Raw genomic sequence first — 826260 nt, forward strand, 5'->3', positions numbered from 1 at the left:
CTCTGAGTGGCACTGAGAAACTTACAAGCTTCTCTGAGCCTCAGTTTCCACTTCTGTAAAACGGAAGCGATAGTACCTCTCCCAAGGGTTCGTCATGAGGATTCACTGAGCTGGAGCATACGGAACACCTAGCACAGCGTCTGGCACCCCGTGGGTGCTCAAGGATCGGCTTCCCTCTCCTTTCCTATGCCCAGTGAAGTTCAAGGGTTTCCCCTATGTGGCCACCTGGGGGCGCCAAGGGATTGCTTACCCAGAATGATGGGGGTGGGGAGATGGCGATGAATCTGTCCAGCTGCTGGAAGGAGCTCACAGTGCAGAGCGGTTACAATAAAGGGTGACGAATGCCCTGGCGGGGGTGGGGGGCGGGGACGAGCATGGGGTCCAGCCTGGCTAAGGGAAGAATGGGGAAGACTCTGGAACAGTGGTGCCTGAGCATCGTGGAAAGGCTTAGGATAGTGTCCCTGGGGGAGCGAGCTGCAGGTGCAAAGGTAGGAGGCGAGAGTGCTGCTTGCAGTTGGGAAGGGAGCCAGCAGTTCTGAATGATGGGAAGGTGATGATGGAGGGGCAGGGAGATGGGGCAGAGATGAGGCCAGAGGTCACATGGCCTTGGGTGCCAGACCAAGGGGCTAAGGCTTTATGCTGAGGGCAGTGGGGAGCCATGGAGGATGCGAAATAGCAGTAGAAAGAGAAGTGGGGGCTGCTGGTGGGGACTGGCTGGGCGATGTCAGCCCAAGGAGGGGAGGACCCAGGAGGCCATTGCTGGGTGCAGAGGGTAACCGGGACAGTGGGCAGGTCTGGAAGATGCTGGGAGACTTGCGCATCTGGACGAAGGGCCTGATGTGATGTGGGGCTGAGGGAGGACCTGAGGAGCCTTGGGGCGGGGCGGGGGGGTGTCCTGGCCTGAGTATTGGGTGAATGGGAGGGTCTCCTCTGAGGTAGGAGCACAGGAGGAAGAGCAGGTTGGGGGATTTGGGGTATGGGGGGGCGGGCACAGAATTGGATTCCAGTGGGACTAACCATGCCTTGGCCTCGCCCCCTCCCCACCACAGCTCCCATGCCCTCCCCAGGACGATGCTGGGTGCACCCCAGGGCCTTTCCCGACAGGGCCCTGCTGTGACTCTCAGATGTCTGGGGCCACCCAGGGGTGGTGACTCACATCCACTCCCCAACCCCGCCCACCTGGGTTTGGCCTTGGGCAACCCTGGGCTCAGTGGGTCCCCTGGTAACCCCCCTCCCCTCCTCTGCCTCACCCCTGTTCTCTAACCCCTCCCAGGCCCTGGCTCTTCCCCACTCTCTGCCTCGGTCTCTTACCCTGTCTCCTCCCATCCCACCACCAAGGACCAGTAGCCCCACTTCAGCACCAAGATCAAGAGCTTAGCTCTGAGCCTGTTCACCTCCTAGCTCTGTGACTTTGGGCACATGACTTTGGCTCTCTGGGCTTCAGGGTCTTCATCTGTATGATGGGAATGCTAATAGTCCTGCCCTTGGTACCCTGATGTGAGGATTCAATGAGGTGATACCTCAGAAAGTTCTTGGTGCTGCCCTAGCACACAGTGGGCTCAAATAATAGCGTGTGCTGTGTGTGGGGACATGCAGTTAGCCATTAACGAGGACCATCTCCGTAACCCGCATCAGAGGCTGTGGAGTCGCTCTCTGAATGGGAGCTGGAGCGGCGGATGCGGAGCCCGGCACAGGTGTCTGGATACGAGGCGCTGGGAATGTATCAGTTGCTTCCCTGAGCCTCAGCTTCCTGGGCTTTACTGGGGTTCACGATCCTTGTATAAAAGAAGTGGGGCACCCCTGCTTGTATCCCTTTATGATGTGCCCCACCCCACAGCTCTGGCCCGCAGCTGAGCTGGAGCGGAAGCAGGGGGCCGGCCTGATGAGCAGAACCTGCCTTTGCCCCTCGGCCTGCCCGGGTTGTGGCAGAGCCCCCGTCAGCGGGAAGGGCCGGCCTCCGGGCTGGGTTTCAGCCCGGGTCCCCGCCCCACCCCTCCAGGCTCCAAGGTGGGGCTGGGGGAGGCCGAGGACGAATCGGGCCTCTGGGATCAAAGTGTCCAGTGCTGTTTCTCTTGTGCCCACGCCAGCTCTGTGCTCGTCCTGGGTTCTGAGGTGGGGAGGGCGAGCCAGGACACTGACCCGAGGCTGAAATTAGGGCTTGGGCGGGGGGCGCCGGGCTCCGGAAAGCACAGGACTCTGCTTAGAAATAACTCTGGTGGTGGAAACGGCAGCCAAAAGTTTCTCTGGACGCAGGAGGCAAGAGGCCTCCATGGAGGGACTTGGGTGCCGGGCTGGCCCGACAGCCGCGTCTCCCCTGCCGCAGAGCTGGGACCTGTCTCTCCAGGTCTCAGTTTCCTCACCCATAAAATGGAGGCAAAGCCCTACCTGATGCTGTCAGGCCAAGAAGCTGTCATGGCCTCTAAGGGATGTGGCATAGACCCCATGCCCAACAGGAGGGGTCCTCCCCGTCCCCCAGCAGCTGGGGCATCCCTGGACATCCATGGCTAACTCTAGGGCAACGTTGCCAAAGAGCCGGCCACAGGCCCAGACCCGCCCAGTGCCAGGGGACTGGGACCTGGACATTCTCTGCTGCTCAGGCCACAGGGGGTACTTAACTAGGGACCCTGGAATGTGGAGGTCCCTCCCTCCTTCCCTGTACCCGCCCTGCCAAGGGGACAGTCAGGGACGGAGCCTCCTGAAATAACCAGATCTGGTTAGCAAGGCTAATTTTAAAAGCCACTGTGGCTGCCCCATAGGCCCTTCTGGGAAGCCATGAATGTCCCTGTGTTTGCCCCTGGGAGGCAGGGTGAGGGGAGAGCAGAGGGGCTGGGAGGACTCCCACCCCTGACTGCCAGTGCCGGAGACCCCAAGCTGCCTCCCAAGGCCTGCCCATCCAGGGCCCAGAGCCCTGGCCCAGTACAGGGGCTCAGGGGCCCAGCCTCTGCCCTGATCCGCTCAGAATGAACCCTGGTGGGCTCTCAGGATGCTCCACCCTCTGTACTGGTCTCCCTGAAGCCGTTCTGGGCAGGGAGCCTTAAGCTCTCCGTCTGTCTCTGTCTTGGCTATCTCCCACAGTCTCCACCTGCTTACTCTTTATGTCCCTTTATCTCTGTGTCTCTGCCTCTCTCTGTCTCTGACACTGGAGGTCCCTCTCTGCAGCTGTGACTCTATCCCCCTCTCTCTGGGTCCACCATGCAGGAGGCCCCCGCAGCCTTCTGACAGTCTGTAGGCTGGACTGTGCAAGCCAGGTAAGGGGTGAGGGTCCACCTGGGAGCTGGGGCTGCAGGTGGGTCCTGGTGGGGGAGGACAGTAGTCTTGGGGACCGACAGGAGCTGTAAGTGGGCAGGCAGGGGCTGTGTCATGACCTGGGCCATCCATCCAGGCCAGGTGTGAGCAGAAGAATTGAGCTCCAGGGGTAGGGTGGCCAGATTTAGCAAGTAGAAACACACAGAGCCCAGTTAAACTTGAATTTCAGATAAACAAGGGATGATGTTTAGTTTAAGTATACCTCATGCAATGTTTGGGACATACTTAAACTAAAAATCATCCCTTGTTTATCTGAAATTCAAGTTTGACTGGACATCCTATGTTTTATCTGGCAGCCCTATCGGGGAGGCTCTAAGAATGAGAGGAGAAACCTGCTCTTAGGAGGAGCAGGTTCTATAGACCGAGGGAGCCCCCGCCTGGCGGGGATGTCACAGCCATGCCTGGGGGAAATCCCTGTCAGATGTGGGAGGAACAGCTCCTGCCCACAGGGAGCTTTCAGTTTTTTGGGGTGGGGCCAGTCCTCAGGAGCTTGGCTGGCGGGGTGCAGTGCACGTGATACACAGACACCAGTTACCTCCTCAGTGGAACCATAGACATGAGAAGGGAGGGTCTCTCCTGAGCCCCGGTGCCTCATCCAGGGCCTGGCACACAGTAAAGGCTTCATAAATATTTGTTGAATGAATGAAGAATTCTCCCAACCCATGCCCACAGCAGTGGGGTGGTGCCTGGCCAGCAGGGGCTCCAGCACCCTACCTGCCCCTCCCAAGCTCCTTGGATCCAACGGGTGTGTGCACCGCCCTCACCCCAGGGGCTCCCCAAAGTGAGCTGTGGAGGGGGAGGAGCAGGGCAGAGGGCATAGAGAGATGATGCCAGCTTTTCTCCTACCCCACCCTCACCCCAGACCCCAATCCCAACTCGAAGTCCAGCCTGGGCAAGCATGCAGGTCGGGCTGGGAACTAGGTCAGGGTGACCGCTGGCTTCTGGCATTGGGGGCTTTTTGGGACTAAGGTAGGGGAGCAGGCCAAAGAGGTGCTGATCAGTGCTCCTTAGGGAGACATTTGGACAGTTGGGAGATTCCTGGGACCCAGAAACTTGAGGACACTTGTTTCTGGGGAGGTAAGATTTGGATCTTTTCCTGAAGTGCATTGATCTCAGGGGTCTTCCTGAAGGGGCCAACTAGGGAGAGGCCTGTGGTTCTCCCACACTTCCCCTAGGACAGAGTCCCTTAAACAGCCTTTTTGTTCATTCATTCATACATTCATTCACTTATTCACTTGCTGATCCCTCCCTCACTGCCGCCATTCTCTGGGATGACCCGGCTCCAGGCCAGGTGATAAAGGACTGCAGCATCTCTTCTGGTCTCAGTAGGAACATACCAGTTCCAGTGCTGGCCCTGCCACTGGCTCCCCGTGTGACCTTGGGCAAGTCACTGACCACTTTGAACCTCAGTTTCCCCATCCCTACAATGGGGATAACGCTAGCAGCTCCCTCCTGGGCTACTGTGAAGGGTACGAGATGATGCCAGTCCTCGGTGAGAGAGCTTCAGAGGGGAAGCCACCATGATTATTGTTGTTATTATTATTATCAGTATCATTTTTTAAAATTTTATTTATTTTATTTATTTTTGGCTGCGTTGGGTCTTCGTTGCTGCGCGCGGGCTTCCTCTAGTTGCGGCGAGTGGGGGCTACTCTTCTTTGCGGTGCGCGGGCTTCTCATTGCGGTGGCTTCTCTTTGTTGCGGAGCACGGGCTCTAGGCACCCAGACTTCAGTAGTTGTGGCTCGTGGGCTCAGTAGTTGTGGCTCTTGGGCTCTAGAGTGCAGGCTCAGTAGTTGTGGCGCACGGGCTTAGTTGCTCCGCGGCATGTGAGATCTTCCCGGACCAGGGCTCGAACCCGTGTCCCCTGCATTGGCAGGCGGATTCTTAACCACTGCGCCACCAGGGAAGCCCCATATTATCAGTATCATTTTGAGGCCCCTGTGGGTTGGGCAGGGAGTGGCTGGCCCCAAGGCCCAGGCCCCATGGCCAGTGTCACACTGAGCCATCCCGATAGGCCCGCTTCCTCTCGGTGCTTCAGCCATCTTGGCCCCCATCCCTCTTTTTCAAGGCATGTCAGCTCCTTCAAGGTGCCTCTGGCTTCTAGATCAGCAAGAAATCCTTCAGAGAAAAGTTAGAGTTGGGGACAGAGCTTGGAGCGGCCATCCGGTGGCAGGGCTTGGGCCTGGCCCCCCAACCTGCAGTGTGAGCTGGAGCTGGTCCCTCCTGCTCGGGCCTGGTTTCCCCAGTTGTACAGCGAGGGGGCGGGGCTGGACGTCCTGCCACGGCCTGGACGGGACCCTCTGTGTGTCATCCTGTTAGTAACGGGTTAGCTCAGAGCCTATAATCACATCTGCCCTGGGAAGAACTAACAGCGTCTCTGTAAATTGAGCTCTAATTGCGGCTTTTAGTGGAGTCAGCTGCTCCCCCATGCCCCCCCCCCGCCCACTGCTCTGAATCAGCGAGGTTGTCCCAGCCTGCCCTGCCAGGCTCAGGAATCCCCCAGGATTGTTCTGGCTCCCACTGAGCCAGCGATGGGTCAGGGACTAATGTCCTTCCAGGACCTACTGTGCACGAGGCTCTGAGCCGGGTGCTTTCCATGCAGTGGACTCCAGGTCATGTGACTACAGCTCTGGGAGGCAGGGGCTACTGGGGCTGTTTTTGCAGAAGGGGAAACTGAGGCACAGGGCAGCGAAGTCACTTGTCCAAGGCCACTCAGCTAGGATGTGGCAGAGTCTGGATATAAACCTAGATCTGTCTGATTCCGAGGCTTTGTTCCCGGCCTGAGGCGGAGGAGACACGCCCCACCCCACCCAGGAGCTCCGAGACCCCCAGCTGATGCTTCTTCCCCACTGGCGTTTGCTGACGAGGCCAGAGGCAGCCCCCCTCCTCAGGCGGGGCGCAGGCCTGTGGTTTCCCTGTTTGTTCTGGAGGTCCCAGCCGCTTCCCCAAGGAGACAGCTAGTGGTTCCCAGGCCACAGCCCCTTGGGCGGAGCCAGACCGCGACTGGCCGGCCTGGGAACACTGCCTGCCAGCCCCACTGGGCTCCACCAGGCCCTGGCGCTGGGTGGTCTGGGCAGGGGCCGGGGAGGGCCTCGATCCTGGCCATGGGGCAGGAGCCACAACTGGTGCCAGACTCGAGGCTGCCCTGCCAGAGACCTGGAAGGGTCCTGAGGCCGGGGATGGCTAAACTGGGGCAAACATTGCCCTGGGGGGGAGCCCAGGAGGGAAGGCCCCAGGCCCCAGTTCTCTCTGAGGACCTCAAGAGGAACATCCACCCCCTTCAGGACTGTCATTGTTGGGTGGCTGCAACTCAACCATTGAGTTGGTTCAGACAGGAGCCCTCCTTAGAGGCTGGTGGAGAAGCCAGGGTTGGCAGGCAGAAGACCTAGCGTCCAGCCCTGCCCTCCTCTGGACCTCAGTTTCTCCATCTGTACAATGGGCAGGGGTCAGGACTCCATGCTCGACCAGGGCTCCGCCAGCTGGGCAGGCTGTGGTTGTGGGGTGGGCAGCCCAGGCTGGAAGGATCTCAGTTGTTCCCAAAGTCATTTTCAGGGGCTTCTTCTTGCCCCCATCCCCAGGTCTTATAGCCCCCGCCCACACCTCTGACAAAGCCCCCTCTGTTCCCCTCTCCCAGGTGACTGCCTGATGGAGTGGAAAGAGCTCCCATGGGTTTTGGAGTCTGACAGGGCCCAGTTCAAATCCTGGCCACTGGCTCTCTGTGATCTTGGGCATGTTTCATCCTCTCCCTCCCCCATAGCTTTAAATGCCATTGTGACGCTCATCCTTCTATCTCCGGCCTGGGCTCGTCGCCTGAACTCCAGACTCTTTCCCAACTACCTACCAGCATGTCCACTCCAAAGTCCAATGGGCATCTCCAAGCTAACGTGATCCAAACCAACTCTCTATTTTCTCCCCAAATCTGCTCCCCCATATGCATAAATGGCATTCCACCCAGATGCTCAGGCCCCAAACTGAAGGGGAATCCCTGCTTCCGCTGTTTCCTCCTCTCCCTGCATTCAGCCCGTCAGCAAGCCCGGCTGGCTTTAACTCCCAAACGTGTCTGGGATGAAGCCCCTTCCCACCACACTTAGCTGGTCCAAGCCATCACCACCTCCACCCCCAGCAACAGAAATTCCTCCAGACCTGCCCTCCGGCATCTGCTCCTGGCGTTCCTGATCCCTGCATGGCAGCCAGAGCAATCTTTCCATAAGCTGGTCTGTGTCGCTCCCTGCGTCTAACCTTCCCGTGTGACAGAAGAAGACGCAGGTGCCTATCGTGCCCCACGCGACGCAGCTCCCGTCCACCACTCCCCCTCATCCCATCCACTGTCTCCCCTTTCTCTGGGCTCCAGCCACGTTGGTTATTTCTGTCCCTCAAACATATTAAGAGTATTCCTGCCCCAGGGTCTTTGCACTTGCTTTATTCTACTTGGAATAATCTTTCCTCCAGCTCTTTGAAAGGCCACCTTCTTACCGACTGTGTCTCAAACCAAATGTCACCTCCTCAGACAAGTCCTCCCTGCCCACCAGCTACAGCAGGGCCCCCAGTCACTCTCTGGACCTTGGTTTTCTTATTTGTAAAATGGGGCCAGTGCCAGTGCCCTACCTAAGAGGGTGGAAAGAGATGGTTGGCGGGGAGGGGGGTGCTGAAATGCCAGCGTGAGGCAGGCACTGGGCTCCTCTCTCACTGGCACTCACAGTCCCAAGGCATGGCTGACCCTGAGCTGGCTGGACCCAGGGTCAGGAGACTGGGAGAACCCTTTGCCAGAGGTGGAAGCTGGGCTCCTCTGCCTGTTTTACTGTGTGACTTCAACTTGGTCTCTGACCCTCTCTGGGCTACCTTCCTCCCTGGCCTGCAGAAGCCAACTCCAGCCCTGAGCTTTGTCTGGGCGACAATGGAAAGAGGTCTGTCCCCAAGAGATCCCTCAGGAGTGGAGGGATCAGGGCAAAAGACCCATCCAGCACTGAACCTTGCCTTGAGGTTGGATGTCAGGACAGCACCTGTTCATACCCTGAGAACAGGCAGCAGCTGCTCAGGCCTTAGCCCTGGAAGGGCTCTGGGAGAAGAGGGAATGATCACACCTTGAGCCTGTCCATATCCTGCCCCAGAGCCCTCTTCTCATCCTGACCCAGCCCCCTGTCCTCAGGGCACAGCCTCTTAGCTACCACTGTTCCCCAACCAGGTCACCTGAGTGGGCAGGAGGCTGATTACAGGGCCCTCAGCCAGAGTGTTGAAGCCCAGCCTGACCTCAGAGACCCTGGGGCCACCCGCCCTGGCCTGGGCAGGGGGAGGGAGGGGGAGGGAGGGGGAGGCAGGGGCTCTGCCCGAGGCTGCTGGGCACTCCCCACCGGGACAAGGGCACAGGCCCAAGAGGTCAGGATCTCCTGACTGACTCCGGCAGCCCTGCTCCCTCGAACCTTTGCTGAGTTACAATCCCGCCTCCTCCTTTCTGCTCCGCATCCTGCCCGGTGCATGATTAGGTCCCGCACTCTGCAGCCACCCTGCCTGCCTTCGCGTCCTTCTCCACCTCCTGTTAGTTGTGGGACTTCACATAAGTTATCAAATTTCTCTCTGCTTCCTTTTCCTCATCTGTAAACCAGAGACTGTAACAGTCCCTGCCTTCTGAGAGCGGTTGGGCGTATAAACGAGTTAAGTGCGCTGTGAAGCACTAGGAAGAGCGCTGGCCCTCAGGGAGCGCCACGGAAATGTTCACGACTGTGCCTGTAGCCAGTGTTTCCACCACCTCAGCGATTCTAAGCCTCGTTCCAGTGCGCAGGAGGGAGAGCCAACACTGGCCGGTGGCGGCCCCCTGCCCCGCCTGCCCCTGCTGGGCTGGTGGGTCATGTGCGTGCCCCCCATCCTGAGGTTGCGGGCAGATGGCTGAGGAGCCAGAAAAGAGCCTGGAGCCATGATCAAGACAGCATCACAAGGAGGCCCCAGGAAGCCACACAGGAACTCGGAAGCCCAAATCCTCTTCTGAGAACTTAATCCCCCACCCCACCCCCAGATCGGCTGGTACTAGATCTTGGTGGGAGGTCTCGGGGTTAGCCACCAGGGCTAATTATAAACGCTGCTGCTTTGGGGATCTCACTACCTGATTGAAAGGCTTCTGTGGCTGATGGGGCTGGGGTTGTTTTCCTTGGAGAGATTAGCGCCTCGGAGGGGGTTGGAGGAGGTGGACTGGGGGTCAGGCAGACCTGGGTTCAACTTGCAGCTGTCACTTACAAGCCATGGAACAGGTCCCTGTGCCCTGCCAAGCCTCAACTTTCTAATCTGTAAAATGGGGATGATATTGTCCAGCTCACAGGATGGTGGTGGGGTATGTGGATGTGTCTAGCATCTGGGGATGCTACAAACCATCCTACAACTTCACGGCCATGTCTTGGGTGCTTAGTAGGGTGTACGGTGCATTGTAGGTCCCCTGCTCCCTCCTGCCTTCAATCTCAGAGCAGTAAGTTTGCTGACAATCTATCCACTTACATGCTGGTCCAGTTTCCTTCTTCACAAACAGGACTGAGACTCTCAGGCACAGGTTTGGGGACTGCTTCCTCCTCCCCATCTCCATGACCCCAACTTCCCTTGCCTGGCCTCTTGCAGCAGACTCCTTGTTGGTCTCCCAGCCTCTAATTCTTCTCAAAGCTGCCCTCAAAGCTGGCAGCCAAGATGATCTTTCAAAAATGATGCTCACGCCCGAGCTCCAGAGTCTTCCATGGCTCCCCAGGGTCTTCAAGGTCAACCCCCAGCTTCTTGGAATGGCATTTGAGGCCCTCCTGCCCATCTTTCCCACAACGTTTCCTCTGAATTCCCCCTCTGTAGCCTCATGCCTGCCTCAGTCCTCCTCGCCTTGTCAAGCCCCAGTTCATTCTTTGCCTTCTGTCTCTGTGCCCACCCCACTTGTGCCCCCAGCTGGTTAGGTGCCCCCTCCATGCCCCCACAGTTCCTTGCCTCCCCACCGCCCTGGGATTCCCTCTAGTGGTCTCTGCCATGAGACATGAACTTCCTGAGGACAGAGCCTTGGGCCTGTTCGCAGTTGTCTCCCAGGCGTGGCCCAGGCTGTGGCCCAGAATAAGGCAGGGGCCACAAGCTCAGTTTCCGCAACGACCAGACAGGTAACACCAGTCCAGAGGGGCTTTGCATAAGGGTACAGGGAACCCTGGGGACTGAGGCAAACAGGAGAGGTACCCCCAAGATGGGCAGCCGTCTCTCAGCTCCAGCTGACTGCTGCCCTGCAGAAATGTGGGGCAGTGCCAGCACACCTTCCAATTTTTCAAAAAAAGCCAGAAATTCAAATCTTTTGTGCAAGTTCCCAATGTTCTGAAACACTGTGAAGATACTCAGTGACATCTGGGGAGCACATGAGTTGGAAGGTGCCCTGAGCATAAGCTGAAGACAAGAAGCTGAAGCTGAGACAAGACAACCCAAGCTTCCTACACCCCTTCCTTTCTGTGGAGCAAAGGTTCTCACTGTTGAGTGGGGTGGGGGGCAGCAATTGTGTCCCCTAGAAATCTAGTGAGGAGGGGCTGGGCATGTTGCTAACCATCCTACAATGCACAGGACAGTCCTCACAACAGAGAAGCACCCAGCCCCAAGTGCCGGTAGTGCCGCGGTTGAGAACCTGCTAGAGTTGTTGGTGGGAAACAGCCACTCAACTGAAGACTACATTTCCCAGCCTCCTTTGCATTTGATGGGATCATGTGACTAGTTCTCACCAATGTACTGTGAGTAGAAGGGACATGTGCTACTTCCAGGAAGAAGTGGTTAAAAAGTGGGTCCCTCCCACCCCTCTCATTGATGAGCTGGTCAGATAGACGTTCTGGTTAGATAGAACATCTGGAACTTAGAGGACAGCAGAGCCACATAGTGGAAAGAACCTGGGTCCCAGGCACCTGACCAGAGGCACCACCAGATGTTTGAGATAGAAATAAACTCTTACTGTGTTAAGTTCTAGATTTCTCTTTAACAGAAGACAGGGTTATCTGGATGACTAGAAGAGGATTTGTCAGCTTAGCTTCAGTCTTCCTCCCTGAGAAAGCATCTTACTGTCACCCTTAGCCTCTAGTTCTGCGGGTGGATGGGTGAACCTGGGACCTCTGCCTGGACCCCTGGCCTGGATTAGGACTCAGAGCCACCAACAGTTAGAATAAAGGGGTGATGAGTGACGTGAAGGTGTGGGGCCCAGCCTGGGTGAGGGAGGCATGGGGAAGACTCTGGAGCAGTGGCGCCTGAGCATCCTTGGTTATTCTTGAAGCAGACATCAGTTCACAGCCTGGACTCACGGCAGGAGGAGCTCCTTGTTTCTCACGGGATCCTAAAGGCTCAGTATGTGTTCAGCATGGTGCTGGGACTGTACATTCAGATGCAGGAATGGAACATCAGCGAAGTTAAAGAACTCTCCTGAGTTCACAGAAACGAGAAAGCGATGGAGCAGAGACAGGAACCCCTATCTCTCTGACTCACAGCCCATGCTTTTGAACCCCATCCCAAAGTTTAACAGATATGATGGTGCTTTGTTTGTATCCTTTGAGCATTTACTGTTCTAGCACATGCTTGGGAGCTTTGTCTCAGCCCTTCCAGGGGCGGGTTGGAAGGGCCAAGGTGTTCATTTTCCTGGGAGCAGCGCTTAGCCAATGAGGGATTAGAGCTGGAGAATAAATACCCCTGCTCCCTCGCCCCACAGCGGGATAACTCTGAGATACATCTTCTACACAGTCTCCTGGAGGCCCACAGTGGGACTGAGCCCTAGTTGTCCAGAATGGTAACCTGCTTAATAACATATCCTTCCCTTTCCCGGCTGGCTTCCCCACTCTGCCTGGTGCTTTCTGGGTTCCTTTTATAAACTACTTGTACTCAGATCCTTGTCTCAGAGTCTGCCTCAGGAAAACCCAACCTAAGACACAAAGTATGGTTTGCATACCCCCAGAGACATGTAAATTGATTTTGGGTGGTACTGGAGAACTTTTTTTTTTTTTTTAATTTTTATTTATTTTTGGCTGCGTTGGGTCTTCGTTGCTGCACATGGGCTTTCTCTAGTTGTGGCGAGCAGGGGCTACTCTTTGTTGTGGTGCGCAGGCTTCTCATTGCAGTGGCTTCTCTTGTTGCGGAACACAGGCTCTAGGCGTGCGGGCTTCAGTAGTTGTGGCTCGCAGGCTCAGTAGTTGTGGCTCACGGGCTCTAGAGCGCAGGCTCAGTAGTTGTGGTGCACGGGCTTAGTTGCGCCACGGCATGTGGGATCTTTCCGGACCAGGGCTCGAACCTGTGTCTCCTGCATTGGCAGGCAGTTTCTTAACCACTGTGCCACCAGGGAAGTCCCTGGCAAACTTTTAAAAACAGACTGCTTAAATGTGAATTTAAAGAAGTGTTTAGGGGGACTCCCCTGGTGGTCCAGGGGTAAAGACTCCGTGCTCCCAGTGCAGGGGACGTGGGTTTGATCCCTGGTCAGAGAACTAGATCCCGCATGTATGCCGCAACTAAGAGTTTGCATGCCCCAACTAAGAAGCCCACATGCCACAACTAAGGATCCTGCATGCCTCCAACTAAGACCCTGTGCAGCCAAAATAAATTTAAAAAAAAGAAAAAAATAACTGTTTAGGAAATGATAGTACAGAGATATGACAAAAATTATGAAGATGGTATGAGAATAACAAATGAAAATGCTGTAATGTACAGTGAAGATGAGGTCTCTGTCCTGGCAAGAATGTAGGCATGTAGTTTAATTTGCTTTCCCAGCATCAGCTCGGCTGTGCTTCCCTTTTTGCCAGGACTGCTAGGAAACTCAAAGAGAAATCTGCGCAGCTGCATTTTCATTCTTGAAGGATGTCTGCTTCTGACATACAATTTCTCATCTTTCCAGGTTCATATTTAACTGGCTCCTGTTATGAGTCATTAGTACTGGCTGCCTCAGAGCCTGGTTGGCAGGAGGTTGGAAATGCATTATAAATAAATAAAGGGTGTCATTAAGTATGGGAACTTTGTAATCAAATTCCAGCTCCACAACTTGAGGGACCTTGGGCACTCACATCACCTCCTGCACCCTTGGCTTCATCATCTATAAATGTGGATGATGGAGGCCTACTTCCTAGTGCGGATTAAATGAACTGAATGCATACAAGCATCAAGCACAGAGATTGGCAGATGGTAAATGATCAATGTTAATTGTTAGGATTAGTATCATTATTGGGACTTTGATTCTAAATGAGGAAAGAGGAGCAAACTTGGGGAACTCTGTATACCCCCAATATCAGGTGTAATCTTGAGTCTGGTACCCAGGCTTGACAATCAGGAATGGAAAAATCACAATCATCTAGGCTGAAGCTCTGTGGGGGCAACCACTAAATTCTTAGGACCTAGTACAGTGCCTGGCTCATACTCAATGCTTATTGAGTGAATGAATGGAGGAACAGCTACAGTGGGCCAGGGTGGGCAGTTGTTTGTGGGCGCCACGCAGCAAGGGTGTCCCAGGGCCCTTGAAGGCCTTCCTGCCGTGGGTTTCAGGGCACAGAGGCAGTCTTCTTTAATCCTCATGGCAACCCCAGAGTGGACTGTCTCCCATTTTACAGATAAGAAAATGGAGAGGCAGAGACCCAAAGACATCGTCCAAAGTCGCCCAGGTAATGAGCGGTGAAGTCCCCAGGTCAGCAGGAGACACCTTTCTCCCCGTCCAACCCCACCTGTGCTCTTGGGCCCCGAGTCCAGTTCTTCCCAGAGAAAGGATCTTATTTCAGTCTCTTCCTCACTGACCACAAAGACTCAGTCCTGTCCTCAGAAATATTTGGAAAGTTTTATTTAAATGTTTTGTGTTCCCTTTTAACCAACATCAAAAAGAGAAAAATTTTTGGCTGTTCCAAACAGGAGAGCCACTTCAGAGAGGAGCATGTGTGTTCAGAGCTGGGAAGCGTCTGCTTTGCCAGGCTGCTCTTCCCAGCCTGGGCCACCCTGGGCTGGATGGCCAGTCCCAGGAGCTGACTTCCTGGGAGCCCCAGGCGGCCTTGGAATGAGTGAGTGAGCAAACCCCCATCCCGAGGAGGAGGACCTGGTCTCCCCTGCAGTTAGGACTGGGCTTGGGGACAGCGACATGAGCCTGGTAGGGCCTGGTGGGTTCCAGAGGGAAGGAGAGGGGAGTGGGAGGGTCAGATCCGGAATGTTCCATAGAAGCTCCAAGGCCTCTGGGTCTGGAGAAATACGTCTGCTAGAAAAATAAGATGCTTTGAGAAGTTCTGCAGTCTATGTTCTCTGCCTGCCCAAGAGAAACCAACCCTGTTGGCCAAAGGGGCAGCGAGTGGGGGCAGAGGCTGGAGGCCAGCAACTGGTGGAGATTTCCAGAGGGGAGCGAGGTGGGCAGCAGAGAGACTTTGGTTTCCTGGGTCCCCTTTCTGGCAGCTGCAGAGGCTGTGGGGGCCTCTGCCTCCCGCCCCTTGAGGTGTGGGCTGCCGGGGAGTGGGCAGCACTGGGAGAGGGAGGCCAGCCATCTGTCATGGGCTGGTCGATGCCCAGGCCCTGGGCCCTCAGAACAGGATGCCCAGGGGGAGCAGGGCCAGCAGGAACAGCAGAGGGCCTGGGGAGGGGCTGCCTGACAAGCTGGCGGAGGCACAGTGGTCGCGGTTGGCACCGATGCAGGCTGCGTAAGCCATCACGTGAGGGATGTAGTTCTGCTCGTGGACGCCGTGCAGCAGGTGTGCCATGGGGCCCTTGGCGAAGACGGCTACGTCCTCCCCGCCGTGGGTCTCGTGGCGCAGGGGCACGGCGGACTGTGCCTGGTAGTTGTCGTGAGCTGCGGGCCAGAAGAAACACTTGCTGAGAGCCTACCAGGGGCCTGGCACTATGCAGTAGCTTCCCCGTGCCCCTTCCAGGTTGGCTTGAATGCCCCCATTTTATAGAAGAGGAAACTGAGGCTCACTGCAGGGAAGTCATTTCACACCAGGCCACAGGATTTGGGCCTGAGTCTGTTCTGACACAGAAGCCTGCACTCTCAACCCCCAGACCTCATCCGGGCCGTCTGGATTAGAAGGGAAGAGTCAACCCAGGAGAGCCTCTTACCATCAGCTGTGCCATTAGGCCCCCAGGGACCCCTGGGGACATCATGAACAAACACCTAACAATATGGAATTGGATAAGCAGACTGGGAAGGCTCACACACTGGAGTATTATACAGCCAGTAAAAACAGTGTAACATAGCAAGCACCTGCACGTGCCAGGCAACACGCTAAGCTCATCAGATCTATCTAGTCCTTCAGACAACCTTAGGAGGTAGATATGGAGGAAACGGAAGCTGAGAAAGTTCAAGTTATGTGCCCAAGGTCACAGAGCTGGTAGATTTTAGGAGGGGATTCAAATTAAGGTTGTTCTGACTCAAGTCCTGGCTACTCTGAGACACACACCCCCAGCCTTAACTACAGGACTACACTGTTTCCAAGCTCATCCCTAAGGGGGTGCCCTGTCCCCTCCCAGCTCTGGGCCTTGCAGTCTTACCGTAGTCCACCATGGAGACATTCTCTCGCTCACCGCCCACCACCTTGTAGCCAGGCCCGTTGCCGTACAGGATGGCAGTGAAAGGCTTCTTGTCTGTGTCACTCAGCATGGGGGCCAGACCTGCACAGGGAGGCACTGGTCCAGGGATCATGTTGGAGTATAGTCCCCAGCCCCCAGCTTGGCAACCCCTGGGTCCCCTTTCAAGGAAGCCACCTTCCAAACCCAATTTATTTCCAACCAGCCATCCTTCAGTTTTCACTGTGCCCGCATCCTCCCATCTGTTGGTCTGTCCGTCCATCCTTCCATCCATCCTCTCCTCTCCCCTGTCCATTAATCCATCCTCCCTCTCATTTTTCTACCCATCCATCATCCAGGTGGCCACCCATACACCCATCCAGGCATCACTTCACTCCATCCCCCATCCTGTGTTCCCCCACCTGTCAGTGACTTCTCCTCCCTACCCAATTCTGAGTCTCACATGTGCCAGGCCCTGGGCTTGCCAGGTCTCCCACCTGACTCCTGCTCCCAGAGGGCAGACCCTGGGAGTACCCAGTGCCCACCCCAATGGAGGCCCACTTACCAAAAATAGAGTTGCCACGGGGGGTGTATCCGCCAAAGGTAAAGACGTGGGAGTGGTCGGCGGTGACAACGGTCAGCGTGTCTTCCACGGAGGTCATGGTGCCTGCCTGCCCGATTGCCCGGTCCATCTCCACCGCCTCGTGCAGTGCCTGCTTGGCTTTGCCCTCGTGGTGCCCATGGTCAATCCTTCCCCCTTGGGACACCAAGGCAAAGGCCTCCAGTGAGGGGGCGGGGAAGGAGATCTGACCCCCAATTCCCATCCCGTGACGGCCAGGGGACTCCCCTGGGCCAGGCACCACACCAGGCATTTGACGCAGCCATTCGACCTTCACAGCACCTCAGAAGGTGAGTTGTTGGACCACAGGCCCACGCATGGAGAGTGCAAAGCCAGGGTTTAAAGCAGACCCACCACCCCACTCTGCTCCCAGCACTGCTTCTTCAGCTGCTCGGTGTCCCTGAAGACCTCGGAGAGGTAGGGAAGGGACCCAACATGCCTGAATGGCTACTAGATGCCAGGCAGCTAGGTGCCAGGCATAAGCTGACGTCTCGTTTCCCCTTCACAACAACCGTGGGCAGAGATGGGTACGATTAGCCCCGTTTACAGATGGAGCAGCTGAGGCCGGGAGTGGGAAGTGATGTGTCCAAGGTGGGATCTGCTGGGATTTGAATTCAGGTGTGACTCACTGGAAAGCCCTGTTTTTCCATCTCCACTTTGAATACATCCCCTCTGAGGGTAAAGCACGCTCCTAAAGGGGAAAAGCCCTCCATGCCTGGGCAGTGCCTACGGCAGCCTTCCATAAAGGCCTGGGGAAGCCTGCACCTCATGCCACCTCCCCCAGATGAGCACAGGAGGCCTGGAGTTAAGCCTGGCTTAAAGGTCACAGCTAAGGCTGTGTGACTTCAGAGAACACCTTCCATCTCTAACAGGAAGACGATGCCTGGTGGACACTCCCAACTCTGAGGGTCCTGAGCCTGGGCGCCCGGCCGCCCTCCTTCCTGCTAGCCTGGGCCTCACCACTGTGGCCCGGCAGGCTGGCAGGGTGGGTCCCTCCTTTGTTGTGGCTCTGGGAGCAGCTGGTCTGGCGGGCCCAGTCTTGGCCCCGCTCACAAAGAGGACCGCTCCCGGGGGAGCCCGTGCTCACCACCACTGGTTCCTGCCTGGTTCTTCGGCATCAGAGGCCCGTTCAGGGCCAGGCCAAGACCGCCGTGCTTGAGTGGGAACCCCGGGGCTTGGCAAGAAAGCCGCCGAGTTGGGCTGGCGCCCGCTGGCCTCTGAAGGGCGGAGGGGCCTGAGCGTGTGCGTATGTGTGGTGAGAGGATGTGTGCAAATACGTCCGTTGTGTGGGTCCATTTAGAACATGGAAGACAATAGTTGTTAGAACCTTGGAAGATTCCAGAAACTTTATCATTTCCTCTCACTTCCTATTGTGATTGACTTAGCTACTGTGTAATCATAATAATGATAATAATAGAAGCATCAAGGATTTATTCTCTTTTGGGCCCTGTTCCAAGTACATTATGTCTCTGAACGCAATGGATGCTAATAACCGTTCTTGGAGAGGGGGACTATTTTTGGCCTCATTTTACAGAAATGTACAGGTAGAGGTCACAGAGCCAGTGGGCGGCAGCATCAGGACAATGACTCCAGGGCCTCACAACAGTGCTGCGAAACCCCAGGAATGTCGGCATACAGCACCCCTGCCTCCTGAAGGGTCTGGCTCTCCCAACCCAGGGGACCCCAGGATATACCAGGGCCCGCCCTGGGCCTTCTCCTCTCTGACCTTGTTCCCACACGGGCCCAGTAACATCAGAGGTCTGCTGTCCAGCTGCGAGGGTTCCTGCAGACCGATGGGCATCTACAGAGGAGGACCCTGGGCCGGCGTCCTTGGGCCCAGCCAGGCAGCGGCTAAGAGCACATTTGTCTACTGGGGCCTGCTGATTTGTCTTTTGGGAGGAGTGAAGCTGAGGGACCTGCACACCCCTCCAGAGCCAGGCCTTGGGGAGGTATTTCCAAAAGGAAGAAACTTGCCTCCTCTCTCAGGAAGCCTTCCTGGACTAGTAAGCCAGATGTGCCATCTCCACGCCCAGAGGAGAGCTGCTTGTTGGGCTGGGAACTTCAGCACCGCTCCCTTTTCCCCCCTCCCTCCACAACCCATCTCCCTAAAGGAATCTCCCTGCTCATCCCCAAACTGGACAGTTCTCTCTGAGAGCTGGACCGCCCTACCCCTGAACCCATCTGGAAGCTCCCAGGGAAGTGGCCCTGCAGTCAGGCCCTGGACCCCTACCTTCCACCAGCAAGAAGAAGCCTTTGGGGTTCTTGCTCAGGATCTTGATGGCCATCTCCACCATCTCGGAGAGTGAAGGGTCAGTCACGTTGTTCCTGTTGAGCTCATACTGCATGTCCCCTGGCTCAAAGAGACCTGAGGAGGACCCGGGAGGATGTGGGTGTCTCAGGGGGCACAGGCTCCCCACACACAGCTTGGGGGTAAAGTGGGGGGATGGAAGCTCATCGGGGTGGCTCTTGCGGGCCTGACTTGTGCCAGGTGCTTTGGGCGTGCTTCCTCCTTTCATCTTCTTAGTCACGCCATGGTGAGAGGGACCACCGTGTCCATTTCACAGAGGAGGAGACTGAGCCTCAGGTGTTCAGTACCTTGCTATTTTCAGCTGCTAAGTGGGAGACCTGGGATTCCAATCCATCAGCCCACCCTGAGCCCATAGAGCCCTGGACATGGCAGAGGACTGTGTCCTGGCCTCAACAAGGCAGCCTGGCTGTGTATTTACATGTCATTTACAGGTCAGGCTTGAAGGGCTCAGTGCCCTGTGCAGTGAAACAGAAGAAGGGTTGGGGTCACTGTCCCTTCTGTTCCGAGCTCGGTTTTTTCCCTTGTGAAGTAAGGAGAGTGATCCATTTCTTACCCATGTCACAAGATTCCACAAGTACTGGGTTGGTGTTTCCAGTCCTGGATGTCCTTCCAGAACACCTTGCCCTTCCATGAGTGCATGCAGCCAAGCAAGAGCTCCAATTAACAGAGTGCTTACTCTGTGCCACACGCTGTCCTATGTGCTTTGGAAGCACTTAGGCGCCAGCCTCTGAGATGGCACCCAATAATCCTCCCTCCTGGAATTCATGCCCGTGTGTGCCCCTCCCTCACTGACTAGGGCTAGCCGGTGTATCCAACAGAACACTGTAGAAATGATGGTGTGTGAGTTCCAGGCCAGGGCATAACACACTGTGGCCTCGGCCTTGCATACTCTTACATTTCTGGGGGAAGCCAGCCGCCATGTTGTAAGGACACTCAAGCAACTCAATGGAGAGATTCATGTGGCAAGGAGCTGAGGCCTCCTGCCAACAGCCTGCACCAAGTTATGAGCCATATGAGTGGGCCACCTCGGAAGCCCCAGCCCCAGACAAGCCTTCAGATGACTGCAACCTCACGAGAGACCCAGCTAAATCACTCCCAAACTCCTGACCCAGAGAAACTGTGAAGGAATAAACTGTTCAACAATCATTATAAATAAAACAACTTTACAGTTGTTTTAAACTGTAAAGTTTTGGGATAATGTGTTATGCAGCAACAGGTAACTTACATATTAGCTCACTTAATCCTCATGACAACCCTGAGGTAGGCCCTATTGTTATCCCCATTTTACGGCGGATTCATTATCCTTATTTTATAGAAAACTGTGGCACAGAGAGGAGAAATCACTTGCCCAAGGTTGCACAGCTCATGGGTGGTAGGAGCTGGATTTGAACCCAGCACTCTGGCTCTAAGATCCATGAACAGAACTTTCTTGCTCCATGGGTACATGCATGACTCTACACAGCCAGTGTGGGGTATGGGGTGTGTGCTGTGTGACCCAGGCAAGTAGAGAGCTGTGTGTGTATCTGAGGGATCCTCCAGGTACCCAGCTCTAAGCCCATAATTTCCAGTGACACACCCAGGACCCAGGGGCTGTGTTCCTTGAGAAAGATTTGCAGGAGGTTTTGCCACCACTTGCTTGGCCCAATAGCCAGAAGGGAAAGAGGACCCAGATGTCTGCATGGTGGCACTCAGGGTCTCATTCCACCTGGCCTGGAGCTGCCCCCAGGCCCCACACCTGTTTCCCACTCCCTGGGGAAATGGGGGCAACCCCCAGTCAAGACCACTGGCGACAATCTAGCTGGCTTCTGCCCTGGCAACACAGCAGGGCTGGCTCTGGGTCCCCTTGCTCCTCAGTCTAGGACTGTTTAAGTCCCAGCTCCAGCCAGGGTTCAAACTCACCTGGGCCCTAATTCTAACTGGCTGTGTGGCAAGCCAGAGGTCGTTTCCTTTCTCTGAGCTTTGTTTCCCTTTGTGCTCAACGGAGCTATTCACCCTGCACAGCCAGCAGATTTCAGGTCTAATTCTATGAACCAGAACCCCTCCCTCACCCCTCCCAGGTCCTGGAGGCTGAGGGCAAAGGTCCCTAAGTAGGGGGGCAGCCTGGGACCTCGTCCCCGGGGCACCCAGCTGGATGTCCACTCCACCCCCCTCCACTTACCCAAGAGGTAGTCCACGGTGTAGGGGTCGAGGGCCAGGAGTTCGGTGCGGTTCCAGATATAGTGAGAGTGCTAGGAAGGAGGACGGTGTCAGCCAGGCCGGGGCTGGGGAAGTCAGAAGGACTAACCCCAGCTGGTCTCAGAGTCTGCGGCATGTACTGGTTCTCTTCAGTCATTTAAAATCCCTCCCCGAAGACCTACCATCCCTGCCTTCAAGAAATGGCAAATAAATGAGCAATTTTAATGCAGGGAGATGAGAATCTGGAGACCAGAGACCACTGTGAGCCTAGAGGCAGGATCAGAGAGGGCTTCCTGATGTCCTAATGAGGTCTTGAAGGACAAGCAGGAATTGATCAGCCTGGGGTCAGGAAGTAGAGTTCCAAGCATGGGGAGGGATCAGGGAGCAAAGAGGGAGGCGCAGATCACAGCGGGCCTTGAGTGCCCACTGAGAGGTATGGGCTATGTGTATTCTGAGAGCTGTGGAGAGCCAGGGAGGAAGCAAAGCCCTAGCTCTGCCCTGGGGACCCCATCCAAGGGGGAGATAAAGGAAGTACTGTTTCCCCAGGGCACAGAGGCCATGCGAAGGGGCTGGCCAGCTTGCCTGGTGACGGCACCATTCAGGCCTAGACTGGGGGGTCCCAAACTACCAGGAATCAGCTGTGTGTCCACTGGAGAGCCCCTTGCCTTCTCTGGCCAATGGCATTGGGATCAGAGGTTTCTGAACCTCAGGGGCTACTTTGGGAAGGAGGGTGGGAAGGCTAAGAAAGTGGAGCTCCCCTCCTTCACTGAGATGATTCTCCTATGTTATCTCATTTGTCCCTCACATCACCCATACAAGGTAGGTACTGTATTCTCATTTTACGGATGAGGACACTGAGACACACAGATTAACCCATACTAAGGCATGATTTGCGAAGAATGTGTGGCTTATCTGAAACCTCAAAGTGATACCCTGTTCGGTGCAGCTCTCTCCCTCTTGGTGTCTAGACTGAGCTCCAGGGTAAGCCCCCTGCCTGGGCAAGAAGGATTAAGCTCTGGTCCCATGTTCCAGGTAGAGAAACTGAGGCTGGGAGTGGCGGTGTCTCTCGGACTCGGGCTGGGATGGGGCTCTGGTCCAGCCTGAGCTGACTCAGGAGTGGGAAAGGTTCAACGCAGCTCAGTCCTGCCCCTACCAGCCCCTGGGGGCCATTCCCCAGCCCCTACCCCCCACCTCGCTCTTGGCCCAGCCCTATCCCACAAGGCCTCCCCGGGGGCCAGTCCTGGAACCCTCAGAAACCCAACCCCAGAGTGACATCAAAGTGGCTGCCAGGCTGCTCCCCACTGTCTTCAGCCCTGACCGCAGTCATTTCCAGACCCCAGCTGCCCCAGGCCCAGCGGCCGGCAGACGGATTTCAAGGGCCAGAGCTGCTCCAGGGAGCCTGCGCCCAGGTCTTCCCACGCTCCAGCAGCCCAGCACGTGCCCCGGCCCGGCCCCTCCCTGCCACCTCTGCCTGCAAGACCCTCCCAATATCGCCTCCTCCCCCTTGTCAGGGCTTCTCAGCCCCACCCTTGTGGTCTGTCCCCTCTGGGTTCCCGTAGCTCCTGGGCGTCTCGCCATCCAAGCACACAGCATTCCACGTTTCCTTAACCACCTGACTCATCCTTTGGACCTCATGCCTAGCCAGGGGCCCTGCACACAGTAGGGGTGCAGGTGGACTGAATGTCTATGCAGGTTATGCCTTGGCCCACCTTCCTCCTTACTGCCTGAAGGTATTTCACTGTGGTCTTGAAGGAAGGAATTGATGGGCACCTACTATGTGCCATTCATATATCTGTAAGGCCCTCTGAGCCCGTTGAAGTAAGAATTATGACCCCATTCTACAGAAATGAACACGGATTCAGAGAGGGCTCCCGCAGCCCTGCCCACTGCAGGCGTCCCCTGCAGCCATCAGGCCCCCAGACAGGCTACCTTGTGTTTCGGTTTGAAGCTCTTCCAGATGTCGATGAGGTTCAGGCCGTCCAGCCTCGTGCCCCTGGCCTTCTCGTCCATCTCATACTCCACATCGGTTCTATTCTTGGGGAACATGTACTTCCGGCCGCCCCCCATGATCACCTAAAGGGGACACAGCCATGAGGAGCCCAGGGCGCCATGACGTCCAGAGGCTCCAGAGGCCTGGCCTGCAGAGCTGGGCTCCTGGGGGCCCGGCGGGCGGGGTGGAAGCTTCTCCGGCATGGCGAGTCCTGGCTGCAGTCCACGCTGCCCTCCCCGAGCCTCCACTTCTCAGCTCGGGGGCAGGGATGAAATCACGAGGCTATTGGGACTGTGATTTGGGCTTCTGGGTGAAATATTGCAGCTAACCTCCCTTATTCGGCTTTCCAGAAGCCCGACGCATAACTTGGGCTTCTGTGAGAATAATACCATTTACAGAGTGTGTGTCAGGCACTAAGGACTTGAGATACATGATCTTATTCAACATCATACCAAGGCTGTAAGGGAACCCGTGTCACCTGTTTTCCAAATAAAGAAATGGGTGTAGAAATGTGATTTCTTTCTCATAAGGCCACACGGCCAGTGAGGGGCAGAGCCAGGATTCGAACCCGAGGCTCCTCCAGCCCCAGCACCAGGGCCCTGCGGCGTCCATGGAGCTGAGGAAGGGGACTCTGAAAGCCTCCTCCCCCCACAGCCAGGGAGGTCTTGGGGCAGCCCAGCTGGGAGCCTGGCAAACAGTGGGCCAGTACCCACGTCTGTGTAGTCACCACCAGGCTAATTTTACCCACTGTGCTGACCCGCTTGGGCAGACGGACACGGGACTGTTTGTTTTCCTGGGGAGTCCATGTTTGAAGTCCCGGCTATTTTTAAAACGGGGGCCAAGGGCATAATAGCCGCCGCCCGCAGTGACCACCACACCACCAGTGTCCTCCTGTCACCGTGGGCGTCAGCCCAGGCCACTGCCCCTGGCTGACACCTTGGGAGAGCAGACCCAGTGACAGCTGGCCTCAGATCCATTGTCCTGGGACTGGCATTTCATGGGCACCCTTCTCAACCTTCCATTCCAGCTCCCTCCTCAGAACCCAGGTTCCACAGGGTGGAGGGGGAGCCAGGAGTCCAGGCCGGTGGTACAGGTGGTACAGGTGAGGGGGGGTACGGGCTGGCCCCAGGACCAGCCTGGATCCTGGGGAACCAGAAAGAGCTCTGAAGTCCGACTTGGGTTTGAATCTTGATTCTACTGCATCTTGACCAAGGGCTTGTCACTTAAGCTCTCTGCACCTCAGTTTCCTCAACTATAAAACGAAGTAACGCCCACGCACAGGACTGTCCCAGCCACTGGACTGTCCCAGGAGGAAATGCAGTGATGCAGTCCTGGCACCTGGGGCTGGCCTCCCGTGGAAGGTATTCTCAACGGCCAGAAGCAGTAGAGATCCAAGTAGTTCCACGGAGGCAAGTTCCTCACTGCCAGCTCCAGCCAGGAGCTCTGGGGGTAGGGCAGGCTGTTAAAAAAGGAGAAGGGGACCCCGGGTCACTGGCCCCCCGCCCCCGCAAACTGTTCCCACAGAACCTGACCCCTTGGCATTTTCAGAATGGAAAATGAAGCCCCCAATCTTCTTGCCTGGGGCCTCATCATTTCCAGCCCCAGCAGGCACTTCACACACTCATTAAACTCCCAAATAACAGACTTGCTGTTTGGCTTTGGGGTTTGGGTTTGTGCCTTTCATTTTTCTTTTTTCTTTTTTTTTTTTTTTTTTAGCAAAAGATATTTATTTTCAGGGCGGACACCAGGATTTTTGTTTCATGTACAGCCTGGGGGCTGGGGGGCTTTGGGGTGGTGGTGATGCAGGCGCAGAGGGGAGAGAGAAGGATGAGGAGGCTGAGAGAGGAGAGGGAGGAGGGGCAGTCCCCACAGCTGCCCCACCTCCCCACTCACGCCCTAGCTCATCCCCCAGCGGCCTCCGCGGATTATCACCCCTCCCCCCCGCCCGCCCCCACCAGAGAAGCCTTCCTTTAAGCTCCTGTCCCCTTCTCAGGCTGTTGCTGCCAAATCTCTCTCAAGAGCAGCCCGTAATTACACCCTGTGCTTGTACAACAAATGTTCTCACATCCATGACCTCATCTCAGCCTCCAGCGGCCCTGGGAGGGGGCAGGTGGGGCTCTCTGTCCCTGTTGCACAGGTGGGGACACTGAGGCTTGGGGAGGGGAAGCGACTTGCCCCAGGACATGAGTCAGGTACAGGCAAAGTCAGAACGGCGGCTTTGCCTGAGACGGTCACTTGCTAGGAGCGATCAACAGGAGTACGTGTCCCGAGAGGGGCAACTCAATCCACTGCTCAGAAAAATGAGGGGTTGGAAGAGGGGCCAGGTGGCACTTAGAAATTGGGGGGATGGCATGCGGGGGCAGAGGGTGGGTCTGGGAGCCAGGAAGTTTGTCTGGTGGAGGTAGAAACAGAGGTAAGGGGTAGGAGGGACCTGGGGGCTCTCTGAGCCTCACTGAACCCCCATTCTAGGCTTGGGGGCTGAAGTCCCCTCACCTCCTCACCAGCCCCTGGCAGTAGGTAACAAGAGTCTGAAAAGGGAACAAGCCAGAGGTTCTCATTTAAGAACAGAGAGTAGGGACCCATCTGAACATCAGGTGGACAATGCTGGGGTGCACATGTGCTAAGCCTGCTCCGTATGTCAAAGCTGGTGTTTCAGGGCAGGGACATGTGGCTGCTCGTGCATAAATGCTACCACTTTCTGAGCACTCACTAGGCATTGGGCCCAGGGCTAAACTCTACAGGGATTATTTTATTTAGATCTTGCAATGGGCTTTTAAGGTAGGTACATTTCACAAAAGGGTTGTAGAAGGGAAGGCTCAGAGAGGTTAAGTAACTGACCCAAGGTCACACAGCTAGCAAGCAGCAGGGCAAGGATTGGAACCCAAGTTTTAAAGTAAGAGCTCGGGTTAACCACGGCCCATACCACCTTTTCTCTGGGCATGCTGCCTGAGGGTACGGGACACGTGCCTGTCTGTGCATGTGGGAATGTACAGGGCAGGTACTCCCCTGAGATGGCACTGTGTCACCCCCACGCTCCAGTGCAGCGCCAGTTTCCAATTTACAGAATAATCCCTGGGCGCCTGGTTCTTGAGGTGTGGTGGCGGCCACATCAGGATTCATCCCTCGGCCCCACCGCGGAGGAATCCTACAGTGCCTCCCTGCCCCAGCTGCAAATCCCCTCATGGGCTGGGAGCCCTCCCAGGTGCGTGGGGAGCCAGGCCAAACTGCTTTTCCCGGGCCAGTCTAGGCCTGAGGCCTCGGACCCACAAGCCCCTACTCTGGCTGCACTCCCGCACTCGCCTCGATGTCCCTGACGTTGTGCATGAGCTGGTAGGCGATGTCCTTGCAGCCCTGGCTCAGGGCCTCCGGGGGCATCTCGTTGTCCGAGTACCAGTCCCGGTCAGCAGAGTGGGCGTAGGCGGCGCTGGGGGTGGCGTGGTTCACTCGCGTGGTGGTCACGATGCCCGCGGATTTCCCTGGGGTGTGGGAGAGGAGGGGCTGGCTTCGTCTGGAAATGGGCGTGTCCAAGCTGTCTTCCCCCTCCCTCTCCTAGCTAAAGACAGGTCAGTTCTGCTGCCTGCCTGGGCCCCAGTCTCCCCAGCCGTACTAAAGGTGGGGTCGGTGGCTTCCGAATATCCAGGCAGCTCAGATACTCTGCCTCTGTGACCCTCGCCCCTCCTGAGGGCCCTTGAGCTGTGAGCACCTGGGCTGGAGCCCTCCCCCCCACCACGGACCCCGCAGAGCCCCACCCTGCAGGAACACAAGGGCCCCTCCGCAGGGCTCTCAGGTGGAGTGCGGTTCTGTCACCTATGTCAGCCGGCCTCACAGCCTGACTCCAAAGTCCCTGGGGGCACGTGCCAGGGCCTCCCAATTCCAAGGAGGAAGGGAGAAGGGGTAGACATTTACTGGACTCCCACGGGAACAGTGCTGGGCTCGTCCCTGACCTTCCTCACACTAAACCTGGGAGGGGGCTCTGTGTTCATGCCCATTTCATAGTCAAAGGAATAGACTCACGGAAATGAGCTGGGAGCAAACGCACACCTGAGTGACCCCCTAAACCACTAGCTTTCGCTGTCATGGAAAGGAATCCATGACTATTTCACAGAGGCCCAGAACCTCAGAGCTGGAAGGGCCCTGGAGAGCATCTTCTTCTACCCTCTCCCCACTGTACGGTTGGGAAGAGGCTCAGACAGGCCACAGAGCCAGGCCCACTCCCCACCACTCGCCCCACTCACCTGCGTCCTTGGCCCAGCGCAGGATGGAGGTGACCTCGTTGCCCTGAGTGGTGTTGCACTCGGTGCGCTGGGTCGCTGCGCTCACTCCCACGGTGCCCTCATTGGCCTTCACCCCGCACAAATAGGCGGTGGCGGTGCCCGCGCTGTCAGGGACCTGAGCGTTGGTGTTGTATGTCTGCAGGAGGGAAAGGAGGGTCAGGAGGTGGCCCAGCCTTGGCCCACTCTGCTGCCCTCCGACCCCCACTCACACCATGGGGCCTGGGCACGAGGGAGACAGAGGCCTCCCGCGGCCTTGGCTGAGCCCTGCTACCCACCAAGGTCCCCCCGGAGCCACAGGATCACCTAGCTGCCTGCTTCCTGCCCACGCCCTGTGCCCTGGCAGCCAGGGTAGCAGGAAGGGGCGGGAACACAATGTTCCAATATGTGGAGATTCGTTTGGCAGAGAAATGGGGGCTGGGTCAGTTCTCTCTGGGTCTGAGGCTGCAAAAGCCAGAAAGGGGGAGGGGGAGGCAGGTGAGCCGTGGAGAAGGGAGACGGAGGGGGTTCTTGAGGGAGTGAGGGAGGCTGGGGAAGGGGAGGGAAAGTTAGGGGGAGGCAGGATCTAGGATGGGGAAATGGGGACCCGCCCCCCCACTATTCAGACCTCTGGTCTGAAACTATTTGCCTGTCTCCCTGCCCCACCAGCCTGAGAGCTCCTTGAAGGCCAGAAAACATTACAGTCCCTGCTATTCCCCCAGAAGGGAGCCCAGGGTCTGGCCCAGAGTGTCTAAAGGACCTTTATTATGTGACACCACCGCCACCAGCAACTACAACACCAGAAACAAAGTTACCACTTTCCATCTGAGCCGCCTTGGGAGAGAACGAACGTAACTGAACCCCATGCAAAGAGTACACACTGCGTGATCCCGTTTACGTCAAATACAAAAGCAGGAACAGCTAATCTATGGTGTTAGAAGTCAAGGAGCAAGGACTGGAGGGGGGCGAGGGGGGACCCCTGGCTGCCGTCATGTTCAGTTTCTCAACCTGGATGTTGGTCATACAGACATGTGCAAAGTTTGTGAAAATTCACTCTGTACACCGGTGCACTTCTCTCTATGTATGTTATGCGTCAATAGATTTTGAAATCAATGAGCTGAAATCCCCAGAGTCTTGGGAAGCAGCCGCTACTGTCCTCACTTCACAGAGGGGCCACAGAGCCCGTGGGAGGGCTGACCGCATTGCCAGCAGGTTTGAGGGTTCCAGCGAATGCCATTCCCCTGCCCTTTCCTCCTAGAGGTGGGAGGCTTGGGGCTGGAGCTCACCTTGGAGAGGGCCACGTAGGGAAACTTGTCCATCTCCAGCCTGGTCTCCTCTCCCGGGCTGTGATGGAGCTGACCCTTGAGGATGCGGGCCGCCGTCACCGTGGAGACGCCCATCCCTGTGGCGGGGGCGGGGGGCGGGGGGGCTCAGTCTCTCGGGCTCCCAGCCTCTCCAATCAGCCCTCTTGGGCACCCAGAGCTCCCTAGAGTTAGGTGCCAAGGCAGGCCGAGCAGTGGGCACCAGAGCATGACTGGGTGGCCCCTTTCCTCCTTCCGTCCCGAGACCCTCGGGGTTCACAGCCTGGCTCTCCCATCCTCTTCAACATGCCCCCAGGGCCCCAGCCTCTGCAACACAGCCAGCTTCACCTCTGCCTGGCTCCCTGGGCCCCCATCCAGCCCCTCCCTTGGGCCCCCAGGCCTCACCGTCTCCTAGGAACATGATGACATTCTTAGCCACGTTGGTGTTGAGAGTCTGAAGCCTCAGGGCATTTTTCAGGGTCTGCTGAGCTTGGTCTCTCCAGTACTTGGGGTCTTTCTCTCTCTCTGTACCGACAGAGAGGCAGAGTTATTTGGCAGGGGGTGGGGCAGCTTCCCATCCCCAGCCACTACAGACGCCAACTTCTCATTGCAGAAGGCTGCCTGGACTCGGCAGAGGAAGCAGTAGTTGCCCATCTCAGACAGCCGGCGTGAGATCTGCAAAACCTATGCCAGTCCCACCCTCCAAACGAGCCTGTGGACCGTGGGTCTTCTACCCACATCTGAGACTGGAAAAACCAAGGCTCAGAGACACCAAGCGACTTGCCCAAGAAGGCCACACTGCTCTGGCAGACACTGGCAGAGCTGGGCTTCACTCCAAAGCCCACGCTCTTTCCTTCCACCCAGCAGAGAGACATTGTGCTAAGGCAGCAAATGAATTGTGCTAGCACAATTAGGAGGGTGATGTTTAACTTATTCAAGAGAACAAACTATTTCCAACTGCAAGAGCCCCCAGATGTATCCAGCCATCAATTATAAACTCTGCTTGGCTTATTCATTAAAGTAGGCTCCGCAGGAACCTGACTTAGCAACAGCTATTTAGCTGTGCTGGAAAGCAAGACTTGCCTGTTGTTTAACGTATCAAACTTAAAGTAGCCGAGAACAGCCTCACTCCTGTAAGGATAAATTAGCAAAGAAGACGTTCTGTGTCCCTAATCTTGAGAAAAATTGGGAACCAGGAATGCCCTCTCCTCTCTCTCTCTCTCATGTCCATGAGTCTAGTCGTCAATTCTCCAGTGGAAAGAACACTCTAGTGCCCGACAGTCCTCAGTTAGAACTGCATCTGTGCCAAGCAGCAGCTCTGTGGATAAGTGAGTTCCCTGGACCTTAGTCTCCTCCCTGTCAGATGCAGGTGTTTGTACCTCCCTCTCGAGGTCTTCACGAGGACGGGATTTAGATAAGGCAAGCGACACACCTGACCCACAGGAGAGGATCGATGCCCCCCCACCCCAGTAAGTCCTGGAATCCCCTTTTCTTCCAAGCAGAGGCCCAGGATCCCTGTCCACAGGGGTCGGGGTCCCTGCCACCATCTGCTGGTTTGTCTTCTGTACTCGGGCCCCATCAAACCTGCCCATGGAAGTACAGAAGCCTAGAGAGGGGAGCTCCTTGGGGATTCTCTCTTTCAGTGGCCTCCATTGCATGGATGGAAGGCTGAGGCCAGCAGAGGTGGGAGGGTCCTGTCCAAGGCCATGTTACACATTCATGGGCTGAAGACACAGGCCCATGCTGTGCGGGTGAAGAGCGCAGCTCTCCTTTCTTACACACTCACGGTACCCAGGCTCGTGCCAAGCGCCCCGTACACGGCAACAGTACCTTCCCCTCCCCACAGCCTTACAGGGTGGCTACCATTACTTCCTCCACGTTGCGGAATGAGGAAACAGGATTCTGAGACTGAGCCGCGGGGGAACAGAAAACCCACACATCTCCATGGCTGTCTGGGCCTGGGGCAGGCAGCGCAGGCAAGGAGACAGAAGGAAGCAGTTCTCCACCTCAAGCCTGGGACCCATCCACGCCCCACCCCTCCCCCTAGAGGTCCCATCCCCACCCTGATGCCTTAGTCCCCCACCTTCACGCTGGCAGCCCCCAGCGCCACATCTCTCTTCTGAAGCTCCCCAATTTCAGACCTCATGGGCGATGGTCCCTAGCTGGAGCCCGGAGAGCCTTGGCCCTTCCATCCAGCTGTGCGCCTTTAGGCAAGTTCCTGCCACTCAAGTTTCTGCCCCAGAAAAATGGGAGGACATAGCTACTTGCAGGCAGTTCTAGGATCAAGTGAGGTAAAGCCTGGGCAAGTGCCCTGAGCCAGTGTTGTTTTTTTTTTTAAACTTGGGTTTGTTTTATTTCCAAATATAAGCTTTTCTTATAAATTTATCTTTTAATTGAAGTATAGTTGACTTACAGTGTTGTGTTAATTTCTGCTGTACAGCAAAGTGACTCAGTTATACACATAGATACGTTCTTTTTCATATTCTTTTCCATTATGGTTTATCCCAGGATATTGAATATAGTTCCCTGTGCTCTACAGTAGGACCCTGTTGTTTCTCCATTTTACATGTAACAGTTTGCATCTGCTAACCCCAAACTCCCTGGGCTAGTGGTTTTGATCAGGGATCCCACTAGCTCTGGGCGGGTTTCAATCTCCCCCCCGCCTTCCTCCCACATACCACGGTGCCAGGGCTTTGGTCAAGGAGCTTCTTTGGCCATTTGGGTGCCATCTGGGTGGTGATGAACTTCTACCCACCTTGCCCTCCCCGCAGCACCTGGCACAGCACCCCCGGGGCTGGGCTGCCATCAGCCTCCCCGTTCCCGTTGCTACTTCTCCAGGTGAGCCCTGTTACCCGTTTGCCAGTTCCCTGCTGTGCCTGCTCCCTGAGAGACTGGGACTCTGGCAGAGCCCTTGTCTTTTTCACCAGCGCCATCCCAGGGTCCGAGAAGGGTTCAGTGGGTGTCAAACTGACTTTATTGTCAGAGGACTGGTTTAAACAACGGTGGCTTTGGACAACTGAGTATCAGGAGGCCATTGTTTTTGGAGACCATTAAATGACACTCAGAAATGCTCGTGCTGTAATGAATGCTACGTGAAGAGTGCTTGTCAGTACGTACTGTATGACTCCATTTATACGAAGCTCAAAACAGGCAAAACTCGACTAAGGTGACAGGAGTTAGCCTAGTCACTTCCTCTGGCTTGGGGCAGGGCGGGGCGGGGGCAGTGGTTGGGAGGGGCACAGGAAAGCCCTTGGTGTCCCATGATCAATATTCTTTCTTGATCCGGGTGATGGTTACATGGGTACAAAAATATGTCAAAACTCATCAAGCTATACATTTAAGATTTGTGCACTTTGCTGTAAGTTACACCTAATTTTCTTAAAAAAGGAAAAGACCGTGATGTAACACCACTACAGACCCATCAGAATGACTAAAATGAAACATACAAAAAACTGAAGCGCTGAATATTTGAAGATGTTTCATTTTGTCGCCTTTTCGTCTTCTCATATTTCATCCATCTGCTCACCTTTCGCTCAGGTGGGTTGTGAGTGCTGAGAAAGCAGGGACTCGGTCCCAGGGTGACCTTGGGCCCCCAAGGACACAAGCCGAAAGGCATCATGGGATCGCAGAGGGAGCAGTGGCCTGGGAATCTAGCAGCTCAGGTTCAGTCCCCAGGGCTGCTACTGACTTGCTGTGTGACCTGGGAGGGCCAGTCCCTTCTCTGAATCCCAATTCCTCATCTGTTGAAATATATTCTTCCTACGAGCACCCACTCCCTGCCTGCACTGTGACTGTCCCTTATAATTCCCACAACAGCCCGAAGGAGGAGAGATTATCATCTCCACTGGACAGATGGAGAAATTAAGGTTCGGGGAGGGCAAGTGGGACTTCCAGCCACATGATGGACTGAGCCAAGGAGGGCTCCCCTCCTACAACAGACACTGAAATGCTGGAAAAAAAAAAAAAATCAAGAACAGTATATAACTTGAAAAAGGAAGAAAAGGGGGAAGGGAAATCCCCAGGAGGCGGAAATTGAGAGGGTATTCAAAACCAGAAAGGTAAACAGGAGCTGAGGCTGAAGGACCCTTGCGGTGTCAGACCAAATACAAGCCTAGGCTGAAACTATTTTCAGGTACATGTTTTGCCTGGTAGCTGTGGAAGGGATGGGGACGGAAAGCCAGTCATAAAAATGTGAACTCAACTCCAAATCTGAGCCGGAATTTATAGTGTAAGAACCAAAAACTGAGAAATTAACATAAGTACTCTCGGGCTTCCCTGGTGGCGCAGTGGTTGAGAATCTGCCTGCTAATGCAGGGGACACGGGTTCGAGCCCTGGTCTGGGAAGATCCCACATGCCGTGGAGCAACTAGGCCCGTGAGCCACAACTACTGAGCCTGCGCGTCTGGAGCCTGTGCTCCGCAACAAGAGAGGCCGCGATAGTGAGAGGCCCGCGCACCGCGATGAAGAGTGGCCCCCGCTTGCCTCAACTAGAGAAAGCCCTCGCACAGAAACGAAGACCCAACACAGCCAAAAATAAAAATAAATAAATAAATAAGTACTCTCAGAGAATTAGTTGAAGAATCAAACGTAATACTGCACTGTAGAAACACTTTTGTACGAATTTACAACAGGAAACAAAAACAAAACAACAACAACAACAAAACTGTTGAAGGTGCGTTTACAAGCAAGAATTACAAAATATAAGGAAATGTACTATCATGAGGGAGAGTTAAGCAGACGAAACCAACAGGAGACTTAACATACCACGACTTGGAAGAGTTTATAGAATAAGTTCTATTTCAGATTCTTTGAGGTAAGAGAGAATAGAAACCCCAATTAAAGAATAATATAAAGAGAAAAAGAGTGACCTTTCCAACACTAGCACATGTAGAGGCTGGGATTTCCTGCTCTGAACATTTGCTTCCAGCTCTTAAATACTTTGGATGGTTCTATGACCCTGAACACAGACACTGCCCTCATCCTATCCTTCCTGCACCATGTCTCCCCCTCCCTCCACCCTTGCCCCCCATCCTACCTGGCACTAAGGAGTTGGTAAGGCAGCTGCCAATGGCCAGCACTAAGAATGGTGAAATCATGGTGCACTCCAAGACCTGCTTTTTCTCTGGAGCCCAGAGGTATGATGGATATGGGTGGGAAGGGTGGGCTGCCAGTGGTCAGTAGTTAATTGATGTTCCAATCCTAGGAAAAAAAAAAAAAAAAAAAAGACATGAAGGTCACAGCTCCAGAGTTCATTTGTTCATTCACTTATTCATTTGTTGATTCATTCATTATTCACCTATTACAAGAGACTAGGCATTTAGATGCAAAACCTAGGTGGTCCCTCCCTCAAGAAGCTTAATCACATAAACAGTTGTATAGGCATAAATGAGTTCCATGCTGCAAAGTGGTTCCTTCTCCTTTCCCAAGTGAATTCCCACTTTCAATCCACCTGAAGCCCAGAACCCACCAGTGTTCACTTTCTGTGTAGTGCTTCTCAAACTGCAGCATGCATCAGAATCTTCTAGAGGGCTTGCTGAAACAGATTCCAGTACCCTCCACCCCTCGCCCAGAGACTCCAACTGCATTTCTAACAAGCTCCCAGGTGCTGCAGCTACTGCTGCTGCTGGTTTGTGGACCCCACTTTGAGAAGCACTGCTCTAGAACATCAGCCTTTAGCCTTGAATTACCCATGTCCCAAGCACATCAGAGACAAAACAAAGGGTCCACCTTTTCTTACAGGGACACCTACATTTGCTCTTACAGAACAACTATATTTGCTACGTTCTCTTCTAGAGCTTGTCATTTATGGCGAGAGATATAAAAACCACAGGAGGGACATACAGGAAAAGATTGTCTTATAAGAGTGGCCATTTCTGGGCAGTGACATTTTAGATGACTCATTATGTTTTCATTGTCTTTTTTGCATTTTCCAAATTTTCCTTCTGTGTTGAGATGTTACCTTTATAATTTTTTTTTTTAAATGTTATTAAAAAAAAAAACTGGAAGGAAATACACCAAAATGTTAACTGGTTTTCTCTGGGCAGTAGGACTGTGAATGATTATTTCTTCTTTAATTTTTTTTTTTTGAATTTTCCAAATTGCCTAAAATGAGCATGTATTAATGGCCTAAGAAAGTTTTTAAACTGTGGTCATCCTGTTAGGATCACATGGGATAATCCCATTGGCAGCTGCGAAATGTAAATACTAACCATGTTGTGTACAAATGTTACTGGAAGATGAGGAATTTTAAATGGCAAGAGTTTCACTGGGAAATAATGTTATTATTTCCACCAAAATCAAGATAAAAATGATCATTTCATTTGTTGTGGGAAATGGCAGTGATACACAACATTCTACCATTAGACAGAGTGGGCTGTTAGGTAAGAAACCACTCTAACTGGAAAAAGGGATGTTGATTCAACCTTAAAAATGTGCATGGAGGGAATTCCCTGGTGGTCCAGTGGTTAAGACTCTGCACTTCTACTGCAGGTGGGCACGGGTTCGATCCCTGGTCGGGGAACTAAGATCCCGCATGTCACGAGGTGCGGCCAAAAAAAATTTTTTTTAAGTGCACTCGGGTGCTTTTCTACTGCCTTCCTTGTCCACCTGGCTCCTTAAAAACCTGGCTCGGGGCAGGGACAGGTGGCAGGAAGGAAAGCACAGGAACTGAAAGGAAGTACCTTTCATCTAACATCTAACAGCACTTAACTCTGAGTGGTAGGATTTCAGATGACTTCTAATTCTTTAAGCCTACTTTAGTTTTTCCAAACATTACTAGAGTAAATTCTAACATCAGAAAAAAAGTTATTAAATTGATATACAACATCAATACAATCATTGCATGTACTTCTCTGTTTTGAAAGTAATTCCCTCCTGGTCCATCTCACCTACCACACTGGGAGCTTCTAAGAGCAGAGACTTTGCCTTGTTTGTTTCCACTCCAGTGCTTGGCACAGTAAGTATTTACATCATCAGTTGAAAGTCAGTGCTCTAAGAAGTGGAGGTAGGGAGGAATCACCCCAAAATCCTCCCTTTGTGTGTGAAGAAAAGTCCAAGTGTTGGCAAGGAATTGGGACTACCAGAGTATCTGTTCACTGCTGGTAGAGTGTAGATTGGTACAACCACTTTGGCAAACTGACAGTACTACCAAGGTGACACCATACACATGCCCTCTGACCCATTTAACGTCAACAGAAATGTACACGTATTCACCAAAAGACATATATAAGAATGTTCATATCAGCCCTGTTCATAATGGCTTCAAAACTCTGTCCATCTTCAGCAGGATGGATAAATACATTGTGTGGGTTCACAAGAAGGTAATCCACACACAACAATGAGAATGAATAATTGAGAACTCCATACACCAACATGGATGAATCCTGCAAAGGTGAGGTTGAGTGAAGGAAGCTGACCCGAGAGTATATATAGTGTGATTCTAATGATATAAAGCAGGGGTCCCCAACCCCGGGCCTCGGACTGGTACTGGTCCTCAGCCTGTTAGGAACCAGGCCGCACAGCAGGAGGTGAGCAGCGTGCGAGCGAGTGAAGCTTCATCTACTGCTCCCATCACGCGCATTACCACCTGAACCATTCCCCCCCTCCCCGTGAAAAAACTGTCTTCCACAAAACCGGTCCCTGGTGCCAAAAAGGTTGGGGACCGCTGATATAAAGTATAAAACCCAAGGTGGGGAGGGGCAATATAGGGGTAGGGGATCAAGAGGTACAAACTACTATGTATAAAATAAGCTACAAGGATATATTGTACAACATAGGGAATATTGCCAGTATTTTATAATTATAAATGGAAAATAACCTTTAAAAATTGTGAATCACTATACAGTACACCTGTAACTTACATAATATTGTACATCAACTATACGTCAATTTAAAAGAATTTTTTAAAAAGTATAAAAACCAACTAAGGGTATTACAAGACAGGATAAAGGCAGAGGGAGATTTGACACAGAAGTGAAGGCTGAGTGAGGACAGAAGATTCAGAGAAGAAAGATGCTAAGCGACTGGCTGTGAGGAAAAAGGCCACAAGCCAAAAAATACAGGAGCCTCCAGAAGCTAGAAAGGCAAGGAAGCGGATTCTCTCTGGAGCCTCCCCAGATGGGAACGGCCCCACCAATGTGTTGATTCTCAGCCCCAAAGACTCTCTTGGAGCTCCTGACTTCCAGAACTGAGGATAACTTCGTATTGTTTTAAGTCACTGTGTTTGCGGTCATTTGTTATGGCAGCGACAAGAAAGTGAATATTGAACATTTAAAAAAAAAAAAAAAGGCACTCTCTGCCTTATATGGGTGGGTTCAATCTGAAAATCCAACAAGCTGTCAATTGAGGATACAGACATTTTGCTGTATGTTATACTTCAATAAAATAAAAACACTACTCTCTGAGAGATTATATGAACAATCCCTAAAGGACACTGATAAAATGTTCACCATAATAACTTATGCGGTAGACAGAGGGAGATGTATGATCTCCTTTGTAGATAGGAAAAACAAGGCTCTGAAAGGAAAAGTGACTCGCCCAAGGTTACAAACAAGCAGGTAGCAGAGCTGAGCTCTAACCACTAAGCTGCCAATTACAGAATTAGCAACGAGGTTACCACGGGGATCCTCCAAGGGTGGCGATTCTGGTTCACCAACTACAGGATGAAGGTTCTGAAGTTTAACACATGGATAGATTCGTGGATATGGATACCCACAAGGATATCCACCACAATCAGGATAGAGAACAGTTCTGCCAGCCCAAAAAACTCTCTTGTGCTGTCGCTTTGTAGCCAGAAGCTGCCCATGCCTGTACCTGGCAGCCACAGGTCTGTTCTCCATCACTATAGCTTTTTTTGTTTTAATTAATTAATTTATTTTATTTATTTATTTTTGTCTGCGTTGGGTTTGTTGCTGTGCGTGGGCTTTCTCTAGTTGTGGTGAGTGGGGGCTATTCTTCGCTGTGGTGCACAGGCTTCTCATTACGGAGCACAGGCTCTAGGTGCATGGGCTTCAGTAGTTGTGGCATGCAGGCTCAGTTGTTGTGGCGCATGGGCTTAGTTGTTCCGCCGCATGTGGGATCTTCCCAGACCAGGGCTCGAACCCGTGTCCCCTGCATTGGCAGGCGGATTCTTAACCACTGTGCCACCAGGGAAGCCCCATCGGTATAGTTTTGATTGATATTGTATTAAATCTGTGGATCAATATGGGGAAGATCTGCATCTTGACAATGTTCAGTCTTCCAATCATGAAGACAATATGTCTCTCTGTGCATTTAAATCTTATAGTCTTCAACATACAGATCCTGTTAGATTTATACTGTTGTATTGCACTTTGGGGGGAGCCATTAAAATAGCATTGCTTTTTTTTTTTTCTTTTGGCCACGCCGTGCAGCATGTGGGATCTTAGTTCCCTGACCAGGGATCGAACCCCTGCTCCCTACAGTGGAAGTGCAGAGTCTCAACCACTGGACCCCCAGGGAAGTCCCTTTTCTGTTTTGTTTTTTTTTTTGGCCGTGCCGCATAGCTTGCAGGATCTTAGTTCCCTGACTAGGAACTGAACCTGGGTCCTTGCCATCTTCTGTGTAGTCAATCATGTCACTGACAAAGAGGGACAGTTTTAGTTCTTCCTATCCAATCTGTATGCCTTTATTTCTTTTTCTTGCCTTATTGTGCTGGCTAGGACTTCCAGCACCATGTTGAATAGGAGAGGCAAGAGTGGACATCCTCATATTGTTCCTAATCTTAGAGGAAAAGCATTCAGCCTTTCAGCATTCGGGGCGGTGTTTTGAGGTGTGAGGTGGAGTAAATTTGGTGGGGAAAATCAGCAGCGTGGTTTTGGACATGTTGAGTTTAAGATGAAGTGGAGATGTTAAGCGGACCGTTGCATATAGGCATCTGGCAACCGGGAAAGAGTTCTTGGCTAGAGGTATACACTTGGGAACCCTGGGCATAAAGGTGGCATTTAAAGCCTTAATCAAACTTACAAGATCATTTAAGAAGAGGGAATGGGGATGTAGAGAACTATATGATAAAAGCCCTCAGAAAACCAGGAATTGAAATAATTTCTTTAACTTGATAAAGACTTTATATATCAAAAAGAACCTACAGAACCATCATATTTATTGAAGAAACTTTTGGCATATTCCCTTTAACACTGGCTTATGATTAGAAGATTTGGGGGCAACCTCTAGGTCCATAACTAGGGGAAGGAAGTTGTAAAGAGTGGTGGGGCAATATCTATGTGGCAGTAGTATTAAAACTAGAAGTTAAAACAGTAGGATGGGTGGAGTTTAAAAACACAGGATTTCAGTAGTTTGTATGTCAGTGTAAACCACACTCATATATACAACACAGCGTTACTTGCAAGGACACTTATAAATTCAACAACATATTAAATAAAGCATACTAGCATGAAGACCTTTGGAGGGTGGTGGGATTGGTACTGGGGAGCAGGGATGAAGGGGAAAATGAACAAATAAAACAAAAACTGAGCTCATGATAGTACCCCACGCACTGAGGAATATGACTTATTCAACCCTCTGCACCGCAGGTCCAAAACAAACACATAAATAAGGTCCAAAGCAAACACATAAATAAGGAAAAATAAAAGTGAAGCGTGGCTCCAGGAGCTCTAATGGGCTCATCCAGCCCTGCACGGTTATTCTTATTTGTCTCTCTTCTCTGCTAGCCTGACACTCTGTGAGAGTAAAGACCATCTCTTCTCCATCTCTGACTCCCAACCCCGTGCACATAGAATCAGCTCTGTAAATGCTAACTTAATGAAAAGCTCCATGATTCAGGCTGGAATGCTCTGAATTTTGACCCCAGGGATGTGGCATTGAGAAGGGCCTGTTCTGGAGACAGACAGGTGCCTTCTCCCATTGCCTCTGCCTGGAAAGGAGAATCTAGGAAACCCTTCAGGAGCCAGAGTCTCCCCTGCTGGCTCCTCCTCGCGGCCCCCGCCCCTACTCAGAGGCTCCAAGTCCGCTCTCTGGCAGCCCTAGGTGATGGGCTCCGTGGGGCCCAGCCTGGGGCTGCGGGGGCCCCAGCTGCCCACCACCCTCTGCCAATGCTCTACCAGTTCATAATGGAGCCTCCGGGTGTGTGCCAGCCCCATCGCTCCCCACCTCCCAGCCGAACCATCTCTGCCAGGCTCCCAGCTACGTGCCCTGATTATTCATGACAAGTGTGCAGATGCCCTGACTGGGCTCTGGCCTTGGAGGAGAAGCAGCCACTTGGCAGGTCAGGGGAGGGAGCGGAGGCTGGGCCTTGGCCCTGGGGACTGACTCAGCATCCTGGGACAGAGGGCACTGGAGCCCTTTGGAGCTGGGCAGAAAGCCAGCCCTGGGCTGGGTCTCAAAAGGTCCAGGACAAATGACAGAACAATAGGACTGATAAGAATCACTACCACTTCTTGGGCATCTCACTTAATCCTCACAAGTGTTATTAGCTCCTGTTTTACAGTTTAGGAAACTGAGCAAAGGATCTCAGCTAGTCCATGGCCAAGTGCAATTCGATCCCAAGCTGACTCAACCTCTCTGGGCCTCAGTTTCCCCACCACGGAGAGGGAGAGACACCGGTGCCCACCCTTCCACTATCCCTCAAGAGCAAATAGAAGCCAAATGAATTTAGGGCAGGAGATCTGGCAGAGGAAGGAGTCGGGCTGGGGTGAGTTCTACCTGAGCGGCCTGGCCAGGCGGCAGGTGAAGAAGCAGACCAGGCTCAAGGTCAGCACCAGGAGGAGGAGGCTGAGGACCGCTGTGAGGACCACGTCCATGGTGGGGGACAGGAGGGCCATCTTGAGTGAAGAGGGCCCCACGGAGTAGCCACCACAACCTGTAACACCTAGTCACACTAGCCTTGGATGTCTGCTCCAAAGCTCTGGGTCAGTGGCTGTGACCTGGCTTTGTTCCCTGGGGTTAATCTTCGGGGCTTAGCCCAGGATGGGTGACATGGGAGGGAGGACAATCCATGGGGCTCCCCTCCCCCAGCCCAGTCCTTCCCCACCTGAGGCTTGTTCATTCCTCTTTGTCCATTCATTCTTTATTCCCAAACACTTACTGAGTACGTGCTATGTACCTGGCTCTGTTCTAGGTACTAAAGACTCAGTGGGGGGCTTCCCTGGTGGCGCAGTGGTTGAGAGTCTGCCTGCCAATGCAGGGGACACGGGTTCGAGCCCTGGTCTGGGAAGATCCCACGTGCCGCGGAGCAACAAAGCCCGTGAGCCACAATTACTGAGCCTGCGCGTCTGGAGCCTGTGCTCTGCAACAAGAGAGGCCGCGACAGTGAGAGGCCCACGCACCGTGATGAAGAGTGGCCCCCGCTTGCCACAACTAGAGAAAGCCCTCGCACAGAAACGAAGACCCAACACAGCCATAAATAAATAAATTAATTAATTAAAAAAAAAAAATTAAAAAAAAAAAAAAGACTCAGTGGGGAGGAGGACAGATACGGTCTCTGATTTCTTGGAGATTCCTGACCAGCCAGGGTAGGAAAAAGCACTACTATGTGCCAGTCATTGTGCTGGGCACCTTGTGGGATAAAAGCACAGAAGGAAAGGAACCCCTATCTGGGGTCACAATAGTTTTTTCCCCAGCAGCAGTGGCCGTTCCACCCCATTTACATGCCCAGGAACCTGAGTCTGCACTGAATCAGCCAGAGGGGTGAACTCATGTCCAGAATAAGAGCAACTGCTCTTACTGAGCACCAACTGTGTGCCAGGCCACATATGAGCTAGATACTAGCATCCCCACTTCCAGATGAAGGAAACAGACGCTCAGAGGTGCAAAGATGGAGTTGGAATTTGAACCCAGATCTGCTGGCCTCCACAGCTGTAACCCCAGCTCCTGCACTGCCTCAGATCTAGGATAGCACCAGCCCTGCAGGGCAGCAAGGAGGCTTCAGTCAAGTCTCAGCCAGGTGTTGGCCGTCACCAGAGAGTCAGCACATACAGGCTGGAGGTAGCTGAGCTGTCACCTGCCTGGAGGGGTCTTTTCTGCTTCCAAAGTGTCCTCAACCCCTTTTTCATTTTCTCTTGGGTTCCGACAACATCTCATCAATTCAGGATGGTGACTATGGTTCTCATCTTACAGATTCAGAAGCTGAGGCTCAGAGAGGTGAAGCCACTGGACACACACAGAGCCCGGAAGCAACCCCAGCTATGTGCCTATGAGACCAGGCCTTTTCCCATTATATTTCCTGCCTCTTGGGACACCTCAGATCCCAAGGTACAAAGCACCCAAGGTTGGGGGGAGATGCTTTTACCCTCTCGGTGCCAAGGGAGGGGCCCTGTTCCTGGCCCCAGAAAGGCCACTGAGCTCACCATGACAACAGGAAACCCATCGCATCACTCCATTAAACCTTTTTCTTTCTCACTTTGTATCAGATCTTCCTACTGCATCAGATTTTCACCACACCTTAGTGACACAGGCAGGGTGGAGTGATTAGCCCCACTGATAGATGGGGAAACTGAGGCTTATCAGGGAAGTCACTCGGTCAGCTGTCAAATAGCCAGCAAGTCTGGTCCAAGTCCCAGCTCCATCACTTCCCAGCTGTGTGATGCTGGGTCAGTCCATGCACCTGTGAGCCCATTGCCTTATCCTCCTAACATCCATCTCCCATTCAGGAGAGCCCAGAGGCGGGCCAGGCACTGAATATACCTGATATTACTTTAATCCTTATTAACAAGTGAGCACTAGATACAGTTGTCCGCTTTTCCAGGTGAGGGAATAAAGGCCCAGGGGACCATGGTGAAGATGACCCAGGGTCACACAGATGGGAGGTGCTGAGCCTGGCCCTGCACAGGACTCCACACAGGACCTACCCAGGTCACCCCTACTCCAGACTCTTTCCACCACAGCTCACCCAGGGACCCTCCCCGCCCCATCCAGCTCCCAGGCCTGGGACACCCTCTAAGGCTCCCCTACTCACCAGCCTAATAAATCAATACGAGATCCAAGAAGTTTCACCTTGTGCTCACCAGCAGTACCTGGTGGGGCCAGAGGGACAGTTATTTGTCCTTAGGGAACCCCCAGTCTAGAGGACACAGTCCAAAAATGTCTGAGCTGGGAAGGGTCCTTTGACCAGATTTTCCCAAATGTCCCAGACTACAAAAATCACTTGGGGTGATTGTGGGAAAAGTCCTATTCCCAAGTGGTACCCAGGGAGGTATATAGCCTAGGAAGTGTATGAGGTGGGTGATGGAAGTATTCTTTACAATGATCTGGGAGGTGTTGATAGTTTAAAGTGTATATATGTATGGGATTTCCCTGGCGGTCCAGTGGTTAAGAATCCACCTTCCAATGCAGGGGACGCGCCTTCCAATGCAGGGGACGCGGGTTCAGTCTCTGATTGAGGAACTAAGATCCCACATGCCGCAGGGCAACTAAGCCCACGTGCCACAACTATTGAGCTCTCGCGCCTCAAGGAGAGCCTATGCACCACAACTAGAGAGAAGCCTGTGTGCCACAACGAAGAGCCCATGTGCTGCAACTAAGACCCAACACAGCCTAAAGAAAGAAAGAAAAGAAAGAAAAATTTAAAAAAAAGAAAACTTAAAAAAAAAAAGTGTATATATGTAAAAATTCATCCAGGGGCTAATAACCCCTACCCTGCCCATATTGTTAGGTGTGATAAAGTGCTGAGGAGATTTAAGGGAGTGTTGAGAAGGAGAAGGTGTCATGATGTGGCTGTATTCAAACTTTAAAAGAGATTAAAGAGACATAACAACCCCTCCCCCCTAATTAATTCCCAGCCCCACCTCCCCCCCAGAACTTCTCAGTCAGAATCTCCCAGGGCAGGGCCTGGAAAGTCATCCTATGAGCAGATTAGTTTGGGAAACATTGCCTTAGACATTATCCCATTGCCCAGAGAGGAAGACTAAGGCCTAAAGAAGAAGAAAGACTTACCCCAGGCCTCCCAGCTCCTACTCCCCGTAGACACACACAGGGAACAATCAGAACTAGCTCGGAGCCAGTGCCCTCTGGGCTGTCAGCTGCGCCTTCTTGGCTCTTTCAAGGAGCTGTGGCTGAAGAGAAGGGCTTAATGTTCCTTGTGCTTCCGGGGGGACGTGGGGAATGGGAGGGGCGTTGAAGGGGGTCTTGCAACATCAAACTGGGCTGCAGCAGCTGCTGGGGGAGGGAGTGCCACTAAAGATCAGCCCAGGAACATCTCACCTGCAGGGTCAGAGAGAAGGAACATAGAACCACTCTCTCAGCCAAGCCCAGCGTCTCTGGCAAGCCTTGTTGGCCGGGACTCTATTCATTCACTGATGGAAGTTATTTATGGCTGCCATAAAGCAGCCTCTGGGTGAAGGCTCTGGAAGGAATGTGTGCTGGTCAGGGTAGGCTGCAGGTCAGACCCAAGGAGGGACTTCCCCAGAGGGCAGTAGGCCAGGTGCTGGTATAGAGCAAGGCTCAGACCTCTAGCCGCTGCAGACAGCACCTCATCTCGACAAAAAAACAGACGCGGGCCTGCCTGGGGAGGCTTGGCGTCAGCCCTGCCTGCTGCCAAGCCACTGCATCTTTAGGGCTGTGATGAAAAGCCAGCTGTCCCCCTGAGCACCTCCAGCCTCAGCACCTCTGCACACTGCGTTCCCTGGTCTGGAATGTTCCCTGCTGTCCACCCGATAAAGTCCTCCCATCACCCAGCCCCAGCCCAGGCGGTAGCTACAGTTCCCCCCCAAGCTCCCCAAACCCAGCCGCTCGAGACCTTGGTCACGTTTATCAGAGTCAGAGAACCATGGGTGGTCGCCTCCTCACCATGGGGTGAGCTCCTAGAAAGCAGGGATCTTGCTCCGTGGATGTTGGCAGCCCCACGGCTGGCAGAGCCGGGTGCACAGCCGGCTGGCTGGGCAGGAATGTGGGTAGGTGGGTGGAAGGGTGGCGGGTCAATGGTGAGTGACCAAAGAGGCAGCTCGGCAGCAGGAAGCAAGCTCTGGGAGCCAGGGCTCCAGGTTCAGATCCTGCCTCTGCCCCTCTTGAGCTGGGTAGCTCAGGGCCAGTGACCCCACCCCTGGGGCCTCAGGTTTCTCATCTGCAAAGTGGGAGACGAATAAAATCCATAGGGTCCTTGTAAGGATTATATGAGTTAATGCACAGAAAGGCTTAAAACAGGGCCTGGGACACAGTAAGTGGGCAATGAATGTCACCCAGCAGCCATGATCACCGGGCAGGGGAGGGTGGAGTGAGGGGTAAGTGGGCAGGTGAGGGGCTGGAGCTGAGAAGGGGCAGACCCTTCTCTGCCCACTCGGCCAGCAGCCATTTACCCTTGTGCTCATCACAGACCTGCCCACCTGGAAGGCCGCGAGGTCTTTCTAGCTCTAAGGCTCTAGAAACCAAAAAGCTCACCTGGCTGCTGTGCACCTCCACTTGGGGGAGGGGTTAAATAGGGGGTGGAGGTTCCAGTTCCTATAGTCAAGGGGCGCTATGTTTCCTGAGAGAACCAGATTTGTCTGTCTGCCTGTCTCCCTCTCACAGACAAACATCCCACCAGGAGGCCTGATGCCTTCTCTTCCTCTTGAAGGAGAAAGAGAAAGAGACCACCTAGGGTCAGCCGGGAAGATTCCATGGAGTGGGTGGGAGGAGAGCCAGGTTGGAAGGATGGTAGGGTTGAGATGAACAGAGAGAGAAACAGCGCTCCCTACAGGAGAAACTGAATGTGCAAAGGCAAGGAGGTAGGAACGAAGTATTTAGAGGTGGGGAGAAAGGCAGGAGCCGGCAGTTGGTGACAGAGGACAGAGAGGCAGCCAGGACCGACCACAAAGGGCTTTGCTCCCTGAGCTCAGCCTGGTCAAGAGCAGGCGCTTGGCATCCTCGCCTGACTTACACGTCTCTTGCCAGCCCATTTCACAAGTGAGGACTTTGCAGCTCAGATGGTCTGCCCCTCGCCCAAGGCCACACAGCAGAGCTGGAATCGGAAGCCTCAGGGGTCTGGGTTCCAGAGCTAAAGATTTTTCTGTGGCTTCCTGGGGCGCCTGGCCGGTCTGGATGCCACAGACTGGCTCTGTGGGCAGAAGACTGAAGCCAGTCAAGGTTCATCTGGTGGGAGGAGAGCTGGCAGCAGGGAGGCGGGGGAGGGAGTTGGCAGGGCCCAGAGGCACCGTGCCTGGGGTGGCTGGAGCGCCTGGGCAGAGGGGTGTCAGGGATGGCTGCTCCACGGGCACACAGGCTCCCACCATCCCACGCAGAGGACATGTTCTGTCCCAGGCCACCTTGCTCTGAGCCAAGCCTGGGAGCTGAGTGGTGGGGTGGGGGGAAGGAGCATGTGCTGTGTGTCCCTGAGGTGTTTGTCATCCCCTGCACTCTGGCACCTCACTCAGCACTCCTGCAGTGGGAGCCCCTCTGGTACCAGGAGACGTAGCCATCCCATCCTTACTCTCACAGTGGACAACAAGAAAAGGAAGGCACAGAGAGGGTATACAACCTGCCCAGGGTCACACAGCAATCATCAGCAGGGATAAGTCTCCCCACTAACCAGCTAAGATTTGGGAGGCTATTACCAGAAGCACAAAGCAGTCTGTGAGGCACAGCATGGATACCAATGTCTTGGAATTCCGGAAATCAGTGATTTCTGTCAACTGAAAAGAAGATTTCAAACTGAGACTACTCTAGAAAAACCCTTACTTTATATACTTTGTCATTGTATTTGTAATAATAATAGCATACCTCTTCATAGCATTTACTATGTTCCAGACATTGTTCTAAACACTTTACCTACATTAACTCATTCAATCTCCACAACAACCTACTAGGTAGGCACTATTATTATACCCATTTTACAGGTAACAAAACAGAAGCACAGAGAGATCGTGCTTGCTCAAGGTCACACAGCCAGTAAGTGACCAAGCCAGAATTCAACGTCACCTGTAGATGTTCTGTCTCCCAGGGCCAAGTGTAAACTCCTAAAGCAGTCAGTAAGACTGAAAACAAACCACATTTGTTCTGTCTGCAATATGTACGTTATGTGTTTGTAGATGAATGGAATACACACAGCTACCATGTGACTTATACTCACTATACACTCTCCCCAAATGTCACTTTACTGTATGTGCATCACAGCCCCCTGACGGAGGGCTTCTTACCCCCACTTTATGGAAGAGAGGTGAGGTGACTTGCCCCAGGTCACACAGCATGAGAGTGGCCAAGGACTGACTGAGTCCAAGTCCTTGATCACAGGTGGCCTGCCCTGCAGAGGGGACGACCTGGGGTGTGCAGCAGAGATGGGGGGCGGGGTGGGGAAGACCTCGGCTGGAGACCTGGCTCCACCCCTGGACAGGCCAGTGACCCTGGACACACCCCTCCTCCCCCACAATCCCCTACTTCAGCTGGTCCTCATGCAGGACCCTGGACCACCGTGGCTCTTCCCCCTCCCTGCCCCCGACACCCCACGTGCTCTGGCAGCCTTCCCCTAGGAGATGAAACCTCCATTCCATAGACAGCCCCACACAGGCCTTGTAAGAAGAGGTTGAGGCGGCTCTGGACTTCAGGGAAATAGGCCATGAACTTGTAACCTTCTGAGTGGCGGCCAACACAAGCAGTATCCCTGGGTGGCAAGTGCCGGGTTTCTCGAATGCCCGGCTTGCGTCAGAACAGGGAGTACACGGACGTTCCCAGAGACAGGTCTCACTGCCCTGGGCCCACGGTAATAGCGCTCCTCACGTTCCCAGAGAACCTTCCAGCTGGTGGAGGCTCCTGGCACTATTACATTTGATATCCATGGTGACCCTGGGAGGTACAGGGCAGGGATGTGCCCCAACCTCCAGGTAGGAAATGTGGACCCACAGAGGTGAGGGTCTCACCCAAGGGCGCACAGCTGAGCAGAGCCCCCAGATTGCTTACTGGCTTTGTGACCTTGGGCACATCACTTCCCCTTTCTGGGCCTCAGTTTTCTCATGGGTCCAATGGGGATAATCACAGAGAGTGCCTATATCACTGTGCTATTATAAGAAGGATAACTGCACAATAAACAACGAGATCAAGGCCCAGCGCTTGGCCCATATTAAACACTCAAAATAAATGTTAGCTAGTAGTAAAGGTGATAACGAGTGTGCCAGGCACTGTTCTAAGTGCTTTCCAGGCATTCCTTCATCTACTCCTCACAACACCATGTGGTAGGTGCTATCATTGCTCCCACTGCACAGAGAAGTTAAGTAACTTGGCCAGGGTCACACAGCTATTAACAGGACACTATGAAGGGGGAAAAGGAGAAACTCATAATGAATGAAGCACCTATTATGTACTGGGAGCTTTTTGTTCAGCCTTCTAAGAAACCAGTCATGTGGGAATTATCAGCCCGGGTCAGAAGAGAAAACTGAGGCTCCAAAGGGGGGAGGGAAGTGCGGGGTCACACAGCAACCACGTGGGAGAGCTGGGATGCAGGCCAGGCCTGTCTGGCTCCATCAGTGTGCTGGCTCCCCCACCTCAGTCACGTGCCAAGACAACTTCCATCACAGTCACCATTATGGGCGGCAGACCCCGATGCCTTGGCCACCCCCGGTACAGGGAGCCCCACGTCAGTGTGTCACGTGACCTCCCTCTGCCTGTGTGGCAGTGTGCGTGTGTGAGTTTGTGTGCATGTGTATGCGCGTGCATGCCGGGGTCCTGGCAGTGAGCGAGGCAGGGCTCCCATTGTGTGTGTGCCCAGCCCCGTGACCAGTCCTCACGTCAGGCTGTTCCCTCTGCCCCCAGACCAGCTCTTCCTGGGCTTTCACGTGATTGCAGCTTCCTGGGGACCTCTCATATCTGGAACGGGCGCTCCCTCCGTAAAGGGAGGGGCTTCAGTCACACTGGCTCCCTCCCTCCCAGGTCAGCCCCTCTGGGTTTATAATTTTACACAAAGAGGCTGAGATGGGTGGGGGCAGCTCAGGGTTACAAGTCAGAGTCCTGGCCAGTTACTCAAGGGTTGTTTTCTCATCTGCAAAGCAGTGATAATAAGTGCCATTCCACTTCCAATATTGGCTTCTTAGGAGGGAAGGAACTTTGCAAACTGTAAAGTGTTATGCAGATGTTTCTATGGCTTTATGTTGTTTCCCCTTCTGATGACTGTAGTAGATACGTGCTATAATTTTTGGCCACCCAGAATCCATTCCCCTTTCCTAGCAATACCACAAAGTTTCCTTGGGGGGCTTCCCTGGTGGTGCGGTGGTTGAGAGTCTGCCTGCCAATGCAGGGGACACGGTTTGAGCCCTGGTCTGGGAGGATCCCACGTGCCACGGAGCAGCTGGGCCCGTGAGCCACAATTACTGAGCCTGCACGTCTGGAGCCTGTGCTCCGCAACAAGAGAGGCCACGATAGTGAGAGGCCCGCGCACTGCGATGAAGAGTGGCCCCCGCTTGCCACGACGAGAGAAGTCCCTCGCATAGAAACGAAGATCCAACACAGCCATAAAAAAATAAATAAATAATAAAATAAATTAAAAAAAAAAAAGAGAGAGGAAGAATTCTTAAAAAAACAAAACAAAACAAAAGTTTCCTTGGGAAGTGACTCTCTCTTTTCCAGCCAACTGGTTTGGGTAGGACTGATCCTACCTCCAGGCTCCAGGTGGGTCCTGACTGGCTTAAGCTCAAGACTCTCTCCACCTGGATGGTGTGTTGTGAGGGTGTGGGGCGATGGGGAGGGGCACTGTGTGCAGCCTGAAGATAAGGCAAGCTCTCAGAAGGTGGAGTAGAGAGATGCAGAGAATCTGAGTCTTTGATGATGCTGCTTGAGCCCCTGGATGCAGCCATGCCTGAAGCCTACTTCTGAACATCCAAGTTACATGAGCTAGTTAATTCCCCATATTGCTTACCTTGGATTTTCTGTTACTTGGAACACAGAGTCTGACCTCAGAACTCCAGTTCAGCCTGTTTTTCTCAGCCCCTTACATTGTAAGCAACCACATCATGTCACTCATCTAGTTGTTTCTACCAAAGGAAAAATCTTGCAAACAAGCTAAAGATGGGTCAATAAGTTTCAAGTGCATGGTAAAATGAGGCCAACCAATACAAGCTTGGTTTTCTTCTTGGAATCTATAAACTTGTAGAATTGTAGGAGGTCCTTGGGCAGGATTTGCCTAAAAGCCCTACTGTGTGCAGGACTCGGACCCTCCCCTTCCAAGGTTGTTGTCAGTTGAGTTTAACAACTCTTTGACTACCATGTTCCAAGTGTCTACTGTGTGGCTGGCCCTGCACCAAGGGCCGCAGGTACAACTTCTGCCTTCTAGGCCCTTCAGTCTAGTGATGATTGGTCACAATACACATTTTTACTATATTTTACACAAAGCCCTAGGAGGCTGGCATACAGGGGGGAAACTGCTACACCCATTTCACAGAGGAGGAAACAGAGACTCAGAGAGGTGCAGTGATTTGCCGAACATCCCTCTGGTAAAGAGGGGCAGGGCTAGGCCATAACCCCGGATCTGCCTGCCTCCAAACCCAGTGCTTTTTCTTCTAGCCTTTGGCGTGGCCGGGATGGCGCTGGGACTGACATTTCTTTGAGGTAGTCTGTTCCACTTAGGGGCAATCAGAATGGTTTAAAAAGCTAAAGAAAGCAGGGAAGCCAAGTATCATGGGCTTCCTGTTTGCCCCAAGAGTCTTGGCTCCATGAGAAGCCCCAGTACTCAGGCCCATCCAGCTTTACTCTCCTAAAGTACTCACCTCCTACAGGCTGTGGACAGAGAGGGACCAGCCACAACCTTAAAATCCAGGCCCCAGATGCTTTCATGGGCAGCCCTTGGCACCCCAAGTGAGCTGTCCTGGCCTCTCTCGTGCCTCTGTCCTGCATCTCTAAGATCCAACTGACACGGCCTCAACATCCCCTATCCCCTAGGGTCTTCCCTATATGTTATTCAACCAACATTCATTCGACCACTGTTTATTGAGCACCTACTATATGCAAGGGCCTGTTCTAGGTGCTCAAATCCCTGCTGGTGGGGTGAGCAGACAATAAGAAAATAAGTAAAATCAATAGGATGCCAGGTAGTGGTAAGTGAGATGGAGAAAAAGAAGGGGGGGGGGGCGAGGAGAGTTGGTATTTGCAGTTTTAAATAGAGAGATCAGAGAAGGTCTCACCACGAAGTCATCTCACTGGAGGCTTGCAATAATCCCACGCAGGCAAGAATGTGATTCCCAAACTGCAAATAAGGAAACTGAGGCTTCAGGATTAAATCGAGTCTACACATGCCAATCTAACCAGCTGTGGAGCTGAGATTCTGGTGCAGGGCTACTGCTGCTCCCCCACGTACCCTCTCCCCTACCAAATGGTACTAGCAGCCCTTTTGCAGGCTCTGAGAGGTAAAGCCACATATCCGGACCTGCAGGAGTACGGGGCGGGGCTGGAGTCAGCCCTAGTGCCACCCTCTGGAACTGCGTCTTAGCAAGGCCTACATCTGCTTCCACAGGCCTCGCTCTTCAGCTTCAGCTCTGGGCTTGCTGAATCTCAGTCCTCCTCTTTGCTGACTCCGTGTCCTCCAAGACCACTGCTCTCTTTCCCAGAGCCCCTTTGGCTCTCTATCCCAGGTCACATGAGACGCTAATCATCCAACCCACCCTTGTTCTGCCCCCTCAATTAACTTCTGGCCCATCATTAAATCTGCATTTGCATGAAACCTACAAAAGACATCTTGTGGACGGCCTAGGCGGGCAGACAGCTGGCGTACATGTGTAACGGGGAGGGGGAGTTTCTCACCAAGCTTTTCCATCTGGATTTGTTCAGTAATCTCCCAAAACCCCAGACTAATCTTTCTGAACACTGTGGCATAGTGGAAAGACCTTGACCATGGAGGAGCTGGATATCGGGTTAAGTTCTGGCTGTGTAGCTTTGAAAGTGACTATGTTTGGGGCCGCAGGATCCTTATCCGTAAAACAGGGTTACAGATCCTCATTCTGCAAGGTTGTTCTAAAGATAAAATGCAGGGACTTCCCTGGTGGTGCAGTGGTTAAGAATCTGCCTGCCAATGCAGGGGACACGGGTTTGATCCCTGGTCCGGGAAGTTCCCACATGCCACAGAGCAACTAAGCCCTTGTGCCACAACTACTGAGCCTGCGCTCTAGAGCCCACGAGCCACAACTACTGAGCCTGAGTGCCACAACTACTGAAGCCCGCACGCCTAGAGCCCGTGCTCCACAACAAAGGGAAGCCACCGCAATGAGAAGCCCTCACTGCAACGAAGAGTAGCCCCAGCTCGCCGCAACTAGAGAAAGCCCGCGCGCAGCAACGGAGACCCAACACAGCCAAAAAAAAAAAAAAAGATAAAAGGCAAAAGAGAGTATCTGTTAAACGATAAAATTTGGTAGAATTTTAAAAAGCATTTCGATAGAGCCTGGCAGACAAACATCAAGATTTTGTTGAATGGAATGGAGAAGTCTGTATAATGGTGAACAACCACCACCAGCACAACAACAGCTGCATTCATTGTGCTCCTACACTCGGAGGTAGGCACCCTTAATATCAACATTATTTTACAGAAGAGGGGAAAAAAAAGCACGAGGCTCAGTAACTTGCCTATGGTCACACAGCAGGCAAGTGACAGAGTTGGGATTATGAACCCAAATTGTCCAACTCCAAAGTATAAGCTCTTTACCATTATGCTAGGTTAGTAAATGAGGCTTGAAACACAGCGATTAAGTCCAGAACCTTCATTCTTAACCACTGTACCAGCTTGTCAGAGCTGAAAGGAGCTCTAGGACTAATCTAACCCAGCACTCTCATTTTTTTCCCAGCAGGAGCCTAAGGTCCAGAGAGGTAGTGTGACTTTCCCAAAGTAACACAGTCAGTTAGTTGAAGAATAGGACAAGCACCCTGGTTTCCTAACTCTTGAACCCCATGCCATCACTGAGTATCACAATGACCGTGAGAGGCCTTCAGGGAAGGAGTCTCGAGGATATACCAGAATTTTTCCAGCAGAAGTGTAGGGAAGGCAGACTAATCAGAGGGAACAGCCCATGCGAAGGTCTGGCGGCCATGAAAGTCTTTTTTTGGAGAATAGTGAGCTGTGAGGTGTATGCAAAGGTTGGGGCTGGAACAGATGATAAGGCTGGTTTTCCTATTAAACCATGTTTCATATTTCCACATGGTTCTTTTATTGTTTAACACTTTCTTATTCTGTCTTATGTTGCTAATATCTTTCCTTATTTCTTTCGCGTGTTTCTAATGTTAATTAAAAATTCTTGGTCTATCTGTTCTAATGTCGCTGACTCCAGTGCTATCTCGAGTCAGTTTGCTGTTTTTCTTTTGAAGCCTCTGTGCTCCGGCTGGTGATACAGTGGGGGTGAGGGTGCACATACCATCCCTAGAAACAGTGAGGGAAGACATATGGCTCCCCGCCCCTCGTCCTCAAATCAACACCAGAGTAACAATAGAGCAAAAACGTCACTAAGCCTAGGAAACCGTGGAGAGAAACGGAATCTCCTGGGGAGACGGAAGTGGTTTTAACTTGGTGTGTGCAGCGCTGGCGGGTGGGAACGCAGCAGCCAGGAGAAGGGGCAGGGCCTAGTCTTTAGCGGGTGGAGAATACTGTAGAAAAGACAATCGGATTTGAGCTCTGCTCTGGCCTCTTTGCATCAAGCCTTCCCCAGCACACCTCCCCACACCCCCTGCCCCAAAACATGCCCACTTGCCCTGGAGCAACCGAGGCCAGCGTTCTCACTTGCACACGCGGGGCCCAAGCAGACGGTCCAAGTATATGCCGGAGTAAAATCAGGGCCGTGCAGCAGGCACTGTGGAGTTGCAGAAATCAGGAGGGAACTAATGGGGTGACAGGCCTCCACGGTCACTCCAGCACCCCTTCTCTTCTGGACCTGGAGGCTGGTGGATTCTGACCTAGGCAGACAGCCCCCTCCCTTGGCTGCTTCTTCCTGGCATCCAGAAAGTGAGGCTCAATCCTGTAGAGTTAGTTACTTGGTGGGGGGGCTGGGGGTGAGGGTCGTGATGACAAACCCAGGGAGGAACTATGCAGTTCTGACACCTGGGGGCCTCCACTCTGGGACCGTCATCTCCTTGGGCTCATCAATGCTGACAGAGACCAGGGTCAGGCTTGGATTCTTACCCCAACATGCAGCACCAGACAGAATAGCTGAAACCCTCCCACCCCGAGGAGTGAGCTCACGGGTTACAGAACAGGGAATCCGAGGAGTACACTGGCTTCAAAAGAAAAACAAACCAATTAGAGATACCACTGGAATCAGCCGTGTTCAACAGATGGACTGAGAATTTTCAAATAAGCATTAGAAACACGCCGAAGAAATAAGAAAAGATATTAGTGAAACAAAACAGAATAAGAAAGTGTTAAAGGACCCAAGTGGAAATATTCTATATGAAAAAACAGTTGAAATAACAAACATAATAGGTAGAATTAACTGCAGAATGGATACTGCAGCTGAGGAATGAAATAGGGAACGGGGATATCAGATGGAGGAATATTTCCAGGAAGAAGGCAGGAAGGATTAAGAAATCGGAAATATGAAAGAAATGGTAAAAGATCAGTTAAAAGTGAAAACAGCAGCCCCAATCTTACTCCATTAATTTGAAATGGATCATAAACCTAATTGTACAAATCTTCTTGGTTTTTTTTTTTTGGCCGCACCACACGGCATGCGGGATCTTAGTTCCCCAGCAGTGGAAGCGCCGCGTCTTAACCCCTGGACCACCACGGAAGTCCCCATAATCCTAACTATAAAAGCCAGAACCATAAAGCCTCTAGAAGATAACATAAGCAGGTATCTTTGTGACTTTGGGGTAAGGCAAGGAGTCCTAACTTCATTAAAAAAAAATGATAATTTGGACTTCATCAAAATTTTACACTTCTGCTCATCAAAAGATACCATTAAGAAGCTGAATAGACAAGACACATAATGGGAAAGAATACACACAATACACATAGCTCCCAAAGGACTTGTATCCAGTAAATAAAGAATTCCTAAAGTTGCCAATAAAATGATTAACAACTCCCCACACACACAATGGGCAAGAGACTTAGCCACTTCAAAATGAAAACATACGAATGACCAATAGTTCATGGTGTTCCACATCATTATCATCAGGTAAATGAAAATTAAACCCGTTTCACACACACCAGAATGACTAAAACCAAATCAAAATCACCTGCAAAATCAAACATTGGCAGGAATGTAGAAAAACTCATGGTTATGTAATAAAGTACACTGACTTTGGAAAAGAGTTTGGCAGTTAAACCAACATACACTTATCACATGATCCAGCAATTCCACTCCTAAGTATCTGCTCAAAAGAAATAAAAATACACCCAAAGGGCTTCCCTGGTGGCGCAGTGGTTGAGAATCCACCTGCCAATGCAGGGGACATGGGTTCGAGCCCTTGTCCGGGAAGATCCCACATGCCGCGGAGCAACTAAGCCCGTGTGCCACAACTGCTGAGCTGGCGTGCCACAACTACTGAAGCTCGGGCACCTAGAGCCCACGCTCCGCAACAAGAGAAGCCACCACAATGAGAAGCCCGCACACCACAACAAAGAGTATCCCCGCTCGCTGCAACTAGAGAAAGCCCCTGCGCAGCAATGAAGACTCAACACAGCCAAAAATAAATAAATAAATTTATTAAAAAAAGAAAGAAAATACACCCAAAGAGTCATACATTAAGTGTTCATAGGAACTTTATTTATAATACCCCCAAACTGGAAACACGCTATTTATTTAATTTTTGGCGGCATGGCATGTGGGATCTTAGTTCCCCGACCAGGGATTGAAGCCACGCCCCCTGCATTGGAAGCGTGCAGTCTTAACCACTGGACCGCCAGGGAAGTCCCTGGAAACAGTTTAAATATTCACTAACAGATCAATGAATAAACAATGGTGGTATATTAATTCAACGGAAAACCACTTGGCAAAAAAAGGAGAGAACTATTGAGGCAACAAACATAGATGAATCTCAAAAACATTATGCTAAGTGAAAGAAGCTAGACACAGAAGAGTATCTGCTGTATGATTCCATTTACACGAAACTCTAGAAAAGACCAATCTAATCTATGGTAAAAGAAATCAGAATAATGATTGCAATTTGGGAGGAAAAATAGACTGGAAAGGGTTGTGAGGGAAATTGCTAGAGAGACAAAATTTTTTTAAATCTTATTTTGGGGTTATGGTTACAAGGTAATGTAATTGGTCAAAATACCACATTGAACTGAACACTTAAGATCTGTGCATTTTATTGAATGAAATTATACATCAACCAAAAAAAAGAGAGAGATGGAAATATAAGTGCCAACATCTAGATATTAGGAGTCCCATGAGAGGAAAATAAATCAAAAGTAGAGATATTTGAAGAAATAATGAAGACAACCTTGGAACTGAAGAAAAATGATAGATCTCAGTTTGAAAGCATCCCAAATACATCAGACAGGATAGATAATGAAAAACCCACACTCAGAAATATTAGAGTGACTATCAGAAGACACATTCTCAAAGTCTAGAGAAAAACACATCACTTACAAAGGAATAAGTAACAAATTGAATTGACCAAAGTACCAAAGGAAAAGAATTTGAACTGAGAATTTTATATCCAGCTAAACTGCCATTCAAATGTTAAAGGCTAAAAAAAAACATTCAATGGCTCAGGTTTATACAAAAAGACACCCCCCCCAAAAAAATTTTGAAGTAACTACTTCAGTAATAGAAACAAATTCCACATATGATACTAAAGATATGTGAAAGCTGAGCAAATAACTTAGTAAAGTTTAGTGTTTAAAAAAAATCCCCAGATCAAAGACAAATATATAATATCTGAACAACTCAGAACTGCAAAACCTAGACAGTTTTAATGTGCTGTCATGGGGGCTCAAAGGCATGTCACTGAAGAGTATAAGGGTTGAAAGGGAAGAGAGAGACCAAAGGGTATAAGAAAGTGCTAATCTTGTCTTTGCAGGGAAGAGCTACAGCTAACAATTCTTTTAAAGTAATAAAATATTAAAACGAAACAGAAAAAGCAAGATAAATTGAAATTAAAAAGTAGGATACACACACATACTTTTCAGGAACACTCAAACATTTTAAAAATTAATCACATACCAGACCACAAAACAAGTCTCACATTTTAAATAACAGGTCTTCACAGAGTCCACATTCTCTGACCATTAAGTTTGAAGTTAGTTTTTAAAAGGACAAACAATTTTCCATACACTTAGAGATTAAAAAATCCCTAAATAACTCACAGATCAAAGAAATGTCATAGTAGAAATTAAACACCACTTAGAACTGAACGATAATAAAACACTATATATCAAAAACTGCAATGCAGCAAAGAAAGTCTAAAAATTAATGAGCTAAGTTTCCAATTAAAGAAATTAGAAAAAAACAGAAACTCGAAGAAAATAAAAGGAGATTACAAAGAGCAGAAATCAACAAAACAGAAAACAAAGATTAAACTGAGAAGATCAAAGCCACAAGTTGGTCCTTTAAAAAAGTCAATAAACTTGAGGAAAGATTAATTTTAAAAAATAAACAGAGGGAGAAAGAGATAATACACAATTATTACGGAAAAGAGGAATACAATAAGGAAATGCTATAAGCAACCTTACACTGATAAATATGAAAATGCAGATTAAATGCATACATTTCTAAAAATACATATATAACATACCAAAACTGACTCAAGAAGAAATAAGGAAACAATTTAAAAATTGAAACAGTAGTTAAAATCTTTCCACAAAGAAAACAGGCCAAGGTGATTTTACAGGTGAGTTCTATCAGACTTCAAGAAGCAAATTATCTCAATTTTACCCAGACTTTTCCAGAAAACAGTAAAAGAGAAAATATTACTATCTACTTCTATGAGGCCATTATTATTGCAATACCAAAGCCAGAAAAGTACAACATAAAAAATGAAAATTACAGACCCATTTTATTCATGAAAACTGATAAAATAATTCTAAACAAGATATAAGAGAATAACCAATATACAAGTTAGACTTATCTTAGGACTGCAAGGATGGTTTAATATTAGAAGATCAAATATGTAATTAACTACATTAACAGATTAAAGGAGAAAAACCATATAATCATCTCAAGATACTTTTTGAAAGCATTTAATGCAAATTAATTGAACACAAATTATTATTTTCAAGAAGTTCTCGGTAAGTTATGAATAGAAGAAAGCTTCCTTAACCTAAAAAAAGCCATTTATAAAAAATCCGCAATACATATATATTAAATGGGGAAACATTAGAACATTATCTCTAAAAAACAAGACAAGGATACCTAATACCACCTTTTAAATTTTTAAGATTGTACTGGTAGTCCTAGACAGTGTAATAAGATGAGGAAAAAAGTTAAAAGCATAAAGATCTAAAAATACAAAAGAAAACTATCATTACTTGTAACTGATTGTCTGCATAGAATCTACAGACAAATAATTGGAAATAGAGTTTAGCAAATTAGCTTGATAAGATCAAATGCAAAAAAGCCTATTGCATTTTCATATACCAGCTACAAAGAGAACTAGAAAACATAAGAAAAAATGGGTACCCAGATGGGAAAAAAGTTGAATTGGATCCTTATCCTACACTATACACAAAATCAACTGAACATGGATCAAGGTCTTAAATGTGAAAAACAAAACTTTGAAACATTTAGTAGAAACTGTAGGTGACAGCTTTCTGATCTTGGAGTTAAGGCACACTTTCTTAAATAAGATCCAAAAAGCACTAAATATTAAATAAAACAGTGCTAGATTAGACTCTATTAAATTTTAGAATTTCAGTTTCCCAAACATCAGTAGACTCAGAAATATAAAGAACTATTACAAGGGAGTTCCCTGGTGGCCTAGTGGTTAGGATTCCGGGCTTTCACAGCCGTGGTCTGGGTCCAATCCCGGGTCAGGGAACTGAGATCCTGCAAACCACACAGTGAGGGAAGGAAGGAAGGAAGGGAGGGAAGGAGAGAGGTAGGGAGGGAGGGAGGAAGGAAGGACTATTACAAATCAATAAGAAAAGAACAAAAAAAGGACAAATAGAAAAATGGGCAAGGGACTTCCCTGGTGGTCCAGTGGTTGGGAATCTGCCTTCCAGTGCAGGGGACGTGGGTTCGATCCCTGGTCAGGGAACTAAGATCCCACATGCCTCGGAGCAACTAAGCCTGCATGCCTCAACTAGAGAGGAGTCTGCACGCCCCAAGGAGGACCTGACACAGCCAAAAATAATTAATTAATTAATTAATTAATTTTAAAATGGGCAAAAGACATCTCACACACACACATTCATACACACTTCTTCAACCTCATTGGCAATCAGGGATATGTAAATCAAATCTACAATGAGAAATCATTATACTTGTTGGGTTGGAAAAAATAAGAAGTCTGACAACACTTATGGAAGATGTAGAACAACAGGATCTCTTATATGTTACTGGTGGGAGTATAAACGGATACAATCATTTGGAAAACAGTTTGCTCTTATCTTGTGATACTGAACAAATATTCATATACCCTATGACCCCGCAATTCCACTCCTAGTTATATATCAAGAGATAATTTCTATATATATGCATTAGAAAGCATGTACATGAATACTCATAGTGCTTTTTCTACACTAGCAAAAACCTGAAAACAACCCAAATGCCATCAACAAGAAATTGACTAAATAAAAACTGCGGTGGGAATTCCCTTGAGGTCCAGTGGTTAGGACTTGGCACTTTCACTGCCAAGGCCCCAGGTTCAATCCCTGGTCGGGGAACTAAAATCCCACAAACAGGGCGGCACGGCCAAAAAAAAAAAAATTACGGAACACTCAGTGGAATATTATACTGTAGTTAAAAAAAGAATTACAGCTACATGCAACCATTGGATCAATCTCGGCAATGTAAGATTGAGTGAAAAAAGCAAGTCCCAGGAGATTATGTAAAGCATGATACACTTTCATAAAGTAAAAAATATATATTTTTTACATAATGTATATAACACACACATATATATGATTTTAAATACTAATCCAAAAAAGGCAAAGGGAATGAGAAACTTCATATGTATAATACGTATATCTGTGTGTGATAATAATACTAATAAAGTATTAATCAAAAGTTTAAAATAATAATTTTAAAAGGCAAGGGAATGAGAAAGCCCAGACTCAGGAGAGTGGTTACCCCACATGAAGAAAGGTAGGTAGGAGACAGATGGAGGAACCAGAGGAAGATGTAAGGTATTGGATGATGGCTCATAGGCATTTAAAATTTATTTTTAATAATAAAATAGGGACTTCCTTGGCAGTCCAGTGGTTAAGGCTCAACGCTCCCACTGCAGGGGACATGGGTTCGATCCCTGGTAGAGGAACTAAGATCCCACATGCCACGCGGTGGGGCCAAAAAATAAATAAATAAAAATAATAAAATATACAAGAGGGACATTATGAACCAGTGATAAATGTGCTTGAACAAGGATCATGATTAATCCACTGAAAGATCTCAGGGTCCATAAAACAACTTAAATGAAAACAAAAATGCTCAGTAAATATTCACATTTTGCCAAGCACTATAGAGACTGTTCAACACGCTTCATACCTCATTTAATCCTCAACAGTTTTATGAGCTGGAAACCATTACTGTCCCCATTTTATGAGTAAACTGAGGTTCAGTCACTCGGCCAGGGTCAATCATCTGGAACCCAGGTCACCTCCTCCTGTCAAAGTAGGCAAGATATGTAACTTTCTTTTTTTTTTAAATTTAATTAATTAATTTATTTATTTTTGGCTGTGTTGGGTCTTCGTTTCTGTGTGAGGGCTTTCTCTAGTTGCGGCAAGCGGAGGCCACTCTTCATCGCGGTGCGCGGGCCTCTCACTATCGCGGCCTCTCTTGTTGCGGAGAACAGGCTCCAGACGCGCAGGCTCAGTAATTGTGGCTCACGGGCCCAGTTGCTCCGCGGCATGTGGGATCTTCCCAGACCAGGGCTCGAACCCGTGTCCCCTGCATTAGCAGGCAGATTCTCAACCACTGCACCACCAGGGAAGCCCAAGATATGTAACTTTCTTGGCAAACAGTAAGTGCTTAGTAAGTGTTTGCCTTAATTCAGAGGGGTTGTGTGGGCATATTGGAGAGAAACTGGTTGGTGGCTAGGGGACCCAGATACAGTCCTACCACCTCCCTTCACGACCTGGCAGGGTCACTTTCCCTCTCTGTGCCTGGAGAGGGCTGGAGTGGCAAACCCCAAAGGCCATTCCTGCTTAAACAACCGTTTAAGGGGCCACCGAACAAACAGGTCACCCTTACCTTACTTCTCCTGGCAGGCCCTGCTGATTCTCCCAGAGTCAGTCTGAGGTCTGCAAGCTCTGGGTCCAGCCCACCTTCTGACATCACCTCCTGGCCCCCTCCGCTCACCACTCAGACCTTCTGTGCCCTGCTCTCTTCCCTCAGGGTTTTTGCACAGCCTGTTCCCCTGCCTGGAACACTCATCCCCAAGGTCTCTGCTTGAATCACTCCTTCTCATTCTTCAGGTCAAAGGCCACCTCCTCTGAGCCCCTACCGCACCCCAGTCCCTCACTGTTTCACAACCCTGCTCATCACTGGCTGAAATTAACCCAATTTTATTTTATGGTCTGTCTTTTGCATTACAGAGGAGCTCCTGTATCCCCAGCACCCAGAACCACACCTGCCTGCAGAAGATGCTCAGTATTTGTTGGAAAGAGAGAGGGAAAAAAAAAAGAATGACGCTGCCTCCCGCAGGAATTCTTTGTGGTTGTTCTGCCCGAGGCTTGGTTAGGTGGCTCCTCTGGTCCCACAGCTCTTGAACTTTCCTTCACCCTACACCACCTGGTGAGTGTGTCTGAATGTGTCTGTTTACATGACCATCTCCTGCACACACTGGTTGATCTTTGAAGGAAAAGCGAGACCAGATTTGTCTGTGAATTCCAGCAGCCAGCCTTGGGCCTAGCAGGCAATTGGGCTAAGGAAATGTTTGTTGAATGAATGAATGAATGAATGTTCTGCACCCATCTTTCCTCCTTCCTGACTCTTGCTTCCTCCTTTTTCCAGCCTGACAGGCGCCAAGAGCTGACACCCAAGTGAGCTGACAAGAAAGGCCACTCCAGCGTGAATTTTCTGAAGTGGGGACAGCCCCTCCTTCCCCCAACAGTAGTCACTCCAGACAGTGAGGGAACAAAGCCCAAGGTTAGCCCTGCCTCTGCCACAGGAACCACCTGGGGCCTGCCCAGCAAAGCCAATGGGACAGGGTTTTCCGTGCATCTCAGTCTCGCTGATCAGAGCGTGCCACAGGACGGGGAGGCTGGCAGGCCTGCCTCAGAGCCCCAGCTAGAGGCCTTGCCAAATGAGCTCTGCCTGGCCAGGGGCCAGTGGGGAAATACTTGATTATTCAAATCAAGTAGCCACTCAAGAGGAAAAGATCTGCTTCCTCCAAAAGGACAAAGTGGGGCAGGCAGGCCAGTCCAGGGACTTGGTGTCGAAGGGGGAAATTGCAGAGCAAAGTTCTCATACAAACCAGTGCTCTGAGATTTGCCACCCCAGGAAGACTCTGGAAGCCTAAGATGGAACTCCAGGAGGGTCAGGTCCAAGGCCAGAGCCCTGGACTGAAGCTGGGGCCAGTCCCCCACTGAGGATTCTCAGTTAGCAGTAGCTTCAGCCAGGCTAATTACTCTGGCCTCCTTCTGACCCTGGTTCTGGAGACACCGGGACTGCCCCCCTGTGCTCCCCACCCCTGTCCGTTCCTCCCTTCGACCAGGATCACACAAGGGGTAGATAAACTCTGCATCCTCGGCTCAGGGGGCCAGGGAGTGTCCCGCAGTCTATTCCTGCCATTTGCTCAACTCCTGCCTTGCACCCACTACCTGAGTCGGGCTCTGGAAGAACCATCAGGTGCAAGAAGAGTTTACACATCTGGCCTGCAGAGATCTATCTAACATTTATTAAGTGACTACGGGCCCACACTCCGGAGCCAGGCTGCCCAGGTTCCAATTCTGGCTTAACCACTTATGAGCTGCATGACCTTGGGCAAGTCCCTTCCCTTTTCCGTGCTTCTCCTTTTCACCTGTAAAAGCTGGGATTGGAGTACCTACTCTGTGGGAAGTTTAAGAGGACCAAATGAAAAAGGGTGTATAAAACACTTACTTAGCAGGCCACACATGGGGATTCAGCAAATGACAACTCTTAGTATTATTAAACAAATTAAGATTGTTTGGAGGCAGGCCTAAGTCTCCGGACCAGACATCCCCAAGACAGACAACTTTTCCCTCACCAGAGGCAAAACCAGTCAGCTCAGACCAGACTGAAAGGCAGAGGGGAAAGCCCCCAGACTCTGGGTTCAAATCCCAGCTCCTCCACCCATCAGCTCTGCAACCCTGGGCAAGTTACTTAACCACACTGAGTCTTGTTTCTGCCTCTGTGTATTATAGACCACAGTAGTACCTCCCTCAGAACTGTCACGAATCTTCCCCATCGGGAGGGATGTTAGTCCCTGTTGCTGTTGGCTCTGAGCAGTGCCAGGGAATTAGGGAGCTGACACGTGCGGGGGCTGACATGTGCGGGGGCTGACACGTGCGGGGGCTGACACGTGCGGGGGCTGCCCCAGGCAGGGGTGAGGTGATAGGCTGGTTTCCTTTCCTGAAAACCTCTGTCTGGGCCCAGCCTCAGGGTGTGATGTGGGGAAGGCGCTCCAGGAGGTGGGGAAACTCTCCTCCACTCCAAGGATCATGTAATAGCATGTACACTCACACAGGCCTGCTTGCCAACAGCCAGCCCTGAGCAGAGGCGAGAGGAACTGACCAGCAGGAAACTTCGATGAGCCTTTCCGTACAAAAGGAGGCAGTACGGCCAGACTCCATAGCCTGATGGCTGGGATTTACATGCCGGCCTGCCAGCTACGAACCATTTCCTGGGCAAGTGAGTTCATTTCTCTCATCCGTGGGGTGGGGGTGATTAAGTACGGTGCTACCTCCCAGGGCTGATGAGTTCCTACATCTAACACACTTGGGGCAGGGTCTGCTCCTCAGGAGGTATCAGTTGGTGCTGTTACAGTCATTCAGGACTGCTTTAATTTCTTCCGTGAAGGATCTCCTGGCTTTCTCCGGCAGACTCAGGTCTCCCTCCTGTGGGCTTCTATACAGGGCAGGATCCATGCCTGTTACACAGATGATGATCACAAGACCTACTATGTGCTCGGCACTGTGTTAAGCATTTTATATCCATGGAGATGTTTCCTAGCCAGGGGGCAAAACCACCACTGGACTCACCTACTACTTATGACCACACAGGCTCTGGGGCAGGGGCTTCTGTGCTATGGAAAGAGGTTGGGGGAAAGTGGTCACCACACTATATTACTTGGAATACATGTGCCCTGGAAGGTATGAAAATATTTGCACTTGGTACCAACTGTGTGACCTAGGAGACATTACTTAGACTCTCTGGGGCTCAGTTGTGAGGATAAATGAATAAATATAAGTGAAGCACTTAAAGCAGAGCCTGGTTCATGACGTATTTAAAACAAACATCTATTGATATATATGTATCAATCACTCCTCCGAGTACCTCTCAGGGACAGAGGAGGAAACAGGCACGGAGGTCATACAAGGTCTTAGTTCCTAAGAGATGTTATTTCCTGCGAGTATTCACTCACCCATTCACCATATATGTATTAAGTGCGTACTATGCACCAGGATGCATGTTATATAGATTCGGCAAATGATGGCTGTTACTATTTTTAAAGAAATTAAGGTTACTTGGCACTGAGGGTCCATCTGTGAACAAGTTGGACAAGATTGGTCAGAGGTATGACGCTGGGGAAACTCATACCTGACTAAGGGTCTGAGCCACCAATAGGGAGACTGGATTGTCCTGCTGCCAATCATTAACCAATCATTCATGAGCTGATGTCACTGGTGGAGAGAAGAAGATACCAATGTAGATGCGGGAAGGGCAGCCAGGCTCAGCCTGGAGTGGCTCAGGTGTTAAACCCAGCGGGACAGCCTTTCCAGATTTCCCCATGGGAACCAAGCCCGGCTGGGCTGTGGACACCCCTGCCAGGCGGGGCAGCCTTTCGTTACGCTAACATCATTGGACACTTGCTGAATGCGGGTACCTTGTTAGACACTGGGATTCACGAATGACTCACATGGGGTTCCTGCCCTCCAGAAACTCACACAGAGCCAGACACTACCTGGATGATCAGATTACAAAGGACTGAAGATTTCCAAGCAAGATCTAGAAAAGCAGCCGTGATGCCAACTGGCAACACAGGCAGGGAGGACACCGCAGGGGAGGGGACAGCAGGTGCAAAGGCAAAGATGGGACAGGTTGGGGGACACATTCGGGGAAAGATCTTTAGCCTGGGATCCTGACCTGAGTTTGAGGGCTGGTTCTGCCATCGACTTGACCTGAGCCTGTTTCCATTTTGCAAAATGAAGATAATACTTTATTGGGCTGTTTCAAGGATTCAGTGAGTTCATGAATAAGAAAGAGCTTTAAAAATGGAAAAGTATAAGAGCCTGGATACTGAGGCTGGCAGTATCCAGTATTAAAGTGACTATCAAATGAGTATTAAAGTGACTCATCTACGGTCCCATGGCTGATTAAAACAGGAACTAGATTTGGTTCATCCAGGATGGGGGGCCAGCAACTCAAGCCCACCTCAGCTGCAACACTCCCATGTTCCCATCCCCCAACCCAGGCTCCCCTGGCCAATCCAGGGCCCAGGGATAACCATTTCCTCACCGTGTGATCCCAGGCCCGATTTTCTAACCTGCAACATGGAGATGCCATTTGCTGTGCTACTCCCACGCGTACATGGAAGGCTCTGCATGCAGAAGAGCACTTTCCACAGGTGAAGGAACGTCAGGGTCACAAATGAGAGGTGATGATGGTGAGTGAGGAAGAGCCAGTGTGGAAACTGAGCCAGGGAGGGGAGCCAGCTTCAGGGCTGGACGGATGTGAAAATTCTAATCTCAGCAACCCTGCTGGTTCACCAGCTGAGGAAACTTGGGCAAATTATTTCACCTTCAAGTCATTTCCCTCACTTGAAAAATGGGCTGTTACAAGGATTAAAAGCATGAATGTATATAAAGCATTTAGTAGAGTGGCTTGGTGCATAACAAATATTCAGTAGATGTTAATAACTCTTATTACTACTATTACTACTACTATGGATATTATTATGGCGGGTGGGGGAAGGGGTAAGCGGAACTCTTTCCGGGACGATCTGAAACCAGCCTCTTCCTTCTCATTTTTACTTTAAGCCTGAGTTGTGACCAGCCCCAGAAACCATTCCCCACCCTTCCTTGAGGAGTGAACCAGGGACACAGCTCCATGGAAGGTCTCCACCCTACACCAGAAGTGAGTTCTGCCGCCGTCTAGCTCAGGAGTCCTCCTGCTTTCCCAGGCCAGGAAAAGAAGACTGAGGAGCACAGTGACACTGACCTGGGCACCACCCTGGGCCTGTCCCTTCTCTGCCCCTGTTCACACAATGCCTAAGTCTAATTTGGTTCTGGGATGTCTTTCCATCTTGTGTGCCAATTCTAATGAGTGGATAATGGCTGCCTGGAGGACTGCATTTAGAAGGAACTTGAGGTTTAGAAGGAAAGAGAGCAGTGGTTGATTAGTCATGTCTGACATGTATAGGACAAGAGGGTGACAGCATGCATGCCAACTACTTGCCACACGTGAACTAGAAAAGTCCTAACCTTGCCTCCCTCAAACAAGCCATAGTTGTCAGGCAGGGTAACTGAAAGCCAAGAGGGAAAGGGACGTGTCCAAGGTCACACAGCTTGAAATGGCAGGGTTGGGATTCAAACCCAGGCTCCTCCGGCTTTCTGAGGATGCTTCCTGCTAGGATTGTCATTTCCTTCCTCTTGACTAGAAGAAGAGGTGTCCAGGCCAAAACCCATTGTCTTGGAGAACAGAAGCTGCTGTCCAACCAGGAGTGTGCCTGTCCTTGGTCACCTTCCTCTGAGACCTCCCACGTGACTTTGCAAACCCTAGAGACAGATGGTTCCACTGAAAACAAATATATACAGCAAGGTCCCCTGAGGGCTTGTATCCAGACAAAAAAATTGAATCCAGATGCTAATCTGATTGGGCAGGAAGGCATGAGACCTGAATTTGGGTCTCATCGCCTCCTTCTAGCTGTGTGACCTTGAGAAAGTTACTCAGCTTCTTTGAGCTTTAGTTTTCGTCTCTATAAAATGGAGAGGATAACAAGTTAAATATAATAAGGTCATTAAAAGTGATTTGCTCAGTTCCTGACACAGAGTAAGACCTTAAATGTTAGTTGGAAGGATGAGGTCAAGGGGAAAAATGAAAACTCACAGCATTTTCACAAAAATTACTCAAGTGATTAAGGCAAGGCTCATATGAGCTGTTGAGAGGAACTTGTTTATCTTTGATATCCTGATAGGCTAACTGAAGCTGAAATATGAATTACTAGATTTGATAATTTCAAAATAAGGAACCAGACTCTTCTAGGAAAACAGGGTGTGTCATTCATGTCACAAAGAAGAAAGCATCCTTGAGTGGGTGGGTTGGCAATGGTAGGGGATGAGTGTGTATATTTCCCACTTTCCAGGCTGAGTGATCTTGTGCCTCAGTTTCCTCATCTGTAATGGGATAATTGCACTTGCCACATAGGGCAGCCGTTTAGACTAACTGAACAGTTCCAGGACAGGCGCTGAGTACCACCTGGCATGGCAATGTTAGCGGTGGTGTGTGGAGGTGGGAGGGGGGTGCTCGCTTAATGAGGCAGAGGAAACAGAGCAGCTATACAGGTGCTAAGAAGGAGTGAAGGAGGGGAGGGGGTCTCAGAGTCAGCTGACACACTTTCTACCCAGAATGGTGGCAGATGAGTACGTTATTAACTCCTGTATGTTAAGAGGCCAGTAAGTCAAAGTGGGAACAGGTGGAGTAAGAAAGAGACAAATGATACTCAGAGAGGCCAAGCCTGACACAGGTGAATGACAGCCAGCTTAGAGGATTATAGGACAGCGAACTGACAACCTCAACCTGAGGTCTGGGAGAGTGCCCACCCTGCTGTTCTGTAGACAAAGTAAAAGGTGGATCAGAGAAGGCAAGAACTTGACTTCACAAAGAGTCACATGGCAGATCCTTTTAAAAGTGAGATTTACGGGGACTCCCCTGGTGGCGCAGTGGTTAAGAATCCACCTGCCAATGGAGGCGACATGGGTTCAAGCCCTGGTCCAGGAAGATCCCACATGCCGTGGAGCAACTAAGCCCGTGCACCACAACTACTCAGCCTGCGCTCTAGAGCCCGCAAGCCACAACTACTGAGCCCGTGCGCCTAGAGCCCACGCTCCGCAGCAAGAGAAGCCACCACAATGAGAGGCCCGTGCATGCAACAAACAGTAGCCCCCGCTCACCACAACTAGAGAAAACCCACGCACAATAACAAAGACCCAATGCGGCCAAAAAATAAAAATTAAAAAAATTAAAAAAAAATTTTTAAGAAGTGGGATTTACGGTTTTTCAAATAAAAGCCACCTAAACACTTTTTTAAAGAACATAAAATGTTAGCTGGGCTTGTCCGGCAGCTTGCAGACCTGGCCAGCTGAAGTTCATCCACCTGAATCACAAACTGAGATCTGGGAAGATGAAGACGCTTCTCTCAAACAAGCCCTGGGTCAGCGCCTCACTACAGGGTCTCAGAGGAAATAGCCTCCCAGCCGCCATTCCCCTCTCTCCCTTCCCTGGGTCAGGGAAGGGTGACTGAGGCACCTAGGGGAGGGGTTTGGACCCAAGGTGTCCATCCCTTGAGCCTCAACTGCAAAATGGCAGGCAGTGAGGGGTAGGTGAGGTTCAAAGATGATGGGTTAAGTGCCTGGTACCCAGCGGGTGCTCACAAAATGCTACTTCCCACACAAGGTCATTCCTCGAACTCCTCTGCAGCTGCAGGGACCAGGGGCCCTGTGGCTCTGTCAGGAATCAAGGCTCCCCCTTGTTCACCTTGTACCCCACAGAGCAGTTTGCTTGTGGAGACCTTCTAGGATCTCATGCTAGGCAGCTGCCTCCAGAGCCTTCACCATGAGCTTTAACCATGAGGTTTCATGGCCTCCTACACTGCCCTTGAGCTCAGACACGGCGATTTGGAGATCTGTGCTACAGCTGGGCTACGGCCTGTCATCAATCACCAGGCCTTGGTCCCCAGAAAAGGGGGCAGAACAGAGAGCTGTGGGTTCAGAGTGCAAGACGGTGTTTCCTGTCTGCAAAGTGACACCAATGCACAGGGCTACCGGGAGCATTAGGTGAGGCGGCAGATGTCAAGGGAGTCCCTCCCCTCAGGGGGCTGCATAATCTCTAGTCTGAAGCACCCCAGGTTGCCTGTCCCCAAGGGGGTGGGCCCCGGGCCCAGCTTCCTAAGCACTGACAGGCTGATGCTCTATTAGCCCCCAAACTCTAGAGCCCTTAGCCTCTTCCTGGGACCAGAAAAGCAGAAAGAAAGCTCCCTCATCCTGGCTGACATGTTTCAGAGATGCTGCCAGGCCCCGGAAGAGGGATTGGTGTCTATGTGTCCCACATTCCTACCCTGAGCCTCCTGAGGGCTGGCCCAAGCCTCATGCACCTAGCCCAGAAACTGCAAACTCAGGAGGCAGGCAGGGAATGGCAATGAAGCAAATGGGCTGGGTGTGAGAGCAGGGCACAGTGGGGACTGCGGTCAAGTGGATAGAGCAGCTGCTAATCAGCTCCAGTCATGGTGGCCAGGCAGGGATGCAGCCCAGAGTGGCCACATCTTTTGATCTTTTGAGGGAAGCCAGAAACCCTTATTTTTATGTAAAATGAAATCACCAGCAATGAAATCAAAGTTTTAAAATCACTGCAGGAGACTTACAGACATTGAAAACAAGCTTATGGTTACCAAAGGGGAAACGTGGCGGGGAGGGATAAACCAGGAACTTGGGATTAACACATGCACACTACTATATATAAGATAGATGACCGACGGGGACCTACTGCATAGCATAAGGAACTCTACCCAATATTCTATGATAACCTATATGAGAAAAGAATCTAAAAAAGAATGAATATATGTATATGTATAACTGAATCATTTTGTTGTACACCTGAAACTAACACAACACTGTAAGTCAACTATATTTCAATAAAATTAAAAAAAAATCACTGTGGGAGTCAACAGTGCCCCCACCCCCACCCTTTTCTGCCTCAGGAGGGCAGTTTGTGACTGACCTGCCATAACCTAAGTCACAAATGTTTGAGGACCAACTCAAATTAAATCAGACCCATTCCAAGTCTTAGGGATGTCCCAACCCCCCAACTCCTGCTCTTCAGGCAACTTGGGTTACAGATGAGGACACTGAGGCTCAGAAAGGGGAAGGGACTTGCCCAAGGTCATACAGGTAGTATATCAACCGTTCAAGGGCTTAAACTCTGCTCTGAGTTGTGGATCTTTCTCTACCAACGCATACCATCTATATTCTTCCTTCAACAATTCTTTCTTTTTAAAAAATAGATATATTAAGGATATGCTATGGAAATGATACACACCAAAATCAAGATAGTGGTTACTTTTAGGACGGTCATGGGTGACCCTGGGCAAGCCCTTCCCCTCTCTGGACCTCAGTCTCCCTGGTCTGCAAAGCAGCCGGTTGACAGAGGCAGCCTTTAAATGCCTTCCAGCTCTGAGGCATCTATGAGGTCTCTTCTCTGGCCAGTACTTTGTGGCCTCAGATGAATATAAAATTGTAATAATAATAATAATGGGGAGGGCAAGTCCACGGTAGCCAGGAAGGAACACTACAATTTTAAGTGAAACTTGACTCCTGGTTACTGGAATTCAGGAAGAACGATGTTAATACCCAGGCAGTTTAACCACCACCCAACAGTTAAACAAAAACACATCTGGTTTAACTTCATTTTCCTCGTCTCCTCCCCCCCACCCCCAACCCTCATCTCAAATTTTACCCCTTAATTTGAGAAGTCAAATTAAATGCAAACAATTGATTTCATGCCACAGTGAGGTTGAGAATTTCAGCATGGAAAACTTTAAGCATGAAGTTTTTCTGGGAGTAATTAGGAAATGTTGGGGGGTGGTATGAGGGGGGTGGAAAAATATGGAGACTATTCTTGAATGTTCTTTGGACACTGAGCATCAGAGAAGAGTTGCTGGGGGCCTACTATGAACCCAGCACTCAGAGAGGCCAAGTGACTTGCCTCAGGTCACACAGCTAGGGATTGGAACCCAAGATACTGATCCCAAAGCCAGCACTTTCCCTCCTGTCTAGGCCTTTGTAACCTACATAGGGCCTTCCCTCTGGCCCTTATGGATCACCTGGTAGTGGCAAAGAAACTGTCCCATAGGAAATATTAACTTCTCAACAACAATCTCCAACAGTGGGTCAGCCCCAGCTGAGCCATTCAATGGTGAAAAACCATTTATAATTTTGCTGGCCCCACACAGCAAATCTGCAAAGTACATATTATTAACCCATATTACAGATGATTTCCTTACCTGAGGCTCAGAGAGGGAAATAAACTTGTCTAGGGTCACACAGCAGTGCTGGGAATGAACCTCCAATCTACTGCCCACAGCTGCCCTCTAAAAGTGAGGACATCTCTAAAAACAAAACAAAACAAAATGGGCTTCCCTGGTGGCGCAGTGGTTGAGAATCTGCCTGCCAATGCAGGGGACACGGGTTCGAGCCCTGCTCTGGGAAGATCCCACATGCCGCGGAGCAACTAGGCCCGTGAGCCACAACTACTGAGCCTGCGCGTCTGGAGCCCGTGCTCCGCAACAAGAGAGGCCGCGATAGTGAGAGGCCCGCGCACCGCGATGAAGAGTGGCCCCCGCTCGCCGCAACTAGAGAAAGCCCTCGCGCAGAAACGAAGACCCAACACGGCCATAAATAAATATTAAAAAAAATAAATTAAAAACAAAACAAAACAAAAAACAAAAAAACACACTGCACAGCTTAGCTCCAGCCTGCTGAGGATGAGGACGACATAGCACTGGAAAGCTGGGTCTGCATTCCTGTGGCCATGCGGAGATTTCTGAGCGCTGGTTCTCAGCTCAGCTTGCTCCCTCTCCCCGTAATGTTCTCTTCAAGCTCTGAGTTTTGTATTAATAACTCAAGGTGAGAAATCCGAGCTATGTCACTGGATCCTACCCCTGGATTAAGAGGCCTCATCCCCAAAGATGGGTACAACGTGAAGATCGCTAGAGGTGATCACCAGGGCTCCAGCCCCAGCTCCCCAGGTAGCATCTGTGTGTCCTTGAACAAGTCACTTCCCTTCTCCAGGACTGATTTCTAGTTTGCAGGGAATGCTGGGTATGTAAGCCATGGGACAGGCAGGGTTTGAGTTTGGTTTCACCTCATTTCAAAGCTGGGACACATAGAGGCAGAAGGCACTGCGGAGATAACAGCCCCAGGCCTGTTTCCAGCAAGGACCTCCAGGCTCCTGGCCAAGGCTGAGTTTAGGATGACAGGAGGTGGCACCTGAGTGTGGGCAAGGAAGATGCCGTGCCACTCTACAGCACAGCCCATCAGGGAAAGGACAGGGCCTAGGCGGTGGGTGACAGGTTTCCAGGGTTCAGGGGCAGCGACATAACCCTATGCCCAGTCTCAGGGTTGCATTTTCTGCTGAGATTAGAGCTGATTATAGACAATATTTTCTTAGGCACAGACACCAGCTAAACACTTTGCATACATTAATCATACTATTTATTGATCTCCTCAGCTTAAAGGAGGAGACTGGGGCATGACAGAGAACAGAATTTGTCCCAGGTCACACAGCTAGGTTGCCTTTTCTATTAGTGAAAACCAAAGGTTGGCTGATCAGTTTTACCCATCTTATTGCATTTTAATCTCCTTCTTTGTGAATTGCTTAATTCCAATTCTAAAGTGTCAATTTCAGAGCCTGAAAACATTTTGTTATACAAGTGTCCAGATGGCTGTTTAATTTACCGCTGCATTCTCAGCACCTAGAACAGGGCTTGGCGCATTCATAAGTATTTGTTAAATGAAGATAGCATTTCATTTCTGGCCTCAGTTCAGTTTTATTCCTCACAATAGTCTCATGAGAGAGGCATACTCCCTATTTTCCAGGTGGGGCCACAAATACAGACAGGGGCCATCACTCAAGCCTGTCTTACTCCAGGGGCCGGGAGTAAGTTAGGAAGCCATGTCCAGGAGCCTCTTCTGCTTAGGGAGTTCAGAGGCATGAAGTTCAGGAAGAAAAAAGGAGGCAAAGGGACAAGAGCAGGGGCAGGGAGTGGAGTAGGTGGGGGTGTGGGGAACAACACAGTGGGGAGGACTAAATATTTGAAGAAGGCAGGTCTAGAGCATGGGGGGAGGCAAGACTGAGCACCAGCAGGGCCAGAAGAGGAACCAAGGTCAGCCCCTCATCTCTTGGGTCATATAATGGAAGCAGGGAGCTAAGGTTGTAGGGTTTAGAGTCTGGATTCACATCCTTGTCTCATATTTACTTAACTTCTCCAGGCCTCCGTCTTCCTATTTGTAAACAAGATGATGCATGTGAAGTGTTGGAGCCTGGCACACAGTAGGCATTCAATAAACAGTTGCTGTCATCTTTGCTGGTGTGGGAGCCAAGCCCTTGCCTACCAGGGAAGCCCTTGCCTACCAGGGAAGCCCGGCCCACCGGGGGAGTCTTTCTTTCCCAGGGCCCAGAGGCCCTTTCTGGCCTGAGAATTGCCCCCTTTTGATCTCCAGGGTTTTCCCCCTCCACCCACAGGCCTTTGTAAAGCCCCCCTCCCCCAATCCCATTACGCTTGGAAAAAGGGTCAGAAGGGACAATGTAGGGGAAGGATGGGGTTTTCCTTAGCTTCCCGCCCCACCATTGTTACCATGCATTTAACCCTTTCTTATCCAGACTAGGCGTGGGAACCAACCCTGAGCTATCCGCTCACCTGCACATGCCCAGAGATGGATCGCAAACTCCCTCAGCTTCCGGGGCTCCGGAGCTTTGCCCTAAGGCTTCTGTGCCCACCCCCGACTCCCAAACAGCCTCCAACACGCCGGATGTCCGTTCCCCCCACTCCCACCCCCCTGCGGCTCCCGGACCCAAGTGCCTGCCTCCCTCTACTGTTCCCAGCTCTGGCCCAAACTACTTTGGAGCCCACCCAAGCAGACCAGCCCCCTCCCCGCCTGCTGTGGCAAGATCTAGAGATTACTAGGTGGTTGGCAGTTCTGGGTGGGCAACCTGACTCGCTTGATCTCGGACCAAGGGGGTTCCGTAGAAGCCGCTCAGTCACGGAGCACCGGAAGGAGGTGCCTAGACTGAAGGTGGGGGTCTCGGGCAGCGGCCTGGGAGGTAGGAGACCCCAGGGCTGCAGCAGCGGTCGCGAGCGCAGTCCCCTTGACTCGCCGGCTCCGCGAGCGCCAAGTCCGATTTCCAGCCCGGCCCAGCGCGCCCGCCGGGAGCCTCGGATGCACGCGAGTACGGGAGCGGGACAGGTGGCTGGGGGTTCATAATGGGCTGCCTTGGGAGGTGTCGGGGCGCGGAGGTCCCTGCTCCACCACTGATATCCGACCTCACCACCGTCCCCAGGCGAGGGGAGGATGTGGGAGGGGCCGGGGAATCGACCACATCCCTGGGGCCGCGGGGAGCCGGGAGCCAGCGTCGAGTCTTTTTACCTGCGCTGAGTTCGTGGGCGAAGGTCTGTCCCGGCACAAGTGACGAGAGGTCGGTGCGCTGGGACGGAGAGCGCGGAGTAGCGGGAGCGCTACGCTGCCGGGGCCACCTCCCCCGCGGGCTTATAAGGGCGACCGCCGGGCCCGAGCACGGCCGAGGCAGCCCTCCCCTGCTCCCGACCCCGCCCCCGGCCGGGGCCCCGGCCCTCCCCGCCCCCGCCCCGCCCCCGGCCCCGGCCGGAGCGATGCCCGCAGGTCCGCCGCGTGGCCAGGGCGCCCCCTGCCGGGGAGTGGGGCACCCTCCCCCTTCCCGCGCCCCGGCTCGGCTCGTGCCCCGCGCGGGGTTGCGGCGGGCTGGGGTGCCGCTGTCTCCGTGTTCTCCTGCTCTTTCCGCCTCCGCGCTTCTCCGCGCGACCATCTCGATTCCGTCTCTGTGACCGACTCTTTGGGGTTGTCTTTATCTTTGGCTCCAACTTCCTTCTGTGTCTCTTTGTAGCTGTCTTTCTCGCGCCCTCTGTCTTGTCTGCCCCTCTGTGTATGTCTGCCCCTCTCTGTACGTCTGCCTCTGTGTCTGGCAACCTGTCTCTATTTGGGTCTCTGTCTCTACCCATCTCTATCCACGAGTCTCTCTCTCCGTCTCTGTCCACCTGTGTCTCTGACTCTCCTCCCTGTCCCCTCTCGCCTTCCCACTCCAACCAGACCACTAGCCTGTCTCTCTCTCCCCTGCCCTTGGGCTGTCTCTTTTGCTAGGGGCTGAGGAAGCAGAGGGAGACCTAGAAGGGGGTGGCTTCAGGGAGGGGAGCCTCCCCTAGACAGGGCCAACTCTCCTAGACAGGGACTGTTCCCTCTTTCTCCTTAGAGCCAACTAGGGTTCCTGCAGACTGCATCTCAGCCAGAGCCTGAGGACCTGTCCCCTGGGTGACCAGAGGAGGAAGCCAACACTCCCCATGCAGTAGAAACAGACAGCCCAGGTTCAAGACTCCACCCTGGTGACCTTGGGCAAATCATTTGAGCCCTGTGGCATGGCCGGCCCTTTAATAGGCAGACATTATCTCCCCTGGCTTCCCTTATCACATGCTGAGAGGCAGATTAATATATGAGTCAGGGTTGAAAAGTGCACAGGAAACTCTCAAGTTCTAGATAAAGGGGGTTGGAGCTGGGACTAGAGGGGATTGAGGCCAGAGCAGAGCAGAGAAGGTGTCAGCACCAGCAGAACCAATACCAGCCCAGAATTCTCTCTCTTACCTACTCCATGCCAGCTCAGAGCCAGGCATCTTGCATACATTATCTCCCAACAACCCCATTTTAGGGAGGAGAAAACAGAGGTCCAGAGAGAACATGCAGGCGGCTTGTCAGTATAATTGGAACAATAACTGGGGCCTGGCACCAGAAACCAAGAATGTATTTATTTTTCTTTTTTCTTGTATTTTTAGCAACTGATACTGTTTCTTTATTTACAGGAGTGATATGAAGTGTTTTTTTGACATAAGTTTATGTTTTTAGAAAGTGAAGCAAAACATTGATTAAATATTATTTATTTATGTATTCAGTGGGTTAGATTATTATGGCAAAAATCATGGAGGTGGTAAATGAATCAAGTTTGGGAAACAACACTTTTGCATAAGAAATTGTGGGTGAAAGCATCCAGAACCTGGGAGGGGTCCTGTAATTGCTCACAAACTCCAAGGAAGGATTTAGGGATATGAAGAGACTTGAGATGGTGTCATCATCAGTGAGCCAGGGGCAAATCCCCAGGTATGGGAGGTCTGCCTGTCCCAGCCTGAACAGAGGCTGGGGAGCTGAGGCAACAGGGAGTTGGAAGGACCCTATTTCACCAATCATGGGCCCCCATGCCTGCCCCTGACTTCTGATCTCCCCAAGGCTGAGGGGGGATGGACACTTCTGGTAGCACCACATGGCCAGCATTGGGCCTCCTGTGTGTCGATGATTTTTCCCCAAGTACCACCTTGGGAGTCCAGGGATTGGTTATGAGCAAGACGGACCACTGCCTTGCCAGTCCTGCTACCTTCCTCCCTCACTCTTCCTACCCTGGTCCTGGGCTCTGTCCCCCAAGAATTCAACTGAGGTGGAGTCACCCAGCAGCCATTGCCTCCCCTGTTCCCTGGATGCCACCCCTCCTGGTGCTGTCAACACAGCAGGAAGGAGGCCTGGACTGGAAACCAGGAGCCCCATCTTCCAGCTCTGCTTCCTGGGTGAGCTGAGCAATCGCTTTCCCTGTCCAGGCCTAGATTTCCTCTGGCTGGCTGGACTGGACAATCTCTAGAATTCCAGGATTCGTGGACCACTCAGCTGTGAGAAAACAGTTCATTATATTAGGTTTCTCTGCATCTACACATACCGTGTCTCTGGGGATTTGTTTCCTTCTTGAAAAAATAAGCAAATTGGACTGCGTGACCTCCAAGCTCCGTTTATTCTAAGAGCTGATGATCTCATTTGATTCTTACCACAGTTTTTTAAGGTGGACAGGGAAGGCATTTATAACCCTCATTAGAGATGAGGAAACTGAAGGCCAGAGGAAGAAAATGACCTAATGGTCAGGGTCAGAGCTGGGGCTTTTCCTACTCATTCATTTACTCCATGTTTATTAAATGCATGCCATGAGCCCCCTGCCTTGAGCAAGGTCTGAAGCTCACCAGGCATCAGAAGCTGAGTTAGAGGTGAAAAGACCCAGGAGCTCAGAGTTTTCTCATTTCCACTAACCCTGGGGAGGTTCCTACAGGGATAAAGGCTGAGATGGAGATCACAGGGGTGTCAGGTCCTCAGCGTGAAGGATGAAGGAGAAAGGATGGAGAGAGAAGAACAAAACTCCAAGGCCTATTTATGGGTGGCATCGAGGAGTCAGCTCTGACCCAGCGCTGGAGGATGGAGCGCCTGAAATCTAGGCAGATATTTAAAGAGGAGGGAGTCTGGAAACCCTTTGTCTGTTTTAAGCCTTGGATGTGAGAGATCATTTTATCTTAAGCCTAAGCATAACCAAAGGTTCAGCCATTTGACTCCCAGAGTCACCTCCAGCCTCTCCTTCAACTCAATAAAACAAGGACCCAAAAGGCTGAGATGGAAGGAACTAAGGGTGGTACTGCCCAGCGTTACTGAATGCTGACTTCATGTGAGGCTATGACCTAATGTGAGGCTTTGTACATATTAACCCAGCTAACCCTCACAGCTTTTATTCCCACTTTACAGTTGAGGAAACTGAGGCATATACGAGCTGTCATTTGCAGAAGTGCCCGCCAGCCTGGTGCAAAGCTCTTCACAGGCGAGATCTCATTGGCTCCTCCCTGCGTCACCGAGGCAGCATCATTAATGTCATCCTCGCTTTTCTTTTTTTTTTTTTTTTAATTAATTTATTTTATTTATTTTATTTTTGGCTGCATTGGGTCTTTGTTGCTGTGTGCAGGCTTTCTCTAGTTGTGGCAAACAGGGGCTACTCTTCTTGTGGTGCACGGGCTTCTCATTGCAGTGGCTTCTCTTCTTGCGGAGCACAGGCTCTAGGCACGCAGGCTTCAGTAGTTGTGGTGCACGGGCTCAGTAGTTGTGGCTCGCGGGCTCTAGAGTGCACGCTCAGTAGTTGTGGTGCATGGGCTTAGTTGCTCCTCGGCATGTGGGATCTTCCTGGACCAGGGCTCGAACCCGTGTCCCCTGCATTGGCAGGCGGATTCTTAACCACTGTGCCACTGGGGAAGCCCTCATCCTCACTTTTCAAATGAGAAAGCTCTCAGCTCAGAGAGGCTTAACAACTTTATTCATTCAACAAATATTTATTGGATGCCTGCTCAGTGCCAGGCACCGTGCTAGGATCTGGGGACACAAGTGAACAAGATAAAGATTTCTGTCCTCATGGAACTGACATTCTAGTTAAGGAAGACAGATAAGCAATAAACATTATAATTAAGTAAATTATATAGTAAATGAGAAGGTGTTAAGGGAATGAGTAAAGAATGAGCACAGATATAGGGGGAGGAGTGCCAAGGGGGCCAGTTTGTGGCATTAAATAGAGTGTTCAGGGGAGAGAAGATGGGATCGGAGCAAAGATGGAAGCCGAGAGAGAGCCTGCCTGAGACCACCCAGACAGTCAGGGAAGAACCCAGGCCGCCCATGGCTAAAGCCTGGGCTTTGAGCAGTGTACAGTATGCTCTCCCAGGGCCAGCTGTAACCCCCAAGCCTCTTCCCAGCTTCCCAGCCCTGGCTGCAGCCCCAGGCCTAGACTTACCCACCCGCCCCACCCACCCCAGTCCTGCCCTGGCCCCTGTGCTGTCCCATCTTGAGGCTTGCCCTCGCTCAGCCCTCGTCTTCTCTCTCTTAGGCCAATTTCTCAGGCAGTATTAACTCAAGCACACTTCCAGCCCCATCTGCAGCCCCAGGCACCCCCCCTCCACACCCCCCCTCCACCCCCCCCCCCCCCCGCCACCGCGGTCAGCCCTGTGCTCAGGCCGAGGCCGGAGGGTGTCCTCCAGCCCCGGCTGCACTTAAAGGAAGCCTTCCTCACAAAGGCCTGGGTAGCCCACCCTGTGAGAAAACCCCATTGTCCAGGGAACAGTGTGGCCATTTTGTCCTTTATTTCTAAAGGGACTTGTGAGCAGGCTCCAAGCTCCAAGAGGGAGTATGCTGCTTCCTCTTCTGAGCCCTGGAGGAGGCTGCAGGCCAGAAGGAAGGGTCAAGGCTGTCTGCTGGGCGCTGGATTCCAGAGGTCAGAGCAGATTCAGGCAGGCCCAGCCATAGCAGCCCCGTGGCATTTCCAGAAGGAAGGCAGGAAGGAAGCCATCCCGAATAAGCAGAAAGAGCGTTTGGCTGTACGCAGGATGGCGGAGAGATCTCCTCCACCCTCACCCCCCTCTCCCCCATGCATATAATGGCTTTTATCGTCACTGATAAAATCTTCCTGAAGATTCAGCCATCCTCCTGGCTGTGCATCAGTCTGTCCATCCATCTCCCTGTCTTCGATGGACACAGCTGAGATGGGCCTTGGAGATGCTCTCTCTGGGGGCTGTACCCCTTTAGCATCCCACTTCCTGTTAGATGGAAATTTGGGGACCCAAGAATACTTTAGGCCTTGGGCAATGGCAGGCTGATATTGGGCAGATTGGGGATTACTTTAGCAATGTTCTAAAAGGCTCAGTAGGTGTCTGACCTATTTGCTTTTAGCCAAATACATGGAGACTTTGCCACTTATCTGTGTCTAGGACATGACCTGGGGATATTCATCTCCTGACAACTAACCTTGGGCTCAGGGCATGCCCCTGCCCTTGGTTTAATGGATGGCTTCTTCCTTGACATGTCAAAGCCATAGCAGGTGTGGAGAGATATTGCTAATTGACCTCTTGTCCACAGTCTGCATCCCAGCAGAAGCGTGAGAGGAGGAGTTGCGTCTCCTTGCCAAACAAAGAATGCTTGGGAATTCCCTGGTGGTCCAGTGGCTAGGACTCACTGCTGAGCCCCGAGTTCAATCCCTGGCTGGGGAACGAAGATCCCGCAAGTCGCATGGCGCAGCCAAAAAAAAAACAACATCATCTTAGGCAAAGAATGCTTAAATGGGATGAGTTTGGGAGGGACATGAGGGGTCTTCAGCTTTATCTCCTGCTAAGTCCCCCACCTCCTGGCCTCTGCTTACACTAAATATAACTGGGCATGGAGAATTCAGCTTTTTGGCTGTAATCCTGGACTCACTGTTAACTTGGATCACAGGCCTCAGGTCTAAAGTGTCTAGTTCTTCTTTCTCTTCTTTCAAACAGGCCAATTTCAAAGGAACCACGCACGTCTCTTTCTTGTAGGAATTTACTAAAGACTACAAGACATGAACAACCTCCAAAATCCTGAAATTTTCCCACAAGTCTCACAAAAGAGCAGCCTTGGAGGCACCTTGGTTTGAATTCTAAGATTCAGACTACAGCCTAACTGACTCCTTCACCACCAGCTCTTTGAGAATTGCCAACCTCCCAGGCAGAAGCCCTGGCTCCACCTACACCATACCGCCCTCCTCAGCCCCACAAGTTCTGCACCATAGGGTCTGTTATTTGCCATATCCCACTTCAGGTCCCTGTTTCCTTATCCGTTAGGAAGTTGTAAATAACAAAATCTAACTTCTCAAACTGGTTTTGAAAGTAGAGGAAATTTACTGGCTCATGAAACAGAAAAGTCTACATTCAGGAGAGGCTTTTTTCCCCAGTGGTTCAGTGATGTAATCAGGACCTGGTTTCCCTCTCTTTCCATTTCTCAGCTCCTTTTCCTCTCTTTTGGCCCCAATTTCACCCAGGTGGAGGTTCCCAGGTGACATATGGATATATGTCACCTATAATATATCAAAAACGTGGAAATCTGTTTCCCCAGACAAACACAAGTCTTGGAATTAAGTCTCGTGCACCAAACTTCCATCACGGACTCCCTAATCCAGTCACCACAATGCTTGATTTAAGCTGATCCAGGCCCACCTGTGGAGGTAGGATAAGGTCCCCACCTACCCAATCTGCTCCAAAAGGAGAAGAGGGAAGTGCATGTGGGAGAGGCAACTCACAAATGTCCCCCACACGTGACTCTAGGACTTGGGCAAGTACTCACACTCTACATTTATGGGCTCTATACTTGCCAAAGCACTTTGAAGTAAATAATAATAAAAATATTTTATATGTGTAAAGTGAGATATATATATATATTTTTTAAGTATTTATTTATTTATTTATGGCTGTGCTGGGTCTTCGTTTCTGTGCCAGGGCTTTCTCCAGTTGCGGCGAGCGGGGGCCACTCCTCATCGCGGTGCGCGGGCCTCTCACCATCGCGGCCTCTCTCGTTACGGAGCACAGGCTCCAGACGCGCAGGCTCAGTAATTGTGGCTCACGGGCCCAGCCGCTCCGCGGCACGTGGGATCTTCCAAGACCAGGGCTCGAACCCATGTCCCCTGCATTGGCAGGCAGACTCCCAACCACTGCGCCACCAGGGAAGCCCCGAGATATATTTTTAAATACATAAATCATCTATGTTCATGTCAGAAAGTTTGAATCCAAAAAATAAAAAGTAAATTAAAATACCCTGTAGTCTCATCACACAGGGATATACAATTTAACGCCTTGATATTTATCTTTCCCAATTTAAAAGCAAAACAAAACAAAAACTCGAAGAATGGGATCGTAGAATACATATAAAACAAAAAAGTCTACATTTAGGTGAGGCTTTTCCCAGTGGCTCAGTGATGTAATCAGGACATGGTTTCTGTCACTTATTAAGAAAAGCACAAAGGCCCCCGCTTTTCTCACTTAATACATAAACATTTTCCCATTATCCTATTTTGTCCTCTGGGTAGGGGTTATTATGACCCCCATTTTACAGATAACAAATCCAAGGCTTGGAGATCAAGTTAGGAGCAGGCAGCCAGTGTACAATTCTCAGCCCAGGCGCCTCACCATGGTGGCTTCAAGTGGGAGAGAGGATGCGCTGCTGGTCATTCAGGAAGTGCCCAGAGCAATTCTGGAAGGTGAGAGTGACCACGTGCTGCACCCCCCGAACAGTCTTGTCCCCTTTCCAGCCTCCTTCGAGGTGGTTCCAGAGGTCTCTGGGCACTCAGAGGAAGGAAGACCAATGGGTTTAATGTTTACCACCCCAAAGTGCAGTGCCATGGAAACCCAGGGACTCTGGACTCTCCCTCTACTTCTGGGGGTGGGGTAGGCAGGGCAGGGGGCAGAGGGCAAGCACTCCCCCTCAGAGGCCAACTCCTCCAGCTTGAGTTTTCTGTGTGGGTGCAGGGCTGGAATGAGCATGTGATGCGGGGGGAGCTCAGAAGACCTGAGTCCCCACCTCCCAGCAGTCTCAACTGAAAAGTCTGTCATAACGAACAGTGGCCCAGACTCTGAAGCCAGACGAGCTGCGGTCAAATCTGACTCTACTAGCTGTGTGACCTTGAGCAGGTGAACCTATTTTTGCTCAGTTTCTTCAGCTGTGAAATGGGAATAATAATACATACCCCCACAGAGTTGTTGAGGGGTTTAAATAAGATAATCTATATTAAATCCCTTGGGAGAGTGTATGGCATATAATAAGCATTCAATAAATATCAGCTATTATTATTATTATTTTATTAAATATATGTGTTAATGAGTATTCTAGCTGCAGGCAATAGAAAACCACTCCTGCTGGACTAACAGAAAAGAGAAATTTATTAAAGGGAAGTTTGTCATGAAGGGAGGCAGCCAGGGTTCCAGAAGCGACTGGAAGCAGGGATTTTTTTTTTTTTGGCTGGGGGAAACATTCAAAAGCCTTTGTATTCAATTCTTTTTTTAAAAAAATTTATTTATTTATTTATTTATTTATTTATTTTTGGCTGTGTTGTGTCTTCGTTTCTGTGCGAGGGCTTTCTCTAGTTGCAGCAAGCGGGGGCCACTCTTCATCACGGTGCGCGGGCCTCTCACTGTCGCGGCCTCTCTTGTTGCGGAGCACAGGCTCCAGACGCGCAGGCTCAGTAGTTGTGGCTCACGGGACTAGTTGCTCCGCGGCATGTGGGGTCCTCCCAGACCAGGGCTCGAACCCATGTCCCCTGCATTGGCAGGCGGATTCTCAACCACTGCGCCACCAGGGAAGCCCCAATTCTTTTTTTAATTGAGATATAGCTGATGTACAATATTATATAAGTTTTAGGTGTACAACATAGTGGTTCACAATTTTTTAATGTTTTACTACATTTATATTGTTGTAAAATATTGGCTATATTCCGTGTGCTGTACAATATAACCTTGTAGCTTATTTATTTTATACATAGTAGTTTGCACCTCTTAATCCACTACCCCTATCTTGCCCCTCCCTGCTTCCCTCTCCCCACTGGTAACCACTAGTTTGTTCTCTATATGTGTGAGCCTGTTTCTTTTTTTGTTATATGCATTAGTTTGTTTTATTTTTTAGATTCCACATGTAAGGGAGATCAAACAGTATTTGTCTTTCTCTGTCTGACTTGTTTCACCTGGCATAATACCTTCCAAGTCCATCCATGTTGTTGCAAATGGCAAAATTTCATTTTTTTAATGGCTGAGTAGTATTCCATTGTATATATACGTACCACATCTTTATCCATTCATCTGTCGATGGACACTTAGGTTGCTTCCATATCTTGGCTATCATAAATAGTGCTGCTATAAACATTGGGTGCATGTGTCTTTTTGAATTAGTGTTTTCATTTTTTTTCAGCTATATACTCAGGAGTGGAATTGCTGGGTCATATTGTAGTTCTGTTTTTAGTTTTTTGAGAAACCTCCATATGTTTTCCACAGTGACTAGAAGCAGGGATTTGCTCAGTCACCAATTCAGACCATTTTCAAACTTAGTTTCTTCTCTCTGTACCTGCTTCACTCTGCCCTCCCTGCAGACCCGCTTTCTCTTCTTGCCAGTCGTTGTGGCAGGACCTGGCCCCCCAGGGCTATCTGGCAAGTGCACTGAGGCATTGCAGTGCCAGTGCCCAGCAGAGAGAATTGGATTGTCCCCTCTGGGTCACATGTCCACTCCTGGTCCAATCAACTATGGATGGGGTCGGGGTCAGGCAGTGCCAACATGGCAGCTCTTAAAGAATTGGGGACTGGCCTGTGAAGGGGTCTGGACACTCAGATGATGAGAGGCCATCATCCCACTTCCTTCTTTTACAAACCACGTTTGCTCCTTGGTTCTCAAACTGAGAGAACAAACTCTCATTCCCACTCTACCACACTTACTTAGAGGGCCTGCTTGCAGCGTCCCTCATCCCAGGGGAGACCCTACCACAGCATCTGTTACTCTCGGTAGCCATCACAACACACCCCTTCACACACACACACACACACACACACACACACACACACACACACACCCCTCTGGACATAGCGGATCAGCTCAGGTTCAGCCAATCCCTAGACTTGTCCCCTGACTCCACAATCAATCAGAATCTGAACCAAGAAGCACTAATGGGAGGGCGGTTGCTGACCACGAGAAAGGAAAGGCCAGGTTCTCCTGGGTGCCAGGGGCCATGTGGAGCTACGTGGAGTCTGAGGCAGTGGACTGTGTCCGCTGGATGAGAGGAGAAGCGAGCAGTTGCTCAGAAAGGAACTGAGGTAAGAGAGACCTGCAGCCCAAGGCACCAGGCAGGTAGCTTCAGTCTCCAACTCTCCAGTCCCCACGTCCAGCACCAGAGGGACCTGGCTGAGTTTAGCTTTCCTGGGCCCTTGGAGCTCCCTGGAAATTCCAATATGGCCTCACAATTCCTTCCACCCAAAGTTTTGTTTCATGTCACCAAACATGCCCTGCCCAGAAAAAATTCACTTCCTTATTTCTCCCTGAAACAAATAATCCAACTTCCTTATTTCTCCGAGGAGAGAAGACCCCACAACCAACCCACCCCCTTATTTCTCCTACTTAAAGCCCCATGGACATGTGTGCATAGAGCGTGTACCAGAAACACCCATTTAAGGACACTTAGAACAATGGTTGGCACCACAATACTCTCCTTGTCCCAATGCCACCTGACCTCCCCCAGGAGAGAGGGGACAGAAAGCAACTTTCCCAAAATGGCCGGTAGAAACAGTCGTTATGACTGCCACCTGCAGATTGTGGGCATGGCATCCCCGAGGGCAGAAGGGGAAGACCCCCAGTGTGCACGGCCCCTCTCCATGCCTCAGAGCTGGGCTGGTCATGGCACGTCAAAGTGGGGCCAGAGTAGGACTTTGAGGAAAATATCTCCTCTGAAGCACCACTCTCAGTGTTTCTGCACTTAATTAGATGCAGAAGTTGTTTGTAGACTAAGCAACCATTCACTGGGAGGGAGGTGGGTTAGAATCTGCCATGGAGGCCACCTCTCTCTCTCTCTCTTTTTAATATATATTTAATTAATTTATTTATTTATTTATTTTTGGCTGCGTTGGGTCTTCATTGCTGTGCACAGGCTTTCTCTAGTTGCAGCGAGCAGTGGCTACTCTTCGTTGCGGTGCGTGGGCTTCTCATCGCAGTGGCTTCTCTTGTTGTGGAGCACAGGCTCTAGTCGTGCGGGCTCAGTAGTTGTGGCTCGCAGGCTCAGTAGTTGTGGCCCACGGGCTTAGTTGCTTTGCGGCATGTGGGATCTTGCCGGACCAGAGCTCGAACCCGTGGTTAAGAATCTGCCGTGGCAGGCGGATTCTTAACCACTGCGTCACCGGAAGTCCCTATAGGCCACCTCTCTTCCCACCACGTCCCCACCACAGGTAAGTAGCTCAACCAAGACCTGGTTCCAACTTCCTCTCTCCTGCAGCAAATCAGAAGATTTATTTGAATTCAGTGATGATTTATTTTTTTTGAGCCCATGGTGTGCTGGGACCTCCCCATGATTGAATTACACACATGTTAATCCCTCCTTGGCAGGAGCCACTGTTAACACCGAAATCTTATTTCCTTACTTGTAAAATGACAAGGTTGGACAAGGTATGGTCTCAGGCCCCGACTTGCTCTGATGGTCTAGAAATGAGGTGTCTCATTGCTACCATGTGTTATGATAGTGGATAGTAGACTGTTTTATTCTTTATTCTTGGGCCATTTTCTACACCTGTTTCCTGATCTCTCGGTGTCCCCAACACAGAGAGTCTGTGTGGAGTAAACTGATAACTGCTTGCTGAGAATCCAGCTAGTGCCTGTGAGATGAGACAGGTTCCTGTTCGGCTGGCTAAAAGGCTGATGTCAGACCGACAGCACAGAGTGATCCTGACAGGTGACATGTCAACATTCTGAGCCTAGGGGCAGCGGCAGTCCCTGGGCTGGGCCGGGTCACACTCCCACCTCATCCCGCTCCACACCCACCCTCCCTTAGCAACTAGTGGTTAGGCGAAAAAAATGTGCCCAGGGTGCCAGAAAAGTGAAAGAATCACCCCCAGTCCAAACAATACCCGAGAACAGAAGTTCATTTCAACAATCTTATTCAAATTCTGCAATCAGTAAGTTTAAAATACGGAAGTATAAGCTAATTTTAACTTTGGCATATCTGAAAGGTGTTTGTGGTTTAATGTTATTTATATTTCAAATTACATGGGAAGAGGGTAGTAAGGGGCACCACAGTGCTCAGGCAGCTGAAGGTCTAAAGCGGGCCCTGGCGCTGGAAGTCGGGTCCGCAACCGTGGAACTGGTGGCCCCAAGTCATCGCTTTTCTCTTTCTCTGGGTGGACGGCCCTGTCTGTTTTCTTATCACCATCTCTTAAAATATCTTAAGACCTTCGTTGCAAAACAACGCTCAACTCACCGAAACAACACTTAACTAGTTGAGTCCAAGTGGCTTTGTTTATATTAACTTTTTTTCCCAGGAGGAGGGGTTGGAGGGAGGAAAACAGTCCCTGCAGAAAATAATACCAAGGTTGTTAATTGCTCTTTATCCCAAGCAGGTTGAGTTGATCCCAGACCAAAAGGAAAATCCTCCATTCTCTGGGGTATTTTGGAAATAGGTGGGACAGGGATTCCGCGGGATAGTCTCGAGTCTGTGGGGCTGGGTGGAAACAGTTTGTTTCCTTTTGCTTACCTCCAGGTGGTTGTTGGCCTGTCTGTGGGTCACCACCTGGGCTATTACTGGTTGATACGCTTCTTCAAATGGGTGCACGTTTACCTTTTTTAAATTCCAATAGATTCATTTTAGAATTAAATCACTATTCAAAATGGGAAACCAATTTCATTTGCCATAATTAGAAGCTAACCATGACCATAGATTCAATGAATTCTAGCTTGAATCTGTTGCCTGCCAAGGACTTTTAACAAGTGGTGGGGAGGTGTTGATGATGTACTGGCCCAGGGAGAGTGAAATAAAATTGAAAAAGGAAAGCTTTCTCAATATGTGATTTGAGGTTATTTAAGATCACATCTGGATACCACTCCAGATGTGATTGTGTCATTTTTTTTTTAACATCTTTATTGGAGTATAATTGCTTTACAATGGTGTGTTAGTTTCTGCAGTATAACAAAGTGAATCAGTTATACATATACATATATCCTCATATCTCTTCCCTCTTGCGTCTCCCTCCCTCCCTGGGTCATTTTTATGAGGCTGTGAGCTCCCTGGTGGAGAGAGATAGGTTGATGTCCTTGTTAGCAGAATGTCTGACATATATTGAGTGCACGGTAAATATGTCTACCTGTTGGGTGCCCTGAGAACAATGGCAGCCTGCCAAGGCTGTGACAACCCAGGGGCCAGGTCCTCCCTCAGACTTCTAACTTGGTGAGAGGTGGAAGAGCCTATGGATAGGAGTGGGGGATGGAGCGTCACGATCCTGAACTGCCATTAGGTCCCAGGGTCTTACAAGCAGGGCAGGGCTGGGGTGAAAGTTCCCCACTTGCCTCACCCTGGTCTGACCCAAAAGGGTCTGGAGAGCTGGGTGAGGCCGACCTCTTTTCTGGGAGAACAACGCCCCAACACAATCCATGAATTGGCCTTTTGGTATTTGTAATTCTTAAAAGAACAATAATTTGTTGCCACTTTTCCTGTGGCCTCCAGCCAATGTTTGCTTTCTGCCTATTTTCAGCGTTTGCTGCTAATTTGGGGCAAATTGCCAAGTGTTTGAATAGGATGGAATTACAGTCCCAGCTTGGGAATTTTATCTCTTCCCCCACCACCCAGGAGTGGGGGAGGTGTTTTGGAACTTGAAATTCAACTTTGGCAATTATATTTCATCTTTTCAAATTTCCGAGCCCTGGGGGCTTCAGAACCAACCTTGACCTCTTTGTTCTGATACCTAGTTCCTGCCTTGGGTAGAGTATCACCTCCGAGGCACCCAGCCTGGAGGTTCTGGGCCCACCTCAGCAGAGGGCCACTGGTTACTGAACACCTACTGTGTAGCAGGCACTGTGCACTGTCAGCCGGGTGGCTACTGCCAGGATATTCTTGTGCTCTTAGGAAACAGTTTCTTGGCTTCGTTCTCGCTGGCTCTGTCGTCCATCTGAGGTGTGAAGTTGATTCCAGAATGCCCAGACAAGAATGCTCCCAGATCTTAAGCAATGGAGCATTTCTAACTACCACCTCCACTCCCCACCCCATCCCTACACACCAGCTGGAAATTTCCTCAGGAGCAGCAGGTGTTCAGAATAGCATTACCACCCATCCCCACCTCATCCTGCCATCTGGCCATAACCAGTCCCTTTACCTCTCAGAACCTTGGCTTCTTCAGCTCAAAATGGTCTCCTGACCCCTCAGGTATGGTCCCCTCTAGGAGTTCCTACCTCACTGACATTGCCTTTTATCCATGGCTCACACCAGTGTCCTCCCTGGCTCTCCCTCCTTATGTCCAGACCATCTCCAAATCCTGTTTGTTTTACCTGATAAAACTCTAAATATTTCTAAATTCTGACCACTCCCCTTCATGCCCACCACCACCATCCTGCTCCAGGAAACCAGTTCCTCACCAAGATGAGTGCAGGTCCTCCCCATGGTCTCAGGATGTGACACTGCTCTCTCTTCTCAGGGCAGATCTGATCATATCATGCTCCTGTGCTAAAGACCTGATTTCTAACTATGGCTGCCTGAGCCTTGTGAGGTCTGGCCCTCACCACCTTCAGCCACATCTGGCCCTTGCTGTAGCTACCTGGGCCTTCCTTTGGTTCCTTGAATGCACCATGCTCTTGCCTGCAACAGGGCATTTGCACACCCTGTTTCTCTTCCTGGAAAGCCATCCTTTACTCCTCCAAAGCCTTGCCTCATTCTGTCCTATTTACTAAGTTCTTAGCTAAAGGGTCACCTCCTCTTCGATGCCCTCTCTGATCAGCAGCCCTGAGAGAGTCAGGGCCTCATTATACCCTCTCAGAGCACTGGGTACTGCTTCACCTTACTCTAATATGGTTATTTGATTAACCATCTTCTTGACTGTAACCTTCATGAAGGGAGGGACAGTGGCTATTTAAAGTCACATTGTTGCCCCAGAGCTTAGCACCTGACACACAGTAGTTGAGTGAATAAACGATTGTATGAAGGCTGTTCTGAGACTCAAATAAGGAAGAGGGAGTGGGAAATGGAGAGGAAATTAATGTTTGGAAGGTGCCCACATGGTACCAGGTGTTTCAGATACATTGTTCTAACTAATTTTCACGAACCACCAATTTTACATTTGAGAAAACTGAGACTTAAAGATATTAGGTAACCCACCCATAGTACACAGCCAATAAATGGTAGAGTTAGGATAAGAGCAGATTCTATTTAACTCCAATGCTCATTATCTCCCCCGTTCCCTACTCTGCCTCCAAGTTAAAAATGTGAAAGAATGTGTTTTGCAAATTCTTGAGATAAATATTAGTCTTTTATGACCATCCCCAGAGCTATCATTACCATATTCATAATAGATGTGGAGGGAGGTGGGGGAGTTGTTGGAAAGAAAAACGCTCAGGGATAATGGAAAGGTCTGTATTCTGTTTGAGGTGGTGGTAGCACAGGTATGTATATATTTATTGTAACTCATTGAAATGTGCACCTAAGAGCTGTAAATTTTACCATATATAAATTTTACCTCCATGCCACAGCTATGAATAGTTGGTACTACTGAGGAAATTTGACTATGTCTCCATCAGCTAATATTATTGTATCAATGCTAAATTCTGTCAAAGTTTAACCACAGAGTTACCATGTAACCCAGCAATTCACTCCTAGTACCTAAGAGAATTGAAAACACGTATACACCCACACAGAAAACTGGTACATAAATGTTCATAGCAGCATATTCAGAATAGCCCCAAGGTGGAGATAACATAAATGTCCATCAGCTGATGAATAGAAGAATAAAACGTGTTTTTTTTTTAAAGTAGAAAGAACATGAACAAATAATTTTCAAAGAAAAAAATCTCAACCTGAAAAAAATAAAACAAAATGTGAGCTACATATAAAAGAATGAAATTAGAACACTTCCTAACACCATACACAAAAATAAACTCAAAATGGATTAAAAACCTAAACGTAAGGCCAGACACTATAGAACTCTTAGAGGAAAACATAGGAAGAACACTCTTTGACATAAATCACAGCAAGATCCTTTTTGACCCACCTCCTAGAGAAATGGAAATGAAAACAAAAATAAACAAATGGGACCTAATGAAGCTTAATTTCCACAGCAAAGGAAATCATAAACGAGATGAAAAGACAACCCTCAGAATGGGAGAAAGTATTTGCAAATGAAGCAACTGACAAAGGATTAATCTCCAAAATATACAAGCAGCTCATGCAGCTCAATATCAAAAAAACAAACAACCCAATCCAAAAATGTGCAGAAGACCTAAATAGACATTTCTCCAAAGAAGACATACAGATGGCCAAAATGCACATGAAAAGATACTCAACATCACTAATCATTAGAGAAATGCAAATCAAAACTACAATGAGGTATCACCTCACACCAGTCAGAATGGCCATCGTCAGAAAATCTACAAACAGTAAATGCTGGAGAGGGTGTGGAGAAAAGGGAATCCTCTTGCACTGTTGGTGGGAATGTAAATTGATACAGCCACTATGGAGAACAGTATGGAGGTTCCTTAAAAAACGAAAAATAGAACTACCATATGACCCAGCAGTCCCACTACTGGGCATATACCCAGAGAAAACCATAATTCAGAAAGAGTCATGTACCACCATGTTCATTGCAGCACTATTTACAATAGCCAGGACATGCAAGCAACCTAAGTGTCCATTGACAGATGAATGGATAAAGAAGATGTGGCACAGAGAAGCAAGAAGAACTACAATCCTACAGCCTGTGGAACAAAAACCACATTCACAGAAAGAGAGACAAGATGAAAAGGCAGAGGGCTATGTACCAGATGAAGGAACAAGATAAAACCCCAGAAAAACAGCTCAATGAAGTGGAGATAGGCAACCTTCCAGAAAAATAATTCAGAATAATGATAGTGAAGATGATCCAGGACCTCGGAAAAAGAATGGAGGCAAAGATGGAGAAGATGAAAGAAATATTTAACGAAGACCTTGAAGAATTAAAAAACAAACAGAGATGAACAATACAATAACTGAGGTGAAAAATACACTAGAAGGAATCAGTAGCAGAATAACTGAGGCAGAAGAACAGATAAGTGACCTGGAAGACAGAATGGTGGAATTCACTGCTGCAGAACAGAATAAAGAAAAAAGTATGAAAAGAAATGAAGACAGCCTAAGAGACCTCTGGGACAACATTAAACACAACAACATTCGCATTATAGGAGTCCCAGAAGGAGAAGAGAGAGAGAAAAGACCTGAGAAAATATTTGAAGAGATTATAGTGGAAAACTTCCCAAACATGGGAAAGGAAATAGCCAACCAAGTCCAGGAAGTGCACAGGGTCCCAGGCAGGATAAACCCAAGGAGAAACATGTCGAGACACAGAGTATCAAATTGGCAGAAATTAAAGACAAAGAAAAATTATTGAAAGCAGCAAGGGAAAAAAAGACAAATAACATACAAGGGAACTCCCATAAGGTTAACAGCTGATTTCTCAGCAGAAACTCTACAAGCCAGAAGGGAGTGGCATGACATATTTAAAGTGATGAAAGGGAAGAACCTACAACCAAGATTACTCTACTTGGCAAGGATCTCATTCAGATTCGATGGAGAAATCAAAAGCTTTACAGACAAGCAAAAGCTAAGAGAATTCAGCACCACCAAACCAGCTCTACAACAAATGCTAAAGGAACTTCTCTAAGTGGGAAACACAAGAGAAGAAAAGGACCTACAAAACAAACCCAAAACAATTAAGAAAATGGTCATAGGAACATACATATCGATAATTACCTTAAACGTGAATGGATTAAATGCTCCAACCAAAAGACACAGGCTCGCTGAATGGATACAAAACCAAGACCCATTTATATATAGACTGTCTACAAGAGACCCACTTCAGACCTAGGGACACATACAGACTGAAAGTGAGGGGATGGAAAAAGATATTCCATGCAAATGGAAATCAAAAGAAAGCTGGGGTAGCAATACTTGTATCAGATAAAATAGACTTTAAAATAAAGAATGTTACAAGAGACAAGGAAGGACAGTACATAATGATCAAGGGATCAGTCCAAGAAGAAGATACAACTACTGTAAATATTTATGCACCTAACATAGGAGCACCTCAATACATAAGGCAACTGCTAACAGCTATAAAAGAGGAAATTGACAGTACCACAATAATAGTGGGGGACTTTAACACCTCACTTACACCAATGGACAGATCATCCAAACAGAAAATTAGTAAGGAAACACAAGCTTTAAATGACACGATAGACCAGATAGATTTAATTGATATTTATAGGACATTCCATCCAAAAACAGCAGATTACACTTTCTTCTCAAGTGCGCACAGAACATTCTCCAGGATAGATCACATCTTGGGTCACAAATCAAGCCTCAGTAAATTTAAGAAAATTGAAATCATATCAAGCATCTTTTCTGACCACAATGCTATGAGATTAGAAATCAATTACAGGGAAAAAAACGTAAAAAACACAAACACATGGAGGCTACACAATATGTTACTAAATAACCAAGAGATCACTGAGGAAATCAAAAAATACCTAGAGACAAATGACAAAGAAAATACGATGATCCAAAACCTATGGGATGCAGCAAAGGCAGTTCTAAGAGGGAAGTTTATAGCAATACAAGCTTACCTCAAGAAACAAGAAAAATCTCAAATAAACAATCTAAGCTTACACCTAAAGGAACTAGAGAAAGAAGAACAAGCAAAACCCAAAGTTAGCAGAAGGGAAGAAATCATAAAGACCAGAGCAGAAATAAATGAAATAGAAACAAAGAAAACAATAGCAAAGATCAATAAAACTAAAAGCTGGTTCTTTGAGAAGATAAACAAAATTGATAAACCATTAGCCAGACTCATCAAGAAAAAGAGGGAGAGGGCTCAAATCAATGAAATTAGAAATGAAAAAGGAGAAGTTTTTCATAGGAGAGAAAAACAAATACCATATGCTAACACATGTGTTTGGAATCTAAAATAATAAAAAATGGTTCTAATGAACCTAGGGGCAGGACAGGAATAAAGACACAGATGTATAGAATGGACTTGAGGACATGGGGAGGGGGAAGGGTAAGCTGGGACGAAGTGAGAGAGTAGCATTGACATATATACCCTACCAAATGTAAAATAGATAGCTAGTGGGAAGCAGCTGCATAGCACAGGGAGATCACCTTGGTGCTTTGTGACCACCTAGAGGGGTGGGTTAGGGAGGATGGGAGGGAGACGCAAGAGGGAGGGGATATGGGGATATAGGTATACATAACGCTGATTCACTTGGTTATACAGCAGAAACTAACACAACATTGTAAAGCAATTGTACTCCAATAAAGATGTTAAAAAAAAATGTGGTATATCTGTCTAGTGGAATATTATTTGGGAATAAAAAGAAACAAAGAGATGCAGTGAAAGCAGTGCTCAGAGGGAAATTTTTACCTATATATCCCTACACTATAAAAGAAGAAAGATCTCAAATAAATGACCTAACCTTCCACCTTAAAGAACTAGAAACAAAGGAGCAAACTAACCCCAAAGCAAGCATAAGAAAGGAAATTTAAAAAGTCACAGTGGTGGGGCTTCTCTGGTGGCGCAGTGGTTGAGAATCTGCCTGCCAATGCAGGGGACACGGGTTCGAGCCCTGGTCTGGGAAGATCCCACATGCCATGGAGCAACTAGGCCCGTGAGCCACAATTACTGAGCCTGCGCATCTGGAGCCTGTGCTCCGCAACAAGAGAGGCCACGACAGTGAGAGGCCCGTGCACCACGATGAAGAGTGGCCCCCACTTGCTGCAACTAGAGAAAGCCCTTGCACAGAAATGAAGACCCAACACAGCCATAAATAAATAAATAAAATTAAAAAAAAATCACAGTGGAGATAAATGAAATTAAAAACAGAATAACAATAGAGAGGATCAATGAAACCAGAAGTTGGTTCTTTGAAAAGATCAAATTTTTTGTCAAGAGGTGCTTTAGCTAGACTGACCAAGCAAAAAAAAGAGAGAAGACTCAAATTACTAAAAATCAGAAATGAAAGTGGGGACATTACTACCAAACTTATAGAAATAAAAAGGATTATAGGAGAATACTATCAACAATTGTATGACAATAAATTAGATAATGTAAATGAAATGGAAAAATCCCAGAAAGACACAAACTGCCAAAAAAACTAAAGATAGCATCACTATATGATCCAGCAACTCCACTCCTGGTTATACATCCGAAGAAAACGAAAACACTAATTTGAAAAGATAGATGCACCCCAATATTCATAGCAAAATTACTTACAATAGCCAAGATAGGAAGCAACCTAAGTGTCCATCAACAAATTAATAGATAAAGAAGATGTGGTATATATATACAATGGAATATTACTCAGCCATAAAAAAGAATGAAATTCTGCTATTTGCAATATGGATGGACCTAGAGAGTATTATGCTTAGTGAAATAAGTCAGACAGAAAAAGACAAATACTGTATGTTACCACTGATATGTGGAATCTAAAAAATAAAACAAACGAATATAACAAAACAGAAACAGACTCACAGATATAGAGAAAAAACTAGTGGCTACCAGTGGGGAGAGGGGAGGGGGAGGGGCAATTATAGGGGTGGTAGATCAAGAGGTACAAACTGCTATGTATAAAATAAGTTACAAGAATATATTGTACAGCACAGGGAAATATAGCCATTATTTTATAATAATTTTAAATGGAGTATAATCTATAGAAATATTGTATTCCTATGTTATATGCCTGAAAATAATATATCAATAATATTGTAAATTAAAAAAAAAATCTGAATAGATATATAGTAAGTAAGGAGATTGAGTCAGTAGTCAAAAAATTTCCAGCAAAGAAAAGTTCAGGACTAGATGGTTTTACTGTTAAATTATATCAACATTTCAAGGAAGAATTAGCACCAATCCTTCCAAAACTCTTCCAAAAAAATAGAGGAGGAGGGAACACTTCCCAGCTCATTCTATGAGCCCAGTATTACTCTGATACCAAAGCCAAAGACATTACAAGAAAAGAAAACTACAGACCAATATCCGTTATGAATATACATGCAGAAATTCTCAACAAAATACTAGTAAACCAAATACAAACCAAATATACTGTGACCAAGTGGGACTTTTCCCAGGAATGCAAGATTGGTTTAATATGCAAAAAATCAATTGATGTAATATACCATATTAATACAATAAAGGGAGAAAACCACATGATCATCCCAATTGATACCAAAAAAAAAAAAGCATTTGAAAAGCTCCAACATCCTTTCATGATAAAAACACTCAACAAACTAGGAAGGGAAAGAAATTTTCCTCAACCTGATAAAGGGTATCTGTGAAAAACCCACAGCTAACATCAGACTGGTGATGCTTTCTGCCTAAAATAAAGAACGAGACAAGGATGTCTGCTCTCACCACTTCTATTCAACATTGTACTGGGGGTTCTAGACAGAGCAATTAGGCAAGAAAAAGAAATTAAAAGCATACAGATTGGAAAGAAAGAAGTAGAATTATCTCTATTCTCAAATGACATGATGTTATATATGGAAAATCTTAAGGAATCCATTAAAGAAACTATTAGAACCAACAAACAAGTTCAGCAAGGTTGGAGAATACAAAATCAATATACAAAAATAAATTGTATTTCTATGTACTAAGCAATAAACAATCCAAAAATGAATAAGAAAATTCCGTTTACATTATCATTGAAAAATAAAATATTTAGGAGTAAACTTAACAAAGGAGATATAATATATGTACACTAAAAGTTACAAAACATTGTTAATAGAAATTTAATAACCCTTAAGTAAATAGAAAAATATCTCATGTTCATGGATTGGAAGACAATATTTATATGATGGCAATACCAGATTGATCTACAGATTCAATGCATTTCCTATCAAAATTCCACCTGATATTTTTGCAGAAATGGACAAGATAATCATAAAATTCATCTGGAAACTCAAGGGACCCAGAATAGCCAAAACAATCTTGAAAGAAAAAAAGAACAGAATTGGAGAATTCACAATTCCTGATTTCAAAACTTACTACAAAGCTACAATATTCAAGACAGTGTCGAACTGGCATAATGGAACAGATCTGAGAGCCCAGAAATAAACCCATAAATCTATGGTCAATTGATTTTCTACAAGAGTGCCAAGACCTTCAATAGGGAAAAATGGTCTTATCAATAAATGGTGCTGGGACAACTGGATATCCACATGCAAAAGAACGAAAATGAAGTAGAACCCTTATCTCATACCATATGCAAAAATTAACTAAAAATTGATCAAAGACCTAAACATCAGAGCTGTAACCATAAATTCCTAGAAGAGAGCATAGAGTTAAATCTTCATGACCATGGGTTTGGAAATGGATTCTTACATATGACACCAAAAATACAAGCAACAAAAGAAAAACTAAGATAAATTGGATTTCATCAACATTAAAAAAATATGTGCATCAAAGGACACCATCAAGAAAGTGAAAAGACTTAACACAGCATTGTAAATCAACTATATTTCAATAAAAAAGGAAAGTGAAAAGACAACCTACAGAATGGGAGAAAATATTTGCAAATCATGTCTGATAAAGGTCTAGTATGCAGAATATGTAAAGAATTCTTACAGTGCAACAACAAAAAGACAACCCAATTACAAGATGGACAAAGGACTTGAATTGACATTTCTCCAAAGAAGATATACAAATGGCCAATACCACATGAAATGATACTCGGCATCATTAGTCATTAGGGAAATGCAATTAAAAACCACGAGATGCCACTTCACACCCACTAGGATGGTTCAGGTATAAAACATTTCTATCATCACAGAAATTTTTATTGGCCAGTGTTGACATACATAGAGAAAAAGCAAGTGTGGTAAAATGTTAGCAAATGGGAAATCTTGGTGAAGCATATATAGGTGTTTCTTATATTTCTGTCAACAGAGAGATAATAATAACATGGCAAAGAACTTCCAATGTTCATTCCATGGGCCCAAGCACCATGTGAATCCAAGTTCTTTGGAAATTCCGAGATCCTTGTCCCAGCAGTCTGTTTTGCTTATTAACACATTGTTCCCAGGATCCTCTCCCTAAAGTGAGGTATGTGCATAGTATACAATGCTCTTTGCGCCCCTGTTCATCTACTTCCTTAGAGAGGAATTACAGGGTAGTGGTTTTGGAGCTAGACAGACTCAGGTTTAAATTGCTGCTCTGTCACTTAATTAACTGTGTGACCTTGGTCACATTACTTAACCTCTTAGTCATAGGTCTCTCACCTGTAAAAAGAGGCTGAGGATAGAGATTGTCTCTTGCATTATGGAGGACACTTAGCTTTGGTCCTAGCACAAAGCAAGTGTTTATTACAAGCAGCTAGGCTTGTTCTAGGGTGATGGAGAGATGGATTGGCTGAGACTGCAGGTTGAACTGCCATGGCTTCTTTGGTTTTTTGTTTGTTTTGTTGTTGTTTTGGCATTTTGTTGGGGGTTTTTTTTTGGCATTCTTTTTTAAATTTTTATTGGAGTATAGTTGATTTACAATGTTGTGTTAGTTTCTGCTGTGTAGCAAAGTGAATCAGTTATACTCATATATATCCACTCTTTCTTAGATTCTTTTCCCATATAGGTCATTACAGAGTATTGAGTAGAGTTCCCTGTGCTATGCAGTAGGTCCTTATTAGTTATCTATTTTATATATAGTAGTGTGTATATGTCAGTCTCAACCTTGCAATTTATCCCTCCCTCCCTTCCCGCCCTGGTAACCATGAGATTGTTTTCTACATCTGTGACTCTATTTTTGTTTTGTAGATAAGTTCATTTGTACCTTTTTTTTTTAGATCCCACATATAAGCCATATCATACAATATCTGTCCTTCTCTGACTTACTTTACTCAGTATGAGAAACTCTAGGTCCATCCAGGTTGCTGCAAGTAGCATTATTTCGTTCTTTTTTAACAGCTGAATAATATTCCATTGTATATATGTACCACATCTTCTTTATCCATTCCTCTGTTGATGGATATTTAGGTTGCTTCCATGTCCTGGCTATTGTAAATAGTGCTGCAATGAACACTGAGGTGCATGTATCTTTTCGAATTATGGTTTTCTCTGGGTATATGCCCAGGAGTGGGATTGCTGGATCATATGGTAGCTCTATTTTTAGTTTTTTAAGGAACCTCTGTACTGTTCTCCATAGTGGCTGTACCAATTTACATTCCCACCAACAATGTAGAAGGGTTCCCTTTTCTCCACACCCTCTCCAGCATTTATTTTTTTATTTTTATTTTTTGTATCTTTATTGGAGTATAATTGCTTTACAATGTTGTATTCGTTTCTGCTGTACAACAAAATGAATCAGCTATATGTATACCTATATCCCCATATCCCCTCCCTCTTGAGCCTCCCTCCCACCCTCCCTATCCCATCCCTCTAGGTCATCACAAAGTATCGAGCTGATCTCCCTGTGCTATGCAGCAGCTTCCCACTAGCTATCTATTTTACATTTGGTCGTGTATATATGTCCATTGCCACTCTCTCACTTCGTCCCAGCTTCCCCTTCCCCCTCTGTGTCCTCAAGTCCATTCTCTACATCTGCATCTTTATTCCTGCCCTGACACTAGGTTCATCAGTACTGTTTTTTTAGATTCCATATATGTGCGTTAGCCTACGGTATTTGTTTTTCTCTATCTGACTTACTTTACTCTGTATGACAGACTGTAGGTCCATCCACCTCAACACAAATAACTCAATTTCGTTTCTTTTTATGGCTGAGTAATATTCCATTGTATGTATGTGCCACATCTTCTTTATCCATTCATCTGTCGATGGACATTTAAGTTGTTTCCTTGTCCTGGCTATTGTAAATAGTGCTGCAATGAACACGGTGGTACATGTATCTTTTTGAATTATGGTTTTCTTGGGGTATATGCCCAGTAGTGGGATTGCTGGGTCATATGGTAGTTCTATTTTTAGTTTTTTAAGGAACCTCCATACTGTTCTCCATAGTGGCTGTATCAATTTACATTCCCACCAACAGTGCAAGAGGGTTCCCTTTTCTCCACACCCTCTCCAGCATTTGTTGTTTGTAGATTTTCTAATAATGCCCATTCTAACCAGTGTGAGGTGATACCTCATTGTAGTTTTGATTTACATTTCTCTAATGATTAGTGATGTTGAGTATCTTTTCATGTGCATTTTGGCCATCTGTATGTCTTCTTTGGAGAAATGTCTATTTAGGTCTTTTGCCCATTTTTGGATTGGGTTGTTTGTTTTTTTTTGATATTGAGCTGCATGAGCTGTTTGTATATTTTGGAGATTAATCCTTTGTCAGTTACTTCATTTGCAAATGTTTTCTCCCATTCTGAGGGTTGTCTTTTCATCTTGTTTATGGTTTCCTTTGCTGTGCAAAAGCTTTAAAGTTTAATTAGGTCCCATTTGTTTATTTCTGTTTTTATTCTCATTACTCTGGGAGGTGGGTCAAAAAAGATCTTGCTTCGATTTATGTCAGAGAGTGTCCTGCCTGTTTTCCTCTAAGAGTTTTATAGTATCTGGTCTTACATTTAGGTCTTTAATCCATTTGCCATGGCTTCTTACCTCAAGGAGTTTCTAGTCTAAAACAGAGGTTAGCCATCTGCGGGGGGACCAGGATAGCCGTGCCTGACAATTGAGGACATAATTTTGTCAGCAATAAAAGAACAAGTGTTATGACTATTCAATAAAATTAAGTATGCCCCTATGCTTGCTTTAAAATGACCTTAATTTCTGGACAGATGGAGCTAGGTTGCCAGGAGTTGTGGTTTTTAATGACCTTATATGGCAATTCTACGTCAGTCCCTGTATCTTTTGACACTGTACAGGCTTGTGAAACCCCAAGTCTGGGAACCACTAACTCAAAGGACACTTGAAGGGGGATCAGTGGACAGGGAGAGCCAAACTTCGGAGTCAATAAATTGAATTCACTCAAGTATTTGCATGTTTATAACCAGTCAGCGAAGTAGTAGACATTTGCCTGTGGGAATGAGTTCCTAGGAAGGCTTTTTTCTATTATCTTTTGCTTGAGCAATTGTTTCTCTGGGGCTGGCATTTCCTTCCTGTGTCTGCCTGCTCCCTGTTACCCAGGTTTGGGACAGAGAAGGGCAAGGGTGAGGTGAGGCTCTGCAGAGCAGGAAAGAGGCAAGGTCAGGAGAGAGGGCTGAGCTGCACCCCTAGGTGTCAGAATCGTATCCTGCCACTCTCCTGCTTTGTGATCCAGGGAACTCACTTCACCTCCCTGAGCCTCCATTTTCTCATCCATTAAAATAACATCTCTTGGGCTTCCCTGGTGGCGCAGTGGTTAAGAATCCGCCTGCCAATGCAGGGAACACGGGTTCGAGCCCTGGTCCGGGAAGATCCCACATGCCGCGGAGCAACTAATCCGTGCGCCACAACTACTGAGCCTGCGTTCTAGAGCCCGCGAGTCACAACTACTGAGCCCGTGCTCCACAACAAGAGAAGCCACTGCTCTCTGCAACTAGAGAAAGCCCACGCACAGCAATGGAGACCCAATGCAGCCAAAGATAAATAAATATATAAATATTTTCTAAAATAAAATAAAAATAACATCTCTTCTCACTGTTGAACAGTTTCTGCTTTTATGCTCAATTTTAAGGCTCAATTTCCTCAGCTGTAAAATGGGCATAAAAATCTTGCCCACCTTATAGCATGGAGGTGAGGATTAACACTTAGCACAGTTCCTGGCACATAGTAAGTGCTCAGGAAATGCTTGCTAATGCTGGCCATTAGCTTTTACTACAGACCTACAATCCCTTATCTGCAATTTGAAATTCATAAAGCTCTGAAAACTCAAGTGTTTTTGTAAGTTTGCCACCAAAACTCATTTGATGGCAGAACCTGATCTGAATTGATGCCAAGCTATTTATAGTCTTAATGGAATAACCCACTGATTGTATGTTAATGTGGTTGATTGCCAGGTGTGGTCCCAGAATATGCACCAAATCACCTTTTTACAATCTGAAAAATTTTGAATTCTGAATCACCTCAGGCCCCTAGAGTTTAGATAGAGGACATTGAGTTTATAGTAAGGGAGATATGATAGAGGCATAAAATAATGACTGGTTATAGCCAGGACTTGCTGGCTGCAGGGAGGGGGAGATCCTTTGTGCTGCAGGAGCCTTAGAAGTGAGAGAGAAGGACAACCAAGAAGAACCTAGCAGAGGGGGGTTTTGGTTACAACAGAAACTGACTCTGGCTAATTTAAGGAGACTTGTTGGAAGAGTATCGGGTTCATCCCAGGGTATTGGTAGGAGGGAGAACCAGGCTCAGAGGCCTCAAGGCCAAGAAACTATCGAAATCACCCACAGAACTGGTCAGGTGAATAACAGCCGAGCCCCAAAACCACAGCCTGCAGTGCCAATCCTGACCCACAACTGGCACCAGATGAGGGCAGCCACTTCCAGCCTAGCTGCTGCTGCCCCACTGGGCACAGTCTCTCTGTCCCTGCTTTGAATTCAAAGTTTAGAGTGGGAACATCTGATTGACAGAACCAGGTCACGTGACCACGCCCAGACTGCAAGGGAAGCTGGGAAAACAAACATCTAGAAATTTTTGCTTTTAAAATGGGAGGCAGTTCTGCCTCCTCCCACGACTCCTAAGGAAGAGACTCCTCTAGAATAGGAAAGAGGGTTCAGATGTCAGGCAGTCAAAACAAACAAGAACAGGCAAAGGCTCAAGCAACAGTTTCTCAGAGGAGGCATTGATTCTACCAGCACCTTGAAGAGTGATCAGACTTAGGCTGGAAGGGGTATGAAGGGTGGAGGGGTTCAGACCAGGGCAGGGGCTTATGTGTCTGGCTGGAGGGTGCTTACTAGATGACAGTCACTGAGCTCAGCACTTTATTCACACTTAATTCTCACAAATGTAGGCAGCAGGGGAACTATTATTAGCAACTTTTTTCAGACAAAGAACCTGAGGGTCAAAGTGGTTAGGTCAACTTGCCCAAGATCATACAGCTAGAAGGTGGCAGAGCTGAGATCTGAATGCAGGCAATCTGACACCTGGCCCATAACCTCTACACTCTACAGGAAATAGGTTCCCTATTGAGGTCATACTCCTATCAATTGATAGTGGCTGCCTGGAGCCCTATGTTGAGAAGGATTCTGAGGTTGTCTCTGATATATAATGTAAGAAGGGCTGTGATCAATTAGTGATATTTTCTTAACGAATTTGACCTGAGAATTCAAAATTCACGTTTTCAAGTGAACATACAATATTTATCAAAATTGACCATATACTGGCCCATAAAAAAAGACTCAACACATTTTGAAAGATTGAAATTATTCAGACTGTATTCTCTAACCACAAAGGAACTAAACTATAAATCAATAACAAAAAAGAAAAATTAAAAACCCCAAGTGCCTGGAAATTAAACATTAAACTCATCAAAGGAAAAATCAGAAAACTTTTTGGACTGAATGATAATAAAGATATCTCATATTAAAACTTGCAGGATGCAGCTAATGCAGTTCTTAAAGGAAAATTTGTAGCCTCAAAATGGGTCTATTAGAAAAGGAGAAAGATTTGGAAATTAGTGATTAAAGCGTCCATCTCAAGAAGCTGAAAAGTAACAGCAAAGGGGGAAAAAAAAGAACAAAGGAAAGAAGAAAACAACAAAGATAAGAGCATAAATCAACAATGCTAATAGTTGGTTCTTTGAAAGTATCAATATTAACAAAAAATTGAGTAAGTCATATCTACCATAGACATAATGACAGAACATGTGCCAGAAAGTACCTATCCTTGGAACCCTCTACCTTTTATATGGTATATGCTTACAATAGTATTAGTTAAACTGAATTTGAACAAGGGCAGAGAGACACAATGTTTAAGGGATGATGAGTAATTCAGTTAGGTTGGAGTTGAAATGCTGTAAGGGAGACGAATTAGACTGGATTCTGTTGTAGGTGACAGAAGCCCATATCAAATTGACTTAAGCAAATAAGAGACTTTATTTGTTTGCATAACTGAAAAGTCCAGGAGGAAGTCTGGCTCTACACACAGGTGGCTCTAGGTGTTTAAGTGCTGCTGCAGGAGTGGCTCTTTGTGCTTTTTATCCTCATCTTTCTGTATTCATTTACTTCTCAGACAGACTCTCCAGCCTAGGCTGGAAGGGCAGTGAGCTACTTGGGTGTTTTCATGGTGATGGCAGAAGTGCAAGAGAACAAGGGCACAAGTGTATTTCAGGCAGCTAAATGTGACTCATTTGCCAATACACTATTGGTCAAAGCAAGTCACATGACCAACCCCAAAGTCTAGGGCTTGGGAAATTCTCTCTGCCCATCCTGAGGTTGTGGCAAGGATATAAAATAAATAATTAGGAGCACAATTCAGTCTACATAGATTCTAACTCAGCATTGGGCTTTCTGGGTCATAGGGTACGTGCATGCTTAATTTCACTTACAAACTGCCCGACTGTTTTCCAGAATGGCTGCACCAGTCTACATTCCCACCAGCAATTCACAAGGGTGTCTCCCTGAATCCTCACCAATGCTCAGCATTATCCACTTCTCTCATTTTTTGCCAGCCTGATGGATGTGAAATGGCATCTCACTGATGTTTTACTTTGTGTGTCTCTGATTATGGATGCATCTAAGTATCTCTGCACCTTGTTAGTCATTTGGATTCTCTTTCTGTGAGTTGCCTATTCACATCCTTCACTCATTTGCCCTCACATTTTGGTTCCTTTTCTTATTGATTTGCAGGAGTTCCATGTATAGTCTAGATATGAATCCCTTGTCAGCTTTTGACATTGAAAACATCTTTTACAAATCAGTTTTCCACCTGTTAATTTTGTTTACAGGGTCCTTCGTTGAACAAAAATCTTTGATATAAGCAAATTCAACATTTCTTCTCATGGCTTTTGCTTTTTGGGTCTAGTTTAGGAGGTGCTTTCCCCACTTCTAGATCACAAAATATTCTACATTTTTTTTCTTTCACATCTAGGTCTTTCATACAGCTGGAACCCACGTTTGTGGTGGCCAGGGGCAAGGAGTCAGTTTTGTTCTAAAAAGTCTGTTCCTTCCTTCTTTGATTCATGGTGCCATCTTTGTTATATATCAGATCTATCTATCTATCATTTATTTTTATCTATCTATCTATCATCACCATCATCATCATCATTGTCATCATCTGTATCTATATTTGTATCTATCTATCTGTGTATATGATAAGACAAGTTCTCCCATTTAGTTTTTCTTTTACAAAGTTGACTTAACTCTTTGTGGACCTTATTCTTGCACATATAATTTAGAACAAGCTTGATGAGTTTCTCCAAAATGAAATCCATCTAGAATTTTGCTTGGGATTGTACTGATTTTGTAGCTCAATTTGAGAAGAACCAGCAAGTTTATGATGTTAAGTTACCCTAACCATGAGTATGGAGTAGGTATCCATTTATATCTTCTTTTATATTCTTTAATAGAATTTTTAAAATTTCACCTTAGGGATCTTTTGCATTCCTTAAGTTAATTTCTAGAGACTTTTAATGTAAATCTTAGGATATTAAAAAATTTTTAAATAATCTTAAACATACAGGAGAGTTGTAAGAACAATACAAAGAGTTTTTTTCCTGAACCATTTGAGGTTTTGTTGCCAACCTGATGCCCCATCATCCTCACATACTTTATTGGGTATTCCATACAACAAGGACACTCTCATACATAGCCACCATATAACCATCAACGTTGGGAAGTTAACACTGATGCATTACTATCATCTCATCCTCAGACCTCATTCAAGTTTCAACAATTGTCCCAATAATGTTCTTTTTTTTTATATAAATTTATTTATTTTATCTATTTAGTTTTGGCTGTGTTGGGTCTTTGTTGCTGCGCGCAGGGCTTTCTCTAGTTGCGGTGAGCGGCGGCTACTCTTTGTTGCGTTGCGCGGGCTTCTCATTGCGGTGGCTTCTCTCATTGTGGAGCACGGGCTCTAGGCACATGGGCTTCAGTAGTTGCAGCACGCGGGCTCAGTAGTTGTGGCTCGCGGGCTCTAGAGCACAGGCTCAGTAGTTGTGGTGCACGGTCTTAGTTGCTCCATGGCATGTAGGATCTTCCCGGACCAGGGATCGAACCCGTGTCCCCTGCATTGGCAGGCGGATTCTCAACCACTGCACCACCAGGGAAGCCCCCCAGTAATGTTCTTAATGGCAAAAGGAATCACATGTTCAGACCACACCTTGCATTTGCTTTTCGTGTCTCTTTAATCTCCTTTGGTTTGGAACTTGTTCCTCAGTCTTTCTTTGACTCACATGACCTTGATGCTTTTGAAGATCACAGGCAAGTTATTTTACAGAATGTTCCTCAATTTAGATTTGTCTAATATTTCCTCATGATTAGATCCAGATTATGCATCTTTGGCAGGAACATCACAGAAGTGATGCTGCATTCTTCCTGTGGCATCCTACCAGATGGCACACAGTTTCAGTTTGTCCTGTTGCTAATGGTGTTTACTTTGATCGCTTGATTAAGGTGGCATCTGCCAGGTTTTGCCATTGTAAAGTTACTCTTTTTCCCTTTGTAATTAAAAGTACTTTGTGGAGTACTTTAAAATTATGTAAATAATCTATTTTCATGAAACTTTCAATTTATTCATGGTTTTCATTTTATTGAATCCATTATTACCATTATTTATTTTGCTCTCAGATTGTCCTATTTTTGTCTAGTGGAAGCCCTTCCAAGTTGGACATGTCCTTTTGGCATGTCCTCATCATTCTTTTTTTTTAAATTAATTAATTAATTTATTTATTTATTTATTGCTGTGTTGGGTCTTCGTTTCTGTGCGAGGGCTCTCTCTAGTTGTGGCAAGTGGGGGCCACTCTGCATCGCAGTGCGTGGGCTTCTCACTATCACGGCCTCTCTTGTTGCAGAGCACACGCTCCAGACGCGCAGACTCAGTAATTGTGGCTCACGGGTCCAGCTGCTCCGCGGCACGTGGGATCTTCCCAGACCAGGGCTCGAACCCGTGTCCCCTGCATTGGCAGGCAGATTCTCAACGACTGCGCCACCAGGGAAGCCCCATCATCATTCTTTGAGCCCTTCCTTGCTTTCTCTTATAACAAGATGATCTAGGCTCCTTTTCTACTTTCTCTGCCCAAAACCTGGGATCAGCGATTCATCCAAAGACACCTGGTTCCTTTTAGTGGAGAATAGTATTTAGAAGCTAAGAGCTGAGAATAGGTGTGCTTATTGCTGCTGGGGTATCACTGCTCCCAGGCCCTCTCAAAGCTAGAGAATATATGTTGCTCTCTTCACCTGTCTCAGGCCCCAACTTCTCATACCAGGCTTGCCCCATGCTGGATGCCTTCCTCACCCCACTTGGGTCCCAACACCCCACACAGGCTGCCCCTCTGCACAGATGTCACTTTTCTGCGTGCCGCCTAATGGCTTTAGGACTGAATTTTGGGGGGAAGGGCAGGAAAAAGAATAAAAAGGAAGAGGAAGCTAATTTCCTTGTTACTTTAGTATTTTATTTTCCTTTATATTTTTCAGTTAGCTATTGCTGATATGGAAAAATGCTTTCACTTTTTATAGGTAGGTCTTTTATATGGTGATTATTGCATTGGTTTTTCTGTGTAGGTGATTAGTAAATAGTCTGCAAGTAATCACAGGTTTACCTGTTATCTTCTAATCCTTACATTTCTTTTGCTTTTCTTTGTAATGTGAACTAGAATCTCGGGGCTGTTATATAGTAGCTGTGATAGCAGGCATCTTTGAGTTGTTTCTGATCTTAGAGGCATCTAAAGTTTGTCCATTAAGAATATATTTGTTGGGGGGCTTCCCTGGTGGCGCAGTGGTTGAGAGTCTGCCTGCCAATGCGGGGGACGCGGGTTCGAGCCCTGGTCTGGGAGGATCCCACGTGCCGCGGGGCGACTGGGCCCGTGAGCCACAATTGCTGAGCCTGCGCGTCTGGAGCCTGTGCTCCGCAGCGGGAGAGGCCGCGATAGTGAGAGGCCCGTGCACCGCGATGGGGAGTGGTCCCTGCTTGCCGCGGCTAGGGAGGGCCCTCGCACAGAGGCGAAGATCCAACACAGACATAAATAAAATAAATAAATTAATTAACTAAAAAAAAAAAAAAAAAGATTATATTTGTTGGACTTCCCTGGTGGCTTAGTGGTTAAGAATCCGCCTGCCAATGCAGGGGACACGGGTTCGAGCCTTGGTCCGGGAGGATCCCACATGCCGCGGAGCAACGAAGCCCGTGTGCCACAACTATTGAGCCTGCGCTCTAGAGCCCGCAAGCCACAACTACTGAAGCCCGCGTGCCTGGAGCCCGTGTTCCGCAACAAGAGAGGCCGCTACAGTGAGGGGCCCACGCACCGCAACAAAGAGTAGTCCCTGCTCACAGCAACTAGAGAAAGCCCGCGCGCAGCAACGGAGACCCAATGCAGCCAAAAATAAATAAATAAAATAAATTTAATTTAAAAAAAAAAAGAATATATTTGTTGGACTTCCCTGGTGGCGCAGTGGTTAAGAATCCGCCTGCCAATGCAGGGGACATGGGTTCGAGCCCTGGTCTGGGAAGATCCCACATGCTGCGGAGCAACTAAGCTCGTGTGCCACAACTACTGAGCCTGTGCTCTAAGAGAGCCCATAAGCCACAACTACTGAATCCCATGCGCCTAGAGCCCGTGCTCCGCAACAAGAGAAGCCACCACAGTGAGAAGCCCGCACACCACAATGAAGAGTAGCCCCCGCTTGCCGCAACTAGAGAGAGCCTGCACGCAGCAACAAAGACCCAATGCAGCCAAAAATAAAGAAATAAATAAATTTATTTATTTAAAAAAAAGAAAGAACATATTTGTTCTAAATTTTTGGCATATAATTTTTATCAAAATTTGCAGCTTATTTTCTATTTCTAGTTTGTAAAGAAGAATTTTTAAAATCATAAATTATTGCTAAATTTATCAAAACCCTTTTTTGTGTATATGTGCCTATAATGAAACAAATACGATTTTTCTCCTTCAGTCTACTAATTAACATGGAAAATTTAAAGAAATAATTTTCTGATGGTTAATTCTCGTTTCTTATATGTAATAAACCCCATTTGGCTGTGATTTTATAACATCAACAACAACATAGGATCCAGTTAGCCAATATTTTGCTTAGGATTTTCATCTTCATGTTCATAGGTGAAAGAACCTATAATTTTCTTGTCTTGTTTATTTTTCCATTTTGAAAGTAAGATTATACCATCTCATCGAATGTCTTAAACAATTTCTTCTCCCCCTTTTTTCTGATCTCTCTGCTTGAGAATTGAAACTTTGATACCCAGAGAGAGGGATGGATTTAACAAAGATCACAGAGAGAGGAGAGAGTTTGTGACATTTTCTACCCTGAAAAAAATCCCTCTTGGAGATGTCACCCACCTGGGCTCCTTTGTCAGGCAGAAGTGCTCCAGCCACTGCATGATTATCTATACTTTGTGTGACCAATCAGGTAGAACACTGGGGTCTCAGGTTCAAGTGCTTGCTTTGCCACAGGACTTTGCCTCTACGACCTTGTGCGTTGGTTTCCTCCTCCTTAAAATGGGAACACGGGATCAGGCAACCCTGAGCCTGTTCTATCTCTGACAGTTGAGGCCTTTTTCAGTCTCAGACACCCTCCTGGGGTTTTAGGCCAAGCTTCAGGGCACAAATAGAATCTGGTGAAAAGGTAAGTACTTGATGGGAGCATCATCTACACGGGCAGCCAGGGCCTTGTTTGTGGTTCCAGTCTTGGCCTTGATTGCAGCCTTGTGTGGATCTCCACATCCGAGAGAATGGGCTCTGGGTGATGTGTCTGCTGAGACCATGGGCAGGGGAGTGAAGGAAACTGGGAGAAGCAGGAGAAAGAAGAACAGACTGCCTTACTACTGACTAGCAGCAGAGTCAAGCCTGGTGGAGCACTGGCCCCGGCCCAGGCCCTCCCTCACCCTTCAGAGGCCTCGTCTGGGTAGAGGAGTGCTTGAGGCTAGGGGAGGCCAGCTCAGCCTGGCGCCGGCTGCTGGGTCTGGGACTCCAGCAGAAAGCTGCATCTGGGGCCTGACTCTCCTGGAGGCCTGATTGGTTCTCCCTGGCCCTCCTCCTTTGGCACCTCCACCATGATTCCCTGCCCCAGCTCCTGGATGCCAACTCAGCTTTCCAACTCCCAACTGCAAAGCCCATTTCACACCCCAAGCCCCAAACCCCAAATCCCTGCCTAAACTCTGCCCTTTCAATCCCAGTACAATTCCTTCCCCCAGACTTACCTAAGCAAGGCTCATTCTTATCTGAGTTCTTCATCTCATTCTCCCCAAGGTGTCCCTGGTCACCCACACAGGTCTGCTTTGGGCCCAGGGAAATATCTAGTATTGATCTATTTCCCTCTTGACTCATCCAGGCTGCCCATGAAGCTGTCCTAGCTATTCCCAGGGACAATCTGTGAGTCCACCCGCTGGCTCCCACCCCACCTGAGCTGGAGCTCCCCCTCCTCTGCCACTCCTAACCTTATTATCTACCATACTGGGGCTCCATGCTGGCCTGGGCCCCCTCCAGCCTGCATCATTGCCCCCTTGGGTACTACGACCTGAAGGTTTGCACCAAGTCCTTCCCTGCATGGACATGCTGCCCCCTGCTGGTCAGTTGGTTATAAAACATGAACGGTTTTCCAGGCCCAGGGAGGCTTGCTGAGCTGCCCTGCTGCGCTCTTACCACAAGTTGTAAGCACTTAATATGCTTTATCTAATTGAATCTTCACAGCAGCTTCATGAGGAAGGTTCCGTTATTACCCCTATTTTACAGATTGGGATGAATGGAGCTGGTTTTGAACCCAGTACAACTAGGAATAAGAATGAGAGCAGTTCATCAACCCAGCTCTTCCTTAGGATTCAGAACCGCATTAGGCCTTTCCAACGTGTTGTCTCCTTAAACCTTCTCTCCCACTTTCCACAGCCTGGTATCAAAGGTTCTCCATGGGCCCGACCCGGCAACCACCCCTTCCACAAACACAGCCTGCATGGTCTCCCCTGCTCCCACCTAGGGACCCTCAAGCTGCCCACAGCACGTGCAAAACTCCCCACACCTGCATCCCTCCTCAACTCCCTTCCCACTACCCACCGCAGGCCAGTCTGCCTCGGTCCTCTGGGTCCTATTCCTTCCTGTGTCCAGCTAATTATCCCTCTTTCTCCAGCTCCTTCCACCCCCCATCTCAACCAAAACTTTCCCGGAGACATTTAAAATGCTAACGTCTCTCTCCTCTTAAAAATATAAGCAAACAACCCCTCCGCCCCCTGCTCTTCAACTCTAGCTACCCTCCTATTTCTCACAGCAAAAGTTCTGGAAGGGCTGTCTACACTCACTGTGCTCATTTCCTCACTTCCTCCTCATTTTTCAGCCCAGGCCGTTTTGGCTTTTGGCCCACAGCTTCAGCAAAGCATCCTAAGGTCACCACTCAGGGGACATTGTTCAGGCTCTGGGCATTTGATTTCTCTCTCAGCTGCGCTTAACGCTCTTGGCCACACCCTCCTTCTGGCAAGAGTCCCTCACCTGTGTTTCTGGCTTCTGGTTCTCCTCCCACCTCTCAAGCCTCTCCTCCCCAGCCTCCTCTGATGGCCTGTTATAATTATCTGGCCATTAGATGCTGGCGCTCCTCAACACTCGGTCCTGGACCCTCTCCTCTTTCCATCCCATTCTCTCACCCTGGGTAATCTCATCCACACCCATATAGATGCTGATGACTCCGAAGTGTATACCTCTAGCCCAGGGTCCCAACTGGGAGCAGTTTGGCCCTCCAAGGGACACTCAGCAATGTCTGAAGACATTTGTGGTTGTCACAACTATGGAGGGTTGCTACTGACATCTAGTGGGCAGAGGCCAGGGATGCTGTTAAATATCCTACAATGCACAGGACGGCCCCCACAGCAAAGAACTGTCTAAGCCGCCAATGTCAGCAATACCCAGGTTGAGGACCTCATTCTAGCCTAGCCCTTCCTCTGAACCCCAGGTTGGTACATCCAACCACTTGTACCACATCTCCACTTGGATGTCTCAAACATACCTCAAACTCAACTTGTCCAAGTTGAACTCATGATCTACCCCAGCCTGATTCTCTAACAATCTTCCCCACCTCAGTTGGACCCTGTTATGTGAGCTACAAACCTGGGAGTCATCCTGGAAACCTCCCTCTCCCTCACCTCAGTATCCAGCCCGTCACCAGCTACTGCCCATGTTCTCTTAACATCTCTCCAACACCCTACTCCAGATACCATCATCTTCTGCCTAGGCTTTTATAAAAGCATCCTGTCTGGTCTCCTGGCAACGTCTCAGGGGATTCCCTCCAATCTTTTCACCACACAGCAGCCAGAGTGGTCCACATCAAACTGTGGATCTGATTGTGACACCTCCTTGTTTGAAACACTGAAGGCTTCCCATTGCTCTTTGGATTAAGACCCAAAACCTTAACACAGCCTGCAAGGCCACATGTTCCGGACCCTGGCAATTCTCCAGCCTCTCGTAAAGCCCTTGCCCACCCCCCTCTCTGCACTCTAGTCACCATTGCTCTATTTTTCAGTTCTTCAAATCCACTGAGCTCCCTCCCACCCCAGGGCCTTTGCATATGCTGTTCCCCTGCCTGGACTGCTCTCCTTCTGCTTCTATTCCCTTCACCTAGTTGACTCCTACTCATCCTTTAGATATATCAATAACTTCAGAGGTCACCACTTCAGGGAGACGTTACATGACCCCAGCATCTAGGTCAAGTTCTATGGTAAACCCTATCAAAGAGCCATGTTTCTTTCCTCACGAAACTTAGTTTAGCATGTAATTTCCCTGCTTATCCATGCAATGACCTGATTAATGTCTGTCTCCCTGACTTGATTCTGTACCCACCAGGTGGGACCACATCTGTGCTTGCTCACCAGTCCCTAGCATAGGCCGGGCACTTAGAGGGGGTCAGTACAATCTCTGAAGGATAGAGTGAGTGAAATCTGATCTTTCCTGCCGGCAACACAGTGAATCACACCAAGAAGAAGCATCTGAGTCATCACCTTTTCTTTTCCCCTGAAAGGCATTGCTTCTATTCCTTCCTTATCACAAAAGCAATCCATGCTTGTGATGGTAAAATCAGAAATACAAATAAACAAAAGGAAGAAAATATAATCCTGCTGCACATACTATTTCGCAAACTACTTTTTAACCTGAGCAATAAAACATGAACCATAGGTATAGATGCGTGTCAGGAGTTACATTTCTTTATTATTGTTTTTCCTGCATAATATCCCATTATATGTTCAGTGTATAGATTCTTTCTCAGTGGACCCGCTGCATTAGAATACCAGGAAGCTCTTTAAAATACAGATTTCAAGCTCCACGCCCAGGAGACTGATCTGGGAAGACTTGGGTGGGTCCCAGGTATTGCTACTTTAAAATTTCCCCTGGAGAGTCTACTGGGCTTGCCGGGGTTGGGAACCACTAATTGAACGAATCCTCTATTCTGGGCCACAAAGGGAGCACCCAACATTTTGTTATTCCTAGTTGTGCAGCAATGAGAATCCTTATGTCTGCGCTAGCAAATGACCTCAGTTCTTTCAGAAAGCTGGTTCCCAGGGTGGCCTTGCACAGTGGTAAGCCTGGCTGAGCCATGCTGCCAAACCGCTTTGAGTTTTCAATCCCCTTTCTCTCGATCGGGTCTCTTCTCCCAAGTCAAGTCAAGAATGACTTGATCTGGGAAGGGTAAAGCAGTGGTGGGAGAAGCATGATTTTCATTTCTTTACTTTATACCCTTCTGAATAGTTTGATTTTGTGATGACTGGCATGTATTCTTTTTTTTTTTAATTACTTTTACACTAAGACTTGGGATTTTTATTTTATTTTATTTTAAATGTTTTATTTATTTTATTTTATTTATTTAATTTTGGCTACATTGGGTTTTCGTTGCTGCCCGTGGACTTTCTTCTGGTTGTGGTGAGCGGGGGGCTGCTCTTTGTTGCGGTGCATGGGCTTCTCATTGCGGTGGCTTCTCCTGTTGCGGAGCGTGGGCTCTAGGCACACAGGCTTCAGTAGTTGTGGCACGTGGGCTCAGTAGTTGTGGCTCACGGGCTTAGTTGCTCCGCGGCATGTGGGATCTTCCTGGACCAGGGCTCAAACCCGTGTCCCCTGCATTGGCAGGCAGATTGTTAACCACTGCACCACCAGGGAAGCCCGGCATGTATTCTTTATGCAATTAAAAAAAAAAAAAAAAGGATTTTCTGAAATGTCAAATGAGCTTCCAGCCTGGATGGATCTCTTTTGCTAAGCTCTAACCTTGCTCTCCAGCTGCTTCCTTGTGACCCTCAGTTGTTTTACAGACATCTCAAAATTGACAAACATGTGAAAATTAACAGAGCCAAACTCATTCTCCCCTCTCAAACCTGTTTCGCCACAGTAAATGGCACCTCGTTCACCTAGCTGCTTGGACAGAAGCAGGGAGCCTTCAGCACTCTCCTTCACCCCCATTATCCATCCTTCCCAAACCCTGGGGACTCTGTCTACAGACCCCATCTCACACTGATCCAGTTCTCTCCATCCCCACCACCATCATCTTGGTCTAAGCTGTCTTCATCACTTGCTGGACTTCTGCATCTCACCCCCAAACAAGCCATTTTACCCGTGGTAACTAGAGTGGTCTTTCAAAACCTAAGTTAGATCAAGACAACCTGACTCGGGATGTTCTGATAACTTCCTGTTGTACTTAGGATGAAATCCAAGTCTTGAAGGTGACCTACCAGCCCCATGTGGTCTGGCCTTTGCCCACCTCTTCTTGCCTTACCTCTCTCTGGGCTGCAACAGCTCTGGCCTCCAATGACTCCTCATGACAGGAGGTGAAGCTCCTTCCCACCTGAATGCCTTCACACATGTCTGGAACATTCTTCTGACCAAGCCTCACCTTCCCTTGGCTCTCAACTTGAGAGCCCTTCTCCAGGGGTTTCTCTGACCTGATCTAGGGTAGAGTCCCCCTCCACCTTCTTTCTAGTTGCTTCTGCTTCTTCATAACCCTCAGCCTCCATTGCAATGATATGTTTAGGTGTCTGATAATTGGCTATTGTTGGCTTCACTTACTGGAACGTAAGTTCCCTGAGAGAGTAGAGACATGGCTGTTTGTTCACCGTGAATCCAGCACTAGCTCAGTGCCTGACACATTTAAGGTTCTAAGTACATGTTCATTAAAGACGTTGAAGGACAAGGGGTAAGAGTATCATTCTTCCTGTTTTAAAGGGGAGACAATACAGGCCTGAAATGTAAAGGGACTTACCTGATGTCATACAGCAAGTCAGTGGAGCTCAGGGACCTCACCCTGTAGACCCTGGATGCAGTGCTCCCTTACCATCTTAGGCTGCCCATCATTTAAACTCACCATAACCCTGAGAGGAAAGTGATGGTCTCCTCATGTCACAGGTAACTGTGCAAATTCAGGCCCACTGAGGTCATGTGACTTACCGAAAGTCACCGGGTTAAGAGAGTGGACGCTGTACTCACACCCAGTCTGTTCTCTCTCTGTTCCTTCTCCTACAACAAACTACAGTCCACACATTTTTACTGAGTACCTACTAAGTGCCGGGCACTGTGTTGGGAGCTGGGGAAGTGGAGTGAACCAGAAGACACATCCCTGCTCTCCTGGCACTCACATCACTATGGAAGGAGGCAGGAAAGCACCGCAGAGAAAAGCCCACTAATAATTATGAGTTGTGATAGCCGGCTTGGAAACCCAGCCAAGTGCTTTAGGCATCATCCCTGGCACGCCCCCTGTCTCTGGGCATCTGGAAATTCTTCTGCTCCCAGCCCTTCCCCAGGGCCTCCCTAGCTTGCCAAAGCTGGCCCCTTACCAGAAATAATAAAGGCCAGAGTGGAAATAAATGAAATAACGACTAAAAAAAATTTAGAAAAGATCAATGAACAGAGCTGGTTCTTTGAAAATAAACAAAATCAACAAAACTTTAGCCAGACTAACCAAGAAAAAAGAGAGAGGACTCAAATAAATAAGATAAGAAATGAAAGAAGAGAAGGTACAGCTGATAACTCAGAAATACAAAGAATCATAAGAGACTACTATGAACAATTATACACCAATAAATTGGACAAACTGGAAGAAACGGATATTTTCCTAGAAACATACAATCTTTCAAGACTGAATCATGAAGAAAGAGAAAATCTGAATAGACTGATTACTAGTAAGGGGACTGAAACAGTAATCAAAAATCTCCCAACATCAACAATAACAAAACCCTGGACCATATGGCTTCACTGGTGAATTCTACCAAACACTCAAAGAAAAATTAATACCAATCCTTTTCAAACTCTTCCAAAGTAGAAGAGAGGGGAATTCTTCCAAACACATTTTATGAGGTCAGCATTATCCTGATACCCAAACCAGACAAAGATACTAAAAAAAAAGAAAACTACAGGCCAATATCCTTGTTGAACATAGATGCAAAAATCCCCAACAAAATATTAGCAAACTGAATTCAGCAATACATTAAAAGGATCATACACTATGATCAAGTGGGACTTATTCTAGGGGTGCAATGATAGTTCAGCATCCACAAATCAATCAATTTGATACATCACATTCACAAAATGAAGGATAAAAATTATGATCATCTCAATAGATACAGAAAGAGCATTTGACAATATTCAACATCCATTTATGATAAAACTCTCAACAAAGTGACTATAGAGGAATGTACCTCACCATAATAAAAGGCACATGTAACAAACCCATAGTTAACATCATACTCAGTGGTGAAAAGCTGAGACTTTCCCCCTAAGATCAGGAACAAGACAAGGATATCCACTCTTGCCACTTGTATTCAACATAGTATTGGAAGTCCTAGCTACAGCAATTAGGCAAGAAAAAGAAATAAAAGGCATCCAAATTGGAAAGGAAGAAGTAAAACTCACAATTTGCAGATGACAGGACTCTATGTACAGAAAACCCTAATGACCACCAAAAAATATTTAGAGCTAGTAAATGAATTCAGTAAAGTTGCAGAATACAAAATCAATATACAGAAATACATGACATTTCTATACACTAATAATGAAATATTAGAAAGAGAAATTAAGAAAATGATCCCATTTACAGTTGCATGAAAAAGAATAAAATACCTGGGAATAGATTTAACCAAGGAGGTGAAAGACTTGTAAACTGAAAACTGTTAGATACTGATGAAATAATTTGAAGAAGACACACACAAAAAATGGAAAGATAGTCCATTCTCATGCATTGGAAAAATTAATATTGTTTAAAATGTCCATACTACACAAAGCAATTCACAGATTCAATGCAATCTGTATCAAAATTCCAATGGAACCTTTCATGAACAAGACAAATAATTCTAAAATTTCTAGGAACCACAAAAGACCCTGAATAGCAAAAACAATCTTGAGAAAGAAGAGCAAAGCTGGAGGTATCACAATCTCTGACTTCAAACTATACTACAAAGCTATAGTAATCAAAACAGTATGGTACTGGCACAGAAACAGACACACAGAACGAAACAGAATTGAGAGTCCAGAAATAAACTCAAACATATATGGACAACTAAGTTACAACAAAAGAGCAAAGAATATACAATAGAGAAAGGATAGTCTCTTCAATAAATGGTGTTGGTAAAACTGGACAGCCACATGCAAAAGAATGAAACGGGACTGTTATTTTACACCATACACAAAAACTAACTCAAAATGGATTAAAGACCTGAATGTAAGACCTGAAACCATAAAATTCCTAGAAGAAAACATAGGCAGTAACCTCACTCACATTGGTCTTAGTGATGTTTTAGTGGATCTGACTCCAAAAGCAAGGGAAACAAAAGAAAAAGTAAGCAAATGGGACTACATCAAACTAAAAAGCTTCTGCACAGCAAAGGAAACCATCATCAAATCAAAAAGGCAACCTACTGAATGGGAGAAGATATTTGCAAATTATATATCCAATAAAAGATTAACATCCAAAATATATAAAGAACTCACATGACTCAACAATAGAAAAACAACCTGATTAAGAAATGAGGACCTGAAATGGACAGTTTTTTTCCAAAAAAGACATAGAGATGGCCAACAAGCACATGAAAAGTTGTTCAACATCACTAACTGCTAGGGAAAAGCAAATCAAAACCACAATGAGATATCACCTCACACCTAATAGAATAGTTATTATTGAAATGACAAGAAATAACAAATGTCGGAGAGGCTAGAAACCCTCGCACACTGATGGCAAGAGTGTAAATTGGTGCAGCCACTATGGAAAAAGGTATGGAGATTCCTCAAAAAAAGAATAGAACTACCATATGGCCCAGCTATTCCACTTCTGGGTATTTATTCCAAGAACAGGAAAACACTAATTCAAAAAGACATATGCACCCTTATGTTCATTGCAGCATTATTTACAATAGCCAAGATACAGAAACAACTTAAGTGTCCATAGATGGATGAATAGGTAAAGAAGATGTGGTATATATAAAATGAAATACTACTCGGCCATTAAAAAAGAGTAAAATCCTGCCATTTGCAGCAACATGGATGGAACCTGAAAGCATTACGCCAAGTGAAATAAGTCAGATGGGGGAAGAAAAATACCATATGATCTCACTCATGTATGGAATCCAGGCAACAACAGCAACAACAAACAAACAAAGACAAACTCACAGATACAGAGATCAGAGAAGTAGTTAGCAAAGAAGGGTATTGGGAGGTGGACGAAATGAGTGAAGGGGGATCAGCTGTATGGTGATGGATGGTGACTAGACTTGTGGTGGTGATCACTTTGTAGTGTATACAGATGTCAAATGATAATATTGTACACCTGAAACTTATATTAAAAAAAAAAAAGCTGGCCTCTTACCCAGGTCTGTCCCCACCACCACACTCCCACTTCAGACTACCACCAGGGGGCAGTTGTGTTCCATCTCAGATGGTTCCTCCACCAGTGCAGCTTGGGATGGGGAGAGAAGGGGAGAGAAGCAGATATCTAAGGGACAGAAGGGAAGTAAAAGGCTACCAGACTCCCCAGCTCCGGTGTCTTAGGGAATCGGCTCTGCCCAGATCTAGAGAAAAGTTTCTCAATTGTTTTTCCTCCCTTGTCTCCCTCCTACTTTTTTTTTTTTTTAATTTATTTATTATTTTTAGCTGTGTTGGGTCTTCGTTTCTGTGCGAGGGCTTTCTCTAGTTGCAGTGAGCGGGGGCCACTCTTCATCGCGTTGCGTGGGCCTCTCACTGTCGCGGCCTCTCCTGTTGCGGAGCACAGACTCCAGACGTGCAGGCTCAGTAGTTGTGGCTCACGGGCCCAGTTGCTCCGTGGCATGTGGGATCTTCCCAGACCAGGGCTCGAACCCATGTCCCCAGCATTGGCAGGCAGATTCTCAACCACTGCGCCACCAGGGAAGCCCTCCCTCCTACTTTTATGTCTCCTCATTCATTCATTTAATAAACTTTTAAAATAGGTTTATTGAGATAATTTCTATCCCATAAAAGTTCACCCCCTTAAAGTGGACAAGACAATGATTTCTAGTATATTTACAGAACTGTGCAACTGTTACCATAATCCAATTTCAGGACATTTTCATCCCCCAAAGAAGCCTTGTACCCATCAGCAATCACTTCCCAGCTTTCCATCCCCTGTTCCTCTCCCTCCCTGCCCTAGGCAACCACTAATCTACTTTCTGTCTCTATAGATTTACCTATTCTGGATGTCTCCTATAAATGGAATCATAGAATATGCAGCCTTTTGCCACTGGTTTCTTTCACTTATTGTAATGTTGTCAATGTTCAACCATGTTGTAGCCTGTATCAGCACTTACTTCCTTTTTATGGCTGAATAATATTCCATTGTATGGCTAGACCACACTTTATCTGTTAATCAGTTGATGGACATTTGGGTTTTTTTCTACTTTTGGGCTATCACGAATAACACTGCTATGAACATTAGCATTCCAGTTTTTTAAATTGAGACATAATTCACATACCATAAACTTCATCCTTTTAAAGACTACAATTCAGTGGTTCTTAGTATAGTCACAAAGTTGTGCAACCATCACCACTACCTAACTCCAGAACATTTCATCATCCTACAAAAGACCCCATACTCATTAGCAGTCATTCCCTATTTCCCCTTCCCTCTAGCCCCTGGAAACCATGAATCTACTTTCTGTCTCTGTGTATTTGTCTATTCTGGACATTTCATGTAAATGAAATCATACAATATGTGGCCTTTTGTGTCTGCCTTTTTTACTTAGTATATGTTTTTGAGGTTTGTCCGTGTTGTTACATGTATCATTACTTTATTCTTTTTGTTGCTGAATAATATTGCATTGTAATGATATACTACATTTTATTTATGTATTTGTCAGCTGGTAGACATTTGGGTTGTTTCCAATTTTTGGCAATTATGAATAGTGCTGCTATGAATATTCATGAACAAGTTTTTGTGTAGACATGTGTTTTCATTCGCTTGCGTATATACCTCGGATTGGAATTGCAGGCAATCATATGGCAACACAAAACAGCTGCACCATTTTCCATTCCTACCAGCAATGTATAGAAATTCTAATTTCTCCGCATCCTCGCCCTTTTGATTCTAGCCATTCTCGTGGGTATGAAATGTTATCTCATTTACTCAATATGCTTTTACAGAGCACCGAACTATGTGCCTAGCCCGTTCTAGGTGCTAGAGATGAGCAGTGAACAGGACAGAGATGGCCCTGCCCTCATGGGGGCCCAAGACCTACTATAGATTTAGATATTCAAGGAGTAATGAATACATTAACCAGACAAGTTCAGGAAGTGCGACAATGACTTGAAGCACAGTATGGGTGGCAGGGCAAGGGCAGTGGTGGCGGAGCTCCCTCATCCAGGGGATCAGGGGAAACGGCGCTGCTGGGAAGGTGACATTTGTGATGAGACGTAACAGGTAAGAAGGAGCCATCCTGCTCAGCCCTGGAGGACAAGGTCCCAAGTACAGGGAACAGCAGGGGCAAAGGCCCTGAAACCTGATGAGTGTGGTGTCTTGTAGGGACAGCAGGAGAACAGTGTGGTGGGAGCTAAGTGAGCAAAAGTGGGGAGAGGAGGTGACAGGGGTGGTGGAGGAAGATCACTCATGCCTTCGAAGGCTACCATGAAGAGCCTGAATTTAATTCTGAGCTTGGTGAGAAGCCACTAAAGTTTTGAGAGCAGAGTATCTACATTCTCAGAATCTCCCTCTTTCTGTGTGCGGGGAAGTGGCTCTCGGGAGACAAGGGCAGAGCAGGGAGACTGATGAGGGCACCATTCGCACAGTCCAGGTGAAGGATGGCGGAGGCTGGGAGGGTTAGACCTGGGTCTGGATATGCTTTGGAGGTAGAACTAAACAATTTACTGGAGGATTGCATGTGAAGGATGAAGAGAGGAGAAGCATGTTCCTTCTGGCCCCTCGCATTTGGCAAACATGCAGTGAGGCCTCAGTGTACTGATTCAATCCAGTGGACCACCAGGACCAGAAGAGGTACATCTTCTGCCTTCAGCCCGGAGAGCCAGGACTCTCCCCCACCAGAAAATTGCAGGCTGGTGGCCAGTCTCCATCAAGCTCCTGTGGCATCCTGGGTCCTACCCTTGGCACTGTGAGGGCTCAAAAGAAGACCCTTATTTTTGCCCTTAGGAGTTCAAGCCTCATGCCAACCCTACTCTAACTGCTTCTGGTCATCCAGAACACGCTGCCCAATTCATCTCCCTGGCACCGTGCTCCCACCAGCTCATCCCCAACTCGGAGCCCTTCAGTAGGTCGCTGTGCCCCTAGCCGTATTTCCCAACTTGAGTAATGTATAGACAGGCTCTCCAAAAGGAAGAAGATCCTCCCATGCCAGATACTGTTGATTTAAAATGCTTTTATCATACTGTTCCTTAAGATATAAAGCTAGGTACAAACTTCAAGGGCTCCTATACAACCATAAAACCGAGTTATAAATTAAATACAAACACAACTAGAAACCTGATAACACTCAGACGAATGTTATTCATTTAATGTGCTGGATGATGTTGTTTTGCAGAATCAAAATCACCCCCTTGCAATTTTGAGCCTTGCAATTTTATTGGCTGTGCCAGTGTGGTGGTTTGTTTTGTCTTTGTTTGTTTGTTTTTACTTTGGAGCTCCTACACGACTGTGTGGGCTGAATCGATTTGCTCACTTCTTTTCTCATGTGGGTGAGGGGAACCCTCTCAAAGGGTGAGCGCATAGCCTCATCATTTGGCTCCCTTGCTGTGGGCATGTCCGTTCCTCTGTGTTTTAAGCCCAGGACTGTTATAAGGACCTTCATAGGCCCCCAGAATTCTTACCTTTGGAGGCTCCACCTCACCCCTTGTCAAACAGATGAAAATGTACCCACACTTCACATCAACTATACTTTTTCTTTTTGCTATTAAAAGGGATTTATTTTTATAATTCTGCAGTTGAAATTATTTCAAGGAACAATGTTTGCAGGTGTGTCTGTTATTTTAGTTGTTGTTGTTTGTTACTTCAGAGTCATTAACATTCTTTTCTCAGATGTGAAACATTGTCTGGGCCCTTGGAATTCTCCCAGGCCCAAGGGCTGAGCTCACGGTGCTGGAAGATAAACCAGCCAAGCCGAGGCCTGCTTCTTTCTTTCCTCATCAGCCCAAGACAATTAAAGTGGGGCAGTTGGCGCCAACCTGACCCCAAGCACAGACCAACATGGGCATGAAAATGGGGTTGGCTGCTCTGGGTTATGAGACCTGGGTCATTCAGAGGAGTCAGAATTATGCTTATACTCGTTGTTTTTAGATTATCAGTGAAATGAAAGCCCTAAGTTATGAAAACCCTAGTGAAGCCAGATTACGGGGAACATGCCTGAGGCTCCTCAGAGGTCAGAGACCCCAGATTGAGGCCCCTTGGCCTTCAAGGTCAAGTCGCAGCACCTCGGCCTGGGACCAAGTGCTGCACATTGTACGGCTAGTTCTCCTTTCCAGAGGTTTTCTCCTCATCACTCCCCTACCCGATACCAAGTATAGGAGCTTCTCCACAACCAGCCTTTGACCCTACTGTTGTCTCTGCTCAAAATGACCCCCTTACAGTTTTCAGACTATTTTATTTTTTAAAGGTTTTAAAACATTGTGCGGGTTATACATGTTAGCTATAGGAAAATCAGAAAATACAGGTATAGGAAGATAAAAATAGGAAAATAAAAAAATAAAAATAGTCAGTGATCTCATCACAGAGAAATAATCATGATTAACTGATTATTTGCTATATATACTCTTTAAACTTCAGTTTTCCACATGCATATATTTATATTAACAAAATATAATGAGTGTGATTTTTCAAATGAAGTATCATAAGTAAATAAAAACAGAGAGAGTACTATAACATGTACTTCTCATAACCGAGTTTTGAGAAATCTTAACACTTTTAGCATATTTGCTTCAGCTCCTTAAAAAAAAATAATAAAACCTGAGAGATGTGGCTGAAACACCCTCTACCTTTGACCTAGTGCTCCTTGGCAATCCCTCCCCTGCATCCCCCTACCAGAGTCAATCTCTCTTACAAATTTGGGGTTTAGCTTTCCCATCCATGCGCTGGATATTGTTAAACTTCAAATGAATTGCATTGTTGTGCATATATCCTTCTGCAACCTGCCTTTGGGTCTGACGTTATGTCCTACCGGTGCGTTCGTGTTGATTCATGTCACCTAGTTTGTTCATTCACACTGCCATTCCCAATTCCGTGGAATGAATGGACCACAGTTTCTTTACCAATTCCACTGATAATTGATTGTGCAGACTGTGCTACAGAACACCTTAGTACGTACAGTCTTCTTGTGTTGGGAACATGAATTTCTCTGGGATCAATACCCAAGACGGAATTCCTGAGTAGTAGGGCACGTGCAATATCATAACCTTCCTTTTTCTTAATTCACTCACAATTCATGAACATTTTTCCATTTCAATACCTATCCCACATCAATATATTTTGTTTGTTTGTTTGTTTTGGTTTTTATAAATTTATTTATTTATTTTTGGCTGCTTTGGGTCTTCGTTGCTATGCGTGAGCCTTCTCTAGTTGCAGTGAGCAGGGGCTACTCTTCATTGCGGTGCACGGGCTTCTCATTGTGGTGGCTTCTCTTGTTGTGGAGCACGGGCTCTAGGCTCGCAGGCTTCAGTAGTTGTGGCATGTGGGCTCAGTAGTTGTGGCTCGCAGGCTCTAGAGCACAGGCTTAGTAGTTGTGGCGCACGGGCTTAGTTGCTCCACGGCATGTGGGATCTTCCCAGACCAGGGCTCGAACCTGTGTCCCCTGCACTGGCAGGCGGATTCTTAACCACTGCGCCATCAGGGAAGTCCTAATATATATATATATATATATATATATATATTTTTTTTTTTTTTTTTTTTTTTTTTTTCAAAGAGACATCTGCACTCCTATTTTTATTGCAGCATTATTCACAATAGCCAAGACATGGAAACAATATAAGTACTCATCAAATGGATAATGTCTCTCTCTCTCTCTCTCTCTCTCTCTCTCTCTCACACACACACACACACACACACATACACACACGCACAATGGAATATTATTCAGCCTCGAGGAAGGAGGACATTCTGCCATTTACGACAACATGGATGGACTTGCACACATAGAAAGACAGAGTATGACATCACTTACATGTACAATTTAACAAAGCTAAAATTTTAAAAACAGAATAAAATAGTGATTAGCAGGGGATGAGGGGGTGGGGGGACAGATGTTAAGAGTACACATTTACAAGTAGTAAATAAGCCCTAGAGATATAATGCTTAGTACCGTACAATAGGGACAAAAATATTATAATCATCAAACTTGCTAAGAGACTATAACAATTTTTCCAACTACTAAAAAGAAAGGATAATTTTGTAATGAGATAGAGGTGCTAATTATTGCTACAATCACATTAAAATATAACAATGTCCTTAAATTAACATGTTGTACACCTTGAATTTATATAACTTTACCTGTCCAATGTATCTCGATTTAAAAAAAAAGGATCACGGTCAAGGTCTGGATGAGTCAATATCAAGGCAAGGGTGAGCCTAAGGGTCACAGTCAGGTACAGGTTTGGGCCAGTGTCAGGTTGAGGATTTGAATAAGATTCAGTACGTGGGTGGATCTGGGTCATAAGGGTCAGGGACATAATCGAGTCCAGCTGAGGTTCAGTCAAGGTCACAGTCAGTGTAAGGGTGAGGGTCAGAACACCTTCTGGTCAGTCAGTATTATGATGAAAACGTGGAACAGGGTTAGGGTCAAATTCAGATGAAAAGCCAGGTCCAGGATCAGACTGAGTTTGAGGGTCAGTGTGAGAGTGAAAGTCAGAAGGGTCAGGCTGAGGATCAAAGTCAGGTTCAGGTTGAGGTTTGTCGTCAGGGTATCAGGGTGAGTCTCAGGGCCTGAATGACAACTTCAGGATTGTTGAGTCTTAGAATAGGGTCAAGGTCAGGGTCAAGAGTAGAGTCAGATCTGTGTGAGGCACAGGGTCTGGGTGATGGCTGAGTTTCAAGGTCAAGGTCACAGTCTGGTTTAGTGATGAGTGAGAGTCAGGATTAAGGTCAGATTTTTTTTTTTTCATGTAATGTCTGAAACATTTATATTAACATATTTCCATACATATTTCCATACAAATACAAATATAAGATTTTTAGAAGTTTCATGTAATGTCTGAAACATTTATATTAACATATTTCCATACAAATAACCCAATGAAAGTTTAGTATTAGTTGTTTTGTTTGTTTTTTTATACTGCAGGTTCTTATTAGGCATCAATTTTATACACATCAGTGTATACATGTCAATCCCAATCGCCCAATTCAGCACACCACAATCCCCACCCCACCGCAGTTTTCCCCCCTTGGTGTACATATGTCCATTCTCTACATCTGTGTCTCAACTTCTGCCCTGCAAACTGGCTCATCTGTACCATTTTTCTAGGTTCCACATACATGCATTAATATACGATATTTGTTTTTCTCTTTCTGACTTACTTCACTCTGTATGACAGTCTCTAGATCCATCCACGTCTCAACAAATGACTCAATTTCGTTCCTTTTTATGGCTGAGTAATATTCCATTGTATATATGTACCACAACTTCTTTATCCATTCGTCTGTTGATGGGCATTTAGGTTGCTTCCATGACCTGGCTATTGTAAATAGTGCTGCAATGAACATTGGGGTGCATGTGTCTTTTTGAATTACGGTTTTCTCTGGGTATATGCCCAGTAGTGGGATTGCTGGGTCATATGGTAATTCTATTTTTAGTTTTTTAAGGAACCCCCATATTGTTCTCCATAGTGGCTGTATCAATTTACATTCCCACCAACAGTGCAAGAGGGTTCCCTTTTCTCCACACCCTCTCCAGCATTTGTTGTTTGTAGATTTTCTGATGATGCCCATTCTAACAGGAGTGAGGTGATACCTCATTGTAGTTTTGATTTGCATTTCTCTAATAATTAGTGATGTTGAGCATCTTTTCATGTGCTTCGTGGCCGTCTGTATGTCTTCTTTGGAGAAATGTCTATTTAGGTCTTCTGCCCATTTTTGGATTGGGGTGTTTGTTTCTTTGATATTGAGCTGAATGAGCTGTTTATATATTTTGGAGATTAATCCTTTGTCCGTTGATTCATTTGCAAATATTTTCTCCCATTCTGAGGGTTGTCTTTTCGTCTTGTTTATGGTTTCCTTTGCTGTGCAAAAGCTTTGAAGTTTCATTAGGTCCCACTTGTTTATTTTTGTTTTTATTTCCATTACTCTAGGAGGTGGATCAAAAAAGATCTTGCTGTGATTTATGTCAAAGAGTGTTCTTCCTATGTTTTCCTCTAAGAATTTTATAGTGTCCAGTCTTATATTTAGGTCTCTAATCCATTTTGAGTTTATTTTTGTGTATGGTGTGAGGGAGTATTCTAATTTCATTCTTTTACATGTAGCTGTCCAGTTTTCCCAGCACCACTTATTGAAGAGACTGTCTTTTCTCCATTGTATATCTTTGCCTCCTTTGTCATAGATTAGTTGACCATAGGTGCATGGGTTAATCTCTGGGCTTTCTATCTTGTTCCATTGATCTATGTTTCTGTTTTTGTGCCAGTACCATATTGTCTTTTTTTTTTTTTTTTTTTTTTTTTTTTTAAAGCACTTTTCTTTTTTTTTTATAGCTACTTTATTTATTTATTTTATTTTATTTTTGGCTGTGTTGGGTCTTCGGTTCATGCGAGGGCTTTCTCTAGTTGAGGCAAGTGGGGGCCACTCTTCATCGCAGTGCAGGGACCGCTCTTCATCGCGGTGCGCGGGCCTTTCACTATCGCGGCCCCTCCCGTCGCGGGGCACAGGCTCCAGACGCGCAGGCTCAGTAGTTGTGGCTCACGGGCCCAGCCGCTCCGTGGCATGTGGGATCCTCCCAGACCAGGGCTCGAACCCGTGTCCCCCGCATTAGCAGGCAGATTCTCAACCACTGCGCCACCAGGGAAGCCCACCATATTGTCTTGATTACTGTAGCTTTGTAGTATAGTCTGAAGTCAGGGAGTCTGATTCCTCCAGCTCCGTTTTTTTCCCTCAAGACTGCTTTGGCTATTCGGGGTCTTTTGTGTCTCCATACAAATTTTAAGATGATTTGTTCTAGCCCCATAAAAAAATGCCATTGGTAATTTGATAGGGATTGCATTGAATCTGTAGATTGCTTTGGGTAGTATACTCATTTTCACAATGTTGATTCTTCCAATCCAAGAACATGGTATATCTCTCCATCTGTTGGTATCATCTTTAATTTCTTTCATCAGTGTCTTATAGTTTTCTGCATACAGGTCTTTTGTCTCCCTAGGTAGGTTTATTCCTAGGTATTTTATTCTTTTTGTTGCAATGGTAAATGGAAGTGTTTCCATAATTTCTCTTTCAGATTTTTCATCATTAGTGTATAGGAATGCAAGAGATTTCTGTGCATTAATTTTGTATCCTGCAACTTTACCATATTCATTAATTAGCTCTAGCAGTTTTCTGGTGGCAGTTTTAGGATTCTCTATGTATAGTATCATGTCATCCGCAAACAGTGACAGTTTTACTTCTTCTTTTCCAATTTGTATTCCTTTTATTTCTTTTTCTTCTCTGATTGCCGTGGCTAAGACTTCCAGAACTATGTTGAATAATAGTGGTGAGAGTGGACATCCTTGTCTCGTTCCTGATCTTAGAGGAAATGCTTTCAGTTTTTCACCATTGAGAATGATGTTTGCTGTGGGTTTGTCATATATGGCCTTTATTATGTTGAGGTAGGTTCCCTCTATGCCCACTTTCTGGAGAGTTTTTATCAGAAATGGGTGTTGAATTTTGTCAAAAGCTTTTTCTGCATCTATTGAGATGATCATATGGTTTTTATTCTTCAATTTGTTAATATGGTGTATCACATTGATTGATTTGCGTATATTGAAGAATCCTTGCATCCCTGGGATAAATCCCACTTGATCGTGGTGTATGATCCTTTTAATGTGTTGTTGGATTCTGTTTGCTAGTATTTTGTTGAGGATTTTTGCATCTATATTCATCAGTGATATTGGTCTGTAAATTTCTTTTTTTGTAGTGTCTTTGTCTGGTTTTGGTATCAGGGTGATGGTGGCCTCATAGAATGAGTTTGGGAGTGTTCCTTCCTCTGCAATTTTTTGGAAGAGTTTGAGAAGGATGGGTGTTAACTCTTCTCTAAATGTTTGATAGAATTCACCTGTGAAACCATCTGGTCCTGGACTTTTGTTTGTTGGAAGATTTTTAATCACAGTTTCAATTTCATTACTTGTGATTGGTCTGTTCATATTTTCTGTTTCTTCCTGGTTCAGTCTTGGAAGGTTATACCTTTCTAAGAATTTGTCCATTTCTTCTAGGTTGTCCATTTTATTGGCATAAAGTTGCTTGTAGTAGTCTCTTAGGATGCTTTGTATTTCTGCGGTGTCTGTTGTAACTTCTCCTTTTTCATTTCTAGTTTCACTGATTTGAGTCCTCTCCCTCTTTTTCTTGATGAGTCTGGCTAATGGCTTATCAATTTTGTTTATCTTCTCAAAGAACCAGTTTTTAGTTTTATTGATCTTTGCTATTGTTTTCTTTGTTTCTATTTCATTTATTTCTGCTCTGATCTTTATGATTTCTTTCCTTCTGCTAACTTTGGGTTTTGTTTGTTCTTCTTTCTCTAGTTTCTTTAGGTGTAAGGTTAGATTGTTTACTTGAGATTTTTCTTGTTTCTTTAGGTAGGCTTGTATAGCTATAAACTTCCCTCTTAGAACTGCTTTTGCTGCATCCCATAGGTTTTGGATCGTCGTGTTTTCATTGTCATTTGTCTCTAGGTATTTTTTGATTTCCTCTTTGATTTCTTCAGTGATCTCTTGGTTATTTAGTAACGTATTGTTTAGCCTCCATGTGTTTGTCTTTTTTACGTTTTTTTCCCTGTAATTCATTTCTAATCTCATAGCATTGTGGTCAGAAAAGATGCTTGATATGATTTCAATTTTCTTAAATTTACTGAGGCTTGATTTGTGACCCAAGATGTGATCTATCCTGGAGAATGTTCCGTGCACACTTGAGAAGAACGTGTAATCTGCTGTTTTTGGATGGAATGTCCTATATATATCAATTAAATCTATCTGGTCTGTCGTGTCATTTAAAGCTTCTGTTTCCTTATTTATTTTCATTTTGGATGATCTGTCCATTGGTGTAAGTGTGGTGTTAAAGTCCCCCACTATTATTGTGTTACTGTCGATTTCCTCTTTTATAGCTGTTAGCAGTTGCCTTATGTATTGAGCTGCTCCTATGTTGGGTGCATATATATTTATAATTGTTATATCTTCTTCTTGGATTGATCCCTGGATCATTATGTAGTGTCCTTCCTTGTCTCTTGTAACATCTTTATTTTAAAGTCTATTTTATCTGATATGAGTATAGCTACTCCAGCTTTCTTTTGATTTCCATTTGCATGGAATATCTTTTTCCATCCCCTCACTTTCAGTCTGTATGTGTCCCTAGGTCTAAAGTGGGTCTCTTGTAGACAGCATATATATGGGTCTTGTTTTTGTATCCATTCAGCCAGTCTATGTCTTTTGGTTGGGGCATTTAATCCATTCACGTTTAAGGTAATTATCGATATGTATGTTCCTATGACCATTTTCTTAATTGTTTTGGGTTTGTTTTTGTAGGTCCTTTTCTTCTCTTGTGTTTCCCACTTAGAGAAGTTCCTTTAGCATTTGTTGTAGAGCTGGTTTGGTGGTGCTGAAGTCTCTTAGCTATTGCTTGTCTGTAAAGCTTTTGATTTCTCCATCAAATCTAAATGAAATCCTTGCCGGGTAGAGTAATCTTCGTTGTAGGTTCTTCCCTTTCATCACTTTAAGTATATCATGCCACTCCCTTCTGGCTTGCAGAGTTTCTGCTGAGAAATCAGCTGTTAACCTTATGGGAGTTCCCTTGTGTGTTATTTGTCTTTTTTTCCCTTGCTGCTTTCAAAAATTTTTCTTTGTCTTTAATTTTTGCCACTTTGATTACTATGTGTATCGGCGTGTTTCTCCTTGGGTTTATTCTGTATGAGACTCTCTGCGCTTCCTGGACTTGGGTGGCTATTTCCTTTCCCATGTTAGGGAAGTTTTCGACTATAATCTCTTCAAATATTTTCTCGGGTCCTTTCTCTCTCTCTTCTCCTTCTGGGACCCCTATAATGCGAATGTTGTTGCGTTTAATGTTGTCCCAGAGGTCTCTAAGGCTGTCTTCATTTCTTTTCATTCTTTTTTCTTTAGTCTGTTCCGCAGCAGTGAATTCCACCATTCTGTCTTCCAGGTCACTTATCCGTTCTTCTGCCTCAGTTATTCTGCTATTGATTCCTTCTAGTGTAGTTTTCATTTCAGTTATTGTATTGTTCATCTCTGTTTGTTTGTTCTTTAATTCTTCTAGGTCTTTGTTAATCATTTCTTGCATCTTCTCGATCTTTGCCTCCATTCTTATTCCGAGGTCCTGGATCATCTTCACTATCGTTATTCTGAATTCTTTTTCTGGAAGGTTGCCTATCTCCACTTCATTTAGTTGTTTTTCTGGGGTTTTTTCTTGTTCTTTCATCTGGTACATAGCCCTCTGCCTTTTCATCTTCTCTATCTTTCTGTAACTGTGGTTTTTGGTCCACAGGCTGCAGGATTGTAGTTTTTCTTGCTTCTGCTGTCTGCCCTCTGGTGGTTGAGGCTCTAAGGTCAGATTTAAATGACTTTCAGGTTCACAGTCAAGGTCATAAGAGTTTGGATGAGGAGCATAATCTGTCAAAGCGAGCATCAGTGTTACCAGTTAGGATGAGTTAGGGTCACTGTAGGGGTCGAGACAGTGTTAGGATGAAGTCTTCAGTCAAGTTTCTGACTGAGAGTCAGGGTTACATAAATGTGAGGGACACAGGGTCAGGGTCATGGTGAGTCAGCCAGTCAGTCAGCATCGGAAACAGGATGGGGGCAGGGTGGGGCCTGGTTGGCACCCTCAGGTAAGAGTGAGACTGAGGGTAAAGGTCAAATTGTGGGTGGGATCATGGACATCAGGGGTTAGGATTAGAGTGGGTATGTTAAAGTTCAGGGTCAAGTTAAGGGTACCAGGATCATGGTCAAGGTGAAGGTCATCAGTATCAGAGTGAAGTTGAAGGTGAGCAATCCCTGTCCCATTTCCCAGCACCATGTGTGGCTTTTGCAGATGCCACTTTCTGAAATGTTCTTCCTCCATTTACCTGCATATCTATATTCCTCACCTGCTTGGAGTCTTCAGTGCGGCCTAACCCTCCCCGTCCCCCTCCACCTCCGCTGGGATACAAGTATTATGAAGGCAAGGATCTTGGAATGCAATGTTTTGGTCATTGATGGGTTCCAAGCTACTCAGAAGAGTGTCTGGCACAGACTAGGTGCAGTTAAGCTTGTTTAATAGATGACTATGTGCTACATTATTTCTGGGGGAATAAAAGTACATCTGAAATACAACAAACTGTTCACAGTAGCTTTCTCTGGGGTAGAATTACAAGTAAGCTTCACAGCTGATTTAATACATGTCCATATTGTTTTAATTTTGAAAAAATTAACATTGTTTTATAATCTCCAAAAATGGATCTTTCCATTTTAAGAGAAAACAAAGAACTTCAGGTAAAGTTCCTGACACAGTGATTGGCACAAGACACTCACTGAACCATAGCTATTACCTAAACCTCAGGAACTGGCAGCCTTCCTGGGAACCCTGGAGCATCCTCAAAGAAACCCTATTCTAGTTCTCTAGACAGACCAAGAAGCAAGACAACATGGAGAGTCTATTTATTCAACAGCCAACTTTGAAGACAAAGCCTCAGTAGTCTGAGGGGATGTATTTCCCCTGTTTCTACTTCAGTCCTTTTCCACAAGTTTCTGTCCTTTGCAGGCTACAGTTTGATGCAAACAGGCTGGTTGCCCTAGATATACTTATACACAACCTTTGAGGGCACAGTTTGGAGGTGCAGATGCACGGGACACTTGTAAAAGTGGGACAGCTGAGTCTCACTGTAGCCCACAAGGATGTAGAACTTATGTGCAGGTAGCTGCCTCAGGACCAGGGCACAGATCTCCACCTGATTAGCCCGGCGCTTTAGAACAAGCTGGTTGGCCAGGCAGCCTGGGAAGGTGCCCAGCATAAATTTACGAAAGAAAACATCTTCCACTGTTCTCTCTGCAGCGTGGTCCTCCCCAGCCAGGTTACCTGTGTGCAGCGACAGCCAGCCCTTGCAATGGGCGATGTGGTGCGGCACGTGCGCCTCCTCGTAGGTCACTGGCTTGTCCCCCTTGCCCACTCGGACTCGAGCCGCCCGGTTCTTGGCGCAGACCGCGGAGGTGTGCAGGGCGCGCCAGACGCACGGCAGCTCCCGGCTCCAGGACAGCACCAGCGGCCGGAGCTCCCGACAGCAGACGGGCGCTGCCAACTTGGCAAGTCCTAATATATTTTTAACAGCTATAGAAATTCTGCCAAAAATTTCTCAACATAATCAAGATAGGCATAATTAGTTTCTATTAAAATCTACTCTGTGAGGGAGTATCTTTGCAGCTATATTTTTGTGCATATCTTTAATTATTTCTGTAGGAGGAATGCATAAAGGTAGAACTTCTGGGTCAAAAGGGATATGTATTTTCAAGATCAACTTCCCTGAGAATTCTTTAACCAACTGCTCTTTCCATCAGCTCCCACCTCCTACAAGGGTACAAGGGCCTGTTTCCCCTAAATGTGGCCCACTCACACCCTTAAAGCTTTTGCCTCTGGAAATATTGTCCTTACACCTTCACCTCTCCTGCCGCTTCTCCTCTTCCCTCAGCCAAAATCTGGCCTGTGGACTTTCAAAGTCCTTAATAACTCTTGTATAACATTCATCACTCTCTCATTTCCTCCACAGCTATTTTGGTGTGTGATTTATCTTTGCTCCAGATATAAATATTTTAGTATCAGGAATTCTACTTTCTTCAATGTTATTCTTTCATAATTTATACACCTCCAAGTAACATATACAACATCTATAGTAAACTACACGTGCAGACTGTTTAAAAAATACATGGAGTTCTGGAAAATATTTGATTAAAATGTTCTAAGTTAGTGTAGTTACTGCATTTCCATTCCATTCCACCCAACTGACATTTGTTGAGAAAGCTCTCCGGAATAGGAGCTGTGCCAGGCCCCAGGGAACCAGAGGCAAACAGGCCCTGGTCCCTGTCCTCCAGGAGTTCACAGTCAATTAAATGTTGCCCTGAGCATCCTCTCATGCAAGGCAAAAAGGGAAACATGATGTATTATCTCCAACTCATGATTAAAGAATGAAGGCTGTTTCAGCTGTGAAAGACCCTTTACCCTGGTGTAAAAGTACAAGAAGGATTTTTCACATAAGTGCTGCTATATGGACCTATGTTTTGAACAATCTCTTTAGCAGTCTTTTAGAGACAACGCAGAGATGCTCCGCTCCATGTGGATTTAATTCCTCCATTGTACGTCAGAGAGTCAAGGACGCACTATCAAGACATCATTCAGGGGCTTTCCTGGTGGTGCAGTGGTTAAGAATCCGCCTGCCAATGCAGGGGACACGGGTTCGAGCCCTGGTCCGGGAAGATCCCACATGCCGCAGAGCAACTAAGCCCGTGTGCCACAACTACTGAAGCCCGCGCGCCTAGAGCCTGTGCTCCACAACAAGAGAAGCCACCACAATGAGAAGGCCGCGCACTGCAATGAAGAGTAGACCCGGCTCCCTGCAACTAGAGAAAGCCCGTGTGCAGCAGCGAAGACCCAACGCAGCCAAAAATAAATAAAAATTAAAAAAAAAAAAGAAAGACATCATTCAGTAAGGGTCCTTCTGGGGGTTGGGGTCGGGGTTCCACCAATGTAGCCTGGGTATAAAGTGGCTTAATGTCAACCCCAGAGGAGGACAGCCACCGGGTGATTAGCACAATGTTAGACGCCTAGTAGGGGTCTAACCACACGCCAGTTCAGCCAGCATTTGTTTACTCACTTATTTAACTGACTGCTTACTATGTGTCAGGCATTCAGGCTAAATCCTGGGGACATTTTGGTAGATAAAAGACATGTTGCCACCTCATACACTGCTGGTGGGAATGTAAAATGATATGGCCACTTTGGAAAAGAGTTTGACAGTCTCTGAGGAAGTTGAACATACACTGACCATAAAACCCAGCAATTCCATTCATAGGTATCCAGGTATTTACTCCAGCAAAATGAAAATGTGTGTCCACACAAAGACTTGTAGGCAAATGTTCATATCAGCATTATTCTATAGAGAAAACTGGAAGCAATCCAAAACTGAAAAGGCGAATGGATTAACAAACTGTAGCACAACCATGTTAGGGAATACTACTCAGCAAAGAAAGAAACAAACTTCCAATACTCGCAATACGGATGAAGCTCAGACTTCATGCTCAGTGAGAGAAGCCAGACACAGAAGGTCTCATATTATACTGATTCCATTTATGTGACATTCCCAGAAAAGGCAAAACTGGAGAGACAGAAAGCAGATCGGTGATTGCCTGGTGATGAGGGTAAAAGCAGGGATTAACGGCAAACAGGTCTGAGGGATCTTTTGGGGGTGATAAAAGTTCTAAAACTGGATTGTGGTGATGGTCATGCGATTCTGCGAATTTACTAAAAATCATGGAATTATACACTTAAAATGGGTGAGTTTTGTGGCATGTCTTGTAAAGAGACATGACAAAACAAAAAAGACACAGGCCCTACGTTTATGGGTTTTATCACCTAGTTAGGGAGAGAGCAATCAAGCACCTAAGTATAGAATAATAAAGTCTGTCAAATAGAAGAAAGGAAATACAGTGGGTGCAGTGACAGAGAATAAAAAGGGGAAGCTCCTTGGAGAGGTGGCCAGGGAAGGCCTATCTGAAGAGGTGTCATTTGGATGGAGACCTACAAGGAGGAGAGATGGGAAGGGCACTCCAGGAGAGGGAACGGCATGGTCAAAGTCAGGGTTGGAAGCCCATGAGCTATACTTTTTATGCATATTTTGTAGTGCTTCAAAGAGGTGCCCCGACCTGCTAACCACATGGCACATGAGTGATGGGACAGGTGTTTAAAACAAGGTCTGCTTGTGCCTGAAGTTGGCATCAGTCTTCCTGCCAGTTTGTTCCTGCAGCCGATGCGACTGCCCCAGTCACACACAAGCTGCCCAGCATGTCCACACTGGCCTGCCGCTGCCCAGGGCTTGGGGCACAGTGGGTAGTGGAGGTGCCTGGGCACATGCTAGGCAAGGAGACAGCCAAGGTATGTGTGACCTCATGCTGCCCCAGCACCTGCTTCCCAAACTGTGAGTCACGGGGCAGGGATGACTGCAGGGTCCCCCTTGACAGACTCCGCCCAGGCTCAGGCAGTCCAGAGGGCCAGCGGAGCTATAGGCTCCAAGTGGACCTGCCTGCCTGCACCTCCTCTCCATATCCAGACCTAATGCCCCTGAGGGCAGACCTGGATTCAAACTGACACAGTGGCACTTCTGAGCTGTGTGACCTTGGACTTCACTGAGCCTTGCTCTCCTCCTTTGCAGGATGAGGACGTTGGGGTATGGGAAAGAGCAGATCTGGGATTAGAACCCACGCCCGCTTGGTTCTGAAGCCCTGGTTTCTCCGCCATGCCAGATGGAATGGCTTCTTGCAACAGGCCTCACTGAGGGGCTAGTTGGGTGTTCTCAGCCCTGACCGTGCAATCAGATCACTGGGGAGTTTGATGAACTTTAGGATCCACCCTCAGGGATCAGGTTTAATTGACCTGAGGTGGGGCCCAGGTGCCAGTACATTTTAAAAGCTCTCCAGATAATTCAAATAAATAGGCTGCCAGGGTTGAGAATCACTGATCCAACCCCTTCATTTTCTTTCCTTTTTTAAACCCCTTCATTTTAGAGATGAGGTGACGGATGCCCAGAGATTCTGAGTGACTGGCCCCATCCCCAAGGTCCTCCAGCCATTGGCAGCTGAGCTGGAGTCCTTGAATTCTCCCCTATGTGTGAAAGAACTACAGTGAGGACATATAAAGCGTCAGTAAAGAACAGGAGCTTTGTAATCAGATAGAGGTGGGTTCAATTCCAAGTTGTCACTTACCTACACACTGTGTGACCTGGGGCAAGTCACTTCACCTCTCTGACCCTCAGGAACTTCATCTGTGAAAACAGGGGTTATGTGAAGGCTAAACCAAATAGTGTATGCAGAGAGGAGGTGCTCGTTAATCAGGTGGCATCCCCTAGAAGAGACCTTCAGTACAGTTCGATAGACACTTATTGAGCACCAGCTATAGGCTGGTGCCTGTTTCTGGGGCTACAGAGCTGGGATCAGACAGGGGAGACCGACAGAGGGAATACAGGAAACAGGCTGGGCTAGACAGAGTGGAGGGGCTACGTTAGCAGTAACATAGGCTGTGGGAGCACAGACGTGGGAGCCCTAATCAGACTTGAGATGGGGCAGAGGTGTAGGGTAATGGGGGTGTCTCCATCAAAGGCCTCTTTCCTAGTACCCTGGGTTTGGGGAAGTGAATGTTCATTGAAATAACTACTTTATGTTAAGTCTTTTGCTTTTGTCTACTCACCTAATCTTCAAAACACCCCTTCAGGATAGGTAACATCACTCGCATTTTAGAGATGAGCTTCAGAGAAGTACGGAACCTTGGCTAAGGTCCCTCAGCTGAGGTCAGAATCCACTCAAGGAGTCTGACTCCAGAGTGGAAGCTCATCCCATGGTCCCCAGCCCTAGTCATATGGGGTCTTTTGGGGGGTCTTAGTCCACCATCCTTGGTTCTGACTGGCTGGGCAGCCCCTGGGGAGTTGCCCCCTGAGTCAGTGGGGCTGAGCAGCTGGTCTGCTTCAAGAGCACCTGGCTCGATGCTTTTCTCCTACCTTCACCTGCACCCCCAGCCCAAAGTCAAAGACACCCAGGAGTGGGAAACAGCAGCTCCCTGGGAAAACTCCTGAGAACACAAATATTCAGCCCTTAGGATACAGGCCCTGAGTGGCAAGGCCTGGCCTGGCTCTACCACTCCCAGCCCCAGCTCACCCACTGTCCTCACTGCTCTAAGCACTCCAGCCACTGGAGTCTTCTTCCTGCCCTCCTGAGCCCTTCCCACTTCCGGGTCTTTGCACAGGTCGCTCCCACTGCCTGAGCCCTCTTCCCTTCTCTCTGGGTGTGTGACTCCACCCTTCACACTCAGCTACTCCCTCTCTAGTGCCCCTGACCTCCCCGTCATGTGGAATATCTCCAGCACCAAGCACCTATTCCCCAAGTGACCAGTCATATTTGCTAAGATGGTCTTGACGTCCTCTCCCTCCTGCCTGATCCAGCTTCCCCCATCATGGCCCTGTCCAGTCCTATGCCCTATCCCTTTTCTCTAGGACCTGACTCTCTCCAGTTGTCAACCAACAAATTCACATTATAGAATGTTTTTGTTTATGATCAAAATCTCCTCCATTTACAAAAATTCAGTGGAGCCGCTGCTCGGTGGTAAAGCAAACATTATAAAACATGGATTTAAAAGAGAGATTGAAAGCCACTAGAAAGAGATGGAGAGAAATCTATCAGGCTTCTGTACCAAATTAGTAACTGAGGTTCAATATACAACTTACCTAAGAGCTTCCTAGCAGCCAAAGCAAAAGGGGAAATATACTGGGTTAGAGTAGTCTGGTTCTGGGGTGACTTGGTCCCTTGAAAAAACACATCCTTACTCCCCCCACTGAGAGGGGCTGTATATAGAAGAGCTGCTATTGGCAGGGAAGGCCTTTGAGCCTATGTCCCTCAAATGCTCTTTCAAAGCTCAGCCTGCACTGTTCTTACCTCCTTGGTCCCTGGTCTAGCCTCTCCCATCTTTTCCCACCCATCAATCTCTGCCCTTTCTCTCCTAGCTTGTTTCTTTCCCCTCGCTCCTCCTGTTACTTGGAGGGAGTGGTTTTCCATTCTCTCTGCACTCCTGTCCCTGCTGGCAGTCTCCGTGCTTGTCCCAGCTAATTCTCAGGCATTTCATCTGCTTCACTGCTCCAGCCTGGCCTACTTTCCCTGGCTCTGGGCTCCGCAAAAGTAGTGGGTTTCCCATCAGCAGAGGTGTTCAGACTTGGGCCATGTGACCTCTATGGGGGAAGCAGCAGAGGAGATTTATAAATGGAAAGAGGGACTAGAATAGATGACTTTTCACATCTCTTTCAGGTCCAGCCCTCAGGGTCTGTGACTCTGTGCCTGGGTGACCGAGATGTAGCCCAGATCCCCACCCCAGCTCCGGCTCCTGTATGGTCCTTCAGAGAAAACACAGTTGAGTTCAAATCCCATGACACAACTTAAAAGCTGCCTTACTCTAGATTAGTGATCATGTCCCACTCAGCTTCAGGTTCTTAAAGTAGAAAACTAGGGTAATACTGACCGCAGGGAATCGTGGGGTCAAGGACAGTGCATGCCTAACTTTTATTTATGTATATTCCTGCCCGATCACAAGCAGAAAGGGGTTTGAAGCTCCTTAACAGATAAACACACAAATAACAACAACAAAAACTAAGTAACTACATACTAGACGATTAAAATAATGGAAAAATTATCTCTAAGGCAATTATACTTCAATAAAGATGTTTAAAAAATTAAAAAAAAAAATTATCTCATCCCAGCTCCCCCACTTGCTGGCTGTGTGACCTTAGGCAAGTTGTTTCACCTCTCTGAGCCTCAGCTTCCTCATTTGTAAAATGAGATAATAGTAGTACCTGCCCCCACTGGGGTATTATAGAATTAAATAAAGTAATATGGAAGAATATTTAGCACAATGCCTGGCATATAGTAAATAGTCAATACATTTTAGCAATTATTAATATTATGTAATCTCATTTTTTTGTTTATAAAAAAGTAACCTGGGTAAAGCTGAGCCACTTTGAAGCCAGTCTCAAATCACTATTGAATTAGAAAGAAACACCAGTTCCTCCCCCCACCCCAGCAACAAAAAATTGAAAGGCAATTTAAAGGGCTTTTTTTCTTTTTTTTTTAAATTTATTTTTGGCTGCGTTGGGTCTTTGATGCTGCGCGCAGGCTTTCTCTAGTTGCGGCAAGCAGGGGCTACTTTTCATTGTGGTGTGCGGGCTTCTCATTGCGGTGGCTTCTCTTGTTGCGGAGCACGGGCTCTAGGCGAGCAGGCTTCAGTAGTTGTGGCACATGGGCTCAGTAGTTGTGGCACACAGGCTCAGTAGTTGTGGTGCACGGGCTCAGTAGTTGTGGCGCACGGGCTTAGTTGCTCTGTGGCATGTGGGGTCTTCCCAGCCCAGGGCTCGAACCTGTGTCCCCTGCATTGGCAGGTGGATTCTTAACCACTGCGCCACCAGGGAAGTCCAAAAGGCAATTTAAATATTTATTCAATTCTTTTGAAAATGTTAAAGGTGATTTTATTCATAATCTCAAAAAAACTTCTTAACATTCCTTTTCCTCTTTCTGTTTCTTTTTCTCGTCTTCCCTCCCACCCTCTGCAGACAGCCTCCAAATCTGTATCCTGAGTCCCTCAAATGCTCTCTCAAAGCTCAGGCTGCACTGTTCTTACCTCCTTGCCCCCTGCTCCAGCCTCTCCCATCTTTTCCCACGAGCAACCTCTACCCTTTCTCTCTTAGCTTGTTTCCTTCCCTTCCCTCCTCCTGTTACTCAGATCCACAGAATAAAACCAGGCTGAAGCTACCTGAACTACAGAGTTTTCTTCCTCAAAGGCAGGGAGGAAAGGAGGCTATGAACAGGTGAATAATGTCATGTTCTTCCTCTCACAAAACAGACATACATCTGTTAATACAGCTAAATGCAGAATCTCATCAAGGAGTTAACAGTGGTTGATATTTGAGGAGTAGGATTATGGGGGACTTTTTCCCTATTGTATTCATTTCCATATTGTTTACATTATTTTACAGTGAGCACATATTAATTTCACTTGAAATCAGGGAAAAGGGGGAAAACAGCAGAAAGAGTAAAGCAAAAGCAGGGATAATGTGAGTATCCAAAATATATTCCACTGGTCCTGTATTTAAATCATGCAAAGTGCCAACTATGGGATCCAGCACACACTTGATAAATAGCAGCTATTGTTAGTCAAGACCTAATGGACCTCCAGTCCCTCATGGAAACTCAAACTGCCCAATTGAATCAGAGTAGCTGGTGGCCCAAGGAGAAAGGGGTCAGGCTGGGACATGTCGGTCCCCAGCCCCACCCCAGGCAAACTCTCTGCAGGGTTGTATCAGTCAAGAAATAGTCTGATTGGGTCTGACAAGCTCTGCCTGCTCCTCCCGGACCAGCCTCCTAACGGGCTCTTTCTGATGCTTTCCTGACTATATCCTCCTAGGCTGGTGGGTGGATGTGTGTGATGGGGGAGTCTGTTCCTGGCGAGTCTGGTGATGCCCCCAGGAGCTCTAGACTATAGCTTCAGTTCAGTTATGGAAGACAAAACAAAATAAAAAATTAAATAATTCTCATAATGAGTCTCATCCTGTCTGCAGGCCTGTGGGCTGTCCAATTTTTCCAGACTCTATCTGACTTGGTACATGGCATCAGCAACCCCCCACTCCCCCAAAAACTCAGTCAACCACTAAGGATTCTTTGGGTACCTACTGTATGCTAGACATTACCGAATGTCTATTCTGTACAAGATGATGACAGAGGCAAAGCAGAGGAAGAAGAATACCAATAATAACTGTTGCCATTTATTGAAGGCCTATGAAATGTAAGCCTCTCCACAAATTCGGGAGGATTCTTCTTGGACCTTGGTGAGTCCTGAGGCTGGGATGGCTAGAAATCACACCTAGACTCAAATGCCAGGTGCCTCTGAGGCCCTCACTCTCCATGGCCTGGACAGTCAGAACCCTTGGCCACAGTGATTGGCCAAGGAATGGATATATGTCTCAATAAGAGCCAATGAGACTTGGTTTGAGGAATGTTGTTGGAACTGTTGAGGAAAGAGTCCCTGTTTCTGTTGCAGCTGCTGAGAGACTAGGATGCCTGGCTGGTGCTGCTGGCAGCCACCCTGTGATCATGAGGAGAGAGCCTGCCAGAGAACGAGGCCAGCAGAGAGGGAAACAGTCTTGAGAGACCAAGAGAATGACACCACCAATCCTGACATCATCTGAGCTCCTCAAGCAGCCATGACTAAAGCTAGCTCTACCCCTGTACTTTTCAGTTTAAGGGAGTTCTTCTGCCATTTTGAGCCCTGATGCTCTGACTGCTGTGCCCAGAAACCTGAGTATTTGGAAGAAGCACCCTCACCATCCAGTCTATAGGAGCCTGACAAGGGAAACATGTTTCCTGCCACACGACCACCCAGGTTTCTGTCAGAGAGCCCAGCAAGCCCACAAATGTCAACAGAAGCAGCATGATGCCAGCAAAGGACCAAATCCTCTTAGACTGGCTGTGCCACCTTGGGGAAGTCACTTTCCCTCTCTGAACATTAATTTTCCTCACCTGTAACATGGGGCTGGGGTGGGAATCATAGCATCTATAGAATAGAATTGTTCCTAGAAGGCTGTTTGGTGGAGGTGAGTTCTGAGGATCCTCAGGGAGCTGGGGGTTAGGGTCAGAGTTAGCAGCAAACCTTCTCACTGTTCTCCCCTGAGCAGCATAAGACCAGGGCCTGTCTCTCCTAGGCAGCCTGGTGGAATGGAATAGACTCAGCCATAGCACTAGGAGTCCTTCATTCTAGTCCTGGTTCTGCTGCCAGCCAGGGAGTGGCTCTGGGCAAGCCCCTCCCCTGCCAATGTGCCCCCTTCAGAGGTGAGAAAGCCACGCCCTTTCTCCTCTTTTCTTCATAGAGTCAGGATCACACCATGTTCACTGTTGTATCCCCAATACTCAGACCAGTTCCTGCCTCGTTGATAGAGCTTTCCAGAATGCCCATCGTGTGAGTGAATAAAATGTGGTCAGGATGCCTGACCTTTCTTTTCTTTTTTTTGGAACATGTTGTTGTAGTATAACATATACAGAAAAAAATGCACAGATCCTAAGGCGTCTTCACAAACTGAGCACAGCCCTGTCCCCAGTCCTTCCATCTCCAAACCACCTTACCAGCAGCCGGAAGTCCCCCTGTTGCCCCCTTTCCAGTCATTCCCTCCCCAAAGGCAACACTGGCCAGACTTCTGACAGCATCGAAGTGCTTTGAACTTCATATAAATGGAGCAACGCTTAACATTTTCCAGTGGTTCATAGCTTACAGAGGGCCCATGTGTACATTAACTCATTAAATCTTCCCAACAGTACTGGGGGGTATGCAGGAATTACAAATCCTATTTTACAGAGGAGAAAACTGAAGCTCAGAGAGGAGAAGGGAATCCCCCAGAATCACACTGTTGGCAAGTGGAAAGCCAGGATAACTGGTTCCATTTTCATGTCTCCCTGGATTTCAGAATGTCCCTCCAGGCATCAGGAATGGTCACGAATCTGAAACCAGGAATGGTCAGGAATCTGAAACCAGCCCAGGCCTGGGCAGCTGATGGTATAAGTTACCAGTCCTCCAGGATGGAAAGAGGGTCTGGGCATCCAGGTCCAGAGAAGTTCTGGTCACCTTTTGGGCAGGGCCCACCCCTCCTTTCTAGTCTGTGGCACTCAACAAACTTTGTGAATGCTGACAAGTGGCCTCCTCCCTGTCTCCTTCCCTCCACACTGGAGAATTCAGAGGGCTGTTGAATGGAAACAGGGAGAGTTATTTCCACAGCTCCCTCCCTGCCCTCCAGGTGGCCACACACACTGCCCAGGAGCAGATGGTCCCTTTGTAACCTTGCACTGTGTGCCCAGACCCCTCCTCTGCATGCTCAGTCACTGTGGGCCAGCTCCTGACCAGGGGTGGCTGCCAGCTGCTCTTACTCCTCCTCCTGGCAGTAGATGCCCTGTCTTCCAGAATCCACCTCTGTCACCTGCGACTGGTAGGCAAGATTCCCCAGGTCTTTCCTTCTGGCCTCATGAACTCCTATACATCCTTCAAAGCCCAAACACCATCTCCTCTGGAATGTCTTTGTCTCTCCTAAACATCCACTTATCATGGTTCCTGCATATTAGTTTCTCTTTCTCAACACAACATAGAGATAATCACAAAGTCACATAAACAAAACACACACTTTCACCTCACCCACAATCTTTCTCTCTCTCTTTTTTTTGCAAACTGGGCTACACACACAGTTGTACCAAATAACAGCCTTGCCCCTCTCATGTGCACATGCTACACCGCAAAACCAGAGGGGTTTGGGCTCTACTTGTTTACAGCAGGGACACAAAGTCTCTTTCTACCACACCAACGTGCATGCAAAACAGGCCCCAAAAGCACAGATCACACATTCATACAAATACACAGACACACACCTCTTTCACTCAGGCAGTTGCACAACCACATGTAGAGACAGTTTCTCCTCTGACATACAAACGTAGAGGCATGGAGAAACATCCATCCTTCTCTCTGCTTCCCTTCTACCTTCTCCTCTCAACCCTCTCTCACTCTTACACACACACACACACACACACACACACACACACACACACACGGAAGCAGGCAGTAACAAACTCCCAAAATAGTCTCTGCCTTTCCGTCACACATAAACACACAGGCACGCGAGATCCATCCCCCGCTCCGCTTTTTCTGTCTCCTCCTCCCCTCTTACACACACACACACACACACACTCACACACACAGCCCACATAAACACACACACGCAGCTGCAGCGCGCTGGGTCACACTCCTTGCTGGCGCCAGGCAGGAGACAAAGGTCGCCGAGGCTCCCGGCGCCGCACACCTGACACAGCTGAGCCGCTCCCCGGGCTCCGCCAGCCCCGAGCCGGTCTCGGCGAGGTCTGGACCCCGCACCCTGAAGCCGGAGACCCAGCCCGTTGCTGCCCTCGGGGATCCGCACGCCGCCCCGGCCCCGACCCCGGCCCCGGCCCCGGCCCCGGCCCCGGCCCCAGTCCCAGCGCGCAGAGGGTTAAGGCGCGGGCGCGGGCGGGGGAGGCGGTCCCCGGGCGTGATTGGCTGCGCTGCCCGGGCCCCCCGCCCCGCCATTGGCCCCTCGGCGGGCCCGCCTCCTGGGACTCCGCGCCTGTGCCGCGCTCAGCCTCGGGGCCCCAGCGCGCCGCCGCGGCAGGCAGCCGCGGCGTCCGAGGAGCGCGGCCGGGAACCGGGAGTGGGGCCCGGGGGGCAGCGCGGGGCCGGAGCGAAGCGCGCGAGCTATGGTGAGTGTTGCGCCCGGCCCGCCTCGACGGTCCCCCGCGGCGGCGCCGGAGTGGGACTCGGGGCTCGCCCGGCTCGCGGGGGCTGGGCTCAGGCAGCAGCCCTGGGAGGGCGTGGAGTCGAGGGGCGCGCGGGCAGGGCTTGGCTCGCCTGGCGGCGCCGCGCTCTGTCCCGTCGGGGGCGGCCGCGCCGAGCTTGGTTCTGGGCGGCTGGACCCGGCCGGGTTTGGAGGGCTTGGGGTGGCCGATTCGGTTCGGGATCCCTTGGTGCGGTTCTGGGCTGGGGCGTCCGGAAATCCCTGGACCCGGCTGGGCTTGGAGACCCTCGGCTGGTTCCGTAAGGGGGTCGGGGGCAATCTGAAGAGGCTGGATTCGGTAGGACCTGAGTGTCCCGGGCCTCTGAGGTGGTTCCAGGTCTCGGCTTGGGGCATCGTGGGTGGCAGCGCCAAGCGCATTCGTAAGGCTAGGTCGGGCACCCTGGGACTGTGGATCCAGTATTCCCCTAGGGAGTTGAGAGTGGAGGCTGGGCAGCCAGGTTGACGGCTGTCAGAGTCCAGGGGCCACTTGGGGACCCTAGGCCCAGCGACCTGGTCTCCCCAGCATCTCCCAGTAATGGGTCTTCAGAGGAGGGGCTTGCTGAGACCAAGCACTGACTTGGATGGGCAGTGGCACCGGGGAGAAGGGAGCTGGGCATGGGGATTTCAGGGGGGTTTCTGAAGCCTCAGGAGAGAAACCCATTTGGCTGGGCCGGAGCTGTTGAGGTTGTGTTAGAGAGGAGGGTTGTCTCTGGAAGGAAAGCTAAGACCTTTTAATATCTTTCTGGGGCCCAGTGATCACCTCTCCATCTTGGGGGCCAAGGCCACCTATTTCTCTGTGGCTTCTTTCCCCAAGGACAGGCCCCTCTGATTCTCTCTCTAGTCCAGTTCTGTACCCTGCGGAGTGGATACAAGTCACCACGTAGGGCCTGAGGAGGGCACGTGCCAGTGATGGTGGCTGCCAGTCCCGGGGATGCAGCCACCTCCACTTCTCCGTGGCAATGCTGCCAAGCCTGTGGGGGCCCGGGTGGGGGCAGGATGGGATCCCCTGTAGACTGACGAGTCCCCCCCAGGGGCTCCCCAGGTCCAGCCCCTGCTCTGCCCAGGGCTGGAGTGCCCTTACAACATCCCTTTCCTCTTCCCTCCAAGCCAGTCCCCTCCTTTCTCGCTCCACGAGTGTCCGCCTCCTCTGCACCACCTGCCTCTCCGGAGTCAGTAGTAATGCAGGTATGGCTTGACTCCACGCCCAAAGGAGACCATCTTGGATCCAGCCCACCTCGTGGATCAGGAACCTGCCCCTGGATTGCTCTGCTTGAACACTTTCAGTGGTAGGGCGCTCACTCCCCACGGACCGGCACTTGATTTAAGGTCTCAGTATACGGGAAATAAAAAGAGTGTCTTTGAGGTCATATCATCCACTTTGCCTCCAAGCCCACCCTGACCTAAGTTACTCAGAAAGAGAACTGTTTTCTCCTTAAAAATCAGTAAAGAAAGAGAGGTCACCTTGCATTGGTGACACTTTTCAGAGCCTTACAACCTAAGAAGCCTCCCAGCCTGTCAGAGAGACCCCTGGCTTTGGCATCAAACAGATTTGGGTTTGAATTCTGGTTCCTCTACTTCCCCAGAGGGACAAATTACATCATCACCTCCCAGTATCAGTTTCCTCGTCTGTGAAACGAGATGATGGGTCTTATCTCACAGGGATGGTGTACAGATTCAGTGAGATAACCCAGTGAGAGTGCTTTGCTCGAATACAGCTAACTTTCCTTTCTTGTACAACCTTAAGCTCAAGGTGGGAAGTTCTGCCTGACATCTAACCTATTTGCTAAGTCTGGAAGAAGGATTAAAATTTATCATGTTGTGGGGAGAAGAAGGGAAGAGTGATACTTAGAGAATGGGTCATTGGCTCATCTTTTAACAAAGATTTATTGAACACTTACTATATGCCAAGCCCTGTCTAGGGAGGGAAAAATAGTCATAAACACTGTGTCAGGAGAGCTTCCACCAGTTCATAAATGTCCACGCAATCCTCAGGCTAGGTGGCATATCTTTAGGAGAGGTAGAGAGATCCTGCCAGGCGAGGGCTCCCTTCTGTATGGAGAGGTGAGAGAAAGCTTCACCGAGCAGGTGGCATCTGAGTTGGAAAGAACATCCCAGGTAGGGGAACCTGTGTGAGCAGAGGACCAGAGGTGTGGGAGTACGGGAGAGGCCTGAATGGGGCTTGCCTGACACCTGGGCATCAGAGAGGCAGGAGAGAGGAGAGAGAGCGGGCATGGGATGTTGATGGGGCTGGATGGCTGGAGGCTTAGGCAGACCGAGGAGCCGGAGCTCCACTGTGGATTGTTGGTCCACTGCATGTGGGTGCAGAGGAGGCTGATGTCAGGCCTCCTTGGCCCCCATCATTTTGGTTTCCCCTAAGCACTAGTCCCTGTGCTCATTCCTGAGGTGGGGGTGATTCAGGGCCGCTAGAGTGTTTATTCCTTGGATCTCCTGCTCCATGGGTTTTAAACAATTCAGCGTTCCCTCCATCGTTGCCAAGTTTCCCCTGGCCCCTGGGTTCCTAGTGGGGCTCCTTTGGAGAGTGTGTGGGCTGTTTCCTGTTGTCCTGGCTCAATCTCCCTGATGGTTCCAAGCTCCCCACCCAGGTCTCTAACCCCTTGGCAGGGAGTCAGCGCTGTTCTCAAAGACCTCAAGTAGACCCCCCCAGTGCAGGCTTGACACGAGGGTTCTCAGGAGGCTTTTTGTGTCTCCTGTCTCTGGCTGTCTGCATACTGCCCCGCAGCAGGCACAGAGGGGTGAAGGAGATTGCCCAGGGTCACACAGCAAGATAGTACCAGAGCGGGCACAGACCTCCCAGATGTTTGGAGGGTTACCAGACGGACAGGTTGGGGGAAGGAGGCCCAACCCGGCATTGCCAGTCCACTCTTGTGGCGCCTTGAGAATGTTCCTTTACATTCCAAACTAGGGGCTGAGCTCAAAGCCACAGCTAAGGGTTGGGAATCATCTTTACTGTAAGTGGCTGAGTTGAGGACAGGTCCAGCTCCTAGGTTTGAATACTGGATATACCACCAACTTGCTGCGTGACTTTGGATCAGTTATTCCCTCTTTCTACACCTCCTTTCCTACCAAGTGGGGCAGATCTGCTCCTTCTGTAAGATACAATGTAGAAATGCTTCATTACCTATTAAGCACTTGAGGGAAAAAGTATTATTAATTAAAGGTGGGAGGCCAGCCATGTCCCCCCTGAACCAGTCTGTAGGGGGTTCCCGGAACACAGAAGTACCTTTCCCCGTGTGGCCAGAGCCTGTGCTGATAACTGGATTATTGCTAACATTTTGGTAAATAAGCATGTTGTTAACTTTTGTTAAAGAATAAATACATTGTTTCTCACACAGAATTGGAGAGACCAGGAGAGGAGCTGGATTTGAGAAGTAAGAGGGCTACAGGGTGGGTTCAGCAGAAAGTTTCAGGCATCAGCCAAGACATAAGCAGTTTGGCTAAAGTCCACACTTTAATGACAGTGAGGGAGGAACCATCAGCAAATGCTTACGACTTTTCGTTCCCCTCAATTTTTTCTTTTTGGTTGACTAGGTAAGCACCTCGCCCCCGTCAAAGTGCTGCATTCATTCATTCATTCATTCACCAAACAAGTATGCGTGGCATAATGCCAGGAGCTGGGGCTGTGGGTGGTGTGAACGAGACGGATAGGTCTGTCTTCCACAGTCTGGTGGACAGGCAGATATGGAGCAGGAAATTACAAGTGTGATTCCTGTTACCAAGGAGACTCGCAGGGTGCTGAGGAGCAGATAGGGCAACCTGGCCTGGGGATCAGCAAAGGCTCCCTGAGGATGTGGCATTAAGGTTGTAGCCTAAAGAATGAACATTCTAGGCAGAGGGAGCAGTAAGTGGGAGATGGGACAAAACATGGTGCACTCGGGAGTTAATTCATTTGCAGTCTGGGAGGTGGCCCGGGGCAGGCACACGCAGGGAGGGCCAGGTTAAGAATTCGGGGCTCGATCCTAAGGGCAGTGAGAGGAGTGATGTGGTCAGGTCTGCATTTTGAGATGATCGTACGGGCTGCTTTCTGGAGAATGGGTAGGAGGGGTGAGGCTGGAGGCTGGGAGACCAGTTAGGAGGCTGCCAGAGTGGCCCTAGGAGAGATGACAGTAGTCTGGACACCAGTCACTGCCCCATCCACCCCACACCACATCCCCATCATGCTGCCCAGAATGGGCAGTGAGGAGAGGAGGGAGCTGTGGCCACAGAGGTCCCACAGAGCCCCCAGCCCTGTGGACATTGACCTTCCTCTTCTCATGCTTTCATGCAGATAACTAGTGGGGCTCCTGGCCTCCAAGAACTTTGACCTAAAAGAGAGAAAGGCGAAGCTTCTGAATGGCTCTGAAACAAGGTAGAAAACGGGGATGCACCTCCAGAGTCACCCTGGCCATGGAGGTGTATCAGGGAAGTCTTGCCAGAGGAGGCGGCATCTGAGCTGCTTCATATGGCAAAAGTTAGTGTAATGGAATGCTTCCCAGGAGCCAAGCTTTGGAGACATGACAACAAGGAGATACTCTCCTGTCCTTAAAGAGTTATAGTCTGGGGGGCAAAGTTTAATGAGCAAGCAACGCTGACTGAACCCCACTGCCAGTGAGAGGTGCTGGGGGTCTAGGCCCTGAGGGTTCTGCCCTTTCCCCAGCGGCCCTGAGGATGGGGTGCCTGGGCTATCCACTGGCCTGTCTCAGCTCGCTTACAAGCCTCAGAATGGCTCCCTCCTCCCCACAGGGCTCCTGGCGAGGTGGGCGGGGTGGGGGGCGGTTTACTGACGGGGAGATGGAAACAGAAGAACAAGTTTCTGGAGAACATTTAGGAAATTAGCTGAGGGAGGACCCAATGTCAGGGCGCAGAGATAGGGAGGTGGGCCTGGCTGCTAGATCTTCTTAAAACCTCGAATGCTTGTGTTAAAAGGGGATTTGTAACCGTCTAATTCAACGTCCCCATTTTACAGGAGGGAAGACTGAGGGATACAGTGAGCCTCTACCATGTGCCTGGCACTTAAATGTAACCCTTTTGACTGTCACACCAACCACAGGAAGTAGGTTTATCCCCATTACAGAGCTGTGAAAGCTGGTGCCCAACGGCCACTTAGGGAATTAGGAGCTGGAAGTGGGCAGCGGCCTCCTGATTCCTCAAGATTCTGGCGTTAGTCCCAAACTACCACTCAATTTAGCAGAAACTTCCTTCCTGGGAAAGCCCCCTGAGGACAGGGATGGGACTCCTGGGCAGTGGCCAGGGGCATTGGGAGCCGATTGGGGCTGGACACTGGCCAGGCTGAAATACTGATTATCTTTCACCTTTGCACAGCACTTGACAGTTAATGAAGTCCTTTCCTCCCCACTCACCAACTGTCCTTGAGTCCCACTGCCAGTCAGTGGCAGAGCTAGGACATAAACCCAGGCCTGTGCTTCCCAGCCCAGACCCCCATCTCCCCAGCTCCCGGCATTGCCCCAGGGGCCCCGGCCCACGTCTCCAGTGGCCCCTGACTGGAGCTGTCCCAAGCTTCCTGACCACATGCCCCCGTGAGTGTGAGCCTGACACATAAGCCTCGCCTTCCCTGGGCTCCTCCCCACAAGCTCCTTTGCCTCCTTGGCTGTAGGCAGCAGCGGGGCGGGTGGCAGCCAGGAGGAGTAGGGTTACAAGTGTAAACACTGTCATGTCAATATTTACCTCTGCCTGGAACCAGAGCCTCCCCTCCCACACGCTGCCCCTCCAGGTGCACGTGGCCTGCTCCAGGCCGCTCTGGTCACTGAAGGCAAAGCCAAGGGTGGAGATACATGTAGCTTCCAGCCCAGCTCTGCCTCTAACTTTCCGTGTGGCCCTGAGCAAGACACTCTCCCTTCCTGAGCCTTAGTTTTCCCATCTGTAAAATGACATGGCTGGGATAGACCGATTCAAGGGGCCTTTTCAGCTGTGACATGTAGGATCACAAGCATAATACTCTGGTTCAGAGCACAGGCGTGAAGTTGGCCAGACGAGGTTTGAATCCCAGCTCTGCCGTTTCCTCACTGTGAGATTGTGGGCAAGTCAGTTAATCCCTTTGAGCTTTGGTTTCTCCATCTGTAAAATGAGATCCTAACATACCTGTTTTGGAGGGTCATTGGTGAGGGTTAACGAGATGACGCATTAATGCGCATAGCTTTTGGCACAGGGTAAGAACTGAGTGATGGTGGTGGTGGCCGTTATTCCAGATAAACATTTTATGATTCTCTGAATCCAGACTCAGGGTTGCGTCACTTGGGGACTGGAGCCAAGGGTGGGGACTCTACCCTCAAGCCCTCCTAGTACTCTGGGGCCACTGGCTGGGCTGGGGGAACCCAAGGGCTGGAAAAGCCCCTTGGTTAACACCACACACACACACACACACACACACACACACACTCTCTCTCACACACACACACACACACACACACACACACACACACACACACACATGCCCCTGAGGCTCCTTTTTTTGGATGGAGGTCCAGGGCTGACCTCCGAGACTTGTGGCAGTGAGAGCAGCAAGGAAAGGTGGAGGAGGCAGAGCGGGGAGGAAGGATGCATTTCCAAAGCAGCTATTTCACAGAAGCTCCAAGTCCAGTACACACAGGACTGTTCCCTCCAGCCCTGGAGAGGAGGAGGCATGGGACGAGGCAGCTGCCGGTCAGCAGAAGTGGACCTACAGACCAGTGGGCCCAGGTTCAAGCCTGGCTCCCACGCTTTTTGCTCTGTCACTTTGGACAGCATGACACCTCTCTGAGCTGTGTTTTCCTCGTCGCTAATATGGAGATGCTGGGGCCTATTTTGTACAGTAGTTGGAACAGTTTTATCAGGTGCTGTTTCAGAAGAACCCAGCTCGGTCCTGGCACATACAGGGGGCTCAGCCCGTATCAGCCTCATGAGAACCACACGCCAGTCCTGGTGCTGCTTGTCTGGGTGCTTCTTGAGGACAAGGTTGTACGTTTTTTTAAAATTGTGGTATAATTTGCATAAGATGCACACATCTTGTACAGCTCAATTTTTACAGATGTACACACCTACATAATCACCCCCTAGATCAAAATATAGAACCTTTCCACTGCCCCAGAAAGTTCCCATGTGCCCCCTTCTGTCAATCCCCCTGCTACAGGGGGCTGCTGACCTACTTTCTATTACTCTGTTTTGCCTGATTTTGAACTTCATCTGCATGAATTCATATGTATGTACACTTGGGTCTGGTTTCCTTCAGCTTCAGTCAATACTGACCGTTTGTAGTTCTTCCATGCTGTTGCCAGTATCTGTGCCTTTTTAGGCTCTATTGCATCCCACTGGGTAGATGTGCATGTGAATGTCCGTGGATGAGATTTGAATTGATTCCAGTTTGGGCAGCTCTGACATTCCCGTGCGTGTCTCTTGGGTGGGTCTTAGGAGTGGAACTGCCGGGCCGTAGGGTCAATGCGTATCTAATTTTCCTAGAAACTGCCACACAATTCTCCAAGGAGGATACTGTTCACCTCTTTGCCCAGGGCCCCATGGCCTAACCTAGAGTACTTTCTTCATGAATGTTTTTAAAAGAAGGATGGAATTTGAGTCCTTTCTTTGTCTTAATGCTTCAGATCCACACTGTCGGCCCTGCCTCTGCTGTCAGGGCCTGGCAGCTCCAGGCAGGGGCTCTGCCTAGACCCTGCCTGAGCTTTATCTAGGCGTCTGTCATTTCTCAGGGCAGGGAGGGGGTCCTGGCCCTGGAGACCCCAGGCCATGAGGCTCTACCACTGATTGGCTGTGTGACCTTAGGCAAGTCCCTTCCCCTCCCTGGTCCTCAGTTTCCCCTTCTGCAAAACACTGTGTGGATTGAGATTTCCGCAGCTCCCCAGTTTCTGGTGGGCTCCCCTCATTTGGGAGCCATTTGCCTCCAATTGCTCTGTGCTTTTCCACCTCCAGGGTTGCGCTTGTGCCACCTGTGAACCCCAGGTGTCCCGTATCTCTGAGAAAGGACCATTTGGGAAAGTGGGTAGGCTCTTCATCTTGGTACCCTCCCTACGCACCTCACTGTGAATCAGTCCTCCCTGGGTGAGAGCCCCCCAGAGCAGGCCTCTGGCCATGAGAGCCCCGCTCATGGAGGCTTTGCAAAGGCGATGGAGCAAACCTGGGTCTGTATCCTGCCACTTCTGGGCTTTGTGACCTTGGGCAAGTCTCTCCACCTCTCTGAGCTCCTGTATCCTCATCTGCAGGGTTATAAGGATGAAATGAGGTCGTGCATCATTGTGGGGACAGAGGTGGATGGGGCAGCAAAATCCCTGCCCCTAAAGGAGCTACATTCTAGCGGAGGGAGCCAGAGACTAAACAGACCAACCAACCAACCAGAAAGATCACTTCAGAGAAAGGAAAGAAAAGAAAACAATGATGTGGCTGTGAGGTGGGGGGGTGGGTACTCTAGATGGCCGGGGAAGGATGAGGAGGGGGCAGCCAGGAAAAGATGTGGGAGAGGAGAGTTCCAAACAGAAGGAACAGCAGGTGCAAAGAGCCTGAGGCAGGGACGAGGGATTTGGCACGTTATGAGTGGCAGGAAGGCCGATGTGGCTGGGCAGAGGAAGCAAGGGGGAAGTGGGTAGGAAGAGGTGGGCATGGAGGGGCCAGGTCCTTCAGGGCCTTGTCAAGTGTGGGGGGAAGCTGGCATTTCATTTTTAGAGTGACGGGAAGCCACTGCAGGGGCTCCAAGTAGGGGATGACTCGTTTGGTTTATGTTTTAGAAAGGCCCTGGCTGCTGTGTGGGGGAATGGCCTGTAGGGGACAGGAGTGAGGCAGGGAGGCCAGTGTCTGGTGAGAGTGGGCCTCAGTACTTTCTCCTCTCCTGAGGGCAAGGAGGCTTGTGTTACTCTAGGATGTGGGATTTTAGCAGCTACTTCAGAGGACGGGAGAGCGGTAGTGGGGGCATCCCAGGTGCTGCAGGATGTTCCTGGCAGCAGAGCATGGTGGGCAAAATTTGCCTTTGGAGCCAGATAGACCTGTCTTAAAACCTCCCTTTGAACTCAGCCTTCCAGGGGGAGCTTGGGATTCTCCCAAAGTGACCCCTTTCCCACCACCCCAGGCCCTGGGGACCCAGGGACATGGAGCCAGAAGGGCACAGAGCCAGGGCCTGCCTCCCCCGCTTCCGCACACCCTGCCGAGAAGTGAGGCGGAGGAAGTGATGGCCTCAAAGGCACGCCTAGCCCCTCTGCCCTCGGGCTGCTGCTCCCACGGCCTGGGTCGAGGAAACCCTGTGGCTTGGTGGTTCCTGGGTGTCCCAGGCTGGTCTGAGGCAGGAGGCGGCCATGAGAAAGCAGTACTTCTCTGCCGCTGTGTGGGTGGTTACTTGGTATCCTGCTGGGCTTCCGCGGGTGGAGGGAAGGAGGAGGGAGGGGAGGGCATGGGGGTTCACAGAGTCTCAGAAGATCTAGTGGAAGTGAGATGTAGATATCATCTACAGCAACCTCTTCGAGGGGAGGCAAAGGCTCAGAAAGGGAAAGAGGCTTTGCCTGAGGCCACACGAGTTAGAAGCAGGACTTAGACCCTGACTTCCGGGACTCCTAATTTGGTGCTCTTTCTGTTAAGATGTGGGTTTCAGAGCCAGATAGACCTGGGTTCTAGTCCCAGCTCTGCCGCTTAATCCTAGCTGGGTTATCTTGGGCCAGGGACTGTTTCTGAGCCTCGGTTTTCTCCCCTGTGGAATGGGATGATAGTAATTCCTTTCTCATGGTGTTTTTTGTTTTTTGGGGGTTTTTTTTGGTAATTTATTTATTTACTTTATTTATTTTTGGCTGTGTTGGGTCTTCGTTGCTGCTCGCGGGCTTTCTCTAGTTGCGGTGAACGGGGGCTGCTCTTCGCTGCGGTGCGCGGGCTTCTCATTGCGGTGGCTTCTCTCATTGTGCAGCACGGGGTCTAGGCGCACGGGCTTCAGTAGTTGTGGCATGCAGGATCAGTAGCTGTGGCTCATGGGCTCTAGAGCACAGGCTCAGGAGTTGTGGCTCACGGGCTTAGTTGCTCCGCGGCATGTGGGATCTTCCCGGACCAGGGCTCGAACCCGCGTACCCTGCATTGGCGGGCGGATTCTCAACCACTGCGCCACCAGGGAAGCCCGCTCATGGTGTTTTAAAGAGTGATTGAAATGATTCATGTAAAGCTCATAGGATGTGCACATAGTGGGTCCTCGGTAACGGGAGCTGTCAATAATGCAATGATAGTAGGATTGAATAACATTGCTATTGCAGTTCTGTCATTCTGAGCCTCGCGAAGAGCTGCAGAGACCTGCTGCATGCTAGGTTTCGCTTATGCTGTTTTCTAGTTCTGGTGAACGCAGTTAGGCTGGGGAGGTGAGGAAATTCCCATCATCAGCCTATCTCACTGCTGGTTTATTTTACTTCCCCATATAGTTGGGAGATCCTTTAACAAGGCCCTTAATTATCACCACCACCCCAACACATACACATACACACACACACACACACACACACACACACACACACGTGCATGCGTGAAAGGCTTAGGTGGGCTGGAGCTATTCTGTCTGCCTGCAGCCTGAATAGGGAGCAGACAGGCATTAAATGCAGGCCAGGGATGGAACCCTAGGCAGCTCCCACTTTCTGCGCCAGGTCCCTACCACACACTCACTGATTCCTGTTTGTGCAGCATGGCCTTGGGGCCAAGAGCAGGGGTTGAGATATCAATTTGAACTTGAACCCTGGCTCCACCACTTATTTGTTGTAAAGGACCTTTGAGCAGTTAAGTTTTCCTCTCTGAGCCTTGGGTTTCCTATCTGTGGAGTGGGGATAACAACCCGCTCCGAGGTGTTTGCAAACATTAAACGAGGAAAGATGTGCTCAGAGCACGTGTGGTGCATATTCAGCACTTGACTCTGAGAGGTGCGCGTCACTAATTACAACACTGACATATGTATGTCCCAAACCCATTAGCCTGTTCCTCTTTCCACAGCTGTTCTCAGAAACTTTCTTGACCGCCCCTGGCCCACCCATCCCCTTTGAGGGACGAAGGAGACTGTCCCTTAGCCCCGTTCATTCCCCACCCCCGACTGCCTTCTGTCAGGCTACAAGTCACCTTGGACGGAATTTCCCGCTCTTTCTTGTCTCCTGCACCAATGCAGATCAAACGCCGGGACAAGCCTGCCTGGGTTTGAATCCCAGCTCTGCATTTACTTGAGCAACTTTAGGCAAATCCCTTTAGTTCTTAGCCTCTCTTTCTGCCTGAGTGAAATGGGAAGAATAATAGTACGAAACTCATACAGCCGTTTAAACAAGCAGTATAATTCTTGTAAAGAGCCAGAGTCTGTACCTATCATAATCTGGGATCCATACCATAAGTGCCTACTAAATGTTAACTGATTTTATTATTGGATGGAGTTCTGCAGGAGCAGAGCCCCTGCCTCTGTATATCTGTATTCCCAGCACCTGGCAAGGATGGGCTTGGAAAGGATTTGGGTTCTGTAGGGATGTGCCCCATGGGCAGCAGAGAGTTGTATTGCCTTACCAGTGAATGGGGTCTCCCCGGAAAGACCTTTGTCAGGGACTCGGGCCATATTGTGAGCTTGTTTATGCCCATGTTGTGGGCAGACATTTCCCGCAGCCCTGCTCCGCGTCACCCCGTGCTCGAGAGGGTGTGGGAGAAGGTGCAGGCGTAGGGCTGCCGTGGTGAGCTCACAGTCCACAGGGGAAGCTAGGCACCGTGGCTCTGGTCCAATTCGAGCATGATCGGCACTGGCCGGGCAGGTTACTTCAGAGAAGACTTCCTGGGGTTGGTGACACTTGATGCCTTGGGAGAAATGGTGTATTAACTTCTGCCTACCTTTGATTTTTCTTCCATAATCCTTTTGTTCTTTCCTGCCATAGCGTTTACTGGTCTCAGCTATTACATAAAGATAATCAGGCTATCATCAAAAAATCCGCAAACAATAAATGCTGGAGAGGGTGTGGAGAGAAGGGAACCCTCCTGCACTGTTGGTGGGAATGTAAATCGATACAGCCTCTATGGAGAACAGTATGGAGGTTCCTTAAAAAACTAAAAATAGAGCTACCATATGACCCTGCAATCCCACTCCTGGGCACATATCTGGAGAAAAACATGGTCCGAAAGGATACATGCACCCCAGTGTTCCTTGCGGCACTGTTTACAATAGCCAAGACATGGACGCAACCTAAATGTCCCTTGACAGAGGAATAGATAAAGAAGATGTGGTACATATCTACAATGGAATATTACTCAGCCATGACAAAGAATGAAATAATGCCATTTGCACCAACATGGATGGACCGAGGGATCATCATACTGAGTGAAGTAAGTCAGGCAGAGAAAGAGAAATACCATATGATATCACTTATATACGGAATCTAAAAAGAAATAATACAAATGAACCTGTTTACGAAACAGAAACAGACTCACAGACTAGAGAATGAACTTATGGTTACGGGGTGGGGGGGAGCGGAGGAAGGGTGGGGAGAAGGGATAGTTAGGGAGTTTGGGATTGACATGTACACACTGCTATATTTAAAAAGGATAACCAACAAGGACCTACTGTATAGCACAGGGAACTATGCTCAATGTTATGTGGCAGCCTGGATGGGAGGGGAGTCTGGGGGAGAATGGATACATGTATATGTATGGTTGAGTCACTTTGCTGTGCATCTGAAACTCTCACAACATTGTTAATTGGCTATACTCCAATATAAAAGTTTTAAAAAAAAAGATAATCATGTTTTTTGAGTATTTACTGTGTGCCAGGCACAGTGCTAAGTGTTTTATGTTATCATTTCTCTTAACTGATAACATCAGCCCTATGAAGTATTTATTATTATCCCCATTTTAGAGGTGGGGAAACCGAATCACAGAGAGTAATGTATCTCTCTGAGCCAATAAGTGGTAGAGCAAGATTTGAACCCCAGACAGTTTGGCCACAGAGCCCAAGTCCTTTTTTTTTTTTTTTTTTTTTTAGGTGTTTTAGGTATCTATTCTTTTTTTAAAAATTTATTTATGTATTATTTTTGGCTGAGTTGGGTCTTCGTTGATGCGCGTGGGCTTTCTCTAGTTGTGGACGGGCTTCTCATTGCGGTGGCATACCTGTTGCGGAGCACGGGCTCCAGGCACGCGGGCTTCAGTAGTTGTGGCTCACGGGCTTAGTTGCTCTGCGGCCTGTGGGATTTTCCCGGACCAGGGTTCGAACCCGTGTCCCCTGCATTGGCAGGCGGATTCCCAACCACGGCACCACCAGGGAAGCCCAGAGCCCAAGTTCTTAACCACTACACTAGAGTGCTTTGTCTGTAATTGACTGTCCCCCACAGTCCTATGACTAGGCAGTCTCACAGACCCTGACTGCTTCCCCTTCCATGGGAGTCCTTTGCAGCCAGCAAAGGTTAAGAAGTTCATATGAGGTCTTTCTGTATATCCTCCCTAAAGCATCAGCTCTGGCTTGAGTTGATGTCCCTTCAGGAGAAAGGGATCTGGAAGTTGAAACCCTGGAAAACAAAGGGCTTGTATCTGAGAGAGGAACAGGGATTAGAATAGAGGCATTTAGTGGGGCGAGGAAGGGAACTCAGAAGGCTGAAAAAGTTGGAATTCAGACTGAACCAATATTTGCCGAATGCATCTTCTGTGCCAGGTATGGGGGTATCTCTGCCCTCAAGGAACTCCTAGTCCTGTGGGAGAGGTAGACAAGTCGACTGGCCACAAGTGAAAGGCAACAGCCTTTAAAGGATGGAGGAATGGATGACTAACTTGGCCCAGGGAGGTGATATTTTGAGTTGGGTCTTGAAGGATGATTAGGAGTTGACCAGCCAGGCAGAGCCAGTAGTGGCAGAGCCAAAATTTAAACCTGAAGAGTCTGTCTCCAGAGTCTGTGTTGTCACCCACCGTGGCATGCTTGGCTCCACTGCCCTGCGAGGCCTGGCCTTGGGAGAGTGATTCTTCTGGTCCTGGGCCACTCAGTGCGGGCCCTGGGCAACTGTCCAGCCATTTCCCATCCAACCCCTGCTTCTGTCCTCGCAAACCCTGCTGCCCACCCCTTCTGCAAGGGTGGTGGGTGGTTGACCAGCCTTGCATGGAGAGTCTCTGCCCTCTCTAGATGGCCAGGACTTGTGTCCTGAGAAGGACACACAGTTTCTACCTCCGGTGCACCTGTGGCAGCAGAAGAGGCATGAGGAGTCGGTGAAGGATTTCCTGTTTTGTTTTGCAGCTCTCCCCATCTCCCCCCACCCCAGCACCTGAAATGAGCTTTGCATAAGGCACTTCCTCAGATCATTTCCAACAACTCTGGCAGGTAGAGGTTGGTTGTTACATTTTACATCTGCAGAAGGCAACAAAGAGAGGTTGAGCGGCATGTCCAGGGTCACACAGCTAAGCAAGTAGAGAGTCCAGAATTTGTTCCTCACCTTGTCTAACTCCAAGGCCTGTGCTCATGTTTTTAAGCCATGAGGAAGCAGGACAGTTCATGATAGGCCTGTGCCTTTCTGGTGACAGATGCTCTCACCCCCATTCCACATAACCTATAGGCTTCTAATCAGGGCCCCAGGAATTGCAGGTTAGTGGTAACAGTAAGACTGCATTGACTGCAGTGCTTCTCAAGCCCAAGTGTACATGAGAATCACCAGGAATTCCGGTGACAAATGCATATTTCATTGCCCTTGTCACAGACATTCTGATTCAGTACGTTTGGAGTTGGGTACAGGAACCTACATTTCCAGCAAACTTCCTGATTCTGACGCTGGTGGGCGAATGATCGCACTTTGGAAATCCTGACTTATTACACGTATGCTCTGGGCCCAGCCCTGTCCTGGGCCTTTTGTTTTGTCACTTCAGCCATCAGAACATTGCTTGGTGGGGGAAATTGATGCAAAAGGAGGTGGGGAGTCTTGAAAGAGACCTCTACCAGTCATAATAAAGACATTTGTAATCAATGTGCCGTAAGTGTTAATTTAATCTTCAGATTAATTGGCTGAGGAAACTGAGGCTCAGAGAGGTTCGGTGACTTACCCAAAGCCAAAAATCTCATCGAAGCAGAGCTGGAATTAGAACCCAGATCCCTCAGCTGCTGATGCCTGTGTTCTTCTCAGGCCCCCACACGGCCTCTTTTGCACACTCCCCCACGTAGATTATTAGAGGCATGAAATATAGGTAAATATGAGAAGATTGGTGGTGGTGGTAACTACCATTTATTGAGCAACTGCTCTGTGCCAGGCACAGGGTATAGAATGATAAGCACACAGAAATGGTCTTAGGTAATTGCATAGATTTCTGATTTTGAGCAGGATACTGTGTGACCTTATGTCTGAGGAGCCCGTCCCAGGCAGGGGCTGGGGGGAGAGCAGTGGCAGGGAAGACATCTCTCAGGAAGAAACATTTGAGAAGAAATCTGAAGGGTGGGTTAAGTATTAACCAGGTAAAAAGATAGAAAAGGATTCTAGGCTAAGAGAATGGCATGTGCAAAGGTCCTGAGGTGGGTGACGTATAGCATGTTCAGCGCAGCTGGAGTAGAAAGCGAAAGTGACCCAAGGTGAGTCTGAGGGGTCACCAGGGCCTGGGCCCCATGGGGTTATGTGGACCAGGTGAGAGACTTGGACTTCATCCCAAGAGCAGTGGAAAATGGAAAGCCACAGAGTGTGTGTGTGTGTGTGTGTGTGTGTGTGTGTGTGTGTGTGTGTGTGTGTGTGTTTGTTTCAAATCAATAAAGTTTAGGCTTAATTTTCTTCTACACGGAAAGACCCCACTTAAGCCTGCAAAGGAAGAAAAGGCAAACATCTATAACTGGAAGGGTGGAGGGTCCACCTGGCCCTGGAAAGGGTGCCAGCAGGGAGATGGCAGGACCTGAATTGCCTTTTTTTAAACTCTCTCTGGCTGCCGAGTGGAGATGGACTTGGGTGAGGGGGCAGGAATGGAGGTGGGAGATGGTGGTCCAGCCCAAGCCCGTGGTAGTGGTGAGGGAGAGGCAGACAGAGACACTGAGGGGTAGAGTTGACAGTCTTGGTGATTGATTGGGGTGGGACAGGGGATCCAGCCCATTGCCTTGACAGGTGAGAACTGAGCCCAGAAAGATGTGTGAGCTGCTCTGGGTCAGGGTCACACAGCTTGTTAGCGGGCCTTCCAGCAAAACTCTGACTCAAGGCCCAGATTCCTGGTAGCTGCTTTTGCAGTCCTTCTTCCAGGCCTTCTGGTGGCTGCACCCGCTCCCTGTGCCCCCCAACTCCCCCACTGTGGAGTCTGCTGGCTTCAGAGAAGGGGGAGGCTTTATGGGCACAGATTCTGTCTTTGAAGCATCTAATGGGGGAGGAGCAGCTCTCTGCCCTCCGGATTCTTTCTCCGTGACCTCTGCACTCAGCTGCCGCCCTCCCCAGGCTTTGAAGGAGTCCGCAGAAGTGGGGCTGGGGTGGGGACTGGAGTCGCTGTGCCCACACAGCCCCTCACTGGGCAGGGGTGGGGGCCTTCCAAGGACCTGAGGAGGCTCCCTGCCGTGGAGAGAAAGGAAACACAAGGGCCTCAGCCTGGGCCTCAGCCGGTGAGGTTTCCCCAGAAGTAGGAGATGCCCCCTCATCCAAACCTCTTGTACTGGAAACTGCTGGCCGCCATTTAAGATTTCTGTCCCCCTCCTGCCCCCCCCCCCATTAACTCTCTGGCAAATAAAATCTCTGAGATATTCAGTTAAATGAATTTCTAGCTCTGCAGGCCTCTCCCCGCCTCCCCATCCTGGTCTAAAGTATCCCCTCTCGGGATCCAAGATAGCCATAACTCCCCTGTCATGGACCTCATTCCCTCTGTATCGGAGCCCCCATTTTCCTCTTTGGGGCTCAGGCTCCCCCTTTTTCTCTCCAGGTTCCAGAGCCCATTTTCCCTTCAGGACCCTTTTCCCTGGGAATTGCCCCTGGACCTTGGACCCAGGCCTGATCTCTCTCTGGGGACTGGGTCCCCTGCTCTCCTAGAGATGAGACACCTACACACACACACACACACACACACACGCACGCGCACACATGCGCTCACAGACACACGCACACCCACACCCCAAGAACTGGAACACAGTAGGTGCTCAAGAAATGTGTTCTCTTCCTCCTGCCGCCCCGTTTCCCAGGCCCCCCCACCCCCACATGGGTATTTTTGCTCCAGGAGCTGCATGCTGTGTGGCAGCTGGGCCTGGGAAGCAGCTACTGTTAACTCAGAACGTCGGGTGGAAGAAAATGAGGGCTGAGGAGGGACAGGGAAAGAGCTCAATGGTACTGGCTCAGCCCCCTGGTCCTGATGTCTTCTTGGGTCGGGATGAGGCAAGATTGGGACAAGTCAGAGGAAGTCCCCTTCCCACAGCCGGGAGCTCATTGTACTGGAATCATTGCGCTGGCAGGACATGGGCAGCAGGTTTAGAAGTGAGGTGGGGGGTGACCTAAGAGCCACTGGTGGCTTCCTAGAGAAAGAAGCCGGGATCTCCTCGAGCCTCTGGCCGCCGTCAGGAGGACAGTACCCTGACCTCTGGTGTTGGTGCAGCTCTTTGTGGCACCTGTTCTCTCTGTCCTCTTTCCTGTCTGCTCCGCAGAGCAGGAGGGAGGAGCCATGGTTTGGTGAGCGTTTACTTTGAGCCAGGCTCTGTGGCAAACGATGTATGTGCTGACTCATTTCATCAGAGTCAGATCTAAAGAGATGGGTCCTCTTATGTCCCCACTTAACAGATGAGGAAGCTGAGGCTTGGTGAGGCAAGGTGACTCGGCCAAGGCCACACAGCTTAGAGCCGTAACTCCAGAGCCAGGAATTTTTTGCAGGCTCCTCTGGAGCGTCTAACTTCAGGGCAGGTACTGGGTGGGCTTGTGGCTCAGAAAGGCTTCAAGCAGTGAAGAGAGGGGGGCCAGCCGAGGAGGACGAGAGGAAGGTTGCTCTGGAACTCCTACTCGGGATCTCTCTGGAGGGAAGCAGGTGGTCCCCTTCGGGGAGGGGCCAGGCAGCTGGAAGCAGGTTTCGAGCTGGATGAGGATCTGGCACTGTTCTGTCCTCCGGGCACTCACGCCCTTTAATTGTGCCTGTTACTTCTCTGCCCCAGAGGGGAAGCCCTGGAGGGCAGAGACCCTGGCTGTCTTGGCCCACCTGCTCTCAGCAGACACCCGTGAAAGACTGAGTGGAGGGAGGGTGCCACCCCACAGGGCTGGAACAGGGGAGGGGTCGGGATGGGGAACAGCCTTCCTGTGCCAGGGTGACAGTCCTGGAGCCAGTGCATGGTTCATAGTGTCGTTAGGGACATGTCTCTAAGTGTTAATGCCAGCTAATGGAGAAATAGAATTCAATATATGTAATTGCACTTTGCAAGCAATTCTGACCCCCATCTATTGTGTAATGTGTTTCTTTAAGGAACAAAAGCTGGAACAAAATGTCAGGGAGCATTTCTGCCACTGATCTTGGATCCCTCCATTGAAGAGGGATTTTTCCTTCTTTGGTGATTTGTGAGTTTTCTTGCTGTCCCCAAGTGCCAGTGAGTCAGCCATAAAGCTCATTCAGGAAAGTCCAGAGGAATTTTCCTTCTCCATCAGGTTCCATTTGGGCAGTGCCGGGACACCCAGTGACACACTTGAGGCTGGATGAGGAAAGCCAGGCACACTCCACCAGCCACTTGTCTCTGCCACCTCCACCTCCATTTGTCTCCCCTTCCTGGGGCCCAGAGCCATCTCAGCCGGATCAGGCAGGCAGATCAGTGACCCAAGGGCTCTTCCAGCCTGACTCAGTACAGCCCTGGCCCTCTCTGGGGGAAAATGAGTCACTTCTTCAACCCTGAAATGTTTCTCTTTATGTGGAAAGGAGGGGGAAGAAGTGGGGGTGGGGAGAGCCCCTCTTGGTTCCCTCCAGACTTGTTTCTCTGGCCGTGGAGGGAGGGATTCCAGGGCAACTTGTTGGATGGGGCAGCCAGACCCAGTGAAGTCAATAAACCGCAGCTTTGACAGCGACGAGGGTCACCCTGGAAGGAACTGTGCTGAGCTGAGCAAATAGAAGGTCCCTCCCCTTGACTAAGGCTGATCCCTCGCCCCTTCCTCTGCCCACCCAGTGCCCTCGGGGCGGGGGGCATGCCAGTCCTTTCTACCCCTTAACCGGTCTTTAACCTGGTCAGGTTAAGGAGGTATATGGGGGTGGGGGATGTTAATTAGCAGTGACTATTCTGAGGATTTGGAAATCTGACTTCAGCAAGGGAGAGAGGTGTGATGGATTCTATCGGTTGGTGATGTCTGCCAGGGCCTGGGGACAGGGCTGCAGGGTGGAGACAGGTGTTCCTGATCACCTTTCCTGGAGAGGAACTGATGGGCCTGGGTTCACTGCTCTCCCCCAGTTTCCCTGTTATTTCCTAGGTGACCTTAAGTAAATCGTTTTACCTCTTTGAGACACTTTTCTCATCTGTAAAACAGGGCAAATAATACCACCCACAGCTGTGAAAAATAAATGAGAAAGCATCTACAAAGCAGCCTCATTTCCTTTGCGTCTTTACCCAGATGTCACTTTCTCAGAGAGACCTTCCTGGCCACCCTACTGAAAATCGTCCCTCCCCCCATTTTCTGTCCCTTCCCTGCTTGATTTTTCTCTTTAGCACTCACTACAATCCAACATACTCCGTATTTTATTTTATTTTTTTAAATTTATTTTATTTATTTATTTTTGGCTGTGTTGGGTCTTCATTGCTGCACGCGGGGGTGAGCGGGGGCTACTCTTCATTGCAGTGCGCGGGCTTCTCATTGCCGTGGCTTCTCTTGTTGCGGATCGCAGACTCCAGGCGCACGAGTTTCAATAGTTGTGGCACGTGGGCTCAGTAGTTGTGGCTCATGGGCTCTAGAGCGCAGGCTCAGTAGTTGTGGCGCACAGGCTTAGTTGCTCCGCGGCATGTGGGATCTTCCTGGACCAGGGCTCGAACCCGTGTCCCCTGCATTGGCAGGCGGATTCTTAACCACTGCGCCACTAGGGAAGCCCCTCCCTATTTTATTTATTCATTTTATTTCCTCTATCTCTTCCCACTAACCTATAAGGGTTTCTGTGTGTCTTGTTCCCTGGTTTAGCCACCTAGAACAGTGCTGCTACATGGGAGGCACATAAATATTGGTAAAAAGAATGAGTATGTGAAAAAAATGAATGAAATAATGAATGAAGGCACCTGAGCCCGGGGCACAGTCTGTAGCCAGTCGTAGGGCCCGGGTACCTCTTCCTCCTTCTCCAGCTGTGTTATTCTAGACGATGGAGTCCTTTCTCCCCCACTCTCTCCAGGGCAGTTGTCCACTTTTGAGGTTTCATACTTTGTATTTGAGCGTTTCATACCAGTGCACGAGATTGCCCTGGGGAGTACAGTGGGGGACATTTATAGTGAAATTAAAAGATACTATTTTGGAGTAGAATGCAGAATTGGCATGAATTTTTAAGATTTTTTTTTAAATGAAGCTTCAACAAAGGCTTTTTATTGTGTCCTCAGACCTCCCTGGCTACAGGGTCACTCTCTGGGAACCGTTGGGAAGGTGTGAGGAGACTTGGTTTTGGAAGTGACCCCAGCCTCGAAGCCCCATGAAGCCATCCCTCCTGAGCCCCTGTCGGGGATTTCAGCAAACGTGCACGATTTCTACAGGGCACAGATCCCAGCGCGTCTGGTCATTCCCTGGGAATGACTTTATTTTTTTTTAATAAATTTATTTATTTATTTATTTGTGGCTGCGTTGGGTCTTTGTTGCTGCGCGCGGGCTTTCTCTAGCTGCGGCAAGCAGTGGCTGCTCTTTGTTGCAGTGCCCGGGCTTCTCATTGCAGTGGCTTCTCTTTGTTGCGGAGCACGGGCTCTAGGCACGTGGGCTTCAGCAGTTGTGGCTCACGGGCTCTAGAAGCGCAGGCTCAGTAGTTGCGGCACACAGGCTTAGTTGTTCCGCGGCATGTGGGATCTTCCCGGACCAGAGCTCGAACCTGTGTCCCTTGCATTGGCAGGCGGGTTCTTAACCACTGCACCACCAGGGAAGTCCCGCTGAAACCACCTTTCTTTAAATAAGCATTTTATTTTGGAATAATTTTAGGTTTACAGAAAAGTTGCAAAGATGATACAGAGTCCCTGTATACCCCTCACCCAGCTGCCCCTAATGGTAACATCTCACATGACCATGGTAGGTTTGTCAAAACCAAGAAGCCATCATTGGTTCATTACAGTTAATTAAATCCACGCTCTGTTCGGATTTCACCAGTTTTTATAATTTTCTGTTCCAGGATCCCATCCAGAACACCACATGGCAATTAGTCATCATGTCTCCTTAGCCTCCTCTGGTCTGTGACTGTTTCTCAGACTTTCCTTGTTTTTCATGACCTTGGCAGTATTGAGGATACTGGGCAGGTATTTTGTAGAATGTACTGTGGCCTTCCTCTCTGTCTGCTGCACGTTGGAGTGGTCCCCAAAGCCATGGCCTTTTCCTCTGCCCTGGACTCCTCCCATCCTCTCTTTCACTGATGCTGTCCTTCCATGGTGAAGGCCACCTCTGCACCCGCCCTCCTGCCTCCCAAACCCGGCTTTGCCTGCCCTGCTTTCTCAGTCAGCGGCACCTCTGTTCACAGTTGCCTGCATGAAGTTCCAGGTGCCAACCAGATGCCTTCCTGCCGAAATTCGGTCAGTATTCTGCCTCCCCTCCACTTCTTTCCACCCTCGCCCTCTGCCAGCCACCCTCTTCCCTGGATTAAGGCAAAGCCTCCTGCTTGCCCTCCCTGCCTCCAGCCTTGCTCCTCCAACCTTGCCTCCTCACTGCAGCCTTAGACAGCTTTCTGAAACATATGTCAAGCCCTGTTACCATCCTGCTTAAAACCCTTCCAGTGCCCCCCATTGTCCTGGAGGAAGTCAGACTCCTCTGTAGGAATTCTGGGTTTTTTGTGACCTAGTCCTTGCCCGCTTCTCCAGCATCGTCTCTGGCCTTTCCCTACCCTGTTCTCCCTGCTTCAGGCAAACAGAAATACAGTCTCCCCTCGCACCCCCCAGTGCAGCTTACTCTGCACTCCCACCTCTGCCCCTTTGCATAGACTGTGCCATCTTTGTCTGTTTCCTGCCATTAGAATGTGAATTTCATGAGTATAGAGATCTTATCTGGCTTGTTCTCCACCTCCCTGCAGTACCTTGGACAGCACTTGGCACATAGTAGGTACTTGATAAATACCTATTAATCAATATGAGAAGAGCGTGGAGGTAAGAAAGTTCTTTATCAGATAATCTCAGATAAGCATGAAATTGCAGCAGTGACAAATGCCATGAAGACAAGGGTCCTGATGCTGCACGTACCTGTAATAGGGGGATTTGACTAGTAAAGGTTAGAGAGGGCCTCTCTGCAGATGTGACACTCTAACTGCAATCCGAAGGAGAGGTGGTGTAACTAGGAGGGAAGGGAAGAGCATTCCAGGTACAGGGTGTGTGCAAAGGCCCAGTAGTTTAAGGGAATGAAGGACTACAAGAAAAGCAGAGTCACTGGGGTCTGGGGTAGGGAGGGGGAGGGCACATTGTGAAATGAGGCTAAACAGGGTGGCGGTACCAGAGCCTGGGGTGCTTGTAGTTTTATCTTTATCCTCGGAGCAATATGAGGCTTTTGAATGGGGTATGAAAGAGAGAGAGAGAGAAGTAGAGGGAGAAGACAGGGAGAGAGAAAGAATCATGATTATGTCTAGGCTGTGTGACGTTGGACAAATCATGTCATCTGCCTGAGTGTCAGTCTCCTTGTCTATAAAATGGAGACAGAACCACCTACTTTGCAGGGTCATTGGGTGCATAAAATGATATAAAGCACTTTACCACATTATGGTGCATATTTGGGGACCTGATAAATGTCCCATTTCCTCCCTCCCTCTGTCATGCACCGCACCCACCCCACCCACCCACCCCCGCCGCCAGCTGCAAGCTGTGAAAGAGACATTAACAAGCCCTGTTCACAGCCCTGCCATCCTATTTGCTCATGGTCCTTCCCCTTTTCCCTCCCATCTCAGGCCACCTCCAGCCTCTGCCCTGAAGGGAGGAAGGCAATGCCTGACTGTCCCTCCCAACCCAGACCCACCTCCTGCTCTGAGCAGCAGGATGCTAGGATCCCTATTGCTTGCCTCTCCCTGAGTCCTGCAGGGACCAGTGAGCTACAGGAAAGCCAGCCGATCCGTTCGGCTCACTCTGGGGTTCAGGGGTCTGGGTGTGGAAGGGCTGCTCCTGTTCTGATAACTCGGGAACCTGCCCAGCCCCTTCCGCCTGCCCACTTGCCCTCAGAGCACCACCTGTCCTGCTCTGTGGCCACCATTTCTCAAGTCCCCTGCTGTAGATGCTCTGGAGTCATTACCCTGTTTAAGCCACAGGCATTCATGCAGGGCACGAATCAGCGTCCCCTTTTCACAGATGAGGAAACTGAGGCCCAGGGAGGTGACATGATATCCCCGGGGTCTCATAGCTTATTGGTGGCAGAGATGGACTGAAATCAGGTATACCTGACCCGGAGACCCGGTACCGTGCACTGCCTCCTGTTAGACTTGGAAGTCAAGGACACTGGGAGGGTCCTTTGAGGTTAGCAGCCATTGCCTCTGAATGCAGGCACTCTTGGCATTTTGAGAGAGGCAGTTTTTATTATTTTGCAGGATTGTTCCACATATAGCAGGAAGTTAACAACTGTGGCCCCCAGGATTAAATACGAGTACTCCCCAGTCATTTGACAACCAAAAATGCTCCCACATATATACAAAAACCCCTTAGAGGGGCAGAACTGCCCCAGATTGAGACCTGCTGATAATTCAATAAAAAGTATGGTAATACTAATAGCAGCTAATATTATTGAGAGCCTAGTATGGGCTAAATGCTTAACCTACATATTTTCACTTAATCTTATCAGATATAGGTACCATTAATAGACCCATTTTACAGATGAGGAAATTGAAGGTCGGAAAGGTTAAGTGATATGCCCAAGAAAGATCACTCAGCTAGTTGATGGTAGAGCCAGGATTTGAATTTATGCTTCTGCTTTAAAGAGAAGGCCCAGAGAAGGCAAATGATTTGCTCAATGTCACATAGTAAGTGAGCATCAGGGATGGGTTTGAACTCAGGACTTCAGAGCAGTGCTCTTTTCATTCCACCTGATGCTTAGAAGGACAAGATGAGCCCCACTGGCTGGCAGCTGGCAAGAGAAGCCACTGGCCTAAGGTCAGGGGAGGGTTTCCACCTCTGTAGCTCGATGCCTTGGGTCCACCACTGTCCCCTCCACCCAGACAGCTTTGTTGTGTTTGCCTGCATCCCCATTTTCTCCCTCCATCACCCCTGACCTTGTACCCTTGGGCTGGGCCCATCAAGGCCCTCCTCTAGCTTCACTCTCTCTCCTCATTCTTGGAACTTATCCTCAGTTTTCGTAGAGTGGGACAGTTTAGAGGATCGGGTGACAAAACTAGTGTGAAGAAGGTGCTAGTTTGATGCCAGGCATGTCCTACAGGCTCAGGAAATGTTTTCTAACTCCGAACCCCATTGTCCTTCCCGACTCCATTCTCCGACTGTCCCTCCGTCTGTTGTTCTTCCTCTCCTCTTCGCCTCTGAGTTTTTCTGTCCTCACCTGCCTAGGTATTTAGGCCAGTTTCCAACTCCTAGTGCCAAAACAGCACACCTCCCTGTCTCCTATGCCAACGGTTGGCACTGTCATTTTTGTCACAGGGCCTGGGGCCTTGGGGTGGAGTGCGTGGGAGGAGGGGCCCTGGCAGTCCCAGCTTGTGCCTTCGGCCTGCCCTTTGCACTGGCCAGGTGAGAAAGGCTGACTGGTCTCCTGCCCTTAGAGCATCCTCTGGTGTTTCCATGGCAGCCATGCAGCCAGGATCCCTTGGCTCTTGCTGGGCAAAGGGCCACCAAATTCCCCACACGTGCCCATGGTCCTGGAACGGAAGCATCTGTTAGGAGGCCAGAAGTGGGCAGCACTGACTGACCTGCCCCAAATTCTTGGAGAGGGAAGCAGTGCTCAGCTCAGGTGGGTTGTGGGGTCTTCTGGTTTCATCCACACACACCCCGTCCCCAGTCCATCTCACTGGGAAGCTGCGTGCGAACAGCCTCGGTTTCCTCATCTGTAAAATGGGGATATAATGCTGATCTCAGAAGTCTTTCCAGCTGCCCACGTGAGCCAGATGGGGACTGTGGTCAGTGGGCCTGGGGAAGCTGTCCTGGGAGCCTCAGACAGAGCAGGAGGGAGGCAGGACCAGACCAAAGGGACACAACTGTTTCATTAGGACTTGGGAATCAGACAGATCTGCCCCTTCCAAGCAGTATGGTCTTGAGGAAACACCCTTCCTTCTCCAAGCCTCAGTTTCTCTTTCTCTAAAATGAAAATAATTCTTCCTGGGCTTCCCTGGTGGTGCAGTGGTTAAGAATCTGCCTGCCAATGCAGGGGACACGGGTTCGAGCCCTGGTCTGGGAGGATCCCACGTGCCGTGGAGCAACTGAGCCACAACTACTGAGCCTGCGCGTCTGGAGCCTGTGCTCCGCAACAGGAGAGGCCACGACAGTGAGAGGCCCGCGCAACGCGATGAAGAGTGGCCCCCGCTCGCCCCAACTAGAGAAAGCCCTCGCACAGAAACAAAGACCCAACACAGCCAAAGATAAATAAATAAATAAATAAATTTATTAAAAAAACAGCTGTTCTTGTTTAAAAAAATAAATAAATAATAATTCTTCCTGTATGACAGGATTGCTGGGAAAATGGCCCAGTATACAGTAGGTGCTCATTAAGTGTTGATTACCTGTGAAGGCACTGGCCAGTCACAGCCACTCAGGACAAGGTATTCCTGTGGTCAGCCCTCTCTGCACAGACCTAAGTCCTCAACAGACCCCCTTCCTGGGCACAGCTGCTGGGCGCCCCCAGGATGTGCTCTTCCCATGGGGAATTCCTCTTGTGTTATTCATACAGACTTCCCCAGGAAGGCCGAGCCCCTCTCTGTAAATGTCCCCAGCCCCTTATCTGGCTTTCCCTGAAGGCCTTTATCGCTTTCTGGTTTGTGTTAGGTTGTTTGTGTCCTGTCTTATCTCCCCCAGGAGACAGGGGCAGCCTGCTGAGTCAGAGTGACCTGAGTTTGAGTCCCCAGCTCTGCCACTGATTAACTGGGGGATGCTGGGCAAGTGCCTTCACCTCTTGGAACCTCAGTTTTCTCTTCCATAAAATGGGGATGATAATCCCTCCAGCACAGGGCGGTCATGAAGATTACATGAGAAAATGTCATTCGGCGCATCGCATGGGGTAGATGATGAGTCAGTGATAGCCCATCCCCCTCTTTTCCAAACCAGGGGCCCAGCAGCAGCGGGATCCTACAGGCTGTGACCCAGAGCCAGAGAAGAACATCACAGATGATCAAGTCACCACCGAGGCAACGGGCAGGGGTGGCTGCACAGCTGAGCCTGAGGCTGCTGGAAGTTCCCGGCACCCCCATGGCCTAGAGGAGGCTGGGACCTCAGGAAGCCTTCCCAGAATGGAGGAAGGGTGGGAGGGAAGACACAGATGCCGCCCCTACAGGGATGTGGGCAAGGGTAGAGGTTAAGAGCACAGTTTCTGGATCAAGCACACACTTCCTCCACCTACCAAGGGCTGTGTGACCCCATATAAGTGACTCGACCTTTTCTGGGCCTCAGCATTCCACCTGTGAAACGGGGGATAATGACGCACCCCATCTCCTGGGGCTGCTGTGTGGAGGTGATGAGATGATGCATGGAAAGTGCTTGGCACAGTCTGGCCAAAAATTTCCTATTATTTATTTTTAAGAAGTGCTCTCAAGGGCCTACCAACTGCTTAGCCAAACTCCTCAATTATCCATAAAACAATTACCCATAAAAATTTTTTTTAATTTTAAGAGCTTATTTTTCTAGTACCTTTCAGGAGCCAGGCACTGTACTCTGTGCCTTCATCATGTTACCCCATGTAACCTTCACTGTCACCTGTTATCCCCATTTTGTAGATGAGGAAACTGAGCCTCTTGAGAAGCTGGGCCTCCTGTCCAAGCCCACATAGCCCTTGACTCCCAGAGCTGGGCCCTCTCTCACTTTGCCCCTGTTCTGGAGATCATCATGGCCTGGGTTAGGGTGTCTTGCCAGGTATCAGCTGGATGCAGCAAACCCCAAACATAATCCGTGGAGAGACCCTGTAAACAGAGAATCCGGAGTGGGCTGGAGGCTCCTGTGAGAGTGACGACCAGCCTGGGAGGCGAGCGGCCTGTAGGGGGCTGGAGACAGGAGCCTGTGAGCGCGTGTGTTTATTCAGCCTGTTCCAGGCAGGCAGGGGGCCCTGGCCGGCCAGTGTAAACATCCGGTCTGCTTGTGGGCCTGCTGAGGGAGCTGAGGCAGCCGGGGAACCAGCATCGAGGGCCTCCTGGTGCCCGATGGGACAGCACTGACTGAGCACCTAGTATGTGTCATGTCATTTACATGCATCTTATCACATCTTTATAACAGCCCTTTTTGGTCTCTTATTATTTTTACCTTACTGATGAGGAAACAGAGCCCTGGGAATGGCACAGCCCCAGCTGTCAAAAGCCCACAAAACTTGGTTTGCTGAGAGAGTGAGTTTGTAAAAGTGTAACAATATTCCTTTGCGTCTGCCTCTGCTGATACCGCCCTTCCCATGTAAACTCTATTGGGACCCTAATTCACTTTCTCTCCTGCTGGGTTGTGCCCACCTGGGAGCTGTAGTTCTTGCTGTAAACTACCTCCTCCAGTTTAGTACTTTTTAGCGCATCCCCGTGTGTGGGACTGACCGGGCTGAGGAAGGCCAGCCCAGGGGTTTTGCCCCTTTCTCACCCAGGAAAGGGGATTTTGCTGACTCTGGTTATGCAGCCTTGTGGAGTGAGTCTGATAGATCAATAAGACCTTAGGTATCATCCCACCCATTTTATAGATGGAGAAGCAAGAAGCCCAGAGAGGAGAAATGTTTGTCCCAAAGATTCACACTGAGTGGCCGAGGCAGAACTGGTGCCCAGGTCTCCAGGGAGGATGCCCATAGTCCTTTGTTAATGGGGGTGGGACAGGGTTAGGAAAAGGCAGGGATGAAGTAAATACGTTCCCCATATGCTTCATGATTTCACAGCCACCCCCTCCCTTCTTCTGCCCTCTCCAAGCTGTGCCCCAGAAATGCCCTTGGGCTCTCGGAAACTCTGATAAATTCCTGTGCTTGTGCCAGCAGGGTGGTTTCACTTGGTTCCAGTGGCTGAAAGCCCATGCCGGGCCCCCTGCTCCCCACCTCCTGCCACTCTCTGCCCCGGGTCTTGTCCTGCTGTATATTCACACGTTCCCCTGCCCGGGTTCATCTTGGCGTCCAGCAGAAATGCCACTTGGGTTGTGCCAAAGCCAGAGGAATCATTTAAATATGCCAGCAGCCCGAGCCTGGGCAGCCGGAGTGGTCCATCTAACACCTGTGGGGTGCGCCTGGGCGGCGCAGGTGTTCCCCCCCACCCCGTGAGGGGGTGGCGGTGGCCCCAGTCGAAGGTTGGGAGCATTGAGGTCACACCCTGCGCCTGGATTTGAACCAGGAGATGGGCACCCGGGCTCAACTCCCTCGGCCACACCTGTTGGAGCCTGGGACCTGCGGAAGTCGCTCCAGAGCGTTTGTTTGGGTACAAGGTGGCTAAGATTCCACCTGGAGAATGAGGAGTAGGGTCTCGGGAGAGGCCGAGGAGAATTGGGCAGGGAGGGAGCCCAGCATTCCTGCCCAACTCACAGCAGGGAGGGGCACCTAGAAGGCCAGAGACAGAGAGTCTGAGTAGGGGTGGGGCCCTAGAGGGAGTCCAGCCAGCCCAGGCCCATGACTTTCTTTTTGTGTCCTGGCCAAGGGACCAAGATTACCCAATCCCCAGAGCCCCATATGCGTCACCAGTTAAGAATCACTGAAGGCCAGCCTGGCCTTGGGACGAGTAAACCCTTTTCTCCCCTTGATCTGAGGCCTGTGGACTGGCCCTTCGCCTCCATCCATTCATTGTGGGAGACTCTCCTGAGAGCAGTAAGAACAATAACAGCTGCTGTGCGCCAAGCCCCCCAACAGTGCACCGAGCGCTGCTATGCGCCAAGCCACCGCGTGCCAGGCCCTGCTGTGAGCCATCCTGCCCCAGCACTGTGCGCCAGCCCACCTGCCCCCGCACTGTGCGCCAGGCCCGGTACAAACACAACCTTGTTTGAGTCTCAGAAGAGTCGTGGGAGCTAGCAGAGGGGTCTTATGATCCCCACTTCACAGAGGAAAAAACAGCTCACGCATCAGCAGAGCCCGATTCCGGCTCTCCATCCAAGTGTGTCTGCCTCCAAAGCCCATGCCTTTTTTGGTGTGGGACAAAATATTTCAGACATATAAAAAGCATAGAGTTCAGCAAAAACAAATACTGGTGAACCCACCATCCAACTTAAGAACTAAAACATTCCAAATGCAGCTGAACGTCCCACACGGGTCCCTCCCTGATCCCATTCCCTACCCACCCCTCTTCCAGAAGAAACTATTTTCTTAAATGACTGCCTGGACTCTTTTACTAGATGCTTCTGCCTCCCCAAATGATACATAGCATTGCTCATGTGTTTTAAAACTTTAATTGGTACAAGGCTATGTATTTCCCTCTGCAGCTTTTCTCTCTGCATGTCATGTTTGAGTTTGTGTCCATGTCATTGCAGTGCCGTGTCATGTGTTGTGTCACATGAGTCTACACAGTTATGCAGGCTGCGAGAGGTGGCCGTTTAGGTGTTTCTCATTCACTGTTTTTTATTTTAAACTTACTTATTTTATCGTATTTATTTTTGGCTGCATTGGGTCTTCGTTGCTGTGCACAGGCTTTCTTTTTCTGTAATTGTGGTGAGCGGGGGCTACTCTTCGTTGCGGTGCACGGGCTTCTCATTGCGGTGGCTTCTCTTGTTGTGGAGCACGGGCTCTAGGCGTGAGGGCTTCAGTAGTTGTGGCTCGTGGGCTCTAGAGCGCAGGCTCAGTAGTTGCGGCTCACGGGCTTAGTTGCTCCGTGGCATGTGGGATCTTCCCGGACCAGGGCTCAAACCTGTGTGCCCTGCATTGGCAGGCAGATTCTTAACCACTGCGCCACCAGGGAAGCCCTCTCATTCACTGTTTAGATGATGCTGTGCAGCTGCCTTGTGCATGTCTCCTGGTGACCGCGGGAGAGCGTCCAAGGTGTATATATGTTATTTATGTTACGGAGGGGGATCCAATAAGCCCACTGTATCATAGGACTCTTTGCTGAGAGAACTGATCAATAATTTGAGGAGGGTTGCTCTAAGAGTTTAAAAACCGCTTAATGACAGGAGTGTTCCTATTTTGTCTGCTGCTGTGAACAGCACGAAGAAGAGTGTCTGGCACATAGTAGGTGCACAGTAAATATCTGTTGACTGAGTAAGTGCGTGTTCCAGGCCCTGTGTGAGGCCCTTGATCTTAATCAATCTGCTGTGAGGAAGGGTTTTTCTCACTTCACAGATGAGCTGACTAAGGCTTCTGAGGTTGAGTCATGGTCCCAATGTCCCACAGCCAGTAGCCAAGTCAGTCAGCTCCAGAGCCTGCTCTCTCCCCTAAGCCCAGGTATCCCCTGAAATTATCTGTGTAGCCAGGGAGTGGCTTCAGAGGCCAGGAGCTGCTTCTAAAGCCTAGTTGCCTGGATAGACGTGCTTTTAAGGTGGTCCGGAGACTGGTAGAGTGAGGTGGGCCCAGCTGGTTGGTCCCCTTTGGCTTGGAATGACACAGTGGGGTCGGGGTGAGTAACATCTCACCTCTGGGGCTGACCCATGGGGGAACTACAAAGGTTGGGACCATGCTAGGCTCAGGATTCCAGTGCAGTCAGTGGGAAAGACCCATCATGGGGGAGGCAGTCTGACCCCACCAAAGAATCATTTGCGTGGGGCTTGAGCAGACCTGGATTCAAATCCCAGGCCTGCCACTTATTAGCTGTGTGACTTTAGGTAAGTCTCTCAGTCTCTCTGAGCCTTATCATCTCCATCTGTTAAATGGGGATATTAACTTTCTCTTGCAGAATTATTGGTACATTTAGAATTGAGTGTAACAATCTTGGCACAGTACCTGCATAGAAACTACAGTGCAGGAGGGAAGGACATTCTGTTAGCAATACATACAAACCACTACAGGTGCACAGAGATGGGGCAGTTTAGGACACAGAGGAGGACTTCATGGAGGAGATGACATTTGATCTGGGTTCTGAAGGGTGAATAGGAGTTCTCCAAGCCAAGGAGTATACTGTGAGTCAAGTAACTTCTATGTGTCCTGACTAGACTTGGTGTTGAGAGGAACATCATAGTGTTGCTTGGGAAAAAAACCAAAACAAAACAAATGCAAATTGCTTACAATTTGACAGAGATACATGATCCTGTGACAGTGGTATAGACCAAGTGCTGACTACATAGACAAAGAATCAGGAATCAGTGGTATTGGGATCAGAGGAACATGTGAAAACTGGGGGCTAGGGCAGTCAGGAAGTCCTGGGGGTGAGGGGTAGGGCTTGAATGAGAAAGGAAGACAAGAAGGAGAGGGGCTGCCTGATTCTTGGTTTCCTGGCTGGGCTGGGTCAGGAAAGGGGCCTCCCCAGCCTGGCAGGGGACTAGAGACAGATCTCATGGGTTCCGGCAGAAGCTCTGCTGTGTCCGTCTCACCAAGGCTTCTGCTGTTTTCTCCTTTGGAAGAGAAGAAAAGTTGTGCCTAATTGTTAATTGTGCAATTGCGAATTGGCTCCTGAGCCAGGCTGAGCAGAAGCCAAGCCCCAGGGGGAAGGAGGAAGAGCCCAAGCTGGATGGCTACAGAGCCAGGGGTTTGGGGGCCCAGGAGGGGGTTTGGGAATGCTGCTGTGTGAGTGTCCCAGGCAGGGACGCCCGCCTGGCCTAGTCAGGCCTCCCTGCCCAGAACTCCCACTCCATTCTGCAGGATCCTGTGGTGCCCAGGAGTTGGGTAGACCTGGGTTTGAATTATATCCTCTCCCCAGCTATGTGACCTTGAACCAGTTACTTAACCTCTCTGTGCCTCTACTTTCAAATCTCTCACCTGCGGTTGCTGTGATGGTTAAACCAGGAAACACATGTAAAGTGCTTATTAGCACAGGGCCTGGATGAAGTCATTGCTCAAGGAATTGGTTTTGTTGCTGCTGCTGTCATAGTTGTTGTGATTTAGCAGCAGTAACAGCAGCACCCTTGTGGCCAATACCCGCCATCACGCCTCTGTGACCGAGGCCAGGCTGTTGCTCAGGGTGAAGCCCGGGGTCATCCCAGCCGCCCCTGCCATCTCTCCATGAGCCAGGACATTCCTGTGCCATCTTATTAGCATCCAGCATCACAGCCCGTCCCCTTGGCAGTGCCCCTCTTAGGACGAGGTGAAATTTGAGTTCCTGTGTGCCTTTTCATGGATTATCTCCTCATTTCTCACCCTGTGAAATAGGTTCAGACGTCCGCATTTTATAGATGAAGAAACATGCTCAGAGAGGTGAGGTGACTTGCCCAGGGTCACACAGCAGTAAATTACAGGATTCAAACCCAGGTCTCTCTGCTCCAAAACCTTTGCTCTTCCCACTCCAGGATGGGGGAGCAGCTTGTTCCCATAGAAAATGAGCCTGGCACTCTCCCTTCCTGCAGTCACCCTCCACTCCCTTTTTTGTCATGTCCCCCTGTACCTGGTTCTCCACCCCCTTAGCTCTGCTCTGCGCCTGGGGACCTCTCTGGGCCAAGACTGCAGATGGGGCAGCTTGTGTCTCCTGGAGCCAATACAGCCATTGCTCCCCCACTGTCAGCAGGAGCCAGGCCTCCTCTCCCCACCAGGCATTTCCTCCCGGGCTCCCCGGGAAGCGTGACACATGTGTGGTGAGGGGGGTAACGGGGACCAGATGGGAGGCTGAGCCTGGGGTGGGCTTTGTTAGGCGGACATTCCTGGTCACTGAGGCAACGCCAGCTCAGTAGCATCTGGTTTGGCCGAGGGTCCACCCTGATTGGCTGGGGCTGGACTTGGGGAGCTGCCCTCCCGTGAGGCCTTGGTGTGGTGGCAGGTGGGGACGAGCACTTCCTGCTGAGACAGGATTTCAGAGTCCAGGAGGGAATAACAGGGGGCAGAGGGGCAGAGTGAGAACAACAAGGAGTTCAGAGTCAGACCTGGCGCCCAGTCCTGGCTCTGTCACTTTCTGTCACTGTAACCCAAGCAAGTCACTGCCTGTCTCTGGGCTGCAGTTTTATCTTCTGCAGAATGGGAGACAGTGGTAGTGCTTACCCCATGGATGCATGAGGGAATCAAATCAATAGCACCAGGGTCAGAATGCTTTGTATATTTTAATTCCTTTCATTCTCATAGCCACCCGTGAGAGTGGTGCTGTGATGATCTCTGTTTTACTGATAAACCGAGACACAGGGGGTCATGTCACTTGCCCAAGTCATACTGGTAATAGGAGGCAGAGCTGGTGTCTGAATCCAGGCTGCCTGGGTCCCAGGTCCACCACGCTGCTACTGCTCCATTGTCCTGCCTCTTGGTGATGTGTGTGACGACATAAGAGAAAAGTGCCGTTTCAGCGGGCGATGCCACATGCTCTTTTTCCTGCTTGCCCCAGAAGCCGGTGCCTTTGGTGGCCTGTGGGACAGGGCTGCTGAGCTCATAAGTGGGTGAACAGAGGAGTGGGTGGACGCTGGGAACATCCCTGCACGTTGGGCGAGAGGAGGCACCGGGGCTGTGACTCTCAGTACCCTGCGGTCTGGGCAGCCAGTTAGACCCACTGGTTACCCTGAGAGGAACAGGGAACCCAACTCTGAAAGCAGCAGCCCCCATCCCTCAGGTCCCGGCTTCACTCCACATACTTTGTCCGCATTCTCTTCGTCTGTCATCTTGCCCAAGATCGTAACGTGTGTCTTCGGAAGAAGCTGGTTTTGAACATAAGTCCAGCTGACTGCAAAGCCAGAGCCCTTTCCCTACAGGGCACCAGTCTGGGGCCCATCTCCTTCTTTCTGAGGGATGGGTTACAGTCTCCTTGTCAAGGAGGGTTTTTTTGAAGATGATTTTTGATGATTGTGGGTGGAGGGAGGAGGCTGCAGGGTGGGGTCAGAAGACCCTAGACGACGATTCACATCCAGGTTGGCCCCTTGGGTGACCCCTTTTACTTCTTGAGCCTCTTTTCCCTCATTTGTTGAAAGTTGTTTACAAGTAGGGGGCTGAGTTGAGTGCTAGAGGGCCCAGATGACCAGAGCCTTGGCCCTTTAAGATTTCATGGCTCAGTGGGTGGGACAGCCACATACCCAGTCCCCATGGCATCCGGTAGCAGGTGGGATCTGGTGGAGGGGTGTGCAGAGTGCCAGGGGAGCACAGAGCAAGGAAAACTTGCAGGGCCAGGGTGTCAGGGGTGATGGCATGGACACGGGTTGTATCTGTCAGCTTCCCTACCCACTCCGTCTGCTAACAGCAGCCCCTTCCTTTGGAAACTGCTCCTCCCCCACTCCTTGTGCTATCAATTGGGTGCCAATCACAGGATCTTACCCCACCTCTTCCCAGGGAGGGCACATGAACCAGGCCTGGCCAATCAGAGTTCTTCCCTGAGACTTTATAATTCAACACAGGGAGAGAGAAGGGTTCTTTTCTCTAGGGCTCTTAGCTGCCAGTAAGTAAGCCTGGCCCAATTCTCTGGGCCTGAAGGATGTCTAAACTCAGGAGATAAGAACGAGGGTAACACACAGAGGGAACTTGAGGGATGGGGTCAGACGGAGGGAGAGACCCCAGCAGCAACATCTGAACTGGATCTCCTCCTGCCTGATGCCTGATCCTCCCTCCCTCCCAGGCATTGCAAGCCCAGGAGTTTGCTTGAACTGAGTTACAAAACTCAGTTCAAGCTGGGTTTCTGTCACTTACAACCCTGAGGGGCCTGACTGAGGAGGCTTCACAGAGGAGATGGCATTTGAGCCACGTGTCGGAGGAGTTCTTGGGATAAACAGCAATAGTGAGGTTGTGTCAGGCAATGAATGGAAGCTGGTGGGAAGGGCCCAGTCGTGACTTGCCTGGGTGATGGCAGAGGGTGAGGTCTGGGCAGTGCCCAATTACATCCTCCTAACAACCCAGTGAGGTACGTACTCTTATTTTACCACTTTACAGATGGGGAAACGAAGGCACAGAGAAGTTAAGTAACTTGTTTAAGGTCACATAGCTGGGAAATGACAGAGCTTGGATTTGAACCCAAGCAGTCTGGCTCCAGAGTTATTTTCTTAATCACAGAGTGGAAGTGACCACCCCCTGACTGCAACGCCCTGACTGCAGAGTTCTTTCCGTGGGACTCCACATCTCATGGCCCAGTGGGGATGGAACTGCAGTGCCCATGCTTGGGATGCGGCCCCAGGACCCCGGAGCCCCACTGTGGCCTGGGCAATGGGGAAGAGAGGGAGGGAAGGCCCTGTGGATTCTTTCAGAGGATGTGGGGTGCTCTTCTGGCCCAGTTCCACCCCAGGCTAGCAAGGAGCTGGGGCTAGGTTCCCGCCAGGCGCCCTGCCGTTTCTGCGAGCTGTGATAATCTCCAGAAACAGTGAATGATGGGCTCTGGCCAGTGTCCGGCTAAGCCCTCAGCAGGAGGTCAGTAACTTTAAGAAGCTCTGGCTTCTAGCCAAGATGCTGGAGAGTTTTAAAACCACTCCCAGCAGGGGAGGCCCTGGGCGGGCAGGAAGGGAAGAAGTACTCCAAGCTGCGGTCTTTGAGAGTGGAGCCCTGGGGATCCCAGCATCAGTCCACAGCTCCAGTTTGCCCCAGGGTCAGGCGTCTCCCATGTGTCAACAGCTTTTACCTTACACTTACAGAGTTAAGGAGCATCAGCCCCATTTCACAGGTGAGGAGGTTGAGGCTCAGCAAGGCTAAGCGACTTGCCCAGGGTCACACAGCCGGAGTTCCTAGGTCTGGTTTATGTCCAGATTTCCTGGACAGCCTCACTCCTGCCTCTTCGGCCTCATCCCTGAACTCAAGGATTTCTGGAATACATGCCAGAGCTTCCTCAGGTCTCCTGGCCCTTCCCACAAGACACCTTCCTTCTTCTTACCACCAATTCCGCAGAAGGGATTTTTCCCCCATGAGAGAGTACTTTTTCCATTCCTCCAAGGGAGGAGCCCAGCAGCCCCTGGGATTCCTACACAGGTGGCCTCTGGGGCAGGGGCTGGGGACTAAGGCTTCCAACTGTGCCCCTGTGTCCGGGCCCTGGCAGGATATGTGAAAGGGAGCCAATCTTGCTTGTTAGACTAAAGCTCCGAGGAAGGATGACTTCAGCTGGGGACAAAGGAAAGACACTTTAGGCTGAGCCTCAGGTTAGTCCTTAGAGAGTAGAGCAAGGAGCAAGGCTCTCCAGGTGGAGGAAACAGCGTAAACAAAGGTCCAGAGGTGGAGAAGTAGGTGTGCTCTAGGGGGAGGGTGGCAGTTCCCACGTGGGTGGAGGGGCTGGATTATGGCACCAGGCAAGAGCGGGGCAGGCACGTTTCCAGAGGGATCCAGAAGGTATGTGACCCACTGGGGTCTTAGGAAAATGGGCTCCTCTCCTGTCCTGGCCCAGATCTCCGCCCCACAAGGATGCTTAAGGTGGACTCAGGCCCCCAAGTGGTCAGGGGCCTCTCCCCTGGGCCTGGCTGCCTTTCTCAAAGGCTTATCTGTTCGTTCCCATTTCCTGTCGAGCCTGGCGCCCCAGAGCAGCAGCCCCCTTGTGGGCACAGCCTGGCCATCACAGCAGGTCTGGTACCGGCCGGTAAGGCAGAGAGAGCTTCCACCTCCAGCCCTCGCTTGTTTTCCTCAGCGGTGCAAAGAACCCCAAACTCTTTGCTCTAGAACCAGAGCTGCAGACCTGGTGGGGACAGGTAACCAGAATGGCTCCTGGGGTGCAAGGAAAGCTCTCCTGCCTGTCCTCGTGCCCCTGACGTCCTCCCATCAGTGACTGTGACGATGAGAGATGCCCTTTATGAAACACCTACTCTGTGCCTGTCCCTGCGCTTGGCATTTTCCACCCAGGGTCTCGTTTGACGCTCAGGACAACCCTGCCAGGAAGCCACTGCTCTCCTCCTTGTGGGGTGGGGGAACTGCAGCTCCGAGAGGTGACATAACTTGCTCAACATCACCGTCACTAAACAGCTAAGCCAAGTGCGTCTGACATCAAAGTCTGTTTTCCCGTCCATGACGTGGCGATCCTAACTCCGAACCCTCAGGGTTGCTGTGCACAGCAGAAGCAGATTTAGAGGAGTGATAAAGCAGGGAGTCCAGGCTTGTGCAGCCTGGGCTGGACAAACGTAGACAAGTGTCCTGAGCAGCGAGTCCAGGAGCTGACACACTGGACCTAGAAGGAAGGCGGGGATCTGGGTGCAGGGAGACGAGGACCCATCAGCGGCCCTCAGTCATCCTAAGCCCAGGTTGGCTCCTTCACCACCACCGAGCTCTTAGCAGCCATGGCACAGGCATGCAGGGCTTTGGAAGGAGTGTCCAGAGGCCTGTCTTCTGGTCCTGGCTGTGCCCCTGGTGCAGCTTACTCAGGAGACTTCCTCCCTCTGGACCTCAGCTAGTTCATCTGTAGAATGGGATGGGGTGGGCGTGGGGGTCAGACAAGGCTCACCCCTCCAGCCACACTGCCCTTCTTCCTGCTCCTTGATCTCTGCTTGGTCCTACCTCCGGGCCTTTGCTCTGGCTGTTGCCTCTGCCTGAAGTGGCCCCCTCACCGCTGACACCCCATCATTCTGGTTTCACTTGACGTGTCACCTGCTCACAGAGGGCTCCTCCACTCCTCCTCAGAGTTCCCCACCACACCGCCCTGCTGTCCTTTCTCTGTAACACAAGTCACTCTCTGCAATGAGGCAGTCAAGGTACTGGTTAGGGTTAGGGACTCCAGAATCAAACTGCCTGGGTTCAAATCCCAAAGTTCACCACTTAGAGCTGGATGATCTTGGCTGTAACCTCTCTGTGCCTCAATTTCCTCACCTATAAAACAGGGTCAATAATAATATATATTATTATTTTTGTAAGGATTAAATAAGAAATGCATTAAAAAGCACTTACAGTGCTCAGCACACAGTAAGCACTCAATACATGTTAGATGCTATTATTATAATAACTCTTAGCAACATTGTTTAGGGTCCCTCCTATTAAACTTCAAGCTCGTGAGAGCAAGGACTTTGTCTTGTTCAATGATGTATGTCAAGCGTGGAGCCATTTCCTAGCACACAGTAGGTGCCTAATAAATATTTGTTGAATGAATGAATGGACAGATGAGCGCTGACATTCCCAGCTTTTATGGGGCTCTGTATAGCTGGATGTAGAGAAGGATGGAGGCAGGGAAGACGACCCTGGGCCAGCCTCGGCTCAGGGCCCAGCAAGCCCCCCATCCCGGCCTGCCCTGATGGGAGTCCACCTCCTGAGGGGACAGAGGGGTCTCTGGGAATGGAGGTGGCTCCCTGTCCCAGACACCCTGACCACAGCCATGTCTGTGGGTGTCCGATGCTATTTCCAGCTCACATTCTGGCAGCCAGGCATGGGGGCTAATGTAGATGTTCCCCCGTGCTCAGCAGCCCTCCCTCTCAGACCCACAGAGCTGGGCCCAGCCTGCTTTATCTTTACCACTGCCCGTGCCCACCCACCCCACCCCAGAGCATTTTCAGAAACAACCCTAACAAACAGAAATGCCCCCAACTGCCCCTCCCACCACTCCCATGCCTCCTACTTGTTCTAGAATTCAGAGTGGGACTGCTGGCACATCAGTTCCCCTGCAGGCCTTTTCTTGGCTCCCGGTCCTCTGAGCACCCCGAGAACATCGGTTTAAGTGCCCAGTCCTGAGAGAGAGGGAGAGATCGCTACTGCCATCTGTACAGACAACACCGAGGCTCAGAGGGCAGGTTTGCTGGAGGCCCCGCAGTTGGCGAGGGCCAGGGTCAGGGTTCAAGCTGAGGTCTCACCATTTACTGCTTCTATTCTCATTCATTCATTCAGCTCAGTTACTGAACAGCTACTGTGTGTCAGGCGCTGTGCAGCAGTGATCACAGTGTCTGCCCTGGCCTAGGGCCCAGAAGTTAGCCCAGCTACATAGCCAGCGTGTGCACCAGCGCTGTCCAATAGAGCTCTCTGTGATATGGAAACGTTCCGTATCTGTGCTATTAACCATGTCTGACTATCGGGCACTTGAGCTGTGGCTAGTGCAAATGCGGAATTGAATTCTTCATTTTAATTTTATTTTAATTTCAGTAGCCACATGCAGCTAATGGCTACTGGGCTGGACATTATGGGTCTGAGAGTCCTTTGAGAGCAGTCGTTCGTGGCCTTGGACGGTAGGTCTCAAACTCAGATGTGAGCAAGGGGCACTGCATTGATTTCCCAGGGGGGCACCTTACGTTGTGTCTTCTTTCCCAGCTGTCAGTACATTAAACTCACAGGTGTTTGCTTCACACCCACAGAGGAGTCAGACAATGTTTTCTTTGAAACACGAGACCCTTCTAACCCATTCTAAGTCTTGCACTTTGTTTTTTTTTCTTACTGAGGTGTAACTTGTATAGAGTAAAATGCACAGGCCAGAAGCAAACAGTTTGATGAGTTTTGACAACTGTAGACACCCGTGTAACCACAGTGGAATCAAGATACAGGACATTTCCAGGACATTTGCAGTCCCCCAGAAAGTTCCCCCATGCCCCTTTCCAGTCAGTCCTGTCCTCAGAGGCAACTGCTGTTCTAATGTCTGTCACCATGGATTAGTTTTGCCTGTTTTTAAGCCTCACAGAAATCATTTTCCCACTTTTGACTGAGGCAAGATTATAAGAAATATTTCTTTTCTCTTTGTTGAAGAAGTAGAGTACCAGCATGATGAAAAGTGGCAGCTGAGCCTGGGCTACCGTGAGGAGGAGACAAGAAATGGGGAGGGGTGGGGGGCTGGAGGACCCTGGGGATTCCTGGTCGGTCCAAAGGGGGCAGCCGCTCCTCAGCTCCAGCTGGCTGTTGCCACTTGAGAATGTGGGCCCAGCACTGCCAAGTCTGTTTTTCTTTTTTTTCCTTCTGCCAAGTCTTTTTTCAAGGAAAGCTGAAAATACGGATTTTCATGTAAAATCTCCTTAATGTTGGCATTTCAAAACCTATTACAACACTACAGGCCAGATACTTCACATGTGTGGGCCAGACTTGACCTGTGGACCGCCAGGATGTGCGTTCTGCCTTGGGCTGATCAGAATGTTAGTTACAATAGTAGCTGATATTTGTGGACTGGTTCCTTTGCTTCAGGTCCTGTTCTAAGTACTCGATGTTATTAAGTCATCTAATCTTCCTAACAGTTTATTAATGCATCCATTATACAGATGAGTAAGCTGAGACGCAGAGAGGGATTAAGTGACTTGCCCAAGGTTACAGAGTACTTGGCTGGCATTTGAACCCCGACTGTCTGCTTCCTGAGTCCCCGCTCTTAACCACTACAGGAGCGGGGGTGGAGGGCAAAGCTGCCTGGGATGGTTATACCATTTGGGGTGCAGCTTTGCCAGCCAAGGGTGCTATCACCCTGAACGAGCGATGAGAGAGGCTCAGCCCCGCCCGCTGGAACTGCCCTGGCACAGGTCGTTTTCAGGTCCAGGCACCTTGGCTGTCAGTTGATGGAGCCCCAATTTTAGGATGTGCTGGGAAAGCAGCCAGGGGTGGGGTTGGGAGGATGGAAGCATGGCTGATGCTTGATGAGGGTGTCAGGGAGCACTGGGCAAGTGAGGACAAAAGCAGCAGGAACCTGGCAGGGAGAGGGCCCAGGCCCAAAGGGTGGCAGGGGAGAGGAGGAGGTGACGGCAGAAGAATCAGCCAGCCGGCCCAGGGCCAGGCCAGGCTGCCGCTGCGGAGAGCTGGTGGCTGGGGCATCTCCACCCACTGGTGCTTCGTTCAGACAAGCCTGTCACCTGGGGAGGTTGGAAAGGGGAAGATAAGGATAACCAGGCCCAACAGTGCTGCATTTCCCTTGTCCTCTAGCACATCCGCGGGAGAGGAAACTGAGGCCCAGAGAGGGCGCAGCCAGGACCAGACCTGGACTTCTAGCTCCCACTCCCGTGCTTTTGTTGCTCCATTTGGCCGCATTCCTCAGGACCCGGAGTTGTGAGGAAAGAAGGTCTGTGGTCACTGGCAGGGAAGTGTTCCAGAAGCCTGAGGGACATGACAGGGAGAGGCCAGACCCTCCCCTCTGGCCCTTGCCTGTGTCACTGAGCCAGGACCTGTCCTGAAGTAAGTGCTAAATAAGTGTTTGCCATTATTTTTTTTTCCGATTAGGTCTTCACACCCACTTTTGAGAAATGTACTGTTATTATTACCCATATTACCAATGAGAAAGCCGAGGTTCAGAGAGGTAGAGATTACTTCCAGAAAGTCGTTGGTGGGATTGAATGAGTGATGAACGCAGAATGCTCACAACCGTTCTGGTGCACAGCAAAGGGTCGTGGGCCGTGGGCTGTAGGACGGATGACATGGCAGGGCTGGGCTGTGGTCACTGGCAGGGAAGTGTTTCGGAAGCCTGAGGGACATGACAGGGGGAGGCCAGAACACCACTACCCACCAAAACACCAAGTAACATGGGCTGGTACCCCAGGGCCCTCACAATCCTTCCAGCAGCCTCCACACCAGGGGAGCCCCCTGGGCCTGGCTCCAGATCCTGTGCATTGTGAAGGGGCAGCCTGGCCTTGAGGTGCTCATGTCACCTCTCTGAACCTCAGTTTCCTCATCTGTCAAATGGGTACAGTGCTACCTACCATGCAGGGTTATGGTGAGGGCCTGGCATATGATAGGTGCTCAATACCCAGGCATCACAGAACCTCTAGGAAACAGCTATTGAATTGAATTGGACTTTTAAGGACAGAGGACAGGCATATCCCCAGTGTAGCCCGGGAAAGCTTGCTCCACACTTCAGTGCAGAATCAAAAAATCTCAACTACAGCTTTTGAACTTGCATGCTTTAGAGGGTCAAGAGGAGCCACTCACCCCTCTTCAACTACATCTACACTGGATGAGGGCACTAGGGAGCAAGTTTGCTATTAGTTATTGTTCCCTCCACCAAGAGCAGCAGACACTTATTGAGCACTTACTGTGGGCCAGGCACTATGCTAAGCCCTTCCTTTATGTTGTCATTTTACACAGGAGGAAACAGGCTCGGTAATTGGACCCTGGGCCCTCAGCCGGTACATGGTGGCATCGAGATTTGAACCGACACAGTCTGGCTCCAGACTCTGTGCTCTTAGGAAGGGAAAATAATCTACCAGAAATAAGTGAAAATATTGATTTGGGGCAGTCTTTCACAGTTGCAAAGCCTTTACATGCATGTGGTTCAGTTTGGTCCTGATGTCGCTAGATGAGGACGATGTTATCATGCCCATCTTATAGCTGAGGACAGTGAGGCCCAGAGAGGTGATGCGACTTGGCCGAGGCCATGTGGCTGGGCTGGAATGTGGGTCCATCCACCTGATTCCAAGTCCAGTGCTCTTTCCCCTGCTTCTCAGTCACCTCTTGGGGAAACAGCTATCTAGCTTGAATGGTGACAGCCAACAAGCCCCAGTGAACTCTGCCATAGGTGTGGCCCCGTCTGTCCCACCCACACTGGGTGACACCATCCCAGCCCCAGACCACCATTGCCTGCATCCACCTCACTTTGATATCAGAGCTTTAGAGCCATTAATTCTCAGAGAGAAACATAGATGAGGGATTTTTCAAACTCTCTTCCTTGGAACCTCTGAGGAAACCAGGCTCAGGGTCAGGATATGGGGTCGTTGAATGCGTAAGTGGCAGCTCCACTTATATCTCTTTTGTATTTTGGGTTGCAGTGTTAAGTTTTTAAAAACAAAGGGCTCTGGGAATTCCCTGGTGGTCCAGTAGTTAGGACTCCACACTTCCACTGCAGGGGACCCGGGTTTGATCCCTGGTCGGGGAACTAAGATCCTGCAAGCCATGTGGTGCAGCCAAAAAAAACAAAAACAAAAACAAAACAAAACAAAAAACAAAGGGCTCTACAGGACCCAGACCCACGCACCAGCAGGCCAGCAGCCCCTGCACAAGGCAGGGCTTGGTAGCCAACTGGGTCCCCACCTACCCCGCCCACAGTAGTTGGCCCTACCACAACAGAAGGGCTCACACAGCCCACATAGGGGGCACCCCTAGGGTATACAGCTCGGATGACCAGTGGGAGTGTTCTGCTGGCTTCATAGGACATCTCCTACAAAAGGCCACTTCTCCAAGATTGGGAAATGTAATAAACCTACCTTATACATGGAAATAAAACCAGAATTATGCAAAATGAGGGAACAGAGGAATATGTTCCAAACAAAGGAACAAGATAAAACCCCAGAGGAAGAACTAAGTGAAATGGAGATAAGCAGTCTACCCAATAAAAAATTCAAGGGAATGATCATAAAGATGCTCAATGAATTTGGGAGAAGAATGGATGTACACAGGGCTTCCCTGGTGGCGCAGTGGTTAAGAATCCGCCTGCCAATGCAGGGGACACAGGTTTGAGCCCTGGTCCAGGAAGATGCCACATGCCGCAGAGCAACTAAGCCCGTGCACCACAACTACTGAGCCTGCGTTCTAGAGCCCGCGAGCCATAACTACTGAGCCCATGTGCTGCAACTACTGAAGCCAATGCACCTAGGGCCTGCGCTCCACAACAAGAGAAGCCACTGCAATGAGAAGCCCGCGCAGCACAATGAAGAGTAGCCCCCCGCAACTAGAGAAAAGCCCACGCACAGCAACGAAGACCCAACGCACACAAAAATAAAAATAAAATAAAATAAAATTAAATTAAATTAAATAAATAAATAATTAATTTTTTAAAAAAAAAGAATGGATGTACACAGTGAGAAGTTTAAGAAAGAGTTAGAAAATATAAAGAGGAACCAAACAGCTGAAGAGTACAATAACTGAAATTTAAAATGTACTAGAAGGAATCAGCAATAGATTAGATGAATCAGGGGAGTGGATCAGTGAACTGGAAGACAGAATAGTGGAAATCACCCAAGCTGAATGGAAAAAAAAGAAGAATTTTTTAAAAATGAGGATAGTTTAAGGAACCTCTGGAACAACATCAAGCATACTAAGATTCACATTATAGGGGTCCCAAAAGGAGAAGAGAGAGAGAAAGGGGCAGAGAACTTATTTGAAAAGATAATAGCTGAAAACTTCCCTAACCTGGGAAAGGAAACAGATATCCAGGTCCAGGAGTACAGAGTCCCAAACAAGATGAACCCAAAGAGGTCCACACAAAGACATTGTAATTAAAATGGCAAAAATTAAAGATAAAGAGAGAATCTTAAAAGCAGCAAGAGAAAAGCAACTATTTAAGGGAACTCCCATAAGATGATCAGCTGACTTTTCAGCAGAAACTTTGCAGGCCAGAAGGGAGTGGCATGATATATTTAAAGTAATGAAAAGAAAAACATACAACCAAGAATACTCTACCTGGCAAGGTTATCATTCAGATTTGAAGGAGAGATACAGGGTTTTACAGGTAAGCAAACGCTAAAGGAGTTCAGCACTACTAAACCAGCTTTACAAGAAATGTGAAAGGAACTTCTCTAATTGGTAAAAGACCACAACCAGAAATATGAAAATTCCAAGAGGAAAAATCTCACTGGTAAAAGCAAATATACATAAAGGTAGTAGATCAACCACATATAAAGCCAGTAGGGAGGTTAACAGACAAAAGTAGGAAAAATCTTCTATATCCACAATAAGGGATACACAAAGCAAAAAGATGTAAAATATGAAGTCAAGAACATTACATGTGGGAAGGGGAAGTAAAAATGCAAGGTTTTTAGCATGCATTCGAACTTAAAGAGATCATCAACTTAAAATAATCATATAAATATCATATTCATATATGTGTGTGTGTGTGTGTATATATATATATGTGTGTGTTGTTATATATAAACCTCATGATAACCACAAACCAAAAATCTGGAATAGGTAGACACAAAAGAAGATAAAGGAATCTAAACATTAACTCTAAAGATAGTCATCAAATCATAAGGGAAGAGAGCAAAAGAAGAAGAAAGAAACAAAAAAGAACTACAAAAACAACCAGGACACAACAAAATGGCAATAAGTACACACCTGTCAATAATTACTTTAAATATAAATGACTAAATGCTCCAATCAAAAGACATAGAGTGGCTGAATGTTTTTTTTTAAAAAAAAAAGACCTATATATGTGCTTCCTACAAGAGACTCACTTCAGATCTAAAGACACACAGACTGAAAGTGAGGGGATAGAAAAGATATCCAATGCAAATGGAATTGGAAAGAAAGCTGGGGTGGGGAATTCCGTGGTGGTCCAGTGGTTAGGACTTTGTGCTTTCACTGCTAAGGGCCTAGGTTCAATCCCTGGTCAGGGAACTAAAATCCCACAAACCATGCGGGGTGGCCAAAAACAAACAAACAAACAAGAAAGCTGAGGTGGCAATACTAATATCAAACAAAATAGACTTTAAAACAGAGACTGTAAAAATTAAAGAGACAAAGAAGGATATTACATAATGATAAAGGGATCAATTCATCAAGAAGATATAACAATTGTAAATATGTATGCACCCAACATAGGAGTACCTAAATATATAAGGCAAATATTAACAGACATAAAAGGAGAAATTGACAGTAACACAATAATAGTAGGGACTTTAACACTCCACTTACATCAGTGGACAGATTATCCAGACAGAAAATCAATAGGGAAACACTGGCCTTAAATGACACATTAGAGCAGATGGACTTAATAGATATATATAGAACATTCTATGCAAAAGCAGCAGAATATACATTTCTTTCAAGTGCTCATGGAACATTCTCTAGAACAGATCACATACTAGGCCACAAAACCAGCCTCTATAAATTTAAAAAGACTGAAATCATATCAAGCATCTTTTCTGATCACAATGCTATGAGACTAGAAATCAATTACAAGAAAAAAAAAACTGCAAAAAACACAAACAATGGAGGCTAAACAATATGCTACTAAACAACCAGTGAGTCACTGAAGAAATCAAAAAAGAAATTAAAAAATACATGAAGACAAATTAAAATGGAAACACGATGCAATATCTATGGGATGCAGCAAAAGCAGTTCTAAGAGAGAAGTTTATAATGATACAAGCCTACGTCAGGAAACAAGGAAATATCTTAACCTTATATCTAAGGGAACTAGAAAAAAGACAAACAGGACCCAAAGTTAACAGAAGGAGATAAATCACAAAGATCAGAGCAGAAATAAAGAGAGAATAAAAAACAATAGAAAAGATCAATGAATATAAGATGGTTTTGAAAACATAAATGAAACTGATAAACATTTAGCCAGACTCATCCCCAAAAAAGAGAAGAGAGCCCAAATACATAAAGTCGGGAATGAAAGGGAAAAGTTACAACCAACACCGCAGAAATGAAAGGATCTTAAGAGATTACTATGAACAATTATATGTCAATAAGATGGACAACCTAGAAGAAGTGAATAGATTCCTACAATCTCCGAAGACTGAATCAGGAAGAAATAGATAATATGAAGACCAATTACCAGTACTGAAATTGAATCAGTAGTAATAATTTAAAAAAAAAAAAACCTCCCAACAAACAAAACTCCAGGACCAGATGGCTTCACAGGTGAATTCTACAAAACATTTAAAGAAGAGTAAACACTTATTCTTCTCAAACTATTCCAAAAACTTGAAGAGGAAGGAATGCTTCCAAACTCATTTTAGAGGCAAGTATCACCTTGTTACCAAAAGCAGACAAAGACACCACACAAAGGAAGGGAGGGAGGGAGGGAGGGAGTGGGAGGGAGGAAGGGAGGAAGGAAAGAAAGAAAAGAAAAAAATTATAGACCAATATCACTGATGAACATAGAAGCAAACATCCTCAGCAAAGTATTAGCAAACCAAATTCAACAATACATCAAAAGGATCATACACAATGATCAAGTGGGATTTATCCCAGGGATGCAAGGATGGTTCAATATTTGCAAATCAATCAATGTGATACATCAAATTAACAAATTGAAGAATAAAAATCATATGATAATCTCAATAGATGCAGAAAAAGCTTTTGGCAAAATTCAACATCCATTTATGATAAAAACTCTCAATAAAGTGGGTGTAGAGGGAACATATCTCAATATAATAAAAGCCATATATGACAAGCCCACAGCTAACATCATACTCAATGTTGAAAAGCTGAAAGCATTTCCTCTAAGATCAGGAACAAGACAGGATGCCCACTCTCACCACTTTTATTCAACATAAAAGTATTGGGAGTCCTAGCTGCAGCAATCAGGCAAGAAAAAGAAATAAAAGGAATCCAAACTGGAAAGGAAGAAGTAAAGCTGTCACTGTTTGCAGATGACATGACACCATATATAGAAAGTCCTAAAGATCTTATAAAAAACTATTAGAACTAATAAATGAATTTAGTAAAGTTGCATGATACAAAATTAATATTCAGTAAACTATTGTGTTTCTATGCACTAACAATGAATTATCAGAAGAAGAAATTAAGAAGACAGTCCTATTTACAGTTGCATCCAAAAGAGTAAAATACCTAGGAATAAGTTTAACCAGGGAGGTAAAAGACCTACACACTAAAAACTGTAAGACACTGATGAAATAAACTGAAGAAGACACACAAAAAATGGAAAGATATACCATGCTTATGGATTGGAAGAGTTACTGTTGTTAAAATGACCATACTGCTCAAGACAATATACAGGTTCAATGAAATCCATATCAAAATACCAATGACATTTTTCACAGAACTAGAACAAATAATTCTAAAATTTGTATGGAAACACAAAAGACCCCCAAATAGCCAAAACAATCTTGAAAAAGCACAAAACTAAAGATATCATGCTCCCTGATTTCAAACTATAATACAAAGCTACAGTAATCAAAACAAAGAACAAGTGTTGGCAAGGATGTGAAGAAAAGAGAACTTCATGCACCATTAGTAGGAATATAAATTGGTATAGCCACTATGGAAAATAATACAAAGGTTCCTCAAAAAATCAGAAATAGAACTACCATATTATCCAGCAATTTCACTTCTGGGTATTTTTCTGAAGAAAACAAAAACACTAATTTGAAAAGATATATGCACTCCAACGTTCATTGCAGCATTATTTAAAATAGTCAAGATATGGAAGCAACCTAAGTGCCCATTGATAGTTGAATGGATAAAGAAGATGTGGTGTGTGTGTGTGTGTGTGTGTGTGTGTGTGTGTGTGTGTGTGTGTGTGTATAAAATGGAATATTACTAAGCCATAAAAAAGAATGAAATCTTGCCATTTGCGACAACGTGGATAGATCTAGAGGGTATTATGCTAAGTAAAATAAGTCAGACAGAGAAAGACAAATACAGTGTGATTTTACTTACATGTGGAATCTAAAAAACAAAACAAATGAACAAATGTAACAAAACAGAAACAGAGTCATAGATGCAGAGAGCAAACAGGTGGTTGACTGAGAGAAGGCAAGTAGGGGGATGAGTGAAATAAGTGAGGGAGATTAAGACGTACAGACTTCCAGTGGCAAAATAAAAGAGTCACAGGGATGAAATGTACAACATGAGGAATATAGTCAATAATATTGTAATAATTTTGTATGGTGACTGATGCTAGCTGGACTTACTGTGGTGATCCTTTTGTAATGTATAGAAATATCAAATCACTATATTGTACACCTGGAACTAACATAGTGTTTAGGTCAGTTATACTTCAAAAATAAGTAAAATTAAAACAAAATAAAAACTGGATGTATTAACTAAAAATAATAATAATAAATTAAATAGAGGGCTCTATGGGGTTAAAAAACATATGCTTTCAAACCACTCTTTGAATCTAGTAACTACCTCCCCATTTTACAGATGGAAAAACTGACTCCAAAGCACGTGCCTTTCCCATAAATGATGATAATATTCAGGCATTGTTCTGAGCTTTTTAACTTAACCCTCACAACCCTATGAGGGCAATACTGGTCTCCATTTTACAGATGAGGACACTGAGGCTCAGATGGTTAAGTGGCTTGCCCAGAGCTTAGAATCCCAGGAGCCTACCTCCCAAGTTCACACTCTCAGCCACTCCCAGCCTGACAGGCACACCTTCTCTTTTTGTCCTGGAGAGGGGAAGTCACTAGCTGAGGCACAGGGTAAGGCAGTGTTGGAACTCAGTCCAGAATACAGATCTCCTGCCTCCCAGCCCAAGTCCTGATTACCCCCTGCTGTCTAGAACATCACTGGGCTGGAGGGGAAGATGAGCAGGCCGGTATGGACCCTGGATCTGTTCTTCACTGGCTGTGTGACTTTGCACAAGTGAATGGACCTCTCTGAACCTGTTCCCTCACCCTAGAAAATGGATAATGGGGCCCACATCACAGAGTTATCATGAAAGCTAAACAGGATTATCCACATGAGTCTGTTGGCACAGGGCCTGGCACAAAGTGTGAGGGCCCTGGCCACCTCTGTTCAGGGATCCAAGGAGTCCCCAAGGCTTCCTGCCCCGCCTGCTTCCTCCCCCTCATCCCAGTCCTCACCCGCCCACCCGTGTAACACAAATACTAATTATAACCATTGCCATGAACTGCTTCCTGGCTGAGCCTAATTACTGGGCAGCTCTGTCATCACCATTATAAATATCACTAAGGGAGACAGATTAGCTTTGTCCGAAGTTTTATGTGATTAGATCGACAAATGCTTGGGCATGCTTGGTCTTCCCCGCCTGGGACTTACCCAGCCTGGTCATCCTGCACAGCTTATGGCCCGCTGCAGGTTTCTCGTCTGTCTTGAACTTGGTGCTTGGTTATAGGAGTGGACAACCCAGCCCCTTTAACCCGGCCAAGAGGTGGCGCCTGAAGTGGTAGGGATGGAGCAGGTTGGGGCTGCCATCTTATTTGTCATAATGGCAAAACCACAAGTTTTGGGAATAGATACACCTGGGCTCCAACCCAGGCTTTGTTAGTTACCAGAAGTGTGACTTGAGGCAAGTTACTGACCTTCCTTGCATTACAGTTGTTTTACACTATCTAATGGGGAAGAGTCAAGGAGATCAGGCGCGGTGCCTGGCGTGTCATAGGTCCTCCCAGTTCCTCCCCTTCCCATCTTCCATCATCTTCAGTGTGACCTGAAGAGCCAGCCCTTTCTGAATCCACCGCCACACACACTGACATCTACTGAGCGCTGCTTCTCTGTGAGGCACTGGACTGAGGACTTTATGCATCTTGTTGAATATGTATAAAGACCCTATGGAGTGGATACCATAATCATTTGATAGATGAGGAAACCAAAGCACAGAAAGCTTTGTCAAGGTCACACAGCTGCACTTGGCTGCTGGTCACTCTGGTGGGATGAGATTCTAGAAGGCTGTGTAGCTGCCTTTGGGGAGCATAGAGCAAGGGTCACAGTAAAGTCCAAGAAGGCTGCCTGCAGGAAGATGCCTGGGAGCTGAGGGGTTAGCCAGGGGAGGGAGGAGAGCAAAGGCCTCCCAGGCAGAGGCTAGTGGACATGCAAAGGCCTGGAAGAGGAAGCACGGTGTGTTTAGGGGGCTGACTGTTCATATTTTACTGAGTTTCGAGCATGTGAGGGAGGGTGAGAGAGGCTGGAGAGGCGCCAGGAGCCGATCAGGGCCTGGGGTAGGTGGGGAGGCAGTGCTGGAAGCCCAGCCAAGGCTCATGCTCTCTTCTGCCAGTTCCAGGAAGCCTGCGTGAGAAGGAGAGTGACTGGATCATATCAGTTAGTTTAGAAGGTTCTGCTGGAGCCAGCTGGGAGATGGCGGACTGGGGGTCTAATCAGGGAAGGCTTCCAGGCAGAGGCGGGGCAGAGCCAAGTGGGCCTGGACAGAGGGGCAGAGATGACAGATGGAGACCATCAGAACGGTGGGGTGGAGAGAGGCATGGTAGGAGCCTTGCAGGGGGCCTGAACGGTCAGTGGTGTGGTGGAGGGCCTACGTGGGGAAGAAGGAAGAGGTTGCTAGCCAGGTTTGGGGCTTGGGTGTGGGCGGGCCTCCTCGGCAGGCGCTGAGGCACAGTCCGTAGGCAGCACTAGGTAAGGCTCTCAGTGCCTCCAGGGCCCCCAGGCAGGTGAGTCAACACCAGGCCAAGTAGGTGAATGTTTTTCAGCTCCCGGCATGTGTGGGCAAGTCTCCCACTGCCAGCACGTTAAGGGGAGCCCAGCCTGGGACTCTGGTCCAGACTAGGGTGATTGACTCATTGGCCGGCAGGGTTGCTGCCTTCTCCAAGGAGGTAGTTAGCAGCCTTGACCTCCCATGTATGCTCTGTGCCCCTGGCCTTCCAATCTTTCTCACCTTTAGGCCTCCCTTAACTCCTAACTAACCTCTCCTAACTGCGCCCTAGCTCCTGCCCACCTTCCCGCTTTCCATGCTCAGGCCTCCAGCTCCATCTGGCACAAAGTGGAATCTCCCTTCCCAAGCCCAACCCCCCCCCCCATTATATCCCTCCCTATTTCCCACATCCCGAATGGGCAGCCTACAGTCTCCAGAAGAGGTCAACCTAGAAAAGAGGAAGAGGCCCTGAGAGGGTCAGGAAGATATGGGTTTGAGTCTCAGCTCTGCCACTAACAGGCAAGCCGCTTCCTTTCTCTGGCCTCAGTCTCCTCATCTGTAAAATGGGGATCCCTGGGCTTATTCCACAGGGTGATTGATCATGAGACACAAATAAGATGAGGGTATAAAAGAACCTTGAGAACTGGGCAGTGCTGGGCTTGTGTCAGTGTCGACAACTTTGTTTTCTGTTTTAGGGGGCAGCCAGTTATTTTTTTTAACAAATGTTTTATTTTGGAATAGTTTCAGATTTATAGCATTATTGGGAAGATAGAACAGAGAGTTTCTTTACGCCCCACACCCAGTTCCCCTATTATTAATATATTATATGGTACATTTGTCACAATTAATGAACTGACATTGATACGTTATTACTAACTAAAGTCTATACTTGATTCAGTTTTCTTTAAGTTTCTGCCTAATGTCCTTTTTCTGTTCTAGGATCCCACTGAGGATACCCCATTACATTTAGTTGTCATGTCTCCTTAACCTCCTCTTGGCTGTGGCCGTTTCTCAGACTTTTCTTGTTTTGATGACCTTGACAGTTTTGAGGAGTCCTCAGCTGATAGTCTGTAGGCTGTCCCTCAATTGGGATTTGTCTGATATTTTTCTTAGGGTTAGACTGGGGTAATATGCTTTGGGGAGGAAAGCCACAGAGGTAAAGTACCATTTTTATCACATCATATCAAGAGTACATACTATCTTTCGGTAATTAGACTTATTGTTGATGTTAGCCTCGACACCCAGGAAGTCAGTTGGTTTTGCCTGGAGTACAGCAACAGAGCTAAATTCACGCCAAATGTCAGCTGAACTAAGGCCAAGATCAGAAAACCTGGATGAGAGCAGAAGCAAATGGGAAAGGTGATGAAGGAAAATAAAGAAAAGCAATTTATGAGGTGGGTGCTGTAGTGTGTCCCCCAGGTGCCAGGTCACTTGGGAATGGGACGCTCTATGCCAGGCAGTTTGTTTCAGCTCATTTAATCTTTACACTGAACCTTTTTATAAATGAGGAAACTGAGGCCTTAGAAGGGAAATGACATGGTCACATGAGCCAGAGAACCTGGAGTTGGGCCCAGGTCTGTCTTTATTGCCTCACTCCCACTGTTGAATAAATACTTTGAAGCTGCATTCCCAGGAGAGTAGAATAGGGAAGGTATGTTCCTGATACAGGTTGTTTCTAATTCACTTTATTCCACAAAGGATTCCTGATGGGTTATAACTGAAACACATCCAATATAATGATATGCAATAGAAATGAAAAATCAGGAGCAGAGAAAATAGAGTGGAAAATGTGGACAAGGACAAAGCTGAACATAAAGACCAGAAAAGTGCCCATAGGTGAGCTTCTCATTTGGCTGTGAGCTTCCTCAGCCAATTCCTGTGATTCCTATAATCAGAGAGCTAAGAAGCAGTTCACTCCTCCAAGAACTTTGTGGTAAATTTAAAAAGAAATTAATCACATGGAAATTTCTCATGTAAAAGACACTGAGCAATGTCATAGATAATGTAATAGTAGTAATAGATGTTACATGGTATCATCTTCAGGAGTGATGACTATATTTTTACTGTATGCCCCTTGCCCACAGTTGTCGTATTTGAATTTTACATTGTCATCAGGTAACTAAACTCTACTGTTTCTTCTTTGCTGAAGTCACAGATGCCTTTGCCTTGGTGAAAATCTTGGATACAAATTAACCAGTTATCTATATACCAGGTTGTGTGCTGGACACCGGGGATGGAGGGAAATAAAATGATTGCTGCCTATCCCCACCAGGTCCATCCCTGGGATAAAGACACCTAGACAAAGGCCTGAACAAAATGCAGGTGCTATGCTGGGGGTACACCAGAGGGAAGGGCCTAATTCCCTCTGACTGAGGAGGAGGGGGGACTTCATGGAGGAGGAGGTAGGCCAGTCATGGAGAGCGGTAGTTGGGGTGGAGGGGGCACAGTCTTGGGAGACATAGGTCCCCTGAGGGTAGTGACCAAGTCCTACTCAAGGCTGCCCCCTCAGCTTGCCGCACAGAGCCTGACAAACATCAAGGACTCAGCAAACTCCTTTTGAGTGAGGGATAGATCAGGGGTCAGGGTGATGGCCACACACCTGAGAGGTATGTGGGAAGGGTGAGTCTGGAGAGGTAGGTTTGGGCCAATTGCCGGGCGGCCTTGAATGCCAAGCTAAGGAGTTTGGATTTTGTTCTTTAGGTGGTGGGGATCAATTGGAGGCTTTTGAGCCTTGTGTTTTATAAGAATTGATGGTACAAATAATAACAGCTAACACATGCTGTGTGCCCAGCACTGTTCTAAGCACTTTATAGTAACCATTTAAGTATCACAACAGTCCTACGAGGGAGGTGCTATTATTTTCATCCCCGTTTTACAGATGAGACAGCTGAGGCACAGAGAGGCTGAGTCACTTGCCCGGGCTCATGCAACTGGGAAGTGGCATAGTGGGGATCTGAACTGAGGTTTGGAACTAGAGCTTTTACTCTATCATTGTGTTTGTTAAATGTAAGTATTTAACTAACATATAACCTGAGTGTGTATTAGATGACATGTAAAGATTCAGCAGATCTCAACTAATTACTGGCACGAGAGGCAAGAACTGATGGGGGCTCTGGCCACAAAGGGCAGCATCCCTAAGGAGCTGAGGCTTAGAAACAGAATGTGAAAATGGCTCAGAGGATGTGGTCAAGGAGTCGCAAGCCTCCGAATTTCACTGAATTTCACTTACAGCTGCCTCTGACGGGCTCCTAGATTTCTTGGAAGATCCTACCGCCCTTGGGCAAACCAACCCCGAGAGCCATCTGAGTGACTAACACAGTCAGGGCAAATGCCCGGTGGGATCACACCCATTGCCCCTGGGCCAGAGGCCTTTGTCATCAGAAACACATGAGCGTTTATAATACTTCTCATTTCTGTTCACCCCAGGCCTTTGATTTCCACAGGGTGGGGTTTCCAGAGCCGGGCACCATCACACCCTCCATCTGGCTTTCCTCACCTTCTCTGTGCAGGCGGGGGGGACTGGGGACCGTGGTTCCCACTCCTCCATTCTTGGTCTCCGCCAAGCCCTTCTCATGAACACCAGGCCCACATTTCGCATCCAGGGGCTCAGCGGACCTGGGAGAGGAGGGAGCAGAGCAAGGCAGAGACTCCCCCCCAGAGCAGCAGAGGTTCTTCCCCTTCCCTGAAGCTCCCTGGCTGCGGGCATCCCCACAACCGCAAATGAGGCAATTAGGGAGAACAGCGCTGGCTGCCCTGCCACTCAGCGCCTCTGGACTCCACGAGGTCCCACCTGAAGAAGCAGCTCCCCCTCCACAAAGAGCACGGGACCAGGAGGCCAGGACCCAGGTTCCAGGCCCAGCGCTGCCCCTCACTAGCTGAGTGCCTGGGGTTCTCTGGAGGCCGCGTGGTGAGGTCAGGCAGCGAGGATTCACATCCTGGCATCTCACTCTCTAGGCAGGTGACTTGGGGCAGGGGAGGGGGGCAGTAGGGGCGGGGGACGGTGTGTGCCGCCACCTCCCCAGTCCTCAGTCTTCTCCTCTGTAAAGTGGAGGTGGTGATCCCCACCTCACAGGGCTTCACGGGGTCGGGAGAGATACCTTGGGCCCAGTGGCTCATTCTAGGTGTCTGGTCTGCCCAGCCCCTCTCCCTGCCTTGTCCCCTCCCACTTCTCCTAAAAGGGAAGTGATACCTGCTGAGGTTGGGGCTCTTGGTGGGTGTGGGGATCCAGCAAGACATTGTGTGGAAGGCCCCGCCCAGAGCCTGGCGGGTAAGAGATAGGGCTGCCCTGTCGTTGGAATGTCACTCGCTGACTGGGGCCCACTGTGCCCCCCGTGGAGCGGAGCCAGCTAAGCCATTCCCACGTCTGAGGTGGGTTCAGTTTCACTCCCCAGCCCGGGGCCGGCAGGCAGCGTTTCAGGAAGGGCCCCTCATCTTTTGTGTGCTGAAAAATAAACAGCTCTTGGTCTCCGCGGATTTCTGCTTGGGAGGTATGTGAGCTTCCTTCGTCATCCCTCCACAGACAGGCTGGCCTCGGCCCCTGGGATGGGCTGCCAGCCTCCTCCTTCGCTTCTCACCTTCGCTCAGATGCCTGTGGAGGCTCTAGCCCCCGACTAGGCCTTTGGGGATGTAAGGCCTGACGAGACCCAACCCCTGCCTTCAAGGTTCTCCTACTTAAGGTGCTCTGTGCTTTCAATAGAAGGAAGCATGGGATGGGGGGCTTGGGGAGGCGGAGGACACAGAGCAGGGGGCCAGATGCTGCTTGGGGTCAGAGAAGAATGGTCAGGAGAGCTTTCCGGAAGGGCTGACCTCTGAGCTGAGGCGGAAGGAGAAGGAGCCCTTGCTTCACTACACCTGGGCAAGTTATTTCCCCGAGCCTCAGTTTCAGGTTCTGTAAAAGGGGCCAAGAATACCTGCTTCAGAGCCAAGAGCTTAAATGAGATGATGGATGTAGAAGAACTGACAAACACCTCATACCCCTAGATGCCTAGGAAATAGTAGCTGCTGTGCCAGGCAGTAGAGATGTTTGGTGACTTGAATTTCTTTTTCAACGGTCTTTTCCTGGAGTGGTTAACACCTGTTGCTTAGTGTAGCTGAGAGTCCTGATTTCAGAAAAAGCCCACCTGTAGCCCAGCATGAAATGAAGCAGCCTGGGAGCCCTTTCTCTCTCTTGGGTGGGTAATGGGAAGTCCTGCACCCAGTGGGAGTGGAGCAGAAGACCCCAGAATTCAAATTCTTCCCACGCACCCTGCCTCTCCCAGGGTGCTTAGACATGTTTCCTTTGTCTTTGGGCATTGCAAAATTAGATGCACAAGGATTCAAAGGCACTTCCCCAGAGTAATTTTCACTTCCCCTCTAATTGTTCTACCATTCATTTTAAGTTTATTGAGCACCTGTGGTATGCCATGTGATGGGGATTCTCTGTGCCAGACAAGGTCCCAGCCCTGATAAAACTCACAATTCTGGGGAGGGGGAAGGAGATAGATGTAAAAACCAACATAAATAAATAAATAACAGACTGCAGTAAATACTATAAAGGGGAAAATGGGGTGCCATAATCGAGAATTTGGGTGTCTACTTAGGATGGTTGGGATATTTGAGGAGGTGACATTTAAGCTGACATCTGAAGCAGGAGCCGGCCATGGGAGGAGTAGAGATGAGGAAAGAATGTTCCAGATAGAGGGAGCAGCGCTATAAAGGTCTTGAGGGAAGGAGAAACTTGGAGAATCTGAGGAACAGAGGAAGGGCCAGAGAAGCTGGGGCCTGAGTGAGACGAGGTGGGGAGCAGCACGAGATGAGGGTCAGGGTGAGCAGGGGCCATGGGGGACTGGTAAAGGGACTGCCCCTGCAGAGTTTGAAGCAAGGGTAACAAGATCAGAATTTGCTGTTAAAGCCTCGCTCTGGCTGCAGAGAAGGCTATAAGAAGGCAGAAGGCGAAGCCAGGAGACCTCAGGAGCTGTCACTGTGGCTGTGACCCTGGCTGTCACCTCAGCCCTCTGTGCCTGCTCCTTCACACACGTGTGACTGTGAGAGTCAAATATGGGAATGAACAGAGGCGCACTTTGGAAAGCTGAGAAAAACGTATAAATGCAGGGGATTCCAGGTCTCACTGGACACGGAGGGTCCTTTGGGCAACTGCTGGGTTAGGGTTGTCTGGGGTCTCGGGTGGGAGGGAGAGTGCCTGAGCACCTCACATCTGAGGGAAGGGTCACCTTCCTGATTTTCAACTAGGCCCCAAGCTGTTAATGTTTTGAGGGTAAGGTCACACCTGTGAGCCTGGAGACAAGCATGGGATTCCCCTCCAGCCACCCAAACGCACACACATAACATTTTTCATTCTCGGTCAGGAGAGTTCTCTGGAATTTTCTGAGATCATCATGAACTCTGACTTAAAGACCCCTGAGCTAGAGGAAGGCGGAAATGAGAGGGGAGGCACATGCCTTTTTTTACACCACCTCTTTTTTTCCCCCTAATCTTTCTAGCTCCAATGGGCAAGACTGCTCTTGGGGCCCGTAAGGGACAATGGTGAGAGGAACCTCTCTCCTGACTGTTGTAGGCCAAATTAGGGGTACTTTCCTAATACCTGACTTTTGGTATCTGCCGTAGAGGTTTATTTGAAGGGGAGCTTAACGTTTCTTCGAAGGAGGGGTTGCTGCGAGCCCCCTTCCTGCCTGCTCGGGTAAGGCCCCTCCACCCCGACCTCTGGGAAAGGGAGCAGCCTCCATCTCCCCGGGAACTCCGGCCCTGGGGTGGTCTCCCCCGCGCGGCCAGGGAGGGAACCGGAGCCGCGCCGATCAGGCCCCGCCCGCGAAGGTGGTGCGAAGCCCGGCCCAGCCTCACAGCCGGGCCCGCCCGGCCCAGACCCGCGGGCGCGCGCGGCGGCGGCGGGGATCCGGGCGTCGCTGGGGGCACCATGCGGAGCCTGTGGCCGCCGTGGCCGGTGGCCGCCGCGCTGTCGGCGCTGGGGGTGAGGCGCGGTGTTGCATAAGCGGGGAGGGGGGTGGCGGAGGGAGGCGGGAACCCCCCTCCCCCGCCGCGGGCCGGTCCGTGGGCCGGTCTCGGTGTCCCGGCCGGGGCGGGGCGCGGCATTGGAGGCGGCGGGTGGCCGCTTCCCCATTCGGGCGTGCGAGCCATGGAGGCGCTAAGAGAATCCGTGCTGCACTTGGCCTTGCAGATGTCGACCTACAAGCGGGCTACGCTGGACGAGGAGGACCTGGTGGACTCGCTCTCCGAGGGTGACGTGTACCCAAACCACCTGCAGGTAGGAACCCGGGCCCTCTGTGAGCCCCCAGCCCAGGCCCACCAGGCAGTCGCGCTGGTGCCGCCCCCACCCCGCCCCAATCCTGCCAGCCGGGAGGGAGGGGGCCAGTGCCAGACCGGCAGCTCTGGGCTCCTTGTTGAAAAAGTCTTTCTGGGTTAGAAGTGCCCCTGAGACGCTGGACTCCCCCCACCGGCCTCCCCTCCCCAGCTCTGCACCTCCCCAAACCCTCCCGACCACCTGCTACTGGGGCTACAGGCCAGGTGGCAGAGTTGAAGCATCCTGTAGAGGTGAGCTGGTCCAGTTCTCTTTTCACAGAAGAGGCCGTTCCCTGAGTACTGAGAGACCTGCCCAGGGTCGCACAGCCCTTTACCAGCAGAGTCTAAAACTGTCCCAGTTGTAGCATGGAAAGCCCTGGAATCCCGTCAGTCCTCGGCCAGCTGGGGTGGGTGGTCACCCTGTCTGGTGGGCATTACCCCATTCTTCCTCTTTCCCCCCAGTCCCTGAGTTTGCTGGGGGTTGGAGCCCATCCTCTGCTCCCCCTTTCCCTGCCCCTTTCAGCCTACTCAGGAAGCCCAATTCCTCCCCCACCCAGGGTCTGCCCCTGTGGGATTCCAATATGCCCACCACCTCCCTGCCTGGTAGCAGACCAGTGAGTGTGGCTTCCTTCTGCTCTTCTTCCCCTGTGGGGCTGAGCTGGGACAGTCCTGACCAGGACCTCATCCCTGGCTGGGTTTGGACTCAAGCAGGTGGATGGGAGTGAGTTGGAAATATGAAGGATGCCCAAGGGGGCCCTGTGACCTGACTTCCGAAAAACCGGCTTAAAGAGGGGCTGGAGCAGCTCAGTCCAGGAGGACTTCTGCCGGGTTGACCAAGGGGGGCATTGAGGAGAGTCTTGGGGCTGCCCAGTGAACTGACAACAAATCACAACTCCTCCGAAGGGCAAGCTTAGGGTGTGTGGAAACTTAGGCTGCCAGGCCCAACCCTACTCAGGCTCTTAGAAGCTGGGATAATAATATTAGTAAAGGGAAACAGCGTTGATTGAGTCCCTCCTCCAGTCTGGTTAAATAGGCCCAGGGAGATCCAAACTCATGATCCCAAGTGGTCTGCCCGCTGGAATAGAGCACCTTTACCTACATCCCACTTAACTTCAGGACCACCCCCATGAGCTATAGGGATTACTGTTCCCACTTACAGATGAGGAAACTGAGGCTCCGAAAGGGGAGACAATTTGCCTTAGGTCACAGAGCTAGAAATCTGGGAGTGAGAAATCAAACCCAGTCTGTCTAGACCCTCTTCCCCATAGACCCTTCTTAAGAGGCTAAATCCAGCAGGAAATTAGATTTCTGTGGCAGGCACTTTTCCCTTCCCAAATCAAAACAGAATCTAATCAGCAATCTTTTTCAGTCTCATCTTTCACAGAAGGTTCTAAATATATCAGCACAGAAGCATTTCGGGATTCACAACAAAATAATATGCTGTGTTGTCATCATAACAGCAACCCACGTGGGTATAGCCTTTTTTCAGGCCACAAAGTACATTCATCCGCCTGAGGCTGCCTGGCAGAGTGGAGGCAGCCCAGTCTCTGAAGCCGGGGGCCCAGCTTTGAATTTGACACCACTTGTGATCTTGGGTGAGCAGCTTAATCTCTTTAAGTCGCAATTCCCTCATCTGTAAAATGGAGTTAGAGAAAATGGATGTAATGCATATTTCTGGGCCTGCTAGGATTCTTGTTTTTTTTTCTGATCATGAGGTAAGGGCCCCTGTGGCTATGTTACACATGACAAAGCTGACTCTCAGAGAGGTTGGGGACATTCCTGTGGTCACAGAGCTATCATGTGGTTGGAGTGCATACTGCCACTGGTTGGCAGTACACCAAACTGCCAAACTGGGTAAATCGCCCACTTTTACTACAGGAAAAGGCAAAAAGCTTGCCCCAAGGATTTGGAGGCATTTCTGTGGGTACCCAGCCTGGCTTTCCTTGAGACTCCCCGACTTCCCTAAAGCAAACGTGAACTAGCTAACAATTGTTCTTCTAAGAGTCGAGAACCTGTTTATCTCATCTTACAAAGCAGAGTTTTCTATTAATTTTATGTTTTTAATCATAGGGATTTTTTTTCCAATATAAAAACTTTGCATGCTCATTTGTGGGAAAAAAAAAAAAGAGTCAAGTATAAAAAAAGATTTACAAAGAAACAGTAACCCCACCACTCAGAGATAACCGCTTCTGGTTTTTCACATTTGCTTATATATATTTTAGAATATAGTTGAGCTCACTCTAAGTACACAATATTTTGTCCTGCTTTTTTCATTTAATGCCACTTCATAAGCATTTTTCTATGTTGTTAAAAACTTTGTAAACATCAACTGTACCTCAATTTTAAAAATACTTCCGCTAATTCCCTGGTGGTCCAGTGGTTAGGACTTGGCGCTTTCACTGCCGAGTGCCCAAGTTTGATCCCTGGCTGGGGAGCTAACATCCCGCAAGCCATGTGGTGGGACCAAAAAAATAAAATACAATAAAAAAATACTTCCAAAACATGCTGCCATTAAAAATCATAATACTTTATGGTACCAATATATAAAAGTATATTTACTCAATCTGCTACAGTTGGACAGTAGGCCCAATATCTGTAAAACTGTGGGTGACCATTTTCTAGACTTTCGAATAATTTCCTGTGAGTGATTGCTAGAAACGCAACTGCTCCCTCAATTTTAGGCTTTTTAAAATGGACCCAGTCCCCCAAAATCTCCCTCTCTTGATGGGCAGCTATAAAAATCAGCTACTTGATTTTTCGAAGTTTGGAAGCCCATTGGTTCTCGGAACTTCAAAGTCGTCGATACCAACACTAGTAAATGAAAACTTGCATCTTTCAGCCAAACTTGCCACCTTTTTGCCTGAACATGCTGACAAAGTGCTGTATTTAGCTGGAGCAAATTTCTACCTGTACCTCACCTGAAAGGATTTTTCTTTTCCTTGATCTCATATTTGAGGTACAAGTTAATTACAGTCAACTAAAATTAGTCACTGTGGACTGAGTACAGAATTGAAAGCCCCATCTCTAACACGGAGCCCCAGCTTCGCCTCTCATGGGCTCTGAGACCTGAAAACTACTCACTTAAACCGCTTTTTTTGGCAAGATGGGGTTAATATTAATCCACCTCTCAGAGCTGTCGCAGAGATTGAAGTGAGACAATATAAGTGAAAGCACCATGTATACTGCACAGGAAATGCATTTGGTTGTTATCGGGATCATTATCAAAACTCACCAGGCATGATAGCTCAGTGATGCCCTAAATATAATAGCTTTGCCTCTGTTCTGCTCAAACTGGCTGCCTGGTCTCCTCACACCCCAGTGGCTCAAAGAGAAATAGCTAAAGATACACTTGCAGCCTAAACTGGGGAGCAGAGGGCCACAACTGTTTACCAAAACCTTTGAAACTCATCCAGTTAATCCTAAAAATCAATTTTTTCAAGAAAAAGGAAAGCCGAGATATTTAATTCTTAGTGGTGGTTTTCTCATTTTTCTACCCGCCCCACCCCCACCCCCGCCATGCACAGAGCTGTCTTTCGCAGGTGATTTCAGAGACAGTCCCACTGAGTACTTTAGAGAGACCTCTTGGCTTTACCAGGAAACCCTTTCAGCTCTACCTGCCTGTTAGATCTTTATACTCCTGGCCTTCGAGTTGTTCTAGGATCTGAGCTGGTCAGACCTGGCACCTCATCCAACTTCCTCATTTTAAAAATAGGTGACTGAGGTCCAGAGGCTGCCCAGGGTTGCACGAGGGATCTTGATAAAGTCAAGGCTGACCTTTGACTTCTCGGATTTGTGCCCTTTCTCCCTTGCCATCGTGTCATCAGCAGGCTGGGTGTTTCTCTGGGAAGCCAAGAGAGCTGGAAAGTGCTTCTTCTAAATACTAGACTTTGATCCTGTTTAGATATAAGGAGTCCCCTCCCTCCCCACAGGTACTACTATAAGCTGTTCTCAGTCACTGGAAGAGAGTCAGGCACAGGGGCAGAGGGGCAGGTAGGGCTCAGGAAGGAAATGGGGAGGACAGGAGGGCGTTACAGTTTCACTCTGGCCTGGCCCCAGTGGCCTCAGCCAGAAGCTCACCATATAGAAACTGTGCTAGAAGAAACTTCCCCAACCTAACACCCTGACGGAGGCAGGATATCACGCAGGGCCAGGCTGCCCTGGTCTGTCTGCTCTGAAAGGCTGACTTCGAGGCAGGCAGCCAGGCCTCCCTGCCAGCCCTCACGGAGTGGTCTGGCCTTTGGGCTGCAGCGTGTGCGCTCCCTGCCAAACCTTTGGCCAGACTGACTCCTGTTCGCTGCTCCACTCAGCCCAGGTCGCTGGGGGGCCAGGCGGCGACTCAGGAAAAGACTCTGCCTTCCCTCTGGAGCCCCTGCTTCCTCTGAAAGCTGGGCTCCCCGCCCCTTCTGCTGGCTTGTCTCCTGGGCCCCGGCGTGGTGTCCCATCCTCGCCTGCAGAACTCGTTCTTGCAGAACTTTGCTGAACCAGGCCCTCACTTCTGTAACCGAATATTTATCCCTCATCAGGGCTTTGTTCCCTTGGCCGTGGAAACCCTGGGAACTCCTGGGCTAGACAGCTAGACGGTTCCTGCCTCTTTCTCGTTCTCCAGCTCTGTTTCCTTCTCGGTCTCCCTCTCCACCTGTCTTGCCAGCGCCTCCTTTCCTTTCTGTTTCATTCTCTCTCTGCCTCACACGACAGTCGCTAAGATGTTAAGCCTGCCAGTGAGCTGAGCATTCACCGTCATCCTTACCCCATCTTCCAGGCGTCAGCTCTGCACCTTAGCTGATGCCCCTTACCTGTTACCTCTCCAGAGACCAAGAGGGCTGCCCGTCACTAATCCCCCGACCCTCCGCGTCCCTGCAGACCCTCCTCTCGTGATCAGCACGCCCTCATTTCCAAAAGGCCGGCTCTGAAGGAGGCGAGGCGGGGACAAGAGGGGCTCAGGGAGGAGACAGCACGGAGCCAGACAGCGGCTCAGACCCACAGCCCCAGCCCTGTCCGTTGCACCCAGGAGTTGGACAGGCTCTCCTGGAGAGGCCTCTTGAGCCCGGCGCGGTCTCCCGGTGACTTCTCCTGCCGCGGGAGGATGCCTCTGGATTTCTTCTGCCCTCAGACACGAGGCTTGTGCAGAAACCAAGAGGCCCGTCAACCTGGTAGTTCAAGTCGAGCAAAGAATAGTACAGAGGCTAAAAACCCTATTTTCAAATTCCGTTTGCCATTTCTGCCTAGAACTATGAATTTTTAATTTAATTCTGACTTAATTCTATTTAAGTTTTGCAGTGAACACCATCTGTTTGTTTGACGTTAAACGATGAGGCTCAGCTCGGCTTGCTGCTCCTGGGGGCCAGCGTGGCCACTCGGCTGAGGCTGTGGGTTCGGGAGGGACGTGGGTTTTCTCACGCTGTCTCCTCGCCCCACTTCCTGTGTTTCTTCTGGAGCTAGTATTCATACCTACTCTTAGGGATGTTGTGAAGATAGAATAGCATCATCTAGCAACAAAATAGAATGAACGTGATGCCAGGAGCACAGAAAGCCCTCAAACAATACCTGCCATGATTACTCTTTTTTTCCTTCCCTCCCTTTGTCTTTCATCCTCTCCCTTTTATTTCTTCTTTCTCTCCCTTTCACCTCCTCAGCTTCCCTGCACCTCGATATTGCTCTGTCCGCATAAGAGAGGATTTTCTGCTTCCCCAGCCCTGACGGCTGTGATCCTTGGCCTCCGAGGGGACGGGGTACCTGTTACACCAAGGTCGCTCCGTCCCTTAGCTTTTCACCCCTCTCCCCCAACGAGCTGAGCCTTGGTAATGGGGGCACTGAGAAGCCCAGAGTGGGAGGCAGAAGGTGAGACCAGCTCAGGGGCCCAGGAAAAGTAAATGTCAGCATCCCCAGACAAGGCAAATCCTTTGGGGGGCCTCTGAAATACCGGTGCCCAGGGTAAACTGCATGAGAGAATTGATGCCTCTGAAAAAGCACTTTATAGACGTCGATTGCTGTGAGCATGTCAGCATCGTCCCAGGCTGTGTCTGCACCAGTAGCGTGGTCAGAATCTTCATGTCTCACGTTTTTAAAAAGGTTCTTAAGAGATTTCAGGAGGCGGCCCACCCCGACCCCGACCCCCACCTGACACAGCTGCTTCTGTGTCCGAGCCTCCCGGACCTCCATAGAATTGTCACCAAGCCTCAAGTTCCTTTTCTCGGTTGTAGAACCCATCTGTTTTTTTTTTTCCACAAAAAGTTCTTGTCTTCCTCTTTCTCTAGAGCAGCAACCCCCAGTCATTTTCTGTTCACAGAATAGCCAGTGATGACCACGAGGCTGTTCAATGCCCTTCCCTAAGGTGACCAGCCTCAGATTCCCAGGCACCAGTGTGAGGCTCCCTGAAGGCTGTGACCTGCTCCTAGGGGCACCTGTCCCCTCAGCTGTTGGGGGGCACTGACAGGTCAGAGGCTGGGTCTCCTCATCTCCCCTGACATCACCCGCTTCACCTCCTGGCAGGCTGTGGGTCTCCCTGCCTGCATGCCTGCTCCCCTCCAAGCCTTGCTCCTTCCACCTTGGCTTTTCCAAAGGGTAAATCTAATCGTATCACTCCAGCCCTCAGGAAGAAGTCCCCGGTCTTTCACCTGGCTTACGGCACCCCTTAGGATCCAGGCCCCCCTTTTCCCTTCCCCTCCCCATTCACCTGGCCAGCTTCTAGTTATTCTTTAAGACCCAGCCCAGGCATCCCCACCTCTAGGAAGCCTTCCCAGACTGAACCTCTGCCCACCCCAGTCTATTTCTTTATCTGCCTCTCTGCTGGGCAGTGAGCAGCTGAAAACAAGGGAGTCTATCTTTCCCCTCGGTCCTTCCAATGTGGCCCTGAGTTGGTGCTCGACTGTTGGCCACAATGTCACTAAACTGAACCCCACCTTCAGGGGACCCTTCCTGTCCCGCGGCCCTGGCTTTTGCAGGAAGCGCCTTGTAGAACAGAGGGGAGCCCCCAGCTGGCCTCGGGTCTGAGGGCCGGGCCGAGGACTCTGAGTGCTATAGACTGGTGGGTTCCTCCTCAGCCTGGAAGGCCCTGTCACGCCCTCCACTTCCTCCCATTGTGCCTCCTTTCCTGTTTAGCTGGACTGTTAGGCTGAGGACATTTTTTCCTCCCTTTGAGGACCTGCTCCAATGGAGCTATTTCTCCATTGCATCTCCCCTGACATCTCCCAAGACTCTAATCTCTGACCCACAGGCGGGCTCTAGAATCAATACACTTGGGCTCAAATCAGAGCTCTACCCATTTAGCTGAGTGATGAGAGGCAAGGGTCTCACCTCTCCGGACTTCGGTTTCCTCATTTGTAAAAAGAAACTAAGAACACAGCCCTCATGGGATTATGAGAGTTTCGACAGCTAAGGCTGGCTGTGCCCCTGGGAAGTGTGCACCGTGGTTGTGTCATCATGGGGGTTGTGTCACCCCCGGCCTGTTGAAGCTGGAGCTCTGAAGAGAGCCCGGCTGGATGTCTGCTGGATGCCTGCGAGTCCAAACATCCTGTTTTTTTTTTAACTCCTTACTGGAGAAACAGGGAAAAGCTGATCTTTTTTTTTCTTCTTCTACCCGTATCAGGTGACACAAAAAACACAAGCCCAGCTGGGTTGACTGCTTGACTCTGATGTTTAGCAGCGAATCTGAGCTGCCGAGCAGGGTGGTGGTTCCTTTCCTGGATTAGGACTGATTCCGTGGGAACCAGACCACCCCTGAGGCAGGAGGGGACATCAGGCAGCCCTGATGTCTCTCCTGGGGAGTGGGGGCCCTGGGCTCACGTTCTCCTTGCCCCGCCTGTCTCCCTCCCTACAGGTGAACTTCCGAAGCCCCCGGAGTGGCCAGAGGTGCTGGGCTGCACGGACCCAGCTGGAGAAGCGGCTGGTGGTGCTGGTGGCACTTCTGGCGGCAGGAATGGTGGCCTGCTTGGCAGCTGTAGGCATCCAGTACCGGACAAGTAGGTGCCCCCGTGTTGCGTGATGGGCTTCACTCACTCCTGCCCCAGGCTCTGTCCACTTGTGTAAGGGGGCTTCCCCAGTCTAGCCAGGCCTGGCCTCCGAGGCCAAGGAAAGAGCTGGGTCTGGAGGCTGGGGTTGCTGCAACAGACCAAGACCTGGGAGCTGGGCAGATGGGTGATGTGAAGGGTTTGGGGTCAGAAGGACATGAGTTCAAATCCTGGCCTGGCAACTTATTGTCCGTGTGGCCTTGGACAAGTCACTCAATCTCTCAGAGCCTGTGTCTTCTCTACTTTAAATGGAGAAAATAGTGCTCAGTTTGGGGATGTCTCTGAGGATTCGAGATGATGTCTGTCCCATACCTGGTGCCCAATAGGCCTTCTCTAGCCTTAGCTCCGGGTACTATTATTGTTAGGATGTGGGCTGGTTCGACACATGGGCTGGCCCTGTCCTCCATCCTTAGTTCCAGCAAAATAGCAATAATGGCTTCCGTTTGCTGAATACTTTCCATGTACCAAATACCAGGCCTCTCCTTTACGGATATAATCTCATTGCCTCCTCACAGCAGCCCTGTGAGGTGTGGTTGCTTCTGGCCCCGTTTTCCGCACAAGGAAACTGAGGCAGTGGCGCTAAGTGACTTGCCCAAGGTCATGTGGCTAGTGCGAGAGGGAGTGGGGCAGCTGGAGTTCAACCGTGTGCTGGCGGGCCCCAGAGCTCAGGCTTTGTAATTCATGGTGCACCCCAGGGTGGGTTAGTACTCCCAGAAAAGCTGTCCTTCTGTGAGCCAGGGACCTTTGTGTGCCTCTGTCATCTCATTTCTCTGTCCTACCTTGTATAGCAGTATGATCAGACCCCGCTTCAATCCCACTGTCAGGGGCCTGAGGCTGGTTCTCTGTGTCTGGCTGAGTAGATGTAGCAAGTGCCTTACACAGAATCAATGATCCATAAGCTCTTATGGACCTGGAAAGGGCAGATCCAAGTTAAAAATAAGGATGGGAGTCCAGTCAATTCCAGGATCTCTCCCCTGGGCCCCAAGATCCAGCTTTCTGATGACAGTAGCCCACCTGGTTGAGTAGCCTCTGGGGCTTTGCCAAGAGTTTAACCCCATCAACTTGGTCACCTGGTACTCATCCCATCAGAGCGATGGTGAACCTTCACAGGATCGGGGAACATCAACTGCAGGTTTTGTTGAGCCTTCTCCACTGTGAATTTACTGGCCTGCGTGGGTGGCCATGCTGCACTGGGATGAGGAAGGGATTTGGGGGCCTGGAGGGAGGGCAGGACTTCATCTGAGTCATCCTTACATCCCTCCTGGATCAAGCACTCATTCATTCATTCATTCATTCATTATTCCTTCCACAAACATTTAATGAGTACTTAATCTATGTCAGGTGCCTAAGTGGTACCTAAGAAATAATCGCTTGTTTAACTGACTATTTAATGATTTGTAGATGTTTTACCAAATGCGCCTAGCACAGCAGGTGATTAATGCATATCTGATTAATTAATTAATGATTTCTTAACCATATATGCTTAGCATAGTGCCTGCATGCCATAGATGTGCAAATACTTTGCAAAATGAATAAGTAAATGATTGAGTGAACAAAGAGCAAGAAGGAGGACTAAGTGGGAACAGCCTTTCTCTACTGATCACTCTTGTCCTGCAGCTGCCATCTTCCTGTTTTTTTTTTGGCCACACCACAAGGCATGTGGGATCTTAGTTCCCCGACCAGGGATCGAACACGCGCCCACTGCATTGGAAGCACAGAGCCTTAACCACTGGACCACCAGGGAAGTCCTGCTGCAGCCACCATCTTGCTTCATCCTAAATCAGGTTTAGTTCAGAACACCCTGCTGGGAAGTATAGGCCCTAGCCAGCCTCGTCTGCCCAGCTCTTGGCCCTGTGAATGGGGAGCAGGCTAGACTCCAGCAGGCAGTATTGCCCTGAGATTGCCCCTAGGAGTTCCCAGGCTGTTTCTCCATCAGAAACCAGAAGGGAGCCCCCAAGGCCTGGCTTCTAGTGATTGGGCCCCAAACACTTCTGTCATTGCCAGGTGGGGCCCACAGAGAGGAATCCTGCTTCTGTCTGTCCCTTCCACCTCGGGGCTGCAGAAGGGTTTTCCCCAGGCTGGACCTGGGTGAGGGGAATTCTTCCCCCAGGGTGGAGCTGGGCCGGGAATCCGGTGACCCTTGAGCCAATTCATGTGTCTTTATCAGCTGCCTGGGCCTGGGAAAGCAGCGGCCACCCCAGATACTGACAATAACCTCATTACCCAGCAGCAGGTGCTGGCTGGCATCAGCCACATCTGTGCAAACATCAGTCAATGCAAATTCTGATGATTCTGAAAGACTCACCTTTAAGTTATGTCTGGGCACTTAAATACATATTTATCCACCTTCCTACTGCACCATCCTTTCCAGAAACTTACAGATGCTTTGCAAGCAGTGGCAGCAAAACAAACGATAAATTCTCTGGAAAATATTCTGAAGTGTCTTACTTCGTGTCGAGGCCAGGCACCATCCAGACGAGTGTCTGTGAGCTAGATCTGGGACCTGCTCGACGGATCATGCACGTCCTAAAGGGAAGAAATATTTTCTGCATCCACAGGTGGTGACCGAGGGCTGGACAAAGCTCTTATATTCACTCAGCCATTCATTCATTCAACAAACATGTATTGGACAGCTGCTAGGTGCCAAGTTCAATGCTGGGCAAAGGAACTATAAATGCAAGTAAGATGATGGCCCTACCCTCAGGCTCCCATTCGAGTGGGAGATGTAGACAAGGAGACGGCCATGACATAGCATGGTCTGTGCTCAGATAGCGGACACACAGGCAGCCAAGGGGCGCAGAGAAGGATGAGGGTCTGGGAAGGTTTCCCCGAGGAGAGGGAGCCTGAGCTGAGTTTTTGAAGGTGTTGACAGGAGATTAGGGGACCTGGAAACCATGAATTAATTAATCAAATGTACATTAAGCACCTGCTAGGCCAAGGATAGTTGGTAAAGCATCTACAAACCAGTAATAGTTAAATAATCAAGTGATTATTGCTTAAGTACCACCTGGGTACCTTACAGTGTGCCTAGCAGATTAGGTGCTTAGTGAAGAACTCAAGCCTCTCAGACTGATTCCTGGGGGCTGGCTTCTTAGTTTGTTTTAAAACCAAGTCCCCGTATGATCACTACAAATACCTCTCTCTCTCTGACACACACACACACACACACACACACACACACACACACATTCTGATGTGTCTTGCTCCCTGAGGATCACCCTCTTAACAGCTGGCTTCTGTGTTTTCCCACCAGCAAAGTATTTGTCAAGCTTTACTTCCTGCAGTTTGTTGTATAAAAACAATAGGTATTCTTTTCCTTTTCCAAATATGAAGTTATATCATAATAGTGAATAGACTTTTTCAAACTACACAGAAATTTTTTCCCCCCACCCCCTGCCCCCATAAAGATTCTGGTACATTCCCTTAGTCGGGAAGCATGCAACTCAAAGATGTCATTTAGAGATATTTTAAATGGTGCCATGTCCCCTACCATTTCCTTTCTCTATTTTCATGCCTAAGGGCTCAATAATCTTTAATTGTTGTACGGTCATCTCAAAACAAGTAATTACCTCGACATAGAGTCACCCTGATTTTTGTGCTGTTGTGCAACTGTTCTGAGCCCTTTGTCAGCCTTCAGGACTTTGGGTTTGTCATCAGATGTTAATAAGCACACAGGCTGCCCAGCCCCAGCTGGCATTGTGTCTCCGAGTGAGAGGAAGACCACCCTGCCAGTCCATGCATTCTCTTCTGCTCTCTGAGGATTGGCCTGGGAACACTGGACCCTAAGACTCCAGGGAGCTGAGCCCCCCGCCCAGCCATGAGATGATCATCACCATGAAACTGGTTCTACTGTTCTTCCTCATCTCCAGATGGAGAAACCGACCCTCAGAGACGCGAGGCCACTTGCATGAGGCCAGAAGCAGAAAGCTGGGATTTGAACCCAGGTCTAAGAAACAGCCCCCGACGCCTGCCCTGCTGCCTTCCTCCCTGTGCAGTGGGGAACCGAATGCGCCAGAAGGGCTGCAGCAGCCCCTGGCATGACTGGCCAAGGGGTGGTGAGGGAGAGTGGGAAAACCCCGGCCTTGGCGTTGCCGCAGCAGCCTGGAGTGGGGTCAGCCCGGGCACTCCCACACCACAGAGCGACCTTGCTCCGTTCACTTGCTCAGAGCCTCGGCGTCCTCATCCTCCAACGGGGGTGTCGCCCCCGTATCAGGAAACGGTCCCTCTTGTTGCCGGTCAGCTTGGGTCAGCAGGCGGTGCGGCTGGGCCTGTGTGCTTCGTCACAAGCCTCCGTCTCCTGCAGTCAGCTTCATCTCGTCACCTGGGGCTGGGCCACGGCTAAGGCTGCCCACCGTTTGCTTCCTTTGCTTGAGCCCACCGACCAACCTCGCCGCGGGAGTCCGGCCCCCTCCTCTTGCCTCTGCCCCACGTCCTGGGAGAACCGGCTCAAAGGAAGCTGGTTCCTCTGCTCACTGTGTTTTGGGGGCACTTGGAGGATTTGGCAGCCTTCCACACTGCCCACCTGCGCCAACTCCCATCCCTCCTCATGGTAGCACCTGACAGATGCGGCTGCCCTGCCTCCTGGCCAGTCATCACCGGGAGGGCTCCCTTCCAGGCCCATGGCAGGCATAGCAGAGAGGCTGGGGTTCAAACCCCAGTGGCCACTGAGCAGGGTACTTAGTCTCTCTGTGCCCCAGTTTCCTCATATGTAAAGATGGCCTTAAGCAAAGTGATCTCTTAGGGTTGTTTCATTTTTGTTTTTTTGAAGATTCAGTGAGATAACTCTGCTGCCTTGTACTCAGGGGGAATGATTTTTCATAGTTCCTTCTGTTCCTAAGACTCTTTCCTTCTTCCTGAGTCCTGGCACCGTATTGTCTGCATCACCCATTTGGCGTGGACTCAATATCCTCCGTCTATGTTGGTAGAATAAATAACAGACATTTCTCCTACTGTTGTCTTTTTACTTTTCTTGTATAATGTGGGTATCCCCAACTAAATTATTAACTCTTGGAGGAAAGGACTATGCCTTTTATATCCTCCCCACCACACACACACACACACACACCACACACACAAACACCACACACACCACGCACACACCACACACACCCACCACACACACCCATACACACACACACACACACCACACACACATACACACACCACACACACACCACACACACACCACACGCACCACACACACCACACACACACCACACACACACCACACACACACCACACACACCACACACACACCACACACACCACACACACACACCACACACACACACACACCACACACACACCACACACAGACACACATACCACACACACACATACCACACACACACCACACACACACAGACACACATACCACACACACACCACACACGCACACCACACACCACACGCACACCACACACCACACACACACACCACACACCACAGACACACACATACACCACACACACACGCATTCTGCAAAGAACCTGGAAGATACTCAGTAATTGTTTTGTTGAATAAATGAATGCATGAATGAGCAAATAAATTTGTTGAACATCAGGGAATAATAAAGAAATAAATGAATATTTGTGGAAGGAAGGACTGATTAAAAGAAGCACCTTGGTTCTGGGTAATTTTTAAAGCCATAGAAAGGATTTTAGGCAGCTAGACAGAAGTCTTGTTTTACACGTCAGGAGATCGTAAATCTACTGAAATCTTTTCTCCGTAGTGGTCTAGTGACTGTCCAGTTCCAAATCTGTTTGGTCAGGGCTGGGGCGGGGCATGGCACCCCAGAGCCCCAGGCCACCTGCACTATATTCCCATAGCCTCTTCCCTGCCTGCCCTTCACTGGCCTCTTGTCCTTGACCCCTGCCAGGAACCCCCTCGGTGTGCCTAAGTGAGGCCTGCATCTCGGTGACCAGCTCCATCTTGAGCTCCATGGACCCTACGGTGGACCCCTGCCAGGACTTCTTCACCTATGCCTGTGGCGGCTGGATCAAAGCCAACCCCGTGCCTGATGGCCACTCACGCTGGGGGACCTTCAGCAACCTCTGGGAACACAACCAAGCCATCATCAAGCACCTCCTCGGTAAGCATCCCCTCGGTAAGCACCCAGCAGCGGGACCAGTGGACGGGCTGCAGAGGACGGCTGTCCGCTGGACCTACCTGGCCAGGCCTGGTTGAAGGAAGAGCTTGGCAGGATGGGGAGACGAAGGGCTGCGGAGTGGGTGAGAATGGGTTAAATGTCTGCCCCATCATTCGGTGTGTGATCCTGAGCAAGTTACTTCTCTCTGAGCCTTACTTTCTTCATCTATGAGAACAGGATGAATAATACCCAAACTGCAGAGGTTCGAGAACTAGAGAGCACATGTGTGAAGCACTAACGTGGTATGTGTGACATGTAGTAGGTGCACAAGAACTGGTAGCTGTGGTCATTGCTCTTCTGGCTTTAAGCTGTGCCTTAGTTTTTGACTAGTACTGACTGTGAGTTTTGCAAGTTATGAGCAAAAGGAATGAAGGCTGAGCACACTAGATCAGATTTTAAGGTTGTGAGCTGATCAAAATTCTAACAACGGTTTTATCTGAGGGTTATTCATTGTAGGCAGAAGTCTTCCTTGGCCTCATGGTAATCGAGCTTGTGTGACAAGCCGTCTAACCAAAGTTCTTCTCTTTATACCTTGTTAGGCCTTCAGCACCTCTAGTTGACCTTGTTGTTGGCTGTTTCATCCTCAGGTTAGAATCCCATGTTGGTCTTGTTTGAAGTTGTATCCTTAGTTAATGTCTGTTGAATTAACATCTGCCTGTTGGGTGCTTCTCCATGTGGAATCAAAACACCCTGTGCTGTAACTTATAGAGGTCCCGACTTAAACCCTTCAGGGCCGAGACCTTCACCATACCTGTCTCCTGCTGACCCCTGCCCCATCCTGGGACTAAATGCTGAGAGAGGCTAGGTCATGAAAAGCCAGTCAATTAATCCACCAATGACAGAACTTAGATTTGACAAATACTTATTCAGTTTAAAAAAAAAAAAAAAAAGCATCTTGATACTCAAAAGTAGGTAAATTGAAAAAGATACCTAAAAGGGGGCAGATCTTCCCAAAGGGACAGAAACCTTCCCATGAGATAGGAAAAGAGTCTAATTTGATGATTATGAATTTCAGGCAACTGTGTCTTTAAGACGAAAGTGGAAATAAGCAAACTAGGTTAAAGAGACCTTTGCTTGTTTTCCCCACCTCAGCTCCAGGGGGCGTGGCTGCTGCAGGGTGAAACCCACCCACCACTTCTTGGCCCCCAGCAGCTGCTGGGCAGGGCCCCCTGGCAGCCGCCTGCTTGTCTCCCTGAGAGACAGAGCCAGGTGGTGTGTGAAGGCGGGGCTGAGGGAACCCCATATGTCAGGAACAGCAAAGCCCTCTGTGTGCTTTATGCTACCCGGGTGCCTTTGCAAGGGGACCCAGCCTTTTATTTCAGAGCTAAAGGCAAACATGTCTGTGGTAGCCAGACTGGAACTCAGGGATGTTCCTTCCCCAGCACCTAAAGACACAGCCAGGGACTGGGCAGGGACCATCAACCAAAGCAGGAAAACAGTCCAGATAGGATAATGAGATGGGCTAGTGCCTCTGCTTCAGTCACCAGGACCTGGGTTCAAGTCCTGATTCTGCCACTTACTGTGTGATCTTGGGTCAGTTACATAACCTCTCTGGGCTCTTGTCTCATCAGTACAATGGGAACCATGCCTCCTCCAGGTTTGGAAAATTAAATGGGAAGATATCTTTAAAGCGCTTTACCTGGGCCAGGTGTATTGTGGTGGCTGCTGTCTGTGTTGGTGTTACCATTATTATTTACCCTTGACCTTTGCCCAGTACTTTTTTTTTGCCGGTTTACAGAGCTCTTTTGTAGATATCACCCTATGTGACGCTGTAGGGTAGGAGCTAGGAAACTGTTGCTCACCCCGCTTGATAGACGAGGAAACTGAAGTCCAGAGAGCTCCTCAAGACAGGCTAGCAGGTGGCAGAGCTGGGACTGCCTGACTCCTGGTCACGTGTCCTTTCCCTGTCCCACACCACCTCCACCAGGTGCCAGGGGCAGTACGGCTCCCTGCCCATCTTGTTGGGGAGAGCCTGCAGGAAGCACGGAGCTCTGAGAGTCTGAAGGAAAGAAGGAAAGAGGCTGGCACTTGCTGAGTGTCTGCTATGTGCCGTGCTCTGTACCAGTCTCGTCATATCCACTGCCTCCGTAATCCTCACAGCTACCCTGGGACTTAGGAACTGTGGTTCCCATTTTATGGATGAGGAACCTGAGAAAAGTTAAGCTTGCCAAGGACACCCTGCCAGTCCAGGATGAAGAGGGACTCCAGCCAGGGGAAGCAGTTAGCACCCAGAGGGGATGGGGGAGAAAGGCAGACGGGCCCTCTAACTCCCCAGTCAGGTCCAGAACTGGCCGTTGTGTAGGACTCCCATGGGTCCTGATCCTGCTGGTTCTAGGCGGATCTTGGGTCTTATCAGGAAGACCTTGGGTCTAGGCCAGGACCGAGCCCATCCCCCTCCCCTACCCTGCTGGCAGGAGTCCTGGACCCTGGCCTTACATCCCCCCTGTCCCTGAGGGTCAAGGTAGGGGTGGGGGAGTGCACTGAGCTGGGCACGGAGCAGCCAGAACCCTGGCCCCGGGGCCGGGGCCTGGTGGTATCAGGAGCGAGCCCTAGCATGCTAGCTTATCACGTGTGGCCTTGGACGAGTGACCCGGCTTCTCTACAACTTAGTTTCACTATCTGTGAAATGGGAATAACGGTGCCACCTAACCCTCAAGGTTACTCTGGGTATTGTCTCACTGTGATGGGTCAGAGTGCTTAGCACAGAGTCTGGCACCTAGTAGGTGCTCGGCAGAGTAGGACTGCCCTTCTCAGTGGTGGTGGGTGAGCTCCAGCCCAGACATCTCCCTACAAGCTGTGTGACTACAGAGAGGCTGCTCAGCCTGCCTCAGCCCTTCACCTATGAAGTGGGAACTAACTGCGAGCATTGGCAGGTGTGTTCTAAGGATTAATTGGGTGGTTGAAGAAAGAGTAATTATTGCTTATTTTATTTCTTATAGAAGCACTGATAGAGCCTCTTATCAGGAAAGGAGGGATAGGGTGTATCCATGACCATGCTGGGTTGTTTACTTGTATTATTTTATTCACGCCATGGAGTATGTGCCCATTTTACAGATGAGACTCACAAATACAGAGGAAACATATTTCCTAGGAAATGGTAGAGCTGGGATTCAGCCCCAGATCTGTGAGGCCTCAGACCTGTATTCTTTCTTTACTGATTCTGCTGTGCACACAGAGGTCACAGAGCAGCCCACAAGTATGGTTGGCCAACCTCCTTTCCCCCAAGGCTGCTTGATTTCGTTCTCCAGGCCAGGTGAGACCTGGCCGAGACCTCATGAACACAGTAGTTGGGGTCACCTCATGTCGTAGTGACCGAGAGCTTCTCCACAAGGCATATCCTGGCAACCCCTCTCCCCGGGCTCACTCCCGGAAACCGGTCTGGATACGGCGCCTCACTTATGGGCCTTGATACCTGGGACTTTGATACCTGGAAACTCCCGAAGAGGCAGGAAGTAGGTGAGTGGGTGACCAAAATATGCAGGAATGTGGGCCAGTGCATTCTTGGGCTTAAGGCCAGGCTGGTTTCAGCTCCCCCAAGACAAAGGGGTCAGCCAGCAGGCCTCAGGAGGGAGCTGGAGCTGGCGGGGATTGGAGCACACAGGGGCGCCCCGCTGTCCAGGCTGGCCTGGGGGGCGGCTTCTCTAGGAGAAGAAGGACAAGTCAGAGGCCAGTAAGGATTGTGTCAGCTGGCCAGGCAGGACAGCTATTACCATCAGCTTGCCATGTGACCTTGGGCAAGCCACTTCTTTCTGTGAACAGTGAGTTTACTCTGGCGCCCTCAGAGGAAATCCAGGCAGATCTGTAGCAGGTGGGTTGAACTGGGCCAAGGGCCACCGTGGCGTGTTCTGGCTGCCTGCTGGCTGGAGGGGGGTGACCTCAGCTGCATGAGGCACAGATGCCTCTCCCAAAAGACACTCTGCCATCCACCCAAGCTGACAGCTTGGGCTGTCCTCGTAGGCTTTGGGGAGACAAGAGTGTCCTCACTTCATTAGAGGAAAGATACAGCTGGACCCGTCACCCCTTTGGCTGGGCCTTGCCTTAGGCTTTGCAGCTTATGCTTTTAACACAGACTATTCTGCCATCTAGAATACCTACCTCACCCCCTCCCAGTCCTTCAAGACTTTTGTCAAACCTGCTTCTCCCGTTATGCCTTCTGTGGATACCTAAGGGCCTCTCCAGGCTTGAGCTACAGTTATGTTTTGTGTACTTGTCATATTTACTACATTTTATATTCTAAGATTAATCACGCAAAAAAAAAATTGATGCCTGCTTGTTGTAACAATTCAAGTAACACAGATTCCATAAAGAAAAAGTTAGTGGTTTCCCTTTCTTCCACTCCTGACACCGGTCTCCCTGAGAAATACAAACAGAATCATTCCAGTAGCATTAAATTTGTCCATGTCAGTGACTTGGCAGTTAATCATGTCACCCTGTGACATCTCTTCTATTTTCATTTTGATCTGTTTTTCCAATATTTACTGTCTAATGTAGTTTCATCTTCCTGTACACATTGGAAATTCTACGGACAAGCTCTGCATCTGAAATGCTTTCTATCCAATATCACGCCTGCAGCAGCAGGCCTTTCTTTTTCTTTCATGTTTGGGGAGTGGTGAGATGGGCTGATTGATAAATTGATCCAAGGATGGGAGTGGGTATCCGGGGCTTCTTAGGGGTGGCTGGACTGCTTCAGATCTACCTCTGGTTTTCCAAGCCAACCTGCAGAAGAGGAAAGGGAAGCAGAGAGAGCTTAGGCCTCTGCTCTGGCCTCAGCCACTCACTGGTGTGACCTTGGACCGGTCACCCAGCCTCTTGCCTATAAATTGGCACCCACTGGTGGAAACGGCTGTGACAAGATACACACATGCAACCATACCCACACACAGAGGAAGTAGCTCATTTTCTCCGGGAGGCTTAAAAATGCGTGGGTTCAAATTCCGGCGTGCCGCCCATTAGCTCTGCCTCCATAGGCGAGTTCCTTCGTCTCCCTGGACCTCGTTTTCCTTCTGTATGAAACGGGGTGACCGTATCCACCTCAGGGTGTCAGTGTGGTGATGAAAAGATCCCAGCACACAGCCTAACGAGCAGTAGTCACCAGTAAATGGGAATGGTCTTATCATGATTTTTGTTCTTCTACAGAAAAAGGCACTGCCTTATCAGCGCCCCCTCTTACCCTCACCGGATGGGGCTCCTGAGCCCTGTGACTGTCTGAATTGTGTCTGTGGTTTTATCTAAAACAAACGCTCGTCCTGCCCTGATGTGGAGTCGGGGCCCCACAGGCTCCTGGCCAGCCGGTCTGGCTGCAGCACAGAGGGGGGGCAGTGCCACAGAATCCCAGGAACCCCCATCTCTGTAGCCTCCCAGCTGCTGGAGCATTTGTTTCTCCCCAGGAGTGATGTGGGAAATGGTGTTCCAGTAAAAACTCCCAGAGGAAGAAGCAGGCCGATTAAATGCTATGCTATCTTTCCTCTCGGGGACTTTGGGGAAGTGACTGAGAAAGTTTCTGGAATTTGGGGTCCCTAAAAGGAAGTACCCAGGCAGTTGGAAGTCCTATTATCTGGTCCTGGGCTGCCAGATTGTTTCCAGACCACTGGGGCCCTGGAAGTGCCACCATCTCAAAAATGTGGCCCGCTGCTGGGTCCTTGATGCTGCCCTATCCATTCCTCCTAGGCTGCTCCCTACTTCTGAGAAGTAAACACGGTCGGGGGGTGTCTTAAAGGAAACCAAGCTTTTCCTCAGGAGAAAATTAACTGTGCCTGACTTCACTCTGAAACCCAGCCTCCTCCCTCAGGCTGAAGTGATGGATGCCTTTCTCTGTGTCACTCCCAGACACGCCTTCATTCATTCTCTCAACAGTTACATACTGTCCACTAACTGTGTGCCAGCATCCCTAGGTGCCTAGGATCCTGTGAGGAATGACAGTCTTTTTTGTGTGTGGAACTTACATTCTCACAGGGGAGACAGACAATAAACAAATACATGAGTTAATAGATAACATGGTTGTGAACAGTTAGGGCCTTGAAAAAAATCAAGTAGGATGCAGGGCCAGAGAAGGGGGAGGTCATGGTAGCCACGGTGATCAGGAAGGATGGGCCTGCAGAGAAGGGGACATTTGAGCAGAAGCTTGAATTAAGGGAGAGAACAGACCACAAGGATGTGAGGGGAAGAGTGTGGCCGGCAGGAGGAACAGTGAGCACGGTGGCCCTGCGGTAGGAGCATGGAATCGAGAGGGAAGGAACAGAAGACAGGCTAGAGCTGGTGGCCAGGAGGTGGCAGGGCCCAGATCATCCAGGACAGTGTCTCTCAACCTTTTTTAATGACTGCTCCCTCCCTAAAATTTTAATACCACAGATATACTACTGTATGCTTGTTTCTGGACTGTATGTATGCATAAAAACAATAAGATGTTTCTGGGGACTTCCCTGGTGGTCCAGTGGTTAAGACCCCACACTTCCACTGCAGTGGGCATGGGTTCAGTCCCTGGTCGGGGAACTAAGATCATGCATGCCACGCGGTGCGGCCAAAAAAAAAAAAAAAAAAAAAAAGAGTAAGATGTTTCTGCCATCCAAGAACTAATTCTCTCCCCGCCGTTAGGAGCAATATTGCCCCAGTTGAGAATGCATGCTATAGGGCCTTCTAGGCAATTTTAAGGAATGTGTATACTCCAGTGCCTATTTGAACTGAAAGTATTCAAGACAGCAGCTCTGTAAACTCCCCCGAGGGTTCCACTTGGATGTTTCATAGACATCTCAAACTTAAAACATCTAAAACCGAAGCGCTTATTCCAGTCCCCGAGCCTACCCTCCATCCCCAGTTTCCGCATCTTAGCACCCCCTTGCTCAGGCCGAGGAAGCCTGACAGCATCTTGACTCCTATTTCTCTCACGTTTCCCCTGCTTCTCACCCCTTCTCTGCTGTCACCCTGGCCCAAGCCCCCACCATCGCTCCATCGCTCACCTGGTCTGTTGCAGCGGCCTCTTACCTGGCCATCTCGCTTCGGTTCCTGTCCCCCAAGGAGCCTGCCAGGTCGTAGGTGCCCTGTGAGTGAGGAGGAAGGAGAGGAGGTGGAGAATGTGCCATGGGTTGTCCCGATGGGCACAGGAGCCAGAGGGCGGCGGTGGGGCAGGGGAGGAGCTTTACCTGTTCCTGGGGCTCCTGCCCCAGCCGGCGTCAGCTTGGGAAGCCGGGGTGAGGGAGGGGGAGGACACATGCTAACCCCTGGTGGGGCTCACACTCCTGTCCATTCCTGCCCAGCCTGCCTCATTTCCTCCCCGTGCAAGCCTCCAGCGGTACCGGGCTCATCCCCCAGATAGGGCATCCTTCCTCATCAGAAGCAGACCCTGAGCTCTGTTCTTTCATCAAGTGTCGCTAAGGGCCGCCGTGTGCACGCCGGTGCTGGGGGAACAGGGGCGACGAGGACGTGCACTAGTGAGTGAGGCAGCCCCAGCACAGCCCCCACCGACACTCCACGTGCAACTCGTCCTTCATCCCCAGGGCTCCGGCAGGGAGTTCCCAGGCCGCCCCCTGCCATCCTCTCCAGGCCCCCTGCACTTTCTCCTCATGGCAGTCGCCCCACGTACAATCAGATGCCTTGCGATGCTTGCACTGCTGTCTGCCTGGCCCGCCAGGCTGGCCCCGTGCGGGCAGACCCGTGGCCGTGTTGCCTGCTGCCTCCCCACACCCAGCCCGGCAGCCTCCAAACCTTCAGAACTTACTAAACATTTGTGGGGAAACAAGCGGAGGTAACAGCCAGGGTGTGGAGCTGAGAGGAAGGAAGTTTGACCTTGACAGTGAAGGAGAGAGGGAGGCGATGCATTCCCCCTCCTCTCAGCGATCATATGGGGCTTGTGTACAGGTGTCGGGGAACGGGGGTTCCGCCTGGAACTCGCTGTAATCGGCACAGCCAGGCTGTTCCTTGGGAGTCTTTCTTTGGGCCTCTTATCTCGGTGGCCTTGGAGCCATGGAGGAGGGAGATGCCAGGCCCTTTCGTGGGCCAGAGCACACAGAACACGCCTCCCCCGACACTGGCCTGGCATTTCAGGGTCATGGCCAGAGTCAGATGCTGCTTCTGGAGTCTGGTGAGCAGTGATGATTCTTCAAAAGCCTAGGTGATATAGCTGATTCACTTTGTTATACAGCAGAAACTAACACACCATCGTAAAGCGATTATACTCCAATAAAGATGTGGAAAATAAATAAATAAATAAAGCCTAGCTGCTGGGGGCGGGTGTTGTCACAGAAACGAGGCCCCTGGGAGGGGCTCTGCTTTCCCTCATGTTCTGCTTCGTGAGTCTGAGGAGCAGGGCGAAGTCAGCTCTCCCCACGTCTGCGCTCCCCCTCCAGAAGGCTCTTCTCATGCTCCAGTAGGGTCTGGGGGACACTCGGGTGTTCCCAGGGCTCAGCAGTGGTTGCCTGTGGTCTCCAGGGCTGTGTGTACCCTCCACAGATCCTCGGCACGCAGGCCCCTGGACCTCTGTCTCTGTATCTCCCTTCAACTAGCCCCAGGCTTGTCCCATCCCCTGTTGAGGGCTGTCACCCTGACTGCAGCAAGACGGGGGCTGATGCTCTCTGACCATTGACACCCATGATGCTGTTCATGGTAAGAACTGGGGGGCAGAGGAGCTCTCGGGAGAGGGGCTGGGAAAGCTAATTAGGCTGGTCAGGAAATGACTCCAGCCCTTTTGAAACAGGCTACACCAAACATTTCTTTTCTCCCGTGCCTTTTTATGCTTCCTTGCTTTTCCTCATACTGTCCACTCCCCCCAAACCCAGTACCCTTTCCCCTCATTTCTACCTGGTGGGTAACTTTTCATCTTTCAGAACCAGCTCAAATCGTAGAACATCCTCTGGAGAAAGGCCCCCCCCGCCCCTCCCCACTCCATCAAAGGGCGTGACTTTTCTCTGGGTTCCAGAACCATTTGCGTTAGTCAAAGCACTATCTTGTCTTGAGGTCATATCTTTGCATGTATGTGTCACCATTTGACCATGAGCTCCCTGGAGGCAGGAGCGGGTCTTAATCGTGTCCAAGAAACCTAGTGGCCAGCCCAGTGCCTGGCACCCAGTAGGTGCTCAGGGTTGAGGCCCTTCGTGAATGAACCTCTCAGGAGAAGCTTCATAGGCAAGATGGCCTCTGAGAGGCCTTGAAGGCTGAGTGGGGTTTGACAGTATCCTATGCAGAAGGCCAGGGGGAGCTTTTTCTTTATGTGTTTACTTGTTTGTTACTTGTGTCCTCACACTGGAAAGGAAGCTCCATGGAGACAAGAACGTTGTCTTTTTTGTCCCCAAAGCTGGCACAGAGCCTAACACAGAGTGCGCAGCTAGTACCCGCTTAGTGAATGAATGGATAAAGCTCTGCCGGAAAAGGAAGCAAAGGAAGGGGTTTCAGGGTCCAGGAGGGATGAGAACGAAGTGAGGAAAAGTGGCCAGAGCAGTGAGGAATTCCCCAAGCGGGGCGGGGCGGCAAAATGAATGGCGGGAGCAGAGGGAACCGGGGGCCCGGCGGGGTGGGGGTCTGGAGCAGGGCTCTGAGAGAAAAGCAGATCCTCTGTGCCCTGGACAGCAGGAAACCATCACCTTCGCTGGCTGCAGACGGGACACTGCCCCCACTTGTGCCCGTGCAGGAGCGTGGCCTCAGCGGCGGCATCCCGGCCAGGGCACCAAGGACAAGGAGAAGGGACAGAGGCTCCCGCTGCCAGGGACTGAAATGCCGCTTGTGGGGGATGGGAAGGGACACGGTGAAGGGCCTCTGAGTCAGCTCTCAGTCTGATGAACATGCCCGGCCCCTCTGAGGAAGAAGTGGAGAGTCAGTTTGTAATGAACGGGGCCTTAAAGCTTCCGTCCAAGCCCTGTCTTTACCACAAGAAAGGTTCTCTGGGATCTGAAAAAAAAACCAGACAGGTCTCTGTCGCACGCACCGGCCGGGGGTGTCTGGGTCACACGCTGGCCGGCAGGGAAAGCAGACTGTCCTCCCGCTGGGTGGCCCGTGCTGCCAGGCCAGGGGCACGTCTGAGAACCCATCCAGCAGAGGGGGAGAAGCACAGTCTCCTTACCTGTGCTCAGCGAATGAGGAGCCCTCAAGTCTGCCCACGGCGGTCAGACACCCACCGCGGCGGTTCCTCACCTGCGCTCACGGGCCCAAGTCCCAGCTCTTGTCACAGCTGAGAACACCGAGGCTCCAAGAGGGACTCGCCCAGGGCCACCCAGTGTGCAAATGGGGGCGTGTTGCAAACTGCTGTCCCTTGTCGTTCCAGAAAACTCCACGGCCAGTGTGAGCGAGGCAGAAAGGAAGGCCCAGGTATATTACCGTGCATGTATGAACGAAACCAGGATTGAGGAGCTCAAGGCCAAACCCCTGATGGAGCTGATCGAGAAGGTGAACCCCTATGCCACATCTCCTCCTGTCCCTACCCCCTTCCCCATCTCCTGCCCTTGCCCCCTTCCCCCTTCCCCCATCTCCTCCTGCCTCTGCCCCCCATCTCCTCCTGCCCCTGTCCCCCATCTCCTACCCCTGCCCCCTGTCCCCCATCTCCTACGCCTGCCCCCTGCCCCGCATCTCCTACCCCTGCCCCCTGCTCCCTTCCCCCTTCCCCCATCTCCTCCTGCCCCTGCCACCAGCCTGTCCCCCTGGCTTTTGCCCCAGCTCTTAGCTGCCACCAGGGCCCAGCCACCTCACACCTCCAGCCACCTCGCCCAGCTGGATCATGGAGTCTGTCTGCTGGCGTGTGTCAGGTTGTCTGAGTGAGTGTGTGTGTGTGTGTGTGTGTGTGCATGCACATCTCTGTGTAGGTGGGAATGTCTGGATGTATTTGTATGGGGCTGTCTGTCACATGCATGTGTCTCTGGGTGTCTGTGAGTGGGACAAGGGCCCTATTTACAGGGAAGATGTTTCTCTACGTTGCTGCTTCCATTTCCTCAGCGGGCATGTTTGTGTGTGAGGGGGGCTGTGTTCTGGAAGGACCAACAGAAAGTCTGGGATCAGAAACAGAGCCCTCCCTGTGAGGGGGGCCACGCTGACCTGGGCCCCCCCTCACCCTGTGCAGAATGAGGCTTCTTCTTCCTGGGCACCTTCCAGTCAGCCTTGGATGGACTTGGGGGTCGGGGGTGACGCCCGAGGCTGGCCGTGCTGCCCAGTGCACACAGAAGGGTGGCCATGGGTGTTTTCGGGGGAACTCCTGCTCCCCGGAGGCCCGCCTCCTAGGTGGGCTCAGGGGAGGCACTGCAGCAGGGTGGGGAGCTGTGGGCATCTGGGATGGGACAGCCCCTCCCCGCTGGCACAGGCCCCACGTGCCAGCACATGCCCAACCAGGGAAGACTGAGGAGATGAAAAGCATCCCAACTCGGAGAGAAACTCTGGTAGACCTTAACTCACCAAACTTTTAAAGAATAAGGACCCTTTTTTATAGGCACAATTGAATTTCTGCTTTAATAGGAATTACATTCATGTGATTGAGTATGCAAAAGTGAACAGAGTACAGGAAAAGTCTCCTTCCCATCCCCATCCCCAGCCACCTAGGGAGCGGCCGCCATATGTTTTCATGACTGGTCAGAAACCCCTAATGAAGACAGACCAGGGACTTCCCTGGCGGTCCAGTGGTTAGGACTCTGCGCTTCCACTGCAGGGGGCGTGGGTTCAATCCCTGGTCAGAGAACTAAGATCCCACAAGCTGCACAAGATGGCACGGCCAGAAGAAGAGAGAGAGAGAGAGAGGAAGGAAGGAGGGAAAGGAGGGAGGGAGGGAGGAAGAGAGAGAGAGACAGAGAGAGAGGGAGGAAGGAAGGAAGGAAGGAAGGAAGGAAGGAAGGAAGGAAGGGAGGGAGGGAGGGAGGGAGGGGGGAGGGGGGGAGGGGGAGGGAAGGAGGAGGGGAGGGGGAGGGAAGGAGGAAGGGAGGGAGGGGGAGGGAGGGAGGAAGAGAGAGAGAAAGAAAAAAAGGAAGACAGACCAGCCCTTTCATTTACTCCTGAGGCTCAGAGAGGTCAGAGGACTGCAGAGGGTCACAGAGCAAGTCAGCCGCAGAGTCAGAATCCACACCCGGTCTCCCCCGACACCGCCTCATCCCCTCCCCGGCCCCCCTCCCTCCCCACAGCTCGGGGGCTGGAACATCACGGGGCCCTGGGACAAGGACAACTTCCAGGGCACGCTGCAGGTGGTGACGTCCCACTACCGCACCTCGCCCTTCTTCTCCGTCTATGTCAGCGCCGACTCTAAGAACTCCAGCAGCAATGTGATCCAGGTGAGGGGCCTGGAGGCCCGGGGAGAGGGCCGGGCCTGACCGTGAGGGCAGAGCTGCCCTTGGGCGACAGGCTTCTGGTTTCTGAGCTTGGTTATTTCTGGAGGCTCCCAACTGTGAGATTTTTGCAGGCAAGTTGTGAAAGGGCAGGCTTGCCTTCCTTGGGTAGGTGGGGGTCACTGCAGCACAGGTGAATCTTTGGGGTTCTGATTGGTTACTGTGGGTCCCAGGAGTGATGTCAAGTCCTGGGCACAGCTGGAGTCACCTCCCGGTCACCCCAGCTCAGTCTCTGGCCTTTGTGGCTCTGCTCGGAGTAGCTTTGAGTCCACCTCTTCCTGCCAGAGCCTGCCCCAGACTGAGTATCAGCACACCCAGGGGACCCCAGCCCTGGTCTGCCCACCCTCAGATGCAGAAGCGAGAAACCCGGGTTGGGGGTCCTGAAGGCTAAGTTCCCACCCACCTCTGCCACTCACTCACTGCGTGACCATGGGCAAGTGCCTCAACCTCTCTGAGATGAAATTTCCTTATCAGTCAGATGAACTATAGCAACACCTACTCTAGGTATGTCAAGGTGTGGCCCCAGGCTCTGATAGGAGCTATCAGGGATTGACCCTCCCTACCTGCCCAGCACCCAGCAAGGCCCTCACTGGCACTCTCTCCTTGAATCCTCATTCCAGCTCTGCGGGTTTGATAGTTCCCCTATTTTCCAGGTAAAGAACCTGAGGATCAGACAGGTTCGGCAACTTGACCAAGGTGACAGTGGCTCTGGACTGCTCACCACCTTGGGAAGTGTTTAATGAAGCAGAAGTGCTCTGCCGAGGCTAGAAGGAGTTTAAAGAGGAGGGTGGTTCCATCTGACCTTCAGAAGGGCCCCAAATCCCCGCGGCTGACCACATGTGTAGGAAGGAATGTAGCCCGACATGTGTCTGTCCCCTCGCTGGGGGGCCCATCCCAGGGGTGGCCTCGGTTACCAGCTTGTGCTCCTCCTGGGGCCTGAGCTGCTCCTCCATTGCCATGTGCCTGCTGTCCCTGGAGCGGACGGAGACCGCGCGCAGGTGTGTGTGCGCAGGTGTGCGTGCGCAACGGGAGATCCTCTCTCACCCTCGCCTTTCTCTTCAGGTGGACCAGTCTGGCCTGGGCTTACCCTCGAGGGATTATTACCTGAACAAAACCGAGAATGAGAAGGTAGGTGTGCCTCTTCAGAGAGAGTGGCTCCCGCCCAGACCACCTCTCTCCATGGTTCGTCCCCCTTGGTGTTCCCTCAGTGTACACACCTCTGCGGGTCTTTGAAGCTAGAGGAGCATAGAGGTGTCGCTTACCTGGCAGTCCCAGGCAGGGGAAGGGTATCATTTGTCCCCATTCTAGAGTAAGGCTCTTGCATATTCAGGCACCATGGGCACAGGGGACAGGTGTCATTTGTCCCCATTCTAGAGCGAGGCAATGATAACGCCCACCACCTTATATACCCATCACCTCTGGCCTTCCCAGTAACCCTGCATATACTGAACATCTCTGAACTTCATTCGCCTTATGTGTCACATGGGTATTATTTTTACCTGGCCTGTTACAGAGGAGGAAATAAGGCTCAGAGATGCTAAGTGACCTTATCAAGGTCACACAGCCAGTCGTCAGTGGTGAGGCTGAGATTCTCATCCAGATCCGATAACTCCAAAGCCCACACCTTTCCCTCCCCCTGGCTGCCTCCCGTGATGTCCTAGGGAGACCTGGCCTGAGGTTCGTCGACTGTCCATTCATGATCCCACCCACTTGTATTGAGCAAGTGCCTACCAAGTGCCTGATGCTAGGGAGATAGTGGTGAACAAGACCAGCTTGGTCCCTGCCCCATGGGGCTTCGAGTCTGGGAGGGGAGGCAGATGTTGAGTAACTAACCACCCGATTAGAGGCACGATGATAAATTGTGAGAAGGGAAGGGTGAGCTGAGAAAGTAACCTGGGGACCTAATTCAAATCTGGGGGCCTGGTAGAGCAAGGGTGGATCAGAAGTGCGTTCCAGGAACTGAGCGATGGCCCCATTGGTGGCTTCCATGTGATGAGCGTCCAGGAGAGAGTATGGGCTGGGACAGCAGGGACCAACCCACTTGGGGACCTTTGTGGGCTTTATCCTGAGGGCCATGGGGAACCAGTGAAGGGGTGCACTGCCAAAACCATTCTTGAAGCTGGTTTCCAGCGGGTGTCCTGGGTGAAACCCCCCAGCCCCGTGGCTCCCTGCACGGGGCTGCAGCTGGCCTGCCCCGCCCTGCCCCCCTTGTCCAGTGGGCAGTGGGTAGCAGCCACTGACGGATGGGGGTGCTGGGTCCCACAGGTGCTGATGGGATACCTGAACTACATGGTCCAGCTGGGAAAGCTGCTGGGCGGAGGGGACGAGGACACCATCCGGCCCCAGATGCAGCAGATCCTGGACTTTGAGACAGCGCTGGCCAACATCACCATCCCCCAGGAGAAGCGCCGGGACGAGGAGCTCATCTACCACAAAGTGACGGCAGCCGAACTGCAGGTAGCTGAGCTCTGCTGACGCGGAGGCTGAGGCAGCACAGAATTCAGGATGGAGGGCACTGGACTGGGGTGTTTACACCCCATTCACCAGACCCTCAGAGCAACCCCATGAAGCAGGGATGGTTGCTGTCCCCAGTTCACAGACGGAACTGAGGCTTAGAGAATTAGAGTTGCCTGCTGAAGGCCACATAGCCAGGGACCAGCCAAAGCCAGTCTCTTGCCCTATGCCAGTCTGCTTTTCTGAAACCGCAGCCACCTGGGGAGACTCTGTGGTCGTGATAATACTGGCTCACATTGATTGGGCATTTCCAGTCTCTCAAGCTCAAGTACATCAAGCCTGATGCACAGCCAGTAAACGTGAAGGTTGAGTTCTGATGTCACCTCCCTTTTCCGAGCCAGGAGGTTAGGTGATGTGCTCGAGGCCTCTAGGCTCCTAAGTGGCAGGGGAGCTGGGACCTGGACTCAGGCTTGGCTCACTGGAGCTCTGCTTCTGACCACGACCCCTGGTGACCTCCTGGAGCTGTAACAGGGTTGGGGTCAGAACTGTGACGCTCTCTGCACTGGGTGTACCCTTCTGAGAAGTCGATGTCTCTTCTGTAGGTCAGCCTCTACCAAAGCCTGCCCCCTGGTGGCTGCTTGGGACTTGCAGGTAGTGAGTTGATTGCCTGCCAGTTCCTTCTTTCCAGTTCATGGCATGTTGGTGTCTAGCCTTCCCCCAGGCTCTGGGGTCACAGAGGAATCAGCAGAATGGCCTTAGTCAATCTTCCTATTTCCTGCCATCGCCCAGGAATGCTTGGCTAGGCCATGCTTCCCTGCTAGGAAGAATGTCCAGGCCACCTGTGTTGAGGCTTCACTCTTCCTCTGCCCAGCCGAGTCCTGCCCATCCATTAGAGTTTGGCTCATTTCTGCTGCTTTAGGGAAGAACACCTAGGTCCCTACCCCTTTTTCTCTCTCCATCCCTCCCTCCAACAAGTGTCTGTGGGGCTACCTTGGGGCCTTGCTCTTGACGTGCTTCCAGGCGAGTAAGGGACACCAACGAGGAAACAAGCTCAATCTCATTGCCGAGTGCTTTGGGCAGAAGAAGCAGGGCACTGGGGCCAGGGGCAGAGCTATGTCAGGGAGGGTGAGTCTAATGAATAAGTGAGCAAGAGCCAGGCTGACTGAGTGTCCCAGGCAGAGGTGCAGCCCACACAAAGGCTGGGGATGAGGGCAAGAGAGCCTGGCCTCCTTCTGGGTGCCAGCTGCCCTTTAGGTCCCCAGAGAAGCTGGCATCAGGGGGAGTGGTGCTGAGTGGATTGTTATGGAGATCAGCAGCCTGTGCTGGGCACCATCTGGCACTGTTTTTCCGCTCCGAGGCCAGGAAGTCGAGGGAGATGCTGTTTGTGCAACATGATTTGGTTTGCTCCAGCTGCCCAGTTCTCAGCCCAGAAGGGCTCCAGCAGTCCCTCTCCCCCCTGCAGTGGCCACGAAGCCAACTGACAGCCCGAGAGTGGCCGAGAAAGCACAGTAGCCCTGGGCACATCTGCCCCAGCGTGGTTTCCAGGCTCTGCCCCCAGATGTCTTTTCACCATTGCTTTTGCTCTATTCTTCCAAGCAAGCAAGGAAAGGCTTTTCCTCCCTCCCAGCTACAGAGCTGCCAGGGTGGGGAGGATTTCAGCAGAGGCGGCAGCCTGGAATTGTGTGAGTCCTGGGCTTGGAGTCAGAAGACTGCTCTGGCCCAGCCCCACCGCGAGCCTTGGGCAAGTCACATAACCCCCTCTTTGAGCCTTGGTTTCCTTCCTTGTAAAATGGGCTTTGCTTGCTCATTTACACCTGCTCCGTTGCAGAACACTGAGACAAATGAGGGACAGCCCCTGTCCTCATAAGGGGCAGTGGTTCTTAACTTTAAGTCACAGAATTCTTTGAGGACAGGTTGAAAACTGTGGCGCATCTCCCAGAAGAAATGGACATGGTTACATATAAAAGAATTATGTCTAGTGTTTAAAGAATTCCTGGACCCCTGAAGCCTGGTGTCCTGGATGAGAATTGGCCTGCCCTGCCCATGGGGTTGCATGACGGTGAGATAAGGCAAAGGATGAGATCTCATCTTGTAAACTGACATGCAATTCGAACATATTACAGTAATCGATCTTAGTATTATTCCTGTGTCATCCGTAATGACAGCCCACGTCGCCAGCCCTAAACCAATTTGATTCATTCCACCGTTGGACAGAGAATGTCTTTCTGTTCCCTGGTATCTGGAAATTTGGTTTTCTTCCCAGACTCCAGGAGGCTCAGGGAAAGGCGCCCCAGCCTTTCACAGTGTGGTTCTAGGAATACACAGTGGTTCCAGGCAAGCCCGCAGCAGCAGAGTCTGAATTCAGACCCATGAATCAAACATCCTTCTGTTGCTTCTCTAGAGGCTTGAGGACCTTCCTGTTCCTTTCTAGGACCTTCCACACCAAAAGTTGATTGGGAATGAGCCCCATCCTCTGCTCTAAATTCTTCAGCTGAGATAGAGCCTGGGGGCATCCTCTTTCCTCTCCCACTTTTGCAAGCCTACTTGAGCTGGGTGCTTGGTGACCAGCGGTACTCTTTGGCTGCGGGTGTGGAAAATAGAGCTCATCTGTGTGCCCCAAAGGCTTCGAGTCACAAGTGGAATGTCCTGGTTGGTTAAAAGAGCCGTCTCCATGGAGATGGACCCAGGCACTCGGGTTTAAGTTAGGTGTTCACTAAAGCAGTAAAGACTGAAAATGTGAAAATCCTGGTATTCAACATGCACCCTGTTTTCAGAGTTGTGGGAATTTGCCTGCACAGAACACCTGCTCTCCCTAAAGGAACAGGGCTTGTGTTAAGTACACGGGGATTTATCATCTCCTATATCTGTACCCTGATCAGAGAGTTCCAATCACCTGCAGTTTATGAAGCTCTTGTTAATTGTATAAACAGAGACATTTTGTAAACTTGGCGATTTTCCCGGGGGGCTTTGCCAGCAGGTCACACTGTCAGGTGGCTCTAAGTGTTGAGCCCTGTTTGACCATCTCACCTGGACACCTTCAAGTTTTGCAGCCACAGAAATTTGATGGGGAGCCCCAGAGGTCACCTGCTTAAGGAGCTCCTGCCAGGAAGAGAGGGAGGAATGGACAAGTTAGGGGAAAAAAGAAGCTCGATTTATTGCATAAGCTGTCCCGAGAGGCACAGAGCAGCCCACCCTTGGCAGGGATTTTTGTCTCCATTTGAGAGAAAGGCTGCAAAGTGACTTGAGGTCCAGAGCTGGTTCATGGTGGGGACCCCAATCTAGGTCTTCTCCAAAACAGGGCTCTTCCCAGCTCATCTTGGTGCCAGGCAGGTGGGGATGTACTGGGGCCCACTGGGCACAGCTCTTCCTAACTCTGTGGGTAGTTTGCAATAGGTCATGGTGGCAATGCAAATTATCCGCCATCACTGAGAGCCAGTTGTTAAATGTTTACTAGCACACCACTGCCCACGGGACCTGCCCTCCTCAGTCCTTTGAGGTCCTTGTTCCCCAGCAGCTGAGCTGCCCTTTAAAACCAGAGAGACTGTCAAGTGGGAGGTTTTTATGGCTGCCTCTGTCACTGAGAACATTATAAGTATTTACCAGCAGGTTATAGATTCATTGATGTCACAGATTGATTTTACGTTCTTAATTGATCTTCCCGTATGAAGGCCATTTATAAGGCATCTCTCGCTTCCTTTATTTGTCTTGCATTTTGCCCATTTTCAAGGGAACAAAGAACAGAATTTGGAATCAGTCCCAGGACCACTCTCGGGAGGCTTTGAGCAATGATTATAATAGCTAATCAATGATTATAATAGCTAGCACTGATTGAGTGCTTGCTAAATACCAGATACCATTGACATTACAGGCAGTTTTGCTGTAACAGTATATGCAGTCCTGAAAAACCTTGCATCCTGTAAAGCTACAGGACTGAAAAGAACTGAAAAGAACAGAACATATGGGGAAAATAGGACTAGAGCAGTCCATTCAGAAGCTGTGTAACTTGAGGACATTATGCTAAGTTAAATAAGCCAGTCACACAAGGACAAATACTGCACGGATCCACTTAGATGAGGTATATAGAGTAGTCAGGTTCACAGACAGAAAGTAGAATGGTGGTTGCCTAGGGCGAGGGAGGGGGATGGGGGGAGTTATTGTTTAATAGATTCAGAGTTTCAGTTTTGCAAGATGAAATCTGTGGATGGATTGTGGTGATGGTTGCACAACATGAATATATTATACTTAATGCCGCTGAACTGTACACTTAAACATGGCTAAGGTGGTAAATTTTATGTTACCACAGTTTTTTTTTTAAAGTTGTGCCACTTGGTCATCAAAACACTCACAAGACAGTAATTGGAACCGTGAGAAATAGCTCGCGTGGCTGGAGGCTGCCTGGTGGGAAATGGAACTCCTGGCTGTGGACGCGGAGACCCCGAAGACAGACAGATGGGAGCTCTATGCAGTGGGGCTGCCGTTAGGCGGGCCAAGGGCAAGTGCAGCCCTCTGGGAGCTGAGAGTTATGCAAAGTGGCATGTGCCTCTGTGGGGAGGGTTGTGTGCAGGTGCTCCTTTTAAATTATCTTAAAATAGAGCTGACTGGCTTCCTGTGTGGGCATCGGCTGAGCTGAGGGCTTTTACTCTCTTGCTGAGGTTATCATCCTATGCTTGCTTTTCCAGATCCCATGGCTGAGAAAGACCTGCTGTGGACCAGAGAATTCTATGCACTCTACTGCTGTTATTCTTGTAGTTACCAATCATACAGAAGACTGATCATATAGAATCTAGTTGATGTTACAGGACCACATGTTGAGTAGAACAGACAGGATTACTTGTTTAATTCTCACACTAACCCTGTGGGGTGGGTTTTATGATGATGATGAGCCTCACTTTTCAGATGAGATCCCGAGGGCACAGAGGGGCTCATCCACTTACTCCAGGTCACACAGCTAGAAAGCGTATGAACCCAGGAAGTTGGCTCCAGATTCTACACACATCCATTACAGACCCCTCTGAGGCTCAGTTTCTTCATCAGTAAAATGGGGATAATGGTACCTACCACCTAGGCTTGTCATGAGGTCCAACTGAGAGAAGATGTGTGTCACTGATGGTGGCACCTGGCACTGGAGGGGCTTGACCAACAGTGGCTGCCGCTGCTGTCACTGTGTCTCCTCTTATTCCATTTCAAGTTACAGTTTGGTGTTTGGTGCCTTACAGTTTTATGTACAGCGTCTCTGACAACAGTCAGCCAGCCTGGGTTTGACATCTGCCCAGTGCACCGTCAGCCAGCGCCCAGCTCTTTGCTTTGTCCGCGGTGAGGACTTGATGGCGCCTTCTTCAGAAGAACGACCTAGAGTCCTGGTCTCTGAGGAGAAGAGCCCAGCCAGAGTCACGCTGTCTGCTTCCCTTCCAGGCCTTGGCGCCCGCCATCAACTGGCTGCCGTTCCTCAACACCATCTTCTACCCCGTGGAGATCAATGAATCCGAGCCTATAGTCGTCTACGACAAAGAGTACCTGAGCCAGGTCTCCACCCTCATCAACAACACAGACAAATGGTAAGGGCACCCGGCCGCCTGGGATGGGCCTCTCGTGGGCAGCCTCTTGGTCACACACGGCCCCTCTCCTCAGCTAGGACGGGGGCCACACTGACTAGGAGCATGGGCTCTGGGCTGGCTTTTGTGAGAGGCTGCAGGGTACCCAGGCTCCTCCGCCCGCCAGCTTGGTAGCCTTGGGCATGTTTCTTTCCCTTTTTCGGGTTCATTTTCCTCATCCATAAAATGGGGATACAAATACAGAGAACTGAGTGAAATAATCTGTGTGAAGTATTTTAACACAGTGCCTGACACTGAATGGGACTCAGTAAATGTTAGCTAATAATTTAGTTAATATTTATGATTTTTAAAAAATATTTATTTAGTGGGCTTCCCTGGTGGCGCAGTGGTTAGGAGTCCACCTGCCAGTGGAGGGGACGCGGGTTTGAGCCCTGGTCCAGGAAGATACCACATGCCGCAGAGCAACCAAGCCTGTGCACCACAACTACTGAGCCTGAGCTCTAGAGCCCGCGAGCCACAACTACTGAGCCCACACACCACAACTCTTGAAGCCCGTGCACCTAGAGCCCGTGCTCCGCAACAAGAGAAGCCACCACAATGAGAAACCCATGCCCCACAATGAAGAGTAGCCCCCGCTCGCCGCAACTAGAGAAAGCCCACGTGCAGCAATGAAGACCCGACGCAGGCAAAAATAATAAATAAATTTTTTTAACTTAATTATTTATTTATTTGGCTGCGTCAGGTCTTAGTTGCAGCACGTGGGCTCTCTAGTTGTGGCATGCAGGCTGTAGAGCGCGCAGCCTTAGTTGCCCCCCGGCATGTGGAATCTTAGTTCTACCACCAGGGATTGAACCTGTGTCCCCTGCGTTGGAAGGCAGATTCTTAACCATTGGACCACCAAGGAAGTCCTATGGTTTTTGTTTTGTTTTGCTTTGTTATGTTTTGAGTGAAGAAATCTGAAGTTTATTTTGAATACTGTGAGGAACATTGAAAGCTTAATACTTTTTTTAAAATAATTAATTAATTAATTAATTTGTGCTGTGCCAGGTCTTAGTTGCGGCACGTGGGATCTTCTTTGTGGCATGCAGGATCTTTTTTTTTTTTTTACAAATTTCATTTAATGTCTGAAACATTTATATTAACATATTTCCATACAAATAACCCAAAGACAGTTTAGTATTAGTGGGTTTTTTTGTTTGTTTGTACTGAAGGTTCTTATCAGTCATCACTTTTATACACATCAGTGTACACATGTCAATCCCAATTGCCCAATTCAGCACACCACCATCCCCACCCCACCGCAGTTTTCCCCCCTTGGTGTCCATACGTTTGTTCTCTACATCTGTGTCTCAACTTCTGCCCTGCAAACCGGTTCATCTGTACCATTTTTCTAGGTTCCACATACATGTGTTAATATACGATATTTGTTTTTCTCTTTCTGACTTACCTCACTCTGTATGACAGTCCCTAGATCCATCCACATCCCAACAAATGACTCAATTTCGTTCCTTTTTATGGCTGAGTAATATTCCATTGTACATATGTACCACAACTTCTTTATCCATTCGTCTGTCGATGGGCATTTAGGTTGCTTCCATGACCTGGCTATTGTAAATAGTGCTGCAATGAACATTGGGGTGCATGTGTCTTTTTGAATTACGGTTTTCTCTGGGTATATGCCCAGTAGTGGGATTGCTGGATCATATGGTAATTCTATTTTTAGTTTTTTAAGGAACCCCCATATTGTTCTCCATAGTGGCTGTATCAATTTACATTCCCACCAACAGTGCAAGAGGGTTCCCTTTTCTCCACACCCTCTCCAGCATTTGTTGTTTGTAGATTTTCTGATGATGCCCATTCTAACTGGTGTGAGGTGATACCTCATTGTAGTTTTGATTTGCATTTCTCTAATAATTAGTGATGTTGAGCATATTTTCATGTGCTTCTTGGCCATCTGTATGTCTTCTTTGGAGAAATGTCTATTTAAGTCTTCTGCCCATTTTTGGATTGGGTTGTTTGTTTCTTTAATATTGAGCTGAATGAGCTGTTTATATATTTTGGAGATTAATCCTTTGTCCATTGATTTGTTTGCAAATATTTTCTCCCATTCTGAGGGTTGTCTTTTTGTCTTGTTTATGGTTTCCTTTGCTGTGCAAAAGCTTTGAAGTTTCATTAGGTCCCATTTGTTTATTTTTGTTTTTATTTCCATGACTCTAGGAGGTGGATCAAAAAAGATCTTGCTGTGATTTATGTCAAAGAGTGTTCTTCCTATGTTTTCCTCTAAGAGTTTTATAGTGTCCGGTCTTACATTTAGGTCTCGAATCCATTTTGAGTTTATTTTTGTGTATGGTGTGAGGGAGTATTCTAATTTCATTCTTTTACATGTAGCTGTCCAGTTTTCCCAGCACCACTTATTGAAGAGACTGTCTTTTCTCCATTGTGTATCTTTGCCTCCTTTGTCATAGATTAGTTGACCATAGGTGCCTGGGTTTATCTCTGGGCTTTCTACCTTGTTCCATTGATCTATGTTTCTGTTTTTGTGCCAGTACCATATTGTCTTGATTACTGTAGCTTTGTAGTATAGTCTGAAGTCAGGGAGTCTGATTCCTCCAGCTCCGTTTTTTTCCCTCAAGACTGCTTTGGCTATTCGGTGTCTTTTGTGTCTCCATACAAATTTTAAGATGATTTGTTCTAGTTCTGTAAAAAATGCGATTGGTAATTTGATAGGGATTGCATTGACTCTGTAGATTGCTTTGGGTAGTATATTCATTTTCACAATATTGATTCTTCCAATCCAAGAACATGGTATATCTCTCCATCTGTTGGTATCATCTTTAACTTCTTTCATCAGTGTCTTATAGTATTCTGCATACAGTCTTTTGTCTCCCTAGGTAGGTTTATTCCTAGGTATTTTACTCTTTTTGTTGCAATGGTAAATGGGAGTGTTTCCATAATTTCTCTTTCAGATTTTTCATCATTAGTGTATAGGAATGCAAGAGATTTCTGTGCATTAATTTTGTATCCTGCTACTTTACCAAATTCATTGATTAGCTCTAGTAGTTTTCTGGTGGCATTTTTAGGATTCTCTATGTATAGTATCATGTCATCTGCAAACAGTGACAGTTTTACGTCTTCTTTTCCAATTTGTATTCCTTTTATTTCTTTTTCTTCTCTGATTGCCATGGCTAGGACTTCCAAAACTATGTTGAATAATAGTGGTGAGAGTGGACATCCTTGTCTCGTTCCTGATCTTGGAGGAAATGCTTTCAGTTTTTCACCATTGAGAATGATGTTTGCTGTGGGTTTCTCGTATATGGCCTTTATTATGTTGAGGTAGGTTCCCTCTATGCCCACTTTCTGGAGAGTTTTTATCATAAATGGGTGTTGAATTTTGTCAAAAGCTTTTTCTGCATCTATTGAGATGTTCATATGGTTTTTATTCTTCAGTTTGTTAATATGGTGTATCACATTGATTGATTTGCATATATTGAAGAATCCTTGCATCCCTGGGATAAATCCCACTTGATCATGGTGTATGATCCTTTTAATGTGTTGTTGGATTCTGTTTGCTAGTATTTTGTTGAGGATTTTTGCATCTCTATTCATCAGTGATATTGGTCTGTAATTTTGTTTTTTTGTAGTATCTTTGTCTGGTTTTGGTATCAGGGTGATGGTGGCCTCATAGAATGAGTTTGGGAGTGTTCCTTCCTCTGCAATTTTTTGGAAGAGTTTGAGAAGGATGGGTGTTAGCTCTTCTCTAAATGTTTGATAGAATTCACTTGTGAAGCCATCTGGTCCTGGACTTTTGTTTGTTGGAAGATTTTTAATCACAGTTTCAATTTCATTACTTGTGATTGGTCTGTTCATATTTTCTGATTCTTCTTGGTTCAGTCTCGGAAGGTTATACCTTTCTAAGAATTTGTCCATTTCTTCCAGGTTGTCCATTTTATTGGCATAGAGTTGCTTGTAGTAGTCTCTTAGGATGCTTTGTATTTCTGCGGCATCTGTTGTAACTTCTCCTTTTTCATTTCTAATTTTATTGATTGAGTCCTCTCCCTCTTTTTCTTGATGAATCTGGCTAATGGCTTATCAATTTTGTTTATCTTCTCAAAGAACCAGCTTTTAGTTTTATTGATCTTTGCTATTGTTTTCTTTGTTTCTATTTCATTTATTTCTGCTCTGGTCTTTATGATTTCTTCCCTTCTGCTAACTTTGGGTTTTGTTTGTTCTTCTTTCTCTAGTTCCTTTAGGTGTAAGGTTAGATGGTTTACTTGAGATTTTTCTTGTTTCCTTAGGTAGGATCGTATTGCTATAAACTTCCCTCTTAGAACTGCTTTTGCTGCATCCCATAGGTTTTGGATCGTCGTGTTTTCATTGTCATTTGTCTCTAGGTATTTTTTGATTTCCTCTTTGATTTCTTCAGTGATCTCTTGGTTATTTAGTAACGTATTGTTTAGCCTCCATGTGTTTGTCTTTTTTACGTTTTTTTCCCTGTAATTCATTTCTAATCTCATAGCGTTGTGGTCAGAAAAGATGCTTGATATGATTTCAATTTTCTTAAATTTACTGAGGCTTGATTTGTGACCCAAGATGTGATCTATCCTGGAGAATGTTCCGTGCACACTTGAGAAGAAAGTGTAATCTGCTGTTTTTGGATGGAATGTCCTATAAATATCAATTAAATCTATCTGGTCTATTGTGTCATTTAAAGCTTCTGTTTCCTTATTTATTTTCATTTTGGATGATCTGTCCATTGGTGTAAGGGAGGTGTTAAAGTCCCCCACTATTATTGTGGTACTGTCGATTTCCTCTTTTATAGCTGTTAGCAGTTGCCTTATGTATTGAGGTGCTCCTATGTTGGGTGCATAAATATTTACAGTAGTTGTATCTTCTTCTTGGATTGATCCCTTGATCATTATGTAGTGTCCTTCCTTGTATCTTGTAACATTCTTTTTTTTTTTTTTAATTAATTTATTTATTTATTTATGGCTGTGTTGGGTCTTCGTTGCTGCACGCGAGCTTTCTCTAGTTGTGGCAAGCGGGGGCTACTCTTCGTTGTAGTGCGCGGGCTTCTCATTGTCGTGGCTTCTCTTGTTGCGGAGCACGGGCTCTAGGCGCGCGGGCTTCAGTAGTTGTGGCACGTGGGCTCAGTAGTTGTGGCTCGCGGGCTCAGTAGTTGTGGCTCGCGGGCTCTAGAGCACAGGCTCAGTAGTCGTGGCGCACGGGCTTAGTTACTCCACAGCATGTGGAATCTTCCCGGATCAGGGTTCGAACTCGTGTCCCCTGCATTGGCAGGCGGATTCTTAACCACTGCGCCACCAGGGAAGTCCTCTTGTAACATTCTTTATTTTAAAGTCTATTTTATCTGATATGAGTATAGCTACTCCAGCTTTCTTTTGATTTCCATTTGCATGGAATATCTTTTTCCATCCCCTCACTTTCAGTCTGTATGTGTCCCTAGGTCTGAAGTGGGTCTCTTGTAGACAGCCTATATATATATGGGTCTTGTTTTTGTATCCATTCAGCGAGCCTGTGTCTTTTGGTTGGAGTATTTAATCCATTCATGTTTAAGGTACTTATCGATATGTATGTTCCTATGACCATTTTCTTAATTGTTTTGGGTTTGTTTTTGTAGGTCCTTTTCTTCTCTTGTGTTTTCCACTTAGAGAAGTTCCTTTAGCATTTGTTGTAGAGCTGGTTTGGTGGTGCTGAATTCTCTTAGCTTTTCTTGTCTGTAAATCTTTTGATTTCTCCATCAAATCTAAATGAGATCCTTGCTGGGTAGAGTAATCTTGGTTGTAGGTTCTTCCCTTTCATCACTTTAAGTATATAATGCCACTCCCTTCTGGCTTGTAGAGTTTCTGCTGAGAAATCAGCTGTTAACCTTATGGGAGTTCCCTTGTATGTTATTTGTTGTTTTCCCCTTGCCGTTTTCAATAATTTTTCTTTGTCTTTAATTTTTGCCAGTTTGATTACTATGTGTCTCAGCGTGTTTCTCCTTGGGTTTATCCTGTATGGGACTCTCTGCGCTTCCTGGACTTGGGTGGCTATTTCCTTCCCCACGTTAGGGAAGTTTTCGACTCTAATCTCTTCAAATATTTTCTCTGGTCCTTTCTCTCTCTCTTCTCCTTCTGGGACCCCTATAATGCAAATGTTGTTGCATTTAATGTTGTCCCAGAGGTCTCTTAGGCTGTCCTCATTTCTTTTCATTCTTTTTTCTTTAGTCTCTTCCGCAGCAGTGAATTCCACCATTCTGTCTTCCAGGTCACTTATCTGTTCTTCTGCCTCAGTTATTCTGCTATTGATTCCTTCTAGTGTAGTTTTCATTTCGGTTATTGTATTGTTCATTTCTGTTTGTTTGTTCTTTAATTCTTCTAGGTCTTTGTTAAACATTTCTTGCGTCTTCTCGATCTTTGCCTCCATTCTTATTCCGAGGTCCTGGATCATCTTCACTATCATTATTCTGAATTCTTTTTCTGGAAGGTTGCCTATCTCCACTTCATTTAGTTGTTTTTCTGGGGTTTTATCTTGTTCCTTCATCTGGTACATAGCCCTCTGCCTTTTCATCTTGTCAATCTTTCTGTGAATGTGGTTTTTGTTCCACAGGCTGCAGGATTGTAGTTTTTCTTGCTTCTGCTGTCTGCCCTCCAGGGGTTGAGTCTATCTAAGAGGCTTGATGGGAGGCTCTGGTGGTGGGTAGAGCTGACTGTTTCTGTGGTGGGCAGAGCTCAGTAAAACTTTAATCCACTTGACTGTTGATGGGTGGGGCTGGGTTCCCTCCCTGTTGGTTGTTTTGCCTGAGGCAACCAACACTGGAGCCTACCTGGGCTCTTTGGTGGGGCTGATGACAGACTCTGGGAGGGCTCACGCCAAGGAGTACTTCCCAGAACTTCTGCTGCCAGTGTCCTTGTCCCCACGGTGAAACAGAGCCACCCCCCACCTCTGCAGGAGACCTTCCAACACTAGCAGGTAGGTCTGGTTTAGTCTCCCCCGGGGTCACTGCTCCTTCCCCTGGGTCCCGATGTGCACACTACTTTGTGTGTGCCCTCCAAGAGTGGGGTCCCTGTTTCCCCCAGTCCTGTCGAAGTCTTGCAATCAATTCCCACTAGGCTTCAAAGTCTGATTCTCTATGAATTCCTCCTCCCATTGCCGGACCCCCAGGTTGGGAAGCCTGACGGGGGGCTCAGAACCTTCACTCCAGTGGGTGGACTTCTGTGGTATAAGCGTTCACCAGTCTGTGAGTCACCCACCCAGCAGTTATGGGATTTGATTTTACCGTGATTGCACCCCTCCTACCGTCTCATTGTGGCTTCTCCTTTGTCTTTGGATGTGGGGTATCTTTTTTGGTGAATTCCAGTGTCTTCCTGTCAATGATTGTCCAGCCACTAGTTGTGATTCTGGTGTTCTCAGAAGAGGGAGTGAGAGCACGTCCTTCTACTCTGCCATCTTGGTTCCTCCTATGGTTTTTTAATTGTAAAGATTTGTTGCAGAAATGTTTTTAACTACAGAGAAAAATTGAAATTACCCAAAACACTCATGTTGATCTTATGGGATGTGTATGTGTGTTTGTAGAGAGAAGCATGTATGTGAGAGAGAGAGCAAGAGATGGATTTTCTAATACATGGTTCCTTTTTTCCCCATCATTGTGAACACGTGTATAGTCTGCTTTTCCCTTGACCTTTATCATAAGCACCTTCCCCATATCATCCCAGACCCTCTGCAGGTCTCATTTTTCATGGCTACATAATATTCCATCAAGTATAAATATGATTATTTACTCACCATTCCCCAGTTGTCAGACATTCAGATTGGTTCCAGTTTGAGGCTGGATGTTCACCATAGTGATCACTATATCTATGTGTGAAGGTGACTTGCTTGCAAAGGTGACACCAGCCACAGATGGTTCTCTGTGCCCTGGAGGTGGGGGCAGTGAGAGCTCTCATTCATGGAGACCTTGGCCCAGCTGGCCAGAGCTTCCTTTCCTGCCCCTCCGATTCTTAGGCCCCCTTTCCCATCTTTGGCCTTCTGGCTGGGTCTTCCCCAAGCATTGGAAATGGCCACTCCTTCCCTTCTTCAGCCCAGTACCACACAGCATCCAGGGTGCATCTCCATGATCGCCCCCTAGAGGCCAGTGGGGGGAATGCTCCTGTGCATCCAGCCTGGGGCACTTCTGAGCCTGTCTGTCATCCTCTTGCCCCAGCCTGCTGAACAACTACATGATCTGGAACCTGGTGCGGAAGACAAGCTCCTTCCTCGATCAGCGCTTTCAGGACGCCGACGAGAAGTTCATGGAAGTCATGTACGGGACCAAGAAGGTGAGCACCTGCTGTGCGCCAGGCCCTAGAACTCGCGAGGGAGGTAGATGACAGGCAGAGGATGAAGAGGGCCACTGAAGGGACCCACCAAGGTGTCCCTGGACGCACAGGAGGGGATCCAGGCCAGCCAGGGGTGGGCAGAAGTTTCCAGGAAGAGGTGATTACACCATCTTCAAGTGTAAAGAGGACTTTCAGTGATTTAGCTAACTTACAGCAAAAGGCAGCCTCTGGTCTTTCCCTTCGACTCCTTCTCGATGGTGATGGTGATGGTGATAAGGCTTTCCTTGTATAACTCATGTGACTGTCACATCCCTGCAAGGTGGGTATGATCATCAGCCCCCTCTCACACAGGGACCCCCCCAATAATACTACTTCTTCACCATAAATGTAAAACCCTTGGAGCAGCCCCTGACTCATGGTAAGTATGACACGAGTGTCCACTGATATTATTATCCTCCCAAGCCCCAGACCAGGTGGTCTCCACCAGCTTTATTTTATTTTATTTTATCTTTTAGTGTTTATTTATTTATTTATCTTTATTTGGCTGCGCCGGGTCTTAGTTGAGGCACACGGGATCTTCGTTGAGGCATGCGGGATCTTTTTTTTAGTTGTGGCATGTGGGCTTCTTGGTTGCGGCACGCATGTGGGATCTAGTTCCCCGACCAGGGATCAAACCCGGGCCCCCTGCACTTGGAGCCCGGAGTCTTAACCACTGGACCACCAGGGAAGTCCCTTCACCAGCTTTAAATGCCCCACTGTGACCCCTGCCCTCTAGCTACTTCCACCTCCCCAAGGAAGTGGAGGTCATTGTGTCCTTCACACGGCCAGCTAGTGCGTGTTCACTGACGCCCTGCCACCATGTGCCAGACTCTGAGCCCAGTATGGAGACACTGAGATGGGGTCTGTGCCCCAGGCCCCCACGTCTGCTGAGGGGGCTGTGAGAAACCGATCAGTCCTCACGTGCTGAGGGGATACACCAAGCCGGGACCCTTGCAGGCAGCTAGGAGGTGCCCCAGCCACAGAGCAGTGGAGGCTGGAGTGCCAAGCCCCCCTACCCCGGCACACCCTGCCCACGCCCAGCACCGCAGCTAGCAAGACCCCAGAAGGCGAGCAGAGCTGGCGCCAGGTGGGCTCTGCTCCTGCAGCCCCTCCCAGAGTCCAGGGGAGTGGGCAGAGCCAGGTGAGGGCTGGCGGAGAATGGCAGCATGTGGGCCCCGGAGTTGGTCCTGGGGAAGGTTCTGTCTCTCCCTCCCCTTGTACACCCGCCTCTGGCAGGAAGGGGACTGAGGGAGAGGGAGGCTGGGAACAATGCCTGCTCCTGGCAAGAGGGGCTTGCTCAGCCACGAAGGCCACGCTGGGCCTGCAGGGAAGGGCCAGGGGAAGAGCTGGCTGCCCTGCCCTCCTTCCTGCCCCACCTGCTCCTATCTTGGACCAGCCCTGGGTGAGCGCCTGGGTCACAGACGCGACAAGGCAGGGACTCTGTCCCCTGAACACGTGGTCTCCCAGGAGACTTTATACAGGAGGGGCCTGACCAGGACCCGGGATGGTAGTTACAGAGACGGCTCTGTGTGGGGGGGCACACGCCTCCATCATCACTTTACCCCCACCCCGGGTTACAGATGCGGAGACTGAGGCTCAGCGAGGTAAGGGGTTTCCCTAGTCACCCAGCAAGGAAGCAGCCAAGCTCAAATTCAAACCCAGGTCTGGATGACTACAACTTTTGGCACTTTTGGCTACTCACTATTAGTGATAATAAATAAACTATATCATTATTGGATGTTTACTTTTTATAGGCATTATCTCACCAAGCTCCTACGACAGTTCTGTGTGTTGGAAACTGTTGTCATCATCTCATTTGACAGATGAGGCAACTGAGGCTCAGTGAGGGGAAGGCACTTGTTCAGTCATGCAGCTTGTAAGTGGAGTGGCTCTCAAACCAGGACATCTGATTCCACAGCCCGTACCCCTGAGCTCTGCACCCCTCAGCCTCTGCTCTGCAGGAACCAAAAGTTAAAATTGAGCTTCCCTGGTGGTTGCCAGGGGCAGCAGGTGGGGAGAGGAGAGTGGGGAGTTGTTGAATGGGCGGAGAGTTTCAGATTTGCAAGATGAGAGCTGGTGGGATACAGGAAGGCCTTGGCAGAAGCAAGGGCATCTGGGAGACCCTGGACCTGGGAGGCTCTGAGCTGGGGCTCACTAGATGCCCAGGGGCTGAGGGGGGAAGACACTGCCCATCTGTTTCTCATTCTCTGGCCCTCCCCACTCCCCACCATGGCTGCTTCTGGGTCCAGGCCAGGTCCGTCCAGCTTGCGTCCTGCACAACTCAAAGCACAGCCCCGCTGTGTGACCTTGGGTAGTCCTTGTGGCTCTCTGAGCCTCAGTTTTCTCATCTGTTGTTTGGGATCATCCCTGACCTCATCTCACAGGACCCTTGGGAATGGCCTCCATTTGGGAAAACACTTTTAATTTGTAAAGCCTTATAGAGCATCCAGGTGTCCATCCTTGTAGGGAGGTAATAGCACAGAGCTTTGGGTCAGAAGCTCTGAGTTTGCAATGCTTCCTCTAACCATACAGCCTTGGGCAAATCACTTCATTGGATCAGGGAGCTCAGTCTTCCCATCTGTAAAAAGGGGTAACTAATCACTGCCCTGTTTACCAGAGGGTTGTCTGGGATTACATGAGGGAATCCCTACAAAGTCTGCTGTAAAGGCTACCATACTCCAAACCGTGTTCTTCATCTGCAGAAAGGAGCACAGAGAGTACCTGCCTCGTAGGGTTAATAACGAGGATTCTACAGGGTAGGGCCCCGCACCCAGTAAACACTTAATAAACATTCACTACTATTGCTGATGCTGTTATGCTTTTTATGCATCTGTCTCTCTCCCCCTGAATGTTCTGGGCATTTCAACTGAGCCCTTTGAGGGCAAGACCTAGCACAGTCAGGGCACAGCAGAACTGCTCAGAGAACACTGGCTGTGTGAATTAATGAACGCATGCGTGAATGAATGGGTTTATGCGAAGAATCCCCTGAGAAGACAATAAGAATCAGTCCATGATTCAGCCGTCCCAGCCTGGAGCCTCCACAGAGCCCAGGAGATAGAATCCCCCGGGTCCTGACCTCCTGTGTGGTCAGGCTCCGCCAGATCCAGGTACAACCCGTGTCCAGCTGTAGGCTTTGAAGCTGAGGAAGAGCAGTGGGTGGGGTTGGGGGGAGGAGAGGGGCGGCCAAGTGGACACATGGCTGGGAGAGTTTAAAAGAACTTAGAGAAGGCTGGAGTGCCTTTTTCTTCCTTCCTTTCTTTCTTCTTGCCTTTAAGAAAATTTTTAAAAAGCTGTAATTTACACACAATAAAATGTATACATTAAGTATACAGTTTAGTGAGTTTTGACAAATGAAATCACTCCTGTAACCACCAACCCAATCAAGACAGAGAACATTTCCATCAGCCGTTTGTCCAGCGTGCTCTGCACAGGAGGGTCCCTTGCCCCCCATTCCCATCAGTCCCCCCGACCCTGCATCCCCAGAGGTGGGCGTAGATGGGACCACACACTGTGCGGGCTTCTTTTGCTCGGCAAAACGGCTGTGAAATTCATCCATGTTGTGTACCTCAGTTGTTCCCTCCCTTTTGTTTCCAAGTCGTGTGCTGTTGTATAAAAATACCACATTTTGTTTATCCATCTGCCTGTCGATGGGCATTTGGGTTGTTTTCAGTTGATGGCTATTATGAAGCAGGCTACCCTGAGCCTGGGTGGTTTCCACCACCTGCTCTTCAGGGTTAAGAAGACTCGGCTTCCTCTGCAGCACAGGGGTTTATGTGAGCAGGGCCACCACTTGTGGTCATACGGACTGTCCACAAAGGCTGCCAGGGCAGGGGAGCAAGTGGGGCTGAACCTAGCGCCTCACCGGGGGGTGGAAAGTTAACTGCCCGAGGCTCTCTGCCACCAGGATCCTCATCCTCTTCCAGGAGGGCAGGAGGGGCGTGGGGTGTGGAATCAGGCACGTGAGAGTTCCGGTGGTTGGGGTACTCTGGACCAGCGGCTTCCCCTTGCTCAGTATCTGTTTCCTCATCAGGCTCCCAGGTTCATTTTGATGGCTCCGGAGGATACCCTCAGCATCTGTGAAGTGCTCTGCAGGAAGTAGTAGATGCCGGTTATTAGGGCTATCCCGTGGCCTCTTGGTCCAGTGCCTAAAATAACTTCCACTGGGTCAGAAAAGGTCTCCCTCAAGTTCTGGACGGAAGCACAGGCCTAGCTGGTGCTACCTCCCAGACAGACAGGGGTTGGGAAGAAGGATGGGGGCCAAGTAACCCCTCTGACTTATGTTTTCCAGACCTGTCTTCCTCGCTGGAAGTTTTGCGTGAGTGACACAGAGAACACCTTGGGCTTCGCCCTGGGCCCCATGTTCGTCAAAGCGACCTTCGCCGAGGACAGCAAGAACATAGTAAGTGTCTCCCTGTGCACACAGGCTGTGACATCACTCCTGCGATGTCCCCTCACGAGCCTGACAGCCCACGCTCTGGTCTGCTCTGGAACTTCCCTACCCGAGGCCAGGGCTCCAGCTTTAACTCCAAGGTCCTGTTTTCTAAAGCCTTGAACAATCTGAGTTACGCGCAATAGCTACTATGATCGGGTACCAGGCGCTTTATCTGTAGTGGCTCATGTAACCCTCACCGCAGCCCGGCCAGGTTATTCCAGCCATCTCCACCTCCAAGGGGCAGGCAGGACCCAGAGAGGTAACGTTGACAGAGCACCCTGACCTCGAGGAACCTCATGGCTGAGCACCAGGAGACAGCCAGGCCCCAGCTCAGATCCTGGCTTTACCTCTTCCTGGCTGGGTGACTTGGGATAATAGTCTCACTCCGTGAACGTGGAAGTGGGAGTGTCCATCCTGCCAGTGGAGACTAAATGACATAGTGCACGCAAGAGGGCACCTGGCACAGAATAAGGGCTCAATAAATGGTAGCTGTTACGTCGTTGGTACCACTTTTATTTCTAACTTTAACTGCATAGATATTATTTGCAGTCAGAGGTTAGCAAACTGAGACTCAAATCTATTGCGTGACCGACCATAACCTGCCTGTTAGTGGCTGATGCCATCAGTCCCTCTGCTCTTTCTGCTGCCCGGACTCCACCTTCTCCTGCCCTAGAGTCTTCAGTCTCCGGGTCTGCTCTCGACATTATGACCCTCAAAAGCAGCCATTCATCTCCAGCCCAAGCAGAGCATTTCTGAAACCGCTCCTCAGAACTCGACCTCTCTAGATTTTTTTTTTTTTTTAAAGGAACTCCTTTATTTATTTATTTATTTTTATATTTTTGGCTGTGTTGGGTCCTCGTTTCTGTGCGAGGGCTTTCTCTAGTTGTGGCAAGTGGGGGCCACTCTTCATCGCGGTGTGCGGGCCTCTCACTATCGCGGCCTCTCTTGTTGTGGAGCACAGGCTCCAGACGCACAGGCTCAGTAGTTGTGGCTCACGGGCCCAGTTGCTCCGCAGCATGTGGGATCTTCCCAGACCAGGGCTCGAACCCGTGTCCCCTGCATTGGCAGGCAGATTCTCAACCACTGCGCCACCAGGGAAGCCCCGACCTCTCTAGATTTTAAAGCCCGGTCCATCAGAAAGGAATTCTGTGGTCCAGTACATCTGAGAACAGCTACATATTCTGGCATCTCTGAAAAGAGTTGCAGTGCCTGGTACCCAGTAAAGGCTCTGAAAAGTCCCGCAGCAAAGAGACTTTTCCAGCGTTCCCAAAGCTTGCCCTGAGTGTATTTGACCAGGGAGCCCTGTTTACAGAAGTCCAGTCTCATCTCACAGGATGTTAGTGTTCAGAGGAGCGAGTTTGGGGGAACATGGCTGTGGCCCCCCTCCTTAGCCCAGCACCTTGGAGCACTAGGCCTCGAGCCAGGATCTGAGTTTAGTCTCTGGCCCGGCGTCATCCTTCTCCCTGGGATGCCCGCTGCCTTTAGGCAAGTCCAGTGCCCAAACCTGACTGGTTCAGCTGCTGTCTCCTCAGGCCAGCGAGATCATCCTGGAGATCAAGAAGGCGTTTGAAGAGAGCCTGAGCACCCTGAAGTGGATGGATGAAGACACTCGGAAATCAGCCAAGGAAAAGGTGAGGCTGGATGGGTGCTGGGGGGGGGGGTCCCATACAGAGGGCAGCAGCCGCAGAGGGATGAGGGTGGACGAAGGAGGGACTAGTTTTATCCAGTGAGCGCAGCACAGTTGCTGTCCTGCCTTCAGGCGGTGGAAAGTCCAGCCCGATGGAGGGACAGCCTTGAACACATGATCGGATTAACGACTATAGGAAAACAAGCTGTGCTAAGTGTGCAAGGGAGGTGTGACCATGGATGAGACGCGGCCCAGCGGCGGGGGGGGGGGGGGGTGACCAGGGAAGGCTTCCCTTGGGACATGACATTTAGGCAGAGACCCCAAGGATAAGTGGAAGTTAGACAGGAGAAAGGGACGTGAAAGCTCTGAGGTGGGAGGAGCTGGGCCGTTTCCCCTTGGCCCAGACCCTGAGCCCGGCACCCGCAGAGCACTGCTGGGCGCTCACTGTCCTCTGTGTCTCTCCTGCCCAGGCGGATGCGATCTACAACATGATAGGCTACCCCAACTTTATCATGGACCCCAAGGAGCTGGACAAAGTGTTCAGTGATGTGAGTGGCTCCCACCCTGCCCCCTTGCATTCCTGAATGCCTGTGGGGCCCCACTTGGGAAAGGGCAGAGGCTGGGTCTGGGTGGGCCGCTGGAGGCACCATGACTGTCAAGACATCTGGAGATGATGTGGTGTGGGGTTTGGGCATGGACCGCGAACTAAGGAGCCGTTATCTGCTCCTTCCTCTCCTGGGCCAGCCAGTGACCCCCACCTCCCCAGAGCCGCCAGCAGTCAATGACCGGCACAGCACAGTCAGCTCTACTGAATGAGTGGGAAATAACGGGGGAAAACAGATCCTAGAAGGTGTAGGGAGAATCGGTGTCCCTACAGCATCAGGGGGTGGAGTACAGAGTGGAACCCCTCATACACTTCCCAGCCCCCCGAGTTGCCTCCTATCCCCAGGCTTCTCCCCAACCTCCCCAGAGAAACCTGGACCTCTCATTCGGACTTTGAAATGCTAATGGGAAAGAGGAAGCATAAATCCCAAATGCACGTTTAAGCTTAATTTAGGCAACAAGCGTAGTTGATACATCCCTGATGGTTAGAGCTTTGGGCAAATCACTCCTTTAAATGGATTGTGCTTCTGCCCCGAAAGATAAAGTTTTATACCTTATAATTGAAATTTGTGAATTCAGGCATTTTTGAAATTGTAATAACCGCTCATCATGGTTATATTTAAAACCAAAGAATATTAAAACTACTTCTGAGAATATGGGACTCATTCTGCAGCCTTTTTCCTTGAGAGTAATTTTATATGCTCCAGGGTATCATGATATAAGACAAGGGGCTCCTGGAGACAGCCCAGGCAGACCCCACAGGATTGGAGTCATGACGCCAAGGGCCTAGCATTTTACCAGAGCCCTGATGTAAAGCCAAAAAGTTCTAGAGCAGATCTAAGGGAGAACCTTGCACCTGGCAAGAACTGAAAGGCCGGGCTGAGTGGTGAGGAAGGTGTGCAGTAATGCCTGTCCCGTGATGTTTCACAGATCCCAGCTGGATTTATGAGGTCTGTGCTGGCCAGCATGGTAGCTACTAGCCACAGATGGCTAATTAATTAAAATCAAAATTAATTAAAATTAAATAATTAAGTTAAAAGGTTGCACTAGCCACATTTGAAATGCTCAGAAGCCACATGTGGCTGATGTCGACCGTATCTGACAACATAGGCATAGAACATGTCAATCATCGCAGAAAGTTCTGGACCCCACTGGACATATTTCCTGCCTAAGGCCCTGGCACGGCTGCAGGGGCTTCCTGCTGCCTTGAGACACTGCTGGGTGCTGGGCGGCCCTGGGTGAAGCTCTTGGTGTGTCCTTGGAGGGGGGAGGGGGCCAGGCCCCAGCAGGGTGAGGGCCAAGGGAAGAGCCCAAGCCTGCAGCTCCGAGCCCTCCGTTCTAGTCTCTGCCCTGCGGACCAGTCCCCTGACTGCGTGGGGTCTCAGTTTCCTCGGTTTTAGAAGACACGGTTTGCGTTCAGGGACCTGAGTGGGCTCTGACCCTGTGGCTTGCTCCCTCCCGTCCAGTACACCTCGGTTCCAGACCTCTACTTCGAGAACGCCATGCGGTTTTTCAACTTCTCGTGGAGGGTCACTGCCGACCAGCTCCGGAAAGCGCCCAACAGAGATCAGTGAGTCCCCGGGCCTCGCTGGGAGGGCACTGGCTCCTGCAGGCGGGTATGGGGGCCCAGCTCTCCTTCAGCACGAGCCGGGTACGGGATGTGACTGTCGTGAGGGCCCTGTGAGGAGCGGGGGTGGCTGTTACCCCGCTCAGAAGCCGGGAGCTGAGATCAGCCCGAGTCTGTGTGCCCTTAGCGCCCAGCCTGTTGCCAGAGGGAGCTTGTTCCCCGGAGTTGAGCGGACCTGGCATCACCGCCCAGCTCTTCAGCGTTCGGAGCCTTTGCTTCATTATCTGTAGATAGGATGCGAGGAGCTTAATAGCCTCCTAGAAAACTCAGATGTAATCAGCCTAGTACTAGTTCTCAGACTAAACTCCCTCCATGCCTAAAACATTTTGCAGGGTAAATCTTAGAGAAAAGGGAAAGCAACTTCTTTGCCTCTGGCTCCCTCTTGTGGACAACAAGGGTTTGAATTGTCTTCAACCAGGGCTCCCCCTAAACGTACAAGAAGGCGGTCTTTGATCTCCTGAATAAGGCACAGGCACTGCCCCAGTGTTGTGAATTTATTTGAAGTCTTTTAATTTAGCTTAAAATTTTCCATCTAAAGTTAGTCTCCCACTCATTAATATACCCACCCCTAAATACATCTCTGTGGGACTTACTGGAGGAGACATAGTGATGGTCTAGGCTCTTGGAGAAAATATCCTTTCTGTCTCACTCCACTCCCCACTGGCCCTTCCCACCAGAAAAATCATTTGGAAGCCAAGTGTTTCATTACTATCTACCATCAGGGCCCCTTCTACACTCTTAAAAAAATCATTGAACCCCCAAAAGCTTTTTTGTTTATGGGAGTTATATATTTTTTTTTTAAATAAATTTATTTTATTTATTTATTTTTGGCTGCATTGGATCTTCGTTGCTGCATGCGGGCTTTCTCTAGTTGTGGTAAACAGGGGCTACTCTTCATTGCAGTGTGCAGGCTTCTCATTGCAGTGGCTTCTCTTGTTGCTGAGCACGGGCTCTAGGCACACGGGCTTCAGTTGTTGTGGCACATGGGCTCAGTAGTTATGGCTTGCGGGCTCTAGAGCGCAGGCTCAGTAGTTGTGGTGCACAAGCTTAGTTGCTCCGTGGCATGTGGGATCTTCCTGGACCAGGGCTCGAACCTGTGTCCCCTTCATTGGCAGACAGATTCTTAACCACTGCACCACCAGGGAAACCCTATGGGAGTTATACTGATTTTTCTGAAAATTTTATGAAAAAGAACAATTTTTAAAAAAATTTATTGAGAAGAGAGGTATTGTTTTACTTTTTGCAAATTTCTTTAATGTTTGGCTTAATAGAAGACAGCCAGATTCTCACATCTGCTTCTGCCTTCAGTCTGTTACAATATATTGTTTTGAAATATATAAAGAAATTCTAGGACTTCCCCAGTGGTCCAGTGGTTAAGACTCCACACTTCCAGTACAGGGGACACAGGTTCAATTCCTGGTTGGGGAAGTTCCACATGTGGTGTGGCCAAAAAAAAAAGGAAAAGATAGGAATAAAGAAATTCTAGCCTCACACAGACATGTAGTTAGAAAAGGGAGGGACCTTTTAACAGGCTTTTTGATACATGTGCACATCCTTCATTGATACTATACCAAAACGCGACAGGTGTAACTTTCTTAAAGGTTAATTGCACCGCCGAGTCCAAAACCATATTCATAAACTTTTCATACTCTGTTACACTAAAATCCATCCGTCTGTCTTGCACTTTGAATGGATCTTTTACCCCTGTATGATTTTGTAACACCATGCATTGGTCATTTGGAAAACAGTGCTTCACTGAATTTCACTTATCTTCCAAACAGTAACTTCTTCATTTTAGAATATCAAAAAAAATCCACATTTGGTAATATCACTGCTGACCTCCAGAGAGAAGTCTTTAAGTATTGCGCAGCTGTCAAATTTGTGGTGGCCGATACCAGTTTTTCAAATTTTTGCTTGAAACTTCAGGTTTTTGGAAACCTTGAATTTTTATCATTGGCAACAAATGGTGTCTGTCGTTTTCCTTGAGGTGATGAGCTCACTCTACTCATTTTCAAGGATATGCCTGTCAAACACCAGTCATCCTCTCAAGTACAAATGGTGTTCCATGAAAAAAACAGAAATGCTTATGAGTGGTTCCCATCTGGTCACACATAATATTTAGAGACTTGTACTCAAGGGTCTAGATTTAATGAAGTTAATAGTTATGCTGCGTCATCAAGGATGTTCTTAAGTGAAAATGACTTTTTTTTTTGGGGTGAAGAACATGGTGACCAATTGAACAGCTGGTGCCACCAGCCTGACTCAGCTAGGACTCCAGCAGTTTTACCCAGCGTTGCTTTTACACCATCAGTGTAATGTCAACACGATGGGAAAGGCAAATAACATCTTAACATTATTATGAAAATAGTTTGACCTCACAGAACCCCTGAAAGGGAATTGAGGGATTCCCATCCCGCCAGGTATCCACAGAGCACACTTTGAAAACTGCTGACAAATACATTTTGAGCCTAGATTGTAATGACTTTTTAGTATGTAATGGTCCATTTTGTCCTCTTTTTTTTTTCTGAGATGTTCAACATTTTTTAAATTTTTTTTTTTTGACCACGCAGCATGGCATGGGGGATCTTAGTTCCCCAACCAGGGATCGAACCCGTGCCCCCTGTGGTGGGAGCGCAGAGTCTTAACCACTGGACCACCAGGGAAGTCCTGAGATGCTCAACATTTTTAATAGTCAGTGAAATGAAATTAAACGTAAAATAAGATTGCACTGTACACTTGCTCACATGGCTAAAGTTAATAGTTTCAGGGACTGTTGTGTGCTTGTGTGGCCTGGGGCCTGGGGTCAAGGGGAATCCACACTTTTAGGGCTCTTGACACCCTCCAGATGGGCCGTCCCCACCTGCGCTCCCCCAGCAGGCTCTGAGCTTTCCCGTGTGTCTTGCTTGCAGGTGGAGCATGACCCCACCCATGGTGAACGCTTACTACTCGCCCACCAAGAATGAGATCGTGTTTCCGGCTGGAATCCTGCAGGCACCGTTCTACACCCGCTCTTCACCCAAGTAGGCTGCTCCTGTTGCTCCCGCCCCATCTCCTCCCCCCCCACCCCTCAGTGGATCCCCCAGCCCAGCCCGGCCCTGTGGCCCACAGCTGACCCCACGTGCAAACCCATCTCACTGAGAGCTGCTTGTCCCACCAGCCAGGAGATGTTGCCATGGAAACAACAGCCTTACTCCCTGTGCTTCCCTCTGGGGTCTCCGGGACCGGGAAGCCCCTGTACGGTGGGAACTTGGGGGTAGGAGCCACATATAGGGAAATTCCCCTCTAACAGTGTTCTAGAACAGTCTCAGCTGGGAAGTTGGGAAGAGTGAGGACACTGTCTCGGAAATGAAATCCATACAGGCCTGGGTCCGAATCCCAGGCCTGTTCTCTGCTGACTGTGTGGCCCTTGGGCAAAGTGCCTGAACCATTCCACGCCTCCGTTTGCTCATTTATAGAGTTAGTTACCGAGACCTAACTCTTTGGGATGACCAAAGAGGACTGTGCGGTGCCACAGAGCACCTGGCACAGTGCTTGGCATCCAGCGGGCACAGGCAGGGCACAGCAGACTCACCAGGCTCTGACTGGCTCAGGGGCCTGGCTGGAGCCCTGCAGGACTCTGCTGTGTCTCCAGGCTGGGAAAGCAGTGGTCCCTCCCCACATGGCATCACTCTCACCTTCGTGTCCCCCCCTTCAGTGCCTTAAACTTTGGTGGCATCGGTGTCGTCGTGGGCCACGAGCTGACTCATGCTTTTGACGATCAAGGTACAGGTTCCTTGGGGTCCCCTTCAGATGATTCCGCCACCAGCTTCCTGCCCCACTGCTTCTGCGTTTGCTCCCTTCACGTCTGAGGGTCTTAGCCTTAGAGACAGAAGGATCTGGGTTCATATCCTGGCCCGGCCACCTGCCAATTGTGTGGACTTTAGCAAGTCCCGTCATTTCTGCAGGCCTCTGTTTTCTTCTCTGTAAAATGGGCATGATGCTCGTGTGGTGATTGTGAGGACTGGGCAGACTCACAGCGGAGCACCCTGCTCCAGGACGGTGTGCAGTGCCAGTGGTAGGTACCAGTAGTCAGCGGGGAGAGAACGTTTCTCCACCACTCCAGAGATTTTGCTGGTCCAACCACAGTCAGAAGAGTCAGCGCCTCACCAGCTAATGTCCAGAATCCTCCTCATTGCCTCCTGCCTTGGGGACTCCCAAGGCCAAGAAGGAGGAGGCAAAGCCTTGGAGGCCGGGCCTTGTCCCATGACCCTAGCACTGTTGGCTGCGTTCACCTCCTCCTGGCTCAGGGTCAGAGGCCCTTCACCAGCCTTGACAGTGAATCCAGCTCCACCGAAGCTTTGAACGTGCTGGTCCTTTGCCGAGATCATGTTCCTCTACCCCCCCCACCCCAGACCAGCTAATTCATCCAGCTCCTTTAGCACCCAGACCGGCCTCATCTCCCCGGTGCTGGGTGGTAGATGGGTGGGTAGATGGGTGGATCTCTTCTCCCTGGGAGGAGAGGCACAACCAGCAGCACGGGTCCCAGCTCTGCCTCTTCTCCCCCCGACCTGACACTTCTGTCTGACCCCGCAGGACGGGAGTATGACAAGGACGGGAACCTTCGGCCCTGGTGGAAGAACTCATCCGTGGAGGCTTTCAAGCAGCAGACCGAGTGCATGGTGGAGCAGTACGGCAACTACAGCGTGAACGGGGAGCCGGTGAACGGCCGGCACACCCTCGGGGAGAACATCGCTGATAATGGGGGCCTCAAGGCGGCCTATCGGGTAAGAGGCCCCCTCCTCACACACCCCAGGCCAAGGTTGGGACTGTCCAGCTGCTTCTCAGTTAAGGGTGGTTGTAGACAAGCTGGGGCAAGCGCAGCAGCCCTGCGAGCCTCAGTTGCCACATCTATGGAATGGGTGGCAGTGAGGACTGATTGAAAGGGTGTCTATGAAGCACCTAGCACAGAACTGGCACATAGAAGGCTGTCTACTCTGAGTCCAGCCCGACTGAAGGTCACCAGAAAGGGCTTGGGCTAGACCCACCTGAAGGCCTGCCTGTTCTTCCCTTTGCAGGGGAAGCCACCACTGACTCAGGCAGCAGTGGGCCCGGGAAAGGAGGGAGGGGTCAGTGGTCTTGCAGCCACTTCCGGCTCACGTCCTGGTTCTGGAGTAAGTCACTCAGCCTCCTTGAGCCTCAGGATGCATGGCTGCGTGTTAGAAAGATAGCATGTGACCACTTGGGCTCAGGGCCTGGTCCGGAGTGGCACTCAGAGATGTTAGCTGAGTTGGAAGGGAGACCCCAGAGGCCGACGCAGAGCCTCCTGCTCCCTGTGGTAGTGAGAGCAGAAGTCCTGAGAGGTGCCCCGTATTGAGGCCTTCCTGTGTGCCAGGCGCTGTGCTCAGCGCCCCCGACAGCTTTACAATTAGGTATCGCACGCCCATTTTGCAGGTGAGGAAACCAACCCAGAAACATTCAGCAACTTGCCTGACGTCCATTAGTCAGTGAAAGGGAATCGCGAACTTTCTACCCACCACGTACTGTTGTTGGCGCCGGAGATTCTGTGACAAAACAGACAGGGATCCTGCTGTCCTAAAGCTCACAATTCTAACAGGGTGGGGAGGGGGAGAAAGGCAATACGAACCTACACAAATAAATGAGGTAACTTCAGGTATTGATAAGAAGAAGAATATAAACTAGGCCAAAGTCATAAAGGAAAATGGGGGGAAGGATGGCCAGGGGAGGCCTTCTGGAGGGGGTGACATTTGAATTGAGACCTAAATGATGACGAAGAGGCAGAGAAAGCTGGGAAAGAAGCGTAATTACAGAGGCCATGAGAGGGACCCAAGCCTGGCGTAGTCAAGGACAGGAAGGAGGACGGGAGCAGTGTGGAGGGAGGGCAGGGCCCAGTGCAGGAGGGGAGGCCGGAGGCGTGGCTGGACCAGGCTGCCAGCCTCTGTTGGCTGAGCAAGGAGCTTGGGTTTTATTCTGGCGACAATGAGAGCTGCTGCAGGGGTTTTAAATAGAGGAATGACATGATCTAAGTTATCCTTTACGACAGGGTCTGCTGACCTACAGTCCCTGGGCCACATCCAGCCCTCAGCTGGATAAATCAATAAAAATAAATAAAAATTGGGGGGGACACAGCCATGCCCATTCATCTCCATGGTGCCTGTGTCTGCTTTCACACAGCAGTGGCACCCTTGAGTTGCTGCAGAAAAGAGTGTTTGTCTTTCAAAGCTGAAAATATTTACTCTCTGGCCCTTTACAGAAAATTTTGCCAACCCCTGCTTTATGAGGATGACTTGAGTTGCTAATTTGGGAGGGGATTGGAATTGGACCTGTTTGAGTCAAGGAGACTAGTTAGAAAGCTGCTGTGAGGTTGTCCAGGCAAGAGAGAGGATAGAGCAATGGGAAAGGTGAGAAGTGGTTAGATTTGGGTTGTTCGGTTGATTGAAAGAGAAGAATCAGGGAAGAGTCCTGGGGTTTGGGCCTGAGTAACTGGGTGGTTGGTGATGTCATTTACTGTGACGGGAAAGTGGTGTGTGTGTGTGTGTGTGTGTGTGTGTTAAGTTTGGGATGCATCTTGGATATCCAGCTGGGGCAGTTGAATATACCCAAGAAGAAGCTGGAGCTAGAAGGGTGCATTTGAGAGCCGTCGGTATTTAGATGTAGATGGTATTCAAAGCCATAGGGTTGAATGAGCTCCCCTCAGAATGAGTGCAGGTAAAGAGGACAGCTCCTCTAGGCTGAGCTGAGGCCACCACCAGAAGCTAGTCCCTGTCCCAACTGGGTAGACCTTCCCTGATCTCTCATGGTAGCCCCCCACCCCACCCCGCTTGCTCCTGTGTCATGGGGACCCTGAGCTCTGTCCTCTCCCCTCAGGCCTACCAGAACTGGGTGAAGAAGTACGGGGCTGAGCAGACGTTGCCCACCCTGGGTCTCACCAATAACCAGCTCTTCTTCCTGGGGTTTGCACAGGTGAGTTCATTAGAGGAAAGCCAAACTCAGACACACTCTACCATCTTGAGTTCCAGGAGCTCTGAAAATCAAAAGGCAAATTTCCTCAAACTGGGAAGCCCTAGCTCATTGGTCCGTCCACGGGGCATTTACCCTGTAAGGAGGTGAGCTTCATCATTAGAGAAATTCAAGGAAGGGCCAAGAATGCTATTAGAGGAATTCTTGCATCAGGTAGGTGAGAGGACGAGGTGACTGCTAAGGGCCCTTCTGCTTCTGGGGTTCTGGAAATGTCTTGAAAACTCAAGACGTCCCGGGCTGTTCCTTGAGCTGGCATTCAGCATGTAGCCTTCTGTTGGTGCCCGGAGCCACCAGGCCATTAGACAGTCCTGGTGCCCGGGAAGTGAGTGATCTGGACTCAAACTGGTTTTGGGGCAGAATCCTTCGTTCAGGTGAAATGTCACAAAGATGCCTGGAACAGACAGACAGTTGCTCTGGCTGCAGCAGAGGAAGCTGGGATGGGGTCCCACCAGCCCCTGTCTCTTCCTAACCCACTTGACAGGCTCTCCTGGCCCCCCGGGGGTCTCAGAACCAGGCGGGGCCCTTATTTCCCTGCTGTGGTGATGGGGCCAGTCTGGCGGCCCCAGGGCCCCACAGTGACCCTGGCCTCTCCCATGTCGCTCCCCCGAAGGTCTGGTGCTCCGTCCGCACACCCGAGAGCTCGCACGAAGGTCTCATCACCGATCCCCACAGCCCATCCCGCTTCCGGGTCATCGGCTCCATCTCCAACTCCAGGGAGTTCTCGGAACACTTCCACTGCCCGCCCGGCTCACCCATGAACCCTCGTCACAAGTGTGAAGTGTGGTGAGAGGGGTGGAGCACCAAGAACCAAGACGGAGGAAGCAGGGCAGGGGCTGAGGACCAGCCCCCGGGGCGGGGCCGACAAGGCTGCCCGCGCCATCCGGCGTCCAGGGCGTCGCCCGGCCCCCTCGGCCACCTCGGGCCCCCTTCCCCTCGCTGGAGGGTTTTCAGCCCGAACCAAGTCTGTGATGTGGGTTCTCACATTAATCCGAGATTTGCTCCCCTGTGAAGACCCGGTCATCCCAGGCACACGTGTGTCAACTCTGATGGGCATTTGGGTGTCAGGCTGGTTGCTCACCAGGCCTGGGCCCGACGCCGACACGGGCAGCGGGACACAGCCTCCTGCCCACGTCCAGCGCCAGATACACCACAAACACCACTGTGTCAGTGCTTTAAAGATGTATTTTTGGGGAAACTATTTTTTAAACATTGTGGAATACACTGGAAATCTTCAGGGAAATAACGCATTTGAAACACTTTTTTTTTTTTTTAAGGAAAGGATTGATTATATTTATTATGTTCTGTTTTTCTAAATAACCTGTGGACAAGCCCCACTGATTTACCCCCCTCGCTTCCTCACTTGCTGCAAGGTTGGGCTGAAGCAGGATCCCCAGCCACTGAGCAGGTCCCCTAATGGAGAGCTGCCTCCGTCCTTGGGGTGTGCGGTTTCAGCCTCCTCCCTTGGTTCTTGGTCCCCTGGTGCAGAGAGGAGAGGCACAGAGGCCCGGCAGAGGGAGGGGCCAGCTCGTTGGTACCGCCCCCTCAGTGTGCCTGCCTCTGTCCCCAGAGTCCAACAGTGGGAACCCCAGCAAGGAAGATCTGACCCCAAAGTCACAGCAGGGGACTGATGGCTACATGAGGCCAGGTCAGGGCCCTCAAACCCTGTCTGGAGGTGCCCGAGCACCCTGGATCCGGGTCACAGGAGCCCTGCGAGGCTGAGACATCCCCATCAGGTGTACTCTGCCATGCCATGGATGTCCTCTTTCTGTCCCCCTTCTTTTGGCTGCCCCCTGTCAGTCCCGGGGCCTGTTGCCTCTCTGCAGCATCCTGCCATCCCAGCCACTTTGGGTTCTGCCTTGCAGACCCTCTTCTCCCAGGGAAGAAGGAAAGAGAAGGCAGCTCTCATTGCCCAAGGGCCCAAATCCTCCCTTCAAGCTCCGTCCTCCACCACTGGCCCGGGCCGGGCTCCCAGGACCGCAGCCAGGCCCGCCCGCCCTTCTCTAGTGCCTTATCCAAGGCTGCGCCTGGGCTCCCCGCAAGGAGACAGCCCTCCGCCCCCAGGGGCCCCTTGGCCTCCTCCATGAAGCCCCCCAAGTGTCCTGACTGGAACACAAGGCCATACCCCCTACTGCCAGTGCCACACAGCTGCCCCTCATGGCCACCCAGAGGCTCTGGCCTGCAGGTCTGCGGCACTGAGGTCAGGAGTCTGAAGAGCCCCTGAACTTGCCCTGGGCTCCGGCCCACCCTCAGCCCCTTGGGTTGAATCAAGACGATACTTGTAGCAAGATCCACTTCTCTTCTTGGGGGATGCACTTAGCCACGGGAGGCTGCGAGGGGAAGGCTCCCCAACCTGGTTGGTCTGGCCTGAGGTGCTAGGGGACCAGGAATGTGGTCCCCTCCCTGCGGCCACAGTTTCTCTGGACTCCCCACCTGGTGGAGCTCGCGTAGCCCCAGGCTGGCCCTGAGGAAGCAGGCACCCATGACCGAGGCAGGAGCCGCCTCAGCCCTCCTGCCTGGCAACCAGGCCGCCGGGCCAGCCCCGCTCCCACAGGGAGCCGGAGTTCTCCTCGCCCACGGTGAGCAGAGGCTTGGCCACTGCCTCGCCCACCTTCAGCTCGGCCCTGCCTCTGGGGCAGGGGTGTTGGCAGCGGGCTCCAGGTGAGGCCCCTGGTCCCCACCAGCGGCGGGCCTGCTGTCTCTTCAGAGGAAAGGGAGGACAGGAGCCAGAGAAGGAGCTGGAGTGGGGAGCCCGCCGTGCGCACCTCACCGCGGAGGGACCGGCTCTCCTGGGCCTGCGCCCTCCCCTCCACCACCCTCCTGCCCTCCAGCCTTCCCCGAGGAGGGTCGCAGTCCCGGCACCGTGGGCTGGGACCTGCCAGCCAGAAGCAGGGGTCCTAGGGCTGAGGGTCCAGCCGGAGGGAACGTCCTCTGCCCTCATTGCTTCAGGGAGTGGCAGGGGGCAGGCCGAGGAGGACTCGGGACCAGCGGGGATGGAAGCAAAGGAAGCACTCCCACTGCCTCCCCCGCAGAGCCTTGGGCAGCTGCCCTCTGAGAGGCCCCTTCCTCCTAGGCCTGGGGAGCCATAGGGGCGGCTTCTCCGTGGGCACATGGACATGGGGTTTGGAGCTTGGAATCTATTTTTTGTATTATCATGTTTTGTGCTACTGTAGTTTTGGTGTGGCACTATTGTAACTGAAATAAAGTACTTGTACCGAGGGCCATGTTGGTCCAAGTGTGTGTCCTTCTGGGGCGGTGTGTGTCCTGTGGAGCTGAGGGAGGGCACCCGGCCAGCACAGAGCTGCTAGCACCCCCAGAGCCTACTGCACCTCCTCTCCAGAGCAGAGGCCTTGGACCCTGACAAATGCCAGATGGTTACGCAGTGCCTATGCCCACCTGCCCACACTTCCTTCATCCATATGATCGTGTAAGGGCCCCCTGCTGGTGAGAATGATGCATGTCACCACATGGGCTCAAGGAACCTCCTGGTAAAAATAATTTTTCCATTATCTTGGAGCAAAGGATGTCGGCAGTGGGTTTCCAGGCCTCAGGTGCTTGGGCAGGGCAGGCAGGAGAAGGGGAATTCGAAGAAGTTCAAGGAAGAGTCTCTGACATACACTCATGCCTCCTCCTGGGTTTTGCATGTATTCTTCCCTCTGCCTGGAATACTTTTCGCTGACTTCTTTTGGCTGATAAACTCCTACCCATCCTTCAATGCCCAGCTCAGCAGCACCTCTAGGAAGCCATTTCTGACCTCCAGTCCCGAGCAGGTGGCTCATACAGGCTTCCCTCTCCTACCAGAGTGTCTTAGTGCCAGGGCTGCCATAACAAACTATGACAACGTGGTGGCTAATACAACAGAAATTTATTGTCTCACAGTTCTGGAGGCTAGAAGTCTGAGACTGAGGTGTTGGCAGAGTTGATTCCTGCTGAGGAATGTGAGGGAGAATCTAGGCTAGAAGCCTGGTTTCTGGTGATTTGCTGGCAGTCTTTAGTGCCCCCTACTTGTAGAAGCATCACTCCGGTCTGCCTTCATCTCACATGAAAATATGAGAGGCTGCTAAAAACAGTACCGCCTCGGGAAGCGCACACACACACACACACACACACACAGGCTGAAGGTGCAGAAGGGAGACATTTTTTCCTGCAGAGGCCCATCTTACCGACACTCTCCCTTTCCCAATGACCAAGTGAACAGGCTCCTTTCTCTTCCCCACTCTGAGCCCTGGGGCCCCTGCTTCTCCCTTCCCGAACTGCCTCCCTTTTTTGTTAGCAGCAGATCCTCCGCTTCCAAAGCATGCCCCCCTCCCCAAGCAGGAATTAAAACCCCAGCTCGACCCTCTAGGAGTTTATCCTACAGTTAAGGAGATAGAAACGCATGCAAGATGCGATTGAGAACAACTAGAAAATGTATACAACCTATAATAATAATTAATTGTGAAAGCAAAAGGATTCAGCAGAGACTCTCCATAAGGGTTGAGGAACTGCAGAGGGAGGGATGAGACAATATTCTAAACTTTAAAGAATCTACTACAATAATAATGAAAAATGGGTGAGACCTTTACAAAGAAAACTAAAACTTTCCAGAAGACCATAAAAGAAGACCTGAATAAATGCAGATGAATACCCTTATCATGAATGGAAAAGTTCTCCCCCACGTTAATCTATAATTTCCATGTACTTTCAACCAAACTTCCAAGATAATTTTCATGGAATTTGATAAGCTGATTCACATGGAATAGAAAATACACATGACCAAGACAATTTTGAAAAAGAATAATGAGGGAGCTGGTTCTCTCAGAATATGTTATAAAGCTTTAGTAAGTAGTATGATGTGGTGTTGGTGTAGGATTAGAGAAATGAAACAACTTGAATAGATTAGGGAGACAAACAATTCTATGTATATGTGGGAACTAGTATAGGATAAAGGAAGCCCTTTAAATCACTTGGGAAATGATGAACCATTTAATAAATCGTGTTAGGATATCCACTTGGGAAAAAAATGAATCTAGATCTTGCCTCTCTCACACAGTTTTCACACACAGTGATCACAGCGATAAATTCTACACATACTGGAGACCTAAACATGCAGTAACTATAAAAGTATTAGATGAAATATTACAGAAGATGTTCATGACTTTGGGTAGGCAAAGTCATCTTTGAAAAGACACAGCTATTCACAAATATGAAAGTAATTGTAGAATTTCTAAAAATATTGAAAAAAAACTCTAAAGAAATTAAAATCTACCATAATCCTATCATCCAAAGACACACACACACACACACACACACACACACACACTTGGACTTCCCTGGTGGCGCAGTTAAGAATCCGCCTGCCAATGCAGAGGACACGGGTTCGAGCCCTGGTCCAGAAAGATCCCACATGCCACAGAGCAACTAAGCCCGTGTGCCATAATTACTGAGCCCACGTGCCACAACTACTGAAGCCTGCACGCCTGGAGCCTGTGCTCCACAGCAAGAGGGGCCACCGCAATGAGAGGCCCGAGCCCCGCAACGAAGAGTGGCCCCCGCTCACCACAACTAGAGAAAGCCCACGTGCAGCAACGAAGACCCAACGCAGCCAAAGATAGATAAATAAATTAAATTTTTTAAAAAGCCCTTTAAAGACACATACACAAAGATACAAGTGAATAAAGAAAAAAAAACATAAAAGGAAAAGACTAATACATTTGGCAACATGAAGATAATTCATTTATAAACAAGATACAATAAATAAAAGATTAGATAAACAACACGGATCTACTATATAGCACAGGGAACTATATTCAATATCTTGTAATAACCTATAATGGAAAAGAATCTGAAAAAATATATATATACATACATATATATAAAAACTGCATCACTTTGCTGTACATCTGAAACTAACACAACATTGTAAATCAACTATACTTCAATTTAAAATTTTTTGAATTAAAAAACAAGTGACGGGCCCAGTGGTAAAGATCTGCCTTCCTATGCAGGGGACACGGGTTCGATCCCTGGTCAGGGAACTAAGAACCCACATGCCGCAGGACAACTAAGCCCACACGCCACAACTGCTGAGCTTGTGCGCCTCAACTAGAGAGCCTGCATGCCACAAACTACAGAGCCCACGAGCTCTGGAACCCGCGCCACAACTAGAGAAGAGAAAACCCGCACACCACAACTAGAGAGAAGCCCGCACGCCACAACGAAGAGCCTGCACACTGCAACAAGGACCCAATGCAGACAAATAAATAAATATATATATATTTTTTAAGTGACAGACTGGAAGAAAAAATTTGCAACATGCATAGCTAATGATCCAGAATATATATAAGCAACTCATAAAATAAAAAAAACCCAATCAGGTGAAAAAGAGAGCAAAAGATTTAAAGAGATCATTCAGAGAAGAAAAAAATACAAAAAGAAAAAAAATTTTTGAAACGATAATCCCACTAATAATATGAGAAATGCATTTAAAATTACGATGAGGTAACATTTTTCACCCATCAGTTCAACAAAAGTGATGATATTTGATATTAAGCATTGGTGAGGACGTAGGGAACTGGGTACTGCCACCCACTGTGAGGGCCAATTTGACAGTGTTTATTAAATGTCAAGTGCATTTACCAGGACTTCCAGGCTTGGAGGACAAAGGTGGCGCCCTAATTTCAAGTGTACCCACTCACCCAACCCCCAAAGGAAGGTAAATCAACAAAGAAAGGAAATAAAACCACACAGGAACCTTGAATTACTTGAAGTAGAGAAATAATCCAAATTCCAACAGAAGTCCCACCACATACAGCTGCAAGCCTGTGGGTGCCGAGAGTGATGGAGAGAAGGTTTCAGAGACATTGTGAAAAACAGTAGAGGGGCGTGGCAGTCTTAGGTGACCCACAGACAAAATCACTCTCAGGATGTCCAACACCAAATGCCAAAACACTGAACACAGTTGGGGCATAATAGCCACCAGCAGCACCAGGAACTGGGAGGAATCTGGAAAGAATAGAAAGGGTAGATTTGTAGAAGCACTGCTTCTTGGAGAGAAGCAGATATATAGAGTAGGGCTGGTTCCCTTGTAGATGTGATAGTGAAGGAAAGAAGGGATTAAGAAGGGAAAAGTAAGAATCCTAAAAAACAAACAAGAAAGCTAATATGATAGTGTAAGTCAATTATACTTGAATTAAAAAAAGTGAGACCTAAGAAAAGCCAATTCCCCCACCACACCACCACCTCCTCCTCCACACTGTTTATAAAGGATGTTGAACAGGGACTGAAGGACGTACAGCAGAGGGCAAGCTTGAATAAGAAGTCCTGTCCATGAATGACTAGGACTGTAAAAAGGCAGATCACATACATTCAAAACTACTGTTAAAAAAAAAAGAGAAAATAAATGCAAATCAGAGCATCTCAGCAGAAGAAAACTAACACGACACTCCAAACTGAATTAAATATCCTCAAATAAGCCTTTAGGGATACGGAAAAATACCTCAAATCAGAAATACAAAAACTGACAGCAGAAATGGCCAAAAAAAGAGGAAGAAAAGAAATGAGAATTGATCTTGGAGAAGAAAATAACAAAATCATATCATAAATGAAGATTAAACTAAAAGGTGTCCAAGGGACAATAGATTCAAATGAAAACTTACTAAAGGACATTGAAGAAAAGCAGGAAGACAACCAAGAGGACAAAAATTAGATAAAGTAAAAACGGTCAGAGAGAAAATGGTGGAAATGAAAGACAGGCAAAGAGCTAACATTTAAAACTATAATCCAGGAAGACTTTCTAGAAATAAAAGACCTGCATCTACACATCAAAAGGGTTCACTGGGTACTATGTAAATTGACATTGAGCAATCAACTCTAAGATAGATCCTTGTAAAGCTATTGGACTTTAAAGATAGAAAGCAGGGCCTCCAGGCAAAAATATGAAATAACTTAGGCAGACTTTTTAAAAAATAACATACATTATATGAGGTACCTAGAATAAACAAATTCATAGAGACAGAAAATAGAATAGAGATTACCAGAGGCTGGAGGGAGCGAGGGAAGGGGAAGTTATAGTTCAATAGGTACAGAGTTTTTGCTGGAGATGATGAAAAAGTTTTAGGTATAGATAGTGGTGGTGGTTACACAACATTGTAAATGTATTTAATGCCACTGAATTGTACACTTATGAATGGTTAAAGTGATAAATGTTATACATATTTATATATATTTTGACGCAATAACAAATAAATAAGATGCAAAGAAAAGCAATAGTGGAGCAGCATTCTCAAGAAACTTATGGAAGCAATCCAAGGATGTTACATTGAACCCAACTGTCCTTCAAATAGCAAAACTACAAAACAATGAATAACATACAAGGGAATCCCCATAAGGTTAACAGCTGATCTTTCAGCAGAAACTCTGCAAGCCAGAAGGGAGTGGCAGGACACATTTAAAGTGATGAAAGGGAAAAACCTACAACCAAGATTACTCTACCCAGCAGGGATCTCATTCAGATTCAACAAATAGCAAAACTACAGAAAAACATCTGCCCAGCGAAGGGAACTATCAACAAATGGAAAGGCAGCCAATTGAATAGGGGAAGCTATTTGCAAATGGGGGAAGATATATCTGGTAAGGGGTTAATATCCAAGTATACAAGGAATTCATACAACTCAACATCAAAAAAAAACCCAATTAAAAAAAATGGGCAGAAAATCTGAATAGACATTTTTCCAAAAAAGATATATGGGCTAACAGACACATGAAAAGATGCTCCACATCATTAATCATCAGGGAAATGCAAATTAAAACCACAATGAGATACGACCTCGCACCTGTCAGAATGGCTATTATCAAAAAGACAATAAATAACAAGTCTTGGCAAGGATGTGGAGGAAAGGGAGCCCTTGTGCACTGTTGGTGGGAATGTAAATTGGTACAGCCTATGGGACCGTATGGAGGTTCCTCAAAAAATTAAAAATTGAGGGCTTCCCTGGTGGTGCAGTGGTTAAGAATCTGCCTGACAATGCAGGGGACACGGGTTCGAGCCCTGGTCTGGGAAGATCCCACATGCCGCAGAGCAACTAAGCCCGTGCACCACAACTACTGAGCCTGTGCTCTAGAGCCCACGAGCCACAACTACTGAAACCTACGTGCTGCAGCTACTGAAGCCCGCAAGCCTAGAGCCCGTGCTCCACAACAAGAGAAGCCACCGCAATGAGAAGCCCACGCACCGCAACGAAGAGTAGCCCCTGCTCGCCCCAACTAGAGAAAGCCCGCGCACAGCAACAAGACGCAACACAGCCAATAAATAAATAAATAAATCTTTAAAAAAAAATAAAAATTGAACTACCATATGATCCAGTAATTCCACTTCTGGGTATTTTTTAGAAGACAACAAAAACTCTAATTTGAAAAGATATATGCACTCCAATGTTCATTGTGGCATTATTTACAGTAGCCCAAATATGGAATATATGGTCAGGAAAAGACAGTCTCCCAGTATCTCCCCCACTATTTACCCTGGTTCCAGATGGATTAGCCAATGTAATTAGCCAGGAATCAGAAAAGCAAAAATAAAATGATCTCTACTTGCAGATGACATGATTGTGTACCTGAAAAACCCTAGAGAATAAATGATAAAATTAACTTAATAAAAGAATTCATCAAAGAAGCAGGTTATAAAATTAACATGTAACAATAAATAGCACTCATACACACAAATACTTACCAATTAGAAGATATGATGGATGAGGAAAACTCATTTACAGTAGCAACAACAGAAAATAAGATGCTTAGAATAAACAAGTGTCAGTGCCCTTTAGGCAAAGACCTCCAGGAACACACCGGTGGTTGGACAAATTGGGATTATTGCTTGTTGCATCAGAGAGCACGCACACTATGGGAATCATAGGGTGTCTCAGTAAGTGGGTGTTGGAAAATACTTATTATAGAATTTGGTCTTGTGGTAGGTGATCTTGAGGAGGGTTTAATGAAGTGGGGCTTTAGTTTGGATGCTGTCAGGAAATGAAAGTACTTCTATAAATGGTATCTTTTTTTTTTTCAATTTTATTGAAGTATATTTGATTTACAATGTTGTATTAATTTCTGCTGTACAATAAAGTGATTCAGTTATACATATATATTCTTTTTCCTACTCTTTTCCATTATGGTTTATTACAGGATATTGAATATAGTTCCCTGTGCTATACAGTAGGACCTTGTTGTTTATCCATTCTATGTATAATAGTTTGCATCCGCTAATCCCAAACTCCCAATCCATCCCTCCCCCACCACTCCTCCCCCTTGGCAACCACGAGTCTGTTCTCTATGTCTGTGAGTCTGTTTCTGTTTTGTAGATGTTTATTTGTGTTGTATTTTAGATTCCACATGTAAGTGATCTCATATTGTATTTGTCTTTCTCTTTCTGACTTACTTCACTTAGTATGATTATCTCTAGGTCCATCCATGTTGCTGCAAGTGGCATTATTTCATTCTTTTTGATGGCTGAGTAATATTCCATTGTATACATGTACCACATCTTCTTTATCCATTCATCTGTCGATGGACATTTAGGTTGCCTCCATGTCTTGGCTATTGTGAATAGTGCTGCTATGAACATAGCGGTACATGTATCTTTTTTTTTTTTAACATCTTTACTGGAGTATAATTGCTTTACAATGGTGTGTTAGTGTCTGCTTTATAACAAAGTGAATCAGCTATACATATACATATATCCCCATATCTCCTCCCTCTTGCACTCCCTCCCACCCTCTCTATCCCACCCCTCTAGGTGGTCACAAAGCACTGCGCAGGGGCCATGCTAATCTTCTCTGTATCGTTCCAATTTTAGTATATGTGCTGCTGAAGCAAGCACTCTTATAGAATCATAGTTTCCTCTGGATATATGCCCAGGAGTGGGATTGCTGGATCATATGGCAACTCTGTTTTTAGTTTTTTGAGGAACCTCCATACTGTTTTCCATGTATGAATGGTAGCTTAATAAATCTTATCTAGTTGGAAGACTAGACTGAGGCTAGAAGGAGTTGTTAATGTTTTGACAAAAAAAATTTTTTAAGGTCACGGAACAGTTTTAATTTCCCCCTATTTAGCTCATTTAAATCACACTTAGTTTTCAAATAAAGACAATAATGAAATCATACTTCCACCTAAACATGATACAACTATCCTGCCTACAACCGAAACACACCAACCCTTCTCAAAAAGAGGATGCCGAGTCTTTGGGTGATGTTCACTTTTCTCCTTTGATATTCTGTAACCTAAATTCTGAAAATAAGCTTAACTCTTATTGATAGATCTTATATTAGATGATAAGAGAATAGGAGAGGGAAGAAAACAAAAATATTTGGATAATATACATACAAACATATTCATAACAAAATAAGGAAGAGATATTCATAACTATTTGAATCCTCGTTTCTGCAATGTGGTCAGAGCTGGTCTTTATAACTCCCTTCTTCCATTACTCATTCCATATTTCCTTTGCCCTCAACAAGCCTCTTAGTTGGTCATGACTCTTTGCCTGATGGAGTGACCCAAATCTTCATTCTTGAAAGGTCTGAGCCATTAACAGTCCTGCTTATGTTGGGTTGTTGTAGTTTTTCTTTGGCTTTATTCACAGGACATGGTAGAGATGCCATAAGGCAGCTCCTGTATTCCAGACATACTCTTCCTTGTTACCATTGTAGAGTAGCAATCCAACTTGCCCTTGGTAGTCAGGATCAATTGCCCCAGCCACTATAGAAACCTCCTTATTTGCCTGTTAATTCTGAGGCATGAGGAGCCCAAAGTGGCTGGGTGGCAATTCAATATACTCATTGCCACATTGCGTAGTGGAATCATTCATTCCTCCCTTTAGAACTAAGACCTCTAGATCAGCAGATCCTAAGGTCACAGGGGACAGGGAGCAAAAATGTTGCTAGTAGATCACTAGGCATAATAGGGAGAGGACCCACTCTTATTTCCACCCTTTGATTCCTGGCCCTGTGAATCCTGGCTACGAGAAAAACAGCACCAGCCATTGGATGCTGATTTAGAGCATATACAGCATGGAGGACATTGCTGCAGCCCTGCAAGGTATTGCTACCTAGATGGCCCTGTAATTGAGTCTTCAAAAGGCCAGTACAGGGACTTCCCTGTAATTGAGTCTTCAAAAGGCCAGTACAGGGACTTCCCTGGTGGCACAATGGTTAAGAATTCGCCTGCCAATACAGGGGACACAGCTTCGAGCCCTGGTCCGAGAAGATCCCACATACCGCAGAGCAGCTAAGCCCATGCGCAACAACTACTGAAGCCCACGCGCCTAGGGCCCGTAATCCACAACAAGAGAAGCCACCGCAGTGAGAAGCCCTCGCACCGCAACGAAGAGTAGCCCCCGCTTGCTGCAGCTAGAGAAAGCCTGCGTGCAGCAACGAAGACCCGACACAGCCAAAAATAAATAAATAAATTTATTAAAAAGAAAAAAAAAGGCCAGTACACCATTCTATAAAGCCAACTGCTCCAGGATAATGGGGAACATGATAAAACTAGTGAATTCCATGAGCACAGGTCAATTGCCAGATTTTGTTTGCTGTGAAGTGAGTTCCTTGATCAGAAGCGATACTATAAGTCCACGGATGGTAAATTTGGCAGAAAGACTGTGTTCAGGGACCTCCTTGCCATCAATTTTCCCATCATGTTCTTTCCGAGTCCCTTATGACCCAGCTAACCACTGAGCATAGCCTATGAATCAATATAGACTCATACCTCTGGCCATTTCATCTTCTAAGCAAGATGAATAATCAGGTGCACTGCTTGAAATTCTGCCCACTGGAAGGATTCCCCTTCATCACTGTCCTTCAGGGATGTCCTAGAAAGAGGCTGTACTGCTGTAGATGTTTACTTGGTGCAGAACCATGTGTAAACCAAGCCTGAGTTTTCTCTTCCTCAGTCAGCTGGTTGCCAGCAACTCTGCAGGAGGCCGTAAGTGTGGGATGGGAGAGAGAAGGTAATGTAGTGGGAATAGGAGTCATGAGCATTTGGACCACTTCCTCATGAAATTTACTTGTGCCTTCTGGGCCTCTTCAAGTACAGTCTCGACGATACCACCTGCATTTCATAATGAGCACAGTGGTACTGCCCACTCTTATGGCTTGGTAGGTCAGACAGTACCTAGTTCATGAAGGGCAGCTCAGATCACATGGTAATGGGGTAGCCTATGGTCAAGTGGCCAGTAGCAAGCCAAAAGCTGTTTCCCAAAAAGAGTAGTCACCCACAAAATCCTAAGGGTCTGTTCTATGATTTACCTGTGGGAACCTGCCAAAGGCTCCAAACATCTCCAACTGCCAGTGACACTCCAAGTGCCGTTGGATCTGCTGGATCGTGTAGCCCAAGTGGCGGAGCAGCTTACACAGCAGCCTGGACCTGTTGCAGAGCCTTCTCTTGTTCTGGTGCTACTCAAACTAGCAGCTTTGAAGGTTAATTGGTAAGTGGGCCCTCGTAGCACATCTAACTGTGGAATATGTTGCCTCCAAAATCCAAAAAGACTCACTAGACATTGTGCCTCTCTTTTGGGTGTAGGAGGTGACAAAAGCAACAATTTGTCCTTCACCCTAGAAGACATATCTTGACATGTCCCACACCACTGGACCCCTGGAGATGTCACTAAGGTGGGAGACTGCTGAATTTTTGTGGGGTTTATTTCCTACCCTCTGACACACAATTGTCTTATCAATGTCTAGAGTATTTGCTACTCTTTTATTTATTTATTTATTTATTTATTTATTTATTTATTTATAGCTGTGGCGGGTCTTAGTTGTGGCACGGGCTCTTTGTTGTGGCGCGTGGGCTTCTCTCTAGTTGTGGCGTGTGGGCTCCAGAGCGCGAGGGCTCTCTAGTTGTGGCATGCAGGCTCAGTAGTTGCGGCCCGGGGGCTTAGTTGCCCCATGGCATGTGGGATCTTAGTTCCCTGACCAGGGATCGAACCCGCGTCCCCTGCATTGGAAGGCAGATTCTTAACCACTGGACCACTAGGGAAGTCCCTAGAGTATTTGTTACTTTCTGCTCACCAAGTTCAATCAGTACAATATCCATAATGGACCCGCATGATGTCTTGTGGAAGGAAAAGGCAATCAAGGCTCCTGGGGACTAAATTATGACATAGGGCTGGAGAGTTGATACACACCTGAGGAGGGATGATCAGGTATATTGCTTGCCTGTCCAGCTGAAAGAATACCACTTCTTGAGGTCTTTACTAAGATGTATTGAAAGAAAAGCATTTGCCAGGCTGATAGTTGCACACTAGGTTCCAGGATGTTATGGGCTGAATGCTTGTGTCCCTCTCAAATTCATATGTTGAAATTCTAACCCCCAATGTGATGGTATTAGGAAGAGGGTACTTTAGGTCATGATTGTGGAGCCCTCATGAATGGGATTAATGCCCTTATTAAAGAGACCCATGGGACTTCCCTGGGGGTCCAGTGGCTAAGACTGTGTGCTCCCAATTCAGGGGGCCCGGGTTTGATCCCTGGTCAGGGAACTAGATCCCTGCTAGTTTCAGGGAACTAGAACCTACTGCAACTAAGACCTGGTGCAATCAAATAAATAAATAAATAAACATTTTTAAAAATCATTTAAAAAATAATAAGAGACCCATGTGGGAATTCACTGGTGGTCCAGTGGTTAGGACTCCGCACTTCCACTGCAGGAGGCACAGGTTCGATCCCTGGTCAGGGAACTAAGATCCAACATGCCGTGCAGCGTGGCCAAAAAAAAAAAGAGAGAGAGAGAGAGAGAGAGAGAGACCCATCTGAGGACACAGCAAGAAGATGCCCCATCCACGAACAAGGAAGTGGGCTCTCGCCAGATGCTGAATCTGCTTGATCTTGGACTTTCCAGCCTCCATAACTATGAGAAATAGGTGTTTGTTGTTTAAGCTACCCAGGCTGTGGTATTTTTGTTATAGCAGCCTGACTGGACTAAGACACGGGGGGGTCTCAAGCAATGAGACCATATCTGGAACAGCAGCGGCAATGGAGTCAGCGTCTGAATAAGTTTATGATAATCCACTGTCACTCTCCAAGATCCACCTATTTTCTGCACAGGACAAACGGGCAAGTTGAATGAAGATGTGGTGGGAATCACTATTCCAGCACTTTTCAAGTCCTTCATGGTGGCAGTAATGCCTACAGTCCCTCTGGGAAAGTGGAATTGCTCTTGGTTTACTAATTTTGCAGATACAGATGGTGCTAGTGGCTTCCATTTGGCCTTTCCTACCATAGTAGCCCTCCTCCACAGGTCAGGAAACAATGTGGGGATTCTTCCAGTAGCTGAGTATGTCTATTCCAATTATGCATTCCAGAACTGCAGAAACAGCCCCAGGTTGGATTTCAGCCACCACTGGGCAAACTATGAGTTGGACCTGAGCTAAAACTCCATTCATCTCCTCACCTCCATAAGCCCCTACTCTGACCAATGGACCACAGTGGTGTTTTGGATCAGTTCAGAGCTAGCATCCAGTAATCCCTGGAAAATCTGATTATTTCCTTTTCCCCAGTGCACAGTCACTCTGGTAAACAGCCACAGGTCCCTTTTGGCAGCAGGGAATTCCCTGGTGGTCCAGTGGTTAGGACTCAGCGCTTTCACTGCCGCAGTCCGGGCGGGTTCGATCCCTGGTCGGGGAACTAAGATCCCACGTGCCACACAGTGTGGCCAAAAAAAAAAAAAATTCTTAGCTTGCAAGTTGTACAAAAACAGCAGAGGGGTGGATTTGGCCCATAGACACAGTTTGCCAATCCTTGCCTTGGGGGTTAGAATATACATCTTTAATTAATCTCCATCTGATTTCAAATAATATTATGCTACTTCACATATAGGGAAAGAAACTTACAACAGTATACTCACAATTCCTCCCTCGCATCTTTTGTATATTATTGTCATCTGTTTTATTTTTGTATATGCTATAAATCCACATCGCTATTATTTTTGCTTTAGATAGTCAATTATCTTTCAAGTTGATTAAAAGAGTCTAAACATGCCTTTTATATTTACTTTATTTTAACCATTTCTGGAGATCTTCATCTCTTTGTGTAGGTTCAAATGTCTATTCTGGTATCACAGTCTTCCACATGAAGAACTCCTTTATGATTTCTTATAGTATAGGTCTGCTGGTGATGAGATCTCTCAGCTTTTGTTTATCTGAGGAAGTCTTTACCTCACCTCATGTTTTAAAAATTATATACAGTAAAACTGACTTTTTTGCATACAGTTCCGTGAGTTCTGAGATAAGTGTAGGATTCTCTAACCACCACAATCAGGATACAGAATAGTTGTGCTTTCATTAAAAAAGAAAAAAAAAGGTTTTTATTTTGAAATAATTATAGACTCATAGGAAGTTGCAATAAAATAGCATAGAGAGTCCTGTGTACCCTTCACCTAGATTTCCTCAGTGTTAACATCTTACATAACTATTGTACAACATCAAAACCTAACATTGTCAATTCAAGAAAATGACATTAATACAAGTCTGTTAATCAGACTTATTAACACCTTATTTACATTTCACCGCTTTTATATGCACTCATTTATCTGTGTGTGTGTGTGTGTGTGTGTGTGTGTAGCTGTATGCAATTTTATGCCATGTATGGATTCATGTCACTAGCACCTTCATCTTTGAAAGATATTCTTGCTGCAAATAGAATTCTGGGTTGATGTTTCTTCAGCACTTTAAAGATGTCAGTTCATTGTCTTCTGTTTGTATAGTTTGTATGGCTGTTAGCATCACTGACTCCATCTTGGGCCCATTCAGTTCCTCCTGTCCTTCCACTGACACTACCTTGGGCTGTACTGGGTAGTAACTCTCCTCTCTGTCATCAAGGGCTTTGTAGTTAATAGATAATGTTTAATGATCGTTAGGTCCAGGTGGCCTCTATGGTCTGTTAGTTCCCAAACAATGATGAAAACGTTTGCTGACGTATTCCCAGCGCCCAGAAGACTAGCTACCTATTCATAAATCTTGACTTAGGAATGCATTCTGTGTTTCCAAGCACGTAGCCCCATACCCTAGGTTAACTATAAAATGGCCCCAACGGCCCCTCGGTGGTGCACAGTGCAGCTGTGAGTGCTTATGGGTCGCTGCCTGCCCTGTAAGTTATCCTTTAACAAACTGATCCATTGATTACATGAAGCTGCTTCCCTCATTTTTCAATCTCAAGATATCTTTTCGGGGGCTTCCCTGGTGGTGCAGTGGTTGAGAATCTGCCTGCCCATGCAGGGGACACGGGTTCGAGCCCTGGTCTGGGAAGATTCCACGTGCCGCGGAGCAACTGGGCCCGTGAGCCACAATTACTGAGCCTGTGCGTCTGGAGCCTGTGCTCCGCAACGAGAGGCCGTGATAGTGAGAGGCCCACGCACCGCGATGAAGAGTGGCCCCCGCTCGCCGCAAGAAAGCCACGAGAAAGCCCTCGCACAGAAACGAAGACCCAACACAGCCAAAAATAAATAAATAAAAAATTAATTAATTAATTAATTTTTTAAAAAAAGATACCTTTTCAGTTCAGTGAGCACTTTTTGCTCCCTCTGTCCTCCAACGCAGTTTCTGATAAGATGTCTGCAGTAATTCTTTTTTTTTTTTTTAAATAATCTTTCTGTATTCAGGAAACAACATTCTATTTTTTTGGGGGGGGGTTCTTTTTCTTATTTATTTATTTATTTATTTTTGGCTGTGTTGGGTCTTTCGTTTCTGTGCGAGGGCTTTCTCCAGTTGCGGCGAGCGGGGGCCACTCTTCATCGCGGTGCGCGGGCCTCTCACTATCGCGGCCTCTCTTGTTGCGGAGCGCAGGCTCCAGACGCGCAGGCTCAGTAATTGTGGTTCACGGGCCCAGCTGCTCCGCGGCACGTGGGATCTTCCCAGACCAGGGCTCGAACCCGTGTCCCCTGCATTGGCAGGCAGGCTCTCAACCACTGCGCCACCAGGGAAGCCCTGTAATTCTTATCTTTGTTCCTTTGTGTGTATTAACGTATCTTTTTTTCCCTCTGTCTGCCTTCAGGATTTTCTCTTTATCTTTGTTTTTCAGCAATTTGACTATGATGTTTCTAGGTGTTTTTTCTTTTGTGTCCTTATTGGCGGGGGCATTATTTATCCCACTTGGTGTTCTCTGTGATTCTTACATCTATGGTTTGATGTCTTTCATCATTTTTGGAAAAGTCTCATCCACTATCTCTTCAAGTGTTTCTCCTGCCCATTCTCTCTCTTTCTTCTGGGATTCCAGTTGCACATATATTAGATAATTTGATTTTGTTCCACAGTTCTTGGATGCTCTGTTCTGTTTCTTTGTTTTTTCACTTATTTTTCTCTTTGTATTTCAGTTTGGATAATTTCTATTGAACTGTCTTCAAGTTTACCAATTTTTTCCTCAGTTTTGTTGAGTCTGGTGATGAGTCCATAGAAGGTATTCTTCATTTCTGCTACCATGGTTTTTTTTTATTTCTAGATTTTCTATTTGACCCATAAGTTCCACCTCTGCTGAAATTCCCCATCTGTTTATGCATGTGGTCCCTCTTTTCTACTAGTGTTTCTAACATATAAATCATGATTGTTTAAAAGTCCCTGTCTAATAGTTTCAACAACTGCATCATTTCTGAGTCTGGTTTGGTTGACTCTTTGTCTCTTGACAGTGGTTTTCTTGCTTTTTAGTGTTTTATAATTTTTGACCAAATTCCTGACATTGTGTGTAGAATGGTAGAGACTAAATTAAATGGTATTAATTCCTGGAAATGGGCATGTATCTTCTGCTAGACAATTAGTGTAAGAGCTTAAGTCAGTGTAGTCAGGAGCTGGTTTGGACTTTGTTGTTGCTATGGTTACCTTCATTGCACTACTGGCTTCCAGTTCGTCTAGCATCATCTCAAACAGGATGGGGACTGGTTTGCTGGAGGGTTTTTAATCAATGCTCCTGCTCCACCCCTCAACTTTCCATCCCTTGTTTGGGTTGCTGTTGCTTGTTACTTGGTGCTTGCTAGCCTGGTGGAGGGGGGTAGGGTGTGTATCTTATCCTGGTCCAGCCTCAGTCTTTGGCAAACTGAATCCCTGGGCTTGGGGGTGGGGCTTCCTCAGTGATCCTGCTCCTCCTCCCCATGGCAGCAAAACTCTGCCTTGTTACCTTTGGCAGATCCATATGGGAGAGTTTCCTGCCCCTCCCCAGTGATAGGAGCCTTGTAATGGTATTGGCATAGGATCCTGGTACAAGAAGGTTTCCTGCCCCTCCCACTTTCCTCAGCTATAATAGGTCGTCATATGTGCCCTGCAGGGGAGGGTTTGCTGCCTGTCCCCAGCAGCTTCATTCTACAGAGGGGAAGGGTCCTGGTGAGGTTGAGACTTCCCACCTTCCCTGCAGCTGCAGCCACTTCCCTCCTGCAGGCCTGATGGAGGTCTGTGGAGAGAAACCTGCAAGAGGGTACAAACTCATGTTGTGTCTGAGATTTCTGGGGGTCCATAGATGGCCTGTAGCAACTTGTTACAAATTTTCCTGAATCCCTTACATGCTTGGCACTTAGTACATGCACAATGCATACTTATTGTATATTCAGAGGAAATCATTGAACTTTTCTGAGTCTGTTTCTGCACCTATAAAATGGGGCTGAGAAGGCCCACCTCACATAGAGTTCATATGAGGTATTGGTTATGAAAGGGCTTTTAAGTGGAGAGTAGCAAGCACATAGACAGGATGATTGATCCTGGGGTCTCTGCTTCCTTAGCTGTGCAAAGACTTGGAGGCAGAGAAGGCTGAGAAGTGCTGTGAGACCAGGACGGAGCGTGAGGAGGGTGTGGGTGGTGGGTGTGGTGAGGATACTGGTGGGAAGAGAGGATGCAAACCGAAAGGTAAGCTCCAGTTCAGACTGTCTGGATTTAAATTCTGGCTCCCACAGTAAATCCCTATGTCACCTGGGGCAAGTTGAATAACCACTTTGAGGCTCAGCTGCCTCATCTGTTATATGGGTTTTGAGATTTGTGGTAATTCGATTAATTAATACTTGTCAAGAGTTTAGAATAGTGCCTGGCATAAAGTACTTAATAAATATCAAGGGGGTTTTTTTGTTTGTTTTGTTTTATTAATTCATTCATCCATTCAACAAATACTTAGAACCTACTATGTGCTAGGCATTGTGCTAGGTGCTGGAAATACAGCATTGAATGAGATAGGGTTCTTGTTGTTACCTATCAAGAGAAGCAGTCACTGGACAAGAAATCTCCATTGTAAAGAGCTCTCTAAACTTGAAAGTGCTGGGGAGGGACTTTCCTGGTGGTCCGGTGGTAAAGAATCCTCCTTCCAATGCAGGGGACGGGGGTTCGATCCCTGGTTGGGGAACTAAGATCCCACATGCCGCAGGGCAACTAAGCCCGCGCGCCTCAACTACTGAGCTCACGCACCTCAACTAGAGAGCCCGCGTGCTGCAAACTACAGAGCCCACGTGCTCTGGAACCCCAGCGACACAACTAGAGAGAGAAAAACCTGCACGCCACAACTAGAGAGAAGCCTGCGTGCCAAAACGAAGAGCCCGCACTGCAACGAAAGATCCCGTGTGCCTCAACGAAGACCCCGCCTGCCGCGACTAAGACCTGACACAGCCAAAAATATAATAATAATAAAACAAAGAAAATTTAAAAAAGAAAAAGAAAAAGAAAGCGCTGGGAAATATTAAAGTGTATCTCCAAGGAAGTAACCTTTGAGCTGAGGCTTGAAGAACAAGCAGGAATTTGCTAGATAAAGGGCAGGGAAGAGTGGGAATTCCCTGGTGGTCCAGTGGTTAGGACTCCTTGCTTTCACTGCCAGGGCCCAGGTTTGATCCCTGGTGGGGGAACTAAGATCCCGAAAGCCGTGTGGTGTGGTCAAAAAAAAGGGGGGGGGGTGGCGGGGAAGAGTGTGCCAGGCAAAGGGAACAGCAGGTGTAAAGACTGAATTAGGAAGACTCAAGCACCTGGAAGAAGGCCAGTGAGGCTGGAGATCGGAGGGGGCAGGGGGAGGGAATGGCCATTGGCCTCATCCTCAGGACTGGGCTTTATCTTAAGATCAATGGGAAGCTATTGGAGAGTATAAGCAGGGGAGTGACACGATCAGCTTTGGGTTTTTAAAAGCGGTTCTGCCAGCTGTGCAGAGAATAGATTGGAGAAGAGTTGGAGTCGAAGCAAGGAGACCAGTCAGGAAGCAGAGAAAAAGGGGGGCATGACACATCTAAGGCAGCAGGGAGTCTGCACTTGGACCTTGTGTACCATTTCCTTTTCCTTCCAGAGCACCGAGACAAAAACCTGGTTCTAGAGAGAGAGTTTGCTAGGAAGTGCAAGCGAGCTGATTCTTGCTAGTTTTAAGATATGACCACCAGAGGGCGCAAAAACACTAAAGAGACTCGGGATCAGCCCTGATCCACCTCCTCAGGCTGAGTCCTGGGATTCAAAGGCAGCCCGAGGGCGTCCCCTCCCCTCGCCCAGTTAGATGGCTGACTCTGGGGCCCACAGGAGGCAGCCTCCAGTTCCTTTGTTAGAAAGCAGTGAATAAACTGAAGGAATCCTGGACTGGGAGCCTGAAAATGTGAGTTCAATCCTTCCCCACAGCTCCCCAACTTGGGCAACTTGCCCCTGTTTTCCCTTCTGCCCCCTCATTTGGCCCAGGTCCCCAGCCCTCATTTCAGAGAGAAATGTAGGGGTTCAGAGCCTGGTGTTTGAGCCACCTGGGCTTAATCCCCATTCCAACCACAAACTAGCTAAATAAACTTGGTCAAGTGATTTCACCTGTCAAAGCCCCAGTTTCCATCTCTGTTAAGTGGGAATCCCGACACATCCCTTGCACGGTTGCAAATTATGAGATAATGTCTGTAAGTACTTAGCACAGTGGCTGGCACATAGTAATTGCTCAATATATGTTTATTATTCAGGTGGAAATGTGACTCACATTCATTAAGTGCTTACTTAATATCCAGGACTGGGGCTTTACTAGTAATTCTTTTTGTGGCTTTTGGCAAGATTCCTTCCTTTTTCTGAGCCTCAGTTTCTCCAACAGAAGAACAGAGGGTTAGATCAGAGTGGATTCTCAGTAGGAGCCATTCCAGTCCTGACACTCCAGGCTGTTTCTATTTGTCTCCCTCCTACCTCTCCCTGCTTCCTTCCTTTCTTCCATCTATCCATCATTTATTCATTCATTCAACAATTATTTATTGAGTATCTACTATATTCCAGGTGCAGGAAACAAAACAGACCGACATCAAAACAGGTGTCCATCACTGAGAGCTAGTCTGTTGGAAGCATGTTTGTTCTAAACCTTCTTTTTCCTCTCTTCCAGCAATCAATCTTGCAGGTTATTTCGTATTTAGAACAGGAAAAAATTGTGCCAAGAGTTTATTTCTGTGCATCCCTGTGTGGCTGTGTACACACACACATTTATATATAACATTTGCAGCAGCGTTGTCATGGGAACCGTTTTTTGGTGTCTCTGGGCATGAGGGCTGCCTGTGAGTGGGGGAGCTTTTATGGAGCACCCCCTGCATGCACTTTTGTGTGGCGAGAAATCCTGCTGGGAGAGTTCCCCAAGAGCCTTTGTCGGCCCTTTTGATCATGGCTGCCTATTTTTCTCATTGATCTTGTCAGATGTGAGTGAAATTGACTGGGGGAGTTGAATGTCAAGCTCAGTGACTGGCAGATCAAGACCCTCCCGGACATCTGACAATGAGTGGTGTGGATAGGTCAGCTTGGGCTTTTTGTCTTTTTAAACCCTTGATTTGGGAATGTTTAAGGCTTCAGGGAAGACTTGGATGAAAAGGCAAAAGCAGCCAGGGAATGTATTTTCAGAAACGACAGCTGCAGCAGCCGCTTTTGAACTTGGTAGGCAGTGCCAGAGCCGGGAGGGGCGGAGTGCCAGCAAGAGGGAGAGAAGGGACTCACTATTCACCACGCAGCCTGGCCCCATCCTGGGTGCTTTGCATACGTTATCTCCTGTAATCCTCGAATCCAGCCTGTAAGATAGACACTGTGGTTCTTAGCAGGAAACTGGGGTGGAGAGGAAAAGGGGCCTAGCCAGGAAGTGGCAAAGGTGCGAGATTCAAACTCAGGCTGCAGGCTGACTCCAGTGCCAGGGTTCTACCCACTACTTGGGCCACTGGACCACTCTGCAGCCAGGTTCCCCTCACTTCCAGGCCAGGAACTGGGGGGAAGGGCAGCCAGGAATGGCAGCCCAGAGATTCAAATCCTCACAAACCCCAAGTCACAGCAGCAGATCCAATCATGGGCAGCCATGAGGTGAACAAATCAAATCTACACACATATTACCTTCACTCTAAATACAGGAGCTGGCTTGTGTTTTGGTGTCGTGAGAGCTTCCCGTGTACGAGGCATTGTTTCACTTCTTTATTATTAAAGTCTGTGAGACCGATGCTATCTCATCATTACTCTATTACAGATAAAGAGAGTGAGGTACAGAGAGGTTAAATGTCTTGCCCAAGATCACACAGTTAATGAGCTGAGATTTGATCCCAGGCAACCTGGTTCCCGCGCCTGAGCTCTTAACTGCCGTGCCTTTCTGGTCCATGAGTTAGGGTTCTGTGTGTGTGCAGTTCTAACGGAGCCATGTGGACTCTCCCCTCCCCAAAGAGCTTCAGCTATTTGAGAGATAAGAAGAGTTAAAGGGAGAGGGAAGAGGATACTCTTTTATTGATGATCTCCTATGTGTCCAGTACTGAGCTAGGCCTTTCCACCTCACAACTTTGCTGGAACATTAGAACTACTATAATCCCCTTCATACAGATGAGAGGAATCAAGGTCCAGCAAGGTGAAGTGATGGGCTAAGGTCTTAGAACTGGGATTCAAGCGAAGACCTACATTTTCCAAAACCCAAGCCCTACGCTGTAGAAATAAAACAGCACTGCCCTGGACCCTTCTCCCACGTTTCTCAGCTATGGTGCCAAAGAGGTGTTCAGGTGTTCCCCTGAGAGCAGGGAAGGCCCCTTTAGAAACCCTTGTACGGCAGAGGACCCTGACCTGCCCAAATCGAGGTGCTCCCCCAAATCTGCCAGAGTAGGGTTACACTCAGTAGCTCAACCAGCATCCATCCCACAACTATTTACGGAGCGCCCCCTAGTGCCAGGCTCTGGGCGTGTAGCAATGAAAGCGAGTCCCTGCCATCGGGAGCTTACTTTCTAGCAGGGAACAGCCATGATACAAGTAAGTACCTGCGTGAGAAGTGCAGGGAGCTGTGGGTGTGAATAAGAGACTACTGGGCCTGGGTTGATAACTGATGTGGGTGATTTATGTTTATTTAAGAGGTACCTTCCCAACACTTTGGCTTGAGAAGGTCAAAGATATCACTTAGTGCTTTTGGCCAAAGCCGAAAGCCGGCCACACTGCAGCATGAAATGAAAGAGGCTTCTATTTTCTTCATGTTCAGAAATCAGGCTGTGATACTTATCCTCAAGCCATTTCCAGCTTCATAGAAAAGATAAATAAGCTAACGTCTGTTGAGTATTTATTATGTGCCATGTACTAGGCTACATTTAAGTCCCGTATGCACACAGTGTGATAGAATCACAAGAAAATATCCCAGCACAAAAGTAGCAGAAGGTGGGGATGGATTAAATTTGTCTGGGAAGGAGGGGGATCACGGAAAATTTGTCCCATAAGATGATACTTGAAAAAAAAAAAAAAAAGATGATACTTGAGCTGGGTTTTGAAGGACAAATAGGAGCTCGCCAGGCAATCCAGGAGCAGGAGACACTTCAGGTGGAGGAAACAGCGTCTGGAAAGATTGGGAGACATGAAAGTGTGTGACCATTCAGGGGGCATGTGGTGGGAACTGAGGTTGCAGAGATTGCTAAGAGCCAGATGCAAAAGGCCTTAGGCACCTGGCTGAGGAACCTGGCCTCTATCTAATCCCCACTTTCCCTGCATAAGGGTGAGATCCAAAAACCTTCTTCAACTTCTCTGTTCAAGTGGAAGAAAAGGCGTGCGACAAGGGTGGAGGGGAAAAAGCATGATTGCCAAATTTGGGAAGCTGAAAAGTGTTCATCTGCAGAATTAATTCTAAATCGCTGCTATTTTCATTCTCATGCTGGTGGGAAAGGCAGAGCATAGCAACACTCCTCAGCCTTTTTCCAGGTGTCTGGAGTGCTGGCAGGCCAGGCCAGGCCAGGCTGGCAGACCAGCTCCCACGGAGATCACTGGAGCCAGCCTGATGCTTGGAGCCAGCTGTGGGCATCTGGAAATCCAGCTTCCTCTTCTAGTCATTAGATGGGGGGAAATCGGAATCCAGGATTTTCCCAAGGCAGTAAACTTGGCAGGATGATTAAATGGCATTAGGCTTGACAAGGGCCAGGGCAAGGCTGGACCACCCAGGGTAGAAGGATGTGGTTTCCAGATTCAAGATGGGATATGAGGGTGACTGTGCGAAGTCCCTTGGTTTAGAGAGCGCTGGAGGCCTGCTGGGCAGGTATTAGAGACCTTTCACTGGGCCAGACCCAGTGGCCATGCAGGTTGATCTCAGTAACAGGGCAGCTCAGCAGATCTGGTGTGTAGGGGGTTCTGCTAATAAGGTGTGGAAGCAGTAAGATCACATGCTGCCTTGCCCCAGGCCAAGCAGCCACCTCCTGAACATGTTGGGTGACAGCCAGACAAGGGAGGAAGGAAGGCCCTGTTATGATTCACCTCCTATGTGCGGGTAGTATTGGTACCCAGATCTCCACTGGGGTGTAATGAGAATTAAATGAGTTAATACATGTAAAGAGCTTTGCCCAATGCCTGGCACACAGTGAGTGTTCAGTAAATGTTAGCTGTTATTGTTTTTATCTTCTAGACACACTAATGTTTTTTTTCCACTTGCTACCTTACTTAATCCTCACAACAGCTCTAGGAAGTAGGAATTAATAGGTTAAAAAAAAGTTTGCTTTTTACAGTTGAGAAAACTGAGGTACAATGGGGGGTTATGTAACTCACTCAAGGACACATAGTTAAAAGTGACAGAGCTGAAGGGAACCTCTACAACTCAACAACAATAAAAAAAAAAAAAACCCAATTCAAACATGGGCAAAGGACTTGAATAGACATTTCTCTGAAGAAGGTATCAAATGGTCAGTAAGCACCTGAAAAGATGCTCAGTATCACTAATCACTAGGGAAATACAAATCAAAACCACAATGCAATTCCACGTCACACCTATTAGGTGGGTTATTATAAAAAAAGAAAGAAAGAAAAAGAAAACAAGTGTTGGTGAGAATGTGGGGAAATTGGAACCCTTGTGCATTGCTGGTGGGATATAAAGTGGTGCAGCCATTGTGGATAAACAGTATGATGGTTCTGCAAAAAATTAAACATAGAATTACCATATGATCCAGCAATTCCACTTCTAAGCATGTACCCCAAAGAATTGAAAGCTGGTACTTGTGAACAGATACTGTACAAGTATCCCACCCCTGTTCACAGCACCATTAGTCACAATAGCCAAAAGGTGGAAACAACTCAAATGTCCACTGATACATGAATGGATAAACAAAATGTGGTATATCCATTCAATGGGTTATTATTCAGCCTTGAAAAGGAATTACATTTTTGACACATGCTACACAAGATGAACCTTAAAAATACTAAGTAGCCAGACACATAAGTATTGTATGATTCCATTTATATATGGTACTGAGAGTAGTCAAATTCATAGAGACAGAAAGTAGAATGGTGGTTGCTAGGGGCTGGAGGGAGGGGAGAATGGGGAGTTATTGTTTAATGGGTACAGAGTTTTTAGTTTGGGACGTCAAAAAAGTTCTGGAGATGCACAATGTAATGACTGCACAACAGTGTGATTGCCCTGAATTGTACACTTAAAAAGAATTTTAGGTTGTATCTTACGATAATAATAATAATAATAAAGAGTTGAAAGAAAGATAAGTGGCAGAATTGGGATCAGGACCAGGTCTCTTTGTCTCCCAGGCTCTTTGGGATGGTTCCCTGGGCCCACTTTCTCCTTTCTAGGAAAATGCACTCCAGTTTTGTTCAAAACTGACCGGTAGAGAGAAAAGCAGTGTCTTGAGGATGATGGGCACACCCCGTCGGAATTAGTTCAAGGCATTTGCAAGTGATGTTCAACTTGAAGGACAGGCTAATTCTGAACTCTGTACGAGCTGGGTCAGAGAGCAGAAGACTGAAGAGTCAGAGGCGGTGCCCGTGTGCCGTCCTCTCGTTCTCCTCCCACCTCCACCACCTGCGCCCGCACAGCGGCCATCATTTTGTGTCAGTCAGTCCACAAGTATCTACTGGGCCCGCCGGTACACCACGAGACAACTCTCAGCCACCAGCTGAGTATCCTACAATTTAACTCAACTCTGACACCGTCTACCTGGAGAGAGCTTCACATCCCACAGCTCATTTATAAGGGATGGTCAGGGAAGGCCTCTCTGATAAGGTGAGGTTAAGGGCTCCGTCCTACAGGGGCACCCCGCCCCCGCCCCCCTGCTTCAGGTGACAGTCGCAAGCCCAGGCTGCTACCTGTGCTTCGGATCCACTGGCTAGAGATTGGAGGTTCCCATGACCCCCCTCCTTGGGTTCAATTAATTTGCTAGGGCAGAGCACAGAACCAAGACAAACATTTTACTTACTGGATCACCAGTTTATTATGAAAGGATATAACTCAGGAACAGCATAGGGCAAAGAATGGGGAAAGGCGTGTGAACCTTCCATGCCCTCTCTCAGCACCTCCATGCGTTCACCAACCTGGAAGCACTCGGAACCTTGTCCTTTTGGGTCTTTATGGAGGCCTCACCACATAGGCTTAACTGATTAAATCATTGGCCACTGGTGATTGAGCTCAGTCTCCAGCCCTCTCCCCTTCCCAGGGGTCAGGGGGTGGGAATGAAATTTCCAACCCTTTAATCACAATGTTGTTTCCCCTGGCAACCAGCCCCTCCTACTTAGATGACCTAGGGCTTTCCAAAAGTCACTTCATTAACATAACAAATGACACCTTATTGCTTTCCTTGCTTAGGAAATTCTAAGGGTTTTAGGAGCTCTACACCAGGAATGGGATAAGACCAAATATATATTTCTTATTATAAGTCACAATATCACAAGCACACAATACATGTCAGGCACCATTCTAGGGCCTGGAGATACCGCAATGAACAAAACAGACAGAATCCCTACTCCTGTAGGGCTAACCTTCTAATGGGGAAGGATAGATAGTAAACTCATGAATATGTAAATATGTCACTGGTTAGATGGTGATGAGTGTAATGAAGGAAATTAAAGTAGGTTAGGGTAGGCTGGGGTTGGGGGTGGGTTGTTAACTTATAAGGGATGATCAGGGAAGGCCTCTCTGATAAGGTGGCATTTGAGCAGGGACATGAAGGAAGTGAGGGAATGAGCAGTGCAGATATCCCAAGGACAGGAAACAGAAAGTGCAAAGGCCCTGAGGCGGGGAGTACATAAAAAGGAACATTGTAAAGGCCAGTGCACTTAAAGAGAAGAGTAGGAGAGAAGCTCTGAGATGTAAAGGTGGGGGTGGGAGATGGAGATCACGTAGGGCCTCGTAGGTCATTGAACAGATTTTGGCTTTTATTCCAACTCAGAAGTGAGGACAGTGGAGGGCTCTGAGCAGAGAAAGTGACATGACCTCAACTTTTCTTTTTTTTTTTTAAGATTTAATTTATTTTTGGCTGCATTGGGTCTTCGTTGCTGTGAGCAGGCTTTCTCTAGTTGCAGCGAGCGGAGGCTACTCTATGTTGCAGTGCACGGGCTTCTCGTGGTGGCTTCTTTTGTTGCAGAGCACGGGCTCTAGGCGCCAGGCTTCAGTAGTTGTGGTACACGGGCTGAGTAGTTGTGGCTCGCGGGCTCTAGAGCGCAGGCTCAGTAGTTGTGGCGCACGGGCTTAGTTGCTCCGTGGCATGTGGGATCTTCCTGGGCCAGGGATCGAACCCGTGTCCCCTGCATTGACAGGCGGATCCTTAACCACTGCACCACCAGGGAAGTCTTTAACTTTTTAATGTAAATAATTATGGGGATTATTTAACTTGTAGGCCCAGTTACCTGTCTCTCTTCCCTATTAAGACGTGGCCTCACAGTCCTTGCTAGGGGCCCAGAACAGTGCCTGGTACATAGTTGTCACTCAGTAAATGCTTGTTTAATAAGTCCTGAAGATTGGTTGTGATTCCAGAGGCACACAGGGAGGAATGACCGACACCTGAAGTGGGAAAAGACTGGGGGTGGGGGGATAGGGGGATCCGACTTCTAAATGAGAGGATGGTATCAGATTTGAGAAACACCTTGGTCCAGCGGTGAAAAGAGGCCATGAGTTTCAGTCCAGCTTGTGCTGCTTACTTGCTGTTTGACCTTGAGAAAAAGCCTTTCTTATATCTGGGCTCTACCCCTAAAACACTGGGTAAGGTGATCCCTAAGGCACCTTCAGTCCTGACTAGACTCTATTACAATACTTCAAGAAAATTGTGGTAAATACAAATAACATAAAATTTACTGTCTTAACCATTCTATGATAATATTTTTTGTTCCCTCTTGCATCCTGGTGAAGCTGAAGCATCTGCTGCCACAGTGCTGGCGGGGGCTGTGGTCCCCTCCAGGAATAGCTGAGAAATGAAGACCATTACACACACCGTGGGCAAAGGGGTAGGATGACTTGGCCCCAGAAGTGGGAGTGGGAGTGGCAGCAAACTTTGCCTTGGAGGCAAGAGGGAAGGAATGAAGCTTTGTTGAGGTACCTACCATGCCCTAGGCCCTGGCGATGCTCTCTACAGACCAGCTCCTTTACCGTCTTGCTTTTAATCCTTTAGAGGCAGACCTCCTGTTTTTATTTTGCAAATGGCCCAGAGAAGTTAGGAAACTTGCTTAAGGTTGATCAGCTAGTCTGTAAGGTTAGAATCCAGATCTATCTGAAAGTTTCCAACCTTTGAAAGGAACTACCACCCTTACATGGCACCCTACCACTGGGCCCTTTGACGCTGGGCAGGGCCTGCTGGCACAGCTCTTTACTGAAGAACATTCGTGGCCAATTATGAACAGGCCTGCAGTATAGGGAATGGGACAAAATATTTCTTTACTATTCCCATTGGGCTTTCTCTCCTTCCATCCATGTCCATTTCAAATGGGTGCCATGTAGTTGCTCCTTCTTTGGTCTTTCTTCCTCCTCCTCCTCCACCTCCTCCTTCTTCTTCTTTTTTAAATGTTCTTGCCCTCCCATCTCTATGTCTTAACTGCCTAGGGTCTAGATCTTGGGTCAGCAAGTTCCATGCCCAGCTCTATCTCGTCAGGCCTTGGTGGAGGTTTGCATGTCTCAGAGAGGAGCACCTAATACCATACAAACCTTCTGTGGCTACTAAAGATGGCTTCTGTTGTGCTAAAAGGCTAGTCCCTTCCAGGAGAAAAAAAAAAAATGAAAGGACCAGAGACCTCCAGCTTGTGACAATATTTTCAAAAGTTTTCAATTAAGAAATTAAGGGGTCTCCCTGAGCCCAATCTTCAGTTCACTTAGAGAAACAGCACAGTGACCCCACATGATAACAAATAAGCAAAGCACCATCACCCAGCCACGAGGAGATGTGTAAACCAAGTCTTCACCTGTCTGCTGGCTCTTTGAATGAGGATGGAGAGGTATTTTGATTCCGGGAGGGAATGCAGGTCTCTGTTGTGGGTAGCGTGGTGGGCTCTGGGAACAGTGGCTGGCTGGTCAAAAATTCAAGACTCCTCCTATGAGCCAGCACTGCCTTCTCCAGGAAGCTCTCACCCTTTCCGCTCCCTGTGCAGTGAGGCCCAGCCTAGGCTCTGCAGTACCCAGGGCTTCTCCAGGGTAATCTGAAAATCCTCTGGCAGTTCACAATTATTCTGTTCTTTAGCAAACTTCACATCCTTTTTATTGAGTGCTAGATATCAAGGATATTTTAAATGACTAGGTAATGTTCCTATGTAAATGAAAAATAGTAGCTAAAATGTATCCAACTATTACTATGAGCAAGGGACTGGACTTTGTTGTCTTATTTCTCATGATAAGAGGTGGAGTCTCCATTTTACAGATGAGAAAACTGAGGCTTGAGAGGTTATGTGATTTCTCCAAGGTCATACAATTAATCAATGGCAGGGCTGAGAATCAAATTCAGGTAATTTGATTCCAACAGCTGTACTCTTTATTGCTCAACACTGAGCTTTAAGCATCTATTTGGGAGCCTAGCTCAGCCTGGGGAGTGAGGAAAGGCTGCCTAGAGGAGGTGAGGCTTAAGCCAAGCCTTGAGGCAGGAGCAGGCATTAGCCAACGGGCTGAGAAGGGAGAGGATGGCTTGGGGTCGTAGTCCACACACAGACCCCAGGGCGAGGAAGAGAATAGCTTTGTCTGCAGTGGAGCAAGGTGGCTGCAGTTCTGGATCTGAGGTGGAGAGTGGCAGGATGGAAGCAGAGTCCAGATCCTGAAGGGCCTTGAATTTAGACTGGATCCTGAAGGCAATAGGGGAGCCATGGAGGGCTCTCAGCAGGCAAGTTCACAAAATCAGCTTCGCTTGTTGACAGTGCCTCTGGCCAGCGTGGGGAGGTTGGTCTGTGGAAGGCAATGGTGGCAAATCAGAACTGGAGTCAGGTGCCTGGGTTTGAATGCCAGCATTTCTACTTGAAAGTTATACAAGTTGCTTCTTCACATCTTTAAGCCTCAGTTTCTTTATTTGTGAATGGGATATAATAATACCTTGCAGAGTTGTTGAGGTGAATAAGAGCGAATCTAAGCAGAATGTTTAGCAGAGTTGTACCCTGGCACCCAGGATGTGTTCAATAAATATTAGCTTCTCTGTGCCAGACGGGAGGTGTTGAGCAGGGCTATGCTTTGGATGAAAGGAGAGTGCTCTACCTTTCTGACTTTGCTCCCTATAAGCCTTCCACATTGATTGCCTGGGGCCAGAATCTTATCAGGGACTTTTACATTATTTTGCCCAAGGTCTATCTGTTTCAAGAGAGATAATGCTCATAAAGTGCTTAGCAGAGACCAGACACACAGTAATCACCAGATGCTTGTAGCTATTAAGTTAGGAAATGAAACTAGCTCAGAAAAGAATAACAATTAAGCAATTATCAGTCTGTTATCAACCTAGTATAAATGGGAAGCCAAATTCTTTCCCAGGAACAGGTTTCCATTGGGATAAGGAAGTCTGAGATCTGGAACATAGGAGAATCTGGGGAACTGCAGGACCATTTGGGAATTTTTCCTGGAGCCAGTCACGTCTAGAGAAGAGCAGAAAATCCAATCCCAGTTAAACAGGTGTTACAAATCCAAATGGTTTAGGATTCCAGAGTATGAAGTAGCTCCTGCCTTCCAGCCTGTAGATGGGGGGATGATGCTTCCTTTTCTACACTAGGAGCTGTGAAACCCTCTCCAGAAAGGTGCAGTTGTGCTATCACCCTCTTCCAGATGCTTTTTCCCAGAGGGAGGTTTTGGAGGTCCCAGGGACTGTCAAGAATTAAGCACCCACTATATGTAGAGCTTAATGTGAATTGAAAAAAAAAAAAAAAAGGAAGGCAGTGTCAGGCAGTATAGCAGGAGGCAGAACCCAGCTCTAATTTTGTCTCTGCCAGCTACACTCTCCATGTGACCTTGGGAAAGTCTCTTGTCCGTTTCGAGCCTCAATTTTCTCAGCTTCTTCTGTTGTGTGATGGTATTGAGCCTCCCTGTGCCTCAGTCGCTACATTTGTGAAATGATTACCACCTCTTTCACAGGACTTTGTGAGATAATGAACTGCTCAGTGCCTGGTTACAGTTACTCCCTGGCTTGCTCCCTCATCTCTGCAATTCCTTTCCCCTCAATGCTCCTGTGCTTGCACAAGACCCCATTTGGGGGTGGAGTGTGTGGGCAGGGGGTGGGGGGGTGTTGGCTGGCCCTGCTGGGGAGAAAAGGAGCTTATCACCAAGTGTTATGCCGGCATAGGACACCGGGGAGCCGACCACTGGCTGCTGGTCAAAAGGCGCTCCAGTCTCTGGGCAGGCCTTGGAAGAATCCATCCACAGATCCCTAAGTTAAGGCTGCTGATTAGATAAGGAGGGTCGGATCAGGTCCCCAGGCAACTTGGGAAGCGGCAAGGTTCATTCGGACGAATGAACTTGGATTTCAGATCCAGGTTTGTCTCTGTCCTTTCCTGGCTGGATGACCTTGGGCCGGTCACTTTTCCTCTCTCAGACTCAGCGTGCTCTGGAAATGGGGCTCCTCATCCCGCTCACCTCTCTGAGTGGACGAGGGCGAAATGTAGACACAATGGACGGGAACTGCGTTAAGGGCCGGCGAGTGTTATTTGTTATGCTAATAGGTGCACGCGGCGGGCTCCTATCCAGCGGTTTCACTCCGGTTAAGCGGTTCCTCCCACCGTAACCGAGGTTTCTCGCCTCACCGCCTCCCGCCCCTGCGGACAGGGCTCTGCGGACCGCAGGGTCCAGGGCCGTTACCATTGTTCTTCGAGGCTGGGCTGCAGAGGAGGGCTCTCGCAGACCAGAGCTTGCCTTTGGTCTCTCCCTCCGCCCCGCACCCCAGCCGCAGCGAGCCTGGAAGCCCCTCTCGCCGATCTTTCCCGAGGAAGCGAGTCAGCCCCGGAGAACTGCCGAACGGCGGCCGAAGGCGCCCCCGAGTGTTTCCGAAGAACTCCGACCTCTCGCAGTCTCCGGAAAGAGCCGAAGGAGCTTCTCACCCTCGGCCTCCCGAGCTACTCCGAAAAGGCCCGAAGTTTTCCGAGCGGCCGTCCTGCCGGACTGCTGGAGGCGGCCGCAGCGCCATGTTGGATGCTCTGCTCGTTGAGTGAAGAAAATCCGCCGGCATCGCCTGAGCCCCGCTACCGAGAAGGGCGCCGCTTCCCCCAGGGAGGGGGATAAAGACCCCCTGCCGCCGGCCCATGAGGATATTGCCGTGAAAGGTCCGGTCTCTCCGCCTCCTGCCCCCGCCGGGTCCGGCCCCCCCCCTGGGGTCGCGTTGTCACGGAGACCGGCAGCCGGTGGTGCTGGCCCGCGGGGCGGCTGCTGCTGCCGGCGGCGGCGGCGGCGGCGGCGGCGGCGGGCGTGTGTGACCGGCCCCGGCTCCCTCCTCCTCCTCCTCCCAGCCTCCCCCCGGCCCCCTGCTCCCGCCGCCTCCCCGGGTCTGCCCCCATCCCGCCCCCCCGCTGCCCCCGGCCCCTGCACCCCGGCGCGCCCGGTCCCGCTCTGGGGGGGTTGGTGGCTTCGCTTTGCCATGAGTTTACCGCAGAAACCGGCTCTGAAATCAGGCTCAGCGGCTGCAGCAGGAACCGGACCCGGCACCGGAGCGGCGGCGGCGGCGGCGGCGGCAGCGGTACCGCCTCCTCACCCGGCGGCGGCGGCGGCGGCAGCGGCGGCAGCGGCCCCTCCTCACCCGAACATCAGGGCCCTCCAGACCCAGGCGCCCCAACAGTATCCTTTTCACCTTCCTGCCGGCCCTTTGGCTCTCTTCGCTGCAGACCAGGGGGGCTGTGGCCCCTCCGGGGACTCTCCTGCCGGCAGCCACTGCCCAGCCAGGGAAGGGGCTGCTCCTCCAGCCCACGCACCCGGCTTGGCCGGAGCTTTTGGGGTCCCCCGGCAGCAGCACTGCGGGGCACCCCGGGACCCTCTGCACTACTGCGAAAACTAGCTCCACCGGCCTTGCTTCTGCAGCCCTTCCCTTTTGGAGCTGGGGGACCCTTCCCCTCCTCGCCTCTCCTCCCGTAAACCCTACCCGCCCCCCCCCCCCCCTTTATTAGGCCGAATTTGCTGGTGCCTGTGACCAGCCCTGCAGGGAAGGCTTTTCTCTGATTGTTGTGAGGACTACACCCTCCTCATCTCCCTTCAGCTCCCCCTGCAGCGGGGCATGGTGGGCTTCTCTAATTATTATTATTAATACATAATAAACTTTATTGGTAAATTTCCTGTATGAAACTAAACTCAGCTCGTTCCTGAGGTAAGTTGGATTTTAAATCTACGGTGAAATTTTGCAGAAAGCACTCCCTCTGGCTAGTGTTTTTTAGCGATTGGGGGAGTTGTGGTTTGTGGTGGAACGCGATCTAGGGAGGAAATGTTAAACCGGACGCTTCCCTGCGTTTGACCTTTTTAAAGGAAGAGGAAATTAACAGACATTACCCATCACCCCCAAAAGTCTCACTTCTTGGAAGGCTTGTGTTATGCTGAATATTTTTAAAGGACTTTCATTTACTCTTCATAGGCCTGATGTCTAGAGGGTACCAGGGCCCCTGGAGGAAAGTCTAGTATTGAATGTGTCTAATTTCATGTTATTTGCTTGATTGTAGAATTTTTGGACAGCTTTGATTAAAAAGACTTGGTGACGAGGTATTTTAGTTAAAAACCAGCCGGTGAAGGTAAAACATTGAGTTCATGAATTCCACGGAGACTTAGGTATTATTAGCTACCTTAGAATAACATTTCATCATGCATCCCTCCCCCCAATCCATTGTATTTGTGTAAATCAATAAATAATCATTGGATGTTAGATGTGTTGTGTTTTTGTATTTGTGTCATCGTGTGTTTGACTTTTAGAGAGAGTAGGGTATTTGAGTAAGTGAGAAGCTAACTGCTGTGAGGTCCACAGTTATTTCACAGTCTGTAGTTTGATTCTTGTCTGTGTCCATTGCTTTGAGAAGGGGAAGGTATCTCCCTTCTAGAGTCATTCCAGGTCATCGTTTTGCTTTCTGTCAAGTGCCATTTTCTCTATTCTTTGAATATTATTAGTCCACATTTTTTCAATACAAGCAGTGGTGGCGCAGAGTAAGATAAATTCCATTCCAGTGTCATGTGTGTACTGATTTCATAAGGTTGAACTGCAAGATTCTGTTCAATTAAGAATTGTTCACCAATGAGAATGGTTAGTGATACCTGAGTGTTTGTTGCTCCTCCAAAACCTGGTTAGTTTTGATCAGTATCCCTAGTTGCTTTACTCTGGGGGAAGAAGTTTGGCTGATATGCCTACCTTGAGGTGGAATTCAGTGCTGGATCTCTTAAACATATCTTGACTTAATGCTTTGTGAGTTTAAATTCCTTTTTAATTTCAGTTTGTTTTTTGTTGTTTTTTTTTTGGTCTTGATTGCCCATATTTGGTTAGGGCTCTAAGTTTCTATACTGCGCCACCAAGTAAATTATTCCTTACCTGCGTCTTGGAGCTGTTTTGGAAATTAAATGAAAGGAGGTCCACAGTATGTTTTCTTGACTACAGAGTGATAAGTAAGGACCTGAGTGTTGAATATGACAGTGCTTGGTGAGTTTGGTGGTGTTATTTGGACACAAAGAGCTGTGACTTAAGTGTTTCAAGTGTACTTTTTCTCAGCGCATTTCACAAAGGAAGGACTTATAAAAGCTGTGAGTTGGTTGCAACATAAAAGTAGTTACTACTACTGCAACAGTCGTTAAAGGGGATTTAAGATGTAATTTCTAGTGGAAATAACTTTTATACCTATACGTAGTAATATAGGATACTTGGTTTTATGTGGCTTTAAGTTTTTATTTTGCCTCATGTCCTCCAAGTAAGATTAAATTTTCTTCTTGATGTATTTCACAATTCTATTATCTTCTCTTTGCTTTACACATCGAAAGGTTACAAATTGCTAAAATCTAAAAGCTTGTATAGTAAATGAAGTGTAGATTACAGATTTCATTACAACATACCAATGGTGAAATGTTATCAGTGGTAATGGGGAATTGGTTAAAAATGGATTGAAATAGAGCAATTCTGCTTTTGTACACTGAATGGGGGAATTTGTATTTGTTTGATGAAAGTGGTTATCGTATAAGTTGATACACATTGAAGCATTGAGACTGGAGTGCAAATTTGGAGTTGCTCTTTCTATGGCTTGATTAACTCTCCAGTTCCTCAAAATATACGGGTGCAGTTGTGTTTGAATTGAATTAATAAGTTCAGATAGTATTTTAAATTTGTAAAAATATTAGAGATTCATGTAACAAGATGTCCTTCATTTGTACTTAGTGTTCAAGTGACAAATCAGAAATGATAGTGAATTTGAATTTAAATGGAACCTGCTTAAGTAAGCATTGGCATGGCGTGGCAGGCTCATAAGGCCATTTCATGGAAAGACGCCTTTGACTGCTGAGAGGCAAGGGATGGGGCATGGCAGAGGGTGGGCAGGAATGGTGGGGATGAAAGAAGAAGATAAACCCTGATATAAAAAGTGCTAATGGCAAGGGAGAAATATGCTTGGAGTTTTATAACATAATCCAATATGAATAGTTTATGAAATTGGCACCTTAGGATACTTGCCTTGAGATTTGCTCACCTCAGCTTCCCAGTATGAGGTTCCAAGAGGCTCTACTGAGAATCTCAGTAGTGATTCTTAACCTTTTCTGGGTAACAAACAACTTTGACATTTTGATGAAAGCTTGTAGATCCTCTCCACAGAAAATTGTACATGCATAGAAAATCTTGCTTACATTTTCAGGGAGTTCTTGGGTCCCCATTAAAAGCCTAGTTCTTTAGATGGAAATTTGCTCACCCTTGAGATAATTAAAGATAAATGAGTTTGAATTCAGGTCCCCAAGTAGTTCTGACTTAAACAGAACAATTTTGCAGTCTGTTATGAATACATGGTGTTCTATTTATATGGAAAGACTTCAGGGTGTAATTTCTCTCAGGGCTGCTGACACTTCTGGGGAGTCTAGTTACTGTTTGGGGGGAGTTGGTTTGGTTAAGAAATCAGAGCAGTGGGTTCTTTAAAGGAACTAAATTTGGCCTGTGGTGACCCAAAAATGACTTGTGTCCTCAGCTATTTTGTCTTAGATATGACATATATTAAAAGCAAATATTCCCTTTTTTTTTTTTTTTTGGTATTACAGTTTTCCTTTTTTTGTGTTCTGTGTTGATTTTCAGTTTTGTAGGCTGAAGCTAATAATGTTTGCTTTCTTCTTTTTTGCCTCTACCAAAGCTAAATCTGAATAATAACAATAGTGTTCATTTATTGAGTGCCTACTATTCTAGGAGCCATACATACATGGTTTTATTTAATTCTCACAAGGACTGTAATGAGTCTGTATATATTCCTCATCTGTAAAATACTGTCTGTATTTTACAGATGAGGAAACTAAAGTTCAGAGAAGTTAAGTAACGTTCCCACAGTTGTCTCTCTAGTAAGTAGTGGACTGCAGTTCAGACTGTGGTTCCAAAGCTTATGAATGTCCTTTGTAGTATGCTGTGCTACTTCTTACCAAGTCTGCATGTGGAAGTGGAAGGAAGGATACCCTCCCATGTTTGATAGCTAGGGGAAGTCTGTATAAAGTAAAGGAGCTCTGTGGAGTAATCTAGAATGCAGTGATGCTGCACCTTGTTTTAATTAGCTCATAGCCACACACTGCTAGACAAGTAGGTTATCTTTACCTCATTGAGCCTTAAAGCATAGGAATAGACCTGCCACATTTGATTCAGTGCATGTTTCTGCTTGTTCAGATGTTAGCAAGGCCTCCAGCAAAATACCTTTATAACTAGCAACTAGAACTCTGTAGCTTACGCAGTGGCCAGCAGTCTGTTTACTCCTAAGCCCCACCATCAACAAAGATGGATCTGTGCTTCGAGAGAGCAGATCCTCATCATCCTCTTCTAGCACGGGAGAGAGGGAGACCAATGCAAGATGGAGATAAAGAAAGAAGAAAGTTAGATGCCTGAGTCACATCAGCTCACATCAGTCACATACTGCTGCTACTCCCTGTCCTAGGCTTATGGGTATTTTCTGTCAAACTGAGAATTTAAATTACCTAAGGACTGATATGGTGCTTTTCCACATTGGGGTTTCTGATAAGATTTTTACAAAACGTCTGCTAAAAAATGTTTGAAACCCGTGTTTTAAATCATAATAGGGTTGCTATTTGTATTGGAGCTTTAATCTAAGTGGCAGGTTTTAAAATTGTTCATTTATCCAGCACCTACTGTGTGCCATACTCAGTGCTGGGTCTGGGGTTGAAATCTTTGCCCTCAAAGAACTTGGTCCAGACAGGTAAACGGACAGAATACCATGAGGCAAGTACAATAACTCTGCTATAAGAGCCTAGCCTGGGGGAAGGAGGAATTAGGGCTTCCTAGAAGAAATCTGAGCTAAATTAGAAGGATGAGTAAGAATTACCCAAGGTTTACAGAGCTTTCACCTTCTGCCGGCTGACTTTTCACAATTCCTTTGCTGTTGCTGCTGCATAGAATTTTAGTACTAAATGGATTTCAGGCATGTTTCAGGTTTTTATCAGGAGCAGAGAAGCTAGAAGGAGGTACCAGAGAACATGGTAATCAAAACACAATTGCTGTAGATTCAAAATATCTTCTGCATCATAATATGAGGAATTAGAGTATGAGAAGATATGTATCAGATCTGATCTCTGTGGTTGGTTCTTTCCTGGTCTCCTTCACACTCATCCCATAATACCCCCTTGCCCTTCTGATATTAAACTTTGGCTGGGAAGCAGTACTTGCTGGCCTTAAAATACAGATTTTACTTGGTGTATTGAGAAGTCCACCTGATTCGGAGTAAAAAAAAAAATCTGGATTCAAGTTTGGCTTTTCCATTTTAATGTGTTATCTTGGACTAGTCACATAACTACTTTGGGCATCAGTTTCCCCTTCTCTAAAATGACGGGGTAAGACTAGTTTATAGTTTACAAAGTGATCCTCTTGAGTTGTAATGGCTTTTAATTCTGAAGATTATGGTTTGAGGTTTGTTTTGTTCTTGCAAGTAGGCGGGAAGGATTTATAGAGACCTATTAATGGTTTCTTAGTTTGTCTGATGGTCAGTGACACGTTTCTGTGGTGACTTACTGATACTAGAGGCATTCTGACGTGGATCATAGGGAAGGCAGCTTGCTCATATGAGAAGAAACCTCTGGTTTTTGTTTTATTAACGTTAGATTTAGCCAAACAGACTGAAATACTTCTGTGACTTTAGTAGTGAAGACTGTATTGTCTGTGGTGGGATGGCTTGAGGCTGTAAAATAAGGTTGCCGCCATGGTCAGATGCTGCCTTGCTCTGGGTGATGATCCAGGTAGTTCATTATGAGGTATGAGGGAAAGTAAGTTCTGAAGTAAACGCCTGTGATGAGAAACAATCTATTTTTACTTTAGGAATAATACTTCGAGCTAATATAATACGAAATGAAGTATTTCCTGATTATTAGGTAGGCGCCTGACTTCAAGTAATGTGTAAACTGCAGGTGAGATTTACATGGATGAAATATTGCAGGATCCCAAGATACTTCTGAATTCTCAATTGGTTCCTAGTTCTTTGGCTTGCTGCCAATCAGAAGTTTTTCAGTCTCCTATACTCTTAACTGAAATTTGAGATAGTTTGAACTATTTAAAGTACATTTGAAATTTGTCAGTTTTTATGATCTTTATTAACTAGTAGTTGTTTTGTACTTTTTTGAGCCCTGTGTGTGTGTTTCCTGACTCTTCTGAGACATTAAATTTTATTTGTAGAGAATGTAAACTCCATAAAGGCAGAGATTTTTGTTGCTTTTGTTCACTATTGAATTGCTAGCACCCGTAACAGTGCTTGGCAGGTAGTAGGAAGTCTATAAATATTTGTTGAATGAAATGTTGATTAAGTTAGAGTCTAGGAATCAGTTTAAGATAAGTTTTGGGGTAATAGAGATGGCATCACAACACACTTTTCGCACTCAAAGCTGCCCTAAATTGTTTGCACTGATGTGTAATTGAATTGAAAATAGTTCCATAATTTCCTTTGAGATGGCATAAGCATTGACCCAGTTTACATAGCCATCTAAAATGGCTGGGTTACATTTGAAGTATAGATACTGAGGATTAGAATTTGTATAAAGGCCAAGGAGAAAAAACATTTATAGTCAAATGTTACTATTAAAATTTTTGTTTTATAATTATGAGTAACACATCATCAATTCAGAAAATTTTTAAAATATGGAAAAGTAAAAAGTCAGTCATAATCTTAGTACATAGAGATAACCACTGTTTAACATTTTGGTTTATTTCTTGTCCTTTTTTCTATGGACTTAATTTTAATGGACTTAAAATCTGCCCTTTTTTGTAACATAAGGTTAAATTACATATAGTTTTGTATCTTGCTTATTTTGTTACTTAACTATCTGCCAGCAGAAACTACTTTTTGAATAGTTTTATTCTTCATCAATTTGGAATGAACTATTTTTGTTTCTTTGGAAAGGTCTTCTTTCACCTTTGGCTTGTAGCTCAGAAGTTATCACTACACATTAGAAAGAGAAGGGCTGAAACCTTTATCAAGAAGTCAAACATTTTTGACTTGTGCCTGTAATGTTTTGCATTATTTACGACATTAAAACTTGATCTAACTTCACAGATTTTCCCCCCTACAGTTATGTACATTTAAAAAATTATTCCTTTGAATCCATCTTCATCCATATATTCAATCATACTTAAAAAAGACGTGGCCAGGGTGGTATTTGCTAGTTATGAATTGTATACATGTGTGATATTGCCTTGATTCCTTTAATTTGTTTCAACAAACGTTGGTATTATATGGAGTGATTGAGGAGGGAGGAAAAGACCATATGCGGTCTCATGTCGAGTTAGGGAAATAAGATTGAAACGTGGGAACAAACGGAATTTTGGAATAACAAGGGGGAAAACTAGGTGGCAATAGAAATAAGTACAGCCAGTTTTGAGCCAGAATACAGTATTTTTACATTGAGAATGGAAAGGACTGAACCTTGAAGATAGAATGGAGGAATGTAAGAAAGAACGGGTGAGTGACTCCTGACTCTTTCTAGGCCCTAGAAAATAGCATATAAGAAACAATTTGAACTGAAAGATGAATTTTTAAAAAATTAAAAAGAAGAGTTTAAGCCTGCAGTCAGGCTTAAGGGTTTAACCCTGTAGTCAGGGTTTGGTTCGGCAGAGAGGAATGGGTTGTGGTGAGTGGGTGATCAGCATGAACAAAGATTTGGGCCTGAAATAAGCACGGTGTATGCTGGATTGTAAGGGTCCTGAGCAGTATGCTTGGAGTGGAGGAGTCTTGAGGTTGAATGCTTGAGATAATGGATCCAGATTCTAGAGGACTTTGAATGAATAAGAGAAGAGCTTAGACCTCACTTGTGCAAAACCATTGCTCTTTTTTTTGGACAGCTTTATTGAGATATAATTTGCATACCATACAAGCCACCCATTTACAGTGTACAGTTCAGTGGTTTTGAGTATATTTACAGAATTCTGCAACCATCACTGTAATAAATTTTGGAATATTTTCATCACTCCCAAAAGAAACCCATTAGACTCACCAGTCCGCCCCCCCCCCCCGCCCCCCCCCAGTTCTCTCTGCCCTAGGCAAGTACTAATCTACTTTCAGCCTATAGAGATTTGCCTATTCTGGACATTTCGTATAGGAATAATACAATATGTGGTCTTTTGTGAGTGGTTTCTCTCACTTTGCATAATTTTTTTGTGGTTCATCTATGTTGTAGCGTGTTTTAGAACCTTTTTTTAAAATTGTTGGAGAATATTCCAAGTATTACATTTTCTTCATTCATCTGTTAATGGACGTTTGGGTGGTTTAAACTTATTTACTATTATGAATAATTATAATTGTGTGGATGTATGTTTTCATTTCTCTTGAGTATATACCTAAGAGTACAGTTGCTGGGTTTTATGAGGTAACTCCATGTTTAACATTTTGATTAACTGCCAAACTGTTTTCCAAAGTGACTACCATTTTACATTCCTACCAGCAAAAGATGAAGGTTCCAACACTTGGCATTGTATACGTCTTTTTGATTATAGGCCGTTCTAGTGGGTGTGAAGTAATATCTCATTGTGGTTTTGATTTGCTTTTCCTTGATGACTAATGATGTTGTGCATCTTTTTGTGGGCTTATTGGCCATTTATCTTTGGAGAAATGTCTGCTCAAATCCTTTGCCCAGTTTTTAGCTTGGTTGTCTTTTTATTATTGAGTTGTAAGAGTTCTTTATATATTCTGGATACAAGTCCCTTTTCAGATATAACATTTGCAAATATTTTTTCCCATTCAGTGGGTCATCTTTTCACTTTTCACCCTCCGAAGCACAAAAGTTTTTAATTTTGATGAAGTCCAATTTATCTGTTTTTCTTTTGCACCTGCGCTTTCATATTGTGTCTAAGAAGGCTTTGCCTAATTCAAGGTCATGAATATTTACTTCTTTGTTTACTTCTAAGAGTTTATAATTTTAGTTTGTACATTTAAGTCTCTGATCCATTTTGAGTTAATTTTTGTGTATGATGTTAAGTAGGGGGTCCAAGTTTATTTTGCATTTGGATATCCAGTTGTTTCAGTACTATTTGTTGAAAAGACTGTTCTTTCCTCATTGAATTGTCTTGGCACTTTGTCAAAAATCAATTGCATTTCTTTTGTTTCGTTTTTTTTTTTTTTAATTGGGAAACTGGTGATGAAAACAGTAGTTTTGAAGATTTATTTGGTTGAGGTGTGCAAGTTGAAATAAGGAACAGGAAAGATTAGGAGAGTAGGAATGGCATCACAGAACTATGTGTAAGGTTTTATAATCCATTAAATGTTTGAGATTTAGTGAGGTATGCTAATTTTTTATGACTTATTGAATAAACAAACTTTGACCATTTCTTCCTTTTGTATAATGCCTAGAACTATTCAAAAGAGATTTTGCCTGCTTCTATTATTAAGATAATTCCTATTAGGCAGTGATAATTTTGTAAGAAGTAAGGTATGGGCATTTGACTACTTTGCTGTCCTGTGAAGAATTGAAATTGTAAGTTACAAATTCTTGGGTTATTGTATTTCACATAGAATGTTAGTTCTGCATAAAGCATTTATGTAATTTTCAAGTTAAATTTGATTTTTTTATTTATTAGGTTATACCCTCAGTCTACGCTAATGTTCTTTATATTATTATAAAGAAACAAAATAGAGAAATACTGCTAATTTCTAACAGGATTCTTTTTACTATTTAGGAAAAGACCACATTAAAGAAGAGGCTCTGTATAACCTTTCAGGTCTGATAAAAACAGGGTTTATTTGCTTTGGATGAAGATTTGCCACACACAAGAAACTTCTTCAGTGACTTGAAATATTACAGTGTGGGAATGGGGTTGCTGATTTTTAAAGATTATGTCTGTCTACTTTTTAAGTTTTATAAATTACTATGCGTATCTTTAGCTTAGCTCTTACTAAATATTCAAAGGAAGAGAGTCTTAATTAACCTAAATGTAGAATTTTAAGGACATCAATACCTGGTTAATATTGTTGAGTCTTTGAGGCTAATATGTCATATTCAGCTGATACTTTCAATATTGTTGATCTTTTTCAGAAATAATAGAATTTGGAACCAGTCCAACTTCCTGAGGTAACTGCTGTTTCAAAAGCATACAGCAGAGTACTTAACCTTAGCTTATTACCTTTTATGCAGTGACTGGGTGAGTGTACTTGAATATGGTACATTTTAGGCAAGGCAGTGAAAGCTGAATGCTGCTCTGGAAAGTCAGTGATTTCATTCTTGACCTTTAAAAAATCATAATTAAAAAATCGAAGCATGTAAATATGCATTAGCTTACTTTCGCATTACATAAGTCTACTTTGGGGATCTCCCTGTCCAACTTTATGGCCCTCTCCCTCAGGGGCGTTTGTTCAGAGGCTAAGGGAAATGAGGATGACTTGCCTAAGCATCAAGTTTATGCCAGCTCAAACTGATTTGAAATCTTTAATAACATGAACCACTTTGACCTACTAGTAGGGTAACCGAAGATCCCCTTTCTCCTGTAATGGTCCTGGTTTGGATGGTAAATTATACGGTCATCCTACCTAGTAACCATTATATAGCTTAGAAAATTAGGCATCTTTATGCTATTTCTAGATATGTTACTAAAATGCTTTGTGAGGCAGCAAAACATTTTATATCCTTTGGTCCAACAATTTGTATTTTGTATTTGACCTTGTAGTTATTATAGAAGTCTTTGACATTAGCATGTCAACTAAGTAGGAGCAAAGTATTGTCAGCTCCCAAAAAAAAAAACTTGATTTGAACTAATTTTAGACTTGCAGAAAACCTGCCAAAATAGTAGGAGGAGTTCCCTTGTATCTCTCACCTCCTTCCCCTACTGTTAGCATCTTCCATAACCAGTATAATCATCAAGAACAGGAAATTACCATTGATACAGTATTTTCAGCTAAACTACAGACCTTATTAGAATTTTTACCAATTTTTCCACTATCCTTTTAGTTATTATTTTTCCTTAGTCTTTTCCAGTCTGTGATTGTTCCTCTGTCTTTCCTTATCTTTCATGACCTTGATGCCTTTGAAGATTACCAGTCGGTTATTTTGTAGTATGTCCCTCAGTTTGGGTTTATTTGATGTTTTCTCATGATCAGAATGAGGTTATGAATTTTGGAAAGAATAGCAGAATGCATCCTTTAGTAGTGTATCATATTAAGAAGTTCGATAGTGTATCATATTAAGAAATTCCTGATGTCCGTATGTAATGGTTACTTTGATTACTTGGTTAGATTGGCGTCTGCATGGTGGGTCATTCTACTGTGGCGTTACTATCTTTCTCTTTGTAGTTGATAAGTATCTTGTGGAAGACTTTGCAAATACTGTTTCTCCTCACACTTTGGCCCACTAATTTCAGCAATTGGTGGATCTTAACATGCAACGTTTATTAAGTTTGTGGTTGCATAATTGGGGCTATTTCTCTCTTCTACATTTATTAATTGTAATTCTGCTGTGAGGAAGAGCTCTCCTCCATTTATTGATTTATTCTGTTATATATTTATATCATCACAGAGTCACGGATATGTATTATCATTATTTGTTTTGTTGCTCAGATTATTCCAACTTTGGCCATTAGGAGTTCCTTCAGATTGGCTCCTGTGTTTTTCTACCCAGCCACCAACCTGTTTGTTTTTTGCCGTGCTATGCGGCTTGCAGGATCTTAGTTCCCCTACCAGCGATTGAACCCAGGCCCCTAGCAGTGAAAGTGTGGAGTCCTAACCACTGGACTGCCAGGGAATTTTGCCCACCACCCCCCCCCCTTTCTTTTTTAAAGCATTTCTTTACTTTCTGACAACACAAGATGTTTCAGGTTCATATTGTATTTTTCCTGCCTCAATGCTGTGATCAAACACTTCTCCAAGAAATCCTGACTCTTTTTATTGGAAAATGGTATTAGTGACCAAGCTCTGGGCCGAGGTGTGTTCAATGTTACTGGAATGTCATTGCTTCTAGGCCCTATCGGCAGACAAAATTAGGAAATATATATATATATATATATATATATATATATATATATATATACACACTAACCCACTTGTATACACATTATCTGTATTTCTGTATTTGTATATACATTAAAAACCACGAGTTTATACTAATAGCTCGAGTTCCACTGCAATGCCACCCAGTTTGTTTTAACATTCCCCTTTTCCTTATTTATTAAATATCTCCAATAATGAGAAACCTGGCTCTCATTATCTACAATCTACTCAGCTAATTATAGTATACACATAAAAAGTTTGAGAATTGCTAACCCTATTCCTCCACTTTTAGTTTTGATTGTTTATTTTGGATATGTGAAACATTACTCTGGTTCTAAGAGTCTGAGTTATATTAAAAAAAAAAAAAAAGATATACTCAGAGAAGTGTTACTCCTATCTCTGCTACCCAGTTTCTCTTTCCCCCTTCTTTCCCACCTGTACCTGGAGGTAACCAGTCTCTTAATTTCTGGTTTATCTTTCCTGTATTTCTTTTATACAAATGAGTAGATACCTGTACATTTCTTAGATCCCTTTTCTTACATGAAGGTAGCCATGTGGTCATGGTGAATCCCCTAATTCCTTGAGTTCTAGTTTTCTCATCTGTAAAATGAGGAAAATAGTACCTCTCTCCTTTTCCAAGGGTTATGATAATGATTGAGATAATGAAAGAGAAAATGCTTTCTAAACTTTATGATGGCGTTTATAAAGCAACAGCATTAGTGGTTTCTGTTCAGGGAAATGACTTATTTGACCTTGTGACACAGTACAAGAAGCTTTTGTTACTGTGAAACAATTTGAGAATTAAAACATAGTTTTTTTGTTGTTCTACTTTTTCATTTTTATTATTTTTACCAATTTTCAGTATGGTTTTAGGTTATCACAGCATATCATGTGTAATTACTTAATTTTTTATTTTTGAGCTTGGCCAGCATCTGAATTCCCCAAGAGTCAACGTTTTTAATTTGTATTAAAACTTGGTCAGATTTAAAAAGTATTCCTTCTTCTGTTAGCAGAGTAGATAAAAGAAGGAAATGTGTAGAGGTTTTTGTATTGTTTTTGTTTTTGCTTTGTTTTGCTCCCAGAGACTTGAATTTGAAGGGCTTTTTATGTTTAGGTTGTATTGGGAACTGCAGGTCCAGTGTCTTTACTTCATATCTAACAGTTTGATTTAGTCAGAAGATGAACGTATTTCACATTCTTTGAGTTTTTAAGAGTAAATTCTTTTGATGAGATTTGAGGTCGGAGACGTACTCTAGTTAATAACCCTGTGGAACCCATGGATAAACCACCTACATTGTTTTTTATTGTTGTTAAATTTTGAACGCCAGGTCTGATGAATTGTTTTACCTGAAGGAGCTTAACTGAAATAGAAATTTAGTCATTAAAAGTTACAGTTCATATGCACTTTAAAAATCACAACCCCCTTTCTTCAATTAACCATATATTTATTACGGAGTCTAGGTACAAAAAGTAAGTCTGCATACATTTAGTGAAATTAAGGCTTTGGTCTATTCATAGGAGTACTGTGTGTGAAAATGAGTGGCAGTGGTAAGGACAGTTGTGAGAAGCTTCCAACTGTCAGATGGCAAAATAGCCTTCACACACATACTGCTGGTCACTTTTTCTAATTTTTCTCAGAATATTTGGAGAGGCAAGTCATGTTTCTTTTGTATTCCAGAAACATATTTGTGAAAATAGCTTAGTTGCTATTCAACTGAATGGAAGAGGACAGCTGGTAATGGTAAGGTTAGGATGCTCAAGGGAGAAGGAAAGAACTAATGGAATCTTGAGAAAAGAATAAGAAGTAGAACAGGGAAGGGAAATATTGGTCATTGTTTTGATACCACAGGTTAAGCTAACAGTGCCTGAGGCTTAGTAGACACACAATCATTGTTTATTAAATGAACAAAGGAGCAAGTTTTATTAAATAATAGTACGTGCTAGCTGTTGAAGGAGATACAAAAGAAACCTGAAATGTGCTCTCTGCCTCTTATGTACTCTAGTCAAACAGTTAAAAATTTAAGGTGCTCTCTGAATGGAGGTAGGAGATCAGAGGCCTGAAAGATCAGTGAGAACTAGAGGAATAGGAAGTAAGATTTGGGTAGATGTAAGGGGAAGGACATTTGCAGTTTATTTATTTATTTATTTATTTAGCTAGCTAGCTGCACTGGGTCTTAGTTGCCGTATGTGGGATCTTCTAGTTGCAGCCTACAGGATCTTCAGTTGAAGGATGCAAACTCTTAGTTGTGGCATGTGGGATCCAGTTCCCTGACGAGGGATTGAACCCAGGTCCCCTGCTTTGGGAGCACAGAGTCTTAGCCACTGGACCACCAGGGAAGTCCCAGGACAATTACAGTTGAGGGAGGATACATTTATAGCAGTTAGGAAATGGTACATAGTATGTTTGGGGTAGTCAGAAGACCTGCTTGGCTGAAATGGAAAACATAGAATGTGCAGTACATGTGATAGTTTTGGAGACTTTTGCGTATTTAGCTAAATAATCTGTACTTTTATCTTGTAGTAGGTGGAAGTTTATTGAAGACTTAAGACCTGCTAACATGTTTGGTCATTACCGGAAGATGAAGATTGTGCTGAATGGGTTGAGAGAGACAGGAGGTATGGAGACTATATGCTAGTTCCATTAAAGGTTTTCCAAGGTTTTACTGCTGCACATTGAGGCTAGAGGGAAGTGAAAAGGAAAGGATGGTCATATCATGAAAGCTATAAAAGAAAGAAAGATTTGACTATCCTTGATAAAAGAAAGTAAAAAGTTAAAACTGACTCCAAGCCTTTGAGACTGGAAAATTATGCTGTCATTGATGGAGTAAGAAAGATGTAGGGTTTAATTTTATATCACGTTTTGAGATAGTGGGCAGATAAATTCAGTTTAGGACATGTTGGATTTGAAATGAATGGAACGTCTTACTCATTTAACAAATGGAGATAACTGGACATGTTTGGAAATAGGGAGATGAAGGTCACATGAGCAGAAAGGGCTGGGAAAACAAATGTGTGAAAATATAAGCATAATGGAGAACGTGAAGAGAAAAGCAAAGGTTCTAAGTCCATGCAGTGTCCAGTGATTTGATGAAGATGATGAAACTGTAGAAAAGAGGAAGCGGCTGAGAGGAAAGAGAACCAAGAAAGCACAATCTTTTTATGCTTTCCTGGTTAGGTTCCCACTGAGCTTTATGTAGCTGGAGAAGGTGACATTTAATACTTGACAGGTAGCCTTTTGATTTTTTTTAAAAAATAAATTTATTTATTTTTGGCTACGTTGGGTCTTTGTTGTTGTGCGTGGGCTTTCTCTGGTTGCGTTGAGCAGGGGCTACTCTTTGTTGCGGTGCATGGGCTTCTCATTGTGGTGGCTTCTCTTGTTGCGGAGCACGGGCTCTAGGTGCACAGGCTTCATTAGTTGTGGCACGCGGGCTCAGTAGTTGTAGCTCACGGACTCTAGAGCGCAGGCTCAGTAGTTGTGGCACACGGTTGCTCCGCGCATATGGAGTCTTCCCAGACCAGGGCTTGAACCCGTGTCCCCTGCATTGACAGGCGGATTCTTAACCACTGTGCCACCAGTGAAGTCCTAGCCTTTTGATTTAAACTCCAAACTCTGCTTAAGTAATTGTTGCTACATTTAAGGAAGATTGGGGACCGAAGAGAAATTTCTTTCTCTTTCTTTGCAAGCCTGAAATTAGTCCTTGATGGACTTTGGTTTGGGTACTTATATTTAAATCTATACTTTTGCTTATTCTCTATAATAATGGCATATTTTATAATAAAAACCTTTAAATATACTTAAATCACATATTATCTACCTTGGCTACTCAAAAGCTGTTGTTATTGGGGTTCTGGGCTCAGTTATTATGAAATCATTCATTTGAATTCACATTTTTAATAAAGGATTTTATATACTAATCAGGAATTAAGCATAGCATAATGAACTCAGTGTTACCACCCTTAATTGATAAATTTCAAGAAGGAGAAAAGGAACTGATGTTTTAGCTAGATTTTGTCTCGTTATTGTGGACTGATGTATAATTTCTTAAGCTTTTTGAAATAGTGAAAGTATCTTGTGGATGATGAATTTTTGTACCTAAGGAGTTTGGTTTACAAATTGGGAACTGCTTTGTTAGTCCAGTATTTGTACCAGCTGGGAACTGGTGATTTGGCAAGCTGTTTCACGTGGAATGTAGAACAAAGCAGAGATGGGATACTTTCTTCATAGGTTCTAAATAGAAATCTGTTTTGGGGACGTCCCTGGCAGTGAGTCCAGTGGTTAAGACGCTGTGCTTCCACTGCAAGGGGCACGGGTTCGATCCCTGGTCAGGGAACTAAGACCCCGCATGCCACATAGCACAGCCAAAAAAAAAAAAATCTGTTTTCTTGTTTATGTATCCCAGCTTAGTCATTCAGTAGATATTTATTGAGCACTGACAATGTGTCCTGGGCTAAGCACGGAGAAATTAGAAATAAGTCATAGTCTTTGCCCTCAAGAAGTTTACAGTCCTAATGCAGGAGACAGATATGTAAGAGGGTAAGTAAACAGGAATCAGAAAGCATAGGACCCGTGAGAGCTCTGAGGGGGGTCACTTCACTTAAGGGTGTGGGTGGGAGAGAATTGGGAGGAATGAGGGAAGAGGCTTCCTAGAGAAGGGGGTACTTCTAAACAATCTGGAAGGATGACTGAGCCACGTGAAAGATAATGGTAGGACAAAGAGTATTTCAGCCATGAATCAGCACATACAGAGACTTAGGACAGTGAAAATGACTTGTTCATCATTGCTGGAACAACAGTTTGGAGGGGAGAAGTGGATAATCAGAGGCCACAGAAAAGGGCCGTATAAGCCATGCTAAGGAGCACGGATTTCAGCCAGATGACAGTGAGGAGCCATCAAAGCTGTAGGCTGGGAAATGATGTGGCCAATTTGTGTTTTAGAAGGACCCTTCTGGAATGTTGTTAGGCAGGAGGATCAGATTATATATTTTTAGTAAATAATTCAAATCCAAGATTGATACATGGGTTATAATTTTTACTTGGGACTCTTAAGATAGGTTGTATATACTTTTCCTAAGGATGACTTTCAGTTCATTTACTTTTTTATCTGCAGTTTTCCAAATTTATGAATTATGTGTAGATATTTTTGTTTAAGAGACTTGGAGCTAGGTTAATTTCCCTGGTTGTTACCAACCTGTATTTAAAGATAACTCGGACTTTATATATTTTAAAAAACACATGTAGTTCTGATTTAAGTTTCAGCCTTTGTTTACAGTTGATGCATGGTTTGTAGGAGATTCATGGTGGATAGCTTGTAAGTTTATAGTTTAAAAGGCATATTGTCTTGGTACTCAAATAAAGGAACACTTAATAGTGAAAGTACCTCCTGGCTAACAGGGCATCTTTTGTCATAGATATATATGTATTGTATATATCTATATCTCCTTGTTAGTTCAGCTAGGAATTTGAAATATTAGGTTAATTTGACTGCCTTTGAAATGAAAAGGGAAATTATTAAGGTGTAATGCCCAGATGAGCCATGGGATATGAAACGAGAAAGCAATTAGGAGTTGTTTCTCAGCCCAGTACTTTATTGGAAATCACAACTTCGAAAAATATATTTGGATAAAAGCTCTCCAGAGAGTGGGCATAGAGGGAACCTACCTCAACATAATAAAGGCCATATATGACAAACCACAGACAACGCTGTTCTCAGTGGTGAAAAACTGAAACCATTTCCTCTAAGATCAGGAACAAGACAAGGTTGCCCACTCTCACCACTATTAATTCAACATAGTTTTGGAAGTTTTAGCCACAGCAATCAGAGAAGAAAAAGAAATAAAAGGAATCCAAATCAGAAAAGAAGGAGTAAAGCTGTCACTGTTTGCAGATGACATGATACTATACATAGAGAATTCTAAAGATGCTACCGGAAAACTACTAGAGCTAATCAATGAATTTGGTAAAGTAGCAGGATACAAAATTAATGCATAGAAATCTCTTGCATTCCTATACACTAATGATGAAAAATCTGAAAGAGAAATTAAGGAAACACTCCCATTTACCACTGCAACAAAAAGAATAAAATACCTAGGAATAAACCTACCTAAGGAGACAAAAGACCAGTATGCAGAAAACTGTAAGACACTGATGAAAGAAATTAAAGATGATACCAACAGATGGAGAGATAGACCATGTTCTTGGATTGGAAGAATCAATATTGTGAAAATGACTATACTACCCAAAGCAATCTACAGATTCAGTGTAATCCCTGTCAAACTTCCAATGGCATTTTTCACAGAACTAGAACAAAAAATTGCACAATTTGTATGGAAACACAAAAGACCCCGAACAGCCAAAGCAATCTTGAGAAAAAAAAAAATGGAGCTGGAGGAATCAGGCTCCCCAACTTCAGAGTATACTGCAAAACTACAGTAATCAAGACAGTATGGTACTGGCACAAAAACAGAAATATAGATCAATGGAACAGGACAGAAAGCCCAGAGATAAACCCACACACATATGGTCACCTTATTTTGATAAAGGAGGCAAGAATATACAGTGGAGAAAAGACAGCCTCTTCAATAAGTGGTGCTGGGAAAACTGGACAGCTACATGTAAAAGAATGAAATTAAAACACTCCCTAACACCATACACAAAAATAAACTCAAAATGGATTAAAGACCTAAATGTAAGGCCAGACACTATAAAACTCTTGGAGGAAAACACAGGAAGAACACTCTTTGAAGTGTGTTGCTGTGAAGTGTAAATCACAGCAAGGTCTTTTTTGACCCACCTCCTAGAGTAATGGAAATAAAAACAAAAATAAACAAATGGGACCTAATGAAACTTAAAAGCTTTTGAACAGCAAAGGAAACTATAAACAAGACGAAAAGACAGCCCTCAGAATGGGAGAAAATGTTTGCAAACAAATCACGAACAAAGGCTTAATCTCCAACATATATAAGCAGCTCATGCAGCTCAATATTAAAAAAACAAACCACCGGATCAAAAAATGGGCAGAAGACCTTAGTAGACATTTCTCCAAAGAAGACATACGGATGGCCAAGAAACACATGAAAAGCTGCCCAACATCACTAATTATTAGAGAAATGCAAATCAAAACTATAATGAGGTATCATCTCATACCGGTCAGGATGGCCATCATCAAAAAATCTACAAAAAAATAACTGCTGGAGAGGGTGTGGAGAAAGGGGAACCCTCATGCATTGTTGGTGGGAATGTAAATTGATACAGCCACTCTGGAGAACAGTATGGAAATTCCTTAAAAAGCTAAAAATAGAATTAATATATGACCCAGCAATCCCACTACTGGGCATATACCCACAGAAAACCATAATTCAAAAAGACACATACACCCCAATGTTCATTGCAGCACTATTTGCAATAGCCAGGACATGGAAGCAACCTAAATGTCCATCAACAGAGGAATGGATAAAGAAGATGTCATATATATATACAATGGAATATTACTCAGCCATAAAAAGGAACGAAATTGGGTCATTTGTAGAGACATGGATGGACCTAGAGACTTATACAGAGTGAAATAAGTCAGAGAATAACAAATAATTGTATATTAACACATATATGTGGAATCTGAAAAAATTGGTATAGACGATCTTATTTACAAAGCAGAAATAGAGACAGACCACAGACGTAGGCAACAAACGTATGGATACCAAGGGGGAAGGGGGGGTGGTGGGATAAATTGGGAGATTGGGATTGACATATATATACTATTGATACTATGTACAAAATAGATAACTAATGAGAACCTACTGTATAGCACAGGGAACTCTACCCAGTGCTCTCTGGTGACCTAAATGAGAAGGAAATCCAAAGAAGAGGGGATATATATATATATATATGTATATATATATAGCTGATTCACTTTGCTGTACAGTATAAATTAACACAATATTGTAAAGCAACTATAGTCCAATTAAAAAAATAATTTAAAAAAAAAGAAAAATGTATTTGGAGGGACTCCTTCTTATGACAGAAGGATTCTTAAAGGTGAAACACTTTTTGTTCTGAGAAGTGAAACTGAGTTGAACCAGAACAGGAGAAGGTAATTCCATTGAGTATCAGGTTATTTGGCCTCTCCGACTCTCTCAAAAAAGATTAGTAATTCATATTTTATCCACTTGTTTTCAGTTCCTTTAAATAAGCACTGAACTGTGCTTTAGTTAACAATGTTATGTGATTAAAAAGAAAAAAAACCCCAACCCTTATTTGTTTTTCTTATTGGAAGCACTTCTTCCTGTGTCTGAACATGTTTAACATTAGTAGTCTATGAAGAGAACTGGGTTATTGCGATCAGAGGCACGCTCCTAGTTGCGAGAATGGTTTTTGAATGCTCTTTTAGGCACTTAAATTATTTTTGCTTTGAGAAAAGAGATTGTTCACTGTGCTTTAGGAGCTGGTAACTAAGTCTGATGCTTATTAGCCCTTAACTAAGAAAAATGGAGCTTGCTGACAAAAAATAGGTGGTTTTATAGGCCTGTGAAACCCAACAGCATGTTCAGCAATGTAAACAATGGCAGCTGTCTTATGCTGGCTTGTCTGTTCGAAGTGTAATGAAACTGCTTCTCACAAATGGCTTCACCTGCTGACTCATCTTCCAGTCCCTAAACAACCATAGTATCCAGCATTATTTAATGCTGGGATTGAGAAGAAAAAGAATCCAACTCTTAGAATCTGAGGGTAGGAATGGATCATGGAAATCCTTTAACTCAGCCCCTTCTCAGATGGCCTCGAAAGAAAGGTCATTGTGGTGGATGCCATATTTTGATAGTTATAAGAATTAGTGGTACTACTATTCAGAGAGCCATTAGAATCTTCTTGAATGATTGAGGGCTCTTTTCTGTATAGAAATCCTTGAGATGTACTTTTTAGCTTTCCTACAAAAATAATACATTCTGAAAGTGGTCGTAAGTCACTGGTACAGGGGCAGCACACATTTAACGCCTGCTGTATACTGTAGGAGGAATGTGGGAAGAAGTAAAATGAAAGATGGGCGTTGTTCCTGAAAAACTTCCAATTTAACTAGAAAATAGATATGAGAAAAGAGTGGGAAACATTTAGGAGTCAATTTATTAATGAGTGTATAAGCTGATTTACCTGATACATTGTGAAAGAGGCTTGTGTAAATTTATGTGAGCTCTTAGAGCAGTGGATGCAAAAAAATCTCTTGCAGAAGTGAAAACTTCCCAATTATATTTTAATTCTATAGATTGGAAATTACATTCCAAGAAATTGAGGCAAAATTTCCACAGAAAACACAGCGAAAACCGTTGACTTAAAATAGTGGTTCTCAGGGTTTTTTTTGTTTTTTTTTTTTAAATCTCAAGAGTCCTGTACATTATTAAATATTATTGAGGATCTCAGAGAGCTTTTCTTATGTGGGCTGTAGCTGTTGATATTTATATTAGATATTAAAATGAAAAAATTAAAAATATTCACTTAATTAAAAACAAGACAAACCCACTATAGATTAACTTAAATAATTGAAAAATAACTTTTTCAGAACAAAAATTAGTGTGAAGAGTGACGTTTTATATTTTTGCAAATCTCTTTAATTTCTAGCTTAAAAGAATGTAACTGGATTCTCATATCTGCTTCTGCATTCATTCTGCTATACAGTGTTTTGTTTGAAGAAAATCTGGTCTCAGATCAGATTTGGGAAGGAGACTGGGAGGGAGAGGAGTATTTTAATGTCTTCCTCAGATAATTGTGGATATTCTTTATTATTATATGAAAACTTGACAATGGTAGTTTCTTTTCTTTCTTTCTTTCTTTCTTTTAAACCTAACTTTCTGACAATGGTAGTTTCTTAAAGGTTAGTTTCAATTTGGAACCTGAAACCATGTCCATGAACTTATTTGTTTATTTGGTTGCGTTGGGTCTTCGTTGCTGCACGCCGGCTTTCTCTAGTTTGTCGAGCAGGAGCTACTCTTCATTGCAGTGCACGGGCTTCTCATCGCGGTGGTTTCTCTTGTTGCCGAGCTCGAGCTTTAGGCACGTGGGCTTCAGTAGTTGTGGCTCGCGGGCTCTAGAGCGCAGGCTCAGTAGTTGTGGCGCACAGGCTTAGTTGCTCCGCGGCATGTGGGATCTTCCTGGGCCAGGGATTGAACCCTACATTGGCAGGCGGATAGTGTCCCTTGCATTGGCAGGCGGATTCTTAACCACTGCGCCACCAGGGAAGTCCCTCCATGAACTTCTCATGCACTTAAATCTGTTGGTTTGTATGGTACTTTGAATGGATCTTTTACCCATGCATGATTTTGTAGCATCATGCATTGATCATTTGGAAGATAATAGTTTTCAAATGTTGATAGATATCATTATACAGTATTTGGGAAGTTTTTGAGCTCTTGGTGGTCAATACCAACTCAGCTGTGACTTATGAAGTCTGGAAGGATAATTGAAATTGCATTAGTAACCAGTCTTTGGGTTGGAGGGAAATGGATTTCATTTTCATGAAGAAGCTCCATGTTGATGACCCTGAAAATGGGGCATTTTATTGTTCTTGTGCTTTTTCCTAGTGTTAGCAGGTTTGATTATTCATTTAAGGGATGCAGAACTGGAAATAGTTGGCCTTTTCAAATAAATTTGTTAACCTGGAGGAATTTCTCTGATGGAATGTGCAGGTGTACTTTTGAACATGGCTGCTCTAAGTGCTTGGTTCCCTGTCAGTTATAGGTCTGGGAGTCTAGAACCTCTTCTAAACCTTTTAATTTCCTCATCCTCCAATTGAAGATGGATCTCAGCAGTGTCCATTTAGAGTCCTGGATCAGTTTTACCTCACGGAATTACTTTCAGTTCTTCCCCAGGCTCTACCACTGTTTTCTTTTCTTTGAGCTTAGTCTCTTTCACTAAACAGGTTATCTAGGGTGAGACAGAGACTAAAATGAATTTCTTTTCCAAGTGGGATGAATGAGATGGTTTGACCTAGGATTTTGCTTCTTGTGTCCCTTGGTGATGAAACAGAAATTGGACTGTTGTTATAATAAACTTTGTTAAGGTTCTGAGGTCAACATATATCCAAGGATTACTTTGAAATCAGGCTTGGTTTTTTGTTTTTGTTTTATATAATACCATCTGCTTTTACAGAATTGTACTTTGGAAGTCAGTGTTTAAATAAAATTCTGATTGTTGTCATGTCATCATTTATAATAGCAAACCTTTTGAAACATTCTAAGGCCTAGTAATAGAGTTCTGGGCAAATTCTGGGCTCAATATCCATTGAAATACTATGTAACCCTTAAAAATGTTGCAAAACACTTACTGACATAAAAATGTCCACTTTGGGACTTACCTGGTGGTCCAGTGGCTAAGACTTCGAGCTCCCAAAGCTGGGGGCCCGGGTTCGATCCCTGGTCAGGGAACTAGATCCCACATGCCGCAACTAAGAGTTCACATGCTGAAACTAAAAAGATCCTGCATGCCACACCTAAAAACAATGGTCCTGTATGCCGCAACGAAGATCCCACGTGCCACAACTTAGACCCGATGCAGCCAAATAAATAAATAAATACTAAGAAAAAGTCCACATTTATTCTATGGAAGCCAGTTAAAAGTAGCATGTGTGATCAAATTTTATCTTAAAAAATATATAGAAAAAGTGCTTGCTTATACAACAGTGTTCATAGGGCTATTTCTGGTTGCTGGTGAGATTGGGTGATTTTCATTTTCTTTCTGTGCTAAGTCTTTTTTTTTTTTAATTTCTGAGATATACATTTTAAAGTAATAACTAGAATTATGACTTATAACATACCAGAACATATAAGATTTTTAGAAATTTCATGTAATGTCTGAAACATTTATAACGTATTTCCATACAAATAACCCAAAGAAAGTTTAGTATTGTTTTTGTTTGTTTGTTTGTTTGTTTGTACTGCAGGTTCTTATCAGTCATCAATTTTATACACATCAGTGTGTACATGTCAATCCCAATCGCCCAATTCATCACACCACCATCCCCACCCCACTGCAGTTTTCCCCCCTTGGTGTCCATACGTTTGTTCTCTACGTCTGTGTCTCAACTTCTGCCCAGCAAACCGGTTCATCTGTACCATTTTTCTAGGTTCCACATACATGCGTTAATATACGATATTTGTTTTTCTCTTTCTGACTTACTTCACTCTGTATGACAGTCTCTAGATCCAGCCACGTCTCAACAAATGACTCAATTTCATTCCTTTTTATGGCTGAGTAATATTCCATTGTATATATGTACCACAACTTCTTTATCCATTCGTCTGTCGATGGGCATTTAGGTTGCTTCCATGACCTGGCTATTGTAAATAGTGCTACAGTGAACATTGGGGTGCATGTGTCTTTTTGAATTACGGTTTTCTCTGGGTATATGCCCAGTAGTGGGATAGCTGGATCATATGGTAAATCTAATTTTAGTTTTTTAAGGAACCTCCATACTGTTCTCCATAGTGGCTGTATCAATTTACATTCCCACCAACAGTGCAAGAGGGTTCCCTTTTCTCCACACCCTCTCCAGCATTTGTTGTTTGTAGATTTTCTGATGATGCCCATTCTAACTGGTGTGAGATGATACCTCATTATAGTTTTGATTTGCATTTCTCTAATAATTAGTGACGTTGAGCATCTTTTCATGTGCTTCTTGGCCATCTGTATGTCTTCTTTGGAGAAATGTCTATTTGGTCCTCTGCCCATTTTTGGATTGGGTTGTTTGTTTCTTTAATATTGAGCTGAATGAGCTGTTTATATATTTTGGAGATTAATCCTTTGTCCGTTGATTCATTTGCAAATATTTTCTCCCATTCTGAGGGTTGTCTTTTCGTCTTGTTTATGGTTTCCTTTGCTGTGCAAAAGCTTTGAAGTTTCATTAGGTCCCATTTGTTTATTTTTGTTTTTATTTCCATTACTCTAGAAGGTGGATCAAAAAAGATCTTGCTGTGATTTATGTCAAAGAGTGTTCTTCCTATGTTTTCCTCTAAGAGTTTTATAGTGTCCAGTCTTAACATTTAGGTCTCAAATCCATTTTGAGTTTATTTTTGTGTATGGTGTGAGGGAGTATTCTAATTTCATTCTTTTACATGTAGCTGTCCAGTTTTCTCAGCACCACTTATTGAAGAGACTGTCTTTTATCCATTGTATATCTTTGCCTCCTTTGTCATAGATTAGTTGAACATAGGTGCGTGGGTTTATCTCTGGGCTTTCTATCTTGTTCCGTTGATCTATGTTTCTGTTTTTGTGCCAGTGCCATATTGTCTTGATTACTGTAGCTTTGTAGTATAGTCTGAAGTCAGGGAGTCTGATTCCTCCAGCTCCGTTTTTTTCCCTCAAGACTGCTTTGGCTATTCGGGGTCTTTTGTGTCTCCATACAAATTTTAAGATGATTTCTTCTAGTTCCGTAAAAAATGCCATTGGTAATTTGATAGGGATTGCACTGAATCTGTAGATTGCTTTGGGTAGTATAGTCATTTTCACAATATTGATTCTTCCAATCCAAGAACATGGTCTATCTCTCCATCTGTTGGTATCATCTTTAATTTCTTTCATCAGTGTCTTATAGTTTTGTGCATACAGGTCTTTTGTCTCCCTAGGTAGGTTTTATTCTTTTTGTTGCAGTGGTAAATGGGAGTGTTTCCTTAATTTCTCTTTCAGCTTTTTCATCATTAGTGTATAGGAATGCAAGAGATTTCTGTGCATTAATTTTGTATCCTGCAACTTTACCAAATTCATTGATTAGCTCTAGTAGTTTTCTGGTGGCATTTTTAGGATTCTCTGTGTATAGTATCATGTCATCTGCAAACAGTGACAGTTTTACTTCTTCTTTTCCAATTTGTATTCCTTTTATTTCTTTTTCTTCTCTGATTGCCGTGACTAGGACTTCCAAAACTATGTTGAATAATAGTGGCGAGAGTGGACATCCTTGTCTCGTTCCTGATCTTAGAGGAAATGCTTTCAGTTTTTCATCGTTGAGAATGATGTTTGCTGTGGGTTTGTCATATATGGCCTTTATTATGTTGAGGTAGGTTCCCTCTATGCCCACTTTCTGGAGAGTTTTTATCATAAATGGGTGTTGAATTTTGTCAAAAGCCTTTTCTGCATCTATTGAGATGATCATATGGTTTTTATTCTTCAATTTGTTAATATGGTGTATCACATTGATTGATTTGCGTATATTGAAGAATCCTTGCATCCCTGGGATAAATCCCACTTGATCATGGTGTATGATCCTTTTAATGTGTTGTTGGATTCTGTTTGCTAGTATTTTGTTGAGGATTTTTGCATCTCTATTCATCAGTGATATTGGTCTGTAATTTTCTTTTTTTGTAGTATCTTTTTCTGGTTTTGGTATCAGGGTGATGGTGGCCTCATAGAATGAGTTTGGGAGTGTTCCTTCCTCTGCAATTTTTTGGAAGAGTTTGAGAAGGATCGGTGTTAGCTGTTCTCTAAATGTTTGATAGAATTCACCTGTGAAGCCATCTGGTCCTGGACTTTTGTTTGTTGGAAGGTTTTTAATCATAGTTTCAATTTCATTACTTGTGATTGGTCTGTTCATATTTTTTGTTTCTTCCTGGTTCAGTCTTGGAAGGTTATACCTTTCTAAGAACTTGTCCATTTCTTCCAGGTTGTCCATTTTATTGGCATAGAGTTGCTTGTAGTAGTCTCTTAGGATGCTTTGTATTTCTGCGGTGTCTGTTGTAACTTCTCCTTTTTCATTTCTGATTTTATTGATGTGAGTCCTCTCCCTCTTTTTCTTGATGAGTCTGGCTAATGGCTTATCAATTTTGTTTATCTTCTCAAAGAACCAGCTTTTAGTTTTATTGATCTTTGCTATTGTTTTCTATGTTTCTGTTTCATTTATTTCTGTTCTGATCTTTATGATTTCTTTCCTTCTGCTAACTTTGGGTTTTGTTTGTTCTTCTTTCTCTAGTTCCTTTAGGTGTAAGGTTAGATTGTTTACTTGAGATTTTTCTTGTTTCTTGTGGTAGGCTTGTACAGCTATAAACTTCCCTCTTAGAACTGCTTTTGCTGCATCCCATAGGTTTTGGATTGTCGTGTTTTCATTGTCATTTGTCTCTAGGTATTTTCTGATTTCCTCTTTGATTTCTTCAGTGATCTCTTGGTTATTTAGTAACGTATTGTTTATGTGCTAAGTCATTTTTGTTTACATTAACCACATATCACTTTAAAAAAAAATAAATTTATTTATTTATTTTTGGCTGCATTGGGTCTTCGTTGCTGTGCACACGCTTTCTCTAGTTGCGGCGTGCGGGGGCTACTCTTTGTTGCAGTGCACGGGCTTTCTCATTGCGCTCGCTTCTCTTGTCGCAGAGCACGGACTCTAGGCACGCGGGCTTCAGTAGTTGTGGCTTGTGGGCTCAGTAATTGTGGCTCACGGGCTTCAGTAGTTGTGGCACACGGGCTCTAAAGCGCAGGCTCAGTGGTTGTGGCGCACGGGCTTAGTTACTCCGTGGCATGTGGGATCTTCCCGGACCAGGGCTCGAACCTGTGTCCCCTGCATTGGCAGGCAGATTCTTAACCACTGCTCCCCCAGGGAAGCCCCCACATATCACTTTTATAATCAGAAAAGTAAAGCAATTTCTACTTTGCAAAATGAAACTAAGCTAAAATGTGACTCCTTGCAAGTTTCTCACTAAGCAAAGACAGGTTAAATTACATTCATTATTTTAAGAGTGAAGAGGATTTAAAATACATTTGTAGTTTTTTAACAGGGAATCAAGGGAGAGAGGGAGCGTTTTTTTGTTAATTATTAGTTAAGTAAAAACTTATGAATTGTGTTCCCCATGCATTCTGATTAAATTGATCTTTACCGTAATAGTAATGCTTATGCCGATCTTCCCAAATTTGTTTTCATGATACCAAGAGAAGCGGCTTAAATTACTTTGAAAGAGGCATCATTTAAAAAAAAAAAAAAAAGCCTTACTTTTAATGATGTGGCAGATTAGTGCAACATTTTTTATGATACATCTTATTTGTTACAGAGTTTCCTTTTTAAAGTCCTTTGCCATCTTGTCCTTGCTGTCCTGGCTTTCATCTGGGGCTACAGCAGGGCTGAGCCAAACATGGCTGCTGCTGCAGCATGGGCAGACGTAGTATAGGATTCAGCTGCTGTGGTTCCTGTGACGAAGCAGGAGGAGAAGCCTGGAGAGCGTGCTCTAGGTCAGGATTCTCTTAAAGCTTGTTGCCAGGAGAATTGGACTTTTCTCGTGGAGGAGATACTACATTTCAGATTCTGCTGTTGAGAGGGAATGCCACTGTGTATTGGGATTTATAGCCTTAGCAGGGGAACCACCCATTCTCTGCCGAAGTGAGAAATCTTAGCATATGCTGTCATTTGCCAGGCAGGATTGGCCATTTTTAGAAAGCAGCAAGGCTTACCTGTCTGTTTCAGTTGATGACAGAGAAGTGTCCAGAATGACAGTGATTTCTGGCTTGGTGGGTAAATTTACTAAATGGGTAGCATTTCTCTCAGGGGCAGACTGGGTGGCATAGAGTAGAGGATTAAAATGGTCTGTCCCCATGTGCAGCTTGTGTGAGGATTACTGTATCACATCAAAAGTAAACCTAAAATGCTGAGTAAGAGATGGGGAGTGGTTTGAGTGGAGACTTGAAGTTGCTGTTCGTGCTGCTTAGGCTGCTCCCTAGAGTGAATGCACTGCCATTTGGATGGGGCGTATTTGTGCCTGAGTTTCTGTCCTTTCTGCCTGTGACTGGAGACGGGCACGATGTAGGATATGCTGCTTGACAACCAGTAAGATATGATATATCTGGATGGATAGTAACAAAGCTTCATTCATTTCTCTGTTTAATATGATGAAGAGAAAAGGCTTTTAAAAAAGAAAAAAGCTCCCTGCCACAGAAAAGCCATATGTGATCATTGTAAAAATCACAGGGAAAAAAGAAAAAAAATCACTTGTAACTTTACCACCCATTGATAACTATTGTTAGCATTTTGATATATTTCCTTGGAGGAGTTTTTAAATATATATATGTTTATGTATACATGTGTTGGCATATGTGTTTATGTACATATACTCATATGTGCATAGCTGCAAATCATACTGTGAATATTATTTTTTCTATTTTAACATATTGATACATTCCCATTTCAATAAAAAATTTGAGAAGGCTTCCTTAATGGTTTTATAACATTTCTGTATATGGCTGTACCACAGTATTCTTAAAGCACATTGCTTATCACTGGATTATTCAGTTAACAATTTTGTTATTAAAAGAAATGCTGGGCTTCCCTGGTGGCGCAGTGGTTGAGAATCTGCCTGCCAATGCAGGGGACACGGGTTCGAGCCCTGGTCTGGGAAGATCCCACATGCCGCAGAGCAACTAGGCCCGTGAGCCACAACTACTGAGCCTACACGTCTGGAGCCTGTGCTCCGCAACAAGAGAGGACATGACAGTGAGAGGCCCACGCACCGCGATGAAGAGTGGTCCCCACTCACCGCAACTAGAGAAAGCCCTCGCACGGGGGCGAGGACCCAACACAGCCAAAAATAAATAAATTAATTAATTAAAAAAAAAAAAACTCCTGTCTAGACTATAAAAATAAACCTGAAAATTTAATCAACATTAAAAAAAAAAAAAAAAACCAACTTGGTGCCTTCAAATGATAATCACTTATTAAAAAAAAAAAAAAAAAGAAATGCTGAGACTAACATCTTTGTGTATAATGTTTTTCAATATTTCAGATATTTGTTCAATAAAGTAAAAATTACTGGATCAGCAGGTGTGAACATTAGGATAATTGATGCATATTGCCCTATTTTTACCAGCATTAAATATTCTTTTAACTTTTGTTAATTTGATAGGTGAAAATTATATAGTTTTAATTTGCATTCTTAGATTACTTATAAGATTTAGTTGTTTTCTCCCATGTTTATTAGCTTTTATTTACTGTTTTGAAAATTATCTGTTTATATGCTAGTTTCATGTCTTTATTCAGATCTTAGTTTAGTTTCAAAACAGTCAAGTAATGCATGTGTATTATAAAGAATACAGATTATATTGATTTATACCTTTATATTATATATTTAAAAATAATTAAAAACCTTTTTCACTTCCACTTCCATTATTAGCAGCTATAACAGTTGACAGTTCAGCATCTCTCTTCTTACAGATCTTTTTGTATGCATTTACAAATTGAGAGAAAGAGGAAGGGGAAAAGGGAAGAGTGTCAGGGAGTGGGAGAGAGGTGGAGGTTTTTAGAGGATGGCCTCTGGAGCTGGACTCTGTGATTTGTATCCTAACTGCTGGAAGTGTGAAGTGTGATCTTGGAGGATTTCGAGTCCCATAGATGATAGTCCCAGCTCCCATGGTTTAGTGGCTGTGTACCTTGGGAAAAACGATTTAACCTTTTTGTGTCCCAGTGTCCTCATGTAAAAGGGTTAATTATAGACTCTAGTGCCTAAGGTTGTTGTGAGGATTAAAGTAGTTATACCTATAAGGTACTTAAAATGGTACCTGGCACTTTGTGTTATATAGTAGTAAACAGCTATTACTATTATATTACTTGCGTAACAAGATTATAAGTGGGATTATACTGCACATGCTTAGTGATTGCTTTTTCATGTATTGTATAAATCTTTCCCATGTTGATACATGTAGATTATTCTATAGTTGTACCATAATTCATTTAACTCTTTCGTATTGATGGATATATGTATAGTTTCTAGGCTTTTTTGTGTGTGTTAAAGTGTATAGTGCATATCCTTATACCTATGTGTGAGTATTTTAGTAGGATGGAGTCCTATAAATAGAATTGCTGAATTGAAGAGTATGTAAGTAAACATTTGGCGATTACTTTTTTAATATCTAAGAATTTTTGTTTTCTCTCCTTTTCTGTGTGTAGCAGATGCGTCTTATTTTATGATTGGAATAGTATCTTGTATCCTTTCATAGGTACTAATTGGAAATTAAAAAAATCTTTTTCTGTTCCCTGCGCCATCTCACTCCCTCCAAGGTTGGTTCTGTTTATTCATCTTGGTTCTTTACTTTCTTAATGTCTGGTGATTATTTAGTTTCCATTCGTGTTTATGAATGGAAGATGAGGTAGATTAGTAGAGTTGACAGATGGATTTCCTGCAGTTGGGTAACAGGCCTCAAAAGTTGTCTTTAAGTGTTGTGGGTGGCGCCTGACACCAAGGACATTTTACTGAATTTGTGCCTTTATTTGCTCTTGGAATAAATTTTTTAAAGGACCGAATTACTAATAAAAGTAGACTGATTTCTGTTAAGTCATGTTAACAAGTTGGTAGTATAGTCAGCATTTTATATATTTGCATATTGTCTGTGTTTTGTGGAGTTTCTCATGTACAGTATTTTCCAGATACATTTCAGTTATGATTTTGGACTCATATCTTCTCACAGTTGGAGACTGTGAAGTGGAAATCCTAAAATATCTTTTTTAAAAAAATAAATATATTTATTTAATTTTATTTTTGACTGCCTTGGGTCTTCCTGCTCACGGACTTTTCTCTAGTTGGGGCAAGCAGGGGCTAACTCTTTGTTGCTCTGTGTGGGCTTCTCATTGCGGTGGCTTCTCTTGTTGCAGAGCACGGGCTCTAGGCGTGCGAGCTTCAGTAGTTGTGGTGCGTGGGCTCAGTAGTTGTGGGTCGCAGGCTGTAGAGCGCAGGCTCAGAAGTTGTGGTGCAAGGGCTTAGTTGCTCCGTGGCATGTGGGATCTTCCCGGGCCAGGGATTGAACCCTGCATTGGCAGGTGGATTCTTAACTACTGCGCCACCAAGGAAGTCTGCTAACAACTTTTTTGCTCTTAATTCCTTAGCTGAAGAGCTTAGTTGAAGCTTCAAAGCGTTCATAAAACAAGGAAGTAATTAACCATCTTTCAGTCCTAACCCTGAATATGTCTGCTTTTTTTCAGATCCCATTTTGTGCAGTTTGTTGATTGGTCTTGTTTTCAAATGGTCATCTTCACTGTCATCTGTTGCTAAAAACTGCTTTCTCTTATTTTTATCTTTTTATAACCTGCCTCATACATAATTCTGCCCAAGCTATTGGAACCTTGAATTTTAGTGAAATGAAGAACATTTTATTGTTCCTTCTCTTCTCTTATATTAGTTTATTCCCATCTTTGCAATTTGAAAATCAATTTGTTAACTGTTTTGTCATTGTGTTGGTTATCCACAGATGTCTAGAAAACATTTTATTTTCCTGACAAAGACATATTGTGATACACTCTTGATGAGAGAAGTCAGTGTAAAACAAATTGGGAGGATGTGTTTAAGAATGTGAGAAGTATTAATTTTTTCAGTCATTGAAAACTAAAGTTAGTTAATATTTTCATTAGACTTGATTGACCCAAGTAAGTAATCTTTTACTTTTTTTTTAATTGAAGAAAATGCCAACTTAATTAGCATAATTTTAGGGATGTGTTAAAGCTAGGATAGTAGTTCTCGATTTAGGCTGCTCATTGGAATAATTTTTGTAACTTAAAAAATATACAGACATCTTCTGAATCATATTTTGGAGTTGAAGTTTTAGATATATAATTAAAGTTAAGACTCCTAGCCTAGAAAATTGAAATGGTCAATTGTGAGTTAATTAGGTCTTACGTATTATATAAATGACATTAAATTAGCTTAATTATTTGGATTGTACCTTTTCTGAGAGCTTTGAGTACTAGCATGTTGCTTGTTGTTGGATTTGAAGTCTCTTCTTTGTTAAGATTCTTGATTTTTAATGATCAAGAAATGAATGATTCCTTTACTTCTCAGTAGACAAGTCCTTTAAGTTTCATTTGTAGATTCATACTGAAATAGGATTTGGCAGATGACTAGAGGAAGATGTTCATATCTTTTGAAATAGGTTGGTTCTGAGACCTGGTAAAAAGTTAAAGGGCAAACCAGGCATTTTGCACCTGACATCCTCTTAGAACTTAAAATATTTTATTACCAGTATCCGATTGGTCATATTGACAAACTAATGGACACTGACAGCCTTTATCTGTTTTCTTTCCTGTTATGAAGCGCTGTGCGGCTTGCGGGATCTCAGTTCCCCAGTCAGGGATTGAACCTGGGCCACGGCAGTGAAAGCCTGGAATCCTAACCATTAGGCCACCAGGGAACTCCGTGAAGTGAACTTTCTTAATCCAGCAAAGCTTATTGTGTGCAACGCATAGTCCTGCCCCTGTTGTTATTGAGGATTATTGGGATTACCGTAAACCTGCCTAGAAATTTTATTTATTTATTTAAAAATATTTATTTATTTATTTATTTATTTTTGGCTGTGTTGGGTCTTCGTTGCTGCGTGGGCTTTCTCTAGTTGCGGCGAGCGGGGGTTACTCTTCGTTGTGGTGCCCGGGCTTCTCATCGTGGTGGCTTCTCTTGTTGCGGAGCATGGGCTCTAGGTGCGTGGACTTCAGTAGTTGTGGCACGTGGGCTTAGTTACTCCGCGGCATGTGGGATCTTCCTGGACCAGGGATCGAACCCATGTCCCCTGCATTGGCAGGCGGATTCTCAACCTAATGGAGCAGATATAAAAGCTTTCTTATAACTTTAGGTGTAAGAAATTAGGTGTAAGAAATTAGATATATAAAATTCCTACAAAGGAGAGATTCGTGCCCTTTGAAAAACAAAATTCAGTGTTTATTTAAGAATACGAGGCTGAGGACACTCCAAGCTACATAAGTATTATGTCAAAAAAATATATTTGTCAGTCTTTCTCTGTTTTAATAACATCTTTGGATTTATTGCCTTGAATTTGCTTTTGCTCATAGTGAAGTAATAAGAGAACTTAAAATTACTTTCTTCTGTATTTTTATTTATAGGTCATGGAAATGAAAATCAGTTAAGAAGCAGAAACACTCTTACTGTGGTTTTCATTCAGATAACATTTTCAGAGTGACAGAAGTGATTTCATTTTTTTTTAAAGTTTAATTTTTATTTATTTATTTATTTATGGCTGTGTTGGGTCTTTGTTTCTGTGCGAGGGCTTCTCCAGTTGTGGCAAGTGGGGGCCACTCTTCATCGCGGTGCGCAGGCCTCTCATTATCGCGGCCTCTCTTGTTGCGGAGCACAGGCTCCAGACGCGCAGGCTCAGTAATTGTGGCTCACGGGCCCAGTTGCTCCGCGGCATGTGGGATCCTCCCAGACCAGGGCTCGAACCCGTGTCCCCGGCACCGGCAGGCAGACTCCCAACCACTGTGCCACCAGGGAAGCCCATGTGATTTCATTTTTGAGAAGCAAATTATTTCTCTCCCCTTAGTTCACTTTCATTGTTTATACTCTTAACTTGTCATTGGAATTATGTTTCCATTGAAAAAAACTAGTAAATATTCTACTTTCAGTTTTAGCTGCCTGTATTTGTGGCTTTATTGAAATCTATTCTGACTAGTAGGAATAAATAGATTCTGATTATGAGAATAAATAATTTATGTGATTATATTATGGAAAGAAAAAGTAAACTGCCAGTGAAAGCATTTAAATAATATATTAGGGTTTGTAAGGGGAAACTTAGGGTCTCTTACACAAGACAGAACTTTGGTTGAGAGTTTCTTGACCTTTTACTATTACTTATCATTCCCTTTTAAGTATAGACTATTTTGATATTTTGGATAATATGCCATAATTCTGTAAAAAAACTAGAAGTTTCTGGCTTTCTGTGCACTCTGCTTTTTGTTTTCCCTTACCTGTTTGGTCTGCTTCTAACATCTCTTCTTTTCTGTAGGTTATATTACTTCTGTGTGCTCAGTCTCTTTCTCTGTAAAATTGGTTAACTAGACTAAACTAATTCCAAAATCCTTTTTGACCTTTTTATTAGCCTATGATTAGGGTAAAAATAATCTCATATATTCTTTTTTTCACCTTCCTAGAGTATGGGCAGCAGCCCTTTTTGTTACTAAGGGCTTTCTTTTAGGCACAACAGTGAAATATGTGGGAGAAGGGGGTTAGTTGATAATGAAACTTTAGCAATAAAGAATTATCAGAAAAGTTTGAAACATAGTTGATATTAGAGACAGTCTTGCAGAAGAACTCCTTTCCTTTGGTTGTATTGTTTACTATTGGAATTTGATGCACATTTAAAACATTTTTCTTTCTACCTTTTCTCTCTTAGAATAATAATCCTGTTAGGAAATGCCTCCAGAATCAAGGGACACTCCAGGCAGTGTCCAATAGAACTTTCTGTGATGTTGAAAACATTCTGTGTCTACACTGTCCAATATGGCAGCCACTAACCATACGTAGCAACGAGCACTTGAAAGGTGGCAAGTGTGACTGAGGAACTAAATTTTAAAATTTCATTTAATTTTAATTAAGTTTATATTTAAATAGCTACATGTGGCTAGAGGCTGCCACATTGGACAGCATAGCTCCATATTATCCATTCAACCAGCAGATTTTTTTTGAGCACTCAGAGATACGCCCAGCATTGTGTTAGGTGCCAGAGATATTAGGGTCCTGCAATGTGGTGAGGGAGAGATGATTAAAGAGATAAGTGTAATATGTGTGATAGTTGCTGTATTAAAGAAAGGCACAGGGTTCTCTAGGACCATAGATACTGGTTCTTACCTAATCCAGGCTGAGGGTGGGTCACTTTGGGGGTGCTCTTATTCATTGAGGTGCACGGGCTTCTCATTGTGGTGGCTTCTCTCATTGCGGAGCACGGGCTCTAGGCATGCAGGCTTCAGTAGTTGTGGCTTGTGGGCTCTAGAGCACAGGCTCAGTAGTTGTGGTGCACAGGCTTAGTTGCTCCGTGGCATGTGGGATCTTCCCAGACCAGGGCTCGAACCCATGTCCCCTGCATTGGCAGGCGGATTCTTAACCACTGGAACGCCAGGGAGGTCCAAAGTGGTTACCTTTATTTTTTTATTTTTTATTTTTTTTCTCTTTTATTTTTTGTTTATTTACTTTTAACATCTTTATTGGAGTGTAATTGCTTTACAATGTTGTGTTAGTTTCTGCTGTATAACAAAGTGAATCAAAAAATATGGAACGCTTCACGAATTTGTGTGTAATCCTTGCGCCAGGGCCATGCTAATCTTCTCTGCGTTGTTCCAATTTTAGTATATGTGCTGCCGAAGTGAGCGCTCAAAGTGGTTACTCTTAAGTGGGTGCAGTTTAGGCAGTTTTTCAAAGGCCACGTCTTGCTCTCAAATAACATTTTGTTTGTGTTATAAAGTACTGGCAAGGAGGCTGTCTTGGTTCTGTGATTCCTGGAATATATATTATGGACATCCTTGGGGTCAAATTTCCTGGGCTTTGGGACTTTTACATATGAATATTGAGTGGAAGAGTAATAGTTCTTTAGCTTCTTTAGTACTGATCTTTATTTAAGTTCTTCTAGAGATGAGGGAATGCCTAGTCATGTCTTAGGGCCCCTGGATGTCATTTGTAGTCTCTCTGGGTCCATTTATAGTCTCTTTGGTTTGATCTATTTAGAACCTTCTCAGCCACGTAAGTCTCCTTGGCTTGGGAAAGGAGGGCCTTTGGAATTCTCTCTTTGCTCTTACGCTGGTCCTTCGGGTGACTCTTGAGGAACTCAGGTCAGTGTGAGTCATGTACCTAATGAATTAATTTTCATGGCCTCTCTAGATACTAAAGAGCAAGAGCTTTGACTTTTAGCCCCAGAGGTCAGATTCTGTAAGAATGCACTTACACGTAATTTAAATGAATTGAGCGCTCATAAGTAAATGCCTTGTTTTTAGGATGTTTTGAAGTTTACTTCTCTGTAATTATAAAAAGAGCTTGGGTTTTGATGCTGTGGTATGGTTTTGATGATCTGTGGTATACTGGGCTATTTCTAGTGTAATTCAGTGTAATAGGAGGAGGAACAATTTTACTGAATATTAATTAACCTAGAAAAGTAACGTTTGTGGTTTCAGTTTGTTGGGTTAATGAGTGTCATTGTCAGACCATAAACACATGCCCTAGGTAATTAGAATTCTGACAACATAGATCCTTTCTTTCTTCATGTTTGATTTTTAAAAAGATTGAATTTAGATATGGTTATAGGTTACTTTAGCTAATATTTTTGAAATTTCAATCTAAGATTCAGATTTAGCTAATCCTTACTGAATACTTTTGAAGTGCATTATGTATTCAGTTTTAATTTTTTTTATGGATTATTTGTTGGGTGGAAATATGTAAACCAGCTGTGTAATTTTAGATTTTCTAGTAACCATGTTACAAAGTGAAAACAGGTAAAATCAATTTTAATAACATACTTACCCAGTGTATCCAAAATATTATCATTTCAAGATGTGATCATTATAAAAATTATTAGTGAGATACTGTATTTTACATTCTTTCTTTGTACCTAAGTCTTTGCACTCCAGTGTATATTTTACACTTATAGCACATCCACCTTGTGGTAGCTGTATTTCAAGTGCTCTATAGCCCCATGTGGCTTAGAGGTTACCTAGTGAATAATGCAGTTCTGTAGTATATAGAAAGGTTAAATACTGCTTTCCTGTCTGCTTTCAGAGAAGACCGGGACTAGCAGAACTGGGGGCAAGGGAAGGGATAAAGAGGAGGAGCTATATGGCAGAGAGTACCAATCAATAGGGTGATACTTCACACCTCTTTCCAGCTGGGTTAGTTGCTCTACTACCAGCTATAGATAAACTTATTATTTATTTTCTTTACTGAACTAAATGCTTAAGGCAGGAATCATGTTTTTTGTTTCTATTTCTCTCGGGTCCGTTAGTGCTAGGCACAAAGTAGACACTAATAAATAATGTTTACTGGAAGTCTATACTGAGAACAGGAAGCTTTAAACACTGCCTCTGAAGATTTTTGGCATGATTTATTGCATTTCTGGGAGCTAGACATGTTTTTCACCTATGTTAGTTATACATGTATCCATTCCCAAGGTTATTCCACAAATTAGGAGTGGAAGGAAATGTATACACTGTCAGGAATAAGTACACATGTGAAGACCTACAGTTTGTAAATACTGACATACAATGTCATATTTTTTGCATTTTTGTACTTTAGCAGTTGCCACTAATAATAACTAACATTTGGTGAACGTGTGGACTGTTCATTTTTTGTCCCACTTCGTTTTCATAATACTACTGTGGATAGGTAGGTGGGATTGACCTCACTGTAAAAATGATGAAAATGGGTTATACTGTCTTTTGTCACAAAAGGCATTTACTTGTCGTGGTTGGAGTTAGTGTGTAAGTTTAGTGTATGTGGTGGGATATAGTTCTTCTTCTAGAAACTGCAGTAATAGTATGGTAATGATTATTTACGTTTGTGTTCAGGGAGATAAAGAGTGACATCTGGTTTGAAAACTTAAAAGATGTATTTTGAAATACTGCAGATACTATACAGAAGTGCACTGTAGTATAGCAAACCCAAGTATCCATCAACCAGCTTCACAAACAAAACATTATCAGTATATTTAAAGACCTCAGCATGTACCCCTCCTTTATCACTTGATTCTTTCATTAGAGGTAACTGTTATCCTGAATTTGGGATTTATTAGTGCAGTGTATTTCTTTTATATTTACTACCTACTTATATTTGAGTTTTCTAAATCTTTTTAGTTTTAATTCAGTTGTGGAAGAAATCAGAATTATTAAATCTAAATTGTTTTGTGTGTAATTTTTCATCCTGTGAGGATTTTCTGAACTTACTTCCAACTTTGTATTTCTGTATAGAGTTATTAAGTCATTTTGACTGAGAAGTTGCAAGGTTTTGTTTGAAAGAGCTAATCTAAGTATTATTAGCCAACATTTTGAGCAATTAAGATTTTGGGGGACTTCCCTGCTGGTCCAGTGGTTAGAACTCCAAGCTTCCACTGCAGGCTGCACGGGTTTGATCCCTGGTCAGGGAAGTAAGATCCTGCATGCTGTGGGGAGCGGCCAAAAAGCAAAAGATTTTTGTCCCCTAAAGGGTAGGGACAAGACCATTTCAAATTATTTTGCACAGTGAAGTATAATTCTTACGTGAGGTTTTTATTAAATATGGTCTGTTCACTGTTAATAGGCATAAGCATTGAAGAAGCAAGTGACATTAAAATACACAGTGGAAATCTAGGAATACAATTTAAGGACTAGGGAAAAGGCATATGATGATAGCGATCTCTTTTTTTTTTTTTTTTTTTTCATTTTGGCGCGCGGCATGTGGGATCTAATTCCGCCACCAGGGGTTGAACCTGTGCCCCCTGCATTGGGAGTGTGGAGTCTTAACCACTGGACCGCCAGGAAAGTCCCGACAGTGATCTTTAAGGATCTAAATTCTGATATCTGTACTTCCTTATCCATAAATGGCAGTAGGAGTACTTACGTTATTTGGATAATGGGGAGGACTAGAGTATATAAAGCCCCTTAAACCATCCTGGGTGCTTTATTATCAGCATATCAGATATTTTTCAAACCTTAGTACTTATGGCCTTTGGGTTTAAAGAGCTGCCTGGAAACCTAGTTTGTTATTACCCTCTTTTTTAATTGTTGGAGAAGATGGTGATGAGTGGAATATGTAAGCTATAAGCTGCTCCTTTTTGATTTTTATTACTCTGAAAGGTAGGGCTATGGTAGAAGGTAGGACTGTGTTTACTTGATTGCTCTGAATTCACTTTCCTGTAACTAGCAGTGATACTCCATACCGGTATGGTATAGGCACCAACTATGAAGAAAGAAAGGGTTTGTACTTGACTTCAGCCCTGTCTCTAAAGTGCAGTATTATTTAACTATGGTACATTGTCATTTTTGTGTAATAGGATTTTTTTTCCATCTGAAACAAAAATAATAACTGTTCATAATGGAAAATATGAAGCTTTAGATGTTGTGAAGAAAAAAAAATCAAACATAATTCTACTATTCAGAGAGAACCTTTTTTTTTTCATTCAGCATTTTTCCCTAGGTTTGTTTCATTCTCTTTTAATTGTTTCAGTTCCTCCATAGTATTCTAAACCATAGACTGGATGAGAGGTATCAGGGTTAACAGGAAGGGCTTTTAATTAATTAATTAATTAATTAATTAAATTTTTGGCTGCATTGTGTCTTCGTTGCTGCATGTCGGCTTTTCTCTAGTTGTGGCGAGTGGGGGCTACTCTTCGTTGTGGTGCATGGAGTTATTGCTGTGGCTTCTCTTGTTGCGGAGCATGGGCTCTAGGCACACGGGCTTCAGTAGTTGTGGCACGCGGGCTCAGTAGTTGTGGCACATGGGCTTAGTTGCTCTGCGGCATGTGGGATCTTCCTGGACCAGGGCTTGAACCTATGTCTCCTGCATTGGCAGGCTGATACTTAACCACTGCGCCACCAGGGAAGCCCAGGAAGGGCTTTTAGAGGCGTGTTTAGGAGATGATAAACTTTCATTTGAATGTTAAGGAAAATAGCTGAGTATTATGGAAAATAACCTCTCAATTTTTTAACATCATTTCAAGGGCAAAGACACTTTTTACCATGTTTATTGCATTTCAAGTAAAAGTATCTAGCAGTATTTATCTTCAGTTTGGCATGGAGAACATTGTTTAGGTTGATAGTGATCTTTGCCTTCACGATGAAAAATAATTTTCCTGCATATAGCATTCTGGGTTGACATTTTTTCTTTTACAGCATTGAAGTAGTGAAAAACATTGTCTTCTGGCTTGCATAGTTTCTGATAAGATCTACGGTAATTCTTATCTTTGTTCTTGATTATGTATGTAGTATTTTTTACCCCCTCTGGTTGCCTTCAAGCTGTTTGATGCAGCTAGGCAGGTATGTGTTGTTGTTTTATTTTATCCTGCTTGGGATTTCTTTAAGCTTCTTGAATCTGTTTGGTATCTTTTATTATTTCTGGAAAATTCTTGGCCTTTATCTTTTAAAGTATTTCTTCTGCCTTAGTCTCCTTTTTCCTTCTGAGACCTCATTTACATGTATTTATCTTTTCAAGTATTTCTTCTGCCTTAGTCTCCTTTTTCCTTCTGAGACCTCATTTACGTGTATGTTAGACCATTTGATAGTCCCTCAACATTGGACCTTCTGTTTTTCTTTTTTTCTCCCTGTGTTTCAGTTTTGATAATTTCTATTGATGTCTTCATCTATTTTCCAAGTTTATTGATTCTTTCATCAGCTGAGTCCAGTCTGCTGCTGAATCTGTAGAAGGAATTCTTTATCTCTGACATTGTATTTTTTATTTCTAGCATTTACATTTAACGTATAGAAAAATTTTCATCTCTTTGCTGATATTATCTAATCTGTTCATGTATGTTGTCCACCTTTTTCACTAAGTCCTTTAACATATTAATCACAATTTAAAAAAATATCCTTCTCTGATAGTTCTAGCATCTGGATCATCCCTAAGTCTACTTGTATTGGTTGCTTTTTTTCTTGACCATAGGCTGTTTTCTTTATTTGTGTGTCTCATAATTTTTGCTTAGGTGTTGGGCATGGTGTACAGAACAACAGTTGAGACTGAGGTAAATTGTATTTATGTTTGGAAATGGGTACACCCCACTTCTGTTGGGCTGTCAGTGTGTGGTGTTAAGCCAAACTAGTCATGAATTGAACTAGTTTGGAGTTTCATTGTCGTTATCATTACTTTCAGTGCACCGCGGTCTTCATAGTCTTGTAGTGGTGGCTACTGTTACCCCTGGTGGTAGAATGCTGTTGCTTGCTCCTTGGTGTTATGATTATGTTGGAGGCAGTTATCTCAGTTCAGCTTCAGTCTTTTGCAGACCCTGTTCATCTGGGCCTTATAAATAGGACTTTGTCATTGTTCCCTCTCCTCCTTGTGGCAGCCAGTGTTTGCCTTGTGTTTGTACTTATTCTTGGATAGGGTTTCCTGCCCCTCTCCCAGCATTAGGAGGCTCCTGGATGGTGTATTTGTGTGGGATCCTAGGCACAAGATGGTTACTTACCCCTCCCCACAGGGAGAGAGGGATTTGCTTATCTCTTTATCTCAGCAACAACAGATGTTTGCCAGTGTCCTAGGACAGAAAGGATTTACTGCCCCTACTCCAGTGGCCTAACACCTTTGCTTCATAGGAGAAAAGGATATGGGGAATCAAGTGCGGCTATGTTCCTGTTCCCAGCAGTGACTGGTCACCTCCTGAATTCCTGTGCCATTGAGTGGGACTCTCTCTGGTCTTCTGCCATGAAACCAATCTTTTTCATGAGCACCCTTTGGAGGCCAGTGGAGAAGAGCTTGCAAGTGAGTGCAGACTCCTGTTGTGGATAGGGCACCCAGTTGGGAAATTGGCATGCTAGCCTATACCTTTTAGGAATTCAGTAAGTATTTAGCAAATCTTTTTATTCACTGTATTATGATTACCCCTTTCTCTTCTCATCTACCGTATATGTTCTTTATTGGAGGGTCTTGTTCCTCTTTGGAATTCAGGTTATTTGGTTGCCTTGCAACTTCAGCAGTCTGATGGGCTCAAGAAAGGTTGTGGTGTTTCAGGTAATCTGGTCTTGTCTTCTTTTAGAGAGGGTGCCATGTTTTTGTAGTTTTCTGTATCTTAAGCAGAAACAGAAATTTAATAGTAATCTGTAGAGTTAATTAATCTGTGCTAAACTTCATTCAAAGAAGGATTCAAAGTGGTTTACAAAAATACTTGAAATAATAATAGATGATAAAATTAGGTAAAGATGGCCTTAGCAATATCTTTTTAGATCTGTCTTCTCAGGCAAGGGAAACAAAAGCAAAAATGAACAAATGGCGTTACATCAAACTAAAAAGCTTCTGCACAGCAAAGGAAATCATCAGTAAGATGAAAAGACAACCTACGGAATGGGAGAAGATATTTGCAAATGCTGTATCTGATAAGGGGTTAATATCTAACATATATAAAGAACTCATACAACTCAACAACAACAACATGATTAAAAAATGGGCAGAGGAGTTGAATAGACATTTTTCCAAAGAAGACATACAGATGGCCAACAGGCACAGGAAAAGATGTTCAACATTGCTGATTATTAGGGAACTGCAAGTCAAAACCACTATGAAATATCACCTCACACCTGCCAGAATGGTTATTATCAAAAAAACAAGTGGGACTTCCCTGGTGGCTCAGTGGTTAAGAATCTGCCTGCCAATGCAGGGGACACGGGTTCGAGCCCTGGTCTGGGAAGATCCCACATGCCATGGAGCAACTAAGCCCGTGCACCACAACTTCTGAGCCTGCGCTCTAGAGCCCATGAGCCACAACTGCTAAAGCCCACGTGCCACAACTACTGAAGCCTGTGCGCCTAGAGCCCGAGCTCCACAAGAGAAGCCACTGCAATGAGAAGCCTGTGCACTGCAACGAAGAGTAGCCCCTGCTCGCCGCAACTAGAGAAAGCCCACATGCAGCAATGAAGACCCAACACAGCCAAAAATAAAGATAGATAAAAAAAAACAAGCAATAACAAGTGTTGGCAAGGATGTGGAGAAAAGGGAACCCTTATACACTGTTGGTGGGAGTGTAAATTTGTACAGCCACTATGGAAGGCAGTATTGGACATTCCTCAGAAAAGCTAAGTATAGAACTACCATGTGATCCAGCTGTCCCACTTCTGGGTATTTATCCAAAGAATGCAAAAACACTTTGAAAAGATATATGCACCCCTGTGTTCATTGCAGCACTATTTACAATAGCCAAGCTATGAAAACCACCTAAGCACCCATCAGTGGATGAATAGATAAAGAAGATGTGGTGTATAGACACACACACACACACACACACACACACACACACACACACACACACACACACACACACACACACACACACACACACACACTGGAATACTACTCAGCCTTGAAAAGGTGAAATCTTGCCATTTGTGACAACATTGATGGACCTTGAGGGTATCACAGACAAAGATGAATATTGTGTGATTTCATTCATAAGTGGAATATAAAAACTAATAAACAAAATAAAAGAACAACCAAACTAAACAAAACCAAATATAGTTACAGAGAACACAGTAGTGGTTACCAGAGGGGGAGGGCAAAATGGGTAAAGGGGATCAACTGTATGGTGACAGATGGAAACCAGATTTTTGGTGGCGAGCATGCTATAGGGTATACAGAAGTAGAAACATAATGTTGTACAAATGAAGCTTATATAATGTTATAAATCAGTGTTACTTCAATAAAAAAATAAAACCAGATAAAGAAATCAAAGCAAAGGGGAAATAAGGATAGGGATTAAAAAAGTACCAACAAACAGACAGATAGGTAGAGCATGAGTATTATATAGAAATGAATGCCAAAGAAGCTGGATGGTTGTTGGTTGTGGGTTACAGATTTGAATCTGAGCTTCAGCATGACAAAAGCAAAGTTACATGACTGACATTGCTCAAACTTAAGTTCTTTTCATTGGTGCCTTTTAAATTGTAGGAAGAAATATTTTTTTACTTTTACTGGCAGAGCTGGTGAAGTGAATTATGTAATGTGTAAGACATTATATATATATTTTATTGAAATATAGTTGATTTACAATATCATGTTAGTTTCAGGTGTACAGCACAGTGACTCAGTTATATGTATATATATATTCTTTTTCCGATTGTTTTCCCATATAGGTTATTACAGAATATTGAATATAGTTCCTTGTGCTATACAGTAGGTTCTTGTTGACTATCTATTTTATATATAGTAGTGTGTATATGTTAATCCCAATCTCCCAGTTTATTCCTCCCCCGCCCGCTTTCCCCTTTGGTAACCATAAGTTTGTTTTCTATGTCTGTGAGTCTCTTTCTGTTTTGCAAATAAGATCATTTGTATCTTTTTGGGTTTTTTTTTAGATTCCACATATAAACGGTATCATATGATGTTTGTCTTTCTCTGACTGGCTTACTTCACTTAGTATGATAATCTCTAGGTCCATCCATGTTGCTGCAAATGGCATTATTTCATTCTTGTTTGTGGCTGAGTAATATTCTGTGTGTGTGTGTGTGTGTGTGTGTGTGTGTGTGTGTGTGTGTGTGTGTGTATCACATCTTCTTTATCCATTCATCTGTTGATGGACATCTAGGTTGCTTCCATGTCTTGGCTATTGTAAACCGTGCTGCACTGAACATTGCGGTACACGTGTCTTTTCGAATTATAGTTTTCTCCAGATATGTGCCCAGGAGTGGGATTGCAGGATCATATGGTAACTCCATTTTTAATTTTTTAAGGAACCTTCATACTGTTCTCCATAGTGGCTGTACCAATTTACATTCCTACCAACTGTGTAGGAGGGTTCCTTTTTCTCCACACCCTCTCCAGCATTTATTATTTGTAGACTTTTTGATCATGGCCATTCTCACTGCTGTGAGGTGATGCCTCTTTGTAGTTTTGATTTGCATTTCTCTAATAATTAGCGATATTAAGAATCTTCATGTGCGTGTTGGCCATCTGTATGTCTTCTTTGGAGAAATGTTTATTTAGATCTTCTGCCCATTTTTTTGATTGAAGACATTATATTTTTAATACAGATACTTGATGTTTTTTTCACCATACTATTTCTTTCATTTGTTGTATGTACTTTTCTCACATTCTCTCCTGGAGGAGCTGGGTGATTTCATGAATATTAGTGCCTGATGATCAATGTAAGATGCTAGCTCTGTGGCAAATGGTTTCTGAGGTAGTTGCTGTTTGAATCTCTGAGTCCTCAAAACAAGCTATTAACATACTGTTGCTAGGAAGCCAGGATGGCCTTAATGCATAGGTGGGGTTAGATCTCTGAGGTTGTCCCATGTACACACATTTGAAGCAGCTAAAGGTGGCCAGTGTAGTTGGAGATGAGGAAGTGGGGAGCAAGTTCATGTAGGCCCATGTAGGAAATGGTAAGAATTTTATTTTGATATGGGAAGCCTTTGGAGGGTTTAGAGCTGAGACATGATATTTATATGACTTGTAAGAATTACTCTGATTTTACATATACCTACCCACCTAAAATCTGTAATATCTTACTATGCTGCATTACCATATCGTTCCATTTGTCTACAGAGATCAGGATGACCCTGTTTTCTTCCAAAATATTTGTTCAGTTTCCTAGGTAGTATCTTAAATTTTACTTTTAGAACATTTTTCTCTGAGCTTAAGGAACCTATTCTTGTGATAAAATAGGAATACTTCCAGAAGTCTCTAAACTGTATTTGGTCATCTGTCTATTAAGGTATGTTATTTGTGATTGAGATCCAGTCTTTTGCTATTTAAAGTGATGCTAAAGACACTTGATGCCTATCAAGGAGGGGGAATGCCACTAACTGGGGAAAGTAGATTGGAATACAGAGGTGAGAGTTCCAAGGCAAACTCAACTACTACTTCATCAATTGAAATAGAGCCAACTTTCTTAATGTGATAACTCTGGTACCTGATGCCTTTGTTTCCCTTATCTTGACAAATGTTTGTTTCTTTAAGTCTCTTCAGCTTAAGGCTTAATACTTTATATAAATGCAGTGTAGTATTATGGTTAAGAGTATGGACTCTGGAGTTAGAATATTTAGGAAGCTTGGAAAAGTTTTGTTTTTGTTTTTTTTGGCCTTTTCTGTGCTTCAGTTGTCTCATCCTGAAATGGAGCAAAATAGTAGAACTTTTCTCCTAGGTTTGTTGTAAATGAATTAATGTGCTAGAACAGGGCCTGGCTTAGTAAGTGCCTAATAATGTTAGCTATTCTTATTATATGGAATATGTAACCATAAGACTTTCTTTATAAGGGCCCTTTGTCATTGACAAAGTGAGGTCACTATTTCAACAGTATTTAAGCACTGTTTCTAAGCCTTCCCTATTTATTTTTGTTTCACAGTAACTTAGTCAACAATTGAATGATCTTGATGGAATGTGCTAACTCCAGAAGATCATCATCAAGATATGCCTGGTTCATTTTTCTATTTTGAAATAAACTGGTGACTATTAAAATCTTCAGTGTTACTGTCTCCCTGAAATTGATCTGATACTGGGTATACAGAGATAATTTGTGCTTAAGTAACTAATCCGGTTATATTTATAGGCTAATGGAGCATCTTAATTAAAACTCTTGTTCTTGTTTTATCATATTAATCTGACTTCTGAGAATTGCTCATATATGTTAACATGTGATATACTATTATATATTAATGTTAGAGCTTTAATACCAGTAAAAAAAAACTTCAAATTAGATCTGTAATTATCAGAAGTTTTTGCTTTCCAAGCTCAGTTCTCCAGGCATGAAGAATTGTCATGTTTTCTTGTTTTATGCTAAGGTGATCATATGATTATACTGTCTAATTGTGTTTCCTCTTTTAAAAAGCTGTTTTTTATATCTCGTAAGCTCCATATATATAAGCCAGATTTGATCTTTTACATAATAGCATTGTAATGGGTACACAGTTATTGAGAAATCAGTGGATTTAAGTGGATATATAATTAAATTTCTTGCCTCTTGTTCATATTTGTAGTAGTTGATATTGCCTGGGTACATTTTTTCGTAATGTGTGTCACTTTAAGTGTGGTCTTGTAGAACTTGTTTCTTAACCTGAATAAGTTGAAACAGTTAACTGATGTGGAGGTAATCTTAGATCTACTTGGTGTTGAAGAAGGACAAAACCAGAAAACACCATAGTAACAGAAAATCACTTCTGATGTGTTATCCTCTCCCCCTTTTTTTGGTTAGCAATTGAGAAAAGGAGCTCCTTGGCATATGTTTTCATAAAAATGAAGGTCTTTAGTGTGACCAGTTTAAAATGGTTAGTATTACTCTTATTCAAAGAATTAAGCTATTTAACTTTTTAGGAATATACCTTGTTGTCAGACTGAAATGAATGCCATTTTATGCTTCCTTTAAAAAGGGCTGTACAGAATGGAGTTTCCTCAAAATAGATCTGCCATATGATCCAGCAGTCCCACTCCTGAGTATATATTTGAAGAAAAAAACACCGATTCAAAAAGATACATGCACCCCAATGTTCATAGCAGCATTATTTACAGTAGCCAAGATATAGAAGCAACGTAAACGGCCAACGACAGATGAATGGAGAAAGAAGACATGGTACATATATACAATGGAATACTACTCATACATAAAAAGGAATGAAATTTTGCCATTTACGGCAACATGGATGAACTTGGAGGGCATTATGCTAAGTGAAATAAATCAGACAGAGAAAGACAAATACTGTATGATATTACTTATATGTGGAATCTAAAAAATGAAACAAACTAGTGAATATAACAAAAAAGAAACAGACTCAGCTATAGAGAACAAACTAGTGGTTACCAGTGGGGAGAGGGAAGTGGGGAGGGACAAGATAGGGGTAAGGGATTAAGAGGAACATACTACTGTGTATAAAATAAATAAGCTACAAGGATATACTGTATAGTACAGGGAATATAGCCAATATTTTATAATAACTATAAATGGAACCTAACCTTTAAAAATTGTGAATCACTGTTGTACACCTGAAATTTATATAATATTGTAAATCAACTCTACCTCAGTAGAAAATTAAATAAAAATATACTGTCAAAAAAAGGACTTTACAGAAAAATGAGAAAGCCAACATATTGAGATTTCAACAAATTTTGGGTATTACAGTTTGAGAAGATTTCAGAATTCTAAAGAATCTATTTCTACTGTAGGCAGTCAAGCCTTCCTCTCTGTACATGGCTCAGTGAGTTGGCCTTCTACAGAAGCAAAATAAAACCTACCCCAGTACAGGCATACCTTGTTTTATTGCACTTTCACTTTATTGTGTTTCACAGACTGAGTTGTCAGATAATGGTTAGCATCTTTTGGCAATAAAGTATTTTTTAATTAAGGTATGTACAGTTTTTTTTAAGACAATGCTATTGCACACTTAATAGACTACAGTATAGTGTAAACATAACTTTTATGTGCCCTAGGAAACCAAAAAATTTGTGTGGCTCATTTTATTGTGATAGTAACTTTATTGTGGTGGTCTGGAACTGAACCTGCAGTATCTCCTAGGTTTGCGTGTATCAGATTTGCTGTCTTTCTGGTGTTTGAAGCCAGTAGTGCCCATATAACAAGCAATAGCACATCTTTACTATGGGTTCTTGGATGGCAGTTTGAATGTTTGCATTTGGAATACATTTGTCTAAAGCTCTGTCATACACCTTGAATATTTGGAAGACATATATAGTATTTGAGATATTTAAGGAAGAGAATATGTATTTTTAATCCCTGAGTTGATCCCTTGACCATCAAAAAGATAACTGTATATGCCATAGCATTTCTATGTCATAGAAATGCCTTCACTATATTGTCATTTAATGCATGCTTTTTGTTATCACTGGAATTTTAAAAAATAATATTTTGTATGTTTTTCATGGGACCTTTGTGCAAAACTTTACTTGATTATAATCTAGGAAAGAAGCTGTTTTTTTGCAATAAGTTTTCTGCTGTTTAAAAAATTGTCCAATGCAATCTGTCTCCAGCTCCCTTCTTTTTTTTCACTTTAGTGCCATTAAGTTTTAAGCCAGTTTTGACCCAAATGCTGTAAATTACTTCAGTTTAGGTACTGAAAGCATCATTTCCTTTTTTGATTGATTCCTTCTGTTTCCTCCTCAAGTGTCTTGTATTATGTAAGCTCACTGATATCTCAGAGTCATTGGGACTAGGGCAGATAAAAAGAATTGCAGATCTTTTGAGACTAGATAGATGTCTTCCAACCTTCAGATATTTTGATAATTTACCATTAAGAGAGAATGAGGAGGATCATGAAGACATCTCATAAGAGAAAAAGCTTGGCCATCAAAAAGAACAGCAATTTCCAGAGGATTTTATTTTTAATTAGGATTGGTTTATATTACTCTTACATTTACACTCATATTTCCAACTGTGTAGTTTTGCCTGCATACATGATCTTGTCTTGCAAATAAACACAGTACGTAGTCTCCAAAATCATCATGATTCAGGTCTTGCCTGAGTTTGACTCTGTAGTTACTTGAAACTCAGCATTGCTACTTGTGTAAATGCAATAACATCATTCACATGTGTAATGCAAACTGGCAGACTAAACCCCCAGCTGATGTGTTAAATGCACTGTAAAGAAGTTTTTGACACATTTAAATTGTGTTATTTTCTTACAAGAAAATGCTCAGTATTATTGGCCTGGACTATAGTAATTGAATCACAGTTGAACTTGAATTAGCCCAAACTGAAAAAAATCTATTGGTTGACCTGGCAGGAATTTGTTCTGTATCTGTGTGCTAACTGCTGAAAGTATTGAAACATTAGGTATGTGAAAGCATATTAAATAATGAGATGTTTATTTAAAAAGCAGCAAGTCTAAATTTGTAACTAATTTTCCAACTAATTTATGACATTCAAAAAAGTGTCATTCTCCTCTCTTACCTTGTACTTCATAACTGAAAATAAATCAACAGAAAAATAAGTTACATGGTTAGAATTAGTCATTTAGCTTTTTGGTTTCCAATATATGGTAAAATAGAAATTATTTGGCCCCTTAAAATATTTACATGATTTTATTTTTAATTAATGATTGCAATTTGTTCTTTGGCATAAAGGAATTTTCATATAATGTTGTGGAAGAGGTACTCTATTGAGAGCTCATCTGAATTCCTTTATTCTTTCAAATTTAAGTATAGCTTTGTTTAAGCTTCTCCGTGGTCCTTAAATTCATTGTTTATAAATACATGAATTCATGCCAGAGGGGAAATAGAGGATGGTGGCCATAGGCTTCACTGGAACTAGAGCTCAGGTGACCTGGGTCGAATCTCTGCTCTAGCTGTGTGACCTTGGGAAAGCCACCTAACTTCTCTGTTCCTCAGCTTCCTAATCTGTAAAATCGGTTAATAGCAGCACCTACTTCACAAGTTGTTTTGAGTCTTAAATGACAAGTGCATGTGCATGCTTAGCAGGGAGCCCAGCTTGCAGGGAGTGCTCAATAGGGTCTGCTATTACTGTTGTGTTTAATTTTACCATTCTTCCACCAGTACCCTGCCAGTGCTGAGAGGCTCTTTTCTCTAAAGTGGCACCCCTCTCTCTCTTACCTTCAGCATCCCATTTCATCCCAGGAGCAGACTGAGGTGGAACAATTAACCTTTTTTTTTTTTTTTTTTCAATTTATTTTTTGCCCGCACTGTGAGGCATGTGGGATTTTAGTTCCCCAACCAGGGATTGAACCCATACCCCCTGCAGTGGAAACACGGAGTCTTAACCACTGGACCGCCAGGGAAGTCCTAGCCTTTGGTTATTATAGCATAGGTGCGTGTTCTTATTGAGCTTCAGCTTTAAAATGTGAAACTTTCCCTCCTTTTTTCATGCTGCTTACCTAACTCTTAGCTGGGGCATTGAAGTAGGTGTTTGAAGTGATGGATTAGTTATCATTGATCACTTAAGTATTAGGAATATTTAGAAGATCCTGGGGGTATCCAACTAGAATACTCATATTGTTATTCATCTGTGTGACAAATTAAAGTTTGTAAATTCTAGTTAGGTTATTTCATCTCTCTTATGCACTGTGGAACACATGGGGGAAGTTAAATACCATTCTTTTAAGGTAAATAAAACTTAAATGTATATATACATTTATAATAATAAATTACATTGCTGTTTTTTGTGTATATAGTCAGTAAATACAGTTGATCTTAGAAAAGGGAAACTCAAAGGTAAGAGTAATCAAAATACTTGGTCAGAGAGGAAGGGTTTAAACTTGTTCTTCAGAATGGTTGGGATTTGGTGAGTTCGAAGGAGCTAGGTGATTGAAGGTGAGGCAAAGGTATAGAAGAGAAAACAAATGTGGTATATTTAGAAAGCACTAAAGGAACCCCCCCCGCCCCCAAAAGCTAACATTTTTTCAGCACTGACTCTATGCTAGCTACAGTGTAAGGGTTTAATTTGTTTAATCCTCACAGCAACTCTATTTTACACATGAGGTTTAGAAACTTGGCAATACCTGGCTATAAGGCTGCCCCCAATTTTGTTATAGTGGAAGAACTGTATTTGTGTGTAGATGAAGTTTATCTGTGTTGCTGTGTAACAAACCACCCCAAAACAGTTGTAAGTGAATATCGCAATAAGTTTTCTCATACTGCAAGCACCAGTATAGGATATCAAGCAGTAGAAGACCACCGTCCACCCTCAGCTTACTTTCCAGTTTGCTCCCACTGACCTACTTCTTTTTTTGTTTAAGTTGCTGATCTCTTAATTTCAAATGCATTTTAAAAATTTTATTTTATTTATTTATTTGTGGCTGCATTGGGTCTTCGTTGCTGCATGCGGGCTTCCTCTAGTTGCAGTGAGCGGGGGCTACTCTTTGTTGCAATGGGAAGGCTTCTCATTGTGGTGTCTTCTCTTGTTGTGGAGCATGGGCTCTCGGTGCATGGGCTTCAGTAGTTGTGGCACGCGGGCTCAGTAGTTGTGGCTTGCGGGCTCTAGAGCGCAGGCTCAGTAGTTGTGGCGCACGGGCCTAGTTGCTCCGTGGCATGTGGGGTCTTCCCGGACCAGGGATCGAACCTGTGTCCCCTGCATTGGCAGCTGGATTCTTAACCACTGCACCACCAGGGAGGTCCCTGACCTGCTTCTAACAGCATAGATTATTTTTGTCAGGTTCTGAACTTTATATGAATGTAAACACAGTGTCTGTGTCTGGTTTCTTTTATTCAACATTGTGAGATTCATAGCAGTTGTATATAGCTGTATTTTATTCATTTTCATTGCTATAATGTTTTTTTAAAAATTGATTTAACTGAATGTAAAAGGTTTAAAAAGAAAGTTGGAAGTTTTTTACCATACTACAAATACAAACGGACTTAGGTTTTTTTAAGAGGCATTGAAAGTGTGTGTAAGGTTCTAAGCTTATATAATTAAAACTAATTTATGGATGCTAAGGAATATTCTATTTTAAAGGGAAAGTTACTTTTCTCAGCTTATTATTGACATAATAATATGTATCAATCTTTTGGGTTTTTTTTTTTAGAAACAAGAGGAGAGAATCTATATCAACTTTATTTTTTTTAACATCTTTATTGGAGTATACTTGCTTTACAATCTTGTGTTAGTTTCTGCTGTATAACAAAGTGAATCAGCTATACACATACATATATCCCCATATCCCCTCCCTCTTGCGTCTCCCTCCCACCTCCCTATCCCACCGCTCTAGGTGGTCACAGAGCACCGAGCTGATCTCCCTGTGCTATGCAGCTGCTTCCCACTAGCTATCGATTTTACATTTGGTAGTGTATGTATGTCCATGCCACTCTCTCACTTTGTCCCAGCTTACCCTTCCTCCTCCCTGTGCCCTTAAGTACATTGTCTACGTCTGCGTCTTTATTCCTGTCCTGCCCCTAGGTTCTTCAGAACCATTTTTTTTTTTTAGGTTCCATATATATGTGTTAGCATACGGTATTTGTTTTTCTCTGACTTACTTCACTCCGTATGACAGATTCTAGGTCCATCCACATCACTACAAATAACTCAATTTCATTTCTTTTTATGGCTGAGTAATATTGCATTGTATATATGTGCCACATCTTCTTTATCCATTCATCTGTCACTGGACACTTAGGTTGCTTCCATGTCCTGGCTATTGTAAATAATGCTGCAATGAACATTGGGGTGCATGACTTTTTTATTTTATTTTATTTCATTTCTGGTTGTGCCGGGTCTTAGTTGAGGCATGCAGGCTCCTTAGTTGCAGCTCACCAGCTCCTTTAGTTGTGGCACACGTGCTCCTTTGTTATGGCATGCGAACTCTTAGTTGTGGCATGCCTGTGGGACGTAGTTCCCTGACCAGGGATTGAACCCACATCCTCTGCATTGAGAGACGGATTCTTAACCACTGCGCCACCAGGGAAATCCCCATGACTCTTTTTGAGTTATGGTTTTCTCAGGGTATATGCCCAGTAGTGGGATTGCTGGGTCATATGGTAGTCCTATTTTTAGTTTATTAAGGAAACTCCATACTGTTCTCCATAGTGGCTGTATCAATTTACATTCCCACCAACAGTGCAAGAGGGTTCCCTTTTCTCCACACCCTCTCCAGCATTTATTGTTTGTAGATATTTTGATGATGGCCATTCTGACTGGTGTGAGGTGATACCTCATTGTAGTTTTGATTTGCATTTCTCTAATGATTAGTGATGTTGAGCATCCTTTCATGTGTTTGTTGGCAATCTTTTCGTCTTGTTTATGGTTTCCTTTGCTGTGCAAAAGCTTTTGAGTTTCATTAGGCCCCATTTGCTTATTTTTGTTTTTATTTCCATTTCTCTAGGAGGTGGGTCAAAAAGGATCTTACTGTGATTTATGTCATAGAGTGTTCTGCTATGTTTTCCTCTAACAGTTTTATAGTGTCTGGCCTTACATTTAGGTCTTTAATCCATTTTGAGTTTATTTTTGTATATGGTGTTAGGGAGTGTTTTAATTTCATTCTTTTACATGTAGCTGTCACGTTTTCCCAGCACCACTTATTGAAGAGTCTGTCTTTTCTCCATTGTATATTCTTGCTTCCTTTATCAAAATAAGGTGACCATATGTGTGTCGGTTTATCTCTGGGCTTTCTGTCCTGTTCCATTGATCTATATTTCTGTTTTTTTTTTTTTTTTAAATTAATTAATTAATTAATTACTTTATGGCTTTGTTGGGTCTTCGTTTCTGTACGAGGGCTTTTTCTCTAGATGTGGCAAGCGGGGGCCACTCTTCATCACCGTGCGCAGGCCTCTCACTATCGCGGCCTCTCTTGTTGCGGAGCACAGGCTCCAGACGCGCAGGCTTAGTAATTATGGCTCATGGGCCCAGCCGCTCCGCGGCTTGTGGGATCTTCCCAGACCAGGGCTCGAACCTGTGTCCCCTGCATTGGCAGGCGGATTCCTAACCACTGCGCCACCAGGGAAGCCCTATATTTCTGTTTTTGTGCCAGTACCATACTTTCTTGATTAGTGTAGCTTTGTAGTATAGTCTGAAGTTGGGGAGCCTGATTCCTCCAGCTCCGTCTTTTTTTCTCAAGATTGCTTTGGCTGTTCGGGGTCTTTTGTGTTTCCATACAAATTGTGCAATTTTTTTGTTCTAGTTCTGTGAAAAATGCCATTGGAAGTTTGATAGGGATTACATTGAATCTGTAGATTGCTTTGGGTAGTATAGTCATTTTCACAATATTGATTCTTCCAATCCAAGAACATAGTCTCTCTCTCCATCTGTTTGTATCATCTTTAATTTCTTTCATCAGTGTCTTATAGTTTTCTGCATACAGGTCTTTTGTCTCCTTAGGTAGGTTTATTCCTAGGGTATTTTATTCTTTTTGTTGCAGTGGTAAATGGGAGTGTTTCCTTAATTTCTCTTTCAGATTTTTCATCATTAGTGTATAGGGATGCAAGAGATTTCTGTGCATTAATTTTGTATCCTGCTACTTTACCAAATTCATTGATTAGCTCTAGTAGTTTTCTGGTGGCATCTTTAGAATTCTCTATGTATAGTATCATGCCATCTGCAAACAGTGACAGCTTTACTTCTTTTCCGATTTGGATTCCTTTTATTTCTTCTTCTTCTCTGATTGCTGTGGCTAAAACTTCCAAAACTATGTTGAATTAATAGTGGTGAGAGTGGACAACCTTGTCTTTTTCCTGATCTTAGTGGAAATGGTTTCAGTTTTTCACCATTGAGGACAGTGTTGTCTGTGGGTTTGCCATATATGGCCTTTATTATGTTGAGGTAGGTTCCCTCTACGCCTACTTTCTGGAGGGTTTTTATCATAAATGGGTGTTGAATTTTGTCGAAAGCTTTTTCTGCATCTGTCAAGATTATCGTATGGTTTTTATCCTTCAGCTTGTTATATGGTAAATCTCATTGATTGATTTGTGTGTATTGAAGAATCCTTGAATCTCTGGGATAAATCCCACTTGATCATGGTGTATGATCCTTTTAATGTGCTGTTGGATTCTGTTTGCTAGTATTTTTTTTTGAGGATTTTTACATCTGTGTTCATCAGTGATATTGACCTATAGTTTTCTTATTTTGTGACATCTCTGGTTTTGGTATCAGGGTGATGGTGGCCTCGTAGAATGAGTTTGGGAGTGTTTCTCCCTCTGCTATATTTTGGAAGAGTTTGAGAAGGAAGGTGTTAGCTCTTCTCTAAATGTTTGATAGAATTTGCCTGTGTAGCCACCTGGTCCTGGGCTTTTGTTTATTCGAAGATTTTTAATCACAGTTTCAATTTCAGTGCTTGTGATTGGTCTATTTATATTTTCTATTTCTTCCTGGTTCAGTCTTGGAAGGTTGTGGTTTTCTAAGAATTTGTCCATTTCTTCCAGGTTGTCCATTTTATTGGTATATAGTTGCTTGTAGTAATCTCTCATGATCCTTTGTATTTCTTCAGTGTCAGTTGTTACTTCCCCTTTTTCATTTCTAATTCTGTTGATTTGAGTCTCCTCCCTTTTTTTCTTGATGAGTCTGGCTAATGGTTTAGCAATTTTGTTTATCTTCTCAAAGAACCAGGTTTTAGTTTTATTGATCTTTGCTATCGTTTTCTTTATTTATTTTTCATTTATTTCTGTTCTGATCTTTATGATTTCTTTCCTTCTGCTAACTTTGGGGTTTTTTTGTTCTTCTTTCTCTAATTGCTTTAGGTGTAAGGTTAGGTTGTTTATTTGAGATTTTTCTTTTTTCTTGAGGTAGAATTGTATTGTTATAAACTTCCCTCTTAAAACTGCTTTTGCTGCATCCCATAGGTTTTTGGTTGTCGTGTTTTCACTGTCATTTGTTTCTAGGTATTTTTTGATTTCCTCTTTGATTTCTTCAGTGATCTCTTGGTTATTTAGTAGTGTATTGTTTACCCTCCATGTGTTTGTATTTTTGACAGTTTTTTTCCTGTAATTGATATCTAGTCTCATAGCATTGTGGTCGGAAAAGATGAAATATCAATATTTAAGAAATTTCAGTCATATAATTGTGGTCAATAGCTATTCAAGATAAGTAAGTTTTCTTTCCCACTTTTCTCTTTAAAAACAAGCAATAAAGAATTTTATGAAGATAAATACAGTATGATCTCACTTATATGTGGAATCTTAAAAAACAGAAACAAAAAACAAAAGAAAACCAAGCTGATAAATACAGAGAACAGATTGGTGGTGGCCAGAGGTGGCAGGGGTGAGGGTTGGGTGAAATGGGTGAAGGGAGTCAAATGGTACCAAATTCCAATTATGAAAACATAAGTTATGGGGATATAATGTACAGCATGGTGACTATAGTTGATAATACCTGAATTGTGTATTTGAAAGTTGTAAATCTTAAAAGTTTTCATCACAAGAAAAAAAACTGTATTGTGACAGGTGTTAACTAGACTTAGTGTGGTGATCATTTTGCGATACATGCAAATAGTGAATCATTATGTTATACACCTGAAACTAATATTGTATGTCAATTATACCTCAAGTAGAAATAAAATAATTTTATGAAGGTGGAAAATGAACTTTCTGAAGTAGTACAGGGGAATAATTAGGTTCAGTGCTGATCTGAGCTGAGGTGGAAAATCTCAGAGTGAGATTTATTTATTATTTTTAAAAAATTAATTAATTTTTGGCTACGTTGGGTCTTCATTGCTGCACACGGGCTTTCTCTAGTTGCAGTGCACAGGCTTCTCATTTGGTGGCTTCTCTTGTTGCGGAGCACAGGCTCTAGGCATGCGGGCTTTGGTAGTTGCAGCACGCGGGCACTAGGGTGCTTGGGCTTCAGTAGGTGTGGCGCATGGGCTTAGTTGCTACACGGCATGTGGGATTTTCCCGGACCAGGGCTCGAACCCATGTCGCCTGTGTTGGCAGGTGGATTCTTAACCACTGTGCCACCAGAGAAGCCCTTCAGAGTGAGATTTGAATTAACTTCATCCTAAGCCAGACAGAGACTACCAAAATGGTCGTTTTATGTATGCCATGAGTGAATGATTCTCAGCTAGCTTGATCTAGGATCCACAGACTGCCTATTTAAAAGTGTATTTTTTTTTCCTACCACAGATGTTTGTGGATGGTGCCAAGCTTTAGAGTAATGGAGTTGATGCCGTTTGATGATTTTTGCTAAAAAATGAGAAGTGAGAGTAACTGTAGATGGAAGGGCACATACCTTATCATTATTATTTAAAAAAAAATACATGTGGCTGGGAAATCAGTGGTAGAGAGCACAGCAAAGGGAAGGAAACTTTGCAATATCTCCTCCTCCTCTGTTTGCTACATTAAGACATTTTACATATACTTCAGGCCTTTAGTTTCCTCTCCGTAGTTCTTCCTCTGTTTCTTACCAGTACAGATAATTTCCTTGACTTAGCTGAGAAGAGTAAAGCTGTGGGAATGTAAGATAAGGAAATAAGTGTTCTCGTTCTGCTTCCTAGTTTTTCATGAAAATACTTGTATGTTTATATCTTCGCTCGGATTCCTTTGGAAGTTGTCCTTTTTTTTTACAGAGCTCCCGCTGTTATCTTCTTTTGGTCCTATTTCCATTCCCTCTCACTTCTGTCAAGCCTCCTGCTCCATTACTTACCTCGACCTTCCTCTCTTGCGTGCGCACATTCTTGACTGCTGCTGAATCCTTCCCCTGTGCCCATAACCTATTCAGAACTTCTCTACACTAAAGTACCTTTCTCAAGCTGCTGCTACTTGAATGGCATTTTGGCCAAGTATGTTTGTTTCAGTGTTTTTGTTTCGCTTTGCTTTTTTAACTACAAAATTGATAAAAGATTGGTTTCTACTTAATGTTTCCAAGTTCCTCATCACTAATTCAGATACCTTACTCTGTACCGTTTGGCTTCTCCTCTTGTTTTACTTTAGTTGTTCTTAACCTTGGCTGCACATTGGAATTACTTGGAAGGAGTTTAAAACCTGAATATCACTTTTAGATTTAGTTCTGATTTAGTTCTAGAGTGCAGCCTAAGCATTGGGAGTTTTGAAAGCTCTACAGCTGTTTCTTATTTTTATAAATTTATTTATTTTTTTATTTATTTTTGGCTGTGTTGGGTCCTCGCCGCTGTGCACAAGCTTTCTTTAGTTGTGGCGAGTGGGGGCCACTCCTCGTTGCGGTGTGCGGGCTTCTCATTGTCGTGGCTTCTTGTTGTGGAGCATGGCCTCTAGGCGTGCAGGCTTCAGTAGTTGTGGCACGTGGGCCTACAAGCTCCGGCTTGCGGGCTCTAGAGCTCAGGCTCAGCAGTTGTAGCGCACGGGCTCAGTCGCTCCGCGGCATGTGGCATCTTCCCAGGCCAGGGCTCAAACCCATGTCACCTGCACCAGCAGGCAGACTCTCAACCACTGCGCCACCAGGGAAGCCCTACAGCTGTTTCTTTCTTTTTTTTTTATAAGCAGATATTCATTTTTAATTATTATTAATTAATTAATTTATTTTTGGCTGTGTTGGGTCTTCGTTTCTGTGCGAGGGCTTTCTCTAGTTGCGGCGAGCGGGGGCCACTCTTCATCGTGGTGCGCGGGCCTCTCACTATCTTGGCCTCTCTTGTTGCGGAGCACAAGCTCTAGACGCGCAGGCTCAGCAGTTGTGGCTCACGGGCCTAGTTGCTCCGCGGCATGTGGGATCTTCCCAGACCAGGGCTCGAACCCGTGTCCCCTGCATTGGCAGGCAGATTCTCAACCACTGCGCCACCAGGGAAGCCCTACAGCTGTTTCTAATGTGTAGCTAAGGTTGAGAACCAGTACCTTGATTGAAATCAGTAGACATCAAATTAATTCCCTTATCAAGTCAATTCTTAGGACCTGAAGGAGTATATTTTTGGGTCTATTGGTAAGAAGCCTTCTGTGCTTCTCTTCAGCCTCAGGTGAGAACAGCGTTAATTATTTGAAGGTCTTTTGACATCAGTGGTCCTTCTCTTGCACACTCTTTATTCTGCTGGGTAGCTGAGTAGGTAAATGTCTGTTCTATTGACCCAACTGTCCTCAGGTACAAGTCCCAAGGTCTTAGGTCAGATGGAGTAGGAAGCCCATTTTGTTCTTGGGCACAAGCTGAATTCTCTGGTCTAGCTTTTAGCAGTAGTAAAGCTGACATTTTAATTCTTTTCTGGCATCTCTTTCTTTCTCTCCTGCTTAGAACTTTGAAGGGGTAGGAGTATGATTACATGAGTTCCCTCAGATTCCAACACATGCTGCTTCTTCATGCCTTCTACCTTCTTTGGGTTGAACAGAGTTAAGAGTCACCAGCAGAACTTGGGACACTTTCAGTCTAGGACAGGGCTTGTCTTGCAGGGCTTACTGCTTGGAGGAGAGGCAACAAAAATAACTTGCATATATGCACAGTGATACAATTTCAGATCCAGTAATGTGAAAAATGGCAGCAGTATCCATTCTGTGGGCTAAGACAGGAATGTGGGGGGAACAGAGCTTGATCCCCCATATTGTTTCTTAGATTTGGTCTTTGGCTCTCATTTTCTTCCATATACTTCTTTGGGATATCATCTGCTCCTATAACTTTAAACCTGATCCTAAGATGACAACAGATCTATACTATTTCTTCTCCTGGACCTTTGCCTGATTGCCTGCTGCATATTTCCTCTTGGAACATTCTGCAAGTAACTCATACTCAATAAGGAGATAGTGTTCAGTCATAAGCATTAGCAAAACCTGGGTTATAATCTTGGTTTTGCCATCGACTTACTTTGTGGCCTTATTTGGTGACTCTCCCGAGTCTTACTTTTCTCATCCGTGGAAGGATGTGGTAGAATTGGAGTCCTTTCTAGCTCTGACATCACATGACTTTCTAATCTTGTGTAGGCCTCCTGTGTACTTGCACTACCCATGCTGGTCACGATGTGTAGACTATTCCAGGTACATTCTTATTTCCCTTACTTAGAATGCCTCTTGGTCTTTTACTTCTCAGTCTTAATCTTCCTCTGCAATCCATTTCAGTCCTTTTATTTCTTTTTTTATTTTTTAAAATTAATTAATTAATTAATTAATTTTTGGCTGTGTTGGGTCTTCCTTTCTGTGCGAGGGCTTTTCTCTAGTTGCGGCGAGCGGGGGCCACTCTTCATCGCGGTGCGCGGGCCTCTCACTGTTGCGGAGCACAAGCTCAGACGCGCAGGCTCGGTAGTTGTGGCTCACGGGCTTAGTTGCTCCGCGGCATGTGGGATCTTCCCAGACCAGGGCCCGAACCCGTGTCTCCTGCATTGGCAGGCAGATTCTCAACCACTGCGCCACCAGGGAAGCCCCCCTTTTATTTCTTGTAGAATGGTTCCTGATCATCTCAGTCCACAAATATTTCTTTGTTTTCTGAATTCCTACAAAGTCATTGACATCACTGATTGGCATTCCTCAAAAAATTTCTTGAATGGTTATTTGTTATACACATATCTTACTTAGCCAAATTGTAAGCTCTCTGAGGATGTCTGTGTTCTGTAGTATAATGCCTTGCACTGATGGGCATTTAATGATTACGTTTTGCCCTGTTGTACCCTAGTTGCCTAGTATATGCATTGCCCATAATCTGCACTGTTAAGTCCTTGCAGATTACTTTGTGGTCACTTTTGCTAACATTTAGAATAGATGTGTATCACGTTTCAACATGAGATTGTGATTTGATAGCCTCTAAATGGGAAAACATATATATATATATTTTTCCAGAATGTAATTAGTGTGAATATTTTGCTTGCAGACTACTTTGTGACTCTGTTCACATCATTTAACAAAAACATCTGCACCTTCTTTTTTTTTAAGCTTTCGTTTTATAATTTTTAATTTGTTTAGTATTTGGATATATGATGATTAAAGCCACAGGATGAAGGCGTCATTTACTGATATGATGACATATTGTTAACTGGTTATATATAAGCTCCAAGAGGGTGGGAACTTTGTGTTGTTAATCATTCTATCTCCTATTCCTAAAAATTGATGTCTGGAATGAAGTAGGCTCTTAATAAATATTTGTTGAATATATGAGTGAGTGAATGAATGAATAAATCTTAACAGAACTGGAAGTATTTATGCTCTTCTCTGTATCTCTGCATTGCATTTGAGTATTCTGTACGCTAAGGAATGTCTTATTGTATCTGATTTCTCATTCCGTGGTGGGGGAAAACCAGATGAGTAGTGGGTTTTGACCCACAGAACCCAAAATTCGGCTTGTGTCCTCTTTTCTGATGGTGTGATGGATGGGACTGAAGTTCAGATAAGGTAAGCTGGGGTGGTGATTCCAATGGTGTTGTCATTTAAATGGGATTGACAAAGAGGATTGAAGGTATAGGACCAAAATGGAGGTGGGAGGAGGTAGTGTCATAGAACTAGGAAAGTTGACAGCAAATAGTGGAGTGGGCAGGTCATAGCTGCTTTGGAGGTATTTTGGAGATGAGATGTGGATAACCTGTGGTGACTTTTTCCTGGGCTCCATAGCAGAGTTGAAGGATCAGGTCATGATATGTGAAAGGGGTAACATTTTTCTTTTTACATTAGGGTCACAGTTAGAGTACACACCAACAAGAAGGAAGCAATAATAAAGAGGAATATGTCTCGTGTTATTTTGACCTTAGTCTCAGAGTTGTGTTTTAGAATTCATCTCATCAGTTTTTCAAACTTTGAAGTTTCACTTTTGTCTTCTAGCTACACATGTTCCCTTGAGAAACAAAATAATTCTGTATGATTTTTGTATCTTTTTTTTTTAGCGAGAGTTCTAGTCTTTGCCAAGACTTGTATATCATTTGTATGAAAGGATGATTAGAGTTATTCTTCTGGTTTGGTAGAAATTAATTTTCTTTCAATTTGAGAGTCTTTCAGTGATGCTCTTTGCCTTTAGGAAGTTATTCCTGGACTGCTGCATGATAGGGATTGCAGTCTTGAAGATGTACAAATGATGAGCAAAGACTTTTGAAAGTCAGCATGGTATTTTGGACTAATAACCTGACTAGGGCCAAAGTTGGTTCAGGTCATTATTAGGAAAATTCCATATTCTATCAGTTTCATTAGCAATACAGAATTGAAATCAAACAGTTAATTCTTAGGACTGGAAGTAAGTATACTAAATTGTTAGTGGTGATTGTCACTGGCTTGTGGTTGAATGATTTTTAATTTCTTGATAGTCTTGTATTTAAAATAATTTCAACAAAGCATATATATTTATAATGAAGTTATTTATGAAATGTAATAATGAATACAGTTGATCCTCCATATCTGTGGCTTCCATGTCTGCTGATTGAACCAACCGCAGTTGGAAAATATTCAGGAAAAAAAAATTCCACAGAGTTCCAGAAGCAAAACTTGAATTTGCACCGACACTGGCAACTGTTTACATAGCATTTACATTGTATTTACAGCTCTTTACTAGCAATTCCATTGTATTTGGTATTATAAGCAGTCTGTAGATGATTTAAAGTATATTGGAGGGTGTGAATACTACACCATTTTATACAAAAGACTTGAGCATCTATGGATTTTGGTATCTGTAGGAGGGCCTGGAACCAATCTGTCAGGGATACTGCGGGACAGTTGTACTAGGAAAATACATGATTTAATGAGTAGTCATTGTGTTGTACACTATATTAACTTCCTAAGAAAATGCATACATAGGAGAAAGGACTGTAAGAAAATATAGATAGAAGTGCTAGGAGTGGCCTAGGGAGATAGAATCGTGGGTAGTTTTAAAATTTCCTATTTTACAAAGTTTTGGTAATATGCTTATGACAATCATAAAAGAATCAGTGGCCACTTATCTTTTCTTAGGTAGTATATTTTGAAGCAGTGGTTTAGTTGACAAAATTGACAGCAATTCAAGAAGCTTAATTAAATGTCATAATTTAAGGCATAGTGGTGGATCTTTCCCATTTTCTATGTGGTTGTGAAGCATAGATGATGTATAGGGTAAGGGAGTAGAAGTTAAGATTGATCGCTGCTGCTTCATTGGGCTCTGGACAGATGACAGTGCTATAAACAGTGAGTAACAGGAGGAGGGAAGTGCTTTAGGGGTAAATAGTAGAGTTGTGGTAGAAAATGGCCATGTTTGCATGTGGGACATTTCAGGAGGACATGATTAGCAGACAGTAAGACATTTTATCACTTAGAACAGTCTGAGTTTAAGTTACAGATTTGTGAGTCATAATTGTAAAGACAGCAAGTTGAAGCATGGTAAGTGCTAACTGCATTCAGAATCAAAGAATTTTGGTATATGAGCAGTGAGGAAAGGAACCGCTGCTCACAAACTGTTTTCATCAAAACCTTTGTGTCTCACAATTGCTCTTCATAGTGACAGCGTAAAGGTTGGAAAACAATGAAATGGCTAATGTACATGTGTGTTATAGTTGGGACCCATTGTAAAAGAAGCTACTACTACTAACTTGTTGGGTTGGGGTAAAAGTTGTTTTACAAGGCCAAATGGAAAATTGAAAGTGTGCTCAGTTGGTATTTTTGATCATTTATGTCAGATATTGGGTCCAAAGCTAAGTTCTCACATTTCTTGAAATTTAACTGTATCATAGCATGTGTGTGCATTCATAAACTGAGGAAATGGAATGTATATTTTTATGTATATGTACATTTCTCAATTATGCTAGGAACTCTGCTTTGTCAGTAATTTTGTTTGTGAAATATTACTATATAGGAAGCATTTGCATTTATTATAATGTATGAAAGGTCTTCTTTAAATGCTACTACTATTAGTAGTGATAATAATTGCTCCCATTTGTTGAATGTTTACTAGGTGCCAGACTTGTTAAGAATACCTTTTCACATGATAGAAAACTAAGCTTGGTGGTAGATGTGGGATTCTAGCTCAAGTCTGATTTTAAAGTTGATAATATTGCTCTTGTACTGAGATGTGTGTTGGGTATGGTGAGTTGCTGAGATTCATATTCATTAGCATAGTACACGTCCATCAGTTGGAATATACATATTAGAAACTGGCATCTTGAATTTCAGATCTATTAGGACATATTTACTGAAGACGTCATGTATAGTGTATTAGATTTTTGTTCTTTGATTTTTTTCACCAGAATCGGAGTGCTGTTGTTAGTTTATGATTTGACCTAATTTAATTTTAAAGGAGTGATTACTGGATTGTCACAGGTTTAATAAGATATAATGGAAAAGAAATGGGGGAAATGAAGATGGAATACACTGAGAAATAGCTGTAAAGATTAATAGATGATGTAACTTGTCAAGTGACAGTGTCATTTATCTAGTATGTATATTTTAATTGGCTCCATTGTGTGAAATTAAATGTTAAAAATGGTCTTAACAGACAGAATATTAGATCAAATAGTTCTGTTAACATTTCATACATTTATTTTGTCTGTTTTATAACTTTAACAATCTTCATCATTATGTTTTCATAATGTAAATGACCCATATTTAGAAATTTTACTCTTTCTTTTTTTTTTTTAAATAAGAGTTTTTGTTTTTGTTTTTGTTTTTTTTAAATAAATTTATTTATTTATTTTTGGCTGTGTTGGGTCTTTGTTTCTGTGCGAGGGCTTTCTCCAGTTGGCGGCGAGCAGGATCCACTCTTCATCGCGGTGCGCGGGCCTCTCACTGTTGCGGCCTCTCCCGTTGCGGAGCACAGGCTCCAGACGCACAGGCTCAGTAGTTGTGGCTCACGGGCTTAGTTGCTCCGCGGCACGTGGGATCTTCCCAGAGCAGGGCTCGAACGCATGTCTCCTGCATTGGCAGGCAGATTCTTAACCACTGCGCCACCAGGGAAGCCCCTGCTCTTCTTTCTTAAACCTATAGTGATCTGACATTTTGGGGGGCCGTGCTATGTGGCTTGCGGGATCTTAGTTTCCCGACCTGGGATTGAACCCAGAGTCCCGGCAATGAAAGCGCCGTGTCCTAACCACTGGACAGCCAGGGAATTCCCTGACATCTTAGATAATTTTAGAGCAATCATAATGATTAATTTTAGAAACAATTTTTAAGAGTTAAAAATGATAATGTATGTATTTGTTTAGAAAATTTCTGGAAAGATGCATAAACTCGACAGTGGTTACCTTTAGGAGAAAAATATTGGATGACGGAAGGTATTTTCTATCTTAGATCCTTCTGTGCTAGTACTCTCTGCTTTGTATCCTTTTTACCATTTGATTTTTTTTTTTTTAATAGTGATTACGTGATCTTAAAACTCGTTATAGTTAATAGCACAGGCAACCACAGATCTGTAGACTGTGAATGCAGCTATAGTTTTCTTTGTCTGATTTTCAAAGTATGTAATATTTACTTCTTCCTTTTATTTACCAAATAAATTTAGCTGCTGTTCTTTGTTTTTATTATATCCCTTTATTCTCACTAAAATACTATTTTATTTCAGAAGTCAGTATGGTTTCCAGAAAATTGTTTAGAGGTCCTTTGGGAACAGTAGATGATTTATTCATTTGCAGATCATAACCCCGTAAAACTGAGGTTGTAAACTTACACAAATTTGGCTTTTCATTTTCTACTCTCATTATAAAGGAAATTTAGTTGTGTGACCTTCAGCACATTACTTAATTTCTGAGTCTTTTTCTCTTCATTTAGTTAGACATTCATTTTTGTAAGATTATCTCCCATGACTCTTCGAAATCTCTGATTTTATAATTTCATAACCATTTCAACTCAAAAGATATAATTCAGTAATTCTTAAAGTATTTTACAAGCAAAATTTCTAGTTAACCAAAATCTACATAACCTCAGAATCAACTTTAATTATTTAAGTGCATTTGCAGTCTGATTTGTCTCATGAGTGAATTCTAATGTAGTGCTACATAAAGTCAGCCATATGCATATATAAAATCTTAGTCATGGAGTGGGATTTTGAAATGAAAATTTCCAGTAATGAGGACATATTAACTTTCTGTGTGTGTGTGTGGGGGGGGGAATGTGTGTGTATATATGTGTATTTTTTAAGCAAATTAACATTTCTATTTTTAATCTTAATACTTAATTCTAGAGAATGAGCCTTTTCTTTGTTTAGAACCTTAAAGGAAATGGTGTCTTATGCCAACTGTAGCTTCATGGATAATTATACAATGGGTTATCAATCAAATTTAATTAAGCTATGACAGCTTCTTTCTCTAACTTTCCTTCAGTTGGTTAAGTTATGGCACTGAGGAAAATGGTTAGGATCCACACCCTGAGGGCTTGCTATTTTCAGAGCAAGTATAGTGTACTGAAATGTGACGTCTCTTTTGTGAACCTGTGTTAAACATTGAACTGCTGCCTTCATTAGGGAACCTCCTCTGGTTACTTGGCCTTTGAAAAACATTTGAACAACAAAATAAGATTAATTTTAACTTTTCTGATGTCTCTTCAAGCAAGAGGATTATCATTACTGAAGTCTAAATTGGAAGCCAAATGACTTTATTTCCCCTGTGGTTTTCTGAATGAACTAGATTGAAAGGGTCAATGTGTTTTAGAAATTTTGTTTAATGGTAAGATGAGTTGTAATGGAAGCAGGGTGCATGAGTCTTGTTTGCTGGCTTGTGTTAATAGACAAAAGACTGGGTAGCTACATGCTTGGAAAGCTTTTCTGTGTCCTTGCGCTCTTGATCCTTACTGTAGCCAGGCAGCTGAGGAGATATCCCCTGAAGTGGCAGAACTCCCCATCCTCCCTATTCTCCTGCCTTTTTTTTTTTTTCTTTACTATATACTGGGACATTCAATGGCCTTGCATTGACCAGAAAGACAAAGAGTGCTTTCATACTCAGGCTTAGCCATGGCCGGTGTGCTGGGCCTTTGTTAGGACTTGCAGTAGTAGCCTTTTCTCTGTCACCACCCCCAGTCTCATTGCTCATACTTGGCAACAGCAACAGTGTCATTTTTAGAATTTTACTTCCTTACTTACAAATAAATACTTGCAAAAGAAAAATCCACTTTCTCTTAATGAAAAATGCAAAGAAAAGCAGAGCTTAATTTTCTCTTGTGGTTTTTTGATAAAAGAGGTCCCTGTTACAGCTAAGTGCCATAGTGCGAGACTTGATCTTATTGAAATTATTCTCTGTCATTTAAAAAGTAAAAATGAACTTTATTTCCTTTTTGTATGGCTGTATCGCATCTGACTTATTGTTGGTGCTTGATATTCATTCATGAAGTATAGACGAAAATCTTTTTAACCAGTGTCAGATGGTTTTTAAATTATTTAATGTTTTTATGGTTTATTAGATAATATGAAGTGGAGAATTTAGACAGTTATGTGGATTATTTAAAGAATGCCTTTTGCCTCAGTTAACAGGCACAAGTTAATAGTGTTGTTTTTGTCCTACATTTTGCTTATATAGAAGTAAACCATCAAGATGAAATAAGCAAAAGTTATTTTTTAAAACGTGTTACATTTGGATATGTAAACTTTATCAGATAGGGCTGGACTATATTTTACAATTTTATTTTTTATTCAATTTTATTTTAATTTACTCAAGAGCTCTCTGTTTTTTACATGTGATTCATCTTTTAATGAATATTTTTTGCATATAGAAAATTATAGAGAATAATGTAACAAACAGCAGTACATATACCCCCAGCTTTATTGTATTTGTATTCTTGAGAGATTTTAGAGGATTTTGTTGAACCCTAGAAGTCTTAATCTGTGTCTTGTGAAAGTTTATGATTTTTCATTTCCTCATCTGTCACAACTTTTTTTCCTAGACAAGTCATTTGTTAAGGTAAACCTAATGAATGCCACAGTTCATTACCCTTAGACACAACACAGTAACTGCTTGAAAGTGTTTGTGACCAATTTAAATTATATTTAATAACCTCAGTATTAAACAAGTATATGTACTAAATTTTTAGATGCTAAAGCTAGGTTGTCACATTCTAAGAAGGGACTATTATATTCAACAATGGCGAAAATGTATTCATAGTTATGTTATATAAGCTGGTATATATATATGTGGTTGAAATCTGAGTAAAATTTCTGCGATATTGTCATTGGTTCAGCTGCTATTGGTACTTCATTTTGACCTTTACACTAGAAAGAGGAACTGCTCTTAAGAGTTCTTGATATTAGCAGTGGTTTATTGTATGCCTACTGTATATCTGGCACTGGGTTAAATACCCTAAATAAACTATGTTTCTGTAAAGTAGGTACTATTATTGTCCTCATTTTTCAGGTGGAGACCCCTGTGCTTAGAGATGTTAAATGTAACTGCCCCAGAAATCACACAGGTAGTAAGTGGAAGAATTGGAATGCTAAAATCAGATTTGTATTCGAGATCACTGATGTGAATAAACTGCCTCGTGAGGTCAGTGTTTTTAGAGTTGTTGTAAGAAATCTCTTTGATGGTCTGAATTCGATCTGTTTCAGTTAAAATTCTGGGCTTCAGGTTGAGGTATATTCAAGTTTTTCGAAACCTAGGAGTTCGCTGGAATCATTGGCTCTAGTTTATAGATTAAAGGGCTTGTGTGGGATGTGTTTGATTCAACCCAGAGCTCTTAGACTGAATTGTTGCCACTGGCAGTGTTCGTCTCTGTTGCTGTACCCATTCCAGACAGATATGTCACGAGCTGAGGTGCTTAGCTACCTACACCTGAAGCTAGAGAAAAGGAAAAGAAGGTTGGGAGAAAGGAGGAACAAAAGGAGCCTCTGTTTTTCTAGTGGTTGAACTACGTTGATGAGTGAGGGTCATTTTGGAAGGGCCTAGAGTGTGAGATCCTAAGGGTGAGGTGGAGAAGGAAAATGACTTGACCATGGGTTGAGGCAGTGGGGACACAGAGAAAGCTGCCATTGCTACATTTATTTTAAGATTTTACTAAATATGGGCTAACAGGATATATATACTCCAGCATACATACCAGTTTGTTCTTTTTTTCTGAAAGAACATTAATGAGTTCTCTGTGTGAATGAAAAGCCCTTTGGGATTTTTTCATGACCATTTTTGTATTAATTTAGCATAACTACATTTATAGGGTTCTCTGGTGCCCTTACTTACTTGGATCTCTGCTTCTGGCTTGCTTACCTAGATTTACTCTGCTCTAGGAATTTTATTCTGGATGTTAGCAGTGTTGAAATTCTGTTCCTGCCCATCAGGGGGCGCTGTGAGAGTATGATTTTCTTAGGGTAACTTACTATGTAGAGGTAGAGGTCAGAACTGTTTTAATAATTGTTCTAAGATATTTCTTGCCTTTTTCATTTTATTGACATATTCACTGATGGTGCCCAATCAATGGTGTGGGTTAAACTGCTGACGCAATAGCATGAATCAATGTAGAAGTACCAGCTGAACTAGTAATGATTGTTTTTTTCACCAACATGCATTCTCCAAAAAAAAAAAAAAGCTCCAGTTTCACTTAATATCGTTGATGAAACAGTAAAACTTATTCATTTTATTAAATCTTTACCTTTAAGTGTACATTTTTAAATATTCTGTGTGATGGAATGGGAGGTATGCATAGAGTACTTCTGTTGCATAGTTGTCCAATAACGGCTTTAATGAAAACCACTTGTGTGAGTGAGTTGCAGGCAGAACTAACTGGTTTTTTTCATGTAACCATTTTTATTTGAAAGAATGATGAACTATGGTTATTCAGACTTGCATATTTAGCAGACATGTTTTCAAAAATAAACCACTGTGCCTGCCTTTTTGAGGAAAGCTGTTACCAATGATAAAATTAGAGGTTTCAAGTGAAAGTTAGAATATTGGACTTGTATCTGCCACCGTGAGTTTGACAGCTTCCCAGTATTTAATAGACTTTTCTGATGAGATCAATGATGATATTAACAGATTTCATTTTTATTTATTTATTGAACAGATTTGATTTTTAATACTGTGCAATGAAATGTGTCAACATCTGGAAACTCTGCATAAGTTAATGTGCCAATATTTCCAGATGATCAGTGCATGATATTACAAAATCATGCATGGGTGAAAGATCCATTTAAAAAGCAATCTGGAACAACTAATTTTAATGTAACTGTGTATGAAAAGTTAATTAACATGGTTTTTAGATTCCAGATTTCACATAATCTTTAAAAACTACCACTTGTCAAGTTTTGGTGTAATAACAAAAAAGAATATGCACAATTATCAAGAAAGGCTATTAACATACTTCTGCCTTTTCCAACCACACATCTGTGTGAGACCAGCTTTTCTTCACAGACTTCAAAATAACATGTTGCAACAGATTGAATGCAGAGCACATATTAAGATTTTAGCTGATCTTCTATTAAACTAGACATTAAAGAGATTTGCAAAAATGTAAAACAGTGCCACTCTTCTCCCTAAATTAAAAGAAAAAATTTTATGGCTAATTTTTAAAATAAAATTTTTACTTATGTTTACATATAACTGGTTTATTATCGCTATCTGAAAATAACTTAGTAGATATTCAAAATTTTTCTTAGTTTTAATTTCCGATATGGTAAACATACTTAGATATAATCCATTTAAGCAAAAGCTCTTTAGGTTCCTCAATAATTTTTAAGTGTAAAAGAGTTCTGAGACCATAAAGTTTAGAAACCCAAATTTTATCATCTCAACAATTAAAGCTATCATTTCTTTGTTCTTGTTATTTTAATGAGATAATTATTTTAAAGGAGAAATAAACTTTTTGTTATAATTTACTAATAATTTAGTTGCTATAGTTAAATTATTTGTTAGCAATTATATCAAACACCTATGTATTATTTAATTTTCACCAGAATCCTATGAAGTATAAGTACTGTTATTCCGTTTGCACATAAGAAAATTGAGTCTCAAAAAGCTTAAGTACCTTGCCCAAGAGCGCACAACTAGTAAGTGGTGGAGCCAGGATTTGAATCTGGCATCTTGACATCAGAGTTCACATTCTTAATCACATAAAATGTTTGTCAAAATGGCCTGCTTTTCTGTTAGTTTTTTTTTTTTTTAATATTTATTTATTTATTTGGCTGAGCTGGGTCTTTAGTTGCGGCATGTGGGATCTAGTTCCCTGCCCAGGGATCAATCCCATGCCCCCTGCATTGGGAGCACGGAGTCTTAGCCGCTGGACCACCAGGGAAGTCTCTCTGTTAGATTTAATGTCAGTCAGTATTAACAGTTATATCTAAGATGGTATTTACTTATATAATATCTTAAATATTCTTTCATCTCTTTCCTCTTTCATTAAGTTTTTCTTCCTCTTATTTACTTTTCTAAGTATAGCATGGAAGTCAAAGACATAGGGGACAGAAACAGTATCAGTTGAGTGTCTGCCACATTTTAGATACATCCTACTTCATCTTCATGATAATTCTGTGAAACAGCTGTTACCACTTATGAGAAAACTGAGGTTTGGAGAGGTGAAGTGACTTTCCTAAGTTAAGTAGAGAAATCAAGATTCAAAGTCAGGTCTTATTTTTCCAAGTGCTTGTTCACTTTCCATTCTTAATCTGCTTGCTCCCAAGCAACATGAGTGGGTAGGGAAAAATGGGGGAATCAGCACTTATTTCTTTCTCCAGTTCTTTCTTTTCTTTCCTTTTCTTTTCTTTTTTCTGTCTCTCTCTCCCTGCCTCCCTCCCTTTCTTTCTCTCTCTCTCTTGCCCTCCCTCCCGCCCTTCCTTCCTTCCCGCCTTCCCCTATATCCTTTTCTCTGCATACCTACGGAGTCTTTCTCTCTTTAACCTGGGTCCTCTGTGTTGTTGGTGCCTCTCTTGACGGTGATCTGTGGTGACTGCAGCTGGGCTGGCTGGAAGAGAGGCAAGGTATTTAGGATTTAGGAACTTTGATTTAGTGTTTAGGTACATTGATTTGATGTTTGAAGTAATATCTGTACTCTTTTGGGAGATGCTTGGGCTGGCTTGAGTGCCACATCCTTTTTTCCTGTCTTCATGTGAGAAAGTGATCCTTTTGGTCATTTGGACCAAGACTTATTTTGGCAGGGTAATCCCTACCCTAAAAGCCTTTATCAAGACAAAAAGAGAAGCAAACAGCATTGGATTCTAATTAGCTTTGGGACTAATTTGCTTGTGTGAATTATTCCATCAGGGATTCTTATAAAGATGTCTTTTGTCTAGTTGGAGAAAGGATGTTAACATAAGGAATAATGAGAAAGTGTCTGAAGTGTTCTCTCATATAAGATACCATTTATTAAACACCTACTATGTACTAAATTCTTTATAAGGATTATTTATTTAATCCTTACAATAGTTCTTGAAGGTATTATTGCCTGTCTCCTTTTACAAATAATAAATAGGATAACTGAGGCTAAGTGAAAGGAAGCAACATACGATCTCTTATTACAAAGTAGGGAAGCCTGGAATTTAATCCAGGTAGTAGTTGGGAGTTGAAAGGGTTTAGATTAGTGGAGGAAAGAAGGGAAGGCATTCAGGCATTGGAAGTTGCAAGATCAAACAGTCAGGAAAGAGCCTAACATTTGTTATTTAGGAGAGGTTTTATTTTAGGGAATGGGAAATAAAAATTATATAGGAGAGCTCCTAGGTAGTGGTGGTAATCAAATTACAGGATTTGGACTTGGAGGTAAAAAAACAATTGGGGAGCCATTTACTGTTCATTGATGACCACAGTATGGTCCAGGAAGATTGATCTGATACCATACTGTATGAATTGAAGAGGAAGAGACTCTCCTCAGGAAACCTAGGCAGCTACTGCAACTAGAAAGTGAAGATCTGAATTGAAGTGGTAGCCATGGCTTTGGGAAAGGGGAGGTTGAGGATGGCGTCTAGAAAAATTACAAAAGTAGTATAGAGAGGAAATTGAATGAATTTATAGGCTAAAATTGTATACCAGCAGTTAGCCTGCGCATTAGTTAATAATTGGACTGCTGCTGCTGCATTGAAGTAGAGGTAGTATAGATCGACCCATTTTACTTTTTTTTTCTTGGGCCATGCCACACGGCTTGCGAGATCTTAGTTCCCCAACCAGGAATTGAACCTGGGGCCACGGCAGTGAAAGCGCAGAGTCCTAAACACTGGACCACCAGGGAATTCCCCGACCCATTTTAGCCAGTAGAATTTTTTTCTTGAATAAAAAATGCTTAATGCAGTAGAATTTATTGATATGTAACAGATTGACTTTGGGATAGAATAATTATGTGCATCTCTGCAGAGATTACTAATAAGAATATAATTGATATGTTGCTGTAACAGTTGGAAATTGAGTAATAGGAGAGAGCGATAGGGATGTTTTGTACACAGTGGTTTACCAGTGGTGGTGGGATGGTGGTGGCTGCATAGTCAAATGACTTTTAAAAATCTGTTTTAAAGGAATCACGTGAGATATCACCATACTGTGTCTCAATAAGTTCAGCACAGTAAAATTTTCTTCCAGGTTGTATTTCTTCCCTTTTTAAGCACAGGATAATTCACTGTTAAATAGAGTCCAGATTATATAACAATACCTACTCAACATTAGAGTAACACTTAGGACTTTGAGAACCAAGGAAACTAGTTGGTTTAGATCTCAAGTCTCACGCTGACTCTGGAGCATCTGCTCCTTGAGTGGAATGGCAAGAGTCAGCACTGTTCACATTTCCCTGCATCTCTCTTCCCCTCTACCTTCCGTGTGGCGTGGTTACTTTTGTGTAAGTTAAATGCAGGTGTGACGAGACTCTATATAAATACATACTCACACCTATCGTATTTTATTTATATATGATAAGAAACTTCGCAACTACTGATTTCCATGGCATCAGTTCTAAAAGGAATGTTTCTTTTTATGTTATATAGATAGGAGTTACTTAAATTTGAATTAAAAAGTGATTTGTCACTTTTGCATAGTCTTACTATCTTTTTTAAAAATTTATTTATTTTATTTATTTTCTGGTTGCGTTGGGTCTTCGTTGCTACACGCAGGCTTTCTGTAGTTGCGGCGAGCGGGGGCTACTCTTGGTTGTGGTGCGTGGGCTTCTCATTGTGGTGGCTTCTCTTGTTGTGGAGTACTGGCTCTAGGCACGCGGGCATCAGTAGTTGTAGCATGCGGGCTCAGTAGTTGTGGCTTGTGGGCTCTAGAGTGCAGGCTTAGTAGGTGTGGCACACGGGCTTAGTTGCTCCACAGCATGTGGGATCTTCCCGGATCAGGGACCAAACCTGTGTCCCCTGAATTGGTAGGGGGATTCTTAACTGCTGCGCCACCAGGGAAGCCCCAGTATTACTATCTTGAGTCCACTTCTTCCTCCTTCCGGTTAAGTTGAGTAATAACTATTATGATGGAATGTTATATTTGGGGCAAAGCATATTTACAGTTCTCAGAGTAGACACTTTATACCTATTTATAAAAGTGAAAACTATAATGTTTCTGTTAACTTTTACGTTCATCAAGCCTGTGGTAAGCATCTTTTAACTTACCTGTTTTTAAATTGTGTGTTAAAAAACAATATTTGCAAATGATAAAAAATTCGAACAGGACAAAAGGCGATATACAGTGAAAATAAAATCTCCTTCCCACCCTCAGTGCCCTAGTTGTCTTTCTCAGAGGCAGCCACTGTGGTCAGTTTCTTATGTGTTCTTTCAGAGATGTTTTGTGTGTATGCAATCACGTAATAAAGCTTTACAAACATTTAAAATTTGTGAAGCCATCAAATTTATTAAATATTTCTAGCAACTAAGCAATAGAAGAAATTGTTCCTAGTCCTTAAAAAATATAACAGGAATAAATTTTAATGGTGAGCCAGGTTATAGATTTTACCTCTGATTTTATGGTTTCTGAGTTATGTAAGCTAGGACAAGCGGAATTTCAACTTTTACCTTTATATAATTAACATTTTTTGAGGCCTATCATGTATTTAGAATTATATGCAACTTTATTGTTTTCTTTAATAGATGGAGAAACCATATGTAACATTGTTAGTTAAATAGTTACAGACAGTAAATTCTGAGCATCTAGATTGCTGTTTTCATAAGATTTCTGTTTACATTTAATTAGCAGAGCTAGAAAATATGTAGAATCCTTAATTGATTCAGTCATCAAGCTTAGCAGGAGGCTGACTCTACTTAAGCTTGGCTTGGAATTGTATTGGTCTGGAACCTTGATGTAAATGGTGGGGATACTGAGAGAGATATGGAGCAGTGGGACAGAATATTAGCAGCTTCTGAGAATTAAATATTCATAAAGTGGCATTGTTTGATTTGAAGCATTATGCAAGGTTAGAATTTCTGTATACCTATCCGTGTTTGAAAACCAAAATTTACTAGAACCACTAGAAGTTACTTTTTATTAAGTATCCTTTGATCTCTTATGCTAAGGTTTGCTACTTGTGGATAAAGAAAAGTTAATCTGTTAAATTCTAGCACACAGTATTTGGATACTCTTCTTGGATTTAGGTTTACTTAATACTTATCAAATGCATGTCATAACAAAGGAACTCATTTGATTTGGGAACATTGCCATTAGAAAGATAAGAGCAGAAGGTTATTGATATGTTTCGTATTGTATTTCAAATCATTCTCTCCATTGTTCTTTTTGTTCTTTTTCAGTTTTCCGAATATTTGTATCTTTCTGATTTTACCAGTCAAATTTATTTTAAAATAAAATATCAAATCACTATAAAAATAAAAAAATCAGGGACTTCCCTGGTGGTGCAGTGGTTAAGAATCCACCTGCCAATGCAGGGGACACGGGTTCAAGTCCTGGTCCGGGAAGATTCCACATGCCGTGGAGCAACTCAGCCTGTGCGCCACAACTACTGAGCCTGTGCTCTAGAGCACACATGCCACAACTACTGAAGCCCGCGCGCCTAGAGCCCATGCTCTGCAACAAGAGAAGCCACCGCAATGAGAAGCCCGTGTACCACAATGAAGAGTAGCCCCCGCTCGCCACAACTAGAGAAAGCCCACATGCAGCAACGAAGACCCAACTCAGCCCCCCCCAAAAAAAAAATAACTTTATAAGCCTGCCATCTTTGAAGAATGTGATTGTTTTTAAAACAATTTTTTGGAAGACTGTTAAATTTAAACATGTGACACTGGATACATAGTAATTACTTTGGGCCGGAATTTATGGAAGAAAGTCATCTTGGCTATGTCCATTCTACATAAGCATGTGAAACCTTCTGAAAAACTTTCTGTTTGATAGTTTTCATTATAACATGCTTTCCTTTCAGAATTTTAGGTTGAAAAGAAATGCTGCTGTTTCAAGAAAGAAAACATCTTTCTTAAATGTTTCTTAAGAAAGAAACATTCCATCTTTCTTAAGTGGAATCAGGCGTGTCTAGAATGAGACAGGAAAACATTGCCTGTAGTTATTGCCATACCTCACAGTCACCACGTAAAATAACAGTGACTTCATATGGGTCTGAGATCCTAAGAAATTATGTTTAGAGTTGTGAAAGTTTGTAAGATTTTTTTCTCTGTCAGGACATTTTTTTTTTTTTTTTTGGCTGTGCTGTGTAGCATGAGGGATTTTAGTTCCCAGACCAGGGATTGAACCCATGCCCTCTGCAGTGGAAGTGCTGCATCTTAACCACTGGACCACCAGGGAAGTCCCTTTGTCAGGACATTTTTATTGAATATTGAAAGTAAGTTATAATGATGTAAAAGTTTGTATTCTTCTTGTTGGTATAATTTATAATCCATTTTTTGGCTTTGTGATTGAAAGTTGACTTGTCGTCTTTATTTGTTCATTAGGTATCGCTAGGGGACCTGCTCTCTTGGGTGGCTCTGAGTAGGGTGAGACAGAGTTGCAGAATGCTTTGCAGCTCTTGTTGGCTATGTATTTGCAAGTAGATGGAGTGATGAAAAATGTTTCCAGTGTACTTTGACATTATTAAAAATGATGACTACAGAAAAAGGAGAATTATTTATTTTTTGAGTGGTGGTGGTTGGTGTTTTGTATTGCCGTTGATGTTTGTGAGATCATGTTTTTAAGGAGAAAATTAGAAAATTGCTCAAAAAATTTCAAGTGAGCGGTAGACTTTGAAGGTAAGTTTTGCTAGTAAAAGGGTATTGATTTCCCCCATAAGTCTCTTTGATAGCTGGCATGGTGGGAACAAGTATTTTCAGTAATGTGACTTCTGGCATGTGACAGTTGGGTGAATTTATTTGGGCTAATGACACGGGTTGTTCAGACGTAAATAAGAAAAGCAGTTTCCTCTTTCTGACACTATTCCATATAAACTACCTTGAGCTGAGAACCGTTAAGTTTATCTAATAAGCTGCTCACCTTGGGGAGAACAGTTAAGTCAGAATTAACAAGTTTCAGAGAGGAGAGAAATTCTTTGAAGAGCTGAATAAATGTCTGTGTAAAAGTTCACTATCCAAAGTAGCATAACTCAATCAGTATCTTTCAGAATTTTGTCAGGTATGGAACAGATTGCATAATTTTTAGCTTCTTTTTTCATATGTCATGGTATCTGTCAGATGCTCCCAAAGTCCTTTTCTTCACCACATCTTTCATTCTAGCTTTTCTAAGCTCTAAAGAATGAAGTAGGAAGTTCTTGGTGCTGTTAGCGATTGGTGGGAATCTGGGAGAGCTATCTTAAATGCCATGTCTTCTGAATACTCAGAGAAAGGAAAATAATAATCTTTATGGAAGAACTATTTGAAATAATTAGATATTGCCTATTATGTGCCAAGCACATCACAAGCCTTGTTTTGTTAAATCTTCCCATCATTCCCACAGAGTATAGATGAGGAAACTGAGGAGATAAGATCATTTCCCACAAGGTAATCTAGGTATTGAGGAAGCTGTTAACCTTTTTTCTACATATCTGTCTACTTCAGGGGTCAAAGTGAACCTTGACACTTAAGACCTAAGTTTGAGAAATGCAGATAACTTACTGTAGCTGCATATATCTGAATAAAATTGAGCCTAACTCTGTTTTTATCCAGTTCCCCTTCTTCTGCAGTAGGAAAATACTGATCAGTCCCCTCCTTAAAAAAATTCTTAGAACTTGTATGTATAGCTGTAATAATGCTTACACTAATGGTATCACTTGTTTCATTAATAAAACTTTACACATTTGACAAACCATTTAAGAGTATATCTATCTTGTGGAGTGCTCTGCCTTGGAGCCTGGGAACTCAGATTATCTTTTAGTCAACAAGGTTTGTGTCTGTAAACACTAAGCCATTTTAAAAATTAGAGAGTTTTTAAAATAACCACCATGATAGCTAATGTTTGTTGAGGTTTACTGTATCCCAGATACTGTTAAATGCCTTGAATGTATTAGTTCAATTCTAGGATAGTTTCCATTTATTCATACTTTATTTTTTTAATGATGAGATTTTAGCAACGTGTTGGCTAGCGTGTAGCAGCCCATGTGGTCTAAAACTGGATTCTCAAGGCTTCCTGGAAGGCTGGCAAGTTGGTTACTCTTGTTCTGGTGTGTCAGCAGTTAGAGTATAAAGAGAATGTTATGGATGCAATATTCACTTCACTTCCCTGAATAATGATGTGGTCCTTCGGTACCCCAGTACTACTGCATCTGTTGATCTTCCTCCTACCTGGGCAGGGTCCTTTGCTGATGCCTCCTTTGTCTCACTCTCAGGGCTGTGGTACTTTGCTTCTTTATTTCTCTTGGGTTTAAATACTATTTTTATGTTGATGACTTTCAAGTTCTTGTATTTTTAGATCAGATTTTTAGCCAGACCTAAATATTCATTTATCCAATTTGTGTATTTACATCTCCTCTTGGATTTCCAACTGGCATTTCAGACCTCTTGATTTCCTTCTCACCCCTACTTCAACCTGTTCCTTCCCAGTTTTGCTAAATAATATTGCTGTCTACCTAGCTGCTCAAGGTAAAACATCTGTAAGCCTTTCTTTGATTATTCTTTTCCTTCACCCCTCTACTCTTAGGCAGTAGCAAACCCTGTTGCTTTTACTATTTAAACTTGGCCTTTTCTCCATTTATTTCTACTGTCCTACTCTCTTCCAGGCCACAATTATCTCTGACCTAGACAGCTACTACAGTCTCCTAACTAGTCTCCTTATTTCCTTCCCTATCCTTCTCCAATTCATTTTTTCAGAAACATTCAGAATGGTCTTTAAAAAATACTATTAATGTTATGCCCCTCCTCCATTTAAGTTCTGCTGTTGTTGCTGTTGATCTTAGATTTCATATTGTTTACCAGGGTCTACACAGCTTCAGATGACGTAGCTCCTGCTTGAGTTTCTGAACTCTGTGATGACCACTCCCTACATACTCCCTTCACTCTAGTCTCATGATCCTTTTTTTAAAAAAATTTATTTTATTGAAGTATAGTTGATTTACAATGTTGTGTTAATTTCTGCTGTACAGCAGTGATTCAGTTATACATGAATATGTGTATGTATATTCTTTTTTGTAATCTTTTCCATTATGGTTTAGTATAGGATATTGAATATATCCTGTGCTATACAGTAGGACTTTGTTGTTTATCCATTCTTTATATATAATAGTTTGCATCTGCTAATCCCGAACTCCCAGTCCATGCCTCCCCTACCCCCCTCTAGTTTCATGATCTTTGAACACAGCCCTTTTCTACTTCTGGCCTTTGCATTTGATGCCCCCTTCCTAGAATGCTCTTTCCCTTGCTTTTTGTAGAATGGATAATTCGCACCCTTCAGATCCCAATTTAGAAGTTATCTCTTCTATCTTATCCAGAGTACTATTACTCACTTCTTATATCATTCTTTTTATTTTCATGCCATTTTCACCATTTTAATTATCTGATTTGTTTACTGACTTTTTGTCTGTCTGCCCCCAATAGAATGTAAGCACCATGAGTTTGGTGACTTTGCTTATTTTATTCACTACTTTGTAGCTACTCATAAAATATTTGTTGAAAATGAATGAATGAGGTGACTAGCTGCTTAAAAGCCGACTTCTTGCATTTGTCCTTTTAATGCCACTTTCCAGACCATGGTTGTAGCGTATTCTAATTTGGGGGCTAGAAGAGGGAATTAACAGGGATTGAATGGCAAATACCCGTCAGGCATTGTGCAGAAAGTATTTAGTCTAGTGACTCAGTTAATCATCAGAGCAATTTATGAATGTTTTATGTTACCATTTTACAATTGAGGAAGCTGCTGTTTAGAGATTAACTATGACTACACAGTGTGCTAAAGGCTAAAGCTAGGAATGGAACCCAAGATAGTCTGACTCCAATCCAGAGCCTCTAGAGTACAAAGCATTAGGAAATTCTGTGGTGAGTATGCTTTTAGGCAGGAAAGTAGGATTTTGGTCACTTAAAAAAAGGAGAGATGGATCTTATTTCTTCATTCTTCTTTCCTCTTCTTTTTCACCCTTTCACTACTGTTAGCCAATTCTTATAGTCACCATTCACTCATCCTGCTCTAGGTGAAATGAATCACATTCTCTATTCTCTTGAGAATTCTTTATAACTTTCTACAGTCCTCTTAAAACAGGATTTTCAAAAGTTGAGCAATAGTTAGGGAGCAGGGAGGATTTAACATTCCTTTTTGGCTGCCTCCTTGCTATTTAAATAGTGAATATTTGGTGTAGGGGACTGGGTAACTGATAGTAGTCAGACAGAGTTTAGAAGCGGACAGGGATGGTGAATAGAAGGCAACGTAGGAGCAGAGTGTAGCTAGCCATAGGGACTGGGGTACTGGACTGCTGTATTTCAGAATGTTGTTATAGTACATTAAATCAAATAAACCACAACAATGTTTGTCTCAGAACAATAGGGAGGGACTTCCCTGGGAGTCCAGTGGTTAAGATTCCTCAATTCCTCTGCAGGGGGCAGGGGTTCGATCCCTGGTCGGGGAACTAAGATCCTGCAGGCTGTGAGGCGCGGCCAAAAAGCAAAACAAAACAAAATAAAAAACATTAGGGAGCATTAGTGAGTCAGTATACTATAGGGAGATCAGTGTGTTTTTATAAATATAGATTTTTAAGAAATACACGCAAATATTTTTTTCTTTAGAACAGTAAATTTGTCAGAATGAAAAGCACAGTACAAGATAGTTGACTTTAATATTAATTTTTAGTATTATTGAAGGTGGTTTAATAGGAAAGAGAATTGAAACGAAGTATGTCTTCCTGTTTCTTTTAATATGGGTGGATATGTTAAAATTATTTTTTCTCCTGACATTTATTTCTTTTTTTATTTTTATTACTACTACTACTACTACTACTACTACTACTACTAACTACTACTATTACTACTACTACTACTACTTGAGATTGTGGAGTAAAATTACTTAAGGATTCACTGTCATTGTTACTGAATTAACATTTATATGTGATTATTGGCATATCAGAATTTGTTTTAGTTATTAAAAACTAGTCTGAATTTAAGCCATATGTACACTAATTTTTTCAGATAATACCATTGTTTTATTAATGATAATTTCAAGAATCTCACTAGTATCAGTCTATTGACATAGTACTATAACTCTTCTTCCATCTACATCATGGATGAATTTAATTACTGTTTGGAAACATAAGGTTTGTGTTACCAGATATTGTATAACTGAGCATTTATAATCTTAAGTGGGTAGTGTTGTACAAAGTACTGGGGAAAGCTCTTTTATTAGGTTAAATTAAGGGTAGGCAACCTATGGCCCACTAGCCAGCTGCCTATTTTTGTAAATGAGTTTTATTGGAACATGCCATATGCATTCATTTTACGTGTTATCTGTAGCTTCTTTTGCATTACAGCAGTGTAGGCGAGCAATTGTGACAGAGACCATATGGCTCGTAGGCTCATACAAATACCATGAATGCACAAGTATTTACTATCTAGCCTCTTGAGAAAAAGTTTGCTGACCCACGGGTTACATTAACAACTTATAATTTACCATTGCAAACTTCCATATTATGTAGTTTTCCACCTTTGCCTCCTTATCTCCTTGTTATTTTTAGTAATTGTTTTTCTTTCTTTATTTTCATTGATCTGTTTTCTGATTCACTGACTCTTTCCTCTGTCATCTCCATTTTGTTACTGATACCACCCAGTGAATTTTTTAAAGATGTTGTATCATTCAGTTCCAAAATTTCCACTTGGTTCTTTTTTATAGTTTGTATCAGTCTGTTGAGGATTTCTGTCTTTCCATTCACTTCAAATGTGTTTACCTTTACCTCTTGGAGCATAGTTATAATAGTTGCTTTATGTTCTATGCCTGATAATTCTAATATCTGAGTCTTTTCAAGGTTGGCATGTGTTCATTATCTTTTCTCCTGAGAATTGGTTACATTTTCTTGGTTCTTTGTATGTCAGGTAATTTTGGATTGTGTCCTAGACACTGTAAATGTTAAGCTTTATAAATTCTGAATCCTTTGGAGAATATTTTTTAAGCAATCAACCTTGTTAGATTTGACTGCTAGTTCTTGAGAATTGGTTACATTTTACTATATTTGTATGCTGAGTAATTTCAGATTGTATCCTGGACATTTAAAATTTTATGTTTTTTTTTTTTTTTAAGTTTTTTTTTTGATGTGGACTATTTTTAAAGTCTTTATTGAATTTGTTATGATATTGCTTCTGTTTTATGGGTTTTTTTTGGCCCCAAGGCATGTGGGATCTTAGCTCCCTGACCAGGGATTGAACCCTCACCCCCTGCATTGGAAGGTGAAGGTTTAACCACTGGACCACCAGGGAAGTCCCAAAATTTTATGTTTTATAGATTCTGGGTCCTGTTATAATCCTTGGAGAATTGTGATTAAAAAAACTTTTTTTAAGGAGACAATCAACTTGATTAGGCTCAGGGCTCAAGTTTTGTCTCTCTGTGGGGGGTGGTTCTAATCTTCGTTTATTTTCAGAGCTTTTAATATGCTGCTTTGGATCTGTCCCATTTATGTACAACTTTGAGGGTGAGCCTTGACTTATGTAGATTCATACAAAGAAATAGGGATCCTCCTCCTCTACTTTTCTTCTTTGGAATTCCCCTAATACTCTTTGGCCCACAAAGACTCTTTCCTCCATTTCCTCTGGCCAAGAAGAAGGGGTTTCTGGAGTATCACAGTGCTCTTTCTGTAATTCTGACCTGTTTAGTATTTTTTACCCCAGTGATTTAAATTAAGATGAAATTCTTATCCTTGTAAAAACTACTGGGAAATTTAGATGAAAAAATTGAGTGTAAGATTAGATTTCAAAATGAAATGAATCAGAATCTGCATGATGAAATTAAATAGGTGCAAATGTATTCTGTTTACTTTCAAATGATTGATTACTTACAGTTATGCCCAGAATGAGTCAGACATGACTTTGTGACAATTTTAGATGGAAAGAAAACACACATGGACAATAGTTTATTACAGACAACATGAATATATTAATAAGCAGAGGTAAAGAAAGCTCACACAATCTTTGTTTGCATTGATAATAAGAAAATTGTCTCCCTTCCACTTTGCTCTGATAGGATTATACCACATCTGCCTCTCCACGAGTGGTCAAAAGGAAGTGAGTATTTCACCTAAAAGATAAAGACTAAATAATAAAGACTTAATAAAGACTAAAAGATTTATTAATATTAACAGTACTCAGATATTTGAAGAGTTTTCCTGTGGAGTAGAGTGTACTAGGTATATGGAATCCCTGCATTTGTTGTTAGGTTGACTAGAGCAATGTGGACCTTCCAAGTATAATTTGGTGTGGTTTTCATTGTTGATGAATTAACCACAATTCTTTATTTTGTGAAGTTATTTCTTCTGTTAAATGTGATTTTCTTTGTTACCGTTTTTCTAGTGTACAGAAATACTTTGACTCATTTCTAGATACTATAATTAATCTCCCCTTTGGTATATTGACAAGCAGTATTGATCCACTGGTTTAGTGTAAGTGTGCTTTGGCTTGGGTTTGTTGGCTGTGGATAGAGAAGGATCTTTTCCAGATATTACTGAAGAGAAAAGTTTGTCGGGAGTAGTGTCAAGAGGCTGGCTGGGCAAGTTTCCATGTTGCAAGCTCATTAGGCAGAGTTTCAGGAGAGTATAAGATCCTGTATTTCTTTCTGCCATTGAAAGAAATTCAGTTCACTGCATAAATCCAGCTACGCATTTTCCTGTGGGGCACCTGTTTTACTATTACTGTTGCGTAAAACTTCTCTTTGTTTGCTATGTAGATTCTTAGGATGAGCCATACTTCTTTTAAGTCTAGTGGACTATGGGAATTCCCTGGCGGTCCAGTGGTTAGGACTCGGTGCTTTCACTGTCAGGGTCTGGGTTCAATCCCTGGTCGGGGAACTAAGATCCCATAAGCTGTGTGGCGTGGCCAAAAAAATAAAAATAAATAAAAAATCACTTATCTTAAAAAATAAGTCTATTGGACTAGATCATGATGATGAAGCATTTTGAGTTTATGACTCTTTTTAACAATATTCTAGTGTCTGGGGATAGAGTAGTAGAGAAAGTGCTTGCCCCACCATGAAGTTTTAGTATTATTATTTAAAAAATTTGTTTAAAAATTACCTACGGCGTTATTCACTTTTTTGATAACAGCTTTATTGAGATATAATTCACATAACATAAAATTCACCCATTTAAAATGTATAGTTTATTGGGTTTTAGTATATTTACAGACTAACGTAACTATCACCATAGGTTTAGAACCTAATTTTAGATTACTTCAAAAAGAAACCCATATCCTTTAGCAGTCATCCCTCCTTCCTCCATTTCCACCCATCCCCTCAGGCCTAAGCATCCACTAGTCTTTTTCTTTTATACTTTTTGTCTGTGGATTTGCCTGTTCTGGACATTTCATATAAGTGGAATTATGCAAAATGTGGTCTTTTGTGACTGGCTTTTTTCACTTAGCATTGTGTTTTCAAGGTTCATCCATGTTGTAGCATGTATCAGGACTTCCATTTCTTTTTATTGCCAAATAAAATTCATTGTGTGGATATACTTCATTTTGTTTATCCATTCATCAGTTGGTGAAAACATTGTTTCTACTTTTTGGCTATTGCAAATAATGCCGATATGAACATTCATTTATTAGTTTTGTGTGCACATGTTTTTATTTCTCTTGGATATATACCTAGGAGTGAGTATTACTGAGTCATTTAGTGACTTTATTGCTTAACCTTTGGAGAAACTCAGAACTCACTTATTTTAGATATATAGTTTTATGAATTCTGATAAATGCAGAGTTTTGCAGCCCCACCATACTGAAGATATGGAAAAGTTCCATCACCTAATTACAGTCCTTCAGTGCCATCTCTCTTTTTTAAAAATTTTATTGAAGTATAGTTGATTTACAATGTTGTGTTAGTTTCTGCTGTACAACAAAGTGATTCAGTTATACATACATATTCTTCTTCATATTCTTTTCCATTATGGTTTATTATAGGATTTTGAATATGGTTCCCTGTCCTATATAGTAGATATTCTATATATAATTCTATATATAATAGTTGAATTCTATATGTAATAGTTTGCATCTGCTAATCCCAAACTCCCAGTCCATCCCCCACCCCTACCCTTGGCAACCACAAGTCTGTTCTCTATTATCTGTGAGTCATTTTCCATTTTGTAGATAAGTTCATGTGTGTCATATTTTAGATTCCACATGAAGTGATATCATATGGTATTTGTCTTTCTCTTTCTGACTTATTTCACTTAGTATGATAATCTCTAGTTACATGCATGTTGCTGCAAATGGCATTATTTCGTTCTTTTTTATGGCTGAGTAGTATTCCATTGTATATATATATACCACATCTTCTTTATCCATTCATCTGTCAGTGGACATTTAGGTTGCTTCCATGTTTTGGCTGTTGGAAACAGTGCTGCTGTGAACATAGGGGTGCATGTATTTTTTTGAATTATAGTTTTGTCTGTATATATGCCCAAGAGTGTGATTGCTGGATCATAGTGCTGTCTCTTCTAAGATAAACTCTCCCCCAGGCCCTAGCCCCTATAGTTTTGCCTTTGCCCGGAGTGTTATATAAATGGACTCATAGCCATTTTGAGTCTAGCTTCTTTCACTTAACTTAATTAGCATTTGAGATTCACTCATGTTGTTGTATCAGTAATTCATTACTTTTTGGAACCCTCCTACACTGTTGTTTGGTGCAGCCACTATGATAAGCAGTATGGAGGTTCCTCAAAAACTAAAAATAGAATTACGAAGTATTAACAGCATGGTCAGCAGCCATTTTCTTTGGCAATATTGGTCTTTAAAAAAAAAACACACAAAACCTAAGCAGAGTATGTTTCTGGGTAAATTTAAATGCGGCTGTCAGGAAATCAATTTGTAATATGTGGTGAGTTGTGTTCTGCGTTAGAAAACCAGAGTCAGAACAAAGACATTTCTGGCTAAGCACTTGGAGACTAACGTTTCTGGATTTGTTTAAAAAAAAAAAAAAAAAGAAAAGAAAGCAATATAATGATTCCTAGCTGTTAACATTCAAATGGTGATTTCCAGAGACTTTTAGAGCTAAAACACAATGGGAAAGAAGGTACAGGCTTGCAATTCTAAAATCAAAAGAGCTTGGGGAAACGAATTGTTTTCTGAAATTGGCAAAAACTCTGGACAGAAATACAGAAATTTCAATATTCATATATTTTACAGTAGAGATACTAATGTATTTGATTAAGGAGTGCTGCCTTATTAACTTTCTAACAGTGGAAAAATTCTGAATTCCAGTAAAGGATTTTGGACCTGAATTAACAGCTCAACATGAAATTGAATTGAAACAAATATTAAAATTGGCTAGTTTTATTTCTGTGCAGTTTTAGTGGCAAAAGATAAGCAGCAATGAAAAAAAATAATTTTTTAAACACATTCTGTTATAGATTCCAAGGTTAAAGTAGAAGTAGATATGTCATAGTGTTTAGGTTTGAGAATACAGTTTCTGTTTTGCTTTTGTCCATACAGAATTACTAAAGTTGTGACCCCTGAGATTTCTGTAGTTGCTAGGTCGGGTCATTCCGGATGTTCTGCTTTTTGGGACATCTTACATGCTTGGTGCCTACATTTGACAGCTTCAAACTCTAATTCATTCCTGTCTGTTTCATCTTTCATAATAACATGCATTAATCTTACCAGTATAGTTTCATACTTGAGTTTGAGGATGGGCTCTGTCTTTGGTGCCATTTAGGTAAGTAGAAATTAGCTGAGGATGCTTTACTGTTATCCACTGAAGGCTCCATTCTGGAATTTGCTTCTCTTACTTATGTACAGTCTCTGGTAGTACATCTCTAGCCCTTATCTTTTACGAAGCTTTTCCGAGTGTAGGAAAGGGTTAATTTTTTTTTTTTTTTAATTTAAATTTTTGGCTGCGCTGGGTCTTCGTTGTGGCACACAGGCTCTTCTTTGCAGCATGTGGGCTTCTCTAGTTGCGGCACGTGGGCTTCTCTAGTTGTGGTGTGTGGGCTCCAGAGTGCCCGGGCTCACTAGTTGTGGCGCACCGGCTTAGTTGCCCTGTGACATATGGGATCTTTGTTCCCCGACCAGGGATCGAACCCATGTCCCCTGCATTGGAAGGCGGATTCTTAACCACTGGACCACCAGGGAAGTCCCTCACTACTTGTTTTCACTACTTGTTTTCTAATTTGTCAAAATTACCTTTTGAGGAGGTACTGACTATATGTCAAACCCAGGGTCAGATATGACTGCCATAGATTAAGAAGTTTCATCCTGGTGGGAGTTCATCATCCTTGAAATGTCAGTAAACATCTGTGCTCAAAAAATTATAGGTCTCCTCTTTCCTTCATGGTGTAAGTAGGAAATGTTCAGATCATTATGTAATCTCCTCATAGATCCTTGGATTTCTCTGATGAATATCTGCCTAATTGACATTTAGTGGAGAGTATGTAGTGAGTACTATAATAATCAGAGTCTACTGTGTTTTACTACTCTTTAACCCTCAAATTTTATTTGTTTCTGAAGTTTGTCTTCTGTTAATTTTTTATTAGAAAGAAGGTGGGGAATTAGATTTTTTTTGCATTTATAGTTCTATTTTGGGTTGGCCATAAAGTTCGTTTGGGTTTTTTCCATAAGATGTTATGGAAAAACGCAAACAAACTTTATGGCCAACCCAATACTTAAGAGTCTTATTAATTCGGTTATTACATAGCAGCTGTCCAATCTTGCTAACGATTATGCTTGTATTTCTTAATGACATAATATAAATCATAGCAATTTGAACTACGGGAGTGTCAAGTGGGTGTGCTACTGTATTTCAGTCATGAGATTTAAAAAATAAAAACAGTGTCGTCTGGAGCACTGCACATGCATATTACGCTGCTCATTGTTTGAATTAGAATTTTAAGTGGTATTATGAGAAGCTGTTTGCTTGTTATGTTGAGCTGAAAGGGAGGTAAGCATCCAGTGATTTATGCTGGAGATACAGAGCTTGGTGAGAGCTGGTAATAAGCTTAATGACAGGCAGAATTAGGAAGTATGTAGTGTAAGAGCTTTACATGCGTGCCATTTCTTTGAAATTCACCTGTTTCTGGAGAAAATGCCTAGCAGTGCTTATCTCATACTGATTTATCTAGGCTTTTTTAGTGGAAGGAGGGGGTGCTAAACAGCCTAGTTGCAAATTACTAAAATACCATTAAAAAAAATTGAGATATAATTCACATACCATAAAATTCACAATTTTAAAGTGTACAATTCAGTGGGGTTTTTTAAAACCATATTTATGAAGATGTGCAACCATCACCACTACGAATTAAGGAGAAAATTGCTCCATAAAATAAGTTCCCTGGGTTTCATGCATTACGTGCCCAGTCTGCAGTAGTGTGTTCATTTGCCATTGGGCAGATGATTCAGCCTGGGCCAAGAATTTGGGACTTTCTAGAAGTTCTAGAGTGACACTCCATTGACTCTTTTATGAGATGAACTACTAATTTAATTCTGTCCGGAAGATAGGGGCAACCATATTTTGACCAGGTTGTGATAATGCTTTTTTACTATGCTATAAAGTATTCTGCGCATGGGCGGGTTGATGTAATAGGAAGAGCGCTGTCTTTAGAATACAGAAGAAACCTGACCTGGCCACTTAGCTTAGTTAGCCTTGTTAACTTGGGCAAGTTACTTCATCTTGCTGAGACTAAGTTTATAGGAGATACTGTAAAATGGTTCATTGAGGACAACATGGTTGGTTAGGCTTGCCGCATGCTCTAGATTCAGATCTCCTGACTTCTGTTTTCAGTTTTCTTTTTATAGAACTATGTTTTTGTCTTAAATATTTTTATCCAAATGGTCTTTTAAGAAACAATGTATTAATCCACAATATTCTGTTGGTAGTTTTCAGAGAGGGGAATAAATGAAGTCAATATTCTTTATGTGACCAAGGAAAAAGAATGTTTGTTACATTGAATATTGGCCAAATATATGATTGTCTCTTTAGAAGTCTTGTAGTTAACAGTAATATTGTTAGCCAGTAAAGTTACTAATAGAAAGCAGGAGCCTTAACCTTTCCTAGTAAGGTTAAATGGTATGGCTCAGCTCTTGGGGCCCACTACCGATGACTCATTTGAGAACTTATTCCCACATAGTGACAGTTGGCCCTAGCTCGAAAAACTACTAGCAGTTGGCTTTGTAGAAGAAAGAACAGTCTCATATTTTCTACCATTCGTGTGACCACAATGCAGAACCGTAATTCAAAGAAAGTTTTATTTCGGCTAGGGGTAATCTTCATTCTGAAAGAATTGACAAACTAATATAAAGGACTTTTGTCCTGAAACTTGTTAGGCTTATGTTTTCTACATTGCAAACATATATATAGTTTCTTTGGATGAAGCAGTTCCTTTATGAAATGTTTTAGCTTTGTATTTCTCAGTGCAGCATTTTAAATCAGTTCTTTGTGTGTAGGGGATGATGGCAACGCATGGAACTGTTGTCTGAGGCTGCTAGTTTGAAGAACTAACTAGAGACTGATACAGTGTTACTAATTTTGAATGACTAAAGCATTGGGTTTTTTGGTTTGGTTTGGTTTGGTTTTCCCTCTCCCACCTCAGTAAACTTTTGCTACTTGCATATAAAGAGTTTTACTTCTAAAGATTCTTTTAGACCTCTGCAACTTGTGGTCATTCATATAAAATTATTATTTGCAGCTGTCACTTCTTCTTCCTTACCGTTTCATTAAATTAGAAAGGAACATGATGTGAGAACTATTAAATATTTGTTAGGTTGAAGAAAGAATTCTGTCTTATTTTGGGTTTATTATATTTATAGTCTTTCTTTTAAAATACATTTAAATTATACAAATAATTTATATTTATGGTAGAAAAGGCAGTTATGTAATCCTGTCATCCAGAGATAATTGCTGTTAATCTTCTGTGCCAAGTCTCTTGGTTGTCATTCTTAAAGAGGTAAAATATCACCTTACCAGGTAGAAGAGCTTACGTCTTTCAGTTTTGAAGCTGAATAAAATGATAGTCTTTTGTCTTTTGAAGAATATCCTGACATGTTGAAATATTTTAAACTAAATTACAGTGGAGAGCCTCTTTTATAAAAATGAGGAGTTGGTGGGTAGATATTGGGAAAATAGCAGCTAAAAAAGAAAAACAAGGAAACAGTTGTATTCGCAGAACAGACTAGGTCTTTGTCAGCAATTTCCACGTTGATGAATTAGTCTTATGTTTCTGAATATCCTGCTTATACTTCCTTAGTCTTTTTCTCTAGAAAGTAAAGGTGGTAGATTCTCATCATGGGCCTAAAGTTAGGAGGCTTGTTGTATGATTTTTATTTGTTTTGAGTTTCCATGGAATGTTTATCATGGGAATCACTTTTGGAGAGACTGATCTAGTCACATTAGGAAATTGGAAATACTTTGTTTTCTAGTTTCTCTGGAGAAATAAGTGTATAACTCCACTAACTAGATGACAAAGCTTGGGTCATTGACAGAATTTTGTGGTCGTAATTTGCTCTTACTGCTAAAGCAGTTCATTTTTGAGTTCTCTTATCCTTAACTCGCTCTTCTAGAATTCCTAGAGGACCTGTGCAGCAGCCTCTCGAGGATCGAATCTTCACTCCTACTGTCTCGGCAGTGTACAGCACGGTGAGTACCTCAGGGTTGTTTGTCAGATTGTGTGTGTTTTTTGCACATGAACCTTTGATATTATAGGCAGTGTTTGTTAGATTGGTACATAATAGGCTTTTGACAGAAAAGTTCAATAAAATCTCGAACAGAATTAGATGTATATAATATAATAAGGTGAATAGGTCTTTTCCCCTGTCATCTTAATTTAAGAAGTAGACATGAAAGAAACATTCTGTTAAGGTAGATTGACTTGTACACCTGTGTTCTTTTTCCTCCCTTTTCCTCCTTCCATAAATATTGTGAGTCTTCTAGGACACTGAGTTTTACTTTTCTTTTGGATATTTTTTCTTAAATTTTAATAAATTTTACACTTTTAACTTAAATTTTTTTTTTTACTTTTTTCCTTCTTTGATTACATATAAAAATGCAGAAAGTTTAGGAAAGAGAACAGTGGTTAATTGGAGTAAATTTAAATATTTATGTTAAATGATAGATTCAAATTCATAAATGAAGGGAAATTTAAAAGTTAGAGGATGAAGATAATAAAATTAGAAGCAGATTACAGGGGTATTGTAGTGAGCCTAAGGGAATTTAGGGGAGAATCGAGGAGTTGGACATGTCTTTTTTTTTGGCTGTGCCATGTAGCTTGCGAGATCTTAGTCCCCCAGTCAGGGATTGAACCCAGGCCCTCGGCAGTGAAAGCACAGAGTCCTAACCACTGGACTGCCAAGGAATTCCTGGACATATCTTTATTTTTTATTTTTTAAATTAAAAAAAATTTTTTTTGAGGGAGGGGGGATCTCTCCCCTTATTTTCTCTTTCTTTTTTAAAAAATTCATTTATTTTATTTATTTATTTTTGGCTGCATTGGGTCTTTGTTGCTGTGCGTGGGCTTTCTCTAGTTGCGGTGAGTGGGGGCTACTCTTTGTTGTGGTGTGCGGGCTTCTCATTGTGGTGGCTTCTCTTGTTGTGGAGCACGGGCTCTAGGTGTGCAGGCTTCAGTAGTTGTGGCACACGGGCTTAGTAGTTGTGGCTCTAGAGCACAGGCTCAGTAGTTGTGGTGCATGGGCTTAGTTGCTGCACAGCATGTGGAGTCTTTACAGACCAGGGATTGAACCTGTGTTCCCTGCATTGGCAGGAGGATTCTTTTTTTTTTTTTTAATAAATTTATTTATGGTTGTGTTGGGTCTTCGTTTCTGTGCAAGGGCTTTCTCCAGTTGCGGTGAGCGGGGGCCACTCTTCATCGCGGTGCGCGGGCCTCTCACTATCGCGGCCTCTCGTTGTGGGGCACAGGCTCCAGACGCGCAGGCTCAGTAGTTGTGGTTCACGGGCCCAGTTGCTCCGCGGCATGTGGGATCTTCCCAGACCAGGGCTCGAACCCGTGTCCCCTGCATTGGCAGGCAGATTCTCAACCACTGCGCCACCAGGGAAGCCCGGCAGGAGGATTCTTAACCACTGAACCACCAGGGAAGCCCTAAAATTTTTTTATATTTATTTATTTGGTTGTGTGGGGTCTTAGTTGCAGCAGGTGGACTCCTTAGTTGTGGCTTGCGGGCTCCTTAGTTGCAGCTCCAGGTGTCCTTAGTTGTGGCATGAGAACTCTCAGTTGCAGCATGCATGTGGGATCTAGTTCCCTGACCAGGGATTGAACCCGTGCCCCCTGCATTGGGAGCTCAGAGTCTTATCCACTGTGCCACCAGGGAAGTCCCTGGACATGTCTTTTTAAAAAAAATTTATTTAGTTTTATTTACTTATTATTTTTGGCTGTGTTGGGTCTCCGTTGCTGCATGCGGGCTTTCCCTAGTTGCAGTGAGCGGGGGCTACTCTTGGTTGCGGTGCGCAGGCCTCTCATTGCGGTGGCCTCTCGTTGCGGAGCACAGGCTCTAGAGCACGCAGGCTTCAGTAGATGCAGCGTGTGGGCTCAGTAGTTGTGGCTCATGGGCTCTAGAGCACAGGCTCAGTAGTTGTGGCGCACAGGCTTAGTTGCCCCGCGGCATGTGGCATCTTCCCGGACCAGGGCTCGAATCCATGTCCCCTGCATTGGCAGGCGGATTCTCAACCACTGCGCCACCAAGGAAGCCCTGGGCATATCTTTTAATGTTTCATTTCATCATACCATTCATCCTTGGAGATAGGGTGCTTTAAAGAAACTCACAGTATAGTGAGAGAGATGAGTAAATAAATAACTGTAATCCAAGTGGTATGATAAAGCAATAATTCTTATCCTTTTGGGTTATAAATTACTTGTAGAATCTGAAAATAGTCTCAGTGCTTTCTCCTCAAAAAAGAGCATATGCCAAGTGTTTACATATAATTTCAGAACTTCACAGATGTCCATCAGGCCATTCATAAGGCTCTGGTTGAGAACCTTTGATTAGAGATATGAACATGCTATTATATGGGAAAGGGAGAAGTTGCTTCATTGAGGAAGTGACACTAAGCTGGAAGGTATAAGACTTCTAAGCAGAAAAGGGAAGAAGAGGCCTTCTAGGAAGTGAAAAATTAGAGGCATGGTTAATGGAATGGTCAGTAGTCAGAAGTGTGGCATGTGTGCTAGGTTTTGTAGCCAAAGTAGAGATGAGATAAGTGAGTTTTGCAGGTTTTAAGGTTGTCCTAAAGAGATAGAAGTTTATCATGCAGGTAATGGGTAAGGTAATTATTTTTCTTGGTTTGCCTAAAACAAGTCTCAGTTTACACCTATTGTAGATCAACTAAACACCTGTTAATTACTTTTTGAACCCTCTGTAACTCTTAAAATGGCCCCAGTTTGGATGATAAACTATCTGCTCACTGTACTAACTGGGAACCTTCAATTTACATTAAAAAAAATAACCTTTAATTTTCTTCTGGCACAAACTTCCTCCAGGCCAGAGTTGTTTGTTTGTTTAAAGTACTGAGGTTGGGGACTTCCCTGGCAGTCCAGTGGATAAGACTCTGTGCTTCCACTGCAGGGACACGGGTTCGATCCCTGGTTAGGGAACTAAGATCCCGCATGCTGCGTGGCATGGCCAAAAAAAAAAGTACTGAGCTTAAAGGCTGTAGAATTTTATCAGGCATAACTCTTAACATATAATTTTTGCTAATTATGAAAGTATACCTTCAATATTAAATTATTTTCAAAATTAGGATAGGAAAAAGAAGAAGATGAAAATTTCTAGTAATCTTGACTGATTTCTATAGGCATCTCCTATAACCATTTTTTTGGTATGGTTCCTTTGTCTCTTTTTCTGTGTTGTAGGCTCTGTATAAGATATTTTATTCTCATTTTTCACTGTATGTTGTAATGTTAGCTTTTCCTATGCTACTTGAAACATGTCTGAAATAATAAATTGTTGTATGCTGTTTTGTTATAAGAATTTAGCATTCACTCAACATTTGACAGATTATTTCTTAAGCTTTTAATGTGTGTCAGACACTGTTCTAGATGCTGGGAATATAGTAGTGAGCAAACTAAACCTGCATTCCTCATGGAGCTTACTTTTTTGTGAGATAGAAAGATAGTTAAATTAAAAAAAATGTGTACAATATGCTATTAGGTGGTAATAAATGCCTTGATGAAAACGAGGCAAGATAAAGGGGTAAGGAATGACTGGACATCCTACTTTAGCTGGGGCTCCCAGGGAAGTTTCATCTGAAAAAATGGCATTTAAGTAGAAACTTAAGAAGTAAGGGAGTGAGATTGTAGATTTTAGGGAAAGAGCACTTCTGGTAGAAGAAAGAGCAGTGCAGAGGCCCAGAGATAGAATCTGGAGCATCAGATTATATAGGGCACTATAGACCATGGTAAAGATTTTGGATTTTAATCTAGATGTGATGGAAAGCCATTGGAAATTTAAGAACAGAAGATCTGATTTTTTTTTTAAGGTGACTGTACCTACTGTATAGAGGGTAGACTGATGAGGGTAGGTGGTTGTTGTTGTGAGGTAGAAGCAAGACCAGTAGGAGGTTATTGTAGTAATATAGGCAAATGATGGTGGCTTGCTGTAAGCTGGTAACAGTCAAAGAGAGGAGATGGGGTTTGCTATATATTTTGAAAGTGGAGTCAATAGGATATGATGATAGCTTGGATGTGGGATGTGAGAGAAAGAAGAGTAAAGGAAGATGTCATGGATCGTCGCTTGAGCAACTGAGTGGATGAACATGGTATATTTATAGGAAGGAACACTGGGTGAGGAACAGGGTCTTTGTTGAGAAAAATTTATATGTGTGAACATTATTTTTGTGAGGAGTTAAGCATTAGGTTGTTTCCTGTCGTGAATAACCTACTGAATTTTAACCCTTTTCTGTATTTTGGATTATTTTATAGAGTAACTTTCTAGAAATGCAATTCCTGAGTTAAAGTGTAGGCATGTTATTAAGATTCCTCATTAAATGACGACATGTGACTTCGTAAACTTAGTACTTTAGAGAGGAGATAATCAAAATCCTGTGAGTAACACAGTGCCTGCTACACAGTTTATGTGAATTGTTTTGCATCTAAGGTTTTGAATTTATTTTTGAGTTAGATCAAATTTGACTTTTACTATTAAAAGCTACTGCCGTATTTGTGGTCCTTCAGTTAATTTAAAAATTGGGTGTGTCAGTTATATGTGATACCTATTCTGGAAGGACCAGGGGTTTTAGACAGTAAAAAGTTACCTTAAAATATGATGTCTCTACTTTTTGATCACTTATTTCCATTCTTAGTAATTTAAGTCTCTTCCCCACTTTTACAATGCTGTTGTGCCCATTAACAATGAGTAAGAGGGTAGTTGACCAGGTGCTTAGTCTCCCTTTTTCTCAGCCCCAAGGTTATGTATTGGTCATTATTCTCTAGTGTCTAGGTCCATTAGCATCATTTATGACATTTAACGTCATAAAATAAAGGCTAACCTTCAATTCACCTCCTCCTGGCTCCTCATATGGTGCCCTTATGTCACTTTAATTGAGTTGGTTAAATTCCTTGAAAGGCAAAAAGACACCTGGATAGTCTTTAAAAATTATACAAAGATTTTACTTTTTAATGTCTGATATGGAGGCTGTATGCCCTTATGTCAACCATTTTACATAAGTTCTCTGCTGCTAATCAAAGAGGTATCAGAAGTAGGGCTCAGCTTTTATAATGCCTTCATTTTACATTTTAGCATGCTTATTATTTATTTATTATAGTCTGGTTTATCTAAGTTTCTCCTTGGAGTATTTATCAGGGATGAGAGGGATACTTTTGTCATTATTCTTCATTAACCATAATTAGGGTGATTCGTCATATGAACAAAAAAAGAATAAAGCCAGTATTTTTTAAATGCTAGTAAGAGCAGTATATACTATGGTAGAGAGGAAATGGCAAAACTAAAGAGGCATGAGCTAATCTGAAGTATATTCATTAATAACTGTCTTATTGGCATGCTTCTGAAGAACAAAATGTGAAATTTTACCATGTTGTATATTTTTGGCTTATATAGTCAGCCCTTCATATCCAGGGGTTCCTCATCCTCGGATTCAACCAACCGTGGATTGAAATATTTGAAAAAAACGATTTCAGAAAGTTCCAAAAAGCAAAACTTGAATTTGCTGTTTGCTGGCAGCTATCTACATAGCATTTACACTGTTTTAGGTATTAGTGTAATCTAGAGATGATTTAAAGTATAGGAGAGGATGTGTGTAGATTATATGGGAACACTAAGCCATTTTATATAAGAGACTTGAGCATCCTCAGATTTTGGTATCTGTGGGGGGAGTGGGTCTAGGAACCAATCCCTCTCAGATACCTAGGGATAACTGTATATCTTATTTAGAGAAATTAGATTTTATGACTATTAAACCAGTATTTTTAACATAATTACAGAGATAAACTTAATAAATTTTTTTTCTGGAATAGTGACTTTACTACAAGAAGCAGCAGTCTATATTCTAGGGGAGTGGAAGGGCTGTCTTATTAACTGCTTGCGAAAAATTCCTGTCAATAAATTATTTAATTTGAATAAATTACTCCTTAATGTCATAACATTTCACAATCCTTTTTAGTCAGCTTATACGTTATAAAGTTTTGATTCTGTCATCCTGTAGCTCTGTGTCATGTAATTAGAGTCAGCTGATACGTATTAAGTAGGCCAACGTGTCAATGGAGACCTCTGCACAGAGACAAAATTTAGCTTGGGTTGATCGACACTCCTTAAACAGTGGTGTCCAGCCAGATGTAAATCCACTTAATTGCCCTATAATCCAGCACAGAGTAACAATCCATTTTTTTCCCCCAATGGTAAAACACCAGTTGAACTCGTTATTTGTTTGTTTATTTATACTTTATGTTTAAGAACAGCTTTATTGAGTGTATTTGATATATAGGATATGTAGTGCCTATGATTTAAATATATCTAAAATGTAGTATTTAAAGTGTATAATTTGGTAAGTTGTATTATAAGTTTATAGCAATAAAAACCTCTACCACAATCAAGAAAATTAATATACCCATCACTCCCAAAAGTTTCCTCATGCCTTTGTCATCTTTCTACCTTCCCCCACCACTGGTCCGCTTTCTGTCGTTATGGATTCATTTGCATTTTCTAGACTTTGTTTTTTGTTTTTTCACTCAGGTTAATTATTCTGAGATTTATCCATGTTGCTATGTTTATCATTAGTTTATTCCTGGAAAAAAAGTAAACTATGGGCTTAAAATTTAGAGTTGTCATAATCATGTTTCATATATTATTTTTTCCTCCTAATAATAGAGTTTGGTTTTTGTTAAACATAATGTAAATCATAATGATTGTACAATTTGGCAGTTTTCTTTTTTAATACAACATTGCATTGTAAATAATTGTCATGCTGTTACATAGCATTTATAAACATTATGTTAACAGCTTAAGTAAGTAGCATGTCAATGAGATGAACCATAATTTACATAATCAGTTAATTTACAAACTAGTGTTTGGTTTAAAAATCCCTTCTTCTTTATTTTCTATTTTAAATAACTTTGTGATACATACATATATAAAATACATATTCATACATATATATGTGTATTTTTTTTTTTCTATTTAAATAGGGTTATTTCCTTTGGCTAATATTCCCAAAAGCAGCCGTACTAGGTTAAAATATTGGGTTGGACAAAAGTTTCATTGTTTTTTTCCGTAAGATGGCTCTAGTAGTGCTTAGTGGTCTTTAACTTCATTCGAAACTGTTTTCTTAGATTCTGTTGTGAACAGCTGTCATATCAGCATGCATTAAAAGAAAAGAAACATCAAAATTGGTGAATTTTTGTGTAGCCATTTTAATATTGAAGATGGAAGAAAAAAAGCAATATTTTTGGCATATTATGTTTTATTATTTCAAGAAAGGTAAAAATGCAACTGAAATACAAAAAAAGATTTGTGCAGTGTATGGAGAAGGTGCTGTGACTGATCAAATATGTCAAAAGTGGTTTGCGAAGTTTCGTGCTGGAGATTTCTCGCTGGACGATGCTCTGTAGTCAGGTAGACCAGTTGAAGTTGATAGCGATCAAATCGAGACATTAGTTGAGAACAATCAACGTTATACCACATGGGAGATAGCCAACATACTCAAAATATCCAAATCAAGTGTTGAGAGTCATTTGCACTAGCTTGGTTGTGTTAATAGCTTTGATGTTTGGGTTCCATATAAGTTAAGCAAAAAAATCCTTCTTGACTGTATTTCCGCATGCGATTCTCTACTTAAACGTAAGGAAAATGTTCCGTTTTTAAAAAAATTATGGGGCTTCCCTGGTGGCGCAGTAGTTAAGAATCTGCCTGCCAATGCAGAGGACACAGGTTCGATCCCTGGTCCGAGAAGATCCCATGTGCCGCGGACCAACTAAGCCCGTGCGCCACAACTCCCGAGCCTGCGCTCTGGAGCCCGTGAGCCACAACTACTGAGCCCGCGTGCTACAACTGTTGAAGCCTGTGTGCTGAGAGCCCGTGCTCTGCAACAAGACAAGCCACTGCAATGAGAAGCCCGCGCACCGCAATGAAGAGTAGCCCCTGCTCACCGCAACTAGAGAAAGCCCGCGCCCAGCAACGAAGATCCAGTGCAGCCAAAAATAAATAAATAAAACAAATAAATTTAAAAAATAAAAAAAGCAAATTGTGACGGTGATGAAAAGTGGATACTGTACAATAACGAGGAATGGAAGAGTTGGTGGGGCAAGCGAAATGAACCACCACCAACCACACCAAAGGCCGGTAAGAAGGTGATGTTGTATATATGATGGGATTGGAAGGGAGTTCTCTATTATGACCTCCTTCTGGAAAACCAAACGATTAATTCCAACAAGTACTGCTCCCAGTTAGACCACCTGAAAGCAGCACTCGATGAAAAGCATCCGGAATTAGTCAACAGAAAATGCATAATCTAACGCAAGGCCTCATGTTTCTTTAATGACCAGGCAAAAACTGTTACAGCTTGGCTAGGAAGTTGCGATTCATCCCCTGTATTCACCAGACATTGCACCTTCGGATTTCCATTTATTTCAGTCTTTACAAAATTCTCTTAATGGAAAAAATTTCAATTCCCTGGAAGACTGTAAAAGACACCTGGAACAGTTCTTTGCTCAAAAAGATTAAAAGTTTTGGGAATTATTATGTTGCCTGAAAAATGGCAGAAGGTCGTGGAACAAAACGGTGAATACGTTGTTAAATAAATTTCTTGGTGAAAATGAAAAATGTGTCTTTTAGTTTTACTTAAAAACCTAAGGAACTTTTTGGCCAACCCAATACACACACTATAAAGATAATACTCTTCACATACTGTAAAGTTACGGGCCTTTATGTTGCTGCAAGCATTATGGGAGTCTATCCATTTCATTTTATCTTGATAGTTTCAGGTCTTCTCATTTTCAAACATCTTTGCTAATTCGATAGGTCAAAAGTGCTATTTAACAATTCACAGGAGAGGAAATTAGCAGGTTAAGTGACTGTGGAAGAAGGTTTACATTGATAAAATAATGATGTCATATTTTGGTTGTAAAATTAACAAAGGTTTAATTATATACCCAATTGTCAGTTGTAGGAACGTACTATTTAGGAATTTTTAGGACTTTGTTCTTAGCTTTTTTTTTCCTGTTTAATATTTTTGAATTACTGGGTATAGAAAAGGAATGAAATTTTCCTGTTTGTTGTGGCAAGAAGGTTGTAAGGAAGATTGTAGTTTTAAAATTATTATTGTCGCTTTTCTCCAGTGGCATTGCTGAGTGATATTCAACCACAGTTGGAAATCCAAATTTTTGTATTTGGAATATAATAAAAGATGAAAATCACATTTAGCGATACATGTACATACATACATTTAAATTGTGTAAAATAGACCTAACATAAAATTTACCACCTTAATCATTTTTAAGTGTACACTTAAGTTGTACTAAATATATTCACATTGTTGTGCAAATACCATTACCATCCATTCCCAGAACTCTTTTCATCTTGTAGAACTGTACCTATTAAATAACAACTTAATTCTTCTCTCTCCCCAGTCCCTGGAAACCACCACTGTGCTTTCTTTCTCTATGATTTTGACTACTTTAAGTACCTCGCATAAATGCAATCATACAGTATTTGTCTTTTTTTGTGACTGTCTTATTTCACTTAGCATAACGTCCTCAGTGTTCATCCACATTGTTGCATGTGTCAGAATTTTCTTTCTTTTTCAGGCTGAATAATGTCCCAATGTATGTGTATTGCACATTTTTGCTTATCCATTCCTCTGTCAATGGACACTTGGTTTGCTTCATCATTATAGCTACTGTGAAGAATGCTGCCATGATACCTCTTTGAAACCCTGCTTTCAGTTCTTCTAGGTATATGCCTGGAAGTAGAATTGCTGGATCATATGATAATTTTATTTTTAATATTTTGATGAATCATTGTACTATTTTCCACAGTGGCTCTGCCATTTTACATTCCCACCAACAGTGTACAAGGATTCCAATTTCTCCATATCCACTCCAACCCTTGTTGTTTTCTGTTTCTTTGGGTTTTTTTTGATAGTAACCATTCTAATGGGTATGAGGTGGTGTGCCACTATAGTATTGATTTGCATTTGCATAATGATTAGTAATGTTGAGCATCTTTTCATGTGCACCTTGGCCATTTGTATATCTTCTTTAGAGAAATATCTATTCAAGTCTCCTGCCCATTTTTGAGTAAAGTTGTTTGTCTTGTTGTTGTTCAATGTTAGTAGTTTTCTGTATATTCTGGATATTAATCCTGTATCAGATGTATGATTTGCAGGTATTTTTCCCATTCTGTGCATTGCCTTTTTACTCTGTCAGTAGTGTCTTTTGAGGCACAAAATTTTTTTCATTTTCATGACGTGCAAGTTGTCTATTTTTCCTTTTGTTACTGGTGCCATTGGTGTCGTATTTAAGAAATCATTGCTAGATCCAATGTCATAAAGCTTTTGTCCTAGGTTTTCTTCTAAGAGTTTATTGTTTTAGGTCTCATATTTAGGTCCTTGATCCATTTTGGGTTAATTTTTGTATATGGTGCTAAGTAAGGTCCAACTTCGTTCTTTTGCACGTGAACATCCAGTTTTCCCAGCGCCATTTGTTGAAAAGACTTCTTTCCCCATTGAATGGTCTTGGCACCCTGGTTGAAAATCATTTGATCATGTATGTGAGTATTTATTTCTGGGCTCTCTATTCTCTTCTATTGGGAATCTATCTTTATGCCAGTAGCACGCTGTTTTGATTACTATTTTGTAGTAAGTTTTGAAATCAGAAAGTATATGAGTCCTTCAGCTTTGTTGTTCTTTTTCAAGATTGTTTTGGCTATTTGGGGTCCCTTGAAATTCCATATAAATTTTAGGATGGATTTTTCTATTTCTTTAAAAAGAAGTCATTGGGATTTTGATAGGAATTGCATTGGATCTGCAGATCACTTTGGATAGTACTGACATCTTAACAATATGAAGTCCTTCCTATCTATGAACATGAGATGTGTTTCCATTTACTTATGTCTTCTTTAATTCCTTTCAGCAATGGTTTGTAGTTTTCGTTGCACAAGTCTTTCATTTCTTTAAGTTAATTCCTAAGTATTTTTGATGCTGTTGTACATGGAATTGTTTTCTTCATTATTTGTGTTTAGAAATTCAACTGATTTTTGTGTGTTGACTTTGCATCCTGCTACTTCGATGAATTCATTTATTGTTGTAAGAGTTTTTTTTTCTTGGTGTGGAATCTGTATACATTGTTAAGTGTGTGTGTGTGTGTGTGTGTGTGTGTGTGCGCATGTGTGTGTGTATATGTATACATATATAAAAAATATCTTCTTTCTCCATTCATCCTCTGATAGACTTATATCTTAGCTATTGTGAATAATGCTGCAGTAAATATGGGAATGCAGACATCTTTTAGATATCTTGTTTTATTTCCTTTGGATATATACCCAGAAGTGGGATTGCTGGATCATATGGTTGGCTGATTCTAAGGCTTGTATTACTTTGAAAGATCATCTTGAATTTTACAAAAATTTATAAGATATTCCAGATTGAATATATTTCATCATTTCCTTATTCTTACTGGGCTCACATTTTACTAATATCTTCAAGTTTTACTTTTATAAAAAACCCATCACTAACATTATCCTCCTTTCTTTAGACAAATCTCACAATCAACATCAAATATTTATGAACTCTAGGTGCTGCTACAACTGTATTTTTTGTCTTTGTTAAAAATGTCTGTTAATTAGATCCAATCTATTTTTGTATATTGCCTTTCTTGCTAAATGTAGAATTGTTATCTGTTGTAACAATTTAAGACATATTTGAAGTTACTTTTTTGTGGCATTTTTAAATACAACTGAAAAGCCTCTGGCCTCTTGGAGCTTGCGTTCAGGGCTTAAACATTGAAGATGTGGCAGAGTTATTAAGGATATTTAGACAAACTTAATTCAGTAAATGTTTATTGAATGATAGCTGTGTGCAAGTTTTTGTGTCAGATAATATGGGATAACAATGGTAGATAATATGTTCCTTGTCTTTAAGAGTTTTCATTTTATCAGGTGAGATGGTAATACATTATTTTAAGTATATATTGGAAAATGAGGAGGACACATTAGTGACTATATAAATTAGAACAAGTATATGTAAATAATAAGTAAGATTTATTGGTATAGGTATCAAGGATTCTCATTAGGCAGAAGTACTTGGAGGAGTGAAGCATGGTTGTAATTGTTCACCAGAGAAAGAAGATGACTAGATAAACTCTAAGAAGCCATAAAATGCAAATGGGGACAAAGTTTGGACTGTATCTTAGTGGAAGTGGGGTTAGGTGAACATATTCCAGTTAAATCCTTTGAGGTGGCTGATGAGAATCCTGCTCCATAGTGTAATGAGTCATGAAATGTACAGTTGACCCTTTAACAAATGGGGGTTAAACTCTCTGCATGTATAACCTAGGTATATAAAAATTGAGCAAATCTGGTCAGAGCAGTTCATCAAGAGGAAACTGACAGGATACTTTATAGAACATTTTCTTCATTATCATCACTAACACTGAGCACTGACTATGCACCAGGTACTATTCTAAGCACTTCATTTGTATTAATTCATTTAATCCTTATAACAAAGGTATGAGGTAAGTATAATTATATCCCCTTTTTTAGTTGGGGAAACAGATACAGAGGTGAAGTATCTTGACTAACGTCATCCACCTAGTAAGTTAGAGGCTGGATTTGAACTCAGATGGATCTTTAACATTTATTGAGTGATTGTTGTGCCCCAGGCACTGTGCTAAGTACTGTAATGCAGTGTATTGTTTAATTGTATGACAGCCTTCATTTACAAATACTGAAATGGGACTCTCTGAAGTTATGTAATTTGAGTACAGGTCTATCTGACTTTACAGCTCTTGTGAAGTGCTACATTTTACTGTGTGGGAAGCTGCCTTCCTTTTGTTGAACTCTCAAAAATAAGGTGTAAAAAGCAATACTCAGTTTTTTGGGGAATGGGGACTCTTGATCATCTGATGAAAGCTATGGATCTGCTTTGCAGAACAGTGAACATACAAAGATAATTTTTACTGCAGTTTTAGGAGAGTTCAAGTATCCTTTGAATCTAGCTAAAGAATCCTAACTCTGATAAGATTCCTTGCTCTAGGCTAGACCAAGTTTTCCCTTGCAAGGATGCTCTTTTCATGATTCTCAGTATAGGGAAATAGCTCAATTGATACTTTGTACATTGTGGGTTAAACTGACAGATACCTTATTAAGATTTTACCTACTTTTCCATCTTGAGGTACCTTTTTTATTTTTTAAATTATTTAAAAAAAATTATTTATGTTTTATTTTTGGCTGTGTTGGGTCTTCGTTGCTGCATGTGGGCTCTCTCTAGATGCGGGGAGCGGGGGCTACTGTTGGTTGCGGTGCACGAGCTTCTCACTGCGGTGGCTCCTCTTGTTGTGGAGCACGGGCTGTAGGCGTGCAGGCTCAGTAGTTGTGGTGTATGGGCTTAGTTGCTCTGCGGCATGTGGGATCTTCCCGGACCTGGGCTGGAACCCGCGTCCCCTGCATTGGCAGGCGGATTCTTAACCACTGCGCTACCAGGGAAGCCCCTTGAGGTACCTTTTTTAAAGCAATTGTATATGTGGAGCTCAGTTATATCCTGGTTATTAAAAATTCTGGGTCTGTTTTGCTGCCTATCTTAGTATCTGCTGAGTAATGACATTTATGAAAGTTAGAATTCCTTGCTGTTAGTATTTAATGTGGATTTGCTCATTAAATGTTAAATCACATACCTAATTAAAATGATATTTAATATATATTCACTGATTTTTCTCCTCCAGAAGGAGGATTAACTTTAAAGATACAAAGCGTGTTCTGTTGTTAAATGTCAGTTATAAATGGCTTTTGAGTTTCTCAGATAAGAAAATAGTAGAAACAGTAATCAAGTCCCTTAATGTTAGAGAACTTTGAAAATGTGTTTATTTAAACTCTGGGGTATTCCCTGTAGGGCCATTTTATAAAGTATTATATGTATTGTTGTTATCTAAAAAAAACAACTGATGGGGACCAATTTAAAATAAAATGAGTCATAGGAAATTGGACTGTCATAAGTAAATTGTGTGGTAAATGGAGTTGAATTATTTTAAGGAAAAAGAAACAAAGAACATTATTGTTTTAAGACATGAATTTATTATTGCCATGAAGTTGGTGGTATGAATAGAGAGGTCATTTTTTACTGTATGCTTTTGATAGACATGGAAGCATTTAACTTCACTTCATATAGTTCCTTCTTTTATCTTTTAAAAGCACATTCTGGTTGTCAGGGGAATCTTGTAGGCAAGAGACTGTGAAGGATTAGCATCTTTGTCTATTGTGTCATTCTGTGGTTGCTTAATTGCCATATAGAGTACAGAATGTTCAATAGAAGGGTGTTTAGTTTCTTTAGCTGTTACAAATACCAAAGAACCTTTGATTATGTTATTAATTCTTAGGTTTGTTAAGTCAGCAATATATTTTTAGTCTTTATTTGTTCGATATGTTTCAGGAAAGGGGACCCCTTCCAGGGCCCAAGAGTGGGCTCTTGTCTAACACTCAGAAATGAATTGTCCGAGGAGACACACGTGGTGACAAAAAGCAAGAGAATTTATTGGGAAGGGACGCCCAGGCAGAGAGCAGCAGGGTAAGGGAACCCAGGAGAATTGCTCTGCCACATGGCTCTCAGTCTCGGGGTTTATGGTGATGGGGTTAGTTTCCGGGTTGTCTCTGGCCAGTCATTCTGACTCAGGCTCTTTCCTGGTGGCGTGTGCATCGCTCAGCCAAGATGGATTACAGTGAGAAGGATTCTGGGAGGTTGTTAGGACATGTGGACTGGCGTCTCCTCTCTTCTTTTGACCTTTCCTGAATTCCTCCGGTTGGTGGTAGCTTGTTAGGTCTGCGTTCCTTACCCAGACCTACTGTTGTAAGATAACTCATGCAAATGGTTACTATAGGGTCTATCCGGGGCGGGCGGTTTCTGTCAGTGGTTCCCCTAACAAATAAGCATTCGCTTAGTAACCTTTATTTTTGGCCGTGCCTCGCGTCATGTGGGATCGTAATTCCCCTACCAGGGATCGAACCCGTGCGCCCTGCATTGGAAGCACAGAATCCCAACCACTGGACTGCCAGGGAAGTCCCTGCTTAGTACCCTTTTTAAAACATTCAGAAAAATTAATTAGGAGCATGTGTCGAATATTTATTTCAAACTTTTAAAGGCCAGTTAAGAGAGGTTTCTCTTGGTGAAGACATTTATAGAAAAAAGGAAAGCGGTGTAATAGTGAAATGTATGACTAAAGATCATTAGACTCTGATAGTGAGCTGGGTTGGGTGGGAAGCTTTCTGGGAGAGGTCTTCATCTCATTAATATCTTTCTGAATATTAGTCATGCATTTTATCAGAAGTGCTAATTGTTTTCAGAAGAAGCTGATAAATTACATCACACAAAAAAGTTTGACCCAGACCAGGTTTGGGGTGGATTTCTTTCTTCGTGTTTATTATGTGTTGGGCTAAGTTCTATGGGAGAAAAAGTAGTAGGAGAGAGAGGTTTCACTTAGTTTGTGTGCTTACATTTTGGCTGGAAAGACAAAATGTACTCAAAGGAAATGAACTGTTAAAAGGATTAGAGGAAAGGAATTGTTTAACATTTCAGTGGAAGTGAAGAAAGCCAAAACGAAACAGTAACATTAAACAAAAGCAAACTCCTCGGGCTTCCCTGGTGGCGCGGTGGTTGAGAGTCTGCCTGCCAATGCAGGGGACACGGGTTCGAGCCCTGGTCTGGGAAGATCCCACATGCCGCGGAGCGGCTAGGCCCGTGAGCCACAATTACTGAGCCTGCGCGTCTGGAGCCTGTACTCCGCAACAAGAGAGGCCGCGATAGTGAGAGGCCCGCGCACCGCGATGAAGAGTGGCCCCCACTTGCCGCAACTAGAGAAAGCCCTCGCACAGAAACGAAGACCCAACACAGCCATAAGTAAATAAATAAATAAATTAAAAAAAAAAAAAAAAGAAATCTTTATAAAAAAAAAAAAAAGCAAACTCCTCAAACTTTGACAACGCAGAGACTGTCAGCGCACCAAGGTTTTTGTGCTTTCCTCTTTTTAAAAAATAATTAATTAGGGCTTCCCTGGTGGCGCAGTGGTTGAGAGTCTGCCTGCCAATGCAGGGGACACGGGTTCGAGCCCTGGTCTGGGAAGATCCCACATGCCGCGGAGCAACTAGGCCCGTGAGCCACAGCTACTGAGCCTGTGCGTCTGGAGCCTGTGCTCCGCAACAAGACAGGCCGCAATAGTGAGAGGCCCGCGCGCCGCGATGAAGAGTGGCCGCCACTTGCTGCAACTAGAGAAAGCCCTCGCACGGAAACAAAGACCCAACACAGCCATAAATAAATAAATAAATAAATAAATAAATAAATAAATAAAATTTTAAAAATAATTAATTAATTAATTTTTTAGTTGCGGTGAGCAGGGGCTACTCTTCATTGCGGTGCAGGCTTCTCATTGCAGTGGCTTCTCATTGTTGCGGAGCACAGGCTCTAGGTGCGCAGACTTCAGTAGTTGTGGCATGTGGGCTCAGTAGTTGCGGCTCATGGGCCCTAGAGCGCAGGCTCAGTAGTTGTGGCACACAGGCTTAGTTGCATGTGGGATCTTCCCGGACCAGGGCTCGAACCTTTGTCCCCTGCAATGGCAGGTGGATTCTTAACCACTACGCCACCACGGAATTCCCTGTGCTTTCCTCTTAAGGGATTTTTTTTCAAACCCTAACCTGTTCATTCATCATTTTTTTGAGTATCTGCCTGTGGGGCATTGTGCACAGCACAAGGGATACAATGCTCCCTGTCCTGAAGATGCGTACAACCTAGTGGGAAAGTTGAAAGTGATCGATAGTTTAAGTGCAAGTGTGATAAATACTGATTCGAGTTAGGCAGAGAATGTCTTGCCATTCTTGCAAGTGTGGAGCAGCAGTGTGAAACCCAGCCACGGAGACAGGGTGTTGAGAAATATATCTCAGGAGAGGTGAAATTTGGGTTGAGTTTCTAAGGATAAGGAAAAAGGTATGTAAGTGAAAAAGTGGTGTACACTTGTGTAGTTGGAGAGATGCTGGAGAACTACAAAAAAAAAAGTATTGGAATGTTGGCTATTGAGTTTTGAAGCCCATCTAAGATGATTAGAAATAGTTAATTACAAGACAGTAAGATTGCAGGTTTAGGCTGGAATGCTGTAGTAGCTAGAAGTCATAGCTAACTACACGACAGCAATCGTAGATGCAGAAAAGTGTGCAGATTGTTTAAGGGCTAATGACACTCCATTAATCTTAAGTATACTTTTGTGTAAAACTTCATGTTCATAATGATGAATTTGTGTGACCAAGAAAAAATTTAGCCTACGTTCAGTGTGCTAAAGATTTCCATCCAAAATAGTTACAAGAGAAAAATAAGTTTTGCTTTTTTAAAGAGATTCATTCCTAGCTGTCTGGAAAATCTGGCACTGTAGAATGAATGACTTACTCTTCAGGGATTCCAAGAAATTGAGGTTGTATCATAACCTAGTATAAAATGTTCATTAAGTGTGTTTGGAATGGAGGGTAAAGGAAAGAACAGAGAATGGGTTGGTTAAGTCAAGAAAGTGATTTTTACTTGTACTGGGAAGAAAGCACATTTTAGGGATGAAGATATTTATAAATGATAGTGTTTCTTTGTACTATCATACTCAGCAATAATATAGCATAGACATATATATGTCCAATAGTCTGCCTTCTAATTTATGTTGTAACTCGGTGGACTAAATACACAAAGCAGGTGTAACATGCAGGTGCTGAGAATGTTGGTGAAAACTTGCCAGTGTTGTATTTAGGTCAGCGGTTCTTAAACTTCAGTTACATCAGCATCATCTTGTGGGGCCCAGCCTGGAGTTACCAAATCAGTAGGTCTGGAGTGAAGCCTACAAATGTGAATTTTCAGCAAGTTGCCAGGTGATGCTGAGGCCACTGGTCCAGGGACCACACTTTGAGAACCACTGCTTTAGGTTTAGTGCAATTCCTGCTTGTTCCCCTCTCCCATTTGTACAACGAAAATCGAAGTAGGAATCATTTGAACCCAAAACTGTTTGGTTTACACTTATATGCCTCATACTAAGATTTTAGTTTAAATAAGTTGAAATATTTTTAAACAATGAAATATTACAACAGCTACCATTTTGGGAACACTTTTTATGTAATAGGCATTGTGGTGCATTTTGTCTCATTTAGTGTGTTCAGTGAATCTTGAGGGTAGTCCTTTTATAGAGGAAGAAAGTGAATTTAGGTAATTTGCTTGTATAGCTTCTGTGTGGTGGAGCCAGAATTTAAACCCAGGTCTTGGTATGAAAAACCCATGCTCTTTTATTAATGCTGTTGGGCCTACTTGTAAGATAACTTGAATCAGTTTACCCTCTGCTTGTGTTCTTTGTTTCAAGCTTTTTGTCCAGAAAGTGATGATCTTTGACTCATCCTCAGTATGGAAACGTATATCACATTTCATGTGACTTGGTCTGTGCCAGAGCAGCTTAATATTGTGACTTTGATAATGTAACTGAATTTATGTTTGTTTATAGTTGAATACCAAGTTCATAGTTCTAATATCTTGGAATTAAAAGCAGAATCCACTTACCTTGGGCAGTTAGATAAATGGTTCATTATCAATAAATGAACATCAGGAGAAAGAAAGAAAGAGCGTAAGTTGTACAGTGGGAAATGACTGCTACTATTGCAGTTGTAAAACCTATACCAGTAATGTCCCTATTCACATACAACCATGTCCATGGTGGAAAGTTAAGAGCTTTGATGATGGGGCTTTTGAACATATAAAAGCCATTACTCCTTAGGTCAGTTTTCAGTGGTTCCTCTTCTGAGAACAAGGACAGAAAATGGCCTACAAAGTATATATTTCTTGAAGAAGTAAGGAGTTAATTTCTCATGCTTATGTAGAGTGTTATTTTTTGCGTGTAAAGGTAATTTAATAAATGATTGGAATAGGGAGGGTGGGAGGGAGATGCAGGAAGGAGACACAAGAGGGAGGGGATATGGGGATATACGTAAACATATAGCTGATTCACTTTGTTATACAGCAGAAACTAACACAACATTGTAAAGCAATTATTCTCCAATAAAGATGTTAAAAAAAAATGATTGGACTTACAGAATTCCTTATTCTCTGTTCCTTTTCCCAAGACCGTCATCTCTAATTGGCTAACGTTTTATTACTGAATCAGGAAAGGACCTTGGAATCTTAAGACAGTTTTCTGGGCTACTATTAGCAATGAAAGAAATAAAAATCTATTTACTATCTTGGCCCTATCCCTTTATACTACTGGAAGGCAGCTCTGGCCACTGGAGTTATTCCTGGTGTTTATGAGTTGATATTCTAAATCAGTTTTGTTTTTTTAAAATTTAACTTATTTTTTATACAGCAAGTTCTTATTAATTATCTGTTTTATACATATTAGTGTATATATGTCAACCCCAATCTCCCAATTAATCACCCCCCCACCACTTTCCCTCCTTGGTGTCTATACGTTTGTTCTCTACATCTGTGTCTTTATTTCTGCCTTGCAAACCGATTCATCTGTAACATTTTTCTAGATTCCACATATATGCGTTAATATACAATATTTGTTTTTCTCTTTCTGACTTCACTCTGTATGACAGTCTCTAGGTCCATCCATGTCTCTGCAAATGACCCAATTTCGTTCCTTTTTATGGCTGAGTGATATTCCATTGTATATATATGTACAACATCTTTATCCATTTGTCTGTCGATGGGCATTTAGGTTGCTTCCATGACCTGGCTATTGTAAATAATGCTGCAATGAACATTGGGGTGCATGTGTCTTTTTAAATTACGGTTTTCTCTGGGTATATGCCCAGTAGTGGGATTGCTGGGTCATATGGTAATTCTATTTTTAGTTTTTTAAGGAACCTCCATACTGTTCTCCATAGTGTCTGTATCAATTTACATTCCCACCAACAGTGCAAGAGGGTTCCCTTTTCTCCACACCCTCTCCAGCATTTGTTGTTTGTAGATTTTCTAATAATGCCCATTCTAACCAGTGTGAGGTGATACCTCATTGTAGTTTTGATTTGCATTTCTCTAATAATTAGTGATGTTGAGCAGCTTTTCATGTGCCTCTTGGCCATCTGTATGTCTTCTTTGGAGAGATGTCTATTTAGGTCTTCTGCCCATTTTTTGATTGGGTTGTTTGTTTTTTTAATATTGAGCTGCATGAGCTGTTTATATATTTTGGAGATTACTCCTTTGTTCGTGATTCATTTGGAAATATTTTCTCCCATTCTTGGGGTTGTCTTTTTGTCTTCTTTATAGTTTCCTTTGCTGTTCAAAAGCTTTGAAGTTTCATTAGTTCCCATTTGTTTATTTTTGTTTTTATTTCCATTACTCTAGGAGGTGGGTCAAAAAAGATCTTGCTGTGATTTATGTCAAAGAGTGTTCTTCCTGTGTTTTCCTCTAAGAGTTTTATAGTGTCTGGTCTTATGTTTAGGTCTTTAATCCATTTTGAGTTTATTTTTGTGTATGGTGTGAGGGAGTATTCTAATTTCATTCTTTTACATGTAGCTGTCCTGTTTTCCCAGCACCGCTTACTGAAGAGACTGTCTTTTATCCATTGTATATCCTTGCCTCCTTTGTCATAAATTAGTTGACCATAGGTGCGTAGGTTTATCTCTGGGCTTTCTATTCTGTTCCATTGATCTATATTTCTGTTTTTGTGCCAGTACCATATTGTCTTGATTACTGTAGCTTTGTAGTATAGTCTGAAGTCAGGGAGTCTGATTCCTCCAGCTCCATTTTCTTCCCTCAAGATTGCTTTGGCTATTCGGGGTCTTCTCTGTCTCCATACATGTTTTAAGATTTTTTTCTTCTAGTTCTGTAAGAAATGCCAATGGTAATTTGATAGGGATTGCATAGAATCTGTAGATTGCTTTGGGTAGTATAGTCATTTTCACAGTATTGATTCTCCCAATCCACAAACATGGTATATCTCTACATCTGTTTGTGTCATCTTTGATTTCTTTCATCAGTGTCTTATAGTTTTCTGAGTACAGGTCTTTTGCCTCCTTAGGTAGGTTTATTCCTAGGTATTTTATTCTGTTTGTTGCAATGGTGAATGGGATTGTTTCCTTAATTTCTCCTTGTGATCTTTCGTTGTTAGTGTATAGGAATGCAAGAGATTTCTGTGCATTAATTTTGTATCCTGCAACTTTACCAAATTCATTGATTAGCTCTAGTAGTTTTCTGGTGGCATTTTAGGATTCTCTGTGTATAGTATCATGTCATATGCAAACAGTGACAGTTTTACTTCTTCTTTTCCAAGTTGTAGTCCTTATTTTTTTTTCTTCTCTGATTGCCGAGGCTAGGACTTCCAAGACTGTGTTGAATAATAATGGCGAGAGTGGACATCCTTGTCTTATTCCTGATCTTAGAGGAAATGCTTTCAGTTTTTCACCATTGGGAATGATGTTTGCCATGTGTTTGTCATATATGGCCTTTATGATCTTGAGGTAGGTTCCCTCTATGCCCACTTTCTGGAGAGTTTTTATCATAAATGGGTGTTGAATTTTGTCAAAAGCTTTTTCTGCATCTATTGAGATGAGCATGTGTTTTTCTTCTTCAATTTGTTAATATGGTTTATCACATTGATTGATTTACATATATTGAAGAATCCTTGCATCCCTGGGATAAATTCCACCTGATCATGGTGTGTGATTCTTTTAATGTGTTGTTGGATTCTGTTTGCTAGTATTTTGTTGAGGATTTTTGCACCTATATTCATCAGTGATGTTGGTCTGTAATTTTCTTTTTTTGTAGTATCTTTGTCTGGTTTTGGTATCAGGGTGATGTTGGCCTCGTAGAATGAGTTTGGGAGTGTTCCTTCCTCTTCAATTTTTTGGAAGAGTTTGGGAAGGATGGGTGTTAGCTCTACTCTGAATGTTTGATAGACTTCACCTGTGAAGCCATCTGGTCCTGGACTTTTGTTTGTTGGAAGATTTTTTTTTTTTGAATTTTTGAATTTTATTTATATTTTTATACAGCAGGTTCTTATTAGTTCTCCGTTTTATACATATTAGTGTATATATGTCAATCCCAACCTCCAATTGTTGGAAGATTTTTAATCACAGTTTCAATTTCATTACTTGTGATTGGTCTGTTCATATTTTCTATTTCTTCCTGGTTCAGTCTTGGAAGGTTATACCTTTGTAAGAATTTGTCCATTTCTTCCAGTTTGTCCATTTTATTGGCATAGAGTTGCTTGTACTAGTCTCTTAGGATGCTTTGTATTTCTGCGGTGTCTGTTGTAACTACTCCTTTTTCATTTCTAATTTTATTGATTTGAGTCCTCTCCCTCTTTTTCTTGATGAGTCGGGCTAAAGGTTTATCAATTTTGTTTATCTTCTCAAAGAACCAGCTTTTAGTTTTATTGATCCTTGCTATTGTTTTCTTTGTTTCTATTTCATTTATTTCTTCTCTGATCTTTATGATTTCTTTCCTTCTACTAACTTTGGGTTTCATTTGTTCTTCTTTCTCTAGTTCCTTTTGGTGTAAGGTTAGGTGGGTTATTTGAGGTTTTTCTTGTTTCTTGAGGTAGGATTGTATTGCTATAAACTTCCCTCTTAGAACTGCTTTTGCTGCATCGCATAGGTTTTGGGTGGTCGTGTTATTGTTGTCATTTGTCTCTAGATATTTTTTGATTTCCTCTTTGATTTCTTCAGTGATCTCTTGGTTATTTAGTAATGTATTGTTTAGCCTCCATGTGTTTGTGTTTTTTATGTTTTTTTCCCCCTGTAATTGATTTCCAATCTCATAGTGTTGTGGTCGGAAAAGATGCTTGATATCATTTCAGTTTTCTTAAATTTACCAAGGCTTGATTTGTGACCCAAGATGTGATCAATCTTGGAGAATATTCCGTGCGCCCTTGAGAAGAAAGTGTAATCTGCTGTTTTTGGATGGAATGTCCTATAAATATCAATTAAATCTATCTGGTCTATTGTGTCATTTAAAGCTTGTGTTTATTTATTTATTTTCATTTTGGATGATCTGTCCATTGGTGTAAGTGAGGTGTTAAAGTCCCCCACTATTATTGTGTTACTGTCGATTTCCTCTTTTATAGCTGTTAGCAGTTGCCTTATATATTGAGGTGCTCCTATGTTGGGTGCATAAATATTTACAGTAGTTGTATCTTCTTCTTGGATTGATCCCTTGATCATTATGTAGTGTCCTTCCTTGTCTCTTGTAACATTCTGTGTTTTAAAGTCAATTTTATCTGATATGAGTATTGCTACTCCAGCTTTCTTTTGATTTCCATTTGCATGGAATATCTTTTTCCATCCCCTCACTTTCAGTCTGTATGTGTCCCTAGGTCTGAAGTGGGTCTCTTGTAGACAGCATATAGATGGGTCTTGTTTTTGTATACATTCAGCGAACCTATGTTTTGGTTGGAGTATTTAATCCATTCACATGTAAGGTAAGGTAAGGTAAGGTAATTATCAATATGTATTTAGAGCTGGTTTGGTGGTGCTGAATTCTCTTAGCTTTTGCTTTCTGTAAAGCTTTTGATTTCTCCATCCAACCTGAATGAGATCCTTGCCAGGCAGAGTAATCTTGGTTGTAGGTTCTTCCTTTTCATCACTTTAAATATATCATGCCACTCCCTTGTGGCTTGTAGAGTTTCTGCTGAGAAATCAACTGTTAACCTTATGGGAGTTCCCTTGTATGTTTTTTGTCATTTTTTTCCCATGTTGCTTTTAATAATTTTTCTTTGTCTTTAATTTTTGCCAATTTGATTACTATGTGTCTTGGCATATTTCTCCTTGGGTTTATCCTGCCTGGGACTCTCTGCACTCCTTGGACTTGGGTGGCTATTTTTTTTCCCATGTTAGGGAAGTTTTCAACTATAATCTCTTCAAATATTTTCTCAGGTCCTTTATCTCTCTCTTCTCCTTCTGGGACCCCTATAATGTGAATGTTGTTGCATTTAATGTTGTTCCAGAGATCTCTTAAGCTGTCTTCATTTCTTTTCATTCCTTTTTCTTTATTCTGTTCCCTGGCAGTGAATTCCCTCATTCTGTCTTCCAGGTCACTTATCCATTCTTCTGCCTCAGTTATTGTGCTATTGATTCCTTCTAGTGCAGTTTTCATTTCACTTATTATATTGTTCATCTCTGTTTGTTTGTTCTTTAATTCTTCTAGGCGTTTGTTAAACATTTCTTGCATCTTCTCCATCTTTGCCTCCATTGTTTTTCCAAGGTCCTGGATCATCTTCACTATCATTATTCTGAATTCTTTTTATGGAAGGTTGCCTGTCTCCACTTCATTTAGATGTTTTTCTGGGGTTTTATCTTGTTCGTTCATCTTAGTCCTCTGCCTTTTCATTTTGTCTATCTTTCTATGAATGTGGTTTTTGTTCCACAGGCTGCAGAATTGTAGTTCTTCTTGCTTCTGCTGTCTGCCCTCTGGTGGATGAGGCCATCTCAGAAGCTTTTGCGAGCTTCCTGATGGGAGGGCTGGTGGTGGGTAGAGCTGGGTGTTGCTCTGGTGGGCAGAGCTCAGTAAAACTTAAATCCTCTTGTCTGCTGATGGGTGGGGCTGGGTTCCCTCCCTCTTGGTTGTTTAGCCTGAGGCACCCCAGCACTGGAGCCGACCAGTGGAGCTCTTTGGTGGGGCTAATGGTGGACTCTGGGAGGGCTCACGCCAAGGAGTACTTCCCAGAACTTCTGCCCCCGGTGTCCTTGTTCCTGCGGTGAGCCACAGCCACCCCCCACCTCTGCAGGAGACCCTCCAACACTAGCAGGTAGCTCCGGTTCAGTCTCCCATGGGGTCACCGCTCCCTCCCCTGGGTCCTGATGTGCACACTACTTTGTGCGTGCCCTCGAAGCGTGGAGTCTTTGCTTCCCCCAGTCCTGTTGAAGTCCTGCAATCAAATCCTACCAGCCTTCGAAGTCTGATTCTCTAGGAATTCCTCCTCCTATTGCCAGACCCTCAGGTTGGGAAGCCTGATGTGGGGCTCAGAACCTTCACTCCAGTGAGTGGACCTCTGTGGTATTAAGTGTTCTCCAGTTCGTGAGTCACCCACCCAGCAGCCATGGGATTTGATTTTATTGTGATTCAGCCCCTCCTACCGTCTCATTGCAGCTTCTCCCCTGTCCTTGCATGTGGGGCATCTTTTCTGGTGAGTTCAGCAGTTAGCAGTGATTCCGGTGCTCTCGCAAGAGGAATCAGTGTATGTCCTTCTGCTCTGCACTCTTGAAGCGATCTCCTCAGTCAGTTTTACTGCTAAATAGCCATATTATAAATAGTGAGAGTTTTGGAATTAATAATATAGTGTAATATTTATTTTTAAATGTCTGAAGTGGCACATATCTGCAAACATTGTTGTAAGTACTCCTTAAGTCCTGTCCCTGTCTAGATAATGAGGCAAACAGATAAGAGAGTGATGATAACAGTGGTGATTACTCTGAGTGGCCGCAGGGAGAGAGAGGATAATGTGAGCCTTGTCTTCCTCAGCTACATCATTGGCTTAAGTAGGATTTTATAGGCCAATCCTGAAACCTAACTAGCAACTTCCAAAAGCAGGTTTGCTCACTGTAAAATTTATGTGTACCTGCTAGAAAAAAAAAATAAAACTCAGAGAAAAGTGTAACAGGAAACAGAGACCCATGATCTTGCTACCTAAAGGGCCATGCCACTCATTTTAACATGTTTCTTCCAGTTGTTTTGCTTTGTACTTAAGAAAAAAATACTTTTGATTTAGTATCCCCCTTAAAATTATAAACAACTTCTTATTAAAAAGTCTTTCTAATATGGGGATATATGTATATGTATAACTGATTCATTTAGTTATAAAGCAGAAACTAACACACCATTGTAAAGCAATTATATTCCTATAAAGATGTTAAAAAAAAAGTATTTCTAAATATATATTTTAAGGATGCAATTACCCATTCCCCACGGTGTTATGTATTTTTTACAGTTATAAATATGTTTAAACAGGTGACTTATAGCTTTACTTTTTTTCTGACTAAATAATACCAATTAAGAAAAAAATCAGAAAATAAAATTGTAAAGAGAAGGAGAATCAGCCATTATTTCCCAGAGAAACCTTTATATGTAGAGGGAATTCTTTATATGCTTTTTATTATAGACATATATAAAATATACATATACAACTTTAAAAGTTATACACATGCAAGTTAAAAAAGATTTTTGTTCATACTTATGTGTATTCCTCGAAGTTAAATTTTTATCCTAACATATCATGTGTATCATTTCATGTCAAGGTAGAATTACGCATCATTTTAGTGGACCATGATTTGTGTCGTTAAATACAGAACTACGTCATCATAAGAGTTTTGGCTATATTGGGAAGAAGGCACTTTTAGGAATGGAGATGTTTACATATAAGAGTATTCCTTTTGTACTACGATTTATATAACTAGTCATTTGTGGGTTTTTTGTTGTTGTTATTTTAATTAATTTAATTTATTTATTTATTTTGGCCTCACTGTGCAGCATGTGGGATCTTAGTTCCCTGACCAGGGATCAAACCCACACCCTCTGCATGGGAGCGTGGAGTCTTAACCACTGGATCGTGAGGGAAGTCCCTATAACTAGTCCTTTGTTGATGGACATTTGTGTTATTTCTCTATTCTTGCTTTTATAAATAATACTGTGATTAACATCTATTTCTTTTTGATCTTTGTTATCTTGGTAATTTCTTCATGATGATTCTTAAATAACTGATTAACATTTATCCATCTATTCAATAAAAACAGAGCAGTAGAATACATATGGCTTTTAAAAAGCAAATAATATAGAAAGGTTTATTATGAAAAGAAACAACCCCTTGCCTACTCTTCGCCTTCTGGTTTTACCCGTCAGAGGCAGCTGCTTTTTACTAGTTTTGCTTTTAGTTCCTCTGGCATTACCTCTGTATCTGTAAGTAAAACACTTTTTTTTAACCATCGTTTGATTTGTCGTTATCAGTTGACTCTTTGCTTTGATAGGTGCTGTTTCAGTTCTTTCACAGTCCTCCTTTCTCTTCTCTGTTTCCTCTCAATATAGTTAGATTCTTGGTCCCCTAACAAATAACCAAGCAAATTTTTAGAACAATTTGGATACTTGATGAATAAACTCGTACTCAAAGGTGAAACAGAACAGTGTTGTTTGTTTATAAATTCTGTTTCCTTCTTAACTCTTGCTTTGTGATCTCTGCTCTTTTTTCGTCTGATTTTTTTTTTCCAGTTTTACTCGTAAGAGAATTTATATTGTTAACTCTTACATTAAAGGAGAATGATAATCTCCATGAATCTTTCTTGTGAGATTCTCCAGAGCTCCCATGTGGCCTGGAAATAAAAGAGACTAAGTCTTAGGGAAACCATTTCCGTATCTAATCCAAATGTAGAGTTTTAGGTATGGTGTCAATCTTGTCTCAGGTTTTTTCCTTTGTACTGTCTGAACCTGAATTATATTAAGAATATTAAAAATCTAGTTCTAAAGAGGATGGGGGTTCCTTTTGGAATCAGTAATCCTTTTCTTTAAGAATATATCAGAGGACATAGGAATTTATTTTATTATGCAGTCAATGTATTAGTTATTCTTTTAGTCAATGATTCAATGTTACATTTTAATTTTGTTTTGTTTTTGATGGGGGTTTCATGATCTGCTCTTAGTTCTACTGTACTTTTTGCGAATTTGTTTTTGTGGGCATATCAACAGAACAGATATAAGTGAATTAAAGAGCTTTGTTACCTCATGCTTATGCCTCAGCTGCTAAAATCTCTGATGTTATAACTAATGGAAAATGACCTAAAACTCATTTATTTCATCTTAATTTAATATGTTTATATTCTAAGAATAGTTATCTATCTTGCATATATGAATACAAACTCATGATATCCATGTTTAAAGATGCCCTAGATATCAAGTTAAACTGTATATTTTAAAAATAAGTTGTATGTTCCTATAAAGGTCTTCATGAACCTCATGTTTAATTTGTGAGTAGAAATATTAGTAGCTTCCAATTTTTGTGTATCATGCACTATCTTAGGTACTCTCCAAAGTGTATCTGTAATCTTTCATTACATGCCTCTTAAGATTTCCTTATTTTACAAGGTAAGAAAGTGAAACTCTGAGTTCTTTGCCCATAGTAACACAGCTATTAAATGATAGAGCTGAAGTGAGGTATGGTCATGTTTTCTCCTACTGTATTTTCAGTACCTCAGTTTCTAACATATGGAAGAAGAAGAGATAAAACCAAAATGAATAGTAACTAAGATAGAAATTTTGAACATACAGTTTGCTATTGTGTCACCAAAGCCAATCATCTGAAGTTCAGGTTAGGTGAATAGGATAAAATACTTCTAGATCTGCCATGTCTTTTCCTAGTCAGACGTGAATCTTCATAAGTTTCCTGTTGATGCCTTTGGATATTGTGATGTATTGCATGTAGAAACCATAAGTTATCTCTGCAGCTCTTGATTAAAGTTGTTATTTCTCAGATTGTTCCTTTTAAATTGATTCCCATGTGAAAATCATCTTCTTTCCCATTACTACCCAGTTTGCTTCCTCAGCTCTAGATTCTATCTCTGTCTCTCTCATCTTTATTGAGACAACATTTGAATATCATATAATTCACCCATTTAAATGTACAGTTACTGGATCTTGGCATATTCAGAGCTGTATAGCCCTCACCAAAATCAATTTTGGGACATTTTCATTACCCCAAAAAGAAACCTGGTGTCCCTTATTAGCCCAGTACTCCCCAGTCACCCAGCTCTAGGCAACCACTAATCTACTTTCTGTCTCCGATAGATTTGCCCATTCTGAACATTTCATATAAGTGGAATCATATAATATCTGGTCCTTTTGATGACTGACTTCTCTTAGCATAATGTTTTTGTGGCTGAATAGTATCTATTGTGTGGATATACCTTATTTTATTTATCTCTTTATCAGTTAATAGATACTTGCATCATTTCCACTTTTTGGGTATTTTGAATAAGGAACATTCATAGACAGATATTTTTGGTGGACATTCTAGCCTCTCTTTTATCCTTATAATATAAATGAGGCAAGATTACATCATCATTTAAAAAATCAGTGGCTCCTCTTTGCTGACAGCAAAAAATTAAAATATCTTGGCAAAGAATATGTAGTTTTTCTACAGTCTGGCTATAATCAGGCTACAGTTGTACCAGCTTCATTCCACTTACCTCTCTTTCCCCCAACCCTTTCTAAAGAGAACCCCTTACCTAAAACATGTGGAACATGTTTTACCTTCTTACCTCTGTACTCAATAAACTTCTTTTAAAAATAATATCTCTAATTTTTGGTCTAACTCAAGCATTTTACTTCTCAAGGTGCAACTCAGATTTTACTAAGCCTTCAACAGTTTCAGACCTAGTTACTTCTGGTTTTTTTTTTTTTGTTTTTTTTTTTTCACACACACACACTGTATTTTATTTTTACAAGAGATAAGTAGACTGACACCAAGCACTGTACATGGATGACCACAACAAAAGCAACAATGATTGCAATTACCAAACATGAAACACACTCATACTATGTCATAATATTGACATTCAGTCCAGTAATCCTCCACTGTAACAGCTCCTTTACTTTGCAGTGAAAATTGATTTGTATATTCTTTGCCTCTGAGTCCTTGTTGGATTTTTTTTTTTTAATTCAGACAGAAAGTCACAAAAATTATACTCATCCTCATCAGTTCACACAGTCCCATGTAATTAATTTTTTTTTCATCTTGATCTTTTGTTAGCATTTTTATGAGTTCATCAGTTTTTCATTAGAGTTCTGAAAATTCAGTTCCGCTTATTCATTCAGTTCAGCAGTACAGTCAGTTACCAGAAACCTGTACTTGTCAGAGTCTTTTCCATGAATTTCTTAAAGATGAAACCCTTTTATAGGAACATATTTGCAAAAGCATCAGAGTACACACAGAACTGTCTGTAAATGATAAAAGACTTAAAAGTGACCACAGTTAGGGCTTCCCTGGTGGCGCAGTGGTTGAGAATCTGCCTGCCAATGCAGGGCACACGGGTTTGAGCCCTGGTCTGGGAGGATCCCACGTGCCGCGGAGCAACTGGGCCCGTGAGCCACGATTGCTGAGCCTGCGCGTCTGGAGCCTGTGCTCCACAACAAGAGAGGCCGCGACGGTGAGAGGCCTGCGCACCGCAGTGAAGAGTGGCCCCCGCTTGCCACAGCTGGAGAGAGCCCTCGCACAGAAACGACCCAACACAGCCAAAAATAAATAAATAAATAAAATAATAATAATAATAATAAAAAAAAAAGTGACCATGGTTAAAACTTTGATGAAAGTTTATAATAATGCAGTTGACAAGAAAATTAGTTATTTCTGAGATATACATTTTAAGGTAATAACTAGGATTATGACTTATAACATTATACCAGAACATATAAGATTTTTAGAAATTTCATGTAATGTCTGAAACATTTATATTAACATATTTCCATACAAATAACCCAATGAAAGTTTAGTATTAGTTGTTTTGTTTGTTTTATTATACTGCAGGTTCTTATTAGGCATCAATTTTATACACATCAGTGTATACATGTCAATCCCAATCGCCCAATTCAGCACACCATCCCCACCCCACCGCAGTTTTCCCCCCTTGGTGTCCATATGTCCGTTCTCTACATCTGTGTCTCAACCTCTGCCCTGCAAACTGGCTCACCTGTACCATTTTTCTAGGTTCCACATACATGCGTTAATATACGATATTTGTTTTTCTCTTTCTGACTTACTTCACTCTGTATGACAGTCTCTAGATCCATCCACATCTCAACAAATGACTCAATTTCGTTCCTTTTTATGGCTGAGTAATATTCCATTGTATATATGTACCACATCTTCTTTATCCATTCGTCTGTTGATGGGCATTTAGGTTGCTTCCATGACCTGGCTATTGTAAATAGTGCTGCAATGAACATTGGGGTGCATGTGTCTTTTTGAATTACGGTTTTCTCAGGGTATATGCCCAGTAGTGGGATTGCTGGGTCATATGGTAAATCTATTTTTAGTTTCTTAAGGAACCTCCATATTGTTCTCCATAGTGGCTGTATCAATTTACATTCCCACCAACAGTGCAAGAGGGTTCCCTTTTCTCCACACCCTCTCCAGCATTTGTTGTTTGTAGATTTTCTGATGATGCCCATTCTAACTGGTGTGAGGTGATACCTCATTGTAGTTTTGATTTGCATTTCTCTAATAATTAGTGATGTTGAGCATCTTTTCATGTGCTTCGTGGCCGTCTGTATGTCTTCTTTGGAGAAATGTCTATTTAGGTCTTCTGCCCATTTTTGGATTGGGTTGTTTGTTTCTTTAATATTGAGCTGAATGAGCTGTTTATATATTTTGGAGATTAATCCTTTGTCCGTTGATTCGTTTGCAAATATTTTCTCCCATTCTGAGGGTTGTCTTTTCGTCTTGTTTATGGTTTCCTTTGCTGTGCAAAAGCTTTGAAGTTTCATTAGTTCCCATTTGTTTATTTTTGTTTTTATTTCCATTACTCTAGGAGGTGGATCAAAAAAGATCTTGCTGTGATTTATGTCAAAGAGTGTTCTTCCTATGTTTTCCTCTAAGAGTTTTATAGTGTCCAGTCCTACATTTAGGTCTCGAATCCATTTTGAGTTTATTTTTGTGTATGGTGTTAGGGAGTATTCTAATTTCATTCTTTTACATATAGCTGTCCAGTTTTCCCAGCACCACTTATTGAAGAGACTGTCTTTTCGCCATTGTATATCTTTGCCTCCTTTGTCATAGATTAGTTGACCATAGGTGCGTGGGTTTATCTCTGGGCTTTCTCTCTTGTTCCATTGATCTATGTTTCTGTTTTTGTGCCAGTACCATATTGTCTTGATTACTGTAGCTTTGTAGTATAGTCTGAAGTCAGGGAGTCTGATTCCTCCAGCTCCGTTTTTTTCCCTCAAGACTGCTTTGGCTATTCGGTGTCTTTTGTGTCTCCATACAAATTTTAAGATGATTTGTTCTAGTTCCATAAAAAATGCCATTGGTAATTTGATAGGGATTGCATTGAATCTGTAGATTGATTTGGGTAGTATAGTCATTTTCACAATGTTGATTCTTCCAATCCAAGAACATGGTCTATCTCTCCATCTGTTGGTATCATCTTTAATTTCTTTCATCAGTGTCTTATAGTTTTCTGCATACAGGTCCTTTGTCTCCCTAGGTAGGTTTATTCCTAGGTATTTTATTCTTTTTGTTGCAATGGTAAATGGGAGTGTTTCCATAATTTCTCTTTCAGATTTTTCATCATTAGTGTATAGGAATGCAAGAGATTTCTGTGCATTAATTTTGTATCCTGCAACTTTACCATATTCATTGATTAGCTCTAGCAGTTTTCTGGTGGCAGTTTTAGGATTCTCTGTGTATAGTATCATGTCATCTGCAAACAGTGACAGTTTTACTTCTTCTTTTCCAATTTGTATTCCTTTTATTTCTTTTTCTTCTCTGATTGCCGTGGCTAAGACTTCCAGAACTATGTTGAATAATAGTGGTGAGAGTGGACATCCTTGTCTCGTTCCTGATCTTAGAGGAAATGCTTTCAGTTTTTCACCATTGAGAATGATGTTTGCTGTGGGTTTGTCATATATGGCCTTTATTATGTTGCGGTAGTTTCCCTCTATGCCCACTTTCTGGAGAGTTTTTATCAGAAATGGGTGTTGAATTTTGTCAAAAGCTTTTTCTGCATCTATTGAGATGATCATATGGTTTTTATTCTTCAGTTTGTTAATATGGTGTATCACATTGATTGATTTGCGTATATTGAAGAATCCTTGCATCCCTGGGATAAATCCCACTTGATCGTGGTGTATGATCCTTTTAATGTGTTGTTGGATTCTGTTTGCTAGTATTTTGTTGAGGATTTTTGCATCTATATTCATCAGTGATATCAGTCTGTAATTTTCTTTCTTTGTAGTGTCGTTGTCTGGTTTTGGTATCAGGGTGATGGTGGCCTCATAGAATGAGTTGGGGAGTGTTCCTCCCCTTGCAATTTTTTGGAAGAGTTTGAGAAGGATAGGTGTTAGCTCTTCTCTAAATGTTTGATAGAATTCACCTGTGAAGCCATCTGGTCCTGGACTTTTGTTTATTGGAAGATTTTTAATCACAGTTTCAATTTCATTGCTTGTGATTGGTCTGTTCATATTTTCTGTTTCTTCCTGGTTCAGTCTTGGAAGGTTATACCTTTCTAAGAATTTGTCCATTTCTTCCAGGTTGTCCATTTTATTGGCATAAAGTTGCTTGTAGTAGTCTCTTAGGATGCTTTGTATTTCTGCGGCATCTGTTGTAACTTCTCCTTTTTCATTTCTGATTTTACTGATGAGTCCTCTCCCTCTTTTTCTTGATGAGTCTGGCTAATGGCTTATCAATTTTGTTTATCTTCTCAAAGAACCAGCTTTTAGTTTTATTGATCTTTGCTATTGTTTTCTTTGTTTCTATATCATTTATTTCTGCTCTGATCTTTATGATTTCTTTCCTTCTGCTAACTTTGGGTTTTGTTTGTTCTTTCTCTAGTTCCTTTAGGTGTAAGGTTAGATTGTTTACTTGAGATTTTTCTTGTTTCTTTAGGTAGGCTTGTATAGCTATAAACTTCCCTCTTAGAACTGCTTTTGCTGCATCCCATAGGTTTTGGGTCGTCGTGTTTTCATTGTCATTTGTCTCTAGGTATTTTTTGATTTCTTCTTTGATTTCTTCAGTGATCTCTTGGTTATTTAGTAACGTATTGTTTAGCCTCCATGTGTTTGTCTTTTTTACGTTTTTTTCCCTGTAATTCATGTCTAATCTCATAGCATTGTGGTCAGAAAAGATGCTTGATATGATTTCAATTTTCTTAAATTTACTGAGGCTTGATTTGTGACCCAAGATGTGATCTATCCTGGAGAATGTTCCGTGCACACTTGAGAAGAAAGTGTAATCTGCTGTTTTTGGATGGAATGTCCTATAAATATCAATTAAATCTATCTGGTCTATTGTGTCATTTAAAGCTTCTGTTTCCTTATTTATTTTCATTTTGGATGATCTGTCCATTGGTGTAAGTGAGGTGTTAAAGTCCCCCAGTATTATTGTGTTACTGTCAATTTCCTCTTTTATGGCTGTTAGCAGTTGCCTTATGTATTGAGGTGCTCCTATGTTGGGTGCATATATATTTATAATTGTTATATCTTCTTCTTGGATTGATCCCTTGATCATTATGTAGTGTCCTTCTTTGTCTCTTGTAACATTCTTTACTTTAAAGTCTATTTTATCTGATATGAGTATAGCTACTCCAGCTTTCTTTTGATTTCCATTTGCATGGAATATCTTTTTCCATCCCCTCACTTTCAGTCTGTATGTGTCCCTAGGTCTAAAGTGGGTCTCTTGTAGACAGCATATATATGGGTGTTGTTTTTGTATCCATTCAGCAAGCCTGTGTCTTTTGGTTGGAGCATTTAATCCATTCACGTTTAAGGTACTTATCGATATGTATGTTCCTATGACCATTTTCTTAATTGTTTTGGGTTTGTTTTTGTAGGTCCTTTTCTTCTCTTGTGTTTCCCACTTAGAGAAATTCCTTTAGCATTTGTTGTAGAGGTGGTTTGGTGGTGCTGAATTCTCTTAGCTTTTGCTTGTCTGTAAAGCTTTTGATTTCTCCATCAAATCTAAATGAGATCCTTGCTGGGTAGAGTAATCTTGGTTGTAGGTTCTTCCCTTTCATCACTTTAAGTATATCATGCCACTCCCTTCTGGCTTGTAGAGTTTCTGCTGAGAAATCAGCTGTTAACCTTATGGGAGTTCCCTTGTATGTTATTTGTCATTTTTCCCTTGCTGCTTTCAATAATTTTTCTTTGTCTTTGATTTTTGCCAATTTGATTACTATGTGTCTCGGTGTGTTTCTCCTTGGGTTTATCCTGTATGGGACTCTGCGCTTCCTGGACTTGGGTGGCTATTTCCTTTCCCATGTTAGGGAAGTTTTCGACTATAATCTCTTCAGATATTTTCTCTGGCCCTTTCTCTCTCTCTTTTCCTTCTGGGACCCCTATAATGCGAATGTTGTTGCGTTTAATGTTTTCCCAGAGGTCTCTTAGGCTGTCTTCATTTCTTTTCATTCTTTTTTCTTTAGTCTGTTCCGCAGCAGTGAATTCCACCATTCTGTCTTCCAGGTCACTTATCCGTTCTTCTGCCTCAGTTATTCTGCTATTGATTCCTTCTAGTGTAGTTTTCATTTCAGTTATTGTATTGGTCATCTCTGTTTGTTTGTTCTTTAATTCTTCTAGGTCTTTGTTAATCATTTCTTGCATCTTCTCAATCTTTGCCTCCATTCTTATTCCGAGGTCCTGGATCGTCTTCACTATCATTATTCTGAATTCTTTTTCTGGAAGGTTGCCTATCTCTACTTCATTTAGTTGTTTTTCTGGGGTTTTTTCTTGTTCCTTCATCTGATACATAGCCCTCTGCCTTTTCATCTTGTCTGTCTTTCTGTAACTGTGGGTTTTGGTCCACAGGCTGCAGGATTGTAGTTTTTCTTGCCTCTGCTGTCTGTCCTCTGGTGGTTGAGGCTATCTAAGAGGCTTGATGGGAGGCTCTGGTGGTGGGTAGAGCTGACTGTTGCTGTGGTGGACAGAGCTCTGTAACAGTTTAATCCACTTGACTGTTGATGGGTGGGGCTGGGTTCCCTCCCTGTTGGTTGTTTTGCCTGAGGCAACCCAACACTGGAGCCTACCTGGGCTCTTTGATGGGGTTAATGGCAGACTCTGGGAGGGCTCACGCCAAGGAGCACTTCCCAGAACCTCCGCTGCCAGTGTCCTTGTCCCCACGGTGAAACAGAGCCACCCCCCACCTCTGCAGGAGACCCCCCAACACCAGCAGGTAGGTCTGGTTCAGTCTCCCCCAGGGTCACTGCTCCTTCCCCTGGGTCCCGATGCGCACACTACTTTGTGTGTGCCCTCCAAGAGTGGGGTCTCTGTTTCCCCCAGTCCTGTCAAAGTCCTGCAATCAATTCCCACTAGGCTTCAAAGTATGATTCTCTAGGAATTCCTCCTCCCGTTGCCGGACCCCCAGGTTGGGAAGCCTGACGTGGGGCTCAGAAGCTTCACTCCAGTGGGTGGACTTCTGTGGTATAAGTGGTCACCAGCCTGTGAGTCACCCACCCAGCAGTTATGGGATTTGATTTTACTCTGATTGAGCCCCTCCTACCGTCTCACTGTGGCTTCTCCTCTGTCCTTGGACGTTGGGTATCCTCCTTGGTTAGTTCCAGTGTCTTCCTATCTATGATTGTCCAGCAGCCAGTTGTGATTCTGGTGCTCTCGCAAGAGGGAGTGAGAGCACGTCCTTCTACTCCGCCATCTTGGTTAATCTAACCTACTTCTGGTTTTTAATCAATGCATTAAATACATATCCTTATAGGATTTATCACATGATTTGTTTCTTTACTTACTGTGATTTTCTTTCTATTGGAACTCCTAAGGATAAGGGCTATTTCATTTTTAAAGCTTAATACAGTGCCTGACAGAGCATTGATGCTTAGTCAGTGTTGACTGTATGTCAGAGGAGGTGAAATTAGGAATCATATCAAATTGGTTTGTATTATGGTTATCTGTCCTGTCCTTTATATTCTGTCCTAACATTAGCAGACCCATTATTAAACAAAACAAAACAACTTTTGTTATATGTCAGTTATACCTCAGTTAAAAAAAATAATTAACCAGTCTAAAAAAATATCTGTTTTAGGCCTTATTCTGTGTGGTGCTAGGTCTGTATTGATCCTAGGACTGCTGAAATTAGGTTGATTGTCTTTCAGTCACCTTTTGTCTTTAAAATTCTGAGATTCTCACTTTCGTTTAGTTTTAGTTTAGGACATTACTAATTCATCTTATGATAATCTTGTTTGTTCTTTTATAATTCTGAGCAGAGAAATTAGCCATATAGATTCCATTGAGAGGGTGAGCACTGTCTTGAATATGCAACTATTAACACTGACCAAATAGATCCAGAAATAAATTTAGCTTTGGTTTGTTGCCCCCTGGTTTATAAATTCACACTTTTTCATATTTTCATTTGCTAGTTTTCATAATTAGCTTAGAGACTACCTGAAACTTTGATATGAACCTACTTCTAAATTTATCTTCTCTAGCCCTGACTCCTCTTCTGAGCTTAGATTCAGATATTGAACTGGCTACTTATCACTTCCATTTGGATATCTAATAGGCATATATTGATTTTGATTACCCTTTCCCCTAAATCTGCTCTCCCTATCTCACATGAATATCTCCACCCACTTAATATTTCAAGCCATAAACTTAAAAGCCATCCTGTATTTCCATAATTATTATCACTTTATATTATATATTTAAAAAATTATTAAATCTGTTACGATTATCTTATTACCTTCAGCTAGGATGTAAACTCCATGAAGACAGAGATTTTAGAGTCTTATTCACCTAATTTTGTATCCCATGTACCAGTGCATGGCATACAATTTGTTCTCAGTAAATGTATATTAAATAAGTGAATCAGTCAATCCTCATTCCCTCTGTCCCTTCCGTTCAGTCAAATCAGTAACAAATCTGTTGGCTCTGCCTCTAATATACAACCCAAATTGGTCCACTTCTTTTCATCTTTATTTTTACTGTTCTAAGCTACCATCAATTTTGGCCTAGCTTATTGTGATAGCTTTTAAACTAATGTGTTTCCATTCTTGTACTCTTCGATTCTTTCTTTTCACAAAGCAACCAAAATGATCTTTGGAAAACATCAGATCTGGTCATGCTCCTGCTTAAAATTTCCAATAGTGGGACTTCCCTGGTGGTCCAGTGGTTAAGAATCCGCCTTCCAATGCAGGGGATGCAGGTTCGATCCCTGGTAGGGGAACTAAGATCCCACATGCCGTGGGGCAACTAAGCCTGCATGCCGCAGCTAATGAGGCTTTGCGTGCCACCACTAGAGAAGCCCGTGCGCTGCAATGAAGACCCAGCGCAGCCAAAAAAAAAAAAAAAAAAAGAAAAAAGAAAAATTTCCATTAGCTTTCTATTACACTTAGAATAATATCCCAAGTCCTTACCATGCTAACAAGCCCTTAAGTAATATTGCCTCTGCTGCTATCTCTTTTTAGCCTGATGATGGGGGGACTACCCCCGACCCCCCACTTGTAACAGTTTAGTCACTCCCATTTCTTGACCTTGTCAAGATCTCAGGGTCTTATATTACACCTGTTGTTTTCTCTGCCATGTGAGGTCTTTTCCTAGTTTTTGTTATTGCTATGTAACAAATCACCACAGAATTAACAGCTTAAAATAGCACCCATTTATTACTTCACAGATTCTGTGGGTCTGGGCTAGTAGGGTCCTCTGCTCAGGACCATGCTGAAATTAAAGTGTTGGCAAGGACTGGAAACTCATGTAAGGCTTGGGGTTCACTTCCATACCCATTAGGATAGTTGGAAGAATTTATTTCCTTGTAGTTGTTGGACTGAGGTCCCTGTTTTCTTGCTGGCTGTTGGCTAGGAATTGCTCTCAGCTCCTAGAGGCTACCTTTGGGTCCTTGCTATGTGGCCCTCGCATAACCTGTAAGTCAGCTTAGTCTTTAAGAAAGCAGGAGAGGGGCTTCCCTGGTGGCGCAGAGGTTGAGAATCTGCCTGCCAATGCAGGCGACACGGGTTCGAGCCCTGGTCTGGGGAGATCCCACATGCCACGAAGCAACTAGGCCCGTGAGCCACAACTACTGAGCCTGCGTGTCTGGAGCCTGTGCTCTGCAACAAGAGAGACTGCCATACTGAGAGGCCCGCGCACCGCGATGAAGAGTGACCCCCGCTTGCCGCAACTAGAGAAAGCCCTTGCACAGAAACGAAGAATCAACACAGCCAAAAATAAATATAAATAAATTAATTAATTAAAAAAAAAAAAAGCAGGAGAGTACCTCTCTGATTCACTGTGTTTTAAAGAGCTCACCTAATAAGTTCAGACACACCCAGGATAATCTCTTTCTTGATTAAGTTGAAGTCAACTGTGTAGTTACCTAGCCATAGGAGTGATATTTCATCATATTCACTGGTATCTTAAGGGGAAGGAATTATATAGGGTACCTGCACCAGAGACAGGAATATTGAGAGCCATTTTAGAATTCTGCTTGCAACAATTTGTCCTCTGGCCCCGAAGGATTCACACTTGGTATGCTGTTTGTTACCTTTTATACCTAGACATGTTTGGAGGCCAGGTGTTTTTTTCTTAGTTTTATTCTATTGTTACTGATCTGTGGTAGGTACTCAACTGTTAACATTGAAAAAGCAGCTAATCTGCTTTTCTTTCTCTTGTTTCCATTGCCAATTAATAAATATGAAAAGAAACAATCTTCAGAATTGAACCCAGTACTACAGAGTCCATGATAGAACTGATGACTTAAAAAAAATGCACAACATGAGAATTGCAAGTTAAGTTTTATTTGGGGCAAAAATGTGGACTGCAGCCCGGGAGACAGCATTTCAGATAGCTCTGAGAGACTGCTCCAAAGAGGTGATGGCGGGAGCCAGGTAATATAGAAGTTTTGTAACAAAGGGCAGGTAGTCTGAACATCAAAAGATTATTGTTAATTAAAGAAAACCAGATATCTCAAGTTAAGGAATTTAGCGCTTTTCTGTGTATGGGAGGATGCAAGAGACTGGGCTCACTGAAATCATTCCTTTGGTATGCACCTCAGCTTTCTGGGGCCAGTATCCTGTGTTTTCACATCCTGAGTTTCCTCAGGGCTCATGGTAGGGAGTGGTTACAGTCTGATGGCTGCTAGATGGCAGGTTTTTTTTTTTTTTTAAATATTTATTTATTTATTTGGCTGCATTGGGTATTGGTTTGCGGCACGCAGGATCTTGGATGTAGTGTGTGGGATCTTTCGTTGTGGTGCATGGGCTCTTTGTTGCGGCGCGTGGGCTTCTCGCTAGTTGTGGTGAGCAGGCTCCAGAGCTAGCGGGCTTGGTAGTTGCGGCGTGAGGGATCTCTCTCTCTCTCTCTTTTTTTAAAAAAAGATTTATTTATTTATTTTATTTGGTTGCACCGGGTCTTAGTTGCGGCAGGCAGCCTCCTTAGTTGTGGCATTCGAACTCTTAGTTGTGGCATTCGAACTCTTAGTTGTGGCATGCATGTGGGATCTAGTGCCCTGACCAGGGATCGAAGCTGAGCCCCCTGCATTGGGAGCGCAGAGTCTTATCCACTGTGCCACCAGGGAAGTCCCATGAGAGCTCTCTTAGTTGTGGCCCACGGGCTCTAGAGTGCGTGAGCTCAGTAGTTGTGGCACTCGGACTATCGTGGTTGTGGACCATGGGCTCTAGATCGCGCTAGCTCAGTAGGTTGCGGTGTGTGGGTTTAGTTGCCCCGTGGCATGTGGGATCTTAGTTCCCTGACCAGGGCTCGAACCCGCGTCTCCTGCATTGGAAAGGGGATTCTTAACCACTGGATCACCAGGGAAGTCCCGGCAGGTAGTCTTTTCAGCCGTGAGTTTCCTCAGGGCTCACCGGCTCACATTGGAGGGCTGCAGATGTTGATGACTGTGACATCCTTTGTTTAAATATTACATTTATCAGAACTGTCCATGATAGCATCTGTTTGCTTGAGTATTTAAGTATTACTGGAATCCTGAAATTGCCTTTTTTTTTAATGTGAAAAACAACTTGAATATCTGAAGTTCCATATGGTTCAACCTAATAAGTGTAGCTAAGAGTAGAACAAAGAGGAAAGTCACTTACTTTCTCTTTTTCTTGGTTATGGGAGGGGATTGGCAGTGATAATGTCAGAGAGACTTTGAAAAATGTCATGATACATAGTAAAATCTTCTAGTATCCACTGTAATGTTCCTTTTTAGTTGACTAAACCAGCTTTTATTTATTTCCCAATATCTGTAATTAAAAATATCTCTAGATACTGGGAAATAAATGACCTGAAGGAAGAACTAGGATGATATATATGAAAAACTAATCAGAAGGAGAAACTACTTATCCATTCAGCTGCTAGAGGATCTCATATAGAGTATTGAAATTAACCAAGTAAGAAAAACTTTGGAATCTTTCCAGTCTACCAGAAATTGAACTTGGTCATTTCCATGTGGGAATTGCAGCTGTTGGAATGCTTTTAGATGACTTCACTAAATAAACTTCATCTTGGGATAAAAAGTTAAGGGATGGCTTCTCAGACATAAACCGTGTGCCCTTTTAACCTTTATATTAATCATTTTTTGCTGAAAACATTAATATTTCTTGATAGGAATCCTTTGTAATTCTTTTAATAAAGATTTAATTATTGTGTGTTTTTAAGTGCTATGTTTTCATTGCATATATTGTGCAATATATGCATATATTATGTAGGTGCAATGAATAAAGATATAATACTTTATATATGTGTATATAATGTTTAACAATATATCTGTATTCATTCAATGACTATTTGTCTAGAATTCAGTCACAGGTCTATACGTGAGTACTTCCTTAACACAGAAAGTTTATTCTCTCTAGATTTGCTGATTGGAAAATTCAGAATAAATTCATCAGAGCTTTACTGTTCTTATTTTTTTTTCTTTACCGTATTCCTTCTGTTGGTACATAAAGTGGGAGAGGTGGAAGAACACCATGGCAGTGTATAAGACATTCAGAGCAAATGTGCGTGCCTGCTTATTGTATAGTAAAGATAATGTCTCTTTCTGGAGCAAAAGACAGCATGCTTACTGCCCATTATAAAAGATTCAAGTTCCCTAAGTGCAGTGTTCTTTCAGGTAATGCAAGTCACCATATGTGCACTTGTCATCTGGCCCTCTTTGTGTTGCCCTGGGACTCAGGTTCAAAGTGTGGCGCAAAAATGCTCATACTCTGGCTACTGCTGTTGTTGAAAGTAATAAATAGTCCTTTGTTTTGTCAAAAAAAAAAAAGAAAACCCGGAAAGTTCATATTTGGTGATGATCATGAGGTACCCCTAGAGCCAGATTCACACACTGGCTGCCTGTATACTTTTTTTTTTTTTTTTTAATGCCTGTGTACTTAATCTATAGATGTGCTTTATTTGGCTTGTACAGTGTTTTGGAGGTCAGGAAAATTTCATGTAAAAATGTTTATTTTTAGTTTTTCTTGAAAACTTGGAAGATACTGCATGGCTTATTTCCTGAATGGCAGCACTTGGCTTCAGCTCAGTATCTGAGTATCTACTGCCCTATGGGGGATGGGTATTCTGTCCAGTTCTCCATAGTCCCTACTTCCTGTTGCTTAAACCTGGCCATTTTCCCCCCACATCTGTTTCCCACATGGTATTTTCATTGCTCTGGGGTCATTAGAGAATGATCATGTTCAGGAAACTTTAATTTTTAAATTACTGTTATTTGAAAATTGTAGTTTATGTATTATAGCCTTTAATTGGCCAGAATATTTTTTCAAATCAAGTGATTTAGGGCTGAATAAATCAACTTTAAAAAAGTTTATTATTATTTATTTCATTTATTTATTTTTGGCTGTGTGGGGTCTTTGTTGCTGCGCAGGCTTTCTCTAGTTGCATCGAGCAGCGGCTACTCTTCGTTGCGGTGCATGGGCTTCTCATTGTGGTGGCTTCTCTTGTTGTGGAGCATGAGTTCTAGGGCGCATGGGCTTCAGTAGTTGTGGCGCACAGACTCAGTAGTTGTGGCTCATGGGCTCTAGAGCGCAGGCTCAGTAGTTGTGGTGCACGGATTTAGTTGCTCTGCAGCATGTGGGATCTTCCCGGACCAGGGCTCAAACCCGTGTCCCTTGCATTGGCAGGCAGATTCTTAACCACTGCGCCACCGAGGGGGCCCTCAACTTTATACTTACTGACTCATCTTAATTTCCATGACCTTTATGGTTTAGCTTTAAACTTTCAAAAGATTCTTCGAGTTACATTGGTCAGCAACCACCAAATATCATTGATTTTATAGGAGATGATTTTAGGTAGAACTCTTGAATGAAAATTTACTAGCTAGCTGAAGTTTCCACTAAGATAAAATTTTAGAGGTTTTTTTTTATTTTCTTTTCATATTCTTACTCCTCTTGTAGAACAGCAATATAACTAGTACCAGTGTAACTAGTATTTTACCCCAGGTCCTACCTAAGTAATTTGCTTGTTTTGGTCTGTAAGCTTTTTTAGGGAGTGGAAGAGGATTATAACATACCTGCATAGAAGTGCATAAAACATAAAAGTAGAGTTTAACAAATAATTTTAAAGCAAAATCTGTGTCTCACCTCCCAGGTGTAAAAAAATAAAACATAATGTGGCCTTACCTGATCTTAACTCCTTGTCTTCCCAATATGTCTGCCTTAAAAAAAAAATCCTGCTCTTATTTACAGTGTTGCCATCCATTTATGCATTTCTAAATTAGTATAGTCAAGTTTTGTTTGTTTTGGAACTTTTTTGGAATCATACTCTGTAGTCTTCTGTGTTCTCTTTCACTCAGTATCATTAATGAGTGTCATTCAAGTTGTGATGTGTTGCTGTAGTTTTAAATTTGATTTCCATGTAGGAAAATATTTCATTATTGATCCATTCTCCTGCTAGTGAATGGCTGTGTTATTTCCAGTTTTTGGTAGTAAGAACAATGCAACTATGGACATTTTTGTACACGTACCTTGGTGCACATTTTCCTATTTCTCGCAAATGTATACCTAGGAAGAGCTAGGTTATAGGGTATGCTTGTTTTCAAGGTTACTAACTAATGCCAAATTCTTTCCCAAAGAGCTTATACCAATTTACATTTCCACCAGCATATGAACGAGAATTCTGGATGCTCTACATTATTGCCAATGCAAAACTATAATATCCATAAAAAGTAAATGTTTCTTGGGCATATAATCTTTTAAACTTAAATACAGGACACACACACACACACACTCTGCATACCACAAAATGGTTGATTAATTTTGCTTAAGGTGACTATTGCATAAAAGACAAAAATCTTTTTAGCTTTGGAGGTGGTTAAGTAGTTGCCATAATTAGCTATTTTATACTTCTACTCCCAGCCTCCATAATTGAGATGGTACTAATAATAAATAATGGGAAAACATGTTTTTTTCCCCTTTACATGAGAACTTCTTGTCACTACCTTCAAAGGACATGGATTATAACAGTATGATCTGAAATGGAATAAGTTAGCCAGAGAGGAGAAGAAACTGTAGCCAGAGACTAGAAAATTCAATAATCATTCATCTAGGAATATTTTAAAAGAAGATATTCAAAGTTTCATGTAACTTTGAATTTTATCCTCGACAACCTCATTAGCCCTTGTGCCATTTCCTTGGGATAGGGTTGTGTTACCTACTTATATTTTGTATAATTTCTAATTGAAGATGGTATACCTTTTTCCCGGGCAAAGGCAGTAAGTTCTATAGTACACTAAAAGCAAGCATGTAGTACGTAATGCAGTATGACACTTGTAATAGGGGGTCTTTTTGAATTAAATAGATCACAGTGAAGGCCAGAGATTTATTGCATGTAGTAGCTTTTTTTTGGGAGAATTTTTAAGAATGACATGATTCTCCTATTATTATGATACAGATTTATTTTCTTTGGTTTGCTTTTATTAGTAGAAACCTCCAAATTTGGGAGGGAATACTCTACTAGAATATACAATACCAAAGGATTCCTGCAATTTGCCTACCCCTTTAGGAACAGCAGAGAATGCATACTTCAGGGATATTTGCCTATGAAGGTTGCTTTTCACTGGTGCTTGCTTTAAGGAAAATTTTAATGTTAGCAGTAGCATGTGCTTTGGCTAAATGCCTTTTCTCCTTTTGTCAAACATCTGTATTTCATGGGGTGATAACAATATTCTAAAAAGTGCACTTAAGCAGTTTTCAGGGAAACATGAACACTAATCGTTTTTTTTTTTTTAATATTTGTGTATTTATTTTTTTATCTTTGGCTGTGTCGGGTCTTAGTTGTGGCACGCGGGATCTTCGTTGTGGCATACGGGATCTTTTGTTGCAGCACACAGGCTCTTCCTTACGGTACACGGGCTTCTCTCTAGTTATGGCGCCCGGGCTCCAGAGCCCGTGGGCTCTGTAGTTTGTGGCACGTGGGCTCTCTAGTTGCGGTGTGCTGAACACTAATCTTTATCTGAAATCATTGATTTACTTATTTTGGTCTTTGTCAGTAGAATATAGAAGAATCTCTTTGTAGTTCTAAAGGGTGTATCTTTTCTTTTTTACTCTTGATTGTTTCACATATTCATTTCAATTGGTGGCAGTTCACATCTATGTATTTTTTATGTCTTTAGTTATGTTACTTTATTTTCTTGTTATTTGCTATTTCTACCTTTTTTGCTCTCATATATTTAAGTTCCTAGTTTTTGAGGTAAGATTATTTCTTCAGGGTATGTATTCCAAAATGGAATCATTCTTTGGGTGTGGTTTTAAGGCAGCTGTGATGCATTGCTCTGTAGTTCTGGGGACATGGTAAACCCATTCACAGTATCCTGTCTATGTCCTGTTTCCTTAGATCCTTGGCAATATTGGGGTGAAGTTTTTTTAAAAAAACTTATTATTTGTGTTATTTGTGATATGCATGTAGTAATATATTTTATTTATTTTTAAATTTTATTGAAGGATAGTTGATTTATAATGTGTTAATTTCTGCTGTATAGCAAAGTGATTCAGTTATACATATACATTCTTTTTCGTATTCTTTTCCATTGTGGTTTATCACAGGATATTGAATATGCTTCCCTGTGCCATATAGTAGGACCTTGTTTATCCATTCTATATATAATAGTTTGCATCTGCTAACCCCAAACTCCTACTCCATCCCTCCCCAAACCCCCTCCCTCTTGGCAACCACAAGTCAGTTTATATCTGTGAGTCTGTTTCTCTTTCATAGATATGTTCATTTGTGTTGTATTTTAGGTTCCACATATAAGTGATATCATACGGTGTTTGTCTTTCTCTTTCTGACTTACTTCACTTAGTATGATAGTCTCTAAGTTCGTCCGTGTTGCTGCAAATGGCATTATTTCATTCTTTTTAATGGCTGAGTGATATTCCATTGTGTGTGTGTGTGTGTGTGTGTGTGTGTGTGTGTGTGTGTGTGTGTGTGTATACCACATCTTCTTTATTTCCATGTCTTGGCTGTAGTAAATAGTGCTGCTATGAACAAAGGGGTGCATGTATTTTTTTGAATTATAGTTTTATCTGGGTATATTCCCAGGAATGGGATTGCTGGATCATATGGCAACTCTATTTTTAGTTTCTGAAGGCACCTCCATACTTATTTCCATAGTGGCTGCACCAATTTACATTCCCAGCAAAAGTGTAGGAAGGTTCCCTTTTCTCCACACCCCCTCCAGCATTTGTTATTTGTAGACTTTTTAATGATGACTATTCTGACTGGTGTGAGGTGATACCTCATTGTAGTTTTGATTTGCATTTCTCTAATAATTAGCAATGTTGAGCATCTTTCCATGTGCCTATGAGCCATCTGTATGTCTTCTTTGGAAAAATGTCTATTTAGGTCTTATGCCCACTTTTCAATTGGGTTTTTTTTTGTTATTCAGTTGTATGAGCTGTTTGTATATTTTGGAAATTAAGCCCTTGTTGGTTGCATCATTTGCAAATATTTTCTCCCAGTCTGTAGGTTATCCATATTGTTTATGGTTTCCTTTGCTGTGCAAAAACTTATAAGTTTGATTAGATCCCATTTGTTAATTTTTGCTTTTATTTCTATTGCCTTTGGTGGACTGACCTAAGAAAACATTGGTACGGTTTATGTCAGAAAATGTTTTGCTTGTGTTCTCTTCTAGGAGTTTTGTGATGTTGTGTCTTATATTTAAGTCTTTAAGCCATTTTGAGTTTATTTTTGTGTATGGTATGAGGGTGTGTTCTAACTTCATTGATTTGCATGCAGCTGTTCAACTTTCCAACACCACTCTTGCTGAAGAGACTGTCTTTTCTCCATTGTATATTCTTGTCCCCTTTGTTGAAGATTAACTGACCATAGGTGTGTGAGTTTATTTCTGGGCTCTCTGTTCTGTTCCATTCATCCATATATCTGTTTTTTGTTCCAATACCACACTGTTTTGATTACTGTAGCTTTGTAGTGTTGTCTGAAGTCTGGAGGGTTATGCCTCCTGCTTTGTTCTTTTTCCTCAGGGTTGCTTTGGCACTTCTGGGTCTTTTATGGTTCCATATAAATTTTAGGATTATTTGTTTTAGTTATGTGAAAAGTGTCATGGGTAGTTTGATAGGGATCAAACTAAGTCTGTAGATCGCTTTGGGTAGTATGGCCATGTAATAGTATCTTTTAATATTCATTTATTCTTAATAGCAATTTGAAAAACATTTTTCCATATTATGATTTTTTGCCCTGGGTAAATTTAATCTTTGATTGTTTTATCAGAATGAATTGGAGAATTGACCTGACATTTTGTATAGCTAACTTCTTTCACTTTATTTCATTGTGCAAATTTTTTTCCTAAAGTTAAAAATATGTGTCCATTTTGATGCTTTGCTGTAGTAGAACATCAAAATAATTTATTCTAAAGCATGTGAAATAAGAATATGAATTTATAAAGCCTTGTTGGTGAGAAATTTGCTTGTAAGAACTCTTCATTTCTGGTTATTAATTTTCTAAAGTAGATGTTTAGATAACATTCTGACTTTTATCCTTTGAAAAATTGCCCTGATGAGATTTATAAATGCTATAACATTTCATGGTAAACCTCATGCCCTTATAAATGTAATTTTCACTCCAAATTGGAAACAAAGTTTTTCAAGGAAATCATAAAGCTATTTAAAAAGCAGGGAAGAAATTAAATACAATTAATTTCAGTTTTAAACTTTGGTCACATTTTAGCATATTCGTGTCTCTTACTAGCCTGTAAGCTTTTGACTGTAGTTAGTTCTCCGTGAGTCCATTTTATTTCAGCTTTGGGAACAGGTAGCTGAGCCTTTAGGCATTTATGTCTGTTTTAGATAGACATAATGGATTCTAGGGTTAGATTATCAGGGAGTAGACTTTCTTCAGAGCCTCTGACTGATTGATTGAATTCCAGGAAAATTTAATGTCATTTGGAGACCACTTTCATTTCTCCCTGGGTAGAGTTTTTAACTCTGTGGTAGAATTCAGGGGATCTAAGAACTTGGGTAAAATAGCTAATTGACTGTTGAACTATATTAGAAAATAAAAATGATAGGAAAAAAAAGAAACACCTGCATGCTTTCTTTTAAGATCTTTGTGTATCTTCTTACAGATCTTTTTAATGTGACATGTATACTTGTGAGTATATTATATATATGCACACATATGTAGATGTAGATACACATATAGAAATATGTATGCATGTACATGTATATTTAGATGTACTTTTTTAAAAACAAAAATGAGATAATGCTCTATAAGTAACTTTTTTTGGTTCAGGTTTATTGAGGTATAATTTACCTAAAGTAAAATTCACCTTTTTTAGTATACAGTTCTGTTAGTTTTGACAAGCACAAAGAGATATGTAATCTGCACTGCAGTCATGATACAGAACAGTTATGTCATCCCCCCAGAATCTCCCTGTGCCCCTTTCGTAGTTATCGTCTTCCCTTGTAATCATTTATTTCTTTTTAGTTCCTTTTACAAAATATCATATAAATGGCATCGTACAGTATGTAGTTTCTAGTCTGGCATGTTTCATTTAGCATAGTTTTTCCTTTAAAATTTTTAGTTTTAGGTATGTTTCAAGAATCTTTTATCAAATGGATGAAAATATTCATGTCGTTTTTTCTAGGAATTTCATTTGTTCAATTTTGAAATTTTAAGCCTTTAGTCAGTCTGGCACTTACTTTAGTATAAAGTGAGACAGATACTTCCATATTTAAAAAATTAGCTACTTTGGCAATATTTATTAAGATTGAGTTACTAATACTCTTACTAAATTGATTTCCTCACAGGTAACACAAGTAGCAAGACAGCCGGGACCCCCGACCCCTTCCCCTTACTCAGCACATGAAATAAACAAGGGGCATCCAAATCTTGCGGCAACGCCCCCGGGACATGCATCGTCCCCTGGACTCTCTCAAGTAAGAAAAACCTTTTTTTTTCCTAAAAGAAATTTCCATGTCAGAGCTGACTTTCTATTTTTCTTTTTAAAAAAAATTATTTATTTATTAATTTATTATTTATTTTTGGTTGCATTGGGTCTTTGTTGCCGTGCACGGGCTTTCTCTAGTTGCGGCGAGCGGGGGCTACTCTTCGTTGCGATGCACAGGCTTCTCATTGCGGTGGCTTCTCTTGTTGTGGAGCATGGGCTCTAGGTGCGTGGGCTTCCGTAGTTGTGGCTCACAAGCTCTAGAGTACAGGTTCAGTAGTTGTGGTACACGGGCTTAGTTGCTCCATGGCACGTGGGATCTTCCTGGACCAGGGCTCGAACCCGTGTCCCCTGCATTGGCAGGCAGGTTCTTAACCACTGTGCCACCAGGGAAGCCCGAATTTCTATTTTTCTAAAGCAAACTTTTAAGCAAACATACAACATTACTTGAAGAGTAATTTCTATTTTCTCTCATACATTTTTTTAGACACACCTCCCATGATAGTGACTACTAATAGTGTTACACATTTCATTTATGGAGTCATTCAAAATAAACTGTCAGTGATATTTAGTTTTCCTTTTTGTTGTTTTAGAAATTAGAGTATGACTCTATGAAGTTCATTAAAAATCTCATAAAGCACTTGTTTGCCTTTCAATGTGTAATCTGTTAGTCTCCCTTTTCGCTTTTTGGTAGAGTGTTGGTGGTTATTTTCTACTTTCGTAAAAGATATGGCTGTCTTTCCCTCTTAGTATTGATAATTTTAGAGTGCTTTTTTGTTTGTTTGGTTTTATAAGTAGATTATTGGAATTTGTTAGGCTTAAAATTTTGTTGAACTGTTAAAGAATAGTGAACTCCTTAGTTTATTTCCAAGTAACAGGCACAGGAGACACCGAAACTGTTTTAAGAAGATGTCGCTGTGGGTCCCCTGCATTTTAAGACATTTCCAAGAAATCTTTCAGCTTGTACCAACTCACCATTACATGCTTATTTGGTCTTCCTTGTGGTTAAGAGTGGGGTAGAGTTAAGAAGAAGTCTCTTACTGGAATGTAGAGAGAGTCAAGCCAATAACCTTGAACCAAGCTGTTTGAGATTGTCAGTATTTACACGTACGAAACATTCCTTTTAATAATGAAAATTAATATTATAACATTATTTTCAATTTGGGCTTTTATATTTTAGGTCTTTAAGAGCTTGAATAATAAGAGGAAGAATTACTGAAAATAATGCTAAAAGCTGGTGATTATAAGTTAAGGGTTGATTAATGATAGTTTAAACTATAGAATGTTTGGAGAAGAAATGTACAACTTGCCAAAGCATGATTGAAATAGCGCTATTCAGGAATATGTAAATTAATTTGGGCTTAGTACTATACTTAAACTCGGTCTAAATCATTCTTGTTTAACTTTGAGTTTTAAAAGTAAAATATGTCAAAATGAATTCTTAATTGTTTAGGATGAGTTTCTAGTGTTGGTTTTCATGGCACTGAACAGAACCACCCACGCTATTAATCAGGTATGTTGGTCTGAGTCTCAGGAGGAAAGAAAAACTGTAGTAAGTTGAATAGGGAAAGTTTAATATAAAGGATTATTAAATATAATAGGGGATTGGAGTACTGAGGGATTGGCTAATAAGAAAGAAAACTCTAAATGATATAAAAATTACAAATATAAGGAGTAGCTGCTTCTCCTGGGGCCAAGATGGAGTCCCCATGGAAGAGCCTTCTTCTCCACCCTGTTACCAGAGAGTGCATGGCTGTGGCATACCTTATAGTAGAGAAGTCATTGTGGTGTCATACCAGTGGAACGTGCTAGAAATCCTTCTTCTGGAATTTGCTGGAAATTCATCTTACGGAGTGTTGAGGAAAGCTGGCTTCTGTAGCACCGGTTCCTTTAGCAAAGAGCTGCTGCAGTTCACAATGGCTAGAGGCTCCTTAAAGCATCTCTGCCATAGGCACTTCAGGTAACCTTGAATCTGCTGGATCACAGGTCCCACCCATGTGGTAGAGCAGCTTGTGTTACAGCCTAAACTTACTGCAGAGCCTCCTTTTGTCCTTTCCCTCAATCAAAATTGGAAACCTCCCAGATGACTTTGTAGGTAGGTCGAGGTGTATCACACTCAAATGTAATGTATGTTCTCTCCAAAATCTAAAAAAGGCCTGTTCAGCCTTGTGCCTCTTTATTTCACGCTACTGTTAGGAGACTGCTCTCCCCACCTTGGGCTGAGATCTGGCATGATGTGGTTCTCTGAATGGTAGAGAAGTTGCTGTGGTGCCACATCAGTGGAACTTACTAGAAATCCACCCTCTGGAACTTTCCAGAATTCTGCTTTCTAAGGTGCTGAGGGAAAACTCTTCACAGGGCTGTTTCTTCTAGGAGGCACTCTGCTGCAAAATGGCTTGAGAGGGTACCAGGGGTAGCTGTTAGTTACTGGGTACTGCTGGCTGCTGCACATTGCAGCAGAATCCTGACACTGAAGAAGCTGCGCCCTCTAGAGCAGCTGGGCACTGGGGAAGTCAGGTTCTGGAGAAGCTGTCTGTTCTGCAGGAGCCTGCTCTGCATGCCTAGAGGAACCAGGAAGCAAAACCCTTTCCTCCTGCAATATCTTCACAGTGCCCTCTACTGACAAAGCTTTACATTGTGCCAGATCCATTTTCACTGTACTGGCAGACAAGTTGAATTTTGAGCTGAAAGGCAAGCAGTTGATAACTGGCACATAAGGGGAATAGCTTAGTTTTCCATTTCAAATTTTTACGGTTTCCAGTTGTGATTAGACCCCAGCAGTTGGCCCAAAGCCCTTAAGTGTTCTGAAAGACGGTGCTGCTTGCAAATGCATAGTTTGCATTTAAGAAAGGATGATCTAGCAGTGGTCTCAGTTGTCGAGCCCACAAATGCCTTTCTGTATGCCATTTTATTAGTTTCTTTTAGAAGTCAGAGTACATGAATTCCAGGGAGAAGGGTCACCAAATATTATCTTGCTACCCTTTGTGGTCTGTTTTGTTATCTTCCTCATCTGATGGATGAACCCAGTAACTCACATCTGATTTATTACCCCCCTTTTATCCCCTGCCTTTCAGACAGAGACAGCCTTATATGGATTCATTTGTCTCCTAACAATATCTTAACATCTGTTTACAGAGTGAGGAGGTTTTTCTAAATTGGCATACCTGGAAAAATGGGGAGTTCTGTGGGAAACTCAGTCTCCTTAGGTTTATATATATTTTAAAATTAATTAATTAATTAATTTTTGGCTGTGTTGGGTCTTTGTTGCTGCGCACGGGCTTTTTCTAGTTGCAGCGAGCGGGGGCTACTCTTCGTTCTGGTGTGCAGGCTTCTCATTGTGGTGGCTTCTCTTGTTGCGGAGCACGGCCTCTGGGTGCATGGGCTTCGGTAGTTGTGGCATGCGGGCTCAGTAGTTGTGGCTCGCGGGCTCAGTAGTTGTGGCTCGCGGGCTCTAGAGTGCAGGCTCAGTAGCTGTGGCGCATAGACTTAGTTGCTCTGCGGCATGTGGGATCTTCCTGGGCCAGGGCTCAAACCTGTGTCCCCTGCGTTGACAGGCAGATTCTTAACCACTGTGCCACCAGGGAAGTCCCTCCTTAGGTTTAATAGTTGACATGTTTGTAGATCATTATGGAAAGTAGAACCTTCAAAATAGAGGGAAAAGAATTATAGGCTTGGAGTCAAAACAGACTCCAGGTTCTGAGACTTGGTCTGTCACTTTCTGGTTATATGATGTTGGGTAAATTATTTGATATCTCTAGAACTTGGTTTCTTCTTCTGCTATATAGGAGAGAATTAGAATTCTACCACTCTTTAAGAGGACTGTTATGAAGACTATATAAAATTCTGCCTCAGAACAGGACATGCTAACGCTTTCAATAAGTGACATTTGTTATTTTCGTGCCTGACTTGGTTCTCTTCAGGATATTCTGTGTGTGTGTGTGTGTGTGTCTAATCTGGCTACCTGTCTGGTATTAGTGTGAAATTTAGAAGCTCTCTCCAGGAGTTTGAGATGTCTTCCAGGTCTTTGCTTATCCCTTCCAGGATAAAAGTAGAGGCCAGGCTTGGTCATTTTCTGTTGGAAATAGTGTGGTTTATTCTTACACACAGAACTATTAGATTCAAATCAACTGCAGAAAAGATTAAAGAAACTTCTTTAACCACATGTCCTTTTTTTTTTTTTTTAAATAAATTTATTTATTTATTCATTTATTGGCTGTGTTGAGTCCTCGTTGCTGCGTGCCGGCTTTCTCTAGTTGCGGCGAGCGGGGGCTACTCTTACTTGCGGTGCGCATGCTTCTCATTGCTATGGCTTCTCTTGTTGCAGAGCACGGGCTCTAGGCGTGCGGGCTTTAGTAGTTGTGGCACTCGGGCTCAGTAGTTGTGGCTTGCGGGCTTTAGAGCACAGGCTCAGTAGTTGTGGCGTGCGGGCTTAGTTGCTCCGCGGCATGTGGGATCTTCCCGGACCAGGGCTTGAACCCATGTCCCCTGCATTGGCAGGCAGATTCTTAACCTCTGTGCCACCAGGCAAGTCCCATGAAAACATTATGAATTCTATATTTTATACTTAAAATTAAGCAAACTTTGCATTGTTTCATTTTGTGTCTTGTAAAAAATATCGGAAATTTGTTACTTGAATTATCTTAAATTACTTAAGCAAAACATAAGTGTTTCATGCTTGTTGCTTGATTGTTGGTACACATTTGTTTTAACTCAGTTAATTTTCTCATAATGGAGCTAAATAACAAAATAAGGAATCCAAACTGGCACTGATTATCAGGTTCAGTGTCTAGTCCTTTTCTTTTTTCTCTTGGTATCCCTGTCTAAACTCTTAAGCTATGTTCACAGTAATCATTGAGAAGACATGCTCAGAATAATGCCAAAGAAGTGGAGTGGTACATGTTTTCCACCCACTGTTCCTGTTCATTTGGTTCCTCTCTTTTTCTGAGAGATCAACTTGGTCATGTTAAGTAGTGGACTGAGATGGTGATGGTATGTGATCCGCTGGTTAGATTCTTTATTGTCTCTGGAAATGCTAAGCAAAGGACTTCTTCACTGAGGAGTAGTGATTGATCATGGTACTTATTTTAACATTACTATTTTCATTATTACAAAAGAATATGATTAAACAACTCATGGTTCCTGCAATCTTTTTACTTTATCCAACTTCCAGACTTCATTTTCCTTTCAGAGGTCTTGTTTTACTAAGGAAAAATACTCACTATTGCCTCACAGTTGTTGATTGATGGATTGTTTCAGACTTTGCAAACTGCTTTATCTTTCTTATTAAGTTAAAGAGTGATTTTACTTACTGCAAGCAAGTTTTTATACTTTTTTTGATTTTTAAAATGTCTTTTATGAAGAAAATAAATTGAGTTTGGCAACTCTGACAGTCAGCGTTGCTAACCAGGATAAGTAGAGAAAGCTTTGAAAATGTTTTTCACATTTCATTGTTGAAATAGATGAATGTTGACATTCCTTAAAAAAAGAAAGCAAAGCAAAATTTATTGTTTTTTATACTAGCCTTCTCCCCCATGGAACATATTATGGCTGTCTAAAGCAGTCTTTGAAGTGACTGGTGTTTGGAAGCTGCATTCATGGCACATGAAGATTTGATGTAGCCTCCAGAAACTGCAGTACTGACTGCATTTAGTTGGTCCTGTTGCCAAATCTTCTGTTTTGTTTTCTTCAGTTGATAATATATGTACATACTTAAAAATTTATACCTATTGAAAATTTCATCAGCAAATACTGTCATTAAGCAGTTTACAAATTAACATACCTTTACAAATGTCATTAGTATAAAAGTAAGGCTTATAAAAATTTAAATCATTTATACCTGTGGTTTCATCTAATATATGCTAAATAATTGTGGTAAGCTCTTTTCTCTGATTCTTGAGATTTATCTTAATGTGGTCATATTTGATAGAGAATTTTAGCTCTTTTGTCTTTTTTATTAACAAAAACAGTTGCAAACATATTTATAAAGTAGGACTTCACCAGATGTTTTCCAAATTTCATCTTTAATGCAGTCTTATAGCTTACCATGAAATATGCCTAAAGGCGTATTTGTTTGATTATGCTTCTCTTTGCATTGCATGTAACTAGAAAAAATTCCCAGTGATTTTCTTTCAAGATATTTGTGGTTAGTTTTTAAGTTTTGTTGTAAGAATGATAGTTAAGTGCAACTATTATTCAGACTTTCCGTACCCTAAACACCAAGTTTCAGATTCTGTTTGGGAAATCTATAAGACTAGAACCTATATTTTGAAATATCTAAGTGTGAAGAGTGAAAGTTTTAAAAATGAATTCTACATTAATTCAACACAGTTTTAAAAATCAAAGATGGGACTTCCCTGGTGGCACAGTGGTTAAGAATCCGCCTGACAATGCAGGGGCACGGGTTCGATCCCTGGTCCGGGAAGATCTCACATGCCACGAAGCAGCTAAGCCCGTGTGCCACAACTAATGAGCCTGTACTCTAGAGCCTGCGGGCCACAACTACTGAGCCCGAGTGCCACAACTACTGAAGCCTGCACGCCTAGAGCCCATGGTCTGCCACAAGAGAAGCCACTGCAGTGAGAAACCCGTGCACTGCAATGAGGAGTTGCCCCTGCTTGCCGCAACTAGAGAAAGCCCATGTGCAGCAACGAAGACCCAAGGCAGCCAAAAATTAATTAATTAATTAATTAATAAGTTAATTAATTAAAAAAGAAAAAGAAAGAATTTTCTAAGAACCAATCTGTAAGAACTGAGTGATTTCACAAGCATTTTTTTCATTGTCTTTGGTGTAAGCTCAGTTTTTTGTTGATGATGTTGTTTATTTTCATCTCAGTTCTGTCAGGGGGAAAAAGGTTTAGGATTTTATCTGTTTCACGTTTAAGGAGTTATTTCCTCTGGACACATCCTGGGAGGCGCTTCTTGATTTCTCTAGCTACCACTCATCTGTTTTAATAGGTAGTGCAAAACCTCTTCCAGAGTTTCCCTTGCAGGTTTACCTCTTTACTTCACTTACTTCCCGTAGTTTTAGAAGAAAAACTCATTTCAGCTCCACCAATCTGTTTTTTACCTAGCTGTGACATTACTTTTTCAGATTTTTATGGTTTTGAAAATTGCAGCCTCAGTTCACCTACAGAAATTAGCATGTGCCAGTAAATCAGGGGATGGGAAATAGAACAGAGAATTAAGAAATGGAGTGGTTTGACTATTCAGTTCAGAGTGCTTGTGATTTTTCCTGCAAAAATTTATATTCCATTTGTCTTAGTTAGCTCAGGCTACCAAAACAAAATACCGTAGACTGAGTGGCTTAAACAACAGACATTTCTCACATTTTTGGATGCTAGGAAGTCCAAGATCAGGTGCTGGCTGACTGATTTGGTTCCTGGTGAGAACTTCCTTCTTGGATTGCAGAAAGCTGCCTTGCCTCCTTACTATGTCCTCATACGGCAGGGGGTGGGGGGAGAGAGAGAGAGAGAGACAAGCAAGCTCTCTGATGTCTCTTACAAAGGCACTAATTCCATCATGAGGGCCCCACCCCCATGACCTCATCTAAATCGAATTGTCTCCAGAAGTCTCCATCTCCAAATACCATCACATTGTGGGGTTAGGGCTTCAATTTATGAATTTTTTGCAGGGGGCGAGGGAGGCACCTCCATCTACAGCACCATTTATGTGATTCAGAGAGCTATGGGGGAAGTGGGCAGATAGGACTACTGGGAGAAAGGTCAGCAGAGGGGATAAGTACCATAGACATGTAGAATAGTGTCCCGAGCTTAATCAGGCATATAGGTAAATGTTCTTTTTTTTTCTTTTTAATTAATTAATTAATTTTTGGCTGTGTTGGGTCTTTGTTTCTGTGCGAGGGCTTTCTCTAGTTGCGGTGAGCGGGGGCCACTCTTCATTGCGGTGCGCGGGCCTCTCACTGTCGTGGCCTCTCTTGTTGCGTAGCACAGGCTCCAGACGCGCAGGCTCAGTAGTTGTGGCTCACGGGCCCAGTTGCTCCGTGGCATGTGGTATCTTCCCAGACCAGGGCTCAAACCCGTGTCCCCTGCATCTGCAGGCAGATTCTCAACCACTGTGCCACCAGGGGAGCCCCTAGGTAAATGTTCTTATCCAGGTTAATTGAGGGGGGGAGTTCAATTTGCATGGATGTGGGAGAAGGGAGAGGATGAGCTTAATACAGGCTTATTTGTTTTTTATCAGTGATCAAATGAGAAAGTTTACTTGAAGTATAGGAAAGCTAGCATCTTTGGGACTTCCCTGGCGGTCCAGCGGTTAGGACTACACACTTTCACTGTTGAGGGCTGGGGTTCAATCCCTGGTCAGGGAACTAAGATCCCACAAGCCTCACAGCACGCCTCCCAACCTGCCCCCCCCCCCCCAAAAAAAGAAAGAAAGCTAGCATCTTTATAGAACTAAGAGTCTTGAATTTCAGTGACTCCATACTCAGTGAAAAGCAGACAACACACATATCATGTATAATAGCTTTGTGGTAGGTCATTTTAAATTCTGTCAAAGAAGAGTTAAGGAGAAGTTGTTATATTTAAAGCAAGTAGAATTGATTAACTATGAACAAAGAAGATTATAGATTGATTGTTAAGAAAATAAAGTGTTCTAATTTACTTACCAAACTAACAAACTTTTTCCTTAATGCCTATATTAATTTACTGTCCTTTTTTTCTCAAATTTCCAGTGATGCTGATTATTAAGTAATAGGAAGAGCTAGATCTGATTGTAAAGTTTTCATTGGTTGATGAACCCTCATTTTTTTCCTCTCTGAGGAATGATAAACTCTCAAGCTACCTGAATTCTCTCACTCTTGTATGGTATCTTTACTGTCTGCCAAGTGTTTTGTTCCATAGGTACCTAAGTAGGTGATATGTAGAAGAAAGAATTTATGTTGCCAATATTTTGTTGTATTTCACCAGCAAAATAAATCTCCTTCTCAGTTTCCTGTCAGTGATACTCCATTTTCAGGTACTACGCTATATTATTCAAGACTGTTTATTACCTCAAATTTTATTACTCCTCATCACCATTAAAATTGCCCATCTTCTTTTACAGTTTAGTTCCAAAATTTTGACCTGCCTGTTTAGTATAGTTGACAACATGACAGCCTAATTAGCTTAGCAGTACAGCTGTTAAAGTATTGTCAGGAAAAAAAGAAACGGCACTATTTCAAATAGAGGGGATCTAATACATGAATTTGTTAAACTAGCTGATTGATTCTCAAAGGGACACTGAAGTAATCCATAGATTAATAACTACAGGAAGCAGCTAACGTCTCTAGAGCTGAGGGAATGAAAGAGGAGACATGGTGGTGTTGTAAGAACCTAGGAGCTTAGAGAAGTGTCCTTTAGGGCAGCGGTCCCGAACGTTTTTGGCACTAGGGACCAGTTTCGTGGAAGACAGTTGTTTATGGACCCGTGTGGGTGGGGGGGAGGGGGGTGGTTCAGGTGGTAATGCAAGAGATGGAGAGCGGCAGATGAAGCTTCCCTTGCTCGCAGCTCACTTCCTGCTGTGTGGCCGGTTCCTAAGAAGCAGCGGACTGGTACCAGTCTGTGGCCCGGGTGTTGGGGACCCCTGTTTTAGGGGACTGTTGGTCAGACTTGTGAGAAGGGAGTTTTACTGCAGGTTGGCTGTCAGAAACTCAGTAGGTGAGAGAGCAAGGCGAGGCTAGTACTTTGAATATCAGGTGTGCACGCCTGTCTGCTGCTGGATCTCTGGCTTTCAGAGACTAGAGATCTGAATGGAGTTGGTGTCTGGAGCCATACTAACAGGAGGTGAAAGCACCCTTCTACTTACAGGGTGGATTAGAGCTGAAAGACAATAGGTAAGTAATGGGCACAAATAATGGTAAAAGGTTATATCGTTACCTTAATAATAAAGAATAAGCTAGGACCATAAATCCCATGAATTTAAAGGGAAAAGTAAATGTGGTAAAACAACATTGTTGGTAACTGTAATAATAATGACATTAAATTCCTCTATTAAATAGTCACTCAGTTTGTCAAAACTGAAATCTAGGTATATGCATTTAAACATGACAGAGATTAAAAACAAAAGCAGGAAAACATTAAAAGGAAAATGCTAATAAAAAGAAAGCAGGTATAAGCAGCCTTAGAAGTCAACATAGAATGCAAGGCAAAAAACTATATGGGAGAGAGATAATTCCTACAATATAAAACTTTAATTTCTAGAAGATGTAACTTTACAAATTCTTATATACTTAATAATTGGTTCAGAATATATATGAAGCAAATGTAAATGTTGAAATTGACAAATTCATAATCAGTGTGGGAGATTGACATCTCAGAAAAATGGACAGATTAGTTAGTAACCATATAGATCATGGGTTGGCAGACTATGACCCAAGGGCCAAATCTGACCCCTCTCCTGTTTTTGGTAAGTTTTACTAGAATACATCCATACTAATTTATTTATGAATTCTGCTTTTGTGCTACAATTGACAAGTTGAATAGTTGCTACAGATTTTATGCCCTACAAAGCCTAAGATATTTTCTGTCTGGACCTTTACAGAATAAATTTGCCACCCCCTGATGTACATTAGCAAACTAGAAAGACCAGATAGTAAATATTTTGGGGCCAGATGACCTTTTGCTGCTGCTGCTGCTGCTGCTTCTTTTTTAACCCTTTAAAAATGTAAAACCCTTTCTTAGGTGCTAAGGGCCATCCTTTGCCAATCCCTGATACAGATAAATGACAGATAATAAACTTGTTTTTATATAAATATATATTAGCACAAGAATGTATATATAGTTCAAATATATTTATGAAAGAGAAATTTTGTACACAACCAACCAAGATAAAAATAATTGAGGATATCAGTGATTTGAACATCATAATTATCAAACTTTAAAAAAAATAGAGAAGGTGTTTTAGCAATTCAAGTTAGAGAAACTATTACAAAGGCTATGAGTAATTTGAATGAAATAATAATTAATAAATGTTTTAATTTAATTTTTTCTCATTCAGTTAAGACTATGCTTTTTTTTTCAGCTACTCAAGGAGTATTTATAAAATTTAATCATGTTAGGCTACAGAGAAAAATGTTACATTCCAATCATATTTATATTTTTTTCTAAATATACTTCTATAGAATTTAGAGCTTAACAACAAAAGAAAGACAAAATCTAAATTATGTTTAAGTTGAAACTCTACAGAATATAACTGCTGTTTTTAAAAAAGCTTATCAGATTTATAATTTATTTTAGTTGAACATAATTATTCATAATATGAATACATATAATTATTCATAATATTTTTCATAATCTTAAACGTAATGTTGGAGTAAAAATAATAACAAAATCAGTTTATTTGGAAATTTAAAAAACTATTGACTTAAAGATAAAATAAAAATAGAAAACATTATCTTTAGAAATGAATGACAAACAGCACTTTGTATCAGAATTTGTGCGATGTGCATAAAGTGTTACTTAGAGGAAAATGTGTAGACTTAAAGGCATATATTAGAAGATAGGAAAAGTTGAAAATAACCAGTGATCTCAATGGAAGACTGTACCGATGAAAAATTAATCAATCTAAGAAAGAAAGGGGAAATTTTATTTGAGCCAAATTTCAGGATTACAACCCGGGAACAGCATCTCAGAAGGCTCTGAGAACTGTTCCACCTGTTAGAAGTCAAGGGACAGTTAGTTATATGTTTTTTGAGACAGAGGGCTGGCTGTACATCAAATGCCCTATTACTGACAGTTTAAATAATCCAGATCGTCATCGTGATGGGTCATGTGACCCCTTACAAGATCAAGAAGGAATGCTGTCTCTTAAGGTGTTGTCTTGTTGATGCTAAGAGAATGTTGCTCTTTATGGCTGATGGGAAAGGTTTGGTGATGCAGATACACCAATGCACAGTGAGGGGAAGAGAGGAGGCCAAAGGGCAGAGAAGATTTTTTGTTTAAATTTCTCGTCTTGCCATAAAAATATGACTTTTATTTCACAGCTGTTATGTTGTAATTTAAGGATTGTAGGTTTTATTTTCATATGCATACGTAGTGTACCTCGTTCTGATGTTGTTGACTGTAAACACTAGCTATAAATTGCCACACTGCTTTATCTGTTTTAATACCAGGAATCAAGAGCTTTTATATAGTAGTAACTAACTCTCCTTATAGTATTTCTAGTTCTGAATGGCCAACTTGTGTCTACTGTCATTCAGAATATGCTCCTTTTGATAACAGCAAACTTGATGATGGTGTCAGGAAATTCGTGTGTGTGTGTGTGTGTGTGTGTGTGTGTGTGTAAAACATTTGCATGTCATTAGCGATTAGTGATGTTGAGTATCTTTTCATGTGCTTATTGGCAATTTGTATGTATTCTTTGGAGAAAATGTCTGAATCCTTTGCCCATTTTTTTTTTTTAATTTATTTTATTTTTGGCTGCGTTGGGTCTTCGTTGCTGTGCGCGGGCTTTCTCTAGTTGTGGCGAGCGGGGGCTTCTCTTGTTGTGGAGCACAGGCTCTAGGCGCTCAGGCTTCAGTAGTTGTGGCACACGGGCTTAGTTGCTCCGTGGCATGTGGGATCTTCCCAGACCAGGGCTCGAACCCGTGTCCCCTGCATTGGCAGGTGGATTCTTAACCACTGCGCCACCAGGGAAGCCCCTCTCATTTTTCAGTTGGATTGTGTTTTTTTGCTGTTGAGTAGTAGGAATTCTTTATACATTCTGGATCTCAGTTCCTTATCAGATACACGATTTGCAAATATTTTCTCTCATCAGTTGCCTTTTCACTCTGTTGATAGTGTCCTTTGCACAAAAGTTTTTAATTTTGATGAAGTCTAATTTATCTGTTTTTTCTCTTGTCTGTGTCTTTGATGACATATCCAAGAAACCATCGCCAAATCAGCAGTTACTTCTTTACACTAAATGCAGTGTAGACTATCGCATTTCTTCTTAGCTTTTAAAATTTTACACACATGGAGATTTTCTCCTTTCAGGAAATAGTAGCATGTTTAGAGAAAAATGTATTGAGTTATCAGGAGGACAGGCATGTTTGGAAGGAACGATGGAAATACTTACTAGTAGGTGACCAACAGCTGCCAATAATAATCCCACTGGAGTGAGAAAAATCACTGAAAGTCCAGCTGCCATGTTCAAAAAGACACTGAAAAATTCCAAGGGCTGTTAAGGGTTCAAAGAGTGTATCAAGGTTCACTTTGGTAGTTAGAGAAGTTGAATACAAGAATGATGACTCAGAAGCCAGCTGGCTTATTTACATAACCATTTGGCAACATTTAAGAAGGGAGGGAAGTAGCAAAAGGACAGGCAGCTGGCCAACAGGCAAAGAAATAAGTATCAAGGACCTGGAAGGCATTATTCTACTGTCTTCTCCTTGATTTTGAGTGATTGTCTCTTAACTTCAGCAGCAATGAAATTAGGAAGTATAAAACCAAAGGAGGAAAAACACTGTTGAAGTGCATATTAGAAAAGGGGACTATAAAACTTTGTATAACTTATAGAGAAGATGAAAGCTATCAAAAAGCTGGATGCATACAAAAGGCATCCTTCACTAAATCTTTGTGTTCTGCATAGTTTGAATTACTCCAAAAAACCTTAAGGAATATAGGTTTCTTGAAGAATGACCATCCCTAGAGTGTCTTTGAAAAAGACAGTCTCGCACTAGAAGCTATTGCTGTAACAAGCTCTAAAAGTAGATCTAATGCTGTAGGAATCAGATGGACAGTTTCTCCTAAAAAATATCAACTCTTTTTTTTTTTTTTCAACTCTTGAGTAGATAAGGGACAGTGAGTGTAGGAGGATCTTGACCGTTGGAAACATTTAGAAATAATTTAAACTAAAAGCTGTCCTTCCTAATATAACTTGAATTATAACAGTGTGAACTAGTATTTATTGTGTACTCCTATTATCAGATTATGTATTTGAGGATGATATCTTGATGGTAGATTGCCTTATAGGTTAGAGTTTTCAGAGCATTTCTCAGTTACTTCACTGTACCTATTTTATCATTACAATAACCCTGTAGATAGATATGATTATCTCCATTTTGTAGATTGGAATGTTGAGTGTGAAAAGTGAAATGATTTGCTTCAGATACCACAGGTAGCAGTGTTGCAGGAAGGGGGACCTCTTCCAGGGCCCCAGAGTGGGCTCTTGTCTAACGTTCGGAAATGAATTGTCCGAGGAGGCACATGTGCTGACAAAGCAAGGGACTTATTGGAAACGGGCGCCTGGGCGGAGAGCAGCAGGGTAAGGGAACCCAGGAGAACTGCTCTGCCACGTGGCTCACAGTCTCAGGTTTTATGGCAATGGGGTTAGTTTCCAGGTTGTCTCTGGCCAGTTATCTTGCTTGGCCCATAGTGTGACTCAGGGTCCTTCCTGGTGCTGTGCGCATATCTCAGCCAAGATGGATTCCAGTGAGAAGGACTCTGGGAGGTTGGTTGTCTGCTCCCTCTTTTGCCCCCTCCTGAATTCTCCCAGTTAGTTTTCAGCTGCAGCACCATGTTCCTTATCAGGACCTCCTGTTATGAGACAACTCAGGCAGCTGGGCCTGGCCAAGGCAGGTGGTTTCCGTCAGCAGTTCCCTAACAGCACCGTTTGTAAAGGATTGAGTCTAGATCTTCAGGTCCCAGCTCTTGACATTCTTCCTAGCTTTCTCATAATTCATCGTAGTACTTTATTTCAGGTTCGTTTTAGACGAAATAGGCTTTAATAATTTTGAGAATACAACCACCACTTAGAACATTGTTTTTATGAAATAGTATGATGTGATTTTTTTTTTAAACATTCAACATGAAACATCTTTGGGGAACATAAATTTGCAAAATTGGGCTTTATAAAAATTCAGCCACACAATATTTAAACTTCTGGTTCTTAAATGTAGAGACACATGTCTAAATCTGAAATTCAAGAATTAGTGGGAGAGGGGACTTCCCTGGTGGCGCAGTGGTTAAGATTCCACCTGCTGATGCAGGGGACACCGGTTCAAGCCCTGGTCCGGGAAGATCCCACATGCCGCGGAGCAACTAAGCCTGTGAGCCACAACTACTGAGCCTATATTCTAGAGCCCGTGAGCCACAACTACTGAGCCTGCATTCTAGAGCCCGTGAGCCACAACTACTGAAGCCCGCGCACCTAGAGCCTGTGCTCTGCAGCAAAGAGAAGCCACCGCAATGAGAAGTGCTGCAACGAAGAGTAGCCCCCGCTCGCCACAACTGGAGAAAGCCCGCACGCAGCAACGAAGACCCATTGCAGCCAAAAAAAAAAAAAAAAAAAAAACCAAAGAACTAGGGGAGGAGGAAGTGGTCATAACGGGAGCAGCAGGACCTAGAGTGAAGATTATGTACAGTATGACAAATGAGAGGAATGGGAACTCTAGCTGGGGATGTTTTAGATGAGAAGTACAAGAAGAAACTGTCAGGAAACCAGAGAGTAAATAAAAGTGAGGCTAATGGGGGGAGGAAAGTAGGAGAAATGATAGTGGTAGTTAGCAGTAGAAGGTACAGGAGATATGATGAGTAGCAGATAATTGACTTTGGAAGCAGAGAACCAGCAGTGCACAGATTATAGAATACCTTTGGTACCTGGGAATTCAGTGAACCAGGCACTGAATTCTCCTTTAGGCAGGTCAGTACTTTTAGCCCAGTAGCCTTGGGAGAACTGGTACTAGGGTTGGGGAGAGAACTGGCTTTTATTATGCTGTGTAGGGAAGAGCTGAGCTTTGAATAGTATAGTTACTATTGTGGGAACACAAGTAGTATGTCAGATCTAGGTATATTGTGAAAGCCATCCTATTATATGAGCCCATTGTTGTCTTGTGAAAGGCAAAAAACCATAGCATTTAAATGTCGAACTAAGTGTGAAGAATATAGAAATGGTGGTAAACTTAGTACAGTATTTTTCTGTACTAAGATAACGTCACTGCTTAGAAATGGAAAAGTGATCAGTGGCTCTCAATCCTCGCTGCCACTAGCATCTTCTGATGCCTGAGTCCCATTCTCCAGAGGTTCTCTAATTGCTTGGGATGAGGCCTAGGTAATTCTGATGTTGAGAACAGAGCTGTGCAACAGGGAATACCCACTGCCTAAGTGAGACTTCGTAGGTCTTCTTTGCTGAAAGTAAGTGCTTTTCAGTGAAAGGAGCCGAAAGCCTCCCCATTTTTTAGACCACATACAAACATAATGAATTTCTTAACTTAGGGAAAGTGGCTCTGGTGATTGAGAAGCCATTTCTATCTAGTATCTACAGGGGACTGTTAACTTTTTACAGATAATATACTTTACATTACAGTCTGTACTCAAATAGTTTTTACTATATTGATAATATATACCAGTTAATTTTGAGGATTGAATCAAATTCTCTCCTGACCGGTGTTGTATAATTGACCATCCTAATACAAGCAGAGTATGAGCAGGGGCTTTTGGCTTCAATAGATCAAATCTTTCAGATTTAAAGCTGCAGTACAGTGTTTTTCAATTTTTTTAAGACAGTAAGAATTTATTCCCCCATGTACAATGCCTGAATGTAAGTAACTATCTAAATCTTTGGGGATGGAAATGGCTCTAAATGAAATTTTCTAAAAGTGTAACTTTGTGGCTGTTTGCAGTGCTTTATTTGGGTAAACAGAAGTTTTTTTCTGGCTGGTGCTCTTAACTGTTTTGTATAATTCAGTAGAGGTTTATTTTACTGGTACAAGCTTAACTAAACAAGAGCCAAATACTCTATTGTTACATCCTTCGAGAGCTTGTTCTAAGGAAGGCTTATATTGAGGAGGGGTCTGTGAATCTTTTCTCAGTGGTACTGTTATCATGAATTAAATAATTAAGATTGAATTCCAAAGCCAGAAAAAGTCTTTTGTGGATATTGTGGCAGGGATTTAGATTTTTAAAAACCAGTTGAGTACTATATTGATATAGAATTTATTGCCTTTTCTGGCAGGTGATCTCATTTTCTGGTCTGAATTTTATCATAATGTAATCCACAAATAAACTTTTTTTTTTAAGAAAAAGTTTATTTGGTCGCGCTGGGTAGTAGTTGCAGCAGGTGGGTTCTTTAGTTGCGGCTCGCAGCCTCCTTAGTTGTGGTATGTGAACTCTTAGTTGCGGCATGCATGTGGGATCTAGTTCCCTGACCAGGGATCGAACCCAGGCCTCCTGCATTGGGAGAACGGAGTCTGAACCATTGCGCCACCAGGGAAGTCCCCACAAATAAGCTTTTTTATAGAGTCATGGTGGTGGTTAGGTACAAAGAAATACTGTCCCTGGTATTTAAAGAAATGTAATGTGAGATGTTAAGGTTCATTTTTGTATTAAATATTTCATTTTACAGAGTATGATGTGAAATCAGTTTACTTGTCAAAATTGTCTGATTTTAAAATTCTGTTTATTATGGTAAATATTTCTAGAGTTGGACTGAAGAAAGAGTGGCCTGACAAGTACAGGTATTGAGATGGGTGATGAGTGACATTAAAGTGCACTCCAGCTTGTATAGGGTAGTGCTCATTAAATATCTGTTTTTGAGGTAACAAAGAGTAAGAGTAATTGGATGGTCCTAATGCAGAATAAAACACATATTATGACTTAATGAATGGTTGAGTTGCCTAAAACATTCATTTTAAAAAGTCCAAAGCGACAATTAAGTAAGAGCAGTATTTGTGTTAGATAACATTTAAAATACAGCCCTTTTAATTTTCTAGCAGCCATGTTTCTGGGGCTGAAAAGAGATTGCTTTTAGAAATGAATAATGTCTCTCCGGGAGTACGTCTTGAAGAGGCCTTGAGAACAGCCCAACAATTGAACTGTGATAAAGTACCAAAAAAGATTTTCTATTGATCTACCTTAAAACAGAGATTGATCACATAGTCTGGACTTTTTTTTTTTTTTTCTTTTTTTTGAGGAAGAGTTCCACTCCCACATCCAAAATACAAGCCGTGAAAAAGAATTCTTAGTTTGCTAGAGTATAAAGGCTGCATTATCGAAAGTGAAGTTTCTTTTTTTTTTTTTTTTAAGTATTTGTTTACTTATTTATTTTTGGCTGTGTTGGGTCTTCGTTTCTGTGCGAGGGCTTTCTCTAGTTGTGGCAAGCGGGGGCCACTCTTCATCGCGGTGCGCGGGCCTCTCACTATCGCGGCCTCTCTTGTTGCGGAGCGCAGGCTCCAGACACGCAGGCTCAGTAATTGTGGCTCACGGGCCCAGCTGCTCCGCGGCACGTGGGATCTTCCCAGACCAGGGCTCGAACCCGTGTCCCCTGCATTGGCAGGCGGACTCTCAACCACTGCCCCACCAGGGAAGCCCGTGAAGTTTCTTTTTAAAAAGAGAGACCTGGCTGTGAATCCCAGTTCTACCAGTTATTAATTATGAGATCTTGGATAAGTTAAACCTCCTTCCAAGTGGAATTTTGCCATCTAAGTGGAAATAACAATACCTACATCACAGGATGGTATGAAGGTTAAATCAAATAACAGATGCAAAGGCCCTGGCACATGCTGGATGCTTAATAAATGTCCATTGCTTTTCCTATGCTACAGTAGCTTTGTAATATTTACCTTTTTTAAAAAAAATGTATTTATTTTTGGCTGTGTTGGGTCTTCGTTGCTGCACGCAGGCTTCCTCTAGTTGCGGTGAGCGGAGGCTACTCTTTGTTGCGGTGCGCGGACTTCTCATTGCAGTGGCTTCTCTTGTTGCGGAGCACAGGCTCTAGGCATGTGGGCTTCAGTAGTTGTGGCACGCGGGCTCAGTAGTTGTGGTGTGCAGGCTCAGTAGTTGTGGTGCACGGGCTTAGTTGCTCTGCGGCATGTGGGATCTTCCCGGACCAGTTGAACCTGTGTCCCCTGCCTTGCCAGGCGGATTCTTAACCACTGCGCCACCAGGGAAGTCCTAACATTTTCTTTTTTAAAGTTGGGAATTAATTTTAGGTAACGAATTCTTATCTACCCTGGCATTGTATTTCAGTATCATACGTTTCTGGGACTTATTCTAAAATCTTTAATACCAATTTACAGCTGTATTCATCATTACTGAAATCCCGGCCTTGTTACATAGGTATTTTAACATTATCACTTAATGTTGTTAAATTTTTATTAGTTTGACTGTCACTGTATTTATTACCCCTGTAATATTGTTTAAAAAAAAACACGTCACACCTCAGGCAAAGCTGATATGTAGAGTGGTTTAGAAATCCCAGGGTAATCACTCAGAAAGCCATGGTAATAACCTTGATGCTGTCTAGAAACACAGACAGGTTCATCTGTGAACTTTTCCAAAAGTCATTCAGCAGTGTGAACTGTCAAGCAAACATTATAGTACACAAAAAGGAAAAATTCTGTTCAGTAGGCACCTCTGTTTATTTGCTTCTTTGAGAAGCAGTCCTCATTGTGTTATGACGTATTTGGAAAAAAGTCCAAGTGCTAAAACAGGTTATTAGTTTTTGGTTTAGGTATACCATCTTTTATTTTGCCTCTCACTAATACTTCTCTACAACCTTCTAACTCTTCTTTTGACCATTTGTTCATTGCTCTGTAGAATACATAGCAAAAGAAATTAAAGATGACATCTGATCGATGGGTGTTACTTTTTGTTAGTAACTCTTTTAATATCAATAGATTTCAAGATGAAAGTGTTTGAAAATCATACCAGATATGATGACCTGGAATTTCTGCAAAGGTTATTATTTTTGTGGTGTCTTACTGTAATCAGTATCATAAGACATTTATTTCAACAGCTGAAATGTTTTTTCTAACTAAATCAAATTAAACAAGAATTGTTCTGCTTCAAGACAAGAATGGGAGAAGGGGGTGGAGGAGAGATGGTGTACTATCTATTAGTATTTGGGTAGATTAGTTGTATTTTGTTTCAGCCAAAGCTTGATTCAGATTTATCCCAAATCATCTATTAGAGCCATGCTTTGATTTAGACTTACAATGTACATTTTAAAAGTTTATCAGATGAGCCATGACATCAGGAATGAACAGTTCTACCAAAGATTAACTAGTAATAAGACAAACCTAATGAGAATTTGTCTGGGGAGACATTATTGTTTTTCATCTTTCATGTCTATCATCTTGCTGGAATTTTACGAAAATGAAAAATTATAGGAAATTGAATGATCTGCAGAAAAACGCCTGTGCTATATTCCCAGTGTTATGGCTGACAGAAAAAATTGGAGCTAATAAATAAGATCTAGGAGTCCATATAGATTTTTTGTGGTAAATAGGATTTATGTAGTTTGATTTCTTCTCAAACCTATTTTTAAAGCATTTTTTTTTGAATATACTTTTTCCTACTTATCAGTTTTACTGTTATGATGATCTGTTTGAATTAATAGCTAGATTTTCTTAGAAAGCCATTCTTCCCATAAATATTTGGGTGCCAGATATTTGTAGAGTGCATACTGTGTGCTAGGCACAAATGGGCTTATTTGGAAAAGACCACCTCACAAAGTTTAAGCAAGATAGTTTCCTTATAAACTGCCAACTCTGTATTTAAGCCATTTATTTCTCTGAGAAGATTAAATAGTCCAATTTATGTGACTATGTATTCTAAGCTCCAGAAGAAGCTTATTAGTCCTAGAATCAGGAAACTTGCCTTCTGCTATTTATTTGCTTATCTGCATATATTTTTATTCCATAGTAGTTAGAATGCTTGTAGAATCTCTGCTAACATCCTGTTACTGGACCTTCTGGAACGGTCTAGTTATCAGGTTTCTTCCTTAGCACCCTTTCCATGTGCTTACCCACCATCCCTCTGTCTTCTTACTCTCTGGAAATTTAGGTAACATTACTTTCCAGAAATCCTTTCAAGTAGATATTATTAGTTTTAAAATTTTCTTTAAGGCAGGCTCAGCATTGCTCTGGCCCTTCATTACTCTGTCTAGGTCCTTGACCTATGACCCATGTGTAGCATATGTGTATACTGCTTTCCTTATTGCTATCATCGCTAATTTTCCAGAGCAAATTTCCACACTCTTTAAGGATTTTAGCATTTGGCGCACAGTTTACTTTTCCATTTTACTTTCTGCCATTTACCATGAGGATATCTAGCATTCATTTGTTGGCCCATTAGACTGTTGCTGTGGGCTCCTGGATTCATCCTCTGTTTTTCCCTTTTTTCACTTTCCCAGAACAATCGTATATGAACACATATTCAGCAACCCATATGTACATAGTCTAGACCTGCACTGTTCACTATAATAGCCACTAGAGTCACCTGTGGCTTTTGAGCACTTGAAACAGCTAGTACAAATTGAGATGTGCTATAAAATGTAAAATACAATTGTCTCTTGGTATCTGCATGGGATTGTTTCACAGGACCACCCTCCACAGATAATAGCAAAATCTGCTGATGCTTACTTCTGTTATATAAAATGGTATAGTATTTGCATATAATCTATTCACATCCTTACATATAAGGCATACTTTGGAGATACTGCAGGTTCAGTTCTGGATCACTGGAATAAAATGAATATCACAATAAAGCAGGTTGCATAAATTTTTTTTATTTCTCAGTGCATGTAAAAGTTATGTTTAGGGACTTCCCTGGTGGCACAGTGGTTAAGAATCCTCCTGCCATTGCAGGGGACACAGGGTCGAGTCCTGATCCGGGAAGATCCCACATGCCACGGAGCAACTAAACCCGTGCGCCACATCTACTGAGCCTGTGCTCTAGAGCCTGTGAGCCACAACTACTGAGCCCACGTGCCACAACTACTGAGCCCACGTGCCACAACTACTGAAGCCCGCACGCCTAGAGACCGTGCTCTGCAACAAGAGAAGCCACCGCAATGAGAAGACCACGCACCGCAACGAAGAGTAGCCCCCGCTTGCGCAACTAGAAAAAAGCCCGCCCGCCCGCAGCAATGAAGACCCAACGCAGCCAAAAATAAATAAATAAAATAAAAATCGTTATGTTTACACTATACAGTAGTCCTATTAAATGTGCAAAAACATTATGTCTAAAAAAGTGTACATACCTTAATTCAAAAATACTTTATTACTAAAAAATGTTAACCATTGTCTGACAATGAAGGATTGCCACTGTCAATTTTAATAATATAATAGCCAGTTATTTTACCAGCAAAGGCAGACTTATTCAGGAATAGCCAGAGGAATCCCAATTTGGAAAATGCAGGTCATGGTGTACCATAGGCAAATCCAAAAAACAAGGAAGGGGAACTTGCTTTTGTAGGGGAAAAAGGAGAGCTGGGAAGGGCTGTGAGAACCACAGAGTCCATTGGAAGAATCTAGGAGTCCAAAGTATAGAGACTTCTCATTGGTTGGGCTGCTACAGCCTCTGATTGGCTGGGCTGTCGTGGAGTGGAGAGATGTTTTCTTCTCTCTGTGGGATAGTAAAGTAGAGACACAGTCCTGTTGGAGATGGAGGCCTGTGGTTCTTCCATTTGGAGCAATGGATGATGCATGGCAGGGCGTGAGAGCTCCCCCTACAGGTCTATCCTGACTCCAGTTTTAGCTGAGGTTTCTTTAATTTCACATTTCCCCTTTTGATCAAGATCTTTCCTCAAAAACATCACTAATCAAGAGTCAGAATTTCCACATGTAGTGGTTTGTTTTTCGGTGCCAGGAAGGCCCTTCCTTGGTTGTAATGTCCCCTGTTGAAGGGGAAGTATTATACACAAATCAGAACCCTCATCAGGTTGCATTTGAGTAACAGGAAAAGGTACTAGGGAGAACTCTCAGGCATTTCTTGTTAAAAGTTCATATTTAGTCAAGGTTGTAAGCAGTAGAATTTATCTTGAAGGCTGAGCTAGCATCATCTTACTAGGTATGCCATTTTTAGAAAGGTTTAATAAGTAATAGGTACCAAACTTAAAAACCAATATATAAAGCAGAATTAAAGACAACATTCTAAAACCAGTTTGCAGGAGGGTTCTAAACCAGGAGCCTAGACCTGAAGGTATCCAGCTGAATAAATGACAGTTGGTTGTCAGGTGAAATTTGCTGTAACCAATGTGCTTGCTCTTTAATTTTATGTAAATTGGGTCTCTGCTTCCCCAGAGGTATTTATCCATGTACAACAAAAAGTGTTTGCTGTTGCACAGAGGCCTCCTTGCTCCGCAAGTAGGTAATCAAGGGCTCTGCAGTTATCCAAAACCACCTTGGCCAGTGAGTTTAGTGATTGTTCCTGAGCTAAAACTGAATTGGCTGTGGGGTCAGCTAAATCACCTAGTGTCAGGGAGAAATTCCTGATACTTGTTCATTGGCACTCAGTCTGACCTGTGGGAAGAAAGCTCTCCCTATGAGGGCAAAGCCAGAATCACATACACTTCCTGTAAGTTCTTGCTTAGGGCAGTTATAGATCATTAATGGGATGGACCAATGAGAGGCTTCTGTTCGGTATGTAGGGAGAATAGGACAGTGAATACAACACAGGCACACTGTCCTTGTATTCTCCAGCTATCAAGGCAATGAGTTGCCCACGCCTAAAAGCCATTCCCCAAACTTCCAAATCTGAAAGTGTAACCAGAGGGAGTACATAAGGCCCCCACATAAGTGATAGTATCTATGGATTCATTCATTGGTAGAGAGGCATTAGCATTACTTACCAAGGCTCAGATATTACATTGTTACACACTGAGAGGGTTACCTCCATAGAACTTTTTATGCAAATATTGAAAAGATCTTGTTTTCTTATCCCAGGACTGGATCAAAATGAAGCAAGGAATACGTTTAGGCGGGTTTAGCACCCTGACTCTATAAATGGTACTGTGGAACAATTTGGACAAACAACAGCATCTGGAACTCCAGTGAAATCACTTATAGGGTGAACCAAAGGGCCATTGCTGTCTTGGAGGGACTGAGGTTTCCTTTTTTTAAAAAATTCTAAATGGATTTAAAATACATTTATTTATTTATTTGGCTGTGCTGGGTCTTAGTTGCTGCATGTGGGATATAGTTCCCTGACCAGGGATCGAACCTGGGCCCCCTGCATTGGAAGTGCAGAGTCTTAACCACTAAACCACCAGGGAAGGCTGGGGACTGAGGTTTCTGATGGCAAATCCAGCAATCAGAGAGGTTTCCGCCTTGCGCAAGGGATTGGGAAATTCAGATGAGGGCACTGTCATTCCATGGAAGGGAGGGAGAAAAACGTGTACGAAACAGTATTGAAAGAAAGCTATATAGGCCTAGTCCAGACATCTTGGGAAAACTGTCACCCTCAGATGTCATCTGATTCAGATCCTAGTGAGCTTTATATTCAGGTTGTCAGATGATGTGCAGATCCATTTGGGGTTCAGTGTCTTCTTCTGGTGATACATATGGATCCAGGAGTCTGCTCCCTGGAGTTTGGCAGCATGAGGATTAGTCAGCAGTATCTGATAGGGGTCCTTCTAGTGAGGCTGGAGAGAGCCCTTTTGGAGGTGTCTTTTCCAGTACACAAAATCTTCAGGGTATAGAGTGTGATATATTTTTCTTCTCTCGTGATTACACTGTGAAATGAGTTCTCTACCAGAGCATAGTTTTTTTAAATGGAAGCAATTAGACCTTTACTGTATATGGAACTATGTCTCCCTTTATCAGTTGTGGATCAAAAGAAGCGGGACCCAGGTGCTTCAGGCATCCTGTTACAAGGAGAATAGACTCTGGTAAAACTGATGCAAATATGCATACATTGTATCTATGCAAATATATACATGAAAAACAGGAGTATTTAATGAAAGTTTCAGAATTTGGGGGGAACCAGATAGAAAAAAATAAATTCTTCAACCTTTGCTCTGAAGATACACTTTACCAAATTGCTGCAAGTTATAGATAGCTTAAAGGAGAAGAGGAAAAATAAAGGACCCTTTACATGTGGAAAACAAAACACTAAAGCAGTCGGTTTTCAACTGGAGTTTTAGAAATCCTTACCCAGTTCAGTATTATGATTTTAAAGTTATCAAAAAACTGTGTTCCAGAATACCCATCAGAGTCCTGAATTTCTTTAAAGATGAAACATATTTATAAAAGCATTAGAATAAAGCAGTAACTGCCTATAAATGGCAAAGACTTGAAAATGCCCATTTAAAGATCTGATGAGAGTTCATTATAATGGGACTGAGAAGGGAATCTGCTTATTTCTGTGACATACATTTAAAAATTATGACTAATAACATTATACCAGGGCATCTTGGAATTTCAGGAATTTGATACAGTTTTGAACAGTTATATTAACATACACCTATACAAATAAGGTAAAAATATTCAGTAATCCTTCTTACATGACAAGCCTCATATGTAATTTAATATATCAAATAAGACTGATTCATTCAACGTTTTACCAGGTGAGAGACAAATCTTTTTAGATTCTCCATGGGCCCTCTGGGAGAACCCAAAGTTAGTTCAAGGTAAAAAAAAAAAAAAAAAGGTTTCATTTAGAACCTGATTTTTGGGAAGTTTGTCAAAAATATCAAAAGGTTTTGGACGTTTGATCCAGTGGGACCACAGATCACTATGAAATGATACTTAATTATCTATTTGACTAAAGTAATAAAAGATTACAAAGACAAATACAAAAGGTTAAGTGGTTGTAAGGGAAACTTACAACTTTTAATATTGAGAAGATTTAGTTTTCTTTAATAATCAAAGACTTGGTTAAGACAACATAAAACACAAAAGAATTTTGGTAAACTACAAATTTTTGTTTCTAAGGAGACTAATTAAAGATAAGGAAAAGACTTCCACAGTCTTTTATCAGGAGCAGACCACTATTCTAAGAAGACTTTGTTCTTTGAGCAAATGAAAGTAAATTAAGTTTTAGTTTTATGTAAGTACACCACTGATTTTAAACCTTATTCTTAGAGTCCTTATAATATTTAGCCAGCTTGACCACACATAAAGCTCCTTTTTTCAAAGATTCCTTTTCCACAAATCTTCTACAACTTACTATTTACATTCAGTTTTTCTCCTATCTTTCCACTTTCCTGTTCTGAAACAATCAGCCTCGCTTTAAAACAAAATTACTTTCTTTTCCTCAACAAAATGTATTTCCCTTCCTCATACCTTTTCTTACCAAAAAAACACATCCAACTTTTCCCTTATTTCTTGTAGCATTAAACAATTATGAATGGTCTGTTACTGGAAAATTTATGAATACACTTCATAATTCCTAAAAGCATATTTTCTTCATAGTAAGTTTTCCAATGTGGCATGTTTACCAAGAGACCCAAGTATCTTTTTAATTTTTAAAAATTTTTATTGAAGTATAGTTGATTTACAGTGTTGTGTTTCTGATGTACATCAAAGTGATTCAGTTACTTTTATATATATATATATATATATATACATATATATGTATGTTTATATATTTTTTCATAATCTTTTCCATTATGGTTTATTATAGGGTATTGAATATAGTTCACTGTACTATACAGTAGAACCTTGTTGTTTATCTATTTTATATATGGTAGTTTGTATCTACTAATTCCAAACTCCTGATTTATCCCTCGTCCACCCCCTTTCTCCTTTGGTAACCATAAGTTTGTTTTCTGTGTCTGTGAGTCTGTTTCCGTTTTGTAAATAAGTTCATTTGTGTCATATTTTAGATTCCGCATGTAAGTGATATCATATGGTATTTGTCTTTCTCTTTCTGATTTACTTCATTTAATATGATAATCTCTGGGTCCATCCGTGTTGCTGCAAATGGCATTATTACATTCTTTTTTATGGCTGAGTAGTATTCCATTGGTATATATACCACATCTTCTTTATCCATTTATCTGTCGATGGACATTTAGGTTGCTTCCATGTCTTGGCTATTGTAAATAGTGCTGCTATGAACATTGGGGTGCATGTATCTTTTCAAATTATAGTTTTCTCCAGATATATGCCCAGGAGTGGGATTGCTGGATCATATGGCAACTCTATTTTTAGTTTTTTGAGGAACCCAGGAATGGGATTGCTGGATCATATGGCAACTCTATTTTCGGTTTTTTTGAGGAACCTCCATACTTTTTTCCATAGTGGCTGCACCAGTTTACATTCCCAGCAATAGTGTAGGAGGGTTCCCTTTTCTCCACACCCCCTCCAGCATTTGTTATTTGTAGACTTTTTAATGATGGCCATTCTGACTGATGTGAGGTGATACCTCATTGTAGTTTTGATTTGCATTTCTCTAATAATTAGAGATGTTGAGTATCTTTTCACGTCCCTGTTGGCCATCTGTATGTCTTCTTTGGAGAAATGTCTTATGTCTATTTTTCCATTGGGTTGTTTGTTTTTTTCGTTATTGAGTTGTATGAGCTGTTTGTATATTTTGGAAATTAAGCCATTGTCGGTTGCAAATATTTTCTCCCAGTTCATAGTTTTAAACTCAAATATCTTTAGTTCCTTTGTAAAGGAAGCCAAAAATGGATGAACTTATTTTCAGTAATTTTCAGTATTTTATGTCATTTGGGAATGATCTAGATATTTAATGACTACCCATCATTTAATTGAACTTAGCAAAACTGTAAAGTTTCAGGTTGCCAAAAAATTTGGGGAAGCTACTTAAAAGGTTTATCTAGAGCCATTTATCTCTCCATATCCCTTCAATTCACTTCTTTTTTTTTTAATTTAATTTTTTTTTATTGGAGTAAAATTGCTTTACATTGTTGTGTTAGTTTCTGCTGTGCATCAATTCACTTGTTTTTAACAGGCATGTTTAGACCACTCATGAAAAATTTTATCTTACCAAGTTATTTTTCTTGCTGACAAGTTTTTTTTTAGCACAATGAACTTATTTGACCTGAACTAAGATAACATGAACTAATCTGACCAGTAAACCCAACTAGAATGAAAATTGTATGCCTGCATTATTTTCAGTCTTGATAACTCCAAAGACATGCCTATTTTAATTAAAACAACAACCTTAAGCTAGCTTTCATTTTCTAAAATTTAAACCTAGATAGCGTGAACCTGAAAAGCATTTTGGGTTAGTTTATGTAATATTTCTTTAATTCACATAAGCACTTGTTTATTTTTAAGAGCTCTCTCACAGATTAATTTTGGCAGTACCACTTGGAAATACAAAAGGAAAAAAAAACAACCCACACATCTACAACACAGATATACACATGAATAAAGACACATGAAAATACAGACAGATGCAAAGGGACCTTATGGTTTCATTTTAAATTTTAGCTAAGTCTCAGATACAAACTCAAAAGAATACTTAGATCCAAATTGTGTTTGCATGCTGTCAGGTTCCATGCTTTCAGGTTCCTTTTAAGATCTGTTTTTCAAGTCAGTTTGTCTTTTAGAAGACAAACTGCATACCAAAGAATTCATTACTTTGTCTCCTAAGAGGCTTAGACCCCTCTTTTAAGGTACTCCTTAAGGTGGGTTTATCTAAAACAAATGTTCCTCCTTTTGAACATGATGGGTGACTTAGCAGAAGTCTCAACAAAAACAGAAACAGAAAGCAAGATTTCTCCTAGGAGTTTTGGAGTGTATTTGTCTATTATCAAAATCTAGGGCAATTGCTGTTTAAATCTTTTCTTCTAGTTATTTGCTGAAGTTAACTTAGAAACAGTAAACAGGGATTTAGCATTTGGATCCTCAGAGGTTCCAATTTTAAAAGTATAGGTTTTCACAGAGGAGGAGAGAGGAAGATGGCATGGGGGCACAGCTTGAGCACAAGGTGGCTGCTGGGGTGGAGTCTGAGCCAGGGGTCAGAGAAGACAAAGATGATGATGCCTGAGACAAAGAAATTGGAGGAGGGAACACAAGGAGCATGAAGCTTTGGAAGCCATTTTGTTTTTTTTTTAGTATTTTTTGTTTTGGTTAATTTAGAAACGCAGTCTTGCAAAGAGGCAATTTTAGGGTTTTCCACATGTTTGGAAACCTCCAGGTATCAACAAAAATAAATATACCATTTGTTTTGTTTAATTTTAGAACTATGTTCCTCCAATTTAGCCTTAAGAAAAATGAGTTCGAAGAGATGGAAAGTTTCCCATAATGGTCATTGTAATTCTGAATTTCTTTTAGTTTGTTTGGACCACTTAGTTAAAAGTGTGAACGGGGGGCCCATAGTTTTTAAACATGAAACCCCCCAAAGAAGGGCTTCCCTCAGAGCGTTTAGATGACTGGGATCCCATTTCCCAAAGTTCTCCTGGAAACCCAAGAAAGTTGCTACAGTCCTACTCTGGATTCCAAAAGTTGTAAAACAAATTCTTGGATCCCAGTTAGCTCCATCTCCCAAAGAACCTTGCTGCCACGTGGTCCAGAAAACAACTCTGAGTACATACCAAGGATGAAGACTTGGACCAGAAAGGATGAAACGTTTCTCCTGAAAGAGCGAAACTGTTCCGGTTCCTCAATAAAGTTGGAGAGCTCAAAATGAAAAAAGACCAAAGTTCAGGAATCTGAGAGGAGACTCACCAAACCAAAGGCAGGCGGTGACTCACAGAAGCAATGAGCACAAGGGGCTCAGTGCGGGTACCTCGCTCATTTCCGCAAGCCGTCATCTCTCAGGGTTCGCCTCCTTCAGATCCTACTTCTGACATCAAATAAGTCAACTTTAATAATTTAAGTTACCTTACCAGCAAAAGCAGGTTTATTCAGGAATAGCCAGAGGAATTCCAATTCGGAAAATGCAAGCTGTGGCAGACCATAGGCAAATCCAAAAAACAAGGAAGGGGAGCTTGGGCAAAGGGGGAGTTGGGAAGGGCTGTGAGAGCCAAAGAGTCCATTGAAGGAAGCTGGGAGTCCAAAGTACAGAGGCTTTTCATTGGTTGGGCTGCTACAGCCTCTGGCTGGGCTGTCGTGGAGTGGAGAGATCTTTTCTTTTTTCTGCTGGAGAGTAGAGGTACCTTCCTATTGGAGATGGTGGCTGTGGCTCTTCCTGTTTGGAGCAATTGATGATGCTTGGCAGGGCATGAGAGCGCCCCCTACAGGTCTGTCCTGACTCCAGTTTTAGCTGAGGTTTCTTTAATTAATTCCATATCGCAAACCTTCAATTTGTTAAAACCACTATATCTATGAAATGCAATAAAGTGAAGCACAATAAAACGAGGTATGCCTATACTTTAAATAATCTCTAGGTTACTTATAATACCTAATACAATGTAAATGCTATGTAAATAGTTGCCAGCGTGCAGCAAATTCAAGTTTTGCTTTTTGGAACTTTCTGAAATCTTTTTTTCCAAGTATTTTTGACCCACAGTTAGTCAAATCTGTGGATATAGAATCCATAGATACTGAGGGCTGACCTTACACCAAATGTCTCCGTTTTTATATTGACTACAAGTTGAAATTTTGAGTATATTGGGTTAAATAACATATATTACTAAAATTAATTTTACATGTTTATTTTTACTTTTTCTAATATGGATACCAGAAATTTTTAAATTGCTTATGTGACTTGTATGTGTGTTCAAGAGCACTAGTTTACCTCTAGTTTCTACCTAGAACTGCTCTTCCTTTAACTTGACATCTGCATTTTCTTTGACCACAGCCGCCTACATCTACCTTTCCCATGGTTAGTCCTGTGTTACCTGTTTTGCAGCCTACGCCCTTTAATTCTGTCATCCCTTTCTATTCTCAATATGACAAGCCCCTTCCTGCCTTCACATTCCATTTGTTTAGCTTTGATCTTATCATTAATCATTATTAACCCTTAGTTCCCTTTCTTTCCTCAATTTCTGTATTTTGCCAGTTTCCATCCCTGACGCAATCTAACCAAGCAAGTGTTTTCCTCTTTTCTGGCTCCCTGGATGAAGGTTTCTGTTTTAGAGATTAAAATACCTTTTTGCTGATATACTTTATTAAGAATTTATGATTTCTTAGTACAGCTAGACTAAGCTGTAACTTAGCTGTTTGGTAATCCTACTAATCATCATTAACTGATTTCCGGTTATGTCCTGCACTGTACTTTCATCTGCAACAGGCTGGCCACCAACAGCCTGATATACTGTACAGCTCCTGAAGTTATGCATTGTGTTAGTCCTGCTTCTCCATTTCTAATCCTTCTACTTACTTATTTTTGAAGCACCTACAGTTTTAATAATTATCATGAAATATATAATTGTATAAAAGAATATATTACAACATGTTCAGTTTGAAAGAATAATAAAATAACTGACCACCACTCACCTTAAAAAATAAGTTAGCAATATCTTTGAAGCCCTCCTGTACTTCTCCTTTAACCCACCCCACTCCTTTGTCTTTACAGGTAACCATTATCCTGAATATTATGTTAATTGATATTTTGTTTCACCTCTTGTTTGTTTCTCTCTGCTTTCATTGGTATCAGCAGATTGAGATTCACATTCTGAATTAGCCATTGTGTATGTGACCTTGGGCAAGTTACTTTATTTCCTCTGAACATGTTTTCTCATTTTAAAAAAGATTTACGTCATAGAGGTTTTGTATAATTAACGTAGATATGTGCCTGGCTAAAGAGACTCTCCATAAAGGGAGCTTGCATTTCATCCTTCAGAAACTACATCTTCCTACTTTAAAGATTCATTTTCTTTTCCCTATCTCATGAAATTTGGTCCTGTACCTTAGGTGAACTCACCTACTCGTGTGGCAAGGAGTTAGTTTTATGCTGCTGATCACAACCGTGTTCTATACATGTCTAATAACTCTGTAACACCTTTATACCTGGGGTTTTCTTTGACAGTTAAAACTCAACATAATACAGTTGAATTGATCACTTTTTCATCCAAAGCAGAGAAAACAGCTAATGCAAAGACATTAGGAGAAAATAAACTTGGTATGTTTGAGGGAAATAAGTGAGGCCAATGTGGCAGGAGAGTGATGGGATATGAGATGAGGTCCAAGAGGTGGCCTGATCATTTTTGGCTCTTTATGCATCCTGAGCTACCCAATCCTCAAACCTTGGTGCTTCCTTACCACTTATATCTAGTGACTTAGAAGTCCTGCTATTTCAGTATACCAGTTATTTTGAAATATGCCTCCTTTGTCTAGATTCATCATGGTAGACCAGACCCTTATCATCATGTACCTAGACTATAACAAAGGTACCTAACTGGTAACCCTGATGTGGATCCTTTTCTCCAGGACTCCATATTATTGTAATAGTCCTTTTCATTAAACAAATCCAATGATATTGCTGCCCTGTTCAAAATATCCTGGGGCTCCTTTTAAGATAAAGTCCTTACATATCTTGACATATCTTTTTAATTCAGCCCTAATCTAATTCTTTGGCCACACTGGCTCACCCACCCCTATGCTCTGGCATCACTGACCTTTTCAGAGTTCAGCAGATTTTTCCGGCTTTTCCATTTTCCAGGTTTTTGTGCTTCTGTTACACTTTTTGTTTTGCTTACACATTGTGCTCCTCTCCTCATATGGCCGACCGCTCCCCTACATTCCCATCCCTTGTTGAACTGTGACCTGTGGAGGCTCTCTGGAAATCTTCTCCCAGGAAGAATTAATCAGGTTTTGCTTTGCTTCTTGACATGTTATTCACACTCTTTAAAGCACTTTCTTTATTCTTTTACAGTTGAGTTAGGTAAGTTGTCAATTCCTTGAGCACAGGAACCATGTCTTTTTCAACTTTATCTTCAGGACTTCTGTTGGTGCTGGGGAAAAAAAATTGAGTTGCTGCATTTTAAATAATGTATGGTGTGAGAGTTTATTTCATTCCAAAAAAAGTTTTTGTGTGCTTAATGTTTTTCATTGACGATACTACTAAATAGCATCCTCAAAGGAAAGAAAATCTAAAGCAATTTTGCTTTGAAGCCTTATTAACTGTAGTTGAGGTCAAGAATGTAGACTGTGTCATTCAGGGATACTTTGGAAGGAAAACCTAGGGGATGTATTGGTCATGTCCAAAAAAGCATAAGCTGTGTGAACAGTGCAGTGGTTAAGTACCTCCGTGTCAACTGGAGAGAGGTGTTTTTCTCCAGAGTAGACTGGCCTAATTGAGATGTTTGCCAGCCTAATTAGCCTCCTGTTTTTGCTTGTCTTTGTTTTTCTATTGTCAGGAACACTTGGTGTGTTAATTGGGGTGGGGGGAGAGCTATGTGATTCTTAAAATAAGCTTTCTCATAAACTGGTCCATATTATCGAGGGAAAGATTTAAGGGAATTGTAACTTATTAGTGGGAGTGGGAGAAGCCAAGTGTTGTAGTGAGACAGAAATTTCCACTGGGTTACTGGGAGCAGGAAGACTGTTGGTGGGTGACTCAGCTGTTTTCTCAACCTGTCTCATGTGATAGAGTGTGCATGATGTCTGTTTATTATCGGCAGAGTAAGTACTAAGGGAGTCACATTACACAGCAGGCATAATATTTATTTAACCAGCTCAGTGATGATCTAAAAATAGCTTGTAGGGGATTTTTATTTTCTTACTACATTTAGCATCCCAAGATAGAAGAATCATAATGGAGACCCACTGATGAGTGTTCTCCCTTGTAGATAACTTTGAATATTATATTTGGCCAGTACTATTTCACTTCTTTCAATGTAAATATGAAAGCTTTGATATTTGAATAAAAGGTTAGGAAAAGAAGATAGCCTTCTAATTATCCAGAAAATAATTCTACACAATTACGCTTTAGCTTGTATTCTGGACAAATACTCATTTTGGGTGCTTCAGGGCCATCACTGAGGTATTTATGTACGAAATTTTTATGTAGGAACTTTTCCTTTTTGTGAAGTTAAAGCACATGCTTTTTTGAAATAGAAATGTTAGTGATGTATATTTGCTGGATTTTGTTAATATTAACTTAGGATATTTGTAGTGTTACTCTGATTTTCTTGATTTACTCACCTTGTACTCAGGGTTGGCACCAATGGGTACTGTAATTGAGTCTTTCAGTGTGTCAAAATGTGATTACTATTACCCTGTGTACCTATTTACATGCTTGGCTCTGAAAGAGAAAGCACTTGGAAGCCTGAGCATATCTAGTAATCATAATCTTCTCATTTGTCTGGGAAGCAGTGAGTCGCTGTGATTAATTCTTTTTGACATTTGAGTGTTGTTGCTCTTTGAGGTGGAGCATATGAACTTGAGTCCGAGATTATTTCGAAAGGGAAAGGGAAAATGGATTCATTAGAAAGAAATAATGTCAGCATTCTGTTTACAGTAATGTTTAAGTGGGAATATTTAATTAGTCTAGTAGTCTATAAAATTACATTACTTACAGTGCTTGATACTATGGGAAATACATACCTTTTTATGGTGGATGAAAAAAATGACTTGTGCATTAAACAGTTATTGCACTGTTTTAATTTGCTTCATTCTCTGTTTCAAAAAAATATTAAGGAAACGAGAGAATTTGTTTTAATTTTGAATATTTAGTGGGATTTCTATTTTAGCATCTTTTTAGTTGGTGCAGTCATTAGGAATTTAATATACCTGGAAGGACATACCTTCTAATTCACTCCATGTAAATGGGACTGACTTGAACACCATTTGGAAGTAATTCCAGCAATTGCACTGGCTATTTGTGGTTCCATACCTGACCTGTTGCAATAGATAAATGAAAAAATTGGTTGTTTCTCAGTGTTAAAATTGTCTGGGCCTGAAAATCTAAGGTTCAGCCATGGTGCTTGGGCATGTTCCAGAGAACAAGTTACAAAAGGATACCAAGTAAACTCAGCTATTCCACAGCAGATAAATTCAGATTTGGGAAAAGAGAAAGTGGTTCTCCACTTCTTGTAAGATTGGCAGTTAGTTGCAACAGATGTCTCACTGAACCCTGAATGACATGCAGAAACAATGTTTTCCTCTGTAATGGAGGAATTATTTCTATTTCCTATGGTCATTTGTAGTGTTTCTTTGATGATGTCCAGTGTAGGGAGGGGGAATTTTTTTTGTTTTCATTTAAAACCTCTTTATGAGGTAGTTGAATATATATTCTGCCTGGGTCTGATTCTCTGTGTTACTCTCCTTCCTTGGAAATAAAAGATAAGAACTTGGTTTTTCCCTTCACTGAAATATATAAAGGGCATTGTGTGTTGTGCAGACCGTTAAATGATGATTTTAAAGTCTGTATTAGGTGATTTTTTACAAGTAGCTACCATTTATGAGTTTCAGGTGGATTACAGTGCCATATCAAGTTGTCATTGTTTAGAGAGGTCTACTTGATCAAGTACTGCTTAAAATTCAACGAGATATAAATAAGTATATATGTGTATATACAGATATGTATTAGTCTGACAGCTAATTGATGAAGTTGAATAAATGCTGTCAAAACAAAGTAGTTTGTGATCAGACCTTGTGATAATGTGTGTTGATACTTTAAAATTTTTTAAAATGTGGTAAATACATATAAAATTTGCTGTCTTAACCATTTAAAACTGTATAGTTCAGTGATATTAAGTACATCCACATATTTGTGCAACCGTCATACCATCTATCTCTAAAACTCTTTTCATCTCATACAACTGAAACTCTGTACCCATTAAATGATAACCCCCACCCCCTCTTCCCCTACCATCTGGCAACAACCATTCTATTTTCTGTCTTTAAATTTGACTAGTCTAAGTACCTCATAAGTGGAATCATACACTGTTTGTCTTTTTGTGACTGGGTTACTTCACTTAGCATAATGTCTTCAAGGTTCATTCATGTTGTTGCATGTATCAGAATTTCCTTACTTTTTATGACTGAATAATACTCCATTATATGTATATACATTTTGTTTATCCATTCACCTGTCACTGGACACTTGAGTTGCTTCCACCTTTTGGCTATTGTGAATACTTCTGTGAACATAGGTATATAAACATCTCTTCAAGGCTGTGCTTTTAAATCTTTTGCGTATATACCAGAAATAGAATTGCTCAACTACCTGACAATTCTATTTTCCATTTTTTTGAGAACTGTCATTCTGTTTTCCATACTGGCTGCACTGTTTTACATGCGTACCAGCAATGCACAAGGGTTCCAGTTTCTCCACATCCTAACCAAACATTTGTTATTTTCTGTATTTTCTTTCTTTTTTTCTTTAGTAGCCATCCTAATGGGTGTGAGTTAGTATGTCATTGTAGTTTTGATTTGCATTTTTCTCCAGTGATTAGCGATGTTGAATATCTTTTCATGTGCTTACTGGCTATTTGTGTACCTTCTTTGGAGAAATGTCTATTCAAATTCTTTACCCATTTTTCAATCAGGTTTTTTTTGTTGTTGAATTGTAGGATTTCTGGATATTAACTTCTTTTCAGATATATGATTTACAAATATTTTCTCCAATTTTGTGAGTTTTTCCCTCATTGTGTCCTTTGATGCCTAGTAGTTTTTAGTTTTGATATAGTCCAGTGTATCTTTCTTTCTTTTGTTTCTTGTATTCTTGGTGTCATATCCAAAAATCATTGCTAAATCCAGTATCATAAAACTTTCTCCCTATATTTTCTCCTAAGATTTTTATACTCTTAGCACTTAGGATTTGGTCTTTTATACATTTTGAGTTTATTTTCGTACATGGAGAAAGGTAAGGGTCCAGCTTCCTTCTTTTGCATGTGGATATCCAGTTTTTATAACACCATTTGTTTTAAAGACTGTCCTTTCCCCATTGAGTAGTTTTGGTACCCTTGTCAAAAATAATTTGGTCATACATATGAGGGTTTATTTCTGGAGTTTTTATTCTCTTCCATTTGTTTATATGTCTGTCTTTATGCCAGTATCACATTGTTTTGATTTCTGTAGACTTGTAATAAGTTTTGAAATCAGGATGTTTGAGATCTCCAACTTTGTTCTTCTTTTCCAAGATTATTTTGGCTTTTCACAGTCCCTTGAGATTCCATGTGAGCTTTAGGGTGGAGTTTTCTATAGCTGCAAAACATGTCATTGGGATTTGATAGGGATTGTATTGAATCTGTAAATTACTTTGGGAAGTATTGACATCTTAACAATATTAAGTATTCCAATTCATGAACATGGAATCTCTTTCCATCTATTTATGTCTTCTTTAATTTCATTAAGCAACATTTTGTAGTTTTCAGTGTACAAGTCTTTCACTTCCTTGGTTAATTTTATTTCAAAGTATTCTTTTTGATTCTATTATAAATGGAATTTTCTTTTTTTAAAATTGATTGAAGTATAATTGATTTACAGTGTTGTGTTAATTTCTGCTGTACAGCAAAGTGATTCAGTTACAGATATATTTACATTCTTTTTCATAGTCTTTAGCATTATGGTTTATCACAGGATATTGACTGTAGTTCCCTGTGCTATACAGTAGGACCTTGTTGTTTATCCATTCTATATATAATAGTTTGCATCTGCTAATCCCAAGCTCCCAACCTAAATGGACTTGTTTTCCTAATTTCCTTTTCAGATTTATTGCTAATGTATAGAAAGAACTAGTTTTTATGTGTTTATTATTTATACTGTAACTGGTGAATTTGCTTATTACTTCTAACAGACTTTTATGAAATCTTTAGGGCTCTCTGCATAGATTATGCTGTCTATAAACAGAGATAATCTTTTTTTTTTTCCTAATTTGGATTCTTTTTATTTTTTTTCTTGTCTAATTGCTCTGGATAGAATTTCCAGTACTATGTTGAATAGTTGTGGTGTAAGCAGGCATCTTTGTCCTATTCCTGATCTTAAAGGAAAAGCTTTCAGTCTTTCACCAATGAGTATGATGTTAGATGTGAACTTCTCACGTATGGTCTCTATTATATTGAAGTAGTTTTCTTCTATTCCTAGTATGTTGAGTGTTTTTATCATGAAAGGTGTTGTAGTTTATCAGATCGTTTTTCTGCATCAGTTCAAATGATCTTGTGGTTTTTTTCTCTTCATTTTAGTGTGGGGGTATTATATTGATTTATTTTTGTTTGTTGAATGAACCTTGCATTTCAGGAATAAATCTCACTTGGTTATGGTGTATAATCCTTTTGATGTGCTATTGAATTCTGTTTGCTAGTATTTTGTTGTGGATATTTACATTAGGGATATTAGTCTGTACTTTTCTTGTATTGTTTTTATCTGTCTTTAGTATCAGGATAATGTTAGGCTCATAGTATGAGTTTGGAAGTGTTCTCTCTTCTTCAGTTTTTCGGAAGAATTTGAGGAGGATTGTTGTTAATTCTTTAAATGTTTGGTAAAATTCACCAGTGAAACCATGCAGTCCTGGGCTTGTCTTTGTTGCAAGGTTTTTGATGAGTAATTCAGTCTCCTTTCCAGTTATAGGTCCGTTTAGTTTTTCTATTTTTTCATGGTTCAGTTTTCATAGGTTGTGTGCTTCTAGGAGTTTGTCCATTTCATATAGGTTATCTAGATTTTGGTGTAAAATTGGTTATGGCATTCTCTTTATAATCCTTTTTATTTCTGTAAAATCAGTTAAAATGTCCCCATGTTGATTTCTGATTTTATTTATTTATCTCTCTTATTTTTCTTTTTCTTATTCAGTCTAGCTAAAGTTTTGTCAATTTTGTTGACCTTGGTTTCATTGCTTTTTTTTTCCCTATGGTTCTATTCTGTATTTTTTTTTATTTTTATTTTTATTTTTCTAATTTTCATTTTATATTGGAATATAGTTGATTAACAATGTTGTGTTAGTTTCAGGTGTACAGAAAAGTGATTCAGTTATACATATACTGTGTTTTTTAAAATCTGCTTTAGTGTTTATTATTTCCATTTTTCTAATAGCTTTTGGTTTAGTTTGTTCTTCTATTTCTAGTTCCTTAAGGTGTAAAGTTAGGTTGTTGATTTGAGATTTCTTCTTTTTTAATGTAAGCAGTTACAGCACTAAATTTCCCTTTTAGCGCTGTTTTTGTTGCGTCCCATAAGTTTTGGTATGTTGTCTTTTCATTTTCATTTGTCTCAAGATATTTTCTAATTTCCTTTGGCATTTCTTTGGTCGTTTAAGAGTCTGCTATTTAATTTTCACATCTTTGTTATTTTCCATCTGCTATTGATTTCTTTCATTGCATTGTGATCAGAAAATATAGTTTTAAAAATTCATTGAAAATTGTCTTGTGGCCAAACTTATGGTCTGTTGTAGACAATGTTCCGTGTGCACTTAAGAAAACTATGTATTCTGCTGTTGTTGGATCACATGTTTTGTATGTCTTTTAGGTTCAGTTGGGTCTACAGCATTGTTTAAGTCCTCTATTTGTTTATTGATTTTTTTTCCCCTCTGGTTCTTCTATCCATTACTGAAAATGGGGCTTTGCAGTCTCCTACTGTTATTGTAGAACTGTCTATTTCTCCCCTTAATGCTGTCAGTGGCAGCTTCATAAATTTAGGATCTCTGATATTTGATGAGTATATAAGTGTTGTATCTTGGCAAATTGACATTTTCTCATTATATAATGCCCTTTGTCTCTTATGACAATTTTTTACTTAATGTGTGTTTTGGCTGATATTAGTATAGCCATCCCTGCTCTTTTTTGGTTACTTTGCATGGGATATCCTTTTCCTTCTTTCAGTTTCAATCTGTGTGTTCTTAGGTCTAAAGTGAATGTTTTGTAGACAGCATGTCACTGAATCCTGTTTTTTAGAATCCATTCTGACAACCTGTCTTTTGATTAGATGAGTTTAATCTACTTATATTTAAATTAATTACTGGTAGAGAAGGACTCACACTTGCCATTTTGTTGTTTATTTATGACTTATAGCTCTTTTTTGTTGTTTTTGTTATTGTTAAATCATTTATTCCCTTACTACCTTGCTTTGTATTTAGTTGAGTTTTCATAGTGACATGTTTTAATTCCCTTCTCATTTCCTTTTGTATATATCCTATGGATATTTTCTTATTGGTTACCATGGGGAGTGCATGAATATACAGTTGTAACATTCTATTTTAAACTAATAACAACTCAACTTCAATTACTTACAAATACTCTATACTCCTTTACACCTATGCCTCCTCCCACTTTATGATATTGATGTCACAAATCGCATCTTTATATATTATGTATCCATTAACAAAGATTTATAATTACTTTTATGCTTTTGTCCTTTAAGTCCTATAAAATAATAAAAAGTGGAGTTATGAGTCAAAATGAAAATAATACAAGTTTTAAAATTTACCCACATATTTCCCTTTACTGGAGAATTTCATATTTTTGTATGGCTTCTGGTTACTTTCTAGTGTCCTTTGTTTCTAATTTAAAGACACGGCTTAACATTTCTTGTAGGGCAAGTCTTGTGGTAATGAATTCCCTCAGGTTTTATCTGGAAATTTCTCCCTCATTTTTGAAGGACAGTTTTGTGGGATATAGAATTCTCATTTGACAGGTGTTTTTTCTTTCCCCCTAACACTTTGGCTATAATATGTCTGTCTTGGAGTTCATTGAGCGTCTTACATTTGTATGTCCTTGTCTTTCCTCAAATTTGGGACATTTTCAACCATTATTTTTTCAAATAAGCCCTCTACCTCTTTCTCTCTCTCTTCTCCTTTAATGCACATATTGGTTTGTTTGTTTTTTATAGTTTTTTTTTTGATTTTTGAATTTTATTGTATTTATTTTTTTATACAGCAGGTTCTTATTAGTCATCAATTTTATACACATCAGTGTATACATGTCAATCCCAATCGCCCAATTCAGCACACCACCATCCCCACCCCACCGTGGCTTTCCCCCCTTGGTGTCCATACGTTTGTTGTCTACATCTGTATCTCAACTTCTGCCCTGTAAACTGGTTCATCTGTACCATTTTTCTAGGTTCCACATACATGCGTTAATATACGATATTTATTTTTCTCTTTCTGACTTACTTCGTTCTGTATGACAGTCTCTAGATCCATCCACGTCTCAACAGATGACTGAATTTCGTTTCTTTTTATGGCTGAGTAATATCCCATTGTATATATGTACCACAACTTCTTTATCCATTCATCTGTCGATGGACATTTAGGTTGCTTCCATGACCTGGCTATTATAAATAGTGCTGCAGTGAACATTGGGGTGCATGTGTCTTTTTGAATTATGGTTTTCTCTGGGTATATGCCCAGTAGTGGGATTGCTGGGTCATATGGTAATTCTATTTTTAGTTTTTTAAGGAACCTCCATACTGTTCTCCATAGTGGCGGTATCAATTTACATTCCCACCAACAGTGCAAGAGGGTTCCCTTTTCTCCACACCCTCTCCAGCATTTGTTGTTTGTAGATTTTCTGATGATGCCCATTCTAACTGGTGTGAGGTGATACCTCACTGTAGTTTTGATTTGCATTTCTCTAATAATTAGTGATGTTGAGCAGCTTTTCATGTGCTTCTTGGCCATCTGTATGTCTTCATTGGAGAAATGTCTATTTAGGTCTTCTGCCCATTTTTGGATTGGGTTGTTTGTTTCTTTAATATTGAGCTGAATGAGCTGTTTATATATTTTGGAGATTAATCCTTTGTCCGTTGATTCGTTTGCAAATATTTTCTCCCATTCTGAGGGTTGTCTTTTCGTCTTGTTTATGATTTCCTTTGCTGTGCAAAAGCTTTGAAGTTTCATTAGGTCCCATTTGTTATTTTTGTCTTTATTTCCATTACTCTAGGAGGTGGATCAAAAATGATCTTGCTGTGATTTATGTCAAAGAGTATTCTTCCTATGTTTTCCTCTAAAAGTTTTATACTGTCCGGTCTTACATTTAAATCTCGAATCCATTTTGAGTTTATTTTTGTGTATGGTGTGAGGGAGTCTTCTAATTTCATTCTTTTACATGCAGCTATCCAGTTTTCCCAGCACCACTTATTGAAGACACTGTCTTTTCTCCATTGTATATCCTTGCCTCCTTTGTCATAGATTAGTTGACCATAGGTGCGTGGGTTTATCTCTGGGCTTTCTATCTTGTTCCATTGATCTGTGTTTCTGTTTTTGTGCCAGTACCATACTGTCTTGATTACTGTAGCTTTGTAGTATAGTCTGAAGTCAGGGAGTCTGATTCCTCCAGCTCCATTTTTTTCCCTCAAGACTGCTTTGGCTATTCGGGGTCTTTTGTGTCTCCATATAAATTTTAAGATTTTTTGTTCTAGTTCCATAAAAAATGCCATTTGTAATTTGATAGGGATTGCATTGACTCTGTAGATTGCTTTGGGTAGTATAGTCATTTTCACAATATTGATTCTTCTGATCCAAGAACATGGTCTATCTCTCCATCTGTTGGTATCATCTTTAATTTCTTTCATCAGTGTCTTATACTTTTCTGCATATAGGTCTTTTGTCTCCCTGGGTAGGTTTATTCCTAGGTATTTTATTCTTTTTGTTGCAGTGGTAAATGGGAGTGTTTCCATAATTTCTCTTTCAGCTTTTTCATCATTAGTGTATAGGAATGCAAGAGATTTCTGTGCATTAATTTTGTATCCTGCAACTTTACCAAATTCATTGATTAGCTCTAGTAGTTTTCTGGTGGCATTTTTAGGATTCTCTGTGTATAGTATCATGTCATCTGCAAACAGTGACAGTTTTACTTCTTCTTTTCCAATTTGTATTCCTTTTATTTCTTTTTCTTCTCTGATTGCCGTGGCTAGGACTTCCAAAACTATGTTGAATAATAGTGGTGAGAGTGGACGTCCTTGTCTCGTTCCTGATCTTAGAGGAAATGCTTTCAGTTTTTCACCATTGAGAATGATGTTTGCTGTGGGTCTGTCGTATATGACCTTTATTAGATTGAGGTAGGTTCCCTCTATGCCCACTTTCTGGAGAGTTTTTATCATAAATGGGTGTTGAATTTTGTCAAAAGCCTTTTCTGCATCTGTTGAGATGATCATATGGTTTTTCTTCTTCAATTTGTTAATAGGGTGTATCACATTGATTGATTTGCATATATCGAAGAATCCTTGCATCCCTGGGATAAATCCCACTTGATCATGGTGTATGATCCTTTTAATGTGTTGTTGGCTTCTGTTTGCTAGTATTTTGTTGAGGATTTTTGCATCTCTATTCATCAGTGATATTGGTCTGTAATTTTCTTTTTTTGTAGTATCTTTGTCTGGTTTTGGTATCAGGGTGATGGTGGCCTCATAGAATGAGTTGGGGAGTGTTCCTCCCCCTGCAGTTTTTTGGAAGAGTTTGAGAAGGATGGGTGTTAGCTCTTCTCTAAATGATTGATAGAATTCACCTGTGAAGCCCTCTGGTCCTGACTTTTGTTTGTTGGAAGATTTTTAATCACAGTTTCAATTTCATTACTTGTGATTGGTCTATTCATATTTTCTATTTCTTTCTGGTTCAGTCTTGGAAGGTTATACCTTTCTAAGAATTTGTCCATTTCTTCCAGGTTGTCCATTTTATTGGCATAGAGTTACTTATAGTAGTCTCTTAGGATGCTTTGTATTTCTGTGGTGTCTGTTGTAACTTCTTCTTTTTCATTTCTGATTTTATTGATTTGAGTCCTCTCTTTTTCTTGATGAGTTGGGCTAAAGGTTTATCAATTTTGTTTATCTTCTCAAAGAACCAGCTTTAGTTTTATTTATCTTTGCTATTGTTTTGTTTGTTTCTATTTCATTTATTTATGCTCTGATATTTATGATTTCTTTCCTTCTACTGACTTTGGGTTTTGCTTGTTCTTCTTTCTCTAGTTTCTTTAGGTGTAACGTTAGATTGTTTGCGATTTTTCTTGTTTCTTGAGGTAGGCTTGTATAGCTATAAACTTCCCTCTTAGAACTGCTTTTGCTGCATCCCATAGGTTTTGGATCATCGTGTTTTCATTGTCATTTGTCTCTAGGTATTTTTTGATTTCCTCTTTGATTTCTTCAGTGATCTCTTGGTTATTTAGTAACATATTGTTTAGCCTCCATGTGTTTGTGTTTTTTACGTTTTTTTTCCCTGTAATTGATTTCTAATCTCATAGTGTTGTGGTCCGAAGAGATGCTTGATATGATTTCAGTTTTCTTAAATTTACTGAGGCTTGATTTGTGACCCAAGATGTGATCTATCCTGGAGAATGTTCCTTGCGCACTTGAGAAGAAAGTGTAATCTGCTGTTTTTGGATGGAATGTCCTATAAATATCAATTAAATCTATCTGATCTATTGTGTCATTTAAAGCTTCTGTTTATTTATTTTCATTTTGGATGATTTGTCCATTGGTATAAGTGAGGTGTTAAAGTCCCCCACTATTATTGTGTTACTATCGATTTCCTCTTTTATAGCTGTTAGCAGTTGCCTTATGTATTGAGGTGCTCCTATGTTGGGTGCATATATATTTATAATTGTTATATCTTCTTCTTGGATTGATCCCTTGATCATTATGTAGTGTCCTTCATTTTCTCTTGTAACAATCTTTACTTTAAAGTCTGTTTTATCTGATGATAAATGAGTATTGCTACTCCAGCTTTCTTTTTGATTTCCATTTGCATGGAATATCTCTTTCCATCCCCTCACTTTCAGTCTGTATGTGTCCCTAGGTCTGAAGTGGGTCTCTTGTAGACAGCATTATATATGGGTCTTGTTTTTGTATCCATTCAGCAAGCCTGTGTCTTTTGGTTGGAGCATTTAATCCATTCACGTTTAAGGTACTTATCGATATGTATGTTCCTATGACCATTTTCTTAATTGTTTTGGGTTTGTTTTTGTAGGTCCTTTTCTTCTCTTGTGTTTCCCACTTAGAGAAGTTCCTTTAGCATTTGTTGTAGAGGTGGTTTGGTGGTGCTGAATTCTCTTAGCTTTTGCTTGTCTGTAAAGCTTTTGATTTCTCCAGCGAATCTGAATGAGATCATTGCGGGGTAGAGTAATCTTGGTTGTAGGTTCTTCCCTTTCATCACTTTAAGTATATCATGCCACTCCCTTCTGGCTTGTAGAGTTTCTGCTGAGAAATCAACTGTTAACCTTATGGGAGTTCCTTTGTATGTAATTTGTCATTTTTCCCTTGCTACTTTCAATAATTTTTCTTTGTTTTTAATTTTTGCCAATTTGATTACTATGTGTCTCGGCGTGTTTCTCTGTGGGTTTATCCTGCATGGGACTCTCTGCGCTTCCTGGACTTGGGTGGCCACTTCCTTTCCCATGTTAGGGAAGTTTTCAACTATAATCTCTTCAAATATTTTCTCAGGTCCTTTCTCTCTCTCTTCTTCTGGGACCCCTATAATGTGAATGTTGTTGCCTTTAATGTTGTTCCAGAGGTCTCTTAGGCTGTCTTCATTTCTTTTCATTCTTTTTTCTTTATTCTGTTCCGCGGCAGTGAATTCCACCATTCTGTCTTCTAGGTCACTTATCCGTTCTTCTGCCTCAGTTATTCTGCTATTGATTCCTTCTAGTGTAGTTTTCATTTCAGTTATTGTATTGTTCATCTCTGTTTGTTTGTTCTTTAATTCTTCTAGGTCTTTGTTAAACATTTCTTGCATCTTCTCCATCTTTGCCTCCATTCTTTTTCCAAGGTCCTGGATCATCTCCACTATCATTATTTTGAATTCTTTTTCTGGAAGTTTGCCTATCTCCACTTCATTTAGATGTTTTTCTGGGGTTTTATCTTGTTCCTTCATCTGGTACATAGCCCCCTGCCTTTTCATCTTGTCTATCTTTCTGTGAAGGTGGTTTTTGTTCCACAGGCTGCAGGATTGTAGTTCTTCTTGCTTCTGCTGTGTGCCCTCTGGTGGATGAGGCTATCTAAGAGGCTTGTGTAAGTTTCCTGATGGGAGGGACTGGTGGTGGGTAGAGCTGACTGTTGCTCTGGTGGACAGAGCTCAGTAAAACTTTAATCTGCTTGACTGTTGATGGGTGGGGCTGGGTTCCCTCCCTGTTGATTGTTTGGCCTGAGGCAACCCAACACTGGAGCTTACCTGGGCTCTTTGGTGGGGCTAATGATGGGCTCTGGGAGGGCTCACGCCAAGGAGTACTTCCCAGAACTTCTGCTGCCAGTGTCCTTATCCCCACGGTGAGCCACAGCCACCCCCCGCCTCTGTAGGAGACCCTCCAACACTAGCAGGTAGGACTGGTTCACTCTCCCCTGGGGTCACTGCTCCTTCCCCTGGGTCCCCATGCACACACTACTTTGTGTGTGCCCTCCAGGAGTGGAGTTTCCCCCAGTCCTGTCGAAGTCCTGCAATCAAATCCCACTCGGCTTCAAAGTCTGATTCTCTAGGAATTCCTCTTCCCATTGCCGGACCCCCAGGTTGGGAATCCTGACGTGGGGCTCAGAACCTTCTCTCCAGTGGGTGGACTTCTGTGGTATAAGTGTTCTGCAGTCTGTGAGTCACCCACCCAGCAGTTATGGGATTTGAGTGTACTGTGATTGCGCCCCTCCTACTGTCTCATTGTGGCTTCTCCTTTGTGTTTGGATGTGGGGTATCTTTTTTGGTGAGGTCCAGTGTCTTCCTGTCGATGATTGTCCAGCAGCTAGTTGTGATTCTGGCGTTCTCACAAGAGGGAGTGAGAGCATGTCCTTCTACTCCGCCATCTTGGTTCCTCTCTCCTGGAATAAGCACATATTGGTTTTTTGATCGGGTCCCTTATGTTCCTTAATCTCTGTTTACTTTTTTATTATTATTTTTTTGATTTTCTTCTCGAACTCGATAATTTCAAAGGTTTTCTCCTCAAGGTCACCAGTTTTTTCTAATGTCTCTTTGAGTGTGCTGTTGAACCTTTCAAGTAAATTTTTAAAATTCAGTTACTATATTTTTCTACTCCAGAAATTGTTTGCTTGTTTTTACAATTTCTATTTCTTGGTTGCTATTCTCATTTTCTTTTTATATTGTTTTTCTAATTTCCTTTAGGTTTCTGTGTTTTCCTGTAGGTTTTTGAGCATATTCAAGACAGTTGTTTTAAAGTCTTTGTCAGGTAACTCCAAAGGCTATGTCTCTTTGAGGTCGGTTTCTAGAGATATATGGTGTTCTTTGAATGTGCCATGTTTCCCTATTTATTTATATGCCTTGTAATCTTCTGTTGATAACTGAGCATTTGAAAAAACAGCCATACCTTCCAGTATTTGAAAACTGGCTTCTTGCAGGGGAAGACCATCAGCCATCATTTTCTGTGCATACGTCTTCCCCGGGCTTGTGTGTTTGGTTTCCCCCTAATTCCACTGTATACATGGCTCCTTTTAAATGTTGTAATTGCTCAATCTTACCCTGGCTTCTTCTCAAGGCCTTATATGTTCTGTTGTGTTCTCCTGCCTGTAGTCTCTTGCCCCAGGTGCCTGCAGGTCTGAAGTCTTCCTGCAGCTCGCATGTAGTTCAACAGGTGCCACTCCTTTCAGGGACCCAATCTTATATCCAACCTATGTCACTCTTCCCATCAGTGGTCTGAGTCAGGTGAGACAGAAACCAACCTCTCAGTAAGCCCCCAGACAAGCCAGAATGTTACAAACAAGTTGAGCCTTTTTCTTTCTGTTCTGAAGGAGGAACTGGGAATTGGGTGTCTTCCTCCAGATTGTGCCATGCCAGGTAGGGGTTGGGCAAGGACAGGCAAAAACACCACTACATTTCCTATTCTTTTGAATGTGGTTATGTAGAGCTCAGGAAGAGACAGTTTTTGAAAGATTGAAGGTTCCTGGGGGCAGTGTGGATGGAAATTATTTTAGGTTCACAGTAAACGACATTAATGTGGAAATTTGGGAGAGTGAAAACAAACTGTCCCTCAGCCATCAGGAATGGAAAGTTTTGTTTTGTTTTGTTTTGAGGAAAAACTTAAGGATAGGGAAACAAAGTGAATGTTTAATATTTTAATAGCAAGAAATAAAGGAAGATCCCTTTCAGCTCTCGTATTGATCTAGGTCAGCGTTCTCAAAACTTTTTGATTCAGGACTTCTTTATACTCTTAAATAAAAATCTTGGGGGTTCTCAATATTTTGTCTTATATTTGTTAATATTTACTGTATTAGAAATTAAAACTGAGGAATTTAAAAATATTGTTTTAAAATTTAAACCTATTTTTGTAAACCTGAATAACACATTTTTATGAAAAAATATTTTCCGCAACAAAAAAAATTGATGAGAAGAATTGTATTATTCAAAGCTTTGCAAATCTTTTTAATATCTGGCTTAATAGAAGTTAGCTGGAATCGTATATCTGCTTCTGCACTTGACCTGTTACAGTGTTATTTCAGTTGAAGTATATGAGGAAAATACAGTCTTACACCGGGATGTAACTGGGAAAGGGAGGCGTATTTTATACAGCCTCTTCAGAAAGTTGTGGTTATTCTTTGATACTATACCAAACTCAAAAAGTGGTAGTTTCTTAAACGTTAGTTGCAGTATGGAATCTGAATCCATATTAGCGAACTTTTGGTACTCTGTTACATTAAAATCTATTGGCCTATCTTGCACTTGAATTAATTATATACTTTGTATATCATCATGCGTGGGTCATTTGAAAAATATTGCTTGACTGAGTTATGTGGATCTTTCACGTACTGTTTATTATACAGTATAAAAAAATCACATTCTTATCTGGAAAGTCTACATGTTGGGAATATGCCAAGCTCATGGTGACAGTTACACATTTTCTAAAAGTTGAATTTTCATTTGAAAGCTTGAATTTTATCATTGGTAACAAATACTTTCAATTTTCCTCGATATGATAAGTTCACTTTTTTCATTTTCAATAAAATGTCTGCCATGTACCAAGGTCTGCATAAGCATAGTTTTGTCTCTTATTTATTCTTTCAAGTAAAATGGTGTTACATGGAAAAAGCACCTAGTTCAGCTTGTAACTTAAACAGTCTTATAAATGCTTTTTCTTGATATAACCTGCTAACCCCAATATACTGCAGAAGTGTTTCATTTGTTTTCTCTCATTTGGTCACACAGTATATTAAAAAGACATGTTCTAAAGCTTCCTTACTTTGTGATGTCATTTTTATGACATCTCTATATGATCAAATTACAGAGATGGAGAATAGGTTAGTCGTTCCTAAGGGTTAGATGCATGAGAGGTGAAGGGAGAAAAGAGGAAGGAAAGAAGGTGCCTATGGCTTTTATAGGGTAGTGCAAAGGATCTTCGTGAAGAACCTTTTCTGTACTGTGACTGTAGCAGTGGTGACAGGAACCTATAAATGTGATAAAATTGCCCAGAACTAAATATACATGAAAATGTGTGTGCACGTAAAACTGGAGAAATCTGAATAAGGTTGCTGGATCATATCAGTGTCATTTTTCAAGGTTTGGTATTGTACTATACTTACATAAGGTGTTACCATTAAGGAAAACTAGATGAAGAGCATATGGAAACTCTTTGTATTATGTTTTAAACTCCACATGACTCTATAATTATCTCAGAATAAAAATTAATGATTTTTACTGTCACATAAATGACATACTTAAGTACTCGCCCTTTTTTTTTTTTTTTTGTGAGTGCATGGTGAGAATGTGGGAGTGAGGAATACAAGGACTGCCATTGGTTTGATTTTTACTAAGGCACCAGTAGTTTTACCCTTCTTGTTTTTCTGTCAGTGCAAATGTCAACACAACAACAGTTTGGCATTAATATTATGAGACTGTTTTCTCTCCCAGGCCTTCTCATCACTAGGGCTCTACAGTCCACATTCTGAGAATCAGTGCCATAAAGTTTTAGTCTTTAGTTAGCTGGGGAAAACAAGTACATTTGGCCCTCTGTATCTGCGGGTGCTGAACCTGTGCATATGGAGGGCCTGCTGTACTAAATAAACTGTTTTATATGAGACTTGAGCATCTGTGGATTTTGGTATCCACGGGGGTCTTGGAACCAAGCCCCGGAGGATAGCAAGGGACAACTGTAATATGCTTAAGACTGCATGTTCAGTTCAGTGATATGTCTCTGCTTCTCTCTCCAGCGTTTTATCTTGGACTCTTGCTTATGGGATGTTACTGTACTTCTGTAAAATTAGAGTTACATTTGTAAAGATATAAAAGGTAGACATGAGAAGAGTAAAATTTTGGAATTAGCAGCTTTCTGCCTCTGTGCTGTATAGTATGGTAGCAACTAGCCATATCTGGTTATTTAAATTTAAATTCTAAGTGATTAAAATGTGTATAAATAAATTTAAATTGGACCAGTGGTTATACAGTTTCAGTTTTGCAAGATGAAAAAGTTCATCACAGAAATTTTTATTTACACTGGTTGTGTAGCTCTCAGGAAGACAATTGTAAGAGGTTGAAGGTGCTTGGAAGCATTGTGGATGCCAATATGGTCAAAGTGCTGGTCTACACTTTAAGGTATTATCTTTACTTCTCTGGCCAGATTTAGATGTCAAACATTTATTTGATAGAAGAGTTTCTCACTATTTATATCCTCTAATAGCCAGTTAATAAGAATGAAGGAACACATTTATGCATATATATGTATATATATACACACACATACAGTTATAAAGAAAAATATTAAAACAAAATTGAGAACTTTTATAAATTTATAGTAATAGTCTATTTAAAAAAAATAATTGGTGTATCCATGGGTACTGTTTTTATTTAGATTTTAAAAGTAGGGCTTCCCTGGTGGCGCAGTCATTAAGAATCTGCCTGCCAATGCAGGGGAGAGGAGTTTGAGCCCTGGTCCGGGAAGATCCCACATGCCGTGGAGCAACTAAGCCCGTGTGCCACAACTACTTAACCTGCGCTCTAGAGCCCACAAGCCACAACTAGTGAAGCCCGCACGCCTAGAGCCCGTGCTCCGCAACAAGAGAAGCCACCGCAATGAGAAGCCTGCGCACCGCAACAAAGAGTAGCCCCTGCTTGCTGCAACTAGAGAAAGCCTGTGCACAGCAACAAAGACCCAACGCAGCCAAAAATAAATAAATAAAATTAATTTATTTTTAAAAAAAAAGTAATTCCCAGCTCTAAGATGACAGAAATAGATTTGCCTCTGGTACCTTTAAAGTGTCATGTTTTACATTCCAACATTTTTAATCAATCTGGAATTTTTTGGTATCATGAGTTGAGCGTATATATCCTCCTTCCCCCTAGATGATTATCTAGTCATCCCAACACAATTTATTAAGTAATTTAGGTATTTCTCTAGTGACTTGAAATACTACCAACATTCTGTACCTATATGTGCTTATTTCAGCATTCTCTCTCAATATCATTCTTTCCATGTCATTAAATGCTCCTCTGTATCTTTTTTAATGACTACAAAGGATCATACTGAGTAAATACTACGTACATCTATTATCTATCTCTTTATTGCTTAAATTGTGGATTTCTTGAAGCTTAAAAAACCAGTAAACAGGGCTTACCTGGCAGCGCAGTGGTTGAGAATCTGCCTGCCAATGCAGGGGACACGGGTTCGAGCCCTGGTCTGGGAAGATCCCACATGCTGCGGAGCAACTAGGCCCGTGAGCCACAATTACTGAGCCTGGGCGTCTGGAGCCTGTGCTCCGCAACGAGAGGCCACGATAATAAGAGGCCCGTGCACCGCGATGCAGAGTGGCCCCCGCTTGCCACAACTAGAGAAAGCCCTCGCACAGAAACGAAGACCCAACAAAGCCATAAATAAATAAATAAATAAATAAATTTTAAAAAACAAAACAAAAAAACAAACCAGTAAACATATATTATTGGCCTCATTTAGGCACATAGCCCACAGCATAGTGTCTTTGTGTTACATTTCCATAAATATTGTTGATTTAGTTTTCATTGTGATTTATGAGACCATATTTCAGTTGTTTGCCAGAAATATTTAAAACTTCGCAAAATACAGACCTCCTACTGGATTTTCTGGTTTGCTTTACTATTTTCTATCACATGAAGGGAAGTTGAAGAGAAGGGAAGCTATCACAGAGTTTATCTTCAATGAGTTTTTATTATAAAAGTAATCAATTCTTATGAAAAAGGAAAAATACATATAGGCATACCACGGCAATATTGTGGATTTGGTTCCAGAACACTGCAATAAAGCGAATATTGCAGTGATGCAATTCACACAAATTTTTTGGTTTCCCAGTGCATATAAAAGTTATGTTAACACTATATATGATAGTGCATAAAGTGTGCGATAGCATTATGTCTAAGAAAATCAATGTACGTACCTTAATTAAAAAACACAGTGGACCCTTGAACAACTTGGGAGATTGGTTCCAGGGCCCACCACACATACCAAAATCCATGGATGTTTAAGTCCCATAGTTGGCACTTTGTATGCCTGGTTCCACGTCTGCAGATTCAACCAACCACAGATTGTGTAGTACTGTAGTATTTATTTATTTCCCCTAGTTTTACTGAGGTGTAATTGACAAACAGTGCTGTATCAGTAGGGTGTACAGCATACTGATTTGACTTACATACATCATGAAGCACTGTAGTATTTATTGAAAAATATACGCATGTAATTGGACCCACACAGATCAAACCCCTGTTTTTTGAGGGTCAACTGTACTTTATTGTTAAAAATGCTAACCATCATCTGAGCCTTCAGCAAGTCATAATCTTTTTGCTGGTAGAGGGTCTTGCCTCGATGTCGATGCTGCTGACTGACCAGGGTGGTGGCTGCTGAAGGCTGGGGTGGCCGTGGCAATGTCTTAAAATAAAACAACATTGAAGTCTGCCACATCAACTGACTCTTCTTTTCACGAACGACTTCCCTGGAGCAAGCAAGGCTGTTTGATAGCATTTTACCCACAGAAGAACGTCTTTCAAAACTGAAGTCAGGGCTTCCCTGGTGGCGCCGTGGATAAGAATCTGCCTGCCAGTGCAGGGGACACGGGTTCGATCCTTGGTCCGGGAAGATCCCACATACCACAGAGCAACTAAGCCCGTGCGCCACAACTACTGAGCCTGCGCTCTAGGGTCCGCAAGCCACAACCACTGAGCCCATGTGCCACAACTACTGAGCCTGCGCTCTAGAGTCTGCGAGCCACAACTACTGAAGCCCGCGTGCCTAGAGCCTGTGCTCCGCAACAAGAGAAGCCACTGCAATGAGAAGCCCGCGCACCGCAATGAAGAGTAGCCCCCGCTCACTGCAGCTAGAGAAAGCCCGCGTGCAGCAGCGAAGACCCAACACAGCCAAAAATAAATAAATAAAATAAGAATTAAAAAACCAAAATACTGAAGTCAGTCCTCTCAAAACCTGCCACTGCTTTATCAGCTAAATTTATGTAATATTCTAAATCCTCTCTTGTCATTTCAGTAGTCTTCACCAGGATTAGAGTCCATCTCAAGAAACCCTTTCTTTGCTCATCCGTAAGAAGCAACTCCTCATCTGTCACAGAGTTTTATTATGAGATTGCAGCAGTTCAGTCACATCTTCAGGCTCCACTTCTAATTCTAGTTCTCTTACTGTTTCTACCACATCTACAGTGACTGCTCCATTGAAGTCTTGAACCCCGCAGGAGTTGGAATCAACTTCTTCCAAACTCCTGTTACTGTTGACATGTTGACCTCTTCTCATGAATCACGAATGTTCTTCGTGACATCCAGAATGGTGAATCCTTTCCAGAAGGTTTTCAATTTACTGTGCCCAGATCCATCAGAGGAATCACTATCTATGGCAGCTAAATAGTCTTACGAAATGTATTCATTAAATAATAAGACCTGAAAGTTGAAATTACTCCTTGATTCACGGGCTGCAGAATGGATGTTGTGTGAGCAGGCAGGAAAACATCATTAATCTCGTACATCTCCTTCAGAGCCCTTGGGTGACCAGGTGCATTGTCAACGAGCAGTAATATTTTGAAAGGCATCATTTTTTCTGAGCAGTGGGTCTCAACAGTGGGCTTAAAATATTCAGTAAACCATGCTGCCAACAGATGTGTTGTCATCCAGGCTTTGCTGTTCCATGTATAGAACACAGGCAGAGTAGATTTAGCAGAATTCTTAAGGGCCCTAGGATTTTCGGAATGATAAATGAGCACGGACTTCAGCTAAAAGTCACCAGACGCATTAGCCCCTAACAAGAGAGTCAGCCAGTCTTTTGAAGCTTTGAAGCCAGACATTGACTTCTTCTCTCTAGCTATGAAAGTCCTAGAAGGCATCTTCTTAAATGGAAGGCTGTTTCATCTACACTGGAAACCTGTAGTTTAGTGTAGCCACCTTCATTCCTTACCTTAGTTAGATATTATGGGTAACTTGCTGCAGCTTCTACATCAGCACTTGTGGCTTCACCTTGTATTTGTATGTTATGGAGACATACAAATACAAGCCTCTTTCCTAACACCTCATGAACCAACCACCTCTGCTAGCTTCAAACTTTCCTCCTGCAAATTCTTCACCTCTCTCAGCCTTCAGAACCAAAGAGAGTTAGGACGTTGCTCTGGGTTAGGTTTTGGCTTAAAGGAATGTTGTTGCCGGTTTGATCTCTCCAGACCACTAAAATTTTCTCCATATCAGCAATAAGGCTGTTTTGTTTTCTTATCATTCGTGTGTCCACTGAAATAGCAGTTTTAGTTTCGTTCAAGAAGTAACTTTTCCTTTGCATTCACAACTTGGCTAACTGTCTGGCGAAAGAGGCCTTTCTGCGCATCTCAGCTTTCGACATGCTTTCCTCGCTAAGCTTAATCATTTCTAGATTTTGATTTAAAATGAGAGGCATGGGACTCTTCTTTCACTTGAACACTTGGAGGCCAACGCAGGGTTATTAATTGGCCTAATTTCAATACTGTTGTGTCTCAGGGAATAGGGAGGCCCGAGGAGAGTGAGAAAGATGGGGAACAGCTTGTCAGTGGAGCAGTCAGAATACACACAGCATTTATGGATTAAGTTCGCCGACTTATATGGGTGTAGTTCATGGTGCCCCAAAACAATTATAATAGTAACATCAAAGATCACTGATCACAGGTCACCATAGCAAATATAATAATAATAATGAAAAAGTTTAAAATATTGCGAGAATTACCAAAATGTGACACAGAGACATGAAGTGAGCAAGTGTTACTGGGAAAATAGAGTTGATAATCATGCTTATATAGCACAGGGAACTATATTCAATACCTTGTAATAACCTATAATGGAAAAGAATCTGAAAAAGAATATATGTAGATACATATAACTGAATCAGTTTGCTGTACACCTGAAACTAATACCACATTGTAAATCAACTATACTTAAAAAAAAAAAAAAAGACATGCTTGATGCAGGGTTCCTGCAAACCTTCAATTTGTAAAAATCAAAGTATCTGTGAAGTGCAGTAACGCGCAGCACAATAAAATGAGGTGTGCCCTTAATACAGAGTATATAAAATAAAACCTACAAGTTGTATCCTATATCCCCCTTTCAATTCTATTTCTGCAAAGTAGCAATTTTAAGTTTGCTATATGTCTTCCTAAGACATCTTTGAGTATACTATTAGCATATATCAAAAAACACTACACAAATAGGATTTTTATTCTTACTAATTCTATGATTTGCTTATGTCACTTAATATTATAGATATCTTTCCATGACAGTGTATGTAGATTTACCTCATTCTTTCTTAGCTCAAAGATTACACTACGTTCTCTCTTAGACTGACTATAGCTTACTTTAACCTCTCTCTTATAAATGGAAATATGGAGTGCTTCTTTATTTTTTGCCATTATGAATTTATCTTTAGGGTCAATTTCTTGAAATGGAATTGTGGAGTAAAAGGATAAGCTTATTTAAAATTTGGTAAGTATCACCTGATAGCTCTTTGAAAGGCTATGGCTACATAATTTTTAAATCAGATTTATGTGTGTCCGCACACATGTGCACAATATTGAAATTAGTCTTTACGGCAGTATTTATTTAAGGGGAAGTGAGTGTTTTAAGAGAAATAACCTTTCATCTCCGTGTCATATGTGAAGTGCTTAGAATGGTTTCTGAAACATATTAAGAGCTATCTAAATGCTATAATTATTTTTGTTTGCTTAATTCCCTTCTATTTTGAAAATTGAAAATCTTATTAATTTTTTCACATATCCTTATTTTGAAAACCATCAGCATCTGGACCTAAGTTGCTGTTAGTGTGTTCTGTGTTGTAATGGGATTCACCCTCAGATTTCTATCTTTAATTGTCACAATCACTGTTTTTTAAATAGTTATTATGGACTTAAAGGTTATGTATGCAGTACAAAGTGTGTTTTGATTGGCTTGTCTTCCTTCACTGGCATTCCGTTAACAGATAGTCAGTTACCACCATTTGCTAGTTTTTGGTTGTTACCTCTAGTTAATAAAAAAAGTCAGTGACTTAAGAGAGTTCATTGAAACTTGAAAGTAATGATGAAAATGAGAATATGTCTCTACTTGTAAACTTGTACAGTGAACTGGATTGCCATTTAAATATAAAGCATTCATGTATATAGTCTTGGAGAAGTAAATCTTTGTGATAACTTTGAAGGTATTTGAAAAGGAAAGTACAAACAAAATCTATGATGACTATCAAAATGACTATCTATCCCTAGTTCTCTATACATTTGATGTTATGAAACATGTTCATAGAATGTTCCCATTCAGGCTTTTGCAATGTTTTTCAACAAAGTGAAAAGAAGTTACTCCAGAATAATTTAATCAATAAACTTGGTTAATCATGTCATTAAATGCAGAGAAGAGAGGAAAAGCATAGAGGCATCTTTCACAGTTGTACTCCCTGCCTCAACAACAGGTACAAGTCAAATCATTCCTTGAAATTTCTAAAACCAGTCACAAAGAATGGACAGATTCTCTACAAGAAAGCTGAGTGAGCTATTGGCAAAATTTCTTTATCAATGCACCTATTAACATATTGCAAATGGGAGACTTCCCTGGTGGCACAGTGGCTAAGAATCCTGCCAACGCAGGGGACCACGGATTCAATCCCTGATCCGGAAAGATTCCCTCATGCTGCAGAGCATCTAAGCCCGTGCGCCACAACTACTGAGCCTGTGCTCTAGGGCCCATACACCACAACTACTGAAACCCGCGTGCCCTAGGGCCAGCGTGCCGCAACTACTGAGCCCGCGTACTGCAACTACTGAAGCCCGCGCGCCTAGAGCCCGTGCTCCGCAACAAGAGAAGCCGCTGCTATGAGAAGCCCGCGCTCCGCAACAAGAGAAGCCGCTGCTATGAGAAGCCCGCGCACCGCAATGAAGAGTAGCCTCCTCTCACCGCAACTACAAAAAGCCCGTGCGCAGTAAGGAAGACCCAAGGCAGCCAAAAATTAAAAATTAAAATAAAAAATAAAGAGGACCCGAGTCCGTTAACAACAACAACAACAACAAAAATATATATATATATTGCTAACGGCACAATGGCATACACTGTGAGAGAGGAATCACATCCATGTGTGGCAGTCATCAGATGTTATGCTTTGCATTCAGGTGAAACTGCTTGTGTACAGAGTATGCATCAGCTCTTCGCATACATACAATTTAAATATGAGAAGAAGTACTTGATTATTTTTTGTCTGTTTAAAAGAGTAATTCTAAGCTAAAGGAAAATAAATTCTTTGTTTTATTAGTATTCATTTTGAGAGCAATGATAGAGTTTCAATATTGATAGAGCACCAGCTATGTGTGGACAGTAAGGGTGGTATTACTGAGTGAAAGAACTTGAGCCTGGATGTTAATTCACATACTTCTTTTGCAGTTAGTTGTGTGTTTACTTATATGGCTCTAGTGTTGAAGATACTGGTGAAAAGTTTGAATAAGATCAAATATGGCCAGCATGCACATTTTTAGCATCTTCTGTGAAAAAAATTGGCTGCTGTTCCTTTCTGTAATACACTAGTTATGAGAGGGCTAAGTTCTTATGCAACTTTTTGAAGTGTAGAAAGAGATTACATTTCTCTGTGTTTTCATAAGGGGTACATCTCAATGCTGTATTTATTATCTTGACAGCCAGAAGTTTATGCTTCAGTATACCACCAACTAACTGTTGAGAATAAAGTACAGTATTCCCCCCTTATCTGCAATTTCACTTTCCAAGGTTTCAGTTAACAGTTGACTGCAGTCAACCACAGTCTGAAAATACTACATGGAAACTTCCAGAAATAAATTATTCATAAGTTTTAAATTGCTCACCATTCTGAGTAGTGTGATGAAATTGCTTCTCATCAGGAGATTTAAGAAAACTTCTAAAAAAGCGGCACTGATTCTGAATTGCTGGATATTGTGATAAAGATAAGTTTTTAAAAGTAGAGCTGTGAACCACATTAATAAACACTTTCCTAAACTTTTAAACTCCTTGAATTTGAGTTACTATGCCATATTTACTCACGTTATGATATTGTTCTTGCCATTCTTTGACAGACCCCTTATCCCTCTGGACAGAATGCAGGTCCAACCACGTTGGTATACCCTCAAGCTCCTCAGACAATGAATTCACAACCTCAGACCCGTTCTCCGGTAAGTAAGCAGAAACTTGTTCTAGATAATATTCTCCACCTAAGTTTGTGTTTGGAGTAGCTTAGGTTCTTTTGGCTAATATTTTTATTCGATTTTAGAAAATTTTTACCAAAACAACTTTTAAAATTATTATTACTATTATTATTGGATAGCATTGCATTTTCAGACCTTTCCTATAGGAATAATTTGAATTTATTAAGAACAAGAAGAAATGGAGCTTTTTATCTTCTTTTACTTTTCTGTGTCATTCAAGTTCTGGTTGCATTCAAGTTCACTTCATCTCAGCTCTTAATTTGTTATTTGTACTGTTCAAAATTCAGGAGAAGTGTAAAGCATGATTTTGAAAGTAAATTAAATTTCATTAATTGGACTCTGAAATTCCAGTGTTTTGGGAAGTATGACTTCTGAATCGTTGTTACTAGATCAGTTCTAACTATTTGACTGTGTGGACATATGCATGACTTACACCAATAGTGTATTTATTTCTTCAGACGGTAAATAAATTGTCATACAAGTGTAAATGCTATCATCCTCTTTGCTCATCTTTTACATGGATTGCAATAAGTATTGCAAAGACTGAGAATTTACTCAAGGTTCATCCTTCTGTTTCACAAAAGTGTACAGTGGCTTCAGCTGTCCATTCCTTAGAATGTTGTTTCCTGCCCTGCATGATTAGTTTTTGCTAGAAGGTGCTTCTGTAACATCTCACATTGTCTCTCACACCCCTACTTGTATCTCAGCTCTGTGTTTTCCTCAGAATACAGGGATCTTCTTTTGGTTCTCCACCTTTGCTTTTTTGCCTGTAGTACAGGAATATTTCATTGCATTAGCTCCTGCTCATTTGGTTTTATGCATGAATTTAGGAATATTGAAATATGTGATAGAATTGCTCAAAGAACTAGGAGATCACAGACTTCACCAAAATGTAATCTCTTTCTTATCCTCCTCCTACCTTCCTTTTCCCTATTGCCCTCTTCTCCAATACCTGTTCTTAGATCCTGGTTCTTCCCAGGGGGTGGAACCATTCTAAGGAGGTGGGACTTTGGTCCTAGTTGCCTGTTTGCTTGTCTGGGTTTTTTTGTTTGTTTTTTGTTTTTTGGGTTTTTTTGCCGAAATGGTCAACAAGATGTCTGATGCAAGTTTTGTTCTGAGAGTGGTTTGGGAATGTGGACACTTGACTACTTGGAGTGGGCCTGAGATCTCACCAGATTAATTTAGATAGGCCCCGGTTCTAATCATTAAACATGGAACGTTGTGGTAAGCTCTTATTGCAAAGGATTCTGTGGCCCTTTTTACCCCTCTACCCCTTTTATAATTATTGGGGGGGAAAAAAAAAGAATTAAATTTACATGGTTAGAACTGGCGCAAAACCTGACTGAAGAGCTGCATCTCTAAACCAGTTTTTTTGACAGCCCAGCAGAACAGTGCCAATACATTGCACAGACAACTGGAAGAGGAGGAAGGTTTTGGAACAGACTCCCGTTTACAGGTCCTTGGCTGGAAGAGGCTGGATAAAATACTGCATTGTAAGCAATATAACAAACTGTACTTCTTGCAGGCAGTGGTGCCTCTGGCACTCATTATTTTTGACCACATCCATTTATTGGCTGATGAACACAAATGCACTGATTGCTTCCTCTCTGAAAGTCTAACCTAGCATGGCAGTTTTTGCCAGGCACAGTGGGGAAAAGAATAACAAATTGGGTGGGTCTTCTCTATTGGGAATTAGACAGGAGTAATTTGGGGTTTAGATTCTTCTTTATTTTAAACTTGAAGAGGGATATCCCTTTCAGATGAATTTGATTTTAAAAGATAAATTTCAAGGCTTCTTTTTCCCTCTTTCCATTTTATAATTGAATATCAAGGGGAAAACTGTCTATAGTTGTCAGCCATTTTTCTGTGGTCATAAACTCTTCAGACACTATCCTCTATGCAATTTTTACCATCTGCTCTGCTAGTGACCATTACCACCCCCATTACTAAAAACCACACACATAACATTCCATTACGTACCCCAAAACAAGTGCAAGACTAGCAGACCCCACACTACTCTTGCTTGTTGTTTTGGGTCCAGTTTTCTTTGCTTCATTTGTGTTGGTGCTGGGAGGGTGAAGTTGGGTTTGGAATTTGGCAGGATTGCATTTCTTCTGACATCCCAAGTTGCCATAGTCTAGTCTCATCCATCCCACAGCTGTCCCAACTGGTGAGGAGAGGTAAGCTGTTGCACTAAGGAAGGGACTCTTCCCATGGCTTTGTAGAGCAGCTAAAGCTTACTCCGTTCTATTTCTGCATTAATGGGCCATTGGCAATTGCACAGTTTAGGCTTCTCTGTTCTTCCCTGGACAGCTGCCTTTGCAATCCAACTGGCTTCAAGTGGCCCCCCTCCCTCCTTGAGGTGATCTTTGTGCCTGTATTTCTACTTGATACTTAGTATCTTAGTTAAATTTATATTGTTGAAAGTCTTGTTTAAAAGTAAAAAAAATAGTGATAAGCTACCTATATGTTCCATTTTCTGGTTGTATTGGAACTCTTTAAACTGTAATTTGTTTTTTAATAGCTTCCAAAATAGTGAAACTATTGAATGCTTAATCGGGAGAGGGGGACAGTTTGGCTTTTGCAGTAACCTGTAACCATTGGTTATTTTTATATTCTGTGGTGCTAAGTGCCAAAGTTATATCAATATATGTTGGCCATGCTCAGTTATGAACTGTGCACAGAAGAGTGAGTGAGTGGGTGGGTGGGTGAGTGGGTGGCATTAACATTGGATCCAAGTTCACAGAAGACTGCTTTCCTTAATATCTACAGTCCTCACCATCTTAAAGACCCCTCTTTAAAAAAAAAAGAAAAAGAAAAAAGAAACAAAAGTTTCTATTTTTAATATGAGCCAGCAGCGACTACAGTTTGTTCTGTTGCTTACAGTTACCCATAGGATTAAGACTATTGTCATTACAAATGAAAAACTCAATAGCCAATGGTGACTAGTGCAAAATAGACTAGGGTACTTTCCCACTAACTTTTTTTTTAAATATATGTGTAATTTTATAAGGTACTCCTCTTGCTCATAGAAAATTCTCTTTTGACTGGAACATTCCAAATATATAAAGTTTCAACTTTTATTTTAGAGCCTTAGAAATGGGGCCTTTCTGTGGAACAGTGATAAGACAGGTACTACTGTACTAAGGTTAATTTTTTAACGTGGCCCTTCTCTCCCATTTCCTTCAAAAGTGTCATGAAGAAACATCTCACTTCTACCCCCCCCTCCACTTTAATACCACCTGGGTGGTATTAACCTATTCTTGAAGCTTGATGTCCATAGTAGAGGTTTGATCTGTGTTCTTTTCATAGTTGGAAAACTGAAAATATAAGACATCAGTTTCTTTGAAGAGAAAATGTTCTGCCAGAACTGTAGCCGCCATTATCGTCATTCTGAAAAACTATTTTACAATGGTTGTTAGCAGATATAATGGCTGGCTAACACACTTTAATCGTACAGGTCATGGAGAGCTCATTAAGTTGTACTGAATAACTTCAAAATATGTTAAGGTACTTTTCATTACTTGAATAATAGGTATATATTTTAGCTTCTAAGGTAAATTCTTGATAGAGCTGTCTTCAGTCATTTCCTACATTGTGGCTTGTGACCCACTGCAATTTCTTGAAAATTTTTTATATTAAATAATGGCAGTGGAGGAAATAATTCCAAATCTCTTGCATATGCTATTGTGGGTAACTTAAATTCTGAGTATGAGGGTTTGTTTCTTAGTTCATCTTCAGTCTGGTTTACCCATTATAATGAGCTAACGGAAGGAAGGCTCAAACAACTGAAGGAAAATATGTATTTTAGCTCTTTAAATGTTTTAAGTAAAATCTTATAAGGTTTGCATTCAAAACTGCTTACTAAATATTTTCTGTTAACTGTTAAAGAGGGTGGTTAACGTTTCAGTAGTTAATGTGTAGGTAGCCAGTACATGACTCTACGTGCCCGAATAATTCCTCTGTTCTTTTTAGTAAAATCACTTTGGAAGCCCAGTTTTGCTCTGATGAAGAATTATTTGATCTTAGAGATTTTGTATTTAAAATTTGATGGGTGAAAAAGCTTTTTCTTCCATTCTAAGTTAGTGAAAGTAAGAGTTGGAATATGTATTATCTGCTTTCAAGTACTCTATGATTTAGCTAAGAAGTTAGGTTTTCTTTGGCTTTTATTCTCAATATCAGATAGCAGTAGGTACATGTATACAGTCTTGTGCTGTTGTGTATAAATAGTAATTGAGAGATTTGACTTCTTTTACTCTTTTTTTCTTCTTGAGCTTATAATAGTACCACTTTGATTACTCATGTTACAGAATGATGTTCTTTACTACTGTTTGTTTTCATATGCCTGGTATTAAACATTACTAGTAAATTGAATTTAAATATATATAATTATTTATATATTTACATATATTTATATATCATACATATATTTTACATATATTTATATATGCTTATATATTTATAATAGATAAATTTTAATCTTTAACTCCAAGAAACAAAGGAAGATACTGAAATTTCCATTTCATGTGTGAGATATCCATTTAACTTAAGTAAATTTGAAATCCATCCTATTACATTCTTTATTTCCTGCTGGACATTATAATTACCTCCTGGCTATTTCTTGTAATGTAAAAGCATTTCTCATTCCCTCTAGTTATATCAGCTGCATAAGCATAGTTGACTTTTCATATGTTTGTCTTAATATAACCACTTAGTGTTTCAAACTTTCTTTTGCTTTATTTTAGGGTTTAAAAAAATTCCTTTCAGAGAAGCACCTTTATGTGCCTAACAGCTTAGCTGTTTCTCTCCCAGCTGATAAATGGCAAACTATTTCTGGTAGAGGTGTTAACCTCTTGACTCTCAGTACCTGTCTGTCACTGTCCTGCAGCAAAGCTTTGACTGTTTGTGTTTTTTTTTCTTGTGGGTTTTATTTCTTTTGGCATAATGTGTGACATTTTGGTTTTTGTTGTGGTGTTTCTGACTCTTTGTGCCTTTCCTTTTGTGTTTGTTTTCCCTCCTTTTCTCAGTTTGCAGCGGGGCCTCGACCTGCCCATCATCAGGTACTGTACCCTTGCCCCTTCACTATTACCCTTAACTAATAGGTGGGGGCTTTAGTAGTTTCTGACTCTTAGAATGCTGCCATTCCATGGACCCACTCAAACTACTCTTTTCCGGAGTAGCTTCGGTCTGAGGTAATACAGTTCTTTTTGTATTTCACAGCATTTTGTTATTAACAAACCAATTTCCTTCTGTTTATTACACAGTTTAAAAATAATAGAGTTTTTTTACTTTCCAAAAAATAATTGCTCTGAATTTAGAGGACCTTGAAAATGTTTAGATATATTAAGCCCTTACAGATTTTGTGGATACCTGTATTAAGTTTAAATTTAACTGAATGGAATAGGCAACATTCTAAGGGTTTTCTGTTAACATCCTGATGTAACTTGTATTGATGTGTATAAAATAGCATTAGTATTTCTAAAACCACTTAATCTCAGTTACTAACTTAGACCTAATAACAGATTCATTAACAATAATATACATTCATTTGCTGCATAGAACTATCTTTATTCTTAGGATATATAGAAAATAGATACCTTATTTAATTTTAATATTTTTAGCCTATTTGTTCTTTTTGAAGCAATTGTATAAATTAAAATTTCAAAAATGCATATGCAGACACTAGTTTACTTAGCAGGAATATACTAGAAGGGATGGTTTGGGAGAAAGAAAAAGACTTGCAGGGTTTTTTCCCCAAAGTGTTCTGAAACATTTTCTCATTCTATAGTAGAAAGAGCCTACTAAATTCTAAATCTGATAGATCTGGGTTTATATTACCAGTCTACTGTGTAACCTACCAGCTGAGTTAAGCAGTTCTTTTTCTGAACCTCAGTTTCCTCTTATGTAAAATGGGATAAATACCCTTTACATCACAGATAATATATGTAAGTCAGCTACCATAAAATAAGCAGCCAGTAAGTGTTGGCTACTTTTAATATTGTCATGCAACTTAGTATGGTTTGATAAAATGAGAGGAATATTACCAGCATTTACCTGTGGTATCATATTTAGAATTCTTATTACTGAGTAAATGGTTATTGTTTAATTGAAGCCTTTCATTATCTAGCAGTGATTTAATACAAAGCTCTACTTCTCAAAATACAGTCTTTCCAATTTGGACGATGTAAAAGCCAAGCAGATTCTGAGGTGTTAAAGACATTTTGCAGGAGAACTCAGAGGTGGTTGTATGAAGTGGATGGCAATTCTCTGGATATGATAAAAGAAAACTCAGGGGTATCTTTTACTTGATAGAGATAGCATTGTTAAAATACTTTAAGAGCTTGGACTTTGATGTCAGCTAGACCTAGATTTAACTCTTCCTTATTAACTGGGTGTTCTTGGGCAATCTACTTACTGCTCTCAGCCTCAGTTTTCTCATCTGTAAAATGGGGACAGTATCAATACCATCTCAGGACTAATGTGAAGAGTAAATGAGATAATACAAATAAAATGATTAGCAGAGTGACATAGACTACGAATCTAGAGGATAAGATTACTAATTAAAAAAATAGATAATCTCTTAGGTAAAAAGATTGATTATACATTTTTTTGGTAACAAATCTAGTCAAGGGCCATAATAAAGGCAGGGTTTGCATTTTAGTCAGGGGTAAATCCAGTTACTCCTGACAGAAAGCTGGAAGATCTCTGTTCAAGAAGCAGAGTAAAAAGAAACTAGTGATTCAGTAAAAAGGTTTCTGAGCTCCTTCATATAAGGCTAAGTATTTCTATTGCTTGGGTTCAGTTGCAGTGGTCCTCAGATAGGGATGTTGTATTTAAGCCTTTATATATTGTCATCTTTGGGAAAATCTATTGTTTTTTGGTTTTTTTTTAAAGAATACCAGGTGTGCCTTTTTTAAAAAAATTTACTTATTTTAATTTATTTATTTTTGGCTGTGTTGGGTCTTCGTTTCTGTGAGAGGGCTTTCTCTAGTTGTGGCAAGCGGGGGCCATTCTTCATCGTGGTACGCGGGCCTCTCCATGTCGCGGCCTCTCTTGTTGCGGAGCACAGACTCCAGATGTGCAGGCTCAGTAGTTGTGGCTCACGGGCCTAGTTGCTCCGCGGCATGTGGGATCCTCCCAGACCAGGGCTCGAACCTGTGTCCCCTGCATTGGCAGGCAGATTCTCAACCACTGCGCCACCAGGGAAGCCTGGGAAAATCTATTTTTTAAAACTTTCTTCTGAGCCTAAAGGTTTGTGATACACTTTATCTTTATTTAATTCCAACAACCAAGGAAAACTTTAAGAAATCTTACTGAGAAAACGTTAATTTCTATGCTGAAATCATTTTTCATGTGTAATATGTCTCAAAGAAAGTATTGGCAGATTATCCTTCATTTATTTGTAGGATGATGCTTGTGAAATTACAGCATGTTTCAACCATTAAAAAAGTAGAACTATATATGTATATATATTTATTATTTATCTTTTAGCAAGAAACCCACACTAGTTCTTGAAGATGGGTTCTTGAGATGCAGCATAAATCCAGAGCATTGCTTTTGGATACAGAAACTTCGGGTAGCTGGCCGCTTTTACTCTGGTATTCTTCCTTCCTAAATACAATTAAAATTTTTTTCTTTATACCTCACAGAATTAAGTGAGTAAGGAAATACATAACCTTGGCTCAGGCTGCTGCAGTAGCTACCTTGGAGAAATAGAGGAGGGGAGAGTGTGGTTGAAGTGATACTGCTGAGCAGCATGTAGTTGAACCAGTGTTGTGGAACAGCATGGAGTACACTGTTAGGAAGAGTTTGCTGTCTCGTATCCATGGATGTAGGAGCCAGTTCAGCTTATTTCACTGTGGAGTTGGTATTGGCATTTTGGATGAAATAACCAGTTATGAAAAACTGCCCTGTATATTGCAGTTCCTTTAGCAACTTTTGGGCCATACATGCCAGTGGAATTCCCCCAATGACAATTTAAAAAACAAAACAAAATACACCTTCCTACATTTCCAGATACACTCTGTGGAGGTGATACTATTTCCCATTTAAGAATCCCTGGCCGAAGTCTGTATTTAAGAGATCTTCTCCTCAAACGTAAGCCAAGTAGAGACCTAAACCCTAAGAGGTTCATGGAGAAGCATGGATTCATGCTCATAATACAAAACAAGACATATAGAGGCTTGCATAATGAAAGCGATACAGTTGATAACAAAAGTTGAGTGGTATACAGAAAATACATTTTTTAAGGGAAAACATCTTTGTCCTGAGACATTTTTAGTTTGTTGTGATTAAGACTCAAAGTTGAAGGCCCAAATGGTTTTTTCATCTACGGCTGTTTGCTTTGGCCAGAAAGAATTAAATCAAGGGTTAGAGTTAGTCTTGACTAGTTAGAATTAGTGAATAGATTTCTCATTTCTCCTTTATTACATTATTCATCAGAGACTACCTTTCCAATCATATATCCTTTCATGCTTTGATCTCAGTTTTTTTACAGAATAATTTGATGCTGGATGATGTTTCCTATGATTGATGTTCCTAAAGTCCCATAGTAAATACATAACTTCTCGTGGATGTTTAGGAACAATTGGTTCTATAAACTGTTGACTAAATATAATGCACAAGGTGAGCGTTGTGAGTTCAGTTTTATTTGGGGCAAAATGAGGACTATAGCCTGGGAGACAGCATCTCAGATAGCTCTGAGAAACTCCTCCAAAGAGGTAGAGGGAGCGAAGGTCGGTTATATATGTGATTTTGGTGAAGGAGGAGTACATGTAATCAAGCACACATTTTTTTGCAGAAGTTTGCTGCTAGTCTCGTGAAGGTTACTGCTAGTCATGAGGAGCAGACGTCACCATGAATGATTTTAGTGCTTTTCTAGATACGAGGAGATGCAAGTATTGGGCTCATAAAATCTTCTTCTGAAAATATCTAACTATCTAAAGGCCTGTTCTGCCAGTTTTTCCCAGAGCACAGAGGGCCTCATTCCTGATCGCCACCCTGAACTCTTTTCAACGTGTGTTGAAGGTCAGCGGCTGCAGCAGCTTGTGATTTAATCCTTGTAGAGGCAGATGGCAAGTGCCAATTTTTAGTTGGCAAAACGATGCAAAGAAAAAAAAAATCAATAGTTATTTAGATGAGCTATTTGAAGATAGTTTCTTGGGAAAAGAAAACTAATAATCTAGTAATCTAGAACCTATATATTTTTTCTTTGTAAAATGAAGTTATCAGAATTGAAATGAGACAAATAACAAGATTTTGGATGGTAAACATTTTTAGTTTAATACAACCAAGAAACTGCTATAGGATGTGTATGTTTCTTGGAACTGCTTTTATTTAGAAGATCTTTATGTGTGGCCAGCCAGGGCTCTTTTTGAGTCCCTCAAGTCAGGGATACCATGTTCTAACTAGTATTATGTCAGCCACATCATCTTCCTGGTACAATTAATTTTTGGCTTTTGCAGGGATTCTTTAGATTAATAAGGATGTTCTATTCTTTTTGCATTTTATAATCTGAAGAGAGCTTTAGCCTTTAGCTTAGAATAACAGTTTTCTTCAAAGGTAAAAGAAAGTAGTCCTAAGTTATTTTATATGCAGAACACTCTTGGCTTTAGAAATATGTGAACTATTTTTATTCTGATGTTTGAAAATCCCAAGGTAATTAGAAACGGAAAGAACAGAACGTACACCCAGAATTAAAACAAGTGACTTGGTATAATGTAGATCTGGCTTGTGTTACTAACTTCATGTCTTTGGTCATTGAAGTTTGTGTAATTGTGGTTTAAAGTTACTTATGTTCCTGTCCTTATTTTACTTTTGGATTTCACAAGAAATAGCAAGTGTTGGTTATATACTATGGCTGAATAGTCTTTGCATTATGAGGAAAACCAGGGAATTGGTATTTTAAAGTGTTTGTGGAACAAAAACATTTTGCAGTATGTTGATATGTGATTTTAGTTCACACAGTGTTCAAATTAATTGGATTTAGCTTAAACAAATAATAAGCTTCATAAAAAACAGTGTTTGGCATCAAGGAGTATGTTACCTGGGGCAAGCATTGAGACTATGCATGTTTTCCTATTGTAGTTTGGTTCTTTTTGCAAAAAGAGTTAAAAAAAAGAAACAGCTGGCTTATGTTTATCCCCTCCTTCCAATATGACCTCTAAAGGTTTCTGTTCTGCAAGTTGTGCTGTTACATTTGAAGTCCTAGTCCTTGGTAGAGAAATATTTGTATTGCTCTAGACATTTTCTTAGATTTGGAAAATAAAATAAATGAAGACTTTGGGTTTGCCTCTGGGGCCAGACCTGGCATATCAGAGTTTAATGGTTAGGAAATCTGGCCAAGCATCTATGCAGTCTCATCACCAGAACTCTTGTATTTTTCAGAGCTTGATGTAGGCCAGTGATGGGCAGTTTTATCTGGTGCCTTCCTCACAAGGAGTTGTAGGATTGCAGCAGAGACAGTGAAGAAAATACAGGTTGAGAGTTGGCATAACTGGGATTCAGTCTAACCTTTTCTGCAGACTAACCTTGGACTTCAGCTTTTTTATCTGTGAAATGGATAAAATATGCTTACAAATGATGTAATATTGAGGTGTCATAATAACAGCATGTTCCCTAAGGGTATTGTGACGAATAAAAGTACCAGCCTGTCACAGTGCCTGACACATAATGGGCCCTTGATAAGTGTCAGTTTCCTTTAGCAGTGAGACAGCCTACCTTTCCCCTTTCCCAAGCTATTTTTACCTATGAATGAAGTGTTCTCCAAGGATGCTTGTTTCCCAGACTCTGCATTATGATCTGATAGAACACTTTCTTCTTCCTGACAGAATCCTTAAGGGTTTCTTTCCTCCATCTGGCATAATCTTCTACGGTAACACTGTCTAATAGAACTTTCTGTGATGAAGAAAATCTTCTGTATCTGTGCTGTTCACTATAGTGGCTACTAGCCACATGTAACTATTGAGTGCTTGAATTGGGCATTGTGGCTGAAGAACTGAATTTTAAATTAAATTAAATTTAAGTAACTAAATATGGCTAGTGGCTACCTGTTGGACAGTTCAGCTATAGGGCTTACATCTCCTAATTCTTAGTGAAATCTAAATTATGTGACAATATATGTTACATGCAGGAAAACAAAGAATTTTACATGAATAACCTTCATTATAAATTGTTGTAAGTCAGCAGAATATCTGATTGATACTTGAATGATATCCCATTATATGGACTCTTTACTACTTGTCCCTTTCTAACTTGCCAGAAAATCATAGCACTAACATTTTTCTTAAGTACTTAATTTTTTAAAAGAGATATTAACCTAAAAATTTTTTTTAATTAATTTATTTATTTTTGGCTGCGTTGGGTCTTCTCTAGCTGCTGTGCGCAGGCTTTCTCTAGTTGTGGCGAGCGGGAGCTACTCGTTGCGGTGTGCGGGCTTCTTATTGCAGTGGCTTCTCTTGTTGCAGAGCACAGGCTCTAGGAGTGTGGGCTTCAGTAGTTGTGGCACACGGGCTCAGTTGGTCTGCGGCATGTGGGATCTTCCCAGACCAGGTCTCGAACTCGTGTCCCCTGCATTAGCAGGTGGATTCTTAACCACTGTGCCACCAGGGAAGTCCCAACCTAACAAATTCTTAATTGAGATCCTTACTGTTTACCCCTCCAGTAGGTTGAACTATATATGCAAAAAGCTAGGGATTTCAGAAACATATTTTTTTTTTTTTTTTTTTTTTGGCTGTGTTGGGTCTTCGTTTCTGTGTGAGGGCTTTCTCCAGTTGCGGCGAGTGGGGGCCACTCTTCATCGCGGTGCGTGGGCCTCTCACTATCGCGGCCTCTCTTGTTGCGGAGCAGAGGCTCCAGACGCTCAGGCTCAGTAGTTGTGGCTCACGGGCCCAGTTGCTCCGCGGCATGTGGGATCTTCCCAGACCAGGGCTCGAACCCGTGTCCCCTGCATTGGCAGGCGGATTCTCGACCACTGCGCCACCAGGGAAGCCCAGAAACATATTTTTGATACGGTTTTTATTGCTTTGCAAATTAATAAGTACTCAGTGGTTTTTGACATAGGAAGAACTAATGTGATTGAATAAGATTTTTCCTGGTTACTGAAAATGAATAGGTGTTTTTCAAAGAATTTCTGGTTATTATATAGTTTTTTAGAGATATTTTTGTCTTTTGATGATTCGAGAGAGCAAAGTCATGAGAAAATGATATATTCTAATTAATAGCATCTGGGTAATTCCCTGGTGGTCCAGTGGTTAGGACTAGGTGCTTTCACTGCCAGGGCCTGGATTCAATCCCTGGTTGGGGAACTAAGATCCTGCAAGCTGCACAGCATGGCCAAAAAAAAAAAAAAAAAATTAACAGTATCTTCAAAAAACATTTATTACCATTGTTATTGGCCAGGAAACTTTGGTAAATCTATAATTACTACATCTTTAGAAGGATTTTCCAAGAGGTAACTTTTTCCTTCTTGCTTCTAGAGTGTTTCTGTGAAGGTCAGCAATCTTAAGTACCCTATAAATTCACCCTCTGTTTTAAATGTATCCTAGCCCTTTGGAGCTACCCAAAGTACCACGTCAAACGAGGGCTGTCATCTTCCTCTGCTGTTTTCCTGGCATACTAGTGGACCATTGAAAGATAAAAGACTAAACAGATTGAAATCAGGTTTGGAGATGATACTTACGTTGTACAAGGTTCTTTTCTCCTTACCTGTCCCGTTTCAGCATTTTTTATCAGTGACTTGGATTAATGCCATGCCTGTCAAATTTGGTGATGGTCATGTAGTTTTGATATTGCATGATATATTTAGAATCCAAAAAAAAAAATCTGTGTAATCTGAAATGATGGGTTGAAATTAGCCAGATAAATTTTCAAAGGAATAAAATACTAGATTCCTATATGAACTTCAAAACACAACTATAAGAGTACACACAGAAGTGAAGAGCATGACTTATTGCCAGGTTATATATAAAGAATATTAAAGAATTTTAGATGATTGTAACTCAGTACTAATTGGTAGTAAAATGTGGTTGACAAAAGAGCTCCTGTGATCCTGTGATTCTTGTTCATTAATGGAAACAGAGTTGGCCAGAATAAAAGAGATATATTGTTCCTTTATTCAGCAACAGATATTTATTGAGTGAGGGCCTGGTATGGTCTGGGCAGACCTGGATGTTTAGGTTTGGCTCTCTACTTTGAGAACTTTGAACAGTGGGAGAAGATTGAGAAAAAAGAGTTAGCTGGTTAGGGAATTTAAAAATCTTGGTTGGAGGGAGATGGGGTGGAGGGTGGTGATTGGCTTGGAACAAAAAATGGTGATGTGTAAGTTGGCAGTGATGGCAGTCTTCAGATAACTCAGAGGTTTGTCACTCCTGGAGAGGAAGGATTTGACTTTGATGTGATTTTTTTGGGGATCGATGTCAGACCAGAGGGTAGATGGTACAGAGGGATAGATTTGGAGCCAGTAGAAGGAGAGACTCTTGCAGTGTCAGAACTCCATTTAACAATGAAATGGAACTGTGTCCTGAGTTGCTAAAGTCTCATAACCTCAAAGGCATGTCATATAAGAGATTCAAACTTTAGGTATATGGTTAGACTAAATGGCCTGTACTGTCCTTCCAAAACAGGATAGTTTGATTCTTTTAATGATTCTTCAGCACTCAGTGGAGAGGAAAAAGGATTCAGAAGCATTGAAGCAGTTTGGGAAAGCCTGTTCACATCCACACACTCTTTTCAATAAGCTGTGGTTTGCTGCCATGCCTACCAACTATTAAATCTAATTCTATATTTACAATTGAATGGTTAGGAGGGAGTACAAAAAAGAGGATCCGTTTCTTTTTATTTCTTTGCATGTCCAACCATTATACCTTTTCTAGTCCTGGAGATATTAGAACCTCGTGTGTGTGTGTGTGTTTGTGTGAGTGAGAGTGAGAGAGAGGGAGAAATGGTGTACTTTATAAAGGGAAAGACAAGCTCCAAATAGCCTGTCATAGTAAAAATCTTAGTGCAGTGAAGTTGAGTAAAATAGGCCTGTTAAATGTACCAAGGATAAAAAAGCATATGAACAAGTTTCAGTTACTCTAAGGGAGATAGAGAATTAGAATCTTGTAGGTAGGAGAAATTTGTTTTCCTGAATGATAAACATGAATTTCATGAGGTGACTGATGGAGTGTTTTTCTTACCAGAAATCAATTACGATTGAGGGATCTGCTACCCATCAGTGTAGTTTGATAAACGTCCTGCCATATCCCTTCAGCCTTTGAAAAGAAAAGATTTCTTCTGACTGATGTCACTTGTTTGAAATTATGAGGGGTGTTCCATTTCATGAGAGTTAGAGTGTGTAACAGTTAAAAGTACAGGCCCAGAACCTGAATGTGTTTAAATTACACATGGCAGACCTTTAGCAAGTTACTTAATCTCCCTGTCTCTCAATTTCCCCATATATCTAATGGTGGTGTTAAAAATAGTACCTGCCTTAGAGGTTTGTTGTGAGGATAACTTAATATATTGATATATGTGAAGTGTTTAGAGTGGTACCTGGTAGCTTAAAGTGCTGTATGAATCTTCATGTTGTTATTTAGTGTTCCTGTTTAATGCAAGTTTCTACTTAGCTTCAAAGCTGAAATCTTAGTTTATAAAAAAAAAGTATGGTATGTCCACATAACCACAAATTTTGTGTTTTACTGGCTCGGCTGTATGTTGATGTTAAGAGTATCATTAGAAACATTTGTTTGTTTCTCTTTCAAAGCAGTTTAAGTAAACGGTCTTATCCTATTCAGAAATCTCCTTGAATAAAATGTAATCTCAGTTATTCTAGACAGGCTGGTTAAAAATTCCAGCAGAACAGGTGGAAAATAGTGGTGAGAGACGTATTTATGGGAAAACTTTACCCATGTCTATTTTTCTTGTTCTGCATAAGTTAATGGACTAGTTTCCTCTCTCTCTCTCTCCCTCACCTCCCCGTAACACCATGTGTCTTCAGGCAATAAGTACTCTGACAAAATTTGTTGATAATATAACCACAGTGGATCATCACCTGTATCCGTTTGATACTCTCCTTGTCTTGCCTGCCCTCTAGAGTTCATGGAAAAGGTTCTTACAGAATTAATCTTTTTATTCACTGTGTCTAACATCTAGTAGTGCTCAATAAGTTGAGCCAGATGAATGACCCTCCTTTCCTTGAGTCCGTAACAGTTTTGTGGCTCCTGTGATATATACACCGAGTTATAAAAATGGTTAGGTTCATCCCTGAAATGTATTCACAGCTCACATTGATGAATAATAGATTCTGTCTGCTATGTAATTAGAAGTGAAGTCTAGCCTGGAAAGTTTACTAGTCCAGTGTTCTTGGTTGCAACTGACAGAAATTCTTGTATCTGTCACCAAAACTGTGTCAGTGGAGATAACTTGAAGACTATTGCTGTCATTGTGACCCAGCCCAGGTTCCTGTGCTATCACCCTTGCCTCTTGTATTTTCTTTTCATCTTCACCAACTACTCTCTGTAGTTTCCCCCATCTGGTTTCCCCATTCACTTCATTCTCCTGCTATACCTTACTGTCTGTTGCTTTTCTGTGACTTATTCTCTTTAGGGCTTTCTTTCCCCTGGGGTATGAGGGCTGAATGGGGATGAGCCTTGGGCACTGGATCCCAATTCTTCCAATTCAGCACAAGATGACAAGTTACTTCCTACCACCTGTGGGTAGCTTGATGCTTAAGAGTAGGACATGATAAGACCTGAGTGGGCCCAAAGGTCAAACTTGCAGTTATTTGGACCAATAGCAACACTCATGTCTGGAATTGTGAGACAACTCAAGAGATTTTGGAGCTAGACAGCATTTTTAGAGTATTACTATATTTCCCCATTTTAAAGCTGTAAGTGGCCTCTTATGTACCTGGTTAATTGAAAAGAGCAAGTTTCTGTCATGTGGAGCCTGGTAAAAGTTGAAAGGTTTAGGTATTTCTTAGGACTTTTGCAAACTTAAAAGTAACAAATGGCACTTCTACTGTTAACTCTCATCTCCATTGAAGATGGAGAGCAGATCACAGAGATGCTAAATAACTAATGCTGAGTCATATCATGGGGGAGAGCCAAGAGTAGGAATCAGTAGTTCCAATGGTACTTGTCCACTAAGCATACATTTCCTTTCAAGCTGTTAATACTTTTGGCTACTATTAGAATATTTTTGCCACTGGATTTATTTACTTTCGATTAAATGTCATTCGATTCTTCAATTCCATGTGCCCTTGAATTCTCAAGTAGAGAATTGTCATTCTGATTTTCTAATCTTCTTTCTTCTCCTATTATTACTAAATAGAAAGAAATTTTTGTTGAGCTGCATGCTATGTCCTACCCCTTCCTACTGATCTATATGCTTTTCCATTGGCTTTCTTTCTGTTTCCTGCTGCTTTCTTGCTTCATAATTGAAGGGAGGATTCAGACCCATCCAGGTAACAAACTACTGGTTCTGCATGGCCTCTTTATTTCTCTATTCTCTTATTATTATTATTAGAGGGAGATTGATTGTCTGCTGATGAATACACGCATTCACGGTGGGAATTTACTATTGGTATATTGTTTCAAGGCTTTTAAGCCTGCAGTGAAAACCATAAACAACCACAAGTACTGGTTACCATTTGAAAGATTTGAGATGTGCTCCTTCCAGACCATTCTCAAGCCTGTCTAGATTTTCCACTTTTATTGCAAACTATTTGAGAAAGCAAAATTGGGTTCAGTTTAGTATGAGATTGCCACTATTTGCAAAATGAAGGCTTTTCCTGTCATGTGACAATTAGCATGTGACAACCCTACAGATGGTTTTAGTTTAATTTGACCTTGATAAACTGAGATGAAAATTTTAATGTCCAGAAAGATTTATTGTTATTCTAAATACTTTATAAATGACTTGAATGGTAGTTTTTTAGGGGACTACTTTAATTTTTAATAAGTTGATAATGAGCTATCTACTCTTTATGAAAGAAGCAATGCTTTTATACAACAGAACAACTTTTAGAGAGATACCAACTACCCCTTTTGTTATATTTTACCACACATTTTAAAATTAATAATTTATGGTATGGAATTTTTAGTTTAAATTATCTGAGATTTCATTTTAAAAGTGAGGCTGCCCTACTGTTTTCAAATGAGTGACAGTATTGATCAAAGCGTGAATCGGTGTGGCTGTGCCTCGTGTGGAATGCTTTTTGTGAACCCAGATATAGGCAATTAAGTCTCTTTTTATGTATGTTGTATTTCTAACTCAAGTTGATAAGATTTTTATAAGTGGAAAAAAGGAGAAAGCTCAAGATAGTAAAATTTACTTACTGCCCTTTGTAAAAAAATATATATATATATTTTTTTCTCCCCTCCTCAGTTTTTCCAGAGGCCTCAAATACAGCCTCCTAGAGCTACCATCCCGAACAGCAGTCCTTCCATTCGTCCTGGTGCACAGACACCCACTGCAGTGTATCAGGCCAATCAGCACATCATGATGGTTAACCACCTGCCCATGCCATACCCGGTGCCCCAGGGTCCTCAGTACTGTATACCACAGGTAAAGTATCTCTCAGATCCGTGTGGTCCATCAGCAGAGTGGGCATTAACTCAGATTCTCATCAGAGGGAACAGGGAGGGTGGCTGGTAGCTTTGGTTTTTAGTGACGTGTGAACTTTTTTGTTGGATATAAGTCTAAGCCATTTTGTCATTTTTCATAATATCATAAGGAGATATTTCATCTCTTAAAATTTTCTAAAATGATAGAGAAATTGTTTTTATATCCTAGCTTTCCCCCAATCCCTTACCCACAACCAGCTGCTCTAAAATAGAGTCCATAACTACCTGTTCCAGTAATACCATTCAGTGTCATTGAAAGCTGTCAGCCTGAAATAATTTTACAATGAGCTGATGTCTGCCTGTGCCCTGATTTGCTGTATGGCTTTACCTAAGGCACACCTTTTTTACATCCTCATTACATCTTTTTTTTTTAATTGAAGTATATTTGATATACAATATTGTGTTAGTTTGAGGTGTGCAGCAAAGTGATTTGGTTATACATATGTATATTCATTTTTTTCAGTTCTTTTCCATTATAGGTTATTACAAGATACTGAATATAGTTCCCTGTGCTATACAGTAAATCCTTGTTGTTTATCTACTCATTGCATCTTAATGGCAAGCAGGTGTTTTGAATGTGTTTAACAAAGTGGCTTTGCCTCCTTTAAATGATTCTCTTACACACACACACACACACACACACACACACACACACACACACACACACACACACACACACACACACACACACACACACACACACACACACACACACACACACACACACACACACACACACACACACACACACACACACACACACACACACCCCTTTATTTCTCCATAGTAAGCTACCTTCATGTTACTTCCTAAATGTCTGTAACCCCTCTCTTGCAGTACCGTCATAGTGGCCCTCCGTATGTTGGGCCCCCACAGCAGTATCCGGTTCAGCCGCCAGGGCCAGGTCCTTTTTATCCTGGACCGGGACCTGGGGACTTCCCCAGTGCTTATGGTAAGTATGAAAAATTAGGCAATTTCTGCTAGTTTGTTGTGCTTATTTCATTTTGTTGTTTGGCAGGTCAGTTTAGGTAGTGAGGTTTGGTGGTGTGAAAGATTTTTAAATAAAATGTTGCAAACAGTTCTGACCTGAAAGCTTTTTTTGTATTTAGTTAATGACACCTTCTGAAGGAGCTGGTAATTCTGTTGCAAAGAGCCCATGTCTCAAGAGTGTGATGTGTGCTGCTGGCTCATGATTACCTAGATTGTTGCTGGATTTTTGCTGAATGCATAAATATACCTTATCTCCCTTACATGATTTCTTTTTTTCTAAGCATTTACCACCATTTACCGAAACATTTGTTAATGTTTTCTCACTAGAATGTAATATCCACGAAGGCAGGGAATTTTATTTGTTTTGTTTACTGCTATATCCCTAGCACCTGAAGAACAGTGACTGGCAGGCACTTAGAGAATACACATGGGATGACTGAATTTAACTCAGTATACCTGTGAGTCCTTTTCTGCAAAACTTTGGTAACATCTGTGTCATGGGGAGGTTTTAAGGATTAGTTAAATGGAAATGCCTTGAAAAATTACAAGTATTTTTAATGTAGAGAAGCAAGCACCAAGCTTATACTTGGTGTGTGAACCGATACTAAACTAAGGAGTAATGAAAATTACTTATGTTATTCAGTAAATTTCTACAACATACCACACTTGTTTTTTTTCCTTAGAAGAGGAATTATAAGTGATAAAATCAGCAAATACTAGAAAAGTTAAACTTTGACATTCAGTAAGGGGACTCCCCTGGTGGCACAGTGTTAAGAATCCACCTGCCAGTGCAGGGGACATGGGTTCAAGCCCTGGTCCGGGAAGATCCCACATGTGTCGGAGCAACTACTCCCGTGCACCACAAGTACTGAGCCTGCGCTCTAGAGCCCGTGTGCCACAACTACTGAGTCCACGTGCCACAACTACTGAAGCCCGTGCACCTAGAGCCTGTGCTCCGCAACAAGAGAAGCCACCACAATAAGAAGCCCATGCACTGCAACGAAGAGTAGCCCCTGCTCGCCACAACTAGAGAAAGCCTGTGCGCAGCAGGGAAGACCCAGCAAAAATATTAATTAGTTAATTAATTAAAAAAATAATTATTAAAAAAAAAATTCAGTAAGCATTGCTCTTTTCCATTACAGCAAGGACATATTAAAATTTTAACTTGTTCTTTTAAGATGGTAACCCACCCTAGATAAACATGTATCCACTAACTGATTTCCTAACATTGGGATTAGTGGCTCAGTTAAAAACCTTTATAGAATAATTGATGGGTATTAGAATAACCCAGGAAGGTTTCCTTTAGGTTTTGAGGTGAAATAGGCAAAGCAACCAAGTGTTACCTAGCTTTACTTCTTTTAGAAAAGGAAAACCTTTCTGTTACTTGTGAAACTGCTGTTTCAAAATGATATACTTTAAAACTTCATTAAATGTCTCAAATATATATGTTTATTTAACATGGCTTTATTAAGTGGTATTTTTACTAAGAAATACTTGATATTTTCAGAATAATACATGTTTACACATATGTTTAAAAGGAAAATAATATATGCACATTACCCAGCTTTAACATAGAATATTGCCAGTACTGTTGAGGTACTTGTGCACCCCTTGAACTTAGCTTTAAGGCACAGTTTTCACACAAGTCTAGTGCCTTTGTATTGGTACTTGCTCTGAAATTTTAAATCCAATTAAAATTATTTTGAGGTGTAAAATTGGCTGTTGTTGTTATCTAGAATTTATTGAATAGAAAAACTTTAAGATGAGATTATCTGTCAGAGTAAACATGCTGAAATTAATAATATTTCTCTTTCAAATCCATGTTGCAAAGGGAATGCAATTGTAGCTTCGAATTTACAAAATTATTTTGAAAGGTTTCTCACTGATTTTAGTCTACTGTTTATTTACAGATCACATAAATGATTTTTTGACTCAGAAAATATCATCATTATTATAAGTCTGTGCCAGCCCTCTTTCTTGCTCTTGAAACTACTGCTGCAGTATATATGGAAACAATATAGATGAGTTTACTAGTAGAGATATTTTGATGATGTGGATATACAGTATTATAACATTTTGGTTTTATTTATTTCTATTATATATAAGCCATATTTATTTATTTTTACAAAAAAGCAATAGACTGAGGTGCAGTTGTATCTCAGATATTGTTGATGTCTGTTCCTTGTGATAGATATTCTTTCTTCCCCAGGAAATTCTTACATAGGTCCAATAGACATTGAGTAGGTAGTTCATCACCTAGATTAAAACAGTGTTCTCCTAGTTTCCTTAAGATTAGAAAGACGATCTTAAGATAGTTTTTCATTATGAAAATAACCAAGTTGATGAAAAATACAAATAATGTAGGGCATAAAAAGTTGAAATAACCAATTTTTGTCCCTCCTTACTCCCTAAAGAAATAATGATTTAACAGATTGAAACATATTTTTTTCATTCATATTTAAATAATTTTTAATGCAAATGGGCACATACTATTTTTAATGTTCTAAAACTTCCTGTTTTTTTCCCCCATCTCACGACATATTCATGGACATCTTTCCATTTCATTGCCTATAGAATTTCAAGCTACATAGTATTCCATTTTAAGAATAAATCATAATCTAGTTCTCTGCTGATAGAAGTTTAGGTTCTTTTTGTTATTTGGGCAGATGTTTTGGTTTTAAAGCCTGTCACTAGTTAGTATGTTTTTATCGGAATCAAAAGTTGTAATCTAATAGTTCCCATCAATTATAGATCCTCCAGCTATATTGCCTTGGTCTTATGGTCTAGAAGCCATAAACATTCCCTTTCTATTTCCTTTTCTTGGAATCTCCCCTTCTTTTACCTTTTCACTTCCATTTCTTAATTCCCCTCTGATCCTGATGCCTCCCCTTTCCTCTTCACCTCTCCTGTCCTGATCTTGGGTTGGGCTAAAGGTGGGTGTGGGGATGGGATCCTAGTTCTGTGTTCCAAAGCAGGAGTCCTTTCTTCTAGGGCAGAGGCCCTTCCTTTAACTGAACTGGCAAGGAATGAATCCAAGACTTGTTCCTTCTTGCTCTACTGCTGGAGTTTGTGAGCTGGGTGGGCTTTTTTCCCCCCAGAGTTCTTAGTTCTTCATCCTTAACTTTGCACTTAACTCCTGCATACTAACAGTTTACTCCCCTGCTTGGTTTAAGCCTTGAACAGTGGTTCTCAAAAAATATTCCTAACTACATTGAATTTCAGTAACAAAGATCATAGAATTCTGTATAATTTTTGCAGTGTTTCTACAGTGTTGAGGAAAAATAACTAATGAATAGTATTTTCTCAGTGTCGCTTTTCAGTTTTTCTCTTGTCAGTGTTTCTTAAATATTTTGATGTTATATCAGAAAAACCTCATGGAGACTGAAATTGTTTCCAGGCCAACCCTAGAGGTTGATCGCCCAAGATGAAAAACATAGTTTTGGGAGCAAAGGGATGTGGTTGATGGTGGCAGTGATGTTGAGGAAGAAAAAAAAGATTGAGAATTTACAGTGGTAGATGGCCCCGCCCCGTTCTCTCTTGCTTCAAACCAGTATACTCTCCTTTTTTCTCACTCTGTCATGTCATTTCCCTTTCCTTCTGTCATCTTCTTTCCACTCTTTTCCTGAGTCTCTATGGGGGCTTGGGCACCTTGTTCAGCTTGTAAGAGCTGAGGGAGTCACTGTTCCCCGTAGTGTGTGTAGGTATGAAATTTTTTTGGCACCTCAAATTCAGTTTGATTGTGTTTTCGCAGAGCGGCAATACATTATTATTATGGGTATATTATGGGATAAATTGATTTTTATGTGCCAGCCTGCATATTTAACCACTATATTTATCTTTGTTTCTATGGAAAATTGAAGGTTTTGAAAGGTTTTGGAAGACCTGCAATGTGAAAGACATTTGTGCTAAGTATTCTGTGGAATGTAGATGTTGAGGTATTCTCCCTGCCTTTCAGGAATTTGTGTGATGTTTGTGCTTGGGGTTTTGCCAATGAGATGAAATCTAAATATTGACTAGACCAGTTGTTCCCAGATCTTTCAGTATCCTGGGCAAGTGAAATATAAAGTAAAGTAAAATAAAGGAAGAAACATACATGACTATTATATTTAAAATTTTGCCAATAAGACTTTTAAAGCAGACTGCTACTTATTGTATCATTTCCTATAGGAAGGCTGTTTTAACAACAAAAGAGTAAGACTGAAATAATTTCAAAAAAGGAACAGTCCTTTCCAAAAATGTCAAGTTGGCAAGCCTGTAGTTGTGTGTGTATGTGTGTATTTCATGGTTATTATTGTATATATTTTGCCATATATCATTGGCACCTTTTATATAGACTGGGGTTAGGAGAACCACTGATATAGAATAAGAGTCAGCAAACTTTTTCTATAAAGGACCATATATAGTAAATATCTCAGGCTTTGCAGAACTAGAATCCCATCCCCACACCCACCTTTAACCCAAACCATTCAGCTCTGCCATAGTAGTGGGAAACCAGCCATAGAGAGTAGATAAAGTGTTATTTGTGGGTGTCTTCCCATAATACTTTATTTACAAAATAAATGGTATTAAGCTGAATTTGGGCCTCCTGATCTAGACAAACCTACCTCATTCCATGAATAAGAGTTCCAGAGACATTAAGTAACTTGCCTGATAAATGGTATGCAAAAGTGATTCACATTTTTAATAGAATAAAATAAATGTTTTAAATGTCCCTGCCTATGTAAGAAGTTGGATTAGATTATTTTTAAAAAACTATTGTTTGGTAGGGCAGAAGGCCTGCTCTGCTGTGGTCCATAGTTGACTAAATGTTTTACTAATTTAGTGTTTAACTCCCCACTATATTGAGATTATCCTATTCTGCCAGGTTTATTCAGCTGGTATTTATTGTGCATATATTATACATCAGCCTCTGCCCCAATCATGTTGATTCAGAACTGATTCATTAGAAGAATCTGATTTTTTTTTTTAAGGGATGTTTTACCTTTTGGATCTTATTTCACTTAGCTTAAAAAATAAGACAAGGTGAGCCAATTGTATTGCTTGTGTAACAGCATTTGAAACCAATTTTAGGGGCTTGTTTTGTGAGTGTTGGAGCTAGTGACGTAATATGGTAGTATAGAATTGCTTATTTGAGCTCTGCTTTGATAATACTTTGCTCACTTACTAGAGGATAGCTAATGTGTTTTTGTCTTTGAATTTATTCAAATCCTAGTCATGCTGTTTACATCAGCCCTGTTTAGTTCTTTTCCAAATCTGATTCTTGAAACCTGATTGATACCTGCAGAGTTCTGATACTGCAAATCATAGTGCTTCCGAGAAATTTCCACTTGAAGATTATTATTATGAAGATGGTGGGGATGGTAAAGATGTCGATGATGACAGTGATAATGGAGCCTACATTATTTGACTTTTTACTAAAGTACCAAGGATTTTACCAGTATTAACTATCTTCATACACATTTCTTTCCTTCTTGTTACTTTGACTGCTATCCATCTCTCCCACTAAAGGCCAGTCATCACTTGTGCACCCATCATATATGTACCCATTTAAGGCTGTTACTCTAGCAGTTCTCTTCTCTCTTTCCTACATTATCATTTTTTTTCTCCCTCTGCTGGATTAGTTTTATCAGCATACAGGTATATTGTTTCATTCCCGTCTTTTTAAAAAAAAAAGTTTTTTTTTTTAACTTCATATTTTTGTCCACCTATAGCCCATTTTTCTGCTTCCTTTAAGACTTTTAAGAAAAAGAGCTGTCTGTACTCACTGTCTTCATTTTCTGAAGACAGATGAGGATGCACACCTCCACTCCCACCCCAAACAACTTTTGTCAAGGTCACCAGTGAATTCTACTTTGCTAAATCTTAATTGACCTCCCAGTACCATTTGACATAGTTAAGCACTCTGCCCATTCTTGGACCATTCATCTCCTTTGCTGGGTTTTCTTCATATCTGTGACCTCTAAACAACATAGAGTGCCTTGGGAGTTCCATGGTGATCCAGTGGTTAGGACTCCGTGCTTTCACTGCTGTGAGCCCAGATTGAGTCCCTGGTCAGGGAACTAAGATCCTGCAAGCAGTGCAGCGCCGCCAAGAAAAGGTCACTATTTAAAAAAATAAATAAATAAACAGCATAGAGTGCTTCAAAGTTTAGTCCTTGGGCTTCTTTTCTGTTTGTACTCATTTCCTGAGTTACCCAGTCTCATGGTTTAAATACTGTCCATATAGTCTAATTCCAAAATGGATACCTATTCTCCGACTCCAGACTTGTGTCTCTTTTGGCCTACTTGATATCTCTGTTTGAAAGTCTAATAAGAATGTCAAAACTTTACATGTCCAAAATTGAGCTCTTGATTTTTCTGCCCTAAATTGTACTCTTCCTCATCTCAGTAAATAAATAAATAGCACAGTAAATAGTACCTCCATCCTTCCACTTGCTCAGACAGACCTTAAGAATTTTCCTGGACACTTGTTTCTCTCACACCCACATCCAATCCATTAGCAAGTCTGGAGGTTCTACTTTCAAAAATATCCAGTATCTGACCCCTTCTTACCACCTCTGCTATAAGCACTCTGGTTTAATAGTAATTATAATAATAGTCAAAGTTTTGAAAGTTAAAAAGGATTCATTGAGGTGGGTAGGTAGAAGAAGTTAATTTCAGGCAGAAGGGCAGTATAGTCAAAGGCATGAACAATGTTGAAGAGATTGGTCTACTCAAGGGATAGGAATACGTTATCCCTTAGAGCAGAGGTGTGGAGTTTGAGGATGGTAGAAAATGTAGTTTGGAACCTGGATTCCTAGTGGCTGGACTTCATCTTTAGGCTGCTTGTTATCAGCCCCAACAGTAGGACATTCGCCAAACCTAAATGGTAGCTCCCTGTGGGAGTGGTTCTCCATAAGTAAGGAGAAGAATTAGACCACCCCAACCCCCAAGATGATGAGATATATTCTCCTGCCCCTGACCAAACCCACACACAAGACATATCCACACAAACCTTTGTTTGAGAATCACGGTTGGAGGCAGTGGGCCCCCAGGATAGATTTTTTTTTAAGCAGTAACGCTCGTGGCAGTCTGCAGGAGTTGCTTATTTAGTTGTTTTTATAGTGGATGCTGAAGAAAAGATAGATGCTTATGACTGTTTGGGAATCATTCCTTGACCACTTCAGTAGCTGGAGGGGAGCTGGTGGAAAGAGCTGAGCAAGAAGAATGCTTATTTTTGTCTGTTACTTTTTTTTTAAACTAATTGTCTAGATTTACAGTGCCATTACTAGTCTTATAGTGGTTGACAAAATAACTGAATGCTTTTTTTCATTCTTTTCTAATTCTTTAGGAGCGCCTTTTTACCCAAGTCAGCCAGTGTATCAGTCAGCACCTATCATAGTGCCTACGCAGCAGCAGCCCCCTCCAGCCAAGAGAGAGAAAAAAACAGTAAGAGATCTTCATTAAGTTTTCTCACTTTAAAATTGAATGTCCATTTACTTATCAAATAAGTTTACCCACAGCTGTAATAATTATTCACCTCAGTTCCCAAATGACTGCCAATTTTTATTTCTCCCTTATATCCTCACCACTAGACCTGGAGGATTTGTATGGGCATATAACTAGACATTACAAGTACCCTTTGCTTAATATCAATTTTCAACATGCACTGAGCTAGCTATGCTAAATGACAACATGCCATCCAGCTCCAGAACAGGAAGGTTTAATCTTCTAAAGTCTCACTAAGTGGGAGGAATTTGAGCTCGGTTCTCACATCCTTATTGTCCTTTAACTCTAGTCCTAGTCAGCTCTATATTCAACTATGAATTGACAGGGGAAAAATAGCACAAGAGAAGATGGGCATGGTATTAAGGACAGCAAGAAAAATATTTCCTATAGAATATATTTATTTTAAGAAACAGAAAGCAGAATTTAGAAAATGTATTGTAATTGTTTTAAATAAATTACAGAGGCTTTGCCTCTATCTAGTCAGGCAGGCCCAAGAGAATTAGAGTACAGTAATATGAAATATGCACTGCAGAATATTTTGTAGAAGAGTGGCTTGCAATCTTTTATCCATCAGAACACACGAAATGAATGATGTTTATAAGAGATTCCCACATTCACACAGATAAAATAGGTGGGAGTGACATCATAGCAATACTCTTGCAAGTACTCTCATTTAATAATAATTAATGAGGTTCAGAACTTTGGTTCTTTTTTATCAGAGACAAATTATTTGTGCACACATCATAATAAACATGACATGCCAATGTATCATGACACTACAGTTGAGAAACTGCTGTGGAAATGTTGACACAGCATGGTAGATGTTGGACTTGAAGAACACTCTCAGAATGCAGAAAAATTAGTAAAGAAAATAATGAAAATGGAAGACAGTATTAATAGATGTTACTGAAGAAGAAAGTAGAATAAATGATTTGTAAAACAGTATATAAAACTGTAGTAGGGGACTTCCCTGGTGTCGCAGTGGTTAAGAATCCGCCTGCCAGTACAGGAGACACGGGTTTGAGCCCTGGTTCGGGAAGATTCCACATGCTGCAGAGCAACTAAGCCTGTGCACCACAACTACTGAGCCTGTGTGCCACAACTACTGAAGCCTGTGCACCTAGAGCCCGTGCTCCACAACAAGAGAAGCTACTGCAACGAGAAGCCCACGCACCGCAATGAAGAGTAGTCCCCGCTCACTGCAACTAGAGAAGAGCCCATGCACAGCAACGAAGACCCAGTGCAACCAAAAATAAATAAATAAATTAATTAATAAATTAATTAATTTTTAAAAACCCAAAAAACTATAGCAGGAATAAGATTCTATACCTGAAAAAATAGCTGATAGTAGAAATCTTAATAAAGACCTACTCCCAGGAAAGCTTCCAGATACAGATGGTCTTATTAGTGAATTCTTTGACATTTTCAAGAAGCCAAGGCTAGCTTGATAAGCTCTGGATTTAATGACAAGCAGGGGGGGCTTTCAGCACTGTCCCAGGATGGAAGGCCTAGACCCAGGTACTCCATCTCCATTATAGCACCATCTCCACTGATGTCTATGCATAGGTAGCCTTCAAAAAAATTAAAAGAAGACCATACACATTGTTCTGTATCTTGCATCTTTTCATTTACCAATACATCTTGACAGTCATTCCATATTAGTACATGTAGATCAATCTCATTTTTTCTACTGGCTGTTTGGTATTTAATTATAAGGATGTAGCATAAATTTTTTTTTTATTTTTTATACAGCAGGTTCTTATTAGTTATCCATTTTATACGTATTAGTGTATATATGTCAATCCCAATCTCCCAGTTCATCATACCACCACCACCCCTCGCCACTTTCCCCCCTTGGTGTCCATATGTTTGTTCTCTACATCTGTGTCTCTATTTCTGCCCTGCAAACCGGTTCATCTGTACCATTTTTCTAGGTTCCACATATTGTAGCATAAAGTTTTAATTACTATGTTCTTGATCAGTCTTTAGGATCTTTGTATGTCTTTGCTGGGAAAAAAAAACAGTATTGCAGTGAGCATCTTTACATACATATACAAGGTTATCTGCAACATAAATCCCTATTTCTGAGTCCTAGGATATGGATATTTTACATTTTGTTAGAGAACCATTTAAGGGCTTTAAAACTTTAGATAGTAACTTCCATATTTTAAAACTCTTTTATGAATCTCGTCTTATGTTAAGCATTATAAATAAAATCAGTCAATTTGGCATTGCTTAAAAGACAAGTGTTAATACTTTGCCTTTTTGACCTAGAAATTTATCCAACTAGGTTTCATTTTAGCTTGTTGTGCTAATTAATTCAAGTTAGAGCTAATGGCCTAAATTCTTTTGAATGACCCTCTCTGGTTCCGTGATTGAAATCAAGTCAAATGTGGTGATTGTCAACTTTGATGTTTGACAGGTTTCCCAGTTTGCATCTTTATACATCAGATGCCTATAAATCTACTACATAGACACCCATCTATAAATATGCCATCTTATTTGTAACCTTATAGATAAGAATTCGAGATCCAAACCAGGGAGGTAAAGACATAACAGAGGAGATTATGTCTGGAGGTGGCAGCAGAAATCCTACTCCACCCATAGGGAGACCCACATCCACACCTACTCCTCCTCAGGTAAGACAGAATGTGCCATGATGGATGATGGTGTGTATTTTTTGTTCACTAACCTCTACTGAACTCTTCTTTCTTCTATAGCCACTTGACTGTACTTTTCTTTTCCGTCAGTTGTCTCATAGCCTCGAATATCTAAATGATATTTAAACAGACATGTTGTTTCTCTTTGTAAACTGTTATAATTTCCAACTTTTTATTGGTAATATTTCTCTGTATTGTCTTCACATTCAGAGCATAGCTGCTGCCACTCTTCCTAATGAACTATTATTGCATGGTACCAAAAGGAGCTGCGTTCCTATGGAAACCTCATCATTAAATGAGTATTTTATATTTTCAATATGGAGTCTTAGGAATTAAATGCTACACTCTGTGATAATATAAACATTAAAATTGAGAATTTAAACATTTTTATTGAACTGTGTTGTTTGAGATGATTGCCTGTGTTATTCAGAGCATATTTAAATGGATTATAGGTATACCTCTTACTTTTTAGTACTACATAAATGAGCTTCTTGAGTGGAGGGTGTCTTCTTTAATTATTTACAAAGGTTATTAACAAGTTCTGTCAAACACCTTTTTGTTTCTGCTGCAGAATGTGGTTATCATGATCTTCTAAGAGTTCGCTTTCTTGCTTTTAGACATCAAGGCTTTCTAGGAGAAGCTGAGGTTTAGCAAACTATAATAGAAAATGGACCCCCCCCCCAAAGTTTGACAATTTTGATTTCATCATTGGGTTACTTTAAATTCTGCTAAACCATTCAGAGGAGAAGAGTGATTTCAAATCTTCAAAATATCTAAAGTGAATGCTCAGCATATAAAACAGACATAACCAAAGTTGTTAAGGTCTAGGGATCTGCTTGCTTCCCCCTCTTGTGGCAGGATGGTGAGGTACTTCTCAGAGCCCAGTTTACAAACAAGTGATATGGATGGTCAAATATAAGGCATTTCAGAATGACAGACTATTGACTTGATTTTAGTAGTACTGTATAGGTTAAAAAAAAGTTCTTCAAAAATTGAGCTCGCAAACAGATGTCTAAGTTTAGAGCCCCTTGAAAATCTGTGAATTTTGAGTCGGCCTAAAACTTGGGACTCTGTATAATGATGTGTTTCACTTGGAAACGATGATACTCTCTGGCTGACTTTTATCTCAGTCTTCCATCATCTAGCTAAGTATAATATGTAACCATCTAGATACATGAATTGTAAGGTTATATTAATGATTGTTAATAGAACTTTTCACCATTCCCTATTATTTCCCCAGGGATATTCCAAATCTGGAATGATTGAACAGGGCTTATACTTAATCTTGTCCCTGGACCTAAGCATGGGACAAGCACCATATACACATTTAAGTTATCCACTTATGTGCTCTGTTAGGTGGGAACATACTATAGCAAGAATTTAGGATTAGTTGATCGGGGCAGTTCAATTTTGGTCTGTATTTTCCCACATTAATTAAAATATTGTTACTGTCCAACTATGTAGTCGACAACCTTTTGTTGATTTGTGTTTAAATTCTCAACTTGAATATATATTAGTATATCTTTTTGCATTTTAATTCCCTGTGGGTTGGTTTTTCTTTAATCTTAACAAACTTGATCCTACCCTCTTCTGGTTATCTCTCTGTCCTTAGTCACAGGAATCCTTTTGCTCTTTATCTTTCCCCAGGGATCCCAGGCCTGAATACAAATGTATGTGTTTGGGTAATCATAAAGCCCATTAAATGTACATTTTTATTTGGTAAAGGTCATCAGTCAGTTATAATGTTGGTAGTCCTTTTTGAGGTGTAATGTTGTCTTGAAGCATCAGTTTATTTTATTAGGTAGTTTGCATTTAAATCCACACTTACCGATCTGTTGTCACTCCAAATGCATGAAATTCATGGAATGAATAAATAGCCTTTTAACAGACATATGTACTAGAAATATTTCATTTTCCTCTTAAGAACAACAACAGCGCAAGTGTGATGATGGCAACCGACACTTGGCTTCATTTTCTAGAAATTCATGGAGAGTGGTGCACATAGAGTAGGAGAGGATATCCCTGGTTAAGGGAAGCAGTCATTAATGCCTAATTGTTATGTCATTTAAAAATGTTGACCCAGTGTTTCAAAAGAAGCTAGAAATCAATCTGCAAGTTTTTATTGGCAACTAATTCTACTAATAAATAGCACTATGCCAGCCAAATAAGATCCTTTAGGTTTAGCCTAAAAACTGCTAGTTTGTAGCCTTGGCCTAATTCTAAATAGATCCTAGACCACAGTCTTAGTAAGTAAGACTGCAGATGAGACAACCCTTTTCAGAATTTATGACTGAATAGTAAATACTGTATTGCTTTTGGCCTTACGGAGTACCTGCTTTGAGTCACAATTGCATGTGCTGTGAATAGCAAAGCCCCTTCCCTATCATTGAGCTCATCCCAGTCTCTTCAAGGGAGACAGAGGATACTTACTAATATATGACCGATCCTCCTGTGAAATGTATACTGAGAATTATTAAAGCACAGAGGCAACCAAGTGGGTCATATTTACAGCACAGGCTCAAATGTGTTGGATCACAGAAACCTATTAATGGTACTTGGTACAGGTGAGATAGTACAGGGGAGAGGTTTAAAGCTTTGGCTTGGAATCAGATATACTTGGTTTCAAGTCCTGGTTCCACAACTGAATTTTGTAACTTTAGCCAAATTACTTATCTTCTAGAACTTTAGCTTCCACATTTTAAAAAACGAGGGAAATAAATATCATATAGAGTTATTATAAGTATTAAATAAATACTTAAAATTGCTTAAGCTTGGGACATAATGAGCATTCAACAAATGTTATCTGTTATTAGTATTACAATTATTGTTATTTCAGAAGGCACAGAGAATGACTGGAGGAGTCTTGAAGGCTTCACAGCAGAGATGCCACTTGGTCTGAGTTCCCAGATTGGATTCACAGAAATGGAAAGAGAGAGAAGGGTGTTCCAGGCAGAATGGCAGCATGTGCAAAAAGGCACATGGTGATGGGAAATTGAGTGAAGGGAGACTGTTATCATTTCTAGTGATAGATTGGGAAGTCAGTTGAAGGAGAGGAAGCCAGTGAGAGAAATATTCAGCAATTGGTTACTAAGTAAGGATTATAAAAAGGGTAACCCTATGATTTATCATCTAAACTGGGGCGGTTTTAGAAATGAATGGGGATGCTATTAATCATTTTGCTGGGACAACAGGCATAAACCAGTACTGTCCAGGTAAACACATTGCATGGTTCCCCTAGGAGTTAGAGAGAGGGAAGAATCAGAGGTGATTCTTCAAACTTAGATACTGGGATTTATAGTAAAACATAACATGGAGTGTACATGGGATGTTTGAAAAGGGGGATAATGAATGATTTTAGCAAGCAAGCAAGCTAAGAAGAGTTAATTGAGAGCAACTGCATTGGAGGAGGAGAATGGAGAGGAGAAACAGGTTTTTGCTACTTCTGTTTTTGTTCTGAAGAGTAGATTGAATTTAAAATTGTCCTGCTTCCTAAGTTTTAAAATGATCTGTGGAATAACTCCTTGAGATTTTATATCTCAGATGTATTAAAGCTATAGAAATATGTGTAATATATGTGCCCATTCAGATGATCATAGTACACAGACAGAGGTGCATGAATGGACAGAATACTAGAGTACTTGATGCTGGTCGGTCTCCACTCTGTCACTTAGATTTATGACCTTGGGTCAGAATGTTAAGCCATTTAAACCCCTATTTTTTGATATGTAAAATGAGGGATTATACGAAGTAATCTCAGAGTTCCCTTTTAGTCCTTAAATATTTAAGTTGGAAAGAAGGGAACATTTTTGTTACTTTCCCTCAGCCTCAAAGTCTGTGAGCTATATCTCTGTTGTTGATAGCAGTGAGGCACAAGGAACGTTTTCATATTAAGAAATGTGCCAGCTTCCTGAAAGTCATTTTGGACCCTGCAGGGTAAAAATAAGTGTATGGTGTTGTACAGTCAGCCCTCCCTATCCACAGGTTCTTCATTTGCTAATTCAAATAGCCAGGGATCAAAAATATTCAGAAAAAAAATTACAGAAAGTTCTAAAAAGCAAAACTTGAATTTACCATGCACTGGCAAGTATTTACAGAGCATTTACGTTGTATTAGGTATTATAAGTAATATAGAAATGATTTAAAGTACCTAGGAGGTTAAATGCAAATACTGTACCTTTTCATATAAGGGACTTGAGCACCTGAGGATTTTGGTATCCACAGGCTGTCCTAGACTCAATCCCCCATGGATACTGAGGGATGACTGTATAGGCAAGGCTTCCAGAATTGTCTACTTCTAAAGGGGTGGTCACTTAAAATTTTAAATAGAACTATATATTTTCCTTCCTTTCCCTACTCCCTCTTGTTCTTTCTTCTGTTTTAAGAATTACTCTTATAATGAAGCATGGATATAACTTGGGGTAGAGTCCTATGCCACAGAGTATAGGGGCGGGTGAAAGATAATTGATTGCTGGCACATATTAGGGAAGATACAGCCTCTCCTGTCTTTTGGGAAAATTACCAAAGTTAACAGGTTATTCAGTCTTTTGAAGAGCTTCTTACAAACTTGGTACCTGGAAACCATCTGGCCATTTGTTACCTAGCCTCCAGAAATGTACCAGTTAATCTCCCAATAGCAATATGAGAGAATACCCCTTTCCTTACATTATGGCTTATTTGATAGATTTAAAAATGGTATCTCATTTAATTTTTATTTATTGATTTGTGTAGTTAAAAAATTATTTCTTTTTAAATTTATTTATTTAATTTTGGCTGTGTTGGGTCCTCGTTGCTGCACGCGGGCCTCTCGTTGCGGCGAGCAGGGGCTACTCTTCGTTGCGGTGTGGTTTAAAAACTTGGTTTTTAAAGTTGTTGTTGTTTAGCCCTCTTACCCCCATTGGAACCTTAAAATCATTTTAAGTCCTCTAGTTAAGCCTCAGGACAGCTTTTACACTGAGTGTCTGAGTTTCCCTCAGCATTCCTGACACCTTGTAAGTCTTTCCTTGTCTTCAGGGAAGAGGTTCTCTTTATTGCAGATGTATGTTGTTTTATCAGGTTAGTGTTTAAAGAAAAAAAGTTTCCGTCAATCTGAACGCCTTTAACCTGGGCATACATTCTTTAGTTTGTTACATTGTTCTATTATTATTTTACACCCTTTTGAGTCACATATTTAGGTCACCCATTAGTTTATAAAAGCATTTGAGTTTGTGAATCCTTGGTTAATGTTTCCTCAGGTGTTTGGTGTGCTCCCCTGGTTGTTTTTGTGTTATCAGTAAATTATACCATAGTCTGCCCTAGTTGCTCAGACAATAAGCCTAGAAGTTGTCTTTACATCTTTGTTCTGAGACTTCACGGGTGGCGCAGTGGTTAAGAATCCCCCTGCTAACGCAGGGGACACGAGTTTGAACCCTGGTCCGGGAAGATCCCACATGCCGTGGAGCAACCAAGCCCATGCGCCACAACTACCAAGCCTGCAGTCTAGAGCCCGCGAGCCACAACTACCGAGCCCGTGTGCTGCAACTACTAAAGCCCACGTACCTAGAGCCTGTGCTCCGCAACAAGAGATGCCACCCAAGTGAGAAGTCTGTGCACCACGATGAAGAGTAGCCCCTGCTTGCCACAACTAGAGAAAGCCCGCGCACAGCAACGAAGACCCAACGCAGCCAAAAATTTTTTTTTAATTAAAAACAAAAATCTTTATTCCATATTCCACAACCATTATATCAGCAAGTCCTATCTGGCTCATTTCCACCATCTCCACTGCTACTGTTACTCTCTAAACCACTTGGATCTCCTCTAAACAACAATAACTTTCTTACTCATCTCCTTGCTTCCGCTTGCCTCTCTATTCTTTTTATTTATTTATTTAAAATTTTATTTATTTATTTATTTTTGGCTGTGTTGGGTCTTCGTTCCTTTGCATGGTCTTTCTTTAGTTGCGTTGAGCAGGGGCTACTCTTCGTTGCGGTGTGTGGGCTTCTCATTGCTGTGGCTTCTCTTGTTGCAGAGCACGGGCTCTAGCCACACGGGCTTCAGTAGTTGTGGCACGTGGGCTCAGTAGTTGTAGCACGCGGGCTCTAGAGTGCAGGCTCAGTAGTTGTGGCGCACGGGGCCCAGTTGCTCCGCGGCATGTGGAATCTTCCCGGACCAGGGCTTGAACCCATGTCTCCTTCATTGGCAGGCGGATTCTTAACCACTGTGCCACCAGGGAAGCCCCTCTTTTTATTTATTTATTTATTTATTTATTTATTTTAAACATCTTTATTGAAGTATAATTGCCTTACAATGGTGTGTTAGCTTCTGTATTTATTTTTTTATTGAGGTATAATTGACATAACACATTACATTAGTTTTAGGTGTACAACATAATGATATTTGTATATATTGTAAAATGACCACAATAAGTATAGTTAACAGCTGTCACCATGCACAGTTACAAAAAACAATTTTTTATTTATGAGAACTTTTAAGATCTCTTGTCTTTGCAGCTTTCAAATATGCAATATAGTATTATTAACTAGAGTTGCCATGCTGTTCATTACATCCCCATGACTTATTTATTTTATAACTGGAAGTTTGTACCTTTTGATCCCCTTCACCCATTTTTCCCACCCTACCCCCCACCTCTGGCAACCACCAATCTGTTCTCTTTTTCTATGAGTTTTGTTTTGTTTTTTTAATTCTACATATAAGTGAGCTCATACGGTATTTCTTTCTCTGTCTGACTTATTTCACTTAGTATAATACCCTCAAGGTCCATTCATGTTATAGCAAAGGGCAAGCTTTCATTTTTTTTTTATGGTTGAATAATATTCCTCTGTGTGTATACAGGTTTATTCTTTAATATGTTTCCCTTGAAAGAATATAAGCTCCAGAAGCTAAGGATTTTTCTGTTTTAGTCACCAGTGGGTTCTCCATGTTTTGTATGTGATAGATGCCAGGGGGGAAAACCCACACATGTGAGTGTGTGTGCGCATGTGTGCGCATGCATACACACACAGACACACACCTTTCTAAAGAATGAATGTAGGAGAATTCTCTCCCATTTATGAAAGAAGTATGTTTTGGTCCTTTTTCCTGGTGCCATTTATTTATTATTTTACTTCCTAATCTTCATAATGTTTCTCAATTGGGGGCAATACTTCTTTATCCCCAGGGTTTGTATATGTTAAACACATGTGGTATTTATTACAATGGCTGTTTTAAAGTCATTGAATGGGACTTTGAAAAGTCAGTTACATATAAATAATGAAATGTGAAACGTTCAAATAGCCTCTTATGTTAACAGTAAATTACATCAGCATCTCGCTTATATTTGTGTAACTATTTGGAGTCTCTGGCTTTCTCTCAATGGATTACAATAAGGGTCAGCAAACATTTTCTGTAAAGGGCCAGATCGTACACATTTTTGATTTTGCAGCCAATTGTCTCTTTCACCACTACTCAACTCTGCCATTGTTGCATGAAAGCAGCCATAGACAATATGTAAATGAATGGCTGTGGCTGTTCCAATAAAACTTTCTAAGTATCTTGTAATTTTCATATGTCAAGAAATATTGTCCTTTTAAAATTCCCCCAACCATTTAAAAATGTAAAAAGTTCTTATCTCATGGGAAGTACCAAAATAGACATGTGGCCCCGGGCCATAGTTGCTGGCCTCCTGTCTACAGTTACTTCTGTACTGAAGCATCCTGTCATATACAAGTTTAAAATAGACAGTAAATGATGGTGGCCTCTCTTTGGGTAGAAACAATATAGGTTATGTAAAGAGAAATGAATTTTATTTATTTTTTAAATCTGCCAAATCTAATTTTTTAATTTTTATACAATTTTTAAAGGTTACTTTCCATTTACAGTTATTACAAAATATTGACTATTTTACCGTGTTGTACAATACATACTTGACACCCAGTAGTTTTGTATCTCGCACTGCCCCACCCCTATACTGCCCCTCCCCCAACACTGATAACCACTAGTTTGTTCTCTGTGTCTGTGAGTTTGCTTCTTTTTTGCTACATTCACTAGTTTGTTGTATTTTTTAGATTCCACATATAAGTGATATCACACAGTATTTGTCTTTATCTGACTTATTTCAGTTAGCATAATGCCCTCTAAGTCCATCCGTGTTGCTACAAATGGCAACATTTTCATTCTTTTTTATGGCTCGTTTTGTGTGTGTGTGTGTGTATCACATCTTTTTTACCCATTTATCTTTTGATGGACACTTAGGTTGCTTCCATATCTTGGCAATTATAAATAATGCTGCTATGAACATTGGGGTGCATGTATCTTTTCGAATAAATGTTTTTTCTTTTTTTGATATATACTCAGGAGTTGAATTGCTGGGTCATATGATAGTTCTGTTTTTATTTTTCACAGCATTTCCATACTATTTTCCACAATAGCTGCACCAATTTACATTCCCACCAACAGTGTACGAGGGTTCCCTTTTCTCCACATCCTCGCCAATATTTGTTATTTGTGTTCTTTTTGATTCAGTTCTTCTGCCCACTTTTTAGTCGGGTTGTTTTTTTTTGATGTCGTGTTGTATGAGCTGTTTACATATGTTAGGTATTAATGCCCTATCCATCATATCATTTGCAAATATTTCTTCCATTTACTAGGTTGTCTTTCCATTTTGTCGATGGTTTCCTTTGCTGTGCAAAAGCTTATAAGTTTAATTTGGTCCCATTTGTTTATTTTTGCTTTTATTTTCTTTACTTTAGGAGGTGGATCCAAAAAAATATTGCTGCAATTTATGTCAAAGAGTATTCTGCCTATGTTGTTCTCTAGGAGTTTTATACTGTTTGGTCTTACATTTAAGCCTTTAATCCATTTAGAGTTTATTTTTGTGTATGGTGTCAGAGAGTGTTCTAATTTATTTCTTTTACATGTAGCTGTCCAGTTTTTCCAGCACCACTTATTGGAGAGACTGTCTTTTCTCCATTGTATATTCTTGCCTCCTTTGTCATAGATTAATTGATCATAAGTGCTTGGGTTTATTTCTGGGCTCTCTATCCTGTTTCATTGATCTATGTGTCTGTTCTTATGCCAGTATTGTACTGTTTTGATGACTGTAGCTTTTTTGTATAGTCTGAAGTCAAGGAGCATGAATTCTCCAGCTCTGTTCTTCTTTCTCAAGATTGTTTTGGCTATTTGGGGTCTTAGGTGTTTCATATAAATTTTAAAATTATTTGTTCTAGTTCTGTGAAAAATGCCATTGGTATTTTGATAGGACTTGCATTGAATCTGTAGATTGCCTTGGGTAGTATGGTCATTTTAACAACATTGATTCTTCCAAACCAGGAACATGGTATATCTTTCCATCTGTTGTGTCATCTTCAGTTTCTTTCATCAGTGTCTTAGAGTTTTCGGAGTATAGGTCTTCGCCTCCTTAGGTAGGCTTATTCCTAGATGTTCTATTCTTTTTGATGTGTTGGTGAATGAGATTGTTTTCTTAATTTCTCTGATAGTTCGTTGCTAGTGTATAGAAATGCAACAGATTTCTGCACATTAATTTTGTATCCTGCAACTATACCAAATTCATTGATGAGCTCTAGTAGTTTTCTGGTAGCATGTTTAGGATTTCCTGTGTATAGTGTCACGTCATCTGCACACAGGGACAGTTTTACTTCTTCCTTTCCAATTTGGATTTTTAAAATTTCTTTTTCTTTTCTGAATACTGTGGCTGGAACTTCCAAAACTGTGTTGAATAAAAGTGGCAAGGGTGGGCATTCTTGTCTTGTTCCTGATCTTAGAGGAAATGCTTTCAGCTTTTCACCATTGAGTATGATGTCAACTGTGGGTTTGTCATATATGACATTTATTATGTTGAGGTATATTCCCTCTATGCCCACTTTCTGGAGAGTTTTTATCGTAAATGGATGTTGAATTTTATCCAAAGCTTTTTCTGCATCTATTGAGATGATCATATGGTTTTTATTCTTCAATTTGTTAATGTTGTGTATCACATTGATTGATTAGCAGCTATTGAAAAATCCTTGCATCCCTAGGATAAATCCCACTTGACCATGGTGTATGATCTTTTTAATGTATTGTTAGATTTGGTTTGCTGGTATTTTGTTGAGGATTTTTACATCTCTATTCATCAGTGATATTGGTCTGTAATTTTCTTTTTTTGTAGTATCTTTGTCTGGTTTTGGTATCAGGGTGGTGCTGGCCTCATAGAATGAGTTCAGAAGTGTTCCTTCCTCTGCAGTTTTTTTGCACTGTTTCAGAAGGATAGATGCTAACTCTTCTCTAAATGTTTGGTAGAATTCATCTGTGAAGCCATCTGGTCCTGGACTTTTGTTTTGGGAGTTTTTAAATTACTGATTCAATTGCAGTACTGGTAATTGGTCTGTTGATGTTTTCTATTTCTTCCTGGTTCAGTTTTGGGAGTTGTGCCTTTCTAAGAATTTGTCCATTTCTTCTAGGTTGTCTATTGTATTGGTGTATAGTTGCTCTTCGTAGTCTCTTATGATCTGTTATATTTCTGTGGTATCGGTTGTAACTTCTCCTTTTTCACTTCTGATTTTATTGATTTGGACCTTCTCCCTTTTTTTCTTGTGTAGTCTGGCTATAGGTTTATCAATTTTGTTTATCTTTTCAAAGAACCAGCTTTTAGTTTCATTATCTATTTTTGTTTTTTAGTCTATATTTCATTTATTTCTTCTTTGATCTTTATGGCTTCTTTCCTTCTACTAATTTTAGGTTTTGTTTGTTCTTCTTTCTCTAATTGCTTTAGTAAGGTTAGGTTGTTCATTTGAGATTTTTCTGGTTTCCTGAGGTAAGCTTGTATTGCTCTAAACTTCCCTCTTAGAACTGCTTTTGCCACATCCCCTAGGTTTTAGTTCAGCTTTTTTTTTTTCATTTGTCTCTAAGTATTTTTTAATTTCCTCTTTGATTTCTTCAGTGATCCATTAGTTGTTTAGTAGCATATTTTTTATCCTCCATGTGTTTGTGTTTAGTAGCATATTTTTCATCCTCCACGTGTTTGCAGTTTTTTTCTTGTAGTTAATTTCTAGTCTCATAGCATTGTGATTGGAAAAGAAGCTTGATATGATTTCAGTTTTCTTAACCTTATCAAGGCTTGTTTTATGGCCTAGCCTGTGATCTATCATGGAGGATGGTCCATGTGCTCTTGAAAAGAAAATGTATTCAGCTTCTTTCACATGCAGTGCCCTTTATATATCAATTAAGTCCATTTGGTCTAATGTGTCATTTAAGGTCTGTGTTTCCTTACTGATTTTCTATTTGGATGATCTGACCATTGATGTAATTGGGGTGTCAAAGTCCCCTACTATTATTGTGTTACTGTCGATTTCTCCTTTTATATGTTAATATTTGCCTTATATATTGAGGTGCTCCTATGTTGGTTGCATATGTATTTGAATTTTTTATCTTATTCTTGGATTGATCCATTGATCATTATGTAGTGTCCTTCTATGTCTCTTGTAACAGTTTTTATCTTAAAGTCTATTTTGTCTGATGTAAGTATTGCTACTCTGGCTTTCTTTTGATTTCCATTTGCACGGAACACGTTTTTCCATCCTCTCACTTTCAGTCTGTGTGTTTCTCTAGATCTGAGGTGAGTCTCTTGTAGATAGCATATATATAGACCATATTTTTGTATTCATTCAGCCACTTTATTCCTTTTGGTTGGAGCATTTAGTTCGTTTACGTTTAAGATAATTAACTGATATGTATGTTCTTTTTGCCATTTTGTTACTCGTTTTTTATTGGTTTTGTAGGTCGGTTTTTTTTGTTTTTTTGTTTTTTGCCTTTCTTCTTTTGCTCTCTTATGATTTTATGACTATCTTTAGTGTTATGTTTGGATTCCTTTCCTTTTTTGTGTATATATCTATTGTAGATTTTTGGTTTGCGGTTAGCAGTCTATATATATACATGATTGTTTTAAGTTGCTGATCTTTTAATTTCAAATGCATTTTTTTTGGCTGTGCCACGCAGCACGTGAGATCGACATGCAGGATCTTAGTTCCCCAACCAGGGCTCGAACCTGTGCCTCCTGCAGTGGAAGCGCAGAGTCTTAACCGCTGGACCACCAGGGAAGTCCCTCAAATGCATTTTTAAACCCCTACATTTTTAGTCTTCTCCTCTCATGATTACTGTTTTTGATATCATATTTTACTTCTGTTTTGTGTATCCCTTAACTGCTTATTGTGGATATAGATGACTTGACTACATTTTTTTGTCTTTTTAACCTCCCTGCTAGCTTTATGTATGTATGATTTCCTACCTTTAGTGTGTGTTTACCTTTACCAGTGAGCTTTTTTATTTTGTAGTTTTCTTGTTGCTAGTTGTGTCTTTTTTTGCCTAGAGAAGTTCCTTTAACGTTTGTTGTTATGTTGGTTTGGTGGTGCTGAACTCTTTTAGCTTCTACTTGTCTGTAAAGCTTTTGATTTCTCCATCAAATCTGAACGAGAACCTTGCCAGGTAGAGTATTCTTGGTTGTAGGTTTTTCCCTTTAATCACTTTAAATATATCATCCTACTCCCTTCTGGCCTGCAGAGTTTCTGCTGAAAAATCAGCTGAGAGCCTTATGGGAGTTCCCTTGCTTTTAATATTCTCTCTTTATCTTTATTTTTGTCATTTTGATTATGGTGTGTCTTGGTGTCTTCCTCTTGTGTTAATCCTGTGTGGGACTCTCTGCACTTGCTGGACTTGGGTGACTGTTTCCTTTCCCAGGTTAGCGAAGTTCTCAGCTATTGTGTCTTCACATATTTTCTCAGGCCCTTTCTCTCTCTCTTCGTCTCAGACCGCTATAATGTGAATATTAGTACACTTGATATTGTCCCAGAGGTCTCTTAAACTGTCCTCATTTCTTTTCTTTCTTTTTTCTGTTCAGCAGCAGTGATTTCCACGACTCTGTCTTCCAGCTTACTGGTCCATTCCTCTGTATCATTTAGTCTGCTATTGATTCCTTCTAGTGTGTTTTTCATTTCAGTTATTGTATTCTTCATCTCTGTTTGGTTGTTCTTTATATTTTCTAACTCTTTGTTAAAAACTTCTCACTCTGTGTATCCATTCTTCTCCTGAGTTCTTTTATCAGCTTTACAGTCATTACTCTGAGCTCTTTCTTGGGTAGATTGCCTGTCTCCACTTCATTTGCTTTTTCTTCTGGGGTTTTGTCTTGTTTCTTCATCTGGAACATGTTTCTCTGCCACCTCATTTTGTCTGAGTTGCTATTTGTATTTTTATGTATGTGGTAGGTTAGTTACATTTCTCAAACTTGGAAAAGTGGCCTTCTATAGGAGACATCCTATGTGTCCCAGCAGTGCACTCCCCTCTTGTCACCCAAGCTATATGCTCTAGGGGTTCCTCCTAAGAGGGCTGAGTGACTCCTTCTGTTGTGGAGGGCTGACTGTGCGGGTGGTCTGGCAGGCTTTTCTGGCCCCTAGTGTGATTGGTTGCCAGGCCATGCCTTGTGTGGATGCTGCTAGCTGCGGTGTGGTGGGGCCTGGTCACGAGGTGGCTTGTTTTAGATCCCTAGGGGGCCCTTGGGCTAGTGCTGGCTCACTGGTGGGTGGAGTCAGGATCCCAAAGACTCCGAGGCTGTTGCCTGTATTACACCAGGTCCCGGGATTAGTGCCTGGGGTTAGTAGTGGCATGTAGAGCTGGCTCCTGAAGTCTGGCTGAAGGGCCCAGGGATCCTAGAACGCATTTCAAATCGTTGGTGGTGGAGCCAGTTCCTGACACAGCTCGGTATGGGATCCAGGGTGTCCTGAAGCTTGTGTTGGCCTGCTAGTGGACTGGGTCTGGGCCAAGCTGGTCCCAGGATAAGGTCTGGCCTGCTGTGAGTGGGCTGGGTCTGCAAGCTGCAGGATCATAGTTTTCTTGCATCCGGTGTCTGCCCCCTGTTGGGTGAGGCTGTTCTAGAGGCTAGTGCAGGCTTCCTGGAGGGAGAGGGCAGTGCCTGCCTGTTGGTGGGTGGAAGTGGTTCTTGGCCCTTTGGTGGGCAAGGGCATGTCTTGGTGTATGTTTAGAGGTGGCTGTGGGATCACAGCATCTTTTGGCGGCCTGTCTGCTGATGGGTGGGCCTCTGTTGCTGCTGAGTTGCTTTGCCTGAGGCGTCCCAGCACTGGTGCCTACAGGCTGTTGTGTGGGTTTAGGGTTAGGTGATGGAACTAGTGAGTGAAGATGGCAGCCACCAGCAGCAGTGGTCACACAGTAGAATGTTCCCAAATATGGCTGCCACCAGTGTCTGTGTCCTCAGGGTGAGCCACAGCCACACACACCCCCACACACACATACCTCTCCAGGAGACTGCCCAAGACCAGCAAGTAGGTCTGGCCCAGGCTCCTATCAAGTTACTGCTTTTGACCTGGGTCCCAGTGCGCATCAGATTTTGTGTGCACCCTTTTAAGAGTGAAGTTTCTTTTGCCCTCAGTCCTATGGGGCTTCTGAAATTAAGCCGCTCTGGCCTTCAAAGCCACATGCTCTTGAGGTTTCATCTTCCCGGTGCAGGACCCCCGGACTGGGGAGTTTGACATGGGTCTCAGAACTCTCACTCCTATGGGAAATCCTTTGCAATATAACTGTTCTCCAGTTTGTGGGTTGCCCACCCAGGGGTATGGGATTTGATTATATCATGAGTCTGCCCCTCCTACCCATCTTGTTTTAGTTCCTTCTTTATGTCTTTAGTTGTAGAAGATCTTTTCTGGTAGGTTCCAGTCTTTTTCATTGATGGTTGTTTTGAAGACAGTTGTGATTTTGGCATGCTCATGAGATAACTGAGTCTTTCTACTCTGCCATCTTGGCTGCTCTCGAGAAGTGAATTTTAAATTGTGCAAAGAATGTTAAAGACAATCCCAGATTTTGTTGCCTTGTTTTATCTGTTGGTACTCTATTGGGCCCACATCTACCAGTATCCCTTCAGGCCAATACTTCAAATTTAATATGTAAATCTTCAACAGAGTAGATTTTCAAGTAGAGTTTATAAAGGAAATTCACTTCTTGGATACTATCAAGTATCTGATATCTTGGCATTCTTTAAATAAGCTTCCTTAACATTGTTTTTGAAGAGTGAGAATTTTTTTTCTTCTGCCAGTCAGAGCTTTGATCTTGAAAAATTTGATGTGGGGAGGGAATTTAGCATTGACATAAATTATGAACTGTTGAAACAATGTGATGTTGCCAAATAAACCCTAACCTTTTAACCTGACTTCCTGAGCATCTTTGTTGAATTATTTTATGTTTTGATATCAATTGCCCTTCCAGTCTGATTTTTATAAATTTTAACTCCTACCAATAGTGAAAGTGACTGAAGTGCAGTGATTCTGAAATTCATTAAATATATTCTCAACAGGGTTGATCATGTCACCTGAGAAGAGATGAAATTAGAGGTTAGCTAAAATTTGAGATTATCCTAAATTAAAATTAATCTGAAACAAGATTAAAGTATTGATGTATGTTGTATGTTAGTATGTTATTTTCTTGGTCCTGTCCGAAGCTTAGAGAATGTTAAAGCTGAAAGGCACTGTAGGATCTTTAGTTCCTTTTCAGTTTACAGCTAAGGATTACCTTTGTGTGTTTTTTTTTGGTTTTTTTTTTGTTTTGGCCATGCCGTGTGGCATGTGGGATCTTAGTTCCCCGACCAGGGATTGAACCTGCACCCCCTGCATTGGGAGTGTGGAGTCTTAACCACTGGACTGCCAGGGAAGTCCCCAGCTGAGGAAATTGAGTACTTTCCTAGCATTCCGTGGCTATATAACTAAGTACTAGATACTTGGATTTGGAACTATGAGTTAACCAACATGTTATCTCACTCCTTTCTTATAAATCTTTATACATAACATCTTCCTAGGGCTTTGTTGTTGGAAAAATGTCTGTGCAGTTGTCTTTTTAATATGATTGAAGGTATTTTAATCCTAGATTGAAAAACTCTCTGATCTATACAGATTTATAGGTATCAGCAGTCTTTTACTGTCTTAAAACTCTCACCTTAACCATGTATGTCATTTATTTTGGTGACCTACTTTCAGCAGTTACCCTTTTTCATTGGTTATTAATTTCCCTGACTATTGGAGTAGTTAATATTTTCTTTCTTTCCGGTAAAGGACACAATTTACAGATCTTTCTTTCCTGGGTTATGTGGATAACTATTTAATAAATGTTAAATAGTATAGACTCTTTCCTTTGTTCTAGAGCTGTTTTCAACCATAGAATTGAACTGAGTCCCTACAGTCATCCCTCAATATCCACAGAAGATTGGTTCCAGGACCCGTGGATAGCAAAATCCGTGGATATTTAAGTCTTTTAGGTATTAATGGCTAGTACAGTTGGCTCTGTGTATCTGCGGTTCACACGTCTGCGGGTACAGAGGGGTGACTGTTATTTTCACTTACAGCTGGGAACCCTTCCTAATTTTTGAATTTTAATAATAGAATTTTTTCCCACTGGAGCTAAGGATTCAGAGTAGAGTGATCATGGTAGTACTATCCATTTGACAGTGATTCAAAGTGAAAATAGAAACTCTTTCATTTTTTACATATGGAAATATAATTTTAGTGGTCTTCATGTAGAAGTGTTTGTGGAATATGAGTACTTTCATGGTCTATAATGAATAGGTGAAATAATACTATGTTTCCCATTTTTATCTGTTATTTTATACATTACATATAGTCCTATATCAATTGTATGTTGTACATTGTGAAAAGCATTGTTAGTTAAATGACATGGTAAATGATAGGTGTTTAATTCATATATTTCATTTTATATTCCTACTGTATGTGAGACTTACTGACGCGAAAATATTTTTCATTAACTCCCATTTTTGAGTGGCCCTGTCTACCCCCAATTTCCCCCTCCCCTCCAAAAAAAAATCAGAATTGTGCAGGGAGCTCTGCTCTGATAGCACTAACAGAATTCAATGTAGACGATTATAGCTATCAAAAAATTGACCTTAGATCTCCGAGGAGAGACACTGCTTTGTTGTGTGGCTTTTGTGTAACCCTCAAATCCAGAACAAATACCTAACTGGAATGTGATGCAGATTGAATGTTCTTGTTCTTTCTTGGTGTAATTCTTTTTCCCTCTAAGTTGAACAGTGCCTGCAATTTTTTTCAACCTACTCTGCTAGGATTTTGATGGGCATTTTTTATTCCATATACTGGCTGATTGAAAAGGATAGTTTTCTCTTAGCTCTGAAAAGCCAGATACTTTACTCAGATTTATGACTCTGAAAAGATATCATCCTTGACCCAGAATCTAAAGACATTTTAAGGTGAAAGTTCCTTTAAAGGCTTTCCAAGTTGCATTTCACCTGAGTGGTTATATGAACAAATGATAAGAATCACCTTTCAGTATTGTTTTCTTGAATCAGTAACTGGTTTTAAAACCCATCATGTTTTGTTTGTCCTCTTTTTGACTGATGAACTACTTTGCTAGGTAATTTATAAATGAAGTTGACCAAGTCCCTTTGGTCTTGACTGGGAGGATGCTAAATTCTCTCTCAGATGTGACATTGTTAGATTGAAAGTCTGTCCTTAGAAGGAACACTGGAGAATGCATTGTACTAATGATTGTTGTGCTGTCTTCTCTTGCTGTGGTTAATATTAATCATCTCTTTTCCTTCCCCTTTCCTGCTGCCTCTTTTCCTTTTCTTCCTTGTCTTCCCATGTACTTTTTGAATTTATTATACTGGCCTATATATTTTTTCCTTGCTTTCCGTTTTTTTGTTTTTTGTTTTTTGTTTTTTTTTTTAAATTTTGTGATCTCCTGCCCTACTTTGTCTTCCCCACTTGCCTTGGGTTCCATGTTGCTAGTTTTTATGTTCGCACGCTCATTATCACCCTTTTTTGTACTTCAAATCCCAGCAGCTGCCCAGCCAGGTCCCTGAGCACAGCCCTGTGGTTTATGGGACTGTGGAGAGCGCTCATCTTGCTGCCAGCACCCCTGTCACTGCAGCTAGCGACCAGAAGCAAGGTTTGTGTATGACTATTTTCCTCCCTCTTACCTTTAGTCTCTTTCTTTTTTTTTTTTTTTTTAATTAATTACATTGCCCTCAGCATTTAGGAATAAAAGTAAAACATGAGGATTATTTAGATACCCACTTTTAAACAAAGCTTTGAGATGGAAAATCGAAGTGTTCTACCTTTAAGAAAGTAAAGTAGGTATGATTAGTAAAAATTTTTCCTCCATTTTATTAATGCCTCACTGTCAGTGTATATTTATAGGTAAAAGCTTAGCTGCCTTAAACTGTTTTTTTTGGAGCAAGGTTGGGGAAGATAAATCGATGTATATATTTCCTTATAAGAACAACAGTTTTGTTTATAAGTTCAACGTGTTCGTGTGTATCTTACTATTTTTAAAAACATAAAATGTTTCTTCTTACAAGTTTGGCTTCTGTAGCCTCAGTTGGGGATAGTACTGAGTTCAGATCCTGACTCCATCAAGCACTATTTGGTCTTGATGAGTCATAATGTTGTATATCTTAATTTCTTCAGTTACAGAATGGAATGAAGAATACCTGCCTCACAGAGTTGTAGTGGGGACATGCCAAGCATTTGAAAAGCACTTAGTAAATTATAGCTGTTATTATTATGCAGGAATCATACTAAGGTCTCTACTGTTGACCTTGAACATGAAGTACCAAATGTTTGGTGAAATAAGTACACATACTGCCTCTTGGATTATAAATAGGAAACTTTAAGGGAAATCTCATGCCAGAAAGTGGGTTATCACAGTCTCTCTTTCCTGCCTAGTTGGATTTAAGTTGACCTTAGCTAAAATTGGGAGACAATTCATTAGACACAGAAGGAAGCAAGTTAGTTTGTTCATGTTTCTGATTTCATTCTAAGAATGAATAGAAGTCATATGTGTTTTCTGTTTTCTTGAATTATTTATTCCTCCAAACCCATTAATATTCCATAGCTGATGTATACTTTCTGTACTTTCTAAAAATTATTCTTTAAAAAGCATTGGGAATTGGCACACAGTCAAAGTGGAGGTATTTAGTAGCATTGTTTTTTCACTGGATTGCAAGATGATAACACAAACTTCTAATGTGTGGTTTCAATGTTTCTTTACAGCATGCAAAGATAATATGGTGTTCTTTCCCTTTAGTATTCAGGAGCCTGGTAGACTTGAACAGAGACAAGTCCTAAATTTTGTTTTATGAAATAGTTTTAAACCACAAGATAGGTAGTAAATCCTACACTGGCATGCTTCTAAAAGCTGCAGTGTCAAATACTTCTTTCAGCAATGTTCAGAGTTAGAGACTCATACATGCTTAAAGTTAAAATTTTAATATTAAAGCCATTCACCTTGCAGGAGTGCAGTTCGTAGGTATTGTGGAAGACTACTTCCTACCACCGATACCAATGATCAAGCAATTTTGAGTCAAAATTCAGAATATTTTCAATCTGAGTGGAGAATTTTCAGGGTATTCCCTTCAAAATGTCATTACTTTTGCACAGTTATAATCCTTCTGCTAGTTAGAATTGTGCTAAACATACTGAATAATTACCATGCAGAGAGGCCTTAAAATATATCCTTTACGCTGACTTTCTCTAGCTGGGCTACAATACACAGAATTCATAACATATCTTGATGGTGATAGCTCTGACCTAAGATTTTTGGATTAGGTAAGACACCTGCATCTTACCATATTTAGGCCTTGATTTGCAGAAGGAGGAATGTAGAATTCTTTGTTTCCTCTCAGTTTTTTATGCTTAGTGGAAATTTGAGTAATAAAATCAACATTTCAAATTGATGTTTGATATAGATATGAATGAATTGGAAAATGTTCAACATTGATGAAAAGAAAAACTTCTGTTTTAAGTATATTTCATAGAGCTTATAGTAACTTTTTGGAACTACTGCTGTCTTCCCTCTAGTACCAGCTGTTCTCCAGAAAACTCAGTAATTCTAATCTTCTGTTTCTAATTCTAGCCATAGCTTATCAATATATAGAATAGTTTTCAGAGTAGTTTTCTTTTTGAAACTAAATATATGTAATTCAAATAACATTAGAAAGGGTTCATCATTTTTCAGAGAATTTTTTAACAGTTAAAGTTTTTAAAAATTTCTTCTTAACTGTAGATTCATTTTGAAATTAAAGTAGGATACAAAAATGCACTGTTTTAAAAAATTTTTATATTACCCCCAGAAACAATAGATTCTGCATTCTGCAGTCAGATTGGTTTTTCTCTCTTGATGGAAATATCATTACTGAGGGTTTGTACTGGGATCCCATTTTAGCCCCAAAGTCTCCCACTAGCTTGATTCACCTAAATACTTCTTTTTCCATAACCCCCTCCCCTTTACCCCTCTGAATTGGAAGAATTTAGGATTTGAAATCATTTTTAGGTTCTTGAATTGGAAGAATTTAGCATTTGAAATCATTTTTTAGGTTCTAGTTATATGACCTTGGACCTGTGACTTAATTTCTAAAACCCTCAGTTTCCCCATCTGTAAAATAGGAACGTAATAGTTTTTATCCCATTGGTGATTGTAAGAATCAAAGGACACTATGTATATATGGTATTTGACCCATTTCCTGGTACATATTAAGTGCTTAATAAATGTTAGCTGCCATAATTGTCTGATTTTCTCAGTTTTTGATGTGAACAGCTGGAATAGTTACATGAAGACCAAGTTTCCAGACAAATATGCCATTTCCCATTTGTTTTGGTACTTGATAAAAACCCAAGGAAGACTTCAGCTTGACTTGTAGAGAAAGACTGTTGAATGAATTAAAATCTTCAGTTGGTGTGATAGTCTAGAGACACAGCTTAAATGATTGTCTGATGTTTGAAAAAATGCATTCAGCTCAGTGTATTGAGGATATGGTATGTATAATTAAATACAAATAAAAGTTATTTAAGCCTTAGTCTTAGTGCGTTTTGAAGGCTCTTGATGTAGAGTAGGTATTCAATGAATGGTATTCTGTTGTAATTCAACCAGTTGTACCAATGTAGCTCAATTGGGTCTCTTGGAATTTAGGACAGGACTATTCTCTGTCAAATGAGACTGTCCCTCAAATTGCAGGATGCTTAACATTCTTGGTCTCTCCCCATTAAATGATAGTAACACCCTCTCCATCATGTGTGGCTCCTGACAACCAAAGGGCGCCCATCTAGGAGCTTGGTTGCACCACTCTATGAGAATAAAAGGGAGCAGTTTTTTCTTTCTTATAAATCTGACATTCATTATAGAAACTATGGTTAAACAGAAAGAAAAATTATCTCTTATCTCATTATCCAGAGCCATTGTTAATAAGCTGTATGTAATCCTAGACTTCCCCATATGCATCTATGTTAGTATTCTGTGTTTTTTTTGTTACCAGTAGGTTTATGCTCCACGTGCAGTTTTTGTGCCCTGCTTTTTAGAAAAACATGTCTTTTATTATAAACAACTTTCTGTATAATTAAATACTCTTTTAAAAGCTTATTTCAAATGATTGCAATAATATACCATTATATGCCCAGACCATTGTTTCTTTAATAAGTCCCATGCTCATTGTTAGACATTTAGTTTATTTTTCTATTATAAATATTAGTTTATAATATAAATATAAATATTTAGTTTATCTTTCTATTATAAATATTGTTGCTTTAAATATTCCAGGCCTCTGTCTTGTCTCTTCAGTGTTTATTTCCTTAGAAAAAATTCTTAAAGGTGAAATTCCTGCAAATTCCTAAAAATGGCCAAATGGTATAAACATTTTGAATGCAGTATATTAGATTTCAAACTATCATGGCTCTGAAAAACATACTCTTAATAGTAAAAGTTCTTAGAGCAATAAAATCAGTGTTCTTTATTTAGATCTACTCTATTATACCTTTCAGCTTTCTGTAGTAAAAGTTTAATGAATTAATTAAAGGGCTTATTTCAGAATAAGGAGCTCTCAAAATAAATTTTTTTTGTTTCTAATTTTCTTTATTAATGTTAGCTATTTCTCAAGAGTATATAGAAGTTTCAGTCATAGGTCTGCTTTTGTTTGATATTTTTAGTATCAGAAATTTTATTTCCCAAAATTAATAATTGAATTGACATACTCTTATTAGATTGTTAATGTGAGATTTACTATTTTCTGCTGTTTAATTTAATTCATCTAGGTTTCATTCAGTGGTCATAAAGGGTAATATCCTTATTTTTTTTTTAATTAATTTATTTATTTATTGGCTGCATTGGGTCTTCGTTGCTGAGCGTGGGCTTTCTCTAGTTGCGGCGAGAGGGGGCTACTCTTTGTTGCGGTGCGCGGGCTTCTCATTGCAGTGGCTTCTCTTGTTGCGGAGCACAGGCTCTAGGCGCACGGGCTTCAGTAGTTGCAGCACGCGGGCTCAGTAGTTGCGGCACGTGGGCCCTAGAGCGGGTGGGCTTCAGTAGTTGTGGCGTGTGGTCTCAGTAGTTGTGGTGCACGGAGTTAGTTGCTCTGCGGCATATGGGATCTTCCCGGTCCAGGGATCAAACTCGTTTCCGCTGCTTTGACAGGCGGATTCTTAACCGCTACACCACCAGGGAAGTCCCAAAGGGTAATATTCTGGTGTGCTTTTTAATAGTGGTATCTTATAATCTGGGTTACCCATGTAGCAGTTACTCTGGTTGAGTTGGAAAGTATTTTCATCAGGGATATTTTAATAAATACGTATTTATTTTATATATATCACATATATGTAATAAATATAATAGATGTATTTCTTTGAATGTTTTTGTCTCTTGCCCTGGCAACTTAGTCTGAAGTATTTGGCATTCAGAGCCTATTGATCTTATTTCTCCACTACAGTAAATAGGCAGAGTTAAAGAAACACTGGCCTCTAAGCCCATCAATTAAAGTGAATTTTAAGGCCAGTAAAAGTAGTTGCAGTGAATGAATTAGCCTCTAACAGCTTAATTTTACCATCTGTTTATCTGATCAACGAGCATATTTTCTTTGACAGACTTACTTAACTAAAAGTTATTGTAAACACTCAATTTCACTGATGCATAAAGATTTCTGGCAGAGAAAGTAAAGGCCCTTTCAGTTTAGATTGTCTGTTAGCAATGCTTAAAATTTTTGTTTGCATCTGTTGAACATGCTCATGAGTAGCTGTTTTTCCGCTGGAGCCTGTTCATTCCACTAAGGAAACACAAGGCTGGAAACCAGTCTAAATCTCCTTTGGTTTCATCTTCCCAGGCATGAATCATGTATCAGTTTACCTGGAATTTTAAAATGCAGAAATTTTCATGAGTTAGCTTTCCTTTCATTTTTCTGGTACCTTTATTATGATTATCAATTTATCTGTCTCACTCTTGCTATCATTCTTTTTCTGTCTGTACACAGATGCACATTTTTTGTATTATTTTCATATAAATTGTTTATTTTTAATTGGACTTGTATCTGAATATTAACGTTGATTTCTCCTTAAAGAATTTTTTTTTTTTTACAATTGAAGATACAAGATAAATTTCCATTTTTATTCCTTAACATTATTTCTAGTTATATGCCTCTTTTAAGAAATGAAAGTTAATTTTAAATGAAGTTTTATGTTCAGGAACTTGATTTCACTGATAATAAACTTCATTGATAATAAATGACACCATGATAGTTTTTATTGAAACAGTTTTTTATACAGGTAATACATGTTCTTTATAAAAATCCCCCAAATGCAGAAATATATAGAGTAAAAAATAGTATCTGTATCTAATAATTTAATCTCCAGTTATTTGCCCCTGAACTGTCCTGTCCTGTCTCTACAGTGTATCCTTGGTAGAAAAATTTTCTACAGATGAAGGCTTTCTCTACCTTAAAGAAAAGCCCCATTCCCATCCCAAGAATGTTTTAGTTTCAGGTTTGATTAGATTTTCCCTTTGTATTCTTACATTTATTTATTTATTTATTTATTTTTATGGCTGTGTTGGGTCTTCGTTTCTGTGTGCGGGCTTTCTCTAGTTGGGGCAAGCGGGGGCCACTCTTCATCGCGGTGTGCGGGCCTCTCACTATCGCGGCCTCTCTTGTTGCGGAGCACAAGCTCCAGACGCGCAGGCTCAGTAATTGTGGCTCACGGGCCCAGCTGCTCCGCGGCATGTGGGATCTTCCCAGACCAGGGCTCGAACCCGTGTCCCCTGCATTGGCAGGCAGATTCTCAACCACTGCGCCACCAGGGAAGCCCCCTTTGTGTTCTTGACATAGTCATTTGGTGAATTAATTCCTTCTCTTACTTCAAAGTAAACTTTATATGTATTGGAGGTTAAGTAATAGTGGAAAATAGAGAAGAAAATATGACAATGTTTTTGGAGTGGCAAAATAAGTAATATTTTGATCTGTCTTCTGCTGCCCGTGTTTTAGAGTAAGAGGTTAAAAGAATTACCCTAAAATAATATAATCTCTGATCCCGAAGTTATTCTAACATGTGTTTCCTTTTTTTCTTTCCCAGAAGAGAAGCCAAAACCAGATCCAGTGTTAAAGACTCCTTCCCCAGTCCTTAGGCTAGCCCTTAGTGGAGAGAAGAAAGAACAAGCAGGCCAGACATCTGAGGTCACTGCAGTAGAAGCCATACCAGAGCTTACTCTGCCTCCATCACCTACCACTATTTCTCCCCTTGCTCGAAGTACAGTTGCTTCCCCCACCTCTGCTGCTCTTAGTAGCCAACCAGTATTCCCCAGTGCTACTGATGACAGATATGAACTCTCTTCCTCAAAAGAAGACACAATTCCTATACCCAGCCCCACATCTTGCACAGAAGCATCAGATCCTTCACCAATAGATGAAATTGATGATGATATATGCAAGAAATCTTGTAGTGTAGCACCTAATGATATTCCGCTGATTTCTAGTACTAACCTAATTAATGAAATGAATGGAGTTAGTGAAAAATTACCAGCCACGGAAAGCAGTGTGGAAATAGCAGAACAGGAGGTGTTGCCATTGACTCTTGAATTGGAGATTCTGGAAAATCCCCCCGAAGAAATGAAAGTGGAGAGTGTTGCAACTCCTATCACCCCTTCCATAGTTCCCTCCTTTTCTCCATCTCCTCCAACTCCTCCAGCTTCTCCTCCTCCCACACCAGTCATTGTTCCTGCTGCTGCCTCTAATGTTAGTACTGCTAGTGGTCCCACCGCAATTCAGAGAGTCTTAGAAGAGGACGAGAGCATAAGAACTTGCCTTAATGAAGATGCAAAAGAGATTCAGAACAAAATAGAGGTAGAAGCAGATGGGCAAACAGAAGAGATTGTGGATTCTCAGAACTTAAGTTCAAGAAAGAGCCCAGTCCCAGGTAAGCTATTCTGTTATTAATTATATTTTGCTTGTTGAACATGAAAAAGAAGCAGTGTTTGAGTTATTTTTTAATTGGCTACTTCCCTTGACTTCCAGAAATATCAAATGAATGCTGTAATTCCTAGTCTGATTTCTTCATTGGTGTGTTTATGTTTTAGTGCATCCAGCAAAGAGTTACTCCATTATCTAAAAATGCAAATGAAATTTGAAATATACAAAATGCCTCCAAGGTGTATGTCACTGTACACGTGTTTTTTGTTTTTGCCTCATTCATATGAATCATTTCCTCCGTGGTTAATTTTGTTGCTTTGGGGCTGGAAACCAGTCAAAACCAGCATGGTCTATAGTCCCTAATCCTGTCTTCTCGGAATTTTAAAGCCTAATCAATTCTAAACTTAAAAGAATTCCTCTATGCAAGACCTCTTCTTTAATCTTGGGTTAAGGAAAATAGCAATCAGAATGTCAAAGGTTTATAACTAGTTCTGAAAAATAAAAGTACCCTCTCTGATTAACTCGCAGATAGGTTTAATGCTCTTCCGCTTTTACTTTTTAAAGTTTCATTTTTCCTGAAATATTAATTTTATCATTATTGCTTTAGCATTAATATTGTCAAAGTATTATATTCTTCTGAATTCAAAATTATTTCTTTTTAATGTAGCATCACCTGGAATCTTGGATCTAACCATTAAGTTTTTATAATATTAATCAAAAGTTATCTGAGGCTTATCAACTATTCTTATATCAGTAGTCCATAAGAATATGGCTTTTAACAAGTCAGCATAGCCCATCTTGTGAAACATTGCCCTACACTGTATAATTTGCTCTCTGTGCCTGTCAAGTTAAGTTATACAATTTGACAAATGACTGATCCCCCAGCAGTTAATCTAGATATGTACTGGAGATGTTTTAGTCACCCACATCCCCAATATTTACTGCCTACTGTGACCTGTCTAATTGAGAAACTTGGCAAATCAAAAAACCTGATCTCTACCTTTAAGATGTGGTTTTCCCACCCAGCTCAGTTCTCGAGGTAATTTCCTCATGAAGGTCTCTGAGAGGTGTCTGGTTCTTTGGAACTGTAGAACATCTAGTTCCACAGTAAACCAGAGCAGAAAAGCAAACAATGCCAGGCAGTTGGGACTGGGAGAAATTTATCATAAATATTTATAAATCACCTGTTTCCTCAATAGACCGGCCTCCATAAGCATCAGTATGCTCCAGAAGCATAGTGCCTTCACTATGTTAGGAACTTCCTCCTTGGTGGGGTGATGACCTGGGGCTTTTTTGTAACTCTTTGAAAAAACAATCTTTCTTTTGGTGTGGCTGTAGGTGAATGCCCCTCCAAAGAACACTTGTTTTTGATGGAGAAGAGTAATTTGTTTGACCCTTCATTTTTTCCCTTCATTTACTTACCTGTGAGTTGTCATTCAACAATTAGTGATGTAGTAGTTCCAAAAATAGGAGAAGCTATTGAAGACAAATGTTTTGAAAAAAACATCCAAACAAATAATAGAAAGAATAACAGGCATAGGGAATACAGTCAAAGATACAAACCATATCTCAGAACTGAAATAAGTATAAAGCAAAGTTCTGCACTGAAATCCCACTTCTACTCATCCCTGACATTCATTCATTCTTTTAAGCAGTTTGTCACTTAGGTGGCCTGACATTGCAAGACAGCTCCCAGGGATAAATGGACAAACAGAATCTGGGGTTAAGTTGTCTTCATTACCATGGTACATTTTTTTTCGAAATGCAAATACTCTTGGAATTAGTAATATAAGTCACCAGCACCTTAGTAAAAGAATATAGATTATTCAGCAGTAAACCAGAAGATAGCTAAAAGAAAGAACTGTCTTTTGCCATGATTAGGGATGAGGTAGAGGTTGGTGGTGTCAGGAGGGAAAGTGTCTTGGCATTTTTCTAGTTTCATGATTTTTTTAACCTATGAATGTGTTTTAAAGGAACTAGAAGTTCTGTAATTTCCCTTTATATCTTACACTCTTCAAAATTCAAAGTAAATGAACCTCAAGAACCCATGCACCTCTAGCATTTTTTAAATTGTAAGGCTTACCAGAAACATTCCTGGCCCTCTGATTTCAGTATTAATATTTTTTAATGTTATTGCTATAAAAGTTAACCATGAAAATTAACTCATCGTCATTCTTTTAGATAATATCGGCCTGAAATTGTCATATGCTTAATGACTCCCGTCTTTTTTGCACTTATTTAGCATACCTTGTTTACTTTGAGAGGATATTAAAATTGTAACAGTTTGGTTTGGATATCAGTCTTTTGTTGTTGACTTTTGAGAATAGTTCTTACTGTCTCTGCCTGAGGATGAAACACTTTAAAGCTCGCTTCAGAAACCATTTGCTTTTGACAAGTGTGATGCATAGAAATACGCAGTAGTTGGTATAGAGGTACTTGTTTAAAGCAGTAAAGTCAGACTTAAGGTGTATGGTCCCTTCTCTTACTTCTGCTAGAAAACATTTTCTTGCCACTATTCTAGATCATATTTCTGACTGGAGCAAATTGCAGCAATTCTGGAGGCTTAGGGGTTGAAGGGTAAACTCTATAAAACGAGAATTGTACCTTCAGGGTACTCTGAAAAGCCTCAGAGATGGGCCAGACTTTTGATTCATATGATCACTTCAATAATTAAATGTGCAAAAATCTGTATTAATTGATTTCTTTTTAAAAATATTTATTTATTTTGGGCTGCGTTGGGTCTTAGTTGCGGCATGCGGGATCTTTTGTTGCAGCGCACGGGCGTCTCTGTCTCTAGTTGCAGCACGTGGGCTCTCTCGTTGAGGTGCGTGGGCTTAGTTGGCCTGCAGCATTTGGGATCTTAGTTCCCTGACCAGGGATCTAACCCGTGTCCCCTGCATTGGAATGCGGATTCTTTACCACTGGACCATCAGGGAAGTCCCTGTATTAATTGATTTCTTGAAGTCCTAGGAATTTTTATTATGGTTTCGTTATACTTGGTGGGGAAGAAGAGAGAATTTCAGAACTTGTGGAAAAATGTTCCCCACTCATCATTCAGGAATTCATTTTGTGCAGTTTCATGAGTGTATATACTGTGTGAGATGCATGCTGTGTAACATAAACTTTTCCACTTTTAAAAATAATAGTGGGCTTCCCTGGTGGCGCAGTGGTTGAGAGTCTGCCTGCCAATGCAGGGGACACGGGTTCGAGCCCTGGTCTGGGAAGATCCCACATGCCGCGGAGCAACTGGGCCCGTGAGCCACAATTACTGAGCCTGCGCGTCTGGAGCCTGTGTTGCGCAACAAGAGAGGCCGCGATGGTGAGAGGCCCGCACACCGCGATGATGAGTGGCCCCCACTTGCCACAACTAGAGAGAGCCCTCGCACAGAAACGAAGACCCAACACAGCTATAAATAAAATAAGTAAAATTAAAAAAAAAAATTTTAAAAAAAGAATCAGAGCCTCTGTCCAAAGTGGCCCTGAATGATAAAAATAATAGTGATTTTTTCTTTTTCTTTTACATTCATTATCTGTTTTTGATATAAAACTATTATTTGAAGTTCTTCTGGCAGAGGGAGGTTTCTACTCTTTCTGTTTGTCTTCTCTGGCTTTGCTCATGGTGTATTGTTTCTTTGTATATTTTATAAATTTGTTTTATGAACTTATCTTCAGCTAAACTTTCCCGGATGTGGATTGAGGGCAGCTCCTCTCAAAGCATGTCTTAGGGAAAACATAGCTGGAACTTAATCTGAGTTTAATGTCCTAAACGAACTTTCTTACCGCACACAAAGTAAACGCATTCCATGTGTATGCTAATTTTCAGGATGACAGCAGGCTCTCTACACCTAGTTGAAACCAAATATCCTTCCTTGTCATCACTCTGTGTTGGTTCACTGGTTTATTTTGGTCTGTGTACTGTTTTAGCTTCCTTTTCACTGAGACTGTCACTCTGTTAGGAGTCTCGGGGATTTTTATAAGAATCTCAGTTCCAAGTCCTTGCTTTTGTAGGGATCCAGGATCTTGTATGTCCCACGTGGATGTTCAGATGTAAACTCCTTGGTTATAGAGACTGGCAACAGCCTCCCATATCCCCAGTATTGTAGTGGTAGCAGCAGCTGACCTTGTTTGTGTGGCTTCCGAGTGTTTGCCTTATATTTCTTGTAGGCTCAGCTAAGTTTGAAGGATGGTTTTCAGTTTCTGTAGGCTGCAAGATGAGAGATTTATTTCTCAAATGGAGATATGATTGTATGTTTCAGGAGTTGTTAATAAAATTCTGATTCATACAGCCAATCGAGTTGCTGTTATCGCTTTTTTTTATATACAGGTTTTTATTAGCTATCAATTTTACACATACTACTCAGTCCCAATATGTCAATCCCAATCTCCCAATTCATCCCACCACCACCACCCTCCCTGCTTTCCCCCTTGGTGTCCATATGTTTGTTCTCTACATCTGTGTCTCTATTTCTGCCTTGCAGACTGGTTCATCTGTACCATTTTTCTAGATTCCACATATATGCATTAATATACAATATTTCTTATTCTCTTTCTGACTTACTTCACTTTGTATGATAGTCTCTAGGTCCATCCACATCTCTACAAATGACACAGTTTCATTCCTTTTTAATGGCTGAGTAATATTCCATTGTACATATGTGCCACATTTTCTTTATCTGTTCATCTGTCAATGGGCATTTAGGTTGCTTCCATGACCTGGCTATTGTAAATAGTGCTGCAATGAACATTGGGGTGCATGTGTCTTTTTGAATCATGCTTTTCTCAGGGTATATGTCCAGTAGTGGGATTGCTGGGTCATATGGTGATTCTATTTTTAGTTTTTTAAGGAAACTCCATACTGTTCTCCATAGTGGCTATATCAATTTACATTCCCAGCTACAGTACAAAAGGGTTCCCTTTTCTCCATGCCCTCTCCAGCATTTGTTTGTAGATTTTCTGATGGTGCCCATTCTAACTGGCGTGAGGTGTTACCTCATTATAGTTTTGATTTGCATTTCTCTAATAATTAATGATGTTGAGCAGCTTTTCATATGCCTCTTGGCCATCTGTATGTCGTCTTTGGAGAGATGTCTATTTAGGTCTTTTGCCCATTGTTTGATTGGGTTGTTTGTTTTTTTAATATTGAGCTGCATGAGCTGTTTATATATTTTGGAGATTAATCCTTTGTCAGTTGCTTCGTTTGCAGATATTTTCTCCCATTCTGAGTGTTGTCTTTCCGTCTTGTTTATAGTTTCCTTTGCTGTGCAAAAGCTTTTAAGTTTCATGAGGTCCCATTTGCTTAGTTTTGTTTTTATTTCCATTACTCTAGAAGGTGGGTCAAAAAAGATCTTGCTGTGATTTATGTCAAAGAGTGTTCTTCCTATGTTTTGCTGTAGGAGTTTTATAGTGTCTGGTCTTACATTTAGATTTTAATCCATTTTGGGTTTATTTTTGTGTATTGTGTTAGGGAGTGTTCTGATTTCATTCTTTTACATGTAGCTGTCCGGTTTTCCCAGCACCACTTATTGAAGAGACTGTCTTTTCTCTATTGTATATCCTTGCCTCCTTTGTCATAGATTAGTTGACCATAGGTGCACAGGTTTATCTCTGGGCTTTCTTTCCTGTTCCATTGATCTATGTTTCTGTTTTTGTGCCAGTACCATATTGTCTTGATTACTGTAGTTTTGTGGTATAGTCTTAAGTCAGGGAGCCTGATTCCTCCAGCTCCATTTTTCTTTCTCAGGATTGCTTTGGCTATTCGGGGTCTTTTGTGTTTCCATGCAAATTGTAAAATTTTTTCTTCTAGTTCTGTGAAAAATGCCATTGGTAGTTTGATAGGGATTGCATTGAATCTGTAGGTTGCTTTCGGTAGTATAGTCATTTTCACAGTGTTGATTCTTCCAATCCAAGAACATGGTATATCTTTCCATCTGTTGGTATCATCTTTAATTTCTTTCATCAGTGTCTTATAGTTTTCTGCATACAGGTCTTTTGTCTCCCTAGGTAGGTTTTATTCTTTTTGTTGCAGTGGTAAATGGGATTTTTTCCTTAATTCCTCTTTCTGATCTTTCGTTGTTTGTGTATAGGAATGCAAGAGATTTCTGTGCATCCTGCAACTTTACCAAATTCATTGATGAGCTCTAGTAGTTTAATGATGGCATCTTCAGGATTCTCTCTGTATAGTATCATGTCATCTGCAAACAGTGACAGTTTTACTTCTCCTTTTCCAATTTGTATTCCTTTTATTTCTTTTTCTTCTCTGATTGCCATGGCTAGGACTTCCAAGACTATGTTGAATAATGGTGGTGAGAGTGGACATCCTTGTCTCGTTCCTGATCTTAGAGGAAATGCTTTCAGTTTTTCACCATTGAGAATGATGTTTGCTGTGGGTCTGTCATATATGGCCTTTATTAGGTTGAGGTAGGTTTCTGGAGAGTTTTTATCATAAATGTGTGTTGAATTTTGTCAAAAGCTTTTTCATGATCATACGGTTTTTATTCTTCAATTTGTTAATATGGTGTATCACATTGATTTGCATATTTTGAAGAATCCTTGCATCCCTGGGATAAATCCCACTTGATCATGGTGTATGATCCTTTTAATATGTTGTTGGATTCTGTTTGCTAGTATTTTGCTGAGGATTTTTGCATCTCTATTCATCAGTGATATTGGTCTGTAATTTTCTTTCTTTGTAGTATCTTTGTCTGGTTTTGGTATCAGGGTGATGGTGGCCTCGTAGAATGAGTCTGGGAGTGTTCTTTCCTCTGCAATTTTTTGGAAGAGTTTGAGAAGGGTGGATGTTAGCTCTTCTCTAAATGTTTGATAGAATTCACCTGTGAAGCCATCTGGTCCTGGCCTTTTGTTTGTTGGAAGATTTTTAATCACAGTTTCAATTTCATTACTTGTGATTGGCCTGTTCATATTTTCTGTTTCTTTCTGATTCAGTCTTGGAAGGTTATACCTTTCTAAGAATTTGTCCATTTCTTCCAGGTTGTCCATTTTATTGGCATAGAGTTGCTTGTAGTAGTCTCTTAGGATGCTTTGTATTTCTGTGGTGTCTGTTGTAACTTCTTCTTTTTCATTTCTGATTTTATTGATTTGAGTCCTCTCTTTTTCTTGATGAGTCGGGCTAAATGTTTATCAATTTTGTTTATCTTCTCAAAGAACCAGCTTTTAGTTTTATTGATCTTTGCTATTGTTTTGTGTGTTTCTATTTCATTTATTTATGCTCTGATCTTTATGATTTCTTTCCTTCTACTGACTTTGAGTTTTGCTTGTTCTTCTTTCTCTAGTTCCTTTAGGTGTACAAGGTTAGATTGTTTATTTGCGATTTTTCTTGTTTCTTGAGGTAGGCTTGTATAGCTATAAACTTCCCTCTTAGAACTGCTTTTGCTGCATCCCATAGGTTTTGGATCGTTGTGTTTTCATTGTAATTTCTCTTTAGGTATTTTTTGATTTCCTCTTTGATTTCTTCAGTGATCTCTTGGTTATTTAGTAATGCATTTTTTAGCCTCCATGTGCTTGTGTTTTTTTCTTTTTTTTCCCTGTAATTGACTTCTAATCTCCTAGCATTGTGGTCAGAAAAGAATGCTTTGATATGATTTCAATTTTCTTAAATTTACTGAGGCTTGATTTGTGACCCAAGATGTGATCTATCCTGGAGAATGTTCCATGTGCACTTGAGAAGAAAGTGTAATCTGCTGTTTTTGGATGGAATGTCCTATAAATACCAATTAAATCTATCTGGTCTACTGTGTCATTTAAAGCTTGTGTTTCCTTATTAATTTTCTGTCTGAATGATCTGTCCATAGGTGTAAGTGAGGTGTTAAAGTTCCCCACTGTTATTGTGTTACTGTCGATTTCCTCTTTTGTAGCTGTTAGCAGTTGTCTTATGTATTGAGCTGCTCCTTTGTTGGGTGCATATATATTTATAATTGTTGTATCTTCTTCTTGGATTGATCCCTTGATCATTATGTAGTGTTCTTCCTTGTCTCTTATAGCATTCTTTATTTTAAAGTCTGTTTTATCTGATATGAGTATTGCTACTCCAGCTTTCTTTTGATTTCCATTTGCATGGAATATCTTTTTCCATCCCCTCACTTTCAGTCTGTATGTGTCCCTAGGTCTGAAGTGGGTCTCTTGTAGACAGCATATATATGGGTCTTGTTTTTGTATCCATTCAGTGAGCCTGTGTCTTTTGGTTGGAGCATTTAATCCATTCACATGTAAGGTAATTATCAATATGTATGTTCCTATTACCATTTTCTTAATTGTTTTGGGGTTTTTTTTTGTAGTTCCTCTTCTTCTCTTGTGTTTCCCACTTAGAGAAGTTCCTTTAGCATTTGTTGTTGAGCTGGTTTGGTGGTGCTGCATTCTCTTAGCTTTTGCTTGTCTGTAAAGCTTTTGATTACTCCATCGGATCTGAATGAGATCCTTGCCGGGTAGAGTAATCTTGGTTGTAGGTTCTTCTCTTTCATCACTTTAAATATATCGTGCCACTCCCTTCTGGCTTGAAAGTTTCTGCTGAGAAATCAGCTGTTAACCTTATGGGAGGTCCCTTGTATGTTATTTGTCATTTTTCCCTTGTGGTTTTAACAATTTTTCTTTGTTTTTAATTTTTGTTTATTTGGTTGCTATGTGTCTCAGCGTGTTTCTCCTTGGGTTTATCCTGCCTGGGACTCTCTGTGCTTCCTGGACTTGGGTGGCTATTTCCTTCCCCATGTTAGGGAAGTCTTCGACTATAATCTCTTCAAATATTTTCTTGGGTCCTTTCTCTCTCTCTTCTCCTTTTGGGACCCCTATAATGCGAATGTTGTTGCATTTAATGTTGTCCCAGAGGTCTCTTAGGCTGTCTTCATTTCTTTTCATTCTTTTTTCTTTATTCTGTTCCACGGCAGTGAATTCCACCATTCTGTCTTCCAGGTCTCTTATCCGTTCTTCTGCCTCAGTTATTGTGCTATTGATTCCTTCTAGTGTATTTTTCATTTCAGTTATTGTATTGTTCATCTCTATTTGTTTGTTCTTTAATTCTTCTAGGTCTTTGTTAAACATTTCTTGCATCTTCTCGATCTTTGCCTCCATCCTTTTTCCGAGGTCCTGGATCATCTGCCCTATCATTATTCTGAATTCTTTTTTTGGAAGGTTGCCTATCTCCACTTCATTTAGTTGTTTTTCTAGAGTTTTATCTTGTTCCTTCATCTGGTACATAGTCCTCTGCCTTTTCATTTTGTCTTCCTTTCTGTGAATGTGGTTTTCGTTCCACAGGCTACAGGACTATAGTTCTTCTTGCTTCTGCTGTCTGACCTCTGGTGGATGGGGCTATCTAAGAGTCTTGTGCAAGTTTCCTGATGGGAGAGACTGGTGGTGGGTAGAGCTGACTGTTGCTCTGGTAGGCAGAGCTCAGTAAAACTTTAATCCGTTTGTCTGCTGATGGGTGGGGCTGAGTTCCCTCCCTGTTGGTTGTTTGGCCTGAGGCTACAGGCCCTTTGGTGGGGCTAATGGCAGACTCTGGGTGGCCTCATGCCAAAGAGTACTTCCCAGAACTTCTCCTGCCAGTGTCCTTTTCCCCGTTGTGAGCCACAGCCTCCCTCCTTTCCCCGCCTCTGCAGGAGACCCTCCAACAGTAGCAGGTAGGTCTGGTTCAGTCTCCTATGGGGTCACTGCTTCTTCCCCCTGGGTCCTGATGCACACACTACTTTGTGTGTGCCCTCCAGGAGTGGAGTCTCTGTTTCGCCCAGTCCTGTCGAAGTCCTGCAGTCAAATCCCGCTAGCCTTCAAAGTCTGATTCTCTGGGAATTCCTTCTCCCCTTGTCGGACCCGCAAGTTGGGAAGCCTGACTTGGGGCTCAGAACCTTCACTCCAATGGCTGGACTTCTGTGGTATAAGTGTTCTCCAGTTTGTGAATCACCCACCCAGCGGTTATGCGATTTGATTTTATTGTGATTTTGCTCCTCATACCATCTCATTGCGGCTTCTCCTTTGTCTTTGGATGTGGAGTATCTTTTTTGGTGAGTTCCAGTGTCTTCCTGTTGATGACTGTTCAGCTGTTAGTTGTGATTCTGGTGCTCTCGCAAGAGGGTGTGAGCGCATGTCCTTCTACTCTCTCATCTTGAACCAATCTCCATGTTCTCACTTTTGATTTACTTCAGTATAAAAGAAACATACTTTAATTCAGGAAAATTGTTTTCATAATAATCCTTGATTTATTCTCACTTGTGAATATTGAAAATACCTTAAAAGAGATAAAACATAAGTAAGCAGAAAATAAAAGAAATAAAAGTCTTTTAGTTTGTGTAAACTAACCTGAAAAAGACTCATGTTTAAAACCATAACCTGAAGGTCCACATCAATAATAAGGAATTTGAAATTTATACTTGCCTTTGCTTGACTTAAGCCTTCTGAGAAGTATTCGAAATATCCCTGGAAGATTCGGTTACTGGGGCCGAAAATAGGTCACCAGTGATTTGAGTGTCCCACAAGCCCAATCCTTCCCATATTGTGCACCCATCTAATTTAACTTCTCATATTCCTCTGGAGGACTGTGTTCTGGAACCTTGTGAACAGAACTTCTTACACATTCCTGGTTCCATGTCACTTATGAACACCAGCAGAGCAATTTTTAAAACAAGGGCTCTTAGCTCCCTTTTCTAGAGGCTTGAGTCTGAGTGATCCTTAGGGATAAATAAATTTAAATGACTGGATTTCCCCACCATGTTGAAAAAAATATTGTCAACAAAGCTGCCTAAAAAGAACATTTCTGCTATGTTATTCCTATTTTCTTGTTGCCTTCCACAGTGAAATCTTAAGCATTCTCTGTAGAATGCTGGTGCTGGTTCAAATTCTGTCTGTATTCATATGCTGTGGAAGGAGTCCAGGCACCTACCTGGTGGTGGAGCTTATCCACAGACTCAGGTGCCAAGCCTGTCTGGCAAGCACTGTGCACAGGTCCTCCTTGCCTCCTCAAATGGGTTACACGTCCCCACTATTTACAAAAGTTCATTTCTTCACAACATGAGCCTTGAAGTTTCATTCATTGGATATTAATTAACTTAGTTATACATATTTCCATGAATAGACATAGATACCTTGTTCAGAATTTAGCCCACTTTTCCCAGACTTAGTAATTAATCTACCTCGGACAGAAACCATTGTACTTAACTTGCTTCCAGACAGGGTAATACAGACAGTTCAGGGGAATGCTATTCTCTTTCAGGCAAGCCTAGTCTTGCTAAAAGCGTTCTGTTTCTCCAATATCCATCTTCACCTTGCGCACGGTAGTCTTGAGAAGTGTTTCCAATATCTTTGACGAGATAATTTTCACTACTAATGCAGAAAAATGTCCAAAATGCATTTCCTTCAATATATGTTTTTTCTCCATTTTCTATTGCTATATTAATGCTACTTGGTAATTTAGTTGCAATCATAATAAAATCATCTTTTTTTTAATGTTTACAAGACCTTTTATCAGGCATCTCAAGCATTAATCTTACGATTTAAGCAGTTGTTTCTGGGATATAATTATTCTTACTTTGCTATTACCAAAAATAAGCCGTGGAGGTAAATTGGCTTTTTCAGGGTCACCGGAAGAGTTACAACCTAAGCCTTCCTTTACATCACATTTCTGTTATTCTTTCTAACATGCTTTTTACATTGTTGTAAAGTTCTTCTAATATTTTCGGGATTTAGGGAGTGTACATTTATGCATGTTTAAAAGGACCTGTGAATGCCCACTTGTTTCAGCTGCAAATAGTTAATGAGAGTCTACTATGTTCTACATTGTTCTGGGCACTTCAGATTCATCAATGAAGAATCCAGTGATCCCTGCCCTAGTTTATATTAGAAAGTTTTAAGTACTATAAAAATAATCAAGCAGGGAAAGGAATGCTGGAGGGGCAGCAGGTTGTAGTATGTAAATAACATGGTTAGAGTTGTAGGCCTTTATAGAAGATGAGACTTGAGCGAAGATGGAAGAGGAGGATTATCTGATAATTACTATCCCCTTTTCCTTTAGAAAAAAACAGTGCTAATACCCCATCTTCTCTCTTAAATTCCAGTAGGCAGAGCACTACTGGACAAGATTACCCCACTGTAAATGAAAGTGCCTCTACAAACACATGCTCTCCACCACCAACCATTCCTTTTATGACCTCCCTGTTGTAAAATCCCAACCCTCCCCACTCTCAGCAGATGGCTTTTTTTCTGTCTCTGTTTAGAAAACTGAGTGCACTGAGTATGCCTTTTTCAACCTTCTGCCGGAGCTACAAACCTATCTCTATCCAAACTTTCATCAGAGTTTACTAGTTGTCCCTTTGCAGTCTCATATATATATTCACCACCTTCCCACAGACTTCTTTCTCATTGTAAATATGCTGAAGTCTCTTTCAGACCATGAACACTCCCTCAATCCTACGCGTCCATTTAGTTACCATTTAAACTCATTCTTCCTCTTACCCAGTCTTCTCAAGAACAGTCTACCATTTCTGCTTCTACTGTGTTCACTATTAAGTAATATGGTCTGATTTATGCTTACAACATGCTATCGTATTGGTCTTTTTACCACTTCTAATGGCATTATTGGTACTGATTATTGACTATTGATCACTCTCCTTTTCTTCTTTTTTAGTTAGACTTATTGAGTGTAATTTATATGCAATAAAATTCACTCTTTGTAGCATTCACTTCTGTGAATTTTGACAGACATGTAAAGTCATGTAATCACCACCACAGTAAAAATATACAACAGTTTCACCACCCCAAAACTTTCCCTCATATTTGGGTTATGTTCTAATTCTGATATTATTCAGCACATTTTTCATGGGTAATTTCATCTAATGGTAGATGGCCCCAGTGGTATGTGTTAACGAATTACATTTTTTATCTCCATCCCACCTTCTTTTCTGAGCTTCAGTCTTGTATTTCCAGTTGCCTGCCGGTTATCTCCACTTGGAAATTCCAGAGTCGTCTCAGATTCAATATATCCGATACCAGACTAATCACCTAGTCCCCCAAACCTGTTCTTTTATCTAAGTGGCACTGGCTTTAATTAAGCTAAAATCCTGAAGTCACTGTTGATGTACTTCCTCCTTGAGTCACTCCTTTTTCATATATTTAACAAGGTTCTCTCATTTTACCTGATATGGTTGTTGAATTTATCTCCTCCTCTCCATTTCCTACTGCCTTAGACCTGCACTTCTGCATGGATACCTCTCATTTCTCTGGCTCCAGCTTTGGCCCCCTTCAAGTTCATTCTCCACGAAGTAGTCATCTTTTTAAAATAGAGATCTGGACTTATCACTCCTTTTTCACATCTCTGCTTAAACCCTTCAGAGTGATGGGTGGCACTGGGGGCATTCACCCTCAAGATGAATTCTAAGCTTCTCATTTTTGACTATAATATCTTTTTGTTATTTTTAGTTATAGTAGCAATCTTCTTAGTATATATGCATAAGATCTGAATGTAACTTTTCATGTATTTGGTTAGTCTAAACACCAGCAGTGAAGTATAGTGGTCAAGATCAAAGCAACAGAGTCAGATACTCCTGAGTCTTAGCCTTTCCCTTTGTCCATCTCTGTGACCTTGTGTTTCTTAATCTCTGAATTGGTTTTCTTATCCAGAAAACAAAGATAATAATAGTATTTACCTCATAAATATGTAGTGACAATAAAATGTGCAATATGTAAAAAGCACTTAGCATAGTGTCTAGCACATATTAAGCACCCTATAAATGTTAAGTATTATTAATACTACTATTTTCAGCTAGTATTAAAGGCCCAAATGTTCCCTTTGAACTGTACTAATATAACACAGAGCAAATGGGTGTCGTGATCTCTGCCCTTAGGAATTTTTGTTCCATAGGAGAGCAGCTCAAGAATATGATAGCATCTGAAAAGTTCTTAATTAAATTCTAGGCATGAGATGGTAGAAAATCCCTTAGAATAGTCCCTATATGCATGTATAACTTTGATTAAAGGATTTGTACCATTATGTCAATTAATCTTCACAATGGCACATCTCAAAGTGACCTCTGCTGTCATTTGGAAGAGAGATGGTTTGCTTAGACCATGAATTTTAAGGAGAGTCTATACCAGTGAAAGCCTTAACAAGCATATAAAATAGAGGATAGTAATAACATTATTAACTTTCTGTTTCAGTCAGGAGTAGAAGATTAGGAAGACAGGGAAAGAGAAAACTAAAAGGAATGGGGAAACAATAAATAGGATAGCTGAAAAGTGGAAAAAACCCAAATTTTCATCAACTGATGAATTGATAAACAATGTATTGTGTATCTATGTAAAATATGAAATATTATTCAGTCAAGAAAAGGAGCGATACATGCTACAACATGGATGAACCTTGAAAACATTATGCTACGGGAAAAAGTCACAAAAGACCATGTATTATATGATTCCATTTATATGAAATGTCCAGGATAGACAAATCCCTAGGGACAGAATGTAGCTTAGTAGTTGCCAAGGGTTGAGGAGAGAGAAGAGTGGGGAAGGAGTGCTAATGGATATGGGGTTTCGTTGTGGGGGTGATGAAAATCTTCTAAAGCTAGATAGTGGTGAAGGGTGCATAATTCTATAAATATGCAATTGTGAGATACAGGCATATCTCTTTATAATGCACTTTATTGCACTTTGCAGATACTATTGTTTACAAATTGAAGGTTTGTGGCAACCCTGTGGCAAGCAAGTCTGTTGGTGCCGTTTTTCTAACAGCATTTGCTCACTTTGTGTCTCTGTGTCACATTTTAGTAATTCTCACAATGTCTTTAACTTTTCCATAATTATTATATTTGCTACAGTGATAGTGATCTTGGATGTTTCTGTAAGATGGTGAACTTAATCCATAAATGCTGTGTGTATTCTGACTGCTCCACTGACAAGCTGTTCCCCATCTCTCTCACTCTCCTCGGGCCTCCCTATTCCCTGAGACACAGCAGTATTGAAATTAGGCCAATTAATAACCCAGCGATGGCCTCCAAGTGTTCAAGTGAAAGGAGGAGTCCCATGTCTCTCACTTTAAATCAAAAACTAGAAATGATTAAGCTTAGTGAGGAAAGCATGTCGAAAGCTGAGATGGGCAGAAAGATAGGCCTCTTTCGCCAGACAGTTAGCCAAGTTGTGAATGCAAAGGAAAAGTTACTTCTTGAACGAAATTAAAACTGCTACTATAGTGGACACATGAATGATAAGAAAACAAAACAGCCTTATTGTTGATATGGAGAAAATTTTAGTGGTCTGGTTAGAAGATCAAACCGGCAGCAACATTCCTTTAAGCCAAAACTTAACCTAGAGCAACGTCCTAACTCTCTTTGGTTCTGAAGGCTGAGAGAAGTGAAGAATTTGCAGGAGGAAAGTTTAACGCTAGCAGAGGTGGTTGGTTCATGAGGTTTTAGGAAAGAGGCTTGTATTTGTATGTCTCCATAACATACAAATACAAGGTGAAGCCACAAGTGCTGATGTAGAAGCTGCAGCAAGTTACCCATAATATCTAACTAAGGTAAGGAATGAAGGTGGCTACACTAAACTACAGGTTTCCAGTGTAGATGAAACAGCCTTCCATTTAAGAAGATGCCATCTAGGACTTTCATAGCTAGAGAGAAGAGGTCAATGTCTGGCTTCAAAGCTTCAAAAGACTGGCTGACTCTCTTGTTAGGGGCTAATGCGTCTGGTGACTTTTAGCTGAAGTCCGTGCTCATTTATCATTCCGAAAATCCTAGGGCCCTTAAGAATTCTGCTAAATCTACTCTGCCTGTGTTCTATACATGGAACAGCAAAGCCTGGATGACAACACATCTGTTGGCAGCATGGTTTACTGAATATTTTAAGCCCACTGTTGAGACCCACTGCTCAGAAAAAATGATGCCTTTCAAAATATTACTGCTCGTTGACAATGCACCTGGTCACCCAAGGGCTCTGAAGGAGATGTACGAGATTAATGATGTTTTCCTGCCTGCTCACACAACATCCATTCTGCAGCCCGTGAATCAAGGAGTAATTTCAACTTTCAGGTCTTATTATTTAATGAATACATTTCGTAAGACTATTTAGCTGCCATAGATAGTGATTCCTCTGATGGATCTGGGCACAGTAAATTGAAAACCTTCTGGAAAGGATTCACCATTCTGGATGTCACGAAGAACATTCGTGATTCATGAGAAGAGGTCAACATGTCAACAGCAACAGGAGTTTGGAAGAAGTTGATTCCAACTCCTGCGGGATTCAAGACTTCAATGGAGCAGTCACTGTAGATGTGGTAGAAACAGTAAGAGAACTAGAATTAGAAGTGGAGCCTGAAGATGTGACTGAACTGCTGCAATCTCATAATAAAACTCTGTGACAGATGAGGAGTTGCTTCTTACGGATGAGCAAAGAAAGGGTTTCTTGAGATGGACTCTAATCCTGGTGAAGACTACTGAAATGACAAGAGAGGATTTAGAATATTACATAAATTTAGCTGATAAAGCAGTGGCAGGTTTTGAGAGGACTGACTTCAGTTTTGAAAGACGTTCTACTGTGGGTAAAATGCTATCAAACAGCCTTGCTTGCTACACGGAAGTCATTCGTGAAAAGAAGAGTCAGTTGATGCGGCAGACTTCAGTGTTATTTTATTTTAAGACATTGCCACGGCCACCCCAGCCTTCAGCAGCCACCACCCTGGTCAGTCAGCAGCATCGACATCGAGGCAAGACCCTCCACCAGCAAATGATTATGACTTGCTGAAGGCTCAGATGATGGTTAGCATTTTTTAGCAATGAAGTATTTTTAAATTAAGGTATATAAATTTTTTTGGACCTAACCCTATTGCACACCTATTAGACTACAGTGTAGTGTAAACATAAGTTTTTTTTTTTTAAACATAACTTTTATATGTACTGGGAGACCAGAAAATTTGTGTGACTTTATTGCCATATTCACTTTATTGCAATGGTCTGGAACCGAACCTGCAATATCTCTGAGGTGTCCCTGTAATAGAAAATATATATTGGTCTCTGCCTCTGGTTCCTGGCACAGAGCTCCTAATACTCTTGTAATTTACTGAATGATAAGAACACTAGGAGCATCTCTTGTTCTAATACTGTTTTTTGACCTCTGTCCATGGCATAGGGCTCCTAAAAGCCTTGTAAATTCCTCAGTGATGAAAACACTGTGAGCATCTTTTGTTCTATTGAGGTGACTCTAGGTGGGTTCTTGGATGACTCCTGGATGGGGGCTGGTAACCAGAAAGAATCAGTCATGATTAGAGTCTTGGAATTTTTAGCCCTCCTTCCATCCTCCAGAGGGAGGAGAGGGGCTGCAAATGGAATTAATATTGGATCATGCCTACTCGATGAAGCCTCCATAGTAGGGAGTTCAGAGAGCTTCCAGGCTGGTGACACATCCACACTAGGAGGGTGATGCACCCCGGCTCCACGACAACGGGGAGCTGCTGCACTTGGGACTCTCCCAGACCTCTCCCCTGCCCGTGTATATCTTTACCTGCTGTTTATCTGTATCCTTTATCAAATCCTTTAATAAACTGGTAGGCATAATGAAATGTTTCCCTGAGTTTTGTGGGCTGTTCTAGCAAACCTGAGGAGAGGACTGTTGGAACTTCCAGTCTATAGCAGGTCGCTCGGAAGCACAGGTGATAACCTAGACTTGCAACTGGCATCTGAAGTGGGGGTGGGGGACAGTCTTTTGGAACTGAGCCCTAACTTGTAATATCTGACACTATCTCCAGGTTTGAATTAAATTGTGGAAACACAGCTGGCGTCACAGAGAATTGCTTGTTGTGGGGGGAAACCCCTACATATTTGGTGACCAGAAGTGTCAGAAGTGAAGTGTTCTGGGTTAGTAGAAAAGGAAATACATTGCAGGCAAGAACTGGGTTTTTCCCTTCATAGAAAGATGGAAAGACTGGAGTTTTTCCATTACAGATAAAACCACTGAATTGTGTACTTTAAAAAGGTGAATTTTATAGTTACGTGAATTACATCTCAGTAAAGCTTTTATTAAAAAAAATAAATGAATAGGACTGTGAGTGGTTGTGCTACCAGCATCTATATAAAGATCTGTCAGAGGCATCAGCCTAAGAACTTTATGCTAAAACCCCTGAAGATAGAAATTAATCATGTTAGGGAAGTTATAGCTTAGACATTTAGGAAGTAGGTTCCAACAAAAACACCATAATTGACAATACCAGATGTAAAGGAATGTTGGAGTACAACCTGAAGCCACATTGTCTTTTAATGTGTTTTATGTCTGAACTATGTATTATTTTTATTCTGTCTTACTATTTTGCTAGTAGTTACATCTTACCTGAGTTTGAGAGGGTCTTCTCAGCTGGATAGTGAATGCCCCTCTGTAGTTAACCATTCTAGGTGCATTGTTTAATGTCACAAATATGGAACACCCAACTGGGCTGGGACAGCAGGGTCGTTATTTGTGGTTGAAACATAAGGGATCAGTGTTTTATTGTATAAGTTAATGATTCTGAATTTCCTTTGTATGTAACTTAGTTCTTGTATATTTTTGCCACAGTTGCGTTGCTCTCTCCAAGGCCGCCTACCCAGGACCATTCCAGGCCTTTCTTATCCTTCCAGCTATCCGTCCCATTTATTTATCCATCCATCTGTTCAATCCCCTTCCCTTTCTAGTCCATTTCACAGACTCTCTTATTAATACCTCAGCTTCTGCAATTCTCTCTGCTTTGAGACTTCTCTACAAAAGTATGTTCAGTACACATTCCCCAGAAGAGTCTTCCAGAGAAAATACTGTTTCTGGATATATCTGTCTAAGCGTTATAGAGACAGAGTAATTGTTGCAGAGGTGTGAGATCCAGGCTCTCAGGTTAACCTTCAGGGCCCTCTGTTAGTCGTTATCTCTTCTTAGCTGTACTATTTTATTTTTTGTAGCCAGTCCTCCACATCCATTTGCCATGTACTAATTCCCACATTGTTGCCTTGACGTTGTCTTCTCAACCTAGACCATATTAAAGAACTTGCTCAAAATTTAATTTTTTCAATATGACTATCTTCACAAAATTTTCTGTTCTGATAACTCCTTGACTCTTAACACCTAAGTATGTTTATATCAGTTTAGAATACTTGTAGGGCTTTACAAATATTGATATGTATGCATTTTATCTCCAGCTCTCTTACACCTTCTTCAAGATTAGTAAAGCTCTGATTTGTTTTATTACCCTCCTAGAGCTTTTATTAAATGTTTGTTTACTCATTTAAGCAAATGAATAAGTTTTTGTTGGTGTCAGTTTATTCTTGGCATATGTGTGTGTGTGTGTGTGTGTGTGTGTGTGTGTTATAGAGTATCTGACTAACAAATCAAGTGTATTTAAAATAAACCATACATACAGCCACTATGGAAAACAGTATGGAGGTTCCTCAGACAGCTAAAAATAGAACTACCATATGCTCCAGCAATTCCAGTCCTGGGCATATATCCAGAAAAAACTCTAATCCAAAAAGATACATGCACCCCTATGTTCATAGCAGCACTACTCACAATAGCCAAGAAATGCAAACAAACTAAATGTCCATCGACAGATGAATGGATAAAGAAGATGTGGGCTGTGTGTGTGTGTGTGTGTGTGTGTGTAATGGAATACTATTCAGCCATAAAAAAGAACAAAATAATGCCATTTGCAGCAACATGGATGCAACTAGAGATTATCATACTAAATGAAGTAAGTCAGAGAAGGACAAATGCCATATGATATCACTTATATGTGGAATCTAAAATATGACAGAAATGAACCTATCTATGAAACAGAAAGAGACTCAGGGACATAGAAAACAGACTTGTGGTTGCCAAGGGGTAGGGGGTTGAGGGAGGTAATGTAGTGGGAGGTTGGGGTTAGCAGATGTAAGCTATTTTACGTGGAATGGATAAACAACAGGTCCTACTGTATGGCACAGAGAACTATATTCAGTATCCTATGATAACCATAATGGAAAATAATATCAAAAAAAGAATGTATATATGTGTATAACTAAATCACTTTGCTGTACAGAGGAAGTTAACACGTTATAAATCAACTATAATTAAAAAAAGACACATCAAAAACAATAAATAAATAAGTGAGCCATACCATCCTAGTTGGAAAAATTTGTTGTTTTTAATAATAGCTGTTGCTGGTTAAGTGCTTACTATTTGCCAGGCACTGTTGTATTAACTTCTTTAATCCTCACAACAACCCTATTATCTTGTTTTACAGAAGAGGAGACCAAGATACAGAGGAAATAATACTTGCTAAAGGTTATATAGTTTGTAAATAAATGGTAGAGCCAGCATTCAAACTTAGCTCCACATCTAGAGCTCATAACCGCTTTTCTATATTGTCTCTCATTTAAAAAATTTATTTATTTATAGTTTTCATTGAAGTAGAGTTGATTTACAATATTATATTAGTTTCAGGTGTACAACATAGTAAATCAATATTTTTTATAGAATATACTCCATTTAAAGTAATTATAAAATATTGGCTGTATTCCCTGTGCTTTACAATATATCCTTGTAGCTTTTTTATTCTATACATAGTAGTTTGTGCCTCTTAATCCCTTACCCCTATTTTGCCCCTACCCCCTTCCCTCTCCTCATTGGTAACCACTAGTTTGTTCTCTATACTGTATTTCCTCTCATAATTTAAAATCATTTAAAATAATCCTTGTGATGTAGATACTCATTTTATATTGGAGATGAATATAATGTTCATATATTCATATAAGTTAACAATTGAGTAAACAGGTAGATGATGACAGGGGTTAGAGTTAAATGTACTCACCTTAAATGGCTAATAAGGGACCACAAAAGCACAGAAGATGTCATCCCCAGCTCATTAGTAAATAACTCTTTCTGCAAGTTTCTACTGATTCCAGAATCCATGCGTGTAATCTAGGCTGTACCTTAGTACCTAGTGCACCATTTAAAAAATGAAAAAGAGGTCATTTTTTACGTGATAGCAATGAAGTACTTGATAACGTCCGAAAACTATTAGGGTTTTTAGAACATAGCACCCTCATTAGTAGTTGTCATTTACTCAACAATTACTTATGAGTCCCAGAGCTGTCCTAATTTAAGTTAGCTATTATTGGTTATTTACACACAGAATTCAAACACGATTAGAGTGTTATTTGAAACATTTAAATCTATTTGATTGTATAGGGAGATACTCCCTTTGAAATGTGCTTCTGTACATATAAAGATATTTCATAAATTGTACAATCACATTATTAAATCATGTTATAACCCCCTAAAAGCATGGCTTTCTTATACATGTTGCAAATGGGGTCTACACTAATCATTGTTAAATAATACCAATCAGAAGAATGGAAGTATACCTTAGGAATTTATTTTTTGTGTAAATTCCTAATACCATTTGTATCAGGTCAGTTTTTCAGATGGGAGAGTACTTAAAAATTCCACTTATTTGGATTTAAGACTTAGTACTGTTCGACTCAACAATATTTGAGCAACTCTGCTTGGAATAAATAGATGCTGACATTTTTAGATTTCCATAGTAGACTCTAGATCACCTCTAAAATTCGAATTTATTTTTAGATGAGTTGTAACTTAAAATACGTTTTGACAGTATATTCTGATCCATATTTTGGGACACAAGGAAGAATATTCAAATTGAGAACTGTCATAGAAAGCCAAGAAATATGGACGTATGGCCTAAAGATGGGTCTTTATAATGTGTTGAAATATTTTGATGTATTCATACTTAACTGTTTGGGGTAGAAATTCAGAACTAAATTAATTAATAGCTTTATTTCATTTGTTCAGACAATGTCAATTTGTATTTACTATCTGACAGGTCTTCTTCTGACCTCTGGGACTCAAGAGATGACTTTCCATTGGGAACTTGATGATCTTAAAGAGAGATAGTTTGTTAATATAAGGTTGGGTAAGGTGAAGATGAGGGATAAGTGATCACATCTGTCAAGGTGTGTTTCCTTATTCTTAGTGGCTTCCCCCACATTAAGGTTTCAGTAGACTCCTCTACACTTTGCAAAGCACTGGCAGTGTGGACTCACTGATGATCAGATGGGAGGGGTTTTTAAATCAGGGTTTATGTATTCAAGGGAATGAGCTCTAGTGTTGTATTTAGAGATGAAAAACATTTAGTAGACAGAAAGATAACCACTTGTGTTGTAGTCTGTTCTCAAATTATATATCTGTGCTGTAGTGATTGACATTTCTTTATCTGTACTAGATTTACCTTAAATTTAATTGCAGTCTATTTTGATCATGGTAGAAGTGGCGCAGAAGTGTTTACTAAAGTGTAAAAATGCCTGAGGCACTGTAGAAAGAGCAGTAAAATGTAATACAGAGGCCTAGAAAATGGGGTAGTGGTCCAATTGGAGTCATCTCTTTTCTCACTGCTGACAGCATTGCATAATGAACTGTCCTCTGCTGAGCTTTGAACAAACCTTCTACTTAGAGTCACTTTGTCATTTTATTTTCCTGAGGACTTGACATACTATGCTTAGGGGTAACAGGCAGACAGCATTCTTCACGCTACAGTCCCTTGTTTACCTCCACATCCTCTCCTGATACAAAAACAAAAGACAACCAAAATGAAAATGAAGCTGGAATTAAGATGAGAAAGTACAGGAGCAAGGTAGAGTTGAGAGGCAGAGTATTGTGTTGGGAAGACAAAGGCTTTGAAGTTACATCTATGTTTTAATTCTGGCTCCAACCTTTGCTCTCTCCGGGATTGGGGCCATTTAGTTAACCTCCTCCTATTTCGGTTTCCTGATCTCTGAAATGGAAATAATATAGTAGTACCTACCGAATACAAAAAGACTGAAACAGTGTTTATTGGTGTTGTAGAGAAACATTAATCTTCGGTTTAATTTTGATTGCAGGGCATTTGTTTATTAACAGATTTTTAGTGAGCATATACTGTATTAGATATAGGATATACAAAGGAGACCAGTAAGATACAGTTCTTACCTTCAAAGGGCTCAAATTCTAACGATGCATTCTCAATTTGTATCTAAGTCTTTGATTGTATATAATAGCAAAGGTATATTAAGTGGGTTAGTGGTAAAATTTTTAGCACTTGTTGGGGCAGGAAATGGTCCTGCTTTTGACCAGAATGTAGAAGCTAAATTTCTAGCTTTAATGCCTCAGAAACTAGAGAGAGGCATGGTCTTAAAGATTGTGAGGCTAGTCCATGCAAATGAATCCATTAAAAAATTTTTGGGTTTGAAAGTGGCACATTGATAAGTATTTGAGACAGTATCAAAAAAGAAGACTTTTCCTTGCCTTAATTTCAAATTAATTAAAATACATGTGTTGTTTTTTCATGGCTTTTTTGTTGGTGTTGTTTATAAACATAACACATATTCATTAGAGAAAATTCATTATAAAATAGTAATAAATAAAATTTTGAATTGTTGTCTTGGCAAAAGGAAATTAAAAGAAAACGGTATGTAAGAGGTTAATCTGTTTATAGAGTGTATGCAGGTTAAAACAAACAATCTAATGGAATACTGAGTAAAGGATAAAATAAGAAATTTACAGAAAAGAAAGAGCAAATAGTAAAAATAGGGAAAGATGCTGACCCTTACTAGTGAATGTTGAAATACCATTTTTAGCTATTAGTTTGGCAGATATAATATCAATACCTGTGAGAATGGAAGAAAGCCAACACTCATGTATTTGTGATAGGAATGTGAATTACTTTTACCTTTTTGGAGTGAAATCTGGCGGTATCGGTTAAGATAAATGCGTATGTGTGCGCGTGCCTTTGTGGGGGTGGCAGGGAGGAAGTAAAAGAAGCAGCAGGGAAGGGTTTGTAAGTGGTCACTGTGGCAAGAAAAGCAGCAAGGCGCGTGTGAAGCTCGCTCAGAGGCGTGCACACACACCCTGAGGGACCCTGTGCGGCGGCCCTCGGGGGCAGGCCTGCCCCGTAGCCTAGAGGGACTTCCATAATAAAGGCGGGGGAAAGCACTTGGCAAAGTAACTTGTATGGCATGACCCCGTTTTTAAATTTAAAATAAACCTACATATTTGATTGTGATTATTTGTGTGAGCCGTAAAGGTATGGTAGACTGTACCCCAAAGACTGCTACCTCTGTTCAGCTCAGGCAACTAGAATTGGCTAGTTGGTAGAGAGGGATATTACCTTTATATTTGTTCGCTTCAAATGATATTTTTGGCATTTTTTAAAAGAAGAAAATTAAAAGATAAAAAGCAGCAAAAGTTAGGAGGAAGAAAAAAAGCCCTTGGAATCCTATTGCTTGGATGTATAGATTTCTGTTTCTTTCCATAAGTGGAAGAATACTATATATGTTTTTCTTAAATCTTTAAAAACACTGTCATTTATTATAGGTTCATAACAGATATATGGATACGCATATGTTTTATTTACTTTAGAAACCACCCAGACCACTTCAACACCTTTATTGAAGTGTAATTGACATAAAATTAACATATACATATTTAAAGTATTTGATTAGTTTTGACATCTCTATATATTCATGAAACCATTACAACCATCAAGATAATGAACCTATTTATCACCTCAAAAAGTTTCTTCCTGTCTGTTTATAAATCCTTCTGTCCTGCACTACCCTCACCCCAGTCCCCAGGCAAGCACTGATCTGCTTTCTGTCACTATAGATTAGTTTGCATTTTTTAGAACGTTACGTAAATGAAATCAGAAAGCATAAACTGTTTTGTCTGGTTTCTTTCACTCATTAGGTATGTCCATATTGTTGCACATGTTAGTGGCTCATTTTTTAAAATTGCTGACACACTATGGATGTAGCACAATTTGTTCACCTATTGGTGGACATTTGGGTTATTTCCAGTTTGAGGCTGTCACAAATAAAATTGCTGTGAACATCCGTGTGTAAGACTTTGTGTGGACATATGCTGTCATTTCTCTTGAGTAAATAACTGAGAGTGGAATGACTGGGTCATATGTAAGTGTATATTTAATTTTTTTTAAGAAACTGCAAGACATTTTCCAAGTATTTGCGCCATTTTATATCCCCACCAGCAATGTACGAGAATTTCAGGCTACCCTTTTTCTGGTAAATTTCCTTTACAACTTTTCCAAAAATATGTTGTGCGTGTTATATGTGGGTCTGTTTCTGACTTCTCTGTTTTTTTCATTGATCTAGTCATCTTTCTTGATGCCAGTACCACACTGTCATGATGACTGAGGCTCTTAATAACTCTTGAAATCAGATAGCACTAGGTCCTTCAACTTTATTCTTCATTTTCAAAATTGTTTTGGCCATTCTGGGTCCTTTGCTTTTCTATGTTAATTATAGAATCAGTTTTTTTCTGCAGTTTTTTCTACAAAACCTGTTGGAATTTGATTGGGTTTGTGTTGAATCTACAGATAAAATTGATGTCTTACAATACTGAGTCTTCTGACCCATGAACATGATATATTTTGACATGTAAGTCTGTCTTCTTTAATTCTCTCAGGAATATTTTGAAGTTTTTAATATACAGGGCTTTTATAATTTTGTCAGATTCATATATCTGGATGGCTATTGTAAATGGTATTTTTTATTTCAATTTTTTATTTTTTATAACTAATATATTGGAATACAATAGACTTTTTTTCATCTCATATCCTGCAACCTTGCTAAAATTCACTTACTAGCTTTATTAGCATTTTTGTAGAGATTCCTTTGGATTTTCTATGTAAATATGTCATTTCTGAAGAAAGACAGTTTTACTTCATTTCTAACTGGATGCACCTTTTCTTTCTTTTTCTTGACTTACTACACTAGCTAGAACCTCCAGTACAATGCTGAAAGAAAGTGGTGAAAGTGAACATTCTTGTCTTTTTCTTGATCTCAGAAAACTTTCAGTCTTTCACCATTAAGTGTGATACTAGCTGTAGGGGTTTGAATTCTCTGGTTGAAGAAGTTCTTTTTTATTCCTAGTTTGCTGAGAAATTTGTTATTTCAATCAGGAATACATGTTGGATTTTATCAGTTTTTTTCCTGCATTTCTTGAGACAATCATAGTTTTCTTTTTTTGTTTATTAATTACTTGATATTTGAATATTAAACCAACTTTGCTTTCCTGGGATAAAACTTGGTCATGAGGTATTTCTCTTTTCATGTATTATTGAATTTGATTTGCTAAAATTTTATTTAGGTTTTTTTTTTTTTGCATCTAAGTTCATGAGTGATACTGGCATATCTTTTTATGGCAGTTTTCATATTTGGGTATATGGTAATGCTGACCTCATAGAATGAATTGATAAGTAGTCCCTCTTCTTCAGTATTCTGGAAGAGTTTGTAGAATTGATACTGTTTCTTCCTCAAATGTTTGCTAGAATTAACCAGTGAAGCCATGAAAATATATGACCCACAATGAGGAGAAAAATAATCAAAACTGATTTATGACTGACATAGTTATTAAAATTAGCATAGAAAATCATAAATAACTTTTAAGTACATTTATTATAACTGCATTTCACATAATCAAAAAGTAGTGACACGGATTTGATGTAATTAGAAAAACATAATTGTTAGAACCAGTAGACAGAAAATTAGAGAGGCTATAGAAGGCTTAAACAACACAACCAACTTGACCTTATTAAACAGTCAAACAGCAGATACAGAAGTGCAAATGTCAAATTTGCCCAGATAGACCATACTGCAGGTCATAAAACAAGTCTTAATAAATTTCAAAGGATTCAAGTCAAAGCAGGTATATTCTCTGACCACAATGGAATTAAATTAGAAATCAGCAAGAAAAGTATCTCTGGAAAAATCCCTCAAATATTTGGAAACTAAATAACACACTTGTAAATAACCCAAGGGTCAAAGAAAAAATCAAAAGGGAAATTATCAATATAAAGTATTTTGAACCAAATGAAAACCCAAATCAAAATTTGTGGTTGTGTCCTTTTCCTGTTGCTGCTATAACAAATCACCACAATTTGGTAGGTCAGAAGTCCAAAACTGGGCTTCCCTGGTGGCGCAGTGGTTGAGAATCTGCCTGCCAGTGCAGGGGACACAGGTTCCAGCCCTGGTCTGGGAGGATCCCACATGCCGCGGAGCAACTAGGCCCGTGCGCCACAACTACTGAGCCTGCGCATCTGGAGCTTGTGCTCCGCGACAAGAGAGGCCGCGACAGTGAGAGGCCCATGCACCACGATGAAGAGTGGCCCCCGCTTGCCACAACTAGAGAAAGCCCTCGCACAGAAACGAAGACCCAACACAGCCAAAAATAAATAAATAAATAAATAAATAAAAATTAAAAAAAAAAAAAAGAAGTCCAAAACTGGTTTCGCTGGACTAAAATCAAGATATCAGCAGGTCTGTGTTTCTTCTGGAAGCTTTATGAGAGAATCTGTTCTCTTTTTCCATGTTTCAGAGACACATGTATTCCTTGGCTTGGGGCCCCGTCCTCCATCTTGAAAGCCAGCTGCATAGCATCTTCTTATCTCTTCAATTCTCCTGCTTCCCTCCCACTTGTAAGGACCTTTTTGATCACATTGAATCCATGGGGTTAATCCAGGATAATAGTCTCCGTGTCAAGATCCCTTAACTTAATCACATCTGCAAAGTCACTTTTGTCACATCAGGTAGCATACTCACAAGGTCCAGGGAATGGGACGCGGATATCTTTGGTGGTACATTATTCTCCCTACCACACTGCTAGGATAGTACTTGGGTGGCAGTTGACACCACTAAATGCCCATATTAGAAAAGAAAATGGTCTCAAATTATTGACCTCAGCTTCCATCTGAAGAAACTATTAACTGAACAAATTATATAAGATGAATGAGGTCTGAGATCTAATGTAAAACATGGTGACTATAGTTTATAACACTGTATTGTATAACTGAAATTTGCTAAGAGAATAGATCTTAAATGTTCTCACCAAGAAAAAAAGAAAGATAAATATGTAAGATGATGGATGTGTTAATTAACTAGATGAGGGGAATCCTTTCACAATGTATGTGTATGCATATATTAAATCACAATGTACACTTTAAATATCTTATAATTTTATATATCAGTTATACCTCAGTAAAGCTGAAATTTTAAATTAAAAAAAGAAGAAAAGCAAAATTAGACCCAAAGGAAATGATAAAGATAATAGGGGGAAAAAAAAATAGAAAACAGGGAAATAATAGGGAAAAAAAGAACCATAAAACTGAAAGGTAGGGCTTCCCTGGTGGCGCAGTGGTTGAGAGCCTGCCTGCCAGTGCAGGGGACACGGGTTCGAGCCCTGGTCTAGGAGGATCCCACATGCCGCGGAGCGGCTAAGCCCGTGAGCCACAATTGCTGAGCCTGCGCGTCTGGAGCCTGTGCTCCGCAACAGGAGAGGTCGCGATAGTGAGAGGCCCGCACACCGCGATGAAGAGTGGCCCCCACTTGCCGCAACTGTAGAAGGCCCTCGCACAGAAACAAGGACCCAACCCAACACAGCCATAAATAAATAAATGGATAATTAAAAAAAAAAAAAACTGAAAGGTAGTTACTGAGAACATCAATAAAATTAATACACCTATGATTTGACTCTTACTGTGATGATGTTTAATGTTAAAACTGGAAGTAAAAACTTTTAAATTGTGTTATAGATGTATATTTTTGGTAGAATTTAAGTCTAGACTTGTTATTTTGTTATACTTACTTTTTTGGTTTCAGTGCTAGACCCTGAGGAGACTAGCTTATACTATTTAAGCTTCTGTGAAGCAGTCATAGAGCAGAAAGCCTATTTTTAACACACACTGGGAGCATAATTACCAATCCATCCATCCATATCAAATAGCAACACCTGAGAAGATGCTGGAAAAACACTGGCAGACTTAGACTCTAGTGTTTCTTTTCTTTGACATTTCTTAATGACCCTATCATTCTTACATATTTTATCACCATAATTATTCTTTTCCAGTTTATTTACATCTCCGTGGTAAAAACTTAATCCTTCTCTCACCTGGGTTTCTTCTTTGCTCTGCCCCTGTTCCTTAAATAAATCATCACATTTTCCTAGATTCTCACAAGGATCTGTGGAAGAACAAAAGGACAGAATAAGATCCCCAACTTCAAGAAACTCTAGACAAAATTCTTGAATATGATATAATCAGAATAATTTATTGCCAACTTTTAGGATTTCAAAGCTGGGTGGGGAAAAAAAACATTGAGGCTGGGAGACAGGAATGAGAAAGGATTGGAACTGGGTGTTAAGAGTGGGACCTTGCACTCTTTCCATTATTGGAACATTCTACTCTTTATGTAAAACCCTGTGACAATGCTCTTGAGACCTTCCCTTACCAGTAGTAAAGTATCCTTTTTTTTTTCTTTTTAAGTATGTAAGTTTCGGGTGCACAGCATTATAGTTCTACAACTGTATACACCACAGAGTGATCACCACCACAAATCGAGTTACAGTCTGTCACCATATAGTTGACCCACTTCACTCATTTTTTCCACCTCCTTTCCCCTTTGGTAACCACTAACCTGTTCTCTGTATCTGTGAGTTTGTTTTGATTTTACTTTGTTTGTTTATTTATTTTATATTCCAAATATATGAGTGAAATCATACAGTATTTGTCTTTTTCTGTCTATTTCACTTAGCATAATGCCTTCAAGGTCCATCCATGTTGTCACAAATGGTAGGATTTCATTATTTTTTATGGCTGGGTAGTATTCCGTTATGTGTGTGTGTGTGTGTGCACACACACACCCCACATCTTCTTTTTCCATTCATCTGTACGTGGACACTTAACATTGTTTCCATACCATGACTGTTGTAAATAATGCTGCATTAAACACAGGGGTGCATATATCTTCTTAAATTAGTATTTCCAAATTCTTCAGGTAAATACCCAGAAGTGGAATAGCTTGGTTGTGTGGTAGCTCAATTCTTAGTTTTTTGAGGAATCTCTATACTATTTCCTATAGCAGCGGCAACAATTTACAGTCCCAACAACAGTGTACAAAGGTTCCCTTTTCTCCACATCCTCTCCAACATTTGTTATTTCTTGTCTTTTCGATAGTAGCCATTCTAACAGTTGTGCTTGATATCTCATTGTGGTTTGGATTTGCATTTTCCTGATAATAAGTGATGCTGAACATATTTCATGTGCCTGTGGGCCATCTGTATATTGTCTTTGGGAAAATGCCTATTCAGATCCTCTGCCCATTTTTTAAATTGATTTGTTTGGGGTTTTTTTGTTGAGTTGTATGAGTTCTTTATATATTTTGGATATTAACCCCTTATTGGATATATGATTTGCAAATATCTCCTCCCATTTAGTCAGTTGGCTTTATCACTTTGATGATGGTTTCCTTTGCTGTGCAGGAGCTTTTTAGTTTGATGTAGTCCCGTTTGTTTATTTTATTTTATTTTTTATTTTTCTAAAATAATGGGTTTATTGAGATGTAATTCACATACCATAAAATTCACGTTTAAAGTGTACGATTTAGTGGATTATAGTACATTCACGAAGTTATGCAATCATTACCACTGTCTACTTCCAGAATATTTTCATCGTGCAAAAAAGAAACCCTGTACCCACTACCCACTAGCAGTAATTCCCCATTCTCCCCTTCCCCTAGCCTCTGGCAACCACTAATTTACTCTCTGTCTCTGTAGATTTTCCTATTCTGGACTATGTTAAACTTTTTGAAGTGTAAAAAAGAATTCTTTTTTTTTTTTTTTTTTTTTTTACCAACACCACCCCCGCCACCCCGTTTCCCCACTTGGTGTCCATACATTTGTTCTCTACATCTGTGTCTCAATTTCTGCCCTGCAAACCAGTTCATCTGTACCATTTTTCTAGGTTCCACATATATGCATTAATATACGATATTTGGGGCTTCCCTGGTGGCCCAGTGGTTAAGAATCTGCCTGCCAATTCAGGGGACACGGGTTCGAGCCCTGGTCTGGGAAGATCCCACATGCCACGGAGCAACTAAGCCCGTGAGCCACAACTACTAAGCCTGCACGTCTGGAGCCTGTGCTCTGCAACGGGGGAGGCCGCGACAGTGAGAGGCCCGCGCACCGCGATGAAGAGTGGCCCCCGCTCGCCGCAACTGGAGAAGGCCCTCGCACAGAAACGAAGACCCAACACAGCCAAAAATAAATATAAATAAATAAATAAATTTATTTAAAAATACAACTAAAAAAAATACGATATTTGTTTTTCTCTTTCTGACTTACTTCACTCTGTGTGACAGTCTCTAGATCCATCCACGTCTCTACAAATGACCCAATTTCGTTCCTTTTTATGGCTGAGTAATATTCCATTGTATATATATACCACATCTTTTTTATCCATTCGTCTGTCGATGGGCATTTACATTGCTTCCAAGACCTGGCTATTGTAAGCAGTGCTGCAGTGAACATTGGGGTGCATATGTCTTTTTGAATTATGATTTTCTCAGGGTATATGCCCAGTAGTGGGATTGCTGGGTCATATGGTGATTCTATTTTTAGTTTTTTAAGGAACCTCCATACCGTTCTCCATAGTGGCTGTATCAATTTACATTCCCACCAACAGCGCAAGAAGGTTCCCTTTTCTCCACACCCTCTCCAGCATCTGTTTGTAGATTTTCTGATGATGCCCATTCTAACTGGTGTGAGGTGTTACCTCATTGTAGTTTTGATTTGCATTTCTCTAATAATTAGTGATGTTGAGCAGCTTTTCATGTGCTTCGTGGCCGTCTGTATGTCTTCTTTGGAGAAATGTCTATTTAGGTCTTTTCCCCATTTTTTGATTGGGTCGTTTTTTTAATATTGAGCTGCATGAACTGTTTATATATGTTGGAGATTAATCCTTTGTCAGTTGCTTCATTTGCAGATATTTTCTCTCATTCTGAGTGTTGTTTTTTCATCTTCTTTATACTTCCCTTTGCTGTGCAAAAGCTTTTAAGTTTCATGAGGTCCCATTTGTTTATTTTTGTTTTTATTTCCATTACTCTAGGAGGTAGGTCAAAAAAGATCTTGCTGTGATTTATGTCAAAGAGTGTTCTATGTTTTCCTGTAGGAGTTTTATAGTGTCTGGTCTTACATTTAGGTCTTTAATCCATTTTGAGTTTATTTTTGTGTATGGTGTTAGGGAGTGTTCTAATTTCATTCTTTTACATGTAGCTGTCCAGTTTTCCCAGCACCACCTATTGAAGAGACTGTCTTTTCTCCATTGTATATCCTTGCCTCCTTTGTCATAGATTACTTAACCATAGGTGTGTGGGTTTATCTCTGGGCTCTCTATCTTGTTCCATTGGTCTATATTTCTGTTTTTGTGCCAGTACCATATTGTCTTGATTACTGTAGCTTTGTACTTAGTATAGTCTGAAGTCAGGAAGTCTGATTCCTCCAGCTCCGTTTTTTTCCCTCAATACCACTTTGGCTATTCGGTGTCTTTTGTGTCTCCATACAAATTTTAAGATGATTTCTTCTAGTTCTGTAAAAAATGCCATTGGTAATTTGATAGGGATTGCATTGAATCTGTAGATTGCTTTGGGTAGTATAGTCATTTTCACAATATTGATTCTTCCAATCCAAGAACATGGTATATCTCTCCATCTGTTGGTATCATCATTAATTTCTTTCATCAGTGTCTTATAGTTTTCTGCATACAGGTCTTTTGTCTCCCTGGGTAGGTTTATTCCTACGTATTTTATTCTTTTTGTTGCAATGGTAAATGGGAGTGTTTCCTTAATTTCTCTTTCAGATTTTTCATCATTAGTGTATAGGAATGCAAGAGATTTCTGTGCATTAATTTTGTGTCCTGCAACTTTACCAAATTTATTAATTAGCTCTTGTAGTTTTCTGGTTGCATCTTTAGGATTCTCTGTGTGTAGTATCATGTCATCTGCAAACAGTGACAGTTTTACTTCTTCTTTTCCAATTGTATTCCTTTTATTTCTTTTCCTTCTCTGATTGCCGTGGCTAGGACTTCCAACACTATGTTGAATAATAGTGGTGAGAGTGGACATCCTTGTGTTGTTCCTGATCTTAGAGGAAATGCTTTCAGTTTTTCACCATTGAGAATGATGTTTGCCGTGGGTCTGTCACATATGGCCTTTATTATGTTGAGGTAGGTTCCCTCTATGCCCACTTTCTGGAGAGTTTTTATCATAAATGGGTGTTGAATTTTGTCAAAAGCCTTTTCTGCATCTATTGAGATGATCATATGGTTTTTATTCTTCAATTTGTTAATATGGTGTATCACATTGATTCATTTGCATATATTGAAGAATCCTTGCATCCCTGGGATAAATCCCACTTGATCGTGGTGTATGATCCTTTTAATATGTTGTTAGATTCTGTTTGCTAGTATTTTGTTGAGGATTTTTGCATCTCTATTCATCAGTGATATTGGTCTGTAATTTTCTTTCTTTGTAGTATCTTTGTCTGGTTTTGGTATCAGGGTGATGGTGGCCTCATAGAATGAGTTTGGGAGTGTTCCTTCCTCTGCAATTTTTTGGAAGAGTTTGAGAAGGATGGGTGTTAGCTCTTCTCTAAATGTTTGATAGAATTCACCTGTGAAGCCATCTGGTCCTGGCCTTTTGTTTGTTGGAAGATTTTTAATCACAGTTTCAAGTTCATTACTTGTGATTGGCCTGTTCATATTTTCTATTTCTTTCTGATTCAGTCTTGGAAGGTTATACCTTTCTAAGAATTTGTCCATTTCTTCCAGGTTGTCCATTTTATGGGCATAGAGTTGCTTGTAGTAGTCTCTTAGGATGCTTTGTATTTCTGCTGTGTCTGTTGTAACTTCTCCTTTTTCATTTCTAGTTTCACTGATTTGAGTCCTCTCCCTCTTTTTCTTGATGAGTCTGGCTAATGGTTTATCAATTTCGTTTATCTTCTCAAAGAACCAGCTTTTAGTTTTATTGATCTTTGCTATTGTTTTCTTTGTTTCTATTTCATTTATTTCTGCTCTGATCTTTATGATTTCTTTCCTTCTGCTAACTTAGGGTTTTGTCTGTTCTTTCTCTAGTTCCTTTAGGTGTAAGGTTAGATTGTTTATTTGAGATTTTTCTTGTTTCTTGAGGTAGGCTTGTATAGCTATAAACTTCCCTCTTAGAACTGCTTTTGCTGCATCCCATAGGTTTTGGATTGTCGTGTTTTCATTGTCATTTGTGTCTAGGTATTTTTTGATTTCCTCTTTGATTTCTTCAGTGATCTCTTGGTTATTTAGTAACATATTGTTTAGCCTCCATGTGTTTGTGTTTTTTACCTTTTTTTCCCTGGAATTGATTTCTAATCTCATAGCGTTGTGGTCAGAAAAGAATGCTTGATATGATTTCAATTTTCTTAAATTTACTGAGGCTTGATTTGTGACCCAAGATGTGATCTATCCTGGAGAATATTCTGTGCGCACTTGAGAAGAAAGTGTAATCTGCTGTTTTTGGATGGAATGTCCTATAAATATCAATTAAATCTATCTGGTCTATTGTGTCACTTAAAGCTTGTGTTTCCTTATTAATTTTCTGTCTGGATGATCTGTCCATTGGTGTACATGAGGTGTTAAAGTCCTTATAACAAGGACTTAAAGTTAAAGTCTATTATAACAAGGGATTGATCCCTTGATCATTATGTAGTGTCCTTTGTTGTCTCTTGTAACATTCTTTATTTTAAAGTCTATTTTATCTGATATGAGTATTGCTACCCCAGCTTTCTTTTGATTTCCATTTGCATGGAATATCTTTTTTCATCCCCTCACTTTCAGTCTGTATGTGTCCCTAGGTCTGAAGTGGGTCTCTTGTAGACAGCATATATATGGGTCTTGTTTTTGTATCCATTCAGCCAGCCTGCATCTTTTGGTTGGAGCATTTAATCCATTCACCTGTAAGGTAATTATCGACATGTATGTTCCTATGACCATCTTCTTAATTGTTTTGGGTTTGTTTTTGTAGGTCCTTTTCTTCTCTTGTGTTTGCCACTTAGAGAAGTTCCTTTAGCATTTGTTGTAGAGCTGGTTTGGTGGTGCTGAATTCTCTTAGCTTTTGCTTGTCTGTAAAACTTTTGATTTCTCCATCGAATCTGAATGAGATCCTTGCTGGGTAGAGTAATCTTGGTTGTGGGTTCTTCCCTTTCATCACTTTAAGTGTATCATGCCACTCCCTCTGGCTTGTAGAGTTTCTGCTTAGAAATCAGCTGTTAACGTTATGGGAGTTCCCTTGTATGTTATTTGTCGTTTTTCCCTTGCTGCTTTCAGTAGTTTTTCTTTGTCTTTAATTTTTGCCAGTTTGATTGCTATGTGTCTTGGCATGTTTCTCCTTGGGTTTATCCTGCCTGGGACTCTCTGCTCTTCCTGGACTTGGGTGGCTATTTCCTTTCCCATGTTAGGGAAGTTTTTGACTATAATCTCTTCACATATTTTCTCGGGTCCTTTCTCTCTCTCTTCTCCTTCTGGGACCCCTATAATGCGAATGTTGTTGCGTTTAATGTTGTTCCAGCGGTCTCTTAGGCTGTCTTCATTTCTTTTCATTCTTTTTTCTTTATTCTGTTCCATAGCAGTGAATTCCACCATTATGTCTTCCAGGTCACTTATCTGTTTTTCTGCCTCAGTTATTCTGCTATTGATTCCTTCTAGTGTATTTTTCATTTTAGTTATTGTATTGTTCATCTCTGTTTGTTTGTTCTTTAATTCTTCTGGGTCTTTGTTAAACATTTCTTGCATCTTCTCGATCTTTGACTCCATTCTTTTTCCGAGGTCCTGAATCTTCACTATCATTATTCTGAATTCTTTTTCTGGAAGGTTGCCTATCTCCACTTCATTTGGTTGTTTTTCTGGGGTTTTCTCTTGTTCCTTCATCTGGTACATAGCCCTCTGCCTTTTCATCTTGTCTATCTTTCTGTGAATGTGGTTTTTGTTCCACAGGCTGCAGGATTGTAGTTCTTCTTGCTTCTGCTGTCTGCCCTCTGGTGGATGAGCCTATCTAAGAGGTTTGTGCAAGTTTCCTGAACCCGTTTGTTTATTAAAACCCAGTGATTAAACTTGTCTATGTCCCAAATATTTTTCAGAATTTATATATTAGTCATTTCATAAAAAGAGCTATGAGGGAAAACGTTTTCCTGCCAATAATGTAAAAATTTGCAAAAATCTTGAAATCATAGCATTGCTCTCCTGTTGGAATTTACTTATTCTGGATTTTAAAGTAGTAGAAATTCAATGTGCCTCTAAGAGTTGAATTCTTATGGAGAGTTGGGGAGGCTCCTTTAGGCATCTCTAAATTCAGGTAATTATGAATCTCATCCAGAGATTGTCACTTTTCCTGTGGTGCTTTAATGCAAGACAAGGGAGAAAGAATTTGTCTTTGTCTTGGGAATGTTGGTAGTACCTCTTTTAACAGAGAGCTGCTGTCATTTGTTCAGTCAACAAATTTGAATGCCTACCCTGTGTAAGGAACTTTGCTTGGCACTATGGATGGTGCCTTAAGGAATATTTTAAGTAGAAGAATAACCAATCAAATCAATTCTTTAGAGAGGCCATAATTCAGGCAGTATTGCACATGATATGTTAAAATAAGAAAATGGAGGCAGTGAGTTGAGACTATCTCTTGTTAAATCAGTGCAGTATTAAGGGCCTAATTAAGGTATAGGCATTGGCAATGGACTAGAAAGGAAAGAACAGATCTGAGACAGTATGTTAAATTTACTTCCCTTCTTCTAGCTAACTTGGTATTAATTGTCCTTTAAATCTGGCAGTTGGTGTTTCTGTCTCTGTGTCTCTCCCTCCCTTGCTTCCTCCCTCCCTTGTCGCCTACCTCTTCTTCTCCCTACTCTAGCACACCGAAGGTTACTGCACCTCTCCATCAGTAATGGTAGGAGAGGGGTTGTATATCACAATCTCACTAGACACTAGGTGTGTATCTGTGTCCAGTTTTTTAAAGGACTGAGTATCTCCTAAAGAGGTGTGTGCTTTCTCTCAGCTCTGTTTGTGAATTATTGCTTTAAATCACAACTTTAACCACTTGAACAGAGTAACAATTCTTGCTGTGTATGTAGCTAATTTTTAAAAAGCATGTTATATGTGTTATGTTACCCATGGAAGAAATGTTTTGTTTAATGTTTTGGGGTTGGGTACATTTGATACAGTTTTGAAGGAAAAGTTTGTCTACATCTTTGGTTTTTTTGTTTAGAGGAAACTACTCCTGAGTTTGTGTTTCGTCTTAACAAATCCTCCAGAAAGTAGTCTTCCCCTTTTCCATGAATGGAAATTAGAGCTGAATTCATGCATATATGAAACAAAATGTTAATTTAAATGTACAGTTTCCTCAAACTCTCTATAACTCTTAAAAAGGATTCTTCTGTGGAAGCAGAATTAATCAGAAGCATTTCAGAGAGATGCATATAAAATGGACTGGTTATATAAAATCAGAAGATTCATTAAAATTGAAAAGAGACCACCACATACCACATATATGAATACCTGAATGTACATATTCATCATAAGACTGTGAGGCAACAGCGAATTTAAACCCACCCATAGTTACCATAATCTGAGTTCCGTACTTTGAGAAAATGGTTTACCTTGGTAGGCCACAAAGGAAGAATAACAATTGGTCTAATAATGCTTTATTGTTCCTTATGGTCTGTGAAGGGAAGGATAAAGACAAATTGTTTTGAGGTGTGTGTAACAAAGGGGATTTACAGAGTATTTTTGTGATGGTGCAGTAATTTTGAGAAGATGGTTAAATGTCTCCTTTTCCTTGTTCCCCAGACCAGTGTGACTGTTTATATTCTACTGTTCTTCCAAAAAAGATTTGAACCTGCCCCAGAGATTAGTTGGTTTAGTCTCAATGAGATCTTTTATTTCTATATAAGGAATCAGATTAGATGGTTCCCTTCAGCTTTGTGTTTATTCCTTTTGTGGGATCCTTTTAATATATTCTATTTGCTATGTGATGTTTAAATTATCATTAAATTGTACATCCAAGTGTTGAATGATTTTGTGGAATTTGTAAGCCAAATAAATTTTAAAAATCCTTTGTAAGCTTAACTTTCCATCTAAAACTTCTGGTACAATAGAATAATTCAATAAAAACTATGTTTCTGCGAATTCCCTGGCAGTCCAGTGGTTGGGACTAGGTGCTCTCACTGCTGGGGCCCCAGGTTCGATCCCTGGTCTGGGAACTAAGATCCGGCAAGCTGTGCGGCACGGCCAAAAAGAAAAAAAAATGATCTGTTTCTTCCTTAATTTTCACCCCAGCAGTATGAAAGGGTAGGCCAACAGTATTGATGTGAAGTGAGAGCTGAATGTTGTAGAAGTGCTGCCTATCTAATGAAATCTTAATCAAAGTATCCTTTTGTTGTCTAGAAAGCATATCTATTTGTTTGTTTGTTTATTTATTTAATTCTTTTGGCTGCTCCAGGTCTTAGTTGCGGCACACAGGATCTTTGCTGCGGCATGTGGACTCTTAGTTGAGGCATGCGTGTGGGATCTAGTTCCCCGACCAGGGATCAAACCTGGGCCCCCTGCATTGGGAATGCGAGTCTTACCCACTGGACCACCAGGGAAGTCCCTAGAAAGCTTTTTAAAACAGAATCTGGGGACTTCCCTGGTTGCACAGTGGTTAAGAATCCACCTGCCAATACAGGGGACATGGATTCCATCCCTAGTCCAGGAAGTTACCACATGCCTCAGAGCAACTAAGCCCGTGCGCCATAACTACTGAGCCTGTGCTCTAGAGCCCATGAGCCACAACTACTGAGCCCATGTGCCGCAACTAATGAAGCCGGTGCACCTAGAGCCTGTGCTCCACAACAAGAGAAGCCCCCGCAATGAGAAGCCCACGCACCACAACGAAGAGTAGCCCCCACTCGCCGCAACTAGAGAAAGCCTGTGCGCAGCAATGAAGACCCAAAACACAGCCAAAACTAAATAAAATTTTTTAAAAAATCATTAAGAAAAAACCAGAATCTGGAATTTAATATTTTTTGTGGCTTAAAGGAACCTTAGATATCTTCTAATCTTACTCTTATACTTTATAGTTGAATATGCTGGTGCCTGAGAAGTGTGACTTGCTTATGATCACATAGTTGATTAACAGTAGAACCAGGCCCAAGTCTAGAATTGGCTGGTAGGGCAGTTTTTTATATAGATACTGACCTCATACTGAATTATGTACCTCAGTATGTCCTAACCATGAAATAGGAGGAACTTAGGCCACTGGTTGAAGGCCATATGAACTGATGTGACCAATTTGTGCCTAAGACATTTGCCATTGCCATCTTTGGGCCACAGCTACTCAGCTCTTCACTTTATCATCCATCTATCTCCTCAGTGTGGAGGAAGCCCTCTTTTTTTCTGCTAAATTTGAACACAGGTATCACTTAGACCTAATGTTTCCAAACTTTGCAGTGGGAAGTAATGGCAGTTTGCTTTTCTGTTTCAGCTCAGACAGCTATAACTGCACCAAAGACGTGGAAGAAACCAAAAGATCGGACCCGAACCAGTGAAGAGCTGTTAGAGGCAGAATCGGAGGTAAGGGGCAGCAGTAAATCTCTTCAGCTCATCTTCAGAACAGTGGTGCCATTTCCTAAAACAATGTGGGTTTGTAACTTTTTCTTGAGATACTGTTTTCCAAGCAAATATATCAAGCTCAGGGTCTGATTTTTTTTTTTTAATCCATTTACAGAATTTTTAAAAGATTGTTAATAGCATGTTCAATTTCATTGAATTCTTGTCTCTGTTTCAAAATACCTCTTCTCAAGTGGCAAAAATAAGTATTGTTTAATTTTTTTCCTTATATTAAGCAGACGGAAAGACTAATCTGGTTTTTTAAAAACAGGATTATTTTCAAATACCTATTAGCAGTGCTGGTGGAAATCATCAGATATATTTTAAGGAGATTGATTTTGAATCTGTTGTCTTTTAGCTGAATCCCAGGAATATAACTTTTCACATATGGTTTGTCTATTTGAACTAAGCCATGCCAGATTTCGCTGTAGGATACAACATACCAGGTCCAGGACATGATGTGAGGAAGAATCAAGAGCAGATTTAGTCCTAAGGAGTGCTCTACCCATTTCATAGTCTCTAATCTCAGTATCTTTAGTCTTATGTACTGAAGTTTTTAATGAAGAGTAATATAAACAGTCTCTATGTTGCTTTTTTATTCTTGAGCTCTTCTTATATCTACTTTATTAAAATAATTTTCATTGAATGTTTAAGATGATAACATTAAAATGTAGAAATTACTTTAAAATAACTTTAAATGCATTTATTTCATAAAACTTTTCTAGCTGGTTATAATTATTACCCCCTTCAGGCAGCTCATAATACCCCTTTGTTACTTCTCCCTGTCCTGTCATTGCTCGTACATGGTGCTCTGTTGATGTCACAGTTAGTCCCGTAGCAACCACTAAGTTTCATGGGAGTGATTTCATTATGGTTATCAGGGCGTAAGAATTGGCAGAAAGTTATAGAGGTGCAAATAGTTGCTACACTCCTATTGCAACTGAACAGGAAAATGTTGCTCCTCCAAAGAATAAAATACCTTCCAGAGGCAGGGGAATCGCATACATTCCTGGTATGGCTGTAAGAGCTTCACAGACTGGTTTCTCTTTAGATTCAGCTGTTATTTATTCACTTTGTTCTATTATACTTTGTGTTTCTTTGCCCTGTGGCTGTTTTTCAAAGCATTATTGAATATTAAATGGGTAGGTCACTATTCCTGTGCCTCCAAGTATTCATCCTCATCTTCAGGTCGGGGTTGACAAATTTTTCCTATAATGGTCCAGATGGTAAAGTAACTATCAGGCTTTGTGGACTATATGATCCCTGTCACAATTTCTCAACTCTGCTGCTATAGCCCAAAAGCAACCGTAGACAATGTGCAAATGAATGAGTGGCTGTATTTCAGTAAAAGTTTATTGAAATTTGAATTTCATATAATATTCACATATCATAAAATTTTCTTCTTTGAAATGTTTTTCCACCATTACAAGTGTAAAAACCATCCTTACCTTGCACACTATACAAAAACAGGTGAGGAGCCAGATTTGGCCCACGGGCCATAGTTTGCTAAAACCTGCTTTAGATTGTTATTCTTCATACAGAAGAACTGTTTGGACTCATTTTGAACCAATCACTTTTTTCTTAAACTTATAGTTTAAAAGTATAATAAAAAGATATTTGGTCATTTGCACACAGACTTTTTCCAGAAATCCTATTCCCTTGTCTTTCCTAAAATTGAGCATTTACCAGAGTAGTTTAGTAAATATTGGTTGTCACTGTCTTCATTTTTCACTGATCATCAAGGTCTTCTTTTTTTTTTTTTTTTTTTTTTTTTAAGGTCTTCTTTTCTTAGATTTTTCTCAGCCTTTAAAAGAATGGGTTTAGGTATCAGCATATTTTAGGTTATATATTGAGTTGTTACATTATTGCAAGTACTTAACCAAATTCTTTAAATTATAGCCTAGAAAGGTAGCTTGAAGGATGATTCATCTTAAAATTGTTAGTCAGGGCATCCTAAAATTTATTTTAAATTTTTAAGATATTTCATTGATCGTTACATATGTAGTTGTCAATCTGATTTTCTAGCACTTTAAAAACTTGTGCATTGGGGCTTCCCTGGTGGTGCAGTGGTTGAGAATCTGCCTGCCAGTGCAGGGGACACGGGTTCGAGCCCTGGTCTGGGAAGATCCCACATGCCGCGGAGCAAATGGGCCCGTGACCCACAACTACTGAACCTGCGCGTCTGGAGCCTGTGCTCTGCAACAAGAGGCCGCGACAGTGAGAGGCCTGCGCATCGCGATGAAGAGTGGCCCCCGCTTGCCGCAACTAGAGAAAGCCCTCGCACAGAAACGAAGACCCAACACACCCAAAAATAAATTAATTAATTAATTTAAAAAAACAAAACAAAACAAAAACTTGTGCATTAAGCAGGCAGTTTTGTCAACTAAATTCTTGTTTTAGTAAGTTCCTATAAAAGTTTCTGCTTTGACAGTCTGGCCAATAAAGTGTTTTCTTTTTTCAATCTGGTTTTCTGGGTAAACAACTGAAGAACTGTTAGACATTTACAGACTAATTGAGTAGAGCTCCATCCTGCTGAAGGAAAAATAATCATCATAAATATTTAATGCAGCAATTTTTTTGTGGATTCCCTTGAAAAATATCCCTTCTAATAATGTGCCTCAGACACCTCATTGATTCTTTGTGCTCTGAATTATGGTTTGTCATGCATGGGCCAAGTTTCTTTATTCTTTTTTTTTCCAGTTAGAAATTGACTTTCTAAGTAATGCATCCTCTGTTTATATCCAATAGATTGTTTGTTGTTGTTGGTTTTAGGTACAGAGAAGATGACTCAATAAATTTTTTTCTCTAAAACAGCATTTTTTCACATTTTACAGGATCTATAATAAGAGTTCTATATCATTGTATAATGTAGTTATACTGCTCTGTAATAAGTTTAAGTACCATTTACAGACTCACATGCCAGATTATTAAAGATCTTCTTGATGACCTGTACTTAATTATAAGGTGGTATTACAAGGTTGTTTTGAGTTTAGACTATAGTAGAGTATAGAATAAGAAAAAGTGAGGCTGCTAATTCATGATTCAAACTTGGTAGATCAGTTTCTTCTCAAAGTATAAAAGATGCCTCACTTACTGCCATGTTTTATAAAAATAAATTATTTTCGTCTTTTATTTTCTTGGAATTTTTATGTCTGTCTTTCTTTTGATGGTTTCTGTGCTCTTCCTGTTGGAAGAACAAGGGAGAGAGAGAGAGAAGGGAGTGTATTTGCATGAACTTTTTATTTCCATTTTAGAAACAAGGCCTAAAAACCATCTGTTTCTGTTGATAACATTTTAAAATTTAGCGTCTTTTCCCCATGATCTGATTTTAGTAGAAGAAAATTTATTAGTATCATATCTGTTATAATACTTAATAACAAAGTAGGGTTTGTAACTCTTTAATTTAAAAATTTTTTTTTCATAAATCAGTTGGGTGACTACTTCCTGGTGTATATGACATCCTTTTATACCATCCTCTCTGTTCAACCAATTCAATAGAGCCTCGAATTTGGCTCTCCTAGTGTGAATTTATCCACTGGGATTTGTGGTAAATTGCTGTTTCCTTTGAGAGCTTCTTCCGAAGGATTGTTTTCAGAGTGCTTCCCTTTGAAAAAGAAAGACTTAAAGTTCATTGAGAACTTTGCCTCAGGGAGTTTTGAGGGCTGATATGGCCCTTAAGAATTACTTTTTTTTTTTTTTTGTATCTGAAACTGAGATGGTCAAAAATAATCTGGTGAATAACTTTAATTCGATTTTGCCTTTTAAAAATAGGATGCCCTGGAACCCAGATTTCTCCCTGGGGGAATATATTCCAAGCATTTTTCCATGTATAATTTGAACAAGGTCACAATCTCAGAGAATTCTAAGAACCAGTAAACAAAATAGATTTTAACTAACAAGTGTCCTCCTTGTTAAATGTGAGGGATGGTCAGCTTTGTGGGACTTAGCATACTTTAAACTATTCATTGAACTCTCTATTTCACAGCCAGAGGACAGCACAAAAAATACCCTCTAGTGTGTTTCTTTTTATATTTGCTGAGCTTTAGTGGCAAGGGTAATAGTGCTTGATATAGATTCTGACTAGAACTCTTTCATGTCCATCAAGTTCCAAGGATTAACAGTTCTTTCCTTTTTAACCTTTGGTATATTTAGATTTCATTAGTCATGTTAAAGCATTTCAGTAGCCATTTGAATTGTCTGCTTTATCCCAGGACATGAAATGAGAAAAGTGTTTTAAATAAACTTACCATTTTAGTACCATATGCTGAACACAGACATCCTTATCTTGAGTGACATGTTTTCCTATGCTTTTTGAGGGGATAAATGTGGGTCTTCCTGTGTATTTACACACAGTGAAAAGAATATAACCTCTGTGTTCACTTATGCTTTAGCCTAAAGCTGAAGAGGAGCTTTCAGGTGACAAAGTACTTGAATCTGAACAGGATAAAATGAGCCAAGGGTTTCATCCTGAAAGAGACCCCTCTGACCTAAAAAATGTGAAAACTGTGGAAGAAAATGGAGAAGAGGCTGAGCCTGTACGCAATGGTGCTGAGAGTGTTTCTGAGGGTGAAGGAATAGATGCTAATTCAGGCTTCACTGATAGTTCTGGTGAAGGGGTCACATTCCCATTTAAATCAGGTAAGTTTATCCCTGTCTTCCTGTGTATGTCTTTCCTTCTCTCCTTCACTGTACTGCAACTTAGAGAAATGTTGCCTCCTCATGAAGAAATATTGGATGGAAGGAAGAGGCTCATCACAATGTAATATTTACAGAATAGATCAGCAGGCGGGCGTTAGTAGCTAGCAAATCCAGAGAGTCCTATGTTGGCGGAAGTGAGATCTGATGCTGGTATTCTGCTTTCACTGGCATTGGAGGAGCAGCTGGCAAAGGAAATCAGTGCTAGGTTGGTAGAATTCGACAAGAGAAATTTAATTTTTTCATTTTAATTGAAAGAGATATTTCAGATATGATGGCCATGTTCCTTGAGATAGTGTACTTGTCATTTCACAAACCTTGAACTTAGTTTGTTGATAGAACTCACTCTGTAGAGCTGAACGCCAGTAGGCAGTTGGAAGCAGTATGACTAAGTTATTAAGCACCTGTGGTATGGGAAGTGCCCTATGAAATATGTGATAAACCCTAGAGGATCTTTCACCTTTAGACACCGTCAAATGCACTAAACCTCTGTCCTAATACTATAGAAACCATGGTTGACTTTGAGATTTATGGATATTTGGTGTGGACATGTGGGGAAAGGTAGAAAATTTGGGTTAGGTGAAAAGTTTTTCTTAGTCTGCCAAATCTAAAGTGACGTCCGCATGAGGTAGTGTTTGAATGTAAAATATCAGGCCTCAAAAATAATCTCGACCAGTGTTTTTCAAACTTCTGGTTTTAACCGATTTAATAGGTTGTGAAATTAATTTAGTAAGTTATAACCAACATTTTTTAAAAAGGAGAATAGAATAAAAATTGTCAGTGCATTACATGCACTAAGGGACGTATTGTTTTTTTAAACTTTTAATTTCATTTATATATGTGTGTGTTTGCTCAGAGTCGTAAAATCACTATATTTCTTACTGTGAGTTGTAGTCAAAAATGTTTGAAAGCCCTTCATCGATCCCACCGTAATATACTGATCACTTATATTTAGTGAAAACACTACCAGTGAACTGTACTCCTAATGAGCTTTATGAAATTGTAAGGTTAGGCTATTGTAAATTTTGTTTAAATTTCTAAGCAATTCTTAGAAATTGTTAGACCAAATGGCATTTGAATTAAATGTTTAATTAAGCATTATTGGGTTTTGGGTTTATTATAGATTACAGTAATTGTGGGGTTTGGCTCAGATTTGAGTGGTAAAGTTTTAAAGCTCAATATATTGACACTTAAAGCTCAATATACTGACACTTCTTCTAAAGATCCAGGCTTATACTGCCAAGCACTTGGGCTACCACCAATCCTTGTTCAGGGATTGAAGGACTCTTGTCATTTTTTAGGACTGTATAAATTATATTTTTATCCTTTAGTTTGGCAAGGAAAAAGTGCACAACTATAGACCCTAACTATATTGATCAACTAACTGCCCTTTGCCCCAGTAATATACACTAGCAGTAACTGAGGAAAAGGGCAATTTAAAATTTAGATCCTAATAAACTGTATATATTTTAATAAATATAATATGGTAATAAAATATCTGTAAAATCTCACAGACCATCAGTGAGTCTATGACCTGTATATTAGGAACCACTAAGATAAAGAAGGATCCAGTGTCCTGTCATGAAGTGATCTGGGACCTGATTTTGATGAGTGTTTTGTTAATTAAAAGAAAAAACTGTGACTTGCTTTTATTATCCAATAAAAATTTCAAGAAATTCTCCAACTTTATATAATGATAGTAGAATTGTGAGTAATGATAGCTGAAACAATAGTAAGAGTAGCAAAGTAAGTGCTGTGGCAAAGAACTAATTTAAAATTCCTATTAAAAATATTAGCTAAGAATATGTTTAGTGACAAGATTTTTGGACAAAGATATGTGCTCTTCCGGTCTAGTCAGCTCAGTAAGCAAGTACATTATTTTGTTTTCTTCAGATTAAAATGTAATCAGGGAAAATAATCTATAGACTGCTTAGACTTTTCAGAATCTTTAATAAGTTATTTGCTTTTGTGTTTTACATCCTTTTACCTTTTTTTTTTTTCCCTCCAAAGTAACATTTCCAAGTGAACATACAAAGTATCCTTCTTTTCCAGGAAACCAAGAGTATTATTATGTACAAACTACTGGGTGTAAGATAGGCTACAGGATGTATTGTACAACATGGGGAATAGAGCCAATATTTTGTAATAACTGCAAATGGAGTATAACCTTTAAAAATTGTATTTAAAAAAAAGGCTTGGTAGTTTATTTAATGAGGATTATTACATGTCCCTGACCAAAGGCTGCTTAATGTGTAAATGAAATGTTTCCTATAGCACCTTACTTCAGATTACTTTACTATTCAAAGGTATCCAGAAGGGGATAAAAGAACAAATAACAGTTTAAATCTTTATATGACATTTTCTGACTGAAGCTCAGTGTTTCCTTGGTGGCTTTATTTGTATCTGATGAGATAAAGTAAAATATTACAATCAGCTTATACTCTTACTGGATATACATATAATGACCTTATAGACAGTTGTCTGCCTGCATTCCTCTTTTTAGAATCCTGGAAGCCTGCTGATACAGAAGGCAAGAAGCAGTATGACAGGGAGTTTTTGCTGGATTTCCAGTTCATGCCAGCATGTATTCAGAAACCAGAGGGCCTGCCTCCCATCAGTGATGTGGTTCTTGACAAGGTAAGCTGAGCACTCAGAGAAAGCTATGTCTTTTTGGTGGGAACTGTTTTTAACTATCAATGCAAATATGCGAAGTGTGAGCAATTCTTAGAAATTGTTAGACCAAATGGCATTTGAATTAAATGTTTAATTAAGCATTGTTGGGTTTTGGGTTTATTATAGATTACAGTAATTGTGGGGTTTGGCTCATATTTGAGGGGTAAAGTTTTAAAACTTATTGTCAGCTTATTATGGCTGTTTCCTAGTGATGTGGTAGAAACTGTGTCTGTTGGGCTAATATACCTATCTTTCCCCACTGTTCTAAAACCTCAATAGGGAATTAGAATGGTATTGAGGTTAGGTCAGAAACCTAGGAAAGTATTTGGCAGATCGAACTTCAGTGGGAGTTAACATAATTCAAATAGTGTATAACTCAAAATTTCCCTAAGAGATACTTATAGGAGGATTAGTCTTTAACCTGTGCAAATAAATAGGCACCCTTTCTCTTTACATCTGTTCTTAACGGTGCATACAGAAAATTAGTCCAGTCAGTGTTTATTTCATCTGTTTATTAAATTAAAAGATGTAAAGTCAGGTGTATATCTGCCCAAATAATTTCATGTAAATCAGTGATGAACCAGTTCTGGTGACTAAGCTCTCATTTTATAGAGGAACTGTTAATCCCTAATTAAAGTGTAGACGGTAACTTTGTTACAGAATGAGATACAGTTCTTATTGGGATTTCTAGCAGCTGCTTTTCCAGACCTTATTTATATTATTTTATTCTGTTATAGCAACAAATCGTTTTATTTCTCTTGCTGAGTCCTCTCTGTTAGGTACTAACATGAGGACAGTTGAATGATTGGTGGTACTAATTTGAAACTACTTCGGTACCTCAGAGGGCAAGTTTTGTTATACCCACTGAATTAGATTATCATCTTAGAAGATATTCCTTCCTGTCTTCCTACCTTATCTGTTTCTGACTTTGGCCAATCATGAGTTGATTTCTCACTGAGCTACTTCGCTTTGCTGAGGGTATAGTCACATTATACGCCTATACAAAGCCAGATATCTCCGATTAACATGGCAGACAAAGTGAGATTTTAACTGAGTCATCATAGGGAATTCCCTGGCAGTCCAGTGGTTAGGACTCGGCACTTTCACTGCCAGGGCCCAGGTTCAATCCCTGGTCAGGGAACTAAGATCCCGCAAGGGGTGCGGCGCAACCAAAAAAAAAAAAAGGAAAATTAAATGAGTCATAATATGTGAAACTTATCTCCTTTTGAGATTTGTTGTCCACTCAAAATACATCCTTTACTAACCATAAGTCAACAGCATCAAAACCGAAAGGGGCAATATCAGGTTTCTTTGAGGCAAGTGCTTTGATGATCCTGGAAAAAGATTCCAAAATTTGGCCGTAGTTCATAAGTTCTCAAAATAGCTTGTCTTGTGCCATTCTACTGGTCCTAAGTGTCTAGTGAACCAGTCCACTGATTGTCTAGCCTCCCCTTGGAAATTGTAAGCCTAATCATTCCCAGGGAACCAAAAAACCATTGTTGACTAAGGGCTCTGTGGCTAGCCCAGGAGAATCTATCAGGATTCAGATTGGACTCCCACTGGCTCAAAAAGCCAGTGCTTGTCTTTTCAGCTGACATAACTTTTCAGTCTAAGTTTTTATCTTCTTGGCACTGAATGCTCTGGAACTTGTGTTAAGCTTTCCTTTGTTTCTTTGTGCAGATCAACCAACCGAAATTGCCAATGCGAACTCTGGATCCTCGGATTTTACCTCGAGGACCAGACTTTACTCCAGCCTTTGCAGATTTTGGAAGGCAAGCCCCTGGTGGAAGAGGTGTACCTGTAAGTGCAAGTTCCCTACAACCCAGTTAGTTAGAAACTGTCATAGACTTCATGTCATCTTGTCTAACGGCAAGAGAGCAAGCAGCTTTTTATTCCTTGATTCTTCTAACCAAGAAGAAGAAGTAGAAGAGGCGAAGACTGTCCTTTCCATACTAATATTAAAACAAATAAAGAATACACTTGAGTCGTCTTTACTTGAAAGAAGCTGGTCTACATTAATTTGGTCTCGATTTTTTTTTCATATTTTTGCAGTTGAAAAGACCTGCAAATGGGTTAAAAATAGAGCCAATCTTGAATAGGATTCCTGTTCTGTCTTGGGGTGTCCTGATATATATACTAGAGGTCTCTGATGACATTCAGCTAATGGTCATCTCTTTGTCTTTGTTTCTACAGATTTGCAAAGTGCAGAGCAGGCATGGATTGCCAATTCTGGAACAGAGCAAAGCCCCAACTTGCACTCCACTGGAGATGTCTCACCCACCCCTGAAGAGCCTGCCTCTAGGGGTGCGCTGAATCTTTAAAAAAAAACAAACAAAAAAACAGTAGTCTGTGGTGTTATATTTTCTGTTTTGCTCTTCTCATTTACTGTAGGTTGTGAAGTCAAAATATGAAAAAATGATATGTACAAAAGAGTGCAGTTGGTAAACTGCACATTGCCTTTACACCCCCAGTGGCAGGCTCTTCAGCGGTGGAAGTGGCATCACCAATGGAGTTATGCTGGGGCACTGCACTATGCAGAATTTGGCAGGCTCTGCCTACTCCATGCTTTGTAGACTTACAGAAAGCATGGGGTAAAGTTGCCAGTGATGTGAATACCTCTTTTTCCCAAGTTGGAATGGCATAGAGAACACTTAATCTGAAGTTCTGAAGGAGCTTGGGGTTTGATGTACATTTGTGGATCACCCTGTTTACACTACTTTATTTTATGTTTGTAAAAATATTTTTATATAAGGTGACATTTTTTATTTCCCCATCACCTTTTTATTTCTGGAATGGCAACTTTTGAAACCTGCTTTGAAATAAGACTACACTGTTTGAAAACAAATGACACTTGGTAGACATTTGAATTATTTGAATTATTTGCCTGCAGCCAAATACTGATTGAAAATACTTAAAGGTCTATACCGTGTTGGAGGCTTTATACAGTAAAACTTACAGAAAATCTTAATTTGAAGCATACTTTTTATTGAGCATCACCATCTTAAAGACCTCTGTGTATATAATATTCTGTTCTCACAGGTTTGAAATTTAATGTTTATCTAATTTCTCTAAATACCAAATTAAAATTTTTTCTAAATTTTTGAATTTCCACACCAGAGAGTCTTAGAAAGCAGCTTTCTAGAAACCATTTTATACCTTGTTTTTCAGCATTATTTCCCTTGTTGGTGGGTTAAATTTATATTTGTTAACGTTTGTTTTAGTTCTGGTTTCGTTTTATATCTTTGTTTTGCCAAACATTTGAAATAATGTTGATGCCATTTTGATTATTCCCTGGTTAATATCTGTGGTTATCATGTTGCTCAGTTTTGTTCATATGTTAGTCACAGAAGATATGAATTCCGGCATCTCCTCTTCCCATGTATACTGTCACTTTTCATTATCAGCTTGCTATTGTCTAATAATCAGGTATAGCATAAAGGAAATACTATGAATTAAGAATAAGTATATCTCTCTCAAAATACTGAAATTAGAAAAGGAGTTTTAAAGGTAACTATCACAATGTATGTTTGCCCAATAATTTATGTGCCTGCATATATCAGATAAACGGGTTATTTGGTGCAAAGTAATGTGACAGGGAATGAGCCATTATCAATAATTTGTAGTGTCTCCAAAAAATGTGCTTTGTTTAATTCACTTTCTTTGCATAGCTTTGTCATGTGCCACAAGCTAATTTTTATGTGGAATTATTTTGATTAATCAAGGTAACATTAATATGTTAAGTCTTAATGCAAGTAATTATTCTTCCAACATCTCCCATAGCAAACAAACATTTTCCATGTAATTTGTCCAGCTTACCTTGGTATATTGGTGAAGATAAAGATGAGAATTTTAAAGGATATGTATTATATATCAATAATGCTGCTTGGAAAAAAAACAGCAGCCCTACTCTTCATAGTTTCTGGTTCCATACAGCTTCCAAATTGGCTTATAAATAATTACCATGCAAAGATGTTAAGATCTACTAGGTATGCTTCTTAGGATAGCTTAATTTTCCAGGACTCCTGGTATAAACTTTCCTGCAACAGACTTGTTATAAAATATTTTTAATGTGTAGCAATTGTTTTAGCGTCATATGCAGTTACATACAATTTTTAAACATAAAGGTAGGTCTTTTGATGGACAGTTAAGTGTATATCTGTTGGAAGCACCCAGGCAGTATCATCCCTCTAGTTTTTAAAAAATCAAATTACTTGGCTATTGTGGTGTTAATTTTAATAGTAATCTGTTGGCAGACATCACAGAAAGTGCCCCAGAAGAAATGTATTGAGAAAGGGGCTGTGGACCTATAGTGGTAACTTGCCACTCATGTTCATTTTAACTAACTTTGAGATTCACTGAGCTGTTATAAATATCCTAGGTGCAAAGAGGTTTCCTAAGCTCATATCATCCTTCCCTCTCTCTTAAAGGGACCCTTGGTTATCTCTCTTTTAAAAATGCTAGAATGAATATTGGTCCTATTTTCTTTGGTTATCCAGGTAAGCAGAAGTGTTTGAGCTTATAGTCTCTGAGTGAGATAGGAGCAATGTATATTAAATTCTACAGCAGAGATGTGTATAGTTTCTTATTTAATACATTTAAGAAAAAGAGTGGGTAAAAAATTTTAAATTTTTTAGCTCACCTGAAAAAAATTGTGTATCACTAGTTAGCCTCAAATTTTGACACTTCATTTTAGTTTTGACATTTGTGGACCCTGCACACATTATACCTCAAAGTTCCTCTTCAAGTCATCAGTCAGGATTGGCCTTCAAGCAAAGAAACCAGGCTTTATTTCTTTGTATATATTCCATAACTCTCAGCACAGGATCCTAGATTTTGTTTGTATTTAGTAGATAAGTCATTCATTACATATGGTGCAACTTTTGAAAGATACTGTAAATCTGACAATTTATATTAAGTTTTTCACACACACACAAAGGACACGAAATGTTTAAAGGTAATTATACCAGTCTATATATCACTTTTTTAAAAGTTTCTTTTTTTCCTTTGGTATTGATGATAATACCTGATATTGTACCTAGTTTTTAAGGTCCTTTTACATGCCTTATTGTATCCTGTGATCCTCGTAATAACTTGTAGGTAAGATAAGCATTTAATATGTGAGAAAGTTTAAGTTCAGCAAAGTTGAGACTTGCTCACAGTAACTTTGCTCATAAGTAGCAGAATTGTATTCAAGAGTCCACAATTCTTTTGTCTTCTAATCTGCCTCTTTTCTCCACTTCACCAGACAGTGAATCATTCTCAGAGTATAAACATTCTCAGAGTATAAGCATAAGAATGTTAGAGATTAATTAATCAAGCATGTTAAGCATTTATAAGAATAGTAATCTATTGAGGACTCAGTATACTTAGGTAAATATTTGTGAACAGTATCTATCTTAGTTTTATCCAGAGATACAGATAAAGTTAAATTTGTCTTGGAAGGCTGCACGTGGATTATAATTTCAATTTTTTAATCCTAGACTAACAGTTTATCTTATCTTTTCAAAACTTTTTTTCCTTTGAAACACTGTTGTTATCTATTTAGTACTGTATCTCACATCTTTATGCTGCTTGTTTGAAATTCACTCATATTACTCATATAACCTGTCTTGGGGCAGGTAAAGAGTTGTAGCGTAAATCATACTTACTTTTTAGAAATCTCAAACATTCATTGGTGTTTGCAGTATTTTTTTGGAAGTGGACGTTTTCTAACTTTATTCAAACATGATTAAAATTATATCCACAGATTATACTATGGCTCTTACACGATTTTGACATAATTACCTTTTATTACACCCACCAATCTTTGTCCTTGACAAATTTTTATGTTCAGATGCATTGATTAAGTTAAATGCCTTGTGATCTTTGAATTTTATCCAAACATTGAAAAGGATAGTAACCCACATGAAATTAACACTAGACTATATCCTGAATTATAAGAACCAGACAATACATGGTTTACTACCTTTTCTTAACAGAATTCTTTTGCCTGAGCTACCATATCAAGGTTTCGGTACTGTCTGGTTTAGCAGCTGTTCCCTGTTGGTACTTTTCTAGTATGGTGATCCTCTTTAGTTCTCTCTCAGTTACACCATGCATGGTACCTCTGGGTTTATTTGACCTCAGCTTTTTCATGTTTATGAAATAGTCTTAAGATCATATCATCAGTACCAAGTCCTTAGCTGGATGTATTTGACAAGATTGCTGTGTATTTTCCAGAAATTCTAAGTTTTGATCCTGATACATCCTTGATACTGCTATTTCTAATTAGGGCAGATGGTAAAGGGTAAGAGAATAATTAATTCTGAGATAAGTCATGTGTAAAGGCTTTGAAGCTTATCAAAGGCCTCAGACCATGTCTCTTAGAATGTGTCTTTATATATAAAGCATGACCTTTACGTTTCTACTTAAAGGGTAGTGTTGGGACATTACGTGAGATATGATTCTGGTCTATATGTCTTGTGTGAAGTGTTTTTTTCTTTCCTCTTGAAACCTAATTGCAATATTTACTCATCGTTTAGAGAAGGACATGTTAGAAAAAGTAAAGGCTGTCAATATGCTACAGATCTGGGAGGAGCAGAACTTACTATCAACCCAAATATTTAATCGTGAAAAAGTATTTCCAAGCATTTAGAGTAGCAACTATTATGAATATTTTAATACACAGAATACAACTTTTAACTTACCATTGCTCTTACAGTAACAATTTTTAATTTGATGACCAGTGTGACATGCTAACATATATTGGTTTCAACAGAATGAGTACAGAGGGACTCTAGAAAGGAACAAAGAGCTGACAAAGAAAGGAAGACATTTTTTTCAGAGAGCAATTTAGTTGGATTTCATTAATAATAGAAGGAAGACTTGTGTTAGTATTTCTGACCCAGCAAACTTTGAGGGATCCATTAAGATCTACAGTCAGGCTGGGTGTCTATGCTATAGATAATTTTCATGGTAAGGGTGTATTTGCATTTCACATGAAGTTTAGAGAAGCAGTTTTTGAAGCACATTTGTAACTGTGATGATTTCTGCCTGTGAATTTTTGTAATTGTTCAAATGACCAGTCCCAAGTCACGTAACTAGTTAAAAAAAAAAAAGAAGATGCTTCAGTTAAGGGTAATCTTTTTTGTTAGGACTAACAGCTTTATCAAACATAATTTTCTATCACTTTAGTTATCTCATTTAGGATTTCATGGTCAAAAATTGTAGTGGTGGTGTAAATTACAGTGATGGTGTTCTAAGACATCCCCCTCCAAAAAAAAGATCACATCTAAATTGAATGCCTAGTACCCATCTTTGCATCCAGAAGTGTTTGGTGTGTTCATCAGTCCTGACTTGAGCAGCACAGCAGAGACAGTAAATTGTAAGTACTCTGTGTCGATATTATAAAAAATATTCTTGTCCTAGTTGTTGAATGTTGGACCACGGAGATCTCAACCTGGACAGAGAAGAGAACCCAGAAAGATCATCACAGTCTCTGTAAAAGAAGACGTGCACCTGAAAAAGGCAGAGAACGCCTGGAAGCCCAGCCAAAAACGAGACAGCCAAGCTGAGGATCCTGAAAACATTAAAACCCAGGTGAGAACAGAAGCACACTCTAACACTGTTTTGGAATTATAATGATATTGTTTTAATTTGTCTTTTTGCCCTGTTATTATAATATATGTAGAGATTTCAGTTTAAGATTTTTCCTGATTTTTTTCATATTACAAGCATTATTCTAAAAGCTATCATAGATGCCAGCCACCTACTGTTTTCTCTTGAAATTGCATTCTGTGTGCTTTTCAAAACAGACACTATATTTAGAGGGCTCATATATCATAGAATTCTACCATTCAGCTTTAGATCAATATTTGCTTTTCTTAAAAATGTGTTTTTAGATTCTCAGTCATTACCCTGTGCTAGTCTAGTTAGTATATTGCTTTATGTTTCATTTCTAATAAGTTAGAATTTAGAAACCCATCTTCTTCATAGTCCTTTGTAATAAAATTGAAGTCTGTGCATCTTTCTGTACATATCCTGCCCTCAGAACTCCTTAGGGTAAATTGAATGAATTCCTTTAATCCACACAAAATTATTTTTGTGTGTCAAATTATACAAAGTCTCTATTCATCTTTTGCTGTACACACAATGCCAGTTCCTATCCCTGGGTTACCTCTATTATATCCTTTGGATGTTTTTGATACTAATTAAGATACTAATTTGATACTAAATAAGATGCTAATATAATGTACCTCATAGGGCATTGTGAAGATTAAATGAAGCAATATAAAGCACTTGGTAGGTTCCTGGAGCCCAGTTATGTACTTAGTATGATAATGTTCCTGGGAAAGAGATGTGCCTTACAAATCCCGATTTTGATTGAGCACACACAGAGCCTCATACATAGTAGATACTCAATAAATACTTGTTAAACAATATGCTAACCAGCAAAATTGTTCATACAAAGTCAGGACCAAGATGAACTGATCCAACACAAAGCCGTGTTGTCCAACCTTAATTGGCTGCTTGCCTTTGTTCATCTTTCTAGTAATTGCCCCAGACATTTGTCCCTAAGTACATCCTTCTCCAGATTCACTAAAATCAAGTACCTGATCTTTCCTCCATTTCTTCTCAATGTATCTCAACCTTTTTTTTTCTTTTTAAAGCATCTTCTACATCCCTCCCTCCAGTTCCTCTGAGAATTACTTAATGAATAGGGACCTAAAAGGTTTGCAAAGGTAGTTAAAATTCCTGCTAAATCTTTATCATTGAAGATGAAAAGATTTTGTTTTAGTATTTAAGGCACTTGTATTAGTGCCGTATTTCATTAGATTCTTACAACACCTATGAAGGAAGGAATAGATATTGTCTCTTTTTTCTTCTTCCTAGAAGAAACTGAAGCTTCAAGAGATTGTTACTCACAGTGTTGTAGTTACTGAATAGTCCGTTTGTTGTGACGTGTAATCTGCGTCTTTACTCTGTAACAGAATTCTCCCCATGATTTTTTTTTCAATTTTGTATTGAAGTATAGTTGATTTACAGTGTTGTGTTAGTTTCTAGTATACAGCAAAATGACTCAGATATATATGTGTGTGTGTGTGTATGTATATCATACATATATTATTTTTTATATTCTTTTCCATTATGGTTTATTATAGGATATTGTATATAGTTCCCTGTGCTATACAGTAGGACCTTGTGGTTTATCTATTTTATATATAGTAGTGTGTATCTGCTAATTCCAAACTCTAATTTATCTCTCCGCCACCCCCTTTCCCCTTTTGTAACCATAAATTTGTTTTCTATGTCTGTGAGTCTGTTTCTGTTTTGTAGATAAGTGCATTTGTGTCATATTTTAGATTCTACATCATATAAATGATATCATATGGTATTTGTCTTTCTCTTTCTGACTTACTTCACTTAGTATGATCATTTCTAGGTCCATCCATGTTGCTGCAAATGGCATTATTTCATTCTTTGTTATGGCTGAGTAGTATTCCATTATATATATATATCACATCTTCTTTATCCATTCATCTGTTGATGGACATTTAGGTTGTTTCCATATCTTGGCTATTGTAAATAATGCTGCTATGAACAGTGGGGGTGCATGTATCTTTTCCAATTATAGTTTTGTCTGGATATATGCCCAGGAGTGGAATTGCTGGATCATAAGGCTATTCTATTTTTAGTTTTTAAAGGGACACACATACTGTTTTCCATAGTGGCTGCACCAGTTTACATTCCCACCAACAGTGTAGGAGGGTTCCCTTTTCTCCACACCCTCTCCAGCATTTGTTATTTGTAGACTTTTTAGTGATGGCTATTCTTTTTTTTTTTTTAATGTCTGTAACATTTATATTAACATATTTCCATACAAATAACCCAATGAAAGTTTAGTATTCGTTGTTTTCTTTGTCTGTTTGTTTGTTTTATACTGCAGGTTCTTATTAGTCATCAATTTTATACACATCAGTGTATACATGTCAATCCCAGTCGCCCAATTCAGCACACCACCATCCCCACCCCACCATAGTTTTCCCCCCTTGGTGTCCATATGTCTGTTCTCTACATCTGTGTCTCAACCTCTGCCCTGCAAACCGGCTCATCTGTACCATTTTTCTAGGTTCCACATACATGCGTTAATATACGATATTTGTTTTTCTCTTTCTGACTTACTTCACTCTGTATGACAGTCTCTAGATCCATCCACGTCTCAACAAATGACTCAATTTCGTTCCTTTTTATGGCTGAGTAATATTCCATTGTATATATGTACAACAACTTCTTTATCCATTCGTCTGTCGATGGGCATTTAGGTTGCTTCCATGACCTGGCTATTGTAAATAGTGCTGCAATGAACATTGGGGTGCATGTGTCTTTTTGAATTATGGTTTTCTCTGGGTATATGCCCAGTAGTGGGATAGCTGGATCACATGGTAAATCTATTTTTAGTTTTTTAAGGAACCTCCATACTGTTCTCCATAGTGGCTGTATCAAATTACACTCCCACCAACAGTGCAAGAGGGTTCCCTTTTCTCCACACCCTCTCCAGCATTTGTTGTTTGTAGATTTTCTGATGTTGCCCATTCTAACTAGTGTGAGGTGATACCTCATTGTAGTTTTGATTTGCATTTCTCTAATAATTAGTGATGTTGAGCAGCTTTTCATGTGCTTCTTGGCCATCTGTATGTCTTCTTTGGAGAAATGTCTATTTAGGTCTTCTGTCCATTTTTGGATTGGGCTGTTTGTTTCTTTAATATTGAGCTGCATGAGCTGTTTATATATTTTGGAGATTAATCCTTTTTCCGTTGATTCATTTGCAAATATTTTCTCCCATTCTCAGGGTTGTCTTTTTTTCTTGTTTATGGTTTCCTTTGCTGTGCAAAAGCTTTGAAGTTTCATTAGGTCCCATTTGTTTATTTTTGTTTTTATTTCCATTACTCTAGGAGGTAGGTCAAAAAAGATCTTGCTGTGATTTATGTCAAAGAGTGTTCTTCCTATGTTTTCCTCTAAGAGTTTTATAGTGTCTGGTCTTACATTTAGGTCTTTACTCCATTTTGAGTTTATTTTTGTGTATGGTGTTAGGGAGTGTTCTAATTTCATTCTTTTACATGTAGCTGTCCAGTTTTCCAGCACCACTTACTGAAGAGACTGTCTTTTCTCCATTGTATATCTTTGCCTCCTTTGTCATAGATTAGTTGACCATAGGTGCATGGGTTTATCTCTGGGCTTTCTATCTTGTTCCATTGATCTATGTTTCTGTTTTTGTGCCAGTACCATATTGTCTTGATTACTGTAGCTTTGTAGTATAGTCTGAAGTCAGGAAGTCTGATTCCTCCAGCTCCATTTTTTTCCCTCAAGTCTGCTTTGGCTATTCAGGGTCTTTTGTGTCTCCATACAAATTTTAAGATGATTTCTTCTAGTTCTGTAAAAAATGCCATTGGTAATTTGATAGGGATTGCATTGACTCTGTAGATTGCTTTGGGTAGTATAGTCATTTTCACAATATTGATTCTTCCAATCCAAGAACATGGTATATCTCTCCATCTGTTGGTATCATCATTAATTTCTTTCATCAGTGTCTTATAGTTTTCTGCATACAGGTCTTTTGTCTCCCTGGGTAGGTTTATTCCTAGGTATTTCATTCTTTTTGTTGCAATGGTAAATGGGAGTGTTTCCTTAATTTCTCTTTCAGATTTTTCATCATTAGTGTATAGGAATGCAAGAGATTTCTGTGCATTAATTTTGTGTCCTGCAACTTTACCAAATTCTTTGATTAGCTCTAGTAGTTTTCTGGTGGCATTTTTAGGATTCTCTATGTATAGTATCATGTCATCTGCAAACAGTGACAGTTTTACTTCTTCTTTTCCAATTTGTGTTCCTTTTATTTCTTTTTCTTCTCTGATTGCCATGGCTAGGACTTCCAAAACTATGTTGAATAATAGTGGTGAGAGTGGACATCCTTGTCTTCTTCCTGATCTTAGAGGAAATGCTTTCAGTTTTTCACCATTGAGAATGATGTTTGCCGTGGGTCTGTCACATATGGCCTTTATTATGTTGAGGTAGGTTCCCTCTATGCCCACTTTCTGGAGAGTTTTTATCATAAATGGGTGTTGAATTTTGTCAAAAGCCTTTTCTGCATCTATTGAGATGATCATATGGTTTTTATTCTTCAATTTGTTAATATGGTGTATCACATTGATTGATTTGCGTATATTGAAGAACCCTTGCATCCCTGGGATAAATCTCACTTGATCGTGGTGTATGATCCTTTTAATGTGTTGTTGGATTCTGTTTGCTAGTATTTTGTTGAGGATTTTTGCATCTCTATTCATCAGTGATATTGGTCTGTAATTTTCTTTCTTTGTAGTATCTTTGTCTGGTTTTGGTATCAGGGTGATGGTGGCCTCATAGAATGAGTTTGGGAGTGTTCCTTCCTCTGCAATTTTTTGGAAGAGTTTGAGAAGGATGGATGTTAGCTCTTCTCTAAATACTTGATAAAATTCACCTGTGAAGCCATCTGGTCCTGGCCTTTTGTTTGTTGGAAGATTTTTAATCACAGTTTCAAGTTCATTACTTGTGATTGGCCTGTTCATATTTTCTGTTTCTTCCTGGTTCAGTCTTGGAAGGTTATACCTTTCTAAGAATTTGTCCATTTCTTGCAGGTTGTCCATTTTATGGGCATAGAGTTGCTTGTAGTAGTTTCTTAGGATGCTTTGTGTTTCTGCGGTGTCTGTTGTAACTTCTCCTTTTTCATTTCTAATTTTATTGATTTGAGTCCTCTCCCTCTTTTTCTTGATGAGTCTGGCTAATGGCTTATCAATTTTGTTTATCTTCTCAAAGAACCAGCTTTTAGTTTTATTGATCTTTGCTATTGTTTTGTTTGTTTCTATTTCATTTATTTCTGCTCTGATCTTTATGATTTCTTTCCTTCTGCTAACTTAGGGTTTTGTTTGTTCTTCTTTCTCTAGTTGCTTTAGGTGTAATGTTAGATTGTTTATTTGAGATTTTTCTTATTTCTTGAGGTAGACATGTATAGCTATAAACTTCCCTCTTAGAACTGCTTTTGCTGCATCCCAAAGGTTTTGCATCATCGTGTTTTCATTGTCATTTGTCTCTAGGTATTTTTTGATTTCCTTTTTGATTTCTTTAGTGATCTCTTGGTTATTTAGTAATGTATTGTTTAGCCTCCATGTGTTTGTGTTTTTTACGTTTTTTTCCCTGTAATTGATTTCTGATCTCATAGTGTTGTGGTCCGAAGAGATGCTTGATATGATTTCAATTTTCTTAAATTTACTGAGGCTTGATTTGTGACATTCTCCAGATGTGATAGATGTGATCTATCCTGGAGAATGTTCCATGCGCACTTGAGAAGAAAGTGTAATCTGCTGTTTTTGGATGGAATGTCCTACAAATATCAATTAAATCTATTTGGTCTATTGTGTCATTTAAAGCTTGTGTTTCCTTATTAATTTTCTGTCTGGATGATCTGTCCATTGGTGTAAGTGAGGTGTTAAAGTCCCCCACTATTATTGTGTTACTGTCGATTTCCTCTTTTATAGCTGTTAGCAGTTGCCTTATGTATTGAGCTGCTCCTATGTTGGGTGCATATATATTTATAATTGTTATATCTTCTTCTTGGATTGATCCCTTGATCATTATGTAGTGTCCTTTGTTGTCTCTTGTAACATTCTTTATTTTAAAGTCTATTTTATCGGATATGAGTATTGCTGCTCCAGCTTTCTTTTGATTTCCATTTGCATGGAATATCTTTTTCCATCCCCTCACTTTCAGTCTGTATGTGTCCCTAGGCCTGAAGTGGGTCTCTTGTAGACAGCATATATATGGGTCTTGTTTTTGTATCCATTCAGCAAGCCTGTGTCTTTTGGTTGGAGCATTTAATCCATTCACATGTAAGGTAATTATCGATATGTATGTTCCTATGACCATCTTCTTAATTGTTTTGGGTTTGTTTTTGTAGGTCCTTTTCTTCTCTTGTGTTTCCCACTTAGAGAAGTTCCTTTAACATTTGTTGTAGAGCTGGTTTGGTGGTGCTGAATTCTCTTAGCTTTTGCTTGTCTGTAAAGCTTTTGATTTCTCCATCAAATCTAAATGAGATCCTTGCTGGGTAGAGTAATCTTGGTCGTAAGTTCTTCCCTTTCATCACTTTAAGTATATCATGCCACTCCCTTCTGGGTTGTAGAGTTTCTGCTGAGAAATCTGTTGTTAACCTTATGGGAGTTCCCTTGTATGTTATTTGTCGTTTTTCCCTTGCTGCTTGCAATAATTTTTCTTTATCTTTAATTTTTGCCAGTTTGATTACTATGTGTCTCGGCGTGTTTCTCCTTGGGTTTATCACGTATGGGACTCTCTGCAATTCCTGGACTTGGGTGGCTATTTCCTTTCCCATGTTAGGGAAGTTTTTGACTATAATCTCTTCAAATATTTTCTCGGGTCCTTTCTCTCTCTCTTCTCCTTCTGGGACCCCTATAATGCGAATGTCGTTGCGTTTTATGTTGTTCCAGCGGTCTCTTAGGCTGTCTTCATTTCTTTTCATTCTTTTTTCTTTAGTCTGTTCTGCAGCAGTGAATTCCACCATTCTGTCTTCCAAGTCACTTATCCGTTCTTCTGCCTCAGTTATTCTGCTATTGATTCCTTCTAGTGTAGTTTTCATTTCAGTTATTGCATTGTTCACCTCTGTTTGTTTGTTCTTTAATTCTTCTGGGTCTTTGTTAAACATTTCTTGCATCTTATAGATCTTTGCCTCCATTCTTTTTCCGAGGTCCTGGATCATCTTCACTATCATTATTCTCAATTCTTTTTCTGGAAGGTTGCCTATCTCCACTTCATTTAGTTGTTTTCCTGGGGTTTTATCTTGTTCCTTCATCTGGTATATAGCCCTCTGCCTTTTCATCTTGTCTGTCTTTCTGTGAATGTGGTTTTTGTTCCACAGGCTGCAGGATTGTAGTTCTTGCTTCTGCTGCCTGCCCTCTGGTGGATGAGGCTATCTAACAGTGATGGCTATTCTGACCAAGTTCTCTCCATTATTAATTTCAGAAACAGAAGAATAATTATACTGACTTCGAGATGTCATTAATTAGCTAAGTGTTCTTTAGTGAATAGATAAAGCAAATACAGTGCAGGATTAATAGACTTCTTTTTCAGGGCCAATACAACCTCCTTTTTCTTGACACTTTTTCTTCTTAATACAGAACATCTTTGCTTCATTCCCTCTCTTTTTTGTGTTTTTATTCTTCTTCTCTGCACAGGTAAACCCCATGTTGACCTGTTGCTCCTGCTACCCGTTATTCTATTTCTTCCCTTTTGTCAAAACAACAGTTTTATTGTTGCCTCCACTTCCAGAAAACTCATTCACCCTGACTTTTGTTCCTACCACTGTATTTATAACAACATTATGAATGACCACCAGTGACCTTATTTTTCCTGTATCATAAGATTTAATCTTTTCCTTGAAATATTTCTAGGAAATCATTGCTAATGACGTGTCTAGACTACTTCCACATACATACACTGCTGTTGTGGTTCTACTGCTTGGGTTCCCTGCTTCATCTTTCTTCTCTTGATACAGTATTCCCACTGCTGCTGCCTGACTCATCTACCTGAGAGGCTGATTTTTGTCTCTTCACTCTAGCTTTTAATCTATCATTTAATTCCTATCATTTTCTCTCCCAACTAGTGCACACTAGTCCTCTGATCTGTTTTGGTTTTTTTTAAATATTTATTTACTTATTATTTATTTGGTTGTGCTGGGTCTTAGTTGTGGCAGTTGGGCTCCTTAGTTGTGGCATGCAAACTCTTAGTTGCAGCATGCATGTGGGATCTAGTTCCCTGACCAGGGATCGAACCTGGGGCCCCTGCATTAGGAGCACAGAGTCTTAACCACTGCACCACCAGGGGAAGTCCCTAGTCCTCTGATCTTTCCTTGTTGTTTTCTGTTCCTGAAATAGAAGAGCCTCAATAACAATTCCTTCCTAAAATATTTTCCCCTTCCTAAAATGTCTTTTCCCCCTCTTTTTCATTTAGCCAGCTTTTTCTGCCCTTCATAATCTGGCCCTATTCTCATTTCCTTCTAAAGGTATTTCCTGACTAACCCATTGCCTCTGACCTCTCTTGTACCTAAATGACTCACTTCTCTGGCTTCTAATCAAGTTCATGCTTTGTTGTATCATTTCTCTTGTAACTTTCTTGTCTTTGCAGCTCAATTTTAATGGTTTTGATTACTGTGCCTTATGCTTCATTTGTACTTAATACAGAATTTGGGGAGCATCAAATAGATACTCAGTTATAATGAATAAATGATTTTCAGTCAATTTTTTGTTGTTTTTTGATGCTGGAGGTTTCCTTTTTTTTTTAATTGAGGTATAAATTGACATACAACATTATATTAGTTTCAGGTGTACAACATAATGATTCAATATTTGTATAAATATTGCAAAATGATCACCACAATTAGTCTAATTAACATGCATCATCATGCAGAATTACAAAATTTTTTTTCTTGTGATAAGAACTTTTCAAATATGCAACACTCTTATTTTTTTCTTGTTTTTTAAATTTTTATTGCAGTATAGGTGATTTACAACGTTGTGTTAGTTTCAGGTATACAGCAAAGTGAATCGGTTATATGTATACGTATATCCACTCTTTTTTAGATTCTTTTTCCATATAGGTCATTACAGAGTATTAAGTAGAGTTCCCTGTGCTGTACAGTAGGTCCTTATTAGTTATCTGTTTTATATATAATACTGTGTATATGTTAATCCCAATCTCCAAATTTATTCCTCCCTCCCCTTCCCCCCTGATAACCATAAATTTGTTTTCTATATCTGTGACTCTGTTTCTGGTTTGTAAATAAGTTCATTTGTACCTTTTTTTTTTTTTAGATTCCACATATAAGCCATATCATAGGATATTTGCAACACAGTATTTTTTTTTTTAATAAATTTATTTATTTATTTATTTATTTTTGGCTGCAATGGGTCTTCACTGCTGTGTGAGAGCTTTCTCTGGTTGCAGCAAACGGTGGCTGCTCTTCATTGCGGTGCACAGGCTTCTCATTGTGGTGGCTTCTCTTGTTGCAGAGTGTGGGCTCTAGGCCTGCAGGCTTCAGTAGTTGTGGCACGTGGGCTCAGTAGTTGTGGCGCACAGGCATAGCTGCTTCGTGGCATGTGGGATCTTCCTGGACCAGGGATCGACCTCACGTCCCCTGCATTGGCAGGTGGATTCTTTTTTTTTTTTTTAATTTATTTATTATTTATTTTTGGCTGTGTTGGGTCTTCGTTTCTGTGCGAGGGCTTTCTCTAGTTGCGGCAAGCGGGGGCCACTCTTCATCGCGATGCGAAGGCCTCTCACTATCGTGGCCTCTCTTGCTGCGGAGCGCAGGCTCAGTAATTGTGGCTCACAGGCCTAGTTGCTCCGCGGCATGTGGGATCCTCCCAGACCAGGGCTTGAACCCGTGTCCCCTGCATTGGCAGGCAGATTCTCAACCACTGCACCACCAGGGAAGCCCTGGCAGGTGGATTCTTAGGCACTTTGTCACCAGGGAAGTCCCGCAACAGAGTATTATGAACTGTAGTCACTTGCTGTATGTTACTTCAATAAATGACCTTTTTATTATCCTGTTTTTATAAGCTTAAATTATCTTCTGATATATTTGAGGATCTGAAGGCTGGGTTTTGTTTTTATTTTATTTTGTTTTTATGTAAAGCACAGATTAAAGTTTTAGACCTAAATGATACTGTCTCAGTTGATACAGGCAATTTAGAGAAGTGCAATGACTCCCCCGTCTCTAATAAACTTGAAAAAATTTTTTTTCTTTATACAAGGATACTGACTCATTGCTTAAAAAGTTGATAGTATAATTTTTTTTTAATTTATTTACTATCTTCTGCCTAGAGAAAACTGTTGACCTAGGGGTACATATTCTAAAAATCCTAGTATTCAGATATAAATTATATAGGGATCAAACAAAACATTTTATAGGCCTTTTCAGGTTATTATATCATGATTTCATAGATTTTTACAACTTCATATTTTTCCTGAGGCGTAATTTACATTTAGTAAAATTTATTTTTTTTGTGTATAATTTTATAATTGTCAACACACACACTCAGTCATATAACTACCACCACAATCAAGATACAGAATATTTCCATCAGCCCCCTGAAATTTTCATGTACTACTTTGTATTCATCCTCTCCCACCCATGCCCACCTCTGGCAGTCAGCCATGTGTTTGTCCCTATAATGTTGCCTTTTCCAGAATGTCATTTAAATGGAATCATTCTGAATAAAGCTTCTGTTACTCAGCATATACATTTGATATTCATCCATAATATTATGTGTATTATTAGGTTATTCTTTTTTATTACTGGATCCATTCACAGGGTAAACAGTTTCCAGGTTTTAGCAGTTATGAATAAAATTGCTATGAACATTCACATATAGGATTTGTGTGAACATATGTTTTTGTTTCTTTGGGGTAGATTCCTAGCTATGGGATCAGTGAGTTGTATGCTAAACATAGGTTTAAGTTTATTAGAAAATACCAAACTGTTTTCCAGGATGTTACTGGCAAGGCACGAGAGTTTCAATAATTCAGTCTTCACCAGCACTTACTATTTTCTGCTCTGTAAATTTTAACCATTCTGATGGATGTGTGATAATATCTCATTGTAGTTTTAATTTGCATTTCTCAAGTGACCAATATGTTGAATAAGCACATCTTTTCATGTGCTTCTTTGCCATTTGTGTATCTTCTTTGGTAAAATTTTGTTTATATCTTTTGGCCTGTTTCATTGGTTGTTGTGCTGTCTTATCATTGAGTTTTGAGAGGTTTTTTTTTTTTACTCTGGATATAAATCCTTTATCAAATGTGTATTTTGCAAAAATTTTCTCCCAGTCTGTGGTTTGTCTTTTCATTCTCTTAATAGTGTCTTTTGCCAAGTAGAAGTTTTTAACTTCGATGATGCTCAATTTATCAGTGTTTTCATTCATACATTGTGCTTTTGCTGTCTTACCTAAAAAATCTTTGCATACAAGAATAGAAAGCTTTGTCCTGTGTTCTGTTCTAGAAGTTTTTAGTTTTGGGTTTCACATTTTGGTCTGTGATCCAGTTTTAGTTAATTTTTATGTTATATGCAAGGTGTGAATCAAGATTCTTTTTTTTTTTTTTTTTTGCTTATGGATATTCAGTTGTTCCAGCACCATTTGTTGAAAAGACTATCCCTTCTCCATTGAATTTCCTTTGTACCTTTGCTGAAAATCAATTCATCACATATGTATGAATCTGTTTCTAGACTTTTCATTCTGTTCCAGTGATCTGTGTGTCTGTCCTCTGGCCAGTATCACACTGTCTATGTATAGTAGCTTCATGTATATAGTAAATGTTGAAATTAGGTTGTAGGAGTCTTCCACATTTTGTTATTTTTCAAAATTGTTAAGCTATTCTAGTTTTTCGTTTTTCCATTTAAATTGTAAAATCAGCTTCTTGACATCTACTCCCCCGCCCCCCCCCCCAAAAACAAACCCTGCTAGGATTTTTATTTCGGTTGTGTTAAATCTGTAGGTCTCTTCGGAGAAAACTGGCAACTTAACAATAATGAGTCTTGTAATACATGGACATGATATAGATCTCTATTTATTTTGGTCCTCCTTGATTTCTTTCATCAGTGACTTGTACGTTTCATCACACAACTCCTATGAATATTTTGATAATTCTTATCTAAGTACTTCATGGTTTTGGTGCTGTTGTAGATTGTACTTTTAAAAAATGTAATTTCTAGTTGTTTGTTGCTAATACATAAAAATAAAATTGAGTTTTATATATTGACTTGTGTTCTACAAACCTACTAGACTCACTTATTAATTCTAGTGTCTCTTTTTATAGATTCCTTATGATTTTCTGTGGAGACAATCTTATCATTTGTGAATAGGGAGTTTTATCTCTTCCTTTACGATCTGTATGGGCTGTAGTTCTTTTTCTTTGCATTATTCCACTGAATAGGACCTCCAGTAAGATTTTGAATAGGAATGGTGGGAACAGACATTTTTGCCTTGTTCCCAATCTTAGGGGGAAAGCATTCATTCTTTCACCATTAAGTAGGATTATCCATGGCCTTTTTCTAGTTAAGGAAGTTCACTTCTATTTCTGATTTGATGAGGGTTTCTATAACATTGTTTTAAAAGACTCCTGCCTACTATTTTATACCATAATTTGTGTTATACCATAATGTAGACAAATTTGCTGTAAAGGGTTATTGATGGAAGTTATGATGGCTAAAACCTTTTTTTTTTTTTTTTTAATAATGAAGCTGCTTTTCTTTTTTTTTCTTTTTTTTTTAATTTAGGGAAGCCTCTTTTATTTATTTATTTTTATTTTTATTTTTGGCTGTGTTGGGTCTTCGTTTCTGTGCGAGGGCTTCCTCTAGTTGCAGCAAGCGGGGGCCACTCCTCATCGCGGTGCGCGGGCCTCTTCACTATTGCGGCCTCTGTTGTTGCGGAGCACAGGCTCCAGATGCGCAGGCTCAGTAATTGTGGCTCATGGGCCTAGTTGCTCCGCGGCATGTGGGATCCTCCCAGACCAGGGCTCGAACCCGTGTACCCTGCATTAGCAGGCAGATTCTCAACCACTGCGCCACCAGGGAAGCCCCCTAAAACCTTTTTTTAACCTATCCTTAAATATGAATAAATTTCTAAAAGTATAATTGCTGGTTTAAAGGGCACTTCACAGTTTTAAGAGTTTCAGTACACATTGCCAAATTGCCCTTGGAAATGTACCAAATTATAGTCCCACCAGTGAAGGGAAAACATACCTAGTTCCTTGAATTCTCATCCGTAGTGAAAAAGAGGTGGTGTAAATTTTTACTAGATGTTAAAATAGATGGATGTAATTATTTCTATGACTAGTTCACAATCTTTGTTAATAATTTAGGAAATCGCACTTATAAATTATAAACAAAATATTAATCCTTATAGAAAGCATCATATTGTCACAGTTAATATAATGGTCTTTTCTTTTTTGTGGTCCTTCTAGGAACTTTTTAGAAAAGTTCGAAGTATCTTAAATAAATTGACACCACAGATGTTCAACCAACTGATGAAGCAAGTGTCAGGACTTACTGTTGACACAGAGGAGCGGCTGAAAGGAGTCATTGACCTGGTCTTTGAGAAGGCTATTGACGAACCCAGTTTCTCTGTGGCTTACGCAAACATGTGTCGATGTCTAGTAACGGTAAGAAGAGAGGAAGGAGTAAAACCAGAAATCTCCAAGAGGTATATTCTCCCCTCACTACACATTCTTCCCAGAGTGTTAATGGGGCAGAGTAAAGGGGAGAATATATTTTTAGTACTTTATATACTATCCTCATTGTATAAAAATAATCTTGCTTTTTAAAAATACCTACTCATCTCTGGAGGGAATATGGAGATAGAGACTGAAATAGGCATGATATGGTCCCATGCAATGTGAGGAAGATCAAGTAAGGTTTAAATTTGTACTGTGAAATTTTTGTCACGGACAACCAATTTTTCCTGGGGTGTCATCTTATAGAAATAAAGCAAATGCTTACATCTACATTTAGATTCAAAATTGAAAAACATTTTGATTCTAAGTCTAGCCTTGGTAAAAGTGATAGGGTAGTTGTGGTCATAAAGGTTTCAAACTGATGATACTGTCTTAGAAACTATTAGATTTCTTTCTCTTTACATTGTCCACAGCCTGTCAAATCTAGGGCAAGAAAGAATGGGAGACCAAAGAGCTTCTGGTTAGTGTTCATTGTCCTCTAATCTGCAGTCATAAAACTGCCATGTACCATCTGTGTTTTCTCTGCCTGTTACTGTTACCAAGGTACTTGTATCAGAAATGTGTGTCCTTTAACATTTGCATTCTTTCTTAATTATCACAACTTATTGTCATTTTGCCTCACTATGAAAATTCAGAATTCCATCATTTTATACCAGTATTTTTGAGTACCTGTGTCAAAGGTAGGTATGTCTGTTGGGACTTGGAAAAGGTACATTTTCTGTCTTTAAGGGACTAAAAATCCATATTGGAAAAAAACAACATTAGCAAGAAAAAAATCACTTATAAGGTATTTTGTGATATTGCAGTGTGTTGATGTCTGAATGGATGGTTTAGCCTGAAAAATCAAGTTGAAGGAAAAAGAAATCACTATATGCGTGGGAGAATGACAAACTTTTCTGAAGCAAGTAGAGTTTGAGTTCAGCCTGGATGGAAGGGGGTGAGGGGGTACAAGTATAGAGAAGGAAGAACGTATTCCATGCAGGCTCAAGTCTAAGGCAACAAGCATGGCATAATGATTCCAACCACTGACTTCAGAGTATCATAGTTCTAGGTTTAAAATTTTAAGTTTAAAATTTAAATTTGAATTCCAACTCTGCCATTTGCTGACTTTATAACCTCAGAATAGTTACATAACTTCTTTAAGCCTCATTTTTTAATACATAAAATAAGATTAATTCATACAATTTAAGGTTATTATATTGATAAAATTAATTAAAATAAATGAGATTGCATATGTAACGTCCTAGCTCAGTATCTGGCGTGTCGTAAGCCCTAAATGATTCAAAACTAAATTGGTGGTGGAAAAGATTGTGAAGATCTTAAAATGCTAGATATAGAATGAGGATGATTATAATAGCAGAAACCGTCTATTTAGCACCTACTAGGCTGTGCTATGGGTAGGTGGTTTACATTTGTCATTTTAACAGTTTTTATAACCCTGAAAGGTCAGTATTATTAGCCGCACTTTATTGAATAAGAAACTGAGGCTTAAAAAAGGGTAAATAACTTGCCCAAGGTCACATACCTAGTAAGTGGCAGTGCTAGAGCTCAAATCTAGGATTATTTAACTCCATCACTTGCCATATTGCCTTCTAACATACCACAGTTTTCTGAAAGCAAACTGATTCTTCAGCTCATGCCTCTCATTTTCATTGTGACAGCCATGACATCATGTAGTCAGAAATTAGAACTAGGACTAGATCCCAGATCTTCTGGTTCATACTTCTGTGCTCTTTACCAGTTTTTGAATTTAATGCTACAAACAATGAAGGGTTGTTAATTTTTTTTAAGAGAAGAATACTCTTGCTGATAATAACCCTTGAAAAGGCCTGGGCATAATACAAGTTAGTTTGGAATGGGAAGAATTCACAGATAAGCCAACCATTTATGGGACTTTTGTTATGATATACCCTCTTATAATAAGATTTTTTAAACTATTGGATTTTTTTAGATTACAAAACAACCACCTATTGGAATAAGTCAAACAAAATAGGGATAAACACAGAGAAAGGTAATACTCCTCACTTGCAGCCCCAGCCAGTTAAGCTTCCTTTCTTTCCAAGGCGATCAACGTGAACGATTTGGTTGTACCCTTCCACAATTTTCTTTATATTCATAAAATCATATAAAAATATATGCATAAGTGTAAAGAGGATATTTAAAATTTTCGCTTTAATTGAATTATATCATGGTTTTACATTTTGCTTTTTTTTCCACTTAGTATGTTTTGGGCATCCCGCTAGGTCATTACAGATAGATTTTACTCATACTTTTTTAGTAGTTGCATATTTCGCATTACACACACACTCACACACACACACACACACACATAAAATTTTTCCATTCATTTTCCTCTCTTCTGCCCCCCGCCCCCACCCCATGTTGTTTCTAGTTTTTGTTTTGAAGGTGTTTTTGTAACCGGAAGCAGCACTGCAATAAACAACTAAGTATATATATATTTTTTTAATTTATTTATTTTTACAAGAGATAAATAGACTGACACCAAGCATTGTACATGGATGACCACAACAAAAGCAACAATGATTGCAATTACCAAACATGAAACACACTCATACTATGAAATAATATTGATATTCAGTCCAGTAATCCTCCACTGTAACAGCTCCTTTACTTTGCAGTGAAAATTGATTTGTATATTCTTTGCCTCTGAGTCCTTGTGGAATTTTTTTTTTTTTAATTCAGACAGAAAGTCACAAAAATTATACTCATCCTCATCAGTTCACTCAGTCCCATGTAATTAATTTTTTTTTATCTTGATCTTTTGTTAGCACTTTTATGAGTTCATCAGTTTTTCATTAGAGTTCTGAAAATGCTTATTCATTCAGTTCAGCAGTACAGTCAGTTAACAGAAACCTGTACTTGTCAGAGTCTTTTCCATGAATTTCTTGAAGATGAAAGCCTTTTATAGGAACATATTTGCAAAAGCATCAGAGTACACCGAGAACTGTCTGTAAATGACAAAAGACTTAAAAATGACCACTGTTAAAGATTTGATGAAAGTTCATAATAATGCAGTTGACAAGAAAATTAGTTATTTCTGAGATATACATTTTAAAGTAATAACTAGGATTATTACTTACAACATTATACCAGAACATATAAGATTTTTAGAAATTTCATGTAATGTCTGAAACATTTATATTAACATATTTCCATACATCTTTCCATACAAATACAAATATAAGATTTTTAGAAATTTCATATAATGTCTGAAACATTTATATTAACATATTTCCATACATATTTCCATACACATACTAATATAAGATTTTTAGAAATTTCATGTAATGTCTGAAACATTTATATTAACATATTTCCATACAAATAACCCAATGAAAGTTTAGTATTAGTTGTTTTGTTTGTTTGTTTGTTTATACTGCAGGTTCTTATTAGGCATCAATTTTATACACATCAGTGTATACATGTCAATCCCAATAGCCCAATTCAGCACACCACCATCCCCACCCCACCCCACCGCGGTTTTCCCTTTTGGTGTCCATACGTTTGTTCTCTACATCTGTGTTTCAACTTCTGCCCTGCAAACCGGTTCATCTGTACCATTTTTCTAGGTTCCACATACATGCATTAATATACGATATTTGTTTTTCTCTTTCTGACTTACTTCACTCTGTATGACAGTCTCTAGATCCATCCACTTCTCAACAAATGACTCAATTTCGTTCCTTTTTATGGCTGAGTAATATTCCATTGTACATATGTGCCACATTTTCTTTATCTGTTCATCTGTCAATGGGCATTTAGGTTGCTTCCATGACCTGGCTATTGTAAATAGTGCTGCAATGAACATTCGGGTGCATGTGTCTTTTTGAATTACGGTTTTCTCTGGGTATATGCCCAGTAGTGGGATTGCTGGGTCATATGGTAATTCTATTTTTAGTTTTTTAAGGAACCTCCATATTGTTCTCCATAGTGGCTGTATCAATTTACATTCCCACCAACAGTGCAAGAGGGTAGTATATTTATTCTTACATGCTGGAGCTTTTACTTCTTTAGCGTAAGTTCCCCCAAAGTTATATCATATACCAAAGGATATATATGTTTTTACACTTTTTTTATTGTAGTATAACAGAAATACATGCAGTTTGGGAAAAGAAAAATTGCTTATTTGTAGTTTTTGTTAAATTAATGATGTAAATACTCTCTTAATGGTTAATTTTAAGCTACCAACAGTTTGACACTTGACTCACAAATTACTGTTTAACAATTGGCCCTCATGAACTAGGGTGAACCAGCTTTAGCACACCACTACAACATGTATACAGAAAAATGTACAAATCATTAGTTTATAGCTCATTCTATATCAGCAAAGTGAACACATCTACCACCCTGTAGATAATAATCATACCTAAATATAATCATACCTTTCTTTCTTCCTTAAAGGTGACCACTGTCCTAACTTTTAACACCATAGCTAACTTACTTTTGAGATTTATTTTATTTTATTTAAGGGTGATTTATTTTACTTAAGGGTGGCAGCGGGAATAGTCATAGATTTCTAATACAAACCAAATACAAAAATCAAACAACCATAAGAATAATGAAAATCTAAATATGAAAAGCTAATCTTTTAGGAGAAAAATAAGGAGACTATCTTTATGAACTTTGAGTGGGGAAAAATTTCTTCGGCAAGAATCAAAATGAATATAAAGGAGAAAAATATCAAATTTGTTAAAATTTATAACCCTTGGTGCAGCAAATGATGCTGTAATAAAATAAAAAGATAAAGCCACAGCCTGGGAGAATCTATTTGGAATACATATAGCTACCAAAATATTAGAATCCAGAATTGAGGAGGGAAAAAAAGCAAATCAGTAAGAAAAAAAACCCAATTAAACAATGGACAATTCATAGAAATGAAAATCCATTGGCTCATAAACTTAAGAAAAGATACTCAGTGTTATTCATTATTAGGGAAATGACAAGATAAAATACGGTTCTATGCAAGTCACATCCATGAGAGTGAGAAAAAAGAAACCATTTTGAAGTGTCGAGAAAGAGAATATAATCACTTTGGAGAGTAATTGGATGACAACAGTGAAGATGTTCATATACTATACCCCAGTAATTTCACTTCTTGGTATATACCCCAAAGAAATTCCCAGTTGTGCACTAGGAATCATATATTAGAATGTTTATTTATGTATTGATTTTAATAGTGAACAATAGGAAACAACTGTAAAAAAGCTAAAGAAGACAATAAGAATACACCACAATTTATTTGGTCAGTGGATTTGAATAGTAATACATACACGCAGTAGTTAAAATTAATGATGTAGGAATTCCCTGGTGGTCCAGTGGTTAGGACTTGGCACTTTCACTGCTGTGGCCCGGGTTCAGTTCCTGGTTAGGGAACTAAGATCCTGCAAGCCACATGGAGCAGCCAAAAAAAGAAAAACAAAAATTAATGATGTAGGGACTTCCCTGGTGGCGCACTGGTTAAGAATCCACCTGCCAACACAGGGGACACGAGTTTGATCCCTGGTCCGGGAAGATCCCACATGCTGCAGAGCAACTAAGCCCGTGTGCCACAACTACTGAACCTGCGCTCTAGAGCCCTCAAGCCACAACTACTGAAGCCCACACACCTAGACCCCATGCTCCGCAACAAGAGAAGCCACCTCAATGAGAAGTCCACACACCACGACAAAGAGTAGCCCCTGCTCGCCGCAACTAGAGAAAGCCCGTGCAGCAACGAGGACCTAACGCAGCCGAAAATAAATGAAATAAATAAATTTTAAAAAAGTTAATGATGTAATGCCAAGTGTATCAGCATAGATCAACCTGAAAAACCTTATTGCCGAATTAATAGTATGACACCATCTAACAAGGTTTTTAATATGCAAAATAAAATTATTATTTATTAAATATATATAATAAAATTATACAAATCGGAAATGAACACTAAATTCAAGGTAGGAGAAAGAAGGAAGTAGGATTAAGGTAAACTGTTGTGGCTTCTGGTATTGGCAGGTTAGGTGATTCAGAGCACCTTTCTATGGATAACAATTAGAAAAGCTGGTCACAATATTTTAAAAAATCTTAAACGTATCAGAGAGCTAAAAGACAGTAAAGAATTTCTAAGATCCTAGAAAAGGTAGAAATCAGAAGAAAAGTGAAACATTTGGTAAAACCCCTAGAAGAGGCAATTAAAAGTCTTGAACAACTTCTTTTTCATAGACTTTCATTGGGTTACAGGCACAAAAGTTGGATGAAGGCCCACCAAAAGGAGTAGCAGAAGAGGCTCTAGTAAATCCTCCTATACTTTTGGTTGGGATCCCAAAGGACTGAATGCTTGGAACAAGGGTGAATCAGAAATTCACCCACTCTCGGGACTTCCCTGGTGGCGCAGTGGTTAAGAATCTGCCTGCCAATGCAGGGCATACGGGTTCGATCCCTGGTCTAGGAGGATCCCACATGCCATGGAGCAACTAAGCCTGTGCACCACAACTACTGAGCCTGCACTCTAGAGCCCGTGCGCCACAACTACTGAAGCCCGTGTGCCTAGAGCCTATGCTTCACAACAAGAGAAGCCACCACAATCAGAAGCCCACGCACTGCAATGTAGAGTAGCTCCCGCTCGCCGCAACTAGGGAAAGCCCTCACGCAGCAACAAAGACCCAACGCAGCCAAAAAATTTTAAAGAAAGAAAGAAAGAAATTCACCCACTCTCACAGGGACTGTAGTTCAACATAAAGTCATCTCAATCCTTGAATTTGGATTATGGTGATTTCAGTGTTAGTGCCCCCTAGGTACCTGCAATAAGCAATCAAAAATTCTTTTTAGAGACTGTCATACTAGTCTTCAAATTATTTCTATGAACAGTTTTTCAAATAAACTGTCCAGCACCCAATTAAAGATAATTAGACACACAAGGAAAAAAGACAGTATGAATGAGAACCAGCAACAAGCAAATGCCCTACATTGGGACCCAGATACTGGCTTTATCAGGCACAGACGATACATGAATATGCTTATGTTCAAGGTGTTAAAGATAGATTGAAAATTTCAATAGAGAATGAGAAAGTATAAAAAGGACCAAATAGAAAGTCCAAAACTGAATATTATAATAAAATTAAGAACTCAGTGGATAGATTTAATAGCATATGAGACACAGATGAAGAAAAGAATTATGAACTAGAAGATAAGTCTATAGAATCCAGGCTGAAGCACAGAGACCCCCGAAAAAGGAAAATTACAGGGAGGGTAAAAGATGGTAAAGTCAAAAGATTTCCTACAAACCCCAAGCATGATTTTTTTTTTTAAAGGGTGAAAATAAAGGAAAGCTTTTACAACTAGTCATAGTAAAGCTAATTACAAGAAGAAAAAGATAGTAAAGAGAACAATAATTTGCAAGTTTCTTAGAACACAAAAGTCACCATATACAAATGAAAAGATTGGTAAATCAGACTACATTAAAATTAGCATTTTTCATCAAAAGGTGTCACACTGTTAAGTGAAAATGCAAGCCACATGTTAGGAGAAGATAATTGCAACACAAAAATCCAATTAAGGACTTATATCAAAGTTTTTCTTAAAAAACTAATAGAAATCAATAAGAAAATAACTCAATTTTTGAAATAGACAAGAGACTTACACAAACACTTCATCAAAGAGGTTATCCAAATTACCAATAAATGTGAGAAAATTAATCAACTAGATAAAAAACCACATAGTAACACCAGATTGCTGAATTTACCAGATGTTTGCAAATATGTGAAGCAACCAGAACTCTCAAACACTGCCAGTGGGAATATAAATTGTAACAGCCACTTTGGAAAAGAGGTGAGCATTATCTACAAAAGCTGAAGTTATTTTTTCTGCTATAACCAGCATTTCCATTCTTAAGTATCAATATATACCCAGCTGATAAACATACATTTCTTATGTGCCAAGAAACATATACAAAAATGTTTGTGTCATTATTCATAATGGATCAAAACTTGAAACTGCCCATCAACAGTAAAATGGATAAATTGTTGCATGTTCATACTAGGACAGTCAACCCAAACTATAACTATGCGCGCATGGATCTAATAAGAAAAAGCTTTAGCAGAAGAAGCCAGACCCAAAAGAATATATACTATGGGATTTGTTTATTTAAAGTTCAAAAATGAAACAATGGTTTCATGGTGTTTGGGGATGCATATCTAGATGGTAAAACAAAGAAAAGCAAGAAAGTGTTTATTATAAAAGTATAGGGTAATGGGATTAACTGTGGAGGCTGGAAGGTGGTAGTGCTTTGAAAGGAGAATTTAAGTGAGGCTCTGGGAGGCTTTCAGTGTTCATTAAGCTAAACCTTAAAAGAAAAAAAAAAAAAAGAACAAGCAATAGAGTGAAAAATAAAAAAGTACTCTGGGCCCTTGAACTTTAATGTTTAGTTTCTTAAAAATAAAAGATCTAAAGTAAATATGGCGGGACTTCCATGGTGGCGCAGTGGTTAAGACTCCGCACTCCCAATGCAGGGGGCCTGGGTTTGATCCCTGGTCAGGGAACTAGATCCCACATCCATGCCTCAACTAAGGAGCCACAGGTAAGGAGCCTGCCTGCCGCAACTAAGACCCGTTGCAACCAAATAAATAAATATTTATAAATAAATAAATAAAATAAGTATGGCAAAATACTAAGTATTAGCAAAGTTTAGTGATGAATACATGAATGTGTGCTCTTTTATTTTAAGGGAAGAAATGGAGTTAAGCTGATTACTTTCAGATGGCATGTCTATGGGCCAGTGTTGTCCAAAGTTGAAATGGTAGTATATGTTTCACTAATGCCAGCTTAAGCAGATTTTTTTCCTTTAAGTTTCTGTTTCCTGTGCTGATGTTTCCTGTGAAATCAAACAAGAAGGATCTACTCTCTGCGAAGTTTTCCAAACCTTCTTGACCACAGGCAGTTTGGTTTGTTTTTTTTTTTTTTAAACATAATTATTAGTTTGATAAACAGTACCTCCCAATAGAATGAGAGAAATTGAAGACAATGAATTAAAAAATTAAGATATTACCCAGGGGAGGTGTTCTTTTTCTATCCATTATATTCATTAAGTTATTTAAGTAAATTCTTTGTCCTTATCAATATATTTTACTAAGACACAACCACAGGTCAAATTGCAAGGTCTTTGGCCTGATTCATAGTTGTAAGAAATGTATAGACCTATGCCACTTTCATGGATTATCCATGTTGGTCGTTTGAAGTAATGGAATCTAGTTATAGTTGCCCACATAATCATAATTATGGTCCTAAGTAGTAGTAGGGAGAGTAACAAGTAGTAGGAATCATAGCAATATTTTTTTGAGATGTGTGCTAAAATTGTTACATCTAACTCATTTAATCCTCACGACCATTTTATTATCCCTATGTTATGAAAGTTAGAAAATTGCCTAAGTAGGAATTTTATACATATAGAGGTTTCAAATGTTAAATGATAGAACCCTAGCACAAACAATGGCCTATATCAGTGGTTTTCAACTCTCAGAGGTGGTTTTGTTCTGACCTTGGGCAATGTATGGAGACATTTTTGGTTACGGCTACTGGCATATTAGTGGGTAAAGGCCCAGGATGCTACTAAACATCCTACAGTGCACAAGACAGCCCCCCTACAACAAAGAATTGTCCAACCCAAAATGTTAATGGTGTCGAGGTTGAAAACCTGGTCTAGATTGTTGAGATTTTAAGATTTAAGAGAATGCTTGTTTTCATTGTTCAGAGCTGGGTTGTTTTGTTTTGTTTTGTTTCGGCCACGCTGCACAGCTTGTGGGATTTAGTTCCCTGACCAGGGACTGAACGCCCACCCTCGGCAGTGAAAGTGCGGAGTCCTAACCACTGGACCACCAGGGAAGTCCCTCAGAGTAGTTTTTAAACCTTTTTTCTGCCTCTTTCTCGTTCACCTGGATCACACACCTCCATTTAAAACCTCCTTTGTTACTTTTTTTTTTTTTAATTTTATTTTATTTATTTATTTATGGCTGTGTTGGGTCTTCGTTTCTGTGCGAGGGCTTTCCCTAGTTGTGGCAAGCGGGGGCCACTCTTCATCGCGGTGCGTAGCCTCTCTTGTTGTGGAGCACAGGCTCCAGACGCGCAGGCTCAGTAATTGTGGCTCACGGGCCCAGCTGCTCCGTGGCATGTGGGATCTTCCCAGACCAGGGCTCGAACCCGTGTCCCCTGCATTGGCAGGCGGATTCTCAACCACTGCGCCACCAGGGAAGCCCCTCCTTTGTTACTTTGCAGTGATTATCTAGGGGAGGGCTTGAGAATACAATTATATTGTGTGTCAGTTTTCCATGACTTATTAAAGGGTAGGCTTTTAAGAAAGGAATTCTTTAGATTTACAGAGGAAATTGATATAATAGTTTTGGTTTTACCAAGTTACTCTGCATATGCCATATTTATTATGTACACAGACACACTTATTTAGACATATATGCAGCTGCCTGCCTCTACCAAGCTCTGCTGAGTGAAACTTCTGGCACATATGGCTTAAGGGCATCATAAGAGATAGTAACCCATGCCTCTGGAGTATGCTGCTGCTTCTCTAGTTCAACTAGGAATGACTGAAGAGACCTGCAAGACCTCCTTCACAAACTGCGGGGCATTTAACTAGAACTCAGTACTCCTCTTAGGAGTACTGAATCGAGCGGCCAGTGAAGAAGAGTAGACAAGAGAAATTGCTATCCTGTATCTAAATCTGTGCTTAAATAAAATTTTAAATTGGGTTATTAGTCATTTTAATTGAGATGCTTTTGTTTTAATCAAAATTTAAAGAAAACCCCCATCTCAGAACTCCATTAGAACATAAGTTCCTAAGGGCAGGGACTTTTTCTAGGTTTTTCCACTGCTAAATTCCTAGTGCCTAGAATGGTTCCTGGCGCATAATAGACCCTCAGACATACGTCTTGAGTGAGTGGGTAGATGCATGAATGAAAGAATAACTAACAACTTTTTATTGTATTACTTAAGACCGTACTTTTGTTACTTTTTATCTCTGCTGTGGCAGGCATGCATACCTCAGCTATAGAGAGTGGCACTAAGGGTATATTTTTGAGCATTCTGTGTCCTGTTATACCACATCCAGGACTTTTAATGTTGCCACTTTTTAAGTGCTTTAAAGCAAGATGTGAAAAGAAGGATAGGACTGATTATAGGAAGAGACACTAAGAGAACAAGGGAGACACAACTAAATCTCTTCAGAAATAAAGCCTGGAATTACAGACATGAAAAGTTGGCCTTAGGCAACAGCAAGTGGCTGGAGTCAACTGGAGGAGGAAGGATGTGCAACTTACCTGAGGAGAGATGAAAAATGTTTTGAAGAAAAGATTGATGAGAATTGACTTACCCTTTCATAACTTGACCACTCCCTTTTCAATCTTGTGGGTATCCCTAAGCACTGTATACCTCTTCACATGTATCTAATAGAGCTGCATTTTGATAGATGTGTTCATAATACATACAGATTATGTTAAGTTCATTTTTAGGTGGTGATTTACTATGGTCAGGATATAACCACTGATAAATGATAGTATGTCACCATAGACCTATGAGTTATAGTCAGACAATTGATTTATTGCTATTCACTTTGCATTTTAGAGTTAGTTTGGGGGTACCACTTGTTTATATTATACTAGTCATTCCAAATACTATACCTCAGACCAGAACATGCTTCGAGCAGAATAACTACTGGGCCATGAGTTACCACTAGCATCTTTATGTTCTGGGACAGCATTCAAAATCCTGAGCATGCTAAGCAAGGCCAGTACTTGTCCTTCTATTTTCTAGTTTCCTATTAGACTACTATAATTAACACACAGCTGATAGCCCTTGATGATTCTCAGGGAGTTTCATCCTTTTAAGGATAAGGAGTATCTACCCTCAACACTAACAAATATATTAGCAGTACAAATCCTATTGCTTGAAGAAAATGACTACCTGATGCTGACAGCATTCATATCCAAGATTGTGGACAGGTCTCATCACACTATGAGATGGACACTGTTAGTTTACAGTGTAATGTAATGTCACATGGTTAGTTTACTGTTGTGTGAAAATGAAAAGGTAGGTGCTCTCCAGCGAATCTAGCTTACCAAGCAGTCTTACTATAAAATATTCCCCCTTGACTCCCTCACTTCCTGAGAAATCATCTCCCAAACAACCCATTTGAAACACTTAGTATCTTAGTTTTGATCATGGACTACTGTTAGATGAAAATTATACTTGTTGGGATTTCCCTGGTGGCACAGTGGTTAAGAATCTGCCTGCCAATGCAGGGGACACAGGTTCGATCCCTGGTCCGGAAAGATCCCACATGCCGCGGAGCAGCCAAGCCCGTGAGCCACAACTACTGAGCCCGCATGCCACAACTACTGAAGCCCGTGCTCTGCAACAAGAGAAGCCACCACAATGTGAAGCCTGTGCACCACGACGAAGAGTAGCCCCCGCTCACCACAACTAGAGAAAGCCTGCACGCAGCAACGAAGACTCAACGCAGCCAAAAAATAAATTAAAAAAAAAAAACAAGAAAATTACAGTTGTTTAGAGAGATCTTTTTCTCTCTTGCATGTCACCTTTCATTTTTGCTATTATCCACAATCACACCTTCAAGCATCTACCTTGTCTACTGTTACAGACTGGATGTTTGTCTCCCTCTAAATTCATATGTTGAAGCCCTAACCCTCAGTGTGATGGTGTTAGGAGGCAGGGCCTTTGGGAGGTAATTAGCTTTAGATGAGGTCATAAGGGTGGGGCCCCATGATGGAATTAGTGCCTTTATAAGAAGACGAAGAGGCACTAGAACTTCTTTTTGGACACATGAGGATAGAGGAGAAGGCAGATGTCTGTAAACCAGGAAGAGGGTCCTTCTTCCCCAAGAACCAAATCTGCTGGCACCTTGATCTTGGACTTCCAGCCTCCAGAACTGTGAGAAATAAATGTCTGTCGTTTAAGCCACCAGTCTATGGTATTGGGTTGGTCAAAATTTTTCGCTCGGGTTTTTTTCCTTAAGATGTTCCAGAAAAACCAGAACGAACTTTTTGGCTGAACCAATATTTTGTTATAGCAGTCCTACCAGACTAAGACACCCACTCTTCATGTTCTGTTCTAACTAACCAATTTTACTGAGTCTCCTGACCAACATCCAGCTGACAACACATGCTGACTTAATAATGTCATAATCCTGTTGAACTTATCATCTCTTAAGAAGAAAAAAGTTACCATGCATCACAATTCTCAGAGGATATATCCTCCCTGGCCTATTTCCATATTTCCACAGCCCTGTTAACCATCCCCAGAGGACCTTAAGATCAAGTTCCAAAACAAGTCTTAAGGGGTTGTGTAGCTAGACATTCATTCATTTGGAGACAAATGTACTTGCAGATTTGTGGCCATTCTGCTGATTGTTTGATTTTAATACTTCCATGTGAATATATCTAAAAAGCTTATGCACAATCACATGTTCTTTATGTCCTATACATGTGAAATGTCCCATGACCATCATTTTGGGATAGCAGATATTCAATTCTCTTGCCTTTTGTGGTTCTCTCCCTAATTGCTTTGTGAGCTAACTAAAATACTTTCTTTGATATTTATGTTATTAGAATATAGATTTCTCTTAATTTTTACTTACAAACATGTCAAATACAGCTCCAAGTTTAAATATAGCTATATTAGTTTATTGTACTCTTAATTATGTTCTAGGCACTATTATTTGTTTTACTTAGACTATCTCATTTAATCCTTCAAACAATCCTAAGAGATAGATGTTATCCCCATATTAGAAAGAAACAGAAGTTTGGTGAAGCTAATTAATTTGGCCAAAGTCACATGGCAGAGCTGGGGTTATGCCTATCTCCAAAGCTCCTGTTTCAACAGCTACTTTATGATGTCCCTCAATCTGTAATCACTGGAATGCCTCCTTTTGCAGATGAAGGGACTAAGGCTTAATGAGGTAACTTGCTCACATTTACATACTGATTAGGTATAGAGCTGGGATCCAGATCCTGATTTTATGACTCAAGATTCCAGTGCTCTTTCACTTTCAGTGTTCACCATACCCCAGGTAAACTTTATTCTTTGTGACTTATAAAGTGTTTCCCCCAAACCTGTTTCACTGGATGCTTAAAGCTGCACTCTAGGTTAGACACAGGGATTGTGCCTCCCTTGTTTTTAGATGATGAAATGAACTTGGGTTAAAAGAATTGCCTTTGTTTAAAATCAGGTGAGCGAATCTTGATCTTTAACCCAACACTTTCAACATAGCCTTCCCTACATAAAAGGTGTAAAAGGCAAAGCTATTTATACATTTTGTGTAGGGAAATTCTCCTTTGCCTTATGCCATTTCTATTTGTTCCTATAAACCAACATATCACAAGTTGTATTTATTTAACCTTTCTGACTCATTTTAATTCTGGTCCCTCTCACCATAAGACAGTGGCTTGAATTTTCATATTATCCACATTTTTCTCATTTTCTACACAGTAAATCCATAATGCAGGAAACATCTCATTATGGCCCAGGTGATTTTTATCATATCACTCTATTATGTTCTTAGTGTTAATATAGATAATGGTGGTGAATATGCCAGGAAGTTGGATAGAAGCTTTTGACTGGTTTACTTGTGTTCCTATACAGGAGCAAATTGGATATAACTGCTGATTTTTAGAACCTTCAGTCTATTCTGGAAGCTTATGTCATGTTGGTGCTCTGTTATATATAACCTTGCTTGTAGATATGCTTCTTGTAGTGCATTGTTGTTGTATATTCTGGGTTGTATATAGTAAGAGTCTACTTTGGGCTTTTACTTTGAAAAAAAACCTTTGCTTTTGTGTAGTATTTCTTTTCTTTAAGGCTGATTAACACCTACTCTTGTGTGATCGTAGAATAGGCCTGACTTTGAAGTGACTTGTAGTCACTAGCATTTGAGTGGCCTGAATTTGGAGATAGGGACATGCTTTTCTATGGTTGTCTAAAAAGTATTTGATCATCTTCTCCTCTTTCTAAGTTAATGTTTCTTGCTGAAAAGAAAGTATAATGAAACACTTGACCCTAGGTTGGTAAGAACTGGACTTGTTGAATGGTCTTTCATATCCATTGGGAATATATTGGAGAGTGTGCCATCAGTTCTGGCACAAATATATTGTACTATAGTATCGTAGTCCTCAGTCCTCAAGTTTCTAGCCATTCAGCCTTGATCAGTAGTTGTCCAAGTCCATTCTGGTTGATAACTCTTTTGTGAGTATGAATACAACACGTCCCATTTTTTACCAATTTCTCCCACTAAATCTAGGGTGAAGACCATGCATTTCAGAACTTTGGGAGCCACTGTGATTCTAGAAAAACCATTTTGCCATGTGAAGCAATGACTGTTCAAAATGGTACTCAGGGGATTTTGTCTGTAAAATAGAATATTTTAGTCAATCACTGTACCGGTCCACTTTCTTTATATTCTAAATAAGAATGTCTCTGTGTTTGGTTACAAGTAACCTTGAAGGTGTGAGCTACTGCAGTTACTAGAAAGCAATTGTCATTGGATTTGAATGGAAATCTTGTAGGCATCTTGCCTCCAAGAGGCGCCTCCCCTCCACCCTGAGTCTTTCTGTATATCAAAAGAATGTTTCTAAGGTGGGCATTTATTAGACTGAACTTTTAGAGAATTAGTATTTTCTTTTGACACATAAGAAATAATAAACAGGGACTTCCCTAGTGGCGCAGTGGTTAAGATCTGCCTGCCAATGCAGGGCACACGGGTTCAAGCCCGGGTCCAGGAAGATCCCACATGGCACAGAGCAACTAAGCCCGTGCGCCACAACTATTGAGCCTGCGCCCTAGAGCCCTCGAGCCACAACTGCTGAGCCTGCGTGCCACAACTACTGTAGCCTGCGTGCCTAGAGCCTGAGCTCCGCAACAAAAGAAGCCACTGCAATGAGAAGCCCGCGCACGGTGACAAAGAGTAGCCCCCGCTCGCCGCAACTAGAGAAAGCCCACGTGCAGCAATGAAGACCCAATGCAGCCAAAAATAAATAAAGTAAATAAATTTATCAAAAAAAATAATAATAAACATACTATATTGATAGTCAAAGTAAATACTAGTATTACAGTGTTGTGACATTCCCCTTAGGAAAAGATATCTCAAAAATCCTCAAATGTGTCCCCGCACTTCTGCTTTTTTCTAGAATAAGGATCTCACCTCTAACAGTTTTCCTATGGCCATGAAATTCTCCCCTGCTTTATTTCGTTTTTATTTCTTCCTTTAAACCAAAGTACCTACAGTAGTAGGAGGAAAAACAAAAGTAATAACCCTTCAGAGTTAAAAAGGTCTAGAGGAGTGCAGAATCATGATTATAGTAATATTACAAGGATTTAAGTCAGCTAGAGGCACAACCAGTCAGAGAGGATACAGTACATTTATATGAGAGGAATGTGTATCTTTTCTGTATAAAACTTAAAACATCTTAACCATTGAAACATGAAATGCCTTAAGCTAAATTGTATATATCTTGTAGAATGCTTACCTGTGGTTCGGTCAGCGTTATTTTGCACAATAAAGAAAATAGATATTTTGAGAAAATCATTAAATTTCCTTCAGTAATTTTGCCGCTTTTGCATTTTCCCATCTGGATGCAGCTGAAAGTGCCCATGGCGGACAAGCCTGGTAACACAGTGAATTTCCGGAAGCTACTACTGAACCGTTGCCAGAAGGAGTTTGAAAAAGATAAAGCCGATGATGATGTCTTTGAGAAGAAGCAGAAAGAACTCGAGGCTGCCAGTGCTGTAAGTATTTTCACAGAAAGACAGTGCTTGTGCACTTCGAGTATCATCAAATAGAATTTTCAGGAAGCTGGCTACAGTATCTTCCTACTACTTCAGTAGGTGCTTGTGGCCTTTTCTTCACGTGGAGATATACTGTATTGGTGTTTAGAGGAATGCTTTATTCCTTTTAGTGCCACATGTAAGAGCAACTCAACCTTCTAAGATAAGGATTCAGAACCTAGACTTCAGAAAGGTCACTAAATTCCACAAATCTCCTGAAATGGATGCACACTTATGGTATAGTTTTGTTTTCTGAGTAGGTCTGTAGTTACTGTCAAAATATCAAAGGGTATCCCTGACCCCTAGAAAGGGTGAGGACCATGAATCCAAGTGTATTTTTTTTTAAAAACAAGAAGTTTATTTAAACAACAAGACGCTTGACTTGAAGGGAAAACTATCTAGGATTCATTTCTTTTAGAGTAATTTATCCCTACTTAAAGACAGGTTGCCTTACATGTAACAGCTACGTACAAAAAAGTTATAAAATTGTCCTAGGTTTTACAATGATACATGAAAAACATTAAAATTCTCCAATCGAACAAGGTATGCAAGAGTTTTTATGTTGTTCTTTTTTTGTTAAATAGTGAGAGCAAAATAACTTACTGGAATATAAAGATAAGAGCTGAATGAGCATGCTACTAATGGAGAAAAGGGGGTATTTTCACAGAACCAGTATTTTTCCCCATCCGATCTCCATTTGATGTCGATCAAAACATACCATTGGCCATTTAGTTTAAAAAAAAAATGCAATATGCTTGTGCACATACACCAGTTACTTTATGTACGATAAAGGAATGGGGAAGGGGAAAATGAAAGAATAGAGAAACTATACTGTAATAGTCAGGATGTGGTGGAACCAAATTGCGGTTTTCTGATTGAGAACATCTTCTTGGTCTGGAGGAACAGAATTCTGGAGTAAAGTAGCAGGTTCCCTCTTTAGTAGACACCTCCTGTCTGCTGTTGGAACACATCAATTGCATCTTCATCCTACACCTCCAACTGTGCAGGTGTGTCTGTTTCATTGATTGGCTGCCCATCAAATCGGAACCTGATCTGCCTCATTGACAAACCCTGTCGTTCACAGTAGGCTTTCATTATTTTACTAAATGGTGTATGCCTGTTAATATTAAACTGCACCACGGAACCATCCTGCCCTGCCACCTTCAAATTAATACAATCATTGTTCTCCGTCTTGATTCTTTCCTTGGGCTTTTCATCGGCCATGGTGAGCACTGGAGTCTCCTCAGCTGCCGCTTCACAAAAGAGGTACCAGGTCTGCCCTGAACAAGCACACAAGCAGCACCAGTCAAGCGTATGTTTTTAGCATCTATTATGCAGTACCATTTTCATCATCAAGATTCTGTTATTCTTCCTTACACAATAGCCGGAGGAGAGGACAAGGCTTCATGATGAACTAGAAGAAGCTAAGGATAAAGCCCGGCGGAGATCCATTGGTAACATCAAGTTCATTGGAGAACTCTTTAAACTCAAAATGCTGACTGAAGCCATCATGCATGACTGTGTGGTGAAGCTGCTAAAGAACCATGATGAAGAATCCCTCGAGTGCCTGTGTCGCCTACTCACCACAATTGGCAAAGACCTGGACTTTGAGAAAGCAAAGGTAAAAACCCCAAATCTCAGAAACCTCCGGCAGGGACTCTTTGTCAATTGCGGAAGAAGTAGGCTGTGAACACAAGTGTCCATCTTGCCCCAGCAGTCTAGGCTGCTTGTTTTTCTTCTTCTGTCCTTCTCATTGTCATTGTTGGGCCATCATGCTCCTTACCACATTTTCATTAAAGTCAGAAGTGAAGAAGGTCCCAAATTACATAAAAGCCAGTTCATGAATTGAGATTATTTGTCCCTTGTCCTTTTTCTGCATGACTGTTTCACAGGTCATTTGTATGTGTATGTATAGCAAATTGTGGACAGAAATTTTGGAGAGAAAAGCTAGTAAGGGCCAGGACTGAGGGTAAGACAGAAACAAAGAAGACCCGATAGCTTTCTCAAGTTTATGTTCTAATTAAATAGAACATTAGCGACAGAGCTGTCTAACCATAATATAAGAAATCATTAAAAGTATTATAATTCAAATATAACGTGGTACTTTCCAAATAACGGGTAGGGAAATTAGAAATGCATCAAAGAAATAATGTTAGAAATGTTTCATAACATCAGAATCAGCTAGGATTATGTTTGACTATGACAGAAAACCGCAAATATCAGTGTGTTATACAAGACTGAGGTTAATTTCTCACCCATGTAAATGAAGTTCAGGGGTAAGAAGTCTGAGGCTGGCCTGGTGGCTAAGTGATGATAAGAAATTTCAATTCCTCCAGCTTAACATTTTGTCATCACTAAGGTGTAGCCCTTGTCCTTACTGATCTGATAGCCAAGAAGGTTGGAAAGTGGCAAAGGACACAGCCACCCCTCTCTTAAGGTTCCAAGGAGCTGCAGTATGACATTTTCATTTATATTTTGTTGGCCTGTGACTGTGACCAGCTGCCTGGAATATGTAGCCTTTATTTTGGGTGTCATGTTCAATTAAAAATTCTACCACATGGCCTTTTGGCTATAAGTTGTGTTTATAGACCGTTTAAAATTCTACATGGTAAAACCACATTTGAATTCCTCAGCCAGGAATACTAATGATTTTGTATCCTGCAGCCACGTATGGACCAGTATTTTAATCAGATGGAGAAAATTGTGAAAGAAAGAAAAACCTCATCTAGGATTCGATTCATGCTTCAGGATGTGATAGACCTAAGGCTGGTAAGTAGAAAAATAAGCCTACCACTACAGTCTCTCTTCAAGAGTTGGCTTGGGGAGGATGTCCTAAGATTTACATGTATAATAATTTAATGCTTTTGCTGCCTGACTCTCAGAACTTGAACTGACAAACTTTCGTGAGGGAATTATGTGAAAGGACAAAGGGCATATACACCTACCTGTCTGTTACTTGTTTCTTTTCTTTATTCTGATTTTCAAACCACATTGCAGTTTTGAAATCAGCCATTCTGAGTTCAAACTGTGGTCATTTAAATTTAGTCTTAGCATGCTAAATAATCAGGAAGGCTCATGTTCAAAATGAATATATTTAACTTCCCTAAGCCTTACATTTTAGCCTCTGAAATGGTGATGTTGCCTACTTTGCAGATATGTTACGAAGATTCACTGAGGTAATTATGTATTGTACCCAGCTCAAAAGAGATGTTGATGTTTTCCTCTCTGTTTTTCTTACTGTATACCCTCTTGTTCTGCTGCTTTTTTTTTTTTCTCATTTCTTATACCAGGTATAGTTTTTACCACTACCACCTCTTTTCCCTTTTCCTATTTTAACTCCTACAGGGAATATACTGCAGCTGACCCTAAGCTAGAGAAAGTGAATATAGGCCCCCCCTCTTCCCTGCCCTGCACCCAGACCAGATAGTATTGATGACGATTCTTTATCTTCCTAAGCCGAGATGTGACCTCAGGATCCTTCTTATTAACAGAGCCACTACCAGTTGATCAGAATTTTGAATGCTGATTTAAACCTTTTTGCCATTCTTGCCTCAAGCTAATATAAATGTTAAAAACTTCTCCACCTGTTCCTTCAGTCACTCATATTGGTATCCGATGTTGAGACTATAGCTGGGAAGGGAAGTAAAGGGAGAAGTGTAACTATAAGGAGACAACTTGTTTTGTCCTTAGTAGAGAGGATAACCAAAGCTTAGAGTGGTGTGGCATTTTGTGTAGACACCAGAACCTTGATATGGGAGGAAGAAAAATGCTAGTCATCCTCGATTTAGAGCCCCAGTGGAGTGTGCTATGAACTGAGCAGCAATATACCAGACTAAGTCAAGCCCAAAGAATCCTGATCTTTGTTGATTCCCCTTCTCGCTCCTTTCAAAAAATACAAAATGATAAAATGCATAGATAGGTAGGTAGGAAGGAAGATAGATAGATAGATAGATAGATAGATAGATAGATAGATAGATAGTTGGGCCAGTCTTTCACTCTGTCTTTATCCATCAGCTATTGGAATGCTCAGTATACAGTAGCTCAGGATTGATTGAGAAAAATTTAATTATTTGGCTGTAATGAAAAACTGCCACAGTACCAGATTTTATATGTATTTTATACTTTTCCAGCAGTGAAAGTATAAAACAGATTTTCAAAATTTTCCTTTGTATTTTTATTTTCCTTTGTATTTTTAGTTATCTGGCTGATAACTTCATTTTCTCCTTTTATAGTGTAATTGGGTATCTCGAAGAGCAGATCAAGGGCCTAAAACTATTGAACAGATTCACAAAGAAGCTAAAATAGAAGAACAAGAAGAACAGAGGAAGGTCCAGCAACTCATGACCAAAGAGAAGAGAAGACCAGGTGAGGGGTGGAGTCCACCAGGCGTTAGAGAACTTGGGAGTTTTGAGAGATAGATGTTTAAGAATTCTATTTTTAAATATGAAATGAGAGCAGAAAGACTAACCCAAAGAATGGAGTGGTGATTGGTAAGTGAAGCAGCTTCACCTGGAGACTGGTTGTTGAGTAAAAGCAGAGAATACAGGAACTAAACATGATTTCTTTGACTACTTCAAAGGCAGTAATCAATAAGACTTTATTGAGCATCTTCTGTATACTCAGTATTGGTGAGAGATGTAAAAAGAAGTAGAAGATATAGCTCCTTCCCTCTAAAAGCTTTCAGTTTATCTGGAAAGCCAAAACTAATAAAGGGGACATTTTCAAGCAAATGGAAGATACTATCAATTATGAAATGTATTCTCCACTAAGGCTGTTAAAATTCAGAAAAGGAGAGGTAGAAACCTGAAGGAAATCCTTATTTGAGGAAGGGGCACTTGAACTGGGTATTGGTGGATGGATGATATTTGGAAGGGAAGGAAAAATTTTAGTCATGAAATTAAAATAAACATATACTGTAAAGAGGAATCAATAAGCCTGATAAGAGTAAAATTTAAGTGTTCAGAAGGAATGGAAACATGTTTGCCCAGAAGAATGGAGCCAGATTAGGAACTTTCGGCTTGATTTGACATTAAGGAGCCATTGTGTGTTTTTGAGCCAAAGGAGTAATGTCATCCTAGAGATACATAAATAAAATGAGTCTGTTGCTCTTCACATGATGAATCAAGGGCTACACTGAACTCAGAAATGTTGCTGTTGCCTGAAATCCTATGTGGAGGAAGGTAAGATGAAAGATGAAATAGAAGGCATTTTACACCTGAGAAAATAGAAAGTCTATTGACTAAGTTTAGGAACATTGGAAGAGGAAAACTTTTTCAGAAAGGAAATGATCTTTTTTTTTTAAGCCTGTTTCTTCTAAGATGACATCAAAATGAGAATGCTCATTTTGTCCACTGTACAGTTAAGTGATCAGTTAAGTGACTGGGTCATATTAGTGTAGAGGTTGAGAGCATAGACTCTGGAGCCAAGCTGTCTTGGTGTGAATTTCAGCTCTCCTGCATCCTAGCTGTATGACCTTGCACAAGTCACTTAATCTGTAAAATTGATCACATAATAGTACCTAGGATTTGTGTGAGGATGAAATGAGCTAATATAGGTAAAGTGTTCAGCATAGCAACTGCCACCTAGTAAATACTCAATAACCATTAGCCCTTATTTATCACAGACACTGTATAGCTCATAGTGAAGTTCTGAGAGATGAATCCTCCAGGGAAGAAAGTGTGCTTTTCCATTTCACAAGAACAAGGAATAAGCTAGCCTGTTCATGATCATTAATACCATTTAGCAAAGAGAAAATCAAGAAGTATGTGAGGATTGGAAAAGCTTTTGGATAGACAGTTTGGTGGTCTTTCATTCATTTATTCAATAAATATTTATTGAGTGCTTGTCACTTAACAGGAGAGACGAAGTCCCTTACCTCATGCAGCTTACATCTTACGGGGAGTGGGAGGTGGGGTGGGGAACAAATACATAAATATACAGTTTTGCCAGATAGATATGTTCTATAGAAAAGCTAAAACAGAGAGGGAGGGGGTAGGAGTGCAAGGTTTGATGAATAGAGGTTACAGTTTTAAATAGGGAGGTTGGGCAGCCTATTAAAATTTGGTGGTGTTTGAGCAAAGACTGAATGAAGTAATGAGTCATGTGGATATCTGGGGAAGAAGGTTTAGGCAAAGGGAATAATAAGTACAAAGGCCCTGAAGCAGCCTTTTCAAGGATCAGCAAGGAGGCCAGTGTGGCTAGAGCAAAGGGCACAGGGGGAGAGCGGTAGGACATTGAGTCCGAGAGGCAGGGGCCAGATTATTTAGAGTTTGTAGGCCATTTATAAGGAACCTGTCTTTTTCTCAGAGTGAAATAGATAACAGAAGTGTTTTGAGCAGAGAAGTGACAGGACCTAACTCACACTTTACTAGGGTCACACTGGCTGCCATGATGAAAACAGGTGAGGGTGAAAGCAGGGAAGCCAGTGACGATATTTTTATACCAGTCAAGGAGTGTTGCTGGCTTAAACCAAATTTGTAGTGTTGGTAGTGATGAGAAGGGACCAGGGCTTCCCTGGTGGCGCAGTGGTTGAGAATCTGCCTGCCAATGCAGGGGACACAGGTTCGAGCCCTGGTCTGGGAAGATCCCACATGCCGCAGAGCAACTGGGCCCGTGAGCCACAACTACTGAGCCTGCGCATCTGGAGCCTGTGCTCCGCAACAAGAGAGGCCGCGACAGTGAGAGGCCCGCGCACCGCGATGAAGAGTGGCCCCCACTTGCCGCAACTAGAGAAAGCGGTCACACAGAAACTAAGACCCAACACAGCCTAAATAAATAAATAAATAAATAGCGTTCCCTTTAAAAAAAAGGGTGTGGTTCATCTTGGTTGGTCTGTTACTCTAAAAAAAGAAAAAAAAAAAGAAGGGGCTAGATGCTGAATACATTGAAAAGGTTGAACTGACAAGATTTGCTGACAGATTAGGTGTGACGAGTGAGAGAAAGAGGAATCAAGGTTTTCTGCCTCAGCGGCTGAAAGTTTGGAGAAGCAGGTTTTGGGGGGATGATTGAAGCATAGTGTGTCATATGACACCATTAAGTGAAATAAACTTTGCAATAAATTATTTCCATCTGATCTCTCCCAAAATGTTCTCATCATTATCTCTATAAACATTAGATTTGGCCCTCCCTTGTCTAGCAGTAAATCCCTATTCATTTGTATCAGTTGGTTTCTTCTAGGTCAGTAATGTTTCATGGGAGATGGATACAAGCAAAGTACTTCTACTTGATACTTTCATGTTGTGGGTAGTAAAGAGACTGTCAGCAATGCTTTTACAATTTCTTTTGTCTTTTTCCTGGGTTTTGATTGGAGCTGCTGAGTTGAAAATATTGCTTGCCCTTTCATTGTCAAACTGATTTGAGACAGATGAGAGAGCGGCTCGCTCTGTTTTCCCTGCAGGTGTCCAGAGAGTGGACGAAGGTGGGTGGAACACTGTTCAAGGGGCCAAGAATAGTCGGGTACTGGACCCCTCAAAATTCCTGAAAATCACTAAGGTGAGTGTGACATTTAAACACAACTTCAAACAGCCCCAGAACATGGCTCTCAAACTTATTTCTCATATAAAATAGCCATATTGCAGATTTTATGGGGTGGTGGTTTTTAATGCAGATGCATTTCTACAGGTCAGCATCATCAGTAAGTGTATTCTTACCTACTTGTCCTGGCATTAGTCCTTTTATTTCTATGAGTGTTTATTAAGGAGGACTAGGTTAATTAGGTTTACTAAGGCTTACTAAGTGACTAGGTTACTTCTTAAAGGTATGAGATGCTTAGTATAAGAGAGATGATAACAAAAATTCTTGAGAAGCCATAGTTAATTGCAAGCTTTTATACAGTGTATTCTTAGCTCTGAGAAAGAAGCAGGTACCTGTCTAAGTCTAATCATGAAAGGAATGAATGGTTTGCTATATCCAAGGCATAAAAGAAATCACAGAGGACCTACCAGAAATTATTCTCTGATAAAGATTTAATGTATTCTCTTTCCTTCTCTTGAGAATCCATGGGCAGTAAGAGGAAAGAATTTTCTCCTAGCAGATGTTTTCAGCAGTGGAAGTTGATCACTATAAGTAGAATGAAGAACCTTTGAAAAGATAGAGAAAGTAGAATTACATTTTGTAAAAGTGGAAACTTCTACAGCCCAGTGAGTTTTGCAAATCACTTGCAAGTGTAGTTTGATCCTTACTTGTAATATACTTTCCATAGTTCTGAAAATTGGCAACCTGCCAGTAGGATAAAGACAACCTAAAGCTAATGCTGAAAATATCAAATGGAAGAAGATGGGCTATGTTGTTTGCATCTTTATGGTCTTGTCAAGGCATTGCTTCAGGATAGAACAGTCCCTCTCTGGGTCTCTTTTGATGCATCAGCTGGGATCCTGTTCTCTAAGATTCTGGTACATTCTTCCAGTTGTTTATGTCTCAGAAGGAATTCCATTTCTGAATACAACTTGATTCCCATCCACTTCCGTTTCCAGCAAGAGACAGTTTTAACCAAAATCATTTGTCTGTGTTTTACAATATTGTTTCTGTGCATGGGCACTATGATAAGCCTACAACATTATTTCCTTAATATTTTGAAAAATATATAAATTAAAAAGAATAAATGTATATATTCAGGTAGTTATACTGTAGGTACTCTATATAAACATCTCATTAAAAGTTCAAAACCATTAAGCAAATTCACTGTTAGCTGTTAACTGTCATATAGCAAACAGTACTGTCAGAATATAGTAATACCTTTGTTACAAGGTGCTGCTTTACAGCTTTTGTGTTGCAGTGTGCATTTTATGAGTAACTTGTATTCATTTATACTGAAGTTGTGCTGGGAGGGTTAAACCTGAGAGATATCAGGCACCTTAACTCCCTGTCTTAACATTTCATTCTCTTTTGTCTTATTCCTCTTTATTGAATGCTCCTATTCCACCTCTCCTTCCCTGCCCCACCCTATTTTAGGCTTTGCTAAAATGTGAAATCTTTGTGTCTTTCAACCTGTTTTCTGACAGTCACTTGAAGAGATTAATGAGTTAATTTTGTAGTATTTGTGTACTCCTTTTTTTTTTTTTTTTTCCTTTTTTAAATCCCTGGGCATTATTGTAAGAGGGGAATCACTAGAAACTACTTATGTTTAGCAGATTGGCATGCCGTCTTAGAGGATCTGAATGCATTCTCCAGACCAGTGGTTTCTAACTGTATTTTGCGGAAGCTGGATTCCAGTGAGTCCTTCAGGGGTGATGGGAATCCCAGTTTAATGTGAACAGCTCCCATTTATGTTTCTTATGTGGGCATTCCAGGCAAAATTTTGTTGCTGAAATTGGTTTTATTTCACGGAAAAAAAAAGGTAAACTGTTCTTCTAAAATATTTCCTATTGTTGACTTGTGGTCACTTATGTTACAGCCCACAATTGATGAGAAAATTCAGCTGGTACCTAAAGCACAGCTGGGCAGTTGGGGAAAAGGCAGCAGTGGTGGAGCAAAGGCAAGTGAGACTGGTAAGTATGGAGTGTCCCTTCTTGGGAACCTGCATGTGGTCTATTAGCATTCACCTTACAATGCTTTCTGCAGTCATTTCATAAATAATTTTAGGAAAATATCTATAGACTAATCGTGACTGGATTTATTGGTGTCCCACTCTAACATAATTTGAGCATTTCCTCCTCAGTAAGGATCCTTAGGTATTTTGAATATTTAAAAACTTTTTTTTTTAATTCAGTTAGGTTATTTAAAACTTTAATCTATTTGATTCCTTTGTTGCTGTTGTTATTTTTCACAAATTCAATATAATTAGAAAAATTACTGGGACTCCAAGTTAAAAAGGGAAACTCATATTGCTGAGAAAAATAATGTTATTACCCAGAAGCATTTAATTTCAGGGAGTTGTAAAAGAAGAAAGAATTAGATTAAAATATTTTTCAAAATCTTTGTCAAAAGTAGATTTTGAGAGATTTGGCTTTAGGACTGAAATATTTGGATCATTACAAACACATCTTAAAAGCTAAAGAAAGACCAGTGGAAAAAATGTAAACTTCATTGTTAACCTCCTTCCCGTATTTCCCTTCTACTATGTAATTTTGACCTTTTTTCTTTTAAATTAGAAAAGAAATTGTTCACTTAAACTCACATCCATAATTTTATGTAAATGACATCACAGCATTTATGTTAGTTAGCTTTTTTAAGTGAAATATTTTGTTTTGCTTTTGCTTGCCTCCTTCCTTCCTCTATTTACCATTCCCATGCCCTACTTAGGATAATTTAATTATATTTTTAAAGGAGCAAATGATTGTAATGAACAAAGATTCCTAAATCCTTTTTTGCATACAAGATCCCTCTAACACTGTGCTTCTGAGAGTGTGGTCTGTGGACCAGGAGATTGGTAACACCTCGTTAGGCTGGTTAGAAGTGCCTAGTCTCAGGCCCCACCCCAAGGAGGCAGATCAATTAGAAGCTGCATTTTAGTCATGTGCTTTGTATTTTTTTCTCACTTCTCAATACCTATAGATGCCTTAAGGTCAAGTGCTTCCAGTTTAAACAGATTCTCTGCTTTGCAACCTCCAGCACCCTCAGGGTCTACATCATCCACGCCTTTAGAGTTTGATTCCCGACGGACCTTAACTAGGTAAGATGCTCAGTCTGCCCATTAACTCAAGACTGACCTGCTTGTCAGACTGTTTCTGTCTGTCTCTCTCTCCCCCCCCAACACACACACACACACACACACACACACACACACACACAGATTATGATGATAATCCCTATGGATAGATTCCTTTCATCCCTAAAGTTGATTTTCTCCAAGATAAGGAAATTATAGATTTAGGGTGAGGTGGAAGGGAAGGGCAAGTTATCTGACAAATATCTAATACTTTGCTCTACTAAGAAAGCCAGGCCCACCCAAAGAGCCATGGAGGCTTGTGTAGGGCTCTCCAAGGTAATGCCTCAGGATGCTCTAGATTAACCTAGCACTCTCAAGCTGTGAGTTAAAGGGCATAACAGCCCACCTGTATATTTCTCTGTCACACTGTCCTTGGAGTTATATTTGAGATTGTCTTTTATTTTTCACAACTCTCTATATTCTACTGTCTTTCTACTTTCATTTTTGTAGGATTTATACAGTCAAGTGTTCCATTAACTAGTTTACAGAGAGTGGATGGGGACCTGTAATATAGTGACAGAGAATAAAATTTTTTCATGTAAACACTTTTAGAGCTGAGTTTCTTTAAACTCTCAAATTTTTGTTTTTTATTATAATCAGTATAACTAGGTAGATTTTCTAAGCTGCATTACTATTCTCTTGGCTTTTGAAACAAAATATAGCACAGGTCAACTTTTTAACGATGACATAGATTGCCACTGAGCATCGGCTGTGCTATTGAGGTGTTTGTGGCTCTTTGCCCTGCCACAGATTTCCCCTGATGGCCCTGCTTTTTGAGTACTGTGTATGTTCTTTCATAGTGGTTAGACCGTTATCATTCCTCTAGGTCGTCCCTCTTTTCTACTTTTAAATTCTCTGTTTCTGATCTGCCCTGGGCCAAGGACCTATTTGCCCAGCTGGTTAGAATTGTCTGAAAAAAGAGTAGGAAGATAGGAAGATTCTCTCTTAAAATGAACGAAGTATGCGATTTTGGCTATTCAAAAACTGTTTCTACTACTTGGTTCTCAAATATTTTCCATGTATTTGAAGTTTCTGAATAAATAAAGTATCATTGAAAGTTTTTAAGATTGTGATACCACGTTCCTTTGGTACTCTGTTTCCCTTTCACTCATTTAGCTCATACATTCATTACTGTCTTCTTTTTTCTTAAAAGATTATTTTTAATTTAAATAAGGAATTGCCATTGGCATTTAAAATTTTTAAGTGGTATCCCTTTAACATTTAAGAAAAAAAGTCGAACACATCTTAATATTCTCTTTAAAGCATGATTTTACTTGTTTATATAAATAATTATACTTTGAAATATAATTGTTGCCTCACACATCTAAAGTTATCTGTGAAAAATTCTTCTGCATACTTTTAGAAAGTCTTAGTGTTATTTTATAATTTGAATACAGAGTGGATGGGGTGGTCTTTAGTTTGAAAATTGTTGTTTTGTCTTTTAAGTCGTGGAAGCATGGGCAGGGAGAAGAATGACAAGCCCCTTCCATCTGCAGCAGCTCGTCCGAACACTTTCATGAGGGGCAGCAGCAGTAAAGACCTGTTAGACAATCAGTCTCAAGAAGAGCAACGGAGAGAGATGCTGGAGACTGTGAAGCAGCTTACAGGAGGCATGGATGTGGACAGGAACAGCACCGAGGCTGAGCGAAGCAGAATCAGGGAGTCAGGTGAGAGGCTTTATATGAACAGGTACAGGTGAAGATTGGGCCCTTAAATTTGGAAGGGAAAAAATGCAAAGGAGACTTTGTGCCTGAGTAGATTTCAGAATCAATACATGATAACAGCACACACGCCAGTGCCTTAAAAGTTAAAGGGTATCTTCATAATCTTATAACATAGTTCTCATTCCCCAGATATCCTTTTGTTCAGCAATTTGTAAATTTTCCCCTTTCACTATTAAAAGTGATGATGATGAGGTCCTCTTGCTGTATATTAAGCAGTGAATTTCTTAGAAGTTCCCTAAATTATACCCCAGTGTGCATTAGAGTGCCTGTCCTTTGTACAGCCCCTCAAATGTATGAAAATTCTGACACTCTTGAGCCACGACAGGGCAAACCAAAGAGAAAGTATCAGATTGTCTTTAGTTACCTTCATCTTGGAACCTCTGTGGTTTTTGTACATGTTGAGCATGTATGTGCTTAGAGGACCAACTCAGATGGTGCTCTAAAAACTGCCTCATGTATTTAACCTATCTGTGTTTCAGTGTCCTCATCTGTCATATGGGGATAATAAGTGTACTAACCCTGTAGAGTTGTGGAGATTAAAAGTGAGGTTAATACATGTAAATACTTAGGACATTACCTAATAAATACAAAGTTTGCAAAAGGTATTAGATGTCTTGATGATAATGACAGTGATGAAAAATAGTTTTAAATCTTAATCCTGAAGTAATACTGGTTGTTTTACAACATTTTCCGAGCTTTCAATTTTGTTTCGCTATTTAAATCGTGTCTCCCAACTGTAGTTTCTAAATGGATTTCACAGGCAAATTGAAATGTCTTCTCCCAACTGATAAAGACTTCAGATCATTTAGTGGTTTTTTTTAAAATTTTATTTATTTATTTTTTATACAGCAGGTTCTTATTAGTTATCTATTTTATACATATTAGTGTATATATGTTAATCCCAATCTCCCAATTCATCCCACCACCACCACCCCAGATCTTTTAGTTTTAAGGACATGTGGCTTTCTAATCTGAGCTAGTTTATTTTGAGAACATAACAAGTAGGGTATGAACATAATCTTGTGTGTAGTGAATAATGTAGCACAGCTGCCCTCTGCATGTTTATTGTCTGGGCCATTTGTTCATTTGCCACATGCACCTGAGCACCTAGTGACTTCTGGGTACTCGATCCCTGCTCTTGGCCTTCAGTCTGCTGGATCAGGAAGAACTTTATCAAATAACCCCACGAAAGATGATATATAAATACAAACTGAGCAAAATGCTATGAAAGAAAGAAATATAGTTCTAAGAGAGTACTTAACAAAGGAGCTAAGTACAGTTGACACAGAGGGATGTTAGGGAAGGCTTCCCTCAGGTCTGAAGGACCAAGAGGAGTTAAGACAGGTTTGCAGGGAGGGACGGATGAGAGACAGAGAGAAAGATGATTTCATACAGGAGGAGCACCGTGAGCAAAGTATTAGTAGGTGGAGCCATGGCGTATTCAAGCAACTGCCAAAGGCCGGTGTGGCTGCAGCTCTGTGCACAATTGTGTGGGCCTCATGTGCTCTTCATCATAGAAGCAATGGAGAGGAATCAAAATACAGAAAGGAAATGGAGTATAATCTAGAAAAATGTTGAATTACTATGTTGTATACCTGAAACTAATGTACTACTGTAACTCAACTGTACCTCAATTGAAAAAAAATACAGAAAGGAACAAAACTCTAATTATAAAAATTTATCATATCCCTATACCTTGTAGCTGTTGTGGATTATGAAGTTACTTAGTGCATATCTACTCTAAAAAAAAGTTTCTGTATTCTGCTTTTAGGTAGCTTGCTTTGTCAAATTTGTACCTATTTTAATGCCTTTACTAAAAAAACAATGTAGCAACACATAAATATTGTCAACCATAATCCTCCCATTTTAATGATAATTTTTGTCGTTTTTACTTTCTCACTTTTTTTATCCTCACTAGTAATGAAACCAGAAATTCCAACAACGCCAGTCCCTGACAAGGCTGCCTTGTCAGAGGAGGAGATGGAGAGAAAGTCCAAATCTATCATTGATGAATTTCTACACATTAATGATTTTAAGGTAAACGAAATTTTTAAAAAAGAAAGCAACAACAACACAGAAAGCCCTGTGGCAAGAGACAGAGGAACTTGGTTCTGGTATAAATCAGTTATTGTGAACTGACGAGACTTAGAGTGAGTAATCCAAGCCCTGCACAGTTCGGTTTGCACAACTTTGATGCATTTCGGCCAAGTACTCTCTTTTAAATTGATACTGTAGTTCACAAGATCAATGGTTAGGAAGGAAGAACGGGCATCAATCCATTCCCACTATGGAGTAACCAAATTGACTTTGATATTGATGAACAAAAAACAACACATTATCATTATGAGGAATTCCTGGCTCCTTATATATTACCTGTCATTATATTTACAGTCATTTTATCATCATTCTCATATTAACTTTAAAGTACAGCTGACATTACTTTTTCTTTATTTCGTAAGTGGAAAACTGAGGCACAAAAGAGTAAGTAATATGCCAGGGTCAGACAGCCTAAGTGAAACATTTCAAGATGTGGCTTTCCATTTGCCCTTCTTTAACCTTAACCTTCACCTTGATCTTCATTTTAAGATAGCAGTGAATAAGATATACATACTGCCTGACTTCACGAGCCCTATAGTCTTAAGCTAGAGACAGATCATAAACAGATAAATTCCATAAATAGTTAAACTGTAGTAGACCTATAGGGTCTTAGGAGAGATCATATAATGAGGCCTAGTTTAGGGATCTGGAGTCAGCAAAGGCTTATCTGTTAAAATATTTGTCAGATACATTAACTACTTTTGCTTTGGCAAAAGCTTACTGAAATTGTCCAAAATTAACAAGAAGTAGGAAGAAGTTTTGCTCATGAGCGAGTTGGAGAGGAGTACTTTGCAGAAACCCTTGGAAATGCAACAAAAATAAGTGAACATTAGCTGGAATGAGCCAAAGAACTGACTTCATATACTGTGATTTGATAGATTCCTGGAAAACGAGGAGTATTCTTACAAATTGGCAGCACAGCTTTTTTCTTATGTGGAAGTAGGGAAATGCGAAAGAAGAAAATGGAAAGACTAAGAAAAGATGAAAAACAGAAACAGTAAGGAAGAAAGCAGTAGAGATTGTCTTTAGAAATAATTTAAAGGATATACAAAGTCAGTGAGCAACAAATACTTTGAAAGAGGAAAAGTAGGACCCTGTGATGAACTGGAGGTTTAGGAAGAAAAAGACCTTCGTAACACTTAGGTGTTAGGTGCAACAGGAGGACCCTTTGAAGATTCTTTAGCCCTAGACCAAGCCTGCACTACGGAAGGGACAGAGTCAGTTATGACTCATGAATGTCGTTATGCATTGTACAAGGCAGCTCTGCTGCTGAGTGGCAATAAGAACCAGGTGATAATGTTGGACGTAGTGAGGACTTACTATGTGCCAGGTGCTACTCCATATTTTATGTGTATTAGTTTATTTAATCCGCATAATACCATCCAGACATTAATATTATTATGATAGCCATTTTTACAATAAGGAAACTGAGGTGCAAAGATGTAAAGTAACTTGCTCTAGGTCATACTGCTGGTAAGTGGTAGACTCAGGATTCAAATCCAGGCTTCTAGCTTCAGAGCATAAACTATACTTTTTCTTATTACCTTTAGGGTATTAGTGTTCATGCTAAAGGTTTACAGAGCTCATTCTAAGGAAGTTTTTTTCCCTAATATTTTAATAGGTGCTAATATAAATTAATATTTATTGAGCCTTTGTTTTGTGTTTGGCAATGTGCCAAGTGCTTCTATCAATATATACATATTATATGCAATCCTCATAGTAACCCTATGATAGGAAGTCAAAGCTGAGATTAAGTTACATCCCTAAACTCATACAATAGTAAGTAAGTGGCAGAGCCAGGGTTCAAACCTTCGTTTGTCTGACTCCACATCTTGTGTTTTTAGCCTATGTGATACATATATGTATTGAGTACCTGAAATGTGCCAGCCACATTTTAAGGAGTACTTCCTGGAAATATTGTAGTATATGTAGTGAACAACATAGTCTGTTTTTATGTTTCTTTTATGGAGTTTATGTTCTAGTGGGAGATACAGACAAAGCTGCCCTAAAAATAAATAAACAACTACTACAAAAAAACAATGTTATAGTACAGAGAAGTAAAATTAGGTGGTATGATAGCTGGTGATTGGGCGGTCACAGGGACTATAGGAGGTGTCATTTCAGCTGAGAGCTCAAAAACAAGAATCAAACCGTTAGAAAATCAGGGAGAAGGGTAAGATTATGAACTGCTGTGAAATTAGAAGCTTCTCATTAGAAGTTCCATGATGTAGTTAGTTGGCCTGGTAGGCAGATTCAGTGACTAAATACTCACTGGAAGACACTTAGTCACTTCAGGTTTAGTACTGAGCACTGAGTACTTGCATTCATTTTTACTCTCTCCTGGAAAGGTCTTTTAATGACGATGATAGGCTTAAAATGAGGTAAAAACCCACAAGGATAAAGAGCATAAGGAATAGAGAGCAGCAGCATTCTGGAAGTTAGAAGGATGAATGGTAATTTACTGAGCAAACCATGAATGTGCGTGAGGTGCAGATGGGGCTGGAAACAGAAGGACTGATTGGTTAAAAGTGTATGTAAGAAACAGCTTTACATGACAGTTGTTTCAAAAGTACCAGTGTCATAAAAAGACAAAAAAGAGAAAGGACTGATCTAGGCTAAAGGAGTCTAAAGCGGGAATTGGAGTTCCCTGATGGTCCAGTGGTTAGGACTTGGAGCTTTCACTGCTAGGGCCCTGGGTTCAATCCCTGGTTGGGGAACTAAGATCCCTCAAGCCGCACAGCAAGGCCAAAAAGGAGTCTGAAGAGACATCATGACATGTGATGTCGGGTTTCAGTTGGATCCTAGAGCAACAACAAAAAAAAGATATTAGACATTTGGGGACAATTGTGGAAATTCGAATATGTACTATATATCAGATATTTTTGTTGACATTATTGTATGAATGTTAAATTTCTTGGATATATGAAGAGAAAGAAAGCTAACAACTGATGAATCTAAATTGAAGTAAAGGTATACAGGTGTACCTTGTATTATTCTTTAATTTCTCTATAGTTTGAAAATTTTTTAGATAAAAAATTGATGTGGGAGGTATTAAATAAAGTAGCAGAGGGGAAATAAAATAGCAGTGAGACACCCAGATATGCCTTACTCCCTTCTTCAGTCAGGAGGCTGCCCTTCTCACATGCATCTTCCCCCTCAGAAGAGCTACTCTCTTCAGATGTTGAACCAAAGGATTTTGGACTCAGACAAAGTTGAGGTAGCTGAGCGCAGGGAGGCACACTGCTGTATTGGTGATTCAGTGACCCTGGCTGCCAGGCTTTTATCCTCCAGATCAAAGATATTGACCTAGCTAGATCATCCCATGGTAAGGACCAGTTTACAAGCCCCACATCCCAAGATCTTCCTAAAACGTTTTTAGTACTTCAGCTAACCATGTCAACTTTACTATGAAGGAAGACATTTTTCATTGAAGATTTTGCAAATATTACATACCCAAACAGAATTACCTCAGTTGCCACATTAAGGCCTTTGAATCATGACATTGAATTTCTATTTAAATATTATTTCATAATATACCATTTCCAGTTTTAAAATGATCATAATGTAGGTAAATATTGTGTAGAAAAATACATTTTTGCCTCTGGTCCTTTGAGTGATCTTTAATAAAATTGTTAATCTAAACACATTAGCCTTATAAAGATGCACTATTATTTTTAAATATGCCTAATAATATTGCCCATATTAGCCTGCATTTTACTGAGCTATATTAATGTTTAACTATATATATATATATATGAAAACTGTCTTGTTCTTAGAGTTGTTTACTGACTTTGTCATAAGTAAAAGATTTTAAACTTATTTTTACACTCTGGTAATTCTATCCATATTTTGGAGTAAGCTTTTATTTGCTATTTGAACAGGAAGCCATGCAGTGTGTGGAAGAGCTGAATGCCCAGGGCCTGCTATATGTGTTTGTGAGAATGGGTGTGGAGTCCACCCTGGAAAGGAGCCAGATCACCAGGGATCACATGGGCCAGTTACTGTATCAGCTGGTGCAGTCAGAAAAACTCAGCAAACAGGACTTTTTCAAAGGGTCGGTATCCTACTCGAGAGTGGTATTCAGTTACTAGGCTCTTAAGTAGTCTTTAATTTTAAAAGTACATATCTTTTTAAGTGTTTAGCTGTTTCCGTAGATTAAAACTGTATCTACCATAATATGTTGATGTATATTATATTGATAATATGTTGGTTGATATGATGGCATTGTATAGATTGTGCTAGGGCATAATGGTTATTTTCTGATTTTCTGTATCTAGTTGTTAGACATATATTATGATGTAGGTAAGATAGCAGAGACCCCCTTAACTGTCGGGAAGCTCTGAGCTCATCAGCCCATTTATATGTAAACCCCTGCATGTTCTCTAGGAAAAAGCTTTTCTTTGTGAGAAAATTAACTTAAACCTAAAAGCCTTATTCTTTCAGTAAACCCTGGTTCATTTTGGACAGGAAGTGCTTGTCTGTTCACTGTACCCCCATAGAAGCATATGTAACTCCCAAGTTGTTAATGATATAGTTTATTCCAAGTTGGTTTCATTATGATTTCTCTTGATGGCTGGTTTGATGAAGTCTGGCTGTCACTTGTGTTATATCCTTATTGGATCAGGTTCTGATTATCTTTGTGATCATCACAAATGCATGGGTCAGGTTCTTTGTGGTACAATCACAGAATCTTGCCCAGGCTTATGTTCTAAAATCAATATTTAAGGCGAAAATTGCATATGGTAAAAAATTTTGTTTTAGGAGCCATGTTGTGCAAAGGTAAACATAGAACCACACCCAGGACTGACAGGTACCCACTTTCTAAGAGAAAAGGAACTAAGACCTCCTGAAGGATAAATGTCAGATGGGATAAATCTCACAACTCATACTCACTCGGGGTATATGCTCGTTGAGCGGGATGGCCGTAAGAATTCTGCACTATTTAAGTTATTTTTCTCATTGTAAGTCTTCTTTGCCAATCTTTTTTGTGTTCTTGTAAATTAAATGCTGGTGATCACTGTATATCTTTCAAATATGGCCAACCTCTTAGAATAGTGTAACCATTAAATGCCAAGGTCGAATGTACTTAGGAATATTCATTTGATTTTGTAAGGAATGATGACATTGTCCTCAAGGTCCCAGAAGATGTATATTTGTTCCTAGGATCATTAAGAAGTTATCCTTCATCAATGAGCTAGATTTCTCTTGATTCAGTGACTTGACTAGATTAAGGCCATCTGACCCAGTTAACTTATTAGTAAGAAACTTTGGCAAAAGTTGCTATGGTTGTTGGCCTTTAAAAGCCAGGATGTTTTTTCAGTTTTAAAAGAGATATATGAGATTCACTCCAGTAACCAGCCAGTGTAAATAATAAGAGCAAATGAGGGTATTTACAGCCTCACACATTGAGTTTTGCCCCTAGCCAACTTGAAGCTATAGTTTCAGTAATACCTATTATATTAATTTATAAATATTTGCTTTTTACCAGATACTATGATATATTCACCAGCAAGTTTTGGAAATGAGAATGCTAGATTACTATTTACCATTTTCTGTCTCTCTTCAAACTATACTCAGAAGTTGATTCATACCTGGAAAGCCCTCAAAGGAGTGTGTTCTAGCTTCATTGGCCTTAATTGAACTTGTGAGGTGCTAGCTTGGTTTCTAAGCTACCTCACACATTTTCATTTCTCTTTGTGGGATTCCCTGAGGAAAAAGTGTCACATCCAGACATGGTGTCCACACTTTCATGGTGGTGCTGTCGCCGCTGCTGGCAGTACAACCACAACCACAGCCTTTTATTTAGACCAGAAATGAGATGAACACTTCTGTGTCTCGGTAACTACTTCATCTCTCTCTGTCCCTCCTTCCTCTGCAGCTTGTGATAATGCAGCGGCTTCAGGCCCAGCTTTTGATACTTAGTTAGACCTAACCATCCTTAGACCAAGAGCCCTATGAAGACCCCTGTTCTTTTCTAAATGCAGAGGCCTGGCACAGTGGAAACAAAGAGATAGCCTCTTGGTTATTATTTACCAAGAGCCTTCTTGCAAGTAGATCGTAGTTTCCCAATTGCTTCTGAAGCCTAAGTTATAAATAGATCATATTGTCCAGAGAGGCACATTTCACTGGAGCCACAGAAATGCCCTGTCTTCTGTCTCTTTAGTCCCAGTATCCAAAGATCTGTGTCCTTACATAGCGCTGTGGAGGAGCACAAGGTCAGCTTTCTTGGATGTTGATACTGCTTAGATGCCAACTTCTGAGCAGTCATTAAAGCTGTGATGGTTCTGGAAAACAAAGGAGAAGACCTCCAACTGTCAATCTGCCCCTTCTCCTACAGTTCCCCAAAGCATGCACTGCTACTTAAATAGTAAGATAGACTAGACAGAAATTTCAGATAGGCTCTTTGTGTCAGGTGGTTTATAAATAAAGCTTAGATCCTTTGGAATTTTCCTTACAAGATGCTGTATCAACTCTGAGCATAATAGTTGCTGTAATATAAATAACATTTCCACAACATCAAGCCATCCTCTTGGAAATTTCAGGACTTGAATCTAAATACTTTATGATGCAGATTAGATAGGTAGGTACGTGGGCACATTACTGTGTAGGTGCATTTCAAATAGTGTGGTACAGTCATTTAATATCATGGCCTCAGAAGACTTCTTTTTAAAAACTGCCTACTAAAAGTAGTTGAGTGTAGCTCAGTGTTCACCATGGAATTGGAATCTCTTTGAAAGTGTAATAAACAAATGAAAAACAGGACAGTAAAAATTGGAGTTGACTAGAGACATAAAATATGTGCCCTTCAAGGAATCTTGATATATTAATATTTCATTTTGGGAGATGCTTATTGGAAAGGAAATTCTTATCTCCTCCTTGGCTACTTTTTTGGAACTTTTTTGATTACTTTTTTGGAACTTTTCTTGCCACTTAAGGCAGTTCTGCTTTGGTAAAAAGATACTATTTGGCACTTACATGGACAAGCAGACTAAGTTCCATATGCAAAATGGTAGAGGTGCTAGTTAGCAAGCGAAGACCCCATTTGCTCACATAGGTAAGATTTAGTTTAAATATTCTCTTTTGTGGTATTCCTTTGAAGATGGTACTGGCTTTTTAAACCTTTTTATTTATTTCTTCCTTTTACCTGTAGTTAGATTCTCTAATGATCAGTCATAATAATACTTGACCAGTCTGATTTTGAGATGTCTTCATTCTTTCTTCTTTGATTATCTACAGTAAGATTTATATTTTTATTAAGTTATCATAATGCAAATTGTAGAAGATGCTGCTTGACAATATCATTTCCAATTGCGGTAGATTATTTTGCCTTTTTTAGCAGATGTCTAATCAGAACTTTACTGAATTAAAAAATATATTTCTAACTTTTAACAATGTATTGCTTTCTTTAATTAAATTTTAGACAGGAACCCAATATATAAAGTAAATAAAAGTAGAGTTTCTGTAGTTGAAATGGGGGAAGGGATGTCCTAAGTCCCACTTGTGGACCTCACGGAAGTGCAGTTTAGTGGGTGTGGTGGTCACTACATGCCAAGAAGCAAGGCTACGGTGTAGCTCTATTTCATTTATTCAGCCAGCTTCTGAATGTATATTATGTAAGGCATAATATACATTCAGAATATATATAATATATAATATATTATGCAAGGCATTGTTACAGGCTAGGTAGTAGTCCAAAGACATAAAGATAATTATCTAGCAGCTTCTGCACACCTAGGATTTTTCTTTTAAAATCGTACAAAAGGATTTAGGAACTGTAAATCTGAAGAGAAATAAGTCTCTTACAAGCTTTTGCTTCAGATATCCTATGTTCAGCCAAATATTTTTTTTTTATCAGCAGTATGGATTTGATCAGTGATTGTGTTCTGCAAATTATACCATGATAAACTGACTAATCAAGAAAGTAGAAAACCGGGGCAAGAATATGGGTATCTCTTTGTTGTAATATGAGATGAAAAGAAGAGCAGATACATTGCTGCAAGACCAAGACGGCTACGGTTGTCTCATGGGCTCATTAAACAGTTTAATCTATACCGCTAACCCATGGAACATGAATAGGCATTACAGGTGATCAACCCAGAAATCCTGGAGCCCGGCCAGATGATGTTCCATCATTGGCACATTAACCGAGCTGAAAGTGGACATAATGAGAGAACAGTCAAGAATCTGTTGTATAGCAAATAGATGTCAAATAATTGCAAGCTGTGAGGTCACAAAATTGTCATTAAGGATTCATGAAGCCCAGAGTTAGATAATGTGGCTGAGCTGCCAATTGTTTTGAAATGGCACCTTCAGGAAAAGGGACCCTGCCTTGTAGTTTTTAAGTGAAAAAGTGTTGTGTAGGCCTCTGAGGTAGGTAAAAAGAATGGCACACTCTGGCTAGAAACTGGAATTGCAGTGAAAAAGCACACATTTTATGTGTGCAGAGATCTAAAAGGATAGGAAGACTAATACCACCTGCTCTTGGCCCCTTCATTCATTCGCCCTTTCCTTCTGATTATGTGTATTTCCTTGTAATTATGTATATGTCTCCTATAGTTTAATTCACTTTTGTTTTTGGACTTTTTAATGTGCTCTATATTGGAACGATTAACAAAGTCTTGAGTTATGTTTTTATACTTAAAATGAATAGCTATGATTTTCAGCCTAAATAAGACTGTGCTGATGTTTTGTATTTGGTGTTTCTAAATTTTATATAGAAATTCCATTTATTTTACTTCACATTGAGAAATATTCCATAGCATGAAAGCCTGAAACCATTAGCTTTTCTTTAGAGGTCGAACAGTTTGTAACATGTCATAATGACGATGTTATATAGTAATGTTGTCAGGCTCTTTTGTATCCATCCAGTTATCTTCCCCATTGTAAGCTCCTCATTGACAAGGATTTTTGTCTTTTCTTCTCCTTGTATCTGGTCTGCATTACACTAAGTTTTTAGTCAGTGCTTCTGACTGACTCAGAGGATATGATACTCAACTGTGGTGAACTATTTATAGTGGGGGAGTAAATAGAATAGCTTGTTACCCTAGAACATCATATAACTGCCCCATTTTCATCATTTAAGTCTTTCAGATGTCACTTCCATACAGAGGTATTTTCTGATCACCCTCTAGGGATAGCCTAGTACCATAGTTCATGTTCTTCAGAGAATTAGCCCTGTCTGCAAATAGGCTTTTGGTTGTTTTGTTTTCCTCCCCACACTAATATAAGCTCTTTGAGAGCAAAAACTTGTTTACTTGATGCCTAGAAGAGTACCGAACATAGTAGTTGTTTAATAGGTATTTGTTGACTGGTTTTTGGTCTGTTTATTTAATGTTAACTTTTGAATTACATTTGCATGTGAATTTTTTTCCTGTTCTTTTTCAGTTTTTCAGAAACATTGGAATTGGCAGATGACATGGCCATTGATATTCCCCATATTTGGTTGTACCTTGCTGAACTGGTGACCCCCATGTTAAAAGAAGGCGGAATCTCCATGAGAGAACTTATCATGTAAGTTATACTTGTTTCTTTTGATGTATATCTAGTTAAAATGACTCAGAGCTTACCAGCTGGCTTTCTAGCATAGTGCTCTTGCTGTAGTGCTTTTGAAGACTCTCACACGCAGCCTGTGGCTCTTTAAGACTTTTAATTTCAGTATAAAAATGTTATATTTTTCTAAATTGGAGAAGTGATGGGGATATAATAGCCCTGTGGTCCATTAAGGTTAGATATGGCTCCAGAATCATGTAATTGGAAGGTGATTGCTCCTGGAAGCTTAATGTTAATCTGACTTTTATGTCTCTCATTGCTCCAATGCTGTAAGAAGTTATAGTTCCACATAGTAACTTTCAGACTGTGGTACCTGCATAGCACATGCTCAGGTTGTTTTAAAAGGAGCTGAGCTCTTAGGCATTTCTAGATTTGGACGTGAGTGGGAAATTGTTGCTACATTGTGTAGACTAGTATTTCCCAAACTCTTCTTCAAAACATTAGTATTTCCCCCAAAGCTGTTCACATAGTCAAACTCTACATACTATTGTGTCCCTTTTCTTTGAGATTCACAAAGCGTATTATAGCACATTAAAGGTTATGAGAATCCTATAGTAAAACCAAGCAACAAATAAAAACTTTAGCTTTGTTTAAGTCAGCAGTGCTTCACTTAATTGACTGTAGAATCGTTTTTTGAGGAATAATTATTGATATCCTGTGGAACACAGTTTGGGAAATACTGATATAGACTGTGAGAAAATTGGTTCCTTTCTGTTTCATCTGTATTCTAAAGAAAAGCTTCCGTTCTTAAAAACACTTCATAGCTAAGCTTCACAGCTCCCTGCTACCTAAGGTGCTTCTCTTCTTTCGGCTTAAGGTGGAGCTCATGTAAATAAACAGATTGTTAAGTGAGACTTATCTTTGCATTGCTTCCGTCACTGAAGCAGTTAGAGAAAAAGGCAAAACCCAGGAATTCTAAAGTCTCTTTCCAGCTTCCCCATGAAGCGTAAAGTGAACCTGAAGTCTCTGAACTACTTCCGAAAATTATTACTTAGAGATGTTCTGGAATTTTGGCTTGCCCAGTATTATTTAGGTTGCACAGTATCTGTTCTTTCGGCACACATTGTTTGCATACTGTTCTAGAACAGAGAATTTGTTCAGAGGTACTTAATCACTACTCCTATCTTTTACAGAGAATTTAGCAAACCTTTACTTCCTGTTGGAAGAGCTGGAGTCTTGCTTTCTGAAATATTGCACCTTCTATGCAAACAAATGGTGAGTGTTAAACTGAGTGTTGGATTTAGCAGCCTATTGGGAAGTGTAGTGATTTTGATCTTGGGTTATCCGTGAAAAGCTTAGGTATCACTGTGCATGTAACTCTCTTAACTTCTATTATTTGAAGAAAAAAAAAAAAGTGAGGTTTCTGGTTCAATCTAGTTTCTTCCAAAGGTATATTTGTCCTTCTGTTTTCTTGTAATTTGGGAAAGAATTATCTAATCTCAGATTTGGTACAATTCTAAAGAATCTCAAGATGTATTTTATTTGTGGCTAATGATTTTATCTTCTCTTGAAACAAAATGGCTATATTATTTATACTTTTTAATAGATTTCAATTAAAACTCCTCTGCTTTCAGAGAAAGATAAGATTCATAAAATGATTAATTTTACAATATTTTTGGATCACAGGCTAGGTAATCTGATTAGAAATAGGTGGTAAAAAAAATCATATTGATATCACTTACATGTGGAATCTAAAATACAACACAAATGAACTTATCTACGAAACAGGAACAGACTTACAGACATAGAGAACAGACTTTTGGTTCCCGGGGTGGGGTGGGGGTGGGGGAGGTACGGGAGGGATGGACTGGGAGTTTGGGATTAGCAGATGCAAACTATTATATGTAGAATGGGTAAACAATAAGGACCTACTGTATAGCACAGGGAACTATATTCAATATTCTGTGATAAACCATAATGGAAGAGAATGTGAAAAATAATGTATATATATGTATAACTGAATCACTTTGCTGTGCAGCAAATTAACACACCATGATAAATCAACTATACTTCAATAAAATAAATTTTTTAATGGCAAAAAAAGAAATAGGTGGTAAAAATGATTCTGCAGGATTGTGAATTTCTATCTTAAAGTTGCATTTATTTTAGTTTAATAAATACTGCATAATTCTCTGCAAAGCTCTATGCTAGGATTTTAGTCTGCAAAGATAGCTAAACCTTCAAAGAATTTATAGACTGGAGAGGGCGACAAACAAATCTAAACCAATAGTTTCAAAAGAGAGTGTCAGTGCTATATTAGAGGTCTAAGACATTTGGGAAAGTGGTGTAGCTTCACAAAGGTGATGTAACTCCTGGGGTGAGAAACGTCAAAACAAAACAACTCACGTATGAAAATTTTAGAGTGATTTCTGACTTAAACTATTATACTTATTTGTGTAATAGTTATTCATAGATAGGTGTACTAAACAGTCTCGTCTCTAATTCTAGTTGATTATCTATTTGTTCTTAATATTCTTTGCTTGATGGCACTAAAGTTTTTATTGAACCCTAATTTGTAGCTCCAGAATTTTCTCCTCTTCTACCTACTTGACTTTAGTCCTTAAAATTCAAATTCTTGTTAACTTTTATTTGTATAAACAGAAAGCAAATTCTCACTTCTCCTAACTAAAACAAAATTCTCATAGAATATAAGCTCTGGAATTAGCCTGAGTTTAAATCCTGACTCTGCCAGGTTATCAGCTATACCTTGGGCAAGTTAGTCTGTGAAATAACTAGTACATGTTCCTTAGATGACAGTTGCAGCCTCAAAGCCTGACATTTTCCTTTATCACTGTGATTTTGTTCAGGCAGTGGACTTGTATCTCCTCATCAGTTTTCCACCTGACAGCAGCTCTTCTCTGTTGTTTCTTGGGCTCAACCTTCCACTTTTTCTTGCCCTTGAAATAATTCTCATTCCTTGATCAGGAGCAATGACTTCCTTAGTTATTCTCATGTTAGGTAGCATAATCATAATCTACTTTGAAGAGGGACTCCAGGGAGGCTTATTGAATGGCTTTAATAGCAGATGCATATAGCACTCTCCAGGAAAAGAGACAGTTTTGAATTTATAAGCTCTGTGAATTGGATTCTTTTTAGGTGATTATATTCATAAACCCCAAACACCAGCTTGCAGATCCCCAGATTAGTCATCTGGTAGAAGAAATTATTGAACGTTAAGCAACTGTACTTCATTTACCATTACATTTATGAACATTCAGACACCTCAGTTTGAAAGCTAAGAGTCCTAAGAAATTAACTTCATATCAGCAAGGAAAAGTTTCAGTTTTTTAGCCTTCCTTCAAACTTCTGTACTCTTGACTTCTTTTTCTCCTTCCAATGTAAAAGTAAATGGATTGGACTTAATCTCTGTTTTAGAGCCATAAGAAAGTGGGAGCCTTATGGAGGGAGGCTGACCTCAGCTGGAAGGAATTTTTACCAGAAGGGGAAGATGTACATAATTTTCTCTTGGAGCAGGTGAGTAAGAGCAAGGCTTGTACCTTCCTGTTTGATCGTAGTTGGTCTGTTTCTTAGAGGAGATAAAGGTATTTGTACTAGTATTCCAGTTATTAAAATTAGACCAAAATAGGAATCATGGTCAAGATGTCATTGTAAGTCCATGCTTTAAAGCCACTTTACCCAAAAAAAACCTTGTGATTCCTACGGACAAATATTTTCTGATCTCTCGTCAGAATCAATCCCGATTCTCACCAGGCAACTTTTAACAACATCGTAGCTTTTTGTCTTTGCATTCATTAGATGATAGATAAAAAAGGAAAGAAAAATTTAAGGACTTAGCCACACTTAGAAAACAAGCTACACGTCTCCATGAACCAGAAATGAAATTGATAAATAAAGCAGGGTTAATAGGGCTAAAGCAGCAAGTCTTCTGATCTCTGGGTCTGAAAGCAAATAGAGACAGGTAGAAGTTATTTCTGTGGAGTAATAGGGTCTAGATGCCCCTTTCAAGGTAGAAGATTGGAGACAGGCTTACTGCATGTCACTGAGTGGAAACTCGATAAATAAATACAAGGAAGTAGATATAGTCTTATAGGCAGAACCTTAGCTAAGCTGCCTACTGACTTGGTAACTGGATTCAGAAATCCACAACAAGGCAGACGGCTCCATAGTCAATATAATCTGGTCCTAAGTAAAGAATTGTGGGGGATCAAATAGAGGCAACCATAAAAAGAAGAGTGACAAAACAAAAAAACTTCCTCTCAAAATGATCCTGCAAATCAGAATCCTAAAACACCTGAGGAAAATAAATGCTAAGACAGCCAACAAAATCGGCAATAAGAAGAAAAAAATCACTCTTAGGTAAAAAGAAAATAATAAAGCAATCTGAAAATGACTTTAAGTATATTTTAAGCTGGATATATTTAATCTGGATAAAGACATTAGGTTAACTGTGGACTTTAGCTTCCTTTTGGTTGTAGTCTAGATACACTGAGGAGCACTCCTGCCATGATAATAAGAACCTACATAAGGCATAATTTATCTTGCATAGCTGGGCTTATAAAAAGTGGAAGAAATTCCCAAGTAACAAAACGAATAAGGGGGAAAAAAGCCAAAGATGAAATCGACTCTGAGCAGTAAGCACATGTAAAGGGTGTGTTGCCTATAAGCGCTGCCAGAGATCTTGAAGATGTTTTGAAACGGTCCTAGTTCAATATTACCCTGGCTCCAAGAAGCAGCAAACCAAAATGCTCTTTGGAGAAAACTATACTCAAGAACTATAAAGCTCTTACTTTCTACAAATTAACATTATCTAAATATATGAGTTAATACTGAGAGTTCATTTAACGTATAACGAAACAGGTAACCATGAGTGACAGTAAACAGACAATAAGTGCAAGATTTAGACTCCAAAGACGTGAGATAATGGAATCATCACTCAGCGTATAAAATAACATTACTTTAAAAAGAGGGAATCACAAAAATGAGCAAACATGAAGAGAGTAGTCAAAATGACTGGGCAGATATAAAAAAAGAAGGAGAAGAAACTAGACAGAATTCTAAGAGATGTTATGAAATTTAGAGGATAGAATGAGAAAGTCTAACATGTGTCCAATTGGAGTCCTAGAAGGGGAAATAGGGTGAATGGAGAAGAGGCAATATTTGAAGACACTGTGGCTGACTTTTCCAGAACTGAAAAATATATGAATCTATATAGAAAGCTATGTATACTACATAGGATAGTTACATTTTAGTGAAACTGCATAATGTCAAAAACAAGCAAAAAAAGATTTTAAAGTAGCTAGAAAGAAGGAGCACATTACCTACAAAGGAAAAGCAGACTTTGCAATAGCAACAATGAAAGCCAATTGTTATCAAAGTATACATAGATAACAATGAAAGATGGTGGCGTAATCTTTTTTTTTGGGGGGGGGGGCTGCATCGGGTCTTAGTTGAGGCACATGGGATCTTTCATTGAAGCGCGCGGGCTCTTTGTTGCGGAGCGCAGGCCTCTCTCTAGTTGTGGCGCACAGGCTCCAGGGTGCATGGGCTCTGTAGTTGTGGCGTGTAGGTTCCAGAGCGTGTGGGCTCTGTAGTTTGCAGCACGCAGGCTCTCTAGTTGAGGCGCACGAGCTCAGTAGTTGCGGCGCATGGGCTTAGTTGCCCCATGACACGTGGGACCTTAGTTCCCTGGCCAGGGATCGAACCCGTGTCCCCTGCATTGTAAGGCAGATTCTTTACCACTGGACCACCAGGGAAGTCCTGGAATAATCTTAAAGTGCTGAGAAAATATCAGTTAATCTAGAGTTGACTTCCAAATAAACTAACCTTTAAGGATAAGGGCAACATATATTTAGAAACTTAATAACACACTTCTAAATAACCCGTGAGTCAAACGAGAAATCATAAAAGATTTTAAAAATATTTTGTACTGAATGAAAATGAAAACACAACACATCAAAATTTGTGGGATGCAACTAAAGCCATACTTAGAGTAAAATTTTTAGCACTGAACACCTGTATGTAGGAAACAAGTAAGGTCACAAATCAGTAACTTCAGCTTCAACCTTACAAAATTAGAAAATGGAAGAGCAAATAAAACTCAAAGTAAATAGAAAAAAGGAAATAACAAGAATCAGAGCAGAAGTCAGTGAAACAGAAGAACAGTAGAGAAAAGTCACTGAAGTCAAAAGCTGGTTCTTTGAAAAGATAAAATTGATAAACCCCTAGCCAGACTAATCAGGAAAAATAAAAAAGAGAAGGCACAGATTTCTAATAAAAAGAATGAGAGAGGTGACATTGTATAGATTCTACACATAACAACAGGTAAGAGAATTTTGCGAATAATGTTTATGCCAATAAATACATCAACTTAGTTGAAATGAGTAAATTTCTTGACACAAACTACTAGAGCTGACTCAAGAAGAAGAATAGATAACCTGAATATCTATGAAAGAAATTGAAATAGTTAACGTTCTCACAAAGAAAACTCCAGGCTCCGGTGAGTTCACTGATGAATTCTACCCAACATTTAAGGGAGAAATAATGCCAATTCTGCAAAGAATTCTACACCAATTCTTCCAAAACATTGAACAGGAGAGACTTATTTTCCAACTCATTCTGTGAGGCCAACATTAAATTGATAACAAAATCAAGGGCATTTCAAGAAAAGAGAACTATAGACCGGTATTCCTAATTAACACAGAGAAAATCTTGTCAACAAAATCTTCACAAATCAAATGCAACAGTATATAAAAAGGATAATACATCATAACCAGGTAGGTTTTATCACAGGAATGTAAGGTTAATTTAAAATTTAAAAATCAGTGTATGGATGGAGGGAAGATGATGTAGTAAGAAGGTCCAGAATTAGTCCCTCCACTGCAACAACTATTGAGCTGGGAAGGTCTGTTAGAATCAGCTATTTTGGAATTATGGAGTGGAACACATGCACTACCAACACCAGGAGGATGCTTGATGAAAAAAAGAGTCTGGTAAATTCCAGTGATTTTGGTGTTTTGCATAGAAAGCTATCAGCCCCCAGCTTTGTGACAGACAGCTGAGGAGACAGTAGCACCTTCTTTCTGGCGCCATGTTGAGCAGTAAAGACCTTGTCCTCTGAAGATTGGTGTTGTGTCTTTTAACCTGCCTAGCAGTTCACCGAGTATCTTGTGCAGGACCTTGATGTCGTTTCAGCTCCTCACCCTGAAGCAACTTCTTGGATGGGGTCTGTCAAAGAACTTAAACAGAACACATTTATGTCTTCCCCACGCCCCCACACCCCTCTCTTTTTCTCATTGGATCCAGGCATTCACTGAAATCTCTGAAAGGTCATTGGCTGACTGCAGAGATAATGGATCAGAGACTTCAGTACCCATATATGAGAAGGAATATAGTCCTTGTCTAAAAGTCACTAAACAGATGACTGCAACATCATACTGGGTGAGGGAGAGAATCTGATGTCCAGACTTACTACATTACACTGTCTAGTTTTCAACAAAAAATTATAAAGTATTCAAAGAAACAGGAAAATACAGCTCATTCACAGGGGAAAAAAAGAAAATGACAGAAAGCATCCCTGAGGAAGCCCAAACATTGGGAATACTAGACAAGGACTTTAACTGACTTAAATATGCTCAAGTTGCTGAAGAAAACCATGGACGAAGAAATAAAGGAAATCAGAATGATGAACCGAACAAGTTGAGAATACTGGTAAAGAGGTAGAAATTATAAAAAGGAACCAAGTAGAAACTGAAAAATGATAATAGCTGAAATGAAAAATTAGACTCTTTCAACAGCAGGTTTGAGCAGGCAGAAGAATCAGTCAGTGAACTTGGAAACAGGGCAATTGAAATTGCTCAGTCAGTCAGGAATCACTGATTCAGCACTAATTTACTATGACGAAAATCCATCTTCAGTATTCACAACAGATACACTCTTTTACTAATTGTTTTGGTAATGAAATTTCTGGCATTGTTATATGAAACTGAATATCACTGAATTTTTTAAAAAGTGCCTATAGTTTATTTTTTAAAGAAAACTTTAAATTGTAATAATACATATTGAAAAAATAATCCATTTAACATATAAAGAGGCTTTGAAAAAAGAAATTGCTCAGTTTGAGGAGCAAAGAAAAGAGAATCAAGAAAAATTAACAGAGTCTAAGGACCTAGGGGACACCATCAAACACATCAGTATATACATAATGTAGTCCCAGAGAAGGGAGAAAGGAGCAGAAGAAAGTATTTAAGTATTTGAAGAAATAATGGTCAAAAACTTCCCAAATTTGTTCAAAGATATGAATCTACACATCTAGGAATTTCAACAAACTCCAGGCAGGATAAAGTCAGTTTCACATCAAGATATAATGAAACTGTTGAAAGACAAAAACAAAGAAGAAATCTTGAAAGCATCAAGAGAGAAGAGACTAGTCAGATACAAAGAAGCCTCAATAAGATTAACAGCCAATTTATCATCAGAAACTATGGCTGTCAAAAGACACTGGAACGATATTTTTAAAGTACTGGGCTTCCCTAGTGGTGCAGTGGTTAAGAATCCGCCTGCCAATGCAGGGGACACGGGTTCGAGCCCTGGTCCAAGAAGATCCCACATGCCACAGAGCAACTAAGCCCGTGCGACACAACTTCTGAGCCTGAGCTCTTGAGCCCGCGTGCCACAACTACTGAAGCCCGCGCACCTAGAGCCCGAGCTCTGCAACAAGAGAAGCCACCGCAGTGAGAAGTCTGTGAAGCACATTGAAGAGCAGCCCCGCTCACCTCAACTAGAGAAAGCCCCACGCTCAACAACGAAGACCCAATGCAGCCAAAAAAAAAAAAAAGAATAACTAAAGTACTAAAATTTAAAGACTGCTTATATCTGGCAATATTTCCTATAAAAATGAAGAAGAAATTAAGACATTCCCAGATAAAAACTAAGTGAGTTAGTAGACCTCCCCTGCTAAACTGAGTCTTTCAGGCTGAAGCAAAAGAACACTAGAGTGTAACTCAAAGCCATACAAAGAAATATAGATAACTGGTAAAAGTAACCACACAGGTAAATATAAAAACAAGTATTATTATGTTTTTGGTTGTAGCTCCTCATTTTCTTTGCTATATGATTTAAAAGGCAAATCCATAAGAAAATAACTATAAATATGTGTTAATGGGAATACATTGTATAAAGATGTAATTTATGAAAATAACTACGTAAGGATGTTTTCTCACAGAATTCCCATGAGACCCAGCAGTTGTACTTCTAGGTGTATATCCAAGAGAAATGAAAACATATGGCACCCTGATTTGAAGTCAAATAAACCTGGATTCAGGTTCCAGTTTTCTACCATTTAAGACTTTAAGCAAATTACTTGATTTCTCTAAGCGTCATATTCCTCACATATGAAATGCTTATAATAACTATCTGGTAGAATTTTTATGGGGATTAAATGAGATAATGTTTAAGAAGCACTGAGCATAGAGAGGAACTCACTCAGTTACAAATGATGTTGTTATTAATAAAAATGTTTAAAAGACAAAAAAATGAGGTTCCAGAAAACTTGGCCTTCTGTATCCTGAATTTTAGCTTTCTTCTAAAATGGCTGGTTTAGGGACTCCCCTGGTGGTCCAGTGGTTAAGACTCCACACTCCCAATGCATTGGGGGCCTGGGTTCGATCCCTGGAACTAAGCCTGTGTGCCGCAACTACTGAGCTGGCATGTTGCAACTAGAGAAGCCTGTGCACCACAACTAGAGAGCCCATGAGCCACAACGAAGACCCAGCACAGCCAAAATAAATAAAAATTAAAATGGCTGGTTTAATGCCCTTTTTCTGGAAACCCGAGTACATTCTGCAAGAGGTAGTGATGAGCTGGTCCATAAATTTGAAGCCCAGCCTTCTAGGTTCTAGGAGGATTAGATAACGTATACAGAAACACAGGGATTCTGAGAAATAAATGTTTCTCTCCAATGACCAAGGTAAACTTTACAGCTCACCACTGACTCTGTTTGGCCATGGTAAAGACGTTCACTTTCACATTTTTATGTCATATTAATGAGCAATGTAATTCATGTTTGACTTTGCTGTTGTTGTTAATCACTCTCAGACCTTCAATCATCTATGTAGGTTTAGGGTAGCTTAAAGAGGTATTCTGTGGGGCTTCCCTGGTGGTGCAGTGGTTGAGAATCTGCCTGCCAATGCAGGAGACACGGGTTCGAGCCCTGGTCTGGGAAGATCCCACACGCCGCGGAGCAACTAGGCCCGTGAGCCACAACTACTGAGCCTGCGCATCTGGAGCCTGTGCTCCACAGCAAGAGAGGCCACGACAGTGAAAGGCCTGCGCACCACGATGAAGAGTGGCCCCCACTTGCCACAACTAGAGAAAGCCCTTGCACAGAAATGAAGACCCAACACAACCATAAATAAATAAATTTAAAAATAAAAAATAAAAAAATAAAGGCAGAAAAAAAAAATTAAAAAAAAAAAAAAAAAAAAGAGGTATTCTGTGTAGGTGTTCAAACACCTAAGAGTGTTAGAACAAATTTGGAGAATGTTTCAAGGCTGTGAAAAATTGCCTGTTCTTAAAAGAACTTATGGCCATCTTCTTGTGATTTTGTATGTATATTGAAATGTGGTGGTTGGGATATTTATCAACATTGAATCAGAAAAATTGTAATACTGAATCATGTTTCTAAACTTTATAGGAATATATTTTAAAATGGACATAAGTGGTAAAGACAATTAAAACGATAGAATGAAATTTTTTTTTCACAGAAATCAAGGTAGTTTTTTCTTTGTGGATCAAAGGAGGGTATAGGAATATATCAGAGTCTTCTAAGATATTAGAGGAAAATATGTTAATAATCTTTAATATTTTAATATTCATGGTTTTTGCATAGAGAAACTTCATAAGGCAAAACATACTTATGTACCTCATTTCCTTATACCCTTGAAAATGAAAAATCATTTTGATTATTGATTTTTTTAACTACCCATCTAAGAGTTAAACAATTATGGCATCGTTTCTCACACTCGGATTCAGAATGGTCAAGAGGTGTTTGAAGGACTTGACAAAACTAAAACTGTAGAGTTTTTGACAGCTCGGTGGTAATAGTGACACTAAATCATCAGCTGCAGAAAGGGAGTTAAATTGTACCCTTGCCAGTACTCCCGCCCTGCCTTAGAGCTATGTAACAGCTAAAAGCCAGACTGAAGCACCCAAGGGTATTATGTTAAATGAAATAAGTCAAGAGAAAGACAAATACTGCATGATTTCACTTACATGTGGATTCTACAAAACAAATCAAAACCCATAGATACAGCGAATAGGTAGTTGGTTGCCAGAGGGGAAGGGGTTGGCAGGGGTGAAATAGGTGAAGGGGGTCAAGAGGTACAGACTTCCAGTTATAAAATAAATAAGTTATGAGGATGTAATGTATAGCATGGAGAATACAGTCAATAGTATTGTATTGACTTTGTATGGTGACAGATAATGACTAGACTTATTGTGGTGACCATTTCACAGTGTATACAAATGGCAAATCACTGTTGTACACATGAAACTAATATAATATTGTATGTCAGATATACTTAAATTTTTTAAAAAGACTGAAACTCAGAATGATTTGGAGGAGAAGTAAGCTTTTGTTTTTAAGAAGAAGCAGGGCTATGCAGTATTAAAAAATGGGGAAATATTCAGAAGGATAATGGAGTGAGAATCTTTTAGAACAATAAATATAGAATGGCTTCTGCTGATCATTTTGATTCCATGTGCAATAGAAAAGATAGCCCATGACTTTGTTTTCCTCTCAGGGTGATAATAATATTGAATTATGTTAATAACGTTTAACACTGTATGTTACAGAAGTTGGACTTTATAGAGTCTGATGGTTCCTGTTCCTCTGAAGCACTTTCAAAGAAAGAACTCTCTGCCGAAGAGCTGTATAAGCGACTTGAGAAACTCATTATTGAGGACAAAGCAAATGATGAACAGATCTTTGACTGGGTAGAGGTATAAAGACTATGTCACTTTCCCTGATATCTCTGCAAGAAAGATTCTTGTGGGATCCCCTTCATTCACATATTTACCCTCGCACTTAATGGGAGTTTTTAACTTTAATGAAGTTAGTTTTTATTCTTACATGTTTATGTATTTGAAACTAATCCTGTTTTTCTATTTTTATAAGATTCGTAGTCTTTTATAAAGTCAGGTAAAAATATTCAGAACATAAGCCATTTTTCTGGACCTCTCATTAGTTTTGGATACACCCTGCATTTTACCATTCAAAAATTTGCATTTCTTTCTTAATGTTCTCATGTTTTAAATACTAATCTGGATAAAATTAATAAGCAATATATAATTATTATTAAATGTGTTGACTGAGATTTTCATAACAACGCTCCCTTCTGGAAACTTTATATCTTATTTATCTTGTGTTATGGAGTCTGTTGATCATGTCCGTTTTTAATTTGTTACTTTATTCCTTTAAATAGTAACTTCTGTTTATGTACATGTGTTTTATTTGTGCACATTTCCATGGGATCATATACTAATCCAAGTTGAAAGAAAGCCATTGAAGGCTAATCTAGTTCTCTCCCTCTTGTATATATCTTGTTTTGTAGTCCTTCTAATGGGCTGTTGTTTTTTTAACAACTCATTTCCAGGCACTGAGAAATAATGAAGCTTCTGATAAATTGGTTTTTTTACCTATTTTCCCTGCTGTCTATATGATAATCTATCATCTCACCTAATTCAGAATCTTTTTTAAGTAATTTATACTAGTCAGTAAGATATATCCCTATCTCCCCCTCTAGGTTCTTTCATTCCTTCCTAAAATCTTGATATCCAGACCCTTGTCTGGTTATTCTCATACAAACATAACCTGGATTTTGAACATTCCTCTCAAAGTGACATGTGCAAACTGAGCATGATCACCAGGTGTGGTCCAACAGTACAGAGTTAGGTGGTGCTTTTTGCTTTTATTTTTTTTTTTTAACTCTGTGCTTCTGGCAGGCTCACTACACTGAGCTCAAACTGCTCTTTCAGTCTTTTTTTTTTTTTTTAACATTTCTATTGGAGTATAATTGCTTTACAATGCTGTGTTAGTTTCTGCTGTATCACAGAGTGAATCAGCTGTACGTATACATATATCCCCATATCCCCTACCTCTTGCATCTCCCTCCCACCCTCCCTATCCCACCCCTCTAAGTGGTCACAAAGCACCAAGCTGATCTCCCTGTGCTATGCGGCTGCTTCCCACTAGCTAGCTATTTTACATTTGGGAGTCTGTATATGTCCATGCCACTCTCTCACTTTGTCCCAGCTTCCCCTTCCCCCTCCCCGTGTCCTCAGGTCCATTCTCTACATCCGCGTCTTTATTCCTGTCCTGCCTCTAGGTTCTTCATAACTTTTTTTTTTTTTAAGATTCCATATATATGTGTTAGCATACGGTATTTGTTTTTCTCTTTCTGTCTTACTTCAGTCTGTATGACAGACTCTAGGTCCATCCACCTCACTACAAATAACTCAATTTTGTTTCCTTTTATGGCTGAGTAATATTCCATTGTATATATGTGCCACATCTTCTTTAGCCATTCATCTGTCAATGGACACTTAGGTTGCTTCCATGTCCTGGCTATTGTAAATAGAGCTGCAATGAACATTGTGGTACATGACTCTTTTTGAATTATGGTTTTCTCAGGGTATATGCCCAGTAGTGGGATTCCTCGGTCATATGGTAGTTCTATTTTTAGTTTTTTAAGAAACCTCCATACTGTTCTCCATAGTGGCTGTATCAATTTACATTCCCACCAACAGTGCAAGAGGGTTCCCTTTTCTCCACACCCTCTCCAGCATTTATTGTTTTTAGATTTTTTGATGATGGCCATTCTGACTGGTGTGAGGTGATACTTCATTGCAGTTTTGATTTGCATTTCTCTAATGATTAGCGATGTTGAGCATTCTTTCATGTGTTTGTTGGCGATCTGTATATCTTCTAAGGAGAAATGTGTATTTAGGTCTTCTGCCCATTTTTGGATTGGGTTGTTTGTTTTTTTGATATTGAGTTGCATGAGCTGCTTGTAAATTTTGGAGGTTAATCTTTTGTCAGTTGCTTCATTTGCAAATATTTTCTCCCATTCTGAGGGTTGTCTTTTTGTCTTGTTTATGGTTTCCTTTGCTGTGCAAAAGCTTTTAAGTTTCATTAGGTCCCATTTGTTTATTTTTGTTTTTAATTTCCATTTCTCTAGGAGGTGGGTCAAAAAGGATCTTGCTGAGATTTATGTCATAGAGAGTTCTGCCTGTGTTTTCCTCTAAGAGTTTGATAGTGTGTGGCCTTACATTTAGGTCTTTAATCCATTTTGAGTTTATTTTTGTGTATGTTGTTAGGGAGTGTTTTAATTTCATTCTTTTACATGTAGCTGTCCAGTTTTCCCAGCACCACTTATTGAAGAGGCTGTCTTTTCTCCATTGTATATTCTTGCCTCCTTTATCAAAGACAAGGTGACCATATGTGTGTGGGTTTATCTCTGGGCTTTCTATCCTGTTCCATTGATCTATATTTCTGTTTTTGTGCCAGTACCATACTGTCTTGATTACTGTAGCTTTGTAGTATAGTGTGAAGTCAGGGAGCCTGATTCCTCCAGCTCTGTTTTTCTTTCTCAAGATTGTTTTGGCTATTCGGGGTCTTTCGTGTTTCCATACAAATTGTGAAATTCTTTGTTCTAGTTCTGTGAAAAATGCCATTGGTAGTTTGACAGAGATTCCATTGAATCTGTAAATTGCTTTGGGTAGTATAGTCATTTTCACAGTGTTGATTCTTCCAATCCAAGAACATGGTCTATCTCTCCATCTGTTGGTATCATCTTTAATTTCTTTCATCAGTGTCTTATAGTTTTCTGCATACAGGTCTTTTGTCTCCTTAGGTAGGTTTATTCCTCGGTATTTTATTCTTTTTGTTGCAGTGGTAAATGGGAGTGTTTCCTTAATTTCTCTTTCAGATTTTTCATCATTAGTGTATAGGAATGCAAGAGATTTCTGTGCATTAATTTTGTATCCTGCTACTTTACCAGATTCGTTGATTAGCTCTAGTAGTTTTCTGGGAGCATCTTTAGGATTCTCTATGTATAGTATCATGTCATCTGCAAACAGTGACAGTTTTACTTCTTCTTTTCCCATTTGGATTCCTTTTGTTTCTTTTTCTTCTCTGATTGCTGTGGCTAAAACTTCCAAAACTATGTTGAATTTTAATAGTGGTGAGAGTGGACAACCTTGTCTTGTTCCTGATTTTAGTGGAAATGGTTTCAGTTTTTCACCATTGAGAGCAGTGTTGTATGTGGGTTTGTCATATATGGCATTTATCATGTTGAGGTAGGTTCCCTCTATGCCTACTTTCTGGAGGGTTTTTATCATAAATGGGTGTTGAATTTTGTTGAAAGCTTTTTCTGCATCTCTTGAGATGATCATATGGTTTTTCTCCTTCAGTTTGTAAATACGGTTTATCACATTGATTGATTTGCGTATATTGAAGAATTCTTGCATTCCTGGGATAAATCCCACTTAATCATGGTGTATGATCCTTTTAAGGTGCTGTTGGATTCTGTTTGCCAGTATTTTGTTGAGGATTTTTGCATCTATGTTCATCACTGATATTGGCCTGTAGTTTTCTTTCTTTGTGACATCTTTGTCTGGTTTTGGTATCAGGGTGATGGTGGGCTCGTAGAATGAGTTGGGGAGTGTTCCTCCCTCTGCTATATTTTGGAAGGGTTTGAGAAGGATAGGTGTTAGCTCTTCTCTAAATGTTTGATAGAATTCGCCTGTGAAGCCATCTGGTCCTGGGCTTTTGTTTGTTGGAAGATTTTTAATCACAGTCTCAATTTCAGTGCTTGTGATTGGTCTGTTTATATTTTCTATTTCTTCCTGGTGCAGTCTCTGAAGGTTGTGCTTTTCTAAGAATTTGTCCATTTCTTCCTGGTTGTCCATTTCATTGGCATATAGTTGATTGTAGTAATCTCTCATGAACCTTTGTATTTCTGTAGTGTCAGTTGTTACTTCTTTTTCATTTCTAATTGTATTGATTAGAGTCTTCTCCCTTTTTTTCTTGATGAGTCTGGCTAATGGTTTATCAATTTTGTTTATCTTCTCAAAGAACCAGCTTTTAGTTTTATTGATCTTTGCTATTGTTTCCTTCATTTCTTTTTCATTTATTTCTGCTCTGATCTTTATGATTTCTTTCCTTCTGCTAACTTTGGGGTTTTTTTGTTCTTCTTTCTCTGATTGCTTTAGGTGTAAGGTTAGGTTGTTTATTTGAGATGTTTCTCGTTTCTTGAGGTAGGATTTTATTGCTATAAACTTCCCACTTAGAACTGCTTTTGCTGCATCCCATAGATTTTGGGTCGTCGTGTTTTCATTGTCATTTGTTTCTAGGTAGTTTTTGTTTTCCTCTTTGATTTCTTCAGTGATCTCTTGGTTATTAAGTAGTGTATTGTTTAGCCTCCATGTGTTTGTATTTTTTACAGATTTTTTTCCTGCAGTTGATATCTAGTCTCATAGCGTTGTGGCTGGAAAAGGTACTTGATACGATTTCAATTTTCTTAAATTTACCAAGGCTTGATTTGTGACCCAAGATATGATCTATCCTGGAGAACATTCCATGAGCACTTGAGAAGAAAGTGTATTCTGTTGGTTTTGGATGGAATGTCCTACAAATATCAATTAAGTCCATCTTGTTTAATGTATCATTTAAAGCTTGTGTTTCCTTATTTATTTTCATTTTGGATGATCTGTCCATTGGTGAAAGCGGGGTGTTAAAGTCCCCTACTATGATTGTGTTACTATCGATTTCCCCTTTTATGGTTGTTAGCATTTGCCTTATGTATTGAGGTGCTCCTAAGTTGGGTGCATAAATATTTACAATTGTTTTATCTTCTTGGATTGATGCCTTGTTCATTATTTAGTGTCCTTCTTTGTCTCTTGTAATAGTCTTTGTTTTAAAGTCTATTTTATCTGATATGAGTATTGCTACTCCAGCTTTCTTTTGATTTCCATTTGCATGGAATATCTTTTTCCATCCCCTCACTTTCAGTCTGTATGTGTCCCTAGGTCTGAAGTGGGTCTCTTGTAGACAGCATATATACGGGTGTTGTTGTTGTATCCATTCAGCTAGTCTGTGTCTTTTGGTTGGAGCATTTAATCCGTTTACATTTAAGGTAATTATCGATACGTATGTTCCTATTACCGTTTTCTTAATTGTTTTGATTTTGTTATTGTAGGTCTTTTCCTTCTCTTGTGTTTCCTGCCTAGAGAAGTTCCTTTAGCATTTGTTGTAGAGCTGGTTTGGTGGTGCTGAATTCTCTTAGTTGTTGCTTGTCTGTAAAGGTTTTAATTTCTCCATCGAGTCTGAATGAGATCCTTGCTGGGTAGAGTAATCTTGGTTGTATGTTCTTCCCTTTCATCACTTTACATATGTCCTGCCACTCCCTTCTGGCTTGCAGAGTTTCTGCTGAAAGATCAGCTGCTAACCTTATGGGGATTCCCTTGTATGTTATTTGTTGTTTTTCTCTTGCTGCTTTTAATATTTTTTCTTTGTATTTAATTTTTGATAGTTTGATTAATATGTGTCTTGGCATATTTCTCCTTAGATTTATCCTGTATGGGACTCTCTGTGCTTCCTGGACGTGATTGACTATTTCCTTTCCCGTATTAGGGAAGTTTTCAACTATAATCTCTTCAAATATTTTCTCAGTCCCTTTCTTTTTCTCTTCTTCTTCTGGGACCCCTATAATTCGAATGTTGGTGCGTTTAATGTTGTCCCAGAGGTCAATGAGACTGTCCTCAATTCTTTTCATTCTTTTTTCTTTATTGTGCTCTGCGGTAGTATTTCCACTATTTTATCTTCCAGGTCACTTATCTGTTCTTCTGCCTCAGTTATTCTGCTATTGATTCCTTCTAGAGAATTTTTAGTTTCATTTATTGTGTTGTTCATCATTGTTTGTTTGCTCTTTAGTTCTTCTAGGTCCTTGTTAAACGTTTCTTGTATTTTCTCCATTCTGTTTCCAAGATTTTGGATCATCTTTACTATTATTGCTCTGAATTCTTTTTCAGGTAGACTTCCTATTTCCTTTTTATTTGTTTAGTCTGGTGGGTTTTTACCTTGCTCCTTCATCTGCTGTTTGTTTCTCTGCCTTCTCATTTTGCTTAACTTACTGTGTTTGGGGTCTCCTTTTCACAGGCTGCAGGTTTGTGGTTCCCGCTGTTTTTGGTGTCTGCCCCCAGTGGCTAAGGTTGGTTCAGTGGGTTGTGTAGGCTTCCTGGTGGAGAGGACTAGTGCCTGTGTTCTGGTGGATGAGGCTAGATCTTGTCTTTCTGGTGGGCAGGACCACGTCCGCTGGTGTGTTTTAGGGTGTTTGTGACTTTATTATGATTTTAGGCAGCCTATCTGCTACTGGATGGGGTTGTGTTCCTGTCTTGCTAGTTGTTTGGCATAGGGTGTCCAGCACTGTAGCTTGCTGGTCATTCAGTGGAACCTTGGTCTCAGCGTTGAGATGGAGATTTCTGGGAGAGCTTTCGCCATTTGATATTATGTGGAGCCGGGAGGTCTCTGGTGGACCAGTGTCCTGAACTTGGCTCTCCCACCTCAGAGGCACAGGCCTGACACCTGGCCGGAGCACCAAGACCCTGTCAGCCACACGGCTCAGAAGAAACGGGAGAAAAAAATAAATAAATAAAATAAAATAAAGTTATTAAAATAAAAAATAATTATTAAAAATTAAAAAGTAATAAAAAAAGAAAAGAAAGAAGAGAGCAACCAAACCAAAAAACAAATCCACCAATGATAACAAGCGCTAAAAACTATACTAAAAAATAGAATAAAAACGGACAGACAGAACCCTCAGACAGATGGTAAAAGCAAAGCTATCCAGATAAAATCACACAAAGAAGCATACACATACGCACTCACAAAAAGAGAAAAAGGAAAAAAATATATACATCTATATATATATTAAAAAAAAAAAAGGAAGAAGAGAGCAACCAAATCAATAAACAAATCTACCAATGATAATAAACTCTAAATAGTAAACTAAGATAAACATAAAACCAGGAACAAATTAGATGCAGAAAGCAAACCCCAATTCTACAGTTGCTCTCAAAGTCCACCGCTTCAATTTTGGGATGATTCGTTGTCTGTTCAGGTATTCCACAGATGCCGGTACATCAAGTTGATTGTGGAGATTTAATCCGCTGCTCCTGAGGCTGCTGGGAGAGATTTCCCTTTCTCTCATTTGTTCGCACAGCTCCTGGGGGTTCAGCTTTGGATCTGGTCCCGCCTCTGTGTGTAGGTCTCCTGAGGGAGTCCATTCTTCGCGCAGACAGGATGAGGTTAAAGTAGCAGCTGATTAGGGGGCTCTGGCTCACTCAGGTCGAGCGGGAGGGAGGGGTACTGAATGCAGGGAGAGCCTGTGGTGGCAGAGGCTGGTGTGCGGTTGCAACAGCCTGAGGCGCACAGTGTGTTTTCCCGGGGAAGTTTTCCCTGGATCACAGGACCAGTGGCGGGCTGCACAGGCTCTGGGAGGGGAGGTGTGGATAGGATAGTAACCTGTGCTTGTACACAGGCTTCTTGGTGGCTGCAGCAGCAGCCTTAGCATCTCATGCCCATCTCTGGGGTCTGTGCTGATAGCCGCAGCTCGCGCCCATCTCTGGAGCTCGTTTAGGCGGTGCTTTGAATCCCCTCTCCTCGCGCACCCTGAAACAATGGTCTCTTGCCTCTTAGACAGGTCCAGACTCTTTCCCGGCCTCCTTCCCGGCTAGCTGTGGCACACTAGCCCCCCCTTCAGGCTGTGTTCACGCAGCCAACCCCAGTCCTGTCCCTGGGATCTGACCTCCAGAGCCCGAGCCTCAGCTCCCAGCCCCGACCCGTCCCAGCCGGTGGGTGAGCAGACAAGCCTCTCGGGCTGGTGAGAGCTGGTTGGCACCGATCCTCTGTGCAGAAATCTCTCCGCTTTGCCTTCTGCACCCCTGTTGTTGTGCTCTCCTCTGTGCCTCCGAAGCTTCCCCCCTGCCTCCCCCCTACCCCCGTCTCCACCAGTGAAGGGACTTCCTAGTGTGTGGAAACTTTTCCGTCTTCACAGCTCCCTCCTAGAGGTGCAGGTCCTGTCCCTACTCTTTTGTCTCTGTTTTTTCTTTTTTCTTTTGCCCTACCGAGGTACGTGGGGAGTTTCTTGCCTTTTGGGAAGTCTGAGGTCTTCTGCCAGCATTCAGTAGGTGTTCTGTAGGAGTTGTTCCACATGTAGATGTATTTCTGATGTATTTGTGGGGAGGAAGGTGATCTCCACGTCTTACTCCTCCGCCATCTTGAAGGTCTCCTTGCTCTTTCAGTCTTGTAGTACCCATTCTTTTATATTCTACAGGTTAGTCATCTCTCCCATCCTGAACTTATGCATTTGGTTTTGAACCAAAATGGTGTTTTAAAAATTTATTTCTTTTTTTTAAATATTTATTTATTTAATTTATTTATTTGGTTGCACTGGGTCTTAGTTGCAGCAGGCAGGCAGACTCCTTATTTGCGGCTCGCCGGCTCCTTAGTTGTGGCACGCAGACTCTTAGTTGCAGCATGCATGTATGATCTAGTTCCCTGACCAGGGATCGAACCCTGGCCCCCTGCATTGGGAGCACGGAGGCTTATCCACTGTGCTACCAGGGAAGTCCCTTAATAATTTAATTCTGTTTACATTTATCTTCTTAAATTAGACAGTTTTTTTTTTTTAATCTTGTCAGGACATTTTAGATTCTGACTTGTTCATAAATTTTGCTTGCCATCTTTTTCACTTTGTATCCTCCTTGCATTTCATTAATATGTCAACTTTGTCCTCATTCGAGTTACGGGTAAAATGTGTGAATGGGGTAGGACCAAGGACAAAGCAGCATACTTTTTAGGACCAAATGTCACCCCACCCCTGTGGACATTTCAGCTATTAACTTGTTTATTATTTCACATCATTCTTCTGTCTAGTTCACCTTTTCATCTTGTCCATAAGGGCATATCTCTTATTAGATAATTTGTCAAATGTCTTGCTAAAGTCTAGAAAAGTGAAGGGTGTATCCATCTGAGCTACCATATACTGATTGTATCAGAAAAGGAAAGAAGGTTAGTTTAGCATGACTTGTTTTTCATGTATGTATTTATTCCTCTTAACATAACCATCTCTTTACTCTCTAAGACTTTTAAACCATTCATATGATAGTTATAGATTTTAGCATAGAATCAGCATCAGGCTTTCTGGTATATTATTGACATCAGACACCTTCTTTTATGTTTTAGAAGTCAGGTCAATGTTTGCATACTTAACATCATTCTCCTTCTCCATGATTTTTCATAGATTTCAGCAGTTTGGTCTTTTATTTCTTCTATTTCTCATGTATTGCAAAATGATGCTGTTTTTACCTCTTCGTCCATGTTGGGTTTTATTTTTTAAATATTAGTATTTATTCTGCCTACTCCAGACTAACAGTTATTCTCCTTAAATAGAAGATGAAGGGTAAATTTTACTGAATGTAAATTATACCTAATAAAGGTGACTTTTAAAAAAGGAGCAAGAAGACAAAAACGTGATGGTCACTGAGCTGACAGTACATATAAGGTGTTTGTTGCTCTGTGTCTGATACTGGTACTATATAATAATCTGATTTCGCTTATCAATTCCAATTAGCAGACCCATCTTCCTTATTGTTCTTGTGCATTTTTGTTAACATCTTTGCTTAATCTTTAGTGTTCTTGATACTTTTCTTCGTGTCTTTTCTATTCTTGAATGTTAGAATTACAGTATTTGGCTTTATTTGGTAGAAGAAATACGCAATTTGTTTCTTTAAAACAGAAGAAACAGTCAGATGGTTTGGAAGTGTTATTTATTATCTAATCACATTTAGCTAATTTGTTTATTTTTCTCAGACTCTGCTTGAAGTCTAATCCTTGGGGATTTCAAATGATATTCAGTTGAAATAGCTCTACAACATGTTTATAAAGTATTGTTGGGCCAAAAAGTAATGGTGTGTTTTTATTCTCTCATTTATTCTTCAAAAATAATTGTTCAGACTTTGCAGAAGTAATTTCTGGGGCTAGACCAGCTTTGGCTTCAGCCTGTATATTTTTTTAAAGAGGTATACCAGCAACTGGCTATAACAAATAAATCATCATGAAATCTTTTATGCATAGTTCTTGCCCCACCCTATCCTCAGCCTTAGCTGTCAGCAGTGCCACCACATGTTTCTGTCCTGTGGGAAAAGATTGGTAACAAAAGGTATCATGGCCCTCTGTGTTCAGCTCTGCCAGTGTCCCGCAGAGCTGGCCATCTGACTTGTTAACCACTCTTAATTCTGCTCTCAGGAATCCGCCAGTTCCTCCCAGGTGATGTGCGAGGTTAGGTATTCAACAAAGAGAGAGCTGCTGGTTAGTCTGTGTCAGTTCTAAAATTCATAAACATTAAACTGATCTCTAAATATCTTTGAAATTCTTAGCTTTCTAACACGTACGTCTAAAATGGCATCTTTAATTTTTTCCTAGCCAGTCGTTTTAAGGCTGACTCTTTCAGTAGAAAATACTATGCTATGCTATTAAAAGAAGCTGAGATAAGCATTAATTCTGTTCACAGGCATAAGGAGTATAAACTCTGGAAAATATTTGAAATACCTGCCTAGGAAATGGCTGCTTTTGTTTGTCTTTTCCTTTTGCTAGTCACCTGGTTTAGTATAGTGGGTTTTTTTTCTTTGAATTTTAATTTATTTTATTTTTATACAGCAGGTTCTTGTTAGTTATCTGTTTTATACATATCAGTGCATATATATCAATCCCAGTCTCCCAATTCATCCCACCCCCCCGCTTTCCCCCCCTGGGTGTCCATACTAGTATAGTGTTTTATAACAAAAAGATAAGATCTTAAGAGAAACTAAAAAATAAATTGGGGGCCCATTTACTCTATTTACCTTATCTCTAAATACATTTTTTTGCCATCCTTAGAAAAGCGTAATAGTTTTCTCACCACCACCTGAAGGGTTTGTTTGAGGTAATGCTTGAAATTAACCTCCAAGTCACATTAAAATTAAGATGAGAAAGCAGTGTTAGTACATCTAAACATAGTTGCACACTACTGAGCAAAGTAGGCTTTAAAATACTGTGTAGTTGTGGTGTAGTTGTTCTTTCAACTTTATAGATTTGGATAGATCATCTTAATATGGCTTATTTATTGAGAAGGGAAAATGCTTTTAAATGGTTACATTTCTGAATGTATATAGTACACAGCACTGTTTAACTGAATGAGCAAAGGATAGGGAGTAGTAAGCTCTCTGAAAATGAAATACTGCTACTGAGAGCATTTTCAGACAGAACTGGCGATAGCCCCAGTATTTTCTGGTGAATTAGGAGACTAATATTTACAAGAAAGTTGAACATGATCCCGTCTGACCTTAGTGCCAGACAAAGCCAGGTTTAGGGGAAAACAATTTCTCTGGTGTGCAAGGGTACCTTTAACTATTCTATTTACTTTTGATTTCAGGCTAACCTAGATGAAAGCCAGATGAGTTCACCTACATTCCTTAGAGCTTTAATGACAGCCGTTTGTAAAGCAGCTATTATAGGTAAGTAATATTTCTGAAGGCAGCTCTTAACACCTGAAATCCCCCGTATGTCAACTACTGATGAGATGATATGGGTCAGAGTTTATATTGCCTTCCAAACTTGCCCTGTAAAGCTCAGTTTCTGTGCCAAATGGATACCATGTCTCTCTGTAATGCCTGGCTGTCTCGGGCAGGGGGATGAATAGCTGCACTGCCTTCAGAGAGCCCAGATGTGAGCATTTGCTGCGTGCCTTGTGTTCCTCAGTTCAACAGGAAGTTGGTGCATGCTCCTTGGGTTGTTTTATACTCTGCTACATGTGACCTTTCCTTTACTTTTCACCTCCAACATTCAAAGCCTCCTGTCTTCCATTGAAGAGTTCTAAAGAACAGTTTGAATATTCTTATTTAATACCAATGAAGGACTAATCTCAACAGAAGAGCCATTATATGTAAATACATATATGAGGAAAGAAAATACCAATTATTTCTCCTGCTTTATGTTGACTTTATATGATAAGACATAGGTGGATAGGATTCAGATTGGTAGAAAACCTAAATGTTCCAAGCTGCATATAGTTTTTACCAGTACTTGATGAGATCATCCACTTAGTCTCAGATAGAAATCCACATTTCTGTCACTGAAATAGAAAAAAAAAAAAAATCTGTCAGCTCAAAAGTTGTTCAGAATTTCAGGTCTGTCTTTATCATTATAGAGATAGCTTCAGAGTTTAAGATTTTCTGTCACATGAATGTGTTTTCAGATGAATGTTTTTTCAATGTTCTTTACCAAGGAAAATAACAGGCTAAGTGGAAAGTCTTCATTAAAATTTTTAAAATAATTTTCAGTATCTATAGAACCATAAGACTTTGGTGTTTTAATATCAGAGTTGTAAAGTATAGAAGCTGCTTTTAAAAACAAGATTGTGTCCCAGTGCTAACTTACAGAGGAAATAAAACTGCATACTTAAGCTTGCACAAGCCTCTTAGATAGTCTCATCCACTAGAGGGCAGACAGCAGAAGCAAGAAGAACTACAGTTCTGCAGCCTGAGGAACGAAAACCACATTCACAGAAAGATAGACAAAATGAAGAGGCAGAGGACTACGTACCAGTTGAAGGAACAAGATAAAACCCCAGAAAAACAACTAAATGAAGTGGAGATAGGCAACCTTCCAGAAAAAGAATTCAGAATAATGATAGTGAAGATGATCCAGGACCTCGGAAAAAGAATGGAGGCAAAGATCGAGAAGATGCGAGAAATGTTTAACAAAGACCTAGAAAAGTTAAAGAACAAACACCTAGAAGAATTAAAGAACAAACAAACAGAGATGAACAATACAATAACTGAAATGAAAAATACACTAGAAGGAATCAATAGCACAATAACTGAGGCAGAAGAACGGATAAGAGATCTGGAAGACAGAACAGTGGAATTCACTGCCACGGAACAGAATAAAGAAAAAAGAATGAAAAGAAATGAAGACAGCCTAAGAGATCTCTGGGACAGCATTAAATGCAACAACATTCGCATTATAGGCGTCCCAGAAGGAGAAGAGAGAGAGAAAGGACCCGAGAAAATATGTGAAGAGGGTATAGTCGAAAACTTCCCTAACATGGGAAAGGAAATAGCCACCCAAGTCCAGGAAGCGCAGAGAGTCCCAGGCAGGATAAACCCAAGGAGAAACACACCGAGACACATAGTAATCAAATTGGCAAAAATTAAAGACAAAGAAAAATTATTGAAAGCAGCAAGGGAAAAACGACAAATAACATACAAAGGAACTCCCATAAGGTTAACAACTGATTTCTCAGCAGAAACTCTACAAGCCAGAAGGGAGTGGCAGGACATATGTAAAGTGATGAAAGGGAAGAACCTACAACCAAGATTACTCTACCAAGCAAGGATCTCATTCAGATTTGATGGAGTAATGAAAAGCTTCACAGACAAGCAAAAGCTAAGAGAATTCAGCACCACCAAACCAGCTCTACAACAAATGCTAAAGGAACTTCTCTAAGTGGGAAACACAAGAGAAGAAAAGGACCTACATAAACAAACCCAAAACAATTAAGAAGATGGTCATAGGAACATACATATCCATAATTACCTTACATGTGAATGGATTAAATGCTCCAACCAAAAGACACAGGCTTGCTGAATGGATACAAAAACAAGACCCATCTATATGCTGTCTACAAGAGACCCACTTCAGACCTAGGGACACATACAGACTGAAAGTGAGGGAATGGAAAAAGATATTCCATGCAAATGGAAATCAAAAGAAAGCTGGAGTAGCAATACTCATAGCAGATAAAATAGACTTTAAAATAAAGAATGTTACAAGAGACGAGGACACTACATAATGTTCAAGGGATCAATACGTAAGGCAACTGCTTACAGCTGTAAAAGAGGAAATCAACAGTAACACAATAATAGCAGGGGACTTTAACACCTCACTTAAACCAATGGACAGATCATCCAGACAGAAAATTAGTAAGGCAACACAAGCTTTAAACGACACAGTAGACCAGATAGATTTAATTGATATTTATAGGAGATTCCATCCGAAAACAGCAGATTACACTTTCTTCTCAGGTGCACATGGTACATTCTCCAGGATAGATCACATCTTGGGTCACAAATCAAGCCTCAGTAAATTTAAGAAAATTGAAATCATATCAAGCAACTTTTCCGACCACAGTGCTATGAGATTAGAAGTCAATTACAAGGAAAAAAACGTAAAAAACACAAACACATGGAGGCTAAACAATACGTTACTAAATAACCAAGAGATCACTGAAGAAATCAAAGAGGAAATCAAAAAATACCTAGAGACAAATGACAACGAAAACACGACGATCCAAAACCTACGGGATACAGCAAAAGCAGTTCTAAGAGGGAAGTTTATAGCAATACAATCCTACCTCAAGAAACAAGAAAAATCTCAAATAAACCATCTAACCTTACACCTAAAGGAACTAGAGAAAGAAGAACAAACAAAACCCAAAGTTAGTAGAAGGAAAGAAATCATAACGATCAGAGCAGAAATAAATGAAATAGAAACAAAGAAAACAATAGCAAAGATCAATAAAGCTAAAAACAAAAACAAGAAACCATGCATGCTTCCAGGCCCTGAGCATGCTTTTCTTAGCCCCTTTTTTACTGTGCCTTTTCCTCAGAAGGCTCAGATTAAATGTGTTGTTTGCCACTGTCACAGTTAGTCCTTATCCTGATAGTAATAATAAAACAGTTTTAATTCTTTTACCCTTGTGAAAAGATTTTATATGAACTGTCACTTTAATTTCCTTTCTAATTCCTTTTGTAGTTTAGAATGTCATGAAACCACTGTCCCTGTTTCATTACGATTAAAGATAAAGAACTGAGTGTGCTGCTCTTGAGGGAACCCCGCACTCTAAATATATCCCCCACCTCTGTATTTTTGTTTGTTTGTTTCAGGGAGAATATCCCATTAAGAATTTCAGAAAATTTTGGGTTTCAAAATCTTTGCCTTGGACCCCGTTGCTTCCTCTTTCCTTGCAGAGTCTTGTGTGTCTTATCGACTCAGAAAGTTGAAAATGGCTCTGTGTGTTAATGCTCAGTTCTTCTATCACCTCCAGCCGACTGTTCTACCTTCCGAGTAGACACTGCTGTTATCAAGCAGAGAGTGCCGATCTTAATCAAGTACCTGGACTCAGATACGGAGAAGGAACTGCAAGCACTTTATGCACTACAAGCATCAATAGTAAAACTTGATCAACCTGCCAGTAAGTTTACCTCTTGCTACAATTAACCCAACCAGAGGGTGAGATTGATCCAGGCCAAGACATGAGAGATGGTTGGATGGGCTTGAAGAGTGGATAATAGAAGAATCACTAGTTACAAAAACTCAGATAACCAATAACTTTAATAGACCTGAACGTTTTTAAGTGTTAGACTTTTATGAGAAAATGATAACAAGAACACTAGTTTATATTAGAGATTTAATCCTCATTCTAGGGCAGGTCTGGCTAATAAGACTCTCTGCAATGATGGAAATGTATCTCTGTCATGCAGTATGGTAACCATGAGCCACATATGTCCGTTGAGCACTTAAATGTGGCTATTGTGACAGAGGAAATAAATTTCATTTAATTTAAATGTAAATAGGCACATGTGGTTAGTGGCTACCCTATTGGACAATGCAGGTCTAGGGCACCTTGGCATTAGCATATGTGCAGTACAGTTTTTCACCTTCTTTGACACAGGTCTTAATAATGAAAGAGGATGATACTCTTCAGAATCCTCAGATACCCAACAAAGACATTAAGGCAGTTTAGACTAATTTTCAGTTACGAGTTATGATTAATTCTGGCTAACCAGACAAATAAGGTAACCTGAACACCATAGTCTTAGTGATGCTGGTAAATTAACTGAATTGTGTTAAATCTTGAAAATTCAGTTGAAACTTGTGAAAGTGGATAGTAAATATTTGGCTGTTTTAGAGATAGCACTGAAGTAGTTCTTTGGCATTTCCTTAGGTTGTAGCTTTTTCAGAGTTTTCCTTCTTGGCTAGTGCTGTTAAATCCCTCTGGGAAATAAAGGAAAAGATTGAAACAATCCTCAGGGTGTAACTGAAGAGACATTCTATCTATAAGTGTCTCTTTTTTGAACAACAATATAAGCTAAGTTTCCACTGTGAGAGCAAAACAGAGGATTAAAATTGCCCAGATCATCTGAGCATTGAAAACAATAAACAACGACTATCGTTTCACTGGATAAAATCCAGATGAGATCGTTTTTACCCATTTTTTTCATATGAATTATTACTCTTTTCATTTTGAAAACAACATTAGAGGGGGGGAAAGTACATTCTGCCTTTTCCTCCCAAAATTTGTAAAAATAGTATATTTTTATTGTAAAATTTCAAACAAAATGTATAAAGAAGAAAGTAAAAAAAAAGTATTCTTGTATTTAATTTTTAAGTGTTTAGGTTGAGAACTACATAATATCAAACAGCTCAGCAATATCAGAAAATAGTTCAAATTGAACAAAATAATAGGAATAGGAAATAGTTTAGACTGCTTAAATCTTTTCCCCTTCTTTAGACAAATGGTTTTGCTCTTATGCTATCAAGAGGGAGTGTGATGAAGTGTCATGGATGCTCTTATCCTGGGGAGTTCACGTGCATCCGTTCACTGCTTGGAAGTACAGTCTTCTCACAGCTACAGTGCCCCCAAAACTGATGGTTTATTTTCACCTCCTTGCAGATTTGCTACGGATGTTTTTTGATTGCCTGTATGACGAGGAGGTGATCTCTGAGGATGCCTTCTACAAATGGGAAAGCAGCAAGGACCCTGCAGAGCAGAATGGGAAGGGTGTGGCCCTGAAATCTGTCACAGCATTCTTCACGTGGCTGCGGGAAGCAGAAGAGGAGTCTGAGGATAACTAAAACTTCAAATACACAAAATGAAACAAAAGAAACAATTTAAGTATTTTTATAAAAAGTGTCACGTCTTCGCCAATCACAGTGCAGCAAGGCCAATTCTCGCAGAAACCCCCACGTGTGCACGAGTGGGAGAGGGGAAAGAGAAAGAAAGGTGATCATGGAGGAAAAAGGTACTGGAAAAAAGTAAACTTCAAACCTGAGGGCGGGAGCACTAAAACCAAAATACATGTATTATTTATAGAAAGTATTTTCTGTTTTAATCTTTTCTTTTTAAACGAGGACTCATACTTTAAAAAAAAACACATCTGTTTAGCAAAAAAAAAAAAGTTGAGAACTTTTAATTTATTTTAAGGACTGCAAATGCCAGTGTAATTTTTTAATTTGCAGTTTCTGTAAACAACTTGTATAATAGAAAAGCAGAGAAATAAATTTCCCTCCCCTTCAGATGCACCTCACGTTTGTTTTAAAGCATAGTATTTAGTCCAGATTTAAGAAGGTTTGGGGTGAACAAGGTAAGAAAGATTTTTTTATTTTTTTTTTGGCATCAGATCTTTCTGCCTGCCTCTCAGCTTGCTTCAGAAAATAAAAAAATCAAAATAGTAATCAAAACATACATAACCTTGGAACAGAAGGAAATGCTGTGGACCAGAGAACTCCAAGAATTGTTTAAAAAAAAAGTGCTACCCTGGGAAAAGTACTCTTAATACTTTTGAAATCTTTAGAGCAACTTTAAGGCTTGTAAATACATAGAACAAATATTTAAAAAAACAAAAAGAAATTGACTCAATACTATTTCTTTTCACTTTCAAAATATAAAGAACAAAATAAAGACAAACATTGCAAGTTTAAAAGAAAGTAAAGTGACTTCTCCTTTTGACAGCTGCTGCATGTGCGCCCATCTCTGGGAGGTGCTGTCTGGCTTCTCGCTGTCTAATCAAAATCACTTCTGAAGTAGGGGAGAGAGTGAGAGAGAGAGAGAGAGTGTGTGTGTGTGTGTGTGTGTGTGTGTGTGTGTGTGTGTCTGCCTGCCTGCCTGCCTGCCTGTGTGTCTGCAGTTGGAAAAGGCAAGCTACTTTGAGGGTAAAGGAGGACACTTGTGCTTGGGTGGGAGAGCTTCTCTGAAGTCCAGGGGATGCTTCTTTCCAACACCAACTAGAAATGCATTCATGGTAGGAACAAACCTAACAGCAATATTTTAAATAACCACGTGTTCCCTCTATGTATTTGGATTAGGGGCACTAATTCAGTTTGATACTACCACTACCACTGATTTTTAAAATCATCATTGCTGCCAGTGCTTAAGAAACCCAAAGATGTCTTCTAAAAAATGAAAGAAACCAAAGCTAAATTACACTTTTTAAAAAGTGGGTGTGGGTCTAAAACCAAACCAATACCATGTGTGAAAATCACATTTTTCCCCAACTTCAACTTCACTCAAGCCATTCTGGTGAGTATAAAATGAACTGTGGTTTGGGCCTCTGTTTCTCCGACAGATATTGGAGTGCTGTGCTGTGCTTTGTTTTTTGTCTTCTTTGATGAAGTTGTAGTCTCTACAGGTGGCTTTCCATTTCAATTGTTTGTAGGCCATCACCCTACAAAATGTATTATGAAGAAAGCCATGCTGCTCCCAAATAAGCAGTCTTGTATTTTGTATCTGGATAACCAAAGGGTTCTTCTAGCTTCCATCTCTGAAGAAATATTCACATTAAGAGACTTGGCAAGACTTTTGATGCACAAGAACAAAATTTTCCATAGCAATAAAAAGTTCTTCTTCAGAATGTAGTTGAACACAATACAGGATCTCACTACATGAGCCCACTGAGCCCACTGCACAGGGGTGGAAAGCTGTTCTCGAAGAACAAAGTCCTGAAAGTCTTGTGACAGGCGTATGACAGCAGCTGTCATCAGAGATGGGGCCTGAAAAGTTTCAGGGTCCGGCTGCAGGCCCTGCCTGGGAACCCTCAGTTGGAAGAAGCAACTTGATTCTGTGTTATATTGAGTTTTTAACAGCTGCCAGAATCAAAAGTGCAGAGGATTCTGATCCAGGAATCTCCTGACTGATGCAGTTTTAGGTGTCGGCAGCACTCACTCACAGGTGTGAAGGGTGGTGGGTGGGGATGGAGAAGCAAGGTGGTGACTGCCTCTTGGAAATCCGTGGCTGTTGTTTGCAGGGGTCTAGCCAGGACGGAACCTCAGGTGGTAGTGATGGCCTCTTCATGGGTATTTTAGATGTGGACAAGTGTAAGGATTGGAGGAAAGAGAATAATATTGGGGGGAAAATAATTCAAGGGTTGAAAAAATCTTCAGCTATAAACGTCTATAGTACAGTTAACAGAAATAGTGTTTGAAATCTCACCTATAAGTGTGAAGTGTGATGAGGAGACTACAAAGTAATTTATGGATAACTTGTTGCTTTATGCACAGAACGTTAGATGGGATTAGCAAGATTACCTAATGGCAAAATATGAGCCAAGTGGGATAATTGATCCACACTTATACCAGCTGAAATGCAAAACACTGTCATGAATCTTACCCTGTTCACAGTTTTCTTTTTTGTTCTTGTGTTTTATTTTTTATTTTATTTATTTATTTTTTTTTTTTTAATTATTAGCACCTTTAATTATTATTATTTATTTATTTATTTATTTATTTGGCTGTGTTGGGTCTTCGTTTCTGTGCGCGGGCTTTCTCTAGCTGCGGCAAGCGGGGGCCACTCTTCATCGCGGTGCGCGGGCCTCTCACTATCGTGGCCTCTCTTGTTGCGGAGCACAGGCTCCAGACGCGCAGGCTCAGTAGTTGTGACTCACGGGCCTAGTTGCTCCGCGGCATGTGGGATCTTCCCAGACCAGGGCTCGAACCCGTGTCCCCTGCATTAGCAGGCAGATTCTCAACCACTGCGCCACCAGGGAAGCCCTATTTTTTAATTTTTAAATTTTGATTGGCGTATAGTTGCTTTACAATGTTGTGTTAGCTTCTACTACACAACAAAATGGATCAGCCATACATACACATATATCCCCTCCCTTTTGGGTTTCCCTCACAGTTTTCTTACTGGAAAGCAAGGTTTGGTTGTTTTTGGTTTAAAGTAATAGGTGACATGGCTGCAACTCCTTCAAGCTGTTACAAAAGCTCTTTCACCCATTTGAACTTTGGGAAGAGGTTCATTAATTAAGGTTTAGTTCACTGATTAAGGTGCTTTACGCCTGTATTCAAACCAGCTAACTTATAGCTACTCAATAAGTTTAAATGAGAGTTTTTCCCTTTCTAGAAAAAGAACATGATGCCAATTTTCAAAATAAACCCATTTTAGATTCTTACAAAGACCAGCAAGCCTGTTCATGGCTGCATCATGAACTTGGTTCATTCAACAAATATTTACTGAGCATTTACTGTGTTCTAAGTGCAGGGAATAAAACAGTGAACAAAACAATCTTTACTCACACGGAGGTCACATTTTTCATGGAAAAAAGACAAAAAGAAAGCTAGAAGTTTGCATTGCTACATCAGCATACTGTCCCACTAAGATGTGGGACAGATCTTTGATTTGGTTTTTGTCTTTTTTAATATATTTCAAAATACAATCTAGATTATTTACAACAATTAACCCAAAGACAGTTTTATCTGGTCTAGGACCACTCTTCAAACAAGTTATCATTCTGGGGTTTTTGACATCTTTTTGTTTCAAATGGCTCCATTCAAGGAGAATTTCCTTTTATCACTCTGTGAACTTGATCCAGTCAAAAGGAAACTTGATCCAGTCAAAAGGATTCTAAGCTAGAAGAACTAGTCTTGGGCTATTGGGTGTAATTCTGTGTTATCATTACTTAAGTTTTATAATTTTTTTTCTTTTTTCTTTTTTTGGCCGTGCCATGCAGCTTGCAGGATCCCAGTTCCCAGACCAGGGATTGAACCCAGGCCACAGCAGTGAAAGTGCTGAATCCTAACCACTAGACTACCGGAACTCCCTTAAGTTTTATTACTTTAAAAAAAAAAAAAAAGGGATCCAGTTTTTCAGTTTTGACCATGCCATTGGCCCTTATACACTCCTACATTCCCCATTTTGGAGAGAAGAACATTTTGCATTCCTTTATTTTTGTGTTGCTTTTTTTCTTATTGAGATATATTTCACATACTATAAAATTCACCCATAATTTACTATATTCACAGTTGTGCAGCCATCACCACTATCTAATGTCAGAGCATTTTCATCTTGCCAAAAAGAAGCACATATCCTTTAGTAGTCTCTCCTCATTCTCTACTCTCCTCAGCCTCTGAGAGCCACTTATTCTATTTTTTCTTTCTGTGGATTCATTTAGATGAAATCATACATTGCATTGCTTTTTGTTTTGATCTCCAATCCAACATTTAGCAAATGATCAAACCTCACAGGTGTTTGCAACATCAGGGACCTGACAGCAAGGTTTAGACCCTGATTTTCCCCTGTTTTTGACTTAACTTTTTGTTCTCTGTCACTTCTTTAGGTATAACTTAGAAATATGTTTACAACCATCAGCTAATTCTGAACAAGTTCCTGAGAATTTTCTTTTGTCACTCTGTGAACTTGATGTATATGACCTGGGATATCTGACATCCTAGCACTGACAACTAGGGTCTGGTCATTTTTGACCTCTCATGTATTGCTACTTGAATAACTTTTCCATGGGGTTGAAATTCCTGCATGAATTAGAGGCTACTACAGTGTACCCTAGAAAAGTTAAGATGTAGCTTGACTTGGAGTCTGAGGTTTTATTTGTCGTCTCCATTGAGGCACATTTGGACATAGTGACTGTTGAGGCTGCTTACTTGTCATGAAAGTAAAATTACTCATTAAGGAATAAAAATGCCTTGAAACAGCCCCTACTACCTGTTAGTCCCAGTTTATTAGTCTTATAGAAGATTACTTTTCCTATTCAATAAACTTGATAAACTTGAGCTCTAAGTCTCCACATCCTCCAGTAGTTTAGGGAGAGATACACTATATGCTCACTAGCTTCAAATATCACATGTATCCCTCAGAGGGAAAAATGATAATCTGTTAATGTCGGGGCTACCAACCATCCCCTCCCCGCCCCCATAAAAAAGAAGACATCATTTTGTATTACCAAATCATGAAATGACTTAACATATCAAAGAAAAAAAGCTACAGAGACCCATGTGCCAAACTTTTAAAAAATGTTTTATTTTGAAATAATTTTACTCTTATGGGGAAGTTTCAAATTTAGTAGAGAGAGTTCCATACACACTTCACCCAGTTCCCTATTAATGTCTTACACTACCAGAGGACATTTATCAAAACTAAGAAACCAGCATTGGTGCATTGCTGTTAACTCCAGACTTTATCACTACTGTCCCTTTTGTCCTTTTTGTAGTCCTGGATGCAATCCAGGATACCACATTGCGTTTAGTCATCATGTATTCTTAGTGTCCTCTGGCCTTTGACAGTTTTTTAATCTTTCCTTGTTTGTCATGACCTTGACAGCACTGGTCAGGTACTTTGTAGAATGTCCCTCAATTGGATTTGTCCGGTGTTTTTCTCATGATTATAGAGTTTGGGGTAAAAATACCTTTTAAGTGAAGTGCCCTCCTCATATCATATCAGGGGGTATGTGATGCCCCCATGACGTCATTGGTGATGTTTAACCTTGACTGCATGGTTAAAGTGGTGTTTGTCAGGTCTCCAGTCTAAAGTTATTTTTCTTTTCCCCCTTTCTTACTCTGGTCTATTTGGAAGCTAGTCACTAAGTCTTGCCCATATTGGGGGAGGGAGGGTGGAATAGGAGAGAATTATGCTCCACTTCCTTCCTGGAGTTGGAGATACCTGCTTATTATTTCGAATTCTCCTGCAAGAAAGATTTGTCTCTTCTGTTTGTTTCTTTATTAAGTCGTGTGTAAATATACACACACACACACTCACACACAAACATATATTACTATATTATATGCATACATATATATCAGTACAGATTCATGTATATTTATCTTAACACTTTGAGTTATAATCCAATACCACATTATTTTGTCACACAGATTGTTCCAGCTTTGGCCTTGGGAGCTCTTTCAAGTTGATTCATGTGTCTCTTCGACATGTCTTCATCTGTTTGTTTTTAGAGCACTTATTTTGTGACAGTACAAGATGCCACTGGAGTATCTTGTATTTTTGTATTTTTCCTGCCCTAGTCGTAGAGTCAGTCATTTCTTCAAGGAGCCTTGGTTTCTTTAGGAGAATAGTATTTAGAAACCAAGATCTGGGCACTGGGTGAGCTCATTACAACTGGGGTTTCTCTGCTTCTAGTTCTGCCAGCACTGTAAACTCTTTTTTTTTTATATACTGAATGTGAGATCTTGCCAGTTTCACAGGAATACTGACTTTTTACAAATACTGCTTCATTTTTTATATGATAACTCTGGTACCCAAAAGACTTCACCCTATAGATATTACAATTGTGCTTTTGCTCACCCTACATAACAAGAAAAAAGGATTAGAAGTATTCCCTCTCTTTCCCTATTATGATAATTTGTTTTAACTTTCCCTTAGCTAGCAATATTCAGACAGTCTACTAAAGTACCATACAGTACAGTGTTAAAGTCTTACCTGAGAGACTTAACTCAATTAAATAATAATAATGGAAATTGCTAAATAACCAGAAGTTAACTGACAATGGAAACCATTGTACTGCATATCAAAACTTGATGAGATGCAACTAAATTAGTACTTTGAGGTAAATGTAAAGTCTTAGATTTATTCAGGAAACATGAAAGAGTTAAACAAATTAGGCCATCGAAAGGAACCAGCTGAGTAAAAAAAAATGTTACCTGAGTGGATAGCAAGAGTTCATATAGGAAGAAGTTGTATGCTGTAGTGGAAAAGAGATCTTGACTAGAGTTAGGAGACTTGTGTTCTGATGCTAATGCTACTGTTTACTGCTAATTTGTTCACTCTCACTTGTATGGGCCCCCACTGTCCTCTCTAAAAAGGGTTCACTCATGCCAACCATATGAGCACATCCAGAATCACTTTAAATACTGTTTGCCAAGCTTAACAGTGAATTAAGTCTTGGTAAAATAGGATATTAAACTTTTCGAAGAAGTAAGAATATCAAGATTTTCTGAAATTTTCACAACAAATGACCATCCAGCAGTTGAACTTGTTCTACCGGTGATTTCCTTTCTGACTCTTCTGAAATATTTACCTCTCGTTAATCAAAATACGTCTTCTGACCTGAAGTCCTAGGAAACTATCTTTGCCAAAGCTCTAATAGCTGTCCTATCTTAATTGCTTCCTAGAGCATAGAATAATGGGGCTCAGCATTGTTGTGTGTTAGAATCACCTGGGAGTTTTCAAAAACACAAATCCTGGGACTCTACCCCAGACTAGTTATTTCAGACTCTCTGGGGATGAAACCTTGGCATCATTTTTTTTTTAAAGTTGCCTAGGTGATACTAATATGAGCCAGGGTGGAGACCACTGTGGAATGGTGAAAATAACCTGATTTACCAAACAGTTTAGAGAACAATTTATATTTTCAGATTTTTTTTTTAAGCTTCAGTCATGTTACAACCCTTTTTCATATCTTCATTGTTTTTTTGGTTTTTTTGGCCACACCTCCCGGCATGCGGAACTTCCCTGACCAGGGATCAAACCCACGCCCCCTGCAGTGGAAATGCGAAGTCTTAACCACTGGACCACCAGGGAAGTCCTCGGATATTTTTAAAATATTTTTAAACTGCAAGGTGTTGGTTGGACACACAAATGTGGCATTACAAATGGCACATGTTTTGAAAATACAGTGCTATGAGAGCATATAATGGGTGCCCTGTGTAAACTGTGGGGTTAGGGGACGCTTCCCTCAGGAAGAGAATTTTAAACTGAGAAATCTAAAGAATTAAATAGTTATGGGGGTGGGTTCAAGTAGAAGGGATCATGAGTGCAAAGGCTCTGTGGTAGGGGGGATGCAGGGTGTATTTGAAAAATGAAGAAAGAGTGGCAGGTATGGTGAGAGTCCATGCAAAAGTAGAATTTAAACATGTCCTGTGACAAATTAATCCAGACAAACCTTCTCTGGGCAAATGGGTAAAAGAACTTTCTGAAAGTTGCCGTATTCTCTCAATTTAGTAGAATTCACTAGAGACCAACCTTAGTTGGGTTTTTTATGTTTTGTTTTTTTTTTAATAAGTTGTCACTCAGTAAAAGGAATGGCAGTACTTTTAATCATTTCCAGTCCCAAAATTTAGCCACACAGTTAGTGGATGGGAATAACTTCTGGCTCTTTAGAATGAACAGTTAAATTTATATCTAAGATTAAGGTCATCTATAAACACCATCCACCTCATAAGGTTATTGTGAGGATTAATTAAAGGAGATCAGATAAAGCCCCCAGCATTCTGCCTGGAATACCTGGGGCATGTCCTCCCTGTGTCCAATGTTCTTTTTCTATCCCATTCTGCAACCTTAGTCATATTCAGCCGCATACAAAATTAAACTACACTACCTTGGAACCCATGCCCCCTGCAGCGGAGCATGGAGTCTTAACCATTGGACTGCCAGGGAAGTCCTTCCATCACCATTCTTTTTGGAACTTCAGGTTTGTGTTTTTTTGAACAAATGGATCCAATTTCATAATTCTGACTTTAAAAATCTGTCTTCTTTCCAGTCATAGATTTTGATTCATGTTTTCCTTTAAATTACTGGGTTTTATTGGGAAAAATATCTTCCCCTTTAAGCTTAAAGAAACTTTCTCAAACTTCCCCATAACCATGAAGGAAAGATGTGTTATGGTGACCAACTCATTTTGCTGGGATTTTCCTGGTTTAAAACCCGAAAGTCCTGCCTCCCACTAACTCTCAACCTCCCCATCAGTAAACCCTGACAGTCACCACCCTAGGTGTCATTGATCTGACTCTCACTTATCTCTGGCCACCATCACAGGCTTGGTTCCCCTTCAGGCATCTTCCTGCAAATAAGATTTACCTTTTAAGACACAAAGTAGGAGTGGAGAGAGAAGAATAGTACTGTTGGCAAATTTACTTCCTATTACACTGTCAAAACTGGATATATTTTTATTTTTAGTAAATCTGATAAATGAGTGTCTTTATTATGTCTAAAATGCGGTTGTCTTGCCTCTGGTGTTTAAAAGGGGTAAAAGACGGCTCAACACATACAATTCCCAGAACCTGACATGAACCAGACTTGAAAGCAAATCCTGTTGCTTTCCCTAGAGATGGCAGGACTAAGTACCTTAGGGACCTTAATTCTAGGTTCTAGTTCCCACTGAAAGACACCTGTAATAACATTCCCAAGTGTTTTTGTTCCTTCGAAGGCTGAATTGTAACTCCATCCAATATGTCAGATGTTTCAAACTTAAAGGGTAGCTTTTAAAACCCTTATCCTCAAAATGACAGTAAACTCTTGGCACTAACACTTTTCAGACCCCCTCAAGGAGCTAGAAACGTTGACTCCAATTGAACACCGAAGGGCTAATGACATCTAGGACAGAGGTTCTCAAACTGTGAATGACAAAATTAATGGATTACAACCAGCATTAAATATATATACGTAGAGAGAGAGAGAGAGAAGGGGGGAACATACAACAGAAAATGTTATTTTGTAAAATGTATTTGGTTTTTATATTCTGATTTATGATCCTTTATGCAAAACGATTGGGATCAGACATATTTTAGGCTCAGAATTTTTCAGAGTTTAGAAAAACGTTTTTCAGTTCGATGACTGCTATGCTGAATAGAGTTAAAATTATTGCCACCAGTGAGTAGAAGAAAGTGCAACATCAGCAGAGGAGGATCCAGGGGTGTTGCTTATCTCTAAACCAGGGTCTTGGCCTCAGATAATAACAAACAATAAAAGAGAAAACCATTAAGGGGGTGGCAGTAGTGAAGTAGTATTAAATCTCTTCATCAGTCTCCACTTTCTGCCTAATCGTATAAATTAATTCTCTTACCATCCCTTTCCAAGCTGCAGCCAAATTGAGAGCCATTTCCAGTCCTTCTGGCTGGAAACCAGAAAAGTCAAGTGACCAACAACCCTACCAGGACAATACCTTCTTAAGGGATTGAAGCTCCAGCCTGGCTTTTGGTTACTGCTGTGTGAAATTGCAAGCGCTCAGCCTTGATTTGTGGGGAAAATAAAGATCAGGCTTGCTAGGAACAGAAACTTCTCTCCCCACCAGGCAATCAAGAATTATTCTTCAAACATCTGTGTTAACACGAGGTGGAGTGTGAGTAAAATAGGTTGATGTATCTTTCATGCTCAACCTTGTGAGGCAGTGTCATAGCTGTGGTCTGGAATATTCTTGGAATATGCAATTGCTTCAACTTCCTCTATCCTTATGCCTAAATCTCCAAAGTCACATATTTTGCTTTTCTATACAAAACAAGACCTTTTAGCCTAACAGACTTAAGTATCACTTAGCTTTAAATTTGTGGAATAGCAAAAAACCTATTACACTGACAACAGGTCATGAAGTCTGCAAAGCTTGCTGTATGCTAAAGTTGCAACAGTGACTTGGCTTCTGAAGAAAATGGGTGTTTTTGTTGAAAACTAGAAATGATGCAGTTGCATTTTGGGGACTTTTTTTTTTAATTTAATTTTATTTATTTTTTTATACAGCAGGTTCTTATTAGTTATCCATTTTGGGGACTTCTTAACACTTGCTTTTCTAGTTCACAAAACCCTACATTTCCTCATGTTTCTGGGACTCCAGAGTCAATCCTCTAAGCTGGTTGGCCCTGGGCAGAAGTGTGAAGTCATCACAGAGGACAGCACGTTTACTCCTTTTCTCTCTCCTGGAAGCTCTTCCTCTAGTCAGACACCCGGAGTTCTCACTCTTCTGATCCCTGACTGTCCAATGGAAAGCTTTAGATTCTCAAGTTCAGAGGTTAAAACAATGAATTCTGAATTATTAGTTTGAGGCCTGTATGTTAGCTCTCCTTGATAGCAGCACTTTAAAATTGCTATAGAAGAGATTAAAAGGAATGAATGGTGGAACTTCAGGGACTTTGATATCAGTGTGAGAGGTCTCTGTGCAAGAGGGTCTTACTGGTGCTCTGACCGTAAACTCCACACACTCCGTAAGAACTGAGCTGCTCTTAAACTTGCCAAGATGCGTGTTCCCTCGGTGCAGAACATCAAACAGCCTAACAGCTTAAGTAAAGGGTGCAAAATTCATCATGTAAATCTGTTTTTAACAAACACAACTGAATGATGTTTTCACTAGTATAGCTCAAAGAAAGCCAAGTGAGATAAACTATAAAACCATACCCCATGTCATCTTAACTCGGATGCGGCTAAGTATAAAAAGCAAAACTGACCAGATGTTACATTTAGCAGAGGTAAAATGCCTCAAGCAATATACATGTCCAATAAAAACTTCAAATCCCTTTGGAAGTGAAAAACTTACAGCTTCAGACTTCAGCGAGTGGTAGCTTTAGTGCATGGTTGGGGGGCGGTTGTGTGCAAGCGCCTCCATGCGCACACTCTGCAGAAAGAATTGTTTTCAGGGTTTTCCCTCCTTGGGTGTACATGTTGTAAACAACAGATAAGTTGTGTGTGTGTGTTTTAAACAAAAATCTGTGGAGTGGAGAAATCTAGTTTGCCCTTAATCTGTGTCAGCTTCTTGCATGAGATGGGGCTAAAGACATTTCCGGGAAAAAGAAGAAAGGTAGGACGTTTTAAGCATATGAACACATAAAAATGGAAGAGTCTTTAAAAAAGGAGACAAAAGATAGAAATGTTGGTAAGAAAGGAAGTGAGCAGGATGAAGCTTGGGCACAAAATGACCAAAACGCCTTGTGAACATGTTTAATGGGACACCAGAGTGCCAGGGCATTGGTAATGCCATCGGGACATTAATGGTAACACTAACCTTGTAAGGAATTTTTGGTGGTGGTGGTTAAATTTTTATATACCTCACTTTGGAACTGATGGAGTGGATGGCTATGCCTGGGAAAGCTGGTGAGACAGTTAAAGTGCTAACGGCAATGCCAGAGCCTGAGGACTGGACTAGCAAGTGCTTAAATGGTTTCATAATAAATCTTTGGGATGACAGGCACATGCGTTTGAGTGCTAGTCACACTGCTCTGATCCTCAAGGCAATTGTAGTGTTTATTATTTCCCTATATTCATTACCCGAACCCCCTCTATCCCCGACAAAACACCTACTACTTCAGGTACATCTAATTTTCCCAAACCGACTTTGAAAAGTTACATTTTTAAACAGTACGTACAAGCCGAAGTACGCTGATACCAACGTAAAATGGCAATCCAAAGGGAATTCCCTGTTTTCTAATGCCACGGTTTCCTTGTTGAGAACCGTCCCTGCATATGCAGATTAGGGAGCCAGGGAAGACCGTTTCATTGATTAGAAAAATCAACTTTTACAGTTCTTTTCCTGAGTCATTACGCTACCCTGTACTGTATGGATACTTAATGGGAACGAACGTGAGGTACTGAATTTTCCGCTCTCTGGGTTTCTAATAATTCCAACCGCCTTCAAAGAAGTGTAGTTCTTGTGCTGTGGCTAAATTCAGAAGCGGGAAATGCCAACCCCTCTAAAGGCAGACGACGGATCGCCAAAACCAGGGACTGAACCAGAGTAGAGAAGGGTTGAGTGAAAAGAGTGCCCTTCCGAGGAAACCGAAACCTCATCACCCAAGCTAACGGACGCCACCCGGGAAGCGCCGGGTGGAAGGTGCGAGGATACACAGACCCCGCCCGGGCGTGCCCACATCCCGGAGCGCCCTCTCGCGCCCCCGCGCGCCCGACCGGGGAGGCAAACCTCGCGCGCTCCCTCCGCTCCCGCGGGCTGGGGGTGCGGCCGCCGGCGCGCGCGGGGGCGGGGCCGGCTTGGGGGGCGCGCGCGCGGGGCCGCGGGCAGGGGGGCGGGGCGGCAGAGCTCAGCGGCTGGGCCTGGAGGACAGCGGCGGCGGAGGTGACGAGCGGCAGCGGGAGCGGCGCCGAGAATCCTTGCGGGACGCGGGCGACAGGAAGGGGGGAGCGCAGAGGTAACTCAGGACGGAAAAGGCGGGTGGGGAGTGGGCGCGGGCCCGCTGGACCCCGAGGGCGAGTGGCGGAGGCCGCTCGCCCGGGGCGCCGACGCCGCTCCCCGAGAGGAGGGGGCGGGGCGCTCGCGTCCCCGGAGGTGGTGCCTTTTGTCTGCCTTCCCCGACCGCTCCGCCCCCTTCCCTTCCCCCCACTGCGACCTATCCCCCTGCCCCTCTCCTGGAAGCCTCCTCCGGGGCCCTCTGGCGCGCGCGCTCCCGCCCTTGTTTTGTTTGGACGGGGGAGGTGGGGGAGCTCTTCCCTGATCGAGGGCCCTGCGTCCCAGCGCGCCTGCGCCAGCGTCCTCCCGCCCGCTCCGATTGGCTAAGGTCTTGCGCATGCTCCCGAGGCCCGCGGTGGGCCCCGCTGTCCGCTCCCGCCCTCCCCCTCACCCCACTCAGCGGTTTTCGGAGCCGGTTCGAAAGATGCCGGCGGCGGTGACTGGCTGTGGCGAACCCGCCCCCCGGGTTCTCCGCCCCCGCCGCCGCCATTACGGAGCTCCCAGCGGTGAGTTCGCCGGGCGCTGGGACTCGCGGTCCGCAGCCTCTTGCGTCGCGCGGGCGGGCGCTGCTCGGGTCGCGGCGTCGGCCTTCCCGCGCGCATCCCGGAGCTGGAGCCCGAGCTGACAGCTGCAATGAGCGCGCACCTCGGTGTCCGCCGCCGCTGAGCCCGCCGCCCTTTGCCTCGCCGCCTTCATCCTGGCTCCGCTCTCCCCCCCGCCTTGTGCTCGGCGCCGCACCGGCCGCTCCCCGCCTTTGTCTCTGCTGGTCTTCCTGCCCGGTTCTCTCGGCGGTCCGGGCGCGGTGTCAGCTGTTGGCGCCCCTGAAAAGCCTTTGCTGCTGCTGCCGCTGCCGCCGCGACGCGGGCCTAAGCTTTCGTTTTCCCGTATGGCTTTCCTAGAGCTTGTTAGTCACTGCTCCTTAGGTGATGTGATTTTAGCTAATAAAGTCAAACCTGTGAATAGGGGCGTTTGTAAAGAGCTGGAGGCAGGAGTGGTGAAGTGAGAGGCCCAGATTTGAGATTTTGATACCGAATTGACCACTGTCTGTGACCGAGGACGAGTCACTTAACCACTTTGAGGGAGTGTTCACCCCTGCACAGAGGACGGCCAAGGTGAACTTTACCGCCCTTTCCGCGTATACATTTTCTCTCTGTTATTTATCATGCTTCCCGACTTTATGTTACATTGAAAAGTGAGAATCTAGTTAAAAGTACAGCTAGGAATTCACCTGGGACTTTATGGACAAAGCTGGCTTGTCTTAGAGTGAAGTTACACGTGTCTAGTTTTATTTTGGAAGATAGTTTAGTTTTGTTTAATTTGGCATAGGCATAAAACTGTTAAGAGCTTTTAAAATTCTTATTGCTTTTTTCAAAAGTTTAGTGTAATGTGTTTCAAAGTAGAAGTAACATTTTTAGAGGTTATTTTTGGCCTTGTTTTTAAGCTTAATTGGAAGATTGAGGGCGAGAACTTGGAGGAAGTGTCCTGAACTCTTCGTGTATAGATGAAAATCCTAACTCTTTAGCCAGTTAGATTGTGCGTGTCTTAGGAATAGGTCCCTGTAGTGTCCATATCATCTGTGCCCAATATAGACACTGATATATTGAAATAGGAAAGCGAAAAAGAAGTTGCTAGCTAATTATACGCATGCTTTTTGTGACATTACCCGTTAAGTCTGAATATAGTTAAAGATTTTAAATTGGGAACAATTTGATGTAATCAGTGCATAGCTAATGATATTATAGTGTACAATGTCTTGTGTACATTTTATGGTAAAATATGAAATAATAATACTTTCCCTAAAATGCTTACTTTCAAGGATATCAGTAAACTGAAATACATTGTTGAACTACTTATTTTTCTAGTGCTTTCTCAATGTAGAGAAAGTAAATTAGAACTCTGAAATTACAGACTTTCTACTTTTACAACCTTTTCTTTATTGCCTGCATTTAAACAACTTAGCACCTCCCTTGACAAAAGCTAATCTTTGTTATGTTAATCTGACATTAAATTTAAAAAACAAACAGATTGATGACCACAGAAAGACCACATAAACCACAGGTAAACTCAGATGGCACATATAAGAACCCAGATGAAAAACTTATTCAAGTTTCATCTATTCATTCTTTCACTTAATAAATATTTATTAAGCACCTATTCTGTGCCTGGCATGTTTCTTAGGCACCAAGTATGCAGCAGTGAACCAGCCAGATAAGATTCCTGCCAGGAAACAAGTGTGGCGGCCTAAAAGTCTGATCATTCAGAAATGTAGCAACGAAAGTTAAATTAATGGGTACGTGTGATGTTAAGGTAGTGTGAATTAACCATTCATATAGTTTTGTTAGCTCTGTGATGAACAGTAAACTTACGGAATAACTCATTAACCAACCTATTATAAAGAAAGTGCTATAGACTGAAGCCTTAAGTTTCATGACCTTTACTAAGGAAATGCAGAGCTGAGGCAAACGTTTCTTAGTATTTATATTAAGTTTTAAATATTTAGTTTTATTTTTTAAGTGTTCTTCACACTTGCTGAATATAGTAATAAGTACTGTCAGGTGTCATTGTTCGTTCAACTTTTTTTCCCAAATATATTTATCCAGCACCCAGTATGTGCTGGGCATCCTTCTAGGTGCTGGGAATACAGTGATGAATTAGTCCTAGCCCTTGTAGTGCTTACATTTCACTGGAAGAGACACATAATAAAAAAGTAAATAGACATATATTGAATTACACGTGGTGTTAAATGCTATTACAAATGCAATATAAAGAAACCTGAAAAAGAATAAGAAGGATGGGAGGGCTTTCTGAGGGGGTGACACTGAGCAGAAATCTGATTGAAGTGTCTAGGAAAAGAATGTTGCAGTGTAAAAGAAGAGCATGTGCAAAGCACACACTGAGGACCAAAAGAAGATCTGTGTGTTTGGAGTCAAGAGAGTAGAGTGGTGGGTGGAATAGTAAGGGGTGAGATTACTGAAATAAGGGGTGGTGGTGATGGGGAGGTTTTAAGCAGGAAAGTGTCAGGCCCTGTTTTTTTTGGTGGATGCAGCCAGGAAGACTGGCAAACCAACTTATTTCTCAGTTATTCCATCCTGGGCATACTTCTTACCTGACCTAATTTAAACTAACATTCTTGTCCTCAGGTTAATGTTGTCTAATGTCTTTATGGACCATGTACTTGTTGCCCTGATTTCAGTCAATTTTATCATCTTGGCGTTGAGAGTAGTTTCCCTCGCACCCCCACTCCTTTTCTGAAACCTGTTTGTTTCAATTTTGAGCAATTAGTAAATATAGAGTTGACTGGAAGGGTTTCGACTTTTTTTTTTTTAGTATTTTACTTTCAGGGAAAATATTTTTTAAAGATCCTCTACGAACAGAGACTACTGAAGGTTTTGCTGACTTCACAGTATCATTTTCAACCTAGCTAGTATTATCATAGGTTAAGAAAGATGAATTCATTAGTATCACTTCACCAAGAATAACCTGATCATGAAATTTTACTTCTGTATGGTATTTACATGTAAAAGTATCATCAGTTTTGCTTTTTTTTTTTAATCGAGGAAAATATATTACTATGTTAAGTTCTAGTTGGATGAGGGAGCAAGTTTATGTATTGAAATTATTCCAAGATAGACTTTTAGCTTTCACAAACCTAAATAATGCCCTTAAACCCAACTTTTCACAAATGAGAAAACAACTATTTTTATTTTTGTGTTTTATAGTTGTTGAAGTGAATTTCTATATGAGCATTTTAAGTAGTTTTTGTAACAGTTAATAATTTTAAAATATTCATGGATATTCCTAATTTACTCTTGATAATAAGTTTTTAGCGTATTATATGATCTTGAATTCTTTCAGCTGCCTTTCATTGCAGTTGACGGATAGTTCACAAGTCTGGCATTGCTCTTGGTGTTCCCATAAAAAGGTTTTCCCTGTAAACGTGAAAGCGTTCTGTATGTTTGGAGCTTGAAACTATTACCTGACAAATTGAAAGTTCTTAAATTCCTAGACAGGGTTAGAGCTTAAAGTAGAAGCTGAATGACTAGTCTACTCTTTCCCAAGTCTTCATTAATGTTCAATGGCACAAAGATCTAAACGCCTAACTGATGATTTTCTTATATTTTGGAAGAGTTTTTATTATAAAATGTTATTGAGTCCCAGATGAGGATGGGCAGGGCAGAGGGTGTTAATGATCGGGTAAATTTGAGTGATTTACGTGCGTTTTATTTTTAAATCTTTAATTTTGTTCTTTTGTGCTAATTTTGCTTAGCATTAAAAATATGACAAACAAGGTCTTAGAGGCATACTTATTCTCCTAGGTGATGGTCTGAATTTGCTTTTCTGAGTCTGGAGGCTCTTAGACTGTCATGTTCTTCAGCAGTATTTTTGCCCTTGTATTACTTCTCTGATGGAGATGGAGTTAAGGTTACAGTTAAGTTTCCTGACCCCTTTGAGAACAGTAACAACAATAGCCTCTCTCTTTAGTAAACTGATCTTTGAGTAAACCTTGACTAAACTGTCTCTAGGTCTCCTTATTCTGTTCTTTCTAAGTTCCTGATACTAACAGGCGGGGATGGGGTTAGGTCCCTTATGAGCTTTCTTGTCCTTGTTGCCTTTGTTCGTGTGGAAGGTGCAACAGCTGCTGTGGCTTGTGCATTTGTCTTAGTCGCTGCTTTTACATAGTCTATATTTTGATAGTGATTTTATCTTTCTGAATGATAACTGACCAAGTCATCTGTCACTTAACTATAAGTTTTATAGTGAATTTTTTTTCCCTTTGGATGTATATGAAATTTAGACGTTTTAGTTTAGTTTTGTTTCTGTTAATCTTCACACCAGGTCTTTTCTGTGCTTTAGGTTGATTCTTCACCACACTGAAACCATTAGGAAAAATCCTTGTGGTTAACAGCAGAGGCTTCAGAGTGTAACCTGTACTCGGGCCTAGAAATTATTTTAAATGGCGACTGATACGTCTCAAGGTGAACTCGTCCATCCTAAGGCACTCCCACTTATAGTAGGAGCTCAGCTGATCCACGCGGACAAGTTAGGTGAGGTAGGGGCTGACACATTCTTGAAGCTCACTCTTGGATCAGTCCCTGACTTCAGGCCCTGCTGGGTCCTTCTTGGTACCTGTTCCTTCCTCTGCTTGGGGGAGTCTGGGTTATGCATCTGAACAAATCAAGTAGATACAAAGTTCTTTTCATCTTCCCTTTCCCCTCAAACTCCTGAGAAAACCTCCAACCTTCTAAATTTATTCCAAATCAAGTATAATTACTTATTTCCATTTGAAATTCTAGCTAAAGTAAAATACATTGAAAAGTACTTCTTAAGAATCATATTTCATTTCAAAAAACCTTGTTAAAAGTAATTTGCATCAGATCCTGGAGTCGACTTGAAGAATTCTCCTACATCTTCTGACACCCAGTTAGGCCCCTTGAGAAAGAGAGAAAAGAGAAATTTTGTTTGCATGTGTGATTATGGCCATTTCTTTTCTTAGAAGGTAGAAGATAACACCATGCCGATTCGTCGAGCTGTGAATTCTACCCGGGAAACTCCTCCCAAGAGCAAGCTCGCTGAAGGGGAGGAAGAAAAGCCAGGTAAAGTAAAGCGGTGGACAACTTCAAAAGGCAAAAGTTTCTGCTCCAGTTTGGAGTGTCCCATAAATTCCCTTGAACTTAATTGTTCTTTTTTTATGCCTCAGTGTTTGGGGGGAGCATTTAGAGAGAGAGGTGGTACGTGTTGGTATGTCATTTCCAGACCATGTGGGCAAAGAAAGAATTTCATCTTGTCTCTAAAGATTTTTAGAAGGTGAAAATTTCATGTTCTTGGAATTAAAAAACAGAAAGATGGTTGGAGAGAACAGGAATGGTCGAAGAGTAGCTTCTGGGCATACAGTGTCATGGGGATGAAGACCCTGCAAGAATGGAGGACTTGGGCCTTCAAGGTGGACATCAGAAGGCTCAACCAGAAATCATCAAGAGACCTTAAGGGAGCAAATGGGCGATCAAAGCATTGGTTTGTAACTTTGGTGTTGGTGGAGAGAAGATTGGCCAGGCAGAGGTGGGAACATAATCAAGAGAAAGGTAGAACTGTCAATCTGGAGTATTTGTGCTCCTTTATGGCACCTCTAACCACTTCTTCAAGTGGAACTGCTTTTCTTGTTCTTGTGACCTTTTTCTTTTTCTTTTCTTTTCATTGCCAGGGACGAGCACTTGGTGCTGTCCCTGTCGTGGCTGTTAGAACCAAATATTTGCTGACCAGCATATATTACGAATAAAATAATACATGCACCTTTGATGCCTCTATCCTTGGTGCACTAGGGATCTGCTCTTCTCCAGCTGAGCCTGGATTTTGTCTCCGAATCCTCAGACGAATACTACAAGCATTTGGGGTACTCTGGCCTAAGGCAGTGAGGAGACGTGGGAATCAGCATATTAAAAAAAATAATAGTTGCTAGTGAGTTGAGGATAGGTTATTTTTTTCAGCACTGAGATAAGCCACTTGATGGCCCATCTTGAGCCACATTTAACAGCCAGCTAAAGTCACTATGTCACTAATAACGTGAGTTTTCAGAATACACCAGAGTGTTCAGGTGTAAGGTATTAGAAAAGTCAACCGAGAATTTATAAAGGACCAGTAAGACACTTCACAAGTTGTGTTTGTTTATCTTATCTCTGTCCCATTATAGTATTTTATACATGAAAATAATTGGACTTCACTCATGTTTTAAATTTTATAAATCCAAAAAGGCAGACACAATAGTTCTGTGAGTTGGAAACAGTGTCTCATATGTAACAATGTCTCATTATCTGTTGAGCAGTTGAACCTTTATTAAACCGTAAGCTTTAAGCGAAAATAATGTGGAATTTAATTTGTAGCCCTGTTGTTACAGTAAAACTCAGTAAACGGTCTTGGCTTTTCAATTTTTTTAGAATAAGGCAATGTAAAAATAAGTAAACATGACTAACTAAAAGTAAGTTCTTACACAGACAGTTAGATCGGCCAGTTAGGTCAGATCGTTGGGGCGAAGGGTGGTAAAAGATACATCGTGATTAAAAAAAAATACATCTTGTAGTTATCTGTATCACCAGATACCATTGTTATACTGAAGTTCTAGCCTTAATATTTGCATAACAGCTCTAGAAGCAGTAAAAGAGGCCAGAGGAGGATGGGAATCAGTACGAGTGGTAGCCTACAGGTTTCCCCTAAAGCATTTTGTATAATGTTCATAATAACTCTGTGAAGTAAGGGTACTGAGATTTGGAGATGTCAAAGAACTTTCCCTAAGATATCAAGCTAGAATGTTAGAAAGTCTGAACTTGAATCCAGATATATCTGACTCTAGAGCCTTGATTTTTGCTGAGCATATATGGGAGGATTTTTCACTTACCTGCAAGTCTGGTTGAAGAGCATAATCCAGGATGATTTACAAATTACAGTTGACTATCCTGAAACTTGCGGTTTAGAATTTTAATTTGTAGAATTCCTTTAGCATTGTATGTATATGTGGTTTGGCTATCAGAAGGAAGTGGCATTTTTAAAAATTCTCTTATTTATGTGAAGGCCCCAAAGAAGTCTTCATTATGCCAGTAATGAGTTCACATAATTTAAATGACGAAACTCTTCAAGCATATCCTTTTTTTTTTTTGCCTAGTTTTGGCCACTGATGCCCTTTTCTTTGAAGTCTCTGCTTAACCATTTCCTGGGGTTCTGTCTTCTGTAGTGGCTGCTCAAGGAGACCTACTGAGAAAAGACACAGACAAGCAACTGCAGACCTCAGTATTTCCCCCTCTTATATTTCTACGCTTGCCAGAATCATTTCACTTGGAAAATAAATATTAATTTTCTATTATTTATTCCCTTACTAATATTAGCCTGTTAAATTATGAAATGACTAATTTCTTAATTATGAGTCTCATCATTAATATTATAGAGTAAAACACTCAAGAGATTTGATTTGGGGTAAAATGAGTTTCCCTTTCTGTACGATTTCCTGATCCTTCTTTTCTCACCTAATGGTCTGGATCAGCAACCCCTTATATAGGCAATTTGCGTGACATAAAGCAGGAAAAAAAACTGTACTCATAGTCATTTGTTCATTTTAGGATACAACTGTTAATTGCAACATTTGGCTTATCTGTTTAAAGAGATAAACTTTTACCTTTTTATTGACTCAGGTTCTAACGTATTTACTTGATGCAGTTCTACTCACCTGATTTCTTTTTTTTTTTTTTTTTTTTTTTTTAGAACCAGATGTAAGTTCAGAGGAATCTGTCTCCACTGTAGAAGAACAAGAGAATGAAACTCCACCTGCTACATCTAGTGAGACAGAGCAGCCAAAGGGGCAACCTGAGAATGAAGAGAAAGAAGAAAACAAGCCTTCTGAGGAAACCAAAAAGGAGTAAGGACTTATGCCTTCTTGCTATTTATAAGTGAAGACTATGTAAAAGGACTGTAGGTCAGATTTTTTTTAAGTGATACAACTTAATTTATGCTAGATACATGCTATTTGGATTTACTTTTTTTGCAATTATCTTTTGGAGTAGGCTTACGATGTAGTCATATGGCCTATTAGGATTTGTAGTAGTTACCAGAACAGTGGTTTGACTGATGCAAAATTCATTCTTTCTGGCTTTGGCATGTGTTTTTGTGCTTAGAATTCATTGTGGGAGTGTCTGCTATTGTAAACATTGACATAATTTCAATAAGAAATGGGACGTGACTATAAAAATCTGACCTGAGAGATTCTTTTTCGTTATATTCCTCCCTCTGTGCAGGAATGAGTTATTTTTACGTGCTTATGTTAGAAAGCATTAATCTATACCAAGACATTGCTAGAGTGATCTAAAACTCTGTATATATTTGATGAAGTATTTAATTGGAGGGTGACTTTGAGAATCTGAAGGCAGAATTCGCTATTGATAATCTGTATAATGTGATGGTGATTCTTTTTTAATTTAAATTTTTTTTGCAGGACAGCTGGTAGCATTCGTTCTATTCTTTTCATAATTGGTGAAAACAGGAATTACTTTTTAAATAAAAGAATGACTTAGAAATAACTATCCCTTCCAGGTATAATCCTCAGGGAATCCTTCATCCCAGTTTCACAGGTATATGTAAGGTCTGTGGAATTTTTAGCAGCTACCCTTTCTTTTAGGTACATGGAGTGTTATTATTACTTAGAATAAAATTTGTGTAATGCTCTATGGTTCACAAAACTTTTTATAAACATAATATCATTTCTTGCAGCACCTTGTGAAGTATTTGGTATTATATTACTGTTTTACAGCTGAGGAGATTGAGACTCAGGTCACTTGCTAAGATCATATAGCTAGTAAATGTTGGAGCTGAGACTCAAACCCAAGTTTTCTGACTTCAGAACTTGAGTTCTTTGCACTGTACTGAATCGCATCTGTTGCAGTTGTTACTAGAATTCATTTTAAAATTCTCATTTCTGTACTGGCCCTTCATACTAGTGCTGATTTATATGACTCCTCTCTCCTGTGTGCAGCTGGGAGAACACACCTTTTTGGTTCATTTGTAGAACCCAATTTTTAAAAAATGTTTTATTTTGTAAAATGTTGCTTATTTTACGTATCACCTCAGTGTGGAAATGAATTAAAACATTGATTTTTATCCCTCTCTGGTCTTTTCTTCTTTCTGACTTTATACTTCTTTCTGAAGAGTTTATCTTGCATAATAACAATTCTTTGTTTTAAAGTGAGAAAGATCAGTCTAAAGAAAAGGAGAAGAAAGTGAAAAAAACAATACCTTCCTGGGCTACCCTTTCTGCCAGCCAGCTAGCCAGGGCCCAGAAACAAACACCGATGGCTTCCTCCCCACGTCCCAAGATGGATGCAATCCTAACTGAGGCCATTAAGGCAAGTTTTTATTTCAAGCAGTTCATCTTAGATTTATTCTGTTTGTCTCTTGCGTATTTGAAAATGGCATACTCCTGTGCAGACATCAGAAATCTTGCTCTGCTTCCTAAAAGAGATTTAAATAGAAGAAAGCCATTGCTAAGTTCATGTTTTTATAATATTATCACATTTGGTGAGCACTGTTAATTTTTTTAAAAATTCAGATTTACTATAGCAAGTATTTTTAACTTATCTTTAGATGTTTTTTTTTTAAACTCAGTTTATTTTCAGTATAGTTTTTATTTGAAGGCTGAACATGTTAATTCATTTAACAAACAATTAAGGACTAGCTTCTCTGTAGCAGGCAATCCTACTAGTGATATAGCATAGAATAAGACAAACAGAGTCCTTGCCCTTATGAAATTGAATTGTGACTCAGGGTAACTGAATAGCATTGAGAAAATTTTTATTTCAAAAAAGTATGCTATCTTTAGGTTCATTTTCAAAGCTTATGTCTAATATTAGTAGTTGGTTATCTTTCACACCAGAACTCTTTTAGAAACCTCACTACTTTGCTTCATCACCTAGTCATTCCAAAATACTTGCAAAATCTATCCTCCTTTCATAGCTTTATAACTTTGCTATAATTCATTGACTTTCATTAGCTTGTGTGATCATCAGATACTGTTTTCCTGTTTTAAGGGTATCTTCTAATCTGACCTTGCCTTTTTGTGTGTAAATTTTTCTGGTTCATTTTGCCATGTTTATTTCACATGATCAGATGACAAGAGGAGTTAAAGTAGAAGCCATAGACACTCTGATTTCAGGGACCTTGTTGTTAGGATCTGAGTCAGAATTGGGGAGAGAAGGCTACAGATCAGTTTAACCAACGGTGGTTTACATAGGAAAGAGGAGCTTGGTGCTCATTCTTAGAATTTGAGAAGACGGCACTGACAAACTGGAAAAAGGTTTGCCTTCAGACCTCTCCCTACACTCCTTCAAGACAACTCTCAGCTCATTAAGAAAACTTTCCTGGTTTATATAGCTTGATTATATAGTGAGATCTCTTTTCTTTGTGTAGCCTTTCTTCAAGGATTTCACTTTGTGACCGCTCAGCCTAGGTTTGGAGGAGCAGGGTTACAGTGAGGGTGGAGAAGGGACTAAATTTTAAGATAATAAAACAAAAAATTTAAACAGTATAATTAGGCCTGAAAAATAGTTTGAATATGATTATGCATATTTGTACAAATGAAATACATATATATATATATATATCTATATCTATTTCATGTGTATTCCATGCAGTGTAAAAAATCACAATTTCAGACCATTGACACCATTTTCTGAATTGAACAGGAATCTTGATACCTATTTTCATCTTATTCAGTTTGGTGGAGCAAGGGATTGTTTTAGCATTAGAATGTGCTTTTCTGCTTGATTTTCTTTACTCTGTGTTTTCTTATAAGATCAGGAGAAAACTTCAGTAGGTTGTAATAGGTCAGAAACATTTACTTGAAGCAGGTGATTCATTTCAACACAATCCATATTAAATTGTGTTGTACAGTCTTTTCTGGTCCATCTGTCTGTGACTTATTTTTCTTTATTGTCAGTGTATAAAATAACATTCAACCAAGTCTTTATGCAACGACAGTGAGTAAATCCTATGGTCATTTTATAGACAATGGCTACGCAGAATTGGTGGACTAGCTCATTAGGTAATAGATGCTGCTTGTGTGCTTCAAAATGTAAAGCTTTTGAAACAAAATTGCTGCCTTTGTGACGTAATGACCTGCTTGAGTTTTCCATGGGCATTAGTCAAATGGAATATAGATAAATAGGATGGAAAAGGAAGAGGGCACTTTAAATTGCAATCAAATGCTCTCATTGTTGTCCAAAACTCCCCTTAAGGCTTTGCATCTGTAAACCCAGTTTTGTGCCATTTATTCAGATTATCTTTGCTTATGGTATCTGCTGGCATTCACACAAAGCCTGCAGAGGAATACTGGTTCTGGTGTGCTGAAGTTCATTCCATAAAATGGGCCAGATCCGTGAACCTACAAGGGATAGAAATGCCCTGCTTTCCTCACTTTAATGCTAAAGATCTGTCTTCTAAATACAGAATAGAATTAGAATGGAAAGAGCTTCTTCATTAACACACAGAATGTTGTTCACATGTTGTATCTTCTCTTTGGCTGTTTTGAACAGTTTAAAATTGTTGCAGAAATATTGTTAATTCTGTATTTCTCCACAGCCATGATGAACTGAAGTTACCTGCAATACTGTTCACTCTTTCCTGCCATTTTTATCATCCATTATCAAGTTCACTTCCAAAATAATTTATTTTGAAAACATAGGTGTCAGAAAACATATGAAAAACAACTAGTTTAAATTAATGTATATGGTTTGATAAATCTGTTTCCTAGGCATGCTTCCAGAAGAGTGGTGCATCCGTGGTTGCTATTCGAAAATATATCATCCATAAGTACCCTTCTCTGGAGCTGGAGAGAAGGGGCTACCTCCTTAAACAAGCACTGAAAAGAGAATTAAATAGAGGTGTTATCAAACAGGTATTAAATGGTTGTTTGTAATAAGATCATTTCAACATGTAATAGCTATAAATCCATATTTAGTAACGTTTAGGCTTTTTGTGCTTTGTGAATTTGTTAGTTAAAATAAGTTAACATGATGATGAAAAGCTTAAAGATAACTATTCTAGAGAACAGAAGCAGTATGGTAGTGTAACTTTTTTTCTAGCAGCCTGTACTTTTAATTGGATTTTTGTGGGGCTGCTTGTGCTTGAGATTATGTAGTGCTGCAGATTAGAAGTGGGGTTGAGGAGTCCAGTTACTGCAGCAGCAGAAAAGGTAATTGTTCTTGTCTTAGGGTTGTTAGTTTTAAGGCCTAACTTCTGTGGCTAGACTGGTTATCATTATAAATTAGATTTGCACATAGGTTCACCTTAACTTTTTAGTATCTGAAACTATTAAGGCTTTTGGGAGCATCAGATAAACCTGAGTAAATTGAGAATAATACTAAAACCAATATTGATTTCAGGCATAAATCCATGTTACTTTGCATAGTACATCAAAACTTTACTTAGAGCTATGAGGATATTTTGTACAACACAGTGAATATAGCCAATATTTTATAATAATTTTAAATGGAGTATAATCTATAAAACTTTTGAATCACTGTATTGTAACCTGAAACTAATATAATAATTGTAAATTAACTATACCTCAACTTAAAAAAAAAAATTGTTTAAGATCATAAAAATCTAAAGCTAGAATGAACTTTCTTGTCAATCTTAGAGGTCCAGAGGGAGGAAGTAACTACCAAGGCCCCATGGTAATAGCAAAGATGGTTCTAAAGATCTAGTCCACTGCATTTCCAGAGTCCTATTGCCTTTTTTCTGTATCTTTTTGCATGGTTTGATTAATATAGAATTCTGTGCCACTCAGGCATTTAAACTCCTCTTAGGAACTTTCAACAAGTGCTTAACTCCACAGATACATTATTGAGTGTGTCCTGTGTGCCAGGTGCTTGGGGGTCCATCTGTGAGTAAAACAGATTCCTGTGATGGAGCTTACATTCTTCCTTTCTCAAAATGTTGTAAGACTGATATTTAAATGGCCTTTAAAATAATCATTGCTTAAAATATATTATCTAACCATTATAATTAGTATCATAGTATATGTCAGCACAGTTTATTAGCTGGCTTCATGTTTTTCTTTTTGAAAATATAGTTTGTGACCTATTTTGCCTCATAGGCTGACCCTCAGTTTGATGCTTCAACAAGTTTATAGGCTGAAAGCATTTCCGTTTGATTGCTGTATTCACAGCGGTGTAGGTGAAGCTAAGGTGTGGAGGACTCAGGTTAATGTGAAGTTCTATGACAGCACTTCGTAAACTGTGGAAGTATGTTCTAAGACTTCCACATACCGTCATGTGCAATGTCTAAAATTGCTAGATAACCTTTCCCATATGCAGTAATAATCTGTAACGGGCGAACTGTAGGAAGCATTGTGGCCTGAGATTAACCAGGCCTGAACTTTTGCCAAGGAGCTGTCTTCCTTTCAAGATAGAGGTTTTCTCACTTCTTTTTTTTTTTTGAAAGCTTATAGTAGACTGTTTAACCTGGTATCACCAGTTTTGTAGATGAGGAAACAAACGCTCAGAGGGTTTATGAGGTTGTCCAGTATTGAATAGCTAAATGGTACCATAAATAGGATTTGATTCCAAGTCTTTTGACTCATCCATTCTTGTTTCTCTGAGGAGTTCAGCAGCACTTTACATTAGTTCTTGCATCACCGTGCCCTGTAATTCGCTTAGTCTAGTATAAAGTTATCAATATGAGTACCAGAATAATTTAAAATAAAAATACCTGTTATTGCAACTAAAGTTAATTTACTTTAGGTAAAAGGAAAAGGTGCTTCCGGGAGTTTTATTGTGGTCCAGAAATCAAGAAAAGCACCTCAGAAGTCCAGAAACAGAAAGGTAAGAAGTCTGTACCAGTTTGAGCACTGTAATACTATTACTACTACTAACAATACAGTGCTGACTGAGTGTTCACTGTGTGCGCTGTGCAGGATGCAGCCTTTCTATGAAGGCCTGGAGAGGTTATCATTCATTTGCTCATTATGGTTCAGCCAGAGAGTAGACGGGACAGTGTGTGACTCCAGGCACTCCAGCCCCGGGCCCGTGGGCGTAACTGCCCTCTGTTGAACTATGGGCAGCTGTATGAGTTACACTGCTTTTTTGTGAAATACCTTTTAAACTAGAAGAGGCATACAAGTACATGTTTACCCAATATTAGACCCTAAAACTATACCTTAAGCCAGTTTTTCTTTTTTGTAGATACTAACACTCCCCCTCCTCCAGACACGTAATTTCATTTATGGGAAGTATACGATAATAAAGTGAAATATGTAATATTTCCTGTGTGTCAGTAATTGAAATCATGACTATCCCTCTGCATCTCCAGTGTTACAGCACTGGAGATTTTTGTACTTTCTTTATAAGGCTTTCAAACTTTCAAAATGAACTTTTTTGTACATTGCTGTCTGGTGCTGCATGATCCTTTTCATTCTTTGTTATTGAAGGCCAACAATGTATTAAGACTTTTAATACCTTTTAATTTTTATATGTATTTTTAACTCTCCCAGTTCAATTTTTTTTTTTATTATGATTATCTTTGACTGCATTGGGTCTTCGTTGCTGTGCGTGGGCTTTCCTAGTTGTGGCGAGTGGGGGCTACTCTTCATTGTGGTGCATGGACTTCTCATTGCGGTGGCTTCTCTTTGTTGCGGAGCACAGGCTCTAGGTGTGCTGGCTTCAGTAGTTGTGGCACGTGGGCTCAGTAGTTGTGGCTCGTGGGCTCTAGAGCGCAGGCTCAGTAGTTCTGGTGCACGGGCTTAGTTGCTCCACAACATGCGGGATCTTCCCGGACCAGGGATCGAACCTGTGTCCCCTGCATTGGCAAGCTGATTCTTAACCACTGCACCACCAGGGAAGTCCCTGAAACTTTTATCTCCAAGAAGTTGCCACTCAAGTGACATTACACCACTGTGGTATGAATTATTTGAATATTTGCTAAAAAGGGATAGCTTTCTTTTGCTTACTTGATTTGGCAGTCAGCTTGGGAAAGCCCTTGAGTTGAATATAGAAGCATTAGAAAAGAAAGCTCTATATCCTGTAATGATGATAATTTTTGATATTACATTTCAGAACAGGAGCTCTGCAGTGGATCCAGAACCACAAGTAAAATTGGAGGATATCCTCCCACTGGCCTTTACCCGCCTTTGTGAACCTAAAGAAGCTTCCTACAGTCTCATCAGGAAATACGTGTCTCAGTATTACCCTAAACTTAGAGTGGACATCAGGTATGAGCCAGAGGCCTGGACTTTAAAGCACAGATGTCTGTGTTACTTCCTTAGCCCCTTTTTCATGAGAAAGGAGAAAGATTAAATATTCAGTAAGGATTACTTTCCGTTGAGCTAGGAATAAAACCTTTTTTTGTGGGTTTTATTTTTTGTCCCATTATATTTTCCTTTTCATATCTCCATATGTAGTTTCTTTTTGAAACTCAAACCGCATGTTGACTTTCACAGGACTCTGATAGAATAACTCTTTTCATGATGTCAGCTGCTAGAATATTCAGCATTAAACTGTGTCCATCTCAGCTGCTTATTATTTTTTTAATTTTTTCTAATTTTTTTATTGTGATAAAATACACATAAATATAAAATTTACCTTCTTAACCATTTGTAGTGGTAACAGTGTTTAGTTGTATTAAATACTTCCATAATGTGCTACCATCGTCACCATCCATCTCCAGAGCTCTTTTCATCTTGTAAAACTGTGACTCTGTACCCATTAAACAAGAACTCCCTGTTCCCCCTTATCCCCCAGTCCCTAGCAGCCACCATTCTACCTTATCTCTACAATGTTTGACTCCTCTAGGTGCATACTTCATACAAGTCGAATCATACAGTATTTTTGTGACTGGCTTATTTCACTTAGCTTAATGTCCTTAAGGTTCATCCATGTTGTTGTGCGTGTTAGAGAATTTCCTTTCTTTTCAAGGCTGAATAATATTCTATCGTATGTATATACTACATTTTGTCTGTCCTTTTGTCTCTCCGTTCATCTGTCATTGGACACTTAGGTTGCTTTCATATTTTAGCTATTGTGAAATAATGCTGCTCTGAACATTTGTGTACTAATATCTCTTTGAGACCCTGTTTTCAAATACCCAGAAGTAGAATTTCTGGATGATATGATAATTCTATTTTTAACTATGTAAAGAACCACCGCACCATTTTCCACAGTGACTGTACCATTTTACATTCCCACCATCAGTGCACAGGGGTTCTGATTTCTCCATATCTTCACCAACACTTATTTTCTGGTGTTTTTTTGTTTGTTTTTTGATAGTAGCCATCCTAATAGGGAATGAGGTGGTTGGTGGCTCATTATTTTTTATTTAGAGGTATAACTGAGAACATAGGAGAATTCAGGCTTCTGTAGCACTTCTACATAGAAATAGCATAATATTTTCATCATTTAAACATTTAATGTAAAATTCTGAGAGAATTTTGATAGTAATTTATTTGTAAAATAATTGCCACTTAAAAGCATCTAGACTGATTAGACTGTCACATTTGCTTGTGGATTCATGCAGACACATTGTCTAAATTTGTAATTCACAGAGTTTGTGTTTTGAATGTGTTTGTGTAACATCTTTGTTATATTGACTTCTGGGAAATTGGGTTTAATCCAGAGTCCTTTCTACAGACGATTTCTGTATTGGATGCACATTGTCCTGATATAGTTTAGTACTGGTATTTACTTTGGATTACTGAGGCATACAGTTAGAATTGCAGGGGTTTCAGCCCAGAAGCCACATTTTCAGAAGAGCACTTAGTGGTCTTCAGAGTGGCCAGTTAGTGAAAGTGCAAGTGCCAAAGAAAGGGGAATCATAGAAGCAGAAAATTTGAAATTAATATCCTGATTTTTTCATGCTTCTTATACCCTGATTATGAGCCACAGATATAACTTTTGGTCCAATACGCGTTGTTTGGCGCATTTAAAGATGGAAATACATTTCAGTCTTATCTCCTGTTACTCTGTTTTTGGTGACTAGAGACTGTATCCTCCCCCAGCTTTTTTCTTTCCTTACGGTTCTACTTTACTTACATGAGACATGCTGGTGATTGCAGTGTAACTTTGCTCTATGTCTTTGGAAACATGTCCTGTTGTCATTTTATGTTGAAACAAAATTTGCCCGAAAATAGGTGGGTTGTCAGCCCATAGATGATGATGAACCTGAAGACCTTTTCTTATTACCTTATTAAATAGTAACTTCTTTCTTTGAAGCTCTTTTTTCCTTTACTTTGATTTTCTCTACCACTGACTGTAGTGGAGTCCTGCCATGCATACATTTAACGTGAAAGTTTAGCCTACTTAACGCTTGACTGACCAAAAGAACAAGAAAAGTACAGTTTTAAAATATGAGTTGTCTGTCTGTACTTGCTGTCTATAATTTCTCTCCTCCTACTTTCTCTTAAACCCACTTTTGTCACACTTTACCCCCACCATTTTACCTGAAGTATTTCTTCCTGTCAGTGTCACTGAGGGCCTCCACATTGCAAATTACAATAGTCAGTTCATAGTCCTTGACTTACTTGCTGGTCTTTCTACCAGCATTTGACACAGTTGATGGCTCCCACCTGCTTGAAACACTTTCTTCACTTGCCTTTCAGAACACCACACCTTTCTGATTTACCTCCAGCTTCACTACCCACCCATTCTTCCTCAGCCTCCTAAGGATTCCTGATTTCCCATCTCCTGACTCCTTAATGTACGAGTGCCCTGTGGTTAGACCTTAGGCCCCTTGTCTTTTCTGTCCACATTCACTTTGAATGAATGGTAATTCTTTCCATTCTCAAAGCTTTAAATAGCACCTCTACAAGATTAGTATACAGGTATATAAATCTGGCCCACACTTCCCTTCTAACTCCACATTTATATATACAGACACCTATTTGACATCACCGCTTGTGTGGCTAATTTCACATGTTCAAAACTACACTCCTAAAACTCTTGATCCCCACCCCACCCTTGCCCCGCCCCTCCTGCCCCATCTCTGCCGCCCCACCAGAAAGGCCCTGCACTTCCCATACCTCCTCCATCTCAGTTAGTGGCAATAACATCTTTTCAGTTGCTGAAGCCAAAAACCTTGGGTTTGTCCTGGTCTCTTTATCTCACACCTAAATGTAATCTATAAAAAATTACTTTGTCTTTAAAATATATTCATAAACGGACCTCTTTTCATTACCTTCACTATTTTCACTCTTTTCGAAGCCACCATCATCTCTCACATGTATTAGAGCAGTAATCTCCTGCTTCTCCCATGCTCCCTCCCTTTCAGTCTGTTCTTAACATAGCAGTGAGAGTGAGACTTAAAATGTAAGTTAGACCATACCACCTTGCTACTCAGACCTCCCAGTGGCTTCCCAACCACCTCACAGTCAAAAAGTTTAAAGCTACAGTCTTTAAAATGGCCTACAAGACACTATACTTCCATTGCATCTCCAGCCTAATCTGCTACTACTCTTCTCTCCCTTACTGGCCTCAGAGACTTCACACTTGGCTGTTCCCTTTGCCTGGGTGGTTTTCCCCCATAACCCACCTTGCTCACTCTTTTACTTCCTTTAAGTTTTTACTCTCATATCATCACCACATGCCTGCCTTGATTACCGTACTATTTTTTAACATTTTATTTTGGAAATTTTCAAACATACACATAAATGTAGAGAGAACATAACCATCATACTAACCTAATTCCTAACTAAATTAATAATTCCTTAACATTATCCAGTACCCAGGCCATGTTCAGATGTCCTCATTTGTCTCCAAAATGACTTTTCACAGTTGGTTTTTTCAAGTCAATATCCAGACATGGTCCACTCATTGCATTTGGTTGATAGGACCATTTAACTTACATTTGCAACCTTTCCCTCCTCTCCCAGCGTGCAGAATTCTATTTCTCTGCCTTATTTTTCTCCATAGCACTCATCATGTTCTAACATACTATGTATTTTATTTGCCTTTTTTTAAATTACCTGTTTACCCCATTAAAATGGCAGATTTTTATATTGTTCACTTCTGTTTTTCCCAAGCCTAACACACAGTACATGCTCAATAAATATTAGTTGAATGAGTGAACTAATATGGGCACTTCACCTGGCCATTTCACTCCAGGAACTTTTGCCCTGGCACATATGAGATGAGACATGAATTTCTGCTACCATCCACTGGAGGCTATAGAGCATTGTGGTAAAGAGCACAGACTTTGGAACCAGACCCTTATGTTTAAATCCTGAGTCTTGTCATTTCTAGCTTTATATCCCTGAATAAGTTAATCTCTTTGTGTCTTGGTTTCCTCATTGATAAACAGTGTATAAGTCATAGAGTTGTTAGGAACCTTAGTATGTGTTAAGCACTTAGAACAGTGCCTGAGACTTCCCTGGTGGTCCAATAGTGAAGACTGCGCTCCCAATGCAGGGGGCCGGAACTCGATCCCTGGTCAGGGAACTAGATCCCGAATGCTGCTGCAGCTAAGAGTCCACATGCCGCAACTTAAAAAAAAAAAAGATCCTGCATGCCACAACAAAAATCCCACGTGCCACAACTAAGACCCGGCACAGCCAAATAAATAAATAAATAAAAAACAGTGCCTGGCACGTAATAAGAACTCATCTAATGTTAGTATTATTAGTCAGTCTCAATTCCAATGTAGTTCTCATGGTATGAGCATCACACCATACTAAATATGATTCTAATGTTTAAAGACTTTTTATATAACATGCAAGTCACCTCCTTTATTTGTTAACAATGTTTTTTTCAACCCTAGAGAAAAATGGGGTATGTTGGCTTTATATAGGCTTTGGGTTGGCCTCTAAGAAGGTGCTCTCAGAGGTAATTCTGTCATATGACATTAGAAATCAAATTTTAATATCTAATCCTTGTGTATGGTATAACTTCTTCATATTCTCTTTGATTTTTCTCTTTCTGTGCATACCAAAGTATGAGCATAGCCCAAGATTCAGTTTTACCCCCTATACTTTCCTCTAAACATATTAATTTCTTTGGACATCCCTTAATTTCTTAACAGTTTAAACTCTTTAATTTCAAGAGTCTTTTGATCTTCTTAATTCTGTCCATGCGTTGCTAACAGATTGATGTAATTAACTCTTAGATTCCTGCCACTCAGAACCCCTCCCTCCCTTACCTTCCATTCGCTTTGTGCATTGCTTTCGTTTTTATCTCTCAGTGCAGACTAACTTTCTCCACAGTTGAAAAACACAGCCACCAACAGTCACTCACTATTCCCTGCTTTCTAATTAAACTGGTCTATTCATCTTATTTTTAAAAAGAAAAACTTGTTACAATAAATATAAAAATTTGTTATAAATTTGTTATAATAAACAAATTTGTATAAAATAAATTTGTATAGGGCTTTTAAAAACATTTTAGTTTGCATTGTTTTCTGTAATTCTCAAAATAGACTTAAAAATAGGTATTCCTACCTCAATTTTGCAGACAGAAATCTTACCCTGGGTTACCTGGCTATTCACTGGTGAAAGCAGAACTTTATTTCATTTTTCTATTATAACCTCTTGCTTTTTCCACTGTCCAGGGCTGTCTTATATTGGAAAGTGCAGGCCTACCTAGCATAGTAAGTAAAAATGCAAAATCTGGAATCAGACTGCTCACGTTTATAACCTGGTTCTTCCACGGCCTGGCTATGTGACCTGGGAGAAATGACTTAATTTTTCTGTCACTTAACTTTTCCCCTTCAGTAAAGTATGGGCAATAGTAGTACCTATTTCTTGGGGTTGTTGTATTCTCTTGTTTATTCCACACGTGTAAAACATTTACAGCAGCACTTAGCACTATCATAAGTACAAAATGGTGTGATACAGACTAGAATTTTTTAGAAAGAGGAGTTGTGCCTGGGATTTAGCAGTGAGTTAAAAAGATGGGGATTGATTGGGCTCCGTCCAGTCAAGATGAGGATCCAGTCGGGTCCCATCCCATTGAGATGGGTCTAGAGAATGTGTAGAATTTAGATGGGATGATAGAGTGGAGAAGGCATCTTAAAGGAGCTTCATGAGAAAATTTCAGAGGCAGGAGTTAGCATTCTTTTTGGGGAGTGGAAAGAAGCCTGTGTCTGACTGGATCTAGACTAACAAGGGCTGGCACCAGGCCATGGAAAGCTTTGAAGCTGGGTGGAAGCATTAAGACCTGACACCTGATCAACTGAGTAACACATTAAAGGAGGCCTTTATAGGCTTATTGACCTAATAGTGGTGTGCACTATGAAAACAGTAGCATAGTGCCCAGAAGGGAGACTATGGTGGCTTGTACTAAGGTTATAACAGTGATGAGAGAGAAAGGGTCAATCTGAGAAGCTTTGAAGCACTTGGTAAGTGTGGTTTTACCTGAAGGTAGGAGTGAGTGATAGAACTGAGATTTCTAAAGGCCCAGGATAAAGGTGTATGCTAAAGTAATGATTGGTATTGCTGAGAAAACAAAAATATTAAGGGAACCGATTTAACTGATAACTCATTCCTGAAGCATTTGAACCTTGGTTAAGAAGATTCTTCTCAGGGAATTCCCTGGCGGTCCAGTGGTTAAGACTCCGAGCTTTCACTGCCAAGGGCCTGGGTTCAATCCCTGGTCGAGGAACTAGGATCCCGCAAGCATCGCAGCACGGCCAAAAAAAAAAAAAAGATTCTTCTCAGATTAGTTGTTTAATTTGATACAAGAGACTAGGGTTTCAGGGCTTCCCTGGTGGCGCAGTGGTTGAGAATCTGCCTGCCAGTGCAGGGGACACGGGTTCGAGCCCTGTCTGGGAAGATCCCACATGCCGCGGAGCAACTAGGCCCGTGAGCCACAATTACTGAGCCTGCGCATCTGGAGCCCGTGCTCCGCAACAAGAGAGGCCGCGATAGTGAGAGGCCCGCGCACCGCGATGAAGAGTGGCCCCCACTTGCCGCAACTAGAGAAAGCCCTCGCACAGAAACGAAGACCCAACACAGCTGTAAATAAATAAGAGACTAGGGTTTCAGTGGTTAACTTAAGCTCTATGATCCTCCATTGGAATCTAACTTACAGAGCAACCAATAGTAAAATTGTTTGACACTTAAATGATTCCTTCAATTGTGTTCCCAAAGCTCTATGCACGTGCTTCAACACTGAACCTTATCATTCTCTACCCTAATTATTATTTATTCATCATCTCTTAAATTCCTTGAGTTTAGTGACTAGATCTAAGTGTTTATTCCTGCATAACCATAATAAATACTGAGTAAATACTTGTGGGGTGAATGACTTTGAGTGTGTTTTGGGTTATGGCATAAATCATATTTGTCCTGAATGGAATAGCACTGGCTTAGACATACTTGGATTGTGATTTGGCGGAGAGGGAGTTTCTTCATTTGGAGTGTCAGGATGTACAAGATTTGATAGCATGGTTTCTGGTCTTTAGCACCCTGTTAGAACAGGGGATCCCCTTCACCCTTCCGCCCCAGACATGTGGATAATGTAATTAATAACTCTAGTGTCAGCTCAGGCTCTAATGCTGAGTGGTTAGAGAAAAGATTTAAAATTTCTTCTCCAAACAAAAGTATCAAAGCTCGATAAAGCACCTCAAGTGGTAATAGTTTGGCCCTCATCGTTCTGCCCCTCAGTGGGCTGCCAAGTTGTTAATCTTTTCAACTTAACTTATCAAGTAATCAGTTTCAAAGAAGTCTCATGATTTTCTGCTCCTTGGGTGCTATTCTAGTAATTCTGGGGAGGTGTGGCAAAACACATCTCTTAACTTTTGGGTTACGATTAACCCTTTCTTCAGATGTCCTGTCGTTGGCCTGGGTGTATAGCTTTCCATTTTGTCTTGTTCCATACCACAGACCCCTTTAAGCCCTAAGTCAACTTGATTGATTTCTCCCTGCACCTGAGATTCTTCACCCACCATTCAGGCCATTGCTCCTTGACAGAGCAGCTTTTGCCTCAACACTTTGTTCTTATGTGTTTCTATTTTGTTTTTGTTTTAATATTTTATTTTACTTACTTTTATTTTTTTGGCTGCGTCAGGCCTTGGTTGCGGCACGCGGGCTTCTCTCTAGTTGTGATGTGCAGGTTTTCTCTCTCTAGCGTGGCGCGCAGGCTCCAGAGCGTGTGGACTCTGTAGTTTGCGGCACGCGGGCTGTCTGATTGAGGCGCATGAGCTCAGTAGTTGTGGCACCCGGCCTTAGTTGTGGCATGTGGGATCTTAGTTCCCGGACCAGGGATCAAACCTGCATCCCCTGCATTGGAAGGCGAATTCTTTACCACTGGACCACCGGGGAATTCCTGTTCTTATGTTTTTAATGATACTCAATTTCTTCTTGCCTGCCATTTGGTTTTGATGACCTAGTTTTTTGTTTTTGTTTTTGCTTTTTTTAATACAACCCTCTTAAGGCAGAGATACTATGTTAAAAACAACCTATTTTCTTTCTCAGGGAATTGTGTTTTATTAGGCTGACTTTAGATACTGGTTTGTAAAAAACAACTCCATTTTTTGTTAATGTGTATATACTTTTAAAAAATCAGGGGCTTCCCTGGTGGCACAGTGGTTGAGAATCTGCCTGCTACTGCAGGGGACACGGGTTCAAGCCCTGGTCTGGGAAGATCCCACGTGCCGCGGAGCAACTAGGCCCGTGAGCCACAACTACTGAGCCTGCGCGTCTGGAGCCTGTGCTCCGCAACAAGAGAGGCCGCGATAGTGAGAGGCCCGCGCACCGCGATGAAGAGTGGCCCCCGCTCACCGCAACTAGAGAAAGCCTTCGCACAGAAACAAAGACCCAACACAGCCAAAAATAAATAAATAATTTTTTTTTAAAATCAGGAATTTTGCCGCAGAGAATATCAGAATTAGATGGGACTTTAAAGATATCCATTCTTTGCTTGATTACAAAGTTTGGTTGCTATTATAGTCTGATGGTAAAAAAGAGGCTTTTGGAGTGCCCTGGCAAGTTGGAAATTGGTTCTGTATGGTTCATGGTTCTGTATGTACAGGTAATGACTTAGCTTCTTTGCTTGAAGAAAAAAGAAATACCACTTATTAAGGGTGCCAACAATTTATTACTTTACTGTTTTAACAAAGTACTACACATCTAATAGGAATCAGAACTTCAGTTCTTTAGAATAACCCTGGTTCTGTTTTTTTCAAATCTTACCTTCATTAATATATTTATTGTTATTTTATGTTTTCTCTGCAGGCCTCAGCTGTTGAAGAATGCTCTGCAGAGAGCAGTAGAGAGAGGCCAGTTAGAACAAATAACTGGCAAAGGTGCTTCTGGGACATTCCAGGTTAGAGGCTAAAAAGGCTTGGTTGTAGAGAAGTAGTTCTCAAAAGTTGTGGTTTCAGGACCTCCTTATACTCCAAAAATGTATTGAGGGCCCCAAGAGCTTTTGTTTATGTGGGTTATGCATATCAATATTTACCATATTTGAAATTACAACTGAGGAAAATTTTAAATATTAATTCATTTAAAAAATAATAAACCCATTGCATTTAACATAAATAACACTTTTTATGAAAATTATATTTCCCATAGGACTTTCCTGGAGGTCCAGTGGTTAAGGCTCTCTGCTCCCAATGCAGGGGATACGGGTTTGATCCCTGGTCAGGGAACTAAGATTCTGCATATGCCACGTGGCACGACCAAAAAAAACCCTGTATTTCCCAAAATAAAAAAAATTTTAATGAGAAGAGGATTACTATCTATCACATTTTTACAAAAGCTTTACTGTCTAGCTTAATAGAAGACAGCTGGTATCTGTTTTAATATATTTTGGGTTACATCTGTGAAGAAAATCCAGCTCACACAGGAGTACAGTTAGATAAATGTGGAGTATTTTAAGATAATTTTCAGATAGAGGTTGATACTGTTCTTTGATAGTATACCAAAACTCAACAAATGATAGTTTTTTGTAATAGCTTTATTGAAGTATGATTTATACACCATAAGATACAATCATTTTATGTTACAATGTATAATTCAGTGATTTTTAGTAAATTTACAGTGTCATATAACCATCACCACCGTCCAATTTTAGAGCATTTCCATCACCCAAAAAAGATCTCTTGGGCCTGTTTGCATCACTCCCTGTTCCCATCCCCATCCAACCTGTTGATCTATTTTTTCTCTGTATAGATTTGCCTTTTTACATATTTCATGTAGGTAAAATCATACATTATGTGGTCTTTTGTGTCTGACATCCTTCACTTAGCATCATATTTTTTTAGGTTTATCCATGTTGCAGCATGAATCAGTACTTTCATTCCTTTTATTGCCAAATAGTATTCCACTGTATGGATCTGACACACTTTGTTTATCCATTCACAAGTTGAGTTATTTCCACTTTTTAGCTATTATGGTTAATGTTGCCTATGAACATTTATGTCCAAACCTTTGTGTGGATATACATTTTTATTTCCCTCGGGTATATAAGTAGGAGTGTGGACTGCCTGGACTATATGGTAAATTTGTTTTAAGAAACTGCCAAAGTGGCTGCATCATTTTGCATTCCCACCAGCAATGTATGTATAAGGGTTCCAGTTTCTCCTTATCTTTGCCAACCCATGTATTGTCTTTTTTAAATTATAGCCATACTTGTGAATACAAAGTGGTGTCTCATGGTTTTGGTTGGCATTCCCCTAAGACTACTGATGTTGACCATTTTTTCATATGCTTAATGGACATTTATTTATCTTCTTTGGTAAATGTCTATTCAAATCCTTGGTCTATTTTTAAAATTGAGCTATTTATCTTATTATTGAGTTATGAGTTATATAACTAGATACAAGTTCCTCATCAGATACACAGTTTGCAAATATTTTCTCCTAAACCCATGCTTTCACTTTCTTAATGGTGCCTTTTGAAGCACAAGTGTTTAATTTTGATGAAGTCCAGTTTATCATTTTTTTTAATTGCTTGTATTATTGGTGACATATCTAATAAATTATTGTCCAGCTTAAGATCAGGAAGATTTACTCCTATTTTTCTTTTAAGAGTTTTATGGCTTTAGCTCTTACGTTTAGGTCTGTGATCCATTTTGAGTTAAGTTTTGTTTATGGTGTGAGGTAGGGGTTATAAATTCGTGTTTTTGCACGTGGACATCCAATTGTCGCAAAACCATTTATTGAAAAGACTGTCCCTTCCTCACTGAATTGCCTTGGTACCTTTATCAAAACTTAATTGACCATGAGTGTAAGGGTTTATTTCTGGATTCAGTTCTGTTCCATTGATCTGTATGTGAATCCTCATGCCACGATCATGCTGTCTTGATGACTGTAGCTTTGTAGTAAGTTTTGAAGTTGGGAAATATAAGTCCTCAACTTTTTCAAAATTATTTTGACTATTCTGGATCTTGTGCATTTCCATATGAATTTTAGGATTCACTTGTCAGGTTTCACAAAAAATCCAGCTAGGATTTTGGTAGAGATTGCATTGAACCTATAGATCAATTTGGGAAGAATCACTGTCTTTACAATGTTGAGTCTTCCAATCCATGGACATTCACTGTCTCTTCATTTATTTAGATCTTTAACTTCTCTCAGCAGTGTTTTGTAGTTTTCAGTGTACAGGTCTTATATTTCTTTTGTTAAATTTATTCCTAAATATTTTACTCTTTTTCCATGCTATTGTGAATGGAATTTTCTTATTTTCATTTTCAGATTGCTCATTGCTAGCCTATAGAAATACACAGTTGGTTTGTCTTTTGATCTTGTATCCTGCGACTTGCTGAACTCATTTACTAGCTCTAGAGTGTTTTTTTCTATAAATTTTTTTTTTAACTTTTATTTTATTTTTGACTGCTTTGGGTCTTCGTTGCATGCGGGCTTTCTCTAGTTATGGTGAGCGGGGGCTACTCCTCATTGTGGTGCACGGGCTTCTCATTGGGGTGGCTTCTCTTATTGTGGAGCACGGGCTCTAGGCACACGAGCTTCAGTAGTTGTGGTGCATGGGCTTAGTTGCTTCGCAGCATGTGGGATCCTCCTGGACCAGGGCTCGAACCCATGTCCCCTGCATTAGCAGGCAGATTCTTAACCACTGTGCCACCAAGGAAGCCCAGTTCTAGAGTTTTTTTGTGGGTTCCTTGGGATTTTGGGGTGGATTCCCTAGGATTTTCTACATACAGGATAATGTCATCTGCAAATAGACCATTTTACTTCTTCCTTTCCAGTCTGGATGTCTTTTTTTTTTTTTTTGTCCTCCATGCCTGATTGCACTGGATAGAACCTCCAGTACAGTGATGAGAGTAGATGTCTTTGTCTTTTTACCCATCTTAAAGGGAAAACATTCATTCTTTCACCATTAAAGCTGTGGGTTTTTCATAGATGCCTATTATCAGATTGAGAAAGTTCTCTTCTGTTACTAGTTTGTTGGAAGTTTATTACGAAGGGCCGTTGGATTTGTCAAATGCTTTTTCTAAAACTCTTGAGATGATCATATGGCTTTTGTCCTTTATTCTGTTAATATGATATTACATTAATTGATTTTGTGGTATTAAAATACGTTAAAGGTGCCATGTGGAACCTGAAACCGTATCAGTGAACTCCTTGTACTCTTACCTTAAAATCCTTTGCTCTGTCTTGAACTTTGAGTGTATCTTTTAACCATGATTTTATCACTTGGTCATTTGAAGAATAGTAGTTCATTGAATTATGCAGTTTAAGTATTGGGAAATTATTGTGCTCATGATGGTAGATACAAGTTTTCCACAATCTAAATTTTCTCTTGAAAAGTTGAACTTATCATTGGCAACAAATACTCTTAGTTGTTTTCCTTGATATGACGGGCTCACTTAATTCATTTTCAAGAAAATGTCTACCAGATACCCAAGTCTGATTAACCATAGTTTATCTGTTAATTGTTCCTTCAAATAAAAAGGATATTCCATGAAAAATGCAGCTAATTCAGCTCACAACTCAATCACTAGGTGCTTTTCCTTGAGACTACCACCATCCCTCCAGATGCAGCTGACATGCTTTATAAATTCTTCCCACTTTGCCCCATCAAAGTATCAAAAAGACATGCATTGGAGTTGAGATTTAATAAAATCATTTTTATATCAAGGACATTCCTAAGTGAAACTGGGTTTTTTTGTTTTTTTTTTTCTTTTAACCATAAGCGTATAGCAGTAAAGAATGCAGTAACTACTGGTACATTTCTGTGCCTCCACCTTGATTTGTAGTAAGGTAGCAGCGGTTTTACCCATCATTGTTTTTCCACCATTAGTGCAAATGTCATCACAGTGAAAAAAGCAAATCACATCTTAGTATTATGAAAATAGTTTTAACCTTGCAGATCCTCTGAAGGGATCTCAGGAACCCCAGGGGGTTTGTGGACCTTTCTTTTGAGAGTCAGTATTGTAGACCATACCTCAGTTTGTCCTTTAACCTTTTGGCTTATTGGTGCTAACCTTTGTTCCCCAGCCTTTTGTCCTTGAAGTATGCTATATAATTTTCTTTTGTATGATACCCTAAATATTTATCAAACTTTTCCTTTGCTGTTTTCCTTACAGGATTAAAAAGGCTATTTATTATTTTTATAAATACTCCATTTTTCAGATTCAGAAAAAAGGAAGTATTCTCAAAAGTGTTAATTTATTGTGGTCATAACAAGTTAACCTTCTTATTGGAGTAGAGCTGTCACTCTCTTTGGGTTAGGTTGGCTTTTGCTATCTTCAGTTGGATGGAGGGGTGGATAGAAGGAGGAAATATCCCTAGGAGGGTTGGGACTCCTCAGTTAGGTTGAATACCTGAAGAGTGGGAAGAGAAAGTCCCTAACCTGACAATTTATTGTAAAACATATCTGTGCTAATGCAGGAACTCCGACCCACCTGGTGCAGAGGAGTCTTGTCTTGACCTGCTTTGGGAGAGTGTTGTCTTGATGCTTTTCTCTTCCTCCTTGGAAAACAGCTGAAGAAATCAGGGGAGAAACCCCTGCTTGGTGGAAGCCTGATGGAATATGCAATCTTGTCTGCGATTGCTGCCATGAATGAGCCGAAGACCTGCTCCACCACTGCTCTGAAGAAGTATGTCCTGGAGAACCACCCAGGGACCAATTCTAACTATCAAAGTAAGACTCAGAGTTGAGCACATTTAACGGGGATCCAGGGGATTGTCTTGTGAAAGGATCCCTAGAGATCATGCTGTTAATGATAAAGCACTAACTACTGACTGAAAACCAAGAGGGAACAACTTTACAAACTTATTTATTATTTACAAAAAAATAATCAAGACTTATCCTTGATTTACAGTGTCTGCTGAGGATCAGAATTTGATTTTACTTTGCTATAAAGATTTTTCTGATATTTATTTTTATTATAATAGAGACAAATTTCTAGGTTCGAAACACCTCTCAAGTATAGTATCTTTTCACCGACTTCTGAATGTTTACCAGAACATCTAATATCACCCTGAAACCAAGCCATTGTTTTAAAATACTTACCACTTAGGTTATTTCTTATTGACTTAAGCCTTAAACAGAAAATACTTTTTTTCAGTAAAGTATATTTACCCTTTCAGGTGGTGATTTGAGATTAGAAACCTTGCCTTAGCAGCATTATCACATATAGATTAGTGAGAGTGTATATTTTCTCAGTGAACTATGAGAGTAGGCACAATGGTGTAGGGTGAGGAATATGAAAATTAAGTAACAGAAAATGCATACTAGAATATATTGTTTTAAATGAGAAGCTAATTTTGAAGTCTTTTTTTTTTAAATAAATTTATTTATTTATTTATTTATTTTTGGCTGCATTGGGTCTTCGTTGCTGCACGCAGGCTTTCTCTAGTTGCAGCGAGCAGGGTCTACTCATGATTGCGGTGCGTGGGCTTCTCATTGCGGTGGCTTCTCTCGTTGCGGAGCACGGGCTCTAAGCACGCAGGCTTCAGTAGTTGTGGCGTGCACGCTCAGTAGTTGTGGCTCGCGGACTCTAGAGCGCAGGCTCAGTAGTTGTGGTGCACGGGCTTAGCTGCTCCGTGGCATGTGGGATCTTCCCGGACCAGGACTCAAACCTGTGTCCCCTGCATTGGCAGGTGGATTCTTAACCACTGCGGCACCAGGGAAGCCCCTGTATGGCTGTTTTTTCTCTTTCCTTACTTTAGATATGTACTGTGTTTAATTGTGCATATTGACCCTGTAGATTATTCTGTGGTTTTCTCTTTTGACCACGTGTTATAAGAGAAGATGGATTTGGTTATTAACCTTTTCAGTGTCACTAATAATTGTGGCAGCTATTTATTTGGACACTGAATCACTATAAAATGTATTTTTAAGTGTTTTTATATGAAAGATGAGAACTGGTGAGGCCTTTAGGAGCCATGATACTGTTTTTTTACTATTTGCTGATTCTTGAGAAATTGGTTTTCTCTTTATAGATATCCTTCTAAATGCTTATCAGTACTTATAGGCACTCAATAGATGTTCGAATGAATAGAAATGAGAGATTGAGTTTTAAGTTGGCTATTAACCATTTATGTGCGACTGTAGGGTAAGGCATTACCCACCCTTGGCTACTATTCCACTTTTGTGCAATGAGGAATTTGACACAGTGGTCTGTAAAGTCTCTTCCCGTTACAATTAACTCTTTCCAAATTTATGGACACTTAATAATAATTTAGTGAATTAGTTAAAAATCCCTGTGACCACAAGGGATTCACTTAGCACATGTCAGGACAATAAATTGAGGTATAACTGATTGTGGTTGAGGGAATTATCAAATCTGAATAAATAAGTACTTTCTTCATTTTTGAATTTATTGTTCAGTGCATTTGCTGAAGAAAACCCTACAGAGATGCGAAAAGAATGGGTGGATGGAACAGATCTCTGGTAAAGGATTCAGTGGCACCTTCCAGCTCTGTTTTCCCTATTACCCCAGGTAAGCACCTAGCCCATAATGTGAAGTAGTGGTCATTGCAAATTTAAAATCTGACTCCAGATTAAAGGTTTGGCTTAACTTATTTTGCCCTTATTATTGTTATACTGAACTGAATATACTTGAAAATAAAGACTACTTAAGGCAGTATTGTTTTAGAGCTGAAGGTTTTCATATAAGAACAGGGGGATTGGGGCTATCCTGCTGGAACTTATTGTTAGGCACATGTTCCTGAAATCAAGCGTTGAATTCTTTGAGATCCTTGGCCAGTCATTTAGATGTTCATTCCTTCTAATAAAGAATAAAGTACATGGTAATGACAGGAAGATTATTAGAGGATTATATATGTTTTAATGGTCCAGCACCAAGTAGGGAGAGCATTGGCTACTTCTAAGAATCCTAGTCTGCCTCTTCATACTATAGAGACAAGGCTATTTATTTGAAAACTTGTCTCTTATACATATCTTATTTATTCATTTAACCAAAAAAATGTATTGAGCACCTCCTATGGACCAAGCATTTTTCTGTGTACCCGTGCTTTCGCCTTCTTATACTTTCATGTCTAATAAAGTGCCATGACATGTACCACTAAAACCTATTTCAGCAGTATAGTGTAGCTTTCTTATATGGTTCTTTGTGCATAAACATAAGTGTTACTTGATTGAATGTATATTATTTGAGTTTTTCAAATGTTTAAATATTCTTAAAATCATACACGTACAGTGTTATTATTTAAGGACTTATTAATCAGTGGGATCAAGTTTTCTACCATTAAGGACAAAGAAAATTTAGAATATCCTTGCTGAATTTCTCAAAAACTTTGAAGAGATTCAGGCTTTATGACACTTTTGAGGTCTTTTGCCAGTATCATAAAGGCAAAAAATATATACTGCTGTGTAGGCTGTTCACCGCTGTATAGACCATTCACTGCTATATATTCAATGGCTGATAACAGTGCCAAACACATGTCAGGCGCTTAAATAATTGTTTACTAAATAAATGATGGAAGTATCAGTTTTATTAAATGGAGAGAGGAAGGGAATGAGGTATGGTCTGGGACTTTTATAGATTTGTCATAACTTCATATGTTTGTTCAAAATAGGTTAAATTGTACCTGACATTTGTAACCTAACTTGACATAATTGGGGAGGGTGGGAGGAAGTGGGTCATGTCCAGGGAAGAGCATATCTAGGTTCACATTCTTTTCCTTGTCCTGATGGGACTTCTCTTTACCTTTTTTTTTTCTTACTAGCCCAGGAGTTCTGTTTCCAAAGAAAGAGCCAGATGATTCTAAAGATGAGGATGAAGATGAAGATGAGTCATCAGAGGAGGACTCTGAGGATGAAGAGCCACCACCTAAGAGAAGGTGGGGACGTGTGGAAAACGCTTCTCAGAGCTGAAAATGACGGCACTAGGAGAGGCTGTGGAAAGTGTTTGAACAGTTCAGGATCCTTCTCAGATTCTTTGTGTATCATTTGAATTTGTCTTGTTCTTGAGCATTTAGAGGCTCTAAACTTGTGAAACACTGTGAATATGTAATTACTCTTTGGTCAAACCTGTGTGTGTGTGTGTGTGTGTGTGTGTGTGTGTGTGTGTGTGTGTGTGTGTATGTATATCCATAGTTTGGTTATTTGAAGAAAAAGTATTCCATATTTTTCTAGGAAAAACATGGAATTATGTGTAGACTTCAGGAATTGGTTGAGTTTTTATACAATTTTAGTAAAGCCTTTAAGTAAAAAGTAACAACCCACATTCCTCTTCTTAGCCTAGGTGACTTCTACCTGTGCTGTTTCTTTTTTGGCAAAGTATCTGGTCATCCTGGTGAAGTGAATCTCTCAAGTACTAAGTAATTGCCTTTGCTCTTTGGTTCTCACAGGTTGCAGAAGAAAACCCCAGCCAAGTCGCCAGGGAAGGCTGCATCCATGAAGCAGAGAGGGTCCAAGCCTGCACCTAAAGTCCCAGCTGCCCAGCGAGGGAAAGCTAGGCCCCTGCCCAAGAAAGCCCCTCCTAAGGCCAAAACTCCTGCCAAGAAAGCCAGACCCTCACCCCCAGTCATCAAAAAACCTAGTGGTAGCTCTTCAAAGAAGCCTGCAGCCAGTGTGAGAAAGGAAGTGAAATTGCCTGGCAAGGGCAAATCCACCATGAAGAAATCTTTCAAAGCAAAAAAGTAAATTTTATACGAAAAAAGGGTATCATGATGAAACTCAAAATCTTATTTTCTAAGGTCAGTGTGCATTTGTTTTAGTTTGATGCTTTTAAAATTACATTTTTTTCCTCCCCTATGAACGTTATGGGGAGGGAATATAAATAAACCAGTTTAGCCATTTGTTAGCTTTAGGTGCTCTTCTTGGTGCCTGCCCCTCCCCCCGCACCCTCCCTCCCAGTCATTTTAATTTCTGCGATAATTCTGGACTTCCCTGAACTGTATAATCTATACTTGTCCTTTTTTCTCCCCCAACCCCAATCCTCTTTCTTTTTTTATGGTCAGCTTTGGCTTTTTTTTTTTTTTTTTTTTTCTTCCAGTTTTATCTAAACAGTTGCGAAGATTTTTATATTTGTTAGAAAGCATCAAGAATGGGATGCTAGTCAGGTGCTGGAAGTGAAAAGGAGGCAGTATAGCACTGGCTGAATCATGAAGCCTCCTGCCTGGAGACTTCAGTTATAGCTATAATAACTAATCTTATTTATAAAACCACTCCACTTTCTCTCCAACTATAAACACAGAGATGTCTTAGCTTTGGGAATAGGCCAAAAACATTATGATCTCATTCAATTCTGAAGATGCACGACTCCTTTGGGCCACTTTTCACATTGATCAATTTCTAGGTATTTTTCATTGGCCCCTGGGCATTGCATTCCCTCAATAGCAAGCACAAGATCTCTCCACCACTTGGTTTTTGACTGAAGGGGAAATACAGGAACATACTGAATTTGTGATTTCTGGTGTCACCTGTGTTACCAAAAATCAAAACATATAAAATCTTCTTGATCAAATATTTAAATATATTTTTTAATATTTGGAGCATGAGTTGTCACTTCCTCTTTGCCTTTTTTATTGGAGAGTTACACCATTGCTAATGTAGAAATGTTAAGTGGAAAAACATACAATTTGCTAAAATAAACTGTGGGTTTTTTCCCCTTCTTTCTTTCCATAGCACTTTTGATAACAAGCAAGTGGCTTCCTTTTTGAGTTATTTAAAAAGAGAAAAGAAAAAACAAATGAAGGCCGACTACCTAACCCTTTCTTATTTGTATTTGTTTTAGTATTGTGAAGTTGTGTTAAATAGCACTAGCTTTCTAAGAAATATTGATTTCTGGTTATCATTTATCTTCCCTGTGGCACTTGACATTTTAATTGTCTTAAACTTTTTGGTGTACATCTTCTGGCCCCTTGAGTGCTGCCAGAGGCGAAAGATGTTTGTTTAATTCATTCCATTTGCATTGTCTCCTGGGATCCCATCTGCAGCCTAAAGTGTGGCTGGGAATTGGACTTGAGAAGATTGGCTTGAATTAGATCCATAATCACGTGTGATCCCATCATGAGTTTATTGGAATTTGTGTTGCATGTAAGGCAATCTTTCCTGTTGTAAATCTTCCTTTTTTTATGTACATATATTTTGAAAAATATGAATAAACATGAAATTTTAAAAGCTGCTGAACTGTAGCTTACATTTAAAAGTTTCCAGTATATCCTCTGAAGTAGCCATAAGTGTTACACTTACTTTGAGTCTTTTCCACTCCTTGCACTAGCCACCATCCATTTTCTGTTTAAATACAAGCTCCAGTTTATTTGCTTTTTGAATTTTTATATGGATGGTAAATGTTTCTAACTACATTGAACCTGATTATTTAATGCATAAGAGATTTTTAAAAATCATTTTGTATTAAGGTCCTTGTTTTCAAGATCATAAATTCCAGTTTTTCATGTTTAATGTCTACATATGTCCTTGGACTAGAAAAATACAGCACTGCAAAAGAGTTGATAAACCCTAGAGACCTAATTCTAGAAAGTAATTCTAAATTTCTGTTATGCTATTTAGCAGGTAGTAATTCTTAATAGTACAGTTGTTAGGAACCTGTGCTAAGAATACTCTTATGGAATCAAAAGTGGCAGGATTTTGGTTGGTTTCTGTGTTTTATGATACTGTTTTATTTTAAAAAGAAGGCCTGAACAGTCACCTGGTGGCTGTGTTGTATATCAGGTACTCTACCATAGAGTGAGACACTTAGATCATTTAAGGTCCCTTCCTACCCTGACACTCTGTTAAATTCACAGAATTCAGGTAAGGACAAAACTGTCCTTGCTTTCAGCATGGGAAAAGACAAGAGGGCCATTGCACTCTTCCAGGGAAAATCCCCAGCTGTCAAAGACATGCACCTTCCTGACGTTGACACAAAAAGTTGTTTGGGTTTTTTCCCTTCCAGCCATTCTCAAGGAGCAGAACACAGTTTTTACTTCCATGTTACATAAAGGAAAACAGCAAACCCAAGAGATAACCCAGCAATTCTTCGTGTGGATCAGTGGCTTCAGTACTCTCTGTTAGTGGCTTTTAGTGAACTCAGCTACAGTGTTTCATATGTCCTTAAACCACCTACAAACTGCCTTTGATAAATGAATCTCACAAAGTGCTGGGAGAGAGATTGTTGGCTTCTTAAAGCTCAAATGATATACCATTGCAGGAAGGGTGGAGTCTCCTTAGTAACGTGACAAAAGCATTCAACACAGGTAGAAATCTATCCTAACCATCCACACAGATTTAACTACAGGAGGCCTGGTCCAGTCATGTCTATTGCCTATAACAGGAAAATTACTTGGAAACAAGAGCTAGGTAATATACCAATACCTTTGATGTTTTTTCCATCGTTGCTCTTCTATAAAATTTTGTCAGCCCCAGGATAGGCTTGCTAACCTATCCTTACACCTACTTTATTTTTTAATTTTTTTTTTTTTAATTTATTTTTGGCTGCTTTGGGTCTTCGTCGCTGTGCACGGGCTTTCTCTAGTTGTGGTGAGCAGGGGCTACTCTTCATTGTGTTGCGCGGGCTTCTCACTGCAGTGGCTTCTCGTTGCGGAGCACGGGCTCTAGGCGCACGGGCTTCAGTAGCTGTGGCATGTGGGCTCAGTAGTTGTGGCTCACGGGCTCTAGAGCACAGGCTCAGTAGTTGTGGTGCACAGGCTTAGTTGCTCCGCAGCATGTGGGATCTTCCCGGACCAGGGATCGAACCCTTGTCCCCTGCATTGGCAGGCAGGTTCTTAACCACTGTGCCACCAGGGAAGTCCCCTTATACCTACTTTAAAGAACCTAAGAAGTTATTCTTGCTCAGGCCGAGATACCCTTGCCATCCTGATCTGTCAGGAGAAAGAGGTTAAGCCGGCCTTACACGTGAACTGCTGTACTTAGCCAATTAAAAGAAACCTTAATCCAAAAATTTAGGATTATAATTGAAGTTTCTCATCTTTGGAACCTGATAAATCACAATTCTTTGGGTTAAGCAAAAGTTCTAATCTTATCCATGAAGAGAAATTCTATTCTTAATTGGATAAAGACCATTATTAAACTGTTTCCCCCTGTCAGTCAGAGGTTCTGACGACATTACTTTCCAGCGTGTAGAGTTGCTTTTGCATTTTTGTGGTAGAACAGATGGTCACTCAGTTCTGCAGAGCTGAAGCTGAAGAGCTAGAACTGTTGAAGCTCTTGGCTTAGGAACTCCTTGATGAACACGTGCTTGGAAGCCAGGAGAGATGCTAAACGGCATCCCTCAGCTGCATTGAGTTTTCCTTTTTTAAGAAACTAATCTCTACCATCTTTATTACTGTATTCTGTCATTTCCACAAGATTCTTAACTTTGAAGGCTTTTTTTTTCTGTTGGAGTAATTTTCTACCTTTATTTAAATCTATTAGCTTAGTTTTAACTGCTTCTAATTTGTTTTGTCAACAACAGGTATGTCAAAGGAGATTTCTAAAGGTACCTTCCCAAGCTGTTTTCCTCAAAAAATTGCAACTCGTGGGACTTCCCTGGCGGTCCAGTCGTTAAGACTCCGCGTTTCCACTACAAGGGCGCAGGTTCGATCCCTGGTCTGGGAACTAAGATCCCACATGCCCTCAGCTCAGACACACACACACAGACACACACACACACACACACTGCAACTCTTGATATTGTATGTAAATGTAGAATTTACACCATTTGCTTTTAAATCTTTATTAGAGGAGAGTTCTTTCTCTAGGGGGCCTTGAATATGTTTGACAAAGCGTAGTTATTATTTTGACTTATTATTTAAATAATAATAGTGACAATAATAGCTAACACTAAATGAATTTTTTTTATGTGACAGGCTCTGTACATATATCAACCTTGTTTAACCCTAGCAACCCTATGAAATGGTCATTGTTTATTATTCCCATTTTACAGAAGGGAAAACTCAGGCACAGAGTGAGGCTGAGAAACTTGCCTCAGGACACAGTAGGTGGCAAAGACAGAATTAAACCCAGGCACTCTGAATGCAGAGCCATCTCTAGCTGCTCTGCTCCATTGTCTCCCCTTGACAATTTTTCAAGCTTCTGAATTCTCCCTTTATCTTACAGCACAATGACGCTATGTTCTATTCATGGAAAAGAAAGGATTTAAGAGTGCAGAGGATTTGGAAATGAGATTAAATTATTAAATTTGCTAATTAGGAGTCAGTGTGACTTTTGTCTTAAGAAGTTTGGTAAGAACTATTAAAATTAGATCTTGGATTACTGGAAAATGTTAGCTAGGCTGCCCTAAGGTAGTCTTTTGTTTGTTTTTCTTTTAGGACACTATGCAGGCACTTGATCACTCTCAAATCCTAGCCGTGGGACACTTTATGGTTTCCTCACAATTTACTTATTCCAGGCAAATTCTTTGAGTTCACAGGATGCTGATAGTTGTGAGCACTTTCCCTCCAGGGGTCACAGCTTCTATCAGAACTTTTGTGTTGCTAAGTGAGCAGTGCTCTTACCCTTTATAGACTGTAAACTTGCATTCCATGAGGCCTACCAAGAGAAATTCCAGAATGGGGATTGTCTGACAACTGAATTTTTTGTAATAATACCGGCTTAGTAATCATGAACTGGAATATTAGAAATCCTTGCCCTTGATTCTGAAAGAAACCTTAGTCATCCGGTCTCTCCTACCATCTCTGTCTGCTTTGTTTGCCCAATTCCAACAGATAATTCCTTTTCCTAAAACCCAGAGTTGCACAACATCCTTGCTCGTCCATTTTACTGTTTAAGAACTTTTACTCTGATGAAATTCTTCTCATGTCAAACCTAAATCCTTACGTTGTAACTTAAATTCGCTGGTATGTAGAATAAGACATTTTCACTAATTCCAAATTGGGATTGACCCCTGGTTAGAGTATATGACTCAGCCCAGCATACTAATAACATATTTAGCTGTGGTCTTGCACAGTGGTCTTTGGGGGCTGTATCACTTACCAGCTATGTGACCTTGGCTAAGACAATCTCCCTGTGCCTTGATTTCCTCATCTGTAAAATAAAGGGGTTCAAATCCACAGTTCTTGGGGTTTTTTTAGAATAGCCATCCAAAGGCAATGTGAGATGATCAAGTATCAAAGAAAGACTGAACCATGTTCACTAAGGTTACTAAGGCATTTTAAAATTTTAGGAAAGACTTTTTAAATGAGACAGAACATCCAATTTCACAAGAATTCGGTTTTGTTGTTTCAACTACCATTCATTGTAGTTTCCTGTTGTTAGGCACTTTAATCACACTATCTCAAATCGTCACAAATATATTCTCAAAAGTATGTGATATTGGACTTCCCTGGTGGTGCAGAGGTTAAGAATCCGCCTGCCAATGCAGGGGACACAGGGTTCGAGCCCTGGTCCGGGAAGATCCCACATGCCACGGAGCAGCTAAGCCCATGCACCACAACTACTGAGCCTGCGCTCTAGAGCCCGCGAGCTACAACTCCTGAGCCCGCGTGCCACAACTACTGAAGCCCATGCGCCTAGAGCCCGTGCTCCACAACAAGAGAAGCCACCGCAATGAGAAGCCCGCTCACCGCAACGAAGAGTAGCCCCAGCTTGCCGCAACTAGAGAAAGCCTGCACGAAGACCCAATGCAGCCAAAAATAAAAATAGATAAATAAATTTATTTTTTAAAAAGTATGTGAAATTATCCCCAATTTTCAGAAGCAAATTTTGCTAATTTCCCCCCAATTAAACATGTAGTAAGTGGTGGAGTTAGACGTAAACCAAGGCGTGGCAGACTCGACCAATCACCTTGCTGCCCCACCTTCCTTAGCGGGTTTATACACTGAGAGCTCAGGTAGGAAGATGTCTGGCAACAAGTTACAAGAGGGACAGACCATAGATGAATTGGCAGTGGTTAACAGAATTTTTTTTTTCCAGTTAGCAGATATTTAAACCACTAGGAGCTTACTTGTTAAAAGATGAGCAGGAAAAAAGAAACATATACAGCTTTGAGTTACAGATGCCAGGGAGCAGGAGAGAAGAGCAGCCAGGTGGACGAGAGAAGTGAGTTCCTTCTAGGCTGGGGTCACCAGAGGCCTAGGTAGCCATCGGCTGCCACCTGGGCCAAACCTGGGGCCTTAGCTGGCTGTGGATGAAGAGCGGGGCTGCAGAGAAACTGCAGCTACTCGATGTGCAATCTTTTTAAAATCTCCGTTAAATATTACTACCAGCTTATGTTTTCAACATAGACGTTATTTTGGATAGTATTTGATATTACCTGCCTTTCTTTACTTTCTGAAATGCATCCCTAGACTCCTGTCTGACAACAAAGCCTCTAATGAGTGTATCTGGGGAGGGGTCCTCTTTAAACCTGTACTTTTCAGTTGGAAAAGTACTAGGAACTATTCCTTGTTCCCCTGCTTCTCAAATGGGGTACAGGTAGCAACAAGATTAAATACCTATTTCTGGGGCACTCGTTTTATTCCAAAGTATGGGGGCAGTGCTTTATGTTAATATCAAAAGAAGTAGAAGGAAGTACAAAGTCCACAATAGTCACTAAGATAAAACAAGATTTCCTAGAAATAAAGCAGCGGCGGCACTGAGGCTCTACCAGGTGATACCCAGGGAGTGCCCGTTCCCTCTTCTCCAAAACCACTGGAAGCACTGCCCTAACCGTGACTGAGAGGGTGGGTGGAGGTGCCTGCATTCTGTACCCCTTTGGAACTAAGACTGCAACTTCAGGCAAGCCACAGAACCTTCTGGTTCTCAACTGGAAACGAGAGAGAGTTGAACTAGATTAGATAACATTTCTCTGATCCTGTAACCTCCACACTTCCTGCCACCCAGAAGACACCAGAAAGAGAGAGGATCTGGCCATAGAATGTTGTGGTCTAGTCTGCTTTGTGAATGAATGAAAAGGAATCTTACTTTAATCACTGTATTAGTCTCCTTGGCCCATAACAAAATACCACAGACCAGGGCGCTTGAACAACAGCAATTTATTTTCTCAGTTCTGGAGTCTAGAAATCCAAGATCAAGGTGTCAGCAGGGTTAGCGCCTTCCGAGGGCGGAGGGAAGGATCTGCTCCCTGCCTCTCTCCTTGGCTTGTGGTTGGCTGTCTTCTCCCTGCAGGCACGTCATCTTCCTTCTGTGTGTGTCTGTGTCCAAATTTCCTCTTATAAGCATACCAGTCATATAGGATCAGTGCCCACCCTAATAACCTCATTTTAATGTAATTACCTCTTTACAGACCCTATCTCTAAATATAGTCATGCTCTGAGGTACTAGGTGTTAGGACTCCAACATATTAATTTGGGGAGAAAAGACACAATTCAGCCCATAACATATCTTAGAATTAAAAAAAAAAAAAAATCTGTTCTAGGTCACTTACATGAGGGGGTGTGTAAGATGTTGGGGGGAGGAGGGTAAGTTGCAGGGATGGCCATTAGGACACACCCGAGGGAAGGAAAGCATGGTGCTCAAGGTTGAAAGTAGCTACCAACATGGGAAGGTATTGCTGAGGAAACATGGAAACGTGCGCTGTAAAAGCCAGATGCGTATGGGATGCTGTGCTGAGGCCTGTTCCAAGCTCACCATCTTGGCTCCAGTTTCAGTCCTCTTGTTGCAGACGGGCTTGGAAAGGATGTGATGTTACTTCCCACTCACATTCATCAGCTGGCAACTCCAGTACCAGATTCTGGGGTTTCTAGTGAAAAGGGAAGATTGTGATAGCAAGATCACACCTGTATGGTTTAGTCACTGTCACTGACTCATCAGGAAATGCCATGACAGGGCCATGCGCCCTCACCTGTTCAGGGATCACGACCCCACCACCCTAGCTTGCCTTGTCATTCCTTCCCCTGCTTAATAGAGATGATTTCTCTGGTCTTCCAGCAAAAGTGAGTCATTAATCCAGTGGTTGAGGTTCTATACCTGATGGCTCCCAAGAGCTGTCAGGAATGTAGGATGAGATATGTGGGGCAGATAATGATGCGGTGGTGGCCGTTTCATGCTGCAGCCCTGAGCGGAACTAGCTTGGCTCACCCAGGAGACGGCTGACTCCCACTGAAGTTTGTTTCCCTTGGTGCAAACCTCGGAGCTTGTACATCTATTGTACATTTACTAAGGCTACATGCATGGTAGAAGCTCAGAGTTTCTGTGCTTTTGGTGGAATTAGGTCCACTGAGTGTGGTAACCTGAGCTCGGGCGGTTACATTACTCTGGTACACAAATAAAAATGAAGAAATGAACTTCAAATGTATAAATCCATTTGGTTTTGAAACATCATATTCCTGAGTGAGTGTATTGGTGAAGACCAATAAGAAGAGGATCCTTGGTGGTCACAAAGTCAGGAGTCAATGTCACATTTTCCACACATGTATCTTCCCAGGTCTGGTTTTTGTGATGTTCTGTTGTAAATTTCTGTGTCTCGGGGATCTAGCACAGTGCCTGCCACTCAGAACTTCACCCTCTGTCCCTTTCTCCTGAGAAAGATTTAGAAGGCAAAATTCTCCCTCTGGTTTTAACGGTTTCACCATCTGAATTTAATTCCTTGGTCTTTTTTCATTTTGACCTGAAACAAATTCCTGTTGCTATTTTTAAAATTATAGGCATCAGGATGAATTGTGTGCCTCAGGAACTCATTAGAGCCAGTAGTTAATTCTGCTGTGGCTTGTGTTGTTTTCTCTGAAGAGTATCAAAATGGGGACTGTGGTCTAGTAATTGGCAAGTCCTCTATTTAAAATTTACATGCTTTTTAGGAAAGCTAGTAAGAATTAACCCTTCATCCTTTGTGTACCCTGAGTTTCATAAATTGGGATTTTCGGAAAGCAGGACCAAGTTGTAAATCAATCGATCCTTCTCATCAATGGGCTCAGGGTTGTCCCATGGCCTCGGTGAAGGGTTTTCCAGAGCACCTGGCATGCGAACTCAACAGACACTTGCCGTTCAATAATGTATAAAAGAAAAATAATAATAATAATGTATAAAAGAAACTCAAGAAAAACAGCAAAGTCTAACAGCAGCTAATATCCACTGAGCACTTCACTTACCGTGGGTCAGGCACTGTGCCAAGCACTTTGCCCACGCTAACTCGTGGGAACCCTCACGTCCCTATGATTCAGGTGTTAGTAACGCTTCCAGATGAGGCGCAGGAGGATTAAAGTGATTCAGGTGCTTGCCCAAGGTCCCACACCTAGTCAGAGGAAGTGCCCAGATTTGGGACCAAGCCTCGAAGCATTACACCTCGCTGCGGCCTCTTGGAAGGGCATCCAGGTGCTCTGGGGAGACAAAGCAATGCCCCGCAGGCCAGCATGGCTCACACGTGCCTCCTTCCCAACTCCCCTGAGGCCCGCAGACCTCTGCTGTGCCCGCCTACCTCTGTCAGGGTGCCCACCTGCGGGGGTGCAGCCTGTGCCGCCCCTGTGTCCCTGCTTTCCTGCCGTGTGGCAATGCTGGTGTTTCCTCTGCAGAATTCAGGTGTCATACCCGCCGAAGGCCGGACTGAATCGGGCTTGCTGTTTATTTTTTGGCACCTACAAGGTTCTGGGCCCTTTGGGAACAAAAGCGCTCTCCATCTCCAAGCTGTGGCTGACACCCTGGGCTGGATTTGCTCACCAGTTTCCCCCCATCTCAGTGGATTTCCGTGTAACCCGAAGGGCATGGTCACGGCCCCGTGCAGTGATAAGTGATAACGTTCGTGCCGAGATTTCTCGAGCGGGCTGGGCAGGCTCAGTTAACTCTCTTACAAGAAAGGCCCAGAACGGCCGGCGGGAAGAGGGCGAGGAAAGGGATGCGCCACATCCCCACCCCGCTGGGGCTGAGGGAAGGAAGGGAGAGACTGGCCGAGTTCCCCAGAGGCCGGGCCCTGCGCGCATTCATTCACTCATCAAGATGACAACCCCTGAAGGCCTCCTGCGGGCCAGGCTGTCCTGCGCACTGGGGATGGAGGCCCTTCTGGCCGAGGCTGCTCGCACTCTAGTAAGAGGAGTAAGATGACGGGCAGGAGTGGCGAGGGCTCTTCAGGGGGTGGAGGAGTCACTGGTTGTCAGGGAAGCTTCTCGGAGGAGTAGCTGCCGCAGCCGCCGCCGACAGGACGAGGAGGAGCTAGCTAGGGGGCGGGAGAGAAAGACTCTTCAGGAGGAGGGAACCTTCGGCGAGGCCCGAGGCACGAGGCACTCAGGTCCCCCACCCGGGAAGAGGCGCCCTCGGCGGGAGGGAGCTGCCCCTCCCTCCCTTTAAGGCGGAGCGCCCGGGTGCGAGACGGCGGGGGCGGCACCAGGGCCCCTCGCGGCCGCCGATTGGACGGCGCGGCCGAGCGGAGCCGCCCCGCGGGCGCCGATTGGGTGGGCGAGGGCCGAGGTGACCCGGGCGCTGGTTCCCGCGGCCACGTGGGGGACGCGCGGGGAGCGGGGGGGACCCTGGGAGGGAGGCGGTAGGGGCGGGGCGGGCTCCCGGGTGGGCGGTGGAGACGCTCGGGGCTGCGCGGGGGTCGCAGCGCCGAGCTGCAGGACGGGGCTCGAGACGCGGCGGCCGCGGTGAGTGAGCGCCGGGGAGCCGGGCGGGGGCTGGGACTTGGACTGGCTGACCGGCGGGAGCGGGACTCGGTCCCCAGGCGCGGAGATGGGGGAGGTTCTCGGATGGGGAGAAGCACCTCTGTCCCTTCCCCATCACCGTCATCATCCATCACCTCCACCATCACCATCCGTCACTTCCACCGCCCCTCCGCTAGCGTCCTGCCTCGGTCGCCCCTCCGTCGGTCCGAAGACTTTCTCCGCCCCGGGCCGGCCGTGGACCGTCAGCTGAAAGCCCTGGCAGCGCTCCCCAGGAATAAATACCCACGCTATGGAGCGCTCCGTACCGCCTGGGCGCTTGCCCCGTATGTGGTTTGGCCCCATTTAATCCTGAAAACAGCACTTTCAGCTTAATGTCGTCTGTATGGAGAGACCGCCCTGTACTGATAGTACCACCTTACCCACTCCACACGCACACACACCTCGTATCTTCTTCACCTTGCTGTATTTTCCTCCAAGTAACTTAAGCCCCCTGAAATGTTTGGGGTTTTTTAAAAATTTATTTATTTTACTTTTTATTTTGGCTGCGTTGGGTCTTCGTTGCTGCGCGCGGGCTTTCTCTCGTTGCGGTGAGCAGGGGCTACTCTTACTTGCGGTGCGCAGACTTCTCATTGCAGTGGCTTCTCTTGTTGTGGAGCACGGGCTCTAGGCGCGCGGGCTTCAGTAGTTGTGGCACTTGGGCTCAGTAGTTGTGGCTCGCGGGCTCTAAAGCGCAGGCTCAGTAGTTGTGGCGCACGGGCTGTTGCTCTGCGGCATGTGCAATCTTCCCGGACCAGGGCTCGAACCCGTGTCCGCTGCATTGGCAGGCGGATTCTTAACCACTGCGCCACCAGGGAAGCCCCTCCTGAAATGTTAATTTCTAGTACCGTCCCCCCAACCCAGCTTGGGTGCTCCGTGAGGGCTGGGACTTTGTTTTGTTCACCTGGCACATAGCGCTTGGAAATATTCTCAGCAGGAACAGATAGATGAACAACTCCAGGAGGCAGCTGCTATTACTACCCCACTTTAAGGCTGAGGAAATGGAGTCTCAGAGGTTGTGACTTGTTGGTTACATCAGCCAACCTTGTGGGACCCCACAGTCCACGATCTTGACCCTAGGCTGCATGGTTCAATCTCTCCCACCCTGTGGTCCAGGCAGGTAGGGGCGGCACCAGGGGTTGTACTGGGGGCAGGGGGCTCTTCTGTGCTGCTGAGCCAAAGCCAGTGGAGGTGAGGCAGGTGACTGGAGTGGCCCTGGCAGCCCCAGACCATCTGGCCCAGGAGGCAGTCAGAGAGAAAGCAGCTGTTTTGCTGATCAGATCCTCCCCCAGCACCGGAGGTGTTCCGGGCCACTGCCGCTGCTTCCTTGCCTCACCTGCCCCTGGATAGGCTGGTGGACACCCTGCTCACTTGGGGGAGGGCGCTGCCATGGCCTGGGGAAAGAGCCCCCAGAGACCCAGGCTTGCTTCCGAGCTCTCCCCTATGCTGTGTGACCTTGGGCAAGTGACTTCACCTCCTGAGCCACCATGTGCTAAGCACAGAGTCTGCAGGCTGAGTGGTCTCCCACGATGCTGGAAGGTGGGCCCTCCTTATGACAACCATTCAGCTACAGTGCAGTGCAGCAGAGGGCCTCTGTCCGTGACCCTCGAGGTAGTCAACTCATCCAGTTCCCTGTCTCTAAGCAGGGCCACCTGGAAAACCTCAGAGGAGCAAGAGAAGTGCCCCAGTCTCATTTCAAATGTGTCCGCTTAGGAAGGTTCTGGCCCAGAGCCAAGCTCCTGTGCAAAACCTCAGAAAAACAGGTCTGATCCAAAGGGATAAGTGGGTGTCTGTGCCTGGAACAGGTAAGCGGGTCTGTTTCCAGGGTTAGGGTGAGCCTGCACCCTCCCTGCTCCCCTGGGCAGCCCCCAACTTGAGGCCTGGGGCCGAAATGCACTGCACCTCTCAGGCTTGGGGGGAAGAAACTTCCAGTTTTCCGGGGTGGGGGAAGGATCAGGTGATGGGGGGTGAGGGGGGACCCATAAGAGGGCCAGTGGCCTCCCCACCCGCACCCCGCAGCCTGCACCCTGGGGTGTCCCCAAGGAAGCTGCGGCTCTGGATCTGGAGGGAGGAGGCTGTGCACAGCTTTAGACACAGCGGTCCCGGCCTGTGCGTGCGCCACAGCCCTCGTGGCTTCTTTCCATCTTACACGCTTAGCGTCTGCGGGGCTGTGTCAGCAGCGCAGGCAGCATGTGAAATGTGCTCCCCATCTCTCCCTCCTTCCATCTCTCCTTTATCTCTTTCTCTACTGTCTTTCTTCCCACTCCTCTGTTCCCACTTCTGTTGGCTGCCTTTTCATCCTGGGTTCCTTTGCTCTCTCCCTTTTGCCCCGTTTGGTTTTTGGTCTTTGCCTCCTCCCACCCCCTTCTCCCCGCCCCCGCCCCGCCCACGGGTTCCGGGCATCCCAGCCCAGGGTGTGATTATGAAGTTGAAAGGCGAGTTCCCTGGAAGCCCCGTCTTCACACCTGGAACCGAGGCCACGTAGCTCTTGTGCCAGTTACACACCTAACTTGCTGTATTTAAACGTAAAATGACAGTAGGTAATGGACGTGATGTGAAAAATAATTAGGATCAAAAAGTAGAGAGGTGCCAGGAGGGCGGAACCAGGAAGTCTTCAAAGGGACCATGCAGCCTTTATTTGCTGGCTTTTCCCTTACTGGCCGCTCACCGGATGTGGTCGATTGCTGCTGGTGCCCCCCCCTGGCCTGAGCCTGGGGTTGAAGGTCAGGGGCAGGCTGAGGTAGGAGCCGTTCCTGGGCCCTCGGCGCTGAGTCAGCTCCAAAGCACCCAAACCCTCCTTCTCCAGGACTCCTGCAGGTGCGAGAGCACACCTGGGATGCACCCATTTCCTGCCCAGCGCCCTGTCTGATCCCTGCTTTCTCCTGGCGGGAATCATGACTCCCAGGCAGGCCCCCCCACTCCTGGACCGGGTGGTCTCTTCTCAGGTGTGGCCCGGTGCAAGGAGGGCACTGAAAGTGGTCTGACCTCGCTGTCCTGCCAAGCTCCTGCCTGACCATCAGGTTTGGGGGTTCCCCATCCCTCGTGAGACTGTACTTGTTGATCACAGCTCTGAGCCTGGCAGGCATCGTACTGGGTTCTGCGCCTCCATTCAATTCTCATTGACTCCTCATGTCATCCCAGGTTTGGGGACAAGGAAATGGAGGCTCAGAGAGGTGAGGCAGCTTGCCCAAGGTCACACAGGATTTGGACCCAGGTCTCTCTGATCCCAAGTGCAGTGATTACAAGTAGCCTGGTGAGACGGAGCCCGCCAGGATGGGGGATGGAGGTGGGAGTCTAAGTTGGCCCCAGGGAAGCCTGAGGGAGCTGAGTCCCTGGGACCTAGGCAGAGGCATTCAGCCATTCTGTCTGTGACGCGTTTACTCCACGTTCACTGAGCACCAGCTGTGGTCTGAGCTCTGACGGGGAGTAAGTGCTCTCCCTGCCCTTGAGGATGGTCTAGAAGGCAGCTTTCCTCCTCTTCCCCCCCTGGTGGATCTGGGAGAGGGGCCCCAGGAAAGACCAGAACCTGGGTGGCAGGGCTCCTCAGCACCCCGGGGCAATTGTGCACCCTCCCTACCCCCTGCCTCAGCATCAGTGTCCGGTCTGGTTGGGGTGGGGTCTTCTGGCAGGGGCTGGAGTCAGGCTGGGTGGAAGGAGCCCGGGCCCCGTGACGCAGCCTTGGCCATCCAGTGCCCCCTGCCCCTGTGGACTCCAGAGCTCCTGCCCTGGAACCTGCTGTGGCTCCCCACTGCCCACAGGGCAGAGCCCCAGTGTGACATTTAAGGCCGATCCCAACCCGGCTGCTGCTCTGCTAAGTTCTACCTCAGGGCCCCAGCTGCCTTCACTCCTCCGTGCCTTTGCAGACTCTGTCCTCGCCGCTGTCACATCCCTCCTCTTGGGTGCTGCCTTCCCAGGCTGTCCCCCTCCCTTGGCGCTTTGCACAAGCTGGTTACATGTCTGCACCCCCTTCCTCCAGCTCCTTCCTGAAGCTCACTCCTCAGCGAGGCCTTCTCGGCTGTAGTCAACCCCAGCCTGCCCTTCATTTCCTCCTCTCTGCTTTATCACCATCTAGCATATTCCATATCTTACTTATTATTTAGTTTACTGTCGGCTCCATGAGGGCAGGCAGGGAGTTTGTCATATTGGTCAGGGCCGTGTGTCCCCTGGGTCCCAGCGCCCGGGATGCTGCCTGGCACACAGCCAGTGCTCAGGCAGCGTTTGTTGGATGCAAGAGCTTGGCGGCCTCTGACGGGCGCTCTGAGGCTCGACCGCCTGGGCACCAGCCCTCCTCCCCCGCCCTTTGCAGCCTTCTCTCCTGCGGACCCTGAAGCCAGGCACCCTGGGGGCCATGCAGAAGGCCGGGGCAGGGGGCCGGAGAGCCTCCGACTGCGGCCCTGCCCCTCACCGGCCCAGGTGCATCACCAAGTTTGCCCAGGTGGGTGGGCCCGCCCCGCCCCGCCCCGCCCCGCCCCACTCGGTGGGCTCCGATGGGCCGTGACTGGGTGGCAGGCCCTGGGGGTGGGGAGGATTCGTGGGTCACGGGCCCATTTCGGTGGCCCCAGCTCTGGAGTGTGTGTGCACGGATGAGGTGATGGGGCCGCAGAGGGGCCGAGTGGCTTCACCAGGGAAAGTAGCAGAGCCTGGACTCCGAGTCCGCGCTCTGTCACCGTCCACAGCCTGCCCGACAGAGCGGAGTGTGTGCGTGGAGGGCGATTTGGAGGACGGGGTCAGGAGCCATGGGCCTGACTCCCCGCGCCGCCCTCCCACCCCCCACCCCACCCCACCCCACCCCACCCCACCCCCAAGCAGTACGTGGGCTCCTTCCCCGTGGACGACCTGGACACCCAGGAGAGCGCGTGGCTGGTGCAGCAACAGCTGTGGACACTGAAGGTAGGGGCTGGGGGCTGGGGAGCGCACTTCCCTGCAGGGGATCACAGCCTTGGGGTGTCGGCCTGGGAACGGCCCCGAGACCCTGTGATCCGTCCCAACCCCCATTCTGAGAGATGGAGCAAGTGAGGCCCAGGGAGGGGCAGCACCAACGCCATTCCGAGAGATGGGTCCTGTCAGGACCACACCCGGGCTCCTGGAGCCACGCCCCTGAAGCCCTGGGGCCCCCTCCCTTGGGCGGTCATGACCTGTGCCCCACAGGTGGAAGCCACAGGTGGGAGAGATGCGGGGTGGTCACAACATGGCCCAGGTTGGCCTGCCAGGAGCCATCCACACTTCCCCGGCTCCTGGGGGCTCCCTGTCCAGGGCTCAGTCCCCTGGCCACTGGGGTGGAGGTGGCTGACCAGCCCAGGGGGACTAGTACAGAGGCTGGGCTGGGCAGGGCAGGGCCTGGGAGGTAATGTCTGCCCCCCACCAACTGTCTCCCCCCCAGGACTGTCCCCGCCGCCGGGCTGTCATCCTGAAATTCAGCCTTCAGGGCCTCAAGATCTACAGCGGGGAGGGTGAGGTAGGAACCCGTGTGGGTGCAGGTGAGGACCGGACAGGTGTCCTACTCCCTGGGGATGTACTCGCCTCCACCCAGCCCTGCACTGCCCCTCTAGCCTCCCCGGCTGCCCAGCCTGCTCTGGGCCTTTGGACGTCCTCTCTCCAAGGCCCTCCCTCCCTGGCAAGCGTGGACGACAGTTTCTCCTCCCTCTCACCCCCCCGGCCGCCAGCCCTCCAAAATCTCCGGGGGCCACCTCCTGGCCTGAGCATCAGGACCAACCAGCCCCATGAGGTTTCTGTGGGTCCCCGGGCTTGGCCAGTGGGCTGTGGCTAGCCTCTCAGGACTGTGGAACAGGGCCAGGCAGGCTGGAGGCCAGTTGGGAGCCCCTGCTTGGTCCGCCATCCTCCTCTTGGTGCAAACCAGTGTTTGATGAACACTAAACCGCGTGCCAGACTGTGAGACCCACGACTCCGGCGCCGCTCACCTAGGACTGGTGCAAATGTGTGCAGGGCTGTGCATTGCGGGGCCCTGGGTTCAGGGCCTGTGCCACCTGCACGAGGTCTCGCTCACCCCCCAGCCCCACTTGTCACAACAAGGACTCAGAGAGCTGCCCTCACCGGCCCAAGTCACCCGGAGAGTGAGTGGCAGAGCCAGGATTTGAACCCCGGTCACCTGACTCCAGAGACCAGGCATGCAAGCCCAGGGCTGGCCACAACTGCCTGTCCCCGTGACCCGCAGGCCGTGAACCCTCTGCCCCTCAGCTCCGTATCTTGGCATGACCACCCCACCCAGCAGGTTGGCAGCAGGGAGCAAGGGACCCGAGCTCAGGTCCCCTGTGAAGGATGAGGGTTCCCACGTGAAGCGTGGTTTGGGCAGGCCTGGAAGGAGGGCAGAGTTCTTCACCCCAGGAGCAGGGTGGGCCCGAAGCTGGGCGTGCAGGCTGGAGAGCAGACCCGGGAGGCCTGCCAGCGGGTGTGCGGGGCCCTCGGGGCTGGCACACGCTGGGCTGGCAGCTGCAGGCCACGCGGTGGGTCTGATGGAGGCCGGTGTGCCTGCTGCATCCCCAGGTGCTCCTGATGGCTCACGCCCTGAGGCGCATACTCTACTCCACCTGGTGCCCAGCCGACTGCCAGTTTGCCTTCATGGCCCGAAATCCCCGGAGCCCGGCCAGCAAGCTCTTCTGCCACCTCTTTGTGGGCAGCCAGCCTGGAGAGGTACCTGGGGCCCAGGGCAGAGGGCGCAGCACTGGGGGGTGTGCTGTGCTTCAGTGTGGGTTCCAGGGACCGAGGCCGTGGACGGCTCAGCCAAGCTGGCCTGCGCCCCCTCCAGGCATGCACCCCTTGCCACCCTGGCTCCTTCTGTGGCCCTGCCCTCTGAGGACTCCCTCAAAGCGAGTCAGTGGCCTCAGCATTCCCCGAGCTTGGAGGTGGGGACCAGGCTGTGCCCTTAGAGATCGGAGGGTCACACTGCCAGGCCTTTGCCCTTGCTGTTCTCTCTGCCTGCAACCCCTTCCCCTTCTCATCCTGGCAAATTCCAACTTGCCCTTTGAGGCTCAGCCCGTGTGTCTGTGGAGCCCACCTTGAATCCTCCAGACCGCCCCCCACACCTTCTGCGGTCCTGTGACACGAACTGCACTCTGTCATCGGTCTGTCCCTAACTACAGTCACTGGAATTCTTTGAGAGCAGAGGCTGGGTCCGGGTCTTGAACTGTTCTGGTGCTTGGCCCCGTGGGGAGAGTGGGTGGGTGGGTAGATCCCGAAAGTCAAAGCCAGTGTGGCCGCCATGAACAGTGGAGCCTCGGCAGCCAATTGTTTGGCAAGCAGAGGCTGGGTTTGGTTCTGCGCAGCAAGCATTTGCCATCACCCCTGTATGTCAAGCCCTGTGCCGGCCACTGGAGTGACAGGTGGCTGAGACATGGCCCTTGATCATCTGGAGCTCAGAGTTCCAACGTGTTGGGCCTGGATGATGTGTGTGGTGGATGGAATGTGTGGGCCCCAGAGTGCTGGGCTTCTCCAGGGGGTCTTCTGTGGTCCATTTCATTAAAGGGGCACAGGGAGGTGGGGAGGAGGAAACTGAGGCGCAGAGATGCCATGCTGTACCCAGGGTCACACAGCAGCTCCTAAGTGACGGAGCCAGGATTGGATCCCAGGTTCTGTGACTTCAGGGCCTGGGCTCTTAGCCACTCCTCCAAGAGGATACAATGCACAGGGTGAGGGTAGTAAACCTAGGGGTAGGAGTGCATTTAGCCCATGTCGTCCCAGCTCCAAGCATGATGCCTGGAACAAGGTAGATGCTCGGTGTTTGTTAAATGCATAGAGGAAGCTGGCAGGGGATGCTGCATGGTGGTGAGGTTTTGAGGGATAAGAAGTTTTCCCCGGAAGAATAGGGAAGAGCATTCCAAGCCAAGGGGCTGCATGCCCCCCTGGTGAGTGGGCCGATGCCTGAGGAACCCCCCGGGAAACCTCCCCCCGCTGAGCCCGCCTCCCTCTCCCTCCCCAGGTCCAGATTCTGCACCTGCTGCTCTGCCGCTCCTTCCAGCTCGCTCACCTCTCGCAGCACCCTGAGGAACGGGCACGGCCTGAGCCCTGCCCGGGACCCGTAGGGGACGTGCCCCTGAAGCCCCTGTCCGGCCCTGGGGGCACCCCTGGCCTAGCACGGGAACCCCTCGGCGGTGATCAGCTCTCACGGAACATTAACGCGCTGATCTCCTTCGGGCGGCTGCCAGCAGAGGGGCCTGGGGGCAGTGGGGTACGCGGCACCCCAGCCAGGGAGTGGGCCATGCACAAGGGAACTGGGCAACGGTTTGGGGATCAAGAGGGGCGGGTGCTGGACTTCCGTGGGAGGGGCTAATGGCTGGGCCTAAGTCTGGCCGCCCCTGCGGGGTCCTCTTGGTGCCCTAGAAGGAGCCGCCGGAGTCGGAAAGCCGCGGGGGCGCCCGCCACGCCCGCCTGGGGAACCCGTACTGCTCGCCCACGCTGGTGCGCAAGAAGGCCATCCGCAGCAAGGTGATCCGCTCCGGGGCCTACCGCGCCTGCACCTACGAGATGCAGCTGCAGCTGTCGGCTCGGGAGGCCTGTGAGTGGCCGGGCACGGGTGCGCGAGTCGGCGAGGGTGGGCCTGAGTGTCCGTGTCTGCGGGGCCGTGACTGTCGATGCCTGCGCCTGGGAGTGCTGAGGCCTCGTGTCCACGCGAGGGAGGGCAGGAGGGCGCAGCCGGGGCTGCGTGCCCAGGGGCCTGCAGAGGCGACTGCGTAGCTGCCAATGTGCTGTGACTGGGGAGTGGCTGTGCGTGGGGATGTGCCTGGGCGCCGCTGTGCTTTGGGGAAGCAGGATGTGTGCAGACTGGGCCGGGAGCAGGAGGCTGGGGAAGAGACGAGCGCGGGGGTGATGAGGCCTGTGGGCGTGGGCCGGGCTGGGCGCGGGAGGGGACCACCTCTCTTCCTCTGTGCCCTGGATGGTCTCCATAGTTCCTGACGCGTGGGAGGCCTGGCCCCGGGGTCCTGGGGGCCCCTCATGCCTGGTGGAGAGCGAGGGCAACCTGACGGAGAACATCTGGGCTTTTGCTGGCATCTCCAGGTAGGAGGGGGTGCCCAGCCCTTTGGGGGGAGGGTCAGAGAAATAGGCTGTGGGCTCCCCCAAGGCCCTGAGGTGTGTCCATGCCTGCACTTGGGTGGAGGCCTCCTGACCTCGGGACCTCAGGCCAGGGGCTTCCCCCCCATGGGCCTCAGTTTTCTCAAGTGTGAAGTAGGGATAATAAAAGGACCTTCATTGCAGGGCTGTGGAGAGGATCGAATGAGTTTATTCAGGTAAAGCCTTCAGCGCCTGGCCTGTCACAGGGTTCAGCTCCCTAAATGCCAGCTCTCTACCGATTGGGTCTTGAAGTTGTCAACAATTAGGATCCCCTTGGAAACCTTTTAGAAGGGAAGGCTAAAAGCTTCCTCCCGTTGCGGGCCTACTCTGGGGCAGGCGCTGTGTTTACGATACTGTGGAGCTGCGACGCCATTAAGCAAGCTGAGGCTGGGTCCTGACTGGGGGGCCCGCCCTCAGCCTCTCCCCTCTGCCCCCCCAGGCCCAGTGCCCTCGCCCTGCTGCGGAGAGACGTGCTTGGGGCCTTCCTGCTTTGGCCTGAGCCAGGCACCAGTGGCCAGTGGTGCCTGTCGGTGAGGACACAGTGCGGCGTGGTGCCCCACCAGGTCTTCCGGAACCACCTAGGCCGCTACTGCGTGGAGGTAGGAGTACTCCTGGCCCTGCCCCTCGCCCTCCAGCCCCGCCCTTTTCTAACCACTGAGGTCCTGAGCCCGCCTCACCCTCATCCCAGGTCCCCATTGGCTCTCTCTGGCCCCACCCCTTATTTAACTCTCCATCCAGCTCTTTCGTCCTTGGCCCTTCTGGCCCCGCCCCCACTGGCCTATTGGCCCCACCTGTACTCTGCTGGCTCCACCCTAAGGCCTCTCGCTCCAGCGAGGTAGAGTCTTGGGCTAGGGTGGTGCCTCACATTTTTACAGAAATCCCGGCTTTTAAAAAGTCACGCTTTCCCACACTCTAACTCATCTTTCAGCAGTAGAGGAAACTGATCAGAGAGGGTAGAGGCTTGCGTGAGCTCACACAGCCTCCGAGTCTCTAGGTCTGGAGTCTTGGCCTGATCACAGGTTTCCAGGGACAGGGGTGGGCAGGAAGGACTTTTTAAATGTGTGGCCTTACTTCCACGCTGAGTGCCTCAGTCCTGTCCAGGCTGGGAGGAGAGAAAGGGAGGGAACCGGGGTGTGGTTTCGCTGTGAGCAGGACAGCGTCCTCTCTGGGCTGAATATCCTCCTCCCTCCTGGGGCAGGATCCTGTGTGAGGGGGCGGTTGGTGCGCTCGCCCGTGTGGAAGGGGGAGCTGGAGCTGAAGTCCCTTCCCCTCCTCCCCCCCACCAGCACCTGCCGGCTGAGTTCCCCAGCCTGGAGGCCCTGGTGGAGCATCACGCTGGGACGGAGCGCAGCCTCTTCTGCTCCCTCGACATGGGCCGCCTGAACCCCGGCTACGAGGAGCAGGACTGCGGGCCCGAGGGCAGGCTTCCCCCGACTCTCCGGCCCCTTGGTCATGCCAAGTCCGAAGCAGAGCTGCAGGGCCTGGGCTAGGACGCTGAGCCCCACGCCAAGAGGCCCCGTCTCATCCTGGCTCCTGGGCCTCAGCAGGCTGCTCTGCTCTGCCCTTCTTCCACCCCGCTGGGCACCAGTTCCATCCGGTCACTGCCCTTTGGACCAGTCTTCCATCATTACCCTGCCTGTGGGCGGAGCCCTGAGAGTGGGGATTGCCAGTGGCTTCTCACAGGACACGGCCTGTCAGGATTGCAGGAGGGGCAGGCAGAGCTCCAGGCTTCCATGAACTTGCTGGGTGACTTTGGATGCTTGTCTTCTCTGGGCTTCACCTTACTCCTAGGTGGGGAGCTTTCCAAGGTGGGCAGGAAGGTTTGCTCCAACAGAGGTGCAGCCCTCTCCTAAGGAGGCCAGGCCTTGGGGCCCTGACTGGGCACCTCCAGAGAGCTCCTGATCAAGGCAGCCAGACACGTTGAGGGAGAGGTATCTGGGGAGGCAGGAGCGAGTTCTCACTTTGGGCGAAGGCGTGGGGACGGGCCACCCTCTCCGTGAGAGAAACAGGGGTGATGTGGTGGAGCTTGGGGGCTACATCCAGGCTAACGGAGCGAGGCCTGTTTCCCATGTCCTTTGAGGCTAAAGGAGTCTTCCCCTGAGTTCTGAAGAGTGGGGGTTAAGAGGGTGCAGAAAGGGCAGGACGGACAAAGAGCCGTGCCACCCAAAGCCCACACGCAGGTGGACGCCTGTGTGCAGAAGGGGACGTGAATGGGCCGACAGGGCAGAGAATCGCAGTGAACCTTCAGACTAGGAAGGCTGCTTTTTCTCCACTCAAAACCACGGACTTGTGGTTCCTGCTTACTTGGAAGGGATGTCCCAGTCTCATCCCCGCCAGCACACCCCTGCCCCCCCAGGCTCACTTTCTTTGGCCATTTGACTGGGAGGGGCCAGCAGTGAGCTGCAGGCTTAGAGGGGTGACCGGGGTCCTGCTCCACTCATCCTGCAGGCCAGACTGGGTTTGGTGGCTGCCTGGGAAGCCCCCCAATGGTGGCATTTCCCTTAATGGGCATCTGTCAGGGGCCACTTCCCTAGGCCAGCCTCCTTGGGGATGGGGGTCAGGGAGGAATCATCCAAAGGTAGAACTGATGTGGGCCCTGCCAAAGGGTATTTGGCCTCAGCGGGCAGTGGGGGTCCATCCAGGGAAATAACGCTAGTCTAAGGCAATGGCCCTGCAGTGATTGACGGATCTGGGTGTTCCCCTGTATAAGTAAACTTGACAGACAGGCATGAATCTACCAGATTAAGATAGGGAGCAAGTTCACTTTGGATGAACTTCTATTCCTGAGGCAGAGGCCAAGTCATGAGTCTGGGGGCTGCCCTCTCCCCCATCTGGGGAGGGGATGTGACTGCTCAGTGCCTTGAAAGTAACAGACTTCTGACTCCTGCATGGAAGAGGGCAACCCCAACGGAATAAAAAGAGGGGAGGAGCCTCAGAAGTTCAGGCCTGGTGTTCCCAGCTTACAACCTCCAGCTCAGCAAATGGTCTTGGCTGCGGCCTTGTCACTCTTGTCACAAGGGATAGGAGGAGGCTGTCCTTTGGGGGCTCTTTTCACTGGAACCACAGCACTGATTTTATACTGAATGTGAGTGGGAACCCAGCCTCATTTTACGGCCATTACTACCAGAACCCATCTCCTCCCTGGGCAAAGCCCTGGCCCCTCGTGGGAGGCACCAGGTTCACATTTCCCTGGCAAGGAGAGGGGTTTGGTGACGTGGGGCCCAGGATTACAGCCCTGGAGTCTCACACATTTAAGAAGACCTGATAACTGGTCTTAACCTCTATAAGGGATGGATTTTGTTGCACAAGTTATCTGTGTGGACAGGGTGTCAGGAATGTTCCCAAAGTACTTTAACTTCCTTCTCACAGCATTTATGGATCACACAGTACACAGGTTTTTGACCCACATGTGCAGATGCCTCAATGTCTTAATTATAGACCGCAGTTTTCTGTTCCAACCAGCGCCACCTGGGTAGCCCAGCTCTCCTTACTGTGTGGACTTGAAATAAATAAAATGCATTTCTTCGGATTGTATAGTACAGACTTTTCCTTTGAAAGGCAAGGTCTTTGCCAGTTTGCCGGCTTCGCTTTTGTTTGCCAACCATACCTTCCACTGGTGCTGAATGATGAACCAGACAGAGATCCTGTCCTCCGGGGCTCAGGAGGTCTTGAAGGAATTGGGTAGGTAGGTTCAAGCAATGATTATACTGCTTAAAACCTTCAGTGGGTATTTCCTACAGGAAAAAGACTCAAGTCCTTATATTCTGGCCACTCGGGTTTTCCTTCTGCTCCTGCAACATGCCACAGGGTCTTTGCACAGCCTGCACAGGCCTCCTTGTCTTCCTCTTCTTCCTTTACCTGATTAACTCCTCAACCTCACCATCTCTCAGTCTCAGGAAGCCCTGCCCTGACTGCCCCCTGACCTCCTGCCCGGCCTGGGTGAGGTTTCCTGGCTAGATATTCCATAAAGCTGGTCCTTTAGTTTGTTAATACTCTTACTTATGGGATTTTTGTTTGTGGGACATTTGTTTCAAATGTCAGCCTCCCCCACTAGACTGTGGGCTCCTGGAGGGCAGGGACTGGGCTGTCTCCCGGCGTCTATCACTGTGCCCGACAGGCACGTAGCTGACAATTTCTGTGCAAAGGGGAGCGTAGAGGAGGTGTGACGGCCGCTATTCTGGAGGGACTTGTGCTCGGGGTGGGGGTGGGGAGAGAGGCCAGGCAGCCTCTCCAACCAAAAGACCAGCTTTCAAAGTTTTTTGTTCTGTTTCTCAATCTTGAGTCTTAATAAAAACAAGGGGCAGCGTTTGAGGGAAGCTTTGCTCTGTCCCCGGGGCTGTGATAGGCTCTGGGGCAGCCCTCCCGAGTCAATACAGGGATGTGGATAAAGGACAGCAAGGTCCTGTTGCCTTTCTCGGTAGGTCTCTAACCCCCGGGTGAGGCCGCTACTCTAGTATTTCTCTCCGAGGTGGAGTCAAGCCTGGCTTCCCCTGGGCCACCTCGGGCAAGTTGCTTAACCTCTCTGAACTGGGGCTGTGGGGACTGGAGAAGAGAACGCTGTGCAGCACCTGGCACCGAGCCGGCAGATGCTCCAGCAAAGTCAGTGCCGGTCCTCCCCGACGGCCACTCCCGCGCGCCGGCCTCCAGCCGGGGGATGCTCTCGGGGCCCGCCGGGCGCGGAGAACGCGCGGACGTTCGGGAGCCACGGGCTGTGACGCCAGGGGCGTTGCCCAGCAACCACGAACGCCGTGGCAGCGTGCGTGCTAGCGGGCGGCTGGGGCGGCTCCGGGGGCTCGGGTCTTGCGGTGGCGCCTGCAGCGCTGATCCCCCACTGCTCCCGCCCGGTCCGGGCCTCAGGGACGGGCGAGCCCGGGAGCGTGAGGAGGCGGCGGCTCCGGCTCGGGTCCTGCGACTCCCCCGCCGCCCCTTCCCTCCTATCGAGGCGTCCCCTCGGCCGCGAGGCCCCGCCCCCCGCGCCGGGCGCTGGCCCCGCCCCCCCGGCTCCGGCGCCCCGGCGTCCCCCGCCCCGAGGTCCTGTGTCCTGGTAGCGGCGTCCACGTCGGGCCGCACCCCGGGGACCCCCGCCGCGGCGCCATGGCCTCGGAGTCGGTGAAGGTGGTGGTGCGCTGCCGCCCCATGAACCAGCGGGAGTGGGAGCTGAACTGCCAGCCTGTGGTGACGGTGGACTCCGCGCGCGGCCAGTGCTTCATCCAGAACCCGGGCGCCGTCGACCAGCCCCCCAAGCAGTTCACTTTCGACGGCGCCTACTACATGGACCACTTTACCGAGCAGATCTACAACGAAATCGCCTACCCGCTGGTGGAGGTGAGGACGCCCGCGAGGCCGCCTCCGAGGACCCGCCGGGCAGGACCTGGGGCCCCTCGGAGGGGTCCTGAGGGACTGCCCTGCCCGCAAGCCGGGCGGGAAGGCCCTTCTGGAGGGGCGCAGGTGGACAGCAGCAGGTTGGTCTGAAGACTTCTGTCCTGTCAGCAGACAGCTGGAACCCGTCTACAATGTCTGTCCGGGTCTCCACTGCCCCCGGTGCCAAGGCTGGTCCTCACCCCCATCCTTCCAGCCTGCTTCCCACAGGAACTCCAGCCCCCAAGACCACTTGCCCTCCACCCTCACCCAACACCTTCAGGACTTCTCTAAAAGCTCCAGCCACTTCCCCAGCCTCCTCCTCTTCTCCCAAGAGCCCCAGGTCTCCTCCTCCTCCCCCTCCCCCTCTCCTTTCTCCTCTGCCCCCTCACTAGTTCCCTGCTTCTGCAGAGAGAAGGCTGCTGGCCTGGCCTTGGTCTTGGAGAACTGGAAACCCTTTACCTTTGGTCTGACTTACCTTCCTCCTTGGCGGTTGAAGAACAGGGAGGCCACAACAGTTTCTGCCCCTTATAGGGCTTTTGCTTTTTTTCACACTCTCACACTAGGTAGCTCCTTGGTGCTGCATGACAGGGAGGTTCACATTTCACAGATGGGGAGACTGAGGCCCATAGGGAGGAAACATGGCAAGCTCCCACAGTGAGTTTCTGGCGGAGGTGGGGCTGGAGCTACTCCTGGCCCAAGGCCTCTTTCCTTGCTACCACCATCTCCCCAGCTGTGCATCGAATCGCTAGTGAAGTGAGATGTCACAGGTTGTTTCAGGAAAAAAGGAAAAGTTTGGGAAGTGCAGCATACACCCTCCCTCACTTGAAGCTGCACATTAGGGTACTTGAGGCTCTGGGGAGCCTTGCAGTGGAGAAAAGAGTTTGGCTTATTTAACCCAGCATTTCCAAAAGGTATTTGCCCATGGAACCTTTTTGTTTTGGCCGGCAGGCCAGTTAACATCCCCCAGAGCACCTCCTTTGGCCGCAGTCAAAACCGCCTGTGAGGGTGGAAGTGTTCTGGAACCCAGAGCCCCCCAGTGGTGAGGGCGTGACTGTAGAAGATGCCCAGGGAAAGAGAGCAGCTCTCCCCAGAGGGTGGTACCACGCTCTGGAGATGGCCAGGCTGTCCTACCATCCTGGACTCCCAGGCTGGAAGGACCAGAATAGGTCCTCTGGTCCAGCTCCCCCCGCCTACCCCGGGTCCTTGAATGTCCACCCTGTGGCAGGAGCTCACTCTTCCCAGAGCTGCCTGCTCCACCTTGGCTTCTTAGCTCCTAGAAGCCCGTTCTGCACGGTGAGTCAGAGTCAGCCACCCTGACGCTTCCAGCAACCTGCCGTAGCTCTGTCCCCAGGGCCCCTCTGCTTCCTCGTCCAGGGTTGCCCCTCGGAGATTGGAAGATTCCGAGATTGAGTTCTCCTTGGCTTTGCCTTCTCCAGGGCCTCAGCCTTGCTCATGGGTTCCCCTCCGCATCCTGGAAATAATTCCCCTGAGCAAGCCTCCCTTGTCAGGGTTCCCAGGAAGCCCCAGCCCAGAGGGGGAGACCTAAGGAGACAGTGGCTACCTCAGATCTCCAGTTCTCACTTCTGTCCCGAGTTCACTGCTACAGGGGATTCTGTCAGACCCCTACCTCCAGTCATCCCACAGAGCCTCAAACTCAACATGACATAGGTTCCTTCTCATTCATTCATTCATTCAGCTAACAAATAGTATTCTCATACCAGGCCCCATCCTAGGCATGGGGAGCGCCACCCTCAGCCAGCTCATGATCAGGTGGGGGAGCAGCTAAGCTAGTAGCTACAAGCCAGGGTGATGAGTGGGAGGAGAATCCTGGGGGACTTTGGCAGCATAGAGAAGGCTAGCAAACCTGGGCTTGGAGGGGATGGGAAGGCAGGGAGGACTTCCTGGAAGTGGTGAGATCTAAGCTGAGACCAGAAGGATGAGAGGAGTCAGCCAGGCAAGAAGGTGAAGGAAAGGGCCTTTCAGGTGGAGACCAGCATGTAGCATTTGATCTTCACCAGACATATGTAGAGCTGGGGGCATCATTCCTGGTGAGGAAACGGAGACCTTGAATGTCACAGAATGAGTTAGGGGTGGTTTTGCTTCCCAGCGCAGTGCCAGGTCCCCATGATCCGTCCTGCTGCCTCTATTAAATGAGCGGCATGTGAATCATATGCAAAGCACAGTTCAGCAACTTGGAGCCAGGAGTAGCTGCACCCTTAGGCCGGGCGGCTGTGTGTCTGTCCTGCTGGGCTCTGACCACCTCCAGGTGGCCTCCTGCCCAGGCGCTTCCCTTCAGTTCCTACTGCACGAAGCCCCCAGCACTTTGGACTGACCCTTCCCTTCCCTACCCCCCACCCCCACCCTTAAATCCAGGCTCTGTTCCTGATCTTCTCTGTCACTGGGTGACCTCTTCCACTCTCCTGGGAGCTGTCCAACTCAGCATGTCCTACCCTGAGCTCCTCACCTCCACACCCGGCCCACTGCCTGGTCTGTGGGTTCTTTCCCAGCCAGTGGCTTTGCCATCTCCCCGTCCTCCCCACTTCACACCCATGACCTTAGAGTTGCCTCTGATGACCCACCACCCAACCCACCCAGGGACCAGGTACTGTAGCTTCTACCAGGACAGACTGAGGACGGGCCTGGTTTCCAGAGACATCGATGCGGTAGAATTTGGCCCCTGGATGGAACACAGAACTGTTCATTTGGGAGAGGACAGAAAGGGGACATGAGGCAATTTAGCACAGATGCTGTTATTTCAATTTCAATAGTTATGCGTTGATTTTAATGGGAAGTAGAAGAAATATTTAGCACGTCCAGCCTGTAATGCAGCTTCACGGGAATTATTGCTGAGGATGACATCAAGTTAAGTTAAAAAGAGAGTCAATTAACAGTTTGATTTCATGAAAATCATTTAGTAAATAATAATACGGGGAACATGGCAGAACCCGGGGTGGACAGAGTGGCTGACACGTAGGACCTGCTCCATGTGTGCGCACGTCTCTGGTGGGTCTGGAGGTATCAGTTGATGGGTGAAGCGTTTCTGAAATCTTATGTTTTGCCTTAATGCATGTAAAATTGTCTTCTACTTCACTCCACAGCAGCGTGGTTCTGCAGAACTTTCTGCAATGGTGGAAATGTTCTGTATCTGGGCTGTCCAATTAGGGACTACCAGCCGTATGTGGCAAGTGAGCACTTGACATGAGGCTAGTGCTTTTGACGAACTGAAGTTCAGTTTTATTTGATTTTTTTTTTGGTATATAAATTTATTTATTTATTTATTTATTTATTTTGGCTGCATTGGGTCTTCATTGCTGCTCACAGGTTTTCTCTAGTTGCGGCGAGTGGGGGCTGCTCTTCCTTGCGGTGCACGGGCTTCTCGTTGCAGTGGCCTCTCTTGTTGTGGAGCACGGGCTCTAGGCACATGGGCTTCAGTAGCTGTGGCATGCAGGCTCAGCAGTTGTGGCGCACGGGCTTAGTTGCTCCGTGGCATGTGGGATCTTCCCGGACCAGGGCTCGAACCCGTGTCCCCTGCACTGGCAGGCAGATTCTCAACCACTGCGCCACCAGGGAAGCCCCTGAAATTAATTTTTTTTTTAAAATTTTATAGCTACTTTATTTATTTATTTATTTATTTATGGCTGTGTTGGGTCTTCGGTTCGTGCGAGGGCTTTCTCTAGTTGCGGCAAGCGGGGGCCACTCTTCATCGCGGTGCGCGGGCCTTTCACTGTCGCGGCCCCTCCCGTTGCGGGGCACAGGCTCCAGACGCGCAGGCTCAGTAGTTGTGGCTCACGGGCCCAGCTGCTCCGTGGCATGTGGGATCTTCCCAGACCAGGGCTCGAACCCGTGTCCCCTGCATTAGCAGGCAGATTCTCAACCACTGCGCCACCAGGGAAGCCCCTGAAATTAATTTTAATAATACATTTTATTTGACACAATAGTATCCAAAATATTATCATTTCGATAAAACATAATAATAGATACTATCATGGCATAATAGCTATTAGGGAGATATTTTACATTGTTTCTTCATACTAAGTCTTCGAAATCGGGTGTGTGTTTCATACTTACCGCACGTCTCAATTCAGTTGCTTAAGTGTCCATAGTTCAAATGAGATGAAACACAAAAAAATAAAGTTGTGTTTGATGGGAAAATATTTTACACTGCTTCAGTTTTTAAATGTAAATTAACATAAATTCAGTTCCTCAGTCGCATCAGGCACACTTCTGGTGTGGCTTGTGGCTGCCCTACTGGACAGGGCATATAAAATATTTATTTTGATATAGAATCCCTTGTCAGGTCTGGGTGACATTGATGGTCCAGGCACTGCACCGTGTTGTCCCTGGGGCTTCGCATGCCCTGCCTCTGAGGCTCCTGGTTGGGTGACTGGTCTGCCATGGCTCTCCCACACCTCAGGGGGCCCATCCTGGTGTGTCGCATCTGGCCCTCTGATGTGCTGCGGATCGTGACTTCCGGTCTTCCTTCCCCAGCAGTCCCTGGAGATCCCGAGCCCCACAATGGTCGACAGGATGGGTCTTTCGTTTTGTTTTTTTTTTAATATTTTTAATTAAAAAATTTTGGCTGCATCTGGTCTTAGTTGCAGTACCTGGGATCGTCGTTGCGGCATGCGGACTCTTAGTTGCGGCATGCGTGTGGGATCTAGTTCCCCGATCAGGGATCGAACCTGGGCCCCCTGCATTGGAAGCATGGAGTCTTACCCACTGGACCACCAGGGAAGTCCCTACAGGATGTGCCTTTGCAGTGGTAACGGGCACAGATGCCGCCTGGGCCCTGGGGGCCTGGGCACAGCTCTCTGGGCCCACATTCTAACACAGGATTCCCCTGCCCCCATACTAAGTTCTAGAATTTGTGATCTCATGAGCTGGGTGAGGGCAGGGACTAGGGTGTCTTCCTTGTTCATGGCTCTGTCACCAGCCACAGTCCCCCTCAGAGAAGAGAGTCAGTACCTGTGGAAAGAACAGTCACATCAGTGAATGAAGGATGCCCTTGGGGATGCCACCTGGTTTGCCTCCTACTTCCTCCCAGCTTCGTCTCCATCCCCCTCGCCCGAGTGCCACCTGCTCTCAGCCTCTCACCTCTCTGGTCTTTGCTCAGGCTGTCCCCTCAGCCTAGAATGCCTTCCTCTCCCTGTCACCTGTTAAAATCCAAGCCACCCTTTCTGCTCCCCCTTTCTTCTCCACCTGCCCAGGAAGCTTGGCCTGGCTCTTCCTGCACCTTCTGTCTCCCCCTCTTGGCACTCTCTCTCCTTGCCCGTCCTGTACGCCACCATTACATGCACCTCCACCTCATATGAGGATCACGTGTATATGTCTGTCTCCCGCACGTTCCAGGCAGACACTTAGGGAGCACCTACCTCTGTGTGCCAGCACTTCGTGTGCCAGCACGTGAAATCATTCCTGTGTACGCCTCCCGACAGCCTCAGAGGAGGTGCTGTCCTTACCCTTTGTTGCAGGTGAGGAAACTGAGGCTCCACGTGCCTGAATAAGGACAGGCCAAGGGCACAGTCGGTAAAGGATGGCGGCCAGGCTCTTAGCCTTACACAGGGACAGTCTCCTACCCCACCGGGCAGTGACCCCCTTGAGGACAGAGCTGTGCCGCCTTCATCTCTGCACTGCCCTCCCCCAGCCCTGTGCCACCGTGGTGGGAGAACCAGGGAGGGACCCTAAGTCTGTGAGTCAGGAGGCAGCCCTGCAGCCCCGGGCCTGGCCCCAAGCCTGGCTGAGCTCGGCCAGCTGAGCCCTGGGCTGTGTCCTCCCACGCAGGGTGTCACCGAGGGCTACAACGGCACCATCTTTGCCTACGGCCAGACAGGCAGCGGGAAGTCCTTCACCATGCAGGGCCTGCCGAACCCCCTCTGCCAAAGAGGCATCATCCCTAGGGCCTTCGAGCACATTTTCGAGAGCGTCCAGGTATGGGCCTGGGGGATGGAAGGGGCAGGGTTGGGCTCCCCAGGCGTTACCGTGAATGGTCCCAGAGCGCTCGTGACCTGGGCAGCGGTTGTGGGATGCGGTCAGAGCGGCCTTGACGCGGCACGGATGAGCAGACCCAGGCTCTGGTTTCTGAAGAGCTGATGGGAGAACTTAAAGCTGAGAAAATCCTACCTGCTGTGTTTTCCTCCAGCCATTTTTGGATTTTAACATTTCGTATAACACTTCACATGGATATGATGACGTAGAGTGCTGGCCCAAGAAATGGCTGTAAACAATCATAGCTTCCTTTTTTAATTGAGCAGTTGCTACAGACCAAGCATTGTGCAAAGCCCTTTGCATAATTATCTCACTACCACCCTGGCCCAGGAGGTAGCTGTTATCCTCATTTTTGAGACAGGGAAGCCAAGGCTTGGAGCCCTTATGGGCTGGGCCCAGACCAGTTATCCCAGTGTCCAGGCTGCAGCTGAGACGTGCCCTGCTGACCACTCGTGAATGCGCAGAGATTACTGCATCTGGGAAATGGCAAAGCAGGGACCAGTCAGCTGCAGAGCCCACTGTACTACACCTGGGACTCATTTTGATGACCCACAGGAACATCAGGCAACTGGAAGAACTGCCGGGGATTAGCCCAGGGCCAGTGCTTGGTCCAGGCCTTACCCGTGGCCTTGGTCTCTCTACCTGAACAGTGGGGAGGCCTCTCCCATTTCCTTTGCCATGAGGCTTGTAGAGAGAGCATGAGTCCATAGCAGTATGAAAATGATGCCACTCTGAGAAGCCGGAGAGGAGGGGAGAGCTTGCCAGGCAGGCGGGGCCAGGTGAGGCTGGGGACACCTCCTGCCACGATGTCCTCTTGTGATGTCCAGGCAGCGGGTGCTCAGGTATCTTTGCTCTCCCTGCAGTGTGCAGAGAACACCAAGTTCCTGGTCCGGGCCTCCTACCTGGAGATCTACAATGAAGATGTCCGTGACCTGCTGGGCACTGACACCAAGCAGAAGCTGGAGGTGGGTGCAGCCCCAACAGGGGTGGGTGGGGGGAGCTAGAGGGGGAGGTTGGCATTGGGGGTGCTCCCTCAGAAATATGGGGAAGGGTCCTGAGGACACAGGCGCTGGTTCAGACTAGAATGGGAAGTTTTGAACTTGAATTTTGGAGTAGTCTCAGAGTCTTTGAGGCAGGGGAGGGGTTAATGGGCCTACCCGCACCACGCAAGGGGAGGGGAGGCCTTCTCTGGGGCAGTGACACTTACATCTGTTGAAATAGATGGAATTTGGTGACGGATTTCATTTGAAAAAGAGTTCCACTTCTAAAAAAATATATTGAAACATTCTAAGGGACTTTCAAGCTAAAAAGGTAATAGTGATCATTTATTGAGCCCTTACTGTTTACTGACTGCTTTAGGCACGTTATCCCATTTAATACTCCCAGTCACCTCGTTAGGTAGATACAGGTCTCCCCCACTATCGGAAAGCAGAGAGAGTGTTTTGTAAGCTGAAATGGCATAAAGGGAAGAGTATCCCCTGCTTTCCAAAATCTTGTTTCCACTTTGCTTTTATGAAAGACTGACATTAGTACGACAAAGGCTTTTTTGGTAAAAGTGAAAATTGGATTTCTTTCCGACTTGAACTTAGAGAAAGTTGAGGATACCCATATTATTATCCTCAGTTTACCGATGTGGGAAGGGAGGTTTACAGAGGGGGTAATTAACTTGCCCAAGCTTCAACAGCAGGAAGCTGGCCAAAACTGGAGTTGAACCCAGATCTGTCTGGCATCAAGTTCCTGCATCGCAAACATCCCATTTTACCGCTGCAGATGGGCTCAGATTCTGGGACCTTGTTCCCCTCTGAAAGGGGTCTGGTGTGGAGGTGTGCAAAGATCGATGATATGACCTCAGAACGTTGTTGTGAGGATTGAAGAGGGTAACAAGGGTGAGCTGCTGAGCAGAGGGTCGGCGCATAGTAGGGGCTCGATGTGTGAGCTCTTTCGTGCCATTGGGATTCCGAGAAAGGATGAGGAATATGACCTGGGGGTTGCAAAATGGACTCAAGACAGAAAAAACTACGGCTGGCCCAACTGGTCACTGAGCATTGCTCATCTTGTAAATTGTCCTCAGTCTCCTGAAAGGCTAGAATCAGAATGAAAGAACATCATTTCCCAGCTGGGTGAAGCAGAATTAGATGCTTTGAGGGCTCTATCAAGATGGACAGAACATGGCTGACCCTTTGGAGAGCCCAGCGAGGTCAAGTGACCTGCCAGGACTGGACAGCCAGGTGGTGGCAAGGCTGGACCAGGTCTGGGACCTTTGGGCAAGTCTAGGTTATGTCTGCTGTCTGGGACTCTCTGAATGCTGGATGGGCCAGGTCAAGTCCAAGGAGGAGGGACTTCCCCGGTGGTCCAGTGGTTAAGACTCCTCACTCCCAATGCAGGGGGCATGGGTTCCATCCCTGGTCGGGGAACTAAGATCCTGCATGCTGCGTGGCGCGGCCAAAAAAAAAAAAAGTCCAAGGAGGAGCCCAGTGAGGGGAGACTGATCCAGATCTGTGGCCAGCATGCTGGTGGCTGCCCCCAGACTCTGGGGCTTCTCATCTGACCAAGAAACCAATGCCCCCCTCCACGCCCCCCGCAAGAGGCCCGCAACCAGCGGTGGAGGTTGACCTTACCTCCTTCAGAGTCAGAATGCCTGAGCTGGCGGAATGTCAGTCATTAATGAGCAGCAGTCCTGGGAGGTTGCTATGGAGATTCCCATTCTGCAGATGAGGAAAGGAGGCTGGGAAAGAGGCGGTGACTTGCCTGTGGCCACTAGGTTAGGAAGCCACAGAGTCAGGGTTGGACATTTTCTGTGGCCGAACTGCCTAAGTCTCCCCAGGGCACAGGCCTTGACAGCCACGGGAGGGGGTGCAGAAGCAGATAAAGGGGCTGCTGCCGACGCCGCCCAGTCTTCCAGACCCTCACTGACCTCTAGATTGGACAGGACGTTGGGATCACCTGGGTCCCGTCCCACCCCATCCATGTGGGGCAGGGCTGTTTCCCTGCTCAGATCCAGAGCCCCCCACTTGCCCCTAGGCCCCCCGGTTGTCCTGGCTTCATTTGGAGGGACTGTGAGTTCCTCTCTGACCCGCAACCATCGTGTGGCCCAACTGAACAAATCCGACCTCAGGGAGCAGCTGTTTTGAAAAAAAAACTTGCTTGTGCTGGCCAGATAGTGGAAAAATCCTTAAAATTTTGAGCCAGAAAGACCCTTAGAGAGCTTCTAAGTCCAGTCCTTTCATGGTACAGATGAGGAAACTGAGTCCCAGGGAGGGGAAGGGACTTGGCCAAGGTCACACAGCAAATTACTAGTAATGGCGCTAATACCAGAATATGTGGGATCTGAGTGGTCAGGTGCTTTCCTCCCAGACTTTTCAGGGTGGGAAGTATAGGAAACTCAGGGGGCAGTGAGAAGCGAGTAGCGGGGTTCCATTTGAGGGGGGATCATTCATGAGTTGAGTCATCCATTCAACAGAGACTTACTGGGAAGACCCTGGAGGTCAGGCCACAGACTGTAGCAGGTCCACATGGGTGTGAACTCCCCCCCACCAGTCCCCATCCAGACCAGGACTGGCCCCCAGCCCCCTCCTCCTCAGCTCCTCACAGACACAGCAGTGCTCTGCCCTTTCTACACTGGCACCTCCAGCCACCCACCTGGTGTCTTTCCACTGTCTTCTCTCTCCTGGAGCTGGAGCAGCTGAGTCATAGCTCAGCCCCCAGACAGGGAAGTGGGGAGGGGAGGGAGGCACAGGGAGTTGCTCCGACTTGTCAGCCCGGAAAGGCCAGCCTGCAGCATCGGGGCCCCTGCCAGCCGGAACTGGGGCAGCAGGGCCCGCCCCCCTCCACTTCCTCCATACCATGGACCCTAGGATGGGTTCGGTTACCCAGGCCCTGCGGGCCCAAGGGCTGGCAGCTGCCTGTACGTGGTCCAGCTGGACCGCGGGCCTCAGGCTCGGTGAGCCAGGCTGCCTGGGTTTGAGGGCCGCCAGTGACAGATATGCTCAGAGCCATTCCCCATGGGTGCACGGAGCTCTCTCAGAGGAGGGACAGCTGGGTTCTCTATAACCCTCACAGCAGCCTTAGGAGGAGCTGCTGTTCAAGAACCGGCCCAAGGGCACAGTCAGTAAAGGGTGGAGATGGACTTTGCACCCAGGTGGCCAGGCGCCACAGCACAGGGCCTGGTAATTCTGGTAATGAGAGTGGTTAGATCAGCGAGGGCCAGCAAGGGATTTGGGGAAGCAGATTACACCCCCTCCCCCAACACCACGAACCACCATCACGGAACCCAGCTCAGTACTGGGTGGCGGAGGTGGGGCCCTCAGGGGCCTCTCCAGTTGGTTCCTGCAGCCAACGTCGGGCCATTGGCAGGACCCCGCACCTCCGTGGGGGCGTTTCCCGGCCGGCTGTGGTCCCGTCCTGCATGCGCGCCCCCCGCACCCGGTCGCATCCCAGCTGGTTGCCATGGCGACCACGCTCGGCCTGGCATCCCGGAGGAACAGTTACCAAGGAATGCGGGCACGGCTGGCGGCTGACACTCGGGAGGTGGGTGGAGGCCGGAACAGCAGGGGAGTGGTGGAGGGATCCAGGAGGTCAGGAGGTGAGGGGGGCGAGCCCTCCTGGGCCTAAAAATAGGGTGGGTGGGAGACCCCTACATTAGGTGTTGCCTCCCCTGCCCTCCTTTCCTGCTCGTGAGGTTGCTCAGGCTGGAGAGGACGGCCTCATCCTCTTGGTATCCGTGTTCACCGAACCCCCTCCAGAAACCCCCACAGAGCTCCTTTCACGTCCATTCTCTTTTCAATCCTCCCAAAGGTCTTGTGGAAGTAGGATTTATCATCCTCATTTTACAGATGAGGAAACTGAGGCAGAGAGAGGCAAAACGACTTCCCCAACTAGCAAGTCACAGAACCAGGTTTCTAACCCGGGTCTGTCTGACTGAATAGGAAACTGCGTTCTTCCTGAGGCCAGGAGCAGCCATCCATCACCTGCGCCTACCATGTACCAGGCAGGCGTCTAGCCTCTGAGAGTGTGGCAGTGACTGAAGCAGGCACACAGCATCCCAGGCTACCATCAAGCCCTGCTCCGTTTGCAGGGTCTCCTGCTCCTGTCCTTTGAGCTCCGTCCTCACAGCCACCTTCTAGGTCAAGGTCAGCCCTTTGTCATATCAAACTTCAGTTACTCCAGGATGCTGCAGCCTCTCTCCAAGCCCTGCCTCTGGAGTCTTCCACTGCCGGTGACCCCAGTGCTGCCCTGCCACTAATAGCTGTGTGACCTTCAACAAGCCACTTAACCTTTCTGTGCCTCCGTCGCTTATCTGTTCCATGAAACCCAGTCCTTCGGTCTGGGTCCGGCTCTTTCTCCAGACTTGGAGAGATAGGGCAAGCCTGTGCTTGCCCCTCCCCGCCCCCTGCCCTGCTCTGCAGCAGGGGCCCAGCCCCACCTGGGACCCTGAAGCTGCCTGGGGCAAAGCCTCTGAGCCTGCTCTGGCTCAGACCAGCGGACAGATGACTTCTGTCCTAATTCATTCTGCTCTTCCCAGAGTGGTTTTACTTCCTCTCACATTGCCTTCCACAGCTCTGTGTCAGCAACAAAACAGCTCAGCTGCCTGGAGAGCAAGCAGGCAGCAGTCAGATAAATTGATTTACTCGCTGCCATCGTGCTGAGGGCTGGGGGCCAGTGGGAGTTCTGGGCAGCAAATGGCCCTTCACCCGCCATGATCCAAGGGTCTGGGAACATTCTTGTTGCCGTGGAGCCGCGGCAGGGAGGCGAGCAGAAGCCACGTTGGCAGGTCAGGGGAGAAGCACTCAGAGCCCTTGGGTGAATGACTACAGACAGGGTTGGCCCCTGGGAGCTGAAGCCCCAGACCAGAAACCACCTTCACAACCACGGCACTAACAACAACAGTGAGACCGCGGCTGCCATTTATGGAGCAGTTACCATGTGCCAGGCATCATGCCGTGCGTTGTACGAGCCTTAGTTTACAGAATCCTCACCACCTCCCTAAGGGATAGGTATCTTGTACCCATTTTACAGATGTGGAAATGGAGGCTCAGAGAGATGATGTCACTGACCCAAGGTCCCACAACAAGGAAGAGGCGGGGGTGGGTTTGAGGCTCGTTCTACCTAGGACAAACCCCCAGCCTGTGACAGGGAATTCGAGGTGCCAACCCGCCCTGCAGGAGGGCAGAGGTGGTGGGAGCTGGGCCCTTCCCTCAGGTTCCCCGGGGAGCCCTGACCCGTGCCTCTTGCCCGCAGCTGAAGGAGCACCCGGAGAAGGGGGCGTACGTGAAGGGGCTCTCCATGCACACGGTGCACAGTGTGGCCCAGTGCGAGCGCGTCATGGAGACGGGCTGGAAGAACCGCTCGGTTGGCTACACGCTGATGAACAAGGACTCCTCCCGCTCCCACTCCATCTTCACCATCAGCATCGAGATCTACGCGGTGGGTATGTGGGGCCGGGCGGGGGCGGAGGGGGCCGGACCACCAAGCCGGGTGCCTGCTCCTAGTAGCCCAGACCCTTCACCACTCGGAGCCTCGAGGGCCCCAACTGGGAAGAGATGCTGGGGTCGCCTGGAGGAAACACAAGAGGACTGTCCCTGTGCCAGGACCCGTGTTTCCAGGATGAACAGCATCATCAACAACAACAGTAATAAAACTGGTAGCTACCATTGAGCACTTACTACGTGCCATGCAATGTATTTGCATTAACTCATTTGCTCCTTCCAACAACCCCATGAGGTGGATACTCATATCATCCCCATTTTACAGATGAGGAAATCGCGGTCACACAACTAGAAAGTCTTCGAGCTGGGCCTCTATCCCAGGGGTCTGTCCCCAGAGTGTGTGCCACCCAGAACTTTTGGATTCTCCTCTTTCTTTAACATTCTCTACTCCAAAGCCATCTCACTCTTCCTTTATTTCTGGAAGAGTTACTGAGAAAGAGAAGAAGAAAAAAAGGAACTCGTTTATTTCAGGCCACCTATAGACGCTGTGCTGAGTCCTTTACACACCTCATTCTATTTAAAGCCCACAACAGTCCTAAATGCAGGCATTATAATTCCCATTAACAGATGAGGAAACGGAGGCTCTGAGAGGTCAAGTGACCTGCTTGTTCAAGGTCTTACTTAAGTGCTTCAAGGTACCGCTTAACTGCTAAGTGGTAGAGCTGGGATTTGAACCCAGGTTTCTCTGGGATCTGGGTTTTTCCCACTAACACTGCAACTGCCTCCAAGTTTGTGGTTCATCACAAACAGAACCCTGGAGAGCAGTGGAGCAGGAAGCAGCCTCAGCCCAACTAGGAACATAATTGTGGAGAGATCCCAGCCCAAGGTCAAGGCCTGGGTTGACGGAACCCCCAGCAGCACACTGCCCACCTGTGTGGTGACCTGGCTCCAGGCCAACCCCCTGGTGCTGGCTGGGTCAGAGTCTCCCCCAGGGGTGATGATATGGGGAGGGCGGGTGGTGTGATCACATCCTCATATGATGATGCTGTAGGTGGGGGCAGGGACTAGGGCCTGAGAGGACAGATCAGGAGGGAGGAGGAGAGAGCGGCCCTGTGGGGTGCCTCGTGGTCTCTGCAGATGGGTTTGAAGGATGAGGCAGGCTGCCTGCAAACAGGCTTTTAAAAATTTTTTAAGATTTTTAAATTTCCATTATAAAATAAGTTCAATAAAGATATTTGGGAGTTAGAGAAAGGTAGGGGAAATTACTCATAAACACAACCAACTGTTAACATTTAAGCATATGTTCTTTTGGTCCTTTTTTTCCCTATGCAAATTTTAAACACACTTGAAATCTTCTGCTCTGTATAAAGTTTCTTCCCCATGTTTCATTTCCCATGCCATCCCTAAGAATGTTCCCACATCGTTCCTGCCATGTCTTCCTGACCATGGGAGGTGGCTGAAGGACCGTGCATCAGTCACCACCCTCTTCTACCCAGCCCTCTACGAGCTCTTAATGCTGTTTCCGGTTTCTCAGTGTTGTAGATAATGCCATGATGAACATCTTTGTGCACAAAGCCTTTTCTGCTTTTATTTATTTATTGTTAAACATTTATTTATTTATTTATTTTTGGCTGCGTTGGGTCTTCCTTCCTGCACACGGGCTTTCTCTAGTTGCCGCGAGCGGGGGCTGCTCTTCATTGTGGTGCGCAGGCTTCTCATTGCGATGGCTCCTCTTGTTGCGGAGCATGGGCTCTAGGCGCGCGGGCTTCAGTTGTTGTGGCTCACGGGCTCAGTAGTTGTAGCTTGCAAGCTCTAGAGCACAGGCTCAGTAGTTGTGGCGCACGGGCTTAGTTGCTCCGTGGCATGTAGGATCTTCCTGGACCAGGGATTGAACCTGTGTCCCCTGCATTGGCAGGCGGATTCTTAACCACTCTGCCACCAGGGAAGTCCCCTTTTCTGCTTTTAGAGTCATCTCCTCAGATTAGATTCCCTGGAGCGGGCCTCCTGGGGCAAGGGTACAGACCTGTTTAAGGCTCCTGGTACATCCTGCAAAGAGCTTTCCAAAAGGGCATTTCCAAGTCCCTCCTTCCTGCTGCTCCTTAAGAAAAATATAGCCCAAAGAATCAAGCCCCCTGCATGTCCAAGCTTCCACTGGGTGCCAGCCAGACCTTTTTACTTCAGGTAGCTGTGCTCACGGGCAAAACCAGGCCAATTCTGGTTTCAACCAGCAGGAAACTAAGGAGGAAGCCCCTGCCCCTCCCCCCTATTTCATTTGGAACCGTTTACCGTGTCCTCTGGTGACAGTAAGAATTATTAATAGTATCAAGAGCCGCAAGCTGTCATTTAAGGAGCACTTGCTGTGTGCCAGGCACGACCCCGAGCTCCTCGCGCCCGTGCTCTCTGTGTAATCCTCACAACAGCCCTCAGGGTGGGTCTTAGATTCCCATGTTACTAAGAGAAGGCCGAGGCTCAGAGTTAATTTCCCTGAGTTCCACAGCTGCCGAGGGGTAGAATCAAGATCGGATCCCTCAGGTCTCTGCCTTCAAAACCTGTGCTCCGGGCCCCTGCTCCCAGCCAGTGGCCGGCTCCCGTCACCCCCGGCACCCGGGTCTGCCCTGCCAGCACAGCCGCGGTCGCTGCAGAACTGGGCCCGTTCTCAGGGCGAACGAATCCCTGCTGTGTGCTGGGCCCTGTGTGGACTCCGTACAAGCGTGCTGTCTGTTTACTCCTTCCACCAACCAACGCTGGTGGGGAGCTATCGTTAGTCTCATTTTGTTGATGTGAGAACTGAGGATCAGAGAGGTGCGTGGCTTTGCCAAGGTCACACAGCAAGTAGGAGGCAAGACTTGGATGGGAACTGGGTCCAAGGTTCTCCAAAGCCGATGTTTTTTGCATTGAAGGATTCAGCTCCCTAGTGACCCAATCACATCCCCTCACTGCCGCCCACTCCCCACCCCAACCCCGCCTCGCCCCGCCGTTGCCTCACAAGAAATCTGTAAGAGCTGTCTCAATAACCGTAAGAAATCCTGCAGCACTCAGAGAACAGTCTGTACCTCCCAGCCCCTGCTCCCTGGAGTCAGTTGGCCCTGGCTTCTGCTCTTGGAAGCTGTGTGACCCTAGGCATGTTAAATGCCCTTTCTGAGCTTCACTTTTCTCATCTGTAACGGCACAATCCTAGCACCCCCTCCATGGGGCTCCTGTGCGGCTGCAATGAGACCCTCGGTGGGTGGGGAGCTCCCAGGGCCTCCTTACCGTGGGGGCTCGCCCCAGGGCCCTCACCCCTCTGCCTGGTCTGTCTGCAGATGAGCGGGGCAAGGACCACCTCCGGGCAGGCAAGCTGAACCTGGTGGACCTGGCAGGCAGCGAGCGGCAGTCCAAGACGGGTGCCACGGGGGAGCGGCTCAAGGAGGCCACCAAGATCAACCTGTCGCTGTCGGCGCTGGGCAACGTCATCTCGGCCCTGGTGGACGGGCGCTGCAAACACATCCCCTACCGGGACTCGAAACTGACGCGGCTGCTGCAGGACTCGCTGGGCGGCAACACCAAGACGCTGATGGTGGCCTGCCTGTCGCCCGCTGACAACAACTACGACGAGACCCTCAGCACGCTGCGCTACGCCAACCGAGCCAAGAACATCAAGAACAAGCCTCGCATCAACGAGGACCCCAAGGATGCCCTCCTGCGCGAGTACCAGGAAGAGATCAAGAAGCTCAAGGCGATTCTGGCTCAGCAGATGAGCCCCAGCAACCTGTCAGGTGGGCGGCAGGGGGAGGGAGTGGAAGGGAGGGCCCGGGACGAAAAAGGCCCTCTCCCTTTGTCTTCCCGCCTCCGGTTTCCCATCTGAGGGGTATGGAAGCAATGTCCCACCTCCTCGCAACTTCACGTGAGCATAGGTTTTTGAACAGCCGGGGAGAGCCCTGGTTGGTGACGGCCCAGATGGTTTCTGCTCACCGATGACCCAGCATGAGGTCCGCCTGCCTGGCCTGTCCCATCATCTGGAGGCTCTGTCCCCCGTTCCCTGCCTCTAGGCTGCACATCCGTCCGCCCTCCTGTCTGCCTGCTGTCTCCATGGCAGCGTCGTGATGCTGTGCTGCTTAGCAGCTAGGTGACTCACCCTCCCCCGACGTCACACGCCCACTCCCAGTTAGGCACCTTGTGATGACTGCTCTCACACCCCGGTGTTTGGCTGTCAAATGGCAGGTAGAAATCTATACCTGGAGCATGGGCCTGCAGGGTCCTTGCAACCAAGGGACTCCAGAGTTTTCTTTATCTGAGAATCCCTTGGGAGAAGGGAGCATTAAAGAGCCTGAGTCCATCTGTCCGTTCAGCCACCTCTCCACCCACCTTCCTCTCTATCCATCCATTCTACACACCCATTGATCTACTCATCCACCCATGCATCCATCCATCCACCCAGGCATCCATCCACCCACCCAGGCATCCATCCACCCACCCAGGCATCCATCCATCCACCCAGGCATCCATCCATCCACCCATGCATCCATCCACCCACCCAGGCATCCATCCACCCATGCATCCATCCACCCACCCAGGCATCCATCCACCCATGCATCCATCCACCCAGGCATCCATCCATCCACCCAGGCATCCATCCATCCACCCATGCATCCATCCACCCATGCATCCATCCACCCACCCAGGCATCCATCCACCCATGCATCCATCCACCCAGGCATCCATCCATCCACCCAGGCATCCATCCATCCACCCATGCATCCATCCATCCACCCAGGCATCCATCCACCCACCCAGGCATCCATCCACCCACCCATGCATCCATCCATCCACCCATGCATCCATCCATCCACCCATGCATCCATCCATCCACCCATGCATCCATCCACCTACCCATGCATCCATCCATCTACCCATCCATCCACCCACCCAGGCATCCATCCACCCACCCATGCATCCATCCATCCACCCATGCATCCATCCATCCACCCATGCATCCATCCATCCACCCATGCATCCATCCATCCACCCATGCATCCATCCACCCACCCAGGCATCCATCCACCTACCCATGCATCCATCCATCTACCCATCCATCCACCCATCCATTCAACCCACCTGTCCTCCCACCCACTCCATTATTTATCCATCTACCCACCCATCCATCCCTTTAATACACCCATCCATCCATCCATCCAACCCACCCACCCTCCCACCCACTCCATTGTTTATCCATCCACCCACCCCATCCATCCTACTGTCCACATGTCCACCTACTCATTCACTCTGTCCTGTCATCCATCCTTTTATCTATCTTTCCTCTCACCCCGCCCCCATCCATTCATACCTGCTCTGTGTGTGGACCTGTGCTGGGCATGGGGGCACAGAGATGAATGAGATCCAGGCTCTGCCTCATGGGAATACCCGGTTTCCTCAGGGAGAAAGACACTCCAGCAGACCATCGTGTGCATCTGGGGCAGAGAGCTGTACAGGGCACTGCAGGGCAGAAGGGAGTGTGTGGCCAAGGCTACCTGGGGGTAGGGTGTGGTCAGGCAGGGAAGGCTTCAGAGAGGAGAAGGGGTGATTGAACAGAGTCTTGGGGGATGAGAAGTCTCCTGTTAGACAGGATGAGAGTGGTCAGTCTGTGCAGAGATGCACAAAGCTCTAAGGTCTGTTTGGGGACCCACAGGTAGGTCTGCCGACTGCCTGGCGGTCGGGTGGTGGGAGATGGCTACGTAGGGGTTGGCCGGGCCTGGAGTGCAGAGACCCTTGAACACCACTGTGAGCGGTTCCACTTGGGCAATCTGCCTTCCTCCTCTTTCCCTCCTGCCCCACCCCTGACCCTGCTTAGCCCCCCGATCAGTGAGGGGAAGCTAGATGGAGGAATGGCGAGAGGTACCAGGAGGGGGTTGGGGCGGCTCTGCCGGCGGCTCCCCTGACCCAGCAGCTGAGATGCCTGCAGACTTCCCTGGTTACCACGGCAGCCTTGTGGGGTAAGCGCTCTTAGCACCCCCTCTTCCTGGATTTGGAGCATGGAGCCCAGCAAGCTGAAATGACGGATGCAGGGCAGGCAGAGAGCTGAGATCAGGGCAGTAATCACCAGTTCACATCCTGGCTCCTCGGGGAAGCAACTTAGCCCCCCTGAGCCTCAACGTTCTCATCTGTAAAGTGGAGATAATGACAGCACCTGCCTTGTTATTGCTGTGGGGTGGTTGAGAGGATTGCACGAGATGATTCACGTGTGGGCTTAGCACGGAGCCTGACACGTAAGGCTCAACAGACGATACCAGATGCTTTAACTTTATAGTTGGGTCTTAAAACCAGGTGTGTCTGAATCAAAGCTCCAGGTGTTTCCACCACAGGCACTTACTGTTAGCCGTTGCCCCCTCAGCCCTAGTTCTCCCTCTGGTCATTGGCATATTTCTCTCTCCCCACTTTCAGCAGAACTGGAGACATTTGTCTGTTTTCACTGGCCCTCCGTGCTCTGCTCTCTTGCCCCTAGTCCAGGCAGGCCCTGTGCCCGCATCCCACTGAAGCTGCCCTTGTCATGGATGCCCTCCTGGTTGTTAAACCCAGTGATGGGTCCTCAGGAGGCCTCACCTGTCCTCTCAGCGTCAGTTGACTCAGATGATCCCTTCCCTTCTCCTTGAAACCCTTGCTTCCTGGACACCCTTTGTCCTAGTTCTCCTCCTGCCTCTCCGGCCGCTCCTTCTCAGCTCCCTTGTGTGAGTCCCCCCGTCCCTAACCTCCTGATGTCAGGCTGTCCCAGGGCCGGTCCTCTAGCCTTTTCTGTCTCTATGCTCACTCCTAAGGTGGGTTCATCTGGTCTCATGTCTGTATTTTTTTAATTCTTATTATTTTTTATAAATTTATTTTATTTATTTATTTTTGGCTGCATTGGGTCTTTGTTGCTGCGCGTGGGCTTTCTCTAGTTGCGGCGAGCGGGGGCTACTCTCCGTTGCAGTGCGTGGGCTTCTCATTGCGGTGGCTTCTCTTGTTGTGGGCTCTAGGCACGCCTAGGAGCTCTAGGCGCGTGGGCTTCAGTAGGTGTGGCACGCGGGCTCAGTAGTTGTGGCGCACGGGCTTAGTTGCTCTGTGGCATGTGGGATCTTCCTGGACCAGGGCTCGAACCCGTGTCCCCTGCATTGGCAGGCGGATTCTTAACCACTGCGCCACCAGGGAAGCCCTGGTCTCACATCTTTAAACACCACCTCCGTGCTCATGATTCTCATATGTGGACCCCCTGCCTGGCTGTGTGATGCGTGTCCAGGTCTTAATTTATGAAGGTGACTGAGTGGTGACACAGAGAGATCAATGTCATTGAAAGAAAGGGTAATGAAAGTGAGAGGCACGCCATGCAGGGCCACAGGGGGAAGCAGCAGTGTGGGTCAGGAGGCAGAGAGGAGCGAGGGACAGCCCGGGCCAGAGCCTTTATCGGGGTTTTGGTGGAAAGACACAGCCATGCAGGAAAAACAGCTCAGGACTGGCTAGCTTGAGTAAGCCGGCAGGATTGGGGCATAAGGGCTGTCCCTGCTTGCCTGGTCCAGGCCCCGGTTGACTTTGGGCAGGGGAAATACTGGCTGTGTGGGAGAGTTAGATAGAGGTGGGTGTGGACTCGGAATTGGTTGGTTTGCATATGAAAGGGGGGCTCCTCCGGACAAGCTGTTTACTCCCTCTAGGAATTGGCTGGCCCTGGGAGGGGCAGTCTCTTCCTGGCCATCAAGTCCCCCAGGCTGTCAAAAACATCAGGAAATAAAACCCAAACCTGATTGATAAACCATGTCCTCTGATTTCCAGACTTGCACATCTGGCCATCTATCTAATTGTCATTCCAAACTTAACATATTGGACACTGAACTCTCGACCTTTCCCAGACCTGCTTGTCCTGCAGCTGTCCCCAGCCAGTGACACCTCTCTCCTTCCACGTGTTCAAGCCAGAAACCTTGGGGTCATCCTGGGCTTCTCGCTTTTGCTCAAACCTCAATCCAATCCAGCAGTAGATCCTGTTGTCTCTACCTTTAAAGCAGGTCCAGAATCTGTGCCGTTGTCCCCCCAGTACATTCTCCACACAGCAACCAGGGAGCTCCTGTTCAAATGCGAGTCCTTTCACTGCCCTGCCCAAACCCTCCAATGGCCCGGTTTAACCCAGAGTTGAAGCTGAAGCCCTCGCCACGGCTTGCAAGTTTCCCTCTCTGACCTGCTCTTTGCTCGTACTCTCCCTCGCTCACTCTGCTCCAGCCTCAGTGGCCTCCCTGCTGTTCCTGGAACAGTCACAGCCCCTGCCTGCCACAGGACCTTTGCACTCACCATTCCTTTCTGTCTGTCCCCAGGATCTCTGCCCGCCCCACTCCCTCACTTCCTTCAAATAACTGCTTTCCTCCCACCTTGTCTAAGAGGTCTTTCCTGTCCACACTATTAAAATTGCAGCCCTTCCCCCTGATCCTTACTTCTCAGCACCCTCCCTGCTTTCCTTCTCTTCTTAGAAAATATCACCTTGTTAACATGTTATGCATTTTGCTTACCATTCTCCCCCAGTTGAAAACAATGTGTGTGTGGAGTCTTGTCTGTTTTTTTTTTTTTTTTAATTTTTATTCTATTTTTGGCTGTGTTGGGTCTTCATTGCTGCGCGCGGGCTTTCTCTAGTTGCGGTGAGCGGGGGCTACTCTTCGTTGCGGTGCGCAGGCTTCTCATTGCGGTGGCTTCTCTTATTGTGGAGCACGGGCTCTAGGGTGCACGGGCTTCAGTAGTTGTGGCATGCGGGCTCAGTAGTTGTGGCTCACGGGCTCTAGAGCACAGGCTCAGTAGTTGTGGCGCACGGGCTTAGTTGCTCCGCGGCATGTGGGATCTTCCTGGACCAGGGCTCGAACCCCTGTCCCCTGCATTGGCAGGTGGATTTGTAACCACTGGCGCCACCAGGGAAGGCCTGTCTGTTTTGTTTAGTGCCAAACCCCCACGCCCTGGAACATGTAGGTGCTCAGGAAATACTTGTTGGATGAGTATATGAGCATCTTACACAGAGACATGCTTGAAATAAGTTCAGTATTTTGAGGTCTTTTTTGAATGAGCACGCAGTTGCCTTTTTACGGATTTTTGCTTAGTTCCTGCAAACCATGTGCACCTTGGTCTCAGCCCCTCATTTTTGCTTTTCTCCCAGCCCTGCTGAACAATCAGGTGCCCCCAAACCCCGTCCAGATTGAAGAGAAGCTGTTGCCCCCATCTGTGATCCAGCATGACACGGAGGCCGAGAAGCAGCTGATCCGGGAGGTGAGGCCCTGGGCAGGTGGAGAAGGGGCAGGCAGGTGGGGCCCAGCAGGAGACCGTCTCCAGAACGATACCATTTCCCCGCCACCATCACCTTGGGGTTGGTACTCCAATCTCCCTTTGGAGCTCAGAAAGCTGAGGCTCAGAGAGATGCCATGACCTGCCCAAGGTCACACAGCTAAGGAGAGTCTAAGCCGGGATTTGAACTCAGTTTCCTGACTCCAGAGTACAGTCTGTCCCCCGTTGGTGCCTCTGTGCGCAGAACAGAGAGGGCTGTGGGCGTCTGCAGGGGCGCCATCTCTCGTCTGTACTGCATGAAGGGCTGGCTGTGGATTGATGGCAATGGAGAGGGCATCCCTGGTGGTAGGGATGGCCAGTGCCTCGGCGAAGAGGTCAGGGTGGAAGGGCTCTGGGCTGAGAGCAGGCAGCCTGGGTGGGCCGTGGGGACCCCTGGGCACCCATTTGACTTGACCAGTGGATAAGTGGGGCGTTAACCTCCCAGCAAAAGCTGTCACCTCGGGGCACCTGGGTCCTCCCACAACTGTGGCTTCCAGCACACTGGGACCCAGCAGGGTAGGTAGCACCCTGATTTACAGATGCGGAGCTGACCCCAGGGGCACTTACACAGCCAGACACGCAGCGCCTCCTACCCCTGGCTTAGGCTCTGTCCCGACTCCAGGCTCTGTTGATTTCCGGAGGTTCCTGCCATTTGAGGGCCGCATTCTGAGACCTGAGCATGTGGTGGGGTTTGACATTTGATGGTCCCTGTAGGTAGGGCACTGGCTTCTTCCTGTTGGAAAACCTAATGCCAGGGAAGGACAGCTCTGCAGGGACTGGGGCCTGGACGTGTCTGCAGCTGGGCCTCTGCCACTCAACTATGACCTCAGATGGGAGCAGCCCTGGGGCCCCCAGAGGCCCTGGGCAGGCTGCGGGGGCCTGAGGCCCAGCCTCTGGGAGGCAGACCGGGTACGGCCTGGGGGAATCTCGGTCCTGTGGGCTGGAAGGCTGGGAGAAATCGACCAAAGAGCCCCCAGGTGCTGCCCATGACAGGTGGAGGCTTTCACTGTTTGGGGAGAGGCTCAACTGTAGCTCCTGGACGGCCCCATCCAGGCCCCTGTCAAGGTTCTGGGAACTCAGCCGCTCATTCTGCCTTTTCCTCTGCTGCTCTGGGAGCTCCTGGGGCAGGGGCAGGTTAGCTCTGGAGCCCTGGGCCCGGCTCCCCGGGGTGGGGTGGGGAGGTCCCGGGAGGAGGGGGCCTTTGGGGATGGCTGAGCGCAAGCCCACAGGATGAGAGAGGTTGCGCTTCAGGGTGTGTTTTGGAATCACGTAGGGACAGGTGGACGCTGGTCACAAAGCAGTATGGGGAAGGGGGGCGGGGGGCGGGCCTGGGGCTGGGATGGAAGCCTCCTCCCTGAGGAAGCCGGGTTGGGTGGGCAGGCATCCTGGCTGTGTGATATGCAGGGCGCTGTCGCCCCCTAGTGGTCATAAGGGAGAAGAACGCTGTCTGGGTTGGCTGCTGGAGTAGCCAGTGATTGGAGGGTCCTTCTGCTCTGGGGATGGGGGTCGCCTGCCTCCTCCTCAAGGGCAGCCTAGTGGACGCTGCGTCAGACCGCTGTCCCCTGGGGCTGCCACCACCAAGTCTATTTTATGGCCCTGGAGTTTCTTCTGTGAGCCACACTCAGAGGAAGAGTTGAGGGGGTGTGTCCTCCCTCCCATTTGTTCTTTCACTTAAGACTCTCTGTGTGCCTAGACTGTGTTTTCCTTTCCATTCCTGAACCAGTCAGGATGCTGAGGATGAGGGAGGTGGCCCCTGTGTGTAACAGAGAGGGTGCCGGGCCAGGAGTCGGCTCAGCCATGGGCTGCAGCTTTGACTTCGTGGGCTTCCGTCTCTAGCTGCACCAGGAGATTTGGACGAGAAGATTCCTAGGGCTCATCCGGCTTTTACATTCTGTGAGTCCAGTTCTTGCGGGCTCTGTGCCCGGGCAGGTTGTTTAAGCTCTCCAAGCCTGTTTCCTCATCTCTAGAGTGGGTATAAGGCGGCTTTCCTGCTGCTGGAAGAGGCTGGGCTGTGTAACAGGTGCCAGCTGGGGCTCGGAGGTCTGGATTTGTGCTCTAGCCCCCCTACCCCATTCAGTCATCAACAAGCATTTTCTGAGCACCTACTAGGCGCTGGGCGCTGGAGCCAGAGGCGCAGGTAGGCCCAAGGCAGAGTTTTATTGTTTTTAATATTGGAAGTAGCATGGGAATTCCTTGGTGGTCCAGTGGTTAGGATTCCGCTGCCAGGGCTTGGGTTGGATCCCTGGCTAGGGAACTAAAATCCCGCAAGCTACATGGTGTGGCAAAAAAAAGGAAGTAGTAGAGCATGTTTTGTGGATTGTGGGGAATGATCTAGTGCCAAGGGAGAAGTCCGAGGTATAGGAGGGAGGGGGGACTGAAGGAGCAGAGTCCTTCTGTGGGGGGGTTCGGCTTTGGATGGTTTGTCCTCCGTCACAAGAGGACACAGAGCTTTCAGGCAGAGGGAGGGTGAGGGAGTTCACCTCTGCCCTCTTCAGGGCTCTCTGTGGAGGACGAGACAGGAAATGGGGGGAGCGGAGGGTTTTGGAGAGAGGGAAGCTGGAAGGACTAGGAAGGGGTGGGACACCACTTAGAGGTCCTTCTGAGATTCGGGATCATACATTTACAGGTAAGAAAGGAAGCCGGTGCTGCCGTGTGTGCGTGTGTGCAGGTGCGTGTGTGCAGGTCCGTGTGTGCGGGTCCATGTGTGCATCTCCAGCCAGGTCTTTGAGGGTGTAGGTGCCACTGGGCCTAGGCCTGGGTTTAACTGGGGTCAGGGCTGTGCTGGAGGGAGCAGGGGAGGGTGCTGAAGTGAGGGAGTCAGGGGTGATTGCTGAGGGATGGATGTAGTGCTGGGCCCTGGGATCCCAGCTGGATGAGGAAGAAGGCGAGGGCGGGGGCAGGGGCAGGAGAAAGCAGATGGGGCGTGGGCTACAGGTCTCCACGAGGCCATCAGAGAGCTGCGTGGTTCTGGGCAAGTCTGGACCCTCCCTGGCTCTCAGTAACGTTGCAGGTATCGCCCTGAGGCTCAATGCATCTCAACTATGCTGCATAAAATGTTACATTTAAAAAAAAATATTTATTTGGCTGTGCCGGGTCTTAGCTGCGGCACGCAGGATCTTCGTTGCCACGTGCGGGATCTTTAGTTGCAGCATGTGGGCTGTTTATTTGCGGCATGTGGGATCTAGTTCCCTAACCAGGAATCGAACCCAGGCCCCCCTGCATTGGGAGCGCAGAGTCTTAACCACCAGACTAGCAGGGAAGTCCCAGAAAACGTTAAATTCTAATGGTTGTCTGTCTCCTCTTCCACCCCGAGAGCCCAGGTCTTGCTGTCTGTGTTGTTGTAGGATTCTGTGCTGGTTCTGTACTTCCTGGGGGATCTGGAGGGGTGGGCGTATGCAGGGGCTCTCCCATCTTTAACCCCGTCCCGCCCCTCTGGCTTACTGCCGTTGCAGGCCCCTCTGTCAGGAGCAGCTCCAGAAGACAGCGGGTCACAGACGAACATTAGTTCATAAAGGCCCGGCCCTCCCTGTGGGGGACGCATATCAGACACCTGAATAGCCTGCCTAGCAGTTCTGCTTCATGCACTTGCTGATTCAGCAGCGATTCCCCGAGTCCCTCCTCTCTGCTCAGCACCGAGGCTGCAAGACGGGAGGGTGCGTGTTCTCTGGTGGGGAAGCTAGACGGTTAATCTATAATCAGACAAATGCAGAGAATGATGGAACTTATGATCCAGGCTAAGAAGAAATAAGCGAAGTGACAGAGAGTGGTGGTGGCGATCTTCTGAGAGGGTAACCAGGGAAGGCCTCTCTGAGAGGTTGTTACCAAGCCGAGGACTAAAGGGAAGAGCTTGCCAGGGAGTGAGGGCAAAGGCCCTGAGGCTGGCGGGGTGGGGGGCATGGGGGGGAGTGGGCGTGTCTAGGAGTGGAAAGCACCTGGCATGCCCAAGAGTGGCAAAGATGGGGTGGGCTGTCCAGATCACTGGTGACTGGAGGTCAAGTTGAGGAGGTTAGATTTTTATCCTCCAACTTGGGAAGCCACTGAAACATGATCTATGGATGCGTAGCTGCCATGTGGAGAAAGGTTTGGAGCAAGAGTGGAGGTGGGGAACCAGGCCCGGACGACAGCTGGTGGTGATGGCAAAGATGGAGAGAGAAGCAGATGCATAAAAATACATTTTGTCTTTGATGGCTTGAGGACTATTTGGTTAAAACATATTTTTTGATGCAGAAAGGTGTTCATGATCTATTGCTTTGTGGAAAAAATAGATTACAGACAGATATGCATATTATTAGCCCATTAAACATGTATAGAGAAAAGTGCAGAAGGGTCTTCACCAGCCAGGAATCATCTAGTGTTGCGGAGGTAATTTTAATTTTGTTCTTTTGGCTTATTTGTATTTTCTGGATTGTTTGAATGACAAAAGAGGATTACTGAAAGCTGCGTTTTGAAGTGGTGGTAAAATGCTGCCCCTCTTGTTATCCCCCCGCCTCTGCCAGGAGTACGAAGAGCGCCTGGCCCAGCTGAGGGCCGACTATGAGGCAGAGCAGGAGTCCAGGGCCCGGCTGGAGGAGGACATCACTGCCATGCGCAACTCGTACGATGTGAAGCTGTCCACACTGGAGGAGAACCTGCGCAAGGAGACAGGTGGGCCCCCGTCCTCCCAGCCGTCAGGAGGGAGGCCAGCCTGCTCTCCTCCTCACCCCACTGACTGACATTATAGAGCACTTTCCATGCACCAGGCTCAGTTCTATTTAGTCCTCACAACAGCCCAGCAAGGCAGGCACCACAGTCACCCTCACTTTGTAGATGAGGAAACTGAGGCCCAGAGAGGCTAAGTAACTTGCCCATGGTCACACAGCTGGTAAAGTGGAGCCAGGACTTGAACCCAGCAGTCTGATTCCAGAGCCAGTATTCTTACCCACAGCACTGCCTCGTGATGCCTTGGCCACAGGCTGGATCACCGCCCAAGGTTGACTTAGAGCTATAACATATCACCCATGTTTTATGGGTAAGTCCTTTCCCCCGGTTTCTACATCTTCTACAGTCTCTTTTCACATTTGAGACCATTTGTTACCAAAGCAACCACATCCCCAAATAAGCATTTAATCATTAGCAAGAACTTTTACCTTCCTGGAAATTTTTATCTTCTATTTGACATTCTAGAACGTTCCATCCCACCACTATCTTTCAGACACCTGTGCTGCCAGGCAGCCCAAACTTCCTAATACTCAAATACTATACTCAGTTACTATAACATCCACCTCGTAATGATGACAGTATGTTCATATCATTGGTACCGTTTATTGGGCATTGTGTGTGCCAGGTACTGGGTAGGTAGGTGCTTCTCCCGAACTCCCTCAGTGAGTTGGGACTCACCGCATCCTCACATTGCAGGTGTGCAAACTCAGGCTTGGAGAGGGTCAGGCCATGAGCTAGGGAGTGGATGTCTCTTTCAGCAAAGGGGACATCAGGACTTTCTCAGGGGAGCCCAGGACACGGTGACAAAGAAGAGGTTGGGATGTAAAGGAGCTGGTCTACTGCCCATGAGCTGGGAGCAGGAGGCCTGTGCGATCATCTCCCATCCCAGATGGCAGGGAGATGCCCCTCTTGGTGTAGACCTGGAAGAAGAGGGAAGGGCAGATTCTAGCACTTTCTGTCCTTGGGAGTGTTCCCTCCAGGCCACTTTGAATATCAGGCCTCCAAGGGATTTTATTTGGTCTCGCTAATATCCATCCACAGCATTCATTATATCCCATGGCTCTAGCTTATCCTGTGGATAAGGGCCCTGAGACTCCGGTGAGGCCCCTGAGGGTCTTGGGTGTGGAACCTGCTGATCGGGAGCTCTCTGCCTTGGAGACAATAATACCTGCAGGGAAGTCAGTTTATGTATTAAGAGCAGACCCAAGGCAGAGTGGTAAGAGCCCAGCACATAATGGCTGGCTGGGGAGGTCAGAGAATGGAAAGATCATGGAGCTGGTCAGGGAAGGAGCTTCCTGGAAGAGGTAGAAGGAGACAGGCCTTGAGTTCTGATGCGCAGACGGGCAGAGATGGGAAGCCAGTATTTGGGGGCCTGGGAGGCTCTGACTCTTAAGCTGGTCTCTTGGAGATGGTGAGCTTGGGGCCGGCTTCCAGGGAAGGGTCCCGCCTGTCCACCCTGTAAAAAGCTAAAGGAAGGTCTCTACTTGCAGAGGCTGTCCTGAAGGCAGAAGTCCTCTACAAGGCCGAGGTCATGTCCAGGGCTGAGTTCGCCAGCAGTTCTGAGTACTCACCTACTTTCCAGTACAAGATGGCCGTGAAACCCGAGATCTACTCCATGCCTGGCACCCTGCCCAGTGAGGGTGTCTTCAAGACTGAGGTTTCTTCCAGGTTTGAGGAACTGCCCAAGGTGGAGGCCTCCGAGTCGGAGGTTTCTCTTGGGTCTGATGAGTCTCCCACGCTCGAAGAAAATTTCATCTCCACGGCTTTCCCTGGGCCCAGGGAGCCCTCCAGCCTGGAGGGCCCTGTGCCTGAGGTGGAGGCCCCGAGTGGACACTTCCTGGATGAGGATGTCAGCCGGGAGGCCACGGAGCCCCTGTGGGAGGAGGAGCCCTTCCTCCAGGGAGAAGAGCCCCACCTGAGGGCCCTGGAGCTACTTCCGGGCCTGCACGACCCATTTGCCGAGGTGGAAGCCAAGCTGGCCAGGCTGTCCTCCACGGTGGCCGGGCTGGACGTGCCCCAGGCAGACGTACCCAAGGTCACCACGCAGGTAGCTGATGTCATGCAGTATGCCATGGGGGCAGAGCTCAGCTGGGGCACAGAGGTCATTGGGCACGTGCAGACGTCTAACCTCTGCCGCTCCAGCACCGCCAGCGCCATCTCTGCGGTGGCTCTGGCGTGGCGACAGCTCAGGTGTTCAGGGGTCTGGGAAAGAGAGGCTCTGTCTAACGCTCTGTAAATCAGTAGGAAGGTTGGGATTGAGATCCCAGGCGATGCCAGCTGGGCACCTGTTTTGCTGACGGAGGGACATCTGTGCAGGGAGTTTGCTGGTTGCCATCGTTACACTGAGCTCCAGGCCTGAAAGAGCTGGAGGTGGCCTTGGTCAACCCTCATGCTCTTGTGGGGGAGGAGTTTCTGTGAGAATCCAGCTACCTTTCAGGGGCTACCCAGGAATCCTGAGATGCTGCTCTTCCTCCGTCCTGCCCCTTTGTCCAGTGCCTTCTCCCTTTTCAACCCTCTGTTTTTATGTTTAAAAATCTTTTTTTCTCTTTTCTCCCCTTTGTCCTTCCCTTCCCGTGTGTGTGATTCTGTGGGTATAAAGACCACAGGCCTTTGAATCGGACCTGGGCTCAGATCCCAGCTCTACCACTCACTCAGTTGTGTGACCTTGTCCAGTCACCTTTCTGGGCCTCAGTTTCCTCATCTATAAAATGGGGATACTGACACGTGCTTCACGTGAGGTCATGCAGGTAACGCTCCTGCAACATAGCAGTGTCTCTCCTCTCTCCCCCATTTCCTCTCTCCCCTGTTCTCCCCCCTCATCTAGTCTCCCCTCCTTCCCTCAGGAAGAGGTGGTGGGGTTGGTGAGCAGGTGGGGAGCTGAAGGGGGAGGTCAGGGCAGGGCAGGGCAGGGCAGCAAAGGATGATTCTGGCCCAACCACTCCTCTTCCCCCTGCCCCCGTTCTCCGGCAAGCACCCCTCCCGGACAGATCTGCTGGAGCCTGGTGACCTCAGGTCTGAAGCTGAGGCGGCCGACGACCTCCTGCCCAGGACTGTGAGTGCTGACGGGTGGGGGCATTTCCAGGGGCCTGATTCTTCCCGGATGCTTCCGCTTGTCTCCTCCCTCTCTGGCCTCAGTTTCCTCACTCGTAAAACTGGAACAACAGGGACTTCCCTGGTGGTCCAGTGGTTAAGACTCTGCACTCCCAATGCAGGGGGCTCGGGTTTGATCCCTGGTCAGGGAACTAGATCCCACACGCCGCAACGAAGGTCCTGCACGTGGCAGTGAAGATCCCATGGGCCGCAACTAAGACCCAGTGCAGCCAAATAAATAAATAACAAAAACAAAACCAAAAAAAACTAGGGACAACAACCCCAGCCCTCCCCCAGCTTATTCCCATCTCAAAGCAGCGTGCAAACCAGAGGAGCCATCATCTCTCTTTTTGTTGATTTGTCAATAAGAGGCCACTGATCCACAGCGATTTTCAAACTTTCCTCAGCCGTGGAGCCCTTGTCTAAAGCATAGAGGCCCATCATATGCAGTGGAGGAGGGCCGCAGAGCAGGGGCTGGGGGCCCCGGAGGCACCATCAGGGAACCCCTGCGGGGGTGGGGGGCCCATTTTGAGCTCTGCTGCTCTCAGACCCCACCTTTGTTTTCTCTTCTGCTTCAGAGAACACAACGGGCCAAGGGCAGTGGGAGGAAGGCTTTAAATCTGCCCACATTTGTGGAGAGAGAAAGCGATCTGCCGGCTTCTGGACCTGATCTCTGGGTAGGAGCCGGTGCTGCAGGTTCTTAGGAGATGGTAGACAGGGAGGTTGGGACGCCCCGGCCGGCAGGTGACATTGAGATGGGACCGAAGCAGGAAGAAGGTGCCGGGGGGAGCACCAAGCAGGGGTCAGCAAGTGTCAGAGTCCTGGGGTTGGAAAGATCTTGACTTTCTCAGTGACAGAAAAGGAGGTCAGAGAAGTGGCAGGATGGATGGGGTTGGGGGGAGAAGGCAGGGAGCGGGCACGGAGGGTGCGGCAGCCCATGGAAGAAACTGGATTTTACTGCAAATGTGATGGGAAGCTGTGAAGGATCAATTTATATTTTAAGAAAATCCCCCTGGCGCCGTGTGTAGCCTGGAGGGTGAGGGGTGGGAGAGGGAGCTGGGGGACCGTTGTGGGGGGCTGTTGGTGGAAATGGTGCATTTTTGTATAACTGGGTGTGCCCGAGCCAGAAGTGATCCGTCCCAGACTGCCAGGGGCCGGGCTGCCCCCGTCTGGGATTGAGGCCGCTGTGAGCTCGTGTCCAGGAGTTGGCCTCCCGCCTCCACCTGGGTTTCTCTTTGTGCTCAGGAGGTTGACCTGGGCCTGGGAGTGACCGAGGAGGTGGTGTTGGCAGCAGAGCCCAGTGTGGGAGCCGAGGGTGAAGCCCAGGTGGCCTTGGAGGCTCAGCCTCAGTCTCTGCTGGCCATGACAACTGCTAGAAGGGACAGTATGGAGGTGGCAGTGCTGACTGATGACCTACTGCCCACTGTGGACCAGCAGCAGGTGCTTGCCCGGTAAGCACCTGAGCCCGGGGGGTGGTGGGACCCCACGTGGGGCGGGAGGGAGCTATGCCCTGCGCGCAGGGGTGGAGGTGCCCATAGATTCTTCCTGAGCCCCACCCAGGTCTTCTCCTGATGTGGCTGATCCTCTCCAGGAGCAGCGGGGCAGGGATGGTCACTTCTCGGGGCAGCCAGGTGGCAGGGCTCTGCTCACGAAGCAGCACAGGTGCCACCAGATCCCATCAGGGTGCCTGCGGGGGATCAGCTGCTCCAGGAGGGAGGGAAGGGACTGTCCCCGCCTGGTTTTCGAGGGGCCAGGCCTGCAGGCTTCAGGAGCTCAGGGCAGGCGATGCAGGCTTTCCCCAGGTGCCAGCCGAGTCTCCAGTTCCTCTCTGATGGAAGATGTGCTCCCCCTAGGGACAAGCCACCCCAAACACACCCTGGGGCCGCCTGCGGGGCCGGGCTTTCCTCACTTGCTCTGCGGCTTTGTGCAAGTCGCTTAACATCTCTGAGCCTTGGTTCTCACCTCTGTAGATGAGCTTACTGTCAGGCTCACCTCCATGACAGAGTCAGCCCCACGGCCAGGGGTTCAGCCCCCTCCGGGCCCCACAGTCCACGGTTCAAACATTAACTGAGCAACTACTACGTGCTGGGCACCAGGATGCAAGCATAGATGGGATGTCGCCTTGGCCTTCAAGGGGCTCTCAGTCCAGGGGCAGGCAGGTACACGAGGCCCGGGGAGGCAGGTTCTGGAGCAGTTAGAACCAGGTTCTGTGTAGTCACTGCCTGGGTTCCCGTCCGCTTCCACCACTTCCCAGCTCTACCACCTAGGCTGAGGTTAACCTCTCTGTGCCTCAGCTTCTCGTCTATACAGTGGGTGATAGTGAGAATCTCAAGAAGCTTGCTGTGAGGGTCAAATGAGACGACGCCTACAGAGGCGGGAGCTTGGTGTCGCGCACAAAGAAAACACATGGCTCATGTGGCGGCTTTCACGGTGTGGTCTGGAGTGTGGTCAGAGAGGGCTTCTCAGAAGAGGGAACACCTGAATAAGGTTTGCACGAAGATGCCTCAGGGGTGGCATTTGAGGTACAGGGCACACCTAAGGTGGCACAAAGGTGCAGGCGTGGAAACAGTCTGGATGTTTGGAGAAGCAGCCACCCTGAGTTGAAGCTGGAGTGAGTTAGGGGTGGTGGCGGCAGAGGGAGGTGAGACAGGGAGGCCCTGTGTGCCCCCGGGGCTTGGGCTTCATCCTGATGGGGACCCTACAAGGGTCTTAAGCAGAGCAGTGACTTGCATGTGCCTCCCCTGTATCCTGGCTGCTGTCGAGCTGAGAACTGAGCCTGAAGCGGGTCTGGGCCCGGCTGCTCGGTTTGTGTGGTCCCGTTCTTTCCCTTGAGCATGAGCTCCTATCCTGTTATGAATCCTGGGAACGTCTTTGGTTATACTCCCCTTATGTCCGTTTGGAAAGAGGCAGAGTCTAAAATACTTCTGTGGTGCTTTATCAGAGAGTAGGGAGTTCTACATAAGCCTTTGTAGTTATTTCAAATTTGTACTTTTAGAGGCAAAACTCTAAACTTTTTTTTAGCATTTTAGATACAAATATTAAAGAAAACGAACTGTTCATAATGTTCCCTGATTAAACATTATGCACTGACTGTATGGAACATTCTCCACAACCCAGGGGTATTCTGATCCTTGAGGTTGCCTGGGAGCACGGCCGCGAGCCTGCTCTGTGGTGGCACCATCAGTCCTAGGAGGCGGGAGGCGGGTGGAGCAGCTCTGGCTCCAGAGGGAGACTCTCGCCCTTCCTGTGGGGCAGAACCAGCTGGGTGGCTGAGCACACAGGCTTGGAGTCAGGGGCATCTGGCAGGAATGCGGGGTCTGATTCCGAGCCAGCAGCTTCACCTCTCTGGGCCTCAGTTTACGTGTCTGTGAAGTGGGGTTGTTGGAAGGAGTCGATGAGATCAGGCTGGACATCCAGTGCTCAGTGCTCGGCAGACTTTGTCACGTTTGCTTTCTCCTTCGTGAGGGCAGCTTGCAGCTGTTGGAGCAGCAGGTGGTCGGGGGGGAGCAGGCCAAGAACAAGGACCTGAAGGAGAAGCACAGGCGGCGGAAGCGGTATGCGGACGAGCGCAAGAAGCAGTTGGTGGCGGCCCTGCAGAACTCGGACGAGGACAGCGGGGACTGGGTGCTGCTCAACGTCTACGACTCCATCCAGGAGGAAGTGAGGGCCAAGAGCAAGCTGCTGGAGAAGATGCAGAGGAAGGTGAGGCCCTGGGCTCAGGCCGCGCCCCCCGATGGCCCCGCCCCCACACGCAGGCAACGCTGGGCGGGGCCTTCACACCCGGTCTTGACAGCTGCGTGTATGTATTCGGTACCTGCTGTATGACACGCCCTATTCTGGAAGCTGTCACGGTGACAGGTGCGTCTCTGCACTCTTGGAGCTCGCGTTCCAGGGGAAGTGTGTGTGTGTGTGTGTAAGAAACAACGCAGCAGAGAAAGAAGCAAGAGACTCTAGGGAGGGGTAGCCCGATGAAGAGAATGGGGGGCTGGCAGGAGGTAGGGGCGGCTTTATTTTTATGTTTTTACTTTTTTTTAAGTACCAATGCCCAAATCACAAATGCACAACTGAATTCATTTCCACAAAGTGAGTGCCCTGTGCAACCAGCACCCAGATGGAGGCACCGAGCATTAGCAGAACCCCAGAAGTTCCTGGGGCCACCTTAGATGGGGGGGGACAGGACCGTTCTGGTGGAGGTGGTGACTTCTCAGGTGGGACCTGATGGAAGAGCGGTCTGGGTCGAGAGACCGTCCAGTGCCCGGAATGAGGTCCGAGGTTCGAGGAACAGAAAGGCAGCTATCCGGCTGAGCTTGGGGAGTGAGGACAAGAGGAGAATGAGGCTGTGCCATCTGTGACGGACACTTGTGTGTCGTTCAGAGCATCCTCCGGGTGATCTGGGCCTCATAATGTCCTCCTTGGCCACTTGCTCCCCCCTCCTCATCCCCACTCAACACAGGCGACCAAGGGATCTTGCCAAAGCATAAAGCTGATACTTTTTCCTCTTTAAATGTCTTTAGTTTTAAATTTTTCTTGGCTGTTTTCATGCCTTTTCTTAATACCCTTTATGTCTTTAATTGAATTTGGTCTTTCTTGTACTTTGGTCTACATATCTTAAGTTTTTGAAAAATTCTTTCCTCGTTTTGTGTTAATGTCCCACTTGACATCTTCTTCATCTTTGTCCATTTCAAGATTTTGGATTTCTGATTTGAAAATTTCACATCTGTGAGTGCTTGTTTAAGGAAACTTTATTCACACTGGGGTGTCGAGTTATATTTTTAATCTGTTTGGTTCCGTGTGCTTTTGCTTTGGGCGGAATTTTCTTCTGCTGAAGTGCTTTGATTTTCATTTTCTGTATCTTACAGTAGCTTTGATTAGATACATCTGCTCACTTCTGTTTATTTCATAATGTCTTGTTTTTCTGCACTCTCAGTGACAATTGAATGCAGAGGTTGTTGGAGGATGGAGGGAACAAAAAGTACCCACCAAACTAAGATACCTTGGGACAGAAAAACGAGGCAGGCAGCTCCGTATAATCAATGGATCAGTTGATTATAGGGTAAGGTACTCACAGGGTGGGATTGGGCAGGTGACAATTTGGAAGCATTTGCAGCTGCGCTCTGCAGCACCGAGGGGCCGTTGGGACAATTCTGTATTTACCTAGCGTGTGGGGGTAGGTACTTGAAAACAGGAAGAGCACTTTTAAGTCAAGATTTATGAATGGGTAACTAGCCTTGTGGGCAGTGGGAATGCATCAGGGAAAGTCTTCATCATTGTTTGGAGACTACCAGAGCATAGAGGCCACCTGGACTTAATCATAGTTAAACAATATCTATTAACTACAAAGCCCTACACAGAAGAGATTTACTACCCTGTACAGCCCTAGGTAGGGTCCGTGAAAGGACAAGAGGAACTGAACGGGCCCAGGATGGCATCAGTTATGCTAACAGCCATACAGAGGTAAAGGTTCTGGGTGGCTTGCTAGGTTTTCCTATTTGATAGCACACTCTTCTGGCCATATGGAAGCGCAGCTTTACATATAGAGCTTTTCATTAGTGTCCTATGGCTGCTGTAGCAAATTACCACACATTTAGTTGCCTGAAACAACAGAGATTTATTATTTCACAGTTCTGTAGGTCAGATTCCAGGTAGAGCGTGGCTTGGTTTCTCTGCTTAGAATTCCACAAGGCTGAACTGAAAGTATGGCAGGACTGCATTTCTTTCTGGAGGTCCTAGGGGAGAATCCATTTGCAGATTGTTGACAGAATTTATTCCCATGTGGCTGTAGGATTGAGGTTCCCATCTCCTTGCTGGCTGTCAGCCATGGTCATTCTCAGTTTCTGGAGGCAGCCAGCATTTCCTGGCGCCTGTCCCCCTTCAAAGACAGCCTGGACGATAGAGTTCCTCTCCTGCTTCCAATCCCTTTTTTTTAAAATGGATTTTTAAAAAAAATAAATTTATTTATTTTATTTATTTATTTTTGGCTGCATTGGGTCTTCATTGATGCACGTGGGCTTTCTCTAGTTGCAGCGAGCAGGGGCTACTCTTCGTTGTGGTGCGTGGGCTTATAATCGCAGTGGCTTCTCTTGTAGAGCACGGGCTCTAGGCGCGCGGGTTCAGTAGTTGTGGCGCATGGGCTTAGTTGCTCCAAGTCATGTGGGATCTTCCTGGACCAGGGCTTGAACCCATGTCCCCTGCATTAGCAGGTGGATTCTTAACCACTGCACCACCAGGGAAGCCCAGGAAAAAGTTTTACAAAAGAAGTACAAAACTTATATTCCAAAAACTATAAAACATTGTTGAGAGAAATTAAGAATACCTAAATAGAAACTTCCCTGGCGGTCCAGTGGTTAAGACTCTGCACCTCCACTGCAAGGGGCGTGGGTTCAATCCCTGGTCAGGGAACTAAGATACCCTGTATGCTGCGCAGCGTGGCCAAAAAAAAAAAAAAGAGAGAGAAAAGGATACCTAAATAAATGGAAAGATATACCATGTTCATAGATTGGAAGACTTAATTTTGATAAGATGGCAATACTTCTCAAATTGATCTGCAGATTTCAAGGCAATCACTCTCAAAGAACCAGCTGGCTTCTTTGAAGAAATTGACAAGCTGATCTTAAAGTTCATATGGAAATTCAAGGGACTCAGAATAGCTGAAATAATCTTGAAAAGAACAAAGTTGGAGGACTCATACTTCCTGATTCAAAATTTACTACAAAGTTACAGTAATCAAGGCTGAGTGGTACTGGTGTAAAGACAGACATATAGAATCAGTGGAATGGAACTGGGGGTCTAGAAATAAACCCTCACATTTACAGTTAGTTGATTTTCAACAAGGGTGCCAAGATGATTCAATGGAGAAAGGATAGTCTTTTCAACAAATGATGCTGGGACAACTAGATACCCACATGCCAAAGAAAGGTGCTGGACTCCAACCTCGTGTAGTATACAAAAATTACCTCAAAATGAGTCAAAAACCTAAATAGAAGAGCTAAAACTATAAAACTCTTAGAAGAAAATGCAGGTTTAAATCTTTATTACCTTTAATTAGGTAATGCTTTCTTAGGTATGATACCAAAAGCACAAACAACAAAGAAATAAAAGATAAATTGGGCTTAATCAAAATTAAACTTTTGTAGGAATTCCCTGGCGGTCCAGTGGTTAGGACCCCACACTTTCACTGCTGAGGGCCCAGGTTCAATCCCTGGTCAGGGAGCTAAGATCCCACAAGCTGCAGGGCGCAGCCAAAACAAAACAAAGCAAAACAAAAAAAGTACCAGCAGGTATTTAAAAAAAATTAAACTTTTGCACTTCAAGGAACACTATCAAAAAAGAGAAAAGACATCTCACAGAATGAAAGAAAATATTTTCAAATCATATAGTATGATAAGATGCTTACATCTAGAAAATATTAAAAAAACGTACAACTCAAGAATAAAAGACCACCCAATTTTAAAATGGGCAAAGGATCTGAACAGACATTTCTCCAAAGAAGATATACAAATGGCCAATAAACACATGAAAAGATGTTCAACATCATTAACCATTAGGGAAATGCAACTCAAAACCACAGTGAGATACCATCTCATACCCACTGGGATGATTGTAGTAAAAAAGACATACAATAACAAATGTTGGTGAGGATGTGGAGAAACTGGAGGCCTCATATACTGTTTGTGGGTATGTGGCGCCCTCATACACTGCTTTGGAAAATAGTCTGGAAGTTCCTCAATTGCTTAAACATAGTGTTACCATATGACCCAGCAGTTACACTCAAGAACAACAAAAATATATCCACACAAAAAATTGTACACTGATGTTCATAGTCGCATTATTTATTTATTTATTTATTTATTTATTTATAAATTTATAAATTTATTTATTTTTGGCTGCCTTGGGTCTTCGTTGCTGCGTGTGGGCTTTCTCTAGTTGCGGCCAGCGGGGGCTACTCTTCGTTGCGGTGCGCGGGCTTCTCACTGTGGTGGCTTCTCTTGTTGCGGAGCACAGGCTCTAGGCACATGGGCTTCAGTAGTTGTGGCACTCGGGCTCAGTAGTTGTGGCTCGCGGGCTCTAGAGTGCAGGCTCAATAGTTGTGGTGCATGGGCTTAGTTGCTCCGTGGCATGTGAGATCTTCCCGGAGCAGGGCTCGAACCCGTGTCCCCTGCATTGGCAGGCGGACTCTCAACCACAGCTATATCTCAATAAAGCTGTTATAAAAATCATTGTGAATGATTACAAATGTACAAAAATATATTAAGATTGTTACCATGAATGCCATGTATCTACTATCTAGCTACATTCATGGAGCATAATTAATTTAGTTGAAGGCCCTGTGTACCCACCCCTCCCTGATGGCTCCCCGCCCACCTGTGTCCTACCAGGCATCCTCTGTTCTCAGGTGGTTACATGTGACTCTCATTCCCATGAATTTATTTTTAAATTTTTTTAAAATTTATTTTATTTATTTATTTATTTATTTTTGTCTGCATTGGGTCTTTGTTGCTGTGCGCAGGCTTTCTCTAGTTGCGGTGCGCAGGCTTCTCATTGCGGTGGCTTCTCTTCTTGCGGAGCATGGGCTCTAGGCATGTGAGCTTCAGTAGTTGTGGCACGCGGGCTCGGTAGTTGTGGCTCACGGGCTTAGTTGCTCCGCGGCATGTGGGATCTTCCCAGACCAGGAATCAAACCCATGTCCCCTGCATTGGCAGGCGGATTCTTAACCATTGCGCCACCAGGAAAGCCCTCCCATGAATTTAAAACAGGCTTCTTTACTAATCAAACTGTCCCTGCTCTTTGAGGAAACAGATTGCGCCAAGGTGTCTTGGGGTTCAGGGAGGGCCTGGTTGGAGTTGGGAGTCCCCAGCTTAGGAGGCTATGGAGGGCCAGTCTGGCAGACCTGGGCAGGAGATGAAAAAAATCTGGAACCCATGGTTAAATCAAGGTGGGTCTGATTCTTAAGTCTGGTGTTTGTCACATCATAACAGGATTGTGGCAGTGGGAGAGCAAGGACTGTTGAGTCTGAGAATTTATGCCTATTGCTTCTTTTAGAAAAAGAGTTTGTGCAGTTCTCTGAGATCTGGTAGGACTGTGGTGACTAGTGTTATGTGTGGAGCCTTCTGAAAGGCTCCTGAATAAAATGTATGAGTGTGGGATGGAGACTGAGGGCTGGCAGTGGGGGCTGATGATCAGCCTCTCTTCCTGCTTTCTGCAGGGCTGTGGACCCTGTAGGTGCTCATTTAAACCCTGAGTGGAGAGGTGGGAGGGAAGGTGAATGAATCAATGGAAGGATGACAGGACAGATGGTGGAGATCAGAATGGACGGGTGAGTGGATCAGTGAGCAGAGGATGAGTGGCTGGCCGGAGGGGCAGGGAGTGGATGCAGAGGTCAGATGGATGGTAAGATGTGTCCATGTCTTTCCTGCTCACTGCTTGTCATCCTTTGTTTTTAGCTTCGGGCGGCAGAGGTGGAGATCAAAGATCTGCAGTCAGAGTTTGAGCTAGAGAAGATCGATTACTTGGCCACCATCCGTCGGCAGGAACGTGACATGATGCTCTTCCAGCAGCTCTTGGAGCAGGTGCAGCCCCTGATTCGCCGAGACTGTAACTATAGCAACCTGGAGAAGATAAGGCGCGAGTCCTGCTGGGATGAGGATAATGGCTTCTGGAAGATCCCCCAGCCCATCATCCTGAAAACCAGCCTCCCAGTAGGTCAGGAGCTCTGCTGCGCTGCCCCCCACCAGTTGTCCCCGCCCTTCTCCACAGTTTGCCCTCCTGCAGGCTGACAGGTGGCCATGCACCTCTCCCTGCTGGCTGTGGGTGCAGCAGACATGTGACTCTGGGTACCCAAAATGTTGGGGACCTAAGAGTCAGACAGATGTGGGTTGGAATTCTGGCTCCACCATTCCCTGTGTGACCTTCTGGGGACTCAGTGCCCTCCTCTGTGAAATGGGGATGAATAACAGCACTTTCCTTAAAGATTGCTGGGTGGCTTAAAATGTGTTAGTACACGTAAAACCCTTAGAGCCATGCTTGGCACATTTTCAATGTGTGGTACATTTTCTTATCGTGATCATCATTGTCATTATTTCATCCTACAATAACCCTGTGAAGGACAAAGATTTTTTACACCTGTTTTACATATGAGGAAACTCAGAGAATGTAAGTGACTTATCCAAAATCACAGTCATAGCGGTGAGTTGTAGGCCAGGGACAGAAACGAGCTGTTCAGAGTTTCAGGCCTGGTTCACCTTCTGCTTTTGCTGCTGACCTCCTGTGTGACGTTATGTTGGTCAATGTCCCTCTCTGGGCTTTGGTCCCCTGATCGTCACAAAGAAGGGGTTGGAAAAGATGATCTTGAAGACTCCCCCACCTCCACTGAGTCCGAGTAGGGTCAGACTTGCAGTGGATCCTCTCCAGCCACCTGCTGGCTCTGCCCATTCAGGGAGCAGCAGTCTCCTACATCCCACGGGGCCCGCACTGGTCCTCACCTGGTCAGAGGGTACCCATCCAGGTCCTACATCTCTGACGATCACGGATGGCACTGGCACCATCCCTACTGGAACTCCAGCCACCCCATTTCCCACAGTCTGCAGGCAGAGTGGCCTTTCTCCCTGCGCCCACCTGCTCTCTAGCCTGGAGGCAGGGGAGTGGCTTCTTTGGTCTGAGCCCTCCTGTTGTCTGTTTCCCAAAGCCAGCCCCTTGCTTGGGCTGGGAGGTGTCCTCTCCTAGCTCCAAGCCTGAGCCAGGCCTGAGCGCCCAGCCCCCCGTCCCTCTGGCCCTCATTCCAGGCAGCAGTGACCTCAGCTTCTGTTTTCTCATAGCAGTTTCAACAGGGCTACAGAACAGATCAGCCCGCAAAACCTCCACAGCGGACAACGGTGAACCAGGCACGGTAAGGTCTCTGGGAGAGCGAGGGGAGAGCTGGCATCGGGCAGGCTTGGCCCCCAAGGCACAGTGGGTCAGCGCTGCTGTAGAAACTGGACTCTATTTCTGTCCACCTCATGATTAAAGTGGGGGGCTGAGCCAGGACCCTTTCTGTGTAATTCTTTGCACCCAGACCCTCCACCCCCTCTGGCCCTCATTCAAAAGCCCTTTATGCACATAAAGACCAGAGGAAAAGCAGGGGTTCAAGGCAGCCCACCCTGCTGGTGAAGGACAGAAGCTTCAGCTTCAACCCAGTGGCCAAGGAGTTCATTCTGGTTCCCTTGGTCCCAGCTGGTACCCTTGGACTGAAAGCATCCTCAGAGTTTCCATAAACAGTCATTGGGATTCTGAAGTCACTTTATTTCATATCTCCCTTATTTTGTATTACAACAAATATATATCCTTAAAGCAGAGGTCAGCTTTTCTCTAAAGGACCAAACAGTAAATATTTTAGGGTCTGGGGGCCATATGGTCTCTGACACAACTACTCAACTCTGCCATGATAGCACAAAACCAGCCATACGCAATATGTAAACAAATGAACACAGCTGCGTTCCAATAAAACTTTACAAGAACAGTCTGTGGGCCAGATTTGGCCCATAGGCTGTAATTTGCTGATCACTGTCTTAAACCATTACAGATATTTTGGAAAACCTACACAGAAAATACATTTGCAGTCATGATAAGGCCACTCATAGGTTAATGAATTCCAGCTAAGCATCTCCGCCTGAGCAACTCAGGCTGGTTAAAGCTCTGATTGGCTGCTTTTGATGCCTTAACTTTGTAAAAAAAAAAAAAAAAAAAAAGTGTTAAGTTGTTCCTGAAACAACCATTCTTAACCTGGGACCACAAATGGGTTATATTAGAATGCTTTTAGTTCCAGTAAGCAAACTAGGGAATTTATTGGTTCATGTTAAGTGTACCAGTTTCAGGCATGGCTGGATCAAGGGGCTCAGCCAGTCCTGGTTCTGTGTGTTTCTTGACCTTTTGGCTCTGTTTCACTTGGAATCCTAGGTTTGGACTCAGGCAGGTTTTCTCCATGTGGCAGGAAAGATGGCTGCTAGCAATTGGTGATCCAATAGGAAGAGAGACCTGGTCTTTTAGAGCATCCTTAAACCAATGCGTGTGGCAAGATTCTGATTGGCTCTGCCTGGGTCATGGGCCTACTTTTGGACCAATGACTATATCCAGAAGATGTAGTTCTGTGATTGGCCCAGTCTGGATCACATGTCCAGCTGTGTAGCAAGGGGATGGGCAGGTGGGAGTGGTGATATTAGGGTGCTATGAATGATCACCCCACCAGGACCATGTCAAGTGGGAGAAGGGTAGTTCCCTGAAGGAAGAGATTCAGGCTGAAGAAAAGAAATCCACTATAGCAGTGAAAAATACTAGTCCTTGGTGATAAAAATGTTGGGACTCCAGTTCTCATGATCATAAGTGAGCTCACGAGTTGAGTACTGTATTACCTATTCTGTGAATATATTGTGATGGGTTTAAGGGTGTGTAACATCGTCCTTGCCCCGATGGACCTTGTTTTGAGCTTTGCAGGAGGAACAAGGCACTTCGCGTCCCAAGGAAGATGGGGGTGGAGGGTGGGGAGGAGCATGTGTAGGCTTGGCTGGTGACTGTGACCCTTTTGCCCTGAGCTGCCTGGATCCCACTGCAAGTGTCTGGGGTCTGAAGTGTAGGGTACACCAACGTGGGCAGTGAGGTTCAGGGCAGCCCTGCCACCCAGGCTGGCAGAGCCTGCTGAACCCTGGGTAAGGGCCCAGATAAGAACTGCACAAACAAGGGGTCTTAACCTGTGAGGATTTGGAATCTCAGCAGGAAGAAGACCGCTACAGGCTGATGCTCAGCCGGAGTGACAGTGAAAACATTGCCAGTAACTACTTCCGGCCCAAGCGGGCCAGCCAGATCCTCAGCACGAATCCCATGAAGAGCCTCAGTGAGTACCCTGCCCACCTCCTGTCCCCCAGGCCCTCCCTGAGTGCTCTGGAGGATTTGGAGTCACACAGGCCTGGGTCAGAAACCCCTTTCCCTCTCTGAGCCTCAGTTTCCTCAGCTGTAAACTGAGGGGGTATGCCTTCTCCTCAGGATGAGGTGAGATGAGGTGGGAAGTGCTCAGTACACAGCCTCCCCTTTCCTCCCCCGCTCCGTCTCCCGGTGGGGAGGTGCTGAGCTGGATCCTCTGTCTCCCCGACACGCAGAAGGTCCTCAGCACACAGCTTGGGCCCCGGCCTGGAGTTGTCTGGGACTTGGTCAGTTGCTCACCAGCTTCCTCAGATGCCAGTATGGTGACTTTCTCCCACTGAGCCAAGTGGGGGCAAACAGGACCACAAAAGCAAAACACATTTTTACAAGCAAGAATCGAAAATCACTTTGTTCCTCTGCTTTTAAAACTAAAATCAAAGTCCACAGAGCTTCCAATAAAATACCAATAAAAAGCAAATCTCAGTTCTACACAGAGGTTATTTGAGAGACAGAATGGGTGGAGTTGAGGAATAAGGAGGGAAAAGCTGGACAGGAAAGAAACTGACATCAGCTGAGTAGTTGGCATCGTGCCCATGTTGCAGATGAGGAAACTGAGGCTCAGAGAGAAGTGGCTCCCTAAGGTTATACTTCCAGGAAGTGGTGGAGCAGGGATTTGAACCAGGCTTGTGTGGCTTGACAGTCCAGGCTGCCTCAGCCTGAAGCTTTAAAACTCCATGCTCCCAGCCCAGACCCTTTGGATGCAGATGTAGTGCTGGGTCCAAGGCCTCAACCAGAGCAGCTTCTCAGAGCTTGGGGTCCCAGCTGCGGGACCAGGGCCTCTGGCTGTGTGGGGGGTGGACCAGACTTTGCACCCCGCACACATGGAGTCTTTTCTCTCCATCCTCTGTGCTCCTGGCTTACCAGCGCTTCTGCCCTGCTTCTCCACAGCACATCACAGCTCGCCGCGAGGCCTCAGCTCCCCACTTGGCAACAGCTCTGCCATCCCACCCACCCAGGCCCCTGAAATGCCCCAGCCTCGGCCCTTCCGACTTGAGTCCCTTGACATCCCCTTCACCAAGGCCAAGCGTAAGAAAAGCAAAAGCAGCTTTGGCGGTGAGCCTCTGTGAACACATTGCCTGCTGCTGCCCTGCCTCTGGGCTCCGTGAGACTGCCAGGCCCCTCTGGGGAAGACCCAGCTAGGTCTCCTCCTACCTGCCCCCCACAGTTCTGGGGGCGCCCGAGGGGGCCCTGGCCCTGGGAAGGCACAGTCCCCTCCCTGCTACCCAGAGAGCCCACTCTGCCCGGGGCATGAGCTCCTTGGAGGCTGGACCATCCTTGGAGAGACGTGCTCCGGCTCTCCACGCCACGTCAGTGTTTTCATCTGCCCGCCACTGTGCCCACCAGTGTTGTCCTGTGCCTCCATGGGCTCAGAAACCTCAGCTCTGCCTCAAGGCCTTCACTAGCAGCCCGATAGAGTGGGGCAGTGACTTCCACATGGGTCAAGCTCAATGTCTTGGCGATTGAAAATTGTGCCTCCATCTAGTAGGCCCCGCTTGGTGAGGAAGCCCTGTGGGACGGGCACAGGAGTCTTGGAGCAGCTGTTCCCGCGCTGCCCACTCCCAGCGGGTCTGCGGCCCAGAGGAGGCCACTCCACATTAAGCTGCCCTAATAAACTGCCTTTAACTGATGAACTGCCCTTCTCTGATCCTCTGACAGCATCACTGGGGCCCCTCCCTGCCACTGCCTGACCTTCATGGGGAAGCTCTTTCGGAGCAAGGATTCTTTTTTTTTTTTAATTAATTAATTTATTTATTTTTGGCTGCGTTGGGTCTTTGTTGCTGCACGCGGGCTTTCTCTAGTTGCGGCGAGCGGGGGCTACTCTTCCTTGTGGTGCGGGGGCTACTCTTCCTTGCGGTGCACGGGCTTCTCATTGTGGTGGCTTCTCTTGTTGTGGAGCACGGGCTCTAGGCACGTGGGCTTCAGTAGTTGTGGCTCACGGGTTCTAGAGCGCAGGCTCAGTAGTTGTGGCACACGGGCTCAGTTGCTCCGCTGCATGTGGGATCTTCCCGGACCAGGGATCAAACCCGTGTCCCCTGCATTGGCAGGCGGATTCCTAACCACTGCACCACCAGGGAAGTCCCGGAGCAGGGATTCTTAACTGCCTGTAGGCTCCAGGGTTCCTGCAATCCCCTGTAATTGTGAGTGTAAGTGCATTTTGTCTGGGGAGAGCATGTGAATGTGAACTGTCGTTAGATCCTCGAAGGATCTGTGACCCAGGAAAGCAGAGTCCTTGTTTTGGAAAATAGGGGCCACATCTTGCTGAGGCCCAGAGAAGACCCAGGTCTTGATGGCCCTCAGGGGCTGTGCTGGAACTGCATGTCCTAACATGGCCAGAAATGAATCCAGGCCACTCCAGCTGCCTAAGACAGACCCATCCCTTTGCCCATTGTATCCCAGGCCTGCCCTGTGGGAGGGGCCCACAATCTGAGGGAAAAGTCTTGGCCTTTGGTGCTATCCTAAGCCTCATTTTACGCTGAGCCTCATCTGTGATATGGGGATACCAACCTCATAGGGTTATCGTGAAGGTTAAATGAGATAGTGTGTAAAGTTCCCAGTGTGTAGCAGGTGCTCTGTGTTAGTCCCCCTAAATCCTCCCCCTCCATATTTTGTATTAATTACTGTGATACCTGCCACAAGCCACATGTCTGGCCCAAGGAGCTCACGCTCTGGAGAAGCTAGGGTGGAAGGTGATTAGGAAACTTTGGAGATCAGTCTAAGGAGAGTCAGGCCGCAGTGCATACTTTGAGCAAGAGGATGTAAGATCAGGTCTTTATGGGGAACAGAGTGCCCTTGTGAAGGGAGCAGCAGTGGGTAGGGCTACCATAAAGGATGGAGAAGATCGCGGGGCTTAAGATGGGAATGTGAGAAGAGGGTTCCTGGTGGAGGGGGCTGCATGAACAAAAGGCAGGAGGTGGGGAAGCTCAGGGTATGTTAAAGGTGGGAGGAGAACTGTTCCATGGAAGCCCTGAGCAGGGATGGAGAGGCTGATGAGGCTGCCCAGATGCGTTTAGGTGGAGACCTGCGTGAACAGCCTTTGGGTGCCCCTGAGCTGTGGCAGGCTGCTCAGCAACGGCCGGCACCATCAGGTCTGAGCTTGAGGTGGATTGACGTAGCATTGTGTGCAGAAGGGCAGGCGGGCTGGGCTGCGGGGCAGGAGCTAGGGGCAAGAGGCTTAACTGTCCGTGCAGCCCTAACCTTCCATGCAGGGGATGGAGGTAGAATCCATTAAGGAGATGCACAGAGCGAGACTTTGACTTTTGCCCCCGCATTCTTGGCTTGGTGGACAAGTATAAGAGGTCAGAAAAGAACGGCTACCTTCGCTCTCCACAGTTACCGTCACCATTTGCCCTGGGATTGTGTTTGGGACCCAGAGAATAGCTGAAGTCTTGGAGATGCTTGTGGTAGCTTTTACTTAGAGCCGTGGTGGGACTGAGGCAGGTCTGAGGTGAGCGGGTTGCCCCCGTGTCAGTTTAGAAGGGGCGGGGGCCAGCAGTACTGAGTGGAAGCTCAGACTGGCTCTGCACGAAGTGCTTCAAAACCCGCCCTAGTCCTCCCACGAGCCAAGGCTGTTCCAAAGGCACACAGGTAAGTAGGAGAGCTGGGCCTCGCCAGTGTCTATCGCCAGCCTAGGACAGTGGCCTGGAGACCAGGGAAATGCCCAGGTAACAGGGCTAGTGAGAGACGGGGATTGGAAATGAACTCAGCTAGAGCTTTTGATTGGTAGGCCAGTCCGCCGCCCATCCACACTGCCTCCAGTGTGGTCCACCAGGCCGGGGAGGACAGGCTCGCGCCAAGGCCCTGGGCCCGTGAGCAGCAGGACAAATTCCCCACCCCCTCCGCGGTCCCTGATCTTTTTCCAACCACTTTCTCCCTGGAGACAGTGGGGGTGGGGCCTTGTTCCTAGTCGAATCTGTCCTGGGCCAGTGAAGACCGAGGAGGTGGCCCGAGTTGACGCCGCCACTGCCCCAGATCCTGTCCTGAACGCGACGGCTCAGACCAGGACCAATAGGTTGAAGAAGCGGGATCCGCCCATCCGTCCCAAGCTCCGGCGGGAAGCGGGTTCTGGGCTCCGGGCGGAAGCCCGGGATGGGCGGAACCAAAGGGCTATTAGCCCTGTTGATTGGCCGCGGCAGCAGAGCTGTCTCTCTAGGATTGAGCCTTTTCCTTTCGAGAGTCGGAGCCGCGCGCCCCTTCCACCAATAGCGTTCAGAGTATCCGCCTCCTACCGGTGCACTTCCGGTCGCGCTCACCGGTCCGAGCAGCGGCTCCGAACGCCCAGCCCCGACGTACTCGGATCACTTCCGGGTGGTACTCCACGACCACGGGCCGCGATTGGGCGACTGTGGAAGGGGCACTTCCGGTGTCCAGGTGCTTGGGTTCTTCGGCAGGAGCAGGAAGATGGGGCTCGGCGCCGCGGCCCGTGCTTGGTCCCTCTTGTGGCTGCTGCTGCCCTTGCTTGGCCTGGTCGGCGCCAACGGCCCCCGCACCTTGGTGCTGCTGGACAACCTCAACCTGCGGGAGACGCATTCGCTTTTCTTCCGGAGCCTGAAGGGTGAGACTGGGGCCCGGGAGGGCGGCAGGTGAAAGTTTGGGGTTGGAAAGGTCCCCAAGCCCGAGGACATTGGCCGCCCTCCCTCCCACTCGTTTTCCATGAGCTGGCCGTCCAGGTCTGACCTGCCTCTAGTGGGGCGGGAGGGTGGGGGCGGAGAACGGTCATGATCTCTGTCTGCAGCGGTGGTTTCCCTTTGCGTCCCCGTCTGCCTCAGCTCGCTGTTTTCTTCTCCAGATCGGGGCTTTGTACTCACATTCAAGACCGCAGATGACCCCAGCCTGTCCCTCATTAAGTACGGGGAGTTCCTCTATGACAATCTCATCATCTTCTCCCCTTCGGTAGAAGGTAAGGGCTGCCGGTCGCTCCCAGAACTGGGATTCGAGGCCCAGGACTGATTTATCCCTTTCTTCAGGATCTTGGGCATGTTCTGGGATGGGGTGAGTCGCCAGCCTTGGGCGCTGCTGCCACCAGAGAAGAGGAAAATGTTAACTTCTAACCTGGGCTTAGGAGAGGACATCTCCTTTCCAAAAGACACAGCTGAGGATTGTGGGATCAAGTGTTTTTGCAGACCGTAGAACTCCGGGCTCCGGATTCCCTGGCGGTCTGGTGGTGAGGACTCTGTGTGCTTTCACGGCCGAGGGTGCGGGTTCAATCCCTGGTCGGGGAACTAAGATCCCACACGACGCCCGGTGGGACCAAAAAAAAAAAAGAACTCCTGGCTCTGCTACTTAGGGAAGGGAGTTTTCTCTGTTAAAGGGCCTGATAAGAAAGATGGACACTCCCCCCACCCCGCATTGGGTTTGCCTGTGTGGAAAGAGGAAATGGCGTGCTATAAATATGGTTTGCTGTAAAGGGGCACTGATGGTAGTTGATCCTAAGAATTCAGATGGAGTCATAGTTAGGCTGAAAAGAACCTTTAGTGATTACCTAGTCTTACCCCCCATTTGAGGCTGGGTGGATATGTCCAGGGCTTAGCAGAAGGCTGGTTGTTGAACAGAATGAACATCTTCACTCGATTTTCCAATTGACATTCCTGTGACGGAGAGCTTACTATCTTATGAGGCAACCCACTCCACCACTGGACAGCTCTGTTAAGAAGTTCTTATATTTAACTGGAATTTGTCTCCCACTTCCTGCTTTGTTTATTTGGGGGCAGGGAGAGAAAGGGTTTCTGATACTCCCCAGGGCCTTAGAGAATAGGTCTAATGCTTATTTTGCTTACAGACGTAGCCTTCACATAATCAGGGCCCATTCAGGTGTTTCTTCTCCAGACTCAGTATCCCCAGTTCCTTTGGCTGTTTCCCTTTTGTCCTGCTTTTTCTGTGAGCATCCCAGTCGTTCTCTTCTTTAGTGGCTTCAGTTGATCTTTTTCTCAGAGGACGCAAGTTGTCCCTGTCCGGGGTAAGACAGTACTGCCATCTCTTCCTTCAGTTGATGAAGCTTAGGAAGGCTTTCACTTCACTGGCATCAACTTTATGCTCTGTGGTTTGTGTGAGACGGGGTTCTGCCAAATCCCTGACGTATTTTCCCCAAGTTCCCTTTACTTATCGAGCTGCCCCCACCTCCCCTGCAGCATGTGCCTTTGGAATTGGCTTTTTGGAGGCAAGTGTAGTACCAGTTAAAATCTTCAAGTCACTAGGCAGGCGAATGGAGCCTTTAGCAGGTTAATTGGCGTTTGCCAGGTTGCTGCTGTGGTGGAACTCTGAAATCGGTACCGAAGAGTGACAGAGAGCCTGCCCTTGAGGAGTTTTTCAGTGTGTCTCTGAGGAAATAAAAATAATTAAAAATAAGGACTTGAAAGGAGTTACCAAACCATGTGTCGGGATGTCCAAGATGGAGTGGCGGAACCGCCCAGGTTGTGCTCGGGAGTGTCTCTGAGAGGGAGGGAAGCAGCGGCAGGTGGATTGGGAGGAGGCTGAGGTAGGCTGCTGTTGGTGGGAGAAACGGCGGAGCCTAAACAACTGCTTCACAAATCTCAGTCAATTCTATACTCCCTTCATGATTTTTACCATTTTCCATATCATTTGTGCTAATAAAGTTTTTCTTCAAATTGACCTGCTTTAAAAAAAAAAAAAGGGCTTCCCTGGTGGCGCAGTGGTTGAGAATCTGCCTGCCAATGCAGGGGACACGGGTTCGAGCCCTGGTCTGGGAAGATCCCACATGCCGCGGAGCAACTGGGCCCGTGAGCCACAATTACTGAGCCTGCGCGTCTGGAGCCTGTGCTCCGCAACAAGAGAGGCCACGATAGTGAGAGGCCCGCGCATCACGATGAAGAGTGGCCCCCACTTGCCACAACTAGAGAAAGCCCTCGCACAGAAACGAAGACTCAACACAGCCAAAAATAAATAAATAAACAAATGTGGGGTTTAAAAAAAAAAAAAGATTGGTCATGAGTTGATAAGAACAGAAAGTACGTTTTTAAAAAAAAAACAAAACAAAACACTAAAATACCACTTTAAAAGGAGACTAGTAATGAACCCATTATCACCACTGCAAATGGAAAGCCAGTGCTATCATTTGCTGTCAGTAGCGGGTACCTGTAAATAGAATGAATGCAGTGCTGTCAAGTTCTAGCTGATTCTCAGTCTGCTGAAGGCTTTGGGCCCGAGGCGTCCTCTTAAAAGAGGAGGTGAGCTAGCTTAGAGACGCGTTAAGACCAGTATCGGACTGTGACCATTCTCTTTGATCGAGAAGGCTGAAAAAATAATTGGAAAGGGAACGACGTCTCTGAGGTGCAGTGCTGTTTGAAGCCCTGCCCCACATCTGTTGTCACCCTGTCTGCCCTGCAGGGTGGGGAACGCTGTCATGGGAAACCCTCCCGGGCGCCCAGGGAGGAGGCCACCGTGCTGGGGGCTGGGTTCAGGGTAAGGGTTTGGCCCCCGCCCCGAGGGCCCTCCTGTGCTACCACCGTGGTCCCCTTAGGTGTGAGGACGCCGGCCTGGTTCCCGTCTCCATGTATCGGTGGGTTCCTTGCCCTCTGGGACCCGGAAGCTCCCAAGGCACACGCAGTAACGGCTACAGGAGAAGGATCCTTCGCACATCCTCTGCACCCAGGAAACACTGGGCTCCTGTTTTACAGATGGGGAAACGGGCTCAGAAAGGTGAAGGGATTGCCTGGATCGAAGCCCGGGTATCTCAATTTCATAGCCTGTGTTACTATGCTAGAGTTTCAATGGCAACACTCTTGACGTTTTGGGCTGGACAATTCTGTGTTGTGGGCGCTGTCCTGGGCCCCTACGCAGCAGATGGCAGTAGCCTCCTTCCCCCTCGTGACGAGAAACATCTCCGGGCATTGCCCTGAGCAGCACAGTCGCCTGGCTTGGGAACCACTGTGCTGTACCACGAAGCTGTCTTTGTGTTGTCTGAGGATCTGCCTGGCCTCTCTGGAGGAGGGTGGATGGATGGCTTAGCGTGCTGTGAGGGGTTGAGTCCCCACACACAAGATGTTCCGTCTATGCCTGATGGAAAGGCACGACGCTTTTAGTTTTTTCTCCTGAAAATTACCCCGCAGAAAAGAGGGCCGTTCTCCTATTCACATCTTCACAAAGTTATATTGTGGACTCATTTCTGACTGCCTGGTGGATGTAATGGACAGACTTCTGTGTCCAGTCCTAGTAAGTGGTACCTGCAACCTTCCAGTTGCTCAGGCCAGAAATCTTGGGGGGTTGTCCTTAGTGCCTCTCTCCCTCTCACACCCCACATCAGGCTTGGCCTTCAGAATGCAGGTGTAGGCCCGTCCCTCCTCCCCATTTCCCCTTCCCACCTCCCCTCTTCCCCTTCCCACCTCCCCTCTTCCCCTTCCCACCTCCCCTCTTCCCCTTCCCACCTCCCCTCTTCCCCTTCCCACCTCCCCTCCACCCCTCCACCCCTGTGGTCCAGTCACCACCCTTCACCGCCTGGGGGATCGCAGTGGCCTCCTAACCCATCACTCTGCTTCCACCCTCACCCCCTTGTACCCCATTCCCCACCTAGCTGCCAGAACCATCCTTTAAAGATATAAACAGATCACGTTGGTCTCCTGCTCAAAAGCCCTCCAGTGGCTCCTCCGCGTGGCCATTGTCGTCACGGGGCCTACAGAGCCTGCAGGAACCGGCCTGCTCTGCTGCTTCTCGCCGCTTTGCTCTCTCCAGTGGAGCCACGCTGGGCTCCTCGCTGGTGACCTGTTCCCCGCTTCGGGGACCTTGCCCCTGTCGTTCTCAATGCCTGGGATGCTCGCGCCCCCATCTGCCCAGCTCGCTCTCGCACCTGCTCAAAGGCACTGTGCTCTCCCAAGGGCTTCCCTGATCAGCGTACATGTATTACAGCCCCTCTCCCCCCTTTTTCTTCTCAGCACACAGGAAATAATTTTCATGTAATGAATAAGTGAATTACTAAGCACTCCCACCATTACTTTATGTTGAATGTCAGGGTGCACTTCGGGGAAGACTCAGGAGCCTGCAGTAGCCCCACTCAGTGCTAGTTCTGGATGCTTGTGGCTGTCCCAGCTGACTGACTAAAAAAGGGTATGCTCTCGCAACTACAGGTGCTGGAAATTAATGCACCTTTTTGGTGATCACTTTCAAACAGTATGTGAAGTGGTCCTGTCATGGCTGTCCTGGATCTAAATCTGTAGGATTAATAGGGAAAAAACCTCTCATGTCAGGCAGAGGCGTCCTAGTGTCAAGTGACAGCATCATCCTCAAATTCAAAAGGGCTGTTTCTCAGATGGCTTAGATGGAAGTGAAGTTGATGGGCCCTGGAAAACTGTGTTAGGTGACCCCAGAAGTGGCTCAAGTGAAGACAAAGATACTGATGTGAAAGGTGCAGGTGATAAGTTTGAATGAAATTGTTTCATGAAATGTGAGTGGGAAAATGTGACATTTCTAGATGAACAGTTTATGTGTGACTTGAAATATGTATGACTAACTTGACAGCTATAATTGGTAGGTGTTTGATTATTTCACTTGTACTTCTAAAGGTTTATCAATTTGAGCCATTATTTTTGGCTCTTCACACTGGGGAAGCTGGGAGAATTGCCCTGTGTCGGGGCATGCATGGTAAAGGTCCCTCTCGTTTTGGGCCTCCAGAGGGTGCTATCCCGTGATTGATTGCGGCTGGTCTGCGGGCCACCTTCCCCGCCCAAGTGTCAGAGGAGCAGTTAGAGGAAACTTCTGGGTCACGCGTCTGGTGATTCTTTCAGATTTCGGGGGAAATATCAACGTGGAGACCATCAGTACCTTTATCGACGGTGGAGGCCGTGTCCTTGTAGCTGCCAGCTCAGACATTGGTAAGTCTGACCTGGGAAGTTCTGGTGTTTTCCACCATTTCTCCAGGGAGCTTAGAGAGCTTTACAAATGGAAGCTGCTAAATTGGCACTCACGGAGCGGGGCCTCAGCCAGGGAGGGAGTGAGGGAACTCCAGTGCCATTTGGTCCCTCCTGTGCTTTCCTGTGACCGGAGCCCATGAGATGAGAAGTGGGTCCTTTAAAGGACTGGGGTCCCTGTTTGTTTGTTTTTCCTTTCTTCTGTTTTTGTCTTTTTCCTTTGTTTCTTTCGTGTTGTTTTGGTGGCTCTTCTTTGGTGACAGATTATTTTTGTGTTTCTTACATTGGACATTTTCAGAGATACGTAGAAGCAGGGAGAGGAGAGTTCCAGTGTTCGGAGTCCCGTGTACTTACCACCCAGCTGCACCAGTGAACACCACTGACCAGTCTTGTTTCATTTCTTCCAGTGTTGATAGGTTTTTAAAACCATATTGGGTGGGGTTCTTGGTGGGGCGATGATGAGGAAGAGAGAAACCTTGTAAGCCCAGGCTCATCCAGATCAAGTTCACCCGTGGCAGTCACTTTGCTTCCAAGGAGGTTTCTTCGAAGAACCAAGGTCACTGTGCTTGCGGAGGGAGAGGGCCAGGTGGTGGCACTTGTCAGTTCAGGGTCCGACTCCCGCAGGCAGAACACCAGGGGTCCAGTGGGCGCTGCACCCGGACAGCTGAAGCTGCAGGGCCCCGGGGCTGACTGGTAGAGAGCGGCTCGTGAGGACGCTAGGACGAGGGGCACTGCTTGGCCCAGGGCCTGCCTTAGGGTCAGTCAGGCATCTCTTGGGTCTGTGCTGCAGGTGACCCTCTTCGAGAGCTGGGCAGTGAGTGTGGGATCGAATTTGATGAGGAGAAAACAGCTGTCATCGACCATCACAACTATGACATCTCAGACCTTGGCCAGGTAATCAGGACTGTCACCTTCCAGGTTTCAGGCCTTAATAGCAAAGTTCAGCCTAGAAACCAGGAGGGGGTCCGGAGAGGCTCCGTGGCTTGGGGTGCCTCTTCCTGACCCCCGTCTTCCCTCTGCCCCTGCAGCATACGCTCGTCGTGGCCGACACGGAGAACCTGCTCAAGGCCCCGACCATCGTGGGGAAGTCGTCTCTGAATCCCATCCTCTTTCGAGGTGTCGGGTGAGTGAGCAGCGAGAAGCCCGCAGAAACCCGGGGGGAAGGAGGAATTGCTTTCTTTTGTCAGGAAACCAGCCCAAACTTGTGACTGTTGGGGGGCTTTCCTTCCCCCAGAGGATGTGGATGAGATTAACATGTGACATTAAGAGTTAGACTCCGTTGTTACAGCAAGAAGAGAGCTAGGTGTTTGGCTGTTAAAAGTAGGATTAATTCTTGTGAAGAAATGGCTCCTGGAGGACCCCAGGTCCTTTGGGCTCCGTTCTTGGGGTCAGGGTTGGACCGTTCTCTTTTCCTTCTACAGGATGGTGGCTGATCCTGACAATCCTTTGGTGCTGGACATCCTGACGGGCTCTTCCACCTCCTACTCCTTCTTCCCCGATAAACCCATCACCCAGGTGAGGGGCCTTTGCAGCCTTGAGGCCTCCTGGGCCTGGGCCTGGTAGCAGAGCACTTTTTGTTTGAAAACGAGAAGCAAGCAGGAGAGCACCCGTCTCTGAGGCAGTGAAATGAGAAGTTGGTGGGAGGGGGACGAGGGCAGCAACAGCGGGGGAGGGGGGTGGGTCTCAGCTTCTGCCCTCAGCTGGGGTCTGGGTGGTCCTGAGGCCCCGCTGCTGGTCCTTCGCCCTGGCTCTCCTGGCTCACGGCCTCGTGTCGTTCCCAGTACCCCCATGCCGTGGGGAAGAACACCCTCCTGATCGCGGGGCTGCAGGCCAGGAACAACGCCCGGGTCATCTTCAGCGGCTCCCTTGACTTCTTCAGCGACGCCTTCTTCAACTCGGCGGTGCAGAAAGCCGCGCCCGGCTCCCAGAGGTAGATGCAGGGGGTGCTTAGGGGTGTGGTCTGGGCGGTAGGTCTGCGTGGATGGGGAGGAAGGAGGCTTTTAGCTAAAAGTGTCAGAGGCTACGTATCTTCAGGTGCTTTCAAATTATTTGAAGACTTTATATTGTTGGTGTTGGTAGTCCAGACTTTTCAGGGTAGTGACGGCTTATCTGGAGATGTTTTGATAATTGTGTATTTATTGTGCAGGTGACATCCAAAGCAACACCTTGCACCTATCCTTTCCTGTGTTCCTGTTCACCAGCATCCCTAGATGTGTATGGCCTCTAGGCAGAAATTGGCTGTGTGTGGTTTATCCTGGTGGATAGTGATTGGTTTACCAGGCGCCACTGGAAGCAAGCTGGTTCCAGCGCTCCAGCCTCTTCCGTTTCCCCTTCTGCAGGTATTCCCAGACAGGCAACTACGAGCTAGCTGTGGCGCTTTCCCGCTGGGTGTTCAAGGAGGAGGGTGTCCTGCGTGTGGGGCCTGTGTCCCATCATCGGGTGGGCGAGACAGCCCCGCCCAACGCCTACACTGTTACTGACCTAGTGGTAAGAGCTCCTTGGAGCGGGAGGGCCCCCGGGTTTTGGCCAAGTTGATTCCGCTCAAAAGCACTTACTGAACATTTCTGTGTTGGGCCTGAGGGACCTAAATAAGGCTGAATAAGTTCATCTTCACTGTAAGAAAGTCAGTTGAGGTGTTGAGAGCCTGGCAAGTAAACCCGTATCCTAACAGGCGGCCTTCTTTGGAGGAGGTGTGCTTTCGCTGTGGGAATGCAGGAGTGGGAGGGGCTTTGCTGATTCACTCTGCTAGGAACGGATTTCACAAGAGAAACCACACTTGAGTTGGGTCTCGAGGGTGAAGCTGTCAGGAAGAGAAGTAGGGAAAGGCGAGAGCGGTGAACATGGAAGCAGGGATGCCCAGGAGTGCCCGCTGCATTCGGGGAGGGCAGCGTCTGGGTGCAGGCTTCCACGGGCTTGTAAAGGGGTGCAGGTACGGGTCAGAGGGGTGAGCCGGCTGGGTGGCGTCCTCCATCACTGTCCAGGGGTGGTGGGTGGGGCTTGCCCAGGTTTTCAGAACTCCTGGGGGTTCCTGCCAGACTCACGGTGGGGATTCAGTGCAGCTGAGGGCTGGGGGCGCCCCGCCAGTCCCCGGCCACCCCGGCTAACCGGCCTCTCGCCTCAGGAGTACAGCATCGTGATTGAGCAGCTCTCAGACGGCAAGTGGGTCCCCTTTGATGGTGACGACATTCAGCTGGAGTTTGTCCGCATTGATCCTTTTGTGAGGACCTTCTTGAAGAGGAAAGGTGAGTGCAATTCTTGCAAGAGAAAACTCTGGGAAGCCTGTCCCTGCCTGGGGCTGGCTCTTGTGTGGCCGACAGATGCCGTGGGAAGCCCCTCCTGGTTACGTGTCTCGGCTCTTCCCCAGCTGGCAAGTACAGCGTCCAGTTCAAGTTGCCTGACGTGTACGGCGTGTTCCAGTTCAAAGTGGATTACAACCGGCTAGGCTACACACACTTATACTCTTCCACTCAGGTAAGCCGGCTCGCAGCCCCGTCCCCAGCCAGCGCTTGCCCCGCCTGGGCCTCCGCGTGGCCAGGGCCTGCCACCTCTGTCGTGTCGCAGGTGTCAGTGCGGCCCCTGCAGCACACGCAGTACGAGCGCTTCATCCCCTCGGCCTATCCCTACTACGCCAGCGCCTTCTCCATGATGGTGGGGCTCTTCATCTTCAGCGTCGTCTTCTTACACATGAAGGAGAAGGAGAAGTCTGACTGAGGGGCCGGCGCCCCGGACTCCTTACAACAGAGACGGAGGGTTTTTATAGGATTGCTTTTTCTCCCCTCTATGGTGGGTTTTTCTGGGGGGTTTTGTTTTTTTAAAGCTACGGACAGTGGCACAGCTTACCTCAGCGGGAGATGGAACATCGAGTACCAAGGGGTTGGGGGGTTAGGGAATAATTTCTGAGTTTTTCCACCTTGAATGCTAAGTGTGTTTTTCACATGTGAAGTCAGCTCTCATTTCTAAAATAAAGAGAAACATCGCCCTCAAACTTCATCTGGCCCCCATTGTGCTTTGCTGGTGTGGGTGCTGCTGAGAAATGACTGGATACAAAACAGTAAGTAAGTGGGCCTTTTTTAGTTTTGCTGAAAATGACAGAGCTTCTAAACGTCAAGGGATAAAATAAGGTTAATAAAGGCCAGTGGGGAAATCACTGAAATGGGAAATCTAGGAAATCAACAGTGCTTGACTTTGTAACAGAATTACAGAACTGCTTGGTTGAAAAGAACCTTAAATTTTGTTCACCTTGCTTTAGGCAGTAACTGTGTTCCTAAAAAGCATGTGTAAAGTTGTATATAAAATCCCTTCCCCGTTATTGATCGTTTCTTGTCTTTGTGGTATAAGAATCACTCTCAAAGCCAAGTATTCAGTTCCAGGCACATACATGTTCTGCAGTTGTAAATATGCATTTAATTCTTCACAATTCCTGTAAGAAACGCTAGTCAGAAGGGGAAAATCAGCAAGTTTAAAACACTGCCCTGTTAATTCCCATTTCATCAGTCATGTTAGCTCTGCTAGACTCAATTCAGTAGCTGGACGAGCTCCGTGGCGACGCTTCCCCCAGACCACCCTCAGAGCTGTTCCAGGACGCGTGACTGAAGTGCAGAGGCTCCCGCATCTCGGGCCTTACTCCAGCGTTTTTCACTCTGGTACCTGCATACCCTGACCTGTGCGAACGTTTGCCTCAGTGCAGGTTAACACGCAGACTAACGTGGCACGCAGGTCAAACCCGCCTCAGCTCGGCCTCACCTGCTCGGTCACTGACTTTTCAGAGGTCTGTGAAGACAGGACACGAGCTTAAGGTGGGACTTTTTGGTCAGCAGCTTACACCCGAGTAGCCCCTCGCCTGGTACAGTGGGCTCATTCCTTTGGATTTGTATGCAGAGTCACATTTTTAGCGCTGATACACAAAGGGGCCTAGTGATTAGCCAGCGCTTCTTTTTAGAGTTAGTTAGGCCCTCTGAATTCGTCTAGACGAGGGGTTGGCAAACTTGGCCTGTGGGTCAGTCTGGCCTGCTGCCTGTTTTTTGTAGGCCTGCAAGCTAAGAACAGTTTTTACGTTTAAGTGGTTGAAAACAATTGAGACTATTTAGTGACACGTGAAATCCAAATCTCAATGTCCCTAAATGAAGCTTTATTGGGAAGCCGCCACACTGACTTGTTTACATATTTAAGGCTGCCTTTGTGCTGCAACGGCAGAGTTGAGTAGCTGCAACAGCCTGAGTACTGGCCCTCTACAGACAAAGTTTGCCGACCTCTAGCGAGACCAGTTTCTTCATTTTAGAGGTAAGAGAACTTCAGTCCACACAGGTTATATGATGCATAAAGAATCACACTGCTTGAGCGAATTAGTAGCTAGACTGTGAACTCAAGCTGTTCCTTCCGCTTGCCAAACCCGAGGCCTTCTCTCTGCCTGACTGGCCCGCCCTGCACCATCTTTTCTCCTGACCGACTCCCCCACCCCTCACCTAGGAGCCCCTCCCTCAGCATTCACAGACCATCACGACACAGATACTGGAAGTCCTTTTAGTAATTCACCAGCTACATCGGCTGTCACGGGGCCGCCCTCCACGAGCAGAGGAGGAGGGCTGCCTGACTCAGCGCTTCATACTCCAGGTTGGCCAGAAATAACATCTTCATTTTTGCTTCCACACAGTTCTTCTCTGCAAGCCTGCTGGCCAGCAGAGTGGCGGCTGATTGCTGGAGGAGCCAGCCGATCATCCTGTCTGGTTTCAGGTTCTTCAGGGCTAGAGTACGTTCACCCCAGAGGCTTAAATGAAGCACGTTAGCAGCCACTCGGGCAGATGGCCTCTGTAACAGGAAGGGAAGCTGACGCTTAGAACACCTGTGACAAAGTCTTCACCCACAGCCTGCTTTGTTAATGCATCCTTGATGCAGGGCCTTCCCTTCTCTGGCCCCGAGCAAATTCTTCTCCACCCTTCTATCTCCTACAATACCCTGCACTCACCTGACACACACTCCCGGCTTTTCCATGGGTACAAATTGGTGGGGGGGGGGGCAGGGGGCAGTGTGCATTGCTGGAAGAGCCTCCCCACCCTGGAAGGCCCAGGAGCCGTGTCTGGGGTGAGGGGAGTTGTCATGACTTAATGACGGGCAGCAGCGAGCACCTACCGTGACCATGACAGCCTGCAGCACTTGGTGAGGGGTGAGGGGTAAGTGGTAGGACAGGAGTTTGAGCCCTGGTCTGTCCAGGCTGTTTCCACTAAACATGCCACCTCAACCGGACCTGCCACTCCAATTCAGGTTTCAAATATGTTAGCCTTTGTAGTAATTTCACAATGTCCAGATCTCTTAGGAGATGTCATCACATCTGTCTGATTAGATCTCAGCTGATTCTTTAAGCTACATCTTCATTACATGTTTCTTAAAACTGCATCTCTTTCCCTCTGAGTAACTTTAAGCAACTAAAACCAGGAGGAGTTGAACTGCTGGAATCCTGACTAATTTGGTGGCCAGCTCCCATACTCCTATCTATATGCAAGTCTACTTTGTATTCTCCTATACTTGGCCTTTACCTTTGTAAGACAGAGGAGCTGCCCGTCACTCTAGTGCTTGACCAGCCCTGACCTTTACTCTGGAACATGAACCGAGGTTTCCATCCACACAATCCCTGTAAACCTGGGGACGGCCTCACCTTGCTGGCATCTCGCTGGAGCAGTGACCTCACCAGCTGTCTCGCCTCCAGAGGCACCGACTCGGGCAGTGCTGGCAGCTGAGCTTCTTGGTAACTGCGGCTTTCAAGGTGGGCCCTGCCCTGACCGTAAAAGGGATTGGGGAGCCCGAAGATTTCGTAGGCGAGCGCTCCCACCGCCCAGGCATCAGCCTTGCTGTAGTCGATCACTGCCCTGGGGCCAGGGCAGGCTGTGGACACCTGCTCAGAAAGCAACCGGTGAGCAGTCATGCTGCTGGTACTTCTAAACTATTCATGCTCCTGCACGGCACCCGATTCACAGACTAATCTGAACTCTGTCCCAGGGAACCCAGAACCTGAGTGAACTGTAGCTCAGATGCAGGAGAATCTGCTCAGCTCTGCTTTGGGCTGATGACAAAACTCACATCTCCTGGAACATCAGACAGATCCAGATTTAAGCAAAGAGGCAGGGAAGGGACTTCTGATAAATTGTGGGTCAGAGAAGATGAAAGTGTTGAGTAAACAGTGAGGAGACCTGGTGGGAGAGGCTCTGCTGACGGCGCCTGACACGCTCAGCAGGACTCACCTCAGGGGCCATCAGGCAGCTGTTTCCACCACGGTCCACATACCAACTGGTGAAAGGCAACCGCAGGCCGACGCGCTCGTCAGCCAGGCAGCAGCCGAAGTCTGTGATCACCAACCAGGGGCAGCCGTCTGCAGACGGACAGGCAGAGGTGAGTGGCCGAGCCTCTCCCCACCAACCCCCCCCCGCCCCGAGGTCCTGTGTTTCCACTAAAGCCACCCTCTGGATGTGGGTACGAGGGGCTCACAGGGACTCCGTGTTGACCCAGGAGCACAGGCCAGCAAGGCCTGGACAGCTGCCCGCTCGCTGGAGAGCCGAGCGGGGCCAGCCACACAAGTACAGATGTGCCTCTAGGAAATCAAGGTCCCCAGGCAAAGAACGGGATAAAATTTGGCTCAATCTAAATAATCTAGTAATTGGAGCTCTCCCAAGATTGAAGGAGCAGCTCTTGTTTTACTCATCAGGTGGTGCTGGCTCAAATGACCGCCAAGAGTCTTTGAACTGGAAACCTCAAATCCAAACCTAAAAAATAGGTGCGTTATGAATTAGTTATTTGTAAAAGGATTCATACAGACTTCCTTTAAAAAGCCAGTTCCTTAGAAATGCATATTTAGTTATCTTTGACCCTCTAGTTCAAAACTGACCAGAGGTATGACTCTTTTAAAGGATCCCCAGGCAAGTGGCCATCCAGCTTCACTTGAGTGCTTCCAGTGACGGGGAGCTCACTGCCAGGGGCAGCTGGGCTGACATTCAAGCAGTGCTCACTGTTTGAAAATTCTTTCTTATATTAAGCTAAAGTCTACCTCTTTTTCACTTTATTCAAGAAAATGTCCGCCACTGAGGTTTCTGTTCTGTAAGCGGACAACCGAAAGGAACCTGGGAACCGTTCACCACCGCTCCGCGGCTCCTACACAGAGAACAAAAACCTCCATCTTGAAGGAGGGAGTGCTCATCTCCTGTGTACAGAGCTAAGACACAACAACTTAGAACATAAAAATCAAAAAAGACCCAAAGGCTCCTAAATGTCCCCAGACCTAAAGTCCAGCGTGCCCTGGACCGCCTGGAGGTGCAGCGGGGCACCTACCTGCGTCCAGCTCCACGAGGACGTTGTCGGATTTCAGGTCTCTGTGTGCGACGCCCTGCTGCACCAGGTGAGCCACCCCTTCCAGGAGCTGCAGAGTCATCACGGTGGCCAGGTGGGGGCTCGGGCTTTGCCCACGAAGGTACTGGCGCAGGGTACAGGAGTAGCTGCCAGAGAGGGCGACAGGGCCTCGGCTACTGTGCACCAAGATCCCGAGCACCTTATTTCCTATTAGGGGGATGGCCTTTCCTCTTCTTCCTGAACTTTTTGATTTCTTTTTTCCCCAAGTATCCTTTCTGTTCCCACCCACCATCTTGAAGTTAGGAAGTAAGAACTGGGGCCTCACATATTAAAAGTAACGGTACAGATACTTGTTTCCTTAAAAACCCATACGGCAATGCCAGGGGTGCAGGGATGGAGGAAGGAGCAGTTTATGTTAAGAAACCAGGTAAGGTGAGCACAGAGGGGGCAACAGTCAAAGGTACTAACAGCACTAGGGGAAAAGTATGTTCTGACTCAACACGTGTTTCTGTTTTCATGAAAAGTTGTCCTACAGGGAAACTGCTCCACAGGGCAGACACGCCCTCAGCCTGGCCTCCCAGAGGGCGGGGATTCCTCTTCCCTGCAACCCCGGGCTCCAGGCACACCGCTACTACAGGTCCTGCCACACCCCTGCCACTTACTTCTTCATGACAAGGAAGAGTGTCCGCCCGTGGCCCAGGCCTTCGGGGTGAAGGCGCGGGGGCAGCACGTCAGGGTAGTCGAGCAGGGCCCCTGGCAGCAGTGGCACAGACGATGTGAAGGCGCGGAAGACGCGGATGACGTTGGGGTGTGCGGCCAGCTGCTTGGGACCCCCCTTGGATCTTCTTTTTCAGCCAAGTGGGACAAACATGAGGCCAGTAGCAGATATGACACTTGGAAATATAACAGTCTAAGGCCACATTCAATACTGACATGCATTTATGCGCCCAGTTCCTCATATCAACTCTGCCCCAGGTGCAAAGCCTGGTTTTGGAAGGAAAAGCCACAATGACTCATCGCATTCAGTGACTCCACCAGCCCGTCCACTGTCCATCCATCCCAGGTGGCAGAACACAGTGTAGGAGACCCTGGAATCGGACTGCCTGGGATTGAATCCCACCCCTGCCACTCCAAGTCCTTGGCCAAGTTGCTTAACTTCTCTGGGCTCAGTCTCAAATGCAAAAGGGGGATAAGGTGGTAACATGCCTCATGAAGTTGTTAATGCTTGTAAAGGACCTGGAATCTCCTCACCAAGTTCTAGCATAACACTTGGCATGGAGTATGAGCTCAATAAACCTTTGAGTGAATGGATACACATGCAGTTCATAGTAGAGATGTCACCTGCTGCCACGCCCACACCTACCGCTCAGACAAAATGGCCACGTTCGGGACGGCATGACCAGGGCTGCAAAACCACCTGCTGTGTACCAGCCCTGCCCCTGGCTCAGAGCTGCTGGGACTAAGGGTAAGCACCTACCCCAAGGGCAACAAGCCTGCAGTCATGTCTGAGGCCCAGTGGCTGGCAGGAAAAGGGGAGAGTCTCTCTCTGTGGCGTGAGTGAGTGAGGAAACGTGGCAGTAACTGGGCAGTCAGCAATGGAGCTGAGGGTGAAAGGATGCTGTTACAGAGCAGGACCCTATGGGGCCTTCCCCTGAATCCTCTGCTTTAGCTCCTCTCCGAAGTACCTGGATAACAGTATCTGATGCACATTCCTGAGCTGTTTTACAGATGTGACAACCCCCCCCCCATATGGAAGATGCTAACTACGTGATGACCACGGGCTCACGGCCCCCAGACCTACTGGCGCCTGAGGATCGATAATGTGAACCTGTGACACCGCCCTGCCACCTCACCGTCAGCCAGTCAGAGAACTGTGCACGAGCCACTCACACACCCTGTGACCCCCTCCCCTCACCTGGCCTTTAAAATCGCTTTGCTGAAACCCTTGGGGGTGTTTGGGGGTTTTTTGGGCATGAGCCATCCTTCTCCTTGCATGGCCCTGCAATAAATCTTTCTCTGCTCCAAACTCCGATGTTTCAGTATTGTTTGCCCTCACTGTGCTTTGGGCACATGAACTTGAGGCCTGAGGGAAGCCAGAGGTGTAGCCATGGGTAGGAAATAAGGATGCTGGGTGGCAGAGGAGGAGGAGGGAGCAGAAGCCCAGAGACATCAAGACAACACAGAGAGTTGGACACATGCCCCGTCCTCAGAGCTGCCTCACTTCCGAGCTCTGAAGCCAGTCCACCGTGTGGCCTTGTACAGCTCCTCTGGACTCCACCCAAATGGGCCCCTGTCCTAGGCGATCAAAGGAATCAAAGCATTGTTCCTAGCCTGGGGCCATTAAGGCCAGTGGGAGAATCACGATCACAGCACAAGGCTGTCAGTGCCACAGTGGGAAAGCGCTGCCTGGTTGACACGAGAGCCCAGAGGAAGCGTGTGGCTGTGCTGGGGAGACGTGTGTGTGTGTGTGTGTGTGTATAGAACTGGAGCGGGACCGGAGTGTGTGTGTGTGTGTGTGTATAGAACTGGAGCAGGACCGGAGTGTGTGTGTGTGTGTGTGTGTGTATAGAACTGGAGCGGGACTGGAGTGTGTGTGTGTGCGTGTGTGTATAGAACTGGAGCGGGACCGGAGTGTGTGTGTGTGTGTGTGTGTGTGTGTGTGTGTGTGTGTGTATAGAACTGGAGCGGGACTGGAGTGTGTGTGTGTGTGTGTATAGAACTGGAGCGGGACCGGAGTGTGTGTGTGTGTATGTGTATAGAACTGGAGCGGGACCGGAGTGTGTGTGTGTGTATGTGTATAGAACTGGAGCGGGACCGGAGTGTGTGTGTGTGTGTGTGTGTGTGTGTATAGAACTGGAGCGGGACTGGAGTGTGTGTGTGTGTGTGTGTGTATAGAACTGGAGCGGGACTGGAGTGTGTGTGTGTGTCTGTGTGTATAGAACTGGAGCGGGACTGGAGTGTGTGTGCGTGTGTGTGTGTATAGAACTGGAGTGGGACCGGAGTGTGTGTGTGTGTGTGTGTATAGAACTGGAGCGGGACCGGAGTGTGTGTGTGTGTATGTGTATAGAACTGGAGCGGGACCGGAGTGTGTGTGTGTGTATGTGTATAGAACTGGAGCGGGACCGGAGTGTGTGTGTGTGTGTGTGTGTGTGTGTATAGAACTGGAGCGGGACTGGAGTGTGTGTGTGTGTGTGTGTGTATAGAACTGGAGCGGGACTGGAGTGTGTGTGTGTGTCTGTGTGTATAGAACTGGAGCGGGACTGGAGTGTGTGTGCGTGTGTGTGTGTATAGAACTGGAGTGGGACCGGAGTGTGTGTGTGTGTGTGTGTATAGAACTGGAGCGGGACCGGAGTGTGTGTGTGTGTATGTGTATAGAACTGGAGCGGGACTGGAGTGTGTGTGCGTGTGTGTGTGTATAGAACTGGAGTGGGACCGGAGTGTGTGTGTGTGTGTGTGTATAGAACTGGAGCGGGACCGGAGTGTGTGTGTGTGTGTGTGTGTGTGTGTGTATAGAACTGGAGCGGGACTGGAGTGTGTGTGTGTGTGTGTGTATAGAACTGGAGCGGGACCGGAGTGTGTGTGTGTGTGTGTGTGTGTATAGAACTGGAGCGGGACTGGAGTGTGTGTGTGTGTGTGTGTGTGTGTATAGAACTGGAGTGGGACCGGAGTGTGTGTGTGTGTGTGTGTGTATAGAACTGGAGCGGGACCGGAGTGTGTGTGTGTGTGTGTATAGAACTGGAGCGGGACTGGAGTGTGTGTGTGTGTGTGTGTATAGAACTGGAGTGGGACTGGAGTGTGTGTGTGTGTGTGTGTGTGTGTGTGTGTGTGTAGAACTGGAGCGGGACTGGAGTGTGTGTGTGTGTATGTGTGTATAGAACTGGAGCGGGACTGGAGTGTGTGTGCGTGTGTGTGTGTATAGAACTGGAGTGGGACCGGAGTGTGTGTGTGTGTGTGTGTATAGAACTGGAGCGGGACCGGAGTGTGTGTGTGTGTATGTGTATAGAACTGGAGCGGGACCGGAGTGTGTGTGTGTGTATGTGTATAGAACTGGAGCGGGACCGGAGTGTGTGTGTGTGTGTGTGTATAGAACTGGAGCGGGACCGGAGTGTGTGTGTGTGTGTGTGTGTGTATAGAACTGGAGCGGGACTGGAGTGTGTGTGTGTGTGTGTGTGTGTATAGAACTGGAGCGGGACTGGAGTGTGTGTGTGTGTATGTGTGTATAGAACTGGAGCGGGACTGGAGTGTGTGTGCGTGTGTGTGTGTATAGAACTGGAGTGGGACCGGAGTGTGTGTGTGTGTGTGTGTATAGAACTGGAGCGGGACCGGAGTGTGTGTGTGTGTGTGTGTGTGTGTGTATAGAACTGGAGCGGGACTGGAGTGTGTGTGTGTGTGTGTGTATAGAACTGGAGCGGGACCGGAGTGTGTGTGTGTGTGTGTGTGTGTATAGAACTGGAGCGGGACTGGAGTGTGTGTGTGTGTGTGTGTGTGTGTATAGAACTGGAGCGGGACCGGAGTGTGTGTGTGTGTGTGTGTATAGAACTGGAGCGGGACCGGAGTGTGTGTGTGTGTGTGTGTATAGAACTGGAGCGGGACTGGAGTGTGTGTGTGTGTGTGTGTATAGAACTGGAGCGGGACTGGAGTGTGTGTGTATGTGTGTATAGAACTGGAGCGGGACTGGAGTGTGTGTGCGTGTGTGTGTGTATAGAACTGGAGTGGGACCGGAGTGTGTGTGTGTGTGTGTGTATAGAACTGGAGCGGGACCGGAGTGTGTGTGTGTGTGTGTGTGTGTATAGAACTGGAGCGGGACCGGAGTGTGTGTGTGTGTGTGTGTATAGAACTGGAGCGGGACCGGAGTGTGTGTGTGTGTGTGTGTGTATAGAACTGGAGCGGGACCGGAGTGTGTGTGTGTGTGTGTGTATAGAACTGGAGCGGGACCGGAGTGTGTGTGTGTGTGTGTGTATAGAACTGGAGCGGGACCGGAGTGTGTGTGTGTGTGTGTGTGTATAGAACTGGAGCGGGACCGGAGTGTGTGTGTGTGTGTGTGTATAGAACTGGAGCGGGACCGGAGTGTGTGTGTGTGTGTGTATAGAACTGGAGCGGGACCGGAGTGTGTGTGTGTGTATGTGTATAGAACTGGAGCGGGACCGGAGTGTGTGTGTGTGTATGTGTATAGAACTGGAGCGGGACCGGAGTGTGTGTGTGTGTGTGTGTGTGTGTGTGTGTGTGTAGAACTGGAGCGGGACTGGAGTGTGTGTGTGTGTATGTGTGTATAGAACTGGAGCGGGACTGGAGTGTGTGTGCGTGTGTGTGTGTATAGAACTGGAGTGGGACCGGAGTGTGTGTGTGTGTGTGTGTATAGAACTGGAGCGGGACCGGAGTGTGTGTGTGTGTATGTGTATAGAACTGGAGCGGGACCGGAGTGTGTGTGTGTGTATGTGTATAGAACTGGAGCGGGACCGGAGTGTGTGTGTGTGTGTGTGTGTGTGTGTGTGTGTGTGTGTATAGAACTGGAGCGGGACTGGAGTGTGTGTGTGTGTGTGTGTGTATAGAACTGGAGCGGGACTGGAGTGTGTGTGTGTGTGTGTGTGTATGTGTGTATAGAACTGGAGCGGGACTGGAGTGTGTGTGCGTGTGTGTGTGTATAGAACTGGAGTGGGACCGGAGTGTGTGTGTGTGTGTGTGTATAGAACTGGAGCGGGACCGGAGTGTGTGTGTGTGTGTGTGTGTGTGTATAGAACTGGAGCGGGACCGGAGTGTGTGTGTGTGTGTGTGTGTGTGTATAGAACTGGAGCGGGACCGGAGTGTGTGTGTGTGTGTGTGTATAGAACTGGAGCGGGACCGGAGTGTGTGTGTGTGTGTGTATAGAACTGGAGCGGGACCGGAGTGTGTGTGTGTGTATGTGTATAGAACTGGAGCGGGACCGGAGTGTGTGTGTGTGTATGTGTATAGAACTGGAGCGGGACCGGAGTGTGTGTGTGTGTGTGTGTGTGTGTGTGTGTGTAGAACTGGAGCGGGACTGGAGTGTGTGTGTGTGTATGTGTGTATAGAACTGGAGCGGGACTGGAGTGTGTGTGCGTGTGTGTGTGTATAGAACTGGAGTGGGACCGGAGTGTGTGTGTGTGTGTGTGTATAGAACTGGAGCGGGACCGGAGTGTGTGTGTGTGTATGTGTATAGAACTGGAGCGGGACCGGAGTGTGTGTGTGTGTATGTGTATAGAACTGGAGCGGGACCGGAGTGTGTGTGTGTGTGTGTGTGTGTATAGAACTGGAGCGGGACTGGAGTGTGTGTGTGTGTGTGTGTGTATAGAACTGGAGCGGGACTGGAGTGTGTGTGTGTGTATGTGTGTATAGAACTGGAGCGGGACTGGAGTGTGTGTGCGTGTGTGTGTGTATAGAACTGGAGCGGGACTGGAGTGTGTGTGTGTGTATGTGTGTATAGAACTGGAGCGGGACCGGAGTGTGTGTGTGTGTGTGTGTGTGTATAGAACTGGAGCGGGACTGGAGTGTGTGTGTGTGTGTGTGTGTGTGTATAGAACTGGAGCGGGACCGGAGTGTGTGTGTGTGTGTGTGTATAGAACTGGAGTGGGACCGGAGTGTGTGTGTGTGTGTGTGTATAGAACTGGAGCGGGACTGGAGTGTGTGTGTGTGTGTATAGAACTGGAGCGGGACTGGAGTGTGTGTGTGTGTATGTGTGTATAGAACTGGAGCGGGACTGGAGTGTGTGTGCGTGTGTGTGTGTATAGAACTGGAGCGGGACCGGAGTGTGTGTGTGTGTGTGTGTATAGAACTGGAGCGGGACCGGAGTGTGTGTGTGTGTATGTGTATAGAACTGGAGCGGGACCGGAGTGTGTGTTTGTGTATGTGTATAGAACTGGAGCGGGACCGGAGTGTGTGTGTGTGTGTGTGTGTGTGTATAGAACTGGAGCGGGACTGGAGTGTGTGTGTGTGTGTGTGTGTATAGAACTGGAGCGGGACTGGAGTGTGTGTGTGTGTATGTGTGTATAGAACTGGAGCGGGACTGGAGTGTGTGTGCGTGTGTGTGTGTATAGAACTGGAGTGGGACCGGAGTGTGTGTGTGTGTGTGTGTATAGAACTGGAGCGGGACCGGAGTGTGTGTGTGTGTGTGTGTGTGTGTGTATAGAACTGGAGCGGGACTGGAGTGTGTGTGTGTGTGTGTGTGTGTATAGAACTGGAGCGGGACCGGAGTGTGTGTGTGTGTGTGTGTGTGTATAGAACTGGAGCGGGACTGGAGTGTGTGTGTGTGTGTGTGTGTGTGTGTATAGAACTGGAGCGGGACCGGAGTGTGTGTGTGTGTGTGTGTATAGAACTGGAGCGCGACCGGAGTGTGTGTGTGTGTGTGTATAGAACTGGAGCGGGACCGGAGTGTGTGTGTGTGTGTGTGTGTGTATAGAACTGGAGCGGGACCGGAGTGTGTGTGTGTGTGTGTGTATAGAACTGGAGCGGGACCGGAGTGTGTGTGTGTGTGTGTGTGTATAGAACTGGAGCGGGACTGGAGTGTGTGTGTGTGTGTGTGTATAGAACTGGAGCGGGACCGGAGTGTGTGTGTGTGTGTGTGTGTATAGAACTGGAGCGGGACTGGAGTGTGTGTGTGTGTGTGTGTGTGTGTGTGTGTGTATAGAACTGGAGCGGGACCGGAGTGTGTGTGTGTGTGTGTGTGTATAGAACTGGAGCGGGACCGGAGTGTGTGTGTGTGTGTGTATAGAACTGGAGCGGGACTGGAGTGTGTGTGTGTGTGTGTGTATAGAACTGGAGCGGGACTGGAGTGTGTGTGTGTGTGTCTGTGTGTATAGAACTGGAGCGCGACCGGAGTGTGTGTCTGTGTGTGTGTATAGAACTGGAGCGGGACCGGAGTGTGTGTGTGTGTGTGTGTGTGTATAGAACTGGAGCGGGACCGGAGTGTGTGTGTGTGTGTGTGTATAGAACTGGAGCGGGACCGGAGTGTGTGTGTGTGTGTGTGTGTGTATAGAACTGGAGCGGGACTGGAGTGTGTGTGTGTGTGTGTATAGAACTGGAGCGGGACCGGAGTGTGTGTGTGTGTGTGTGTGTGTGTGTGTGTGTGTGTGTATAGAACTGGAGCGGGACTGGAGTGTGTGTGTGTGTGTGTGTATAGAACTGGAGCGGGACCGGAGTGTGTGTGTGTGTGTGTGTGTGTGTGTGTGTGTATAGAACTGGAGCGGGACTGGAGTGTGTGTGTGTGTGTGTGTGTGTGTGTGTGTATAGAACTGGAGCGGGACCGGAGTGTGTGTGTGTGTGTGTGTATAGAACTGGAGCGGGACCGGAGTGTGTGTGTGTGTGTGTATAGAACTGGAGCGGGACTGGAGTGTGTGTGTGTGTGTGTGTGTATAGAACTGGAGCGGGACTGGAGTGTGTGTGTGTGTGTCTGTGTGTATAGAACTGGAGCGCGACCGGAGTGTGTGTGTGTGTGTGTGTATAGAACTGGAGCGGGACCGGAGTGTGTGTGTGTGTGTGTGTGTGTGTATAGAACTGGAGCGGGACCGGAGTGTGTGTGTGTGTGTATAGAACTGGAGCGGGACCGGAGTGTGTGTGTGTGTGTGTGTGTGTACAGAACTGGAGCGGGACCGGAGTGTGTGTGTGTGTGTGTGTGTGTGTGTGTGTGTGTGTATAGAACTGGAGCGGGACCGGAGTGTGTGTGTGTGTGTATAGAACTGGAGCGGGACCGGAGTGTGTGTGTGTGTGTGTGTGTGTACAGAACTGGAGCGGGACCGGAGTGTGTGTGTGTGTGTGTGTGTGTGTGTGTGTGTATAGAACTGGAGCGGGACCGGAGTGTGT

At 43.4% G+C, this 826260-nt stretch overlaps 8 protein-coding genes, 5 long non-coding RNA genes and 2 pseudogenes across 64 annotated transcripts in view; 8 read left to right on the top strand and 7 right to left on the bottom strand.

Moving 5' to 3' along the window:
- Positions 1-14062: 14062 nt before the first annotated feature.
- ALPL (alkaline phosphatase, biomineralization associated) lies at positions 14063-74126 on the bottom strand. Of its 2 annotated transcripts, none has more exons than XM_082398556.1 (12): positions 73972-74126; positions 33463-33626; positions 28833-28952; positions 28413-28528; positions 27112-27286; positions 26177-26352; positions 22816-22959; positions 20870-20939; positions 18634-18768; positions 16350-16541; positions 15770-15889; positions 14063-15071 (listed from the first exon to the last, which is right to left on the bottom strand). In XM_082398556.1, exons 2-12 carry the CDS (start codon positions 33521-33523, stop codon positions 14806-14808), a joined length of 1575 nt encoding a protein of 524 aa, XP_082254682.1. In that variant the 5' UTR covers positions 33524-33626; positions 73972-74126; the 3' UTR covers positions 14063-14805. The 2 variants fall into 2 exon arrangements, with proteins under 2 accessions (XP_082254682.1, XP_082254683.1); XM_082398557.1 differs by lacking the exon at positions 73972-74126 and adding an exon at positions 43332-43477.
- LOC309631718 lies at positions 40460-42366 on the top strand. Its single transcript, XR_014246440.1, has 2 exons — positions 40460-40548; positions 40873-42366. It is a non-coding gene; the product is annotated as an uncharacterized lncRNA (long non-coding RNA).
- A 57128-nt stretch (positions 74127-131254) lies between the features above and the next one.
- LOC309610539 (small ribosomal subunit protein uS3m pseudogene) lies at positions 131255-134729 on the bottom strand (annotated as a pseudogene). Its single transcript has 2 exons — positions 134650-134729; positions 131255-131948 (listed from the first exon to the last, which is right to left on the bottom strand). The product of its transcript is annotated as a small ribosomal subunit protein uS3m pseudogene (transcript).
- Positions 134730-143605: 8876 nt separating this feature from the next.
- On the top strand, positions 143606-263333 carry ECE1 (endothelin converting enzyme 1). Of its 2 annotated transcripts, none has more exons than XM_082372731.1 (19): positions 143606-143669; positions 201894-201980; positions 209832-209973; positions 215900-216112; positions 226416-226537; positions 228250-228396; positions 229513-229578; positions 230716-230907; positions 236317-236459; positions 244657-244771; positions 249099-249209; positions 250775-250873; positions 251340-251417; positions 252939-253042; positions 256009-256119; positions 256794-256861; positions 257672-257862; positions 259964-260059; positions 260727-263333. In XM_082372731.1, the coding sequence occupies exons 1-19, from the start codon at positions 143667-143669 to the stop codon at positions 260901-260903; spliced, it is 2265 nt and encodes a 754-aa protein (XP_082228857.1). In that variant the 5' UTR covers positions 143606-143666; the 3' UTR covers positions 260904-263333. The 2 variants fall into 2 exon arrangements, with proteins under 2 accessions (XP_082228857.1, XP_082228856.1); XM_082372730.1 differs by lacking the exon at positions 143606-143669 and adding an exon at positions 201553-201686.
- An 8946-nt stretch (positions 263334-272279) lies between these two features.
- On the bottom strand, positions 272280-294388 carry LOC309618753. Its single transcript, XR_014238613.1, has 3 exons — positions 294315-294388; positions 277635-284865; positions 272280-277306 (listed from the first exon to the last, which is right to left on the bottom strand). It is a non-coding gene; the product is annotated as an uncharacterized lncRNA (long non-coding RNA).
- LOC309618762 lies at positions 291177-293884 on the bottom strand. The gene is made up of 2 exons (XR_014238617.1): positions 293772-293884; positions 291177-291645 (listed from the first exon to the last, which is right to left on the bottom strand). It is a non-coding gene; the product is annotated as an uncharacterized lncRNA (long non-coding RNA).
- On the top strand, positions 294162-685720 carry EIF4G3 (eukaryotic translation initiation factor 4 gamma 3). Of its 24 annotated transcripts, none has more exons than XM_082372341.1 (37): positions 294162-294501; positions 385855-385930; positions 434854-434982; positions 492886-492981; positions 494394-494507; positions 498042-498074; positions 509438-509458; positions 510382-510561; positions 511458-511572; positions 518940-519037; positions 521614-521736; positions 539592-539700; positions 546135-546974; positions 586321-586409; positions 590837-591083; positions 593644-593777; positions 595494-595613; positions 596007-596117; positions 601221-601391; positions 614853-615050; positions 631770-631916; positions 633340-633576; positions 634620-634724; positions 636188-636320; positions 639352-639446; positions 641347-641440; positions 642447-642564; positions 644047-644267; positions 646243-646361; positions 650303-650475; positions 655806-655931; positions 657104-657185; positions 659346-659444; positions 667782-667928; positions 679460-679541; positions 683135-683281; positions 684764-685720. In XM_082372341.1, exons 1-37 carry the CDS (start codon positions 294305-294307, stop codon positions 684943-684945), a joined length of 5508 nt encoding a protein of 1835 aa, XP_082228467.1. In that variant the 5' UTR covers positions 294162-294304; the 3' UTR covers positions 684946-685720. The 24 variants fall into 24 exon arrangements, with proteins under 24 accessions (XP_082228467.1, XP_082228478.1, XP_082228486.1 ...); XM_082372352.1 differs by having other exon boundaries at positions 539595-539700; XM_082372360.1 differs by lacking the exon at positions 596007-596117.
- LOC309618718 lies at positions 294508-348791 on the top strand. Its single transcript, XR_014238591.1, has 2 exons — positions 294508-308942; positions 342062-348791. It is a non-coding gene; the product is annotated as an uncharacterized lncRNA (long non-coding RNA).
- LOC309618757 lies at positions 617768-618606 on the bottom strand. Its single transcript, XR_014238615.1, has 2 exons — positions 618398-618606; positions 617768-618303 (listed from the first exon to the last, which is right to left on the bottom strand). It is a non-coding gene; the product is annotated as an uncharacterized lncRNA (long non-coding RNA).
- LOC309618708 (small ubiquitin-related modifier 2 pseudogene) lies at positions 632291-633332 on the bottom strand (annotated as a pseudogene). Its single transcript has one exon. The product of its transcript is annotated as a small ubiquitin-related modifier 2 pseudogene (transcript).
- A 12084-nt stretch (positions 685721-697804) lies between the features above and the next one.
- HP1BP3 (heterochromatin protein 1 binding protein 3) lies at positions 697805-737506 on the top strand. Of its 11 annotated transcripts, none has more exons than XR_014234135.1 (14): positions 697806-697956; positions 702849-703044; positions 703489-703588; positions 706239-706392; positions 707713-707872; positions 710275-710418; positions 712268-712348; positions 713579-713733; positions 722680-722770; positions 727389-727548; positions 729241-729352; positions 730602-730715; positions 731226-731573; positions 735293-737506. XR_014234135.1 is itself a non-coding variant. In XM_082353876.1 (13 exons), exons 2-13 carry the CDS (start codon positions 702949-702951, stop codon positions 731518-731520), a joined length of 1662 nt encoding a protein of 553 aa, XP_082210002.1. In that variant the 5' UTR covers positions 697806-697956; positions 702849-702948; the 3' UTR covers positions 731521-733002. The 11 variants fall into 11 exon arrangements, 9 of the variants coding, with proteins under 9 accessions (XP_082210004.1, XP_082210003.1, XP_082210002.1 ...); XR_014234136.1 differs by lacking the exon at positions 735293-737506 and adding an exon at positions 732505-733002; XM_082353876.1 differs by lacking the exon at positions 735293-737506 and having other exon boundaries at positions 731226-733002.
- A 4455-nt stretch (positions 737507-741961) lies between these two features.
- SH2D5 (SH2 domain containing 5) lies at positions 741962-755582 on the top strand. Of its 14 annotated transcripts, none has more exons than XM_082353960.1 (11): positions 742208-742349; positions 744050-744208; positions 746687-746838; positions 747210-747293; positions 747784-747858; positions 748905-749051; positions 750337-750585; positions 750741-750912; positions 751304-751412; positions 751906-752065; positions 752753-755581. In XM_082353960.1, exons 2-11 carry the CDS (start codon positions 744103-744105, stop codon positions 752954-752956), a joined length of 1458 nt encoding a protein of 485 aa, XP_082210086.1. In that variant the 5' UTR covers positions 742208-742349; positions 744050-744102; the 3' UTR covers positions 752957-755581. The 14 variants fall into 14 exon arrangements, with proteins under 14 accessions (XP_082210081.1, XP_082210086.1, XP_082210087.1 ...); XM_082353961.1 differs by having other exon boundaries at positions 750337-750489; positions 750738-750912; XM_082353952.1 differs by having other exon boundaries at positions 750738-750912; positions 752753-755580.
- A 977-nt stretch (positions 755583-756559) lies between these two features.
- Positions 756560-803097, top strand: KIF17 (kinesin family member 17). The gene is made up of 16 exons (XM_082353839.1): positions 756560-756791; positions 762609-762755; positions 763676-763777; positions 769050-769239; positions 772540-772992; positions 778368-778477; positions 783028-783175; positions 784720-785276; positions 786201-786281; positions 786898-786996; positions 787565-787770; positions 789790-790021; positions 795760-796018; positions 797131-797201; positions 799058-799178; positions 800153-803097. The coding sequence occupies exons 1-16, from the start codon at positions 756561-756563 to the stop codon at positions 800329-800331; spliced, it is 3186 nt and encodes a 1061-aa protein (XP_082209965.1). The 5' UTR covers position 756560; the 3' UTR covers positions 800332-803097.
- Positions 803098-803570: 473 nt separating this feature from the next.
- DDOST (dolichyl-diphosphooligosaccharide--protein glycosyltransferase non-catalytic subunit) lies at positions 803571-813108 on the top strand. The gene is made up of 11 exons (XM_082354152.1): positions 803571-803816; positions 804051-804161; positions 808996-809082; positions 809909-810012; positions 810147-810241; positions 810540-810633; positions 810900-811048; positions 811458-811605; positions 812240-812360; positions 812483-812589; positions 812680-813108. The coding sequence occupies exons 1-11, from the start codon at positions 803663-803665 to the stop codon at positions 812827-812829; spliced, it is 1320 nt and encodes a 439-aa protein (XP_082210278.1). The 5' UTR covers positions 803571-803662; the 3' UTR covers positions 812830-813108.
- Positions 813109-813477: 369 nt separating this feature from the next.
- The window catches only part of PINK1 (PTEN induced kinase 1), a 28872-nt gene continuing 16089 nt past the window's right edge, over positions 813478-826260 (bottom strand). Inside the window, exons 4-8 of one of the 2 annotated variants that reach the window (XM_082353857.1) lie at positions 818112-818291; positions 817432-817595; positions 816351-816478; positions 815768-816004; positions 813478-814923 (exon numbers count right to left, since the gene is read on the bottom strand). In XM_082353857.1, the coding sequence (XP_082209983.1) occupies positions 814666-814923; positions 815768-816004; positions 816351-816478; positions 817432-817595; positions 818112-818291 (967 nt within the window). In that variant the 3' untranslated portion in view covers positions 813478-814665. Of the gene's footprint in view, positions 814924-815767; positions 816005-816350; positions 816479-817431; positions 817596-818111; positions 818295-826260 lie in introns of both variants that reach the window. The other variant, XM_082353856.1, reaches the window with a different exon arrangement.

This window comes from Balaenoptera borealis (genome assembly GCF_965194805.1).
Source record: "Balaenoptera borealis genome assembly, chromosome: 1".
Taxonomy (NCBI): Eukaryota; Metazoa; Chordata; class Mammalia; order Artiodactyla; family Balaenopteridae; genus Balaenoptera; species Balaenoptera borealis.

Coding starts and splice junctions, on each gene's coding strand:
- DDOST (XM_082354152.1), top strand. CDS start 803,663: ATGGGGCTCGGCGCCGCGGCCCGTGCTTGGTCCCTCTTGTGGCTGCTG. Junction 810,634..810,899: donor CCGATAAACCCATCACCCAG/GTGAGGGGCCTT, acceptor TGTCGTTCCCAG/TACCCCCATGCCGTGGGGAA. Junction 812,361..812,482: donor GACCTTCTTGAAGAGGAAAG/GTGAGTGCAATT, acceptor GCTCTTCCCCAG/CTGGCAAGTACAGCGTCCAG.
- ECE1 (XM_082372730.1), top strand. CDS start 201,633: ATGCGGAGCCTGTGGCCGCCGTGGCCGGTGGCCGCCGCGCTGTCGGCG. Junction 230,908..236,316: donor TGACGGCAGCCGAACTGCAG/GTAGCTGAGCTC, acceptor CTTCCCTTCCAG/GCCTTGGCGCCCGCCATCAA. Junction 256,120..256,793: donor TACACCCGCTCTTCACCCAA/GTAGGCTGCTCC, acceptor CCCCCCCTTCAG/TGCCTTAAACTTTGGTGGCA.
- SH2D5 (XM_082353952.1), top strand. CDS start 744,103: ATGTGTCCGCTTAGGAAGGTTCTGGCCCAGAGCCAAGCTCCTGTGCAA. Junction 750,913..751,303: donor GCTGTCGGCTCGGGAGGCCT/GTGAGTGGCCGG, acceptor TGGTCTCCATAG/TTCCTGACGCGTGGGAGGCC. Junction 751,413..751,905: donor GCTTTTGCTGGCATCTCCAG/GTAGGAGGGGGT, acceptor CTGCCCCCCCAG/GCCCAGTGCCCTCGCCCTGC.
- ALPL (XM_082398556.1), bottom strand. CDS start 33,523: ATGATTTCACCATTCTTAGTGCTGGCCATTGGCAGCTGCCTTACCAAC. Junction 22,960..26,176: donor ACAACGTCAGGGACATCGAG/GCGAGTGCGGGA, acceptor TGTCCCCTTTAG/GTGATCATGGGGGGCGGCCG. Junction 20,940..22,815: donor GCTTCAAACCGAAACACAAG/GTAGCCTGTCTG, acceptor CCTCCTTCCTAG/CACTCTCACTATATCTGGAA.
- HP1BP3 (XM_082353876.1), top strand. CDS start 702,949: ATGGCGACTGATACGTCTCAAGGTGAACTCGTCCATCCTAAGGCACTC. Junction 703,045..703,488: donor ACGCGGACAAGTTAGGTGAG/GTAGGGGCTGAC, acceptor TTCTTTTCTTAG/AAGGTAGAAGATAACACCAT. Junction 727,549..729,240: donor GACCAATTCTAACTATCAAA/GTAAGACTCAGA, acceptor TTTATTGTTCAG/TGCATTTGCTGAAGAAAACC.
- KIF17 (XM_082353839.1), top strand. CDS start 756,561: ATGGCCTCGGAGTCGGTGAAGGTGGTGGTGCGCTGCCGCCCCATGAAC. Junction 762,756..763,675: donor ACATTTTCGAGAGCGTCCAG/GTATGGGCCTGG, acceptor CTCTCCCTGCAG/TGTGCAGAGAACACCAAGTT. Junction 787,771..789,789: donor CAGCAGCAGGTGCTTGCCCG/GTAAGCACCTGA, acceptor TCGTGAGGGCAG/CTTGCAGCTGTTGGAGCAGC.
- EIF4G3 (XM_082372341.1), top strand. CDS start 294,305: ATGAGTTTACCGCAGAAACCGGCTCTGAAATCAGGCTCAGCGGCTGCA. Junction 601,392..614,852: donor CTGAAAACATTAAAACCCAG/GTGAGAACAGAA, acceptor TGGTCCTTCTAG/GAACTTTTTAGAAAAGTTCG. Junction 650,476..655,805: donor AAACAGGACTTTTTCAAAGG/GTCGGTATCCTA, acceptor GTTCTTTTTCAG/TTTTTCAGAAACATTGGAAT.